At 39.4% G+C, this 1,153,433-nt stretch overlaps 1 protein-coding gene and 1 pseudogene across 1 annotated transcript; both read left to right on the top strand.

Moving 5' to 3' along the window:
- Window positions 1-160,387: 160,387 nt before the first annotated feature.
- On the top strand, window positions 160,388-160,917 carry LOC142159504 (cold-inducible RNA-binding protein B-like; annotated as a pseudogene).
- A 189,254-nt stretch (window positions 160,918-350,171) lies between these two features.
- PRL (prolactin) lies at window positions 350,172-352,338 on the top strand. The gene is made up of 4 exons (XM_075211329.1): window positions 350,172-350,348; window positions 350,603-350,710; window positions 351,788-351,967; window positions 352,080-352,338. The coding sequence occupies exons 1-4, from the start codon at window positions 350,172-350,174 to the stop codon at window positions 352,269-352,271; spliced, it is 657 nt and encodes a 218-aa protein (XP_075067430.1). The 3' UTR covers window positions 352,272-352,338.
- Window positions 352,339-1,153,433: the final 801,095 nt, after the last annotated feature.

Below are 1,153,433 nucleotides of genomic sequence, written 5' to 3'. Positions count from 1 at the left end.
GGCTTGACAGATGTGCTTAGCCTTTATTATGTAATACTTGGTACCCCTCTCCCATCGCTTGAGCTTAATAAACAGATGATTTATTTGGACTCAGTACTACATTGCAGTATAAATTTGTTCGAGTGCAATGCAATCTAAGCTATAGCCTATTGTAAAAGGAAGGAAGACAGCTTTACCATAAACATGGGAAGATGTTCTTTGCTGTTACAGTGGTTAAGCTGTGGAATTCCTTACCACATGAGGTGGTTATGGCAAATTCACAAAAATAATAAAAATGGATTGGATGCAGAAAATGGTATATGTTACTATAATTAGTAAAGGAAATTATGTAGGTGAATAATCCAGGAATTTATAAGAAAGGATTATTTCTCTTTGTGAGGCTTAATTGGCATCAGAGTTTTGTTTGCCATCCTTCGGACCAACGCAAGTTGAATTTATGAAAAGTTTAACTAGGTAGACTGAGAGCTAGATTTACTAAGCTGAGGGTTTGAAAAAGTGGTGATGTTGCCTATAGCAACCAATCATATTCTAGCTGTCATTTTGTAGAAGGTACTAAATAAATGAAAGCTAGAATCTGATTGGTTGCTATAGGCAACATCCCCACTTTTTCAAACCCGCAGGTTAGTAAATCTAGCCCTGAGTCTTTTTACAACATTACAATGTAGCTGCATAATAGAAATATGAGTATTAACAAATTGTTAAATACTTAGTTATATACAGTACAGTGTTAAAATATGAAAATATAGTCTTGTGCAGTATAGTGGCTTAGTGGTTTGCACTTCTGCCACACAGCACTAAGGTCATGAGTTAATGTCCCTAATATGGCCTAATTAGGGTGGAGTTTGTATTTTCTCCCCGTGCCTGGGTTTCCTCTGGGTGTGTAAAAACATACTAGTAGCTAAATTGGCTGCTATTAAATTGACTTTAATATTTCACAGTCTGTGTGTATTTTAGGGAATTTAGACTGTAAGCTTCAATGGGGCAGGGACTAATGTTATGTGAGTTTTCTGTACAGCGCTGCAGAAATAGTGGCAGTATATAAATAGCTGATGATGATAGGCTTCAGTTTGCATTGAAAAGTTTATTTCTCTGCATATTTTTACTTATTTATTTAATTATCATCAGTATCCGTAAAGCTGCTGTGCTATCTACTGGCTTATTTTTTTTATTTAATTATAATTATACTTGGCCACTGTCCCAAATTGTCTGGTTAGGTCTCTCAGAACCCTGTTAGAGCAAGCCATTCTCCAGCATCCTACCCACTTCCTAGAGACAGGGGTCTCTATGTGTGATTCGCTGAGAATCTCATCATTTTGGCCCTGCCCCAGCAGCAAATTGATATGATTGAGGCATTGCATCCCAGGGACAGAGCTAAAATGATGTAATAAGAACACCACAAACCTTTTTCACTGTCTTTTCACCCCCTCTCGGAGAAAATAAAATAAAAGTGGCATGATAATAATAAAAAATTAGAACTTATTACTAAGTCCCAGCAAAGCTTTTTAATGCAGGGGTATACTGTCACACCTGAGTATCTGTCTGTACTCAGGCTGGGTTGTGTCTCTGGAGCAGAACTGGTGACTATGTGCAAAAAGGTGGTTGGCTTGATTCGGTTCATGAAACAGAAAGGACTGGTACACTTGGTGATTGATGCGAGTTCAGGAAACTAGATAGTATAAATGGCACTGGAAACTTGCAAGTAGTAAAGAATAGCAAGACGGTGGTCAGAATAAGCAAAGGAGACCGGACTGGAACCTGGCTGGAACCGGATTGCTGGACTGTAGTGCAGACTGTACTGTCTGAGCAGACTGCTGGGAGCCAGTTTGGTGTCTGAAAAATCAATGTTGCACCGGCAACAGGTTAAGGCTTCAGGACGTCTTTTTATACTAACTGTTGTCACCTGATTGGAGACTGCAGTCAGCTGGGCTGAAGCAGAACTCTGACTGGTTTGGTGGGATCAGGTGACTAGATCCATTCAAAGGACTCAGGGAAGTGTTGTTCCAGGAGCATGATAGGAAACTTCTCCCGGTATCTTAAGTTAAAGTTTGTCTCCCAGCAAGAACTATTCAGTCCACAAATTGGAATTTTTAGCGCTCAAGTGGGTTATAGCAGATAAGCTGCATGACTATCTCTACGGTGCTACTTATAGCAATCCTTTGACCTATGTGCAGACTACGATGAAGCTTGATGCCACTGGACACTGAATGGCTGGCAGTATGAGCGATTTACAATTTTAGCATCAAATACCGACCTGGGAACAGCAATGTGTCTGCAGATGCTCTGTCAAGATTGCCAGGGAGGCTGTGTGCAGGAAAGGAGGAAGGTTGGGTCAAAGTCCCTGCTCCTGAGGTGAGAGACATGTGCCATGAAGGGCAAGTGAACATTCCCCCTGTGAGGGAGAGCATCACTTCTCTGAGGGCACTGAGAAGGTCTTACAGCCATTATATTGTTGGTTGACCAATCTGGAGATGGGAGACCTTCAAAAGCTAAGATTTTCCCAGTTAAAGGAAGATCAACAGAAGGATCTAGTCATTGGACCGGTGCAGTGGGGCATGAAGTACAAACAAAAGTTTCTGCTCAGTGGAGTGAAGAGCGAGGAAATGGCTCTGTTGCTATGACAGGGAATTTCTAGTAGTGAAGAGGAGACTAATATATCGAGCGTCCCAAGGGAAGAATGGAGGGACACAAGTTGTTATTGTCCAAAAAGCATTGGGCTATGGCAATTAAGGTTCTGCATGACGGTCATGGTCATCAAGGTATGGAGAAGTCTGCTGGGCTCATTGGAAATAGGTTTTACTGGCCGAGGATGGAGGCATTCATCGAAAGATATTGCAAGACCTGAGGGAGGTACAACTTGAGAAAGACTCTGCCAACCAGATCTGTTCCCCTTGTAAACATTGCTAGGCCAAAGGGCTTGTTCAGTTGCCAAGGTATTGCGGGATAAGTTCTTCATGCATTACGGACTACTAGTGCGCATCCACTCTGAAACAAGGCCGAGACTTTGAAATCCGCTCGATCAAGGAGCAGTGGGAGATCTGTGGGATCAGGAAGTCAAGGACGACCGTTTTCCATCCTCAGGGGGATCCACAGTCGGAGAGGTTTACCTGAACCCTCCTCAAATCCTTGAACCCTAGTAAAAAGCCACAATGGAGCAGGCACATATCGCAGTTGGTGCATGCATTTAATTGCGCAAGAAATGAGACCACAGGGTTTTCCCCTTATGCTCTGATATTTGGGAGAGAGACAAGATTACTCATAGATATCTGCTTTGATGTCTCACCAAAAGATACTGCTGGCCCATCCAGGTTACAGTACATTACCAGTCTGAAGGAGAAGTTAAAGGAGACATATAGACTGGCTGAGAGAAGTAATAACACACCAAACACTGTGACACCATTAATGTTGCATTAAGAAAAGAAGGCTATATCTATAATTATACAAGTTAGACCTCTTTACATAAATCTGCACGTATCTCAGAGACTGTGTTACCTATCAGAGATATAGACACTACTAGTATCAGAGATCTAATTCAAGTTACCAACGTTTCAACAATTGCACTAATGTTAAATAATTAACCTCACAAACTATTTAATGTTGGCAGAACTGTGAATATTGTTTTAAATCATTGTTGTTTTTTATTTTTTACAATGTGTATGAGTGAGTTGTGGGAGAATTTAGGTCTCAGTGTATGCACATGTGGTGGCTATCTATTTCATTATTATTATTCACTGTATTGTTGTCTTTGATTGTTATCTTACCCAGTGTCCCACTTATCCCATCCAGAATCTCCCCATATTTAAATCTGCCTCAGAGCCGGATTTAGACCTCATGGGGCCCTAGGCAAGATATTGGTCTAATATGTCAGTCTTCTGCATAAATCCCATAGTGCAACATTTAAACAAGTCAGACCTCATAATATAAATCCCACCAGATTCAGGATAGTTGGCAGACTGTGCTGCTCTCTCCTACCTGTTCTCGTCACTTTCACGGCTTGTGGCTGCTGGTGTCTTTAGATCAGCTTCTGCTTGTCTGGATCCTGGAATGTTGGAGGCCCTATTTGGAAAAAAAAATGGGTACACGAAATTGAGTAAACTCCAACCAGCCACAGTGTTAAATCAATATAGCACCCACATTTTATAAGAAGACCTCCCTCCAACCAAAACATTAAATTAATAGCATACACATTTAATAAATAGAACTATTTCCCTACAACCAGCTCCAACATTAAATTAATAGAGTTACCATTTAAAAAATAAACCTATTTCACTTCCACAAACAGCCCCTCATACATACATACATACATACATACATAATATAAATACACTGGCCCCTCACACACACACATAATATACATACACTGGCCCCTCACACACACATATTATATTAATATAAAGGGTGCCTCTTTTCATTTTGAGGTAAAAGAGGTGTCAGGATTGAGGCAGCAGGTCATGTGAGGGAATAGATAATGAGCATGTGTCATGGGGAATATCAAATAAAAGCTGGTGAGTGTTGTAAGGGTATTGTTGGCTGAGGAGGGGCCGTGTGGGGAACAGACTTCTGACTCACATGCCCTCCCTCTGCCCAGCACCTTCACACATGCTGCCTCTCTGCCCAGCACCTTTAGCCACACATGCCCCCCTATGCCCTGCAGCTTCTATCACACATGCCCCCCCTGTGTCCTGCAGCTTCCATCACACATGCCCCCCCTGTGCCCTGCAGCTTCCATCACACATGCCCCCCCTGTGCCCTGCAGCTGCCATCACACATTCTCCCCCTGTGCCCTGGAGTTTCCATCACACATGCCCCCCCTAAGCCCTGCAGCTTCTATCACATATGCCCCGCCTGTTCCCTGCAGCTTCCATCACACATGCCCCCCCTGTGCCCTGCAGCTTCCATCACACATGCCCCCCTATGCCCTGCAGCTTCTATCACATATGCCCCCCCTGCAGTTTCCATCACACATGCCCCCTGTGCCCTGCAGCTTCCATCACACATGCCTCCCCTGTGCCCTGCAGTTTCTATCACACATGCCCCCCCCCTGCAGCTTCCAAGTACCCTTCTTCTAACCCTTTTTCCACATGAATGATGACAGGAACAGAAGAAATGATGGAGCTCCTGCACCGACTACTTTAGAATTCCAGCAGCCCGCATTCACTGTGTACCATGTGACCGCTGCAATCACATGACCCTGATGCCATACACTACAGGTACATTTCCACTACTGCCTCTACCCCTAGTTCTAATACCAGCCCCTCACCCGATTCGCGAGTCGCGCGCAGGGGGGGGGGGGGTGGCTGCGAGTCGGGGAGGGGCCAAAATTGTTTTTTTTCTCCCCTGTCCTCCCCATCTGGGCCCCCTGAGAGCTGCTAGGCCCCAGGCAGGTGCCTAGGTTGCCTAGCGGTAAATCCGACCCTGATCTGCCTTGCTCAGTTACTTTCCCCACAATAAACACCCAGTTGATTGTTTGTAACCACAGTCCGTGGTCTATTATTATTCAGAGGGATAGTGTGGTTGGGTGCAAGAGGCTTACTGAGTCAACCCCTGGTGGATTCAGTCACAGTCCACATCCCACCATACTGTGTAAAAGACTGGGTGGAGGCAGTGAAGAGAGAAAACATTTTATCACAACATTCCCACAAGTGCTAGGGAAAGGTGTGCTACATGTGTATTGTTTTTTTTTTATCCAATAGAGTGTAAGCTTTCCAACACTTTGTTTTCATGTCTGTGCTTAATTGGTCTACCTTGAATGTCCCTGCTTTATGTATGTTCTGTTTTCTCTACTGTCCTAAACTACAGAGCACTGCGACATCTTACAAACCAACACCAAAAATAATAATAATATTGGCATGTATTGTTTTATTGTTTTTCTATTTTCTTTTGTGTAACAGATGTGCTTAATTATTTGTGACTTAAGAAAAATGTGCCAGTGCTGCAGAGATAGACCAAAAGGTTTTATGCTGTAGATACCTTTCTTTCTGAAATAGTGCTGTAGGCAGTTTGCAAAACATTCAGATATTATACCATTATAAAAATCTTACAGCAAAGTGAACATTTTAAAAATACCCTTGTTCTCCATCTAACGACTACTAGAATGGATGTCCAAAACAATGTAATAAAATGTTTTGTACTGGCAACAAAAATTTTCTGTGTTGGAAACAGTTATTTTTCTGACATGTGGTAGACATAGTGTTATACTTCGATATTATACCTAAATGCAAGTTTGACAGTAAGGCGTTACTGAGCATTTTAAAAATACCCTTGTTCTTTCTCAAACAAACCTCGCAATGAGGATAGAGATGTTAGCAAAAAAATGGTTATCCACACTCTTAATACCCTCATAGAGAATAAAGGAATCATGTCAGATATATAATAGTAGTACAGAATTAGTGTAAATTGTACCTAATAAAATTATGTCACTTGTCACTCAAAAATATTAAACTATTGACAGTTATAAAAATTAACAAGACTGTGTAAATTTACTCCACACTCTAAAGATTAAAGATAAATATTCAGTGTTTACATTTTTGCAAATTCTAAAAAATATGCATACTATTTTGGTTACAATAATATGATTCCATGTACTCCTTCTGCTCAACAATCGCTTGCACAATTATATGCAGTGTGTAAATTTGGTAATTTGTAGACAAAATATTTGAATCATGTTTTTGGAAAAGAAAACTCATGTACCCTATCGCTTAACAAACACCTGAAAATATGATGTTGTGTATCGCTTGATAGTATCAGTTTACTCAGACTTTGAAACATCTTTGCTCACTCACATGTAGCAGCAGGTGTGGTTGAAAATCTTGTAATATATTTTAAAATTAATATTATCCTTTATTTATAGGGCACCACAAATTGTCCACAGCACCATACTGAGAGCAAACAACTATACAGTACATGGTATTACAGGACAATACAGTAAGCAGATAACAATAAAAATGTCAACATCGCTAATAACAGCCTAAATAGACAATGTGGCGTAAGAGGTATATTCGGCTCAAGCTAAAATCTGTGCCCTTGAGCGTGAGTGCAATTAATAGTATCTGAACCACCAATAGAGGTGCAAAGAAAATGCAGAAGTGGAGTCAAGAGGCAGAGATCCCAGAGAGGAGTCATAAAATGTAGCTTGTGAGGAGAAGTCATAGGTATTGAAAAGAAGAGGAACAGGAGGGAAGAGGGCCCTGCTCACAAGAGCTTACAATCTACAGAGAGAGAGGCAGACTGAGAGTTGACAGATGGGATGAGTCAGTGTGAGCGAATCTAGAAATTAGAAAGGATGAAAGATGGTAAAGTATATTTTCTTAAACAGTGGAATGAGAGGCTGTGACAGGATGGACCGCCTATGAAATCCTGTCTGTTGTTGCGAGGAACTGGCTGGGCTTACTTTGCCACTGTTCCCTTTCGTTATCCAAAAAGCGCCCTCTTGCCGCAGTAGGAGGGGCTTAAGCTGCTGCCACCACTGGGCTGCTATACCGGCACCCAGAATCGGGTTTCTTCTGCGTAACTGACGCTGCTAGCGTGTCTCTTTGCTGGTGTACCTGACTGGTAACTCCGGACCTCTTACTATGGATCCGGGTTGCTGTGAATGGATCCCCCCTGGCCTATCACACTAACCAGGGCTGCTGGGTAGCGCAGAGCATTGGCACTGGAATAGCTTGGGTCCAAACCACAGAGACAGCCGGAGAATGGATTAGATTTTAGGATCTAATCTGTAGATCACAGGAAATATTGAAGATGATTCCAAGCAGGTCTTTCAAGCAAGATGGTTTATTTGCTCACCCACACTGGTGGAAGGTCCCAGTATGATCAGGTCAGATGACAATTCAGAAGAACACTATATGCTCACAGAGCACATCTTTTATACAGTTCAGAAATAGTCTATTTTTAGAAACAGGATATACTCCATTGACACAAACATGAATTTACATACATTTCAAGGCTAACAAAATTTACACTTATCTATGAAATTCACTCTGGCAAAGGCTACACAGTAACGACCCCCTGATGAGGTCTTTGGCCAGAGCAGGCATGACACTTCATCACAAAACTTCGTTAGCACTTTCTGCTATCAGACTTCCTTGCACAAGTCCTAATTGCAGGTTTCCACAAGCAACCTTACAAATCCTAAACAATGACACTTCCATACTAAATACATCCCAATACACACAAGACCTCCATCCACAAAGGCCTATTGTATCAGATATATGCATCAGAAACAAGGCATATCCTTTAGCAAGGTTAAACAGAGACAAATTTTCTACCCTGCTCTCAGAGATAACGACTTTCTATCTTATACTAAACAAGAATAAGTGCAAATGCAATTACATAAATAAGTGCTCTGCGCTATTCGCTTTAAATAAATTTTTACCCAAAGTTATTTAATAGTGATCCAGTCACAGAGGCTTTAATGAACATGTGTTTTTTAAGAAGTGTTTGAAGTTTTGCTGGATAGGGGACAGTCTTAAATAGCAAGGGAGATGTTCCAGAAGTGGGGGGCAGCAAGGGAGAACTCTTGGATGCAGCAATGAGATGTGGTAACCAGACAGGAGGTGGAGCGACAGTTATAGTCTGAGAGGAGAGAGAGGGTGGGAGGGAGTATTTATGGAGATGGGGTTGGAGATCTAAAGAGCAGTAGAGTTAGAGAGGGCTTTCTATTTGAGGACAAGGAGTTTGAAGAGGATTTTGTAAGGAAAGAGGAATAAGGATAAGGCTTAGTATATTGGGGAGGCAGAAGTGGAGCGTCGAGAGCAGAATATAAATCTTGCTGCAGAGTTAAGTATAGATCTAAGAGGACCGAGCTGGGAGTGGGGGAGGCCAATAAGGTGAAGGTTACAGCGGTTGAGGTGAGAAGTGATTAGTGCGTAGATAAAGGTTTTGGTGGCATCATGGGAGAGGCAATGTCTGATATGAGTGATGTTGCAGAGCTAGAAGTGACAGGATAGGGCAAGAGATTGGTTGGGGGGGAGGGGCATAGGAGAGGAAGGAGTCACACCCAGGCATTGGGAGAGGAGATAGTGATGTTGTTAACAGTGATATGTAGGTGGAGAAGGGATGAGACTTTTAAGGGAGGGAAGGCAATGAGTTCAGTTTTGGCCCTGTTAAATTTGAGAAAACATAGGGACATGCAGGAGGAGATGGTGGAGAGAAAACTGGATACCCGAGAGAGGTGGGAGAAAGAGGGATCAGGAGATGAAAGGGGGTGTTGGGTTTATTTTTTAGTCTAATTTCACCACTTAACTGTCTTATAAAGACAGTTAGGCACTCAAGCAAATACCACATTAACTGTAATTTAAAATCTTTCAATATACTTTATTCTATTTATGACACTAAATTATCATTCTTATAAATATCTAATTTTAACTCAAGTAAATACCGCTGTCATTGTGGTTGATTTTTTAAAATTAGACTTTTTCCAATTGGGACAATAAATTGTCCTATAAATGGATCTTTAGGACTGTAAATATCACAATAACCATGTTTACTATACTTTATTATAATTGTAACATTAAATTGTCTATCTAAAAGTTTTATTTACTTTCAAATAAATACCTCATTTGCTGTAGTTTAAATTCCTTTTATATACTTTTTTTTCAAACTGCAATACTCAATTGTTTTTTTTTTAATAAATGCCTTTTTTAACTGGCATACAGAGTACAGTATGAGTAGCTTCAAATTAATTTATCTTATTTGATCTGTGCTCAAGATAATATTCCAAGCACTGTTTTTCTTCAAATAAATATTGCAGTAGGTATGGTATAAATTATTTGCAAGAACCTTCAGTTTTGATTCTCAGAATCCAAACTCAATGTATTTTTGATGCTTTGAGCTACTTTATGATAACTTAAATAGGTTCAACACTGCTGAGATGACCCTCCAATCTTTGAGACAGGGATGTTGCTCTTCCAAAGAATATTGTGTAGGATTCCTGAGTTGGGCTACACAATCACAATGGAATTACCGTTTGCTTCACAGCCAGTTTCATATTGGGTTGTTGGAGACCATCATAGACACCATTGTGTGTTATTCAGTTCCAGACACATTGAAAGTGCTATGCATCTAGCAATTAAGTGGAATGGAGATAAACAGAAAGATTGCAAAAAGGGTTCTTAATTTCAATTACTTCCAGTATAATATGTATATTGGGTCATGGTGCTCAATACTTATCCTCAGAACAACTAAGCAAACTGCTTCTTTCAGGGAATGTCTTGAAGAAAGGCTTTATCACCAAAATGTGGGCCTTCATTTATATTGTGAAGAAAAAGGTGATCTAGTCCAGGTTTCCAATAAGCAGAGAAACTCTAAATGTTTGGGGGCTTATAGCCGTCCTTAGATCTAGCGAGTTAAATGGAATGGATGGATCTTGGGAATATCTGGGCATGACTTTTGGCCTTTTTTATTCTCTTGGCCGTTTTTCATTTTTTAGAAATATCTGGGTTGTTTCATGGTGGTATATCTTGAAACTATTTTAATATTTCCCTCTTTTCTACATGATCATCGAAGGCACATTTTATTAGTCTCATTAAATTTAAGAGATACATCTTTATATTTTCTCTTAAGCTTGAGAAATTAAGGATGTGTTGTGATGTGTTGATACAATGATGTTCATACCACAAATCAGATTTTCAGAAACAGGCACAGTACATCAACAAAGTTTTTTCAGCCATATTTCAATTGAGTTGAATAAAGTCTTCTGAATCAGCTAGAATCTGACATATTATGAAATTAACAGAACTGTCTCAGTTAAACTAAACCCAACAGAAACACAATGCAGTAATATACAAAGTATTTCCCTCTTCAAAACAAATTATTTTATCCAATGAACATATTTTTGCAGCACTGTGAAAACAAACGCTATATCTTATCTTTATTTGTATTTTTTTTGTCTTTCAAAACAATAAATGGCTCAATTAATTAAAGACCCACAATAGAACTGTAATTGGTTTCTTAAACAAAACGAAGAGCTTTGGTTTTTGGATTTGCTTATTAAATAAATGTAAACATGAACTTCTTCCTCCCATACAATAGTCTTTGAAATTAAATGCACACTATTAGTTCAAATAATGTTTAAATGCATTGAAAACCTCAAATAGAATCAAGAATATGAAAGAATAGCAGTCAAAATGCTTAAAATGCATTATGTCTTCTTCAGATGTCTTTAAATAAAATTCCCAACTGACCTTCACATATGAAGGACATTTTTTAATAAACAATAATTGCACATAAAGGACTGTTTCTTCAAGTAATTTAAACAGATGCTTTCATTGGTTTGCAACATACATCTATGCTAAGAAGACAATTCTCTGCAGCAATTGCATGTTTAAATTCACTTATTTCCTCTCCGCTCTTTAAAAATCTATTGTTCATCTGCAGAAGTTAAAATATAATGCAGGTATGCGTGCTGAAAGAAGACGCTCACATAATTATAATCCTTTCTTCCTCCTCTTCAGTTGGTAGATTCAATTATAGTTTTGGGTTGGCATTCGGTACATAATTATGCAGAATGTTTATGTAAAATGAATAGAGAATAGTTATGTTAGAGTGATGTACTATGCTGAGGGAAAAATATATTGCAATAAATAGTGTATGCCAAAGGAAAAGGAAAAAGCGGTAAGAAACTCATTACTGCTTATAAACTGCTAATCATTGTAAATGACCAGAAAGACCCTCATAGACTAACGAACATTCCTATCAAATCCAAAAGAATAAGTGTAATGTACCCTGCAGAAAATAATAAAAAGGTAACAAGATGGAAGTAAAGTAAGTAGTCTAGAGAGAAAATGGAAATTAAGCACAGTACGGGGTCTAGCAAAATCCCATAAGGAGTGGGAAAGTGAATTCTTTTTTTATTTGATTTTTTTCAGCAGAATATCGTGGATGAACCAATATCAAACACTACTAAATGCTTCATGCAATTTCCCCCTGAAAATGTCCAGTGCTTAGCTATTATATACTTTGTGTTTTTAGACTAATTTTACATCCTTATTTACTGCTTTTATTATTTTTCTTTTCAGACTATTACCTCTTTGTTTTCACTTCTGCATGCCATTCAATGCTGATATTGCTGTACAAATTCATCATTGGCACTCACTTTTTTAAAATTAAATGTTGAACTCATCAGTTTGAGAGACAGACATTGTTGTTACCTCAAGTCTGGTCATCAGCTTTGGATTCAAACTTAGTGCCTAAAGCTGAGATCAGAAGTATAGATCAATTTCAGCAGTTACAGAGGCCAGATGCAGAAAGAAAGCTTCAGGCAGAGAAAATCATATCAGGAAAGCAGGCAAATGTAACTACTTCATGAATACTTTACTAAGCTGAACCCACTGGTCCCATAGCCATTTAAAGTTTTCATTGCATGCAGCAGTAACTCACTGCTCCCTCGCTCTGACTATCCGCAAGGAAACATTAATATTGACAATCACAGACTACAAAGCATATGAAAATGTTCAAGCATCACAAATTCTCTAATACATATAAATATAGTTTGCAGAACCTTCCATTGCTATGCTTCTAAAGGATTGATTAGAGGAAACTTATATTTAACACCATTTGTTAAACTTTTTAATTGAGCATATGTTGACATCTTTGATGTGGCACAGAAATGAAAATGGAGACAGGTTTACAATATCACCATTATGATCACATATGTATTTGTGTGAAAAATATGTCAGAATTTTAATTTAGATAAATTGATCTGGGGATAGGGCGCAAAAGGGGGGAGGAGTTGGAAAGGGGAATGGGAAATGGGAAATAAAGTGCTAATTATATGTAATATAATAACCTAGTGGAAATAAAATATCTAATCTCACAGGAATTTGGCTAGACATAATAAGCATCCAACTCCTCCATCCTTTTGCGCCCTTTCCCCAGAACAATTTATCTTTATTCTAAATCTTGAGAGGTATTTAGGCAGCACCGAATAACCCTTTCCCCAACTTGGAGGAGCGCAAGCCTAGCACTTGAAATATAAGATTTTTAATTTAACCAACAAACTTAAAAGTCACATTAAATCTTCATTAGAGATAGGAATACTCAGGACTCTATAGTAGTGGGGGTTAACAGAAGGGAAGAGGGGTAAACTAGAACATGGAGTGGTGAATGAGGGAAAAAGAAAGAAGAAGGGTTCAGAATGGTTGAACAATGGTTGGTTAAAGAACAATTGCTTTTTACCATTCCAAAAGGAAATGAGACTGCTAGTTCAGGAATATGGACCCCATGCCCCCCCACTATAGCTAAATTTGTGTCGGCGGGTCATCTAAAACTATTCTAGTTTCATACCAGCCTGTCAATTTAATTCATTGTGTAAGAGATGCTTTCAATAAAGCTCTCCCATACTAGGAAGAAGTAGTTCCTCATGGAGGCTTCCAACCAGTCCATTTGAAATGCAGAAAAACATACGTATCCATTGTTGTAAAATTCTTTTTTTTACCAACTGTATGAGAAGAAGCTTACTGCTTTCTTTTGTTAGTTTTGCTTTTGTTCTAAATATGCCAAAAACTGCCCACTCTGGTGATAGTTTAACAATGTTTAATACATTTGATGTAGCAAAAGACTAAACCGGAACCCAATTTTTTTTGATTGCATGATAATCCCAAAGACAATGGAATAAAGAAGCCGTCGCACTGATGCATTTTGGACATTCAGAGGAATTCATCATACCACTAATTTGGCACTTAGAGGAGGATAAATGTTCTCTATAAAAGATTAAAAATACAATTTCCCTGTACAAAATAGCTGTTAATGTTTGAATTGAGTAAGATAAATCCTTAAAAATTACTGTGTTTTTCCATTGTGTTAGGGATAATTAGCTCATTTTGAAATAGATTATACTTTTGGTTATAATCATCCAAATTGTATAAAAAGAAGTTATTTTATTTATATATGGTTATGCCTAAAGGAAGGCAAGAGTATGTGACTGTCTCCTAGATATACGATAGTGGTTCATTGGGACTCAGCATCAGTAAGGTTTCTAATGATTGTTAAGCACCTGTTAGCCCACTCCAAAAAGAGATGTGAAGCTGATCCCATTTGGAATTCATTGCTTCCCAGCAAAAGGAAGATTAGGGAGCGCTAGGTATTAAGATTCCACTTTTTTCTAATTTTATGTCAAACCAACCATGTAGACAAGGATACTCCAAAGCTTCTATTGGTATATCTCTTAGATGGAGATAAAGAAAACAATTTAGCTTCATATTTTTAAAACATGTTCTAATGAAGGAGTAGCATATATATCTTATTTTGCAATCCAATATTTTGTACATCAGCAGATAGCTGCTTGGTTATATACAGTTATATTTGTAAAGTTTATTCACCTGTCAGGCACTGTCCCTCCATACCTCCTCCGGGACTGTCGCCTGTCTCTGCCCCCACTGCATCTGGTTGCTAAGCAACCAGACGCCAAACTTTGCTTGGCCGGCTGTGTGGCACATGCGCGCCCCGTTGCTAGTCAATAGGATTCTATCCCGTAATAAGCACTGTTCTGCTTCTATTTGAGGAGGCCTCTGGCACCCTTAGGGTGATAGAGTATTAGGTCCCACCTCTACTCCAGCCTTTCCAGTAATTTGTCTGCTCTCCTGGTGATTGACTTCGGCTAGTTCCTGACTTTCCTTCTGTTTCACCCTTCCTGTATCACTTTCATGGATTTTGACCTTGGTCCGTTTCCTGACTCTTCTTTTGGACTATGCTTTGGTACTGCCTTTGTCCACCTGTTTCTGACCCGGATCACCTGACCATTTTTTTCCTGCTTCGCTGGCAGCTTTACTGGAGAACAACGACCTGTGCGTCCCTTGCAGCCAAATCCAAACCTCCTTGAGGAGGTCCCTGGGGAAGACCAGGGGCGCGTTAGACTCCGCTCCTCCAATTTTAGCAGTGCAAATAACAGCAAGCAGCACCTTACTTGGGCGTCACATCACCGTTCTGCTTAATTTTTCTAAATGAATGTGAGGCTAATTTACTGGGTGGTTTACTGTTCCAAATGAAATAATTAAAGGCTGCAGCAATCAGTTTTCTATCCTTATTCATTAATGTGTTATTTAGTAAATGATGTGGGTATAGTATTTTTGGAAAGTGACAATTTTTATGATGGCTGGTTCTACACAGGTAAAATAATTGTAAGTATTATAATGTATTTAAGTTCCGCCATCGACATATCACGGTGGCGTAGTGGTTAGCACTTCTGCCTTGTCGAAGTCAGCAAATTGGATAAAGTCATTTCAATTAATACCGAGCAAACTTGGTTGTCTTTGTCTGAAAATATGCGTAGAGCACGCTACGGCGTGGAAGGGTGTGTCCAGCCGCAACATGTGGCAATAACAGTTTTTACACTTTTGTATACATTCGCACTAACACACACATTTGTAAATAGTACACATTAATCATAGTTGCAGCACATAGTTATTTATGTCGAAATATAGTAGTGTTTATGTGTGATATTATAAGTTATATACATATTAGTAATACATATGGTACAGGTTAAAGGAAATGTGTCATGTCTGGTATCATATTAATCCCCTTTACATCAGCAGCTGTCCGGTTAAGAGATCGCACATTGCATACTCTAGTTATTGATGTTAGGGAATAAACCTTTAATATGATGCTGACTATAAAATGCTAATGGGCTAGTTGTAACTGGAGTCTTGGCGGGAAGAAAGGAGCACATCCCCTGGAGAGATGACCCCCACCTTTGGATTCTTTAGTTTGAACTAGCCTATGATCTGCAACCCCCTGGACCTTCCTGATGCCTGGACCAATAGAAGCAAGCCACACCATCTGCATTGTTTTACTGTATTTCTGTTTGCATATAAGCAGGAGCTTTTCATCTAGTGTTTAGGTATATTGACCACAGACTTCAGACCTGAATGACTGTTCACTGAATCCAGAGCGCCTGCAATAAGTAACGGCTGTACTTATTATTATTTCGCTTGAATTATTCTGCTACTTTTTGAGAATAAATATTTGTGCGTTGGAAACACAAATCGAGATTCGACAATCGTTATTGGATAGCGACAAAACGTGCATAACAGCCTTACAGCACTGGGGTCATGAGTTCAATTCCTGACCATGGACTTATCTGTGAGGAGTTTGTATGTTCTCCCCGTGTTTGCGTGGGTTTCCTCCGGGTGCTCCGGTTTCCTCCCACACTCCAAAAATATACTGGTAGGTTAATTGGCTGCTAAAAAAAACTGACCCTGGTCTGTCTGTGTGTGTGTTAGGGAATGTAGACTGTAAGCTCCAATGGGGCAGGGACTGATGTGAGTGAGTTCTCTGTACAGCGCTGCGGAATTAGTGGCGCTATATAAATAAATGGTGATGATGATGATGATTAGATTATACAAGTTGTGTATGTTTCTTGGTAGTAACAAGATAGGTGATATTTTGTTTCACCCATTGTAATCCAAGTGACCTATCCCAGGATGGTTGCATTCTATTTCCAAGAGCCAAAGATGTAGATTTGTCAATATTCACTGTAAATTATTATTATTGTACATTTGTAAGGCGCCACAGTGCTCCGCAGTGCTGTATAGTAGGGAAAACAGGACATACATAAAACAAAGACATACAAGGCAGACAAAATACATACAAACATGAAAACAAAGGGTATGGAGGACCATGCTCATTAGAGAGCTTACATTCTAAGCAGAAGAGGGCACAGCTGAAACAAGAGGAGCAAGTGTGTCTTAGAGTGGAGATTGGGACAGATGTGAGGGTGTATTAGAGTGGATAGTATCATCAAGGATAGGTAAGCTTTCAAAAAGAGATGGGTTTTTAGAGAACATCTAAAGATTTGAAGGCCTGATTGGGTGTGGTATGGAATTCCATAAGTGGGGAGCAGCACAGGCGAAGTCTTGTAGGCGTATGTGAGAGGTGGTTACCAAAGACAAGACAGCGCAGGTCAGTGGTATATCTACCTGGGCCGGAGGGGAGTATTTTGATATGAGATTTGAGATGTATGAAGGGGTAGTGTTGTTAAGGGCTTTGTAGGTAAGGGTGAGTAATTTGAATTAGATTCTGAATTACACAGGGAGCCAGTGTAGAGATTTACAAAATGGTAAAGCAGATTTGGAACGGTGAGATAAGAAAATCAGTCTTGCAGCAGCATTTAGGATGGATTGAAGTGTGGTTATATAGGTGTCAGGAATGCCTGATAGCAGGAGGTTGCAATAGTCAAGATGGGAGATGATGAGAGAATGGATAAGAGTTTTGGTAGCATGTTGAAAAGGGTGTATTCTGGCAATGTTTTTAAGGTGGAATTAACAGGACTGGGAGAGAGTCTGGTTGTGAGGAATAAAGCAGCGGGCGAAGTCAGGTGAGACACCAAGGCAGCGGGCTTGGGAGACTGAGGAAATTGTGGTGTTTTTAACAGTGAGGGAAATTTTAGGGGAGGGGGTGATTCTGGCAGGAGGGAAGATATTAAGCTCTGTTTTGGATATTGTGAACTTAGGCTGGGTACTAAAGTGCGCCATTCGAAATGTCGGCAGTTAACCTGTAGACTTGAAAATGTCAGCAGACTAAATGCTGACACTTCCATTCTGGGGACAGCTTGAAAATGTCACCAGTGTGATTGTCATCATTCACAAAGCAGGTCATCGCAAATGCCATCATTTTTATTTCAGAACCTTAGGCTGACCCAAATAGTTGTTTTTTTTTATAGGCTTTGTAGATGTGCCCATATTTTCAATATCATGTTCTTTGTTAATTTTGTCTTTGGATGAGACTATAATGGCTGCTATTGCCGTCCGTATTCTTTGCACTGAATATTGACCATAGTTAAAACCTGGTTAATGAAGGGTTAGTAGTTCTGGCAGTATTTCTTATTATTATGTTTTATTTGGGATAATAATTAAATATGCAGATTTAATAGTATTATTGGTCTCTATGTTGTAAGAAATGCTGTGTCTTTATTTGACTTATTATTAATGCTTAATTCAGCACCACCAAATGATGGCTGACATGTTTGGGAGTTTTTCTACAGTTCATAGCTCAATTTGTTATAACACAGATGGGTTATACTGCATGCATTTTTTTCCTTGCATGTAAATATTGTTATTTCAATATATATAAATGATTCTTGCAGAATGGTATCAGCTAAGTCTTTTTGGCCACAATGCTTACAGCTACTTGTTACACTCCATTGGAGCGCTCTCACTGTTCGTAAAGCCAAGCTCTGGTGCTATACTCAATTGCCACACAAAGTTAACCCCTCTACTTAGTCCCTCACACTTGTACTACCAGTACTTCTTAAGTGATAGGGGTTTCGGATCTCAAATCCCATCTGATGGCACTTGATTTTATTTGCAGCTCAGGAGCACCTTTGTAAAATGCAGCCATCAACTGGCAGTCTCCTTAACACTGTTTTATATTCCATAAACTATATTATCCTTGGTTAATATAGTGTATGAAGTAAAATGGTAAATTAAGTGACAAGATGACAAATAGAAATAGTGGACAAAGACATATTACTACAAACATTATCATTAAAACTAGATTGAAAGTCAGGCATGACATGAATTACTGATTATGAAGATAGAAAATGCATCTTGACATCTCAGCTTTGCAGTGACTACATTGAGGTTTGAACATTTCTGTTTTGCACAATGCAGTTTTCTAGATTCCTGGGGGTATATTTACTAAACTGTGGGCTTGAAAAAGTTGGGATGTTGCTTATAGTAACCAATTGGATTCTATTTATTATTTATTTAGTACATTCTACAAAATGGCAGCTAGAATCTGATTGGTTGCTATAGGCAACATCTCCATTTTTTCAAACCCTCAGTTTACTAAATATACCCCCTGATGTGCATATTAGCCTAATTTCTTCATACAATGCTGTACTTGATTTAGTGTAGCTATTAAAGGCAGCATTTATGAAGCAAAGATAAAAATGAAAAAGGGTTTGAGAGGAATCGCTGTATATCTGTGTGAGGAGAAAGCTGCTTTGAAAATTAATAAAACACAAAACCTCATGGCTGAAAATACTTTGAGTAAGGTTTCATAGACCACTTAAACACTAATGAAAGTCAATAGAGTCGGGCAGAAAGTGCCAAAGAAGAATTGTAAGGTGGAAAGTTCTGCAAATGCACATAAAGGACAATAGAATTGCCAAATAACAGAGACTGGTGCGAGGGTAATATTCTATTGGGTGAATACCTAGAGGTAAGGTTACATATTGAATTTAATTTAACATGTACTTTGTTTGGTTAAAGTAATCATTCTACATTTTCTTCTGTATGGTAAGGGGGCCTTTTCAAGGACTAGCAGAGTGAGGTAGTTGGCGATGTGAGAAAAGTGATGTGAATGAGTCTGGCGGAAACAAAGTTCTTGGTGAATTAAGGAGAGTTGCTCTGGTTATAGTATCAAAATATAAGAATGTTAACTAAGATCTTTATGGCATTGTGTGTAGGATATTTTTTGACAGGTTTAATAGGAAATGAGTTGTATGTATGTTAGTAACATTTCTTACATTAGAGAATTCAGGATTATTAAGGATATTATATAACGTACATATCAGAGAGCCAATTTTGTTTTGAGAAAGTTAAATGATGGGGCGTTCAAATCTTGCAAGTTGAATGAGAGAGAGACGTAATGACGTAAGACAGTATGCGAGGCGTCAATTGGGGAGTAGATTGATAAAAATTTAGTGTAGGGTTGGTAATGGAAGTCACAATTGACCACATCTTGATGCTAACAATTTTCATGGCTATAGACTTAAATTTAAGATATAGTCCAAGTTTTAATGAATAATACACATGCACACACACTTAGATATTTAAAGGTTTGAGTGTGTGAAGCCTATGCCTTTAAAAGTGTATTATTTTTTCTGTCTACAAAAGTCTTTTTTAAAAATTCCTCTTTTGAAATATTGTTAATAACAGACAATTTTACACACTTACACATTTATAAAATATTTCTACAATATATCTCATAGATATCTCTTCTGATCGAACGTATTCTACCTTCATTCTGCTTCTAATAGACAATACATTTTCTTATGTGTACTAACCAACCAAGATTTTATAAAGCAAACAAATTACTTCAAATATTATTATAGATTTGTCTGTAAATAAATATATTGCTGTATGTTCTGCAGTTACATCTCTCTCATTTTGGCTCTGGACATTTGTACAAAATAATTGAATAAAACTGTCTGTCAATTGAATTTTGGACAGAAACTTGCAATTTTAAAAGTCGTATCAGGAATTTCTATTTGACTTTTCTATTTCAGTGAAGGCAGAACATCTTTTGACTATAAGGAGTGATCAAATCAATTCATCATAAATTAACAATCAGCTGTAATACAGACCTAACATTCTAGCAATAAATACAGCTCTACATTTTACTTAAAGCTGGTGATATTTACCAAATATTGAATAAGCATAGTTAATAAATAGTGTAAACTGTAAGTTAAAATATTGGGCCTGATTCATGTTCACATGTCCATTTGTGCGCCGTAGATTGTGTGAAATGCTCATGCTCGGTAATGGACTTTACACCGATGACCGCAATTACATACAATTCATGTCTGAGCGCAAATGACACAACTGCCTACCACTTGAGTACAGTAAGAGAGCACGGAGGGCGTACCAATGCAGATGCAGCAGATTAATGTAGACTGCATACCACTGGTCTTTCCAGCACATTTCTTATTTCACTTAATGGTGTCCTGTGAGTACTTCAGTCTTACCTTAAGCATCTTCTTCCTTTCTATCTGTCTATCTTCTGGGTGTGTAATTGGCTTTATAATGTTGGTTTATTTATTGTTTTGATAATCTGGTAAAGGTCTTGAAGTATAGTAGCAGATATTTAAATATATTTTTTAATCTGAAGTGGATTAGCCACAAAGCCCAATGGTGTAAAACTGGAGAGCAAATTTTCTTTGGACCATTGCACATAGTTTTACAGAAAAATACATGAATTTGTGGGCCAACATTAGGGCATCTGCTAGTCTGCATGTTTCTTTTTGTGTATTTTGAGTTGCACATATCTTACGATACATATTAAGTAACAGTGTTTAGATGATAGAGTGTAACGGTGCAACTGATGCAAAGATATTCTTTACGTGGTAATATTGACTGGCATTTCTTTACACTGTAAAAAATACTTTTTAAGCAAATGTCCCCCTCCTAAATGAATTAACATCACCAGCATAATAGCCTTAGACTGTTATACTAAAGTGGGGGGACAAACAGTATTGGGTCCCCTTTCTAAAGTGGTAACCAGCACTAGGTTCGTATAGACTGGACTGGTCGGACTATAAGAAGGAAACCCACAACATGGGGTCTCCTTGTCATAGTGGGAATCAGTTCCAGCCCTTTCAGCATTGTTCTGAAGCGTCTAGTGGAGTAGCTCATAAAAAGATCAGAACTCTTACAAACCAGCCCCATTCTGCATAGCACTGGAGCTGTTCTTAGCACCCCAGGGTTTGTGGGTAACATGGTAATAGTAATAGTAAAAACTGGTAGTATATGCATCTACAGTGTTCCCAGCTATTGTGTAACTATATGTCCCAGCAAGCCTGTCTTAGTTGGTGCATGCCGGCCTATGGCTGCCAGTGGCTATTGCGAAACATGTAGTTCCACATTAGCTGAAATAGAAACAAACTGAAGATGCACACAAAGGCTTACCTCTTTTAACTCTTTATTTAAACAGGGAATCATCATCATCTACATATTGCAATAAGAAATAAAATTAAAAACTCTATTAGACAGATGCAACTGTTCCTTGTGGATCTCTGCTGCCAAGTGGATGGACTCAAATGAGTCTTTGCCACTCGGCCAATCACAAGCTGTTTTCCCACAGTGGCTACTTGTAATTGGACCTCCTAGTCTTAATCAGACTCTAAGTGAGCATTAGGTAAATGGATGCAGCTTGCTTTGCACTGAAGCTCAGATACACAGTTTAATATTGCAGGATGGAATTATTTAAATGAAACAAAGAGGTGGAGGTGACATATTTACAGTGGGGTTCTTTTCTCCCGACAAAAGAACTTGAATTTCAAAACATCTCTTAGTTTCTAGACATCAGTTCTCATACTTATATTGGAGTGCATTTTGCACCTTGCAGTTGCACTTCTGCAGAAAAACTGCATTTCAATCAATCCATGTAATTTAAACAAGAACTTTAAAAGTGACACATGTAATAAAGATAGTCTTGATGTCCCCTCACTGTTATTATTAATTCAAGACATAAATGTGGCTAACAGAGCAGTATATTAGGAGAATAACGGAAAAGTTTTAAAAAAAGTAAGGGGTGTTGCTAAAACAATAGTAGCTTGGACTTTGATGTCACGTATTACTGTTTACACCAAGGGCCAGATTAAGGGAATGGAGGCCCCTGGGCTAAGGAGCCCTCCATTCCCCGCAAGGCCCCCAATGTGAGCCGTCCGCCGCCGTCCGCCCCCCCACGAGGACCCCCCCAAGCAGTTACCTGTCAGTGCAGTCCTCCGTCCCGGCGCGCTGTAAGCTCCTTACTGAGGAGATCTCGCGAGAGTTCATGAACTCTCGCGAGATATCCTCAGTAAGCAGACTACAGCGCGCCGGGATGGAGGACTGCACTGACAGTACTCAGCAGCATTGATCGGGCCGGGGGCGCCCCCGCCCCCACCGGTCAATAATGCTGCTTAGGAGTTTGAAGGGCCCCCTGGATGCCCGAGGCCCCTGGGCTATAGCCCAGTTAGACCTCGGGTTAATCCGGCCCTGTTTACACCCTGTACATCTTCCAGCGCATCCACCAACCCACAAAGCTGGGTGCAGAATTAGAGTTTCAGCGATACTTCACAGACAAGTTGGCACTTGGTCACATAAACAAGCAATGTGGGTATACGTTTTTGTGGACCCTAAATATTTATTTATTTTTATTTGTTTATTCACATTTATTTATATAGCACAAGCGTACTCCCCAGCTTCTTACAATTAATAAAAACTCTTTGTCTGTGAGCATCTCAAAGTTGTCTCCTATCATTAGGCTGCTCAGTTCACTAACAGTATCTTAATTTAATAATGTAAATTTAGTTTTGGCAAACCGTCTAAAATGTAACAAATGAAATAATGTATCAGTCTTTTTTAAAGTTAATTTTGCACTACTGCTACAGAACTGTGACGCTGATATATAACACCACGACCTACATGAAAGAAAATAAGTGCATTGCAGGTCACCGAATGTAACATTCAGGCATCATCTATTGTTAAATTACAGCTTTGTTTCTTTCTAAATTCCCTGAGTGAGCTCCCATGTGTGAATTCTAAGCTGAATTTCTGCAGATATTGTTCAAAGATTGATTTCACTCAGTTCATATACCACCAACCCACTTGACAGTCTACAAACATAATCAATATAGTTACACTGCAGGTAATTACTCATTAGAGAAGCTCTGTCTACCCTGAGGTTTGTATATATCAATTTATCATTTCATTTTCATACATGTCAGAAAGGTACATTTACCTTTCTGAAGCTTCATTTTCACAGACAAGGTTAATACTTATTTAATTCACTTGCACAGTGATCTAAATGAAATGCCTCCATGAAAATGAGGAACCAGACATACTTTTGATTAAAATCAGTGGAAAAGCTTCTGTATCAGCAATATATCATCCAGTGATGGATAGCTTGTAGTATTACTTTGTTTTTTGTTGTCTACTGTAGTACATTTTTAGGTGAACTTGTTTTATATTACTGTACGTGGAACAATTAAAATGGTTGTTAACATGTGCATACAAATGTGAGGAGAAAACAGTATGATAATATTTATTTAAAAAATTCATTATTGGAATCCAACAACACAAGTGGTTTGGCTATGTGGCCCCTCCCCTAGCCAGAGCTGCGGGGGCTGCTCTGTGCAGCAGGCTTCTATGTTACTCAGACCGCCACTGACGAAAAACAAACAGGGGATATTGGGCCTGATTCATTAAGGATCTCAACTTAAGAAACTTCTTATTTAAGTCTCCTGGACAAAACCATGTTACAATGCAAGGGGTGCAAATTAGTATTCTGTTTTGCACATAAGTTAAATACTGTCTGTTTTTTCATGTAGCACACAAATATCAAATTTAAATTGCAGTGTACAAATAAGCTATCAAGTATTTGTGCAATACATGAAAAAACAGTCAGAATTTAACTTATGTGCAAAACAGAATAATAATTTGCACCCCTTGCATTGTAACATGGTTTTGTCCATGATACTTAAATAAGAAGTTTCTTAAGTTAAGATCCTTAATGAATCAGGCCCATTGTGGTTTGTGACTGATCATATGATTCATACCTGCACTCCACTTCATTTACAGATGGTGATGTCTATTTATTTGTTGTTTCTGTTTGTACAGAAACAGCACAGCCGGAGCAAAATAGCAGCATGTAGCAGCCCTCGGGATGGGAAAGTGACCACATTTATAAAAATGTCTCCTCGGTGTAATGAAATAATAGAAATATCACCATAATGCTGTACTTCAAATATTTTGTTTATTTTCAGAGCAAAATGTTTAATTCTATCATAATTATTTGTGTTAAATGTTTATTATTGGAAAGTTGCACTGACAAATATTAAATGGAATTGCTGGGCATAAGTGAAGTTACCAAAATGGCATCTGCTCCAATCCCAGAGAGAGACAAGTCCTGCTGGCAGGTCAAAGTCATATAGTTCACACATCATGTGGGGATTCTCAGATGTATCTAAGGTTGGGGGTCATAGTAAAGCGTGCCAAGAAACAAATGTAAAGTCTATGCTGGGAATTCACAATAAAACAGACAAGGACTGGGGTTAACTGGACAGGATTCAGGTGGTCCAGGTATGACACTAATAGCAGGTTAACAAGTAGAGATTATTGAATCTTTCAAAATGACATAACCAGTGTTTCTGGGCACAATAGTTCCACAGCATAACAGATCACGGATTCTCTCATACACACAGTGGACTGAGAATCAGAAGTTCTTGTATCTCGTCTCCTACACTAGAGACTCTGTTGCTGTGCATTCCTTATACCAGGAACATTCTTCTCCAATCATTACACTGCTGCTGTTATAACTGCCTTCTCTATAGAGCTTTCTTCAGTCACACTTAACATCCTATACTTCCCACCTTAGTTACTGGGCTTTTTTCACTACTCTCTGTGGCTTAGGGATACCTTCCACTCTGAAGCAGGTTGTTTTTGAGGTACCATTGATGATGGGATTCCTCTTGCTGGTCTTTCTCTTAGCCTCCTTACAATATGGGGACTTATCCCCCTAATCTAATTTTGCTCTTTGTTACTTCTTCTGATGTACCCCTGAAGGTGGAGATCCCCCAAAGTGCATGCCCACTAGGGCTTTTGCACCACACCATTTGCACATGCCTTCTTGTGATGACACAGTGGCCCACATAAACACGGCTGCTACATCCGCACCTGACTCCTACAGTGACCCCCCGATGATCCATGTCTGTAGTCACCAGGAGTGTGTGTTCCAGCAATGCTGGCAGGCATTACATCAGTACAATGATTTCTTTGTAATAATGCAGCACAAAACCTTGACGAAAATTACAAATATGCTGTGGCAACACATGTCTGCAAGTGAAACAAATGTTATATTAACATTGCTGCCATTAGAAAGTTTATTGGAAATTTTAAACAGAACTATCATAAATTAATCACTGATCTAATGATGTGAAGAGTGCTATGATACTGCTATTTCTTTTGGATTTGTATTATATTCAATGGACACAGAAACACCAGGCTTAAATGTATCAAGTTATGAGTTCCAGCGAGTTTGTAAAGGGGAGATATTGCCCATAGCAACTAGAGATGTTCACTGACCCCTGTGTTCTGGTTTTGGATCTGGATTAACTTCGTGTTTAGGGTTTGGCAAAACCGCCCTCGTGTGTTTTGGTTTAGGTTTTGGATCTGTATTTTTTAGAAAAATAGCTAAAATATGCTAAAATCACATAGTTTTGCTTGTTTTTTGTTCCTACATTATTATTATTAACCTCAGTAACACTAATTTCAAGTCACTTGCAGTCAATTTTGACCATCTCACAGGCAGTTCTTGCCAGTGATAAGAAGACCATTGTCATGCCTAGGCATAAGATCAAAAAATCCACCTCTTATGTGTGGAATTATTGTTACCCAAATTCTGACAACAGTTGTCTAGCCATTTGTAGCATTGTAAAGCCACAAGGGACCTTAACCATCTAGGATACTCATCCATGTTATTCCATTTGAAGCAAGTTCATGGAAAGTTCAGCTATCCAGGACTCCTCAGAAGAATCCTTGAGCATTAGGCCCACTGCTGATGCTCCTCCTGTGGGTGAATCTTCAACCCAGAAGCAGACTAAAAAGAAGACTATTAGCAGTTTACAACAATTGAGTGTTAAACAATCCTTAGCAAGTATGAAAGCTGTCACCCAGTCGCAAAGCGGATCACAGACGCCATGACAGACGCCATGACAACTATGCTAGTATTAGATCTGCGTCCAATATCCACTATTAATGCAGCTGGTGTTAGACAATTACTTGAGTCTTGTGTCCCCGTTACCAAATTCAATCACAACACCATTTCACTAGAAAAGCTATTCTCACTTCTACCAGAAGGTTCGCAAAAATGTAATTATTGGGCTACAAAATGCCATTCTACCCACTGTACACTTAACCACAAATATGTGGACAAGCAGAACTGGGCAAACTAAAGATTATATAACTGTGACACCCACTGGGTTGTTGATTCGCCTTCACCAGCAGGAACGGCAGCAGCATGTACCCAAGTACATCACATTTTTCAAAGGCAGGCTACTCTGTGTATCATCTGCTTCACTAAGGCATATTATTATTATTATTATTATTATTATTATTATTATTATTTTTATTATTATCGTAGATTTGTAAGGTACCACAGTGCTCCACAGCGCCGTACAGTAGGGAAGACAAGGACTTACATAAAACAAGACACACGTAAAACAAGAACAGACAAGGCAGACAAAATGAATGGAGACATGAAAACAAAGGGTATGGAGGACCCTGCTCATTAGAGAGCTAATCCTAGCATCAATAAATTGAGGTTTACCATTATTTGTAAGAGGGGAGACCGTTTGTTAAATGATGTGACCCCTTGGGAGTTCTTGTTTGGTGATCACATGAGATCACCAGACAATAATACCTCACCCAAGAAACAATGGAGACACCTCATTTGTAAAAGGATAGTCACCTATTTCAAATGATATGACCCTTCAGTAGTTATTGTCTGATGATCACCAGACATTAACATCCTACACTACAGAAAGTGTTGATAAGTCCACAGATGGGCGGTTCTAATGATCAGATCTCCACAATTTTGGCTTCAATAAACACAGGGTTACCCTCATTTGGTGTGCTAAGTTGTCTACCAATATTATTCATAAACATTTTATGCATTTCGCTTGCGATTGTGCAAAATAGCAAAAAATATTTAAGTGCAGATTTTTTCATGATAGCCTAAGTGAATAATTCTGCTTTTTGCTGTTTTGGAAATGTGGATTGATGCTAAAGCAAGAACCATAAAGTATTTCTTGAAGGTATTTAGAAGAACAAAAATGCATACATTTGCATTTATTTCAATTTCAATTATAAAAGCGAGAGTATGTATAAGCAAACTAATGGTCTTTTCTGAAAATTCAAAGTCTTCTGAAAAAGCAAGGTATAATTTGTCTGGGTACTGCATGAACAAATTACTGATCTTGACTTTGGCATGTGACCAGCATAAAAAGTGCAAAAATGGGCACACCACTGGGGTGAGAAAAGTCTCAATGATGAAAGGGTTAATATTAAGGAGTTAATATTGCTCATGGAGGAATCATACTGCAGGGGCTACACAATGACAGCATAATCATCCAGCATTGAAAGATAGTGTCACGCTTATAAAATTGCTACATCAGTGTCTCCAGGGATGTAGGAACGAAAATTTTCATGATGGGAACAAAAGGCCAAGGACTACTATAGGATTTGGAGCCCCTTTTTCTCGTGTTTGGTGTCTCGTTTTTATAATAGTTGTAACAGTGACTGTAGATATACAAATGCTCCCAATCCTTTGTTAATTTTTGTCACGGTTACAGGGGTTGGCCAAAAATGTATCCATATATTATTAGATAAATATTATTATTATTATTATTATTATTATTATTATTATTATTATTATTATTATTATTATTATCTACCAATTAGTGGAAGCTAATAGCTATTATAAAGATAGATAAATTCAATTGTTCATCTTAAAAAATTACATTTTTCATAGTGATTAACCTAGTTTTAATTCAAATTTCATTGACAACCTAATCTCATTTGATTAGGAGTATTTTTAAATCTACAATCACTGCCTCATTGGTTATGATGTTATAAATTTAAATTGCTTTATCTCCTGCTTGTTACTGGATGCACCACACAAAATTTAGGGTTAATGCAAACTAAATAGTTGTTCATCATCAATTCAGATTATTTATTATATGTTTATGAATGGAACACTTAGAGTTTTTTTAAATAAACAAATCAATCAATATGTATTAAATCCATACTAAGGCAATCTATTTTAAAGAACATTTGGTAGTTTTACAATCTATCATTTAAAAAAGTTTCACAAGTTTAGAACAGATAACATGACTTCAGAATGTAGCATGAAGGCTTTTGTGTTCATGGGGGTGCAAAACACAATCTTTGCCCACCCAACAGAAATCTTGTGGGGGCAACTGCCACCTTATGCCCCCCTTGTTCCTACACCCCTGGGTATCGCCTATCCATTCTTCTCTAAAGTGAGTATTTTAGTTTTGGGTACTATAACATTAACGGGTAGATTCAATTCCCTGCGTTGTTCTAAAGAATTTCCTATAGTATTTTTAACAAAGATTTTTGCTTGCGGCTCACAGAGCTGCGAGCCAAATACCGTAGTAATGGTAATAATGCGCAGTTATTACCATAGTGTGTGGCCGGTGTTGTTATTTAGAATAACGCAGTGAATTGAATCTGCCCCTAAGATTCTTATTTCTTGTATTTTTGCATTTCATTAAAATAGGGGAATGTATAAGACATACAATTTAGCGTCACAATTAGAATTAAGTATATTAAAATTATTCAATCACATCTTTTACGTTCTGTAGTTGATAGAAAAAGAGGCATGTTGAATACAATTCAGTATTCCAATTTCAGTAAAACACTTTAAAAAATTTAACCTCACCCACTGCAGTGTGTATTTGAGTGACCAAGAGGCTTTGACAAGACAACTTATCATACAAATAGAATAAAGTATATTAAATTAATTTGAACCACAGTGATTGAGCAATTAAGTTGACAAAAAATGTATTTTTTCACAGCTAGAATAAAGTATTTAAAAGGATCTGAACCACGTCCACTGAGAGCAAAACAGATGTTTGTAAGACGGACTATTTAGTTTTGAAATTAGAAAGAAAATATACTAAAATAATTTCAATAATCTCTTCTTATATATTCATTTTAGTGTAAAAGAGGCATTTAGCAGACAATTATCTGGCCCGAATTAGAATAAAATATATAAAAAAAGAATCTGAACCACAGCTATTGTGGTATTTATTTCGGTTAAAAGTCTGCATTTATAAGATGAGTCACTTTCGTGGACAGTTGGTATAAACGTTACTCGAATATCATCATCATCATCATCATCATTTATTTAGATAGCGCCAGCAAATTCCGTAGCACCTACTGCCATACTTATTGCAGTGAAGACAAATCAACAGTTACTGTATTTGTGAATGTTGATTGGGGGGTAGTACATTCTGTTTTATCTATCACTGTTTCACTTTTATAAATGTCAATATTTCCAAGTTTTAGGGTGATAAATAAGTTTTTCAGTTACAATTCTGGTGTCAGCACTGAATACATGTTCTCATAGTACAGGGAGGACATTTCTAAGTTTGTCCCTTTATGGATTCAACTGACCATATGTGCACACACATGACAATTGACATATTGTCAATATCAGTTTAAAAAAAATTTAAGCTGAGGATTTTCTAATTGCTATGAGAATTGGTATGTTGCATGACATCAGACTTGCATTACTTGCATTGGAAGTGTTTGTGGCACTTTTTTGAAATGATGTGTGTTATAAATATCTGGCAGCCATAGCACTTTCCTTTATTGAAGTTTAATTTTCAATTAATATCTATTGGATGACACATTTTTAATGGTTTTCTGGCATTTTATGATTGTCAATGCTGGTTACAGTTTTATCCCCATCATCAGCACTTGACACGTTCATGCTTTGTAAATATTGATTTCAGACTATCAGTTTTGCTTCTGAGACACTGAAACCAACACAGGGATTTTTAAAATGCCTACTTTGCTGTCACACTGACAATAAAGTATAATATCTCAAAATGTAGCACTATGCTTGTCATATAAAGGACCATGATTCTGTTAGGCATATATATTTGTTAACCAACTGGTGTAATACACATAACATTCCAAAAAATAGAGAATATTGCAATTTATGTGAGCATATATGTAAAAGTATCATCTAGTGTTTAACATTCATTTGCAATCCACTCCTTTATCATCACATCTCCCCTACTCATGAAGAGATTAATTAAACTATAACAAATAATGTGTTGAACTCGATCAGTTAGTTGTCAGATTAGTGCCTGGGCTTTTGGATAAACTGATAGTAGCTAATATTGACTTGGTTTCCTCAGATGTTTCCATTAGTTTCTTTTGTTTCAAGAACAGTTGGTTAATTTTTATCAGTTCCTCCATATATCACCCTAGCAGCATGGATTTTCTGTTCAGAAAGAATAGGATTGCTTTGTTTCTCCTCTTAAGTGGATAGAAGGTATCTCTAATTTATGGGAAGTTTTACTCACCCATCCCTACTGCCTTAACTACTTTTCATTCCCTTGTTGATCGTATTACCTGTTTTCTCCACACTTTCTCTCCTGCTACCTATCCATTCTCTCTCTCCATTTACTTTTCGCCATCATCTCACTTCTAACCTCTGAACACTTCCTCATCTTTCCCTCTCTAATTCCCCCCCTCTCTCTTTAGTCTTCTCTCTGCTTCCTACTGTTCCTAGCTATACCCTCCACCTTCTTTCTTCCAACACATCACTCCTTCTTTCTCCTGTCTCACCCTGTCCCAAATCAGTCCCATCTCCACTCCTCTTCCACCTGCTGTTCCCCTTCCGCCCATCTCTTGCCTGCTGAGGGGTCATCTCCTAGCTCAATGCATTACAACCTTCACCCCTGTCTCGCCCCTTACTCAAAATTCTGCCCACTCCTGCAGTCCAACAACCCTAGCAACCGCATCCATATTTCTCCTCTTCCCTCTCTTACTCTATCCTATTGATTCTGGGATAAAAGGTCAGTCTGTAACAAAATGGCCTCCATCCATGATCTCTTTATCTCTAGGACCTTCAACTTGCTTGCCATATCTGAAACCTGGCTAAACCTGATGACACCACCTTTGCCACTGATCTCTCGTTTGGAGGCCGCTCCTTCTCCCACAACCTAGACCTGGGTGCCAGCAAGGTGATGGCACTGGAATCCTTCTTTTCCACAGCTGTTCATTGCCGGTTATCCCCACCGAACCCTCCCTCTCTTTCTCCTCTTTCGAGGTACACTCCATCCACCTCTTCTACCCAGCCCACCTCTGTGTTGCCATTATCTACCATCTTCCTGGTCTTGTGTCTCAATTCCTGGATCACTTTGTCAAATGGCTCCCTCACTTTATCTCCTCTGACCTTCCCTCCCACATATTGGGGGACTTTAGTATCCCTATAGACAATCAATTAGACCCTGCTGCTTCTAAACTTCTCTCCATTTTCTCCTTCCTTGGTCTCACTCAATGGACCTCCTCTCTCTCCCAAAATGCAGACACTCCCTTGATCTGGTCTTTTCCCACCTCTGTACTGTCTCCAATTTCAAAAATCCACCTTTCCCTCTGTCTGACCACAGCTCCTCTCTTTTATCATTTCTGAACCCATTCCCTAAATGTTACTTTCACCAGACGTAATCTGAATACCGTTGATCCTACTACATGCTTCTTCTCCCTATTCTCACCCCTTCCCATAACCACACTATTTTACCATGATCAGGCGTTCACTATCTGTAATCAGACTGTTGCCACTGCATTTGACTCTTTCTCCCCAGCTGTCAGTATCAACTTTCATTGGTCCCCAACTCAACCCTGGCTGTGTTCTTCCCAGCACAGATTTTCTGGCTGTTTTTACTTGCCACCTGGCTCTTTAAGCCCAACAGAGTCTATTATAATAGAAAAAAACGTTGTTTCTCCTATTAGAACAGGCACTATGTGAGCACTACAGCTTGCAGTGTGTGTTAGACCAATTAACATCAGTCTGACTTGTCCTGGCCGGTGTGGGCAATACCCACCAGCATTTTTTTATATTATTTCAAAGTATCTATCCCCACCTGGCTGCTTCTTAATGCCACTGGTCTGGCAACATTTTCTGGGGAGAACACTGCCTGGCACTCCAAGCTTACCCTCCAGTTCTGGAGGATGTCACATACTCATGATGACTTCCTTCACTTCAAATTTTTTCTCTCCTCTTAAAGTTCTGCACCATCACTCTCTTAACAGTCCTACTTCAAGTCACTTATTTCCTCCTAATCCTCCAATTGCCATTGCTTTTTGTCACCTTCAACTCCCTACTTTCCCATTCCACTCCCCTCATCGCACTCTGCTCTTGACTACCCACTTCACCTCCAAAACTGAGTCATTACATCATGATATCTCCACCCCTCAGTCCCTTCTCCACCCACCCTCTCCCAATCCCTACCCACGTTTCTCCCCCTTCAACCCTCCTCTGTGTTTCCTATCTCCATCCCCTGTTCCCAACTGTTACCCCCACTCACTAGCCCACCATAGCTTCTCTTCCTTCACTCTCTTATTTGCAATTGAAATCAGCACTCTCCTATCCTTCTCATTCCCCTTCACTAGCTCACTTGGATCCATCCCATCTCACCTCATCCCCTCTCACCTCGCACCCACCATGCCCACCTCTTAAAACTATCCCTCTTCATTGGTACCTTACTCTCCCCCTTTAAACATGCTCTTGTTTCCCCCACACTCAAAAAAATTCCTTGTCCTGCTTTTTCTTCTTATTAGTGCCCTTCCTCCATCCTTTTGCCTCTCAATTTCTGGAATGGGTTGTGTGCAATCATATCACATCTTTTTTTGTCTTCTCCCTCTCTACATGATCCACTCCAATCTACAATTTGCTTAATCCACTCCACTGAAACTGTTATCACTATGGTCACTAACGACCTTCTCTTCACTAATTCTAAGGGACACTTCTCTTTTCTTATCCTTCTGGACCTCTTTGATGCCTTTCATACCATTAACCATTCCCTCCTTTTGTAAACTCTCCAATCTATAGGCCTTTGTGACACTGTCCTCTCCTGGTTTAACTCTTACCTCAACACTGCTCCGTTTCAGTCTCTACACCCGACTCCACCTCCACCCCCTCTTCTCTTACCTTTTGGAGTTCCCAAAAGATCTGTTCTTAGTCCCTTGCTCTTCTCCCTCTACACCTCATCCCTTGGAGACCTTATCAGCTTATTTGGCCTCCAGTTCCATCTCTATGGTAATGACAACCAAATCTATCTTTCTTTCCCTTATGTCTTGTGTCTATGCTGTCTCTTGGCCATCTTATCTTGGATGTCTCAGCACTTTCTTAAACTCAATATTTTCAAGACTGAAATAATTGTGTCCCCTCCCTTCCAGTGCTCGCCCGCCACCACCTGTCTCTTTCTGTTGATGGCACTACCCTGTTTTCTGTCCCTCAAGTACGCTGCCTAAGGGTCATCCTTCACATCTCCCTCTCCTTCAAACCTTACATTCAGTCCTTCTCCAAATCCTGCTACCTCCACCTCTGGAATATATCCAAGATCTGGTTTATTTTCTCCATGGAAGCCACTAAAACAGTTATTCACTCCCTTGCAATCTATTTCCTTGATTACTGTAAACTGCATCTCTCTGATGCCCCCTCACTCTATCAATGACCGATGGCTCAGTGGTTAGCATTTCTGCCTCACAAGCACTAGGGTCTTGATTTTGATTCCCGACCAGGGGTTTATCTGAGTGGGTTTTGTATGGCCTCACTGCGTATGCGTGGGTTTCCTCTGTGTACTCCAGGTGCTCCCACACTGCAGAAAACATAGTGGTAGCTTAATTAGCTAAAGACAAAATTTTCCTTAGAGTGTGTGTCTGTCTGTGTGTGTGTTAAAGTATTTAGACTGCAACCTCTATTAGGGCAAATATTCTCTGTACAACACTGCGGAATTGGTTGCACTATATAAATAAATGATGATGATGATGATGATGATGATGATCTCTGTCTCACTAACTCACTGAGTATTTCTTTCCACTCTCACCTAAAGGACTTCGCCTTGCTGCTCACCACCTGTGGAAAGAATTCCCATGCCCTATTAGGTTAGCCTTTACTCTCAAAGGCTTCAAGTGTGCCCTTAGGACTTATTTCTTTATTCAAGCCTCCCTCCTAACTCCTTTGTCTCCTTTGTCTTGAATATTACCTGTACCCCCCACTCTTTTCCTACTCGGTTTCACCCTATTTGTGACCTCCCATTGGTGAACACTGGGCAGAACTTTGATCATTGGAGCCTGTTCTCAGCCTGCATTTGGACACCCCTGCACCAATTGGGATGAAACCAATGCGAGGTGGTCCAGTTAGATCCTGGCCAGGTTTTAAGGGGGGTTAGGTTCCCGGTCGAACATCCTGGTGGTGTATGCTGGACAGAACTTTGACCCGCGCAGCCTGTTCTGAGCCTTCCACTGGATGGATTTGGATGTAATTTGATATAAAAACAAAAACGACACTAGGCAGCCACCTCATGGTGTGTTGGAAGAGCTGCTAAGCTGCTAATTATTTTTATAAGGTTGACAGCTACATCCAAGTCATTCATTGATGATTTAACTCAAAAATTTAAACTCAGGCAATGTCAGGCACTTCAACTATAATATATATTTATATATATATATATATATATATATATATATATATATATATATATATATATACACCTTCTTGTTATGGTAAGACAAGGGAAGGAAAGAATCTTTAAACTATCGGTGTCTCCACCTGGGTCTGAATAGGGACTTGGCAGGTAACCCAGAATTCCAGAATTAGAGCAACTGGGAGTCGACTCAGGAAGTTTCCCCTCCCCAACACTACTAATGTTAACATTCAAATATCACAGAAACGTTCTATGATAGAACTTCAATCAGATAGTATATGTTTATTGAGCTGCTGTAGGGTTCAATCAATTAAGCATTTTTATAAATGATAATTAAAAAACAAAACCATTTCATAACTTCAGGATCTATGAAAGAAGAAACTACAATAGTTTTCTTCAGTATGTAATCCCTTATCTAGCCACAAACTCTCCTAAGTAATTACTTAACTGTGTAATTTCTAGTCCTATGAAGATACATTATAATATACAGTATAACAATGTTTGAAGGAAACCAACAGCGATATGATGCTTGTACTGCTTCTAATCCATCCACATAGGTAGCCAAATTTTTCTGAAGATACCTGTGTATGTGGTACAGCTCTAGATAAAGAATCTGAAATAACCAGTTTCTTGTAGTATAAAAAGTTTTGGCTCCGCACCAGCTTATGGACAATCCTCACTGGTCACAGTGACAAATTTGTGTGTCCAGTCTTGAGGGGGTGCTTCTTTTCAACATATATACGTACATATAGAAACAGAGAAAAGGGTTGAATAGTGAAGTAGTCCAGTGGACTGGAGTACTTCACTATTCAACCCGGTTCTCTGTTTCTATATAACCAGTTTCTTTACAGTTATGTATTCAGATATTGGGCCGAACTACATAAGTTTCATTGGTAGATATTGACATCTTAATAGTGCTTGATCCAAATTATTACCAAGTCTTTATCAAAGTTACAAGTAGTTTGTGATCAACTTCAAAAAATTGAATCTAGAAAAGTATGTTTAAAAAGCTTCATAGTCCATACACTTGCCAGACGCCTTCTCAATTTGACAGACATTACAATAAACTATAACATTTTACCTGTTTGTACTTGAATGGCTTCATTTTATAGTATTTTTGTTTTTCTTCATTTAAACCAGAAACATTTCTTTGTTCAAGTTTGAGTTTGAAATTCCGGTTCACTGTTATCCTATCCTATATAAATGACCCATTTAATTTATCCATTTAAGCATGAATAAGCTCAAACAAGGTCATGCTTGAGTAGCATGGTAAAGTTCAAGTATTGATGGCAAAATTTTAGAGTCAATGCGACAAACTAATTTCAGAATTATTTTTAAATAATTTCAAGCATCCCTATGGGCTAATGCAGAAATGAGACAACATTTTTAAGATCTATTAATCTATATTGACAAATGTCTAAGTTAAGTATATTTGTTCATAGCTTCCACGTTTCCAGCCTCCACAAATTGAAAGAAGTAAAAAAAAATGTTGAAAACTGTAAAAAACTGCTGCCAATCCTTTGCCATACACTGTTTCCTAATAAAGTACCATTGTATCTTCATCTGTCATTTGCTTCAGTGATATAAGAACACCATATCCTTACATTTGGTGGAGGATATAATGGGATCACTCGCCAGCTAGCAACACAGATATGGAACCAACAAGACAAGAAGAGATGGCCCATCAATACATAACCAAAAATTGTCTGCAAAGTAAGTGTCGGCAGCCAGGAATCATGGTGACTGTAGTGGACATAAAAGCAATCCTAATCCAAGAGTTGGGCTATAAGGCCCGGGAGAAACCTGAGGATAATTACGAGGATTTAGTGACAGAGGTGGAAGCAGGGCTAAATAGAGTGGTGAAATCAAAGAAGAAATAGGTCCATATTATATATGGTATCAGCTGCTTGGCAATATAAATGCCCTATATGTATACAAAACAAAAAGACAATAAATGAAAAGAATAATGGAATTCCTACTGTGCTCCACTATCAGCTGCAGCCCAAATCAATCTAAAATAAACCATACACCAGTTTTACAAACATAAACAATAAAAGTAAGTGTATATAAGAGAGATTTTAAGCACTGTATAAATCTCTTTTAAGCCTCATATAACACACAAAAAATGAAAAGGTATACTTACATTAAGGGGTATATTTACTAAACTGCGGGTTTGAAAAAGTGAAGATGCTGCCTATAGCAACCAATCAGATTCTAGCTGTCATATTGCAGAATGTACTAAATAAATGCCAGCTAGAATCTGATTGGTTGCTATAGGCAACATCTCCACTTTTTCAAATCCGCAGTTTAGTAAATCTAGCCCTAAGTGTCATTGAAGATCTTCTATGCCTCCAATCAGTATCTCAATTGTGATATGCAATAAAAGAGACAAATATATTACAATAATAGTGCAACACTGTTTTTTACAATCAATATTAAAAAAATATTTTTCAGGTGACTTTTTCAATTGAAAAGTGCTCAGTGAAAACCAGACTTTTCCAAATGTGATAGTCCCACTAGTGTTAGAAACCTTACAATAAGTTTTCTTTAACTTTTGCCTTTACATTAATAATCTCTTCAACAATGTTTGTAGAACCACTTTCCACACCTGCTGCCCCCTAGTGTAAAAACATTTACTAGAGCTTTTTTTTATTGTGATTTTCATGTAAAGAAGTTTTCCTCAATAGACTTTTTTTTTCCAAATAGGGCCCACAACATTCCAGGATACAGACAAGCCACAACTAAATAAACCAGCAGCCACAGGTGGTGAAAGTGACAAAGAACAGGTAGGAGAGAGCAGGAAAGTCTGTCAAATGTTCTGATTCTAGTGGGACAATCACGATTTTGTTGACTGTTCTGCCCAATCTAAGGGGCAGGTCAAGACTGTTTACTCTTTATGTACAACCTTCTTTCTTTATATACTATACTATGGTGCTAGCTGTCCTTCGTGGGCTGACCACTCCCCCTCCAGTGTCTGGTCTAGCCTCTATGATGGCTGGCCACAGCCCCTCTGGTGGGCCCCTAGCATTGCAGTCCCCCGGTGGGCCCTTCATGCCCCAGTCCGACACTGCAGTTAAAAAACGATTTTCATGGTAGCAGAACCAAAACAAATTCAGATCTGGTTTAGTTCACGAAAATTAAAGTAATATTTAAACATTTATTGGGCCTGAGTCATTAAGTAAAGTAAAGCAAAAAGAAAGAAGTAACTTTGCACCTTGGCACTATGTTGCAGCATGTTGCTTTGGAGGGGGATGTAAATTTAAAATGTGATGGCAGGTTTATAATTGGTGTAGGGCATGTCCTAGATCAACGTTTAATTTCAGTGTACAAATAAAGCTATCAATTATTTGTGTGCTACATGAAAAAGCAGCCAGTACAAGCAGCACTTGGAAAGTACGTATACGGTCCAAGTGCCGATACAGGAAGCTGCTCGGCCAGAAGCTACTACACCACTGACCACCAAGAGGCCCCCAAATCTACCTCGCCCACCGAAGACTCACAAGAGTGTTAAGAATCAAAAACTGCTCTTATCAGAGCAAACCCTAAGAGCTAAATTACATTGCAATACTTATATACATATTATATCCTACCTACTAACACCACTCATACCCGCCACAGCTTCGCAACCACAGACATTGATATCATACAGCTTACCCACAAAACTCTTTACTATCCCAGATACACCAAACACATCACCACTGACACACATGTACATTATTAAAAAGCTAAAGCATTATACTCCTAATCACTAAGCCACACACATGTAGCTACAAACCACCAAGTTATTAACCACCGTACGTATACCAACAAGCTATAATCACGTAACTATAATCACTGTAAAAATTATCAGAACTATTATCGCAGAGCTATAGATATTAGGCCCCACAAACTCTAAGCTCCATCACCACCATACACGCAATATACACACCATTAGAGCTATAAACAGACAAAGCAAAAGAGATATATCATTTAAACCGCAACAAACTATAATCATTTGCTGGAACATCAGCAACAATAAGCATATTGTCTGTTTTGGTGATCTTTGCAAATCTCTTTCTATCCACAGCACCCCTCCCACTTCTCTCCCCCTACAGGCATTTCAAGTTGCATCACTGCAGAACCTACAAAAAAGACTATACCTACAGGAATCGGGAAGCCTGGAACACCTGTAAAGGCAGCAATGACCTCCAAGACTTACACAAGACAAACGCAGACGTCCAAGGTAAACTCCATAAAAAGGGTCCCGACTACCCCCATTCAAAGTTACAAATTTGTTGTGGTTTTGATGCAACATTCTTTGGAATCACATTTATCACACTATTTAACTATGCATATATTAATTAGTATGTACCTCTCAAGAAATATCTTAATTTAACTGGGAATATAGTTTTTCCTCTCAAACTCTATGATTGGACTTGGTAAGGTTTGATTAGAAAAATAGAGGTCATTAATGGATTCTCAGTTAGACCTGACTTCCTAAAAAAGCGGACAATTGACCATCCAATACAGCAATGAAGTAGCTGCACAGGGAGGATTCTGACAGCTGAATTCATTATAGCCCGTGGGATACACAGTGGAATGGATTAGTTCTTTAATTGAGCTGGGCCAGAAAATAGCAGAGAAAAATGAACTCTGTAGAAAAATGTCTAAAACTTGACAGGATAACCTGGAGGCAGGACAGGTATTTCTAGCAAAAGCAATGACATTGCTGTATTTAAACATTACCATATTAGAAGGATTTAAAAGAAACTTGGAGGCAGCTTTGATTGTGTTTTCCAGTATTGTATACAAATAACCATCTATTTTAAATTATGCTGTATTTTCCTTTACACTGTTCTGAGTGGAAATACCAATCCCTCACTGTGAATTTATTTTGACCTTACTCACTGGCAATATTGGAACAAAATCCAAAAGAGCCCAATTTGAATCACTCACCTCTATGAACAATCAGCTATCTATCTATATATATATATATATATATATATATATATATATATATATATATATATATATATATATATATATAGTTCCTAGGCTTGTATTACAGATAATGTGATTAGTGTTTATCTTTTGCATCTAGCTGAAGGAACTTTAACATTCTGATGCTAGTCTACTGGTTTTGATTGTTCTAGAAATAACAGGAAAGCCTAGAAATGTATTTAATTTCATCTATTAAGAACCAGTAAGATTTACATAATTAATCAACAACATGAGGTTAAACATTCAGGAACATAATTAACACTATGCTCCAAGAATTAGCCTAATGCTGTCCACACATGTGCCAATATGTTGGTGATTTTGCCAACTTGTCCTGATAACACATCTTATTAGCTGTGTTATAGGGACAGTCTGAACAGAAGAACCATTATAAAGACCGAATAAGACAATTTGTGACCTCTAACAGCCAGAATATAGAGGATGCTCATTATATGGACATATTGAGCTTTGAAATTAAGGAATGGTTATTGGACTATTTGTTAAAATATAGATAAGATCAATATAGACAACAGTTACTACTGCAATTTAATTAAATATTAACACGTTTGTGTGGATTATAATTTGGTTTAAAAAAATGTTTCACTGGTGACCTTGTAATCAGAGAGGATATATAATTTTTAAATGAGTTGATAATAAAGATTTTTTTTTTCTAATATTATACATCCCAGAGTGCAATAAAGTGCAATAAAAAATATACTCTTGCTTCCATCTCTTCCTGTGCTATAATGGATTATTAAGTATATATGGGTGCACCTCCCATAAAATATAATTGAAAACATGCTCGGTCTATATACATAACTAATTTAAAGCAAATTCCCAGGGATGTTGGACACCCAGGGGTTGAGTCATTAAGGAGAGCAAAGCATAAAAAGGAGTAACTTTGCACAATGGCAAAACCATGTTGCATTGGAGGGGGAGGTAAATTTAAAATGTGGGGACAGATTTATAGCGGGGTATGGCAAGTCCTAGATCAACTTTAATTTCAGTGTAAAAATAAAGTTAAAGTATTTGTGTGCTACATAAAAAAGCAGACAGTATTTTCCTTATGTTCAAATTAATAAACTAATTTGCACCCCTAGGTTTGTAACATGGTTTTGTCCAAGGTCAAATTTATTCCTTTTTTTGCTTTTCTCTCTTTAATGACTCAGGCCCTCAGTACGGTTGAAGAATCCCCCTTTTCCAAACAAATTGAAAAATGATCCTGCTGTTCAGGCCAAGTGGCAGGATTGGTCCTTATTAAAACTCTACTGCCTTTCTGTAACAATCACCATAGAAAATGGACTATCTCTACCTCTGACTATTGGCACTGGCTTCTGGGGTGTAGGCCTCTATGGACTTTCAGGATTTCACCAAAAACCCCACAAAGTAACTGCATGACAGACAGACTACAGGTCTCCACCCCAAAGGAATCTTAGAAAGTTGTTGATGATAATGTATTTTATATGAAATGTAGTGTACCTTTAAGAATGCTTCACATTTAATATGCTCAGGGATATATGTATACATTTTAGAAATTGCAAGAAGTTTTGCAGAGGATGTTAGAAGCAGAAGTAAAGATGGCATCTTCAGAAGTAGCTGATGACAAATAACGTACTACCTTAAGGCTTCTTGGAAAATTGCACCATAACGCTAGAACAAGTACAAATGCAGACTTGTCAGGAAACTAGTCATGTGATTCATCAACTGTTTTGGCACATCAACAAGTTCTTCAGAAGTACTATAAAATGTGACCTGGTATGCATTAAACAGAGCCGATTCTATACAGAAGAGATGGTGTTGTGTATATTCTGCTCTCCGATCGATCATAATGCATGCATGTAGGAAGATATCCTTTGATTGTGTATAAGCTCGGCATCAATCCACGGATAGCATACGTTGTATTTGACATTGACAAACAAACTAACCAGGTACCAGAACACAAGACAAAACCACAATCTATGAAGTAGCCAAAATATCTGGAAAGCAGGAATGCAGAGTCAAAGCAGTAGCCAAGTTGTGCCATAAACAGTAGTTGATATGTAACAATCAGTGACTCCTACTCAACTGACCATTTGGAAAGAAAAAATAACATGATGTATAATACAAAACATAACCTTGATTACAATGCAATTTCAAGTTTGGAAAATATTAACACACTCGGTAGCCAGCTTGTGATAGGTAGTAAGGTGATAATACTTACCCCTGAGTGTCCTCCCCTGGTGGTTGGGGACCATTGGATCCCTGTGGAGAAGGTGCATAGGAGTCTGATCCAGGGTTCTATTATGTAATGACCTTGTTGGCCAAGTTCGGTATTGTATTCATTTACGCTCATTGTTTAGTCCAGACATCTTGTTCTGTCTTATCCCTGATTAAATACTCCACCTGGTGACATTTAAGAATAAATCTGTTTAAATTATAACAAGCATCATAAATATGCATGAAATATAATAACGTATGTTAACAAATGCATTTGAACACAAATTACAATAAATTGTAAAGCAAGTCGCACAAGTCCAAAACTCACACAGAGTAGTTTTTACAACTCCATTTTACTTTTATAGTGGCAGGCAGATTTAATTGGGAACTGTGTAAACCACAAATGATGCACAGTGCAACTTTTATTCTCTAATAGCATCTACCCATCACATATGCATATTTTAGTGGTTTAGATGGACACTGAAGGTTATTAACAAAAGTGTTACAATCAAAAACAATACTACCATAGTGGCAGATGGTGCAGGTAGTATGGGACCAGTAGCTGGTGGGCCCCATCCCTTGTTAAAGCTCCATGTGAATATGTGTTTGTGTTCACATTTGGACACTACATGGGGCTCTTACAATATTTTGCAATGAGACAAATGTGTAGTTGTTTCCTTGATATCAATGGTGGCCTGCAGAGCAAATTATGTTATTTTGTGCCTTTCATTGCTCAATCATATCCATTTTTGTGGGATTCATATTGATCTGCATACAAAGATGAGTTGGACCTGATTAAGTAAGTAAATACACTTATTTCCCCCAAACCAGTTCTGACATCAAACTAATAGTATTTACATTTAATAAATAGCCCTCATTTTCCTAAACTCGGACCCACATTAATTTATTAGCCCCCAAATGACTCCAGCATTAAATAGTCCCATGACACCACTTTAAATTAACAGGCACCACCATTAAATAATCCCCACCAATAAATTAATGTATACCACTCACTAATAAATTGTTACCCTCCACCCTCACCATTAAGTTAATAGCCCATAGTCTCATTTTCTCATTATCTCCTCTAAAGACCCTCCGTCTTTTCCATGTGTACTAACCCTATCAATATGATGTGTCCTAGTGGAAGAACTGTAATTCAGTCTGAATATCCAAAAATTATGCACCTACATTATAATACCCCCTGTCCCCACTGTCTTCCATCTTGCACTACAGAGGCAGAGTCTTCAGTTTTCTTTTGCAGTCTCCACATGTGGGAAGGCGCGTGTGTTATATGGTGTGTGCTCCCCATGTCAAGAGGTTAGCAGAGGAGATAGGAGAAAAGGGTGGGAAGGAACAGATCATTATAATTCCCAGCTGCAAATGATAGGATAGCTGGTCCCAGGGGAGGGACCTGTCTGTTAATCAACCCTATGGTAGTGGATGGGGCCATCAGTCAGTGGGGCCTACCTGGAATTTTGTCCTGCAAAACTAAATCTTGTATTTACATGTGGGCACAAAATGGGTGCTCAAATGCATATAGCCCACATTTCTCAATGAACACTGCAAACCACCAAGCTACTCCCATTAGAAAAATGACAGCACTGGGAATTGAACACCCCACTATCCACAAATGTTTCCGTTAAGCTATATAAAGTGAACAACTAACTTTTATTACACATATATAAAACATTACAAGTACTATAAAACACAGATGGATATAAACTCCAGTGCACTGATCTAGATGCTACTGATCTAGATGCTACTGCTACTAACACTAAAAATTACAGCATCATCTATACAATATAATGATCACTCCATTGTGTTGTAATACACTATTAAATGCATAGGATGATCCTTATGTGCAATTATCCTCATATTTAGCTGAAACACAAGAGCACTAAATGTTTGATTGTATATGCATATTGTTTTTTTTACAGCAAACTGTCAGCGTGTATTTGGGACACAGTGATCTCTATTTGTCAGAAGCCGCAGACCTGCGGTGTGTAGTGAATCCAGGTTTTAGAAACTCAAATGCATCTAAATACAGTGTGTTAGAAATTGGCATCCTGTTAGCACATAAAGTAACATTCTCTTCACATAATCACTGTTCCTGTTGCCTGGTTTACTTAGCGCAGGAGCTGACAACCTTTTCCTTTCAATGTGCCGACTAAATTCTAGTTAAGCCCAGGTGTGCCACTTGTGTGTGTGTGTATGTGTATATATAGCACGTATATATATATATATATATATATATATATATATATATACATTTAATTATGTCTTATTTTATTATGTTAATATCGTAATATTACTAGTAATGGGACCAACAAATAAGCATTCATGTTATGTTACACAGTAGTGTTCCAGTTCAAATTATACACTCAATTCATATTATGCTACAGTAGTGTCCACAATTTGTATTATGCCACATAGTTGTGTCCACAATTTATATCATGCATCATAGCTGTGCCCCATTTCATATTATGCTACATGGTTGTGTCCCCAATTCATATTATGCCACACATAAGTGCCCCCAATTCACATTATAACACACATAAGTGCCCCCAAATCACATTATGTCATACATAAGAACCCCCAAATCCCATTATGCCACACATGAGTGCCCACAAATCACATTATGCCACATATAAATGTCCCAATATACATTATGCCACACATAAGTGCCCCTAAATCACATTATGCCACACATAAATGCCCCCAATACACATTATGCCACACATAAATGCCCCCAATACACATTATGCCACACATAAATGTCCCAAATACACATTATGCCACACATAAGTGCCCCAATACACTTTATGCCACGCAAATGCCCCCAATCCACATTATGCCTCACTTAAGTATCCCCAATTCACATTATGCCTCACTTAAGTGACCCCATTTCACATTATGCCTCACTTAAGAGACCCCAATACACATTATGCCTCACATAAGTGCCCCAAAATCACATTATGCCCCACTAGCCAGCTGTGTGTGTGACTCACCCCTCACTCACACATTCATCAGATCCGCACAGGACTGGGAGTAACTCAGTTCAATTTAGTTGATTTTCTCTTGAAAGTAAAAGTGGCTCCAGCATCCCAGGGGTTGCCCACCTGACTTAGTGTCTTCTGCTCAGTCCTACTAATGCACGCTCGCTGTGCAATAATCAATACCTGCCGGCAGTGCTGTAAAAGCTTTCACATTATTTAATGAAACTCCCAGGGGCAGATACTGTCTAATGAGTAAAGGAAGCATATGATTCTTTATCACTACGAGGATTTTCATAACTAACATCTATCCTATCTGACCCTGGGAGTTTCATTAAATAATGTTAAAGCCTTTACAGCACTGTCAGCAGGTAAGGATTATTGCACAGCCTTCCGGCTCCTTTCCCTTGTGACATCAGTAGACATTGCCAGCATCTCGTCATTAATTTAAAATCTGGCTTCCTTCACTACACCACCAATGTTTATGTCCCCTTGCTTTTGAAATTGAGCTCCATTTAATTTGGAGAACAACTATTCTCAAATATTTTAAAATTAATTTCAGTTTATACCTCTTCATGTCACAATTTTGCACCCCCAAAAACGTTTTGCACGCTAGGCTGCAACCTAGTTAGCCTATTGGATAATCAGGCATTGAAGATGAGAGCATATGTAGGGGAGCAGAAAAATAACATCTTCTGATAGGTGGAGTTCTACGTTTGTGCTTGATATTGTGTCTACATTCAAAAATGACATTTCCTTTTCTGGGTCGAGATACTTAAATAAGATACAAGGGATGGAGAGTACAGATTTACAGGGATGTCCTCTGTTCACTCTGTACTTAATTATTTTAATTGGGTACTATTTATACTTTCCAGGTGCACTTTATGGGAATATATATATATGTATATTTCAATCAATAATGAGCAGTATTTTAAGAGAAAAATCTAAATATTAATATTCATGAAGGGGTGGTTCTAACGTGACAGACAGGATCTGAAAGTGATGTTTTTACTCACTACATCGAGCTAGTTTCCAGCTGATCTACAAAGCCAATAAAGGTACAAGTGGTCCTATTCTTAAAATAGAAGCATGGGCAAGCAACTTATTGTGCCCAAGATGGATTAATAATGGTAACTGTATTACTTAAAGCCAAATTGATGTATAAAATATCAACACATGTAGATTTAAACCAATATCTTCTGCAAGTTTTTAATGTAGTTTAGCAAATTACTACTGGATTGATACTCAACTTTTATGACCACTAACCATTGCAGTTTTGGTGATTTGTTGTGCTGTCTCTATGCTGTTGTAACTGTGACATCTGGTTTTCAAAATACCCAAATAGTGGTCTCAGCACACAAGTTATTACATTTGTCTTAGTTAATAGAGAATTGAATCTGCACAGTTGACAACTGATTTGATGGGTTGGGGTTCTTTAGACATTTTTGCAAAGGGACCCAGTCATTTCTAGTTAGGTGCTTTAAATTTAAACTAAGTAAATCAAATTCAAGTTTCTGAATAAATTAATTTCATAATTAGTTACATACGTACATTTTACATATTGTTAATTCATATATATGACACAAAGGTGTGGGTTGGAGTTACCGTGTTGCCTTTGATGGTTGCTGCTCATGGATCCAAGAGGAGGCAATTATATCATACAACCTTCCTGCTGTCATAAGCCTTATTTTATGTACATCTGGTTCGTGGTCACTTTTTAGTTTTACTTAATAAATATTTGAAAGTCATACTCTATGGAAGTACCCAAATTTAGGTCTTATAACTCCTAAAAATGTAGAATAGAAACACCATTGTAGCAAAATATACTTTTATTGGCAACATCTTTTTATGTGTAACAAAAAGTTGTAATGTTGTATTTATTCAGCATATAATTTTCTTCCTAAAAGCAAAATATAATTAGTTACAAACATTGTTAGATATTTGCAGATTAAGATTTCATTATAGCATTTTAACTTTCAATAGGCTATTGAAATCTTGTTATCATAGATCGGCTTGTTTCTATGGGAAAGAAAAGCATCCATGTTAATATAAAAGCATTCATTAGGATAAAGGAAACTAGCAGCCTGCCACTAAATTGATCTAGCGAATTATTTTTATGATAATAATCTATACTTTTTTTTCAAACTACACAGCCGGAGACTCAATACCAATATGTCAATGTGCAAATTAGATTCACTTGTTATGGTTTGCTCTGTGCTTCCGAAACATAAAAAAAAAAGCAAATTGCTTTTTACAATCAAATGCATCACTCTTTTAAAAAAGTACAAATGTTTCAAACGATTGCTTGTTTAATTTTACAGCAGAAGAAAGTTTCTATTTGATAACATGTTGGAAAGTGCTTTGTTGAAAGCAAGAAATTATTTTGCAATACATGATTTTCATGAATACATTTCTCAATAACATGAATTCTAAACCTAATCTTCTGTATTCCAGATTCTTCTAAAAAAAATACATAATAATAAATTCAATTACACTTTTATAATTTGAATTAAATCAATAATTGTCATTTATTTGAATTTCTGTTTTTATTTATCTGTATATATTTTGGATCATAGCTTTACTTAAACTTAAAAGTAAAATGTAAAGAGATATGTTATAAAACAACCCAGATATTTTATTTAAATCCAATCCAGTAGAGAGAACTAGATAAATAATTGACCTCTACATTATTCAGGAAGTGCTTTGTGTAGGATAAATGTGTGCAAGTGTATGCAGCTGTCACACATCAGTTTTATATATTTTTTAACAAAATGAGAGTTTTAAAGGGGAAATCCATCTCATCCAAATATATGTCTAACATCCCAATCCCACTAACTCAGAAACCTGTATGAATTGCATGCCAGGACCTTCACAATTGAGGAGAAATAATGTCTGCCAGCACAGATAATCCTGGAATTTACAACACGCAATTCTGGAGAACTCATGTAAGTTATCATACTTTATATAGAACAAAAATGGGCCACAGCAAAAATCATTGTCATTGGCATGCAAAGCAAGTGTAAGGACCCTGGAGCTGATATTAGCACAGCCCTATCTGGAACACTTAGTTTTATTTCCTTGCATGTAACCTTTCTGTGAGTACAGCTATTTGAACAGTGAACAGCCTATTAAACCTTGGTCAGCTGGCTAGGAAGAAAATATTGCTATAATAATCTGTCTTCTGATTACAATGGTAGGGAGATCGTGGTTTGTCTCAGTTGTGCATGAAGATTGGATATTGCTCATTACCAAGACTGCAACTTGTGAGTACTGTGTCTACTTCTACGAGTCTGTGAATTAATTTTTCTGTGTGAAGCACTACAGACTGCCAGTGTCTCTGGAGATCATTTATTCAGTACACCTGTTATAGACTACCATTACTAGAGACTTGATTCTGTATTTACAAATTAGTAGCAAGCTGTGATTTCAATGTATATGATCATTGGCTTTTATGTATGTTTGCATAATATTCAATTAAACTCACAGATATATTAACTTCTCTCCTGCATCTTTCTTTCATTAAATTACCTATGAGGGCTATCCCCACACTCTTGGGCAGTGGAAGTGAATTAATTTGTTCAAAAAGAGAATGAATTAACCATATATAGGTTCCAACATGCCCAAGTCACCATTAACTGTTTGGCATGCTGGTGCTACACTTGTAGTACTGCAAACAATTGCATAAACACTCTAGTACAACATTCATATTGCACTCATTCAAATCAAGCTAATATTCAGGGTAAGTATAAAGATACAGTCATGGCCAAAAGTTTTGAGAATTACACAAGTATTGGTTTTCACAAAGATTGCTGCTTCCGTGTTTTACACCGTTTAGTCAGATGTTGCTATGGTATACTGAAGTAAAATTACAAGCATTTCATAAGTGTCAAAGGCTTTTATTGACAATTACATTAAGTTTATGCAAAGAGTCTATATTTGCAGTGTTGACCCTACTTTTTGAAGACCTCTGCAATTCACCCTGGCATGCTGTCAATCAACTTCTGGGCCACTAATTGACTGATGGCCACCCATTCTTGCCCAATCCATGCTTGGAGTTTGTCAGAATTTGTGGATTTTTGTTTGCCTACCCGCCTCTTGAGGTTTGACCACAAATTCTCAATGAGATTAAGGTCTTGGGAATTTCCTGGCCATGGACCCAAAATTTTGATGTTTTGATCCTAGAGCCACTAATTTATCACTTTTCCCTTATGTCAAGGTGCTCCATCATGCTGAAAAAGGCATTGTGGGCCAACAAAACTGTTCTTGGATGGTTGGGAGAAATGCCTTTTGGAGAATGTTTTGGTACCATTCTTTATTCATGGCTGTGTTCTTAGGCAAAATTGTGAGTGAGTCCACTCCCTTGGCTGAGAAGAAACTCACACATGAATGGTCTCAGGATGTTTTACTGTTGGCATGACACAGGACTGATGGTAGCGTTCACCTTTCCTTCTTCAGACAAGTGTTTTTCCAGATGCCCCAAACAATCTGAAAGGGGAATCATCAGAGAAAATTACTTTACCTCAGTCCTCAGCAGTCCAAACCATGTACCTTTTGCAGAATATCAGTCTGTCTCTGATCTTTTTCCTGGAGAGAAGTGGCTTCTTTACTGGCCTTCTTGCAGTAGGCAATTTTCCAAAAATCTTACTGTGCATGCAGATGCACTCACACCTGCCTGCTGCTATTCCTGAGCAATCTCTACAATGGTGGCGCCCTGATCCAGCAGCTGAATCAACTTTAGGAGATGGTCCTGGTGCTTTCTGGCCATTCCTGGGTGCCCTGAAGCCTTCTTCAGAACTATTGAACCTCTCTCCTTGATATTCTTGATGACCCGATAAATGGTTTATTCAAATGCAGTCTTACTAGCAGTAATATCCTTGCCTGTGAAGCCCTTTTTGTGAAATAAATGATGACTGGATGTGTTTCCTTGCAGATAACCATGGTTAACAGAGGAAGAACAATGATTTCAAACACCAACCTCCTTTTAAAACATCCAGTCTGTTATTCTAACTCAATCAGCATGACAGAGTGATCTCCAGCCTTGTTCTCGTCAACACTCTCACCTGTGTTAATGAGAGAATCACTGACCTGATGTCAGCTGGTCATTTTGTGGCAGGGCTGAAATGCAGTGGAAATGTTGTTTTTGTTATAAAGTTCATTGTCATGGCAAAGAGGGACTTTTAAATTAATTGCAATTCATCTGATCACTCTTCATGACATTCTGGAGCATATGCAAATTGACATCATAAAAAGTGAGACAGCAGACATTGTGAAAAATAATATTTGTGTCATTCTCAAAACTTTTGGCCATGACTATATAACTTAAAGCAGCATTATCAATTACTTGGTCAGTAATTACTTTTCCTTAGTGCAGTCCTGGGAACTGCATGTTGAAACAGGTTTACCTAGGGCTCGTTCATTTTTGTCACTACAGAACCCCGAGTGTTTTTATTCACTGTTTTAAAATGGCTGCAAATGGATGGGATATTTTTAACCCTACCTGGGAGTGCAGCTTTATGTAAATTGTGTGGGTATGTTTTTTTGGGCATTTTAGTGGGTTCTCATTTGGACTGCAATGGGTCATAAAAAAGAAAAATATTGTTTTTATTGAATAAATTGGTGAATGTAGTTTTGTGAGAGAGAGTCTTTTACTGAATTAAAATGTATATTAAATTTAAAATTTATTTGTTATTCTTTTGGTACAGTATAATGGATTAGGGACCCCTGTCTTTTATGCTAGGACCATTGCAGGGGCAAAGTTGCCACTCCAGAAGTCCCACACTTATTGGAAAGAGAAAGAGACCCAGCCATTTCCCAAGTAGAGCTGAGAGGGGGACATGCTGTTCTGTGCACCAGCCCTCCTCTGACTAGCCATGGGCTATTTCTCACTATAACAAGGGGACTTCAAGCTAGTTGTCTCCGTGTTATAATGGAAACTAGCATAGGCTGATTGATGATTTGCGGGGGTGGGGGGCATAATGACCATTTGTAAGGTATGTGTTACAAGGGGACTGTTTTATTACAGTGTATCTGCAAATGCGCTTTTTGAGTTGAATAGGTCCCATTAAAGTCTTATTTCTTCTTCTTCCTTCTAATACAAGAAACATTCACCTCTATTCTAGACTATTGTGCCAAAATTTGGTCAATTCAGACTGAACAGATTTCATACAGATTTCGTACAATAAATGATGATGTAGGTAATCATCAATATTATGTGCAAATTAGAACTATTATTTAGCCCCATATGCGGAGACATGTGCATCGCAAGATGCATCCATCTTTGCACCAGTAGCATATGTGCCAGGCAGACCTCTTATGAAGGGTAAAAAGTTTGACTTCTGACTTCTAATGACTTAACACTTTAAAAAGGCTATATAACCATGGAGTGCACCCAAATAATACACATGCTTTTCTGTATTCTTCTTTTTCATAGAATTTGAACATTAGGTGAAGATGTTGCACGGTTCCCCAACCAAAATATATCTATCTGACTGATAGTAGGTGGTAAATTCAAATAAAAATTTCTGGATTGTCTAGGATTTTTTACTGTCTATGTTTTGGCCATTTATAATAATCTGTTACCCATTACCAATGAAATCAAGGAAAACATATTTACCTTCACCGTTAACACCTTATTAAGTATATTTATACTGTATTGCTACTGCAACACTAATATCTAACATTAATCACACTGCAATAATGCATTCACTTAATTTGAATAAAACCATACAATGTATTTATTTGAAATTGTTTAATAAGTTATTTTTGTTTTTAGCTTACTATTACTTACTACATGATCCCAAACTGATGATGGCTACCATGCAGATATGCCTAGGCCATCTTCCTTTGGTCGGAAGGAGGGATTTCCTCATCATCAATTGTGGATAAGAACTATTGGAAAAAAGCAAAGAAAAAGCAAACCTCCATCTCCTATGGGTACCCAGTCCTGTGCAAAAAGCAGCGGGGCTCTTCCCACACCCTAGGGCAGTGGGTGTGGGGTAATGAAATATATATTTATAGTAAAAATCATTTTATGTGGGTGCACTACAGTTCCCAGTAAACCCAGGTTGCCATTAACAGTGTGGGCATGCTGGTGCTTGTAGTACAAGAAGCACAAGCAATCCCATGACTGCCAGGGCATTCTGGGTACTTGTGGAACCAAAAGTGCTAGCATGCTCTGGCACGCAGGTCCTGGTGTTGCCTGTAGTGCACAAATACAAAATTTAAATAGTCCACACACCTCGTTTGAGTAATTTGTTTATTCAAAATAAAAAAATAAAAACAGTAACACCCACCAACCACCAGGTTCTTTCTTTATTGGTAATGATTCCAATCTTTAACAAAAATACTTAATAAAGTGATCCCCAAGGTTGTCCATAAAAATACACCTAATAAAATGAATCCCAGGTTGGCAAACAAAATCTTCTTTTATTCCAGCTTGTATAACCCACATATTTAATCCCAGGTTGGCAAAAAAAAAATTCTTCTTTTCTTTTTGCTGTCCAGGGGTTGAAATGCCAGTGTGACAGCCGACGGGTCTGCCGCATGCCGCTGGCATTGCCCTTTGAATGTCAACATTGAATGTTGGCAGTCACAATATCCCTATTTATACATGTTTACAGAAAGAATATCTTACCATTTACACTGTCATCATTTTATTGTGGACAGTATAATTGTTGACATATTCACCATCGGCAAATTTCTACATACCATTTCTCTCTCCTTTTGTTCTATCTCTGTTGTCCCTCTCTTTCAATCTCTACTCTGGCTCTCCATGTCCTATAGAATTACATTTAAACTCCTCACCCTCACCTACAGAGCCCTCAACCAATCCTCACCTCTCCAACTTCATCTTTACCCACTCCTTCCCACCTCCCCTCCATTCTGCCAATGACTGCCCGCTCTCTTAGATTACGTTTGCCACTCGAGCCTCAAGGATTTCACCTGAACTGCTCCTCACATGTGGAATGAACTTCCATGCCCTATGAAATTTGCCTTTACACAGCAAAGCTTCAAGCGTGCTCGTAAAACTCATTTCTTTATTCCAACTTATCAGTCCTCCTCTAAAATCCGTTGCCTCTTCTACCACCCCCATTCCCCCTATCAGTGCCAGCCTATTTGTGTCCTCCTCTCCCCTTGTAGGATGTAAGCTATCACGAGTAGGGCCCTTTCTCCTCTTGTTCTCCTTCTACTATGGCATCATCCTCTGATACTCTAGACCTGCTTCCCCTTTTTTTTGAGCCCTGACCCACTTTACAGTGGACATCTCCAGCACTCTTGCTTACTGTACCATAAGAAACTTGATCTGAATTACCAAGTTATCTTTGTGTAATAATTAGTAGATGTCTGGTCTTTGTATAATTATGTTTAGTTTAATGTATTTTGTAATGTATAATGGATCGTTGCTGTCTGCGTATTGTATACTACTTTAAATTTCATGTACGGCGCTGCAAAATATTTGTGGTGCCTTATATAGGCTTATGCACAAAATATGCAATCATACATAGCTCTAATTTATAGAGCAGAAGACAACAAGTCTGTTCTCAGGTGCATAATATGCAGAGACCTCTATGAATTATGTTACTTGGATACATTTGTTCTACGTGTCTCTTACAGAATGCTATAATAGTGTACTTTGCAAATATTTACACTTTTCCCATACATGTGTCCAGAAGAAAACATTGTTTTATTTCTTGGGCAAAAGGTGAGCACATAAAATAAAATAAAGTTCTATTAATGCAAACACCTACACACGGTCTGAAGCAGAGCTGGAATAAGGCTATGGGAGGCCCGGAGCACTTGGGGGGCTATGGTCTAAAATTAAGGGCATAGTGTTCTTATCCTCAACAAAGAGAACAAAAAATGACAGTGTCCTCAGGATGGTTACTTTCATAGCCCCAGCAGAAATTCGACAATCTTATCAGGTCTGACCTCTGGCAGTAAATCCCTTAGATTTCTACTCTCCAGACTCAGAACAGACTAGAAAATGCCCGGTCACATAAACAGTATGACCAAGATGTCAATCTTACTTTCTGGAGTCCGGTGAATAGAAAATCCTCTGATTTACTGTTTTCGTTGTATCCATTGTAATGTTCATTTTGTTGCCACCAATAAACATTGTCCAATGTGATTTTTGTGGTTCCAACGCATAAAGAAATTTAATAGTAAAAGATTTACAGTAAACCATAATGGTTTAACAATAAACAGGAAAGTATAAACAGGATACATTGCATTACATTATGCAAGCGCATCCTGGGCTCAGGTCCATGTTTAGCCTTGTAGTCTGCATTCAGGAATAGAGAGATGTAACACTGACCCAGGGCTTGCTTATATGCAGTTTCAGTTAACAAAAAAACAGTGATGATATCACAATGTACACAAAGATAAACTAAGGTCTTTCTTCATTGGTCTAGGAGTCAGATCAGTCCAGTACAATGCAAATCATAGGTCAATTCAAAGGATTTCACTGATAAGGAAGGGGGCAGCTCACTTGAACAGCTGCCCAAGGGAACCGACTTAATCCTGTTTAAACCAACCTATTTGCATTCCAAACACAATATTATTTTGAACATTAATCCTTTATCTTTCATAACTAGTGATCACAGGAAGCGATCCCTTCACCAATAGTAGCAGATTCCTAATTGCAATATGCAGATTAAAATGACATTAAACATGATACATTTCCTATATCCTGAGCCTTAGATACCTTTAATGTAGTTTTAAAATTATTATATTAAACCTCTAAGTCTATTACATTTAAATATAAAAGTATATGTGCTGCAACTTTATTAAATGTGTACTATTTACAAGCGTAACTGTGAATGTTAATGTGTGCTATTAATCCATGCGATTGCATCATTACACGTGGCATACTAATCGCTGTTGCATGGTAAACCAATATTACTTAATTTAGCTGACTTCATCCAATTATTTGACTTCCACACCATGCTCACTAGTAGTGAGAGAGCCAGGAGCAGAGGTGCTGCAGCTATAAAACAGTTTAAGCTTCCAGTACCTTGGGAGAGGGAAAGGAGAGAGGAGGCAGGGGGCAAGAGTCTGCCCCGATTAGCTAAAAAAATAAAGACAATTTGGTCTCAAAGGCTAATGGACATAGTAAGCACCAGGGGGGGGGGGTGCTGAGAGAGGGGTGCCCAAGGCACATGCCTCCCTGCCCCCCCCTTTATCCAGCTCTGATTTGAAGTTACACAGACACAATCATTTCTATTGAACAACATTGACTCATCTATGGCATAAAGTGTTATAAATAGACATGGTCTCCCCAGCACCTCAACCACTATATCCTCAGCCATCTCCTCCTGTTACCCATTCTTCTAAGGCACCTCCTCCTCTGGGCCTGGGCCACCAGTGTAGCATGCTCTCTGCATCGCTCCTCGAAAACAGAGAATCAAAAATAGTTTGTTGTTGTTGTTTTTCTTTAAAACAATACACAACTGTAATGAACAGTTATAGCTAAGGTGATAATTTTATAACACATTATTTTTAATACAACATCACATAGTTATATAGGGTTTTGGTCTAATTTTAAAGATGACAAATATTATCATGATAATTAACTGCTAACTGCTTACAAGCATGACCCCAAGAAGAGGTGCCGACTATGCTGAATTTGAGGTACTGATAATGAATGTGGTGGAGAAGATGCAAAACACCACCAGAAAACTAATGGCTTGGGGCCAAATACATTTTTACAGATATATATTGATTCTATCATATCTAAGTGCCTAGATATTACATGTTTTGACTATTACACATAAAAGTCACATCTATATAGATACACACATGCCTATTAGATTAATTCATTTTTATGGAAAATCTCTGCCCTGTTACAAAAATATACAGAAGCAATGGTAAAATATATTGTTAGGTTTACTATTTTGTCTCTCTCTCTCTCTCTCTCTCTCTCTCTCTCTATATATATATATATATGTATATAATATATATATTGACAGTTGACAAAGAGAACAAAAAAAACATTAATCAAAACATTACTAAAAATTGAGGCAAAAAATATTTTAAAAATTTGCTTAATTATAGCTATATGGGTATGTCTTCAGGGGCAGGCTGGGCTGGGGGACAGGGAAGGGTCTGCACCCTGGGCCGGTCCCATAGATGGCTAACTTGGGCTGGGTCACTAGGCCACTTGCACTGGGCCACCTGCATTATTTTCCCCTTTAAACTGTCCCTAATAGGCTGCTGAGTCGAGCCTTGCCCCCTGGCTAAAATTTTCCAACTCTCACCTGTATGTCATCACATATGATAGATTTGAAAAAGAAAGATTACATAAGGTTTACAGGGTAATTATAATCAGAGAATAATGCCAAAAAATACTGATAGGAATCCTAGCATGTTTGATTTCCAAAGCACAACAAATGTCAAGACAGAATAGTGTGTTTACAGTAATACGTGTGAATCGCAGTACACTAACCAGATACAATGGCATAAGCATTGCCAAACATAATTGTAATATAAATGTCCTAAGCAAAAGCGTTTGGCTAGCGTAACATGCGTTCATTGTAATATGAAAAGTAAAACATACCACTATATAACTCCAGTGCTCTGTTGATCTGACCGCAAATAGCAAAAAAATCATACAAGCAAACAGCCGCTATATTCATTAGTATAGGTGCGAACAATGAAGGGATCACTGTCAGCTGAAATCCGCAATCATCCAATCATAAGGGACTAAATAGTGGTGCCAATCGTCATCATTATCAGCTTCCATTTGCACCTATCCTCCAGCAGCCACAAGAGATATGGCTAGTGACAGGTGTATATATGCCTCTCAGTACTGCTCTTCCTCAGTTCCCGGTCTACATTAGACAGTCCCTTCCCGCCTCTCCATGTTTAAGGAGATACAAGTGTCTGATATGACTAAATCTACATAAGCAAAAATGTGTATCAATTGTTTTTGTGTGGGCATATGCAGTACAAATGTGACTATTTTATGCTTCATAAATGGGTGTAGGTCCAACTTCGTATAAACCCCTTACACTTTATGAATAGTTGAGCATTATTACACTTGTTGTTATGTAATGCATGCATTTGTAAATCCATTCCAAGTATGTTCAGGTGCATGAGTGGTGATGCATGTGGACATCCTAACATGGTCATAACCGTTAGCGCACCTTTAATGCTTTTTAGAGTGACAATTTGCCCCTAGCCTCAAGAATGCTTGTACAGAGTTATTTGTACACCAGCACATATTAGCATAAAAAAAGTTTTGTTAAATGTGAAATAGATATATGTTGTCTCACAACTTGCTGGTCTGGGCTATGGGCTATGATAATAGACCATTAGCAAGTGTAAATTATTTATTGTTGAAACCGTGTCTTGAATGTGAAACACTTATTAAGTATGACATCAAGTTAGACTATATACTAACATAAAAAATTACCAGATAAAGAAGTAGTTGTTATCATATGAAAAATGCAGTATTGCCTGCTGTGTTTCCATTACAATGAGGGTATAATTCCATGTTTTCTTTTGTAAAGTATTGTGTTCCATATCAAATGCAGTGTTATAGGCTTCACTGTTGTATAGAACAGATGTTATATAGATCATTTGTTTATGAAATCCAAAAGAGGGACAGACTGGAGGGAAAGAAATTCAGGTGGATTTAAGTTCAAAATAGGAATTGCCACATCAAAAGAGAGATAGATATGTGGCATGCTCAAGTTCTATGATTTTCACACTGTGAATTATAGTCAATATTATATTTTTGTGTTAGCTAATAGTATCAATTATTTTATTTCTGTTCACCTTTCTCTTCCACTGTCCTTTCCCCATGCTATCCAATTTTGCCCTGTTCAAAAACTACAACTCCCTTAAACAGATCGTTCAGGCCTGAAGATTAGAGATTCTATTTGTGCAGAGGTTCAGTACCCTGGACAATATGGCTTTGGGAACTAGGCCAACTGTGAACAGTATATTCTGGGGTTTTTGAATAATTGAGCAGCAGGCCTGCCCATATGTCAGGTTATGCCACAAATATTTCATTGCACATTTACCATGACAAACAGGATTACTAAAGACAATTAATCTGGCACGCTTTATTAAAATCAAGAGCAGCCCCCATCCCTTTCCTCAGTGTGCAGCAGATGCCATACTCAATTCAATGGAGCTCAAGTGTTCTTTTTTTCTACTGCTGAAAGGAATCCAATGCCTAAATAAGTCTGGCATAGACTAAGTGCAACCACTGTCTGAAAATAACATATCTAATAACAATATCTAAATGAAATATGAGATCAGCTTTATTTTAAACTGGTAAAACACTTGGCTTCTGTTTATCATCTGTTGATTCACACAAATGTGCATTTGTTTCTAAATAAAATTAGATGTTTATAAAGTTGTTTTCAATTTATTTACAGAAAAACAATGCATAATCAGGTTTTACAGTATGCAGAAATAAATAGCAAATGTTTTGCAAAAAACAGATCTATAAAAGCATATTTGTAAACACATGTCAAACAGCAATGTTTTCTTGACTCTTAACAAAGTACCATTGTTCAAAAACCAATACTGCATTGACTATACCAGCACTATCCCATTGATTATAGTAACACTGCCATTATTTCTTATTCTAGCATTGGCTTCAAGGTTACCAGTGTTTTGCTGCATAAAAGAACCCAAACCCAAGAGCTTTGCCAAGGTCTGCCTCTCATACACAGACTGCAAGAGGAAGTGCACAGTGATTGCATCACATATTAGTCAACATGCCCTTGTAGCTGTCAATGTATAATGCGCAATTGAATAATGCTCAGTAACATGTGTTAAAATGACAACACAGGTAGGATAGAGCAGCACAGTCTGCCAAATGTACAATTCTGGTGGGATAGACATGATTTTGGGGGGACTGTCCTGCATGATTTTTGTCTTGATTGCAGTGCCTGTATTATTCACTTTCGAGACTTCTCTTTTCAAAGCAAGCAAGATCCAACACATTAGCTCAAAGTCTAGAAATGCTGCTTCGAATCTATCCAGCACTAGTTTTTTTTTATTTTTTAGGTGCTTTCATGAACAGATAGTTATAGGTGGCTGAGCGCCTCTTTTGGTCTTCCCAATGCAGCCACAACTTTCATAATTAATATAATTTGCTAATAATGTTTCTGCTGTAAAGTAGCTGCACACTTAACTCATGTAACAAGTACACACTTCTAAGACTCTAAGCTCATTCGGGCAGGGACATTTTATACTCTGTTTCATAGCATTGTATTATTTTTCTGTAAAATGATTCCTTCAATGTATAGTGATATACTGTTTTTTTGTTTTTTTATAAATAAAGGACAACAATAATAACTGTATTGCAACAGCCTTGCAACTCTGTTGCAAAGTAACCTCAAAATGCAATAAAAAAAATAGTTGTAAAATTATACCACAATTTTACAATTCGCTATTATTTGGACTTGAATTTAATGTGAAGACAGCTTACTCCCCTACCACTTCCAGGGGTCACCCTAAGTAATGTCTCTTAAAGATTATATAATGCTTGAGAGTTACTTTGGATATTAAGTAAGGCACTATCATTACTTAACAAGCTCTACACATGTGCAGAACTGGTTATTTAAGTAAGGCATTGAGTTAAATAATCAGTTCTGCACCATGTACCTTTAAGCAATGGCAGTGATTTATCTAAAGAGAATTCAGTTCTGTACATGTGCAGAACTAATTATATTTTGTAGAGCTTTATGTGTTCCTGCTCAATGAGAAGGGCAGTGACGCAGCGGTCAGCTGACTTGATCACTGCGGTGACCACTGACGTCACATGACCTTTGTACATCCTAAAATGCTGTGACCAAAATTTGGAACAGCCAAATAGAAAAGTGCTCAGAAAGGAAGTTCCCATTGAGTGCTATGTTGCCTCTCTGGCTCAATAAAACTGAGTTTTGCACAAGAGGGGACTGGTGTGTGATTATCAGCCACCTTTAAATTGAAAATGAATGCTGAAAGAAGGAAGAATGTTGACAGGGGGATTAATGCCAAAGGAAGAGGAATACTGACAGATGGGGAATGATCAAGTGGGGAGAATGCTGAGCAGGATGATTGATAAAGGGGGATGAGGAAGGGGTTAAAAATTGAAGGGAGTGATGAGAGAAACATAAGGATGAAAGAGAAGTGAAAGCATTTGAAGTAGAGATGCTCAGGCTCGGTTCACCGAGAACTGAACACACCCAAACTTACCAGATCCGAGTACCAAGCCGAGCCAGCTCGGTACTTTCGTGTGCCCTCGGAATTGAATCAAAACATCATTGTTACGTCATCGGATCTCGCAAGTTTTGGATTCTATAAGTACCGCCCTCCATGGTGATCCAGTGCCATATCACAGAGGGACACAGAAGGGGTAGCACAGTTCTTGGCAGTCTCTCGTGCAGTTGGGCAACATCATATGGTAAAAAAGAACGAGGAAGGGTAGCAGTGTTCTTCAAAGTCTCCAGTGACATTCAGGAGAGCTCCATTACTCCATTGCTAATTGTAATTGCTGAAGTAGAAATAATAGGTCTGGCAGGCTTGGTCTTCTAAATCTGCAGTCACATTGTACTGTGTTATATAGATAAAACACAAAGAAGAGAGCTCCATTGCTAATTGTCATTGATGAAATACAAATAATAGGTCTGGCAGACTTGGTCTTCTAAATCCGCAGTCACATTGTACTGTGTTATATAGGTAAAACACAAAGAGGAGAGCTCCATTGTTTCATTGCTAATTGGCATTGCTGAAATAGAAATAATAGGGCTAGCAGTCACATTGTACTATATTTTCAAAATGGATTCACAGCAGTACACAGAAGAGCAGGAGCACCAATCAGCTGCTAGCACCAGTCATTATTATAGTTATCCCTCTACGTCATCTGCTAAAGCCTATGTTAAAGTGCATAGTGTTTTTAAGTCAGGGAAACAAAAATGTAAAAAGCACCTTTTACCTTAGTCAAGAAAAAAAGAGATGTAATCCAGGCAAAGTTATCAGGAGAAAATTTGTTTGCCTTTCTCTATGAATGCTAGTGCTGCAACTGTCACTGAGGCATCCTCTTGCAAGGTCAGTCATGACCAAGCAAGACCTTGTTATTCGGACTCTAAAAGTGGTGTCCAAATACTTTTACGTGTAAAAGCCAAGCTGGAAGAAAATAGTAAAACATTAGAGGAAAATGTATGTTCAGATTCAGAAATGACAGAAATCCCTGAGGACAGTCTATCCACAAGTGCTATGTGTAATCCTGACCTTTCTGATAGTGTACCCATAAAGTAGGCCCCTTTCAGCATTTCTGCAGATGTGTGCATGAACAGCCCAAAGCGTCTACTCTGTGTATCAGCGGTTTCACTAAAAGGCATACAGCTGACAACCTGTTACAAAAATGTCATTACCACATGGCTTATCCCACTTGGATTCTCGTCTGGATATGTCATTTCTGATAACGCCACCAATATTTTAAGAGCATTACAGCTGGCTGAATTCCATCACATTCCATGTTTTGCTCACACAATAAACTTGGTGGTGCAGAGCTTTTTTAAAAATGACAGGGATGTGCACTAGATGCTGTCTGTGGCCTGTAAAATATCTGGACATTTCTGGCATTCGGTAATAGCATGTAGGAGATTGCAGCAGCTACAGGAGCAATTTAATTTGCCCTGCCACCAACTGAAGCAAGAGGTGGTGACAAGGTGATATTCAACCTTATATATGCTTCTTAGGATTGAGGAACAGCGAAAAGCCATCCATGCTTACTCCACAAACCATGACATTGGGGAAGGAAGGGGGATGTATTTTAATTAAGCGCAGTGGAGAATACTTACCGTGTTGTGGTAGGAGCTGAAACCATTCAAAGTAGTCACCTGTGAAGTAAGTTCAGACACTGCTGGCTTGAGTTCAGTGATTCCCTTAATTAGACTTTTGGAAAAGCAGCTTGAGAAACTGAAGGAGTAGGTTAAACAAACCAATTACGCTTAGTATGTCAGACTTGTAGATCAAGTACTTTATTCGCTTCGCCAGGATCCAAGAGTTATCAAAATCTGTATTTGATCCTAGGTTTAATAGCTATGTCTTCTCTTTGTTTCCAACTGACCCAGATCTGAAGAGATGCAAGGAGCTACTGGTGAGTAAGATGACAGCTCAAGTGTTACGTGACAGGGTGGTGTCTCCTCCTTCAGTTTCTCAGTCAACTGCTGCTAGGAAAAAACTAAGCTTTCCCAAGAGACCCAGGAATGATGCAGATGACTCAGCACAACATTTTGACATCTGGTTTGGTCTAAAAGAATTGACCAAAAAAAGTGACACCTTTGACGTAACTCCACCTAATCCTACTCCACCTGATCCTACTACCAACATCCAAAGAATGGTGGAGGATTTTTTTTAACGACACCTTAGAAATAGACTCATCAGACAGTTCCTTTACATATTGGGAGGAAAAAAAGGGAATTTGGAGACCCATGTACAGCTCGCTTTGCACTGCCTAAGCTGCCAACCCTCCAGTGTGTATTCGTAAAGACTTTTCAGTACAGCCGGGAACCTTGTCAGCGATCGGCGTAGGAGGCTACTTCCTTAAAATATGGAAAAGATGATGTTCATAAAAATGAACTTCAATTTCCAAGAGGAAGACCTTTCACGCCAATTACATCAAACTACTGAGACTTCTGTAACGGTGCATTCCAGTTTTGATGAATTAATAATGTGTGAGGATGATGTACAAACTGATGAGGGTGAGGATGAGGCTGAGAATGATGACAAGAACATCTTGCCACAGTAAAGTTCATTAACAGCACTGTTACCTTAGGTGCCTTAAGGCCATTATTAGCTTGTTTTGTGGGGTCCCAAACAAACCAAGGACTTCAGCCACAAAACTGGCACTCCTTGTCACTGAAGTGCTTGGTTTGCAAGCACTTCAGAGACAAGGATGTTCTTCAGAAGGATGTCCTTCGGTGCAAGCATGTCCTTTTTAAGATCCAACATAAGGGTGGATGGGAGGGCCCAAGGATAATTCCATCTTGTACCTATTTTCCTTCCAGCTACCGCTGTATGCCAATGTTACCTACATGTGCTATATATTGTTGTGTGCTTTGATGATGCAGATGACTCAGCACAACATTTTGACATCTGGCCTTGTCTACTGGAAAATAATTGACCAGAATTAGAGACACCTCTAACTCCACCTGATCCTATTATCAACTATCAACATCCAATGAATGGTGGAGGATTATTTTTTGAACGGTATAAAGACAACAGTTTTATTAACAAAGAACAACGTTGCTTGCAGAAGTAATGGATGCATGGATGTCTCAATAGATGTGTATATGTGCAATATTCCACTTTGCTGCTGTTTCATCAGTATTGCACAAAGTATTAGTAATCTGCACTTTACGTCAAAGGTACCTAACTGTATTAGAATTTTTTGGGAATTGGCACTGATTTGAAGCTCAGTGATGAACTTACTTTTTGCTGTGAATTACAATGGCTCTTTTTAGTGCATTGTCTGGCACCCGGGATTGGTCTGGATCTGATAAAAGCACGCATCCAGGGGAGGGGGTCAGCACTCGTCGCCATGTATTAGCCATAAAATTACCATAGTTATGCAAGGAATGGGTGGAGCGATCACATGAACCATAACTGATTTCATGATCCAAAGACAATTCCATCTTGCACCACTTTTCTTTTCTGCCACTGCTGTGTGGAAATATTTCCTAGATGTGTTATGAATGGCCGTGTGTTTGTGTCATTGCTCTGTCGCTTAGCATCCAGTCAGGTCGCTGTAGTTTTTGTTTGATTGTGTATGAAATTAATATTGTGACCTGTGAGGTGATCAAAATTGACTCCAAATGCCTTGAAATTAGTGTTGTTCAGGTTAATAATAATGTAGGGGGAAAAAAAGCAAAAATATGTGATTTTAGCAAAAAAAAAATCGGGATTTTAGAAAAAACAATTGGGATCCAAAAACCAAAACCAAAACACGCAAGGGCGGTTTTGCCAAAAACAAAGCCCAAACATGAAGTTAATCCAGATCCAAAACCAAAACCAAAACCAGAACACGGGGGTCAGTGAACATCTCTAGTTTGAAGGGGGTAGAGAATGATAATGATGATAGTCGGTAAGGAGAATTAGGAGGGGTGGGTGGGAAAAGAGGGTGGTGGGAAAAGAGGGTGATAAACATGGGGAGAGATGCATAATGCTAATGAATGTGGAGATTAATGCTTTCAGTGCTATTATGTAAATTATAAAATAACATAAAAATTGCCATACAACATATAACAATATATATAATAAATTCTATATGTGGGTCTCGATGCAGGGAGGCAGGGAGGCAGGGAGGAGGGAACCGGGGCCCACAGCTCACTAGTTCTAACCCTCTGCATCTGCCATGTAGCGGGCACCATTATCTCCATGGGCCCTGATGCACAGCACTGCTGCACCAATGGTAGCTCTGCCACTACATTATACATATATCTGCAAATGTACAAGTGTACATACACACACACACATACACACATCTACATATAGACAAAATGCAAATAATATTTAGACATGCATAAAAGTACTTTTTATTTTGATGGGGCATATTGAGAACTATATGTGTTAGAGAATAACTATGAATGTGTTAGCACTTATTATTGAAGCACTCCTAAGTGAGTGTTAGGGGGACCTTACTTACATTAGAGCATAGCTGCTTAGGGGCTCACTTAGGGTTGGCCGTAAAATACGCATTTATGTAATGCGCATCCACATCAAAAATTGTCCATATGCACATTTTGACGCATATCTTCATTTCTGATTACTTACGACTGGATGTGGGATGGAGGAGGGAAATGGAGGGTGAGCATAGTACACAGACGCATATTCACCTGCCAGAAGTCGTATCTTGCGAGTGCTGGAGGGCTGGTGTAACAACACACAATGATGATGAACAGCAGCATTAGCTGCTTCTGGCTGGATGTTTGCTGATTCACTTTTCAAACTGATAGTACTTTATTGATTAATGTGGTTGCTATATTATATGAAGTCTGGTCATCTATTCACATTACTTATTTAATTGTTCCTTTTAGACTGCAGCAGGAAAGGGGAAAATAACATTTAAGAATACATGGAAAAACAGATAATTATAGGTGAGAAGGTTCTGGCTTCTTTAATGGTAATGAGTAGAAAAACTGAAACTTGAGTTTATGTCAGTTTGTTCTAGTCTCTACCAGCCATTTAGAAACACCTACAATGGCTGATGTGTCCAACATTCATCAGTTATCATGTTGCACCAGAGGCTGTCAGGGCTGGGGTGGCTGGGCTGGGCCACAAGACTACCCTCATTTTTTTCCTTTCAAATTTTCTTAATAAGCTGCTGAGCTGAGTCTTGCCCCCCCCCCCCACCTGTGCACGATGTCACCTGACACCCCTGTGTTTCTTCTTTATTCACACCTGCATGTGCAAGGACCTCTGTTTATCCTCAAAGATCCTGTGACCCTGGGACAGAAGAAAGTAAGAGAGTGACTTACAGATAGGTATTTCATCTAAAGGCATCACCAGGTAGGTTTTGAGTGGCCATGCTACCGCAAAATCATGCAAATGGGGGCTGTAAATACTTTACATACATACTCTATTCTTGCCACAGAAATGTTTGTCTTATAAACACCTCTTTTTGTTTAATCAGATAAAAATAGTAGGAGGTGTGTTTTTTTATAATTATTATAATGACTTGTAATGTAATGGTGAAAACAAAAATTATCTGTATTATAACCAATATCATTTCACTCAAATAAATAATGCAATAGATATGGCTAAGAGTATTGGAGCATATTTAAACTGAAAATTATCTGTTATAAACATTCTTTTCACTAACATATAATCACAGTAGGTAGGCTGTAAATTATTATAAAATATTTTAAATATTCTAGACAATCAAATTTGACCAATAGATTAGGTGTCTGCCATGATCTGCCTCCTCTTTTACAGCAACATTGCCTTTGTCAGCAGCTCCTGTCTCCTGTACTATTCTGGACTTGGTGTTATTGTATTTACCTTGCAGTACCTCTGACTCACCAGAGGTTCTGCTATTGTGCCTCTTCTTTCACTAGCAGGGATTAACCTGCTGCACCAGTTAATTACTGCACCTTTTCTCTCCCTATTTATGCCTCCCTCCCTCAGTTCACCTTTGCTGGTCATTGATGTTTCTGTTCCTGATATTGTTGTTCTCATTTGTCACTCCTGTTACTTCTCCTGTTCCCTGGGACTAGTGAAAGCTGCTAACGGACATCCTGGTTTCTTTCCACTCAACCTGTTCACCTGCACTAGCAATTTTATATGTTGTTACCTGCTTTCAGCCTAACCCAGAGATCCATTGTTCAGTGTCTGCAATATTCGGTTTGTACTATTTGCTGCCCTATCTGGATCATATCTGCTCAATAAATATTATAAGCTTTCACCATACTCTGGTCTCCATAGCTGTTATTTTGAGCTCTCAGCACAGTGGTGTGACAGTATCTAAGCAAGAAAGATAATAAATCAAGAGTAAAAAAACAATCAGTGCACATATAAATAACAGGAGCTACAAAGCAATGCTGGAAAATGCTTTTCCTAGCACCCATTCAGATCAGAGAGATCACAGAGAAATAAAGATGGCTCAGGGATGGAAGAATCTTGTTGAGCAGGAACTTTTAAAAGGAAGAATGACAAAATTATTTACGATTCCTATCATCTATTTGGTAAATCAGTCCGAATTTTGAAAGATGCTCACCCCTACTTTCATATGTTTCTGTGAATGTGTGTGACATGCTTGTTACAGAAAAACCTTTAAATGGCACCTTTTACATATGGTGTCCAGTCTCTGCTTCATCTAAGAATGCATTTATATATAGTTGTACATGTTGAGATTTTAGTCCAGCTTCCAACAAATTATGTTACTCACCTTGGTTGGTCGAAGGCGTCTGTATATCTATACCTAATGGCAACATCTGCCCTGTCTCTAAGCCCGCATGTAAACATAAAATTGTACTTATTTATTTTACTTCATGGCAATTCGGGCATTACAGTGCTCAGTTATACCACCATTCCAATTGGGTGTCAGTTTAGCTCAACATATTCCTCTGCCAGATCTCCCCCGCTAGTGTGGATCCAATGTCTTAGGTGCCTATTGCTCAGGTTTGTGTATTTGAAGTTCTGCTCAGTGCCCTTGCCTTTTGCACTTAGACACCATTGTAAATTCTGTTCTGACCTCTGATTAGTTGACAGTTTCCATGAAGTTTTTTTACTGACCTCTTCCAATCCTGCAGGGTGCATGCACTCTCAACCGACAGTGTCTATAGATCTCTGTCGAGTGTTCAGAGTCACAAACTTTTCAATTGATGGTTATGACAGATGAAGAGCACAGATCTGAAGGTAAATCTTGTAAAATGTGTTTAGTATGTACACATGAATCGGCATGCTGATCGGGACTTTTTACTTTTTAGTTGTTGGCAACATTTTCCAATCTATTGTTCTGCTGCTACACTGAACATTTTAATTGGGAAAACATATAAAATGTTGTTTTAGTGATAGCATTCTCTCTAGGCAGACCACAACTATCAATTAGGTATAGAAACACTGAAAATTAGTAGCAATTACAAAACAAGATCCTAACTGGGAACTTGGAAAATTAGGGTAATGAGAACACAGGGTTACTCTAAGGAACAAATTAGCAAAATGACCATAAAAAATATTTTTAAGTACAGTATAATATAATTCTCAGAGCACAAATTAGCACATTACCATTTTCATAATCATGCAGTGTATAACTACATTAAAAGTAATTAACAGAAAATTTAATATTAACTAAGCACTCCTTCAATGTGCTATCATAGACATACGTTTTCAATTTACCATAATAGGTGTAAAAACACTGTAATATAAATTGACTATTAATATTGCTCTACTCTGATATGAAAGAAAATTGAAAAAAAAAATTAGCCCGTGAAAAAGACTTAATGAAACGTATGCCACAGAGTCACAGAAAAAAAACACTTTGGCAATATTCACAATATAAACAGCTGAATCATTGCTTGGTTTAATTAACATTTACCTTGTTTAGGAACGTAACTGTATATTGCTTCTGTTAATAAAGAGAAATTGCATAGAGGTATCAAATTCTTATTAACAGAAAAAACTTTGGTAGGTAAAATGAATCAAATGGAGATTATCACCAAGATGCAAGTATTAATATATTGCACAAAAAAACACTTAATAAATGCTGCATTTTAAACAATCAGATCATGTTTTAATTACATTCATAAAGTCCTTTAAAGTGTGCAAACGTTTGGATATGCAGTTCTTATGCTGTTCTATTATTTTGTGGCTTCATGTGTCTACCTTTACGTGAATGTGTGCGGTTTTACAGGCAACAATGTCATTAGTGAAAAGTTTTACTCCTTAAAATGCTCCTTACGGAATGTATACAGAAATATAACACATATTGTGGAAAATTTTTATGCAGAAATAGGGGGTAGATTTATTAATATTTCTAAAAAGTAAAAATGTAGGAGTTGCCCATAGCAACCAATCAGACTCTAGTTATCATTTATCTAGTACATTATAGAAAATTATAGTGCAAATCTGATTGGTTGTATGAGCAACACCTCCACTTTTCCATTTTAGAACTTTTAGCAAATTTGAGGTATTTAAATGAGCTTGAAGGGGTGGAGTTGCACATTTAGCATCTCATTTAGAGCTAGGAGTGAATCATGCTATAAGGTGCAATTTTGGACATGTACTATAATGCTGGCGGCATGTTAACAAATGTAAAATGTTTGGATACATTTATAGTTGGGAGGGTAATGCTCAATGCTAAATATCAGTGTTAAAATAAAGCTGGCCAATGTTTTTGTATCACGTGTAAAAGCAGACAGCATTTTCGCAGCATGTAAAAAATGCATTTTCAACTAAGGGTGTGCACCGGCCACTTTTGGCGTTTGGGGTTTAGGGTTTTGGGTTCTGATTAGCTTGAGGTTTTGGGTTCTGATTTGTTTTGCCAAAACACCCCACGAAAGGTTTTGGTTCTGATTTTGGGTTTTGGGTACTGATTTTTTTTTAAAAAAAGCATAAAAAGAGCTAAAATCCATATTTTGGGTTTGTTTTCACTCCTACACTATTATTAAGCTCAATAACATTCATTTCCACTAATTTCCAGTCTATTGTGAACACCTCACACCTCACAATATTGTTTTTAGTCCAAAATGTTGCACCGAGGTAGCTGGATGTCTAAGCTAAGCGACACAAGTGGGCGGCACAAACACGTGGCCCATCGTAGGTGGCTGTGTAGGCTTGAATGGCTTTTTTGCTGCTCCTCCATCCTCTGCAGCATATAGAGGGTGGAGTTCAAGCGCGTCACTACCTCTTGTTTTAGTTGATGGCAGGGCAGGTTCATGCTTTTTTGATGTAGCAGGAACAGTGAACGTAGTTTAATATCTGATACTAATATTTATGCACTGCAGGAACAGTGAACGTACTTTAATATCTGATACTAATATATTTATGCACTGCAGGAACAGTGAACGTACTTTAATATCTAATACTAATATTTATGCACTGCAGGAACAGTGAACGTACTTTAATATCTGATACTAATATGTATGCACTGCAGGAACAGTGAACGTAGTTTAATATCTGATACTAATATTTCTGGACTGCCTATTGAAGGGGAATCTCGACGGGATTTGGTACCGGGGACACAATACCTCCATCAACCGTCTAAATTCCACTGCACAGTAGGCGGACACCGGAGGCACGTCTAACACCAACATAGCTGTTACGGCCGCAGTTATCCGCTTTGTCATAGGATGACTATATAGGAGTGGCACTGCAGTGGCAGACAGGATGGCAGTTTGAAAAACTAGGCCCCAAAGAGCACATAATGCCAAAAAAAGAGTTGCAAGATGGAATTGTCCTTGGGCCCTGCCACCCACCCTGATGTTGTTGAAATAGGACATGCGCACTTTAACAAAACAATCATTTCAGCGACAGGGCCTACAAAACTGTGGCTGAAATAATTGGTTTGTTTGGACCCCCACAAAACGAGCTGGCAAAGAAAAAAAAGAGGTGCAAGATGGAATTGTCCTTGGGCCCTCCCACCCACCCTGATGTTGTTGAAATAGGACATGCACACTTTAACAAACCAATCATTTCAGCGACAGGGCCTACCAAACTACTGTGGCTGACATGATTGGTTTGTTTGGGCCCCCATACAAAAAAGCTGTTCATCTCTCCCTGTACAAACTAAACTGGCTTTACTGAGGCAAGATGTCGTCCTCATCCTCATCCTCTGATTCCTCTCCCCCTTCAGTGTGTACTTCCTCATCCTCACACATTATCAATTCGTCCCCGCTGAACTCCACAACCACAGGTCCCTCTGTTAGCTCTGGAGGGCAGTGCTGTTCTTGATTGAGGAATTGATAATTCATTTTTATGAACATCATTTTTTCAACGTTTTGCGGAAGCAACCTCCTTCGCCGCTCACTGACCAGGTTCCCCGCTGCACTAAAAACTCTTTCCGAGTACACACTGGAGGGGGGACAACTCAGGTAAAATATAGCCAGTTTGTACAGGGGCTTCCAAACTGCCTTTTTTTTCCTGCCAGTAAGAATAAGGACTGTCTGACATGTCTACTTGGATGGTGTCAGCAAAGTAATCCTCCACCATTTTTTCAATTGTGACAGCATCTATGTCATGACTAGTGGCAGCAGCTTCAGCATTAGGAGGAAGTGGGTCTTGATCTTTCCCTACTTTATCCTCCAAATTGTTGTACTCCATTATATGCAGCACAAGAGAGCGTACCCCTAAACCACACACACTTTGGGACTGCAGAAACAGTGAACGTAGTAATATAGATTGCAGTTCCTATTCTTTGGGACTGCAGAAACAGTGAACTTAGTAATATAGATTGCAGTTCCTATTCATTGGGACTGCAGAAACAGTGAATGTAGTAATTTAGATTGCAGTTCCTATTTTTTGGACTGCAGAAACAGTGAACGTAGTAATATAGATTGCAGTTCCTATTCTTTGGGACTGCAGAAACAGTGAACGTAGTAATTTAGATTGCAGTTCCTATTTTTTGGACTGCTGAAACAGTGAACGTAGTAATATTGATTGCAGTTCCTATTTTTTGGGACTGCAAGAATATATTGCTCTATAATATTTTTTAGACTTTTTCAATTATTTTTTTTATATTTTTTTTTAATTATTTTTTTGGTATTTTTTTTTTTTTTTTTTAAGATTTTTGGATAATTATCAAATTACTATGGACTTAGCAGAAAAAAATACAGGACAAAAGCTCCACTGGACTCAGCAGGACAGACACTGGCCAAAGCACCACTGGAATCAGCAGGACAGAGCACTAGACAAAGTACTACTGGACTCAGCAGGACAAAGCACCACTTGACTAGTAAACTAATCAGCAGGACAGAGCACAGGATCTCAACAACCTCCCTCTTCTGTAACCACAGGGAGAATGAAGAAGACGGCCGCGAGCGGGGCATTTATGACATCCGAGTCTCGCGAGATCCGACGCGAGTCTTGGATGTCATAGCCTCATTTTGGATTCCTTTGGTGGCTGGAAGTACCCGAACAGTGTTCGGATCCCGTCGGATCCGCACTGTTCGGGTGGGCTCGGATTAGCGAAATCCGATCCCGCTCATCTTTATTTTCAACCTTTTCATAACAACATGGTTTTTCCAGATGCAAATTTGGTCTTCTCAGTATAGTGGTTGGCCAGAGAGTTTCTTTGGTCCACAAAATTATGTTTCACATGTCCCAGGAGGTGCCAGATGTGGGCATTGACTATTATTTTCAATAGAACATCGCTAGCCTTGTTTTATAGAAGGAAAGTGCACTTATATGTGAAAAACCAATGTAAAAAAATATTACAATGTAAAGATGCGATTTTCTTTTACACTCATGGCTTTGGAATGGCATGTACATTCCTATGAGGGACTACAACCTGTAATCAGAGCTCAAAGCATTTGCATTAAGGCACTGCTGAAAAGTGTAATATGCCGTACAGCTATGTACGCAGAAAAAATTTAATTTGTACAAAAATTGATATGCACTTTGTGCCCTGTACTGTAAGATATCCTTAATGTGTAAAATTAGGTAAGTAGTGCCTAAAGAGAACGGTGATTATCTAACACCAGATACTGAAAGATGCAATGAAGGAGCCATAATGTTATCACATACATATCTGGCAGCTATATTTAAAATTGTATAGTAGTAAAGTATAGACAGAGGAAAAGACAGCTTCAGCAATGTGCTTCACATGTACAGGTTGTCACTCCCAGTACGGTACACAACTCACAACGAGCTATGGGCCTCATTCAACAAGAATCAAATGTAATGTGTGTTTTATTAAAATGCAGATACTTCAGGTATACGCATGTCTGTAATCAACAAGAAGCGGATCTGAGGATATGTCTGCTTAATACGGGTCTAGGTTTGCTCTACTCTAATAGACAAGACACTGCAGGATACGTCCAATACTTATGTGGAATATCAAGCCACAAAAGAACAAACAAAAAAAATACTATTCAATTAATGTTGCCTGTTATTAATACAGTCATTAATGATAAAACATAAATAATAAAATAAGTGTTTAATAAAATACATTTATTAGAATGTTATGAAAGTCTACTATATGTAAAATGCATTTTTACAGTTGTTTCTGACTGCAAACACATGTTCTAACTTGCATACACAGCTGTCATCACTAGTAATCGTCACGTACACCAGACCAGATGATGCAAGTGATAAAACTGAAAATCACATACCTTAGAGGTGCGCTGCATACATTTGAGCTTGGCACACCCTTACTGTACTACATGCATACGCCCAGTAACCACCCCGCTCAGCTCCTGAAATGATAGACTTTACACTCGAAGATGAAATGGATGTTGCTGCTTTCTCTGGCGTATGGCTTGTTTCTGAGCAAAATAGGACAGGTATCGGCATTTATGTTTCTTAATGATTCATGCCTTATATGTTAATACTTGCAAACATGAATGAATTGTTGGCTCTGCCATTCTGTTGTCTATGTATTGGAAAAGATAACAACTAGGAAGAACCAGGGAGTTGAATAGAAAGCAGTAGTAGAAATCCTATAATATTTGGTCTTTTATTGGACCAATATTGTAATTATAGCAACATTATAGTCTAATACACAAATGTTTCTTTTTTTGTGATTAGTATGTGTAACACCCCCTCTGGTGCTGTTGTTTACACACTCCCAATGACTGAGTGTGTGGCCTAGCACTAGCACCCAGTAGAGACACACTGGGAATGTTGCTTAGGCTGGTATGAGCTGAGGGGATTAGAACCAGTGTAGAGAGAAAGAGACAAGCACAAAGGGCACAGGGGAGGAGGTCCTAGGACCCCCTTATAATCTGGAAGCTGGTCCATCGCCTGCAGCCACTAGGGGCCATAGTACAACAACACTGACAGAATACTAGTGATATGGGGCAGATTTCAGGGATAATTTAGTGACAGGATGATAGATAGGAGCAGCCACAGGGAGTGTCTGTCAGCATTCAACAGGAGAGAGATATTACTCCCGCAGAGCATGGGAGAGAGATATTACCCCTGCAGAGAACGGGAGATAGATATTACCCCCACAGAGAAAAGGGGATAGATATTACCCCCACAGAGAAAAGGGTAGAGATACTACCCCCACAGAGCCCGGGAGAACGATATTACCGCCACAGAGAATGGGAGAGATATCACCCCCACAGAGGAAGGGTGAGTAAACACTGCTATGAGAGATAGATAAGGGTGAGCTAGAGAGCCACCATTTTGGATGTGACTATCCCATTAATATTCTGCCCATGTTGCCCTTAAGAACTGAGCAGGAAGGGATAGGAGATGTATATAGGAAAAGTACATATTTATCACTGCAACAGTTTAAGAAACTGCTAGAGTGAAGAAGGAGTGTAAATAAAGAGTGTATTTTGCAACACAGAGATGGTCTGTAGCCCAAGTTACCGAGACATCTGATTGCACTGCAGCACCAATGTCAGGACTTGCCTGCAGCCCCCTGCATTGCATGCTGCTTGAATTGACAGCTCCTGCCTCGGACTTGTGTTTTTATGTATTATCTGCAGTGCCTCTTTTTACCAGAGGGGCTGCTATTGTGCCTTTTCATTCATCAGTAGGGGTTAATTTGTTGTACCCATTATCTCTTGCACCTGGGTATCTCTCTACTTATACCTGCCACTCCCAGTATACCTTACTGGTCAATGTTGTTGTTGCCGTTGTATGTTGCTGTCCTGTACCCTAATGTGCTCCTGGTTCACCTGTTCCCTGGGATTTCTTCATACTACCTGTTCACCAACATCAGCCGTGTTCCTGATATTTGTTTCTGCATCTCCCAGCAATCCTTAATCTATATCTACATCATCTGGTTTGTACCATACTGCAATAAACATTGTGTGCTTCACCATATTCTGGGCTCCTTAGCTGTGATTTCTGCATTGAAGTGTGACAACCAAGTTACATCACCTGTGTTCTAACATCTTCACAGAGACTGTGTAAAAATAACCTTCATGTGCGGGGACCGCCTGGTCATCTACATCCACATCAGGCGCTAGCCAGGGCTTGAGACGGAGGTGCACTGCCTAAACTATGCAACTCAACACTACACACAGTGACAAGGGCTTACATATGTCTATTGTCTAAATTTTGCTCCTGCATTCTTTTTTGGCCTATAAAAATCAGTAACAACAGTACCTTTTCAAATATTTATTTGAGAAATATAAGAGGACTAAATTCCCTCTTTTTTCTTTTTAGCACTTTAAAGGATGAGACTACCTTCACATTGGCCAAGCACCACATCTACTTATTCAAAAGTATCTTAATTAGAGTCGATTTCAGCAAGGTCCTATCATCATTATCTATAACCAGTTGTCTAAAAGATATTTTTTGGTGCTGGAAGTTGCCTAGGGCTCTAATGGCTTGGGGGTACCCCCACAGTGGGAAGAAGCCAACAACTTATTACCTGACAGCTGCTGCTCCCCCATAGTTGTAAAGAGATGGGAGTGTGGTGCTTGGCTTTGATGTCACAGCATACCTCTACCTTCACACTTTGAGGAGCAGAGCATTCTGTCCCCACCTCCCGTCTGCTAAGGTGAGAAGCAGCAGAGCTAGTGGGGCAATGCCTGAGGGGAGCACCATTTCTGAGGGATGATGGGCATTGCATAGAATGCCCCCAGAGCTACTGCCAGCATCTTGATTTGTGAAGTGCATCTAGATTGTGGAGGAGCAGTACAGTTTGTACTGGAAGAAAGCAAGAGTTGGGCAGAGTGTAAGCGATTCTTGCTTAGTAAGGAGTAGGAGCACCAGTGGGCTTAATTTTGTTTAGTAAAAAATTGATTTCATTTTGCATAGTAAGATTATTTTCATGAAATAAAGTGAGGCAGAAGGTGCATTGATAGTGGAATTCTTGCTGTGTTGAGTTTTCATAGTCATTCAGCACTCCACAAAAGGACTTGATTTTTACACAAGCTCTGAGCTGGAATATATTGGGTTTCAGACTTTACTTTTAATGGGACTCACTTTGCAACTTTCAGCTGCAAACTGTGGAAAATAACATTTCGATGTGCAATTTTCCCAATGTAAAATAAATCTTTAAACCCACAAAATGTTTGCATGTAAGAAAGGCATTCTCCAAATCATCTCACCCTCATTATTAATTTAGGCCATAACTGAGGCTAAATCTGACATTATTTTAGTAAACTTAAAACTTTAGAACATTTTAAAAACATCTTTTTTATTGAAAAGTAAATAACACGGCCTTGTAACAGACATCGTTGTATCACCAGGTTATTTCCAGTCTAGACTGTCTGGTAAAAATCTATCACATTATTGAATCCTAAGGCAACTTTAACTCTAGTCTTCATAACAGTTCAACACATTATTTGATCACAAATACAATCTGAGTCCATATATTTGCTTCTTGTCAGAAACCTTAGGTTTTAAAAAAAATACATTAAGAAGTACATGCTGTACTTTTAAAAAATGTTTGTAAGCTCTGTCTGGAATAAATATATTATCATCGTATGACATCAACTGACAGACATGCAACAAAGTGTAAATCTCAATAACATAAATAAAACAGTGCAATACCATATAATATTTATGGTATTAAATACTAATATATATATATATATATATATATATATATATATATATATATATATATATATATATATATATATTTCTCTCTCTCTCTCTCTAGATATAGATATAGATATATATTTATCAATAGATAGATATACACATATATGTATAATGCATGCAGAAAAGATGGCACACTTGCTTATTTTGAGTAGCACATATAAAATTAATGTGTTATAATGTCCACATGAAGATCTGTTGCATCAAGATATGCTTGAAGTGTAACATGATGCATCCTCATGCAAGAGACACCACTCATCATCATCAACAACAACTTAATGAGGGATGATGTCTGGCTTGTTAATGTATATCTAAAAAAAAAAGTGTGCCTATCCAAGAAAGATTACTGGTGAAAAGCGGACACTACCATGTCTTTGAGCGAATACCAATTTCATGATGGCGGTTCTACAGTTTGAAGTGGAAGTGAGAGGTGAGAACAACTTCAGCTCTAAGCCCAACGGTTTGGTCATGGGGTGTAGAAGCAATGCCATAAAATAAGATTGGTACAAGTGACCATTTGCAGAACACAGACACCAGGCTTTGAATCTGAATCTGCCAGGCTTCGACAAATTGTGAGAATATACATCAAATTGCCTGAACTGCTTATTTGCTGCACCAACAAACGGTCTAATCTTAGCAAATTTATCAGACTTATGCAAATTGTTGTTATCTGACAAAATAAAAAATAGTTTGATTGACTTAAATTTTGATCTTGGAAGAGCCTGCTTGACAATTGAAATCCCTAATGTAGCTTTAGATGACCAATACAGTTTCCATTGAGGAAGTTTGTGGTAACCACTGAGAAAGAGAACACCCAAAAATCTTTTAAGTTCGTATGGTTTGAGTTCAAGTTGAGCATTATCTTGATTGTCATATTGGTTACCGTACTCAATCATCATTTCAACACTGTCGTCATTGAAGTAAATGGAAAACAGCTGAAATGGTGATTTCTCACCTGAAATAAAACAATATGATTAGTTACTGTTACTGGATCACTTATAAATAACTTATGGTATATATTTATTTAAAGGAAATAACGCAGGGCGCTTATTTATATAATTGCAAATGTACTTAATTTTGATATTGTGGGCATGTTGTTAAAAGAGATATCTTTATTTCTGAGACCAGGGCAAGAAATTTGTTTGTTTTAACCTTGCCAGAGTAAATGCATAATTTCTGAGGTATATATCTGATACAATAAGCCTTTGTGGAGGAAGTCTTTTGTGTAGCGTAATGTGGGGAAATGACTTGTTTGGGGTTTGTGACTTTCTTTGGGATTGTGTATGCTGCAGTTGTCTGATATTGATAGGAAGCTCACCTGCCAACGTCAAGGCATCTCCTTTAGTTGAGTCCCTAAGCTAGTGATACAAATTTATACTTAGGGAGCCTCATTTAGAACCTTCCATGAACCTCCATCTTATATAGCCTGCAGCACCTGGAGGGAGTGAAAGAGAAAAGGTGCACTTTTTTTAAATTAATGAAATCTGTACAATTGAATAAAATCATTTGAGACAGCAGCCAAGGACAATCAAGACCAATGTGAAAGTGCAGATAAAAACAAAAAAATGTTATCCGGCGCTCAGAAACAAACAATATATAAAAATCACTGTGTCATCATATAAATAAAGGACAATTTTGTGCCTCATTGTATTTGCAAGTCTGCACACACAAGGAACTAATTTACTAATTAAGCATTTTGCTACATATTAATGAATTATCTAGAACCCAATTGTCTCTTAATAAGTATGGGTCTGTCGAGAATGGTCTTGTGGATAATCTTTTTACCTGCTCAACTGTATAATGTTCGCACCTGGGTGTTATAGTGCCACAAGATCTCTCTGAAAGTTTTATATAAAAGTATGTGAATGCAACGGCACGTCCACTAAATATTATAACGTTGTGTTGCAATAAACCGCATAATATAAATATACTTATGCACAACAATTGCATATAAACACACAATGCAGGCACATTTATAACATAACTGAATACATGAAATACATTTTACCCATTTGACTGATGCATTAACTGCAACATACAGTTAGTTCTACTACAATAAAGTCTGTTATCAGTCATAAAAAGTATAGTAACTCCTCTATTAGTCTGAGAAACGAGGTACAGTGTGTCTGAGTGGTCTTGTTTCATCACAATGAACTCTTAAAAAAGTGTGAACACATTTGAAACCCAAATCAGCCAACAAATTAAAAAACGAATAGCCGATCTCATCTCTCTATCATTATGTTGACACTTTTTTAAGAGATAGTAAAAAGTACAAAGACACGTTGGGAAGAGTCAATTTGCTGTTAAAGAAGTGCTTTTTCCTAATATTGAAACACAAAAAATATTAGAATACAATAGGCTATTTTAATTGCGCTATATGTAAAATTAGAATGTTTAGTGATAGATTGGTTTTAAAAATATATATGTAAAAATATTTTAAAAAGTCTACATAGGCTTTGCTTACCTTAAGCTCCAGTAAATTAGAAAGAACAGTTGGAATTACCCACCAATTTCCACCAATCACAGGCATGTATTTACATGCTACTAAAAGTATCTGCAAACAATATGATTGTGCTATATAATATTATATAAGTATATTTGGCTTTGATATCCAAACTACATATTATTTAGTAGAGATGTGCCCTGACCCCCTTGTTTTGGCTTTGGATGTGGTTTTGGTTCTAAAACATCTTTGTTTTTTTAGTTTTGTTGCTGATTTTGCCCAAAATTCCTGAAAGGCTTTGGTTTTGCATCTGGACTTAATTACAAATTGTGAAAAATAGGTAAAATAATGTGATTTCACTGCTTTTTTGATTTCAAGTGCTGTTTTTGTTTAAAGTGTGGAGTTGGTTCCAGTAAGGATTGCTGTGCTGTGCTGAGAGAGTGATATAGTTTGGGGAATTATTCTGTGTGTTTATTGAACGGGATTCGTTTTTCTGTGTGTTTATTAAGTGTCTTTTTTTTTTTTTTCCTTCTCTCTGTTAGAGCTAGTGGGTGTGGTTTAATTGCATAGTTGATACAGCTGGTTAGTGCAAGCTCTATTTAACAGGAGGTAGCAAGCGATTTCATTGAGCTTGTGATTTCACTGCTTTTTTATTTTAAGTGCTGTTTTTGTTTAAAGTGTGGAGTTGGTTCCAGTAAGGAGTTGAATGTAGGAAGGGGTTTAATCTGGTAAGTGGCTAGGAAAGGCTAGTACTAAAGTTCACTGTAGGCTATAAGAAGTTAGGTTAGCCATAATAAGATGAGTAGTAGCAGGCTTGATGATCTCACTCAATGCATATCTTGTCATATGTATGCACACTTGGAGCAAGTGTTCCAAGGTTTATACCTCTGTGAGAAATGTGAGCAATTGGTCTCTTTGGAAGCCCAGGTAACTGATCTAAAGCAGACCATTGCAACATTGAGAGACATTGCCAACCTGGAGCAGAGTTTACAGCTCACCGTTGATGCGTTATCTGAGCAGGGTGGAACAGAGACAGAGGAGGATGCACAGGTAGGCAGCTGGGTAACAGTTACTAGGGGTAGCAGAGGGAGGAAGAGGCAGGCCAGTTCTGAGCTAGGCAATCCCAGCAGATTTGCCAGATTGGATGAAGATACTGTGGAAGGCAGTTCAGAATTGGTAGAGTTGGATGACACTGCTTCCTCTAGCAACCAGGGGAATGGTCTCTCCAGCACAGAGGGGACCAAAGTTACTCAGGGACCCAGGCAGATTGTGGTGGTAGGGGATTCAATTATTAGGAAGGTAGATAGGGCAATCTGTTACCGGGACCGTGCATGCCGAACAGTGTGTTGTCTCCCGGGTGCTCGGGCTCGGCATATTGCGGATCGGGTGGACAGATTGTTGGGAGGGGCTGGGAATGACCCAGCGGTTTTGGTGCATGTTGGCACCAATGACCCAGTTAGAGGAAGAAGGGGTGTCCTAAAGAATGATTTCAGGGACATAGGTCGCAAACTTAAGGCAAGGACATCCAAGGTAGTATTTTCGGAAATACTACCTGTGCCACGCGCTAGTCCAGGGAGGCAGCGGGAGATTAGGGAGGTTAATGCGTGGCTAAAAGATTGGTGTAGGAAGGAGGGTTTTGGATTCTTAGAGCACTGGGCTGATTTCTCAGTCAGTTGCCATCTTTATTGTCGTGATGGATTGCACCTGAATGAGGAGGGGGCTGCAGTGCTAGGGGAGAGGATGGTAAGAAGGTTGGAGGAGATTTTAAACTAGGCTCCGGGGGGGAGGGGCAAGCAAGTATTTATGGGATAGACATTGAGAGTAGTAAGGAGGAATTTAACAAGAGTAAAGGGGGTGGAGAGGGGGGAAAGGGAAGCATAGCCGATAAGGAGCGGCCCTTTTTAAAGCAAAAAGAAATACCTAAGGGAGGCAATAGACTTAAGTGTATGCTTGCAAATGCAAGAAGCCTGACAGGTAAAATGGGGGAGTTAGAACTAGTAGCAATGAATCAACAGTATGATATTATAGGTATTACTGAGACCTGGTGGGATGATACACATGACTGGGCAGTCAACTTGGAAGGCTATTCTCTCTTCAAGAGGGATAGGGTAAATAAAAGGGGAGGAGGAGTATGTCTTTATATTAAGCCAGAATTAAAACCTAGTATTCAGGAAGTTATATACGAGAATATTGGTGATAATATAGAGGCATTGTGGGTGGAAATATCCAGCGGAGGAAAAAGTTCAGAGAAGTTTCTGATAGGGATATGCTATAAACTGCCAGATATTAGTACGATTGAGGAAGCCCAACTTCTACAGCAAATTGAAAAGGCTACACAACTAGGTCAAATTTTAATTATGGGGGATTTTAATTATCCGGACATTGATTGGAGTACTGAGACCTGCGGTACAGCTAGGGGAAATAGGTTTCTGAGCACGCTAAAAGACCATTACATGTCCCAATTAGTTGAGGAACCAACTAGGAACCGGACTATACTGGACCTAGTAATAACAAACAATGTAGACGTAATATCAAATATTCAAGTAAAGGAGCACTTGGGAAACAGTGATCATAATATGGTCTCATTTGAAATTAGTTTCCAGAAACAACAGTATAAGGGATCAACTAGGACTTTAAACTTTAAAAAGGCAAATTTTAATATGCTAAAGGAGTCTATAAAGAGCATAGACTGGGACAAAGCCTTTGAAGGAAAAAATACGGAAGAAATGTGGGCTGTCTTTAAAATGTTGTTGGAAACATACACGTATAAGTTCATTCCTATGGGAAATAAATGTAAAAGAATTAAGTCTAAACCAATGTGGCTAAATAAAAAGGTAAGGGAAGAAATGCAAAGGAAGAAGCGTGCATTTAAATTGTTTAAGTCTGAAGGGTCAGAGGAGTCCTTCCATAGGTACAAGGAATGTAATAAAACATGCAAATAGGAAATTAGATTGGCTAAATTAGAAAATGAAAGGCATGTTGCAAAAGAAAGTAAGACAAACCCCAAAAAGTTTTTTAAGTATATAAATGGCAAAAGGATTAAAAAAGATAATATAGGACCCCTAAGAAGTGAGATGGGTGAATTGATAAATGATACTAAGGAAAAAACAGAGATATTAAACACGTTCTTTTCTTCAGTATTTACCAGAGAGGAACAAATGGCAGGAGTAATACATAAAAATGGAAATGAAACCATGCCATTAATTAATACTTGGTTGTCAGAGGAAGAAGTCCAAAGGCGACTGAAGAATATTAAGATAAATAAAGCTCCAGGTCCAGATGGCATACACCCAAGGGTCCTTATGGAGGTAAACTCGGAAATAGCTAGACCGCTATTCTTAATTTTCAGAGATTCAATCTCATCAGGCTCAGTACCAAGGGATTGGCAAATAGCAGATGTGGTGCCGTTGTTTAAAAAGGGGACGAGATCACAACCAGAGAATTATAGACCTGTAAGCCTGACATCAATAGTGGGGAAACTACTGGAAGGTATTTTAAGGGACAGTATTCAGGATTACTTGGTACGCAATAAAATTATTTGTGGGAATCAACATGGATTTGTGAGGGATAGGTCATGTCAAACTAATCTAATTAGTTTCTACGAGGAAGTTAGTGGGAACTTAGACCAGGGCAGGACAGTAGATGTGGTCTACTTAGATTTTGCAAAGGCCTTTGATACAGTGCCACACAAGAGGTTGGTCTACAAACTAAGGGAACTGGGTCTAGAAATCAAAATTTGTACTTGGATCGAAAACTGGTTAGAGAATAGGGAACAGAGAGTTGTGATAAATGGAACATTTTCTAATTGGTCAAAGGTCTTAAGTGGAGTACCTCAAGGTTCCGTGCTGGGACCACTCCTTTTTAATATATTTATTAATGACCTTGGTGATGGTTTAGAGAGTAAAGTTTCTATTTTTGCAGATGACACTAAACTCTGTAAGGTAATAAAATCAGAGCAAGATGTAGCTTCTCTACAGAGGGACTTAAATAAACTGGAGGATTGGGCGGCTAAATGGAATATGAGGTTTAACACAGATAAATGTAAGGTTATGCATTCAGGGATCAAAAACAAGAACGCAATCTATAAATTAAATGGAATTAATTTGGGAGAATCTATAATGGAAAAGGATTTGGGAGTGCTCATAGACAGTAGACTTAGCAATAGTGCTCAATGTCAAGCAGCAGCTGCAAGGGCAAACAAAGTATTGGCATGCATAAAAAGGGGCATAGATGCAAGGGAAGACAGTGTAATTTTGCCACTGTATAAATCGTTGGTAAGACCTCATCTTGAATATGCAGTACAGTTCTGGGCACCACTCTATAAAAAAGATAATTTGGAACTAGAAAGGGTTCAGAGAAGGGCGACAAAATTGATAAAGGGTATGGAGTCATTAGGTTATGAGGAAAGGTTAGCCAGTTTAGGCATGTTTACTTTAGAAAAGAGGCGTCTAAGGGGAAATATGATTACTATGTACAAATACATTAGGGGTCAATACAGAGAGCTTTCATGGGAACTTTTTACCCCAAGGACCATACACAGGACACGTGGTCATCCCCTAAGGTTAGAGGAGAGGAAATTTCACAACCAGCAAAGGAAGGGGTTTTTTACAGTAAGGGCAGTCAAGATATGGAATTCATTGCCAGGGAAGGTTGTGATGGCGGATTCAATAGATATGTTTAAAAAAGGGTTAGACAAATTTTTAGCGGAAAGGTGTATCCAGGGATACGACCGTTAATTTAAAATAAAGGATAGTAGTGGATATAGGGTAAAAATTGGATTGCAATATTGAGTCTGGGGGGATTTTCAAAATTGAAACAGATGGGCGGTTGCCTACTCTGGATTCATTTCAAATATAAGTGCAGGATCGCAGGAGATCCAAAATAGGTTGAACTTGATGGACTGTGTCTTTTTGAAACCTCATCAACTATGTTACTATGTTACTATGTTAATTTGAGATATTTTTGCTTCTATATTACTATTTATAGCAATAACATTCATGTCCAGACATCTACACCAATTTTGGCCAAAGTCTGCAGGGAGCTGGCTGGCTAAAATTAGTGACAGAATAGCGGAAAAAAATACGTTGATTTAATAGTTATTTCTGGTTCCTTAATAAACAATTTTTTGGAGGGTTATGCTGCTCGGAGTTAAATAAGAGAACACCCTGCTGCTCACACTCAAGCACCACACCCTGTTTCTTGCCCAGTTATTAAAGATGTAACTGCCTGCCCCTGACAAAATTACTTTGAGCAAAAAAGCGAAAAGAAATTAGATTTTAGAGGAAATAAATTTATTAATTTTTAGGGGTCCTGCCACACTGCTACTTACGCTCAAACACAACACAGGTTTTTTGCATGCTTAATAAAGAGCTCACTGAGATTGCCCCTTAAAAAATATTAAAATTACTTTGACTAGAAAAGAGAAAAAATTAAAAGAAATAATTGTTTTTTGGTGGATGCTGCTTACAGTCAACCCCTATTTTTTACCTGCTTCATAAAGATGTCACTAAAATTGACCCTCACAAGATTGCTTCTTTCACTAGAAAAACTTTTTATTTAAATGAAATAGAATTGTTCTTTGGGATGTGCTGCTCAGATTTATACAGCAACAGCACCCAGTTTGCAGGCCACATTCCTTGTTACACTCTGTCTCTTCTAAAATGGCAGACGAGAACAAGAGGGGCTATATATATATATATATATATATATATATATATATATATATAAATGTCTAGTGGCGTGTGTTAGTCTGTCTGTGTGTGGAAAAAATAAAACCAAGCTGCAGCGCCACCTGCTGGGCAGAGAGTTATACACTGACCTACTAAATTCTTAGTGTGTGTGGAAAAAAAAATTCAGAAAGGGCTGAAATTTGGTATACTAAGATGTTTTTAATTTGTTAATTTAATTTGTTAATTGTTAAAAGTGTTTATAAAGATTTAAAAAAATATATATATATTTCTTGAAGGAGAAGTGACAGTTGGGAGTGGTTGGTGGTTGCCGGGGGTGACAGTGGGGAGTGGTTGGTGGTTGAGGCCTGGGCTATGGCCCAAATGCATGACAAGAACCTTTTTAACACCTTAAGTAGCTTGATTTGACTAGAATGCATGAGTATCATGCACGGGTTAACTTGTGTATATATATATATATATATATATATATATATATATAGATCATGTTGATCCAAAACTTGTGAGTTTTGCAATATTTTTTCCCCAGAAATCTCATTTTGCTTCATTTTCAGATCAGATTTCAGTGCAAAGAATTGCACCATATTTTGGTTCTACTCAGAACCTCAGATCTCGGATCTCACGTATTTATTTGAATCCAAACCACTTCTCTATACTATTTAGGCACACAACTAGTGCTTTTATATGAACCATTTGCAATCAGTATTAAAGTCACTCGGATTGAACAATCTACAAAATTGCTTGTCATGCTGAAGCATTGAGATTGCCCTTCACTGGAGATAAGGGGCCAAGCCCAAACCCTGAAAAGCAACCACATACCATTATCCCTTCTCCACCCAAACTTCACAGTTGGCATAATGCAGGCAGACAGGAATCGTTCTCCCAGCACCCGCCAAACCCAGATTCGCCCATCTGACTGCCAAACAGAGAAGAGTGATTTGTCACTCCACAGAACACATTTTCCAGTGCTCCACAGTCCAGTGTTGATGTGCTTTACACCACTCCAGTCAACAATTGGCATTGGTCTTGGTGATGTGAGGCTTGCATGCAGCTGCTCGGCCATGGAAACCTATTTCATTAAGCTCCCGCTGCACAGTTTTCATGCTTACATTAATGCCAGTGGAAATGCGGAGCTCTTCAACTATGGAATCAGCAGAGCGTTGGCGACATTTATTCACCATTCTTCTTAGCAGACGTTGAACCCACTCTGCGATTTTACTTCGTCTTCCTCTTTGTGGCTGAGTTGCTGTTGTTCCTAAATGCTTCCACTTTCTATTAATATCACTTACAGTTGACCATGGAGTATCCAGCAGGGATGAAATTTCACGAACCATCCGATTGCAAAAGTGGCATCCTATTACAGTACCACGTTTGAAGTCACTGAGCTCTTCAGAATGACCCATTTTGTATCACAAATGTTTGCAAATGGAGACTGCATGGCTAGGTGCTTGATTTTATCTATGGCAATGGGTCTGATTGAAACACCTCAATTAAATAATTAACAGGTGTGGCCAAATACTTTTGTCCATATAGTGTATGTATTGGACGTATCCTGCAGTGTCTTGTCTGTTAGATCAGAGAGGTCCTAGACCCATATTCATCAACAGAGGTATCATCAGATCCACTCCTTGTTAAATACGGCCATGGGTATACCGATGTACGTGTGTTTTTAAAAAAACAAGTGATGTTAATTCACGCTATTGTAAAATTTGGCTCCATCAGAAAAAAGTGTAGCAATAAAAAAAAAACACAAAACAAATGTTTTATTTATTACTCATTCACCTAACGGACTAGACAGAAATATGATCATTCAAATGGGGAGGAAAGCATAGAAGTCTTTTCTAAATCATGGGTTGATCTTAAATCTGTATTGGGACCCATTGTATAAAGGCTATTATGCTTTACATATATATAAACTCCTATGAATTATATTTGTGTGTGCTTACTGATCATCATCAATTATAGATTCATTGGCAACACAATGTTATAAATTGACATAAACACATCATTTTGCAAGTTTAAAAATTCTACAAATTTGAACTACCGTATTTGAATGGCATCGTATGTTAGTAATGTTTGTACCACATATGCTGATTTTTATGTTAGAATTATTTTAATATGGTTGGCGTTTGGAAGGATATGTGATGGGTGGCCAAAGCTGTACAGAACAGAGCTGGTTCTCGTTTATACCTGTAACAGCAGTGAGATACTGTAACACCAAAAATATTGTCAATGGTAATTTTTCTCTAGGATCATGCTGGTATGCAATCTTTTTACAAAATACTACAACTAATGTATACAGATTGGCATAGAGTGTCCTTTAATGTAGAAAATCTCGCCTTGATATGCCAGTTTTTTAGATCTGCATCCTGTGAGCTAATAATATCTGCTTAGTCCTTAAACAGCAATAAATCAAGAATTGGCTTAAGCAAGAGCATCGCTCAACATGGGATTATTGGTAAAATATGCAAAGAGATATGCCACCTAGTGACATGTACCAGGAAAAGGGGCAATTTTTATGTGTGCTGGAGGGGGCTTATGCTATATAGTATCAACAATAAAAAATAGACTGTATAAAGAAGACAGAAAATGATAATAACATCAAATATACATTTGTATTACTATTATTAAGATATGGAGTAGTAGGAGCAATATGGAAAAAGCTGGATGTATTTGCAACTCAAAAGAAAAATATAATAATAGCCTTGGGGTAAAAAAGAAATTGGAACAATAAATACATGTTATATATTGATAGGGAACACTGAATAAAATTTTAAATGAATAAGCTGAAGCGTTATGTTGACAACTTATTAAAATTTTAACTGTGATTTCCAAGCCTGGGGTTAGTATAATTTTATAGTTAAAATTCTCAACTGAAATAGGAATACAAAATATGTCAAACAGCTAGACTCATTATAGCTTAAGGCATCTTTCCAAAAATAAAATACAGTCTATCTCTGTCAGTTCATTGTGAGCACCTTGTTTTACAAAAACTACTCAAGAGCCCAATAATTCATGCTGCTGAAAAACCATATGTCTAAAATTTGTCAGCAGCAATCAGTTTCACTCTACAGCATGAAACAAATTATGGATTGTCTCTTCACATGACACAACTAATACCGGAGACTAGTTTTCTACACATTGGCTAAACTGCTAGAAGAACATCTAGATGTAGATAAGGTATGTGTGATATGTGCAGTGACTGTGCAGTAAATATTAAACGTGGGAGGATGGTGACAGGCGGACCTTGGGGCAAATATCACACCAGAGCCCAGTTGGCTTTAGCTATAAAATCAGAATTGTCACAAGAAGAAGACTGGAAGAAGTTACCAAGAGTATATGCTTTAGTTGTTGCAATTGACTATACAAACACTATGTTGGTGAAATTGTTGATGTTTTTTCAGGTTGCAAACTTATGGCCAATACTAGATAGTATATAATTTTGCAAGGAAATTAAGGAAAGCCATTTGGTATAGTTTATATTCAAAACATCCATATGTATAAGTAAACACTACTTTAACATTTTTTACAAAAGGTCAGTTATAAATTGGGGTTTTATATGATCAGTTAATTTGTGAGGCACACTTACAACACTGAAGCATTATGGGTTATTTAATAATATCATGCATTTATTCTGTGGACACACTCTTGAAGTATGTGATAATATACATAGCTTCTCTGGGTCACTCAGAGCTACGATGTACTTGCCATGGATACAATTTTATTTTTGTTTATAGAATATGCATTTCCGAGTTATATATTACCACAATGCCCTAATTACAAATGTCAGAGGCTTTTCCCTGTAGGTTAATTTCTAATTATGAATGCAGATTATGAAAGTCTCATGACATCAATTTTAAAGCAGTACTACAAATATAAAATAAATTCAATATGACAGGAAGGCTAAATGTTACTCTCAACAACGTTAACGGTCTCATGAAGTTGTGTATGCTTTGGATACTAATTAATAAACATGTTTTTTCATTTTACAATTGCATATTGTTGTACATTCAGTTCTCATTAAAACTTTAAGAAATAATATACAAGAAATAAACAGAACTAGATAGAAATATCTTCTTTTAATTTAACATCTGGCAGTAGCTATTGAAAGACCCACTTGAGTGATTCTAGTCATTGCAAAGTAGAACATTGTTGTACTGTCAGTCTATATTAATTCTGTATCAAGAAACAGGGAAGTAACAAACTCACATTATTGAATTTTTTTTGCTGCATTAGTGTTAACTATATTAACCTATTCTGCTTTTAAAATGATTCTAACATCAAGGTTTTTCAGTACTTTAAATGAAAACCCTTGTTTTCTTTGCCAGATCGACTTTCAAAAGTATATTCTAAACTGATGAATGTATTATATCAATGGCTAGCCGTGTCTCGCTGACACCACTTCAACTTAAATAAAGAATGATCCCTTGTATGCTGAGCTGAGACGTTGTAAAAATTATAATTTAGCCACTTAAAGATCTGACAATGCTTATATATAGTAAGCTAATTCACACAAAACTTTTGAGATACCTGCTACTACTTGACACAGAATGAAGTGGATCTGATAGAACCAATGTGTAGGGAAGAGGTGTAAACTATTTTCAGATAGGTATCCAGGAGCATCTCTGGAAACATACTAGAAAAAATAAATATATATAGAATTTTCCCAAGAAAAATAAAATGTTAAAAAAGTTTTTGAAAAAAAATTCAAAATACTAAAAATAAAGTAAAACAAAAATTGTAAAGTGATAAAACATTGAAAAATAATCTCCTTCCTTTCTTTACTCTATTCCAAGCATAACATGACTGTGTCATTCATTATTTAAACATGAGTGTCATGTAATCACTCAAATGAGTAAATGCCACACAGAATTAAATAAACTCATCCCACCAATGTTTGTTTTTCCATCTTTGCTATGCTCCCTGGTTTCCCACACTATAATTTGCACACATAGGTAAGTTGTACCGATGTGCACTTTTGATATACCATTAGGGGAAAATATAAGTTCTTTCACAACTAAAAGCGTGTATAAATTACACATATTCTCTATACCACCACTTTCAAAATAAAATCATACCTATATACATATATTTCACTATGGTAGTAAGAGAAATAACGAAAAGTTATTCCTAATGAAATTACCAGATCACTAAATCATGAAAATTGGTCTGGCCAATAAGTGGCAAAAACCATCTGGTCTTGATGTGCTTAAAGGTGATGTGCTTAAATGTGATAACCAATAACTACCTATATTGGAAATTGCTCTGAGCTTAAAACACAGTAACTACTAGTCATTGGATTTTTCGGTGGTACTTGTTACCATAGCACTCTCAACCCCGACAAGGTTTTAACCGACAGGGTGATAACGAAGGCTATAAGCACTACAGTAGTAGAGTAGTAAAATTACTACTTACCAGTTTTCCGACACACACTTTTCCGGAGCGTGAAATAAACATTCACACTCCATTCCAATTGGCCTTAAGAGCTACAGCATGAAATGACGTCAGTAAGTATGGACAGACTGCAAGTGGCGCTTTTAAAGCGGCAATACCCGGACCCCACACCTGTATTACATTATACAGGCGTGGCTGCAAACAACTGTCACAGATTCCAGACCACACAGCAGGTCACATGTTCAAAGTCTCCCAGCAGTGCTGCAAGTAACTGTCACAGTTTCCAGACAACCAAGCCGGTCACATGTTCCAGGTCCATCAGCAGGTGCAGAAAGAATGTTCACTAATCGTTACAGTTTCCAGAGCAACCAGCAGGTGCAAAGGTGTATTGTCAACTGTCATATTTTCCAGAGGACAATGGTAATGCATTGATGCAAATAGTGGGTGGTTTGCAAAATAACTCTAAAACAATGCAAGTGATACAACAGCAATATTTTTCTGCAAATCTACAGACCAAGACCTTTAATTAGGTATATGTGCCCTGCTAAGACAAAGTCATCATAGAAATAAGTCACTCATAAAGGCCGTACTTATCCTTTTAATCAGGGCCTGATTAAGGGTTCTGGCCACCCTAGGCTAATACACTAGTAGCGAAACCCCCTCCCCCTGCAAATCATTAAATTAAAATTTAGGAGTATTTTCCAGCAAACAAATTTAGACACATTCTCTTACCTGTTGTTGCTGTTCTTTTTTGCTTGTTCTTGCAGAGTTGTTGTCATTTAGCTGTCTTCTGGAAAGTTGTGGTCCTGTTTTGAAAAGGTGCACACATTACAAATCCTTAATGATTAGGCTCTTTAGAGAGCACCCTCATGAGCGCCACACAATACAGAGATCATACCCCCCACAAGCATTCCATTCATGACCCCCTAGCCATTTTATCACACTGCAGCGGTCAATTCATGACTCCCCTGCACACTGTCCCCCTCAGAACACACTCTGCGCCCTTTCTATATGCTGTATCCCTCAGAACACATGCTGTCCCACTTCAAAACACACACTCTGTCCTCCTTCAAAACACACACACTCTGTCCCACTTCAAAACACACACACTCTGTCCCCCTTTCTGCACACTGTTCCCCCAGAACACACTCTGTCCCCCTTTCTGCATGCTGTCCCCTGATAACACACTCTGACCTATTCAAGACACACTCTGTCCCCCATTGAAACACACACTCTGTCCCCCTTTAAAATACACTCTGTCCCCCATACTGCCCGCTGTCTGCCAAAAACACACTCTGTTCCCTTTCTGCACGCTGTCTCCCCAGAACACACTATGTCCCCGTTCAAAACACACTCTGTCCCCCTTGGTGCATGCTGTCCCCCCAGAACACACTCTGTTCCCCCTTCTGCATGCTTTCCCCCTCAGAACACACTCTGTTCCCATTCAAAACACACTCTCTGTCCCCCTTCAAAACACACTCTGTCCCCCTTGGTGCATGCTGTCCCCCCAAAACACACTCTGTTTCCCCTTCTGCATGCTGTCCCCCTCAGAACACACTCTGTTCCCATTCAAAACACACTCTCTGTCCCCCTTCAAAACACACACTCTGTCTCCCTCTGATCGGCTTTCTGCACACACTCTGTCCCCCTTTCTGCACACACTCTGTCCCCCTGCATAAACACAAATCTACTTACATGTCTTCTTCTCTTCCACCAGCAGTCAGCTCCTCTCACTGCAGCTCATCACTGACACAGTCGGGACGTGATGATGATATCACGCCTGACAGCCAGTGAGGAGGGAGGGAGGAGGGAGGAGAGGGGGAATGAGGGGTGAGGAGTGGGGAGGAGGAGGAGAGTGGGAGCAGAGAGTGACAGTGTGGAAGAGGGGGTAGGGACGGCTCCGTGTGCACATAATCAATAGTAAAAATACATAAATAAATAAATATCTTAAATGCTGCCGGCTTAGCGTCCCACCAGGTCCCAACGCCCCAGGTTGCAGCCAGATCAGCCTATTGGTTGATAAAGCCCTGCTATTAACATATAATTTACAGGAGTAGCAAAACTCCTCTTCAAATTTTAGTGATGAAACTTCACTACTCAGTATATTTTATAAGGTTTTACATTCATGTCTGTTAAATAAAATAGAGGTATATACAGTCAATTGACGAATGTAATGTAAAATTTGGTAAATAAAATTAAGTTTTACATAAAGGTGCCCTGTTTGCATATGAAAAAAAGATGCTATTTCTACACCTGTATTTTAAGTTTCTTGAGTATTTAAGATACATGTAACCTTCATTCTAAAGTACAGATCCATCCAGAGAAAAGATGCAACAAGCACCAATATCATCCATCCCAAACCAACCTAGTTTATGAAGGTGCAAAATGTCCGTCTTGTAGCTAATCTTTTAATGATCCATGTAACATAAAATAAGACGCATCTGAAATGGAACATGATTGACTTGTATCTTCATGTCCTTATTGTATTGTACTTGCATGTTAACACCCTGGATCCGTATCTCCACGTACAAAGGCAAGATATGTGCATATCTATATATTAAGGAAAAATTAAGGGTGTGCACCGAGCACTTTTAGTGTTTTGGGTTTTGGGTTTTGGGTTCTGATTAGCTTGAGGTTTTGGGTTCTGATTTGTTTTGCCAAAACACCTGACGAAAGGTTTTGGTTCTGATTTAGGGTTTTGGGTTCTGATTTATTTTTAAAAAAGCATAAAAAGTGCTAAAATCTAGTTTTTTTGTTTGTTTTTCACTCCTACGCTATTATTAACCTCAATAACATTCAATAACAATAATTTCCACTAATTTCCAGTCTATTCTGAACACCTCACACCTCACAATATTGTTTTTAGCCCAAAACGTTGCACCGAGGTAGCTTTCTGGACTGCGTAGTGGAGTGGGCCCGGTACCCAATTTGGTACCGGGGCCACAATACCTCCGCCTTCAAATGGTCTCAATTCCACTGCACAGCTGCCTGCTCCTACATCCTCTGCAGCATATACAGGGTATAGTTCGAGCGTGTCAATACCTCTTGTTTTAGACGATGACAGGTCATTTTGATTAATTTTGGATTTGGCAGCAACAGTCAACGTTTTTTTTTAATATCTGATACGCCTCTATATGGACTGCGTAGTGGAGTGGCCCCGGTACCCAATTTGGTACCGGGGCCACAATACTTCCTCCAACCATGGTACAGACCATTCATCATTGAGATCCCATCAAGTATGTTAAAGACAGACAGGGTCGAAGTGTTATTTGTTGACTTTGGAAACAAAAAAACTGTCCCTGTTGCAAATCTTCGTGCAATGAAGAGTGACTTTTTCATTTAAAGGCTCAAGCTTTCAAGTGTAGTGTTTATAAGTTATAAACACTACAGTAGTTCTAGCATGTCAATACCTCTTGTTTTCAACGACCATGGTACAGAGCATTCATCATTGAGATCCCATCAAGTATGTTAAAGACAGACAGGGTCGAAGTGTTATTTGTTGACTTGGGGAACAAAAAAACTGTCCCTGTTGCAAATCATCGTGCAATGAAGAGTGAATTTTTCATTTAAAGGCTCAAGCTTTCAAGTGTAGTGTTTATAAGTTATATTATACTTTTGGTTTAATTTGTTTAATTTGTTTTTAATTTTGTTTTACTTGGTGCTCATGGCAAATGACTGTTGGACGGTCAATTGTTTGGTGAAAGACGTAGCGGTCTTACGACTTCCCCTCTGGGAAGATGACCGACTACCAGCAGCAACAGCAGCAGTGGTAGTAGTAGGCGTACCGCTGCAGGATTCCTCGGATGAATCCCGTATTGAAGAGGATTCAGTCTGGCTGGTGACATGGCCTGCAGGACTAAATCTGATGGAGATCGTGAAGGAAGTTGACGAGGAGGGTGTTGGTGGTGTGTATCCAACAGGACCAAGGGATTTAGGTGTCCCTGGACTGATGACGGTCCTAGCCCCAGTTCCGGAACTAACCACTGAACTATGAAGGTTATTCAGGTGACGTATAAGGGAGGATGTCCCTAGGTGGCCAAGATCCTTGCCCCTGCTTATTTGAGCTTTACATAAGCTACATATGGCCATACATTTGTTGTCAGGATTTGGATAAAAATAACTCCAGACCGAAGAGGTGCATTTTTTGGTCTTCTGACCAGGCATGACGATGGGCTTTTTCATCCCATGGACAACAGCTGTTTCCCCCACTGGTGCCTCATTTACAATAACCACATCAGCATCCTCATCATCAAGTTCCTCCACAGCGCCAGCTACATCAATAGCCTCCTCCCGGTGTACAACACTGACACCTTGATTATCCAAATCTGGATCTACACTGTGGGTGATCCTTCCAGCATATGCAGAGGGTGTGCTGCAAATGGTGGATGGAGTCACCTCTTCCCGTACAGTGATGGGAAGGTCAGCCTTATCAACCACCAACACCCTTCGACTCACCTTGGGGATTTGTGATGTCATCTGTTTAGAAGACAGAGTTGTTTGCTGTTTTGTTGTTGTTGCTGACAGCATAACTCTCTTCAATTTTTTTGAGAGGGGGGGAGGAGGAGGACTTAGATCCTTGGGTGAAGCTGAACCACTAGTCCTGAACACGGGCCAGGGCCTATGCCGTTCCTTGCCACTCCGTGTCGTAAATGGCATATTGGCAAGTTTTCGTTTCTCCTCAGATGTTTTTAATTTTCTTTTTTTGGAGATTTTTGTCAACTTTGGGTTTTTGGATTTTACATGCCCTGTACTAGGAGATTGGGCATCGGCCTTGGCAGACGACGTTGATGGTATTTCATCGTCTATGTCATGACTCGTGGTAGCAGCTTCAGCATTAGGAGGAAGTGGTTCTTGATCTTTCCCTACTTTATCCTCCAAATTTTGATACTCCATTATATGCAGCACAAGAGAGCGTACCCCTAAACCACACACACTGGGCAAAGCCTTTACAAATTATCTGCAGCACAGGAGAGTACCACTGGACTGTAGTTATACAGCAGTACCTAATTTTAGTGACAGCTGCAAGAGTGAACGTAGTGTGAATTTGAATTGAAATAGTACTACCTAATTTTTTTTGACAGCTGGAAGAGTGAACGTAATGTGACTTTGAATTGAAATAGTACTACCTATTTTTTGTGACAGCTGCAAGAATGAATGTAGTGTGACTTTGAATTGAAATAGTACTACCTATTTTTTTCAACCTAATTTTTTTTTTTTTCGTATAATTTTTTTATTATTTTTTTATTTTTTTTATATTTATTTTTTTATAACTTTTTAATAAATTTTTTATAACTTTGGAATAATTTAGAAATAACAATGCCCTTAGCAGAACAGAGCACAGGACACAGCACCACTGGAATCAGCAGGACACAGCACTGCACAAAGCACCACTGGACTCAGCAGGACAGAGCACAGGACACAGCACCACTGGACTCAGCAGGACAGTGCACAGGACACAGCACCACTGGACTGGACTGAGCAGAACACAGCACAGCACAGCACAGCACGAGAAATCACAGGACAGAGGACCACCTAACACACCCTCCCTCTTCCCTGATCAATGCCCGAGTGAAGATGGCGGCGGCAAGTGGGGAATTTAAAGGATCCGGGTATCGCGAGATCCGAAAGCGGGATTATGAGTCAGAGCCTCGTTTTAAGTTTCGGAATCGGCGGGAATACCCGGACATCGCTCGGATCTGACTCGGAATCACACTGTTCGGGTGGGCTCGGATTCCAGACATCCGAGCCCGCTCATCCTTAGGAAAAATGCATTATTATATTCTGCAAATACACCTATGTGCAACTCTAAATCAGGAACTTGGAGAGGAATTAAAAATATTAAAAAAGCAGGATAGAAAGTGGTTCTTAATAGGTATTTTGAATACTATTTTGTCACAGTTCTCCCTGAATCCTATACCTCATCTTACCTTAAAACATGTTGAACAATGCGAAAGCAAAAAATACTTGTCCACATGTTTTTGATAAAACACCTAACCAATCAGAAGACTAAACCTTAATCAAATGTTTTCAAATATGTGGTTAAAAAATAGGTCTCGTCATTGAGGTACAACATACCTTCATTCATTAAAAGAGAATGCTACTGAAAGCCACAAAGTTAATTTTGGTGGATTTAGTAATATATGTTAAATAGGAACTTATAACTTACCTGGCCTCCCCAAAGCCTCCAATACAGCTGGTCCTGCAGTGTCTCTAATGGTCTGAGCGGGGGGGATTATTTCTACTACTCAGGGTGGGCTTTTTGGAAATTGCCAGCATTGCCATTCATCCAAAGGTGGATTTCTAATTTAAGGGGTTTTAATTGTAATAAGACTATACATGGATTAATGTACCTTCCTCGGAAATTGATAGTATACCTCATCATGGATATAGGTCCAGGACTAAAATTAGGAAGTAATTTGGTTTATCAAACAAGACACGTGAAAATGTGTGACATAATATAATTGTTTCTATCAGATATCAAATGTGAAATAAATGGTTTATAATAGTATATGTTGCACTAAGCAACATGCTGCATTAACTGACTATAACCTACAGATTGTAAGAAAGTTATATACATTTATTATTATGATTATATTTTTTTAGCAATTATATTAAAAATATATGTATCATCAAGAAATCTATATACAGAAACTTTAAAAAAAAATATCAGCACATGTGAATGTGACTCAACATTTCCACACATCTGTACTGGGAAATAAATGAGACAATGCAGTTTATTTAAACAATTACTCTATAAATATACAATCAGTATAAGCAGATTTGCATTTAATTAATCCCCTTGATAATGAGCAAACATAAAAAATATGAAACACAAAAAGTATATTTTGCTGATCTTGTTTTTAGGTCACTCTTACTGCTTCTAAATCATCCTTTTTTTCATTGTGGTAGAATTTGTACCGTAGCTCGATGGGGAATATGCTAATTTTTGGAAGCACATTATCCTTGTTAATTATATATTAAAGCAGATTGCTCCATATAACGATGATCACAATAGTACAGTATTCTGAACAAAGTATCCAGTAGATGTTTTTCAATAAAAATAACCTACTGAACTAGCCCAATCATATTTTATACAGGATATTTGGATTTGTTATCTATTATTATTAAGCAATAATATATATGAACTTTTAAACTACTGGAAAACCAAAAATGCAAGTTCAAAATAGCAACTAATAAAAGTAACAAGTATATATGGGAAAGTTTTAGAAGTTTATTAGAAATAAAAATATATGAGATGTTTTGAACACGGTGAAGCTTTTCAGTTGTTCTGTAAATAAAACTATCCAAGGACACTGTAAGAATGATTCTGTGAAAACCAGTACACAGAAAATAAAACATAGGTCACCTGTTGCACCACATTTGGACATGTACATCAAAAGCACCTCTTATATCATCACATATGTGTTAACTCAATATCTGTATATCTGTATTTTACTGTCTAATTGCACTAAATCTGGATGAGCTCTATTTTTATACTTTTTTACTTTTCCATTTTTAGTGAGATATCTTTCAAACATTGAAGAACATATTAACAATAGTAAAGAATTGATAAATATTAAATAGCACGCTGTGGGGCAATCATTTTGTGAGGTTGAACAATCATCATCATCATCATTTATTTATATAGCGCCACTAATTCCGCAGCACTGTACAGATAACTCATTCACGTCAGTCCCTGCCCCATTGGAACTTACAGTCTAAATTCCCTAATATACACACACACAGACAGACAGAGAGGGAGAGACTAGGGTCAATTTTGATAGCAGCCAATTAACCTATAGTAACAATAGTAACGAGGATGTATTCACTAGAGAAGCCAGAGCTTCATGACCAATATGCCCGACCAGTATACATGAGCTGCTCGACCCATGTGAATATTGGGTTAGTTCACAAAATTGTTGACTCCACTGCAGGTAGGGGCGGCATTACCACTAGGTGAACCTAGGTGGTTGTCTATGATGCCAAGGTATAGGGGGAAACTAAAACACTGAATAATTGACATAATACCACTCATTAAGTATCTTTACTGTCACCAGAGGACCCGCCATACTGATTGCCAGCTGCAGACAAGGAGGAGCAGCAGTTGACAGCTTCTTACCTGCGAACAAAATAATGTGGATCACCCCTGAAGTGGCGGGAGTTATGTTAAAAATGGAACTGGACACAAGATCTGCCCTTCCAGTTATTACAGCAAAAGAGTATTGCAAGTTGTTTGCAGAAATTCCATTACAAAGATCCTCTAAATTGTTGAAGACAAATACTGTAGAAAATGTTTTTCCACTAGGGAAAATTAAAGTTGATATGAAAAGCAAATATAAAATGCACAAATTTTATCTATATGTATTACAAAATTATGTACTGGCGTTGTTTGTGAATGGTTCAGAAAAATGCAAATTGACTTTCGGTCTATTAAAATATTAAAGGTGACATCATCTAAAGTATTAAATAACGGCATTACTACTAAGAGATTAAATCAGTTGTTAACTGATGCACAACCTATATTTGAAAAAGGGATAGGAACACTTAAATGAATGAGAGAAAGCATTGTGTTAGATAAAAAAAAACTACTCTAAAATGTCACAAAGCTCAACCTGTACCATATGCTATTGAACTAAGCATTGAGGAAGATTTAAAGGAAGAAGAAAATTGAGGAATTTTGTCACTTGCATGAAGCATTCACATATGCAGAGACTTTATAACAATCACCAATCCAGTGGTGCACACAGTACAATATCCACTACCAAACATTAAGGACATCTTAGCAGCTCTGTTGGGAGGGGACTGCTTTACAAATAGATATGGTGCAAGCATATTTACAAATGAAATTTGAAGAAACATCAAATAAATAATTGACAATCAACACACACAAAGGTTAATTTTAAGGCAACAAACTTGTCTTTGGAATAGCTTCGGTTCAAGCAATTTGTCAAGAATCAAGACCATGGATCAAGTGTTACAAGGAATACTTGGTACATTAATGATATTAACATTGTATGAAGAGATTATGAAGATTGGTTAAAAGCATACTCATGAGGCTACAGAAATAAGGGCTTAGAGTCAAGATGAATGTGAAGTCTTTGCGATAGAAATTCTTATAGTAGACATGAAAGTAACAAAAATTGTCTGCACAAATCCGAAGACAAAACTGAAGCAGTGTTGTAAGTACTATGGCCACAAACCATGGTCCAGTTGAGATCTTATCTAGGTCTAGAGAACTATTTCCACAAATATCTATCTCAAATATCAACGGTAATACACCCATTGAATGCTCTGTTACAGAAGGTAGTACCATGGAAATGGTCTGCAAATTATGAAAAGGTTTTTCAAGATACAAAGAAGTAACAAATGGTTGTCACGCACTTTGAGCCATCACAAAGTATCAATTTGGCATGGGGTGCCTCACTTATAAGATTAAATTTAAGGAAATTTAAAGAAACAAAACTTCATAGCAAAGATGATGAGTCTGTCCAAACAGTCCAAAAACATATGCATTACTTTATATTGAAAGGACAGCGTCCAATAACTAATGTTGTCACCAAGCGAGAAACCAGAAATGATCCAGTAATATCTATGGACTATGATATTACAGTTAATGGTTGGTCAAAACATGACATTGTTAAGAAATAAGTATCTCTCCTGGTTGTTTGAGCTTTCATTAATTACTGCTACTACTATGTGTAAGATCATCTATGCAGTTCCTTAATTCATCTGGTTGCTAGGTAAATAGTTTATATCTTCATTAAGCTCTCAGTCTGGCAGCCTCACGTGTGCAATACCACACTCATGCAGCTGATCATCCTGCAGTTTCTGATTGGTGCCCCTGCCTTTATAAACCTCTTTCTTGCCATACCAATACTGTTAATAGTTCCTGATTAATAACGTGCCTTGTATTCTGACCTGTTCTGCTATCAGTGTTTGACCTGGCTTGTTTAAAGGATTTTCTTGTCTTCTCCACTCCAGACTCTTGGCTTATTAAACTGATCTGCATCTCTATCTCTACCTATCCTAACCCCTGGCCTGTTTATAGAAATTGCTGTCTTCTTCACTCCGTACTCTTGGCTTGTTAAACGAATATGCATATATATCTCTGCTCCTGACCGTGGCCTGTCTGTCATTTCCATTAACCCCTGCCTGTCTGATTTTCAGTTTGCAACACCCCACCATCTGGTCGCTCATCACCTGCTACTGTGTGTCCATTTCTGGTATTTTGAGGTCATGTTTGGAAAAGATATAGGTGCTATTAATCTCCTGGAAAGCAGAACAAAGAGTAAACAATACCCCTCTTCCCCAACCAGCCCTACATTAAATCAATAGCATTTTTGTTTAATAAATAGGCTTCTTTGACCCAAACAGCCTTAAAAGCATTCATACTTAATAAACATGCTTATTCCTCACTACATTAAATTAATAACACATTAATATTAACCTCAGCACACCAACCCTAAGTAATGTTAACCCCCCCAGTCCCCACACCATGACATTAATTACCCAGTCCTCACATTAGTCCCTTCATAATATTAACTCTTCATTCCACATATAATATAAAAACCCCAGTTCCCAATATAACATTACATTGCAAATATAGTAATTGAAATGTGGAACACCACTGGCTATCACATTTCAGTTGAGTGACCCGATGCTTCTAGCCCCCATACTTTTCAGTAAAGGATAGTTAGAATTAAACAAATCATACAAGATGTATAACTCTAAAATAATCTACTCTAAGAATATTGGAGGCAGGTTGTATTTTTTCTTTACTTTGTTACAAATGTAGATTAATATTCATTAAAACAAAATGTGAACATATAAATAATTGAGCACTTTACAACCTGGCACAGAACTTTCCATAACATTTTATTTTACATAATTTTAACAAATGGTGATCTCAGAGTCAGACAATGGCAGCGCTCATATTCATTCTGCACCCCTGGTCACAGACTCTGTCCTCATACATTAGAGAGTACGTATGTATGTAGTTGTTTTAACTATTTAGATGAAGAAATTCAGTTTATATTTTCATTTTTTAAATGGTTTTTAAAGTGAAGCAGAAAATCTTGGAAACAGTGTCCTACTTTATAAAGCAAGTAAATATGAGGAAATACACGTCTGGACAACATCTACTTTGTAGCCAAAGACACCATGTATTGCTTTAGTGTGAGCTCTTCCCTACAACTGCAATGTTTACATATTTTCATCTCCTTTTATGTCTCAAAGCATGTAGAGGAGGGTGATGTCGGTTGCAGATGGACTAAATTATACTTGCCTACACTCCGCACGGACTCCCGGAAGAGTAGGCAAAGCTCCCGCATTTTCCGAAATTCACGGCAGTGAATGGAGGGGGTGGGGCTTAATCGTGCCATTAAGCTCCGCCCCCTCTATTCAATGCCGTGAATTTCAGCTTTTTATAGTGGGGGCGCGGCTGTGGTGACGCCTCGGTTAGAAGTCTTAAAAGTTGGCATGTATGGACTAAATCCATACTAGTTATTCAAGCAACTTTGGACTGACATGATTGTACCACATTTACAAATTATCCTGTTAGGTTTATTTTAATATTTTTAGAAATAGTACAGGATTTTTTTTAGGCAATTTCTCATATAGACTTCATAAGTAAAAAATTTAAGGGTAGACTTCCTGACCTGAGAACAAATGCCCATTTAATGAAATGTCCCTAAATACATGTATTATTGAGGATTGACAAAGAAATATCTCTTCAGATGCCCAGGATTCATTAAATGAAGGAAAGTTTATTGCAATAAAGGCTATAATCAAAGAAAGTGAGGGATGCATGTATTTTTATAATGTGAAATTCATGCATAATCTATTGAAAATTTTACTAAATGTACATCATATTAGCACATCTATTGTAAAAGAAAGGTATGTGGTGACTTATTAATGCAATGTATTTTTGTTTAGTATTTCTAAAGGAAGGAGAAGAACATAGTTGTATGCTTTTCTTTGTTTCTTGGTTGCTTAGATTCTGGTTCTTGAGAATAATTGACCAAACAGACAAAGTGGAAATAAGATAATTCATATCTGTGTGAGAATGACTGAGAATAATGGATTTGTAAATATGCCTGTATCTAAAATACAAAATGAGAGAACCATTGACACTGTAGGTTACCAATTAAATACCTATTGTTAACTTATCAGGGCATTGAGTTTTCTTTTCACAATATATTCCTTTACACATTGCGATGTCACCTGCCCAATGTCAGCAGCTGTGAATTTCACAGCCCAAATAGTTTTCCATGCATGAATTTCATACTTGCACACATAAGGCTATAACACATTGGTAAAGGCTTGCCCTCTGTAGAGAGGAACATTTTTACATTTAAGGTATTGTTAGAAATACAATGAAAATAAATATTACTTATTGGATGTATTTAAATGAGAACACTGCATGTAGCCCCATATCATGGATGTTCGGAAACACAAGCATTAAAATATTTAGCATACACTATGTTTTCAAACCATCATTTTACTTGGAATTGTCAAAGAATAGAAATATCGGATGCCGAATAAACTTAAAGCCAGTTCTTCTGAAACAAACAGAGATACTTTGGACTATTTTAATGGAAATTGCATCCTATGGGTTTAATTCTTGATGTTAACAATGTTGTTGCTGATGTGCCCAAAACCTTTTTTTTTTAATTATTTCTGAATTTAGACTGTAAGGGCCTGATTCATGTTCGGAGCACAGAGCTTGAAAGTATTCAAATCAAAGCTGTATTAAAATCAAAGCAGGTATTATAAAGCATTTTGATTTGAATCTGAGTGTAAGTATGCTCTGTCTAAATTGTACTTGCCTGATGCAGAAAGAACAATATGGGTGGGTTATGTTTTTTTTGGCTCCAACAATGCCGACAATACTTAGACCAATGTAAAAATTCTGAATCTTATAACGCTGCCAAGGAGGAAATAGAGACTTACCATGTAACTGATATACAACATTCCCCACAAGCTTAATTACCGTCAGATGTAAATTCCAACTTTATAAAATGTCTAAAGCACTAATAACGTCAGTTTCAATGCCTTATAAAAATCTTGCCACTTCCTCATTATGCTTGATCGTGATGTGAGGAGAAATTTGATAGGAGAGGATAGGCTAGTAGTGTTGTTTTGGAATTTTGGAGGTCTTTATCTAATCATTAGTTAGAGTTGTTTTGTCATGTTTTGTTGTCTTGTTATTATTTTGTTTTTACTACTGTATGCTGCCTTTTATAATTTGAGTCCTCTCATTATTATTTGTGTGTGTGTGCTGACTGTTAGCGGTAATGTGGTGTAGTTAGTGTACGGTTGTATTGTGTGTTTTTGTGTTAGTAGGTGGATACAGAGAAAGAAAGGAGATTAGGTGCTGGTAGTGAGACTGTAGAGAATGAGGCTAGACAATTAGGGCAGAAAGTTACTGAGGAGACACAGGAGTGTGGAGAATAGGCATAGAGGGAAACAAAGTCAGGACATAATGTAAGATTTTCCCATGAGAATTGTATTTTCATTAGTCAAACTCTATGGTGCTATGAGCAAATTCTTGGCAATAACTCAGCCAAGACAACGTAAGATGTAAAAAGCATTTGTGGGATTGCATTTGTTAGGCAGTTATTGCTGTTGGGCCATTGAATCGTACAGTGGCCCACTGTAAGAAATGCTATTTGGCTATCAAAAGACATTTAAAGGACAGTGTAGCAGAAGAAAGAAGGGCTGCAGCAGCCACAGGAGGCAATCATATGAGGAGCAGCTGAGGAGATACAAGCCAGTTGCTCTAATTCAGGGAGTCAGTGTTCACGGCAGTGACCATCCTTCTGCACAGCAACAGGCTGGTGAGTATAGTTATGATTTTAACCATGTATGTACTGTAATTTTTCTTAACTTTGTTTCAAACATTAATCCAACATGATAAACTGTGTAGAAATAAAGAATAACAGACTGAAAAAATTAAATTAAGAAACTGAGCCATGTGTTTATCTGTCTTTACTTAACATTGTAACCAGAGATAACAGTAATCTGATAATGGTTTATGTATTGTCTCTTGGCTCCATCAACAGATTTCTTGTGCACATAACCCCAGGAAACTATAACAGATAAAATAGCAGAGGAGGAGCAAGCAGGTTAATCTACATTTAAATCTAAAGTCTATATATATTGTGACATAATCAGGGGACCAGGTACCATGACCTGGGGAAGATAGCTTTGAACAGCAGCAATAAATCATAAAAATGCAGGATTTCTGATACAACTAATTTCAGCCAGTTTTATCGAGCATGTGCAAATAAACAAAACATAAACAAAAGCCTTGCCTGTCCGGCACTAACTAAACATTTCTTAAAGGCTCTCTCTCAAGTCTTTGACCTTGTGTTGCAGACTTAAACGTTAGACAAAGATTATTTTCTCACCCTCAGCAGGTTCTCTCAGGAGGCATCCAGCCTCCTCCCGAGGTCTGAGAGACAGAGTGATCAGGGCTGCAACTTTTACAGGCCCCACACAGGTGCAACCCTTAGTTAGTCTGCTGTGAAACATACTCTGGGAAGCTTTTCCACACAGAGTTAAACAGTACGCCTGCTGTTAGCGTATACCAGGCAGGAGACTCAGTACAAATACCTCTGTGATTTAGTATTGACTTTTTCACAATATATATATATATATATATATATATATATATATATATATATATATACAAAAACAAAATAAGTAGGAAGGGGCGCCACATAGTATAATACTGTATTCAACAATACAGATAGGTGTACCACAAGCCAGAATTTAAATCACCAAGTGGATATAGGCACTCAGGTGTTAAGAGTGAATCAGTAAGGATAAAAACACACAAAGGAGGAAATATTTCCAAGACCACCAACACCATACCAATATGCGTACCAGATAAAAGAACTTTGAAGCTTATCTGTAGGTATAGTTGGTCCCTTCATAGATTAGAGTAACTTTGATTCCCCTTCAGGTTGGTGGAGTGTTATTACTCAACACTTACAGGATCATAAACAGGCACTTCATATATCCTCAGTGATAACCAGGGTCTCTGGTGTCTGCAGTCGCCACACTGTCAGCTCGTGTATTCCTCTTAACACCTGAGTGCCTATATCCACTTGGTGATTTAAATTCTGGCTTGTGGTACACTTATCTGTATTGTTGAATACAGTATTATACTATGTGGCACCCCTTCCTACTTATTTTGTTTTAGATTATTCCAGTCCACCAACTGGCTTCGTGGGAATTTTGGCAGCCTCCTGAACATAGGACATCTACTTCTTCCAAAGGACAATATTTGAATTGGAACTTGTTTATCTTCTCAGAGTTACGCGCTGCACTATCTATTGTATTTGTTTATATATATATATATACAAGTTAACCCGTGCATGATACTCATGCATTCTAGTCAAATCAAGCTACTTAAGGTGTTAAAAAGGTTCTTGTCATGCATTTGGGCCATAGCCCAGGCCTCAACCACCAACCACTCCCCACTGTCACCCCCGGCAACCACCAACCACTCCTAACTGTCACTTCTCCTTCAAGAAATATATATATTTTTTTTTTAAATCTTTATAAACACTTTTAACAATTAACAAATTAAATTAACAAATTAAAAACATCTTAGTATACCAAATTTCAGCCCTTTCTGAATTTTTTTTTCCACACACACTAAGAATTTAGTAGGTCAGTGTATAACTCTCTGCCCAGCAGGTGGCGCTGCAGCTTGGTTTTATTTTTTCCACACACACACACACACAGACAGACTAACACACGCCACTAGACATTTATATATTAGATATATAGAGAGAGAGAGAGAGAGAGGGAGAGAGAGAGAGAGACCATTAAAGGACCATCATGGCAACATTGTCCAGTCACTGAACTGCAGGACCATTGACAAATATCTGTTACCCCACCTACAGATGGTGACAAGGAAACGCCTATCGCCCTCTATATATTCAACAGCAATTATCCAACGCCTGCTGCTATTCAAAGTGATGCTTCTGGAAAACCTCAACAGGAAGGCACTCCTCCTTCAGCACATACCCCAACTGTGGTATGACAGTTACTGTGGCAGCTTTTCAACCACAACAAGTTGCCTTTATGCATGCCCAAATCCAACAAATGCAACAAACTTAAGTCCAATTAAAAAGGGATTTACACAGTCAAAATATTCAAAATAATACCTTCAATAGAATTGCAAATACCCTGAAATGCATGGACAACCAGTATTCACTTATATAACAATTTAATACATATTAATGGTCTTTTATAGGGCTTAAATGGGTCTGCAAGGAAATTAATTGAGAATATCTTATCTGCTGCGTCCCAAAAATTATATGTTTTTTTGGCATGCCTACCTGTTGTGGTCAATTGAGTCTAATAGTGTCATCTCACCTGCAACATCAGTTACTATTCCTAGGAGTAGTGTAAAACCCAGGGGTGGGTGAAGTAGAGGCTGAAGTGGGGGCAGCCCTTCTGAATTAAGGTGGCCATTTGAAGACCTCAAGTGGTTCTTTACTAGTTTCAATTTACTGAAGCTAATTTCACAACATGCTACAGTGACAGGTATAATCAGGAAGATGCACAGAGCTATAACATATTTGGATATATAGAACTCAGGCATCACTTACGTACTGTATGAGGCTTAAAATATCCTGTAGTGTTGCTGTGCTGCAATATGGGAGAATAGAAGCTGCTTGAAGTTCAAAACGCTCAATCTCAGTCACAATTTCAGTGGCATTGAGATCATTAGAGTTCTCCTGTGACAGATCAGAACACTTCTTCAAATCATTTAGTGGCATACTTGAGAGAACAGGCCCAGTAAGGAAAATAAGCTCTGAAGAGCTTTCCATCAGTATTTTGCAACGCTACTTAATTCCTGTCTCACTGTTCTACCAAGAACGTTAATAAATTAGTTTTGAATGCCTGGGGAAAGATATGAAACACCCTCCTTCTTATGTTTTTTTTTAATTTGACCTGCTAATTTACGATTGCAATGGCTAATCAATTCAACCAAGTTAATAAAAATATGTGAGCTGCGTTGACCAGTTATGTCACATGAACCCCGAAGATCGAAGATTTTGACACCGAAAATAATTGCAACAATAATTATTTTTAAAACAGTGTGACATTTCTCCTTTTATGAAGCTATAATGATTTGGAATCCATGGTCAATTCCGTGAGCATGTTTTACATGCATCTCTAACGACCTCCAAGTTAAACAATTTTGACGATGATAATGTTAGTGTTCCTGTTCTCCTATCCTGGAGTTCAAATGCCTCCAATAAGAGAAGCCTTTCGGTGGGTTTGAAATGCTTGGAGGGTATGCTGATTTATTTCCAAAAAGCATACAGGGAAAACAAACCACAGCTCTCTGCATTTCTGAATACATAAACCATGTTCTCTCTATTGTTTCTCTATTGGATAGAGTTTTAATAAACCAATCATGACTAAATCACCTTTCATCATTAGTGGTTGAGAGAGCGAAATTTGAATATTTCTATTGCTCTGGTCCATGTTTCACTTAACAGCACCTCACTTTTTCTGTTATGTTATGTGGATATTTAAATAAAAGTCCAAATATGTCAGTGTGCTGACATGTACCTAAATTAAGGTCCATGTCGGCAGTTCCAATGAGTGGAATCAGAATTAGAAATCTCCAGCAGGGATGACTCCACTCTAGAGCTCCCTGAACCTTCATCGGTGGCTGACTGTGTAAGCCAGTTCTGTTGATGGAAGTGACGGAAAAGCTTACACGATTCCTCTTCTCTACCTTGATTCAGCTTTCAAAATTCTGCACCAGATGACTTCTTTGGTGGCATTGTTTATTAATTAAAACATAAATCTGACTTTAGGGGTGTCATCTAATACAATAGGTTCCTCTGCACTCACCAAGCACACTATTGATGCTATGAAGATTAAAAAATTAAATGAAGACCTGCTCTTATTGATCACCCCTAAATAACATGCCAAATATTATTATATAAATAATCTATAATAGAGATTATAGAAAACTATATAATGCAAAAGTAAAAATAAATAACTGTAAAAAAATTGTACATTTAGTAATAGTTTAGTAGGCATAAAAGTATATATAGATCATACATTAAAATTAAAATGCTTTAACTAAAAACTTGGTAGAATAGCATGGCTGTATTAGGAGAAGCATTTATGAGTAAAAAGTACCAGGCTAAATATAACACACATTCAGAGTTAATTAGTAGGGAATATGGTGGAGGTAGAACGAAACACACAGGGCCCTTTGGTGATGGTAAGTATATCTGGTATAAGTTTCTCACCAGTTCCTCAAAAGCTGTGATGTTGCTCCACAAGGGTCCGAGAAAATAAACAGAAATTTACCTCATTTCACCAAAAAGGCAACTCCACTTTGATCGGTGCATCGATGTAAACAGGATAACTTATTCCAATTCCAATGAGCAACTGTTTTTACTATTCCAGATGTACTCTGCATTAATGCTATACTCTGCGCTACAAACAACAAAGGTTATTTCCACATTTTGCAATATATGTTACGCTGACCATTTAACACAAAAGTCTTCTCGTTTTGGCAAGCTCTACACTGAATATAAATATAAGCATGCGTTACTTTGCTATAAAATATTAACATGGTCATTGTTATACTTTTATTTGGGTTAAGTCTTACCTGCACACTGCTTTTGAAGATAAGTATATCCAAAGCAATAGCAGTTAGACACTTAGGGAATCACTAGACAAAGATTTGATAATTTCATAGGGGTTTGGCCATAAAAACAATTTTTAACAAAAAGAACAATAAAGTATTGTACTGTATCACAAACATTAAAATAATGAAAATAACTGAAAATTGGGGTGCAAGAGGGGGTTGACTACATTGTATAAACAAAAAGCACAGGATCCTATGCACTCACCAAATACTTTATTAATGCTATTCAAGTTGCACTCTGCTTTATAGCTATACTCTGTATTACAAACAGGTTAATTCCACATATCGCTAGACGTGTTTAAATATGTATATATACCCCTTCAGGATTTGGTGAACAAAATAGTATCTATAGAAAAACCTATGCACACTATGCAATATATTAAGTATCTATCTATCTATCTATCTATCTATCTATGCGATGATAAGGGGAGGGGTATGTGACAAGGGGGGGGGGGGGGCTATTTGCCACACCTCTCCTGCATAGGGACAGATGGGGTCCCGGGGAGTCTGCAAGTACAGACTGCAGAGAGAATCACATGCTTGCAGAATTAGACTCCTAGATGGAACATGCTCTGGTTGAGGACATGATCTAAAGAATAATAAGACCAAAGGGAGAGGTTTATTGTATTTAAACCTGTATTGTTAATGTGTGCAGTGTGACATATGCAAGTTAGTTGGCCAGTGGCTAGACAGGAGGACTGTGTCTAACCAGAGTTAGGGTCACCTAGTGTCATCCTGATTAAATCTTATTGGAGATGTGAACAATAAAAGCATAATTTATTCTAGCAAAAAGGTTGTTTGTGTAATCAGCCAGGGGCAACACCCATATCACCAGCAAGGACACAAACAAGGCACATTCCATTTAATAAACATATATTGCAGTTATTACATGTGAAAAATATACAATAAAGATTAATGAATTTTTTTCACATACCCAATAGCCATCCTTCTGGTATTTTCCCTCTCTCAAAACTTTTCAAAGAGGGGTGACTGAAGCAGGCTGTAGGAGTTATGACATGAATCCAGATAACCAGCCATAACATTCTTGATGCATATGTTTGCATCACAGGCCACCTGAGCATTCAGAGAATGGTAGTACTCGCTGTTGATATAAATCTCCCCTCTGGTGTGGTGGCCTCAGACTAACGTGTGCAATTTATAACTCCCTGGACATTAGGTACTCTTGACTATAGAATAGAGAAGCAGATATATGTATCATTCTTACCTACTTTTAGGCACAGAAGTCCGATAGATCCCGGACAGGGTCGTGACTAGAGAGCAGGAGGGGGCGGTCAATCACATAATTTTGGCCACGCGTCGAACATGATGTTTTGATGCGAAGGGCAAGGCCAAAAAGGACCGATTCATCACGAATCACATTATTTTGGCCAGGTATTTGGCGGATGCGGGAGACTTACCTGCTCTCCCGGGAGTCCGGGAGACCGATTAGGATTTCAGGAGTCTCCCGGACATTCCGGGAGAATTGGTAAGTATGATATGGATGCATAAAACATTTCTGCTTGATACATTTCACGATTTGTATTCTCAGCATGTAAAAATTCAGGATGGTGATTTCAGATTTGGCATTTTAAAAGCAACGGTTTTACGTGCAATTTTGCCTTTAGTAAGTCTCTCGAAAAAATTTGCAGTTTTTCAAAACAGCACTTTAAATTTACACCATTGTCTTTCCTTAGCTTGTGTCCCATGAGACAATAGACTGTGAATTATTAAAACCCGATGCACACGTTTTAGGAAGTTTTGCTTTGTGTAATCATCCCTCTGCCAAGCATAAAAGACTTCTGCTTACATTTTTCCTATGCAGTTTAAGACATAGTTTTGTCCATTGCCTAATGTTATCCATGAGAATTACTAAATCTGTGTGGAAAGACTTCAGTTGTATTTGGTAAAGCGCAGTGCTATTTTTGTCGTAGAAGTCACCGTAACTGATTTCCGGCACCTATTTTCGACGGATTTTCCAAGTTTTAAAAGTAACTTTTGAACATTTGATGTTTGGTCCACGTGGACTTGAATCGCCCTCTCGAGTGTAGCAGGTCGGTGGCAAAATCATTAAAGCGGTGCATGCGGGCTGCTTATGTGTCGAATCTTATGCATGCGTACATTGTATGCGCTGGTTGTGATTCTATTGCTTGGTCTGTGGCGCTGCTCAGCTCGTGATTGGTCATGTGGTCGCGCGCAGAGTGCTTACTGTGGGTAGCGACCGTTAAGTTTCGTTACACAACTGACTTGTGTGGGTGTGTGTACAGTGATTGACTGCGTGATGTGGGTTCCGGCCCCTTTTTTCTTACAAAAAAAGCATTGGTAAAGCATAACAGTATTTTTCAGATACATGGTTTTCCTGTGACTTAGAGCACTTTGCCTGCCATCTACTAAGACACATTTATAATATTGTTCCTTTTTTTTACACTTTGCCCCTGGCATTTACATCTTCATTAATACACTGATCCTCCAATGAGACCTCAGTGATGATATTTATCATGATCACCAAGCTGCAGCAGTTTTTTACTGTTTTATTTTCTGGTATTCAGCCTATTCTGGGCTCTGGAAAAACGATCCTATATCTGTTATTATTGTTACTTATCACTCCAGATGCTTCCATTTTTTATGGTAGCCCTACAATTGTATATGCTTCATGCTTTGACCTTAACACCATCAAATGTCATGATGTCATGGTATGTGTTAAAAATTCCACATTGTAGACTTATAATAATGAAACTGGGAAAATTGCATGACATGTGTTACACAGGGCAATTCATTCTCCACCTCAGTTTCATGTCAAGTGACATGTAGGCATTACTTTCTCAATGAATTTAGGTGAGCTTGACAGTTTTTAAGTGTTAAGCTTCACATTTCAATGGAATGCTGAAATGTTACAAAATGTTAAAATGTACTTTTGTAATAATGTTAAGGGAACATATCTATTAAATAATATGAAACCATTTCCTGGCAATATTGAGGTGTGTAAAAAGCATGAGCATGAAATCACAAAAGGATTGAATGTCAGAGTAATGGAACACAATAAAAAGAAACCTTTTTTTAAGCTTACTATGTATTCCTTTGGGGAAATGCTATGCTCTGCTTAAAGTGCAAATTATAAAAATAGTAGGCTACACTGTTTACTGAAAATTTTCATTTTCCATTATTTTATAAAATAGATTTTGCTTATGAATTATTCTACATTGTGGTTTGTTTCTTTCCAAAATATAAAACAAACCAATTTTCTCTCTCTCAATTCTATTGAAGATAAAGCTGTAATTGTTAGAGAATTAATTTCTAATTAACTCATTGGTTAATATTATTTTACAATAAATCACTTTTGCCCCCATACTTAGTAATATCATAAGCAGGTCTAAAAAACAATATTTCTGGCGATTTAAAGCAAACCGTCTGTGGTTTTGACTGAACGACCACCAAGTTAGGTGTTTTCAAATCTCCACACTGTCTGAGTTAGGACTCTCCAAACCATTGATTAATACATTTAGCGATTTGGAGGTGAAAATCAGTGGCAATATACAGCGGTTTCAAAACCACCCAAAAATCTGACAGCAGAAAACAATAGCTTGCTTTACACTGCATAATCAATATAAATGCAAAACCAACATTACTGACATTGTACATTGCTAGTGCTCTCTGTTAAAGGCAATTTATACCCCACATGTGTTTCATAAGTATTTTCCTATTGACACGCAGCAAACACAGCTATTGCACTATTGCACATCGCAATCCATTGTTGATCAATGTATATTGCACCCAGAGATAACATTCTTAAGGGTTCATACATACTGACAAACCAAGTGATTTACTTGTGGTTATTACAGCTGGGTTCATTGCGTGATGAAAGCAGTTTGAATTATTGATATATTGCAAATAATTCATATCAATGACAAAGTTAAACACAGATTTCTGTACGCACTGTAATGCATAAGCTGAGCTGCCAAACTTAGGTGATCACTTAGAACGCCAGGGTTTAGGAGGCACCTGAAAAACTTATTGAGTGACATCTCACTCATTCAGTTTCTTTATTTTCACTGCAATCAGCAATTTCTTACCTGTGAAGTTACTGACTGCTGCTCCTCCATCTTGGTAATGGTCTGGGAATGCAGTGTCGGTCTATTATGTCACAGCCTGGTGCCATGGTCTCAAAAGGAAAACAGATCCTTACATCCGTGCTCCAAACAAGGTACGGAGAAATATAGTTACAGCTCAGCTCCAAAATCTCAAGTGAGACTGTAGTTCCATAATTAGAATGTTTCAAAGTGCAATTGAGTCTACCAGCCAGTGTAAAAACCTTCCACTAAAAGCAACAACAGAAATTCTTAACAACAAGTATGGAATTATTTCTGGTAAGGCAGACAGATCACTAGCTGTAAAATTTCAACCACTACATTACAATGGTGGAAAATCGTGTACATGTTCTAGTTGAAATTGGTAAAAAATTTAGCCTTCAAAAAAAATTGTAGTCTTATTTATTAATTTATAATACTACAAGCAGAAAATATATTAATTCATTATAAATGACTTTTCAGCAAACAGAATTTTGAAAACAGTACTGTCCTACATCTAATTAGAACTAGCACAAGAGAAACCCTGGATTCTATGAAAACAATGTAATATAGAACTGGTCCACATTGCTTAATATATAATTTATTTATCCTTTTATCATTTTATTTCATGTTTTTGATTGTTTTTATATTTAGCTTAGATTTTGATTATTTACAGATAGTACTAAATGTATGGCTACTTTTTTGTTTTGTTTACTATTGTATGCTGTTGGTTGCTATTTTCAATTATTTTGTAACATTTTATTTAATAGCATAAACAGTTATCAATTATACTTTTTTGTTTACTCATATAGGTGTGTTTACTACGGTGGCATAATAATTAATTGTATACAATCCCATTTCAAAATTTCCATTTAATCGGTTGTGTTAACATATATTATATTATTATATTATATTATAAGCATTTCTGCATATATAATACTGGTTTTGACAAATCTAAATCTGAAATGCATAAACAAAGTTACATAAGCTACATAAGTATTTTCTTTGAGGTTCTTTCAATTACTTTATTTTTCCTATGCAAATTATACTGGTCTATAAAATTTTACTTGTTGAATTTTAAATTGATCTGATAGGGTGTTTCTTATAGTGTTTTATGCATTGATTTCAGATCTGTTTGCCAAATTCATGTGGAGGGCTGGCTTTTGAGTAACATGCTTTTAAACATTATTTACATTTTCCTTTAATATTCACAATATAATACATATGCAGTTAACTCAAATAAAATTAACTTTTAGTGATTTTTCTGCTGTATTTAGCTTGAGGAACATCCCTTTTTACTGTTCAGCTGTAATCTGCAAGCAAATTTGGATTCCATTTTCCTTGGTAGCAAGTCTCCATTGTTGATATATCCTGGTGGAACTGTTCATCGTGTTCATCACTTACACCTCCAAGATTTTCTGGGGAAAAGTCCAAATCCGAATCCAAAAAATGTATTTTCAAAGACATTTTGCATCCCAGGGCTCTGTAGTTTGCAAAAAGTTCACTAACCAGTTCTTTATAGTTCTCAGCCTTCTTGCTTCTCAGGAAGTTTTTCATAACTTTTTGGAATGATCCCCATGCAGCTGTCTTAGGCTCATTAAAGCTTCTATCAAATTCTTCATCCTTCGTGAACTCTTGTATTTGCGGACAAATATCCTTTCTTTGCTTTTTGCTTCACTTATTCCAGTAAACTTTGCATCACCAACATCTTCTGAATCTAAGCACCATGCTTCTGGTGGCAATGGAATTGGTAGCTCTGCACTGTGAGGAACAGGCCTGATGGCTGAAGGAATATCAGGAAATTTAACGGAATTCCTAAAATTGCTTGTGATCCCTCTGATTCCACAAAAGCATTGTTGACCAGTGTTATCATTACATTACTTGCTTTAATTTATATACTTTTTAATAATGCAAAAATTTATGAACAGGACCAAAAATTATTGTAATATCTTACTTGGTTTTAGCATTCTACACAAGACATGATATTGCTTGTCCTTGAATCTTCTTTTCCTTTGCTTTTTATCATGTCGTAAATTTGCTGTCTATTATCTAAATGAGTTACTAGACTACTTTTTTTTTGTACTGGGCAAGGTGTTTTACTTATGCCACATTATTTTATAAACTGTACAAGGTCCATGGGATTTCTTGTCAAATGGAGGCTAGAAATCAAGTGATCGTTACACTATATCTGAACAGCTCATGTTGCTTACTTCTTAAACTGTCACACATTAAAATAAAGTTGTCACTCTATGAACAATGCCCTTGTTCAGAAAATGAAGGACATGTATTGGTAGTGTTATTTAAATAAAGATGAGAATATTATTTTGGCAGTAGTATGAGGACACTGATGACAGTAAAGAAAAACTGGAGTAAGAAGTGACATTATTTGAGAATTGCATAGTCACAATTTTTTCACTATACCATGCATTTTACTAATGCATGTCTTTAAAATTCTTACATATAACAACTAAGAGTCTCAAACAAATAAAAGGATAAAAATTATAATATATTTAGTGTATATGTGCAACACATTTAAGCAATTAAGGTTAATGTTACAAATGTAATCTCTTAACTATCATGAAAACACGAGTATTCGTTATCGTGGAAAAAAGTAAAACGAATTGTTGCAGCAAAACAAAATATATTTAAATTACTTAAAATAAAAAAAAGAAAAACAACATAAATCAGAGATTGCCGTAAACTGTCATGCAAAATAATCATAACATGTCTGTCTTTTCAATTCTGTTGGTGTCTTATTTTATCCATACATCAATGGTTTTCAGTTATATCTAACACCACATGAACTTCTAAAGATTAGTGTGTTGTGTGAGCTGTGCATAATATTTTATAAAATGTTTTATAGAGGTTTAGTAGATTTTTTAAAATATTGTGATAGTTCATCATTAACTTCTACATCTTGTTCTCTGTGAAGTGCCAGTTGTCTGGGTCTGGTGAGTCACCCATCTCCCTGTTTCAGTTTCTTACATGATCTACATGGAGAATGAACACACCTGGGGGCCATACAATCTGGGGCTACTGTGTGGTATGCAGGCGGACTTCCAACCTGAGTAGTATATTTTCCATAACTTTTAATCATATGTGGAAAATCTGTATTCAACACTTTTTGAAAAAAATTTGCTCTCCCTGGTAAACCCTAAACTACTGTTAACACCATGGACTGATTTTCTAGAACTGTAATGGGATATTTGGACTTTCCCACTTTGGACCTTTTATGGCTATTACCATTATTTTGAAACAGCAGCTTGTTGACCCCAGCACGGTTGATTGAGGAGTTCTTTTCCTCTCCCTTCTTTATACTCTACCACACTACCTTGATATCATCGCAATCTGGAGGCAGTTCCGAAAACAGTTACAGTGAATTATCCTTGATGATTCAGTTTATCCAATATGTTTTTAAGTTGAGTCCCTCCCAAAAGTTTTGGATATGATTTTCTCGCACCTGACCTATCTTTGAATTTTGGGAGCTACCTCATCACTGGCAAGTCCTATCCAGATCAGTGGACATTGGTGAGCCTTTCAGAATTATTATTTTTACTATATCAATGCATTCCCCACTTAATGGATAAGCTGCTGAGCGAACTGGAACTTCCCGTTCTGTCAGCTGAGCAAAGGGAAGCCTTAGAAGCAGATATAACTGAAAAGAAATTAGAGTTGGCTATAACAAAAGTGAGATTATTTATTAAAGCCCTGGGTCCGGACAGCTTTTCTGCTGAGTATTACAAATGTATACAGGTAGAATTGGTACTCACATTTTATTTCATACAATACACAGGTCTCATCTATCTTGCAAATCTTTTAATGCAGCACTATACTAATCTTTTACCTGGACTAGCCAGGAGACCCTATTTGGAAAGCTTGTACTGCTCCATTACTCTCCTTAATTTAGATTTTAATTTGATTGAAAAAAATCAAAGCTAACAGACTACAGATGTTTATTCCCTCAATATTAATTGAACATCAACTTGGATTTGTGGCGGGCCATCATTTGGTAAAGAGCATTTGTGCTGCACTTGCTGCAGTGGTGGCATCAACCTTATGTCAAACGTCTAATATGTTCCTCAGGTTAGATGCCCAAAAAGCATTTGATTCTGTATCATGGCCATATCTGTATGAGGTATTTCAATGTAGGCACTTTATGAGGACTTGGTTTGTTTAATAAGGTTCTTCTAAAACATATTTATTTATTAATGACATTATGGGAGATATAAATGAGATGACTAGAGGGACCCGTCAGGGTTGCCTAATGCCCCAGCAGTTGTACAGCTTGGTACTAGATACTATGCTGAGAACCTTGCAACACAGACAGCTGTTATAGGGCATCAAGGTGGGCAATAAAGGTTACAGCTTTTGCTGATGACATCCTGCTCTATATTTCCAACCCTGAGTTCTCTCTTAAGCACTTAATGACAAAGTTAGATGAATTTGGTTTGGTGTCAGGATTCACAGTCAATTTTGAAAAATCAATTGCTATTTCTCTGAGAGAAGATACTATTCACCCACTTTGGGTTAAAAACATTAACATAACATGGGCAAATACATTTATTCCATATTTGGGCATCCGGTTGCCAAAAAATATGAACCTTCTATATACACTAAATATCACTAAGACAAGTACTTGGACAGAGATGGAGATGAAAGGGTGGGGTCGACTGTGTTTGTCCTCTGGGGTTACGGCCAACTTGCTTAAAATGATCATATTCACAAAACTCCTCTATCCTCTTCAGACAGTACCCTTGTTGTTAAAATGCAAAGGTATTGGCAATATTGATATTATATTCCGACACTTCATCTGGAGTAAAAAGAAAACCAAGAATAGGCCTCGTCAAACTTTAAAAATGCAGTGAGGCGTTATCTAAGGGTTTGGATGCAAAATACTGAAACTTATACTAACACTTTGCTTCATAGAAATTTCCTGCCTAGCATTCATTTACTTGCTTTCTTGATCCTACAGGACCAGGAAATACCAGATCAAATACAATATAACCCCCTCCTAGTGTCTACAAGAAAATGTTGTCATCAGTTATGCCACAGATTCCATATTATTATTATTTCTCCTGTGCTCAAGCTCAGAAGAAACATTATACACTAAGACTAGTCAACTTTATGTTTCTACAATGCCAACATATGTTAGCACAGTAGTTAGAAAATATTCTCAGTCTGATTGCAATAACCAATTAGATGTAATTTTATCTATGCTGCTTCCAAAATGTAGGACACTATCTACTCATTATAATCTCCTATACCAACAATTTGATTATGAAACATCAGGTTTACTGCAATAGACAGATCATTTTCCAGACCTAACAGGTGAGGACCTATTGCACTCATTGGCAAATTCGATTAAAACTCTCCCAGCGATGACATATACTGAAATGTTCCTAAATATATTACACAGGGCTTATCTGTGACCCTATCGTAGATGTCAAAAGGGCAGATTTAGTGCACAGTTTTTGGGACTGCCCACTAATCAAAAGATCTTGGACCCAGGTCTGGAGATTTTGTAACGATCATTTGCTGAACTTTTTGCCATTGCCTCGAAAAGGCAATTGTTAGGATTTTGCCTAAAGAATTTAAGATACAAAAAGGTTGTAAAAAGCTGCTTCTTGCAGTCTCCGCTGTGGCTAGAAAAGGCTTACTCCAGGTCTGGATACAGAATTCACCTTTGTCTCTTTCACTGTTTAGAGAGAAGCCTTTTAATTTTTTTTAGCATGAACTGGCTTGAGACCTCCATGCATAAGGAGACACAGGTTGAAACAGTTTTCACCACTTGGGAAAGCTTTCTTGATATCTTATCAGAGACTGTGAAGGCACAAATATGGAAATGTTTATACACTACCACATGTTATGAGTTGTGTTAATGTGATGATGACCCGCCAATAGCCTTGGGAATGGTTGAATTATTTCAGTTTCTTGGTATATACTTCTACATGTCTCCCTCTCTCTATCAACACTTATATTCTTGTTTTAACTAAAGTAATGGGATATTATTCGGCATAGTTAATGATTCTAATTTTTGGATTTGCTTTATTCCATATTTGCTATCCTTATTTGTAAAAATAAACGAAAGGGTTCCTTAGAGCATCTCACAAATGATTGCAGCTCAAAACTCTTTAAACTTCAACTATACACTTGTTGAAAAAAATAAAGGCACCTTGAAAAAGACACCCATGTTTGGGCCGAAACGCAATGGAAAATACTGGCTATGTGAGGCAGGAGCTACTGCTTGACTGGAAAAGGGTTGTCAGCTATCATCTATCCCGGGATTTATATGACATCTACTTGATATACTTGCTATCTGCATCCTTCTGATCCATATTTGAATATTCTCTTCATGATTTTATCAAAACTTCCCTACATACACTATTGAGGAGCCATTGAGACTTGAGATATGTGAAAACCCAAGACTGTTTCCAGTAAGTGCGCAACCTTGAGGGGATATTCACTATGAAATGTGGTTCACAGATTTACACTTTATGATGAGTGATTCACAAGTTTTGGTCTTTTTTCTTAAGGCACACTGTGAAAGAATAAAAAGTACACAATGAATCACAGACTATATATTTGGATGTTTATTGTATATGTGTATCAATTTATACAATATTAAAATGATTTTGCTTTTCATGTATGGATCACACCATTGAGAATCCTATTGGGGAACACCTGAAGAGATCAAATATAAGTAATATTTATTTTTATTTTTGTAATTGATATATGGGATATTAATAGTGCTCTAATATTTATATGTTCTTGATGTTTTTATCCTTATTTGTAACATGTGGAGTCCTGGCCAAAAGTTTTGAGAATTATACAAATATTGGTTTTTCACAAAGTCTGATGCCTCAGTTTTTATGATGGCAATTTGCATATACTCCAGAATGTCATGAAAAATGATCAGATGAATTGCAATAATTTCAAAGTCCCTCTTTGCCATGACAATGAAATTTATCCCAAAATCAACATTTCCACTGCATTTCAGCACATCAGGTCAGTGATTCTCTCATTAACACAGGTGAGAATGTTGATGAGGACAAGGCTGGAGATCAATCTGTCATGCTGATTGAGCTAGAATAATGGTCTGGAAACTTTAAAAGGAGGGTGGTGCTTGAAATCAATGTTCTTCCTCTGTTAACCATGGTTATCTGCAAGGAAACACATGCAGTCATCATTGCTTTGCAAAAAAGGGCATCACAGGCAAGGATATTGCTGGTAGTAAGATTGCACCTAAATCAATCTCTTATCGGATCATCAAGAACTTCAAGGAGAGAGGTTCAATAGTGGTGAAGAAAGCTTCAGGGCATCCAAGAATGTCCAGCAATGTAGGACCATCTCCTACAGATTCAGTTGCAGGACCACCACTGCAGAGCTTGCTCAGGAATGGCAGCAGGCAGGTGTGAGTGCATCTGCACACACAGTGAGGCGAAGACTTTTGGAGGATGGCCTGTTGTCAAGAAGGCCAGCAAAGAAGTCACTTCTATCCAGGAAAAACATCAGGGACAGACTAATATTCTGCAAATGGTACAGGGATTGGACTGCTGAGACTGGGGTAAAGTCATTTTCTCTGATGAATACACTTTCAGATTGTTTGGGGCATCTGGAAAAAAGCTTGTCCGGAGAAAGAAAGGTCATCGCTACCATCAGTCAAAGCCATGCCTACAGTAAAGCATCCTGACACCATTCATGTGTAAGGTTGCTTCTCAGGGAATGGGCTCACTCACAAATTTGCCTAAGAACACAGCCATTAATAAAGAATGTTACCAAAACATCCTCCAAGAGCAACTTTTCTCAACCATCTAAGAACAGTTTGGTGACAAACAGTGCCTTTTCCAGCATGATGGAGTACCTTGCCATAAGGCAAAAGTGATAACTAAGTGGCATGGGGATCAAAGCATCAAAATTTTCCATCCATGGCCAGGAAACTCCCCAGACCTTAATCCCATTGAGAACTTGTGGTCAATCCTCAAGAGGTGGCTGGACAAACAAAAACCCACAAATTCTGACAAACTCCAAGCATTGTTTAGGCAAGAATGGGTGGCCGTCATGAGTATGTGGCTCAGAAGTTGATTGACAGCATGCAAGGGCGAATTGCAGAGGTCTTCAAAAAAAAGTGTCAACACTGCAAATATTGACTCTTTGCATAAACTTATTAATTGTCAATAAAAGCCTTTGACACTTATGAAATGCTTACAGTTTTACTTCAGTATACCATAGCAACATCTGACAAAAAGGTCTAAAAACACTGAAGCTGCAAACTTTGTGGAAAAAAAATATTTGTGCCATTCTCAAAACTTTTGGCCATGACTGTATGCTTATACGCTTTAATAAAAAGATTTTTAAAATAATAAATAACAATTTATCTTTACTGAAGTAGGTTAATACATTGTAAGATAATTCATAGTGAATGCAAAAATTGTATAATGTAAAGCAATAGTTTGGAATAAGGTCTCTATACATATCATATTTAAAAGGTTTTCAGTATTTTTGGACTTAACAATCAGAGAAAGAAAACTGGCAGTTTTAAAACTGGTTTATTAATAGAAAAATCAATTCAATATTGCAATAAGTAAACTAAATGTTATTTAATTTCTCAATAAAAAGTATGGCCAACTTTCTCCAGCTTATGTTCCCATTTGAGACCCTATTCTGCATGCATGGCTGGATCTGGTTACGTGGCTGCAAAAGGATAGTCCTGAAACAGAAATCCAATCTGTCCAAGACATAAATGCAAGATTCATGAGGACAGCCTGTGAGACAGAACATAAACAGAAGCATCAGTTTCCTGGATTAAAACAAAATTAATATCACCTAGTTCTGCAACTGTTCCTTTTCCCTGTGGTGGCATTTTGCCGTCATTAAGTAACCAAATTGCTTTTCCTGTCTGAGCACATGACTGCTCTGCTTTAATATCAAATTTTATCACTAGGGTAAACTTCACACACACTCCATGCTTTACATTCAATCAATCACAGATATTATTTTCTATGGCTACATTCCTATTTCTACCTCTCAGATTTTGAACAGTTGCACCTCTTCCACCTCCTTGTCTTTCTTGTACACAAGCATTGGGGGACACCATTTTCAAGCGCGGGGGACTTAGTTTTGTCTCTGCACCTGAATTAGTGTGTCTCATTAAAAAGAATGCCACTGATGTGTCTGTTGTGAGGTTGAAATATGCTTGGAGTCAATACTTTGGTCTATCCTTTCAAGGTAAGTTTCATAGTAAATTTCAAGTATGTTTCCTAGTAAATTGTATTACCTGTTCTTTGAATAGTCTATGCAATCACATATTGAGTCCTGCTGCTTACTCAAAATACATATGCCTCTGTTGTCACTTGCTCATTTCTGAACAGTTTGTCCAGTCAAATGAGCATTTTGTTTGCTGTGTATGTCATCTGTTAGACTGTAAGCTTATATGAGAGAACATAAGTGATTGAAAGTTAAATTTTGTCCTGCTCTCAGCATGTGCAATGCTTGTAAGAGGCCTGTAAATGTATCCACCGCTGCCAAAGCATGTTTTAGATTTTTTTCTTTAGGCGAAAGGCTAATATAGCTTATCTGCCTTGTTCTGCCTTTCAGTTTATCTGTGGGCTTCTATACTAGTGGCCACTTTCTCACTTTTGTGTACCTAGCACATTATTTTAACACTGCTCAATTTCTGTTGGCAGGTCCCTCTGTTTTACTCAATGGTACGTTTTGTTTTCTCCAAGATGTCCACATGTTTTATTTGCCTTCTGCTAGAGCATAGTTTGGGTGATAGATCCCCTCATGACGCATCTCTTAATTCTTAAATGTCTTCTATCCATGTGTCCATCTTACAGATGAGCCAAACAACTCTCTTTATGCAGAAGCATGGTTGAAGAGTATCACAATGATGTTTCCACTGTAGCCAATCACTCTTCCAACAGAAATACCACTTTTCAGACCAATCCTGTTCTGGGTCTCTCCTTCCATAACAACTACTAGACAATTTGATCTGGGTGTTTTCATATCCTTTTGCATTGAGGATTATAAATTTTTCCAGCTCTGTACATGTATTGCTTTGCAAACTCCTTTGTACCTTTAGTAGGTACCCTAGTATGTTCCCTGACAATCTTGATCTTCAAGAAGTGTTAGGTCTGTTATAGTAGTAGGTCATAACATTGGTCTACTTAGTCAATTGGCCCAAATGTACAGACTGGTTATGGGAAACTGTGAATTTATATGTTCTATTGCTATATTGATATCCCTCCACATGGAATGATCATACACGTCAGCGTAGATCACCAAATTGTCTTAATTATTGTCTAGATTCCCCATAATTACTGCTAGTAGTTCTGCTACTGACTTGATTCTCCATGGTCTTGTGCTGTGATCAGTTGTTTTGACTAGAATTCAGTTAGTATCCTTCTTTCTCCAGATGTCTGCCATATGTTTCTGGTTGTTCTTAAATTTCTTTTAGTTCTAATAACCTATCTATTTTGACTTGTACCAGTCCTCAGTACTGTACTATGACTTATTTAACAGTTTGGAAGGCAACATCTCATCAGTGAAATGTCGCTTTTGTTCTTCACAAAGTCATGTGATGCTCTCCAGAACCCCATAGTACAACAAAAGATTGGGCTTCCTTATTCATTATGGGAACATTGAAACTCTGTTCTGTCTCAAAGTCTTTTGTGGTCTAGTCCCACCTTGGATTTTTTATTTGTTTACTGTTCATCTTCAGTTCTGCATTTAGCCAATCAGAACAGGAATAGATTATACAATGCTTTCTTTAGATCCAGTGATCATCAGGTCCTTCATCTATTGGAAAACCTGGAACACCAAATTTTTCCAGACATGGCTTTATCTGTTGCAAGCCTCAGGCCACTGAATCATGCTACACATGAAATTAATGTACTCATGGGAGTAAAACTTGAAATTTATACTATCTGTATTTTCTTGTTAAATCAAATAGGCATTCTGATGCTATAAAAATGCTGAAAGATATATTGGCCAAATCTAAAACTGCATGACATCGCTCTGCTTTCTCAACAATAGGCAGTGTGTCTGACAGTGTAGTGGATAGTGGAGATGTCACCTTTTTTTAGGTCTCTAAAGTCTACTTCCAGTCTTCTAGAGCACACCAGAACATTTAACAGACTTACTGTGATTCTTACAACCTCTACACACTGTAACTTCTTAATGGTCTCCCCAATCGTTTTCAGCTCCCACAGGTAACCTGTATTGTTTGTGATTGGCTGGTGTGGGTGGTATTGGTATGTGCAACAGTGTACAGATTGATCACTCACTATTTATTTCAATGATCAGATCATTACAGCTGAAACCTTAAATTAATGTATACCCATTCAATTACTGTTTTGCTAAAACAATTTTTTTTCTGCAAGACATTCTTTGGTACATAAAAAACTACTGTAACATTTAAAGGGGTTCATTGCCTATAGGTAGTTTTTGTATATTTGCTTTGGTAGTAATATAGACTCCACCATACCTATTAAACTTACATAGAAACATAGAATTTGAAGGCAGATAAGAACTGCTTTGCCCATCTAGTCTGCCCATTGGTTTATTAACCTATGGTAACCTCAAACCCTATTTGATCCCTTGTTCTTTGTAAGGATATGTGTATGTCTATCCCAAGCATGTTTAAACTGCTCTACTGTATTAACCTCTATCACCTCTGATGGGAGGCTATTCCACTTATCCACTACCCTATCTGTGAAGTAGTTTTTCCTCAAATTTCCTCTGAACCTACTTCCCTCCAGTTTCAGTGTGTGTCCTCGTGTTATAGTACTTCTCTTCCTTTGAAGAATGTTTCCCTCCTGTACCTTGTACAAACCCTTGATATATTTCAAAGTTTCTATCATGTCCCCCCTTTGCCTTCTCTGCGCCAAACTATATATATTAAGTTCTTTCTTTACGGGTCAGTTTTGTTCTGCAAGCCATGCAACATTTTAGTTTACCTTCTTTGTACAGTTACTAATGTATTTATATCCTTCTGGAGATATGGCCTCCAGAATTGAACACAGTATTTTAAATGGGGCCGCACCATTGACCTATACAGTGGCATTATTACTTCTTTCTTTCTACTACTGATTCCTCTTTCTATGCAACCAAACACCTGACTTGCCTTCCTCATTGCTGTGTTGCATTGCTTACCTGCCCTTAACTCACATGAAATTGTGACTCCTAGATCCCTTTCCTCCTCAGTAGTTTCAATTATAGTGCCATTAATACTCTAATTAGCCTTTGGGTTTTTGAGTCCCAAGAGCATGATATTGCATTTTTTAGCATTAAACTGTAGTTGCCATTCTCTTGACCATTGTTCTAGCCTACCTAGATCATCAATCATGTGTTTTATCCCTCCTGGTGTATTTACCCTGTTGCATATCTTTGTGTCATCTGTAAAAAGGCATACTTTCCCTTCAATACCATTTGCAATGTCTCCAATAAAGTTATTAAAAAGCACTGGTCCAAGTACAGATCCTTGAGGTACTCCACCTTTCCCTTCTCTGAATGTACTCCATTTACTATAACTCTCTGTTTTTTATCCTGCAACCAAGATCCTTTCCATTCCACCATCTCTGAATCCAATCCCAATCTTTCAAGTTTATTTAACAGTCTGTGATGTGGGACAGTGTCAAAAGCCTTAATACAATCTAGATAAGCTACTAAGCTACATCTACAGCCCCCTTTATATATTACTTTAGTCACCCAGTCAAAAAGTCAATAAGATTTGTTTGACATAATCTCCCCCCAGTAAATCCATGCTGTTTGGGATGCTGGAAGTTACTGGATTTGAGATATTCTACAACTCTTTATTTTAAGAGTGTTTCCTTTAATTTCCCTACTAGTGATGTAAGGCTCACTGGTCTGTAGTTGCTCACCTCTTCCTTGTTTCCACTTTTGTGCAGTGGGACTACATTTGCTCTTTTTCAATCCCCCGGAATTACTCCTGTAGCTAGTGACAGTTTCAATAATTATGTTAATGGTGTTACTGTTGCTCCCTATGCAATGATGGATACCTGTTTATCAGTGTCACCCCTTTACCCTAATGCCCACTAAGGCTATGACTCTGAGGGCATGTTCTATCCCAGATATATTGTCAGTAGAACATATGATTGTTGGTCACCTGTTGTTAATGGTCTCCCTTGTGTCCCACTGACAGTTGACTCATTTTCCATTAATTTTGCAGGCTGTGATGCTCTCCATATGGACAAATCTGGATAAAGTTTTGTGCCTGTGTGTGTGTTGTTCTCAGCTGATGGTGCACTATGTTTACTCCTTCAACTATCTCCTTTGACCTGTTCAAAATCAATGAGTTGGTTCTCTTCATTTGGACCCTTCCTTTGAAGAGGTCACTAAATATTTGCTATGTTGTTTTGCTGTTGTCATTTGTATATTGTATTGTCTAAATTGGTTTGTTATCCTGGATCAGTCCTACATCCTCTAGATGTGCTAGCAACACAACCACATCCCATACTATACTGGCCACTGTTCTTTACAGCAAATAATGTAAATGCAAATGTAATGGATTCATTTATTTATTCTTTTAAAAATTATGCTTCTGTATCCAGCTGCCCCCATTTAAACATGTATTATAGTGACAGTTGTGGTGATTTCTATCATATTTTTTTTAACTCAGAAGCTGTTAGAGCATGTTGAATCTGCCCTCTCATATATAGCAGTTGTAGTAACTGATGGCTCACCTACTGTCTCTTTTCCAACAGTCTAGAATTAATTGCACATTACTGCATCAAATTCTATACCATCACTGTCAAATTCCTTTTACTCTTCATCTCAAGAAAAATGTCTTCCTTCCATAACCCTGGTTTCTATTCACTCCTTCCCACAACAGTATATACTGTGACTTCTGATACAGGTTTAACCTTCTGTTATATTTTTTTCTCCATACATTGACCGTGAGCACAGTTAAAGCACAATATTTGATTTCAACATTTGATTAGTGACCATGTGTGTTTCTTTTAAAGCAGAAATTTCCTCTGACATTTCCTAGCATTTATAATTTGCTTTTCTAACTAAACCATCAAGCATCCAGGGGGCAATCAAAGTATAGATCCCAGCTCCCCTGCTGCCATGAGCTCCAAACTTCCTTGTGATTTCAGCCCTAACCTAAGAATAGCTGTTTTCACAGCAAAAAAGCATTACACTATCCTGTAAATGGTGTTATCCTGCCGGTGTAGTCCATCGACACGTCACAGACATAGCTGTCCAAGCTTAAACTTGGCACCCTAGGATGTGGTTTCTAATCCTGTTCCCAATAGTGGACCTTTTAACTATATTGAAAAGTTTATTACTTATCACACTTATGTTAAAAAGATCCAATCAAGTAGCAAATATAATAAACACTATTGTAACAAGAACCAATAATCAATTTCTTCAACTGATAAATGTTTTGAGATCAATTATTATCTGGTACATTACAAATTATAAATGGATCTAAAATGACACAGATTCTGGTTTCATATTCAAAAATTCAACGTCGTCAGAATGAGAAGCTTTAAAAACTGTCTGTAATGATTCTAGCAAAGCAGAATTGAAATATCAATGATGATACTTATAGCAAACAGATTGCATTGCAATATAAGACATTAATCCCTGATTTATTAAATCATTGCAAACACTGAAAACACTGCCCACAAAAGTGGCAAATGCAATTTTCAAGATTTTTTCAAAGTATTCAAGACAGAGAATGTGTTTTATTGGGGCACTCAATGATGTTCAATATAATAAAATGTGTTTAATCTTTATTTATTCTCATTAGAACATTAATAAATCCTGGTTCCTTAAGTAGTAGCAAAATATATAAAAATATAGATGAACTAATAGTGTGATTGTGCAGTAATGTGTAATAAAGTGAAATAAAATTTTAGTCAAAAACTGCTGTACTTTGTTGTATGTGTCTGTATTAATTATATAAACAATTTTATTTGTGTATCAATAATGACTCCATACGATTATTGATTGCTGAGATTTGATTACAAATCCGCCTGTCCCCTTGATAGGGGACGAGTACATAGTAGAGATGCTCAGGCTCGGTTCTCGGAGAAACGAGCCCACCCGAACTTCGCCAATCCGAGTGCCGAAGCGAGCCGGCTTGGTACTTTCACTAGCCCTCTGAAGTGTAAACAGCTGCATTGTCGGATCTCCTGAGTTTTAGATTTAATAAGTACCGCCTTCCACGGAGATCCAGCGCCCTTTCACAGAGAGACACAGAAGGCAGGGTTGTTGGCAGGGTTGTTGGTAATCTCCAGTGCAGTTGGGCAGTGTCATAGCGAAAACAGAAAAATGAGGGGTGGCAGTATTCTTCAAAGTCTCCGGTGACATTTTATAGAGTTATAACTCACACAGAAACAGGAGATGTGGCAGTTTTCAGTGCTGAAAGACAAAATATAGGGCTGGCAGTTTTCTGCAAAGGCTCCAGTGACATTCTACAGAGATATGGCTCACCCAGAAATAGGAGAGGTGGAAGTGTTTAGTGCTGAAACAGAAATTCAAGTAATAAGGCTGGCAGTGTTTTTAAAAGTCTACCATCCCATAGCTCACCTAGAAAGTGTCAGTGTTTAGTGCTGAAACCGAAATTCAAATAATAGAGCTGGAAGTGTTTGTAAAAGTCTCGAGTCACATTCTACTGTGCCATAGCTCACTCTGAAATAACAGAGGTGGCAGTGTTTAGTGCTGAAACAGAAATTCAAATAATATGGCTGGCATAGTTAATAAAAGTCTCCAGTCACGTTCTACTGTGCCATAGCTCACCCAGAAATAGGAGAGGTGGCCGTGTTTAGTGCTGAAACATCAATTCAAATATTAGGGCTGGCAGTGTTACTAAAAGTCTTCAGTCACATTATTTTATGCCATAGCTCTCTCAATAATAGAAGAGTTTACAGTGTTTAGTGCTAAAACACAAATTCAAATAATAGAGATGGCAGTGTTTTTTAAAGTCTCCAGTCACATTCTACTGTGCATAGCTCACCCATAAATAGTAGAGGTGGCAGTGTTTAGTGCTGAAACAAGAATTGCAATAATAGGGCTGTCAGTGTACTTAAATGTCTCCAGTGACATTCTACTGTGCCATAGATCATATAGAAACAGGAGGGGTGGCAGTGTCCTTGTCACTTTCCAGTCTCCAGTCACATTGTTCTTGTCAAAAAATATATTCTAGGCGCTGTGAAACTAAGTTCTAAAATATGTGTAGATGAATATCCAATTATCCTGTAGTCGAATAGAACCCGCGGGTTCTCATATGAGACAAGACTCAAAACACAAATATCAGCGCTGGAAAATTGGATATCACCTATTAAATACTGAATCCGCGATATTGATATATAAAATTTCCAATATTTATTGTATATTAATGAACAAATACTACATCTATTATCAGTGCACTGATAGTATATACCACATTGAAATAAAAATAAATATATTAGTAAAAACAAAGACTGAATAAGAAATTGGAATCCTCCCACAATATATGATCTTCGGATTGAAATCTGTAAAAGGCAATAGAGTCTATTTATGCCGACAATATTTGAAAAGGAACGTTCCTGTCATGCAGTTCCTATTGCAAAAATGGCAAATAATGTAGAACTACAATGCTATGATCTATATAAATCAATAGTATTAATGAAAACAGAAAGTGTCTAAAATGATTGGCGTATGTTATAGTCCAAAGTGAATGTCTGATGAAATAAGGAGGGCAAGTGATCGTGCCTGATACTTCCTGACGCGTTTCTTCACACGCAGTTGATTTCATCAGAGGACGTATCTACAATGCCTCATATTCACCTTCATCAGTGTGTACATTATCCTCAAACAATACTAATTCATACCCGCTGGAATCGACCATTAAAGAAGTCTCTGTACTTCGATATAATTGACGGTAATATCCTTTCCCGTGGAATGTGTAGTTTAGTTTTTTTTATTTTATGACAGACCTGTCACGATTTTTGGGCAATTCTTTTAGACCAGTCCAAATGTCAAAATGTTGTGCTGACATTTTTTTAAAAGGTCGATACCACCAAGTTGATTGAGTGAGTAAAACAGGGAATGTGATGGAATTCTCCCCGCTGTAATGCTCTCACAATATTGGTGACGTTATCGCAAATGACATATCCTCAGGAGGGTCCAAACGGGATTAGCCATGTTGCAATGACATCCCTTTGTTTTTCAAACAGGTTGTGAGCGGTATGCCTCTTTGTGTAGCGGTGATACACAAATGTAGGATACCACTTTATATTTGCAACAGGATGAGGGGGATATTTGTGTAGCTTACAATGACACTAATGAGGATGTTGATGAGGAAGATGATGAGGATGATGTTGTTTGTGTAAGTCCTGCACCAGTGGAAGCAGTTCTTGCCAGTGATAAGAAGAAGGCCATTGTCATGCCTGGCCATAAGACTAAAAAATCCACCTCTTATGTGTGGAATTATTTTTACCCAATTCTGACAACAGTTGTCTAGCCATTTGTAGTGTTTGTAAAGCCACACCAACAACATCATCCTCATCAATATCCTCACTAGTGATCAGAGTTAGTTGTGCATCCAAGTTGCTAAGGCTAGATGACTTCTCCCCTATTCAGGATCACTCTGAAGAATTCTTGAGCGTTAGTCCCACTGCTGCTGCTGCTGCTGGGAGTGGATCTTCAACCCAAAAGTAGACCAAGAAGAAAACTACTAGTAGTTTACAACAATTGACTGTTAAGCAATCCTTTGCAAGAGGAAGCAAGTATGAAAGCTGTTACCCAGTCGCAAAGCGGATCACAGACGCCATGGCGACTATGCTGGTATTAGATCTGCATCCAATATCCACAATTAATGCAGCTGGTTTTAGACAGTTAATTAAGGTCATGTGTCCCAGTTACCAAATTCCATCACAACACTATTTTACTAGAAAAGCAATTCCTCACCTCTACCAGAAGGTTCTATAAAATGTAATTATTGGACTACAAAATGCCAATCTACCCACTGTACACTTAACCACAGATATGTGGTCAAGCGGGATTGGTCAAACTAAAGATTATATGACTGTCACAGCCCACTGGGTTGGTGAATTGCCTTCAGAAGTAGGAACAGCAGCAGCATATACCCAACAACTCCAGATTATTCTGGGGCAGGCTACTCTGTGTATAAGCGGCTTCTCTAAGAGGCATACCGATGACAACCTGTTTGAAAAACAAATGGAATGTCAAGGAAACATGGCTTATCCCGTTTGGACTATCCTGATGATATGTCATTTATGATAACGTCACCAATATTGTGAGAGCATTACAGCTGGGTGAAATCATCACATTCCCTGTTTTGTTCACACAATCTACTTGGTGGTACAGAACTTTTGAAAAATGACAGGGATGTGCAGGTGTGCTGTCTGTGGCCTGAAAACTTTCGGGACATTTTCGGCATTCTGCAACAGTATGTAGGAATTTGCAGCAGCTGCAAGAACAATGTATTTTGCCCAGCCACCAACTGAAGCAGGAGTGGTAACAAGGCGGAATTCCACACTTTATATGCTTGTGAGGATGGAGGAACAGCGAAAAGCCATCCAAAGTAGTCACCTGTGAAGTTAGTTTAGACACTGTTAGCTTGAGTCAAGTGATTTTCCTAATTTGGAAAAGCAGCTAGAGAAATTGAAGGAGGAGATGAAAGCTAAGCAATTCCACTTACTATGTAGGACTAGTACATCAAGTACTTTATTTTGCTTCTCCAGGATCTGAGAGTTATCAACAGCTTGAAATTGGATCACTACATTTTAGCAACTGTGCATGATCCTAGGTTTAAGAGATATGTCTTCCCTTTCTTTCCAAGTGACCCATATCTCAAGAGATGCAATGAGCTCCTGATCAGCAAGCTGACAGCTCAAGTGGTACATGACACAATGACTCCTCCTTCCTCAGTTTCTTTGGCAACTGCTGCTAGGAAGAAACTTAGCTTTCCAAAGACATCCAGTGGTGAAGCAGATGAGTCAGCACAACATTTTGACATTTGTGATTCCCTTAATTAGATTTTTGGAAAATCACTTTCAAAAATTGAAGATCAATCAAACAAATTACACTAAGCATGTGGGACTTGTAGATGAAGTACTTTAATTGCATCGCCAGGATCGCAGAGTTATCAACTTTTGGAAATCGCATCACTACATTTTGGCGACTATGCTTGATCCTAGGTTTAAAAGCTATGTCTTCCCTTTATTTACCATATTCCCAGATCACAAGAGATGCAATGAGCTCCTGGTGAGCAAGTTGACAGCTGAAGTGGTACCTGACACGGCGGCATCCCCTCCTTCAGTTTCTCAGGGTACTGCTGCTAGGAAAAAATTAAGCTTTTCTAAGAGACCCAAGGATAATGCAAATGATTAAGCAGAACATTTTGACATCTGGTCTGGTCTAAAAGAATTGCCCAAAAATCGTAACAACTCTGTCATAAAAAGAACTACAAATTCTACGAGGAAATCCTTTACTGGCATTTAGATCAAAGTACAGAGACTTCTGTAATGGTGGATTCCAGCGGGGATAAATTAGTATTGTGTGAGGATGATGTACACACTGATGAGGGTGAGGATGATGTCAGTGTAGATTGCAGGTGCTGTTATCTAGCTGAGAGAAATAAGCTAGCTGATGCTGGAATGCTTATTACTATTTGGGTAAAAGGATGTTGGCAATTTTATGTTTTTCTACAGTCAATTTTTACCTGTAATAAATATGTCCCTTTTTCTTTAAAAAAGTACAAGCTTTTTTTTTAACAATTTTTTTTTTACATTTATGTTACAGATACTTCTGTAATGGTGGTTTCCTACAGGGATGAATTAATATTGTGTTAGGATGATGTACACACTGATGAGGGTGAGGATGAGGCTGTAGATGATGACAACATCTTGAAACTGTAGAGTTCATTGACAGCACTGTTACCTTAGCTGCCTTAAGCCATTGTTAGCTTGTTTTGTGAATGGCCCAAACAAACCAAGTACTTCAGCCACAAAAGTGGCATTCCTTGTCACTGAAGTGTTTTTTGTTTGGTAAAGTGTACATGTCCTTTTTAAGATCCATTATAAGGGTGAAATTTGTTTTCAATCATAATTTCAATTGCCTCTCTCTCGCACGTGTGACCACATACTATGTTTTTCACTGTGTTCACCATTCTCCAACTGTGTTATAGGAGAACTCTGGGTGACGGTGACCTCCTCATCTTCATCTTCTAAATCTTAGTCTGCAGGGGGCGGTGACACTGATATTTGTTTTCTCTGGTCTCTTAGCTGTTCCTTAAACTGGACATATTCATCATCCTATATAGAAGTAAAGAAAAGAAAAGTGCTTCCCTAAATCACTAATTGGCCTGCCGTGTGCATATACTATCAGTGGGTATAGGCATACATTTATTTCCCTGAATGGTATTACATTGGAATTGTGACCTGTGAGGTGGTCAAAACTGACTGGAAATGACTGGAAATTAGTGTTGTTGAGGGTAATAATAATGTAGGAACAAAAAAAGAGCAAAATTATGTGATTTTTGCATATTTTAGCAATTTTTCTAAAAAATAGGGATCCAAAAACAAAATAACAACAAAACATGCAAGGCCAGTTTTGCCAAAATCAAAACCAAATCTAAAACAAGATCTTAATCCAGATACAAAACCAAAACACGGGGGTCAGTGAACATTTCTAATATATAGGTCTCTTCAAATAAGAAGATCTAATTTTTCGGTAGGAGTACACTCGCAGTTTATGAGTACATTATATATATGCAATTAGCTTATTAGTTATTATATCATGAGAGATGAGTTAATATTCATACTTGTCATGTGGGAGTGGAATAGTGCTAGATTTCATATAACTCTATTCTCCACGGTTTGCATAGATTCACTTATTATATCTGATGTTCAGAAAGTCATTTATAAAATCCAAATCTCTATAGTGTCAGGATAAAAAATATATCATGCAGTGTGAATTTATTTATATAGTGATCTTTATCCATTTAGTTAGCTGAATAGCTACAATATCATCAGGATGCAATATCACACTCATACTTGTTATAGAGGATTGTAATTCATATGTTGCATTTTACACTCAGAGATGGTTACATGTCCATTATTTGATTTAGTAATAAGAAATCAACTATAGTATCCAATGTTAGCTGAATAGCTACAAAATCATTGAGATTCAGTCTCACATTCACTCTTGTAATGCAAGTAGCATTTAATTATATTGTTGCACTTATTACAGAGATTGTTGCATGTCCACTGGTTTTAATATGAGAATGCAAAACCAACTGTAGTCTCTCTGATTTGTTATAAGAGAGATATGAAATTGTGCAAGCTCCTTTGTTCTAAATGATCTACATCCATTAATTCAGTCTGTAAAATTATATATGGCTTAACTGCTCATTCCTGCTTGCAAAAAACTAAATGCACTACAGGGATATGCATCCACTACTAAGTTCTCATTGTAGCAATCACACTAGAGTCTATTCATTCAATCTCTAGTGCCTCTATGTATAGCGATTTATGGACTATAGTTCTACCTATTAATACTTTCCTCAGACCCTTACTTGGTTTATCTATCATGAATCAATATAATATATTTTTATAAATTGCAGCAAGGAGCCTACATACAACAAAGCGAGAATGTCAATGCGCGTTTTGCTACTATTAGCTTTTCAAGGAAAACTATATTGTTATTAGAATAAACAGGTCAAAAATTATATACATGAAATACATTAAATAAATCAGATTGAACTAGTAAAATATTGCTATTTCTCAATAAAAGGTATGGCCAACACCCAGCAGCTTCAGTTTATGGTTGAGAGCTGAAGAAATGGCTGCATAGGGATGGTCTCAACACAAAAAATTACTCTGTCCAAGGATTGGTCTAAAGTACATTGCTTCCTATTTATTTTATTCCCTCTTATTTATATAAAGTCAATAAATGCAAATACAAAAGAAAAAGCCTCATATATAATTTTGTAAAGCATATTATGAAGAAAAAACAAAAAAAAAGTTTAATGTTCTCTTACTGATGCTTGACACTGTGCCCTCCATGCTGCATTTGCTCTCCTTCACCTGTCTCCCCTATTTCACACTACGCCCTTCATGCTGCTTTTGATCCCCTTCACCTGTCTCCCGTTTTACACTGCACCCTTCATGCTGCTTTTGATTCTCTTCACCTGTCTACCGTTTCACACTGTGCCCTTCATGCTGCTTTTCCTCCTCTTCACTTAACTTTATTGCCTTCTTTCTTCTCTTCTGTCTTCTTTTCTTCCTCCCATGGCTGCTCTCTGTGCGCACCTCACTGCAAGTGTCGGGGTGTGATGACATCAAACCCAACATTCACTGCTAAGGGAGGAGGGAGCCGGATACTGCCGCATCACATATCTGGCGTGGCGGTGGCAGGTAAGTGATTTCTTGCAAAAAACAATCTGGGCCTTGGCGAAGCCACATAAACTTTGCGCTTGGCCCACATGCAGCCTGCAGGTCGCGAGTTTGACACCCCTGCTCTACTGGTTAGCATAAATATCAACACCACATGGGGTTTATGTCATGTCCTACTTTGTGGTTTGTGCAGCTGGCTAAAAGGAGTGATTTTCAAAGGAGTAAGTACAGATATAAAATATAAATCTTTCTAGCCATCCTCCTGATACTGCTAAAAATGTCTGCACAAAATATTTATCCTTTCTCAGTGCTATAGTTCAGACATTGACATTATTCTTAGCTAAACAGCTCTACACAATAACATCTTTTAAGTCTGTACAGAAATGGTCTTAGCGCTGCTGTTATTTCCTTACACAATGTAGAGAGTAACTAGCTCATGTCATTGGCTGAACAATCATTTTAGCCACTGCTATACTCACTGAAGATCCTGTATATGTCATGGGCAAGTTTCTACTAAGCAGAATGTTTCTATTTCAAACTCTATTTTACATTATTTCCCTAAGAAAAACCATCCTCCACGTAGTAATTTGCATTGCATTGACTGGAATAGATAACCATAACAGAGGCATAGTTATTTAATAGACCCAGATAGGGGTGTCAGACCCTATATCGATGGGTCCAGTGATGCAGGCCCATCCACCCATGGGCATGGGTACCTGCGAAGAAGAGCTAACCCGGGCATTGAGTTGAGGGATGGAATTGCTGGGCTCACAACACATTTTCAAATCAATCGTGTGTCTTCTTTAAATGAGAAATATTTGCTTCACACAACAATGCAAACTTAAATATATTAATATAAATAGGTTATTGATCTTTTAATTGATTAGTCATCAAGTTGCTTGGCTGTTCTCATACTAGTGTATATATATTTTGGGAAAGGCTAAACATTTACTTTACAGTAACATTACCTCAGATCTACTAATTTTAGGCTCCATTTTAAAGGTGCTTTTGATTGGGTCAGGGGACATTTTGTTACCCAGCTTGAAGTGGGTGGGGACAGAATAGTTTTAAGCCAATTAGATCAACAGAATAATCACTGCCTTAGAGCTTACTTCAGCCACCTGTCCACTCTTCAGGGTTCGTTCAAGGGCAATGCAATTACCTTGGAAGGTACTGTTACATGTCTCAATTAGCATGTCAATATATTATGTACATTATTTCCTAAGCTAAAGAAATGGTAACATGTCAAGGTGCTTACTGAACTTTTCTGCATATGTTTTGGTAGACGTTCCTTTTTGGTTAATGTATTTTTGGTTCTTTTTAAATGAGATAAAGAAAAAATGTTACATAACTATTGTGAGAATTTCATAGGAGAAGTCAAGTGCAGAGATTGTGTTGTGTTTTATATGAGAAGTTTAATCTCCTGGTAGAGGTAAATTGGATGGAGCAATACATTAATTAATTAGAATAATTGTTCAAACAGAGCATATGAACAACTGTGGTATTTAAAAACGTGTTACTCTTAGTTATGGATAAAGTATGTTCCTAAATATACTCCATAGTAAAATGTATGATTATCTTAGATGTTAGAGAAAAATAAGGAAATACAGTATATCAACAATGTTTACACAAACATTCACATAACTCATTTACTAAATAATAATAATAATAATAATAATAATAATAATAATAATAATAATAATAAAATTACCCCTCTGCCTACTTGTTGCAGTGTGGTTTAGTTTACAAGCCCTGCCCATGATACCTGGGGGAGGGGGATGAAATAATAGCCATCGGCTCCCAGAAAGTAGTGAGAAATATATTAGGTTAACATAGAGTATTGGTGACTTTTGTGTAAACATTAATGTGGATCCATGGAAGAGGTTGCTAACTCACTTCTCAGTAATATTTTGTCAGCATTCCCATTAGCTGCCATGATTAGAAATTAGCCAACTTTTTGCATTTTGGCCTGCAAATTAAATTGTACATTGTTTACATTTCAATTGACTTAAATCTGGAGGCTGAGCTCTTCTGAACTAGAAATAACAAATAAGTAACAATTTGATAGTAAATTATATATTTTGCATTAACGTGATCATCTATAAAACTAATGTACCAAGCAATAATAGGGGGTGTCAATGTAATACTTAATCAATGTAACTCTCTGATTTACTGCTGTTGACTTTTATGTGCAGCAGTTCACGATATGCATGATATTCATGCAAACATAAAAGGAAAAGGGAATTTGTTGTTGGAAGTGTCTCTGTTTCTAGTAAAACTCTCAGAAAACTCATTTAGATGGATAGTGAGAATTTTGTATAATTACTTGAAAGAACTGACCCAATGTATATAAGTGCTTACTACACGTAGTTAGTCTCCTAATGCTATCCATTGGGAAATCTACTGATTCGGGGCCATACAGTATAGTGTCTTGGTCCTTTACTTGTAGTGTAAAGAATTATTTAAAAGAAAATTCTGCCTTCAACAAACATAATAAATGCATAACATTTTTAGCCGCATATATAATATCCCATTGTCCCCCCACTCTTATGATTAAATAAAACATAAATAAGGCTAAATTTGAATAGTACATTTTTCAGTGTATCTGTAAACCTGCAACTGTAGGTGTAGATTGGTTTTACAGGCATGTTTTCAAAACCCATACAATGGACATGCTGCTTGAAATACATAGCAAACAAAAAGGCTCACTTGTGAGAAGCATTGTGGGTCTGTACTTTTTGCAAAGGAAATAATTTGCTGTTTAGTTTTATATGTGAGCAGAAATAATTATCTTTTACACTACCCGATGTATACATATGGATTTGTCTACTACAACAATTCTTCTTGGCGTGTTCATGGATTTGTTATTATTTGCATTGAATGTCAGGTGATAATTATTTTAATAAAACAACAAAAACAAAACTGATAACATAATTATAATACTATAATACTTAACAAAGGAGCTTTAAAAACAAATTATAAATGATAATGCATGGCAAAATGGGCTCTGCATGACAAACGGGCTCTTCATGACGATCTTCAATGTTGTCCTAAGAGATAAATAGAGATAAACAAAATTAACATGTCTGAAAAATTGTATATCTACCTGCCATGAAGAACAAGAACAAAATGTCTTCTTTAAACAAATATGATCTCACCCATTTATAACTGTCACCTATTTCCCTATTAAACATACCTTAGTTGTGCATTAATAATGCCCACTTCTCAGGAATAATTAAAGAAGATATGTAATTTAGAAATCCTTGCAATTCTAATGCATTTAATTCCAATTAACATAATGCAATGCTACATTTCTATTGGTAGCACTGGTTCTCCTCGTATTTTTACAGCCCTTGGGCCTTAATCAGCAGCTATGCTATAAATCTTTGTTAAAACATGACAACAATGTATTGAAGAAGGAGTAAATGGGACAATGATGTACTATGGCTGAACTATTTTCATCTCCCCTGATAAGCAATTAGCAATTAACAAATGCTTAACAGTAAAATAAAAAAAAACTATCTGAATGCTATTGCTTTAAAGGATATGCTTATTTCACTGTAAAATGCTGAAATGCATAGCATTGTTCAAGACATTTATGAATCAAGATTTCACTCCCGTATGGTACTAATCCATGCTTTTTGTGGTTTGTCAATAATGTGAAAACATTTGGTTACCCATTTGGAAAATGTACATCTGTAACATATGTTATTATGGCAAATACACAACTAGCAATAAAAGATATTTCTCATCTTTCGCATATGGCAGGAATTCAGGAGCTGCAAAATTTAGGAAATTCATTTAAAAATTCAATTGTATTTGCCCCACAAACCTACATTTGAGGATTATGCCTTGTTGGTGCATGACACAATGTTGAAAATGACACTTCAGTTGTTTTACAGTGTACTTTCCACTACTAAAATTGTCTGTATTTATTTATGTAAGGTAAATCTTGATTGCCACCTAGAAGAGTTATGGCTAGGCACATACCTGAAAATAATTGAGACATAACTATCTCTTGCTGCAAATGCCTTAATAAATGTCAATACAAAGAAGATTTAACTCATAAGTTTTAAGTGATGTACTTTTATTTTCATTTCCTGTTTTCTTTACCTCTCTACTTGGAAAAGGACAACTATAATAGATAATGCATATTACCACATTTTTAAAAGCTTTCAGTTCCACTACACATATGTGAACCAGCAATGCAGGATCACGTATGTACAGAGACACCTTGGACTGGCTGGCAGAGTGGTAAGAGTCCTACATTTTCAGGGCAAGAAAGCAGCAATGCAACATTTTCTATTTTATATAAGCAACGTTGTATAAACTATATAATCTATGTTATATATACTACCAAAGAGGATCAACTGAAGCCTAATCCACTGTATCCCTCACTATTATCCAGTCTGATAATAATAATAATCTATTGTAAAACAGTCTATAACCTCATTACATTATTTGTTATACTGTTTTCAGTGTTCCCAGGCTGTAACTAATTGGAGTTCATGAAAATCAATAATCGATTTCCCTAATCTTTATGTATAAACAATACACAAAAAACACAAATGTTTTAAGTATACATAAGGCCAATGATGAACTGGGGTACTTTGATGATGGGTCCCCCTTTGATATAATGTTAATGCAGAGCCAACAATTACCCAGCTGAGTTATTACCACCAGCTCTGAGGAAGTTAAAACTTTGTGCTATTTAGCACAGCTGAAAAGGCTCTGCAGACACTCCCAATAAATTAGGAAAGCCTCATATTGTTGAAATTTTTTACCATTTGCAAATGACGCCCATCAACACAATGATAAATGGGACAGACATATTGATACACATGAAATGAAACTCAACCCAAGAGTTATATTTCCTGTGTCTCAATATGTCACAAAGAGATCTAAGAAACAGATCATCTATGTATCCCCTCACATAGAAATTAATTTACTTTTAATAAACTTTTTCAGAAAAAGTTTTTTTCTTTTTGTAGCAATTCATAAAAAAATGACACTGTAGTGGCCATGTTAGACCCCATTTCAGTGCCCTGCAATTATAGGTAAAAATAGAAAATAATTCTTATGGTGAATGACATGAACAAGAAGTATTATATACTCAGTAGGTTGTCCAGAGTAATCAGGAATTATAGCAATCGATCCTTTATCGATTTTAACTATCATTTTGTAGAATGTACTAAATAAATGATAGCAAGAAACTGATTGGGTTTTCAAACCTGCCGGAAAACACTCAGCTTGATACATTTACCCCCAGGGATCTATGGAGGTGGTCTTGAAAGAATATAGTAATAGAATTTTAAATATGTATTCTTTTCTTAAACATTAAGAGAGATATGCATAAAGGCTTAAAGATAAGTGAATACACACGTATACACATATAATTTTCTGTTTTTGATATGACTAACATTCCCCTAAGGACTCAGTGGACTAGAATTTGCTATAAATACATTATATTTCAATTTTTAATAGTTTGCAGCAAATTAATAACTCAGATATGAACTTTTGTAGCCAAAGACAACTTAATACTTACACACAGACACCTCATCTTATTACTATTGTAATTTTTACTTAGTGATAGTGGGTCTGATTCATCAAGGAACAATAAGAGCTGTATTTTGCATTAAATTGCTTTGTGCACAACCAGAAACAAGCTATACGACAGAGGACACAAGTGTGTCCAATTCATCTTCAAGCGCAAAGGACCCTTGCTACAGCCTATAATTTCAGGAGTGTAATGGCGAGAGACTGAGTGTATGCACGTAGTCAATGTACAGTAAGGGTGCTATGGGCATCTCTTAAGTACATGTTTTTCTGTCATAGCACTTGCACCAGCTATATGTCAGGTGTAAGTGCCTATTAAAAGTAATGATGTTTTCGTATGCCTGCTAGAACATGCGTTTGCAAACAGCAGCAACTGAAAAAATGCATTTTGTGTACAGTAGACATTCATAACATCCAAATAACTATATTTTACAAGGGGGACTTTTTTTATTGTTTTGTCATTAATGACTATATTATTATACCGTGACATTATTTTATATTTTTTTTACTTTTGGGACTTTATATTCCATTGTGTATTGTCTGCTAGAGCAGAATGCACCTAGACTAGAGATGCTCAGGCTCAATTCCCCAAGAACCGAACACACCCGAGCTTAGCAGATCCGAGTACTAAGCCGGCTCAGTACTTTCGTGCGCCCTCGGAATTAAAAACGAGGCAAAACGTCATTGTTACGTCGTCAAATCTCGGATCTTGCGAGTTTTGGATTCTATAAGTTCTGTCCTCCACGGCGATCTAGTGCCATTTCACAGAGGGACACAGAAGGGGTAGCACAGTTTTTGGCATTCTCTAGTGCAGATGAGCAGCGTCATAGGTAGAAAAGAAAGAGGAGGGGTAGCAATGTTCTTCAAAGTCTCCAGTGACATTCAGGAGAGCTCAATTGCTCCATTGCTAATTGTCATTGGTGAAATTGATATAATAAGGCTGGCAGGCTTGGTCTTCTAAATCTGCAGTCACATTGTACTGTGTTATATAGGTAAAACACAAATAGGAGTGCTCCATTGCTAAATGTCATTGCTGAAATAAAAATAATAGGGCTGACAGTCTTGGTATAAATCTGCAGTTACATTTTACTGTACCATAGCTCACTCAGAAACAGGAGAGGTGTCTGGGTTCAGTGCTGAAACAGAAATTGTAATAATAGGGCTGTCAGTGTTCTTAAAAGTCTCCAGTGACAATCTACTGTGCCATAGTTCATACAGAAACAGGAGGGGTGGCCATGTTCTTGTCACTCTCCAGTCTTAGTCATGATGATACTAATCCCTCTACCTCGTGCTAAAGTCTATGTTCAAGTTCATAGTGGTTTTAAGTCAGGGAAACAAAAATGTAAATAAAAAGCTTGCACCTTTTTAAAGAAAAAAACACCTCTCTAATAAAGGTGAAAGTTTACTGTAGAAAAACATAAAATTGTCAACATGTATTTCCACCCAAAATATTAACAAGCATACCAGCATCAGGTAGCTCCCTTCTCACAGCTAGATCTCAGCACCTGCAATCGATCTCAGCACCTGCAATCTACACTGTCTTCATATTCACCCTCAACAGTGTGAACATCATCCTCAAACAATACTAATTCATCCCGCTGGAATCCACTATCACAAGTCTGTTTACTTTGATGTCGGTAATGGCCTTCCTCATGGAATTTGTAACTCATTTTCTGGAAGAGCTGTCACGATTTTTGGGCTATTCTTTTAGACCATACCAAATGTCAAAATGTTGTGTAGACTCATCTGCATCACCATTGGGTGTTTTCGGAAAGCTAAGTTTTTTCCTAGCAGCAATTTCCATAGAAACTGAAGGAGGAGACTTCATTTTGTCATGTACCACTTGAGCTGTCAGCTTGCTGACCAGGAGCTCATTGCATCTCTTTTTATCTGGCTCAGTTGAAAAGAAAGAAAAGACATAGGGCCTGATTCATTAAGGATCTTAACTTGAGAAACTGGGCGGAGTTGGGGGCGGTCCGTGCTGGGTAAACATTAGGCCTATCTTTTGCACCAACATGCAAAACCGAGATTTAATTTTGTGGAATGAGAGAAAGAAAATATTCACACAAGGGACACTGCAGTGCACTAAAAAGTTTGTATTTATGAAATCCACACATTTTATTAGTTAGTTTTAAAACGAATCTGAACATAGTCAGAAATGGATTATGCGCCACTGAATGCAAGTGTATGCAATTCATCTTCAAACGCAATGGACAATTATGACAGCATACAATTTCAAGGGTTTAAAGGGGCATATGCACCTAGGCAAGGTAAAATAAGGTGTGCCAAGCTTGACCACACACACTTTCATTTAAGTCAAGCTAAGGGCATTTCTCAGGTCTGTGATTTTCAGCCATATCACTTGTACCAGCTAGAGGGCAGGTGTAAGGTGATAGTGATGATGGTCATGTATCCATGCCAGAACATGTGCTTGCAATTAAGTGCAAATGTAAAAATGCATTTTATGAGCAGTAGGCATTAAGAACATCATGATATATGTATTTTATGAAAAAAATAAAAATAAAAGCAATAACATTTTTGAAATTTATTTTTATTAATGAATATATTATTAACAATTGTTAACGTATTTATTAATTCATATTTTTCTCTGTGCATTCTTTAATTATACATATGCAATGTGCATATTTTGCAGTGTGTTGAGTCTGTCTGCATTTGGCAAGTGCGTACTTATACCCTTACTCAACTAGAAACGTTTCTTTAGTCTTGACATTGAATATGGGTGTACCTGCGTGCAATATCCGTCCAATGTTTAAAATGCAAATTGCGTTCACTTTGCATTCCTTGATTAATCAGTCCCTATATCTAGACTGACATTATATGGTGTATAGTTTTTTTAGTCTGATTTTCTAACATAGAAAATTGTTTGTTTGTTTTCTTTTTACAGGTACTTTGGATTAATACTTTTATGAAATGATTTGTGGGATACATTTGCTGATTTTTCATCAGTTTTATAATTTGTACATCTTTAAGCTAGTAGCACAGTTTTTTGTGTTGAAATGATGGTTATGTGAAATTAATTATTCAAAATATTATTCATTAATTCAGATTTTGATCATTTATTAAATGGAAGATTTTATCATTTGTCTCTATAATAGTCCAATTTCAATTGTTTGAATTAGAAAAGTGAAGTATAGTTAATCCATTATTTGTTCTAAGATCTAAATGAATGTTTCTGATTATGTGGATAGTCCTTTTTCACATGCAGATCACTCTTGCTGCTGTGGTGATGGTACATTAACCATTTTATCATATGGCATTTAATATTCAAATATGCAATTATAATTGCTGAGAACTCCAATTCACCTCTAATGTAGGATATAAAGGAATATGTCAGTATATTCTATCCAGTGCATTATACTTTGTTCAATATTCATACAGTTATATAACTAGACTCTTTCATATCCTCACATGTTCAAAGTCCTATGGGATATGCAGTGCTCTACAATAACAATGTTGCTGTTCGAAATAATTATTAGCAATAACTGCTGAGCAGCAATATGCTTCTACATACTTCAAATTCAAAAATAGTCACATAGCAATTAATAATCCTGTATCATATATCTGGGTTGTGGTGACAATTTAGGGGTTCTCCTGTGAGAATGGATAATCACTCCCACCAGTTTCAGTATTCTATACAGTTTACAGTTTGTTGAGTTGCCAGAGTAATATCCTACTCATCGTCATCATCAACATTTATATAGCGCCAGCAGATTCCATAGCAATCCTAACAATCTGTATAGTGAAATATGTGGTAGGAACACTCAGGTGTCCTGCAGTATATATTGCAGTAATTAGTAATTAATGTTATCAATTATATTTTAAAGTATTGTTATAAGATAATTACTATGGCTAGTTTTTCTGCTCCAATGAATTACTTATTCAGTGACATTGCTGCCTTACTATATAAAATTCACAGTTCCACATATAAAGTTTAATAGTTAAGATTCAACTCACTTAGCTGTCTGGTTGCAATAAATATCAACTTAAACAAGATTATATTGTATTGTTTCTATGGTGCATCATAGTAATTCAATTAGGTCATCATGTGCTTCCCCCATTTATTGAGTCTCCTGAACTGTGTCATTGAGTTTATGTTACAGTGACATTGCTATGCTTAAATACAGGAACGAAACTTGAGCATTATATATGGGTGACAGAGGTAGTGATAATGTCTAGCCAAGTATTAATTTTAACTATTAGGCATCACAACAGCCAAAGGAAAAAGTATGGTGTGCTCTTCGCTGTCGCTTCTTCAAGGGGACAACTCACCATGTTAAAATCTTATATAAAGAAGGGAGAAACCAATTGTGCTCCATTGATAGTAATTGACATATTTGAGAACCATTCAGAGTAATCTCTATCAGATTCAAGTCCTATTTGTTAAGAAGCATGACTGACAGGTATCCTGAGCAATCTATAGATAAGAATGTATCCACAATAACTGACATTATTTGTGAGTACTGATCGGAATAGTTACGTAAAATTGATTGCTAAGTATGCAATTTTTTTATAATCACTATTCCCACAAATCCATGACACATGATAGCTTGTTTTTTATTAAATGATTCTGATGTCTATGATGAATATTTGTATCAGACATGAATTATCTATAAATATACCCTGACTCTAAAATTTGCATTTCCCCCATGTGTGGCAAAGAAGTGTCTTGCTATTGAAATAAGCTGTTTCTGTTTCCTTGTATCTCATATTTGTAATAGTGGCAATGTGTTCTAGAAGGCATTGTTTAAGAGGTATTTGATGTCATGCCCACATATTTTAATCCACATAGGCAGATTATTTATTAAACCAGTCCTGTGGTATTACAATTAATGAAATCTCTAATTTGACATGGATAACCTTAGCATCTTCCATCACTTGGCATGCCTTACAATTGCCACATTTATGGGATCCTATCATTATAGGTTTGCTCTTGATCTTTTTTGTATATTCCTACTTTAGAGGTTAATTTTAAAACCAGTTCCCTAAACATTCTCTTTCTTTCTTGTCCTCTAAATCCAGTTGTATTAATGTTCAAGGGAGCACCATCTAAAATAAAGTGAAAATAGATATTGGAGTCCAGGTTCTAGTTTGGATTTGTCATCTTTGCTTTATTATGTGTTATGTTATGTTGCTATTTTGTTGGAGGGTGCACAGTTCATTTCTCCAGATCTCACTCAGGGGTAAATGTATCAAGCTGCGGGTTTGCAACTCCAGCAATTTTCTCAGGAGAGTTGAAACTAGCCGATGTATGAAGCTGAGTTTTCATACAAAATCGCCAGAGTTCTGCTTCTGTCAAAATCGCTACTTGCAAAATCGCCAGAGATCAAACTCACCACTGTTTGCCACTGCAGCTATACAAGTCTACAATGTATGAAGCTGCGAGTTAGCAAACTCAAGAGAGTTTGCTTCTAAACACGCCAGATACAACACGCTGCTTGATAGCAGCGTGTTGTATCAACACATCACTGTTACACTGCCCTGGCAGATACAGTATTTAGCGCTTACGTAATTAACATAGCGCATTGCGCATGCGCTACGCTACTTGCGTAACCTGTATTTACTGTATTACAGGTTACGCAAGTAGCGTAGCGCATGCGCAATGCGCTACGTTATTGCGTAAGCGCTAAATACTGTAATATGTGATTTCCCCACTAGCGTGGGAAAATACCATAATACAGTACTTAGCTCTTACGCAAATAGCGTAAGAGCATTGCAGAACGGACCTCCTACTAGGTAGGAGGTGTTTGCGGCGGCTCCTGGCTTTTTATTTTTTTTTACTTCAATCAAGACTAAAGAATCGGGAAATTACAAATATGTGCCCCTTCTGGGTGAAGTGTTCCAGTTGGCACAGATTCGTTTATGGAGGTACAAATGGCTGGGACTGGAGCAAGCCGGCAAGATGGATGTACAAATAATAAGGGACATTGGATCAAGAAAGAAGACATCATCGGTAAGTATTTGGGTTTTATTATTTTTAATAAATATGTGTGGTTTAAAAGAGGGTGGTTAGTGTCTTTATTGTGGGTTTTATTATTTTTAATAAATATGTGTGGTTTGTATGAGGGTGTTGTTGTTTTGTTAACTTTTTTCTTTGTGGAACTACAGGGCCCAGCCAGCCAGGGATGTCAGGGCATGTTGGCACTTGTGGTTCTCCAAGTGCCAACATGCCCTGGCTGCCGTGGGTATGCTGGTGCTTGTAGTTATACAAGCACCCGCATGGCCACACTGTTTTTGGCAACCTGGCTGGCTGGGACTTGTAGTTCCACAAACAAAATTGGTGTCAGATTTTTTTTTTAACCATTTAGCGCCGTATTACCCTACTACCCACAGCCCAGGGGTAGTAGGAAGAGCCCTAGTGCTATCAGCACTGGGCTGGTTCTTTCTAGGGGGGGTCCGCTCGTTTTTTTCAGCGGACCCCTCTCCCTAGGGAATCCAGCCCAGCGCTGAACAGTCTAGGGTTGGTTAGTCATTATGGCAGGGGGACCCCTGCTGCGCGTCCCCCTGCTATAGTGCCGCCAACCCTGGCTGGTTTGCCTAGTATGGTAAAGTGAAAATCGGGGGACCCCACGCAAAATTTTTCCCCGATTTTAATGGGACCAGCACTAGTCAGGCAGCACTAGGGTTAAGCATAAATAGCGGGGGGACCTCACGCTTTTTTTTTTTTAAACTTTTATCTGTTCTTTAACATTTTAACAGCTGCCGGAGCTCTGGCAGCTGTATGACAGGTCAGTGTAACAGTGATGTGTTTACAACTCACTGTTACAACACAGGAGAGTTTGCCAAACACAGGAGAGTTAGCTAAACTCGGGAGTGTTTACATCGCTCAAAATCGCCAGAGATGACCAGCGATTTTGAACATCAGTGTCAAAATCGCAGCTTGATACATTTCCAGTTTTTTTAAAAAAAATCGCAGGTTTACCCGCGAATTCAACACACTGGCAAACTCACAGTTTGATACATTTACCCCTCAGTCTCTGTTTAAGGTAATGCATCACAAAAAAAACCAAATAAATGCTTATATGCTCTTTTGAACTAGCTTATTTTGCCTTGACTCATGGACATAACAAGGTGCACAAAGTTTTGATGGGCTCCTCCCCCTTCTTCAATAATTCAGCACTTTTCTCTCTGCATAAGGATTGATTTTGGTGCCAGAATTTGGCACTCATTTCTATACTTTAAGGGTATGCACTTTGCATCTTTCAGTTGTTCTTCTATTTAAAAGTGATTTTCTAGGCGCCCTTTGGCTAATGTCATAATAAAAATCAATCACTCAAAAGTTACATGAATAATAAAGACATTTCTAATGTCCACTCGCATGATTAATTTACAATATTGTATCAAGCGGTATCTTTGGAGAAAAAAGTAGGGGGTTTTACTAAAGGGGTAAAACGAATTCACCCTGCACATTTTTCATATCATCTGCAAACCTGCAAATGTAGGTATTGTGACTCGAGATGTCACATTGGCAGAATGAAGTACTATAACCAGGCTAGTCGTGGTCTTCACCTTTAGCAGACATATTCCCTTAGAGCAAAAGGTGCATGTTTCGAGAGTGCCCCTTGCATTAGATAAATTTGTGACACTAATCAAACAAGACTTTGAACAAGAAACACAGCTGTTCACACAGACTACAAAGAAGGAAGTTCTATGTCTGTCCTGTAGACAGAAAGTATTCAAAGTCCAATAGAGGGCAGTGGTCCAAAGAATTTTCTGAATCCAATGCAGAGGTCAGGGCAGGCAACAATTCAGAGAGTAGTCAGAGTCCAAAGCAAAGGTTAACACCTGAAGCAACCAAGATAGTAGTCAGGCTCCAAAGCAAAAGTCGGGGCAGATAGCAATCCACAGAATAATCAGAGTCAAAAGCTAATGTCACAATCAGGACAAAAGGAGTTTCACAGGCTCAGAATAACTGCACCTATAATAGGCACAGCAGCATGGAGCATCCTGCACTATAAGGTACAGCGGTCCAATCAGGAAGCTCCTACTGAGCTGAACCCCCTGTGATGATTTGTTGCATTAATTGTTACAGATGTAGTTTTGTTTAAAAACTTTTAATTTGTAACAACATAGAAATAAAAAATGTCACAAAACTTGTTAGGTAAACAGCAGATAAATTGTGCATAAAATACAAAAGTAAGGTTTAAAAAAGATATACATTAACAGATATTACAGATTTTACATGGTGCTTTCTAAGAAAATAAAGTGGGATTGCTCTTTGAAATTCACTAGGCAGACAAACTTAAAGAAGTATTGTGGATTTGCATTTTATTCAGTTCATAAACAAGCCGTAATGTCTCTGTTCAGCTTTCTATCAAAAGTCTGCTATACCTATACACTTTCGCAACTTTCCCTCATTATCCACAATATGTTTTATAACTGTTGCCCCAATTGTAAAATTTCCATTTATAGATTCTCTCAAAGTTCACATTTGCTTCATCCTGGTGCACAGGTTTCCTTCCATAGTCCGATAAGGTTAAATGGCTGCTGGTGGAATGGACTCTAATGCTTGTGTGTTTTCATGGGGTAGAGAATTTAGACTGTAAGCCCTTCCAGCCCTTCCTGTGAGCAGGAACTAATGTGAATGATTAAATATTATCGGTAAAGTGCAGTGTAATATGATGCCTTTATATGAATTCATGCTCAGCACAAGGCCTAGCATATTTCTCTTAAACTATTATTTGCCATAAGGCTTTCACTGTTTCTCCCAAAATAGCTACCACTAAGCACACTTCCATTAACTAGTAAGCAAATGGGCAAATTTACTAATTATATTGCGTACAGTAATTAATAGTAACCAATGGTCCCATGTGGACTATTTAAAGCCTTATTTGTCCCACTAAGGAGCCACATGTGGCACTTATTTGAATATTTACATCTGTAGTCTTCTTTTGAGTGATTCTATTATTGTACTCTATAGCTGGTTAGCCCATGGGTGGATTTAGTGCCCAATTAGGAGGGTGCGCAAGGGGCATGTGCCCCAGGACCCCCTCATTCAGGGTCCTCCCGAACCAGACAGTATTGTGAGGCAGAGGCAGGGTTGGTGACTTTGTGATTCAAAAGAGCAGTTTTTTCTAGGAAGGCTGATAAAGAAGTATCGCAGATATCATAACAACCCCTACTTTGAGCTAGTGGTGGAGGGTGAGAGACTGAGAGGTAAGCGAGTGTTGAGGGAGAACTGCATAGCCTGGTGCTGAAAAAGGGAGAAGGAAGGAGATTTAATATGTGCACAGGCCTGGTAGGGTGGGAGGGAGAGGTGGATGGTCACATTACTGTAGACAGTCTCCAGGCTGTCACTGACACTTGTGTGTGTGGCTAAGTTTGGACTACATGTCGCACCTTATTAATGCTGAACACAACAGCCTTGTGTATCCTGAGTCCTGACACTGTGATATGTTCTTGTCCTGAGTTCACCCCACCCCGCTTCCTTATTATTGTATGCTGCGTAAAAGATGTTGCTTAAAAGATAGCAGAGTTTAAAAGTAGGTAATAACTTAATTATTTTTGTGCCAATTATTTTCCCTTCTACATTTTTGGTTTTATTTGCGCTCCTTGTGTATCCTTAGCCTGTGAGTTCAAACTGGGCACACATGCTGTGGTCTGCGTGTCTATTTTTTTTAATCATCCAACAGTGATCTATGTCTGTTCGTGTTGTATGTGCTTTTTCACAATATATTTTGCTTATTTGGTGCTATGAGTTAAAAATCCAATTTATAACGCCTATGTTTGCGACTTGATTCTATTTTAATACATATTCTGATTTTATATTTAGGTGTATCACACTTTACTTGTGGTGTAAACAATTAATCTGTAAGATTCACAGTATATGCTTTTTTGTCATTTTAGTTACTAATCAGACTATAAGTTTCTGGGTACAAAAATGTCTCCTTTTGGCAGGGTTTTATGAATGTTCTTTCAGTTTACTTTTTTTTCAGCCATATGCTCACATTTGTTTGTAGCTCTGGTCTCATTAGTATTATTAACCTATTACCCCACATCATTGATTGCAGGGAGCGAGCAGCCAGTAGAGAGGACATCTGAGGAATGTCTGGAGCCAACACATCTGAGTAGAGGTGAGTGGCTGTGGTCTGAGCAGTCCAGTAAACAACTACATAAACATTAATAACAAAAAAAAATAATAACTTAGTAATGCTTAATAATATTTAATTGTGCAAAGGCACTCTGTATGGGGAAATACTACTTAGTGATACTTAGCTATGCCACGGATGGAAATAATTTGTTTTACAATTTGCTGTAGCTGTAAAAAAAAATGTATTAGAAGTAAGAAAAGCAAAGTGTAATTTATGTTCTGCACATCCAGAATAGAGGTGAGGAGTGAAAGAACTATGTGAACAATCGAGGATAACCCCCTGGGTTTTTAATTTTAGGAAGGGCCCACCTGTCTGAAGTCCCCCTGGCCTCAAAAAACCTTATTCGAGCTCTGGTTCGATTATGATATCTTCTCACTTCCGTGACTAGCCAAGAATTTAAGCTACATGAGCACTTCATAATGGCCAAATAAAGTGATCTGATACATCTCTGCAAATGTAATATGGACCCTTAATGAAACCATACTGCATGTCACTGATATTCACCTAACTCTTACACTGCTATGCCTATAAGTAGTGTAAATAGTCCTTTATTTGGTATCTCCAGATTTTTCAATTAAATTTTACTGTTTGCTCATATATTGAAACTGATACACTGAGTTACATCATGGATTATAATTCAATAAATGTGTTATTTGCTGAATTTTGTCTTCTCCAATGATCACGTATACAACTACATTATATTTAGTATATTCATATACCAGATCTAATGAATTAAATATTATGTATAGATACAATTTTCTTTTTCTTTGTCAGTTGTTATGGTGCCTAGATATACATCATTATTTAACTTTTCACTGCTCTCTGTAAGGTAATAGATAGCATTATCTAACTTACATGCTGAGCAATAAAAGTAAACCAATACGTTAAGATTAAAATACATTTTATAATTTGATTTGACTTTAATAGATGTAGTGAAATTGTGATATAATTCATGTTTCAACTCTTCTCAGTTCATAAAGTTCTATTTGCAATTGTGTAAGGCTGCTCACTCACATGTAAAATAAATAAAACATATTAATGTGGTCTTTACCTATTTATTAATGCGTTCTACCATATTTTACATGAGCTAAAATTATATTTTCCTATATGCTATAATAATTTGATAATAGTTGTAGAAGTAAATAATTATGTTTTTAACTGTGCTTATTCAATATAGTGTGTAGAGCACAGATCTGAAACATTGTTTGAAGAGCCAAAAGTTAGGGTTTAGTTGCCTTCTTGTTAACCAACTGATTGGTCCTGATTATCCCAAGTGATTACTCTTCTTCTTATCCATGTGTCTTGACCAGTAAATTAAAACGGACAACTTTTATTAGCCCCTATGCTCTAAAATGTGTAATATGAAAATATTAGAATGAGTTGCATGTCTGAGACCACATTTTATAATACCATTCTTTACTGACTGGAAAATTGCAACTTATCAAGCTGGAAATAGTAATTTATTACTGTCTATTTTTTCATGCTAAAATGATACCTTGGGAAGATGTAAGGAACAGAAAAAACTTCCAAACACAGTATAAATTTGCCTATGAATATCTATTGAAAATTTATGAAAGGAAATTAAACATAACTCATCTTTAATAATTGAGGTTTTAATATGAAATAACCTTAAGGATACAGGACTGGTTTCTGATTTATAATCTGACATTTTCAAAACTATACCATAGCATATTTATGTCCTTTAGCACTAAGCTGTGGAATTTCACATTTTCCCAGTGGAATTAGGCATTAAGGGCCTGATTTAAATCAGAACACAACTTGCATTTGTAAAAAGAGAACGTTACTTGTTAGTTTATAAGCCCAAATTCAAATCCAAGCGTATCTGAAGAATATGTTCTGATGTAAATATGGTAGTAACTCACTTATGAGACATAAATTGCACATAAGCGTAATTGTGGGTTTCTTTGGACTTCGTATTGTTTTCCTAGCAAATGTACCTTTTTCACTAAATGCATACTTTCACATCACGTGCATTTCTGTAATTACTCTAATTGCCCTTATTGCTCCTAAACACTGATGTTTTCTGACAAGACATAATATTAACCCTTTGACTGCATTTTCCTCATCAGCCTGCACTATTCCATGCTAACAATAAGTCCTTTATCACATCATTTGCTAACAAATATGTCTCATTATTGCACATTTACTTTGCAAAAATAAAACACTAACAAAGGGTTTTTTTTTGTCAGTGTAATGTAAAAAAATACAAAAGGAGAGATGATAATGTATTGCCCATGTATTTGTACAGATAGATAGCTAATGGCATTAATGACATGTCCTTGTGTTGTAAAAAATATATTAGTTGACATAGCAACATATGAACGTATTCAAAATCTGTATTGGTATTGACAAGTATAGAAGCAAAGGGTTTATATTACAATATTGATTGAAATAAGAGATGGGGCATTTGTGCAATGGTCTGCAATATATTGTCTGCACTATAGGTCTAACTAAAGAGGATGTACTATTAAAAACAGCAAATCAGGAGATGCAGGGAACAAAAGTGAAGATGAAGTTTAAAATAGTCTCGGGTGAGCCCACTGATAAGGCATAATTCACATTATGGCGAATTAAATTCAGCGCAGTAACTCGTAGGCATTCTGTAGACACTTTGTGGCCTATACTATGCAGGGAACAAAAGTGAAGATGAAGTTTAGAATAGTCTCGGGTGAGCCCACTGATAAGGCATAATTCACATTATGGCGAATTAAATTCAGTGCAATAACTCGTAGGCATTCTGTAGACACTTTGTGGCCTATACTTTTACAGAAATATAAGCTAATTTTTCCTTGCACCCCATAGACATAACTAAGGAAAACTAAGCGTATATTTTTACCATAGTAACAGTAAACTGTGCAGTCACAATCTTCCTGAGAACATCGTGGCTATTTGAATTCCCCCTATAAGTCACTATCACAATCAAAAATTAAAACATTCATAGACATTTCCCTTATAATAATCCAAGAAGAATGAGTGACTGTAAGTTACTTTTATAAGGCTAAAGATAAGTGGTATTTGTTGATCCTTACCGATTTCTTTGCACTGTGGTTAGCCTGCTATTCCATGGTTCTCATTTTTTCCAAATCTGGACTAATTCTCACATTCATTTATATATCACTTAAATTTGTACAAATAAATTTAATCTTAATCAATTTGATCTTTTATTTATGTTGTTTTATAAATGTCCCTTAATAGTGTGCTATTTGCAGCCTAGGGGGTAAATAAATGTCTTGAAAGGCAAAACTTGTCATGATCGTCTCCTAAAGATTCAGCTGCGGGATCGGGGCACCACCAGTGCAGAGGTTGCTCAGGAATGGCAGCAGGCAGGTGTAAGTGCATCTGCATGCACAGTGAGGCAAGGATTTTTGGAGAATGGCCTGGTGTCAAGAAGGCCAGCAAAGAAGCCACTTCTCTCCAGTAAAAACATCCGGGACAGACTGATATTCTGCAAATGGTACAGGGATTGGACTGCTGAAGACTGGGGGCAAATTCATTTTCTGTGATGACTCCCTTTCAGATTGTTTAGGGCATCTGGAAAAATGCTTTTCCAGAGAAGGAAAGGTGAGCGCTACCATCAGTCCTGTGTCATGCCAACAGTAAAGCATCCTGAGACCATCCATGTGTGGGGTTGCTTCTCACTCACAATTTTGCCTAAGAACACAGCCATGAATAAAGAATTGTACCAAAACATCCTCCAAGAGCAACTTTTCCCAACCATCCAAGAACAGTTTGGTGATGAACAATGCCTTTTACTTCTAGATACCTTAGCAACATCTGACAAAGGTCTAAAAACAGTGAAGCAGCAAACTTTGTGAAAACCAATACTTGTGTTATTCTCAAAACTTTTGGCCATGACTGTGATCTGTAGGTCACAGGAATAACAGCAGGTGAATAGGCGTCAAAGCAGAATCTTGAAGCAGTGATGTTTATTGCTCAAAAAGGGTCCTTATAATGACTACTATACACTAGTTAAAGGTACTAGTGATCATCCAGATGTACAGATGGTATATATTTTATATGGACAAAAGAGCTCATTTTATACAGTTTAAACACATAACCTGACAGGAGAAAATACAGCCTCCTATCCCTTTAACCAATCCATGCAGCGTGCACATCAGCCTGAAAGGGTTTCACACTTTTACCATTGTTGCCAAAGGCAGGCGGGGGTGTTCTTCCACCTTGTCCACGAGTTGCCTGGGAGAGGGGGTACAGCCTCCTCTCCACCTTTGTGCCACCAATGTCTAGGGTGGGGGATTTATTTTATAATCTCTCACCTAAAAATACTTTCAGGTACCCTGCCTCGGGGTATGCCTCTCTCCTCTGGCCATAAGTAGTACCAAAGGGATGGTAATCAGACCCCTGGGCAGTAATCCCCAGCTTGTCACTGCCAGAGCTGTTGGGGGCCTGCAGGGAGATATATAGCACAATCCTAGAATTTCTTAATATACCAGGGTGAATAGAGAACTCCTAGATATAAAATGGAATCAACTGGGGAACAGTCAATGCAGTTTAAAACTCCTAGATATTATGTATACTTTTCAAGAATCAAAGCACACTAAGTGGAATATAGTACCCAAGGGTGATGCTGCAATAACCTGTCGTTTGGAAAATACTGATATTCCAGTCTACCAGCACTCAGAATCTGAATGGATAATCTCTATAAAGACATTAAAAAAATGTAAGTAGAGACTTCTTGTTGAAGAATTTGGAAATAATGAAAATGAGAATGGTTTAAATTTTGTGAGGCATCACTGAACACAAATATACATTTTAAAAATAATAGCGCTACTAATCTGCAACCTCAATCTATAAAATACTGCTACTCAACTTTCTGGATTTAACCCTATTCTTTCAGGGCTCTAGTATTGTGCCATCCACCTTCCAAAATAAGGTGGACAGCAATAATTATTTAAATTTTTGACATACACACCATAGACCGTGGAAACAAAATATGCCAAAGGGTCAACTATCATGATCAAAAAGGAATTGTTCAACTGAAAATACTTTAATTTCACAACCGAATTAATGATAAAAAGCACCCTGTCATGATCTGCACCCTGCAGCGCCTGTCTGCCAGGGACTATGTTGGCCCCATTAATTTCATATATATATATATATATATATATATATATATATATAAATATATATATATATATATATATATATATATATATATTTATTGTATAAGATTTTCTTAAGTTTCTAAGTTTCTAAATTTATAAGTTTCTAGGTTTCTAAGTTTCTGCAGAAACACTTTAAATTAACTACTACACATTTAGCAATAAGGTCCTAGGTTACTTTACATATCAGCATCCACCCCCACCCTCTCTTCACTCACTGCTTTGGTACCTCAGTAGACTTCAGAGCACAGATATATTTAACACATCTAATACTCAACAGTGCAGAGGAGTGTAGATCATCAACGTCTCCCCCTTGTGGAAGCAGTCATGAAGAGAGTAAGGTGGGGTATGTGATAGCCGTAGGACGAGAGCCCCCAGCTTGTATAAGATTTTATTAAGTTTCTAAGTTTCTAAATTTCTAAGTTTCTAAGTTTCTGCAGAAACACATTAACTTAACTACTACACATTTAGCAATAAGGTCCTAGGTTACTTTACATATCAGCATCCACCCCCACCCTCTCTTCACTCACTGCTTCGGTACCTCGATACACTTCGGAGCACAGATATATTTAACACATCTGATACTCACCAGTGCAGAGAAGTGTAGATCATCAACATCTCCGATTTTCGTTTGTAGAAGTTTTGCCATTTTACAAACATGTCTTTCCTCCCATCTCCCTCATCTTATGGAATGAAGTGGATGTTTTATTTTCATGCCAAGAGGAGGAGTTCAGTATATGGAAAATTTTCTGTTATGAGTGTGAACACAGCTTTGTACCACAGAACGGACAAATGACTGGACCCCGCCCCGCATCTCGATGCAGCTCCATTGATTACAGACATAGATTGCGCAGCGTTGATTTTAAATGCTAATAAGAACATCAATAGGACAGAATATTGTCTTTTGCTGTTACCAACAGGGGGGTTCAATCTTTATAAAGTTTTATAGACAGTTCTAATTATTTGTTATAATGTGTGCAGAATAATTTGCAATATTTTGTACCCACAGGAGACCAGAAACCAGAATATTTGAATGATGTTCTGCTGTGAAGATACTAAATAATTATTGTGTTTTCTTTCAGAAGTATCCAAGAAGGAGAAAATTAATTTATCTATTAAAAGGGTTAAAATTGTTGGACACCTGGCCAGAGATATTTAGATTACTTAAAGGGTGGTCCTGATATTTGATCACCCTCTACCTCAGAATAATGAAAAATCTACAGCTGTATGCTAGATAAAGGTGAAACAGTCCTGAATTCATTGAGGCATTTGAAGAGATTAAAAGACTTTAGCCTTTAACCCGGCATTGGGCATCTACAATTATAAGAAATGTTTTCTATTGTACTGATGATTATACTGTTTTAGGATATTTAAAAGATAATTAGTGAACAATTAGATAGGTAGCAAAAGCATTAACTTCATGTTTAAGGGTTATAGCCATAGCAGCTATTATTGTGGAAAAGACACAGGATATTGTATTGCAGCGTGGGTTACATTTGTTTGTCCCTCGTGTTGTCGCACAACTCCTGAATAATACACAGACTAGAAATTTGTCTGTAGCAAGGTTTATACAATGGGAAATTAAAATTAAATTAAAATTGCATTTATTCTTCTAACATTACAATATGCAAATGTCAGAATCTCAATTTTGCTACATCATTGCCTTAGAAACCTCACATGACAAGGAAGACAATGAGCATGATTGAACTAAGTAAATGTGTAAATTTTTCTGTATTACCAGACATTTCTGAGACTGCACTGAAGAATTTAGATTAAAGTTTTTTTACTGATGAAAATGTTTTATAGATAAACGCATTATAGCTCGTAGCTAGTGAAAGTGACAGGATGTGCAATCACTATACATAATGAGATAATTGAATTTAAGCCATTAAGTGCAAGGCACATACCAAACAGACAGATAAAGTCTTACTAGTCTAAAGTCTTACTAGAATATAAACTAATAAAAAAGTGGAAGTTGCTCAATCAATTTATAGGCTATAGCAGTTGCTATAGGGAATCATTATCCTAAAAGGAACAAATACACAGAGAGATCCCCCAGCACACTGCTATAGCCAACAGCAGATCTGCTAGAAAAAAAAATAGTAGACTTAGCAGCTTTAGAAAGGCAGCCACATACCCAATTGATGATTTCACATGATATCACATTTGAGAACTTATGACAATGTAAGGAAAAGGCTACATTGAATTAAATTAATACATGGAAATTTAAACAATGTTATGAAAAAAAGAATTAAATTTGGGTAGATATAGAAAATAAACCAGTAGCATTAAAAATGTTGTTGCTAGCTTTAGAAAGTGCTCATGGGTTAGTCTACATGCGAGCAGATAACAAGATTACAATTATTATATCTTGTTGGAATGCCAAGAAAATACTACAGTTGCTAAGTTTAAATGTGAAATATGTATAATTTGTCTTAAGAACAATGAAGGAAAGATAGTACCTACTAAGGTCAGATATTTGCCTAATATTACCTTTTCAGAGGTTACAAATTAGTTTATTAATTTTATTTAATTAAAAGGAACAAAAAGTTAAGAGGGTTACAGTATGTGTTAGTTGATATTGATACGTCTTGGTGGGATGAGGCCTAGTTAACTGCCTCAGACATAGCGCAACTTAATTGCTAAGAAGATTTTGCCAGAATTTGTATGTAAATGTAGTTCACCCATAGAGTGAACTCATTTCAGAGAAAAAGTGTTTCAAAGAATGTGTAATATGATGGGAATAGATTCAAAACTTTATACACTATATCATTCTTAAGCTTCAGATAAAATTAAAATAATAAATGGAGTAATTAAAGAATAACTAAGCTTACTAACTTCTTTAGTTTATCATGGTATTAGAATCACTTTTAAACATCTTCTCAATCTCTCTCCATATGAAGTGTTATTGGACTTCAGCCAAGATACGTTATTAATCCACAGACTTCAAGCTGCATCATGATCTTACTGTGCAATATGTCATACAGTTGTCTGAACAGTTGCAGAAGCTTCAGAAGGTCCAGAAGAACACTTGAACAAAGACATTCAACCAGAAGCAGCTCTTGGGCCTGCATACAGAAGAGACAAGTGAGATACTATTTTATGGTAAGAAATCTCTTACAGATTGATGGGATGGTCCTACTTAAGACAAGTTCTATAACGACTGATACTGCTGTAAAAGTTGCAAAAAAAAACATTGGGATCCATAGTTCCCATTGCAAACAGGTCAAAGATCCAAGCTTAAAGGAACCAAAGGACTCAGAACTGGACACAGATAAAGACACTGAGTTATGTTTAAAAGAACTCTTCAATCAAGATGGAAGTGATGATGTATAATCAGCTACAAGGTTATCGACTTATGACACAAAGAACCTTCAACCTTGTTGTCTGTCTTATAGGAACAATGATATTTGAAGCCTCAGCATGTTATTTATATATTTTGGAAAGGAATTGAGGAGAAGTTGGTAAGGTGATAGCCCATCTGAAATATTAGATGAGGATGATTTTAATAAGACCATTTCTGCTTCTTTTCTAAACAGGAAAACCAGAGAATTCAGAAATTGTAAAGGATTACCACCAATTCCAAAATGTATTTGTGAGTATTGTGGTACTCCACCAAAAGAAAGGTGGTTAAAATGGTGGTCTGATAATAATGAATATTGCTAGAGAGATTATCCAGTTGACCGATAGCATGTTATGTTAAGTGAAATGTGAGGAGTTACAAATTGTTGGGTGTGTACTAAAACTCATTAATTGAGTAAAAATATGCCAATGTTACCATTTCCAGTACCTTATGAAGAATGACACACATTAGTCCTGATATAATATGTAAAAAACAAAAGTGAGATCTTAGTGATTATGGTCGAATTGTTGAAAATATATATATAACTTGACTAAATCTCCGGTTATAGTTTTAGCACCTAACTGAATAAATTTATTTTATGTTTAATAAAGCAATAAATAAGGTTAAAGTTATAATACCTCAGATAAAGGACAGCAACAAGTATATACATTGCTGCTGTAAAACTATAAGTACTTAAAGTGTAAAAGTTAGCAAGAATAAGTATAATACAGTGGTTATAGTGCCCAAACCATATGGGCCAGAATGTAAAGACTCGTGTACGTTTGATGTAGACAGAGATTTAGAAATTACGTAAAATGAGAAAGCTAAATTAAAGATAGAACTTCAAACAGATGTAACTAAGTTTGAAAGATATGCCACCAAAGTACTAAAGAGTAAAATACGTACACCATGCACTTTGTATTAGTATAATTAACTTTTTAAGCATACACTACGAGAACCAGACTCAGGCGAAGAGAAAACGATACTAGATAAAAATGTCATGTGGGTATTATAATCTCAACCATGGTGTTAGAATATTGTGGTTCATTTCTTTTACCCGGAAACATTTACCGTATATACTCGTGTATAAGCTGAGTTTTTCAGCACCTTTTTGTATGCTGAAAAAGGCCACTCAGCTTATACATGGGTGAACTTACCTGGTGTCCGGTCCCTCGGCTGTTAACTTCTGCATATGCGTTCCAACAACAGGAAGTTCGGCATTTGGAACGCATACTTGCGTTCCAAATGCCGAACTTCTTGTTGTTGGAACGCATGCGGGGTAAGTAAAAAATCTCTCTCTCTCTGCGTCCTCGCCTTTCGTTTGTTCTGTCTAGACAATCCAAACTTTTTATCGGCGGTCTGAGCTTTGACATCAACGAGGGGAATCTGGAAGAGGTGTTCTGCAAATATGGTCTGATCACAGAGGTGGTTGTGGTAAAGGATCGGGAAACTAAGAGATCCAGGGAATTTGGCTTTGTTACGTATGAGAACCCAGAGGATGCCAAAGATGCCTTGCAGGCAATGAATGGAAAGTCTGTGGATGGACATCAGATTCGTGTGGATCAGGCTGGCAAGTCCTCCGGTGACAGGAGAGGAGGTTACAGAGGAGGCTAATCTGGAGGAAGAGGATTCTTCCGTGGTGGCAGAGGACGTGGTGGCGGTGACAGGGGCTATGGAAGCAGCAGGTTTGAGAGCAGGAGTGGAGGATATGGTGGCAGTGGTGGCTCAAGGGATTATTATGGAAGTGGCAGGAGTCAAGGAGGTTATAGTGATCGCTCAGGAGGGTCCTACAGAGACAACTATGATAGCTATGCTACACACAACGAGTAAAATACTTTTTTATATCTGTTTAAGTATCTCTACAGCCTCACTGGTAGTGACGGAACAGCTGTCCTAAAGGGTGTAAAGCTAATAACTTTTATATTGTTACTTTTAATGTTATGGTTTCATATTGTTAGATTTCTCACCCTACTATGTTTTGCTGTTCCATTGAGGCTTTTAAATTTGCGCTCTTTTCCACCCTAGGCTTATACTCGAGTCAATAAGTTTTCCCAGTTTTATGTGGTAAAATTAGGTGCCTCGGCTTATATTCGGGTCGACTTATACTCGAGTATATACGGTATTATATAAACATATATTGAAAATATGCATTTAAAAGGTTATTAATTAATTATGAATTATGCTGTTTAAGAAGAATGGTTTCTCAGTTTTATACAGTGTTGAAAGATGAGTTGGAAGAGATATTATTATTTTTTTTTTCATCAATATTTTTATTGAACATTTTTAAAGATATATGGGGTACAGAAAAAAAAGAGGGGAAGAGAAGAATACAAACAAAGGAAAACACATAGGGGGTCCCCACGCAGGGGGAAAGGAATCACTCGATTAAAATAAGGCACACTATATAAACAATGTAATTTAACATTTAGTGTTAAAAGAAAAAGAAAAAAAAAAGATACAGCAAAACATATCAACCTTCATTTTGACCTCCCCAAGATGTTTCTACCATGGAAGGGGTATCAGGGGGTTGGAGCTGCTCGACAGGCTGGGGGGATTCTATGAGGGCCGCTGGAGAGAGAGCTGCTGGGAAGTCGGAAATTTCTTGAGGAGCCCCAGGGCCATCTGTGATGTATTCATGCCACCTAAACCATCTCATGATGGGAGCTGATGCAGATGAGGAATAGGGCGTATCTATTGTTTCCATCTCAAAACTATATTGTATCTTAGAGATGATTCGGGTAGTGGTGGGGGGGCCTGAGACTTCCAGTTTTGTGCTATTGCTGCTCTAGCAGCTATCAATATATGGCCCAAGAGGTAGCGATCGTGCTTCGGAATGGAAGTCGGGTAGACATGGAGAAGAGCCAGGGCTGGGTCTAGAGCAACCGGAGTCTTTAAGACAGTTGAGATCAGAGCAAATACCTCACCCCACAGCGGCTGAATCACTGGGCAAGCCCAGAAAACATGGAAAATATCAGCTATTTGGGTACATTGGCGCCAGCAAAATTTTGATTGACTTGGCCAGAACCTGTGTAACCGCTCTGGGCTAAAGTACAGTCGATTGAGAAGTTTGACCTGCATCTCTGTATGGTTAATGCATTTGGACATACGGTAGGAAGTTACATAAATTCTTTCCCATTGTTGCTCAGTGAGCCTTCGATTCACATCCAATTCCCACTGGGTTTGTGCAGGAGTTTTAGCAGGGGGAATCAGAGAGTACATGTAGTGATACCAAAACGTTATTCCACCTCTACCACTACCCTTTGTCAGTCTGTTTATGACAGACGATGGGAGCGAAATAAGAGAGTAGGGGGTCCTAGAGACAGTTCTGACCCAATGTCGGATTTGCAAGTATCTATATGTTTCTGAGGATGGCAAGTTGTAGCGATCTTGGAGCTGAGAAAAGGAAAGAAAAAGGTCTTGGGCAAACAAATCTGATACTGAAGAAATCCCTCTGGCTTTCCAAACAGCAAGGTTTAGATCTGAGATGAGTTGACCCACTGCCTGGAGAGAGAGATTACGAGATGGGAGTACAAAGTTGGCATGCAACCCAATGATTCTATCCCATACCTGCATGGCATCTGAGGTGGACCTTAGCCTGTATACAACAGATTGGCGAGCCGGCCTAGGTGTCCAGAGAAGATCCAACAGCGGGTAGCTAGGGCACAAGGCTCTCTCCAAATCCACCCATGGCTTAGAGGTAGGAGGGAGTACCCAATCCCGCAGTTGGCTCAATATGCAGGCCTCTTGGTAGTGAGTTAAGTTATGAAGCATCAGACCCCCGTGTTGTTTAGATAGGGCCATACGTTTATGGGAGAGAAGGGGGCATTTCTGCCGCCACACATATGACATCATTAGCGTATGAAATCGGGCCATCAATCTGTTGGGTACAGTATAAGGAATAGTGTGAAAATATACATCAGTTTAGGTAGTAACATCATTTTAAAAACAGCTATGCGACCCAGCCAGGAGACCTCAAAGTTAAGCCAATTCTTAGTTAGGGAAGAAAACTGCAAAAAGATTGGAGTGAAATTAGTTTCAAATATAGTGGACAAGGTACAGGGAACATGTATACCCAGATACGGTAAAGAATCCTTTACCCAGACAAATGGAAATTTCTTTTGCAAAAACGATAGTGAGGATTGCAGTATATTAATAGGAAAGGCCTCAGATTTAGTGATATTTAATTTATATAGCGAGGCTGAGCTATAGTCATCTAGGATGCGTTTCAAGGCTGGCAGTGAGAACTCCGGGCTGGTAACAAATAGAAATACGTCATCCGCAAATAAACATAGTTTGTGTGTATAGGAATGAAAAGTAATGCCTGGAAAATGGGAAGCCTGTCTAATTGTATGCGCTAAAGGCTCTATAGCCATGACAAACATCAGAGGGGAGAGGGGACACCCCTGCCTTGTTCCATTAGTAATGGAGAAAGGAGCGGATAGAAAACCGTTACTGAATATTCTTGCAGAAGGGCCCTGATATAGAGCTAATATAGCATGTAAGATGTAAGATGTTGCCCTGAATACCAAATTTAAGTAAAACCTCTTTCATATAGAGCCAATGGAGCCTATCAAATGCATCCAGAGAAAGCATAACGATCTCCTCTCTGGTCTTAGACAAAAGGTCTATCACATCTAAAATGCGCCTTGTGTTATCTGACGAATGGCGACCCAGTATGAAGCCCACCTGGTCCGGGTGGATCAGCTGTGGTAAGAAGGGATTCAGACGATCGGCTATCAACCTAGCATAAATTTTTAGGTCGGTATTAAGTAGTGCTATAGGTCTATAGTTTTTACAGTTAGAGTGATCCTTACCAGGTTTGGGGATCGTTATTATTTGCGCTTCTAACATCTCAGCTGGGAAGCTACCCCCCATCAAAACGTTATTATAAAGATTGGTAAGGAGCGGGGCCAACTCCGACCGAAATGTGGTATAAAAGGCATTTACGAAGCCATCCGGACCAGGGGCCTTGTCTCTAGGGAGGCGCTTGATGACCTCCTCAATCTTACGTTGAGACAAGGGATATTAATCTGCTTCAGACTATCACGATCTATCGAGGGGAGATTAAGGTGTTGGAGAAAGGTAGATATAGACAATTCTGACGGCTGCACCGGGTCTTTGTCATCCTGGAGGTTGTATAAGCTAGCATATTATTTAGCGAATTGATTTGCTATATCAGCGGGATTGTGGATCTTATTACCCCTAAAGTCGTTCAGAGTTTTTATTTGGTTTCTAGCTTGCTTACCTCTAAGTTTGTGGGCCAAAAGCCGACTGGCTCTATTGCCCGTGGAATAAAATTTCTGACGCAGTTTAGTAAGAGCTGATTTCATGCGGGTTATAAAAAGTGTATTAAGCTGTTTCCTAACGTTGTTTATTTCTTTTTGGAGGGCTTTAGAAGGACAGGTCTGGTTTTGTGATTCTAAAGTGACTAGAGTGGATTCAAGCGTACGTTGACGAAAAAGGTATTGCTTTTTCAATCGTGCACCAATCTGAATAGCTGAACCACGTAAAACTGCTTTCAAAGCACACCAGTGAGTGGATAGGGAAGTATCCTCCGGGTTATTCACCTGGATATATTGTGTCAGTGCTTCTGATAAACCGAGCTTGGCCTCAAAGGAAGTAAGTAAATAGGCCGGCATCCGCCACGGTCTAGGGGGGATTTTAGTGAGATTTAAATTCCAGGTCCACTCTATTGGGGCATGGTCTGACCATGTGATAGGAAGAATATTAACTGTATTAGTATGTTGTAGTGTCCATTTGTCCGTCAGAACCATGTCTATTCTAGAGTATGTGTTGTGTACGCTAGAGTGGTAAGTATAGTCCCGCACATTTGGAAATTGAACCTGCCAAACATCACAAAGATCATATTCCACTAATGATTTACGTAAGGCTGTCGAAGGACCTAGGGTTGGATCAGGACCCGCCGATTTTAATGGCCTAGATTTGTCTATTTTGGGATCTAGGGTCAAATTGAAATCTCCCATCAGGACCAGGTGGCCTTAACATACTTTCTGTATCTCCTCACATAGTGATTTAAGGAAAGGAATTTGACGGGAGTTGGGAGCATATAGGGAGACTAAGGTCACCTGTTTATCCTCTAGAAGTCCAACCAGAATTATAAATCGGCCAGATTTATCCTCTACTTTTATCTGTAGATTAAAGCATACACGAGCACTGAACAACACGGCCACCCCATTCCTTTTGAATGGGCCGTTAGCAAAGTATCCCAAGGGATGAAAGAGATATTATTAATAAAAAATATGTTCTACTCATTAATAAGTCAGTAAGACATAAAATGGGAATAAATATTGAAAATATGTTTACTTATGGAAATTATGAAATGATGGATTTATGAAATTGAACGTTTGCCAGGATTTAATTGATAATGTGACTGAAATTTATCATGATAACTTTCATTATGTAGGACTTGAATTACAGGTATTTAAATATGAACTTTTACAACATAGAGTAGTTTTGTACTATTTAACGGCTCAAGCAGGAGGATAAAGTTTAATCCTTGAGACTGAAATTGGAGTCCATTGTTTATTACCTAATCAACAACACTTCCGATCCAGAACCTATAACTATACGTTATATAAACAACGCCCATAATATGAAGAAGGATTTTGATGACAAAATCATTATAAAGACTTTTAAAATGATTCATCATGGACATGTTTAAATCCAAACATAGGGTTCTTTGGACTTTAAAAGTGGCTATCAAACCAAATGTATATTTACATGAAATTTATTGTGATAATAATTGTGACAATATTGTTTCTGTATGCTTGTTTAAAGTAAGATTGTATTGTGTACAAATATTTGCGAGAGTCAAACTAATTCAAGAACATCAGTGCTGACAGAAATATATACTCCTATTCAATTAAGTATAGTCACATGAAAAAGTACCTTTTATGTGTATACAAAAAGGAGGGAAACTGTTGAAGTAACTTTTAACAAACTAGCAGAAATACATATATGCTCATATATTTAAGATTAGGGTCTGTACTTTTAAGAGAACGTGTTCCACAATACACATATTGCATAACAAGAGACACGTCTTTAGTAATTTTCCATTACTGCACAATTCATGAGCAAAACAGATTAGATAATGTTCATATGATTGTAATTAGCAATATCACCGGATATGTCCAAAAAAATATATTGGCACCGTTAAAGGTCAAGCTGACCATCCAATAGAACATGTTATTTTAATGATAGCGTGCCAGCAGTGATGTAAACTGGGAAGGTGTGTTTTGAAGTAAGAAGGAGTTTCATATTCTATAAAAGAATAAGTTAATCAAATGTAGGGTGTCAATTGGCATTTGAGACCCTGGGCGTATGTCTGCTTCATCCAGTATGGCTGTATCTATGTATAATACTTTTTTAATAAATTATAGAAATTTTATATTTTGGAAACCTGCTCATCTCATTTATTATTTAAAGAGACGGAAAGAAAATAACTTATACACTTTGTTATGAGGCAATCATTCATATGTCAGAGATTATTGCAAAGGCAATATGAATATACATGGCTATTAGTTTCTTACTAGAAATTAGTGAACATGTCATTGGTCATTTAGTAGTAGTGGACGTAGAGCACTATAATAGCCACAATGCTCCATATATATTAATCACATTTTCACAATGTAGATAACATTGCTCTAAACATGTGCCTTTAAAAAGAAATCATTATCATCATCAGCATCCTTATCATCATTGTTTATTTCAGATATACACAGTTATGAGACTTTACTGTGTCTATAGTAAGATACCATTAAATCACACACAGGATTTCTTTTTCTACAGTGTGATTTTTTTCTACGTTTAGGAGACAGTACCTACTCTTTCTGACAATGGATTCCTCCTTGTATACAATTCCGCACAGGCCTCCACCAGGCTGGTCATTAAATGAACATTTAGCCTTCCCAATCCTTTTTTTGTTGCCTTGATGTTAGGAACCCCTCCAGCCAGTACAACAAAACCCGGAATCTGCTCCGAAAGTCTGGTGTTCACTGGAGCCCCTAGTGGTGGGGACAGACTTGGCTGCAGACATACACAGGCTCGTGAGATGTGCACTGACTGGGGAGAACCCAGGGATATTGTGTAATAGTATACAGCGGTGGTGAAGTCCAGGCAAAAGGTCAGGGCTGGTGGCAAACAACAAATCCAGGAAACAGGCAGAGATCGAGGTCACAGGCAATACAGCAGAGTCCAGTACATGGTCCAAGGTCATACACAGGAAGATCAATCCAAAGGCAGAGAAGGGGAACTGAGCAGGGAGCAGGTAAGTATGCACAGAGCAGCAACTATAACCATCAGTGAGGCCCAGTCCTCACTGCCTTAAATACTATGATGGACAAATCAGAAAGGAGGAAGACAGGGCTGACAATGAGCCTCAGGAGGCTGCTAATTAATTACTAGCTGTGAACTAGCATAGGTCATATCACAAACCAGGAACATGTATGAATGACAAATAGAATCATGCGACAGCTCCCCCTGGAGTTGGAGGATGTCCCTACACCCTCCTACTCTATGCCACAAAGATAACTGTGTATTGAAACTAATGCACGTGCTCAGCTGCTACCTCACGCCAGGATGCGGCGTACTGCCGCGTCTCGTAACACTTGAGCTGTCTGGAGGAGCCCTCATGTATGATATAATTGGTCTGTGTACCATTTTACAAAACATCACCATTAACAAAGGGGTGACTTTTGATGAGAAGGTGAAGATTATTGTTGAGGAACCAGAAGGTAAGAGATCTGAGATCATGTTATTCATCAATACTTTAGCTGTAAGTTCAAACTTAAAATACATGTTGTGAAACAATAAATCTTACCTATATATCCATCTTATCTTTTTAAATAAAAACATCTAATAATTGATTATCTAAGACATGCCAATTTGGATTAAATTTGGCACCATTATGTATACATGGGCATATGATACATGTTACATAAGAGTTTTGCTGAGTAAAACTTTATGATACTTGCAAATTCCCAAAAACATTTTCTGATTTGCTTGATTTCAACCTTTCAATATTAATTGTTGTAGTTGGCTAAATGTATTGTCCATCTTACTAAAACCAACATATACTCTGCTTTAGTTGATTACATTTGTAGGATTAATTGAAAAAGAACAGCAGATTTTGTACACAATTTTCAAGCAAAATGAATTTTTTATCATTTTTCTCCAAGGCCAATGTAGATGCAGCTGGCTCCATCGGGCCTGAGCACTGGGGGCATAGGCAGGTCTTGAGGCCCATGCACCCTAAAGCTCAGGTTTAGACAGACCAGAGCACTGATGACCATCGGATGGTCCCTGTGGCCCTAGTAACATATTTTACATATAGTTTCTTCCTCTCCAAAATTTACCAACATGTTGAAGGCCCTTGAGTTTTAGGTCCTTAGGATTAACTCTGTGGTTAGTAAGGAAGTGATTACACACACTGTGGGTCTTCAGTCCTTTTTTTTCTATTATTGATGCGTTCTGCAATGCAAAGTTTCAGCCAAATGGTCTGCCAAATATATTGGAGGCTACAAGGGCACTCCAACATATAGATCTGCAGTGTAAATGGAAAGTGGGAAAGTGGCGGGTGTTTCTTTCTCAGCATGGGGTGGGGGAGTACCAAAGGATGGCTGAAATGCATGGTGGATCTGCTCTCACAGTTCCACCAGCTCATTACATTTTCAAATGACTAACAGTGGTCAATGCTATACTTCAGTACCAATATACCACACATTTAGATTTGTAACTAAATAAGTAACTGTATATCAATTGAAATTATAACTATACAGCTATGATATATTTCTCTTGCATTACATCAAGTGTCAATTACTATACAACCATTTTATCCTTTATTTTCCATGTTCACTCAAACTGTGGGATCTAAAAAGGTTTACATACACTTCCTAATTTATAAGGCACTACGGGCCTGATTCATTAAGGATCTTAAATGAAGAGGATCCTTATTTCAATCTCCTGGACAAAACCATGTTACAATGGAAGGGGTGCAAATTAGTATTCTGTTTTGCACATAAGTTAAATACTGACTGTTTTTTCATGTAGCACACAAATATCAACTTTAAATGTCAGTGTACAAATAAGCTATCAAGTATTTGTGTGCTACATGAAGAAACAGTCAGTATTTAACTTATGTACAAAACAGAACACTCATATGCACCCCTTCTATTGTAACATGGTTTTGTCCAGGAGATTGAAATAAGGATCCTCTTCATTTAAGATCCTTAATGAATCAGGCCCTACATGTTTATTTATTTATTTATTATTGCATTTTCATTGTGGATACATCTCAGAATGATATACAGAAAATTAGAAATGTGTTTTATTCCAGACCAGAAAATAGTGCAGAATTAGCATGAAGTGTGTGGCAACCCTTCTGTGTTCTGGATTTTATGAAACAAGAAAATCAAAACAAACGTTAATTTTAAGCTTAAGTTAAATCATTTTTTTATTTTCTTATTTTTTTTTTGTGCTGATCTGACTTTATGGAACACAAAGCACCACTTACATTATTGGATTGAAATGTGACCTTTCACCCATGTCATTTTAAAAAGGTTATGCTTCATTTGGTGGGGCAATACCCTAGGGTTTGCTCCTTTAATGTGAATCTTGCTTGGAGCACTCTTCCATACATATGCAAGTTTTTAAAAATCAGAGAAACCTCTCACACAAATCAAGTACACTTTTCCAATTTTGGAGGAGGTGATTATGAAAGGTGTTAGTTTCCACTTCACATCAATGTGTTATTGCTCACATCTGGCGACAAGTTGCTGAATAAAAACTGTAACAATGCAAAATGATCATCATGACAAGTCATATTTTCCATAAGTAACACCATGAAACATCATGTAAACATTTTTCTCTCTATTCATCCTAATGGATACATTATTCTTTGTTCAGCATTTGTAATGCACTAAATCAGGATATTAGCTCTGAAAGGCTTAGATTGTTTCATGCATCACGTGAAGAACCTCATTGTAACACGTAAGAGCGATAAAAGAAATGTGCTTTATGTAAATCCTCAGAGAAAATTAATTACCTGGAATCTGCTACAACTTTAACTAGTAAAGTACAAATCACCTGTCCAATAAATTAGCTAGAGCAATATAATTGAAAATATTAACAGTCAAGATACAGTTTTAAAATGTAGCATACCAAATTAAGACAAGACAAGAAAAGTGCTGAGAAGGACGTTTTATAAATCCCCATAATCTTTCATTACATCAGCTATCCTGACATTAGTTTTTTATTTTGTTTTTTAAATAATTTTTGGCACAAAATACACCACGGGAAACTAATAATTATCAAGGAATCTGCTATAAAAACTAAAACTCACTGTTGATTTTCCAAGAAAAAAAACTTTGTTTTTCTGATACATTTAATTGCACATTCAATATAATAAATTGAGGTATTTTACTACTGTCCTGATTTGACCAAAGATATGTTCATATACATTATCTCTTCACAATTCCCTATCACATCTGATCTCCTATTCTCACACTAATGTTCTGGATACACATATGATATGTAGTTAATTCACAGTCGCCTGCATTCCGCTAGTGAAAATGTGAAAAAGGGTTTATGAACAAGCCTGATAATTAGTAATAAGAAAGTTAAGTCAAACAATGTAGCATGGAACATTATTGTCATTTATTTGCACACAGGCAAGCTAAGCTGAAGTTGGATCCTTTTTCATTTTTTGTTATTCATTATTTAAGTCACAAATACAGTCACGGCCAAAAGTTTTGAGAATGACACAAATATTAGTTTTCATGAAGTCTGCTGCCTCAGTTTTTATAATGGCAATTTGCATACACTCCAGAATGTCATAAAGAGTGATCAGATTAATTGCAATTAATTTCAAAGTCCCTCTTTGCCATGACAATTAACTTGATCCCCAAAACATAATTTCCACTGCATTTGAGCCCTGCCACAAAAGGACCAGCTGACATCAGGTCAGTTATTCTCTCGTTAACGCAGGTGAGAGTGTTGACGAAGACAAGGCTGGAGATCACTCTGTCATGCTGATTGAGTTATAATAACAGACTGGAAGCTTTAAAACGAGGATGGTTCTTAAAATCATTGTTCTTCCTCTGTTAACATTGGTTATCTGCAAGGAAACACGTGCAGTCATCATTTCTTTGCACAAAATGGGCTTCACAGGCAAGGATATTGCTGCTAGTAAGATTGGATCATTAAGAACTTCAGGGAGAGAGGTTCAATAGTTGTGCAGAAGTCTTCAAGAACGTCCAGCAAGTGCCAGGACTGTCTGCTAAAGTTTATCAAAGTTGTGGGATCGGGGAACCACGGTCAGAGCTTTCTCAGGAATGGCAGCAGGCAGGTGTTCATGCATCTGCACACACAGTGAGGCGAAGACTTTTGGAGGATGGTCTGGTGTCAAGAAGGCAAGCAAAGAAGAAACTTCTCTCCAGGAAAAACATCAGGGACAGAATGATATTCTGTAAAAGGTACAGGGATTGGACTGCTGAGGACTGGGGTAAAGTCATTTTCTCTAATGAATCCCCTTTCAGATTGTTTGGGTCATCTGGAAAAACCTGTTTCCGGAGAAGGAAAGGTGAGCGCTACCATCAGTCCTGTGTTATGCCAACAGTAAAGCAATCTGAGACCATTCATGTGTGGGCTTGCTTCTCAGCCAAGGGAGTGGGCTCACTTACAACTTTGCCTAAGAACACAGCCATGAATAAAGAATGGTACCAAAACATCCTTCAAGAGCAACTTCTCCCAACCATCCAAGAACAGTTTGGTGATGAACAAAAACTTTTCAAGCATGATGGAGCACCTTGCCATAAGGGAAAAGTGATAACTAAGTGACTCAGGATGACAAACAAAAAACCCACAAATTCTGACATACTCCAAGCATTGATTAGGCAAAAATGGGTGGCCATCAGTCAGTATGTGGCCCAGAAGTTGATTGACATCATGCCAGGGCAAAATGCAAAGGTCTTCAAAAAGAAGGGTCAACAGTGCAAATATTGACTCTTAACATAAACTTAATGTAATTGTCAATAAACGCCTTTGACACTTATGAAATGCTTGTAATATTACTTCAGTATACCATAGCAACATCTAATAAAAGGTCTAAAAACACTGAAGCGGACCCCCTCTCTGTTTCCCTCCCCTCCCTTTTGAAGTCTTTGTCTTATATGTATTTGAATGTTTCTTGTGTTATTGTTTGTTGTTTCTTTTTTGATTGTTTGTTTATGGGCAGTTCTGACTGATTTATTGTATCTACATTATGCACTGTACTCTGTTGTAACTGCCATGTTTGTTACATATTCTTTTACTAAAAACTTAATAAAAACCTTTTAAGTTAAAAAAAACAAAACACTGAAGCAGCAAACTTTGTGAAACCCAATATTTGTGTCATTCTCAAAACTTTTGGCCATGACTGTGTAATCCTATGATTTATCAAACTTCTTACAGCTAAATTCTGTTTTGTGTCATATACTTCTGTGTTCCCCTGACTGAGCAAAGCATAATGACCCCAACCATAAGAAAATTCACAGGGGATGTGCCCTCAAATACACTTAATGACATATACTGCAGCACACCATTGAATGAGCAGAATCCAGTGACATCCACATTTAATTATTTATTTTATTGCATTTGAAGACATTAGAATTCATTGAAGACATTACAATTTGCTCTGACAAAAGAATATAGTGTTACATGACAGGTCTCACAAAGTAGTCTTTAACTTTGTCAGTTGTGGTAATTCATAGGTTTGTCTATGTGATGTGAACAATGATAATTCAATTAAACAAAAATACAATAAAAAAGGAAACACAATAAAAAAGGAAACACAATAAAAAAAGTATTGCCTTAATTGTATGTAGTCCTCTGTATAGGTGTAAGAGTGTGGACTCATGTGGGATAAGAAATCATGACGATGTATATGAGCATGGTACTAATACACTAATCCAAAACCCCTTTGTATCATACATATATAAATGTAAGGAGATGAGAATAAGCAGAGTCTTCCCATCTAGGGTGTGGTCAGGGGCTAGCTAGGCTGGGGGGCAGAGGGGCATTTGACTCCTGGTCCGGTCTTATAGTGGGCTACCTTGGACTGGGTCACTGAGCTACCTCCATTTTTTTTTCTTTAAAATGTTCCTAATACATAGATTGTAAGCTTTCGAGCAGGGCCCTCTTACCTCTCTGTCTGTCTGTATTACCCAGTATTGTTTTATTAATGTTTGTTCCCAATTGTAAAGCACTACGGAATATGCTGGTGCTATATAAATAAATGTTGATGTTGAATGATGAATGTTGATGAATAATTTGCTGAGCCAAGTCTTGCTCCCCTGGACTAAAATATGCCAGCCGGACCCTGGGCATTGCTTGTGATGCGAAGTATAATTGTTTTTTTTGCTTTGCTGACAACTCATGAATCCCCAATGACTATTCACAAACAAATACACACACACAGCCTGTAGAGGCATGTGGATGCAACAAAAAGTAATATTGGTACACAATGTTATTATAAGATGTTGTGCTGTGACTTGGTGTAAATAAGCTGGAATTCCTGGGAATAAATAAGTCAAATTTAATCAGATCAATTGGTCATTTAAAACTGTATAACAAGCAATGTTAATATATGTATAAATTCCTGTAAATAATTTGAGATGTTCACTGACCCCCGTGTTTTTGTTTTTGTTTTGGCTTTGGATCTGAATTAACTCCATGTTTTGGTTTTGGCAAGACCCCGTGTTCTGTTTTTTGTTTTTGTTTTTGTTTTGGATCTGTAGTTTTAGGAAAAAATTGCTAAAATATGCTAAAATCACCCAATTTTGCTCCTTTTTGTTCCCACATTATTATTAACCTCAATAACACTAATTTCAGTCATGTCCAGTCAATATTGACAACCTCTCAGGTCACAATATTATTTTCATCCACTCTCGGACAAAGACTGCAGCGAGCTGACTGGATGCAACGACACAAACACACGACAGTTCATAGTGACAGAAAAGAAAAGTGGTGCAAGATGGAATTGTCCTTGGGCCCTCCCACCCACCCTTATGTAAGAAATTGGAAAGGACATATACACTTTAACAAAGCAAGCACTCCAGGGACAAGCAGTGCCACATGTGTGGCTGAAGTGCTTGGTTGGTTTGGGCCCCCACAAAACAAGCTAACAATAGCTTAGCTGCCTTAAGCCTAATAGTGCTGTCAATGAACTCTACATTATTAAACCATGTCTGCTCGTGCTGCATCTTTAATCTTCTTCTGCTCTGTGAATGCCTCCCTCTCATCCCTGAAGAGCTGCCAAACTTATGCAGACACAGGAATGGATATTACAACTGGAGTGGCATTAGGGGGTAAATGTATGAATCTCCGGATTCTTCATCTCCGGCGTGTTCAGCCTCTTCAGCGCTTAAATTTAAAGCGGCACTGCATTGTAAAGGGAAACTTCCCTTTACAATGCAGCGCCGCTTTAAATTTAAGCGCTGAAGAGGCTGAACATGCCGGAGATGAAGAATCCGAAGATTCATACATTTACCCCTAGATCTGCTTCAGACAGACTGTGACACGAAACATGTGGGCAGGATGGAATCTGTTATGTTGGACCACGGTGAATTGAACAGAGATTTAAACCAAAATATAGACGCAGTTGAGGAGACCGTACTTAATTTAAAACGTGACACAACGGATGAGATCCCGGATTTAAGAGAGCTTGTACACAAGACAAACACTGCGCTTCAAAAGAATAACACAGAGGAGGACCTGAGGCAGGACGATAAATATGTCCAGTTTAAATAGCAGCTAAGAGACCGGAGAAAACAAATGGGTTTGTCACCGGCCCCTGCAGACTAAGCTTTGGAAGATAAGAATGAGGAGATCACTGTCACCCTGAGCACATGGCCAATACAGTGAAACTGAGAATGGCTCATGAAATCAGTTATGGTTCATTTGTTCATTTGATCGCTCCACCAGTTCAGGGCCATCTTAACAACATTATGGGCCCCCGGGCAAAGCAGTGCACCGGGGCCCCTAGATATAGATATAGATATAGATATAGATATAGATATATAGATGTATACAGATATAGATATAGATATAGATATATAGAGATAGAGATAGATAGATGTACTTGCTCAGTGACCCTAGTAGGTTTTTTTTGCAGGTTTTTTTCTTTTCCAGGATTATTTATTCTCATTAAGAGCCGTGCCTATGGGGTCCCCCTTGCCCGTGGGGCCCCCAGGCAGCTGCCCATCGTGCCCAATGGAAAAGATGGCTCTGCACCAGTTCCTTGGATAACTGTGGTAATTCTACAGCTAATACATGTCGACAAGTGCTGACCCCCTCCCCCAGGATGCATGCATTTATCAGACCAAGACCAATCCAGGGTGCCCCGGCGGGATGGAGATGGTGAACCCAGTGGAAAACAAAGTATGTGGTCACACGTATGAGAGAGAAGCAATTGAAAGGATGATTGAAAACAAACTTCAGAGGGGTAGATCCGCCAGGTGTCTAAAAATTGGCTGTAATCACACTGACATGAGTATATCGGATCTTGTTCCAGATAATGCAGTAAAAAGAGCCATTGAAATTCACAGCAAAAAGCAAGGTCATCACTGATCTTCGAATCAGCCCCAATTCCAAAAAATTATAATATAGTTAGGTACCTTTAACGCAAAGTGCAGATTACAAACACTTTGTGCAATACTGATGAAACAGCAGAAAAGTGGAAGGTTTGAGTAATGTATATACACAACTTTATTACTTCTGCAAGAAATGTTGTTCTTTGTAAATAAAACTGTTGTCTTTATACCGTTCAAAAAATTAATAATAATCCTCCACCATTCTGTGGATGTTGATAGTTGATAGTAGGATCAGGTGGAGTTACAGCAGAGGTTTCACTAAATTTGGTCAATTTTTTTACAGTAGCAAGACCAGATGTCAAAATGTTGTGCTGAGCCAACTGCATCATCAATGGGTGTCTTTGATTTTTGAAAAGCACACAACAGTATATAGCACATGTAGGTAACATTGGCACACAGTGGTAGCTGAAAGGAAAAGTGGTGCAAGAAGATATTGTCTTTGGACCCTCCCACCCACCCTTATGTTGGATCTTAAAAAGGACATGCACACTTTAACAAATCAAGCGTTAAGGAGTGCCACTTTTGTGGCTGAAGTCCTTGGTTTGTTTGCCCCCCCCCAAAACAAGCTAACAATGGGCTTAAGGCACCTAAGGTTAATGAACTCTACTGTGGCAAGATGTTGTTATCATCATCCTCAGCCTCATCTTCACCCTCATCAGTGTGTGCATCATCCTCACACATTGTTAATTCATCACCACTGGAATCCACCATTACAGAAGTCTCAGTATTTTGAAGTAATTGGCGGGAAAGGCATTGCTCATGGAACTTGAAGTTTATTTCTATGCACATCATCTTTTCCACATTTTGAGGAAGTAGCCTCCTACGCCGATTGCTGACAAGGTTCCCGACTGTGCTGAAAACTCTTTCCGAGTACACATTTGAGGCAGTGCAAAGCGAGTTGGTGCATGGGTCTCCAAATTCCCTTTTTTTCCTCTCAGTATGTAAAGGGACTGTCTGATGTGTCTATTTCTATGCTGTTGTTAAAATAATCCTCCACCATCCTTTGGATGTTGATAGTAGGATTGGGTGGAGTTACGGCAGAGGTGTCACATTTTTTGGCCAATTATTTTAGACCAGACCAGAAGTCAAAATGTTGTGCTGAGTCATCTGCATCATCCCTGGGTCTCTTGAGAAAGCCAAGATTTTTCCTAGCAGCAGTTGTCTGAGAAAGAAGATTTTGATAACTCTTGGATCCTGGCAAAGCGAATAAAGTACTTGATCTACAAGTCGGACATACTTAGCGTAATTGCTTTGCTTAATCTAATTGAGGGAATCATTTGGCTCAAGCTAACAGTGTCTGATCTCACATCACAGGAGACTACTTCGAATGGTTTCAGCACCTTGCACAGCACGAAAAGTATTCTCCACTGCGCTTGAGTAAAATACATCCCCCTCCTTTCCCAATGTCATGGCTTGTGGAGTAAGCATGGATGGCTTTTCACTGTTTTTTCATCCTCAGAAGCATATACAGGGTGAAATTCCACCTTGTTACCACCTATTGCTTCAGTTGTTGGCAGGGCAAAAGAAATTGTTCTTGTAGCTGCTGCAATCTCCTACATGCTGTTGGCGAGTGCCGGAAATGTCTGGATAACTTACAAGCCACAGACAGCATCTCCTGTATGTCCCTGTCATTTTTTAAAAAGCTCTGCACCACCAAGTGTATTGTGTGAGCAAAACAGGGAATGTGATGGAATTCACCCAGCTGTAATGCTCTCACAATATTGGTGGCATTATCAGAAATGACATATCCTAAGGAAAGTCCAAGTGGGATAAGCCATGTTGCAATGACATCCCTTAGTTTTTGTACCAGATTGTCAGCTGTATACCTCTTAGTGAAGCCAGTGATACACAGAGAAGCCTGCCTCTGAAAAAATGTGACGTTCTTGGGTACATGATGCTGCTGTTCCTGTTGATGAAGGTAAATCACCAACCCAGTTGGCTGTCACAGTCATATAATCTTTAGGTTGCCCAGTTTCACTTGTCCACATATCTTTGGTTAAGAGTACAGTGGGTAAAATGGCATTTTTTAGTCCAATAACTACATTTTTACTAACCTTCTGGTAGAGGTGAGGAATAGCTTTACTATTAAAATGATGTTGTGATGGAATTTGGTAATGGCGACACAAGGCTTCAAGAAACTGTCTAAAACCAGCTGTATTAATAGTGGATATTGGGTGAAGATCTAATACTAGCATAGTCGCCATGGCGTCTGTGATCCGCTTTGCGACTGGGTGATAGCTTTCATACTTGCTTCCTCTTGCAAAGGATTTTTTAACAGTCAATTGTTACAAATTACTAGTAGTCTTCTTCTTGGTCTGCATCTGGGATGAAGAAACATCCCCAGCAGCAGCAGCAGCAGCAGTGGGACTAATGCTCAAGAATTCTTCTGTGGAATCCAGGACAGTGGAGAAGTCATCTAGCCTTAGCAACTTGGATGCAGGACTAACTCCGATCGCTACTGAGGATATTGTTTAGGAATGTTTTGTGGGTGTAGATAGCAGGTGTCCGATTTTCCCTACAACTCGCTTCAAATGGCGTTACATGGATGAGATTCCTAGATAGTTGAGGTCCCTACCTCTACTGACTGTGGCTTTACAAACGCTACAAATGGCTAGACAACTGTTGTCAGGATTTGGGTTGAAATAATTCCACACATAAGAATAGGATTTTTTGGTCTTATGCCCAGACATGACAATGACCTTCTTCTTATCATGTGCAAAAACTGCTTCCACTGGTGCATGACTTACACAAACAACATCATCCTTATTAGCGCCCTCGTCAGCTACACAAATATAGCCCTCATCCTTTTGCAATTCCAAAATGGCATCCTCAATTTGTGTATCACCGGCTACACTTGGGCTGCTCATGCACACAACTGCAGAAATGCTGAAAGGGGCCTTTTTTATGGGTACACTATCAGACAGGTCAGGTTTACACATAGCACTCGTGGAAAGACTCTCCTCAGGGATTTGTTTCATTTCTGAATCTAAACATACATTTTCCTCTAATGCCTTACTGTTTTCTTCCAGCTTGGCTTTTACACGTAAAAGTATTTGGACACAACAGAATGACAAGGTCTTGCTTGGTCGTTACTGACCTTACAAGAATATGCCTCAGTGACAGTTGCAGAACTAGCACCCATAGTAAAAGGCGAAGGTCTGATTCTTTTCTTGTCACTGTGTGTGTTGAATGGAATGTGGGCAATTTTATTTTTTCCTGCAGATAACTTTGCCTGGATTACAGGCTTTTTTTCTTTACCAAGGTAAAAGGTGTGTTTTACATTTTTTCTTCCCTGACTTAAAAACACTATGCACTTTAACATAGGCTTTAGCAGATGACATAGAGTGATTATTATCATTATGTTTGGTGCCAGCAGCTGCTTGATGCTCCTGGCCTTCTGTGTACTGCCTTGAATGCATTTTGATAACACAGTACAATGTGAATGCAGATTTAGAACAAGCCTATCAACCCTATTATTTCTATTTTAGCAATGACAATTAGCAATGGTGCAATGAAGCTCTCCTGTTTCTGTGTGAGCTATAACTCAGTGGAATGTCACTGGAGACTTTTAAGAACACTGCTACCCTCCTCTTTCTTTTCTAGCTATGAAGCTGCCTAACTGCACTAAAGACTGCCAAGAACCGTGCTACCCCTTCTGTGTCTCTCTGTGAAATGGCGCTGTATCTCCGTTGATGTTTTGCCTAGTTTTCAATTCCGAGTGCGCGCGAAAGTACCGCTTGGATCTGCTAAGTTCTCGGAGAACCGAGCCTGAGCATCTTTAAAAATAATACTTGTATCAACACTGCGTTTTGTCATTGCTTATAATTGGTGATGTCATCAGTACATTGTTCATTAGGAAAATTGGGTATTATAAGGAATAATGTCCAAATATTTTGACCTCTTACTTTTATATGGTAACAGATCTACCCAGTGACTTCTAAAGCCGTGCAATAGGAAATAGTTTAACACCATTGCATTGAGCTTAGGTGTTCCAGTGGTAGATACGGATCATCCATTAGGCACCCTAGGCCCCTGCTTAAGGTCTTGCGGGCATTGTGGTGCCTGTATTACCATAACTCATATTTATTTGTTATGTGTTTTTTCTGTTTTTTTTATTTACTTTGGGGGGCCCACTTACGCCAACCAATTATGTTTAGTTTTCTTTGACAAACAAAGGTTGCCCATTTTTGCATCTTGCCTTTGGACCCTTGGGGGTCTCTGGACTCTATAGCCTGTTACTGCTGCTTAGTAAACTGGGGTTTAAAATGTTTTGCTAAACAGAGTAGATACGTTGTGGCGCAGAACAATATCTGTTCTTTAGTAAGAAGTATTGCTGCATTACATTAGCAATTTCACTGTACTTTAAGCTTGATGTAATTCTTTTTTTACTTTGTATTTCTTGAATATATCGTGCTATGTCTCTTAATCTATATGTATTTCTAAGTATTTCTTTAAATTTAAAAATGTAAAACCTTTAGAAAAGTTTATATATTTTTTATTTTGGTACTGCTATAAATAGATATAAATTTATGAAATTATGATCGTCTTTATTTTTTACCATGTTACACTGCATAGGGCCAGTTGGGCACTTTTGGGAGTTTCTAGTTGCCCAGAAACCTATCCTCCATAAAGGATATGTTGATATGCCCTTCCTTGGGACCAGTCGCTTTAGTGCAGCGGATCTACTAATCCGTTCCAACCCTCCCGTCTCCAGTATGCATCCCGCCCCCCTCTTCCGTGGGGCGAGCAGCATGACATACTGCAGTGTGTAGGTAATGGGAGAGGTACACAGAATGGCCTATCTCTGAAATCTGCAGAGCCAGATGAAAGAAGATAAGTCTGAGGGAGGGCTCATCTGTAATAGGGGTGGGAGCTGGGCATTAACTTAATGGTGAGAGTGATTGATAATCATTTAATAGTGACTGGGAAATATTTATTTTTTTGTGGAAGCAATTTATTTTGTGATGGTGACTATTTAATACCTTTGTCATAGTAATGATTATTAGTTTAAGGTGGTGTGATGGCATTATTTAATTAATGCTAGGATGGTTTGGGGGTTATCAGTTCAATGTAGGGCTAAGTTTAGGGAGAAAGGGGGCTATTTTTTAATTGTGAATACCAATTATTTAATATTGGGACAATTTGGGGAGGGGGGAAATGGGTTTAATTAATAAAAGTGATTTTTTATTTTTTTTACAAATTTTTTAATATTGGAGCTGTTTCGGGGGAAATAGGTGCATTTATTAAATGTGAGTACCATTAATTTAATCTTAGAGCATGGTGTGTGTGTGTGTGTGTGTGTGTGTGTGTGTAGAATAGGTCTATATATTAATCCTAAATGCTTTTATATTAATATTGGGGCTATTTGGGTAAGTATAGCTCTATTTAATAAATGTGAATACTATTCATTTAATGTTGGGGTGGTAGAGAGGAAATAGGTCTATTTATTAAATGTGAATACTATTAATTTTATTTTGAGGGCTGGTAACGAAGAAGTAGGTTGATTGGGGGAGGGAGTCCTAAATGGTTCACTCTCTGCAGTAAATTCCATACTTTATGTACCTCCCTTTTTTCCAAACTGGGCCCCAACACTCTTTAGAGACCAGCAGGTAGTGAAAGCTGCAAGAACAGGTAGGAGAGAGCAGCACAGTCTGCCAACTGTTCTGATTCTAGTGGGCCAGGCCTGATTTTGTGTAACTGTCCTGCTCAGTTATGCCTTTGTCCCAACTGCAATGATAGTTGGGATATATGTCTCGCTTCACACTGTACTGCTCGTTAATTTCAAGTTGCATGCACTGCAGATAGATGCTAGCAGCTCATCCTTGATAAGCTACTATTTCCCGTGTATCTGAATGGTATGGGAAGAGTTGGAGGGCAGCCTAACACTGTCTCAAATTATAACCATGCCTCTTGCACACACCCTGGCAGTGTGACATTGAAACTCCCCTCTAGAAATCCTGAGTTTGCTGCTGGGAACTTCTGAACTGTATATTTTGATAGCGTGTTTTACTTGTTAAATGGAGATAGAGTATAACATCAAATTAATTAACAACACACCATTCATTGAGGGAGGGATTATTGTGAAAGTGACTGAATAATTAATTTCCTGTCACAATAAACTCAATGCCCACACTGGTTACTGGTATATTCGTTTATTTTAATCCCTGCCCCCTGTAATAAACTGCTAAAATCTCTGTGTCATTGGTTCCCACCTATGCATACATGGCTTTGTTATCTTGTTAGGATTTTTTTAATATGCTTTTTTAGTGTAAAATTCATATGATAAGTGGATTCAGAAAGTAAGCAAGTTGTATCCTCCCTACCCTTTTGCTATGCATCTGCATTTATTTTGTCTACCTGTCTTATGTATAACCTGTTTTCCCCACAGTCCAGCACTGCAGAACAAATCAATGGTAATAATAATAATAATAATAATAATAATAATAATAATAATAATAATGTAAACTCTCTGCACTCTTAACTAATAATCAGACCATCAGGTTACATGCATTGTTCAGCATGCAATAGCAATTTTCCTTTTTCAAAAAGTTATCCATGTGAGTACATGTAAAGATTTAATTGAGTTGCTGGGAAAGCACATTTCAATTGTTATGTTTTAAGGTAAAATAAAACCCTATATGAAGTACAAGTACACTACTTTGTAGCTATAAACACTGGTATTCTCAATAAACTAAGTGTATAAGTAAGCATTTGTTTCTCTAATTGCATTATCTGCTGATAATGTGTTACTCAAACTTTATGGACACATGTTATCCCTGAGGACTTTGCCTTACATCCCACTAAGTATTCTAGAGGGACCAAAGGCTACAATTAAATTATCTCATCCTAAAGATTGCATATGACATTTAAGAAGTCACAGAGAAAGCCAGGTGTTTTATTATAATTGCAATTAAATAAACGTTATTCTCTTCTCTTTCTTTAAGAAAAGCTGATTTCATAAATTTAAAGCAGGAGAAGTGTCAACAAAGGAAAATGTGCTTTATTCACATCTGTTTTCGATTCTACAGTTCTTATCCATCATTAATTATTATTAGTGGTACTGCAGACTGCAGCATAAAAACACAGAGCTGCATGAAATATGATAGCCTTCTTCACTTGGACTTACATATCCTGCACGATGCTTAGCATCTTTCTCCTAATAATTATACCAGCTCTTGTTGATTTCTGTTTTGGGCAATCAATGTTCATTAATCACATATTTTCCTTACCATTGCAAAAAGTTAACATGACTATGAAAATCTAGAACTGTATCAGTATTTTGTAGCTTACATTGTGTATTGCACTAAACAAGAATGACAATTAATAAAGTAAATTAAAGATTCAAATGGTTACTATAATACAAGAGCAATTTTTTTCAGAGCATACCAAGTGACAATTAATGAGCACCAGGGAAACTCATGTCCTGTTAAAAATATTTGTAAAAATCGTTATTGCATATTTCAGCTTAATGAAATAAAAACGGTAATGGCTTGTGCAATTTTAAAATTTAGTGTTATGTGGTGAGCAATACATCTATGGACAAAAGCAGTGATAATGTGACAATTAGATAGTGAAATGCTACTTTAGCTTGGTGGGAATATTGAATAGAACAATAAAAATTCCTCATATTAATAGTTTGTAGGGTAGAGAAGTGGTATGGAAAGACTGGAATATTATATTATTATGTTAGATAAATTGTACACTATCTCTTTATAATGTTCAATGTAATCAGTTGTTTTAATTATGTTACTGAAAGGCTCTGAGTTGGAGACTCTTAACTACACTAAGTTCACCACACGCCACCCTTACAAGGGAGTATTATCCCTGCACATTGTGGTCTTCACAATATTTTATATTACATTTATAGTTTTAACTCCCACTTTTGAGCTTTATTTTCAGTACAGCTCCAATTAAGTATCTGGTACCCCTTTGGTTACCCGAGCTACTTCAGACTATCCCTTTTAACTACCACCCGCCTTTTCACATTTTTGACACACCATTGTCCTTTATCCTTGTTTCTCCCAAAATCTTATTAGGTACCACAACTGATCCATCAAAGCTAAACAGCTTAACACACCACAAAAACATTCCAAATTATTTTTTAAGGTTAACAATTTGAGAGGCAATCTTGTTTTTTTTTACAGGAGACACATCTAAAAAAGACAGCTATCCCTCATTGACATCTGAAAGGTTCCCTACAGTCTTCTATTCCAATCACACTTCAAAATGCAATGGGGTCGCAATCTTGATCCGCAGTTCAATTCCATTCGAGGTAAGGGGCACTAAGAATTCTGGGTGGAGACTTCAACACAGTTCTCTTCCAGGAATGGATAAATTGGGGAAGAACATTCTAGTCAACTTAGTAGCAGGATATAAATCCCTCAACAACCACTTTTCCAAGATTGGTCTGTTTGATGTTTAGAAAGCACACAATACATTCACAAGGTTGTCCCAGGATCTTATTAGGTAGCACAACCAATCCACTAATAATAACTAAATTATTGTTAATCAACGCTAAGGTGCTAAACACACCCCAAGTCATTCACAAGGGGTTATACTTTCTATTTCCAAACTCATGACACTTATTCCAGGACTGATCTTTTTCTCAGATGTGCCTCAAGACATTATTTAAAATTAACCAGTCGCAAGATTTAATAATAGGTAAAATGCAAAAACACTTTGAAATCAACTCAACTGTGGACAGTTATATAACCCTTATTTGGGAGGTGCATAAAGCAATCATCAGTGGGAAAATACTCAAGCATGCTTCCCATCATAAAAAACAACAGGAGACAATTATCAAATATTTGACAGGAAAAAATGTAGCGCTAGTAAAAGGACATAAACACACCATATTGAATATTTGTCCAGCTAGGATGCAAAGGTTACAAAGTATTTAGTGGGCTGTATGCTCAGTCAAACAACTATGTTGGTCAAAGGGTTGTTGTCTTGTGTTAGCTGTGTAGAGGGTGGTAATAGGGTAACTTAAGGAGATTAAGAGGATGGTTGAGGAATAATATAAGCTTATCTGAAGAGGTGGGTTTTCAGAGAAAGGTTTGAACAAGAGGAAAGTCTTGTGGTGCAAAGGAGGGAATTCCATAAAGTCCGAAAAAAGTCCTGTAACTTAGAATGGGAGGAAGTGATGAGAGTGGAAGAGAGACGCAGATCTTGTGCAGAACTGAGGTTTCCAGTTGGGAGATATTCTGAGAAACATGAGGAGATGTAAGTCGGCAGAATTTTGTTGACGGCCTTGTATGTTAGTAGAAGAATTTTATATTGGATTCTTTGAAAAACTGGCAACCAATGTAGAGACTGACAGAGTGACTCAGCAAACGGAAAACGATTTGCAAAAATAATCAATCTAGCCGCTGCGTGTAAAATAGATTATAGGGGCTCAAATCTGATTTTGGGAAGACCAGTAAGGAGGGAATTACAATAGTCGATGCGCGAGATGATGAGTGCATAAATTAAAGTATTTGCTGTGTCTTGTGTGAGATATGTATGGATTCTGGAAATGTTCTTAGATGTATGCAGCATAATGTAAATATAGAGTTGATGTGGGGAACAAAGGATAGTTGCAAGCCAAGAATTACATCTATTCAGCGAGCTTGCAGGGGGGGTTTATGGTCATTTTGTCAACAGAAATAGAAATGTCAGGCAGGAAGCTTCTATTGCTGGGTGGGAATATTATTAATTCTGTTTTTGAAAGATTTAGTTGGCAAGAAGACATCCAAGATGAAACGGCAGAAAGACAGTCAGTAAAATGAGACAACACAGATGGTGAAAGATCAGGAGATGATAGATAGATTTGTGCATCATCTGCATAGAGATGATACTGAAATCCAAAGGAGCGTATTCGTTTTCCAAGAGAAGTGGTGTAGATAGAGAATAGCTGAGAACCTAGGACTGAGCCTTGTGGTAATCCAACTGATAAAGGAAGCGGAGCAGAGGTGGATCCAGAGAAATTAACACTGAAAGAGCGATTAGATAGGTAGGATGAGAACCAGGATAGGACAGTGCCTTCAAGACCTAGGGATTGTAGCATTTGTAATGAGGAGAGAGTGGTTAACAGTGTTAAATGCAGCAGAGAGATCAAAAGAAGAGAGAGTGTCAGAGGGTGCTACAAAGAAATTGAGCTGATTACTTGTCGAAGGAGATGATACCATTTCAAGTCTGATTTTATGTATTTTGTCCTTGAAATAGGAAGCAAGATCATGGGCAATGATTGTAGTTGGAGGATTCAGAAGAGATTTAAATGTGTTAAAAATGCGTTTGGGGTTAGAAGCCTGAGCATAGATGAGAGATTGGAAGTGTGTTTGTTTTGCAGTGTCCAGAGCATTTCTATAGGAGTGGTAGATAACAGTATATGTGATGAAATCATTAGAGGTATATGATTTACGCCAGTGACGTTTTGCTTTGCGAGAAAGTTTTTGTAGAATTTGCTCGATATTAATTGAAATGACTTTATCCAGTTAGCTGACATCGACACAGTCCTCTCACCAATTGCCTGCTCCCACCTCGCCCACCTCGTCAATTTATCTCTCTCTACTGGTATTTTTCCAACATGCTTTAAACATGCTCTTGTCTCACCCTTTCTTAAAAAAAAAAAAATCTTGACCCCCACCTCCCTGTTCACCTGCCATCTCATCTTTCTCTTCTATTTTGCCTCTGAATTTCTGAAACAACTTGTCTACAATTCCCTCACAAACTACCTCTCTGAAAACTCCCATCTTGACCCTCTTCAAACTGGCTTCCACTCAGATTTTCAACAGTCTCTCCATTATGAACTCATCTCGGGAAACTAACATCAAGTGAGGTTGCTTGTCAAAATTATTTCAAAAGGTAACAGGTTAAAAGGCGGTTTAGGAGTGATTCTGCCAGTGGCCGGCCACTCCAATCTAGTTTCAACTATCACTCTATTCAATTAGTTCTAGATAGTACCGTTTACTCTATTTTCCCACTGGCTTGTGGCTGATAAAGAGTATGTAACTTACTGTCACTGCCCATACTTTGTACTCATTATCTAAAAATAAATACCAGTAAAATGAATACACCTATCACTTACTATTTAACTCTAGGGATACCATATCTACTAACAAAAATCCTGAGTATGACACAGCAATATTAGAAACATTTGAATGAACCTTTACATAGATTACATCAGTACACAAGTATTTACTTGTGAATCTTGCAAGGTGGCAATTGAATGAAGTTGATTTGTTTTACCTGGAAAAAGACCATCTGTAGGAGGGGTATGGGATGGCTCTTTTGGTATTGTCTTTCTAACATTTTTCTTCATACAAGTAAGACAGGACATTGCTTTCCTAATAGATTGAGAAGAAAAGTCTGGTGCACACCAATATGCTCTTACCAATTTGCACATACCTTCTTTACCCAGATGACTCTTACCATGTGCTGCCTCAGCTAGGCCTGGAAGATACACTTTGAAAGTAATGGGCCTACATTCTTCATCTCTCCAGAGTCCGGAGGACTCCTGACCATATCACTTTGCCTTCCAGACCGCCTTTTCTTGCAGGTAACACAAATCTTACATTTTAACTAATTCCTGTGTGTTATCATTTATAGAACCATTACTATATCAGTTATCATGGATAAATCTGCATCGTTCATCCTATTACAGACATGTGTGTAGGCCTTTCAATTAAATAACAGCTACTTCATCTGGTAACTGTGTCACTGTCACAAGTCCTTCATGTAATGTGAGTGTGCATCTCATGTTCTGCTATTGTCATTAAAGTTTCTCTGTCAACTCAGCGTCACCCCCTATCCTAGAAACGTACTTAAAAATCAGTGTATATCAACTGATTTACCCACTGCCAACTCACATGCCATTCTTAATCCCACAAGTTTAGCTACCTGGCTGGAGGAAGGCAAAGGGGTCAGTTTTTATAGAACCTTTATCATTTATAACACAGTCTATGCAAATATAAAAAACATGACAATTTTACATTTTCTAAGGGGTGTCACTTATGTTGGGTCTTGTGGCAAAAGTCTTATTCAAATGTTCCACACAGTCATGCGTATCTGTATGTGTGCCTAATTCACCTTCAGCTAGTCTCCTCTTCTCCTTCCACCCTTTGTGCATCTGGAGGTACAATTTGTTCACCTTGCTCAGCTGACATATTTAGTTTAGGCAGAACTTGGGAGGGCAGATATTGCATGCAATCTATAAAACTTGAATCATATTTCCCCAACAAAACCCTTGTTTAAAAATAAGCAGCTTTTGTAAGCATAAAAACACAACCTTTTGCTACCTTCATAACTATGTTAGTGCAGTGTGTGTACACCTAAATCTGTCCATTGTCAAAAATGTCCTAGCCCCATGGGTCAGACAATATCTCAATTATTGGACTTTGTCTGGCATGGCTGTGCTCCGTCCTTTTTACAATCTGGTGTCCTGTTACCGAGAAATGAATAAACAAATATTTAGTTTCACACACTGATGATATAAACAAATCAGGATACAGAAATATTATTTTTCACTCTGCACCCCTTATTTGGTTGGAAAGATTGAAAACAATCACGCCAGGACACCTGATATTGAGGCTGCCTATAAACCTTTGGTACAGTGTGTTCATATTTTGTATCTCTTTATAAGATAAGGCACAGGTATTGACAGTTAGAAGCATAAATAACAGCAAAAAAGACAGTAAAGTATAATAATAATTAAATGATTTGCAGAAAAACAGGAAAGCAGGAAAGCAAAAAAGAAAATTTACAGCAAGATGACAGCTGGATCGGACACTATGGAGGACTGGCTCTCAACTATTTCATTAATCCCCTTAAATCTTAACTAATCTATGACCCCTCCCTTTTGTAAACCTAATAAGAAGTTACATTACCCATCCAATCCAGTGTTGTCCATTATTAGTTCTTAAGAAACCCAGTATCTCTGATCACAATAACTATACAACCTGTGATTGACTTGTGGCTATAACAGTAAAGGGCAAAATTAACCTTTGTGAAGCATACTCTGTATCTCCCATTTGTGTCTTTCTGGAATACATAAAAACAACATTAGAAACAGAGTATATACCCACTTCATTTTAAATAATAAATCTCAGCCAAATAAGTTATTATGAGCCAACGCAACTAGAAGAAAGAGTGTTAGAATGACCAATGTTAACTTGTCATGCAATCCCCATAGTTAATAAATATATTTCTGGCTGTCCTTGTCTAAAGAAGAGAAAGAAACAAAGTTTAATTAGTATCAGAACACAAACAACACATTTTCATTTTTCTTTTCTTTTTTACTTTCAATTCAGCCAACAACAAAAATACAAAAAAGACAAAAAAAAACCTCAGACTGTATCCATTCATTGACAGAAAATGTTTGTTATGTAAATCATTCCCTAGCAACTGTAATCTCTAGTCTTTGGTATTGTTTTAATTTTATAGCCTCATTGCAACCAGGGTCAACTAGCTAAAACCATTGTCTCTACACAATGGATATCTCTCACCTACTAAGAGTACATACATGTGCAATCTCCACTGTGTACAATTAAGCAATACACACGATGGTCAGCGTAAACAAGGAGGTCCCCTAATCCAGTCACGTTCAACTGGGAACTCGAGAATATTAACATAGCAATACCCCACAATTCCAGAGACATTCCTGTCGAGTACTCTACCACTGTTAGCACTAAATACTGAATGATACCAGCCTTTCCAGCGTATTTCCTCTCCACCATCCACAATTTCACAAGCACGTGCGTATGCCACAGGTGCGGTCTGATTGCACAGCCTACAGGTACTAATTATCTGCAAATTGAGATTATGATGAAAACCCTGTTTTCGTATCACCGTGTACCACGTATACTACAACATCAACTTTTATTCCCTGTAATTTAAACAGAATGTCTCAGAGGTCAATTTTTATAGCCTGTTATGTCAACAGAACCTCTCAAAGGTTAATTTTTATACCCTGTGTTCTCAACAGAATCTTTGTCTTAACCTGTAGTTTCACAGTCACACAATTCACAATTTACATACACCTTTGTTTTCTGCACAGAAAAATAAATTTTCCAAATTCTGGCTATAACTTTTCAGAGGTTTTAACAATTCATTTCACTATAAAATACAACGGTACTATATATCAATACAACCGTCTAAACATGTGGCAATATAGGGAAACATATGCATACAAACCATGTTTAAATCACAAAATTACATGAAAAATAAACACTTTTTTCTTTCTTGTCCCTAGGTTTTAACCAGCACCCCTTTGATTACACAAAATGGATATTCGGTTTGACAACACTGGATGATATAAAGGCATAGAACTATTTCCGTTCTTACCTGTATATGAAGTCTTCCACCCTTTGTTGGTAAACCGAAATCCATAGGTTTTGCGAATCCTCGAGTAGTGTGATTTCCGCTCATGAGCCCCCAAATTTTAATGTTCATTTTGTTGCTACCAATAAACATTGTCCAATGCATTTATTGTGGTTCCAATGCACAAAGAGATTTAATAGCAAAAAATAGCAGGATAAACAGCAAACCATGCTGAAGCTTAAAAGATTTAACAATACGCAGGAATGTATTAAACCGAATACATTACAGTTTTGCAAGCTCGTCCTGTGCCCAGGTTCAGAAACAGTCATGTTGTCTGTTGTCGGAAGAGAGATATAACACTGGACCAGGGCTTGCTTATATGCATAAACTAAGGTCTTTCTTCATTGGTCCAGGGGTCAGGTTAGTCCAGTACAATGCATAGGTCAGTTGAAAGGATTCTTCCGATAAAGTGGGGGCCAGCTCACTCCAACAACTGAGCAATTGTGACTAAGGGAACCGACCTAATCCAGGTTAAACCAACCTATTTGCATTCCAAACACAATATCGTTTTGAGCATCAATCCTTTATCTTCCATAACCAAGAATAACGGATTCCTAATGGCAATGTGCAGATCAAAATTACACTAAACATGATACATTTCCTATAGCCTGAGCGTTAGATACATTTAATGTAGTTTTATCTATGTATAAGTAATCTCTAAAATATTTTACTAATAATTAAATGTGGATTGGAACCTTAATAAATGTGTTACCCTAACCTACAAAGCCTTCTCTAAATTCACTGCTGCCTATGTCCCCAACCTCATGTCCTTCCATATTTCTTCTTGCTTTCTATGATTAGCCAATGACCACCAACCAACCTCACCTCTGGTAGCCACCTTTTTACTCCTGCATTCAAGATTTATTCCATGTTGCCCCCTGTCACTCACCAGACTGTGAGTGCTACTTCTAAAGTAGCTAGGAACCGTGTCCGTCCATTATAATGAGGTACTGTGCATGTGCAGCCCCTTTTAACCTTCAGTTCTGTTCCTTTAACTTAATTGGCTGATCAGGCAACACTCCCTATATTAAGCACCTGTGGTCAATACCACGTTGCCTGATCTTGGAGTCTCATTCCTCATGAGTCTCTGAAGGTGTTCCAGTGCCTGCTCGTGTGTTCAGCTGATGCTGATTCCTGTTTGCCGTTTGTGGTTTCCAGACCACTTCTACTCCTCGTGTTCCTAGTGTCTTCAGCAGCTGATTCCTATCCGCTGCCTCCGTATATCTACAGTTACAGATTACTGCAAACTCTCCTGTGTTTCATCGTGACTCCAGCAGCTGATTTTTATCCGCTGCCTCCGTGTATCAACAAGTTACAGATCTCTCCAACTCTCCTGTGTTACATCGCTACTGTTCCAGCTGATTCCTGTTAGCTACTTCAGCGTGTCTACAGAGTCCTGCTCGTCTCAACGCTCCAGTCTGCATTCTACCTGCCGTCAGCTGACCCGCTGCCTACTGCTTCTACAGTGTGTCCATTTGTGTCTACTTGCCTGTTAGCATCGAGTCTACGCTCCTCGGCTTCCAGCTCTGCTACATCGCTTCAGCTCTCCCGTGGTCTCCTGCTGTTCAATTCGATATACTACTGCTTCCTGAGTATTTGTCGTCCTTGCTGGCCTACCTACAGTGCGCTGCACCTACCTGCCGCTTCCATTCTGCAAGGACTTCTCATCTCGTCTGTTCCCTGCCGCTCAGGTATCCCTGCAGCTATCTCTAACAGCCTGCTCATCTGAACCACGGTATGCATACTTCTCATTGACTGTGCTGGTGTATTGCATACCCATCTGGACTGAGTTGTTCTCCGCCGGAGTTTCCATCCTCTGAGACTATTGTTATTATTGATTGTGTTTCCTTTTGCTGGACTATTCTAGTGACTTTGTTTATCTGTGCAGTGCTGTTCATTCATTATTATTATTGTGTGCAGTTCAACGTGGGATCAAGTTCAGTGTACCCGTGTAGACTCTGCATAGCATTTATCTCCTCGTGTCCTTCCTCACATATATATTCAGTGGTACAACTTGCTAGAGGCAGACCAATGATTCCTGTTTCCCTGTGTCACCAGTTGCATATATCCTCTCACATAAGCAGTGGTACAACTTGCTACACGCAGACCACTGACTTCCCCGTTACCTTCACCTGGATTCCATTCCTTCACTACAGACAGCGGTACAACTTGCTATATGCAGACCGCTGACTTCCACTTCCTTATTACTCCTGGACATTCTTCTCACTATAGCAGTGGTACAACTTGCCGTGCGCAGACCACTGACTACCCTCACGTGTCCTTGTCCATCCAGATCCTCGTGTTCAGTTACCTATTGTTTACCAGTGCTGCTAGTCATAGACTTTCTGAGCATTCTCTAACCATCTGCTGTTTCCAGTTCCATTATCACCCTGCCATCAGAGTATCATATACCAACTCTACTGCTCTGATAAGACCATCAGCGGGTGATACTGGGTAAAGACTCCTAGTGCCCGTGACAGTAAGATCAGGCCATGACAGACCCAGATTCGGAACCCACAGCTTATGAGATGCTGCAACATCTGGTCACCTGTGTGGAACAACAGGATGTTCGTCAACAACTATTACTACAATGTTACCAGACGTTAGTCTCCCAAAGAACGTCTGGGCAGAATATTACAGCTTCTGTTGATGCTCCTGTGCTTTCCTCCGTTTCCCCAGTGCCATCCCAGGTGTCTACGGCTTCCACGCTTCACCTGCCAACTCCGTCAAAGTATGATGGAGATCCCAAAACATGTAGAGGTTTCCTCAACCAATGCTCAGTACATTTTGAGCTCCAACCTCAAAACTTTTCGACTCATCGTTCCAGAGTGGCCTATCTCATCTCATTATTCTCCGGACAAGCTCTCGCATGGGCTTCCCCTCTGTGGGAAAGAAATGATCCGTTGTTACAGGATAGTGCCAAATTTATTTCCATGTTTCGTAATGTATTTGATGAACCAGGTCGTGTTATTTCCGCTGCCTCCAGCATTCTACGTTTACGACAGGGTTCACGTACAGTAGGACAGTACGTCATTCAATTTAGGATCTTAGCCTCTGAGCTTCAGTGGAACACTGAAGCGTTAATTGCCGCCTTCTGGCAGGGGCTTTCGGACAAAATTAAAGACGCACTGACTACTCAAGTACTCCCTACGTCTTTAGAAGATTTGATTTCTCTTTGTCATCGTCTGGATCTCAGATTTCGTGAGAGGGACTCTGAAAGAACTACTTCAGCTAAAACATCTCTTCGTTCCACTTCTCAAATTCGTCCTGCTTCACCTCCGGTAATACCGATGGAGATTGGACGTTCCAAACTAACCTCTGCAGAGAGGAATCGAAGAACTAAGAATAGACTTTTTTATCTATTGTGCTGATGCCACACATATGCTCCAGTCATGCCCACAAAAAATCGGGAAATGCCAGGCCCTAACTAGTTCTGGAGAGGTGAAGTTAGGGTCCCTGGAGTCCTCTCCATCTTCTACGAAATCAAAAATCTGTGAATTTGACGTTACCATTTCATTTGCTACTAAGTCTTTTGAGTCCCAAGCTCTAATTGATTCAGGAGCTGCGGGAAATTTCATTTCAGAATCCCTTGTAAATCAATGGTTCCTACCAGTGATTACCCTGAAGACTCCTGTTACGGTGACTGCTATCGATGGATCACCTATTATCAACGGTCTCATCACCCAAAGTACGTCTTCAGTGACCCTTCAGATTGGTGTTCTACACCGAGAAGAAATTTCATTTTTAATCATTCCTGTTACTACAAGTCCGATTGTTTTAGGCCTTCCATGGCTTCAATGTCATTCTCCCCAGATTGACTGGCGCACTCCTCAAGTTACGTCTTGGGGACCTGAATGTCACCAACATTGTCTTTCTCGTGTTGTTCTTCGTAGAATACAGCAAACCTCCATTTCACCTTCCTCACCGGGACCTCCTCCTCAGTATGCTTCATTTGCCGACGTCTTTGATAAAGCTCAGTCTGAAAGTCTTCCCCCTCATCGTTCATGGGATTGTCCGATTGACCTGTTACCTGGCAAGATTCCACCTAGGGGTCGTGTTTATCCACGTTCATTACCTGAGACTCAGGCTACTGCTGAATACATCCAAGAGAATCTCCAGCGAGGATTTATTCGACCTTCTACTTCTCCCGCTGGAGCTGGGTTCTTTTTCGTGAAGAAGAAAGATGGAACATTACGCCCCTGCATGGATCTTCGTGGTGCCTACAATTTGATTAGAATCAGGTCCGATGATGAATGGAAAACAGCTTTTAACACCAGAGATGGGCATTATGAATACTTATTAATGCCCTTCGGGTTATGTAATGCCCCTGCTGTTTTCCAGGGCTTCATTAATGAGATCTTTCGGGACTTGTTATATGTATGTGTCGTAGTATATCTGGACGACATACTCATCTTTTCCCAAGACCTGCCTTCACATCACCAACACGTGGCCGAAGTTCTTTCCAGACTCCGGAAAAATTCATTATTCTGTAAACTAGAAAAATGTTCATTTGAGTTGCCCCAGATTCCATTTTTGGGTTATATTGTTTCCGGAGTTGGTCTACAAATGGATCCAGAAAAGGTGAATGCTGTGTTACTTTGGCCTCAGCCAACCACTCTTCGGGCCATTCAGCGTTTTTTAGGTTTCGCCAACTACTATAGACGCTTCATTCAAGACTTCTCTTCAATTGCATCTCCCATTGTGGCTCTTACTCGCAAAGGGGCCAATACTAAGCAATGGTTATCTGAGGCTCTCCAAGCCTTTCAATTTCTTAAAGAGTCCTTCTCCTCTGCTCCCATCCTTCGACAGCCTGATGTGATGCTTCCCTTCTTCTTAGAAGTAGACGCCTCTAATGTTGGTTTAGGAGCCATTCTCTCCCAGAAATCGGAGCAACAAAAGTTCCATCCTTGTGCCTTTTACTCTCGGGGTCTTCTGCCTGCGGAGAAGAATTACACCATCGGGGACAAGGAGTTGCTGACTATTGAAGTAGCATTGGAGGAGTGGAGATATTTGTTAGAGGGAGCTCGTCATCCAGTGACAATTTTTACGGATCATAAAAATTTGTCATACCTACAGTCTGCTCAATGTTTAAATCCTCGTCAGGCAAGATGGTCTCTTTTCTTTTCCCGTTTTGAGCTTATCATAACCTTCAAACCAGCTGCAAAGAATAAAAAAGCAGACGCTCTATCTCGAGCCTTCATGGCGTCCTCAGACGTTGAAGAGAATCCCAACCACTTTATATTAGACCCCAAATGTGTTTCTCTGGCTGCTTCTTCCACGAAACTGCTACCATTTGGGAAGACCCTCGTGCCTCCTGCTCTTAGGAAAAAAATCCATTCATGGTTTCACTCTTCTCGTTTCTCTGGACACGCTGGTGAACGCAAGACCTTTGAAATCCTCTCTCGAAGTTATTGGTGGCCTTCTATGAGGAGAGATGTCAAAGAGTTTATCGCAGCATGCGATTTATGCTCCCAGTTCAAGACCCCCCGCAGAACTCCAGCGGGGTTGCTTCAGCCACTACCCATTCCATCTAAGCCTTGGACCCATATTAGTATGGACTTTGTCACTGAGCTTCCTCCTAGTAAGAATTGCAACACCATTTGGGTAGTGGTGGATAGATTTTCGAAGATGGCGCATTTGTTCCCTTGTCTAGTTTACCTTCTTCTTCTACCCTGGCTGAACATTTCATTAGAGAAATTTTCCGTATCCATGGATGTCCATCCGAAATCGTGTCAGATAGATGAGTACAATTCGTTTCCATATTCTGGCGGGCCCTTTGCAAGACCTTGGGCATACGATTGGCACTCTCATCTTCCTACCATCCCCAATCGAACGGACAAACTGAAAGAGTCAACCAAGATCTTGAGACTTTTTTAAGGATGTTCTCGTCAGCCAATCAAGACAACTGGGTAGAATTACTTCCTTGGGCTGAATTTGCTCATAACAACATGTACCATGAGTCATCATCTAAAACTCCATTCTTTGTGGTTTACGGTCACCATCCGTCTTTCCTGGAATTTCCTGCCCTCCCGCCCACCCAAGTTCCTGCTGTTGAGACTTTGTGTCAAACCTTCAAAAATATTTGGGCTCAGGTAAAAACCTGTTTAAAGAAGACATCTGCCAGATATAAGTCTTTTGCGGACAAAAAGAGACGGGCTATTCCACCATTGAAAGTCGGAGACCGGGTGTGGCTATCTACTAAGAATATTCGTTTGAAGGTTCCATCCATGAAATTTTCTCCCCGTTTTATTGGTCCATATAGGATCATTCAAGTTATTAATCCAGTTTGCTTCAAACTTTTACTTCCCAAGAGTCTTCGTATTTCCAATGCCTTCCATGTTTCCTTGCTCAAACCTCTCATCATCAACCGTTTCTCGGTCCCTCCTTCAGCACCGCGGCCACTTCAAGTTCATCAGGAGGAAGACTTTGAGATTACTCAGGTTTTGGATGCTAAAATTTCGCGAGGAGTTCTTCGTTTCCTCGTGCATTGGAAAGGCTTTGGTCCTGAGGAGCGTTCATGGATCAAAGCTGAAGATCTCAACACTCCAGCCCTCTTGAAAAAGTTCTATACCAAATTTCCGGACAAACCCGGTTCCAGGTGTTCTGTGCCCACCTTTAAAAGGGGGGGTACTGTCACTCACCGGACTGTGAGTGCTACTTCTAAAGTAGCTAGGAACCGTGTCCGTCCATCATTATGAGGTACTGCGCATGTGCAGTCCCTTTTAACCTTCAGTTCTGTTCCTTTAACTTAATTGGCTGATCAGGCAACACTCCCTATATTAAGCACCTGTGGTCAATACCACGTTGCCTGATCTTGGAGTCTCATTCCTCATGAGTCTCTGAAGGTGTTCCAGTGCCTCCTCGTGTGTTCAGCTTATGCTGATTCCTGTTTGCCGTTTGTGGTTTCCAGACCACTTCTATTCCTCGTGTTCCTAGTGACTTCAGCAGCTGATTCCTATACGCTGCCTCCGTGTATCTACAGCTACAGATTACTGCAAACTCTCCTGTTCCAGCTGATTCCTGTTCGCTACTTCAGCGTGTCTACAGAGTCTGCTCGTCTCAGCGCTCCAGTCTGCATTCTACCTGCCGTCAGCTGACCCGCTGCCTACTGCTTCTACAGTGTGTCCATTTGTGTCAACTCGCCTGTTGCTTCGAGTCTACGCTCCTCGGCTTCCAGCTTTGCTACATTGCTTCAACTCTCCCGTGGTCTCCTGCTGTTCTATTTAATATACTACTGCTTCCTGAGTATTTGTCATATTTGCTGTCCTACCTACTGTGCGCTGCACCTACCTGCCGCTTCCATTCTGCAAGGACTTCGCATCTCGTCTGTTCCCGGCCGCTCAGGTATCCCTGCAGCTATCCCTAACAGCCTGCTCATCTGAACCACGGTATGCATACTTCTCATTGACTGTGCTGGTGTATTGCATATCCATCTGGACTGAGTTGTCCTCCTCCGGAGTTTCCATCCTCTGAGACTATTGCTATTATTGACTGTGTTTCCTTTTGCTGGACTATTTGAGTGACTTTGTTTATCTGTGCAGTGCTGTTCATTCATTATTATCATTGTGTGCAGTTCAACGTGGGATCAAGTTCAGTGTACCCGTGTAGACTCTGCATAGCATTTATCTCCTCGTGTCCTTCCTCACATATATATTCAGTGGTACAACTTGCTAGTGGCAGACCACTGATTCCTGTTTCCCTGTGTCACCAGTTGCATATATCCTCTCACATAAGCAGTGGTACAACTTGCTACTCGCAGACCACTGACCTCCACCTCCTTATTACTCCTGGACATTCTTCTCACTATAGCAGTGGTACAACTTGCCGTGCGCAGACCACTGACTACCCTCACGTGTCCTTGTCCATCCAGATCCTCGTGTTCAGTTACCTATTGTTTACCAGTGCTGCTAGTCATAGACTTTCTGAGCATTCTCTAACCATCTGCTGTTTCCAGTTCCATTATCACCCTGCCATCAGAGTATCATATACCAACTCTACTGCTCTGATAAGACCATCAGTGGGTGATACTGGGTAAAGCCTCCTAGTGCCCGTGACATATACATTGACCTTATATCGACACTACTATCTCTTCTAGGAACAATGGAATGGCTACTGTAAAATAAATTAATTAAATAAACAAAAAAATTAAAAGATTAACCTATATTTATAATCAGTTAGAACTGATCATTGCAAAGATAGTTATGAAAAAGAGGTAGAAATTGCTCAATTTTAAACTGTGAAACGGTTGTTATTATTATTAAAAAGCTAAAATTGTGAGTGATGATTGAAAGTGTTCATCATTAGATCCACTGGCCACAGTACAATTTCAAGAGCGGAAACGGGCAGAGAAGGGGCATATACACTTGGTCAATGTACAGTAAGGGTGTGCTAAGGTTGAGCGCATGCACATCTGTCCGATTCAAGCTCTGGACATCTCTCAAGTAGATGATTTTCAGCCATATCACTTGCACCAGCTACAAGGCCAAGGCAGGTGTAAGTGCCAACTGAAAGTGATGATGGTCACGCATGCATGCTAGAACATGTATTTGCTATCAAGAGCTACAGTAAAAATGCATTTTATGTACAGCAGGTATTAATAACATCTTGATAAATGTATTTCATGTAAAAAAATAAAAATAATTATTGGAAATCTGATGGAAATCTATAAATACATATGCATTGTGCTTATCCTGCAGAGTATTGTGTCTGTATTTATGTGGAAAGTGTCGTATATGCAGAGCAGGGCTGGATTTACCATTAGCCAAACTAGGCAATTGCCTAGGGCCCAGTGGTTCCCAAAGGGGCCCTCCCAGGGCTAGTCGTGAGACCAACCTTTAAAAATGGGCCGCTACTTATGGGCCAGTGCTATATGCTTGCACCCCCGGGCTAAAGTCTTCCAGTCAGCCCCTGAATAGAGGTATATGTTATGCTAAAAAACTATAGTGCTATAGTGCAGGGAGGGGGCCCCAAACCAGTATCTTGCCTAGGGCCCCATGTGGTCTAAATCCGGCTCTGATGCAGAGTGTACTTAGACCCGTATTCAACTGGAAACGTTTCTTGAAATCCTCCTCTTTTTGAATACGAGCATGCCTGCTTACATTTTCCATCTGATTCAAAAACTTGCATTCACTTTGCGTTCCTTAATGAAACAGGAACGGTGTGTCCCAAAGAACGAACAAGCTGTCAGTGTAGTGTTTAAAGCTGTGAATGATTGCCATTGATTTTTTATTTGTTCTATTTTTATTATTTGGATCCATTAGTATTTATAATGAGATGTCAACACTTTATTGTTTGCTTCATTGTTTTTGGCCCTCTGCTTTCTCACTGTACACCTCTTCTCTTGGGGAATTAATTTGGTCATTTCATCTGCAGTAGCACCTCTGTGCTGAAGGCTATGGATCTATTTCATTATACATTAAACTGTGTTTCATGTTCCCTCAGCTACTGCAACTGGACCAGCATTCTGATTACCACTGCAACAATTTTTACCAGGTTTTTTTTTCAGTAACGCTTATCCAACCAAATTATAGAATTTTACATTTCAATATCTCTCTTCAGTAAACTGTCCACTGTTTAATATCCAGATACTAAAGTAGTTACACACATATTTAATATAAAATAGTCAAATTTATTAGACATTTACTGAGTAAACAACTCAGTAAAAAATATGTATGGGTGATACATGTTTTTAATAACACATTCACTATCCTGAAATACAATATGATGTTTCTACAGATAAATTACTAAATGTTACATTTTGGACTACTATGTAGTTTGATAAAAAAAAAATTATTTAACATACGGTACATCCTTATAATACCATGGGACTTATATACAACTTTTGATTTTAAATTTATAGCATGATATATATCTTAGGATGTTCCTAATAAAATAGAAATCATTGTTGCTCAGCTAATTCAATTTCAGTAAACCATTCCTTTATTGGAACTGGCTCTACTATCACAACCGGGCCAGTGTATCAGTGTTTATAAAAGGCATCAATGCTGGGTTTTGCCCTTAGCACTATTAGTCATCACTGCAAATTTTTCTATTACATTACATTTATTTATTTTTTACATTGCTGGTTAGGTAAATACCCTTGTTTTTAAGGTGTAGTGACTATGAGTGGCATTGTGTCAGTAACATTATGGAGACATGCTTTAAGCATTGAACACCAATGGAACTGTATGTATCATCTTATAATGTGCTTGTTGCTTTTTTGTTTTTGTAATTTATTGTTTAGCAGTCATGCATGTTTTGTCACAGAACAATGTGGGTGAGTTTGGTTAGTACAGATAAGACATGAATATTGATTAAATACTCAGTTAAATACTCAGTTGTATTTAGCTAAATATCCCATTAACAACAGAATTATTTTACGAGATGTAGATAACTCTGTAGAAAGTCTCTTTAAATGAAACATTGATGATGATTGGGCAGTTACATGTGACAATTCCAGACTCAATGTCAATAATATATAGTATAGACTCCATGGGCAAGCAAAGTCTATAATCCACAGGGAACCATTTATGAACAATTAATAGTCTTAACACTTAAGAATGAAAATATATTTCACAAAATGCGATAAGGAATTTAGGATCCACAGTGTTGCAAATCCTAATCCACAGAGTAGGAAATGTAATTCAATCCACAGAACATATATGCCATGACAGTTTTCTCTAAATCTTCAGATGTTGTATCTGTCTGAGGGACAGTTATTCTTCTTCTTCATCATCATCATCATCGTCATCATTTATTTATATAGCGCCACTAATTCTACAGCGAACACACTCACATCAGTCCCTGTCCCAGGGACTAAACTCCCTAACATATACACACACAGACCAAAAGAGATTAAGGTAAATTTAATAGCTGCCAATTAACATACGGGTATGTTTTTGGAGTGTGGGAGGAAACCGGAGCATCCAGAGGAGCCCCACACAAACATGGGGAGAACATACAAACTTCACACAGATAAGGACATGGTCAGGAATCGAACTCATGACCCCAGTGCTGTGAGGTAGAAGTGGTAATCACTAAGTCACTGTGCTGCACTGTGCTGCTTCCTCTTGCACTCTATTGTTAACAACTACTCCAACCCCATAGATAAAAGGAAAAGAGAAAGAATTGTGTATCATAAGGCACTCACTGGATGTCTATATCTTAGATTAAAATGTTAATCTTTATTAGTATACATTAAAAATATTAAGTTGATTCTTAAACTGATAGTGAAATATTAAAAGATGCTGAATGAAAATAAACTGAATTGAAATTTTTATTACAGCTATTAATGTGTGAGTGCACCCCGTCTAATTATATATCAATTTAGGATTACAATAAGGAGGGTTTACTGGATTCTCAGTGCGGTGTTAATAATTTAACTACTACAACCCTTCAGCCCATATACTTTAAAGTGAGAGGGAGAATAATAAAACCAGATTATCACTGATATCTCTGTTTCCCATCCATTTACTGAGCTCTCTGGGTCAAATTACTAGACAAGACAAGGCTTGTGTTTTTCCCAGATAATTTAATCAGTAATGTAAGCAAACAAGAAATTGCCTCCCCCAAGATCCAGCACTAATTCATGATAAACCAATTAGACCCACAAGGCAAGTAAAATACAAATATGAACACTGCTATATTAATTTACAATCTAAGAGGTGTGGGAAACAGTTGGCAGCAGACTAACAATTGCAACATGTCCATGGATACAGGCACTTTGCTAGTTCCTGCCATCAGGCAGTTCATAATAACAGGTACAGCTCTAGTTCATGGCTGCAGAAAGTTGATAATAATAGGTACAGCACTGACTCCTGCCCTTGGTTAGTTGATAGTAATTGGCACTATGCTAGTAACTGACTTCAATGAGTTGAAAATTACTGGAAGAGCGCTAGTTCTTGACTTTGGATATTTAGTGAATACAGGAACTTTGCTAGTTCCTGACTCCAGCCAATCATTAATTACAGGCTCTGGGCAGTTGGTGGATAAAGGTACTTTAAATTAATACAATGTTATTTTTAGTATTTGTCACAGTTCCAATTGGCACTTGTAAAACTGTCCACACATGACTCAGCATGGATGTAAATGACCAAACTAGATGAAATCTGTCCATTTGGTCCCCAAGGTTCAGATTACTTCCATCATAAATTAGGCCTGTTAAGGTGATCAGATGATGCCCACAGATAAGTGTAATCTGTGGTCATCTGCTGACCGCATTTGCAACTTGTCAATTAATGATCTGATTGATTCTGTCCATCTTATTGCGAGCACTTTCAGGTCATATGTTCCAGTATTGACCAATTGTCCAACATCAACTGAAATATCACAGTATGTATGGCTAACTTTGCAGGTCCATATTAGTTCCATCCATTTCATCACAATTTCAAACCTTCTTCTAGTGAAAATAGTTATTTTGTCTCTTTGCATGAGAATTTAGCACAGAAAAGGTGTGGCCAGTGCTGACAAAAACATCTAGCAACGTTTCCAATGTAAGCAGCTTAAATGCTAATTAACAAATGCAAGATTTGTGCCTTATTCATTTGGCTATCCAGCCCTGAAAAATAATGATTAAACAAAAGAATATTTTAAAGTGAACTGATGAATGTGTTAGAATAGATGACAGAATGCATTGTTTTCTATAGAAAGTGAATTTAGAAGAGACACACTATCATTATCATTGGTGTAGAGGTACAAATGGCAAATAAACTCTTAACTACTGCCTGTCAGATATGAACCCTATGAAATATGCAATCCTCCTAGTATGATTTATTTGGCTATGCATAGACCTGTTATTACATGTTAATATAAAGTACTTAGATGCCAGGCAGTTAATTCACTTGTGATATTTCCATTAACCTTTGCTAATAAAAGATGCATCAAAGTAAACAAAGTGCACAAATAGAAGCAAATACTTATATAGATGTGGAACATGCAGGCAGTTGTACTCCAGTTAAAAAAAATTATGCATGCTGCATGAGACAAAAAAGCTTACAAAAAATATAAATAATATTTTTATTTTTATAGTGTGCCTTGTAATATTTCCAAAAAACCTCTGTTTTTTTCCTACCGATAGTAGACAAGGGAATATACAACAAAGTAAATTAGGTACACAAATAGAAGTAAGGACGTTTACACGTGTGGAAGATTCAGACAGTTGTGATCAAATCTAATTGTAATATATTATGTATGCTGCATGAGATAAAACAGCTTACAAAAACATATCTCTATGCTCACTTTATGCTAGTAATCAGAGCCGTAACTAGGGTGGTGCGGGCGGTGCTGTCGCCCCGGGCGCAAGCCCGAGGGGGCGCAGCAGCCGCCCGCTACCTTCCCTTCTGTGTTACATAGTAAAAAAAAAAATATCTAAAAAAAAAAAAAGAATCGAAAAAAAATTGTGGCCCCTCCCCTTACTCACGGCACCCGCCCCCCCATGAGCCGGGGGAGGGGGGGGTGCCGCAAGAGAGGGGCGGGGCTAGTGTGGTGGCTGGTCCATGAAAGGACTATGAAAAAAAACGCCGGCTCCCTGTCACTGCAGCATCACTGATGATGTCACCATGCTGTCAGTGCAGAAGAGCCAACACTGCGGGGAGCTGAGAACAGACCTTAAGTAAGTGAGGGGGAGGGGGATCTGTCGGCTCCATTAGTTGTTCTCTCCCTAAGCACTGGTCTGTTATATCACATGCTGTGTGTTAGCAGCTCTCTGCTTCTAGGACTGCCCCTCCCAGCATCCCCAGCTCCTCCTGACAGCCCTGCGTTCCACCAACACTCTCACCTCTGCTCCTGATAACTATGACTCCAGTGCCCCTCCCAACTCTCGGTACAGTACAGAGCCCCCATCATTGACCTTTCCTTGCCCTGCATATCAGTTCCCTCTGTTTCTATCCAGATGTGTTTCCCTTCCTTCTGATCCCTGACAACTGTCAATTCTGACTCCTGGACCCCCGAAATACAGCAATAACCTCTGCACCCTCTCCATCACAGGAATGCTCTCTGTATAGTATGGCGGCCACAGGAATGCTCTCTGTATGGTATGGAGGTCACAGGAATGCTCTCTGTATAGTATGGAGGTCACAGGAATGCTCTCTGTATAGTATGGCGGCCACAGGAATGCTCTCTGTATGGTATGGCGGTCACAGGAATGCTCTCTGTATAGTATGGAGGTCACAGGAATGCTCTCTGTATAGTATGGAGGTCACAGGAATGCTCTCTGTATAGTATGGAGGTCACAGGAATGCTCTCTGTATGGTATGGAGGTCACAGGAATGCTCTCTGTATGGTATGGCGGCCACAGGAATGCTCTCCGTATAGTATGGCGGTCATAGGAATGCTCTCTGTATAGTATGGAGGTCACAGGAATGCTCTCTGTATTGTATGGCGGACACTAGGAGGCTCTTTATATTGTATGTGTGTGTGTGTGTGTATATATATATATATATATATATATATATATATATATATATATATATATATATATATATATATATATATATATAATAATTTCATGTGATGGTGATAAGGGGGCAAAATGTGATAAAGATGGCTCCATGGCACGGTGTGATAAAGAAGAAACTGTGATGGAGGGCACAGTGGGATGAAGGGGCAGTGTGATACAGATGGTACCATTACAATTATGTTTTAATTTGTTTCAGTGAGTTTTATTTAAAAAAACAATTCATTTTTTATACAGCTAGCATGTGACAGCTGCATTTAAAGTACTTTGATTCTATGGAGGCTTATTACATAAAGATCCTTACAAAGCCAGACCGTGAAGAATGGGGAGGGAGGGGTTTCAGTGTGGTTTAGAACTTGTAAAGCGCTAGCCACGCCCCCACAGTAGGTTGACCATGCCCACTCGACTATTGACACTCCCACTTAGATGGGGGCGCCGGTGCCCTGTCTCGCCTAGGGCACTAAAATGTCTAGTTACGGCACTGCTAGTAATTATCTTGTTACTGCTTGTACACATACTAGAATGTCCATTGCAAAAGAGAGTGCCCAACACAGATATGCATCTTCTTTAACTTCCCATGCACTACCTTCTCGCTCATAGTGAAGGTCTGTCACCCCCAAAACAGCCACATCAGTGCATGAAAAGAACACTGAGGCTGAAGAACAACTTGAACACTCAAAGAATCCTGAGGAGAGTCTACAGGTAGAGCCTTAAGTTTCATATTCTGACACTGTAATTATAGGGCATCCTCCTTCCCAAATGTCTCAACCATTTGGAAATGTGATGATGAGTAGTAATGATGATTTAGACATAGAATTTGAGGGTGCAACTTTGGAACTTACAAATGTGCAACAGGATGAGGAGGATAATTGAGGATCTGAAAATTAATGTGTTGTACTTGAGCAAGATAAGAGGAGGATAATGATTGCGTTGAAGTAAGGCAGTCACCAGTGGTACCACCTCATGCCCATGAGAAGCGCATTGTCATGCCAGGGCATAAGACCAAAAAAAGCACTTCTTGTGTTTGGAAATATTTTTATCTCATCCCAGACAACATTTGTCAAGGCATCTGTAGCCTTTGTGATGCCACATTAAGTAAAGTAGGGACATGACCATCTAGCACCTTCTCCCTGTTACGTCATATGCAGCGAGTTCATTCAAATAGTTTTTCAAAAGGTGGAATTTTGTGTATAGTAGAATTAGGCCAACATCAGCTAGCAGCCAAAACCACACCTCATTATTAGTGCATATTGCAGCATCCAACAAAGTTAGTAGCACAAATGACATGGTCAGCAAACAAAAGCACATATCAGTCGGGAGAGAGGAAGGGAAACCCTGAATGAAGAGAGCGAGACTTCATGTCTCCTGGACTTATCAAGGTTTGCTTCAGTTCACAACGTGCAATCCCATTGACTGTTTCAAATAAGCTGGCAAAACTTAACCCCGACAGGTGAGGGCGATGTTAAATATACAAACCTAGCATTTAAACTCATTCATCCCAATGACAGGTCTTCATTTATCAAACTCCTTTGCAAAATCTCTCTGCAGACAATTATGGCTGAAAGTTACACACAGAGACAGCATGTCAAGGGTAAGTAGAGTAATGGAAGGATTGTACAGGGCAGAAAGAGCTCAGAGGGGCGATCCAAAGCCTCTCTGCTCACTACACTATGTGCTATGTGACTTTGGTTTCCATGGTAGTTATATGACCCTGTGGAAACTGTACTGAATTATAAATCATTAATTGCAACCTGAAGAAACAAACAAAAGCAACATGTTTGTTATCAAAAATCTTCATATAACCTTGCACAGTTATTTACGTTAAAAAAACATACTTTTTCATGAAATTGCTGCTGTAATATTAATAATAAATCTTTGAACTAGTCTTAAGCCATAGGCAGTGAGCTTCTGGTAACACAACATTAATTTACTTGCAAACTGTTCTTCATAGTAATATAGAAACCTAGGTCTACCTAATCTCACCCATTGTTATGTATTTTGAGGAGGAGGGGTGATTTTCTTTTTTATTATTATATTTTCTATCTAAGTCTTAACAACATCAATATATTTTCCCAGGTATTCTTGAATTAATTTACCATTTTTCCATAGTTTGAGTCCAACCCAAAAGTGCTGGGATACTAAGTAAATAAAAATCAATGTATTTTCTTATTTATTATTTCTCACATGGATTTTTGACCATGCCCATTATATTAAATTGTATTTACTGTAGTTTAATACAAATGATGTTAAAAGAAAATTAATGCAACATTAAAAAACTGTTAACTTTATTACATTAAAAAAACATATTTTTCAGTGTGGTTAAATATACTATGCTCACAGCATTACATAATAGTTTTATAAAATTAGACACCTGTAAACTGTCTTATCAAAAATGGAATATGTTGTGAGTATAGATATTATTTTTCCTTTTGACATGTTATACATGGGCAATTTGTAAAGAGTGTCATTTTGTTGTAATGTTAGTGTTTAGTTGTAGTATTATTTGCATTTTGCAATCATATCCTTTAACTATGAATTTGCCCAATAAACGTTTAATATCTCGCCGATTGTTTCAAAAATTATATGTTAATCACATATCATTGAGCAAACTGACATTATAAAACAAATTGCATAATGTATTATGCTTGTGTAAAACGAAATACAATTTAAATGACATTTTTAACTGAGTGTAGTGTCTTCTTTTAACCTCCTGGTGTCACAGTTACACTTTGTGACTATAAGTCACAATGATGGATGGACCTCTCCTTAGATTGCAGTTTATGCAGCTATATCAACTGTACACACTATAAAATAAAGAGGAATACTAAATATGTGACTATGTTTGAAGAATCAATCAAACAGCAAATATTGTTCAAATGAGTAAACAAAATAAAATCAAGTTTGTAGGACAAAGATAGTTAATATCTCATGCCTAAAGTTAAGTTATTCTTAAAGCAATACTGAATGCCAAATATATTTAGTTTCTAATAAATGTTTTAATATCATAGATTGCGTTAGCATTTTCCTGATTTGACACGTGTATGTCTTTTATGCTGAATCAAAGTACATTAACTAACAGTAAATTAAAATAATATATGGTAATGTCTGTAACACCAGTAGTTTTAAGTGATGCAGTGGGAGATAGCAGGAGTTCATTAGCGGATATAATGAAGGATACTTTTTAAGAATTGAGATCCAATCAGTTTAACAATCTATTATTAGCTTTTACCTTTCATGTTGTAATCTTTCTCCACAACAGCCACTTGCTGGGCAGTCTAATGGTTCATATTCTTATGCTTAGAAATAACATCACACAATAAATAAAGTTTCTTAAACTTTTTACCATGTCACAAATTATGGGTATCAGCTTAATCACTGCAACAGTTATCAATTGTTCTGCTTATCATTAATCTTTACCCTCCAAACACCACCTGAAGTAGAAAATAATGTGTATAGGTCCCTGTCTAACGCACCGCTGGTATTTACCAGGGATCCCCACAAGGAGGTTTGGTCTTAGCTGCAAGGGACATGCAGATTGTGGTTCTCCAAAACAGTCGCCGGTGAAGCGTAAGTGAACTTGCGAGTAGTCAGGAGAACCAAAGTCAATACCAGCCAGATGGAGATATACCAAATCAGGATCCATGGGTTAGTCATGCAGTCCAGGGTCAATTCCAGCCAAGCGATGAGGTACCATATCAGGATCTAAAGAATAGTCAGGCAGTCCGAGATGAAAAACCAAGGGAAAAACAGAGGCAGAATCGTAATCAATGTGGAAGAGGTCAATTACTAGTCGTGTCAAAAGTATAGCAGCCAAGGTATATGCAGAGAAGAACACTGGAGCAGGAGGTTGACCTGATACTCTGGAGCCCTAATGGTGCAAGAGTAGCCTTATATAGAAGCAGGCTGCACCTGATTGGATCACCCCCAGCGGTCAGTGATGTAACTGACTGCCGACAGCTGAACGGAGTGTCCCCGTTGTTTAGCAATTGGGGGCGCATGTTGTGCACATTCACACAGAGGAGATGAGCCGGCCGGGGGAAGCTGCATCTCATTGTCTGGCAACAAGGCGCTCCCAGCCGAAAGAGACAGACGGCCGTCCCCGAGCAGGAAGAGGACTGCAAGGACGGCACCTGATAGTCCCTACCCCAGGACCTACACCTTGTTAAATGAAGCCAAGAATTGAATGTGATGAGTTGAAAGCAGCCACTGATTTTCAGAGTGCAGGAATCCATCCACTCATATTCAGTAGAGCAGAGAAAATGTGGACATGTTAATAATGTATTGTTAATTACTTTACTTTGTTCAAATTAAGTATGTTATTGTTAAAAATATGATGAATAAAATATTGCTATAACTAATAAATGGTCTATTACTTGGTGCAACAATTTTTTTTTTAGAAGAGAGGATCATAAAGTTTAAGACCCCCTTATATATTTGTTTAGGATTAAATGTGAATCTAGTTTTGTCTTCATAAAAAATTATTTTCTGAGGCAGTTGTACAGGTTGAGATACTGATACTGCAGTGATTTTTTTTTTTTTCATTAAATATGCAATACTATATTTTTCCATATTTTTAAACGAAAATAAAAATGTGAATATAGATGTGTGTATTATGGGGGAAATATGTGTATATACAATACATAATACACCTTATGATAAAAAAAATTATTTCCTTTTATTGCATCATGAAGTTCTATATTTGTGCTGATAAGTTAATGGAAATTTATTCATAATAAATTGCAATTTTTGTATTCCTCTTGACATTTAAAATATGAGTGGAAAAATACCTTATCTATTGTAATAGAAAGGGAGAGGTAGAATGTATACATATTTAGTAAAGCTATTACTTTCATTTACAAAGACGAATAATATAGTATGACTTTGCAATTATTTAGTTTAAAGGATTGCTTGTACAACTATGTTAGTGATGGCTCAAATGTTGCTTTGATGAGTTTTATGCAGTGTTTTTTAAAGATAATAATAGATAAATGCTACAGATAATAAGATGCTACCACTACTTATGTAGTAAATGAGTATTCAGCACATTTCTTTCAATTTCTTTCAATGAAAAAATGAAATATACTGATGAAGCATAAAAACACATTTATATATTATTCCTGTGAGTTTGTTCCTGTTTACTGATGGCGAATTATATTTATTGATCACAGCTGCCTCATGAGAAAAGGAAAGGTAAAAGGAAAAGGATGCTTTCACGTTGGTCCCAACAAATTCTTCATGACTAATTCTGGTATGGTGGGTGGTGGCTTGGTTGTGGGTACAAAGTAGGTAATAGGGAAGGTGCATTGGCTTAAACTTTACAGTGGATGAGGGTGAAGATATTAGGCATAATTTTCTATAGTATAAAAGTCAAATAATGGAAAAAAAGTAAATATGGTTAACAGTGTGATGAAGTGTGTCATGTTCATATAGTGGTAACATGATATATGGGATTGGTCCTGTATCTCTGATATAGTATTCTGAGTTGGAGCCATGGAGATAGGAATGGTAAATGTAGTTTATATGATTTTTTTATGTGTGAATGTCATTGATATTTACTTCTATATAATACTTTATCGATATTAGTAGAAGCTCCAAAGGTCTATGTCTGGGTTTATACCATATGGTGGGAATGTTTTGAGTTAATATATCCATTTAATTTCTAGTCTTGAAAATGCATAGCGCCTTTGCTTTCAGGGATTGTTAATGTGTCTATTCCTATGAAGTTGAAGTGGTCAATTTTACTATTTTGTTTTAAATTGTTCTACTAGGATTTGCTTTAGTTTGTATTTCTATGTGTTTATGTTTTCTTACATTCTTGTTAGTGGTCTTGCGTCATGGCTTACATATTGGATGCAATGACAGCTTTGTGGAAATGCAGTTAATGTTTTTGTTGATTCCTGTTGCTACTCTAGTCGTTGATGGGGCATTGTTCATGCAGGCTTTGCATTCACCGCAGCTGTTGTACCCTGTAGGGTGTACTGATCTGTTAGTGTTTTGGTTTCTATTGGCGGTTTGGAAGTGGCTCATTAACTTAGCCCGCGTAAGTCTTTTGCTTTACTGTGTGTTATGTGTGGTTTGTATGGATTGTATTCTTTTTTTATTTTTTCCAGTGTTGTTCTAATATTTTCTTAATTTTAAAACTAGTTTTATTATATTATATAATGCTTCTATCTGTCATCTTTTTGTTTTCAGATATGAGTGGGCCTTCTTGTTTTAAATGTATGATTTCAGAACTGTTAATTTTTTTGTTCATACCTTGGTTTTGACCTCATCTAGTGTTGGAGAATTTTGCCATCCTTCTTTTAATTTGTCAGTCAGGTCTTGAGCTTGGATGAGAAAAGTAGTATTGTGTGTGCAATTGCTTTTTATACATCTGTATTATTTTTTTAAACATCTGTATTAGTTGAAGAGTATGTTGTTGAGCCATGTGTATTGTTTAAATTGCTCTTACAAACATAATATTTGCTGTCCACAAGTTTGTAGAATATTTTGAAATGGATATATGAGTTCTTAATATATAGTGATAGGTCTAGGAAGATAATGCAAGTGGTGCTGCGTTACTCTGTGAATTTGTGGATGAGTATGTTCTGGTTAATCAGTGAAATTATTTAATGAGGAAGGGATTTTAATACTACCCATATTATAGCTATGTTTTCATGTAAAGTTCGGGATAGCTTAGGTAAATTTGGTTCCTGGAATGTGAAATAGTTGTTTTTGAGAATGCATTTACTGCTTTTCAAGAGGAAGTCTATTTGGTCTCTGTCTCTGTTCATATCTATGTCTTCTTCCAATGTATGGCCTATCACTAGGGCTACATTGCGGTTTGGGATGCTTGCTTGTATCTAGTGAGCTAACATCAACTGTGCATCATATATATGTATCTTTTGGAAACTGAGCTTGAAGGCTGTACATCTGCTGATGGCTTTATCATTATGACCATTTTCCCTTGGAATCTATATCCATAAATGTGGGGGATATCACTTATACTGGACAAATAACTTCTTCCAGTTTGTCATACTCTGCATGGCCTATGTACATGGTAGCATTTGGAATGTGTTTCTCACCTCTTAAAATGTAATCTACTACTGCCTCTCACTTGTCCTCCCAATAGAATGTAAACTCTCGTGAACAGGGTCTTCTCTACCCTATGTCTCATGTCCTTCAATCTATCTTGTAAGTCCCTGTTATGCGTCTGTTATGTGTTATGCTGAATTGTGGTGTCATGCCTTCTGCTTGCACCATATGCTGTTTTCCTGTGTATTGTATCCCTGTTTTAAGAACTATTTTCATTCTTGTTTTTTGTTATTATGCTTATTTGAACTCATGCATTATTGTGTTTATGTATTATTCTTGTATTGATAGTACCCCAGCTCTATTCATATTTGTTTACTGCATTCTTGTACTTTTAGCGTGTACTTTTGGCTGCACAACACTTCAGAATCTGTGGCAACATATAAATGTGATGATGATTTCCATATGTGGTTTTGGAGGATGTTGAGCAAATGTCTTATATATGAGATATGACTTTATATTTTTGCTGTAGGTTTGTAGGTACTGGGATCAGTTTTGTGTAATAGGTTTATACCAGGGCCGTAACTAAGGCTGTGCGATAGGGGCAACCGCCCAGGGCGCAATGCTGAAGGGGGGCGCAATTTAGGAATGTTTTAGGTTCATTTGGTTAGAATTGAGGGCTAAGGGGCGGCATTTGTCTTTCTCGCACCAGGCGTTAGAATTCTAAGTTACGGCTCTGGTTTACAGTAGGTCTTCCAGGTGGGTTAGGGATGGATTTGTGCATTTTTATAGGAAGTAAAATGGGGGATTTATGGTTATTTCGTAGGTGCTTGATTTTTTTGAAGGTTGAAAAGTTGTCTGCTCTGTGTTTTATGTCTTGTTTGATAAGTTTCTCAAACAGTGCTAATATTTTGCCTTTGTGTATATATAGAAATTGGATTGTGGTTTGAGTGTGGTGTGTTTATGTTATGTCTTCAGGATGCTGTGGTTGTTTATGTGTAATTATCTCTCTAGGGCTGTCTTTGAGAAGTATTTTTTCAGTTTAAACTTTCTACAGAATTTACTTGGGTCTATGTGTACTGGGTGCAAAACTAAGTTCTTTTTTTAACAGGTTTAGTTTGTATGTGTATTGTGTTCTATTCCTTTCTCTGGTTTTCTTTTTAAATAGATGTGGTGGTTTGGTGTTGTGTTCCTCCTCTGTCTGTTATTTGTGTTTCCTGATCTAAAAAAGTATTCTGTTTGTCTCAATGTTGGTGATGTGGTGTTTCCTGTGTGTGTTTAGGGATAATGTGGTGTGTTTGATCAATTTGTGATGGTGGGTGTTTGGCTGTGTTCTTCGTGGTATTAGAGTGTTGGTGGAGGTAGTTGGTGTACATGGTGTATGTGTTAGTAGAGGCTGTTGTGTTGGGTTTTAGTAATTTGTTGTTTAGATTTGTGTCTGTGGTGGGGTTGATACTGTTTATCTGGTATTCCAGTTGTATTGGATTCTTTTATGGTTTTACAGATAGTGTTTCTGGTTTCTTGTTTATGTGCTTGGTTATGTAGTGGTTATTGGTCAGGTTGACTGTGTCTGTGCAAAATGGTATTTGTGGCTGTTAGGCCATGCTTTTGTTGTTGTTGTTGTGTCTATGATAACATTTCTGTGTGTTTGTGTTCCGTAGCAATCATTGGATGAAGTACTGGAATAAAAAGAAAGATCTTCATAGTATATGGGTAATATATATATATATATATATATATATATATATATATATATATATATATATAGCAAGCAAAAAAAGATATATATGATGGTGCTAATTACCACAGCATAAATACAATTTGAATAAACAACTGGTATAGATAGTATATAAAGTCCAGTATTGAAGGATCAGTCCCATAAAACAACACTTAGCTCAGTTGAGAGCGGCAGCCTCAGGATACTTGTGGCCAGATCGTTAATCCGGATAACGAAAATACTGCAACAGAAAAAACAAGTAGGGCACCCCAATGTGTAATATCACAAATATGGTGTTGGGAAGATGTAATAACTGCGTACCGTAAGGATATATTCAGGAAGTAAAGATCATATGGAGGTTTCCTCTTCAGAGGTAATCCCTCTCAGTCTCCATCAAACATAACGACAATGTAGAAAAAACAGAATAAAAAATAATATAGTGCAGTATTGTTATATATAAAAACTGCACCAGAAACCAGAGATAGTCCTCCACCAGGAGACAGAGTGCTAAAACAGGTAGTATACCCAAAGGTGAAAAATGTAGCACACATGTGCAACTGGAGCATTGACAGCAGCCCCTCCCCTCTGTACCATGTGACTACAGCTGTCACATGACCTGGTGATGTCAGAAGGTCCTTTGGATGAAGGGAATCTAGCCATTACCATTACCGCTGGGGCAGACAGGCTCCATACCAGGGAGGAGAGGCCGCAGCTCCCGCTCACAGACATGAAGATCAAGGATGCAAAGAAACCATGTTGTGACAGAGGAATGGCTTGATCTTATATATGGTCCAAGAAAGCTCATGGTCTTGTGACTATCTGGTACGCAGTTTATTTATTTTTACCTAGGGTTGCATGTTGCACATGTGTGCTACATTTTTCACCTTTGGGTATACTACCTGTTTTAGCACTCTGTCTCCTGGTGGAGGACTATCTCTGGTTTCTGATGCAGTTTTTATATATAACAATACTGCACTATATTATTTTTTATTCTGTTTTTTCTACATTGTCGTTATGTTTGATGGAGACTGAGAGGGATTACCTCTGAAGAGGAAACCTCCATATGATCTTTACTTCCTGAATACATCCTTACGGTACGCATATATATATATATATATATATATATATATATATATATATATATATATATATATATATATATTATACACATGACACCTCCATATTGTGCACATGGGTCCCCTAAGGAGAAGGAACTGATTGATTCTCATACTACTCATACTACTCCTCTAATCCCCATAACAAGATGTTCAAATTGAATGCCATGTACTAAATATGAATTAAAAATTTCCTTTACTATTCCTGACCCTATTTCCATTTTCTCCCAAATTAAATTTGTGGGCATGGGTTCATTGTATGATTTTGCAGTCGCTGTCTGTCACACAGCTTAGGCACCATCAACATATATCAAATGCTTATAGACAATCTGTTTCTTTATAGACAATTTGCTTCCTTAATTTTTACTTCAGTGAACTGAGAAACAGCAGGCCCTCTTGGACACTTGACTACCATGTAGAAATTAGACAAGTGTAAAGGATCTCATAGCTTTTCCCGTTCATCATAATGGTGCCCTTACTAACAGCAGGAAACACTGTTAACATCATCACTGGGGATTCCTGCAGAGGTGACCTGGGTCTAGTAATACCACAAATCTTTAATATAGTGTCCGAGTGACAGTGTCATTTTGTTCATTTTAATTTCTATTTCTATTTTCTTCATTTATTTTCCAGTACTTTAAATTAATAAATCATTAAAATAAAGTTAATTTACACTTATACTTGAAATATATTTTTTCAGGGAAATATTCTATCCTTCTTTTTGTTCATTTTCTTTTCTATTGCACATACTCACTGGGCCTGATTGATTAAGGAAAGTAAGACAAAAAAAGTAAATTTTCTCCTGGATCAACCATGTTACGTGCAAATTAATTTATTAATGTGCACATGAGGAAAATACTGCCTATTTTTTTCATGTAGCACACACGTACTTGGTAGCTTTATTTTTACACTGAAATTTATAGTTAAACTAGGACATTCCCTGCCCCAACTATAAATCTGACCCCGCATTTTAAATTTACCTCCCCTCCAATGTAACATGGTTTAGCCAATGTGCAATATTACTCCTTTTTTTGCTTTACTTTCCTTAATGAAACAGGTCCACTGTCTTTTTGCTTCCTTGTCCCCCTGTAAGTTCTCTTGCTTTCCTATTTTTTGGTCTCTAATATTTTTTTATTCAGATTTGCTGATGTTTTCCAACGTATATGTCAACTTTTACTCTATTATTTTACTGCATCACAAACCTCATCAGACTTCCCTTCACCTGTGCTCCAATCCCCTATCTATTCTATTGCTAGGCACAAGTATTATGTCTTGCACGACATTCTAATTGTGCAACTCTGGCTAAAGGTCGCTCCTCACTGGTGTGCTTCTGAATGTATTGTCGGCAGCTGGTTTACTACTGCACCAAATTTCAGTTTCTAAAAGCGGTCATCAGGAAAAAAAGGTAAGTATCACTGTGTACAATATTCCCAGTAAAAAAAACAAAAAAGTGAACATGCAAACAATGATGAAGCCTCCTGAGGTGTACGTTTGGCATGGACACCAGCATTGAAATGGTTAAATGGCTATGTACAGCTATGGCAGGTAGTGTGAAACATTTGATAGAGATCACACATTTTAGATTCTGATATTCAGAAAACAAGTTGATCCAATTTTTAGCTTATTTTCCCAGTAAATAATGATTATAACATAAACTATATTAAGTTATGCAATGAAAAGGAAGTCCTCTCTGTTCTGAAAATAAACAATGTAAAACTCACTTGGGTGCTCATTTTAATAGACCATCAAAAACCTTTTTTTTATCTTGAAATTGTTAAAATAAAAAAATAAGGTTACTTGATGTGACTTTCAAAATAAGACATACTTAACCAAAAAAAAATAGCTGCTGAATAGTATGAATCATTTGTAGCAAATCCTTCTATGTTAAGCCCAAGATTTTGGTGAAAAGAGCTTGAGTATAGTTTACATGCTCAATTTCTCTAGACAAAAAATATTGACTGTCCTTTGCAGGGGTCACTATGTATGGTATGTTCTTGTGCTTATAATACATATATATTACAATAACTGGAGTTATTAAAAGTAAGAGTATTATCCTTTGCCCCTTGGTTATTTGCCCTCTTAGTCATTTGCTTCAAAATATGACCTCACTGGTTATGACAGACAAGCCGACAACCTTAAGTGACAAAAAGACAAATTTCATTTTGTTGTGAACTGCCTTTTCAATTATTTTTGTTCTTTCTTATTCTCCTCACTGACCTGGACCAAGCTGTTATTCTGACAGAGGTCTGCAACCTCACTATTAAACTATGCAAATTTTAATCCAACGTGCACCTTAACTAGTCATCTCTGCATTGCAAGTGCGTGAACATTGTAAATGCAGATTTTTAATATGTAATTTTGTCGTGTCAGTATGTATCAATGTGTAAGTAGTATCTAAACAACTGTCGCATTGTAATCAAATTATATCAATATATTCAGCCATGTTTAGTTAATTTCATTTAAATTTGTCCATTTTCTTTAAATTAAATGAATATAAAATTTAACTTTAAATGACATAAGACATTCAATGTCATGATGTTACAGTGCTCTTGTAATAAAACATGCATAGACCATGTGATTAGAACTCTTAAAATAGAAGACTTGCTTAGGATATTTAAAATTTTGTATAAATCATTTAAATTTTGTGACACTGACATTGATCTAAAACTTCGAACTGAATCAATGCAGTTCTATATATGCTGGGAGGTTAAGTACAGGATAGGATAGTTTGAAGTATTTTTAATTGTTAATTGTACTATTTGCCTACTGAGGAAACCAAAAATACATGTGAACCTTATTTTTTACATCAAAGCACACATGATTATCTTTCTTTCCTAATAATATATCATTTTTACAGTATCACTTTAGCATATTTTTAGCAATTGTCTGTGCAGTATATGGTTGGCAAAGACTTCCACAAAAGTATTTGTGCTAGCGTCTAAAGGTGACTTTTTTCTGCAATTTGTGGATTACATTGGAGTATATTTCACTGCACAATGTGCCTGGAAATGGTTGGTTATCATATATGTAATATATGTCCAATAGTGGTGAGAATCGGAACAATATGGGGCTTGATGCAGAGAAAGATGTACACCTTTTTTTAAAATACTCAAATATTCACAGAAAAAACACATGGATATGTGCTCATGCTGATTTACATATGTTGTGCATATACATCTTTCAGTAGCCTTATCTCTTGCGTCTGTCAGGGTACAGGTGCAAATACATGCTGATGATGATGACACCTGGCATTATTACCCAGTCACTGATGATTAGATGATTGCAGATTCACCTCTTAAACTCATAGCACTTGCTTCATTGCTCACAGCTTTCATCTCATGTCATCATGGAATTTGAGCATTTGTGGAGACTGTTGAGGAGTCAGTACACTTTAAGTGTTACTTGCTTAATAATAGAATCAACAATGGTGGAATCGCTTTTCCTGTTATCTGTGTGTAGGTAACCTGTAAGAAAGAGATATCTGTTTTTAGCACTGCAAACTCCCCCTTCAACTGTGTTAAAATTGGACAGTGAATTTATTGTTCCTTATATGGTACATGAGCAAATGTTATATGTCTTGGACTTCTGTGTTTCTGGAGCTGTGCCATCTCTGTTTATGACTGGCTCTATTGCAACAAATGAAAAATGCTTCATCAGTATCTGGACATTCAATTTATTTATCATTTTGGTAGCAGTGTTGGGATGTCGCAGAAAGACTTACAGCAATTCAAAAACTACAGTAGAAATTTCCTTGGAATCTCCAAGGTGCCTGGTAAGAACTTTTCTTCTTATTTACATGTTGAATTAGAGGGGAGAATAATATGAATGTAATCACTGCAGTCTCCAGCTGGCATCTTGGACAATATTGATATTTGAGAAAGTTTCCAAGGTGCCTGAACATGTGGTCTAGTTATAAATGTACCAGAGACAGTGTTAATATAAATAAACAATTGTATTATAAACCTAAACAACAATACATATCACATAGCAGTGCAATGTTAAACTCTACGGTATATGAGTGATCACTCCAATAAAAATTATATAGTTCATATGGTAATAGAAAGTAGCAATCCTTTAGAGCTTTCATCTCTGAGTGTGTATATACAATAGAGGTGATTTCTCTAAAATAAATGATTCAATATAGGTTCCTCTATGCAAAGTCAATACTTAAAGTAAATAGATGCAAAGTAAATACTTGATAATAAAGTGAACATATGCTTCCTCCTAAGCTTCTCTCCTTATATATGGCTTAAAGAAAAAAGAAACTCAGTCTTGAGTGTCTCCAAATTCTATTTAATTGGTAGACAGTGGCGGATAAGGCATGACCGTGAGTGGAGAGACTTACCCCACTCTCAGGTGCAGTTTCCGGCTCCCCGGTCCACCAATCCCTTTGCTCCAATACTGGCAGCAGATGGTTCTGCCTCCCATATGTGCTTCAGTCTCCCGGCGGTGTGCTGGTTGTTATTGCACATGTGTATGTGTAGTAAACACTCTTGCTGGTTTTCGTATGAGTGTCTTATTCTGCAAAAGTATTTTGGTTGTTGAGTAATGTAATCCAATGTGTTTCACCAAAGAATTGGCTTCCTCAGGGATGTTTGCAGAATGGACTGATTCAAGGTCCTTATAAATAGGGTGATCATGAATTTCTTAAATGGTGATTGCCTGTTCACCAAGGCAGTCAGCTGTGGGTTTAAAACCTATTGGTGATATATGGCTATTTGATCCTCCTCTGTGGTAGTAGAGTTAGGCTAGTCAGTAACAATAAAGATATGACAAATGCTGTAGATATAGTTACATACTCCTGTAATAGTGACTGTAAATAAAAAGTCTCATATCTCCTATACATCTGTAGGTATTTCAGAAGTTATATATTTAGGTATGAGATCATATAAAATACATAGCTTTCCTTAAAGGACACATAACAGGATTGGAGCTAGTTAAAATGCTCCTATATGTATAGGGAGGGATGCAAAACATGCTATATGGTCTACATGGAATTGTCTCTAAAGGAAGCTGGCTATTTCAAAATCAATGTTCAGCCCATTAGGTGTAAGAGTTTTGAGATTGTAGATTAATTTGCTTTCTTCCCTTGAGCTGTGACCAATATAGCCCTCCACCCCCCCTTCCATGATTTCTGTACTTTACAGATCCCTATAAAATTTAACAATGAGGGATCCCATCCACTTTGCAAAATGGTCTGAGACACTCTGGGGTAAATGTATTAATCTCCGGGTTCTTCAGCACCTGCGAGTTCGGCGTCTTTGGCGTTTAAATTTAAAGCAGCGCTGCCTTGTAAAGGGAAACTTTACAAGGCAGCGCTGCTTTAAATTTAAATGCCGAAGACGCCGAACTCGCGGGTGTTGAAGAACCCGGAGATTAATACATTTACCCCTATGTGTCTCAAACCCTTTTCTAATGTTTCTCTGATGCTCATAGATTATTGTGTGTAAATTACGAATACTTCTTCCTACATATTGTCTGCCACATGGACATTCAAGTAGGTAAATGACTCCTTTGCTATCGCAAGTCAGTTTATTGTAGATTTTATGCATCTCACCTGTAGTATTTAATTTGAAAGCTTTGATAGGTTTGGTGCTTTTATTTGGGTTGATTTTGCTAGCGTGCCAATGATTTCAATAGTAAAAACCACTGGTGTTCTCCCCTAACCAGGTGTTGGTGGGTTTATGGATACTGCTTTTGACAAATCTGTTCTTAAAATTATCTGCTTTTTTGTATACAAATGTTGTTCTTTCTGGCAAGAGTTCTTTCAATTGGTCATCACACAATAGTATTCCCCATTGTATCCTTAAGATTTTTTAAAAATTTACTTTGAATCTTTGCTAAATCTTGTAATGAATAGGAGATGTGTGGAGACATCCCAGGGCCCCGTGTCATTCTTAATAAAGCGGCTATCTATATTTCTTTCCCATTTTTCAATGCATGCCTGTTCAACAAGTTGTTCATTAAAGTTCCTTTCAAGAAATCTATTCTTGAGTGTTGTGGCCTGGAAGTCATATTGTTCTAGATTGGAGCAGTTACACCTAAGTTGTGTAAACTGGCTCTTTGGTATATTCCGTAACCAATTGTTATGATGGCTCCTGGAAAACGGAATATAGAAATTGCAGTCCACCTTCTTAAGGAAAGTTCTAGTTTCTATTTGGTTGTTTTCAATGTATATATATAGGTCAATAAACTCCACCGTTTCCATACTAATGTTGGCGGTGAAGTGGATTAAGTCATTCTCATTGATGTAAAGAAAGAACAGGTCAAGTTCTTCTCTGGTCCCTGTCCATTTGCATATGATGTCATCTATGAACCTGAACCACTGCAGGATGTTACTTATATATTGGTTATTTTCCCAAATACATTGATTTTCCTAGTGGGCCATAAACAGATTTGGGCATGAATTTCGCGCCAGTCGCAAATCTGCCTATACTACCCACTGGGAGTCCAGAAGTAATTGTGATGTAACACAAAGTAAATACTATCCAGTATGAAGTCTATTTGTTCAGTTGGCAACTTTGTATCATTCATAAGTATAGATTTTACATGGTTACAGCCCACTTTGTGTTCTATGATGGTATACAGTGACGTAACGTCACCAGTCATAAGCTGGTAACCTTCCTTCCATTGAGTGTTATGCAAAATCTCTAATATGTGACTGCTATCCCTCTGGTAGCGCCATTGTTGATTGACTAGGGGAAGGAGGGAAAAATCTATGTAACTGAAAAGGTTCATGGTAATTAAGTGAATACCTGAGATGATTGGCCTCCCTGGTGGTTTAGTTATGGATTTATTTATTTTAGGCAATTGGTAAATTACTGGTAATCTTGGATTCTTAGTTGTTAAAAATTCTAACTCTGATTTGTGAAATATACCTACTTGTGTTGCTTTCATCAGTAACTCGTCTAAACTTTTTTGGTACTGGGTAGTTGGATCTTGTGTGAGGGTTTCATAGATGTTGGTATCCCCAAGCTGCCTCTCTAGTTCTCATAAGTAATTATTAGTTTATAGGATGGTAATTCCCTTCCCCCTTGTCAGCTGGTTTGATGACTATACTTGATTCGCCTCAAGCTCCCTAATTGCTTTGTTTTCTGCCTTGCTGATATTGGACTGGGTGGTCTTCCTCTGGACTTTAATTTTTTCCAAGTCCTCTTCCACCAGTTTTTGAAAGGTGGCAATATAGGTACCCTTGTAGTGTTGGCAGTGAACAAATCTGTCAGTCTGTCATGAGGGTCTTCATTTGTTCCCTGTGTGGGTGGTGGTACCCTTGTCATTGTAATTCTGTGGTCTGTCTTGAAGAATGTTTTCAAAGTTAATTTATGTATATTTTATGTGCGTCTATAAAGGTCTCAAACTTATTTAATGGTTTTTCTTGTGCAAATTTGAGTCCCTTTGTAAATAGACTTTCTTCTGCCCCAAAAAGACTCGGATCCGTGCTGATCTCCTACCGCGTCACTCTGCTTTTTTCAGACGCCGGCAGTGCTGTGTGTGTTGTTTTCCGAGTTGTGATGCACTGAACTATGGGAGCCTGCAAGGTTCAAGTATCTGTTTGTTGATTTTTCAACGTGTTTCATCTTGGGAATTTTTTGTGGAAGGCACTGGTTCCAGCCATTATACTATGAGCTAATATGTATTTAATTTCAGTGTAAGTGCGATGTGAAACAAGCAACAGACTGAACAGAGGCACATAAATGAAGAGAAGAAGAAAGCTTCAGCTGTGGAAAATCATCACGCTTACTTCACTAAAATCGATGTAAATGCTTTACTTGTTAATAGTGAAAACCTGAAAGAACGTACTTCACCATTACTTTGTATCTCCTTTTTGTTTCATAATTTACACTTGGATTGAGAACACCGGACAAGTAAATTGAAAAGGAACAGGAAATCTAACAAAAAGGACAACAAACTGTAGAAAAGAACACCTTCAAGGACTATACTCACTGAACTGTAAGATACCCAAACTCTTTTTAATATACTACTTGCATAACAGTATACTATTATGGGACAGTTAGCATCATATCACCATTAGTAACACTGTACCAGTATATACTTTAGTAAAAACTGCAAGTATTCTTTATACAGAGTAAGATTCCAGAGCAGCACCAGAAGCCATACCTTATTATTTCATATTTTAAAGAGGGAGGAAAACCCTCAATTATTTTGGGTTTAAGCAGCAGCTGGAGCAAGCGTTTTCCAGACCGCCCATTTTTCATATCCATTTTCTAAATATACAAAAGAAGATTGTTGGTCTATACTTTGATGGTTTGGGAGTATTGGTAAAATAAATAAATATTAATTACACTAGGTTTATAGTCCTAGTAGTAGAGATATAGATAGGGGTATTCATATTCATTCTTATTCATTCATGTCTGTAATAAATACCATTTAACCACACCTATAATTTTTTATAAAATGTTTTTGTTCTATTTTTATGAGACAGCACCTACTATTTTAAAGCGAATTACAGTCCAACAAGTTACATACAATTCTTCATATGCCTCTATGAGGTCAGTTATTGAATATTTGACCTTTTCAAAGACTTTTTTGCTGCCTTCAAGCCCTCTTCTATACACCTATGATATTGTATGTGACAATTTTGATTTTCGTTAATATATTATTTCATAACATCACTTTTAAGAATGAGGTGCCTTTTGAGGAGGAGTTTGATCATGATCTGGAACCTTCCCCATGGAAGAAAAGCAGAGATTTCAAGATTATGTTATTAAACAATTCTTCCCTTGTAAGTGCAAACTAAAATTACATATTCTGAAACATATATACTGCATATTGTTCCATTTTATATTTGTAACTAAAGCATATTATAATTGATGCTAATTTGGGTTTTTAGTTTAGCAGTTATGTATACACAGGCATAGAATACATGATGCATTAAAGTTTTGCTGAGATGTGTTTCTAAAACATTTTGACACATATTATTTTCAAAAATGATGTTCAAGTGTGTTAATGGACTAAAAACAGTTTTAACCATGCAGCATATATTTTTCTACCTAACTAAATGAATTTCCCATCTTCACTAAAATCAACATATGCACTGCAGACCCTTTGTGGCGCCTTATAAACAAAAGATAATAATAAAAATAATACCCTCTTTAATCTTTTACATATGTGGAATTAATTGAAAAGACTTTGTTTAAAATATTTACTTTGAGATAAAAAAGAAAGAGTTTATTTATCTTCTTTTTCTAAGTCATTTTCCCCCATGCCTATGTTAGATGGAGCCACTGCACCAGGCTCTGTGTGGCCTAACACTGGGAAATGAAAGGGTAGAGGCAGGTCTTTAGGCTATCTGAATGAAGATAGCCACCAGTACTCTGGCAACATCCCCCTTGATCTTTCCTGTATCTTAAAATGGCACACCAGCTGGTCCTTCTTCTCCTGCAGACTTTGATGTATTGCTGCTAGCATTTCTTTGGTTTTTAAAGCATTGAAGGTGCTAGATGGAGAACGTTCAACAACCCACCACTCCCATTGCTGTTCTTACCTGAAGGGTGGTTGCTCTGCATCTAGGAAAATGAGAAAGAGACAGACGTTTATATGTAAATGTATAAAAGGGAATAACTTACTATTTGAGTCTTGCAGAGCAGACGCTGGGTGTGGCTATGTGAGCCATTGCAGACAGGCTCTTTAACATCTCCTCCATTTTGTCTGTTTAGCTGGATTGGAAGCACAATCTGGCTTCTCTTAGGGCGCACTTCTGGCACTCCTTGTGATACTGACACTTCAAAGCCCTCTGGCTATGACTGGGCAATTCCAAGACTTTGATCTTCCTTTTCTGAAGTCATTCTTTGGTTACCTTGGATGTGTGTTTTGGGATCATTATCTTATTGGAAGGTGAAATTCCTCCTCATCTTCAGCTTTCTGACAGAGGTCAGAAACTTCAGACTGTGCTGTCACCACCATGCTTCACAGTAGGTGTGGTGTTCCTTTGGGTGGTGAGCTGTGTTGTCTTTGCGCGAAACATATCTTTTACAATTAAGGCCAAAAAGATCAACTGTGGTATTAGACCGTAAAATATTTTCTGACATGGTTTGGGGTGATTGAATAATTTTTTTTTTTTTTTTACAAAATTTAGATGGGCTTATATGTTCTTTTTTGTGAGAAACAGCATATGTCTTGCAACACTTCCCCATAGCCCAGACATGTACAGAATACAGGTAATTGTTGTCACATGTTGGGAGTGACCATTTCCTGACAAAAAATCCTCTTGGTAGCCTACATGATAAGTTTTCTCTTTATCCTCTCATCGAATTTGAAGGGTCATCGTGATCTTCTCAATATCCCTATTATGCAACATTTCTTCAGTTTTTGGTTATAGTCTTTACAGTGTTCCATAATTCCATTGACCTTACCTGGAGTGACAAAATGGGGCCATCTGTGTGGTGGGGCAATCCAAACTGGTTTAGCCCCTTGATTTCATGATTAGGGCCTGCATCTTGTAGGCTTAGTCTTGCACTACCCATTGACTAAGGCAGGCATTGCACAGTCATTTACACAGGAAGCAAAGTCTCTTTCTTTAATAGCCAAGACTGTGTAGCGCATGGTCCAGGCAGAAGGTGAAGAATGCAGACATTTCAATTTAATTATCAATTATGAACTATTGAATTTTTTGCAATAGAATTGACAGTGTTAGTGGTTTTTTTTTCTTCTTGAAAGGCTTAGTTTCCTCTACTGGTCTTTTCAAATTACAAGAATTCAATATGATCAATAGATTTTATTGCACTTCTTTCCCTAATTTCCCTTCTGCTTACAGAATGTGAATAGTCTCATCCCTTGCTCAACACCGAATAATATAACAATTACGATAAAATATAGTATACAGCATATGGCTCAGAACTTATTACAAATTCATAGTACTTTGCTACTGAAAGTCATACTGCTGTACTCCATTGGGAAAAAAACAATGCAAAGTGAAAGGGATAGGGTAAGACTGCTTTCATTTTTTAACCTGCACCAGACAAGATAAATTTCTACACCTTACTTCTGTCTCTGACTTTCTGCCCCTCCTCTGTGTGACAATCTCTGACACCACCTTTCTCTATGTCCTTCTTGGTGATAGTCTCTCTGCCACTAATTTTGTCTGTGCCATTCTCTCTGTCTCCCCATGTGTGCCTCACCCTTTGTGTGCATGTTTCTTGTTCATCTCCCCTATGTGTGAATACTTTTCTGCCCCCTCCCTTAGTGTGCTTGCATCTCTGCCCCCACTTGTGTGTGACTGCATCTCTGTCCCCTTCCCTTTATGTCTGTCTTTCTGTCTCTAATATTGTATATATACCAATTTTTAACCATCTGACTCCTCATGTTTCTTTCTCTCTGTTCGCACCTCCAACTTTCACCACATTATGGTTGCCTGTCCCTTTCTTTCTCTCATTTTTGTATATGTCTTCACTTCTTACCTAATCCCATCTGTTCCTCTTGCTTTTTTTCCCATTTGCCCTACAAATCCACTATCCTCTTGCACCACATCAACCGATGCAAAACAGAAGACTGTGAAGCGTCTGTCTGAAGGGTCTGTTTGCTGACTCTAGAGGGGAGTTGTCTCCCACATAGCTGTGTTTAATGGTAGTGTGTGTGTGTGTGTATAATATGAACTGGGGGCACTATGTGGCATAATAGGAACTGGGGGCACTACTGTGTGGCCTAATTTGAACCAGGGGCACTATTGTCTGATATAATAGCAACTGGGGACACTTCTATTTGACATAAAATAAACTGGGGACACAGATGTGGCATAAAATAAACTGGGGACACAGCTGTGGCATAATATGAACTTGGGGCACTGGTATTTGGTATTGAGCTGGGGGCATTTCTATTTGGCATAATATGAATTGGGTGTATGACGGTGTGGCATAGATTGAATTGGGGGCACGTCTGTGGTGCATAATGATAACTGGGGGTATTATTGTGTGGCATATTATGAACTGGGTGCACTGCTGTGGTATCATATGAGCTGGAGGCACTAATGTGTGACATAATATTAACTTGGGGCACTACTGTATTTCATAATATGAACTGGAGCAATATTGTCTGTCATAGTAAGAACTGGGGGCACTACTGTGGTATAATATGAACTTGGGGCACTACTGTGTGACATAATATGAACTTGGGGCACTACTGTTTTCCCTAATATGAATTGGTGGTATTTGTATTTGACATAACATGAAATGAGCATACTACTGTGTGGCAAAATATAAACTGGGCACTACTGTGTGGCATAAAAAGAACTGTGGGCACTACTGTGTGGCATAATAAGATCTGGGGGCACTGCTAGATATCTTCCCCTCTATGTGGTGCTAAACACACCCCTCTGGTGGCGCGCTTCAATGCAGAGTATTCTTCTCTAGGGTTCCCTAGGTGCACACCCTAATGAAATGTGTAACATGTGGGGCATGTACCATATGATATGCGCGCCATCCCACGTGCGATTGCGTGGATTGTGTTGGCCAAGTCAAATGAAGTGTAACTTCAGAGAGTGTATAGTTATTGTTATTAATACAATTCTGGAATCCCAACAGTGCTAAAGGCACTGCTTGGGGCCTACCTTGCCCCTTGCAATAGCTTTGACACCCTGTATGTAGAAGACATTGTTTAAATTTCCCAAAGGTTGCGTCCCACCACCTGTGATCAGGCCCAGCCCAAACAAACCTTCTAGTAGTGTGCATTGTTGCAATTGGTCCAGTACTTGCCAAAATAGTACAATGCTCTTTGCAAAACAGGCATTTTTCTTGAACCACTACAGGAAGCTGTTGTCATCCCTCTTCTAAAATAAAATCCCTTTATAGACTATATGACTAACTAAAGACCTGTATCAAGCCTTCCGTTTCCAGTGAAGGTTATTGAGAAAGTGATTGCAACCCAAATGGAAACCCATCTGTCAACTCACAATATTTGTGATCCATTCCAGTTAGGATGACAAGAGACAGAGGTTATTGTTCAATCTTAATCCTTCTGGCCCTCTCTGCAGCATTTGATACTGTGTATTATGAATCACCCTATGAGTTAAGTTATCAGAATCTGCTGTTGATGAGAGCTTCATCTTTAACAACCCCCTTTCTCATGGAGCCAAATATGTTATGTACTTGGTTGTCCCCAGGACTTAATCGTGAATATTAATAACTTAACTCAGGTAGGTAGGCACCATAGAGGACTTGGCAGTGGGATGCTGAGCATAGATCTCTATGGCAAAAGAGAGGCAGGATGCACCTGGACCAGATTAAGCAGGTACACATGAGTAGCAATAGGATGTCTTAACAAACTCCACAAATATTACAGTTTGGCGGTGTATAGTAGAGGAATACTGAGATGCAATATGATGCAGTACCAAACTCCACCAGTATAACAGTTTGGCAGTGTAGAGGATGGAGCTGTAGAGCAACATAGTGCAAGGGAAGGTGCCGACCATAGCAAGATCAAGCTGTAATACTGGAAGGGGAAACACAGCTGACACAGGTGAGTACAATAGAGCAGATAGCAGGCACCACAGACGATCCTGCGACTGGGAGGATGTCTCAGAGAAGAAAGGAAGAGTCAAACAACAGGCAAAGGGTTGGTCCAGGCAGCGATATTCGTAGCCGGGGTCACAAGCAAAAGGTCTATCCAGGCAGCAATCAGGGATGGTCAGGTCACTGGCAGAGGTCAAAACCGAGTATCAGACATGAGCAGAATAATCTCAGGAACAGGAGCAAGGAGAAGCAATTGTGTGAATGCTATAACTGGCAAAGGCTCAGTGAAGTTGACAGGTATTTAAAGCAGTTCTAGTCAATCAGGGCAGGTGTCAAATTGAGCTGCAAATGAGTGGAGTTCATGTGATCACACCCTGACTGACAACAACATTGCAGAAGCCTAAATAAAATAGCAGTTACCTGCTGTTCCAAACTCTGTGGACCATGGGATTCTAAATGAGCACCTGAGGAAATTCTGTGGACTGGATGGCACAGTCATTAGCTGGTTCAAGTCATTTCTTACTGGCAGATCACAAAGAGTGTCTTCAGGAGTATACTTACCTCCACCAGTGCCATTGTCATGTGACATGCAACAGGGGCTCTAGGTGAAATAATAAAATATCATGACCTGTACTACCACTGTTATGCAGACAACACTCAACTGTACCTGTCCTTTGCTCAAGGTAATAAGAACCCAATACCAATTCCAAATGACTGCGTAATTGAGTTCCAGACGTAGATGAGTAGCAGTTGGCTGAGATTGAATCCTGATAAACAGAACTTCTTATGCTAGGAGATTAATGCTAAATAACACATTGCTGTTGGTCCAAGCAACTGGGCTTCATCTTGGGGGTACAGAGTTGTAAAAATTCTGATTATGTGCAGGATCTTTGCATTGTACATAATTTTGGATTGACATTTTAATATCAGGTTTCAGCCATGATCAAATCCTCCTTCTTTCATCTGAAGAACATTGCCAGAATCAAACCTTTGATCCCTATTTGGGGCTAGAGCTTTTAGCTTTCTGGTTACTATTCTCTGGAACTCACTGCCCTGTACAGCCCACCAGGCCCCCACTCTAGAAATCATCAAAAATACACTAAAGATTTACAGTTTTACTTACTTTTCTAAAAAAAAGAACCCCAATACCTAACATTCTCTTCTGTTAATTCTTTGTATGTTTAATTTGTATTATGTGTATTATTATTATTATTATTATTATCATTATGTCATATTTTTACCTTTATGCCCAAATGTCTGCATTTGCAAACAGAAATAATTTGGGGAGAAATGTAAATATTTGCAGTCTGTAAGTAGAACAAGTGTGTGCGAGTAATGTAATTCATGGAGATCTTCTGGATATATTTAGATTAATATTTGTGGGAACTTACTTCATGCCTTATGCTCTATAAAGAATAGCTATGTATAATTGCTGCATTGTCTTAAGCCTTGCTGATTGCATAATCCGAAAGGATAATTTTAAAAAATAAAAAAATAAATAAGCAAACCCAATTCACAAAAATGATGATTGTACGGTACATTGAAGGGATGTTTATTTATTAAATACCTTTCTCTCATATATAGATGCTGCTAATAAGGAATTTCTTCCTTACAAACAAATGGAGAAGACCTTGGCATACCTTGATGGGCTACATCCACAAATAAAAATCATGCAGCATTGCATGGTCCATTTGCTGGAATATATTGATTTGTTGTAAAAAAAAAAAACAGGCTAATACTTTATTACAAATATAACAGTTTTATTTAAAAAAAATATATGTCAATAAAGGAATTTCAGCTTCACTGAATACATTTTGATGGTTTTATTTAAATGAAGTGAATACATTAGTACTAAACAGTGTGATTAATGTGAGCTATTGCAATGACAAAACAGTATACATATATACAGTGGTCAAAGTGGAAATTTAGAAGTGGCTTTGTTAGGATATTGGGAATGCCTCTTTAACTCTGCATGAGTTATTGATTGTGTATGTTGACATTACCTCTTCAGCTGTGGTAAGCATGAAGCATTGTACACCTATCTCATAAATTAATGTGTGCTTCTCTGCTCACCTGATTGGATCTTTGGAGTTTAAAAGTCTCTTGAGTGCTTTGCAGCTTTGTCAGTGATAGTGTTTCACTCTCAACCCTTGACTCCTGTACAGTCTCCTCTCTGGGATTCTTCAAACTTCTAATTAGAGCTTCATCTCTGGCTCCATTACTTTGCCTATCAGCATACAAAGAAGTCTGACTCTGTGCACTGGCAAACATAATTATAACTCCAACTCAGCATTCCACTCTGTGAGTACATCATTTTGAACATTGAACAGCCTATTAAACATTGGTTAGCTGGCTAGGATGAAAATATTTCTATATTACTCTGCTGACTATGACACTGAGGGACTCTGGGCTTGTCTCAATTGTGCTTGGACTTTTTCTGTCTATAGGTAGATCAGGAAGATTGGATAGTATCCATTATCAAGATTGCATCTTGTGAGTACTGCAACTATTTCTACAAATCTGTGACATAATGATTTTGTATAAAGCACTACAGTTAGAGTCTCTGAAGATCATTTATTTTGTACAGCTGTCAGAGGCTGGCATTACTAGAGACTTTTTTCTGTGTTCACTAATCAGTAGCTATGTTTTCACTGTAATGATCATCAGTTTCTTTTTATGCTGATGTTAAATTCAATTAAATTCATAGTTGTTTGAACTTCTCTCCCACCTCTTTCTGTCATTGAAACAAGCAGTATGATAGTTGTAACTGAAAGGCAGAGGGCTGCTTAGCACCCAAAGCTTTAGGGATTTTGAAATGTTTAAAATAATGGTAGCCCTTATATTAGATGCTTTTAAAAATATATAAGAAAATTTGAATACATATTAAGTGATAGCACTTAATATGTTTTTGTTTTTACTAAATAGTGTTAAAAAGCATTTAACATTAGGGCTCTGTGCCCCTCACCTCTTCTATGTCACACACACACACACACACACACACACACACACACACACACACATACATATCCACTAGGATAATCTGACTTTATCAGTAAAGTACATAATGCCACAAGTGAATGCGTGATGAAAGCTACTTTCCAGTATTAGCACTTCTGTATGAGGAGGAGCAGAATCTAATGCAAGGAGGAATGGGCTTAGCTGCCAAGGACATGCAGGTCACATTTCCCCAAGACAGTCACCGGTGAAGTAGTGGTGAACAGAGATAAGTCAGACAGTCCAAGTTCTTATCCAGCCAGGCAGTGAAGTATCAAATCTTAAAACTGAAGAATGGTCAGGGAAGCCAATATCAGTTCTAAGAGGGAAAGAGGTAGTCAATTCAGAATCCAGAGAATAGTATTATGTCATTTGGATAATTGTTTTTTCTTAAGCTTTGTGGATTTATTTTCCATATTAAATTACACTTAATAAGTTCATGTCTCTGTGTTTTTTACGAATTTGTGTGTCAGACTTGGCTAGTGTTAGTGTGTGGCAAAGACAGGAAACGTTTAATCTATTTAAACAGACAAGGGGTTTGTTTTTGAATAACCCTTTGTCAAGTACACATCACGTAGGCTCAGGTGAGTGCTGAATCCTGAAAATATCATTCTTTCATAAACTGCTTCCTTTGGCTGAAGAACATGGTCGACTTTTATTCATATTCACTGACTACCCAAACCCAGAGCATATACAGGGTCCTCCCTTAGAGACACATTCCCCAGAATGCATTTTTTCCATGTGAAAGAGAAGCTTTTGAGAGCTGCTAGAGATGCTGAAAATACTGACGTCCTCTCTGATTTTTAAGTGTTTCCTGTCTTATCCTTGGCTACTATTCTAAACTGTAGATTGTTTCATGCAGTCACGGAGACCCTTCGAGGTAACAATATTATCTATCAATGATTCCTTGTGAAGCTCATTATACTACAACTCTACCCACGTTATCATCACCCCTGAAGAGGGAGCAAAACTAGTGAAAGACTAGGACATCATCTGTGCCCTTTACAAATTCAACTGAGATCATGTATCCACACTGAGTGGACAATGGTGGGATAGGACTGATCGTGATTCCAAGTTCCTCCCCTTCTCTTTCAGCCTTCTACTTTAATGGTCATTTGCACAGAGTGGACAATGGTTGGCTGTTCAAGACTCCCCTATTTTTCACTAAGATCATGTTCTCTTCATTCCCCGTCCTCCACCTTAGATACCCTTAGAGTCTTGAATAGGACTGTTGGGTCAACCAAAGATTTTGTTCCTCCTCCTAGAAATCTCTCCTTATCTAGTGTCTCTAAACTTATCCCTGACCTTAACTTATCCAGTTGGTCTACCAGGGGGATCTCCTCTTTTGCCCACATGTTCACAACTGGAGATCTGTGCTCCTTTGCACAACTGCAAGAGAAATTTCCCATTACCTCCAAGGACCTTTATAAATACCTGTAGTTTTGACATTGGATCACTGACCTCCTTCACCACAATTGCCATTTTAATTTACCACCACCTCTGCTTCAAGCCAAATTAGCTAATGGTAATAATAAGGGAGGTATGCCCAAAACATACATGGAAAGAGGTGTGCTGTTATGCTAATCTGTTTAATCTGTACAAATAATTTATTGCCCTATTGCCAAGAACATTTCTAATATTGGTTTCTTAAAAATATACAATAGCTCCCTTATGGAATAGAACAGAGATATGACATTAGCTAAACATAGTATAATTTTCTGCACTAAGGTAACATGATCCATTTATATTGACTCCTAAAGGAGATAATTAATTCCTATTGGTTCCTTATGAGGTCTGTATATGTCATTGACATATGTTACTTGCATACTTTCACAGATTACACATTTATAGATCTGCACAAACATGTATTATGAGAAGTATCACTTTGATATATTCTGTCTCCTATAAGCAATATATAATGAATTGAATTTGAATTGACCCACAATTTTTTGTCAAGCTGTTAAGATCTTTGTAAATCAAACTGGGTAGTAAAAAATGGTTGACTACTATTGTGGAATAACAGAGCATCTCTTAGTAAATAATCAAGAAAAGGAGACATAAATAGGCCTCTGAATGTTTCCTTCATCAAAATATATTAACCCTTTGTTTGTTTACACACAAACTTTAATTCAGATGTTAACCATATTATTAAACATATAATTTCCATAATTATCCTTGTTAGACTGTAATCATCACAAGGATTCTTTAAAGAAAGGGGCAGTTTTAAAACATTAAGAATTTGGACTTTTGGGGGCTAGATTTACTAAACTGCGTGTGTGGAAAAGTGGAGATGTTGCCTATAGCAACCAATCAGATTCTAGCTTTAATTTATTTAGTGCATTCTACAAAATGACAGCTAGAATCTGATTGGTTGCTATAGGCAACATCTCCACTTTTTCAAACCCGCAGTTTAGTAAATATACCCCTTGATGTGCCATTAACACTTTGTACACTACGCCTCTACATGCAAGTCTAGGAGCACATCCAGTTTACGGGTGAGAGGCTGAAAACGTAACATGTACAGTGACATGAGCTGGGTAAATCATCTAGATGCACTAGAGTAAAACCAAAGTATATTTTGTTGTGTATCCAATGCAATTCATAATTGAAGTCCTCAGTGTTTTTGTTTTTTTACTTTCTGTGCTTTTTGAGATTTTTTTTTACGTCCATTTAATCCTTATATTACAGATTACTCTTGCCAATGATAATACAATATTGCTTATTTTAGATTTAGCTAAAACATCTAAAGTTGTTATTTTAATTCTGAAATTTGATAAAGAAGAGGGTTTTTAGATAAATGCACTTTAATGATTGCAGATACAAGATCTTGAGCAGCAAAAACAAAAGACTTAAATTACTATCTGTCACGAACACCACTCACCTGAGCCTGCGTGACGGTTGTGTGACACAGGGTTAACCAAAAAACAACCACCTGGTCTGTCTAAAATGATTAAATCCTTCCCTATCTATGCCACACACTAACTTTGCCTTTCCAACTATGCCACCACCAAGGTTGTTTCTATGAAGAGCTGACACTCGTATTTAGGAAGCCTTTGGTTCTCCCTAGAATTAATCTAGCACAATTTACTTTAATCAGAGTTAATATAAATCACAAATGTTCTCTTCGTTTCAATTATGTAGTGTCTTGACCAAACTGTAGCGTGAATTCGTAAAAACACAGAGACTTGAACTTATTAAGTGTAATTTAATATGGAAATACATACACAATGCTTAAGATAAAACAGTTAATAAAAGGCATACAAATATAATGCAATTGTTTCTTATAAAATAAAATGGATAAAACACAGAATTGATAACTTACTGATAATCAAGTTTCTGGTGCTGGGAGAAGCAGAAAAAATGGGACACTCTTCAATATCAGATTGACTCTCCAAAAGTGAACAAATTCTTAAAGTCACAGTGCAGTTTTAAAAACAAGCTGCAGGGCCCACAGCCCTCCTTCCTGTGATGTTAGAACAAAATGGTCTGTGAGAATGCATATTATGACTCTGCTGGAGAAAACACCTTTCAAGTCAGGTTTTTGTTACCCTGTCCTATCTTTTCACCAGTATGACTTACAAACATGATTTTACTTCCACACAACAGGTCATAATTTCCCCTTCATCTGCATACCACACATGCCTGTGGTAAGTATGATAATGGAGAAAATAATATGATATTTTCCTGTGACCCTATTCAGCTTGAATTTGTCATTAACATATAACCCTGTCTCTGCAGGCAGCATGTCTGGGGCCTTACAAACATGTGTTAGATTTCATTGTCTTGAAAGAGATATATTCAAAGGCTTTCACGTTTGCAACCTGCCATAAATGATACAAGGTGCTACACTGGATCCTGACTCTAATCTACCAGCCCCCTCTGGGTAGTTTAACATAAACAAAACACATTGATTTAAACAGCTCCTCTGAGCCATGTCAATTATTACTAGAAATTAATTCACAAACACATATTTGCAGATTTATATGCCTAAAAATTAGAGCTTGCACATAACACTATCATATACATTTAATAAAATGCATAGTTGGTTATGATTGCTATATAATCTCCCACAATGTGGATATTGCATGTGTGATGATACTTATAATACAATCTGCATTTGTCTGCAATCTATTTCTAAAAATATATATATTTTGTTTTTTATAACTAACTCTAGCATTAATAGCAAACAAAAATATCAGTTTCCTGTTGTTACTCATTATTGTCAAAACCAATGTCTATGTAGAAAATATGTGCTCTAATCTATTAACTTTTTTTTAATAGCTATTATTTTTATTATTAAAATGTATTTATACAGTGTCAGCTTAGTCAGTAGCTCTTTACAATTACCAACAAATGCAGTAATAAAACAAGACTATAAATACATAGCCAGACAAAGAGATAAGAGGACCCTGCTTGCAAGCTTACAATCTATAAAATAATAATAAATCAATACATAAGATTAACTGACACATATTAATGAAGGAGACAGCAGTCGAACCTGGAAGTTATGGTACGCAGCAATAAACAGAGCTATATATCGCCTCATTATCTGCTAACGGGTCTAGGAAAACAGGTGAAGCAAATGCCATTGAAGAGAGGGCAACAGCAGAAGCAGAGGGTAAGACAGATCACACTGGGCTTCCTATCAGTAGTTTATTAACAAAAGATGATTTAGCTCTTGAGAAATCCAATAGTCTTTTAGTGAAATATTAAGTTTGTTTTTCACATTTTAAGGGGCGTATTCAATTGTCAGCGGTAACGCTGCAAAACGAGCACTCGAAAAATCTTACCGTTAATACGGTAATTACTCGCGGAATTTCAGCTCGCAGCTCTCTGAGCTCCCTGAGCTGCGAGCTGAAATTCCATGAGTAAACTACTGTATTAACGGTTTTCGCGCGCAATATTACCGTATAAGCGGTAATATTTTTCGAGCGTTCGTTTTGCAGCGTTAACGCTGACAATTGAATACGCCCCTAAATGTCAGTGACTCTATAAAGTTTTATATATTTTACCAAGGAAGTATGTGATATTTTCACATTATCAATGCTCTTACATCTCCTCATTGGCTGGTAAGGCTTCAAAGCATCAGCTCCATATTGAGAGATAACCAGCGGACCTCCATATTCTGTGAGAGATGACATAATGCCATCTATCAATGGTATCAGTGTCACAGGCATATGCCCCACTTGTCCAAGAGGGGCCTTGATTTCCTGTATATATATAATCACACTTATGAATGATCATGTTTATTAATGTTCTGTATTTATTCAACAGCACAAACAAATATCACACGTAATGACCAGCATGACTGGATGTTTCATTTGTATTCATGATAATAATAAACACTTTTTTGCAATTACTGTTGTTCTATAAATAAAGTGGAGACGTTATTGTGCCACAGGTAAACAAGCTATCTGAGAAATGAATCCTGCTGTTAGGAATGTGAAAAATGCAGATAGTATTTTATGCACTCTAAGAAGTCTGAACAAGCCAGCAGGGAGTAGCTGTCCTTTGAAACCACTGCTGATAAGAAATATGCATATATTTATTGATCTAAGTATTAGGGTTGAAAAGACAGCAACAGGGAAATAACACTGTGGGCAACAAAGAGACTGATCAAACACAGTGATGTCAGTTTGCTAAAGATCTTTTTTTCTGAAGTCTGCTGCCCTGTTCTGATCTATGACCAGGTTATATCTAATTACCAGGTTGCTGCAGTCAGCAGGTTTTGTGAATGCCCCAGGACCACCTCATCTTAAAGTTGTTTTGAAGCTGGTCATTAATTGCTAAGAACACTTCATTTGTCAAACTCCCTTTACAAATAAAAATACCTTTTTCTCCAATGCTCCTTTTCACTGGTAGTAACTCCTTTATTCCCACTGTATAAAATGTAAGGACGAAACAAGGTCAAATCCATATCTCTTTAAGGAAGAATAGAATTTTGCTCTCATCCATTTGCCAAAGTTCACAATCTGGAAGACTACAAAGGATAAATAGTAGGGTTCTTTCACAAAAGTACAAGGAGTGACCTCAGCTGCCCCAGTATGAGGGATGGCTGCTATTAGACTGAGGTAATGGTTGCAGCTACAATATCACTCTCAACTTCTATATTTTACTGTTGGTGCAGAGTAAAAGGTGTAGATGTGTCATTATTTTTTGGGCAAAAACTAATTGTCTAAGGTATAAAATAATAATTTAAAGGTATAGTTGATTTTCTGAAGTTGATATAATTTGACATACTTAACAGGTACAGTACAAGTAAATACACTTTTAATATTATAATAACAATAATATAAATTTAAAAAATGATATAAACAGTACGTGCCTGATTCATCAAGGCATCCATACTGAACGCAACATGAATTTGGTTTTTAACGCACGTATTTAGGGTTTAGGTCTGCTGTGCTCTACTACACCGGAGTCTGCACGATACGTCGAAAGCCTATGTGGATTTTCTAAATGATAAAGTCGTAAAAGAACACACAGAACAACACACACACACACACACACACATATATATATATATATATATATATATATATATATATATATATAATGCCACCAGTTAATAACAAAGACATTAATGATCAAACTGTTCAAAAAGGAAAAAAAAAATTATTTTTTTTTCTCACGAAATACATTTAATAGTATGCTGTTAATGCCTACTGAACATAAAATACATTTTTACGGTTGCTCCTGATTGCAAGAGAGCAAGAGATACGGCAATGCCCAGAGCTCAATTTGGACGTGGTTGCGTGTGCTTGTGTTTGGCACGTCCTTACTGTACATTAACTATGGAAAAACGCCCCTTCCCTGTCCTGTTCACTCTCTGAAATCATAACCTGTAGTAAGTGACCATTACGTTTTAAGACAGAGCAGACGACTGTGATTGCTGGCGTATTTCCTGGTTCTGGGCATGTGCAGAGTGATTTGCCTATGATACATTCAAAATCGGCAGATACTTGCCTTTTTGAATCAGGCCGCTTGTCTCAAATGTGTCATTCATGCCTTCTACAGTCAACTTAGTATGAAAGTCACACAGAATTTCCCATGGTCGTCTTAGTAGCTAAAAGTAATAAAGGTTGAAATCAGGTGGTGTGGGGTCAAGGTTTAATAATTATTAAACAAGTCTCTAAACTGGAGTGGTGTTGGGCCAGAATACTACTGAATACTTCCCTATCCTGGCAAAGGATATTACTAATATTAAACCTCTGCATCTGTACCTTAAACAAAGTGCAGTACACTTTCCAAAAGATAATATTGTAATGATAGCTTTAAGTCTACCAAAGATAACGGTATCTCATTTTTGTTGGTAGGCAGAATTAAATGTATTTAAGTGTACTATTAATTATAACATTGAAACTAAAGTTAAAGTTAAATGTACCATTTAATAATCTGGAATAGACTTATTCTATACCCCAACACTATAGGTTAGACAGCTGCATATAGGATAAGAAAAGCATTTATTGATACATGCAAAACGCATTGACTCATTAAGGAAACACATAGCATTGTATTGCTAACTTTTCTAAGTATCAACTTTTAATTAGTATTTTTACATGTTACTACCCTTTTCAAACACCAGATGACATTTATATTTGTTATATATTTATTAAGATTTATCTATTTTTATAGCACCAATGTATTCTGTAGTCCTTGTGGGAATAAACACAGTAATTAAACAAGACTGTGTATTAGCAGACAGACAGAGGTAAGAGGGCCCTGCTAGCAAGCTTAAAATCTGTATGACAATAGGCGTTTGATACATGAGGTTATGATCTGCATATTGCATAAGGGTGTAGTCAGATTGTTAGGATAAAAAGTGCTTAGTGGGCTATATGATCCAGTCACAAAGCAATGTTGGTCTGTGGGTTGTTTGAGTAGAGAAAGACAACATTTGTACATTTTGGATGAACTATGTAGAGGGGTGGTAATCTAGTAAAATCAGGGCCTGATTAAGGGTTCTGGCCGCCCTAGGCTAATACGGCCGCAGCGCCCCCCCCCCCCTCCCCCTCCTCCGAATATATAGGTGTATAGGAACACTCCTGAATATGAATGTTCAGGTGTATTCTCCAGCATTCAAATTTAGACAGATTGTGCCATTGTCTCTTACCTGTTCTTGCTCTTCTCTCTTGCAACTTTGTTATCCTCTCGCTGGCTTCTGGAAAGTTGGCGTCCTGTTTTGAAAATGCAAAAATGTATTAAAATGCAAAATGTTAACAAACCCTGAATGATTAGGCCCTTTAGTTAAAACAAAACACTCCATTATGGCCAGCTAAAAGTACCCCATTGGACAGGCATATATAAGCAATATCTGAATATTTGTTGTCAATCAAATACAAACCTCTACCAGCCCCATCTCACTAATATTTAGTATTCTAGTGATTGCTGAGACCACCCATGTGACCACCACACAATCATGAGATTCTGCCCCCCAAAGCTGCTCTATTTTTAAATACTCCCTGCAGCCATTTTCCTTAACCACAACCCCCCCCAAAGCCATTTTCCTTAACCCCTGCTGCAGCCATTTTCTTTACCTCCCACCCTGCATCCGTCCCCCTTGCAGCTATTTTCCTTACCTCCACTCTGAATCTATCCACCCCCCCGTCACATCAAAACTCCCCCAGTCACATATATCAGCCCCCCTCCTCTGCCCTCCTACATACATATCAACCTCTCTCCCTCCCTATAGATTTTCATGGCAGCCAATATAGATTTCTATGACAGTCCCCCTCTCCCTCCCTATACATATGCATGACAGTCCCCCCTCTCCCTCCCTATAGATATGCAGGGTAGTTCCCCCCCTCTCTATAGATATGTAGTGTATTTCCCCCCCTCCCTATAGATATGCAGGGTAGTTCCCCCCTCCCTATAGATATGCAGGGTAGTTCCCCTCCCTATAGATATGCAGGGTAGTTCCCCCCCCTCCCTATAGATATGCAGGGCAGTTCCCCCTCCCTATAGATATGCAGGGCAGTTCTCCCCCTCCCTATAGATATGCAGGGCAGTTCCCCCCCTCCCTATAGATATGCAGGGCAGTTCCCCCCTCGCTATAGATATGCAGAGCAGTTCCCCTCCCCCCTCCCTATAAATATGCAGGGCAGTTCCCCCCCCTCCCTATAGATATGCAGGGCAGTTCCCCCCCTCCCTGTAGATATGCAGGGCAGTTCCCCCCCCTCCCTATAGATATGCAGGGCAGTTCCCCCCTTCACTTACCTGTAGTTGTGCCAGCGTCGCTCCTCTCCTCAGATCAGCAGATAGGAAGTGAAGACGTCCTGCTTCCTGTCTGCTGCACAGGAACAGACAGCCTGGCGATTGGCTGTGTGTTGCTAACCACTGACCACCAATGCTTTTGATCGTCGAGCCCTCCACCCCCCACGGCGACCCCCCCCCCCTCCCCCACCCCGGAAAAAAAAATTAATGAAGAAAAAAAAAAATTTAAAAAAATAAAAAACAATTAAAAAAAAATAAAATACCCCCAGCGCCGCGCCCCCCGGGACCCAGCGCCCCAGGCTGCAGCCTGGTCAGCCTAGTGGTTGATCAGGCCCTGAGTAGAATAAAAGGATGGTATTCAAATATAATAGCCTAGAGAGTTTAATAGGGTGTTTGAGCAATTTGCTAATCTTGTCTGAAGAGTTGAGCTATCAGGTAATGCTTAGGTTCAAAGCCTAGAGGAAAGTTTTTTGTGCAAGGTAGGGCTTTCCACAGAGTGGATGCAGCTTGAAAAAAATCGTATAACTGGGAAAGGGAGCAGGTAATAAGTGGATTAGAGATACAAATCTTAAGCAGAGTAGAGGGGACAAGCTGGGAGATATTTTGAGACAAGTGAAAAGATGCATGTTGGTACAGTTTTGTTTGGCCTTGTGTGTTAGTAAACATATTTTATATTTAATGCAGTAAAATATAGGCAATAATTTAGGGACTGACAGAGTGGAACTGCTTTAGATTAATATTTTGCAAGAAAGTCTAACCACTGCAATTAAAATAGATTGGTTAGGGGAAGACCAGTATGGACGGAATTGCAATATTCAATGCAGGAGATAATGAGTGCATGAATTCAAGTTTTTGCAGTGTGTGAAACATGCATATTCTGGAAATGTTATTTTGTGCAATATGTAACTGGATTTGGATACAGATTGGATGTAGAGCACAAAGAACATGTGTATTTGTACTTTGGGTAAACTAAATTTCTGGAATAATTAGAAATTTTCTTCTTGTAAGGCCATTTCACCTGGATGGATTTGACATCTGCTGACATAATTCACTATGTTATTGTCCTTCCTACTACATGAAGCACAACAAGAGATTTCATATTGTTCTCTGTCCATAACATGATTGCTATCAGTTCTGACATAATTGTCCTGATTACGATGTCTCATTCTCAATTTAAAAGAATAACTACTGTTCTATTTTCAGAAAATATCTTGATATGTTTTACATAGGAAAGCATGGAAACCCCAAATTGCTTGCCAAACTGCTTTCATCTCAAGAATGTTTGTGTGCACATGTCCTCCATTCTGTAGCCATGTGCCTCCTATCACCTCTGCAAGTAGATGAGTTACCCAACCTATTGAGCTTTAATCTGTTGTGACAATCCATTCTGGTTCTGTAAAAAGCATGCCTTGATTTATTATCTTGCCATCAGTTGAGATGATTCCCTTGTGGCCTCTGTAAGCCTGATGATCCTGGAGTCTAAATTTTAATTCCACTGAATGAGAGGATCCAGTTGAAGGCCTTGTATATGTCACCTTGTCCATGGAATAATTCCTAAAGCTGAACATAACATTCCAATGGAGACGGAGACAAGTCCATATCAAATTGTTGTTGAGATTGAAGCTGATATACCAAAACTTGAATTTTGACAAGTCTTTCCCATGACAATGACACACTGTCCAATGCAGTTACAGCTGTTGAGAGGTGTTGAGAGGCACTAGGTGACTTTTTGCCACATGGAAGATATAGCCATGTTGTTGTAGGTAAAATGTTACCTGCACTATTGTATGTTTCTTACTTCCTATGACCAGGATGTTGTCCGGATACGGCCAAAGGGCTACTCCATATTTTTTGAGAGCAGCTCTAAGGACCACCATGACTTTGTTGAAGGTTCTTTGAGATGTAGACAGGCTGAACCGAAGACAGGTGAGCCGTAAATGACAACACTGAACAAAAAACTTTAGAAATTGATGATGGTGTGTGGCAATAGGAATATGGAAATAAGTGTTCTTCGAATCTATTGAGTTAAGGAAATCTCCCATTCCTATTGCATTGAGAATGGAACTTACAGACTCCTTGTGGAAAAGTCTTGCATGGACAAACCGATTGAGTCTTCATGAATTGGGTCTGAAACCTCCCAATGACATCTCCACCAGAAACAGCTTTTAAAAGAAGCCAGTACCTCTCAAGGTTCAAGTAACTAGACTTATACTTAGCAAAGTACTTACCCTATCTTATAATGCCTACAGCTTCATTCAGGAGGATGGAGACTAGGAAATTGTTTACCTCTGGGTATCCTATAAAATTAGATATTTCTGTCCTTGCCGATGATAGTTTGAACTTATCAATCCTGAGTGGTAAGAATCCAGACCTCTACAGACTTTAAAATCCTGCCACCCACAGGAGTCAATGAAGGTTGAGTCTGGATGAGTCATTAAATCATTGAGATGCTTACTCCCTGGCATTCCTTTTTTGGCATTAATGGGCAAAATTGCCTTAAAAAAAGAAGCTTGGCAAGACTAATCTTTGTTTGTAGATCTGATGGAATTGGACAACTTTACTTTTTTTTAGCAGAATAGGTTCTAGTTGAAAGACTGGCAATAGCACAATTTATTTTAGGCATTAAGCTTTTAGAGGTGTCCTCATCTTGGAAAGAATACATTTGGTCAAATCTTTTCATGCTAGCCTGACATTTATATAACAGTTGTCATTAATGAAATTCTTAAAAAATGTATATGAAAGACCCTGCTCTTTCTCTGATGACCCTGAAAAAGGGCATCCTGAAATGAAAACAGTAGCTGGTGTATAGTTACTTCCAATTAATTTATTAATATTTTAAGCACTATGTTCTTGATCATCCAGGCAATGATTTCCTTATACTATTCAAGAAGTTGAACAGTACCAATGTTTGCCTGAGGGGTACAAAGTGTACAGATAACTCTTCCATAATCATTTGGTAAGGGATTATCACTTGCTCTTCATACACAGTTATGGGATGGGATTTCTAGCATTTATTACTTGCATAGTTTTCAGGAGAGTACTGGGAAAAAAACCTAGTGACTTTCCTAGGACGGGTGAATTGCAGCTTTTGAGGAAGGGCTTTGGTTCTATAATGCAGAATCTGAACACAAACAATGCTTGAAGCAACACAGAGATTCAGACAATGCAGACCCGAGAGCCTGCATAAAACTGGAAAAAATAGTAGCTGCATCAGTGCATTGAACTGGCCATTTGCAGGAGTCCTGGGGGTAAATGTATTAAGCAGTGTATTCTGCAAGTTGCTGATTATTGGCAACTTTGCAGGGGAAATTTAAAGCAGGAATGGCTTTCAAGGCATAACTTGCATTTAGGATGGATTGAAGTGTGGATATACTGTATGGGTGTCAAGAATGCCAGATGGCAGGAGGTTTCAATAGTCAAGACGGGAGATGATAAGAGAATGGATAAGAGTTTCAGTAGTATGTTGAGTAAGAAAAGGGCATATTCTGGCTATATTTTTAAGGTGGAGTTGACAGGACTGGGAGAGTGTCTGGATGTGAGGAATAAAGCAGAGGGTGGAGTCAAGTGTGACACCAAGGCAGCGGACTTGAGGGCAGGTGGTGACTCTGAAAGGAGGGAAGATAATAAGCTCTGTTTTGGACATGTTGAGCATAATGTAGTGTTGGGACAACCATGTAGAGATATTAGAAAGATAGTTGCATACACAAGATAGTACAGAAGGAGACAGGACTGGGAAAGAAATACAGATTTGATATCATCAGCATAGTGGTGGTATTGGAGGCCAAAGGAGCGAATTAGTGCCTCAAATGAAGAGATGTATAATGAAAAAGTAAAGGACCAAGAACAGAGCCTTGTGGGACCCCAACAGATAGTGATAAAACTTGATTGTTTGGAGTTGCAAATCTCTGATCATGTGCAAAATATTGGTGTTGTCCTTGATTGTGGATAAACACTTAAACACCATGTTTCAGCCATGGTCAGATATGCTTAGCTCTTGTTTCTGTACTCTCTTAATCTTGTATATGTCAATTTTATATTATGTGTTTTGTAATCTGCAAAGATAAAGGGATTTAAGTCCTATTGGAAAAAGGCACTATATAAATAAAATTATTATTCAATGATTTCTTGAAATGAACAGAATAGTAAGGTAAGCAAAAAAAAATTGTAACATAATATTGGTGCAATGCGTTAAATTTTCACCGCGTGGTTTATTTGTTTATGGCTTGCTATTTCTGTAGGTGTTTTAATGCAGGAAATTTAAATTGACATAATTCAATGTAATTAAAAATTTCAATGTACTTCCACATGTAATGCTTGAAGTACATAGAGCCTTTAACATTATGTAATTTCTGAATTAAGACATAAATGGGTCTTTCATAGTACTTTAAAAGAAATGAGAAAAGTGATTAATTAAGCAGGTGGTCCAAGTAGGCAGGACTTTGAAGCAACATTTTACTTTTGTCAGCTTGCTTATTCTTATGGTAGGCTGTAATACTACAATATGTTGATCAAAGCATGTGCATGGCTTCATTTCAAATAGGGGAATGCGTATAAGAGCTTTCATGTGTCTCATTTTTTTCCCCTTAAACTCTAGATAAACCCAAATAATGAGACAGAGGCGGTCTATGCTCCTGCGACTATTTTACTTTAATTGGGACATAAAAAGGGGACCAAACATCAGATAACATTGGTGTCCAGTTTTTTTAATTTAAACATTATGAGAGCCCTAAATGAAAATGTGCTCCTGTTTATGCATATGCAGAAAAATAGGTTAATTGGCACAAAAGAGGAATGTTACGCACCTTTGCATTTTCTCTGATTCATAAATAAATCTCCTCTAAGCATTTTGCTAAAACCATTAGTACTTTTCCTATCATTATGTTGTAGGAATAGGCATAATAAAATTGCTCACACAATAGCACACCTAACCTCTATATGAGAACATGGGATATCGTTTTATAAATCTAGATTTTTATTGAATATAAATATATTTTATTTTATTTGTTTTTCGCCTTTGTATAACGCTGTTTAACTTGGCATTGGAAGCAAATAATACAAGTGAGACAAAGTTTATTTTGTGTGTGCATCATCCCCCTTCGCACAACATTAAGCATAATTAAAGCTTGTCTAATTGCCAAAGAGACATAGAAACATCTAGAAATAGTAATAAGACAGCAAGAGATGTAAATAAAAGTAATGTTATAAGTGTGGAGGGAGACTTAAGTAATAATAGATTACTAGTAAATTAGATTTAAAAATAAATGACAAAAACATTGATAGGTGAATTATTTGTACGGTTTAGTAAATATTGTTTTTCTGTGGTTCCTTATTATTGACTGAAAGTTCGTTAACTGACAAAGAGATTCCACAATACTACAACTTTTTAAAATAATTTTACTGTGTAAAAACTGATTCGACATGGAAAAGAGTTTCCAAAGGCTGATGCTCTTTTGTAGAGAAAAGCTATAGGGGTATTTTATAGCCCTTTATTGGAATCTTATAACATTCTGAATCTGAACATTAGAGAAGAGTTCTCTATTGTTTGTCTATTGTTTTTGTTGTTACCTTTTATGAGGAGAGGTGAGTGAATTAATTCTGCTGATTCGAAAAAATTCAGCTGAATTTCAGAGATTTATAATTAATACCCAAATCATCAACATTTGCTTAAAATGTTAACATTTAATGTCCACTGGAGAATCCGGTCAATTACAGTGCACAAGCCACTTCAATCAATCAGCAAACATCAACAAATGTAACATAACTCATAGATTTATAAAAGGACACAAATTTTTCATCAATTGTACCAGAGACGTTCGCTTTGTCTGTATCTTCACTTTGTAGTAGCGCAAATCCTGTACACTTATGTGCCCACTGCATTTATTACATTGTTGTGTAAATGCTATTGCACTATTGCCTGTTTTATCTTTTTTCCATTTTTATTTTTACATGTTTTGCACACTCAACAGGTGATAAATCTGATTGTTTTCTGAACTTTTCATTAGCACTGTTACATATCTGTAAGAACACTTACCTGTCCTCGTTCCAGCACTGTCAGGGAGGATCTGACATAATACCTGTGTCAGATCAACAGGTTAGTCCTCCTGACTCTGCCCTTGTGTCTCCTGCGCTCTGTTGCTCTGGTGTTCCTGTCTGGGCTCCCTGGTTAGCTTCATCTGTGTATCCTGTGTACCGCTGCCATCTGACCTGTGTACCGAACCGGCTTGCATACCAGACCATTCTCCTGTCAAATCCTGTATACCGCTGCCATCTGACCTGTACACCGAACCGGCTTTCATATCAGACCATTCTCCTGTCAAATCCTGTGTACCGCTGCCATCTGACCTGTACACCGAACCGGCTTTCATATCAGACCATTCTCCTATCAAATCCTGTGTATCACTGCCATCTGACCTGTGTACCGAACCGGCTCATATACCAGACCACTCTCTTGTCTACTCCCGTGTACCTCTGCCATCTGACTCGTGTACCGACCGTCTGGTATCCAGACTCTTCACCTGCTCTGCTCAGACTGATGTCTACTGCCATTGGCCGTATATTACAGCACCCTCAAGGTACCTTATTACTACTTCTATTGTATTGTCAGTTTCTACCATTCCACTCACGTCTATGGACCAAACCAAGGGCCACGACCTGCAGATCCCTTGCGGTGGTTCTTGGTGAAAACCAGGGGACTGTTAGACTCTGTGCTTTGCTAGGTCTGTGCAAATCTAGACTGTGTGTATACTGAGCGTAACAATATCTAGGTGTAAAAATACAGAAAATGTATTGCAATCTCAGCATAAGGGCTGCAGCAAAACTATATTTTTATTACTTGCCATTAGTGTCATTAGTTAACTAGGGGTACAGTATATCACTTAATACATTATAATGTCAACCATTGTATTTTTTTAAATACACCAACTGCTATAAAACACTTTTCTATACTTGTCATTAGTACCTTTAGCTATCTAACTTTAGTAATACACAATTGCTTGTGAAATCAACAACTATATTTGTTATAATGCTACAAGCAGAAAATTGGCAATATTTTGCAAAAACTAAACGGTAGTCAATGCTTGCACATTTCTTAAAAAATGCTTAAACAAATTCTTCCGTCATTCATACAGCAAGAGAAGCAAATATGACAGAGAAAAATGAGTCAGGTGTTCACAACAACCTCATGTCAGTGGCAGGAAACATACTAGTGATATTCAGCAAATTGTCAATAAAACTCCCTCCTAGGGAAAGAAAACTGTGATTCTATTTACAATCTAAAAAACTATATTATGCTGGAAATAATGCAGAAGCTTTTTGCTTTAGAAAAACGGGAGTGCATTGCTATGCATTGCATCCATCTGATTGTGATCTGGTGAAATATATGGAAGAAGCTTCAGCAGTGGCCAGGATTATCACACTTTGCCATGAAACACTTAACTCTATATGTTCTAGTATACTGTTTGAATGCTGCTGGCAGAATTGTAACCGTACAGCACAGAATTTTATCCACCGAAAATGTCAAAATGCTGACATGTATAAAAATGAATCCACAATGGAAGACCACTAAATTCACAAAAAAATTAGAGTGCACTGTGATGTGGTGTAACATTACATTGATTTAGAACAAATAAAAATTTGGCAACAAATAGAAAGCAGATTTCATATTAAACTGCAAATATTATTTTTTCTTGTACTTGTCTGTAATTTTTTGCCAGAACCCTCTTGATGTGTTTGTCGACTTGAACTGTAATGAAGTAATTTAAACACATAAAACCGCCAAAACACAGGGCAAAATCCTCTTTAGCTATGTGTAATTTGCGTTGGTGCACATTTTCTATCAAAATTAAATGAAGAGGTGGCGAGTTTTTAAGGTCATTCCTTACTTTGTAGAAAGGCACAAAGCCTTTTCTTCTCTGTAAAAATGATTGAATTTTATACTTATACCAGCAAAAAGTTGGCAGAGATCAGACTTAGAATAGAACACACTTTACAACATCCATTTGCACTTCTCCAGAGAAACACATTTATTTTCATGCATGGTAGTGACTTAAATAATCAAATTCATAAAACTATATATTGTGTAGCATAAACAGACATATAAACAGACATATATACTTTCTTTCAATTTTCTTTCAGTGTTTGTATTTCATATGGGAGAGAACTGAATAGACAAGTCTATTATTCCATCAAAATCTGATAGAAAGTTATCTGGGAATTTAAGGATCTGAATAGGTTATATCCTTTACTGACATTATTAGACAATGAACTGATAATTGATTGATGATATCATCTAATTGATTAATGAGGTTGTCCAAGTAACATATATCTAGTAGTGGTTTCTGTTCTCACTGTGTCAAGTAACTAAGTGAAAATGATTTAACCACTAAACTGATTAGATGTGATCAGAAAGTAAATCATCACATGAGCAACTAGAAAGTGTCCTTTCCTCAATGTGACCTCTAATCCTCAAAGTTCACTTAAGAATATATATAGTTCATAAATGTATTATGGAATTTATAAAGGCAAGGCTATCCATTGGATAATAATGGTATGTTGTGTATCATTTTACTAGATTGCTATTAGGGCAAATATGTTCATAGAAGAACAATCCTGGACTTTCAACTACATGGAGTGCCTTAATCAAGATTATCGCATTTTACCTCCTACTTGATTGATTGGCTTAAGAGAAATTTAGCCTTCTCCTTTGGCTGTGGACAACAACCAAGCATGTTGTTTCAGATTCTTCCTTTTACTTGGAGGACTTGACATTAGGAAAACAACAAGAAATGTCTTGAAGGACCAGTAATGTCCTACTGTGCAAGCACAACAGCTGCAGACAATTACACTTACATTATGTATTAACAAATTAATATGAAATACACTACAAAACATAGTCATTCAGCAATATCATAAACAACACAATAAACATACAGACCATCACATGAAAATGGCTCTCTACCCAGCCTTTTCTAATATGTTCAAAAGAATAGAGAGATCCAAATGCAAAACAAACTAATCTAGACACTTCCCAAGTACAATAGGTGGCTGCCATTCTTTAATGCCTGATGGTATGTCAGATAACAAAAGTTAAATCTGTGAATAAAAAAATAAAGAACAAGGCACCTAATAGTGTAGAAGTTTGTGAATAATGCCCAGTATGTTAAAGAGCTCTATTATGTGTGTCGAAGTCGTATAATTGGATGAACGAAAGTATATTGGTTTAATATTGTTTTGCCGTGCGATTGCGATCCGTACGCCACGTAACACGTGGCGTGGTGCGATCGCACGGTAAAGTACGCATGCACACACTCGCATTACAACATTTAGTTATTTATATAATTCATATTCATATTGGTTCCATCACACTGTAATTTAGGAGCAGATAGTATTTGGTTTATTATTAGTCTATATATATATATATATATATATATATATATATATATATATATATTGTGATTATATGTACACTTCAGTGATATTTAAGGTTCAGGTTATAGGAAAGGTTCCATGCCTGGTGTCATATTAAAGCCCTATTCATCAGCAGCTGTCCGGTGCAGTCGGCGAAGAGATCGCAAATTGCATACTTTAGTTATTGATATTAGAGAATAAACCTTTGCATGATGCTGGCTATGAAAGGAGCAGACCCCCTGGAGAGACGACCCCCTCCTTTGGATTCCTTAGATTGAATCAGCCTATGATCTGTTTACCCTGAACCCACCCAACGTCTGGACCTATAGAAGCAAGCTACGTCATCTCTATTGTTCACAATGAAACACTGACTGTATATATAATAGCTGCATCCCCCACCAGCCTCAGTCAACTCTGACACAGTATTCTAACAGATATACTGTCCACCGGGTCCCGTAGGTGTGCAGCGAGCGCATGCGATAGCATTGGTATGTACTTATCTTTTGGTATTGGCTGTACTGTACTTTATCATAATATAATAATGTATTGAATTGTTGACTATTTACATCTGCTAAAATAAATAACTTTGTGCTTTGGAAACACATACAATTGATTGGGCAATGCTTATTTGAAAACGATAGAATTACTTTAATATGTGCATTCCAAATAAATGAAGTAACCCTATGTGCTGTGCTTTGTCCAGAGGTTAGGAGTGTTAAAAGCAGGAGAAAGAGAGGAGAATCAGAAATAGTATAGTAATTATTTTACCCTGCTAAGGTAGTGAACCTGTGTAGCATACAGAATATAATAATATAAAACAATAGCTTATCTGATCATATCCTTGTATTGCCACTCCAAAAATCCATTTTGATCTGTGAATGTCAAGGACACATAATAATAAAAGAAAGCAGTATACAATGTAGTGTGTATGCATATCTGTATCTATATCTATATCTATAGATACAGCTATAGATATATCTAGATACACACACACACACACGCACACACACTGATCAGCCACAATATTTAAACCACCTAGCTAATATTGTGTAGGTCCCCCTCGTGCTGCCAAAACAGCCCTGAACCTTTGAGGCATGGACTACATAACACTTCGGAAGGTGCCCTGTGGTATCAGACACAAAGATGTTAGTAGCATATTCTTTAAGTCCTGTAAGTTGTGAGGTGGGGCTTCCATGGCTCCAACATTTTTTTCTATCACATCCCACAGATTCTTGATAAGATTGAGATCTGTGGAATTTGAAGGTCAAGTCAACACCTTAAGCTCTTTGTCATTTCCCCTAACCATTCCTGAAAAATACTTGCAGTTTGACAGGGTGCATTATCCTGCTGAAAAAGGCCACTGCCGTCAGGGAATACTGTTGCCATGAAGGGGTGTACTTGGTCTACAACAATGTTTAGGTAGGTGGTACATGTCAAAGTAATATACAGAAGAATGCCATGACCAAATATTTCCCAGCAGAACATTGCCCAGAGCATCACACTGCCTCCGCAGACTTGTTTTCTACCCAATAGTGTATCCTGGTGCCATCTCATCAACAGGTAAACATAATGTAAAAGAAAATGTGATCCATCAGACCAGGCCACCTTCTTCCATTGCTCCATGGCCCAGTTCTGCTGCTCATGTGCCCATTGTAGCATGGCCACTCTGACCGGTCTGCATTTATGCAGCCCCATATGCAGCAAGCTGCAATGCAGGTTCACTGATTTTCCTTCCTTAGACCACTTTTGATATGTACTAACCACTGCATACCGGGAACACCCCACACGACCTGCTGTTTTGGAGATGTTCTGACCCAGTCGTCTACCCATCACAATTTGGTCTATGACAAAGCTGCTCAGATCCTTATGCTTGCCCTTTTTCCCTTCTTCCAAAACATCAACTACACGAACAGACTGTTCACTTGCAGCCTAATATATATATATATATATAGAGAGAGAGAGAGAGAGAGAGAGAGAGAGAGAGAGATAGATACACACACACACACACACACACATATATATATATATATATATATATATATATATATATATCTATATACATATATATATATATATATATATATATATATATATATATATATATATATGTAAATTCAAAAAAGTGCTTCTTTATTTACTTATTTGAACATCCATTTTATTACCTTTATAATTATTATATATATATTAGAGATGCTCACTGACCCCGTGTACTGGTTTTGGCTTTGGTTTTGTATCTGGATTAGCTTTGTGTTTATGTTTTGTTTTAGGTATTGGTTTTGGCAAAACTGCCCTTGTGTGTTTTGATTTTGTTTTTTTTTTAAAAAATCCTAAAATATGCTAATATCACATAATTTTGCTCTTTTATTGTTCCTACATTATTTTTATCCTCAATAACACTAATTTCAAGTCATTTGCAGACAATATTATTTTCATACACTTTCAAACAAAGACTGCAGTTTTAGAAGACAAAACCTGTCTGACCTATTATTTGTATTTCAGCAATGACAATTAACAATGGAGCAATGGAGCTATCCTCTTTGTTTGTAACCTATATAACACCATACAATTTGACTGCAAAGTCAGAAGAATAGCCTGCCAGCCTTAGTATTTGTATTTCAACAATGACAATTAGCAATGAAGCTCTCCTCTTTGTGTGTAACCTATATAACACCGTACATTATGGGACTGCAGATTTCGAAGACCAATCCTGCCCTATTAATTCTATTTCAACAATGACAATTAGCAATGGAGCAATGGAGCTCTCCTCTGTGTGTGTAACCTATATAACACTGTACATTATGGGACTGCAGATGTAGAAGACCAAGCCTGCACTATTAATTCTATTTCAGCAATGACAATTATCAATGGAGCTCTCTTCTTTGTGTGTTACCTATATAACACTGTACATTATGGGACTTTTTTCCGTGCTGGGTCCTGTCTGCACCGCTCCTCAATCAATATCAGGCGTGACTTGATGTCACTCCCGAATGTAGCAGAGAGGAGGGAGAAGGGACGCCGGCGCTGCGACGTGGTAAGTATATATATATATATATATATATATATATATATATATATATAAATATATATATATATATAAAAAAAAATTTAAAAAAAAAACTCTGCTTCCCCCATCAACGAAAGGGGCAGAGTATACAGGGGTCGGGGCCTACTGGGGGGATAGCCCAGCTTCCTGCCAGGCCAGTCTGACCCTGCATTCATCCAGTTCAAGCTCTGGGCATCTCTGATGTAAGTGTTTTTTAGCCAGTGTAAGTGCTATCGATAGTGATGACGGGTGCATATACATACCAGAATATGTGTTAGATAGAAGTAAGAGCAACTGTAAAAATGCATTTTATGTACAGTAAACATTAATACCATCCTGAGGAATGTATGTCATGTAAAATAAAATATATTTTTTTAAATATATTTTTATTATTGATTATAGTATTTGTCATACTGCATAGTGCAGTGTGTTGTGTCTGTCGGCATATGACAAATATTGTATAGCTAGAGCATACTTATACCTGTAATAAAATGGAAACATTCCACAGATCCACTTCTACTTGAATATGGGCATTGATGTATGCAATTTCTGTACATTGTTAAAAAAAATGCAAATTGTGTTCATTATTCCATTGTATCTGATTCACATAAAGGGTCCAAATCCTCCTGTTTAAACAATAAAAATATTGCAACAATAGAAATGTCCTTAACAATTCAAATATCTTGAACTATATTCACCCAAACGTGCACTTGACAAAGGAGTGGTCCAGAAAATAAAATTGAATAGCCAAAGATTATAAAGAAAAACTCCTTTCTGTAGGCGAACACCGTTGGTGACTTGATGATCAAATAAATAAATTAAGTACTAACGCATTTCACACCCTTTGGTGATTTGATCAGCAAAATCCAAGTGTATCTATGTCCCAAGAACAGCAAACAGAGCGCATGCCACCAGAGAATGGGGTCTGGACAGTGTATAACATTTTCCCAATCTGCTCTTCAAATAATAATTGAGATGAACAGGTTTTCAAAATATAATGTTTCTATTCTTTATTAAAAGATATTAAGCATAGATACAGCCATTACTGGACGAAGCAGACATACGCCCATGGTCTCAAATGCCAATTAACAATCTATATTTGATTAAGTCATTCTTTTATAGAAAATGTTACTCATCATTGCTTAAAATACACCTTCCCAGATTACATCACTGCTGACACTCTAAGTCTCTATCATTAATCTTCATTAAAGTGACATGTTCTTGGAGGAGTCTTTTGGAAGGGTCTCCTTGACCTTATTTGGAGCAAATATCTTTTTAATTTCTTACCATAACACAGTCTCCAGGTTGTATCTTGTGTGCAGGCCCATAAGCTGCTTCTGGTTCAATGTCTTTGTTCAAGTGTTCTTCTGGGCCTTCTGAAGTTTCTGCAACTGTTTAAACAACTGTATGACATATTGAACAGTTAGATCATGATGCAGTTTCAAATCAGTTTGTGAATTAATAACATATTTTGGCTGAAGTCCAAATAACAGTTCATATGGAGAGAGATTGAGAAGAGGTTTAGAAGTGATTCTAACACTATGATGCACTAAAGAAGTGCCATTCCTGTTTCTCTTGTAAGCTTAGTTATTCTTTAATTACTCCATTTATTCTTTCAACTTTCTCTGAAGCTTGAGAATAATATAGTATATAAAGTTTTGAATCTATTCCCATCATATTACACATTCTTTGAAACTCCTTTTCTGTGACTCTCTATGGCTCTGGGTAAACCATATCTACAAAAAAATTCTGACAAAATTTTCTTAGCAGTAAAATGTCTGAGGCAGTTAACTAGGCCTCAACCCACCAACACATATCAATATAAACTAACACATACTGTAACCCTCTTATTTTTTTCCACTTAACTGAATAAAAATCAATAAACTAATTTGTGACCTCTGAAAAGGTTATATTAGGCAACTGTCTGACCTTAGGTACTATCTTTCCTACGTTGTTCTTAAGACAAATTATACTTAATTCACATTTAAACTTAGCAACTGTAGTAATTTCTGGACATACCAACAAGATATTACAATCTAACCATGTTATCTGCTTCCATGTACACTAACCCATGAGCACTTTCGCAAGAGCTGGTAATGACATTTTTAATGCTACTGGTTTATTTTCTATATCTACCCAAATTTCATCCTCTGTTTTATAACATTGTCTCAGTTTCCATGTATTACTTTCATTTAGTGTAGTTTTTTTTTTCTTGACAGTATCGCAAAGCACATTTGAGTACCCACGACAATGTCATGAAAATCATTAACTGAGTCTGTGACTGTAAGTTCGGTTACCTGAACTGAGAGTAAGCCTAGTGACTTAACTTAAATTATCTCATCTTGTATAGTAACTGCATATCCTGTCACTAGTGAACCATCGTGTTTATCTATGAAACATTTTCATCAATAAAAAAAATTTAATCAGGATTCTGCAATGTAGTCTCAGAAATGTCTGGTCATACAGAAAAACATGTACTTAATACAATCATGCTCTTCCTTGTTCTATGAGGTTTCAGAGGGCAATGTAGCAGGATGGAGATTCTAACATTTGTATATTGTAATGTTAGAAGAAGTAATACAATTTCATTTAATTTTAATTTCAATTTCCCATTGTATAAACTTTCACCAGACTCATGTCTAGTCTGTGCACTATTCAGGAGTTGTGCAACAGCACAATGAACAAACAAAGGTAACCCATGCTGCAACACAATATCCTGTGTCTTTTCCACAAGAATAGCTGCTTTGGCTATGAACCTTAAACATGAAGTTAATGCTTTTGCTACCTGATTAATTGTATGCTAGTTATCTTCTAAATATCCTGAACAGTGTTTTCATCATCAGTACAACAGAAAACATTTCTTATAATTGTGGATGACTATTGCCGGGTTAAAGGCTAGAGTCGTTTAATCTCTTCAAATGCCTCGATGGATTCAGGAATGTGTTCAACTTTATCTGGCATATAGCTATGGCTGGAAATCCTGATATTCACTAGCAACAGAGTTGTGACATACAAAGAAATGCATATACTTCTTTTATTTTTTATTTTTTTTTATTCCTCTGAGGTAGAGGGTGTTCAAATATAAGGACCACCCTTTAGGAAGTCTAAATGTCTCTGGCCAGGTGTCAAACAATTTAACCTTGTCAGTACATAATTGAATTGTCTTTCCTTGGATACTTCTGCAAGAAAACACAATAATTTTTTAGTATCTTCACAGCAGAAAATCATTCACATATTCTGGACACCTGTGGGTACAAAAGATTACAAATTATTCTGCAAACATTATAACAAATAACTAGAACTGTCTATGAAACCTTGTGAAAAGACTGTAGTCACCAGATTATTTTTTGCATAATATAATGGAATGGGCTCTGTATTGTGTAATAGTAATCATAATAATGTACACTGTATAGGGATCATTGTTTAAGTTTGCATGGTATATTGGATATATAATATTATGCTGCTGTAAACTGAATATTCATCAGGTTGTAAACCTGTGCATGATAAACTAGGTATCTGATTATGAGGCTCTGCATGGCATACTGGTCACTAGATGTTGTGAATCTACATAGTATACTATTCTTCATATTGCATGATTCTGTATGGTGTACTGACATCGAAATGATGGTGCTCTGTAAGATATACAGGTCACAGAATGATGGAGTTCCAGCTAATATACTTATTACCAGATGATGGGGCTCTTCAGGGTTTACCGCTAAGCAAATGATGGTACATAATACAATTTCAACTAGATAATAGGAATCTAACTAGTATACTAATCACCAATTGTTGGTTTGCATTATATACTGTTCTAATTGTGCTGTGGTCTATTTGATTGTAACTTGTTGAAATTACATTTTATTCACTGTATGTGTCACACCATACCCCCTCTTTAGGCTGCAGTCATACTTTCTTGAAGCGTGATATGCACTTTAGCTCATAGGTCCTGCACTGGCTGTATGTGGTCTTTAAAGTTTGTTATATTTTTATGCTTGATCGTGTTTTCATTTGTTTATTTAACCCCTTCACCCTGAGCCTATTTTTATATTTTTTGGGTTGGTCACATTCCAACATTAATATCAATCCTTTGTTAGTAAGGTACCCACAAAAATTATACCTTGTTTTTATCAGAAGAATTAGAATTTTCAGAAAATGCCATTTGTTTGCTTTGTCTTCTCTAACTCCAAAGAAATATCTCTCTAAAATGGACAAAAAAGTGTGTTTTTTTTATTGAAATTGCCGAAGGTAAACCAAAAATAAATGTGTGTATTTTCTCTCTGAACAAACCAATAGACACTTTCAGGTCTCTTGCTTAGTCACCAATTCACCTTTCCAAAATACCAAAAGGCAGGATTTTACAAATAGTTTTTCATAACAGAATCTGCACTTTGCTTGCTAGTTTGGGCTTTGCAAAACTTATGTGCACACTTGTGGCACTATAAGTGATAATATACACTGCTGGCCATGTGCATGCTATCATTTGTATTTCTACAAATGCCAGTATCAAGAACACTCACGACCTGTCAGGGAATGGAGGGACTTCTGGTGCCACAAGTGCTTGCTCTTTATTTTGACAATATTATCCTGGTACCAACCAACCAGGAGGAGTCCAGTGCTATGCAGGTGTAGGTCAGGGGCTCAATCACTTAGGAGGATTTCAGTTACCCAGAAACCCTTCCTCCAGTTCAGGATTCGTTGACACGCTGGTCCTTTCTTTGGGACCAGCCACTTTAGTGTTGTGGATCTGCAGATCCCCTTTAGGATCTGTGGCTGCATCCCAAATTACCTTGCCCCCTTCCCCCCTTTCTTAGGGAGAGCTACCCTGACATCAAATAATTTTGGTTTTATGACATATACACATACTTTCCTCACCTTTCCTGTTAGTCCTGAACTGTGGACAAGGTGTGTACACATCAACAAGTTAAGAGAACAGTCATGAGTAACATATGACTAACGTTCAACCATGTATCAACAGGCCTCCTGCACTGCATCTCTGTGTCATGATAATAAAATACTAGAGTAAAACTCAACAAGAGGTAATAACATATACATCAGTAGTACAAATTAAATTTGTTTACTTTCTGAATGAATTATCTTCTGGTAATGTACTTACATGTTTAATATTTATGGAGTTATATGTACTAAAGTATAGACTCATTTTCATTTAATATCACAAATGATTTATTTATGAGTAAGCAAAAAGTTAAACCACATAATCTTTAGCTTTGTGAAATGCTAATATTTATGCCCCAATTAAGCTACTAGCTTTCAGATTTATGTGGAAATACTGTAGGTGTTACAGAAGACTTCATTATTGGTGATATAAATCATGTATACAACAATGTTAAACCCAACACTTTAAATTAAAAAAAATGCTATTGTACATTTTCACATCACATCAGGGATATAAATTTGAGTTTCCAAAAAAGTAACTTAAAGCTTTGCAATATTAATAAGAAGTGATGTTTATTCCGCTGATATGTTTATTACATTTTGCTGACAATAGTCAGAAACATACCTGCTTATCAGTTTATGTAAATCTATATTAATGAACTCTCACCAATGTGTTCTTTTCGTATCTTGCTCTGTCAGATGCTTAAATATATGCCTCTGCATTCTTCAGTAGATGTGGATGGTAACAAGAGGGATTTAATACATGAGCTAAAGGACATGGTTGTCTTTCTTGCATAGCATCTCCCCTATCTGATGGACGTGACACATCTGATCATTTTAAATGTAAATTTGCAGCATGTCTGTCAACTTTCTTTAAAGAATCACCAGAGAGGAATAAAAGAGAGCAAGAAAAGAAAATTGAACTCTATGGTATAGATATCCTGTAATGGATTGTATTTTTTTCTGAATTCCTTCTCTGGTTTAAATTTAATTTGCATAATAATATTGGACCAGCATAAAATGATTGAAAGCCAATGGTAAATTCAGGTTGCCTTCAGTTCAAATTATAATAACCAGTTCAATCACTCAGAAAAATAGAAGATATCATAAAGGGTAGAAAATCAGCACCTGCAGCCATTAAATAGCTTTTTTATCCATACATGTGTATGCTTTTTTATTTTAAAATCCTAATTGTTTCATTGTACTTTACCATCTGGTGCCGCTTCCATTGTTAAAAATGAGATGCTTAGGAGATTTAAAAACAAACAACATGCAACCTGCGGTATGTAGATCCTGCCATAGATGAAGAAGGAGTCATATTTGATGGTGGCTCATAAAGTATTGTTATTATGAGTAAAAGGAATAGAGTATCAACATACAACTTCACATTTATATAGTAATGGCGCTTTGTAAGTATACTGAGAAAAAATGATGACCCAAAATATTCTATAAAATAAAACAGGTTTATTTGCATCTGAAAAGCATTGCCTGAAAGATTCATCAATTCAGGTGAAAAATAGGACTCATCCTTTGCATTTTCTAATACTTTTCACTTGATATGTCCTGTTCACTGAGCTGGACCTATGTGATGTGGTGTTGAAACATCTGTGCTGAGCAATGTCGGACTTTACAGCTCAGGACCCTTTCAGGTACAGGATTAATGCTGTTTATAAGTTATCATTTTTATCAAAGCATAAACATAAAAACATAATACTAAAACATAATGTGCAAAAATCCTTTAAAATGTTGTATTTTCCAGTTTCTCCATTAGAAATATGTGTTTACTTACACATTTAATATAACTTTAATACTATTAAAAGGCAATTATTCTGAAATCAAATAGCTTATAAGTAAGGTTTAACATACTTGAAGCACAAGCTAATGTTCTTCTTATAACCAGCGGAATACTCTACAATGAAAAATTGCCGGGAAACAAGCCAGCATATGAATCTATAGTGTGATATTAAAAATGCAATAATGCATCAACTCCATTCTTATGCTAACAGTACTCTACCTAATTACAACAATTATGTTTGAGGGTCTAATTTTTCAAGTGTCTTTACTGGAGGTTATTTAAAAGCTGTTTATGTCTGTTATTATTCCCCAAGTGTGGCTGTAAAACTCTTACATAGTTCACACGTTGGATGTTAGATGCACTGCAGAAGTCAAGAGGTATGATACAAAAGTAATTTTTTTCCCTGTTGTGAGATCACACAAATGTTTTTCCCCCCCCTGAGCTTGGTTTTTCGTCACTGAGCATGGATTTGCTTGGCAAAGCAGTATTTTCTGTAGAGAGTAATTTTTGCAGACCAGGGTGGATTTGGGAATTTCTCTTAATACAAAATGATGCTTTGAAATTTCACATCTGCTGTAAAAATATAAAATTAATCATAGAAAAACTGTGGATAAAAGGTTTATTGGTATGGTTTTCCTTGTAAAATAGAAAGAAACGTTCCTCTCAAATTTGCTATATCAAGCGGCAGGACACAATGAAAAGTTATTGTCTAAAACTGGACAACATCTTTAAAGGTATATTAAATTTGATTGTTGTGAAGATGAGAGCTTTGTGGATACATACAGAATTTGGCTCACAGTTAATGAATCAGGGCAATCTGTAGGCATAACTAGGTAAAGCAAAACAAAAATAGCAGATGTGTCAATCTGATATTTAACTAAGCAAAAAGCAATACAACTGAGAAACACGTTTTTTTTTACACTACAATCAAGTTGTGTTTTAACAGTGGGTTTAGTGATGACCTTAGTAGAAGTTACATTTTGCACACCTAAAACCACATATCCCACCCTGACTACTTGACAAAATGCTTCCCTGTCTCAAACCTTCACTTTTTAAGTAATATAAAAAATAATGGGCAAACCAACTGCAAATATGACTTTCACACACAGCACATGATGCTATACAGAATACAGGCTATTTGTGGTTGTGATGTAAGCTGCAACTTTTCAGTGGCCTGGCCTGACTATTTTAATCTTTATCTTCCCTTCTGTTCTGTGCACACTTGGTATGTTTACATCCCACATTTGTAGGCACATAGTGATATACAATTTGCGTTAACAGATATGTATAGGTGTTTTTTTCAGAATTATATAGGTCTTTTCACATTGTACAAATTTCCATATCTTCACATCACTCATTTTTATTTTATTCAGCACTTTAATAATTACAAGGCCCATTGTGTATGTACTTGTCTTTACCAATATAAGTCTTCAAATGTCCAGGAAATACTTGGTTGGCTATCTCAACTGGCAAACAATAGGTCTAAATCTGGCACTGGTAAAAAAAACAAAAACATTTTGCTAAGTGCATTCTACAAGAAAAGAAGCAATGCTAGTGCCAGTGGTAACAAAGTATAGAAAGTAATCCTCATCCACATTATTTAGAATTAAAAATTGTGTGCAATGCAAATCAATCTGTTTGCCATGATTTTGCTGAATTTCTTCTACATTTGTGATTTTTTTATTTAAAGTACTGCTGAATGTAGATTCTATTGATATAGCCAAATGAAGTAATAGTACACAGCATATTTTTAGAAACTGCTTGTAAAGTTTTATCGAGCGGCAATGATAAAGAGGAAACATGTAATTAGATGCAGCTGCCATTCAGCAAGCACATGAACATTATAAACAATGACATGTCAATTATACATCTACCATTGTTGTCCTTGATACTGATGATGACGGTGATGATGATGCATATATTTATTGTTCTGGGACTGAAGCACCTGATGACAATTGTAAAGTGTAAACTGTAAGTCCTCAGCCATAAGTTCTTAATTCTTTTAATAATTCAACAGGACAACTCATAATCAGCCACAGCTGTGAATACCAAAGCTCATTGCTAAAAGTATTACAAAAAGGTAAAATGTATAACAGGACACATCCTATATCACTCGGCTTAGATGTGCAACTACCAAAAATGATAGTTTTGGAATACATATCCTTTAAGTTTGTTGAGTTTTCATTACTTTGGAATTTGATGCCTTGTACAGAATCAAAATTATACATACCTAGTCACTTCTATTTTCCGACATAACTGTATGACTTTATATCAGATACTAAATAACACCTACACTGTATGTTGTAAGCATACTCTTTAGTTTCCTCTTGCTTCCAGCTGCTCCCACAGAGATTTTAGATGGCTGATAAAAAGTGTGTAGTGTGAATTGGATCCCACAAATTAGAGAGAGTTAAAGTAAAGTGTGATTTGCGAACAGTACATTAAAAAATGAATTCACAAATGTTGATGAAATTCAGCAAAATCATAGCAAACTGAATTTCTGGATTTTCATACAATCATACAGCCTATTCATAAAGCAGGCTACAATATAGAAAGATAAGGCAAGATATACACACATATATTGTAAAGGAGATTATAGTAAAAACCACCATAAAGAACTTAAAAAAGTATATTAATTCTTAAACTGTTTGCTCCATTTGGAGTACAATGAATTCTCTGTCACTTTGTGTAACAAGCTTCAGATATTGTGTGCTTTGTGACAACATTATCGTGCTTGAAGTTGTCATTAGAAGATGGGTAGACTGTTGCCCTACAGTAATGCAAATGGTCAGCAACAATTTGCAGGTAGGCATTTTTTATTATGAGGCCTAAGGTGTACCAAGAAAGCATTCCCCACACTATTATACCACCACCAGCAGTCTGCACCTGTTTATGCCTAATTCTGACCTTACTATCTCCATGCCTAAGCAGAAATCATGATTCATCAGATTAGACGATCTTTTTCCAATCTCCAGCTGTCCAATGTTGCTGAGCCTGCACCAACTGTAGCCTCAGTTTCCTGTTCTTAGGTGACCATTGGGAAACCCAGTGTGGTCTTCTGCTGCTGTAGCCCATCCACTTCAAAGCTTGAAGAGCTATGCGTTGAGAGATGCTATTCTGCAAACCACTGTTGTATGAGCTTTGGTCATCTCCCTGTCAGTTTGAACCAGTATGGCCATTCTCCTCTCATTAACAAAGCATATAACTGCTGTGCACTGGATGTTTGCAGTGACTATAAGCATGGTACTGTGATAGGATGCCACCTTTGCAATAAGACAGTTCATGAAATTTCCTCCCTGCTGGATATTCCAGGGTCAACTGCAAGTGAAACTATTAGAAAGTGGAAGGATTTAGGCACAACAGCAATTCATCAATGAAGCAGAAGCCCACGTAAAATCACAGAGCGGGGTCAACAATTGGGTTTCTATGGCCAAACAGATGCATGCAAGCCTCGCATCACCAAGACCAAGGGCAAGCGTTGGAAGGAGTGGTGTAAAGCACACCAACACTGGAATGTAGAAACGTGTTCTGTGGAGTGATGAATCACGCTTCTCTGTTTGGCAGTTAAATGGGAGATGATGGGTTTGGCGGATGCTGGGAGAACATTACCTGCTTGACAGCATTATTCCAACTGTGAAATTTGGTGGAGGAGAGATAACGGCATGGGGCTGTTTTTCAGGGTTTGGGCTAGGCCCCTTATCTCCAGTAAGTTGCAAACTTAATGCTTCAGCATACCAAGTCATTTTGCACAATGCTATGCTTCCAACTTTGTGGCAACAGTTTGGGGAAGGCCCTTTTCTATTCCAACATGACTGTGCACCAGTGCACAAAGCAAGGAATACAAACACATGGTTTGATAAGTTCGGTGTGGAAGAAGTAGACTGGCACAGAGCCCTGACCTCAACCCCATCGAACACCTGTGAGATGAACTGGAACGGAGATTGTGAGCCAGGCCTTCTCGATCAACATCAGTGCCTGACTTCATAAATGCTCTACAGAATGAATGGGCACAAATTCCCACAGGAACACTCCAATGTCTTGTGGAAAGGATTGCAAGAAGAGTGCAAGCTGTTATCACTGCAAAAGGGGGACCGTCTCCATATTAAAAAATATGCATTAGAATACAATGTCATTACAGCCCCTGTTGGTGTAATGGTCAAGTGTTCGAATACTATTGTCCATTTAGTGATACATATATATATATATATATATATATATATATATCCATCAGAAAACCATTTGACACATAAAGGTCTTCTTAAAAGAATGCTCACACTCAGTTGCATAATGTTTCAGAGATCCATCCAAACTCTTTTCTCAATTGTTCCAGCATACCCCACATTTTATAGCTAATGAAAGTACGTACACATGATAGGTGGTAGCACAAAGACATAATCAAAACACCTGAGCCAATTACTGAAGTTAAGTATCAGCATAGTACTATTAATATCTGCATCAAAATATATAAAAGAAATAAAAAAAACACATTAAAAATCTATCTACAAATGCATAAATAAATGATCATAAATTAATAAATACCATGGCAACTGCTTAAGATACACATACATTTATATACACTTTCTTTGAGATTATTTCCTCCTTCCTTCCTTGCTGAGCTGTAAGTGCCAAGTTTGGTTAGGTTCTATGATGTGATATAGATATATATATATATATATATATATATATATATATATATATATATATATATAAAGACATGCTGTACAGATGTAGCTCTCGTTCAGACCATTTACCAGAATGAAGAAAGGCAGAGTCTAGAAACGTGAACCCATCATTGGAGAAATCGTAAAAGTCAGATGATATCAACCAACCTTCAACATTTTTTTAATTGAGCACTCTTCCTCTGCTGCTTCTGCTTTTGCACTGCAAGGGATATCTGTTAGTTCAGAGTAGTTGTGCATAGCCCAATGTTTCTCTTTACCGCTGTGCTTGCTGCAGGAATAGAAGCCAGAATAGTTGTCACAAATGTTCAGGGATAGTTGCTTACTAAAAGAGGAATAGAGATGGCAACATTAATGGTAATTGCCAGCAGTGACATTTATTCTCACTGGGTCTAGCAGCTAAACTGAGAATATTATTCAACAGGTCTAATCAACCTTGTCCTTGGTGTGGACCACACTCCTTGACACCACCATGTAATTTTTCACTGACTTCACAAATTTTAAATGTGTCATATTTATGTAAAGATGAGGGGGTGGGTTAAGCACAGAGCTGATGTAATGTGCAGCCATTTCCATCTGCCATCCACATGCCCCAATTACCTTATAAATCTCTGCTGTAGTATCAATAGTAAAGACTGATTTTTGGTGAATACCAAAAAATTAGATAACTCACTCCCTATTCCACATGCAGTCTCTCTCATGATTAATGCCCTTGCATTTAATCTTACTGTACATGTATTATTCCCACATTCATCCAGTAAAAATGGTACTCATTTTATCATTTTTTTTTTTTTTAATAAAAAAACAAATTTTATTACATATTTCTAATCAGTGAGAAATCTACCCTGCTTCCCTAAAGCTTTGGAAACAGCCTGAGATGAACTTAACCCAGTTGTGCTAAGAACATAATGCCTTTAAAAACATGTGTGTGAACAAAATGAACCTGCCAAACTGGGTTACATAGCAATTAGGAGTGAGAAAGATAATTAGCAAGGGAAATGACTCATATTCAACACTTGTAGCATTGGTCAGTACTGAACATCATGGCATTAAAGTGATTGAAAGGAAAACCATTCTCTGGGGGAATTCAATTCCCCCCGAAGTAGCGCCGCAATAACTCTATTACCGTTATTACGATAATTTTAACCCAGCCTTCTGCTCACAGCTCAGGGAGCTGCGAGCAAAAAGGCAGCGTTAATACTACCGTAATAACAGTATTTAAGCACACTATTTACCGTAATAATGGTAATAGTGCGCAGGGCGCGTTACTTTTTACAGTAACGCGGCCAATTGATTTCCCCCCTCTGACTTCTAATTTCTTATGCATCATCTTCTATTAAAACAGTCTAGTTTTGAATGTACTGCTCATAATGTAATTGTTTAAACATTACAACTTTTTAACCCAAAAGGAGAGAAATGGTATATTATGATAATATTTAATATCATTATTATTATTATTATTATTATTTTTATTATTTAAACAATGAACTGTAAGGATGCAACTTAAGAAAAGTAATCAAATAATGTAATTTTATTCAGCTAACTGTAATTTGTAAAGGACACTTGAAATCTAATCAATTTTTCTATTAATAACAAACATGACACCAATTGTATAGTTACTGATTTTAGCTCTAATTTTTCCTTTATGTTCAAATGACATAAGACAGTTTGACAGATGTAATCTTATAGACATACAGAACCTTTGTTATAATGTTGTATTGTCAGAGCAATTGACAACAATTCTTCAAAGACAGTTTTTGAAACAAAAACCACTGGTGCCCGAGCTTTACAAATTCAACCCTTTTCAATGCCATTAGAATAATTGCCATTGTTCCCTTTACAACTATTAACTTTGCTTTTATTTTGTATATTAATTGTATATGACACAGGATTACTATGTTATTATTTACAAAAATCAGCATTTATCTACAATTTGCTTTGATAAACTAAAATAATAAAGTAATTCCATATGAAACTAATGCATCACAAAATGAGAAACTGACTTGGTCATGATGATGTGATAACCCTTCAGTTGTACCATGTGTCTTGCTTTCACCCAAAGCTTAAACATTGCCACAGTAAACAATTATAAAAAGTATTACAAACTGATTTTATGTGTGCTGAACTGTAGTATGTAAGATTAGTAAGAGATGCAAGTGAAATAAATATAATAATCATTTTGAAATTTGGGGTAAAACAATAAAATTAACATGTTTACCCTGTTTCTATCAACAAACTATTAGAAATTGGCCTCTAGATTATTTACAAAAAAATTTTGGGAATGGAAGAGAGCATTCTGTGTATACAGATAACCATTTTTCCTCTTTCTGTGGAAAATTATTATTTTCATTAACAACTAGGAATGTATTCCATAAATGGAATTTTTGTTTAATTTTGCACTAATAACATATTGAAGAATAATTGTATCTCCAATTTGCCTAATAAATCCCTAATGTACAGAATAAATGCCATTCATATTAGATTAAAAAACTTTTAGCTCTGAGTGCTTAAATTGCCATCACAAGATATACGCGGTCAACGGCTAGACATTCATTTGGTCAACATTATCATCATCATCTATTTATAAAGCACCACAAACACTCAGAAAGTCGACAACATTAGATTGACAATACAAACGGTAGACAGTATTATTAAGTCAACAATTTAAATGTAGACAGTATATTAGGTCAACAACTCAAATGTAGACAGTATTATTAGTTTATACAATACAACAAAAAATTAAATAGCGCTTCCTTTATAATGTAGTGGCGACTGCCTTACACAAATACAATTGTAAATATACCATAGGCACATGCCAATGTAAAGCATTGGGGTTATTAGCAGTATCCGACCTACTCCAAATTAAAACCATAACAACTATATTTTTACTCCTGGTGTTACCTCTCACATCCAAATAAGTTAATTGCATTATAAGCAATATATAGCTGTCTTTAATCACAACAATATTAGATGATAAATTGTATAGTATTCAAATTATAATAAAAATAATAGCATGATTATGTAGAACCTAATCAGTCCTCAGTACTTTAACACTCGGCAGTGTTATAGTTAAAAAAATCCTTTGTAAGATTGGTGCACTCATCATCAGTTGCGTGAGTAATCACGTAAATCCTGGTTGCAGTATATACCTTTGCAGTGTTAAGACGATGTTGTCCTGTAGTCCAGTATTCCTCCCTGGAGGGAAAGAGTCCTTGGTCAGCCTTCTCGTAAGGTCAGGCTCGGGAGACTGCTACCTACACTCGGTGCTTACTTCCGGGTCGCTTGGAACGCATAAAACGGTTGAACCTCCGGTTTGGAAACAAGTTTGCGCATCCACATTTATATCTTACACCATTTTATAGAGTGCATTGCCGTAGTCAGTTTAATGTGTGTACGCTGCCATTAACTCCAACGCGTTTCACCTTTGCAGTCTTCCTCAGGGATTGTGAATCCTCTGCGGGGTAGTCTGTTATATATTCAGCATCTTATGACGTCAATGTATACGCCCAACTTTGTTGATTGGTGCATCTACTGACAGTCCTGTAATGCATCTGTACCATATAATATTGTTAGCATATCCTTAACAAATGTCATAAATAAATACATACTATATGGAGACTAGCCCGTAGAAGGTTCTAAATCCCTGAGGAAGCCTGCATAGGTGAAACGCTTTGGGGTAAATGAGAGCGTACACACATTAAACAGACTACAACATTACACTGCAAACTTGTTGTCAAACTGGAAGTTCGGAAGTTGGAACGCATAAAGCGTTCCAAGCAACCCAGAAGTAAGCACTGCGGGTAGGTCGCTGTCTCCCGAGCCTGATTTTACAAGAAGCTGACCAAGGACTCTTTCCATCCAGGTAGAAATACTGCACTACAGGACAACATCGTCTTAACACCGCAGAGGTATATACTGCAACCAGGATTTACGTGATTACTCACGCAACTGATGATGAGTGCACCAATCTTACAAAGGATTTTTTAACTATAACACTGACGAGTGTTAAAAGACTGAGGACGGATTAGAGTCTGCATAATCATGCTATTGTTTTTATCATAATTTGAATACTATACAATTTATTATCTAATGTTGTTGTGATTAAAGACAGCTATATATTGCTCATAATCCAATTGACTTATTTGGATGTGAGAGGTGACACCAGGGGTTTTTATAGTATTATTAGTTTGACAATTCAAATGTAGACACTATTATCTAGTTAGGGTTAGGGTTAGGGATAGAGATAAGGTTAGAGTTAGGGTTAGTGGGCTAAAGGTATTGTTAGGGATAGGGTAATGGTTAGGGATATTATTGTCGACCTATTAACACTGTCTAAATTTGAATTATCAACCTAATAATGCTGTCTAAATTCAAATTGTTGACCTATTAATACTGTTAACATTCCAATTGTGAGCCTAACAATACTGTCAATGTCATTATTGTCGACTTTGTAACCCAGTCTATATTAAGTTATTGAACTGTTGAACATATATATCATACCCATACAAGTAATAATTGTATGCATTTTCATCAGACAATCTAATTCTAATGTTGACTACTAATGCATCAGATTGTTTTATATTGATAATATAAAATTGTGACCAACAAATGATAGCCAAATCAATCTATAATTAAGTTCCACTTTTTTTAGTAGTGTAAGAATTCTAGCAATAGCCTAAATTTTAAACACTCCTTTTTTGATGAATAAGCTGATAAAAAAAAGTTTGTTATCAGCTGTTGTGTTTCTCAAATGCATGATAATGTGATTGTAAATTAATAAAGTTATTTATTCATAAATAAGAAAATGATGCGGGTGTGGTCAGCTTAAAAGTCCTTGCTATGAAACACTGTGTATACATATAATGATCTAAATACTTAATAGTACTGATATATTTAAGATTTTGATTATGTAAATAATAAGATTGCTTAATTATAATAGTTGAATTTGCAAATACAGTCAACACTATAATTGTTTTCAAGTTATGAGAGGTCAAAATTATTCATGTGCTTCATACATAAAAATAATTGCAAAATCTGATTAAATATGACCAAAAGACAATGCAAATAAAAAGCTTTGTCTGTGTAGGCAGCTTTCAGGGACTTAACCAAAAGTGGCAGCAAAACACCATCACCTAGGCGTTGCATAAATGTATTTCATATGATTTGTAATACCTGAGAGAGATAGAGCCATACCAATTACCCATTATTCACATTCCCTCCTGTGATCTTCTATCTACAGAATAGAAACTTCACATAAAGCTGAATGCAAACATAATAAAACAAGTACAAATTCACAAAATAATAAAAAAAAAAACGGAAAAAAAATAGTATGTACATTATACACTGATATAAACTATATATGATGTCTACACACTGCATTGGGAAGGGCAAATGGAAATAAGAAACAATCCAGTAACTTGTCAAACAGCAAATTTTAAACATTAGAGGTTGAAAACATAAACTGAAGGCATCCAGAAAAGTGCAAACCTTGAAATGTGCTGAACATGAAACAGACAGATTTCTGCCATTACTTAATGAAGTGAGTTTAAAATGAAAACCTCAGTGATATAGAATAATATATTTCCTGACATATACATTCTATTGGATGGTTTATCTAACCAGTGTTAAGATATAAGGTAAGTGTTATTTCTGTAAATTAGACATTTGGGTAATTTTTTGCATATTTAACCCCTGACAAAAGTCTGCAACGGTGGAATTTTCTTTTAAGTCACAACTTGCCTACTTTATTAACATCTTGGAAAGTCATGATTGAAATAATAATAAATAGTCAAGCACAATGCTGGTTACTTAGGACTTTTATAAATATTAAAATATGTACTCTTCTGTTATTCATTTGCTATTTGTAATTTAAGAATAATTTGATATTTCCAGAGACAGGTAGAATAATTACAAATTCCAGTTGGATTATGTCCTGAAGGATAAAAGTTAGAGAAGATAAAAGATATAGAAGAGTAAAGTTCATAAAGTTTATATTTTATGCCAGTGTCATTGCTCTAAGTTTATATTTATCGGGAAAAAAATGTTAATTAATAAGGTGCTAAATGGTTTTGATATTAAAATGCACACTTATGCCCATAAACAGTGTTTTCAGGAACATTAGGAATACTTTTACATTGTAAAACTAAAAACTGTTAGGAAATCACAGAAATGATGAGGTGAAGTTGTAATAAACAATATGGAGTTTATAGCAATTCACGGCATATAATAATTGTCCAAATACAGTAAGCTAGAGCAGAAAGGAAAACCACAGACACAGGGTAATGCAGATGAGTTATCAGCCAAAAGACAATTTATGAAAAAATGCAATATTATAACATTTCTTGTTGCAATACAGATATATACCCAGTCTTTGTTGCAATCTAGAAATAAAAACAGTGCTCTGAGGCAATGCTGGTACACATTTACAATATTTACACAGTCTTTAAGACCGGTGGTAATTGTTTTCACGATTACCACCATTTCGACACAGAGGAATCCTACACTTAAACTCCAAATGTGTGAAAAAACGATTTAAATATAAGCAGACTTACCTCCATACCGACGCTGTAGATCTCCAATCACAGCAAGATGCTGACCACAAGTGATTCCGACTAGTCAGGTGTCTGTCACTAGACTTTGAAGTCATTGTGACCTCTATAAGTTTTAATTTAGAGCGGCAATGTTGGATTAAGTGTATAAACACTTAACCTGCGGGGTCCTGACATTGACAGGAAGGAAGGAAGGAAGGAGGGAGGGAGGGAAGGAAGGAGAGAGGGAAGGAAAAGGAAGGAAGGAAAAGGAATGAAAAAGGAAGCAAGGAAGGAAGGAAGGAAAAGGAATGAGAAAGGAATGAAAAAGGAAGGAAAAGGAATGAAAAAGGAAGGAAGGAAGAAAAAGGAATGAAGAAGGAAGGTAAAGGAATGAAAAGGGAAGGAAAGGGAATGAAGAAGGAAGGAAGGAAAAGGAATGAAGAAAGAAGGAAAAGGAAGGAAGAAAAATGAATGAAGAAGTAAGGAAAAGAAATGAAGACGGAAGGAAAAGAAAAGCAAGGAAGGAAGGAAGGATTTCAATCAGATTTATTCGAAACATCGAAACATATGGAGAATGTAATGACTGTGTACCTAGACTCTTGCTTGTCTATTATCTCTCTTCTTTGAGAGCTGATATCTATGTCGCTGATTGATAGGGCAGAATCAGAATTGACTGGGTGGTTATAAGGGAAGTTTCCCTTTACAATGCAGCGCCGCTTTAAATTTAAGCGCTGAAGAGGCTGAACACGCCGGAGATGAAGAATCCGGAGATTCATACATTTACCCCCTGGCATATTTGATTTGAAAACAATGGAGAACTCATAAGTGCAAATAATTTTCTGGAAGGATTCCCACTTTTGAGTTATTTCTTTGAATGAAGCACCCTTTTCTCTATGGTGCCATCTCATAGTATGGCAAGATGCCTGAGAAAATAAATAAAATACTTAATATAAGTATAGTGAAACATATAAATAATAATTAGTAGTCTAATACTGGTCATAATTTGTTTAGATTCATGTAAAAAATGTGGGGACATCCCAATAAAAATCAGATTTGGGTATCTTCAAAAGAAGAGTTTATTCCAAGATAAGGACAATAGCAGAACATTTAACAGGCATTTTATGTTAAAAAAAATGATTAGCCTTATGAAACAAAGCAGATCTTAAAATACTTATAGGCTGACATATTGAAACTACACTGGACCTGAATATTGTACACGTTTCCCTTTCCTAATGAAAAGTATGACTACATACAATAATTGTTTACTGTTCTACAAAGGCATTTGGCAAGCATCACTATTGCCATAAGAAAAATTATCACTACAAAAAGCATTGTACCTTGAACAATATTTGAACAATAAACAGCACAACACAAATAACTGGAAACCAAACACACCCCTTCCCCTTTAATATTTTTTGGAGACACCTTAAAGTTATCAAAGTATATATAGATGAACATGTTTTCTGATTTCTCACGAATGGATGATATACCTTCACCTGCTGCATCAAAATCAAAGTCTTGAATGGGTGCTCCAAAAAGATAAATTTCAAGTGGCACTGCAGTAGTTTGGGGTAAGGTGATCCAAACTAAGGATGCAGGAGATATTGAGATGGCAAAGTAAGGATAGAGGCCAGTGCAGTAGTCTATGGGCTTGATGCTGAGTTGGACGCATGTTGGACATAACACGCAAAAAAGATGCCCATAAAAATAGTGTATTTATGCACAGAAGCTAAATGGGAGGCTTAAGATGCATTCACCTCTGCGCCTGTAGCATATATGACAGATTTACATCAGAAAAGTTTGTTAACATTTGTTTTGAAAAACACATATGCTATTAGGAGTGATATAAGACAGTATGAATCAAAGAAGCAGAATTTTTTAAAAAAAACATGTCCAAAAAAATCTTGTAATATATACACAATCATGCAGCTTTTAAATTGGTGTGCATTCCAGCACATGTGGAGTAATGCTCCTTCAACACCTTTGCCAGGGGCAGGCGGGGCTGGGGGACAGGGGGCATCTGTCCCCTGAGCCGGTCCCATAGTGGTCTACCTTGGGCTGGGTCACTGGGCCACCTGCATTTTTTTTTAAAACTGTTCCTAATAGCCAAGTGGCAAGAATATATAACAATGATGCAATTGACCCCTACTATAGCTTGGTTTGTTACCAGTCCTTCGAGTCTGCCCTGGGTTTGGTTTAAAAATTCAAGCCAAGCTGGACATTGAGTCTGCATTCCGGTTGCTGCCACTCCATTCAGACTCGTTTCAATATATGGGTTTTAGGCTAAAGCACGGTTTCTACATTGACCATTGTTGCACAATCTCCTGTACATACTTTGAGAGGTTTAGTTTATTCCTTCATTGGTGTATTCAAGCATTGACTGGGCAGCATGGGGTAGCCCACTGTCTGGATGAATTTATGATAGTGGGGTCAGCGAATTGCCCCCAGTGCGTGGATACTTTATTCCATGTCCAAGCTTTGTTCTTTGTTTTAGAGGTTCCAATCACTCATGGCGACACGGAGGGTCCGACCTCCTGCTTGTCTTTTTGGGAATTGAAATCGACACACAAACAGGCTGTTGTGATCTCCTGTTGGATAAGGTGCGTAAAATGGAAGATTACATTTTATGCATATAGGGCACTCTTTCCATTTCCCTGAATGAAATCCAGTCCCTTTTAGGGTCTCATTTAATTTTGCATGTAGAATTATTGCCATGGGCTGTTTATTTTGCTGGAAACGGCAACAGGCCACAACAGGCCTTACACTTCCCCATGCCACTGTAAATTTGCCAGAGATCAGAGCTGATCTTCAGGATTGGTTGCATTTTCTGAAGGACTTAAAGGGTTTGAGGATTTGACCTAGTCTGATGGCTTTGAACTTTCAGTTGGACATACATACTGATGCTTTGGCTCACCAGGGTTTTGGGGTGGATCAGGTCTTTTGGCAGCAGGCTGTCTGTCTGTTAAAGAACTACAGTAGGGGTAGGAAACCACTGTAATCAGCAACTATATACAGCGCTATCACTGACTGGCCACAGGTCACTGCCCCTTTCAAGGGAAAGGTGGCTCTTGGTCCTTTTGTGTTGGGGACCCTTGACCTACTTTGTGTGGGCACACCATTGTGAGTCTAGAGGGGGTGTAGTCACTCTGACGCCAGATTTAGCAGCAGTCATTCAGTAAGGGGGGCTATCCTTGGTTTACTGGATTCAGGGCCATTTGGCCGTCCACTCGTTTGGTTCAGTATTCAGTTTTTTTAGCTGACACACATTTTGTTTTTTTCCACCACCAATGTATTATAATAAACTGTGACCTTTTTTTACCAGTTATATATGTGTCTGGGTCTTTATTTACAATTTACAGTATTAAATTATAACATGTTGGAGGGTGATTGTGAAGTGGAAAGGGGGCATAAACAATATGCAGTTTAAGCCTGTCCTGTGAAATATATAGTGGCACCTGTTTTATTGAAATCCTGCCTTCGATGTTTTAAAGGCAAAAAACTTTCATGAGCTTATTACTTTCATTTTCTGGCTGCAGCATTTTATATTTAATAATGATGTTCATATATTTAATAATCAATCCTTGTTCTCATGTTTCAGCTGTTGTAGAGAAAACAAGAGTAGTAGATTTATCTAATTCCACAATTTTCTGTATGAACTGCTCCACCATGGACTTCCAAACAGCAACACTCAAATTATCTGGATACTTTTCAAAAATTCAACACAATTCTTTTTTAAATCTACTTACTGCTAAAATTAGCTTGATCAATACACATGCTTTCTCTTTTTCAGCACTGAAAAATAAATTACTGGCAGCAGCCATTCCTTACCTTTTTGTAAACAAACCTACAGTGTGAAAATCTATTTTTTATTATTTACTTTAGGTTTCCTGGATTAAAATGTCTCCTAATTGCTCACAAGAATGGTTTTAATAAAGACATAGTTCCAAAATTATATTTGAATATATATGGACTTGGGGTCATAAGAACCATTTTGGGCTTTTTGTTTTATATCATGACAGGTATTTTTGTCATGTTAGCCTTATTGCAACCGAGGGGCGTGCTCAGGGGCTAGCTGGGCATGGGGGCATCTGCCCCCCCCCCTCCCCCCGGGCCGAGCTCAAAGTAGGCTACCTTGGACTGGATCACTGGGTCACTTACATTTTTTTTTCCTTTAAATAGATTTGCTGAGTCAAATCTTTCCATCCCCCGGCTAAAGTTTGCCAGCCCTCCCCTGGGTATGCTCGTCATATGTGTTTTGGAAGCTGTGTATATCAATGCAATTAGGAGAGTCCAGACTAATAAAATGTAAAGAAGTTTTAACTACTTGACCCATTTTTGCATTTCTTGAACTCAAATGTATAAAAAACTGACTTTTTTATATTTTCTTTATTAACACCATAACTTTGAAACAATAAATAAAAATCAGTTCACATGTGGTATAAATGTAAAATGAAATGAACGCGTATATATGAATATGCTGTATATTTACACCTCGGGTTAAATATATCAAGCTGCGATTTGGCATTTGCAACGATTTCAAATTGCTGCAAAAATCACAGCTTGATACATTTACCCCCTAATGTGTATATAGAAACATGTTCACAGCAACCAGGCCTAAACTGACATATGCCAAAATCTTAAGAAATGGCCAGGCCACCCAAGGAACACAATTTTTGCAAGCCCTAGGCAGCAAACGGGTTAAGCAAGAATCAGTATAAGGTTTAAACACAACACAAAATTTTAGTAATTCTTGAACATAACCTGATACTGTAAGGCTGTACGAAAATGGAAAATGATTCTCATATATATTTACAGTATATGTGTATCTATCTACAATGACAGCTCAGCAAATACCTATAATTAGAACATAGTCATGAAGGAGTTCATTAGAAAAATAGGTGGTGTTGTAAAACTTTAACATTCTAAATTTTTCCTGGCTTAAATTCTATAAACTATTTTTTTTCCTATAGATGTCACTTTTTTTGTTAGTAAGGTTATGTCCCAGACAGACCAATTATTTCACCAAGATGCAAGTAGGGCCACATGTGATGTTAAGGATATATAAATTGTGAGAAAGGTCAGTACTATTGGAGAAGAAAATAGAATTGTATGAATTATAAAATGTTGATTGATTGGCACTATTGCTGCCCTGTCTGAAAGATGTATAAAATAGTGTCTGTTAATATGGTTGAAAACTGAGCACAGAGTTTGTCATGGAGAAATATAATGAAAACCTTTGCCTTGTATATTTGTTTTATTTGATTTAGCATTTACTATATCAGATTAGATTATCACTAAAGAAAATAATTCACTCAAAAATCTATCCACAATTTTCAATTATTGAGAAAAACATTCTGACCTTACAATATGTTCCTCTGGAATTGTTTATTAAATTGTGTTATTAAATTTAAATGTAATAACTATTTACCAATTTATTGATTAGATTCACACTGTTTTTAAAATATTATAAGTAGCTTGCCCTTTGAAAAGTGCTGAAAGAAGGATAAATGTTTCAATATACTGGTCCTACTAGAGTGCTTTGGTTTGTCTGTTTTTTTTTTATGCCCTGCAAATGTTACTGATGCTACAGCAGCCAATGAAGAGGTTTAGTCTTTGACAATGGGGTGACAATTTCAGAACAACTATTAATCAATTAAATGTCAATGTAAACCATAAAAGTAGAAAATATAAACAGAAATATACTGTATATCCTGATAACATGCAGCCCTTTTATCAATTAAAGGACCAGTAAACTTAAAAACATTTTGGCTTATATAGAAGAGTTACTAAATCATGTATTAATATTGTGACAGACGCACTGGGAACGTAGTTAATGGCAGGTATATAAGCCCTGAATTTCTGTCATTTATGTTTTGAAAACCCCAGGGAGATTGTGTCTGGGAAAAAAGCTTTTCAAAGAGTGTGTTCGGCTGTAGGAAAAGCCGGTATAAGGGTACCTGGGGTATGAATGAAGTAAGAAGGGCGGACTCCATTCGTAATGCCCATTTCAAGTTTTCCAACTATCTATCAAGTTGCTAGTAACCAGGAATTGCACCTGTCTGACTGTCTAGCAGCTGTTATAAAGCTGCTAGACAGTTCATTCACTCTCTCAATACCTGAGAAGGAGGTCAGATGACTCCTGAGAGTTACTGCAATTTGTGATCAGTGAGTTCTGTTATTTTGCATATATGTGGTACACTGGGTCTTTCAATTTAAAGATGTGTTCCTGTGTATTAGTTTGTAAGCCAGACAAGCAAGGATTTTGTTATCTTTTGTTTATGTTCATGCTAGTAAATAAAACTAGCTCAGGCTATTTAAAACCAAAGCACTGGACTGGTGTGACATATTTGGGTGAATGCTTGTGAAGTGCAGCCATCTACCCCAGGAGACAGTACCCAGAACCCTATCTTATTACAATATATAAGTAAAAGTTTCAGAAATTTTTAATTAATTTGTGACCACAACGGGAAAATTGTTTCCTGTACACAGTACATATCTTGTCAGTATTGCCATTCAGGACGAATATTTCTGATAGCTTGCATTAGGCTTAATGGTTCTTTAGCATTATCGAAACAATGTCATAATGTTTTACTTATGCAACCTAACTTTATCCAAACAAATATCTTTGATGATGTGGACAATAGGTGGACTATGGAGTTAAAAGAAATTTAAAGCCACTCTGCATAAATAGTCTTGATGAACATTGAGCTTTTATTGTTAAATGATATTGTCTCTAATACAAAATTTATTCAAACAGACAAGTACAGCTGACAAGCCCAGTTTGAATTTCAGATGTTAATATTTATAGCAATTCTATATCTATATATATATATATATATATATATATATATATATATATATATATATATATTCATATATATATATATATATATATATATATATATATATATATCTGCTAATGATTATCCAGTGTAGTGGAATATCTGAAATTAAAAATAGCTAAAAATAACCTGTCTCTCTACACTGGCACATTCCTATTCTCTTTTAAGTATGCGCTTTTCTCACCAGTGCTAAACCATCTATTATCCAAGCGTCTCTCTGCAATTAGTGCCATATTTTATGACTACTTTTGCTTATAAACTACTTGAGTGGCTTGTGTACAACCACCTATCTCACTTCCTTTTCTCTCACTCCCTTTTTGATGCTTTGCTATTAAGCTTCCACATCCATCATTCCACTGAGACAACCATCTCAAAAGTGATCAACAATCTACTTACTGAAAAGACTTTCAACACCACTGATCACTCACTTCTCCTGCATACTCTTCACGCCATCAACCTTCGTAACACAGTTTTTCCTGGTTCACTTCCTACTTAACCAAACACTCCTTCAGTATCTCTACCCCTGTGACATCCTATTCACCACTCCCACTATCTATTGTGGTCCCACAAAACTCTGTTCTGTTCTCTTCCCCCAGTACCACCTCTATGTTAACGCCTCTATGCTAAATCTACTTCTTTCCTGACCTGTCCCCATTTCATGTGACTGTCTCCTTGTTATTTCTACATGGATGTTCCAATGTTGCAAAAAGCTTATTGTGTCCAAAACAGAGCCTCTTATCATCCTGCTTACAAGAGACAAAACCTCCTATTAAATCTCCATCGCTGTCAACAACTTCTTGAGTTTCATAAGCCTGCTGCCCTGGTGTTATCCTTGACTCCACCCTTTGCTTTACTGCTCACATCCAATTTCTCTTGCAGTCCTATTGCTCTAGTTTTTGTGTAATATGACCCTTTCTTACCCAAGATACAACCAAAACTAATTTCGTTCTACCATTATCTGCTGTCTCGACTATTGTATCCTATCTTGAATTCCCCTCACTCATCTGCCCTCCTTCAATCAAACTTAAATGCTGCAGCAATTCTATTCACCCTCTTTCACAGCTCTACATCCACCATACCATTCCGCAAATCTCTACACTGGTTACCCATATCTTCCAAATTCAATTAAAATTTTTCACATTCACCTACAAAGCCCTTAATATCACCACCTCTTCTTACATTGTAAACCTCGTCTCTAAACACTCATATCCTCTTTGGTATGCCTCTGACCAGCACCATGCCTCCTTTCTGACAACCATCCTTCATTCCCACTTATAAGTCTTTACCTGTGCTGCAACCCACCTATGTTATTCTCTGTTATGCCTGTTCAGACTCTGCCAGTGCCTTCAAATCTTTAAACCCTTTCTCCAAAAAAAATACCTCTTTACCAGAGCCCACCCCACTCCACCAGGTCACTCACACTAGTACATCCTCACTACTGTCCCAATCTCCACTCTGATCCACACTTGCTTCTCTTGCCTTTGCTCTGTCCTTTTCCCACCTTATTGTAAGCACTCTCAAAGGCTGTGCTTTCTTTTCCCCTTATTTTCATGCCTGAATTTATTTTGTCTACCCTTTATGTCCCTGTTATATATATGTTAAATTTTCTTCAATATCCGGTACACTGTGACGCCTTACAAAACTTTTAATAATAATAATAATAATAATAATAACAACAATAATTATTATTATTATTATTATTATTATTATTTATTATTATTCCATTTTCTTGTAAACATTTTCTAAGGAACAATACTCTTAATCGCTTTAATTGTAGGTGTGCTTTATTTTATGGTTTCTGTTACTATCACTCTTTTTTTCTTTCTAGCTATATAAAGCAGTAAAGCTTGAGTAAAAGGTCAGCCCATTGTGTCACCATTTGATTCAGTATCTTTGCCCTTCCCCAGTCTGTTTACACTTAGAGTTTCTTGACAAGCTGCTTATTTTTCTAACAGACTTGCTCAGCAATCCATTGATAGCATAACAATTCAAATGTCTATAAAGAATAATTCTTAGGGGATGTGTGCATTCTGCTCTTATTTTCTTCAGTAGCTAGTAAGTTGACATCATTCTGTATAAAGGGCACAAACATGTTTCTATTTTCAGCATTCAGCATCATAGTTCTAAAGGCCATTGAATACATATATGTACATGTTTTACTTTTTTGTTGCACTTTTAAGAATTAACTTACTATCAGGTTTTCATCATTTCTGTATTTTATCAAATATGAAGCTTGAGTATATATACTGTACTTTTTACCTTGCAATGTATACAATATTTATTACTGACCTTACCCTTGAAGATGAAAAGTCAATTAAGAGCTCCATTGTGAGATTTTTATACTATTTTTAATATAATTACATATACTAACTTTGCTAATCACCTTATATCCACTGCATATAGATATGATAAGTAATAATCGTTCTTCATAACAGATATATTTTAGCCACAAACATTGCCACTCTTATATATATAAAATGGTGTAACGTTTTAAGTCCTCTGTTGCAAAAAAAGCATAAAATACACAAATTGATGCTTCTTTTAAACCAGATATAAGGTATTTCATACCTGTGTAAAAAGACCACATTTGTGTCAGTGGTTGAGAAGAAGTTAAACAGCTTGTATACCTTGCCTTCTGTAAACATTTCAGCATTTGAAAGTCCTGCTGCTAATCCCTGTCAAAAGTAAGGATACTTATCGATGAAAGGGCTTCAATAGCTACTTTATATTTTTAAATATGTAGCCTGATTTGGATCCGACAGCAGAAAGTTTTTGAGACAACACCCTAGCAAAATATGGTTAGAAAAGCATTTTTCAATATACACATAAAAGTACCAAAACAACAAAATGGAGTTCGGTGGCCATTTTGATTCTCCTGTCACAACTATTTAAAAATTGAAACACTATTTACATAATATTTTGAAACACAAACAAGAGTATTTTAAATATTTTATTAAATCTATCTACAAACACCAATGTGATCGAAGTTCACCGTTTTAAGTTAGCCATTTGCCAAAATATTTAAAATTTGATACAAAACTATTACAGCCAGTTCGCAACCATAACGTTAGGTAATTCAATACTCGATAGAGGCAGGACAGAAGCTCAAACAACTGTGGGTAACCGATGATAATATGAGTAACCGATGATAATATACAGAGAAAACACAGCTTGCTACCAATTAGTAAGCACTTAACAAAGTCTCTAGTAATGGCAGTTTCAGTCAGTTGTGAAGTAAAGAGCTCCAGAGACGCTGGCAGTCTGTAGTAACTAACACAGGATAACAATATGCAATCATGATAATGGACAAGATCAATATTCCTGATCACCTGAAGGCAGCATACCCTCAAGTACATCTGAGATGAGCCCAGAGCGATATCAACAGGCAGAGTGATATAGAAATAGCTCCTTCCTACCCTTCAGACAAATGTTCAGTATATATATATATATATATATATATATATATATATGTATATATATATATATGCAATTCTATGTTCAAGCTGAAAGAATTCACAGTAAGCTGGATGCCAGAATGCTGAGTTGCAGTAGTACTGATGTTTGCCAGGGTGCAAATTCAGATTTTGTTTATGCTGTTTGCCAAAGTTGCAGAGTCTGAATTATTTGTATGCTGTTTGCCAAGGTTGCAGAGTCAGAATGTCACGGCTAAGAGTAATATTAGAGGATCCCTTGTCCCTGCCAAGATGGAACCCACTCAGGAGTGCGGAGTCTAACGGGTAGGAGGTTTTCGCCAGTGACCTGCAGAAGGGCATATGGACTTTGCAGCTCCTGTCCCACAGGTCGCGGTCTCCCAAATGAGTGCTGGCAGGGTAATAGTGGAGCTTAGGACACAATAAGTTGATACATATGGTCGAAGAGAATCTGGATACAGGAACTAATAGACTTGGCTCAATGATAACAGCTGTATAATGATGCGACAGGAATATTGCAATAGACACTGATGTAGCTGAATGAAAGCGATAACTCAGGGCAACAGCAAGCATGGGAACATGATAACTGGACAGATAGAAATAATGAATCACAACACGTTACTCCACATTTGGTAACTTATGGTAACTGCAGGGAATATAGTAGAGCAACAGTTCAAAAGAGATGGTAACGGAGATAGAACTCAGCTGCACCGGAGTTGGCAACTCAAAGCAATAAATGAATCACTGATACAGCGGCAGATCAGACAAAGGTATTGGAAAGTTAGAACTAGGCTGATCCATAGATATAACTCAGAACAAGCAGTAGAATCACTGACACAGTGACAGTTCAAACAATGATAATAATAGTAGAGAACTTAGCTGATCCGGAATGATGATTCAAAGCTAAAGATGAGTATTGGTACAGCGGCAGTTCAATAATACAGATAACGAGAAATAGAACTTAGCTGATCCGTGAATGGTTATTCAGAATAGCAGATGAGTTACTGGCATAGCGGCAGTTCAAATGTAGAACGAGCAGAGGCGTTGAACGTTGATCCACAGATGGCAATTCCGAGCAGCAGAGACGAGCACAGGTGTAACAAGCAGTTCATCAAACAGTTCATTGTGTGGAAGTAGCGGAGGAGTGAAACTTAGATTATCCGTGCTTGAGTAGTTCAGCAGCAATCACAATACCGAGGTAATAGAGTTATTAGCTGGCTGAAGAGAGAGATGAGGATGTAAAGGAGTAGCAATGAATCCAGGTGAAGCAAGCAGTAACAGCGATGAGTATAACTAATTCAGACGTTCAGCAGACAACAGGTGAATAGACCTCAGGAAGCCAAATCCTACTGAGAGTGGGTAACTCAAAGAACAGGCAAAGGACAGGAAACCATGGGAGGTTTAAATAGTGCTCCAAAATGCTAGAATCAATGGGAATAGGTAGAGGTCATAGCAAAGGTAACTGGTAGCACAAGTGCAGGAGAGACTACAGGTGATGTACTAATAACGAAGTAGCAGCCTCGATCCCTGATATGAGAGGAAGGTTACAGCGCCAGTACCTGTCTATGGGACTGGCGTGTGACACAGAAGTCTTTGTATGCTGTTTGTCAAAGATGTAGAGCCAGAGTTGTAACAGAAATCAGCATTTATAATGGGTAAAAGCCTATTTTATATATTTTTACATGATTGCAAGCTTACATGCAGAGCCATCTTACCTCTGTTAATAGTCTGTTTTATTTCATTACTGTTTGTTATCAATTATAAAGCATTTCAGTGTATACTGGCACTATATAAATATAACAACGGTATGGATGCACATGATATTTGGCTTGCCTGTGGCTTGTTAAAGCTTATAGCATGCCAATGTATTTATTTAAGCTATTGGCACAAATACAAAATTGCAAAAATAAAGTTTGTTTAAAGTATATTTTGATCAGTGAATATTGAGTGGAATGTGCAGACTTATAGGCTTAATCTTTATTTGTGATGGGTTGAAGAGCTTTTTCTTTGTGCAAACCAGATGGATTTTTAAAACCTACATTTGAGTAATTACTTGAATAATTCTCCTAGGTGAAAACAAAGTGCTTAACAAGCATCTATGTGCAATGAAAAACAAAATAATTAAAAGACTGAAAATGACAAACCTGACACATGAATGAGACATAGAACTTTTGTCCCCTTAACTAATTGAGTTTTTTTTAGCAATAGCTCGGGGTTCACAGATAGGTAAATAGCAGTAATTTGTGAAGACAGATCTAATGGGGAGGTTTGACACCACCATGACCTAGAATTCTCTCAAGAGGCACACTGTGCAAAAATGTAAACGTCATCTCAAAATCTAACCAACTACTATATTAGAACCATCCTTCTAATTAAATACAACTTTACAATAAGTATAATTTATGGTGAAAATTAATTAAAAAAAGTGAGCGCACATTGTTTTTGTGAAGCTATGTATTAAATTGCTATAGTTGCTCCTAAAATTGCACTTTTCAGTATGACATGGAAGTTGAAATTGTAGTATAGGCCAAGACCAGAAGACAAACAGCTATGAGTTGGTTAAAAATGCAAGTCCTTTTTTGGGCACAATTCTGCACAGCAAGGAATATTCTACAAAAATATAGTCTTTCTACCGCTTTATCTCATTTCAATAATTGCACACTATAAAATTAAATCCCTCTGCAAAACTAGGTGCACCAGTGCACCCACTTAGCAAATAGTCCTTAGTCCATCCAACACCGCTCCTCAGGCATTTGCCAACTTCTGCAACTCACAAATGATGCCATTATGCCATACACCTTGACAGATATCTAAACAGAATTGTGTCATATTTATCAAATAAATATTGTGTGGCAGAGCAAGAGTCAAGGAATGGATGAAAGAACAACACATAGAGAGAGCACTCAGTGGAGCCAACTCAATGCACAAAACACTAAGAGCCTGAGTCATTAAGGAAAGTTAGACAATTAAAAGGAGTAAAAGTTCTCTGGGACAAATTAGTGTATTATTTTGTACATACGTTAAATACTGGCTGTTTTTTCATGTAGCACACAAATGCTTGATAGCTTTTTATTTACACTGATATTTAAATTTAATCTAGGACATGCCCTACTCAAACTATAAATCTGTCCCCACATTTTAAATTTACCTCCCCCTCCAATGCAACATGGTTTTGCCCAGGTACAAAGTTACTCCTTTTTTATGCTTTGCTCTCCTTAATGACTCAGAACATAAGAGTTAAAAAAAAAACCTATTAACTAATATTGTATAGCAGTAGCTTATTTGCAGCTAAGTAACACAATTTTGTAGTTCCTCCTTTCCCTACTTAATTGTATGTTCATCTGGTCTGGTGGCAGCCAAAACAAAAGAACATTGCCATTTGATGTATTCTGCAATTACAACACAATACACTGCTTAACAGCTCTTGTCTTGGATTAGACTATTGAAAAGGAGCCCATCAGTACTAGTACTGGCAGAAGTACTATTTACATAAGTAGAGGTCATATAAGGAGAAAATCTCAGACAAGGCTGTTCAAAAAACACTTGATGATTTTTCCTCAAAAGAAAATCTAATGATAATAATGATTGTAATACACTTCATAAAAAAAGGACAATGTCATCTACTTTTTCCGTTATTAAGAAATGCTGGGCTTTGCCAACCTTAATTTTTAACTGCCACCTGATATCAATCTTTCTATCTGTTTTGTTTGCATCTAATGTCATTATCTTGTACTGGTATTATGAAATGTTGGTCTTTGCCCACCTGTATTTTTTATTCTATATGCCAAGGCTCTGACACTTTGTTTAATTTATTTGCATCTAATACTGCTTTGGTTTACGATTATGAAATGGATTGTTTATTAAACTTCTATCCAGTTATCTATGTGGGGCTGTTCTCTTGCTATATTTTGTTTGTGTCCAATGTCATGCCCTAGTGGTAGAAAGACATAATACTACCGAAGCTATACTTTTGGTCTATAAACAACATAAAAGAAATAACAGGTCAGTGTGTGTACTGGAGAGAACAAGCTTGCTATCAACCCGTTGCACCAATTCAATTCAATAAGTTTAGTGTAAGTAACAATGTCAGCCAAACAGTTTGCTGTAGCTAAATGTAAGGTGGTCATTACAAATTGGCTGTGAATGAGTGTAAATAATATAAACCCTAGGTTTTTCCAATTCTTGTGTTAAATACACAATCAAATAACGAAAATAAAACAACAGTCTTGATTTGTCAAAACCGCTGTTTTCACAGCTTATGTTCAATGTTGGCACATTTGCTCAATATATATATATATATATATATATATATATATATATATATATATATATATATACAAGTTAACCCGTGCATGATACTCATGCATTCTAGTCAAATCAAGCTACTTTAGGTGTTAAAAAGGTTCTTGTCATGCATTTGGGCCATAGCCCAGGCCTCAACCACCAACCACTCCCCACTGTTACCCCCGGCAACCACCAACCACTCCCAACTGTCACTTCTCCTTCAAGAATTATATATATATTTTTTTAAATCTTTATAAACACTTTTAAAAATTAACAAATTAAATTAACAAATTAAAAACATCTTAGTATACCAAATTTCAGCCCTTTCTGATTTTTTTTTCCCACACACACTAAGAATTTAGTAGGTCAGTGTATAACTCCGCCCAGCAGGTGGCGCTGCAGCTTGGTTTTATTTTTTCCACACACACACACAGACAGACTTACACACGCCACTAGACATTTATATTATAGATATATATATATATGAATATATATATATATATATATATATATATATATATATATATATGCTCTGTGTTCATACTTTTTCTTATGTTTGCATTAATTCTAATGTTTAACTGTCTAGGGTTAGTTTTCACTTTGTTATCTAAATTAGTTTTTTAATAATATTTTGCAGTGCTTTATTCAATGATACAAGCTACTGGTGCTCACCTAAAGTTGGTCCTCACTCAATGAAGGGATGAATACACCATACTCTGTCACCCCATTCTTTCCCACTGAGCCTGCGTAGCTAATATTATGGAATCTGATGGTCCCTGTTGTGGATGCAGGTGTAGCAGATCACGTGGTCTCTGAGAGAGGTCCTTGCTGTCTCTCTGTTAATCTAGCTCTGTACATCTTAAATTAAAATTATACAAAAAAGGTGCCTGTACTGTATTCCTACCATACTGCTATATTCTCCTCTGGGGCTTGCATTTTTTGAGTATTTATATATTTTAAACTGTATGCTTAGCTATTTAATTGCTGTATTGAAATACTTTAACATTGATGTAACTAAAAGAATACATTCTATTAAATTGCTAACATTACCAATAGTTCCTAGTGTTGTGACCTTATCGCATTGACAAATATTGATGGAAGGCTTTCAGCATGATAAGGCAATAGCATATAATTTGCAGATTGTTAAATTGAATTGCCTAGACACAACACAAAGAAAAAAAATCGCCCTGTTGTTTGAATTAATCAGCTATTGAACAACAAAAAAATCTAATTGTTAAAGTTTAATATAATCTAATATATATCTGCTAAGATTTACTGTTATGAATTGCCTGTCATACACATTGTTTTTTGTGCAGATGGGTTCTCAAAGAAAGCCTCACTTTGAGCTTCTCATAAGCCTCACTATAATAAAGGTATTCTGACCTAATAATGTCAATGCACCAAGAACACTTCTGCTCTATGTTATAAAAATAGAATATGATCTAAGTTGAAAAGTCATCTTAATGCTACAATGCAACAGCTGCCAGCAAATGTGTGCAGTCACTCCTTGAATTCCCTTTAGATATCATGCCCAACAAATCGCTTTTGCACAAGGTCTTAATTTAAGACACATTAGCTGGGAATGCCCTGATCTGCTCAACTTCAACTTCTCAGAAGATCTGCCTAGCTCCTCTTTCAGAAGATCTGCTAATTTCTGTGATCAGAAGATACAACATTTCCATAACCCATCACCACTGCCAGATCAAGGGCTGCCCATTAAAACTGAAACATTTTGAGCAAAGATTGTCGCATGTGGAGCATATTTTTGCACCTTTGTAAATTGCCTTTAGTATTCTAGTTTTGCAAGAATGCCATGTGCATGTGTTCCTAGGATTAGACAGATAGATAGATAGATAGATAGATAGATAGATAGATAGATAGATAGATAGATAGATAATGAATTGGTTATACTTAATGACATTGCAGCAAAGTTAAATTAGTGTTGGATGACTTTTGTTTAATTCATTATATAACATAATTAAATAAGTATTGGTTATTTTCCTGTAATGCTCATTGATAACAGAAACATCAATTTAAATAAACAATATGGTAGATTGAAATGAACTCTATATGCTTCCAATTTTACAGTTTTAACCTCCAGTAACTCATAGCATGCAATAAAGATCAAATGTTTCCATGTGTTGTGGTGGGGAGTGATGATCAATCTATAAAGATTTTAGTCTACATTTTCAAAGTTACTAGAGGATTGACCTTTAATTTTTACATTTTATGCTGACTGCTTTAATTGTGTCCACTGCTTAATCATATTGCTATGGATATGCTTTTAACATTCAATTGCAAATGGAGCTCTAAAGTTAATGTTAAGCTTCACAATTCATTTAAAATAAGACTGTAAACGTATACTATATCTATAAAAATGCAGATCTCCCGTTTTCTAAGAAAATGGAGCTGTATGCCCTCTATATGACCCTCCCCTGCTGGCTGATCATAAAGAGAGGGGATATTGCATTATGTTAGACTACCTTTTCATGGCAGCTTAAGTAGAAACTGGAGAAAGAACAGATTAAATACATATTGGTTATAACTGCGGATCAGAAGAAAATGAGCACCCAAAGATCAAATTGCCTTGGTTTCTGCCTTTTCTCAATTTATCGACAGCTCATGCGGTTTGAAAACTTTTAGGGGACTGTAGGAACACTGGCTAAACCCTTCAAGGATAAATATATATATTGATGCAATTTAAAGATTAAAACTCTTTTTAAAGTGAGTTATTCTTTTTCTTGGATACTACATTAGATTTAATGATTAGATTCTTCTTCAAATATATTATGAAATGATAGTTGAAATAGCTAATGCACAGTATGAGCCTATCAATTGATATGGTCTAAACGAGTGATATGGCCTAAGCGAATCAGCTATGCGGAACAGCTACACATATAGTCATCACACTCAAATGCTTTCAAGTTTATGAACTCCCTTATATACCCTATTAGGCCAAGCTCTTTCTATATTTTAATTCACAGTTTGAAATGGATTAGTATTCAATGAATTTTCCTTTCATGAAATTATGTGTGGTTCCTGTGGCCATACAGTGTCTTAAAGTGAACAATTTAACATACAGTGCATTGGGTGGCTTTGATGGATTATCTTTATCAAGAATAGATACCTAGAGCTGCCAGTGCCAAGGTCCTAGACATGTATTAGGCCTTAACATAGTCATATCAACATATCAACATCAGCCATTGTAAAGCCATAATGAAGAATTCTATGGCTCCAGGGAAAAACCTATGTAGAAATGCATAAAGGAAAAATGTGTCAGATAGTAGCAGAGATATTTAACATTTTGAGAAATAAAATGAACTTTTAATAACTCAAAATGTATTTATTTACTTATTTACGTTGAAAAATAAGTTGTCTTAGAACTGGCAGTTTAAAATAATGTGCCTCCAACACTAGAACCAGTTTTTCTTGTCTTTTTGAAGTACCAAAGATAGCCCAAGATTTCTGTTTGAACCTATGAAATGTAACTCAAAATTGAATATTTACCATATTTTAATGGTCTACAGAAATAAATTCTTTCAATACAAATAAGATGCTACAAATGATTTTACTTTGGCTCATTTACTAACAATGTATTTGGGTGCAAAATGTGCATCAAGCAATATTGATCAATCTGACATTTGTTTTCATTGGCTAACTTGCAGTAGACAGATAAAAGCTAATTGCTGATAGGTTGTTATGGTTAAGCGCAAATCTTGCACCTAAATGTAAGGTTAGTAAAATAGACCTAGCATGTTGCATTAATTCATGTGCATGTAATCACTATTAATTTCATGTATATGTCAGACAACATAAATTTTAGGTTTAAAGATAAATAAAATAGAATTTTAAAGTCCAGGGTCTGGTGGGTTGGTATTAAATTACCTATGTTTTTGGTCCTGACTTTTCCCTATCCCTTGCACCTGATAGAAAATATAATAACTGCATAGTTACAAAGTTTAAGCCAAAAGAATAATGCATTCTAGTTGAGACTTCATTATATCATAAAATAAACATGTTATTAAATTCATTAAATAAATTATTGGGTTGCTTTGGTTTGTGCTTGTATACAATTCATTCTGGGGAGCAACATCTAGTGGATAAGATAGAGGGTAAATTAGACTATGACAATTACTATATAAAACTAGTCTTCAGTGTGGATTTACTTCTTATTTTCTTTCCAGTAGAATAAAATATTTGATTTTTTAGCCTCACAAGGGAAAAAGACAAACTTTCCTAAAATGGTAATCCGATAAATTCTCAGATCAACCACTCCCAAATGTCCTCTACTAATTATAGCTATTTTTACCATTTATTGTAAAAAAGGCATCAAGTCCGTTAGTGAAATTGCCATCACCATAATTTTTTTAAGAAGTCCCACAGTTTAATCACCTTTATAGTAAAGAATCCTTTCTATACCAACGATGAAACCTTATTTCTTCCATGCACAACTGTAAACCCCTTTTCCTATATATGGTCCTTGGCATAAAAAAAAATAATAATTTGATAAATAACCTTAAATATGTTTATACATATTATTTAGGTCACCTCTAATGTAAACAAGCCTAGTTTTCGAACTTCTCTTTATAACTTAACACTTTCACTCCCTTCATGAATGAAATTTCCAGCCCCAGAACTCTCCCTTGAGTTCTCTTATGTTCCTACAGTGAGAAACCTCAAACTGGTAGCCATAACTTTAGATATGGTCTACATAATGGCTTATACTATGATAGCACTATGCTTGCATTGCATGCATTTATACCTCCTTTTAGGCATCCTAGGAGATAATTCACCTTTGCAACTGTTTCCTGGTGCTAAGTGCTGCTACTAGAGATGCTTGAACATGCCGCATATCATTAAGCACAAAAGTGATAAATATTTTAGCCTGTTAGACCATGTGAAAGCTGGTTTGCATGTGGGTGAGCTGGTTTGCAGATGATTGAGCTGGTTCACACATATGCAAACTGACTTGAAATGCGTCCAAATTTAAATTGATACATTTTAGAAGTTTTCAATTTATGAACAGTGACCCTAGAACAAAAGTGACAACCAGTAAACTTCAAACTTCAAACACTGTTGTATTTGAAGTTCACATAAAAAAAAAAAATACTTTTAAAGAAACACATTAAAGAAAGTTGAGTGAAAAAAGTTTGTAAATTTTAACCTTGGCAAAACCTGGTTGTATTGGAGGGGAGATGAATTTAAAATGTGATTTAAAATCAGATTTATAATTGGGTTAGAGCATGTCCTAGATCAACTTTGAATGTCAGTGTAAATATAAAGCTATCAAGTATTTGCATCCTACATGAAAAAACAACCAGTATTGTCTGTATGTGCAAAATAATAAACTCATTTGCACCCCTTGCATTGCAACATGGTTTGCTAAGGTTCAAAATTACTATTTTTTTTTTTGCTTTCCCTTCCCTTCCCTGAATCAGGCCCTTTAACATTATTTAAAAATATTACTTAAATAGTGTTTAAAAATAACAATATCTAATAACACTAACTTCAATACAAAAGGTGAGCTGCTAACCCTAAACACAAACTGGGAATGGAGAAAATGAGCCGCAAATTACGATTGACAAATTATATTAGAATTGGGGGCAACTGGCGATTATAATGGTGAAATTTTTGCGAATTGTGAGTCGCATCAACATTTTCAAGCTTCTGTAGCTATTACACAGCTTTTTGTCAATTAATAGTCATAGCACATTTTCCATTTGTGTTAGTAACATAACCAACCAACATTTATGGACATTGAATTACATGCCATTCATATTTTTGTTTCAAGTGTATCCCCATAAACAAATTGTGACAAATGTTTATGTGGATGAAACATCACAATTTCTTTTATATTGTTTTTAAATTGAAATTGGAATTTTCTATTTCTATCTTGACTGAAATTCCCTACAAGATGAATATAACTAACCTCGCTAAACCAGAAGAATAATTTACACACGGACAAAGTCCTTCATTTGCATTGCCCGTTATTGTTATGTAAAATAAATTTTGCTGTGAATGATGTTAATTGTTAGTAATGCCTATTTATAGGTTACATTAATTGCACTGCATACCCTTTACCAAAGTAATTATAATAAACAATATATTTCTTCAAATGAACCATCACTCTCGAGAAATAGCTTGAACCTACAGTGTTCATATGAGTGAACTGCAATCTTCAAAACAATACTAACTTGACATATTTGTTTTATATATAGTAAAATCCATTATCTAAATGGTCCAGCTAAAAATAATAAAGTGTGATTTATAAATTGGTGACATTTTAAGTAGTTATACAAAATGTGACATACATTATCAGTAGACTTCCACTGTCATTTAAGGTTTTTTTTTCTATTTAACTTATATGCAAAAACATTTTGTGAAGTTAAATTACATGTTCATAGAAGGGCCATTATAGTTATTGTACATTTAGCATATCTGACAAATGTTTTAAGTAAAAAAAATCAGTACATTATTCTTTGCAATGTAAGCATGAAATAGAACACTCCGAGCATGAATAAAAAATTACATACATTTTGCAAACAGTTGGAAAACCTATTAAGACCACCTGGGGTGTCAGATGTAACACACTGTGTGCTACATAGGGGTAGAGACTTCTGTTATAAATGAGCTCTTGGCAAGTACTTCCAACTGGGGACCAATGCAAACAAAAACATTCAAGGTGAAGAAATAGATACAAGTTATGTATTTCTTCTGATTGTTTGCCAGTAATTTCCAGTGATCTTTTTTTAATGATTTTTTGATCTTCTTCCAAATTACATTAAAAAGACTGACTTGATGTTTTCAGCATAAGTCTTGCTTTGAAACACTTCCATAATGCTACAACAGCACTGTTATATTAAATAATATCACCATTTATTTTTCCCTAGCTACAGTACATATGTTTTTACTAAAAAAGTATCATTTTATAAAAATGCAATTGGAGATTCTGTACTAACATGTCTACAGATGTGTAAAACAATTCAGCACTGTTCAAAAGTTGTTCTTTCTTGTCAATTTGTAAATCTTGAATTAACTTATATCATGGTTCCTTCCTCTCCAACCGTTTCTATTGCATTTACTTGCAGGCTCCACCTCCTCCATCTTACTATACTAGTCAGAGTGATCCAGTGTTTAATGCTACGGCCTATTTCTGCTCTTACTTTATACTCTTTTCCTCAGTAACAAAGTAAGTTTCATTTTCAGGGCCATTCATGTGCCGATGAAACACAAATCTACAATTCACATGAACTCTCTCCGTTTCCATGATTAACACTATTAAATGTCTCCAAGTTGAGAGATTGCTTTGGAATTCTCTCACTGTACCTGAAACAGATGTAAAAGCTTGTGCTTTACCATCCCATATGATATAATGAAAACATGAGGTATTAATTCATATTTTGATCAAAACATTTAAGCCCGAATCCTGGAGTCAAAGGAATCTCACTGCGTGCAAGTACTGCAGGTAATGTAAAGCGCTACGGAATTTGCTGGTGCTATATAAATAAATGTTGATGGTGATGATGACACTGCGCTGACATACAGTGATTGGCCACAGCATTAAAACCACCTGTCTAACATTGTGTGGACTGGCTGATCACTCGCTGCCTAATATATCCAACCCCTTGACAGGTGCCATTGTATCGACTTGATACACTATCAAAATGCAGTTAAAAACAAATGCACTCACCTTCCAGGTATAGAGGCTTATATCTAGCACGGGCTGGTTTGTGAACCATAGCCAATAAGGCCTTATATAGCACTGGTAGACAGCAGCTAAGACAACATTATACATTATTTTGAAACAAAAACAGAGTAGATGAAGCCTGTGCTTGGTCAATCCCATATTGGTATAGCTGCATGGCATTATAAATGCCCTGTATGTATACAAACAAAACCATTGTTGTTGTCAGCGTTTGTCCTTGCCACTGCAAATTTTTGTATATCTATCAAAATGAATCAGATACCGTATTAGTTTATATTTTTATCAAAACATTTAAGCCTGTTCCAGTATCAAGGGAACCTAATTGCACGCAGGTCTAATACTGACATATATGGCTATAAGATACTGTACTTTTATAAGAGTGACTACTACATGAGGAATGCCACATATACAGTAGTACATAAAGATTAAATGCACAATAGACGTTATCTACATTCTGACCAGATATGATTCATATTTTATCATATGGTGGCTAAGTGTAGACTTCTTTGCCATTTTTCACACGGAATGGTTATGTTGCACAATGATTGATTTCATACATGTTTAGAAATATTTAGAAATGTAAACTCAACCTGTACCTTAATCTGACTTAACAACCTGCTTTTTTTGAACTTTTCTATATATTCCAATCTCCCCATACCTGAAATTAAATCTACCAAGGAAAAAAAACCCACCTACATCACAAACCTGCTGTCTTATCAATTCTGCCTTATCTACTCCCTACATTCAACCCTTGCAAAATCATGCTGGCTCTGCCTCAAAACATCTCCTCCATACCTCCTTATCACAGTAATGGCAATACTAAGATGCTTTATGCAATAATCGACTATCCTGTTTATCATTAATATTGTAACCTTTGAATATTGTAGCAGTCTTTCATTAAACACATTTTCATCTAACCTAAACAGAGAGTACTTAAAATACAAGGTACTAATAGATCAAATGTTGTTTCAAATTAGTATTAAAAGAAATAAATTAGACATACAATATGTGTAATGACAGAGTTGTAGGATTAGTGAATGGCTTAATTAAATGTATGTCTAGGAAGTTCCATGTACAGGATAGGAGGACGAGCACGCCTGGTGCAGCTGGTGCACCGACTGCAAGTCTGTTGATTAGGGACGTGTTAGTTTAGTAGTATGGTTTTGCTAGTGAACAAGAGCAATGAAATGAAAGCAGGGCCGGTGCTAGCCTCCATGGCGCCCTAGGCATTTTTACAAAATCGGCGTCCCAGCCCCCCCCCCCTTGCAACAATCGGCGCCCTCCTCCCTCCTCCCCGCTCACCCCGTCTTTCCTTACCTCACCACCGCCGCCTCTCTGCTCCGTCTCCTCCCCTCCACTCACTGACACTAGTGAGTGGAGGGGAGGAGACGGAGCAGAGAGGCGACGGTGGTGAGCAATAGCCTCTTCCCCCCTCCCCCGTGCATCTGAATGCTGTGCGGCGGCCGTGACAGGTATGGTCAGCGGTCGCCCTCCAGAGCCCGGCGCCCTAGGCAAGTGCCTTACCTTGCCTAATGGGAGCGCCGGGCCTGAATGAAAGACACTAATAGATCAACTACTTTTAAATGTATTAATTATAAAAAAATGCACTTGCAAGATATTGATGCTTATGGTTCAAAAAGAGATTAACGTTATTCTAGTGTTCCCTAGTTAAACATTTGGAGGGATCTCCTTCTACAGGTAAAGGGAGGCACTATACAAGTGCTATGAGATAAAAGGGTATTAGGAGCACTTTTAAGGATGTTCCTGGTTCCTAACTTTTCTTAGTCTAAAGAAGCCTCAATAAATATTATTGTCTGAGATTTAATGTAGCAGTGTTGATATTGTCTGAGATTTTGGTTTAGCCAGGAGTCCCAGATCTCTGGGAAGATGTAAGCTTTATCTTTAAATGCCTACCCCCTTCCAGGAACAGGCAAGTTGCAAGTCAAATATGCGTGGTGCACTCAAATGGAGCTTTCTGTAGATTTTTTATTATTATTTGGCAGTCTGGATCAACAATACTTTCTAGTAGAATGTTGAGGAGTTGGATAATTTGTATACATATTGTTGAAATAAGAAGGCACCCCATCCCATGTGGTATGCAGAACGAATATCTTGGCTTCCACTTCAACAGTTTTCAATTTGAAAACTTCTCACGTTCGAATGAAAGTAAAGCAAAAAATATTAAAAGTAAGGACACAAAATCCTATAATACACGATCAATGAAAATATCATCAGCTTCAGAGGTGAATACACAATCATTTAATCAGAAGCGGCTCGCTAGAGCTGGCAACTGGCATCACCATCGGTGTGTATTTATACCTGCCCTCTAGCAGGTGCAAAAGATATGGCTCCTGACAGGCATATATTCATATTCTTATTCAGATAGATGTCTACAATGAAGTTAGGATGTCCTGCAGTCATGGTTTGTTAGGATACCGAAACAGAGAAGTGGCTTATGTGCACAAAAATATTGCAAAAAGCCCAATATGTTTAGATAAAATCATACCTTCTTACAGAAAAGGTAAATACATACCTGGGGAATCAATTTTCACAGCGGTTCAGCTCATCATGAACATGCCCAGCAGTGATGGATATAAACACCCTCTGAGGTAAATTTACTAAACTGCAGGTTTGAAAAGTGGAGATGTAGCAACCAATCAGATTCTAGCTGTCATTTATTTAGTACATTCTATAACAGTGTTGGCTAACCTGTGACACTCCAGGTGTTGTGAAACTACAAGTCCCAGGATACCCTTCCAGCAATAAGCTGCTTTATATTGGCAAAGCATGCTGGGACTTGTAGTTTCACAACTCCCTGAGTGTCACAGGTTAGCTAACACTGTTCTAGAAAATGACAAAATATCCCTAGCTTGAGGACATGTCTTTTCATGCTCTAACAAAGGCTATGATTAAGATGATATCCCTGCCTATGGTATTGTATGTTAACATGTTTTACTATTAGAAAGTGAAAGACAAACAAAATATTTTAAAAAATAATAAAAAGTTAATTATTAAAGCTAATAATTAAAAAAGTGAAGACAAACAACAGACACAAGGATAACTGAGGGCAGGAATTGGCCAAAGGGAACATAAGCGCCCAGGTTGTAAAAGATAAAGAAAAACTGGACATGGCAACAGGATTTTTTGTTATGATTGAACAGCCAGTCAGTAAGGGTGTTTATGGATGGTCTGAGCTGGGGAGAGTTTATAAGGATAGGATTAGGTTAGCTTCTCTCTCTTGCCACTGAAAAACTTTAGTAGGTGCATGCTGAATGTCCTGGTGGTGAATATCATACCTTCTCCTAGACCAAACCATGCAACAATGCAAAGGGTGGAAATTAGTTTTTTTATTTTGCACATAAGTTAAATACTGACATTTTTTCCTAGATCAACTTTAAATTGCAGTATAAAAATAAAGCTATCAAGTATTTGTGTGCTACATGAAAAAACAGCCAAAATAAAAAACTCATTTGCACCCCTTGCATTGCAACATGGTTTTGTCCAGAAAACTTAAGTAAGGAAACTTGCAAAATGTCTTGCTTAGCTTCCTTAATGAATCAGGCTCTCTGTGTTTATCTTTTCCTAAGCCATAATCAGTGGAATACCGGGTTGGATACACTGAAGAAATACAGCACACAGTCGCTGGGTCACAAACACTAGAGGACCAACAGCAGGGTGGTCAGTATGGATAGCATGGTTGGATACACTGGTGCACAGATAGTGGAGTAGTCAGTATGGATAACCCGGTCAGATACACTGGAGCACAGACAGAAGAGTAGTCAATATGGATAGCCGGGTTGGATACACAGGAGCACAGACAGCAGCGTGGTCAGTATAGATAGCTTGGTCAGATACACAGGCGCATAGGCAGCAGAATGGATGTCCAGAAGCAGAGGTCTAACAAGCCAATAGGTCATACACCAGGGTACACTCAGAGATCCAGATGCCAAGTTTTAACTTGTTGCTCTGACACAGCTGCAGTGTCAAAGTGAGCTTTATATAGTCTGAAGATTATATATGTTGCTTCCCAGCCACAGTCATGTGACTGCCCGAACCAGGAAGTGCTGACCTATACACAGAGGCATGGGAATCAGCAGCACAAGAGTGTGATGCAGGACCATGGGACAGGTAAGTTTCTAACAGCTTTGCGACAGGAGCTCTTCTGGTCACTTCCAACATGCCTTTTCTGGATGTGGAGGGCATCAGTTCAGGAGGGATTATACTAGACACCTGAGTCAACCCCCCGTGACCATTCCGTTTCAGGATTCCTCTCGCTAAGACTTTTCTCTGGAGATTTTGGATGAGTTGTCAAAATGAATGGGCTGGTACCCCATAGTCTTGCCTCTCTGTTTTTATATGAGGGATTTTCTAACAAGTTTTGGCTGCCTCTTCATGGGAGTGTTTATGGTGGTTCTCCCCATAATTTAAAATAGGCTTGAGTGATGCCCAAAGTTGTGCAAGAGGAGGTGGCCTGGAAAGTGCTTTTGAGGAGAATGTGAGGTTCCTTCCTGTCCTCTTCCATGAGAGGTTTAAAGCTGCCCCTTGTAGGGATGGTGCCCAGAAAACAACCAGGTAAGTTTAATATAATATTTGTCCCACCCTCCTGGTCAGTTAGTGACTAACGCGGTTGATAGGGATGATGGCAAGGTGGTATATCATTAATTTGAGGTGGCTTTGGATTTGGCAGTTCGTCTCCTTCCCCTACACCTCAATTCTTTTTAGTACATGGGTTTTAAATTAGATAACTGGTTTTATGTGGCTAAATGCTTGAGGTGTTGTGTGCCTTTTTGGATGTTTTACACTGCATAGTTGCTGGGACATGCCACCATGCTGTGACAAATTATTTGGATGACTTTTTGTTTATTGGTCCGATTTAGTCAGCTAGATGTCAGGAAGTTATGTTTTTGGCGCAGGCCTTGTTTGCGGTGCTAGGAGTGTTAAGAGTAGTGGTTGAAAAAACTGAGGGGCCGACAGTCAAATTGTTGTATTTGGGAATTGAAGTGCAATGACGGATTGTTGCAGGTTTCCGGTGGCTAAGGTGGCTAAGTTAACGGGCATGCAGGAATCAGCAAAGTCACACTGAAACAGGTACAGTCTCTACTAGGGCTGTTGATTTTTGCATGACGTGTGATTCCGATGAGGCAGATTTTTTGTAGGAAGCTTGAAAGGGCTACTGCTGGTGTTGTTGGGAATCATCATTTTATTAGGCTTTCTGGCGAGATTAGGGATGATCTGGCTATGTGGCATATTTAAATGGGATTCGCTTGTGGGCTCCTCCTCCCGCAACTAGCCATAAAAGAAAAAGATATTTATTCAATTACTCAATTATGGTACCAAAAGAAAGCGATATTTGTCTCAAAGACAATTTAAAATGTACTTTGGCAGAGTATTCCTGGTAAAACCAACAAAATCTGCACAATTCTGCAAGTGACAGGGTTAATGTATTTTAGATTTCAATGAAGTTTCCAGATTTCCTCATACAAACTCTGAACAATTTTAAGGGCATGTTACCAGACATTAGAATATGGAAGAAATTATCTAAATGTAAAAAGTAACAACTATAACTTTAGCAGAGAGCTCTGCAATAAGGCAAATCAATGTATTAATGTAAATTTATTTTTGCTGGCTTCAGTCCATACAGATATATATATTTATAATAGAGCTGATGTAATATGGTTGCAGAGGGACATTCTCCAAGGTAAAGTTGTTAGTTTAGATTCAGTTTGCCAGATTTTTTTCCCTGTGCTAAAGGGTCCTTGTATGTTGCTAATAAATAAAGATGAGAAAATCATCTTGGATTAATTTTGCTAGAATATTCAATTTGCCGTGCAAAGCCTTTCGATGTTTGTGATTGTTTGGTCGAAATATAGATGTCATACACAAGCCAGTGATTCATGCATACATGGAAGGCAAAAACAATGTAGTTTTTCTTTAAATTTGTATAGTGATCAGGAGCAAGGCCGCCATCAGAAAATGTGTTGACCCCTAGAACCAGGTAAATCAGACCCCTGTCCCCAAATTGAGGACAGGAATGGACCTCTCTGGAGGCTGGTTGATCTGTATGATACTATTGACAAGTCAGAGCACCAGGAGCTGTCTGCTACATGTTAATGACAGCTTCCAGTACCTGTTTACTGAAGCATGGAGCAAGCTACAGATCAGAGATCCAGTGTAATAAACCTTAGACATACCTGACCCCTGATCTACTAGACACTCAATATGAAACTAAGGTTTACGCAATTGATGGCAGCTTCTAATAGGGGTAACTGAAATTGATGCCATTCTTGTCCCTTCCACAAGCCACAAAAACAATAGTTTGCACTCTAGCTGATATATAGTAACTTCCCTATCACATCATTATTAAAGCTAAAAAAAATTGAAACCAATTTGCATTATGTTAATGGAATCCCATGTCCCCATGATTTTATAGCTCCCCTCCGCCCCTCCTCAAAAATCCTCTTGCCTGACACAATGTCCTCATTTCTAGGATGTCTAGGAAAGGTACTTGTGTTAGTGAAGGTCACCCCCATGAGTCCTAAATTTTACTATATAGTCCTGATTTGCTGTTCATTACTTTGGTCAAATATGGGCATTGTTAGGGTATCAGGGAAGTGGTTGGCTGGATTGTTGGCATGGCTAAGCAGATTGGGGGCATTAATTAATTTTGTTCTGTTATTTTCTTCACCTCAATTTTTGTGAGGTATGTGAAGGTGGGAAGTTGAAATTATAGAGAGAATATATCACGCACACACCGAACTATAATAATCGGTATGTATTGTGTCCACACGTCTAATTTACTTCTTTATAATCCTAGGAGTTACAGTAAATGAGTCTTCAGTGCTGGTGATTGATATCTGTCAATCCATTGCCTAGGTTATCTACCAGACCAATTTCCTATTTTCATTTATAAAGTGCATTTATAAGTGTATATCGACTAATGATACAAAACCATACAAATATACAATAATGGCACAAAATAAAATGTCCTTTCATTAATAACTTATTTAAGATATTGTCACAGAATGCACAGAAATAGTAGGATTATCTCTATCTGCCTGATTTAACTCCACCCAACATGGAGGAGCGGAGTCTAATGTGGCAAAGGTTTTCACCAGGGACAACCGCAAGGAGGTTTTCGCTGCTAGCTCTACACAAGTCGTTGTTCTCCGGATGGCTATCAGGTGATACTGACAGCTTAGTTGAGTGTTCACCGACGGAGGAAAATGGAAATATAACTTTATTGAAAAAGGTGGTCCTAAACTGCTTTTGGGCTGGACTTCGAAATGACAATTTTACTGTTTTCAAGTCAGACCCACAAACGAGCAAAAGTACACAGTACTTTTCAGGAGGAAGGTCCAGAAACTGGAATGTGACTGTTATCCTTGTTATGTGCAAGATAGATAGTTAGGTGCATTTGCATAATATAATTACAATGCAGAGTTTTAGAATACATATATGTATACAATCAGGGCCGGATTAAGGGAATGGAGGCCCCTGGGCTAAGGGGGCCTCCACTCCCCAGTGAGGGCCCCCCCCGGTGAGCCGAGCTGCGCCGCCCGCCCCCCCGGCACTTACTTCCTTCTCCTCCTTCTCCTCCTTCTCCGGCGCGCTGTGCGCTCTTTACTGAGGAGACGAGATCTCCTCAGTAAGGAGACTACAGCGCGCTGGGGAAGGACCACAGTGAAAGTGCTAAGCAGCACTGATCGCGTCGGGGGTGCCCCCGTCCCCGACCGATCAATACTGCTGCTGAGCACTTTCAAGGGCCCCCTGGATGCCAGAGGCCCCTGGGCTGTAGCCCAGTTAGCCCTATGGTTAATCCGGCCCTGTATACAATACAGCATCGCCGCGGACGCTTCTTTGACAGCACCGCGGCTGCTATATAGTACAGTGCCGCTATGTTGGGGCACTTCTTTAGCGGAGGGGAGGGGTTTCTGGAGACCCAGAAACCCCCCCTGCATGCGCCCCTGATAAATATATATATATATATATATATATATATATATATATATGCACATAGATAGATACATAGCTAGATAGATATAGATATATGTAATGAGCAGCAGAAAGAAAACATATACCATCTATAGAACTCTGTGCCCAACCCTTGACTTTCCCTCCTCAATAATCATCTTTTTTATATCAGCTCTCCTGTCAAGTTGTCATACCCACTGTAATAAGCTGTAGGTACCATGGTTATTTACACATAGTTTAGGTGTCATTTGTTACCCATGTGTCTTTGATTTTGAGTGCATTTAAGCAAGGTCTGTACCTTGCCTTGTGTTTTATTGCATGCAATGAGCTGCACATGTAGGGCCTTATTCATCAGGCACGCATTCTGAGCACAACAAATATCTGTTTAAAAACGCACATAAACCCTCTCTGCGTACTCTAAAATTCAACAAGGGACAGATCTGAAGATACGTTCGCTGATGAATTTGGGTGTAGGGCTGCTCTACTCTACTGCACAAGACACTGCAGGGTGCATCAGGCTGCACATGCCTATGTGGAATATACATTCACAAAAGAACGCAGAGAAAAAAATTCCTATTCAATGAATGTCATCTGTTAATAATATAAGCATTAATGACAAAACAGTTTAAAAAAAACAAAATTTACATTATATATTTTTTCCCCATGAAATACATTTTTAGGATGATCTTAATGTCTGCGGAACATGAAATATATTTTACAGCTGCTCCTGATTGCAAACACATGTTATAGCATGCATATAAAACTGTCATCACTAGTACTTAGGACTTAGACTAGCCCTATAGCTGGAGCAAGAGATACAGCTGAAAAATAAGTAACTTTGAGATTTACAAAGCTTCGATCATAAGTGGTTAGGTGCGTTCGAGTTTGGCACAACCTTACTGTAAATTGACTACAGGCGAACGCTCCTTCCCCTTTTCTCTCCCAGAAATCATAGCCTGTAGTAAGTGTTCTGTGCGTACAAAGATAAATTGAACGTTGCGGTGTTTAGTTGGGTATGGTTCAATTCCGGGCATGCACAGGTTAATTTGGCGAATGATAAGCACAAAACAACAGATACATTCCTTGATGAATAAGAACCATAATTTACAGTGCTGTGGTAGAATATTGAAGCTTTATAAGTTAGAGGATAATATTAGGTTGCTGATGTAAGCATAAGTGAGCAGCGTGGTCTCAAATACGAAACTCCACTGACATAAGCAGAAATGTATTTGAACGTGTGTGTCAGTCCATGGCATCCATCAAAGCAGGCACATTGAAAGATAAGGCGTTATCACAAACACATGGAGGCATTTCCAGAAATTAATGATTAGGTATTTGAAATTCCAAAATCGGATCTGGAAGTGATACCATACAATATTATTATAAATAAGAAGTAGGATAGCTCATTCTTGTGACTGGAGCTGTGCTACACTTATTAAGACTACTTGCAAAAAAATACAATCATTTTGGTAACTAAAGTATATTGAAGACTGGAATTCTTCCAATCCAAATCTCTGTACTTCTTGACCTTTGTGTAACATTGGTTTCAATAAATATGCATATACACGCACAGTTTGTTATCTTATATAAAAGTTCTTAGCTTATAGTTTTATTATGCCCTAGTAATATAGATATTTATTATTAATTAAATTAGTTATGCCAAATGTATTAAGTTTTGTCTTACTTGCTCAGCTAAAAGCAAACTGCATGATCATGGCAAGAGCTTTGGACTTGACATGGTTGACTGGGAAGCTTACGAAGCCAGAGAAGGGCACCCAAAGGGTTTCTACATTGAGCAGCCTGAATATATACAGCTTTATATTGAAGAAAACTCTGTGTAGAGCAAAATTTATATTCACAGCAACCAGGTTGTTATTTTAGCTGAGCTACTGTAAAAATAAACACAAATATAGCAATTTCAGATATTTTAATATTGCTACTGAACTGCCACTGCCATCAGAAGCAGTAGCATCATGTATAAGTACTCTGTGTCATTGAAAATGTTCAAAGCTTCTCTATTATCACATCCTGAAATTAAACCTCTGCTAAGCTTCAGTGGAAATCATTTTAAGAGGCAAATAATTCTTCAGACAAGCTGATGGCAATCAGGATGTCTGTATGAAACTGATAAGATTCACTGGTAAAATTCTACCAGACGGGCTGTAATGACTTGTCTGGTCTGTACCAAAAAGACACCATTAGCTTTAATTTTACTTATTTCCCTTCTCCCCACAAATCTATATAAATGTACAGGTTACTGTGAGGGCAATACTTTTTTTCCACTATAACAGAATTTAGCATCAGTAACTGATAACTTATACCATATAGGTATTGTGTGTGCAATGTGATTATCACATTAGTAATTATTTAACATAGCATTTTGTATCTGTACCAGAAATGTCCCTTCTGCAGTGACTACATATAGAATTTAACTAAATATTTAGTAAGCTACAGTATGGATTTTATATCGGATAACTATATTTATCTTAGTGTACCATGAGATGACTTCTTATATATAATTTATGCTAATAGAAGGAAAAAGAAAGAAGCTATCATCCAATGCAGAGGATGCACCAAGTATTTACCTGTCCTCCAGCACCTGCACCAGATATTCTTTCATCTGCATACAGGTATATCTCAGTCGCATTTACGTTCATATAACCTTACTGTACTCAGTCTATGGTTGCCTGCCCTTTCCCTACCCCTTTCCGCCTCTCCAGTTGGAAGAACCACAAATGTAAGATGAAGCCAAATCTCGCTATGGATATATGCATTTTATGTGTACATGAGCAGTGTGGAAATGCATCTTTTACACTAATAAAACAGACAAAGGTCCAATCCAGGATGTATTATATTATATTAGGAATGAGGGGGATATAGGTCCTAGAAAAATATGATTTTAATTGTTCCTAATTTTTATTTATTTTATTTGCAGTTTTCTTGTTTTAACCAATGAACCCAGTCTGCCTACACAATTAGATTTCATGTAAGCAGTATCTGACAGCAGCTGATATATCAGCCAGTGTTTTAGTCAACATACACAGGGTCTGTCAGTGCTGACATGCAGGAAAAATGCGAGAGAGACCTCCCTTGCAGCTCCATCGGCTTCCCTACCCAAAGGAAAATCCTTGATGACTATTGTGATGGCACAAGATAACTGAGATGATTTGGAAAGTCCACATTTCACCATCAGACATATACATGTTGGCCATTAACCATTGGAAACCAAGGCTTTCATCATTGGCGTCCATGTGTACACTGATGCCACCTTATTAAGCAGACTTAAATTTAGTCCAATGCCCACCACTCAAATGTAAATTTGCAGGCAGTAAACTGGAAGAGGATAAATATTCATGCTCTGAATGGAGCTTAAAGGACACCCACAGTTCCTATATATATGGATTTTTTACTGTGGTATGCTGTAAAACATATGAATGCTGTCTTTTCAAAATAAGCTTTATTTCTGTATGCTAAGCCCTAGGTTCTCACAGGGGTGCCGTGTCCAGGAGGAGAAAAAAAAAAACTTTCTTACAGGTGGCGTCAGTTAATGTAGTACACATCCTTTACAGTCCCTTTTTTAAAGCTTTGGACAGAACCTTAGCTGTGCTTTAAATTTTTTATTTCATTTCTATTTATTGTATTACACTTTCCACCAAATGCATCAGATAGACCACAGGGATTAGAAGAATCACTGCTCTGAGAATAGACAGTGTAGGAACTTCAGTGGACCTTCCTGTCCCAAGATTAAGTGCAGGAAGTCGGAGACAATTGAATTTGGGAAGTGAAAATTTAATTTAAGTCTCATAGACCTTTCTATTAAGGATACTTGTCAGGATGAAGATCATTGCCATCATGGGGTCATTACCATGATATTGATTTAATTCATTCATAGAATAATGAATGCAATGATGTACTTGAAGCCCCTCAAGAGTGAGAAATATGTTCATGACACCCCCTCAAAGCATCTGCTCAACTGCATTTACAGAATTTGCCAACAATGTGCATGCAATAATATGCTTTTCCTGTTGTTCCTGTACACGTGTCTTAATGAAGCTTATATGTGTCAGTTCCTTCCCTTAAAATGGAAAATCCATTGGTTTTACCTTAACATTAAATTTGCAAAGAAGTATAAACTTGTGACAGTTATGCCTGACTTGCAGAAATCAAGGACACAATTAAGACTGTTCCAAAGACGCCTGAAAATAGTATGCTAGAGTAGTACCCTCTAGTTTGGTCACCAAAAAACATAAATATGCTGCATGAAGGAACCTATACAGATACTGCTCATATGTCTGGTATGCAAGATACCTAAAGCATCATTTATACTGTAAAGGAGTTTTTTTTAACTTGCAAAAAATCTTTACATGCAGAGGACAAATAAGATGGCTATCCAGGATATCCATAGTCTGCTAAAATATTATACCAGTATAGAAAGCCCTATTTTTTTTTGTCTTTGACAGCCACTATTTTCAAACATTTTGATTTTGTCTTTACAAACTAAACAATAAAGTTTGTTTGGTATTTTACTGCACTAGAAATGTACAATCCTTTAATCTGGAGGTGACGTCAAGACGATTACAATCATTATTTTATATAATGGCATTATGCAGATTATTTCCTACATTTTCTTTTGCTGATGCATGAGATAATATACAATGTAATTTCATGTTTATTTCTTGACTGTAGTCACCATTTAATTTGACTAAGCAACTTATATTACATTTTTCACAACCAGTGTCCTTCTATTAACCTTAGCCATTAACCTTTGAGTGGCATTGATAATAATTTATATGAAAAAGTATTTTTTTTATTTGCATGACCACAGCTTGACTGCATTTGCATTACATATGAAATAGACTTCCCATATATTGTAAATATTCCCGTCCTGAATCAGTAAAATCATAAAGAGTTTAACAGGAAGGCATTTTGAAATATAATCAGTAATGTAATATACTTTTTATTGTGGTAGTTAACATTTAATATTATGAAACTTAAAATAATTTATAAAGTTTTTGACCAAATTAATAGTTTTATTATGGCTTTCTTAATGATGTTGATCTAGCCTTCTTATTGGACAGCCATAGCAAATGTGCCCAAAAAATGCTAAAGACCAGGTGCTGCATAACAAAATAATACTTCCATGTAAACTGTGTTTTAAAGTTCAATATATTTCATATTACATAACATGTTAAAAAATTCTATCTGATGAAAGCTTCCATTGGGTCTGTTAGTATGTTTTGGGTGTTCTGTATGTGGTGACATCCACCTCTGACTCAGAATCCACCCAAACAATAAAATATATTTCTGAAAATATACAAGGGCAGAATTATGGAGTGTACAGGATGTGCACTGCACAATACCTTGGTTTTTCTGCGGTATGCCTGGACAGTAAGCCTAATGCACATTAAGGTGTCTGCTTGCTCTCTGTTTTTGGAAGAAACTAGAAGTGTGAGTAGGTGTGCAAAATATGTGAAGAGATACACTGTGCAAAAGGGTAAATATCACATTAAAACAGACCTAGGGGTATATTTACTAAACTGCGGGTTTGAAAAAGAGGAGATGTTGCCTAAGACAACCAATCAGATTCTAGTTATCATTTATTTAGTACATTCTACAAAATGACAGCTAGAAGCTGATCGGTTTCTATAGGCAACATCTCCACTTTTTCAAACCCGCAGTTTAGTAAATCTAGCCCCTAATGTCTATATTTTATATCTCACACATCTTTTTGCATGACACATTTTATGATGGTGCTTGGAGGGCACCTGGAAATGTTCTTCTACACAGAACTGTAAGATGAAGGTGCAAAATGGGTCACAATAAAATATAAGATAAGACGCTAAGCTGCCAGCTCTGAGCTTGTACAAATTGTCAGTATTTTTGGGAGAGTATATGACTGTACCTTCACCACTCTTTATCTCCTTAAAATTGCATAGTTTGTGCACTGCCCCACAAGTCTAGGCATGCTGGTGTGCCTACTCTGTCTTTTACAAAGAATGTCCTTAACCTCCCAACTCCTTCCATCAGTCTGTGCAATCCTCAGCTCCTCTATAAATGCCACCATATTATTCCATTAGGTTATTTGGTTTGATTTAAATCTAGGTTCTAGAATATTGAGGCTTAGAAGTTGGCCAAAGCAGCGCCTCAATTATTTTGCTAATATCCGTTCATTCTAACTGCACATGGATTAACACAAGGCCATTGACATTATTATGTGTTATTAAAAGATTTGTAAAACAAAACTTTGGGTTTAATATTGGATTTTACAAAAAAAAGAAGATGGGTACGCATATACAATAAAATGATTAATAAAAATGTAGATATCTGCATAAAGCGTACAATGTAAATCTAAACAATACAATAATAGGGGAAAGAAAGAGGGAGAGTAGAGTTAGAGAAAGAGAAGAGAGATAAGATGGAGGATGGGGGGAGTTACTGGTTGAGGAAAAGAATGAAAGGGTAGACTGAAGATTCAAGATATAGTATATCTTGATATACTGAATATGGGAGTGATACGTGAAAACCTTAGAACAACAAGGGGGACGAAGACCCGTAATACTCAGTCTAAAGACTCCAGACACATTTAAATTTGATAGGGGTGTGGCAAAGGATGCTCGTGATGTATACCATGTGGTAAACCTGCCATAAGCGCTTAATAATAGCTGAGAGAGAAGGCAGGTCTGGATTTTTCCATAAGACCAAGGTTTAGCATTTCACAGCACTAAGGATATGTGTAATATGGCTCTGCAAATACTCATTTTGTGGGCAACTCAGCATCGGGCCCATTTTCCCATTATCACAAAACATGTGAATAGAAATATAGGAAATTAGGCATCTCTAACTCCATACCATACATAGGAGACTTATCAGAGGTACTCCACATACAAAATGATATTGTTCAGGGGTTTAGTTGCTAGTATGAAGAAAAAATGAAATAGCCTTTCCCATGATCCCATATTTTGATCACCAAATACAATATCACTGCAAGATTTTAAATAAGATCAAAATGCAATTTTACACATTTTTTTCTGTTTTGTTATTTAAAATTGCATTTGGCTAATTATTCAACTTGAAGAGTATTCATAAATAAATTTCTTCTGTTTGAAAGTATAAATTAGTTTCTGCAGCCAAATCTAACTACAAGAATGCATTTTGTATTCTGACTGCAGCTTTCATAACCAATTGGTATCGCTGTAAAACAAAAATCTTGACTCAGCTTTTTAATAATCATGGTGAAATCCTTATCAACTTACTTCAGAAAGATTATATTTTGGAATATTTTTACATGAACATTTTCCATAAGTGCATAAAAGGATGACAGTGGAATTATATTTTAAACAGCTCAGTAAAAACGTATAGTGAACATTACAGCTGAAACAAAAACTCTGAACTGATTAGGAATTGGAACTAGTAGAATAAAATTAAAACGTACTGGCCTTTACAATTTATGTATTAGTTTTCATTAGAAATGACAGTGTATTTGTGATAAATTGCATTTAGTGAATGTGAGGACACATACAATGGCAAAAGAACCTTCCTTAAAACATCAGGTGAGTAAAATGATATGTTGGAATAGGGATGTCTTTGCTTCTCTTCCAGAGTGTACTGCTTTAAGTGGACCTGAGGTTGTGACCTCATTGGGTGATAACAGGATTGTTTGTGTTGATGATGAATTTAAACAGTTAGTCAAAGACTTTCAGTGCAGCATTGGTCCGGAGTCCTAGGTTGACAAAATGGTAGTGAAGCTAGCTGATAGTAGGTATTTGATTACTGTGTATTTATTCAGTGGCCAGGTGTCGGTGTCCCAGGATTTGGTCAAATTTTATTTTCAGAAATACAATGCATAAGTTGTTGAGGTCTCATACAGCCGATGCGTCTGCTTACTTAAATGACATTTTGATTTATACTCCAGACTGGGAGTCACACTTAAGCAAGGTGGAGGCGATCTTGGCTTCTTTAAGGTTGACAGGATTAAAAACTAGTCCAGATAAATGTGGGTTGGCAATGAAATAAGTCAAATATTTGAGATATGTTATTGGACAAGATTTAGTCAAACCACAATATATAGCATAGGCCAGGGAGTCTGCACACAAAAAAAAAAGATGCTCTCTCTCACAGAGATGCACTCTCCAGAGCATCCTCGTTACTGAGGTTGGCAATGGTAAGGGAAGGGGCATGCAACATACAGGGTTATTTGTCACACTTCTCCTGCATAGGGACAGGTGCTGTTCTAGGATGTCTGCAGGTATAGGTTACAGACAGAGTTAAGCTTTTACATAATAAGGCTGAACATATACAGGTGGAGGACAAGGTCTAATGTGGTAATTATGTGGGGTTTATTGTATTTGAACCTGGATTGGTCCATTGTGCAGTGCAACCAATGTCAGCTATTTGGCCGGTGACTAGGCAGAAGGACTGTGTCTAGCCAGAGTTAGGGTAACCTGACGAAAGTGTGATGTCTTATTGGTGATGCGAACAATAAAAACACAGTATATTTAAGCAAGAAGTTGTTGTCACACCCGAAAATCACATCCACATGTGCTAGTTGAGCATCTCTTTCCAAAACCATGGACATTAATATGGAGTTGGTCCTTCTTTCGCTGCTAGAACAGCCTCCACTCTTCTGAAAAGGTTTCCCACTAAATGTTGGAACATGACTGGGGGGAAATACATCCATTCAGCCAGAGGAGCTTTAATGAGATCAGGCACTGATGTTGGTCCGTAAGGTCAGGCTCGAAGTCAGTATTCCAGTTCATCTCAAAGGTGGTCATTGAAACTGAGGTCAGGGCCTTGTGCAGGCAGCTGGTTCTTCCACACAAGATTTTTTTTTGATGGATCTCGCTTTGTGCACAAGTGATGTGTTATCCATAAACAGAAAAAGTCCTTCTCTAAAACTGTTGCTACAAAGTTGGAAGCACACACTTCTTTAGAATATCATTGTATGTTGCAGCATTAAGATTTCCCTTTACTGAAACAAAGGAGCCAGCCAAACCATGAAAAACAGTACGTATTTGTGTAGGAAATGTCACCAAACCCAGATTCGTTCATCAGATTGCTGAATGGTAAAGCACGAGTCATCACTTCAGAGGATGCTTTTCCACTGCTACAGAGTACAATAGTGGTGTTTGGCATTGTGCATGGTGATCTGAAGCTTTTGTGCAGCTGCACGGCCAGGGCAACCCAATCAACGAAGCATTCAATGAACAGTTCTTGTGCTGACGTTGCATCCAGAGAAGTTTGGCAATGTCAAGCACCGTCAACACTGTTCCTCCATGGAGCAGGGACGGATGCCTCGAGGTTCCATACTTCTCTGGAAGCAACGTCAGTACATGAACTGTTCATTGAGCACTTTATGGATTGGGTTTACATGGTTGTGCAGCTGTACAAAAGCTTCACAAAAGCTACTGCTCATGGGCCCAACAGCCTTGTGCTGATTGTGCCCATTTTTGCCTCCTGTTGTGACCTCGGCTTGCTGACTATTCTTCTGGATTGCGATATTCTGTCTGATCTTTGTGACCTCGGCTAGTCTGACCTCTCTTTGAATCTACCTTTGGTACCGTCTCCTTCTGATTGGCTTGATCCGGATCCGCTGACTTCTCTCTGTCACCACATGGGTAACTGTCTTGGAGGACCGTGACCTGCGTATCCCTTGCAGCCAAGTCCAAACCTCCTTGCAGGAGTCCCTGGTGAACACCAGGGAAACGTTAGACTCCGCACCTCCTTGTTCAGTGGCGCAAATTCCAGTTGGTGGTTCCGATACATCCTAGATCCAGCGGTACTTCACAGAGTCTGACAGTACACTCTTGCCATGACATACGGAGCTCTGGAATCCTCTTCTCGTGTTCTGCTTCTCCACCTAGCCAAACTGGATCAGCAAGATACTAACCAGGCCCAATTACTACAGTGCATCCAGAGGGTAGTGTCTCGCCAAGATTCTCTTCAGAGTTCCTTGAATCCACTGCAACCAGCACCTGCTGCTGCAGCATCTTCCATCCAATATCAGTACTACTGCCGCAAGGAATTTGCACATCCCCACTGCAGAGAAATATGATGGCAATCCTAAGGGTTGCAGGGGCTTTCTGAATCAATGCTCTGTCCAATTCGAGCTAGCCCATGAGAATTTTTCTTCAGAAAGAGCCAATGTGGCCTACATAATTTCTCTCTTAACCAGTCAAACACTAGCATGGGCCTCCTCACTTTGGGAAAGGGATAACGCTTCTCTACGCAACTCCTCAGTCTTCATCGAGAATTTTTGTTGGGTCTTTGATGAGCCTGGTTGAGATTGTTCTGCTGCATCCTGTCTCCTTGGTCTCCATCAGGGTACTCTGACGACTGGTCAGTATGCTGTCCAATTCCGGACATTAGCATCCGTGCTAGAATAGAATAATGAGGCCTTAGTAGCTGCCTTTTGGCAAGGATTATCTTATCAAATTAAGGATGATTTGGCCTCTTGTGACCTTCCACCCATTCTTGATGATCTTATCTCCCTTAGCATCAAGGTGGACATTCGCCATCAGGAACACTCTCACGAGAAGGACCAGGTTTGATGTTTTTCCTCCCGTCTGGCTCCCCGCTTTCAGTCCCCAGCCTCTTCAGTCGAGGAACCTATGCAGATTGGACTGTGCCATCTTTCCTGGGATGAACACGAACGCCACATAAAGGTCACCTGCTGTCTGCTTGCACCAAGAGGCCCTGAAACGCCACATCCTAGGCGAAGAAAGGTATATTGTCCAAGGATCTAGTTCCCACTAGATCGTAGGACGAGTTTCTGCCTTACCTAGTTCTAGTTTCTGCCTTACCTTGCCTTAACCTAAATCTCCCTTAACCTAAATCTGTGTACATAGCAACACCTAAATGCTTTTTAACAATCATTTCCTCAACCACACTTATACCACTCCTCTCTCTCTCTCTTTTATCACTAACCTGTTCTCCAATGCAATTAAATTAATCATGTCTTTTTATCTTCTTACTACAGTGCCTCACTCTTACTAAGCAAACCTTTAAGTTACTAATATCTTCCTAGTCTGTCAATCCAAGATGTTTTTTTGCAGCTTGTTTCTTGACCATCCCCCACCCTCTCTTTTTTCCTCACTTCATCATCTACTTCAAAGCAAGATCATGATGATTGAGATCATCTGTCAAGAAATCAACTCTCACCAGAATAAGGACCCCACAACCACCTTCTCCCATTCTTATCCACCCTCAGATCTTGCTCCTCCATTATGGAGGACAAGGTCTATGCACTCCTCTCTTAATCTTCAAACTTAACATGTTCTCTTGATCCCATTCCCTCCCAACTCTTTTGCCCCCCACTCAAAAGCTTGCCTACATCTATCTCACCTCTTCAATCTGTTTTTCTCCAATGGTACTTTCAGTTCCATCTTTAAACATGCACTCATTTCTCCTATCATTAAGAAACCATCTCTCAATCCTATGTCTCTCTCTTCATCTATTGCCATATTTATCTCCTTATCTTTGCTTTCAAACTACTTGAGCGGCTTGTGTATAATCACCAAATCCATTTTCTCTCTGCTCACACCTTTCTCAACCCTCTGCAATCAGGCTTCAGTCCTCTATACTTCACATCCCTTGGTAAAGTGACCAATGACCTATTCACAGTTAAGTTGAATGGTCACTACTCTCTACTCATCCTATTTGAACTCTTTGCCAAATTAAATATAGTCAACTACCCTCATCTTCTGCACAGCTTTTACTCTCTTTGCCTCTGTGACACAGATTCTCTGGGTGCCTCCTTTGTGCGCCTTTTCCTCCTGACGTCTCTACTTTAGGCAGTGGATCAGGCCCTTTCTCCGGCCGGCCTATCTACTTTTGGTACGGTGTTCTCCGGACCTGCCGCCTGTCGCCTCCTACTTGATGCCTCACTCCCTATTGGACGCCTGTTCCTGCTGCCTGCTCTCCTCGGATATCACCCGAGGCTGCCTTGCTGCTCCAGCTCCCAGTCGCCACCTCTGACTTCTACTGTAGGCCGCGACTTGGGCCTACTCTCCACCTGGACCTCTCTCTAGACTTATTCTCTTCTGCTCGGCCATCTCCAATGGGCTCCAATGCCCTATTCTCCGCTCAACCATACCCTGGTGCCTTCGCTCAGCCCCACGCTGCCTAACCTGATTTGACCGACCCCACGCCTATTCAACTCAGGCCGCAGCTTGGGCTTTCCTCCAGTTCTCCCTCCGCCTCTCTCCTGCCCTGACTCTGGGTTGCCCGCCTGCTGCCCCTTCCATTGCTCTCACTGCCTCCTGCCGCCTCTGGGTTCCCTCTACCATCTGTTCTTTACCCTGTTCTATTTCACTAGTGGCCTCTGTCTCCCCCACTGCTTCCTGCAGTGCCTCACTAGGTCCCAGCCACTCATTCTTCCAACCACCATTATACCCACCTCACCTGTCTGGCTACCGACTTCCCCCACATAGACTCACCTAATCTCCTGCTCTATGTTGTTCCTGTAGACTACTCACCTTGTTCCTGTGGACTACTCACCTTCTGGATTCACATTTAGGCCTTACCTGCAATCCTGCTCCTGTGGTCAGCTACCTTCTGGACTCACCTATAATTCTGCTCCTGTGGTCAAATTACATTCTGGACTTACCTGTTATCCTGCTCCTGTGGTCAAGTTACCTTCTGAACTTACCTGTAATCCTGCTCCTGTGGTCACCTACCTCCTGGACTCGCCTGAACTCCTGCTCCTTGCCTGCTCCTGTGGTCACCCTCCTTCTGAAATCACCATAATTCTGCTCTTGTAGTCACCCACCATCTGGACTCTCCTGTGCTAAAGCTCCTTATCTCCTGGACGCACCCAAACTCCTGCTTGCTGCCTGTTCCGGTGAACACTCAACTTCTGTACTCACCCGAGCCCCTGTTCCTGTGGACACTCTCCATCACCTGCATCTGAGGACTCTGCCTAGTTCTATACTCTCAATAGCATTATTTAGTTTTGCCTTGCATCTTATTTTACTTTGTTTCTTGTAGCTTTACTCTGTTGACTCACTATTCCACATTCTTCCTGTCTCTGCTGCCCCTTCATCTCTTCCTCCCTCACCCTCTGGCCTTCTCTGTATGCCTCTTGATTCCTGCCCGATACCTATCATATTCCCCAGCCCCCATGCCTGTCCCAACTTCAACCCTCCCCTACACTCATTTATCCCGGCCAAACTTATCCCCATCTCCCCACTTCACCCCCTTCCCTTCTCCTGTTCCCTCTGGAACTCCAGATCAGTCCGAAATAAGCTGGCCTCTATCCACGATCTCTTCATCTCCAACTCTCTTAACCTTCTTGCTATTACTGAATCGTGGCTCTCTTTTTCTGACACTGCTTCCCCCGCCGCTCTCTCCCATGGGGGCTTCTCTTTCACCCACTCCAGCAGACCGGACGACCATACAGGATGTGGCTTGGGCTGCCTCCTCTCCTCTAACTGCACATTTCGAGTCATTCCCAGTATGCCCTCCCTCTTTTCCTCCTCCTTTGAAGTTTATTCTATCCGTCTCTTCTACCCTATCCACCTCCAGGTCTCAGTCATTTACCGCCCTCCTGGCCCCTCCTCCCTCTTTCTCGATAATCTCACAGCCTGGCTTTTCCACTACCATCATACTTGGTGACTTTAACATCCCCATTGACAAACCCGCTGACCCCGCATCGATCTAACTGCTTACTCCTTCTTCCTCATTTGGACTCACCCTGTGGACCTCTTCCCCCACCCACTGTCTTGGTCACTCCCTTGACATTGTTTTCTCTCATTTTTGTGTTCTCTCTGACTATTTAACTCTCCCTTCCCACTCTCTGACCACCATCTCCTCTCCTTCTCCCTCCTCTGCCCCCCCACCCACCTAAAACCACCCTCACTTGGCGCAATCTTGACGCTCTTGACCCTGTTTCATTCTCCTGTTCTCTTGATACCATCCTCTCCTCTCTTCCCTCTCTGGCTTGCCCTGACCAAGCTACCACCCACTTCAACCACTCCCTCACCACTGCCCTGTATGCTGTCGTCCGCGCCTCTTCTGTCTGCCATCGCCTCTTGATATACCAACCCTGGCACTCCAAATTCACCCTCTTCCTTCAGATGTGCACTCGTGCTGCTGACTGAGTGCCTTATAAATAAACGATAATAATAATAATAATAATACTGCAACTCTCACATTTACTACTAACAATGTCAATACACATGTCCATGCTATTTCTAGACTTTCTCTATGCTAGCATTCACTACCGTGTCTGATATGCAACTGGCACAAATACTATCCTATACTAAATAATACAAAGTGAGCATTTACAAGTATATGGCACCATATAGGTTACTTTTTGGAAATGTGTTCCAGGTGCTTGGATCACAGGATCAGTTAAAGGGAAAACAAAACATTGGTAGAAACTTCACCTCAGTCCATTAAAAAGGTAAAAAAAAGTCTCACTCGATCCTGTTTACTGGGGCAGATGAATTAAGAGATTCCCAGAGAAGAGTCTCTTATATAGGCTCTTATATATCTCAGTATCTAATAAATTGGTTGACATTTTTAACCACTGCTTATGATTTATTGTAAGCTGATTTTATTTATTTTTTTATGTAACACTTGGACTAATATTTTTGCTTGGATTTTTTTTAAATTCTCCCCCAGTTTGACTACCTTGGATCAAGAGATGACCACGGGTCTCGTTCAATACAAAATGTGATACATCTTATTAAAATTGATAGTAAACTGATTGACCACAAGTAGAACATTTCTTAATGGATTGTTTTTTTAATTTAAGCTTTTTATTATTATTTTTTTACGTTTAACTTAAACAATTATATAAACTTAAGCCACTGCCATAGGAAATAATTAAGCAGTTAATGATGTCCAGTGCCCCTGTGATAGATAATACAAATGAGTTAACCACCCCGGGCCTGGGTCATTAAGGGACGTGTCTCTGTTTTTTTGTGCGCATCATACATAATTCCCTTCTGCGCATACCCAGAACGAGGACATTCGGCCATCAAAAAACACAAGTCCGCTGCGTATGCCAACGTAAACGACAATTACGACGGCCTACGATTTCGGGCAGTGAAAAGGGCGGGGAATGGGCGTGTGCCGGTACTCGGTGCAGAATGTGAGCGTGCCAAACTGAATCGAATGAAAATGAGAAATCTTTTAGATGTTAATGTTCTATGGTAACAATATACTAAGGGGGGAATTGAACTGGTATGATTTTGCTGCTTCTGTCTACAGGATACATTCCAGATTTTGCTGAATGTCGGAATTGTTGTGTTTCTGTGTGCTGGTGGTTGTTGAGCAAACATACTCACCCTGATTCCTGAGCTGAATAGGAATTCCACGTTGCAGCGGATTACATTTCTTACAAGACTTACATTTGCTCACTACCTAACAGCTAATCTATCAATGCTTTCAGCTCACATGGTTTTTACCCAGCAGCTGATTGTCCAGGACCTACATAAATTCACTCACTGTCATATTTGCCTTGCTGATGTTAGGTTTACCTAGACTAGTTCCTGTATCTTTGTCCTATATAGAGTAGTATATCCTCTGCAGATTGATTCAGTGTGTTTGACCATGGCTATGTTTACTGGATCTTGCTGTTGGATCTCTGCCTGCCCTTGAACTCTCTGCCTGTTTTTTGGACTTCGAGTATCTCTCCTGCCCTATGACCTGGCTTTCCAGTTGACTATCCTTTTTTGTGTCCTATCTATCTTGTTTTGTCTTCATCCCACACCATAGATTCTGTATAGGGGCCCGGTGGTAGTCTCTTCACCAATTCTGGTAAATCCGATGCTGAGGACATCTACAAAAGAAAAACGATTTCATAAGACAACGGCAAAAATATACACAGACTTACCTGATCATCGACTCTCCAGATATCCGATCGTACCAGAACACCTACAGAAGCGTCTTTTAAATGCACAGGTGTCCGGCAGTAATGCCTGACGTCAGTGCGCCCTTACTGAATTTTTATTTAAAGCGGCAATCTCAGGACCACGCAGGTTAACTGTTAAGAGAGGGGTCCTGACATTGTCGCTTTAAATAAAAATTTATTAAGGGCGCACTGACGTCAGGCTGGCCACAGGCAAGTCCATGCCTCTGCAAGTGGATGGGCATAGCGTTATAATAAAAATATAAATCTTGTTAACAGTAATACTTTCTGCCAAGATTTATGATTGAAAAGTCTCATTCATAAATAATGAATGTGCTACCCTTTTATTGTATTTTTCTAAATGACTGAATAAACATTTTTCAAAACAGTTAGATATTCAGCTATAGTATCTTAAAATAAGTGCTAAGCTTTAAAATAACTGCAAAGCATTGAAACGCTTGGGATTAATAAAATATATCCTAAGCCTTAACATACGGCCCTAAACATTGTTTCTTTAAATATCTGCATTACAGAAAATTACGTTATTCCAGATAATTGGAAGTAAATAATTCGAGCTATATGACAAACTATCATCAGCTAATGGAATGAATTACTATGCTGCTTATAAAGAACAAGTTGAATTTAGACCAAACTGATCTTGTCCTGCCAGGGGCAGGCTGGGCTGGGCAGCAGGGGGACAATTGCCCCCGGGCCGGTCCCATAGTGGGCTATCTTTGGCTGGGTCACTGGTCCACATGCATTTTGTTCCCTTTAAAATAGGATGCTGAGTCCAGTCCTGCCCCCCAGGCTGACATTTGCTAGCCCTCCCCTATGTCCTGACCAAATTAATATATTATGTAATATATGTGGACAGAACTTGTATTTTCTATTAATGGTTATTGAACAGATATTTGACTCAAAAAAGAATACTCAAAGGTGGGAAAACATCAGAATGATAATACTGTCAATCCGATGGCCTTAGTTATTCAAGAATGTATTATCACTTTGCCATTAAACAAAGTTGTATAATTTCACTCATCCTCTTTTTAACAATAGTCATGAACTATGTGATGAGGCAAATGATGAGACACAACAATGAGCACAATATTATTCGGTATAGGAAGACATGTGTACTTGAAAGGTTTTGAATATATAATCAGAAGATTCACTTTAGAAGAACCTTGAAAAAGGATTATATTGAACAAGCCGCTTGCTACTTGAATAGTGTTATTGCACAATATGGGGTTTGAAAGAATTTGTTGAATGCTGTCAACACAAAGCTTTAGCCTGCGTGCAGAATTAAGGCTATTAAAGAGAAAACAATGTTTTACAAAAATGTGATGTAACATCTTCTATAAGCAAACCAATATATAACCAACACAATATAGACCTTTGTAAGCTAGCGTCTCCAATTTTTAATTATGAAAAACCAGTTTGAAATGCCTTTATGAACAGAAAGCAGAAAATGTAAATAGCTGGACAACCACTGCAATGGAATCCCCAAAAGACCCATAGGAAGTGGAACCTAATCTCAAAAGGACTATTAAGAGACGTACTGTCACTCGCTGGGGTATCGAGCAGCTCACCCGACCCCCGGGAAACTTACCTTCCTCCGGCGGCGCGGCGCCATCTTGGATTCGGTTCTGTGCATGCGCTAACCCGTGATTTATAAAACCTCTGCCCGCATTCCTATTGGCCAGGCAATTTTGGCACCAAATACAAAAGGCACCTCCTCTATACACCTAGTGCCTGTTCCTCTAGTAACCTTTGGTGCTAAACGTGGCTACATCCTATCCTGTCTACTCGTCTGCAGAACTGACGCTCCAACCAAGTACCTGCTATCCTGTCTAAATGTCTGCAGAGCTGACGCTCCAACCAAGTACCCGCTATCCTGTCTACTTGTCTACAGAGCTAATGCTCCAACCAAGTACCAGCAGAGCTATTTACTTGTCTACAGAGTTAACGCTCCAACCAAGTACCTGCAAATCTATTCACTGGTCTACAGAGCTGACGCTCCAACCAAGTATCTGCAGATCTATTCACTTTTCTACAGAGCTTACGCTCCAACCAAGTACCTGCAGATCTATACACTTGTCTACAAAGCTGACGCTTCAATCAAGTACCTGCAGATCTATTCACTTGTCTACAGAGCTGATGCTCCAACCAAGTACCTGCAGATCTATTCACTTGTCTACAGAGCTGTTGCTCTAACCAAGTACCTGCAGTCCTATCTACTTTGTCTACAGGGCTACCGTTTCATCAGCTGTTCCGGTATATCATCTACCCTTCACCGCTATTGACTGTACCTTGTCTCCTGACTTCCCCATAGGGTCTCGCTCAGTACTCTAGCAGGGGCCGCGACCTGCGAGCAGACGCAGCTAAGACCATACTGCTGGTGAACACTGTTTGCTCGTTAGACTCCGCACCCTGCTGGAGTAGCGCTAAACTGTACGAACCCTAGGATTCACATCGTAAAGACCTGCCTATCGTGTGGAACCGTGACACATAAATCCATTTGCATAGCATATCTTGCGTGAAATAGTTCTGTGTATTCCCAGAAATGGATCTTATGCCAATGAACGCAATTGCATGCAATTCATGTCTGAACGTAAGTGACACTTGTGGAAGTCTATGACTTGAGGGGCGTAAATGGGAAGTGAAGGGGCGGACTAAGGTAGGCCGTGTACAGTAAGCGAGTGTCAAGGGTGTTGCAACACAGATACAGCTTATTCGATTTCCAGTTTCTCATAAGAACGTTCTTTCTCAGCCATTTGAACCAGCTACAGGGCAGATGAAAAGAAGTGCAAACTAATAATGAGCACTGTCACCTTTCATTTTTGTTTTAAAAACTATATGTACGTGTGCCACTAAATAACACAGAAAATGTGTATGCAAGTAGGATAGACTATAAAGAGGTATTGTATGTACAATACACTTTAAAAGAATATATATATTTATATATTTAATGTTAAAAAAAAATGCCATATTTTTATGAATTATTATACTTTTAAGAGTTGTTCATTTATTTTGTAATATACATTTTTGCATTCTAATGTGACCTTACTTGGACAGGCTTCATATAACAATATAATATAACAATTTTGTGTATGGTAAAATGATAAATATATTTTGCATCAATTTTGAAGTTGTGAAGCCAGAATTAGAACTATCCATATGAATTATATAATTAGAAATGCATCAGAATACTTTTAAGAACATCTTGAAATTTCCAACATGTCTGAAAATAGCAATAAGGTTTATAATTCTCATTTTTCAGTCTTATTTGTTAGATGGCAACTTTTGTGTGATAAGGACGGCGGAGGGTTACCCTAATAAGGGAAAGGGTGCTGTAGTTTGCCTCTTTCCAATAACTCTTTCAAAATACCACCAAAACCTGATATTACCTCACCATGGGGAGATTCTAGGAGCATGGTTGAAAAAGAGGGATAGGCTGCGCTTCCTCCAAATATATGAAGCAGCCAAATGCAAACCTGAGAGTGTATGGGGGACCCCTAAACTCCCAACAATGTTAGATACGTATAAAAATAGTCAGGTTCTGGGCGCTTGTAAAGCAAAGATATATCAATTTAATATGGATAGGTCCGCAATACGCTCCGGCCGGAACGAGACAGCTTAGATGTGTTAAACAATAAACATGCATCAATTGACACTGCCGAAAACAGTGATAATGGTAAAAAACACAACAAACTCTGTGTGATTGCAAATATGGTTAGAGTGCACTTGCAAGCTACTAAAATATGCAATGACAATTGATATGAACCGCAAAAAGAAAATGTAAGGAAATATAATGTCCAGAGTTGTAAATCAAAATGTTGGTGATGATGAAAAGTGCAAGCAAAAATGAAATTGGTAGCCGTTACTCACATGAAGCAGGGATGTCTGGCTGTCTATAATGCAGACAGGCACTTAGTAGCGGTCCCAGAGTCTGTGCTGATGAGGTTAGATATAACGTTAATTTCAATGTTAAAAAGCACCCAGCTGAATGCCAATTATTGAAACAAGAATGAAGAAGAAAGTTCTTCTAGTTCCTAAAAGGAAATCCTCTCCTTCTTGTTGAAAGAAAAAATGATCCCGCTCAAATAGCGTGTGCACGCTGCGGGATATCTCCGTGTTGAGATTAAATGTATAGATATCAAAATGCCTCCAATAATGGACAGGTACCCAGCAGAATATAGGTGGTGATGATCCAAATGTAGTCCTCCTAATCCCCAAACGTAGTCTCTCTCTTTCTCATAAAGTTGAGGCTAAACAGGGGAAGCGGTAGTGCCGCTGCGGATAAGCGCATACACGCTACAGGCTGGTCTCCGATGTGGATGTCTGTATATGGTAATGTAAGATGCTAGCATGCTAGTAAGTTGAATAAAACTGAGTTGAGGGACAGTCTCCAACGCGTTTCGCCCGGTGGCAATGGCCAGTGGGCTTCCTCAGGGATAGGGACTTTTCATCATCACCAACATTTTGATTTACAACTCTGGACATTATATTTCCTTACATTTTCTTTTTGCGGTTCATATCAATTGTCATTGCATATTTTAGTAGCTTGCAAGTGCACTCTAACCATATTTGCAATCACACAGAGTTTGTTGTGTTTTTTACCATTATCATTGTTTTCGGCAGTGTCAATTGATGCATGTTTATTGTTTAACACATCTAAGCTGTCTCGTTCCGGCCGGAGCGTATTGCGGACCTATCCATATTAAATTGATATATCTTTGCTTTACAAGCGCCCAGAACCTGACTATTTTTATACAGATTCTAGGAGCAGTTGGAATGATAGTTGTGTATGGACAAACCATAATTAAAAGGAAAGATGCTCATATAACTCAAATCAGTCTATGGGTAGAGGTTAAGGAATGTGTTACATATACTTTGAATAGGCTTGCAGGATTTCAAACCGTAACAAAGGCTGAACTTAGCTTAGTGTCAACTAACTAGTTGAAGAACCATTTTCAAACCTGTTATAGCATCTCTTTTCCGGTGGTAATCATAGTATTAATGATTACCACCGCTCCGACACCCACTTAAGAGGTGTCTGGCAGTGCAGTTTCTTGTCATCGCGACTTGGATTCCTTTAAATTTAAAGTGGCAATGTCAAGCCACCACAGGTTAAGTGTTTAAACACTTAACCCGACATTAAATTTAAAGAAATCCAAGTTGCGAGAAACTGTACTGCCGGCCACCTCTTAGGTGCCCAATGGTGTAGTATTTTTCAGAGTTAATAGTCTGAACTCAGTGGGTATATCAGATACTACAAGATGTATAATATTCCAAGCTTCTGTGTAGTTTTCAAAAATCATGTAATTTCACTCCAGTCATGTATACATATAAGAGGAAGACAGAATACCAGAAGAAACAGATAGCTAGTGTGTTTTAGTGATAAACCTGTCACCTATTGTATGCACACCAAAAAGATAAGATATCGCTTATCTGTATATATTCTTCTGGTTATTGATGCTCACCCCCGGTTCATTCCATCAGCCGATATATAGGAAACTTGTCAATATTACTGGATTAACTCTATCAACAGGAAGCTTGTGTGCTAAATGGTTGTAGCATATAGTTCAGACTTTCCAATGAGGAACATTTCAGTCTCCTGCACCTCAAGCTTCAACCTGGTTTCTTTATGATTATAGCCTCTCTGTGCTGGCTGAGTGGTTCCTGTCAAGTGCAGAGAGATTGTTTGTATCACTTCCTAACTCACAGTATGTGATGTCTGCAGTCTCCACGGAGTAGTTGTGTGCACCAACCTTTTCAAGAGATACACACTGGCTCGACCTCTCTATTCTCCCACAGCATCTCCCTGCACTTGACAGGACCCACTCAGCCAGCACAGAGAGGCTGCAACCATAAAGAAACCAGGTTGAAGCTTTAGATGCAGGGGACCTGTCTGAACTATATGCTACAACCATTTAGCACACAAGCTTCCTGTTGATAGAGTTAATCCAGTAATATTGACAAGTTTCCTATATATCGGCTGATGGAATGAACCGGGTGTGAGCATCCATAACCAGAAGAATATATACAGAGCCGCCAAGAAGGGGGGGAGCGGGTACTATTTACCCGGGCATGTCAGAGGGCCCGGGCCCGGACCCTCACTGGCAAAATGAAATTTTTATTTTTTTTTCGAATCTGTCCACTCTTCTATGTTTTTCTTTTTTTTTTCCCCATCGGGGGGAGGAGGGGGGTGCTTGCTCCCACTTGTTGGTGGGGGGAGCTGAATAGTAAAGAAGAAGGAAAAATAAAAACATACTCACGTGATCGCCGGCATCCCTCCTCCTTCCTCTCTGCTCACTCTGAATGTCGGGCGTGACATCATCAAGTCACGCCCGTCATTCAGTGAGGAGCGGGGCAGAGCGGACCAGGTAAGAAGAAAGAAGACAGAAGAACAGATGAAAGATGGTAAGTAAAGGAGAGAGAGAGACAGACTATGGATGTTTCTGAAGTGATTTCTTCTTTGAACTCCTTAACAGCTATAAAACCCAGCTTTCAAAGGAATTAACGTCCCAAGCCTCGTTCGGTATTTAACGGAAACAGGGAAGCTGAAGTCATCCAGTAGCATACAACAGTTAACGCAATGAATGGCAAGCAGCCGGCTCTGCGGATCTGATCAACATGCACAAGGAAGAATTAAAACCGTTTTCTATCTCACTATAAAGGGAATGGTCCATAAAGGATTGTGGCAGGAAAGTTATCAGAAAGAGCCCAGATATGCCAATAATTTACTTACCCATATACAGAGAGCAGACTACAAAGGACGTGAATATTCCAGAATTATATACCATAGTCTTTATCTCTTTAGTTAGCACAAAACGTACACACTCTTGAGTGCTGGGTACAGTGTTTTGGAGTATGAAACTTAAGAATGCAAAATGTGTTTAATCACAGTGAAGTTTATGCTATCTCTGTAAATAGCCCAAATGAGAAAAAAAAGAAAAAGAACTCCTTCCCTTGTGTACTGGTGGTCCTTAATTCACAGGACTGTCAAATAAAAAACAAAAAAAGTTTGGAGTGTCTGCAGTTCAAATAAAGTTTATTTAAAAAAAAAAAAAAGAGAGAGAGATGTAAAGGGGTCTGTGAGAAAGAGATAGGCACAGTAATGCGTAGGGGGGTCAGAAAGAGAGAGGCACAGTAATGTGTAGAGGGGTCAGAAAGAGAGTGGCACATTAATGTGTAAAGGGGTCTGAGAGAGAGGCATAGTAATGTGTTTTGGGGTCTGAGAGAGTGAGAGACACAGTAATGCGTGTGATGTCACAGGGGGCTTGTAGAAATGTAGTGTGTGTGAGGTAGGTGGTGGCTAATTAATGGGTGCTATTTTGTTTGTGGGGTGATGGTGGGGCAATGTAATAGTGGGGACTATTAATTTAAGATGAGGTGGTTTGGCGGCTATTGAATGTGGGGGTGAGTTTGGGGAGAATGTCTCTTTATTAAATGTGAGTGAATTATTTAGTGGCAGTAATGATTGCGGGAATAGGTATATTAAATGTGAATACTGTTATTTTAATGGAGCTGGAGAAAGGCCTAATTATTACTAGGGAACGCTATTGATTTAACGGTGGGGCTGGCTGTAATTTTTTACCCAAATAGGTTCTCCAACATTCCAAGATCCAGACAAGCCGCAACTAAAGAAACCAGCAGCCACATGTGGTAAAATTGAGAAGAACAGGTAGGACAGAGCAGCACAGTGTGTGAAATGTTGTGATTCTAGTAGGGACAATGCCAGTGTTTGGTGAGTGTTTGGTGAGCCCAGTGGGCGCAGGTCAAGACTGAACTCTTTCTGTACACACTGCATTCTTCCTATACTACACAAGGGTGCTAGATGTCCTGAAAGTCAGGAGTGCTTGGACAAATGTCACGCTCCGAGGAATTGAGGACCTAGTGATTTTGTTGTGCTAGCCACGCCCCAATGGTGCATTGCCATGCCCCCAATTGTGTGACCACACCCCTGAAAAATTTTGCCCCGCCATCGGGCGTCACAATTTTTTTTTGCTTACTCAACTGTAAGGGGGGGCCCCATGAATTTGTTGTACCGGGGCCCTCAATTCCTCTTGGCAGCCCTGAATATATACAGATAAGCAATATCTTATCTTTTTGGTGTGCATACAATAGGTACACAGGTTTATCACTAAAACACACTAGCTATCTGACCCTTCTAGTCTTCCTCTTATATGTGTACAAGACTGGAGTGAAATTACATGGTTTTTGAAAAATACCCAGAAGTTTGGAATATTATATATCTTGTAATATCTGACATACCCACTGAGTTCGGACTATTAACTCTGAAAAATACTACACCATTGTGCGCCTACTTCTTCTGTTGTACCTATCCTATTGTATCTCAGACTTACCAACCGGATTTTTGAAGGAAGGCTGCCTCCTTCCGTGGAAGAGGTGTATTAGTGGGATTGGACTTGTTATTATCTATACAATACTGCTTTTAGCACCACTGTTTATTGCCCCATATTATTCTATAAGAATACATATATCCAAAATCTATTAAAAAGGCTTATGTTCAGTCACAGATCTTCAAATTGGAGCCACAGCATTGATCTGTACAGTGATCTCTTCCCAGATACATATTTTTGTTGGAGCAGAGAGCTGCCAGATGCTAGTCTGTAGCCTCTACACCACCAGCTGTACCAGCATTTCAATCTCTTTAGAGTAGAAATTTGTCTGCCTCCACTTAGAGCCTGACATGGAGGCGCCAGTCCTTGACTTGGATCCAGTTTCTGCCATGATTCTAAACCAGGATAAAAGGCTGTATTTACTAAAAGCCATTTCATGGCCTATACACTGCCCAACATATGTACTAATCAATAGATTAGAGTGGAGGACAAACTGAAGGAGCTGATTGATTGTATCACAAATCACAGAAAGATGAATTTCTCTTCATGTAGCACCTCTGAACTTTACTGAGCCAGAAAGCCACAAAATGGCTGGGCTGAATATTTACCTCTCCAGCTGTTATAAAGGGTTTGCAGGTGCTTTCTCCTGCGATTGCCTGTGTGTGAATGGCTAGGCATTGTTGCACCCCTGACTGCTTGGGCACGGCTGATTACAGATGTTGATTAACAGTTGAAAGTCAGTTAATTTAGATATGGTATAGAAGGGAACTGTGACTGATGTGCCTACGCCCACATGTGGCCTAAGAGCCAATCAGTGAGGAGATTGTTTAAAATTCTCATTCACTTGCAAACATAAGGACACCAAGCTTCTCTCGTGCCCAGCTGCGGGTACTGATCTGAACAAGTGACCGTTGCTTGAGTAATGAGGAAAATAATGCTCCCTATAGGCCTGCAAAGCTGTGTCTATAGCGACAGTTTGGCTGCAGACACAGCATAGTGCAGCTCCAGCATTGGAGGAGTGACCTCTCCAAATTAAAGGAACTTAGTGACTTAGTACCATATTCATCAAGGAACGTATTGCGTATTTGAATACTTGTTCAACAAAGACATTTCTTTAGATTCACTCCATATGCCCGATGTACAAGCATTTAGGATTTCATTAAAGACTGACATCTGCTTCCAAGTAAAGAGAGGACGAGGACTCTGTGGTGGTTGCCTGCATGCTATCATGTTGCTGCACCCTACTTTTCCTAAAACAGCATTAACATTTATTGGTGCTACAACAGTGTAATTTAAAGTTTACACGAGAGAGAAAAATTATCAAAATATGAGGCTATATGATTAATTTATGCATTTGATTACTTTCTGTCTGTTTGAATACATTTATGAAACTTTTTTTGCCTCATGTTCAAAAATTGTCTATTTTGTCTCCAAACAATTGATTCTACATTCTACAGATGATTCCACTTTTTTCTTTATTTAACAACATTATAAAGAAGATGCCTGTATACTTCATCTAGTTCTTTTGCTTTGTTTGTTTTTTTATATTTACTTACTATTTATAAACATAATATATGGGTTTAATAGGAAAGAAAAATATCTATTTTACTTTCTACTGACTTCTTACTTCCTAATTACACATTAAGACCAGGTAGAGTCTGCTCAATACACATTATTTTCTCAGTATACATTTCAGAGGCCAGTTAGCACATAAACGATGTACAGTATGATCTCTCTCTGACAGCATTATAGACTAATGACCTGTCATTTCCATCTTAAAAGAAAACAATTTGTCTCATCTTGCAGATCTTGAGAAAGAGCATGTTACATTGACATTGATTCGAAGCATTCAGTAGTACCAGTAACTGTCAGCAAGTAACGTCTATTACAAAGAACATTTAAACTGATATATTTGTTAGATTTGTTTTATGTTCAATTTTATATTTTGTATCCAATGCTTTGGAAACACGGAATTTGTCTTGTAGTTATTATGTATTATTTTAGAAAGTACTATTATCAAAGAAAAAAAGGTATATATTTCTATCAAGTTCTCAAACACTATTATACAAAGTTATTTTGTACATTTAAAAATGCTGTGGGGGATATACAATAAACTTGGACCACAAGTGCTCTACCCCTTGAAAATGTATTTTGCCCTGCAACACCAAATGCCTTTTTTACATTTGGGTGTAAAATGCGGCACATTGCTGCAGGTAGCCTAAACACAACCAATGAACATCCTTATAAGACATGTCCTTCCTATTAGAATGAGCACAATCTTGCCATCTGGCTAGTATTACTCCTCTTGCAAAGTACTTTTTATTCAAAAACTAGATGCTGCAGGTAGAATAGATCATGTAGTTTATTTGTCTTATGCTTAACAATGGTAAGCAGAATACATGAGATAATTAGAATATGAGAGAATTGGTAGTTAATTAGTGGACTCTTCTCCTGGCCCCCACCAACTTGAATACCAGGGGGTCTATTTACTAAATTGCGGATTTGAAAAAGTTGAGATGTTGCCTATAGCAACCAATCAAATATTAGCAATAATTTTATAGAATGTACTAAATAAATGTCAGCTAGAATCTGATTGGTTGCTATAGGCAACATCTCCACTTTTTCAAACCCGCAGTTTAGTAAATATGCCCCCAGTTCTTTGATCTCCATAAGAGTTGTATAGCTTTGAATCTCATTTTACAAACCATATTGGTATGAAAGGTGTTAAGTCTATATCCAGAAATGTCGAACAAAATGTTTTCAGCATTACTATCCTAGAAGATAATTTGCAGTATTTATTGTTGTTTCTTACTCTCATCCCACATGTTGAATCGATTTGATTAAAACATTTTATAAAACATGGACATGTAACCTTTTTCATAGGTAGAGAAAAAAGTGTTAAAAAAAAGATTAAGGTGTTTTCTGATTGAATGCAAATTAATTCATTGGGAATGTTTTTGAACTGCAAGAGACATCCATTTTTAATGAATATTTGAAGGAACTAATGCTTCTTAGCTGTACTTTCTCATGTATTTGACCTTTTCTGTTATGGGAATTTGCTCTATACGAAATTGAAAAGGGTAAATGCCAGTAAACAGCATATTGTATTGCTAATGCCGATTACGCTATTTTTTTTACTGCTGAATTACATATACATTTAAAAATTACACATGTTCATGTAGCACCAAGCATTGTACTATACATCACCATGTATCCCCAAGTGTCAATGTAGTCATTGAAGAACTTCATATAAGTTTATACATTAGCCATATTGCTGTATGTTAAAAGACTACGCTCCCATGTAAAATTATTGTATTGCAAGATATCACACATTATATATATATATATATATATATATATATATATATATATATATATATATTATGTGACAAAGAGGCATATTTGTCACACTTCCCCTATAAGACAATAGGTAAAAACCCAGCTAGTCTGCAGCAGCAGGCTGCAGGCTGGGTTAAATTTTCCCTGGGATCATCTTTGAGCGCACACACACAGGTGTTCCACATGGGTGTAATTGGTTTGTAGTGCTTGGGTGGAGAAAAAAAACACTGTTAATGTTTGTGGGAGGAACCCCTGATGCCAAGTAGTGGACGGCTAGTAGTGAGGGAACTACAGTGTAATCAGACGTAAGGTTGTGGGAGTAATGTGACGATTTACTGGATGTGTCTGCAGTAACTAATGCTGAATCTGTTTAAGCCATCCTGACAACTGGTAATAAACAGTGAAATGGTTCAGCCAAGCTGTGTGAGACTCCCGTGAATGTTGTGCTCTATCACATGTGGTGTCATCGTGGGATATGTAGGACAGCTAAAACACAAGCATCCTCCTAGCCTCCAGAAGCAAAGGTGGTGAATGGAGTCTGTTAAACACCACTATAATCCAATAAACTGTTGTAATGCTTTGTTTCAAATATTGTTGTTGTGGAGAGACAAACCTGTGTACTGAGAATTGATTAGCAGCTGTTTTGGTTGCAAAAGAAAGCAAACGTTTAAACACTGCTGGTCATTGTAGTGCCATACTTGGTAAAGCTTCAAACTGTGAGTTGGGTGCATTTTAAGAACCGTAGTGAATGTGGCAGCAGTGCAGGAGGAAAATACCTGTCTTCTCCGTGAGGAGATCGCTCAGGGAAGACGGGACAGGGAGGCTCCTAGCTACCCTCAAGATACAGTAATTAACTTCTGATGATGATGTGGAGGCATATCTAATAGTCTTTGAGTGTACCACCACCCGAACCATGTGGCCACCTGGGACTTGGTCCAAACACCTGGTTCCCTATCTTTCAGGAGAAGCACAGCGCACCTATATAGACCTAGATGAGGGCCAGGCTGGCGATTATCAGGTGTACCACCACCCAAGCCAAGTGGCCACCTGGGACTTGGTCCGAACACCTGGCTCCCTATCTTTCAGGAGAAGCACAGCGCACCTATATAGACCTAGATGAGGGCCAGGCTGGCGATTATCAGAGGCTGAAAACCGCCATCTTGGTGAGTGTTAGAGTCACCCGAGCGGGGGAGGCCCAACGATAGCATGACTGGAGACTCTTCAAAGATTTACTGGTTTGGGCTCAACTTGCTAAAATTGGTAGAACACTAAAGAAGTGTTTGCAGCCAGAAAAGAACACTGCGGGCAGAATGATCGAACTTCTGGCCATTGACCATTGTATCCGTGGTATGGACCGGGGGGCTCCAAAGTTGGGCACTGCAGGCGGACCCTCAGTCATATGTGGAATTGGCTGCTGTAGTGGAGAGATGCAGCGCCTTGCAGTATATGCCCAAACATCCGTTGCCCTCTTCAAAGTTTGTGCCTCTGTCAAAATCTGGCATATGGAACAGTGGACCTGATGTTGGTGAGGAGAGATTGCCTGATAAAAAGGAAGCCAAACCTGCATTAAGTCCAATCTGCTTTAAGTGCAAAGAGCCTGGACATTTGAGAGCTCAGTGTCCAATGTTAGTAGAACCTATGGATTGTTCACTAGCGCACACACAACCAACCTATCTGAGCTGCTGTACAACGAGTCTGGTTACCGGGAAGTCCTGCTTGTTTCGTGTGACTGTGTTTGCTCTGGTAGATTCAGGTAGTGAACTGTCCTTGGTTTTAAGCTCCATATTACCAGAGAAACTGACTCATAAACTACACAAAGTGAAGGTGCTATGTGTCCATGGGACGGCCGATGAATATAACAGGACTCTTTTGCCAGTTACTGTGAATGGACAGACAGTAACCTTGGTAGCAACAGTTGCCCCAAAACTGCCATACCCTTTAATCCTGGGCAAAGACTTTCCGCTGTTCAAGCAGATCCTCGAGGAGCGAATCCAGTTGGACCCGTCGGCAATTGAAGCACCGGACGAAAGTCCAGCCTTGATGGAGGTGCTTGAGGGAAGAGAAAATGGAGAGTGCCATGATCTACTACGAAAACTGTACCAGACAGTTTGGGAAAATACACCGCCTAAGAGGTTGGAGATAAAGGAGAGCAGCACAAGTGCTAACGCAGAACCGGTTCGTGGCATCGTTTGTTGGCAAGACTTTGGGTGAAGTGGCCACAAATCCCAATTAGGACTCAGACTGGTCAGGAATGTCTAACTTGTTTCCCCTAAGAGACTTTGGCCTAAACCAATTTGGAGATGTTGCTTTTGTTATGACTCGCCGGGCTCTCTGTCAGAGTAACTAGATAGATAGATAGATAGATAGGTAGATAGTTAGTTAGAGATAGGTAGACAGATAGTTAGGGATAGGTATGAGGTAGTTTGGTAGGTATTAGATAGCCACTTGGGTGTTTAGATAGGTAGTTAGTTTAGTTCTTAGATAGATTAGGTAGATTAATTTAGGTAGATCAGATAGGCAGATAGATTAGCTAGATAGATTAGATAGGTCTTAGATAGGACCAGTTAGGTCTGTTCTCTGTCAGAATCTGCCCTCATTCAGACTGTCATTTCTATGTAATGCCTCACCTGGCCAGCTTGCTTCTCTGAGCTCACTCACCTGGCTCCTCATTATCACGTACATCCCATTGGTTCTGCTCTCCTTAAATAGCCGGATAATCCTCTGCAGGATTGCCGGTAATACGTTTACCATAGTGTTCTGCTCCCTTGTGTTTTCCCTGTTTCCTGTTACTGTTGTTTCTGCCGGCTTATTGGATACCCCTGTGTACCGACTTGGCTCTGATTTGACTCTTCTCCTGTGTGGATTTCCTGTGTACCAGACCTGATTCGGTTCCTGACTATTCTTTATTGGATTCCCCGTTTACGGACCCAGATTTCAACAATCTCCCTCTGGCTCTGGACTCAACCTTGCCACAGGTAACTTTTGACTGTTTATAAGAATACACATTATATATATATATATATATATATATATATATATATATATATATATATATGTATATATATATATATATATATATATATATATATTATGTGACAAGGAAGCATATTTGTCACACTTCCCCTATAAGACAATAGGTAAAAACCCAGCTAGTCTGCAGCAGCAGGCTGGGTTAAATTTTCCCTGGGATCCTCTTTCAGCGCACACACACAGGTGTTCCACATGGGTGTAATTGATTTGTAGTGCTTGGGTGGAGGATAAAAACACTTTTGTTATTTGTGGGTGGGACCACTGAAGCCAGGTAGTAGCCGGCCAGTAGTGAGGGAACTACTGTGCCAGACGTAAGGTTGTGGGAGTATTGTGATGATTTACTGGATATGTCTGCATTAACTAATGCTGAAACTGTTTAAGCCATCCTGACAACTGGTAATAAACAGTGAAATGGTTCAGCCAAGCTGTGTGAGTCTCCAGTGGATGCCGTGCTTTGTCATATATATATATATATATATATATATATACAGTTTATTGTGTTTCACATCCAAGCAGCTGGTGCCTTTACTTCTACCTCTATATACTGGTAACATCTTGCATCCTGTGATTTTAAATATTTCCTGCAAGGTCTTTGAAGCTGAACGCGTAGACCATGAATTATTGCTACGCAATATCTATACCAGGTTAAGATATGTGTCTTATTTCCTTAGGTGGGAATGTATGTTCATGAAATATTGGGGCAGTGTATTACACTTGCTGGAAAAGGGGCAGAAATTAAGTAATTAACAACATTATTTTATTTATTAGTGACCAAGTCTGTCTATGACTTCACAGCTTGCCAGAATTAAGCACAGAACATTCACTTAGGTACACTATGTAATACAAACTTATTTTTCCAGTGAGAGTAACGTATAGAGAAAAAATGTATGCTCATAATGGGCGTAATTATGCAAAAAGCAATGTGTGATTTCTGGTTTACAAAAATTCCTTTTTGCTAACATTCATCCTGGAGAGTTTCTTTTGTAAGTGTGTACCTGTCTCTAACGATGTGAGGTGAGCAAGATAGTGCATTCTGTGACCTTATTATATCCATTTAACTTTACCCTTTAATACTTGACCTTGACAATGGGCCAGTGAATTCACATTTTAGAGTACTTTGAAGGGTCTTCAAATTTTTTCTCATTAACAGAGAAAGCTGTTAAGCAGCTTAAACCATTACTGTGCAGGACCTGAGATCACATGTGCAATGTAAGCCAATCACAAAAATCCTATTTCTGGAGATCAAAACAGTACCCAGCATGGCGTCCAGCACACAAAATTGTGCATGCAGAAAAATACATACTTATAATTTACATAAAAATTGCAGTCCAGAAGTTTACAATAAATACAAATATAATATCAATACAATAAATAAAATATCAAAGGTAATTGACAAACTGCATCAATTCAAATAATCAGGGAATGGAGGAAATATAATAATAGTAATTTCACAATGTAAAAATCTAAACAATGCAAAATATGTAATCCTATTTTTGAGGTATCAATACATTAGAACAGATCAAGCACATACTGTTAACAAGCTTCCAGTGGTGGCCATCTTCTTGAAGTAATATACTGTGTGAAAAAATATGAATCAAGTCATAGCAAAACCTTAAAATGATGGCCCATGTCTGTGGCAACGTCATCTATACACGCAAAGAAGGGAAGAACCTAGAAATCAAAAACAGCTTAAAAAAAGCAGTATAACTAGATATTTCCATTGAGGTCTTATGGAGAAATGGTGTTTAGATTAAAAATACAATTTCAATTGTAATATTAAAAAGACAAGACACCTATTTCCCACTTGTAGCAAAGATATAATCAATCATTCTGAAACGCATTCTGAAATACAAAGTGTTCACTTGAAGTCCATCTTCAAGATATGTTGGCCACTGGTTGATCAGATATGGTGATTTTTAAAACTGCACCCCTATGTGCTATTCCATATACCATAATTCCCTTGATGGTCATCTCATTTTTCTCAACATAATGTAAGTCACAAATGCAAGAGTTCAAGTATATAACAAATTGCAGGAGAATCTATTTTTAATGTTGATGCTTTTGCCCATAAAAAGATGAAAAAGAGTCACCTTTAAGAAGGTGACTACAAGTTATGCATCCAATATATTTGAAGCTACCCAATTTTGTCTAAACAATAGTGGAGCTAATTGGAATCTAGCAGTCAGTTAATACATGTGAATCTTTAAAGTTGAGGCCTCCTTGGTAACATAACAAACAGTGTTTTAGCACCATTCTTTTGATGTCTTTATTTGTGGTGATACATTTACAGATAAATTGAATCTGCTTCTCTCTTCTCACTAGCTCACTAGTTCTGGTGGCCCTGACACTCGCACAGTTAAATTGATTAATTTCACTTCCAATTCATGTCATTGAGAGCAAGTCTGTGTAGTCAAAGATACTTTGTAAATAGTAAACCAGCTTTAGGGATTGGAAAATTATGACTAGTGTGCATAAACAGAACGTTTCTTTCCTATAAAGATACATTCGTCAAAAAATGAAATAATGTTTGGACTGGAGTGTACAAGTCAGTTTGATGAGAGATCCACTGTCTTAGTTTAGACAGGTATCTTAGTTTCTTAGGAGTGAAACCCCTTACCTATCTGGTGCTAACTACACACATAAGAAGATCCACTCTTCTGTGAAGATATTGTGTCCCACACACATTCAAAACATAGAGGTAATTACTCACCATTCTTAGAGTATCTCAGGAGGCATCCAAGCTCCTCACCAGGTCTGAGAGACTGCATGTCCAGCCTGACTGCTTTTGAAACACCCACACACAGGTGCAGTTGCAAATCAGCATACACTTAGACTAGAAGTCCAAAAGACCCAAAATGGGCCTGATTAATGGAGCCCACCCTTTCTCTCTATTTATAACCCCAAAACCCCAACATTAAATCAAAACCATTCATATTTAATAATTAGGTCTATTTCCCTCCCCACCATACCTTACATTAAACCAGTAACTTCCACATTTAGTACAAACCTTCCCCAATAGCAAGTAAATAGCATTCAAATATCTCCCAATGATCCCCACTTTAATTTTTTAGCTCCCAAATATAATAGAGACCCTGTACTCATTAAAAGTCCCTACAGTGTATTAATAGCCCACACAAACCCCAAATTACATTAATGGCCCCTACATTTAATAACAAGCAGTAAAAGGTACAGTGCTGAGCAGGGTCAGACTGGCCTATTGGGGTATTCCCCAGTGGGCCCCCGATGCCTGATGGCTCCACCCTTTTCATTGGTGGGGGGAGTAGGGGACTTTAAAAAAAAAATATTCATATGATTGCGGTGCCGGTGCCCCTCCTCCCTCCTCTCTGCTTCATTCATACTGAATGTCGGGCGTGACATGATGACGTCTTGCCCTACATTCAGTGAGGAGCAATGCAGAGAGAAGCCAGCAAGAAGACAGAAGATAAGAAAAGATGAAGAAAAGAGAAGAGACGAAAGAAGCCAATAGGAAGGTAAGAAAAGGAATGGAGGCATGGAGAGGAAAGCTGGATGGTCCGTTGTGATGGAGGGAGGGGGGGAGTAAGCAGGATTGCAGAGTGATGAAGGGAGGGGGGGAGGAAAGCAGGATGTCACAGAGTGATGAAGGGAGGGGGGAGCAGGATGGCACAGTGTGATGAAGGGGTGAGCAAAAGCAGCATGGCACAGAGTGATCAAGGGGGCCAGGAGAAGGGGGGAGCAAAAGCAGCATGTCATGGTGTGATGACGGGGGGCCAGGAGAAGCATGGCACAGTGTGATGAAGGGGGGCAGGTGAAGGGGGAGCAAAAGCAACATGTAGGGCGCAGTGTGATCATAAGGGGGCACAGCATGGAGATGAAGGGAAACATTAATGTGTGTGTAATGGCACAGGGGGCTTGTGGCAATGAAATATGTGTGTGTGATGGCACAGGGGGCTTGTGGCACTGTAGTATGTGTGTGATGGCACAGAGGGCTTGTGGCAATGTAGTGTGTGTGTGATTTCACAGGGGGCTTGTTAAAATGTAGTGTGTGCATGGGATCGTTGTGGGAAATAGGTTTTATTATTATACGTAAATGCTATTAATTTATTGCTGTGGCTGTTTGGAAGCAGGGAAATAGGTTTATTTATTGAATGGGAATACTATTGCTTTAATGTTGGGTTTGGTTGGAGGGATATAGATCTATTTATTAAATGGGAATACTATTATTTTAATGTTGAGGCTGGAGGAAAGCCTAAGTATTAATCGTGGTCCTATTGATTTAATGCCAGGGCTGCGCAGGGTTGGACTGGCCCGCCAGGGAGCCGGGGTATTCGCCGGTGGGCCCCGATGCCTGATGGCTCCACCCTTTTCGATGATGAGGAGAGCAGGGTACTTAAAAAAAAATACTCACGTGATCGTAGCGCCGTAGCCCCTACACCCTCCTCTCTGCTCCATTCTCACTGAATGTTGGGTATGACATCATCACGTCACGCCTGACATTCGGTGAGGAGTGGTGCAGAGAGGAGCCAGCAAGAAAACAGAAGAAGAGATGAAGAGAAGAAAACAGAAGATACGAAAGAAGCCGATAGGAAGGTAAGAAAATGAATGGAGGCATGGGAAAGAAAGTAGGATGGCACAGTGTGATGTAGGGGGGAAGCAAAAGCAGCATGACACATGGAGATCAAGGGGGGGCAAGAGAATGGGGGAGCAAAAGCAGCATGACACAGGGTGATCAAGGAGGCTAGGAGAAGGAGGAAGCAAAAGCAGCATGGCACAGTGTGATGAAGGGGGGCAAGGATAAAAGGGGAGCAAAAGTAATGTATGTGTGATTACACAAAGGTCTTGTGGCAATGTATTGCACGTTATGGCACATGGGGCTTGTGGCAATGTAGTGTGTGTGTGGTAGGTGGTGGCTAATTAATGGGTGCTATTTTGTTTGTAGGGTGATGGTGGGGCAAATTAATTTTATAGTGACCAAATATTTCTTGTAGCGGGACTGGTTCACCTTTACCACTTTGCTTTTATTTACTGTGCGCCGTCAGGAGTTTTTCTTTTATATCACTATTTAATAAAGATCCCTTTACGTTCTATTCACTACCAGCCCCCACATAACATTAATGCATCTTCACAATAATAATTATTGTTATTATTATTATTATTATTATTATTATTTATAATAATTCATTTATGTTGTTTCACCATATTAGACAGCACTGTTCAGAGAGTATTTAATATTTAAAAAAGTGATGCCATTCAGCTTTTCATTTAATAATTTATATTTGCTATTATTGCAAAGTACAAAATGTTAAAGCATTGCAGGTTAGTAAACTGAGGATCTGAGCTGCATGCAACCTTTCAGCACAGCAAGCAATGCTATTCTTAAGAAAGACAATGGAGATTGTATGCATCAAGGACCCCAGAGTCACCATACTAAACTTCTACTATGGATACATTCAACGCATCCTTATCATATTGCTTGGAAAAGACAATGAAAAATCAGTATGTGAAGGAGCCTGCTTGCATGAAATTCTTCTGCCAGACCCATTATATTCAAGAAGGATTTTTTTGAAAGCAAACTCATTATGTATCTACATCTCAATAAAAAATAAACACTACCTAACTAAAGAGATATAGGGGTATATTCAATTGTTAGTTTTCCGCGCCACGGAAAAACTATTACCGTTAATACGGTAATAATTAGCTGAATTTCAGCTCGTGGCTTAGGGAGCTGCGAGCTGAAATCCAGCGAGTGAATTACCGTATTAACGAGATTTTCGGCGTTTCCGAGAATTGAATATGCCCCATAGTGGTAGTTTCTAGTTTCACTAGATTTCAATAAAGATATTAGTGGTACCCAAAATTAAATTTTCTCTCAAATGTAGATGGCAATTGATGTGTCGATAAAGTGAATATTAGTGATTTAGTTCAGTATAAATCTGATCTCATAATGCAATCTAAGAACTTTTGGAGTAGGTGCAAATGTATTCACTGCATTAATAATCAAGTTCTCCATAACTTTAGCAGGATCATACAAAGACACATTTAGGGGAATTTACCAACGGGTGTGTTTTTTCTTTTTTGCTGTTTGCGAACTGACACACATCAAATTGGGTTTTCAGTGCTAAACTGCAGGATAGCAGGAGTGGAGTGGCTTACAATTTGTAGTGTGCCTGACCTGAAATAACATTTGTAGGGGGAGATTGAGGGCCAGATGCTGAGTTGAACGTAACTTACATCCAATACGTAATGCAAGTTTGCCCCCCAAAAATATACATTTTACATAGCATGCAGTGTTGTAAGTCTCTTAAAATACACATGACTCACCATGCTATGTTAAATGCATATAAAATACACTAAAATGAAGATGAATAAAGATACAGTTAAAGCGTATCATACAGTAGAGAAGCCAGTCATCAGCATCAAGTTGATTTTTTAAATAGTTAAATAAAGAATAAGTGCGCTTCCCCCTCTCCAACATAGCTCTAGCGTCCATAATGTAGGCTGGTATTAGCATGATCAGGGTGATAAACAAAGTGGAGCCCCCCTGAAAAAGCAAATACCAGCACTACGCTATGAAAGGTAGTGCTAGTGCCACTCTAGCATGGGTACCCCCACTATAATGCCAACCCTAGCCCATTCAGTAAGTAGTAATTCTCTAGGTAGAGTCCGTAAAAAAATTATATATCACCCTGAGAAACACCAATCCCTTTCTGAAATCATAACATGTGGACCCTCAGAGGAAAAAAAACAGCCTTGTGCTGAAAGAACTAGAGTTCTTGCCACATCCCTGGTGCTGTGGGTGTGGGGTAATATATGTTGTAAAAATAGATGCAAGCATTTCTTGAGAATTTGTGCTTTTTACAACATTTTCCGTGGTGCTCTACAGGTCCAAGTGGGCTTTTGGCTCTGTTTTGCTGATACCTGCCTAAGTTCTAAGCAGTCTTTGTGGGGGGGGGGGCACTGTTTTAAATGTATTTATTTAACTTTTTTTTAACTTACAAGCAGGGTCCATTGTGATTACCATCAGCAGCAGCACGGATGTTGCACCAGGGGTAGAGTATCATCACCATTTATTTATATAGAACCACTGATTCCGTAGCGCTGTACAGAGAACTCACTCACATCAGTCCCTGCCCCATTGGGCCTTACAGTCTAAATTCCCTAACATACACACACACACACACACACACACACACACACACACACACACACAGACTAGGGTCAATTTTTGGTAGCAGCCAATTAATCTACTAGTATGTTTTTGGAGTGTGGGAGGAAACCGGAGCACCCGGAGGAAACCCACGCAAACACGAGTAGAGTAGCCACAAAAGATTTGTCTCCTGACAGGCGTGTCTATGGCTGGTTCTAACACTATATAGTTACGATAAACCTTACTGACTCGCGCTTATGCATTTTTCGTGAACATGCGCAGTACAAAAATGTGTGTTTTATACACAAAAAAACAGAAACTTAATTCTGATGCTGGACAAACGTGTATTTGTGAAATAGAAAGGTAATTGAGTCAGCAGGCAGAAGTGTGGCTCTCTGCAGTGCAAGATGTATATGTATGGGACTTATAGGTAATGACTATGGAGAGATGGAAATTAAATATCTTTCTATGTAAACACATAGGAGATGTGTTCCCAGACCAGTTTAACTCCAGTGTTAACTATATTAACATACTTTTTTTATCCATGCTTCATATATAAGTGATAGGTATGCAGGCTCATAGAAATATGAACTTATATAATAAACTCACTTTCATTAGCTGCATCACCAAGTGAGGGGTTTCTATATTTAACTGACCAGTCAGGGTAAGTAAAGGAATATTTGCATGAATCTCACAAGCACAGTACAAATATAAAGTATTAAATGTTAGCAAAGAGGAGCAATACAAACATCAGATGTATAGTATTATATTATATTGCAAAGATCAATCAAGCAGCAATTATGTATATACGACACATAATATTACAAATATTATAGGCAATAATATCTAACAAAAATGAACATATTTCTCTGCACGGATCCCTTTTCCCCACCAATTTATCCCACTGCACAGTTTAATGATTCCTCAGCATGCAACTTTTTACAAAGCAATGTTCATTCTTTCTTTTCTTCCCCTTTCTGACAGCCAAGATAGCTTGCACATTATGGACCTCATTTAGAGTCGGACGCAAAGTCCGTTTAAGAAGTGTAGGAGTGGGAGCGTGCCGCAGCTTGGTAGGGTATTACGAGTGGCAAGCAACCCCAGTTGCATCCCACTCTTAATACCCTATCGAGCTACAAGCAGTTCCTGCAGCTAGCTAACACTTGCGCCACTTAATTCCTGCGCACAGCTTTAGCCTTGTTTTGACATGTGTTGCTTCTGCGCCTCACTGTGACTAGGATTTATTTACATAGTCACGCCTTCACAATTCCGCGTCCCTCCCATTCTCTCGTAATGAGTCGCAAGCTGTCGCAAGTGTTAATTGCGTTCAAGATGAAGACGGATTTGGTGCTTTCTGCACATGCGTGATAGTGATTTTGGATGCACCTAAAACGGACTTTGCGTCCGACTCTAAATGAGGTCCTGTATGGTTTGAACAATCTTGCCTATCAGAACAAAAAAAAAACCCTTACTTTTTTCTAGCGGGTCGTCATGCAGTTTCGTAAACTGCACCTTCATATATTGCACACATTTGTGAGTAAAAATCAAATTGCAATTTCAGATAAAATTGAGATTCAAGCGCTTTGATGTGCAGTTTTACATTTAGTAAATTGCACGGTTTCCAAAGTGCACATAATAGCGCCAAAAACCATGCAGTTTTGCAAAACCACATTTTAATAAATCCCACAAATTATCTAGAGCTCTTTGTCAAACCAGTAGCTAATATTATTACTTAAAAACAGCACGGAACCAGTACACTCATTTTATCAAACAAATTTACATTTTAAGAAAAAAATACATTATGCAAAATTATATTTTTCAGTTTTGATTTCTTTTTTTACTAAATTAATTTTGTTTTCCATTTTAAATATTCCAAAACAAAACCATACACTATTTAATTGCACCTCTTTCCTCTTAGTATGTTATTACTTAGTAAAACATTCATTAAAAGTACTTGATAATTAAACAGGTCTGAGGAGATGATGGATTAATTTATCCTAATGGAATATATTCTCACAGATGGTTAACTATATGACAAGAACTGTTATACTAATCATTTTGAAAACCTGACCCAAGAACACATTGTACGTTCTCCTAATTGAAGTGTGATTGGCCTTTTGAGTCAAACCCATTTCACAGTAAATGGTAATGTTTCAAGCATCATAACCACATATACCACATCATTTGGAAATGATTTATTTCCTTATTTAGATAGAATTTTGAGATGCTGGGTGCCAGAGATGATTAAAGATGGGTGATTTTAATGTATTATTTTGACACTTTTGAGTGAGGCACAAGAGGGAAATATAGAAATATATAGGGAAGTTATTTTTAGGGGGGGGAACAGATGTTCTACATAATTAGTCACATCATTAATGTGAAAAGGTAGAAAGAGGGAAAGGATTAACCAAATTGCTATGTTCTGGTTATACTCATATTACAAACTAAACAACTGCTAAAACTGGACGTTCAAATATTTCTAGAAATGTAGTTGCTATGGGTCAATTCGTTGATAAGTTAATAACTAAAGTTTCCGTCACTAAAGTAATAAAACAATGTTTATGAGAACTAAGAAGTGCTTCTGTTTACCTAGTATGTATGTGTTTAATGCAGATTTATGGACTATGCTATACTGTACTGTAGAGTTCTTTGCCTTTGTTATTTAAACTAATAAAATCATATTTATGTTCATGTTTTCAGAGTATGTATGCATTTTATGCAGATTTGTAAACTATACTGTACTGTGTGGGGTTAGATTTGCTATCTAGAAATTAGCAAAAGTAAGTAAATGTTTAGAATAGATTAAAAAAGTTTGAGATAAAAAATGTTGGTTAGGGGATCAAAATGATCTTTAAAAATATAGTTTTAGAACAAAATTGTCTTTTACACCTAATGGGGCATATTCAATTGACGGCGGGATCGCCGAGAATCCCGCGCTCCAAAAATATTACCGTTAAAATGGTAATATCTCGCTGGATTTCAGCTCGCAGCTCCTGGTTTTTACGCGCAGGATTACCGTATTAACGGTAATATTTTTGGAGCGCGGGATTTTCGGCGATCCCGCCGTCAATGGAATATGCCCCAATATTTGAAATACAAATGAATAGAGAGGATATCAAGAAATATTTACAAAAATAAATAAATATTGAAATAAGAATTGATATACAGCACACATACTGTATATACATCTCAGTCTCTAATGTACAAAGTTCAAAGTAAGAGGTTGTGCTTTCTTCCAGTGGTCTGAAACTTGAAAGAAAGCTGCTGCAAATGTATGGTTAACCTTGCAGTCAGGAGGAAAAGACAGAAAACTGATTTAGCTAGACATACACAAAAAGGTCTATTTAAATATCTGGTTTCAAAATTAAATAAACCCTTTAGACTATAACCAGAATTGTTGAATTTTCTTTTCCACATCTGCTGCACTACTTTGTAAATAACTACACTGTCTCATACCCCCAGAATCCAAATCAAGCTGCTCACCATCACCTTCAAAGCCCTCACCAACATCTCCCTTTCATACATATCTGACCTGATCACAAGATACTCCCTCTCACTTCTACTACTAACTCTGCACACAACCATCTAGCAAGCTCTAGTTCCTGTTGTCTCAACAATAATCTTTCCATCTCTTCTGTAAACTCTCACAAAACTCTTTACCCTGTCTCATGCCTGCACATTCTCTGTCAACCTTCAGCTTCCCGGTATGGGCTCTTGGTAGCCCTTCACTGCTGTTCTTGTGTTTATCTGATCTAACCATCAATTTTTATCTTTATCTCTAACTTAATGTGCTTATTTTAATTTTAATCAAATTTATTTGTTCCACCTTTATTTTATTATTCTCTACCATACATTGTCTTCATCATTTAGGTTGTTATTGTTTAGATTGTTATTTCATTCTTCTCCACTATACATTGTCCCATTGATTTACCGCTGCTCTTCCCCACTTTGCTTTGTCTTCATTGTATTGCTACTGCCCTTCTGTTTCACTCCGCTCCTTAATCCTCTACTCTCCTACGTGCTGCCTTTCTTTGCCCCGTCAGTCTCTACTTGACCTAGCCCAATTCTCCTCCAGCCTCTGCTGCCCTTATTACCTAGCTCAATTTTCTCCTCCGGCCCCTGCTGCCTCGTCTCTCTCACTCCTGTCCCCCATATCTCACTATGCCGCCCCGCTCCTTTCCTATACCTATCCTCTTCCCGGGCCACCGCCACCTGTCCCTCTCGCACGATCCCATCCCCCCCCCTCGCTCCTTCAACCTCTCTCCCAGCCCCCTTCACCGGTCCGACTCACACCCATCCCCTCGCTCCAGCAACCCCGACAATCTTATCCACATCTCCCCTCATCCTTCCCTCCCTTTCTCCTGTGCCCTCTGGAACTCAAGGTCCATCCGTAACAAACTGACCTCCATCCACGACCTCTTCGTCTCCAACTCTCTTAACCTTCTCGCCATCACTGAAACCTGGCTCACTCCCTCTGACACCACCTCACCCGCCGCCCTCTCCTATGGTGGCCTCTCCTTCACCCACTCTACTAGACCGGACGAACGTCCTGGTGGCGGAGTGGGACTTCTCCTATCCCCCTGCTGTACTTTTCGGGTCATTCCCACTGTACCTTCCCTCTCTTTCTCCTCCTTTGAAGTTCACTCCATCCGTCTTTTCTCCCCATCCATCTCCGGGTCTCCGTCATCTACCGCCCCCCTGGCCCTACCTCCCTGTTCCTGGATAACTTCGCCGCCTGGCTCCCCCACTACCTTTCCTCTGATCTTCCCTCCGTCATACTCGGGGACTTCAACATCCCCATCGACAACTGCTCAGACCCTGCCACTATCAGACTTCTCTCCCTCTCCTCCTCCCTTGGTCTCACCCAGTGGACCTCCTCCCCCACCCACCATCTTGGTCACTCCCTCGACCTTGTCTTCTCGCATCTCTGCGATCTCTCAGACTTCTCCATCTCTCCCTACCCACTCTCCGACCACCATCTCCTCTCTTTCACTCTGTCCTCCTCCCCTGCTCCCCCCTGCCTAAAGCCACCCTCACCAGACGCAACCTTGATGCAATCAACCCCATCTCCTTCTCCTCCACTCTTGATTCTCTCCTCTCTCCCCTTCCCTCCCTGACTTGCCCTGACCAGGCATCCTGTCTCTACAACCACTCCCTCACTACTGCCCTTGACGCTGTCGCCCCTGCCTCTCCCATCCACTGACGCTGTCTCATCCCCCAACCATGGCACTCCAAACTCACCCGCTTCCTTAAAAAGTGCTCTCGCACTGCAGAACGCCTCTGGAGGAAATCTCACTCCCTGGCTGACTTCCTTCACTTTAAATTTATTCTCTCCTTATTCTGCTCTGCCCTCTCCCTGGCTAAACAAGCCTTCTTTAAATCCCTCATTTCCTTTCAGTCCTCTAATCCCCGTCGTCTCCTCGCCACCTTTAACTCCCTCCTTTCTCCCCCCCCCCCCCCCGGTCCCTCTCTCCCTCTCAGCTGATGACTTTGTCACTTTTTTCTCCTCCAAAATTGAAGCCATCAGACTCAACATCTCCTCCAACCCTCCCTTTAACAAACAACTCTGGAGTTCCTTCAGCCCCACAACAGGCGATGAAGTTCGCTCCCTCATTCTTTCCTCTCCTCCCTCCACTTGTCCTCTTGATCCAATCCCCTCTAACCTCCTTCGCTCTCTCTCTCCCACTGCCTGCTCCTACCTGGCACACCTCTTCAACCTATCACTCTCCTCTGGTGTTGTACCCTCCTCATTCAAACACACTCTCATCTCTCCTATCCTCAAAAAACCCCACCTCCGTCCCCAATTATCGTCCTATCTCTCTTCTCCCCTATGCCTCCAAACTTCTTGAGCGGTTAGTCTGCTGTCGTCTCACCAGATACCTCTCGGACAATTCCCTCCTCGACCCTCTCCAATCTGGTTACCACCCCCTCCACTCCACTGAAACTGCCCTGGCTAAAGTCACCAATGACCTCCTATCAGCCAAATCAAGGGGTTATTTCTCCTTACTTATCCTCCTCGACCTCTCCGCGGCCTTTGACACCGTGGATTACACCCTCTTTCTGCAAACTCTTCTCTCTCTAGGTCTCTCTGGTTCTGTCCATGCCTGGTTCTGCTCTTACCTTGCAAACCGCACCTTCTCTGTCTCCACGTCCGGCTCTTCCACCGCCCCCACGCCCCTCCAAGTAGGAGTCCCCAGGGCTCTGTTCTTGGCCCCCTTCTCTTTTCGCTCTACAATTCCTCCCTTGGTGCGCTCATCTCCTCCTTTGGTCTTCAGTATCACCTTTATGCTGACGACATTCAACTCTACATCTCCTCTCCTGATCTCTCGTCCACCCTCCTCTCTCGTGTATCTGACTGCCTCTCTGCCATCTCCTCCTGGTCCTGGATGTCCTCACGCTTTCTCAAAATTAACATCTCCAAAACGGAACTCATAGTCTTTCCTCCTTCCAGACTCCCCTCTCACCATAACCTCTCAATCGTTGTTAACAACACTACCATCTCATCTGTCACCCAACTCCGTTGCCTGGGTGTCACCCTTGACTCCTCTCTCTCTTTTGCCCCCCACACCCAATCCCTTGCTCAAGCCTGTCGCTTCCAACTGCGCAACATCGCCCGCATCCGACCCTTCCTCTCACAAGACGCCACCAAAACCATCATCCATGCACTCATCATCTCCCGCCTGGACTACTGCAACCTCCTCCTCACTGGCCTCCCTCTCTCCCATCTCGCCCCGCTCCGATCTGTACTCAATGCAGCTGCCAGACTTATCTTTCTCTCACGTCGCTCCTCCTCTGCCTCCCCTCTCTACCAGGCCTTACACTGGCTCCCTTTCCCTTACAGAATCCTCTTTAAACTCCTTACTACCATTTACAAAGCTCTCTCCCAGTCTACTGCTCCCTACATCTCTAACCTCCTTACCATTCATACTCCCGCTCGCTCCCTGCGCTCGGCAAACGACCGTCGCCTCTCCTCCACTCTCATTACCTCTTCCCACTACCGAGTCCAAGACTTCTCCCGAGCTGCCCCCCTGCACTGGAATGACGTCCCTCGCTCCATCCGTCTCGCTCCCAATCTGTGCTCCTTCAAACGGGCACTCAAAACTCACCTGTTCCTGAAAGCCTACCAACCATCCACTTAACCCCTCATCCACTCTGCTTGTTCTCCCTCCTCTCCCCTGGTCCCTTTTTCTCCATTGCATCACTGCCTCCCTTCGTGCCTGTTTTGTCCACCCTCCCTTAGGATGTAAGCTCGTATGAGCAGGGCCCCTTTTCCCTCCTGTCTTCATACCGACTCTTCTGCTCCGCCCTCACTCCATATGTCTGCCCGGAGTTTCCGAAGCATTGGTACTTAGTGTTTATTGTTCTGTGATATTTTACCCTGTATGGTCTACTGTTCGTATTATGTAAGACGCTGCGAAAACCCTGTGGCGCCCAACAAATAAATGATAATAATAATAATAATAACCTTGTATGTCCTTGCTCTGTTACTATGTATGATATGTTTGTTGTTGTTATGAAAACCAGTGCGGCATAAACTTATAGAACAGGTGATGAGGTCTTCACCTATAGCAGCCACCTTTCCTGTATAGACTGGTTGCGCTCACAGGTACTCAGATGCCCCAGGTCTTAAACTCTAAGTAGTATAAGTTTATACTCACAAGGTTGCACACAGGTACATGGAATGGAGGCAGGCCAGCGAACTTGCAGACTGGACGGAGCACCAGAGGCGATGTCAGGTTCCAGCAGGGTCGGGGTCACAGGAAAAAGTTCAGATCCAGGGACAAGCGATAGGTCAAGGTCACAGGCAAAGGTTCACAATCCAGGGACAGGCAAATAGGTCAAGGTCACAGGCAAAGGTTCAAGATCCAGGGACAGGCAATAGGTCATACACGGAAAATCCAATCAAAGGTACACAGCAGCAAGGTACAGGAGAAGGCTATAAACAGGGACACAGAACTATAACCGGCAGGGAGGCTAAGCCCTCCCTGCCTTATGAACAGGCACTGGTCAATGGGGGCAAAGAACTAACCAGTACTAAGGGCTGTCATAATGAAATTCACATGAAGAGTAGCGCGCGCGCCTGGCTGCACCTAATGCCGGGACACGGCGCTATCAACTGCAGCGTCCTGACCGTTGCCTAGGCAGCGGTCGGGACGGGACCCAGAAGTGACGTCCCGGTCGTCAAAGCGACGCCCGGGACGCAGGTGAGTGAGTCGCGGTGGCTGTGCACCGCCGCGGCTCGTAACAGTTGTAGGATTTGTTATACTGACTGTCTGATGCTGCAGAGTTTTGGGGCGCCTTATAAATAAACTATGATCCACAAAGTCACCAGAAAATGAAAATAAATAATGTGAATTCTAGATTTATTTATAAAATGTTTGTCATGTTAAAATACATTGAGAGTTACCTTTTACTTTAAAGTATGTGCTTTATAAGTATAATAGCATTGGAACATTATTGTAAATGCCTTCTCTCTGGCCAAAATGTATATGGAGTTGCACATTGCATCTTCCCATAGTTTTGCTTAGCACTCAGAGGAAAGTCCTTTACTGTACTGACTTTTTATAGTATGGTATGTAGGTCATATAATAATGTTTTTGAGTAGGGCCTTTAACATCTGAGATAGTAACATATTTTCAAACACTTGAGAAAATAAATCTAAGGGGAAAAAAAACGTCCCTTAATACTAAATAATAATAATTTATTTTACATTTTATCTCAGACACCAGAAATGTATAGAAGCATCATCCTTGTAAGTTATTAAGTTAACCAATTCGCACCATAGGACAAAACTATACATGCTGCTGTGTGTGAGCCACAATTTGCACGCCTGAGACTAAAAGTAAAATAGATTATTATGATTACTATGTATTAAGGAAACCGTGTTTGTGTTATTTTCCTTAGATTTATTCTCAGGTGTATCCTGAATATAAGTGTTAGTAACAACCCAAGGCCACCATCAGCTGGTACAGCTGTAAGGGGCCCGGACAAACTAGGGGGCCCAGACAGACCTCTCCGTTGCTCCTGGACTGTCCCTCACCTTAGTCTGACTAACTGAACTCCTTTGCGTCCGCGATGTGGCGGCTCCCAGGCAGCGATAGGCTAGGAGCATGCAGCGTGGTGATTTCATCACTGTGTGTCGCGCACCCAGTCTATCAGTGGCTGGGAGCCACCGCATTGCTTCACGAAGGTAAGTTAATTGGGCATTTATTATGATAGGAGAGCGGGGAGGGTAACATTTACTGTGATTGAAGGGGCAGTTACTGTGAAAGCATGGGGAACATTTACTGTGATATGTTGGGGAGAAGGGAACTTTTCCTGTGAGCGAATGGGGGAAGAGTAGAACATGAAATGTGATTGGGAACAGGGGGACATTTACTGTGATGGGGAAGGGGAACATTTATTGTATTGGGGAGGGGGGGATTTATTCGGATGGGATGGGGGAAATGACAGCTATCGAGCCCAGAATATGGTGAAAGCATAAATACTTATGGAGCAGTTGTGATCCAGAAGTGCAGTAAATGTTACAAACCGAGAATTGCAGACACAGAACAAAGGATCTCTGGGTGAGGCTGAAAACAGGTAACAATAAGGAAAACGACTGGTGCAGGTGAACTGGCTGAGTGGAAAGAATCCAGGTACAGAGATGTTGGCAAACAAGAGGAGAAACAAATGAGCACAACAATATCAGGAACAGAAACATAAATGATCAGCAAACATAACTGGAAGAGGCAACTATAAATAGTGAGAGAACAGGTGCAGATGATTACCTAGCGCAGCAGGTTAACCCCTGCTATTGAAAAAGACAAGGATTAGTTGCAAAACCTCTGGTGAAACAGGGATACTGCTAGACACATACAATAGTATAAAGTCCAATATCGTTCCAGTGGCAGGAGCTGCCGATACAAAGCAGCATGCTGATTCAATGCTGCAGTAGAAATGAAGGAAGAACCTGACAAAGGTGCTATAAAACACGTTTAGTTACGTATGCGATGTCCAATCTTATTTTCTGCTAACTAAATCGTATGATATCATATTACTAGCAAGTGGTAAGAAATGATGTTGCACATTGCAACTGATTGCCTCCTACCCAATCCAATCATAGGGGCAGTTTACTAAACTGTGCTATTAAAGGCAAGTAAAACCAATGTCTGATGAGTTAAAACACTGTAATGTATTCCAGTATGCTAAAATGGTCAGGGTCGCAAAGGAAAATTCCATGATGCCTCTTATGACACTGCATTTGACTAGTCTTCCTGACATATCAGAACCAACCTGAGTTGAAAAAGTGTTAAATGTTAACAAATGTTAAAAATAGAAATTAAAGACTCTCATGATGTGTCAAGCTTTTACAAAAAAGAAATGCCTTCTGTGGGTAATAGGGTTTAGTAAGGTTTATAGTTTGTCAATACTATGAGAATGAAAAGGAATTTTAAATAATGATATATACCTTTTTGCTGAATATGTAATTTGTATTTTAATCATTAAAACTGTGATATATTACATTTAGACTAATGCCATTTTTAAAATTTATTACGGGCATTCCTGGTGACAAAGGTGGATGCAACAATTCTGCTGCATAAGTTGACAACACAAATCAACATAAAGCAATAGTTTGTAATAATGTGATTTTCACTATAAATCACAAAAAGCAGTTATGTAATTTTAAAGACGATTAAATCTACCAGTAAGGTAGAAACTTCTGACCGAAACTTGTGAATTTGCTTCTTTTTTCTGCCCTCACCACCACAGAACTATGTTTATAACTAACGATAATAGGTTATTATCTACCACAGGTTCACCTCTATGCTAGGTCACAAAAATGTCATAATAACTTATGGAAAAAGAACAGTAACAATGCAGCTGGCATTTGGGAACAAATCAAAAGATTCAGTAGCCTTTTGTAGTAAAGTACTTGTCTGTGCATAGATGCCAAGCAATACAGGCGCACCATTGCCCGCCTCTTACATTGGCTAACAAATCTAGTGACTTGCCAGTCCTAACTACAGCATGACTGCAGCACTCAGCAGAAGCAGACAGGATTTCTACATACTGTAGTTATAGTCGCAGTTGAAGTCTAAGGCGTAGTATTTTATCCCACACACGTTTGCTAGTTAAATAAATGTATCACATTATTTTTCACAAAACATTTGTGAATATGAATGAAGAGATAAGGAAATTTGATGTTTGCGATTATGAGGGAGGAAGATGCATTAATTCATCTAAGGTGTCTAAGTGTATAAAAACTGCAATGCTGGGCATGAACATAACAGACTGTCTACTCTTGTGTGCAAGACTTTCACAGTCATGATTGATCTGATGGGTATTCTTAAAGGTATTTTTCTTTCCATGCATTTAAATTTTCTATATTTATATATGCTTGAAAATAACATTCACTATAATGTATAATTTCATATTCAGCAGTCTTCAGTTATTTGTTAGAAAACGCAGAAAATAAGACTGTCTTGATCACAGGCTACAATTCTATTTGATCTGTATTCAATATATAAGCTTTGTTTTAAATATCAAAAGCGAGCTTGAACATATTTTTTTGTTTCGTTTTAAGACATGTTTATTAAATACATTTTATCAATAATGGCAGCTGCCATAGTGCTTTGTACATAAAACATGTGTATGTAAATTTCTGGGATATTATTTGGGATATTATTCAATAAATATATATTTTAAGATGGATGAAAATGAATCAAGTTGCAATAATCAGGATGTCTATTGCAGAGTAAAGAAAACTTACTTCAAAGTTTTTTCTTTTTTATCAATTTCATCTTTTGTTCTTTTATTTATGCTATGATTTATTTATTTTTAAAGGTATAATGCTATTAATATTAGTAGGATCCGGTATATTGCTAACAGGAAATGGAGTAACATCACAACCAATATGTCCAAATGGGGGCACGAATTGCCAAATATCCACTGGAGCTCTCTTTGATCGTGCAGTAAAACTTTCACATTATATCCATTCTCTTTCATCTGACATGTTCAACGAATTTGTAAGTACAGCATTAGATATGTATACATTTGAATTTAATAGTTACAATTACTTACAATTAGCCTCTTTCCTGTTAATGGGGAGTAGATGAGCTGTGTGATTATAGGACTTATAATATTCTCTATTAGAACTTTTAATTTGATATAGCAACACCAGGAACTGATATATTTCAAGATTTTAAAAGACAGGATGGTAATTGGTTAGTATTTTCTCTGCCACAAAATATCAATTACAATTTGTACTCTTTTTTGAAAGGATGAACGGTTTACACCAGGCCGCAGGTTTCTAGCAAAATCTGTCATGAGTTGTCATACTTCTTCACTAAATACCCCTGAAGACAAGGAGCAAGCCCAACAAACACAAGTAAGACTTCCTTGAATAGTTTCAAATCAATCGTAATTAAGTGAGAAAATATAAATGTTGTAGTGGTAAGGTATATCCAACAGTTTGTCTGAAACACAATGTTGCTCTTTTTTTTAAAGGCATTACATGAATTCAAAAATAAATCAAAAACAGAACTTCCAACACTGTTTATTGTCATAATTAATAATACAGTTTTTATACTCTAAGACATTTGTAATTTTCTATAGTGTGTAAAAGCTCTCTCATAATAATTGTTTGATTGAGAGGATCTATTGACTAGAAAGGATTTTTCCCCCACTAGGGAGAAAGCCAAAGATCAGAGGACGAAATTCACTAAACAGGGTTTTGTGTTTGTTTTTGACAGTGCAGCGACTCACGGAACTATGTTAGGCTTCAGCATATCATAATTAGTACATTTTCCTTTTAACCCTTCTCTTATTTAAAATGCAAATGTATAAAGTAGTGTTATGTGAATTTACTAGTAAGACCCATGTGTGTAGATATCATATTATTTGGCAGGACATTTGTATACCTCAGGTCACTGGGTGGAGGCGGATGAGGCCAAGGGGTAAATGTATGAACCTCCGGATACTTCAACTCCGGCGAGTTCAGCGTCTTCAGCGCTTAAATTTAAAGCAGCGCTGCCTTGTAAAGGGAAGTCTCACCTATACAAGGCAGCGCCGCTTTAAATTTAAGCGCTGAATACGCTGAACTTGCCGGAGTTGAAGAATCCGGAGGTTCATACATTTACCCCCAAATGTATCAAGCCTTAGGAGAAGCCATTTCATGTTTATTGTTAATAGCTTGCAAAATAATTCTAAATATTTAAATTTTTTATTTCATTCCACAACATGCTACCCTGTTCTGGTCTGTGACCAAGTAAAATGATTATTTGTTTAGGTGATTTTATTCCACTATAATCCGATTTCTTATTCCATATTGTAATTGTGAAAACCTGTATAGAGGATTAGGATGATGATGAGGATGATAATGAGAATGATGATAATAAGAAGATATGTAAGAGAATATGAATCATTTAGGAAAGTTGTAATTTTCTTTTCTACATATACAATAAAGCATGAAGATCTGCTAAACTTAGTGCTGAAAGTTCTAAGATCCTGGAATGATCCTTTGGTTCACATGGTTTCCGAAGTCCAAGATATTCGCGAAGCACCAGACACCATCCTTTGGAAAGCAGTAGAGATTGAAGAACAAACTAAGCGACTCTTGGAAGGAATGGAAAGGATAGTTGGAAGGGTAAACTTAATATACTAAAATGTTGTTAAAATGATTATACATGCAAATTAAAGTAAAGTGCACCTTATGAATGCATACTACACACACCCAATCTGCATTATTTTATTTTTAGATTCATCCAGGTGATTTAGAAAATGAAATCTACTCACCATGGCCAGGTCCAATAGCTGGAATACCGGGAGATGAGAATTCACGGCTCTTTTCCTTTTACAACCTACTCCACTGTCTTCGTAGGGATTCACATAAAATTGATAACTATTTGAAGCTTTTAAACTGTCGCCTTATCCATGGTGGTAACTGTTAATCTTTCACTTTGCACATAATTTATTGCAAAATTGCTAGGAAATGCTAAATATGTTTCTTCTGGAGCAATAATTGGAAAAAGTGGATCTTTTATTTCTAGAAACATGTATAAGAAGCAAACTTTAACTTTAGATGGTGTCTTATTGTTTTACTTAGTTTTAAATAAATCATTTTTTGACATGTAGCATAATCCCTAATAAAAAAAAATCAAATGCATATGTATCTCTGTAATGTTTTATTGTAGCCAGTCATATATATTTTTCAAATGAAAAACAAATAGTTGTAACATTGGCGTGTTATTGGCCACTTTGATTGGACCTTTTATTAGCAATGTTTACATATGAAAATATATACACTACACGTTCGTTTTTCCAATCACTATAGAATTGGTTTGTTGAAATAAAGATTGATTGTCAGCATACAGTGTTTAAAATGAGCAAAATTAGCAAGATGTCTTGTCTCTATAAAAACTATATTCAAACATTGAAATGCAAAATTGTTTGAATGGAAGTAATAAAAAAACTGATTTACAGTTTAAAATAAATCTGTATTTTAATCTATATAACATAGAATATGCACAACAAAATAAATATTCAGTTATTCTTCTTTATAATAAGATATGGTTGGTGTGTAGTGTGATATGAGGTAGTAGGTATTATACATTGCAAAATTTTAAAGATAAGACAGAAACACATCACTTATTTTGTAATATTAATGTAGCTATACATTTGATGTAAGGCCAGACTTATTGTTAAGCACCAAACACACATGCATATCACCACCTGACATATTAGGCCTTTCCACAATAGCCTAATTTATCACAAGCTTCACCTATTTACTGTACTTCTAAATCAATCTGTTTCTTCAATCTATAAAATTTTATCCATTAATGGGCTAATTTAGAGTTAGGTGCAAATTTTGCCATTGTGCAAACCATATTGGACTGCATGGGGTGTAATTACAGATTTTGTTTGCATGCTTTATACTGCCGTTTAGAGATAAACTAGATAAACCCCTCACAACACTAAATTAGCCCCTAAATATATAGGCACTAACCGTTTCCATTTGTTACACCAATTGGACAAACACATATTTGTAGCTTTAATCCTGAGATCAGGGACATGAAAATTTACGACATAAATATGAGAGAAAAGTCAGATATGGTTTATGTGTGTAAGCAATTGAAAAATATACATGTGTATAGATAGATAGATAGATAATGAATCCAGTCTTAAATTTAATATGACCATGGATATGTTTTACCTGAACACAGCTTTTAAAGGCAAGGTCTCCCCAAGCAATATCATCTAGTAGACACATAGGGAATCACCAAGTTGGCTAGGGAGGGGAGCTTCAAATTGAGAATCACAAAATCCTTAACAAAAAACAAAAATATAAAAAGTATTGTGCTCTATCACAAGTATTTCATAAATGTACGGAAATTAAAAGGAAACTAGGGTGCAAGAGGGGTCTATAATTTTTTATAATTTTTTATAATTTTTTTTTCAGATTTGTTTGGTAGGCAAATTAGCAAAGTGAATATCTAAGTGTGCAGCATGGGCATTCTAGGCTCCTTGCTCTCCTACTTTCATATTGTCTACCCTTATAGCTCAATATTTTATGGAAATAACAATTTCCCATGATATATAGAAATTCAGTAAGCAATTTTAATACATACAGCGACAAGATTTAACATCATATAATTAATATGTCAGCAGGTGCCATATATATTAATGTTGCATAATACTAATTCAAGAATAGGCAAAAGCTACATATTACTATACTACATTCATATATTATTGTAAGTTATTCTATATTTACTGTATTACAATTTATACTTTATATTCAGCTGCCCAAATTAATTAATTAATTTATTAATTATATATTTAATGTAAACCATTCAAAATTAATTTAAAACTCACACATTGGTATTAGATGATTAATTAAATTCGAAGTCCTCCAAATTAGGGTAAAACTAATTTTAGACACTAAAATTAACTATATAGTAAATTATACAATTATTAATGCAAGTGACAATGTTCCATTTCCATCTACGTTTTTTTGAGTCTGACCTAAATTTTACTCCACTTGGGAATGTGGCATTGATGCCATAGAGATCGGTCATGTTCTCCTAATGCTTCTCGCATCACTACACTAAATCAAGTGAAATCGGGAATCCCCCTTCACTTGCATTGCCACCTATCGCTTGACCAGTGGTCACTCTGTTATCAGGGTCCTGATTGTTCCATCTGCAGCACAAATTGGTGGGTCCATCTGCCAGCTGTCATCTCTGGCCTACCTTACACTTCAAACTGGTTCTACCGCAGCCTTTCCTGTGATGCCTGGCAAAACCCTGGGCTTCCATTCTCACTTACCTACAATCTGACTGTGCTCACCCAGTACATTAAGGATGTCCCCGGCTGGCGACTCCGTTGCTTCTGCAGGCATCTGGGAAGGTTGGCTGATTACAGTGGAGTCTCCTTGCCATTCTCTCTGCCGGGGACAGAGGCCACTACTCAACGATCAAGCCTGTCCCTCCTCAAGTGGTCCTGCATATTAAATTCCTCTGGGCCGCCATCTTAAGTTTCATTTTGGACCACCTAGTCTGACTGCTGACTTGCCATAGCCATCCTGCTGACCATCGAAGTGGCCATCTGTTGACATTACAATCTGTGTCTGCAGAGGCTTAGTGTGCTCTCTTTAACTTTCTTGTTGATTGCTGCCCTCTGATGGCCACTGTTGACATTACACATTTCAACTTTACTATACTGATCCAGTGATCTCTGTTTTGGATTACCATCTACTTATTTGTAATTTGTTGCACGGTGGACAACCCCCTGTTCATGCTTGTTCATGCTTGATACTGGTTCTTTGACCCCTACTTGATTTCATATCATTATCTAGCCATTCACCACCAACATGACTTGACCTAAACTTTGGGGAATGGTACATCCATGGGCAAAGACAGGAAGGCTTCATCTAGAAATGAGGTCAGTCGCGGCAGAGACCCTTCACCATGGCCAAATATGCGCCATTATCTTAAGGTCTCCACGGTCCTTCTGATATTAATGCCTGCCTGCTGCTCTCTTTCACATTCTCAGGTGGGTGACAAAAGTTAAAATCAAATAACTGGATGAAGTAAACCAAATTAATGAATATTGTTTTACTGTGCGATTGCAATTAGTACGCCATGTATTATGATGCAATCGCACGGATTAAGAACACACACATACACATTCACACTTACACTTGTAAATAATATACATTTATTAAGGTTCCAATCCACATTTATTAGTAAAATGTATTAGAGAATATTTATACATAAATGATAATATATTAAAGGTATCTAAGGCTCAGGATATAGGAAATGTATCATATTTCGTGTCATTTTGATGAACACATTATCACGAGGAAACCTCTACTATCGGCGAAGCGATCGCTAGTTATGGAAGATAAAGGATTAATGCTCAAAATAATATTGTGGTTGGAATGTAAATAGGTTGGTAAAAACTGGATGAGAAGAGAAGAGAGTGGTCAACTGTGTTAAATGCAGCAGAGAGATTCAGGAAAATTAGAGTAATGACCTTTAGTTATTGCAGTGATCAAATCAACGCAGTGAGCGCAGTCTCTGTGCAGTGTTGAGAACAAAAGACTGACTAATGAAGAATGTTGTTTGCAGAAAGAAAAGATGTGAGGCAAGTGTAGACAAGTTTCTCTAGAAACTTGAAGGGGCACAGGAGCTGGGAGATTTGACGGTAATTTGAGAGAGAATAGTTGTTTTTTCAGAGTAGGAGTAATCACTGCGTTCTTGAATAAGGATGGAAATTAACAGTAGAAAGAGAGAGAATACAGATTTTAGTTAGAAGTGAAATGAGCACAGGAGACAGGGATCTTCTGATTTGTTAGGAAATAAGATCAAGAGGACAGGAGGTAGAGTAGGAAGATAAGAAGCAAGCACATATATCACATTCATTTGTGGTATCAAATAAAGATAGAGAGTAGGAGGGTGCTGGGAAGGTATCAAGCTGATTTCTTGCCAAAGAAGATGATACGATTTCTATCAGAATCTGTCTCTGCCTGCTTTGCCTCTGCAGCTCCTGTCTGCGGGACTAATGTTGGACACTGTTCATTTTATCAGGCCTGCAGTATCTTTGGCTTAACGGAGGTGCTGCTATTATTCTACCTTTGAATTTTTTCCCCTTACTGGCAGGAGTTAATCTTCTGCTCCTTGGTAATTACCACCTGTGTCACTTATTTATGTCTGCTTCACAAAAGGCACATTGCTGGTCATTGCTGTTGGGTGGCCAGTCTGAGCCCCTACAGACTTGTGCTCATTTTGAATCTGACTTTTCTATTCCAACTAAGGAGAAATTTGTGAACCCTATTGCTGTCCCACTGAGGGACTTCTGCTCTGCCATCTCAGCCTGGAACTCCTGCTCTGCCATCCCAGTTGGGGACTCTTGCTCTGCCGTCCCAGTCGGAGACTCACCAGGGTCTGCTTTTCACCCAGAGTGTCCAGGGTCTGCTTCTCAGCTTGAGTGTCATGAATCCTGGTCACTTAGCTCTGATGGGAACCTCTCTCAATTAAGTACCCTTGAGGTTTTGTCAACAACTAAAATAGGCAATTACTTTTCTTGATGTTCAACTTTAGAGGGAAATGTTTGGAACCCTAGTAACGGTAAAAATGTGGTGCAGCGATTCTAATTGAATTTCCAACTATTGTTCATATTGTAAGACCCAAATGAACTCTACAATAGCTGAGTATATAAAGCATAACAAATCCGTTGACGTCTTGAAGGTGACTATCTATGAGGTACAGAAATGTGTTCTAAGGGGCAAAGTGATTTAACTGGGGGTGTTCATTGAGAAGCAAATGTGCTCTTAAAGATGATCTCTTACTCAAAATCAGGGCTCTTAAAACCCATCACAAAACCTCTGTAGCCAGTGACACACTGTCAAAGTTGAAGCCAGAAATGCTGCTCGGAGACAAAACAAAACTGGACTTTTAATGAGATCTTGAAGGATTCCGGCTTCTCCCAGCAGTCTCTGTAAGCTTATATTATTTTCCTCCGAGAGGAGGGCAAGGAAACATCTCAGTGCTCAAAACATCTGGCTGATCTATGCAAAGCTAATTTTGCCCCCTTGATTCCTATATTCCGAATGGAGTTTCGACAGTGGCGGTCAAAAGTCTTCTCCTGGCAAGGGAGAATAAACATCAATAAAATGTAAAGATGAGCATTTCAGATTGGTTGAAACCTGTCAAGATCCGTCGTTGGGGATCTGAGTGAAAACAAGTTGTTGCTCTGCATTGAGAGCCAATTTCAGATCTCAAAACAAAGCATAACGTCACTGGGATTTTTTTGTGCAAACCGTGCGATATATATATATTTAGTTCTCCCTCTTTTTCTCACATGCAATTTTAGAACAGACAATTTGTGGAAAGGAGGTTAGCAGCACTGCTCTGATCTGAAAAGAGCGTTTAGGGTGAAAGAAGGACATAGAAAAACAATACAATTGTGTCATTATTGTAAAGCAGTTCTGTAGAGATTAGTCGGCTAGAATAGTTTGCTGATCAATTGCTTTTAATTTCAATCTTTTAGAGAGTTTACAGGTGGCTATGGGTTGTTGTTAATGCATTTATAACATTACTTGAATATAGACTGAGCTAGATATCATTCAGAACTAAGTAATATATGTTTAAGGGAAGAAAACAGTGTGCTTTTGCTGAATGACGATTAGCTGCAGAATCCAAGGAAGAAATAGATTTTTTTTATATTAAAATTTAAAGTTTTTCTCGTGAGAGTAATCTTCTGTGGACCAATGACATCTTAAATTCTTTTGAAAAAAAAATCAGTGTTTGTGTGTGAGGTTCAGCAGCAGCTGCACACACCAAAAATTGCTATATATTCTAATCTAATCTAATGCTATATATGTTAATCTTTTCTGTTTTTCAATACTTGTCAATCTTTAAAGGGCCATTCAGTGACATCTATATTTAAAAAACAGGGTTTCTGTGTGAGGGTCAATGCAGCTAGACACTCCCAAAAAAACCTATATATTCTAATATTTTCTATTTTTCAATACTTGTCAGTTTGTAAAGGGTATTTCAGTGTCATCTATGTTAATAAATGGTGTTTGATTGTGAGGGTCAGCAGCAACTATACACAGCCCAAATAGACACTATGGGCCTGAGTTATTAAGAAAAGTAAGGCAAGAAAAAAAAGGAGTAAATGTTCTCCGGGACAGACCATGTTACAATGGAAGGGGTGCAAATTAATTTATTATTTTGCACATAACATAAATACTGGCTGTTTTTTCATCTAGCACACAAATACTTGATAGCTTTATTTTTACCCCGAAATTTAAAGTTGAACTAGGACATGCCCTAAACCAACTATAAATATGTGCCTACATTTTAAATTTACCTCCCCCTCCAATGCAACATGGTTTTGCCCAGATTCAAAGTTAATCCTTTTTTTATGCTTTTCTCTCCTTAATGACTCAGGCCCTATATATTCCAATATTTTCTATTTTTCAATACTTGTCAATTTTAAAAGGGCCATTCAGTGACATCTATATTTAAAAAAGGGTGTTTGCAAGTCAGTGTTTTTCTGGGCATTTTCGACTTTCAGAGGGACTCGTAAATATTTGTGGAGCTGAAGAAACAGGCCCCGGGGGAAGCTTTGTCAAACCCTGGGGTAAAGGTGACTGACCAGACTTGCAGTGGGAAGGTCCCCAAGACCCATGTATATAAATATGGAATGTATATAAATAATATTTATATGTACTTTTAGTGAAGTGTAAGAAATATGTAAAACAGACAGTTCAGATCGGCCAATAATTGCACTTCCCACACATGTAAGTATGTATAATACTCACATTGATGCAGATTTGGTTGCCCAAAACATATTCTGACAATGCAATTGAAAGTTCACATCCTGAGAAGTTAAGAGGACAGATTTTGGACCTGACAAAGAATACACATAGAGATGGGAATATGATGGCTGTCAATTTATGCTAAGTGATGGAGTTAGATAACCATGTACACTGATTATTTTTGGAATTGAATAGGAGAAAGCAAATGCAATGATTGCAAAATTGCAAAATCCTTCATTAAGACAGCCCACTGCAGTGCAAACTTTGGCCAAAATTGGTGACAATTGGGACAATTGTGAAGGAATCATTAGAAAGTAGCCTGGAAAAGAATGTTATTGCTTTAAATAGTAATATAGGAGCAAAAACAGCTCAAGATGACATTATTTTACCAATTTTTAATTCACAAAGCCAAAACACAACTGTGTTTTAGAACCAATACCACATACGAAACAAAAACACAGGCACCAGTGCACATCTCTATTAAAATGAATACACTACAAAAACTTTTATATCGTCTCCAAATGCTCCCTATCCACATTGCTCCCAGATATTTTGCAGATGGTCAGAGGATAGTTTATGATTTTGTGTGGGTTGGGAAAGTCCCCAGATGTCGACATGACATTCTCTATATACGGCAATTATATGGTGGTTTGCGATTACCACTATTCTCTAAATAATATCAGGCTGTGTTTCTTAGTAGAATACTTGAATGGACTAGAAACACAACTCTAAACAAATGGTCATGATTGAGGGTCAGGTCATGATTGAGGGTCATTTGATGGGAATCTGGAGTCCTTCCGGGGTTGCACAAATTCCCCTATTTATCCTATCCCACTATTGACCCTACCTTTCATCTGGGCTAGACTACTGGATTCTGAAAGTCATATTTTCCCGATATCCACTCTTACTCCACTCTCCTTTAATCCAGATTTTGGGGCTACTCCCAGGAGCCTTTAGGTCATGGTCAGATGGGGCAGTAGTCAGGAATGGTCAGCTGGAAGCAAATGGTCATATATATGCCTTCCATATCTTGGAGGAAAAATTGTGCCTTCGCGCTTATGAATTTTGGTTGTACTTACAAACCAGACATTACTTATATGACAAGGTCAACCTGATAGGGGCAGGAAAGAGCCTGACTGGCTTTGAGTACCTGTGCTGTGTCTCTCACACACCCAAACACACAATCTTTACTTTTTACAACATATATATTTAAACCTATATGACTCTCTACCGGGCTCTGCTGGGTCTTGGAACTGGGACCTGGGAAGGACTAGCAATGATCAGCTGTGGGCAAAAATTTTCCATTTTACTCTGGCTAGCTCTACAAGCCTTTCAGTTGTGGAGACACAGTTCAAGGTACTCTCTAGATGGAACAGGTGCTCATCTCAGCTTAGTGCAATATATCCAGATGTCTTGGGGTCCTGCTGGAGGTGTGGCTTGGGACCTGGGACTCTTCTTCACATCTGGTGGGACTGCCTGGCCTGGCCCCCTTTTGGAGTCAGGTTAGACAATGCTCTGAAGAAATTCTGGGATGTCCAGTGCCTGCTCATTAAATCTCTCCAATGTCTCAATCTCCCATTACAAAATTTCACTGCTCAGACACATAAACAATGCTGCGATGGCAGTGATTCCAACACATTGATGGCCTACTGTCTCCCGAGGTTACAGGGATGTTTTGAATGGATAGACCTTTATATAACTATGGATGACTTTTCGATGTCTAGCCAAAAGCAACTTACTGGATTCACATCAATGTGACTCTATTGGCTCAGATTTAAGGAGTTCACTTCCTATTGATCCCTTATGGACCTTCATTGACCCTGTTTCGCACTATTTGAATGATCTGAGCAGGTTCATCCAGGTGGCTTTTGAGTCTCTCTCAGTTAACCTACGAAATATTATTAATCTGGAATTTCAGGGTAACCCCTAGGATCATCTTCCTATCCCCCCTCTCTCCCTGTTTCCCACCTCTTCTCTGACATATACCACTCTTCTTATCTGCTTCCATTTTCTGTTTGATTGTCCTCTTTTTTAAATTGAAAACCATGAGGTCTATTTATTCGTCTATATTCGTCTATATTTCAAAATGTTTTGATGTACTGGTTACATATATGTGTAATTACCTCAATTAAGAAAATTACACACACAAAAAAAAAAAACTCCAGTCAAAATAAAAGCCATGGAATACAAGGAAGTGGTTCCTGGCCAGGTGATCAAGTGGCTGTACACAAATGATCACTGTTTATTACTTAGTAGAATAGCATAAACTTCACTATTGACCACAGAAAATTCTGTGAAGTCACATTAGTAATGCTAGGAAAGCCCAAGGAGATACAAGGGACATCTTAGATTTCCCCCTGACAATCAGCACTTATAGATCGACTGTATTTGGATTGAACAGTGGTTAATATGTAAACTGTTATCAAATAGAGTTTATTTTCAATCGAGCAGTGCTGGCTACAGTGGGAACCTTAGACATGCTCCCATGGTTGAAAAAACAAACAAAAAAAATACAAATTAAGTAAGAATACTTAGTTAAAAATAAATAAATACAATTAAAATGTATTTCAGAGCCTAGCTAGCAGTGCCAAAGTGAGCGGACGCGTACTAGCTTTGTTTCCGCTGGAATTCTCTATTATCTGCCTGCATCCTGGATCCCCCTTCCACCCACAAAGCACTCAGGTTGATTGTCTTTACCCTCTGGAGGATGAGAGAAGCTAGTAGAGGTGGATTGTGGCTCAGAGATTACCTCCACCTTGTTAGAATGCTTTGGGACTGTTCTGCATAGAAGACTGCCTGAAAATCGTCACCAGCAGCGTCCACCAGCTACCAGAGACATTTTTGTCAGACACAGGCTCCCATTGACTGGAAAAAATCAACAGGAATCCCCTCCGATCTGGAAACTCTGCCTCGCCTGTGACCCTCACCGGCTGCACTACAATATCACCTAATCGGTGGCCTGGACTCTACCCCAAGTGACACCTAACCCTCCTGCCACTGGGTCTCGCACCAATGACCTGCCTGGAAAGCTCAGGATCCCTTCCCCATTATCTGTATTAGCAAGAGAAGTTGTTGCCAGATCCCATATTTCATTTTCTGAAGTTAACTCAATCCCAGGTCTGTGACTGCCCAGCTCCTTAGTACCCTTGGTTTCTCTCTAGAGCTGTTACTCCCTCAATAATACAGAGAAAAATCTCTCAGCACACCACTGTTAACCAGTAACAACTCCCTCAAAAATACCACTAATAAGGGACAGTTAGGCCCATCAGACAGTCAATTTACAGCCAGAAGCACCAAACCAAGGCCGTTCATAAACTTGCACACTAAAGTAACAAAGAAAGTATTGTTCAACAAAATGTACCTGTTTTAACATATGCAATCACTTTAAATACAACTATATTCATTTCGTTTTGGTACCAAAAGAAACCTGTTTGTTAAAAAACAAACATGTTGGGCATGATTCATTAAGGAAAGTGAAGCAAAAAATTGAGTAACTTTGAACCTTGGCAAAATCATATTGTTTTGGAGGGGATGTACATTTAAACTGTGAGGACAGATTTATAATTGGGGTAGAACATGTTCTAGATCAACTTTAAATTTCAATGTACAAATAAACTATCAAGTATTAGTGTGCTACATGACAAAAGAGACAGTATTTATCTTATGTGCAAAATAATAAACTAGTTTGCGCCCCTTGCTTTGTAACATGGTTTTGTCCATGAGAAAACGTAATAATTTTTTTCCTATACTTTCCTTAATGAATCAGGCCCGTTATGTTTAGTAGAGTATACCAAAAAGTTTAAAAATAGCTCTCAATTAAACAGATAGAAAAACTGTGAATGTGGTCTGGCAACAAACAAATAAAATATCTTTGGTCACGAAGTAGTTAATATAACATCTCAGAACTAAAAATGTCTAATCTCAGTCTACCCCTTTTCATTTAAAACATCACAAAGTCATTTAAAGCCCCCAAATGAGTATTAATCACACTAAAAACCTTAAAAGACTCAAAAGCGTGTGACTGTTACACTAATGTGAACAAATATCAGTCAACTCCCTGATACAAAGGGAAACCTGGCCTCCCTAAACATAAAGAGCTGCACCAAGCTAGTTGTGTTCTCTGCTGATGGTGACAGTGGTCAGAACATTACAGGACAAACAATGATCTACTAGAGTGCATAGAAATTGAGGGCAATTGATCTAGAAACATCCCTGAAGATAATATATGAAGTGTAATGTGTGGTTAATTGACCGTTTGATGTCTAACTTGAACTTCCCAACATACATTAGATCTCAGTAATTATTGCTGCAATGTTGCACAAAGTACCTATTGTAGTTGTGTGTAATAGGGGATTTGTAGTGTCCTTAGGACAGCAATAATCACTCTAAGCAATGAGATTTTATGAGGGTGGCAATGAGTGAGATATGATGAGGTAATGAGAGAAAAATGAGGAGGCCAATGAGAGAGAGAAATGTGGGAGCAATGAGACAGTTATAAGGGTAATATTGAGGGATGTGTAATTTAAGCTCAGCAAACAGTTATATTTTTGTTTATTTCCTTATAAAACACAGGGTCGTAAGTACCTTCACTTAGCATTGTTTTCTATCATTGTTTTGTACATCAGTATTTTTTTGCATTACCATGCAATAAAACTACATTTCTTATATTTGTTGCAAAGCAAGAATTTTATTTACCCTGGGGAATTTGGTCTTTACAGGTGGTAAATATTTGGATACATTAACAGATGTAACACATGGTATGCTCAACTCTAAACAAATCATACATTTTGTTAAAAATATTACTAACAAAATAGTAATAATATATAGGCTACATATTTATTTTTTTTGAAGCCTTGATTTTAGTTAACTCATGCACTCGTTATTCCATTGAGTTGCGTCCCACTTGCACTTGTTCATATCAATTAGAATCTCTTGAAAAATTCCCAACACTGCACTAGGTGGTGGATGCCGACTATCCACACTGAGTATAGCTGTAAGATAAAAACAGAGAACTTTTCTGTGGTGCCCTTCAGAGTTGGTGCATATTGCCATCTAAACCATATCACCATGGGAAAGTTTTTCTTTCTGTTGGAGGATCATGAAAATAAGAAATATTTACCTTCAGTAGATGACAATTTTTTGTGTGGATTTTTGACAGCTAACAATGTTTAATGTATGAACTAGAATTAAAAGCTCTTTTTGGTGGAATTGGAATTATTTTGATCATTATTTTGGATCCTAACATCATTATTTTTGAATTAAAGTATTAATCACAAACATGAGTAACAGTGACATCTTCCAGTAATTGTAAAACATACAATATGTGATAATAGCAACAAAAAGTGATTGAACAACATGGAGTAAACAACTGTGGGCTGGCCCTGAGATTATGACAAATATTACATGTGTGCCTCTACCCCACTCCACCTGCATCACTCGTCTGCTTGAGTCTATTGACCCCACTTCTGTTTCTTTATCTCCCTGTACCCCTATTCACATTTTTGTCAAACAATGGTTACCTAATATACACTTTTCATCCTTATTCAACCACACCACATCTAATGTTGTCACATAAAGAAAGATCTCTGTTATATACCAATCCTATTAATCATTTTTAACATTGGCATTAAAAATAATATTGACCTATTGGCAACCCTAGACATATCCTTCAAACAGAATAATTTAAGCAATACAGATAAAAACATATTACAAGATTTTCTAATCCATTTCTACTTTATTACTCTAAAAACATTCAGATATATCTTTTAAAATTATTACCACTGGGAAAATGTTTAAGAGTCCCCTATGTAATATTATTAAAGAAGCAATAGACAGTTTGTAGTTTTAAAAGCCTAGTTAAAGATTAACACAAACAGTATTAAGTCAGTTCTTAGAAAAGAATCAGGACAGCTGGAGCTGAATCTTTGCTACCTGCTGAGGGTTGCTAAGCAACTTGGGCCTACTACTGCCCCAAGGGCCTTTTACTTTACAATTAGATATTTAAAAATGAAAAAAAAATTCAATTCAGATAATTGTACAATTGAATACATTCAAAAAAATACAAAAATTGTAGCGTACTTTTAAATATATATCAATTGCATGAAGTAGAACTTTTTTATTTAACTGACAAAACCTAACAGTAATGTAAGGTTTAAAATGTGACATTTTGACTCTAAGGGAGGAATTATTTGCAATTTGTTTTGAACAGAAGCTTAGTTCATGTCAGACGTGAACCTCCAGACAATCATTAGTTTAAACTGCCTGCTATGTGTTTAAGAATTTCAGTCAATTTACTCCTGATCTGAATTGCAAATATGATGGTAATAAGCCATTAGGGAACAGAATATCTCTTTTCACACTTACAACCCTCTGCTGTAAGAATTTCTAGCAAAAAAACCAAAATGAATTGTTTTTGTCTTCTAATGATAATACAAATAAAATGAAGGGTATCTTATTTTTTAGTTGCCTGAATATTTTCTTTATAATCACAGTCAGATATAATAATAGGTCTATATATGCAAATAAGTTTTAATGATTACATCATAGACAGTGAAAGTATGCTTTATTAGGATTATCAATGCAAAGAAAGATATTTAACAAGTCTGAAGACAATACATAGATTTCATCATACAAAATAACATCTTATCATCTTATGATTAGGATGGCTTAAGAAATATTTCAATGAAATTGAAGTCCTTGCATTAAAAGTATCTTAACTGGTACCATACTGGTAATATATCACATTATCAAATCTGTAGAAGTCTCACTCCTATACTGAAGGCAATTTATGTGTGTTGAGATGGCGAAGTCATGTAAAAGAGAGAAGGCTTACGTTGGGATTTGGGTGTTTACTCAACACACTGGATCCAGTTGATAATTTGGGTACTGAAATTGAGACCCCACATGTGACAACCCAAAGGACCGAAGGGTAAGTAACACTCCTGTCGATTAAGTAAAATAAATTGAAAGCAAAAAAGACACATTCTTGAATTCTTAAAGTCTACTAAATGCAGACACTCTGTATAGGATTATAAGACACCTAGTGGTTGATATAAACTTTTACTTTTACCTGACTGCACTTACTAAGCGTTATCTTACCTGAATAAATAACAACAAATCCTCATCACCATCACCATTTATTTATATTGCGCCACTAATTCCGCAGAGCTGTACAGAGAACTCACTCACATCAGTCCCTTCCCCATTGGGGCTTACAGTCTAAGTTCCCTAACACACAGACAGACAGACAAACACAGACAGACAGATTAGGGTCAATTTGTTAGCAGCCAATTAACCTACCAGTATGTTTTTGGAGTGTGGGAGGAAACCGGAGCACCCAGAGGAAACCCACGCAAACACGGGGAGAACTTACAAACTCCTCACAGATAAGGTCATGGTGGGGAATTGAAACTCATGACCCCAGTGCTGTAAGGCAGAAGTGCTAACCACTAGGCCACCGTGCTGCCCAAATGACAGCTCTTTGGAGAATGAAAGGTCACAAATTTTATTGAAAAATAAATTAAAGTGGTGGCAACTAAAAGCAAGACCAACCAGCTATCAGTCATTTCAAAACCAGAATTATATCAAACTAAAACTAAAGTATTTGGACAGTTCTAGGTGGTAGAGCCCAACTCTGTCCCATTTTGGCTCACTAGTTGGGGCCCACCCGAGCATGAGATGTCCCATAACAGTATTACTAACTGAACCTCCCTGTCAAGGGAGCATGCCCAACCACCACCAAAATTTGACATTATGGCTGATTATTGGTAAGCTTTTCTTCCACCTAGTTCCTTCAGGAAAAAAAAGCAGAGCAAAAAAACAGCAGTGTAAGCAACATAATGGCATCAGGGCCCAGCCGGGCAGGGGACTTTCCAGAGAGCAAAAGAATGAAACTAAACACCTCCCTTCCTTATGATACTTACCCAGACCAGGCCATTCCTAGACCCCTTTATTAATTGAATATTACATCACAGCAAAAACCTGTAATGTTAACTCTTGCTAACTCAATTATTTTTCTTCATCTTTTACAGCCTAGGCGTTACATTCCCTCAGGCCAATTCCTGCCCTCTGTTATCCTAAGAGACACAAATAAGAGAGGACATTTTTTGTTTATTAGAGCCATAATAGTGTTGGCTGCTGGTTCCAACTTTATTGACTGTTTAAAAGTTTAAGTCCTATGAGATTAATCTTTGCCTACTTCTACCATCTCTTACCAGTTTCATTGGGTTCTTAGCAACTGTTTTTTCATCTATTTGTGATCAGCATAGTGGATGTGTTGAACTTATTGATTAAGAGGAGCCCACCATTTGATATACACACATATGTCCTTCCCCATCTCACATGGCCTGAAACTGGCATTTATTTGTTCACATTATCCTACACAGAGCCATGCCCCAAACACACAAAAAAAGAACACATGATATACAGGAAGACACACATTCAATAATAGATTGCTGTTTACCCCAAGGTCTCTGGCTGATTTTTAAAGATGCACCAATGACACAAAGGACCCAACATTACTAGGAGCATGTGAAATAATCAATGATAGTGTAACATGTGATGTGGAACAGTAACTTGAAGCAATGGAGGCTGTACTGTGCATTTATAATGGAAACAGTAAAGTGAGGTTGTGCATACTGTATGTGATGTGATTCTTTGGAACATGTGCTGTACTTAAACGGAGGACTGTGATTATGTGTCCAGTAGTTTTGAGACTGAAGTTTGTTTTATGCATATTGTATGTGACACAAATAGAGTATGATAGCTTTGTTAAATATATGACACTTCAATACACTACAAAGCATATTGTGTGTGGAATTTGTACTTATGGGAATAGAGTATGAAGGAATGTTATGCATGCAGTTAATGTGCTGCATAGGAATTAATGTGTTCTGTAGTGGGTGCTATTTGGCTGCATATGTGAGCTTAATGGAGGATATGAGGTTAGGCTATAAGCAGAATAGAATTGTTTGTGCTGTGATTATACATATAGGTTGTATTTCTGGTTATTTACTGTGATGTGTGATTATACATTGATCAGCCACAACATTAAAACCACCGAGAAGAAGTGAATAACTTTGATTATCTTGTTACAATGGCACCTGCCAAGGGGTGGGATATATTAGGCAGCAAGTGGACAGTCAGTTCTTGAAGTTAATGTGTTGCAACAGCAAAAATGGACAACCTTTGGACATGACATTCATATGGATGTTACTTTACACGTGCCACCTACCTAAACATTGTTGCAGACCAAGTACACCCCTTCTTGACTAAGTTATTCCCTGATGGCAGTGACTTCTTTCAGCAGTCTGCCACGCTGCAAAAATTGTTCAGGAATGAGGAACATGAAGAAGAGTTCAGGGTGTTGACTTGGCCTCCAATTACCCCTGATCTCAATCAGAATGAGTGTCTGTGGGATGTGCTGGAAAACCGAGTCCAAGCCATGGAGGCACCACCTCGTAACTTACAGAACACCTTCACACCTTGTTGTTTTGGCAGCATGAGCGGGACCTTCACAATATTAGGTAGGTGGTTTTAATATTGTGGCTGATCAGTGTATATATTATATATATATATTATGTGTTTGTAGCATATGGTGGTGGGATAGCATATGTGGATCAAAATGGCATATAGTATGTGTGTAATGCTGAATTTTTAATGGAGTCTGGGACACAGCCACCCACAACCTCTACACACAAACACATGCTAGGATACAGCCACAACCACACAATAGGAATGCTGCTTGTAATGGAGCCTGAAAGAAACCGTCCCTATAAACACATATGCTGGGACACACACACACACACACAACACACACAAATGTTATAATAAATGTAAGGATTATTATTGAAGATTACTATGTTAAAGAAAATACATAAGATCTGAAAATAAACTATATCTTGTGTGCAATCTTAAGAAGCGTAAATTCTGATATGTGTTGTCAGAGCTGGCATAAGAAATTACTTGGTCCAGTACAAATGTAAAAGGCAGGGCCTTCCTCATTCCTTCTCTCATCCCACCCCCATTTTTAAATAATCCTCTACCTAACATTTTCAACCACTGCCCTCTTCACTTATTTTTATTGCATAGTGAGGACCCATGTCTGGTGGCGAGTAGGGACACCCCTTTGCCAATGCCCTGTCAACAGAATAATCATAGGGGTATGTGTAGGAGCCGTTTGTCACCAGAGTTACCACATGAGATTTGCACTTTGACTTTGCATAAAGTACTAACATGGACTACAAGATGGGAAAAGTTTCATATATTTTGACGGTCTGAAGACATCCACATTCCCGTATACATACATAAATGAATAAATAATAACAATGATAAGGGAAGTTTTGTGTATCCTGGCCGTCTGAGGACATCCGCATGCCCGCTTACAACGACACTTAGCCATGGAGGATACAATCCTGTTCATCTACTTTGCATCATTTCAACAAGTTTGATCCCTCTTTAAAGCTGTTATATGGTTCTTTATGTAGAATTCTTACCAGTTCTGATCGTTGAATATGGATGGTTCAGCCATGAGACACGTAACACAGTCTCGCTTTCCAGGCATCCCGCATGTCTGTATCAACCTCATCAGGTGTTTCTCCACAGCCTGAATCTCCTCTCTGTCCCAAGATTCCTCTGCTCTTCTTTGCAACCTGAAAGGAAGTAGAGTGGTCCATTATGGCTCCGCAAAATACAGAGAAGGCAAAGTTCTTCTGCCTAGCAGAACTGTTTGCTACACCTAACTGTGGAAGCCATGGCTGGGCACTGGTCCTGTGTTGCCAGGTCCATACACCAAATCTCTTCTGATGTGGAAGTGTCGACTAAAGGCTTGGCTACTTGTCCCTTTTTCACGGGGGATTGCTCATCATCTGATGTGCCGCTCTGTAGCTTGACCGGTTCTGAAAAGAAACAGATATGTAAATGACCGAGGTAAAAGTCAAAAGCATACATCAGACACCAGATTTTCCACTTACCGTCCGGATTAATGTGCATCTTGTCCAAATTCTTGCCTTTGAATTTGGCCAGTCTACCACTCTCGAGAGCTATTAACAGTTTGATCTTGGTGACTTGGAGGGTACCTTCTGGGAGGAGGTAATACTGCCGGTGCACCCTGATGTCATGCCCAAGGAAGTCTGCGAACTCATCCAGTTATGTGTCGTTTAAGTTGAGGACCTTCAAGAGAGTGGCAATTTGCTTTTGAAGCTTCGTGGAAGACAGCGTGTGGGGATGGTTGGCCCCACACTCTCCGGCAAACAGTTATATGCAATCGGACCCTCTGAAGTGTGACAAGGCAGCTGGTCTGGCAAACATGTAGACATTTTGTCTATCCACGCCACATGTGTTATGCTTTTCTGCGAGAAGCTTGCATGGTTGGTGTCAGCAGGATGGGGACTTTTCTGCCCCGTTTTCTTCAGATTTAAATACAAGTGAAGTGCCGGTAGAGCTTCCTCTCAACCTTGGAAAGCGCTAGCGACACATCTTCATGGAGATCCGAGGTATCTCTTGAGAAGAAGGTATTCAACAACATTTTTGAAACTTCCCCTTCCCTTCTTCGTTTGAACAAGATCACCTGTGCCAGGGTGACTTTTGCAAGTAGTGCCCAGTGGTTAACCATAGGCTCGAAGGATTGCCCACTTCGGTAGGCTTGCTGCTTCTCATCGAGGTACAAGTGCATCTTTTTCACATCTTCCATGAAAGGTAAGAGCTGAGGCATGTTCCACTTGGAGTCCTTAAGAGTTTTCAAGGCAGCCGATGAGATAAACTCGTCTCATATAGCTTACTAAAATTTTGTTTTTTTTCAACTGCAGCAGTACAGCCCTTCATCAAGGCTCGGCACTCCACAATGCTTGCCGTGCCCAATCTTGAGTGCCTGTGAGGGCATCTTAAATGTACCTGTCTCCTCATCATAGCCAGTTACCAGCTTCAGAGCGCCTACTACGTGCAGAAAGTTCAAGGGGGTGGTAAAGTCTTTCATCCTCTCCAAAGGGGTAGCTCTTTTGGCCTGTAGCAGTAGCCTGCCCATTTCTCTAAGCTTCTCAAACATGTACTTGTGCCTGCCAACATCTGACATGACCCGGTGGAACAGATGCTATCCCATTGGCATGGTGCATCGATCATTTTTGACTGCGAGCAAGACTTCATCCTGGGTCATGTCACTCAAAAGTTTCCAAAAGCCATCACTGATGTCAGGTGGAACAGGCTGAGCAAAGGTGCACAGTGATTGGACTCTGTTCTTGCCAGGTGTGAGCTTGTTGCCCTTTCGGTTTAGCTTTCATCTCTTCATGTGTCTCCACAGGTATTTCCTTGCAAACAAGCCCTGCCTGGCTACACAGTGCATGAAGCTTTCACCATCCATCTCTTTGTCTGGAAGTTTACACTGGACCAGAACGCCATGGCCTGTCCTCATTGTCTCAGCATTGTGTGCAAAGTTGCCCCTATTGCGAAGATGTGCCAATTGCATGCACCTTTCTTTCGAGTGCTTGGGGAATTTCAGGGCCCAGACTACTTTAGTCTCATTGCGGTTAACATGCTCTATGTGCCGGGCAATTTTTAAGAGGGGCTTCTCACAGTATAGGCAGTACTGTTTTTTGTTATACGCCCTGGAGCCATCACTGTTTCTGGATATAAATAACTGATGATGATGATGATGATGATGGATAGTGGTTGGACAGACACCGCGTCGTCCCTCTGACCCTCTGTGTTTAAAACACGCCTAGCAGAAGGTTGAGAATTGTTGTACATAGAACTCATTTCTGGGTACCTGCACTCTGCTGCGCTGGTGGGCAATGGGGCATCACCGCTGGTGTCTGAACCGCTCTCCTCTGATGTGTCAGGGGCATACTCATCTCCACTGCTCTCTGAGGCTATAGTCGGAGCTACCGGTTGGCTCTGTCATACTTCATTGTCTCCGCTTTACCTTCAGCAGCAGACGGATTCGACTGTGTCTTTACCCACTTAGTGTACAAAGCGCTCCAGGATGCAGTCACTTCCGTTTCCTACTCCTGCTGTACATTCGGACGTAATACTATAGCGGTGGGAGGCATACACACTTTCTCCCCTCCCCATTGGATACACGCACATTTATGTTCTGACAAATGTGACTCGTGGGAACATACCAGATTTTTATGCTGAGCATATCAGCAAGGTCCCCTGCACTGATTAGCTTTAAGAAGCTTTGTGGGAACCTCAAATTTTGTCTCCACTACGACTCAGGTCCACACAGTGTTGGTGTGTAAACAGGTCAATGTCCCCACAAGCATATGAATGCAAGCACACACACACACACACACACACACACACACACACACACACACACACACACACACACACACACACACACACCACCCCTGACCCCAATCCATGGTTCTAACTAAACCCTGCCATAGTTTACTTACCTATCTGCTTCTTCTTGCTGGTTCCTTTTGGCTCCTCTTTATTGACAGCATTGTGACGTTATTGATTACATGACATCAGCGACACTGCAGGGTGTATCTGTCTTGATATAGCTCTCTGTCCAGGAGCCGTTCATTTCTCTCTTGGGAAGATGTGCACTGGGGGCCTGGTACTGGAGCAAATTGTGGCTGTTTTGGGACCCCCACATCTTGGGGGTGGAGGTGGAGGTGCTGTCTATAATTCCCCACTGCTGCATTCCTTAATTCAGCACAAAGGTCTCTTCCCACCCATCATATCTCAGAATCAGCTGCTTCAGAGAAATGGAGCCTGCTATGTCCCTTAGTTCACTGTGGAGGCTTCCCTCCCCTAATAATTTTGCTTGCTTGTGCCCAGGTGTCAGAATTACTCTGTGGAGTTGATGATACCTGCCAGCAGTTGGCGCTACTGATTACTGAGGCGCGGAGTCTAACACTCCCCTAGTTTTCACCAGGAACCCCCGCAAGGAGGTATGGACTTTGCTGCAAGGGACGCACAGGTCGCGGCCCCCAGTATCAGTCAGCTGGTGAGGTAACAATTGAGGCAGCGGTGACAGCCCACCAGGATGCAGGATGGAAGAGTAGTCAACAAGCCGGGTCACAACCAGAGGAACGGATATAGCCAAATCAGAAGCAGGAGAATGGTCAGGAAGCCGGGTCAATACCAAATATCAGTCTAAGCCGGAATCAGGAACCGAAGGAGAAGTCAGGAACAAGCCCGGTCAGAATCCAAGTAACAGCAACACAGGAACAAATGCTGGAGCAAGGCTGAAGACCAAATACTCTGGCACTAGACATGTGTCAGAGGCTGCTTTATATACCCTAAGGTGCCTCCTGATAGGGTTAGGGAGATTTTGGCGGTAACACATGCTGGCTGCAGACAGGTGAGCAGAGATAGAATCCTGCTGCTAGGCAACAGGACGTGGTTGCTTGGAAGGTGCAGGCATCCGTCTCCTGCCCCAAGTGTCAGTGCGGAGACGGCGCCTGACAGTACTCTCCCCTTTCTTCTTTTTCAGGGCTTGCAAGGTCGCCTCTCTCTCCTTCTTGAATTTGGCCAATAAGCGAGGGGCATCTATCTCTTGTACATCGATCCAAGATCTCTCCTCGGGGCCATAACCCTTCCAGTCAACAAGATATTGGTGGCGACCCCTGGAGAACCCAGAATCTGACTGATCTCATATTCCTCCCCATGATCAGTCTTTACTGGGACCGGGGGTGGGGTTCTTTTGACAAATCTGTTGAGAACAAGGGGTTTAAGTAGAGCAATATGAAACACATTGTGAATCTTGAGTGATGGAGGAAGAAGGAGTTTCAATGTCACGGGATTTATAACTTGAGTGATTTGAAAAGGTCCGATATAACGGGGTGCGAGCTTCATGGTGGGAACTCGTAGTCTTAAATTACTTGTGGATAACCACACTTTGTCCCCAACTCGAAGTCTGGGAACTGGTCTACGGTGACGATCTGCGCTAGTTTTGTAGCGTCGGGAGGATTCCAATAATTTTGACTTCGCCTGAGACCATATTTGAGAAAAGTCCTGAATGAGATTCTGCACGGCCGGAAGCGCTGAACCAGGTTGGGAAAGTTCAGGAAGGAGAGGGTGAAACCCATAGGTAAGAAAAAATGGAGACGGACCAGTAGATACATTCACCTGGTTATTATGAGCAAATTCTGCCCATCACAAGAAACGACTCCATTCAGCCTGATTACCTGAAGAGTAGGTCCTGAGAAACTGTTCCAAGTCTTGGTTGACCCTCTCCGTTTGGCCGTTGGTTTGAGGGTGGTACCCTGAGGAAAACTTTAGATTGACCCCCAACTCTTTGCAGAATGATCTCCAGAACTTGGACACGAACTGTACTCCTCTATCCGAGATAATATCCTGGGGACAGCCGTGAAGACGGAAAATCTCCTTGATGAAGAGGTTAGCATGGATAGAAGCCGAAGGAAGTCCTTTGAGAGGTATGAAATGTGCCAACTTGGAAAATCTATCCACTACCACCCAGATAGTATTGAATCCATGGCTAGCTGGTAAATCGGTGACGAAATCCATAGAAATACTAGTCCATGGTCTCTCTGGAATAGGAAGTGGTATCAAGGGTCCTGCAGGAGACTGCCTAGGTGTCTTGTGTCTGGCACAGATTCCACAAGCGGCAACATAGGCCTTAACGTCCGCCCGGATAGAGGGCCACCAATAATGCCTAGAAATCAATTAGAAGGTCTTCTTGACACCCGTGTGCCCGGCAAACAGAGAATTATGGGCCCACTTGAGAGCCTTAGGCCGAAGCCTGGAAGTGAGAAAGGAGCGACCCGGAGGAGGAACCTTGGTTGAGGTTCTAGTGAGGGCCACAATGGTAGTAGGGTCCAAGATGGTTCTGGGGGTGGGGGCGGGTTGAAGATCTCTATCATCAAATGACTGGGAGAGAGCATCTGCCCTGATATTCTTAACCCCAGGTCAAAAGGTCAAAATGAGATTAAAACGGGCAAAAAACAAGGACCAGCGGGCCTGACGTGGGTTCAGACACTGAGCTGTTTGCAAGTACGTTAAGTTCTTGTGGTCCGTGTAGACAGTAACAGGATGCTCAGCCCCCTCAAGCAAATGTCTCCACTCCTCTAGGGCTGTTTTGATGGCCAATAATTCTTTATCCCCGATACCGTAGTTTAATTCACTGGGGGAAAATCTTCTGGAGCAGAAACCACAGGGATGAAACTTTCCATCAGAATCTTTCTGTGAAAGAATAGCTCCTATGCCAATGGAGGATGCATCAACCTCAACAAAGAACGGCCGAGACAAGTCAGGTTGTAGCAAAATAGGAGCGGAGGAGAATGCCCTCTTTAATGACTGAAAGGCACTGAGGGCTTTGGCAGACCATGATTTTGCTGCTCCCTTGCGGGTGAAAGCAGTAATAGGAGAAATGAGAGTCGAGAAGTCCTGGTTAAAGTGCCGATAATAATCGGTGAAGCCAATAAAACGTTGGATAGCCTTGAGACCCAATGGTTGTGGCTAATTGAGAATGGCAGCCACTTTGCCAGGATCCATGGAAAGACCAGCACCGGACACAATATATCCCAGGAAGTGGACCTGAGATGCTTCAAAGACACACTTCTCCAGCTTGCAGTAAAGGTGGTTGGAACTTAGTCGAGAGAGAACCTCCTTGACGTGACCTCGATGGGATTCTAAGTGCCTGGAGAATATAAGTATGTCGTCCAGATAGACAATGACTGAGAGATAGAGTAGGTCTCGGAAGATGTCATTAATGAACTCCTGGAAGACCGCTGGGGCATTGCAAAGCCAAAAGGCATCACCAGGTATTCATAGTGGCCATCCCGAGTGTTAAAAGCAGTCTTCCATTCATCGCCCTCACGAATCCCAATCAAATTATAGGCGCCCCTGAGTTCTAGTTTGGTGAAAATCGTGGCACCTTTGATCCGATCGAATAACTCAGAAACCAGGGGTATGGGGTACCTGTTCTTCACGGTAATGGCATTGAGCAGTCTGTAGTCGATGCATGGTCTTAGAGAACCATCCTTCTTCTTTACAATAAAAAATTCTGCACCGGCAGGTGAGGAAGATTTTCTAATAAATCCTCATTCGAGGTTTTCAGATACATAGTCGGTCATAACTCGAGTCTCATGAAGGGAAAGAGAGTATGTTCTACCACGAGGAATCTTCTCTCCAGGAATAAGTTCAATGGAACAATCACAAGGACGGTGGGGTGGAAGTGTCTCAGCGGCAGTTTTACTGAAGACATCCACGAAGGCAGCATATTCAGATGGCAACCCAAGACTGGGTCTGAGAGCGTGACACCTAATAGGCAGGGTTTTGAGGCATCGATCAGTGCAGAGCGGACCCCAGGAAGTAACTTGAGCACGTTGCCAATTAAATTGGGGTGAATGGTCCCTTAACCAGGGTAGTCCTAATATTACTGGATTAACAGTCTGTGGAAGGACTAGAAATGAGATCCATTCAAAATAGAGGAGACCAACTTGCAGACGGATTGGCCGGGTGGCCTGAGAGATAGATCCATTGGCCACTCTGTTACCATCCACCGCTGTCAGAACCAAGGGTTGCAATAATGATTCCAGGGGTAGATGAAGGTTAGCTGCTAAGGATGCAGAAATAAAGTTTCCAGCTGCCCCCGAATCCACGAAGGCCTGAAGGGAGACCGGACCCTGGGAAGCATGGTTGATGATGGGCATCAAAAAGTCAGTTTTGTCTGGAGAATTAGGGGAAGATGTACTCAGCCCTAGACCGGCCTTCCCGACACCGACTAGAATCTGGCATTTCCCGGCCTCTTGAGACACTGTGATAGAATGTGAGAGGGGTCAGCGCAGTAGAGGCATAGATGGTTTTTAACCCTTCGTTCCCGTTCTTCCACAGTAAGACGAGAACGCCCGATCTGCATGGGCTCCTCAGGCAGAATTGGTGGGTTCTGAAAAGTGGGAGCCAAGCGTGGACTAACCCAGGCGAGATTGTTCACGTTCCTGATTACACTCCAGAAACCGGATATCGACCTTGATGCATAAGGAGATCAGATCATCTAGGGTAGCCGGTAAATCCATGGAGACCAACTCGTCCTTGATCCGATCTGTCAGCCCCTGCCAGAAGGTAGCTACAAGGGCCTCATTATTCCAGTTTAGTTCTGAGGTGAGAGTCCTGAACTGAACCGAGTACTGACCCATGGGAAGGCTTCCCTGACGTAGCTTTAGAATGCTGGAGGCTGCAGAAGCAACTCCACCAGGCTCATTGAATACTTTTCTGAAGGTTTGTATGAAGGAAGACAAATTTTGTAACAGGGGGTCATCACGCTCCCAGAGAGGAGAGGCCCAGGCAAGCGCTTGATCCGTGAGTAGCGAAATAATATATGCTACCTTGGCTCGTTCTGAAGAAAAATTTCCTGGTGATAGTTCGAACTGGATAGCTCATTGGTTGAGAAACCCTCTGCACTTTTTCGGATCACCACCGAATTTGTCGGGAGGTGGGATGCGAATCCCTCCAGTAGGATTAGGTGCAGCTGAAGCAGGAGAGCCGACAGTGGGGGGTACGGGAGCAACAGATACTCCGGGCGGAGTCAGGGTTCTCTGGAGGGTATACATGCGTGTAGCCAATCCCTGAAGGCACTGCAGGAGCTGAGTCTGGTTAACCTCTTGTTGATCAACTCGGCGAGTCAGGTGCTGCAGGAGGTCACCGGCACCTTTGGCATTTGACATGGCCAGAGTATACTGTCAGAATAACTCTGTGGAATTGATGATACCTGCCAGCAGTTGGCGCTACTGAGTACTGAGGCGCGGAGTCTAACATGCCCCTGGTTTTCACCAGGATTCCCCGCAAGGAGGTATGGACTTTGCTGCAAGGGACGCACAGGTCGCGGCCCTCAGTATCAGTCAGCTGGCGAGGTAACAATTGAGGCAGCGGTGACAGCCCACCAGGATGCAGGATGGAAGAGTAGTCAACAAGCCGGGTCACAACCAGAGGAACGGATATAGCCAAATCAGAAGCAGGAGAATGGTCAGGAAGCCGGGTCAATACCAAATATCAGTCTAAGCCAGAATCAGGAACCGAAGGAGAAGTCAGGAACAAGCCGGGTCAGAATCCAAGTAACAGCAACACAGGAACAAATGCTGGAGCAAGGCTGAAGACCAAATACTCTGGCACTAGACATGTGTCAGAGGCTGCTTTATATACCCTAAGGTGCCTCCTGATAGGGTTAGGGAGATTTTGGCGGTAACACATGCTGGCTGCAGACAGGTGAGCAGAGATAGCGTCCTGCTGCTAGGCAACAGGACGTGGTTGCTTGGAAGGTGCAGGCATCCGTCTCCTGCCCCAAGTGTCAGTGCGGAGACGGCGCCTGACACCAGGGCTGGTGAGGCCCCATACTAGTATTGGGCCCCATACTGCTGTATTCCCTGTACCCCCTGATGGCAGTTCTGCAGGTTGTATTTTGTGCAAAAATCATTATGTGCATGCCCAGAAACAAACCATATGCCTGAGAAAACAGCAATGTCCATTTGTACTTTGAGCGCAAAGGCTCCTTACTAAATAGTAAGGTAGGTCTATTGCATACTGATGGTCCCTACCAGTATTTGTATGAGACAGCCGCTGATTGCATGTGCTCATACAAATACCGGTAGGGACATCCAGAATGCATTTATATATCCCTGAGGAAGACCATATTCATCTATGAGGGGCAAAACAGATTGGATAATAGACCAACCTTACTATTTTCTATAGCTACCTACTCACTACCAGCTTCATACCATCCATTTGAAGCTGTGTTATTGATCAAACTGCTTCCTGCATATACAGCGGCTCCAAAAACACCAACCGTGGCACTATCACCAGACGAGCCAGCTAACAACAAAACGGACTGTGCATGCCCACCCTCCGACACTTTAAATCAACTACGGGGCCACAACCAAAGCAACCCACCCGCACCCAGGGAAGGAAAGGATCACCCGAATTGCAGGAGGGAGACATTACAGGTCGCATGAGCTGCATCACTAAACAAATGTGAGTTATCTATTGGGAACTATTTCCCACACTTATACCTAGACTTTTATGAACATCTCTCATGTTTGGAACTATTTATGATTGAATTACTTAAACTACTCTACATCTCATCTGGCACTATCGATCCCATTGACTTCAATTTGGATAGGGAATACATTGTACTTCTGGACACTACCATATCAAAACTCTTCAATTGGATCTTTCTCTTATGAGACCTTTCAAACGTTTTGACCTCTGTGCGATATACCAATATTCTTGCACATATTCCAAAACATACAGATCTTGTTTGAAGCACATTTTTGAACATTACTAGAACTTATTTTAACCATTAAATGAGCTATTTAGATCTGTGTATTTAAATTCTGTTCTTTGTTCTGGCCTGAAATGATACTCATAAACATTTTATTTTTGTTAATAAAGATCACTTTCTATGACAATTATCATATTGGTATCCTTACTACAGCCTACGATTTCAGGGGTGGAAAAGGGAGTGGACTGGGCGCATGTTTAGGGTCAATGTACGGTAAAATCGTGCCATACTCAAGGGTACGCAGCAGCGACCGAATTAAGCTTTGGGCTTCTCAAAGGTACGTGGTTTTCTGTCATATCACTTGAACCAGCTACAGATCTGGGGGTAAATGTATCAAGCTGAGAGTTTTCTAGCTATCATTTATTTAGTACATTCTACAAAATGAAAGCTAGAATCTGATTGGTTACTATAGGCAACATCTCCACATTTCAAACCCGCCAGCAAACTTTCAGCTTGATACATTTACCTCCTGGTGTAAGTTCCGATTACTAGTGATGACGGTCGTGTATGCCAGCATGTGTTTGCAAACAGGAGCAACTGTAAAAATGTAGATTTTGTACAGTAGACATTCATAACATCCTACTATTTTTTTTATTACATTTTTAAATGTTTGGTCATTAATGACTATGTTATAACAGGTGCAATTACTTAAATAGTTTTTTTTCTGTGTGTTCTTTTGGGACTTAATATTTCCCATCTGAATAGTACGTATCCTGAAGTATATTGTATTTTAGAACAGAGTGGACCTAGACCCATATTTATTAACAGACGTATCTTTAGATCCGCTCCTTGTTGAATGCAGACGTGCATATAACCGATTAATGTGTATTTTTAAAAAAACGCACAGAATACATTTGTTTTGCGTGCCTTAATGAATCAGGCCTGTGATGTGTCTAACGCATAATTAATTTAGAAAAGAAATTGTATTTCTTGGGTTCAACTGAAAACTACCTTTGTGAGTAGTTAATTACTGATATTATTTATAAATAATTAAACGATCATTAACATATTAGCTTTGTTATTAACCCTCCAGTGAAGAATAGCATGTTCTTTAACAATTAACTTAATTTACAAATTATTCATATATAAGGTCTGCATTTGAGCAATTTTCAGAAATTGTACCTGTCAAAGATATTTAGAGGTTGTTTCTTTCAATTACTTTTTTTTATTAATTAAAGAGTTCACTTTGTCCTGGGAAGTGGTATCTTTAAAAAATGCCATGGCATGAAAAAGATTTCCTAAAGAACCCCTAAAAGCTAGTATTAGATGGAAGAGACATTTAAATCATTGGGCATTTGAGGTAACAGAAATTGTAGTTAGATATGTATAAGACCTCAGAAGTTCTCAAAACTCAAAATTTGCAAATCAGGTCAAAGTTCACATATTCATTTAGTTCCAATGAATTGCTGGTCTGGATCAGTGAATTACAATTTGTCTCAGTTTTTCATTCCAGGCATGGAAAAATCAACTAATTTAAGAGGTCAGAATCACTTGGACTACTGAGCACTTGTGTTTACTTTCAAGTGTCTAGAAAGACCTTACCACTCTAGAAGTGAGAATAGTTTTGCGAGCTGGTGGAGAAATCTGAAGATGCACACTGTGTAAATGTGTAAATGTGTAAATGTCATCAAAGTCCAACCTCCTACCACTCTTACAGTTACCCACATCCACTAGAAGAATCCAGGAACCAAGAATCTCTGAAGGGCTGTGCGCTCATTTATAAAGCTATAGACATGTAACATTTCTTGATGCTTCTTTACATTCTATGCACTGTGGTTGCCATGATTCCTCATTTGGCATTTGGCATTTTTCAATGTTTTAGGAAAATTTCCAAACAAAACATGCATACGAAAAAGCTTTGAAATTTTACCAGCTTGAACAGTCAATCTCTAATTATATTGCAAAAATGAAATGAAAAAGCTTTATAGTAGCATTAAGACAATGAAAGGTAAATTGACAAATTGTAAAGACGAGGAAGATTATATTAAATTGTCAGCAAAGAATGTTAGCAAAATCTAATAAAACCATAAAAACATGCAGAGGTACAGGGAGATTATTCAAATAAATCAATTTAAACTGAAGCACTTTGGGGCAGATCAAATTCTAAAAAAAAAATTGACGCGTAGTGTGCCGGAGCGGCCACGAGACACTATGCGGTGATTTTCTTTTAGTGAAAGTTCTGCTCACTTTTGTTCATGCCCCAAGTAAGCGTTACTTATTACAATATAAATGGTAATAATATGCAGCCGCAATGTTCTCAGGAACATCGCGGCTAACTGAATCTGCCTCTTAGTGACACCAAAAACACTAGTGACATAGTGTTAACTATCTTGGTGTAAAAGAAAGAACACATTTATGACATTTCAGAAAACAAGACAAATTATTTCCTGTTTAAAGCAAGATCAATTAAAATGTTAGGCTATCTTCCCGGAATAGGAAAGATGGTTTTGCATAATTGTTGAATAATGGGTTTGCCACATTGATACATTTCTTTTTCAATACCAGTTATTGAGGCATGCTCATCCTCCAACTTTTCCCAAGCCATTTACATATTCACAATCAATATATATTAATTCCTGCTGCTACCTCTCACCCACAAATACCAAAAGTAGTGCTATAAAGTAAAATAAATTTAATGCAGGAAGATAAGTGTAGAGGAGTTTGTATGTTCTCCCTGTGTTTGCGTGGTTTCCTTCGGGTGCTCCGGTTTCCTCCCACACTCCAAAAACATACTGGTAGGTTAATTGGCTGCTATCAAAAAATTGACCCTAGTCTCTATCTCTCTCTCTGTGTCTGTGTGTATGTGTCTGTGTGTGTATGTCAGGGAATTTAGACTGTAAGCTCCAATGGTGCAGGGAGTGATGTGAATGAGTTCTCTGTACAGTGCTGCGGAATCAGTGGCGCTATATAAATAAATGGTGATGATGATAATGATGATGATGATGATGTAGAGACCCACACACACACACACACACTAAAAAGGTATTATATGCTTAATTAAAGTACTAAAGAACAAAAATACAAACAAAAGATTTTAAATTATGGATTAATGATTTGCACAGGATAACATAATTGTTAAATTTATATTTTTGTAAATATATAATACATTTGAAAAAAACTTTTTATTTTAAATAATGCCGTTATCAGAAAATATGAAAGTACTTATAAATACACATAACTTAGAAGCCTTTCAGTGTTTAATTAGTTCAAAATAATTTTCTAGATACTTCAAAGTAGTTAATGTTAGAAAATTTACAACAAGTAAAACCCAAAAATTAAGGTGACATAGTTGCTTTATTGATGAGAAGGAAAACCTAAGGGAAATAGAGAAGGATAAAAGAGAGTGAGGTTTGCTTCCATGCTCAATTGCTGCCTAATGGATTCTGATGTACTATTACCACTATATATTTTGAATGTGTTATAATACTGATAGCGGAAGAGACAATTGTTTTATTTGCCATTAGGCTTCTAGCTCTCTCTCTCCTTATCTTCTATTCTAACCACCCCCTCCCCATCAACTTGCAAAAACTCAATAATATCTATTTAAAAAAGAGGACATGAGTGTATAGTATTATTAGATAAAACAGATTATAAATGAACAATCTTGTTTGTTACAGAATAAATCTATTTATCCATACAGGAGTAAGAGGGGAAATTCAGAGGTTTATTACAGGCAAATAAAATGTTATCCAATAAAGGGTACCAATATTTGAATATAAGGATTCCCAGTATCACTGTGATATATTATATTCCAAAGATACTTACTAAAGTAACGTTTTGAATCTGCTGAGACATTCAAAAGCCTTCATAGATGACTATTTACATTTGTGAAAGGGAGATGTTAATTCACTAAATGTATGTCTTGAGTTCATATTCTAGAATTATAGTTTACTATCAAGTTTTATAAAAAGAATTTAACATTTCAGATTTTACAATATGTGTTGACCACAATGGAAAAAAACAAAACCTTGATTAACCCCCCCCAGAAACAATTAATCTGCCAATCACAGATGAAACCACCGACATGATTATGAAATATCTCAAAGGGACAATATCGTAGAATAAGAAATTGCATGGAGCATAGGGACTTTATAGTAAGCTTTTGACTGATTGTTTTTTTTTTTTTAAAGAATTGTAATGCTTTAAAGTGTATATTACAATGTTTTAGTAAAGCCCAAATAATGTAAATACTTAAGTAAACTAACCCTTGAAAACAAATTGTATTTTTTTTTCATTACACAATTTCATAGATATTCCAAAATATTAAAAACGTTTTGGAATTGACCCAGTTTTATCTAAGGTTATTTCAGATAAATAAAAAAAAATAATTTTCAAACTAGCTCTATTTTCTAGTGGTCTTATAACACAATATAAAAAGTGGATTTTTAAGCATATCATTAATATTTAAAAGCGGCACACAGCACGTAAGGCTTGATGCTGAGTTGGACCTTTGTCTGTTTGTTTATGGTAAAATATGCAAATTTATAATGTGAATGGCCACAAAAAAGGTATGCATACATTTATACACTTAGTTGGTCTCATATGACGCTTGTACTTACGACTGGAGAGATGGAACTGGAGAGGTTAGTTGTGAACAAATGTAGGCAGAGTACAGTAATGATGTTTTTTTGCATAATTATGACTGAGGAAAACCTGTATGCAAAGACACAGATATGCCTGCTAGTAGCCAAACCTCTAATAGATGCTTGAGGCTGGTGCAACTATACACTGATGATCATAACGACTGCTGGTAGCTAGTCGCTTATGATTGGAAGATTGTGGATCACCTCTCAAGGTGATAGTGTTTAATGCAATGTTTTAGTGGGCATATGTTACTTATTCACTACTTTCATTTGTACACGAAAAAGAAGTTTATTTCTTTATATAGAGAGTTTTTTTCTTTTATAGACAAAGATAATAGGGAATGCATCTTTCGTATTCACAACTATGGCAAACAGTTATGTGGTCCTAATGATGTTTATATTTAAATGCTAATGTTCGATTAAGCTAACGATATTGTGTATGTTAGGTATAATGCAATTAACACTATTACAAATAACATTGTCAACACACTAAGGGCTAGATTTACTAAACTGCGGGTTTGAAAAAGTGGGGATGTTGCCTATAGCAACCAATCAGATTCTAGCTGTCATTTTGTAGAAAGTACTAAATAAATGAAAGCTAGAATCTGATTGGTTGCTATAGGCAACATCCCCACTTTTTCAAACCCGCAGCTTAGTAAATCTAGCCCTAAGTCTTTAACACTCTATCCCCTGTTGCTTGGGACAAAAATATGTTTTTGCCCCATTTTGGCAAGTAATTTTTGCTGTTTTCATTTAGCATTGGTTGCTGGATTTTTTTAGGGGAATGCTGTGTGGCCTACGTTGAAACAGTAAATTTATTTTTTGTTGTGTAGCCTCCTCTTGCAGCATCCTAATCTGTGTATGGCATTTAAATGGATTCTTGAGCAAGTATCTGTAAACCTTGCCTGTCCCTTCAGTCTATCTCAACATAAGGCTCAAATAGGCTTATGGTTATGGCTTGAGGTTGTTGTCATGCACTTGCAGAACTAGGGATTGAGGTCTTTGCCTATAGCAACCGTCTTTCCATTAGAGCTTGTCGCGCTCACAGGTACTCGCATGCCCCCAGGTCTTAAACTCTAGCATAGTGTAAGCTTATGAGCAATAACACAGTGAAGGAATAGTAGGCAATTAACAGGATGGTAGCTGGTAGTTAGAAACAGGTCGAGGTCAGGGGTCCGTTGCAGAAAGCATGGTCAGAAATAGGCAAAGGGTCAGGGCTGGTAGTGAGCAGGAATGTCCAAACAACAAGCCAGAGGTCAGGGCAATAAGCAAACAATCAGAGTCCAAATCAAGCCAAGGGTCAGAAACAGTAAATCAATTCGTATGTTACTATGTTACTATGTTAAGTTATGTCTCTGGCTGAATGTCACAACTTTCTGGTTCTCCCAAGTGATTGCATCACAATCCTTTTGACGCAATCTTTTTTACATCGGGAAGTGGTATTTTGTGTTTGCATTCCATTTTAACAGAAATTCAGTGAAGGTATGTGTTCCTTATACCAGAAATACTATGGTGTTGTTATAACAATTCGGAAACATGATATCCAGATGTATGTAAATTCTATTATTACTGATTGTGATAAAAATAACAAAGAAATAGACAATAAAATCTCATCCGTATCAAAACAAGAGATAAGTGGAAGTCTTCCTTCAATAAACATCAGGACCACTGTGAATAGGTTGTCATGTCTTTTGGTCTGTGCAGTAGCTCAGCCGTCTTTCAGAATTTCAGCAATGATATTTTTTGGCTTTAACCACATTGCTTGATGTAGTCTTCTTAGACAATGCTTTCTGGGTCTTGCTAATTATTGTTAGCAATTCATCAAGAATTATTCCTTTATCATACCCATTAAATGCTTACCGAAAAAGAGCAAAGTTTCAGGTCTGGCCACCCGAAGTACTGTCTACATTCCTGTAGGAGACATTTCCAACTGTAACAAAACATTAATTGTCTTTTTTTCTTTGGATAGGTGTCCCCTGCATTGTGTATTGACAGTCCTTTACCAATGCAATAAATTGTGAAAATGTCACCTGGGGGTTTTTTCTATTAAATTCTTGTTGTTGAAAGGAACTACTATATTGAGACATGACATTTTGGTTGTAAAATTTCTCTTGGAAGATTGTAACACTTATTATAAATATCTTATTACTATCTTCACATACCATAAAAAACATCTCCAGCCAGTTCAGAGGCTGAATCCTCCATAGGATTTCATTCTGACTTATTGTTCTAAGAACAAGAGAGGTCCTTCGATCTTTTAGGTCAAGAAGGCAGACAAGAACATTAATGCTCTCAAACTGTAGAAGCTACAGCTCCTATACAGCTATTTCCTTTGTGCTTGTCCCCAATGTGCCCAAAACAAAGATCCTATACAAGCTCCCGCAAGTCATCCTCTCCCTTTTCCTAGACCCATTTTACCGTGGACATAATTATTTATTATTATTAATTTATTATTATTCATTTATCTTTCTGTGAAAAATATTTCACAGTTATCTGGGTCATGATAAATATTTTTTAAATCTCATTTCTCATTTTGTCCTTTTCAAGGGTCTTTCATCTCCACCTATTGTACAATTTCTTTCACAAGTAAATATTCCATCTTCAACGTTTCATGCTTCCTATAGTTTCTGACAAGGATATACAACTTGCCATTTGCAAGGAATTACATATTAAATTTGGCTGTTTTCAAGAATTTTTTTTATTGAGGTTATTAAATATGTACATTTCTAAGATAAAATAGTTAAGGATACAGAAAGCAAGAGATTAAGGTGATGGGATAGGAGTCCCTGAAAAGTATTTAAAAACAGTATATTAGAATCATACATATAATTTACAAATAATTTCAAATACACATTAGTGAAAAATGATATAAATTATATAAAAAAAAATATTTCAAAATGTAATCTTGGGGTAAGAATGAAGATGAAGGGGGAGAGGGTAACTTAGCTTTTTGTGTACAATCCCCATGAACATATGGAGAGGATCAATCTAGTCATCAAATATTAGAACTGAAATTATGTGTCTATGCATAAAGTCAACCTGGCAGATATTCTCCCCTGGGCAGAATTTGCATACAATATTTATGTCCATTTCTTGCCACAAGAAATACATTTATAGGCATTGCCAAGAAGCCCTAACTTTACATGCATAAGATAATAATGTCTGTCTTACAAAAATATTAAACTCCATTTCTCAATTTCTTGGACAGTATAAGATTATAAAATCATAGCTCTCAACTTTGCAATAATTTTAATTGGGACGGTGGGCATGGCCATACTATAATGGGCGCATGGTTACATCACAATAGAGGCATGACCACTCCCCTGTGCAATCCTCGTGCCTTACTGCTCCTTGCCCCCTTCCCCTTGAAATGCCCTTTCATAGATTTGTCAGGCAGGCTGGGGAGACCTGGAACGACACTCCGGAGGATTGCAATGTGCTACGCTTTCAACTACTCCCAATGTATCCAAAGGAAGCTTGCCACTTTGTACACTCCTGTCTGCACCACAGATGATATTAAGTCCTGTGTCAAGCCCACGGAGGACGCCAGGGGTATGAGCCCCTCTGCTGGTGCTCCTGACTAAGGCTTCTAAGTAAGGCCCACTCCCCGATTAGAGTGCCTTTGTTGGAGGCTTGACATATACCCCAATAGGGACAAGGCTGCTTGTTTACATTGATGTTATGGTAGACAAGGTCTGTAAGAAGGTTCTCATGGGCCGGATGGAGCCTCCATTTATGGATTTAGTGATCTCCTCTGTCAGGGTGGTCCCTAACAAAGCTATTGGGAACTTTTGTTTGATCCAGCATTTTTCCTTTCCAACTAAGGGTTCGGTTAACAACGCTATAGATGATAGTTTGAGATGGGTGGGGTATCAGTAGTTCAATTTGGCATTAGAGTTGTTTCGGGGTCTTGGTTATTGGGCCCTGCAGGCTAAGTTGGATGTTAAACCCACTTTTTGCCCCCTTCCTTTGCACCCCACTTCCTTTCCTTTTGGTTTCCATTTGGTTGATGGTTTTTATGTAGACAAATGGCTCCTTATGGGTTGCACTGTTCCCTGCACATTTATTTAATCTTTTAGTTCATTTTCTCAATGGTGTTTTGAATGGTACCATTACTTGCACTTTTTCATTCCTTTGATGTCCTTGTGGTCCGCAATAAGATAGAAGGTCCTACTACCTGTCTGTCTTATTTGGTTGCAGAAATTGACACTGCTTTTAGGCTGTGTTTGCTCTCCTCTGATAAAGTAGGTAAGCTTCAGACGATGATTGCAGAGGTGAGGGAATCTGCCATGGTGACCTTGAGGAAAGTTCAACAGTTCTCTGTTATTCTCAAAGGAACATTGGAGCAGCTAGGGTTGTATAGCCAGTGTTTTGGCATGCATTCCTTTAGGATTTGGTTGGCAACATCTCCAGCCATGGCTGGATCTTCTATTTAGGCTATTGCGTTTAGATGCAATTGTGAAAATGGATTTTGCCTAATTTTACCATGGATATCGGAGCCTGGTTGGCTATTGGCTCCTGAAGTTTTTACATTCTTCTGTGTTAGCCATTCTCCCTTCTATGACTGCGTTTTTTAATGTCATTCTGATTCTCCGATCTCTCTTTTTTTTATTTATGCTTTCTTGTTCTCCTCTCTGGCCTCTGGGGTGGATAGTAGTGCCCGTTAGTGTTGCTTGCCTCTTTTTTTGCTATTTACTGGCATCTGCTAGACTTATTGAGTGTTGATGTTTGTGTATTTTTTCTCCTATGTTACAGGTCCTCGGAGGGCACTGGAAATCGGAATGATTGGGAATTGCTTTTTACATTGAGTTGCTTTGCATCGGTTGGTGGTGAACACTTCTTCCTTTCCTGGGCAGGTGGTTGTTGACTGGTTAGGGCAGAGAGGTCTGTGTTGGTCTGGCTTTCGATTTCTCTTTCATAAGGAAGTGGCTAAGCTAGGGTCCCTCATTGTCTTGTCATTCATGTGGGAGGTAATGATTTTGGCCATGGCACTTCAATTGGATTGATATTGCGTATTCAAGTGGCTTTATCTTCTTATATGCTGATCTGCTATTATTCATACGCAGTTTAGATGAACCTTTCTAATAGTAAAATGGTAGAGAAAATGCGGAGAAAGTTGAATTCTGTTATTTCCCAAAATGTACATTTCATAGGTGGTAACCAAACTGAACATCCGTGAAGCAAGTTTTGCTTTCCGCATCTTTATAGGCCCAATGGTGTGGACTTGACAGAGAAGGGTCTAAGCATTTTCATTGAGTGCATTTACGAGAGTTTGAGGATATTTTGTTAGGGTGGTATGGTGGTGAACACTGGACATGGCCGGAAAGCATCAGTAGCCAGAGGCCAATACCTGATGGGCGCATGGTTTTTTAACTGAAGACTCCTCATCCCTTGGAAGTGTCAGGCTGTGGTTTTGGTTACAGGCACCAACCTCGGGGTGGGTTTCTTGGTTGCATTGCATCATCCCAGAGTGGATGTGGTTCCTCCAAGGCTTGGGGTGTAAGGATACCCAATTGTTGTAAGGGTGCACACTTGGGAGGAAATGTCCCTTAGTTGTTTTATATCGAGAGGCTAAGTGACCCTCACTTTGATATAATTGAAATTGGTTCTAAATTAGCTGCTTATGCTCCTCCACTATTTGTTTTCTCAGATTAATAAAATTGACTTTTTATTTTAAAAAACTTTGGTGTCTGTGTCTTCATTTAATGATAAGCTTATCATGTTCATGCCCCATTCTCATAAAACAAAATCCATCTATGGTTTTTATTGGAGTCACGTAAGAAAATGTCTGCAAGTCATCTGCAAGAAGATTGTACTGTAACATACCGTTCTGATCTGGTATTGTCTCTACTAGAAGCGTGCTTAGAAGTATGCTCACGCTTCTTCCTCTGTGTACTGTTTTGTAGCCTGAATGTGAGGCTGGATTTAAAAGTACACTCAGTGAACATTATTGCATCTGGGTAACAGTGTATTGTGCTTTTTTATACAGCTGCCTATCTTATTACCTGTTACTGACTTGATTCATGCCTGACCATAACTGTATACATGTTTCTGATCGCTTCTGACATTTTGCTAATATGTTGTCCTGGAACGTGTGCTACCTATCCTGATGCTTGGCTTGTCCCCTACTATGCCTGCGTCTCATCCTACAGTATCATCATTTCATTTGTGAGCTGCCAGGTGCTGCCTGAGGTTGACATGAAACATAAACCATTACCTCCTTGCAGGTGTCTGTGGTGATGACCGGATGCTCATTAGACTACATGCCCTAGCAACACAGGGGATCCACACCACAGTGGCATCACACACTCTGTAACAGGTTTCTATTTGTTTTCTGATCTGTCTGGATAACAAAAGATTCCATGCCTGTAGTATTTATTTTAAATACTCTATATTTTTCCTTTAAACAAGTTTCACTTAAAAAGTTACACTTCATAGTTCTTTCATAGATTGTATTCTTATTAATAAGAATCACTTTATCATCTTGTCATCAGCCACCATTTACCACGCATTGAACCAGATTTTTTTTTTTGTTTTAATGAATTGATATGTACTAAACATGAACCCTGTAGTGTACTGGAATGAACTGTGATGAATGGCAATATTAATGAATCTAAAGAATTACAAATACAATTTGTACTTGGAAAAACAATTCTCTTGTACTAGTGGGGTAGGGGTAGGTATATGTGTGTGCATGTGTGCGTGTCCGTGTGTGTGTGTGTATGTGTGATAAATAAGTTTATGATGCCATCCCAACCCAGATGTGTTGATGTAGGAAATATTAAAATAACCATGAGCCTAGTACACTTAGTATTTATCTGACAGAGATGCCATAAAGTCTTTAAGATATGACATAAGAGTTCATTCTTTAGCACAAAGAGTCACTGATGCCTTTCAATGTATGGCTCTAAAGCTAAAGAGAGGCAAGTGTCTTTACAGCTGTCTGTCTTCACATTGAATTCTTTCAGCAACATTAAATGCTCATTTTTATCCTGCTTCTACTTTGTGTTTCAGTGCCAAGCAAGCACCTAATCACTTCATCAGGGCAGATTATATGTTTCTGCATGGCTAGTTAAGATTATTATATGGCCATTAAATTACTTAGGAGTTATTTTGCAAAGCCCAAAACATACATTAAGAAGTGCAAAACCAGCTTTGGACCCACCAAAGTTGGTTCCCCTAGATTTCTACTGAGATCGTTTGAGCACGTTTTTATAGAGCACTGGCTGAAGTACCGGCATTGCCCGACTTTAAATTTTTAAGTTATTAAGTTATCAAAGAGTTGCCAAGTTTTTAAAAATGATTAGCAGCTTAGCAGCTCTTCAAACACACCCATGAGGCGGCTGCCCAGTGTTGTTTTTGTATTTATATTAAATGTCATCCAAATCCATCCAGTGGAAGGCCCAGAACAGACTACACAGGTCAAAGTTCTGCCCAACATACACCAATGGGAGGTCTGACTGGGACATCAACATCCTAGTATGTCTTCTGGGTTCCAATGTTACCAGTATGTGAAGTTTTCATCCAAATAAATCTAGTAGAAGGCTCCCTGGGTCAAAGTTCTGCCCAGCATATACCAACGGGAGGTCCGACCGGGACCCCAATAACCCTAAGCATTGGCCAGGATTCAACTGGACCATTTCACTTTGGTTTCATCTCAATTGGTGCAGGGGTGTCTAAATGGAGACTCAAAACAGGCTCCCTGGATGAAAGTTCTACTCAGTGTACAACAACATGAGGTCCAACCGGGACCCCAATACCTTTAAACCTTGGCCAGGATGCAACTGGACCACCTTGCTTTGGTTTCATCCCAATCGGTGCAGAGGTGCCCAAATGCAGGCTCAGAACAGGCTTCCCGAGGCAAAGTTCTGCCCAGCATACACCAACGGGAGCTCTGACCAGGAACTCAGCCCCTCGTATGTCTTCTGGGATCCAATTTACCAGTCTGTAAAGTTTTCATCCAAATCCATACAGTGGAAGGCTCAAAACAGGGTCCCCTGATCAAAGTTCTGCCTAGTGTACACCAACCGGAGGTGCTACCAGGATCCTAACATCTGGCCATGATCTAACTGGACCACCTTGCTTTGGTTTCATCCCAACTGGTGCAGGCGTATCCGAATGCATAACCGGACAGACAAAGAAACAAATAAAAAAACAAATAGACCAATGAATATTAGATATAAGATGATAGTGGTGTTTGCACAGACTATGACTAGGAGTGAATTGAGGATCTTCCTTGCAAAATAGGGGGTAGGTATATCGGTGAACCTAGTTTTGTTCTGGAGTTGGGCAGTAGCATAATTTCTTTCTGTGGAGTAAGGGTATTGAAATGTAGTGAAAGGTGGGAGCGGGAATATTTTTTTGGAGCATTGCTTGTCATCAGAAGTACATTGCCATTTCCACTTTGCAAAAATGCATTCAAATTTACAACAGCTCATATATGGTGTTCTTTTGGTCTTCTATACTTTCAATGTGATCTATTATATGCCTCCATGTTGCATTAAGGCAAATAAAGGTGTTTTTTCGGGTACAGTCAGTGCAAAGTTGAAATACAAAGCTTTACATACATTGAAATGCTACGGTGTAATGAAGACATTCCTCATATCCATTATCATAATTCATTTAAGTCATAAATTATGTTAAACTGAACAGTAGGGCAGACATGAAGTAAGAAGAGAGGTAAAAAAAGAGATCACAATCGTGAAAAAGAGGGCAGGGCTCCCAACACACTGTAAAAGGATCATGGGAGTAATCATTGTTGACTATGTATGTATGTGTGTATTTTTTTTTTTTTTAAAGACTTTGGGCCTGATTCATTAAGGATCTTAACTTAAGAAACTTCTTATTTCAGTCTCCTGGACAAAACCATGTTACAATGCAAGGGGTGCAAATTAGTATTCTGTTTTGCACATAAAGTGAACATTTTTTACGATTTAGAGAGTGGTATTAAGAGTAGGGTGTAGGAGCAAGTGGGATTGTGGTGGGGGGGACCACGAAGTTAACCAGTGTGAATATTGAGAGGATAATTAGGGTATAAAGAGCCAAGAGCAATGGTACTGAGTCTCTGGTCGTGGATTCAGGTTTCCCCTGTTCCTTCGTCCAGATTCTAGTCCATCAGCTCCAGATTCCAGACATTTATTTCAGTACAGAGTCCAGTCCAGCATTCCTCCTCTTAACTTCCAGTATACGGGGTTAGAGCAAGCTCTATGAGCAAGACATTGGTCCGGCCTCCCAGTTTCCACTACACTCCTGCCACAACTAGCCCCAGGGGTCCCAAGACGGATCCCAGAAACGCCACTGCCGTGACAATTACCAGTTCAGGTTTTAGCACTGGTGATGGTGACTTACTATTTATTTAATCGCTATAGTTTTAAAACACCAGTAATGATCATCAAGTTAACAATGATCATTACTGTATCTTTATTCCAGCCGCTGAGAGCATATTTTGATGTAGTTGCATATTTACAGTGTATTTTATGTTGCACATGTCTTAAAATATGCTGTAATCTGCTACACTGTAATTTTGATTGCAAAAGTCTTCTCCTATGTTGCTGCTCTATTCTCTACTATAATGAACAGTCATCCTAGTTTTCAAGACCTGCCCAGTTTTCCATACTAAAATCTTTTTGTACATAGTATTGTGTAAACGGCATTTGTCATGAAAGTCTGAAATATTGTCTAATGCAGTGTTTCTTAAACCTGGTCTTCGGGACCCCTAACAGTGCATGTTTTCCATATCTCCTTGCTTTAGCACAGGTATATTCATTGCTGACTGACTGACTAACCCAGTCTGCACCTTTCCCCTCTCCCTGATGAACGGGTCCTCTTCTGGTAATCAGACCATGGTAAATTACCCCCTTTTCCACTCTATATATATATATATATATATATATATATATATATATATATATATATTTACATATACACAGCATGGACAGTTTCTTAAACAAATTTCAACAGAAATGATAGATTCTCTTCTCAGTAATAACACAGCTTGTTTCCATTTCATGTTTACACTAAACAAGCGGAATTTGGGGACAGTACAAATATACACAGAAAGGAGAACACCAAGTTTCATACCTTCAAGCATGAAAATTCACGAGAGTATCAGCTAAAATATATAACTATATTTGATTATGAGTTTTCTTTTCTTTGCCGATATGTTTGCTTATGAAACAACCCCTCGTCCTCCAACTAACAAATATAAGGGGTCGATGGTAGGAATCTTCAGTTTTGTAGAACTCATTCATGCTCCTTATTCATCTGACGTTGACAAGGTTAGGTAGTTCAAGTGCAAACAACATTTACTGTGTATTAACTGGGCAGAGCTATGTGCAATTTGCCTCTGTGTCAGTCACTAGTCAGCAGGAAAAAACAGAGGCTAGAGTGCCACCTCCGGTGAGTTATCCTGAATTATGGAGTCTCTGCCATAGAATCCCCAGAGTTCCGTTAGTTGGGCAAGGTAGGCTCTTTCTTAAAAATACAATTACAGTTGGAATTATTCTTGAAAACAGAATTAAACATTAAGAGACATAACACAAATACAACAAATGGAATATTTCCACTATAATTAGTTAGCCATAAAGTCCAAATTAGATGTCTACATTGATGTCCTCATAGCAGAGATAAAACAGTCTTTATTAAAGTATTTATAGTTAGACTTAATTATAGAGATTTGTATCATACTTCAAAATGAATTGATTAAAGCTGTGACATTTTGTACAATTGCCTTAATCTCTACTGTAAGCAACATTTTTCACACTTTACTCTGAATTGGTGCTCACTGTACTTTGTGGCTATTTACTAAACAGCAATGCATAAAAATTAGATGCCTGCCAATGTACAACAAGTGTAAACCTTCAGAGGCACTATTATTTGTTATGATGAGCAGCAACCCCCCTCCTCCCTCCACATATGAACATGGTGATATGCTGATCCTGTTGTGATAGCACCATTAGTCATATTCTACTTCTTCCTGGAGGCACTTGGGTTTGCTCTATTTCCTGATTTTTATTTAGTCATCAAACTCTCTTTCTGAATGTTGTCATCATTTTCTCAGAGAAGAAAAGCAAAATAATTTTATGTTCTCAACAATGCAACTAGATGCAGAATGTGGGGGGGAAGAAATGAGGAATTCTAAGATCAATGACCTATGCTACCCAGCCTGCGACAGTCACTCCTTAATCTGTTAGCAAAATTCTCAACAGAGGCTACTGTATGCAGAAAGCCCTACGGATATTTTTGATCAAGTCACCATTATAAGTGTTACTGCTGAAAGTTTGACAGGAAAATTGGTTGATCCCACTGGTCTGGAAGATTATCTCATTGTGCAAAGAAGCAGCAAAACTGAATCTGAGATGTCACTTTGTTGTTTTGACTTAGTGAACAGGAATCTTCACAAGGAGAAAAATTGTCTTGCAGGAACCAAATTTACCTTCTTGAATTCCTAGCTGTAACTACTTCTCATTTATCTATGTTCTGGGGGTAAATGTATCAAGCTGAGTGTTTTCTGGTGGGTTTGAAAAACCAATCACATTCTAGCTATCATTTATTTAGTACATTCTACAAAATGACAGCTAGAATCTGATTGGTTGCTATCTCCACTTTAGGCAACATCTCCACTTTTCAAACTCGCCGGAAAACTCTCAGATTGATACATTTACCCCCTGATCATAAAAACAAAGTTGTATCTTCATTGAAGTAGTGTATGGAATAAAAAATATTTCTCTTAAGGGCTGAAGTTGGCTTTTTTTGAATCTAGGAAACCATGAATGAGACAAACATGCAATTCTATGTCCTAGTGTTTTTTAAAACACTCCTGAACTCCCCGTAACTAAGATGCCATCCAAGTAGTATTGATACCATGTTTCTAAAATGCAGCTTTAAGAGCTATTAGGACTTTGTAAAATTCCAGGGAGAAGAGGAAACTATTTGAAGGCATGCACATTGGCATTGATTAGGAATTTATTTCAACTTGAAGAGTAGAAGATGGATGGACATTTACAGACATATTAAAAACAAGCATGCTGTTTTCTGTATATGTAAACCGTTTTAAAAAAAAATGCGTCTCGTTGAAAACATGAATACATATTTTTTCTTAGTAATGTGTATTATCATATACAAATTGGTATAAAAAACTGGATGGAAACCAAAAACAGTTGTTGTCAGCAATTATTGCTACTATTGCAAATCTGTATGTATCTAGCAAAATTTAATTATCGTCCATATTTTTATAAAAATAAGCTTCAATTATCTGTGGCCCGATCCCCTTCCAATTGCCCCATGTATTAATCGCAGCACCAGAGGAGTTAATCTCTTACACAGCAGGGGCAAATAAGTCAAACCTCAACATGATGCGCCAAGGGTACAAAAGTTGAATTAAAATTGTTTTTAAATAAATGTATATATGTAATTAAAGTGTGGATCTGCAGTGCCAGTATGTCTGGTGCGCATCATCGAAAGGTTTAAGCCCCTGTCCTCTGCACTGGGAGTGTAAAAATATGATAAAATGTGCTTTAAATATTTATAGTTTTAAATTTTAAAATAAGTGGTTTAATAAAAGACTTTACCTTCCCTGGTGGTCCAGTGGATCTGAGCTTCCTCTGGCAGGATTGTGCCTGCAGCTCCAGTCCCATTCCAGGGGGACTGTAGCACTGCAGTGGTGGAGGTGTCCCCCATCCATGGTGATCAAGTGGGTTGTTGCCTGAGGGGACTTACATTGTCACTTTCTGGATACAAACAAATCCAGGAGACACAGAGCATGCAGAAGAACTCAGCGTGAAATGAGCCATTTGGGACTGCTGCCCGAAATCTGGCTGCACACTCTCAAGAGCGAAATTCAGCTCCTGGGTCCTTGGAAGTAATTTTATGTGGGACATTTAAAGATTAAATCTCCAGCCCTACACTTCATGGCACTGGGATGGAGAGGAGGCTGAGTCTCCAGCTCTTCCTGGCAACTCATAAACAGGTAAAAAGTATACCCCTCCTGCCACTATTTACAATGTAAAAGATGTTAAAACCTTCCAGGGTGATTCATATGCTAGATCCATAAACCAGCCTTGAATGATTAAAGTAACAGAAAACTGAATTACCTCCTGTCAGGTTATATGACCAGAATGGTATAAAAAAAACTGTACTGTGCATGTTAAGTGTGTATCTCATCTATACTTCTGCATAATCACTTTTACATCTATCTACTATGCATTGGACCTTACAAGGATGATTTAAGAGGAATAAACTATCACTGCTTTAAGATTCTGCATGGTGCCTTATCTGTAATCAACAGATAAGAGCTTACACTCTAATCCATTCCTTGGCTGTCCTCTGTTGAACCCAGCATCTATGTGTCAATGCTCTCTCTGCTACCCACCAGTCCTGTTCCATAGTAAGCAGTCAGGAGAAAGCAGCCAATCCACAGCAAAGAGGCGCAGCAGCAGGAACACTAGCTACCCAACAGTAAGCAGATCCAGGTACCGTTGAAAGAGCCTAGGGTTGCAGCACTATCTTCATGCAACTAGTACACTATTGGCATTCACAGTCAGTGAGAGTATGGCTGCAGTTCACACCAGTAGGATTGATCAGTAATAGTTGGTTACTCACGGCAAGAAGGAAACCCGATAAACTGTGTAAAAACTTCCTCTCCAAAGACCACACTGGGGGGCAGAGTAAGCCCATTTGGTCTCAGTAAGGCATTTACATTGTCATGCAGCTTGGACTCTGGAAATTATGGGATTAAGCAATAGCGAGTTTATTTCTTTTCTATTTTGTTTCCAAATACTGCTAATGTTATCTTAACTGCTATCCATGCTGCCTATTTAGGCTTTTTGGGTGAGGTTTAAAAACCAACCCTTTGTTGTGTGTCAGCTTCCATAACTGAGAGGTGAGTGCATTTCAATGTTGTTTGAAGCATTGATGTTAGTGTAGAACTTGCAAAATGAGGACCATTATTGTTGGGATGCAAACTTAAATGTTTTGATCAAAATATGAACTAATACCTTATACTATCATTTTGCTAGATACTGTACCCATTTCCGAGGCATTATGTATCTTGTTTTCATGTTTGTCATATCTGAATGATTATGTCAAGCGCTTTGGAATCTGTGGTGCCATATAAATAAACAATGTTAAAGATGATGAGAATGCAGAGCAGTGTATAGATAATAAGAAAAGAGACAAGAGTACTCAGATATCAGAAAGAAAATCCAAATTCATAAGGCGCCTTCTAGAGTTGGTAGACACCCCAGAATTAACCCAAACAAAATCTTGAACAAATGTGAGCACACATACAAGCAGAGGATAAAAATATTGTACAGTACTAAACAATGATTTTTAAATAAAAGTGCCATAAATTCAAGCTCACCTATTAATGGTGAAACCTGGGCTTCAATGATAGCAAAGGTGATTCCTTTATGGTTTTAAAGAATAAAATACACTCACAGAGTAGCATAAAATGTGTCTACTTTTAGTCTGAATTTAAATTCCAAGCTGTGTTGGAAATAGGCAACAATATATTCCTATAGCAGGGCTCCTTTAAATCATTAAAATCATTGAGATGCGCAATACATTTAGCAGAATAGACACCAAGCTGTTTTATGCATTTCAGGTGAAATCTCCACACTCCCTCAGGGAGACAAAATGTTCTGCTACATTCGATTGACACAGACTAAATTTTGCTTATTTTGTGTTAGGTATTGGTAGAGAATTAAGGCAAATGCAAACCCGTTTTTAAAGGAAAATACTATGGCTTGCTTTTAATGAGTTTACTATTGCTTTTCAGAAAAACATGCTGTCAGTAATTTTACAGAAATATTATGAGGTCTTCAAATAAATTTGGCAGTTTTTAAAATGTGTTCCATGCTAAATTATTTGCTCCTGTCACATTTTTCTAAATCAGAATAATTAACTTACTCTAAATCTTAAATGTTATTGCTGTGATTTGGGTTTTATCAATTGGCAACTGTGCCTATTATAAAATACATTAAAATATTTTTTTGGGTTGTACTGTATAACAAATTGTTGACAGGCCACTGAATTATTTGTTTTGCTTTTTAAAAAAAAGTGCTTGTTAAATACAGAAACCTCCCGATGCTTAAAGATCAGTCAAAATACCTTGTCATATAAATTAGTGAAATGGCATTTTACCTCCCTTGATATCATAAACTAGAGAAAGTTATATAAATCAACATAATACTGAGCCAAATCTCTTTAATTCCAGTCAGCTTTTATCATTCAGTCACCAAGTCTCTGTGCAGAATAGGCCATGCTAATTTATCCTAGCAACAGCCTCTGCCTATCAGGAGACTCCTTGTACTGTGCAGCTGCCAGCCAGGGAGAATATCTCTAAGTAGGTCAGGCCTGTATTTCAAAAAATGCCACGGTCTGGTAACCCTGCTGTCCCGTCTGTCTCCCCTGCCCCATAATAACCTCAACTGCCTAGTGACACAATGACATAGTACCCTGTTAGAGCACAGTCAAATCATGCTGCATTATTCTGCTCTGAGCATCATTGCTTGATGAAGAACCTTTCCATGACCAGCATTAATCAGAAAGCCATTCATGTCCAGTAGCACTTCACTCTAGAGATGGGTCCTGCATTAATGACCAGCTGTTTGAACTAACACAAACAAAACAATGTTTTCCACATGGTTGACTGCACTGAATTCAATATTCGAATCAGGCAGGTTATTCTCATTTACTGAGTCAACGTTATAAATTGACCCCTTTCCTAGCAGTTCAGTTTTATCATTAGAATATCAATTGCACAAAGCTGCTCCAACATCATGGTTGATCCTTAATGTATGCTTAAATTTCGTTGGTGGAAGGCTTGTGTGCTGAAATATATCAGTAATTGCATTAAACAAGGTTGTGTTTAATATTAGAAAATACTTCACAAAGTTGTATTTGAATGCTATGAATTTGCAGATTTTAGTTTATTAATGGAATACAATTTTAGTTACATTTAAAGGTAGCAAGTTAGTATTGTCTGCTTAATCAGATGGTAATGTTTCAAAAGATTTGGCATGGAAATAAGCATACATCCTGGTCTCCAGTAATAAGACAATACTTATTCTGTATTTGTGATTCAAAGTGGAAGGAAACCTTGCCTAGTATGAAAATAAGCTGTGGACAGTTATCAGAATTAAAATTGACTATAGCTTATTATGATATAATTTTAGCTACTTTTAAGATTAGTATTCAATGCTTTACATTAGGAAATGGTGAGTAAAAATCCATTCATATAAGCATGTGTTTTTCAAAATCAAGTTCTGTAACATGATCCCTCAAAAATAGGTCATTTGTAACCAATCATGATTAAATATGCTGACCAAATTAGTTGCCTGCATTTATGTTAAACTGTAAGATTTGTATGATCAAGACAAATTAAGTAGTTGTTTTAAGTTCCTTGGCAGATAGTGCATTTCAAAGGAAAGCCTAAAAGAATCATTCCACTCAAAACTGTAAACTGTAAAAGTAAAGCCCAGTCTGAATAGGTTACACAGTGTCAATAGATTAAAGGATAATTCTATCACAAATTCATACTTAGGAAAAGTAAAACTTGGCTCCAAAGTGTTACTTAGCCAAAGAGTCTTCAGATAATCTGGTTGATCACCCGTCACCTTCGCTTTGTTTGCTCCGGCACTCTCCTGCTGGCAACATGTTGATGGCTGCCAATCTGCATATCACTAAAGCGAGGAAAGGCATGAACTATCAGAAGGAGTTAGCAAAGTGGGCTCTAGCAGAGCCATAACTTAAAATTTTAGCACCTGGGGCAAGAATAAAAACTGCCACCACCTGGCCGTCAATTTTAATCAAATGAACTTAAAACATTCATAAACTGCGCCCCCTTCTGGGGACGCCCCTCTCGTACAGCCCTAGTTATGGCCCTGGGATCTAGCAATCGGGTGATTGGGTATATCCTCACATAAACTCTCTTGCTGGTAGTATTTTGACTGTGTTTTGCAGGAATATGCAGTAGACAGAGCAGTGCTCTCCTCACTCATGTTGCAATGGACTGCTTTCAGACATGCAGCCAGCAATGGGCAGTCAATACACAAGATGGTGAACCCACTGGAGAGCATGAATGTCGAACCAAAGATAAATAACCTTTTGGGACCAGATTTTACATTTGATACTAAGCATATCATACAATTTTAAAGTGGAAATAAAGTGAGGTTTATCTCTCAAAAGTTTTGAAATTAACAGAATCTATTCCACAAAATTAACAAAATCTATTCCACAAAATTAACACTTATTATTGTTGTAGGAATGCAGCAACACAATTTCTTACATTGTTCCCAAACACACAAAATGGCTATCAACAGGAAACATGGGCAGTCATCTTTTTCACAGTCAAGAACTGTGTGTGAAAAAGGTGTTCTTAGCACATTTATAAATAAAGTGTATATGTGTTAGCATAGCTATCATCTCACTAATATTAAATTATTCAGACTTGTCAATACCAATTCACATCAGGTGCTTACAAAAGAGAAAATATTAAACAACCGTAGCAAATGTCCTGCAGGTGCAAACACACAATGACATTGTTGTTTTCACAGACTATTATTTGTGCTCTCTTTTAATGCTGCTGTTACAAAACTTTACAGTCTCACTAGTAATGAAGAGGTCATTATGTGATTGGTCAGAACATTTACTAAGGAATAGTTTGAGTCTGAGAAATTCCACTTTGGTCAGCGACTGTAAGAGTGTGAGAGATCTAAACAGGTGTGGAACAGTGCTTCACTGGGCTCCTTAACTAAATCCGGGCAGGGCCATTGTGTGTCCTGGGAGCCCTAGAGAGGGTCAGAGAAAGAGTGTGACTGGCTGTGGTGGAATCTTCAACAATACAAGAAGGACTTTATATTCCTTTGTGTAGCCACTAAAGAAGAGTGGTTATCAGCCTAGCTGACCACAGGTTTAGAGAGGGGCCAAGCAGTGAGGTTGTGTCCACAATGGGGCAAGATCTTTATTCTTTTCACTAAGGCAGTGATGTTTTATTGCAAAGCTGCTCATGATTAATGCACTTTCATGCTTAAATACGGAGATTTCTGGTTGAAGCACTGTTCTAGTAAACACAAGGCACTGACCAAAAGACTGTTACCTTTCAGTTAATTCCCCATCACAATCTATCTATATATTAGAGATGAGCAGTTCAAATTTGGAGATCCGTATTTTGGAGTACTGAGTCAAACCGATTCATAACTCAGTTTCTTGTGGCAAATTCGATTCTGAAAATGGGGCAAAACATCAGTTTTGGATGAATATCTTCTATATATATATTCCTCCCCCATGTTCTCATCTACCATTTCTGAAGAGATAGAATGTGGACAGGAGGGTGACTGCAATTCTGTGTTAAAAAAAAAAAGCTTGGGTTTGGACAGGGTGAAAGAGGCAATTTATATAGAAATAGATGTTATTTTACTGCAGTTATTTAGAGATCAGTATGCTAGAATTATGTGCTGATTAATTGGGTATCAGAGAGTGAAGAGTAGTGGCTACTTGTTGCTATTATAGTATATATATAGTATATATATAGTATAGACATCTAAATTATTTAGCGGAGGAAAAACAGGGTGCTGTCTCACACTGAGCAGCACATCCCAAAAAACAAACAGCTTTCTTGCAGTTAAAATCCAAAGTGTTTCACCTGAAAACTATCTTGTTAGGGGCAGTATCAGTGAGTGTAACATCTTAGTGGAGAAAAAAGAGTGCTGCATTACTATGAGCAACACACCCCAATAAAACAAATAGATTTCTTGCTCTTAAAATTGCAAGTGTTTCAAGCTGAATGCATTTGTGTCAGGGGCATTATCAATGACATCTTTATTAGGCGACCAAAAATTAGGGTGGTATTTGACTCTGAGCAGCAACCGCACCACCCATTTTTTTTTAAATTATACTGGGGAGTTGTATCAGAAGAATTGTAAGGTACAATTCCCTCTCATTGGGCGTTCACCTGGCGTGGTGGCAGCTACAATTAGCTCCAACTTCAAGTAGCATTATTCCTATTGTCAACCATGGATCAGTCTACAGATCAGGTGTATCCCAATACCAGTCTTGACAGTAGTAGAAAGAAAGTGAAAGAAGTGTAAGAAAGCATGCTCAAAGTCCAAACACTCTTTGTCAAATTCAACCTCAAGGAAACATCAGCTGTACCGACTGTCCACTTAACTACGGATATGTGGACAAGCGGTACTTGTCAAACAAAAGACTACATGACCGTGACAGCCTACTGGGTAGGTGTATCGCCATCATCAGCAGCAGCACCGGTAGCTTCATCAGCCTCCTCCTCATCCTTTCTGCATAGTAGTAGTAGCACACTATGCCAGGTTATTCACAGGCAAGCTACTCTTTGTGTCCCTGGTTTCACAAAGAAACATACCAGTGTCAATCTGTTGGAAAAACACAGGAATGTCATAGTAAAATGCCTCACCCTGCTAAGACTCTCCTCAGGATTCCTCTTTGGCAATAACGGTGCACACATTGTGTGTGCATTACGACTGGGTGAGTTTCAACACATACAATTATTTTCATACACAATAAACTTGGTGGTGCAGAATTTCTTTCAAAATGAGAGGTCGGTGCAGGAGATGCTGCCTGTGGCCTATAAATTTTCTGGGCATTTTTGCCTTTCAGCAACTACATGTGGAGCTTCATTGCAGCATCTTCCAAAACAATTACCTGCCATGCCACCAACTGAAGCAAGAGTTAGTAATGAGATGTAATTCCACACTTTATGCACACTCCTGTGCAACTATGTTTCATAGGGATTGTACCTTTCATTAAACTGCCATGTGTTTGTGCCGCTGCAGCCTTTGAAGTTTTGTATTGCATATACGTAATATCTTCTTTATAATGTTACATATATAAGTCTAAAATAATTTTGTGAATAGCTCCTAATTTAATTTCTTCTGTCAAATGAAAACATTTCAGGTTTATTTGCATGATTAGAAAATACACCATTGCCCCACAAAATCAGACACACCTTAAGATGTACATTCTGCACTGCAAAGATTATTTAAAATACATATTACAAAATTGTGCATGAGCAAATCAGGTCATTATGTCACCGTTCACACTTTTGTGACCCTCTCCTATACACCCACTACCTTGTGCATGACTTACTTATTCAGCATATCCATGCTCTACCATGTAAAAAAGGCAGAAGGCCCACAAGTTACATCACAACAGTAGGACCAGTTCTGAGTGCCTTGTTCGTAAAATGACCACTTATCTCTAGTCAGGTCATCTCTAAATGCTGGAAGATAGAGCCACAAGGAGACTAATGTCAGAAACAAATGGTCTATTCAATGTATTTGTTGGACTGAGTGCAAAATACAGACTATAATATATAAATAGTATCCCAAGCACTTCACAAATCTGGTTCTTAACTGGCATTCCAGTTCCAGTCCGGTTACAGCAATCCTCTTCCAGCATTCTGGTTACTGCATTCCGGTCACAGCATTCCGGTTCCATGCCGTTTACAGCAATCCTCTTCCAGTGTTTCGGTTACAGCATTCCAGTTCCAATAGAAATCATTACATAGATGCAAACCTAGCACACTGCATCACCAAAAACACAAAATACCAATACATTTGTCAAGAAGATAGTTAAAATTGATGAAAAAAATACATAATTGACCTTTAGGAAAACTATTTTAGAGTATATCATGAAAAGAAACAAATCTACCCAGTTGTTGGTATAGATAAAAGTACATACCCTTAAAGGCCTCACTCTAACTGTATATATAAAATATATCAAACATGAACTGAACACCTCTGTCCACCATCACTCTTCATAGAAATTGACAGGTCTTAAATTGTTTTGTGAGGTAGAATGATCAACTACTGACATGTTTACTGTACATGGGTAGAGTAGAGACCTATGCTATCTATATTTTTACGTTACAATTTTACATTCCTAAAATACCTATATTAATAAAATATTGTACTAAGGAATAAGGTTTGAATGAGCCTGCCACAAGAGAAATAGCTTTGTACATTTTATACACAAACCAATCAATAACCTTGGTAAAAGAATAAACATTACTGCTACAGATTTCATATGTCCATAAGTCACTTTCCCTAACAACTGTTGTATTTGCTCCCAAATTATTACCTACTGTTTATATCTACAATATTGTCAATGATAGAAACAACCAAAATATAGAACTCCATATGATAAACTATTATCCATTAGACCAGTGTTTCTCAAACCCAGTCCATAACAGTGCTTGGTTTTTTTTAGGTGACAGGGGAAATAATTATACAATTATGGATGTGGATCTGTTAAAATGTGTCACTCAGTAATGAATACACCTGTGCTAAAGCAATGAGATATTGAAAATATGCTTTGTTAGGGGTCATAGAACCAAATTTAAGAAACAATCCATTAGACCATGTTAATATATTTGGAAGTTCATTTAAACTTTTAAAAAGAAATACATGTGAGATACAGTCCAGCCATTGGCATTTTAAAGTTTATAATATCTAACGATTATGATTAATAATGAAAGCTGCTACATTTTGTCAAGCATGTATGCAAAAAGAGGGCTACACATTGTATTTAACAACATTGCAGCCAATTAAACAATTGCTTTTATTGTCTAACCTACACTAGACAGATGAAAGCTAACTAATGATTAGTTTCTGTGCAATGTAATGTTAGTAAATAACCTTCAATAGGTTAATGTTATAGATATTAAAACAATGAACATGTCTATTGATAATGTTTTAAAGTAATGAAATATATATATTATCCAAAATATTTAAGATGATCATTACTCTACTCTGTTCTACCTTTATGTACCTCATGTATATTTTAAGATTAAAATGAAATATGTGTTCATATTTATTCTTCAAATGTATACAATTATAAACTAAATGAAAATTGTGAAGAAACATAATGTAAAGATGAAACATTAAATTATTAAAACATTTATTTTATAAACTACTGGAATTTCACAGTGTTGTTCAGCATTTGAAATTATAATGCAAACAACTACAATAAACATACATTTAAGCAAGCAATATAATATTCCTGATCCATTTGAGTTCACAAAATGCTGTAACTATATAACATTTTACAAACTGGTAAATATAAACATGTAAATCTTAAACAAATGTAAAGCAAAATTAATTAACATATGCTTTCCATTAAAAGACTGAAGGTCATGTGTATCTCTGGTAATCCCTTATCAAAACAAACAACAAAATAGAGTAGATTTGTTCTCCCTGATGCTGAAAATAACTAATCTGAGTTTAGGACAGTGTCATAATGTAACATCCAATCAGGGTATAGCATCCAGTCATAGTGAAACAATCACCACAGTGACAAGCAGCAGCATGTCATTCCTTGTAGCTGTGGAAAACTAAAATCTACATAAATTAATCATATGGAGGAAAATGAAAGAAATACATACACTTTTGCCATAGAAACATCTTGGATATGAAAAGAAGTAAAATTTCTAGTATTTAAGATTATTTTCAGGGCGTGGAAAAGTGCATAAAAAGGTCCCAAAATCTGAGTAGGATCCCATTGTCACTTCATGGACCCCTCTCTCTAATCTCAATAGAATAAGCACATTATCTGAGCATGCATGTTCTGGTGCATCTGCACTGAACATTGGTCACTGGTCACAAGAGGCCTCCGTTCTGGGGCCTAAAAGGGGAGTGGGGACCTCGGTTGTGGGGGCAACCTGGCATTGCCAGTCTCCCCTCATCTCTGGGCTGCTTAGCTGTTGCACACCTTCTGCACCCACTATAGTTCTGCCCCTGATTATGTTGTTTTTCTTTTTGCTAAGTTGTAGAGGAGTGATACCTTTTTTTTTATTATCAAAGCACAGGAAAAAACATAACTGTTTGTTGGTTCATTCATTTGGTTTAGGCTATTAGCAAAAGGTTGATTAAGTTGCAGGTAAAAAAATTAGATGCATTTCAACTTTACTACAAGTATTTTAGTCCATTCAGTCCCACCGCTTTGCGAGCACTGTACCTCTAATGTATTAATGTAAAACATAAAAAGACTGAAGGTCATGTGTATCTCTGGTAATCCCTTATCAAAGCAAACAACAAATTAGAGCAGATTTGTTGCTATCTCTCTGATGCTGAAAATAACCAATCTGAGTTTAAGACAATGTCATATTGTAATATCCAATCAGGGTATAGCATCCAGTGATCGTGAAACAATCACCACAGTGACAAGCAGCAACATGTTATTCCTTGTAGCTTTGAAAAATTAAAATCTATACAAGCTGCGCATATGGAGGAAAAAGAAAAACAACACATACTTTTCCCACAGAAACATCATGGAGTTGGAAAGAAGAAATATTCCTGGTTCTTAACATTATGTTATGGGGTGGAACAGTATGTAATATTTGTCTGGTTTGGGGTTCTTTGGCGCAATCTGGTGATATTTGTGTAGTATTTCCTTAGCCTGGTTGGTTGTTTGGGCAGTTGAGGTGTGCCATTGTGTAGGCTGGGTCCATTGGGGATTCTTTGATCTGTGAGGAAAGAATACAAAAGAGGGAAACGAGGTGGGGCTCACCTTGTATGTTGTCACTCGCCTCCCTTTTATTTCATAAGTTGTGCCAAAAGTGTCTTTCTTTTGTGCACTCTTGGTACTTGGTAGGGGGAGGCTGCTTGTTCATAGCACTGTGAAGTGGTTGGGAGGCTGCTCTTAGAAGAGCGGAGGATGTCAGCTCTGTTTATGTGTATAGCTATGACTATCCACAGATAAATGGGTTTTTATAGACTTGCGTGTGGATATGAAGTTTATAGCAATATAGGGTCACTGCAGTGGAACATTGTGAGATGTTTAAAGATCTGTTTGGTTCCTTGGGGAACATTTATTTAACTTCTGTCCAGTAGGGGGTGGTGTTTTATGAAGTTCTAGAACAAGTACCAGTAGTCAGTTTTGAATGTAAATAGCCTGCCCTTAAAAGAGCCTTTGTGTTTATACATAGAAGTGAAAAAGCAGTAGACTCTGTGGGGGATGAGTCTTATTTGGAACACATGTGTAATGCAGGGAAAGAACATCTGTTTCCTGGTTTGGCATCACATTGTTTTGAAGGTGCAGGTAAATGGTGTTTGATGTGTTTTGTCCTGGTAATAGGATAATGGGGATGGGAGGTATAGGTGAGGATGTTGCATTCTGTGTTGTTGTGAGTGTTCCAATTGCTGCTTTGTGGGAGACGAACTTCCTGTGCTAGCTCAATGGTGATGATGTTCTGATGCAGTCTATTTGGAGGGTAGGCTGATTGGTGCTTGCGGAGATATGTATTGCTGTGGAGGGGGCTGATTGGTGCTCATGGAGGCGTATTTTTTTGGTGGCGAGGGTAAATAGAAAATGTGGAGGTGTTGGTATGCTGGGTAGGGGAGAAAAGGGAGAGTTTAGTGGGAGATCCAATATGAGCATAAATGTACAAGTTGAGCAGAGACTGCCAGTGCAGTCTGACTTGCTGGACTGAACTGTCAATGTGACTGGGGTCTTGTGAACTGGTGATTGGGGTGGCAGTATGGGCTGGTCTTAATGGAAGATGATAGTAGATCAGGCCGATCTGTTGTAGGCACAGGGGTGATCTGCTGTGTGGATATAAAGGCCCGCTGCAACTATATGATCAGAATGATTAGGGCGAGTGACCACATACCTGATTATTATGTGTGCTGCTGGTTAAGCTTTGTGGTACCATTGAGGTTCTGACTGGAAGATGTATTATTGTGATTGGGGAAGCTAAAGTGGTTACTAGGGAGCTAATCAGGAGTTGGTGGTGGGTGTGGGAGAAGTTTCTCTGTTGAATGTCTGCTCCTGGGGCTGCACACTTGGATAATAGATGCTGGCTCTATACTATGGTACACAATTAGACTAATAGTGTGCTGTGTAAGGGGTTAGATGGTGGATGGGTCAATGTATGATACAGAGAGTAAGCAGAGCCTTGTAAGGTTAACTTCTGGTTTCTAACAGCATGTAGTTGTAGGGTCTGTTGGGCAGATTGAACAGGAATATCAATGTGATACTTTGTAGTGTGGGGAGGCTGCTGATATTGGGGTGTCTCTGGGGATCCATGCTGTTGCAGCTGGGGTATAACTGCACTTCAGGGTAAGAACTGGGCAGACAGATACTGATAGTTTTAAGTGGCTGGTGTGGATGTAGGGTTGCCAAAAGTATGTGGTAAATTGTGGTAGACTCTGCACAAAGTTATGTTTTCAATAGTTATATGAGATCTTATTTTTCTTTGATTTGTCTGAATTTGGATAGAAATGTCTTAGCTTGTCATTAATCTAATTTCCTTTTAATGTGTAGACAAGAAGAGAATTCATTTCACATTGATATTTTGAGACAAGTAAAAATCTAGATTCTATAAAATGTCAAACTTAAAATACAATTTTTACAATTTCACAAACCTTAATTTACAGTGATGCAGTGATCCTTATTGTGAAGGATGGTAGAGTTTGCAGTGACTGATGGGAGACATTGGAAAGAGCAAAGGTGTTCCTTGATAAGTGTGGATTGTGCCTGTATTTTGCAGAGTAAAATTAATAAATGAGTTAAAGGGGTGGAAAATGTAATTTTAAGGGCATTTATTACTTTGTGGATGGGTAGACAGTCATTTTCACTGCTCCAAAACACGATCACGATTCACTGACTTGGTCCACTTCTCTAGGAAAACTAATAAACTCTTTTGGATTTCAGTATCATCTCTATGCGGATGATACACAAATTTTTCTATCCTCTCCAGATCTCTCACCATCTGTGTCATCTCGCGCTACTGACTGTCTTTCTGCCATTTTATCTTGGATGTCCTCTCACCAACTCAAATTCAATCTTTCAAAAACAGAATTAATAATATACCCACCCAACAATAGAAGCTTCCTGCCCGACATTTCTATTTCTGTTGACAAGATGACCATATATCCCACCCCGCAATCTCATTGCATAGGTGTAATCCTTGAATGCAACTATCCTTTGTTCCCCACATCAACTCTATATTTACATCATGCTGCATACATCAAAAAATGTTTCCAGAATACGTACATATCTCACACAAGACACTGCAAAACTTGAATTCATTAACTCATCATCTCCCGCATTGATTATTGTAATTCCCTCCTTACTGATCTTCCCAAAATCAGACACGAGCCCCTACAATATATTTTGCACGCAGAGTCTAGATTGATTATCCTTGCAAATCATTTTTCATCTGCTGAATTTTCAAAGAATCCAAATAAATTTCTTCTACTAACATAAAAATCTATCAACAAAATTGCACCGACATACATCTCCTAACTTGTCTCAAAATATCTCCCAACTCAACACCTCCGTTCTGCACAAGATTTGCATCTCTCTCACTTCCTCCCATTCTCGGTTACAGGACTTTTTTCGGGATGCACCCACTTTATGGAATTCACTCCCTTGCAACACAAGACTTTCCTCTAGTCTTCAAACCTTCAAGCGTTCTCTGAAAACCCACCTCTTCAGACAAGCTTATAATATTCCTCTACCACCCTCTTAATCTCCCTAGGTTACTCTATTATCACCCCTACACAGCTAACACAAGACTACAACCCTCTGGCCAACATAGTTGTGTGACTGAGCATACAGCCCACTAAATGCTTTGTAACATTTGCATTCTGGCTGGACAAATATTCAGTATGATGTAGCACTTACCCTTGTGTATCAAACCATTGTATTACCCAGTATTGTTTTATTACTGCTTGTTCCCAATTGTAAAGTGCTGGAGAATCTGCTGGCGCTATATAAATAAATGTTGATGATGATGATGATGATGAGGATGACCAGTTAAATGAAGTGAATTGGAATGAAGAGAAGATTGTAGAAAATATTATTTGTGAATGCAACCCAATTCACAAATGTATTAATAAAATTATTAAATTGATAATATATTTTTATTTTTAAATTACTTTGAATTTACGAATCATGGTTTCTACAGGCTTATCTGGGATTCACTCCAATTCGTTGGAACAAGTCAGTTTATTGGGAATCACTTCACCCTGTTTTAAAATTCAAGTGTTCTGGAGGAGTGGAAATGGCTTTGTGTCATTCCACAGAACAAGAAATGCCCTCAAGTGCACACTCTTATCCCTTTATCGCCACAGCAAAATATGGTTTGTGATATTGTAAAAGTTGTTTTTGTACTTTTAAAGGTTATGTAAACTAGTGTTTTACTTCATATTCATAATGCATAGTTTGTATCATAATATTCCTTTGTTCAAATTCAAAGTAATGTTACACCAATCAGAGTTTTCTCAATGTTTTATCACAATTAATTATCTGTTATTTCTCTACAGCTTTATAAGAAATATGACTAGAACTTTTTAGGAAATATCACTAATGACGAGCTCAGAATTATTTTGGCTGTGGTCAGTGTGTTGTAAAGAGGGAGTAAAATGTGTTAAAGAAACATAAAATATAAGTGTTGTAATATATTATACAGCTATGTACAGGTCCTGTAAGAGGTTCATAGAGGCCCAGAGAAACCCAAATGAAAAGAACCGCACCCGCTCACCATGCCCTCTGTCACGGGCACTAGGAGTCTTTACCCAGGTATCACCAGATGATGGACTTACCAGAGCAGTATAGGTGGTAATATGATACTCTGGTAGCGGGGTGATCACGGAACAGGAGACAGCAGATGGTAAGAGAATGCTCGTGGAAAGTCTATGACTAGCAGCACTGGTAATATGTAGATAATGACACGAGGAACTGGATGGACAAGGAAACGTGAGGTAGTCAGTGGTGTGCGGATAGCAAGTTGTACCACTGCTATAGTGAGGAGGAATGTCCAGAAATAACGAGGAGGTGATGAGAGTCAGTGGTCTGCATATAGCAAGTGGTACCGCTGTCTAGGTGAGGGAATGGAATCCAGGTGAAGGTATCCGGGAAGTCAGTGGTCTGCGTTAGCAAGTTGTACCACTGCTATGTGAAAGGATACTGGAAACGGGTGACTCAGGAAACAGGGAACAGTGGTCTGCCTCTAGCAAGTTGTACCACTGAATATATATATGTGAGGAAGAGCACGGGGAGGTAAATGCAATGCAGAGTATACACGGGCACACTGAACTTGATCCCATGATGATATGCACAAATAGTAATAACTGAACAGCACTGCACAATAATACAAAGTCACAAGAGCTATCCAGGCAAAACGGTAACACAGTCAAATGATGGTAATAGTCTCAGCGGATAGGCAACGCCAGAGGAGACCAGCTCAGTCCAGCAAGGTATGCAATACACCAACACAGTCAATGAGAAGTATGCATACCGTGGTTCAGGAGAGCAGGCTGTCAGACATAAGTGCAGGGATACCTGAACAGCTGGAGGCCGGCAGGATACGAAGTCCCAGGAGGGTAGAAGCGGTAATCAAGTAGGTGCAGCGCACAGGTAGGTAGACAAGCAGAGATGGAAACAATACTCAGGAAGCAGTAGTATATCGAACTGGACACCTGGAGAACGCTGAAGAGTAGAGATGGTCTAGACGAGATGGAAGCAGCGGAGCGTTGATCCAATGCAGACAGGCAAGTTGACCCAAGCGGAAACACTGTAGAAGCACGGAGAGCGAATCAGCTGGCTGCAGACACGAGGAGTACTGGAGGGTTGCGATGAGCAGGGTACTGCAGATACACGGAGGCAGAGGATAGGAATCAGCTGGAGCAGTCACGATGAAACACGGGAGAGTTGAGGTGAGCAGGATACTGTAGATACACGGAGACAGCGGATAGGAATCAGCTGGTGCAGTCACGATGAAACACAGGAGAGTTGAAGTGGACTGGAAACTGTAGTAGCACAGAGGCAGCGGATAGGAATCAGCTGGCACAGTCACGATGAAACACAGGAGAGTTGAAGTGGACTGGAAACTGTAGTAGCACAGAGGCAGCGGATAGGAATCAGCTGGCACAGTCACGATGAAACACAGGAGAGTGGAAGTGGTCTGGAAACCACAAACGAACAACAGGAATCATCAGGAGCTGAACACACGAGGAAACACAGGAACACCTTCAGAGGCTCATGGGGAATGAGACTCCAAGATCAGGCCACAAGGCATTGACCTCAGGTGCTTTAAATAGGGAGTGTTGCCTGATCAGCCAATTAACTAAAAGGAACATGAACTGAAGGTTTGAAAGGGCTGCACATGCGCAGACCCTCAGGATGGTGGACGGCCACGGTTCCTAAACACACGAGAAGTAGCACTCACAGTCCGGTGAGTGACACCTTCTTTCATAAAAACCTCCATATTAATTGAATTTAACTTTATTAAAATGTACAAATAAAATACTGTATACAAATACAGATGTACTGGATTATTAAGGTTTTCAAATTAGAAGTTCTTTACTAGCTTTTTTTTCTGCAAATGTAGCAATCAATTTGAAAAAATCCAACTTTTGTGCCATGTCACAGTTAATATTTAGCATGGCCAACCCATTCAGTCTCTCTTGCCTCATAGTTGAGCGAGTGATGATAGTTATTTACGTTCTTCAGCACACTGAAATATATCAATAAAAACAAAACCTGTTGACCCTATACAAGCATGAGCATTGTCATAAAAAAAATTGATAAAATTAATTTACCTAACAGGCCAATTCTGCAATTCCTCGAATAAATGTGGAACATCAAACAGTCCTGTCCAGTTTCCTAACTATAAACAAATCATTCCCTTGTCTAGTTGCGAGTCACTCACCCTGGCAAATCTCAAGGACAAGTGACTTTCTCATATGTGTCTGTGTGGATAGATGCCTCATGCACAGAGAAAGCAATAAGCCTATGTGCCATTGCATGTTATGCCAATTCAACAAATTAACATGTTTAGGCACTAGGTTTGATATGTTATTACTTTGAAATTGCTAAATTAGCTAATGGATAAATATATATATATATATATATATATATATATATATATATATATATATATATATATATATTGTGGCAAGAGCCTGCTACTGCAGAAGCACAAGCAAACAACTTTTCCCTTTTTATGTAGTTTTATTGTCAGGATGGTAAATGTTTTGACACCGTATACTTGCACAGCAATCATGGAGACCCTAAACGCTAGCTATACATAGACCAGCACTCTCTCAGGACCAGCCAGCTTTCCCAGCGTTGGTCTCAGTGAACAAATGGCACAAGCAAGCTTTTATACATGATACTCCTCCCCCAGCCTTAGCTTGATGGACAGGTGATACACCCACCTTCTCTTTAAGAGAAAACACCCATCACTGGCTCTGTTTCAACTAACAGACACACCCTGTCTGTTTGCTGAGAGGAAGCAGCTTTTAAATCATGTAAGTTAACCAACTTTAAACTACACATAAGCCTTTACTTGGTTTAACCTGAATATAGGTGCATAACTGCGCCAATGTCTTTCTCTGCTTGTATGTTTTCTTTGCATATTGTCAGATAAATGCCTCCCTTTGTTACAATATATATATATATATATATATATATATATATATATATATATATATATATATATATATATATATATATATTGGTAGCCTTATTTGGCATACTACACCATAATAGTTTTGTTCTGAGTCCATAGCGATCTGAATATCTGGAGCCATAAGGACTGGACATCAAGGATTCTTACTATATAGGATGTCGGGAATCTAATTACAGATAAGCTGTTTATTATTCGTTTTTGGTACGAGGCCAATTCACTTGTTTGTCACACTGAGAAGACTAACTGTTGGTCATTTAATACACTATGCGTGGCGCATCTCTCTCCTTTTGTCTTTTAGAATTATATGGGCACTTGCAAATGAGTGCTTTCTTTGAGGAGCTGCCTGCTGCGTAAATTTGTATGTTTTTATATTCTTATTGTGTATGAGGTACACATATACGCATAAGTATTGTCACAATTTTGGTGTTTTTTTTTTATATAAATGCACTAAGCGCCTTTTGCTTATTATTTTTCTATATATATAAATATATATATATATATATATATATAAATACATCGGAACACAAAAACAATACGTTTTAAATCCCCCTGCTAGCTGGAAGAAGGAAAATTTCTCCCCTAGCCCCCTCATCTCCCCCTCTGGTAGGGCCTGGCTATGCAGCAAATTCAGTACACAGTAGTCTGAGCTACTAAAAGTCTCATTCACAGTATCCACAACTATTTTCTCCAAGAAGAAATGTCATTTTATAAGTTATAGACATGTGACATTTGTCTATGCTTACTAATTGAATTTTTACATCCCATGTACTGTGATTGGCCAGATTCTTCAGTACGCATTGTGTATTTGGAAACTTTTTGAGAATCTAGACTGATTCATGAATTGATTTGCTGAAGGTGAATCTTAGAAATTTCACTGAATTTCAGAATTGGTTGAATTGATTCACCCATCTCTAGTAATTAAAGCATTTTTAGATCATCTTCATACGCCTGCTTTGTGCCTATTTAAAGTTTAGCTCCAAGACAAGCATTAACGTATATACTATGCTATATTTTAAAATTAAGTTTTGATTTTTTGATTCCTCTTTGAACTGTGAGATTTTTTCCATTATATTTCATATGATAGTATTCACATAATACAGGTGTGGCTTTCTGGTCAGGAGTTTTTTTTTCATACTTTAATTTCCATTTGTGTTACTTTATATAGTTAGGTCTGAGTATATTTTTAGTTACCTTCAACATATCTTATATTTCAATTAGTTTTTAGATTTTTTAAAAGTTTTCTTTTTACTTAAATATGTGTATCGCTATGGTGACATAATCAGGAGCTGATTACTTCCAATGAAATGAGTACATGTGAAGTCACTAGAGCTGATGTACGATCGGACTTTATTTATGTCAAAAGCATAGGTGTAATTGATGTTCGTTAAAATTACACAATTTAAAATGTTATACTGTCTTGTGTATTCTGGATAACAATTGTATATTTGCCGGTCTGTTTATTGACACCCTCTGACTGTCTTGGATATTTGCTACTCAAATATTTTCAGCTTCATTGACAGATACCCATGATATGTACTGTTCTCTGTTTTTGTTTCTATTCCTGCAAGTGTATTATTTGTTGATTCTTATCTGTACATGATTGCTATTTCTCAAAATAAATAGTTAAAAAAAAAATTGCACAATTTATGTAATATGCAGATGGGTATCTTAAGTAGATATGGGCGGGCTCGGTTCCCCAAGATCCCAATTAATCCAATTTCAGCCTATCCGAGTACCGAGCCGAGCACGCTCGGTACTCTCCCACCCGTTCGGATTCAAAATCGAGGCAAAACATCATCGTGACGTATTTGTTTTTCTGAGCTTGGTTCTCGCAACATTTGAAAAGCATAAATACCAGTCTCCACAGCAATCCATCGCCATTTGACAGAGGGAGAAAGTAGAGTTAGGTCACACTGGCTATATCAGCGCAGGGACAGAGCAGTAATTGGACACATTATTTTTTCTATTCAATACCATTGCAATCTTAATACCAGTTGTTACAGCAGTAAGAGGAGGATAGAGGAGGATTTTTTTTTTCAGTTTCTGGTATCCCAAGTGCTTTTGGGGTGTTCCCCATTCTTTTGCATTAATTTTTCTGGCTGTCAAAACTAAAGTCCTATTTGGCAGCAGTGTTTTTACAATTTTTGCACTACAAGTGGTTTGAGCTCATTAAAATAGATTCAAAGCCGTTCAAATATGAGCAGAATCAGCAACCAGGTTCTGTCACCAGTCCTGATGGTAGTGTTCCCAGTATGTCATCTGGGAAAGGCAACGTAAAAGTACATAGTCTTTTTAAATCTGGGAAAAAAACACACACCCCCAAAAAAATTACTGTGTTGAAGTGAAAAAGAAATGTAACTGAGGAAAAGTTAAGTGTGGATAAAAAAAAAATGCCAACATGCCATTCTACACACGCAGTGGCAAAGAAAGAATGAGGCCTTTGCCTTTCTCTATTAGTGGCAGATCCAAAAATGTTACTGAGCCTTCTTCTTGTACAGACACTCGTGACCAAGCCAAACCAAGTAATTTGGAGTCTAAAAGTGGTGCACAAGTACTGTTACGTGTGAAAGCTGAGCTGCAAGAAAACAGTAAGGCATTAGAGGATAATGTATGCTCTGAATCAGAAATGACACCAATCCCTGTGGAGAGTCCATTCACCAGTGGTATGTCTAATCGTGAGCATTCTGTTAGTGACAGCAGATACCAAACTACCTTGGTCCATTTATTTTTACATTCTAATTCTACAGTCTATGCAGGCTGCTTTTTTTCTATTCAACTACAAGTGGAGGGCGGGGGGGGGGCATAGATAGTCACCAAACTACCATGGTCAATTTATTTTTACTTACTAATTCTACAGTGTATGCAGGCTGCTTTTTTTCTATTCAACTACAAGTGGAGGGTGTAATATACACCCAAAGATGATGGCTACATTCCCAATAATCAAAGATGGAAGAGGTAGACAACCAGGTTTGTCTGTATAATTTGCAGGCAAGTGTTCGAATTAAGGACGGCCTACCAGGGATTAAACAGTTTTTTTCATAATTTATTAGTTTTAGAATTACCTCACTTATCCAAGAAACTGGTGGAGCACTAAATTAGGTTATTTTAGACCAAAATTTTTTTATTTTTTTCCAACAATGGCAAAACAAAACCATACAAAACCAAAACCAAAACCAAAACACGCAATGACGGTTTGGCAAAACCAAAACCAAAACCAAAACATGACTGTAATCCAGATCTAAAACCAAAACCAAAACACGGGGGTCAGTGAGCATCTCTATTCTTAAAATACATGTGAATCTTCATAGTACGCAAATTGTGCACATTTCAATAATATATGCTTAAAGTATATCATATATTAAAAGCATATGGCACACTTTAAGTGTATCTTGTAATACTGGCAGGAAAAATTAAGAAAAATAAAATAAAAATGAGCCTCCCAAAAGGAAAACCATCTCTAGTGCTGCCTGCCTAGGCGGATATCAGTAAAAAAAATGAGGGGAATTTTGTCCCCCCACCCATGAAAATGCCTATACCAGTGTATGTCAGTGCTGTAGCACTATAGCAGGAAAACCCACAAAATTTATTTTCATTTTAATTAATAATCCACATCCACTGTCCAGGAGTATGGGTACTAGTACTATCAGCAGAGGGCTGGGAACTCAGCCCCATGCTGATTGGCCAAGGACTGGTCAGTACTATGGCAGGCGCATCAGCACACACACACACATACACAGGATTTACCCCCTCCCCCAGAGGATAGCATAGCATGGAAGCTATATCCATTTCATACATCCTCTCTCTAATGTGGTCTGGGATAAATACATGCATATACACACATGCACATGTGCTCACAAATATGCATACATACACACAATGTACTTATACACAGTTATAAAGCAGGCAAAGAATATAATTTATTGCATTAAAATATATGCTACCACCTATGCTAATAGCGTAAAATAAACTTGTTGATGTGGTATTCCATGCTAACGAACCTGTTTTAAATGATGTGTAAAATTGTTATAATAAGAATATGCATTATCTTAAATGAAATTTTGCATTGTGTGAACAATCTTTCATGATATGAATTTAAATATAATTGTTCCTGCGAATTTAGAGCAGAAAAAAAATGTATTTCTTGGGTCAAACTGAAAACTACATTTGCAAGTGGTTTATTAGTAATATTACTTATAAATATGTGAATAAATGGTCATTAGCACATTTGCAAATTATCATTATTAAGGTTGCTATTAGACCCTCAGTGCTATAAGAGGAGAAATAGCACATTCTTTAACAGCAGCACACCTTTTTGGTGAGATCACAATAAAGGAATCTGAGGTGGAGAAAAGTGACTTTGAAGAGAGAATGAAAATAGTTGTCAGTTTTTGTGGGTCAGTCTCCTATTGAGGTTCTGTCCATTTTCAAGCCTTCCCCTGGTGACCAAATTATGCAAAGTGTATATGAGTGTATCCTTTTATTTTTTTATCCTGTTTATTGTAAGAAACATTTGCATTCTTATCTCTGTATGCCATTTTGTTTTATTTTTTATGCATATTGTGACTTTCTTTGTCATATTAAACTCCATTTAATAAAGTTATCTACATGGGTTCTTAGAGAATTCCCATGCCATAAAGGCTTATAATGCTATCTGAAATTACAATTATGTTTCAGACTCTTCATAGTAGTTTGTGGATTAGGATCATGAGAAAGTAGCATTGTAATGCAAAAGTTATCCCAGAGAGATTAAGAGATTTTACTCTTTTACTCTTGTCCCATGGTGGTTGACAGATGAAGATGAAAATGTACAACTAAGCAATAAACTAAATTCTGTTTGTAATGTTAGCCTCCCAAACCTTGTCTTTAACATCAATATTCATCAATGGCCCTGGGTATTTGTGATTTTCATATATGACAGCCCAATTTGACTTCTATCTAGATGTTATCAAAATTCTGTTACCCCAGGACTTCTGCATGATAATATTGCTACTAATTACTCTGGTTAGAAACCCAAACAAGCTTGGGTAAGGAAGTAGATCAACAATGACCATAGAAATCAGCAAGAAAAAGCAAAATGCATTCTGGGGAAATATGTCTTATTAGCAAGATCCTAATGAGTTAAAGGGTTAAATGTTTTCTCAACAAAATCTTATTGTCGATGTATAATATGTAAAAATAAAATACCAATGTATCCTCTTTCCAAAAGCAATTGCTCTTTAACTTGCATTTTAAATATATGCTAGTTTGAGTACTCTCTAATTATGCACATGGTTTAGGAATAACAGTTTCTCTGGTCATTGATACTTTAAATGGAGCCTAGGGGGTATATGTATTTTTTCAAGTCGCCGGAAATCGGCGACTTTGCAGGTAAAATTTAAAGCAGCGATGGCTTGTAAAGGCATTCATACATTTACCCCTAGATCTTGATTTCTCCCACAATTAAGTAGCAAATAAGTGTGATGTAGTTGCTTGGAGGAAGCATAAGTAAAGATGGACCCCATTCCTCAGGAATCACAGAAGATCTACTGGAACTTTTAAAATCACTATAAGGGCTTTACACCAAGAGACTGACTTGTGACTTACATTATTGTCAGAGCAAACTACATATGACTTTTGTTTGTCCTAAATGTCCAAATCCACGTTCGGTTGAATACTTTACTCTTAAGTTGTATTTCTGGTAGGCATTGTTGTTATTAATCTGTATTGAATATTGCTGTTATACAGGACAATGTAGTACTATAGAGAAATAGAAGACATGGTAGCAAAGGAAAGGCTATAAGAATTGAGAAAAGTCTTTGAATGTGTTGAGTGAAAGAGGTTTCTCACTAACCAGGACTGGGATTTAAATGTAAAACCAGTGGAATCTCATTAATGAGAAATGAGAAATGAGTTTACTCTTCTCGAGTATCTTTTACCTTTGTATGAAAGGACCACATAGAGGGACTTGAAACTGCACACAGCCACAACAGATTGACGATTCTTAGAACAAATTCTGATACTAGGGTTGTACTTTAAATAGTCCCCAGGACCAAAGACTGATTTCTGTTTTACCTGGAACACATGTCGAAGGTTTCAAGTTTGTTCTCTTATACTTTGTTGTTTCTTTATAATTCAGTAAAGGCTATACTGTCGAAATCAGGGCCTGATTATCCAATAGACTGAGTAGGTAGCATTCTAGGGTGCAAAGCTTTCTGGGGGGTGAAATTTTTTTAGGATTGCAAATTTGTGAAAGGAAGAGGTATAAACTGAAATACATTTTAAAATATAAGAGAATAGTTGTTTTTTAAACTAAAAAGTATACAGTATAGTACAATTTTAATCTTCATGTATTCCCATGGTAAAGGCTGAAGACAATGGTCCTGATTCATTAAGGAAAGAAAAGCAAAAAAATTAGTAACTTTGAACCTTGCAAAACCATGTTGCAACGCAAGGGACGCAAATAAGTTTATTATTTTGCACATAAGGAAAATACTGGCTGTTTTGTCATATAGAACGGAAATACTTGATAGCTTTATTTTTACACTGACATTAAAAGTTGATGTAGGACATCCTCTACCCCAATTATAAATCTGTTCTCACATTTTAAATTTACCCCCCCTCCAATACTACATGGTTTTGCTGAGGTTCAAAGTTACTCATTATTTTGCTTTACTTTCTTTAATGAATCAGGCCCAAAGTATTCTATGTTGTCAACAACATTGGTACATCAAGTAGCTACCACATTACTTGGTACTTTTCATTTTAGTGCTGCACAAGTAACTGTTTCCCAAATTGATGCAGATTCAGCAAACTTGGAAGGCATAATTTCTGAAGCTATCATTTTCACTGAGTGTATGTTTCAGAAGAGTGCTCTTGAATGTATTCTGCTGTACTTTTTCCCTCTGTCATGTCAAATATTTTTAGCAGTGATGGTTGGCGACCATAGCTGTGGCTGGCTTGAAATTTTCCTGTGAAACTATTACAAACATGCAATGATACTGAATTTAGTTTTCACTTCACATTTGTTATCTGGTGCAGTCTCAGTTTAGAATTATCAACATGTACATCATTATCATCATCATCATTCTCATCCTCATCCTAATCCTCATCCACATCACCGGAATGAACAACAATGCTAGATGTACAAATAACATGTTGATTTTTTAACAATAATCTGGTTTGTCTGGTCTTGTACTTTTCTACCAAAGGAGACTGTGATGTCTTTCCATTTGCTAGCTCAGATCTGTCTTCCAAGCTTTGTTCCCTAACACCATTGAATAACACTTTTTGTACAATGTTTGAATTTGACCAAAACATTGTTTTCCACTTCGCTCTTAAAAAAATCTCTATGATTTTCAGCTTCCAATGACATATGTATTTTTAAAAAAATGTATGGATTGTATTTCTTATTCATTATTATTATTATTTTTAAAAGTAAGGTTTTTTGCAGTCGGTGAGCGCATTGTAAAAAAAATGTACTAGCTGACATGACAATGATTTGCCTGGTATTAGCTAATGTCAAGTACAGTTTAGTGTAAAACATGAGTTATTGAGCAATATATTGTCTGAGTATTGGAATACCTATATTGGTAATACTACCATATTAAATGAAATAATTAGGGTAAAGGGGGGTAAAGATATGGACAATTTGTAAATGGAGACAACCTGTTACATTCAGGATACACTCAGTCTAGATTTGTACAGACCTAGCAAGGCACGGAGTCTAACAGCCCCCTGGTTTTCACCAAAAACCACCGCAAGGTGGGATGGACTTAGCTGCTAGGGAACTGCAGGTCTTGGCCCTTGGTTTGGCTCCTAGACATGAGTGGAATAGGTGAAGCTGACAATACACAGGAGTGGAAGTAGATATCTTGAGGGTGCTGTGGTATTCACTGGAGGATGGTAGAGAACGATCTGGATGGAGCAGGCGGAGAGCTGGATGCAACCTGATAGTGCACAGAATAGATGACCGTAGAGAGGTCTAATATGCAAGCAGAGTCGGTACACTGTTCAGTTGGCCGCGGTACACTGGATTAAGCTGGAGAGTGGTCTGGTATTCAAGCCGAGTCGATACACTGTTCAGCTGAGTCGGTACACTGTTCAGATCAAAGACCTCACAGATGCGGTAATACAGGAAGCCAAAGTAGAGACGCCAGAACGGACCGCCACAGAGAGCTCCGGGAACACAAGGGATAAGTCAGGAGGATTAACCTGTTGATCTGACACAGGTATGATGTCAGATCCTCCTTTTATTTCAGATTCCCCGCCACAAAGTCACATGATTTTTCCAACAGGGAGTCACATGAGCTCCTCAACGTAAACCAGAATAGCGACTGACAGGCGCTGGAAAGAAGACAGGTGAGCGCTCTTACACAACCCTATACAAATCTTTTGGACACCGAATCAGTCAATTTTGCTATAAACCAAGTGTGCACAGAAGTGAAGGTGAAAATTAGAATAGTCAGAGACTGGATAACTCAAAGTGTAATACCCTGCAAAGCACAGGTATATTACTGTATGCAATCATTCAGAAAACTAAAGCTCCCCAGATTGCCTCTGGGAAGTTAAATTGCATCTGCTATTTTGGGATGGGCAAAGTGCAGTGAATGGACTAGAATGTTCCAGGAGATTCTTGGGGAAAAGGGGAGCAGCCAAAAATGGACTGGCTATTGATAGAAGTGATATGTGTGACTGCTGGCTGAACTAATGCATGATCTTCCCACAAAGAGAAACTGAATGCTATGGCTGAATTATTATCCTGATGGATGTTTGCAGCAAGCCCAGAAAGAAGCACATATGCAGTATAGTATATACCTAACTTGCCACTGCCCATGAGATGTCAGCAGGACTTATATGAAGACAGATAAGTTTATTTTGCTATGCTATGTTCAATTTATTTAAGTGAGACATCAAACTGTGTTATTAAAGCCTCTGACTGGGACAGTTATATTGCTATTGAGAGGTGTTATAGCATTGGCTAAAGGAGGAGTTTGTTCTAGGCAAATTTGCTGTATTTAAAGTTATCTGCAAGCTGACTGAAACTGCCTAAAATGGTTGCAGATGAAAGAATTGCAAGTTGTTTAAACCTACAGTTGTTGGGAGAGAGCTGCTTATTCTATTAGACAGATTGCTAAGTGGACACTGTCCTTTACACTGGAAATAATTTATTGTGCAAAATTGCTGTTGTTTACAGATCTCAGGAGTCACGCATGCATCAAGGTGACTACTGTTTTCAACTTGTACAAGTAAATAAGCTTCATGTCTCAGCTGAAACTTTGCTTATACCTGTGGATTAAAATTTACCTACTTGGGATCTGTTTATCATAAAGTGAACTAGAAAGCATCTAACCTGAACGAGCTGGATTAAATTAATCCTTGCTGCATCTCTACTGATATTTGTCTGATAAGTATAATCGGTATAATTGCAATAAAACTATTGTGATTAATTGGTCTAAATTATCTGCTGCTGCAGCATTTAGTGCGATGGTTTAATTAACTCATAGCAACCGGTTGTCTCCTAAAGTATCTATCCAGTGAAATCAATTTCACTGAAGCACAGTACTTAAACTTAAAGAGGGATATATGTATTTAGTGACCTATGTGTTGTGTACGTTAATGTACTTTGATGTGACAGTGCTAGACACACTCCTTTTTCAGCAGGCTTTGGTGCAGAATATTCCTCTCAAGGTTTCCCTGGGTGCACACCCTAATGAAATGTGCTGTGCATGCCTATGGCTGGGCTGTTCTGAAGTGGCCAACAATGAATCCAGATATAAATCCCATAGAACACCTATAGAGGAATTTGAAAGCAGCAATTGGGAGAAGGCACTCTTAAATCTGAGAGAACTTCAACAGTTTGCACAAAAATACTGGACAGTAGAGAGATGCGGGAAGCTCATTCATAGTTATTGGAAGCAGTTGATAGCAGTTATTTTGAATGAGGACTGTGCTGCAAAATATTAAGTCTATTGTGTAAATAATTTTGTCAATGCCATCTCTTTTTATTTTCTGATGTAAATGGATACACAGTATTAAATTCAGAATAAAAAAACAAAGTGCTGTAATATTAACAGAGAAAGAGTTTGAAGTTCATATTCTTAGCTCATAGTTAAAAGATGATATACTACAAAATGTTTCCTTTTTTGCTTGTTTGATATTAAATGGCTACATTTTAGTGTATTTTAACTTTTTTATACAATGAGCAAACATTACTATGTTTGAGCTCAAAGTTTAAATACACTGTTCAAGTAGAAATATGTTAAATATACAATATAAATTAAGCTTAAACACATGTGAAATGTCTTAATATGGGAAAACTTGTTGGTTTACCTGAACTTAGCTCATATTTTGTGTTCTAACTACAGTTTGAGAGTTTATTTCAAACTTTCAATACTTTCAAGTGTTTGAAAGAGGCAATTTGAGAACCAATTTGAAACAAATGTGAGCATCTCTGCTTCTGAGGGGATTAAGCTGAACATATGTTTCCTTTTCAAATGGGCCACACACTATATATTGGATATGACATGTTAAAGGCAATGAGAGTTGTTTTTCTACATGCAATAGTATTTTGCCGTATTGTGTTGTTCAGAAGTTGTTCTATTTGCAAAAACATGTGTACGATGTGCCAAACATTTGTAAAAAAATATCCCAGCTTAATGTTCTGCATACATCTTCTGGGGGCAGGGCCGGATTAACCCTAGGGCTAACTGGGCTATAGCCCAGGGGCCTCGGGCATCCAGGGGGCCCTTCAAAGCCCCCAGCCTGATCAATGCTGCTGAGCACTATCAGTGCAGTCGTCCGTCCCCGGCACTCAGTAATCTGCTTACTGAGAAGATCTCACGAGCAGATCACGAACTCTCGCGAGATCTCCTCAGTAAGGAGCTTACTGCACTCCACGGAAGGAAGACTGCACTGACAGGTAAGTGCTTTGTGGGGGGGGGCTCACAGGGGGGTGGCGGGTGGCTCACATTGGGGGCCTCACGGGGGGATGGAGGCCCCCTTAGCCCAGGGGCCTCCATTCCCTTAATCTGGCCCTATCTGGGGGTAGATTTATCAAAGATTGAAAACCCCTGGGGGTAAATGTATGAATCTCTGGATTCTTCATCTCCGGCGTGTTCAGCCTCTTCAGCACTTAAATTTAAAGCGCCGCTGCATTGTAAAGGGAAACTTCACTCCAGCCTCAGCCACTGAACTTTGTAGCTCCATCAAAATGATAGTTGGCCTCTCTGTGGCTTCCCTCACCAGTTTCCTACTTGGTCTGACGCTAAGTTTTGAGGGACGGCTAAGTCTAGGCAGTGCCTAGGTGGAATGATGCAGCTTCCATTTCCTAAAATTTGATCCAACAGTGCTCACTGAGATATCCTAGCACTTGAATATTATTTTGTAGCCTTTTCCTATCCTGTGCATGTCTATAACGTTATCTTTAATTTTCTTAGAATGCTCTTTGGTCTCCATTTTCACAGTTCTCCTTCAGATTCACAGTATGACCAATGGCATTTGAATTAGAGGATCTTTTATCCATAAAAGCTGACTTTTTTAATGATTTACTGCTAGAGACTAATTGAAAGCCAACTATTGGGACATCAATCTTTCATCTGTGTAAACTTGGAGCTTTCACAGTACATTGGGTTTTATACATACGCAAGCAGCAGTTTTCAGATTTTCTTTTTATTAGTTAAAAAAAAACCTCAAGCGCCCACTGGTTTGCAATAAAAATATTGTCTGGAACAATCTGTGTAAGTGTCATTTGTAATACAGACTAAGCCGCAGTGGATCCCAGACTCTCAGTTCGAGCCACCCATAGGTGTCCATAATTTTTTCAAGGCACCCCTAAGCCAAAATGATTACCACGTAGTCCTCCGCATTACTTACCCAGCTTACCACCGGCCCTGGCTGCAGCACCCCTGTGAGATCACCACGGCACCCCAGGGAGCCGTGATGCACATTTTGGGTACCACTGCACTAAGGGGTAAATGTAACAAACTGCAAGTCTCTGTCAGGTTTGAGAAGGGGAGATGCTTATAATAACCAATCAGATTCTAGTTATCATTTATTTAGTAAATTATACAAAATGATAGAATTGGTTGCTTTAGGCAACATCTCCACTTTTCAAACACGCCGGAAACTCGCAGCTTGATAAATTTACATCTAAGTCTGTTGACCTTTTAGGGCGCAGAATACTTTTGCAAGCCACTGTATGATGCTAAGTCTACTGACCAATGAAGGCTGGTTATTCATTTAAAGTGATTTTATTCCTGCTGGCTTTCTTTTAAATAAACATGGTTAGGAAACTTGCATTAGATGACAAAACATATAAACCTTTTCCATCCAGAATTCAAGTACAAGCAACACATGATAAATTATATTTGGATGCTGATGTAAGGCTATAAAACACTCTTCCCCATATTGGCCAGTAGAAAAGTAGTTAAAGTCAGATAGAAAAGGACATCTACAGTAAATAATACATTGTATTGGCTAGATAATAAAATAAACACATACAATGCAGTTACATGCATACTTTTTTTCCCCTAAGGTTTATCTAGGTGATACTGTAAAATTCACTGCTATGGCAAATATGTGACCCCACACCTCCCCGTCTTTTTGTTCAGTTAACCATTAAAATATATCATATATTTCTCTTTAGTTTTGGTAGAAACTGACACATCTTTATAAAGGCAAAAGAAGAACAAAAACAAGAATCCCTAAATTATCCATTGATAACTTATGAGACAGAGATTGCTGTTCCAAATGTGTCAGCTTGATGGCAGCAGAATTATTCAGATACTGCATCACCGAAAACTGATTCAATTTAAGTGAATTCCTGAAAAGCATATGCTATGTAACATGAATAACCCTTCTATTATTATCCATTAGAATCTGCATCTGAACCTGCATCCTGAATAATTTATTTTAGCCTTATAAGAAGTTTGCCAAGTTGTTTTATTTTCTTGTTGTGTGCCCCGCAGGCTAAAATTTTATACAATAATGAACTTCTCTTTTATAAATGCATGCAAGAGGGACATACATCCTTAATACAATTGCTTACTTTAAAGTCCTGGGGGTAAATGTATCAAGTTGAGAATTTTCCGGCGGGTTTAAAAAAACAATCAGATTTTAGCCATAATTTATTTAGTACATCCTACAAAATAACAGCTAGAATCTGATTGGTTGCTATATGCAATATCTCCACTTTTCAAAGCAGCCGGAAAACTCTCAGCTTGATACATTTACCCCTGGTAATTATTACACAATGATAGTCGAAAAATATCTATGTATCTTTACATGATGCAGGCCAATGGCGGAACTATGGTGGGTGCAGAGGGTGAAGCCATTAAAGGGCCCGGGCAATGCTTAGCCACCCTTCCAGGCCTAGTTCTCCAATCTCCGTCTGACACCACCATAACCCCCCTGAGGTCAGCCTCTTTGCTCTCAAAAGAGTAGAATGGAGGGCCTCTTTGTACCAGTGAATATGCCAGACTATGCATGCTCAGTAAAGCCCCTTTGCTCTGCTCATTTGAGAACTGAGGGCCTGAGGGGCAAGTGTAACATCATTATACCCAAATTTTACTATGGGGCCCGACAATGCACTGTTCCTCTCCTGACGCAGGCTAAATACTGTTACTTGCAGAACTGCAGTACACATTAATGATGGAGAGGAGATATGGCCACAAAGACCCACAAAATCTCACATGTATAGTTGTTTGTGTATGTTATGGATTATATCAGAAATAATAGGCTATGTATAGAATGCATGACTAATAGATCAAGCACATTCCATTTAGGCAAAGTGCGCAATCAAGCAACCCTCAATTGCACAATTCATCTATCAGCGTACTGCTATTCCATAGTGTTTTTATGGACTACTTTATATGCAAAAATAGTAAATACAGTAATACAGATATTACTGTGTTATTATCTTTATCACAATATATATTAGGGATGTGCACCGGCGACTTTTGAGGTCTCGTGTTTTGTGTTTTGGATCCGGATTTTCGTTATTTTTGAGGTTCGGATTTGTCTCGCAAAACACTTGACGAAAGGTCTCGGTTCGGATTTAAGGTATTGGATTCGGATTTTTTTTGAAAAAAACATAAAAAGTTTAAAAATCAAGTTTTTGGGCTTATTTTCACTCCTAGGCTATTATTAACATCAATAACATTCAATAACAAGCATTTCCACTAATTTACAGTGTATTCTGAACACCTCACAATATAGTTATTAGTCCAAAACGTTGCAACAAGGTATCTTTCTGGACTGCGTAGAGGAGTGGGTCACCACAATATATATTAAAAACCCTGAACTTTTATGATTCGCACCAATAAATGTACCTGGACTGCGTAGAGGAGTGGGTCACCACAATATATATTAAAAACCCTGAACTTTTATGATTCGCACCAATAAATGTACCTGGACTGCGTAGAGGAGTGGGTCACCACAATATCTTAAAAACCCCGAACTTTTATGAATCGCACCAATAAATGTACCTGGACTGCGTAGCGGAGTGGGTCACCACAATATCTTAAAAACCCTGAACTTTTATGATTCGCACCAATAATTGTACCTGGACTGCGTAGAGGAGTGGGTCACCACAATATCTTAAAAACCCTGAACTTTTATGATTCGCACCAATAATTGTACCTGGACTGCGTAGAGGAGTGGGTCACCACAATATCTTAAAAACCCTGAACTTTTATGATTCGCACCAATAATTGTACCTGGACTGCGTAGAGGAGTGGGTCACCACAATATCTTAAAAACCCTGAACTTTTATGATTCGCACCAATAAATGTACCTGGACTGCGTAGCGGAGTGGGTCACCACAATATATTAAAAACCCTGAACTTTTATGATTCGCACCAATAATTGTACCTGGACTGCGTAGAGGAGTGGGCACTGGGCACCACAATAACATATATAAAAAACCTTCAACAGATCTGCATTACACTACACATACGGCTGCTCCTCCATCCTCTCCATCATATACATGTTGGAGTTTTAGCGTGTGACAACCTCTTGTTTTTGATAATGTCAGTGCATTTTGAATATTTTTCAATTTGCCCCACACCACTGAATGTACTTTATCTATGATACGCAATACGCATCTATCTATCTTGACTGCGTAGTGTGGTGGCCCCGGTACACAATTTGGTACCGAGGCCACAATATAATTAAAAAACCCTCCACGTGTCTGAATTCCACCAAACAAGTATCTGGACTGCATAGTGGGGTGGCCCCGGTACCCAATTTGATACCGGGGCCACAATACCTCCTCCAAACATGGTACAGACAATTCGTCATTGAGATCCCAGACAGACAGGGTCAAAGTGTTATTGTTTGACTTTGTAAACCCAAAAAACTGTCCCTGTTGCACATAGTCGTGCAATGAAGACTGACTTTTTCATTTAAAGGCACGATCTTTCAAGTGTAGTGTTTGTAAGTCTAAGTCATATTATACTTTTGGTAAAATTGGTTTATTTTGTTCCTCTTTATGGTAATTAATTAGTAATAGAATTAAAGTATGAAATAGAATTAAAGTATGAAATAGAATTAAAGTATGAAATAGAATTAAAGTATGAAATAGAGTGGTATAGAGTTGTAGTGTGGTATAGATAGAGTGGTCCACACAATATAATAATAAAACCCTCAACTGGTCTGAATTCCACCAAACAAGTATCTGGACTGCGTAGTGTGGTGGCCCCGGTACACAATTTGGTACCGAGGCCACAATATAATTAAAAAATTGGGCATCAACTGTCACCGTTGTTTAATATCTGATACACCTAAATATGGACTGCACAGTGGAGTGGCCCCGGTAGTAAATTTGGTGCCGGGGCCACAATACCTCCTCCAACTTCCAAGTGTAGTGTTTATAAAGACAGACAGCGTCGAAGTGTTATTAGTTGACTTTCTTAACCCTAAATTTGTCCCTGTTGCAAATATTCGTGCAATGGACAGTTACTTTTCTATTGAAAGACTCAAGCTTTCAAGTGTAGTGTTTATAAAATATAAACAACAATACAGTCGTTTTAGAGCACGTCAATACCTCTTGTTTTAAATTATGACACGGCATTTTACTTTTGGTTTAATTTCTTGAATTTTTTTACATTTGGTTTTACTTTTTGAACATGGCAAACGACTGTTGATTGGTCATATAATGCACAAAAAAAAGTTCCAAGATGGAATTGTCCTTGGGCCCTCACACCCACCCTTATGTTGTTGAAATAGGACATGCACACTTTAACAAACCAATCATTTCAGCGACAGGGCCTACCAAACAACTTTGGCTGAAATGATTGGTTTGTTTGGGCCCCCACACCAAAAAAGCTATTCATCTCTCCCTGTACAGACTAAACAGGCTCTACTGAGGCAAGATGTCGTCCTCATCCTCAACCTCTGATTCCTCTCCCCCTACAGTGTGTACTTCCTCCTCATCACACATTATCAATTCGTCCCCGCTGGACTCCACAACCACAGGTCCCTCTGTACTATCTGGAGGGCAGTGCTGTACTTCATTGAGGAATTGATTATTCATTTTTATAAACATCATTTTTTCAACGTTGTGAGGAAGCAACCTCCTTCGCCGCTCACTGACCAGGTTCCCCGCTGCACTAAAAACTCTTTCCGAGTACACACTGGAGGGGGGACAACTCAGGTAAAATAGAGCCAGTTTGTACAGGGGCTTCCAAACTGCCTTTTTTTCCTGCCAGTAACAATATGGACTGTCTGACATGTCTACTTGGATGGTGTCAGCAAAGTAATCATCCACAATTTTTTCTATTGTGACAGCATCCAATGCAGCGAGAGTAGACATGTCTGCAATGGTTGGCAGGTCCTTCAGTCCGGACCAGATGTTATCAGCATCCCCGCCAGTGCCTCTTTTGGGAAAACTGAGCTTTTTCCTCGCAGCCATAGATGTGGAAGAAAATGAGGGTGGAGCTGTTGGCATGTCACGGTCCTCTTCAGAGGACAATCTCCTGACCAGCAGGTCTTTGCACCGCTGTAGACTTGTGTCCGCCGGAAACAGAGACACAACATACGCTTTAAACCGAGGATCGAGCACGGTGGCCAGAATGTATTCCTCTGACTTTAAAAGAGTGACCACCCTCGGATCCTGGCAAAGCGTACGAAGGGCTACATCCACAAGAGCTACATGCTTGGTGTAATCGCAATGGCTTACCAGCTCCTCCCTCACTTTCTCCAGCTGCTTCTGCAACAGCCTGATCAGGGGAATGACCTGACTCAAGCTGGCAGTGTCGGAACTGACTTCTCGTGTGGCAAGTTCAAATGGCTGCAGAACCTTGCACAACACGGAAATCAGTCTCCACTGCGCTTGACTGAGGCGCATCCCCACTCCTTTGCCTATGTCGTAGGTGGCTGTGTAGGCCTGAATGGCCTTTTGCTGCTCCTCCATCCTCTGCAGCATATAGAGGGTGGAGTTCCAGCGCGTCACAACCTCTTGTTTGAGGTGATGGCAGGGCAGGTTCATGCTTTTTTGATGTGCCTCTAGTCTGCGGTAGGCACTGGCTGAATGCCGAAAGTGTCCAGCAATTTTGCGCGCCACCGCAAGCATCTCCTGCACACCCCTGTCACTCTTGAGGTAATGCTGCACCACCAAATTAATGGTGTGGGCAAAACATGGGACGTGCTGGAAATTGCCCATATTTAATGCCCGCACAATGTTACTGGCATTGTCTGACACCACAAATCCCCATGAGAGTCTAAGTGGGGTAAGCCACTGGGAGATAATTTCCCTCATTTTCTCTAATATGTTGTCAGCGTTGTGCCTCTTATTAAAGCCTGTAATGCACAATGTTGCCTGCCTTTGCATGAGCAGCCATTTTGTAGATGCTGCTACTGATGCAGCTGTTGCTGTTGCTGCGGAAGGGGATGCATCTACCCAGTGGGCTGTCACAGTCATATAGTCCTTCGTTTGCCCAGAACCACTTGTCCACATGTCCGTGGTTAAGTGGACAGTGGGTACAACCGCATTTTTAAGAGCACTGAGGACACTTGATCGTACTTCTCTGTACATTTTTGGTATCGCCTGCCTAGTGAAGTTGAATCTCGAGGGGATTTGGTACCGGGGACACAATACCTCCATCAACCCTCTAAATCCCACTCCACTGATGGCGGACACCGGGCGCACGTCTAACACCAACATTGCAGTTACAGCCGCAGTTATACGCTTTGCAATAGGGTGACTACTATCGTATTTTGTGGTCATGGCAAACAACTGTTGGACGGTCAATTGTTTTGTGAAAGACTTAGCGGTCTTACGACTTCCCCTCTGGGAAGATGACCGACTAACAGCAGCAACAGCAGCAGTGGCAGTAGTAGGCGTACCGCTGCAGGATTCCTCGGATGAATCCCGTATGGAGGAGGACTCAGTCTGGCTGCTGACTTGGGCTGCAGGACTGAATCTGATGGAGATTGTGGAGGAAGTTGACGAGGAGGGTGTTGCTGGTGTGTATCCAACTGGACCACGGGATTTAGGTGTCCCTGTACCGATGAGGGTCCTAGCCCCAGTTCCTGAACTAACCACTGAACTATGAAGGTTATTCAGGTGACGTATAAGGGAGGATGTTCCTAGGTGGGCAAGATCCTTACCCCTGCTTATTTGAGCTTTACATAAGCTACATATGGCCATACATTGGTTGTCTGGATTTGGATAAAAATAACTCCAGACCGAAGAGGTGCATTTTTTGGTCTTCTGACCAGGCATGACGATGGGCTTTTTCATCCCATGGACATCAGCTGTTTCCCCCCCTGGTGCCTCATTTACAATAACCACATCACCATCCTCATCATCAAGTTCCTCCACAGCGCCAGCTACATCATCAATAGCCTCCTCCCGAGCCACCTCTTCCCGTACAGTGATGGGAAGGTCAGGCTTGACAACCACCAACACCCTTGGACTCGCCTTGGGGATTTGTGATAATTTCTCTTTAGAAGGCAGAGTTGTTTGCTGTTTTGTTGCTGACAGCATAACTCTCTTCAATTTTTTGTAGGGGGGGGGAGGAGGAGGAGGGCTAAGATCCGTGGGTGAAGCTGAACCACTAGTCATGAACACGGGCCAGGGCCTAAGCCGTTCCTTGCCACTCCGTGTCGTAAATGGCATATTGGCAACTTTACGTTTCTCCTCAGATGATTTAAAGTTTCTCTGTTTGCTACTTTTTCTTAACTTGGGCTTTTTGGATTTTACATGCCCGGTACTACGAGATTGGGCATCGGGCTTGGAAGACGACGTTGATGGCATTTCATCGTCTATGTCATGACTAGTGGCAGCAGCTTCAGCATTAGGAGGAAGTGGGTCTTGATCTTTCCCTACTTTATCCTCCAAATTTTTGGTCTCCATTATATGTAGCACAAGATACTGCAGAATGTGTGAACTTGGTAATATTGCAGTACCAATGGACTTATACTGCTGGATTGGTTTTGCAAATTTGGTTATAATTATTATATTTTTTTTTTTTTTTTAAATTTTTTATTTTTTTTTACTTTTTTTTAATTTTTAAAAAACTTGGGAATAGTGGGGAAAAAACTATGCCCTTAGAAGCACAGAGCACAGGACACAGCACCACTGGACTGAACAGGACACGGCACAGGACCCAGCAGCACTACGGAACTCAGCAGGACAGAGCACAGGACACAGCACCACTGGACTGATACTGCAGAATGTGTGAACTTGGTAATATTGCAGTACCAATGGACTTATACTGCTGGATTGGTTTTGCACATTTGGTTATAATTATATATATTTTTTTTTTGTTTTTAAATTTTTTATTTTTTTTTACTTTTTTTTTATTTTTTAAAAACTTGGGAATAATGGGGAAATAACTATGCCCTTAGAAGCACAGAGCACAGGACACAGCACCACTGGACTGAACAGGACACGGCACAGGACCCAGCAGCACTACGGAACTCAGCAGGACAGAGCACAGGACACAGCACCACTGGACTGATACTGCAGAATGTGTGAACTTGGTAATATTGCAGTACCAATGGACTTATACTGCTGGATTGGTTTTGCACATTTGGTTATAATTATATATATTTTTTTTAATTTCTAATTTTTTATTTTTTTTTACTTTTTTTTTATTTTTTAAAAACTTGGGAATAATGGGGAAATAACTATGCCCTTAGAAGCACAGAGCACAGGACACAGCACCACTGGACTGAACAGGACACAGCACAGGACCCAGCAGCACCACTGACCTCAGAAGGACAGAGCACAGCACACAGCACCACTGGACTGATACTGCAGAACACAGCACAGCACAGCACAGCACAGCACAGCACAGCACAGCACAGCACAGCACAGAACTAAACAGCACAGAACTAAACAGCACAGAACTAAACAGCACAGAACTAAACAGCACAGAACTAAACAGCACAGAACTAAACAGCACAGAGGACCACCTAACACACCCTCCCTCTACCCTGATCAATGCCCGAGTGAAGATGGCGGCGACTAGCGGGGAATTTATAGGATCCGAGTATCGCGAGATCCGACAACGGGATTATGAGTCAGAGCCTCAGTTTCACTTTTGAATTTGGCGCCAATACCCGGATCTGTCTCGGATCCGACTCGGATCCGCAACGTTCGGGTGGGCTCGGATTTCATAAATCCGAGTGCGCTCATCCCTAATATATATTATGACAGAAGCACTGGGCAAGTGGTGAATGACAGAGGTCATATATCCCAGGCTATCTGCTTTTTAAATCCCAGCGAGATTGTCTGTGTGTGTGAAAAACTTTCCACGGAGTGTGTTTGGCTATATGAAGAGCTAATGGAAGGGTCCCTGTGGTATAAATGGAGAGAGGGTGGTCTCCAATTTTAAGGTCCATTTTGGGTTTTCTAACCAGATAGCAAGTGCTGGTAATCAGGAGTTGCACCTGCAAATGCTGACAAAAAGCTTCTAGGCAGTTTCCTCTGTCTTCCAGACCTGCAGAGGAGGTTGGTTACCTCCTGAGAGACTCTGCAAATGGTGACCAATGAGCTCTGTATTTTGTATGTGTTGGACACAAGGGGGTAAATGTATCATCCTCCGATTTTTTTCAACTCGCCGGAAATCGGCAACTTTGCATTGCATTTGCAAGTTTGCCTTTACAAGCCATCGCCGCTTTAAATTTTCAATGCAAAGTCGCCGATTTCCGGTGAGTTGAAAAAATCGGAGGATGATACATTTACCCCAAGGTCCTTCACAGGAGAGAGTGTGTTACTGTGTCTTTAATTAGTGCTGGATAGGCAAGGATTCTGTTTCTGTTTCTTTATTTTTATGCCTGGAAAATAAATCTAGCTGCGGTTAGTTGAACCAAAACACTGGACTGATGTTATATATCTGGCTGAAGTGTTTGAAGTGCAGCCTAACCTCAGGAGACAGTACCCATAACCCAATCGTATGACATATGGTGGAGAAAGGTTGCAACTGCACTTCAAATTGTGGCCATAAAAATTTCCTGAAAAATTTAAAGTGACAAACATGGTGGAGAAAGACTTGTATTTAAAGGATTGTGCATGCTATGTGGTGGATGACAGTAACTAAAAACTGGGTTGTTTGTGCAGAGCAGCAATGGAAAAGAGAGAAGCACGTGGATGTGAGTGACAAATCCTGCTATGAAGTAATGCAGAGTGCTTGCTATATGCATGAAGATTTAAAAGGAGTTAAACTTTGTCAGTGTAAAGTGAATATTACTGTGTTGGAATAACAGAAAAGAGTAAATATGTTTTCAAAACCATTCAGCAGGCCTGGGCCTGAGCAAAGTTAAAGAGCAAGGCAGCACAATCTTTGAAAGAAAAGTTTATTGGGACAGATGCTGGGTATTGTAGTGCCACACCTCTTTAATCAAGTAAAATGTTTTTTTGTATAAGGAAAGTGCTTCATCTCTGTGAAGATAAAATTGTCTGGTTTTCAAGCTACATTGGGTAAGAAAAAGCAGATGATTAATGTGTTCAAACCAGAAAGATTGGATAGAGGTGTAGCGGTCTCAAATAGAGAGAAACACAAACCAGGACTTGGAGCACACTGGCGTTGTGATGGAGAATGGCCCTTTACAATATGCTGAATTGAACAATGATGTTTCTGAGAGAGAGAGTCAGATATTTGGATTTGGAAAAAAGACTGTGTTACAGTGCCCTAACATGGAGTATATAATTAAAACCTTGCTACAGGGTCCCTTGACTCAGCAGGCAGCTACTGCGACTCAGCAGGCAGCTACTGTGACTCAGCAGACAGATATTACAGCTCAGCAGGAAGCTACCAGGATACAGCAGTTAGGTATTGAGGAACGCCGGAGGCAACAGCAGGTAGATATTGAGGAGTCCCAGAGTCAATGGCACTAAGACCATGAAGCCCTCAGTAAAATGGTGAGCTTTGTTCAAGAGGGAACTCTCAATGTCTCTTTCAGCGAGGAAGGAAAGTATCTGGAGCAAGTTACAGAATGTCTCAGATTTGTGAGACAAGAAAAAGCTTTTGCTGAAACAAGATTTGAAGTTACACAAGTGGAGTGTTTAAGATACCAACAGTGTATAGAGCATATGGGGAGAGAAATAAACAAGCTACAAGATAGTTTGAATATAGAGCGTGAAAAAATTCAGGTAAATGCAAAGACAATGGCGCAAAAAAATATAAACTGGATCATGACCTATTGCAATGTCAAGCTAAGATACAGACACTTGAAGCAAATGTATTGCCATTGCAAGAATATAACTCTGCAGTGTGAAAAGCAGAATGCTGCAGGTGGAAAAGAAGTTGCTTGAGGAAGATGTAAGACATTGGAGAGCCTCAACCAGCAGCTCACTGAAAACTTATATTGCAAGGGCAAATGCAGTTCAGGATACAAGTCAAAGCCAATGTCAGAGTGCAAAAGAAGAAGCAGCAAAACTGAAGAATAAAAAGGAAAATCTCCAGAAAGATCCTGATGCCAAAGTCGCAGATATACAAAAGAAAATGAATACCATAACCCAGGTTAAAAGTATTTGAAGGGGATACAAGACTCAGTATGAAGAGTTAAAGATTAAGCATGATATGCTGGGTGCTGAGACATTCTCAGCTCAGGCAAAGTCAGAAGAGGGAGCCTCATAAATAAGTACAAGAGTTAACAGTTTCTGCCCTGACTGAAGCAAAGGAAAAAAGCCAACAAAGGTCTGTAAATGGGAAAGAAAATAAAGTTAAAGCTCAACAGAAATAAACCTAAAAAATTCAGTCAGAGTTGTCCAAAGTTCGAAAAGACCTTCAGTACCAGACTAAGGGCTAGATTTACTAAGCTGCGGGTTTGGAAAAGTGGGGATGTTGCCTATAGCAACCAATCAGATTCTAGCTGTCATTTTGTAGAAGGTACTAAATAAATGAAAGCTAGAATCTGATTGGTTGCTATAGGCAACATCCCCACTTTTTCAAACCCGCAGCTTAGTAAGTCTAGTCCTAAATCTATTCAAGACATTACTGAGCAGATTAAATTATTCCTGTCTGAAAACATCAGCAAAATACAAAGCATTAAGGATATCTGGGAGAGTTTTGACCATAAATTTGAGGCAGATTCCATTTGGATTTCAGAAAAAGAAAAGGAACTAAGTGATCTAGAACTATCCAATATTTTACCAGAGGTCCATGTCACAAGAATCCATGAAGTTAGTAATGTTCTCAAAAATGTGGCACAGATCGTAAATATTACCAACCTGCCTCTGCAGCAGTTGAAGGGGCCTTAAAGTCAGACATATCAGGAAGCTGAGTTCCTGTGTTTGTTTTCTGCTCTGCTGAAAGTAGAGCAGTAAACAGAGCAGAGAAACTGATGAGTACACCCCACCAGCCCCTAGTTCCACAACGAAGTTCTCCAGTGGATTCTGGTAAGACTGTTCCAGGTGAAAAGGGTGCTGGTTGGCGGAATGAACTGAAATGTACAGAGACTGTAGACTCAGAACCTGGAGATTGGCCAGTTATGCAAAGAAGGTTACTGCCTCATGTGAGCTGTGATAAATTTGTGAGGAGATGTTTTAGGTGTGATGACTTTAGCCATATTGCTCTTAATTGTCTACTTACCTTTGAATTTAAGCAATGTGATAATTCACCAGATTTCACAAGTGAAGGCTTCCTCTGTGAATTTAACCTTCCTTTTTGCTTGTACCACCACAATATGTATCTGCTATTGCCATCTTATGGTGGTGACAAGTGATTAAAATAATAAAAAAAAAAAAAAATGCTTTATTCATGATAAATAGGCACCTATATCTTTGAATTAGACTTCTCTGTAGCTTCTATAGCTTTTTACAGAAATAAAATTCATCAACCAACCTGACAATTTGATAATGCTAGTTTAGACTAGCCTTGCAATAAATAAGAAATAATCAGCAAACATTTTATTTTAAATGTAGTTCATGTGACAGGGGTCTTTTTTTAATATAGTATGAAACCTTAATATAGCAGAATTGTGACTATTTAGCACATTCAGAAAACTAGTTCAATTTGAAGAAGCCATATATGGAATTAAATACACCTCATGAGTCAGTAACTCATAGGACTATCTTCAGCAGTAATAGCTATAAGTAATTTTATATATGAGTTTACCACAGTGGCGGATCCAGTGGGGGGCACCCACTTAGCAGTGGGTGCCCCCCACTGCTAAGTGGGTGCCCCCCACTGGATCCGCCACTTAAAATCTAGGTCTGCCCTTGGTCTCTTATATCATATTTTAGGAGTTTTTACAGGTTCAGTTTAGTGATGTTTGAGGGCATTTATTTAAGCCCATCACTCTTACGGTCCTGCCACAGAATTTTAATGAAGTTGAGGTTTGACCATTACAAAACCTTGATTCTTTTATTTACCAATCATTTAGTTGTACATGTACTGGTGTGCTTAGAATTATTGTCTTTTTGCATGATCCAATGTCCACAAAGATTCAGTTGCTGACAGATGGCGTTCCAGTTTACTCTACAATACTCTTGCATAAAGAGAAGTTCATGGTGGGCTCAAAGATTTATGGCTTCCATGTTCTGTGGTTGCAAAATAAGTCATTACCCCTCCACCACTGTTTGGAAGGTTCATATGAAGTTTTTGTGGTGTATTCTGTGTTTGTTTTTTTGCTAAACACTGAGTTGTGTATTAAGGTCAATCACCTGTACTTTGGCCTCTGATATCCACAGAATATTGTTCCAGATGTCTTATGTTTTGTTCAAGTGGAACTTTGCAAACCTAAGTCATGCTGCAATGTTTGGTGGGGTTTTATTCCTGACTACTCCTCCAGGAAAGACATATTTGGTCAGTCCTGTAGAACCCTGAAGGCAACTTTTTAGTTCTTTGCAAGTCCTCTGTGCATCATATGGTCTGATACTTGTTTGAATTTTCTGTAAATCCTGTTATTAGAAAGACTTGCAAATTATTTCAATGTTCTCTATTTGTACATAATTTTTTCTCACTGCAGAACTATAGTGTTCAAATTGTAAATGCCCTTGTAAACCTTTCCATACCAATGAGCAGCAAATATTGCTTTTTTTAGATCATTGCACATGTATTTCCTCATTGGTATTAATACAAACCAAACTGCCAAAGTTTCTGCTTTTATATAGACATGGAAGCTCTTTCTAATGATAAAATAATGAAGTGCACTTGATTAGCAGCACCTGGCTCAAATGATCTTTATTGATATGGGAGAAATGACCAGTAAATCTATTTTTTCTATGTTTTCTTGTTTTAATTAAGCTGAAATATAATAATCAGAGTGCTTTCAGTAGTCTAGTGGTTTGGTGGTCTTCTAGGACTTTCCACACAGAAGGAGACAGAAGACCACAACAGGAGCAGGGAGCTGTGAGTATATGTCCGCACCAGAAAGCTAGAATCTTTATGATATTGTTTCCAGATATGAGATCCACATTACATCATCACCAGAAACTTTGTGGTCAGCATTGCGTTGCCACCAGAAATTTGAGTGGCCACATGAGATTTAGAGTTTGGCATTGAATAGCCACTTGAGATTTGAGGTCTATATTGCACAGTAGTCACTAATGTGACCTAAGAGATGTATACTTGTTTGATAAGTGAAGATTTATAATACCACTGAAGATATACTGTATATTTTCCTTTTCTGTATTAGAAAGTGGCCATTTCAATATTCCTTGTGTTGTATGTAGGTCCCTAAAGTGTTGTCTTTATAGTATATGAGTAACTAGAATGTTCTTTGCTTTGCATATTGATCAATAGAATGCTCATTTTATTGTATATCAATTACTACAATGTTCTCTGTTTTGTACTGAGGTCACTATAATGATCTTTGTATTGGATAGAGCTCAGAGAAGGTTTCCTGTATTGTGTATTGGTCACTAAAATAGGATCTCTATTAAACACTGGTCACATGTGGTTGTGTTGATTATAGCTCTATGAAGTGGTTGTGTAAAGCCATGCCCATAGTAGACAAATCAAACCCATATGACTATTTATAAACATTTTTAAACTTCTGGGAAGGCTCTTTCAGTAAATTCCTGTGGTGGGCCAATGTGCATTACCAGTTTGAACATAAAATAGAACTGGTCCTCTAATGTTTCCTGTTGCTTACTACCTTGTGCATTATAAAGTAAGCAAAAAAGAAGTTTCTCTGTGACCTGATTCACTCAGGAGAGAACATTTTAGCTAGCTCACTGTGTTCTCTCCATGTCAGGCTTCCTCCAGCCCAAATTGCAGCAGTAGGGGGTCAAGGAGCAAGAATAGTGCAATCTGACAGTTTAACTTGTGAGTCAAGTGCAGCAGTTAGACTACATTGCTTAAGATTACAGTATATAGATAATTTTGAACGGTCAGACAGTTTGCAATGAATAAACTGCTTTAATATACCTTCTAAAGGGATTTGTGGAACATAGGCAAATGGCTACTGCTGAGTTTTTCAGAAATAGCATCTTTCACTTTGTTCTCAACAAACAGACAGATATGTGTGTTGCACAGAAGTCTGCAGGCTTCAGTGTTTGCTTCCAGCATTCAATGGTTTCAGTGGGTCTGTTATGGTGTAAGGTATATATTCTCTTACTGAATGATGAATTTACTTGTCATTATTTAGGTTCGTTCATCACCCTGAATGGTGTGGTAAATGCTAACAAATGCTGAGCTATTCTTAGTGATCACCTTCTTCCTATGTTGAAGCATTTCTATACTTATAGGAGTTGAATGTTCCAAGGTAATAGTGTCCCCACGTACAGGACACAAGTGGGTAATGAGTGGATATAAACTACATACACTGGTCATCCACTCATCAGATGTTGGTATATAAGATAACATTATCCTGAGCTCCCAATTCTGTTCCAACTCTAAGAGATAGGAGTCTGAGTGTAAAATTAAATCTAGTTGCCCCTAGGGATGAGTACATTCAGTTAAGCTGTGCACAAAATCTTACATCTAAAGCTAGTCTCTTTGGATAAGAAACCTGAAAATGGAAAACCTATCAAAAATATGGACAAAGGACCAGGAGGCTACCCAGAATTACTGATCTGCCATGGACCCACATCCCTCCTATCAGGAAGCAAGCTCCAAACTAGTGAAGTGAGCAGAAATAAGCTTAATGAACAAGGGCCCTCATCTACCTTGCTTTAGAATATTTCTCTGTTGGCCAATCTCCTCCTCTGAGCATCATAAAGAACCAGAGAAGAGCCTGTTTCACTAAAAACTTGTAATCCTGTCCAATCTGCTTGCTCTGAAAACATGTCAAGAAGGAATATTATTTGGTAAAAAAAAAACTCAGTTCAGTGCTCAATGGTTTAAACAGTGAACCTAAGGATGATTTTTGAAATATTATAATATTATGAATGGAAACAGGGCCAAGAACTAAACCCTAATGGAGTCTGAGAGGTTGAGGGCAATACCATTTAATTGGGAAACTGAAAAAAAAGAAGTGTAGAATCTTTTAATTCACTATATATATATATATATATATATATATATATATATATATATATAATATATCTCACCCTGTAAAAAAATCACAGTTGATGTCAGCTCTCTAGCTTAGCTTGCCACATACCCACATACCATGCTCCGAAAATCCTCTTGTTGTCATGATTAACGGCCAGATAATGTGGGCCTGGTGGAGAAATCAATAGAGGCCCTAAGGTAGTAATCCCCCTCAGAGAAACATCCATCTTTAATGTTAGTCTATTCACATAGGAAGTGATGGAAACACCGTTCTAGACACCGTAGGAGCCACTGGCTGGTATTTACGCAACTGAACAGGGAGGCACAGAGTCTAATGCACCCCCGGTCTTCACCAGGGACCCCTGCAAGGAGGTATGGTTTTGGCAGGTCACAGTTCTCCAAGTCACTTACCAGGACAGTGAAGAAAAAAGGGAATATTCGGCCGGTCCGGGTCAAACCAAAAAGTTAAGCAGTAGACAGGGAGAACCAGAAGAAACGTCAGGAACAAGCAGGGGGTCAATGCCAAACAGACTGTGCAGTACCAAATCGGAATTCAGGAAAATAAGTCAAAGAACAAGCCAGGAGTCAGAATAATACAATGGAGTAAACAAAAGCTAATGCTGGAGCTGGAGTGAACCATTACTCTAAGGGTGCCAGAGATTTTCTTAAATAGCAGGGGGTGAAGGATGATTCAGCGGTCAGAATCAGCTGACCGCCGACAGGAAACTCGAGCAGCGCGTCCCGGGGCATGATCATTTCTGTGCATGCGTACGCATCGAGGCCCAAAAAACCGGAAGTGACTCCCGTTGCAGAGTGCAGGGATGGTGCCTGACAGTACCCCCCCTCCTCTCAGAACGGGTGACTTGATTCCTCAGAAACTCCCTCATGAAGCGAGGAGCGTGAAGATCCTCTTTATTAACCCAAGATCTCTCTTCAGGGCTGTAACTCCTCCAGTGCACCAGGAATTGAGCCTTGCCTCTAAGGAGGCTTGATTTTAAGATTCATTCTACCTCGAACTATTCTCCCTGGACAGACTTGATAGGAGGAGGAGGGGAGGAACCCTGCGTAAATTTGTTAAGGACAAGTGGCTTCAATAAGGAAATATGAAAAGTACTATGTGCCCGGAGAGAAGGAGGTAGCCGGAGTTTGTAGGTAACAGGATTGATTATCTGAGAGATAGGAAAAGGACCAATATAGCGGAGTGCGAGCTTCATGGAAGGAACCTTGAGCTTAAGGTTACAGGTGGCCAACCATACTTTATCCCCTACATGGAGAACCGAAAGGTCCGCAAAATGTTTGTAGAGATCTGAAGATTGTTGCAATTTGAAATGTACTTGGAACCAAATCTGGGCAAAATCACAAACCAAACTCTGGGCTGCAAGCACTGAAGATTCGGTTAGCTGCGTGAGAATAGGTAACACAGAATGTTTTCTAAAAAGAATGAAGAAGGGAGACTCGTTCGGTCTGGCCATCCGTCTGTGGGTGATACCCAGAAGAAAATTTCAGGTTAATCCCTAAATGTTTACAGAACACTCTCCAGAATTTAGAGACAAACTGCATCCAGCGGTCCGAAATGATTTCCAGAGGACAACCGTGAAAGCGGAAGATGTTCTTATTAAAAAGCTGTGCTAAAGTAGGAGTGGATGGTAATCCCATCAGAGGAATAAAGTGGGCAAACTTGGAAAAACGACGGTCAACTACGACCCAGATGGAATTGTAACCATGGCTCTTGGGAAGGTCAGTGATGAAATCTATGGAAAAAGTGGTCCAAGGAGTCTCCAGTACGGGGAGAGGAAGGAGGAGACCCGGAGGAGAACGTCTGGGGGTCTTATGTCTAGCACAAACCTCGCAAGCCGAAATATATGTCTTAATATCAGCAACCAGGAAAGGCCACCAGTAGAGACGAGAGAGAAGAGCCACCATTTTCTTGGTACCGACATATCCAGCAAACCTGCACCTCTAAGCCCATGTCAAGACCTTAGTGCACAGGTGGGTGGAGAAGAAAGATCTGCCAATGGGAGGGGTTTTGACAGAGGTCAAGGCTAAAATTTTAGATGGAGTAATAATGGGCTTAAATAACGGAGAAGAATTGGAGTCAGCGGGGGCGAAAGACCTAGAAAGAGCATCAGCCCTGAAGTTCTTGGTGCCTGGATGGATAGTCAAAATCAACTGGAATCTGCTGAAAAATAATGACCATCGAGCATATCTGGGATTTAGGCATTGAGCAGACTGAAGATAGGTTACATTTTTAAGATCAGTAAATACTGTGACGGGAACGAGAGCCCCCTCCAATAGGTAACGGCATTCTTCAAGGGCATCTTTGATGGCCAACAGTTCCTTGTTACCGATACAGTAATTGGCCTCATTGGGAGAACATTTTTTAGACAGGAATCCACAAGGTCTGAGCTTACCGGAGGAATCCTTTTGATAGAGCACAGTCCCTATTCCTACCGCAGAAGCATCAACTTCCAAAACAAAGGCTTTGTTTTGATCCGGCTGACACAGAACAAGGGCGGAACAGAAGGACTGTTTCAAGGCCTCAAATACAAGAATGGCCTCCTGGGGCTAAGATTTCACTCGCCCTCCTTTGCGGGTAAGAGAGGTAATGGGAAGTATAAGAGTAGAGAAATTCTTGATAAATTGTCAATAATAATTGGTAAAACCAATTAAGCGTGGGGTAGCTTTCAAACACATCGGTTGGGACCCATTGAGAATAACCTAAACTTTGCTCTGATCCATCTGCAGACCTGTGCGGAAGATCAAATAGCCAAAAATGAGTACCTGAGACTGTTCAATAAGACATTTCTCTTGCTTACAGTATAAATAATTCTCCCGTAGGCGATGGAGTACCTCCATAACGTGGTTTCGGTGGAATGAGAGGTCTTGAAAGAAAATCAAAATATCATACAAGAAAATTACTACAGTATGGTATAAAAGATGCCGGAAGATTTAATTGACGAACTCTTGGAAGACTGCATTACAAAGCTCGAAGGGCATTACAAGATATTTGTAGTAACTGTCCCTAGTGTTAAATGCAGTCTTCCACTCATCCTCTTGTCAAATTCTGATCAGATTATATGCACTTCTGAGGTCCAACTTGGTGAAGATTTGCACCCCACGAAGACTGTCAAAAAGTTCAAGGAATGAGAGGAAGAGGATAGTGATTTTATTACCATAATCACATTTAGCTGAAGGTAGTCTATGCAGGGTCTCAGAGTACCGTTCTTTTTCTTAACAAAGAAGAACCCTATGCCAACCGGGGAGGAGGATTTTTGAATAAACAAACGTTTGAGGTTCTCCTTCACATACTTAAACATTGCTTGGGTCTCAGGTAAGGATATAGGGTGTCACAAGACTAGGAGTATTCTGCTTACTGGTTTTAGCACTACTCACCAAAGAGGTACGGAGTCTAACGTATCCCAGGTCTTCGCCAGGGACCCCCGCAAGGAAGTATGGTCTTTGCTGTGGGAGATACGGAGGGCACGGACCTCAGAGGGAGCAACCAGTGAAGCAATGGGATGGAAGAGGTGTCAGGCAGGCCGGTTCAGAACCGAGGAATCAGGATAAGCCAGAAGGAGAATCCGAAATCGTAGTCAGGTGCTAGCCGGGTCAGGTATCAGGAGCGCAGGAGAGGTTGGTCAAAACGTAGCCGGGGTCAATTCACAGGGATCACAGATAAAGGATGGTCAAGGTCAAGCTGGGTAATACACAGGAGAGCCACAAGGAAGAATAGCACTGGAACGCTGGAGATTAGTGGGACCTAATGCTCTGGCACTCTCCAAGTGCCAGAGTTAGCCTTATATAGAAGGGGCAGACCTATGATTGGTGGTGGTGATGCTAAACACCACCGCCGGAATTAGTGAAAAGCGTCCCGTTGCTAGGCAATGGGACGCGCAGCCGCCGCCAACCCAGAAGTGCGCCTGATTGTCTAGCAACCGGGCGCCCGGCAGCAATAGCAGGCGTCCGTCCCTGTGCAACGGACATAGCACGGGGACGGCGCCTGACATAGGGTAGTCTTGCACTTGGGAATGCTTTTACCGGGAATAAAATGTATAGGAGAATCCTAGGACCGGTGAGGAGGCAGAAACTCAGATGCAGCTTTGCTGAAGACATCAAGGAATTCACAGTATGGTTTTGACAGAGTTTCGAGCGAGGATATGGTGAGGCATGGAATAGAGGACCCAGGAGGTCGTAAAGATTTCAGGCAGCGCCCCTTGCAGGTCGGACCCCAGGAAATAACTTGTGCGTGAATCCAATCAAATTGTGGAGAGTGCATTCTCAGCCAAAGGAGACCTATACTGATCGGATAGAGAGCGGGAGCATTCGAAAACTAATCCATTCTGAGTGTAGAACTCCTACCGACAGCCAAATGGGACAGGTCCTACTTGTGATTGAGCCATTGGAGACTCGATTAACTTCATTTATGTCCTCTATTAGATCTTATCTAAAAGACACGATGGACATTTTGAATAAATTGGATAACATTACATGGCAGAATTCATACATGTTAGTCACGTGGATGTTGGTTCATTATATACCATCATAAGCCATGATAAAGGGATGGAAGTGGTGAAATCCTTTTTCAATCTCTCCAATATGAGTAAGGACAAGCAAGATTTTGTGATGGAGGTTATAGCATTTATACTTAGAAACAATTTTTTTTGGTACTCGGATCAATTTTATTTACAATTACAGGTAACAGCCATGGGAACCAGATTCGCCCCCAGTCATGGCTACAATTTTATGGGATGGTGGGAAGAAAATTATATTTGGAGTGATCCCACTGTGGTGGCGAATCTGGTTTCCTGGCAACGTTTTATCGATGATATTTTGTAATTTGGCAAAGGGGGATGATATCTCCCTATCCAGTTTCTGTGAGAAACTAAACAAGAATCCTCTAACTATCATTTTAACATTTGATAACAGCACAAATGAAATACACTTTCTGGATCTAAACATCTATGTCCAGGAAGGAAGATTGTTAACGAAAAATTACAATAAACCTACAGATGCCAATTCTTTTATCCCCAAGAATAGTAACCACTATGTAAAGTGGCTTGACAATATCCCCATGGGTCAGTTTCAAAGGATTATACGTAATTGTACAGAGGTGTAGAAATTTCAAGCACAAACACAAACTTTGAAGGACCAGTTTGTGGAAAAAGGATATCAGGAAGAAGTATTAAATGAAGTGATCAATAAAGTACAAAATATGAAGAGGGAAGATCTGCTTATCCCCAAAGGTAAAAAACCTAGTAATAACGTTTTAGGATTAAGTCTGCCTTTTATAACACAATATAACACACAGTATAAAGACGTGAAGAGAATTATCAATCGCCATTGGTCCATTCTAAAGAGTGATACAGACCTACAAGAATTCATCTTGGATAAACCATGATTTATTTATAGGAGAGCACCTACTCTCAAAGATATGTTAGTCAAATGTGTAACCACCAAACCGTATAAAAACCAGTTTAAAAGCATGGGGTTTTTTAGATGTGGGTCTTGCGGAGCATGTAAAAGCACCAAATGTTGCTCTGCAAAAATTGTAGAAGATAAATCTAATTCCAATGGTGAGATATATAAAGTGGAGGATTTCATAACATGCAGTACCAAAAAGAGTGTGTATCTTGTTGAATGTTTTTGCGGCAAGCAATATATAGGAAGAACGGGGAGGAAATTGAAGGACAGATGGAATGAACATATAAGAAATATTAAAAGGGGTTACAAACAGCATTTATTATTGGCCCAATTTAAAGACCAACATAAATGTGATGTCTGTTCCATAAAATTCTTTTGTGGTTTGAAAAAGGTTTTGGGGGATTGGAGAAGAAAAGAGTCTAAGGGATAGATTTACTAAACTGCGGGTTTGAAGAAGTGGAGATGTTGCCTATAGCAACCAATGGGATTCTAGCTTTTATTTTGTAGAATGCACTAAATAAATGATAGCTTGAATATGATTGGTTGCTATAGGCAACATCTCCACTTTTTCAAACCCGCCGTTTAGTAAATATACCCCTGAGAGTGATTTAACAAAGGCACAAATGAAAATGATATACTCCATGGGCACTTTGGCCCCAAGAGGTCTAAATGTGGATTTTGTGATCAAGTGGTTTCTGGAATAATTTGGGACCATAGGATAGCATGGAGATGGTCTACATTTCTTTATACATGCTCCTTCACAATTTTATGTTTATTTTATTTTCATTTAATGGTTCTCCTTTTTTTGTTTCATTTTCCTTTTTTCCCTTATTAGACAGTTTTTTTTCCTTGGGTATAGGTTATTTCCCATATAGGACAGGAAGTTGTTGTATAAGTATTCTCCATAGATGATGACAGGTTGATGTATGTGTAGGAGTGAAATTTAGATTTAGACATATTAAATATATTTCTATTTTAAGGGACTGGTATAATATTAGGTTTGTTCTGTATCGACGAAGATATTGTAATTCATATTGTTCATCATTCGACATTTATTGTTTATGGAAGAACATTTCTGTTAAGTCAGCTTCTCCTTAATGAGAGATTCATCATTGTGTATGGGTTGCTTTTATCATTTTCATGTTCCAGTTTATTGAGGATCATATTATAAGCGGCCCATAATTTTATAAGGATAAATCTTGTTATTTTTGAATGTTTCTCTCATAACGTTTTTTTTGGGACGTTTTTAGAAGTTAATGATTGGCTCTAAGGTCTTTATAAAGCATTGTCTGATTGTCTACTTACTATGCCTTGGTAAAGATTTATGAATCAAAACGCGTCGGGTGGTAGTAAGTGACGTCAGACGCGCCTAGTGGGTTTTTTGTCCTCTCTGTTCGTACGGGACGTGTGGATATCTAGCCGGCAGTTTGAAGTTTTTCTCTGGAAATTTGCATTTATCTACATGCCTGTGATTAGCGGACTGAGGGTAAGAGTCCATCCTCTACGGCTTTTGGTGCCGTAGAAATGATTCAGACTATACATGTTCCAGTTTGTTTTTGTACCTGTGTTTTAATAAATGTCATAAAGATTTTACACTATGAGAGTTCTCTTTTCCCCTACTCACACCATCTTGAACGGAGTGGAGAATTAGAATTTGGAAGAATCTGCTGGACGATTATTTGATATATTTGGCTCACTCTCTGTTTTGTACATGTAAGTGCATACCCAAAAGGGGCCAAGGAGTGTATCACGTGGTGATTTTGTATTTTATTACTCCCTGCACTGATTCCAATGGGTTTTAAGAGATATCAAATTTATTGAAATATATTGGTTGCACTATAATATTTTTTATTCCTTTTTTATGTATCATCTTCAGGAGTGGATTTGACCACAACTAACAACATGAGACAAGTTGAATGCAATCTTGAACTTGGAATTGAACATTTGCTCAATGTTTGGATAATAGATCTCCATAAGGGAGTTTATATGAGAGACTTTATTTGACATTAACCAGAAGTGCCGTCTTCTACTGTTCCTGTTTTTCTGATTAATATTGTTATACACATAGGGGATTGTGTGTGCAAGAGCGAAGGGCAGCATCTAGTTGGACCATGCAGGTGTATCCAGTTTATTTGTTTAACAGTGATTACTGACTAAGCTCCAGCTTTCCGTAACAGTTTTAAAGGAGAACAGTATAGAAAGGTATAATTGTTTTGCTCATCCTGTTAAAAAAGTCATGTCTAGGATTGAAGCATTTTCCAGATCTAATATTTCAAGAGCCTTTTGGACTGCAATAACCGGTTCAGATACAGAACATTCAAATATGATTTCAAAAGTTCACACTCATTTTGTTAGCCCATAAAACGATCTGGGCTACCTGATGTCTCGTTTGCAGTGTGTGGGTTTCGGGGGCTTCAATGAATCTCTCCAATGCGAAGACATGCACACCAATGCTACCCGCAGATTACCAAAATGTTCTGGCCTACAGAGGCTAAAATATCTGGCAACAATGGTAAGATACCTGTGTGACAATCTCCTGATAAGGATTGTCCATTCCAGGTCCTCCTGTGGAAAGAATGTCAGCATTGTCATCTCACAGCTATTTTGATTAGATCAGTGTCACTCACCGGACCGTGAGTGCCTCTTCCCGGACATTTAGGAACCGTGGCCGTCCTCCATCCTGAGGGTCTGCGCATGCGCAGCCCTTTCCTATACTTCTGTGTATGTCCCTTTAACTCAATTGGCAGATCAGGCAACACTCCCTATATTAAGCACCTGTGGTCAATACCACGTGGCCTGATCTTGGAGTCTCATTCCTCATGAGTCTCTGAAGGTGTTCCTGTGTTTCCTCGTGTATTCAGCGCTGCTGATTCCTGTGGTTTCCAAACCACTTCTACACCTGTGGTTTCCAAACCACTTCTACACCTGTGGTTTCCAAACCACTTCTACTACTGTGGTTCCATACCACTTCTACAATCAACTGTATCATCGTGACTGTGAGCTGATTCCTATCCGCTGCCTCCGTGCACTACAGTCTTCTATACCACTTCAACGCTATTATATTCCATAGTGACTGTTTGCTGATTCCTATCCGCTGCCTCCGTGCACTACAGTCTTCTATACCACTTCTACAATCAACTGTATCATCGTGACTGTGAGCTGATTCCTATCCGCTGCCTCCGTGCACTACAGTCTTCTATACCACTTCAACGCTATTATATTCCATAGTGACTGTTTGCTGATTCCTATCCGCTGCCTCCGTGCACTACAGTCTTCTATACCACTTCTACAATCAACTGTATCATCGTGACTGTGAGCTGATTCCTATCCGCTGCCTCCGTGCACTACAGTCTTCTATACCACTTCAACGCTATTATATTCCATAGTGACTGTTTGCTGATTCCTATCCGCTGCCTCCGTGCACTACAGTCTTCTATACCACTTCTACAATCAACTGTATCATCGTGACTGTGAGCTGATTCCTATCCGCTGCCTCCGTGCACTACAGTCTTCTATACCACTTCAACGCTATTATATTCCATAGTGACTGTTTGCTGATTCCTATCCGCTGCCTCCGTGCACTACAGTCTTCTATACCACTTCAACGCTATTATATTCCATAGTGACTGTTTGCTGATTCCTATCCGCTGCCTCCGTGTACTACAGCCTTCTCTCCTTATCCACTCACCTGTGCATCATCAAGTCTGTGAGCTGATTCCTAGCCGCTGCCTCCGTGCACTGCAGTCTCCAGCTGGCAACTCGCCTGTGTTCATCGTCGTGACTGCGGGCTGGTTCCTATCCGCTGCCTCCGTGCACTACAGTCTCCAGCTGGCAACTCGCCTGTGTTCATCATCGTGACTGTGAGCTGATTCCTATCCGCTGCCTCCGTGCACTACAGTCTCCAGCTGGCAACTCGCCTGTGTTCATCATCGTGACTGCTAGCTGATTCCTATCCGCTGCTTCTGTGCACGTCAGCCTCATCTCATCTCTCCCGTGGGTCCGCAGAGTCCTGCTGCCGCTGCCAGCGCTATCGTCCATCTACTGCTGATCCGCTCTCCACGCCTTCCTGTTTCCCGCTGGTCTCTACCCTCCTGTCAGCATTGGATTCGTATCTCATCAGCTACTCCTCTGCTAGATCATCTCCATTCTCCTGGGTGCTCCATGAGTCCAGTTCCATGTGTTACTGATTCCTGTGGATTCGTGTCCCTGTTGGTCTACTTACCTGTGCGCTGCACCTACTAGACCCCTGCCTCTTACATCCAGGGACTTCTCATCCTGTCGGCCTCCTGCCGCCCAGGTATCACTGCACTCCTATCTGACTGCCTTCTGAACCACGGTATGCATACTTCTCATTGACTGTGCTGGTGTATTGCATATGTTGCTGGACTGTGTTGGTTCTCCTCTGGAGTCTGCAATCCGCTGAGTCTTTTGCCATCATTGACTGTGTTACCTTGTGCTGGATTACTTCAGAGACTTCCTACATTTGCAGACCTGTTCAGTCATTTATATATATTGTGCATATTACTGTGGATCGTGTTTAATGTGCCCGTGTACATCCTGTGTTGCAGTCCCTCCCCGTACACCTCCTCACATATATATATTCAGTGGTACAACTTGCTGAAGGCAGACCACTGATTCCTGTTCCGGTATCACCTGTTCCATTCCTCTCACATAGCAGTGGTACAACTTGCTACCGCAGACCACTGACTTCCCGGATACCTCCACTTGGATTCCATTCCTTCACTCAGACAGCGGTACCACTTGCTATCCGCAGACCGCTGACTCTCATCACCTCCTCGTTTCTGTTGGACATTCCTCCTCACTATAGCAGTGGTACAACTTGCTATCGCAGACCACTGACTACCTCCACTTGCCCTTGTCCATACAGTTCCTCGTGTATTATTACCTCCATATTACCAGTGCTGCTAGTCATAGACTTTCCTGAGCATCTCATCATCTACTATTGCCTGTTCCGTGATCACCCTGCTACCAGAGCACACTATTACCATCTACATTGCTCTGGTAAGCTTACCACCTGGTGATTCCTGGGTAAAGACTCCTAGTGCCCGTGACAATCAGTAATGGATTTAACCTTGGATTCTGCCCAAGCAGGCAACACAAGCTCAGCTGTGTCCGATCCAAACATGCTTATGCTGCGTTTTTCCTCTGCTTTGCAAGTCGCACACTGAATTCCAGACGTAAATCTCTGAATGAGAATTATGCCTGGAAAAAGAAAAGTAAATTACTGATAATCCTTCTACAGATTTAGGGCCTGATTCAGTAAGGAAAGTTAAGCAAAAGTAAGTAAGGCAAAACCATGTTGCATTGGTGGGGAAGGTAAATAAAAAATGTGATGCAGATTTATATTTGGGATAGGCATGTCCTATATCGACTTTAAATTTCAGTGTACAAATAAGCTATCAAGTATTTGTGTGCTACAGGAAAAAACAGACAGTATTTTCCTTACGTGTAAAATAATAAACTAATTTGCACCCCTTGCATTGCAACATGATTTTGTCCAGAAAACTTGAGTAAGAAAACTTACTAAATTTTTTGCTTAACTTTCCTTAATTAATCAAGCCCTTAGACTTGAAACTGGTCCTTTTATCAGAGATAGCAAAATGGCAACAACATAACATAAATCTGAAAAATTTCTCCACGAATAAATTTTCTGTTACAGTAATACAAACACAGGTCAATTGGTAAATGCAGCCGTGTAATTAATTAATTTTGCCCCAAAACAAATAAATAAATGTTGCACAATAATTCACTTTTAAATATTGCCATCATAATTATTATTAAATATTTTGCCCCATAAACAAATATTAATATCTGGTTACATTGTTAAATGGAAGGATGGAAATTAGGTTTGAGACCATGTGACATTATGCGTGACTTTTGTAAATTACATGGTTTACAAATGGCACGTCAAGTCTCATGAAAACCCGTGGTTTTGTGAGACCACATATCTCTACTCTGCTCAGACTTCAAACTCCTAACATCTAAATATATTTAAATGTATTCTTAACCCTCCCACACAAATCCTATCATCACTATCGGTGTCCAAGACCTCGCTTCTTACTAAAAGGACAAGATTGACAAGATATAATAAGAAATGATGTCCTGTTCCCAAACTATAACCTGCTAAATTCCTTTCCTGCACTCTGTGGCACTTTCTCTACATTTTATCTCTACAAATGAAGTTGAAGAGCCTGTCCGCTCACAAATTAGTTGATCACTGTCTTCTGTGCTCATCCCAGCCATACCTAACATCTTTCCTTGTTCTCTCTCCCTGGTATTTTTCCATCAATAATCAAGCATTCGATTATTACTTCTATTAAAAAAAAATAATTTGACCCAAACTCTCTGCAGGATTCAAACTCAGGGCTTCTGTGGACTGCTACTCTGCTGACAGAGCTATTCTGGCTGCTCCTAGCCTTTACTATCTTTTGACCACTCTTTATTTTATAATCCTCTTGTTGCCAGTGGACTCCTATTTAGTCTCTGGACTGTTACACTCTCTCTCAGATTACTGTCCCACCTCTCAACTACTATGCCCCTCCAAGCTTTTTCAGAGGTTTGCCTACATTTACCGTACTTGTTTCCTCACCTCAAATAACTTTTTGTACCCTCTTTAGTCATGTTTTTGTTCCCCTCACACCACCGACTACACTAAGGTGGTCAATGATTTGATCACTGCTAAATATAAAGACAATTACTTATTTCTAATAATACTTTACATCTCTGCTGCTTTTGGCAATGTTGACCACTCATTTTTCATACAGATGCTGCATTCTCTAGGTCTTCAGGACATTATTCTATACTCTTTCTTACCCTACTTATCAAAGCACTATTTCAACATTTGTTTTGTCTGGATCCTTCTCCACCCCACTTCCTCTATTACTTGGAGTACCATAATGCTTTGTCCCAGACCCTCTGCTCTTCACTAACTTTATAAATTTTCTCAAAAACTAGTAAGCTTCTTTGCATTTCTCTATCACATCTGCCAATGACACCCAAATGGATCCAGATACCTCCTGTATATGTCTACGATACCCATTGTCCTTCTGTCATTTCATCTTGGATGTTCTCTCACCACCTCAAACTCAATCTTTCAAAAATTGGCCTAAAGATCTTCTCACTAGTCAACAGAATCTACCTGTCTGAAATCTCTATTTATGTTGATAATGTGACAATAAACATTCCAATGTGTCATCCTTGTTTCTTCAATCTGTTTCCCAATCCAGTTATGTACATTTAAGAAACATTTCCAGAATAAGCACTTAACTCCCACAAGACACTGGAAAAACTGTAATTCACTCATAATCTCCCATATTAATCTGTATTAATTTTTTTGAGAATTAATTATAACATGTCTGAAAGATCAAATGACCACTTTGATTTGATCTTCTTATAGTTTTTCCGTGCAATAAATTATATTTGTTTTGGCAATATATGACTGTATTCTTGATTTACAAGTTTCATGTATTTAGAGATATTTATATTTATATTACTATATCTGTGAAACATGATGGGCATCACACATCTGATGCTGCTTTTAATTAATGAGAACCCTATACATACACATAGGTTTTTTGGAAACTATCGCATGCACTCCTCTGAAGAAGTCACAGCGACAAAATGCATGTGGAGCATTCATTGAAGCTGTGATTGATTCATCTAAGAGAGGACTACGGCACCTGTCAAGTGGTGGAATATATTAGTCAGCAAGTAACCAGACAGTTCTTGAAGTTGATATGTTGGAAGCTGGAAATATGGGGAAGCGACTTTGACAAGGGACAAATTGTGATGGCTGGACAACTAGGTCATAACACCTCCAAAACGGCAGGTCTTGTGGAATGTTTCCGGTATGCAGTCCAAAAGTGGACCCTGTTGCTGGTGAAATGGCAGTAGGTTCACGGTTGCCCAAGGCTCATAGATACGCATGGGAAGCGAAGGCTAGCCTGTGTGGTCCAACCCCACAGAAGAGCTACTGTAGCACAAATTGCTGAAAAAGTTAATGCTGACTATGATAGAAAAGTATAGGATTGGAGAAGAAAAAATAATTTGTTTAACCAAATTCATTTTTCTTCTCCAATCCTATATCTAATCAAATTTGGTAAATTGCACCTTAGCAATATAATAATTTATATATTTATATAAATTATATATGTTTATTGTATATGTGATGTTGTAAATTAATTATCAAAAATACATAGTCTTGTTGCAGAGTAACAGTCCCTATATATGAATTAGTGCGCCAATATTTGTGGGTTTGTTATGATAGAAAGGTGTCAGAACATACAGTGCATTTCAGCTTGCTGTGTATGGGGCGGCCTCAGAGTGACCATGCTGACTCCTTTCCACCACTGAAAGTGCCTAAATTGGGCATGTAAGTGCCAGAACTGGACCATGGATGAATCATGTTTTTTTACATTATGTGGACAGCCAGGTGCGTGTGCATCGTTTAGCTGGGGAAGAGATGGCACCAGGATACAGTTTGTGAAGAAGGCAAGCCGGCGGAGGCCGTGTGATTCTCTGGGCAATGTTCTACTGGGAAACCTTGGGTCCTGGCATTCATGTGGATGTTACTTTGACACGTACCACCTACCTAAACATTGTTGCAGACCATGTACACCCCTTCAAGGCAAAGGTATTCCTTGATGGCAGTGACCACTTTCAGAATCATTTTTCGCCCTGCCTTTCTGAAAAATGTGTTCAGGAACTCTTTGAGGAACATGACAAAGAGTTCAAGGTGTTGACTTGGCCTCCAAAATTCCCAGATGTCGATACGATTGAGCATCTTTGGGATGTGCTGGAAAAACAAGTCTGAACCGTGGAGGCCCTAACTGGCAACTTACAGGACTTAAAGGATCTGCTGCTAAGATGTTGGTGCCAGATACCACAGGACACCTACACAATATTAGGCAGGTGGTTTTGATGTTGTGGCTGATTGGTCTACCATCATCATCAAAAAAAAATTATGTAGCGCCACCAATTTCACAGTGCTGTACAGAGAATATTTGTCATTCAAATCAGGCCCTGCACCAATTGAGCTTACAGTCTAAATTCCCTAACCAACACACTATGAGACTAGGGTTAATTTTGTCAACAGCCAATTAACATACTAGTGTGTTTTTGGAATGTGGGAGGAAACCAGAGCAACTGGAAGAAACACACGCAAACATGGGGAGAACATACAAACTCCACACAGATAAGGCCACGGTCAGTAATCGAACTCATGACCCCAGAGCTGTGAGGCAGAAGTGCTAACCACTGAGCCACAGTGCTGCCCTATGTTTACTTTGATATCATAAAGGCATTAGTTATCCATGAAAAAGGGGATGTCAAGGTATTGTAGGAGAGTGTCATTGAGATCTGTCTGTACCATCATGGCTTGTTGTGTCAATGACAGTCATGGGATAAATTGTTTGAATTTGGTGTGATTGTGTTGTGAGGCATTAGTGTGTCGGGATTAAGGATGTTGCATTGTAGAAGGGACAGTTACAATGGGAGCATAAGGGCTAATTCCCACTTAGTGATATTGGATTGTGTGAGATATTTTGTGTTTGGAGAATAGCAGTGTGTAAACAAAATTTTGTGTTTGGAGTATGGTAGTGTGTAAACAAAATGGTGAACAAGAACCATAAAATGATAACCTAAAACTATATCACTGTAAGTCAGTACTTCCACTGCTTGCAGACATGTGGGTAAAGCTGTTGCCACTGGATCCAATAGAGAACTGCGGTAAGCTGGAGCTGAAGTGAGCTGAAGCTTTCATAAGTATTGTCTTGATGTCATTGTAAGCAGTAATGGTGTCTGTCCATTGCAAAGGGTAGAGTTGTTGGGCAGTAGTCATGGAGTAGAATGAGGCTGTCATGTAGAGTTATTTGGTATTCATTGTCACTGGTAACCTGACATGCCTAAAAAGGTATGCAGCTTCTTTTCATATTAACAATAGCCTGTATACTGTAGTCTGCTAAATGTCTGTGTCCTTGTGAGATTGCAATGCTCTTTGTAAGTCACTTTCTATAGATATACTTGTAACTTTGGACATCTTGTATCCATTTTTAACCAAAAATATGTGCATAAGTTTAATATATACTTCACATTATTATTTGGTATCAGAACATAATAATAGATTGTCCACATATTAGATGATTGTAGAGCCACCTGTTGGATTAAAATCTTTAATGTTATTGAGTAAACTTTGGCTAAACAGTGAGAGAGTCTCACAATAGCCCTGTGGTAGTCTGGTTCAGGTAAACTGTAGTCCCTTGTAAGTGAAGGCAAAAAAGGTATTGACTGTTAGGGTACTGGAATGCTATAGAAGACAGAGCATAGATCATTGACCAAAAAATATGTTGTTGTGTTAGGGTTTGACTGAGTATTGAAAAAGAGTTTGGGACCACTAGAACACTAGTTATGAATGAACCGTCAGGTGTTCTTACCCACCTTCTTTATTGTAACAATAGAAGCGTTTACCAGGCTTTTAGTATTTTGACTGATATACCTGTAACTATTAGACCAGTTATAACAGGTTCTATATCTAGTTCAATCTCAGGTTTAAGAGGGTATTGAACTACCTGGGGAGTGGTTTAATATAAGTAGGGTCCACCAAAATTTTTATTGGGGTGAAATCTTGTATGAGGCTTAAATCTTTTGGCCCAGTTAGCCAAAGTTGTTTTGGAATGCTCTCAAAAATTGGATTGTTTTTCTTTCTTTTCCCCCCTATTATTAAAAAATAGATCAGCACATCTTACATTCAAATTCTTAGACAGTCGATATATATTTTTTTTCTGTGAATCTTTGCTCGTACTCATTATATATGTTGCATGTATAATAATTCAATGCATGTAATTGTTTTCTTGACATCTTGTCTACCCTTGTCAAATAATGTAATATGCTGATAGTTGAATAAATAAAGTCTGTAAAACAAAATTGGGTCTTAATTGTATTTCTTGTCTCTAATGGCAGCTGCAGCATGAAAATAGAAACTAGTGCTGGTTCCGTGAAAATAGGGGGGACCCCACGCAAAATCTTTCCCCGATTTTCACGGAACCAACAGTAGGCTGGCAGCACTAGGGTTAAGACTAAATAAAGGGGGGCCCACGCTTTTTTGGTTTTAAACTTTGACCTATTCTTTACAATTTTGACAGCTGCCGGAGCTCCGGCAGTATGACAGACAGTGTTAACAGTGATGTGTTTATACAACTTACTGCTACAACACAGGAGAGTTAGCTAACACAGGAGTGTTTTACAGGCAGTACAAAAATACATTAGCAAATTTTAGCTTCCTCAAGAAAATGTTAACTCTTTATACAATATTACAATTTTCTTCATCATCGGTAGTGGAACTTACACTTCAAGAAGTATGAGCAATAAAAATAAGGATAGGTGATAGTAGAAAAGGTCACACTAATTGTAAGAAGTGAGAACGTCATAGGGTATAGGCCTTGCTCGCTCAAGGAGGCTTCCTGCGAATCGGAATCCCACCTTGGTCCACAACCGAGAAAAAGATCGGGACATGCCCGGAGGGAAGGTGGGGTTGTGCCATAGGGGTATAATGTGTAGTGGATTTGGAAAGACAGAGAGATGGCTCTTGCAGGTCTCCCAGATCTGGGCTGCAAAATTCAGAGTTGGAACACGTTTGGTTAGAGCCTTTTCGAATAACAGAAGGAATTCCCCAAAGGCCAGATAGATCGGATATGGAGAAATAGGCAGCCTCCAAGTCTGCCCATGCGTGAGATGCGGGAGGAGCAAATGAGGAGACTATTTATCTAAGCTGGGACGCCCAGTAATAGGCCTTGAGGTCGGGAAAGCCCCTGCCTCCACAGCCCTTAGGTTTTTTAAGTAGTGCCAATCGAAGCCTGGGAGACCTGCCCGCCACACAAATTTAGAAAGGTGTTGCTGCATAGAGTATATATCAGCTAAGGGTATTTTCACAGGCAGTGTCGGAAAAAGGTAGAAAAGTTGAGGAAGAATAGTCATTTTTACCACAATGATCCTGCCCAGCCACAAGATGATTACAGTCCACCAGGAGAAAATGTCTGATTTAAGTTTACGAAAAAGAGCTGGATAGTTCTCTTGATATAGGGTTTCGTATGAGGTGGTAATGTAGACCCCTAGGTATTTTAATTTTTTCTTCTGCCATCTAAAGTGAAAATGGGAGGTGAGATCACAGCAGTCCTGTGAAGGCATATTAAGAAATAGGACTTCAGATTTTGTTATGTTGATTTCATACCAGGACAGGCCACCGTATCTCGCGAGGAGGCAGAACAGATTAGGCAAAGATGTTCTTGGCTGCTGGAGCATGAGGAGTATATTGTCCGCGAATAAAGAGAGCTTACTCTCCAGAGACCCCGTCTCCACCCTCTTATAATTAGGGAGGCTCGGATAGTGGCTGCCAAAGTCTCAATGACCAAGGCAAAAATTAAAGGGGACAGTGGGCATCTCTGGCGGGTGCCATTACTAATTGGCACTGGATCAGAAGGAGAGCCATTAACCATAACCTTAGCAGAGGGATGGGAATATAAAGCCTGGACCCCCGACAGGAAATCCCCCAACAGACCAAACTGCTTAAGGGTATGGACATGAACTGCCAGGAAATCCTGTCAAAGGCCTTTTCGGTGTCTAATGATAAAATAATGGAGGGAGTTTTCCTAGTGTTAAGTATGTGGATAAGGTCAATAGTTCTCCTCGTGTTATCCCTGGCTTGCCTACCGGGGGCAAACCCCACCTAATCATAGTGAACTAGCCCAGGGAGTACAGTGTTTAAGTGGTTGGCCAGGATCTTGGCATATAGTTTCAGGTCACTGTTAAGCAGGGATATTGGGCGGTAGCTAGCACAATTATGGCCATCTTTACCCTCCTTGTAGATCAGGGTTATCCGAGCCTCCAGAGATTCTTTGGGCCAAGGGTTGCCCTTCAGGATAGAATTAAAAAGAGTGGAGAGGCGAGGGGCCAGAAGAGCCTTTTATAGTAAGCTGCCGAGAACCCATCAGGACCAGGCGCCTTACCCGTCTTCTGAGCTTTAATAACCTGTTCCACCTCCTCTAAAGAAATGGGTTCACGTACATAATCAGATAGTTATACATTATTTTATCATTTATTCCTAAATAAGGGGTGCATCATAACCCATGAATGATGCGTTGGGGAAAAGGAGAGGAGGTTGTTTAGACATGATGCACTACTCACTCCACCGTAACTGGGTAATTGAATAGTGTTGGGTAGTTTTTGAAAATAATATAAAACTTACTGTTAACTGTATCAAGCTGAGAGTTTTCCGGCGGGTTTAAAAGTGGAGATGTTGCCTATAGCAACCAATCAGATTCTAGCTATCATTTTGTAGACTGTACTAAATAAATGATGTCAAACACAACAAAGGTGTACATACATTAGGCGCCAATCTTTAAACGTAGCAGATACAAGGTACTTTTCTTCAGTATATCGACTGTCAGCAAACATGTTCCTTTAGCTAAAACTCAAAAGAACATCACATAGTGTAACATGTTTCTATCACACAAAGTCCCCAGTATTTAACCATAAAGTCTATATTCCAACACCATGTGGTTCAATGATGTGACAAACACCAAATCTTAACAAACAGCGGATTTGTGAATCTTCTGTGACACCTTGACCCCAATGGGCATATGCTTACAGTGTTTCCACTTTCAAAGAGCCTTCAGATGTATACCATATTCTATTTCCTCCTCTCTTCGCTAGAATATCGCTTTGTTCTCTACAGAATGTATAAAAAGCAAAAAACAGGAAGACTCTAGTGCAACACTTTTTTACGTCTTATAAAAATCTTTAAACAATGTAAAAACAATATAAAATTTCTTAAAAACAAATTGTGAAACAATCCTCATACATTTATAACAGGGACTCGTACCAGATGTTGGTAGAAAGCAGGCATTGATTTTAAAAATCCGATTCTGTTTCCATCCAGTAAGGTCCCCGCTGCATCCAACGCATTTCAACTCTCTCTGAGTCTTTTTCAAGGCTAGTATGATTCCATAGATGTAGTTTGGCAGTTTTTATATCCTGTACCGAAACTCAAAGGAGGCTTGGTTTTCTCATCTCTCCCTTAAGTTATGTGCTTGAGCAGCTCCGATCCATGCCTTGGATCTCAATAGCCTACTGTATACGATAAGCAGTTAAGCATAATAAATCACAGGGGCCCAGCTTGGGTATATCTATGCCCCATGCTGTAAATGATGTTACATTGGCTATTTTGTTACAATTGCCTGCATAAATGTAGCAGGTAATGTATGTATAAACAAAGACGCTCCTCCAATAGCGTTATAACTGGACAAAATTTGTATAAAATATAAAATGTCCAATATCAAAAATAAAAGATATTATTTAATTAATGTAAATAACGCTAGACAGAGCTAGTGATACTAACCTCTACAGAAAAATAAGCACCATTATAATTAATCAAGTCTCAGTCGGATTATATATTTCTATTGTGGCACTGATTATTTGCTCAAAAATTGAGATTTAAAGCTGTATGTGTTTAAAGATAGATTGATCGTTAGTAAGACGAAAGTGACTCTTGCCAGGATATCACTATTTTGAGTACTGACAGTTCCTCTACCTGGTTAAAAGTCTAGTTAAAAGTCTAATTACACAGCTAGTAATATAATCCTTGTTGCCGGGATATAGGCGCTACTGAGGTTAACAATTCCTATATATTGGTAAGTCACTATAAGAAGACGTAGTTCATCTATCTATTAGAGCCTACGTATTAATAAAGATGTACTAAATGCTAATGAAGCATAGGTAACACCTTATCCTATTATCGGCAAAATATATTTCTGATAACTATTCTGCTTAACTCTTGATTTTGGTTAGAATGCTAATATTTAGTAGTCCAGGCTCATACTAAATACTGCTGCTCTTAAAATAACTTGGACATTATTCGGGTGCAATCAGTGAAACCGTTGCGCATTTCGCTGATGATTAGCTTTTTCACAGCAAACTTCAAGAAGTATGGTTGTTACTGAGTCAAACATGAGGGGAGCCTAACAATGAAGGGTCACCTTCTCCAAGGCCCACACACACCCTTACCATGCACCTCCAAGGCCCCAAAAGCCCCTCACTAACTTGAATGGCAGAAATTCTGAATCATTCAGGTATGTAGCTTCTGTTCAGCTCAAGTTTCCTGACATCCCTAATGAACCACCTAAACATGTACATCATCATCATCATCATCATCATTTATTTATATAGCGCCACTGATTCCGCAGCGCTGTACAAGAGAACTCATTCACATCAGTCCCTGCCCCATTGGTGCTTACAGTCTAAATTCCCTAACACACACACACACACACACACACACAGACTTGGGACACAGAGAGAGACTAGGGTCAATTTTTGATAGCAGCCAATTAACCTACCAGTATGTTTTTGGAGTGTGGGAGGAAACCGGAGCACCCGGAGGAAACCCACACAAACACGGGGAGAACATACAAACTCCACACAGATAAGGCCATGGTTGGGAATTCAACTCATGACCCCAGCGCTGTGAGGCAGAGGTGCTAACCACTTCGCCACCATGCTGCCCCACAAATCCAGCGCTTTTGTGTCATGTGGAAACAGTTAAGTGTTTTTCTTCAATTTGAGACATCAGAGTTCTTGTTCTTGTCCAGTCCAATGTCCCTGTTATTATGAACCTTGTCTTGAATATGTCATGGCTTCCAGATTATTGACTAACATTCTGGCTGTATGAATACATGTAATAGGTGACCCTTGGCCACAATTTTAGATCACTGTACCTGAAATGTACCCTTTATGCCTTGATTTTGTGTAAGTTATATTCTGCATAGTGGAGGACTATTAAATCCCCAGAGAATTCAATTACTTGTTTATATAATGTGTAGTTTTTTAATTTATTCAAAAATATTGAATTGTTGGAAAAAAAATGTTGAATCTGTTTTCTGGCTACTGGGGTATTATAATATCTTGAATTCTAGACCTCATCAATCAGTCTCTTAGATTCTCTTTAGGCTTCTTGCTAAAAAAAAACTGACATCCTTGAGATATACAATGTATGTGTTCATAGACACCTCAGCTGCCATTTATTTTTAAGAAATGGTTATTTCTTATTCCAGCATGGTAATGCACAGATTCATGTCTTTTATTTTGTCTCCTTAACATTTATGCTTACAGCATCTATCATTATTACGGTAGCAATCTTACTAATTCTACTGCAGGATTGCTACGACTTAGCTAAGCTGAGTAAGCCCCAACTGGCAAATGATAATTTTTCAAGCACCCTTCTTAGCTCCCCTAATTAAATGTCTCATTAATATTATAATGACTCTGACCAGCTGCTCTGCAGTAAGGATACTTACTTGCTTTGTAATGCTAACTAAAGACTATTAAATGCTATATTTCTTTTCAAAATATTTCTTATCACTTGTAAGAAATGTCTCCTTATTGCAGGATTTTCTATTTTGTTATATATATTTACTCCGAGAGTCTCCCGGACATTTCAGAAGAGAAGGCAAGTATGACTAAACAGTATAAATATTTCCCCTGTGACATCTTCACTGAGTTGCTTCTAGCCTGGTTGTTGAAGCTAGTGTTTGAATCCTGTCTGCACACAGATAAAAGCTGCAGATAAGAAAGCACAGAAGGAAGTGTGAAAGGGTAAGGAATCGGCAAGGCAATACTAAGATTTTAGAGTCCTATCTGTAATCCAGGGCAACCAAATTAAACTATCTTACTCTATAGGCAGACAGCTATGATGTTGTATTGGTAAATCTTGGACCTAGTAGATTTAATGGAAGCAACGTGTGTGGTAATGTAATTTAAAGGGTTTCTTTACCAAAGAACATTTTTACTCTGAGAGCTCTCAGTTCTGATAGACCATTTTATTTGCAAGGATAAATTTGGTCCAAAACCATCATAGCAGGTTCTCTTGCCTCTAAGGAAAAATAGTTAGCAGTTGTATGAACAGTTAAAAAGCTAGCTTCTATATGAAACACTAGAAAATATTGCTGCAGAATAAAGAACAAAAAAGAGCTAGCTGCTGTCTAAATACTTAAAAGAGATAGATTCTGTATATAATACTAAACAAATGTTAGCTGTGATGTAAAACACCAAAAAACAAGCTAGTGCTGTATAAAACAGCAAAAAGAGCTAGTTGCTGTATAAAACCCTAAAGGGCTAGTTGATGTGTACATACTAAAAAGAACTAGCTGCTGTTTAAAACACTAACAAGTGCTAGCTGCTATATAAAAAACTAAAATGAGATAGTATAAAACAAAAAAGAGTCAGTTGAAATGTAACACTCCTATAACTAGGGGTAAATGTATTACGGTCCGGTTTTTTCAGCTCATCGGACATCGGCGAGTTTACAGCTAAAATTTAAAGCAACTCTGGTTTGTAAAGTCAAGTTTGCTTTTACAAGCCAGCGCCGCTTTAAATTTTAGCTGTAAACTCGCCGATTTCCGGCGAGTTGAAAAAACCGGACCATAATACATTTACCCCTAGGTGTTGTTAGAGTGTAGAGCGGATCGTACCTGATCTCTGGATGTTCTTCTTTAGATCATGACACGGCAGTGTGACAGAGAGCCCTTGGATCCCCAATACAAGTAGGACACCAAAAATTAAGTAACTTTAAATTTATTATTCAAGAACAATATATTACTAAAATGTTTATGGGCGAATAATGATTCGCAACAAATACCATATAATTACAAAGTTCTAGTAATAAGCAGTGCTACTCTCATATATTTTGCTCTTAATATAACTCAATATTCACTGTCTTTCAGTGTTTATGGAAATTGCACAGTGGATTTAAACACATTTTTAAAGTTAGGCATACAATTTTTCTAATAAAACAATTACTCTTTTCCTTTTTCTATGAACAATCAGTACAGTAATGGCCAAAAGTTTGAGAATGACACAAATATTATTTTTCACAGAGTTTGCTGACTCAATTTTTATAATGGCAATTTGCATATATTCCAGAATGTCACAAAGAGTGATCAGATGAATTGCAATTTATTTCAAAGTCCCTCTTTGCAATGACAATAAACTTTATCCCAAAAATAACATTTCCACTACATTTCAGCCCTGCCACAAAAGGGCCAGCTGACATCAGGTCAGTGATTCTCTCGTTAACACAGGTGAGAGTGTTGATGAGGACAAGGCTGGAGATAACTCTGTCATGCTGATTGAATTATATTAACAGACTGTAAGCTTTAAAAGGAGGCTGGTGCTTGAAATAATTGTTCTTCCTCTGTTAACCATGGTTATCTGTGAAGTCAACATTGCTTTGTTCAAAAAGAGCTTCACTGGCAAGGATATTGCTGCTAGTAAGATTGCACTTAAATCAACCATTTATCGGATCATCAAGAACTTCAAGGAAAGAGGTTTAATGGTTGTAAAGTCTTCAGGGCGCCCAAGAACGTCCAGCAAGCACCAGGATTGTCTCCTAAAGTTGATTCAGCTGCAGGATTGGGGCACCACCAGTGCAGAGCTTGCTCAGGAATGGCAGCAGGTAGGTGTGAGTGAATCTGCATGCACAGTGAGGTGAAGACTATTGGAAGATGGCCTAGTATCAACAAGGCCAACAAAGAAGCCATTTCTCTCCAGGTAAAACTTCAGGGACAGACTGATATTCTGCAAAAGGTGCAGGGATTGAACTGCTGAGGACTGGGGTAAAGTCATTTTCTTTGATGAATTCTCTTTCATATTGTTTGGGGCATCTTGAAAAAAATCTTGTCTGGAGAAGGAAAGGTGAGCGCTACCATTAGTCCTGTGTCATGCCAACAATTAAGCATCCTGAGACCGTTCATGTGTGGGTTTGCTTCTCAACCAAGGGAGTGAGCTCGCTCACAATTTTGTCAAGATCACAGCCATGAATAAAGAATGGTACGAAAACATCCTCCAAGAGCAACCTCTCCCAACCATCCAAGAACAGTTTGGTGACGAACAATGCCTTTTCCAGCAGGATGGAGCACCTTGCCATAAGGCAAAAGTGATAATTAAGTGGCTAGGGAATCAAAACATTAATATTTTGGATCCATGGCCAGGAAACTCCCAGACCTTAATCCCATTCAGAACTTGTGGTCAATCCTCAAAAGGCGGGTGGACAAACAAAACCCCACAAATTCTGACAAACTCCAATCATTGATTAGGCAAGAATGGGCGGCCATCAGTCAGTATGTGGCCCAAAAGTTGATTGTCAGCATGCCAGTGTGAATTGCAGAGGTCTTCAAAAGGAAGGGTCAACACTGCAAATATTGACTCTTTGCATAAACTTAATGTAAATGTCAATAAAAGTCTTGGACACTAATGAAATGCTTGTAATTTGACATCAGTATACCATAGCAACATCTGCCAAAAAAAATCTTAAAACACTGAAGCAGCAAACTTTGTGAAAACCAATATTTGTGTCATTCTCAAAACTTTTGGCTATGACTGTAGTCTTTGTGGAAATTAACGTTACTAAGCAATATGGATGCCAACCCCAAGATGTCTGTGAGAGAATGTCTCTGAGGTGACAGCTGGTTACAGCCAAAATGGAGGTTCTGTGTGACTGTGAGATAAAAGTCTCTGTCCCTGGACACACATCACACTTATCTGGTGATTAAACATAACTTTCAGTCAAATATTCAGTATATTTCTTCTTATAACTAAGAATAAAATAATATCGATATTCTGATAAACTCAAAACCTTTACACCTAACGTTGGGCGTAAGAACTAAGCGCTGACCTTAAAAACCATATGTTGCTAAAAACCATTAATAATACCATTAAAACCCTTAAAAAAGGATCAAAGATGCTGGTTCAATGGGGAAGTTGTTTGTGCATCAACTTCAATTAAAAGAAGAATAAAAAAACAGATATCATAGAAGTGCAAAACTGATCCTATCTAAGGTAAGAAATATATCACCATAGAGCTATATAGATATATATTAATATAAATTATTTTAATATATATTTAGTATATATCTATATAACTCTACAGTAATATATTTCTTACCTTAGATAGGTTTTGTGATTCTATGATATCTCTGTTTTTTGATATTCTGATAACTATGTGAAACTATTTATTATGTTTTCCTGTCAGAGTAATTCCCACTTGCAAACAGATAAATATATGTTACTGTCTTATTCCCATCTGTTATCTCTGTCTATCACTTTATCAAGTTCTCTTTATAATACTATCTTTCTCACACTTTTTAATGTCTGTCTCAGATTTCTTTCCCACTGTGTTTCATAAATTTGTTCATTGCTGCTCCTTTGTCATGCTATTCATTTTCTTAATCACTGCTGCTGTATCACTCTCGTTTGTTAGCTGTTTTTTCCTATCTCTTTTCCTCTTACTTTCTCTTTTCACAAGGCTCCCCGGCCCTCTCTTTGTGACCCTGCTTCCTTGCTGAATCACTGAACTCCATAGTATTTTCTTTCCTGTCACACAAAACACAGAACTTTCCAGCAGCCTAACAGACTGGACTTTACTGGGTCTTAAAGTCTCTCCTGTATCATGTTGTGAGACAGTCCTGTTCCACAGGGTCCTAGTGCTCAGTAGTTTGCTCGGTATCACAGAGCTATAAAAAACACTAAAGCGTATATTAATTAAATTGCGGGTTTGAAAATGTGGAGATGTTGCCTATAGCAAGCAATCAGATTATAGCTGTAATTTTGTAGAATGTACTAAATAAATGATAATTAAAATCTGATTGGTTGCTATAGGAAACATCTCCAATTTTTCAAAGCCACAGTTTAGTAAATATACCCCTAAAAGGGCTAGCTGCCGTGTAAATACTGGAAAGAGCTATTTTCTGTATAAAACATTAACAGCTACCTGCTGCGTAAAAACTAAAATTAGATAGTTTCTGTATAACATGCTAAAAAATAAAAGATTTATGACCAACTGAAAATTTAATGTTCTCCACATCTCAATAAATCAGAATTCACTTCTGGCTAAGTTTTAGGAGAACATAGTATTAAAGGGATATGATATTTACAGTATATAATGATCATTGGAAGTATGTGAGGAGACCATTCCCCACTGTTCTTGCTCAATTGACTTCATAAGACTTACAGAATAAACACATACTGTATATCATTTGGATTGGTGCTTATGAAAAGTATCTACATGACCATTTTACTGTGTAATATTATAGCATGTAATAATGTCTAAGGGAAAATGATGGAATTTCCCCAAAGAGGTAGGCATGGTGTATTAATCTGGCCCACAACAGATAAACATTATTCACATATTGCCCTGCTAAACAGACGTATATTATCATCATCATCATATTATACCAAGTATATTCATATAAATTAAGCAGGAATATCTTTCAGAACCTAAAAACTAATATAAGGTGAAGTTCACTTCCCAAACCCCCAGGTTCTGAAGCCTTCAGTGGTCTGACACCATACGCCTTTATTTTAAGCACACATGTCTGTTTCAAACAGGAAGTAGTCTTAGCAGTGTCCATCCCCTATGTTCTTCTGAGGGCATACAAACAACTGTCGGAATAGGAGCACTTTTATGGATTTTATTATTTTTAGCAATAATGTAAATGGCTATCTCCTTTGAAGGCTGCTCCCATTCCTTGGTACAGTCTATCATTATTATTGTAATTTTCACCAGTCTTCAGTGGAAGAGCCTGTAAGGTCACTAGGCAGTATGCAGTCACCAAGAAGTACAGGGACTTGCTAACACGGCACAATTTTGATCATGTTTGTCTTCTGTCATCCCAAGTTGTGGAGAAAATAGTGCATATTTCTAAGCTTCAGTCAAAGCCTGGAATTTTAAAAAGAAAACAACACTTAAAGGATAACCATTTATGATATAAAATACATTTGTAAAATATTTATTCCTCTAAGGGTCACTTGCCACCTAAAATTTCGACCTGTAAGTTTTAGCTCATTAGCAATAGTATGTGAGGTCCTACAGTTACTCAAAAGACCAAAGTAAAGGCATGACTGTCTCTAACAGAAACTTATTCTCCTATCATAAATTGTGCAGTAAACATATGTGCTTAGATGTACAATCTGTAAAACCCATTTTCTACAGTGGAACAGAAACATAGTGAATAAATTAGCATGTAAGATGTTATAGCAACTAATTACTGCTAATAACTTCTTAAACATTGGGGTTCTTATTTATAATCAGCTAGGCAGCTGGTATGCAACATATACATGTATAAGTGTTTATTATAATGTTCATTTAATACAGAACATCATCTAGTAATAACCAGTAATATTAGAACACATTTGAAATGCTGCATACAAATAAAAGCCATTTTCTTGCTGTGTTGTTTTAACAACACAAATCTGCAATAATTTATTTTGAGTCTTTAAGCTGCAAAGATATCACATTAATATACAATGGTGATTTGTTGCAAAAATCTATTTGTACCTCTGACTAAGATGTAAAGTCTAGCTGCATTTTTTGCAAAGTGGAAATCCCACTCTGAGTTTAACCCAAATTCTCCCTATTTCATAAGCTTGAACCTCAAATTCTCCCCATTTCATAAGCTTGAACCTCATATTCTCCCCATTCTATAAGCTTGAGCATCAAAAGTGTCTAGAATGCAACTTAATTATACAAAAGGAACCAAACAGGCCCAGCTCAGTCACATGAAGAAACAAGTTTACTCATAGGAAATATTTTATTCCAAAATAAAAGTGTACAATTTTCCTCAGATAATAATTCTGATTGCTGGTTTATATATTGGACTCTTCAGCTCAGTAACACTCCACATTTCTTAATCAACAGGATACATGAGAACTGGTGGGTCAGAGAAAAGCTTATATAGGAGACAGTGTGCACAGTCTCTGTACCACAGATAAGGACAGGATTTAGTTTTGGTTTTCATTTGCTCCTATGGAATATAACAGCTCAATAAATAAAGGTATGGGGGGGTCACAAATTTAATTAAGATATGTTATTCATTAAATCTGATGAGTTGTCTATGGATAAAAGGACAGCATTTTTTTTAACAAGCAGATCTTTTTAATGTATCAACGTTCTTAACCCTGGCTTCTGTTCACCGCCATCTTTTCCTCCTCCCTTTAGCTTTTTTTTTTCTCCACCAGCAGTCTCTCTTCCTCACCCCAATTTTCACTCCTCCCCCATAGTTCTCCTGTAACGTGTGCTAGGGTAGACAAAGTCACAAAAACCGCAATTCTCTTCCTGACAACCCAGGTTCTCACCCAATCCAGAGGGACCACTATGAGACGCACCGTGCTCTCCTGTGTTGCAGTCTGGGAACTACACCTCGCGTCTGATCACCCTAGCGCATCCATCGTTGCTGGGCCTGGCCTTTGGTTCCTGCAGGAGAAGGACACTAAAAAGAGAAGGATGGCATATAACAACAAATAGTTTGGCAAGTTAACTGCCAGTGACCACCTCACCAATGGTCACTACTTCCACTCCTTGAGCAGGCCAATCCTGCTGCCGCTCACCCATGTCTGCTGAGACACTGCCACTCAGCAGGCCTCCGCCCGCCACCTCATCCCCGACTGTTAAGCCCAGCTGTCTTGGGGTTCAGGACTTTAGGTGCCCTTCCGGAAAGCTAGAGAGGCCTTGTAAGCCACTCTCAACAACTTACCATTAACTATTAACTTGGGATCCAACGTCCCCTAAATTAAGAGCCTAATAGCCTTATGTCCACTATGCAGGGCCTAGTGCCCTCCTAACCACAAAGGCCTAGCACCCTCCTAACTATAAACACCTATGCCGGATAACACTATTAGGGCTTGATGCACAACTATACTAATGGGGTTTTATGCCCACCTATCTATTAGGGCATTGTGGCCGCCCTCTGCTCACTCTTGGGGCCTTGTGCCCCCTACTTGCTCCTGGGGCCTTGTACCCCTGCTATTACTCCTGGGGACATGCTATCTGCGGGTCAGACTTTATGCCTCATGTGTGACATGGGCCTAGTGCCTGGTGTGCGAAAGAAAGAAACTTTATTATAGGAAGTGGTGATCAAGATGTGCGGGCAGGGTCCTGCCAGAGGGGGTGTCTGCAAGGGCCCTACCTGTTCTCAGGCCTCTGCCGCCATCCTGGTTCACTGCCGCTGTCCTGTCCAGGTCAGCCGCATTGTTCTTCACTCATCTGGGCTCTTTTCTTCCTGCCCCAGACGTCTTCCTGCCCGGGGAGCTATCAGTCCTTACAAGGGCGCCCTGCCGCTGCTGTCCGCCGTCTTCTTCTTCTTCTTCTTGCTTCTGCTCTTGACTGTCTCTCCGGTGACTGTCTTTTCTATCCGGTGTCTTCTCTTTTCTTCAGACGAAGCTTCTTCCCCGACGTCTTCTCTCCTGTTGCTGTCGTCAAGCTGACATGGTGTCGGTCACAGCGGCTCAAATAGTCGTCGATGTGCCGACGTCATGTGATGTCACTGCACCATTGTGACGACGCGGCGAGCCCTGATTGGCTGTCCACCCCGGAGAGTGTGTGCCACTGAAGAGCCACGACGCGCACCGAGGGCGCCTCCGATGCATCACATTCAAGTAAGTCCCCCACATTTCTTACTGTAGACCAGACAGCCCAGTCAGTGGCTTCTCTTTTATGTAAAGTATGTAATCATCTCACAATGCTGCAATGCTTAAAGGAGAAAAAGAACAAAGCAAACACAGCTCTCCATCATTTTTGTTACTGTGAGTCTACGTATTACTATAATAGTGGCACCCACGAAATCCAGCCCTATCTAAAAGACACAGGGCTAGATTTACTAAGCTGCGGGTTTGAAAAAGTGGGGATGTTGCCTATGGCAACCAATCAGATTCTAGCTTTCATTTATTTAGTACCTTCTACAAAATGACAGCTAGAATCTGATTGGTTGCTATAGGCAACATCCCCACTTTTTCAAACCCGCATCTTAGTAAATCTAGCCCACAATGGTAAATGCAAGCTATTCTTTATTCAATATCCCTCCCCAGTAGTGATGTGCCTTCATGGAATTCATAAAAAATTACATTAAAACAAAGCACAATAACAGAAAACTGCCCTCTTTGAATGTGTGGAAGGAAGTGGAAAAGTATCTGATAAGTGCATATCATTTAATATCTGTTTGATGCAGAATACATCAAATTATCAAACAGTTTGAGGAAGAAATCAGAGGGTTTGTTGCTGGAAATGTCTTTTTAACATTTCCACATGCTTTTTCTCTATTTTTTTGTATTTACTAAATGAATGAAAGCACAACACGAATGATGCTATCTTCATATATCTAGTTTTTCTTTATGATGGGTGTTGATTGATGTATGCATCTATAAAGCTACATACCTATCAAACTGAATGCTCACTTTTTATCCTGTCTATATTGCTGAATAATTTGTATAAAATTGATTGCCACAGTTTTCTCTAGAAGGCTTAATTGCATTTCTAGTATAACTTAAAAATGATAACTTTATCTTAATTAGTACCATGTTGCTATATTGCATTTGAAAGCTCATAGGATTACCTTGCATTTTTAAACAGATGCCTGAGGGCTTCGCTTTTATTTCATGCACAACTTATAGGCTTCAGTTGATTTATCAGGAACAATAAAAGATTTTAATAAAATTGTAAAAGAGCACGTATAGTTATGTCATGTTATCTGTTGGCAGTTTTCATAACCTGATGGAATATGCTACCAGCGCATTTTATTTTATTATATTTTATACTCATTGGGGAATGATGGAGAGAAGATGTATGCATTATTCAAATACAGTGTTTAGACAAATGTATACTCTCTTCTTAATTCTCTGGCATGAATGAAGTATATCCTAACATGACCACCATAGTGAAAGATATTATCTTTGATCACTAGTGATATAAGAGATGTTTTTACAGGGATACTTATCAATCAGATATTAACAAATATATTTCACATGTCTTTATATAAGCATTCAGTGAAGGAAATTAGTTGCAAATATTACATCCAAATTATCATATCATTGTCTTAATTAATTCCTCTTACTCTAGTTAACTTAAAAGCACAATCAATACTGTTTCAGCTATGCAAAATAAGAACCTTCCTATTTTCATTCTAAGGAAAAGGGATACTTTTATAACACTAACTCTTCAAAAATGATCAAATTCTGTTGATGCTTATTCTATTTTTATATTTTTATCTTAGCAGATTGTTTTTAGTATTTAAACTAAAAACCTTAGGGGAAGAAAAAAACAAATCTGTGCATACATTGCTGTGTTCTGGTTTTGTGGTGAATGTGTTTTTGGTGGCACATATTTGTCATGCAATCAGTAAAACATATCTGATCAAGTGTTTGGACAATGGGGCATCACTTTAACCAGAAAATATAAAGCCGCAAAGAGATTGGCTATAAAAGAGGAACCTTTGCAGGCTTGTAATTAGTATCAATCAATGTGACACTGCTGTTGACATCTTTATTACTTTAAGCACACTAATCAAATACTTGTGCATTCAAATATAAAGATTGATAGGCAGATAGACAGGAGGAACTTCCCCATGGAGGATTATTTGGAATTATCTTTTAAAAAGATAACAAAAAAGAACAAGCAAAATTATATAGAGGAACAATGCCTGCACTAAATTTGCAGTTTTATTTAAGTAAATGGAATGGGAATCGTAAATGTGTGTCATTTCAATAATGGATTTTGCTCACCAGAACACATTGTCAGAAGAATTCGGAATCATCCTAAAGCTCACACATTTTGGGAAGAAATTAATTATATTTATTTTTAGCATGTATGCATATAAAACTGGTTAACATTATTTTAGTATTTATTTTAGTATACATAAAAATTAATGTATATGACCCATTTATTGAACATTAAAAAATTTTGTACTGGAATTTTGGCTCATGGTTTTTCTACATCAATGGTGGATGAATTGAAAATTCCAATAGGCAATTGCTCAAAGTATTAGGCTCCCTAGTTATCTACAGTACTTCTAGGGGCACAGCTAGTGCCACAGTTAGCTTGCTTTTCATAAGCACTGCCAACCATTGTTTTATTGGGATATTAGTGGTGAAGTGGAAGAGAATGTCAGTGATTGTGATATTTAAACAGAAGAGGTCACCAACATGAGGAGTAGTTAAGTTGAAGTAATAGCAGATGTTTAAGGGATGTAGAAGGGGAAAGTGCAGGCAGTGACATGGATGCTTTTTGAAGAAGAGTTGGGAAGAAATGGGGACTGGAGGAAAACTGTTTTAGACTGACAAAGAGAAGCTTGATTTGGTGGTTAGGGTGGCACCTCTGGACAATGAAAGCAGGAACGACATAAGTACTGATTTTGCCAATGATGGTGATATTAGAGTGAGGTGAATTGTGTCACGCTTCAATGTAAATCACAGCTATGAAGCCCGGGATGTGATGAAGCATAAAGGTGTTTATTGATCAGAAAATACAGAGAAGTAGTACAACCCAAATATTGCTGAAACTGCACAGGAATTTACTGAGAATGTTGAATTCTGGTTGCAAGAAATACTGTGGACGCAGGTAGAATGGTAAAAGGAAAGATTTCCGGAGAAGTGGTGTTAGCAGCACAATGTGAAAGTCCAAGAGTACAGGAGCCTCAGGAGAACAAAACCACAAGGAAGGCAAAAAAAACAACAATGACCAGCAGAGAAAAATTTGTGAGTCAGGTATAAATAGGGAACACTCAGGTGCAGGAGATAATTGGTGCAACAAGGTAACCCTTATTGATGAAAAGGAAAGGCACAAGCTCTGGTGCACAGAGGCACTGCAGATAATATATTAATGCAACAGGTTCAAACTGGAGACAGGAGCTTCCAGGCAAAGCAGCATGCAATGCCGAAAGCTGCAGGCAGATCTTGACAAGTTGATTACAAAAAAGGAAGTGAAAGGAAAATATGGAAATCATGTTGTAGTCGGTTCTGTTCCAAGTGATCAGTAGTTTAGTGTAGACTACATATTGCTTCTTAGCAGATCACATGCTGGGGAAAGAATTCAGAGAACCCTGAACACCATATTTGTTAATCAATATTTCTACAGTTACCCAAAAGTCCATTACAATTGCACTATCCTGCTATATGTGCTTGAGTAATTATTGTAATTATATGTCATTTATTTTTAAAATCATTTTAATTATGTATGTTGTGAGTAAGACCTTGCTCTGTTCACCCGCAAATTTCAATAATGAAAAATCACTTGCAATGCCCGTCATCATTACATTTTTATAACAAGTTATTTATCACTGAAATCCAAGAGACTATATAATGAATCTCCTCTGGGCATCATTTTACAAGGAGTCAATACCAGGAAGTCTCAAGTGTTACCACTGTCCACAGAAAACTAAGTGTTGGAAGTATTACTTTCAGACTGGCGAACATAGTGCTCATGGTATGGGCTGTGTATTAGCTAATGGGTACACTGGTTCCACTGCCAGTTAGGAAGGAAGAATGAATAGCTGTCATCTTATCAGGAAGCTTAACTAAATCCTTTCAGAGATCACTTAAGCCTACACAAACTATAGAAGGGCATTCATTGGTTAAATGTAAAATAATATTTTGCAAAATAGCAAATGTTAAAAAAAAAGAAAATATTTAATTTTCCACATCACAAAATAATTTTTAAACTTTACTCGTAAATCCATGAAAATAAACATTTAAAAAAAAATATTTAAGCAATACAATAATGCCATCTGAAATGAAAACTCAATCCATATTTACAATTGTTCTGTTGGTTTCAGGAGTCATGACCAGGAAAGCTCAGTGTTGGATATAGGATATCCATAGCAGACAAGTAGACCCACAGTTACAGTATAACTTTCCCCTGTAATGTTAAAGACATATAATGTAATAGATAAGATAATATATTTTGATGCAGCACACTCATGTGCACAATAACCTACAGCTTTGGTGGTGAAAGATTTTAAAACAGTGTAGGGAAATACATTTCCCAATATATTATATATCATACATGCCATTGGAGTCCACTTAGTATGAGGCCACCAATTGATCCCCTGATATGTATAATGGTCAGTCTATGCCTCTAAAAACTTAATGTGGCAATTAAAAAATATGAATGAAACCAAATTTGCATTTTACATACCAGTTGAATGTGGTGAAATAGTAACATAGACAGAGAGACTAGATTAAATTCCAGTGGTGGCAGTGGCAAGAAAGCAGTGCATAAAACTCCAAAACAAAAAGGCATGTAACCATATATTAAGAAAGGCTACTATTAGCAATGACGGTCATATTGATATAATGGCTTGCAAGAGATAGAAATGCATTCCTGTCTTGAAATAAATAAAGAAATATTGGGCAACATGATTTAGTTTATAAATTTATACAGGTTTGTTTTTATGTATTTACGTTCATGGTTGTCGTGGGAAAGAGAACAGAGAAACAAACTATATATATATATATTCATACATATATATATATATATATATATATATATATATATATATATCGTGGCAAGAGCCCGCTACTGCAGAAGCACATGCGTACAACTTCTTCCTTTTTATGGTTTTTTATTGTCAGGATGGTAATAATGTTTTGACACCGTATACTTGCACAGCAATTATGGAGACCCTCAATGCTTACTATACATAGTCCAGCTCTCTGTCCAGATCAGCCAGCTAGTCCAGCGTTGATCTCCCTGAACAATGAAACAAGCAGGGTTTTATACCTGACACTCCTCCCACAGGCCTAGCTTGATGGACAGGTGACACACCCACCTTCTCTTTAAAAGGAAACGCCCATCCCTGGCTCTGTTTAGACTATCAGACCCACCCTGTCTGTTTGCTGAGAGGAAGCAGCTTTTAAATCATGTAAGTAAACCAATTTTAAACTACACATATGTTTTTACTTGGTTTACCTGTGCCAATGTTTTACTCTACTTCCCTGCTTTCTCTGCATATTGCTAGCTAAATGCCTCCTTTTGCTACATATCCCTCCCCCTAGCGTCTCCAAGTAGGGGGATGCAGACTTCGCGAGGAGCGCATATTTTCGTTACAACGCATCTGCATTTTTGTGTAGAATCCCAGGCCTATGTTCTACTGAGAACTTGAAAGGTTGTAGTGCCAAGAACCAGCGGGTTACCTTGACATTTACCTCCCGGTTGTTCTGCATCCATCTTAATGGTGCATGGTCTGTTATTAGGGTGAACTCTCTGCCTAGGAGATAATAGCACAGAGCTTCTGTAGCCCATTTTATGGTGAGACACTCTTTCTTCACAGTGGCATATTTTTGTTCCCTTGGAAGCAACTTACGATTTAGGTACAGGACAGGATTTTCTACTCCATTCTTCTCCTGTGACAAGACTGCACTTAAGCCAACACCAGAAGCATCAGTTTGGAGGAAGAACCTCCGGGTAAAATCTGGTGCTTGTAGAACTGGAGAGGAACAAAGAGCTAACCGAAGATCAGACCAGACGGTTTCTGCAGAGTCAGACCAGGTTTATCTATCTGGACAACTTTTTTTTAACATGTCCGTAAGTGGAGCAGCTCTAGTGGCCAAGTGGCTTACAAACCGCCTGTAGTAACCTACTAAGCCTAAAAAGGTTCTTAACTGTGACTTTTTCTCTGGTCTTGTCCAATTTTTGACTGCCTTCACTTTGTCTAGCTGGGGTTTTACATGCCCTCGACCAACAATACCCCAAATATTTGGCTTCTCTCATGGCTATGGCACATTTCTCTGGGTTAGCTGTTAACCCTGCGGACCGTAATGAAGCTAAGACTGCCTCAACTTTGGGTAAATGTGATCCCCAGTCTGGGGTATAAATCACTATATCGTCCAAGTAAGCAGCTGCATAAGCTGTGTGAGGTTGTAGCAATTTATTCATAGCCCTTTGGAAGGTGGCAGGTGCCCCATGCAACCCAAAGGGTAGGACTTCATATTGATAGAGACCATCAGGGATGGAAAATGCAGTCTTTGGCTTGGCCCGTGGAAGTCAGGGGAACTTGCCAATAACCCTTTGTTAGATCAAGGGTTGTTAAATAATTGCTAACAGCAAGATTTTCCACTAGTTCATCCACACATGGCATCGGATAGGCATCAAACTGCGACATACTGTTTAGGCGCCTAAAGTCATTGCAGAACCCAATTGTCCCATTGGGTTTCGGGACAAGCACAATGGGACTATTCCATTCACTAGTGGACTCTTCAATTACATCTAACTGGAGCATCTTCTCGACCTCCTTTCTCACGTCCACCTGTCTGGCTTCTGGAATACGATATGGCTTCTGCTTGACAATGACTCCTGGCGCAGTGACAGTGTCATGTTCGATTAAGGTAGTGCGCCCAGGAATGAAAGAGAAGACATCCCTGTTCTGGCGAATCATTTCTTCAGTCTGTTGTCTCTGCTGAATTGACAAGGCTGGCTCTATGGGCACTTCAGACTTTTCAATGGCAGTACTCACTACCTGAGGAGAGGTTTCCTCATCATGCCAGGGTTTAAGGAGGTTCACATGATATATTTGCTCCTCCCTTCTCCTACCTAACTGGTGGACTCTGTAATTGACAGGACCGACAGCCTCTAGAACTTCATGTGGACCCTGCCAATGGGCGAAAAATTTGCTTTCCTGGGTAGGAACCAGGACTAGGACCTTGTCCCCAGACTTGAAAGATGAAACAACAGCACTTTTGTCATAACTTGTCTTCTGTCTTTCCTGAGCCTCTTTTACATGTTGCTGCATAATGGGCCCTATCTTTCCTAGCCTCTCATACATTTGGGACACAAATTGTACCAGATTTAGCTCCCTGGGACCTTGCTGCTCCCACCCTTCTTTTAACATATCCAAGATACCCCTGGGCTGTCTCCCAAACAATAACTCAAAGGGACTAAACCCTGTTGAAGCTTGAGGTACCTCACAGATGGCAAACATCAAATAGGGAATAAGAGTGTCCCAATCTTTTTTCTCTTGAGCCACTGCTTTCCTGAGCATGTGCTTTAATGTGCGGTTAAAGCGTTCCACCAAGCCATCTGTTTGTGGCTGGTATACAGAGGTGTGAAGCGCCATAACCCCTAGCAACTGGTATATGTCCTTCATCAGTTTAGACATGAATGGAGTACCCTGGTCTGTGAGAATTTCTTTGGGTATTCCCAAGTGTGTAAACATCAATACAAGTTCCTTAGCTATGGTGCTGGACTTTATGTTTTGTAGGGGAATTGCCTCTGGATACCTGGTTGCATAGTCAATCACCACTAGTATATATTGGTGCCCACGTGCGGATTTTTCCAGGGGCCCCACAAGGTCCATAGCTATCCGTTCAAAGGGAACTTGTACTATTGGTATTGGAATGAGAGGTGCCCTTTACATGGGTTTGGGACAGGTTCTCTGACAAATGGGACAGGACCGGCAATACCTTTTCACTGCCATGTGTACACCGGGCTAGTAAAACCTAAGCAGAACTTGTTCCCGTGTTTTATCCTCCCCTAGGTGTCCCCCACAGACATGTGTATGTGCTACTTTTAACACTAGGGTTACATGGACCTGAGGAACCATTAATTGTTCTACTTTTTCCCCCTGTACATTAGCAACTCTATATAGGAAATTATTTTTAGCAATAAAATATGGTATACCTTCTGCAGGCTGTGCGGCTTTCGTTCCCCCATTTACCTCAGTCACACTTTTAGAGGCATGTTCCAAAGTGGCATCATTAAGTTGGTCTCGAGCAAAGTCCTGCAAAGGAAACAAAATTGGTATTGCGGACCAGTCCGTATCCTCACTGACAGACTGGGTGGGCTCATCTGCGACATCACCGACCAATGCTAGTTTGGACTGTCCATGTTTTCCCACAGTTGGATGCTTTTGTGGAACTCCTGCTGTGACTCCCAGGATGGCATTCCGGTTTGGCGGTTCCCAAAGATCGATGTCCAGATGTTGTGGATTCTTAGGCGGTTCCTTTAAGACCGGGCTTCCGACCGTTGCATCAGTTGCCGGCATGTCCGGCCGGATCCGCTCACCGAGGACATCATTAAACAGTGGGAAGTCTCGCCCCAAAATGAGTGGATATGGGAGTTTAGGTGCTATGGCAGCTACCACATAACAGTTTTGTCTTTGAGTGTGACTGGTAGTATTGTTCTTTCATACTCCTCTGTTGTGCTATGTACGCAAAGAACTTTCACTTTGGGCAACCGAGAAGTTATGGTTTCGGGTAAAGCAGAGCTGGAAACCAATGAGAGTTCACTCCCCGAGTCAACCAAGGCCAGAACAAGGTTTTGGTTGATTAGCACAGTCACCAGGAACAAACAAGGACTTCCTGATGTGGGACTCATGGTAAAACAGCTTGGAAATGCAGGTCCAATATGTGCTACAGAACAGTCCATGGGTTCCTGTAGTTTAGGACACTCTGCCTTAAAGTGGGCTGGCTCACCACATACAAAACACTTCAGATTAGAGAGCTTTGCACCTGGCCCTCTGTCCATAGCAGTTTTGCCATTGGGCCCTGTGGCAAGGATTATCAAACCTTGCATTTGGCGTGGCAGCGGCTTTGGCACAAATGCAGGTTCTTTAGTCATTTGCTGTAGCGCACAAAACCTTTCTACCACGGTGGCAAGCTCTTCATAAGTTTGTGGGTCTGATTGCAGAACCCACCTTTGCAAATAGTGGTTCAGCCCCCGGATGCAGTGATCTATCGCCAGAACTTCAATAATCCGAGAAGGTGAATTCTCCTCAGGCTGCAGCCTTTTTTTAAAAAATTTTCGAAAGCTCAGCCACTTGCGCTCTGACCGGTTTTTCTTTATCATAGCGCCATTGGTGATAGCACTGGGCTCGGCCTTGCCCGGAAACTCCAATGCGAGCCAATATCTCAGACTTTAGACACAGATAATCAGAGGCCCGTTCCTCATCTAGATCCATATAAGCTCGCTGAGCTTCACCAGTCAGATATGGCGCCAGTCTCTCAGACCAATCTTTAGGAGGCAATTTTGCCCTTTTTGCAAGTCTCTTGAAAGACACCAGATATGCTTCTACGACATCAGCTGGTGACATTTTCTGGAGAACAGGACCAGGTGGTTCATTTCTGTCATGCCTCACCTGGTTTAACTCTTCTCTTAAGAGCCTTGTGTTTTTCACCTGTGCCTCAGCGACTTGTAGCATCTGAGCTTGCTGCTGTTGCTGCGCAGAGGCCACATTCACGAGGGTTCTCATTACTTCCTCCATGTTGATGCCTGCGCGGGTTGGGTAGCGGAAACTTGCTTCCCGGAGCATCCCACTCCTGACACCACTTGTGGCAAGAGCCCGCTACTGCAGAAGCACATGCGTACAACTTCTTCCTTTTTATGGTTCTTTATTGTCAGGATGGTAATAATGTTTTGACACCGTATACTTGCACAGCAATTATGGATACCCTCAACGCTTACTATACATAGTCCAGCTCTCTGTCCAGATCATCCAGCTACCCCAGCGTTGATCTCCCTGAACAATGAAACAAGCAGGGTTTTATATCTGACACTCCTCCCACAGGCCTAGCTTGATGGACAGGTGACACACCCACCTTCTCTTTAAAAGGAAACGCCCATCCCTGGCTCTGTTTAGACTATCAGACCCACCCTGTCTGTTTGCTGAGAGGAAGCAGCTTTTAAATCATGTAAGTAAACCAATTTTAAACTACACATATGTTTTTACCTGGTTTAATCTCCACCTAGGTACATAACTGTGCCAATGTTTTACTCTACTTCCCTGCTTTCTCCATATTACCAGCTAATTGCCTCCTTTTGTTACAATATATATTTTTATATATATATATACATATATAGTGTATATGTATATATATATATATATATATATATATATATATATATATATATATATATATTTAGCTCAGACAAATAGAAGTCACTTTGTGCTACTTTCAGGATAAGAATGCGTGGTGCACATTGTGTTATTCTGTAATACTGTAACTGCAATAATGTATCTCTAACACTGCTTTTTGTTTGTGCTTCTGAAATCTGCAGCATCCAAATGACATCTCTTTATCTCAGTGTCAGACTTCATGGCCTCTCTTTACATTGGGGTTGGTTTCATGGACAGAGGATTCCATCTTCTATACATTATTTCCTATTGACCCAGGTTACAACATTTATCTTGGCAACCCATTGTTTGCTATAAACTCTTTTAAAATACACAATACCACAGTTTATGTGCTCTCGGGTTGTGACCTTCTATATATATGCTGTATAAAACACAAATCAAGAGCACGAGTACCTCAACCTCTACAGGACTTTAAAGCTTGCATGTTGTTTCATCTTCTTTATTTTGTTCTGCTGAATGAAAGCTGAATATTGATTTATGTAGTTGGTAAGGGTAATTTACAGACCACAATATTGTAAAACCGCAGCGCAAATGCTCTTTTGTTACATCAAACCTAGGGCAGACCCATCTGCTCAAACTCAGGTGGTGCTGATAAATGAAACAGAAACAACTACCTGGGGAACAATACTAATTCAGACTTCCAAATAAACAGCAAAGGAGACACTGCATGGTTTATTAATAAAGGACACTGGTATTTGTAACAACAGGTATAGGTGACAATGGAATATATGAATTTTTATAAAAAAATATAATTAAACCCAAAACACTAATGAGAGACTGCAGTATACCTCACTTATAAGAGTAACTGACACAGACTTCTTAGAAGAAACAACAAGTGTAAAATAAAATATAATTTCACAAATTTCATGTTACAAAATAGGCATATTGTTTAACACAAGGCGGTCCATTGCCTAGTAACAACAGTACATCACAAACAATGCATATGCCAACATACAAAAACAAAATTTCAATTTATTATTTCACATGATTAAAGGTAAAATAGAGCACCTGAAAAGAACAGAAGCACAATCTCACCAACACGTGAATCCGCAAATCCACTACTGAATTCAAGACAGATATCTGACACCAAAAAACAATTATCAGGAATTATTTCACATTAATCACATCATTGTACTCTATGAATGCAAAGCATTTAATCTAATCTAATCTAATCATGTACATTGATCTAGATAGGGCAGAGAGCAATGTTGCATTATGGTGAAACAATCATGTTATCATGGAAACTGAAGTATAAAAATTGGATCTGTGATCATATAGACATTTAAAGAGGAACATCGCCTCAAACTAGAAAATGTATTTAGAAGTGAAATAAAGTCCTAATTATCTAGGATGCACTATTTGCAAAATAGTCACCAATAAATATAATGGTCCCATGTACTCTTCCTTTACTAAACAGGCAAGTGAGTGATGATGGGAAATGGAAATGGGTGAGAGGTACTGACACTTAATTTACCTAGTTCAAACAAACTGAGCAATAAGAAGAGATCATATAGTTGGGTGGGAAAGTTATAGCCATCAGAGGCTGTTCGCTAATTTGGCCCATTCAAGGGAAGTCGGACACCTTTCTTTTAGTTTTGGGTGGAGGTATTTCTTAATTGATGCAGTTAGGTTATGGGAATTACATGCAAAACAATAAATGTTGCCTTTTTTAATTAAATACTTAATTGCTTAATTTTTTAGTTACTAGCTTTTTAAGTATGTATTTCTACATCTAGAAGTCTATAAATTGGGTCCATAATAAGTCTTTAATTTCCTGTATTTCTTCCCTTTGTAAATTAATTATATTTATCAATCATAAGTATAGATATAAATATAAACATAAATAAAAACTTTGCAACTGAAACATATTGAATATTGAATATTGAACAAAATGTGTAAATTAGTAAAATATTTTTATTATTATTATTATTATTATTATTATGCCCCTAAGAAACATAGAATTTGATAGCGAAAAATAATCTATAATTCCATCAAGTATGCCCTTTTTGCTATTTTATATTTTAGATCTATGGCTTAACAAAAGCCATATGTTTATCCAATTCATTATTGAATTCTTATTCCCACCACAACTGCTGGGAGACATGGATTTATTACCATCTCTTTTTTATGTTACCATTCATTCTTCCTTATTCTAATATGAAACAGTATCTTTTTTTTTCTAAAAATCCACTTATTTTTAAAAATACTTCCTTTATGAACTCTATTAATACCTTTGATATATTTGAATGTTTATATCATATCATGTCTATCCCTTCTCTCCTCCAAGCTATATTTGTTTAGTTCTTGAAGTCTCTCTTGATAAGTTTTATTATGTGACCCATGCACCCTTGTGGTAGCATTTCTCTGAATTTGATTTTATTCATTTTTTTTTACATATTTCGTTCAGAATTGTACAAAGCACTGAATGAGAGATATTTTCAGTGACCTATAAAGAGACAATATAACCTCTCTTTTCATGCTACTTCTCCCTATACAACTACTGGTTTTCACATTCTCTTGGCTATACATCTTGTTTACCTTTATATCACCTAAAACTATAACTGCATGATCCCTTTCTTTCATTGTTGTTGACATTACATCACCATTCATTCTGCATTCCGATTTTAGATTTTTATGTCCTATTATTTTAGATTATGCATTGTTTAAGATTTTGATATTAAGATATCACACTTTAGTCCATTCCTATGCTTTTGATAAATCACTACACATTAGATTTAGCACTAATGGGCTAGAATCCATGTTATAAACGTCTGTATCATCTACAAAGAGACATACCTTCCCCTGTAAACTACAAGTAATATCACTAATGTATACATTAAACAAAACAGAACTCTGATCCCAGAGGTACTCCACTCATTACCAGCCCTTCATCTGAGCTTACACCATTGACTACAAAACTCTGACCTGTAGCAAATATTTATACACTCTGCTATATTTGAGTTAAAGCCATAGCTTTTCAGTTTATGAATTTATTTATTGTGACATACCTTCAACATATCCACCGTTTCAGCTTATAGCCTTACTGGTTCTTTCTTAGTTTTTCATTTCATTATTTACTGTGTTTTAATAGCTAAAAATGTTTTTGTTCTGTTTGCATTTTAAAAACTTTTGCAGTCTCTTTACGACAAGCTTTATATGTTTTATTAGCACTTATGATGAGCGGCCCACCCCATGTTTTGGTTTTGTTTAAGTGTTGAGTTGGTATTTAGCAAAACAAGGCTGGTGTTTTCATTTTGGTCTTGGATTTCACCAAAATGTGTAATAATTCAAGTAATTTAGATGTTTTTCCTATACACTAGTATTTATATAGTTTACAGTAACTTACAGTATATTTTGACCATCTCCCAGTTCGCAACCTTATGAGCTGCAGCAAGCTGCCTGAGTAAAAATTTTGTGTGTGTAATAGCCTTCCATTACACACACGGATCTGGTATTCATTTTCTCTTGTCTTTAGACCAAGTCTAGCCTCAAGGAAATATTATGTATTTATGCTACTAAGATATGGAGATGGCATTGGATGAAAATGAACCATACTGACAGAACAGTATCAGAAAGCTTGTCAAGGCAGTTTCATAAAAGATACATTTGCTACTAGTAAAACAAGACGACACTGGATGTAAATGACAGCACAGCGGTAGATAGGATTACAGTTTCAAAAAAGGGATGGGCCGAACCCAGCTTTTTTTAATAATAGCTTGAGAAAATATATTTGGACATCAAATTAAACATAGTTACTCCTGACCACTTACTTTGAATTGCTTTGGATCAAGATATCTGGGTAACAGGTAGAGCATTGACTTAGGACACTGGTCTCAACACAGGAAAATTGCGGGACCGATGGGAAAGTTGGCTCTTATCTAAAGATTACAAGAATAGAGCAGACAGGTATTTGTCTTGCAGGAATAGGGCATCTTTAGGAATAGTGATGTTTTTTGTTCAAAGATAGTAATTAAAAGAGCTATTACACACACACTAACAATTTAAGGGAGTGCAGATGTTACACAAATATACAAAAACAAGTGTTCCTTACATAAAGCCAAATACAGTTTCCACTTCTGTCAAAAATTCAAATAGGAACATGAAATACTGGATCCATCCTAGATGATGTAAGCAGGATGGCCTGTCTGGCAGAGTGGGTAGAATGCACTGAGCTAATCAATTAGGACTAGATTTGATTAGGACAATGAACAAGGGCTTTCTGCTCACGTGCATTTAATTCTCCCTTTCCAACCTGGAAGGTTTTCAACAAAGCAATACTACATATTAATGCTTAGGGTGCAGTTCTGGAGATAGGGAATGATGTTGTGTTTATGTATTATTTGGAAAATTTCCTCCACTATCCCACAGAAGGAACATTCACTGTGTTTTTTGTCCAGTCCTTTCAACATAAAAATGTGGTTGCTTTATTCTAGCCTACCAGCTCTCCTCCTAACTCTTTTGTCTCTGCTACTACCTCCACTCCCTCACTCTATTTGTAACTTCTCCATGCCTTTAGGGTGTATGCTCTCACGAGCAGGGCCCTCTTTTCTTCTGATTACTTAAGTAGCATGTCATAGACCTAAAGCAATTTTCTGAGTTCATGTTGATTCTAGACACATTTTGCACCAGATGTATGTATATGCTTGATTTAAATTTGCTCATGTCTTAATTCTGTTAGTATTGATTTGATCAATATCGCACATTTGCAAAGATTAAATGAAATAAAGTCAACAATAACTGACTTCAACAAGCAGAGACGGATCCAGAGGGAGGGGGGAGCGATCGGGACTGTGCCTCACTCCTGCGCCCTCCTCATTCCTCGCTCTTCCCCTCTGTGATGTCATCATTATGTCCCAATGCTGTCAAGGAGGAGCTGCGCTGAGAGAGGCAGCTGACAGAAAAGAATACCAAAGAAATGAAGATCAAGTTAAGAAGCTAAGCAAAGAATAGTATGATTAAGAGGGAGCAGTGTGATGAATGGGGCACAGTGTGATAAGGGGGCATAGTGTGATGAAGGGTCAACAGTGTGATGAAGGGGGAACAGTGGGCTGAAGGGGCAAATTGTGATGAAGAAGCAAAGTGTGATGAAGGGGAAACAGTATGGTGATGGGGCAGACATATCTGGTATATGTTGCTCTTATTGTTGTGATGATTTTATAGTTGTTTTACTTAAAAAAAAAGCAAAGAACAAACCTGATAAACTTGTATCCTAAAATACATTAATTTATGTAACACATAGTGTTGTAAGGCACAGGGGAGGAGTCGGGATTAATCGACAATTAATCAATAAACCTCACCCCCTGAAAGAAAATTGAAAATTCTAGATCAGCCCCTGTCAACAAGGGTGCTGCCACTGAAACACATACAATATTTTAATTTTCAACTTAATATTTCATTGTTCAACAAGTAGTCTTGCTGACATGAAGAGCTTTTTTTTCCAGTATATGATAAATGTAATTTTGTTTATACATTTATTTTAAAATAATTAGATTTTGCTGCTGTAATAAGCTATATTATGATAATGATTAATCTTAACATTACAGGCTGTTTGAAAAATTACTTAAAGATACCAGAATAACTGTCAGTGACCACTGTCACTGATAATAATATTAATAATAATAATAATAATAATAATAATAATAATTTTTTAGTAATAGTAGGTACCTATATGGTACCTATTTTTATTTTACAGTAGCAGACTTTATGTTCCTTTTCTGTACTTTAGTCATAGATAGATAGATAGATAGATAGATAGATAGATAGATAGATAGATAGATAATCAGCAGCAACCCTAACATTTTGTGGACAATGTTAAATAAATATGTAATAAATTATCAAGGACTTAAGTATAATATTGTCTTCTTGCCAACATGTGATTAAACCAGCTATTACGAATTGCCACTGATCATTGTACATACCACTATAGAATACTTTGCTAAACAGCGAACTACAATGAGCCGTGAGTGAAGAAAACAATACCCTGCAATGAGTCTCCTCTTAATATCTACTGTGCATATAAAGGATTTATGCGAAACTGAGGCCAAAGTTAAGATAAAAAGTAATTTTATACCCCAAGAAACATCATCTGTGGAAGACCTTATGGGGAATAAAGTTTTGATCATTAAACAGATTGACAAAGGTGGTCTCCTCACTGGCCTCCCTCTTTCCTCTCACTCCTCTTCAGTCCATACTTAATGCTGCTGACCGACTTATCTACCTCTCCCGCCGGTCCTCATCTGCCTCCCCTCTCTGTCAAGCACTGTGCTGGCTCTCCCTCCGCTTCAGAATCCTCTTTAGACTTCTCACCCTTACCTATAAAGCCCTCTCTAACTCCACTGATCCATAACTCTCCAACTACATCTCCACTGATACGCCTTCTCACCCACTGCAGTTTTCCAATTACTGCTGCCTCACCTCCCATCTGGTCACCACCTCTCATTCTCACATTCAAGACTTCTCCCATGCTGCCCCCCTTCTCTGGAACAATCTCCTCCGTTCTATCAGGCTTTCACTTATCCAGTCAAACTTTAAACACTCCCTCAAAGCTCATCTGTTCAGGATAGCCTACCCTTCCTCCACCTAACACTGCCCTCCTCCAACCCTTTTCGCTATCTTTCTATGCTAACCTTTTTATTCCTCACCCCCTTCTACTTACTCCTGTGCTTCTTTCCCCTCTGTGTTCTCTGTCCCTCACCACATCTTACTACTCCTGGCAGTCTCCTCCTCACCTTTAGATTGTAAGCTCTCTTTAGATTGTAAGCTTCCTCGTATCCTCCCCTTCCTCTTTACTTCTGCTTTAGCCCTTTGCCTCCTCTTTCCATTTTTTTACTTGACTCTTGACCCCATCTTTCCTCTTCTCCAGTGCCTCCTCTTCTCCGTCTCTTCCCTGATCCTGTAAGTGGTGCCCACTCTACTGGACACAGAGCACAGTCACAAACCCTTATTTACTCCTCACCTCTCTCCTTCCCTTTCCTTTCTATCTGTACACTATAATTCACTTTTACCTCTTTGCCTTATGTACCTTTCTCTGCTAAGTTAGTAGTTGTTTATACATATTGCACTTTGTTTATACTTATTGCACTTTGTTTATACTTATTGCACTTTGCTTTTATTGCACTTTGTTTTTGCACTACCCTGTATGCCATATATTGTTACCCTGTACTGTTATCCCATGCTCTATGTATGACACTGCGGCCCTTTGTGTTGCCTCATAAATAAAAGATAATACTAATAATCTATAATTGTGAACAGGGAAGATTATATCAAAGAACCCATAAGATTGCATGGTGAAATTAAATCTTATAATATATTGAAATAGGATTCCAAAGATGTGTTTGTTACAGACTTAAAAGATGATAATTTAAAGAAGAGTGTTATAATAAATTAATATCAATACATATTTTAAAATCACCTGATTATCCTTATTGTCTATTATCTTCCTAAAATCCATAAATGCTTATCCAACCCACCTGGAAGACCTATATTTTCAGGCATAGACTCTTTCACTGCACGTGTCTCCGAATATGTAAAATTGGTGGGTTACGATTGATGTACAGACACTGTATACTTCTATAAATCATAACAAAGGGATTTTAGCATGTAAAGAAGTTTTGAACTTGGACATAACATTTTTAAATTTCTAGATAGCTTATATCTTTAGCCGTAAAGAATGACAATGAGAACATTACATTTTATACAAGATATATAGATGATGCCTTAGTTGTGTGGAAAGGGATGATGTAGGTATTAAGCAATTTATTAATCTTAAATTCACACATTGTTTTCTTTTATATTAGAAGGTAATCGAAATACAATAAAAACTAGAAATTCTATTAAATCAGTAGATGCCAATAGCTATCTACATGTTAACAAAGAGAAATGGAAAACTAATAAACTATGCTCGCAATTTTGTTGGATATGAAGATACTACAGTAATGTATATGTCTGCAATCAACAATTAACAATATATGCCCAGAGATTTAGGTAGAGAGGTTATACTGAAAACAGTATTACTGATGCCATTAATAAATCAAATGACTCAATTGGAAATCCTGAAATACAAGTATAAAATGCTGTGAACGAGCTATACATCACAGAATGTAATTGTAGTGAAACAATACTTTAAATTTTTTAGAGACTCACTGGGAGATTTTACTCATGAATACAGTACTAAGTAATTTATTCTATGAAAAGCCTGGCATCATTTTTAAAAAGGCCAGAAATCTCAAAGATCTTATAGCCCTGAGCATGAATAGACCTATTCTGGACCTGAAAGGAAAATCCTCAGGAGTCAGGCTGTAGGATTTTTTCAAATGCAACCATTACAATATATACAAATTTGCTAGCTTTAATAAGGAATGTATTGTAAACTCTAGTAAAGCTATTATTTTTTTTAGATTAAACATTCAATTAATTATTTAAAAACATTGGTCATTTACCACCAGGAGTACACACATGGGGCCTGATTCATTAAGGAACTTGAGTAAGTTTTCTTACTTAAGCTTTCTGGGCAAAACTATGTTACAATGCAAGGGGTGCAAATTAGTTTATTATTTTGCACATAAGTGAAATACTGGCTGTTTTTTCATGTAGCACTCAAATACTTGATAGCATGTTTGTACACTGAAATTTAAAGTTGATATTTGTGTGCTACATGAAAGAACAGCCAGTATTTAACTTATGTGCAAAATAATAAAACTAATTTACACTCCTTGCATTGCAACACGGTTTTGTCCAGAAAACTTAAATAAGAAAACGTAAAACAAAATCTTGCCCAAGTTCCCTAATGAATCATGCCCATGGGGTATATTACATAAGTAAAATGACAATTCAAGAACATGTAAGCAATATCAAAAAGAATGTAGATACTCATTTTAAGACAATTCAGATCCTGCAATTTTAAGCAGTAGAACATGTTACATTGGGCAAAAGGGGTGGTGATTTACAAATGTAATTATCCCATATATATTGTCCCTTTTATCTGAGTTTTTTGGAATTTAAAAAAAAATGTTTACTTTAGGTTTTAATGTGGCCTCTCATTAAAATCGTTTTGTTTTAAATTAAGTTTTATGATGTTTTTATGCATTTTTATGAGATTTATAATATTCCTTTTAAATGTTGGTTTTTGATATATTTTTTATTATTCATTATCTTTTTATATTTCATCCTTTATTATTTATTATTACTGTTTTGTGACTATAGTTATCTACATTGCAATACATGTAATTATCTACATTGTATTATGGAGTAGTATCATGTGTTTGCTGTCCCGCATATCATTTTTTTGCCCATACTCAAAGTTTTGTTTTTGTCTCCCACGCATACACAGTATAATTGAAAACCAGAAACTTGCGTTCCTGTAATAACTATGTTACTGTAGTAAGGCTGGGTACACGCCTATGCAATCTTGACATGCTTCAGATGCAATTTATGTAAATAATTCACAAAAGATTTAAAGTCCCAATGAGCATGCCATTCATGCGTACACAATTTACCTTCAGATCTGAGCTCTTCATCTCTCATAACCATCTGCTGAAAAGATCATCATCATCATCCACAACAACTTTTATTTATATAGTAATAGCAAATTCCTTAGCGCTTTACAATTGGGAACAAACACAGTAATAAAACAATATTGGGCAACACAGACAGACAAAGAGGTAAGAGGGCCCTGCTCGCAAGCTTACAATCTATAGGACAATGGGAGTCTGATACACGAGGTCAAGTTTCAAACATTGCATATTGGCCCAACCAGAATGCAGATTTAAAGAATGCCTAGTGGGCCATATGACCAAGTCACACAGCAATGTTGGTCAGGGGCTCAGAGGGTTGTAGTCTTGTGTGAACTGTGTAAAGGGTGGTAATATGGTAACCTAGGGAGATTAATAGATTGGTTGGGGAAGATTATAAGCTTGCGTGAAGTGATGAGGTTTCGGAGAATGCTTGAAGGTTTGAAAACAAAAGGAAAGTCTTATTGTGCGAGCGAGGGAATGCCAGAAAGTGGGTGCAGCCCAAAAAAGTCCTTTGAACGGGAATGAGAACATGTAATGAGAGTGAATGAGGGACACAGATCTTGTGCAGAATGGAAGTGTCAAGTTAGTAGATATTTTGAGACAAGTTAGGAGATGTATGTCGGTGCAATTTTGTTGATTGCCTTGTATGTTAGTAGAAGTATTTTAAATTTGATTTGATAAAAAAAAAGGCAACCAATATAGAGACTGATAAGGTGCTCAGCAGAGGAAGAATGCTTTGCAAGGAAAATCATTCTAGCTGCTACGTGCAAGATTGATGGTAGGGGTGGGAATCTGATTTGGGAAAGGCCAGTAAGAAGGGAACTGCAATAGTCAAAGCGGGGGAGATGATAAGTCCATAAATTAAAGTTTTTGCAGTTTCTTATGTGAGATATGTGCGTATTCTGGAAATGTTTTTAAGATGTACGCAGCATGATTTAAACACGGGTCAACTCAACACAGATGGCAAGAGCTGAGGGAGGATCCCCATAGAAATGATACTGAAATACTGAGCTTATAGTTTTCTAAGAGAACTAGTATAGATAGAAAACAGCAAAGGACCTAGAACTAAGCCTTAAGATACTCCAACTGATAAGGGAAGTGTAGCAGATATGGTTTCAGTGAACTTAACACTGAAAGAGGAATTAGATTAGTAGGATGAGAACCAGGATAGGACAGTGTCTTGAAGACCTTGGGATTGTAGCGTTTGTATAAGAAGAGAGTGGTCAACGGTGTCAAATGCCACAGATCATGTATCACTCTACAGATATTCGCCTACGCTGCTTGTCTTGAGTGCGTACACACTTCCACATTTGCCGACATCATTCCATCATTGATCGTGATTTTTAGGAAGTTTAGGAAACAGATGCAATGTGTTTTGATATAATAAAATATGATCATAGGAGTGTACACACTCTTGCAATATCTGAACGGTCGATTGTGAATCGTATGATTTTCACGATAATTGCATAGATGTGTACCCAGCTTAACAGGAAACATTTGTCATCCCTCTGAGGAAATCTTGAAAAGGACAAGACACATCAACCTACCAACTACATTTTTTGGTATATGGAATATTAATTCATCGCCAAAGGTGTCCACTCCTTGGATTAAAGAACCAGGACACTATTATTCCAGATAAATTATATACATTTTTAATTAAAATGATGTAAATTCCCTATTTGATTATTAAATAGGTTAATACTTTATTAATGTAGATCTTGCTCTCATTCTGCTATATGTTCTATATCCACCTAGCCTGCTGAGAAAGGAAGTCCCTATGCAGGACTTCATACCTGTTCTCTCAGGACAACAGGTATTGAACTGAAACTTGAATGGCGATAACTTCAGGAAAAGAGGGACTCAGCAGCCACCTGGACAATTGGACACAACTGATTAACTTTGAAATACCACTGTACAAGTTTTTTTTGTATGTGTGTGTTTAGTATACCTTTTATTGCATTTAAAGAAAAACTTACAGTGCTTCACAATGTGGCAATTTATCTATATTCACTAATCCTCACTAATACACAACCACATGTATCTAAGCAATCCGGAGGGACACATCTGCAGGAAAAGTTGAACAGGAAGTACAGCATCCGAAACTTTGGCAGACACAGAATGGCCAGAAAGAATACAAAAATATAAGGCTCCAGTTAGATCTTCCATATGTAAGTGAATAGACTTGAGACCCAATTAATTTAATTTAACAGTAATGCACTATCGAGCATATCTTCTCCATTTGTTTATATGAAATAGGCTAAATGACGGAAAAGGATAGCTTACCATAAAGATGGTTGCATTCTGAAGACCCGCTCTAATTGTTAAGAAACACCACTTAATACCATGGACTTTTATGAGTAGACACAGATATGTTAGTGAGTAGTGATGAATCTTAAAACATTAACCTGTTCATACGTGTACAGTATACTACAGTAGGGGTGCAGTGTTTTGCAACTCTATAGAGAGGAAGAATATTTCTCTTTTCTATATACTTGCTCCTCTGACCACATAAGATCATATCTCTCACCCCAAGGTAACAGAAATTGCAAACACTGGTTCAAACCATTTATTCTGTGCACTTTTACATTTCAAGTACATGAATTAAGTGCTGAATGTTTCCCCTGTTCGATTCTTTGTAATCATTTAAATCTGTCCCTGCCAAGCATATGAACAGTCTCCTGATTCTACTTCGTACATTATACAACAATATCAAATAAATAAAAAACAGTAATAGAACTACTACTTTAAGTAAAAACAGCTACAATATAAATTGAGTTATCTGGGAAATGAACTCAAATCTATTACACCTTGGACACTGTATTACTCCATGAACCACAGTACATCCAACAAACTATTAAGGTCATGAACCATCTATAACCAGTCTCTACAGATAAGAGCCAGAAACAGAAACATCTCCCATATTCTCTCAGACAGGAAGAAATGGATATAAAAGGAAAGGGCTATTGTCATGTGTCTCATGTATAGAGGGATTGAGCCCATGATAACACTAACAATATAAATGTCATGAACATATAGATAATATAACAATAAGTAATTAACTTAAATCATAACAGTTCAGATGTTATTGATCTCAATAAAAACATTTAAGCCTTGGGAAAACAATGTTTTCAAAGCAAAAATAATAATATTATAATAACTTAAATGTTAGAATAACTTAAACTGAATGTGTGAGTCACACCTCCTGACAGGTTATAAGAAAGCAAGCTGGAATTCAAAGGTGTTTTTATAAATGTGAGGCAATGACCTCATTACTAACGGAAGCCTGATGAATGTGCCAGAGGCGGAACTAGTGAACTGTGGGCCCCGATGCAGGGAAGTGGGGAGGAGAGAAACAGGGCCCCCGACCCTCTGCATCTGCTATGCAACAGTTCCCATTATATCCATGAGCCCTGGTGCACGCCATTTGCCGCACCAATGATAGTTCCACCACTGGAATGCTGTATAGTAATGAGTTCTGACCATAATAATGACTAATAACTGTTGGTGGATAAAGTTTAATTGCAAACTATTCACATTATAACTTTTCTACCCTACGAAGGTAGGTGTCTGCTGAAATGCCATTAGTATTTACAAATATACCATAATTATGACTTTCTGAGAGTGTTGCATGGGCCTTGCATTTGAAAAATTGCTAAGATAAAATATATTTCTGTAATCTGAAAGTGCTTACTGTTTTGTTTTTTTAACTTTGTATAAAGAGACACTAACTATTGGTGTGTGTGGTCATTTTTTATCCACACAAACGGATCCCTAAGATGCAAGATGGGAAGTGAGAAGCAGAATCTTGTCCTGTTAGGCACTTACAAGTGTGGCCAGAAATAGGCAACCTGTACCTCACTAGCAGCTGTGGAACGACTGATCCATATTGAAAGTTCAGTTCCACAAGAGCAGGAGAGCTATAAGTTCCTTCTGGTTTGTACAATGCTGTACGAATAAAGACACCAGTCCTGTGCTGACTAGTCTGGGAGCATAGAGTTTGATTGCAAAAAGCCAGGGCTGGACCACCTGCTAGACAACCAGTGAGCCATGAGAGGCCTGTCTGTTGCTGAAATTATGCTAATCTATTATTTTTAAAATATCTTACACAGAGCAAGCAGTAACCTGGTTTCTAAGGTGCAGGAGGGAGGTGAGCCATAAAAGACCACGGAGCCTAATCGGAGTGTCCAATATTTTTGGATCCCATCCTGACCTAAAAGGGGCTGGCCCCATAATCAGGGCCACTAAGAGGCATTTTGGGCCCCGGTACAGCAACTTTTTGGGGCCCCAGCCATAGATAAATGGCTCCTTGCCATAAGGGGCATGACACATAGGGGCATATTCAATTCTGATCCCGATCCGCGGGATCGCGCCGGAACGGGCCGCAAACCTAATCTGCGGTACCGCAATAACATGGATTTTCATTCACAGCCCGTAGGGCTGCGTACATAATTCCCCGTTATTGCGGTACTGTATTACCGCCAGTAGTGCGCGCGTTACCGCGGATTGGGATCAGAATTGAATATGCCCCATAGTGTTGAAGGGCGTATTAAAACTGTTTTTCTCTCCTATCTGTTATTGCATCTTCCACAACCTGCTACTTTTCTCTGAAATATAGGGATCTGTTGGAAAATGTATAGGTTCAGATGTTTGTTAATTTTTTACACTTGTAAATTAAGGCTGCACCCACTCTATGGAATTCTCTCCCTCGCACAATAAGACTCTCCTCTGGTCTACAAACTTTCAAGAGTTCTCTGAAAACCCACCTCTTCAGACAAGCTTCTCACATCTTTGTCTGTTTTTCCCAGTTTGTTTATTAGTTTACTGTGTTTGTCCCCAATTGTAAAGTGCTACAGAATATGTTGGCGCGATATAAATAAATGATGATGATGATGATGATGATGAAGGTTTCCCCTAAGCGTGGAACCCCATCTCTTCCCTAGGATGTTACAGCATGTCTCTCTCTGTTTTCAGATGACCGTGGCTGCAATCTCTACTGCACTCCAAATTTTTAATTTCTTGATCTATCAAATTTTGAACTGACTAGTATAATTTGAGCATGTGTACTTGTACATACATATATGTCATCATTTTATTTTTGCTAGTTAAACTTCTTTCAAATTTTAATATAAAATAAATTTTATATTTAATTTTATGAAGGGTCTCAGTGATCCACACCGGAGGCCACCACTCTGCTTTACTGAGCATGTGCATGTGCAGGGGCGCAGCATGAGAAGTGAAGTACTGTTTGGGCTTTAAGTTCAGAAGAGCAGAGTAGGTATCCCATAGTGGACTGACCAACATTGTCGGACCCCCATAGCATGCATAATGGCTGCATGGACAGCTCTGGTGGTAGTTGGCCACTGATTCTAGCAGATGGGAAAGGGAAGCAGAGGTTTTACACTATGTTAACGGAATTTTATACAACTGTAGAACAAACTGAGGTTTTTTTACATTTTGGTGGAAAGATAAAATGGTTTTAAAACCTGTGGTCTAATGCAACAAATGGTGTCTGTTTGTTGAACTGTATAGCTGCTGTAGCTAGAAATTGCAGGCAGTGAAGGCTTGATGTGCTGTCAAAGATGAGCCTATTATTAATCCACCTACCCTTGACGAAAGCACTGTGGTTGGGGTAAATGAATGCTCTGAATAAACCAAATGGAATAAAATGACACTATTTACTGCAACAACAACATTGAAGAAACATTCCCCAGTAGTTCAATGGATTCATACCTTGCAGGTATGAAATCATAATTATGCTTGCTCTCTCTCTCTCTCTCTCTCTCTCTCTCTCTCTCTTTCTCTCTCTTTCTCTCTCTCCCTCTCTATCCTCTCATAAAGACAGTTTTCTCTAGTAGTGTTTTTGATGGCCAGAACTTTACTGAAATTTACCAACTGGAATTTTCTAGCATTGACTAAACAGAGATTGTTGTTTACAGCTATCTCTTTAATAATTCAATCTGGTCTACACTGTATTCTCCTGCTTCTTTGCGTTCACAAGGAGAGGCTTTTTCTTTATTTTTCAATGCTGCAATACAATACAATGATGATCCATTGTATTGCACCATGATTGTCATTACAGCTCACAGGCACGGATCATAGAACTAATGTAAGACATCCTATGTTATCTATTTCAGTGTTTCTTAAACCTGGTCCTCAGAACCCCTAACAGTTCATGTTTTCCGTATCTCTTTGCTTTAGCACAGGTGTAGTCATTACTGACGGACACATTGTAACAGATCCACAGGTGGTATAATTATTTCCCTTCTCACCTGGAGAACATGAACTGTTAGGGGTCCTGAGGAGTGGGTTCGAGAAACGCTGATCTATTTAATACAAAAGTTGTTATGGGGTGTTTTATGCAGCAAATGTATTTATTTATTTATGGATTTGTGTCTAGTATATCTTGCAATTTATCACCAGAATTTTTTTTCATTGCATATATTTCCCTCATACTCGATGTAAACAATAACTTACTCAGTAAAAAGTAGCCACTGGTGACTTGCTAAGTCCTTACAGGACATAAAATTTATTTGGCAGTAGAAAACAGTGCTTTAATAATTAGTAATAAGATTTCAGTTGTATGTGGAAAAACTGCTTTTATAAACACTTTGGGGATATCAATATTAATATATTTATGCATTCAGTATATTGCTGAGCTTTCCCCACCTTGTAAAATGAAGAAATAAACAATGTTCTGTTTTACAGGCTAGTTTATTTAATTTAGACTTAAAATTAAGCTTGCTTGAAAATACCAAGCAACTCATCAATTTTGCTTTTACATTAAGGTGTGCACACTTGTGGTGACTTTAATATACTGTGTTCATAGTTTTTATATATATATATATATATATATATATATATATATAGTTTGTAAAACATTGCAAATATGATAAAATTACTATAGCTCTGTTTTGTATGATATTTCTATCTACATTGCACTGTTGGGCATATTGCTGATCAAGGTACACTTACAGGTCAGATAACCTCTGCTATGTGTATTCCTGGCTATATTATCATATTCATCAACATTATCATCATCATCATCTTCCATTGTCTTTTAAATGGATATTTGCCCACCGAGAAAGCCAAAGATAGTGGTGAAACTCGCTTCAGACCTCCAAATGTAATTACCTATTAACTCTTTCTGTTGCCATTTTTACCTAAATCTATATACTGTTTAACCCACTTTTGAAATGAAACTTCTTTTTTGACTCCTAGTAAAAGAAAATTGTGGAGATTAAAATATGTAAAGTAACATCTTGCAATTCCTCCACACACTCTGAATCCTCTCATGTGATCTGCACTGTCACACCACAACCCACCCTTTCACTGTAATGCTAAGGGCAGTGCATTGGAGGTGCAAGTTCGTACCATTGATCCAAATGACCAAATCCACATACTACTATCATCATCATTATCATCATCATCATCATTTATTTATATAGCGCCACTAATTCTGCAGCGCTGTACAGAGAACTCACTCACATCAGTCCCTGCCCCATTGGAGCTTACAGTCTAAATTCCCTAACATACACACACACAGACAGACAGACAGAGAGAGGCACACACAGACTAGGGTCAATTTGTTAGCAGCCAATTAACCTACCAGTATGTTTTTTTGGAGTGTGGGAGAAAACCGGAGCACCCAGAGGAAACCCACGCAAACACGGGGAGAACATACAAACTCCTCACAGATAAGGCCATGGTCGGGAATTGAACTCATGACCCCAGTGCTGTGAGGCAGAAGTGCTAACCACTACGCCACCGTGCTGCCCCAGATATCCTCAAAAGGTTCTATTCTAATGACACACAATTGTAGCGATCAGAATGCAAACATCTACTCTAATACATAAAAATCACAGCACAAGCCAGCACCTTTACATCCAGGCACAACTAGTGATCAGAACACAGAGGAAAGGGTTCCACAGTTCTGTGGTTTGTTTGGTATCATGCATGTAGGGGTGCAATTTAGTGTTGTAAAATATGATTCATGTGCCAGTCACAAAGCTGGCTCAGTCCTCCACAAACCTCCAGTGTCTGTGGCTATTCCTACTCTCTGAAACACACAGAGCTCTCCAGCTAGCATGGTAATTTGAGGCACCCCCACCTTCCCTCCTCATCTACTCCTCACATACTGATAACAATACAAAGTGCTGGCTAGATAAATCCGGGGTGTAACAGCTCCTCTACTCCCCCTACTATCACAATATTTAAACACGCAACTCATTGAAGTGTACAGTGAAATTCTGACAACTCCAGTTTACATGCATCATCACATGCTAGTGCTTCTCACATAATTAGCATGTTTGCAGTTTTGCAAAATGACGAAGATATATAAAGTCATACATAACTGTAAAGTAATAATACATGTATTGCAAAATTGTGGATGCATTGTATATCTATTTCTATTTCTATAAAATACGAATAATAGGAGGAAAATAATGTACCAAAGTATAGAAGGGGGAATTCACTTTATTATTGTGAGTAAGTAACAGAGGAAAGTTTGTGTGAGATTTTTTCATCCTTACCATGACACGATGGGTCTGATAGACCTCATCTTCCCCATCATTCAACCTGAACATCCAAACTGGAGGGTATATTTATATACTGTATGTTTACTTTAGTTGCCATTTCTTTTTGGATTGACATGGACTTAACCCAACTGGTTCTTAAATAATTCCAGGTGGGTTACAGCAAAACATGGTGTTCTGGTCACTTCCTGGCAACTTTCTCCCTCTGGACCACATAGGAAGCCAGGAAGATTACAAATGCTTGCAAGAGGTTAAACTGAGGAGTTACTCTTCATTAACTGGGATAAGGATGCTCACTAATCTATTTATAGCTCTATGAATTTCCCCTGGACTTGGACAGACAGTGAGACACCAACTCAGCAGGGGAGGACTGCAAGTGGAGAAAATCCTGGTTCCTGCCCTTCTTCATCACAACAACACATCCTGACCAATCCCAGCATCGCTGACCTGTAAAAACCCTGCAAGGTGGTATTTCCAGGGTGGGTAATTTGAACCCCTTAAAAAGGCTGGCAGTGCGACCTCAGGGTGTTTGAGGTTACTCTTGAACGTGGTATAGATTTCTGTCTCTCACCAGTTCCATTGTGATCTCTGCAACAGTTTCTGTAACGCAGACGCGTCCTCTCTCTGCATCTTGAAGCCAAGAGCCTATGCTCCATCAGCAGCTGCTCGAGGTTCAGTTCAACTGGTGAGTCTGCTAGAGCACAGAGACTGAAGTCCAGATCCCTACCACATCACTAAAGAGCATTGGCCAAGCGGTCGGGAACTGCAAGACAACGAGAAGAATCACAGTAACTTGGACAGCTTTAGTGTCTACAGAATTAACAGCTTGGCTGGGAGTTTGCAATGAGGCCTATGAGATGAACAGCTTGGCTGGGACTTTGCAAAGACAGCTTGGCCAGATAATTCATTGTATGGAGAGATTTCGGAAAGACTAAAGGCTCCGTGACTATGGTAACTTTTTCAGGACCACTAACTTCTGCTACAGCTTGGCGGGAAACTTCATTACACCTAATAATATGATTCTGCGGTTCACTATGTGCATAGAAAAACGAGAGCTTAGCTGAGACATTCGCTATACTTTATAATAATAGATTTTGGTCCATTGTGGAAATAGGAAATAACAGTTTGGGCAGGTCATAGACATTTGCTACGTACTGGTGTACCACTGCTAGATCTCTATAGCAACTATTTCAGGGCTATGGGTGGGAACTACAGCTTGACACAGAGTGCAAACTAATAGTTTGGTCACACACCTTCCCCATTGACTACTATAGTGGTCTTAACTCTTTGATGTCTATTCATTTAGCAGACTGAATTGAACAGCTTGGCTGGGCACCACAGTATTCGTGACATACTGGTGTATCTCCATTGTGGTTGTCCCGGCAGCTGCATCTGGACCACTGGAGTTTTACAGCTTGAACAGAGAAGCATAGAAATACAGCTTAGTACATCAAAAGACTTTTACTATTATTTATATATCGGTTGGGAGTAATTGGTCCCTGGACTGCTAATGGGTGATGGTTGAAGATTGGTGAGCACTTGGGTATTGTTTTAATCATTGTTCCACCTAAAAAGCTATTGTTTCCAGTTAGCTTTCTCATGCTGTAATAAAGATATGGTCGTATCCACATCCATTCTTTGCCTGTGTGATCCAAAGAACCCTAAGGTGCCAGGGCACCCAATGTGCTCCGTCTCTAACCCCTTGTACCCTGACACTTACATATGCATATTTATCATATTGCTAAAGATAAATTGATGCACACAGTATATTAAAGCCAATCTCTCAAAAATTAGTTATCACCATAAAGTGTCAGCCACGCAGTTGAAACAGAGCATGTACATTACTCTATTAACATAATGCCAGATAATCTTGTGCTGACTGATGCAGATATATAGTGAAAATAAATGCAATATGGAATCATTTTTAAGTGAAACTTTATTGGCAGCATCTAGTGAAAATCCTTTGGGAAGATGAAAATGGGTAACAGAAGTGACATCATGTCCTTTCCACTTGTGCTCTATATGAATCCTCCAAGTCCTGTGATCTGTGTGAACTGATCTAACACGCTATTATCTGCCGTCCTAAACAATTTTATGCAGGCCAAATCAAAATACATTTTCAATGACAAAAGGCAAATAAGTCACTTAAAGTTAGAGATGGTCACTGACCCCTGTGTTTTGGTTTAGGTTGTGGTTTTAGATGTGGATTACCGTCGTGTTTTGTTTTTGTTTTTGTTTTTGTTTTGTTTTGTTTTGCAATTTGTTAAAAAAATTACATTTTTTTTGGGCTAAAATAACATAATTTAGGTATTATTTTGTACCTACTGTGGCGAGAGCCCATTAATGCAGAAGCACACGCAAACAACTTCTTCCTTTTTTATGTAGTTTTATTGTCAGGATGGTAAATGTTTTGACACCGTACAGATTTCACAGCAATTCTTGGAGACTCTAAACGCTAGCTAGACATGGCTCAGCTCTCTCAAGACCAGCCAGTTTCCCCAGCGTTGGTCTCCGTGCACAAATGATGCAAACAAGCTTTTATACCTGATACTCCTCCCCCAGCCTTAGCTTGCAGGACAGGTGACACACCCACCTTCTCTTTAAAAGGAAACGCCCATCCCTGTCTCTGTTTGCACTAACAGACACACCCTGTCTGTTTGCTGAGAGGAAGGATTTCAAATCATGTAAGTTTAACCAAACTTAAATTATTGCTTTTCATACATAAGTCTTTACATCCAATCTAGGTGCATTACTGCACAAATGTTTTACTCTACTTCCCTGCTTTCTCTGCATATTGCCAGCTAAATGCCTCCTTCTGTTACATATAGCTCCCCCTAGTGTCTCCAAGTAGAGGGACGCGGACTTTGCGAGGAGCGCATATTTTCGTGACAACGCATCTGCATTTTTGTGTAGAATCCCAGGTCTATGCTCTACTGAGAACTTGAAAGGTTGCAGTGCCAAGAACCAGTGGGTTACCTTGGCATTTACCTCCCGGTTGTTCTGCATCCATCTTAATGGAGCATGGTCTGTTATTAAGGTGAACTCTCTGCCTAGGAGATAATAGCGCAGAGTTTCTGTAGCCCATTTTATGGCAAGACATTCTTTCTCCACAGTGGTATATTTTTGTTCCCTTGGAAGCAACTTACGGCTTAGGTACAGGACAGGATTTTCTACTCCATTCTTCTCCTGTGACAAGACTGCACCTAAGCCAACACCAGAAGCATCAGTTTGGAGGAAAAACCTCCGGGTAAAATCTGGTGCTTGTAGAACTGGAGTGGAACAAAGAGCTAACTGAAGATCAGACCAGCCGGTTTCTGCAGAGTCAGGCCAGGTTAATCTATCAGGACAACTTTTTTTTAACATGTCCGTAAGTGGAGCAGCTCTAGTGGCGAAGTGGCTTACAAACCGCCTGTAGTAACCTACTAAGCCTAAAAAGGTTCTTAACTGCAACTTTTTTTCTGGTCTTGCCCAATTTTTGACTGCCTCCACTTTGTCTAGCTGGGGTTTTACATGCCCTCGACCAACAATGTACCCCAAATATTTGGCTTCTCTCATGGCTATGGCACATTTGTCTGGGTTAGCTGTTAACCCTGCTGACCTTAATGAAGCTAAGTGTCACGGGCACTAGGAGTCTTTACCCAGGGATCACCAGGTGATAGGCTTACCAGAGCAGTATAGGTGGTAATATGGTACTCTGGTAGCAGGGTGATCACGGAACAGGAAATAGCAGATGATGAGATGCTCAGGAAAGTCTATGACTAGCAGCACTGGCAATATGGAGGTAGTAATACACGAGGAACTGTATGGACAAAGGACACGTGAAGGTAGTCAGTGGTCTGCGGTAGCAAGTTGTACCACTGCTATAGTGAGGAGGAATGTCCAACAGAAACGAGGGGGTGATGAGAGTCAGCGGTCTGCGGATAGCAAGTTGTACCGCTGTCTGAGTGAAGGAATAGAATCCAAGTGGAGGTATCCGGGGAGTCAGTGGTCTGCGTTAGCAAGTTGTACCACTGCTATGTGAGAGGATACTGGAACAGGTGAAACTGGAAACAGGGGTCAGTGGTCTGCCACCAGCAAGTTGTACCACTGAATATATATGTGAGGAGGTGCACGGGGAGAGACTGCAACACAAGATATACACGGGCACCTTGACTTTGATCCACAGTAATATGCACAATATAAATGTATAGATGACTGAACAACACTGCCAATATAGAAAGTCTCTTGAAGTAGTCCAGCACGAGATAACACAGTCAATGATGGCAATAGACTCAGCGGATAGCACACTCCAGAGGAGAACCAACACAGTCCAGCAAGGTATGCAATACACAGCACAGTCAATGAGAAGTATGCATACCGTGGTTCAGGAGAAGGCAGTCAGACAGGAGTGCAGAGATACCTGAACGGCAGGAGGCCGGCAGGATGCGAAGTCCCTGGATGAGTGAAGCGGTGGTCTAGTAGGTGCAGCGCACAGGTAGGTAGACCAGCAGGGAACACAGGAAAGCGTGGAGAGCGGATCAGCAGTAGATGGATGAGTAGCGCTGAGGAGTAACAGCAGCGGGTCTCTGCGGGAACACGAAGGTAGCCAATAGCAACCAGCAGGTGCAGTAACGATGGGACACGGGAGAGCAGAGTTGAACTGGAACTGTTGATCACGGAGAATAGCGGGTAACAATAGTGGCAGCAGACTCAAGGAAACACGGGAGAGTTGACAAGGACTGAAGACTGAAGCGCACAGAGGCAGCGGATAGGAATCAGCCAAACAGTCACGATGAAACACAGACGGGATGCAGGTTGAAGACTGTAGTGCACGGAGGCAGCGGATAGGAATCAGCTAGCAGTCACGATGATGAAACACAGACGAGTTGCAGGTTGAAGACTGTAGTGCACGGAGGCAGCGGATAGGAATCAGCTGGCAGTCACAATCATGAACAGGTGAGTGGAAGTGAATGAGAGACTGTAGTGCACGGAGGCAGCGGATAGGCATCAGCTAACAGTCCCAATAATACATGGTAGAGTTGAAGTGGTTAGAAGACTGTAGTGCACGGAGGCAGCGGATAGGCATCAGCTAACAGTCCCAATAATACATGGTAGAGTTGAAGTGGTTAGAAGACTGTAGTGCACGGAGGCAGCGCATAGGAATCAGCCCACAGTCACGATGATACAGTAGATGGTAGAAGTGGTATGGGAACCACAGTAGTAGAAGTGGTTTGGAAACCACAGAGGTAGAAGTGGTTTGGAAACCACAGGAATCAGCTGGGCTGAATAAACGAGGAAACACAGGAACACCTTCAGAGACTCATGGGGAATGAGACTCCAAGATCAGGCAACGTGGTGTTGACCACAGGTGCTTAATATAGGGAGGTTGCCTGATCTGCCAATTAAGTTAAAGGAACATACACTGAAGGTTTAGAAAGGGCTGCGCATGCGCAGTCCCTCAGGATGGAGGACGGCCACGGTTCCTAAATGTCCGGGAAGAAGCACTCACAGTCCGGTGAGTGACAGTACCCCCCCTTTTAAAGGTGGGCACAGAACGCCTGGAACCGGGCTTGTCCGGATTTTTGGAATAAAACTTCTTCAGAAGGGCAGGAGCATTAAGATCTTCAGCTTTGATCCATGAACGCTCTTCAGGACCAAAGCCCTTCCAATGAACGAGGAAACGGAGGACTCCTCGCGAAATTTTTGCATCCAATACCTCAGTAATCTCGAAATCCTCCTCCTGATGAACTTGAACTGGCTGCGGTGCTGAGGGAGGAGTCGAGAAACGGTTGATGATGAGAGGTTTGAGCAAGGACACATGGAAGGCATTGGAAATCCGAAGATTCTTAGGAAGAAGAAGTTTAACACATACTGGATTGATAACTTGAATGATCCTATATGGACCAATAAAACGAGGGGCGAATTTCATAGATGGAACCTTCAAACGAATATTTTTGGTAGATAACCAGACACGCTCTCCAATTTTTAGTGGTGGAATAGCCCGCCTCTTCTTATCTGCGAAAGACTTATATTTGTTAGATGTCTTCTTTAAACAGGTTTTGACCTGAGACCAGATATTTTTGAAGGTCTGACAAGCAGTCTCCACAGCAGGAACTTGGGTGGGCGGGAGGGCAGGAAATTCCGGAAAAGACGGATGGTGACCGTAGACCACAAATAATGGAGTTTTGGATGATGACTCATGGTACATGTTGTTATGGGCGAATTCAGCCCAAGGGAGCAATTCTACCCAGTTGTCTTGGTTGGCTGAAGAGAACATCCTAATAAAAGTCTCAAGATCTTGATTGACTCGTTCCGTTTGTCCGTTAGATTGCGGATGGTAAGACGATGAGAGTGCTAATCGTATGCCCAAGGTTTTACAAAGGACCCGCCAGAATCTGGAAACGAATTGTACTCCTCTATCTGACACAATCTCAGACGGACATCCATGGATGCGGAAGATTTCTTTAATGAAATGTTCAGCCAGAGTAGACGAGGAAGGTAAACCGGACAGAGGAACGAAATGAGCCATCTTCGAAAATCTGTCTACCACTACCCAAATAGTATTGTGATTCTTACTTGGTGGCAAATCAGTAACGAAATACATACTAATATGGGTCCAAGGCTTGGACGGAATGGGTAGTGGTCGCAGCAACCCTGCTGGAGTTCTGCGGGAGGATTTGAACTGAGAACATAAATCACAGGAAGCAATAAACTCTTTGACGTCTCTCCTCATTGAAGGCCACCAGTAACTTCGAGAGAGAATCTCAAAGGTCTTGTGTTCACCGGCGTGTCCAGAAAAACGAGAGGCATGGAACCACGAAAGGATTTTCCTCCTCAGAGTAGGAGGCACGAGGGTCTTCCCAAATGGTAACATTTTGGTGGATGAAGCAGCCAGAGAAATACATTTGGGGTCTAGAATAGCATGGTTGGGAACCTCTTCTACATCAGAGGACGTCACAAAAGCTCGAGATAGAGCGTCAGCTTTCTTGTTCTTAGCGGCTGGTTTGAAGGTTATAATTAATTCAAAACGGGAAAAGAAAAGAGACCATCTTGCTTGACGAGGGTTCAAGCATTGAGCAGATTGCAAATATGACAAGTTCTTATGATCCGTGAAGATCGTCACCGGATGGCGAGCTCCTTCCAACAAGTATCTCCATTCCTCTAATGCAGCTTTGATGGCCAGCAACTCCTTGTCCCCGATAGTATAATTTTTCTCTGCGGGCAGAAGACCCCGAGAGTAGAAGGCACAAGGATGTAATTTTTGTTGCTCCGAGCGTTGGGAGAGAATGGCTCCTAAGCCCACATTAGAGGCATCTACTTCTAGGAAGAAGGGGAGTGTCACATCAGGCTGTCGAAGAATGGGAGCAGACGAGAAGGACTCTTTGAGAATTTGAAAGGCTTGGAGAGCCTCAGATGACCATTGCTTAGTATTAGCCCCTTTCCGAGTTAGGGCCACAATAGGAGATGCAATGGATGAAAAGTCTTGAATGAAGCGTCTATAGTAATTGGCAAAACCTAAAAAACGCTGGATGGCACGAAGAGTAGTTGGCTGAGGCCAATGTAGTACAGCATTTACTTTGTCTGGATCCATCTTCAGGCCAACTCCGGAAACTATATACCCCAAGAATGGAATCTGGGGTAACTCGAATGAACATTTTTCCAATTTACAGAACAATGAGTTTTTCCGTAGTCTGGAGAGGACCTCTGCCACATGTTGGTGATGAGAAGGCAGGTCCTGTGAGAAGATCAATATGTCGTCCAAGTAGACAACGACACATACATATAATAAGTCCCGAAAGATCTCATTGATGAAACCCTGGAAAACAGCGGGGGCATTACACAGCCCGAAGGGCATTACTAAATATTCGTAATGCCCATCTCTGGTGTTGAACGCGGTCTTCCATTCGTCACCGGAACGGATTCTAATTAAATTGTAGGCACCACGAAGATCCAACTTAGTAAATATCCGGGCTCCCTTGATGCGATCAAATAGCTCAGTGATCAGCGGAATGGGATACCGATTCTTGATAGTAATGGCGTTGAGTCCAAGAAAATCTATACAAGGGCGTAATGATCCATCCTTCTCTTTGACGAAGAAGAACCCAGCTCCAGCGGGAGAGGTGGAAGGTCGAATGAACCCACGCTGGAGATTCTCCTGTATGTACTCAGATGTGGCTTGAGTTTCAGGTAACGAGAGAGGATAGACCCGACCCCTGGGAGGAGTCTTGCCAGGTAGAAGGTCGATCGGACAATCCCAAGAACGATGAGGAGGAAGACGTTCAGACTGAGCTTTATCAAACACATCGGCAAATGAAGCATACTGAGGAGGGAGTCCCGGGGAGGAAGATGAGATGGAAGATTGCTGTACTTTAAGAGGAATAACTTGAGAAAGACAACGATGGTGACATTCAGACCCCCAAGACGTAACTTGAGGGGTGCGCCAGTCAATCTGGGGAGAGTGACACTGAAGCCATGGAAGGCCTAAGACAATCGGACTTGTCGTAACTGGAAGAATTAAAAACGAAATTTCTTCATGGTGTAGTACACCAATCTGAAGGGTTACTGGAGACGTACTCTGGGTGATGAGACCATTGATGAGACGTGATCCATCTATAGCCGTCACAGTAATGGGTGTTTTTAAAGTGATCACTGGTAGGGACCATTGATTCACTAGTGATTTAGAAATGAAATTTCCTGCTGCTCCGGAATCAATCAATGCCTGTGACTCAAAGGATTTGGTAGCAAAGGAGATCGTAACATCAAAAGCGCAGACTTTAGATTTCATAGACAATGGAGAGGACTCCAGGGACCCTAACTTCACCTCTCCAGAACTAGTTAGGGCCTGGCATTTCCCGATCTCTTAGGGCAAGAGCTGAGCATATGCGTGGAATCAGCACAATAGATACAGAGTCTATTCTTTACTCTTCGTTTCCTCTCCTCTGAAGATAATTTGGAACGTCCTATCTCCATGGGAATCACAGAGGATGGAGCTGGACGAAATTGAGGGTTTGAACGAAGAGGTGCTTTGACAGCCGTTGTTTTCTCAGACTCTCTTTCACGAAATCTCATATCTACACGATGGCAAAGAGAGATCAAATCTTCTAGTGACGAAGGAAGCTCTTGGGTAGTCAGTGCATCCTTAATTTTATCGGAGAGCCCCTGCCAGAAGGCGGCAACTAATGCTTCAGTGTTCCACTGAAGTTCAGAGGCTAAGATCCTAAATTGAATAACATACTGTCCTACTGTATGGGAGCCTTGTCGCAAACGAAGAATGCTGGAAGCAGCGGAGGTCACACGACCTGGTTCATCGAACACACTTCGGAACGTGGAAATGAATTTGGCACTATCTTGTAGAATTGGATCGTTTCTTTCCCACAGAGGGGAGGCCCAAGCAGGGCTTGTCCAGAAAACAATGAGATAAGATAGGCCACTCTGGAACGATGGGTAGAAAAATTTTGAGGTTGGAGTTCAAAATGGACTGAACATTGGTTAAGGAAACCTCTACAAGTTTTGGGGTCCCCGTCATATTTTGACGGAGTAGGCAGGTGAAGCGTAGGAGCTGTAGACACCTGGGATGGCACTGGGGAAACGGAGGAAAGCACAGGAGCTTCAATATTAGCTGTAACAGTCTGTCCAGATGTTCCTTGGGAGGTTAACGATTGGTAACATTGAAGTAACAGCTGTTGGCGAGCATCCTGTTGCTCCACACGGCTGACCAGATGCTGCAGCATCTCTTTAGCGGTAGGTTCCGTATCTGGGTCTGTCATGGCCTGATCTTACTGTCACGGGCACTAGGAGTCTTTACCCAGGGATCACCAGGTGATAGGCTTACCAGAGCAGTATAGGTGGTAATATGGTACTCTGGTAGCAGGGTGATCACGGAACAGGAAATAGCAGATGATAAGATGCTCAGGAAAGTCTATGACTAGCAGCACTGGCAATATGGAGGTAGTAATACACGAGGAACTGTATGGACAAAGGACACGTGAAGGTAGTCAGTGGTCTGCGGTAGCAAGTTGTACCACTGCTATAGTGAGGAGGAATGTCCAACAGAAACGAGGGGGTGATGAGAGTCAGCGGTCTGCGGATAGCAAGTTGTACCGCTGTCTGAGTGAAGGAATAGAATCCAAGTGGAGGTATCCGGGGAGTCAGTGGTCTGCATTAGCTAGTTGTACCACTGCTATGTGAGAGGATACTGGAACAGGTGAAACTGGAAACAGGGGTCAGTGGTCTGCCACCAGCAAGTTGTACCACTGAATATATATGTGAGGAGGTGCACGGGGAGAGACTGCAACACAAGATATACACGGGCACCTTGACTTTGATCCACAGTAATATGCACAATATAAATGTATAGATGACTGAACAACACTGCCAATATAGAAAGTCTCTTGAAGTAGTCCAGCACGAGATAACACAGTCAATGATGGCAATAGACTCAGCGGATAGCACACTCCAGAGGAGAACCAACACAGTCCAGCAAGGTATGCAATACACAGCACAGTCAATGAGAAGTATGCATACCGTGGTTCAGGAGAAGGCAGTCAGACAGGAGTGCAGAGATACCTGAACGGCAGGAGGCCGGCAGGATGCGAAGTCCCTGGATGAGTGAAGCGGTGGTCTAGTAGGTGCAGCGCACAGGTAGGTAGACCAGCAGGGAACACAGGAAAGCGTGGAGAGCGGATCAGCAGTAGATGGATGAGTAGCACTGAGGAGTAACAGCAGCGGGTCTCTGCGGGAACACGGAGGTAGCCAATAGCAACCAGCAGGTGCAGTAACGATGGGACACGGGAGAGCAGAGTTGAACTGGAACTGTTGATCACGGAGAATAGCGGGTAGCAATAGTGGCAGCAGACTCAAGGAAACACGGGAGAGTTGACAAGGACTGAAGACTGAAGCGCACAGAGGCAGCGGATAGGAATCAGCCAAACAGTCACGATGAAACACAGACGGGATGCAGGTTGAAGACTGTAGTGCACGGAGGCAGCGGATAGGAATCAGCTAGCAGTCACGATGATGAAACACAGACGAGTTGCAGGTTGAAGACTGTAGTGCACGGAGGCAGCGGATAGGAATCAGCTGGCAGTCACAATCATGAACAGGTGAGTGGAAGTGAATGAGAGACTGTAGTGCACGGAGGCAGCGGATAGGCATCAGCTAACAGTCCCAATAATACATGGTAGAGTTGAAGTGGTTAGAAGACTGTAGTGCACGGAGGCAGCGGATAGGCATCAGCTAACAGTCCCAATAATACATGGTAGAGTTGAAGTGGTTAGAAGACTGTAGTGCACGGAGGCAGCGGACAGGAATCAGCCCACAGTCACGATGATACAGTAGATGGTAGAAGTGGTATGGGAACCACAGTAGTAGAAGTGGTTTGGAAACCACAGAGGTAGAAGTGGTTTGGAAACCACAGGAATCAGCTGGGCTGAATAAACGAGGAAACACAGGAACACCTTCAGAGACTCATGGGGAATGAGACTCCAAGATCAGGCAACGTGGTGTTGACCACAGGTGCTTAATATAGGGAGGTTGCCTGATCTGCCAATTAAGTTAAAGGAACATACACTGAAGGTTTAGAAAGGGCTGCGCATGCGCAGTCCCTCAGGATGGAGGATGGCCACGGTTCCTAAATGTCCGGGAAGAAGCACTCACAGTCCGGTGAGTGACACTAAGACCGCCTCAACTTTGGCTAAATGCGATCCCCAGTCTGGGGTATAAATCACTATATCGTCCAAGTAAGCGGCTGAATAAACTGTGTTAGGTCGTAGCAATTTATTCATGGCCCTTTGGAAGGTGGCAGGTGCCCCATGCAACCCAAAGGGTAGGACTTTATATTGATAGAGATCATCAGGGGTGGAAAATGCCATCTTTGGCTTGGCCGTGGAAGTCAGGGGAACTTGCCAATAACCTTTTGTTAGATCAAGGGTTGTTAAATAATTGCTACCAGCAAGATTTTCCACTAGTTCATACACACGTGGCATCTGATAGGCATCAAACTGCGACATACTGTTTAGGCGCCTAAAGTCATTGCAGAACCTATTTGTCCCATTGGGTTTCGGGACAAGCACAATGGGACTATTCCACTCACTAGTGGACTCTTCAATCACATCTAACTGGAGCATCTTCTCGACCTCTTTTCTCACGTCCACCCGTCTGGCTTCTGGAATACGATACGGCTTCTGCTTTACAATGACTCCTGGCGCAGTGACAATGTCGTGTTCGATTAAGGTAGTGCGCCCAGGAATGGAAGAGAAGACATCCCTGTTTGAGCAAATCATTTCTTTAGTCTGTTATCTCTGCTGAATTGAAAAAGCTGGCTCTATGGGCACTTCAGACTTTTCAATGGCAGTACTAATTTCCTGAGGAGAGGTTTCCTCATCAATCAAAGGTTTAAGGAGGTTAACATGATATATTTGCTCTTCCCTTCTCCTACCTAACTGCCGGACTCTGTAATTGACAGGACCGACAGCCTCTAGTACTTCATATGGAACCTGCCAATGAGCGAAAAGTTTGCTTTTCTGGGTGGGAACCAGAACTAGGATCTTTTTCCCAAGCTTGAAAGATCAAACAACAGCACTTTTATCATAACTTTTTCTCTGTCGTTCCTGAACCTCTTTTACATGTTGCTGCACAATAGGCCCTATCTTTCCTAGCCTCTCATACATTTGGGACACAAATTGTACCAGATTTAGCTCCCTGGGACCTTGCTGCTCCCACCCTTCTTTTAACATATCCAAGATACCCCTGGGCTGTCTCCCAAACAATAACTCAAAGGGACTAAACCCTGTTGAAGCTTGAGGTACCTCACGGATGGCAAACATCAAATAGGGAATAAGAGTGTCCCAATCTTTTTTCTCTTGAGCCACTGCTTTCCTGAGCATGTGCTTTAATGTGCGGTTAAAGCGTTCCACCAAGCCATCTGTTTGTGGATGGTATACAGAGGTGTGAAGCGCAGTAACCCCTTGCAACTGGCACATGTCCTTCATCAGTTTAGACATGAATGGAGTACCCTGATCTGTGAGAATTTCTTTGGGTATTCCCAAGCGTGTAAACATCAATACAAGTTCCTTAGCTATGGTGCTGGACTTTATGTTTCGTAGGGGTTTTGCCTCTGGATACCTGGTTGCATAGTCAAGCACCACTAGTATATATTGGTGCCCACATGCAGATTTTTCCAGTGGCCCCACAAGGTCCATAGCTATCCGTTCAAAGGGAACTTGTACTATTGGTATTGGAATGAGAGGTGCCCTGTACATGGGTTTGGGATAGGTTCTCTGACAAATAGGACAAGACCGGCAATACTTTTTCATTGCCATGTGTACACCGAGCCAGTAAAACCTAAGCAGAACTCGTTCCCATGTTTTATCCTCCCCTAGGTGTCCCCCACAGACCTGTGTATGTGCTGCTTTTAACACTAGGGGTACATGGACCTGAGGAACCATTAATTGTTCTACTTTTTCCCCCTGTACAGTAGCAACTCTATATAGGAAATTATTTTTAACAATAAAATATGGTATACCTTTTGCAGGCTGGGCAGCTTTCGCTACCCCATTTACCTCAGTCACACTTTTAAAGGCATGTTCCAAAGTGGCATCATTAAGTTGGTCTCGAGCAAAGTCCTACAGAGGAAACAAAATTGGTATTGCGGACCAGTCCGTATCCACACTGACAGGCGGGGTGGGCTCATTTGCGACATCACCGACCAATGCTAGTTTGGACTGTCCATGTTTCCCCGCAGGTGGATGCTTTTGTGGAACTCCTGCTGTGACTCCCAGGATGGCATTCCGGTTTAGTGATTCCCAAAGATCGATGTCCAGATGTTGTGGATTCTTAGACGGTTCCTTTAAGACCGGCTTCCGACCGTTGCATCAGTTGCCGGCATGTCCGTCCGGATCTGCTCACCGAAGACATCATTAAACTGTGGGAAGTCTCACCCCAAAATGAGTGGATATGGGAGTTTAGGTGCTATAGCAGCTACCACCATAACAGTTTTGTCTTTGAGTGTGACTGGTAGTATTGTTCTTTCATACTCCTCTGTTGTGCCATGTACGCAAAGAACCTTCACCTTGGGCAACCGAGAAGTTATGGTTTCGGGTAAAGCAGAGCTAGAAACCAATGAGAGTTCACTCCCTGAGTCAACCAAGGCCAGAACAAGGTTTTGGTTGATTAGCACAGTCACCCGGAACAAACAAGGACTTCCTGATGTGGGACTCATGGTAAAACAGCTTGGAAATGCAGGTCCAATATGTGCTACAGAACAGTCCATGGGTTCCTGTAGTTTAGGACACTCTGCCTTAAAGTGGGCTGGCTCACCACATACAAAACACTTCAGATTAGAGAGCTTTGCTCAAAGACAGGTTCTTTAGTTATTTGCTGTAGCGCACAAAACCTTTCTACCACGGTGGCAAGCTCTTCATAAGTTTGTAGGTCTGATTGCAGCACCCACATTTGCAAATCGCGGTTAAGCCCCCGGATGCAGTGATCTATCGCCAGAACTTCAATAATCCGAGAAGGTAAATTCTCCTGCAACCATTTCTTTAAAATTTTAGAAAGCTCAGCCACTTGCGCTCTGACTGTTTTTTCTTTATCATAGCACCATTGGTGATAGCGCTGGGCTCGGCCTGGCCCGGAAACTCCAATGCGAGCCAATATCTCAGACTTTAGACACAAATAATCAGAGGCCCGTTCCTCATCTAGATCCATATAAGCTCGCTGAGCTTCACCAGTCAGATATGGCGCCAGTCTCTCAGCCCAATCTTTAGGAGGCCATTTTGCCCTTTTTGCAAGTCTCTCAAAGGACACCAGATATGCTTCTATGTCATCACCTGGCGACATTTTCTGGAAAACCGGACCAGGTGGTTCATTTCTGTCATGCCTCACCTGGCTTAACTCTTTCCTTAAGAGCCTTGTGTTTTCCACCTGTGCCTCGGCAACTCGTAGCATCTGACTTTGCTGCTGTTGCTGCGCAGCAGCCACATTCATGAGGGTTCTCAGTTCTTCCTCAATGTTGATGTCTGCGCGGGTTGGGTAGCAGAAACCCACTTCTGACACCACTTGTGGCAAGAGCCCTTTATTGCAGAAGCACACGCGAACAACTTCTTCCTTTTTATGTAGTTTTATTGTCAGGAAGGTAAATGTTTTGACACCGTACAGATTTCACAGCAATTCTTGGAGACCTCAAACGCTAAGTAGATATAGCTCAGCTCTCTCAAGACCAGCCAGCTTCCCCAGCGTTGGTCTCCGTGCACAAATGGTACAAACAAGCTTTTATACCTGATACTCCTCCCCCAGCCTTAGCTTGATGGACAGGTGACACACCCACCTTCTCTTTAAAAGGAAACGCCCATCCCTGTCTCTGTTTGCACTAACAGACACACACTGTCTGTTTGCTGAGAGGAAGGATTTCAAATCATGTAAGTTTAACCAAACTTAAACTATTGCTTTTCATACATAAGTCTTTACATTCAATCTAGGTGCATTACTGCACAAATATTTTACTCTACTTCCCTGCTTTCTCTGCATATTGCCAGCTAAATGCCTCCTTTTGTTACACTACACTATTATTATTATTATCATCACTAACACTAATTTCCAGTCATTTCAATTCAATTTTTATCACCTCCTAGGTCACAATATGATTTTCATACACTTTAAAAGAAATATTGCTGCATTTCTTGCCAGTGATAAGAAAAAGGCTATTGTCATGCCTGGGCATAAGACCAAAAATCCACCTCTTAAGTGTGGAATTATTTTTACAGAAATCCTGACAACAGTTGTCTAGCCATTTGTAGCATTTTTAAAGCCACACTCAGTAGAGTTAGGGACCTTAACCATCTGGGATCTTCATCCATGTTATGTCATTTTTCAGCGAGTTCATGGAAAGCTGTTGGGAAAACAATCCTTTGCAAGAGGAAGCAAGTATGAAACCTGTCACCCAGTCTCAAGCGGATCACAGACGCCCTGGGTACTATGCTAGTATTAGATCTGCGTCCAATGTCCACTATAATACAGTTGGTTTAAGACATTTAATTGAGGTGTTCTGTCCCTGTTAGCAAATGTCATCACTATACCATTTTACTAGAAAAGCTATTACCCACCTGTACCTGAAGGTTCCTAAAAATTTAATTATTTGGCTGCAAAATGGCATTCTACCCACTGTACACTTAACCACAGATATATGGACAAGCGGACCTGGGCAAACTAAAGATTATATGACTGTGACAGCCCACTGGGTTGGTCATTTGCCTTCCCCAGCAGGGACAGCAGCAGCATGTACCCAAGTACGTCACATTTTTCAGAAGTAGGCTACTCTGTGTATGAGCGGCTTCACTAAGAGGCATGCAGCTGAAAATCTGTAACAAAAGCTAAGGGTTGTCATTGCAACATGGGTAATCCTGCTTTGACTCTCCTGAGGATATGTAATTTCTGATAACGGCACCAATATTGTTCAAGCATTACAGTGGGATGGAATTCCATCACATTTCCTGTTTTGCTCACACAATCAAATTGGTGTTACAGAACTTTTAAAAAATGACATGCAGGCGATGCTGTTTGTGTCCCTAAAAAAATAGTGTAATTTTCTGGATTCCGTAATAGCATGTAGGAGAATGCAGCAGCTGCAAGAATACTAGCATTTTAGGGGAATGTACTGTAGTCCAGCGAAGTAGTCACCTGTGAAGATAGTGCAGACACGGTTAGCTTGAGTCAAGTGATTGCCTTAATAATACATTTTGCGAAGGAGCTACAGAAATTTAACGGATGGAAAAAAAAAAGTAAATGTGGTATATTTAAATTGTAGATTAAATACTTAATTTGCTTCGCCAGGAACCAAGAGCTATCAAAATCTTGTAAGGACGTCTTCTCCTTCAGTTTCTCTGGCAACTACTTGTTGGAAAAAAACTTTCCCAAGATGCAGATGAGTCCGCACCACATTTTGATATTTACTCTGCTCTAAAAGAATTGCCCAAAAATCGTGACAGCTCTGGCCTAAAATGAACTACTAATTACATTTGGAAGGCCATTATTGGCAATTACATCATACTACACAGACTTCTATGATGGTGGATTCCAGTGGGGATGAATTATTAGTGTTTGAGGAAGATTACCACTGCCATCTCTCCTGTTTCTTAGTGACATTAAAATGTAACTGCAGATTTAGACCATGACTGTCAGCCCTATTATTTCTATTTCAGCAATTACAATTAGCAATGGAGCAATGAAGCTCTTCTCTTTGGGTGTTACCTATATAACGCAGTAGAATTTGCCTGCAAATTCTACAGACAAGCCTGCTTGTCTTCCTCTTCATCAATGACTCTTAGCAATTGAGCACTCGTCTTTGGGTGTATATCACACCCAAACCTTATTAGTGCAAATTAGGAAAAATACAGTTTAATCCCTGCTAGGCCCTCCACTATCCTTTGCATGTTAATAGTAGGATTGGTTGGAGTTATGGGCAAGGTCACACATTTTTTGGTCAAATCTTTCAAACCAGCCCAGATGTCAAACGGTTGTGGTCTGCCACCTGCGTCATCCCTGCTTGTGTTTGGAAACTGCAATTTGGTGCCAGAACCTCACGTACCAGAACTGCTGCCACTGGTTCCACACTGCTGCCACTGGTGCAGGACTTACACAGTCAACGGCATCCTCTTCTAATTCCAAAGTGTCATCCTCACTTGGTGAATCACCGACTACACTCGGGCTGTTTAGGCACACATAATCAGAAATGCCGAAAGGGCCCTTCTTTATGGGTACACTATCAGAATAGTCACAATTACACATACCACTTGTGGATGGACTCTCCTCAGGGATTGGTGTCATTTCTAATTCTGGCCATACATTTTCCTCTAATGCCTTACTGTTTTTTTCCAGCTCCGCCTTCACACGTAACAGTACTTGTGCACCACTTTTGGACACCAAATTACTAGGTCTTGCTTGCTCACGAGTGACCTTACAAGAAGAAGGCTCAGTAACATTTTTAGATCTGGCAGTAATATAGAAAGGCGAAGGCCTAATTCTTTCTTTGCCACTGCGTGTGTAGAATGGCATGTTGGCAATTTTTTTTTTTCTTGCCATTTAACTTTTAATCAGTTACAGCTCTTTTTCTCTTCAACACGGTTACATTTTTTTTGTTTGTTTTTTTCCCTGACATAAAAAGTCTATGTACCTGCTTGCTGATCCTGCTCATATGTGGACTACTTTGAATCCATTTTAATGGGGCCAAAGCACTTGAAGTGCAAAATATTCAATAGATAGTTAGATATGACTTTTTGTAGCCAGAAAAATTGTTGTTTCACACTGGGGTATATGGGACACCCCAAAGCACTTGTAGTGCAAAATATTCCCAAAAATGCCTCCTCTATCCTCCTCTATCCTCCTCGCTTCTAACAATCGCTAGAAGAATTGGTAGCAGGATTTCAATAATAATTGAAAGAAAAAGGTATACAATAATTGCTCTGTCCTTGCTCTAATGCTGCCTGTGACCTAACCCTGCTCTCTCCCTCTGTCAAATGGCGATGGATTGCTGTGGAGGTGGGTATTTATGCATTTCAAATATCGCGAGAACCGAGCCCCGAGACCCGACAACGTCACAATGACGTTTTGCTTCGATTTTGAATCCGAACGGACGGGAGAGTACCGAGCCTGCTCTGCTCGGTACTCGGATAGGCAAAGTTCGGGTAGGTTCGGATCTCGCCCATCTCTACTTAAAGTGCACGTGCTTGGCACACACTTTTTTAACTTTAACCACTGTTTTTGCTTTCACTTTTCATCTTTTCATGTCATTTATTTCTTTAAGAACACTCACCAGACAACACTAAAAAGGATTACCATGCTGGATTAGAGTTCTAAGAACAAAAATGAATTCGCATTTTTTTGCCATTTAATAGATGGTAAAAGCAGCTCAACAACTGTAAAATTTTTCACGAAATTGAATATTTCACATTTCAATTTTAATACATAGATGAAAGACTATAAAACTAAAGTAGATATTTCGGTAATAACATACAGAGGTGCATCCTAAATAAATCCATGCCCACAATTTTCACCCATATTAAATATATCCACATTTTTAGGGCACATCTCTGCAACCTCCCATATCACCTCTTTCTCATGAGAGTCAATCTACTCTTAGTCACCCTTAGAGCCTTCCTAAACTTGAGGTCCTTCACAGACATTGTAAGTTTCCTGATATATTTGTTGTATGTTTTTGAATTAAAAACAAAAGAAGTTACTTTATAAGCTGACATTGCAGCCAATTGCGGGACAGCAGGATACAGTATAAAACGGTAAAAATGTCTCAAGATGGAGACATATATAAGACAATCTGCATAAGTAATATAAATGTTGTGCAGGTAGTGAAAGAATGAAATCATTAGTTTATTCTTCTACAGTTCCACATGGTCAGAAAATAGATTCCTCCACTGAAGTCTTATAAATAAAGTCACTCTTTAAACCAATACCAATTTTACTTCACACTTTGTAATTATTGAATAAAGTGTTTCACTATCCAAAATCTCTAAAAAGCTATTATATTATGTGAGTATGTTATTATTGTGATTTTATTTCTTTTAAAAATTATTTGAAAAACTTTTAATTTGAGGGTTTTGGAAATACATGTATTAAGAAATATTTATACAACTATATAACATTAACATGAAAACTTATAACAGGAGCCTATTTTATTTAATTAGTCTGATATTGTGCAATAGTCACTAAGAATTGACAACTGTGTCAGTCTTTGATTGTTCATATTTATAATGCATGACAGTTTCAGTAATTGAGTTTACGTTTATTGACTTAGAAAATATTTTAATAATGTCCAAAAACTTTTTATTGAGCTGCTATCATATCTTTACATACCAAAAGTTATCATATGGAATAACATTTTTGCTGCCAAGAAAAGCTGCATGGTTCCCTGCCAAGCAAGGTTTGACATCTTTATTTGTTTAACCCTGCATCCTGTATCACACGTTTCACTTGTCTAGAAAATGATGTACTTTTCTATTCAATCAGGGATTTATTGTTACCATTCCTGAGTTATTAAATGGTGATACTGCCAACATGCATTAGCATGAAATGAACAATTTTTAAACAAACATTTTTAAACAAGCACTTTTCTAAGGGTAAAAATACATTTTCCCATCTACCACTCTAAAAAGAATAATGCAAATGGGGATAGCTAGCATTTCCTCATGAACGGTTTATTATTTACCTTTGAACCTGGAACTTGTGCAGGAACTGTGTCCCCCATGAATTTCCAGTGCTCTTGTGAGTGCCAGGGAATCTGCAGGGAAGCTAGGGCAAAATCTGTTGATTTTTGAGCACCAGAATTTGGCCAGAAGGTTCATCTGCACCTGATAACATCATCAGATCTTAGTATTGTGGAAGTTCATTGCCACAGTACATAAAAGGGGCAGGCAGGTGACAGCCATCTATTTGGATCACTTTGAGGACAAGAAAGAGTTAGTTGTACTTTTCTTATTTCTTGTATCTCCCACTGATGGAAAAAAAACAAATATACACAGGAGAATTTGAGAGAGAAGGTATGATCTTCCCCTCTGCAATCTCAATAGCAGCTGCTTTCTCTGCCAATATGGTATTTATTCCTTTGTCATAAGCCTATAAACACAGTACATTGTGTCAGAGTTGCTGTAGTCAGGAAGATAGGAATTCCCCTTAGTGTCTGCACGATATGAGCCTTCCCGAGAGTATAGCTAGCAAGAAGGGATTTATTAGACTGATTCACTACTAGGAAGAGACACACAGAAAGATCCCCCACCGCACTGCTATAACCAGCAAGAGACCTGTCATTTCTTCTGTAGATAAAAATGCAAAAGTCTTAGTTGCACACATTTGCAAATGTATGTTAAAGCCACCCGTCACTCCACGGCGCTTTTGCTAATGGGGTGGTCCTAACTCTAAACAATAAAAGTCCCACATATTTGGGCCATACATATATGTGTTTTTTAAATTGAGAGCTAAGTTACCCGCAGGTACCCCAAAACCTCCAAACAGCAATTAAATGCCAGCTCCCCTTCCCTTCAGTGGCTGAGGGGGAGTAGTAATAAGTAGAGATAGGACCCCTCTCCCTTTACCATTATCATTTATTTATGTAGCACCAGCAAATTTTGTAGTACTTTACAGTTGGGATTAAACACAGTGATAAAACAATACTGGGTAATTCAAACAGACAGAGTGGTAAGAAAACCCTGCACGCAAGCTTGCAAACTCCATGTTATGTTATGTGCAGCAAGTTCATTCAGTTAGTTTATCAAAAAGTGAAAATCATTATATAGTAACAAACTGTCCAGCATCAGCTAGTAGCAGAATGTATAGACACCTCATACAAACCTTCTCATTATTAGTACGTTGTCCAGCATCCAATTTTCAAATTCAAACTGACTCCCCTAAAGCAATCCATGATATTCAAGAGGCATCCTTGCGCCCTCCGGCTGCTGCTGGGGGTGAACTTCTATAGAGAAGGGGACCAAGAAGAGACAGCATTACTTTAAACAACAATTGTCTGTGAAGATTTCAAAAGCAAGAAATCTATTTGTTTTTTTGCGGTGCATTGCTAAGAGTCATAGAGCACAATGCCAGGGGCTAATGCAGGATTTATAGAGGAGGTTTCATTATACCATGCTGCCAGAGTGTATGCAAGGGGTGTGGCTTTCATTTGAAACTGTGCTAGGCTGCACTCCAACTCTTCCCATCCCTTTCAAATAAATGGGGAATGGTGTAAGAGCGCTCTCCTGTATTTCCTTCAGCACCTGTCAGTAGCTACGTAGCGCTCGCCTGTATTCTCTCCAGCACCTGTCAGCTGCTAGCCTGACCTGCGATTAGAAACATCATGTGATTTTCTGGCGGGGAATTCCGAAATAAAGGGAGGATCTGACATCATACCTGTGTCAGATCAACAGGTTATCCTCCTGACTACACCTGTGTTCCTGGAGCTCGCTATTGCTTGCTGACTTCTGTTCTGAATCTTGCATTACTTCTCTGTGAGATCTCTTCATCTGAACCATGTTCCTACTTGGCGTATTGAACAGCTATTCTACTGTTCACTCCAGTGCTCCGCAGACTTCTGAACCGTGTACCGACTTGGCGTGTCAAACTACTATTCTGCTGCTCACTCCAGTGCTCCGCAGACATCTGAACCATGTACCGACTTGCATGTGAAACTACTATTCTACTGCTCACTTCAGTGCTCCGCAGACATCTGAACTGTGTACCGACTCTGTTAATCTATAAACTCCGTTCCAGCTTACTCCACTGCACTGCAGACAGGTCATAGGCAGTGGTCAAAACAGAGTATCAGACAGGAGCAGAAAATTCTCAGCAACAGGAGCATGGAGAAACAAGTGTGTGAACGCTATAACTAGCAAAGGCTCATTGAAACTGACAGGTATTTAAAGCAGTAGTAGCCAATCAGGGCAGGTGTCAGACTGAGTGGAGTTCATGTGGCTGACAAAAACACTGCAGCAGCCAAAATGAAAACAGCAGTTACCTGCTGTTCTTAACAATACCTCCCAACTATCCTTGCAGTCGAGACAAAGTCTTGACTGAGTGGGACAGTCATACAAAGTTGGGGGCTACCCCACCAGAATCTGGACAGTTGTCAGACTGCACTGATCTCTCCTACATTTCTTCAAACTTCTACTATTCACAGATGCCCCTGTCTTAATTGAGTTGCTGCTTATCTGGATCATGGAATGTTTGGGCTCTGGAAAGTCTAGTTGTGAGTAAACCATTTAGGCATCTTTCCTCCCCAACCAACCCCAATGTTAAATTATTAGCAAAAACTTCAGAATTTATCCTGCTGCATTTGTCAGCAGTCACATCATCAATAAATACAAGGGAACCAGTTCCATTGGCAGCCATACATGCCCACGCCATGACACTACCACAACCATGCTTCACTGATGAGGTGGTATGTTTTGGATCATGAGCAGTTCCTTTCCTTCTCCATACTCTTCTCTTCCCATCACTCTGGTAGAAGTTGATTTTTGTCTCATCTGTCCATAGGATGTTGTTCCAGAACTGCAATGGCTTTTCTAGATGTTGATTGCCAAGCTCTAATCTGGTCTTCCTGTTTTTGTGGCTCACAAATGGTTTACATCTTGTGGTAAACCCTCTATATTCACTTTGGTGAAGTCTTTTCTTAATTGTTGAGTTTGACACATATACACCTACCTTCTGGAGAGTGTTCTTGATTTGGCCAACTGTTCTGAAGGGGTTTTTCTTCACCAGGGAAAAAATTCTTTTGTCATCCACCACAATTGTTTTCCGTGGTCTTCCGGGTCTTTTGGTGTTGCTGAGCTCTCCGGTGCATTCTTTCTTTTTAAGAATGTTCCAAACAGTTGATTTGGCCACACCTAATGTTTTTGCTATTTCTCTGATGGGTTTGTTTTGATTTTTCAGCCTAATGATGGCTTGCTTCACTGATAGTGACAGCTCTTCATCATCATCATCATCATCATCATTTTTTTATTTATATAGCGCCACTGATTTTGCAGCGCTGTACAGAGAACTCATTCACATCATTCCCTGCCCCATTGAAGCTTACAGTCTAAATTCCCTAACTAACATACATACACACACACACACAGACATAGACAGAGAGCGACTAGGGTAATTTTTTTTTTATAGCAGCCAATTAACCTACTAGTATGTTTTTGGAGTGTGGGAGGAAACTGGAGCACCCGGAGGAAACCCACACAAACACAGGGAGAACATACAAACTCCACACAGATAAGGCCATGGTTGGGAATTGAACTCATGACCCCAGCGCTGTGAGGCAGAGGTGCTAACCACTTAGCCACCGTGCTGCCCAGCTCTTTGGATCTCATATTGAGAGTCGACAGCAAGAGATTCCAAATGCAAATGTCACACCTAGAATCAACTCCAGCCCCTTTACCTGCTTAATTGATGATGAAATAACGAGCTTTTAAATCGATTGTCCCATTACTTTGGGTCCCTTAAAAAGTGGGAGGCACATATAGAAACCGTTGTAATTCCTACACCGTTCACCTGATTTGGATGTAAATACACTCAAATTAAATCTGAAAGCCTGCAGTTAAAGCACATCTTGTTAGTTTCATTTCAAATCCATTGTGGTGGTGTATAGAGCCAAAAATATGAGAATTGTGTCAATGTCCCAATATTTATGGACTTGACTGTACCTATTCACATTTAGGACACCTATTTCCTCCTGAACAGCCCCGATAGTAAGTAATTAGCATTTTATTTTAATAATTAAATCTATTTCACCACATATTACCCTAATATTAACTAATTGGTATTCAAAATTAATAAAAAGCCCTCCTTTCCCCTAAACTCAGTCCCACATTAAATTAATAGCCCCATTAATAAATAATGCTATCACACCACCTTAAATTAATACTCATTACAGTGACCCACTATTAAATCAAATAGTCCCCATCATCAAATAAATTACCAATCCCAAATAAATACATTTTTCCCACTTACAATTAAATGATTATTACCTACCTTTACAAGTAAATTATTAGTCAGTCTCTACCATTAGTACAGTAAGAGTCCTCCCCCCAAACTTACCTTCTACTATCTGGCTCTATAGATTACAGAGGAAGACTCTTTGATCTGCCTCTCTTATTTTTCCTTGCTGTCAGCACACAATTCTAGCAGACTGATCTCTAAATAAACTGCAATAAAAGCAGAAATATTGCAACATAAATAGCCTTTTTCACCTTGTCCAAACCATCTCCAAGCAATTTTCTTAGCACAGAATTGCAGCCTAAATCCTATCCTCATGCTAAAATGGCAGATGAGAACAGGGGGAGATGTCAGTAGAAGATTTAGATCCAAAACTTACAAGATCCGACATTTTGCTAGAAATTAAGTTTTGCCTTGTTTTCAGATCTAGTTTTGGCACACAAAGCCGATTCGTGTTCCAGTTCAACTTGAATCTTGACATATTTCTCCGAAACCAAACCTCTCATCTCTAATTTGTTGGCACCATGTCATTATTTTCTCACGGAGTGTGCTCAGTTTTCTATTGGTGTGTGCTCTCGTTTTGTGACATGTGACGGTATATTCCTGCACATGCCTGCGATCCTCTATTTAAACTTTTTAGATCTATTATCTGGTGCCTAAGCAACTAGTTGTGCTGGCAGTTATACAGTACTGTGCAAAAGCTTTAGACAGGTGTGGATAAAATGCTGCAAAGTAAGAATGTTTTAAAAAATAGAAGTGTTGATAGTTTTTTTCATCAATAAACAAAATGCAAAGTGAATGAACAAAAGAGAAATCTACAAATCAATATTTGGTGTGACCACCCCTTGCCTTCAAAACAGCATCAATGCATCAATTCTTCTAGGCACACAGTTTTTGAAGGAACTCAGCAGGAAGGTTGTTCCAAGCATCTTGGAAAACTAACCACAGATCCTCTGTGGATGTAGGTTTGTTCAAATCCTTCTGTCTCTTCATGTAATCCCAGACAGACTTGATAATGTTGAGATCAGGGGGTAAATGTAATAAGTTCCGATTTCTGCAAATCGCTCATATATTTAAACACATTGACATTTTAAATTTTGCCTGCAAAGTCACCGAATATCGACGATTTGCAGAAATCGGACCTTAATATATATACCCCTAGGGCTGTGTGGGGGCCATATAATCACTCCCAGGACTCTTTGTTCTTCTTTATAATGAAAATAGTTCTTAATGACATTGGCTGTATGTTTGGGGTTCTTGTCCTGTTGCAGAATAAATTTGGAACCAATCAGACGCCTCCCTGATGGTATTGCATGATGGATAAGTACCTGCATGTATATCTCAGCATTGAGGACACCATTAATCCTGGCCAAATCCCCAACAGCATTTGCTGAAATGCAACCCCAAACTTGCAAGGCACCTCCACCATGCATCACTGTTGCCTGCAGACACTCATTATTGTACCGATCTCCTTGGTAAGTAACAGGAAATTGTACCTTCTCATAAACCTTAATATAATTTTCATTCTCTGCTTACTATTCCTTTTTTTCTATTTCTGGATTGCTCTTCTTTGCTGAGTGACTGTGTTTCAGATTAACATGTGTCCTGGCTGATTGCCCTATTTTCTCTGTTTTTCCATGAATTGTTTTCTTTTGGTTCAAATAAGGACATCGAATTTTATATCAATGTATGAAAAGGTTACCCATTAACGCTATTTATGCGTAATGAGCTTATAGTAGTGGGCTTACAAATGTGCCTCACACTTACGTTTCCAGGGCTAATGTTTCTTACATTTCCTCCTAAGAGACATATCTGTAGATAAAGAAAGTCTAGATAGGATGCATCTGTAAGGGGGTACACTCAGCGGACGGCTGGCAAATTTTAACCTGGGGGGGGCAATACTCTATTCAGCAGCCTGTTAGGAATATTTCTAAAGTATAAAAAATGCAGGTGGCCTAGTGACTCATGAGCCCAAGGTAGCCCATTATGGAACTGGCCTTGGGGAAAGATGCACCCTTGCCCCCAACCCAACCTACCCCTGGGTACACTTATATTATATATTTTACTCTAGATGTTTTTATTTAATTTCAGATGTCTTTATTAAAGTTAATATCATATTATATACCACAATTGTAAGTTTAATGTTGTATTTGCATAATAAATTACTAACTTCCTTAAATCAAATTATTAGGATTTCTTTATGCAAGTACACTTTTATCTCTTTGTCTGTGTTTTTAGCAATGTTTATATTGAATTCCTATTACAACATGAATGTATCAAACTGAAAATATAGTACTGCTTTACTATATACAAACAGTATCCTGGTTATGATAGACTCTAAGGGCTAGATTTACTAAGCTGCGGGTTTGAAAAAGTGGAGATGTTGCCTATAGCAATCAATCAGATTCTAGCTTTCATTTATTTAGTACTTTCTACAAAATGAAAGCTAGGATCTGATTGGTTGCTATAGGCAACATCCCCACTTTTTCAAACCCGCAGCTTAGTAAATATACCCTTAAAGGTCTGATGTTGAGTTGTATGTGAGCATACAGAGTTGTGCAAATATGACACTTTCGCCTCCTTTTGCCTAGAGAGGTGGAACGGAGGAGGGAAAAGGCAGTCTAACGTAGGCCGAAAACATTAAGGGTCTATTCACGCCAATGTGGCTGAGGCAAACCCATCCGGAAACGCTTACATGCTTGTCAGGAACTGTATCTTTTGCACCTGCTGGAGATGCAATTACAAGTTGATGATGATGACGGTCACAAGCACGAGTTTGCCACTTCTGGATGGCTGATTGCGACTTCACCTCTAATGCTGATAGGAGCTTTGTTTCTGATTGTGAAAATATAATAAGCTTTTGTGAGCATAATTTAAAAATGATTTTTTTGCTACCTTCATTCTATGAAAGAAGGAATATTATATCTGCTTTATTATAGTGGTTTTTTTTTACATTGAAATGAAGCCTAATAGCAAATGTGTTTTTTGCTATCAAACATAAATCTGGTACGTATGTTACAGGTGCAGAGCTGGACACATATTAAGATGCTTCCAACTCAGTATATGGGAATAAATACACTGTTATAAAAGGCGGCTTTTTTACTGTGAATTAGGCCCAACATGCGTCAACTCATTAGCAGGCTCTAAATGCTTTGTATTATCAGATTGTGTCCCTGTTTATTCTAGTTATGACTACAATGGCTTCACAACAGTATTGTCTTTTCAAAATAGTTCAGACACATTTTACTATATTCTCATCTTAGCAAAATGCTAAAAGCCATTCTGCTAAAGGGATGTCAATGTATTAATGGTAAAGTATGTTCACCCCCTGTTGTGTGAAGTCTTTTAATTTCAATTGCCTTGTCACAACTATATTATGCCTCCCAGCAGGGGGTAAGTAGAATAGGCAGATCAGAATACAAACAACCTATTTTTATTTAGCGTGATAATTTTGTATCTTTAGGTTATAAAAAGATGCAGTGTTATTACCATGATCATTTAATATTTGCAATATTTATTTGAATGTCATGGGGCATCCATGTTATCAGACACCCATGCAGTAAACCATTTATCGTCCACGGCTTTATCTGGTAACATGATCACCTCCGATTAATACAGTCATGGTTATCTCTATAATATTGTTGTTTGCTGTGCCATAAGTATCCCTTCCAGGTTCAACAGGGATCCTGGGGCATCATAACTTGGGATTTACTGTAGGAGAACAAGTCATACAGGATCTCTTACCTAAGCCCCTTTACAAAAAATACTAAAAACAAATAAAAATAAAAAGTATTCCAGGCAACCTGAGGCACAAATGTGCACAGGCCTCTTACAGTGAAAGAGTTAAAAACAGAGGAAAAAAACTTCTAATTATGGCATCATAAGGTTAAAGGATAACTTCAATCAAAATTATATTGCCTAGAAAAGATAATTAGGTTGAGTATCTTTTTGGAATAACTCCTTAAACTTGATATAGGTATTGCCTGTCTAAACACCTTGTCACTGCCATTTGCTAGATAGGTAGTGAATAACTGACCTTCCTTAGCAATATATGTATCCAGGGAAAAATCAGTTAAACCCAAAGTTTTGTTTCCATGGTGGCTACAGATATTGCTAAGACAATTAAATTATTTGCTATCTCTCTGCCAAAGGGCAGCAGCAGTATATTTGTGAAATATAAACAGGCAATTTGTAGGGATCAGGTATTATTCCAATAAGTTGCAGTGCCCATAATAATTATCTTAATTAGACAAAATAATTTTTGAGTGGAGTTAACTTTTAAGAGGCATATAGCACGTTTCCTAAACAATCTATTAGATTGTGCCTCTCCATCCTGCTCCATAATTGTCATCTTAACATCTAGTAATTTGGTTGGCCAGTCAGTTGAGAGAAAAGAAAATAATATAAATATTCAATCTGGAACGAGATCTAAATTTGCAGAGCCAGATTAATTAATCAAAATAAAGGATAGTATGTATTTTTAAGGGCCTTCTTTGCTGTGTAGACGGGCAGATGGCCCCTTTTCATTCTTCCAAATTAATTTCAATGAAACATATTTTGCACCTTCGAGTGGAGAAGTGTATTTCTAGGCACACTTTTCCAAAATTAAAATAAACCTTTAAACATATTGTGCCATAAGTAATAAAGGCAGCCCTGTTGTCCCCTCACTCTCATGACTAATGTAGGCCATATATGAGGCCTGGTGATATCTACTGAGAAAAAATTCAGGTTTTGAACACAATGACATTGCAGATGCTTTGGTACAAATTAGGACGACAAGTGTTGCAGACGAAATGAAGGTACATTATCTGGGACTATGGGCACATGCCCAATCTGGACACAAAGGAGCTGAAGAAACATATTCCTTGACAAAAACCAAAGGAGTACCTATGGCTCAATACAAGCTAGGAACATTGTTCAAAAATATGAAACCTGTCAACAAGTCCATAAAAGTTTTAACCGGAGATATGGGGGTAAAGTATAGCAAATTGATTTCCTATGTCCCCCAGAAAGTGAAAGAATTTAGAAGTTCTTAATTTCCTTCCACATCAAACAATACAGGTTCATTGTACTTGTCATGATATGGCAGGAAAAAATGGTGAGGGAGAATACTGTATGAGGCTGTTCTTTGAAAAATATTGTGCTGTCTCTAAGGGTGATCGATTAGGGACCATCATTGTAGTCCCACATAGCATGTACTGGATTTTAGCTACAGGAACACAGAAAGAAAAAGAGGTGAGTTTTCAATTAAAGGGTTAGGTAAAACCAATTAAGTGTTAATTGATGCAGATACTGACAATTGTTATCTTCCCTCTTCGAGGTTGTATCACCAGAAGTAGTCAAGAATATTCCACAATGGGGATTTCCAGTACTCATCCTACCCTTTGTGCTGATGGTGATATATGGACTCATCATTTTGACTCAAGTGGAGCATAAGAAATCGAACAATCACTCCCACATAAAAAGACTACTTATTGGGATACATGAGTCATCATAGTACATTTCTCCTCTCTCTCATCACAGTAAATGCTCTATTCCCCCACTCTTTACAGTAAATGTAACCACTCTCCCCAATCACGATAAATGTTCCTCTCCACCCCCATCCCATCACAGTAAATGTTCTCTTCCTCCTCCCCTCTCGTCCCCTATCAAATTAATAACCAATTAACTTACCTTCTCCTCCATGATGCGATAGTTCCCGGTCACTGATAGAATGGGAGCGCGGCAAGAATGATGACATTACCGCGACACACGCTCCCAGCCTATCAGAGTCTGGGAGCTGCAGCATCAAGAAGGAGAAGGGGCCTGGACAATCCAGGGGGTCCAGACAGATTGAGAGGTCTGTCTGGGACCCCTAGCTTGTCCGAGCCCCTTACAGCTGTACCGGCTGTACCCCCTTGATGGCGACCCTGACCAGGGGGCCTGATTCATTAAGGCAAGCTAAGCAAAAAAAAGGAATACATTTCCACCTTGCCAAACCATGTTGCTTTGGAGGGGGATGTACATTTAAAATGTGGGGACACATTTAAATTTAGGGTACATAATGTTCTAATTCAACTTGAAATTCTAGTATAAAATTAAAGCTATCAAGTGTTTCTGTGTTACATGAAAAAGCGCCCAGTATTTTCCTTACATGAAAAATAATAAACTAGTGGAGTGGATTGTAAAGAAGAGTTAAAATGATTGTTTCTCAAGTCTTGTTTATTTCAATACAAAAATGAACTTTCTGCTGACCATATAGAATAGGACATGCATATCAAAGAATGTCAAGGGCACTGGGTGTTTTGCAGGACTGCCCTGAATTGTCTATCAAAGTTGTTTATATGTTTTGTAGCACCAATGAATATGTAGTTTTACAGCCCCAGTCATTAACTCTATAACCCCTAGGGGAGGCAGGGAATGAGACTTTTTTAAGCCTCATCTGGGACCATAACCTGCAGCGGTGCCTAGAGAGTTTTCCCTCCAATGTGATTTTCTGATTTGAGGCGACCAGACTGATTTGATTTAAGCTTAAGATATTGCTCAAAGCTAAGTTTATCAAATACTATTTGTATCTCCATAAATGCATTAACTGATGATATATGGTTTTCTGTGACTTTTCTTGTACACCTAATTAATGCTTAATTAAATGAAGGAAGCCATGCAAAACATGTTAGTGACTACTCCTGAGCTCCTGACAGTTTGGTTTCATTTTTATTATACAGTATAAATTACTTACTCTCCACTTTCATTTTGTTCCATCTCATCTTCTACTACCAATTATCAAAACAATAAGGGAAAAAGAAACAGAAAGCGCAGCCACCTTTCCCGAACTATAGATACCACCATAGACACATAATATCAAAAATAAGCTACACATTATTAAATGTTTAAATATAATAAATATTATTAAAACAATACAATTTAACCAATACAGTACAATCAATAGTAAAGTCCACTTTGATAACAACTATAAGAAACCTATCAATGTCTTGAACTTTCCTTAGTCCTGATAGCGCTCTTGCGGTGAGAATGTCTGTTATTTGGTTGCTATATTACACTTATTAATCTCCGGAGTTTCATCACCTGGTGACAGACCTACTAAATGTCAGTCCACATTAAATCGGATTAAAACTAAAAGAATCAATAGCCCTTCTCAGAAACTTAGCAGTGGTGTAAACCGATACAGTCTGTTTGTAAGAAGTTAATTAGGAACTGAAACACAAAAAATACATTTGAAACATAGGTATGGCGCTTGTGATCTGAATAAAATCAGTCGCTAAAACGGAAACATATAAAACAATAGTTCATATAAAAACTAATAAGAGGGGATATGACCTCTTCTCCAGAAGACTTTTCAAATTCTGTGTTTCTCTGTTAACACATGAAGTGTTTAAAAGTCTCTATGATGATCCTTTCAATCAATAGGGAAAGATCTTTTTCCTCCGTGATAGACGGAGGAAAAAGATAGAGAACAGGCTGCACCATGCCACCAAGTTGGCATGGTGCAGCCTGTCCTCTACCAGCTGTAAGAGGATTTGTACCTCTTTTTCGACAAAGTTTGGTTGTCGATGCTTGGTGAAGGAGTATTGGTTTTGCTCAGCTGTCTCTTCATCAGAAGACATATTGTTCAAGCAGATATTAGAGTATATACCATACAAATATATAAATTTTGGTATGAGCACCCTTCTGGTGATGCACACATGAACAACTTGCTTCATACTATGCTTTTATTGTCAGGATGGCAAGTAACACATAGCACAATGTTCAACACGCTTTCTTGTGACCCCAATGTTAAACTAATAGAGAACAACTCCTTAGACACCGGCCAACTTGTTCGGCGTTAGATACACTTCATAATGAACAACTCAGGCTTAAATACTTGACACTCCTCCCACAGCTCTAACTTGATGAACAGGTGACACTGCCACCTGGCCTTTAAAAAGGAATTTTCTGCAGGTGTCCTGCTTGATTACTCTGACTGCAGACACACCCTTTCAGCTGCTGTTAAGATACCTCTAAACAAAACATGTAAGCTAAAACACACTATACTGTTATGTTGTCACACATATGTCCTCCATGTGTGTATCTTTTACCTAGGTGCACTGCTGTACAAAAGTGTACTGTCTGCAGCCTTGCCCTGCAGACTGTGAGCTGAATGCCCAGTTCCACTATTGTGGCAAATTACTCCCTTTGTCCCTATCTATATATATATTTATTTATTTATTTATTAGATACAGCCTACATCACAAAATGGCAAGGCACTATGATTACCTCTACAGCTTTATATAGTGTCTGCAGAGGAGTATTCTCTTGTCATTGGTTGTGTGTGAATGCCCAGGTGTTTGGCTGGCCCTGATTGCCTTGGCATGGCCCACTATTGTGATTGCATGACAGATATTCCATTAAGGACAGACAAAAGGAAATCCTGCCATTTTAGATATGGTATAAATAGGAACGACGACTTGCGTGCCTATGCCCACATATGGCCTGAGAGCCAATGAGTGAAGAGAATGTTGGAAAGTCTCATTCACTTGCAAACATGTGGGCTGCTTGCTTCATGCGTAATAAGCTGTGGACCCTTACAAAAGTAATCAACCATTGCTTGGGATTTGCAGCTTTTTACATTAGTAACAAGCAGAAAAATGTAGCCTACAGGGCTGCAAGGTTGGACCCGCAGTGTCGGCTTGGGAGCAGATGTTCCATTGTCCAGTTGCAATGCTGCTGGAGCAACCTGTGGCTATAACTGCAGCTCCTCTCTAAACTCAGAAGGGAGATTTCAAGGCGTAAGTTCACAGCTAGAAATAAATTTAAATATATAATTTTAGTTTCATCAGGCCCATTTAGTTAAAATGGCTTGTAATAACCTTTATTGTGCAAAGTACAAGGCCTGTTATGTAATAGTGATGTTTAAGTGTCAGCATCACCCTAGAATGCTGAAGATGTAATAAACTTCCTAGGTCAAGATTCTTATACAAGTTGTATGTATTTGACCAATGGTGGAGTAATGGTCCGCGTGTGGTATTTGATAATTAACAGTGAAACCTAACATTATGTCTATGCATGGATTAAGTTAATTAAGTTCATTAAGTAGGAATGAGAGAGAAAATTGTATAAAATGCTAATGTGCCATATTTCTGCCAACTGAACACCGCTGCCACCTCTGCTGTCAGCAGCAGGCCAAGAAGTCCCTTTCCCCACCACCAGAACAACCTCTTTCCCCATCCACAGAGAAATCTCTTTCCCTTTTCCCCACTCCAGATACAACCCCTAATCCATTCCCAAATGAACCCATTTCCTCACCCCCAGAGGAAGATCAGGAGGACTAATAGTTGAGGAGTCTCTGTTGAAGCCCCAAGAGGAGGAGGCAGGGAGCCCATCCCAGGCCCCCGAAAAATAATGTAAGTATCATCAAATATTATATTTTTTTTTCTTTTGCAGCATAAAAGTGTAGGCTTCAGAAAGCATTACTTTATGAAATGTGTCTTTGCCTAGGTAAAGTTTACTATTCTAATGTATGGGCCTAATAAGTGTTTGTTGCCAAGCAACCACCCCCCATTCTCCCAATATATCTGCATGTGCCTCCTAAATGCAATTATCTGGCTAGTACTGTGTTCACACAAAGATAAATGTTTTAGATAATTTCTGTTAATGTAGCACCTCTGAACTCTGCTGAGCATAAAAAAATGGGGGCCATACACACATACAGCAAATATATGTTTACAAAATACCATACTGTTATTAGGTTAAATGTTTTGTTTTCTATTTTTTTTCCAGATGCAAAGGAATTCAATTTTCAAAATATTCTGAATTCTTAAAAAAAAACAAAAAACATTATAGTTAATATTTGTTATGTTAGTAAAGTTTATTGTTATGTTTAATTACATTTTTTGGAGGTTGTTTTTTGATAAAATAAAAAGTTTGCTATTTAAAAAAATCTTTCTGTGTATATTTTTTCTAAGCAAATGAGCACTAATGTTATTAAAGTATCTTCTAAAGGGTTTTTTTATATCATGTAATATCATGCAATTACACTTGCAATAGTGTAGGTTGATGTGGTAATACATAACACAAAGGGTTAATAGGACAATTATGCCATGATACATGAGTATTTAGGAGTAATAAGCTGAATGAGAGTGATTAAAGAACTGCATGCCTGTGCGTTCCTCTGTCAAGGAGTAAAGAAACATCAAGTACAATAAGGTGCCTTTGCTCATAAATCACATAGAGGAGCAAATAAAAACACAATGATATGTGCGTTAGATTTTATGTCCCATAAATGAGTTGCTAATGTATTAATCAAGGAATATATTGCCTATATGTGCTTGTCCTTGAATGCAGACATGCATATGCACAATTTCCGTCCATTTTTTTTTTTATATGCAAATTATGTTCGTTTTGCATTCCTTGATGAATCTGGCTCCGTATCTCAATATTTACAGTATAATTTAGTCTCATGTAGTAACTCAAAAAGTTATATTTTTGAGTAAGCTATTTCCTCTTAATGCACTAAAAAATAAAGGCTGGAGTCACTGTAAACAGTAAGCAAATAGCGGAGATGCGTTACAGCTGCAATTTTCTAGGATCATAGTCACACAAACAATAACATTTGAGCTGCTTCATTAGGTTAATGCGATACAACATAAGTTTCACCCATACAGTAATTTGCCTTGTTCCTCAAATTGTAAAAATACTAATGTATCAAAACAATTGACAAACAAAATTATTTATAACAGAATATAATGTCCATTGTAGTTGTTAACCAAAGATGGTGCAAGTTCATGAGCTAGTCCTTCAATTAAATGCATACATTAGTTCCATTAATAACAAATAGATTTTATAATATTCTTTTCCATTTGATTCTTTCTGTAGAAGATTCGTCTTTGTATCTCCATCTGTAACATTTGCGTTTCATATACGATAGGAGATGCTTGAAAATTTCGAATCAATTTTAAATGTTCACTAATTTCATTGGCACCTCACATTCACAGTTCATGTTCAGCGTTTTCAGTTCCCTGATTGCCTTTCAGATTTGCTGATTGTACTTCAGGTTTTAGATTCGCATTTTACATTTGTACACTCGTTCGCCATTCACATAGAAATAAATGTTTTCAAATATCTTGATTTTTTAACGCTATTTTAATAATATTTTTAAAAAAGTAGAATACATTTTAACATTTCATTTAATTCAAACTGTGAACACTAGTATGTTCAAAATTCTGAGTTTGGTTTGAGGTTCGTCATTCACTAGTACATATAGTTAAAATGTATTAATTTTAAGCTTGAACATGTTTGAGCTGGTTTGCATCATAGTCAGTTCTAGCATGTCTAGCTATGATCTGCCTCCAAAGGTATGTCATTGGAAGTTTACACAGGTTGAAATGCTGCAATAGTGTTGCTTGTACTGACTGGTCTTGCGTTCTTATCCATACTTGCCTACTCTCCTGGAATTCCCGGGAGGCTCCCGAATTTCGGAGAGTCCTCACGGACTCCTGGAAGAGTAGTCAAACTCCTGCATTTGCCGAAATTCACGGCATTGAATGGAGGGGGTGGAGCTTAATTGTGTCATTAGGCTCCACCCCCTCCATTCAATGAATTTTGGCTTTTTATAGTGGGGGCGGGGCTATGGTGATGCGACAATGTCCCCACGCCTCCTCCTACCCCATGTCAAGTAAAAAAGCTCTTATGCTCAGTTAATTACATTAACAATATGGTTAGTTGCACATTTAAAAAATATTAAATATTAATGTTGTACCTTTCAAAGGAAATTGGGGCAAATATTTTCTGTATAATGAGGAGAATATAGAGGGAATACTTGGTGCAGCCACAGGAACTCCAATACTGTTTACACATCTTATTTATGCCAATTTTCAAATTAACTATGAACTTTTGGACTTTAGAAGGAGAAAAGTTAGCCTTTCTTTACACTAATTAACCTTGGTTCAATATGTTAAGTACACCAGGTCCCAACGGCTTTCAGAGTTAACTAGCTCTACTAAGAAGATAATTGTATATTACAAGATTCTATAAGATTTGAAATAAAGGATTTCTAGATGTGATGCTCCTGATGATTAAACATATGGAAATGAATTTTTAAAAAAGTCTGTGAAGTTATTTCTAAATTAGTGATTGCATCAGTACTGTGTGAAGCCAACTTGACATTTTCTAAAAGTGAACATGAAAATTTTCTGAAAGAAAGAAATAGTCACATGAAAACTGAACAAGTTTGAGAGAGATACTGAGGATTATTGCAGCTGGGCATATATGTGAATGCTAATGCTAAGGAGCAGAGAGAAGGAGATGCCATCTGAGAATTAAAGGCATGAGGTGCCTGGTGAACATGTGAAGGAGGAGGAGGAAGCTAGCTGAGAAAACAGCAATGGGATCAATACTAACAGTGGTACTAATGTTCTCGAACATCACTACCCGGACAACACTTACCCCGACAATACTACCCTGACAATACTGCCAATGTTCAAGTATCGTGATTCTGTGGCATGTTAAATGGGAGCAATAATTGCAAGTCAGTTTTTTAAACAATCGATATTAACATCATGTTGGGGTGCCGAGATTCGCTGTGAAGATGACGGGGTAAGTATTGTTGCGGTAGTGATGTTCACTGTTCAGTACCCAACCACAATACTAGTTGTTCACAACCCATAGCTCCCGAAAATCCTCCAATTCTGAAGCAAAGATGAACACAAGGCATGCATGGTATCAGCGAAGCAACAGGAACCCAAGGTAGTCTCTGCGAAGGGACAATAACTAAGGAGAACAAAGCAGTAAGAAAATAACTTGTTCAATATTTAACATGTAAAATTCGAATTTATCACGAGATGAGGAATGTTCTTGGTTTTATATAATGTAGTGACTTTTATCGGTGCATAATACAAAAGGTCAGAGCAAAAAGTTGAAATGGAAAACTTATCTTTTAGGATGCTGAGTAACTGAAGTTAATATAGATAGTTCTTCTCTAGATGCCTAGAAAAGAAACGTGACAAATGAAGTTGTTGTATTTATGGCATAATCAAGGGTTAAGAAAATAAAATATCTAAATATAGTCTACATTACTGCCAATGGTAAGAGGACCTGTGAAGTTTCTGTGTGTACGTAAACCAGGGATTGGTGGATACTGACTCTAACAGGCCTGGGTCCTATCGTTGCGAGAAATGTTTATATGTACAAAATAAGATCAGGATGTCCTCTACGCTTTATAGCCAGTCCTGATGCTGAGCCTACAGAGGGCAATGGTTGAGGATCTCTTCCAGGTCTTTATGTTATCTCCTATAAGGAAGATACATCAAAACAACCTTTTTCTCAATCCATGTTTTGGGAGATCTCTGTGCCAATCTGTAATCAGTGACATGAACTACATGACATGTGTCAAACATAAAAACCAGATAAAAAAAATGACATCTGTTCCTAAGGAAGTCATGTTTCATAATGATGCTTCATATGCCATGTGCATAAATTCATATTCTGGATCATGGAATGTTTATTGAAACTTTATGTTTCAAGAGAGATATATCCTAGAATTTATCACTAGAAAAGTGTATATCAAAAGGTCCGTAAAAGTTGTCAGTTCTTCGGGTTCAGTCTGCCACTGAGGTTCTTTCCATTTTAAAGCTTTCAACCAGACTGCAGAATTACGCAAAAGGTATGTGATTGTGTGTTTTTGTTTTCAGTCCTGTTTATTTTAAGAAACTGGTTTGCATTTGTATTTTTGTATGTCACGTTCTTATCCTTTTTATGTAATAGGTATTGTGGGTTTCTTTTTTTGTGGGTCATTTTAAACTCCATTTAATAACATTCTGTATTTGTGTTCTTTAAGAATACACATGCCAGAAAGGATTGGTTACTTATAAAGCTAAATTTAGGGCAGATAATTGTGGGTTTTACAATAACTCCGATTGCTTTAGTTTGAGATTGTATTTTGAGATAAGAGGGAGTAGAGTGTCAGTTTTGGAACCAAATCTTAGTGGTAGTAGAGCTGGGTAGTTACTAGGGAATGTGACATAGAAAATTGGAGAGTTCAGTCATTTCTGTTTTGATCAACCATATTCCACCTACAGATTAAGTATGTCCAAAAGGGTTTTAACAGAAACTTTTAAAACTTGGTAAATTATGATGATCAGTTTTTGTGCCAGGAACATAGGGACTTAGAGGGTTTAAAAATGAATAATTATATTTTAATATCTAAAGCTAATGAAGGAGACAATACAGTAGTCTAGTATCTTAAAAAGCTGAAACTTTGAGACAATTGTCTTTAGCTTCTTACTAGAAATTAAAGCGGTAATGCCAGGACCCCGCAAATACACACTTTATCTTTAATGTAAAGTGTGTATTTGCGGGGTCCTGTCACCTCCAAAACAGCCACATCAGTGCATTAAAAGAACACTGAGGGTGAAGAACAAATTGGGCATTCACAGTATACTGAGGAGTGTCTGAGGGTTTATATGAATGCTATGTTTGAGTTTGACTTTTCAGATTCTGACACTGTAATTTCAGAATTTCCTAAAAAACAAAAGGTCAGTGCAGGAAATGCTGTCTGTGGCCCATAAGATTTCTGGGCATTTTCGGTAATCAGGACATTGCAGCAGCTGCAAACAAAATATAATCTGCTATGCCACCAGCTGAACCAAGAGATATTAGCAAGGTGAAATTCCACACTTTATATGCTTCAGCAACTTGAGGAACAACAACAAGCCATCAATACCTACACATAAAGCTATAAGATAGAGAGAGGGAGAACATGTTACCTTAGTTTAGCACACTGGAAAATTCTTTCAGTTTTATATAAACTACTCAAGCAATTTGACAATGTAACAAATTAAGTGAGTTCAGACACGGGCCTGAGTCAAGTCATACCCCTAATAAAACTACTGGAATAGCAGCTAGAGAAGAAAAATCTGTTATGTATGTCGGTCTTGCTGATCAAGTTTCTTATTTGCTTCTCCAATGCTCAAGGATTTGCAGCATCTTGAAATTGGATCACTACTTTTTGGTAACCATGCTTTATCCTATGTTTAAGCCTATGTAATATCTTTCTTCCCAATTGATACAAATATTATGAGATGCAAACAGCTCCTTGTGAGCAAGCTGTTGGCTCAAGTCACACATGACACGCCCCCTGCTTCAGCTTCTCCTTCAAATGCTTCCGCCAGAAAAAAATTTAACTTTTGTCACACACACAGTGCTCCAATGTGAAAGATTATTAAAACATCTGGTCAGGCTTAAAAGAAATTCTCAAATATATTGACACCTCTACCATGTCTCAATCTGATACACTTTGAATTAGTAAGATGGTGTAGGATTGCTTTAATGATAGTGGACAAATCAACATCTCAGACAGTCCCTTTGAATTCTGGGATTGAAAAATGGCACTTTGAACCCCTTTGTAAAAACAAGCTATGGTGTATTTAAGCTCACCACCATCCAATGTGTACTTTGACAGAGTATTTTTTCACAGTCAGGAACTTCATAAGTGATCTTTGAGTTTTGAAAAATTTGTTTTCATCAAATTGTTTGAGGAATACCATTATTGCTGCTAGTTACAAACAGAATCTCTAATGCTAGATTGCAGAGGTGATGAACTAATTTTGTGTGATGATGATACTGACGTCAGTGATAAAGATGATGATGAAGGTGAGGACATTGTCAACATTGAGGAAGATGACCACATTAGCCTATATATAGCCCATTAGTAAATTGCTAAAATCCCTATCTATTCTCCATTTCAACAAGCAAAAATCAAGGGGCCTGATTCATCAAGGCATGCATACTGAGAGCATCCTGCCTTTGGTAATTAAACGCATATATTTCGGCTTTGCATACTCCCAAATTCATCCTTTGCACACTCCCGAATTCATGAACTCACAATTCAAATGTCATATAAGGAAGAAGTCTCTAGCAATTAGTTCAACAAAATGCCCAATCCAATTAAAAATTCTCTAAGGTGGTTTTGCTTGATCTTTCAAAATCTTACATTAATAGAAATAGTTCTCCAATTTTTGTGAAAAGAGGGAAAAAAGACATTATAGTGTGATATTGTTAAATTTAACTATTGTAGATTCTCAACCAACACCAAACATGTATTAACCTCTGATTCACTTTAAATAAGTATCATGAATGCCCAGAACATGGCAATCAAAAGATGTTCTCTTCAATCAGTTTTGTCTCTCTCCACTCTAGGAATGCTTAGATTTTCTATTTTCTCTGTTCTTCATCACTAAATATCAGGAAATGTAAAATAGTCGCCAGAAAAATAGATATAGTGTAATACTATAAAATATAAAATATATAAAATATGATGTTACACTCACAGTAATTAAAACCATCAAAGCATAAACATAAACCAATCCTTAAATTATTATGTAACGAGAGCTCCTACAAGATCCGAGAAGACTTGAGCGCATTCAAAGAAACAAGTTTTAAAGCTGGATGCTGGATTCATCTGTCACAGACTGAAATGATCACAGGTATATGTATATAACTGAAGTAATGATCAATGAACTCTGACTTCTGTCAGTGAATATAATGGATGTCTACAGCAGGACTGTGTGGTTTTGTTTCACTTGAATTGCAAGTGCCTGTAAAAGAATAGGCATGCATGAGAAATGCTCTTTAGATCCCTCTTGTGGTCATTTATAAGCACTGCAGTATAATGTCATTTTTAGCTTTTAGTAGTTAAATAGAGAATAAAAGCTATTATACAAGATTAATTTTCCAAAATGTATATAAGATATTACAAGGGATATTGTTGAGTTACACTGAGGGATTCTTGTTTACTAATATTGCATTTCAGAGTAAAATTTAAACTACACAATAACAACCAATACAATTTTTCCATTCATCATCATCATCATCATCATCATAATATCATCATCATTTATTTATATAGCATATGGTTCATAATATTTATTGATGATCAACTTATCCCTCATAATGATCATTCATTATCTAATTTACACTAGACCAATAAAAGCAATTTTAGTATAGGTGTCTAATAGCTGACATACATTGCAATGATAACATATCTCACTAAGTAGAGAGTGAAAAGATAAAAAATAGTACTCAACAATAATTATTTAAACATGACTGGGTGGACAACCCTTTATTAGATTTCAACCTTGCCTTGAAGTCCCAAAATTACTATAATTTTAGTCTTTTTAAACACGAAAAAAAATAAAATAAATAAATAATATATATATATATATATATATATTTATTATATATATATACATATAATAACACACATTGATCCATATATAAGGGTTCAGTTCAAACATACTCCTACAATATTTTGCCCTAAGTGAGATGTGGACAGATCACATGATTTCCTGACACAAAGGCAAGTTATGCTATTCAAGCTTTAACCCTGTAGGAGCAGAGATAATTGTGGTTGGAAAGAGAAAAACAATCCACATATCCTTGTTCACATACAGTATCTTAAAAATACTGTGTGCTTTATGTATTGTTACAGAAATGTATTTGAACAAACCAAATTGAACAAATATTTTGCATTTGTTGGGAAGCAGGTGCTTATCTAAATACATCTTTGTTAAGTAACCCCAGACAAAAATATAGAAGGTTGACAGGAGAAATGTCACTCATCTGTTCAGCTTTTGTTACATTTCCTACAAGTATTTCAACAGGAAGTTCTGTTGTACAAAGACTTCAAGCAATAGCAACAGTTAGATGCTGATTACGTAAATGAAACCATAGAGGACACCTAAAAACCTAAATATTAAGATAAATCAAATAGTGTCAACATGTTCTGTACTCTATTTTCAAAATATGCATTATGATTCTGTTTTATATTGTGCTAATTGATTGTATTACCTACAACCTAGAATCAGCTATAATAAAATAAATGTATAATTCTGCTAAAATGTTATTTGAATCATTTGTTTAGAAGAATTGATAGCAGAGATGCTCAAACTGGTTACAGTTCACTCTTAAACCAGTTTAGGGGGTAATTTCTAAAATTAAAACATTAGAACTGGTAAAAAAATTCAGAAAATAGAACAAGTTCTAACAGGTTCAAGCCAGAACACACTTATAAGTTTGAGTTAAATTTTAATAATTTTGTTGAGGTTTTTTTCCAGACGGCAATCTCTGAACGCAAATGGCTAACTGTGAATGGTGGATTGCTTACACATGTATGTAACTGAAAGTTCTGCTTTTGTTATTATGTAGAGGCGGATTTTAAATTCAAATTGGGTAATTGGATAATTTGTCTGGCTGGCAGATGACTGTAAGTAGATCCTGCTTTTTATTTCCACATGAAGTAATAGCCTCCACCCTTATTTTCATTGTTTGTTACATTTTAATAAGCAAATTGCCTCTTTTCTTGTATAGCTGTATTTCTGCATAGAACAATGTTATAAAGATAGTTCTGATGTCTCCTCAATCTTATGATTAATTCAAGCCATAAATGAGGATAATATTATTTTGCTTACAGTGGTTGAGGATTAGACTATTGATGTTTTACTTATACTGGGGCACAGTTAGCATCTTTTTATTTTTCTCCCTGATTGTACACCTGGGGGTAAATATATGAAAGTCCGATTTCTGCAAGTCGCTGGAAATCGGCGACTTTGCAGCCAAAATTTAAAGCGGCGATGGCTTGTAAAGGCAAAATTAAAGCGGCGATGGCTTGTAAAGGCAAACTTGCCTTTACAAGCCATCGCCGCTTTAAATTTTAGCTGCAAAGTCGCCGATTTCCAGCGACTTGCAGAAATCGGACTTTCATACATTTACCACCTGAACTCACTTTTCAGAACATAGGTATCCACCAAAAAAGCAATTCAAATGCATAAACATAGCAATTTGTGGTGTGCATGCTGTGTATTTTGCAAACGGCTTCCTTATTTATTTATTTTAATTAATTTTAGCTTAATAATGCCTTGAATGAAAATTTGGAAAGGTGAATTGTGAATCACTTATTCAAACTGGCAAATTGTGGATTGACCACTCTCTTATAATCTTCTGCCTTAATTACAGTAACCTGCTGCTTTCTGGCTTTAGAAGCAGGAAAGAAGATTGTCCAATACAAGAGGTTGATATGTATGGGTTACAAGTTACACAACTAATTACATATTCATGATATTTTAACATTATTATACATAATGTCTAATTTAATAGCTATGCAATAGCACACTTATTATTTTGCTAGTTATTAGCTTCAGATATAAAATATCTTCTAACCTTAAAATAGCTTTAACAAGGTCTTCCCAACTCCCAACTTTCCGCACTTTAGTCTATCCTTAATTCTGCTAGCCAACTTATTTTTCACACCTGCTGCTATATCTCTGCTGTCCCTCTCTGCCAATCACTACACTGGCTGTCAGTGGTCTACATTACATTTAAACTCTTAATCCTCACCTACAAAGTCCTCAGCCCCCCCCACCATACATTTGCCAATAAAACTAATTTATTTATTTTAATCTAATAGCCCTCCTAACTCTCTTGCCTCTGCTATCACCTCTACTCCCCCACATGGTGCCTCTTTATTTGTGTCTTCTCCTTCCCTTTAGGATATAAGCTCTCATGAGCATGGCCCTCTTTCCTTGTTTTCATCTTTGACTACTTCATTGCCCTCTGTACCGTTAGTTCTGCTTCAATATCCCGGTTTTCTTGAGCCCAGGCCTATTTCATATTGAACATTACCATCACTTTCACTCAGTATTCTATAATCATATTAATCTGCTTTACCAAGTTTTCTGTGTGCAATATGTACTCTATCTTGGTCATTAGAATGTAATTTGCATAGAGTATATTATTTTACCAATCCATTTTTCCAATCCATATTTCAGAAGAAATCATTAGTGTAAGCATGCACATATGTTTTCCCCTAGTTCTGTGTTTATCAGGCTTTTCTACAGAGTTCCTAAAGGTGTCATGACTTTGTCAACCCAACAACTCTTGTGCTACCATCTCAGTAGGCTTTCACTTCCTTTAAGAGCTATCCCAGCAGTGATGACAAGACTTCAAAGCTGGTGGAATGTTTCATGTTAATGACGAGAGTTTCAAGTGCAGGAACCCCCACCACAGTTGCACTCAAGGGGAGGCAGTGTTTTGTGGGAAATTGTCACGGGCACTAGGAGTCTTTACCCAGGGATCACCAGGTGATAGGCTTACCAGAGCAATATAGGTGGTATTATGGTACTCTGGTAGCAGGGTGATCACGGAACAGGAAATAGCAGATGATGAGATGCTCAGGAAAGTCTATGACTAGCAGCACTGGTAATATGGAGGTAATAATACACGAGGAACTGTATGGACAAAGGACACGTGAAGGTAGTCAGTGGTCTGCGGTAGCAAGTTGTACCACTGCTATAGTGAGGAGGAATGTCCAACAGAAACGAGGAGGTGATGAGAGTCAGCGGTCTGCGGATAGCAAGTTGTACCGCTGTCTTGAGTGAAGGAATGGAATCCAAGTGGAGGTATCCGGGGAGTCAGTGGTCTGCGTTAGCAAGTTGTACCACTGCTATGTGAAAGGATACTGGAACAAGTGACACAGGGAACAGGGATCAGTGGTCTGCCTCTAGCAAGTTGTACCACTGAATATATATGTGAGGAGGAGCACGGGGAGAGACTGCAACACAGGAGATACACGGGCACCTTAAACTTGATCCACAATAATATGCACAATATATAAATGACTGAACAGCACTGTAATAATAGAAAGTCTCTTGAGGTAATCCGGCACAAGATAACACAGTCAATGATGGCAGTAGACTCAGTGGATAGCAAACTCCAGAGAAGAACCAACACAGTCCAGCAAGATATGCAATACACCAGCACAGTCAATGAGAAGTATGCATACCGTGGTTCAGAAGCAGGCTGTCAGACAGGAGTGCAGAGATACCTGAACGGCAGGAGGCCGGCAGGAAGCGAAGTCCCTGGATGGGTGAAGCGGTAGTCAAGTAGGTGCAGCGCCCAGGTAGGTAGACCAGCAGGGAAACGAATACACAGGAATCAGTAGAGTGTGGAACTGGACTCCTGGAGGAACCTGAAGAATAGCGATGGTCTAGCGGGGAGGTAAGTAGTGAGACACGAATCCAATGCTGACAGGCGGGTAGAGACCAGCGGGAACACAGGAAAGCATGGAGAGTGGATCAGCAGTTGAAGGACGAGAAGAGATGAGGAGAAGCGGCAGCAGGACTCTGCGGACACACGGAGGTAGCCAATAGCAACCAGCAGGTGCAGTAACGATGGCACACGGGAGAGCAGAGTTGAGCTGGTACTGATGATCACGGAGAGTAGCGGATAGCAATAGTAGTGGCAGTCTCGAGGAAACACGGGAGAGTTGAGATGAGCTGAAGACTGAAGCGCACAGAGGCAGCGGATAGGAATCAGCCAACAGTCACGATGAAACACAGACGAGTTGCAGGTTGCAGACTGTAGTGCACGGAGGCAGCGGATAGGAATCAGCTAACAGTCATGATGGCACACAGACGAGTTGCAGGTTGAAGACTGTAGTGCACGGAGGCAGCGGATAGGAATCAGCTAACAGTCACGATGATGCACAGGTGAGTAGATGTAGATTGAAGACTGTAGTGCACGGAGGCAGCGGATAGGAATCAGCTAACAGTCACGATGATATATGATAGAGTTGAAGTGGCTTGAAGACTGTAGTGCACGGAGGCAGCGGATAGGAATCAGCTAACAGTCACGATGATACACAGGAAGGTAGAAGTGGTATGGGAACCACAGTAGTAGAAGTGGTTTGGAAACCACAGTAGGTAGAAGTGGTTTGGAAACCACAGGAATCAGCAGCGCTGAATACACGAGGAAACACAGGAACACCTTCAGAGGCTCATGGGGAATGAGACTCCAAGATCAGGCAACGTGGTATTGACCACAGGTGCTTAATATAGGGAGTGTTGCCTGATCTGCCAATTAAGTTAAAGGAACATACACTGAAGGGTTAGAAAGGGCTGCGCATGCGCAGACCCTCAGGATGGCGGACGGCCACGGTTCCTAAATGTCCGGGAAGAAGCACTCACAGTCCGGTGAGTGACAGAAATATTTCCTAAGGTGGACATTCTCTGGATGCTCATAAAGCTTGGAAAAAAACATAAAACTCTAATGAAAGCTATCCAAAATTGATTTTGCAAACTATGATAGATAACATTGATTTAGACAGTTAAATATTCCTGCATGTCAATAAGAAGCACATGAAACGTTTAACTCTTTAAGGAAAACTGGTGCACCATAAGTAAATGCACTGTGTGAGTAAAAATTGATATGGAGATTGAAAGATTCCACTTCACATTGTTCTGTGAGTTAGAAACACTTTAACAGCAAAGTTGGGAGTGTATTCTAAATTGAGAAACACACATTGATGCAATCATAAATGTTCCTTCAAATTACAACCCATGAGTGTTTTACATTTTTTAATTTTTGATTGGAAAAGGTATTCTGGGCTGAAGGTGCACTTAGAGTACTATATTATGGTAAATGTTGATCTCTACTGCTACCAGTATATACTATTGCATTGTCAGCATATTTACTCGCAATGTTCTATTGACTATTATCATGATTCTTAAATAGCCGACAAGCTTTTTACACCGTTTGTCTCAAACATCCCATTAGAGGCATAACATTTCTACAAGCAGATGATTAACTTTTAATTGATAGATGGAGCACTGCTTCTCTTTTGTTTGCACTAATCGGCACTTACTGAATCTCACCCATTGTTCTTTGCTATATTCAATTTAAAGACAAAGTCTGACAAATGTAAGTGTGCTGTACGGCTTACTAGGACTTTAGAAAAAGCATTTTCTGCACTGTATAACTAGCAGTAAATTTCTTTTGAAGCTTCTGTAATTTTTTTTTCCATCACAGACCAAATCTTTTCCATCAGAAAGACACACTATGCCATTCTAAGAAAACTGTGAAAAGCTTTTGTAAAAAAGGGAATTGTGAAGCTGAAAATTATCTGTCTATCCATTTTTATTTTCCAGATAGCCTTTTTTTCTATAATTCTTTATACAAACTCATCTGAAGCAGAATGGTTTTGTATATGCTACTTTTACTCCAGTACCTGTCATATTGTAGATACACCTCCTGTTGATATTCCTTATGATGCATAAAAGTGAACATTATTCATGCTTGCATATTTTGAACAAATCAGTTGCTCAAATAGCTGGCAAACAAAATAACCACATCTCTACCTTCACAATGTGGTGTCTAAAAAGGTTTATTCAATATCAAATCATTTTTTTTTATTTTAAGTAAAGACACTTATTCAAATAGTCATCTAGGATTGTAAGTATAGTTAAAAATGATTTTTTCCTTTTGGCCCTGATCAGCATACATATGTAAAATAACACTTAAAACACACATTTATGGTCCTAGTCTGTATCTGATCTGAGGTAGGATTGTGGCATATGAGAAAAAAAATGTTGAAATGAATGAAGAGGTTGGTCCTAAATTGATAATAGGTGGTGATTTTTAGCAACATATATACTGTTTGGCCCATGCACATTTCAGACCCGAAATCCTGAAATAGTGGATACAGAGTGATTTTATTTTTTGCAAGCAGTTTTCATAAGCGGAATATGTCAATGTACCTATGTCTGTGCATGTGATAGAAAAATAGTTGCAACTGCACAAATGAACTGTACTGTGGAGGTGTATTTTTTCCAGTTTGTAAATATCCCTATAGACAGCAAACTATATAAAAAAGATGATGACTTAGATGGCTGCACATGTTGGATTTGCTGTTGTTGTTCTTTTTATCCATTTAAAAGACTGAGCTTGCTTTCAATATAGTGCAGGTGTTGGTATCTGATGCCTATGGACATATCATACTATGTTACTATATATTTGATATGAGCTAACCTCATACATTAAAACAAAGTCACAAAAGACACCAAAGATTAGCAAAAAGGAATGTGAAATGCTTTGAGGCACTGATAGCAGTTAAAACCAACCATGAAAGCATGAAAAAGATACTGTTTCAGGAAGGTTAGGAATTATCTCACAAACCTTACCCTGTTTTTTATACTCATTTACGACTTTGAAACTAAATCTGGAGAACATAGACTATAATTCCCAGCAGGTTTCATTAGGGTGTTTTGATTCTCTTCACTTGGTGGAAGAACGAATTAGGTTTATGGTATCTGCACATCTGTAACATCAGGTGCTAAGGGCATTCAGGTTCATATTGCAATTCTTGTGATTGTACAGGTTCAAAGGGCAACAACATCATGAGAAATGCCTTTACTGATGCTCACAATGCATGCAATTACTATTGATCTTGTGTATCTAAAAGAGCCGGGCTCTGCATAAGTGTAGCTTGCTGGGCTTCTAATCCCATTACTGTTCCTGGATGTGGGAAACCTTACAGCAGAATTCAGCTCCACTGATTTTGCATATGAAAGTATATGGTGGCCTCAGGCATACTGAATGCAGAATTGTTTTCTGTAAACTTTATCAAAATATATTAAAAATGACAGGCTGGTAAAACTTTTAAAAAAACAGTTCAACATTCTCCATTGAGCTACAGAAAATGAACTGTAAAAACTTAACGACAACCAAAATTGGAATAGCAGCTAGAAATGGGCACAGAGGACTAAAACTTTTGTTTCAAATACAGAATTTGAACACATTTACTGGAAAAATACCTAACAAAAACGATTATGAAAGCAGCAGCTTATAAAATATGTGTTTGTGCAAATTTTTATTTGAGGACTTTAACTCAAAATATTCCACTGAATCTATTTATAGCTTAATTAAAAAGGTATTCTGTTTAAAGCTAAGGCCAAATGTGATTGTTAGCCATTCTGTATGCTAATGTACAAAGGAATATAATGTGAACAAGGCTGACATTAAATTTAGGGATCATTCAGAAGGAGACAATGTGTCATCCTTTGTTTACTGAAAACCAACTGGAAAAAAATGTATAGGGGCTGGCTGGGCTGCCGGGCAGGGGGGCATCTTCCCCCTGGACCAGTCACATAGTGAGCTACCTTGGGCTGAGTCACTGGGCTACCTGCTTTTTTCTTTTAAAATGTTCCTAAAAGACCGCTGAGCTTAGTCTAGTTCCTGGGCTAAAATTTGCTAGCTAGCGCTTGTATATGTACATGCCAAGTTGATGCTAATTGGTTGTCTAAAATATCTGTGTGTGTGCTTCCCTTGGCTGTCATAGGGATCAATATTTTAATGCCAGTCAAATTCTAGTAGTGCACTTATCAGTTAATAAAACTGGTCATGGGTTCAAATGAAATATCTATGGTTATAATAATTTATTGGTCTCAACTAGCAAACTTTTTTTTACTTCAATTTATATATTAACAGCAGGTTTTTCTGGAATTTAAATTAAATATATATTGAGTGTAGATAAGATAAATGTTTACATCTAAATTTTGTCCAACTGTGACTGATTTTCTATGTGCATATATTTATATAAACACTAAGCAATATATTTACTAAACTGCGGGTTTGAAAAAGTCTAGATCAGGGTTGTCCAACACGTGGCCCGCATGCATCCCAGCACGCCTGTAAATGTGGCCCAGAAGGAGTTTTGGATGTGGCAAGGGGGCAGCGCTGTTAATGGAAAAAAAAAATCTTGCAAAAAAAAAAGAAAAGAAAATACTTACCTTGCGGTCACGTCAGCTGGTACTCCGGCTCCCTCCCTTGTCTCCTCCTCCGTGCGGTGCTCGCAGTGAATGTCGGACGTGATGTGATCACGCCCATCCATTGCGGAGCGCAGCACAGAGAAGTCACCAGTGCGAGAAGAACAATCAGCAGCACAGTATTGGAGAAAAGAAGAGAAGAGGACAGGAGAACAAGCCGATTAAAAGGTAAGTTAAGGGGGATTTTTTTTATTATTTCAAGGGACGCTGACCAGTGAATAAAAGTCACCTGGTCCTGGAGCATCATAGACCTTATGTCCCTGCTACATACTTCTACTTGTAATACTAATGGGGCATTATATATTATTCTCTTTGGCCCATTATAAGTTGTTATCCCTATAACTAATAAAGTGGTGTAATTAGCAAAACAGGTCACAATTTGGGGTCACAGTGGTGTATATGTCAGGTACCGCAGGCCTGGTCAGGGCACCCTGATATACAATGCCTGGCTTAAATGCACTTTATTGATATTGCATCAAAACAATACAAAAATTGATTATAGTATAATAACTAGAGAGGATTTTTTAAACAGGGCGATTGAAAGGTAAGTATAGGGGGATTTGAAAAAAAAGTGATATATTTATATATCTATCACTTTTTTTCTAATATATATATATGTTAACTATGTTTTCTATGGTTTTTTTGGATGATCAGCTATCGTTATTGTTAGTGTATCTTATGTGCGGCCCAAACCAACTTGTCGTCTTCCAATGTGGCCCAGGGAAGCTAAAAGGTTGGACATCCCTGGTGTAGATGTTGCCTATAGCAACCAATCAGATTCTAGCTATCATTTCGTAGAATGTACTAAATAAATGATAACTGGAATCTGATTGGTTGCAACATCTAGACTTTTTGAAACCTGCAGTATAATAATTTATACCCCCTAAAGTGTGCTTAAACATTACTACTCACAACCAGGCTGAGGCTTTGCTAACTGCATTTGTTCAGATCTCAAGCTCTAGAGGCAAAGTCTTTCATCCATCACTCCACATTAAATCCCCACTAATTTACAGATACCTTACTGACTGCTGAGCTGATTCTTATGGCTCAGTAGAGATAAATGTTCAAAAGTTCTTAACATTGTGAAAGCATATACAATTTTTCTGAACAATGATTGGGTTGGATAATAACTGTTACCTTGAGGATGCTTTCAAAAATCAAAGAATGCAAAAACAAATGGTGGTTATGTATGTCTGATGTCTAAATGTGCAAATGGCATGTTGATTTGGCAAGCTTGATTTTTTTGATGGGAAACTGTATCTGACTCCAGGTGCAAAGTGCTTAGATAAGTGCACAGAAGCTCAATGCAATTAAAAGCTTAAGACCAGAGATGGGCAAGTGAATGGCACACACTCATCATCATTTATTTATATAGCGCCACTAATTTCGCAGCACTGCACAGAGAATTAATTCACTACTGTCTTTGATTACAAAATGAATGGTGTATAACTACTGCCATGGCAGTCCATGCTGTTGCTATGGGGGGGGGGGATATTTACAATACTCAAAAATTGACTCAAGCGAATGGTGTTATGAATGTGTGGTATAGAATTTTGGGCTGGGACTGAAGTGAATTACTAAAATATCTGTAGAGCAGATCATATAAGTAAGTAATAATAATAATATTAATAGACGTCAGTAAACATTCACAAGAAAAGTTGGTGTGTTCCATAGCAAACTAACAGATTGTAACTGACAGTTTTCTAATGTAGTTTCAAAAATGAACACTAACATCTGATTGGATATAGGCAATACCGCCTTTACCTTCTACACCATTTTCCACAAATATCTGACAGCATTATTATAATTACTTATTATATCTGTGTAGAGTTAGATATAACAATATATAATGTTTTCTAGATACTAGTTAAAATTCCAAATTGTTGTTTGACTGCCAGTCACATATGTGAGTATAATGCACTCTTAGTGATGAGGTGGTCATGAAATTGAAGTCAACAACTTATGCTTTAGACGTGAGGGCTCCAATTGCAGTACTGTTTTCCAGGATACTCTTTAGCCTTGGACTCTGCATTCCTGTGGCATCTCCCAATCTACAAAAGATGCGTTTAGAGGTTGGATTCTTCAGCTTCAGACACATACACTGTGTCTCCCAAGCACACTGCTATGATAAAGACGCAACACACTCTTCTACAAGAACAGTGAGTGAAGCCATAACCACACCTGTTGAATTGCAAAACAGTCCAAAGAACCCAGCCAGGGGTAGTGGAACAGGCTAGGCCAAAAGTAGAATTTCCCTACTAAAGACAATTGTTATGCACGTTTTGTAGCTATCCAATAACGATTGTCGAATCTCGATTTGTGCTTCCAAAGAACAAAGTAATTTATTATCCAAAAGTAGCAGAATAATTCAAGCAAAATAAAAATAAGTACAGCCGTTACTTATTACAGGCGCTCTGGATCCAGTGAACAGTCCTTCAGGTCTGAAGTCTGTGGTCAAAGAAGACTGGTCACTTGCTCAAGAGTCCCTGCTTATATGCAGTCAGAAATACAGTAAAACAATGCAGATGATGTGGCTTGCTTCTATTGGTCCAGGCTTCACCAAGGTCCAGTGTACTGCAGGTCATAGGCCAGTTCAAACCAAAATATACAAAGGTGGGGGTAATCTCTACAAAGGATGTGCTCCGACTTTCCCGCCAAGAATCCAGTTTCAACTAGTCTATTAGCATTTTACAGTTGGAATCACTTTAAACATTTATTCCCTAACATCACTAACTAGAGTATGCAATGTGCGATCTCTTCGGCGAATGAACCAGACAACTGCTGATCAATAGGGGATTAAAATGATACTAAACATGACACATTTCCTGCAACCTGAACCTTATGTTTCACTAACATGCATATAACTTATAATACTAAACATAAATACTGCTATATCCTGACATAAATAACTATGTGTTGCAACTACAATTAATGTGTACTAATTACAAATGTGTGTGTTCGTGTGAATGTGTATAAAAGTTTAAAAACTGTTAGTGCCACGTGTTGCGGCTGGATACGCCCTTTCATGCCGTAGCGTGCTCTATGCATATTTTCAGACAAAGACAACCAAGTTTGCTCAATATTAATTGAAACGACTTTATCCAATTTGCTGACTTCGACACTATAATGACTGTGAGTATTTAGAACTCAGGACTTATGGAGAGAATATGTCCTTCTCTTTCAGGAAGACCACATTATCCTCTTCTTTGGAAATATTTCACTTTGGAGGAGATCCAGAAATTGTCTACTTCACAAACGCAGTCTCCAAAAGTTGGATTGTTTTAATTATTGTCAAGGGCCTTTAAATGAATGTACTGCTTTTTGTACATTATGGTGTCTGCCATCTAAAAATAAATAATATCATCATAATATATTGTATCTGTATTTGATAATCTATTCATTGAAGTTATTATTTTTATTACAGCTGTGATTTATTTGGGGAAATAATCATATTGCCAATTAATGGGTCTTAATGGATTTTTCATTTGGGTTTACCCTCCTCTGGATAAATTCAATTAGAATTTAGAAAAAGTTGTACTTACTAAATAGGTACCTATGGCAGTCACACAGATTTTATTGAAGATTCAGTCTTAGTTACCTTCGCTTAAGTTTATGCATCTTTTAAATATAACATGCAACCTTAGAAAATCAAGACTTCTGCAGGTATAGAAATGACCAAAGTTGAGATAGAATTATATGCAATGCAACATTCAGAGTGAAATAGGCTGTTTTGCAGACATTCAAAGTTCTGGGCATATAACCTTTGAGTTTTGCACTTTCCATTCCTTGGAATACTCTTCCGCACTGTATTTGTACATTTTAATTTGCTGAATTAATAATCTGTACATAGGACTGGGATGATGGTGGCCAATTCATGCTACTCTGTGGTGTGGTTGGGGTAGGAGTGGGGAAGGACAGCAAAGCATTACAAGAGTAATAAATACTGCTGAAATTCATAAAAGTGATCTTGATTTAGTATACCAGAACCAAATTACTACTACAGAATTTCTACTGCTTATTTATATTACCCAGGGACTATCCTACCTATTTAACAGTTCAAAAATCTGTACAGTTGCATTTAGAAATTGTGTTTCACAAAACTATAAAGAGGTGTCTGGGTCAATCACACTGGCTAGCCGTCATTACTCAGAATCTGTTTCAGCATACTGAAAAGTACTGCCACTTCCTGGGCAGTACAGTAATCAAAGCACAATATCCTGTCATTTATTTTGATTAGGTGTACCACAAAAACTACTGCTGGCACAACTATATTGACTGACGGCTAACACACCTATAGAAAATGTAAGCATTTGCTATCTTTCATAAATATCGCTGTTTTATAATTTTGAATTGTACAATTTTAGAAAGTCATTGTTCACTGTTTCGGGATCCAGCATACTTTTTTTTTGGTTTGGTAATAGTAATGTTAATCAACTATGCATGTAAATAAAGCAGATCTAAAACATCGCTGTCAAGTGAAGTCATCATTTAAAATTCAGTGAATGCATGCAGCCACTGTACAGGTATTTTTTTTAGCAGTCATCGTAGAAATCTATCCATCCTCAATGAGTTAAATGAGAAGGAAAAGTCATGATATAATGAGTCACACAACTTACATAGGACAAGCTGACTAACACATAATTTTCCTTAAAAGATATAAGAGTAACTACCTTCCTCCAATCGCCACAGAAGAACCTGTAAGTCAGAAGGATATAAAGCCCTCTTACAATGTCCATGTTAGCACATATTCAGAAGCACCAACAACAGCAATTTTTGGTCAAGAACCAATAAATATATTTACTGAACAAACAGCATGGGTCAATTATCAAAGTTAGAAGATTTGGCAGCTGAAAGTGCAAGTAATGAAGAATACATTGTAGACATCAAGGCTATGGCCAAATAAACAGGTATTCCATGCTTGAGCAGTCTGCCCAGATCTTAAATTTGGCTGTAATTAACATCAAAATTATGACCTTTACAGAAAGCTTATTTCCCTTTCACTTGTTTGTAAATACAAATGGATTCTAAATTTGGTTATGCAGGTTAACTGGAAATTAGATTAACTAAAACCACTGCAGTTTTAAATTCTAAAATGAACTCTAAATTACATTTCACATTCAGACAACTCTAGTTGAAATATGTTACAGCATTTATGTGCCTATGGTGCATAGTTTTAATAAAACAAATGAGAAGATCATGGCAAACTACAGTGGTTTAGATTGCGAAACTACTTTTACGTGATGCCAGATGGTGTAAAAGAGGCAGAAGAGAATACGGCAGGATGTTGAACTAGTTATAAGAAAAGGTTATAGGGAAATAAAAGAAGCTTTCAAAAGTGAGGAAATGGTGAATGGTTATATTATAGTAAAGGATTCTATAACATTCAACACAACATTACAATAAAACAATGCTCAACAACAAAATCCCAAGTGAAACAAAAACCTGTGGAGCAGAATTGTCTCCAATCTCCAGTCTTAATACCAGCAGAATATTAGTATCTTCGGACCTATTATGACTCCTGACAGTCCTCCGATGACAAACAGTTCCAGGAGGGGAAGGAAGAAAAGTAGAACAAAGAGATTCATTGAAGCCAATGTCTAATACCAGCCAAGGTAAATCTCAATTGGATGGTTCATTTTTAGATTCAGGAACAGAAAGCACAGAAAAAAGAATCTGACATGTTTGTAGAAGCCTTTTTTGAGTAACCAATGCAAGTCCAATGGGAGAAGTACTAAAGTATGCTCCACTCACAAATGTCAGTACAAAACCAAGCTGCACACATTGTGAATCCTATTTACCTTTCAACAATGTTTTGCTACAAGTATATGAACCCATTAATGCCATTGAGTACAGGGCATCCACGACAAGTAAAGTTGACTCTTTCTGACTCCTACTGTTATTCCTACCTTTCTTGTCCTGTGTTCTCTGTGATGGTGATGGTAAAGGAGGATCAGAGTCTCTAGCTGAAGAGTCACCTTCATCACACAGACCATGCCACCTACACTAAGTGCAATGCTTGGAAGGTAACGAGCTTCAGCAGAAGATGTGCTAGCTCTGCTACTTGGACCTGGAGCACCCTCTAATGAAACAAATGTGTCAGGGCTGAATGCTCTGTCATAACTTGATGGAACATTTGGGTACATCCTGCACAAAAGTGCCACAGAACCATTAGTCCTTAGGTGTCTTACTAATCTGCCCCTTCACATTAAAGCAAAGTAGATGAGGCAAGTGACAATCTTATGCACCATCCCACCAAGTGATAATTAAAAAAAGAGATGGTGGTAGGTATCACTGCCTACACAATGCATACTCAAGCTCAGGGACAGGATTAGCAAGGACAGCCTGAGAATTATATGCACCAGGAATATAGAAAGCACCTCTAATGCCTATGGCTCCTTCCCCAACACTAGTCACAGAAGCAAAAGTGACTGGTTTATGCCTGTAATGCACAGTCTCATATTCTAATGAGGCCCTCTACTGTTACATCTCTATTTTCCACTATCCCTTCATTTTCCTCTCTCACATTCCCTTTTTATTATTCTTTATCTATGACCATATCCCTTTCTTTCTCTCTCTCTTTCTCTTCCGTACTGTTTTTCTCCTACCTTTTCTCTAATTTTTTTCTCTCTCTAAATTAGCGGATAAAAAAAAAAGAGGGGAATTCCAAGGCAAAAAAAATGATAGGTGGACTCTTGTGAGGAACACTTGAGGCCAAATTCCACCAGGCAATTAGATTAAATTCCACTCTCAAATTAAAGATAAAGCAAATATTCTGAGAACTGAAGAAGCAGGCTAATAGTGGCTAAGTTTGGAGTGGCTAATCAGGGAGTTCTATCAATGTATGAGACACCCTGTATGTTTATAATATCAATGAGCGATAAACATATAGGGCCAAATTCATTAAGGGACGGAAGCAGTGAGTTTGTGCATACAATCCACAAAATTACTTTGTGCATGCCCAGAACTAGCTCATATACCACAGAACACAGTAACGTTTGATTAATCTTTGAGTGCAAAGGACATTTATTACAACCTACTTTCTCAGGGAGGGATCAGGATGGGAAAGGAATGTTTGCCAGTAGTCAATATGCAGTAGGCATTCGAATCTCGAGCACACACAACAGGATCCGTTTCGATTTCTGGGAATATAAAAAGTACTTGTTTTTCAACTGTACCTCTTGGTCCAGCTGAGTATGCATGCTATAACATGTATTTACAATCAGGAGCAACTATAGAAATGTATTTTATGTACAGTAGAAATGCGGAACATACTTATAAATGTATTTAATGGGGATTTTTTTTTTTCTGTTTTAATGTTTTATCATTAACGCCTATATTATTAACAGGGGACATTAATTGATTATTTTTTTCTGTGCGTTCATTTGTGATTTTATATTCCACATATGTATTGGACGTATCCTGCAATGTCTTGTCGCACTGGGTATGTTTAAATGATACTCATAACACCGAACGTTAATGTAACAACATCACATATCCGATGCTAACATGCTTGACAATGAATAAATATAGACTCACCATATTAATGACACCTGAGATATCCAACAGTGTTCACCTAGATTCCAAACACAACAAATCATGCCACGGCATTTTGACATAATTTCAAACAGCGTGCATCCTATTACTGGTTTTAAAGCGGCAACGCTGTGTCCCGGTCCCGATCCCTAGCCCTAACCCTAACCCAATCCCTAACCCAAACTCCAACCCAATCCCTAACTCGATCCCTAACACGTATATAAGTTAAGTGACAGGACCTGACATTGCCAATTTAAGATCACGGATAGGATGGCTGCTCTTTTAAATGACGTCAAAACACCATGCCATGATTTGTTGTTTTCAGAGTGTAAGAAAATACTGTTTTATACTTGTGGTGTCACTATTATGGTGAGTCTATAATTATTTATTGTCGGGCATGTCAGTATCGGACATGTCATGTCATCACACTAACTGTCGGTGTTATTAGTTCTGATACGGTGACTACCACCAGTCTTGTTTGGTAGAACAGGGCAGACCCACATTGTGCTCAGTATGCATGCCTTAATGAATCAGGCTTATAATACACATAGGAACAAAAATACTTAAATAAATCTCATTATATGAGCAATAAACTGTATGAGGATTCTATACACCTGGTATTTCCCAACTGACTTAGCAGAAATGTACTCTCATAGTATACAAAGCCACCTCCATTATTCTCAGTTCAAAATGCAAGCATCCTCTGTGTTTAATACATACTTGTCAACTCTCTGGGAATGTCTTGGAGACTCCCGAATTCCGGGTAGGTCTCTCTGACTTCCTAATGAAGTGGGCAGAATTACAGTTTTAATAACGCACTTGCATAATTATTATCTAATGGAGTGGGGCCAAAAAATATGCAATACATCAAGCCCCAACCCCTCTGCCCATACCCCCTCCTGGCAGGGGCGGATCTAGACTTTATGTTTAGGGGGGACGATTTTGCATAATCATGCCCCCTCCTTTGCTCTGATTGGCTGGCCTGCGTTAACCCCGCCTTCCGCCCGCGATTGGCCCCGCCCCTTCCCGTTGTGGTCACCGGCTGGGACCACTCTGATTGGCTGGCCCACATTTAGCCCCCCCCCCCGCTCGCACTTAGCCCCGCCCCTCCCATTTTAATCGGCGGCTGGGACCTAGCTTTTTGCTGCTAGGGATCCGCCACTGCCTCCTGGTACTCATGGAGGGGCACTACAAAAAGTATGGTTTAACAAACAAACTTTTATAGATAATACTTAAGCAGCAATATTAAACCTAATTAGGCAATCTGAGGATATTCCCACACTCCCCTCACCACCACCCACGTAATCACTTTATAAGCTCTGTCCTAGTATTATCACTTACACTAATGCTGGGACTTGCAAGTATAATAATGTGGCAGTATGATCTTTATCTTTCAGGGGGTAGCACTGGGCAACCACAACCACAACACATAAAGGTTCCATTTATGAAAAGTAGTTTTCATAATAAAAGAAAAAAAGCACTTGGGAAACATACTAGCACATATAGCTTAATTTTAGTGTTTAGTTAGTCAGACCCAGCAATACAAAATCATGAATTGCTATCTATAAGAAAGATCGATAGTTGCATGAGTCTTAAGCAATATGGAGAGCACACAGAACCAATTAAGCAAGTTATACACTGCATAACATTTCGACCAATTTGTTATCACTAACGATTTTGCAAACGACTGAAGTTACAATCAGTCTGCAAAGACATGTGTACACACTATACACGATTTACCTTCAGATCTGTGCTCTTCATTTGGTACAAGAGCAGTGTAGTTTCTGGCACACTGATTATAATACACAAAATAACTTTGAATTTTCCACAATGTCATTATAAATTTTGCTCGCTTCTGTGATTCTGAAACAAAATATTCAGTCTCAGAACGAACCGACAAATTAATCCACCTACAGTACTCTCTACATTTAACAACACAGGAATTGTGACAGGTTCCTGTTCTGTCTCTTGGCTAAAAGTCGTGTGAGTGCACACACACTGCAGGATCGGAAGGCGGTTGGAACAAGATTTTTAAACAGAATGAGCAATCAAATGAAACGACTATTGGTACTTTGGAACAACTCTCGTTCATCATGTAAGTATACTCAATAATGCAATATCTGTTTAAATGGTCCTTTATCTGGTGTTTGGCAGATAATTAGCTGAAAAATCTTAAGTCCATACCGAGCCTAAGACTGATCTGTAGTTCAAATCTGCCTTGAACAAGAGTTCTTTATTGTGGTCCAGTCTGCAGACACCTTGTCCATAATGAAGCTGTGGAGATGCCAACCAAGATCACTGACTCTTACATTCTGATGTATGAACTTATTTCACTTAAACTGTTTGATGGGTGCTATCCTGTCATTCAAATTTCTTTAATATTTCGGTTTCATGGCTAATTTCTGTGTTAATATATTGTACAAATTAAATGGGGGGAGGTATTACTTACACCACCACCAAGTCTCTTATTATGTAAAGTCAAAATAGGAGCAATGTAGATGAGAGTAATGGTGTAGATACTGATTGCAGACAGATGTTTAAGTGTCCATGCATTCATTTTCTTGAATGTCTTGTTCAATGCTAGTCTGCCATCTATGGCACCGTTCCAGCTTCTGCAACAATTATGAGGCTGCTTATTCCTATGGATTTTCATAACTTGCATGAGCTGGAATATTTTAATTGTAATAACAGTTTGCTGTGCTCCGAGCTGCAAGAGATGTTTTTGCTTTATAAATTATTAATAATAATATTACTCGACATCCTCTCCACTCTCGATGGTCAATGTTCTTTATGTATACACATTGGGCCTGATTCATTAAGGAGGTAAGGCAAAAAAATGTTTTCTCCTGGACTAAACCATGTTATAATAAAGGGGTGCAAATTAGTTTAATTTGTAAGTATTTAAGTTAATTTAGGTTAAATACTGTCTGTTTTTTCATGTAGCACACAAATACTTGATAGCTTTATTTTTACACGTGCTTTACCCCAATTATACATCTTTCCCCACATTTTTTTGCTTTACTTTCCTTAATGAATCAGGCCCATGGTCACTACACTTCAGAATTGGAGGTATAGCATGTGCAATGCAATGTCAACAGGTTTCTCTGTGGGATAATATACAGTGTATACCTTTTCCTAATACTAAAACATTTAATCCATTCCTTAATGTCTCAAAGGAATAAATTCCACTTGTACTGCACTATTTTTTGCCCTGTGCCACCTTTACTGAGCTGATTTTATCTTAGTTACAAGATTAGTTACTTTTACATCGCAGTCTCCTATGACAGTGATTTATTTATTGTCTACTGGCTTTTCTTGAAAGCACTGACATCATGATGATTCACTGTTTGATTTTCTGGTGCCAATTATGTCAGGTTGTTTATAAGGTCTCTCTCTCTAGTAATTTTATAACCTTGTTATATGAGACACAGCATTTAGTATGTCACCTTAATAACCCAGAAGTGTGCTGCTCTTTATTAATGTGATATGCTGTTGAATTTGTTTTGTTAAGTGTCAAAAATATTGAAGATATTTTTGTTTTCTGCCATCTTAAAATAGAGACAAACTTTGTAGATGTTCAACATTTGCCACCTGAACAAAATATCTACGTAGCACACATCCATTCTCTGCATATACAATCATGTCTGCACTTCAAGTTATGCAATTAAAATACTCACTAGGATGGATCCAGACAGATTAAGGGGTCTATTTATTATAGTGAGACAATCCTAAGTCTGGCTAAATGGGCATTTTCACTGGATTTAGGGCATCATCCTATTTTAAAAAAGTCCCTTGTGAAGACAATTACTGGTTTTTGCTGGTGATAGCCTTCACCGGGGGCCTCAGGCAGAGCTTTCCATGCAAAGCATATGGAGAAGTCTGTTTCACATGGTCAACGGCAATACAAGTGTTCAGCAGGGTTCAGCAAGGGGAAATATGCATAATTAGTCAAGTAAAGCTTTTTTTCTTTATGTTAAAGTTATTTTTGTCCTATATTTTGCAATTTTTCTTTTTCTTTTCTTTTTTTTTAATGAGCAGGGTGGCTAAGTGGATAGCACTTCTGCCTTACAGCGCTGGGGTCATGAGTTCAATTCCCGACAATGGCCTTATCTGTGTGGAGTTTGTATGTTCTCTCCATGTTTGTGTGGATTTTCTCCGGGTGCTCAGGTTTCCTCCCCCACTCCAAAAAATATACTAGTAGGTTAATTGGCTGCTATCAAAATTGACCCTAGTCTCTCTCTCTCTGTCTGTGTGTGTGTGTGTGTGTGTGTGTGTGTGTGAATGTTAGGGAATTTAGACTGTAATCTCCAATGGGTAGGGACTAATGTGAGTGAGTTCTCTGTATAGCGCTGCGGAATCAGTGGCGCTATATAAATAAATGGTGATGATGATGATGACGATGATGATGAATCTGGAACAGAAAGTTGCTGCTAGATAGTATCACCAGTATCAGCATTCTTCTCCTGCTCTCGCAACATTTTTTCTTAAATTGGGTGCAAGAAGATTTTCATTGTTGAGATAATATTGATAGGCACAGACTTGTTTTCCTGATCTGTCTTTGTCTTCCTCTGTCTTAATCAATTACTTTAAATTAAACTGTTGAGAGACAAGAGGAAAGAAATTTATCTTGGGCACAAAATATATTATAGCAACAATAACTTCTATTATGATTAACTTATGTACATCATCCAAAAAAACTTAACACTGGATTGGATCATCACTGTTAAATCCTAAGAAAAGGAAACCCAGTAATAGAAATAATTTGCATGTCTTGGTAAGACAGATTTTCCATCCTGAATACTATGTTGCCTCATTAAAAGGGTAATTTACTATGATCTAAAAAGCACAATCACCATCCATTCCTTATTACTGATATTAAAATGAATCCTCGTTATTGAGGATTATACACCTATACCAGTGCACCATTGCACCTAGTATGAAACAATCAGGAATGTGCCCCGTCCACTCATGTCTGCAAGTCCTGATGCAACCCCCATGCATCACATAATGCATTGGCTAAATTATGAACTTATTAAAATCTGTTTGTGCTGCTACTGTCCAAGATCACCAGTCTCAGAAAGCTCTAAACCTAGTTTAAATAAAAAAAAATAAAAGGGTGAGTGCACAATAGTATAATAAAAAGGTGCCAATGCTCTCAACCAAGAACACATTAGTTTAGGCTTATCATGCCTATGTGTTTAAAGGTATTCAGGCATTACCCAAAGTATAAACCATAAAAGGAACCCCTGATAAGCAAGAAACCATCGTAAAATAGTTATTGTTTAAGGAATTCCATTAAAACCACACACAAGCATATGCATGTATAATGATCCCATCTAATAGAATGATAGAAACAGGTGATTACTCCCTGGAATTGGTGTGTACTGTAGACCCAATACTGAGAGCCGCCAGGTAGAATAGGATGCAGTCTGAGAGTTAAGTCTCCTGCACCTTCAAAGATGTTGTGTCAGAGGCATTGGTAAAGACAGTAAAGAACCACAGATCAGAAAGTCTCCATTTAAGATTTGGGCAAGGCTTTCTGTATCTGTGCACCCAATTTATGGTGTACAGTGAACCCTAAATTGTAAGTGGCATCAGCTGGACCTTCTAAAATGCTGTGGTTAGACTGCAACAAAATGGTGTATTATATGTATTAAGCGGACTACAACAAATGTTGTCTAAAATTTACTCCATACCGAGATATCCTTTACAAAATGGAATCTTAAGATAACAGTTATGTTTAGCCTACTTCAAAATGGACTTGCATTTAGGGCTTAGTCTATAGTAAAACATTAATGGCCTGATTCATTACCGAAAGTAAGGCATAAAAAAGGTGTTAGTTTTCTCCTGGACAAACCATGTTACAAGGCAAGGGGTGAAAATCAGTTTATTATTTTGCACATAAGTTAAATACTGGCTTTTTTTTCATGTAGCACTCAAATACTTGATAGCTTTATCTGTACCCTAAAATTTCAAGTTGATCTAGGACATGCCCTAACCAAACTGTAAATCTGCCATCACATTTTAAATTTATCTCCCCTGCCAATGCAAAATGGTTTTGCCGAGGTGCAAATTTACTCCTTTTTTTGCTTTATTTTCCTTAATGAATCAGGCCCTTAATATTTAGACTACAACAAACTGGACTATTATATAAAGTAAATGGGTTACCTATCATGTGAAAAATTTTCTCACTCCACACTCATAAGCGCATCATTAAAGCACTTACAAACCTCTTGTCCTGCACTGTGTATTTCTAAATCAACCCATTGAGTAAATGTTTAAGATTTCTGTGTGGATCAGTTAATTAGGTCTGGTACAATTAAACATTATGCCAAAGTGCAGTGCACGCTGATATAATAACAAATTAGTTAGTCAAGAAAACTGTTAATACCCAAATCTATATTTTGCACTAATTCAATAGAGAGGGGAAAACAAATATTGTACAATGGATGACAATCAGACATTGGCTTTCACTGTCTAGCTAGACCAATAAAAACTAATTACTGGTTGATTTGTTGCTGTGCCTTACTGCACATTTGCACCTCTCAGCAATGATAGTAAACAACCTGTACAGCGCGGTGGGGTACGCCACAGCGATGCTAAAATGTTCGACACGTGTCTGCAACAAAATAATTTTGATGCCTCTAGTGTAGACAGTTTGAAAATAGCGACTTACACAGAAAGTGACACACACTAATTCCGGCAACTGTGAAGCCCAACTGTAGAAGAAGCCGGCAGTCAGATTGACATCACTTTACAGGGCAACAGTTACATTTGTAGTATTAAGGGGGCAATATGAGGAACCGCCGGCTCTATAATGTGAAAGGCTAGGTAAAAAACATTATAGAGCAATTTAGTGCTACTGTGTTGTTTGTCTAGGCAGGCCTTTTTACATGGATGTATCTGCCCTGTTCTATGCCAGAAATGTGCAAACATGTGGTTATTTTGGTAACATGTACACCTCTCTTATGTGCCTAATACATGCCTTAAATTGATCTTACAACATGCTATGGCTCACATGAGATGTTGATCCCTTGACATATGTTATGGTCTGGTCATTGCTATGGTTTTTTTAATATGTGTTTGATTTTCCATTTGACAGCTAGCATATGTTGTACAGCTGCTGCTTGAATCACTTTTGTGTTGCTCATTGTTAGGAACCCCTCCAGCCGGCACAACACAACCCGGAGTCTACTCTGCCAATCAGGTGTTCACTGGAGCCCCTGATGGTGGGGACAGACTGGGCTGCAGACTGACAGAGGGTCGTGAGGTGTGTACCGGCTAGGGAGAACCCAGGCAGGTGGAGTGAGGTCCACGCAGAGGTCAAAGGCCGGCAGCAGGTAGCAAGTCCAGTTTAACAGGCCGGGGTCAAGGGTCAAAGGAAAACATGAGAAACAGTAGACAGGCCAAAGGTCAGGGTCACGGGATACACAGGCGAAGTCCAAATCCAAAGCCAAGGGTCATACACGAGAGGTCAGCAGAATACAATAGACAGGAACAGGAACAGGAACAAGCAGGTCAGCAGACTGTTGGACAGAAGCTATAACCGGATATGAGGCAGCAGACCTCATTGCCCTAAATACTGAAGCAGACCAATGAGAGCCCAGCTCTCTAATTACATCAACTGGCCAAATTAGCCCGCAGGCTTGCCCCGCTGTTGCGCACGCGCCCGGCTGCACTGCAACGCCGGGATGCGGCGCTGGAGAGAGGAGCGTCTATCCGTTGCCACGGCAATGGCAGGCAAGCCCCCGGAAGTGACGTCCCAGTCGCCATAGCGACGGCCGGGACGGAGATAGGAGAGTCGCGGCGGCTGGGCACTGCCGCGGCTCGTAACACTCATGTGACCTGATTTCTTCAATGGGAACCATATTTGGGTGTTCAGTGACTGGCGACTCTTAACTCTAGTCCTTTGTAGTGTGATATCTTGTCCAACATTTATGCTTGCACCTGTTTGTTAGATACTTGAGAAAGGGCATAACTTGGGCTTCAAATTTTACTATATGTTTTATTTCCATTTTAGATACAATTTGTTCACATTGATTATATGTTTGTTTCCTATTGAGAATAAAATATTTTATGATCTTCTGTTCGCTTACAGTCTCCACTGTTCAGTTAAGAACAATGAGCCTTATTCATTAAAGAAAGTAAAGCAAAAAAATTAGTAACTTTGAACCTTGGCAAAACCATGTTGCATTGGAGCAGGAGGTAAAAAAAAAAAAAGTAAAATGTGAGGACAGATTTATAATTGGTAGGGCGTGTCCTAGATCAACTTTTAATGTCAGTGTCAAAATAAAGTATTTACATCCTACATGAAAAAGCAGCCAGTATTTTCCTATGTGCAAAATAATAAACTCACTTGCACCCCTTGCATTGCAACATGGTTTTGCCAAGGTTTAAAGTTACTCATTTTTTTTGCTTTACTTTCCTTAAAGAATCAGGCCAAATAAGGCTAATCACAATGTAACCACTATGGCGCTGATTTAGAGTTAGGAGAAAATCCAACTACTTGATGCAAAATGTGCATCTGAAAAAAATGGTGAAATGTAGATATGCCTAGTATGTGTGTGCAGCACTCTTTTGCAGTGCGACATAGTTTGCTCAGTCACCCTGTCAAAATTTGCACCTAAGTTTAAATCATCCCCTACATGTTCATTTAATTTTACATAGAGCAATCCTGTGACACAATGGGGGGAATTCAATTAGTCAAGTTACTGTAAAAAGTAATGCAACCTGCGCACTATTACCGATGTTACGGTAAAAGCACACGTATTAATCGTTAATACGGTAATTTCAACGCCAGCTTTTTGCTTGCGGCTCAGGAAGCAGACTGCAGACTTAAAATTACCGTATTAACAGTATTAGCTTTAACGCCGTGTTAGTCGTGGCTGAATTGAATTCCCACCGATATATCTAGTTTGTGGTTGGCTGGTACTGATGCTCCCATGCCCTTTTTCTTTTCTGCTGTATTATAATACTAGCTATTCGTTAATCCTAATCATATAACCAATTCTCCAATGCCAAGACGTATCTACAGTCTCATTTTCACGAATGGTAGATATTTAAACTCATCCTCATGTATTCATCTTTCTCCAATGTTCACTAACATCATCTGACGTGTTAAATATCAAATTTGCACATTTAAAACTTTATTAAAGTCCTGTGTGGACTGTCCTTTACTTGGATAGTTTCAATATCAACACATGCAAAACTTTTCCTCTGTTGCTCTGTGAAGCGCATTCATGAACTTCTCACGCTAGTTACTGTTGTGATTAAAGGGTCCACATTTCTTTTAATGTAACAAAACATCCTCTTAGCTTTGTACTTGCTATTGAACCAGTGTAAATGATGTAAATTGATTTCAAATGCATAGAATTTGTACAGTAATCTATTACATACATATCGCAATCATTTGCAATTCACAATTTGTGCAGTTTCCTTTAAAACAATGATTAAAAAACTTATTGTTGATGATATTCATTAACCACTTCAAGAGGTCATTCACTATGGGTAATTGCAAAACCAAAAGTCTGGTTGCTCTGAACACAATTGAGTGCAAACCCACAATTGAACGATCTGCAACAATCTTGCGCAAACCCAATCTTCATGGAAATTGTGCTGTAGGTGCAAAGTCATGTTGTCTATTAAATCAAGTTGACCATAGTACTGATTTTGAAGACCTCATATTGGTATTAAAGAACTTCAGGGGCAGAGCTAGACTTTTTTTTAGGGAGGTCGATTTTGCATAGCCAAGCCCCTCCTTGACTCTGATTGGTTGGTCCTGGTTGGCCCCACCCCCTTTCCCCCGATAATCAGACCTCTCCACAGCAATTTAACACAATTAAAATTGCTGCTGGTGGATGGGTGATCTCTTCTTTCTGGATCTGACAGGGAAGAACTTGAGAAAGCAATAAGTTGTGAGTTACTTATGTTTTGTATATGTTTCCTTTTCTTTTACTTATATTGTGGTAACAGCTTCCCATTCAAAGCCCAAGTTATTTCCCACTTGCGAGTATCTATAACTAATAACTAAAGCCTTCTCCAGAACCAGAACAAGAAGGAGGCTTGGCTAATTTAAATAGTGAAAGACAGTTATGTCCAGCAGCTGACTGTCTTTAGATTTCATGTCCGCTGTCCTTCATCATTCCAACCTCACCCCATCATTGATAGCTGCACAAAAATGCCATTCGCTAACGGCTACATCAACATTGGTGGCTGATAATACTTCTGTCTTACAGTAGTCACACACACTTTCCCTATAAACAGATCATTTGGACTGGACCATCTTCTGTTTTAAGTCCTAATATTTAATTTATATTTAATTCATTACTACAATCAATCCAAAATCCATTGTTTCTGTACTTGGTATTACACGTGTTGAAATACCCAAGGATTCATTGCTTGACATCTCACTTAGTGTATTTATGTATTGGCTGATGCAAAAACAATTTATTCTCCTTTTGTCATTAGCGCCATTAGCTATCTAAGTGTATAAATGTCCAGGTAATACATTGGCACTGACTGCTGCAAAAGCGCTATTGGTTTCTGCACTTGTCATTAGTGTAATTTGCTATTTAAGTGTACAAACACCCAGGTAATACAATATACTGACTGCTGCACTTCTCTTTATTAGTAGTCAGTCTGTTCACCCCTCTAATAGAAGCCCTTAATGTATTGGAAAGTCCTTATACTATGTTTATTACATTAACTGCCATATATGTTAAAGAAAATGACAGTGCAAAACAGAAAAGCACACCAAACCTTCCCTTAATCCATGAGTCAAACACATGTAATCATGGAAGGGCTAATCCATGTTGAACTTTAGATGATAATGAATCCTGCATTGTGGCAATGCATTGTGATCTTCATCCTCAGTGGGATGTTTGGTGTGAACATTCAATCAATGGCTAAAATATCTTTGTTGTGTTATGGTCAGAGCATATACCACATGTCTCAGGTTTTGGTCATGTGCTTAACTACATTGCACATAAATTATTATGCACTTACCAAACCATGTAATGTATATCAGATATATTAAAGAAGATCAATGTCCATTTACCAGATCATATTGCACAATGCTCTTATCAGGTTAGAAATAAGGAACAATTTGAAACAACATCATCTTCTAACTAGATACAATTCATGCAATTATGTCTTAGCCAAATTTAAGGAACTGCATGACTACATAAAAGCTCTCAGTGACTTATTTTATGTTATATTTGTTATGTTTTACATATTATTGTTTCTTAGAGATGCATTTTGAAAATGTATAACTGTGGGATATTGAACAGTTTTTAGTATTTATAGCATTAATATTAATTTACAGTAATTTCTGGTAAATTTTTTAATGATCTCTTTACAACTGTCAAAGTTTTCACCAGTTTTGGGCAAAGCTGCAGCAAGCTGGCTAGATAAAATTAGAAACAAAGCTGCAGTACAAATAAATGACAGTTTAATAAAAGATATAATCCCTATGAAACATAATGGCACTGAGATGGCACATAGGATGGCAGTTTAATGAAGTAAAGGACACCTTTAAAACTCAAAGGTAGAGTACTAAATGATAAGGTGGTAATTGCATACTTGCCAACTCTCCCGGAAAGTCCGGGAGACTCCCGAAATTTGGGTCAGTCTCCTGGGCTCCTGGGGGAGATGGCATTTTTCCCGCATCCCGGATTTCACCGAGAATCGCGTCATGTGACGCGATTCTCGTGAATCACGCCATTTTGGAGGGCGGGAGGGGGCGGGATGAGGCCAATCGCGTCATTGTGGCCCCGCCCCCCCCCGCGACATAAATTACGTTTACGCGGGGGGCTCTGCTGATGGCAATATATTTACCCAGTGGGCTGTCACCCCGATCGCCCCCCCCCCTGGATCCGCCACTGGTCAGTTTGCATGTGAAGATTGGATACTAGACTATGTACCGGTTGGGGGAGGGGGGTGCTGCTCACAATGAAAGAGCACCCTGTTTTTTCTCCATTTTCCACTAAATGGTTCAGATCTCATTGGTACTGCTCCTTGCACAATTGCATTGAGATTGAAACACTTGGGATTTTAAAAGCAAAAAACAAATAATATATTTTGAGTGTGCTGCTTAGAGCATCTTGTTTTTTGAGTGCTTAGAATTAAAGATGTCACTGATACTTCCCTTCACACAATTCCATTCAGAGGGAAACACTTGGGGTTTTAAAAGCAAGAAATATATACAATTTTTTTTGGTCTCTTAGTAGTAAAGATGTCACTGATACTGCCCCCACCATACCGCCCAACATGTCTGTCCCTGGCAATGAGACAGGGTGGGTGGTCACATCACAAAAGGGGCCATGGTGCAATGGGGCATGGCTACGTCCCCAGAACGCAGCCTAGCTGTGAGAGACTTACCTGTCTGCCTTCCTGTTCCCGATCTCAGCTGCTGCTCTGTTCTTCTGGGCCCCTGTGACACAGGTTCAGGGAATTTCCTTCTTCTATATCTAGCGCGCTCTAACACCCTGCCTGTGTCAGAGTAACAAGTTACCACTTGGCATCTGGATCTCCCTGTGTCTCCTGTGCTGCTTTCTGGTGTTTCCCTGTGTATGATCTTTGGCTTGTTAGGCCACTGTATGCGGCTGGGATTCTTCTGAGTGTGCTGAGCTACTTCAGCTAACCAATCCTGCCCTTCTGTGCTGTACTAAAGTACCTCTACAGAGTTTACTCTCCTGCTGGATCTCTATTTTCCGTCTATCACCTATCACGTCAGTGGGCTAACCTAGGGGCCGAGACCTGCGAACATCCGGCAGCAAACTCCATACCGCCTTACGGCAGTTCTTGGTGAAGACCGCGGGGTATGTTAGACTTCCCGCCTTGGGAAGGCCTGCATTAACACTGACTGATAGGAATCTCCCGTGAGATGGGACATTAGCGCTATAAAGAGCTAGGCTGCCCATTACATACTGCCCTTCCCACAATGTCCGCGCATGCGGGGCAAAGATGTACCCGGACGGGACAGCGGGAAAGCAGGGCAGAGTCCTAAAACCTGGCTGTCCCACTGAAATCGGGACAGTTGGGAGGTATGCCTCACACAACTGCATTCAGAGTTAAACACTTGGGATTTTAAAAGCAAAAAATTAGTTTATTTTTTGGGGTGGCTGCTCAGAGTCAAAGAGCACCCTGTTTTTTCTCCACTAAACACTTCAGATGAAACTGATACTGCCTCTCTCACAATTGCATTCAGATTGAAACATTTTGGATTCAAAAAGAAAGAAGTGTTTTTTTATTTATATCTGTGTTGCTCACAGTCAATGAGCACCCTGTTATTTACCCACTTAATAGCATTGCATTCAGATTGAAACACTTCAGATTTTGCTTGCAATTCATAGGATCAGCTAGGATCAGTTAATCTGCTTCCTGATTCCAGCAATCACAGCAATCTGTGGAGATCATTGATCCTTAGGGAATTCCTTGAAAATCCCCCATGCAGTTAGATAACCACAAGGCTCAGTGATCTCCACAATGGATGAAGTGATCCTGAGCTCTAGATGTGTTTCCTAAAGGGTAAGTAAAGGGAGGAAGTTAGAGTTGTACAGGAAGGGTAGTCTTAAAATGACAGGTATATGGTAAACAAGTAGTGGTTACTATCTCACAAGAAGACCACTGATCTGTGGAGCAAGGCAGTTAAATGTTTTTGTTCTTATAACTCTTTATTTAATATTTCTTGGATACATTCATCAACAGATACAAAAGAAAGAAACATAATGGCTACTATGAAGTAGGATCTGAAATTTTATAAATTAAATTATGACAAATATAAATGTTACAACAACAAAGACAAAGCAAAAAAACCAAAAACAAATAACTGCTGTAACAAAATAAAGACATATCAAGTCTCATTTAGGAAATAAAAATTATATCATAATTGGAAATAATGAGCAGAGTAATTTAGGGTTGAGGTTTGGAAAGGAGGTGATGGGGACAGAGGGAAGGTCGTCTTTATGATGTCTCAAGATGTATGGGAGTTATATTTATGTAGAATAAACAGAGTATAGTACTGGGAAAGCTCATTGTGTAATTGATAGTAACTGGTATTGTGGTAAGTGAAGGGAGAAGTCTGAGGGATAAATGATTAGACTATGGTGATAAGGGTATTTGTAAGCAATGTCTCTGGTGAAACAACCACTGGGCCCATACCTGGTTATATGTATTATTTTTATCATATAGATGGTAAGTGATTTCTTCCACTTCCATGCATGCACACGCATGGCAGTTACATATTCAATACTTGGCAATGTTATAAGTTCCTTCTGTAGTGAAGGGGGTGCATTAAAAAATAAGAAGGAAAATAAACTTTTATAAAGAAAATACAAATTATATGGGGTGGGGATGGTTAGTAATATCGACAGGTCCATGCACAAATCTGATTCACATAGACCTGACATTTGCAAATCACTTATGGATCTAGTCTGTTTATACATTTTTTTGGGGTTGTTTGTCACTCTAATGCACCATTCTCAAAAGTATTTCAAAATATTTTGTAATATAATGCTAACAATTTGTAATATCTCTTACTCCCAGAAAATAACACGAGGGTATGGTTTTATAACACTCGTCTAAAATATGCTATAATACATATCACATAATACTGATAAGGGAGAAAATGGAGAGAGAGATGAGATATTATATGCACACTTGTTTCCATAACTTACAAAATGTTTAATATTGCGAACTAAGTACAGGAGTATATAAAATTTTGGGCTGATATATCTGCTCCAGTGAAGCATAATTCTTTCCAGAGGGAGGCAGTGTGCATCGTACCTGTTCTGCTCAGACAGTATAACGTCTATTACATGAAATATTAGTGTATTTGTTATGACGTGTCATCCCCTTCACCTCATGCACCTGCTCTAACAGTATGTCAAGCTCTGTGGGTTTTTTACCTGACAGATATTGGTATAACTGCTTTAAGTTATGTGTGGGCGAGGGAAGTGGGTAGAGCTGCTTATGCTTGCTGCTCTGCTTCTGAACTCCAACCTGACAACATAAAGTAATAAAAAAAAAAGATCTAACCACCCACAGGGGCAAACAGTCAGTTTTAAAAATAGCTTGCAGAAGGAAATAGTGCAGTCTAAGCAACCACTGAAGTAACAACAGTAAAAATGCACAAGAACCACAAGCGTCAGACATTTATTCCTTAATAAAGATATATCTTAATCCGGTATTTTTAGTTGTAAATACTGACACCTTCAACCTAAGCTATGTGTCACAAGATGTTTCCTAACACTGAACAATGCTGCAATAGTTGTAACTGTAAAATATCTTCTTCTATTATATGTATAAAAGAAGTTTGTTTTTTGTTTATTTGTTTGTTTGTTGGTGAATATTTTCCACAGCTCTCAAAGTAAAACTGCCAAATCTTACATACTTGTTTAGTATTGGAAAAAGGTAAGCTATTAGACTACATAGCAACAACGCAACAATACGACAAAGCCGCAAATAGTAAAAACATAATTTTTTGGTTGTAAACAATTGTTTGACTGCTGGAAAGAAACCTTGCCACAAAACGACATAACAACAACGTGACAAAGCAACAAATCTTATTTTCTAAATAGCATTTTTGGTCTGTTTACCAAATAATTTGCTCATATATAAAAACCGCTACACATCACAAATCGGACCCGCACAGCGCCAGGTGAACATGCTTGGAGTTTAATATACTGATATAATAAATGTAGGCTACTTACTTGCTTTCCCTTGTGTGCTTATCATGTAAAAATAGAATAATATACATATTTTGTTTTGTTTAAAGGGATACTCTAAGGTCGTCTTACTAGCAATACCAGCGGGATTTCATAAAACAATACATGCCAGCTGGCTACCTTCACATTGTTGTTGCAATCATTTTAATTACTGACCACATATTTACTAAGCTGCCACTCAGCTTACATAACTTAAAATATTCAGTTTCTGAAATAATTAATAATAATTATTCATGGGCTACCATATCTTGCTAAAATCTTAATAAATTGTATCCACTGTTCTACCTGATTTATCATTTGGTGTAGTGGAACTACATTTGCTATTTGCCAATCACCTGTAATTATTACTTTCAGTAATAGTACACAAAAAGTTTGGTTAGTGGAACTGCAAAAACCATTGTTAGTTCTTTTGATACTTATGGACAGGGGCGAATTGGAAATTTAAAGTGGCCTTGGAAATAATTATTAAACTGGCTTCATGTGGGACGGACCACAACAACTGTAGGTGGGACCAACACAAAAGTAGGCGGGATTTAGAACTACTGGAATTTGGTTGCAGTAACATTTAGGAAACCCTAAATGTGATGACTTAAGACACAGTCGGTCATCTCTAAAGCGATGCAGGGTTCTGTTTTATAAAATTACATGAATCTTTTGCAGTATCTGTGACTGGTTTATGCTTCTGTGTTCCAACTTATTTAGTTGTCTACTAACATATCCTTCCAAAATCCTGTTTATAGAAACATATCTGACTTTGTTTAATAAGTTTAACTATTAGGAAACATGTTAGCACAATCATATTTGATCAGTCTGCCAGAGCAGCATATGAGCCTCACATACTGTTGCATCTTTTCCTCACGTCATGATATGCAAACTACCAGTCAGATTTCTCACTCTATATCATATATAAATCTGTGCATTATATGTTACAAAAATGCATTAAAAATAATCCTTATAATAAATGGGTATCCAGTGCGATCACCACAAAGTTGAAATAGCATCAGCACGAAAACACTTCTTTTGTAACAATTGTGTATGAGCCCTAAATGTGCCTAGTGATTGCGAGTGGTTTGCATTACCAGTGCAGGGAGGTTTGGCAGACAATGGCATAAGTGAAGGAGAGAGCTATTCCAAGGTTTTGCTGGTGATGTAGCAAGTGAAATGGAGGCAGGATTAATGATATTGTCAGTGCAATGTGGGCTGGCCATATATTCAACAAAATGATCTGAGAATGGGACCAGTGTAAGGTAGAAGGCCGGCAATGGAATCAATGCAAGAACTATTAAAGTATCACCAGAGCTGGAATAAGGCCCCGGGGGCCCAGGGGCACTTAAGACAGGGCAGTTAACATTTAAGATATATCTTACACAAATACACAGGCAAAACTGTGTATACTACTGTAAGGTGCATGCAGCTCTGCCTTCATGAGCAGTACAGTATGAAGCAGGACTTACTTCCCAACTGTCTTTGTTGCCGGACCAAATCCTGACTAAGCAAGACAGTCACCCAAATTCACGACTGTCCAATCATATTTAAGACAGTTGGCAGACAGTCTTGCCCTCTCCTACCGTTTTTTGTCACTTTCACACCCTGTGGCTGTTGGTGTCTTTAGTTGCTGCTGGTCTGGATACAGGAATGTTGGAGACCCTATTTGAAAAAATAAAAATGGGGTCATGAAATTTAGAAAACTCCAACCATCCCCGGCATTAAATCAATAGCACCCATGTTTAATAATTAGGCCTTCCTCCAGCCATAACATTAAAATAATATTACTCACATTTCATAAATAGATCTATTTCCCTCCAACCAACCCCAGCAAAAAAATAATAGCATTTACATTTAATATTGGAAATTCCCACAACCATCCCCAACATTAAATAATTTATATTCACTTTTAGTAAATAACCCTCCTCCTTAAACTCAGCCCCACATTCAGTTAATAACCTCAAACCACCGCATTAATTTTAAGGTCCCGTCACCCCATCCTAATTTAATAGGCAGAACTAATAAATTAAATAGGCCACCAATAAATTAAATTGCCCCATCATCACCCTGCAAATAAAATAGTACCCATTAAATAATTAGCCACCATCTATACTTCCTCATTAAATTAATAGCCTACCTCCCACCCAAGTAATACAAGTAATATTAAGACAGCCCCTTCCCTTTCCTCATATCACACATTGTATTAAGAACCCCCATTCCTTCACACATTATAGCAACATATCTCTCCTTTCCTTCACACATTATAGCAGCTCTCCCTTCATTCCTATTTATGTTATAACAGAACCCCTTCCTTTCCTTCACACATTATAACAGCCCCCTTTCCTTCACACATTACAGCAGTCCCCTCCCTATAGTTTTGTATGTGGTGTCCTCTCCCTATAGTTTTGTATTTGAAACCCACCTCCCTATTGATTTGGAAAGGCAGCCACTCTCCCTATAGTTTTGTATGTGCAGCCCAAACCCTATAGTTTTGAATATGCAGCACCCCTCCCTATAGTTTTCTGTGCTCAGCCATCCTCCCTATAGTTTTCTATGTGCAGTTTCCCCTATAGTTTTTTATGCAAAGCTCTGCTCCGTATAGTTTTCTATCTGCAGACCCTCTTCTTATAGTTTTCACTGTGCAGCCACCCTCTCCCTATAGTTTTATATGTGCAACCCCCCACTATAATTTTCTATGTGCAGTCCCCAATTCCTATAGTGTTCTATGAGCAACCCCCCACCCTATAGTTTTCTATGTGCCGCCCCCTGTCACGGGTCGCCACGCTGCTCGCGATGACCTGTCTCTCTCATGTCAAGTCCAAGCTGTTGCCCAGGGAGCGAACTGGTTGCCTGGGCAACAGCCGGGATGCTATTTCTCTCTCATCTGCTGCCATGCCCGGATAGCTGTAAACTGCCAGAACACGTGGGCAGTTAGGTCTAGTTAATTATAGCCTCCTGGGGCTGCTTAGGTGCAAGGTATTAGGAATAGCAGGTAATTGCTGTTTTCAGTCTGTCTGCTGCAGTGTTGTTTTCAGACTGGGTGTGATGACTTGAACTCCTCTCACCTGCAGCTCAATCTGACACCTGCCCTGATTGACTACTCATTATTTAAGACCTTTGCTAGTTATAGCGTTCACACACTTGTTTTTCTGTGCTCCTGTTTCTGTTTATTATCTGCTCCTGTTTGATATTCCGTTTTGACCTCTGCTTGTTACCTGACTATCCCTGATTGCTGCCTGGATAGACCTTTTGCTTATGACTTTGTACTGCCTCTAGCACCATCACTACACAGGCCACAGCTGGTACTACACCATCCTCTATTCTAGACTGCCAATATGTTATACTGGTGGAGGTTGGTACTGCATCCTGTTGCAAACTCAGAAGACCTCTATTGCCTGTTCTAGGAGTTTATGTTTGAGACGCTAGCCTGACACTCCCCTCCCTATAGTTTTCTATTTAACCACCCTTCCTATAGTTTTATGTGTGCAGCCCCTCCTATAGTTTTTAGGTGCAGCGCCCTCACTTACCTATAGGTGCTCCTCTGTAGCATCGCTGGTCAGATCAGATCAGACAGGAAGTGAAGTGAACACATCCTGTCTGAGCGCACAGGCAGCCTTAGGCCATTCAGCAACAGGCAGCCAGGCAGCCTCATGATTGGCTGCCTATTGCTTTCCACTGACCACCAATTCCTTTGACCCTTCTCACCCCAACCTGCCCAGTGCCGGGCGCCAAAAAAATAAATAATAATAATTACAAAAAAAAAGTCATACAGGAGGTGCTCTCTGGCCTACCGGGAAACATATGTCCAATTCCGCTCCTGCTTATGGATATATACCGACTGGACCTATCCAATAGCTCATCTCATTTTCATTTTGAGAGTTCAAATAATATTTTTTCTGTAGCAATCATGAATTGTGCTTCCATACTTCTGAACTCCTCTGTGATCCCTTAAAGATTGCCAAGGGATTGTGGTTAATATGACAGGGGTTTTGGAGGTTACAGGAACTCAGACTCAGCTAGTGTCTCTTTTATTGGTACTTCGTATTATTCTGGCTCAGTCACAAAATACAGGATTAATTCTTTCTGGGGATGTAGTGTTGTGTCATCCATCACAGATGGCTCTTATTAAAGAAGATCATGAAGTGAAGGCCCTGGGGAAAAAAAATCAATGTGGTGTAAGTATATGATGAAAGTTGTATATACATAGTGACTGCTAAGGGATAAGAGAATATGTTGTGGCTATCAAACATACTATAGGTAAAGCAGGGTTACAATCTACAAGCTGTCATACTTCATCTAGTTAAGTGGAAGTGCCGAGGCCTGAATGTAATAAAGCCCTGTTTTTGAAAAATATAAAGTTCCATCAAACGCTGTGTGATGGCGGCCATTGTGTCCTAACGCAGCAGAGGCAGGAAAAATGATGAGGTTTATAATGCATGTTCAGTCCCTGCAATAGGAATGATTTTTAAGTTTTATGTTTGTGCTCTTGGGGAATGGAGGAGGTAAATATAGTTTTTTGTTTTTTTGTTTTATTAAATTAGACTCACCATGATGTTACCTCTCCATCATGCTCCTGAGCCTCAGACACTGTTGGAGAGAGAAGATGGCTTCCTGATGAACCTGAGGATGCAAACATAGGACAATGTTAACATTATTTTTTGATGACTATTTAAAATTATTAAGAATTGTTGCCAGTACAGTTGAATCACTTCCACAGATCTAATTAAGGGCCTGGATGTTCATAGCATATTGTGATACTCACATGTGTCAAGTGGGAAAAAAAAAGTTATGAAGCAAAAAATAAATAAACACGCTAAATACTATTTAAATACTTGTATTTAATTAATGTTTATTTTACTTACCAGACCTAGGTGGTGCTAATGTCCAGTCTGTATTCTGCACATTAACCCCGTGCAGGAAAAATGTGCTGTAATTCCTCCTCATAGGGGTTGTACTCAAACGACAGGGGTGGCCGTTTTCCTTTTGATGCTGTTGCTTTGCACTTCTCGCTTCCTGTAAATGTCCACACTGCGCTGGACAAATCCAAGTCCATTTGCATCTGCCTATATTTCAGACCACATGGGATGCTTGTGAGCTGACAAGGTTTTTACTGTCTGGCTGCCCAAAATTCTAGCATAGACGCCACTATACTTGTGATAAGGGCACAATTCTCATTGTAAGTAAATCTGACATTACGACCCAATTTTTCTTTTGTCAAAGAGTAGAGTGTCCTGACTCCCTACGTCCTCACCACCCTCTCAACCCATCACCTCTCCCTGCAGCTTTCACCCCACCTCTACCTCCTTCTCACTCTCCGTGTGCTCCTCCACTCCACTCCTCCCACTCGCTATGCTCAGACAAAACACAGAACAAAAACAGACACTTACAATCTCACAACACAAAAACACAAGTAAAACACCGAACAAAAGTACAGTACAAAGACACAAGACACAGCACTGAAAAATCAATGTAAACTCACCAAATCACCAATCCAGCAACTACCAACTGCCTATTGCCTCTCTCCTGCCTCTAACTCATGCAACCTTATCAACTAAGCATAGGCATTAGGCAGGCTTATACAGTGCAGATGAAGCTGAAATCCTGCAATTTGAGTGTTTTCAAATCAGCCAATGAGAATTTGGCATTATTTAAAAATCACTCAATTTCTATAAAGTCGCAGGTTTGAGACCAAAATACGTGGAGATTTGCAGGAGATGAGGTGATTACAAACATGCTGGAAAAATCAGACATTGATAAATTTCCTTCAAAGTCTACATTGACAGAACTAGATCTAAGAATGCGTCCTAGTGTATTGGTTCTCTAACTAATTAAGAGGTGCACCATGTAACCAATATCCTTACTCCTGGCTGCTACAGCAATTGGCTGATTATGGTCAACATCAGGCATATTAAAATCTCCGATAATTATTACCTGGGTAATTGTTACTACAGGAAATTACTTAGTTAAGCAAAAAGTGAGGTTCAGACAAGAGGAAAGCAACTGTTGTTCTCATGTGGAGAACGGAGAGTTTGTGTAAACCCGCAATATTGTAAAATGATTATGCATCAAAGCCTGTGCATTCACTGATCTTAATAATACACTAAACCTGAAACAATTAAGTGTTTATTATTAAATAAAGCTGACTGGAAGTTTTCATGTCTAAAAAACCCGACTCTGACGGCTGGTTTTCTTTATTTGCATCACTTTGGTACAAGGGCCATACCTTTACCTAATAGGCAGGCTTACAGTCACATAAAGAAATTAACACATTGGTGAATTGAACACAGGAGTGCCTTAAGTTTTAAAAAGCATATGCTATGCTTTGCAGTTTGATATTTTTTCTAAATCATCAGTTTTCTGCAATTAATTAATACCTGAAGGATGTAGCTTTACCTGCTTGGGACGGAGGTTGAATAAAATACTCTCAAAAGACCTTTCTTTAAAGCACAAAAAAGTCAAGCTATACATACCTAGCACAATTTATTTTTATTTTAAATAAACACGCAAACAAAACAACAGTTTTAGGTTACTTACTCACTGGCAGTAAATGATGACATCTGTTTGTAATGCAAGCTATGCAACTTTCAATAGATGTGAGAATAAAAATCATTGTATCATATAAGAATGTATATATTTACATTAACATCCATTGCCTTGTTGTGAGTTATTTTGAAAGTATTGTGTACCATTTTGGTGCTCAATGTGAGCACATTGTAAATGCAATTTAGAAGATAACACCTTCCTGCTTTGTCACAGAAGGACATTTAGAATACAGAGAATAAATGCACTTGTATACACCTCAAACACATATCAAACACAGACTAAATAGATATGTAAGCAAATGCGGTTTATAAACACTCTAATGGTGTTTTAATATTGAATAAAAAGACAATGCCTGTGTGCCCTTACCCTAGCATTTCTAAAATTATTTTGTTCACTAGATGAGGTGGGACATGTAAGAAAGATATACAGGACTTTGCTCCTAGTAGCTCAAGTGTTAAGAAACAACCTGAAAATGCTGGGTACACACTGTAGGTTTTTCAGCCAATTATGAGGCCAACCACACAATAAATTACCGTTCGGCCTGATATCGCATAGTGTGTACGCTACAACGATGAACGATTATTGTTCCAAAGCACATCATATCTTTTGATATGATTTTTAAACCGGACTAAAAAATCTTGTTCAACAATGGAACAATGCTGTTCTAATTCTGAAGTGTGTCTGTACTCACGACTGGCAGTATCCATAGAACTCTATGGAGTGTGCAGAGTCACAATCTTTTCAGCTGATGGATATGACAGATGAAGAGCACAGATCTGAAGGGAAATCTTGTAAGATGTGTTTAGTGTGTAAACATGAATCGACATGCTGATCGAGACTTTTCAGTTGATGGTGTAATTGCTAACTATATTGCATCGGGAGAAATTTTCTGTAGTATGTGCCCAGCCTAATTATAATTAAAAGCATTGAGAGTAGGTGTTCTCTTATTTTTGTTCACTTTGATCCTTTGATCTCTTTCCATCTTAGAATGAAGATAGATTTAACTAAACAAAATTGTGAAGATATTCGTATTTGCTTAGGAATCAGGACTCAGAAACATACATGTTATTTAATGTGTTTACTCATAAAAAGAAGCATGGAAGACACCCTACTTATATACAGGTCACATGAGCATTTTTCTCCATGGTGCTTCTTTTTTACCTTGTGTTGTTTTTTTTTTGCTTGATTTTTTGAAAAAAGTTAGCATGTACGTTTTCCCCAGTAACATTGCATCTTTTTTTTTATCCTACCAACGCCCAAAAAACATATTGTGTATTTTTTGTTACATATATTTTATTTATATTTTCTGCAAATAAGAGATAATAAAAAGTAGTGTATAGTAGTAATAATAAGTCTAATAGTAAAATACAGCAAACATATGTAACACCTTACCATACATTTTAATACCAATCAGGTGCCTGAGGCCTTGAGCAAAAATGGTTTATAAGTAAACTTTCCTTAATTGTCACTATTATTATTATTTACAGCCAGTGCACCCTCAGAAATATACACCAAAATGTATTTGGTTTATTTAGCTCAACCACGTCTTCAATAAGAAGAGTTTTGCAAAATGTATGTTGTTTATATTGTATAATGTTTAAGGCGCTCAGAAGCTTTTTGTTTTTAGTTTTATACTATTTAAGAATTATATCATTAAAAGGGAACTTCACATTATTTTCTATTCTTAACCCACAATTGAAAAGATGATTTAATAATTAAATTTTTATTTTTGCAGTTGTATCGTGGTGTGAATGTAATATGTTACTATAATATATCACAGTTCCCTCTATCGATTGTAATTGTGTGCTGGGAACATGAGCAGATATATGTTTCATGTGAGGTTGAAAGTCTTAGGGGTAAATGCATCAAACATTCTAAACATGGAGGTGCAACCAATCAGATTCTAGCTATCAATTTCTGGAATGTACTAAAAAATCATAGCTAGAATCTGATTGGTTGCTATGGTCAACACCTCCACATAAACTTAAATATATAAAAATAAATGTAAAAACATATAAAGCACCAACTAAAAATGACATATAAACTGGAGCGTAACTAGATTTTTTTTTGGGACCCATAGCAAAATCACCTCACTTAACCTTCTCTTTATCTGCTGCATGCCATTCTGCACTTCATTTCCTGCTTAGAGGGGAAGAAAACTTAAAAGGTCCTTTCCCCTTTGAGAAAAATGTATTTTTGCAACCTCAGAATGTCCCATTGGGTTGACTGTATCCTGGGGCTTCTGATTCATCTTGTAGGGCTGCAGACACACAGCAGGGATCTACTTAAGCTCTCTGCTGACCATAGACACTGCAGTGGGAAGCAGGGCCAGGGAATAGCACAGTTGGCAGCTGTATGCAGCTAGCTACTGCAACAACTACTGCCCTCTCGGTTATGCCACTGTATTAATATCTAAAACACATGCTTGCTCGCTCTACTACGAAAAATACATATACAATAATGATTATTGCACTTTTCTATGGATGTTGAAGATGATAATGCCTTAGAAATTAGAATTATATAAAACAATTTGTACAACTGATGCCAGTTTTCAAAAGTGTAGTTAAGTCAGCATAACACCACTAGTCCATGTTAATAATTATATACTTAAATGCTTATATGAAATGTTGTTTTCCAATTTAATAAAGTTATGCAGTATTAGACAACATTATTCTCAGTTTAGCAGAATAACACCTGGTCTAACTTCCTCAAACATGTAGATAAAATAGCCAAATTTGCTGATAAATAGGTGTTTTGTGGATTCTCCATGCAATCTGAAAGAAAAATAATTTACACACATACTCTACTCTAGCCAAAACTAGAGTTTAGTCAGTTGGTTCACAAACATTGCAGAAGCCAGTCTTCTTTTCTCAGATGTTTAGTTTAGTCTAATACAGAAAGAAAACAGTTACCTTGGCATGCATTTGCATTTACACTGTGCCTTATTAAATTAAACTTTGCTTTAATAGCTTCAACTTGAAAAGTTGCCTGAATGGATTTTCCAGTCACCAGTTTGCAGTATCACACTAGAATGCATCTATCCTTGAATCAACTAGTAAAATGATTTTAAAATAGATGTCCTAGGTAGTAAAATTAAATGTGTCTAGCTTATTTTGGAGTATGATTCTGTTGGATTCCCTAAAAGATATCCATATAATATTGTCTTGTAATGTAGGGGTGCAAGTAAAAAAATAACATTCCAATTCCAGTTTTTAATTGCAATTATCACTCTTTGGATCTTTTTTAGTGACGTCTATTTCTAAAAGAGGGCAACATTAACACCCCTTTCCCCACCTTGTGTCTGAGTTCTATAAAGCATCTGCTCTCACTTGTCTCCTGCACGTTCCCCATGAAATATATTGGTATTATACTTGTCTGTTTTTTTCTATGTGTGATTTATTTCCAATTGAAGACACTCCTATCATAAACTTTCAGGAGGGTGACATTATCACAGAGTGCACCCAGGTAAAATAATGTTAAAGTCCTCTGTTGTAGATATATTGTACACTATTGTTATATTGTATACAATGGGTAGAAAAAAAATGTGGCAGCAAGGAATAAATAAGGCAAAAAGGAACACAAATGAGGAGATGGGGCAGTTGGCAAATGACACAAGGGGGTAGACACGAGTCACTGAGAAAGAAGAATAATGACAAATGGGCGCATTAGGGGTTGTATTGGAGGCATGGGGATCAGCAGTCTGCAGCATAGTACAGAATGAGTGTTGTGAATTTAGCCCTTCATCCCATTCCACAAACAATATCCTAAGTAGCCTTCAGAGACTCCCAAGAGAGGTCCATGCCTAGGTATTTTGCCAACTTCCCCTTCTCGACAACCCCAGGCATTACTTATGGGGGGAGAGAAGGGCAGGGAAAATGAGAAGAGAGGGGGCTACAGAACACATGGAGAGAGGGAGCTGGTGAAAATAGGGGGAAGTGGGCTACAGAAAATGTGGAGAGAGGGAGCTAGAGAAAATGGGGGAGAGGGGGCTACAGAAAACGCTGAGAGAGGGAGCTGGAGAAAACGGGGGAAGAGGGGGCTACAGAAAATGTAGAGAGAGACGGTTGGAGAAAGTGCAGGGGGAGAGGGGACTGGAGAAAACAGCGGAAGAGTAGGCTACAGAAAACAGAAGGAAATGAGGCTACATAAATTGGGGGAAGAGGGGTCTACAGAAAATAGGAGAAGAGGAGGCTGGAGAAAACATAGAGAGAGGGAGCTGGAGAAATAAGGGGTGAGTGAGGGCTATGCAAAAAGTGGAGCGAGAGGGCTGGAGAAAACAGGGGGAGTAGGGTCTGCATAAAATGTGCAGAGAGGAAAATGGAGAAAATAGGGGGAGGGGATACAGAAAATGGGAGGGGAGGCTTTAATAAATATAGAGACAGCTGGAGAAAAAGGGGGGAAAAGGGGCTATACTTAATGTGGAAATAGGGGCCTGGAGAAAATTGGTGGAGAGTGGGCTACAGAAAATGTGGCGAGAGGGGACTGGAGAAAATGGGGGGCAGTGGGGGCTACAGAACTACAGAAAATGTAGAGAGAGGGGGCAGAAGAAAATGTGTGTGGAGGGGCTGAAGAAAACAGGGGGCAAGGTAGCTGTAGAAAACAAGGAGAGGGGTGAGTTGGCTGGATAAAATGGGCAGAGAGGTGGATGGAGAAAATGGGGGGAGAGGGGACTGGAGAATACAGAGCTAGAGGGAGACTTTAGAAAACAGGGGGAGAGAGGGTCTACAGAAAATATGTGTGGGGGGTGGGTACTGGAGAAAACAGGGTGAAAGGAAAACAGTGAGAGAATGGGACTACAGAAAATGCTGGGAGAGGGGGCTGGAGAAAATGGAAGCAAGAAGAGACTGGAGAAATCGACTAATTTAAAGGAAATTGAGGTATGAGCAACCATTTATTTTATTCGTATTTGCCCATTATTTGGCTCTCCACTGTTGCTATCTATTAGTATAGTGAATTTTACATCTGCAGAATATATTTACCCATAAATAAATGTAATCTAAATGATATATAAAGCATTAAGTTGTTTATTTATTAAACTCTTTTGGGCAAGAGAGCATGTGAGAAAAAAGTTGTATTGCATGGGGGCATGTTTGAGAAAAGCTGGTGGGAAGGGAAGCTATTTGAGAGAAAAGCTGGCGAGAAGGGGGACATGTGTGAAAAACCTGGCTAGTGAGTCTAGGTCATGGATGCTTATGAAAAAAAGCTAGTGGGCAGGGGGGGCATGTGAGAAAAGCTGGTGGAATGGTGGTGGCGTGTGTGTCAAAAGCTGATGGGTATGAGTGGTATGTGGGAGAAATGCTGATGGGTATGTAACAGTGTGGCAAGGTTTTTATTGTTTTATTCTGAAATCTAAAATTTGGAGTCTCTCTTCTAGAAATCCTGCATTTGCTATTGGGCAGCAGTAAATCCTGGACAGAATTATGCGTCAGACATCAGTACATCTGGACACCAATGCATCTGGACTGCAGCATTACAAGCCAGCCAGGAGGTGATAAGAGTTATCATTTTTAATTTCACGAATGTCAAGAGTGTGAGGGGCTAGGTAGTGGGAAAGGGGGGGCGGTATGCTGAAGCTTTGCTAGGGTGCCAAGAAACCTTGCACCAGCCCTGACTGCATGACTTGTTCAGCAAAGGCAAAATAAAAATATTATCCATACAGTCCAATGGAACAACAGTTCTTATTGTTACGAGCCGATGCGGTTTCCATAGCCGCGGCGACTCGCTCTCTTACCCCGGCTGCATCCTGGCCGTCCCCATGGCAACTGAGACGTCACTTCCAGTTTTGCCCTGGCTGTTGCTAAGGCAACGGTTGGGACACTCTGATTCAGGTCGCTGTGTCCTGACATGACAGCTGGTCAGGAGCGTGTGCAACTAGGGTAAATTAATCAACAGACTCCTGAGGCTGATCAATTTCTGCTGGGTGCTGATTGGTGGATCTGTGTATTTAAGGCAGGGAGGGATTAGCCTCTCTGCTGGTTATAGCTCTCAGTTCCTGGTTGCTGACCTGCTCCTGTTCATTGTACTGTTTCATGTTTTGGATTATCGTGTGTGACCCTAGGCTAGTTTTCTTGGACATTGATTATTTGCTTGTGACACCTGATGTTTTGCCTGTGACTCGGATATTCTTGTCTTCGGCCGGTCCTGACCTTTTGCTTGGATCTCACCTCGCTGCCTGTTATCTGCCCTTTGGCAACAGCTTGTTCCTGACCACTGTTTCACCTGTCATCGCCTCCTGTTCCACACTGCGGTGATATTTATAAGCTTACACTACACTGAGTTTAAGACCTGGGTGCAAAACGAGTTCTACGGGAAAGGTGGCTGCTAAAGGTGACCATTTGGTTCTGCAAGCTTATGATATCAGCTATTAGCCATAACACCTATGGCTATCATGACAAATTTACCATGAAAATAGTACCATAAAGTATTTATTTGTTTTTCCAGTGAATCTCTCAGGAATTAATAAAGTACGCTTCTTTTATTTAAAGAATATATGTAAGAAGATATGTACAAAACATTTTTTTTTCATGTTTTAAAAACAATGAAAGCCTTTAGGGCCATATGAGTTTGCAATGATTTTCTTATGCAAATTGTAGCTTTAGATGACAATACGGGAAAACGTTCAATTATCTTTGATAGATGTTTTAAGAGCTGTCTCAAAAATGGTGAGACTTGTTTCAAATTGATATTTAAGGCTATCCCAAATAGATGCCTCTGAAGGCAATTGTTAAGCTACTGTCACGGGCACTAGGAGTCTTGCCCAGTATTTCACCAGATGACTGGGCTTACCAGAGTCGTAAAGTTCACACAACGGTCCTCTGGTAGCGGGGTGACTAGCGGAACAGATATCACAGCAGATGGAGAGAGAATGCCAGAAAATAATAGGAAAGTCAGTGACTTGCAGCAATCTTTGGTCAATGAATCAGCCTCTAGCTGATATAGTGGAAAGGCAGATTTGAACACGGAGATCAGGATGGACGTGAGTAGATGCAGGGAGGTGCAGGAAAGTCAGTGGTCTGCGTACAGCAAGTTGTACCACTGCTTATGGTGAAGAGACTTGTCCAGGTGCAGGTAGGTAGCGGGGAAGTCAGTGGTCTGTGTATAGCAAGTTGTACCACTGCTTATGGTGAGAAGACTTGTCCAGGTGCTGGTAGGTAGCGGGGAAGTCAGTGGTCTGCATATAGCAAGTTGTACCACTGCTTAATAGGTGAGGATGTGTACAAGTATATATGAGTGGTAGCATACAAAGATAATAGGATGCAGACACTGAGAGCACAGAGGAACTTGATCCCAATAGGTATGCAGCTTATCCAACAAAGTCTATATAACGGTATGTGTGACGCTGCTTGGTAGAGACTTGCTCAGCACAGATATGCAGGCCAATAATGGATAGTCAATTACAGTTATGCATATAACGACTGAGTAGTACAGTTAATTCCAAACAGGTATGCAGCGTAACAATAACAGTCTATAGCAGGTATGGATACCGCTGCTGAGCGTGGAGACTTGTCCTAGTGGATATGCAGCGTAAACATAGAAAGTCAATAACAGATAGCCATACCGCTATTCAGTAGAACAGTCTGTCCACAGGGAGATGCAGGAACTGCAGAGACGCTGGACGGCAGAGACGAGCGTAGGAACCACAGGTGAGTAGATCCGGTAATCAGAGTCCAGCTGAGGACACAGGCAGGAAACAGGAGACTGTAGCAGGTATGGAAACCAGCGATGAGAAGCACAGGGAATCCACAGGAACTGAAGACACTAGTAGTACACAGGAGATAGTAGCGGGCATGGAAACCAGCGATGAGTAGATCAGGAATCAGCAGGAAACTGAAGACACTAGTAGAACACAGGGAACACCTACAGAGACTCACAGGGAATGAGACTCCAAGATCAGGCAATGAGGTAATGCACACAGGTGCCTTAAATAGGGAGTTGCCTGATCAACCAATTTGGATTAAAAGCAACAGTCACAAGAGTTCTTGGGAGCTGCGCATGCACAGTCCATTAGGATGGCGGAAGGCCGCGGTTTAGGATAGGTGCCGGCAGGAAGGCTAGGGAGCCACGCACCAGCGCAGAGGCACTCACGGTCCGGTGAGTGACAGCTACATTCCGAAGAATCATTAGTGTAAGGTGCCTCAAGTTTACCTAAACTAAATAGATGATCGAAACTTTAAAAACTGTTTCATGATATATGTGTTAAACAATATCAAGGTGAAATTTGGTCTTAAGTGTTTCCCGTCCTGCTGTACCTCATCCAGGACACACAACAGAATTAATTGACCTTTGTCATTTCAGCTCTATTCATAGATTATAAATTCAAATACAGTGCTGAAAGGTCAAAAGAAAAGAGGAACTAGACTCTGTATTACAGCAGTTTGCACCTCTGAGAAATAACCCGTTCTACCAAGAAATTTCATTTAATGTAGTTTTATGAAAATAAATGGAAATGGCAACTATGTTATACAATAGGAAATACTATATGAATTTGCAATGATTTTGCAAGCCATCGAACTAAATATGGCCATTTGCGAGAAAAATAGAAAGCTTTTTAGTCTGACTCTCTTATTTACAGTCTATGAATTTTTATAAATTCCCAAGAAATAGCATATATTGAAGACCACTTGCCTTTTATCCAGCTTACAGCTTCTAAGAAAAGACTGAGTGGTAGACAAGTGAGGTAACACAGAATCCAGAGTATGAGGTGTATGAAGCCCTGTCAGTTTCAATTCCTGACATTATTTCCCCTTTCTGAGAAATGTTGTTTGGAAAGATCTTTTTCCTAGTTTGCTATTAAAAAACATTCTTGAATCATCAATTCTTTACACTTCATACTCATCTTCTCCATAATTCCTAACTGGATCTGATACAGAATTTGAGCACCCAAGAAATGGATTATAATAACTGGCTTTATTTGCACTTAGCTCTAAAAGCGTCCAATAACCTCTTGACTCAATTTTCAAGATGGAATCTTTAATTTCATATTCAACCAGACTTTTTCTCCCATATGGTAATCAGAGAAATTTTTGAGGTGTCTGCATCTGGTATCAGGGAAGGAGTCCAGTTGCTAGAGTGGAATAAATTCAAAACTGGCCAAGGTTAATGCAGTCAACACTGAAGCTTAATTAAACAATTTGAAATCAGAATACATGTAAAAAGTGGAAATGCTCAGGCTCGGTTCCCAGAGAACGGAACACATCCGAACTTAGCAGACTTTAAAGCGCCCTCGGAATTGAAAACGAGGCAAAACGTCATAGTTACGACATCGCATCTCGGATCTCGCAAGTTTTGGATTCTATAAGTACTGCCCTCCATGGTGATCCAGCACCATTTTACAGAGGGACACAGAAGGGGTAGCACAGTCTCTAGTGCAGTTGGGCAGAGTCATAGGTAGAAAAGAAAGAGGAGGGGTAGCAGTGTTCTTTAAAGTCTCCAGTGACATTCAGGAGCGCTCCATTGCTCCATTGCTAATTGTCAATTGTGAATTAAGAACAACAAGGATCTGAGGCCAATTATACAGGATAAAAATGAACAGACAATTCTGTAGCCTCTTTTGGTTTTATGAAGCACACATTTATAATCATCATTTTTATAAGGCATCACGTATAACCATCTTACATGAATACAATAAATATAATAAAATATAGATATTGATAATAACAGATACATTAATACAATTAAGCTTAATAACAGACACATTGATAGTTATGACCTAGCAATTACATGTAGCATGGATACATGAATGGATGTGTGTGAGTTAGCAGACAGTGGGACATTTAGTTTAAGGCAAGACAACAGGCTTGTATGAGGGAGACAGACATGAGACATAGGGTGGAATGGACCCTTAATATTCTAATACTTTAATGAGATAATTATATTAATGTGTTAAGCATAATATTCATTTTTTTTTTCTTTATTTAAATTAAATGTAAGCTTGGTCTTATATATGTATTTCTTTGTATTTATTAAAAATAAAAAAGTTGGGCAATAATAAAGTAGGTATTGTAGATGGTGCTCTGCATAGCTTTGATCCTGCATACTCCCTGACCAATATATTTGGAAAGACCACAAAATCACAGGGTATTTAAGTGTGAAGTAGGCTACCCTTGCATTCACCATCATGCATCATTTTTTCTTATGCATATCTACCAGTATTGAAAAACAACGAGCTTGCTACTTTTTCAAATAAAAATGGTAATTATATATATATATATATATATATATATATATATATATATATATATATATATATATTCCTTTATATACAGAAGGCATTGGGATGTAAAAGTCTGTCAATATGGAGAAGGGGGGGATACTGTCGTGGGAGAAGCAAAAAGTTACATAACAATGGAAGGTGTTCTTGTGTATATACATGCACATGCTTAGGGTCAATATTCATGGTAACCTACTTCATGTATAATGTGCATATCTTAGCAAAATAAGAATATTCCCTTGTCTGCTTGGTAGCATTCAACAGATATTTTAGTTTTTCAGCCATTGGATATCACTATTGTTTGAAAGCTACTGGTAATTTGTAGTTAATATTTCATCATTTTCAGAGCCAGTCATGCAATTTCTATTCAAGCAAATCTATACAAATAAGAAACTAAAAATGAATTGTCATCTAAATAACTTACACATGTATGTTTAGTTGAAGGAAACATATTTTGTACCAGGAGTGAGCTGCTTTGTAGATCCATTGTTAAGTTAGAGAACTTTGCTTATTTCACATCTATAAAAGTCTATTTTTTACTCCATGCCAGTTTCTACATGTAATGTTTTTATGGTTTTAGGGACTTAATATGTCTAAAAAAAAATAGATGTTCTCAATGAATATGGAAAGCTTTACTTTACACAAATGAGCATGGCTGAAATACACAAGTCGGTTATTTTGGTCTTTGGAAAATTTGAATCTGGCAGGAAATATTTGATGAAAGGGTAAATGATTTTATGAGGTGCTTTCCAGAAGCATTTTTCATTTTCACATGCTTGACATTCTCTCATAATACATAGCACCAATTAGGAATAAATGTGACTGCAGACATAGTAGAGCTACAGAAATCAGAGAAATGGTGCGGTATTAATATGTTCAAGCTCTCTGGACAACTATAGATTTAGTTAGGACTTATTGGTAAATTGTTGATTGGCTGTATATAGGAAGAACTATTCATACAATAAAAGGGCAAGTTGGAAAAAAGAGACATCCTATCAAGGTGTAAGCCCGTAGGTCTCTTGTGTTCATAGTGTCAGAGGTTTTGAAACTCCAGTATCATGTCATTGTTTCACATACTATATGATAGAAATGCCCCAGACTTATTTGGAGTAGGGTATATACCAGTGCTGGCTAACCTGTGACACTCCAGGTGTTGTGAAACTACAAGTCCCAGCATGCTTTGTCAATATATAGCAGCTTATTGCTGGAAGGGTATGCTGGGACTTGTAGTTTCACAACACCTGTAGTGTCACAGGTTAGCCAACACTGGTATATACTATGGTTGTCTCAGTACTGTTCATTTGACTCACTTCTCTGATGAGTTCCTCCTCAATAATGTAATATAATAAATATAATCAATATATAATCAATATAATCAATATCACAGAGAAAGAGAACTTCTCTCTCTTGGCTTATCTGGGTCTGTCCTCGCCTGGTACACCTCATATCTCGCTAACCGCTCCTTCTCTGTATCCACGTCTGGCTCCTCCTCCACCCCCTCCCCTCTTCCTGTTGGAGTTCCTTTAGGGCTCTGTTCTCGGCCCTCTACTCTTTTCCCTCTATACCTCCTCCCTTGGTGCTCTCGTCTCCTCCTTCGGTCTTCAGTATGACCTTTATGCCGATGACATCCAACTCTACACCTCCTCGTCTGATCTCTCCCCTACCCTCCTCTCTCGTGTATCCGACTGCCCCTCTGCCATCTTCTCCTGGATGTCCTCCCGCTTTCTCAAAATTAACATATCTAAAACTGAACTTATTGTCTTTCCTCCTCCCAGGCTCCCCTCCCACCATGTCCTCTCTATCACCGTCAACAGCGCCACCATCTCTTCTGTCACCCAACTTCGCTGCCTGGGCATTACCTTCGACTCCTCTCTCTCTTTTGCACCCCACATTCAATCCCTCGCCCAAGCCTGTCGCTTCCAGCTTCGCAATGTTGCCCGCATCTGGCCCTTCCTCTCTCAGGATGCCACCAAAATCCTCATCCACGCACTCATTACCTCCCACCTCGATTATTGCAAACTCCTCCTTTCCGACCTCCCCCTCTCCCACCTTGACCCCCTCCGCTCTATTCTCAATGCGGTTGCAAGACTCATCTTCCTCTCTCGCCGCTCCTCCTTGGCATCCCCCCTCTGCCTTGCCCTACACTGGCTCCCCATCCCCTACAGAATCCTTTTCAAACTCCTGACCACCACATTCAAGGCTCTTTCCCAGTCCACTGCCCCTATATCTCTAACCTCCTCTCCATCCACACTCCTGCCCGCTCCCTGCGATCGGCCAATGACCGTCGCCTCTCCTCCACCCTGGTCACCTCTACCCACTCCAGAATCCAGGACTTCTCCCGTGCAGCCCTTCTTCACTGGAACAACCTCCCTCGCTCCATCCGTCTCTCTCCCAATCTAAGCTCCTTCAAACGAGCACTTAAAACTCACCTCTTCCTTAAAGCCTACCATCCTTACACCTAACCCATTATCCCCTCTCTCCAACCGGTCCCTTCTCCCTCCCATATGCGTCAACTGACTCCCTTTGTGCCTGAGTCTTGTTCACCCTCCCTTAGGATGTAAGCTCACTTGAGCAGGGCCCTTTTCCCTCCTGTATCCATACCTGTTCTTCTGCTCCGTACTTACTGCAGTAGACTGCCTGGAGCCTCTGAAGTTTGGTACTTATTGTTTATTGTTCAGTAATGACTTACCCTGTATAGTCTACTGTTTGTACTGTGTACGGCGCTGCGGAACCCTTGTGGCGCCAAACAAATAAAGGATAATAATAATAATATTTTATATTTTCCAAGTCCTGGTGTTGGCTATATTCAAGTCTTAAGAACAGTTACTATAGATGTTCTTTCAATAAAGTCAATTAAGTCAATAAAGTCAAAAAGTGAACATTCTCTTAGATAAGCAAGAAAACTCCAGATAGTTTGGGAACTCAAGATAACATAGTTGCCTTCTTCCTGATTTAATATGAGTTTATTCACTGCTTCAATAAAGCCCTGATGGATTCAACCATTACTATTACCATGCTGCTCCTGTATTTATTTCATCAAGTTAAATTCTTATTTTATTATATTTCATTGTTTTATGACAGATCGCATCTGAGCCTGCATGACGTATGAGCATAAAAGGGTTAATGCAAACTGATTACTCTGAAGCTCTAAGGAAGTCTGCAGTTACTCCCTGACTTATCTCATTATTCAATCTCAACCAAATTGAATCTTTCTTAAATCTTGTTATCCCAACAATTATTTTCCTTAAATATAGCATTTTAACAACCAAGCCTCAATGACTTGTGGATTTGTTAAGAACACACGGACACGTTATTAAATGGAGTTTAATATGATAAAGTCACAACCTTATTTTATAAATAAGAGAAACCAAAAAATACAATTGCAAGCAAGTTTCTTAAAATAAAAAGTAATACATTTTCCTTTCTTTTTTCTCATGGGATCTGCACCATGGAAGGTTGTAAATTGGGTGGAACCTCAATAGCAGATTGATCTCCAAAAACTGTCAATTTTCTAATATAAGTGTAGCCCCTGGCTTGGAGACTGATGTTAACAAGAGCCAATGTATTGCCAGTTTGACATAAAAATAATGCATTTACGCCTATATGCTGAGCTGTATACATCTTAAGACCCATGCAAGTTGACACCAATAACTTATGTACCAGGTTTACGCCAGGCACATGTCACAGACACTTATGCCTCACTTACACCCATGTAGGATATAAAAAAATCTAAACTTTTATTAAACAAATAATTTAGTTAATATTGATTAATTTCTCCTTTTAAACTTAACTTGTTGGAAGGTGATTAATGAATAGATCTCTCCAACAAATTTATAAAATTAAGAGAAATATTATAAAATGTGCAAAACAGGGATTATTAAATTTAGAAAAGTAAAAAGTAACAAACTGAAAATATCAAAAGCAATCAGTGTAAATTTAAAAAATCCCAGAATGTATAGTCAAAACAATGCTCTTGCAATAAATACTATACATAAGTAGTTATAATACATAGTCAAAATGAGATCTAATTAAATAGGGGTTAATTTAGAGTTGGACACATGTTCAACTGCAGTCTTTGTGCACTGTGCATGCACAGTAAAATGCAGTTGCATTTAGAGTTTTGTATAAATTGCACTTAAAGGCCCACACACCTGGAGAGGTGGACTGTGGGTATGCATGTGCAGGTTGAGTACAGTAGGGGCTGTCACACGTAAGTAATGCTGCGTAGAGAATGAATTAATTTAAATTACCTTGAATGGTGACTAAGCACAGTTAATCAGAGCAGTTTTCCCACCCTCCAGCCAATCAGACACAAGCCTTCATTAATTCTTGTTGTGGCACCACTGGGATCTAGTACCAACACTGTTATGATTCTTAATTTTAACCATATAAACTACCTCGAGAACACAGACAGAAGATACCCTATGAATTTAAATGATGCATATAGAGTTATTTGAGTAGTTAAAGTAAGTTTTTATATTAATAAAAATCCTTTTTGGATGATGTTTTCTTTCTTTGTTAGGTACTATTGTGGAGCTACGTGCTTCAGCAGGCCCTGCTTGCAGGGGCATGTTGGCTCTTATATTTCCCCGAGCGCCAGCATCCCCAAGCACTCAATGACTGCTAGGACTTGTAATTCAACAATTGTACCTAATGTATTTCTTCACATTTGACTATTACCCGGGCACCCATCACACCAATGGGACCAGGTTGAGCTTCAATGCTATCCAGCACAGGGCTAGTTGTCCCGGTTGGCAGGCCTGCAGATTTTGTACTGGCCTGATATCCCTTGAGATTTTAGCTTCATTCTTAAAGGACTGGGACTTGTTTCACATGACAGTGGGACCCCATGCTGCATATGTCCCCGTAATAGTATGACCAGTCTTGTCTGTAGCAGGTTACTGGTTTTGCAAGGTAACCCACACTTGTTGATGATGATGACTGACACATATTTACACAGGCTACATCTATACATATATCTTTACCCAGGTTGCATCTACACCGTATTTAGAGTTTGCAGAGATTTACGCCTACATTCACGCTGCAAAATTGAAGGCCCAAATCAGGCCCAATGTTCAAAGTGAGGCATTAATGTGCCTGATAATTCTTTGTGCCATTTCAAAGTTGCAACTGCCATGATTTTTAGGAACATGTTGAAATAATAAAATAGACACAGAATGGTGCAGCAAATATCAGATTAAGTCAGAAAGCACTAGAGGTTTGCATATTTTGTATAAATTAAACTTTTAGAGTGAAAAGGATTAATGACTTCTATCATCAATAAGCTATTCTTAATTATTAATAAAATGTGTTTGGCCTCACTAGTTGACACTAGAATCACTAGAATAGTCAATGATGTAATCTACACAAAGCAAAAAATATATAGCTAAGTGTAGAACTGGTGACCTGTGCAGGCCACACATCTGCTTTAGACACCTCCCCTGCAGGCAGAGAACAACATCTCCCTGCATGCAATAGCCTAGAGGAGCTGGTGAAGTAGCAGTTGAAAGCAGCAGTTGGAACTCTGAGAGGGACTAATGGAGGAAGAGGCAGCAGTTGGAAGAGAAGAAGAGACATGCAATATTAACAGAAAGGAGATAATTTATTTGGCAAGGAGCCAGTTATATGAATTTGGACATTGTCTTGTACTTCAGGCTGCAAACTGCTTTATATTAGAGCTAAAAGAAGAAGGGGACTATATTCCAGCTAGCTAATGATAAAGCTGCATATCCATATAGATATATATGTATTTTTTCTGGACTGAATTACTATTGATGTTTAAAGTAGAGATGCTCGGGATCGGTTTTCTGAAAAACCAAGCCCACCCGAACATCACAGATCCGAATACCGAGCCGAGCCGGCTCAGTACTGTCCTGCTTCCTCAGATCTGAATTGAGGCAAAACGTCATCGTTGTGTAGTCGGATCTCGAGGGTTTAACATTCCATAAGTACCTCCCTCCCCAGGAGTTTCAGCGCCATTGCTCACACAGAAACAGGGGTAGCAGTGTTCCTGTCACTCTCCATTCTCCAGTGACATTGCTCAGTGCCATTGTTCACACAGAAACAGGGGTAGCAGTGTTCTTATCACTCTCCAGTCTCCAGTGCCATTGCTCATAGAGAAACAGGAGGAGTAGCAGTGTTCTTGTCACTTGACAAAAATTGATTGGAAATGACTGTAAATTAATGTTATTGAGGTTAATAATAATAATGTAGAGAAAAAAAGAGCCAAATTATGTGATTTTAGCAATTTAAAAAAAAAAACCCAGATCCAAAACCAAAACCAAAACACATGAGAGCAGTTTTGCCAAACCCAAAACATGAAGTTAACACATATCCAAAACCAAAACCAAACCAAAACACAGGTGTCAGTGAACATCTCTAGTTTAACGTGATTTAGACAGATACCGATACATAGCTTTATATCAATATTTTAGTATAGCAACTATTATATAAGTGGTAATAGTTGTGCCTCTAATTTATAATATATCAGAGAGATCTGTTTTAGGTGTTATGTACCAAATGTTGTAGTATGCTTTTTGCTTATTTTCTGTGATTTTATTGTTCACACTATAATAGTCTATTTTTATATAAAATTCAAAATTTAATTAAGTGTGATTAAATTTTATGTGTGTGCCTGTGGTCTAGAAAAGGGGGGCAGAGGATTCCTTAGTCTCCCTCTGGTGTTGCTGAATCCATTACACTACCCAACAAAACCCTGGTGTGATATGACTAAGGTGGAGGCACTACGCTACTGTTGAAGAGAGAACGTTCAGACCACCCATATACAGGACACACGCATTGACATGCTTTAGATAAAATCAAACCACCATAGCTTGGTTTCTACCAAATTTAATTTTCTAGGCATATTTCTTGCTGAATATAAATCAGGTAAAACTTATATAATATAGAGATTATATTGTTTAAAATATCCACAAGCAAGATGTTTATTCTACCGTTACCTGAACCACATCATATTTAAGAGAAGTCTAACATTAACAGGGAACACAAACTATGTGAACTTTATTGCTAAATATTTCTTTCAAGGTACTTAAATGAAGGCTAATTCTTTATGTAACGTACAGTAAAGGCTATTTCTATATGTAAAAAATGCCAGGAATGTCAAACTATGGAGATTGGTTCAGGATTTAATGCAATGGTTACAGGGGCAAACACAGGATTTCTAGATGGGGGTTTCCAAATGCTCGATTTCCTAACAAATAAAAAATAAACAACTTGTGGAGTAAAACTACTCATCTAAACATTTTAAGGGTGATTTCTAAAACAATACAGTTGGATATATCAGTAACTCAGTGTCCTGACATAAACCCTAACTGAAAGCGTCATCATGTTTTGTCTCATTTTATTCAATATGTAAAATATTATTTTAGATAACTAGTCATGAGCATAAATATACGCAAAAAATCAAAATAGTGTGGATATATACACACATCCCTCCTTTTAAGGGAACATAGAAGTACCGTCCAAATTAAAAAAGTATGTATAACATGATTTTAAAAGTTTGTAAATCTCCACTGGACTATTAATACATTTGGCTCATTTAATACCTATGAGGAGTAACCATAATCAGTTGAAAATTGGGTTCATCCAGCTATAGGTAAATTATGACAAAAGAGGCCGTAAAGCTGAATGTACTTAAACTCAGGAAGTTTGTGCTCACATACACAAAACACTTGCCAATCAAGGGTTAGGTTTTGTTGCTGTTAATTGAAAGATGATAAGAACAGATGAATGCAGTTTCTCATAGCACAGTTGCTTGTAGTACAGCAGTATTCAACAGTAACAACAGTTGCAGCAACCAGGCAATTCAGATATACAGTGCACACTAGTATGCTGGTGGTGATGCATTTTCATGCATACAGATGCAGGCAGGTTTGCTATATATAAATACTGCACAGCCGTGCAGTTTATGTTGTGATGGCACAAGACTCTCCTGCTGATTATAGGGAGCCTCCGGTGACTGCATTGGACACTTTGGGGAATTTATATGATCTGTGCCACGCAGCTCTCTAAGCTGCGACTGTCCCCTTCACTGTCTAGAAAGTAAGTGTGGCACGAAAAGCCGAACTTCCGGTTTCGGAGGTCTGGACATACGCAGTAGCGCAAATCGGACATTGGAGTCCTGCCCCACTTCGTGTTTCCTTCTAGACCACCAGTGAAAACAAGGTATCCATGGAAACCCGATTTTAGGAGATGAAGCAAAGCGCTCCTTATATCAACACTCCCCTTCGCTTAATAACGTCTCCTTTTACAAAGAAAAAGAACATTTCTCCTTATACCAACAAGTTTGTCTTATAAAAACTCTCTCTGGCTGCTGTTCTGCCCCATTTTGCCTGCACAATATCCTGTGGGGACCCGTGAACCAGAAAAGGCTTAGTATCATTAGTACTGTATTCTTTGCATTCTCTATCCTACATTGATCTTTAGCTACCACCTTTTATTTCAACTTGTATCCCTGGTCATCTTGTCTCCTTACTATTATTATTATTATTGTAGGTTTGTAAGGCGCCACGGTGCTCTGCCTCACCATACAGCAGGAAAAACAGTATATACATAAAACAAGGACATACAAGATAGACAAAATAAATGCAGACATGAAAACAAAGGGTATGAAGGACTCTGCTCATTAAAGAGCTTACATTCTAAGTGGAAGAGGGCACAACTGAAACAAGAGGAGCAAATGTGGCTCAGAGTGGAGATTGGGACAGTTGCAAGGGTGCATCATTGTGAATAGTCAAAAATGTAAGTGAATAAATGTTCAAGCGCTGATAGTGTTAAATACATATATAATAATAAGTGAGAAAAAAAATACTTATATGATAGGTGAAGATCTGATTCCCTCTTCAATAAGGCATGTTGAATTACCACATAATATTTTACTTTCCAGTGCAATAAACCATCTAAAAAAAACAAAAATACAAACACAAACAAGCATCACACTGTTTACATGTAAACACAAATATATTATTTTATATGAACATGTGTATATTGATAGTAGATTGTCTCAGGAAAATAAATTTTTGATGATATCCCCTTAGGGAGTAGACTTACTAAAGTAAAATAAAATCAATATGCGCCTTATATATAATCGTGAATGAGAGCATTGTAAACACATTCTTTAGTGATCCATGTTATGAAGAGTTGGTACATCCATATTGGAATGTGTGTGTAAAACAAAAAATACTAAAGCAATAGCTAGTGTGATACCGTTTAAAGAATGTATACCTTTAATTAAAACAATAATACATTCTAAAATACCCAGGTTTAACCTTGCACACAACTCTATCACTTGTTTGTTGTATCAAACTTGCTACATAATCATGATTAATAGCAATCCATCTCTTTTTTCTTTAAATTAATATTTGCGCATACCAAAAATAAACTAAAAATACTCTCTCGTCTGTGGACAGCACTTCCGGTTTGTGTTCCAACAGATGGGAGCATCACTTCCGGTTTGCACCTCTTGGAACGTCACTTCCCGTTCTTTGATCATACCGTTCGCATTAACATTACCAAACTTGTGTCGTTTTTTTTACTACATTATAAATCAATTCAATACAGAGTTGAACTACTACATTTAGGACATCATTAAAAAACATTATATTAAATCCAACAGCAATTGTGTGCCAATAAATCATCATAACAAGGATCACGAAAGAATGTGTTTACAACGCTCTCATTAATATGGAAAGCTTGTAAGTACAATCACAAGAGGCTGTGGTCAAAGCAGAAGATATCACAATATTTGAAGGAATATATTCACAATTTTAAATATAAGGCACATATTGAAGTTTTTTTTAAGTAAGTGCGCTCCCTAAGGGGATATCACATATATCACAAAAATTGATCTTCATGAGACAATCTACTATCAATATACACGTTTATATAAAATGATATATTTGTGTTTACATGTAAACAGTGTGACGCTATGTTTGTGTTTGTTTTTTTGTTTTTTTTTATATGGTTTATTGCACTGGAAATGAAAATATTATGCAGTAATTCAACACGTCTTATTGAAGAGGGAATCAGATCTTCACCTATCATATAAGTATTTTTCTCACTTATTATTATATATGTATTTAACACTATGTAACAGATTCTGGATACTATATTACTAATCTTGATTAGCACTGGCTTACCTGAGGTGCGGAGTCTAACGATCTCCCCGGTGTTCACCAAGAACCGCCGCAAGGCGGGGTGGGCTTTGCTGCCAGGAGTCGCAGGTCGCGGTCCCCAGGTTCGCCTCAAGATGTAGTACAGCAGAGTGGAGCGGTGGTAGCGGAGTCAAACAAGCCGGTTCGGTACACAGGAATGGAGTCAGGCAGAATCAGAAGGCAACTCGGAGTCAACAAGCCAGGTTCGGTACACGGGTCACAAGAATAGGAGAATGGTCAGCAAGCCGGGTCGGTACACAGGGAAAGGAGAGCCAGGGAAGTCAAACAGGCAGAGATCAGCACACAGGAAGACACTGGAAACTGGAAGACACTGCAATCCACGAAGAGCAGGAGCCAGGAACAGGTAAGCGTTGCTCTGACACTCAGCGAGTGTCAGAGTGAGGTTTTTATACTGAAGGGGATTCAAAATCCCCGCCTCTAGGGTTGTGGTCATGTGACCGCCTCCGGGTGCGGTCACATGGTCCTGAATGCGGAAGTGCGGCTGGACGGAGCGGCGGGGATCAGGTAAGTCCGTGACAGTACCCCCTGCCATAAAGGTGGACTCCGAACACCTAATAGGGTTTCAAAGGAAATTTTTTATGGAAGGATTTAAGTAGACGGGGAGCATGTAGATCAATGGCTCTTACCCATGAGCGCTCCTCAGGGCCGTAACCCTTCCAATCTACCAAGAACTGTATGGCACCTTGAACTTTACGAGAATCTAGGATAGTTTTAATCTCGTATTTGACTTGATCCAGATCCACAGCAGGAGGAGGAGTTCTGGATGAGGTGGAGAATCTGTTGGTTACCATCGGTTTTAACAAGGAGACATGGAAGACATTGGGTATACGTAAAGAGGGAGGCAGACTCAATCTAAAGGCTACGGGATTAATAATCTCAGATATAGCAAATTGGCCAATAAACTTGGGAGCAAATTTTTTACTGGGAACCTTTAAACGAATGTTCTGGGTGGATAGCCATACCCTGTCACCAACTGCAAAACTTGGAGTCATTCTTCTCCTTTTATCATAGAATTTTTTGGAACGAGTAGTTGCTTTCTTTAAATTTGTCTTGGTTTGTTCCCAAATATCAGAGAAGTTACGAAACAGAGAGTCCACTGCTGGAACTTCAGAAGATGAGACTTGAGAGAAGGTGGGTAGTCTAGGATGGCAGCCATACAGAACAAAAAAGGGGGAGTTAGAGATGGCCTCATGGAAATGGTTGTTATGGGCGAACTCGGCCCAAGGGAGAAGGTCCACCCAGTTGTCTTGGTTACAAGAGATAAATATTCTTAAAAACTTCTCTAATTCTTGGTTGGTTCTCTCAGTAGCCCCATTGGACTGGGGATGATATGCGGAAGAAAAGTCAAGCTTAATCCCGGATTTATTGCAAAAAGACCGCCAAAATTTTGATATGAATTGTGATCCCCTATCGGAGACAATATGTTGAGGACAGCCGTGGAGGCGAAATATTTCTTTAATAAAAATATCGGCTAAGGAGGAGGAAGAAGGAAGGCCTTTGAGAGCAATAAAGTGAGCTGTTTTAGAGAAGCGATCCGTGACCACAAGCACTACAGTACAGGATTTGGAAGGAGGAAGGTCCGTGATAAAATCCATGGAGATCTGTGACCATGGGTAATCAGGAATGGGTAATGGGAGCAAGCATCCATAAGGCTTCTTCCTAGTGGTCTTGTTGAGCACATTTGGAACAAGCGGCAACAAATCTCTTCACATCCTCCAGCAAGGAAGGCCACCAGTAGCTTCGGGACAATAAGTCCCAGGTCTTGCGAATGCCGGCATGCCCAGAGAAGAGTGAGTGATGAGCCCAGTGAAGGAGCCGGGTGCGTAGATGTGGCAAGATGAATGTTTTGCCCGGAGGACAACCCTTTTTCAGGTGTGTAGCTGCCAATACTTGACATGGATTTACAATGAATTTATTATCTTCCGAGGATTCCATGTCCGCTGGATCAAAAGAGCGAGATAAGGCGTCTGCCTTCGTATTCTTAGATCCCGAGTGAAAAGTGATGTTGAAATCAAAGCGTGAGAAGAATAAGGACCACCTTGCTTGTCGAGGGTTTAGACATCGAGCAGTGCGTAAGTAAAGCAAATTCTTATGGTCGGTATATATGGTGATAGGAAATTGCGCTCCTTCTAGTAAATGTCTCCATTCGGAGAGAGCCAACTTGATGGCAAGGAGCTCTTTGTCGCCAATCCCATAATTCTTCTAAGCAGGTAAAAAGCGACGGGAAAAGAATCCGCAGGGATGAAGTTTTCCAGAAGGACCTCGCTGTGATAGTACGGCTCCTGTGCCAACAGAAGAGGCATCTACCTCCAGGAAAAAAGGACGAGAACAATCTGGCTGTTGAAGAATGGGTGCAGATGAAAAAAGAGACTTTAATAATATAAAGGCTTGGAAAGCCTCAGTGGACCAGATACCAGCATCAGCAGATTTGCGGGTCAATGATGTGATGGGAGCTACGAGAGAAGAGTACCCCTTGATAAATTGATGATAATAGTTGGAGAATCCTAGGAAGCGTTGAGTGGCCTTAAGGCCCGAAGGTTGGGGCCAGTCAAGTATGGCTTTCAATTTTGTGGGATCCATCTCTAGACCGGTGCCCGAAATAATATATCCCAGGAAGGGAATTTGTTTCTGCTCGAAGGTGCATTTCTCCAATTTGCAAAATAGCTGATTTTTTCGGATACGAGAGAGGACCTCCAATACATGAGTACGATGAGATGCTAGATCTTGAGAAAAGATGAGAATGTCGTCCAAGTAGATGACTACGTATTGGTACAAGAGGTCTTGAAACAGCTCATTCATAAAGCTCTGAAATATGGCTGGGGCATTGCATAGCCCGAAAGGCAGGACCAGATATTTAAAGTGGCCGTCTCGGGTGTTAAACGCCGTCTTCCATTCATCCCCCTCCTTAATGCGTATAAGGTTATACGCTCCTCTGAGATCAAGTTTAGAAAAGATGGTGGCACCCTTAATCCGGTCAAATAATTCAGAAATCAGTGGCAGTGGATACCGATTTTTAACAGTAATGGCATTCAGGCCTCTGTAATCAATGCAAGGGCGGAGGCCCCCATCTTTCTTTTTTACGAAGAAGAAACCAGCCCCAGCTGGGGAGGCAGACTTGCGGATGAAGCCCCTGTTTAGATTTTCTTGGATATACTCCTCCATAGCCTTAAACTCCGGGAGGGAAAGGGGGTAAACACGGCCCCTGGGAATGGGTTTACCGGGTATCAGATCAATGCCACAGTCCCAGATTCTGTGAGGAGGAAGTCTAGTGGCCTCTTGTTGACAAAAAACATCAGAGAAAGTTTGGTATGGTTCCGGTAGGAGAGTCACAGGAAATTCTTGGGAACGTCTAGGACTATTCGGAGGAACCACTCTCTGTAAGCAGCGAGAGAAGCAGGACTGTCCCCAGGACAATATGTGACCAGATTTCCAGTCCAAGGTGGGAGAGTGGACACGCAGCCATGGAAGTCCTAGGATGACTGGGTTGGTAGACCTCTGTATTACTAGAAAAGAAATCTTCTCTCGATGAAGTGCTCCTATCTGAAGCAGAAGGGGAATAGTGCGTACCAGAATGGACCCCTCAGGAATTCTTCCCCCATCAATGGCCATCAGAGAGATGGGTTGTTCCAAAGCTTGTGTGGGAATAGCGAATTGTTTAACTACAGTGGCAGAAATGATATTTCCTGCGGCTCCGGAATCTAGAAGAGCCGACTGCGGGAAGGTCTTTTGTCCTAACTGGAGGGAAATGGGAATAGACAGGCAATCATTACTATTGGGAACTGACTGACACTGAGAAAAGAGGCCCAATGATACAGCTCCAGAACTCGTTAGGCCCAGTCGTTTCCCAAGCGTATGGGACAAGAACTCAGAAGATGGTCGCTCTCTCCACAATATAAACACAACTTGTTCCGAAATCTCCTCTCCCTTTCTTCGGCTGATAGGCGGGTCCTCCCAAGTTGCATGGGCTCTTCAGGAGGAAGAACAGGGGTTTGGAAGTTGGGGGCCAAGCGAATCATACTACGCCGCGACTGTTCCTTCTCGGAATTACGTTCCTTGAAACGCAAATCAACTTTGACACAGAGGGAGATAATGTCCTCCAAAGACGTAGGGAGTTCCTGGGATACCAACTCATCTTTGATTCGGTCTGAAAGGCCCTGCCAGAATGTAGCTACTAGGGCCTCATCGTTCCAGCGAAGTTCAGAGGCCATAGTTCTGAAGTGGACCGCATACTGCCCCACAGACTGGTTTCCCTGGCGGAGACGTAGTAAGCCGGAAGCGGCATTGGACACCCTTCCTGGCTCATCAAATATTTTCTTGAAGGTGGACAAGAAGAGGTTGAAGTTATGTAGAATGGGGTTGCCCCTCTCCCATAAGGGGGAAGCCCATGCTAAGGCTTGACCGGACAATAACGAAATCACATAGGCCACTTTCGTTTTTTCGGAAGGGAAGTTCCCAGGTAGAAGCTCGAATTGTATGGAGCATTGATTTAAGAATCCTCTGCAATATTTAGGGTCTCCATCGAACTTGGGTGGGTTAGGTAACCGTAACTGCGAGGAAGAAGCTGCTGCTGTGGCCTGAGGTACAGGAGCCACTGCCGGCCCAGGTGATCCACCAGTCACAAGGGTGTTCTGGACAACATCCAACCGAGTGGATAGACTATTGAGGAATTTTAAAAGTTGCTCTTGGTTAGCTTCTTGCTTATCCATCCTTCCTACTAAATGCTCCAACAGATCTTTAGCTGTGGTATCCATGGTCAGAGCAAACTGTACCAGATTCTGGATACTATATTACTAATCTTGATTAGCACTGGCTTACCTGAGGTGCGGAGTCTAACGATCTCCCCGGTGTTCATCAAGAACCGCCGCAAGGCGGGGTGGGCTTCGCTGCCAGGAGTCGCAGGTCGCGGTCCCCAGGTTCGCCTCAAGATGTAGTACAGCAGAGTGGAGCGGTGGTAGCGGAGTCAAACAAGCCGGTTCGGTACACAGGAATGGAGTCAGGCAGAATCAGAAGGCAACTCGGAGTCAACAAGCCAGGTTCGGTACACGGGTCACAAGAATAGGAGAATGGTCAGCAAGCCGGGTCGGTACACAGGGAAAGGAGAGCCAGGGAAGTCAAACAGGCAGAGATCAGCACACAGGAAGACACTGGAAACTGGAAGACACTGCAATCCACGAAGAGCAGGAGCCAGGAACAGGTAAGCGTTGCTCTGACACTCAGCGAGTGTCAGAGTGAGGTTTTTATACTGAAGGGGATTCAAAATCCCCGCCTCTAGGGTTGTGGTCATGTGACCGCCTCCGGGTGCGGTCACATGGTCCTGAATGCGGAAGTGTGGCTGGACGGAGCGGCGGGGATCAGGTAAGTCCGTGACACACTATCAGCGCTTGAACATGTATTCAGTTAAATCTTTTAAAAAATTTAATTTGGGAAGTGTGTATCCCTGTTTTAGATTAGCTGCTAATAGAAGGAGCACATGTTGATACTTAGTCCTTTCTACATTAAATCATTGTGAATAGAGTTATTTGGGATAAGGTCAGCTCTAAAAAAGAGATGGGTTTTCAAAGAGCGTCTAAAGATTTGAAGGCTGTGGGAAAGTATGATTAGGTGTGGTAGGGAATTCCATAAGTGGGGAGCAGCACAGGAGAGATTTTGTAGGTGGGAGTGAGAGGTGCTTACCAGAGGCCAAACAAGGTGCAGGTCAGAGGTAGATCTAAGAGGGAGGGAGATTTCAGATGTATGCAGGGGTGAATTTTTACTAGTAAAAATCATAACAGTAAAGTACTACTACTGTCAGTACTGGTACTGGGATGCTCCTAATCTGTAGAGTGATCCATGTTTGGCAAGAGTAAGATTACTTGAACAAGTTGAAGATAGTTGTAGCTGCCTGCCAGCACACCAGGGGAATGCCCAATGAGATAGGGAAAGGAGGAAATGTTATCTTACAATTATTCTGACATTGCTGCACAATATAATTTAAGTTTAGACAATTTGTTCTTAACAAAAACAATTTATTTTATTCTATTGGGGGGGGGGGGAAGGGGGGCGTAAGGGGTGCTGCTCAGAGTCAAATAATAGCCTGTTTCGGCTTAATAAAGAAATGAATGAGACTGCCCCTCACAAAAATACTTTGACTAGAAAACAGAGTAGTGTAAAAAACACTTGATTTTAAAAACAAGAAATATATATATTATATTTTAATAACAGTAGCCACTACTCTAAGCTCTCTGACAAACTGACACCCAATTGATAGCAAACTATTTTAGCTGACTGATCTCTACATAAATACAGTGCATTAAAATGATCACATCTATTGTTTTTTATGTATTAATTCCCTCTTTCATCCTGTCCAACGCTCTAGTCACACTCTATAGGCAACTTTTGAAGCACAACCTGACAGCTATCTTCCTCCCTACACACTCTCTCTCCTGAAATTACAGCGGAGAACACGAGGGAGGGCTATATATGAAATATTTTCCCGGAAATAACGGTTTGCATCATTTTCAAATCTGATTTTTGCCATGAGTAACCGAGACTTGGTTTAAGTAAGAACCCCAAAATTCGGATCTGCCGGATTGCTCTCAATCCGAACCGCTCATCTCTAATATATATACATATATATATATATATATATATATATATATACATATATATATATTATACATACTAAAGTAACATTTTTGAGATTGGCATTCTGTGATACATACCACAGAATGCCAATCTCAAAATAATCGGGAATGATAACAAGAATAAAATGTTTCAGTGCAAGATGTTTAGTCAATTATATATATAGTTTGCCAAAGTCAGAGAGCAAATAGTAAGAGGACTAGATAGAATTGTGACAGAATTGTGAATACTGTAGCAATATTACTATGGCTGAAGCAGTGTGATATGTACAATGTATCATGAAAAGAAGTAAATAATAAGTCTTTATAAAAAGATTTTACCAAAAAATGTACTGAATGTTTCGTTGTACAGTTGCCCCAAAAGACTGCACCCTTCAAATAAAAATAAAAGAAATCTTAAACATAGATGGAAACATGAAGTAAGTTTATATTGTTAGGTAGAATTAAGAAAACATTAATCCGTAAAAAGCCAAAAAAGGCTTAAATGGCACATATGCTATGTTTAGAAGTATTTCAAATTTAACTAATCTCAAGGGATCATTGACCACCCATGATTAAAATGCTAATGATAGACTATTATTTTTTGTGAATAGCTGAAATATTGTATTGCTGCAGCTGCTTACTTAAACACGTGTGGTCTTCAATTTCAGAGACTTCACTTTTTCAATGCTGCTGAAATAATATAACCTAATACTCAAAATTGTTCAGGATTTCAAATTATTATTAAACAGTAAAGATAACCTGCATGCCTAACAACACCATATGGTTAGCTACAAATTGTTTACTGATGAATTTCTAAAAATGAAAAATTGCATGACAAATAGATTCAACACTACTTTTTGGGATGATTGCAACAAAATACAGAAATATGTCATTTTCTCTATTTCCCACTTTGGACAACCTCACTATGTATTTGCCCCTTACTTAGCAAGCAATAGTTCACCCAACCCTGTTAACTGACACTGGGAGCCATGAATAAAAGCATTCAGCTTTATTAAACAGGAGTGCACAGACTGGGATGCTACAGGGACACCTACCTTCCCTATGCCTTATGCGGTAGAAGGGTGGATTTACCAAAAGTTGGTATCCCCTTTAAAAGCACTTGCACCTTTCCAGGCACACAATAATTAGATATCATTGCCTATTAAAAAAAGATAAAGGAATTTGTTAGCTGTCAAATTTAAAATTGGCCATATCTTCACTCCCCCTGCTTTTTATATCAGTCAGTACTTTAATAAATCCAAATCCTATTTCATTCAATACTCATAATTACCATATAGGTGTTCAAATCCCAGGCCCCATATTGCTTGCTTTCTCAGCTGGTGTATTTTTTACAATACACTCACTAGCACCACTTGACATTAGCACCACTTGCTATCTAAGTACATGCTGGATAACCATGGTACAAGGAAAATCCCTAGTGGGCTATCCATGTATCTTGCTCCCTCTATAGGAAGGGCGGCCCATGTCCCTACTCTGGATGACGCTGGCATTTTGGACCTTCCTGATGTCTGGATTCTGCCTAGGGATCAGCCACACTCTTAAATGTCCTGCTGCTGCCAAAGGGGATCAATCTTCTGCCCTCACAGGATCAACTCCCTGTAGGTTAGGGCAGGATGCTTAGGTTGACAGACATTGCATACAGTCAGTCTGGCCAGGAGCTTATTTTCTCCTCCTCCCTGATGTCTGGCTTGTTCCTCCTCTGTTCCTTCCCTCCTCCCACCCTCTGCTCCTCCTCTTCCCTTACCTCTATTCCTCCTCTTACTGCACTTCTCTCCTGTTTCTTATTTTCTTTTTCTTCCCCAACTGTTCTTCCATATCCCTTCCCTCATTAAAGGCAACTCCCTCTCAGGCCATGCTGGAGGCAGACAGAGGAGTCTGCCATGCATAATTCAAACTCTACAGATTAGATAAGTGTAGTGGTGGGGATTATTAATGTAATGTATGATGGGCCTATACGGTTATGTCATGGAACTAATAATGTAATGTGGGGCCTGGTGTGGACATTTGCTAGCACTCTACAAACTATGGTGATAGGAACATAAAGTATAGTCTAATTGAAAGTATGTATGGATGAGTTTTGATCTGTATAATGTAATTAAGCAGAATGGAATAAGGGGTAAGTCCAGCTGGAACAAAACTGAAAGAGGATATATCCCAACTGATTTAACATTTGTCCAACTGCTACTAAGTGTTTAAACACTTAGCCTGCAAAGTCCACACATTGCCACTTTAAATTAACATTGATGTCAGTCGCACCGATGTGAAACTGAAGTGCCGGAGTCCTGTGCGTTTGGAATCCCTGGCTGTCAGCATGGAGGTTGCCTCTGAAAGCTGCACATTTGGTGTTCAGGTCTGTTTAGATTGCATTCAAATTTTTCACAAATCGATTTTCTTTTGTAGGACTCAAGACTGCCGGATTTGTCAGCATTGTGAAAACGTACCCAACCCCCTTCAATACAGGGAGATTCCTGCAGTGGCGGTCAGCAGCGCCCTTATATTGCAGAGAGGCTCCTGAAAGTCTAGCTTGAGTTTGTGACCAGATTTGAGAAAGATCATGTACAAGAGAGTCCACAGCAGGAGCAGACAAAATGGGATCCTCCAGCAAAGAGGGTGGAACAGGATGCCGACCAAAGACTGTGAAGAAAGGTGAAGAACCCATAGAGGGGGGCATCTGATTATTATGTGCGAACTCCGCCCAACAGAGAAGATCACTCCAAGATTGATGTTCAGAAGAGAAGCAGCGGAGAAAACCCTCCAAGGCTTGATTGACGCGTTCGGTTTGCCCATTAGTCTGTGGGTGATAACAGGAGGAGAATTTGAGGTTAACTCTGAGATTCTTACAGAAAGCCCGTTTAAATATAGAAACAATTTGGACTCCGTAATCGAAGATTATTTCACGTGTACCGCCGTGGAGACCGAAGATGTTCTACAATAATAATTGCGCAAGTTCTGAGGCTGAAGGTAACCCTTTACAAGTAGTAAAATGAGACATTTTGGACAATCTGTATACCACAACCCAGATAGAGTTGTAACCATGACTTTGTGGTAATTCAGTGATAAAGTCCATAGTAAAGTCCATAGTAACGCTGGTCCAGGGGGATTCAGGAAAATCGAGAGAGGAAGGAGAAGACCACAGGGAAATTGCCTGGGAACATTGTGACGAGCACATGTGCTGCAGGCTTGTACATATTTGCTGACATCTGAACTGAGAGAGGGCCTCCAATAGTATCTGGAGAGGAAGGCAATTGTCTTCTGGTAGGCTGTGTGCTCTGCAAATTTGGAATCATGAGCCCATCTTAAAGGTTTGGAGCGAAGATGAGGACTTACATATGAGCATCAGTTAGGAGGTGACCTCACAGTAGAATTGGTCAAAGCTACTACATGAACAGGGCTGAGAATAGGTCTACGAACAGGAGAACCCAGGGAGTCAGATTTGTCAAAGGATCTAGACAATGCGTCCGCTCTGAAATTTTTCGAGACAGGACAGTAGGTAAGGGTAAACTGGAAACGAGAAAAAAAGAGGCCAGCGGGCCTGGCGAGGGTTGAGGCATTGTGCATCTTGCAGGCAATTTAAATTATTATGGTCAGTCATCACTGTCACAGGATGTTGGGCCCCTTCCAAGAGATAACACCCCTTCCCCAGAGCTATCTTGATAGCAAGGAGTTCCTTATTGCCTATACCATAATTTTTCTCACAAGCAGAATTTAGAAAGAAACGCACATAGTTCAAAGGACCCAGAAGAGGATTTCTGAGAAAACACAGCCCCTATCCCAACAGAAGAGACGTCCACCTCTAGAAAAAAGGGTCTCCCCTGGAGTACAGGATCAGCAACAAAGGCCTCTTTAAAGGACTTGAAGGCCGAGACTGCGTCAGGAGGCCAAGATTTACAAAAATCTCAGTTTCTGCTCAATGCTGTGATAAGACCAATAAATAAAGAAAACCCTCTGATGAACTGGCGGTAAAAGTTTGCAAATCCGATGAACCGCTGGGTGGCTTTAAGACAACAGGGTTGTTGCCAGTTGAGAATGTATTACACTTTCGAAGGGTCCATTTTGAGACATGTCCTTCAAAATTAGGTAGCCCAGAAAGGGGACTTGAGACAGTTCAAAAAGGCATTAATCGAGCTTGCAGTACAGGGAATGAGAAAGAACCATGTTACTGCGCATGCGTCCGATGGCATGAGGACAGCCGGGGACACTGCATTCCTGTTGCTTAGAAACAGGTCCCCCCCTGCCAGAACTACCAGGTGACCACCCCCGCTCAATGGAAGAACAGCAGGGACAGCACACATATCATACACACTTGCACTGAAAATGTATTCTAAGCAAAATAATAATATCCAACAGTGGCAAAATAACAATAATAATAATAATAATAATAAAAAAATCAGAATATTCATAAAATCACACAGCTCTGCACTGCACAGCGGAGGAGGGTTCAAAGGGTTACTTCATACTAGTTCACACTACAACTGCATCCAGAAACCCACAGACCTCTGAAAGTACCCCAATGACCTCTTTACATGCCCATCGGATCTCCCTACATGCCCCTTACATGCACATCAGTCTCCCCATATGTCATCAGACCTCTCCCCATGTCATCAAATATACCCACATGCCTCAGAAATGGCAGTCAGATATTCCCACATGCCCATCAGACTTTCCCAATTGCCATCAGACCCCCCCATGTGTCCTTTACATGCTTATCAGACTTTCCCACATGCCCATCAGCCCTCCCCAATTGCTATTATACCTTTCCACATGCAAATCAGACCTCCTCACCTGCCATCATATTTCACCACATGCCACTTACATGCCCTCACACCTTCCCACATGCCCCTGACCTGCCCATCAGCCTCCCCACAGGCCACCAGATCTCACCACATGCCCTTACAAGCCCATCAGCCTCCCCATATGCCATCAAATATACCCACATTTCTCATATATGCCATCAGACCTCCACACTTACCCCTTACATGCCATCAGACCTCTCTGCATGCCCTCATGCGCCCATCAACCTCCCCACATGTTATCAGATCTACCCAGATTCCCTATACTTACCCTCAGACATCCACATATGCTCCTTAAATGCCCACCAACCTCCCCACATGCCATTAAATCTATCCAAATTCCATATACAAGCCATCAGACATCCCCCAAAGGCACATTACATGCCCATCAAACCACCCACATGCCAACAGACCTACACACATTCCATCAGATCTCCCCAAATGCCATCACATCTCCTTACATGCCCATCAGCCTCTTCAAATGCCATCATATCTCACATGCCCCTTACTTGCCCACGCAGAGGAAGAAGAAAGAGCACACTATACTCTCTCCTCCTCCATCTCTCATTGAATTGTCTATGACACTGTGACCAGCCTGCATTGTTCAGAGGAGGTCACAAGACTATGCTGCTCTCTGTCAGTCAAGCAGCCGAATGTTTTCCAACCTGCCATAGCTGGCGCCTGGACAACTGAAGTTCGCTGATGCACCTGGCCAGGAGTCCCATTTTAAAGTTCAAAGAGACACTCGTGGCTCTAGAGCCACAGGTTGGCCACCGCTGGAATATATTATGCTTTTTATTGTATTTTTATATTTTGGACTTTTTATAAAATGTTGTTATACTTTTATCCCTCCTACTCCTATTGGAAAGTGGACTTTGTCATACTTAAAAAAAGTAAAGATCACCAGCTTCTACCAGCATTTTCCATAATGTTGTGGATTAAATGACTAATGTTTAATATAAAATATGGGCGATTAATTTGTTGTTTATTTATACTTCTGCTGTTACTAAATGAAAATTCTGCTTGGCTTTTATTTGCCTTGTAATTTACAAATATTTTTCGGCATCTGTTTGGTTGCGGCAAGATGTTCTTTGTTTTAATACTAAACATTCATACATTTGATTAGAGTATAGGTATTTATTTTTATAAGCTTTAAAACAATGTAATTGAAAATTGAAGGTACATTCCTCAGGGTTATGGTTATTTAATTTTTAAATTATATTTAGCTTGCAGAAATATATAATGCAACTGCCCTCTAGAGCAGCTTTTATTGTCATTTTATTGATATTTTGCTTGGAATTAAATATTCTATGATGACTGTCACTGCTTACATAATTTTATATTCATTATACTCCTTGTGCACAAGACTAATTCATCCTGGCTATAACAAATTTTAAAAAAATCAATGTAAGATCATTTCAAACTTCAGGTATTATATTATTAAAATGTATATTTCCAGTTATAAGAGCAACAATGATATACACTTTTGGGCTTTTTTCCATTTTAGTTTCTTACTTCTAGATATCACAGTGAATTTATTCAGAATTTCTTATTACCCAACTATATCAATATGTAATTAATTACAGACAATAACACATACAATAATGGATGCATAAGTATTCATCAGCCTTGTTTTAATAATTGGTAGAAGCACATTTAGCTGCAATTGCAGCTGTGAGCCTATTTTGGACCAGTATTGCATATCTGTATACTGCAATTTTTGCCCATTTTTCTATTAATATTGTTTGATTTCTATCAAATTACACAGGGACTATTTGTGAAGAGCAATTTTCATGTCATTCCACAGATTCTCAAAGGAAATGAGCTCTGGGTTTGACTTGGTTACTCCAAGACATTGTTTTTTTGCATTTAATCCACTCCAGTGGGTTGTTGATGCTTTATGCTTGAGGTCATTGTTTTGCTGGAATACAAAACTTTTATCCTATTAAAGGTCTCTTATAGCACATTCAGATTGCCACTCCGGCAATATCCTGGGTGTATGAACCTGGGATATTGCCAGGAGACAGATCCTCCAACCCTGACAAATACCCGGGTAGACTGTGTTTACACTGAACACGGGTCTACCCGGGTCTCCATGGCAACATCACAAGAGGAGCTCTGATTGGCCCTCTTGTGATGTTTTTTTTCTTTTTACTTTTAAAAGGTGATGGTCGAACCCAGAAATAACCCTCCAAAAGACCCAGGTCTAATTCCCGGGTAGAGGCAGGGACCCCCTTTCACACTGAGCTTAGACCTGGGTCTTCAGGGCTCACCTCGGCAAAAAAACTGGTCTTTTAGGCAGTGTGAACGGGGTATTATAAACCAATGCAGACTTTTCCCCCAAAATGTGTCTATATCTTGCTCCATCTATTGTGTCTCTATTTTGAGAAGTTTTACAGGCACTTCTGAAATGAACTAACATGCTTCACAATACGGTTAGTTTTCTTGGGATGATGGGCAGTGTTAGGCTTCTGCCACAGCGTCTAGCAGTAAGGTCAAAAAGTTCAGTCTTGGTCTCATTAGAACATTGAATTTTCCTCCACTTCATAGCTAGGTCTCGCTCATGACTTCATCAATTTTTACAGTTGCAATAGGTCTTTTAGTGCCTTCCTTAACAAGCTCAGTTTCAGAGGACGCCAGTTCTAGACAGTGCCCCAGTGAATATTACAAGTTGTTGAAATCTTTATTTTTACATCCTTCCTTTACTTGGTGCTTTTTAGTAACATTTTCTCATGTTTGCTTTGAATGTTCTTTTATCTAAATAATTCAGCTGTTTTGGAAAAGCACTAACCAGCTGTGGGACCTCTCACAGACAGGTGTTCTTATTTTGAAGTCAGTTGAGACACCTTAATTGTACACTGGTGGACTCCAATCAATTAATTATGTGACCTCTCACTGCAACTGATTCCATTAGAGTTTACTTAGGTGTATCTTAGCAAAAGAGTGAACTCGTGTGTAATTTTTCTTTGCTTTTATTTAGCATTAGTAAAAAAAACTTTAGCATTGTCAAATACTATAGAGCATTTGTGTTGATTAATAACAATTCACAAATAAATGAATTCTGATAATATGATGCAAATAAAATGTGAAAAATACTTTGTATTTACTTTTTGTAATTATTTGTCTTTTATCAGGTGCTGAGCAGTTTAATATGGCTGCTGCACTCAACAGATGTTGCAATGAGTTGCAGTACATAGAAAAGAGAAAACTTGTGCACTTCAGTCAATACAGTTATTTGCAGAACATAAACTTTAAAGACTCAACTTTAAAGTTCAAAAAGAGATCCTGAACCATGTTGGTAAACTCAGACATAACTTGCCATCAAAGATTGATGTTTTAAATAACTTTTTCAAATATTTATTTATACACATAGATGACACATTTTCTACTTTTTCATTCTTCATTTCATTCATCAAATGTACTTTAGTTAAACATTAAAGGGCTCATGTAGAGTTAGGAAAAATAAGAATTTCCATTCTTGCATGTGCACAAAAAATGCTTATGTGGATTTTGCCATGTCTTACACCATACACTTGGAAAAGTGGGCTTTTTTCACATTTCTTAATAAAACTGCCATGAGGCTATCATATCTTGTGTATCTGACACTTCAATACATTGTGTGCAAATAGAGCAATGCGACCTACACTATCATATTTTTTACTACTAAAACTGTATATACATACCCTTAACATAGGCAAATGCAGGATTTCTAGGGGTATATAAATGCTTTATTTTTTAAAAAAAAAAAAGCCGTTCTAAGTGGTAGAATAGTGGATTTATGGATTTGGACAACATACCAGCCACATGATATAGTTGAATTTTTGTGGGGTTGTGAAATAAGTCTGAGCTTTGTCTTCTTGCAAATATACAATCTTTCAAATATATTACTGTTTCCTCATGGTTACTTGTAAAATAAGCAAATACAAGCTTAAATTGAAAACCCATAATGTCCTCAATGTGTACCCCACAACAAGCAGATGTGTAAGGTAAGGAAATCCTCAGAAGCGTTCTACACCTTCCCATCTGTACAGGGTTGCAGATCAGTTATAAAGGTAATACAAGGAGGGAAGGGGTTCTGAGCAACTGGAACCCCCCTTAGATGCAATCCTGTAAAGGTCAGATGAACATGTATTATGCTTCTCCAATCAGAGCTCAGCCCATGCTTCTCTGTCCTCTGATGCTCAGCCTCATGTGACTGAAGCAGAGTGAATAGAAGAGTGAAGCAGGAAGGTGCACTTATGATTTGCATCTAGTTTATATGATACTGATCAATGGTGGAAGTAAGACAGATGGTATCAATTGAACAAGGAGGTTTTATTCCTCTTAAATATACTATATGCTGACATAAATGTTTGATAATGGTATGACTTGCATCTGTTATAGAATTACTGAATAAGCGAATCCTATATTTACAATAAGATATCTGAAGATGCAAATGATAAATTATATTAAGACAAATAATGAAAACAATTGTACAGTTTAAAATATGTTTTAGACACTTATTCACAATGTTACAGTGAGAATGAAATACGAGTTAGGTTTGAGGTAATGTGGATTTTGTATTATATATGGGAACAACTATGTTTAGACATAATGTTTTGCTAAATTAATTCATTCTAATGTTATAATAATAACAGATACTCTTTGTACGTGGCATGATTTTTTTATCTAACGAGCTATATATCACGCTCTTAATAGAACTAATGCTTTCTGTTAATCAATTCAAGCTCGTTATGAATAAGGGTCGCAATTGTCACGGGCACTAGGAGTCTTTACCCAGGGATCACCAGGTGATAAGCTTACCAGAGCAGTATAGGTGGTAATATGGTACTCTGGTAGCGGGGTGATCACGGAACAGGAGACAGCAGATGGTAGAGAATGCTCGTGGAAAGTCTATGACTAGCAGCACTGGTAATATATAGGTAATAGTACACGAGGAACTGAATTGACAATGGAAACGTGAGGGTAGTCAGTGGTCTGCGGTAGCAAGTTGTACCACTGCTATAGTGAGGAGGAATGTCCAACAGAAACGAGGAGGTGATGAGAGTCAGCGGTCTGCGGTTAGCAAGTTGTAACGCTGTCTGGGTGAAGGAATGGAATCCAAGTGAAGGTATCCGGGGAGTCAGTGGTCTGCGTTAGCAAGTTGTACCACTGCTATGTGAGAGGATACTGGAACAGGTGACACGGGAAACAGGGAACAGTGGTCTGCCTCTAGCAAGTTGTACCACTGAATATATATGTGAGGAGGAGCACGGGGAGAGACTGCAATACAGAGGATACATGGGCACCTTGAACTTGATCCACAATGACATGCACAATATAGTAATGACTGAACAGCACTGTAATAATATAAAGTCACAGAAACTATCCGGGCAACAGATAACACAGTCAATGATGGTAATAGTCTCAGCGGATAGTAAACTCCAGAGGAGAGCAACTCAGTCCAGCAAGATATGCAATACACCAGCACAGTCAATGAGAAGTATGCATACCGTGGTTCAGGAGCAGGCTGTCAGACAGGAGTGCAGAGATACCTGAACGGCTAGAGGCCGGCAGGATGCGAAGTCTCAGGAGGATGAAGCCGTAATCAAGTAGGTGCAGCGCACAGGTAGGTAGACCAGCAGGGGAACAAATACTCAGGAAGCAGTAGTATGTAGAACTGGACTCCTGGAGGACCCTGAAGAGTAGCGATGGTCTAGATGAGATGAAAGCAGTGAGGCGCAGATCCGATGCAGACTGGCGAGTAGTGACCAGCGGGAACACGGAGAAGCACGGAGAGCGGATCAGCTGTTGTAGAACGAGCAGAACTGAGGAATAGCAGCCAGCAGGACTCTGCAGGTACACGGAGGTAGCGGATAGCAACCAGCAGGTGCAGCAACGATGAAACACGGGAGAGCAGAGCTGAGCTGGAACTGTTGAGCACGGAGAGCAGTGGATAGGAATCAGTTGTAGCAGTCTCGAGGAAACACGGGAGAGATGAGATGAGCTGAAGACTGAAGTGCACGGAGGCAGCAGATAGGAATCAGCCAAACAGTCACAATGAAACACAGAAGGTTTGAAGTGGTCTGAAGACTGTAGTGCACGGAGGCAGCGGATAGGAATCAGCTAACAGTCACGATGAAACACGGCAGAGTTGAAGTGGTCTGAAGACTGTAGTGCACGGAGGCAGCGGATAGGAATCAGCTAACAGTCACGATGAAACACGGCAGAGTTGAAGTGGTCTGAAGACTGTAGTGCATGGAGGCAGCGGATAGGAATCAGCTAACAGTCACGATGAAACACAGCAGAGTTGAAGTGGTCTGAAGACTGTAGTGCACGGAGGCAGCGGATAGGAATCAGCTAACAGTCACGATGAAGCACAGGTGAGTTGAAGTGGTCTGGAAACCACAGGAGTAGAAGTGGTCTGGAAACCACAGGAGTAGAAGTGGTCTGGAAACCACAGGAATCAGCAGCGCTGAATACACGAGGAAACACAGGAACACCTTCAGAGGCTCATGGGGAATGAGACTCCAAGATCAGGCCACGTGGTATTGACCACAGGTGCTTAATATAGGGAGTGTTGCCTGATCTGCCAATTAAGTTAAAGGAACAGGTACTGAAGGGTTTGAAAGGGCTGCGCATGCGCAGACCCTCAGGATGGTGGACGGCCACGGTTCCTAAACATACGGGAAGAAGCACTCACAGTCCGGTGAGTGACAGTACCCCCCCTTTTAAAGGTGGGAACAGAACGCCTGGAACCGGGCTTGTCCGGATTTTTGGAATAAAACTTCTTAAGAAGAGCTGGGGCGTTGAGATCTTCAGCTTTGATCCATGAACGCTCCTCAGGACCAAAGCCCTTCCAATGAACGAGGAAACGGAGAACTCCTCGCGAAATTTTTGCGTCCAATACATGAATAATCTCGAAATCTTCCTCCTGATGGACTTGAACTGGCTGAGGTGCTGAAGGAGGAGTCGAGAAACGGTTGATGATAAGAGGTTTAAGCAAGGACACATGGAAGGCATTGGAAATACGAAGGTTCTTAGGAAGTAGAAGTTTGAAACAAACTGGATTTATCACTTGAATGATCCTATATGGACCAATAAAACGAGGAGCGAATTTCATAGATGGGACCTTCAAACGAATATTTTTGGTAGATAACCAGACACGATCTCCAATTTTCAGTGGTGGAATAGCCCGCCTCTTCTTATCTGCGAAAGACTTATATTTGGCAGATGTCTTCTTTAAACAGGTTTTGACCTGAGACCAGATATTTTTGAAGGTCTGACAAACAGTCTCTACAGCAGGAACTTGGGTGGGAGGGAGGGCAGGAAATTCCGGAAAAGACGGATGGTGACCGTAAACCACAAAGAATTGAGTTTTGGACGATGACGCATGGTACATGTTGTTATGGGCGAATTCAGCCCAAGGAAGCAATTCTACCCAGTTGTCTTGATTGGCTGATGAGAACATCCTTATAAAGGTCTCGAGATCTTGATTGACCCGTTCAGTTTGTCCGTTTGATTGCGGATGGTAAGAAGATGAGAGTGCTAATCGTATGCCCAAGGTTTTACAAAGGGCCCGCCAGAATCTGGAAACGAATTGTACTCCTCTATCTGACACAATCTCAGACGGACATCCATGGATACGAAAGATTTCTTTAACGAAATGTTCAGCCAGAGTAGACGAGGAAGGCAAACCAGACAAAGGGACAAAATGAGCCATCTTCGAAAATCTGTCTACCACTACCCAAATAGTATTACAATTTTTACTAGATGGTAAATCAGTAACAAAGTCCATACTAATATGGGTCCAGGGCTTGGACGGAATGGGTAGTGGTTGCAGCAACCCCGCTGGAGTTCTGCGGGAGGATTTAAACTGAGAACACAATTCACAAGAAGCAACAAACTCTTTGACGTCTCTCCTCATCGAGGGCCACCAGTAACTTCGAGAGAGAATCTCAAAGTCTTGCGTTCACCAGCATGTCCAGAAAAACGAGAAGAATGGAACCACGAAAGGATTTTCCTCCTAAGAGTAGGAGGCACGAGGGTCTTCCCAAATGGTAGCACTTTGGTGGAAGAAGCAGCCAGCGAGATACATTTGGGGTCTAGTATAGAATGGTTGGAAACCTCTTCAACGTCAGAGGACGTCACAAAAGCTCGAGATAGAGCGTCAGCTTTCTTGTTCTTGGCAGCTGGTTTGAAGGTTATGATTAATTCGAAACGGGAAAAGAAAAGAGACCATCTTGCTTGACGAGGATTCAAGCATTGGGCAGACTGTAGGTATGACAAGTTCTTATGATCCGTAAAAATCGTCACAGCGTGACGAGCTCCTTCCAATAAGTATCTCCACTCCTCTAATGCAACTTTGATAGCCAGCAACTCTTTGTCCCCGATCGTGTAATTTTTCTCTGCAGGCAGGAGACCCCGAGAGTAAAAGGCACAAGGATGGAATTTTTGTTGCTCCGAGCGTTGGGAGAGAATGGCTCCTAAGCCCACATTAGAGGCATCTACTTCTAGGAAGAAGGGAAGTGTCACATCAGGCTGTCGAAGAATGGGAGCAGAGGAGAAGGACTCTTTAAGAATTTGAAAGGCTTGGAGGGCCTCGGATGACCATTGCTTAGTATTGGCCCCTTTACGAGTCAGGGCCACAATAGGAGATGCAATGGACGAGAAGTCTTGAATGAAGCGTCTATAGTAATTGGCGAAACCTAAAAAACGCTGGATAGCACGAAGAGTAGTTGGCTGGGGCCAATGTAATACCGCATTCACCTTTTCTGGATCCATTTTTAGGCCAACTCCGGAAACAATATACCCCAAAAATGGAATCTGGGGCAACTCCAATGAACATTTTTCTAGTTTGCAGAATAATGAATTTTTCCGGAGTCTGGAAAGGACCTCTGCCACATGTTGGTGATGAGAAGGCAGGTCCTGTGAAAAGATCAATATGTCGTCCAGGTAGACAACGACACATACATATAAAAAGTCCCGAAATATCTCATTAACGAAGCCTTGGAAGACAGCGGGGGCATTGCACAACCCGAAAGGCATTACTAGATATTCATAATGCCCATCTCTGGTGTTGAACGCTGTCTTCCATTCGTCACCAGGACGGATTCTAATTAAATTATAGGCACCACGAAGATCCAACTTGGTAAAGATCCGAGCTCCCTTGATGCGATCAAATAACTCAGTGATCAATGGAATGGGATACCGATTCTTAATAGTAATGGCATTGAGTCCACGAAAATCTATGCAGGGGCGTAGTGATCCATCCTTCTTTTTTACGAAGAAGAACCCGGCTCCAGCGGGAGAGGTGGAAGGTCGAATAAACCCTCGCTGGAGATTCTCCTGGATGTACTCAGATGTAGCTTGAGTTTCAGGTAACGAAAGTGGATAGACCCGACCCCTAGGAGGAGTCTTGCCAGGTAGAAGATCGATCGGACAATCCCAGGAACGATGAGGAGGAAGACGTTCAGACTGAGCTTTATCAAAAACATCGGCAAATGAAGCATACTGAGGGGGGAGTCCCGGTGAGGAAGATGAGATGGAAGATTGCTGTACTTTAAGAGGAATGACTTGAGAAAGACAACGATGATGACATTCAGCTCCCCAAGACGTAACTTGAGGAGTGCGCCAGTCAATCTGGGGAGAATGACATTGAAGCCATGGAAGGCCTAAGACAATCGGACTTGTCGTAACAGGAAGAATTAAAAACGAAATCTCTTCATGGTGTAGCACACCAATCTGAAGCGTTACTGGAGACGTACTCTGGGTGATGAGACCATTGATGAGACGTGATCCATCTATAGCAGTCACAGTAATCGGTGTTTTCAAAGTAATCACTGGTAGGGACCATTGATTCACTAGGGATTTAGAAATGAAATTTCCTGCTGCTCCAGAATCAATCAGTGCCTGAGACTCAAAGGATTTGGTAGCAAAGGAAATCGTAACATCAAAAGCGCAGACTTTTAGTTTCGTAGAAGATGGAGAGGACTCCAGGGACCCTAACTTCACCTCTCCAGAACTAGTTAGGGCCTGGCATTTCCCGATTTCTTAGGGCAAGAACTGAGCATATGTGTGGAATCAGCACAATAGATACAAAGTCTATTCTTTACTCTTCGGTTCCTCTCTTCTAAAGATAATTTGGAACGTCCTATCTCCATGGGAATCACAGAAGGTGAAGCTGGACGAAATTGAGGGGTTGAGCGAAGAGGTGCTTTAACTGAAGTTGTTTTCTCAGATTCTCTTTCACGAAACCTCATGTCTACACGATGGCAAAGAGAGATCAAATCTTCTAATGACGTAGGAAGCTCTTGGGTAGTCAGTGCATCTTTAATTTTATCGGAGAGCCCCTGCCAGAAGGCGGCAATTAATGCTTCAGTGTTCCACTGAAGTTCAGAGGCTAATATCCTAAATTGAATGACGTACTGGCCTACTGTAAGAGAACCCTGACGTAAATGAAGAATGCTGGAAGCAGCGGAGGTCACACGACCTGGTTCATCGAACACACTTCAGAACGTAGAGATGAATTTGGCACTATCTTGTAATACAGGATCGTTTCTCTCCCACAGAGGGGAGGCCCAAGCCAGAGCTTGTCCAGAAAACAATGAGATAAGATAGGCCACTCTGGAACGATGGGTAGAAAAATTTTGAGGTTGGAGCTCAAAATGAACTGAGCATTGGTTGAGAAAACCGCTACAAGTTTTGGGGTCTCCATCGTACTTTGACGGAGTAGGCAGGTGAAGCGTGGGAGCTGTAGACACCTGGGATGGCACTGGGGAAACGGAGGAAAGCACAGGAGCTTCAACATTAGCTGTAACAGGCTGTCCAGATGGTCCTTGGGAGGCTAACGACTGGTAGCATTGAAGTAACAGCTGTTGGCGAGCATCCTGTTGCTCCACACAGGTGACCAGATGCTGCAGTATCTCTTTGGCGGTAGGTTCCGTATCTGGGTCTGTCATGGCCTGATCTTACTGTCACGGGCACTAGGAGTCTTTACCCAGGGATCACCAGGTGATAAGCTTACCAGAGCAATATGGGTGGTATTATGGTACTCTGGTAGCGGGGTGATCACGGAACAGGAGACAGCAGATGATAGAGATGCTCAGGAAAGTCTATGACTAGCAGCACTGGTGATATATATGTAGTAATACACGAGGAACTGTATGGACAAAGGACACGTGAGGGTAGTCAGTGGTCTGCGGTAGCAAGTTGTACCACTGCTATAGTGAGGAGGAATGTCCAACAGAAACGAGGAGGTGATGAGAGTCAGCGGTCTGCGGTTAGCAAGTTGTAACGCTGTCTGGGTGAAGGAATGGAATCCAAGTGAAGGTATCCGGGGAGTCAGTGGTCTGCGTTAGCAAGTTGTACCACTGCTATGTGAGAGGATACTGGAACAGGTGACACGGGAAACAGGGAACAGTGGTCTGCCTCTAGCAAGTTGTACCACTGAATATATATGTGAGGAGGAGCACGGGGAGAGACTGCAATACAGAGGATACATGGGCACCTTGAACTTGATCCACAATGACATGCACAATATAGTAATGACTGAACAGCACTGTAATAATATAAAGTCACAGAAACTATCCGGGCAACAGATAACACAGTCAATGATGGTAATAGTCTCAGCGGATAGTAAACTCCAGAGGAGAGCAACTCAGTCCAGCAAGATATGCAATACACCAGCACAGTCAATGAGAAGTATGAATACCGTGGTTCAGGAGCAGGCTGTCAGACAGGAGTGCAGAGATACCTGAACGGCTAGAGGCCGGCAGGATGCGAAGTCTCAGGAGGATGAAGCCGTAATCAAGTAGGTGCAGCGCACAGGTAGGTAGACCAGCAGGGGAACAAATACTCAGGAAGCAGTAGTATGTAGAACTGGACTCCTGGAGGACCCTGAAGAGTAGCGATGGTCTAGATGAGATGAAAGCAGTGAGGCGCAGATCCGATGCAGACTGGCGAGTAGTGACCAGCGGGAACACGGAGAAGCACGGAGAGCGGATCAGCTGTTGTAGAACGAGTAGAACTGAGGAATAGCAGCCAGCAGGACTCTGCAGGTACACGGAGGTAGCGGATAGCAACCAGCAGGTGCAGCAACGATGAAACACGGGAGAGCAGAGCTGAGCTGGAACTGTTGAGCACGGAGAGCAGTGGATAGGAATCAGTTGTAGCAGTCTCGAGGAAACACGGGAGAGATGAGATGAGCTGAAGACTGAAGTGCACGGAGGCAGCAGATAGGAATCAGCCAAACAGTCACGATGAAACACAGAAGGTTTGAAGTGGTCTGAAGACTGTAGTGCACGGAGGCAGCGGATAGGAATCAGCTAACAGTCACGATGAAACACGGCAGAGTTGAAGTGGTCTGAAGACTGTAGTGCACGGAGGCAGCGGATAGGAATCAGCTAACAGTCACGATGAAACACGGCAGAGTTGAAGTGGTCTGAAGACTGTAGTGCACGGAGGCAGCGGATAGGAATCAGCTAACAGTCACGATGAAACACGGCAGAGTTGAAGTGGTCTGAAGACTGTAGTGCACGGAGGCAGCGGATAGGAATCAGCTAACAGTCACGATGAAACACAGCAGAGTTGAAGTGGTCTGAAGACTGTAGTGCACGGAGGCAGCGGATAGGAATCAGCTAACAGTCACGATGAAGCACAGGTGAGTTGAAGTGGTCTGGAAACCACAGGAGTAGAAGTGGTCTGGAAACCACAGGAGTAGAAGTGGTCTGGAAACCACAGGAATCAGCAGCGCTGAATACACGAGGAAACACAGGAACACCTTCAGAGGCTCATGGGGAATGAGACTCCAAGATCAGGCCACGTGGTATTGACCACAGGTGCTTAATATAGGGAGTGTTGCCTGATCTGCCAATTAAGTTAAAGGAACAGGTACTGAAGGGTTTAAAAGGGCTGCGCATGCGCAGACCCTCAGGATGGTGGACAGCCACGGTTCCTAAACATACGGGAAGAAGCACTCACAGTCCGGTGAGTGACAGTACCCCCCCTTTTAAAGGTGGGCACAGAACGCCTGGAACCGGGTTTGTCCGGATTTTTGGAATAAAACTTCTTAAGAAGAGCTGGGGCGTTGAGATCTTCAGCTTTGATCCATGAACGCTCCTCAGGACCAAAGCCCTTCCAATGAACGAGGAAACGGAGAACTCCTCGCGAAATTTTTGCGTCCAATACATGAGTAATCTCGAAATCTTCCTCCTGATGGACTTGAACTGGCTGAGGTGCTGAAGGAGGAGTCGAGAAACGGTTGATGATAAGAGGTTTAAGCAAGGACACATGGAAGGCATTGGAAATACGAAGGTTCTTAGGAAGTAGAAGTTTGAAACAAACTGGATTTATCACTTGAATGATCCTATATGGACCAATAAAGCGAGGAGCGAATTTCATAGATGGGACCTTCAAACGAATATTTTTGGTAGATAACCAGACACGATCTCCAATTTTCAGTGGTGGAATAGCCCGCCTCTTCTTATCTGCGAAAGACTTATATTTGGCAGATGTCGTCTTTAAACAGGTTTTGACCTGAGACCAGATATTTTTGAAGGTCTGACAAACAGTCTCTACAGCAGGAACTTGGGTGGGAGGGAGGGCAGGAAATTCCGGAAAAGACGGATGGTGACCGTAAACCACAAAGAATGGAGTTTTGGACGATGACGCATGGTACATGTTGTTATGGGCGAATTCAGCCCAAGGAAGCAATTCTACCCAGTTGTCTTGATTGGCTGATGAGAACATCCTTATAAAGGTCTCGAGATCTTGATTGACCCGTTCAGTTTGTCCGTTTGATTGCGGATGGTAAGAAGATGAGAGTGCTAATCGTATGCCCAAGGTTTTACAAAGGGCCCGCCAGAATCTGGAAACGAATTGTACTCCTCTATCTGACACAATCTCAGACGGACATCCATGGATACGAAAGATTTCTTTAACGAAATGTTCAGCCAGAGTAGACGAGGAAGGCAAACCAGACAAAGGGACAAAATGAGCCATCTTCGAAAATCTGTCTACCACTACCCAAATAGTATTACAATTTTTACTAGATGGTAAATCAGTAACAAAGTCCATACTAATATGGGTCCAGGGCTTGGACGGAATGGGTAGTGGTTGCAGCAACCCCGCTGGAGTTCTGCGGGAGGATTTAAACTGAGAACACAATTCACAAGAAGCAACAAACTCTTTGACGTCTCTCCTCATCGAGGGCCACCAGTAACTTCGAGAGAGAATCTCAAAGTCTTGCGTTCACCAGCATGTCCAGAAAAACGAGAAGAATGGAACCACGAAAGGATTTTCCTCCTAAGAGTAGGAGGCACGAGGGTCTTCCCAAATGGTAGCACTTTGGTGGAAGAAGCAGCCAGCGAGATACATTTGGGGTCTAGTATAGAATGGTTGGAAACCTCTTCAACGTCAGAGGACGTCACAAAAGCTCGAGATAGAGCGTCAGCTTTCTTGTTCTTGGCAGCTGGTTTGAAGGTTATGATTAATTCGAAACGGGAAAAGAAAAGAGACCATCTTGCTTGACGAGGATTCAAGCATTGGGCAGACTGTAGGTATGACAAGTTCTTATGATCCGTAAAAATCGTCACAGCGTGACGAGCTCCTTCCAATAAGTATCTCCACTCCTCTAATGCAACTTTGATAGCCAGCAACTCTTTGTCCCCGATCGTGTAATTTTTCTCTGCAGGCAGGAGACCCCGAGAGTAAAAGGCACAAGGATGGAATTTTTGTTGCTCCGAGCGTTGGGAGAGAATGGCTCCTAAGCCCACATTAGAGGCATCTACTTCCATGAAGAAGGGAAGTGTCACATCAGGCTGTCGAAGAATGGGAGCAGAGGAGAAGGACTCTTTAAGAATTTGAAAGGCTTGGAGGGCCTCGGATGACCATTGCTTAGTATTGGCCCCTTTACGAGTCAGGGCCACAATAGGAGATGCAATGGACGAGAAGTCTTGAATGAAGCGTCTATAGTAATTGGCGAAACCTAAAAAACGCTGGATAGCACGAAGAGTAGTTGGCTGGAGCCAATGTAATACCGCATTCACCTTTTCTGGATCCATTTTTAGGCCAACTCCGGAAACAATATACCCCAAAAATGGAATCTGGGGCAACTCGAATGAACATTTTTCTAGTTTGCAGAATAATGAATTTTTCCGGAGTCTGGAAAGGACCTCTGCCACATGTTGGTGATGAGAAGGCAGGTCCTGTGAAAAGATCAATATGTCGTCCAGGTAGACAACGACACATACATATAAAAAGTCCCGAAATATCTCATTAACGAAGCCTTGGAAGACAGCGGGGGCATTGCACAACCCGAAAGGCATTACTAGATATTCATAATGCCCATCTCTGGTGTTGAACGCTGTCTTCCATTCGTCACCAGGACGGATTCTAATTAAATTATAGGCACCACGAAGATCCAACTTGGTAAAGATCCGAGCTCCCTTGATGCGATCAAATAACTCAGTGATCAATGGAATGGGATACCGATTCTTAATAGTAATGGCATTGAGTCCACGAAAATCTATGCAGGGGCGTAGTGATCCATCCTTCTTTTTTACGAAGAAGAACCCGGCTCCAGCGGGAGAGGTGGAAGGTCGAATAAACCCTCGCTGGAGATTCTCCTGGATGTACTCAGATGTAGCTTGAGTTTCAGGTAACGAAAGTGGATAGACCCGACCCCTAGGAGGAGTCTTGCCAGGTAGAAGATCGATCGGACAATCCCAGGAACGATGAGGAGGAAGACGTTCAGACTGAGCTTTATCAAAAACATCGGCAAATGAAGCATACTGAGGGGGGAGTCCCGGTGAGGAAGATGAGATGGAAGATTGCTGTACTTTAAGAGGAATGACTTGAGAAAGACAACGATGATGACATTCAGCTCCCCAAGACGTAACTTGAGGAGTGCGCCAGTCAATCTGGGGAGAATGACATTGAAGCCATGGAAGGCCTAAGACAATCGGACTTGTCGTAACAGGAAGAATTAAAAACGAAATCTCTTCATGGTGTAGCACACCAATCTGAAGCGTTACTGGAGACGTACTCTGGGTGATGAGACCATTGATGAGACGTGATCCATCTATAGCAGTCACAGTAATCGGTGTTTTCAAAGTAATCACTGGTAGGGACCATTGATTCACTAGGGATTTAGAAATGAAATTTCCTGCTGCTCCAGAATCAATCAGTGCCTGAGACTCAAAGGATTTGGTAGCAAAGGAAATCGTAACATCAAAAGCGCAGACTTTTAGTTTCGTAGAAGATGGAGAGGACTCCAGGGACCCTAACTTCACCTCTCCAGAACTAGTTAGGGCCTGGCATTTCCCGATTTCTTAGGGCAAGAACTGAGCATATGTGTGGAATCAGCACAATAGATACAAAGTCTATTCTTTACTCTTCGGTTCCTCTCTTCTAAAGATAATTTGGAACGTCCTATCTCCATGGGAATCACAGAAGGTGAAGCTGGACGAAATTGAGGGGTTGAGCGAAGAGGTGCTTTAACTGAAGTTGTTTTCTCAGATTCTCTTTCACGAAACCTCATGTCTACACGATGGCAAAGAGAGATCAAATCTTCTAATGACGTAGGAAGCTCTTGGGTAGTCAGTGCATCTTTAATTTTATCGGAGAGCCCCTGCCAGAAGGCGGCAATTAATGCTTCAGTGTTCCACTGAAGTTCAGAGGCTAATATCCTAAATTGAATGACGTACTGGCCTACTGTAAGAGAACCCTGACGTAAATGAAGAATGCTGGAAGCAGCGGAGGTCACACGACCTGGTTCATCGAACACACTTCAGAACGTAGAGATGAATTTGGCACTATCTTGTAATACAGGATCGTTTCTCTCCCACAGAGGGGAGGCCCAAGCCAGAGCTTGTCCAGAAAACAATGAGATAAGATAGGCCACTCTGGAACGATGGGTAGAAAAATTTTGAGGTTGGAGCTCAAAATGAACTGAGCATTGGTTGAGAAAACCCCTACAAGTTTTGGGGTCTCCATCGTACTTTGACGGAGTAGGCAGGTGAAGCGTGGGAGCTGTAGACACCTGGGATGGCACTGGGGAAACGGAGGAAAGCACAGGAGCTTCAACATTAGCTGTAACAGGCTGTCCAGATGGTCCTTGGGAGGCTAACGACTGGTAGCATTGAAGTAACAGCTGTTGGCGAGCATCCTGTTGCTCCACACGGGTGACCAGATGCTGCAGTATCTCTTTGGCGGTAGGTTCCGTATCTGGGTCTGTCATGGCCTGATCTTACTGTCACGGGCACTAGGAGTCTTTACCCAGGGATCACCAGGTGATAAGCTTACCAGAGCAGTATAGGTGGTAATATGGTACTCTGGTAGCAGGGTGATCACGGAACAGGAGACAGCAGATGATAGAGATGCTCAGGAAAGTCTATGACTAGCAGCACTGGTGATATATATGTAGTAATACACGAGGAACTGTATGGACAAAGGACACGTGAGGGTAGTCAGTGGTCTGCGGTAGCAAGTTGTACCACTGCTATAGTGAGGAGGAATGTCCAACAGAAACGAGGAGGTGATGAGAGTCAGCGGTCTGCGGTTAGCAAGTTGTAACGCTGTCTGGGTGAAGGAATGGAATCCAAGTGGAGGTATCTGGGGAGTCAGTGGTCTGCGTTAGCAAGTTGTACCACTGCTATGTGAGAGGATACTGGAACAGGTGACACGGGAAACAGGGATCAGTGGTCTGCCTCTAGCAAGTTGTACCACTGAATATATATGTGAGGAGGAGCACGGGGAGAGACTGCAATACAGAGGATACACGGGCACCTTGAACTTGATCCACAATGACATGCACAATATAGTAATGACTGAACAGCACTGTAATAATATAAAGTCACAGAAACTATCCGGGCAACAGATAACACAGTCAATGATGGTAATAGTCTCAGCGGATAGTAAACTCCAGAGGAGAGCAACTCAGTCCAGCAAGATATGCAATACACCAGCACAGTCAATGAGAAGTATGCATACCGTGGTTCAGGAGCAGGCTGTCAGACAGGAGTGCAGAGATACCTGAACGGCTAGAGGCCGGCAGGATGCGAAGTCCCAAGAGGATGAAGCGATAATCAAGTAGGTGCAGCGCACAGGTAGGTAGACCAGCAGGGGAACAAATACTCAGGAAGCAGTAGTATGTAGAACTGGACTCCTGGAGGACCCTGAAGAGTAGCGATGGTCTAGATGAGATGAAAGCAGTGAGGCGCAGATCCGATGCAGACTGGCGAGTAATGACCAGCGGGAACACGGAGAAGCACGGAGAGCGGATCAGCTGTTGTAGAACGAGTAGAACTGAGGAATAGCAGCCAGCAGGACTCTGCAGGTACACGGAGGTAGCGGATAGCAACCAGCAGGTGCAGCAACGATGAAACACGGGAGAGCAGAGCTGAGCTGGAACTGTTGAGCACGGAGAGCAGTGGATAGGAATCAGTTGTAGCAGTCTCGAGGAAACACGGGAGAGATGAGATGAGCTGAAGACTGAAGTGCACGGAGGCAGCAGATAGGAATCAGCCAAACAGTCACGATGAAACACAGAAGGGTTGAAGTGGTCTGAAGACTGTAGTGCACGGAGGCAGCGGATAGGAATCAGCTAACAGTCAAGATGAAACACGGCAGAGTTGAAGTGGTCTGAAGACTGTAGTGCACGGAGGCAGCGGATAGGAATCAGCTAACAGTCACGATGAAACACGGCAGAGTTGAAGTGGTCTGAAGACTGTAGTGCACGGAGGCAGCGGATAGGAATCAGCTAACAGTCACGATGAAGCACAGGTGAGTTGAAGTGGTCTGGAAACCACAGGAGTAGAAGTGGTCTGGAAACCACAGGAGTAGAAGTGGTCTGGAAACCACAGGAATCAGCAGCGCTGAATACACGAGGAAACACAGGAACACCTTCAGAGGCTCATGGGGAATGAGACTCCAAGATCAGGCCACGTGGTATTGACCACAGGTGCTTAATATAGGGAGTGTTGCCTGATCTGCCAATTAAGTTAAAGGAACAGGTACTGAAGGGTTTGAAAGGGCTGCGCATGCGCAGACCCTCAGGATGGTGGACGGCCACGGTTCCTAAACATACGGGAAGAAGCACTCAAAGTCCGGTGAGTGACAGCAATATTTAAATGGGCAGTGAATCCGAGTACCTCGGGAAGGAGTTATTTTATCCAACTGTGATCTAGATGGGCTCTTATTATATACTGACAAACTGAGAGGAACATCCATATTTACAGAGTTTATTATTATTATCAGAGATTTGTAAGGCGCCACAGTGCTCTACAATGCCTAAAATAGGGAAAACAGTACATACATTAGACAGGGACATATAAGATAGATTAAATAAATGAACATATGAAAACAAAAGGTATGGAAGACCCTGAACATTTGAGAGCTTACATTCTAATCGGAAGAGGGCACAGCTGAAACAAGAGGAGCGAGTGTGGCTCAGAGTGGAGATTCTGACAGTTGTGAGGGTGCATTAGTGTGAACAGTGTCATTAGGAATAAGGTAAGCTCTAAAAAAGTAGGGTTTTCAGAAAGTATCTAAAGATTTGAAGGCTGTTGGAAAGTCTGATTGGACTTGACAGGGAATTCCATAAGCGGCAGCACAGGTGTCACTCACCGGACTGTGAGTGCTACTTCTCGTGTGTTTAGGAACCGTGGCCGTCCACCATCCTGAGGGTCTGCGCATGTGCAGCCCTTTCAAACCTTCAGTACATGTCCCTTTTAGTTAATTGGCTGATCAGGCAACACTCCCTATTTAAAGCACCTGCTGTCTATACCTCGTTGCCTGATCTTGGAGTCTCATTCCCCATGAGCCTCTGAAGGTGTTCCTGTGTTTCCTCGTGTATTCAGCTCTGCTGATTCCTGTGGTTTCCAGACCACTTCAACTCTCCTGTGTTTCATTGTGACTGCACCAGCTGATTCCTATCCGCTGCCTCCGTGCTCAACAGTTTCCAACTCACTTCAACTCTCCTGTGTTTCATCGTGACTGCACCAGCTGATTCCTATCCGCTGCCTCCGTGCTCTACAGTTTCCAGCTCACTTCAACTCTCCCGTGTTTCATCGTGACTGCACCAGCTGATTCCTATCCGCTGCCTCCGTGCTCTACAGTTTCTCAGCTCACTTCAACTCTCCCGTGTTTCATCGTGACTGCACCAGCTGATTCCTATCCGCTGCCTCCGTGTTCAACAGTTTCCAGCTCACTTCAACTCTCCCGTGTTTCATCGTGACTGCACCAGCTGATTCCTATCCGCTGCCTCCGTGTTCAACAGTTTCCAGCTCACTTCAACTCTCCCGTGTTTCATCGTGACTGCACCAGCTGATTCCTATCCGCTGCCTCCGTGTATCTGCAGTGTCCTGCTCATCGCTACCCTCCAGTACTCCTCGTGTCTGCAGCCAGCTGATCCGCTCTCCGTGCTTCTACAGTGTTCCTGCCTGTGTCAACTCGCCTGTCTGCATTGGATCAACGCTTCACTGCTGTCTTCTCTGCCATACCACTTCTACTCTCCAGTGATCTCCAGGTGTCCAGTTCTATATACTACTGCTTCCTGAGTATTGTTTCCATCGTTGCCGGTCTACCTACCTGTGCGCTGCACCTACTTGGTTACCGCTTCCATTTTCCTGGGACTTCGTATCCTGCCGGCCTCCAGCCGCTCAGGTATCCCTGCACCTCTTTCTGACAGCCTGCTCTTCTGAACCATGGTATGCATACTTATCATTGACTGCGCTGGTGTATTGCATACCTTGCTGGACTGAGTTGTTCTCCTCTGGAGTTGCCTATCCACTGAGACTGTTGCCATCATTTGACTGTGTTATCTTGTAGTCTGAATAGTTCTTGTGACTTTGTATATTTGTGCAGTGCTGCTCAGTTATTACTATTTTGTGCATATCATCGTGGGATCAAGTTCAGTGTGCCGTGTATACTCTGCATTACATTTATCTCCCCGTGCTCCTCCTCACATATATATTTCAGTGGTACAACTTGCTAGAGGCAGACCACTGATCCATGTTTCCTGAGTCACCTGTTTCCAATATCCTTCCACATAGCAGTGGTACAACTTGCTAACGGAGACCACTGACTTCCCGGATACCTCCACCTGGATTCCATTCCCTCACCTAGACAGCGGTACAACTTGCTATACGCAGACCGCTGACTCTCATCACCTCCTCGTTACTTCTGGATATTCCTCCTCACTATAGCAGTGGTACAACTTGCTATCCGCAGACCACTGACTACCCTCACGTTTCCTTTGTCCATTCAGTTCCTCGTGTACTATTATCTATATATTACCAGTGCTGCTAGTCATAGACTTTCCACGAGCATTCTCTACCATCTGCTGTCTCCTGTTCCGTGATCACCCCGCTACCAGAGTACCATATTACCACCTATACTGCTCTGGTAAGCCCATCATCTGGTGATCCCTGGGTAAAGACTCCTAGTGCCCGTGACAACAGGAGAAGTCTTGTAGGTGGGAGTAAGAGGTGGTTACCAGAGATGAGACAAGGCGCAGGTCAGAGGTAGATCTAAGAGGGTGGGCAGGAGAGTATGTCGATATGAAATTTGAGATGTATGAAGGAGTGGTGTTGTTGAGGGCTTTGTAGATATGGGTGAGCATTTTGAAATTGATTCTGGAGGACACAGGGAGCCAGTATAGGAATTTGCAATGTGGTGCAGCAGATGTGGAGCTGCGAGAGAGGAAGATCAGTCTTGCAGTAGCATCTAGGATGGATTGAAGTGGAGATGCATAGGTGTAAGGAATGCCATATAGCAGATGGCTGCAGTAGTTAAGACAAGAAAAATGGCAGCATGTTGGGTAAGAAAAGGGCATATTCTAATAATGTTTTTAAGGTGAAGTCGATAGGACTGGGTGAGAGTCTGGATATGAGGAATAAAGCAGAGGGCGAAGTCAAGTGTGACACCAAGACAGAAGGAAATTATGGTAATATTGACAATGAGGGAGATTTGAGAAAATGTGGTGATTCTGGGAGAAGGGAAGATGATAAGTTCTGTTTTGGACATGTTGTGTTTTGGGTTGCATTGGGACATCCATGTGGAGATATCAGAAAGACAGTTGGTTGCACAAGCTATTACTGAAGGGAAGAGCTCAGAGGAAGAGTTATAGATTTGGGTGTCATCAGCGTAGAAGTGGTACTGGAGGTGAATAAGCAAATTAGTTCCAAAAGCGAAGAAGTGTACAGTGAATAAAGTAAAGGGACAAAAACAGAGTCTTGTGGGACCCCAATAGATAGTGGGAATGGAGGGGAGGATGTGCCAGAGGTGGAAACACTAAAGGAGCAGCTCCATAGGTAGGAAGTAAACCAGGAAATACCTGTATCACGAAAGCCAATGTAGTGTGTGTAGAAGAAGAGACTGATCAAAAGGGTCAAAACCAGCAGAGAGTTCCAGGAGAATGAGTATAGAGAAATGACCCTTAGACTTTGTAGCAAGAAGATAATTGATCACTTTTGTGAGAGCAGTTTCAGTGGAATGTTCGCGGCGGAAGCCTAATTGAAGAGACAACATACCCTGCTACATTGACTGTATAACCACCGGGCCTGAGTTACAATTAATCCTATAGGCACAGCCCTGGTGACCATCGTTAAATAGTACCCAACCCTGTAATACAACATAGTTTACATGTCACTTACACTCCAATACTCCATACTTCACTGCAATTCACCCTTCTCTGCGGGGGCATTCACTTGGATGGTAACATGCAGGCAGCTTCTCCTCAGTGCAATTCTGACACACGCTATGTAGCTCTCAACTGCAGCTCACCCCTCCTATGCAGGGATGATTTCTCCTTTGGGCTCTGAGACATTCCTCTGTGTGCTCTCAGCCTCTGGAGCTCTGACACTTCAGCTACCATGCCTCTTGCAGCAATCCTCACTCCAGGGTCTCTTCCATGCAAAATGTCCCCCTCTCTCTTGGGGTTCTCTTTAGTGATATGAGGTGTTCCCGCTCTCTGGAATTAAGAACTCCTCCCCTCTGTATATGCAGTCATACTACTTCATGCAGCAATCCCTATTTCTCTTTTGGGGTCCTTCCCCTTATGGGCTCCTCCACTCATGCTTAGGGGACAGTAGTGATTGTCTCTAAGCAGCAGCTGTCACTCACCCGCTCCTGGGCAATACCATGGGACCCTGGGACATCCATCTCTACTGTGCCATGGTCTCCAGCTTTCACATCAGATCTGCTGGTCCTGTCCCTATCTCTGCTTTGCCCATGTCTCTCCCTGGGTATCTCTCTCCTCCCTTGCTGACAGCCGCTCCTCTCACTCTGTCACTAGCAGACTGGGCTGGGTTATTACCATAGCAACCAGCTTGTGTCACTTTTCACAAACATCTAACTTGCCCTCTCGGTGACCTGTCCTGTTTCCACTGGGGTGCAGGGTTTACTTAAACGCCACTAGAGGACGTTACAGTAGTATGCGTGCTAATCTGGAAAATTTCACGGTATCATATTCTTTGTTGGGCTGCAATATTTACTGGCTTAAATAGCATAAATGGTTAGCCAGGATAAGGAAAAATGTCTCCCAGTAGCAGCAGGTTGTGACATGAATTATTGGTTAGGAATGTAACATACTTTGCTCACATTCAGTCATTTGATGCCCTATCAGCCCAATATGTCCCACTGCTTCCTACCCCGCTAGTCACATTTCATTTTTGTAGCAGCTGCTTCATGCATAACTTTCACTCATAATAACTTAATTATTTTGACACACGAGAAGTACTAGAAGTATGGAAATATTGATGATTTTTCTGATTATGAACATCATCATAATATCAGCAGCTATACATCTTAAAATATGTAGCTAGGCAACTCTTGAAGTAAAAGTTTGGAGGCGCGGCGTATACTTTTTTGAGCTAACGTCCTATCTGTCCAACATCTGCATTCACATGTACTTACCTCTGTGGCAAGTACATGTCCCCTTTCTTTATCCCAAATGCGCTCCTCCTGTTGCAGTTGGAGGAGCTTGCTGCCAACACTGGATTCCTTCGCTGGCATCTAGAACCGGTTCCTTCTGGGTAACTTTTGCTGCTAATGTACCACCTCACTGGGCACCCAGACTGGTACCTCTCACCTCTTCCTTTAGTTCAAGGTTGCTATGGATGTTTCCCCCTATCATACTGGCCAGAGCTGCAAGGTAGCAGGCAGTGCGCTAGTACTTGAATGTTAAGTCCCAACCTCAGAAAAGCCAGATATTGGATTAGCTTGGACTAATCTGTAGGTGTTAGGTCTGTCTGTCTGATCACATGACCTGAGAGGCGGGGAATTAACTTCCCTACTATTTGTTAGGTCTGTCTGATCATGTGACCTGAGAGGCAGGGAATTCAAACTTCCCCACTATTTAGTCTTCACTCTGACACTCTCCTGTGTCAGAGCAACAAGTGTTATTAGTGTCTGGCTGCTCCTGATCCCTGTGCTTTCCCTGTGCACTTCTCCTTGTGAATACTGACTGACTTTCTGTGTACCGACCTGGCTTGTCTATTTAACCCTGCATCTGCTGAATCCCTGGCAACATGCACTGGATGACCTTCTGTGTACAGAACCAGCTACAGTTCCTGACGCCTCTCGTGTTTGTCTCCTCGTGCCTCTCTGCTAGACAGCAAGGTACGTCTGGCTTCCTACTTCTTACGGTTAAATTGTTTTATATCCAGCTAGACGAGGCCTTTTACTGTGTTCACAGAACCATTCACCATACTACTATCTTTCTACCAGGCCTGTGGGCTAACCTAGGGGCCGGCAGCTAAAACCATCCCGCCTTGCGGCAGTTCTTGGAGAAGACCGGGGGGTCCCTTAGACTCCGCGCCCTGGGAAGGCCAGTGCCAATACTGGTTGGTAGCTGTCTCCAGTGAGACGTAACAGTTTGCTCTGACCCATTATGGATGGATCTGGGAACCCTTCTGCTAGAGATCTGCTGGAGCACCTGGCTGCTAGGGTTGAAGAGCAAGAGAAGAAGCAAACCCAGCTGCTGCAATTCCTTCAGAGTATGTCCGCCCTTTTAGATACTCTCCAGAATACCCTCTCGGGCCAGGTAGGCGTACCACTGCTTCCTCCCTCTCCTCCGCAGACCGCTCCTCCTCCTAGTGACGCTATGGCCCCTACTCCTGCGTCTTCGCAGCTTCGTATTGCTAATCCTCCCAAGTTTGACGGGGACCCCAAGGCGTGCCGTGGATTTTTAAATCAATATGCCATCAAGTTTGAGCTGCAGTCCAGGAACTTTCCTACTGAAAAACTAAAGTGGCCTACATTATATCGTTATTATCTGGACCAGCGCTAGCCTGGGCATCTCCTATGTGGGAACATAACGATCCTTTATTACACAATTGTGCCACTTTCTTGGAGACCTTTCGGCGCATTTTCGATGAACCCGGATGGCTACTGGCCTTCTACGCCTTCGCCAGGGTACACTCCCTCTTGTACAGTATGCTCTCCAGTTTCGGACTCTTGCGGCTGACCTTCGTTGAAATGACGAGGCGCTGGTGGCCGCCTTCTGGCAGGGCCTGTCCGAACGGATTAAAGATGAATTAGCAGGTCGTGAGTTCCTACCTCTTTGGATGCTTTGGTTTCGCTCTGCAATCAAATAGACATTCGTTTCCGTGAACGTACCCAGGAGAAGGAGGCTTCCCGTCGTTCGGGATTTCGTTTGGCCCTGCGCTTTCAAAATCCTATGGTTCCTGTAGAAGAGCCTATGCAATTAGGCAGAGCACGTCTCTATCAGGAGGAGAGAGAGAGACGTTTCAAGAACCGGCTATGTTTATACTACGCAGAGAACCTGGGCATCTGCTGAGTACTTGTGCCAACCGGCCGGGAAACGACAGAGCTTAACCGGTTCCGGAGAGGCCAGGTTAAGTGTTTCCTCTACATCTGCTGTCGATTCCTGTTTTTCTATTCAGGCCCTTCTACTTTTCAAAGATATTGCACTTTCTCTCCCAGCTCTTATTGATTCCGGGGCTGCAGGGAATTTTTTAAGTGCCGCCATTGTCCGAAGAATAGGGGTACCTACCCTTTCTCTGGATCCTCCCATGGTCCTCACTGCTATAGATGGCAGTTGTATTGTTGGGGGATCTACTAAGGAACGTACTGTGAACCTTTCTCTGCAGATTGGAGCATTGCACACTGAAGTCATTTCCTTCCTTGTCATTCCCCAAGCCATCAATCCTTTAGTGATGGGTCTTCCCTGGCTCAAACTTCATTCTCCCACTCTGAATTGGCATAAAGCGGAAGTTCTTGCTTGGGGCCCGGCCTGCCATTCTTGTTGTCTCCCGAAGGTAAAGAAGTCTCCACCGAAGGGCGCTTCTTCCTCCCATATCTCTCCGGGAATTCCTCCTAAATATCATTTCTTCTGTGACGTGTTCAGTGAGAAAGAGGCTTCTAAATTACCTACCCACCGACCCTGGCATTGTAGTATTGTAATCCTACTGGATAAAGTGCCACCCAGGGGCCGGGTCTAACCATTATCCATGCCAGAATCTATCTCCATGTCTTCGTATATTGAAGAAAATCTGAAACTAGGTTTTATCCTCCACCTCCCCAGCAAGGGCTGGGTTCTTCTTCGTAAAGCAAAAGGATGGTGGTCTTCATTCTTCTATCGATTACCGGGGTCTCAATGCCATAACGGTGAAAAATAAATTTACCCTTCCCTTGATCTCTGAGTTATTTGACAGGATTAAGGGATCTTTAGTGTTCTCCAAATTGGACCTCAGAGGCGCTTATAACCTCATTCGTATTAAACAAGGAGACGAGTGGAAAACGGCATTCAATACCCATGATGGACACTTTGAATACCTCGCCATGCCTTTTGGCTTGAGTAATGCCCCTGCCGTTTTTCAAAACTTTAGCAATGAAATTTTTCAGGATTTTCTGTAACACTTTGTAGTCATCTACCTGGACGATATTGTAAGCTAGAGAAATGTCTCTTTGAAAAAGATTCCCTTCCCTTCTTAGGTTATGTGGTGTCCGGCTCTGGTCTGCTCATGGATCCCGAGAAACAGAAGGCAGTGTTGGAATGGCATCAGCCAGTTGGACTTAAGGTGGTGCAAAGGATCATAGGCTTCGCCAATTACTACAGACAATTTATCAAAGGCTTCTCATCTTTAATAACACCCATCACTGCTCTAACCAAGAAATCCGCCAATTCTAAGTCCTGGCCTCCAGAAGTGGTCAAGGCATTTTCTTCACTGAAAAGAGCCTTTACTTCTGCCCCCATTCTTTCTCAGGCTGATCCTACATATCCTTTCTTCCTGGAAGTCGATGCATCTTCGGTTGGAGCCATATTATCTCAAAGGGACTCCTCGGGGAAACTCTCTACACGTGGCTTCTTTTCCCGGAAATTCTCTGCCTCTGAGAAGAATTATGGCATTGGGGACAAGGAGCTTCTTGCCATTAAGGAGGGAGTTATGTTTCCCATATCCATATACACGGATCACAAGAATCTCCTTTACCTTCAAACAGCATCTTGTCTCAACCCCCATCAGGCCAGGTGGTCATTGTTTTTCTCTCGTTTCAACATGATCATCACGTTCAGGCCAGGTTCCAAGAACAAAAAAGCTGACGCTCTGTCCCGTTCTTTCGACTCTACCGATGTTGTGGAAGATTCTCCTCGACTTGTTCTGGATCCGAAATCTATTGTGGCTACCACCACTACTGTCACGGGCACTAGAAGTCTTTACCCAGTATCACCCGCTGATGGTCTTATCAGAGCAGTAGAGTTGGTATATGATACTCTGGTGGCAGGGTGATAATGGAACTGGAAACAGCAGATGGTTAGAGAATGCTCAGAAAGTCTATGACTAGCAGCACTGGTAAACAATAGGTAACTGAACACGAGGATCCGGATGGACAAGGACACGTGAGGGTAGTCAGTGGTCTGTGCACGGCAAGTTGTACCACTGCTATAGTGAGAAGGAATGTCCAGGAGTAATAAGGAGGTGGAAGTCAGCGGTCTGCGTATAGCAAGTTGTACCGCTGTCTGTAGTGAAGGAATGGAATCCAGGTGAAGGTAACGGGGAAGTCAGTGGTCTGCGTGTAGCAAGTTGTACCACTGCTTATGTGAGAGGATATATGCAACTGGTGACACAGGGAAACAGGAATCAGTGGTCTGCCTCTAGCAAGTTGTACCACTGAATATATATGTGAGGAAGGACACGAGGAGATAAATGCAATGCAGAGTCTACACGGGTACACTGAACTTGATCCCACGTTGAACTGCACACAATAATAATAATGAATGAACAGCACTGCACAGATAAACAAAGTCACTAGAATAGTCCAGCACAAGGAAACACAGTCAATAATAGCAATAGTCTCAGAGGATGGAAACTCCGGAGGAGAACAACTCAGTCCAGATGGATATGCAATACACCAGCACAGTCAATGAGAAGTATGCATACCGTGGTTCAGATGAGCAGGCTGTTAGAGATAGCTGCAGGGATACCTGAGCGGCAGGGAACTGACGAGATGAGAAGTCCTTGCAGAATGGAAGCGGCAGGTAGGTGCAGCGCACTGTAGGTAGGCCAGCAAGGACGACAAATACTCAGGAAGCAGTAGTATATCGAATAGAACAGCAGGAGACCACGGGAGAGCTGAAGCGATGTAGCAGAGCTGGAAGCCGAGGAGCGTAGACTCGATGCTAACAGGCAAGTTGACACAAATGGACACACTGTAGAAGCAGTAGGCAGCGGGTAAGCTGACGGCAGGTAGAATGCAGACTGGAGCGCTGAGACGAGCAGGACTCTGTAGACACGCTGAAGTAGCTAACAGGAATCAACTGGAACAGTAGCGATGTAACACAGGAGAGTTGGAGAGATCTGTAACTTGTTAGACACACGGAGGCAGCGGATAGGAATCAGCTCCTGGAGTCACGATGAAACACAGAAGAGTTTGCAGTAATCTGTAACTGTAGATACACGGAGGCAGCGGATAGGAATCAGCTGCTGGAGTCATGATGAAACACAGGAGAGTTTGCAGTAATCTGTAACTGTAGATATACGGAGGCAGCGGATAGGAATCAGCTGCTGAAGTCACTAGGAACACGAGGAGTAGAAGTGGTCTGGAAACCACAAACGGCAAACAGGAATCAGCATCAGCTGAACACACGAGGAGGCACTGGAACACCTTCAGAGACTCATGAGGAATGAGACTCCAAGATCAGGCAACGTGGTATTGACCACAGGTGCTTAATATAGGGAGTGTTGCCTGATCAGCCAATTAAGTTAAAGGAACAGAACTGAAGGTTAAAAGGGACTGCACATGCGCAGTACCTCATTATAATGGATGGACACGGCTCCTAGCTACCTTAGAAGTAGCACTCACAGTCCGGTGAGTGAAACCTACTCACCTTGTTCCCCGGGGGAAGACCTTGGTCCCTCCCCACCTACGTTCTAAGCTTCTTAAATGAGCCCATGCTTCCCGATTTGCTGGTCATGCAGGTATGGAAGACCAAGGAATTTGTGTCACGCAACTACTGGTTGTCGTCTATACTGTCGGATATACAAGACTTTGTGGCAGCATGTCCCACCTGTTCTCAGAATAAAGTTCCTCGACATGCTCCTTATGGGTTATTACATCCGCTTCCCATTCTGGATCGTCCTTGGAGTCATCTTTCCATGGATTTTATTACCGACCTCCCCGTTTCCAAAGGTTTCTCCATAGTTTGGGTCATCACTGACCGTCTCTCTCTCGAGCTACTCATTTTGTGACCTTGAAGGGCCTACCTTCTGCTCCTGTCTTGGCATGATTTTTTGTAAGAGAGGTCCTCCGTCTTCATGGTTGTCCTGATGTGATTGTTTCCGATCGTGGAACCCAATTTGCGGCAACATTTTGGAGGGCATTTTCTCAAATGTGTGTGATCAAGCTGAACTTCTCCTCTGCATATCATCCCCAATCCAATGGCCTCACCGAAAGAACCAACCAAGAGCTTGAAAAGTTCCTGAGGTGCTATATCTCTGCCAAACATGATGACTGGGTTGATCTGTTATCTTGGGCAGAGTTCGCCCATAATAATCACGCTCATGAGTCCACGGGTATGTCCCCTTTCTTTGCCCTCCAAGGATTCCATCCCAAAATCCCTCCTTTTCATGATCTTCCTCCCTCCGGAGTTGTTGCAGTTGACTCCCTCCTTCAAGATTATTCCTCTAGGTGGGACTCAGTTAAAACGTAGATTGTCCCAAACTTCCGCCACTAGTAAAAAATCATTTGACAAAAGGAGAAGACCTACACCCATTCTCTGCCCCGGCTACAAGGTTTGGTTGTCCACCCGAAACCTCCGTTTGGACCTTTTAAAATTTCAGAAGTCATAAACCCGGTGGCTTTTAGATTGAGTCTTCCTCCCACCTTGAAAATTCCAGATGTGTTTCATGTTTCCCTTCTGAAACCCCTTGTCATTAACAAGTTTTCTTCTACTAGGAGACCTTCCGCTGCCCTCTCCACACAGAATCAAGAATTTAAAATCAAAGAGCTTCTTAACTCCCGCATTTCTAGAGGTTCTTTATAATTCCTCGTTGACTGGAAAGGCTACGGACCTGAAGAGCACTTTTGGATTCCTGCAAGGGACCTTCATGCACCTAGATTTTTAAAGGATTTTCATGCTAATTTTCCTTCTAAACCTTATAGGGCGTTCAGAGGCCACCCCTGAAGGAGGGGGTACTGTTAGGTCTGTCTTTCTAATCACGTTTTGTTAGGTCTGTCTGATCATGTGACCTGAGAATTGGGGAATTCAAACTTCCCCACTATTTAGTCTTTACTCTGACACTCTCATGTGTCAGAGCAACAAGTATACTTAGTGTCTGGCTGCTCCTGATCCCTGTGCTTTCTCTGTGCACTTCTCCCTGTGAATACTGGCTGACTTTCTGTGTACCGATCCTGCTTATCTGATTAACCCTGCATCTGCTGAATCCCTGGCAACACACACTGGCTGATTTTCTATATAGCGACCTGGCTTGTCTATTTAACCCTGCATCTGCTGAATCCCTGGCAAGACGCACTAACTGACCTTCTGTGTACCAAACCAGCTACAGTTCCTGACTCCTCTCGTGTTTGTCTCCTCATGCCTCTCTGCTAGACAGCAAGGTACGTCTGGCTTCCTACTTCTTACGGTTAAGTTGTTTTATATCCAGCTAGACGAGGCCTTTTACTGTGTTCACAGAACCATTCACCATACTACTATCTCTCTACCACACTGGTGGGCTAACCTAGGGGCCGCGACCTGCGGGCCTCCGGCAGCTAAAACCATCCCGCCTTGCGGCGGTTCTTGGAGAAGATCGGGGGGTCTGTTAGACTCCGCACCCTGGGAAGGCCAGTTGCAATACCGGTTGGTAGTTGTCTCCACTGAGTCATAACAGTAGGTCACAGGAATTGCTGTGGTAAGTAGGCGCCAAAGCAGGATCTTGAAGCAGTGATTTCTTATTAGCTGAAGTGTCCTAATAAGGACAGCTACATACGCCAATTTGTGGAACTAGTGATCATTCCAAAAGTTGCAGATATTGACACAACTGTTAGCAGTGGGTAACACTGTCCCTCGAGCCCTAGATGGCTCTGCACAGACTGATAAATCACATTCAATTACAAATTAGGAAGTAATATATCCTTTAACCATGGAGCTAATGCAATTGAAGCTTTAACAAAATTGACTTTACTCTGTTATATCCTAATACTTGTATCCTGAGTCTACATTGTTCAGTCAGATTCCTGTCTCTCTAACAAGACATGACAACAGGTAACAACCTCCTGCTCTTAGCTTTCAAGCTAAGGGATGTGTTTGAAAATCAAATATCAAAAGGTCTAATTAGCATGGGGGGCTTTCTTTAGAAAAGTTGCACAAATCCAATTTCCTCTCCTGGTGTACTATCTCAGCAATAAATACATTTCCTATACAAAGTACAATACAATATAATAAAAATCAGCACATTTGCAATGATATAAATTAGCACACTGTGCTAATAAATTAAATATATTTATGCAATAAGTTATTTATAAGTGATCCAGCCACAACCACCATTCTACATTTTGAAATGCGTCCTTTCATTCATTTTGTGGCAACCATTTGCGGAGCTCTTGTTTGTCCTAGGAATGTTCATACTAACAAAACATACACTCTTCACTGCAACGTTTTTCCTACTTACTATCAAACATGAAACTTGTCCAGTCAAAAGACACATAGGGAGGAATTCAATTGGCCGCGTTAACAGTAACGCGGCCTGCACATTATTACTTTTATTACGGTAATAGTGCACGTAATTACCGTTATTACAGTAGTTCGAACGCTGGGTTTTTGCTCGCAGCTCAGGGAGCTGCGAGCAAAAAGCCGGGTTAAAGCTACCGTAATAACGGAAATAGTTTTAGCATGGCGGTACTTCGGAGGGAAATGAATTCCCCTCATATAATGTTAGCTCTGTTAACAGAAATAAGGAGAGTCCAAGGGGGTGAGCCATTTTGCTATGACTTTCCTGGGTTTTTCCAACAAATTAACAATTGGTATGCATCTTAATGAAGTCAGCAATACATAAAGTAGCTTGTCTGTGGATAACCAGTTGTGCGCTGGTACCTGACTGGGTGGAAGATAATGATGCTTGAGGTGCTGCTGCTGTTAGTGATGCTGATACACCTATCCAGTGGGCTGTGATGAATCTGTAATTATTAGTTTGATAAGTACCGCGTGTCCACAATTTTGTAGTTAAGAGGAGGTCCTGTACAACTGGACTTTTAAGGGACATTTTCTTTACCCTCTCTGTACAAATCAAGAATTGCAGAGGAAAAATAGACTTTGAAATGGAATTTAGTAGTATGGACACATAACCTCAACTAATCTTCAAAATTCTGATGAATTGATGGCAAACATTGGATGCATATCCAAAGCTATAATAACAACCATGGATCTAGTGATGCTGGCTGTCATACTTGAGTCCTATTGCTAAGGAATGTTTCCCTGTCAATTGTTGTGTATAAGTTAGCAAGATCTCTCTTTTGTAGATATTGGTTAGTCTTCAATGTTTTCCTCTGTAATGGAGTTGCAGATTCAGTAGTAGAAACCCTAGTGCCTAGGGGCAAAATTTGCAATTGCTTTGCCCATAACCAAATTTTAAGTGGGCAGTGATGCATATCTACTAACCACATTGGAGGCTCCTGCTATGCTATTCTGAGGATGTGCATGGGCCAGCATATGTGCAGTGGAGTGCTATTTGGGATTTCAGTTCCACAGTGGAACACCATTTTTAACCTTTTGTGTACTTTAGTTCATTCCAGTGTCAATATATGTTTTAAATTGATTATTTTGTTATTCATTATTAATTACATTTATTGTCATTGTCAAAGTTTGTACTTTTTTAATCCACAAAGTACATTTGCTCTTTTGGATGAAGTCACCACTCTCTAGTTATCCCGTGTGTCAGTTCTCCAAGATTTTGCAATGGTTTTTTCACAATATATTTTGAGGCTTCAAAGTTCTCCTCAATAATGTACTAAAAATAAGAGATTATCTTTTTAGAAATTAATAGTTTAGTGCTTCTCTCCTTATCTCCTTCTGAGGATATTATTCCTCTCACATAATTGTCTTAACACTTTTACTATAGACCTTAGACCTCTCATAATTAAAGTCTCTACTTTATTACCACTTGCTTTTGCTGCTAGGGGAGCAGAACGTCATTTGGATCTATGCTGCTGTTTTTATTGCTCCATGTTTGTGAGGCAGTTCAGTGACCTCCTCTGTACCTAAGCACAATATAAATAAAAAAAACAACATAACAACAGAAGACAAACAGTAATTCAGATTTACACAAATATTATTCGCTCCTGGATTTGTTAAGGTTCTGTTGCTTCTTGCTTCTTGGACAAGTGAGATTATTACAATGAAATGGTTTTCGATAACCTGCTGGGAGCTTGATTACTATATGCTTATTTCCAAAGTATGTTTACATTTTTTATTGGTATTCCATATTTCTCTAAAGTATTTCTCATTGGTCCCTGGAGTCAGACTAATTATGATTTGGCTTTCAATTTCAGTAATTAAAAAAAAAAAAGTATAAAACATATATTTATTTCTTCTTTTATTGCCATCCAGAGGTGGCAATAACAGAACAAGTATTGATCCATGTTAAATAGGCTTCTTCGTGCAGAGACAAATCTCACTGCTGGCAGAGTTATCGCAGGTGAGAGCAGTGCTATTGCTTTCGGTAACCCTTTAATGAAAACTGTGATTCCAAAAAATTCCTATTGCCGGCTATAAGGCATTTCACCCTTTGATAAATTGGCACCATATAAACATATTTCTACATTTTATTGCTATACCTTTCTATTTAATCACAGAGTGTAATATATTTTCTACCAATAACATATTTTAGTTCTGTTTCTCTGGGGACCTCATTTTTTTTTAATGACAAGCCATGTTATGCTTCCTAAAAATGTGACTTAGGAAACAAGATCTTGGAGATCTCGCAACTTGGTCACCAGACAGCTATGCTGCTGGTTATTTCAGGGGTTTTTTCAAAATATCACCAGCTGTTGCTAGGTGGCCATCCCAATTTCCTAGAGCAAAGGACATTTGCAGATCATAGTTGTCTGCAAAATCCATTGCTATAAACACCATACGCTGTATGCAGATTTAAGATATAGTCCATATCATTAAAAATCAAATGTTATTTATGAAGAACCCATCTTAAACATGTTGGGCCTGATTCATTAAGGATCTTAAATGAAGAAGCATCTTATTTCAGTCTCCTGGACAAAACCATGTTACAATGCAAGGGGTGCAAACTAGTTTTCTGTTTTGCACATAAGTTAAATACTGTTTTTTCATGTAGCACACAAATACTTGATAGCTTATTTGTACACTGAAATTTAAAGTTGATATTTGTGTGCTACATGAAAAAACAGTCAGTTTTTAACTTATGTGCAAAACAGAAAACTAGTTTGCACCCCTTGCATTGTAACATGGTTTTGTCCAGGAGACTAAAATAAGATACTTCTTAATTTAAGATCCTTAATGAATCAGGCCCGTTGTCACTATATTCATGAACAATTTATTTAAAAAAATATCATCTGTAATGTCAAGATACTGTAATAAAGTGTCCATAATGCACTTCTTGTGTGGAAAAATTTAGCATCTAGATTGATCTGATTGTTATTCTGAATGTCATCTCAAAGTACAGAAAAACTCACCATGTGCTGATGCATTGTCACATTAGTATATTGCAAGGACTGCTAGCATTGTAAATGACACCTGCAGGTCAAACACATCCTCATCTTAAATTCTTTACAGTGACATACATCCTTAACTGTATCTGTGACCTTTGCAAAATAACAGCCTGTACACTGAACCTATTTATTAAAGTCCTTGATTGTATTCCCTATCAACCTTGAACTTTTCTTGTTTTTTTTACCCAATTGTTCCATAAAAGCTTTGCATTTAATGTACTGCGTTCTTCTTCTGAAAGTATGTTGTTTCTATTGCATATTGTATGGGTTTTTATTGTTCCATTTACATCTGAGATAGCAGCACATATTTGTGATTATGTTCCTTAGTTTAAGTTTCAGAAAATGCTGTCTGCTTCAAATTATTATTTTTTTTGCCATAGATAAAACATACAAAAAAAAAAATATAGTGCCAAAATAAGCTTTCAAAATATTTATTTTACAGATTCACTACTGGAAATGATTTGGTTCATTTAGAGTTTAAATTGTCCAACAAGGAATTTGGGAATTTGCAGAAAGTTCAAACAAAATTCAGACTGATTATTTTGCAGGACAAAGACATAGACTACAATTAAATACAATTATTTGCCACAGGTGAGAATTTCAATGAGTGGATAGGCACCCATTTCAAATGGAAGTAGACTGGGATTCCTTCTGGACAGCTCATCAAGTCCTGGGGCTAGACTTACTAAACGGCGGGTTTGAAAAAGTGGAGATGTTGCCTATAGCAAACAATCAGATTCTAGGTTTCATTTTGTAGAAAGTACTAAACAAATGAAAGCTAGAATCTAATTGGTTGCTATAGGCAACATCTCCACTTTTTCAAACCCGCAGTTTAGTAAATATGCCCCCTGGACTCATGACTAGATGGTAAACAGATTGTTGTGTCCATGGGAGACTAGCCTCGGGTGAATGGAATATGATTTACAGTAGAAAAGGGATGATCTTTGTCCAATAAGATCCAAATCATCTCTCCCACAGTATCTCTAGTGTTAGAAAATTTATTTATATGCTCTCACATAGACTTGAATGGTAATAACAATTGCCTGTAATAACCTGCTTTAACATTTCAAAATGTTTTAAGACATAAAGTGTTAAAGACTAGAATTGAATAAATAAAATATATGTAAAAAAAGATTATTAAGAAAAAAATCAGACACATGTACTGTTCACATTACATATTCAATGTAATATACAGTAGCTCAAAGCATAAGCTAAACATCCAATGAAAGACATGTATTTGGCATCCCTGTAAATATAAGTGTTGAAGGGGTATATTTAAAGGGTTCAGATAATTAACTCCGTAATGTAAAAATCATGAAAAAATTAACTTAAAAACATATTTATAAAAACAAAAAGACGTAATTAGCAGTTCAGTTCTTTAGGCTCGTATAATCGCGATAAGTCTTCGGAATATCACTTTTATTGAAGACTGTTACGTTCTCATCCTCAATTAATATTGGCACAATTCTTAAAACGTGCTCCTCTCTATCAATGAAGCTTACCCTGTTTGTTCACCCAGTATAATATAAAATCTGCAGAAAAAAAACAAAAGGACAAGAGATGCCTCTTAGTGCAATATTTACAACTTGCAGCCTTCTTCAAAAAAAATAAAAATCATATCCCACATATACGATCATAAACAGCTCTTCTGTAGATTATGGTGATCCACTATTACTCATACAGATCTCACCTCCATGTATTTCAGCACATTAACAAACAATAAAACAAAGGCGAAAAAACAATAGGATAATACTGTTTTCCTCCAGACAAACACCCGTGTATAAACCACACTTATAAAGTGTCTTTATACCAAAAACTTAGGTTTCTGAAGCATGAATTCAAATAATCATAGACACATATAATTGTGCTACTTACAGACTTTCAGATAGTATATTAGATATTTGTAGTTTTCTTTGCTTTGGTATGAGGTTTCCTAACTCTGTACTGGATTCTACAAAAAGATATGTTCAAATTAGATTATAAACAGTGCCATCATAGCATGTGCACAAATGTTCTACATTTTTCCAACATGCTGCACCTGTATTATCTTTATGCTATCAGCATCCAAGACAGCATTTAGCCTCATATTGTGCATAACTAATCAGAAGCATCTGTCTAGCATATTTAAAGAATTGCAAAAAATTCTGAGGTTATTTTCCCCAATGCAACAGGTTTCACTACTCAACTGTCTTCTCATAACACAAGGACTAGGTATTCCTGAGGAGGAATTTAAGGCATACCTGCTAACTCTCCTGGAACATCCAGGAGACTCCCGAAATCCAGGTAGGTCCCCAGACTCCCGGGAGAGCTGACAATTCTCCCGCATCTGCCCACTTCCCAGTGAAATGGGCAGATTTCAAACCTCCATGATGCGATTCTCCGAGAATTGCATAATTTTGGCCCGCCACCCCCCCCCCCCCCACGTGGTAAAATGACGCATTTACATCATTATGTCACAGGGGCCGAGGCCAAGATTATGCAATCCGCTGAGCCCCGCCCCACACGCCCACCTCCACACCAGATTCCCGGAGACCAATCTTCAAAGGTTGGCAACTGTGATTTAAGGTAATTGCAGTTTCTCCCAAAATAATAAAACTGTTTGTGGTAATGGTTAATGTATTTATTGTACTCTTAGAGTGATGCATTAGTCTGTAGATTCAGCACAATTACAGTAATCATTTACGTTTTACATCTTGACATTTTTACTTAGCTCAGTAATCTTTTTCTATTGTCCTTATTTATTGATTTTTGTTTAAAATCTATTTGTGAATTAGTCTTATATGTTGTGGTATACTTCTCTTAACATGTCAATTCGAGATTCACTTGCCACAGTCTTCTACTGCCCCACCATAGAGAGAGGTTAAAATATAATAAGGTCATTAGTTCATTTGAATTGCTGTCTGCATGACTTTGAATAGATTCAATTAAGCAGATGTTCTGTCAATTTCCATTGAGTCACTTAGGGTACCATAAATTCTGCATTTGCACAATGTCTTTCATGGTGTCTCAGAGCTGCACAATACCTCAATGTCATGTATCAGTGAACTTGGCATTTACTTAAAAGAATTTTAATATATGGAGTTCAGAATAAAACAGTCACTTTTTCCCCAGTAGTTCTCTGCAGCCCAATTTTAAATTATTTAAAATGTATTAAGCTACTTCCACGAAATAATCCTGCTTTGGTGCATTCTTTCATCCTGTTCATTATTTTAAATAACAAATGAAAATTGATTTCTTTTTATTGCTTAGTCTTATCAATGACACTTACTTCATAGACTCTTATTGACTAATATATTGTTAAAGTAATGGTCCATTAATTGATCTGAAAATAATTTCTGCATTCTCATCAATTTTGAGGGTCTCATGTTAAAAGCACCTCAGGAATATGATCATTGATAGTATTGGTTGGCAAAATTAGCATTTTCATTTAGACTGCATACAATGGGAGTCTCTTAGTATAAAAAAACATTAAGCTGATGTAAAATGTTGTTTTTCCTATTTATATCAAAGGAGTATTGAAAAATAAATTTTAATCCCAAACATAGCCAAGCATTAGGGTGACATAAACTAGATTAGCTCTACTTCATGAAGGTGTTGGGGACCATTTCTGTGAACTCTATAAAAAAAAAACCTCAATAGGTAAATAAAAACTTTTCTGGGTCCCTATTGCGCTCTTACACACATAAGGTAGATAAATATGTACATGAGATACATCACAATCCTTGTACATAGATACAGTTTTTTCCACAACACTTGCAGTACCACTTGTCACAGTCACATGAAGCATGCAAAAATATGGCAAGGTGTGAAAATGCAATGTACACTGTCATGTTAATATTCTATAGTTATTTCTATAGGACTGCTAGATTTTTTGATTTCACTGTAGGTTTTTCCTTGAAGTGTTTTTATTGAGGAAATGGTGCTGTACCAGTTAATTTTTTCTTGTATTACATTGCAAAGAATGTATAACATCTGCAGCCAGTCAACAGAGCAGGGGTGAATCCTACATATGTGTATCACAGATGAGGAACTACTTGAAGACAGTAAGAGACACATTGAGTACCTGTCTTATTCATAGGCTGGCTGGAGCGAGCTTCCTGCAGCTTCTGTCAAATTGTTCACCTGTAAGTGTCAGTTTATCAGTTATGAGCTCATCAGCTGGAGAGAATTAAATACACTGCATGGTTTGCGTGTACAATAAGCTCTTCTTTATTAGTTACAAGTCCATATCTATATAGCAAAAAATCACGTATTACAGAAAACTACGCCCCAAAAGGTTTTAACCACTCATGCTCCCTTTACACAGATGTTGCGGCATTATCATATTTTCACACAGGAATACTCCCCAGGGGGGAGTCGTTTATCTCCTGTTCTACTATATTCAAGGTCATGAGCACAGTCTCCTGCAAACAATAAATAACTCCTACAAACTAGCTGTATCTAATCTGTCTTTAAACTATAAGAGAACAAAATGGCTATAAGGCAACAAGATGGCGTCAGCTAAGCAAAATCACATTTCTCACTCCCAATGAGCCAGCCAACCAGAGTGTCTTAGTGTCTGACAGGAGCCACAGAGGGTTCATACCACTGTAGTGAGCAGTGTGAGCACTTATGACAGGGAACAATATCATGAGTGGAACTGGGAGGGGAGTGGGCGCATGCACATAGTCAATGTACAGTAAGGGCATGCCGAACTCGAGCTCGTGCAAGCCGATTCAAGCTTTGGGCATCTCTAAGGTACATGTTTTTCTGTTGTATCACTTGCACCAGCTACAGGGCAGGTGTAAGTGTCGATTACTAGTCATGACAGATGTGTATGCATACTAGAACATGTGTTTGCAATTAGGATCAATTGTAAAAATGCATTTTACATACAGTAGACATTAATAACGTCACAATACATGTATTTCATAGCGGGGGTGGTTCAAAGACAATTTATTTTTTTAAAGGATTTTCCTTAATGACTATATTATTAATAGGTGACAATAATTCTATGCTTTTATTTATTTTTTCTGTGCGTACTGCTGGGACTTTATATTCAATAAATGTACTGGACATATCCTGCAGTGCATTGTGTCTGTTAGAACAGAGTATACATAGACCTGTTTTCAACAAGAGACGTTTCTTCAGATCAGCTTGTAGTTGAATACAGACGTGTGGAGGACAGATTTATGTGCATTTTTTTAAAAAAAACAAAACCGCAATTTACAATATTTTGCTTGTTTTAATGAATCAGATCCAGTGTGTATATTTACAGCTTGCACCCAACTTGATTTGGATCATAGCACATCAGATTAGATTGAAAGTTTACTTCAATGCGTTTCACCAGATTTGATATGAACCTCAGTGCATCAGACTTAAATCAATGAAAAGCCAACCATTGAAATTGTCAGGCAACTTAAAGCGTGCCAAATTCTTGCCAAAACTAGCGTACAATTCTTACTGTATTCTGTGCATCACTAAATGATAAGCTTAGGGATGATTGAGTCGGTTTATTTATAAGGTATCCATCCACCCATATCAGTTCCTGGGAAGTGATTTGGTAAATTGTTGCTCTCTACGCAGATTGTTGTTCTCCTCTATAGGAATGATATTGTTTGGCTATATTTATACATTTGGGGGTAAATGTATCATACTCCGATTTGTACAAGTCGACGGAAATCGGCGAGTTGACAGCTAAAATTTAAAGCGGCGCTGCCTTGTAAAGGGAAACTTCCCTTTACAAGGCTGCGCTGCTTTAAATTTTAGCTGTCAACTCGCCGATTTCCGCCGACTTGTACAAATCGGAGTATGATACATTTACCCCCTGATGTGCATTAACTTAATGTATTGTATGTTGGGGACTTTATAAAGTGCTGTTCTCTATAATTACATTTTTATAAAGCGTAAACAATTTTTAAAGCGCAGTACAATTACAAAGAAGTACACAGACATTGCAACCTATGAACAGCCCAATACAGTTCCTCGTGCACAGTGAGACACCTGTCTTTTCTCTCAGGTTCAGTAATGTTGGAGGACCATACACGATAGAAGACAGATTTAAGGTAAGTGTAAACTTGCCATTCCGTTGAACAGTTTTACAATTGTAGCTTATAGTCACTAGCAATGCTAAATGAAAGGAGTGCTCCTGATATTTGTTTGACTTGTTTTCACCCACATAATGCGGTGTGAATTGAGTCTTTTTTAGAATAAGTCCATCAACATGAATTGGGGGAAAATTGAATAGTTAGTAACCTATTGTTCCCAGGCTTTTAAGTACTATACTGTAGTTGGTGCACAATGTGACAACTTTTTTTCGTTTTACTCCTTGCACGTGGCTGTTGAGTGAATCCTGTCTAGAAATCCACACCAGACTACAGGACCTCCGATATTGCCAAGAAACTTAAAACTTGTCACATTGTTGCCTTCAAATTAACCCTTACTGCTCAGCAGCCCCGGCGAAAGGGATCTATAGATAAATGCACCAAATTTATACTCAGATCCACCTAGTTTCTTCTATAAACCAATACAGTCTTTTGCACCCTTATAGACACTGCCAAAGCAATGCTTTTCCTCATGAAACTAGAATCATTTACACAAGAGCGGCTTGTGATCCCACAAAACAGCTTTTGCCCTGTGAGACTTTCACAAATGACCCTTTAAGACTCCTCTGTTTCTGCACATGACAAATCACATGTCATTATATTTGCTTTCCTTCACCCTTGTTTTTTATGACATAACGCACTTTATTATGGTGCCATCATTGAATACATCTCTTTTTAATTGGTTTTGCATTATTGTCCTATTGTTCAATTTTAACCTCTCCTACAAACAATAGTATTTAACACAGTGGTCAAAGTGTTAATTTAGAAGTGGCGATATGAAAAAAAAGTGAATGGAATTTGAAAGTGTTACATTAAAAGCAGTAGTATAAGTGGTGGTATGGCATACCACTGTATAGCAGCCTACTTTAACCACTGATTTAACATCCACTACTATCATTGCAAGTCTTACAACTATGAGGAAAGCCATGTCATCCCTAGCTATGTGAACCAGGGTAGATTCTGAGGGCTACATTACCATTGCTTATGAATTATGCACTATATTAGTGAAATGTATACATTAAAGATAAACAGTCACTCCTGAGACAGGTCTTCTTTTGTTAACTACAAGCAATTGAAAGTCTAAAGGAAAAAAATCCCCTCACTTCATGTGGAGAGGCTCCAGTGGGCTGGATATTTTCCATGCTAATGGGAACATTTGGCATGCTAACAGGTCCAGCTATTATGATAAATACCACTATAACCCCTCCTTCTATCAGAGTTGCCTGAAGTGAGGATTGCGTTTGCTTTATGCTTTAAATAACTTGCACTTAACAAAACCATTTGTTTTAATAATCGGAAAAATATGATGAGCAAATTATCACAAAACATTTAGGTGTATTCCAAGGACCTAGCACTCACCTACAGGGTTTGAGAGTCTACAGTTGCTCCATTATCTTCTGTGTCCTGTCTCTCTGCCATTGCTAATATCCCTTCTACATTGCCTTTTGAAGGCAGGAGCCACTGGCGATCCTTCCAAGCCATTGATATATATTTCTAGAACTGGTCAGCTGCCTGTGTGAGTAACCTACCTAATCCTGCTCTGCACCACACCCATAGCTATTTGCCACAACCTGTTAGAGGCAGAGGTACAGCCTAGCATTGCCCTATACTGCTCAGACTACTGTTCCCCTCACTCTTTATACCCTGACCCTTTTCTCATTGCACTTGTGTATGCCCATTCAAGGGACAGCATTGATTGGCGTGTGGTAAATCTTCAGTTGCTCAGTTATTCAGTGTATTAACCACCACATTATCTTCTTCAATGTCTACTACTGTTGGGATTATAACTACCTTTACCATTGCCTTCTTCGCATTGTAAGTTGTCTTTTTCAATAATGTTATTCTACAGAGTTCCTACCATTTCCATTATTGATATTAAGGATGTAAAATTACCTCTTACTACCTCATCCTTTACAAATCTATGTCCCTTTTATGGTCCAGAATGTACACTTACTCATGATAGTTTCTCTGTTTCGTCTCCAGTATTCAATCTCTAGTAACAGAGTGTGTGTCCATATGTAAATTAAAAGAAGTACCCTGTTTACTATCAAACTAGCCAATAGTTTGAGCGAAGAGAGATATTGGTATAGTGCCTTATTCATCATATTTAGAGGTAAGTATATTACCCTGCATAATAGTCTTAACTATGATTCTGTATATTCATTATGGCTGTTTGTCCATGTATTATATTGAATATTGTCTGTCTGTTGCATTCAGATATTGTCATATTATATTGTCATTCTACACTTCCCGCTAGGTAACATGTTACAGGTCGATAGATTATAAGGCCTTATAATAAACAAGCAAATTCGCAAATTTTTTGTAAAAATCGAGAGTGTGTGAATATCTTTTAAAGAGCGGGGCTGGGGATTCTTGAGTTTGCCCTGGTGAGACCTACAGCCTGAACACAGATTGTGTGTTAGTGTGTGTGTGCGTGTGTGTGTGTGTGTGGACAAATTAAATAATTTTATATAAAAGATATACTTAACTGAGATCTTCATTGCACTGCTTTAAGAAAACCATAAAGTAACCTGTTCCTGTATTGTTCAACTTAACAATTGCGCATTGTTTTAAAGTCCACAGCCTACCTGAATATTGCTGCTGACCAGGTGTATCCCTTTATGGCCGCAGTCTACTCATTTTCTAATGGCTACCTGCAGCAAGAATAATGTATACATCATCTCAAGCTGGATCCACTTGCAACTGCCTTATTTATATATATATATATATATATATATATATATATGTATATACGCATATTTTGTGATACATTGAACTACATGCACATATTTATGTGTATTGGACTTTACTAATGTCTAGACAGAGTACGGGATATAGCTGAACATGGCTGGTTAAGGTTAATCGAGTTTCAGGTTCCTTTGCATGGTTCATAAGCTCTGTAACAAAATCAGTAATGTGTAAGCTTGCAAAACACAATATAACTTTTTGCGATTGATGTACATACTCCACCTACCATTGCTTCTACCCCAAAGCATTGAGGAATGGGCCACATCTGCATAGGTTCAACCATTATGTTAAAAAATATATTTTCACTCTGCTATGAAAGCCATTTTTCCACTTAAATACATGCTCTGCCCTAAAAAATTTTGGATACAAATTTGAAAACTGTGAAAGAGTGACGCCACACCCATACAAACAAAAAATAATTAAAATTTCTCGTTAAACTGAATTTCATTCACATAAGGACTAAAAATATAATGCATAATGAATTCTGCATTTTACTTTCACAACTAACTCACAGCACGTGTGTGGGGTTGTACAGTATGATAAAATCAATCACGGAAAGTTTTGGCCGGCGCAGTGCAATTCATTTTGGCAAAATTGAGCCTGAAGGTTACTAAGAAGCGGAAGGGAGAGAATTTAGTCCAGCTGGCATATTACATTAGAAAGGAAACCTCTGAGGCAATTGAGAAGAAGAGATCATTTTGCAAAAGAACTAAAAATAAAATATGAATCGTATGTAAAAGTAAAGTAAATGTACACAATTTTTTGCATCCATTTGCAGTATTTAAAATGACTGATGTTTTGTTCAAGTAAATTGTTTTCAGTCTTGGAAAATATATTCTGAATATATATCCATGCGTTCATTTTACAAGGCAGTGGCACCATCCTTGCTCCAGATGGCATGCAAATAATTTATAAATGACAAAGTTCAGTAAGTTTATAGCAGCTGTTCTCATTCTGTTCCAGCTCCTTGGCCACCCACTTCAGTAGAACCGAGAACTTTCATTCAAGCCATGCTTCTCACAGGACTTTCAAACAACATTAGAACATGTGTTCAATATGTCCTCAGAAGGGTGAGGGCCAAATCTGAATGGAGCTCTAATACAATTTGAATATGGATAAAATATATTTTTCATATTATTAAGAATGTTTTTGTTTTACAACAAATCTAGTATTTTATATCATTTATATTTTATCTGTGTTTTTCCTTTTATATTGTGATTTAAATTGGTAATTCCAGTAAATTTTCACATTATGAATAATGGAATAAAGTTTCCAACAATTACCACTCAGTAAAACTTAGAATTTTCTTGAATTGTACTTGTTTTTTACAGTTTGTAGAGATGACAGAGTCCATTAGATAACAGTAGGAGAAAAGTATATGTTATTCCATGTCCATTACTCTAGTTGGCACAGTTACGTGGCATTCAGTGAAATAGTCTATGAGCCTGGAAATTAGATAATGCATGAGGAAATGCATCAATAAATAAAGGTTAGGATTATCTGTATACTGGGAAAAGTCTGCCATCTGAGATTTTACAGGGCTTAAAAATAAGTAGGATTCCAGGCAGTCACAGTACACAAGGAGGCATGTGTGTCACATATGGACTAGTAAATAAACCAATGCAGAATTATTTTTTAAAAAGTCTATAGGTGTCAGAGCCTTTGTCTGTAAAACAGGAAAAATTACATGAGGGTTTATTATTTGAATCTCTAATATTTCACATTGATATTCATTGGGGGATGAGCTCCTTGACTCAAGTAGACAAACTATCTATTATGGCTGCTTCCCCCTGATGCAAGATCATCATTACAGACATTGCATTTGATGTAAAAAATAAATAACAAACAAAAGTCAAACTAGCTGTAATTCCACCAACCTAGGCTGGTATTAGCAAAATCAGAGGGACAAAAAGCATGGAGCTCCCCAGAAATTGCCAGTAACAGCATTAAGTGATGCCAGCCTGGACTGATGACACTATAGAAGCAAAATCTATAGCATATGACGCTCCTGAAAAAGTACCTTACGCTGGACAGAAGGGGGCAGAATTTCCAAGGGGAATCTCCCCCACATCCAGGAATGACCAGCTCTGTGCTTGTAGCACTAGGACTTTTTGAAAACCTCTGGTGTGATAGATGTGGGTGTAAAAAGTAAAAAACAAACACTTAAATCAGCATTTTGTCGCTGGTGCATTACAGGTCCTATCATACTCTGGAATCCTTAGTAAAGTACCAAAGTAGTTGAGAATGTTGGTGCTTAGAATACTACAATCTCCAGCTTACCCATGGCTGTCAAGGCATTCTGTCACATGAGGAATCACAAGTGCCAACATGCCCTGGGGAGTGCATAATGTGTCCAGGCTAGGGATGAGGGGAGAATGGTGATGGACAGGCCCAGAGGATATTGGGTTTGGAGACAGGTGGAGGCATCACTCTCTGATTGTGCCATGGCAGGGGGGGGGGTGCCCTTCCCATGCATAGACACCCTCAGCATTACTAGCACAGAGCAGCCTGGATTCACCTTTCTCCTTCCCTGTTTTAGACTCTTTCAGCTCCTCAGAACTCAGGAGATTATAGCAAGAACCCCAGAGCTGGACAGCAGATTCCAGCACTGTGAGTAGCCTTTCCCTTTGTTATAACACGGAACTATAATACTGAGTGTTATTCAGTTTGGAGCAGTGTCTGAGCTGTTCCACCTGACTGTACCTCAATATGACTGTCTATACTCACATCCTCTGGGACTTTTTAATGAATCTGGGCAATTCAAGTTAGGCATTTGGAGAGGTAAGAGTGTGCAGGGGAAGTGCATAACATCATAACATTATACATTTTTACCTCCACAAATGCTTTTTTACCAGTTACTGCCAAAGAAGTTTCAGTGCAAAAACCATAAGACTCTGCAGTACTAGCTCCATTAAGAGCTCTTCCACAAATGACTTTTTAGCAGTTGTGCGATAATATTTTCAACATCCTGACCAATACCAAAGTGATACTTATTAAATAGGCTTCCTTATGCAAAGGCAGTCTTTCCTCCAGTGGGAATTACATTCACCAATAGCAGCATAAATGCCGGTGGTAACCCTTTAAAGTGAGAACAAGCCCAGTTGATTTAGTAAAGGGCTTTCAGTCCCTGGTGGATTTTCAAATGAGATATCCTTGAGCAGCAGTATCCCAAAAGTTCATTAGCGCATGCACTAATGGGGTTTTGAGCATTATGAATAAGACCCGCAATGTAATTCTAACAGTTCCAACTGGAAATCTAGATGAACTTTTAGAACTAGATGCAAGAGAGGCCTTTGCCTATCATAAGCAGCCTTTCCCCTAGAGAGCGATGTTCTCACAGGTACTCAGATGCCCCCGGACTTAAACTCAGCATAGTAGAAAAACACAAATATAAGGAGGAATAGGCAAAGCACTTCCTGAAGTCTACTGAATATTTCCTTGACAAGAATGAGCTGAAACAAGCAGTTTAAGAGTTTATTTGGAAGGGATAAAATTTATCCTTAGAAACATATAAACATAGAATTTGACGGCAGATAAGAACCGCTTGGCCCATCTAATCTGCCCATTGTTTTATTAATCTATGGTAACCTTAAACCTTATTTGATCCCTTATACTTTATAAGGATATTCTTATGTCTATCCCAAGCATGTTTAAATTGCTCTACTGTATTAGCCTCTACCACCTCTGATGGGAGGCTATTCCGCTTATCCACTACCCTTTCTGTGAAGTCGTTTTTCCTCAAATTTCCTCTGAACCTACTTCCCTCCAGTTTCAGTGCATGTCCTCGTGTTCTAGTACTTCTCTTCCTTAGAAGAATGTTTCCCTCATGTACCTTGTTCAAACCCTTGATATATTTGAAAGTTTCTATCATGTCCCCCCTTTCCTTTCTCTGCTCCAAACTATACATATTAAGTTCTTTTAGTCTTTCCGGGTAAGTTTTGTGGTGTAGGCCATGCACCATTTTAGTTACCCTTCTTTGTACAGTTTCTAATGTATTTATATCCTTCTAAAGATATGGCCTCCAGAATTGAACACAGTATTCTAGATGAGGCCGTACCAATGACCTATACAGTGTCATTATTACTTCTTTCTTTCTGCTATTGATACCTGTCCCTACCAAGCATCTGACTTTCCTCAATGCTTTGTTGCATTGCTTACCTGCCTTTAAGTCACCTGAAATAGTGACTCCTAGATCCCTTTTCTCCTCAGTAGTTTCCATTATAGTGCCATCCTTACTAAGAACTTTGGTTATTTCAATGGTCAGTAATTTCTACAAAGCATTGGAACAGCAATGGGCTCTAGTTTGCCCCAAGTCATGCCAATCTCACTCATAAGATCTACAGATGTGGAAAGGGCATGATTATGGGGCTAACCTGGAGTCCTGGATCACATACATAAAAAATGTGCTTTTTATTTGGAGTGGTGACATAGAAAGTCTAGATCAATTTTGCAAATTCTTGAACCACAATACTGTTAATGTAGAGTTCACTTTTGAGATTAATGAAAGCACAGCTATTTTCTAAATCCCATGCTGTATGTTTCAAATAACTCTTTATGAATTGAAACCTTTAAAAAACACTTACAGATACTAACTCTTATATAATGGCATCCAGTGAGCATCATCAACATTGGCTGAAAATTTTTCAAGTGCTCCAGTTTCTGAGTTTAAAAATAAACTGTACAGAAGAGAATATATTCAGTTAGCAAACTGCTAGTATGAAAACTCTATTTTTGAACAAAGGTTGCAATGATCTCGTTTTACAAAGAGATAAAGTGTCCAGAATAAGTAGGAGTTTTTTATTAGACTCCAAAAATTGAACCAAAATTGCTAGTAAGGTAGAATATGCCTTTACAACTGAATATATTCAGATTATAAAAAAGTGGAAAACATTTTTGGCAAACATCAGGATCTGCTTAGAATGGATCCAATTTTATCTGGGGTTTTGCTAGAGAAACTTTTATTTATAAATGAATGCCTAGCTTCAGGGATAAATTAGTTAGAAGTGCCCTAGAAGAAAATTAGCAGAAAGGGATCACTTTTTAGATATCGGTTGTGTGTTGCGTGCAAAGCGATTTTCTCAAATCAAACAACACCAAATTGGTATACTTGCTAGAGTGCATTTGCAGTCTTTTTTATGTGGGGAGAACATCTCTCCTAAAGACACGTCTAGCAGAGGTAATTTGAACCACTCAGTATCTGTCCATTTTAAATCACATAACAACAGTTCTGCTAAAGGTTTAAAATACTTTTGGACTACAGAAAAGATAATTAGCAATTGGAGAAGAAAAGATACACTATTGGTTTTAGCTAAAAGTGAAATGAAGTGGATACATTGTTTAAAAACAATGTCCCTTACAGGTTTAAATCAAGATTTTGAACTTAAATGGTTCCTTAGTGAGGACTAATTTTATTTTTTTTCTTACATTTCATCCTCCAATGTTTCTTAGTGAGAAATTTTTAGCTAACTTCCTTTTTTTAATATCTACATTTGATTTCACTTTATGAAGTTTAAAATATAATTTACCAACATTTGTTTGATAGCTTCATTGTAGCGTCAATATCTCCTTCCATGTAGAAAGATAGTGGATTTAAATAGGACAAATACAAGTGTATGTTACTATGAACATTGAAAAATTCAATAGGACTATTTGTCTGTATATTTAGGTCCTTCATATCTGTGTTGTTTGTGAAGCGCTCTGCCTTTTTTCTCCTTATACTTGTGGGTTTAAACAATTTAGGTGTGACTGTGACAGCTTCTTGTGCCATTCATAGTGTTTAACCATCTCATTCCCTCAGCGCAGTAAAAGTATTGTCATAGGTTTCAGGTAGCGATGGGGTATAGAGACTGGAAGTCTAGTACATCAGGGAGTATATGGAAGGAAGATGCACTAGAAAAGATGCAAATGTTCGAGTGCAGGCAGCGAGCAGGGATAACTGTAGACAATCTAGAAGGTCGGAGCAGGAATAGTCTAAACAACAAGCCAAGGGTCACGATAGGCAGCAGACAGAGAATATACAGGAACAGGCACCAGGTAGTCAATATATAATTCAGCAAAAAACAGGCTTCATGAGGTGCAGGCGCAAATGCTATAACTGGCAGGGAGGCTAAGCCCTCCCTGCTATTTAAAGTATAGAAGGCCAATCAGAACGCTCCCTAGGAGGGAGTCCCCCAGCAACCTAGAATTGCGATCATAAGCAGCATCCACAGCAACCAGCTTGGATGGAAGGGGCAGAGCAAGCAGTTCCTGCAAATAGGAAATAGCATCCCGGCTGCTTAGCAACCAGTCAGACAGGGCCACAGAGTGAGCCATTGCGAGTAGCAAGCAAAGGCAGTTTCTGGCAGTACCCCTTCACTTGAGGAGAGGTTAAAGAACCCCTACAATCTGGTTTATTCAGAAACCGCTTATATAAATCTATTTTCAACCTCTAAGTTCTGCAGAGAAAACCAAGACCTTTCCTCTGGTCCATAACCCTTCCAGTGGACCAAGTAATGAATTTGGCCTTGAAACCACTTGGGATCCAAAATTAATTCTCTCTACAATAATTTCTTGGAGTTCATCAACTTCAGTTGGGGCAGGTTTATTAGAAGGACCTAACCATCTTAGAATAAAAGACAGGTTTGAAAAGAGAACAATGAAATGTGTTAGGAATTTTCAGCGATCTGGGAAGATCCAAACGGAAGATCCAAATGGAAGGCAACAGGATTCACTTTTTTATAATTTTGACAGACCAATGTATCAATGTACACATTTTCTAGACAGTTGCCAGAGTCTGATGTGGACAACCAGACCATATCACCAACTTTAAAAGTACATGCCCTATGCTGTTGGTTCAAGCAGAACTTTCAGAGTAAAGATACATGTAATAAGGCTAAATGAACTTTTCTCCAGTAAGATTTAAAACATAGAGTAGTATTCAGTACTTAAGGGAGATTAGTTGGCATGAGATGGTCTAATGAATTAGCTCTAAAGTGCTTACCTAACATGCAAAAGAAGGGTTTTGTACCTGGTTAGAGGTCCCAGATGGTCCCAGTTTTTGGCTTCTCAATATCACCAATATTCCTGTTTCCCAATACAAGAAATATACCCTAAAGCATCTTAATTGTGCTATAAAGTCTGTGATACCGGTCCACTGGAGGTCTCAATACCACCGCCCATAAAGGAGTAGTTTGCAAGGCTGAACTTTTACATGTCCATGGATGATTCAATCCACTGAGATAAGTTTTGCGACTATTGCACCATATGGTATGACTAGATAGAATTCAAAGACACTTCCATGTTGTACCCTTTTCATCTTGTTGGCTTGCCATTTCTCCATAATTACTCAACTTCTGACCCATTAAGGACTACATCCCCAGCTTCATCCCTTATACCTCCTCCCTGACCCCATCTCTTCTTCTACCCCATTCCTGGCCCACTATACAGCCAAATGTTATATTGGTTCTCGTTTATTGCTATCTGCGTACAAGTACTTCATATTTTCATTCTGCAGTCGAGCTAATGCTATCTTGCATCTAGATTATTCTGTACTTTTGACGGTTGTTCACTCTATGCCTATATATCAATTTGTTCATATGTTTTGCTGAGGTTGTACCACTTTCAATAAAAACAGATGTTTTTATTTAAGAAGGGTGATGTATTAGAAAAAGAATGACAGGAATTGTATGCAAATTCTGTCCACGGTAAATATTTAACCCATTTAATTTGAAATTTGGAAATGTAACATCTCAGATTCTGCTCCAAAGACTGTTTACTCTTTTAGTCTGACCATTAGATTAAGGGTGTTAGGCCGAGTATAGACTTTATTTATAATAATTAATTCTCAGAAAAGAGTAAAAACACTTCCAGAACTAAGCAACAAATGGATATCCTCTGCCCAAGACTATATCAATGTTAATCATTGGAGTCTGAATACATGTTTAATGAAAATAGAGGCCAAGTTTTTAGCAGTGGGCAACTTGGTGAGAGAAACAAAATGAGGCAACTTACTGAAATGATCAACAATGACCCAGATAGTATTATGTCTATCAATTAGTAGTTCAACAACAAAATACATAGAAATATGAGTCCAGGTTTTAATGGGTACTGAAAGAGCCATGAGGTGACCAGAAGAAATATTCCTAGGAGTCTTAATCTGGCACAGATATCACAGGACAAAACAAATTATTTAACATTATATTTCACTGACTGAACAAGACAGCAATTTCAATGTTTTAAAAATACCAGGATGACCAGAGATTTTGCAAGAATGAAGTTCAGAAAGGACATCTTTTCTAAGGCCTTCAGGAACATACAAAACTTTAGAGGCTCTGGATGACCTTGATCTTTGATCTGCGTCAATTGAGTAGAGAGTGTGAGACCAGCTAAAATTGAAGAAGCTGAAATTATGGGATCTTGCCTAGTGAGGAAACTTCAAAATAAGGCTTTGGTTTTCCATTTTTTAGAACCAGCTCTGAAAGTAATAGCAAAATGAAAATTGAGCTTCTGGAGTTTAACCTTTTTTGCTAACTCAATGTATAAAAGATTTTGTGTTCATTAAAAACTGTAATGGTATGGTTGGCTCCTCCCCGTCAATGTCTCCAGTCCTCAAAAGCCTGTTTAAGACTTGCAGGGAAAGTAAGGCACAAGGATGTAGCCTCTTGTCATTTGGATCCACTTGAGAAAGGTTGGCTCCAACACCAACATTGGAAGCATCGCCCCAGCAACCTATTACATCAATTGTGATCACGAGATCGCCTAAATCAGAATGGGGCAGAGTGAGCAGTGCTCGCATGGAAGAAATAGTGGAGCTAAAGATCGAACCATTGTGTGCAGCACAGTGGCTCATAACAGCAACAAAAGTTTACTATTGAGACACTTAGCAAAAATAATTAAAATCAGAATATTGTGCTTACCTGTGAAATTGGACATAGTTGTCCTTGTCACTTCAGATTGCCAGCCACCAGTATTGGTTCTGAATACCACATCAACTTCAGCAGAGGAGGAGTAAAGAGACTACTTTTCATTATACTGTACACTAATTAATGCCCAGGGTGACTTTTTCCCCTTTCAAGCTATTTTTCATAACTATTTTTTATTATTACAATTTAATCTCACTATCCTTTATCAGTTATTCTAAGCTGTTCTCTATAAAATCATATTTCATGTAATCAGCAGCTGTTGGGAAATACAGTGTAAGTGCTACAGTAGCAAATACATTTATAGATTTAAAAAGACACAGTTAAACAGAAATAAAGAAAAATATTCTGTAAACAAATAGAAATCAGTTTCACTATTATATGTTTTCATACAACTATGATGACAAAAACAGTCTGTAATACTGTATTCTGAGGTTAAATCAGGTTCTCCTATAAACTGTAGCCTCAGGTTATCAAGTAATGTTTCATGACAGGATGAATTAACAGCCTAATTATACAAAGGAAAATGTGTTTTGTTCATTTTTCATAAAACAATATGTTCATTCAGACATAGCAAGACTCTGGAATAATACCAGTATTACTAGTAATAATTATCAATGTCATAATATTGCTTTATAGAATCTGAGTTTTAGATGATGTGTTTAAAAATCTGAAAGAGCTATATTATTCATATGTTCGCATATCACACACATAGACTGCATCCTAAAGCTTTAAAAATAAGCGAGGAAGTATTGTAACTTGCCATTTTTTATGGTGTTTTAAAATATTGCAATCAATTTTCACCTCAAAGTTGCAGGATTTACTAATCAGAGAGTAAGAGGCTGAAAATTCAAACCAGTTGCATGCAATAGACCCAGTTTTGAAAAAAAAAACAATTTTTATTGTCAGTTTTATCTTGGCCCTTGAAAACATGCGGTATTTTGACCTCAGGGACCCTATAATAGACTGCCCTCTCCCTCATTAACTTTGATTGGGATCTGAGGATAGGGGATAGGAGAGGAGTTGGTTGATAGTGAATACTAATGAACGTTAAGATTGTTGAGAGATGTCTTGTTCCTTAGTTTTCTGCTTGCATTATGTCACGACTGATAGTGGGTGTATTACTGATAGTGGGTACCTGCTGTTGTTGGCGCAACTCAGAGGAAGGCGCGGAGTCTAACGTGCCCCTGGTATTCACCAGGAACCCCCGCAAGGAAGTATGGACTCCGCTGCAGGGACACGCAGGTCGCGGTCCTTCCTAGAGTCCACAGCGAGATACAAGGGGGTGTCAGACAGGCCGGTTCAGCAACGTTCAGGTAGAGGAGGTACAAAGGGAAATCCAGAAGAATGGTGAGGCAAGCCGAGTCGGTAACCTTCAGGGAGCGCAGTACAAAGGCAGAATCCAGATAGGGGTGGTCAAACGGTCCGGGTCAAAAGGGTCACAAGCAGCACGAGGAATGTCAGGAACAATACAGCAACTGGTACACACAAACGCTGGAGACAGGAAGACCTGATACTCTGGCACTGATTAGAGGACAGGAAGAGGTTTAAATAGTGTGGGGATCCAATCAGCATCAGCGCTGCAGCGCTGTCATGCCTGCCGGCGGGAATCACATAGCGTCCCGTTGCCTAGCAACGGGGCGCATCATACTGCTAGGAGATGGATGGCAGGGGGGATCCGGAAGTGATGCGTCTGGTTGCATAGCAACCAGACGCGCGGTCAGGCAGTCAGGCGGCCGTGCGGACGGCGCCTGACAGTATACCCTCCTCTTCTTCCTCCTGTTTGAAGGAACTTTTTGAGAATTCTAGGAGCGTGAAGGTCCTGCTTGTCCACCCATGATCTCTCCTCTGGGCCAAATCCTTTCCAATGGACAAGAAATTGCTGTTTGCCACGAAGAATGCGAGAGGCCAAGATCCGACTGACTTCGAATTCAGTTCCAGAAGAGGTTTGTATTGGTGGGGGACGACCGGGAGGTCGATAGAATTTATTGAGTACCACTGGTCGTAGTAATGAGACATGAAAAGTATTATGACATCTCAGAGAAGGAGGAAGTTTCAATTTAAAGCATACAGGATTAATGACTTGCATGATGGTGTACGGGCCAATAAATCGAGGAGCCATCTTCATAGAAGGAACCTTTAGTCTTAGGTCCCGGGTGGATAGCCATACTTGGTCTCCCACCTTTAAGAGAGGAGTGGCCCTCCGATGACGATCTGCAAAGATTTTGTGATGCTGAGTAGCCTTGAGTAAAGCCGTGTTAGTCTTAGCCCAAATGAGAGAAAATTCCCGATAAAGAGTATCTACGGCTGGAACCGGTGAAGAGGACACTGGAAAAGGATCCGGAAACACAGGATGACTTCCGTATACAATAAAGAAAGGGGAGAATCCGGTAGACTCATGAATGTGTTGATTATGGGAGAACTCCGCCCAAGGAAGGAATTGAGACCATTTATTCTGGTTGTCGGAGGTAAAACAGCGGAGGAATGTCTCGAGATCCTGATTGATTCGCTCCGTCTGTCCGTTGGTTTGTGGATGGTATCCCGAAGAGAATTTCAATTCTATGTTCAATCTCTTACAAAAGGTTCTCCAAAACTGGGATGTGAATTGGACTCCGCGGTCCGAAATGATCTCCTTCGGGCAACCATGTAGTCTGAATATCTCCTTGATAAAGATATCTGCCAGACGACTGGCCGTGGGCAGTCCAGTTAGAGGAATAAAATGTGCCATCTTCGAAAATCGATCAATAACCACCCAGATAGTGGTAAACCCTGCACTGAGGGGTAGGTCTGTGATAAAATCCATGGCCACACTTTCCCAAGGAGCATCGGGGATAGGGAGTGGACGAAGAAGGCCTGCCGGAACTCTTCTACAAGTTTTGTGTTGAGCACAAGTAGTGCAGGAAGCAATAAATCTCTCAACATCGGCACGTACGTTAGGCCACCAGAAGCGTCGGCAAAGCAGCGATGTTGTCTTCTTTATTCCAGCATGGCCGGCAATGCGGGATGAATGAGCCCACTGCAGGGTCTTGAACCGGAGATGGGGTTCCACGAATGACCAGCCTGGTGGAGGAGAGGACGTTTTGGTCCTAGTAAGGGCTACGATATTAGAAGGATCAATAATATGCTGAGGAACCAACGGTCTTAAACGATCGGAATCGTCAAATGAGCGAGATAATGCATCGGCACGTCCATTCTTGGCTCCCGGGCAGAATGTGAGCTTCATGTTAAATCGAGCAAAGAAGGATGCCCAGCGGGCTTGCCGAGGATTAAGGCAACGAGCCTCTTGAATGAACACTAGGTTCCGATGGTCGGTAAACACAGTAACAGGAAATATAGCCCCCTCCAACAGATGTCGCCACTCCTCCAGAGCCGCCTTGATGGCCAGTAACTCCTTGTCCCCTATTCCATAATTACATTCACTTGGAAGAAATCGTCTGGAGAAAAACCCACACGGGTTGTGTGAGCCAGCCGGAGACTCTTGAAAAAGCACCGCCCCAATGCCTACCGAGGATGCATCTACCTCTAAGAAAAAAGGTCGTTCTTGATCTGGCTGGGACAGAACTGGGGCTGAAGAAAATGCTTTCTTTAACGTTATGAAGGCAGACATGGCCTCCGAGGACCAAACCCTGGGGTTGGCAGTCTTCCTGGTTAAAGCTGTAATGGGGGCTATAATGGTGGAGAATCCCTGAATAAATTGGCGATAATAGTTTGCAAAGCCGATGAACCTTTGAATAGCTTTAAGGCCTTGTGGCTGAGGCCAGTCCAGAATAGCTGACACCTTGGTGGGATCCATACAAAGACCTTGACCCGACACGATGAAACCAAGAAAAGGTACCTGGCTAATCTCAAACACACATTTTTCCAGCTTGCAGTAGAGGTGATGTTTCCGAAGTCTACGTAAGACCTCCTTTACTTGTTCCTGATGAGTCTTCAGATCTTTAGAAAATATTAATATATCGTCTAAATACACTACCACAGAAGTGTATAACAGGTCATGAAAGATATCGTTAACAAAGGTTTGGAAGATGGCTGGGGCGTTGCAGAGGCCGAAGGGCATCACCAGGTACTCGAAATGTCCATCTCTGGTGTTAAAGGCCGTTTTCCATTCGTCTCCTTCTTTGATGCGAATCAAATTATAGGCCCCATGGAGATCTAGTTTGGAAAAGATTTGAGATCCACTGAGTTTGTCAAAGAGGTCGGAGATGAGAGGTAGTGGATATCGATTTTTGACAGTGATGCGGTTGAGAGGACGATAATCAATACAAGGCCGAAGAGACCCATCCTTCTTCTTAACAAAAAAAAACCCTGCACCCGCTGGGGAAGTAGATTTGCGGATAAATCCCCGTTTCAGGTTTTCTGAAATATATTGAGACATGGCTGACGTCTCTGGACGAGATAAAGGGTAGGTCCTCCCTTTGGGGATGGGTTGGTCAGGAGATAAAACAATAGCGCAATCCCAGGGACGATGAGGAGGCAAGATCTCCGCTTCCACTTTACTGAATACATCTTGGAATTCCATATAGGCCTCAGGAAGGTGGGTTAGCTCGGAATGAGCCATTACTTGACATTTTGGAGGCAAGACTCTAGACAGACATTTAAAGCGACATCCTAAACCCCACGACATAACTTGAGTGTGGTCCCAATCCATCTGAGGAGAATGTTTTCTCAGCCACGGTAGCCCCAAGATGAGGGGATTAATGGACCTTGGCAACACCAAAAGTTGGATCATTTCGCTATGAAGTACTCCTACCCTCAACCGAACAGGAGAAGTCACGGAGGAGATGGAGCCGTGAGTGACACGACTTCCGTCGACTGCCGTCAGAGATAACGGTTGGGGCAATGGGTTTAGAGGTATTTGGAGCTGCGAAGCTAGATCCGCCGAAATGAAGTTCCCGGAGGAGCCGGAGTCCACAAAGGCCGTGGTGGAAAAGGTACCCTTGGGGGTGCTCAGGATGACAGCCATCTGAAATTCTGGGGAATTTTCTTTAGAATAGGGAGCAACTGTGGATTCTCCTAAAACGGCCTCCCCACCACCGTTTAGGAGGAAGAGTTTCCCGGTTTCTTGGGACAAACTCTTAGCAGGTGTCCCGGATCTCCACAATACAGACACAGGCGTTGTTTGAAGCGTCTCTCCCTCTCTTCAAGGGATAATTTAGAGCGTCCTACTTGCATTGGTTCGTCCACTGGCAGGATGGGATTTTGGAACTGGGGTGCTAGCCGTGGTATGAACCGTTTGCCAGGAGAGCGTTCCTGCGTGCGCTCTTGGTAGCGCAAATCCACCTTGATGCACATGGAGATGAGAGAATCTAACTCAGCCGGGAGTTCTCTGGAAATTAACTCATCCTTAATCCGGTCCACCAGACCTTGCCAAAAGGTTGCCACCAGTGCTTCGTTATTCCATTTTAACTCGGAAGCCAGGGTTCGAAATTGAACTGCGTATTGCCCCACGGACAGGTCACCTTGGCGGAGGTTTAACAAGCTGGTAGCTGCAGAAGCAACTCTTCCGGGATCATCGAAGACTTTCCTGAAAGCTTCAATGAAAGAGTTGGAGTTATTAAGAAGTGGACCCCCTTGTTCCCATAAAGGTGAGGCCCAGGCCAGGGCTTGACCACTGAGGAGGGAGATGAGAAAAGCTACTTTGGTGCGTTCTGAAGAAAAGGCCCCTGGGTTGCACTCAAATTGGATGGCACATTGGTTCAGAAAGCCCCTGCACTTCTTGGGATCCCCGTCAAACTTTTCGGGTGTCGGGATGCGTACACCGGAGGCCGCTGTAGAGACCGTAACCACACTGGATGCTGTGGATGCCGCAGAGGTTATGGCTGGTGTAGCGGGTGCAGCATTCTGAAATGTATCGAAGCGGGTAGCAATCCCTTGGACACATTGTAGAAGATGCGCTTGGGCTGCTTCTTGTTGCTCCACTCGTTGAGCCAAATGCAGGAGTAGGTCACGAGCAGACGGTTCACCAGACCCCTCCGTTGTCATGGCCAGAGCATACTGTCACGACTGATAGTGGGTGTATTACTGATAGTGGGTACCTGCTGTTGTTGGCGCAACTCAGAGGAAGGCGCGGAGTCTAACGTGCCCCTGGTATTCACCAGGAACCCCCGCAAGGAAGTATGGACTCCGCTGCAGGGACACGCAGGTCGCGGTCCTTCCTAGAGTCCACAGCGAGATACAAGGGGGTGTCAGACAGGCCGGTTCAGCAACGTTCAGGTAGAGGAGGTACAAAGGGAAATCCAGAAGAATGGTGAGGCAAGCCGAGTCGGTAACCTTCAGGGAGCGCAGTACAAAGGCAGAATCCAGATAGGGGTGGTCAAACGGTCCGGGTCAAAAGGGTCACAAGCAGCACGAGGAATGTCAGGAACAATACAGCAACTGGTACACACAAACGCTGGAGACAGGAAGACCTGATACTCTGGCACTGATTAGAGGACAGGAAGAGGTTTAAATAGTGTGGGGATCCAATCAGCATCAGCGCTGCAGCGCTGTCATGCCTGCCGGCGGGAATCACATAGCGTCCCGTTGCCTAGCAACGGGGCGCGTCATACTGCTAGGAGATGGATGGCAGGGGGGATCCGAAAGTGATGCGTCTGGTTGCATAGCAACCAGACGCGCGGTCAGGCAGTCAGGCGGCCGTGCGGACGGTGCCTGACACATTATAGTTTGCTGTCTTTTTTGGTTTGAGTCTTTGTTTGTCAATTGTTTTTGTTTGTCAGTTTTTTAGTGTGGTGTGGTTGTCATTGCTGTTTGATCTTTTATTTCTCTGAGTTTCATATCTATAATGGGGGAAGGGAATGCAGAGCACATGCCCTGTAGGTCAAGGGGGCAAGACTTGTCCACTCTGGACCCAGAGCAGTGACAACTGGCTCCATATTTCTGCTGCTGTCAGTATGGGGACTCAGACCAGACAGTGCCACAGATAGCAAAGTCTCTGACACTGTGCCGGAGTCTTTGCATTCTTCTGCGAAAGTGCCGATGTCATATTATTGGGGGGACACACAAAAAACATGAATATATAATCATACATAACACATGCTCACAGACAGACATAGACTGAGAGGATATTTTATTTTATGTACTGTCAGGGTGAGGGCCAAATAAAATATTAGACTAATAAATAGGAATTTACATGATTTCCCCTCCGATAAAAGTGTTTAAAATCATCAGTAAGCCCAGTGGGAGGCAATTAGGTTTGTCATACGCTGCTCATTCGGCTTCCATAGACAAAGACTGAGACATTCATCTGTGTCTCATTAACAGGCTTCAAACCTCTAAGTTCTGATATGCGCATGTGCAGACTGATTACCTGTATACTTCTAATTAAGATTCCTATTGGTTCCTGTTTTGGCTCCAGACTTGAAAAGGCACTTCCTCCCTTTCCTCTGGGCCTGTTGATCAAGTTGCCTGTCTGATTAGGTTCCTACCTATTCACCGAGATCTCACATGGATCAACATTGCATTTGCTGTGTTGCTGTTAAGGACTATACAGCTCAAGCTGCACCTGTCTCTGCTGTGTGATATTCCACGGGCTATACAGCTCAAGCTGCACCTGCCTCTGCTGTGTGCTACTCCACGGACTATATAGCTCAAGCTGCACCTGTCTCTGCTGTGTGATATTCCATGGGCTACACAGCTCAAGCTGCACCTGCCTCTGCTGTGTGCTACTCCACGGACTATACAGCTCAATCTGCACCTGTCTCTGCTGTGTGATACTCCACAGGCTATACAGCTCAAGCTGCACCTGTCTCTGCTGTGTTGCTACTCCATGGGCTGTACCGCTCAAGCTGCACTTGCCTCTGCTGTGTTGCTACTCCACAGACTGTACCGTTCAAGCTGCACCTGCCTCTGCTGTGTTGCTATTCCACAGGCTGTATCGCTCAAGCTGCACCTGCCTATGCTGTGTTTCTATTCCACGGGCTATACCGTTCAAGCGGCAACTGTATCTGCTGTGTGCTATTCCACGGGCTACATCGCTCAAGCTGCAACCACCTCCATTGTGTGCTACTCTACGGGCTATACCGCTTAAGCCGCAACCACCTCCACTGTGTGGCTATTCCACGGGCTATACTGCTCAAGCTGCAACCACCTCCGCTGTGTGGCTACTCCACGGGCTATACTGCTCAAGCTGCAACCACCTCCACTGTGTGGCTATTCCACGGGCTATACTGCTCAAGCTGCAACCACCTCCGCTCTGTGGCTACTCCACGGGCTATACTGCTCAAGCTGCACCTGCCTCCGTTGTATTGCTGATCCTAGGACTGGACTGCTGAAACCACGCCTGACTTCATCAGGCTGCTATTCAACTGTTTCAAGTCATCTCTCTGAGCCGTCCTGTTCAGGCTTCATCTACTCCGCATTGGCCTCTGTGGCTCAGTGGCACTACATGTCATATCATCAAGCTGCTTGTTCTCTTCTCTGGCTGAACTGTTCATGTATTAACGAAAGTATTTAGGCATTGTATGGTACCTGATTTCTGCCGCATCTATTGTGATTATATTGCTACCTGGACTGTTACTCTTTCCTCTGATGTGTGCAGCTCTATTGTGATACCATATACCTGCTGCCTTTTTCTCTTTACCTTATTGCTGGACTGTTCATTCTATGCCGTATCTAGTTACATGCTGATTGTTCATATTGCATATGATATTGCCGGTGGCTCCGCTCACCTTGTACTACGCTCCTAGTGTCTATATATATATATATCAAGACTTTCCTGTTAATTCATCCAGTCATCATTAAACCGCTGATTGTACTTTTATCCTGCATATGTCATCTATTTACCCTCGGGTACTACTACCACTTGCCAGTGTGTTACCTTACTCTGACTCCCCGAGAATCCGTTCCTACAACACCTATTGAACGGATCCAGAGTCCAGAATACCAAACCGTGACAAGGTTAAGCTCAAATATTCTTTCAGGAAGGAAAGCTTACATATGTAGATCACAGCCATGCATTCCTTGTGATAATGCACACCCTTTACTACTTGAGTAGACTGTCTAATTAAGGTATTGTAAAAACGAGTAAACCACTAGGTGTGAATTAGGGAAAGCCATATGCTAGAGGAACCATTTAGGCTAATACAAAATATTAAAATTATTAACTTCAAAGAACCTGTCTTCATATTTCATCTTTTGGGATATCAGTGTGCCACTCTGTACTTAGGGGCATAAACCACACATGTGTTGTGAAGTATAGATAGTAACTGTAAAGGAAATCCACAGTAGTTACACATATGTGAGAATGCGATTTGAAATTGTTGTAATTTCATCATATTTGATATGTGAATGTGCAGAAGTTTATGACTGGTTTATTTAAAGGGGAATTATGTCTCTGGGATATGTCCAAGAAAAGTTATGGCAGGTCAAAACCTTTGGACTATTTATGGACACACAGGGGACATTTCCTCTCCAACATTAGCATATACACTGCCCCTTTGAATGCCTTCCCAGTTAATCCTGCTTAAATACCAAGTGTGGGAGAGAGTAGATTGTCAGCTGTTGGGCTTTCAATCTAATTGAAGGACTGTCCATATCTTTCTACCTTGTCACCGGCATAAACATTATGATATGTAAGTTTTAGTCTCTGTAACTCATTCCTTTTATTTTTATAAGTGTATTGCATTTATTTTTTCTTTGTTATTTATTATATATTTTCTTTTTATTATAACAAAATGCCCTGCACCTTTGTATATTAAATCTAAAATGTAATACGTTTTGTCCTTAATACTCTAAAGAATCTATTAGCCTTTTAAGAAGAATTTTGCTTGACCATGTTAACCCTTAAATGCTGGTGTGTGAATTGTTAATCCATTTGACTAACAAGCCTAGTATGTGCCAGCATGTACATTTGTGTAACAGAGTTTTGATGTTTTAATCAATTGAATGCAGGTGTGCACATTGTTAACCTGTGTGTAACAAGGAGCATAGTGTGTACCAGTGTGTGACGGTTTATTGGAGTCCTATTGTCTTTATTCAGTAGGTGGTGGCAGACCATAGGGGTGTATGAGTGTGAGAGTGTCATTTGGGGGCAATTTAGCACATCTATATCCTGTGTAAAAGGTTAGTGAAAGATTGGGTGCTGAAATTGTGTGTAACCCCATACAGCAAACAACTAAAAGTCAGAGACGCTGGGAGCACGTTCCTGACAGATTGTATGATCAAAGCATAAGTAAAGTTAGCTTCTTGAAATAATGTTTGAGCTTAACATAATTACCTTCCTCTGGGCTTACTGACCAAATGTTTTTAAACACTTTTACCTGAGGGGCAATCATGTTGATTCCTTAATATTTTATTTGGGTCTTCACCCCGGCATGTACAATTACCCTTCAAATGTATTGGACTACTGAATCAATGATGGAATATTTGCAGACTTTTTAAGTAGAAAGGCATGCAGTAATATTTACTGTAAGTGTGTGCAATTCTGAGTTTGAATGGATAAGGCTAAAAGTGACTTTAAGTGTTCAGAAAAACCAATGAAACAAAGAGATCAACAGAAGTCTAGATAACTTGTGCTGAGTAACAGAAGGGTGCAAATAAAATAACATATTAGAGAAACTGTCAGAGGTAGATAACCGAGGGAAAGTATTTTTATATGAGATTTGAGATATATGAAGGGGTGGTGTTGCTGGGGCTTTGTAGGCAAGGGTGAGTAATTAGAATTGGATTCTGGAGGATACAGGAAGCCAGTGTAAGGATTTGCAAGGTGGTGCAGCAGAAATCAGCCTTAAGCAGCGTTAGAGATGGATTGAAATGAGGAAAAAATGGTGTGGGAATGCCAGATAGCAGGATATTGTAGAAGTCAAGATTGGAGATGATGAGAGAATGGATAAAAGTTTTGGTAGCACGTCAGGTAAGAAAATTGCTTATTCTGGCATTGTTGCTAAGGTGGAGCCAACAGGACTGGGGGAGAGTGTGGATGTGAGGAGTAAAGCAGAGGACAAAGTCAATGTGACACTAAAACAGCAGGTTTGGGAGACTGAGGAATTTGTGATGTTATAAGCAGTGATAGAAATTTGAGGGGAGGTGGTGACTCTGGGAAGAGGGAAGATGATAAGTTCTGTTTTGAACATGTTGAGCTTTAGGCAGCGTTGGAACATCCATATGGAGATAGCAGAAAGAGAATTGGTTACACAAGCTAGTACAGAAGGGAAGAGCTCAGGGGAAGAGATATAGATTTGGGTGTCATCAGCGTAGAGGTGGTATTGTTGGCTGAATAAGCGAAGAGGTGTACAGTGAAAAAAGTAAAAGGACAAAAACAGAGCCATGTTGGAACCCAACTGATTGTGGGAGTGGAGGGGAGGATGTGAGGTAGAAACACTAAAGGAGTGGTCTGATAGGTAGGAAGTGAACCAGGAAATAACTGTGTCACAAAGGTCAATGAAGTGAAGGGTATGAGGAGGGTGATCAATGGTGTCAAAATCATCAGAGAGGTCCAGGAATATGAGAATGGAGAAATTACCCTTAGACTTTGAAAAAAGATCATTAATCATTTTGTGAGAGCAGTTTCAGTGGAATGTTGATGGCGGATGCATGATTTCAGAGAGTCGAGAATGGAGTGTGGAGTGAGAGGAGAGAAAGTGAGACAGGCGGTTCTACACCAATCGCTCAAGTAGTTTGAAGGCAAAGGGGAGGAGAAAAAAAGGGTGGCAGTTGGAGACAGAGGCTGGATCAAGAGATGGTTTCTTTAGAATTGGTGAGATGAGTGCATGTTTAAAGTAGGACGGAAAGAGACAAGATGAATAGGTGAGTATAAGTGGGGCAAGCAATAGGGGAGAGGAAGCGGAGAAGTTGGGTGGCAATACGGTCAAGGGGACAGGTTATAGGGTGAGCTGGTGACATGAGTGCAGTAACTTTGTCTTCAGTTACTGGAGAGAATGAATGGATTGGGGAGTGTAGTTAAAGGTGGGTAGAGTGGGTGGAGTGTGTGGAATTTGGCATGAGGAAATATATTGTCGAATGGCATTTTGTCTTTGAAGTAGGTGGCAAAATCATAGGCTGTGAGGGAGGAAGGGGAACAAGGTGCAGGTGGTCAGATATGTGAGTTAAGGGTGGAAAAGAGGGGATGTGGGATAGAGGACTAGGTAAATATTAGAAATTTGAAGTTTGTTTGGCAAATTGGGATAGATACGAAATTTCATCCAGTGGCAGTTTTGCCAGGTAGCGGGTCTATTTAATATGACATGCTTGGAGTTTGGCTAGTCAGATACTGTATGTGGTAGCTGGAGCAGCGTTGTCTAGGACTGAAATGAGAATTTTATTGTAGAAAGAGGCAGACTAATTAGGGCAGGACAATGGAGTCAAAGCCCTAGTTCATCAAAAAGCAACAGCATTAAAACCACTGACAAAAAAGTGAAAAACATTGATTATCTCATTATAATGGCAACTGTCAAGGGGTGGGATGTATTATACAGCAAGTGAACAGTTGATGCATTGGAAGCAGAAAAATGGGCAAGTGTAATGATGTGACAAAGGTAAAGTGATGATGGCTAGACAACTGGGTCAGAACGACTCCAAAATGGTAGGTCTTATGGGGTGTTCCCTATATGCAGTGGTTAATACCTACCAAAAATGGTCCAAGGACGACAACAGGGTTATGGGCACCCAATGCATAATGATGTGTGTAAGGAGCAAAGGTTAACCCGTCTGGTCCAATCTCACAGAAGAACAATTGTATCACAAGTTGCAAAATAAGTTAATGCTGGCTATGATTTACAGGTGTCAAAACACACAGTGGATCTCAGCTTACTGCCTATGGTGCTGCATAGCCCAAGGTGACCCTTGTCCTTTTGACAGCACTTATAATTGGCACTTGAAAGCCAGACTGGACCATGGAGCAATGAAAAAAGGTGACCTGCTCTGATGAATCACATTTTCTGTTACATGTGGACGGCCAGGAGTGTGTACATTATTATTATGGCCTCTTTATTTTTTTTTATTATTATTATTATCTTTGACTTATAAGGCACCACAAAGGGTCCACAGCGCCGTGCATTACATATACAGAAAACAGAGAACCAAGACACAACATGATACAAAAATATATATAAACACAGGTGACAGGGTAAAGCAAATCAGATTATTTCTGGGACAGATAGTGAAAGGTAAGGTAGAAATCAGCGAGAAGAAGACCGAAGCTTAAGAAAACAGGGCAAGCAAAGCAGGCCAAGAGGTACAGAGGGTAATGGAAAAGTAGAAGGAGCACACAAGAAAATAGGGCCCTGCTCATGAGAGCTTACTATCACTCACCGGACTGTGAGTGCTACTTCTCGTGTGTTTAGGAACCGTGGCCGTCCACCATCCTGAGGGTCTGCGCATGTGCAGCCCTTTCAACCCTTCAGTACATGTTCCTTTTAGTTAATTGGCTGATCATGCAACACTCCCTATTTAAAGCACCTGTGGTCAATACCTCGTTGCCTGATCTTGGAGTCTCATTCCTCATGAGCCTCTGAAGGTGTTCCTGTGTTTCCTCGTGTATTCAGCTCCTGCTGATTCCTGTTGTTCGTTTGTGGTTTCCAATCCACTTCAACTCTCCTGTGTTTCATCGTGACTGCACCAGCTGATTCCTATCCGCTGCCTCCGTGCTTCTACAGTTTCCAAACCACTTCAACTCTCCCGTGTTTCATCGTGACTGCACCAGCTGATTCCTATCCGCTGCCTCCGTGCTTCTACAGTTTCCAACCCACTTCTACTCTCCTGTGTTTCATCGTGACTGCACCAGCTGATTCCTATCCGCTGCCTCCGTGTATCTACAGTATCCTGCTCACTTCAACTCTCCCGTGTTTCATCGTGACTGCACCAGCTGATTCCTATCCGCTGCCTCCGTGTATCTGCAGTATCCTGCTCATCGCAACCCTCCAGTACTCATCGTGTCTGCAGCCAGCCGATCCGCTGTCTCCGTCCTTCTACAGCGTTCCTGCTTGTGTCAACTCGCCTGTCTGCATCGGATCAACGCTCCGCTGCTTTCATATCAGCTAGACCGCCTCAGCTCTCGCGTGTTCTCCAGGTGTCCAGTTCTATATACTACTGCTTCCTGAGTATTGTCTACATCCTTGCTGGTCTACCTACCGTGCGCTGCACCTACTTGGTTACCGCTTCCACCCTCCTGGGACCTCGCATCCTGCCGGCCTCCAGCCGTTCAGGTATTCCTGCACCTATCTCTGACAGCCTGCTCTCCTGAACCACGGTATGCATACTTCTCATTGACTGTGCTGGTGTATTGCATATCTTGCTGGACTGAGTTGTTCTCCTCCGGAGTTTCCTATCCACTGGGACTATTGCTATCATTTGACTGTGTTACCTTTTAGCCTGGATAGTTCTAGTGACTTTGTATATTTGTGCAGTGCTGCTCAGTTATTATTAGTGTGTGCATATCATCGTGGGATCAAGTTCAGTGTGCCCGTGTATACTCTGCATTGCATTTATCTCCCCGTGCTCCTCCTCACTTATATATTTCAGTGGTACAACTTGCTAGAGGCAGACCACTGTTCCCTGTTTTCTGAGTCACCAGTTTCCAGTATCCTTTCACATAGCAGTGGTACAACTTGCTAATGCAGACCACTGACTCCCCGGATACCTTCACCTGGATTCCATTCCTTCACCCAGACAGCGGTACAACTTGCTATACGCAGACCGCTGACTCTCATCACCTCCTCGTTACTCCTGGACATTCCGCCTCACTATAGCAGTGGTACAATTTGCTACATGCAGACCACTGACTACCCTCACGTTTCCTTGTCCATCCAGTTCCTCGTGTACAGTTATCTACCTATTACCAGTGCTGCTAGTCATAGACTTTCCTCGAGCATTCTCTTATCACCTGCTGTCTCCTGTTCCGTGATCACCCCGCTACCAGAGTACCATATTACCAACTATACTGCTCTGGTAAGTCCATCATCTGGTGATACCTGGGTAAAGACTCCTAGTGCCCGTGACACTTACATTCTAAAGTGAAGGGGTGATAGTAACATAATTGATGAGGTTGGTAGCATGCTGGCTTAGTAGTTAGCATTTCTGCCTTACAGCATTGAGATCATCAGTTCAATTCCTGACCATGTCCTTATCTGTGTGGAATTTGTATGTGTATGTTCTCCCCTTGTTTGCGTGGGTTAACTCACACAAATCAAAAAACATATTATCATCATCATCACTTATTTCTACAGCGCTGCACAGAGAACTCACTTTTTAAGCAGTATAATGCACCCTTCCACACTCCAAAAATTGTTCAGGAATGGTTTGAGAAGCATGACCAAGTGTTCAAGGTGTTGACTTGGCCTCAAAGTTCCCCCAAAGCAAAATTTAATTGAGCATCTGTGGGATGTGCTGGAAAAACTAGTCAGAGCCATGGAGGACCCACCTTGCAACATACAGGACTTAAAGGATCTGCTGCATCTTGGTGCCAGATACCCAAATGATTGGGACCCCACACTATTTATCTCCCTGATCTTGCTAGTACCAGCCTGGACTGGCAACAATAGGGTTGGTTAAGCTGTTTGGGAGGGCGGCCCACTATGTTTTTTTTCATTTATTGCCGTTTTTCTTTTTCTTTTACATGTATTGCCATTTTAAGAAGTATACATCTATGTCAACATTTTGAATGTTGACTTTAGAACCCTGTCCATATTTTACATGTAGACATTTTAACTATGTTATTATAATTAATACCTTATAACTGTGATGACATTGTGACTGTCTACATTTTGACTGTCGACATTTTATACTCATCCACTTAATATAGAAATATGATATAAAGTACATATGAAGGAGAATGCCATGCTTTTTTTCCCAAGCAAAATTGACGTCTAAATACTATCAAGTGGAAAAGTCTGCCTTTACATTCATTATTTTTTCCTACTTGGCTGTTTTAATAAATATGAATTTTCATTATTTTGGGCTGTTCTAAAATTACTGTTATACAGCTACTTATGTAATTTACTGTTTAGACAAGCGAGGCTTATTATGTTTATTTTATTCTCTCTTTTTGTATAGAACAGAGACTTGTGTATATCTGCTATTTATAATATGTTGTCACCTGCTAAAAAGCACAGTGGTCCTGAGTCATTAAGGAGAGCAAAGCAAAACAGGGAGTAACTTTCCTGGACAAATCATGTTACAATGTAAGAGGTGCAACATAGTTTACAATTTTGCACGGAAGGAAATTATTGGCTGATTTCTCATGTAGCACACAAATACTTGATAGCTTTATTTTTATACTGAAGTTTAAAGTTGATGTGGTACATGTCCTACCCCAACTATAAATCTGTCTCCACATTTTAAATATACCTCTCCCTCCAATACAACATGGTTTTGCCAAGGTGCAAAGTTACTCTTTTTTTTGCTTTGCAAATGACTCAGAACCAATGTGTCCACTCCAAACCACATTCCATGTATTTCTATCTCCTGGACAAAGTTTAAACAATGTGCCAGAAGGTTTGTTTTGAGGACAAACCACACTTGACAGTAAGCTATAAATTAGTAATAATACAATTCAGAAATGTGATTTTTATTTTTTTTAAAAAACAAAAAAATAGCTTATGCACATTCCAAAACATTACAATGTCCAATGTCCAAAACCAATTAATTGATCTATTGTCTAAATTTCACTTGATGACTAATTGATGATAGGTTGTTGTGGTTTGGTGTAAATTGTGCATCTAAAAACATTGTTAGTAGATCCCTGCCAAGGAGATAAATTACAAAGTGTGAAATGACTGCTCAGCATTGTAAAAGCAGATTTGGACTCCATTGTGTGCCTCGTTTTGTACAAGTGTATCTAGATTTCTGCTGGGGCATCTCGATTTACAAAGCTCAATAGTGATGTTTGCATAGGAGCAGCAGTTGGCACAGGCAGAGGGAAGGAGTTGGGTGGAGCTGTGCAAAGTGAAAGAATCCTTAGTGAAGTATAGAGCAAGTACACTAATGTGCTTCATTTTGTGGGACAATAGAAAAACAAGATTTCACTTTGCAGAGTGGAATTGTTGTCATGAGATAAAGAGGTTGAGATAATGCATTTCTAACGGCATTCCTTACCCTGTGGACTGTTGCATGGCTAGTGTCAATCAGGGCCGGATTAACCCTTGAGCTAACTGGGCTACAGCCCAGGGGCCTCGGGCATCCAGGGGGCCCTTGAAAGTGCTCAGCAGCAGTATTGATCGGTTGGGGCGGGGGCGCCCCCAGGCACGATCAGTGCTGCTGAGCAGTTTCACTGCGGTCCTTCCCCAGCGTGCTGTAGTCTCCTTACTGAAGATATCTTGTGAGTCTTACTCTCACGAGATCTCCTCAGTAAAGAGCGTACAGAGCGCCGGGGAAGGAGGAGAAGGAGGTAAGTGCCGGGGGAGGAGGGGGCGGCTGCTCAGATCACAGGGGGGGGGGGCCCTTGGCCCAGGGGCCTCCATTCCCTTAATCCGGCCCTGGTATCAATACACAAAAGAAGCTCAATGTAGCCCTTTTCCATCGGTGTGTCTATAGTGGGTGTCATGTTGCAATGGTGCACCTACCACCCAACTCTGTCATAGCTAGGACTTTTCACATCCCTAGGCTCTGTGGGTTGGTATGCGGTAAGGGCCATTGCACATGCAAGTTTAAAAACCATGTTGCCATAAGGCATCATAAGTGCATCAATGCAGTTTACATCACAGTTGGCATATTCAATAAAATGTACTCTTTTATTGAGCAATTACAGAACATCTCAACTTGTCAGTTGCAACAAAATTTGACAGTGCTTAAATTATGTTACATTACAGATAACATTACACAAATTGGATATAATCATTCATATTTTTGTCCTCTGCAAGTCCTCTACCCCAGCTCCCTTGATTCCCCAAAATCAGGTTATTTAACCACCACTTTATTGTCACTTATCACTACACGCATTTTACAGGTCCCCAGGTGTTTGTCTATGCAATTGTGTTGACCAGTCTTCATGATTCTACTCACACCATGGGCCAATTCTGCAATTTTGGACTTGGTAAATTAGCATTCCTAGCATGTCCATCATGTAATCAATGGGCCTGATTCATCAAGGCACGCATCTTGAGCATAATGTGCGTTTGCTTAAAAATGCACGAAAATCACTTATGATAGGACAGAACCAGCAGTAATATCCATTATGGGGTACAGCCCACTAAGCACCAAGTCAGGCTGGTGGTCTTTGGATATTGTCCTATATATTTGTGACTTCATATTGCATTCCTGCAGAGAAGCACAGATGCAAAGCAATGCAATTAAAATTTTCAAATACAGAATTGTCACAAGTAATAAAGCCAATCCCGATGATCTCTCACTTTAATTATTAACATAAGGTAATGGGGCTATACTGGGCAGCATTTTAGGCAAATAACAGAAACGGTCCTTTTATTGTAAGGGGTGGTACTAATAGATTGGATTTTGATATGACATTTAGTGGCATATTTACTAAACGGCGGGTTTGAAAAAGTGGAGATGTTGCCTATAGTAACCAATCAGATTCTAGCTATCATTTATTTAGTGCATTCTACAAAATGACAGCTAGAATCTGATTGGTTGCTATAGGTAACATCTCCACTCCTTCAAACCCGCAGTTTAGTAAATCTAGCTCTTAAAGTTTTGCAGTGTCTCAGTCACAATTTTCCGCCTCACCACATACATAGGTTCACTTAAATGTTACAGGAGCATCAGGATAGTCTGTATCACACTATTATAGACATTAATGTTTTTATTACATTGCTAGAATTTCACCTTTAAATATGCTTTCCTATCCAAAGCCTGCCTGGAAGATGCCAAAAAAAGTAGAGGCTGTGTACCAATCATCTCTACAAGGAATAGAATAACTCCATTCGCTGGGAGAAAAAGGCTCTGTGACTTACCAGGTAAGAGCCCATAAATGCATTTTCCCCACCCTTTGAATTTGATTTAAATACCTTGTCTTGCAAAATGTTGCAACCCCGTAGTAACTCCTGTCATTACTCATTAATCCGCGTCCTCTCCTGTACATATGAGAGTTTTCGATAAAAAAAGCTTATGACATCACAAAAAATTGGCACTGTTGGTCTAATTTTTTCCTGTTTGCAAGTGGCCTTTAATAAGTACAACACGGCGATTATGTTAGCTAAGTTGGTCATTTTAGATCAGACTATTCTAGTTTGTATTAGGTCATGTAAGTGGAGTGCCTGTATTTAGGTTTTATTTTGCAGGTATGAAACTCTTTTTGGAATGGCAAGGATTACATTGGTATGTCTGTTCACAGACATTGACTGAACAGTCTGCATCAAGTCCCTTTCATTTGAGAATATTTGAGCATAAGAAAAGGCAATACAATCGTATTCAATGTACAATTAAAATGTTTTGTTTTTTTACATCAGACTGTGTGACGGTCAATGATTTAAATTTGGTAACACCAGTTTTCTCTCCAATTTCTAACTAAAATTCAGATGCAGTCAGAACATCTGGCAAGACTGATAACTTTATTCTTGCTATTCAAGTAACCGAAATCCGTGCCCTTCCCAAATGAGGTAAAGAGAAAAAAAAACATGTCTAAATAAAAGCACTGGAGTCCCAAAGTCTGAGGCTTTGACAGGCCCAGGGCAGGGTGAGGTAAAGCAGCTCTTACTAAAACATACCAGCTGATAAAGGAAAAACTGCCAACAGCCTGGAAAGAAAATCTGAACAAACATGTTACATAAATATCATCACCATTATAACCGTTCAACTGTCTGCAGTTTGAAAATTCATTTAAAAATCTCTCCTTTTAAACTCTGCACGATTTGTTGCCAGGGGAAGTGAGAACCAGATGCATTCTCCATAATCAGGTAGTGTGTTACAACTGTATTAAACATGTTTTAAACATCCAGATGTAGGCTGAGTAATGCAGAATTTGGCACTTTTCTACAAACACATGAAAATGAAAAGCACAAGTTTAAAAGAGGGTTGTGTTTCACAATGTAAAGACACTGCAAGGGAGGGGTTTGGAAACTTAATCCAGGCAGTATTTGTACATTATATGGAACACTCAGCAACACGTTACATTAGGATGAAATGTTACCCAGAGATGAGAAAAGTTGTTTATGTTCATCATTTGTCAGATATTGAGTGACTAAAAGTCTTAAACTAAGAGGAACACAGGAAAAATGTACCTTGTCTCAGATATTATACAGTAACTTTTTTACCTGACTCAGTTTGCCAGATGGCCAGGATAATTATTGCACATCACTATGCACACTCATTGTAACTGGAACTATTAACTCTAATATATATTTGACCACAGTAAGTTATCTGTGGTCAAACTGCACTAACCCAGAGGCAACAAAGAGCCATCAGATGGAACATTCAGGGCCGCCATCAGGGGGGTACAGGGGGTACTGGGGGCCGGTACAACAGCGTAACACAAACTTACCTGGGGGCCCACTGTCTTGCAGTCCGCTGGTCTCCGCTACTCTGCGCTGATGTCTTCAGCCTGGCTGTCACCGTGACAGCCAGGCACCAGAATGCGATCGCAGGGGTGGAGGAATCCACCCCTGCGATCATGTGATCTGCCTGTGACAGCCAGATCACATGATCGCAGGGGAATGATTCCTCCACCCCTGCGATCGCATTCTGGTGCCTGGCTGTCACAGTGATTTCTGATGACGGCCCTGGGAACATTGTTCCTTCTTGTTCACCAATTTGTATGCACTAAACGGACTCTATTTTGAATGCATTGAATTTTATCACACGTCACAGTAAAATGAGGAGCAGAGTTTGAAACATTAAACATTTTCCCTGTAGATGCTCTGTTTTCTTCTGCTATAAGTGGGGTTTGACAGTAGTTAGCAAATCACGGTCAAACACAATTCCTGTGCTGGTAAGTGAAAGAGGATTACCACCTATTTGATTGCATGATTGTTTAGAGGTCCTACTGCAATGTATAGGATTTACAGAAGCTTCCAGGTTTAATTGAAACAGTGTGATCAAGATGTAATTCTGTGTGAACCTTTATGAATTTACATATTTAGTTCAAGATCTGACCAAATGGTTGTGCAAATAAAAATGGGCAAATATTGGGAAAGTAGGACAGTTTCATCAATTTTAGATACATTTTCAGTCTTATGTCAAATTAATACACCGTCTATATTATAAATTGAAATAGTGGAATATGATTATAGGAATGTAATTTGAAGTCCATTGATATTTGTATAAATATTATCCTTTTCCAACATATTATATGCAGTGCTGTGCAGAAAGTGAAATCAAGTTACAGATCGATATCAGGAGCAGGAACATTACTGGTTTAACCTTTTTGGATTAAACATCTGTCTAAGCTGAAATTACCCAGTATATTGTGGTGAAATGAGGTACCTGGGTAGCATTCAAAAAGTTCAAGTTTGTCTCGTAACCTCTTTCATGCAAAAGAACTGTGGCTTTGTATGTCCCCTAGTATTGATTTTAGCCCTTATGTTCTCCAAATGTCCCTCTATTCAAGTTATCCACTGTCCATTGCAATTCTGTGTTGCCTGTGCCTGGAACTTTTGTGCAGCGTTTGCCTTTTGTGTTGAGTATCTTATCATATAGTCCTTCAAACTCCATCCCCAAACGCATTGGAATTCTCTAAAAGGGAGGCAGAGTAGGAATCCTGTCTACACACCCTTTTCTAGTCCAAACATTCCCCAAATACCTGGCCTATAAGATCCCCCTTCCCACAGTTACTTACCTAAACTTTAACAGGGAAGATCTGGCAAAATTAAACATTTTGAAAGGATCTGTTCTGGGAATGGAAGGGTGAAATCCTTTCGTGGCCAACTAGAGTTTTCTGTACCATTGTGCTGAACTGCAATGGATATTCCTTCGGTAAATAACTAGGTCAAATCACGGAGGATTGCAGAGAAGTACCTTATGTAGCTGGAAAATGTGAATAATTTGCTGAACTCCAAGTGGGCTAGCGAAAATCCAAACTGATGTGCTAGGGATTTTGCTCAGCTTGCCGGAGTGGGCTCACCCAAAAGCAGGAAGACTCTTGGGGTCAGCTGCTGACAATGGTTGTGGATCATTGGCAGGGTAGTGAAATGTTTGCTCCAGGATTTGAACTGTAAAGTAGGCAACCAAGGACTGTTTGCCAACTTGGGGGTAAATGTATCAAGCTGAGAGTTTTCCGGCGGGTTTGAAAAACCAATCAGATTCTAGCTATCATTTATTTAGTACATTCTACAAAATGACAGCTAGAATCTGATTGGTTGCTATAGGCAACATCTCCACTTTTTCAAACCCACCGGAAAACTCTCAGCTTGATACATTTACCCCTTGGAGTTTAAAGGACTGCTTTGCACTGTATTTTTTGGGGATTTGCCATTTAGAGAATCAGTGCCACTCTGACAGTGGCTGAAACTTTCAGAACTCAGGTAGAGCTACAGAGCTGAAATGTAACACACCCTTTCTCTGTATTTTATGTGAGCCATTTATGCCAGTTTACCGGTTATTAATCATTTGTGAGTGCCTGTTTTACTAAAAAAAAACGGTTTTATTTCTTCACCTAAAATATTTGAGCTGAGTTTTTTCCTCACAGGGTCTCACCACACTGACACCCTTAACAAAGTTTGTTTTTCCTCCTTGTAGGAACACTTTGATCCATGAAGACCTCTGTGCTTCAATTTTGATATCCAACACTCTATATTCATAAATAGGAGTAAAATTAGGTTATTTGGCACTGTCAATGTTTCCAAAAAATATCTGATGTGGCATTGGTTTTAGCAATGTACAGCCCAGTGCCACCCATGATAAGGAAAATTATCTAAACTGGCTGTAGTCCAAATCTAAAATGACATATTAGAAACTTTCCTAATTTATTTTATTTCACTTTTTCAAGTATGTCACAATTTCCCAAGTAGGTATAATGTCTTTCTAAATTCACACTACAGATCTCAAATTGTTTTAGAGGCGAAGAGGGAACAGTGTCAAGCACCAGAAAAAGGAAATTGCCATCTTACAGATGACGAGTTTAGTTTATTCCTATGGGAATGCTACTCCTGTTATGATGGCAGGAATATTAACATTTTTAATTGCATTTTGCTGTAAAACCCTAGTGTATTGACGAGAGGTCCAAGCAGAATGGTGCTTGTACCACCTTAATTGTCTACTATTATCATCAACTCCACAGGGGAATACCATGTACAAAAATGTCATAAAGACACTGAGTTGTGAGTATTTTATTTGTTTTTATGAGGAGTCATGTTATGCAAACTTCTGCACAGAAAATCAATGAGTGTTTTACAAGAGTTCTTTGATAAATCTTCAACTTTCATTAAATATTTTCTTATCTCTGAGTTTGCTTATGGTAATGCCAATGATAACTGTCTCATTTTGTTTTGATCTTTTTGGAACTACTTTAATAACTGATTAAAACTACAATTAGCCCTAAGCAGTGCACAGCGCCGGTGCAAGGGTCCTTGGTGCCCTAGGCACAGTGTGAAAATCGGCGCCCCCCCCCTTTAAAAATCGGCGCCCCCCGCCGTGGGTACCCTGTCAAAATTGGCGCTGCGCTTCCCTCCCCTCAGCTCCCCTCCCCATGTCTTTCTTTATCTTACCTGCATGAAGCTGCTCCTCTCTGCTCTGTCTTCTCCCCTCTCCTCACAGACACTGTCGGGCCGTGATGATTGCATCATCACGGCCTGTCACTGTCAGTGAGCGGAGGGGAGGAGACAGAGCAGAGAGGAGCAGCTTCATGCAGGTAAGATTCATAGCCCCTTCCCCCCTCTCCTCCCCGTGGATTTCCGCACAGTTTTAAATGACCATAGTCTTTTTTTTTATTTTGAGGCGCCCTGCAGAGCCCGGAGCCCTAGGCAATTGCCTAACCTTGCCTAATGGGAGCGTCGGGCCTGGCAGTGCACAAACCATGCTCTTACACTCCATGTCATATTCCTGTGCCTGACTCCCAACTCTGGAAAACAACATCCCAGTCATCCTGGACATGTTGTGAGTTTGGTACATAAACTTCTCTGGGTTTTAGACTCATGTCCTGCTGCCCTATGAACAGTATGCATCTTGTTTTGCAGCCAGATTCCAGCAGGGTGGCATGAAATCAAATTGGAAATGATTACAAAGACAGGACAGTGCAAAATAGAAGAAAGTAAAGATAGTTGTGTATGATTAGTTATATCCAGGGCAGCATGATGGCGTAGTTGTTAGCATTTTCACCTTACAGCACTGAGGTCATGAGTTCAATTCCCGACCATGGCCTTATCTGTGAGGAGTTTGTATGTTCTCCCTGTGTTTGGTGGGATGCTCCGGTTTCCTCCCACACTCCAAAAACATACTGGTAGGTTAATTGGCTGCCAACAAATTGACCATAATCTGTGTGTGTTTGTGTGTGTGTTAGGGAATTTAGACTGTAAGCCCCAATGGGGCAGGGACTGATGTGAGTGAGTTCTCTGTACAGCGCTGCGGAATTAGTGGCGCTATATAAATAAATGATGATGATGATGATCCATACATAGCTACTTTTAGTATAAAAAATAATCAAAGCACAATCCAAATCTATTAATATGTACTGCAAAAGTCATGATTCATGTATTTGCAATAAACATCAAAAACATCTGTTTCAGAATATACAAGACCCAAGTATATGTTATGTCTTTTCAAATTAATAATAACATGGGATATGAAGAACGTCTGGGCCAGCTTACAGCCATGAGCACTAGCCTACTACCCAAAATGGCCTTTATTATAACATTTTAGCACTTCCCTCAATTACATTTCTGACATCTAGTACAGTATTGCTTAGGTACAGTACTGATGAGTATTGTATCTAAACACATTTGCACCACTGACTCGCAAATCTTTTAAGGTACAGTACTCACCAGTTTCTCTAACTTTCAACTGCCTTGAGATTGCTAGTTGAATCTTATCTAACAGTCCTCTTCTACCCTCTTACCAGCTTTATTTCATCAACTGGGCTGCTCTGTAGACAATATATACTTTACTGTACATTAGTTATGTACCAGAACTTTATTGCACAGTATATTCACTGTAATATATTCACTGCAGAATTGGCTCACTACAAATTTTGCACCTAATTGCAAAGCCAGTAAATGATCCTTAATGTGTTTTAGAAATGTAATTATGTTTCAAACTTGGGACTACGTCATTTTCTTTCCTTATCTGTAAGTATAGATTTTCATATTTTGGCTGTACTTTACTGATTGAAAACTATATGATCATATTTGCAGAATTGTTTAAGACCCAGATAACACATAGAGCCAAAATGTATAAAATATAAAATTAATGTATTAGAGAGCATGGATTATTCTGACATAAAAAAGAGCCTTCATGAGCAGATATCTTGAGAATAGCAAAATTTCAAACAGTTTGATAGTATTGGTTTGATGAGCATACTTCATACCAAAGAATCTCAAGCTGTGATCCCAACAAAACGCCTTGCAGGAATCTATAATATGAAAATCTAATTTGTTATAGACATTGGAATTGTCACCCAGCAACAGCTGGCGGGTGATAACAGGCTTACTGATGAAGCTTCCTCTTGGCACCATAAGTACATTTTAATGCCAACAGGGAGTAGGAAAGCATAAACTCTAGTATACTCAACTTCCCCTCCTAATGTTTCTTGGATGCCTGAGAAAAAAAGTGAGAAAATTACATGAACTATAGCAGATGGAAGCATGTATAGATTTTAAGATGTGTAAAACACAACCACAGTCTGAGAAGGAGAAACCATGGCAAATGACTTAAACAGAGCAAATATTTTAATGAACAAAACAGAGAAACTGTTTGGATGAGCATGAAAAAGTTATACAAGAACCTTGCAACGAATCTCTAGGCATAAAATGATTCTAAAAAAAATGCTGAGAATTACTTTGTCCAAAGTTCTTCAAATGTGATTGCAGCTGGAGACATAAATACAGACTAATGAATGGTAGAGAGTATCACCTACTAAGCCACGTTATGAATCATGGCTATGTTATGAACAATTAGACCTGGACAGAAATTTCAAGTGGGAGCAGAAGTTTGTGGAAAGAAACACATCATTGGCCAGCTGTGGCCCTGATATATGCGTAGTGGTACTTTATCCCCATTTTATGTTTTCTAGTTTTCATAACTTTTCATAGAAACAACAATGGTTTGGAATAGATTTTCACTGTAAACCACCAAGGAGTGTGTCAAGAACAATTTTTTTTCATCCCCATGAAGATATTCACACACTGCGCCTGGTCCTAACTGCCGAAAAAATTTAAAATTTCTTCGCAAATATACTGCATCCAGTTATTAGACCAGACCAAAGAGCTGCTGTGATTGGCCCACATTTCTCCTAAAACCTGAAGCCTAGCTTATTTCACAAGTGGGTTCAATGGGTTTGTATCTGTAGACTATATCTTTTGTATGGGAAGGAGAGGGAGGGTGTTACAATATATTTCATAGAAGGAGATATAGCTGCGTTTGCATCGTTAACTACAATGTGTTTACTTTTGGTACCACAATGCGGTTGGCACTGGGTCCTACAATTTGGTTGGCACTGTGATTCTACAATGTGGTTAACACTGTGGTCTACAATGTCTTAGGGACTGCAGGGCTCCAATGTAGTTGGCACTGTATTTCTATAATGTGCAATATACTGTTCAGTTACAGCATGATTGGCTCTGGAGTAATCAAGGTGTTTTATAATATGGAGCAAACATATTTTTGCCACTGCCAATTCACAATGTAGTTGCCACTGATAACTACCATGTGTTTTGCACTGTGGGCAACCAAATGTTTGGCACTGGAAGGGCATTGGTGGGACTATAATGTGGTTGGCATTGGAGAGCTACATTGCAGTTGACACCAGTGCTGACAATACTGTGCTCTGGGCACAGGTAAGTACAATTTGTTGGTGCTGTAGTTTATAAAATTCTGCCCACTGTTCAATACCATGTGTTGGACACTGGAGTATAAAACGGTGTTCCTAATGCTGGATATTGTACAGGGCCTTAGTGCTATGTACAGAACACTAGCAGATGTGGTGTGATTACCAGTGTGTGGCCAATTTGGTTAGTAGGGTGGGGCTACAATGTGTTGAAGTCAGGTGAATACATATGGATACAAACATGTTGAAACTGCTATATATAATATGCTGACCGTGGAAAACACAATGTGCTGCCATTGTTGGTCACGACATATGGAGTAGTAATGGGTACAATTTGTTGTTTGTAATATACTGTGAACTGGATAAGTTGTCATAGCATAATCACAATGATTGAAAGAGTGATTGTAGCTGCATGACGGCAATACTTTCTTCTTTCCCACACATGTATCTAATTTACTCATACGCTGCACAAACCTCATGTTGCTGAAGATGTTCAAATTATGTCTTTGCCCATGTTGCATCCAATAGATGTGCCAAGAAGCTGCACTAACCATCCAACACTTCCTGTACCGCGATGTAACTATCAATGTGTCATTGATTTCCAACCCCATTGAAAATATGCATAATACTTATTTTATCATTATTGGTTACAAATTAAAAAGACAAATTGGGTTTGTTTTTTGTCGAGATAGAAGCCCCAAAATGAAAGATTAAGCAAGAGGAGGGGGTTAAAATATCTGAAGCAATTATTGTGTCTGTAATTTCTATGGTCAGTAAAAAAGGAGTTAATTTGATTTAACTGGCACCCTCCCATCATCAGACTCTCTGCTGTTTGTCTTAGCTGTGTCTGCTGAAAGAGATAATTGTTGTACCTATATAGTCTTGCTGGTGTTATGAGCGCCACGCTAATCGTGACAGCTAATTCTCCCCAATTCCTACCTTAGCTGCTGCGCTGTAGTGATGGTTCATATGCTGTTTTATATCTCTACGTCCTGACTGTTTGATAGGCAGCCAGGGCGTGGGATTACATTGCAGTCACCTGATTGCACTCACCATTGCAGGCTGGGGGTGTGCCCCGTCTCCTCCTCTCATTGGTTCTCTCTTATTTAAAAGGCAGGGAGGACTGCCTGCCAGTTATAGCGCTCTGTTATTGTTCAAAAAGCTTATGCAGGATTTGGGAAGGCCCTAACAGCTGGCTCTCAAATCACAGGATTTGTTCTTATAACTAACCCGATTAAAGCCCACACAGATGCATGTTTCATACCTCCATCCATCTTTTAATACATTTCCATCCGCCATCCTGTCAAATTAAGGTCCTGGGCAGACAAAGGTGTTAGGTTGGTCGGTTAACAAAAGAAAATGGCTTTGAGGTATCCATATGCTAAGTAAGATCAGGAATTCTATGCAAGTATCAAAGGACCAACAACACAGGAACTATGGTTTATATAGAAAATATTGAATTTAAGACACATTTTCTTCATATGTCATGATTTGGGAAATCTAGGTTCTGATTTAAGTTTCGGGTCAAAAAATTCAAAATGTGTGTGAATTATAAAAAACTGAGGTATATACAACCTAGAGTAATCGCATATCTCCCAGAAAGAGGCTTACTAACGTTATATTTGATATGCACTTATGTAGGAAATTATGACCAGTGTATTGCAAGGAGAATTAGGTCTCTGGAAGGTATCAGAGGAAAAGTATTTAAGGTGAAACAATCTATGATAGACACCCAGGTAGATTCTATCCCTATATTAACATATACTCTGCCCCTTTAAGAGATATCCCAGTAGAACATATTTATAAACTCATACATGATATTTGCAAATTGTCAGCCCTGGGGGCTTCAAATTTCTAATTGAGAACTGATCATCTTATCCTGCCAAATCCAAGGCATACAGATTATGCTGAGCAAGTGTTATATTTCTGCATTTTTATCCTATTATTTTGCAACTGTATTGCATTTATATTGTATGTCATTTATTAGATTTGCTTTATTATATCCAATGCATTGTACCTTTTTATATTAAATCTAAAATATTGCTTGTTTATGTTAACTCTGTGATTGCTGTTGTCTGAATTGTTAAAACTTTTTGACTAACAAGGAGCATAGTGCTTGCCAGTTGGTACATTTGTATGACACTATTTTAGGGTCCTATTCTCCTAATACAATAGGTGGTGACAGAGGTTATCGGACTGATGAGTGGAATGTTGTGATTTGTGATTTGTAAAAAAAAATCATGCACAAGTGAATGTGTATGTACGCCATATTCAGAGTTGAAGGTATGAATGAGTAGCAGATGTGTCCACTTGACAACAAACACAACCCTCAGACAGTAACGTCCTGAACATGTACAAAAACATTTTCTTTTATATGTTATAAATGCAATTGCTCTGAAGCATCATTTAAACTTGAAAAACTAAACTAACATAGCAAGAACAACTTGCTGACATGCGTGCAAAAAAAATATTATTTTCTTTATCGTTGCTACAACATTCTCTGCAAATCCTAATCTATGGCCGAGTGTTAACTAAAGTCTCAAAAAGCATCTGCAGTTCATTCACAAACCGCTATTTACAAGTGGTTGACTAGTTTGGGTGTACATCATCATCATCCACTACTTATGCCTGCCCCTGGCCCCCCACAAATAAAAGCACTGTTTCAGCCGTATCTGTGACTACATCCCAAACTGAATCCATACACAATTGCTTGAACACACCTTTAATGTTCATTGCCTATGTTAGAACACCCCTCCCCATCATGCCTCTTTCACCATGAGGAGTCGTAAGGGCCAAAATGTCACAGGTCTGAATAGCCACAGCTGGGTAATTCACTTTCTAAGCATACGCAGTGAGATAAAACACAGACATGCTACAAAAATGGCACTACATCTCACTCAGAATCAGGCCCTGTGTGAGTATGAACATGAAACAGCAATACTTTCTTTTTGGTGGGGGGGGGGGTGATTCAGTGAGATATGTAGCCTATATGATAGGGGAGTGCAAGATTGAGTGCTGAAATTCTCTGTAACCACATACAATAAACATCCTTGTCACAAACACTGGGATACTTTGTCATAATTCCTGTAACCGTTTTACCTTATTTGGACCAAGAAGGAAGGAAGGACTAGATTGTATGGCCTCAGCAAAAACGTTTTGCCGGTGGAATTCTATCTATAGTGCCCCCAGTCCCAAGCACACCAAACAACATATTGAGCAGTCCCAGCTCAGTTATAAAATCAGAGAAATAATAAGCCCCTATACCTGGGAGGTGAGAGCATCTGATTTTAGGTGCATTTTTATGGTGTTTAAAGCATAAAAAGCAGTATAGGACCTGCGTATAATGAGGTGCCCCTGACGCTGGGATGCAGGCTTAAATGTTTTGATTAAAATATGAACTAATGCCTCATGTTTTAATTTTGCTAGATAAACACAGATATGCAGTGGTAAGAATAATCACTGACAACAACTGTCTTTTTGTTTTGTATACATAGATGGGCATATATATTGCCATGCTGTTAGTACCATATATAATATATTGAATATACCGAGTGCAGGCTTATTTTTTTCTATGGTTCTGTCTCAAAATATTGCCTTATGTTGTCTTAGCAGCTGTCCTGCTAACCTATTTAAAGCTCATTTGACTGTGGCTTACAGGCCAGCTCTTGTAAGCCCCTATACCTGGGAGGTGAGTGTATCTGATTTTAGCTGCATTTTAATGGTGTTTAAAGCATATAGGTCAGTGTAGGACCTGCATACAATAAGGTGCCCTTGTCGCTGGGATGTAGGCTTAAATGTTTTGATCAAAATATGAACTAGTACCTCATGTTTTCATTTTGCTAGATACACACAGACATGCAGTATTAAGGATAAGTGCTGACAACAACTGTGTTTCTGTTTTGTATATATAGATTGGCATTTATAAATTCTGTGAAAATCCCAAAATATACAATTGCAAAAACAATGCAAAATGGCATTCCACAGAATAATGAAGAAAAAATGGACAGTATCACTGGAACTTCACAACCCTGCCAAGTGTCCTGTTATGCTGCGAACTCGATTAGGCACAACATTTCACCGCAATTTCTTTCTATCTAATCTTTAATAATTTACTAGAGCCACAAATATAGTGTTGACTGATGTTGAAGTATTTTTATATAATATTTCTTATAACTAAGGTTCATGCTATACACAACAACTGAATGGATTAATAGGTTTAATGCAGTTTGTGCAGTGTATAGCACTATTGCTAAGAGCCTGAACTTGAGCTAAGGTCTTTGAGCAGCACATGAAAGCATATTGGCATCCAGTCTACAGAAGAGGCTCAAATTTCAGAGTTCCCCTTAGAAATTCCCTCAGCAATAAAATATACAAGTGAACTTTTATGACTTAGAAAAGTACTGACTGTTTTTTCACTAATGCTACTTCACAACTCTGTAAAGTTAATGAAATGAAGAAAAAAATACACAGGGTTATTGTTTAAAAGCAATTTATAATCTGACTACGTACCCCTCCTTTTCTTTGACCTTGAACTACAGTAACTAAACTCTAGAACACTTTGGTTCATAAAATGAAAATTAATCAAACATATTAGTTGAAGTGTTCAAATGATGACAGCATCACCAAGCAATTTTTAATACTCCCCAAACAGCAAAACATATAGTACAATGAAAGGTAGCATGCTAATAATCAGGAAGGTTCATCCAGTCATATTTATTCTATTCCATTTAGTCAGCAAGGAAGTGTATAAGGGATTAGCAAGACTAACCTTTCATGTGAATTACAAAGCAGTGTAATTTCTCTATAACAAGATGGATGTATAAACTGCAATTTTTCCAATTTTTCTAACATAATTCTTTCTCTCCCCTCCCATTTTTGCCCACACACTTATTATTATTATTATTATTATTATTTATAAAGTGGCAAGATATTACATAGTGCTATATATTGAGAATATCATTATACAAATAAAATACATACAATGACATGGAACAGATGGTTCTGTACAAATCAGCTTCCAATTTAAGAGGTTGCTAACATACATGTATATTAAACAGCCTCAGTAACCAGCGTGTTTTACAGGCCTCAGAACTTAGAATTTGATGCAACAACAAATGGTACATAAAAGTGCCTCCAGCAGCATTTCAAGCATTTTAAAAAGCCAGTATCCTGACGAGAACCGCCTGGGCGTGGGTGACATGTAGGTGTGAGAGGGCTAATCAAAACAAAACTGGCTGGACTGTCTAAACTGACTAAATATAAAGGTAATACTGTTTTCTTAAAATAAAACAGAAATAATGTGCAGAATTGTCTTAGCATAGTCACATATTCTGTGAGTTATCTTCCACCTGCAAAAGGCTAGAAGATAAGGGCATTGCAATATTAGAAAATTGAGCCCCAAGAACTGACAATTTCTAAAATCATTGCAATAACTGTAAACCATTTTCCTTGCCAAAACCCCCCTTTTTGGTGACATCATGGCAAGAGGTGTGCTGGTATGCTGATCTGTTCTACAGCTTTTTAATTGTCCTCTATTCAAAAGCAGTCCAAGTAATGAGTTCTACAAATATTAAATCTCTGTTATGGAACAGAAATATGACTTTTAGTCAACAAAAATGTATGATATTCCATCATATAGGCAGATGATTATCTTATATCTATTCCTTAAGGAGATATATTGGGGCTGGTGCAAAGTGGGACGTACGCCTGTTTATGCAGCATACAATACACAAATTTGCAGTGTGCAAATTTGCACTCCACAAAGAGAGCAAATGCATATTTGCTCATGAAAATTTGCTTGCATCTGACACTTACGCCACCTTACTCTTGGAGAAGTGGGACAGGAGAGGGTCAAATGTAAACCGAGTACAGGAAGGGTATATTCACACAAATTCGGCTCTGGCAGACCAACATTCATATGCATATATAGCAGTCAGGAGCCTCATCTCTTGTGGCTGCTAGAGGGCAGGTGAAATTACATTCTGATGATTATGACACCTGGTACTATTAGATAGTCACTGATTGGATGATTGCACATTTACCTCTCCCACTGATAGCACTTTCTTTGTTGCTTCATTTGTTTAAACTTTTTGCTTATTGTATTAGAGTTCTGTAGAAGTATGTAATTCTTTCATAATTACACTGAGTAGCCAATATATGTCACGCTAGCAAAGCTAATGTGAGCAAATGTTTTCTGCAAAGGACATTTACATTACAATCATGTTTGGCTAGTCCTATGTGATTGTGTATGGTTAGTGTACTGCAATTAACTATTTTTAAATTAGCAATGTAAAAACCCTACTCTATCTTGAAAGTTATTTAATATTTTCCCCTTTGTGCTTTGCAAATATAACATGCCAAGATTTTTACAAGTTATATTATTTTACATATTTTTCTCTGATTATAATAGCAATGCAAACCTTATTTTTCTGTTACAAATCTATTCTATGCATTTACATCAATAATTTTTTTTTAATTATTACTGTTTTTATCAATTTTTTCCCCCTTTTTCAGACATATAGCATATTGCTCCTCAACTATTATTTGCAACATTTTTGCCTCCAGCAACATCAGCAGCAGCAACTAAAGCCCAGGTGCCTACAAGTCACATGAGAGCCTCTTTGGGATGCCAGGCACATATGTTATTCATTGGTTTTAGCACCCACCACATGTCATAAAGGAGACTCTACAGGTTGTGTTGACTGACCTAAAGCCTATGGTTCACATTCTCATGACAATACCACCACTGACTAAATTGTTGGCTGTGTTACATTTCTGTGCATCTGGATCATTCCATTACTACTGCAATATTTATATTTTCCTTTTTCTCATCCACAGATGCTGCACATGAGGAAATCCCTCAAACAAGGAAAATAGTGATGACCCAGGCATACCTGGATGACCAGCACCATCTCATTGAACAAAATAGCATCATTCATATATACCTATGGTAATAGATCACTATTTCCACTTTTTTTTTACATATTATACAGTGAAGGTGACAAGTGCCCTTTAGTTCATATTTTATACATGTTCTATTTATTTAAATGTGCGCAATGTCCCCAAGGAGCGGAGGCCATTTATACTATTTAAACATCTTATAGACTATGTTGAACTGATTAAAAATATTTTGAAATAATTCTAGACAGCACTCGTAGCAGTGTCAATGAAAAGAAACCTCTCTTGTCTCAGCCTCATCCCTTCCCATTAGATTATAAGCTTTCACAAGCTGGGCCCTCCTTCCTATTGTCTTCTTGTCTGCTCCCTCCTGTGCATTCTTGTCTCTTCACTCTTATTATCATTATTATTATTATTATTTATTTATAAGGCGCCACAAGGTTTCCGTAGCGCCGAACACAGTACAAACAATGGACAGTACAGGGAATAACAGTACAGAACAATAAACAACTAGTACCAAAACTTCAGAGGCTCCAGGCAAAGCAGATGTAATGGAGAAGGAGCAGAAGAGAAGGTAGAGAGACAGGAGGGAGAAGGGCCCTGCTCATAAGAGCTTACATCCTGAAGGGAGGGGAAACAGACAGCCGGCACAAAAGGAGTCAGAGGGGGGGGAGCAAGCGTGCACCCCAACAGAGGAGGAGCAAGGGGATAGGAGCGAGCATGGAGAGAGGGTTAGGTGGAAGGCTGGTAGGCTTTAAGGAAGAGATGGGTTTTGAGTGCCCGTTTGAAGGAGCACAAGTTAGGGGACAAACGGATGGAGCGTGGGAGGTCATTCCAGTGGAGGGGGGCAGCTCGGAAGAAGTCATGAATTCTAGAGTGGGATGAGGTGATCAGAGTGGACGAGAGGCGACGGTCATTGGCTGAACGCAGGGACCGGGCGGGAGTGTGGATGTAGAGAAGGTTGGAGATACAGGGGGCAGTAGAGTGGGAGAGGGCCTTGTAGGTGAGGGTAAGAAGTTTGAAAAGGATACGGTAGGGGAAGGGGAGCCAGGGAAGGGCAAGGCAGAGAGGTGAGGCAGAAGAGGAGCGGCGAGAAAGGAAGATGAGTCTCGCAGCTGCATTGAGTATAGAACGGAGGGGGGCAAGGCGAGAGCGGGGGAGGCCGGTGAAGAGAAGGTTGCAGTAGTCCAGCCTGGAGATGATAAGAGCATGGATAATGGTTTTGGTTGCTTCATGAGAAAGGAAGGGCCGGATGCGGGCGATATTGCGAAGTTGGAAGTGACAGGATTGGGCAAGGGATTGAATGTGGGGGGCAAAAGAGAGTGAGGAGTCGAGGGTGATGCCCAGGCAGCGGAGTTGGGGAACAGAGGAGATGGTGGAGTTATTAACAGTTATGGAGAGATCCAGATGGGATGAGGATTTAGATGGAGGGAAAACAATGAGTTCAGTTTTAGCGATGTTAATTTTAAGAAAGCGTGAGGACATCCAAGAAGAGATGGCAGAGAGGCAGTCAGATACACGAGAGAGGAGGGAGGGGGAAAGATCAGGAGAAGAGATGTAAAGTTGAATATCATCGGCATATAGGTGATACTGAAGGCCGAATGAGGTGATGAGAGCACCGAGGGAGGAAGTGTAAAGTGAGAAGAGTAGAGGGCCAAGAACAGAGCCCTGAGGGACTCCAATTGGGAGGGCAGAGGGGGGGGGGAGGATGAGCCGGAAATGGATACAGAAAAAGAGCAGTTGGCAAGGTATGAGGTGAACCATATAAGGACAGAACCAGAGAGGCCGAGAGAGTGAAGGGTCTGCAAGAAGAGGGGGTGGTCTACAGTGTCAAAGGCTGCAGATAGGTCTAGGAGGATGAGCAGGGAGAAGTGACCCCTGGATTTAGCAGAGAGGAGATCATTAGTTACAGTGGTCAGGGCGGTTTCAGTAGAGTGGAGGGGGCGGAAACCAGATTGGAGGGGGTCAAGGAGGGAATAGTCAGAGAGGTGATGGGAGAGGCGACTGCAAACAATTCGCTCGAGAAGTTTGGAGGTGTAGGGGAGAAGAGAAATGGGGCGGTAGTTGGCGAGTGAGGTGGGGTCAAGATTAGGTTTTTTGAGAATAGGAGAGATAAGGGCATGTTTGAAGGAGGAGAGGACAGTGCCAGTGGAGAGAGACAGGTTGAAGAGGTGAGCTAAGTAGTCGCAGACAGTGGGGGAGAGGGAGCGAAGAAGGTGAGATGGGATGGGATCGAGTTGGCAGGTAGAAGGGGGATAGGAAAGAATGAGGGAATGTACTTCTTCACCCGTAGTGGGGCGGAAGGAGCACCAGGGAGGGAAGCTGGGGGCCTCCTTGTATAACATGTATTACATGTTTTTTACAACACCTGTAATAATCCTTGCCTATTATATCTTATGCTTCCTTTATATCCATTACTTTGCCTGTTGGTTTGTGTTTATTTTATGCTCTGCTTCCCCACTGTACTGCGCTGTGGATTTTTGTGGCATCTTAATAATAAACAATATTAATAATATAATCATGACATCCAGTAAATAAAACAATTCCATGTCCAATATATTGTATATCCACATTCCTAATTTACAATGTCATATAAAATAGCTCCATACCAAGTATATACTATACCCCTATGCCCAGTATACAGTCTACTTTCATGCAAGGGTTATCTGGGACTAAAAAGCATCACTTAAAATATAAGAGCCAAATTTCCACTGTGCTGAGAGTAATACATTTTCCTATGGACTTTTCATTCTGGATAATAACATTCCTGACATATCAAAAGCACCAACTCGGTAAAAAATATACAGCAGAGATAGCTGTAATTAGGGAAGAAGCTACCATAATTAAACAAAACACCTTTTATCAGATTTGAAGCAACTGTGCTCAAACAAATGTACATTTACCCTTTTCTTTGCTTAAGGATTTTCATTTTCCAATACATAGAAAAATGAAAACAGAGGGAAAGCACATAGTTAAAAGAAATTAACGGTGAAATTGAATATATATATTGGATGGACCTTGTATGTTTCCTAAAAAAATTATTTTCTGAAGAAGTATAATTAAATATAATGGAGGAGACAAAGTGAAAAATACATTGTTTAGAACTCAGAGCTAGGGTTAGTTAGCAGCAAGCAGAGCAATCTCTGGGTGCAGGAAATCCAAATAGATTCTTTGAAGTTGATTTTCTTAAAGGACTACAACATGACCAGCAGGTTCTGCTGAAATTATTTCTGAATCTGTCACATGAAAGTTTGACACAAAGGGTGAATCTCAGAGCTGTAAGGAGGGCGGTGCAAGTGGTGTGACCACCCAGGGTGCAAGGCCAAGGGGGCACAACCCACATGCTATATGCAGCCCCCAGATGGTCCTAGTGCACTTACTGCAGGACTGTCATTTTTGAGTGACAGGGAGCCGGCACGATGAGAACGCCAGCCGGCTCCCTGCAGTGTACCTGATGTGCACATGTGATGTCAGGATGCTGCATACAGGAGCTTGCACAGTGAAAAGAAGCAGGAAGAAGACAGACAGACAGAAGAAAACAACAGAGCAAAGAGCAAACAGAGCAAGAAGATTACAGAGCAACAAGAAGACAGAACAAGAAGAAGCAGGATGCAAAAAAAAGAAAAGCTGAGGAGCCCTAATGTAAGTATTTTGCTGTAAGGGGGCTGTAAAAATCATGGGTGAGGGAGACGGGGGGTTGTAAAAAATAGAGGTTGTGAGAGGAGGCTGTAAAAAAAAACAAGGGGAAAGAGGGGGCTATTATGAACAGGAAGAGAGAGGGGGCTGTAAAGTACAAGGGGAGGGGGCTGTAAAGATCAGGGGGAGAGGGGGCTGTAAAAACAGGGAGGAAAGAGGGGGCTGTAAAAAAAACAGGAAGGGAGAGAGGGGTCTGCAAAGAACAGGGGAAAAAGAGGGGGCTGTAAAAAAAACTGAAGGGGTGAGAGGAGGCTGTAAAGAATGGAGGGGGAGAGTGAGCTGTTTAAATATACAGAAGTGGAGAGAGGGGGCTGTAAAGAAGGCAGTGAAGTGTTTATCAGTAATAATAATCTTTATTTAATGTGGTGTAAATTTGAATGCCATACATTTTAATTTTTGGGGGGCAGGGGAATAGGCCTTTGCATTGAATGGGAATCTTATTAATGCTGGGGCTGGTGAGTATTGAAATTGGTCAGTTTATTAAATGTGAATGCTTTTAATGCAATGGGGCTGGTAAGGGGGAAATTGGTCAGTTTATTAAATGTGAATGCTTTTAATTTAATGGCTGGTTTGGGGTAAGGAGGCTTATTTATTAAATGTAAACACTAATGTAGAGCTTCTTAGGAGGAAGGAGACATAATTATTAAATGCAGGTGCTATTAAATTTAAGGTTGGGGCTATGTATGGGGAAAAATAAGCAATATTCATTCATTGTGAATGCTATTAATTAAATTCTGGGGTTGATTTTATACAAGGAGGCCTGTTTATTGAACAAAAAAAGCTAATAATTTAATGTCAGACTGGTTGGGTGGCGTAGTGTTTAGTGAATGCTCGACTTTCCAGGAGGTGCATAGTAACAATCTCTTTTCCAAACAGGGAACCCAACATTCCAGGATCTGGCAAAGCAGATACTGCGTTTAAGACATCTGCAGCAGCACTAGGTAGGAATGTCCCCTCTGGCTGTGCGTTCCCGCGAGTGTGCGGGAAGGGGGAGGGGGAGCCAATGCTTTGTCTTGCTCACTGTACTAAAATGTTTAATTATGGCACTGGTGAATCCTAACACAGCAAATCAAACATGTGCTGCCAATGACTTTCATTTAATGTTCCACATACCACATTACTAAGTTGGCAAAGAGAGTACAAAGGAAAGTGCTCATTGTCCTCCTATGTCTGCAATATCTCTTGAAATTCTTTGCTACTTTTGCTGCACAGGGAATTGTAGCAGAGATGAGTGAACCCACCTTAATTAGATCTGATGATTTCTTAGTTCCTTCCACTACATTATTATTATTTTTTTAAAACAATCATTGGGGTGGTAACAAAACAAACAATTTTGTAAGCAATATTTGGATCTGCTGACATAATTTCTTATTATTGCTCAACATTTCCTTTTCCACTTTATACACATTGAACATCTGCATTTAAGGGGTTTAGGCTACTCTAAACCTGTACTGGAATGCATTTCACTCAACAAAATTGCATAATCTGTGTGATTGTACATTATTCTTACAAAATCCCAAATTGTCCAAACCAGTTTTCTCAATTCTAAATTGCAGTGTTAATGGAAAAGTTTTTCTACCATTCTCCTTCGGAGACTTTGTATCTAAGCAAACTGAACAAATCTCCCATACTCTATGTATTTTTTAGCTATGTGGATGTGGAATAAACTGATTTTTAGGTTATTATAAAATTCCATGTGCAATTATAGTATATATTTTAATAGAAGTAGTCTTATTTTTTTATATTATTATCTATTTATTTATTTTGTGACATTTGCTTTTACGGACCAATTTACAAGCATGATCCAGGAAGGAAATGACAAAAAAAATTACATAAATTACATTGTTACAAAATTAAACAACCAAGTACAAACTGAAAAAGAAAACAAGTAAAACAATTTGAAACAAATTTAGTTGCCATGTTTTGGCTACTTTCCTTCAGGTTCACAGGTAACACAGACAAAAGTTGGCATCACAATCACCATGATTTCTAACCTTATCTCATTCATTATAACTGTCATAACTGTATGCTAACATGCAAATCACTTTGCACTTGTTTTGTAATTTGTATGTACATGGGGTTAAAGTGATAAAGAGTACTTTGAACAATGATATCAAAAAATATTCAGTCAAAATGCCTATAACTGTGATATCTGTTGGTTCATATATAAATAAAAGGCATATCTAATCATATTATATGCAAGTTTTAAAAAAAAATTGTAAAGTTCACTTACAGAGCTGCAAAATGCACAGTAAATGCTGTTTTTTGATGTCAAGAAACTATTTGTGTGCTATTATCCATGTTTGTATAGAAAACAAAATGGATTAGTACATCAAGATCCATCTCATGCCTTGTTTTCCTTTAAGGTCCAGTCCATTATACTCGTCTATGCAGTCCACCATTATAATACAGATTCTGTATTCTGTATTGTTTTCTTTCATTCCACTCTTCAATCTAACCTCATCACTATGCCAAGACTAATTTACCTGAATCTACCTCCCAACATGCCAACCCACCGCATTGTACACTTTTATTCAAACTACTTTTATGTAGCGATCATCTACAAACCTCCAGATTCTGTATCCCAATTCTTTGATAACTTTGCTGCCTGGCTCTTCTACTTCGTATCCTCTAACCTACCCTCCCTGATCCTGGGGATTTCAAAATCTGTATTAAGAACTCCACCAACCTTGCCACTGCCACGTTTCTCTACTTCTCTTATTTTTTTTTTTTACCTCTTCCAGTGAAATTACTCTCCCACCCATTATAACTGTCATTTCCATAATCTCACATTCTCCCACCAATGGTCTCTCTCATATTTTTGTAACATACACTTCTATATCTCTGACCAAAACTTCCTTTCCTTTAGCTTTTCTCTGCATTCTGCACCACTCCCATCTCTTTCTTTCACACTTGAACCACTTCTCTTTCCTTAGCTGCCTCCCTGCATAGTACCATCATGAAATCTTCTCCTGCCAGGCTCCATCCACTTTGCTTTGATCTTCCCTTCTTTGTAATACACCATCTCATTTCTGGGGATGAGGTCCAGGTTCTTTTGTTTTTTGCTCTCCACTTTACCTGCCCCCTTGACTCCATCCACTCTCACCTTCTTCCCTCCTTCCCAACACCTTCCTGCATCTAGCCCACCTTTTCTGACTTTTCTCCCTCCACTGGCAACTCCCCTCATCCTTAAGCATGCTCTTGTCTCACATATCCTCAAAAATCCAGTGTTGACCATGCCTCACTTTCCAGTTACCGCCCAATTTGTCTCCTCCCATTTTTTCTTCACTGTTTGTCCATAACTGCCTCATAATTGTCTTCTCTCTCAGTCCTCAACCCTAACCAATATGGCTTCGGTCTCCTTTACTCCACTGAGACTACCCATGTCCAAAAGAGTGAACCACCCTCTTTTTTATGTAACTGTTCCCTGCTGATTACTATCTACCTCTCCAAAAACCCACTTGTTCGTCAAAGTCTACCAGTTTCCCACCTAACTCCACTCTATGCCACCCCTCCCCATTAGATTTTAAGCTCTTATTAGTAGGTCCCTCTCTCCTTCTGTCTTCTTCCCTGCTTTACCTCTCCTACTTGTGCATCTTTGTATCATGCCTCTTGCATGTTCTGTACAACACTTGTTTGTTATATACCTTTTCAATTATGTCTTATGTCAGTATTATGCTCGATTTCCATTATCTATTATGTTTTATGTTCAGTGTTATGCTCTATTGTCTGATTCTTGCATTTATGCTTCTTGAATTTTGCCTGTTGATCCTCTACATCTTTGGAATATACTTTACTTCCCTACTGTACGGCGCTGCACTGAGCTACTAGGATGACATTAATGCTTGATTTGCATCTAGTAGAGTCCCAAAAATAGTTTATATAGTACACTATTATGGGCAGTGCACGCTTTTAGATAACCTGAGTTTTTTTTTCTTTTAAATATATTTTCTTGAAACTTTTTAAAATGAAGCATATTATGAGTATAGGGGATACAAATTTTCCAAATTAAACATATTATGAGTAAAGGGGGTAAAAAACTAAAAATGTGAACAGACCCCTGAGTTTTGGTTTTGATTTTTTTTAAAATCCATTTATGAAAGTTTTGAAATTTAACAGCAAACAAACAGGCGTGGCATTACAAAAATCGCATAGACATGGTGCATAGGACATGTGTATAATAGACTGGGTCGTGTGATGTGAGTACTAATCCTGATGTGAGGGGGGATTGCTTTTTCCCAATTGCAAGCTATCTAAAACTTTGCTGCACAGAAGATGTGGGGTCATGATCAGTGGCTTTGACAAGGTGGGGGATGGGGCCACACAAGAGGAGGTTGGCAGGGGTCAGGTTGAGGTTGAGCCCGGTGATAAGTGCAATAAGGGAGCTGATATCGGCCCAAAAGGAGGAGAGTGCCAGGCATGTCCACCATATGTGTATAAAGTCTCTTCGCTGACCACACTGCCACCAGCATGCATCAGAGGTTTTATGGAACATAGTGTGAAGGCATGCGGGGTCCAGATACCATCTGGTGGGAACTTTGTAGGAATTTTCTATGATGGGTATGCTATTGGAGCATTTAGAAAACCTAGTGTAGGTTGTATACCACTCTTCTTTGCTCAAGGGGTCACCCAGGTCAGCCTCCCAGGCCACTAAGTAGGGAACTGGTGGATGGTCTGATGGGGCTAGGACAGAGTGGTAGAGTATAGAGATGGCCCCCTTGTAGTTGGCATTACGGGCATGGTTCATTAACGAAAGTAAAGCAAAAAAAAGGAGTAACTTTGCACCTTGGCAAAACCATGTTGCATTGGAGGAGGAGATACATTTAAAATGTAATGGCAGATTTAAAGTTGGGGTAGGGTATGTCCTAGATCAACTTTAAGTTTCAGTGTAAAATTAAAGCCATCAAGTATTTGTGTGCTACATGAAAAAACAGCCAGTATTTAACTTATGTGCAGAATAATAAACTAATTTGCACCCCTTGCCTTGTAACATGGTTTGTCCAGGAGAAAACGTACTCCTTTTTTGTCTGACTTCCTTAATGAATCAGGTCTTATAAGTACAATTATGCTCGAACTAGGAATGGCACTGGAAGGGAGTGGATGGATGAGATGACTGTATGAAGTGACGGATTTGGAAGTATCGGTAGAATTTTGAGTTGGGAAGATGTTGTCTCTCATGTATGTCTGAAAATGGAAGCAGGCCAAAATTGCCCTCTATGTTGTGGAAGCGTGTGATCCCGGTGGCCCTCCACTCCAAAGCCACACCGGTTTCACAGCCAGGGGGAAAAAGAGGGTGATTCCATATTGGGGTGAGTGGAGAGGGGGGCTCTGAGAGGCAGAGAGTCTTGTTTGCAGAGTCCCACAAAAAGAGCGTGTGATGAGCGTGGGACTAGCATAGGCCGAAGCCGGGTGGTGCAGTTTGTCGAGCCAGGGCAGAAACTCCAGTGAACTGGAAGCGAGCATGCCATTTTTAAGGTCTACCCACCACTTGAGTTGCGGGGCAACGTGCCAGAACATTAGTTGACTAAGGCATGGTAAAACCTGCAAAACAAAGGCAACTCAAAGCCACCTGACCCTGAGAGTCTTGCCAGTAGGTCCCATTGAATTCTGAGCCTGAGGTTGTTCCAAATAAATTTGTTACAAGAGGTCTGAAGAGCTGCAAGAATCTAGGATGGCACTGGGATGGCCAAGGTCTGAAAGCAATAGAGAAATTGGGGTAGGACAGTCATCTTAATGGCGTTAACTCTGCTTATCCACGACATGAAGTGTTTCTGCCAGTGGAGGAGGTCTTGCTCAAGTTTATGAATCAGGGGTGGAAAATTAGATTTATAGAGGAGGTCATGTGACTTTGTGATTTTTTTCCACTCAGATACGTTATTGAATTTGTCTACCACTGAAAGTTAAAATTGAGCATGAGAAGCTGCTTAAAAGGGCATGGTAAGTGGAAGGGCAGCACCTCAGATTTGCTGTTGTTAGTCTTGTATCCCGAGACCGCCCCGAAATCAGACAGCTCCTGGAACATTTTTGGGACTGAAACCAAAGGCTTGGCAGAACGTCATCCACAAATAAAGATATTTTAGTCAGAAGACGTGGTGGTAATGCCAGGAAGAGCCAGATTAGCAAGGGTGAAAAGGGGCAGCCCTGTCTAGTGTTATTTACCATGGAGAAGGGGGTAGAAGCCAGGTTGATGGTAAGGACCGAGGCGGGATTACAGTAAAGGGCTCCAATAGCCTTCAAAAATCTGCCTGTGAAACCAAATCTTTGGAAGATTAAAGCCATATACAACTAAGAGACGCCTTCAAAGGCCTTCTACGCGTCCAGAGCAACCACCAGAGATTGGAGATTTGTTTATAAGGTGGAACCTGTCGAGTGTTGGATAAGACCAGGGAGGTTTGGGTTCAGCCTGTTTGCGTGCACTTAGCTAAGATTTTGATGTTTGTGTTCGATAAAGATATGTGGCAGTAATTGGGGCGGTAATTGGAGCAGATTGAGGGGTCCTCACCCGGTTTGGGGATTGCAATTATTGTTGCTCTGGTAGTGTCTGTGTGGAATTGTTCCCTGTCAAGGATTCGGTTGAACAGGGAGCGGAGGTGGAGGATTAAACTAGGTGAGAATGACTTGTAATAGGACATTGGGTAGCCATCCGGATCCAGAGCCTTTAAAGGTTTTTGGGACTTGATGGCCACTTCTATGTCCTCATCAGTGATGTCCTCGTGCAAAGACGCCACAGATGTAGAAGTGATCTTTGGAAGTCTACAAGAGGATAAATATTGACTGATGGCGGGACAGGGATTGGTCCCATGGCCATCTGAAAAGCTGTAGAGTGCCACGTAAAAGTTTTAAGGGTATCGTTTATGGCTGCCAGGTCATATTGGGGGAGTACCGTCCGGGGCTTTTATAAGTAGGATAGCTGCGCATTTTAAGTTTGTTGGTCAGCAGGTTATCCGCTTTGTTTCTCTATTCGTAGAAGCGTTGGTTAAGCCAGCGAATGCTTTATCCTTCTTATCGGACAGGATATTGTTCAGTTCACTCCTAGCAGACAAGAGGTTGCGATAGTTTCAGTTAGAGGTTCCTCCAAAAGTTGGAAGGTAAGGTGTTGTACTAGACATTTCTGCTGCCTATTGCGGTGAGAGGCGTAGTTGATTATACAGCCCCTTATCCTCTTGAATATTGTCAGTGAAATATTCTGCGATGGCTGTTTGCACTCTGGATTGAAATTGTGGGATGTGCAGGACGGTTTCATTAAGGTGCCACCAGAGGCGTCCCGCCGGGCCTTCCAAGAAGCTAAAAAGGGAAGTGACAATAAAGTGGTCAAATCAGGGGTTCATAGTGATCTCCAAATTTTAAAGCTGGCAAGATAGACCATTACAACCCAGTATCATATCTATCTTCGAGTAGATCTAGTGAGGACAAGAGTAATAAGTGTAGTCTCGAGCTGTCGAGTTAAGCACACACAAACAGTCGAAAAGTCTCTCTCTTTCATGAGTCTGACCAAGCACTTACTGTGTGATTGGGAGGGGGAGTTAGCTGTAAAGCGAGACCTGTCGAGTCAGGAGTCAAGGATAGAATTAAAATCTCTGCCTGCCAGAAGAACACCTCAACTAATTTTGTGGAGCTTAGAGAAAAACGCATTGAAAAAGATGCGCCGGCCTGTGTTGGGAGCGTACACGTTAGCCAAAGTGATTTCCCTCTGGCCCATGCACCCAGTGTGGATGATATAACGACCATCAGAGTCAGTGACATAGGAGGCAAGTTCAAATGGGAGAGATTTGCGTAACAAAATAGAGACCTCATTGTGTTTAGTAAAGTGGTGAGTAATTTCTGAGGGAGCCCCCTTTTTTGGTTGTTTGGAAGAACAATGCAAAAAAGGTGGGGTACAGGGCAGTCTGTCCTGGGGCAAAACTGCAGAGATCAGTGATGTAGCACACCCGGGAATATGGGGGGGTTACTTTCTCAGGTATCTATGGAAAAGTTCAGTGCGGGTAAGTGACAAGACTGAGTAGCCGCTAAGAGGCTTGTGGGAGGAGCCCGCTGGGATCCTTTATCTGTAAAGCTGAGTTAGAAAAAGCTCTCAGATGTTGAGAGCCACCTTACCTACTGTGTTGAGACAACACTTATGTACTGATGCTGCCTCGCCAGCACAATCACCTGTTGCAGAAGCTGATCTTACTCGGCCAATAAAAAGATTATTGTGAAATATTACTGTTTTTTCCTTAAAACAAAATTGAGTGGTCAAAAATACACAACTACGAACAAAATAAAAAATAACTATATGCTGAATATTTGGGTAGATTACAACGTTGTTTTGAGGAATCAAAACATGTTTTCAGGAATTACTTATGCTGCTGATACAGACCCTTAGGCTTTAACAGTAGCCTTTGTGGATGACCTGCAAGAGTCTATAGCAACACAACTTAAAACAATTGAGTTTTAAGCATTGGGCTGTAAGACTAAAAAACTGGTGAGTGAAGATAACTACTGCCCAGCTTCTAGTGATAAAAAATATATCAGATACAGAAAACAAACTTAGGGCATTACAAATACAGAACTTATCATCAGGAAACAAAGATAGATGAGGGTTATTGGGGTCAAGGGGGATTTAGAGGAACTGATTGGGTGTTTTCAATGCTGACAATTAGGACAATGGAAGACCCAATTTCCTAGTCTAAATTTAGTTTAGAAGGCAGATTATCAAACAAATTCCTTCTCTGACCCTTTTAACCAATCCTATATCAATCCCACAGATAGTAAACAAAGTTACAGCTAACTAAAATTCACTGCTTCTGTCCTTTAATTGCAATAAATTAAGAGGAACCCAGAGATAAAGCAAGACATTTTAAAAATTGAACCTCCATTTTTATGGTACCAACATGCAATTGAATTACGATAATTTGTAAAATATGAGCATCCACAGCAATACCAGCTATGCATGACAGGTGGCAGTGCGTTGTCAACTCTGAAACTGTGTCAAGATCTGCCGCAATACCAGCTAAAAATGACAGGTGGTAGTGCACCATCAACACTGACAATTGGACATTCTGTTTCACTCACTACAATTAACACTTCTGCTAAATGTCAAGTCAATCACAATTTAGAGACCTCATCTGTATGTTTAAACAGTGCCAACACATCCATGTACCTCATTACACACTCTAATAAGGCCCCCATTCCTACAAAGCTTTGCACAAAAAAAGGGTTTTCATTTCTCTGTTGATGCTTCAAAGTGACTTGTTGTATTTGCCTGTTCATTGACATTGGCTTGCAACTGCACAATTCTAGTTTCTCCAACCCATCATCTTTGGCTTTGTACCTAAGGATTCTACTTTCTCCAACCCATCCACTTCAGCTTTGGCATTCATGGCCCATGGCTCATCCTTATAGGACCATCTTGCTTGGCTATATGTGATTCTTTCAGCTATCACAGCCAAATGAGTTTCTCCTGAGGGAAATATGCATTGTGACGCAAAACCTGTAAAATTCAAGGCTGTTACGGGTTAACTTTGCCCCACCACTAATTCACCTAATTTTGCACAGAAAATTGACTATGGGCAATATTATTATGTTTCCCAGATTCCCCTGAATAAAGAGTAGTGGGTAAAAGGCATGTAAATAAGTAGTAAGTCACTGGGACCATTTGTCCTTTAGATACCCCACTTATATTTTAATCATATGAAGATATTGGGCCTGATTCCTTAAGGTATGCAAAACAAACGTAAACTGCGTTTTTCTTAAAACGCAAATAAATCAGACATATGCAATTCCCTATTCAACTAGGAGCAGAGCTGAAGCTACATCTCTTGTTGAATATGGGTCTAGGTGTGCTTTGCAGATAATACACTGCAAGATACGTCCAATACATATGTGAAATATAAAGTTCCAGAGGAACATACAAAAAAAAAATTCCATTAATGTTACCCATTAATAATATAATCATTAGTGACAAAACATTAAAAAATATATACACAATATGGACAAAATTATTCGGACGCTTGACCATTACACCAACAGGGAATGTAATGACATTGTATTGAAATACATATACTTTAATTTGGAGTTTGTCCACCTTTTGTGGCGATAACAGCTTCCACTCTTCTTGGAAGGCTTTCCAAAAGATGTTGGAGTGTTTCTGTGGGAATTTGTGCCAATTCATTCTGTAGAGCATTTTTGAGGTCAGGCACTGATTTTGGACGAGAAAGCCTGGCTCGCAATCTCCGTTCCACTTCATCCCAAAGGTGTTCAATGGGGTTGAGGTCAAAGCTCTGTGTGGGCCAGTCAAGTTCTTCCCCACTGAACTCATCAAACCATGTATTTGTAGTTCTTGCTTTATGTACTGAGGCACAGTCCAAAAGGACTTGATATTCTGAAGCATTAAGATTGCCCTTCACTGGAGAAAAGGTGCCTAGCCCAAACCCTGAAAAACAGCTCTATGCCATTATCTCCTCCACCAAACTTCACAGTTGGCATAATGCAGTCATGCAGGTAACGTTCTCCCTGCACTCACGAAACCCAGACTTGCTCATCTGACTGCCAGAGTAGTGTGATTCGTCACTCCACAGAACACGTTTCCACTGCTCCACAGTTCAGTGTTGGTGAGCTTTACACCTCTCCATCTGAAGCTTGGCATTGGTCTTGGTGAAGTGAGACTTCATGCAGTTGCTCGGACATGGAAACCCATTCCATTAAGCTCCAATCACACAGTTTTTCTGCTTACATTAATGCTAGTGGAAGTTCAGAACTCCTCAGCCATGCGTTGGCGAATTTTTCGCACCATGCCTCTTAGTAGTCGTGGTCTTCCAGTTCGTGGCTGAGTTGCTGTTGTTCCGAAACGCTTCCTTTTTCTAATAATGTCACTTACAATTGACTGTGGAATATCCAGAAAGGATGAAATTCACGAACCGTCTTATCGTCTTATTGCAAAGGTGGCATCCTGTCACAGCAACACTTTTATAATCACTGAGCTCTTCAGATCGACCCATTTTGTATCACAAATGTTTGCAAATGGACACTGCATAGCTAGGTGCTTGATTTTATACACCTCTGGCAATGGGTCTGAAACTTCTCAATTCAATAATTAACAGGTGTGGCCAAATACTTTTTTAGTGTATATACAGTATATTGCATGGGTTATTTAAATAAGTTTACTCAACTGGCAGAGAGTGTACCTAGGGTCAACCAGCAAAGACACTTGCACCATGTCATCACTTGCAGGGCTAATATCAGCCTGTGACTCGTTCCAGTACTCTGGATGCAGGAACATATTTTTACACACTGGCAAATATCCAAATTAAGATTGCATAAGTTTATTAACATCAATTCACCAATATTTCTATAGCACTTTTATAAAAGGGTTAGTTCAACTACACTACTACTAACTTAACAAAGAAAGGAACAGATTTATAATATTATACCAGTTAACTTATGCCAACCTAGAGGTTTAGCTTCGGGCTTGATTCTTTGTAGCAACCCTTAGATATCACTGATCTGCCTCCAACACTAAGCAGTCCACTGATTATAATACTTAACAGAACCCAGCTAGGATCAGCCTCATTCTAGAAATAACATAACCCCTCTCTCGGGTGTTACAACTCACCACCAGTACTTATGACTAGAGATGTTCATTGCCCCCCATGTTCTGGTTTTGAATCTAGATTAACTTCATGTTTTGGTTTTGGTTTGGGCAAAACCGCCCTTGTGTGTTTTGGCTTTGGTTTTGGTTTTGGATCCCAATTTTTTTTTATAAAATCCTGATTTGTTTTGCTAAAATCACATATTTTTGCTTTTTTGTTCCCCTTACATTATTATTAACCTCAATAACACTAATTTCAAGTAATTTGCAGTCAATTTTGACAACCTCACATATCGCAATATTATTTACATATACTTTCAAACAAAAACTGCAGCAGTTCTTGCCAGTGATAAGAAGAAAGCCATTGTCATGCCTGGGCCAGAAAATCCACCTCTTATGTGTGGAATTATTTTTACCCAAATCCTGACAACAGTTGTCTAGCCATTTGTAGCATTGTAAAGCCACAGTCAGTAGAGGTAGGGACCTTAACCATCTAGGAACCGCATCCATGTTACGCCATTTGAAGAGAGTTCATGGAAAGCTTTTGTGAAAATCAGAAACTTATGCTAAAAAATAACAAGCAGCAGTCCAGCATCAGCTACCCCCCTTCTCTCAACTAAATCCCAGCACCTGTAATCTACACCCCCAACACCTTCATCATCAATATTCTCACAAGCGATCTGAGTTAGTCCTGCATTCAGGTTTATAAGGGGAGATGACTCCTCCCCTATCCAGGACTTCTCAGAAGAATCCTTGAGCGTTAGGCCCACTGCTGCTGCTCCTGCTGCTGGGGGTGGATCTTCAACCCAGAAGCAGACCAAGAAGAAGACTACTAGTAGTTTACAACAATTGACTGTTAAACAATCCTTTGCAAAAGGAAGCAAGTATGAAAGCTGTCACCCAGTGGCAACACTTCACATTTTTCAGAGGCAGGCTACTCTGTGTATCATCTGCTTCACTAAGAGTCATATTATTTTTATTATTATTATTATTATTATTATTATTATTATTATTATCGTAGATTTGTAAGGCACCACAGTGCTCCACAGTGCCGTACAGTAGGGAAGACAGGGACATACATAAAACAAAACATATGTAAAACAAGAACAGACAAGGCAGACAAAATGAATGGAGACATGAAAACAAAGGGTATGGAGTACCCTGCTCATTAGAGAGCTTACGCTCTAAAGGGAAGAGGGCACAGCTGAAATAAGAGGACAGAGTGTGGTTCAAAGTGAAGTTTGGGTTAGTTGTGAAGGTGCATTAGTGTGAATAGTGTTATCGAAGATAAGGTCACCTCTAAAAAAGAGATGGGTTTTCAAAGAGCATCTAAGATTTGAAGGCTGTGGGAAAGTCTGATTGAGCGTGGTAGGAAGTTCCATAAGTGGGAGCAGCACGGGAGAAGTCTTGAAGGTGGGAGTGAGAGGTGGTTATCAGAGACAAGACAAGGCGAAGGTCAGAGGTAATACCGCTGACAATCTGTTTGAAAAACTAACGGATGTCATTGCAACATGGCATATCCTGCTTTGAATCTCCTGAGGATATGTGATTTCTGATAACTATGGCAGCACGGTGATATTATTTGGTAGTTTGCCTTGCTGACATGTGCTCCATTCCCCCTGGCTGTGGGACGTGTGTGGAGAAGACAGTGTGTAATAGTTGGACAAACAGATGTGCAATAAAACAGAAAAGACTCTTGTATGAGATAAGACCAAAGAGAGATTTGTGGACAATGTCTGATGACTCGTGCTTAGAGAGATCACATTTAGTCAGTAATGGTGTGGTGTGGTGTTTAAAATTATATTCTTTAGTTTCTAGAAATGCTTGTAGCTGTGATATATTAGTAATAGATATTGTTAGATTTTGTTTTTTAGGACATTCTCTGGTTACACTGTTTATGAGAAATGCTTGTTGTATATTGAAGTTAGTGAATGTTGATGGGATGTTTGTAGACACCCTCCCTCCCCCTGTGAGACCAAAGAAAGATTAGTGGACAATGTGTGATAACTGCTGAATAAAGAGATATTTGCGGTGGAGTTGCAGTTACTGTGTTACATTATTTTACTGGAGATATATTACACAAAGTGCTATGACTGTGAAAGTTGCACAAGGTATATTCTTTCTTAGCTCCCAAATAGGATATCCAATGTTTTTTCTCAAAAGTAAGAAAATGGGTCTGAACCAACTTTAAGGGCTAGATTTACTAAGAATCGTGTTTGGTGGCGGTTTGAAACCGCCACTCATCGCCGGCGGTTTAGTGGTTCAAACCGCCGCATTTACTATAGGGCGACTTGAGGCTTCAATTTAAAATGACTGGCGATGTGTGGCGGATTGAAAAAGCTAAACCGCCGGCGGTTTTGTCCAAACCGCCGGCGGTTTGGATGAAACCACCACAAAACCGCCACAAAACCGCCATCCAAAAGACAGGACAGGACAGTTTTAATACCTGCTTCAGAATGGCTTGATAGCTTAAATATGCTGTTTGAACTATTTTGCCATTCAGAACATTAGAGAAAGTACCATTGACATTTAAATTATGTTGGCAATCATTATTTATTGATTAAGGGGCAAAATGAATAAAATATTATCTTATGAGGGAATAAAAAATTTTCATTATATAAAGGGGATACAATTATTTAATTATTACATTATTTGGACAATATGTCATGACAAATTGTGCAACATAAATAATTATATCCACCATTAACAATCAGTTAATAATATTATATATTCACATTTTCTACAAAATATAATGCTATAACAGTGTCCCTTTAAAAAAAAAATATAAAAAAAAATTCTTTCATAAATTATTATTACATTTATTTTGTCCCTTTAGCAATAAATAAAGATTTTCCAAATGATTAAAATATCAAAGGTGCTTTCTCTTATGTTCTGATTGACCAAATATCTGAAACAGCAGCTGTTTGAACAATCTCGCTGCTCACAAGCAGCGCTTTCATTTTGGTCTATTGAATGGCGGTTTTCCAGCGGCTTTATAAACCCCCTAATAGTAAATCCGGCTGTTTGTATGTTGAACATTGTTGAAACCGTCATGGCGCTTTATAGAGAGACGGGTTTGAAAACATAATTTCTGGCCGTTTGGACGGCGGGTTTAGCCTTAGTAAATCTGGCGATGGCTAAACCGCCGCCAAACCCGCCGAAAGTCGGCGGGTTTACAAACACGCCTGTTAGTAAATCTAGCCCAAAGTGTAAATATTATTTAGTAATATAGATGATTCTTCTTAGATCATTGATGGTGTAAGTGTGAGCAAGAATAAAAAATATGCATTTCAAACTGTGTCAAATATCGCAAAAGAGTAACTTGTTCTTAATTTGTAGTATGTCAGTGTCTCTTGTGGTGAGTTGCTGCCATGTGTGTTTGGACAGTGATCGGAGAATTTACCTGGAGATTGGATGTGTTACCTCCTCCTTTTTTCAGGTGTGCTACTGTGACTGACATATACAGCATACTTGCCAACTCTCCCGGAATGTCCGGGAGACTCCCGCATTTTGCAAGAGTCTCCCGGACTCCCGGGCGAGTGTGGCAATCTCCCGAATTCTGCCCACTTCACTAGGAAGTGCCCCACGCTAAGTAGAACGCTAAGTATGCCTAAGTACATGCAAGGCTATAGAAAATTAAAAGTTCTGTTGGTTTGCATGCTAGCAAATTATTTTACCTTCCTTATTTTTTTATTAACAAGCAAAGCATTGAGGTAATACAGTTGCCTGGAATTCCCCTGCCGCAGATTAGGCCTGATGATCAAACTATGAATATATATATATATATATATATATATATATATATATATATATATTCCAAATATGTATATTTGGAATCTCTCTGTAAATCTTCTTTTCTTGCCCCAGTAGGCAGATAAAACATGATGTCTGCTGGTTAACTGCTGTAACAGGTGTCATAGCTAGTATTATTTAAAAAATTACAAAGTTAAAAATTAAAACAAAAAGTGGTCATGCAATTGCTTTTGTGATGTCATAAAAGTACATTAGCTTTGCCATGGACTGGCCATGACAGATAAATTGTCATTTAATAGAGGTTGTCCTCTAGGCCAGCTATCCTCAACATTTTCTCACCCTCAGTACACCTATGCCCTTCCCAGAATTCCGCGGCACACCAAAAGCAAAAATATACAAAAAAAGCAGGAATTACAAAGTGCACACAGAGAAATTACATTAAATTGTCATATTTTATGTGATAAATTTAATATCACAGCTAATAACATTTTAGTGTACTGTGCCCCTTCATCACCACACTGTGCCCCGTGCATCATCACACTGCGCCCTTCATGCTGTTTTTATCCCCTTTGTGTCTCCCCTTTCATGCTACTCCCTTGATTGCTTGCTGCGCACTTTTATAATGCTTTTTCTCCTCTTGCTTTTTGTCTCTGTTTTATTGCTTGATGTGCCCCTTTATAATGCTTTTTCTCCTCTTGCTTTGTGTCTCCCTTTATTGCTTGATGTGCCCCTTTATGATGCTCCCCTTCAATGCCTTACCTTTCTATTGCCTTCTTTTTTCTCTTCTGTCTTCTTTTCTTCAGGTCCTCCTCTTCTGTCTTCCGTCGTGGCTGGCTCCTCTACGTGTGCTCCTCACTGCTCCGTTTGCAATGAATGTCGGGTGTGACTTTATCACGCATGTCGCACCTGATATTCATTGCAAATGGAGAAGGGAGGAGGGTGCTGGCAGCCAGACCATCAGGTGATTACATTTATTTTTATTTTTTGTCTGGTGGACAGCAGAGAAGCGGGGCAGCACACTTACCAATATCTCTGCCGCGGCACACCTATTCCGGAGCACTGCTCTAGGCAGCAAAAATGACAATCCTTGTAAATATACAGCATGTGCATTACAACTTGTGATTTTAATGATAATTTAGCATAGCATAGGGCGAGTAATTAATTGAATACTAATGCATTACCGAAATTACTTTATCACTAGAGATTATTTATTTTTTACTTATTTACCAACTAAGGATGAAGAAGTGCAAACCAATTACAAATTTATTTAATTTATACTGGATTAAGTTTTTTTGCTTGCTATTGGCTACTGTACATTCATATTTTGCTTGTAAATATTCATTTTTATTTTAACACCTCAACATTGTTAAATAAATGACTCTGAATAGAAAAGGAAAAAATAACACTGAATAGAAAATGATGTTTGCAAATATGTTCTAGTGCAATTGGCTATCACTAATATTTACTGCTCTGTAAACTATTGTGTATATAGTAGATGGATATTGGTAAAGCAAATTTTTTAATATATTTTTACAATGCATCATAGCATTGAAATAAAGCAAAGGGGATGTGTTTTTGTTTTCATTTTCAAAACAGTATCTTAAAATAACTAAAATCTCTAGAACTGCTTTGAAATGCCAGTGAATAGTCTTCATTCTTCACTGTGTGATATACTTACAATGAATCCCTTCATCATTGACATTCAAACTATTGTGTCCTGTTATCTGATGGTAACCCAATTCCTCTTATGCGTTATAGTCGGGTTTCTAAGAATTCTCCACTGCTGGTTCCCAGACTTTTATTTTGTAGAGAAGTTTTATTGGTTTGTGAGATTTTAGAACCCAAATGAGAATGAAAGCTTCTCAGGTGCTATATGTCCTTAAAAATGATATGATCTGTGTTTGTGTTCATGTTGAAATTCAATTTTCATGGTTTTATGAAAAATGAGAATAGGATGCATACAATTTTAGTAGGATATAACCAACTGAAAACATCTGAACATTTTACAAGATTACACTACCATGTAAAAGCAGAATGGAAACAATATTGTAATCCTAAACCCATTCACTCACAGTTGCACTTATATGTTGAAGCAAATTTAAACTTCAAGTTCTCAAGCTGTAATAGAAAGAATGGAAGATTAGATAAAGTCTTGCTTTTGTTCTTAAATGTATTCCCAGAAAATATTACGAAATGTACAACGTATATATATTGGTTATCTATGTGGAAACATTCTTTAAAATGAGAAAACTGTCTTAAAAATGTATAGTATTTGAATACATAGTAGCAAAAAGATATGCAGGATACTGAATACTATTACTCCTACCTTTCCAAAGGCATGAAATGAGTTTTTCAAATGCATTTTAGCCATTTATCCCTAATAAACTGAAGATATAAATGTAAACTTTCTTAATCTAAATTAATCTGTAGAGCAGTAATACAAGTAATCCCACTGTGGACTGTTTTGAAAAGGAAGCATTTATGGTTACAGCTTGTAAATTATTATAAAAAAAATTCTATTTATAAAATATTATAAAATTATTTTATTGCTCATAGAGTAGTAAAAATAACAATAGTGATGTCTAGAGGCCCACAAGATTACACTTCTGTTTAGTTGCTGACCCATGTTCCCATTAAGGTTTACATTTTTATTAGGTTTATTATGCCTTGTTAATTTTGGCCTGAAAGCAGACATGTTTCTCCATGTCCTCTTCCTACAAATAGTCAGAAGCCCAGGTTAAGTCCCTACAACATGATTTACAACATTTAATCTGCCAGGACTACCATTCTATTCAATGCTCCAGACACTACTTCCAGGGAAAACTTGCAGAAGGGGTGTGATTGAAGAAATAGCTCATGGAAATAATACCATTATAGTATCATAGTATTATAGTAATTTATTATCACAAAACACCAGTAGCTTAGTACATTTGAGTTTTACTCCATGCTACTTAGATTTTAGGCGTACTGTGCTGATATTTTGGTTTGCTTCTAGCCCCTTGTCTGTCTGTTCTTTGACCTGTGTTGTACTCCTTGCTGCTAATGACTGCAGGTACAGCTAATTTCCTTTGTTATCCCATTGACCTCCAGCTGTACAGAAGGTACTCTCTTACACCATTACTTTGCTGGTAATGCTTAGTTTCAGACTCCCAATTCTGTGTGGTTTACTATTTAATGTTAGTGCACTGTGCTCTGCTGTTCTGTTGCCTTATTCTCTATTATATTCTCCTTATTATCTGGTCATTTGTTCTTTATGCTTTGCTCTATATTTGGTCATCTTCCTAGGGTTTTATAATAAAAAAAAGTCCAAAGTGCACTCAGTGTCACATATACTCACAAATATACTCCAGTGCAGTTTCAAGATAGACCACCTCCAGAGGTGAAAATAGAGTAAAACGAGGCACATATTTAGAATTCAGGAAAACAACACAAATTAGTGAGTTAAAAGTATTCTTTATGAGTCAATTTAATTCAGGAACTGGGAGACAAACACAATACTTTGAAGTTGTGACTCCCTTCTTCAGGTTTTACTGTTTCTGATTTACAGCACTTGAATTAAATTTACACTTAAAAGGTGATTTAACTTTCTAATCTGTGTTGTGATTCCAAAATTCTGTATACATTTTTCTAGATCTATGTCTATTTCCTATCAGTATTCATGTCTTCTGTTCCACTTCACTATATATTCTGGTTTTGGTTCCTGCTTCACTTTGTTATTTCTCTTTTGCTTCTGTGTTATCAAGTTCTGTTCAACCACATTGTTCAAATGGCTATTCCTTAGCCTGCAACTTATAATTCCCTGCTCTATAGCCTTTTGCTTGGTACCCTTGCTTGCCCTAGTGTAGATCAAGGGTTTCCATTTATAGTAAGTCCTGGGGACATTTCAATATCTCTCGCGAAGGGAAAGACTGTTGCTACAGGTTCAAGAGGGCACCAAATAATACTGGTGTTCTTTTAGTGATTTAGGTATAAACTGGTTCAAATTGGACTAATCACAGTTTTCTTCTTAATTAAGAGTTATGGTGTGTCACAAACGCACAGTGTATTCCAGATACAGCAATCTGAACAGCTGGCCGTGACTAATGTCACCTTAGTCACTTAGCAATGAATACACCTTTTCTGCCACCATGAATGATTTTTTATGGTGTCCTTACGTTCACCCAAATCACTTATTAATGTTTCACACTTAAATCACATACACATGTAACATGAGTCTCCCTGAGCTTCGTAAGTTCACAAAAAATCATGGAGAATATGCTACATTAAATGTATTTTAATTAGAAAAATGTTTCCAAGGCTTAGTTACAAAACGTTAATGACAAGACATACAATAAATTGTACAAGTAAGTTTCAGAAAATAAAATAGTAAATAAAACCAGAGTCACTACTTACTAGTTAACAATTGGTGTGTGTGAGGGAACACAATTGAGAAATGTGAGACATTTCAGTCTTGATAGACCCCCTCATGAAAATGAACACTGTGATGTCTAAAGCAGAAGATTTTAAACCTTTTTCCACATAGCTCTCATCCCCTACCTTTGGAGTTTGGATGTCAATAAGGACAGATTGATCTCCCAGATATCACAGGGCTTTTGAAGTGAGCTAGAGATGTCCTGAGATCTGGAATGTTCACAGGACCTGACTTCTCACCTCTGCTTGTTTGGCTTGGCTGGTCAGGTCCACATCCTCTGCATACTAATAAACTCCTCAGAGATGTTGATCTATCTCTTTCTGGCTAATTTCAAAAGATTATTGACACTTGCATAGGTTCAGACTCCTGTCATTTAGCAAAGCACACGTTGAGATTACATTACAAGGTTACATACAATATACATTGTCATACCTGATTATTAAGGTAAAATAATATGTAATCATCACATCTCCCCTAAACCTAGGGCATGGAGAACTGTGACCTGTCATAGTCTCTCCTGCCCATTCACCATTTCTGCCCCTTGGCGCTAGAGGCCATCTGCGTTTCCATGTTCTGCGCCCTTCCATTGCTGAATGGTGAAGCTATATTGCTGCAACATTAAACTCCATCTTAAAACCTTTCCATTATAACCAGAAACTCTATTCATCCAGTTTAGAGGATTATGTCTGTAATAATGGTGAAATCCCATTCATACAGGCAGGGCTGTAGCTTTTGAAGTGCCCATACGATGGCTAGGCACTCTCGTTCAATGGCAGCATACGTCAGCTCCCGGGGGAGTAGTTTTCTACTTAGGAAAATGATAGAGTGCTGCTCCCCAGAGCTGTAAATGCATTTTCACATTCCTCTGTCCAATTAACCACCTGTGGTAACTTTTTTTTTGTTAAGTCAGTCAAAGGTTTGTCTAGGGTGCTATAATGGGGCATGAACTTTTGATAATACCCAGCTGTACTTAAGAAAGACATGACCTGCTTTTTCGTGGTAGGGGGAGGCCACGCCGTGATAGCCTCTACCTTGCTTGGCCCTGGGCGGAGGGTACTTCCCCCTACACGGTGCCTTAAGTACTGCACTTCAGGCATGCCAAGCTGGCACTTCTCTGGCTTTATAGACCTGCCTCAGTAATTCGGCCTAACACACTATTCAGATGGATCAATTGCTCCTCCCAAGTCTGGCTGAACAGCACAATGTCATCCAGGTAGGCAACTGCATGTCCCTCCTGGCCCTCTAGCAGGTCATTGACCAGGCGCTGGAAGGACGCAGGGGCATATTTCATTCCAAAGGGCATGACCAAAAACTCAAACAGCCCAAATGGAGTGATAAATGTGGACTGCTCACATGCCTCGGGTGACAATGGGATCTGCCAGTACCCTCTACAGAGATCCATGATGGTGATGTAGCATGCCTGGGCAAGCTGATCTAGTGGTTCATCTATCTTAGGCATAGGATAAGTATCAAACAATGTGGCATCATTCAACCTCCAATAGTCTACAGAGAACCAGGTGCCCCCACATTTCTTTGGTACCAGTACCACTGGGACAGCCCAAGAACAGTGAGACATTTGAATTACCCCTAGCTGCAACATCTCGTCTATTTCCATTCTTATTGCTTCTAGCACTTCTAGAGAAGTGCAATATGCTGGCTGTCTGAGGGGGGGGGGGGGGTCTGGTTGCCTGTGTTTCATGATGTGTGACCAAGTGTGTTTTTCCAGGTTTCCCTGTAAAATGGGACTGATATGGCCGTAGTATGTCAGCTAGCTGCTTTAGCTGAGAGTCAGACAGCTCATCACTGCAGTGGGTGTCTGCTAGGGACCCTGCCTCTTAAGCAGCAGCTGCTAAATGTACCAAGGGGTCAGATACCGGATCGCTCTCAGGAAAGCTACACACAGCTAATACACAAGCTTCCCTATCATGCAAAGAGGAGGTGCGGCAGGAACCTCTCCCAGTCTCTTCCCTGCGACTCCAAAAAAGTCCTAAGCATTTGTTTTAGGGTGCTATTAAGGCGTTCGCACAGCCTGTTGGCCTGCGGGTGATACAGGGAAGTAATTAAATGATTCACCTGCATCTTTTTACAAAGACTCTGCATGAGATTAGACTTGAACTGGGTACCTTGATCAGTTAACATTTCTTTTGAGAACCTCACCCTGGATAAAATAGTTATAAGGGCATCTGCTATTTTGTCTGAGCAAATGGAGGAAAGAGCTACTGCTTCTGAGTACCTAGTACCTCTACAGTCAGTACTCTTTCCCTGAGCTACTGGGAATGGCTAATGAAGCCACAATATCCACAGAAACCTGTTCAAAGGATTTTAATATGACGGGCAAGGGAATGAGAGGGGCCCTCCTCACATCACCAGACATCCTAACAACCTGGCATGCATGGCATGAGCGACAGTACTTCTCTATGTCAGTCAGCATGCCAGGCCAGTAAAAATGATGTACCAAACAAGCTTTAGTTCTGGCAAGACCCAAATGTCCTGCTAGGGGTATCTCAGGGGCTACTTTCAGCAACCCTTCCCTATAGGTTGGAGGTACAACTTGTTGCCTGTCATCAATTACACCTGGATGCATACTTGTGACATTGTTCTCTCTGTACAAAATGCCATTTTCTCATCTTTCAAGACAGGACTGACTGACACCCCCCCCCCCCCCCCCCCCCCTCACTGCTGATAGACTGGGATCAGTGTGTTGTTCTTCTTTGAAAGTGTCACTTCTGAGTTTAGTACTACACAGAGCAAGAGGTCGCTCATTCAAGTCACTGCCTGAATCTGCAGCTTCTACAGTGAGGGAGGGGGGTGGAGGGGGATTAGCTTCTAGTGAACTTCTCTCCACACTTTCAGGGGTTAACGCACAGCTCCTCTGTGCTACTCTCCGGGTCACTACTGCAAAGACATTAAATACATTTTCACACTTTAGGTCACCTTCAGAACTGGGCAGATGTAAATCGATCTGACTACCTAAAACTTTAGCAGACATGGTATTACATTTAGGCACAATCTCACACAATTTACCCTGATCAAATTCACATCCCAGGGGATTTAAAGTGTTAGGGCTAGATTTACTAAGCTGCGGGTTTAAAAAAGTGGGGATGTTGCCTATAGCAACCAATCAGATTCAAGCTTTCATTTATTTAGTGCTTTCTACAAAATGACAGCTAGAATCTGATTGGTTGCTATAGGCAACATCCCCACTTTTTCAAACCCGCAGCTTAGTAAATCTAGCCCTTAGTCTTTCCAGCAAAAGCATTATTGTCAAACACATTTTCATATAAGCCCTCCCTCTGCATCACAGGTACCTGCAAATCTGTATGAGTTTTCTCAACAGCACATGAAATTTCATTATATATTTTAGCACTTATTTTATGCTGGTCTTCAGAGTCCACCTGAGAAAGAATAGGGTTAGTTTGCACCAGTGCATCAGAAATTGCATTGCATTCATTTAAATATGCAGCATGCATCATTCCCAAATCAGTACCCAATAGTACAGTGGCAGGCAGATTATCTAGTACCCCAACGTCTCGTATTCCTCTGCCAGATCCCCAAAATAGGTACACTCTAGGGGTCCTGCAGAATGTCTGACAACCCAAGTGTGAATTGGTGTCCTACCTTAACCGCTTGCAGATTGTCTCTGGGGAATTCTTCGGGTCCTCCTGCACAAAGGACGGATGGCACTGACTTTTCTACAGGGCCCCCCACAGGAGAAGTTGTTTTCTTCTTTCTGGGGCAATTGACACTGATGTGCACCACTTCATCACATGTAAAACACCTGTGGACAGTTGCCAAAAAGGGTTTTCCCCCCGCCCCCCCAAAAGGTCCAGCAACAGCTGGTTTAGTTGACGGGGAACTCAGGGGTGATCCTCCAGGTTTCCGCTCTTTCCTCGTAGTTTGCCCTGAAGCTCCCCAACTCTTCTTCGTTACAGGAGCCCTGGTAAATGTGTACTTGTCGGCCAGGAAAGAAACTGCAGTTCCTCATACTGGGCACAGTATGAGGAACTGCTCCTGGGGAATAAGGTCCTTTAGCTTATCATAGTCCAGTACCTGCAATCCTTCAATAAATTGATGCATTATGGATGATAATTGCACTAACAGTCCGGCATAGGTATCAGAGGGAAAGTGCCTTGAGTCCCGAAGATTCCACCGGTAAGCCTCAGGAGTTATGTTGAAAAGAAGTAGCAAAGCTTTCTTAATTGCAACATAATCGCCATCCAGTTCCTGGGGAAGGTCTGCAAAGACTTCCAAAGCTTTCCCTCTCAGTCCAGGGGTTAAATAGCTGAGCCACTCACTGGGTCCAGTTCAAACTGTTGGCAAGTCCTTCCAAATCCCCTCAGGGCTGTATCAAGGTAGGCGTCTTTTAAAAAACAGGGAATTGGTCGTGCCTGGGTTTTTCCTACCCGGACCTCGGTCCGCCGACTGGTTGCTGAGCCTGGCTAGATCCAGCTTTTGTTTGCAGCTTCCCTGTCTGCAGCAATGCAGAATTCAGCAGTCTCCCTATCTGTACAGCATTCAGCAGCCTCCCAATCTGCAGCAGCGCGGCGTTCGGCAGCCTCTTGGAGTTGCTGAATCAGCCACATAGATGTTGCAGGATCTTCATCCTTCATCTGTTTGATAGCAGTTTGAAGGTAACTGTCCAGGGTAGACTCCCCACTTGATTGAACAGAGATATTTCTGGTAATGTCCAGTGCTGACTGCTCTCCTGAAGCAGAGAGGTTTTCTCTACTGCCTCCTTCAACTCTTAGTTTTTGATCAGTCACCACAAGCGCCTGAATCAGTTGCTCTCGGTTCCTGCAAGGGACGACAACAATTCCTCTTTCGACACACAAAGCCAGAAGCTCATCCTTTTTTATCTGCTTATAGTCAGGGGCTATCCTGGACCTCACACTTCCACCAAATAAAGAATAGAAAACAAGAAAGGGTGGAACAGAAACTATTTGTGCAGTATGTCTTTTAAAATTTTGCAAGCCTTGAGTGTAATCTCCGATCAATTAGGATGCTGACTCTCTCTAGAATGACACACCACTAATTCACTTAAGTTCTTATGATTAAAAGAAAAATATTATCAATCCCACCAAGCTGCCAACCAGTTTGTCACTAACGCCCAGCCTGTCCTAGATACAGCTATCTGAACAACTGGCCGTGACTGGCGTCACCTTAGTCACTTAACAATGAATACACCTTTTCTGACACCATGAAGGATTTATTATGGTGTCCTTACATTCACCAAAACCACTTATTAATGTTTCATCTTAAATCATTAAGGACAGATTGATCTCCCACATGTCACAGGGGTTTTGAAGTGAGCTAGGGATGTCCTGAGACCTGGAATGTTCACAGGAGTTCTCACCTCTGCTCACTGGGCTTGACTGGTCCGGTCCACATCCACTGCATACCAAAAAATTCCTTAGAGATGGTTATCTATCTCTTTCTGGCTAATTTCAAAAGATTATTGACACTTGCATAGGTTTCGGACTCATGTCAATTAGCAAAGCACACATTAAGATTACATTGCAAGGTTACATACAATATACATAGTAATACCTGATTATTAAAGGAAAATAACAATAATACATAATTGTCACATGGTGAAATTATAGACAGTCAATATCCAAGACATTGGTCATTGTTTGAAATATTTGCTAACATAGGAAAACCGAACATAGGTACTATAAATCAGTGGTGGGCAACTCGGAGGGCAATGAGACATTTCCTGCAGGCCCAAGCTATGTGCTCAGTTGTGACTTAATATCAAAAGCATAGAACAATATTGAACAGAAGTAGCCAGCTTCTGCATGATGAAACTTCTCTGCACACTGCATGGAGGTAATGCAGAACATTCAATCAGAGAAATCAGAAGAATGAGTGCAGTGTATTCTGTGCCATGCACTCTCCCTTCTTCCTCTGCAGTCTGTGGGTTCCAGACAAAAGGTAAGTATTTATATTAAATGTTACTAGATTAACTGGAGACATGTGTGGAAATGTGAGAGGCATTTGGAGATGTCTGGAAGGCAAGCAGATGGGATTTGGGGAGCATATGGAAATGTCTGCATGGTCTGTAGGGAGGTCTGTGTGGCAGATGGGGAGGTGTGCATGGCATGTGGAAAGGTTTGTACAACCCCTAGAAACTGCTTTATGATGTCTTTGCTTATAGCATTTTATGGCAAGTGAGGGGGTCTGAGTGGCATGTGCGAAGGTCTGCATGGAATGTGAGGACTTTTGAAGAGATCTGAGTGGCATGTGGGGGAGTTTGGAAGTACATGTGGGATCTAAGGTCATGTGGGTGCCTTTTCTGGCAAGCAGAGGTCTGAGTGCTTGTGGAAGCATTTTGTGGGAAGTGGTGAAATTTTGGAACAAGTGAGAGGCATGTGGGGACATTTTGGAGTGAGTAAAGTGGTCATTTTGAGGCTTTTTTATACTTGAAATACAGGGTAATATGAGGACTTACAACCTTCAAAAGGGCGCACATTACCCTTGATGCTTCCCTTGAAGTATGTCAGGTTGCCCATCACTAGCTTGCTTATGTTAACATATAAACAACATTATTTAATAATCTATATTAATTAAGAGATTTCAATATTAAACATTAGAAATAATACAAAGTTTCACAACAAGATTGCGGGTTGTTGGACTATAACATTAATGATTATTTTCCTCAGTTCGCAATACTTTTAGACAGCCAAAAATATCTCTCTTCATGTGTAGCTATAGATTTAGAGTGGGATGATTCTTTAGTGTATAGTTGTCTGGTACCACTAACACTCTTTTTATTGGGAACACTGATACAGGGTTTTGTAGAGGTATAATTAAATGGAGACTATAACGGTCAAAAATATATGAATCTGTATAAATTTGCACTTGCTACTGCAGATAAGCTCTCATCACTTTCTGGGTACCATGCAGAAAAGTAATTTTAATTAAATGTTTCTTTGGTTTTATTTAAGAAAATTCTTATTTATACCCTAGAAATGCAAAGATAAGTCTAATTGCATTCAGTCTAGTCCAGCTATCAAGTTCGCTATGTGATGTTCGGACACATTTCTTCATTTTATCAGAAGCATTTATTAATTTAATTAATTTAATTGTTTTTTTCATTTTATCAGAGGCACATATTTAATGTAGTTACTATGGGGCAACTGTGCATCAATTAGCATAAACATCAATCCCATACTGGTAGGTTAATTGGCATCTGACAAAATTGACCTTAGAGTATGTGTATGTATACGTGTGCTAGGGATTTAGAATGCAAGTTCCAATGGGGCAGGGACTGATGCGAATGATAATGGTGCCTTGAAATAGTATTTTCCTAAATCAAAATGTGTTGGGGGTATAAGTTGTGACTTTCCCTACCAGGACTTTGATACCTGCTTACACAGGGAGGAGTGACAAATTCCCAGGAATACATCTGATGTCTGCTCATTATTTTTGAGCATCTGGTAGGGAGAATATCTACCATTAGATTGGAACTCTATTAACATTTTATTGTTTGTGTTTAAGAAAGAAACGTGAGTGTTCTTATTTTTATATGAAGCTCATGTAATAAAAGAGTAATTCACAACATTTTCTTCTTTTTTTTTCCCCTTGCTCTTTGTGGTGAACACATTGTGGAGTAACATTCATCTGTTAAAGGAATGAATTCAATATTTCAGGTAGAAGAGTTCTTGTTTCTATATGTCAAGTTCAAGATATAATAAATTGTGGTGGGTATGTCTTTGGTGTCCCTTTGAGAACTGTGTGGAGAGCTATCAGCCTGCTACCAAGGAAAGATTAGAAGATTGCATTCTTGTCCTATGGAAGTTCTTTAGGTACAATAGTAGTACTTCACACAATGCAAGCTGGATCCACTATGAGTTTGAGTTTGTTAGGCTCATCAACATTTTCTGAATCAAAAGATCTAGTGAGGGTGTCTGCCACCTAGCCTGTCTTGGATTCAAATGATGGGCTGACTGTAGATACTCCAAATTTTTATGGTCGGTGTACACCGTAATTTTATGATTAGCCCCCTTTAGCAAATGTTGCCACTCTTCTAATGCCAGTTTGAAGGCCAATAGCTCTCTGTCCCTGATCCCATAATTTTTCTCAAAAGGGAGAAACTTATGCAAGAAGAACCCACACTCCCACGTAGAGTTACCCAATTTGAAATTCTATTTGCATTGTACAGACCGAGTGACACAAAGGAGGTAGTTCCTTGGTTAGACAGTGGGAATGACACTGAGCTCCCCAAGACATTACTTCACAAGAACGCCAATATCTTTTTTCCGTAACATTACAGAGATATCATAATAAATCCTATAAACATGTTGATGATTCCCTGCACACATGCATAGGACTCATCATTATGCAATATGGATTCTTCATGAAGATAACGTGTTTTCATGCTTCCTGATAGTGTTGACATCTATTGATGATGCATATCATGCGACTGGTCCCACTAGTCACAAATATGTACAGTGATCTCCTCAAATGTGGATTATTAAAGGTAGTGCTTTGATGTATTATGTTCCCTTTATGAATATATAATGCCCTTGTAGTGACCGCACTAATACTTTTCAGTAAAATGAATTCATGAAATCTTTCAGCATGTAGGGATGGTGCAATTAAACCTAGTCTGTGATACGTAGGTATTTCTACAACTCATTGCTAGTAACACAGATCTTCTGAACTTACATATTTTAACCATTTGTTTCACAATATTTCCTACACTTTGACCTAATTAGTACAACCTTAGAAATTACCCCAGAAATAAATCCACTAGTCTAGGACCATAAGACATGTGTACTAATTCATATGTTATGTTATATATGAATGATGGTTATATAAGACCTAGAAACAAAGTCAGACATATCTTCCCTACAGCATCCTGAGCTTCCTGTCACTCATGGAAATATATGATAAAGTCACAAAATGCTATGTTGCAGGATTTCCTGTGATCAATGGGGAAGACTAGACATTCACATAGTTACACATTGCATGTGTACAGCAATTGTTTACCAGGAATTGCAACTGATTCCTGCCACATCACTGGAATTAATTAACAGTTAGGTACTGAGTATGGGTCTGTGTGCTGCTGCATAATGCTGCCTTAACCAGCTGCTACCAGCAAACTTTAAATTGTGTTGACTGGGAGTAAAGCCTGGATGTCTCCACTATTCACGTAAATATCCATATGACAGTTGCAAAAGTGATTAATTTGACTTTGTCACCACAAAATAATTTGTTTGTTTTTGTACCAGTTGGTTGATAAGCTTATATGAACATATGGACTTTTAAAACTGCATGCTGACACATTCCAAATTGTAGTACATAGTAAAAGTGAAAAAAATTATAAAAAAATTATAAGTAGGAATCATGTGCTCAGTGTAGTATTGGAACTAACTCGGACAGCAAAAAGGGCTAACTATTAAATCTGACCGTGAATTGTTTACTGGAACGAACATAATAAAACCCCTCAGGGGTCTGTTTATTATTGTGCTGATTTTTTTTTCACCACTTAAAATCATTTATAATCCCAATTTCTCAATAAAATATCGTCAGAACTGCTGAGCATTACTCAGCTGCCTCAGCGATAGTGGCCTGCTTTGTAAGAGGTAACTTGCCACTTTGGGCCAGCATGAGGATATATGTGTATGCATGACCCAGCTAGCCAGTTCACACATTTACAGTGGCACAGAAAGCTCAGACTTATGCTTTTAGTTGTACTTAGTAAAAAAAAATATATAAAAAATTTAATTAAATATGTAAACAAAATATATATTTTACAAATATTGCTCATTGATAAATATGCATTATTGAAAGAATTCAAACCCATTCTCGTCTGTCATAGAGCTTTTTTTTCCTATGATGGTGTCTATACCATGTTCACATGATACCCTTTGCATGGATAAAGAGAATGATTTATCTAAAACAGTAAAACCTTTTGAATCTTGAAATTAAAAGGCGAGAAAACCTTGGACTTTTTAACCTTAGACAACTTGCTTTCTTTTTAAGTATCCCAGCAACTAAACAAATAGAATAAAAGTGATACAAGCAAGAAAACTGACAAAATCTGAATAAAGTCTAAGGGCTAGATTTACTAAGCTGCGGGGTTGAAAAAGTGGGGATGTTGCCTATAGCAACCAATCAGATTCTAGCTGTCATTTTGTAGAAGGTACTAAATAAAAGAAAGCTAGAATCTGATTGGTTGCTATAGGCAACATCCCCACTTTTTCAAACCCGCAGCTTAGTAAATCTAGCCCTAAGCGTTTGTGGCAGAGCAACAGGGGCCTCACATCATGTCAATGTCTGCACCATGCCCAAATCTAAGTGTGCCACTAAATCACTGGGTAATGCTATGCCACTGATTCTTTCAGCTGAGGTGGAAGAAGACCAGTGCTGGATTAAGGGAAAGAAGGGCATGCGCCCCGGACCCCTCTCTCTGGGGGCCACCCCAGCACCTATGTCTTGCTGCTGGAGACAGTTATTAGTATCATGTATTTTTAAATACATGAAGATAATCTATCTGTTGTCTAAGGGTCCTTGGAACCCTTAGACAACGCTCCAACGAGTCTGTAGAGAAAGATTAGCTTCATGCATTTAAAAATAAATATATGAGACTAAAAACTGTCCCCAGCAGTCCGGCAGTGCAGTGCTCAGAGAGGAAGTGTAATCATTACCTCTCTGAGCAGCAAGGAACGCACAGCAGAGCTGCGGGATGGCACTGGAGGTCACAACAAAAGGTAAGTGACAAGCAATGGGAGAGGATGGGCTGCAATGAGACCTATGAGGGAGGGGTGCTGCAATGAGGCCTATGGGAAGGGGGGCTGCAATGAGACTTATGGAAGGATGAAGGGGCTGCAATGAAACCCATGGGGTAGGGGTCTGCAAGGGTAAGAATTTGCACCAGCTATATGGACAGGGCAGCGATGAGAGAGGCACAGAGGGACCAATGAGAGAGACATGGAAGGGGCTGCAATGGTTAGAGACATGGAAAGTGCTGCACTGGGAGAGACGCCGAGGGTGCTGCAGTGGGAGAGACACAGCGAGGACTCCATTTGGAGAGACAAGCAGCCTTAATCCAGCTCTGACTAGGATGTAGTCACTACCACAGGCATGCCGGTCCCATTGTAGATAATTGTTAGAAGAAGCGAATTGCAAATTGCCGGATTAGTCAAACAACTAGTCAATAACCACTGCAAACAGCAAGTTGAGATCACTTTCTAGACCATTGCTTGGCATTTAAGACAGTTCTTTTAACCTAAAGAGTGAGATCATGGTCACCTGATTGCTCTGTCAACACACTAATACAAACAATATGTGACCTATTTATATGTTAGCTAATCTCAAAATTATCTGTTCCATGACCCATCAGGAACTACATGACCAAGTAGCTGTTTATGGACAGTCCAGTTGTTTTATTATGACCTCTGCATGCCAAGAAAGCATTTATACTTTTTCTGCACTAGTAGACTTTAAAACAAATGTTTGTTTGCTTGAAAAGGTTTTTAATTTACATTTTCTTTGACCGCCTATCCCACATGCTTTTCTATTCATGTATGTATGTATATATATATACATATATATATATATATATATATATATATATATATATATGTATGTGTATGTATGCAAACATGTATGTTTGTAAATATTGTTAGACATTCAATATTGATCTGCTATTATCCCATTCTACCTCACAAGCCACAATACTACTATAATTACTCTTCATTTTTTTTATCTGATTATCTCATTTGGTTATGGACATGTTAATAAGATAGACATGACAGGTTTCAAACTCTGCACCCTATTCTCCCTCTAATTCAATTAACATTATTAATAATTTCAATATCCTTTTGTAAGCTATAGAAGGTATAAAACCCTCTCTCAGCCTGATTCATGGAGGCACGCATACTGGGCCTGATTCACTAAGGAAAGTAAGGCAAAAAAAGGAGCAAGTTTTCTCCTGGACCAAATAATATTACAATGCAAGGGTTGCAAATTAGTTTATAATTTTTCCTAAGTTAAATAGTGGCTATTGTTTCATGTAGCACACAAATGCTTGATCTCTTTATTTATAAACTGAAATTTTAAATTACCCTAGGACATGCCATACACCAACTATAAATCTGCTATCACATGTTAAATTTACATCCCACTCCAATGCAACATTTTTTTGCCAAGGTGCAAAGTTACTCCTTATTTTTCCTTTACTTTCTGAAGGCCTACTGAGCGCAATGTGTGTTGGTTTCAGAACGCAGGCAATTTAGGGTCTGTATATGTCCGAATTCAACAAAGAGTGGATCTGAAGATACGTGCAGTGATGAAAACGGGTGTAAATCTGCTCTTCTCTACTACACAGGACAGTGCAGGATATGTCTAATACCTATGTGCAATATAAAGTCTCAAAAAAAATAAAATATTGAATTAATAATATAGGCAATTATATAATTAATAATATAGGTATTAATAACAAAACATTAAAACATTTTTGAAAAGTATTTTGGATTTTTTTCCCCATATATATATATTATAAAATCACTTTTTTTTCAATGTACTCTCTCAGTGACCCTTGAAGTTTATTTTTTTTGTTGCAGGCTAATTTATTCTAATTAAGAGCCCAGCCTATGGGGCCCCCTTGCCCGTGGGGCCCCCAGGCACTTGCCTATCATGCCCAGTGGAAAAGATGGCCCTGCTTAGAATAGCCCTGTAGCTGAAGCAAGAGATACGGCTGAAAAACAAGAACTTCTGAAATACCCAGAGCGTAAATCGGACGCTGCTACATGCGCTCCAGTTTGGCACGCCGTTACTGTACATTGACTATGGCCAAATGTCCCTTCCCCGCCCACAAATCATAGGCTGTAGTAAGTGGCCTTTGCGTTCGAAGACTAAGTAAATCTGGCTGCGCATGGTCCGGTTCTGGGCATGAGCAGAGTGATTTTGTGGATGATACACACAAAATCGCCATTTACGCCCCTTGATGAATCAGGTCCTCTATGATTATTATGATGTTACATCAAATTCCAATTTATAGGTCATGTTTACATTTTAAAGTGATTCTATCAATACTGTACCACATGGGCCAACAAGCACATTAACTGGTCTTGTTGACCTTTTTTTACTTTATTACTGCACCCTAGCTTGGTGTTGCACCTTGGCTTCCCTATGAGGAACTTCAAGGCAGGAGAAACTATTACATCATTTTTATGAATGTCAAATATGTTTATTTTTAAAGGAGTAATAAAAAATGCAGGAATAGCTTTTTGCATTTTCTGTAGATAAGGTATTAGAAACAAGAAAGAACTATTAAATATTTTGTGCGAAACTACAGCACCCTCAGTTAATTATTATTATTATTATTATCATTTATTTGTTAGGCGCCACAAGATTTCCGCAGCGCCGTACACAGTACAAACAGTAGACTGTACATGGTGAAACAGTACAGAACAATAAACAAAAATATCAATACTTCAGAAACTCCAGGCAGGCTGATGCAATAAGCACGGAGCAGAAGAACAGGTGAGGAGACTGGAGGGAAGAGGGCCCTGCTCATGTGAGCTTACATCCTAAAGGAGGGTAGACAGAACAGGCACAAGGGGAGCCAGAAGAGAGAAGGGAGAGTAAGTGGAGGAGGTGAGGTGGTTAAATAGATGATTGGTAGGCTTTGCGGAAGAGGTGAGTTTTCAGTGAACGTTTGAAGGCGCACAAAGTAGGAGAGAGACGGATGGAACGAGGAAGGTCATTCCAGTGAAGGGGGCTGCATGGGAAAAGTCTTGGATTCTGGAGTGGGAAGAGGTGATAAGAGAGGAGAGGTGGCGATCATTGGCTGAGCGCAGGGAGCGGGCAGGAGTGTGAATGGAGAGGAGGTTAGAGATGTAGGGGACAGTAGAGTGGGAGAGAGCCTTGTAAGTGGTGGTGAGAAGTTTGAAAAGGATTCTTTAGGGGAAGGGAAGGCAGTGTAGGGCGAGGCAGAGAGGGGAGGCAGAGGAGGAGCGGCGTGAGAGGAAGATGAGTCTTGCGGCCACGTTGAGTATAGAGCGGAGGGGGGAGAGATGGGAGTGGGGGAGGCCAGTGAGGAGGAGGTCGCAATAATGCAGGCGGGGGATGATGAGTGTGTGGATGATAGTTTTGGTGGCATCCTGAGAGAGGAAGGGACGGATGCGGGCGATGTTGCGTAGTTGGAAGCGACAGGACTGGGCAAGGGAATGAATGTGGAGGGCAAAAGAGAGAGAGGAGTCGAGGGTGACAACCAGGCAGCGGAGTTGGGTGACAGAGGAGATGGTGGTGTTAATGCTCTATTATCTAATGCTATAATGCTCTATTATCTTTTTTGCAGGTGGTTAATTTGTACCATATCCCTTCATAGTTTTTTTGTTGGAACAAATGACAATAACATCTTTGTCTCTAAACTTGTGATGCATTCTTTCCAAAAAAAGATTAACAAAACAAAATGAAACAGGTATTAACCTTTACACATATGAAAATAGTTGTGGAAAGGTGGAGTGTGCACACACCGAAAAGTACAATGAGGAAATTTATTTAAAACTCTACTATGATCACCTAGTGCAGTGTTGGCTAACCTATGACACTCCAGATGTTGTGAAACTACAAGTCCCAGCATGCTTTGCCAATATATAGCAAGTTATTGCTGGAAGAGTATGCTGGGACTTGTAGTTTCACAACACCTGGAGTGTCACAGGTTAGCCAACACTGACCTAGCGCCTGCTAGAGTGGCATATCAACCCACTGTTGTAATGTAGTTTAAAAAAGTGTTAGTTATTCCAAAAACAAATACACCTAAATTAACAGCTAAAAATATATGGCTTGTGTGGAATGGAATGATGCCCCCCTATTATTTGATTAGAACTACCTCCTTTTCCAATTGTCCAGTTTATTCTAAGAAAAGGTTTAGCCAAAACCTCCAAATGGTCAGTGCCAGTGGCACTAAGTTCAAAAAGCAAAAGCACATTGCTTAACTGTTAATAGTTAACACTGAACTGGAAAATAGTGTCCGGAGACTGAGGGAGTTAATGAATTGTAAGACAATGGGTTTGATGCTGAGCTGGATATACATCTGTTTTTTAACCTAAAATATGCATTTCAGGTGTGAATGCTTCTTACACTTCCACTTAGAGAAGTGGGATAAGGAAAAGAAGGAACAGGCACGAGAAGATTGAATACCATGTTGCGATGTGAGAGGTGCAAATGCAATTTTGTTTTGTGTGCTGGGAAAATATTGCCTTCTTTCACATGCAGCAATCAAATGCTGGGGAGATCAGCTTTAATTTTTACACGAATGAAAGTTGAGCTATAATGTGCTCTTCTCCCAACTGTAAATCTGTACATACATTTTACCCCCTCCCCACTACAGTGCAACATGGTATTGTTAAGGTGCAGCATTGCATCTATTAACTTTAAATTTACTACTAACTTTAAATTAGGACCAAAGTGTGTACAAATAGCAGGGCTTCTATCCTATCAGATCCAGCTGTGTTACATATAAACACCCCCCACACCAAACATACACATGAAACAATTTCTTATTTATCTACTGGATGCAGCACAGCTTTCAATGACAACCTTGAAAAAAAGTCATCTCTATCATGGAAGGAATGTATACTGCTTACTATTATAATTATTAATTTACATTTATTTATAGGGATCCACAAAGTTCTGCAGGTAGATGGCAGGCAGTATGCGTACATAATCACTAAAATTTACATAGCAGAACTGAAAAGAGTGGGTAAAAAATACAAGTAGTGATACAAAAAGGTTACAAAAATCAAGTATCAGGCAAATACAAGGATAGAAAATGTAGTCGAAGGTGGCAAGAGAGGGGTAGGAAGCAAGTGGGGAAAAGGGGAGAATGAGATTCTAAAGGGGTTAATAATTATACATACTCTATACAATATTATTTTTGTCAGGCGCCGTCTCCACACCGCCCACGGGTGCCGGAGACGGACGCCCTCTGCTGTTTCTTCCCGTCCTGTTGTCTAGCAACGGGACGTCCGGATCACATGGTCGCGGCACGCGCATGCGCACTGGCCGCTCTGTCTCCTAGCAACGGGAACGCTTCCCCGACAATCAGCTGAGCTGATCGCCAGAAGTCTTTTCTTCTCATTTCCTCCCTACTGGTATTTAAGTCCTCCTCTGGCACCATGTAGGTGCCAGAGTATTGGTTCTATACTCCAGCTCCTCTGCAGTTCTTGTGTCTGGCTATCTCCATATACTTGGCTTGATTTTGACTACTCTTCCGGATCTCCCTTCTGTACTTCGCTGCTCGTTTGGTATTTGACCCCTGGACCGTTCCTGACTATTCTCCGCCTGATCTCCATGGTACTGCACTATTTGGTTCCCGACTCGGCTTGTCTGACTGCGCTTTATCTATTGCACTGGTGTCTATCTGGGAGAACCGCGACCTGCGCACTTCACGCAGCAAAATCCATACTTCCTTGCGGGGTCCCTGGTGAACACCGGAAGTGCGTTAATACAGTAATATTCTGCGCTAAAACTAGGTGATGGAATAATGTTGATCAGCCTAATGTGGTAAAAATGCCTTTATCAATTGATATAAAATATACATGTAGTGGATTACAGGACATATGAACCATATACAGGGGTGTAAATGAACATCAAATTTACATCATAAGTACATCATACATAAATTGAGCATAGTAATTGGAAAATTGGGGTACAATGATCCACTAATATTCAAGATGGAGTGGAACAGACGGTGAAAACAATATGGAATAGAATAAAATCCTGCGGATGTAGAGTGTCCAAAAAGTGCGTTACACTCCTCGCCTCTCAGTTTAGTCGTGTCAACACCAGTCAGTAGCATTCTCCAGTGAAAGACGTGACAATTTTATTCTGTTGTTGCGAAATGTTTATTTTCATATTTATCAGTTATGATTGTACATATTGTTTTTATTATCTCCTAGATATTGTCCAGTATGTCCTATTTTTCCATTATCTCCCTAAATTTCTTTCTCCTGATTTTTTTCTATCCATATGTTAACATTTGAATTCGAGAATATTTAAAAATCGCAAATATTTGAGCCTCTTTGCCACACACCCTATATTATATTTATAACTGTAAGGGCATTCACAGATTTAAATTAACTTTTTTAAAGATATGCTTTGTTTAAAGCTAAAGGGAGTTACTGCCAAGGTAAAATTGGTCAGACTCAATTCCATCTCTAATGCTTGAAATACCCTGGACTAGCTTCAGAACAAGGTACAGTGGGCATTTAATCGTAGAAAGAGGTGTGATGGTTACCTCTTCTCTCACATTATTTACAAGCACTTTTTTAACTTTATTTTCTACTCCCATAAAAAAAGTAATAGTATACACATAGACATAAAACACATACATACTATACAAATACACAAATGCAAGCACTCACACACACATATACAAAAACATAATTTAGTAGCATGAGTTCATATTTAGAAGTGTAAATAATGAAGACAGATAGATAAATAGATAGATAGATAGATTGATAGATAGATAGATAGATAAGATAGATAGATATTAAGTTTAAAATCACACTGGCTGTCATGAGAATAGCTATGTTTTACATTTGAATTGTCTTAATATTTTGTAATTTCCTTTCAAGTAATCTGACCATCATTAACTTTCCTTGCTTCAACTTAATTTCTTTCCTATACCCTTTTCCTGACTATAGTAATAAAATCCTGATTACATTTGGCTGCTAGATATCTGCCTGTCTTTCCCCCTCCTTATTTTCACTTCATTCCAGTTGTCAAGGCTGTGTTTGGATTTCAACTGTTTCTGGGCTCTCTTAAGAGAGGAAGCAAATCAGACAGCAGGAATTGAAATCCTCGAGAGTTTATTGGGTCATTCTGTTGCTGGATGGTAGCCAGGTGATTAGGTGGTGCTGCTTATGATTGTGAAGCCTGCTTGTGGCAGTTTCTCCCCAACAACACTGCAAAAAGCCGTTGTAAGCCCACATATTGTGTGTGGATGAGTTTAATATGTTTTTTTTCTAGTCTGCTATGGTAACAGCAAGAGAGGGGAAATTCCATTACTCCACCTCCATGATTGTATATTGTTCAACTTGTACATGATAGGGAATATTTAAAAGTATCTTATTCGTGTAAAATAGCAGGTATATAGCAGCAAATAAATAAACTCCTGTCTGTTTTATGAAGTTAAACTATGTTAGCAGAATTACAGACTGTGAAATTAAAATCACAGAGACTATAAACTGAACCTAATAAATATATTGTGAAACAATTAAGTAGTTGAGTTAGTAAACACATAACATTTAAATTTAGTTTCCAGATACATTGTGATGCCAGATCAAAGTATTTATATGTAGAAAGCTCCCAGTGCAATATACCCCCCAAGCAGACATGACAGTAATATAATTTCAGTGTTTTATAATTGTTAACTCTTAGCTGATATAAAAACACAGAAGCCAAACAAGCAAAATTATTTTTTTTTTATGTCTACTGTTTAGTATTCTGAGAAGTAAGTTAATTTGCCTGTGCAGTATATGCTGATACTTTGTGAAATTAAAGTTTGTTTGTCATTTTGTATACTTTTGTACAATATATCTGCATCGTAAGTACGATTAGTATACACTTTGTTTTTTTACAACATATTGTTTTGTTGTGTTAAAATTATACTTTTAAAGACTGCTGCAATAGTAATTGAAGTGGGCCCGGGAATGTGTTAAAAATAAATAAGAAAAATAGAAATAACAAATTCTGCCTCTGCCCTCTAGTAGTTGCTGGAATGCATCCAACTTTATATTTCTCCCAGGCAATCTGTTTGGTTGAACCTTTTTTCCATGATATTTTAGATAACTTATGAGAGTTACTTTAAGATATTTTCATAAGCATCCTTTTACCATCAAAATTAACATAAAATATAGAGTACTTTGCATATTATGGTCCTCATTTAGCGTTGGGCATACATCAATATTGCGGTGTGTATGCGTCTAGATTTTTACATATGTTAGACTTGTGAACTCTTACACAATGATAACAATGATCACTAAAAACACTATCTAGCCACTTCTGATTAGCTGCTCAAGTACTGACACCTCCAATTCTTGACACCCTGGTCTCAAATGGCAAACGTTGAAGTCACGTTTGTGGTTTGCATATTTCTAATTTCTAACTTTACAACATACTTGTCAACTCTCCCGGAATGTCCGGGAGACTTCCGAAATTCTGACGGACTCCCGGGAGAGCAGGCAAGTCTCCAGCATCCGGCAATTGCCTGTGCAAAGTTACGTGATTCGCTGTGAATCACGTCATTTTGGCCCCATCCCAGCGACAAAAAAACATTTCCGTCGTGGGGACGGGGTCAAAATTACGCCTTTGAGGGCGCCCCACCCCCTCCCGCCCTCTAGTCATGCCCCTCTCCCGGAATTCACTTGCCGAAATTAGGCAAGTATGCTTTACAACTGGATGAACAGTCTGGATTGAGATCCGCATTGAAACAATTTCAAGTATATTTCAATTTCAAGTATATTTCAATTTCAAGTATATCTGGATTTGATTATATCTGGATTTACACCTGAACTATCTAGTTAAACATAATAGAAAATGCACAAAGTTAAACTAAAATTATTATTTATATGGGTGACATAGATCCCACCTGCAGATATCCAGTTGCTTTTTACCCCAATAGAAATATGCTCTAGGGAGGCTTTTTAAAGGTAGGGATGTTACTTCTTTTTTTTATTCTGTCTTCTCTACTAACATGCCACCTCTTGCTGATTTTTCCTCATTATAGTGATACTCAAACTGGCATAAATATTGACCTAGAAAGCACTAAGGTACTCTTATAGAAGCTGTAGCCTCAAAAATTGTCTTTGACTAATTATGATTAGCACTTAGGACTGTATGTATGGGCCAAAGTTTTATGTTATCCCTCTGTACCCAATAAATGGGATAAAAATGGGGTAATCTGAGATATAAATGGGTTTATGAATACTAGTAGGCAGTAGACTAATAAAATTCTGGCATGTATTATAAAAGGGATATAAACATATTTTTACCACTGTGTAAGTCACTTATCAAGCCACCATATGAGGTATAGTTTAGTATATGTGTCATAGGACAAGGTCATGAGCAGGAGAGGTTTCAGAGGAGGGAAACCTCTTTAATTAAGGCATTGGGTAATTATTATTATTATTATTATTATTATTATTATTATTATTATTACTTTATTAGCTTTGATTTTTTAAGGTGCCACAAAAAGGAGTAGTATACAATAAACAGACAGCAACAATTCATAATACATTAAATAATACACGAAAAATAAAATAATACAAAGAAAAGACATCTATTGATTAACAAATAATACACATATAACTTGATAATACAGAATCAAGTTATTTACGGGACAATGAAAGAGAATGATGGTAATGTCGAATGTGAAGTACGCCTGGGCTCAAGAAAACAGAGCTAAAAGATCAGGCTAGAACTACAGAGGTTGATGAAATAGTAGAAGGAGAACACGAGAAAAGAGGGCCCTGTTCATGGAAGTTTACATCCTAAAGGGAAGGTTAAGACACAAATAGGGAATTGGGCAGTGGAGGTGATAGCTGAGGCAAATGAGTTAGTAGGAGGGCTGATAGGCTTGAATAAAGAAATAAGTTTTAAGAGCACACTTGAAGCTTTGGAGAGTAGATGCTAACCTGGTTGGGTGTTGGAGACTAATCTACAGGTGGGGAGCAGCCCAGGGCGAAGTCCTGGAGGCAGGAGTGGGAAGAGGGGTAATCAGTACTCAGGTGAGGCTGTGGTCGTTAGAAAGTGGAGGGGACAGCAAGGAGTGTGGGTAGAAATGAGGTTGGATATGTAGGGGGAAGGATTGATTGAGAGCTTTGAAGGTGAGGGTGAGGAGTTTAAATTTAATTCTGTAGACATAGAGAGCCAATGAAGCCACTGATAGAAAGAAACAGCAGAGATAGGGCAGAGAGAGACAAAAATAAGAAAGGAAGCAGCATTGAAAACCTGTATTGAGAATATACTTAATAGGGGCAATGCAGGATTTGGGTAGGCCAGAGATAATGAGGTTACACTAATCAAGGTGAGAGATTACAAGGGAGTGAATAAGAGTGTTGGTGGTTTTCATGGTGAGAAATGGATAGATCTTGGATATATTAGAGAGGTGAAGGCAGCAAGATTTGGAGAGGGGCTGGGTGTGAGGTTTGAAGGAGATGATTCCTAGGCAGCAGACTTGATGGACAGTGTTATCAACAGAAAGAGAGAGATGATGGGTAGCTGAGCGAGCCCTGAGGGGGGAAAGATGATTATTTTAGAATTTCTGAATTTAAGAAATCACTGTGATATCTAAGATGAGATGATTGAGAGACAGCAGGAGACACAAGAGATAAAAGAAGGGTAGAGGACAGGAGAGGAAAGATAGATTTCATCAGCATACAGGTTTACGTTTTCAGAAAAGATTATACAAATTAGGCACCTTAGAAGCGCCCTTATTAGTATGTTTTAATATATTCAAGGTTAAATCAAAGATTTAACATAGTTTTTAACTAATGGAATGGGCTTGTTCCATTGTAATTACAACAATCTCTCACCTTGTCAGTGCAAGGTTACAAGCTTTGGGGGCAGGGGATAATACAACGTCATATTTGCACCAATTCTTGGCATACTTGGAGTATTGGTCTCTGAATAAAAAGAGCGTTAGACTCTGGAGAAATCATGTTACCAATAGGGCAGACCCAACCAATCTGTTACTCTCCAGGCATTGCAAAACTAAACTGAGAAATAGCGAGAGAAAAAGCAGGATTTTTCCCAATACTAATTAGATAACTGAACCAATAAGATATAAAAGAACAGGTATGAAAATTTCCCACAATCAGAGTTCAGAGAAGAGTTTCCATAAAACACTCTCCTGTAACAATCTTTCCGTCTCTGCACCTGTCGTTTGAATCAGGAGGACACTTTGATATTTTCTGTATATTTTGTCTTCTTGTACTTTTGAGGAACAAAATTGTCAATCAAGAGCTTTAGACAAGACTGCCAGAATACTATTATTATTGAAGACTGAAACCAGGACCAGCCCTAGGATTGGTGGGATTTAACAAAATAATCTATTTACCCAGATTGTTGATACTGTTGTTTTTTTGTCCAGGGATATGGTCCTGTGCTGCAGATTTTACCTATCCATCTCTCTTTGTCTTTTATGTAGAACAATCTACATACTTACAAAGCAGTATTTATAATGTGTGGTACATAGCATCCTCACCTGGCTGAACTATTGGTGCGCAAGAATGCGTAAACACACATGCGCTTCCTGTTGTTGGCTTGGATTATCATGCGTCATGGCATTTCTGCATATACTGCTATATTATCTGGCCTGCGTCTTGGAATATTGCATATGCTTCTTTTAAAAAATCAGTAGAAGAAATATTTAAATGATTACAAATGGAATTGCAATGCTTTGTATGGCATGAAATGGCATGTAACAAAATTAGATTGAACATGATTATTTTATACAAAATGTGCTCTCCAGCACTGGTATAATTGATCTAAATGTACCAGAGTGGACCACATAATTCCTGCCTACTTACACAATCTTTTCTGCGAGTGTGGCATGACTAGAAGCAAAATAGGCACATGTGATGTCAGGTTCCAAGGTCCTCTATGCTGCCACTCATAAAACTGTAAATCCTGTATGTATTGAATTAACTATTTCAGCCTGCCCTGTTTGCAATTAGTCTCTACAAGGAGAGATTTAGCTTACTAATTGTGAAGGAAAGCCAGCCAGCTGGCTCCACCTTTGATTCCGTTAGAGATGCACCCAAGGCCTATGAAGAGCCACAACTCTGTGCCAAATGATTGTTCACCCAACTCTATCTAGAGTCTGTTATCAATAAACTGCCACTGATTACCTGTGTGTCTGACATCTCTCTTATCATTTGATTCATCCTGAAATTTGTCTGCCCTGACTACCTGTGTGAACGTGACAATTCTACCGGATGCTTCCCAGAAAGACATATATATTATATATATATATATATATATATATATATATATATATATATATATATATATATATATGCGTATATATATATATATATATATATATATATATATATATATATATATATATATATATTTATATATATATATATATATATATATATATATATATATATATATATTACTCTTTAACTAACAAATGTTGTTGCTGCTTGTCTCAAACAAAGTATATAACTGCATGCATATATACACGTATACTTTCATTTTATAGTAACATAATGTTTCCTTTGGAATCAAGAAATAACATGAAAGCTTTAGCATTTCTACTACTAAGTTAATAAGGGTAGCTGTATTACGACCTAAGTGTCAGTAAATTTAACTCTGCCACTTTATAAGTGCTTCGTAGGGGAAATGTGAGCAAGAGAACCAATCAGAAGCCACAATCTCTGTGATTGCAGCTTCTGATTTTTGTCCTAATTAAACATCACCCTCCTCAGTGAAACCCAGCACAAGTTTTCAGCCTGGGCTGTGAAACGATTCATGGAGCCATGTGAAAAACAGTCCAAGTTTCTGGGGAGGAGAAGGTGTATTTGAGAAATCAGTGCTAATGCAACTTTGAATTATATGGTATTTTTCTCAGTTACTCTTTGGATCTTTCTTTACTAGTTTGAATGTGTATGAGATGTTTTTCTATAGTTATGATTAACCATCATATGTTTGTATCATATTTGCCATAACTTTTCAGGAATCAAAAAGCTTTGCCAATTGTATTTCAAAATGAAACATGTTTTGTATGACAGCAATTCAGTCACAGTACCATTAGATAATGAGCCTAGTGAGACATGACTGACAACAGTGCCAAAGGGCTGAATGGAAACTACATTGCAGGTTACCATTAGTTGTGTAAGGGACTACTGGACCACTATAAAAATAAATTGCTTTTCCAGCATTCCATATGGGAATTGTATGAGTATTGCTCTGACTGTTTGTAATACTGATATCATTCATTTTTTTATTTATTTTTTTGTCTTAAGGATATTGTATGTCTGTTGATGCAGAATACTTTAGGATGGGAATATTTTTCACATTGTATACAAGCTTAAAGAAGAATAACATTTTCTCCTTTTCAATTTAAACAGAAGACAAAAACACCAATTTGTAAACTACTTTGTAATTAAAATTAAGAGGATGGAAGAACAAATCCTACAAGTAATCACAATAAAGTAGATAGGTTTATAGAGTACATCTAAATTACAGGATGCCACAACTAACTATTATTAACAAGAGACAAGGCAGCCACTAATTAAAGATCATCCCAGAGATTACGGATTTGACAGATTACACTCAGTTGCAATAACATGTTATGGAAAAGAGCAATCCGTACAGTGGTAAGGACGTTTTGGTGTCTGTGAAATGTTTTGGCTAACAACAAATTTCTTTTCTCTCTATCACCTTGTATTGAGGACAAATGTAAGCCTGTATCCATGAAAGTAGTACAAATCTGAAGACCGATGGATTAGTATTAACTAAAATGCTTTTATATACGTTTTGATAGAAATTAGTCATTTTATGTAAAGCTAAATTATTTGTTAAGCAACATATAAAGATTAAAAACAACAATTAGTGCAAGAAAAGTTCACACTTAATATGCCTCAAGTGTCCACCCAGGCAATTTTAAAGTGCAGGCGGATTAGCTAGAACAATTTTTGTTTTTAAATAATTCACAATACATGAGCATTGTGTTGTAAGATATCAAAGTTACTTGAGCAGCATCTGTCACATTTTGCCACAGGGAAAGCACTTTCATCTGTAAAATTCCCTTTTCACATTGCTTAACAGAAGGACAATGTTGTAAAGTTTTCACTGTTAAAGGGGAAGTAAAATGTTTTTCATACTATAATAGAGACGGAGTACGTTTCAGTTAGATGAAATGCGCGATTGAGTGCCTGTCACTTGGCATGTCAATCAGGCTTCAGCTAAAAATATATATTTTTAATAACCTTTGCACTGCTGGAACATGTTCCCTTTTTGAAAATCAGCACAATGGAGCACCAGAAACCTGGCACATCACCACCACCATTTCAGAAAAAATGAGTTAATGTTACCAATATATAGATAAACCCATACATGTATTTACTCTATGACTTGTAATGTTTATAGAAACAACTAATATGTGTACTTTTATTTATTAGAAATTATGCTAACTAATAGGTGACATAACAAATGGTAAGTGGGTGTGTTTTTACTTGCATCTCAACATTTACACATTTTGTTTTTAAATACACTTAACACCCTAATGGGAGACATTATTTATTTTTATATTTTTACCAAAAACCAAAAAAACTGAATTTATTTTGCTACTTCCCCGCAAATATTATACTTGAAAAATATATCCCTACTAATATGCAACAGTAGATCAGTTTGTGTATAACAATCCTGCCTACAATAATTGTAATTATATATATATATTAATCTGTATGTTAATTAATTTAAGAATGCTGTGTGTTAAAAAAAAGTTCAAAATATCAATATATATATATATATATATATATATATATATATATATACAATACAAAAGAGAAGGGGCGCCAAACATAGTGCATTAAATGTGTGACATAACAAGTATATTCCACGTATATATTATTCCCGTACCAGAGGTTCACGTAATAACAGCTTGAATTATTTGCTGATAAGTCCTCTCTCTACCTAGAGAGGACTTATCAGCAATTATTTCAAGCTGTTATTATGTGAACCTCTGGTACGGGAATAATATATACATGGAATATATTCGTTATGTCACACATTTAATGCACTATGTTTGGCGCCCCTTCTCTTTTGTATTGTATCTAATAGGCTGACACTTGCAGACAAGTGTTGAATGTTTTGGGAGCTGCCAACCTGTATACTGAGTATTAATTTTTCTAATTATTTTTACTAGTGCACATTTGCACTTATGAGCGCCTGTCTGCTTAAAATCTGTTGGAAGATATATATATATATATGTCTGTGTGTGTTGTAAGCAGGTAAAGTGGGCAAGTGTAAGGATTTGAGTCTAAGCGACTTTGACACGGGCCAAATTGTGATGGTTAGACGATTGGGTCAGAGCAGCTCCAAAACAGCACATCTTGTGAGCAGTTCCCCAGTATGCAGTGGTTAGTATCTACCAAAAGTGGTCCAAGGAAGAACAATCGGTGAAAAGGTGACAGGGTCATGAGTGGCAAAGGCTCATTGATGCGTGTGGGAAGCGAAGGCTAGCCCGCCTGGTCCAATTCGACAGAAGAGCTACTGTAGCACAAATTGCTGAATTTTTTTTAATGCTAGCTATGATAGAAAGGTGTCAGAATATATAGAGCACTACAGCTTGTTATGTATGGGACTGCGTATCCACTGACCGATCAAAATGCCCATGCTGACCCTTGTTCACCACCAAAAGCACCAGAACTGGACCATGGAGCAATAGAAAAAGGTGGCCTGGCCTGATGTATCATATTTTCATTTACATCATTTGGACGGCCGGGTAAGTGTGCATCAATCACCTGGGGCACCAGGATGCATTACGGGGGAAGGCAAGCTGGCCGAGGCAGTGTGATGTTCTGAGCAATGTTCTGCAGGGAAACCTTAGGTCCTGCCATTCATGTGGATATTACTTTGACACCTACCACCTACCTAAACATTGTGCAGATCAAAAACACCCCTTCATGGCAACGATATTCCCTGATGGCAGTGTCCTCTTCAGCAGGATAATGCGCCCTGCCACAATGCAAATATTGTTCAGGAATGATTTGAGGAACATGACAAAGAGTTCAAGGTGCTGACTAGGCCTGCAAATTTGCCAGATCTCAATTCGATTGAACATCTGTGAGATATGCTAGATAAACATGTCAGAGCCATGGAGGCCCCATCCTCGCAACTTACAGGACTTCAAAGTTCAGCTGCTGCTTTGATGTCAAGAGGCAAACCATCACAGGTCTTGTGGAGTTCATCCTGTTTTACAAGAAAGACTGAGCCAAATGTACATATTAGTTTAGTTAGCCAGGGACCGGAGGGAAGTCCAGAAGGTTAATGATATATACCCTTGTTCCGGGACTGAGTTACATTTTAAAGGGTAAGTTTAGGGATAGTTAGCTAAGCTTATGGACTGAGTCATATAATAAATTAGTTATAAGAGTTTTATTATTGTTATGAAAACCACTCAAGAGAGGCTGGAGTTCAGCTACATATGACAAACATTGAAGAAATCTGTGCTTATTACTATTTTATTATTGCTTGCTGAAGAGATCTCTACCATAGGAGTATTGCAGTTGCCATTTTGTGTCTATTGAGAACTCATACTGTATTACTGAAAAGTAATGACCTGAGCCTGTAGATATGAATACCAAATGCACTTTAAGATGTGTGCTGCACATTGTTATATATTGGACAGTCAAATTTATATGTGAAAGTTATATTGGTTTCAGCTTCCGTATTTTTACATGTCCCTGTTTAGTGTGAACTGTTTACTCGAATAATGTTAAGATGCGGAGGTACCTCTGAAGCTAGTCTTTAGGATATTAAGAACTGTGTGTTATTACATGATAAGCTAAAGTCTAATCTGTTGTTCAGTTTACCTGTGAGCCGATATACTGTTTTAAATGTGCTCTCGTTATGCAAACTTACTAAAAAAGAAACTAGTCTGGGGAACTACTGTAGAAATAAACGTGCCGGTGATTTCTAAAGCTAGCTACAGAGTGGTGTGTGTTTTCTGTATTCGAGCCTGGGCTTGAGAGTAAGGGGGTCTCCCTCTGGTGTCAATGAACAAGGGCATTTACCCCATATACTAGTAGTGCATCTTTCTCAATTTCTCCCTATTTTTGACTAGATGATTTATTTAACCCACATCTAAGTACCATTATATCGGTATCCTCACGGTGGGTGTACAGTGGATTTGGTGGGACTTTCTTCAGAAAGCAGGTGTAGTTGACTGCAAAGCAGGCATGATTTGGGAATGTTTGTGTGAATTGGGGCATGATTTTGCATGTATCTATTTTGTCCTGGATTTACATTGATAAATGTAAGGTGGTATGATCTGGTAAAGTACTCTACAAGTAGCCTCTTTATTGGATCGATCATATAGGGATTGACCTTTCCTGAATATCAAAATTTGCGTTGTCCATAACAGATTTATGCATTTTTTTTCTACTATTGTTACCTTCAATAAATATACATGAACAATATATATATATATATATATTGTAACAAAGGGAGGCATTTAGCTGACATTATGCTGGGAAAGCATGCAGGAAGAGTAAAACATTTGTGCAGTAATGCACCTAGATTGATGATAAACCAGGTAAAGACTTATGTGTGATAAACTATAGTTTAAAGTTTGGTTAACTTACATATTTTGAAATGTTCCTCATCACAGCAAACAGATAGGGCGTGTCTGTGTCAGGGCAAACAGAACCATTGATGGGAGATTCCTCTTAAAGGGAAGGTGGGTGTGTCACCTGCCCATCAAGCTAGGCCTGTGGGAGGAATGTCATGTATAAAACCTTGCTTGTTTCATTGTTCAGGGAGACCAACGCTGGGGAAGTTGGCTGGTCTTTAGAGAGCTGGTCTTTGTCTAGCTAGCGTTTAGGGTCTCCAGAATCGGTGTGAAATTCGTATGGTGTCAAATACATTTACCATCCTGACAATAAAACGGCATAAAAAGAAAGAAGTTGTTTGTTTGTGCTTTAGCAGTAGCGGGCTCTTGCCACAAGTGGCGTCAGAAGTGGGATGCTCAGGGAAGCAAGTTTCCGCTACCCAACCCGTGCAGACATTAAAATGGAGAAGTACTGAGAACCCTCGTGAATGTGGCCGCTGCGCAGCAAGAGTAGCAAGCCCAGATGCTACGAGTCGCCCAGGCACAGGTGGAAAACACCAGGCTCTTAAGAGAAGAGTTAGGCCAGGTGAGATATTACAGAATTGAACCACCTGGTCCGGCTCTGCAGAAAATTTCGCCAGTGGATGACGTAGAAGAATATCTGGGGGTAAATGTATCAATATGCGGGTTTTTCAACACCCGCGTGTTCAGCCTCTTCCGCGATTAAATTTAATCGCGGAAGAGGCTGAACACGCGGGTGTTGAAGAACCTGCATATTGATACATTTACCCCCTGGTGTCTTACAAAAAGGGCAAAATGACCTCCTAAAGATTGGGCTGAGAGTCTGGCACCATATCTGACTGGTGAAGCTCAGCGAGCTTATATGGATCTAGATGAGGACCGGGTCTCTGAATATTTGCATCTAAAGTCTGAGATATTGGCTCACATTGAGGTTTCTGAGCCAGGCCGAGCCCAGCGCTATCACCAATGGCGCTATGATAAAGATAAGCCGGTCAAAGCGCAATTGGCTGAGCATTCTAAAATTTTAAAGAAATGGCTGCAGCCTGAGGAGAATTCGCCTTCTCGGATTATTGAAGTTCTGGCGATAGATCACTGCATCTGGGGGCTGAACCGTGATTTGCAAAGGTGGATTCTGCAATCAGACCCACAAACTTATGAAAAGCTTGCCACAGTGATAGAGAGGTTTTGTGCGCTACAGCAAATGACTAAAGAACCTGCATTCATGCAAAAGCCGATGCCACGCCAAAAGCCAGGTTTGACAATCCTTGCTACAGGGCCCAATGGCAAAACTGCTATGGACAGAGGGCCAGGAACAAAAGTTTCTAATCTGAAGTGTTTCGAATGTTGTGATCCAGGCCACTTTAAGGCAAAGTGTCCTAAACTACCGGAACCCATGGACTGTTCCGTGGCACATATTGGGCCCAAGCTGTTTTACCATGAGTCCCACATCAGGAAGTCCTTGTTTGTTCCGGGATATGGTGCTAATCAACCAAAACCTTGTTCTGGCCTTGGTTGACTCAGGGAGTGAACTTTCATTGCTTTCCAGCTCTGCCCTACCCGAAACCATAACTTCTCGGTTGTCCAAATTGAAGGTTCTTTGCGTACATGGGACGACAGATGAATATGAAAGAACACTTCTACCAGTCACACTCAAAGACAAAACCGTTATGGTAGTAGCTGCCATAGCACCTGAACTCCCATATCCACTCATTTTGGGGCGAAATTTCCCACTGTTTAATGAGGTCCTCCGTGAGCGGATCCAGCCGGACATGCCGGCAACTGATGCAATGGTCGGAAGCCCGGTCTTAAAGAAACCGCCTAAGAATCCACAACATCTGGACCTCGATCTTTGGGAGCCGCCAAACCGGAATGCCATCCTGGGAATCACAGCAGGAGTTCCACAAAAGCATCCACCTGTGGGGAAGCATGGACAGTCCAAACTAACATTGGCTGGTGATGTCGCAGATGAGCCCGCCCCGCCTGTCAGTGAGGATACGGACTAGTCCGCAATACCAATTTTGTTTCCTCTGCAGGACTTTTCTTGGGACCAACTTAATGATGCCACTTTGGAACATGCCTTTAAAAGTGTGACTGAGGTGAATGGGGTAGTGAAAGCCGCCCAACCTGCAGAAAGTATACCATTTTAACCTCCTTAAACTTTGACATGATGAGGAAACCTCTCCTCAAGTAGTGAGTACTGTCATGGAAAAGTCTGAAGTGCCCATAGAGCCAGCTTTGTCTATTAAGCAGAGACAACAGAATGAAGAAATGATTCGCTGGAACAGGGATGTCTTCACTTCCATTCCTGGGCACACTACTTAATTATTAATCGAACACGACAGGAGTCATTGTAAAACAGAAGCCGTACCGCATTCCTGAGGCCAGATGGGTAGATGTGAGAAAGGAGATCAAGAAAATGCTCCAGTTAGATGTGATTAAAGAGTCCACTAGTGAGTGGAATAGTCCCATTGTGCTTGTCCCAAAACCCAATGGGACAATTAGGTTTTGCAATGACTTTAGGCGCCTAAACAGTGTGTCCCAGTTCGATGCCTATCCGATGCCACGTGTGGATGAACTGGTAGAAAATCTTGCTGGTTGTAACTATTTGACAACTCTTGATCTAACAAAGGGTTATTGGCAAGTCCCCCTGACTTCTACGGCCAAGCCAAAGACCTCATTTTCCACCCTCGATGGTCTCTTTCAATATATAGTACTACTTTTTGGGTTGCATGGGGCCCCTGTCACCTTCCAAAGGGCCATGAATAAATTGCTACGACCTCACACAGCTTATGCAGCCGCTTATTTGGACGATATAGTGATTTATACCCCAGACTGGGGATCACATATAGCCAAAGTTGAGGCGGTCTTAGCTTCATTAAGTTCTGCAGGACTAACAGCTATCCCAGAGAAATGTGCCATAGCCATGAGAGATAGATTGGTCTGACTCTGGTCTTTGTCTAGCTAGCGTTTAGGGTCTCCAGAATCGGTGTGAAATTCATAAGGTGTCAAATACATCTACTATCCTGACAATAAATCCGCACAGAAAGGAAGTAGTTGTTCACGTTTGCTTCAGCAGTAGCGGGCTCTTGCCACTATATATATATATATATATATATATATATATGTGTGCTTAATATATATATATATATATATATATATATATATATATATATATATTTATATATGTATATATATATATATATATATATATATATATATATGCTAAAGCCTTATTGTATTGGAGGTGGAGTTAAATTTAAACTGTAAAAGACAGATTTTTAATTGGGGTAGAGCATGTCCTAGATCAACTTTTAATGTCAGTGTAACATTAAGACTGTCAAGTATATGCTTCCTACATGAGAAAACAGCCAGTATTTTCATTATGTGCAAAATAATAAACTCATTTTCACCCCTTGCATTGCAACATGGTTTTGGCAAGGTTTAAAGTTACTCATTTTTTTGCTTTACTTTCCTTAATGAATCAGGCCCACAGTATATCTGGTTGTAAGTAGAGGGAGGAGACCTTTCAAGAATTTAAGTCCTATTACAGGGGATAAAAGGCCTGTACGCCACTGTTTAATGCTCTAATAACATCTTTATCTAATTTAAATCCTGTCCTGCAAAATAAAATCTGATTTTCTACTTCAGTGCAATGGTAGGTGGACTCATCAGACGGTGCATTTCCTCGTAACAACTAGACACAAAAATGTATGACATCACAAAAGGTCATTTGCGCTATGAAATTGAACTTTTGTAAAAACGATAGAGAAATCATTACAGGAAGTTAGAGAGAACAATGGACATTTGTTATTATATTTCACAACATAATTCAGTCATGTTTATGAAAGAATAATTTTTTAAAACATTGATCATTCTGAAGAAATTATAAAATTCTGGGCACATTATTACCAAAAAACAAAAAACAAATTCATATTAAAAAAAAAAGCCCAAACTGTTGCAAAGCTAAAAGCTAAATCAGTGCTCAACCAGTCAATAGGTACCAAAGTAGCTTTAAACTGTCACGAGCCACGGCGGTACTCACAGCCGCCGCGGCTCGCTTCCTGTCTGCCCCAGCGTCCCGGCCGTCACCATGAAGACCGGGACGTCACTTCCCTTGCAACGCCGACCGTTGTCAAGACAACGGCCGGACGCCTCACAGTATAGCGCTGCGTCCCAGCAACAGGGGACAGCCGGGCGCATGCGCAAGGTTATGTAATAGCCTGGAGGCTATTTAGGTGTTGATTTAATTAATTAACAGGGACCTGTGTGTGGTTACAGAGCTAGGCTCTGATTGGTCTAACCATGTATTTAAGGCAGTGAGGTCTACAGCCTCACTGCCGGTTATAGCTTCTGTTCCAGTCTGCTGACCTGCTCTGTGCCTTGTTCCTGTGTCTTGGAAATTCTATTGACTACCCGTGTATGACCCCTTGCCTGGATTTGGACCCCGCCTGTGTTTCTCGTGACCCTGACCTCTGGCTTGTATACCGACCATCCTGTCTGCTCATGACCCCTGACCCTGGCTTGTTTATCGGATCTGCTATCTGCTGCCTGCCCTTGACCTCTGCTTGGAATCCACTCCGCTTACCTGGGTTCTCCCCAGCCGGTACGCACTTCACGACCCTCTGTCAGTCTGCAGCCCAGTCTGTCCCCACCATCAGGGGCTCCAGTGAACACCTGATTGGCAGAGTAGACTCCGGGTTGTGTCGTGCCGGCTGGAGGGGTTCCTAACATAAACATAACTGGCTCACTCATGCCATGTAAGGTCTTAGCAACTGTAATTTATATATGGCCTGCAAAATAATGGAAGAATGGGATAATGAAAAATATGTACACGAGTTTCTATTTCCTCAGGGAACTGAAAGTAGCCTTACCTGTGAATATATTGGTAGAACAGAGAGATCATTAAAGAAGAAGCTGTATGACATGTTTATAAGATTTAGATAGGTAACCTCAACCATCCATTGTCAAGACTTAAGTTAAGTATTTAAATGTAGGTAAGAGAGAGTGGAATAGAAATTACCAAAATTAATTGGTGAGAGAGGAATATTTTTCACAAAAATCTTCAGAATGCAAATACATTGTACATTCCAAATTAAATCATTGGAACCTACAAGTTTAAATAGTGAAGTTAAACTTTTTTTTTGTCTTCAAGAAGGCAGTCCCCACAAGACTTATTATTTTCTATGTTCCATTCCAGTACCCTATATAATATATTTGTGTTATGTATTTAATTTGTCTGCTTTTTTTAATAATATAACTAGCTACTTTTTATAAACAAACATACAGACTTATTGCTAATTACTAAGTATATATTAGATATAATATCAAATATTAAGTTTGCAAAGCTACAAAGTTGTCTCTAAAACTATATTATATGTTAAATGGATAATACAACATTGACTCTCAAGCAATCAAAGGCATTTAAAATAAATACTCATCTGCTTCATCAGAGCAATTTTGCTGTTTACTTTATCCATCAATTACTTTCATAGGGCTCCATGTTTTTAACTGAATTTTCTATGATGCATATTCAAGTTTGAATAAAACAATAACCTACAACTGTTTATGTTAGCAGAAGGTTAGAGTGTTCAGTGTTCTAGCACCAATGGGGTTACATAAGGCAATATCAGAGTTCTAAGGTGTGATCAAGTAACCAGTCTGCTAGGTATAAACCCATGGCTCCCATCTCATTCAGCTTTCTGACACAGGACAGAGTGTACTTGTCATTGACTGTCCTGAGATTTTATTGAATTGAACTGTTTGAAAGGAACATTCCAACTATCTTGATTTTGGCGTGCAATTTTGATTTGAGGGAACTGTCACACAGTTATGTGGATTCCAGGACAGTTGAGAGGTGTGCCTAATGAAGTGCACACCAGCAGCAGGTGCATATGGTATTAAAGGTTTGTTTTTAAGGGTGAAAAGTTATGTACTTTTAAAATACTTGGCATGCCACTGGGATATTGTGACATGTTCAAAGTGGGCCCCAGTGTAGTGTGACCATGCCCAAGCTGTGTTAGAATGGGGATTTACAATCTCTGTGCAGAACCAAAAGAGAGGACAAGATAAAAGCACTGCTGTATGCTACCTCTGTGCAAAATACAACCAACAGGCAGACAGCAGAGGGCATTGAAGTGGAAAATGAGGCTGAACGAATCTTAACTTTTCAAGTTGGTGCTATTGCATACTAATGCTAGGGAGAAGTCACCTCCTAACCAGTGGACAGGCATCATAGCACGTCTCTTACTGGGAGATGCCTAATAAGGCACTTTGACTTAGAACAGGGGATTACAACAAGGTTGGAGGATATCATTTTAAGAGACTGTACAACTGGCAGTAACAGAAACAGAAGGCAACAAGGTCCCATCTGTTTAACGTGATCAGGGCCCGATTAAGGGTTCCGGGCACCCTAAGCTATTTCAGCCGTAGCGCCCCTTCCCCCTCCAGCCACCTCACCTGCCCCCTTCAGTCACCTCACCTGTCCCCTTCAGCCTGCTCACCTGCCCCCTTTAGCCTGCTCACTTTCCCCCTTCAGCCACCTCACCTGCCCCCTTCAGCCACCTCACCTGCCCACGTTAGCCTGCTCACCTGCCCGCTTCAGCCACCTCACCTGCCCCCTTCAGCCTGCTCACCTGCCCCCTTTAGCCACCTCACATGCCCCTTTTAGCCATCTCACCCACCCGTTTTAGCCATCTCACCTGCCCTCTTTAGCCACCCCACCTGCCCATCTGCCGCCCCTCCCCCGAGACATTTGAACGGACTTACCTGCTGTGGAGTTCTCTCTTCAGCGCTGTGTATGACAGGCAGTCTGGCAGCGATCGCTGCTAGCTGCCTGTCAGTGTGGCCGCGGGCGCTTCTTACTCTGGTCACGTGAGATGTGGAAGTTCTGATCTCACGTGACTAGAGTAAGAAGCGCCCGTGGCCACACTGACAGGCAGCAAGCAGCGATCGCTGCCAGACTGCCTGTCATGTGATATTGATAGTCGGGACCGCTCCTTTAGACCAAGGGCTGTCCCGATGACTCTGGCTGCCACATTTAGAAAAGAAAACTATCTTGGTAATGCTGCACCCCGCTGGCTTTAGTGTCCCAGGCTGCAGCCTGGTCAGCCTATTGGCTGATCAGGCTCTGAACGTGATACACATAGTAACTATATTATGTGGTTAAAATCTGAGAATGCAACGCTTGCACTAAACATCGATACAATTGTTTTTGATTGTTTTATTGAATTGACTTCGCCAGGACTGCATTAATGGGTGAGCACGGAAACCCTAAAGCCTGTGATTATATTTTAAAATTTGTGAAATGCTATCATGCAGCCAAAAATAATAAACAGGTACTATTCCAATTACAGGCCATTGGGAGCTCCCCTTAACCAAAAACCTGCAACTCAGTAAGCTATAGAAAACACAGATTTGGATTAGGTGTGCAGAGCAGGCCAGTGATGAAAATGGAAATATGCTGAAGGGGGCACCAGTGAGCAAACCACCAATTGTATGATTTGACTGTGGTAAAATGGAACATGTTGTAGCAAGCCCATCATTATTGTAAACATAATTGGTTTTATCTGTGTGGAGTTTGTAAGTGTGTGTGTGTGTGTTTGTGTGTGTGAGTGTGTATATGTGTGTCTGTGTGTGCTTGCATTCATATCCTTGTGGGGACATTGACCTGTTTACACACCAACACTGTGGGGACCTGAGTCGTAGTGGGGACAAAAATTGAGGTCCCCACAAAGCTTCTAAAGACTAATCAATGCAGGACCTTGCTGATATGCTCAGAATAAAACTCTGGTACGTCCCCGCGAGTCACATTTGTCGGAACAAAGGTGTGCATGTGTCCAATGTGGTGTGTGCATCTCACCGCTAGAAGCCAGTATTCCATCCAAATGTATAGCAGTACTGTGAGAAGCCCCTCTTAAAAATTGCCTGGCACATGGTGCATGTTCACCGCAATGAGACTGAAGTAGCCTGGGTCCTGAAATTCCCCAAACACTCGAAAGAAAGGTGCATGCAAATGGCACATATTCGCAATAGGGGCAACTTTGCAAACAATGCTGAGGCAATGAGGGCAGGCCATAGCATTCTGGTCCCGTGCAAACTTCCAAACCAAGAGATGGATACTGAAGGCTTCATACACTGTGTAGCCTGCCAGGGCTTGTTTGCAAGAAAATATATCTGTGGTGACACATGAAGAGATGTAAGCTAAACCGAAGGGGCTAAAGCTCACACCTGGCAAGAACAGAGTCCAGATACTGTGCGCCTTTGCTCAGCCTGTTCCACCTGACATCAGTGATGGCTTTGGGAAGCTCTTGAGCGACATGACCCAGGAGGAAGTCTTACTCCCATTCAAAAATGATCGATGCATCATGCAGATGGACCAGCATCTGTTCAACCGGGTTGGATCAGATGTTGGCAGGCACAGCCATTAGAAACTTAGAGAAACAGGCAGGCTACTGCTACAGGCCAAAAGAGCTACCCCTTTGGAGAGGATGGAAGACTTTTCCGCCCCATCGAACTTTCTGCACGTAGTAGACAATTTTAAGTTGATAGCTGGCTCTGACGAGGAGACAGGTACATTTAAGACGCCCATGCTGGTACTCTAGAAAAATGAAAACACACAAAATTTCAGTAAGCTATAGGAGGCGAGATGGAGGGAGTTGATCTCATCAGCTACCTTGAAAACTCTTAAGGAGTCCAAGTGGAACATGCCTCAGTTCTTACCTTTCACGGAACATGTGAAAAAGATGGATTTGTATCTCGATGAGAAGCAGCAAGTCTACCGAAGTACACAATCCACCGAGCCAACGGTTAATCACTGGGCACTACTAGCAAAAGTCACCCTGGCACAGGTGATCTTGTTCAATCGAAGAAGGGAAGGGAAAGTTTCAAAAATGTTGTTGACTACATTCTCCTCAAGAGATACCTCGGATCTCCACGAAGATTTGTCTCTAGCGCTTTCCGAGGTTGAGAGGAAACTCTGCTGCCACTTTACTCGCATTGAAATCTGAGGAAAACGAGGGAGAAAAGTCCCCATCCTGCTGACACAGCCATGTAAACTGCAATGGAACTTCTCGCAGAAAAGCGTAACAAATGTGGAGTAGTTAGCCAAAATGTCTACATGTTCGCCAGATCAGCTGCCTTGTCACACTTCAGAGGCTCCGATTGCATACGACTGTCCTCAACCTAAACGACACTGAATTGGATCAGTTGGCAGACTTCCTTGGGCATGACATCAGGGTGCACCGGGAGTATTATTGCTTCCCAGAAGGTACCCTCTAACTCGCCAAGATCAGCAAGCTGTTAATGGCTCTCAAGAGTGGCAGACTGGCCAAATTCAAAGGCAAGAATTTGCACGAGATGCACATTGATCCGGACGGTAAGTGGAAAATCTGGTGTCTGATGTATGCTTTTGACTTTTACTTTGGTTATTTACATACATTTCTTTTCAGAACCGGTCCAGCTACAGAGCGACATGTCGAATGATGAGCAATCCCCTGTGAGAGTGGGACAAGTGGCCAAGCGTATAGTCGACACTTCCATGTCAGAAGAGAGGCAGTCTATGGATCTGGCAACACGGGACCAGTGCGCAGCCATGACTTCCACAGGTAGGTGTAGCACACAGTTTTGCTAGGCAGAAGAACTTTGCCTTCTCTGTATTTTGCGGAGCCATAATGGATCACTCTAGTTTCTTTAAGGTTGCAAAGAAGTGCGGAGGAAATCCTGGGACAAAGAGGTGGTCCAGGCTGTGGAGAAACACCTGATGAGGTTTATACAGACATGCCGGATGCCTGGAAAGCGAGAATGTGTTGTGGGACTTATGGCTGAACCATCCATACTGAAAGATCGGAACTGGTCGGGGGTGAAATTCTACATAAAGAACCGCATAACAGCGTTAAAGAGGATTAAACTTGTCGAAATGATGCCACATGGTTGAACAGGGCTGCATGGCTAGGTGTCTGTGGAAGCGGGCATGTGGATGTCCTCAAACAGTCAAAATACATGACACTTTCCCCATCTTGCAGTCTGTGTCATACTTTATGCAAAGTCAATGTGTAAATCTCATGTGGTAACTCTGGTGACAAACCGCTCCTACACATACCCCTATGATTGTTCTGTCGACAGGGCATTAGGAAAGGGGTGTCCCTATATGCCATTTTCTAGACATGGGTCCTCACGATGCAATAAAAGCAAGTATGTGTGTGTGTGTGTGTGTGTGTGTGTCTGTTAGGGAATTTGGACTGTAATCTCCAATGCTGTAGGGACTGATGTGAGTGATTTCTTTATACAGCGCTGCAGAATTAATGGCGCTATATAAGTAGCTGATGGTGATGATTGTGATGATGATAATTCTGTGAGCTTGTATGTTTACAGTCAGAAGTGGCTCATGAAAGGTTCAAAACAATGTTATTTTAAATGATAAAATAACAGTAGCACTTGCAAACTCAGATACTGAAATTACACTAGTGTCAGCCAAGCTCTTTAACCCACTTCATCTATACTCTACTAAACAAAGTTGGAATAAAATGTGTGAAATATGCTACAACTTCAGTAAAGCTCTGTCACTCTAACCAAACTTTCCAAACCAGTACAATACTCCAAAATTACATTATCCCCAAATTATCCCCCTCACATGCAATTCACATATTTTCCACATGTACTGTACATATTTACATTACATTTATCAGAAATAAAGACTGAGTTCTTGAGTCCACTGGATGATTCCTATATAATCATCTCAATCTTTGCTCAAAGACACTAAGACACTAAAGTCTAAGGGCTCAGTGGTTTAGTGGTAAGCATGTCTGCCTCACAGTGCTGGGGGTCATGAGTTTGATTCCTTATCTGTGTGGATTTTATATATTCTCCTTGTGTTTGCATGGGTTTCCACTCCAAAAACATACTAGTACTGTAGGTTAATTGACTGCTGACAAAAGTTAGGGACTGATGTGAATGACAAATATTCTCTGTACAGTTCTGAGGAATTGGTGGTGCTATATAAATAGATGATAAAGGGAAAAAAAATCTCCACAGAAAGTTTCATCACAGGAAAACTTTTGTGATTACCTGCTAATGCAAGAATGTTCCAATTATTACCGGCTATTGTAATTTTGATTTATTTTTTTGTAGTGTCCCTGGTACATTATACCAGGGGCACTGAAGTGAAAAGTATCCAGTCTAGGGGTTCTACTACTAATTGCTTGGCATTCACAGTCCAGGTGAGTTTGAAACAGCCCCAGCACTCTTCAGCATGGTGCTGATAGCCTATGGGAGATCCTATGGTGCACCCCCCCCCCCACCCCCCTTAGGTACAGCAGCCCTGTGCAACCTGGGGCTGTTTTTCACTATAGCAGGGGGAAACCACACTTGTGATTTCCCTGTTATAGGGGAAACTAGCCCAAGCTATCTACTACTGGAGCTAGTTAAGCATTTATTTATTTTTGGGAATAGGTTGGGCACAATGATAATGATAATGTAATTATTTATTTTGAAATTTTTCATTTTCAGCAGTAAAGTGTACATGGGGAATTGTTTCATTATAGGTGGCGAGTGCACCTACAAAAGTGCTTTTCCACCGAGCAGGTCCCATTAAAAGCATAGACCTTTGGAATAGTGCATTTCTAGGCTCAAACATACACAAGTATCACATTACAAAACAATACCCTCACTCTCATGATTGATTTAAGCCATAAATAATGCTAAACTGAGTGGTATGTTTGGATAGAATGTGAAAAGTTTATTCAATTAAAAGAGGAAGTATTAAAAGCATAGGAGGTTGGACTTTGACACTTACATTACATTTACACTTTTTCACAGTGCACCTCATAAGTAGTTTTCGGGCTCTCAGTAAATAGAGCCAAATTTTTAGTTTTTAAAGGCCACTGACAAAAGTAGAGAAAAGGGGCATGAATCATCAATGAGCGCAAAGTGAATGAAATTTGCATTCACATGTACATATGCAGTTGTAAAAGTAAGCTCTGCATATATGGCACTTGCCAAATGCATACAGACACAGCACACTGCAGGATACGCACAGGAATGCATAGGCATCCTATGCAGGATAGGCATCGGAATGCACAGATAAAAAAATATTTATATTAACACCTGTTAATAATATAAGCATTAATAAAAATAGATTAATTTTTTTTTTTTTTTTTTTTACATGGTGTTGTTAATGTGTACTGTACATAAAAATAATTTTCACTGTTGCTCTTAATTGCAAACACATGTTCTGGCATGCATACGCGAGCGTTATCACTATCAATTGGCACTTACACCTGCCCTGTAGCTGGTACAAGTGATATGGCTAAAAATTACGTGCTTCAGAGATGCCCAGAGCTTGAATCAAATGAAAGAGCGTGTGCTCTACCTTGTCACGTCCTTACTGTACATTGCCTACGTGCATATGACCATTTCATACCCTGCTCTGTGCTTTAAATCATAGGTAGACAGAAGTGTACTTTGATTAATTGCATGCCCTTGCGTTCGCTGACGTATACTCCGTTTCTGAGCATGCCCGACGTGGGCACTTCTATGTACACTGGGGAGACCCTTTAGGAGCACATCTGTTAACTGGGGACCAAAGCAGCTGACCAGTTTATTAATCTACAAAGATTTATTCAGTTTAGTCAACCTCTTAGCTGGAACAAGTTCATTTTCTGTTTCACATTGCTTGGGTCTGTTTTATTTTGATCGGGCGTTAAAGGACTAGTGGACCCACTTTTAGTGTTGGAATATTAAATATACTTTAAAAAATTAGCTGACCGTTGCTGCTCTGGCGACCGACAATTTGTATAGGATTTGATGACTTATCAGGTCAGTCTACAATTATCATAACAAAATAGGAAGATCATTTAGGCACATTACTATTTATCTATTCCCTTTGGGTTCAGTTTAGTTTATATTGATCTCATGTACACTCCTGGAAGGGAAAATGATTTAAGGAATTATGATTCAGTTTTAGTTGTGCAATTATTGTTTCCACTGTATGAATTGTTGATTTGTTTTTAAAACATATGCTTTTTTTGTATTAGTAAAATTACACTAATTTTCACAATGTTCACTTTAAAGGCATTCAACCTGGTAGGAAAAAATGTTACATAACTTACACAACATTCAAATATTTGCTCACCATTCACTATCCAAAGTATTTTTATGTGGTCTGTTAATTGTAATACAAATTGTATTGCACCACATTATTGGAAAATATCTTGTGAACAAGTAAGTGCTTAATGTCAATTAAACATCATGTAGTCAGTATATAATTACAAATGAACAATCTGAAATAGGTGTTCCAAAGAACTATACCAAATATATCTACTGTACATACTGGAAATTTGGGAATGAGCATTTCCTATATTCACAAATGGAGATACCGTATAACCCTAATTAGCTTGGTTATGAACTTATCACACATTATACAATTGCTGTGAATTTATTAATTTTGTTCCCTGCAAAATTTTCTTCATTTGTATATTGATGCTCTAAATATCATCATCATCTTCAGCTATTTATATAGCACAATTAATTCCGCAGCGCTATACACAGAACTCACTCACTTCAGTCCCTGCCCATTGGAGATTACAGTCTAAATTCCCTAACATAGCCAGATGTATATTTTTGGAGTTTGGCAGAAAAGCCATGGAAACACAGGGAGAACATACAAATTCCACACAGATAAAGCCATGGTCGGAAATCGAACTCATGAACCCAGCACTGTGAGGCAGAAGTGCTAACCACTAAGCCACCATGCTGCCTCTGTATTGATTACTATATTGAGGCTCCCTGATAGAGATCAACTCCAGAAAAAAAACAAATACTGTGTATTAACTACATTGATAGAGCTTGAATTTTCCATATTAGGAGCAGATCTAGAAATAGCATAACATTTTCTATTTGTAATCCATACATTATTTATAGCAGCATCACCACCTTGCTGCAGGGGTTGGTAAGCTATCACCAATATGAGTCTATTTTTCTATATGAGACTCCATAAGAAAGTAGAATATATATTGGCATTAAGCATGTGAGTAAGATTGCAAAGATGACTTACTCTTAAGGCAAGGACACTGGCTGAGGATCCGTCAATCATAAGGTGATGAACTGCTTTGGTTGCCTATGCACAGGGGCTGACTGGGCTGGGGGGGCAAGGGGTCATCTGCCTCCCGGGCCGGTCCCATAGTGGGCTACCTTGGGCTGGGTCATTGGGCCGCCTGAGTTTTTTTTCCTTTAAAATGTTCCTAATAGGCTGCTGAGTCGAGTCTTGCCCCCTGGGCTAACACTTGCCAGCCCTCCTCTACCTATGCATCGCGACAATGAAACTGACCTCCCTACTTGAAGCATCAGATAAGCAAACAGCCTTGGTTTCTTAACATATGAAAAAGATAAACTAAAAGCTTGAAACTAAGCAGAAAGGGAATGTAGCTTGTGCTATTTCCAGAGCATTGTTCCATTTTGCTTTGCGTCTTGAGTCTCTATTGATGAAAAATATTTTTAAATTCTACAGATGAATGTTTGCTGAGTGTGTTGTTGAAATATGTAATCTTCTTTTATCCGTAATATTCCTGTGTTGATTTTGCTACACATGTTCATCAAGTACCATGTTTCTAAGTTCTAATGCAATAAGAGTTTAGAAATGATTAAATGTGGTGGTGTTTCTACCTCATTAAATACCTATGTACCTATATGCCTAGAAAAAGCTATTAGTACAAGTTTTAAAGAGTGGTAAAGCTTACACCCAAAAAAGACAGCCATTTTGAGGTGTCAATCAATGTTTCTGAGAATGCAAATAATTTCCAATGAACTGGTGACATCGCAGAGGCACTTCTTGACCAATATTGCTGAGGCATTAATTCTCGGTTAAATCCTACACTATGGTCTAATGGTTGGTTATTGGTTTATACCATAAAATGGTTTCTCCACTGTGTGTATACAACACATAACACTCTTTAAGCATAAAACACACACACACAAACATAAACATATTCTAGATATAAAATAAAATAACAACATTTAGTTCTCCCACATCCTGCTTTGAATATATGTACTTTGGTGTGGCACATGCAATCTTAGCTTCACACCTTTTGTCTCGCTGTTGGCCCTCATGTACTAGAGCTATTTTACATGTCTCCTGGATAATTTTACTTTAATAAGGTATAATCTTCATTATATGGCCACAAATTTAGACAGGAAATTGATATATTCCTGTGGTGTATTGAATGCCAAGGTTCTTTAGTTCCTAAATAAATACATACATTTTCCATTCGCTTTTCAGTGCTTTAAACCATTTCTTGCATAAACTGTTGAATATACAAATAATTGACAGAGTTTAAACAGCTTATAATAACTAGAAAAAAAACTATACCTGTTTAATGAAAGCAATACATGTAAACTTTCCCATTGACCGGGTTGGACAAAAATAAAGTCTTAGCCAGTACAGACCTTGTCTATAATCCAAACCAGAGCAGTGTCTGCTAACTGTAGAGCTGTTTATATTACAAGAGGAGCATTGGCACACATACAGTAAGCTGATATTTATGTTTAGCTTTTAAATATTTAAAGGAGATGATAGAAGAATACATTTATGTTTCAGTTCTGCATAAACGTATTGAAACAGTCCCTGTGTCTATATACTGTATACATTAATTCCTATGCTACGAGATGTAAAACAATCGCTTAACTGTTCTAAGCACTGTGTAATCTTTAAGCATATGTATAACAATTGTACATAGTAGGTGATTAATGAGATGCACGACAGAAATCAGACATATTAATCAGCAGGATACAAGTGACTGCAGCAAAGCTGATGGAGCTGTCTAAACAGTTTCATTAACCTTTCACCAAAATGTGAGAGATTATATTGCCACTAGAAGCTTGCAGTTAAATGGATAATACAATGCTTGTGCCTGTGACGTCCGCATAAGCTTATTTTCTTCTAAATGAATCTAAGCCATCTCACAAAATGTACAGTATGGTAATTTACAGTATAGCTGCAAGACAGGTCTGACGGAACAGAAGTTCAGCTTAGGATACAGAAAGTGAGAGGCAGCAGTGGAACATGTACATTTCCACACAAGGAGATATCCTCAAGTGCACTCAGGCAGACTGACTTCATTAGTCAGCTATGTTGGAAAATATAATAATTTAAATGCCTGTTTGACAGGATTCTGAAAAGGATCATGTCCTTAGATGCTCCCCTGTTTCTATAGCCCTTATCACATATAGGAGGGGGCGTGAGCATTGCATACCTTTCTGTCAGATTCATTATTCAATGTCAAGTGTGGTCTGGAGTTTGTTTCAACATAATCATTTTATGCATTTCTGTTTAAAAGTCACCAACAGTTTTCTTTCAGTTACAAAGACATATTTGTATTATCTTCTCATAAAACATTAATGTCTGATTTCTTAGTCCAGGGTGTAGGCTCTATTAGCTACAGTACAGTTTTCAGGTGCCTGTATATAGAGTCCAGAATTGTTAACTGAGCCCAAGAAATGGAAAATATACCCCATTTATAGTATTGCTGCATACTCATGTTTAGTACAACACATACACAGACAGGGCCTGATTCATCTTCAAACGCAATGTGAATGCAAATTGCATTTAAAAAAATCAGATGTAACTTACACGGATGTATGCCTGTATTTGAGTACAAGCGGATCCCAAGAAACCTTCCCATTTGAATCTGGGTATATGTACACTCTGGATATAGGTTACTTTCCATATGCAGACAGACAACACAGTGCAAGATACACACATGCATATGTCCAACATAAAGTCCCATCAGAAAGTACAAAATATTTTTTTTTAAAAATTAATTTACAAACATTAACACAATAATCATTAATAAAAAAAGATATCGTAAAAAAATCTTTGTCTTTTTTTACCATGTAATACATAAATCAGGATGTTCTTAATGCGTACTGTACATGAAATAATTTTTTATAGTTTCTTTTACTTTCAAACACATGTTCTGGCATGCGTCTAAGTCATCACTATCAGTCGGCACTTACACCTGCCCTGTAGCTCGTGCAAACATACATACCCAAGAGATGTCCAGAATTGGATGAATGTGCGTGCTCTTGACCTCTCCATGCTCTTACTGTACATTACCTACATGCATCCCCCAAATCCCGCCCAATTCTGTCCTTCAAAAGGCGGTCAAAATTGTCATTTGCTTTTGGACATGAATTGGATGCAATCGCGTTCACTGATGTAAAGTCGATACGGCACGAAACAGGAATTACGTCTAAAGTTGAATCAGGCCAATACTTTCTAACAATATACATTGAACCTACATTTTCTGCATACTCACATTTATTAACATAACTTGCCATATATCTTGCCTGATAAAGTAAGCAGTCAGGAATATACTCCAATAGGAGAATGGCCCAAGGATTATGGCTCAATGGTCATAATCCTTAAGAAAGGCTCAAAATTATAAAGGAAAGTGCTATACAATATTTGTTCAGAGAACTTTAAGACATCAGCAAATGCTATGTGGCTATTTTAAAATCTCCTAGTATGTGAGTAAGAATTTTCAATTGTTCATATGCAATACATATTGGGCTTGAGTCATTAAGAAGAAGAGCAAAGCATAAAAAAGGAGTAACTTTGCACCTAGGCAAAAAACCATGTTGCATTGGAGGTGGAAGTAAATTTAAAATGTGGGGACAGATATAGTTGGGGTAGGACATGTCCTAAATCAACTTTAAATTTCAGTGTAAAAATAAAGCTATCAAGTATTTGTGCACTACATGAAATACCAGCCATTATTTAATTTATGTCCAAAATAATAAACTAATTTGCACCCCTTGCATTGTAACATGGTTTGTCCAGGAGCAAATTCACTATTTTTTTTGCTTTGCCCTCCTTAATGACCTATTAAGTTTAAAATACTCTCCCATCCAAGTTTGAAGGAATAAGTGCTTCAACCATCCTTGTCTAACAGCAAATGACTGAGATGAAAACCTGGGGGTAAATGTATCAAGGTCCAGTTTTTTAACCCGCGATTTTAGTCCCCAAGTCATGCAGATGTATTAAGCTGCGATTTTTACTCTGATCTTCAAAATCACTGGTCATCTCTAGTGATTTGCTGGGATTTCAAACACTCCCATGTTTAGCAAACTCTCCTGTGTTTCCTAGCTGCACTAGGCAAACCAGCCAGGGTGGTTGGCACTATAGCAGAGGGACACGCAGCAGGGGTCCCCGTGCCATAATTACACACCAACCCCAGGCTGTTCAGCACTGGGCTGGATTCCCTAGGGAATGGGGTTCACAAAAAAAATGTGCAGGTTCCCCCTCTAGGAATAACCAGCCCAGTGCTGAAAGCACTAAGGCTCTTCCTACACTCCTGGGTGGTGGGTGTAGGGTAATATCGGCGATTATAATGTAAAAAAAATGCCATTTTGTTTTCTGGAACTACAAGTCCCAGCCATGCCAGGGTGCCATAAACAGTATTTATGCTGCTGTTTGTTTGCTGCTTCATTCTGCTTGCTGCTGTACAGATTTCAGCCATTAACCCTTCATGTGAGTTCAGCTTCATTCTGCCTGCTGCTGTGCAGGCTTCAGCCATTAACCCTTTGTGTGGATTCATCTCCATTCTTTCTCCTGCTGTACAGCCTTTGGCCATTAACCCTCCATGTGGATTCAGCTTAATTCTATCTGCTGTTGTACAGATTGCAGTTCTAGGCTTGACTCAGGTTCTGAATTGCCTGGGGCCAATTCCAGGCTTATACAGTTCAGGAGATAGTCATCAGCTGCCTGAGTTCTGAGCCTTCCAAGTCCCAGTTTTGGTACAATAATCTCCTGAGTTTCTGGATGCTTGGGGGTACTGAGTCTCTGGCCATGGGTTCAGTCCCTCTGTTCCTGAGTACAGGTTCCAGTCCACCAGGTCCAGATGCCAGTCATTTATTCCAGTACAGAATCCAGTCCAGCAATCCTCCTTCTATAATCTGGTAAACACAAATAGAGCATATCCTCCCTCTATGAGCAAGACCTTCATCCAGTCTCCTAGTTTCCACTTCATCCCTGCCACAGCTAGTCCCAAGGGTCCCTAGACAGATCTCAGAAACCTTACTGCCGTGACACCTATGAGCTTTCACATATTTCGCCTGTGAATTTGTTTCCTACCCCAAGCACTCTACTAGGCAGAATTAATTGACCGTTATTGTTTAGCTCTATTCATAGACTATAAATTCCACAAAATGAAAAAGAACAAATAAAGTATCATATAAAATTTGACAAAATGATGAAGCAAAGACAGAGCAGAACTCAAAGATTATATTTTCTGCAGTGTTATACCTCTGTGAAATGCCAGGATCTACTTTCTATATATGATTCAGCTATGCCCACATGGTGTCCTTTTTCTGGCAATCAGATTTCAGATTTCTTAGTGCTAACTTCCCTACAATTTACTTTCTTGAGTTGTTGGGCCTATTGGATAAACACGCCACCTTGAATTATGGCAGACTCTTTTTGATCTACCCTGATCCTAGGAAAGCAATTGCTTGCACATGGATGAGCCCTAACAAGCCTATCCTCTCAGTTGATTAAGATAGTGAATGAGAAATTTTATAGAATGAACTATACTGAGCATAGCTGTCCTCTGAACATCCTAAACATTGGGTATTCCTTTAAGGTGGGGTAGATAAATAGACTGATTTCATACCAGTATATCCATGGTCTAAGCCAATACCTGTAAAATGAACATTATTTCCCTTGTTATTATGCAGTGTATGAGTGTTACCCCTTCTTTGGTAATTGTTATAGTTTAAAGGGATAAATAAAATGTTTTTAAAAATGCATTTCTTTCTAACCCTAAATTGTTCCTACTTATTTACAGTATATGTAATGACAAAAACTATAGGAACAAATTCAACCCTTAATCAGGCTCAATGTGTGCTGAAAATGGCTTTCAGATGTACACACTGTATAATGAATTACAATCTGTTTCGTAACAATTTAGAAAAGCAAAACTTCCGTAGTTCCGTTTACAATTCAAGATTCTGTCATTTTGGGTCAGCAATTTGATCTTCAATGAATCAGATTTTGAATATTTTATGCTTGTATTAATTGAAGAGTTAAGATAGTATCTTCTAATGTAAATTTAATTAAATTCTTGTTACTTTGTCCTTTTAAGGACAAGTAATTTGGCTCAAATGTTGATATCCCAAACGTGGTCAAAATCTTGAACAATGAATTTTGAACATTGCTGAATTGTTTTTCTCACCCAAGCAACAATAACAATTTAGAAAAAAAAGCAGTAAAACAAATGGGGAACACAAACTGAAAAGGTGGATGTTCTTTCCGAAATTAGCACTTTTTGACAAACATTTAAGGGGGTTGTACACTTAATACTCCCCTTCCTTAATACTTGTAGATGTCCATGGACTAGTTAAGTGTAGTATCCCTCCCTTGAGACTCCTACCATTGTTTTGTAATTGCCTGTTGTTTTTTAAATGTTGGGAGGACCCAAGATTTTAGTGTGGGGGTATTGAAGCCACAAGTTCAAATTCCATACTGCATCAAGATAGAAATCTAAATAATAAAGTATTTTAATGGACAGTTGGTTCAGTCAATTAATATATTCACTATACACCCAATCTGAATAATGTTTGAAGGTGTTCCTGTGACTTGAATTTTCTCCCAGAATTCTCCACATGCTTGGAAACAGCAGGGTTGAAATACTAAAAAGTGAGGGGATTGTCCAAAATAGCCACCCATGTGTCTGTGAAAAGGTGTCATTTTTCCATATCTTCGCTGTTTTGCTTTACTCCACTCGCTTTGTAAATTGGTATTGTTATTATACTGACTGCAATACTTAATTCTCTCTTAGTTGTTTTACAATATTTATTCATGAAGTTCTACATCAGATCTTCAATTTGCAGTGTAGTCAGTGTTTTTTTTTTTATTATTTAACAAATACAACAACCTTATTTACAAATATATTATTTACACACACTTACAAACTGTTCAGTACATAAAGGGTTCACTCTCTATAATAGGAGTCTGGCCCTTAAACTAGCTAATAATACAATTGAAAGGAAATCTACACAGTAATAAGGAACCCTTTTATATAAAAGGCCTCGTCAGAAGTCAAAAATGGCTGCAATAGTGTTTTCTAGTGTATTTTAAGTGTATGTGTTCCCTATTATAATAGACTGATCCAAAAAGAGCTTTATTCAAATTATTTAAGAATCAAAAAAACTTCAAATGTCTTAATTGAAACCTATTAAAAAAAAAAAAAGCAAAACAAGAGTTCTTAAAAACACTTTTCAGTGTAAATTGTGTTCAAATATATAAACAAAACATAAAGAGATTTTAAAGCAAACATAATGTTTGTGATTTTCATCTGTTTTATTGTGCGATTTGATACACATGAAAAAATATATGTCTGCGATACTTAATTTTGAAATAACACCCATTACCATGGCTTTGCTCTAATTCTGTAAATCAAAAGGTCCTTTCTATCTAAAAGGACATATGGAAATTTCTGAATATATTTACTAAAGTTTATTATTTGTAAGATATCCTCAAATACATCAGAGTTTATGTGGACGTTCCTGTACAAAAAGGAACAATATTTTTGAACTAAATTAATAAATTAATATTTCTTTTATTGGGCAATTGCAGTACAACCAACTTTAAAACAGATGTAACTTTGTAAGCAGATGTAACTGGTGGCCCCAATGTTATAATTTTTTTCTATAATAAACTAATGCAGCTTGGTCAATTAGAGCAGTTTGAGAGAATCAACTTTGTAGTAATTTATTCATTGAGAAAATCTGGGATCTACAAGAGATGCCACGGTGTAATATAGTTAATTTAAAAGACGTTTAATGTCATTTATTATCTGCAAAATATCCAGGCAAACTTTTCATTTTGCGCAATGTCACCTAATTGTCTGCCTTGCATCTAATAAGAAGGAGACTTACATTCTATTTTATTTTAAACTTTCCTGTCTTGTTTTCCTACAGTACTACTTAGTTTAGCCTCATTTATGTTTTGTGTCTTGAAAGTGAAAGGACATCTTAACTGTCTATCTTTGATTAGCCCACAGTTAGTTTTGAATGATCCCTCCCAATACACCAAATGAAATCCATTTTTTATGGCTTTAGGATGAAAAAGATCTCTAAGCTCCCCAAAAATTTATGCATTCTTGCAAAAATAGGCATAAGACATAACAAGACTTAATTTGTGATGTGGGCCTGCACGTTTGGCAGTTTTGTTGGCACCTCTATTACTGTATGTAATAAAATACATTATCCGTTTTGGGACACCCTTCCATCTTTAGGTACTGACTAGAGAGGTTCACTGACCCCTGTGATCTGGTTTTGGTTTCGGTTTTTGATCAGGATTGACTTCGTGTTTTGGTTTTGGCAAGTCCGCCCTTGCGTGTTTTGGTTTTGGTTATGGATCCCAATTTTTTTTGCTATAATCACATATTTTTGCTTCCCCCCCTACAATATTATTAACCTCAATAACACTAATTTCAAATCATTTGCTGTCAACTTTGACCACCTCACAGGTCACAATATTATTTTCATACACTTTCAAACAAAGACTGCAGATTTACACTAAGCCTGGCAGCCCTAGTATTTGTATTTCAGCAATGACAATTCGCAATGAAGCAATGGAGCAATGGAGCTCTCCTGAATTTCACTGTAGACTTTGAAGAACACTGCTACCCCCTCCTCTTTTTATTCTACCTATGATGCTGCCCAACTGCTCTACAGACTGTCATGAACTGTGCTACCCCTTCTGTGTCCCTCTGTGAAATGGCGCTGGATTGCCTTGGAGGGCGGTATTTATAGAATCCAAAACTCTCGAGATCCGACGACATAACGATGATGTTTTGCCTCGTTTTCAATTCTGAGGCTGCATGAAAGTACCGAGCCGACTTGGCTCGGTATTCGGATCTGCTTAGTTCGGGTGTGTTCGGTTCTTGAGGAACCGAACCTGAGCATCTCTAGTACTGACCTGCTCTTTTAGTATTTTTGTGAGGATCAGTCACTTTGCACCTCCATTGATCCAATATCCTCCAATGATATGCATCATTTCCAAGCCTAAGGAGAATCATTGTTGAAGGACTAGACAGTGTTGGAGAGTCACGACTGCTAAAACAGGAATGTACAAGAGAGTACAGACTGGTACTGTGGCCATCCAATCAGATACTGCAGATACTTTAGCATTGTCACATCAGTCCTCCAGCTCTGAAACTGTAATTTCCGCAGGTTTCATAATCTTATGGATCTAAAGCAAATATTTGTATACCACAGTGCCATTAGGGGAGAGACCTGGTTTTTGCTACTGGAAGTTTTTAAAACACTATGTTTATTATTCTAATATTAAGACTTCTACTAGATTTTAAGTTAAGTGGGAGTTAATTCCTACAGCTGTTTTATGTATATCTCACTTAAAAGTCAGCATAGGTAGATTTTAATGCCCGAGAACACTTCGTAGCACAAGGATGCCCAAATTCTATTCACAATATGATAGTCCTACCATACAGTTTTGCTCTATAAGGCAACTGGCTTGAGTTGCATTAGATTTGCAGCACTTGTACAAAGGAGCATTTAACATGCTTACCATAGGCACTTCAAGCTCCAAATACTAGCAATCACTACAGTCAGTAGGGTAGCACTAGAAGCTGTAGGTATATCCCTTACGTATTCCCTCCTTTAAAAAAAAGTACTCTTAATTTGGCGCACCATTCATTGTGTTGATGAAATAAATAATTCATAAACATAACAATGTTTTTTCTTTGCGTACTAAGGCTTTGATTGCTAAAATATTGCTACAAACACAAATTAGTTTACCTTTGTACTACTAGTAATTTTTTCTCATGGCTAATTCCAGGGTTTAGAGTCCATACCTGCCAAAAACGCACCATGGGTCTATTTACACATAAATCCTTTATCATATCTTTAACCATTTTCTAAATACACTTAACGGCACATAACTGGTCTTACATACGAAGATGAATAGATCATAATATATATATATATATATATATATATATATATATATATATATATATATATAAATATATATATATATATATATATATATATATATATATATACATACAAGTTAACCCGTGCATGATACTCATGCATTCTAGTCAAATCAAGCTACTTAAGGTGTTAAAAAGGTTCTTGTCATGCATTTGGGCCTAGCCCAGGCCTCCTCAGGGAAAGAGCGTTACTTCCTGACGCAAGCGCCCTTTTTTTAACGTGGTTTTGTCCACATGTCACCACCTCATAATTTTTCTCCATCACCTCATCCTTCATCTTTATCGCCACATCTATCCAGATATCTATCCAGACACAGGGATCTCTCTCAGCGGTCCTGAGTATCACACTCCTCTCGCTCTGTCACCCCCCGCAACCACCAACCCCTCCCAACTGTCACCCCCGGCAACCACCAACCACTCCCAACTGTCACCCCCGGCAACCACCAACCACTCCCAACTGTCACTTCTCCTTCAAGAAATATATATATATTTTTTTAAAATCTTTATTAACACTTTTAACAATTAACAAATTAAATTAACAAAATAAAAACATATTAGTATACAAAATTTCAGCCCTTTCTGAGTTTTTTTTCCCCACACACACTAAAAATTTAGTAGGTCAGTGTATAACTCCGCCCAGCAGGTGGCGATGCAGCTTGTTTTTTTTTTTTCCACACACACACAGACTAACACACGCCACTAGGCTTATATATATTAGACAAGTTAACCCGTGCATGATACTCATGCATTCTAGTCAAATCAAGCTACTTAGGGTGTTAAAAAGGTTCTTGTCATGCATTTGGTCCATAGCCCAGGCCTCCTCAGAGGAAGAGCGTTACTTCCCAATGCAAGGGCCCTTTTTTAACGTGGTTTTTATCCACATGTCACCACCTCATCATTTTTCTCCATCACCTCATCCTTCATCTTTATCGCCACATCTATCCAGATGTCTATCCAGACACAGGGATCTCTCTCAGCGGTTCTGAGTATCACACTCCTCTCGCTCTGTCACCCCCGGCAACCACCAACCACTCCCCACTGTCACACCCGGCAACCACCAACCATTCCCAACTGTCACTTCTCCTTCAAGAAATATATATATATTTTTTTAAAATCTTTATAAACACTTTTAACAATTAACAAATTAAATTAACAAATTAAAAACATCTTAGTATACCAAATTTCAGCCCTTTCTGAGTTTTTTTTTCCACACACACTAAAAATTTAGTAGGTCAGTGTATAACTCCGCCCAGCAGGTGGCGCTGCAGCAAATTTCAGCCCTTTCTGAGTTTTTTTTCCACACACACTAAGAATTTAGTAGGTCAGTGTATAACTTTGCCCAGCAGGTGGCGCTGCAGTTTGGTTTTTTTTCTCCACACACAGACACACGCCACTAGGCTTTTATATAGTAGATATATATATATTATGAGCAATTTGTCTATATATATATATATATATATATATATATATATATATATAGTAAACAAAAAAAGAAAACATTCTGCAGCTTTTAGTGTAAGACATCCACTGATATTGGATCACTTTTGATGGGAAGGTTTGTTTGCCTCGGTTATAAAGATACTAACAAATGTTTGCTTTAATACAGTGTTACTGTAAAATATATAGAACAAGAAGAACAGCCATTATTTGGTTTATTTGCTCCTGTTTTGTTGTTTTTGCTGGAGGCATTGTACACGTTCATACAGCAGTATATATATTCATATTTAGTTATATGGCTGAACCTGAAAAGAATTAAATTTAACTCTACGAAGATCAATATGTACACTAAAAAGAGCATTATATAAGGGAAGACAAAGAGACTATCTTTAAGCAATGATAAATTGCTTGCATGACTGTGCATGGCCTTTAAGAAGGTAATGACCTAGAGAGAGGCAAAGCAAATTATGACTTGAAGCATAAGGTTTTGCTCTTGTGAAGCTCTTTAGTCATCCCTTTGCGATCAGCAAATTGGAAATACTGTGTGAAAGCTCTGTAATGTGTGACAAAATACCAGGAGTTTTCAAAACTTCACAGCTTTACAGCATTTGTAATTATGTCTGAACTGATACAAGAAATAAAGACAGTCCCAAAGTCCCAGTACTTTCACGACACAATTGAGACATAAATGAAGTCTGTAATATTTGGAATTTTAGGAGAGAAAAGGGAAAAGTTGAAATTCAAAAAAAAAATAAATTCTGCTTTTCGTAAATTTACTTCAAACTGATTATAGGAAATATTCATATTAGATCCTTAATTTCATGGCTCAATTTTTTTTCAATCATGACGAATATGGGTAACTAATACCCATAACATTCTTTAAGAGTAGTTACATGCCCTTCAACTGCATAAGGCAACATTGAAAATGCAACCCCTGCTCACACAGAAAAATCCTCCTCCTTCTCATCAGAGTGATTGCGCTCCAAAAATTGTCACAAGGTTGTTCAACATGATGGGGATTACCTGTGTTCCCTTCTGCAGTCATAGCATTAATAAAGTGATGGCGGTCAGCACACATGATCATATGACTGAAGGAGGGAGAACAGGTAATTGATATGACACTGCTCACCTTTCTGCATTTAACAGTAGAGCAGTCAGTACAGATGGATGGAGGGAAAGGAAAATGCTGAGTTCAGGGACACAAGTTTAGAACCTTGGGCCTGATTCATTAAGGAACTTAAATTGAGAAGTTTCTTATTTCAGTCTCCTGGACAAAACCATGTTACAATGCAAGGGGTAAAAATTAGTTTTCTGTTTTGCACATAAGTTAAATACTGACTGTTTTCATGTAACATCTCAATTTAAATTCCTTAATGAATCAGGCCCTTTGTCTCTACTGCCTCTAAGACATTTCTATCCATACTCACCTTGCCTCACACAAGTATGGATAAGCATGGTATTCTCAATTTATTATTTTTAAATATGTTGTGCAAAATTAAATATAATTAAACTTCTTGATGGTTACCATTTGATGGTATTTTTCAGATTCTAATTTATATTTGTAATTAGCATTATTTGTATCTTCATTTAACCTGCTGATGTCACAGTTGCTGTCTACAGTATGGAAAGTACTTGGCCAAGCCTACATCTTTTCATATACAGTACTGGTGACATTTGGAGACTCAAAATAAAACTTTTATACAAGTGATGTAACTTTAGAATAAAGCCTCAGAGATAAATGACAGTAAACAAAATTGTAGTCACTGGCATGGATCCATAGCACGCAGTTAATATACAGTATTTCAATGTCATGAGTGTGCCCCTTATATATAGCATCAAATTAGGTTTGAAGTTACCCTAGATTACCAATTGGGCAGACTAGATGGGCCAAGCAGTTCTTACCTGCCATCAAATTTCATCTTTCTACTGTATGTTAATAGGGAATCTGCACTTAATTTTGTTTTTGATAATTTGATACCAAACAATGCATTGTTATAAATGTTTTTTCTGCTTTATATTTGAAAAACAAAATTTCCAACACATCAATTTCTTGTCAGCACTAAGGGCTCACCCACAGTTTTCTCCAAAAGTTTCCATTTATGACCATGATACTTTTTTATTGCTGTCAATGTGAACAACATATGATACACATGTTAGCAAAGAGATCAATAATCTCTGTGCCTGCAGCATTTCTCCTGCTTTTCCCATGGAAATGTAATGCTCTAAACTTTAAAAAAGAGCACGTGCAAAGGAGCCCTTAGGTAAACTGTTTTCTAGAGTGTACTGAACCAACTTTGCTTCAACAAAGTATCTGTAGTCAGAAAAAAGTTGCCTGCCTGCCAAATCTCCTATAAGGAATGAAGGAACAGGAGAGAACAGATGAATTTGTAATCACTTTATTAAAAATGGGGGAAATACATAAATAAACCATGGGTGAAATTCTCTCTTAAAGTGACACTAAGCTCGTATAGTAAACTATAATAATAATAATAATAATAACCATAGGTAACTTTCGTCTGTTGTTGTGGTTTTTCTATGTTTAGCTCTGATTACCCTACACTAAAATGTTGTCACAATCTGTTTTTTAGCCCTCCTACTCACAGTCACTGACCAGTATTGCACTGGTATGCTTTTTAGGGATACTTAGAGCACACATCTCGGTGAACCACTTCTGCCTACTCTAATCAATCAAGTAAATAACCAATTGCATGGCAATATAAATGCCTTATATGTATATTAAACAAAAACACAATTGTTGCCTTCACATGTCCTTACCACTGCAAATCAGTGTGCAGATAGCAAAATCCAAACATGAGGTATTAGTTCATATTTTGATCAAAACATTTAAGCCTGCATATAAGCGTCAGGGTTGCCTCATTGTGTGCAGGTGCTACACAAACATATGTGCTTCACACACCACAAAATTGCCGTTAAAATCAATTATTATTATTATTATTATTATTATTATCATTTATTTGTTAGGCGCCACAAGGTTTCCGCAGCGCCTTACATAGTACAAACAGTAGACCATACAGGGTAAAACATTACAGAACAATAAACACAAAGTACCAATGCTTCAGAAACTCCGGGCAGACATATGGAGTGAGGGCGGACAGAAGAGTAGGTATGGAGACAGGAGGGGAGAGGGGCCCTGCTCATGCGAGCTTACTTCCTAAGGGAGGGTGGACAAAACAGGCACGGAGGCAGGCAGTGATGTAAGGGAGAAGGAACCAGAGAAGAGGGGGGAGAACCACCAGAGTGGATGAGGGGTTAAGTGAATGGTTGGTAGGTTTTCAGGAACAGGTGAGTTTTGAGTGCCCGTTTGAAGGAGCACAGATTGGGAGCAAGACGGATGGAGCAAGGGAGGTCATTCCAGTGCAGGGGGGCAGCTCGGGAGAAGTCTTGGACTCTGGAGTGAGAAGAGGTAATTAGAGTGGAGGAGAGGCGAAGGTCATTAGCCGAGCGCAGGGAGTGGGCAGGAGTGTGAATGGTAAGGAGGTTAGAGATGTAGGGGGAAGTAGACTGGGAGAGAGCTTTGTAAGTGGTAGTGAGAAGTTTAAAAGAGGATTCTGGAGGGGAAAGGCAGCCAGTGTAAGGCCTGGTAGAGAGGGGAGGCAGAGGAGGAGCGGAGTGAGAGAAAAATGAGTCTAGCAGCCGCATTAAGCACAGATCGGAGAGGGGCAAGATGGGAGAGGGGGAGGCCAGTGAGGAGAAGGTTGGAGTAGTCAAGGCAGGAGATGATAAGTGCATGGATGATGGTTTTGGTGGCGTCTTGTGAGAGGAAGGGTCGGATGCGGGCGATGTTGCGCAGTTGGAAGCAACAGGCTTGTGCAAGGGATTGGACGTAGGGGGCAAAAGAGAGAGAGGAGTCAAGGGTGACACCCAGGCAATGGAGTTGGGTGACAGAGGAGATGGTTGTGTTGTTAAAGGCCTTTTAAAGGTCTGAGAGACAGCGGCTAACACAACATTAGGCATTATTTTGAAACAAAAACAGAGAAGAAATGAGCCTGTGTTCGGTTAATCCCATATTACACATGGTACTAACTGCATGGCAATATACAAAATGAAAAGGATGTCTTTTAACTATAGATATTAATTATGTTTTATATTTTATTTTATTATTAGTAGCATAAAAAGACTTTTCGATGGATATCAAAAGTCTGAGCAATTTACACAGATAATTTGACTGAGTCTGATAAAATATGCACATTAAAATAAACACTATGAGCAATATATCTTTGCTAAAATGACTCAAGTGTCTATTTATTAATATCTGCATCCAAAAAGAGGTGCTTGTGTGAGGCGGAATAATTCAAACAGCAATATTATTTATTAATGTATTGATTTTATGAGAGTCATATTATTTATTCATTTATTAATTTTACAGGGGCTTCACTTATTTATTATTTACTAAATGGGTTCAATATTGAATATTTATATAGTACACAGGGCATTATACGTTTTAAATGGGATCACAATTACAGATTTATTTATTTGAGATGTATTTATTTATTTATAATTTAGGAGACATTGTAACATTATTTGCTCTTACCCTGGTACCCACCACCCAGGGATACCAAGAGGAGCCCAGAATAACCCAAATGTTTGTTTGGGCCTCCCGCAGAACACCAGACCTGATGCTGAATAGCACAGGCTGTTACTGAAGGGGAGAGCTAATTTTTTTAAATGCATTTAATCATTTATTTTTTACACTTAGCTATTAGCAGTTTCCTTTAAACTGCATGTGGCTTGGGCTAAACCAGTGTTGGCTAACCTGTGACACTCCAGGTGTTGTGAAACTACAAGTCCCAGCATACCCTTCGAGCAATAAGCTGCTATATATTGTCAAAGCATGCTGGACTTGTAGTTTTACAACACCTGGAGTGTCACATGTTAGCCAACACTGGGCTAAATCATATTCCACTGAACGATTTGGAAACGGTCACATATTACCACATAGCAATCAATGTGACTTTCCAGCCAACAAACTAGCAGTTGTGCACATGTGTAAGCTCTGACACTTGTAGTGCCATAACTGTGCCCCCATCATGAAATAATAAGTGTTGCCCCCATCATAAATATGTTATTATTGTTCCCATTATTAATCAAATAGTATATCTGGCAAATTTTACTTGGTAGCGGAGATTTTTATATGATTCGCTTTTAATCAAGAACCTTGTCTCTTTTTGAAGTTTTACATTATAATTAAAAAGATTCCACAAAGACAGACATTCTTTCAGCTTTCTAATGAGTAAAGTTTCCACCACTATTGATATTGTTATCACTGAATGTCAAAAATAAAAAATTGGAAAAGTAAATTTATAAATCATTTTTTTGAAGAGTATATTCTTCCTTCAGTGCTTTGTGTGTTGTTTACTCTTCAAAAGCTCTCAAACATTGTTTGTCACATATAAAAAAATCTAAAAATATAGTTTAGCGTAATATTGTTATAAAACAAATGTGTGTATATCTAAATAAACAATTTGATAAACTTGATGCTGTAAAAAATCTTCAATCTAATATTGATGTGTTTCTCTTCCACAGTTGTATTCCCTGATGGGAAGCCACTTACTACACATGTGTATTTATAATAGCCTTATTAAATATGAGAAGTGTTTTTTAACCTCTACAGTAGCGGATGATAATCTTCCTCCAATTGTGATTGCACTTTCTAGCGCTTTATATAAGCCAAGCATTGTATCAGAATTCTTGTTAGTATTCTCTTTCCCAGTAATTTTTATGTTATCTGTTTCTTAGCAAGTATGCTTCATACTAAATATAGATAGGGAAACAGAAAGCAAAGCAAATCTGGTGCAATATAGTTAAATGATGTATTGTAATATAAATAAATATTTTCATCTCATAAAAATAATGTAAATAAAAAACAAATGTCTGGAACAAAGGTAGTACTAGAGACTCTCTACCTGATGGAATAAGAAACATTCGTGATGTAAATGTCAGCAAAATTCCATTGAGTACTGCAAAATTATGCAACCTGATTTTATGTTGTTGGTAGAGATGTCCTTTCATATCACACAAGAAAAATGCTCTTTATCCTTAATAATATTGCCCCTTAACATATTGTTAAAATAATATTGCTCTCTAAATAATGTTATAATAATATAACCTCTTTAATATAGTCATAAATTAATTTTGCCCTCGTGATTAATCCGTCTATTGTGCCTCCTCTGGCGATGTGTGGCTATTTGCAAACTGAAAAAATGACTCCTTAGTCAATTTCGCTTTGGGGATAAATTTATCAAGCTGCGAGTTTCCGGCAGGTTTGAAAAGTGGAGATGTTGCCTATAGCAGCCAATCAGATTCTAGCTATCATTTTGTAGAGAGTACTAAATAAATGATAACTAGAATCTGATTGGTTGCTGTAGGTAACATTTCCACTTTTCAAACCCCCTGGAAACTCGCAGCTTCATAAATTTACCCCCTGGGGGTAAATGTATCATACTCCGGTTTGCACAAGTCGCCTGAAATCGGCGAGTTGACAGCTAAAATTTAAAGCGACGCTGCCTTGTAAAGGCAAGTTTCCCTTTACAAGGCAGCGCCGCTTTAAATTTTAGCTGTCAACTCGCCGATTTCCGGCGACTTTTACAAACCTGAGTATGATACATTTACCCCCTGGTGTCTTTGCATAATAGACTAATTAATATCAGAAGGTGCTAGGCCCACCACAGCAATGCTCCCTCCAAGCAAAATATAATATCTAGCCATGTAACCATAAAAGTGAAGCATTATCCTTACATTTACAAAAGCATTCATTGTTTTCACTTGGGTAGCAGAGATATTTATATGTTTCACCTTTAATGAAGAACCTGTCTGTTTTTGAAGTTTTACATTATCATTAAAAAGACCACACAAATACAGATATTACTGAAGACATTTTTTCAGTTTTGTTAATGACTGAGAGGCTGTTGATGGGTGTGCTGAGATTAGGATGACAATTTCCCTAAGTGTTCTAAAAACAGATGATTGATAGTCACCCTATGTCAACAGACACATCCTTTGATAAAAAAAAAAGAGGTAAACAGGGGGAAGAATGAGTCACTCATTAAAACAATCAGATATGCCTATAGGTTATGTGTGAGAGCAACCTTATGCCAAATAATAAAACTGTTAAGATATGATAATTGCTTTGCCACATCTATAATAAGGTTGTATGGTTTAATGAATTTGGTAAAAGTAGTAACAGAATGTACATCACTAAATGACCTTTGAATAAAGGTGGAAATTACTTTATAGGGTCGACTTACAGTAGTATATGGTGTGAATATGTTATGAATATCTTAGTGTTTAGCTATCGTCTTGTTAAACTAAGATCATTTTACATCTGTTGTTTAAATTTAACAACAAGTATGTTTTGCGCTGAAATTTTGTCCCTTGCTAAATATGTAACCTCATGTCAAAGTACTCAACCAACTCCTCATTACGCTCATCATCAACATCATCAACATTTATTTATATAGCATCAGCAAACTCCATAGCGCTTTACAATTGGGAACAAACACAGCAGTAAAACAATACTGGGTAATACAGACAGACAGAGGGGTAAGAGGGCCCTGCTCACAAGCTCACAATCTATAGTACAATGGGTTTGATACATGAGGTTATGTGCTACATACTACATATTGATTCAGCCAGTAGGCAAAGATAAAAGTGCTTAGTGCTCATCCCATGACCTGTCATTGACCACCTCTTTTGTTACTGGTCTACAAACTTTCAAGCGTACTCTGAAAACCCACCTCTTCAGACAAGCTTATAATATTCCTCAACCACCCTCTTAACCTCACTATATTACCCTATTACTACCCATTACACAATTTCACACATAACAACTACCCCTTGACCAACATTGTTGTGTGACTGGATCATTTAGCTAATGAGTCACTTTTAGCTTTGCAGTCTGGCTGGGCCGAAATGCAAAATGTAGACTTCATGTGTCAAACTCCCATTGTCCCATAGATTGTAAGCTTGAGAAGCAGGGCCTTCTCACCTCTTTGTCCGTTTTACCCAGTTTGTTTCTTAGTTTACTATGTTTGTCCCCAATTGTAAAGCGCTACGGAATATGTTGGCGTTATATAAATAAATGATGATGATGATGATGATGATGATGAGTTGGTAGCTTTACAGGACAGTTTGCAAGCCTTAAGAGAGGCTCGTGCAATTTCTCTTGTTCCTGCAGGTCAAGACAGGTTCCTATTCCAGACCCTCTCATCAGGAAATCATCAGGTGCTATTGGCACAGAGCTGGATTTTAAAAGTCTCTACCAGTTTGTCTGTAAGTTCTATCCTCATGGGCATCAGTGAAGGAGTTTTTCTCACCACCATAGACCTTCAGAATACCTATTTTCATATCTCTGTTGCAGTTCATCAAAGTAAATTTCTCAGGCTCTGAGTCATGGTCAGCATATTCAGTTCACCTGCCTTTCATTCAGCCTGGAAAAGTCTCTGAAATGTTACCAAGGTTCTAGTTACTGTGGTGGCAGAATTAAGAAAGCCAGAAATCATGATAATACCCTGTTTGGATGACATCCTTGTGGTGGAGAGTTCGGAGCACTTTGTCAAGTACAGGACAACTCAAGTGATAACCTTTTTCAAGAACATGACTGGATTGTTCACAGAACCAAAAGTCATCTCATTCGATCACAACAAATATCGTTTCTGGGGCTCAAGATAAACACCATGCAGAACAAAATATATCTGTCATAAGAAGGGTTATTAGGATTCTAATTGAAAGTTTGTAATGTTTGTAATGTTTGCATGTTCAAAACAGAACCCCAACTTTCATAAAACAGCTAGACGACAACAAAGCTGCAAGAACAAGCAAGAAAGAACTGCAAAGGCAGGTAAGAGAATCTGTCTAAATTTGTTTCCTGATTTTTCCTTTAATGATTTGAGGCAGGGGGAGGGGGCACTACGGGTGTGTTACACTAGGATGGGCAGAACCCTTAATCAGACCCTGAGCATACATAGCTAATCTGATCTTTGTAGCCTTCCCTACTGTATTGCTAGATTACATCCCATTGTAATTGCTGCCATGGAGTATTGAAGAGGAAAATTATGAATAATGGTCACTGTCAATTCCTTTTCCTCAAACTACTACAAACATACTCCATGACAGCCCAATTTCCCACTCATTTTGATATGTTTATGTTTTTCATAGAAGGCTTCGGGAGGCCACTCAAAGATTAAGGTAAGAGGAGGAGCTGTTTTATATACTGTCTGTGTGCGGTTTTTAACCTGTCTACCTAAGCTAGAAAGGGAATCTACCCATTGTACTGATTGCCATGGAATTAATGTTAACCATAATTCACGTTTTTTTTTTTACATAATGCCTTTTGCACTAGCTTTGTGTAATAAAAACTGTTTTTGTATCCTCATTGTGCCCAGGACAGAGCACAGATAAACAGTGCCTGTCATATTGAAATTACCTGACTCAAGCTTATTATTGCACCAGAAACTGTAAAAACGAGTTTAGTAAAAGTGACTGTTATGTATGCTCCATGTATTAGTGACAGAATGAAAACCCAACTGTCAGAAACATAGGTCAATTCAGAAAATTACTCTAAGTTGGTCTACTTTTAAATAATAAATTAGCTTTTTAATTAACTGATGGTCAGTTAAATGGTCAAGTGTCTGTGAAAATCAAGAATTACTTTGAATGAATGCATTTGTTTGTATTTAATATCTTTGTAGGCTATTGTTTATGCTTCTGAAAAGATACTGAAAATGCAAATGAAACCACTTCAAATATCAAAAATCCTAGAATACTCTTGTTTCAGACCTTCTTTCAACAAGACGATCTATGAAAAATGCATGTCATAGGATTGCATTGATTTTAATGTAGAAATGCACTACTTTATGTACTTTTTATAGGTAGCCATTCAAAAAACTATGCTGATATTCTACATCGTGTTGGGTTTGCCTACTGTAAACTTTATGCTACCAATAGATTACTGTCAAATTTCATAAATATCAATAATAATGTTCTTGACTGAAGTTTGTGTAAATAATATGTTTTGGAATAATGGCCAAGCTAGAGTTTATATTGATTACTTCCATTTAAATGCATGAGAATATTTTCAAATATCAGCATGGAATGATTTTATATCTAATATAGTGCATATGGTATACGAAGCTTGCAAGTAAACAGCAGCATCAATTCTGTACAATCAAGCAGAATATAATGGAAGAAAACTTGTGGAATCAATAAAAGAAGCTAGAGATACATACTGATGTAACTTTTGCATAATATTCCAAATTACAGAATTTTAAACACACACACACATGATAGATAGATAGATAGATAGATAGATAGATAGATAGATGGATATATAGATAGATAGATAGATAGATAGATAGATAGATAGATAGATAGATAGATAGATTTATAGAACTTAAAAATAAATATACATTTTTGAGATATATGAATGCATATCAGGTTTTAACAAGACATAAATTATGTTTCAACTCTTTCTTGAGGCACCTGCAAATTATATGCAAGCAAATATTATCATCATTATATGCCCACATATACCAAGGCCATGGTGACACATATGATCAACAATCTCTGCAAATGACACTGCAACCCAACTTAGAGACCAGGTCATAAATATCCTGGCTGTGAGTATTTCTCCGCTTATGCTGATATTTCCTGTGTAATGTAAAATCAGAATCGCAAAATTTAATTTTAAGTTTGCTAAATAAAAATTGACTTCATTTCACTTTATCAAATTTACTTGAATCCAATATGCAGTGTTAATTATGTTTATTACATACCAGTGGTGGAAGTGGAGGTGTAAATACTAGTATGCCATACCACCACTTCTTCTACTGCTTTCATTGTAAAACCATCATCATTATCATCATCATCAGCAGCAGCAGCTATTTATATAGCGCCACTAATTCTGCAGCGCTGTACAGAGAACTCACTCACATCAGTCCCTGCCCCATTGGAGCTTACAGTCTAAATTTCCTAACATATATACACACAGATCGAGAGAGACTTTGGTTTATTTAATAGCAATTAATTAACCTGCTAATATGTTTTTGGAGTGTGGGAGGAAACCGAAGCACCTGAAGGAAACACATGCAAACACAGGGACAACACACAAACTCCACACAGATAAGGCCATGGTCAGGAATCGAACTCATGACCCCAGCACTGTATTATTGGGAGGATCCACAGCATAACACAGCAATACAGGTGAGCTAAAACCAAAGCAATTCAGAAAGTTCAGCTTTTAGAGGTAAATCTGCAGCATAAGATCCCCCTATCATAGGGAAGGTTGGTCAGGGGCCTGTAAAAAAAGAAAAAGACTAACTGCCATGCACTGAAAAGTGCTTGGGCTTTTACTGCCTCATTTGAGGAACATTGGGACCCCTAGGCCAAATATTTTTTTTTTTAACCCAAACAATTAAATGAAAAAATTATACTGAATATAATAACTCTACAAACCCTCATTCAGCAATATATTAATATAAATACAATATATTTTCTTGTAATCTAATCGGAATCTACCTCCTGAAACTTGAAACATTACTTCTGCCCTAAATCAGCAGTTGTAAGATTCAGACATGACCTTTGCTGCTATTTGACAGACATTCTGAATAAATGAAAATCCTTATCAGCATCTATAAATATGGACACAAACTATGGACTGCAGTAACTGATTCCATGTTTGAAAGGAGTGTCGGATATTCATTACATCTATGCCAAATTGCAGTAACAGACATGTCAGAGTCGTTCAACTGCCAGTTTAGGGCAGAAGTGTTATTGCAAACATCAGGAGTTATTCCAGTAAGATGCAGTACCTAGCATATATATGTTCATTTGGGAAATCATTTTATTAATAATGTTTCAGCAGAGTTTTAAGCAAAATTCTGATTGGATCCTATGGAAAATTACACAGTTGTACTTATGTTGATTAACCATCAACAATTAGTTGAGAGTCTTTATTTTGCTAGATAATGCTTAATGTGCTGCAAACAACTTTCTGACCCTTAAATGTCTCAGGCACTGATTAACTGATTATATGATTTGTAACATCATATTCTGATATTTAAGTTAACACCTGGATGCTAATCCAGGGAGGACATACTATATGATCTTTCTCTGGGATAGCAGCCAAAGGATTTTTGATCTTTGAAGTTATCTGATTCAAAAGGGGATTTTGTGCATTTATTTGATAACATTCTAATAAGAAGTCAAGGATTAAAGTAAGGAATATTTTGTTCTTTTTCAGCATCCAGAGTATCACATTTCTACAGGTTAACTGCGGACAGCAATGTACAGATGACTATAAAATAAATTGACGAGTGATGTGTGGTTAGATATTTGCAAGTGTTGAGTTCTAAAATAATGTAAAGAGGACACATCAATAGGAGAACGGAGGCAAGCCATTACCTGCTAACAGACTTATCTTCATTACTTTACCATGGCTCTCATGGTTCTTTATTCCTCAAACAGTCAAACAGAAAGAAAAGAACTGCAGTCAGTATGACATGACTCTGCACCTTTTCTCCATGCTGTCATGTGCAGCAGTTCTTCATTACTCTCAGATATACTTGAATAGCAAAGCTCTTGTAGAGGACCTTACTGTTGGGCTTAAACAACAGACCCTATCTGTGCCTCTTGATATGCCAAACCCAAGATAGGTGCCTCTCCTGCCTCTTTTTGTGGCCTGGTCCTAGAGGCAAGAAACAAGCAATTTACCCTTGTAATATCAGTACCAACTCTTCAGTTTAAAACATCATACATTAAGTAAAGGTGTTCTGATAAGTTTGCAGCACTGTCCTACTGGGGGAATGATTGTGGCTATGACTATTACCTCATCTGAAGCCTTGTAGGTAAATCTGTGGTGTATTTATAGGTCAGTGAGACTAAGTAAATAACTACACAGCCAGACAGAGTATTCATTAATTATAGTGACCGTACATGTCTGTTTTTACTCTTTGTAAGTCCTGGGGTTAAATGTATTAAGGTGCAGAGTTTGCAAGTCACCGATATTCTGAGACTTTGCAGGGGAAATGTTAAAACTACAATGGCTTTAAAGGTGAGTTTGGATATTGAGTAGCTCTGGAGGCAACAGAAGGAAGCTACCAGGGTGCAGCAGCTAGCCATTGAGGATTCCCGGAGGCAACAGCAGGCAGTCATTGAAGAGTCCTAGAGGAAACAAGAAGTGGATATTGATGAGGCCTGGAAGCAACAGCACCAAGACCGCCAAGACCTAAAAGAGGTGATACAGTCTTTCGCAGCCCTGTCTGGCAAGGCTTCCCCAGAAGTCACAACTAGCTCCAGCTCTATACCGGCTAGTAATTTTCTTCAAAAGATGACCAAGGGAGATGATGTAAAATCCTATGTAACAACTTTTGAGAGAACTGCTGAAAGGGAAAATTGTCCTAAATTTCAGTTGGCAGGCCTATTACTCTCTTCCTATTGGGGAAGTTGCAAAAGGCATACTTTGATTTAAGCCTTGCTGATGCCAAGGACTATGATAAGTTGAAGGCTGAAATTCTGACTCATTTGGGTGTCACTGTAGAGAGCTGCCCCCCTGTCTCCGGAGCCGGTGCCCGTGAAGAGTGCGAAGACGGATTCGGAGGCTGTCGCTGTGCCCCTAGAGGGGCTGAAGACTATCCCGTTGGCTGTGCCCTACAAGCGGGTGAAGAAAGAAAAGAGAAAATGCTACTCACCGATCCAGCATTCCAGCGGTGAGCATGCTTCTTCTTTCCAGGTCTGGGCAGTGGAGGAATGATGAGCCAATCAGGGCTCACCTTTCTCCGCTGGCCAATTAGCGGCCGGATACGCAAGCCTATCGTGGATCGCCTCCGGCCGTTCGAAAGATGGCGCAGCGGCGAGCGCCCAGTGATGACGCCGCGCCGGCAAGTATATAAACCACCGGCCGGCGCCATCTTGTTCAGAAGTCCATCGGCAGAGAAGAGAGAGGACATCATGGGACGTCAGGAGCAGCGGATCAAGCAAAAAAGATGCCGGAAGTGGCAGGGTGCCCTTTTTAGGGCAAAGAGCGACTCTGCCACTTATAGTCACCACCGGAGACGTCGGCGGGGAGCCCTTGTCAGGGCTAAGAGCGCCCCCGCCCAGAGAGCAGCAGGGAGACGCCGTGCCGAACAGGAGAAGAGGCGCTGCCGGCTGGAGGGTCTGGAAGGCCCAGAAAAGAAGAAAGAAGATGGCGTGGCAAGCTGAATATCCTGCACAGAGCAGGTGAGTATACTCGGTATAAAGTCGGGCACTAGGCCCAAGACCACGGTCGGGCACAAGGCCCATGGGAGTAATTTAGGGGTACGAGGCCCAGGGAGTTGGGCACTAGGCCCCTATGAGGTAGTGGGCAAGTAGCCCATAGAGTTAAACGGGCACAAGGCCCATAGTTAGATAGTGAGTGGGCATAGACCCAAGGTGTATAAGGGCACAAGGCTCTTAGTTAGTTAGTGGCCTAGAGGCCATAGGAGAGGCCACAGGGCCTAGCCAGGGGGCTATAAGCCCATAGTCTGTGAAGGGCACAAGGCCCTAGTAGTTAGGCAGTGGGCGAGTGCCCAGAGTTAGGAAGGCCACAAGGCCTAAGTAGGCAGGGGCTAGTGCCCCTAGGTAGCAGGGCACAAGGCCCTAGGTAGTGGGCTCAGAGCCCTGAGTTAGAGAGGGGGCTAAGGCCCATAGTCAGAGCGCAAGGCTCTGTAGGCAGCTGGGCAGAGAGGCCCATGGTGTAGGGCATAAGGCCCTGGTGGTGTAATCAGAGGCGTGAGAGCCCTGAGTAGTGTAGGGCACGGTCCCGTGAGGTGAGTACACTGAGAGTAGAAGGTACAGTAGAGCAGAAGGCTCCTGTTGGTGCTGTAGCAACCGGCTGGTTGGCTAGCAGCTGTATGCTCTGGTGAATAAAAATACAATGTTGACCCACGGCGCTAGAAATAGCAGCAACACAATGGTTTTGGAATTCGTCCCACTCAGTCCCACTTTGGCAGCTTTATACATATTTTTTAGAGCAGCGCTGTTATCCCTACAATCCTTTTTTATCGGTATGCTCTGGTGAGTAGCTTGCAAAATACAGTATTACTGTTTTTATTCTGTCTGTGCGGCGAGTATTGCTTGTATACTGTATTTTTGGTGTGCTACATAATTGTTTCCAGGTGCAAGACGTCAGGCCCCCATTAAAGGTAGGCTCTTGTTTCCTGTGTTGTCCTTTACTAACCTGCACTGTGGGGATAAGTGTAGTTACCAGCTTGTACACATAGCTAGGGGAGAGCACACATAGTTTTTCCTTCCCATAGGTCCCTGGGGTTACGCTGGTTTCCAGAGGGGGTGACTGAGTGAGTCAGTGGCAGTGCAGTACAGCTTGATTCAGTTCCAGGGGCGGCCCATGGTTCTAGTTAAGTGTCCCAAGCCCAAGTTCCGTGCAGGTTTTCTGGTGGTTCCGGGTGGACGAACACGTGTTCGATACCTGGGTGGAGGCAGTCGGGCGGTTGAGTTACGATCGGCTGTTCTGTGCTGCAGTCGGCGCCCAGGTTAGTGTGCTGTTCCAGTGAGCCTCAGTCGGGCCTTGTGCAGCCGGTCCTTAGGATCCGTGGGTGACCCCATAGCAAGAAGACAGTCTTCTTGGTACGCCCTGGGTGAGGGGGTTAGGAGCCGTGAACACCGGCTGGTGTTCCCTGTAGTGTTGAGTGAGTAGTTCCTGCTAGTACACCACACCTAGTTAGTTATAGTTGTTTAATTTATTTGCGTTGCAGCCCATTAGAGAGTTGTTAGGGTCGGGTCGCCTGTTGTAGTAAGTTTAGTGTTTGACTGGGGCGGTACACCTGTCCAACCGTAACACAGGTGTCCTAAGGCGAGCTCAGGGAGGACAGAAACTTCCCGTGGAGCAGAAGGGCGCAGAGGGAGGCTATGTGTTCCTTATCATCCACAGGTGTCGGGGAGGAGCAGAAGAATAGGATCGGAAGAGGGAGTGTCCCGGTGAGTATCACGCTCGATTCCCCCTTTCGGTTAGGCCTTAACCGGGAGGTGTGCGAGGTACTTGAGGCGGGACTGTTCCTGGTCTCAAGTGCCTGTAGTCTTTCTTAGAGTAACGTGGGTGGAGGTGACAAGGGTTGCGGTTGCTGATCTGCCTGGGATTGGACAGCGGCTGGGGCATCGGAAGCGGACAGGAGGTGACCATCGTTTACAAAGTAAGTTCTTCTGTGTGCGTCTGTCCTGTTTTCCCGCAGGTGCCTACATCACACTATCTGTTAGGGTGCAAAAAGTACATCGCTGGGGATACCAGGTGAATAAACCTCCCCGCTCTCAGATGCATGACTTAATCCACCTCACTAAAAAGTGGTTACAACCTGAGACTTTTTTTTGGAAATTGTGGAAAGAATCATGATGGATCAATATCTACCATCTCTGTCTACTGGGCTGTGCAGGTGGGTAAGCCACGGGGACCCCAAAACAGCAGACCAGTTTGTGGAAATGGCCGAAAGGTATATTTCAACCGAGCAACTGATGAGTACACCCCACCAACCCCTAGTTCTGCTATAGTGATCTTCAGCGACTTCTGGCAAGACTGTTCTAGAGGAAAAGGGTGCTGGGCAGTGGAATAAACTGAAATGTACAGAGACTGATGGTTGTGAACCTGGAGATTTGCCAGTCACGCCAAGAAAGTTCCAGCTCTGTATAAGACTTGATAAAAATGTGATAAGATGTTTTAGATGTGGGGACTCATATTGCTGCTAATTGTTCACTTACATTTAAGCCACTTTGTGATACTGCTTATGTACAGCGCAGAGTATGTTTCTTTGCCCAGCTGGCCTGCACTGCAGACCGATACGCTGAGCCAAACAAACAAATGTGTGTAATTAGCATAGAAGGCAAATGAGTAAAGGCTCTACTAGATTTTAGTAGTGTGGTGACACTTGTAAAAGCCGAGTTGGTGAGTCCCTTAAAACATCAAGTGTTGGTGTAAACTGTATACATGGGGATACTTGCTTTTATGTTACCGCTGAAGTAAGCATAGAAACACTGTGTGGGTCCATGGTATTCACTGTGGGGTTAGTTTTGTGTTTGGGGTTTAATACAGTATTGGGGAGAGATTTTCCCACTTCTGGAAGCTGTGGGAAACCCAGTTGGCTTCACATGTAAATAGCCAATATTCACTTGATAACGTTACGGACAGGGCCGGATTTCCCGCTAGGCAAACTAGGCACCTGCCTAGGGCCTAGCGGCTCTCTGGGGGCCCAGATGGGGGTGACAAAACAGAAAAAAAAATAAAAAAATAATAATTTTCGGCCCCTCCCCCGACTCGCGACAAGATGCAGGGTTCCCCATTACGATGAACAGCACAAATCGCGCTCACGAAGCAGGTCCTCAGTGATGGTACAATGCCGATTCGCGGGAGAGAGACGGCGTGTGTTCCACAGTGGAACGCACGTCCCTTCCGGATGGTGTCAGAATGTATGACACCATTCGGAAGTGACGTGCGTTCCACTGTGAAATGCGTGCCGTTTCTCTTCCGCGAATCGGCATTGTACCATCACTGAGGACCTGCTTCGTGAGCGCGATTAGCGCTGTTCATCGTGACGGGGATCCCTGCATCTTGTCATTGCCATAGGACTCCTTGGACTCTATTTGACTGCTGGACTGTATGAGGTTGATCTATGACTGTTCTCTATTTGGACCTCATTGCCCCATACTATGTTCCCTTGACCTGGTTGGACTGTAACAAGGATATACCATCTTTCCAACAGAGCTCTCTCTAGCAGCCTCCACTGTTCCCCTTTACTTGGAACTCGCAGACCATGGCTGTTTGACCAATTACTATTGTAACAATTGCAGTGTCAGACTGCCATTCATATGGCAATTGTGGACATTCATTTGTATTATTTGTTTTAACCCCCACATGCATAGTCGGATTAAGGGGGGGCACAGGGGGCACGTGCCCCGGGCCCCCCTCTCTCTAAAGGCCCCCCGCCGCCAATATAACTTCTGCTGTCAGTTGCTGTCTGACAGCAACTGACAGAACCGCACTGAACATCCCTCTCTCCGCCGGCGGGGGTGGGGGGGGGGGGGCCGCCGCCCGCATTGAGTGTTGACAAATAAAATAGAATGGGTTTTACTTTTAAATGCAGTTACATGCTTTGCAGTTGAGTTAAAGCCAAAAAAAAAAAAGAAGCTTTTTGTGTATTATAATGAGAGGGTAGAGCTGAGCGTCTCCCCCAGTGCACCCATCAGTAGAGAGTGGCCCAGTCGTCCTCACAGTCACAATGTATGACTTTCTGTGTGTGAGTATTTGTTGATAACCATGGCAATTATTGATTTTTCGTACTGTTCTTCTAGTTGTGATAATCGCAGGGAAAACGTCTCTGATTACACAAAAGTTCAGCAAATCCACAGAACTTGCTTGTTAGTGGGAATCAGGGGATACTGTAAATGTATTTCTGTCATGAGGACTCAGGTGTCGGAAGAATCTTATGGCTAACTTGGCAGGTCTGCTGCGCTGTTTTGCTAATGAACGACACTATGCAGATGCCTTGCTGGGGAAGCAGGTTACACTTTTCCTGATTTATTTACATATATCACTTCTTCTGCTGTCAGTTGACAGCAACTGACAGAAACTGCACCAGACATATTCCCTCTCTTCGCCGGCGGGGGGAGAAGGGGGGGCGCCGCCCGCATTGCCTCTACTGTAGCTGCCCAGCTGTCAGTTGCAGAAACCGCGGACATCTGACAACCCACACATGCGCGATGTGCGCCCACTCTTTTCTTAGCAGCACCGCGGCTGCTGTAATACCTAAAATGTCCGAAATGGAGCTGCAGCGCATGTGCAGATGCAGCAGCTCCTCCTCTGCATGAAGACATGAGAGAGACAGTAGGTGAGTGACCAAAAAATTATACTAAAACTAAATATATATAGAAAACCCTTAATAACATGGGTATTTCTTGAGTAAATATGTAAACTGTAGCCACCTATAACAGTAAGAGTACATTAAATATATATATATATATATATATATATATATATATATATATATTCTGGCTACATTTTACATATTTAATCAAGCAATCAAGTAATAATCATGCTATGAGGGGTCTTCTTAAATATGATTATTTATTTTATCAGCAGTGCTTCAATAAGTATACATTAAACATTAATATTAGGCTGGTAGAGCAAATTGAGTGGCAGATTATATTTTATTAATCATTAGTAAAGTAATTACTGAAGCTGTATAGTTATATTAAAGTTTGAATAAAATTGCAGTACATTATGTATAATTTATATTTATATTTATTTATTTATATATATATATATATATATACACATATTTATGTCATCTAATTAAAGCTTTAATATAAGTGGCAGGCTTTGATAATAACTTTAATAATGATTAATAAAATAGAGGGTCCTGCATGATTATTACACATATGTATACATAAATTTATTTATATATATATATATATATATATATATATATATAGAGACACATAGATATGCGCATACATACATACATAGCTACACACACATATTTATATATATATATATATATATATATATATATATATAGACATATATAGTCAAAATTGGTGTTACGTTAACATTCTTATGTTAGTTTAAATGTGCAGTATCATTGCTATTTTTAATGTGCATTATAAATTGTATTTTTAAAGTGCGTTATCATTGCTAGTTTTAGCGTGCGGTATCACTGCTAGTTTTAGCTTGCGGTATCATTGGTAGTTTTAGTGTAGATTATCAATGCTATTTTTAATGTGCGGTTTTAATGCTAGTTTTAATGTGTGGTGTCAATACCCATTTTAATGTGGCCTTTTGATGATTGTTTTAATGTACAGTTTTTTAGTTTTAGTAAGTAATGATTTGTCTTATGCAGACAACCTAGGCGAGCCCTCTGGGAGAGCTGTAAGCGTCCTACTGTGGGCTGTAGGTGATGTAGGTGTGTCAATGTTTATAACCTTATACCCAATGGCGTTATTTTACATAAGTTTTATACAGAGGTGCTTGTACATTCTACAAGTACCTGTACTAATATTAATATATATATATATATATATATATATATATATATATATCCAGCCATCATACGTTCAAATCTTTTTGGACCTAACCAGCTTTCCAGAAGGAGATTATTGGATCGGAGTAGAGGCAGGCAGCTGTAAGTAGTTTTAACATATATATATATATATATATATATATATATATATATATATATATATATATATATATATGTTTACATATGTATTTGTGTTATAGTATATATATATATATATATATATATATATATATATATATATATGTGTGTGTGTATGTGTGTATATATGTGTATACACAAATAAAAAAAAAAAAATATATATATATATATATATATTTATATACACACACACACACATATATTTAATATATATTCTACAGTGGTGGTAGTGCGGGTATATATGTTGATATGCCATACTGCCACCTCCCCAACTGCCTTCATTGTAAAGCTATCATATTCTATGCACTTACTTTCCGTTACATTTTTTGCGTTATCATTGCTAGTTTTAGTGTGTAATAACGGAGGAAATCAGGATGTGGTGTAATACTTTCTCATGGCACTGTTTATATGTGTATGTATAGCAACATAAATAATATATTAAACTTTTTTTTCACTATTATCTTTGGATACATGTTAAATAAATATTCCTTTTATGATAGAATTGGTCTGATTGTCTCTTTAATATTCCCCACCTACTTTTAACTCTCTCTCCTGCATGATGACACTATGCACTTAATTCCTAGGTTCCCAAAGTGGGTGCTGTGGCCAGGAAGAGAAAAAAAATAATAATACAAAATTAACAATCTTGCGGCGCATGGTACAGAGCATCCTTTTCCCTCCTTGCTTCTTATTGAATGTTGAGCGTGACGGCATCATGCCCGACATTCAGTGACAAGCGGCAGGAGAGAGGATGCTGGGTCCCGGGCACCGCCGAATTGGTAGGAAGATAGAAGAAAAGACAGAAGAAATAGAAAAAAGAAGGGCAAGTATGGAAGTAATGAAACGGAGGGGAATGGTGATAGGAAACAGCAATGGAGGGGCAAAAGAATGAAGGAGGGGGCAGTGAGAGGATGCAGAGGGGACAGAGTGTGTGGATGCAGTGGGGCACAGAGTGTGTGGAGATGATGCAGAGGGGCACAGAGTGTGTGGAGATGACGCAGAGGGGCACAGAGTGTGTGGAGATGACACAGAGGGGGAAGAGGGGGTGAATGCAGAGGGGCACAGAGTGTGTGGATGCAGAGGGGCACAGAGTGTGTGGATGCAGAGGGGCACAGAGTGTGTGGATGCAGAGGGGCACATAGTGTGGATGCAGAGGGGCACAGAGTGTGTGGAGATGACGCAGAGGGGCACAGAGTGTGTGGAGATGACGCAGAGGGGCACAGAGTGTGTGGAGATGACGCAGAGGGGCACAGAGTGTGTGGAGATGACGCAGAGGGGCACAGAGTGTGTGGATGCAGAGGGGCACATAGTGTGGATGCAGAGGGGCACATAGTGTGTGGATGCAGAGGAGCACAGAGTGTGTGGAGATGATGCAGGGGCACAGAGTATGTGGAGATGAAGGAGGGCACAAAGTGAGTTAGCTGTAAATTATTCTTTTACAGAAATATAATAGAAAAAAATATATAAAAATATTATTTTCCCTTGGATTTATGTGTATTATTTTTGCAAACATCTTACTAAGTATGTCCGTCCTGACCTAAATACTTATTACATTATTTTGACACAACTAATTATAAAACGGGACTGCTAGGTAATTATTTTGGAGGGGTGCCTTGAAAACATTATGGAGACTCTAAGGGTGCCGCAAAATTGAAAAGTTTGGGAACCACTGCCTTAATTTTAGATCTTAGGGGCCCCCCTGTCTGAAGTGCCCCGGGCCCCCCAAAGCCTTAATTCAGCTCTGATCACATGGCAATTCGTCAGGGGTTGTGGTATCTATTGGTTATACTGTTGGTATTGTGAAAGGTGTCAGCGGTGTTAGGAGGATGTGAAGCCACAAACGCTTTTAACTTAAACAGATTGCTGTTTATTGAACTTGGTAACACTTGATTATGCAGGTACTCAGTGTTGGTAATGCTTTGTAGTGCGGCAACAATCAGATTCATACAGTCTTGTATATGCAAGTATCTCATACACTTATATATATATATATATATATATATATATATATATATGCAGATGCTGGTTATATGTTTTGTTATAGCACCCTCTGCACATCCGTGTAGGTTATGCAGTTGTGGTGGCACAGGCTCTCCTATTTATATTCTATATAGTGTGGAGAGCTTTTGGTCTGCTTATATAAGGCTTTGGAGTCCTTTCCATACATACAGGCGCTCAGCTATAACTGCTGCGCTCATTCCAAAGCAGGTATTAATGGAAGTGTTAGCGCAAAGCCAAACTTCTGGTTTGCGGCATTGGTGCATGCGCAGTAGCACATTCAGGAAGCGATGTGTCCTGCTTCACTTCTTCCCCACTAGACCACCAGGAATTGGGCCCTAATAAAGACAGAGCGTAGCACTCCTCTATTCTAACTAGAGATGTGCACTGACCCACGTGTTCTGATTTTGGTTTTGATTTTGGATCTGGATTAACTTCGTGTTTTGGTTTTGGCAAAACCGTCCTTGCGTGTTTTGGTTTTGGTTTTGTTTTTTACAATCCCTTTTGTTTTTGCTAAAATCACATATTTTGCTTTTTTTTCTCCCCTACATTATTATTAACCTCAATAACACTAATTTCAAGTCATTTGCAGTCATTTTTGACCACCTCACAGGTCACAATATTATTTTCAAACACGCACTGCAGCAGTGTCGGACTGGGACATGAAGGGCCCACCAGGGAAACCAATGACTGGGGCCCACCTAATACCATATAGTGCTGCAAAGGGTGTGCTGGTGCACTCAAGACAGGAGGTTATCATTTTAGACAAATACACAAGCATAACTGTGTGCACTATTGTTAGTTGCATACAGTTCTGCCTTCACGAGCAGTATAGTGTGAAGCAGGACATACCTCCCAACTGTCCTTGAAGGTGGACCAAAACCTAAATAAGCAAGACAGCCACAAAAATTTGGCACTGCCCCACCAGATTCAGGACAGTTGGCAGACTGTCCTGGTCTCTCCTACCTGTTCTTGTCATTTCACCACCTGTGGATGCTGGTGTCTTAGATTAGTTTCTGCTTGTCTGGATCCTTGGAATGTTGGGAGCCCTATTGAAAAAAAAAATGGGTACATGTAATTTAAAAAACTCCAACCATCCCTACAAAATCAACAGCACCCACATTTAATAATTAGGCCTCTATACAACATTAAATTAATAGTATTCCCATTTAATAAATAAACTTATTACTCTCCCTCCAAACAGCCCCAGCAATAAATTAACAGCATTTACATTTAATATAACCATTTCCCATGACCATCCCCGGCATTAAATAATTCATATTCACATTTAATATCCCTCCTAACCAAACTCAGCTCCACATTCAATTAACAGCAGCAAACCACCCCAGCATTAAATTAAAGGTCCTATCACCCCATCTTAATTTAATAGGCCCCACTATTAAATTAAATAATCCACCAATAAATTAAATTGCCCCACCATCACCCCACAAATAAAATACCACTCATTAAATAATTAGCCCCCACCTAAACTCCACCATTAAATTAATAGCCTACCTCCCACCCATGTACTATTAAGACAACCTCACTCCTTTCCCTCATATCACACATTATATAAAAAAAACACTCCCTCACACATTATGGCAGCCCTCTCCCCTGTCACTGACACAATTAGCAGGGCCCCCTCTTCCCTGTCACTAGCACAAATAGCAGGGCTCCCTCTTCCCTGTCACTAGCACAAATAGCTGGGCCCCCTTCCCTGTCACACACAAATAGCAGGGCCAGCCCTCCCCTGTCACACACAAATAGCAGGGCCAGCCCTCCCCTGTCACACACAAATAGCAGCCCCCCCTGCCTTGTCAATCACATACATAGCAGGCCCCTCTCCCCTGTCACAAATAGCAGCCCTCCCTTTCATTCACACTTACCTTATTGCTGGAGCCTCCTCTCTGCGTCACTCCATGCTCCCTGTGCAATCAAAAGCAAAACAGCAAGTAGTGTGAGTTCCACAGTGGAACGCACGCTACTTCCTGTTTCCTGTTTAGCGAAAGTGGCTGGTCCCTGAGGAGGAATCAGCCACCCACTGCCACACTGACCCCACTTTCCCCCACGCGACACCTGGCACCTGGCCCCTGGCCCCCGGCCCCCGGCTCCCACTGCCATCAATTAGTCAAGGGCAGAGGAATCATTTTTTTAGCCCCTCCCACCACAGAAGAGGGCGGAACTATCTGGCATCTATACCTACCGGTGGATCCTCCGGCCCGCCGCCTGCCCCGTCTGACGCTGGACTGCAGCAACCTGGCTGGAAGCTAAGCGACAGAGCAATGACTCAAACACACGGCAGTTCATGGCACATCTAGGACACTTTACCACACCGCAGTGGCAGAAAAGAAAAGTGGTGCAAGATGGAATTGTCCTTGGATCATAAAATAAGTTATAGTTCATTTGATCGCTCCACCCATTCCTTGAATAACTGTGGTAATTCTACAGCTAATACATGGCAATGAGCGCTGCCCTCCCCCTTCGGATGCGTGTTTTTATCAGTCCGAGGACCAATCCAGGGTGCCAGACAATCCACTAAAAAGAGCCATTGTAATTCACAGCAAAAAGCATGTTAATCACTGAGCTTCGAATCAGCCCCATTTCCCCAAAAAATTATAATATAGTTAGGTACCTTTGACGTAAAGTGCAGATTACAAACTCTTTGTGCAATACTGATGAAACAGCAGCAAAGTGGAAGGTAATACATGTACATGTCTATTTAGATTTCCATGCTTACATTAATGTGGCTTTACAAACGCTACAAATGGCTAGGCAACTGTTGTCAGGATTGTGGTAAAAATAATTTCACACATAAGAGGTGGATTTTTTGGTCTTATTCCCAGGCATGACAATGGCCTTCTTCTTGTCACGTGCAAGAACTGCATCCACTGGGACAGGACTTACACAAATAACATCATCCTCATCAACATCCTCATTAGCGCCCTAGTCAGCTACACAAATATCCCCCTCATCCTGTTGCAATTCCAAAGTAGCATCCTCAATTTATGTATCACCGGCTGCACTTGGGCTGCTCATCCACACATCTGCAGAAATGCTGAAAGGGGCCTTCTTTATGGGTACACTATCAGGCAGATCAAGATTACACATAACACTCATGGATAGACTCTCCTCAGGGATTTGTGTAATTTCTGAATCTGAACATACATTTTCCTCTAATGCCTTACTGTTTTCTTTCAGCTCGACTGTTACTCGTAAAAGTATTTTGACACCACTTTTGGAGTCCGAATGACAAGGTCTTGCTTGGTCATGATTGACCTTACAAGAAGATGCCTCAGTGACAGTTGCAGAACTAGCACTAATAGAGAAAGGCAAAAGCCTTATTCTTTCCTTGCCACTGCATGTGTAGAAAGGCATGTTGGCAATATAATTTTTTTCTGCAGATAACTTTGCCTGGATTACAGGTCTTTTTTTCTTGACCAAGGTAAAAGGTGTTTTTTTACATTTTTGTTTCCCTGACTTAAAAACACTATGCACTTTAACATAGGCTTTAGCAGATGATGTAGAGGGATTACTATCACCATGACTGGTGCCACCAGCTGCTTGGTGCTCCTGGTCTTCTGTGTACTGCTGTGAATCCATTTTGATAACACAGGACAATGTGACTGCAGATTACGAACAACACTGCCAGCCATAATATTTCTATTTCAGCAATAACAATTAGCAATGGGGCAATGGAGCTCTCCACTTTGTATGTTACCTATATAACACAGTACAATGTGACTGAAGATTCAGAAGACCAAGCCTGCCAGACCTATTATTTCTATTTCAGCAATGACAATTAGCCTATGGAGCAACGGAGCTCTCGTCTTTGTATGTTACCTATATAACACAGCACAATGTGACTGCAGATTTAGAAGACCAAGCCTGCCAGACCTATTATTTCAATTTCAGCAATGACAATTATCAATGGAGCAGTGGAGCTCTCCTGAATGTCACTGGAGACTTTGAAGAACACTGCTACCCCTCCTCTTTCTTTTCAACCTATGACGCTGCCCAACTGCACTAGAGACTGCCAAGAACTGTGCTACCACTTTTGTATTTCTCTGTGAAATGGCACTGGATCGCCGTGGAGGGTGGTACTTATAGAATCCAAAACTCGTAAGATCCGGCAATGTAACTATGACGTTTTGCCTCGGTTTTTAATCCCGAGTGCGTGGCTCGGTGCTCGGATCTGCTAAGTTCGGATGTGTTTGGTTCTCAGGGAACCGAGCCTGAGCATCTCTAATTCTAACAGTATCAAATGTCCCAAAAGGGAGAGGATATTGTGCAACAGTTAATAGTTCCTAGAGCGTATAAAAAAATGGTGTTAGACCTGGCTCAAGGTCACATAACTGCAGGGCATCTAGGGGTATAAAAAAACCTCAGAAAGAACTTTGCAGTGGGATTTATGGCTTGAAGTTTATAAAGATGTAGCTGACTACTACTACTAGGGTTCATCCTGCCCAATATTATGCTCCCAGGCCACATTATAAAAGTCTGCTTGCTTCTTTACCCTTTATTGCAGTTCCATTCAATAGGATAGCTATGGATTTGGTAGGACCGCTAATAAAGTCTGCCTGGGGACATCAATATATTCTGGTGATACTAGATTACACTACCAGCAGGGGAGGGCTGTCAGACTTTAGCCCAGGGGGGCAAGTACACAGCACTGGCGGCAGCGGCCCACCCTTAAAGGGTGCTTTTTACTACTATATATATTTATCAATATAAATAGAGCCTGTTTTAGTGTTGCTTAATCCAGGGATACTTTATAAGTACGAATGAAAAATCTTAAATAAAATAAATAAACAACAAAAAACAAACCTCACTTTATATTGCATTTTATATGTTCCTTCTCCCTACAGCACTTTTATCAAAATGCTAAAAGCCTGTTTGCTTTAAAAGCCTGGGGCCCGATTCATTAAGGATCTTAAATGAAGAGGTTTCTTATTTCAGTCTCCTGGACAAAACCATGTTACAATGCAAGGGGTGCAAACTAGTTTTCTGTTTTGCACATAAGTTAAATACTGACTGTTTTTTCATTTAGCACACAAATATCAACTTTCAATTTCAGTGTACAAAATAAGCTATCAAGTATTTGTGTGCTACATGAACAAACAGTCAGTATTTAGCTTATGTGCAAAACAGAAAACTAGTTTGCACTAGGGATGTGCACCGGCGACTTTTGAGGTCTCGTGTTTTGTGTTTTGGATCCGGATTTTCGTTATTTTTGAGGTTCGGATTTGTCTCGCAAAACACTTGACGAAAGGTCTCGGTTCGGATTTAAGGTATTGGATTCGGATTTTTTTTGAAAAAAACATAAAAAGTTTAAAAATCAAGTTTTTGGGCTTATTTTCACTCCTAGGCTATTATTAACCTCAATAACATTCAATAACAAGCATTTCCACTAATTTACAGTGTATTGTGAACACCTCACAATATAGTTATTAGTCCAAAACGTTGCAACAAGGTATCTTTCTGGACTGCGTAGAGGAGTGGGTCACCACAATATATATTAAAAACCCTGAACTTTTATGAATCGCACCAATAAATGTACCTGGACTGCGTAGAGGAGTGGGTCACCACAATATCTTAAAAACCCTGAACTTTTATGATTCGCACCAATAAATGTACCTGGACTGCGTAGAGGAGTGGGTCACCACAATATCTTAAAAACCCTGAACTTTTATGATTCGCACCAATAATTGTACCTGGACTGCGTAGAGGAGTGGGTCACCACAATATCTTAAAAACCCTGAACTTTTATGATTCGCACCAATAATTGTACCTGGACTGCGTAGAGGAGTGGGTCACCACAATATCTTAAAAACCCTGAACTTTTATGATTCGCACCAATAATTGTACCTGGACTGCGTAGAGGAGTGGGTCACCACAATATCTTAAAAACCCTGAACTTTTATGATTCGCACCAATAATTGTACCTGGACTGCGTAGAGGAGTGGGTCACCACAATATCTTAAAAACCCTGAACTTTTATGATTCGCACCAATAATTGTACCTGGACTGCGTAGAGGAGTGGGTCACCACAATATCTTAAAAACCCTGAACTTTTATGATTCGCACCAATAATTGTACCTGGACTGCGTAGAGGAGTGGGTCACCACAATATCTTAAAAACCCTGAACTTTTATGATTCGCACCAATAATTGTACCTGGACTGCGTAGAGGAGTGGGTCACCACAATATCTTAAAAACCCTGAACTTTTATGATTCGCACCAATAATTGTACCTGGACTGCGTAGAGGAGTGGGTCACCACAATATCTTAAAAACCCTGAACTTTTATGATTCGCACCAATAATTGTACCTGGACTGCGTAGAGGAGTGGGTCACCACAATATCTTAAAAACCCTGAACTTTTATGATTCGCACCAATAATTGTACCTGGACTGCGTAGAGGAGTGGGTCACCACAATATCTTAAAAACCCTGAACTTTTATGATTCGCACCAATAATTGTACCTGGACTGCGTAGAGGAGTGGGTCACCACAATATCTTAAAAACCCTGAACTTTTATGATTCGCACCAATAATTGTACCTGGACTGCGTAGAGGAGTGGGTCACCACAATATCTTAAAAACCCTGAACTTTTATGATTCGCACCAATAATTGTACCTGGACTGCGTAGAGGAGTGGGTCACCACAATATCTTAAAAACCCTGAACTTTTATGATTCGCACCAATAATTGTACCTGGACTGCATAGAGGAGTGGGTCACCACAATATCTTAAAAACCCTGAACTTTTATGATTCGCACCAATAAATGTACCTGGACTGCGTAGAGGAGTGGGTCACCACAAGATATATTAAAAACCCTGAACTTTTATGATTCGCACCAATAAATGTACCTGGACTGCGTAGAGGAGTGGGTCACCACAATATCTATTAAAAACCCTGAACTTTTATGAATCGCACCAATAAATGTACCTGGACTGCGTATAGGAGTGGGTCACCACAAGATATCTTAAAAACCCTGAACTTTTATGAATCGCACCAATAAATGTACCTGGACTGCGTAGAGGAGTGGGTCACCACAATATATATTAAAAACCCTGAACTTTTATGATTCGCACCAATAAATGTATCTGGACTGCGTAGAGGAGTGGGCACTGGGCACCACAATAAAATATATAAAAAACCTTCAACAGATCTGCATTACACTACACATACGGCTGCTCCTCCATCCTCTCCATCATATACATGTTGGAGTTTTAGCGTGTGACAACCTCTTGTTTTTGATAATGTCAGTGCATTTGGAATATTTTTCAATTTGCCCCACACCACTGAATATACTTTATCTATGATACGCAATACGCATCTATCTATCTTGACTGCGTAGTGTGGTGGCCCCGGTACACAATTTGGTACCGAGGCCACAATATAATTAAAAAACCCTCCACGTGTCGGAATTCCACCAAACAAGTATCTGGACTGCATAGTGGGGTGGCCCCGGTACCTAATTTGATACCGGGGCCACAATACCTCCTCCAAACATGCTACAGACAATTCGTCATTGAGAGACCCCAGACAGACATGGTCGAAGTGTTATTGTTTGACTTTGTAAACCCAAAAAAATGTCCCTGTTGCACATAGTCGTGCAATGAAGACTGACTTTTTCATTTAAAGGCACGATCTTTAAAGTGTCAGAAAGAGAGAGAAGACACAGGAGAGGAGAGTTGTAGCTGGGGACCTGGGGTGGAAGCTCCCAGGCTCCCCCAGCATTGCCTGGAAGTCTGAGCGTGGTGACTGAGCCAGGGCAAGGAATGTGTGCCCTGGATGAGGGGGAGAACTCCATGCCACTATAGTGAACCCAAGAGAGAGGGGGACACTGCACATGGAAGAGGCCCTGGAGTGAGGGCTGCTACAAGAGGCATGGTAGCTGTAGTGTCAGATCCTGAGGCTGAGAGTACACAGAGTGACGTGTCAGAGCACAGGAGACATTATCCCCGCAGAGGAGGGATGAGCTGCAGTTGAGAGGTATGTTGTTGAAATAGGACATGCACACTTTAACAAACCAATCATTTCAGCGACAGGGCCTACCAAACAACTTTGACTGAAATGATTGGTTTGTTTGGGCCCCCACACCAAAAAAGCTATTCATCTCTCCCTGTACAGACTAAACAGGCTCTACTGAGGCAAGATGTCGTCCTCATCCTCAACCTCTGATTCCTCTCCCCCTACAGTGTGTACTTCCTCCTCATCACACATTATCAATTCGTCCCCGCTGGACTCCACAATCACAGGTCCCTCTGTAGTATCTGGAGGGCAGTGCTGTACTTCATTGAGGAATTGATTATTCATTTTTATAAACATCATTTTTTCAACGTTGTGAGGAAGCAACCTCCTTCGCCGCTCACTGACCAGGTTCCCCGCTGCACTAAAAACTCTTTCCGAGTACACACTGGAGGGGGGACAACTCAGGTAAAATAGAGCCAGTTTGTACAGGGGCTTCCAAACTGCCTTTTTTTCCTGCCAGTAACAATATGGACTGTCTGACATGTCTACTTGGATGGTGTCAGCAAAGTAATCATCCACAATTTTTTCTATTGTCACAGCATCCAATGCAGCGAGAGTAGACATGTCTGCAATGGTTGGCAGGTCCTTCAGTCCGGACCAGATGTTATCAGCATCCCCGCCAGTGCCTCTTTTGGGAAAACTGAGCTTTTTCCTCGCAGCCATAGATGTGGAAGAAAATGAGGGTGGAGCTGTTGGCATGTCACGGTCCTCTTCAGAGGACAATCTCCTGACCAGCAGGTCTTTGCACCGCTGTAGACTTGTGTCCGCCGGAAACAGAGACACAACATACGCTTTAAACCGAGGATCGAGCACGGTGGCCAGAATGTATTCCTCTGACTTTAAAAGAGTGACCACCCTCGGATCCTGGCAAAGCGTACGAAGGGCTACATCCACAAGAGCTACATGCTTGCTGTAATCGCAATGGCTTACCAGCTCCTCCCTGACTTTCTCCAGCTGCTTCTGCAACAGCCTGATCAGGGGAATGACCTGACTCAAGCTGGCAGTGTCGGAACTGACTTCTCGTGTGGCAAGTTCAAATGGCTGCAGAACCTTGCACAACACGGAAATCAGTCTCCACTGCGCTTGACTCAGGCGCATCCCCACTCCTTTGCCTATGTCGTAGGTGGCTGTGTAGGCCTGAATGGCCTTTTGCTGCTCCTCCATCCTCTGCAGCATATAGAGGGTGGAGTTCCAGCGCGTCACAACCTCTTGTTTGAGGTGATGGCAGGGCAGGTTCAAGCTTTTTTGATGTGCCTCTAGTCTGCGGTAGGCACTGGCTGAATGCCGAAAGTGTCCAGCAATTTTGCGGGCCACCGCAAGCATCTCCTGCACACCCCTGTCCCTCTTGAGGTAATGCTGCACCACCAAATTAATGGTGTGGGCAAAACATGGGACGTGCTGGAAATTGCCCATATTTAATGCCCGCACAATGTTACTGGCATTGTCTGACACCACAAATCCCCATGAGAGTCTAAGTGGGGTAAGCCACTGGGAGATAATTTCCCTCATTTTCTCTAATATGTTGTCAGCGTTGTGCCTCTTATTAAAGCCTGTAATGCACAATGTTGCCTGCCTTTGCATGAGCAGCCATTTTGTAGATGCTGCTACTGATGCAGCTGTTGCTGTTGCTGCGGAAGGGGATGCATCTACCCAGTGGGCTGTCACAGTCATATAGTCCTTCGTTTGCCCAGAACCACTTGTCCACATGTCCGTGGTTAAGTGGACAGTGGGTACAACCGCATTTTTAAGAGCACTGAGGACACTTGATCGTACTTCTCTGTACATTTTTGGTATCGCCTGCCTAGTGAAGTGGAATCTCGAGGGGATTTGGTACCGGGGACACAATACCTCCATCAACCCTCTAAATCCCACTCCACTGATGGCGGACACCGGGCGCACGTCTAACACCAACATTGCAGTTACAGCCGCAGTTATACGCTTTGCAATAGGGTGACTACTATCGTATTTGGTGGTCATGGCAAACGACTGTTGGACGGTCAATTGTTTGGTGAAAGACTTAGCGGTCTTACGACTTCCCCTCTGGGAAGATGACCGACTAACAGCAGCAACAGCAGCAGTGGCAGTAGTAGGCGTACCGCTGCAGGATTCCTCGGATGAATCCCGTATTGAGGAGGACTCAGTCTGGCTGCTGACTTGGGCTGCAGGACTGAATCTGATGGAGATTGTGGAGGAAGTTGACGAGGAGGGTGTTGCTGGTGTGTATCCAACTGGACCACGGGATTTAGGTGTCCCTGTACCGATGAGGGTCCTAGCCCCAGTTCCTGAACTAACCACTGAACTATGAAGGTTATTCAGGTGACGTATAAGGGAGGATGTTCCTAGGTGGGCAAGATCCTTACCCCTGCTTATTTGAGCTTTACATAAGCTACATATTGCCATACATTGGTTGTCTGGATTTGGATAAAAATAACTCCAGACCGAAGAGGTGCATTTTTTGGTCTTCTGACCAGGCATGACGATGGGCTTTTTCATCCCATGGACATCAGCTGTTTCCCCCCCTGGTGCCTCATTTACAATAACCACATCACCATCCTCATCATCAAGTTCCTCCACAGCGCCAGCTACATCATCAATAGCCTCCTCCCGAGCCACCTCTTCCCGTACAGTGATGGGAAGGTCAGGCTTGACAACCACCAACACCCTTGGACTCGCCTTGGGGATTTGTGATAATTTCTCTTTAGAAGGCAGAGTTGTTTGCTGTTTTGTTGCTGACAGCATAACTCTCTTCAATTTTTTGTAGGGGGGGGGAGGAGGAGGAGGGCTAAGATCCGTGGGTGAAGCTGAACCACTAGTCATGAACACGGGCCAGGGCCTAAGCCGTTCTTTGCCACTCCGTGTCGTAAATGGCATATTGGCAACTTTACGTTTCTCCTCAGATGATTTTAAGTTTCTCTTTTTGCTACTTTTTCTTAACTTGGGCTTTTTGGATTTTACATGCCCGGTACTACGAGATTGGGCATCGGGCTTGGAAGACGACGTTGATGGCATTTCATCGTCTATGTCATGACTAGTGGCAGCAGCTTCAGCATTAGGAGGAAGTGGGTCTTGATCTTTCCCTACTTTATCCTCCAAATTTTTGGTCTCCATTATATGTAGCACAAGATACTGCAGAATGTGTGAACTTGGTAATATTGCAGTACCAATGGACTTATACTGCTGGATTGGTTTTGCAAATTTGGTTATAATTATTATTTTTTATTTTTTTTTTAAATTTTTTATTTTTTTTTACTTTTTTCTTATTTTTAAAAAACTTGGGAATAGTGGGGAAATAACTATGCCCTTAGAAGCACAGAGCACAGGACACAGCACCACTGGACTGAACAGGACACGGCACAGGACCCAGCAGCACTACGGAACTCAGCAGGACAGAGCACAGGACACAGCACCACTGGACTGATACTGCAGAATGTGTGAACTTGGTAATATTGCAGTACCAATGGACTTATAATGCTGGATTGGTTTTGCAAATTTGGTTATAATTATTATATATTTTTTTTTTTTTAAAATTTTTTATTTTTTTTTACTTTTTTTTTATTTTTTAAAAACTTGGGAATAATGGGGAAATAACTATGCCCTTAGAAGCACAGAGCACAGGACACAGCACCACTGGACTGAACAGGACACGGCACAGGACCCAGCAGCACTACGGAACTCAGCAGGACAGAGCACAGGACACAGCACCACTGGACTGATACTGCAGAATGTGTAAACTTTGTAATATTGCAGTACCACTGGACTTTTACTGCTGAATGTGTGAACTTGGTAATATTGCAGTACCAATGGGCTTATACTGCAGGATTGGTTGTGAAAATTTTGTGGTAATTAAAAAATATTAAAGTAGTTTTTGGTATTTTTTAAAAAAACTTTTTTTTATTTTTTTAAACACAGGGGAATATTGGGGAAATAACTATGCCCTTAGAAGCACAGAGCACAGGACACAGCACCACTGGACTGAACAGGACACAGCACAGGACCCAGCAGCACCACTGACCTCAGAAGGACAGAGCACAGCACACAGCACCACTGGACTGATACTGCAGAACACAGCACAGCACAGCACAGCACAGCACAGCACTAAACAGCACAGCACAGCACAGCACTAAACAGCACAGAACTAAACAGCACAGAACTAAACAGCACAGAACTAAACAGCACAGAGGACCACCTAACACACTCTCCCTCTACCCTGATCAATGCCCGAGTGAAGATGGCGGCGACTAGCGGGAAATTTATAGGATCCGAGTATCGCGAGATCCGACAACGGGATTATGAGTCAGAGCCTCAGTTTCACTTTTGAATTTGGCGCCAATACCCGGATCTGTCTCGGATCCGACTCGGATCCGCAACGTTCGGGTGGGCTCGGATTTCAGAAATCCGAGTGCGCTCATCCCTAGTTTGCACCCCTTGCATTGTAACATGGTTTTGTCCAGGAGACTGAAATAAGATACCTCTTCATTTAAGATCCTTAATGAATCAGGCCCCTGATGTTTTTGCCAGCAAAAGCGCTTGCTTTTGCTTCGCCCTATATACTAACAGGGGTATTAATTGTTTTAGGGTTAACCTAAGCCAAATAATAATAGGGGTGGTACTGAGAGGAGAAGCAGAGCACTAGGTGTCAATCTTGCACCCTGTTCCAGAACTGGATTAAGGCTCTGGGGTCCCGGGGCACTTTAAACAGGGGGGGGGGGCTATGATGTAACATGGTTATCATTTTAGACAAATACACAGGCAATACTGTGTGCACTACTGTTAGGTGCATGCAGTTCTGCCCTAACGAACAGTACACTGTGAATCGGGACATACCTCCCAACTGTCCTTGCAGTCGGACCACATCCTGACTAAGCTAGATAGTCATCCAAATTCAGGACTGTCCCACCAGACTCAGGACAGTTGGCAGATTGTCCTTCTCTCTCATACCTGTTCGTTTCACTGTTGCCACTTGTGACTGCTGGTTTCTTTAGCTCATTTGCTGCTTGTCTGGATCCTGGAATGTTGGAGGCCCTATTTGGAAAAAAAATGGGTACATAAAATTTAGAAAACTCCAACCAGCCTCAACATTAATATAATAATATTCACATTTGCTAAATAGATCTATTCTCATCAAAACAACATTGACATTAAATTAATAACAAACACATTAATATATAATAGACCTATTTCCCTCCAATCAGCACTAACATTCAATTAATAGTATGCCCATTTAATATATAAACCTATTTCCCTCCATCCAAACTAAATAGCATCTATGGTTAATAAATATAACCATTTCCCACAACCTTCCCCAGCATTAAGTAATTCATATTGACATTTAATAAATAGCCCTCCTCACCAAATTCAGCCGAATATTCAAATAATAGCCCAAACCACCCCAGCATTTAATTAAAGGTCCCATCACCTCACCTTAAATGAATAGGCCCCACTTTTAAATAGCCCCACCATCGCCCACAAATAAAATAGAACCCATTAAATAACTAATCCTCTCTATTAAATAACCAACCTCCGACACTATATACCCCCCTTCCTTCACACATTATGTTACCATACTCCCCCCTCACACACACACACACACACACACACACACACACACACACACACACACAATGCTGTCATGCCCCCCCCTCACACATAATGCTGCCATGCTCCCCCTCACACATAATGCTGCCATGCTCCCCTCCACACACATTATGCTGCCATGCTCCCCCCTCACACATAATGGTGCCATGCCCCCCATCACACACACACATAATGGTGCCATACCTACCCCCCTCACACACACATAATGGTGCCATGCCCCCCCCTCACACACGCACATAATGGTGCCATGCTCCCCCCCTCACACACATAATGGTACCAGGCCCCCCTCACACACACATAATGGTGCCATGCCCCCACCCACACACATAACACTTCTATGTCACGCACACATATTACTGCTATGCCACACACACACATACACACACACACACACAATACTGCTATGCCACACACACAATACTACTATGCCACACACACATACACACAATATTGCCATGCCACACACACACACAATATTGCTATGCCACACACACACACATACACACACACACACAATACTGTTATGCCACACACACACACACACACACACACACAAACACTTTATTAACATCCCACCACTTACCTACTTTCATCCGAGCGATGTGCTCCTCACACATGGGACGGCACCAGTCACGTGATGCGCATCCCTGTGATTCCTATCTCTCGAGCCACACATAGGGGGGGGAGGGTTGACGGATCTCCAGATCCGTGGTGGCCAAAGATAAGGTGGCTTGTCCTGGAGGAGAGGCCAGCCACCAAGCAATAGCGACTTGGGCCGGTCTTTGCACCGGTCCAAAATAGCCTTTGTCTGCTCGGCCCGGGGGGCATGTGCCCCCTTGTCCCCCGACCCAGCCCGCCCCTGACTACCAGGTACCCGGAAGCAATCCCGATAAGCAATATGACGACAAAGACTATTGCTAGGGTATCTCGTATATGTTTTTAGCAAAGTAGTGATACTAAGGAATTCCTCACTGACCGGGGTACTCCTTTTATGTCCAGAATTATGAAAGAGTTGTACCGCATGTTTAAGGTCACTCAACTAAGGACCTCTGTATATTACCGTCAGGCTGATGGGTCAGTAGAGAGATTTAACAAAACCTTAAAGCATATGCTAAAGAAAGTAGTGGATAAAAGTGAGAAAAATTGGGACTATCTGTTACCTCACTTGTTACAGGCCTTCACCTTTTGATTTGCTGTATGGGAGACACCCAAGTAGGTTAAGGAATATCACCAAGGAAATGTGGGAGAGTCAACTTAGTCACTATAAAACTGTGAATGAACATGTTTCTCAGATGCAAGAAAGAATATCTGTAGCTATGCCGATAGTTAGAGAGCACTTAGAACAAGCCCAACTGGCACAACAAAGGGTGTATAACTATAATGCCCAAGTACACACCTTTGCTCCCGGGGACAGAGTACTTGAGTGCTTGTTTTAATACCCACAGTAGAAAGTACATTTTTGATAAATGGCAAGGACCCTTTGAAATAATGGAAAAAGTGGGTGAAGTTAACTACAAGTTATACCAGCCAGGGAAAAGAAAGCCGGATCTATCATGTAAACCTTATGAAACCTTGGAAAGAAAGAGAAGCCTTATCAGCTACCCTGGTTTCCCTGGCAACTACTATACCTCTAGTTCCAGAAGTAACAGTAGCTAAAACCCTCTCAACTGCCCTACAGAATGAGACTAAAGAGTTTCTCATAAGAAACAGATACTTATTTTTGTATATACCGATTAAAACAACAATCATTAAACATGATATAATCACTGAACCGGGGATTAAGGTTAATCTACAACCCTATAGAATAATGGAGGCTAAAGAAATGTAAGAAATGTTAGAATTAAATGTAATTGAAGATTCACATAGTGAATGGTCAAGTCCCATTGTGCTCATTCCAAAGCCTGACAGGAGTTTACGCTTCTGTAATGACTTTCATAATCTAAATAAGGTGTGATGCAAAGTTTGATGCATACCAAATGCACCAGGTGGATGAGCTTATTGAAAAGTTGGGAACTGCACAATATTTAACCACTCTAGAGCTAATCAAGGGGTACTGGCAGGTACTGTTAACAGACAGCCAAAGAGAAGACATATTTTACTACCCTGGGAGGGTCTGTTTCAGTTAAGAGTTTACCTTTTGGGTTAAATGGGGCACCTGCAACATTTCAGCGAATAATGAATAAGATACTGAGGCCCCATTGATACTATGCTGAGGCGTACCATGATGATTTAGTCATCCATAGTCCAGACTGGCAATCAGGGTACAAGCAGTGTTGGACTCCCTCCGTGAGGCGGGTTTAACATCCAAAATATCTGGGACATACCATAGTCAGAGGTCTGATAAAGCCCTAAATTAAAAAAATAGAGGCAATACAAAACTGGCCAAGACCTTTAAGCAAGAAACAAGTTAGAACTTTCCTGGGATATTATAGAAGATTTATTCCCAATTGAGCCACTATTGCTGTCTCATTGACTGAACTCATTTAGTTCAGTTATGATTAAGTGGGGCCTGGAAGCAGAAAATTATTTCCAGGTCTTAAAGATAGCATTGTGCACACAACCAGTTTTAATGACACCTGATTTTAAAAATTAATTTGTTGTGCAGACAGATGTGTCAAATGTAGGGATAGGTGCGGTGTTATCCCAAAGTAAAAATGGTGAGGAGCATCCTCTTATTTATATAAGCAGGAAGTTGAATACGCATGAAAGAAATTATGCCACTATTGAAAAGGCAATTAAAGGGGCATTAAAACCATTAAGGTATTACCTTTTGGGGCAGAAATTTAGGTTAATCACCAATCATGCTCCTTTGAAATGGATGTCTGAGAGCAAAAAAAACCAATGAAAGAATAACCAGGTGGTTCTTGACTCTCCAAAATGTTAAATTCTCTGTAGAGCATAGGCCTGGATGCAGCGCCGGTGCTAGGGTCCTTGGCGCCCTAGGCACAGTGTGAAAATCGCCGCCCCCCCTTTAAAAATCGCCGCCCCCCCCTTTAAAAATCGCCGCTGCGCTTCCCTCCCCTCCCCACCCCTCCCCATGTCTTTCTTTAACTTACCTGCATGAAGCTGCTCCTCTCTGCTCTGTCTTCTCCCCTCCACTCACAGACACTGTCGGGCCGTGATGATGACATCATCACGGCCTGTCACTGTCAGTGAGCGGAGGGGAGAAGACAGAGCAGAGAGGAGCAGCTTCATGCAGGTAAGATTCATAGCCCCTTCCCTCCTCTCCTCCCCGTGGATTTCCATTTTTTTTAATTTCGAGGCGCCCTGCAGAGCCCTAGGCAATTGCCTAACCTTGCCTAATGGGAGCGCCGGGCCTGCCTGGATGCCAATTGGCCAATGCAGATGCATTGTCCCGAATTCATTGTTTAGGGACTACAAGTGTTCTGCCCTGCAGGTCGAAACAAGGGGAGAGGATAGGTGACAGAAGCACTGGGAAATAAGTGAATGGCAGGTAAATAAGTCCTGTCATTTGCATTCTAAAGTACCAAGGAGATTGTTTGTGCTCAAAGTGTTTCTCAGTTGTAGAAAATTATGATAAGGCCCAGTCTGGGTCTTCTGGTCTGATAGTCTCACAGCAGACCAGATATACCTCTTATAACATGTTAAGGCAGTACTGGCAAATATATACAGTTGATTTCGAAAATATTTACTTCTGTTGGCAGACCTTTATTTGTACTATGTACAGTAAAGGATGAAGTATACTTTCTCTGAACATAAGAGTTTCATTATGGATCTATTGTTTATTATATATAAGTGTGTCAAATCAGCTTATATATAAAGCAACTTTGTTTGAACCCGAGAACCATTAAGCATTGTTTAAATAACTAGAATTAAAGGTGCATGGAGCAGTGCTATGTTCCTGATCTGCTCATGTCTAAACATAGTTAATATATATAAGCTTTGACTTCATTAGTTTTCCTCCCTAGAGTGCCTTTCTGAATCCACACAATGTAATGTTTGTTTATTTCTCACCCTATTGATATCTTGTATTGTGCTCACTGTGTGCTAATTGCTACTTAGCAGCATTAACTATAGTTGTCTAAAAGATTCATAGGATTGTCATTATTATTATTTGTTTATGTTCAATGAATCTATATATACCTCAATTTGGTTTATTTTATAAGGAAAATTAGAGGTTAGGAAGCCTATTAACACAAGCAATTTGTCTGAATAAAAAGGAGCTGTTTTAATTCACATGAGTTTGTTACATGGTAAAAGCACACAATACACTTGTGCATTCCCTATGTTTTCTTTTGTATTGAACATAACATCATTTTATTTAGCATATTTTGCTTTTACTTTTTTAATAATGAGTTTTAACCTATCTGGATGGGGTGATTTCAAGTGGAAAAAGATACTTGTAAGGTGAAATCGGACAGTCGAATCAAATGGGTTAACATGGAGAACTTGTGTCTGCATGCCCCTACTGCACTGCACTTACATGTGAAGGCCCTTTATCCACCTCTCCAAGTACAAAGCATAGGCAAACCGAGGGGGGGTTTTCTAGTACCTGGAAACCCCGCTCCAAGCCTGGAGCACTGTGTAATTGAGGTGGCTGGACCCTTCCCCCACTTCACACGGCTCTGCTTGAAAAGGGAGAGCTGCGTGCACCTAACAGTAGTGCACGCAGCATCACCTATGTATATTATGGGGATAGGGAGAGTTGGAGAGCAGTCAAGCACTGTCTAAAATTATAGCCACGCCCCCATGCATGCTTGTCACGCCCACTGGCGGGGTAGTGTGAAAACCCCCCTCTACAAATCCTGCGTTTGCCCCTACAAGGGGCTGTAAGTATAGACACGCTCAACTGTGTGACAAAATTGATGCATTATCATCATCATCATCAACATTTATTTATATAGTGCCAGCAAATTCCATAGCGTTTTACAATTTTACATGGTGTAAATAGACTTATGTCCAACTCCTACATCAAGTGCCAATGGTTTTGGCATGACGTTCAATTTGCAAACAAATGATTTTCTATAACAGGATGTGGAGATGGGATTTTCATTTGGTAGCTTGTTGGAAACATTTTTAATGATTATTTTAAGTACTATATATAGAGTAATATAAGAACAAAAGGGGGAAAAACATTTTAAAAATTCTTCCCATGGTTACATTCACACACTTAGAACACCCCTTACATTTATTCAAAATTGTGAACAATGAAATTGTCTATGTCCTCTGATTACAGGAATACGAATGTATTTCTTCTACTGAAGCTATGAAGCACAGTGGTTATCAATGCTGCTCACAGTGCTGATGTCATGGGTTCCATTCCAGCCATTTATTTAAATTAGATGAGTTCTTAAGCAGTCACAGGCTATGCAGATGAATCTCATTTATTTCCAATATTAAAGTATATATTAGATTTAATAGAAACTATTTAGATCATGTACTGTTAGGTCTGCAAGATTCATTGTTTTATAGATCTGTGTGGGGAGATGTGAATCAGTTCTCACTAACCTGCTGCTTTCTGGGGGACCATTGTGCCGTACAAGACTTGAAACAAAGTTGGGGTCAACTGTATTTGATGTACTACATAGAACAATCAGATCTCTATACATGCATTGGCTGCTGCCTTCTCATGTTGATTGATGACCCCCACACATATGACTATGAGTGTAAATGTTTAGCCTACTTTTCTTCCACGCCTGATCAAATTTCATGTACTATAGATTTACCCGATTTTAATCAAGATTCAGTTATGACAACTCCACCCACAGTCCAGTGATTGCCCAGTTCTGTGGAAGGGACCAAAGAAAACCGCAGTAAGTGTGGACAGATTGATGTTTTATGTTTAACTTAATGGGGCATATTCAATTGTTGGCGAAAACGCCACAAATCTCGCGGTGTGCGCATTATTAATGTTATTACTGTAATAGTGGGTGTAAATACCATTATTATGGTAGTTTTCTTGCTGGATTTCATCTCGCAGCTCCCTGAGCCACGAGCTGAAATCCAGCTTACTATACCCGTAATAACAGTAATAGTTTTAACGCCGCGGAAATACAAAAGAATTGAATATGCCCCAATAAGTCAATAATTCAATTATTGTGTAAATGGTGGAACACCAGTGGAGTATGAGAATGAATAACATGTTTGAGACATTTCTAGTAGTTATAACAATAAGGAAGGCTGAAACATTCACAATTGTTCAAAAATCCTATACAGAAAGACTGCATGTAGCAACTGAGATCAGATTTACTTGGAAATGCAATCAGAAACATTCTCTCCAGTCAAACTTGAACAGCTAGAAAGGAAAAATTTCCAGTCTGTGACTTTTAAAGATTTACAGTACTTTTGACACAGTTCCTGCGGATTATCTTTAAGACCCTCCTTGTATTTGTGGAATACAGGTTGTTGGATAATCACTTTGCTAAAAAAAATCAATACACCACACAAATCCTATAAACCACAGAATGAAAATCAATGGTAAAATAGAAACTGTTAATATATGCAGTGTTACCTTTGAGATTATAACACTCACAAAATAAGCTTTAATTAATGAGCTAAACTGGCAGATAGGTTGAAGACTTTGATATGAGACCTCTCACTCTACACTCAGCTATGGAATATATAGAAAGCGCTACCATTCTACTCTTATCAATGTCCACATGGTATGGCCATGGTACCTCTTCTACTTTGGATGGCATCGAGTTATCTGCAGAAATGCCTAGAAAATGTTTTATAAAGTCTTGCTGGTGTCCCCTATGAATATTGGCACTCTACCTTCCCAGCTGCAAGTGAGAGGGTATTATTATTATTATTATTATTATTATTATTATTATTATTATTACTATTACTGTTTATTTATTAGACATCATCTAATAAAACCAATAAATGAGCATAATAACAAACATAAGACATAATAGGTTAGGTATATAACAAATGAGTGTTAGATATACAAGGATGCAGAGGTTGATGAGGTGGGGATAGACAAATAGACAGGAGGGAAGAGGGCCCTGCTCATGATAGCTTGCATTCTAATACAGTGATTCTTAACATTTTTGGCAGCCGCACCCCTTTGATTCTTAAAATATTTTCACACAACCCCATGAAAAATATGTTTATATTTATATAGCAGAAAAACATGGATTTATTGAACAACACTTTTACATACATGTTTATTATTGTTCAGTGGGGTTACTGCCATCTTGCACTAATCTTTTTTTACTCTGGTTTAGCCAATTACTTATATGATCTACAAATCTAAATGTTAAAAATGTACCATGACAACTCACAGTGATGTTAACATGCACCCCTGGTTGAGAACCATTGATGTATTGGATGTGCTTTATTGCGGAGGTAATCGTTTTCACGATTACCACAATTCCGATACCGAGGAGACCTACAACTAAAATCCGAATTTATGAAAAAACAATTGCAATATAAACAGACTTTAACGGCAATATCGGCTTAAGTGTTTAAACACTTAACCTGCAGAGTCCCGACATTGCTGTTTTAAATTAACATTCATAGAGGTCGCGATGACGTGAAAGTGTAGAGCCGGAGAGCTGTCCATTCGGAATAACTTGCGGTCAGCATACGGGTGCGATCGGAGATCTGCAGAGTCACTTTTGAGGTAAGTCTGTTTATATTGAAATAGTTTTTTTATAAATTCGGATTTTAGTTATAAGTTTCCTCGGTGTCGGAAGTTTCGGCACCGTTAAAGCATGCCCAACCCCTCTATTGGCATGTTGTCTTGAAACACTATGGGTCTGAGTCATTAAGGAAAGTAAGGCAAAGAAAAGGAGTAAATGTTCTCTGGGACAAATCATGTTACAAAGCAAGGGTTGCAAATTAGTTTATTGTTTTGCACATAAGTTAAATACTGGCTGTTTTTTCATCTAGCACACAAATATTTGATAGCTTTATTTTTACACTGAAATTTCAAGTTGATCTAGGACATGCCCGATCCTTAATATGAATCTTTCCCCACATTTTAAATTTACCTTCCCCTCCAATGCAACATGGTTTTGCCCAGGTGCAAAGTTACTCCTTTCTCATGCTTTGCTCTCATTAATGACTCAGGCCCTATATGACATTGAAGACTAAGGGGTAAAGGTATTAATTGGAGGTTATTTAAAACTGCAGATTCTCTGTATTTTGCTGTCAGTATTTAAAACAGCAAATTGATTGATGAATTTATTCCATAGTTTCTAGCATCCTAATTACAAATCAGTAAAACAGACAATTCACATACTAATGTATCTACCTATCAATTTTTAAAATGTGTTTTATATTTCACAAGCAAGTAAACGTGTATAAATTAATAAATATTTAATGTTTAGAACATTATAATGTCTAATACTGTTTACTTCTTTCAAGAAGGAATATTCTACTTATTTAGGCACGTGTACAATCTATTATTAAAATGTAATTTCATCAGTAAATATAACATTAAAATACTAATAGATATGAGAATAAACAGGAGATATCAGTGTACAAAATATGTATCCATCCTGGACAACAAGTAAAAATTATTATTACTGAAAAAAATATGCAGCTGCAATTAATATTATAGTTATTATGGAACTAGGTTTTAAGATAGTTGATCCACTTTAAGACAACTCCTGCTATTCAGCCAGCACTCAACATGTGGTTCTCCGGTGCGGTCACCCACACTTATCTCCTGTCCACAATGATCTGACAGCATGTATAAAGATTACTGTCAGACTGAGCAGAATGATTAAGCCTGTCATTAATAAATTAATATTGAAAATATTTATAAACTGTGTGTATTTTTGTTTATTTTATTTTTATATTTAAACATGTTTGCAATTGCTGCCATGCTGTCATTATCTATCCATGCTGAGTTCCTTCATAGACTCTCCTAGCTCGACATTTAGCTTTTCAAAGTGGGCATTTCTAACCCCATACCTCTGATTATAGCTTAAGAACAACATATGTAAACAGCCATTTTCCCCTCTTCATTTACATTAATATACAGGTTAATAATGTGCTATATTGGGTGCTACAAAGATTTTCTAGTGTGTTGTTGGGGCACAAGCTGGTGGAGCACTAGTTGGTATATTAGTGTACTGGATGTGGCAATGGCATATGTAATGGTGTATTTGTGGGGTCATTGGCTGGTTGAATGGGACATATCATGATATGATATATATATTTAATTATATATATAGTGTGTGTGTGTGTGTGTGTGTGTGTGTGTGTGTGTGTGTGTGTGTGTGTGTGTGTGTGTGTGTGTGTATATATATCTTGAAATGGCCCTTAGGGGGTCTTGACAGGTCCTTTCAGGTGACAGTTGCTGAGCAAAATGGTTGGATACACCATGTTAACAACCAGAATAAATACCTTGTGAAAGTGTGTGTGTGTGTGTGTGTGTGTGTGTGTGTGTGTGTGTGTGTGTGTGAAAGTGGGGGCTGAGATAGAAGGAGTAGGGCAGATAGCTTAGTTATACATAATATTAAAACATAGTGCGATACTATCTAAAATTCCAGACTAGTAGTACAAATGCAAGTGGCTTGAGACCAGGTAAAAACATAGGGCCTGATTCATTAAGGATCTTAACTTGAGAAACTTTTTATTTCAGTCTCCTGGACAAAACCATGTTACAATGCAAGGGGTGCAAATTAGTTTTCTGTTTTGCACATAAGTTAAACACTGACTGTTTTATCATGTAGCACCCACATACTTGATACCTTATTTGTACACTGAAATTTAAAGTTGATATTTGTGTGCTACATGAAAAAACAGGCAGTATTCAACTTATGTGCAAAACAGAATACTAATTTGCACCCCTTGCATTGTAACATGGTTTTGTCCAGGAGACTGAAATAAGAAGTTTCTCAGTTAAGATCCTTTATGAATCAGGCCCATAGGCTCAATAGTCCAGAAAGCAGTTTGTAACAGGTAACACTTTTTCACCCTCCACCACTTTCTCAGACTTTTTTTTCTTGAGGAAAATGGTTTATATACTTTTTCACTCACTTCAACGGTTGGCTTTTGAACCTTTGGACATGGTCAGTAGCGCATGAACAATATCCCTTTAGTTGAGTCACCTTCCTAAAAAGTACTATACTCAATTATACATATAACAAACAAATGGAACCGCAGCCCTGGTATGAGGTTTGTAATTGACCATGAAAGGCAACAGTATTGATATTAATCTTCTAATAACTGGTATGTTCAGAGAAAGTAGATAGCAGCACAGCAATGTTTAAACACAGTTCCCAAAGGATTCTGTAGGAATGTCAAACTAAGGCACATCACACAGATTAAAGTAGCAATCCACTACTTTTCCAGCAAAACAGCCGATAGATGCAATCATCTGGCAAGGTAGCCTTGTCCTGATTTTATAACCGAAGGTATGAGTCCTGAAACCTACATAACGTCAACTCTCATCAAGGATACTTCTGTATTATACTATGCACATAACACTCAGTGCATAGCATTAAATTAAAATGTGCTTCCCTTGTCCCAAATCAAAACTATCTAAGGTCTGTGAAAGGTAACATTTTGTAAAGCTTATGGACATGTTAAAGTAATAAAGAACAAATATATTAAATTTTAAATTTAATATAAAAAAGTACAGAGCTTTGGGCTGACACTTAAGGATAGTTTTACAAGGGTTTTTAAAGATCGTTGCCTCAGGCCTCCTTCTGTGATGTCAGCCAAAGAAGATAAGTCAGAATTCCAATGGTTTGCAACTATGGTGGTGTAAAACACTTTTTTATTCAGGACTCCTATAAAATATCTCTTCCAGGAAGTAACATTGAAAGATAATTTAACATAAACTAACCAGAGTATAAGTTCAGTCACAGTTACATACCAAATGGCTACATACTAAATGTGGTTAATAATCCCTCGGGAGACATGTGAGTTCTTGAGTTTCTCTAGTTTCTCTGCACAGCTGCTATCTATAGTTGGCACACATCACGTAGCTCCTGTCACTGTGTTTAGTTTGGCATACAGATCTCTCAAAACATGCTTTCAGCTTGCAAGCTGCATGGAGTCCCTGCATCTACCTGGCTAATGAATACCACTGAGTAACACCTTATTGCTACTTTAGAAAACTAACACCTTTCAACATTAATATCCCCCTGACTTTACAAAGAACAACTGCATTGATATAGTTATCCTAGATTGAGGGCAGGAGAAAAATTGGATATCAGATGGAAGTCCACCGGAATGGTGATCCCGTCAAGTCTGTAATATGCATATGCTAGGCTAACTTCTTGATGTTGTATGCCCTTTGATGTAAATAACCTTCATTGAATCACCCCCCCCCTCCCCCCTCCTCCGGCTGATGGCAAATCTGCTCCTGTTAATAGTTAAGAGTTTGGGGGATTCCAGACAGGAGGAAGTAATAGCAGTGAATACAGGAGATAATGAGAGAGTGGACAGACACTTGGCAGCATCAAGGGTGAGGAAGTGTTGTGTCCTGTCAATGTTTCAAAAGTGGATGTGCCAAGTTTGAGAGCGAGACTGGATATGTGGAGTGGAGTGGAGGAGAAGGTGGAGTGTTGTTGTTCATGGTGAGAGAATTGTGGGGACAGATGGAGAATATAGAAGCAGGGAAGATAATGAGCTCACTTTTAGACATGATGAGCTTTATGTAGCACATGAACATCCATGAGGATGTAACCTCCCAAGAGAACCCCTACATTAGCGTGGAAGACTCAAGACACACTGAGGGGACCAGAGACATCGGTGGATAAATCTATCATCTTGCGATTTATGCAAGTCGCCAGAAATCGGCGACTTTGCAGTAAAAGATTAAAGCGTCGATGGGTTGTAAGGGTAAACTTGCCTTTCCAATCTATCACCGCTTTAAACTTTTACTCCAAAGCCGCCAATTTCTGGCGACTTGCATAAATCACAAGATGATACATTTACCCCCGGGTAAAAACAACCACTGTTGGTCTGTTTGTTAGGTGCTGAACTGTATACTTGTATAAAGGAACTTCTTAAGTTACAGATGAAGTGTGCATACGTTTGATGTATTTGAAATTGAACGCAGAGATCTGTGCATACACTGCACAGTTATTTGGCGTGTTTGCTGTATGAGGTCACACAATTCCAGCCCGCAGTCTCTCTTTACCTATCACACAGGTTATAGACCTACTGAATCGCCCCCAAACAGCGCTCGCACCTCACACACTTCAGGTTTTTCCACCAGCTATTGAATACGGGCAAAAGGACCCCAATATACTGTCCCACACTGGCACGCAAGGCTTCTAGCTGCTCACAGACTAGCAAGACCCACACCAGCGAACAAAGGGTTAACTCTTCACACCTCCTGACTGTTACACAAATGTAAATGCAAGCACACACAGCTTGTTAATCAAATGTATCAACAAATCACACACTGGCATTCAAAGGGTTAACTTATTATTATTCTTAACAGGCTAATGGATTCATTAGAGTATCAAGGATGCAACATATTCAACTATAGATTTAATATATAAAAGTACAGGTTATACAGATATAAAAAAAATAGAAAAAATAATTAATAAACAATTAATAGATTGAGATAACATACACAAGTAAAGCAGTTTAAAATAATTGGGGTTGCATTCAGAGTAGCACTTACATGAATTAGCATTTTCTGGCCAAAGGAAATTGCCTTGGAAGATGGACAGCTTATCAATGTGAATTGATTTCCCACAAGTCTGACAATTTGTTGTAACTGGTCTCAGTTTTTTAAAGACATTTCCACACCTGTCCCCGCCCCCAGGGGTTGTGTCTGTGATACTTTTTTCAATCACCGTTTGCATGTTGCCTGATTTACTACCCAACTCTACTACGTGACCTAACTTTTCTGTAGAGCGTCACACAGACCCAAGTTCATTATTAATAAATCCCTTATGAATCTGTCCATCTTTTGATACATAACACGTCTAAATACAGTGTATTCGCAGAGCTTACAGTCATTTCCTTAACTTCTCTGTGGGGCAGAATTCTTAACTTGATGTATGAGCTGCCCTTCATCATGCTATTGAGGAATATGTGGTTGATCACTACTTTTATTGATTATAAGTGGCATTCTTTTTAAAACTGAATTCTTTTTGTTTATATCATATATAGCCTACGTCAGCACATAGCCTCTTTGAGCCAGACAAAATGCTGTGCGGTTCTTAAAAGTCTATTCAAGTGTTACAACTCTATTCCAGGCCAGGCTATATCTCACAGCAGGAGTTCTTTGAAGCTGGCATAGGTGACACGCCTATCTTCTAACACTGGAATGTGCTAATACGCATATAACAGACTTTCTGTCTTCACATTTTACACTTTAATAGCTGAACTTATCAATGGATTCATTTGATATAACATAATTACACAGTTATGATTTATCCCTTATTCCCCACAATTATGTGATGGGTTAACCCTTAAAAATAACTGTAAGTTCTCTATGTTCATGACAATAGCATTTACTATTAATTACATATATACAAAAATATTTTACTGTTATACACTACACATACAGGACACTTGAGTACTTATGAACAATTTGTAATATTCGTGTAACAACTTTTAGGGAGAAAAATATTTTTTCAAAGAAGTTTTGTTCAAAACATAAATTTTTTGAAGATGACTACTTGCATGAAAATCTGTCATTTTGATCATTTTCAACATACGTGTCCCCAAAATGATTGTTTCCATCCAATTCTACTTGCATATGGCTTAGAAAGAGACAGAAGAAAACAGAAAAAGCAAGGCCAGTTTGAAGCATTAAAACAGTGCTGCTTAAGGCAAGTTCTTCCTTTGGTTAATGCCACATGATCAACTGGTTAAGGAAGTTATATATTTTTTTAGTTTTGTAGACATGAAAGTTCTGGTGGTACAATCTTTGAATGCCATTCCTCACTATTAAGAGGATTGCCATTCAACACGCTTTCTGAAAATGTCCATTTTATGGAATTTATGAGTGACGTTGGGATGATAATGATCAATTCAGTCTGTTGCTTGGTTTGGTTTGAGTAGTACTGGGTACACTTAATGCCAAATTCTTCCAAGTAAATGTGAAGAAATTTCATGGCCAAATGTGGAACAACACAAATATTTTGTGTTGAATAATAGTTGGTTATTCCAGACTATATTTCTTAGAATTTCTAGTCTATGATTAGGGTTTGGATGATAGCGGTCAATTCAGGGGCGCAATCGAGGTGAATTTCCTGGTGTCTGGAGACCCCTTTCCTGCATGGGGCATTGTATGATTGCAGTGGCTGGTCCTTCCCCTGGGACCAGCCACTTTACAGCTTGTGGCTGCTGATCCTTTACTCTCCCCTGATGTGTGTCCCTGCCCCTTTCTCCCACATTGCCATCATGTCTCATGTGTGCAGGCAGGAAGAGACAAAATATACTGTAGCACTAGATGAAGAAGGTAAGTGTGGGGAAATGATGGAGGAATGTGGAGGGACTTTTTCATGCATGTCACAATGAGGGAAGGGGGCTTTTAATGGAAGGGGGGATTTAATGTATAAGTACAAATAGTTTAATTGTGAATATAGCTTTCAGCATTTGGTTTTGCTATAATTACCAATAAAACAGTCAATATGTATACTTATGTATGTACATTTATTAATTTTTATAAATATAGAATATAGATTAGAGATGAGCCCACCCGAACGTTGCCGATCCGAGCCGGATCCGAGACAGATCCGGGTATTCCCTCCAATTGCATAACTGAAACCGAGGCTCTGAGTCATAATCCCGCTGTCGGATCTCGCGATACTCGTATTCTATAAATTCCCCGCTAGCCGCCGCCATCTTCACTCGGGCATTGATCAGGGTAGAGGGAGGTTGTGTTAGGTGGTCCTCTGTCCTGCTATATCTCGTGCTGTGCTGTGCTGTGCTGTGTTCTGCTCAGTCCAAAAAAAGTTATAAAAAAAATAATTATAAAAAAAAGAAATTAAAAAAAAATATCCAAAAACAATCCTGCAGTATAAGTCCATTGGTACTGCAATATTACAAAGTTCACTGATTCTGCAGAATAGACTGGGAATTAGTGGAAATGATTGTTATTGAATGTTATTGAGGTTAATAATTGCGTAGGAGTGAAAATAAACCAAAAAACTTGATTTTAACACTGTTTTTTTCAAAATAAATCCGAATCCAAAACCTTAAATCCAAACCAAAACCTTTCGTCAGGTGTTTTGCAAAACAAATCCGAACCCAAAACCTCAAGCAAATCCGAATCCAAAACACAAAACACGAGACACCAAAAGTGGCCGGTGCACATCCCTAATATAGATGTGAATTAAACTTTCCTGATGAAGTATAATTTCTAGAGATGAAGCGCAGCAAGTGGTTCTATTGACTTTTCTCTACTTCTAGATATTGCCTCCATCGGATGTTTCCTATGCTTTGCACAAAGGACTATATGGACTTACACTCTGATACATCCTGTCCTGTCCAGGCTGTCAGGTTTTCAGATAAGCTTTTAATTTATAGTATTTTGTGAGTGTGCATTTTATATGGGTTCTATATTAAAATCTGTCTGTATAAAATTTACTGCACTCTATGATCTTTATATCACTATGATTTGGAGAAAAACAGAGTGGGGCAAGTGTGTTAAAAGCAATGTGACCTGTGGAATTCGGGACTATTATACAGATGTGTCATTCTTGTCTATATCTCTGATACACAGATTTTTATCACCTTTTTAGGGTATAAATTCCCACTCAAAATACTACACTATTGGATACCCTCTTTTCCTTCTTTTCTGTTTTTTAGATACTACTAATTTATCAGACCAAACACCAGATATTTTGAAGGAAGGCAGCCACCTTGTACAAAGTATGTGTTAAGAGGTGTATATGGACTCTATGTTTTTAAAAAAGTAATATTGGGTTGAGCTTCATCTTTTACTGTTTATATTTACCGTATGTACATTTCAGTTAAAAGCTATGTAGTTATTGTACTGTAAATGGTAAGCCAATAAAAATTATCCCATTTAACTAAGATCCTGTATTAATATGGAGCCTGTCTTGAAAGGGCTTTTAATGTAAGTATGGGGAAAAAGGATTTTAGTGTAAGTGTAGGGGGTTTTTCTTAATGTAATGTGGAAGGAGTGTGAGATATTAATGTTATAGTAGGATGAGAGTGGGGGCTAATTGTTGATTGGTAGGTGGAAGCGTTTAATTTATTGGTAGTGGGATATTTATTTCACGGTGGGAGCTAATTAATTTAATAGTGGGGTGGTGCGGACCTATTCATTTAGTGTTGGGGTGATTTGTGTGCTTTTATTTGGATGTGTGGAGTTTGTGGAGAAGGAAATGGATTTATTTATTTAATGTGAATATTATTAATTTTATGTTATAAGACTTTGACTGAATGTATCTTTACCAGCGTCTAGGGTCCAGAAGGGATTCCGTTCATTGAAGTAGGCAAAGTGCAGGTGTAATCCACAGACATAAAAAGACAGGTAGCATTTTAAAAGTATGATAAAAAGGAGGATCTGTGAGAGTTAATATGGTAAAAAGTACATATATTGATCAAACTTGTAAAATAAAAGATGCTTTTGTTTGCTTTTCTGAATATGATATTGACACCAGCTTTTCTGTTTCTTTCTCATGTGAATATGCTGAGCTTGGCAATACGCCCAGAGGCCGTGGTGGAGACTAAGGCTATGGACCGTCCTTGAAGATAAGGAGTTACAGGAGTTACAGGCCTTGACATTGACAGCAGCATCCCTGAGAAGTGAAATAATAGATGTATAGACTCTTTCTGTTGAGACTATGTCTAATTTTCTCATGAGAAAATGCAATAATTTCTAGATAACGAATGTGCCTGCGAGCACACTTTTCATGTATAAATAAAGCCTTCTGACTAGGGGGCAGTCAGAATTGATTCTCATTCAGCCCTAAAAAACTGAGTGTGTCTCTTCTCTATCGATTGATAACCCATTTGTTTCACAGGTACCAGAGCTGATAAGTTACACTATTGGGGTGTAACTCTGACACGTTTGTTTGGGGTGAAATAGGTCTTTATATTAAAGGTCAATGTCATTAATTTGGCATGCGGACGGCAGTTGGAGCAAGCTGTACACTGGCCCAGCTCTTAGCCCAAACTCCCACTTTTCCTTATGCTCATAGATATAACGTTTTGATATTTCTAAATACTGTTGAATACATCACAGCAGCGCTGAACATCGAATTCATACCGAAAAACAAGACTGTTTTAGAATCTACAGAACTACCATCTCTGTCCAGCTGTTGGACCCACAGAGCTCAACTGTCATTGCTGTTTCAACATCTGTTCAGCTATTGACTGAGCTCAGTTATGATCGCTGTTGCGATCTCTGTTTGACTGCTAGACCCTCTGCACCCAAATATAAGGATGCTCCTGGACCTCGTCGTGTCAGAATGGCAGAAACTGCCTACTCCATTAACCCCAGCCAGGGGGCAGTAAAGTATCCTACACCTTTTCCATTGCCTCACACAATTTGGATCAATTGTTCCTTTCTACTCTCTCATTACCTACCCTAGCTAATACACATTCATTCACATCTCTCCATTATGCTTCTACTGAAATTAGAGTCTCTCCTATTTACTGTCACCATACTTCTCTCCATACTACTTTTCTCTCCATCATCCCATTCCTGCCTCCCCGATTATGATTTCCCATTCACTACTTCCCTCGTCACTAGTCTGTATACATGAACTGTTTTGCTTCCTGTACACACCATACTCTCCAGTCCTACTTAAACAAAAATAAACCTCACACCATCAAATTCTCCTCACATGTCCTCTTTCTCACCCTGCTCTTTCACATGGCTGCTGCTCATGCTCCTTTCTGCACCCCAAACCTTTCCAAATTCCACTCACTCCACTCACTCTTTCCACCTTTACCTACACTCCCCAATCCACTCTTAATTCATTCTCTCCCGTAACTGAAGACGAAGTCTCTGCACTCATCTTATCATCTCACCCTACAACCTGTCCCCTCGACTCTATTCTCTCCCAACTACTCTGCTCCCTCTCCTCCACTGCATGCCCACCTCTAACACACCTCTTTAACCTGGCACATTTCCATCCTCCTTTAAACATGCACTCATCTCCCCTATTGTAAAGAAAGCATCTCTCAATCCAGCCTCTCTCCAACCACCGCCCTAATTCTCTCCTCCCCTTTGCCTCCAAACTGCTTAAACGATTAGTGTAGAAACACCTGTCTCACTTTCTCCCCTCTCATTCCATTCTCGAATCTCAGCAATCAGGCTTCCGCCGGCAACATTCCACTGAAACTGCTCTCACAAAACTGACCAATGATCTACTTACTGCAAAATATATTCATTCTACTAGAGCTCTCTGCTGCTTTTAATACTGTTGATCACCCTCTTCTCCTACACACCTTTGACTCCATTGGCCTTCATGACACACCCCTTTCCTGGTTCACGTCCTTCCTATCAAACCGCTCCTTTAGTGTTTCTACCTCTGGCACATCCTCCCATTCACTCCCACTGTCTATTGGGGTCCCACAAGGCTCTGTTCTTGGCCCTTTACTTTTTTCATTGTACACCTCTTCTGTTGGGGCACTAATTCACTCATTCGGCCTCCAATATCACCTCTATGCTAATGACACCCAAATCTATATCTCTTCTCCTGACCCCTCTCCTTCTGTACTATTTCGTCTCCACATGGATGTCCCAACGCTACCTAAATCTCAACATGTCCAAAACAGAGCTTATTATCTTCCCTCCTTCCAAAGTCACCACCTGCTCTCAGATCTCCCTCACTGTCAATAAAACCACAATTTCCTCAGTCTCCCAAGCCCGCTGCCTTGGTGTCACACTTGACTACGCCCTCTGTTTATTCCTCACATCCAGACTCTTTCCAAGCCCATTCAACTACACCTTAAAAACATTGCCAGAATACGCCCTTTTCTTACTCAACATGCTGCCAAAACTCTTATCCATTCTCTTATCTCCCGTTTTGACTATTGCAACCTCTATCTGGCATTCCTGACACCCATATACCCACACTTCAATCCATCCTAAATGCTGCTGCAAGACTGATCTTCCTCTCTCACCACTTCACATCTGCTGCACCACTTTGCAAATCCTTACACTGGCTCTCTGTGACCTCCAGAATCAAATTTAAATTACTCACCTTACCTACAAAGCCCTCAACAACAACACCCCTGCATACATCTCAAATCTCATATCAAAATACTCTCCCTCCTGCCCTCTTAGATCAACCTTTGACCTGCGCCTTGTATCATCTCTGGTAACCACCTCTCACTCCCGCTTACAAGACTTCTCCTGTGCTGCTCCCCACTAATGGAATTCTCTACCACGCTCAGTCAGACTTTCCCACAGCTTTCAAATCTTTAGTTGCTCTTTTAAAACCCATCTCGTTTTTAGAGGTGACCTTATCCTCGATAACACTTTTGACACTAATGCACCCTCCCAACTATCCCAATCTCCACTCTGAACCACATTTGCTCCTTTTGTTTCAGCTGTGCCCTCTTCCCCTTAGAATGTAAGCTCTCTAGTGAGCCAGGTCCTTCAAAACCTTTGTTTTCATGTCTCCATTCATTTTGTTTGCCTTGTCTGTTCCTGTTTCACGTATGTCCTGTTTTATGTATGTCCTTGCCTTCCCTACTGTACAGCGCTGCAGAGCACTGTGGTGCCTTATAAATCTACAATAATAATAATAAGAATTAACTTACAGTCAGGCTGTTTACAAGTAGGAAGTAATAATAATAAAATGTGGTTGCTTTTGATTTTATTAGAGGGAGAGAGCCCTGCAGTGTTCACTAATTGCTAAGCATTCTATATCTCATATACCTATCCTGTTTCCAAACAGGGACCCAATATTCAAGGATTCAGACCAGCACAACTAAGCTTAATACACTGGCAGCAGCAACAAGTTGTAAAAGCAGCAAGAACATGCAGTAGAGCGCAGGACAGTCTGCCAACTGTCCTGATTCTGGTTGGTCAATCCTGAGTTTTTGGACTGACCCACTCAGTCATTGCTTTGTCCCAACTGCAGGGGCAGTTCAGTGGCGCACGCAGGAGGGGGTTTCTGAGTCTCCAGAAATCCCCCCTGCGCTTACTAAGTGGCCACCATAGCGGCACTGTCCTATACAGCAGCCGCGGCACTGTCAAAGAAGCGTCCGCGGCGGTGCTGTATTGTATACAGCACCGCCGCGGACGCTTCTTTGACAGCGCTGCGGCTGCTGTACAGGACAGCGCTGCCGAAACTGAACTGCTGCGCATGCGCGGGCGCATGCGCAGCAGCTCCCTCTTGTGTTTTTTTTCGGTCAGGGGGGGGAAACTTCCCCCTGACAATACCTGCATGCGCCCCTGCAGTTGGGTGGTATGTCTTGCTTCACACAGATCTGTTCATGAAGACGGAGCTGTGTATACCTTACAGTAGTGCACACAGTATTAACCGTGTATTTTAAGCGATTGGAAGATTTAGAGAGCACTAAAATGACAGCCATACCACCTTGCATGCTTTTCATGCCCACTGGTGGTGTGGTATGGAAATCCCCTCTACAATGCCTGCGGTTGCTCCTGCAATTAATTATTGTGTGTACTGTGGTTATGGTAGGACTGTGAATATGTACGGTCAAATTCGGCTGGCAAAACGTGAAATTTTGTGGTCACATGTGTCATGAGGCTAATATTTTGTGGAACTTTTTTGAAACTAGTTCTTATCTCTAGTACTAAAAATATAACTTTAATGGAAAACCTGCACTAAGCTCTACTATACTGCTGACTGTGCTGAAGTAAACTATTTGTTACTATTTGTTCAAATAAAACTTGTATTCATTCTTTTTTGTTAGCAAAACCATTGTTATATTCATATTTACTTTAAAATTACAAATTTCTAAGTAAGCAGTAAATTGTATAGTTAAGGCTTATTTTTTTTCAAGAGCATAAATACTAAGATGCAGACAGAAATGTCAAGAAATCCATTACTGGAACCCCTACGGATAAACATAAAAGTTAATATATATCCACAGAGTTTCTACTTTCTTCAAAAAGTGAGACTAACTGTGAACTGTCTGTTATGTCTCATTACTTTCCACACATTTACTTGCACATAATGGGTGTATTGCATTATGAGCTTGACATTAAGGTGACAGCAAAACAAGCATGGAGATCAACCAAATAGTAAGGACTTAGTGTTAACAAAACTCTCTAATTGTCGAAAATGTGTTATAACAGAAAAAGAAATGCTAGCATTGCTCCGGATAATCCCTCTATCATGAAATGTGCTTAGTGCTTACAGAGTTGCTAGCTTACCTGTCTTGATTGTTTGTTCTTTTGTACTTGCTTTTAGGTTTAAGGTGGAAATAAATAAAACAAAACTTATTTTAAAACTTCCTTTAAGAGCCATCTGTCCCATTAATGAATACGAAATATATGTAGATAGATAGATTGATAGATAAAAGTAAACTGCATACCCTCAATTGTTCAAATGAAATTAACAGACCAGCATCAGCAATCCAGGGTATAAAAATACAAAATAATTTTAATAAAGAAATGGAAAAATAAAAAAAATACAAAACAAAGTCCAAAAGAAATCAAAGAAAAAGATAGATTATAAAACATTATCTGTGATTGTACTTTTTTGTATTTTTCTATTTCTTTATTACAATTCTTTTGTATTTTTGTACCCTGGTTTGCTGGTGCTAGTCTGTTCATTTTACAACAATTGAGGATAAATATATATATTTTGTTTTATGCATTACAATATTAAAAAGATCTTAAAAATATTGCTGCCAATGTAACATTTTTGCTATGTATAAAAATGGTTGTTGGTTTATGGGAGGTTTAATGAATATCACTTGATTGGACAAGAAGATACACACCCCTGAATTTGGACGCTTGGCCATTACACCAACAGGGACTGTAATGACATTGTATTCCAATACATATACTTTAATAAGGAGTTGGTCCCCCTTTTACAGCGATACAGCTTTCATTCTTCTTAGAAAGCTTTCCACAAGATGATGAAGTGTTTCTGTGGGAATTTGTGCCCATTCATTCTGTAGAGCATTTATGAGGTCAGGCACTGGCACTGGACGAGAAGGCCTGGCTCGCAATCTCTGTTCCAGGTCATCCCACTGGTGTTCGATGGGGTTGAGGTCAGGGGTCTGTGTGGGCCAGTCAAGTTCTTCCACATGAACTCATCAAACCATGTCTTTGTAGTCCTTGCTTTGTGCACTGGGGCACAGTCATGCTGGAATAGAAAGAGCCTTCCCCAAACTGTTGCCACAAAGTTGGAAGCATTGCATTGTGCAAAATGACTCAGTATGCTGAAGCATTAAGATTGCTCTACACTGGAGATAAGGGACATAGCCCAAACTCTGAAAATTAGCCCCATACCATTATTCCTACTTCTCCTCCAAACTTCACAGTTGGCATAGTACAGTCAGACAGGTAACTTTCTCCCGGCATCCACCAAACCCAAAGTGGAACTGCCAAACAGAGAATCGTGATTGATCACTCCACAAAACACATTTCCACTGTTCCACAGTCCAGTGTCGGTGTGCTTTTCAACATTCCATTTGACGCTTGGCATTGGTCTTGGTGATGTAAGGCTTGCATACAGCTGCTTGGCCATTGAAACCCACTCCATTAAGCTCCAGCCACACAGTTTTTGTGCTTACATTAATGTCAGTGGAAGTTCTGAACTCTTCAGCTATGGAATCAGCAGTGCATTGAAACTTTTTCGTACCATATGCCTTAGCAGACGTTGACCCCGCTCTGTGACTTTACGTGATCTTCCGCTTCGTAGCTGAGTTACTGTTGTTCCTAAATGCTTCAACTTTCTAATAACATCACTTACAGTTGACTGCAGGGATGATACTTCACTAACCTTCTTATTGCAAAGGTGTCATCCTATCACAGTACCATGCTTCAAGTAACTGAGCCCTTCAGAACGACCTATTTTGTATCACATATTTTTGCAAATGAAGACAGCATGACTAGATGCTTGATTTTATACACCTCTGGCAACAGGTCTGATTGAAGAAACCTCAATTCAATAATTAACAGGCGTGGCCAAATACGTTTGTCCATATAGTATATATATATATATATATATATATATATATATATATATATATATATATATATATTAGGCAAGGGAGTCCGCTCCATCTCCCATCTCATATGCATATATGCTTTGGCAAAAAGAGCAGATGGTTAAGGGAGAAACTAATATTTTCTCTCTTTGGGAGTCTGCATTCTCATGGTGCAGACTTGGTTAATTCTCCACACTTCTCTGCACAGAGAACACAGGTTCACAGGTGGAGCGCATGGGTGTGATTTATTTCTGGTTTAGTTTGTTCTGGGGAGGAAACATAAACAGCTGGGTTTGTGTTGTGGGCAGGGTGACCAATATCAGGCAGTGGCTGGTGTCTAGTGAGGAAACTGGCTATTTAGCCAGAAGCAGGGTCCCTGGATACTGTAAACTACTTTAGTTTGTTTAATTGCTGGCACTACACCTCTTGCTGTCTGTACCATCCTGACATCTGTGAATAAAGTGCAGCAAAGTAGTTCAGCAAAACCTGCGTGAGCATCATCTGTTACTGTGCTTGACACAAAATATATAGATACAGACTGTAAAGGGGTATGAGGTTGGACTTTTAATGTGACTTTTACCTTTGTGGAAAGTATATGTGTACCTTTATGTTTGCTATGCGGTCAATCTCATAGTTGTCAACATGTTAAGTGACATTTGCACTTAGGTCAGTAGAGCTAAGCCCTTCATGTAAGATAATGATCTTGGTGGACATTGCAACACTACAAATCCACTACATGTCTTGTACATTGAATTTGAAGTGCAATGTAAGTATATTTTTTTCAGAAATATAACTAAGTCCATCGGTAATATTTGCATCCAACATGCATTAAAAGAGGAATGTTATTATACATTATGTCAACATATGGAAATTTTTGCACAAACAAAAATTTCTAGGGACGAAAATGTAGAAAGATGGCCATTTACCTTTTAGGGAGATAGTCCAAACACATCCTTCATTCATTCCCTTTCACTGTTGTTCTCTTTTTATTTCTCTGTTTTACATTTTCTTTTACTGTTAGCTACTGTTAAATCTTTTGTGTTTATAATAATATTTACTATTGTATTTAGGGACGTTTTCATCAAAGTTATATATACTTTATTTTTAAAGAAATATGAGGAGTGGATGGCTATTTTTAAAATAAATGTTTACTGCTAGCAGCATTATAGCTGTTATCATTATACATTATTCATCTCAGCCTCAATATCTTGTCATTTTTTACAATCCAGCAAAACAAAAGTTACCAGTAGGTTGATAATGTCGTATGTAGCACAGAGAGACTGCGACCCAATACCTGGAGCTAAATAAACAAAGAAATATTACGATGAGAGATATTTCCTATATACACAAAGGGGCCTGTACATAGTGCCATATCCTGTATAGGGCAGCATTGAGCAGTTGTTTATTTCTTCAGTTTAAAAAATCAAATACAAATATCAATGCATTTAAAGGGGATAAAGCAATGTGAAGGATCTGTGCAATAAATGTGGTTAATGCATACAGACAGAGAGAGACTAGGGTCAATTTGATAGCAACCAATTAACCTGCCAGTATGTTTTTGGAGTGTGGGAGGAAACCGGAGCAACCGGAGGAAACCCACGCAGACACAGGGAGAGCATACCAACTCCACACAGACTATGCAAGGCAATTATTTGGCGAATGACAATGTAAAATATGGTTAAATCAATGGGGGAGGCAATGCAAAGTTGCTGGTAAAGGGAAATTAAAAAATGAAGGTGAGTGCAATGGAAATGGTCTGTGAAATAAGGGAGTCTGCTCAAAGTTGCTGGCAAAGGTGCCCGTGCAATTGGCCATTTCAATGAATAATTATGAGGGTGAAGTGTCGCTATGAACACATGCAGGGACATAGTGGGTGTATAATCCCCTACGGAGATTGTTATTGGAGGCTCCCAAACTGTTACCTTGTTTCTGACCCCATCCCATGTAAATCCAGCTCTGTTAGTAAAATTGATGGTGAAGTGGCTTATTTCAGTACTTTCCAAATTGCATTCCCTCAGTTCCAGCAAAGGTAACACACAATCAGTGCTATGCTATCATTACAGGCATTTTGGCAATTGCATTTTTTTAGTGCTATATATAAATTTATTTTTAAGAAAGCTGCTTCTATTCCATGTTTGACATAGCAGAGAGACAATATAGGCATTATTGTACAATCATGGGCAAAAGTTTTGAGAAGGCCACAAATATTATTTTTATGATGGCAGTTTGCGTATACTCCAGAATGTCATGAAGAGTGATCAAATTGCAATTAATTTTAACATCCATCGTTGCCATGAGGATGAACTTTATCCCAAAAACAACATTTCCACTACATTTCAGTTCTGCCACAAAAGGGCCAGCTGGCATCAAATCAGTAATTCTCTCAGTAACACAGATGAGAGTGTTGACGAGGACAAGGCTGGAGATAACTCTTTCATGCTGATTGAGTTAGAATAACAGACTGGAAGCTTTAAAAGGAGGGTGGTGCTTAAAAATCATTGTTCTTCTTCTGTTAACCATGGTTACCTGCAAAGAAACATGTGCAGTTATCATTGCTTTGCACAAAAAGGGCTTCACAGGCAAGGATATTGCTGCTAGTAAGATTGCATCTAAATCAACCATTTATCGGATCATCAAGAACTTCAAAAAGAGAAGTTTGATAGGTGTGAGGAAGGCTTCAGGGCGCCTAAGAAGGTACAGAAAGCACAAGGAACCTCTCCTAAAGTTGAATCAACTGTGGGATCGGGGCACCACCAGTGCAGAGCTTGCTCAGTAATGCAGTAGGCAGGTGTGTGTGTATCTGCACCCACAGTGAGGCAAAGACTTTTGGAGGATGGCCTGGTGTCAAGAAGGCCAGCAAAGAAGCCACTTATCTTCAGGAAAAACATTAGGGACAGATTGATATTCTGCAAAAGGTACAGGGATTGGACTGCTGAGAACTGAGGTAAAGAAATTTTCTCTGATGAATCCACTTTCAGATTGTTTAAGGCATCTGGAAGAATGTTTGCCCGGAGAAAAAAAAGGTGAGCACTACCATCAGTTCCGTGTCATGCCAACAGTAAAGCATTCTGAGACCATTCATGTGTGGGGTTGCTTCTCAGCCAAGGGAGTGGGCTCACTCACAATTTTGCCTAAGAACACAGACATAAATGAAGAATGGTACCAAAACATCCTCCAAGAGCAACTTCTTCCAACCATCCAAGAACAGCTTGGTGAGGAACAATGCCTTTTCCAGCATGATGGAGCACCTTGCCATCAGGCAAAAGTGATAACTAAGTGGCTCGGGGATCAATACATCAAAATTTTGCGTCCATGGCAAGGAAACTCCACAGACCTTAATCCCATTGAGAACTTGTGGTCAATCCTCAAGAGAAAGATAGACAAACAAAACCCACAAATTCTGACAAACTCCAAGCATTGATAAGGCGAAAATTGGTGGCCATCAGTCAGTATGTATCCCAGAACTTGATTGACAGCTTGCCAGGGCGAATTGCAGGGGTCTTCAAAAAGAAGGGAAAACACTGCAAATATTGACTCTTTGCATAAACTTAATGTAATTGTCAATAAAAGCCTTTGCACTTATGAAATGCTTATAATTTTACTTCAGTATACCATAGCAGCATCTCACAAAAAGGTCTAAAAACACTGAAGCAGCAAACTTTGTGAAAAGCAATACTTGTGTCATTCTCAAATCTTTTGGCCATGACTGCATTAGTCCACTGTATTAGTTACCAACCATTTCAGATTTCTGCATAGAGATGAGTGACCCCTGAGTTGACTAGTGCGTGGGGCTGAACCGAGTGAACTACCAATTTATCCTTCATTTCCACATCATCATTGCCATCCTCAGTACCAATCTCCATGGCCTTAACGTTACACCAAAGATGCTGGGTACTGCAAACAAGAAAGATACAAAAGAAAAAAAATTATACATTTTGGTAGAGTAACAGAGTCAGTCCATTTTCACTCACTACTGTCACTGCAATTTAAATCTCTTGAAACAGGTTCACGTGTGATGGTGTTGTTTTATCGACCATTGCCTCGTCCCGAACCTGGATTATTGATTCTCTTGCAATGACAATGGATCCATGTGTCTCTCCCTTCTACCTTTAAGGATGTGGTGCTGTTCATCAACACTACATATGACCCCTCCCAATGGTTTACTAGACAACCTGAGTTTACATAATCTCCAGGTTCAATATCATGACAGTTAGTTCCTGGCATATCTGGAGTCAGCAGTTTTAAGCCTTTATGCTGCTGCCTCAGCTTCTTAAGCCTTTATGCTGCTGCCTCAGCTTCTTTACCAAAAATGCGTCAACCTGTACTCTGCTTCTGCTATTCACGGAAAGTATGCTATTGGCCTACACGTTCTATCTTTCCATAAGTCCATCACATCTTAGCCTCTTCCCTTCAACTTTCAGTGGGATTTTTCCTATTTTCTCTACTAGAAGAACTGCTGCTGCTACTGTCCTTAAACGGGTTGGGAGGGAACAAGCTACAGCATCTGACTGTGCACTGTAGTAGGCTACAGGTCTGTTGCCGTCACCATGTCATTTTGTGAGGACTCCTGCTGCCCAAGTAACCCTTCCCGAATAGAATAGGTGTCAAATGGCTTTCTGTATTCCCAAAGCAGGAGATGGTGTCAGACATTCCTTGAGTGCCAGGAAAGTCTGTTCCATTTACCCAGTGTATTGCACTCGGTCAGGCTTAGTAGTAGACACTATCTCCTACAATTGTAGCGCCAGAATAGAGAAAACGGCAATATTCGCACTTGCTGCTGGTTTTGTGGCAGGGTCATGTCTAGTATGGCCTGTACTTTGTCAGGTGTCAGATGATGTAGTCAGTGGGTTCGACAGTGTCCTAAATATTTATCTTTTTAACTTTCATCTGGCATGTCTGTAATTTGTAGAGATGGGCGGGTCCAGTTCTCCAAGAACCGAACCCACCCGAACTTTGGGTATCCGAGTACCGAGCTGAGCAGCTCGGTACTCTCCCGCCCATTCCGAATCCAAATCGAGGCCGAACGTCATTGTGACGTCGTCGGATCTCGGGGCTCGGTTCTCGCGATACTTCAACTTTATAAATACACGCCTCCACAGCAATCCATCGCCATTTGAAAGAGGGAGAGAGCAGGGTGTAGTCATAGGCTAATTAGAGCAGGGACAGAGAATACAATATTGTTCTTGCAATTGCTCTAACCAAAATCGCTAGTGCAGAGAGGAGGATAGAGGTTTATTATTTTTTCTTCATATTTGGCACTCCCCAGCGCTTTTGGGGTGTCCCCCATAATTGTGCATAAATATTTCTGGCTGTCAAAAGTCATATCTGTCAGCAGTATCTACTAAATAATTTTTAGCACTCCTCAGTGCTTTTGGGGTGTCCTCCCTAATTGTGCATTAATATTTTTGGCTGTCAAAAGTCATATCTGTCAGCAGTATCTACTAAATAATTTGTAGCACTCCTCAGTGCTTTTGGGGTGTCCTCCCTAATTGTGCATTAATATTTCTGGCTGTCAAAAGTCATATCTGTCAGCAGTATCTACTAAATAATTTTTAGCACTCCTCAGTGCTTTTGGGGTGTCCTCCCTAATTGTGCATTAATATTTCTGGCTGTCAAAAGTCATATCTGTCAGCAGTATCTACTAAATAATTTGTAGCACACCTCAGTGCTTTTGGGGTGTCCTCCCTAATTGTGCATTAATATTTCTGGCTGTCAAAAGTCATATCTGTCAGCAGTATCTACTAAATAATTTGTAGCACTACTCAGTGCTTTTGGGGTGTCCTCCCTAATTGTGCATTAATATTTCTGGCTGTCAAAAGTCATTTCTGTCAGCAGTATCTACTAAATAATTTGTAGCACTCCTCAGTGCTTTTGGGGTGTCCTCCCTAATTGTGCATTAATATTTCTGGCTGTCAAAAGTCATATCTGTCAGCAGTATCTACTAAATAATTTGTAGCACACCTCAGTGCTTTTGGGGTGTCCTCCCTAATTGTGCATTAATATTTCTGGCTGTCAAAAGTCATTTCTGTCAGCAGTATCTACTAAATAATTTGTAGCACTCCTCAGTGCTTTTGGGGTGTCCTCCCTAATTGTGCATTAATATTTCTGGCTGTCAAAAGTCATATCTGTCAGCAGTATCTACTAAATAATTTGTAGCACTCCTCAGTGCTTTTGGGGTGTCCTCCCTAATTGTGCATTAATATTTCTGGCTGTCAAAAGTCATTTCTGTCAGCAGTATCTACTAAATAATTTGTAGCACTCCTCAGTGCTTTTGGGGTGTCCTCCCTAATTGTGCATTAATATTTCTGGCTGTCAAAAGTCATATCTGTCAGCAGTATCTACTAAATAATTTGTAGCACTCCTCAGTGCTTTTGGGGTGTCCTCCCTAATTGTGCATTAATATTTCTGGCTGTCAAAAGTCATTTCTGTCAGCAGTATCTACTAAATAATTTTTAGCACTCCTCAGTGCTTTTGGGGTGTCCTCCCTAATTGTGCATTAATATTTCTGGCTGTCAAAAGTCATATCTGTCAGCAGTATCTACTAAATAATTTTTAGCACTCCTCAGTGCTTTTGGAGTGTCCTCCCTAATTGTGCATTAATATTTCTGGCTGTCAAAAGTCATATCTGTCAGCAGTATCTACTAAATAATTTTTAGCACTCCCCAGTGGTTTGCGCTCAGAATGGATTCAAAGCAGTCCACATATGATCTGAATGAGCAACCAGGTTCTGTCACCAGTCCTGATGTTAGTGTTCCCAGTACGTCATCTGGCCAAGGCGATGTCAAACAACAGAGTGTTTTCAAATTAGTGCAAAAAACAAAAACCAAAAAAAAATTTACTGTATTGAAGCGAAAAAGAAGTGTAACTGAGCAAAAGTTAAGTGACGATAAAAAAAAAATTGCAAGCATGCCATTCTACACACGCAGTGGCAAAGAGAGAATGAGGCCTTCACCTTTGGCTATTAGTGGCAGATCCCAAAAAGTTACCCAGCCTACAATTGGTGCACAACTACTGTTACGCGCCAAAGCCGAGCTGCAAGATAACAGTGAGGCATTACAGGAGAATATTTGCTCTGATTCACAAATGACAACAATCCCTGTGGAGAGTCCATCCAACAGTGGGATGTCTAATCGTGAGCATTCTGCTGATGTGTGCCTTAATAGCCCGAGTGTAGCCGGTGATACCCAAATTGAGGATGCCACTTTGGAATTAGAAGAGGATGAGGGGGAGATTTGTGTAGGCGACGAGGGCACTAATGAGGATGTTGATGAGGATGAGGTTGTTTGTGTAAGTCCTGCACCAGTGGCAGCAGTTCTGGCACGTGACAAGAAAAAGGCCATTGTCATGCCTGGGCATAAAACAAAAAAATCCACTTCTTATGTGTGGAATTATTTCTACCCAAATCCAGACAACAATTGTATAGCCATTTGTAGTGTATGTGAAGCCACAGTCAGTCGAGGGAGGGACCTTAACAATCTTGGAACCTCGTCTATGTTACGCCATTTAACGAGAGTTCATGGCAAAGTGTTGGGAAAAGCTGAAAGTTCTTCCCAAAAGAATACAAGCACTCCCTCATCAGCTAAGACCCTCCGCTCACCGACATACCGACGGCTACAAAATACACCCACCACACCATCCTCATCAATATCCTCAGTAGCGCTCGGAGTTAGCCCGGCATCCCACTTAAGGCTGGATGACTCCGGCACTATTATTGATTCCTCTGAAGAAAGCGTTAGTCCTGCTGCTGCTGTTGCTGCTGCTGGGGGTGAATCGTCATCCCAGAGGCAGGTTAATAAAATGAGCAGTCCTACATTTCAGCAATTAACTGTGAAACAATCATTTGCGAGGGGAAGCAAATATGATAGCAGTCACCCAGTCGCCAAGCGAATCACAGACGCCATGGCTGCAATGTTAGTGTTAGATCTGCGTCCAATCTCCACAATAAACGCAGCTGGTTTTTCACAGTTAATTGAGGTTTTGTGTCCGCGTTACAGAATTCCATCGCGACACCATTTCTCCCGTAAAGCTATTCCACAACTATACCAAAAAGTGTGTAAAAATGTAGAGATTGCGCTGAAAAATGCCATTCTGCCCACTGTTCACTTAACCACAGATATGTGGACAAGTGGAAGTGGCCAAACCAAAGACTATATGACTGTGACAGCCCACTGGGTTGGTCATTCACCTTCACCAGCAGGAACAGCAGCAGCATGTACACCACTACGTAACATTTGTCACAGGCAGGCCACTCTTTGTATCACCGGCTTCACTAACAGGCATACGGCTGACAATTTGTTACGCAAACTGAGAGATGTGATTGATGCATGGCTTATACCACTCGGACTCTCCCCAGGGTATGTCATTTCAGATAACGCCAACAATATAGTGCGAGCATTACAGCTGGGTGATTTCCAACATATTCCCTGTTTTGCTCACACCATCAACTTGGTGGTGCAGAGCTTCCTACGAAATAACCGTGAGGTGCAGGAGATGCTTTCGGTGGCCCGTAAAATTTCAGGCCATTTCAGGCATTCAGCCACAGCATGTAGGAGATTACAGCAGCTCCAAGAGCAGTTTAACTTGCCCTGCCACCAACTTAAGCAAGAGGTGGTAACTCGGTGGAATTCCACCCTGTACATGCTTCAGAGGATGGAGGAACAGCGCAAAGCCATCCAAGCATATTGCACAAGTCATGACATTGGGAAAGGAGGGGGGATGTATTTCACTCTTGCACAGTGGGGAATCCTTTCAGTGCTGTGCAAGGTGCTGAAACCATTTGAAGTTGTGACATGTGAGGTCAGTGCAGACTCTGTTAGTTTGAGCCAAGTCATTCCTTTAATTAGACTATTGGAAAAGCAGGTTGAGAAAATGAAGGAGGAGCTGAAAGCAAGCAATTCAGCAAAGTATGTTGGCCTTGTCGATCAAGTACTTAATTCGCTTCACAATGATCCTCGAGTTATTAAGATCTTGAACTCGGATCAGTACGTTTTGGCCACTGTGCTTGATCCAAGGTTTAAAACCTACATTGAGTCTTTACTTGTAAATGAGCGAGATGTGAACTTTTGCAAGGAGCTATTGCTCAGCAAGTTGGCCGCTGAACTGGGCCTCGGCTTGACGACGTGTCCTCCTTCACTTTCTCAAGCTGTTGCTCGTAAAAAATTAAATTTCCAAAAAAGAACCAGGGAAGACACAGGGGGCAGACGAGAACAATTTAACATCTGGGCTGGTTTGAAGGATTTTTCAAAAAAATGTGTCACTTTGCCCATAACTCCATCCAATATGAGTATAAACATGCAAAGGATGGTGGAGGATTACTTTCAAGAGGTAGTTGATATGGAAATGTCAGACAGTCCCTTTCCTTACTGGGAAGAAAAGCAGGCCATTTGGAAACCCATGTACAAACTTGCTTTGCAATACCTAAGCTGCCCACCCTCCAGTGTGTACTCTGAACGAGTGTTCAGCACAGCAGGGAACTTAGTCAGTGATCGCCGTAGAAGGTTACTTCCCAAAAATGTGGAGAAAATGATGTTTATAAAAATGAACTACATCTTCCACGAGGAAGGCCTTCACCATCCAAGACATCCAAGCACTGACTGTTCTCTAATGGCGGATTCAAGCGGCGATGAATTGATAGTCTGTGATGATGACGTACACACTGATGAGGGTGAGGATTAAGCTGAAGATGATGCCGATAACATCTTTTTAAAACTTTCTATGTAAGTGTAGGGTGCAATCTACCCCCAAAGAGGAAAGGGACTTGTGGCATTTCCATATCACATACCATCTTGAAAGGCTGCTGTTAGGGCAATTTATCCTTAAGGGTAGGGTGTCATAGACAGAGTGACCCTAAACTGGCTTTGTCCATTTTTCATAATATTGTACAGTCTATAATGGCTGAATTTTTGGGTATTTTATACAAGTGGAGGGGGGCCTAGAGAGACAGAAACCAAACTGGCTTTTTCCATGTCAATTAATATTGTACAGTCTATAATGGCTGAATTTTTTGGTATTTTATACAAGTGGAGGGGGGCCTAGAGAGACAGAGTGACCCCAAACTGTCTTTCTCCATGTCAATTAATATTGTACAGTCTATAATGGCTGAATTTTTTAGTATTTTATACAAGTGGAGGGGGGCCTAGAGAGACAGAAACCAAACTGGCTTTCTCCATGTCAATTAATATTGTACAGTCTATAATGGCTGAATTTTTTGGTATTTTATACAAGTGGAGGGGGGCCTTGAGAGACAGAAACCAAACTGGCTTTTTCCATTTCTTTACATATTTAACTATAAGTGTAATATACATTCAAAGACGATGGCTGCATTGCCAATATGCATAGATGGAGAGGAAGACAATCTGTTTTGTGTGTAGAATAGGCCTACCAACGAAGAATTAAACTGTTTTTTTGGATGATTTATTACCTCAACAATTAGATTACTTGTCTCTAAAACAGTTGGAGCACTAAATTGGGTTAATTTAGGCCCAAAAACATGGATTTTCCCAAAAAATAGCAAAACAAAACCAAACAAAACCAAAACCAAAACCAAAACACGCAATGGCGGTTTTGCAAAACCAAAACCAAAACCAAAACACAACGGTAATCCAGATCCAAAACCGAATCCAAAACCAAAACACGGGGGTCAGTGACCATCTCTAGTAATTTGTCCTTAGCAACCTTGTGGTTTGTTTCTGAAAGATGCAATCAGACGATGAGTGTCGGTCAGAGAAGATTCAAATGAGTCTGAATACAATAATAAAACTTCAACATACTTTATCAGAACAAGATCATGAGTAGGCTGAAATGACTGCAAACAGTCATGTGAGGCTTAAGGAGATATACTAGGGCTGACTGCACTCATGAGTTAACCGTGTCCAGTTATATTGTACCACCCAAAAGGTAAAAGCAAAGAGGCATTGGTAGTCAGGGTGTACAGCACAGGAAAGTAAGCAGAACCAAAGTTAATTACAGTGAAATGTGTAGTAGAAGGAGGGATTTACATCAGAATTACAGCTGGATTGTGTACTATGCGGAATTGTCTATCAAAAACTCTGTAAATCCACCTTAAATCCTGTAGTAATCTATAGCTCTTCTGAGATTTTGGAAAGTAATAAGAAATGTGAATATTTGTACACATGCGTTCCTATGCATCAAGGAACTTGCATGCGTCCAAACGCGTCAGTAATAACAGTACATTAAGATCTCGGACTATATCACAATTTACCTTTGCGCCAAGTTCCTTTCAGCAACTTCACAACTCACATAGCAGAATATTCAATTTACCAATATCAGATAGTAAAAAAGTAAAAATCTAAAGAACTAATAATCTTATCTTAGTAGATGCGTCTCCACCCTTTATAGATAAATCAAAATCTAGAGGTCCGTGAGTTTGGAAGTTCAGAAAGTTAGTTTCCATGAGCTCCCACTTATTAGAGATATAAATAAGTAATTGTCCGATACGATCTCTGTGGTTCCAAATGACAAAAAAAATGATTTATTAAGATGCAAGGGGATCACAAACTTAAAACAAACAGATTTTACTTTAGATTATGTCTTCTAGCTCTCTTACCCGGTGGTAATCGCTTCCGCAACGACGAAAAATCCGACAGCGAGAAGACCTGCAAGAAAAGAACGATTTCAGGAAAAAACTACAACAATATTGACAGACTTACCTCCAAAACGACTCTGCAGATATCCGATGGAGGCAGAAGGATGACAGGACCTCCTTCCGACTGGCTAGCTCTCTGGCACCACTGTCTGAAGTCAGTGCGACCTGAATGAATTAAAATTTAAAGCAGCAATGTCGGGACCAGGCAGGTTAACTGTTTAAGCAGTTAAACTGCTAGCGGGTATTGTCATAAGCTTTCAGAACTAGTGATAGAGGTCTTCACCTATAGCAGCCCCTTTAGAGCCTCCCGTAGAGCTTGTCGCACTCACAGGTACTCAGATGCCCCCAGGTCTAAACACAATACTAGTGTAAGCTTATTAGCAATACCGCAGCAAGGAAATAGGAGGCTGCAAAATGGGCTCTCCGTGAAATTGCAGAACAAGGCTCTGTCCTTAAAGAATCGATCCGGTAAATTTAACTTGGGATCCACCGCAGATGCCAGAGAGACTTGCGAGGACTTGCGAGGACTTGCGAGGTCTTGCACTGACAAATGGTGTGATAGCTCCTAGACCACCTGGGACAGGGTCTGGATTTGACCAGTCAGAAACCTGGCTGGGGTAGGGTTAGTAGCTGTCATCCATCAAAGAGAGTTCCTCCAACTACGTTATGGCCAATTATAATGTTACGGCTAGTGGCTATTGTCATAAGCCTGCAGAACTAGTGATAGAGGTCTTCGCCTACAGCAGCACCTCTACCCATTGACCTTGTCGCGCTCACAGGTACTCAGATGCCACCAGGTCTTAACTCTAATGTAGGGACGTGGACCAGCTGACAGGAATGAGCCGCTCGTAACACAGGCAGTTTATAGAAGAAATTTTCACTGCCAAGGAGCAGCTAACGCTATCATGAGATGGCATTAGCTAAAGGGGACAAATTCTGAATATTGCAGCTATTCAGAACTTCATTAATAACAAATGACTGTCACTCCCATTGTGGCTTATGGAGACAGCAGTCTGTTTTGGTCTGCATTGGTTATGCAAGTAACGAAGAAGAAAAATGCGGTCTCCAGTGCTAACTTTAATACATCAAAACGAAACGTTCAAATTCCATAATTATACGGAAACAGACTTACTTAGCAAATTAATTTGGTGTATATTCAGTGTTCTTACTGGCTGCTGCCCTGATTAGTACAGTAGCAATGCTAATTGATGCAGAACTAGAGGATGAAAGTGGATGAGACAGATGTACTGGGACAGGAGTCAAGAGTATGCAATCCTGTCTAATATCCTACGTTAGTGCCAGAATTGTGCTAATATATGGTCTGTTATTTCCATGACCATTACTGTGTTTAGACTGCACACCAATTTTTAGAGATAAGATTCCTGATGTGAAGGAGGCAAATTTTAAACTTTGCCTCAGGCAGCAAAATGGCTTAGGACACCCGGACTTTGAGCTATTTAGTTGTATCTTTTCTTATTTAACAAAATCTTTAAATTACATTGAATTGAGGACTATTCTAGCCGCTGGATATTAAGACAAGTTACAAAGCATTTAGATGCATTGGAAATACATGATTAATATTTCTCATCTCAGATCAAACCACAAATACACTGTAGCTGCATATATTTGTTTGGGGATTGTTGATAAGACTTCAGTGTCTGTCTTTTAATTTGATGAGATGATTAAGAGCCTAGAGAGACACAATAGTGAACAGATTTATAGAAGTCTGCAGCCGCATAACCAGCTGTCAATGATTTTTATTGTAACTGGTCAATGCCTTTAAATTTTATCTGAATTTTATACTGTTTAGTGTAACTGTAACGTTTTAATTTGTCATGAGCTTATTATAATACCCTGCACAGAAAATTACAAAACAATTGTTGTTTGGCTAATTCAGCTCAATGCAATGCTATAATTGACATGTTCATTTCTTCATTAAATCACCCGCACAGTGAAAATTTTACTCTGCTGAAACATTAAAGCCTCATAACCAATATAAAGTTTCAGCACATAATGGTTGGAAAATAATGTAATGATATACAAATAAATTTATCGGCTTCCAGATTAATCTCCCATGCATATGGAAATCTTATCCTGCAGCATAACAATGTGCACATGTTTTTGTAGCTTTCATCTCATTCTCTTTGCACATAAATGTAGAGGGTGAAACCCAGGTCAGGCTGACAGTTTGTGCCTAATATAAATGACTTACTGGGTTGCTTGCTCTTGGTTATTTCATAATGGTGATGTATACAATGTAATGTTCTACTGACATCCTGGAGTCATGGTCAGAATTATTGTGTGGGAGTCGGAGTGATTTTCTGTTTCTTTCTCCTATTAGTCCCTGCACCTTAACTGCTAGAATTCTTTTGAGGTACAGATTTACTCATGCTAGATACTTATCTGATTGTATGTGCCTGAACACAAATTGCTTGCTTTAATTATCCTGCTTGGGAAGATACTGCGTCTACATGTGACTTGATTAGAAAAAAAATATTAGGAAAAAATATAAAATAATTTTACAGAAAATAAATAACAAAATGTATGTATGTATTATTATTATTATTATTATTATTATTATTATTATTATTAATAATAATAAATTATCATAATTTATTTATATGGCACCAACATGCTTCACAGTGGTTCATAATTAGGAAGAAACACTGTACTAAAACAAAACCAGGTAACTAGGGGTTAGATATACTAAAAATCGTGTTTGGAAGCGGTTAGAAACCGACGCACATCCCCACAATTTTCTGGCGGTTTAGTGGTCCAAAACATCTAAACTACCAGTGGTTTAGTGAAAACCTCCACAAAACAACCAGAAAAAAGGCTAGTTAGCTCAAACATGCTGTTTGCAGTATCTTTCATAACATAAGAGGAGGCATCAATGACATATGAATTGTTGTGGCAATCATTATTCATTGAATATGGGCACAACATTAAGTTATAATTAACTTTGGCAGTAATTTTTATTTTTCTTTATATTAAGGGGGGAAATATATAATATTAAAGGTAAATTATATTTGAGTTCAAACGGGGGCAATAATTATTTATGATAGAGACAACACTTATTATTTCATGATGAGGCACCATTTATTTTGTACACACATGGCACTACAATGCTCAATGCTCATGATTCACAGTGAGAGACTGCTCTTGATTGTCGGTCTATTCAGTAGACGAGCTAGCCAAAGTTTAACTAATTTGTGATGGGACTTAGTATAGAACCGTCATGTTGTTTCTAATGTGTTTGTTTTTTTTTTACAATGGATTTACGCTGGATCAAGATCCAGGAGTTGGAACTACAAAGAAAAGGGAAGGAAAATACTTATTACTTATAATACACAAGGAAAATTATTTATTTATGGAAAAAACAGGTAACATTAAATTTAGTAAGGATAAGAACAGGGACCACTAGATTTATTTAATGAGTGGCCCACACTACATTTATTTAAAGTAAGAACAGGATACACTAGATTTACTACTAGTAGGAACGGGGCACAGTAGATTTCATAGCAGAAGAAAAGGGGCACTGTTTTCAACATTTTCACTGGCACCCTACGACCAGGGGTGTCAAGAGGAGGCCAATGCTACTTAGCATTGGCTTGGATATCTGTTTTGTTTCGGGACCTCAAGAGGATTGGGACATATGTTAAATTGCACAGCCCATTTTTTAACGGCTGGGAAGTTTTGCACTTTTTTAACATGGCGGTTTCCATTAAACTGCATGTGATTAAGGTGATTTTAAACCGCTGTACATCATTGGCGGCTTAAATTTGAACCTCTAAAGTTAAGATCCTAACAAAGCACACAAGTCAATCTACAAAAAAAATTAAGTAGAATAAATTTAGGACTATATTCACTAATTGGATGGTTTGCTTAAACCACTGGTTTTCTGCATTTTTTTCTGGTTGTTTCAAAACCACCAGTAAAACGACTTAAAACTACAGTTTCAAAAACCGCCACTTTACAAATCACCATTTTTAACATGATGAAAATACAAACAGCCAGATTTACTAAGCTGTTGTTTGACAAACCTTCGGAAAACGCGCATGCAAAATAGCCAAAACAATAGAGGTGGTAGCAAGAGGTAAGATTGCTCAAACTGCATGCTGTTTCAGAGCATAAGAGGGACAACAATTGACTTATGAATTATGGGGCTATTCATTATTTATTGATTAAGGGGCAAAATAATTTAAAAATGTAATTTTTATTTTTCTTTCATTATATTTAGGGGACACTATTATTTCATTATTATATTTTGGTTCAATATGTAGTGCCACATGTGTGCATCATAAATAATTATTGCCCCCAATATAATTGTATAGTATATTCATATTGAGTAGCATTTATAGATGTTTATCAATATATTTCTAATTTTTGTATATAAGTATTTTGATGGTGACAATATATATCTGAGGCTGCCCCTTTAGGAGCACTTCAAGTTAATCTTATATATATTGTATAGTATATTCATATTGGCCCCATAATATAATACAATGATATTTTCCCTTTAATATAATGAAAACTAAAATTTGCCCGATAAGTTCAATAAATTAAATACATTTTTTCCCCTTAATCAATAAAAATGATAGCCCCCATAGTTCATAAGTCAGTGGTGCCTCCTCTTATGTTCTGAATGCATGTTTGAGTTATCTAGCCAAGTATTAAAAACTGTATTTTTCAGGCAGTTTTAATGGTGCTTTTGATTAAACAGGCGGTTTACACAGCGGTTTAGATGTTTTCAATCCGCCACACATTGACAGGCATATAACATCCCAGCCTCAAATCGCCCTATAGTAAATGAGGCAGCATGGAGCACTAAACCCCTGGCGATATCTTTAGTACATTTAACCCTTTGTGTCAAAGCCCAGACCTTAATTCAATGAAATGCTGTGGAAAGACATGAAGTGAGATGTAACAAAGCCCTCAACAACCATAAGTTGAAGCAGCTCTATGAGGAAGATTAATACATGAATGAAAAGCGTCTCCTTTTGTGTGTTATTTGATTTATTGGATTCTCTTTATCTATTTTTTTGACAGTTAAAGATCTGACCATATTCAGGTTACATTTATGAGAAATTATGAAAATTCTAAAGTGTCATAAACTTTCTAGCAACACTGTATTCTGCATTCACCAACTGAGACAGAAGGTATCATGGGTATGTACCCTTTGAGTCTCAATACGTTCCTCATTCAAACTTAGAAGTGCAAACATAATCTTCATTGGGTTATTATACTTGCTGTCTATATTAAAGAGTTGTCTACTTTTAGCCTTCCCCCTGTCTGTTGGTAGTACTTCTACTGTTAGCTGCATTGTTTTCAGCCTCATTGACAGATGATGTGGGCTGAACTTGTCCTAGCTATTCAAGCAGCTATGATTATGAAGAATACATTATTAGATAGATGTTTGCTCTGCGTTTTTGTGTAAATCTAAGCTCAAATGTGGTCAGGAGTAGATACTGCAGTATTATGTTTAATGTTTCTGTGGGTGGTAAAACATGAAAAATGTATATAGAGTGAGGGCCCATGTCTTATGCACCCTCTAGGACTAAATACAATCTAAATGCACCCTCCGCAAAGTACTTTGCTTTTCATTATATCATGTACCACATGTGACCTAAAGCAACCACTTGCAAATATTAGCCCACAATTAATTTCTACAACATTGTCTGCTTTTATTCTAGTGGCGCTGTGGTTTCATGAATCACCAACCGTTTTTTTGATTAGGTTATTATTCCTGTGGCTAACAGCATTTATCCATACTGTATGCTGATGTTCAGTACGCTTCTAAATAATCCATATGAATAATAGCTGGAGGCATTTCAATATACGAAGCTACAAAACACAAATGATTCTACCAAGTTGCAACTGTTTATTTTATGTATTCAGTATTGTAGGTTTATCTTCTAGTGGAACATATGCTGATGCTTTTTATTACTATTGAACTATAATTATATTGTATTCCACATCAATATTCATTAGCTTACATATCAGACTTGCATTATGAGCAGGGAAATCAATTAACTTCTTTCATTTTAAATGCAGCTCATTTGTGTAATTAATTTGTAAACAATAAAAAGCAAGGCGTGTCACACAACAATTCCAGATTAGTTGTCACCATATCATTATAATCACATACTGTCTTTATGTTATTTTTCATAGTAGCACAAGTTCATTGGAAGTAAAGTACTTTTTTAATAAGTACGGTCTTGATTTTTAACGATTTGTTCCTGAAAGATTATAATAGTGTCCTATTTTATACCGAAATTTTTCTCTTTGATAGTTACTTTCCAGTGTGATTTAGAAGTTAAGATATTATATGAGCATTTCAAGTATAAGTAGCAGCGCCGGTGCTAGGGTCCTTGGCGCCCTAGGCACAGTCTGAAAATCGCGGCCCCCCCTCCCATGTGAAAATCGCCGCCCCCCCGTGTGAAAATCGCCGCCCCCCCCTCCCTTTAAAAATCGCCGCTGTCCCCCCCTTTAAAAATCTTTACTGCGCTTTCCTCCCCACCCCTCCCCACGTCTTTCTTTAACTTACCTGCATGAAGCTGCTCCTCTCTGCTCTGTCTTCTCCCCTCCATTCACAGACACTGTCGGGCCGTGATGATGACATCATCATCACGGCCTGTCACTGTCAGTGAGCGGAGGGGAGAAGACAGAGCAGAGAGGAGCAGCTTCATGCAGGTAAGATTCAATAGCCCCTTCTCTCCTCTCCTCCCCGTGGATTTCCATTTTTTTTTTTTTCATTTTGAGGCGCCCTGCAGGTCCCGGCGCCCTAGGCAATTGCCTAACCTTGCCTAATGGGAGTGCCGGGCCGGATAAGTAGTATACTAAATTTTAATTGATATACTGTAGATTTTTTTTCCATTGAGGATGTTTGAATAGAACATTTATGAGAATGGGTAGACAAAATAAGAACAGTTAATGCAAGATCGTTACTTACATATAAGCATATTGATACATGTTAGAGGTTTTATTTAACACTGCAAACCAGAAATGAACTAGTCTGGGAATACTCATATATTAAATATGTGGTACAGTGCACTTATTAAATGCAAAGCCTGTAGGTGTTGGAGTCAGGAGGACCATGAGGTGTTAAGAATGTCCCAACAGTTTGAAAGTGAATGACCACCTGGCATTTCATATCATGTAAAAAAAAAATTGTTTGAGAAGTGGAACACCTGTGTCATTTGGAATCAATGGAGAGCTATTACTTAGGAATCCTTGCCGGGATCACGAAAATGATGTGTACAATTAAGACCTGGTTTAACTTGTCCCTCAAGGCAGGTAACACTTTAGTGGGGAACTGTAAGTCATCCTTCCAATCTCAATCTTATATAGATTCAAGATCACTGGTCCTGGCAAACAACTGCTGCTTCCATGACTTTATCTTGTGTCAATATGGTATGTAGATTGCTTTTTTTTTATATGACCCTTACAATTGTACAATAAAGGCACAAATTCCAGAATGTCCGGAAAATTCTCTGATAACTGGACCTGAGCGGTGTGTCAAACTTGTAGATATCTAAAGATGTGATATGAAGTATGCTATATGCATAAATGCAATAGACAACTGCTATTGCTTTACCACTGGACAGGGGAAAGCTGGCAAATTTTAGCCCGGGGGGGCAAGACTCGACTCAGCAGCCTATTTTAATGGGAAAAAATGCAGGTGGCCCAGTGACCCAGCCCAAGTTAGCCCACTATGGGACTGGCCAGGGGGGCAGATACCCACTGCCCCCCAGCTCTGCCTGTCCCTGCCGCTAGAAGCAACTAATTTCCAATTGAATGACATGCAGACACTCCATCACGTGGGACTGGTACAGGCATCAGACCCCCCCCCCCCCAAAGAAGTTGCAGTTTCAGGAAATAACGGCAGTTGCTCATGGATCGATCGGAAATTTATACACACTACATGATCGTTAGGTGATTGGGCAAAAAATATTAAACAGTACAACCAACCAAATGAACCAACAATTGACACTTTGGGACAACTTTATACCATCGTGTCATTATACACACTAACCCGACTTCCGTCCGAAGTCTGATTGGCCCAATAATTGCACGGAAAAGCTCCATTGTGCACCTAGTCTTACTGAGTGGTGTTGAATGCAGCTCGTATTTCAACCCTCTAATAGCAGTCACACCTACTGTTAAACATATATACAACTAAAGAAACGTGAGAGCTATACAAGCACTTCTATCTTACTAGTACAAAATAGAGATTAATAATTTACAGAATATTTCCTGGGAATTACAAAGGTAATTCTGTAATATTCTGTATATTATTAATATCTATTTTGTACTATTAAGATAGAAGTGCTTGTATAGCTATCATGTTTATTTACTTCTCCTAATGTGTTCATTGTAAAACTACCAATATTGCATTCCCTTACATTTTCAAAAAAACATTGTTCCTTTCAATTCTACAATAATAAATAAAGTGTATAAGTATAAACATACATGTAATTAACTTTTTCATTGTATATTGTATTCACATTTAATAAGCAAAATAAATGCAGCCAAAGAAAAATAACTTCTCACTAAAGAAAGGAAGAGGATGTGATCAAAATAGAACAAAATGATTTGTATGTGATTTCTAAACCACAACAATAAAAAAATGAGACAAATGCACTTTGTTTCATATAGAAAGGACTGGAGTCCCACATCGCTACTCTTTGCTGTTAATGAACCTTACTCACTCCACTATCTCTCACTTAATGCTTCCCACTTCCTAATGCCCCTCTAACATAAGGACATTGCCCCTCTCACACGCAGCCATATCAATACTCACTCAATCACACAAGTGGACAGGTCATTGCCTCCTACAACATCAGCTCATTTGACTGTAAAAGTGCACTGCTTTGAACATTCTGATGGTCTGGATTGCCACAGGTTGTTCTATCCTCGCCCATTTAAAAATTGGGGTCACATGGATCTACAGTATATAATGAATGATGACAACAATGGTGCCCTAGCCCTAGTGAAAACCGCCAAAAATGGAATGATCCTCAAAATGACGTCCATGCTATATAATTGAGTTGGGAGGGGAATGAAACAACAGAGAGTTTTACCACCATTCATTGCAAACATTGAACCTCATTTACAAAGTGCACTGGATGCCCACCACAAACACCTTGGTTGATACACCTAGCGTACTTCATGGGCCTCTATTCGCCACTCTCAGGAGATGCCTGTGCAAACTACATGTGCTTTTATGTTTGTGGGATAACAGACAAATCTCAAGAGGAGCATTGTGTTAATGTCACATCAAAGTTCAACCTCCAACTGATTTAGAACATCTTATTCAAGGAATTAAACAACTCCATTTTTCTTATTTATCTAATTTCTTTATCTGCAAAATGAAATCTCATTTTTAAATTACTCTGCATTACTTTACACACAGCATGAACTTACTCATGACAATTTCTCCCATCCACTAACTCAGACTTCTGCTCCTCAAATCCATGTGCTTTGGGATATATCAGCACACCTGGGCAAATTGGAATGCACAGGACCACAACAGATGATTTTACTTTGACTAGGCCATTTTGTGTTTTGGAAATTAGACCCTCAATATAAAGCTGGATAAAGCTACCCACTACTCATAGAAATACATTTTTACTTCTGATCTTACCACTAAAAATCGCATCATAATTACCCACAACTAAGGTCCTCATTTAGACTTAAACAAAAAGGTGCAAATTTGCTCTGGACAGACTATATTGTCATGCAAAGCAGAGGACTCTTAGGGGGCGGGGGGGGGGGGGGGTCTGTTGCCCAGAAACCCTCCTCTATGCTGAAACTCTCAGAATTAGAAGCTGCAAAGAAGCTCTGGGTCTACACTTATCTGTGCGCAGAGGAGTAGGGATGGGAGGGTAAGGCAGCAGAACAAACCAACCTGGTGGTGAGTGTCTCCTATGTCATCAGAAGACTCCCAGCTCGCACGGCTCTCGGAGAGGGGAATCTATAGCTGTCTAACACGCAGAAGAAAGAAGGTGAGAACAGGCAATGTGTCTGCCCTGCCAGTTTGCCAGTCTCCTATTCCTGACAGTGTGTCTATCTGTCCTGCCAGTTTGCCAGTCTCATATTCCTGACAGTCTGTCTGTCTGTGCTGCCAGTTTGCCAGTCTCCTATTCCTGACAGTGTGTGTATCTGTCCTGCCATTTTGCCAGTCTCCTATTCCTGACAGTCTGTCTGTCTGTCTGTCCTGCCAGTTTGCCAGTCTCCTATTCCTGACAGTGTGTCTATCTGCCCTGCCAGTTTGCCAGCCTCCTATTCCTGCCAGTCTCTGTCTACCCTGCTAGTGTGTCAGTCTCCCATTCCTGCCAGTGTGTCAGTCTCCCATTCCTGTCAGCGTCTGTCTCCCATTCCCGCCAGCATTTCTTCTGTCTCTCAGTCTGCCTGTTATAAGGGGTTGTTTTGTTACTATTGAAGGTTGAATGCTGAGTGAATGAGTAGGGGGGATATTCACAGATAGTATTCACTAAACTATATTAAAGTTGGTAGATACAACTCCCTGTATTTTTCCTTTTGATATAAATATTGATTCCAAAGTGTTTAATATACTCCTACATTTCTTAAGGCATTTTACCTGCAGTCCAGTCAGCTGCATCAACCACACAGTGAACGCAGCAAGATCTTCTGTTTCTATGGTAAGTGTAACTTACTGTATACTTACTGCATCAATGTGTGGCAGATACAGCTAACGTCACCACAGGTAAAATGATATTATATAGTGTGTAAAAACCATTTTACCCTATTAAATATAATGTTAGTCTCAGTCTAGTGTTTGTTACGAGCCGCGGTGACTCTCCTACCTGCGTCCCGGCCGTCGCTATGACGACCGGGACATCACTCCCTGTACTCGGGCCGGCCGTTGCCAGGGCAACGGCCGGACGCCGAGCGCTCTGTAAGCACGCCACAGCATCACTAATCAGCTGGGCGTGTGCGCTAGCGTTCCTCAAGCCTGTGGGCTGATTCACCCCTTATTAATTAATTAACTGGGTCCTGGTAGCAATCACAGAGCTAAGCTCTGATTGGAGAGTCTCTGTATATAAGGCAGGGAGGGCTTAGCCTCCCTGCCGGTTATAGCTTCCAGTTTCCTGTGTTGCTGCCTCTTGCTGTGTTCCTGGTGTTACCTTTGGATTGTTGCCTACCGTGTATGACCCCTGCCTGTTTACTGGATTTGCATGTTTGCCTGTGCCCTTGACCTTCTGGCCTGTACCACCATTTCTGCTGATTTGCCCGTGAACTCGACCCTTGGCTTGTTTCCTGACTATTCTTCCTAGCAAGTGACCCCTGACCTCGGCTTGTTCTTTGGAATTACTGACTGCCATTATCCTCTGCTCCTGGGTTCCCCGCAGCTGATACACGCCACACGACCCTCACTAGTCTGCAGCCAAGTCTGTCCCCACCACTAGGGGCTCCAGCGAACACCTGACTATCTGAGTAGACTCTGGGTGGTGTTGTATTGGTTGGAGGGGTTCCTGACAGTTATTAGATAAGACTATGTGAATAAGCAACACTCTGGGACTCAACTGTATTTGTTATACACGTAAAACAATTTAACTGCAAACAAGTGTCTGTTTCGGGTTTGTTCCATCAGTTTTTTATGTATTTTTTTAAATGCAAAAGAAAAAATACTCTCTGCTTTTGCGGGTAGCACAGACATACTGGAGAGCTTTATTTTTAAACTGCTATTAAGAGTTGAGCTAGAACATGCCCCCTCTCATCTCTAAATCTGTCCGCACAATTTAAATTGCCCCTCCCCCTGCAGTGCATCATGCTTCTCCTTTGCTCCTAATTCTTAATGAGGCCTTTTATGCATAGCAGATACCTATATCCTTTTCAGTTGAAAAAATATTCATACCTTGATAGGATGACCTTCATTTAGCGTAGTCACTATGAAGGAGATGCCTGTAGACTCTTTGCTGAATCCTCAATTTCAGCATTGGGAATGCAGGTAATGGTGAGGCTTCAAGGGAAGCAACATTAATAAGTATTAAGGGGAAAATGCCCCTCAGTGGACACCCACACTAATTTGTGTCACTGGAACAATACTTCTATCATCATTGAGTCATTCTTTAGAATTTTTATATGACTCAATCATGTGTGTTAGTATGAGGTTATATGTTTGAAATTCTTTCCACATTTCTGTTGGCAACAATTGGGCAAAATACAAGTAATAAAAAAAATGTTTTTCTTTTGCTTATTTGTAATACAATATAAATGTATTAAATGATTCTATTAATATAAAAACACATCTTTCCTAAAAAATAAAGAAGTTATTCATTGCATAATTGAGTAATATGTGCATCAGTGAAATTTAAAAATTGGTCTAATCATTGAGCTGAAAATAGTCCCAGCTATAAAGGTTGTGTTTTGAGGATTTCCCAGTTGAAAAGATTAACTTTGCATGATTAAGAAAAACTTAAAAATATGACCTGGTGAGTAGTTAAGGTCTGAAGAAGGACAAACCTTGGCATGATTCAATATAGGCTTGTTATGTACATATAATTTCTTTGTAGACTACATAGTTATCAGGGCAGCACAGTGGCCTAGTGGTTAGCATTTCTGCCTCACAGTGCTGGAATCATGAGTTTGAGTCCCAACCATGACCTTATCTATGTGGAGTTTGTATGTGTTTGCGTGGGTTTCCTCCAGGTGCTCCAGTTTCCTCGCACACTCCAAAACATACTGGTAGGTTAATTGGCTGCTATCAAAATTGACCCTAGTCTGTGTCTGTGTGTGTGTGTGTGTGTGTATCTATATTAGGGAATTTAGACTGTAAGCTCCAATGGGGCAGGGACTGATATGAATGAGTTCTCTGTACAGCGCTGCGGAATTCGTGGCGCTATATAAATAAATGATAATGATGATGATCAGGTAGAAATGTGTTAAATGCATCACACATCATTCAAAATGCATAATACATATTAAAATATTTTAAATCGTTGCCAAAATTTTGTGAGACACATACAGTGGATATAAAAAGTCTATACATCCTTATTAAAATTGCAGGTGTTTATGATGTAAAGCCTGAAATCAAGCTAAATCATGAAGGTTACCTTCAACCAACAAAATTCAAGAAAAACAAATATGCATCTATTAGGAAAAATATTTGAAAAGAAAAAACCTGCTATACACCAGTTGCATAAGTGTGGACACCCATAAAATAATACTTTGTGGAAGTAGCTTTTGCTTTTATTATAGCAGTGAGTTTCTTGAATAAGCCTTGTGGTGAAATAAGTTTGATAACACCTTAACCAGCCGGTCCCTCATTTCTCCCAATATGTGGATTATAGCATGTACTTTTTAAAGTCTTTGCTTTTGTTCCCCAGCTCAACATAGTACAACTGCAGTGTCTAATTACATGTGGATAAGTGGACATTGAAGCTCATTATAAATATGTATATTGTTTATTGTATGTTCTTGATATTGCACGGAAGTTGTTAGTCATTGTCTTAAAAGTGAAGTCAGGTGGGTTATGGGTAGGGATCAGGTTGCAAGATACTGGTGAGGGGGAAGGCTAATTAGTATCCATTGTTCTCACAAGACTACTCCAGACATTTGGTCTAAAATCTAGCATGGGAGTTTCTATGGAATTACAGCTTCTCTTCACTCCCCTCTCCAATCCCCTAGTCCATGACTCACCAATGTTTAACAAGGAGAACCCTAGGGGTTTGTCCGGGGAGGGAAAAACACTGTATAAATTAGTCTCTAAATATAAGGAGCGACTCCAGGGGGGGAGGTGATGTTCATTCTGGGAATTGATGGTTGGAAGCTGCAGGGTGGCTGGTGGCTCTACCAGTGAAATACATCGGCAAATCCATGGGTCATCAAGTGTCGACAGCCAGATGACTCTACATCCTTAAGCTAGTAGGGTAAGGGACAGATGATGTGGTAAACCTGCCTGGCATTTATTTACTGTGTGTACATAATATTCTAGGGCCTGATTCATGAAGGATCTTAAATGAAGAGGTATCTTATTTCAGTCTCCTGGACAAAACCATGTTACAATGCAAGGGGTGCAAACTTGTTTTCTGTTTTGCACATAAGTTAAATACTGACTGTTTTTTCATGTAGCACACAAATACTTGATAGCTTATAAGTACACTGAAATTTAAAGTTGATATTTGTGTGCAAGCGCCCTTTTTAATGTGTGTTCATGAGGTAAAATTACCTCACGAAAATGAGTTTGACCCCTCAACTCATAAATTTAGCCTTTACTACCCCTCCCATGGGGGGAAGGGGGGATGATGCAAGTTAACTGACTTCACTATTCTAATTTTTTTGTCAAATAATGTCAGTATACCAAATTTCAGGTCAATTGGATGAGCCCTTTCTGAGAAAATAGCTTTTTCCACACACACACACACACTAACACACGCCGCTAGGCTTTTACTTTTATATATTAGATAATGCTAAGAATTTAGTAGGTCAGTGTATAACTCCGCCCAGCAGGTGGCGCTGCAGCTTGTTTTGTTTTTTTTCACACACAGACTAACACACGCCGCTAGGCTTTTATATTATAGATATATATATATATATATATATATATATATATATATATATATATATATAAATATATATATATATATAAATATATATATATATATATATATATATATATATATATATATATATATACTGAATATATGACTTAATATCTTGCAGCCTTTGCATTCTCCTTGTACATTAAACATTAAAAACACGGTAGAATAGAAATTATCACCAATCACTCATTATGAAATTTCTGGAATAAAGTAAAAAAAATGGAAATAGACATGATATGAAATTAAATAAACTTTAATATTTAATACATTTTAATGACATTTAAAAATAAATTATATATGGTACTACACAGGCAAACTTAGTAGCCGACATAGGAAACTCTTTTAAAAGTTTTTAAATACCTAACCCACACAAAGAAAATGTATGCAAGTGTATAAGGAACTAAACAACAGATACATTACATTTTAAACAAGACAAGCATTGGCAATGTGGGACATTACTATGGTATAAATGCATGAATACAAATTTTAAAACAAATACAAATTCAAACATTCGCATTACTATAAGCCTGTGATAATCATTTTTAATTAAAATACTAACTCGGCAGACACACTTCTGACGAAATGGCACCATAGTAATCTCCCTCCATGAGTCTTATATAGTGTTGTTTAATGATATGAGTGTGTGCAAGTGTATGCAGGAGGTTCAATCTCCCATTGGATGATGTGGTTGTGAATGCTGAGTTTAGTCATCACTATCATCGGTGAGTTAGACTAGGCCCTGAGCAGGTGCAAGACTTATGTCTATAAAACAGTGTACTTCTGCGTGTGCTGGACTTTGAATTGGACATATCTACAGTGGAACGCCTTTACTGTACATTGCCAATGTGCATCAACCCCTTCCCCACCCCTTTCCCTCCCTGAAGTTGAAGGCTGTAGTAACTGTAAATTGCGCTCGAACGTGAAGTGGACATTGCTACTTCCTGTGGCATATGAGCCTGTTCTGGGCACACGAAGAGCAATTGTGCGCATTATACGCACATTCCTTAATGAATCAGGCTCCTGGATTTTGTAATTCTATCCCACTCTTTACTACAAAAAGTTCAAGGTCCATCAAATTGCGAGAGGATCTACTGTGCAGAGTTCTCTTTAGGGCATTCCACATGTTTTCAATAAGATTGAGATCTGGGCTCTGACTCGTCCATTTCAAGTTGACTTGGATGTGTGCTTTGTAATTGTTATCTTGTTAGAAGTTGAAATTCCTCTTTATATTCAGTTTTCTCACAGAGGCCAGCAGGTTTGTACTAAAATATCTTGATGTTTTGAGCCTAATGACTAGAACTCCTGTCCCAGCTGGAAAGATGTTGACACCACCACGCTTCATAGTGTGCATGGTGTTCTTTTTGTTATGAGCTGTGCTCTATTTTTGCCAAATATATATTTTAGAAATAAGGACAGAAAGATCAACATAAATTTTCCAAAATGGTCTGGGGTGATAGAAAAAGTTATTTTTTTTGTGAGAAATGGCTTCTGCCTTGTTACCCTATCAAATAGCCCAAACGTGCCAAAATCTGGAAATTGTAGCTTCTTTATTATTGTCATAGGCCCCTCAGTAGACTCTCTTTATCCTGTCATATACTTGGAGATATATCCTGATCTTGGCAATGTCCTTATTGTGTTCCTTTTTCTCCACATTTGGGTACATGTAATGCTAATGCAATTATTTTATATATATTTCTCCTTTCAACAATGAGAGCCCAATATGTTTTGAGATCCCCTTCCTAATCATGGCTATACTAATAGGAGGCAACCAAGAAAACTGCAAGGAAATCCTATAGGAATAGCTGATTTTTATTTGGGGTTAATCACAATTACGTTTATTGCCGGCAGGTGTATGCCTTGAACATGATTTTGAATGTGATCGGTTAATTATGGACACAACTACAGCCCTATTATGAAAGATAAGCACACTTATGCAACCATGGTATTGTAGTATTTATTTTTATTTTTACTTATTATTCATAAAGTTGTCAATTTTTTGTTTATAATTTGAATTTTGTTGGTTTCAAGGTCATATTGAAGGTGGAAACGGAGCTGTCATGGTTTATCTTGATTTCAGGCTTTACATCACACCTGCAAATTCAGTAACGATGTGTAAACTCTGTATATCTACTGTAGCTTTACAATGTTGATTATTGCTGCAGTCATACTGTCTGTTTGGTTTTTCCACTGTAAACTATAAATCAGTAATTCTGATTTAAATTCCCCGCTTTTTTTTATCATACCATTAAACAAATTCATGACAATATCAAGTTTTCATTACATTTTGGGAAATAATTGTGGTTTTTTTTTGCTTTGGTGTGCTCACATGAGTGAATATGCACACGTGTGTTCAAGTTTGTGTGTTTTAATGAATGAATGAATACTATGTAATACTATATAATACTATATAGTTATTGGACTAACAATTTCAAACTTAATAATCGACTATAACTAACAACATTAATTAATGGAAATTAAATAGAATGTGGCTAATCAAATACGTGAATCATTTTGTTTTTATTATTATTTTATTTTATGGAGCTAAGCAGAAGAAAGTGTTTTCTATAAGCATACAAAGGAGGGAGAAAGAGAGATGGGTCATTCATGCATCAACTCATAATATGAGTTCTCTAGCTCACAATCATTATGAATAAATCCCATGGTGTATGCATAATTAATGTGTAAACATTGCTTTCAAGGAGTTATTTAGCTGTAGATTTAAATACATATTTGAGAAGCAAACATCAATGTCTACCAGAGCATGAAATGACAGGTTTGCAAATGACATGAACATGTTTTCAGTGAAATTCCTTCAATACTAAGTTAAACCCAGTCCTTGAGGTATACTACTTTGAATGTCCATGAATTCCTGCCACATCTGCTGCTCAGTCAGCTTTATTCACAGCAGGAGAATTATGGGCATTTATTTGAGTCAGAAATCCTTTGAGAAAGCCTTAAGGTCTCCTATGCCACTTCAAAGGAAGATGTAGGCAAAATGTTCAGTTTCTGACCTTACACTGTGATTGGGAGGGGGTGGAGACTAGAACATTTTTAAGAACGAATATTGTTCACTCCTCTCCACCAAGCTATTGATGATTTTAAAATACCCATTCTTACCTGTGCTGCACAAACAGACATGCTCTCTTACTTTCATAAATATTATAATGTAATCAAGTTATTTGCTCCAAGTATTTGATATATGTTTAGCTATTGTTAAACTAAGGAGAGCGTGAACAGAGAAGAGGTCAAGGTCACCACTGGGAGGAGCAGGAATAAGAGGTGCCATTTGTCAACAGTAAATTGGCCACAAACTCAATCATCATATTTCCTCTTGTCACAATCTCGCCTTCTAGAGGCGTCTTTCGTGATTTGCACCCGGAGAAGCCTGGGTCTAAAAGCATCTGGGAGTCAATTTTGAAGAGAAGGTAATGTCACAATCTTGCCTTCCAGAGATTATGTCCTAGAGTGGATAGGAAGACATAGCTTTCATCGCACTCCAGCTGCCCTGGTGTGGCGTGATTATTACCCTTTACATAGGGGCATTTTGTATTGCAGCTTTGCTAGGTCATTGTTTTTTGTCTCTGAGCCCTGCTGCTGATCCCTCTGACTGATATTCCAAATACCTGAATGTTGGCTAAACTTCTGATGTTATGAACTTCTGTCATCTCTGAACTTTAGTATATTTTTCAGATAATGATATGCTATGCTTTTGTGTGCAATCCAGCTACAGCCTTATTTTTCATCTTAGCATATCTACAAGTATTAACAGTGTGCTCCTGTATGCAATTCCTAAACTTATGTGACTACAGTTTGTCTTGCTGTTCCTGCTACTGCTCACCCTGCCCTTGTTCCCTGCTCAGTGTATTACCGATGTGTTCTTGCATGCAATCCCTAAATTCCTGTATCAGTGTATCTCCAGTCCTTGCACTCCTGTATGCAATCATTAAGTCCTGGTACCCCTATATCAGTGGATCTCTAGCCCTGCCATTGTTTATCCTTGATACATACATTACTCCTGCCACCTTCTCCAGCCTGGTCACCAGCCACTGTGGTTCATACTCTGAACTCATTTATTACTATTTTTGTACCTGTAACTATTTATACTGTATACCTGGTTCATATCTACCCTGCAATAAAGAGCACTTCATATAGCAGGGACTTTTTACAAGAAACACTCTGTTGACCCCTTTGATAAAGTTGCTACCGGAGCGATGAAACGCGTCAGCCCATTGCTGTTAACACTATTTCCCAAGAGTCAAAGAACAATTTCATTCTAAAGTTTTTCTGTAGTGAAGCCTCAATCCAATCCATGTGGAAGATATGATATAGTTTTTCCCTAAAGAGTATAAACATAAGAGGATTATTCTGGGCCCAGACATGGAGTATGCTTTTCCTGGCCGTAGCTGATATTGAAAGTAATAATTTTCTACAACCATTATCAGCCTTAGAATCATCCGGCAATATCCTAAGGATTGTCCACTCTGTGGATAAAGGAACATAATTCACCAAATACGTCATATAAAATCTCCAGATCTGGGTCCAGAAATGTTTATTTGAGAGGCAAACCCAAAAGCAATGTGCCAAATATACACAGAGGGAGCCGCATTTCAGGCAAAGATGGGAATTTTTTAAACCAATCTAGAAATGGCGGGAGGGGGATAGATAGGCCCTATGATAAATGTTTAAGAACATCTCTGTATATGTAATAGCCGGCATTGTCAGGGTTGAGTTAGCTAAAGCCTTTAAAAGTAATTAGGGAGTTATATTAGGAAAGCAATCCCGCCATTGGGACAGACCTGTTTTGGATTTATCATTACCAAATCGAGCTCCTCTAGACATTTTCAATGGTGGGCCTGTGATACCAACAAAGATGTAGTAGGGGAGGGATAGAAGAAGGCAATCAGAGCCCTGAAATCGGTATCAAAGCATATGTGTGAGAGAACCTCGTGGAGGAACAGCCAGGCAGATTCAAATGGTCAAAAGCCTTCTGAGCGTCCAAGGTAAGGAGCATGTTAGACGTGGAACTACAAGTGGAGGCCACAAATGCTGAAACTGCTGACCTTATCCCCTTAACCGAATGCCTGCCAGAAACAAATCCCAACCTATCTTAGCCATCAGTTTGTAATTTTGGTTCAAGAGAGTAATCAGGCGACAAGAGCCCTCCTGTATGTGTTTTCTATGGATTTTGCTATACAATTCCGATAGAATATGGACCAGATCCCTGCACATGGTTTTGTAATATTCTGTTGTGTAATCCATCCGGGCCCGTTGCCTTATGATTTTTCAGATTTTTAATCGCAAACTTTACATCCTAGGATGTAATATCACTCGCAAGGATCGCTCTTTGCTCTGACATAAGTGAGGACAATTTCGCTTCGGTCAGGAGTTCAGTTATCAGCTGGTGATTCAGTGGGGCACCTCTGTATAATGCAGAATAGCAATTCTGAAAGGCTGCTATTATCTGCTTAAAGTTGGTGAGGGGCCCGGGAGAAGTCGGTGACTTAAGAGCAACTATGTGGTCCTTGCATTTTTGAGGGCTTTTCATATTAGCAAATAACTTGCCAGTCTTCTTGCCTCATCAAAATAAAATATTTTTTGTAAATTCAATCTGTACTTTGGCTTGGGAAGTCAGATAACTTTCCAGCAATTTTCGTTCCTCTCTATGAGTGGCAAGAGCCGCTTCCGAGTGGGTAGAGGTATAATAGGTGTCTGTAAAAGGTCTACGATGATGTTTTGCGATGAGCCTCGTCTCTCAACGTTTTGTTATATCTTTGAACAAGAGCCATGGACACTAAAATAGAGAGAATATGTTCTGTCAGTCGGGTTTACAAGTGCAGCAGGTCCACCACACCACACCTAGCCACCTAGCCACCAGAGAAATGATTAGGTTCAGTTGATCTGGCATTGGGTGAAGCATTAGATCTATTAATTTTCTGATTAACAAGTTAAAATTGCCTGAGATAATGAGATAGAGGGCGTCACATTGCAGTACCAGCTGGACAAGAGAGTGGAAAAAATCCTGCTGTTGTCGCGTTGAGAGCATAAATATTTAGAAAAGTAAATTTAGTATCATTGCTCTGTACTTGGACCAAAAGGTAGTGACCATCGGGATCCGCACCTGTGTCTAGAACAGTATATTGTATATGCAGTCCCCTATTCAGCCAGCCCACAAGACAAGGCCCTCCGCACCTCTTCAAAGGGTCTCCTACAGAAAACCAATATCAGCATGGGAACGTTTGAGGTGGGAAATAACTTTCTTACAGATACTGATAATAACCAAGCGCTGTCTATCTCCTCATAAGAGGATGAATATGTCCGTGGGGTGCTGCCTGTAGGGATTTGAATGGTCTCCCTACCATTCAGAAGTTAAAATATATAGATGTGATTCCCTGGGGCTCCACCACTGAATGGCATGAAAAATGGTATCTAATATTGTAGTGATAGCAACCTTTAAAGTACATGTTAAAATAAGCTGAAATTGCTCTGGCCAGAGTCTAACAGCATAACATATACAGGTAATAATCAAACAGATTATGGCATAAAGTCAAAAGGACATTAAACAAAAAGTCCAAGCTCTCACTAATCATATGATAAAATGCACTCAAATGCAGAATTATCCTGATAATGACATCTATTGGTGATGTCTGGAGTGAGTATGTAAACGTCCCAATGAGTGCCTGTTAAGTTCCAACAATATAAGTTCCGATCTCGGAAGAAAACTTACAGTTAGTAGTTCTAAATTCTCATCATTCCTTAGGGTCTACCCGTGGTGCTCCTTGCAGTCCTCTGAATGGAAAGGGAAAGCAGGACTGTACCAATATTGGACGAATGTAGACAGGCACAATAGATCTTAAGAGCTCCCAGTTGTAAACATCTCTGTCTGTTGCCTATTAAGTGCCACTCGGCGAGCAATGTTTCTTCAGCTACAGTCTGACAGAAAAAATCGTTTGGAGAGTCACTTAAAGATGTTCATATGAAAGAAGAAGACGATGTGGGTATATGCAAGATAATAACCACGCGTTTCATCTCAATGAATTGAGGCTTTCTCAGGGATAAATGAGTATGAATGTTCGGTCAGCGTTGTCAATTTAAATATCCCTCCTTCCGGTCCCTGATTGGTTGCTTGCTAGAAAATTGGAGTGTTAAACTATATGGCGATCCGATAGGTGCCGCTGTAACTAATGATTGTGTTGCTCAGTAACCACTATATACACAATCATATGGGCATATCCAATACACAAAGGATTTCAAATTATGATTTTTCTTACACAGAATATTACATTGTTAATATATGTTCCAGTTGAAAGCGACAAATATGAATTCCATTTCACAGCCATAAAAACAATAAGAATAGATGGTAATAGAGAAAATATAAGCCCACTGATTGTGAGCGCTGTAATGGTGAGTAATAAATATGAAGGTAAATAATATGCACCAATAAGCATGACTCTAGTAAGGAGGGATGAGGATGCGTGTGTTGGTGCGAGTAGGGGTACGGATAGGTCTAAAGAGGTGCCCTATAGTAATAGGATATAAATGTATCTAGATAGTGGGCCTGGATGATAAGAGTGGAGTTCAATTTTCAAGGAAGCTCCCTAGGTCAAAGTCTAAGTTAAGACCATTTGGTGCCAGGGATCCTAAACCGTATATACATCTTGCCTCTTCCCTTGAGATATTTGCTGTGAAATTACCGCCCCTCAAATTGTGTTTAACCTTTATAATACCCAGGAACTTCAGTGACATAAAGTCACTATGGTGATGTTGCATAAAGTGTGCTGATACACTGTGGTTCTCTACTTTGTTCTTAATGTTCCTACAGTGTTCAGCAAGTCTAATCTTTAAGCTCCTGGTCGTTCTCCCTATGTATTGCTTGTTACAAGGGCATTGTAGGAGATAAATGACACCAGTAGTTTCACATGTGATCTTATTCTTAATACTAAACTTTTTACCGTTGGGGTTAAATACAAATTCCACAACGGGTTTAGTAGTGTGTACATGTGTATTCTTAATTGTTGGGAATTGTTATTCCATTTGCCACATGTATGACACCTTATAAAAGGAATAAATGATACTTTAATACCAACCTTAATAGTGATTCAGTTTTTGCTGAACCTCTGGTATTGTCCCAGCTTGTTCTTGGCCTCTCCCTTGGATTGGGAATTGGCTTCATTGGTCTCTTGGTGTGGCCTCAGATATTCTCACCACTCTCTGTTACGTCTCACGGGAGACTCCTATTAGTCAGAGTTATCACAGGCCTTCCCAAGGCACGGAGTCTAAGAGACCACCTGGTCTACATCAAGAACCGCCGCAAGGTGGGATGGGTTCTGCTGCCGGAGGCCCCCAGGTCACGGCCCTTAGGTTAGCCTCCTCATGTAATAGGTGTGAGGCTGTAGATGAGAGATCCAAAGAGCAGACTCTGAAGCGTTAAAGCACGGCAGGATAATTTAGCTGAGATAGATCAGCACACACCAAAGGATCCCATCACATCTCAGTGGAACACCGGGTTGGATACACTGAAAAGATACCACATTCAGTAGAGTCGCAGAGTCGGATACACTGATACTCAGACAGCGGAGTGAACAATAATAATAACTAGTTCAGATACACGAAGCCACAGGCAGCAGAGTAATCAGTATGAATAGCCGGGTCGGATACACAGGAGCACATGCAGCAGAGTAGTCAATATGAATAGCTGGGTCGGGTACACAGGTGGATGGGCAGCAGAGAGTAATCCAGAAGCAGTGGTCTAACAAGTCAGAGGTCATACACAGAGGAACACCAGGTAGCAGCAGAGGATACAGAGATAGAGAGAGAGAGAGAGAGCTCGACGTCAAGCTGTAAATTGTTTCTCTGACACAGACAGTGTGTCAGAGCATGTAAGAAATATGGGAAAGGAATTCAAATTCCCTGCCTGTGTGTCACATGGCCACAGTTGTGCGCCGCCCGCCTAGAAGAACAGAGCAGCGGTTGCGATCGAGAACAGGAGTGAGGGACAGGTAAGTCTCTTACACTCTCTGGAGCCTCAGCTGGGAATACAGTTGACATGAAGGTGTGTACTTGGTCTGCAACAATGTTTAGGTAGGTGCTACATGTCAAAGTAACATCCACATGACTGTCAGGACCCATAGTTTTCCAGCAGAACATTGCATAGAGCCTCACACTGCCTCTGCAGCCTTGCCTTCTTCCCATAGTGCATCCTGGTGCCATCTCTTCCCAGGTAAATGATGAACCTGTCAGTGGTTTCATTCTTGTGGCTGGTCTGTGTTTATTTATAGTGGTTGAAGTGGGCTTGTATATAATGGTATGCCATATCGCCACTTGTTCTACTGCCTTCTTTGTAAAACTATCAAATTCCATTCACTTACATTTACCATACCACCACTTCTAAATTTTCATACCGCCACTTCTAAATGTGTATATGTATTGCTTTGAGCGGTTATGATTGCATTGAAACTTAACTGCTTTTCTACCAAATTTCATCACATTCAGAGAGGTCATAAACCAAGATTGAAATTCTCCTCCATTTGATAAAAGAGAATTAAAGCGATCCACAACATTTCAAGAGACATTTTGAACTTAAACACAATACCCTCAGGTGTGCTATGCAGCAGCAGGACAAGTGACAAGAAAGGGCAGTTTGGGAAATATAATAATTCTATTCTCATAATTATCATGATTGGGCTATAATTATGATGCTGTCACTCAACTTCACCTCTAGGCTTTAAAAAATTATATCAATAAAACACAGAACAAATCTCTAACAAATTAAGAAAACAAGTTTGATTTCTGTGTTACAAAATTAATTGTGTGCACAACACCCAATTATGTGCAGTTTAAGCTTAATGATGTAGACAAAAAAGGCTTATTGACAAAAAAACTCCCATACAGTGGTACCACTGAGAGTGGCATATATTTGTACTGTTCTTCCCCTGCTTCACTATTACACCATTATGCTTTACTTTTTTTTCCATCACTGTAATCTTATCCTTGTGATCTCTGAAACTACTCACTGTTGCTTGTGCATGCTTGCGCAGACTATGTTTTATTGGATGGGCACCAAGGACAACAAAACTAAGCCTAAATGGCAACATAAAGGTAGAAATATTTCCATGTGCGTAAAAAAAAGCGCAATTTATAATTGCATCAATGTGAAAGAAATTAGTGATACTACTAAATAATAACAATAATTATAATAGTAAATAACTAAGAAACATTAAACTGTGCAGTTTTAGACTGTACCCTATGCAATTGTCTTGGATTTACTTATAAAAATTTCTATTACCTTTCATCATATGAATTCTATTCATTTAAAGTAATAAACTTTTGTACCGAAAGTTTCTTGCTGAGATTATAACATATCATTCTCTAACTATTTTATAAATGCTTGGACAAGTGGGCAGTTCAAAGTTTACTCTTGACCTCAGAAGCCTTTATGAGCTCATTAATTGGAAGCGCTAGCAGGAAGATCTGATAAAAAACAAAATGATTGCCAGGGTGAGCAAATAAGCACAAGAGCTGCCAAAGATTCCACAGGAAACAAGATCACTATGCACAAACAAGTATGCTCTCAAACTCTGCAAAATCCATTAGTGAGTGGAAAGAAAATATTATTTAGTGATATATTTGCTTATCTGTTTGAAGTTATTATATGTTCATTATCTTTAATAAAGGCTTTATCCGTGCGTGTGCTCCAGAATAAAAACATATTAGTAATAAATTTGCTTACAAGTATTTTGCATTTTGCATCGTAGGTAAAGTATGTCTTATTTAAGCCTAGTTGCACCTAAAAGTGCTGCATACACAAAGCACCATTATATTAGCAGGACTAGAAATATCAACTCAGTAGAATAACATTGAGGCGGTCTATTTATTAAAAAGTGGCGATAGGGCTGATTTTCTATCACCGCTTATTGCAGCAATAAAAAACAATGTATTGCCATGATTTGCCAAGAAAATATTGCTGTGATAGCTGCAAGGCGATACTGACTGGCAGTGGTAAGAGTAGTTTTAACCATACTTGCCTACTCTCCCAGAAGAGTAGCCATCCTCCCATAACATTGTGAGGATGGGGCTTAATGACGCGAATCCACGCCATTAAGCCCCGTCCTCTCCAACTAGTTTCTCCATACAGGAGGCGTCTTGAAGCTGTCATTACCAACAAAGTCTTTTTTTTTACAAAGTATTAAATAAATTTCAGGAAGCATGTTCAATACTTTTTCCCTTTGTCATTTCACATTATTACACCAAATTTAAATTATGGACATCTATGGTTTTGATTTCTTTGTATGTGTGGATTGCAAGGGTTGTTGCTGACATTTGGTGTAAATTTCATTACAATAGCCACATAAAATACATAATTACTGAGAAAAATGTTGATGTGTTCAATACTTATTTCACCCGCTGTACATACATACATACATACATACATACATACATACATACATACATACATACATACTTGCCAACATTCTTCATTGGAAAATCAGGACACATTAGATTAGCAAATAGCCATAATACACCAAAGCCAATCCACACCCTGCTTGGGTGGACCTTGCTCACATTAGCAGGAGAGTTGTTAAGGACCCTACCAGTGAATTTTCCAAACATGCAGATATTGTTATAGAAAGTTAGTTTGACAACTCCAAATAATGCCTAAATGAACAGGAGAGAAGATCTATTGTTTGGATCTGTTCTTTCATTATCTCCCATCTTGACTACTGCAACCTCCTGCTATCTGGCATTCCCAACACCCATATATTCACCTTCGATCCATCCTAAATGCTGCTGCACTGATCTTCCTCTCTCAAAGCTTCACATCTGCTGCACAACTTTAAAAATACCAACACTGGCTCCATGTGTCCTTTAGAATCAAATTCAAATTACTCACCCTCACCTACAAAGCCCTCAACAACACTCCTTCATACATCTCAAATCTCATATCAGAATACTGTCCCTCCCGCCCTCTTAGATCTACACCTATCCTGGGCCTTGTCTCGTCTCTGGTAACCACCTTTCACTCCTGTCTACAAAACTTCTCCCATGCTGCACCCTACTTATGGAATTCCGTACTACGCCCAACAAGGCTTTTCCACAGCCTTCTGATCCTCAGACGCTCTCTGAAAACTGATCTCTTTTTTAGAGCTTACCTTATCCCCGATAATACTATTCACACTAATACACGCTCACAACCGTCCCAATCTCCACTCTAAGCCACACTTGCTCCTCTTGTTTCATCTGTGCCCTCTTCCACTTAGAATGTAAGCTCTCTAATGAGCAGGGTTCTCTATACCCTTTGTTTTCATGTCTGTATTTATTCTGTCTGCCTTGTATGTCCCTGTTTTATGTTTGTACTCTTTTCCTTACTGTACGGTGCAGCGGAGCACTGTGGCGTCTTACAAATCTACAATAAAAAAAATAAAATGACAAGGAGAACAGTTAAGTAAATAACTGTCCATTTTTTGCTACTAAAGTGAATTGCTATGTTTCAAATGTTGAATTTACTGAAGAAATTGACAATAGTTGACCTTTATCACTGTAATAGATTTAAATCCTACGTGGTTTACACCCTAAGGCAAATGCAGAGAAAAGAGAATTTGCACCATATATGCCTTAGTATATAGACCACAATGTTCATCTGTGCCAGTTTTCACTGTCATCTACAATATGAGGAGTTATGGCAGATATTAATCATTACCATGCAGCATGTGCGCCGCACAGTTCCCTCCTCATGCTCCAAAATCCCCTCTCCTTAGGTTTGACAAAATTCAACTCTGAAATAATTTTTACATTTTTATATTTGGCACCACTCTGCTATAAAAATTGAGAACTGTGCATAGACTGTGCATACGTGCAGCCCTATGTTGCTATGTCCTTATTTTCAGAAGGAAAAAGGGTTCTTCACATATTTCAATGTATCAGCTATAACTGGTGAAAAATCTCCAATATCCCATTGATATATACATAACCCTGGCAAAAAAAGTAACCTTCTGAGAAATTTTTCTGGGAAACTTTTATCCAAGAGAAGCTGTAAAGTTGGAGTTCAGGGGCGCATTTATGTGGAGTTTCCAGTTCTGTGGTTTAAAGGAGGAAGCAGATTCTAGGAACCCCCTCCTCCTGTCTGCATTAGAAAACTATAACACTTTGTCTGCAGTCAAAGACCCATTGTTGTGGGGAAATGCCCAGGGGAGGATTGGGAACTTAAAGTGGTGCTGGGAAAAACCTGAAAGTAGCCTAATTTAGGCGGGACCAAGTCAATTGTAGGTGTGGTCAACACAAAAGATGACAGGGTTAGCACATGATTAGCCCTTGTTACATTGGTGATAGATGAGGTCAATGCAACACGTAGTGAGCAGACTCAGCACACTAATGCATGGAGTACAGGTATTGGTTACAGTTAGTGTTGCAGTTTAATTCAGCGGCAGGGAGTTCCCAAAGATAGCATTAATGTGTCAATGGTTGTGTGTGGGAAGTTCCTGCTATTACATGAATCCTGGCTACTGTCATATAGATCATTGGTACATTGGCATCAGTAATTCCAAAAATGCTTTTTCTGTTTGAATAAATGAAAATGCACCACGCAAAATGTATTGCAAGACAAGACAGGTATTATACTGCTGTGAATAATAATTTGGCCAGTATTAGTGATAGATATTTACTACAGAGAGCATGCTAGCGACCACCATACAATCCAGAAAGCATGCTGGTGACCGCCATACAATACAGAGAGCATGTTAGTGATCGGCATACAATACTTACTGGACCTGTCTATGTTTTAATGAATTTTGGATTCATCAAAATGGCTACCATAATTGTTCTTACTCTTGGCTCTAGCACATGTTTCTTTTGTTTTGACTACAGTGTTTCTGTGACTTTAAGGAAAAGAAAATGCAGTAAAAGAAAGTTATTTGTGATATTCTGCCGCTGTTTCGGAGAGTGATGTGATGCACTAGATGAGTAATTATAACACTATTGGCACTATTTAAAAAAAAATAATAATAATAATTAATTGTATGTTAGGTGGGATGGTGGGGGAGGCTAGTATTCATTGTGTTGCATTACTTTACAATGTATTACATTATATTAATTTGGTATGCTGGCCAAGATTGATTTATTTATAGATTAATATATATTGTTTTTTAATGTATTTTTTTTTTATGTTTTTCCCCAAAACCAAGCATTTGGCAATCCCCCTTTGTAAACCCCAGATTTGTAGCTGGATTTAGGAGTCGATTAATTGTATTTTAAGGGGTTAAATGCAAATTTATAGCTCCCTCAATAAGTATAGCTGATCTCAGGTACATTAACCAAAACCACTGTATTGTATATGCTATACACTATATAGCAACATTGAGGATAACAATGATTATGCAATGTTCTGTGTCATCTTTGTTAAAAGTAAATTGTACTAAGCAAAGTACAGCCATGGTTATTTAAATCAAACAGAGCAACACAGGATATAACAGGAAGGAAAACATGCACCACTTTATGCCATATTGGCTCCATCCACTGACATCCAGGGTCTGATGCAGATTGGGATGTACGCCAGTTTGATTAATGTATCTTGCATGAAATTGGTCTGTGCATGCCCAAAAAATGGGCATACGCATATGCTCCTATAGAGAATTGCGTGGCACATACACCACCTGCACAAGTAGAGGCGGGATGAGGAGGAAAGAGATGTGAAAACATGATGAGTACACCAAATGCATGTTCATGCAATGTGGCTCATGCAGAAACTTGCATATGAACCTGCTATAATGTGCTGATGATAATGACTTATCGTAAACCAGGTGCATTTGCTGCTGATGCAGAGGCAGATGCTTCTTGACATGAGAACAGCTCTGCATATGGGTGGAAATGTGCTCTTTTTTAATAAGTTAGTCCTAGTTTATGTCCAATACTGCATCAGCCCCACAGTATCTATATGAATACCGTGTCCCTAGAAAGACATGATGTATCATGCAACAAGAGATGGATTGCAAAGTTTTTTTTCAAATGACCTTGTTACCCCTGCATTTTCTGCTGAAGAAATCCTCAGTTTGGATCATATATGGACTTTCTCACAAATACGGTAGTATCAGTAAATAACTGATAAAAGATGTTATGAAAAAGTAAAACCCTGTTTTGACAAAGATTCCAGTTTGAAAATATACATTGCAATTTGACATCCTTTGCAATTTGAAAATATTTCCTCAATCATTTAGATACTGTGTAGCATCTCAGATTAGCTAAATGTATTTTAAGAGTCATCATAAATTATGCACATGCATTTAACATGTATTTAAACATGTATTTTAAGAGTTGTCATGAATTCATTGACATAAATCAATGTTAGCCAAATGAAAAACATGTATTTTCCCTGCAACTAGCCCTAACACATGTATCACAAATTGCTTAGTTTTGTTGTGAATAAAAATGTCCCAAAAGACTCCAACAAAGTATCGCCATTTCTTATATTTCCTGCTACACAACTGAAGATCACGTTGGAAGACAGACACTGCTTAAGTTTATAGCTCTCATGAAAGTAATATTGTGTTAATCATTCAAACATTTAGATAATTGGTGGCCAAATCTGAAGAGGCTCCAGCAGTGTTTAATAATTACATGGTTGATTTGCTTAGCCTCCGGTCTATAAGTTGTAACCAATGTTGACGAGTTTCCTTTTTAATTCCAGCAGACATGTGCAAATAACATCAGTGTAATAACTCATTTCTAGTTATTCCGTCCTGGTCTTTTTAAAAAGTTTTGCTTAATTTTCTATTTTCAGACCCTATTTAAGAAGGTACACATAGAAGGAATACGCATAGATTTAAGCATATTTGTATTCACTTAATAATATGCAAATTAAATTGTATGAAAATTGTGTTACTTAAGTGTTCTGTAATTTTAATTCTTGCTTAATGAGCCTAACATGCAGGAATAGGTATATTAGACATGGTTGTATTATTCCCCTGTACAGGTTATGAGTGAACCTCTTTGCCTGTGTTTTCTATTATATTATATCCTTTTCTAACCCTTAATAGAATCATACACATCCTCCCCAATGATGTCATACAGACCCCTTGACATTATGCTACGTACCCAAACTATTGTATTCTGCGAAGGTTATGACACCTCAGTTAGATTGATAGTGGATGTCTGGGAGCGGGAAAGGGACATTTATTGCCGGTCTGAAATAAGCTGTGGGCATCTAAAAGTTACTTGTTTTTCTGCCGTATCTCTTGCTACATGGCTAGTCCTGAGTGCTAGTAATGGCAGTCTTGTATGCATGCTATCATCATCGTCGTCATCATCATCATCATTTATTTATATAGCACCACTAATTCCGCAGCGCTTTACAGAGAACTCATTCACATCAGTCCCTGCCCCATTGGGGCTTACAGTCTAAATTCCCTAACACACACACACACACACACAGAGACTAGGGTTAATTTGGTAGCAGACAATTAATCTACCAGTATGTTTTTTTGGAGTGTGGGAGTAAACCGGAGCACCCGGAGGAAACCCACGCAAACACGGGGAGAACATACAAACTCCTCACAGATAAGGCCATGGTCGGGAAATGAACTCATGATCCCAGTGCTGTAAGGCAGAAGTGCTAACCACTTAGACACAGTGCTGCCCACGCTCATGCTATAACATGAGTTTGCAATCAGGAGCAATTGCAAAATGTATAATAAGTTTAGTAGCTATTAAGAGCATCCTAATAAATGTATTTCATGGACAACAAACAATATTTTTCAGATGTATATTCCACATAGGCATTGGACTTATCCTGCAGTGTCTTTTGTAGTAGAGCAGAGCAGCCCTACACTCAAATTCATCAGCACATGTATCTTCAGATCTGTTCCTTGCTGAATTTGGAAGTGCACGGAACCGATATACGTGCTCAATATGCGTGCCTTGATGAATCAGGCCCAATGAGTGCATAAATTAAAGTTTTTTGCAGTGTCTTGTGTAAAATAGTTCTGGAAGTGTTTTTAGTTGTATGTAACAGTATTTATATATATCTTGGATATAATTTATGGTCATGCTGTCAACAGAAATAAAAATGTCAGGTAGGTAACTGGTGGGAATATTATTAGCTCTGTTTGTGAAAGATTGAGTTTGAGGTGACAAAAGGACATCCAAAATGGAACACAGATGGTTAGAGATTTGGAGAAGATAGATAAATTTGGGTATCATCTGTATCGAGATTATTCTGAAATTCAAAGGAGCTTATTGATTTTCCAAGAGAAGTGGTATAGATGGAGAAGAACAGAAGACCTAGAATTGAGACTTGTGGTACTCCACCTGATAAAGGAAGCAAAAAGAAGTTGGATCTAGAGAAATTAACACTGAAAGAGCGATTAGATAGATAGGATGAAAACTAGGATAGGACAGAGTTTTGAATACTTAGGGATTCTAGCATTTCCATGAGAAGAGAGTGGTCAACGGTGTCAAATGTAGCAGAGAGATTCACTAGAATTAGAAGCAAGTGATGGCCTTATGCTTTAGCAGTAGCCAAATCATTGACAACCTTAGTCAGTATTGTCTCTGTGGAGTTTTGGAAATGAAAGCCTGACAGAAGAAGGTCCCATTGATCGTATGAGGAAAAAGCGTTTGAGGTGGGTGTATGCATTCTTTCAAGAAGCTTGTTGGGGCATGGGAGCTGACAGATGGGACTAATCTGTGAGAGAATTTGGGTTGCATTTTTGTTGCATCAGAATAGAAGTAATCACTGTGTGCTTGAATAATAACGGAAAAATACAAGTAGCGAGAGAGTGATTACAGATTTTATTTAAGGTTGGGATGAGCATATGAGACAGGAATCTACTGCTTTGTGGGTGTATAGGATCAAAAAGACAGGTAGTCGAGTGAGGAGATAAGAATAAATAGATACTTCATCTTCTTTTGTGGGATCAAATGAAGAGAGGGTTCCAGGAAGGAATTGAGCTGGTTGTTTGTCCAGAAAGAAGATACCATTTCGGATTTTATCAATCATGTCCTTGAAGTAGGAAGCAAGATCTTGGGCACTGATAACATTTGGATGGTTTGGGATGGGAGGGTTGAAAAGAGATTTAAATGTGTTGAAAAGACGTTTAGGGTTCGAAGACTGAGCAGAGATGAGAAATTGGATCAGGAATCAAACTAGAGTTTCTAGTTATATATAGTTATATTTGTTATATAGAAGCAGAATGAATAGACATCTTTGTTAAGCTAATGAGAAAGGTAAATAACATACTAAAAGGAATATTCTGGCTATAGTTTTATTGTGGTAAAGCCTAGAAAAAAAAATCAAAATAGATTTACAAATATTTTCCCATGCTGCAGAATCTAATGGTAAAAAATGTGGTTTCAGTTATTTTTGTTGTTATTTTAATGTTCTACCACTTTCAAGATGAGTTCATAATACATCTGAAACCCAAAGAAAATTGCAGAATTAAGAGGCAAGTTAAAACAGACATTACTGAGTCTCTCTCTTTTGTGAAATTTTTGAAATATAAACAATAAACTAAGGTGATAAAAGGAATATTACTACACTTTTATAAATTCCGTTATCAACAGTGTTGAAGTTAAAACCCTTTTACATCTTTATCCTGTCTTATTTTATTACCATGTTTGCTCCTAATAGTAATGCACAGTGGATTATGCTGGTGCTATGTAAATACATAATAATAATAATAACTGAATGTTGTTGAAGTTGAAGGACCTGATTCATTAAGGAAAGAAAGGCAAATTTTCTCCTGGACAAACCATGTTACAATGCAAGGGGTGCAAATTAGTTTATTATTTTGCACATAACTTAAATACTGGCTGCCTTTTCATGTAGCACACAAATACTTGAAAGCTTTTTTTTTATACTGAAATTTAAAGTTGATCTAGAACATGCCTTATCCCAATTATAAATTTGCTATCACATTTTAAATTTTCTTCCCCCTTCAATGCAACATGGTTTTGTCAAGGTTCAAAGTTGCTGCTTTTTTTATTGCTTTACTTTCATGAATTAGGCCTGAAATCTATATGTGGTTTATTATAGCCATTGGATTGGTTTGACTGATGTTACTTTACTATAATACTCCCAAGAATTTTTTTATTAAATAGATTATTATTATTATTTTTATTATTATCCTTTATTTATAAGACACCACAAGGTTTCTGCAGCGCCGCACATATTACAAACAATAGACCCTATAGGGTAAACGGCACAGAACAAGTACTACTCCAGAAGCTCCAAGAAAGACTAGCATCAGTGTAGCTGAAGCAGAAATAATAAGTATTTAGACAGGAGGGAAGAGGACCCCTCTGATAAGAGCTTACATGTTAAAGGGATGGCAAACAGACCGCAGGCACACAAGGGAGTCAGTGGAGGGGATCAGATACAATAGGAGAGGGTACAGAGACAGGGGCAAAGGGAGGTGAGGAGAACAAGCATGGAGAAGATTAGGTGGATGGCTTGTAGGCTTTGAGAAAAAGATGAGTTTCTAGTGCCTGGTTGAAGTTGCACAGATTGAGGGACATTTGGATAGAGTGAGAGAGGTTGTTCTAGTGGAGGGGGGCAGGCCACGAGAAATCTTGAATTCTGACATGGGAGGAGGTGATCAGAGTGGAAGAGAGGTGACGGTCATTGGCAGAGCGCAGGGAACGGGTGGGAGTGGGAATGGAGAGGAGATTGGAGATATAAGGGACAGTGGCAAGGGAGAGGGCCTTGTAGGTGAGGGTGAGGAGTTTGAAAGGGATTCTGTAGGGGAAAGGGAGCCAGTGTAGGACAAGGCAGAGAGGGGAGACAGAGGAAGAGCTGTGTGAAAGGAAGATATGTCTCACAGCCGCTTTGAGTATAGAACGAAGAGGGCGAGGTGGGAGAGGGGGAGGCCAGTGAGGAGATGGATTTAATAATCAATGGGAAATAATGAGCATGTGCTCAGTGATTTTAGTGGCATCCTGATATAGGAAGGGCCAAAAGCGGGCAATGTTATGTAGTTGGAAGTGACAGGATTAGGCAAGAGATTGAATGTGAGGGGGCAAAAGAGAGGGAGGAGTCGAGGTGACACCCAGGTAGTGGAGTTGGGGAACAGAAGAGATGGTGGTGTTATTAACAGTGATAGAGAGATCAAGGTGGTATGAATATTTGAAGGAGGAAAAACAATGAGTTTGGTTTTGGCAATGTTGATGTAAAGAAAATGCGAGGACATCCAAAAGGAGGTGATGGAAATGCAGTCAGATACACAAGAGAGGATGGGGGGACCAGGAGAAGAGATGTGGATTTGAATGTCATTGGCACAGAGGCGATACTGGAGACCCAAGGAAGAGATGAGATCACCTAGGGAGGTAGCGTACAGTGAAAAGTGTACAGGGCCAAGACCAAAGCCCTGAGAGACTCCTTTGGAAAGGGCAGAGGGGGGTTGTGGATAAGTCAGGAGTGGAAACAGAAGAAACAGTTTGCAAGGTATGAGGTGAACCATGCTAGGACAGAACCAGAGAGGCAGAGAGAAAGAAGGGTCTGCAATAGGAGGGGTGGTCCATAGTGTCGGAAGCCACAGAGAGGTCCAGGAGAATGGAGAAGTGACCCCTGGATTTAGCTGAGAGGAGGTCGTTAGTAACTTTGGCCAGTGTGGTTTCAGTGGAGTGAAGGGTGCAGAAGCCAGATTGTAGAGGGTCAAGGAGGGTAGTTGTCTGTGAGGTACCTGGTGAGGCAGTTGCAGACAACCCACTCGAGTAATTTAGATGCATAGGGGAAAAGTGAAATGGGGCGGCAGTCAGCGAGTGAGGTGGAGTCAAGATTGGGCTTCTTAGGAGGGAGATAAGAGCATGTTTAAAGGAGGAGGGGACAATGCCAGTGGAGACTGACATATTAAAGAGGTATGCAAGGTAGGAACAGGCAGTGGGGTAGAGGGAGCAAAGGAGGTGAGAATGGATAGAATCCATGTGGCAGATAGTGGGGGGAAAGGAGAGAATAAGGGAGTGGACTTCTTCAACCAAGGTAGGGTGGAAGGAGCACCAGAGGTGGTTGTTGGAAGAAGGTGTAACGATGAGGGTGGCAGGAGGATGAGGCAAGGAGATGTCGAGTCCTTTAATTTAGAAGGAGTAAAAAGAGGCAAAGGCAGTGGCAGATAGGGAGAGTGAGAAGGTAGATTGCAGGGGAAAAGGAGAGAGTTGATTGTGGCGAAATGGTGGCAGGGATTAGATGACTGAGTAGAAGTGAGGGACTTGAAGAAGGACTGTTTAGTGAGGAAGAGGGCGGAGGATAAATTTGAAGTGAAAGAAGTCGACCAAGGAACGAGATTTCCTCCAGAGGCATTCAGCAGCTCAGGAGCATCGTTGAAGGAAGCAGGTAAATTTTGAGTGCCAAGATTGGGGAATAGAGCGGCAAAGATGGATGGTGGGGGTGACAGCATCAAGGGCAGTGATTAGGGAGTGGTTGTAGAGAGAGGTCACCTGGTTGGGGCAGACCAGGGTGGGAAGAGGAGAGGAGGAGAAAGTAGTAGGGTCAAGAGCATCTAGATTGCATCTAGTAAGGGTGCATTTGGGTGAGGGAGGGGGAGCAGGAAAAGAGGACAAATTGAAGGAGAGGAGATGGTGGTAAGAGAGTGGGAAGTGAGAATTAGATAAGTCTGAGACAGTATATTGGTGGGAGAAGACAGTGAGTTGGGGATGAGGTCCACTGAGTGAGGCCAAAGAAGGAAGAGAAGGCGAGAAGTTTGATAGAGGCATTATAAAGTATTCTCAATTAAATACCTACTTCTGTAAATTATTATTAATGTTTGCACTTCTACTATTGGATGGTTACTTTTTCTGCAAAACATTAAATATAGTAATATATTTCTGTATTATTTATTAAGTATTATTTATTACTTTATTAACAATTATTTATGTGGTGCTATTATATTATGCAGCGCTGTAAAAGGAATACTTTATCATTCACATCAGTCCCTACCCCACTGGCACTTACAGTCTGAATTCTGTTCTACACAAACACTTACACACTAGGGTCCATTTTTGTCAGCAGCCAATTATTCTACCAGTATAATTTTGGATATTTTTGGAGTGTGGGAAGAAACCAGAGCACCCAGATGAAACCTATGAAAACTCTGCCACAGTGCTGCCCATAATATATGGTTATATTTAATGTTCATAAGCAAAAAAAATTCCCCTCTGAGGTCACCATAGACAAAGCTAACCTGCCTGGATGCAGAATACACATATAGAATGCATTTTAATTCTTAATTAAATATATAGTTGTTGTCACCAATTTCAACATTTCTCTTTTTTTTCTTGTGTAAGAAAAATAAAAAGTAATTATTAGAAAGCTGCAGCGTTGGATTCGGAATTTTATAAGTTAAGAGTAGGGAGCGGATGTAATGACGTAATTGAAGCAATAGGAAAAACTAATTTTCTTGAAGCTGTTGAAAACTATACATAGTGCTCCCAGGGTTAAGCACATCTTGTATAGTAGTAAAGTCTTTTAGTTTTCCATGTGAGGAAAGTGGCATTGTCAAGGTTTGGAAGGAAATCAGGGTTTCCCCAAATTGGAATAAATCTAGAATATCTAAAATACCTGTTTTTGGTGATTTGGATCCAAGCTTTACATGTGTCTTTAAAAAGGACATTTTGGTGAAATTGTGATGGGATTTCAGATCTTGGGGGCTTTAATAACGCAGCCAGTGAGTAGGGGAGGAAAAATTCCTCTTCTAAAGTTTTGTTAGTAAAGTGGTCCATTATTAGAAATTATTCCGATATGTATCGGAACAAAGCTGCCTTAGTAAAGGACAATATGTTCAGTAAACCTATGCCCCTTTAATAGTTAGCAGGAATTCATTTTCACCTAGCAATTCAGGACTTAGTATTGTACAATAGAAAGTGGGAGAATAAATTAGTACAAGTGAAAAGGTCACATTTAGTGAGACTGAGTGGAAGCATTTGAAGGGGTAAGATAGCTTAGGAAAAAATGACACTCTTTATAACAGCATTGCAACCCAGCAGTAACAAGGGCAGGCTAGACCAATTTACTACGAGCGTTGTAATATTGTCAATGGCAGGGGCATAGTTAAATCTGAAAAGATTATATATTTTTGCAGGAACATAATTCTTAAATATTTAGTTTTAGATGGAAATAGAGTGAACTGTAAAACACTGTCTATGTCATGCACTATATGTTTGGATCCCATCAGTGGCATGAGCATCAATTTATCTAGATTAATGTTGTGATCTGCAAAAGAGTCAAAATTATGAAGAGTAGTAAGAATAGCCTGGATAGAACATTTTGGTTCCAAAAAAGCATGTCATCTGCAAAGAGTTCAATCTTATTTTCGCAACTCCCCAATCGGATAGCCTGAAAAGCTGTGATTCTCAAAGTCATGGCCAACAGCTCCAGAGCCACCGCAAACAGAATCTGAGAGAGCAGGCAACCCTGCCACATGACCCTCTCCACCACAAACGAAGAGGACATGTATCCATTGGCCAATACTTGAGTGTGGGGAGAATGATGTAGAGTTTGGAGAATCAAACCTCCGGAGGGCATAAACAGATGATCCCAGGTAAACAGGTCAAAGGCCTTATTGGCATCCAAAGTGAGTAATAAAGTGGGATCATCTATACTAGAAACCTTCAGGGTCTGAGTATTAGTCAAAAGTTTTTGGACATTAGTAACGGACTGCGTTTCTCAGATAAAACATATTTGGTATCTAGCTATGTTGGTATGTAGCAAAACCTTTAATCTGTCTACCATAATTTTGATAAATACTTTGTAATCTACATCTAGGAGAGATATTGAATGGTACAAGGGTGGTAAATTTGGATCCCTACTAGGTTTAGGAATAACCTTAATGATTGCAGTATTCATGTGAGGGGCAGTTCATTTTTGTCAAGAATATTATTACAGAACACCATCAAAGTATCAGAGACTTGTTTTCGTAAAATGTTTATAAAACTCCTCGCTGAACACATCAGGGCCCAGAGCTTAGAAAGATTTCAAATTGTTTATCACTTTTAGAACTTCAGCCTCCATAATGGGTAACATAAGATTATCAATATGCGATCTTAAGAGGCCTTAAGATCACTATTTATTGGGTGTTGTTTGTAAAGTCCTGTAAGATGGCAATATTTTCGTGCCTTTATCTGTCACTTCCCCATTCTGGTTTAGAAATGCATAACAGTAGCATTCTATTTTTTGCCATTGATTACATTGAAGAGAAGTCTGTCAGGCTTATTGACGAATTTATAGAATACAATTTCTCCCAAAGCCACCTGCCTATCCCCTTGCTGCTGTACCGCAATATTGAAGTGTACTTTTTGGGCTTGGTAAAGGGCTCTATATTCAGATGAATGTTTAATTTTAAATTTTGTGAAGGCAATTGTTAACTCTCCTTGGGCCACTGAGTATACTTTTAGTTGTTTTTTCCTATGTTGGGTGATGAAGGAAATAATGTTTCACCTTAAAACTGCTTTGGCCAGCTGCCAAAAAAGTGATGGATTGTCAGTGTGTTGATGGTTATCAAAAATATAAGTGGATCACATGGTCCAGCATGTTCCGAAATTTGATTGAATTAGAAAGGCTAGCAGGGAATCGCCAAGGTCTGTGCCCACCATGAGGGGACCGACCTTCAACAGTCATCCATAGTAGGGTATGATCTGACAACCCAATAGGTTTGATAATGGTGTCTGAAATTTAGGTCGCCATGGGTCATAAAAAAATATTCTATTCTAGAGTATGCTGCAGAAAGGCAGGTAAATTCGAGGTCCGTTGGATGTCTAGATTTCCAAATATCCAGTAAATTCAATTGAGTACTAATATCATCATCATCATCATTTATTTATATAGCGCCACTAATTACGCAGCACTGTACAGAGAACTCATTCACATCAGTCCCTGACCCATTGGAGCTTACAGTCTAAATTCCCTAATATAGACACACACACACTCACTCACAGACAGGCAGACAGAGAGGGAGACAGGCAGACAGAGAGGGAGAGACTAGGGTCAATTTTGATAGCAGCTAATTAACCTACCAGTATGTTTTTGGAGTGTGGGAGGAAACCGGAACACCCGGAGGAAACCCACGCAAACACAGGGAGAACATACAAATTCCGCACAGATAAGGCCATGTTCGGCAATCAAACTCATGACCCCAGTGCTGCAAGGCAGAAGTGCTAACCACTAGGCCACTGTGCAGCCCAATATAGTATAGTAATATAGTAAATACCTACTTTACTGGAGCGCTCAAATAGTGCAGTGGGACCCTGCCTATCTAGATACTGTGAAGCTACTATATTAAAATCACCTCCAATAATGAGATTCAAATCTTCATAGAGATACAATTTATTGATAAGGAATGTAGACGTTACATATGACATATTTTGTACCTGCAGTAGAAACTTCTAAAATCAGAAATCTGCCAACAGAATCTATCACTTTATGATGTATTTCAGTGGATAGACCTTTCTTCACAAAAACACTCCTAGATTTACTATTATATGAGGCATAAACTAGCACTGACTGTTTTAGTATCTTAAGTTTCTCATGCTCTTTTTCTGCGAGATGCATCTCCTGTAGGAGAGTAACATCTACCTTCATTTTGTTCAAATACGTGATTATTTTCCTTTTTTTGATTGGACAATTTACACCACCAGTGTTCCAGGAGCTTAAGGGAACTCACCCCACAGAATTACAGGGAATACAGTTAACGAAACCAAATGCAAAGTATATAATGGATTAGTATAGCTAGAACCACTACACCCTGCGCCCCCCTTCCCGAACTCACCACAGCTTCAATAATGCAATTATCTGAAGGAGACAGCTGAAAGTGAAAACAAAGGACATGTAGATAGTAAAATAAATGCTCAGAAGAAGAAATATGATAGAAAGGGTGAAAAGGTGAATATAGAACCTAGCTGAGCCATTTTGTGTGCACATTAAGACACATGAATATGACCGTTCTTGGCCAGTCTTTCAATTTATCCCTCGGGGGACCAAGCCTATGGGCTCTTTCGAATATCAATGATAAACAACCTATCTGAAATCTGTAGAATCTGGGGCAAGTTTGTAGACAAGAATGATAATAGGGCTGGGCCCTTGAATGATACGGGAAGACCCACTAAACTTAAATTATTTATTCTGGATGGGTTTTCCAGGTTATCCAACATCTGTTGCTGAGTTTTGAGCAGAAATGCAGTATGGCTTTTTTGTCACTCTAATTCATGCATATTTTGCCCTATGTGAAGTTCATTAATTTGAACCTGTTTTGCAGTTTGTGAGACTTGCTCTTTTATTTCCTGAATTGACGCTGTGAGCACAGTTGCTTGTTGGAGCATAAATGTTTCCATAGTCTCTGGAGTGAGTCTTTCAATGAGAGTTGTGAGGAAACAGGATCTTCACCCGAAAGAATACTAGAGTCAGAAGAATATTTGTCCTGGATCTTCCCTGTGATAGAGCCAGACTGATTACCTCATTTTCTCTCATTCATGGCACATTGTGCCTTTGCAGATGTAGGGTTATTAACACATTTGTACATCTCAATAGGTAAATAGACAGGGGAAGTATAGCTTTATATCAGATTATTTCCATTAGTAAGAGGGTGGGTAAAGTGAGAGAGCACATCCACATCAGTGTATTAAAAATCACAACTTATTATGTGCAATGTATATAAGGAGTGATATTATTTTGTCAGAGGTTCAAAATCAGAAAGTCTTTGAGGTGCAGATTGCTGTAGAAGCAAAAATAAATACTGCAGCAAAGATGAGTAACCCTAACAGATATAAGAGCAAGGGGTAGTAAGTTGCCACACTTATGAGAGTATAATGGAATACGCCAACAGATATTATATATCACTGTACTTGATAAACACAGATCATGTAGGTGAGTCCTTAAACAGGGAAGGTTAGAGCTACTCACTATAATGGTAATGTCGAAGTCAGCAAATTGGATAAAGTCATTTCAATTAAAGTCTAGCAAACTTGGTTGTCTTTGTCTGAAAAGATGCGTACGGTACGCTATGACGTACAAGGGCACGCTACGGCGTGAAAGGGCGTGCGCATCCACTACACGTGGCAGCAACAGTAATCGGTCTTTTACCATATATTCGCACAAACACGCATACTTATAAAATAGTACACATTAATGGTAATTGCAACACATAGTCAGTTATGTCGAAATATAGTAGTATTTATATGTTATATCAGAGTTACATGCATATTAGTGAAATACACGGAATGGGTTAAAGGAATAACATCATGAGTGGTATCATAATGAACCTTATTACATATCCTACTGTTTGGTTCACTCTGCGAGGGAATCGCAGAGTGCATACGCAAGTTATGAATGATAGGGAATTATGAACTACTTAAGACTAAGGAATCCGGGCGGGAAGAGCAGAGCATACCCCCTGCAGAGATGACCCCCTCCTTTGGATTCCTTAGGATGAACCAGCCAATGATTGACGACCCCTTGGACATTCCTGAGACCCGGACCAATAGATGCAAGCTATACCATCTTCATTGTATTACTGTATTTGATTGTGTATATAAGCAGCAGCTTGTGATCCAGAGTGCAGACATCTTGTCCCCAGACTTCAGGATTGAATGACTGCACTGGATCCAGAGCGCCTGCGATAAGTAACGGCTGTATTTACTATTACTTCGCTTGAGCATATTTTTCCACTTATTGCGAATAAACCTTTGTGCTTTGGAAACACAAATCGAGGTTCGACAATCGTTATTGGTTAGCGACGATACGCACATTAACAGTAAACTTGCGTCCCTTGTTCAGTGTGTTAGGCCAGTAATCAGTGGATGACAGGAGGCTTAGATCTCTGTGAGAGGAATAGACCAGCCAGCTAGTTAGTATCCTTGCAGGAGATGTTCCCCAGCAAAAAGAAAGGAGAGGTGGCCCCTGTGGTGGTGAAGTGGAGCGATGAACATGACATAAAGTGACAATGAATAAGAGGTGCAGTGGGCTGCAGGAGATTGTGCAGCCATGAGGCGTGTCTTCACCAAAATGTTGCCAAAGTAGGGCTCTTGGGGAGAGCAGCCTCCTAAATCCTGCATCTGAGTGGGGATGGAGAGCTCAGCCAGGGTAGCAGATGATTCAGCAGTGGGGCACCTGTCACTGCGCAGCTCTGGTGCTCAAAACGGAGTCAGTTATAGCGAGTTTCTTGGAAAGTGATGTGGGGGTTTTTGCAGGAAACACTCAGCCATCTCAGGATTGAAGCCACACCTACCTCGGTACCTCTTACTTCAGAATAATGTAGTGTAATATCCATCACAATGACCTCACATTCTCAGTTTTAACTAATAATAAGCCTTTATAATATACATTTTGCTGTGCCAGTGCGCTTTATTTTATTTATTTACTTTTTTAAATTACAGTAGTAGTGTATATTGTAAGTTGTGACATTGGGTGCAAGTACAACATAACTGGCTTTTAATAAACCAATTCTACTATATAGAAATATTAGCCTATAACTCATTTCTGTAGTGGTTTAACCACCATTCCATTCACAAACCCACCTAACCAGCCATTCACTTATTTTCCAATAACCTGGAGAGAACTTATTGATAAAATTATATTTTTTAAAATTGGTAATCTAATTCAGCCCATGTTATCATAATTTGGAAAAGACAAGGAAAACAGGAGTATAACATTATCACATTGTGAACCTAGAACATGTTGACAAGTCTGGGGACATGCACCCAAAAAACAGTCTCAACAGTAGTAATACAGGCTAAATTATATCTATTATACTGCTGAAAAGGAAATTTAGAGAACATCGGGACTATGTATTTATGATGAGCCTCATATATTATATGACCTGAAAGCTTATGTATGCCACCAGGAGCTTTTAACTAAAATGATTTATGAGTCATCTCGTATGAATAAAATGCTTAATAACCACTGAGTTTTCTATAATTGCATCTCCTAACTTCTTCCCTATTATTTATCGTTAAACAACAAATACATGCTTGCTTGCAGATTCATATGTTTTTGAACTCCTTACAGTCTTCTTCATCTTCGTAAACTGTACTATGTAGAAAAGAATTATGCAGTAAGAAATTTAAGTAGTGATAATTAGTAGTAGTTATCTGTTTTAACAAAGTCTGTAGGCACAACCCCAATAGAGTTTTCTCCTAACAGAGAACACAATTAGCATCTATTTCCCAAGGAGAAAAGAAACTTAAAAGTATAACATGCTAAGCTAAGTATAACAAACAATGCAAATTCAATCTTTAAATGCAATGTTTCGGTCAAACTCCATAAATAGTAGTAATGATAATAGTATTAGCGTATACAATATTCTTGCATAACATAATCATTAAATTCATTATGTCAACAGTAAACTAATGTTTGCAAACATGATTTTAAAAACAAAATACATTTTCTCCATCTTTTTTCAATGTTTTTTCTTTTGCAGCATGCTCTTTAATATGTGTGGTTTTACCACATAAATTCAATAAAGGTTATTGTTTAATTAGTATTCTCCTCTTACTCTGACCATTCATCATATATGTCCTTTTCCAGCTGACAGACAGAGACAGATATTAGATTTTTTTTTCTCATAGATTAATTCAAAATATGCCAAGTGTGGAATTTTCCAAGTTCGCTGCATTAAAACATTTCAAAGAAAAATATGCACACAGTGCATTGCCTCTCCTCTGCCATGGAACTAAATAAGTTAAATTAGTATTCCAAATAGAAATGGACAATCAGTATCTTTAATGAGAAATTGCTAGGTTCCAAAGGATTAATATGTTATTAAGTGCTGTATATCATTTCAGCTGCTAAGTTTGCTTCTTATTCCACTTCACACGGAAATGCATGATATTCAGGCCAATGTAAAGAGCATGCCTTATGGAACAGAACAAAAGCACTGGCATGCTTATAACTCAACCCGTAGGCACCAATTTACTAAAATGGATTAAATATACTATTTATTCATAACCTCTTTGATCAAAGAATATCCAATTTCCCATCCTTTTTTTTCTTTGAACTCAGAATAGTGATTTAAAAAACGAGTGATAGTTGATATGTGAAGGATGGAAAAGGAAATGAAATCAGGTGTTATTCTTTAAAAAAGTGATGCTCCGGCATAAATAAAAAAAAGTGAAAAACAAAAACAGTATAAAATTATTATAAAGTATAAAAAGACAATTAAATAATACACTGATTTTAGAATGATCAAACTGTAAATTAAAATTAAATATAACAAATTTAACAAAGATAAGATGACTATCAACCATGTGGACTTCATTTCAAACAAGGAGGAAAGTTCCAGTGCAGGAATATTACTGTCACTCAGCTGCAAATGTTTAGTCTGCATGGAAATTACATAACAGTGATGCTAATGAGCCCCTTTCTATTCCTATGCCCTACCACATACAGTATGAGCTTATTCCTTTTGTTAAACATGTGCTTAAAAATAGGGATGTGCACCGGCGAATTTTGAGGTCTCGTGTTTTGTGTTTTGGATCCGGATTTTCGTTATTTTTGAGGTTCGGATTTGTCTCGCAAAACACTTGACGAAAGGTCTCGGTTCGGATTTAAGGTATTGGATTCGGATTTTTTTTGAAAAAAACATAAAAAGTTTAAAAATCAAGTTTTTGGGCTTATTTTCACTCCTAGGGCTAGATTTACTATCAGGCGTGATGCATGGCGGCTTCAAACCGCCATGCATCGCGGCGGTTTTCCGGCGTGTTTGCATTGCAAACAGCCGGATTTACTAATGGGCGCATTTCAGCTTCAATTTGAAGCCGCCGGCGATGTAACGGCGGGATGTAATGCTCAAAGCCGCCGGCGGCTTTGAATAGAACATGGCGCTTTTGCTTTAAATGACGGCGCTTTTGTGTAAAGGCGGTTTTTTTGAAAATTACACCTGTCTCCTGGCCTGTTACTATTGGCTATTTTCAAACTCAGGAGATTTGACATCACAAGCCCTATATAAACCACTGGCCTGACACTTTTTTCTCTGATAGGGTTTAGAGGAGTTTTGTGAGAGGAGTTTGGAGGATAGTGGTTTGCTGAGAGTTGGTGTTTGGTGGATTGGTGGAGCGATATCTGATTGAAGTGTGAGTAGTCCTGTGGTTTTTTCCTGTTTTGTACATTTATTTTCTCATTTATTTTCTGTCTTGTATTTTTTGTATTTGACTTGTCCTCTGTCTGTGTTACTTGTGTGTGACTGTGTGGAGAGTGTGTCTGTAGGCAGTGTAGTTTGTTCTTTGTGTTTGTAAGTCCTTCAGTGTTTTGTGTTTTTCTGTCTTCTGGGTAAAAATGTCCAGAGATAGGAGGGGAGCAGAGGCTGAGGAGAGGGAGATGGAGGTTGAGGGGTCAGAGGAGGGAGAGGGAGAGGTTGAGGAGACAGGACAGAGCAGGAAGACCAAGACAGGGAGGAATGTGCGCTTCTCACATGATGAGAATTGTGTGTTGGTGCACAATATCATTCCCTGCTACGAGGTGATCTTGGGGAACCTGGCAGCCCGGACTCCGCTAAGGCGGCGCCACCAATTGTGGGGGAGAGTGTGCGACGCTGTTAACGCGGTGGGCCCACTAAAGAGGACAGTGGCGCACTGCCGCAAGAGATTTTCGGACATTAAGAGGAGGTTGAAGGAAAAAATGGCCCAGGAAAGGAGGTCCACAAGACGCACGGGTGGTGGCCCCCCTCTTCGCGTTGAATATACCAGCTATGAGGAGGAGCTGCGGCAGATAATGCCCCGTGAAATAGTGGAGGGAATTAATGTGCAAGACACAGATTCGCCCTCGTTTGCCCAAGGAGTTGGTGAGTGATTTGTCCTTTTTAAGCTAACAATATTGAAAATGTTTTTTTATTGCAAAAGTGTCTTTTTTACTCAATCAGTATGTAAAGGGCAATAATTTTGTTTATAACTGTTTTTTAATGTGCAAACACATGTCTTCCAAAGATTTATTATTTGTAAAAGGCTTTTTGCTGCAAATACATTGTATGCTTTTTCTAATACATCCAGATTCACCTGGACCACAGTTGAGTCCCATTCCTACAGCTACACCTCCACCTTCAGTCAGTGATTCGGCCACAGAAGAGCAAGCAGGTGTGTGATTTATGTTTTTGTGCTAAATAATGGAGTTAATTGTTTTTCTGTGGAAATGTTGCTGGCAAATTTTTTTTATTTAAAATATGGTGTGCTATGCGACCTTAGGGCTACATTTACTAAACTGAGATGTTGGCTAGAGCAACCAATCTGAATATACCTTTACTTTATTTATTGCATTCTACAAAAAGAGAGCTCAAATCTGATTGGTTGCTATAGGCAACGTCTTCACTTTTTTACACACGCAGTTAAGTCAAAATACCCAGCATGTACTACACAGAGGGAGGACTGAAATAGGATTTGTGTACCCCAAGGCACGGTCTAGCCAGATATTGCGTAATAAATCACAATATTTGTAGGTTACAAATACTATGCTTTTTTAGCCCCCTCAACCATACATAGTTCATATGATACTGGGTATTAAAAGGATAATATGTGCATCCTTAAGCAGGTAGCATAGGACAATAAATCATTAATGCAAAAATTGTGAAACAATCTGTAGTTTGTAAAGATTATTCTTTCCTATCAAGTGTTCAGAATGCAATATACAAACATATTATATCCTATATACTTACCGTCATTTTCATACACAGGGCCCTCTTCATACCAGGCACCTCAGGTGGAGTCCCTCCAAATGTCCCCTGAGCCAGATGAGCAAACCATAATCACCCTGGAAACAGTGGATGCCCCTGTGTCTGGTTTCCAGGATGTTGCACCTGGCCCTGCTGAAGCCCCAGCACACCAGCAGCCGGCACCTCAGAGTATGGACCCAGCCCGTGAAATGGCGCAGTCTATTGGTGCTTTCCAGCAGCAGCAATCAGTCTTCATGGAGAGCCAAACTCACAACATTTCCCAAATTGCGGCCCAGTTGAGGCGGATACACCGCACAAATAGCCAAATTCCTGCTGCAATCAATCGTCTGGCTAATGCCTGGGAGCAATCCAATCTGCAGATGGCCCAAATGACTGGGGCTGTGGAGGCATTAAATTCCTCCGTTCGCGAGGGGAATGCGAACCTGACCCGGCTGGCAGGCCAACTGCAGCAAGAACTCATTGCCCGCTTGCCTGCACCCTTTTCCTCGGCCACCACAAGTACCGCTAGTACGCCAAGCACATCGGCACAGAGTACTCCTCCAAGGAGAGGTGCTCGCACCAGGGGTGGGCCAGGGAGAGGACAGAGTGGGGCAAAACATAGCGATATGCAAGCAAAAAGGCGTCGCTAGCGCTAACACATGACTATTGCCTCATGCTTTTTTTACTTTGTATAAGCATTATCCTTTATTATTTATTGTGTTGTACTGCAATAAATGCAGTTAAATTTCTATGGTGTCAGTGTTTATTTTCTGCTAATTAAACAAGAGTATAGTGATGTTTTAAAAAACTAGGCACTCAAATCATTTACACATTGCGCTCTGACTGTCACAAACATTGCACTCACATCAAACACATTTTAGAGAAATAAATGTTTTTCCTATTGTGTAGTAGTTTGTAATCTGCCTTCCGCCCTCTGTGCTCTGCACATCACCAGATGTGACACAGACCCCTTCTGCTTCAGTGTGTACTGCACTAATCGGTGGGGTAAATTGATGTAATGCTAGATTATGTATAAAACAGCCAGCCAGGATAATATCAGACCCCTTTTCAGGTGCATACATAACCACCCCACCAGATTATTCTAGTAAGCTGAACCTGGTTTACCAAAGTACAAATGTACGCTATAACACACCTCTACTAGTGGGTTTGTGCCTGAATTTGTGCTGTGCAGATGTGTGAGGATGCAGCAGAGGAGTCATCAGCCAGAAACCCATTCTTTATTGAGTACAGTTAAAATTGCTTTTACACTCTGTTAAGGGATTTGTTGCAATATTAAACAAATGTTGAACTTAGTAAAAAAATTGCATCGTGGGAAAACAGAAGAGAAAAAGAAACCCAAATTACACTGCCATTACAAGACACTGGCCTTTTAACATATACAATCCCAAAGGGACAAACTTTGCACATGAAATGGCCCTTTCCCTTCTGTTCAGATTGACCAAATACCTCAAACAGCACACTGTTTGAACAATCTCGCCGCTCACAAGCAGCGCTTTCATTTTGGTCTTTTGAATGGCGGTTTTCCGGCGGCTTTATAAACCCCCTAATAGTAAATCCGGCTGTTTGTATGTGGAGCATTGTTGAAACCGTCACGGCGCTTTATACAGAGGCGGGTTTGAAAACATCATTTCTGGCCGTTTGGATGGCGGGTTTAGCGTTAGTAAATCCGGCGATGGCTAAACCGCCGGCAAACCCGCCGAAAGTCGGCGGCTTTACAAACACGCCTGATAGTAAATCTAGCCCCTAGGCTATTATTAACCTCAATAACATTCAATAACAAGCATTTCCACTAATTTACAGTGTATTGTGAACACCTCACAATATAGTTATTAGTCCAAAACGTTGCAACAAGGTATCTTTCTGGACTGCGTAGAGGAGTGGGTCACCACAATATATATTAAAAACCCTGAACTTTTATGATTCGCACCAATAATTGTACCTGGACTGCGTAGAGGAGTGGGTCACCACAATATCTTAAAAACCCTGAACTTTTATGATTCGCACCAATAATTGTACCTGGACTGCGTAGAGGAGTGGGTCACCACAATATCTTAAAAACCCTGAACTTTTATGATTCGCACCAATAATTGTACCTGGACTGCGTAGAGGAGTGGGTCACCACAATATCTATTAAAAACCCTGAACTTTTATGATTCGCACCAATAAATGTACCTGGACTGCGTAGAGGAGTGGGTCACCACAATATATATTAAAAACCCTGAACTTTTATGATTCGCACCAATAAATGTACCTGGACTGCGTAGAGGAGTGGGTCACCACAATATATATTAAAAACCCTGAACTTTTATGATTCGCACCAATAAATGTACCTGGACTGCGTAGAGGAGTGGGTCACCACAATATATATTAAAAACCCTGAACTTTTATGAATCGCACCAATAAATGTACCTGGACTGCGTAGAGGAGTGGGTCACCACAATATATATTAAAAACCCTGAACTTTTATGAATCGCACCAATAAATGTACCTGGACTGCGTAGAGGAGTGGGTCACCACAATATATATTAAAAACCCTGAACTTTTATGATTCGCACCAATAAATGTACCTGGACTGCGTAGAGGAGTGGGTCACCACAATATCTATTAAAAACCCTGAACTTTTATGATTCGCACCAATAAATGTACCTGGACTGCGTAGAGGAGTGGGTCACCACAATATATATTAAAAACCCTGAACTTTTATGATTCGCACCAATAAATGTACCTGGACTGCGTAGAGGAGTGGCTCACCACAATATATATTAAAAACCCTGAACTTTTATGATTCGCACCAATAAATGTACCTGGACTGCGTAGAGGAGTGGGTCACCACAATATATATTAAAAACCCTGAACTTTTATGATTCGCACCAATAAATGTATCTGGACTGCGTAGAGGAGTGGGCACTGGGCACCACAATAAAATATATAAAAAACCTTCAACAGATCTGCATTACACTACACATACGGCTGCTCCTCCATCCTCTCCATCATATACATGTTGGAGTTTTAGCGTGTGACAACCTCTTGTTTTTGATAATGTCAGTGCATTTGGAATATTTTTCAATTTGCCCCACACCACTGAATGTACTTTATCTATGATACGCAATACGCATCTATCTATCTTGACTGCGTAGTGTGGTGGCCCCGGTACACAATTTGGTACCGAGGCCACAATATAATTTAAAAACCCTCCACGTGTCGGAATTCCACCAAACAAGTATCTGGACTGCATAGTGGGGTGGCCCCGGTACCCAATTTGATACCGGGGCCACAATACCTCCTCCAAACATGCTCCAGACAATTCGTCATTGACAGACCCCAGACAGACAGGGTCGTAGTGTTATTGTTTGACTTTGTAAACCCAAAAAAATGTCCCTGTTGCACTTGCACATAGTCGTGCAATGAAGACTGACTTTTTCATTTAAAGGCACGATCTTTAAAGTGTCAGAAAGAGAGAGAAGACACAGGAGAGGAGAGTTGTAGCTGGGGACCTGGGGTGGAAGCTCCCAGGCTCCCCCAGCATTGCCTGGAAGTCTGAGCGTGGTGACTGAGCCAGGGCAAGGAATGTGTGCCCTGGATGAGGGGGAGAACTCCATGCCACTATAGTGAACCCAAGAGAGAGGGGGACACTGCACATGGAAGAGGCCCTGGAGTGAGGGCTGCTACAAGAGGCATGGTAGCTGTAGTGTCAGATCCTGAGGCTGAGAGTACACAGAGTGACGTGTCAGAGCACAGGAGACATTATCCCCGCAGAGGAGGGATGAGCTGCAGTTGAGAGGTCTGTTGTTGAAATAGGACATGCACACTTTAACAAACCAATCATTTCAGCGACAGGGCCTACCAAACAACTTTGACTGAAATGATTGGTTTGTTTGGGCCCCCACACCAAAATAACAATTCATCTCTCCCTGTACAAACTAAACAGGCTCTACTGAGGAAAGATGTCGTCCTCATCCTCAACCTCTGATTCCTCTCCCCCTACAGTGTGTACTTCCTCCTCCTCACACATTATCAATTCGTCCCCGCTGGACTCCACAACCACAGGTCCCTCTGTACTATCTGGAGGGCAGTGCTGTACTTCATTGAGGAATTGATTATTCATTTTTATAAACATCATTTTTTCAACGTTGTGAGGAAGCAACCTCCTTCGCCGCTCACTGACTAGGTTCCCTGCTGCACTAAAAACTCTTTCCGAGTACACACTGGAGGGGGGACAACTCAGGTAAAATAGAGCCAGTTTGTACAGGGGCTTCCAAACTGCCTTTTGGAGTTCTACCACGTCACTACCTCTAGTTAATTTAGATTGCAAGGCTTGTAAATACTTTGAAGATAAAAAAAGCAGGCTGCACAGACTGTGGAGCTAGAAAGTGAAATTAAATGGACCACGTTACTTTGGTGGCTATCTATGCCCCCCCCCCCCCTCCCCGCCCTACACTTGTAGTTGAATATAAAAAAAGCAGCCTGCATAGACTGTAGAACTAGAAATTCAAATATACAAAAAAATGGACAAAGGCAGTTTGCTATCTATCTGCATCAGATCCCCTCTCCACTAGGAGTAAAATAGAAAACTATTCAGCCGTTATATAATCTAGAATATAAATAGAAATTGAGAAAGGCAATTTGGTATCTGTCTGCATCATAATCATCAACATCCTCCTCAGCGCCAGCTACATCAATATCCTCCTCCCGGTGTACAACATTCACACCTTCATTAGCCAAATCTGTAACTGGACTGTGGGTGATCCTTCCAGCATATGCAGAGGGCGTGCTGCAAATGCTGGATGGAGCCACCTCTTCCCGTACAGTGATGGGAAGGTCAGGCTTGACAACCACCAACATCCTTGGACTCACCTTGTGGATTTGTGATAATTTCTCTTTAGAAGGCAGAGTTGTTTGCTGTTTTGTTGCTGACAGCATAACTCTCTTAAATTTTTTGTAGGGGGGGGGAGGAGGAGGAGGGCTAAGATCCGTGGGTGAAGCTGAACCACTAGTCATGAACACGGGCCAGGGCCTAAGCCGTTCCTTGCCACTCCGTGTCGTAAATGGCATATTGGCAACTTTACGTTTCTCCTCAGATGATTTTAAGTTTCTCTTTTTGCTACTTTTTCTTAACTTGGGCTTTTTGGATTTTACATGCCCGGTACTACGAGATTGGGCATCGGGCTTGGAAGACGACGTTGATGGCATTTCATCGTCTATGTCATGACTAGTGGCAGCAGCTTCAGCATTAGGAGGAAGTGGGTCTTGATCTTTCCCTACTTTATCCTCCAAATTTTTGGTCTCCATTATATGTAGCACAAGATACTGCAGAATGTGTGAACTTGGTAATATTGCAGTACCAATGGACTTATACTGCTGGATTGGTTTTGCAAATTTGGTTATAATTATTATATATTTTTTTTTTTTTTAATTTTTTATTTTTTTTTACTTTTTTTTTATTTTTAAAAAACTTGGGAATAGTGGGGAAATAACTATGCCCTTAGAAGCACAGAGCACAGGACACAGCACCACTGGACTGAACAGGACACGGCACAGGACCCAGCAGCACTACGGAACTCAGCAGGACAGAGCACAGGACACAGCACCACTGGACTGATACTGCAGAATGTGTGAACTTGGTAATATTGCAGTACCAATGGACTTATAATGCTGGATTGGTTTTGCAAATTTGGTTATAATTATTATATTTTTTTTTTTTTTTTAATTTTTTATTTTTTTTTACTTTTTTTTTATTTTTAAAAAACTTGGGAATAGTGGGGAAATAACTATGCCCTTAGAAGCACAGAGCACAGGACACAGCACCACTGGACTGAACAGGACACGGCACAGGACCCAGCAGCACTACGGAACTCAGCAGGACAGAGCACAGGACACAGCACCACTGGACTGATACTGCAGAATGTGTGAACTTGGTAATATTGCAGTACCAATGGACTTATACTGCTGGATTGGTTTTGCAAATTTGGTTATAATTATTATATATTTTTTTTTTTTTAAATTTTTTATTATTTTTTACTTTTTTTTATTTTTTAAAAACTTGGGAATAATGGGGAAATAACTATGCCCTTAGAAGCACAGAGCACAGGACACAGCACCACTGGACTGAACAGGACACGGCACAGGACCCAGCAGCACTACGGAACTCAGCAGGACAGAGCACAGGACACAGCACCACTGGACTGATACTGCAGAATGTGTAAACTTTGTAATATTGCAGTACCACTGGACTTTTACTGCTGAATGTGTGAACTTGGTAATATTGCAGTACCAATGGGCTTATACTGCAGGATTGGTTGTGAAAATTTTGTGGTAATTAAAAAATATTAAAGTAGTTTTTGGTATTTTTTAAAAAAACTTTTTTTTATTTTTTTAAACACAGGGGAATATTGGGGAAATAACTATGCCCTTAGAAGCACAGAGCACAGGACACAGCACCACTGGACTGAACAGGACACAGCACAGGACCCAGCAGCACCACTGACCTCAGAAGGACAGAGCACAGCACACAGCACCACTGGACTGATACTGCAGAACACAGCACAGCACAGCACAGCACAGCACAGCACAGCACAGCACAGCACAGCACAGCACTAAACAGCACAGCACAGCACAGCACTAAACAGCACAGAACTAAACAGCACAGAACTAAACAGCACAGAACTAAACAGCACAGAGGACCACCTAACACACCCTCCCTCTACCCTGATCAATGCCCGAGTGAAGATGGCGGCGACTAGCGGGGAATTTATAGGATCCGAGTATCGCGAGATCCGACAACGGGATTATGAGTCAGAGCCTCAGTTTCACTTTTGAATTTGGCGCCAATACCCGGATCTGTCTCGGATCCGACTCGGATCCGCAACGTTCGGGTGGGCTCGGATTTCAGAAATCCGAGTGCGCTCATCCCTACTTAAAAAGGGACATGTTTAACAATGAGCAAAAATATATAATGTGAGCAGTACATTCCCTGATCATTTTGTATAAAATATGCCAACGCTTAAACAGTATTTTCCTAGGAGTGATCTAAAAGGCAAAACATAAAGTAATGTGAGGCACAAGCCGTTTTTCACCTTGTTGGGACCTCATCTAACACATTCTGTGATAAATGCTGCTGGACTTATTCCGCTGCTTATGGCTCTGCAAAGGAAGATAATGGGCTTCAAAACAAGCGTACTGAATGTGCACAGCAAATCACCTTGTTTTTGCACGGGTCATCCAGCACACTTAACAGCGCATGCATTGGTCAAACACTAAATTGCAGAGCTCCCAGCTACTATTGGTGATTTTCTTGTTTAGTAAATAATAATTGCTACATTACACCATAGTGTCACTATAGAATTTCTTTATTTTGTGGTCAAATTTACTAAACATTCAGCACATTGATATAGAGCATACCAATAAAAACATTGTACTTTGGCATAAAGTGCAAAGTGAAACTAACGTGTCCACTTGATCTCTTCTCGTTTTAATCTACTACACACTTACCCCACCACACTGGTTACTTCCTTGACCACTTGATTTCAGTTTTCCATTTCCATAGATATTTATCCCTCTACCTTTAAAAATATAATCATTTTCAAAAACATTCTCAAGAATCCCTCTTTGGAACCCATCTAGCTACTAATCCATTTCTCTACTCCCATTTGTCTCAAGACCACTGAATCACATTGTTTACTGATCATATTTTGCACCGTTCATTCCTTTAACCTTTCACTCCCTACTAGACCCTGTGCAGTCTAGCTTTTTTTTAACACACTCCACAGAAATCAAACTTACAAAAAATCCTAATGACCTCTGCACAGCCATATCAAAAGGTACATCTTCTTTCCCACTGCTACTGGCTCTCTCTTCTGCATTTAAAACTGTTGCAAATCCCCCACTTCTACAAACACTTAATTCCCTTGGCATCTGTAATGCTGTTCAATCCTGGTTTCCTTCATACTTTTCCAAATGATCATTCAAAGTTTCCTTTAATGAATCCTCTGCCTTCCCCATTCTTCTTTCTGTTGTAGTACCCCTCAACCACAATTGTGCTTTTTTGTTACACCATTACCCTAGGTAAAATCGTACCACATATGAGCTCCAGTATTACTTTTATGCTGATGACTGATTTACCTCTCCACCCCTGAAATCATTCCCTCTGTTTTAGCCAACATCTCAAACTGTCTCTCAGACATCTGCTCATTGACATCTTAAAGACATTTAGTTTAAGCAGAAAATAATTTTCTGATTATATGCCTCCATCATGTGCCAATCCTCTGTCTGATTACAATGACAACATCATCCTACCTAGTTGCCTCAACTGATTTAATCATCACATTAAGGCAATCTTTAAATCATTTCACTTCCACCCATACAACATCTTCAAAATATGATTTTCTCTAACAAAGATGCCACTAAGCTCCTAAACCATACTATTATAATTTCCCTTCTTGACTACTGCAACCTTCTCCTGTCCAGCCAGCCAAGAACAGGATTACATCCCCCTGAAATCAATTGTGAGTGCTGCTGCAAGACTCATCTAACTAACTGTCCTGTCTCATCTGCTGCCTCTCTCTGTCAATCCCTTCATTTACTTTCCATAAACTCCAGAATAAAAGTGCTGAGCCTTGTGTCTGAAGAACTCAATAACTAATGAACCCACCTTTAAATCTGATTTCACTCATACATATTCTTCCAGTTATCCTCTCCAATGCCCTTCTAATGACATACCTTCTCATAACCTCAATTTTCTGCTCCCCCTCCCCCACCAGACTCTCCTTAGCCTTTAAAATCTTTAAATGGTCCCTAAAGTCTCATTTATTCAGATAAGTATTTTTTATAATCACTGCTTCTGTTCCAACTCTGCCTTACAGTTGCCATTCACTCTTCCCTACTTGCAGCTACAGGTGCTATTATACTACCTTATGAGTCAAATCTTCCCCATCTTACCCACTCCTCTTAGATTAAAATACAAATTGAGCGTTCTTTATCTTTTGTTTCAAGTAATTTCACTTCATTTATTTGTATCATGATCATCTCAATGTAAAGTGTTCCATGATATGTTTATATTTGCTAGATAAAGGATAGTAATAATGTTTTTCATGATGCCCAAGCAGACTATGTTACGTGATATTATGTAAATATAAATGTAAATATGTACTGTAAACTGCACAAAAATGTTTTTAGAGTAGGCTGGACAACAGTTAATCCAGCTTGAAGCAAGATTACATTACAGAGAATAATATGGCTGACTTTAAAGAAAAATATTTGAGATTGAATCCCTCCCCAAAATATATCAAGCAAAACAGGATAAGATTAAATATGGTGTTATATAATGGATGTCCACGCTTGCGAATCATGCAATTACCAGTTACATATTGTTTTTTATTTTTATGCTAGTTATAGCACTACTACCAATACACAATTGTAAAGGCTTTGGCCACCAACCATCTATACTTTTTGTCTTTAATTTTACTTTACACTTTCTTTAGCTCATTAAAACACCTTGCTTATAGTTCTTCGCTACCAGTTCACAAGTATACGAATCCAGTACTCCCTCGGGGCTGGGAGACTGAGGTTAACAGTTTTTATGTCACAAATCAAATATGGCTGCCCCAGGCCTGGTTCTTCATGACGTCTTCAACAAACCAGGCCTGTGTATCCCCTTTTTGCTTACTCACAGGTAAAAAAAATGTCTCCCTCATCAACATAAGATCAAATCACACAGACTAGTCTCCATGCAGCTTAATTGGGCATTATAAACCAGCAGTGTTACCTTGGCACATGAATAGAAAGTTAAGGTATAAGAACATACTGGAAATCAATGTTGTCATCACACATAGTTAGATCACTAGTTGTCTTCTGAAACCAGAGCATCTGTATTTGCAAATGTAGTCTGTCAATGTCGTCCAGAACAACAGGTTATGGTTCCACAAGAAAGACAAAATTGAAGCTTTAGAGGTTACTCTGTCATCTACCTACATTCCTTTCCAAGTATTCTATAACTAAAAAAAGTGCATATTTTGTAGTCCTTACTGGTAGTATGTTTCTGATTGAAAAGAGCACGTCCTTCAACATTTGGGAGAGAAATTAATATTTTGAAAATTACTCTATTGGTATTATTGATTTTTTATTTCTCCTCCCCAAACTCAGTGCATTGTGTAGTTAACATTTTCTGCCAGCAGTCACCACAATGTAAAGTATATCTTAACTCTACTTTTTTATTATCACTTTTCATAATGGTTCTTTGACTCCTTCAAGATGTGATCTATATGGAAAATGTGTAAATAAATCCAATCCTATCTGCTTTGATAGTGGGACACAAACTCAAAACAAAATAAAGAAGTAAATAAGAACAACTAAAAGGTTAACAATTATGAAATACAATTAGACTGCCAAAATGGGACAAAAATAAAAATGAAAAATAAAACTGAATCAGCAGGCAGCATAGTGGAAACATAGACTGCTGTGAGTAAGAGCAGCAGGAGTCTTTTAGCTGTACCTATGAAGCCAAGTTTTGGTGATTGTAAAGATACCGAGAGAAATAGAGAAAAACATAGTAATTGATGAATGTGACCTTTGGGATGTAAGAAATGGACAATCCACAGTGCAGCTGTCGCAGAGATATGGATAATGATAAAAGATGTTGACTGGCATGAATAATTAGAACTTGTGAAAGAAGAAAAGTGCATATTTCTTAAGGAAACCAATTCTTTTCTATAGAGTCTGACATGCTCTGGGCAAAAGCAACAGTTATGTCAACACAACTTAGTAAATTAGGAGACTGATTTATTTTAACTCGTCTTAAAGCATATAATCAAATTATGATTTTTTTTTTTACTATATTTAAACAGATAATGTTAAATGTGACTAACATTTATGTGATTGGACTGGTCCCTACAGGAAAAGCAAACTAGTATATTTTATGAGATCAGGCTCGCAGACACTTCACTAACTAAAAAGCGCTCCATACCAGTTTGAAGTGGAAGGTTCTTGATTTGGAGTCAGCTAATATCCAACTCTCTTCCAATCATGTGGTGTTCTCTTTGACCTTGAACATCTTGCTGTCTTAAATCTGTGACGCAATAACGTAATGTGCACATGCAACTTTTTTTTTGCAGGGGTTGGTATAGCTCCTTTAATACATAGGGATCAATCTTCACTCTAACCTTAGTTATTTTGAAACAATAATGTTAAAAACTAAACTGACAATTCCATTGTGCTAGGTTGCACCGAACAGTTGATTCACATCCCAAGGCAGAGCTCATCTACATCAATATTTTTTAGTGGATCTCACATTTTAAAAGACACTAGGAGGTATATTTAATAAACCGCGGGTTTGAAAAAGTTGAGATGTTGCCTATAGCAATCAATGAGATTTTAGTTTTCATTTATGTAGTACATTCTACAGAATGACAGCTAGAATCTGATTGGTTGCTATAGGCAACATCTCCATTTTTTCAAAGCCGCAGTTTAGTAAATCTAACCCAAGGGCTCATTTACTAACCTCGGAAGATGTGGACATGAAGCACATTTAATAATATCTAAATTCACTGTTTATCTGCCTAATACTTACATGGCCAGAATTAAGTGGATGGGGTCACTACTATTTTTTACTTAATTTATCATCTCCCTGCTTGCATCTCTTCATTGTCCAGGGAGATTGTTCTGCAGGCTCTCATTGTGTTAATGAATTGTACTGCACTGCAGGCAGTGATATCCACTGGAGTGAGCTACCTGACTGGTGATATGAGTCGTGATTAGGGAGCCCTAGTCATATAAAGGAAAGTGACAACTAGTACTGAGCCTTCATTTCTTGTCACTTCCTATGACATGCACAGGGTAGCCTGATCACAGGGGAGTGAGACAAGACAGGAGATGAGTGTGACACAGCGGAGTGAAACATAAACAAGAGATGAAAGGAAAAAAGATATCACATTGCAGGCAAAGAGGGACAGACAAAACAGAAGGAAATTATTATTAATTATTATGTATTTATTTCTTTATTTCTTTATTTAGCAGGGGTGCTTTCCTCATCTCGTGTCTCCTTTCTCCTAGCTTATTTTACACCCCACAAGTCCCGGGCTAATGTCATCATTTCTGCAATATATTGATTATGAAAACCTCTTATAATGGGAGACTTTTAAACTATGTACTGTATATTGTGGCAGCTTTGTGTTATGTCATAAAATCTATGCAAATTTCTGTCCCATAGTCCTATGCAAGGGCAGGCTGGGGAGGGGGGCATCTGCTCCCCAGGCCAGTCCCATAGAGGGATACCTTGGGCTGGGTCACTGGGCCACCTGCATTTTTTTCTTTTAAAATGTTCCTAATAGGCTGCTATAGTCGAGTCTTGACCCCCTGGGCTAAAATTTGCCAGCCCTCTTCTGGTCCCATGGACTCATCTAGTCAGTTAGGAACTCAGCTGTCCAAAAGAAGATAGCTGTGGAAGATGACTGGCAATGATTATTTATACCTGGAAAATAAAGGTTTGGTGATAATTACTAATTTAGTGGATTATTGAATGGCGGGGGATTGTTCAAGAGATATTAGGTTGGTGGGGTGCAAGGTCCTTAATTAAACTGATAACACTAGGACTTTCCAGACTTTCCTGATCTGGACTGAAGTGCATATTGTGACACATTTGTAGTTGTTGTTATACATGGCTCAAATTTTGCACAGCACTGGCTGACATTTGTAGAAACAAAATTGTCATTTCAAGGATCCTTTTTGAGGTACCCCACCCTCACTAGTGAAGGAGGCCCCACATCTAACTGCAAAACCACAACAGCACTAGTACTTATTGCCACAAGAATCCAGCAGGCACTGGACCTCATTTACAAAGCTCACAGGATGTGTGTAACGCCTGCAGGGAACAGGACAGATGCACATAAATATCTTACCTTACAAATGATAGTCATCTCCTGTCTGCTTCTGAGTCACCCCAGCCACTCTCCTATCCCAGCAGACAGCAACTGAACCTCTGTAACCTCACTCCACTTCCCTCTATGAAAGAAACAGAAATTAAAGCCAGGCCTACCAGGAAAGGGCTGTCTGAGACCACGGCAATGAGCAGAGACACTCAAGTCAATCTTGCTTGCTGCCACCTCGTTTTACTCTTGCCAAGGGAGCAGAACTACCACTACAAGACCAGAAACAGTCCCGTTTCAAGTACTCCACTAACCCCTCGGTGAGGGCCTAACCAGGAGTAGGAATAGAGCGTTTTACTCAAGGGGCATACTCCAACTTCCAGTCCCTGCTCTCCTGCTCCTCTCCTTCACCTGTGGAAGACAGACACAACAGAGCCTCCCTCTACTGTACCAGTGGGTCTAGTATGTACAACCTACACAACTGACACTAACTAATAACAGGTAGCCCAACTCTAAATTAACTAATGGTCAGGAATGCAAAATTTACTATAAACTGGTGTAGTGTATTTCCTAAGCCTCCTCTGTCTACTTTACGGGGAACACCAGCCAGTGTTCACGTCCTACTCCGGAGGGCTGATCCTAAAACCCTCACTCAGGTCGTACCGAGAAGACTATCATCTCACTATGGGGTCACTCACGGAATCCTAAGGACCAGTCGCATGTGACACGAAAGAGGCCAACTGGAGCAGCGCACCACCGGAGTGTCAGCTGCCGCACAAAACCCCCAGTCGTCACTCCCAGAACTCGAAACGGCTGCCTTCACTCAAGCAGAACACCGTCCCAATCCGAAACCGCCAGGGACCCTGCCGGAACTTAGGACTGGAACTTCCAATTGGAACCACGAGACTGAGTGCTGGAATTCAAAAGGGCTGTGCTGCACTGCCAGTGAGGTGCCCACAGTTTATTGCAGGAAAACTGTAAGGAACAAGAGCCTACCTTTAATGCGGGCCTGACGTCTTGCATCTGTAAAGAAACACACACACACAGCACAACCAAAATACAATGCACAACACAGACACAGGCGGAATAAGACTCTGCTACGGTATCTGGCAGGCTGACTACGTAATACACACACCTGCTATCTAACCAGAGAGTTTAGTATAGCACTAACAGGAGCCTTCTGCTCTACTGTTGCTAGGACTACCACCTAGCTTATTCAACACACACTTGGACTGCACCCTACTCTAGTTATGGGCCCTCATGCCTTTTCTACCTCAGGGCCTTGTGCCCTTTGCACACCATGGGCTCTAGGCCCAGCTACCTACAGAGCCTTGTGCCCTGACTATGGGCTCTAAGCCCCACTAACTATGCCTTGTGGCCTTCCTGGCTATGGGCTCTGAGCCCATCTAACTTGGGCCTTGTGCCCTTTTTAATCTCTACCTATATGTGCCTTGTGCCCAATTACCTGGGCCCCTAACTGCAGCCACAGGCCTAGTCCCCAACAATGCCCACAGGCCTTGTGCCTGACCTAATGCAGAGTATACTTACCTGCTCTGCGCAGGATACTCAACTTGCACCCGACGTCTTCTTTTCCGGGTTTTGCAGACCCTCCAGCTGGCGGGGACTCTTCTCCTGTTCTGCGCGGGTCTTCCGGTGGCTCTCTGGACGGGGGCGCTCTTAGCACTTACAAGGGCTCCCCACGGGCGTCTCCGGCGCTGTCTTCAGGCAGCAGGGTAGCACCTTGCCCTTACAAGGGCTCCCTGCCAATTCCGCCAGTGTCTTCCGTGCTGTCTTCCGGTGGTAGGGTAGCTCTCTACCCTGACAAGGGCACCCTGCCACCTCCGCAGATGTCTTCTGCCTTCTTTACTCCGGGGCGTCCCACAACATCCTCTCTTTTCTCTGCCAGCGAACTTCTGGCAAGATGGCGCCGGCGGACCGCTGGCGTAACGTCATCACTGGGCGCTGCCGTGAGCGCTCATTGGCACGCCGCGGCGCCAATAATTTAAACGGCTCACTCATCCGACCGCCGATTGGCCAGCAGGGGAAGGTGAGCACTGATTGGCTCATCTTCCAGAAACCTGCAGAGAAAGAAATATACTTACTGGCGCTGGAACGCAGGGATGGTAAGTAACTGTTCTCTTCTTTCTTCGCCCTCTTCATGGGCACAGCAGCCAGGTCCATCTTCTCCTTCTTCACAGGCACAGCGGGGCACATCTCTACATGTGCACTGCATAAAAACCTTGCATTTGCACAAAATACTGCTCAGTTTAGCTCATGTATTTGCTTAAATTATTCATAAGAGTGAGGGAGCATCAGGACTGCATTTATTACATGTGGAACATTTGTACTCCTAGAAATGTGTTTTTCCACCGAAGTACAACTGAAAGATTTAAAATGCATCCCACTATATATGCACAAATTGAGTAGTACACCAGCAAAAAAAATATAGAATTTTTGTACATGATAAATAAATTCAACTGTAGGGGGTACTATCAGTCTACAGTTTTAATAGGTCACACTATGTCTGCTTCTTTTTAAGTGAGTCCTTACTCTAGGAGAAGAAGGCATAAAATGATTATTATTGTCAAATAGCCTCCGGTAATAATTGGAAGCAGTATGGGGTGAAAGGGCCACCGTAGTGTCAGTAAATGCGGCCTCCTATTGCTGTGTAATATGCTGACAATTCTAGGTTACATTAAACGCTTCGCACTCATAGCTGCATTAAATGATGGACATGTGAGTGACTTTAAAAAATGCTGCACACAAGGGAGTGTTATACTAAACACAATCGGGGGCAATACATGCAGGACAATTTGCAGATCACTATTTTATATGCTGCCTGGAAGAAGCATAGAAATCGTTATAATTATTCACAGAACTGGTCACTCTGGCACCTGTTTGTGCTATGTTTCACAATGTCTGTTTACATAGCTACTCTTTTTTTTAACATAATCATGTCTTTGTCAAAAATATGCATGGAGCTGAAAGCACTTGAAGGTGGGAAGCCAGTTTGTCTAGAACTGCCCTGAGGGCACATCTGATATGGGAAGTTCCCCTTGTGCATACACACATAGGGCCTGATTTTGAGTTAGGAACAAAGAAAGAAAAGCAGCAAATTTGCACCTGGACAAACCATGTTACAATGCAAGGGCTACAAATTGACTTATTTCTTTTGCACACAAGGAAAACACTAGTTGTTTTTTCATGTAGCACACAAATACTTGATAGCTTTATTTTTACACTGAAATTAAAGTTGATCTATGACAAGCCGTATACCAACTATAAATCTGTCCCTACACTTTAAATTTACCTCCCCCTCCAATGCAACATGGTTTTGCCAAGGTGCAAAGTTGCTCCTTTTCTTTGCTGTGCTCCTAACTCAAAATCGGGCCCATAGTGCACACTATTTTTATCTTGTACATTTATAGATTTATGCACAGCAAAAAAGGAAAACACATCTACTATCAGTTTAGGACAATGCTTATTTAATTATAGCTCTTCCATTGTTCATGCTATTATCTCTTAATAACATCTTATATATCATGACATCAGAATTATCTTCATGTCACCTTTGTACGTTTGTACTGTAATGTTCATTTTGTTGCTACCAATAAATATTGTCCAGTGCAATTATTGTGGTTCCAACGCACAAAAAGATTTAATAGCAAAAGATTACAGCGAGCCATGATGATGCATAAAAAGGTATAACTTAATACAGGAAAGTATAAACCGAATACATCAAATTACGCAAGCACTCCCTGGGTCCAGGTCCATATTCAGTCTTGTAGTCTACAGTCAGGAAGAGAGAGATTTAATACTGGTCCAGGGATTTGCTTATATGCAGTTTGAGTTAGCAAAAATACAGTAATGATGTCACAATGTACACTAAGATAAACTAAGGTCTTTCTTCATTGGTCCAGGGGTCAGGTCTGCCCAGCACAGTGCAGATCATAGGTCAGTTCAAAGGATTCCTCTGATAAGGTAGGGGACAGCTCACTCAAACAGCTGAACACATGTTGTGCCTGAGAGAATCGACCTAATCCAGTTTTAACCAACCTATAAACAAAGTGCTTTGAGTATTAGGGCCTGAGCCATTAAGAAAGTAGTTTCTGTTTTTTGTGCACATCATATGAAATTCCCTTCTGTGCACGCCCAGAATAAGGACACTCAGCCATCAACAAAAGTAAATCCGCTGCGTATGCCAACGCAAATGACAGTTGTGAGGGTCTACGATTTCGGGGAGTAAACAGGGCGGAGAAAGGCGTGTGCTCATACTCAATGCACAATGTGGGCGTGCCAAACGCAATCGAATGCAGCCACGACGAAATGAAGCTGAAAGTTTCTTGTTTTCCTGCCATATCTCTTGCACCAGCTAAGGGTTTATCCTGAGTCAGTATCGTATGCATGCTATAACATGTGTCTGCAATCAGGAGCAACTGTAAAAACATATTTTATGTACAGTAGACATTAAGGACAGGCTAACCCTAATGTTTTTCAACCGACAAATAAAATTATATAAAAACATTTTTTTAGACAATTTCCATTTCTAATCAGAAATTACTATATTATTGACAGGTAACATTAATTGATTAATATTTTTTTTATCTGTGCATTCTTTTGAGATTTCATATTCCACATACGTATTGTATGCATCCTGCAGTGTCTGGTCTAGTACAACATTGAACCTACACCTATAGTCAACACCACACGTATCTTGAAATCCGCACCTTGCTGACTCCGGGAGTATGCAGAGCCAATTTGTGTGCCGTTGAGAACAAGTGCACGATGCACTCAGCAGCGGCGCACGGAGGATTGTCGGGGGGGGGGGTTCTCCCCCGCCGACCCAAAAAAAAAAAACCAGAGAGAGAGCTGCGCATGCAGCAGCTCCGTTTCGCCAGCGCTGTCCTATACAGCAGCCGCGGCGCTGTCTAAGAAGCGTCTGCGGCGGTGCTGTATACAATAAAGAAGCGGACGCTTCTTTGACAGCGCCGCGGCTGCTGTATAGGACAGTGGCCACTTAGTTAGCGCAGGGAGGGGTTTCTAGAGACTCAGAAACGCCCCCTGCGTGCGCCACTGCTCAGTATGTGTGCCTTTATGACTCAGGCCCTTAATCCCATAACATTCATAACTTGCGATCGCAATATGCGATAATTTCCCTATTAACACCGGAATTCAGCTAGTAAAATATAGATTAATATGAGATTAAACTCCACACATTTCTGTGGACCTGAACCATAGTTACCTTTAATGTAAATTTATCTTTGCATAAATAACCTTTTACTAATAAACTGATGTGAGTTGGAACTTTAATAAATGTGTACAATTTACCATTGTAAGTGTGAATGTAAGTATGTGTGTGTGTTATTAATCCATGCAATGGCGTCATTACATGTGGCGTACGCAATTCCATGATAAACCAATATTAATTAATTTAGTCAACTTTATCCAGTTATTTGACTTCCACAGTACGCTGTAATGTTTTAGTACCTCGTTATTTGTCAGCATAACACTATTCTTTTCCATATAAAGTCTGCCTGGTTAGTGGAGCATGAGATGTATGAATATGTTTTTATGCTTTCAGCAAGAATCGGCCATCTGAAGAAGCAAAATTTTGCATCATCACATATGCCACCATCTTGATGCACTAAACCAAGTGTACAGGTACACTGACATTTGAAATAGACACGTGACATCACAAAACCTCATTCACATTTTTGGCCCAATTTCGGAGAGTCACAAAGTGTCTTAGCGTGTTCTGCCATGGACTCTCTAGGATATGGATGCAAAAAAAAGTGTTTACAAAAACAGCATGTGTGCATGAACCCTTTTATTATCCAGACCACTCACCTTGGCATGCCCATAGATCCAGTCTAAATGAAATATATTACAAAAAACATCTCTAAAGACTTATTGCACTCTTGCATGTAGATGTTATCGTTTGTTATGCCTGTATTATACATGTATTCACTGTGTAATGTTCACACTACATGAAAAGCAGACATAAGACTGCAAGTGGGAACAACTCATAAAGAGGAAAAACAACCATATGTTTTTATTTATTGGAAATTTAAATCAAAAGTATAATATTAAAGAAATGTCTTCTTGGAAGATAAACAAGCATGTGGAGATGCATATGCAGGGCCATTACCAGATTGTAATTTATTCAGTCTATGATGGAAAGTGTAACAAGCAATAACATTCAGTATTACTTTAAATATATGTAAGTCAAGTGAAAAATAATTGTGGATAAAGAGAAATGCAGCTTGCTGGAACAGCTCTCTATACTGTACTAGCTGAATGTATATAATGTAAACACAAGTCTCACATTTTTATACTAAAACTTATCCATGGTTGTTTTACGGTCTGTTTCCCTATATTTTCCTTTCATTCGTATTATATCAATAATTTTCCAAATTTGACACATTCTCAAAGTATCTGAGGAATTGCAGCCTTATAAAATATTGGTACAGGCACGCCAAAACGATTTATAAAATATAACTTTGAACATTTGTTCACGAAAGACTGAGTATAAAAAACCCTAAAGGGTCATTTATAATTGCAGACCACTGTGGCAAATACCTGAAACTTTGCCAACGTTTTATGCACCACAGCTGTAAAATACTGTTGGATAAGATTTGTCATCTGTATCCTTAGATGATTTGGGTCTTATTACAAGGCAAGTTAACAGGGGGAGTTTTGTTTCAGATATTATGGGATAGCAGTATCAATTATGTTGGCATTTTAAGGTTTTAATATGTTGAAGAAAGATAGTTTTTATATATGGTTTACATATATGTCTCATATAAAAAGATAAACATTTATGAGCACTTTGAACATTTTAGACAGCTTTAAAATGTTATTTTTTGTTCTCCATGAATTGATACAGTACTTTGAAGTAGCTGGGGATTGTGGTTTATGGCAGGCAAATATGCACTATTTTTACTAAAAACTGTCCGTTAAATAATACTCACTTTCCTCTTTTATAGACTATACATCATGAACATATACTGCTGGATCAGTAACAAATTTTACATTTGCAATGAAAATGTATTTATTTTCTTATATTTTCATAGAAATAACCCCATTGAGTAGTAAAGTTATGCATGAGCGAACAAAATCCAGGCCAGTACACTTGCAATCCAGGTGCAGCACCTAAAGGCAAGACCCAACCTCAATATCCACAGTAAATATGTTGATTTGCACACAAAATTAAGCTCCAGGAAATTTGTAGTAGTATTAAAGTAATATTTTTATAAACCTATTAAAATTACAGCATAGTGACTACAAACACCAAACCACTTTCAGACCTAGCCGTTCTCTGTCATAGGTATATACACAGGTAATTATCATTTCAGATACCTTATCCTCCCACCCTCCTCTGAACACCTAATTAAACCTAATTAAACTGGTGGATTGAACTTTAATATACTTGGAGTATACTTAAGAAACTAGGGTAGATCAGGGCTTTTATGTTGAATGCAGATTAGCAAGAGTTATGTGCCTGATTCTGTCGTCCAATGCGCATTTAGGGAAGCGTTCCTGATTTAGCGGGTGTCTGTTGAACCTTTTTGGATGCATGCATTATTATTTTTTTTGCACGTTCTCTGAGGTTGCAGTAGTCGGATGGTGGCAAGTACTCTCAGGCACATTTTATACAAGATGGCATATTAATGTTAAAATATATAAATGTGACATGTGAAATATAGACATTGTTGAGGTACCCTTACCCTCAAGACTTATTTCAAATATAAATTATGTACCAGCAAGGAGTATCTTTTAAAAATGTAAACGTTGTAATTAGTTAAGAGAGTGCTGTGTAAACCAGAATATCTACAATGTATAGTTACACGCTTGCGTATAATAGGATTTTCTGTCTGTAGACCTAATGTGCTATATTTTTAATGGCTTAGTAGCTCCCTGTTAATTATTGATGAACATAAAATCAAACTGAACACTACCACTCTGATGTAATTGGTGGACATTTATCTTGTAATCAGAACATAATTTATGGGCAGCAACTTGGTATAAATCATAATAACTATAGGTCAGCTTCTTATATTTTCTAAGACTGTCATGCTTTTCATTTCATTATCTTGAGGATTTTATTGCTCTCATCCTATATGTCACAGAGAATCACAGTAAACTTTGGAACAAAAACAACATTTTAATGAAAAATCACTGTAATACCAGGAGGTATTACAGAGTTGTGAATCTGCAATATTATTCAGACGAAATTATTAAGTTTTCCTTATCAATAAAAAAGGAAATTTCTTTTTTTTTAGATATGCTGGTGTTGGAATCACACAACAGTTTTCATGTATAAATCATTTTAATATATAAACCTCCTATAGCTTTGCCCTGTCTCTCAGACCTCCAACACCAGCCACCTATTTGCTACCTTCAATTCCCTCTCCCATCCCCTCTCCTGCCCTCCCCTCCTCTCTCTCTACTTTCAATTTCTCCATCCAATTCACATCCACAATCAAATCCATCTGCCAGGACATCCCCTCCCTTGTCAGGCTCCTTTCTACATCTCAAACTTTGACTGCTTTTCTTCTCTTTTGTCTCTAGTTGTATTCCTGCTATTTCCTCTTGGATGCCCCAGCGCTTCCTTAACTTTAATTAGTCTAAAACTGAACTCATCATCTTCTCCTGAGTCCCCTCCACTAATCTCTCTGTCCGTCAATAAAATTACTTTTTCCTCAGTCCCGCAAGTTTGCTGTCAAGGAATTATCCTTGACCCTTCCATCTCTTTTACTCCACACATGCAATCCCTTTCCCAAGCATGCCGTTACCAACATCTCTAGGATCAGGACCTTTCTCACCCTAGAGGCAACCAAGATTTTTATCCACTTCCTTGTCATCTCTACTGAACTACTGTATTCTCCTTCTCTCTGGCCTTCCTTCTTCCCACCTCTCCCGACTCCAAACCATTCTCAATGCTCCTGCGCATCTGCTCATCTTATTTTCCTATCCTGCTGCATGGCATCTGCCTCCTCTATCTGTCAGATAATACACTGACTTCCCTTCTGCTAATGAGTCCAGTTCAAACGTCATACTTGCTCTCACCTATAAATCCCTTACTTAATCCCCCCATAGCTCCAGCCTCATCTACCTCCACACCCCCCTCTACACTCTCTGTTTTGACAATGACCACTGCCTCTCCTCCTCACTCATTACCTCCTCCTACTTCTAAGACTTCTGTGCTGCTCCTCTTCCCTGGGACTTACTGCATCTCCCAATCAGGCTTTTCATTTCCCTTCAAGGCTTCAAACATGTTCTCTAAACCTATTTCTTCATCAAAGCCTACCAGCTCCACTCGTAACCTGCCCCTATTCCTCCTCTTCACACTGTCTTATTCCATCTGTGTCAGTCGGTTTGTCTACCTCTCCCCCCTAGATTGAAAGTTCTCCTGAGCACACTTCCCTTCCTTTGTGTCTTCCTTCTCTCATTACTTAAGCCACCAGTTCACCTGTGTCTTGCCTATTATGCTAAACCTTTGGCTCTGCTCCCATTTACAGTGCCCACACTTGCTCAGATTCTGCTATTTGCTCCATTGTAATGGTCTATTCTCCACCAAGCATTTAATTTCTTGATGGTTGGCTATTTGTTTGCTGTATATTCTACTGTGTTGCCTATTTTTGTCCTGATTTTTACTTGTACTGTTTTACTGTATGCTCTATGTACGGTGATGCTACTCTTTGTGGCACCTGATAAATAAACAATTATAATAATAGTGTTGATATAAATCTATTAAATCTATTAAAACATAGTTTTAAAAAAAATGAACCTGTCACGGCGCTTACCTGTGTCAGCGCCGCTCCTTCGCTCTGTACTGCCGCACTTCCGGGTAGGTCCCGGCGGCAGGTCAGCTGATCTGGGCGGGGAATTCAAACTCCTACTTCAGGACTGCTCTGACACACTGTAGGTGTCAGAGCAATGTGTTACCTGTATCTGGCTGCACTTCCTGTGCTTTGACTTCCCTGGTGTTCTCCTTTGTGACTGCTGATCTCTGTGTACCGAACCAGCTCTCCTTCAGACCATTCTACTGCCTAATCCCTGGTACTGCATAACGGACAGATCCCTGTGTACCAAACCGGCTATCCTCCAGACCATTCTACTGCCTAATCCCTGGTACTGCATAACGGACAGATCTCTGTGTACCGAACCAGCTATTCTCCAGACTATTCTTCTGCCTTATCCCTGGTACTGCATTAACGGACGGATCTCTGTGTACCGAACCGGCTATTCTGGACTACGCTTCTGCTCCTGGGGCTGTACCGCGGATTGACTCCTGCATTCCACCAGTCTCTACTCCAGACTACTACCTTCTGAATATACGGTTAGTGACTTCAGTTATCTATTCTTCTGTGGATCTGACCGTGCCGCTACATGTCCATCTCATAGAACTCTCTCCTTACGTCAGTAGGCTAACCTGGGGGCCGCGACCTGCGGTTCTCCGGCAGCAAAACCCACCCTGCCTTGCGGCGGTTCTTGGAGAAGACCGGGAGGGCCGTTAGACTCCGCGCCCTAGGAAGGCCGGCGTAAATACTGACTAAGGTAACCTTGAAACCTAACAGTTTGCTCTGACCCCATATATCTATCTGATGGACGGATCCGGGAACCCCTCAACCAGGGAGTTATTGGAACACTTAGCTACCCGGGTAGAAGAACAGGACAAGAACCAGGCACAGTTACTTCAGTTTCTTCAGAGCATGTCTGCTCGCCTGGACACACTGCAGGGGGCGGTGTCAGCTCAGGCAATCCAGGCAGCGGTACCTGATCCACTACCGATTCCCCCTCAACCTGCTCCTGCCCAGGGGGGTGGTGCCGCTCCTCTCCCGGTGAATTCCCAACTTCGCATCCCTAAACCTCCGAAATTCGATGGGGATCCCAAGGCCTGCCGTGGATTTTTAAATCAGTGTGATATCCAGTTCGAACTCCAGCCAGGGAACTTCCCTACTGAAAAAGCTAAAGTAGCGTATATTATTTCGTTACTTACCGGTCAAGCTCTTGCCTGGGCATCTCCCCTATGGGAACACAATGATCCTTCGCTACATAACTGTTCCACCTTCCTGGAGGCTTTCAGACATGTCTTTGATGAACCAGGAAGAGTTTCCAGCGCTGCTTCTGGCATCCTTCGTCTGCGTCAAGGCTCTATGACCATAGGCCAGTATGCTCTTCAATTTCGCACTATGGCGGCTGAGTTACGTTGGAATAATGAGGCCCTGGTAGCAACCTTCTGGCAGGGTTTGACCGACCGCATTAAAGACGAATTGGCAGGTCGTGAACTTCCAACTTCTCTGGATGCTTTGGTCTCTTTATGTAACCAGATTGACATTAGATTCCGTGAGCGCTCTCAGGAGAAAGAGAGTTCTCGTCATTCTCCTTTTCGTCTGGTCCCACGTTTTCAGAGTCCGGTGATGCCTGAGGAAGAGCCCATGCAGTTGGGAAGAGCTCGCCTTTCTCAAGAAGAGAGGTAAAGACGATTCAAAAATCGTTTATGTCTCTACTGCGGAGAACCTGGTCATTTGCTAAACAATTGTCTTAAGCGTCCGGGAAATGACAGAACCTAACTAACGATGGAGAGGCCAAGTTAGGTGTACGTATTTCCTCTCCTGTTGATTCTAGTTTTTCTATTCAGGTTCTGTTACAATCCTTTGACAAACAGCTTTCTCTTCCAGCACTCATTGACTCCGGAGCAGCGGGGAATTTCATAAGAGCTGACATATTGGAGAAGTTGTCCTTACCTACCCTTCCCCTGGATCCCCCGATTGCTATCACAGCCATTGATGGAAATCGCATTAGTGGAGGATCACTCAAGAAACGTACCATCAAGCTCTCTCTTCGCATAGGAGCCCTGCATACTGAATCTATTTCCTTGTTGGTCATTCCAGAGGCTATTAATCCTCTCATTCTTGGTCTTCCGTGGCTCCAACTTCATTCCCCTACATTAGATTGGCATAAGCCAGAAGTTCTTGCCTGGGGCCCGGCCTGTCATTCTCGTTGCCTTCCCAGAATCAATAAGTTCACCAAGAATGAAGCTGCATCATTACTTAAGTCCACTGGTATTCCTCTCCAATACCGTTCATTCTCGGATGTGTTTTGCGAAAAGGAGGCCTCCAAATTACCTCCCCATAGACCGTGGGATTGTTCTATTGAGCTTTTACCCGACAAAATACCACCCAGAGGACGTGTTTTTTCGCTATCACTACCAGAATCCAACTTCATGTCTAAATACATAGAAGAGAACCTAGAAAGAGGCTTTATTCGGAAATCATCCTCCCCTGCAGGGGCCGGCTTTTTCTTCGTTAAAAAGAAAGACGGGGGTCTACGTCCATGTATAGATTATCGTGGGCTGAATGCCATTACTGTGAAGAACAAGTACCCGTTACCATTGATTTCAGAGCTATTTGATAGAATAAAAGGCGCAGTTATTTTTTCCAAATTAGACTTGAAGGGTGCCTACAATTTGATCCGTATTAAACAAGGGGATGAATGGAAAACTGCGTTCAATACCCATGATGGACACTTTGAATATTTAGTTATGCCCTTTGGGTTATGTAATGCCCCCGCAGTGTTTCAAAACTTCATCAACTAAATTTTTCAAGATTTTCTCTACCAGTTCGTGGTGATTTACCTGGATGATATCCTGATATTCTCTCCTGACATCGTGTTGCATCGCCATCATGTTTACTTGGTGCTTGAACGCCTTCGGGTACATCAACTGTTTTGTAATTTGGATAAATGTATCTTTGAAAAAAGTCATATTCCCTTTCTTGGACACGTGATCTCTGGATCTGGGCTATGCATGGATTCCGAGAAAGTAAAGGCAGTTTCTGAATGGCCTCAGCCGATAGGTCTGAAAGCAATCCAACGTTTCATAGGCTTTGCCAATTACTATCGGCATTTTATTAAAGGCTTTTCTTCAGTGATCGCACCCATTACTGCACTAACTAAGAAAGCTATCAATACTAAACTTTGGCCTCCTGAGGCAGAAAAGGCCTTCTCTTCCCTAAAGAAAGCATTCACGACAGCTCCTATCCTCCATCAACCAGATCCTACCTTTCCTTTCTTTCTTGAGGTCGATGCATCCTCTGTGGGAGTGGGGGCTATCTTGTCACAGAAGGACTCTGGTGGAAGATTATCTCCTTGTGGTTTCTTTTCCCGTAAACTTTCTGTTGCCGAGAAGAATTATGGCATCGGAGATAGGGAACTCCTGGCCATCAAATTAGCCTTAGAAGCATGGAGACATCATTTGGAAGGAGCTAGGTTTCCTATCACAATTTTTACAGATCACAAGAACCTTCTATATTTACAAACAGCTTCTTGTTTAAACCCTCGGCAAGCCAGATGGTCCCTGTTTTTCTCCCGGTTTGATATGATCATCACCTTTAGACCAGAATCTAAGAACAAGAAAGCGGATGCTCTTTCCCGATCCTTTGATGCCACTGATGCTATAGAGGATACTCCTAGACCCATCCTGGGCTCAAAATGTATACTGGCCACCACCCCTACTCATCTAGTGATTCCTCCCGGGAAGACCTTTGTTTCTTCTCATCTTCGATCAAGACTCCTCAAGTGGGCTCACGCCTCTCGGTTCTCTGGTCATGCTGGGATCAAGAAGACTCTGGATTTTGTCTCCCGTAATTACTGGTGGCCATCTATTCACTCTGATGTTCGGGAGTTCGTTACGGCTTGTTCCACCTGCGCTCAGAACAAAGTACCTCGGCAAGCCTCCTATGGATTGTTACAGCCTTTACCCATTCCGGATCGTCCATGGAGTCATCTCTCCATGGACTTTATCACTGATTTACCCTCTTCAAGAGGCTTTTCCGTGGTTTGGGTAGTCACAGACCGTTTCTCACGGGCTGCTCATTTCGTACCTCTAAAAGGCCTTCCATCTGCTCGGGTGCTGGCACAACTTTTTATAAAGGAAATATTCCGTCTCCATGGTTGCCCAGAGGTCATCGTTTCAGACCGTGGAACACAGTTTGTTGCAAGATTTTGGAGAGCCTTTTCTCGTGTTTGTGGAATCAAACTGAATTTTTCCTCTGCATACCACCCCCAAAGCAATGGTCTAACTGAGAGGACTAATCAAGAGCTCGAAAAATTCCTCAGATGCTTCATTTCAGCTAAACATGACGACTGGGTTGATTTGTTACCTTGGGCAGAATTTGCTCACAATAATAATCCTCATGACTCTACATTGGTTTCCCCTTTTTTTGCTCTCCAAGGCTTTCATCCTAGAGTTCCTCCTTTTAATGATTTGCCTACATCCGGAATTCCTGCTGTAGATTCCATGTGGTCAGACTTCTCGTCCAGGTGGGGTATAATCAAACGTAACCTACTTCACGCCACTGCCACCAGCAAAAAGGCGTTTGATAAGAAAAGAAGACCTTCCCCATTACTTTCTCCTGGCGATAAGGTATGGCTATCTACGCGGAACCTTCGCCTGTTGGTTCCTTCTAGGAAATTCGATCCCCGTTTCATTGGACCCTTCAAGATCTTGGAAGTTATTAATCCAGTAGCTTTCAGATTAAAGTTGCCTCCTACTTTAAGGATTCCCAACGTGTTTCACATTTCCCTCCTCAAGCCACTTGTCATTAATAAATTTTCCTCTTCCAAGAGACCTCCTGCCGCTGTCTCTACGCAAGATCATGAATTCGAGGTCAAGGAAATTCTAAATTCTCGCATTTCCAGAGGTTCTCTACAATTCTTGGTTGATTGGAAAGGCTACGGACCAGAGGAGCGTTCATGGATTCCGGCACGTGATCTACATGCTCCAGTACTGTTAAGAAGATTCCATGCCAAATTTCCTCAGAAACCTTATAGGCTATCCGGTGGCCATCCCTAATGGGGGGGGGGGGTACTGTCACGGCGCTTACCTGTGTCACCGCCGCTCCTTCGCTCTGTACTGCCGCACTTCCGGGTAGGTCCCGGCGGCAGGTCAGCTGATCTGGGCGGGGAATTCAAACTCCTACTTCAGGACTGCTCTGACACACTGTAGGTGTCAGAGCAACGTGTTACCTGTATCTGGCTGCACTTCCTGTGCTTTGACTTCCCTGGTGTTCTCCTTTGTGACTGCTGATCTCTGTGTACCGAACCAGCTCTCCTTCAGACCATTCTACTGCCTAATCCCTGGTACTGCATAACGGACAGATCCCTGTGTACCAAACCGGCTATCCTCCAGACCATTCTACTGCCTAATCCCTGGTACTGCATAACGGACAGATCTCTGTGTACCGAACCAGCTATTCTCCAGACTATTCTTCTGCCTTATCCCTGGTACTGCATTAACGGACTGATCTCTGTGTACCGAACCGGCTATTCTGGACTACGCTTCTGCTCCTGGGGCTGTACCGCGGATTGACTCCTGCATTCCACCAGTCTCTACTCCAGACTACTACCTTCTGAATATACGGTTAGTGACTTCAGTTATCTATTCTTCTGTGGATCTGACCGTGCCGCTACATGTCCATCTCATAGAACTCTCTCCTTACGTCAGTAGGCTAACCTGGGGGCCGCGACCTGCGGTTCTCCGGCAGCAAAACCCACCCTGCCTTGCGGCGGTTCTTGGAGAAGACCGGGAGGGCCGTTAGACTCCGCGCCCTAGGAAGGCCGGCGTAAATACTGACTAAGGTAACCTTGAAACCTAACAGAACCCTGGTGTTAATTGCACCATAATTTTGAAAAGAAAAAATGGTGTATCCATGTGACATGAATTTTGCCCAGGCTATAAAATAAAATGTTGCCTTTTCTTACATTTAGATCCCTAATGTGTTATACCCATTCAGGCTAAACAATAGTATAGTATGTGCCCATTAAGGGGCTTACTAGAAGTAGCAGGATCGGTGGATTGAAAGAGAACTCAGCCTATCTCGGAAAAGTGAGCGTTAGCTTCTGAACCAAAAAAAAAAAATCAGAATTGAGCGCAGAGAGGAGATTTGGGATTCTCTTATTAAGAGCATGTTTGTCGAGAGAATGGAAACTGTGGCAAGTAGATGGCGGTCTGAATGCAATTTATGTAAACACTCATCTTTAACTGAAACCCGAGAAGCTAATGGAAAAGGGAATGGGGATCATGTGAGGCCAAGTTCAAGCTTTGAGATACCACTGATTTTGTCAAGCTGTGTGTTGAGAAGAGAGCACATAGTCGAGGTACATTAGTCAAAAATTCAAGGCAGCTTAGTTAGAGCTGCTAGGAGCTACACAAATTTGCGGGTGTGCTAAGATTAATAAACACCAAACAAAAAACTGCCAAATCAGCTGTGAATAGAGTTGTGATAATAATGATCCAATGCTTTTAATAGGAGGTAGAGGACCTAGGGCATGAGAGGGATCATTATGTCAAAGGAAATGAGGTGCAAGGAACATCGAAGGCTTAAAAGTGGCAATTTACTGTGGGAATTTATTAAGGAATGCTGCTAGAGTGGACAGGACACAGGAGTAGAGGGACTGTGATTATCCACAATGCCTGATTTGTCAGCTCTTGTGTATTGGAGAATTGTTAGATTTTATTGTAATTTACAAACTTGTGTTGGAGGTGTTCAATAAAGATTAGATTCTATAGAGAGATTGTCCTGGTGCCGATATCTTTACTAACTTTACCTTCTGTGACCAGTAATGATATAGGCAATATTAGAAATGGTATCCCCAGCACGCTAAAGTGTATATAGTAGTGTTGGTATAAAACACTAATGGGGCTTGGAGTGAGATATTTAATGTAAATGTTCACACAAACTAATATCAAGTATATAAAATGTTAGTGTATGTATAAGCATATTAACATTAACATAAGGGCACAATCAAAGTCAATGTCAATATATACAATCTTCAAGGAATGTCAGGCTAACAAAGTTCTGGATTATTATACAGTAGAAATAGCAATATCCATTGTGTCCATATGTCAGGTACCTGGATGAAATATAGAAGGTTAGCAATCCTATCGTCATATAAATTTTACAATCCAGTCTGTGGTTTGTCCTGTGAATAATAGGGTAGGCAGGGCAGTGTTTACCTCGAGTGGTTGCTTCTGGCTATGCTGCTCCGTCTTCCGTGTCTGGATTGTAGCCAGGCTGCAATGGGACCTTGCGAGTGTGTCTTAGTCAGTGTATTAATAGACTCGGCTGTTTTGGTTATTTTGCTGGTGATAGTCTGCTTTATATAAAGTAGAGTTTTGTATCACCGCACTGACTATAAGATTTTACCCAATATTAATACACATATCCCTATAAATATCTCCTAAATAGGGTCTCTGGATTGGTGATTGGGGTGGAACCTTGAAACTGCAAGTGTAATCTGAACAAAAGGAGAAAAAGTGAAAGTTTCTGAAATAAGGTGCACTAAATCTTCTAATTGATAATATCGATGATTGACATCCTATAAAACATAACTTTTATTGGGTAGTAACTTAAAAGCGAAATATACTAAAATATAGCAATTAAAATCCCATGGATATAGATAAAAAGCTGGATACACTCAGTATAGTATCTATATAATCCCACTATAAGTTATATGGTACAGAGGTATAATAGTGTGATTAATATGAATAAGTCAGATAGTGAATAAAGAAACATACACCATAATAAGCAATTGTTATGTCTCTAATATAATGCCTGTTAAATAGCAGGCTATACAGGCTTGATAATGTCCAGCTAGCAGATAGAGGTTAAAATAAATATCCCAATTACCTCTTATATTAATCACAAGCGCTGGTATGTAATCCCTTCTGACTAAATCCTGCCGATCAACAGTCAGTTGATAAGCAAACTACCCTGCAGAACACTCAATAGCGTAACATGAAAAGTATATCAGAAATGCTATTACAGAATAATTGTTGCTAGTATGCAATCCCTTCTGACTAGTTCCTGCCGATCTATAATCGGTTCAAGGCCTTGATTAAGCAACAGCGAAACGCGCATCGGCGTATTAGCTGGCAACACTTGATGTTTGTACTAAGAGGAGTCTGATTATTTAACTACCCCTATAAGCCCAGAGTTAGAGGGGAAACTTAGCAGGCAGTTAGCAATACACTCCCCATAACAGCTATTATCATTTTGTGATAGCGCTTCTGAGACATCTACCATGCAGCGCTATTGAGTGTGCTGCAGGGTAGTCTGCACATCAACCGATTATAGATCGGCAGGAACTAGTCAGAAGGGATTGCATACTAGCAACAATTATTCTGTAATAGCTTTTCTGATATACTTTTCATGTTACGCTATTGAGTGTGCTGCAGGGTAGTTTGCTTATCAATTGACTGTTGATCGGCAGGATTTAGTCAGTAGGGATTACATACCAGCGCTTGTGATTAATATAAGAGGTAATTGGGATATTTATTTCAACCTCTATCTGCTAGCTGGACATTATCAAGCCTGTATAGCCTACTATTTAACAGGCATTATATTAGAGACATAACAATTGCTTATTATGGCGTATGTTTCTTTATTCACTATCTGACTTATTCATATTAATCACACTATTATACCTCTGTACCATATAACTTATAGTGGGATTATATAGATACTATACTGAGTGTATCCAGCTTTTTATCTATATCCATGGGATTTTAATTGCTATATTTTAGTATATTTCGCTTTTAAGTTACTACCCAATAAAAGTTATGTTTTATAGGATGGCAATCATCGATATTATCAATTAGAAGATTAAGTGCACCTTATTTCAGAAACTTTGCCTTTTTCTCCTTTTGTTCAGATAGTCTGCTTTATCAAGCGGCATCAAAGTGTTAAAAGTTTTAAATATTCAACCATATAGGAGGTTTCTTCAGGAATGTTCTACTATCTATCTCTTTTCAATCTTTCATGTGCTAGGACTCCTGTTTCAATCTTCTGCCCACAGATCCCAGGGATGAAAAGAGTCTCAGCTAGCATAAGGTTCCCAGCAGTAGGGGCATCATTACAGGTGGGCACAAGAGCTAAAGCCCAATTGTGCACTTACATCAGCAGAACCTATGAGAAAAGGGGTTACATAGTGCACAACAGTTTTCGGAAGTCATTCTAACATTTTGGGTTCATTTGGGTTCATTGGGCGTTTAAAATGTAAGAATATTTTGGGTGAGAATGGGGGGGACTCTCTTGGGAAAACCAGAACTCCTGGTAGCCCTAACCTCTCTGGTGCCAAGACCTATGAATGACATTCTTTTGAAAAACAATAATTATTTCTTGTTTCCTTCTCTCTTCTCTCCCTTTTTACTCATGTCTCATATAGAACTTTATGAATACATCCGCTGGATTCCATAGGTATCTGTCTGATTTTTGTAAGATAACAAAAATGTAGAACATAATATTCCTATATATATATGTTAAATATTATATTTAACTTTTACTCACTATTTTATCCTTAATTTTTATATTGTTAAATAAAATAAATAATGATTAATAGCTTGATTAATTGCTGCTTTAAAGCATTTCCTTCCAATCAGGGCCCTATCTGTATGGGGTTTGTATGTTTGTGATAGAGAATTTAGACTGTAAGCTCCAATGGGACAATGACTGGTGTGAATAGTTAAATATTCTCTGTAAGTTATAGCATGATTTGGTGGCTACATAAATAAACAATAATATCTACATAACACTTGGTACCAAAAGATTTTGCTCTCATATACAAATGAAAAAATGATGTTATTTAAGAAAGGAGTATGTGTCTATTTTCTGTGTGTGCTCCTTTTTATGGATTATCTATGCATTTACACAGCAAGAAGGTGTATTCTGTGGGATGTGTAAATATTTGCTCAGGATATTAAAAGGGCCTGGGCAGTTCAACACATTACTTAGGGCAGTGGTGGGCAACAGGCCGAGCCTTCACCTGTGGCCTCCAGCTCCTTCCTACTTTATTGTCAGATTGTTTGCTATAGCTTGTAACACACTGCTGATAGGTTATTATAGAGAGGGGTGTCTTTCTTTGACTAAATGTATTGTTTTACCTAATTAAGGGTAATGTGAAGTTTTGAAGGTTGGAGGTCCCCCAAAGTGTTTCAGGCTGCCTATCACTACATTAGGGCATAGGATTAGGCACACCAATGTTATAGTTAATGGAGACATATGCAAAAATTACATTTTATTTTTATAGAACAAGTTACACTGTGAGGAAGAATTGGAGATTCAGCGTATTTGTAGGTCTTTAACAGGAAACCATATAGCTTATTTTAGTAGCACAAAATGGTCAGCTTTGTACACCACCATGGAAGTGACAGTTATTGCATGTAAGCTGTTACTTTCAAAGGAAAATCTTTACTCAAGCAGTATATTAAGAGGAAAAGGAAAATTATAATGAATGAGGGATTTGGTCCAAATGGAATACAGTGCTCCCTCTTTATACCATCAGCGTAAAACACAGGTTACTACTGGGTTATAACAAAGATAAAAGAAATCATAAAAAGTTATACTGTATATAATTGAATTAATACATTTCAATAGTGCAATATACCTGCCAGTTAGTAAGGGACGCATTATAAAGAGGGAGCGCTGTGTTTGAGAGGACATTTTACTTTTGCAGATATGCCCATTTCAGTCATTGACAAAACATCGACTAAATGTTGCAGGTTCATGAAAAGTGGATTTGTTGCATGGACATATTTACGGTTACCTATGCACAGTTTGTATATATTATGTGTTTATATAGGAATTTCAGTGTGCAGTGTAATTTGCAACTAGAAAACATGGCTCCGCAAATGCCTTTAACTAAGGTGAATGCAAGAAAGTTTCCAAGTGGTGTTAAAAGTTAAAACATGTAAAATGAATGTTCTGTTCAGCCTTATGCAAAAACATTGTCCACCCAATTTTATTTTATCGATGAACCACACTACACAACTAGAAAAACTACACAGGTCTAGTGTCCAGCACCCCTTCAGTTCCAGAGCCCTGAGCTCCCCCTGCTGAGGGGGACACATCTACACACCTGGAGAGATTTGAATGAATACACCACTTTGGGCAATGTGTCTTTAAGGTTGACTAGAAGGCTGACATAATCAGGATTATTATACTGAGTGGTGTATTTCTTCAAACTATTCAAGAATGTCAGAACTGGAGAGTTAACTAATACAATAACTGGCAGTGTGAGTCTACTTGAAACTCTGGATGTCTGAAACATGGAACCCCCATAGATGTGCTTGAAAAAGAGGAACAATCATAAAAAAGTTGGCTTTACCACCTCCTTTTAGCTTTCAAGCAGATCACAACATTTAAACGATGCTTGCATACAGAATGGAGAAAATTTAAAGTGTAAAATGGAGGAAGTGGAGCCCTAAAAAAGAAGTTAGTGCTGCACGTCTTCATTTACACAGATGGTCCTAAGTTTTCACTAGAGATGGGCAGGTCCGGTTCCCCGAGAACCGAACCTACCCGAACTTTGCCTATCTGAATTCCGAGCTGAGTAGATAGGTACTCTCCCGACCGCTCCGAATCCAAATCGAAGCCGAACGTCATCGTGACGTCGTCGTATCTCGGGGCTCGGTTCTCGCGATACTTCAACATTATAAATACACGCCTCCACAGCAATCCATCGCCATTTGACAGAGGGAGAGAGCAGGGTGTAGTCACAGGCTGATTAGAGCAGGGACAGAGAATCCAATATTCTTCTTGCAATTGCTCTAACAAAAATCGCCAGAGAAGAGAGGAGGATATAGGTTTATTATTTTTTTTTAATATTTGGCACTCCACAGTGCTTTTGGGGTATCCCCCATAATTGTGCATAAATATTTCTGGCTGTCAAAAGTCATATCTGTCAGCAGTATCTACCAACTAATTTTTAGCATTCCTCAGTGCTTTTGGGATGTCCCCCATAATTGTGCATAAATATTTCTGGCTGTCAAAATTACTATCTGTCAGCAGTATCTACCAAATAATTTTTACCACTCCCCAGTGCTTTTAGGGTGTCCCTCATAATTGTGCATAAATATTTCTGGCTGTCAAAATTACTATCTGTCAGCAGTATCTACCAAATAATTTTTAGCACTCCCCAGTGCTTTGTGCTCAGAATGGATTCAAAGCAGTCCACATATGATCAGAATGAGCAACCAGGTTCTGTCACCAGTCCTGATGTTAGTGTTCCCAGTACGTCATCTGGGCAAGGCGATGTCAAACTACACAGTGTTTCGAAATCATTCCAAAAAACAAAAACCCCCAAAAAATTTACTGTGTTGAAGCGAAAAAGAAGTGTTACTGAGCAAAAGTTAAGTGCCGCTAAAAAAATAATTGCCAACATGCCATTCTACACACGCAGTCGCAAAGAGAGAATGAGGTCTTCACCTTTGGCTATTAGTGGCAGATCCAATAATGTTACCGAGCCTACAAGTGGTGCACAACTACTGTTACGCGTCAAAGCCGAGCTGCAAGATAACAGTAAGGCATTAGAGGATAATGTTTGCTCTGAATCAGAAATGACACCAATCCCTGTGTAGAGTCCATCCAACAGTGGGATGTCTAATCGTGAGCATTCTGTTAGTATACCCATAAAGAAGGGCCCTTTCAGCAGTTCTGCTGATGTGTGCCTGCACAGTCCGAGTGTAGCTGGTGATACACGAAGTGAGGATGAAACTTTGTCTTTAGAAGAGGATGTGGAGGAGATTTGGGTATCCGACGATGAGGATGCGGTTGATTGTGTAAGTCCTGCAGCAGTGTGGCACCAGTGGGAGCAGTTCTGGCACGTGAGGTTCTGGCACCAATATGCACTTTCCAAACACAAGCAGGGATGACGCAGGTGGCAGACCACAACAGTTTGACATCTGGGCTGGTTTGAAGGATTTGTAAAAAAAATGTGTGACCTTGACCATAACTCCAACCAATCCTACTATTAACATGCAAAGGATGGTGGAGGGCCTATCAGGGATTAAACTGTATTTTTCCTAATTTTCACTAATAATGTTTGGGTGTAATATACACCCAAAGACGAGTGTTCAGTTGCTAAGAGTCATTGATGAAAAGGAAGACAAGCAGGCTTGTCTGTAGAATTTGCAGGCAAATTGTGCTGCGTTATATAGGTAACACCCAAAGAGAAGAGCTCCATTGCTAATTGTAATTGCTGAAATAGAAATAAGTGGGCTGAAAGTCTTGGTCTAAATCTGCAGTTACATTTTATTGTACCATAGCTCACTCATAAACAGGAGAGGTGGCAGGGTTGAGTGCCAATATTCCTCAAACAATACTAATTCATCCCACCATCATAGAAGTCTGTGTACTATGATGTAATTGCCGATAATGACCTTCCAAATGGAATTGTTGTGCGGACTCATCTGCATCACCACTGGGTGTCTTGGGAAAGCTACTTTTTTTACAACAAGCAGTTGCCAGAGAAACTGAAGGAGAAGACGTCATTACAAGAGGTTGATAGCTCTTGGATCCTGGCGAAGCAAATTAAGTATTTTATCTACAATTAAAATATAGTTAGCACATTTACTTTGTTTTATTGCACACTCTAATTTTCTGTAGCACCTTTTCAAAATGTATTATTAAGGCAATCACTTGACTCAAGCTAACCGTGTCTGCACTTTCTTCACAGGTAACTACTTCGCTGGATTAAAGTATATTCCCCTCAAATGCTAGTCTTCTTGCAGCGGCTGCATTCTCCTACATGCTGTTGCAGAAAACAGATATTGACCCTAAATGTTTCTGGACACAAACAGCATCTCCTACATGTCATTTTTAAAAAGTTCTGTAACACCAAGTTGATAGTGTGTGCAAAACAGGAAATGTGATGGAATTCAACACTGCTGTAATGCTTGACCAATATTGGGGTCGTAATCAGAAATAACACATCCTCAGGAGAGTCCAAACAGGATTAGCCATCTTTCAATGACATCCCTTAGTTTTTGGAACAGTTTGTCAGCTGTATACCTCTTACTGAAGCCGCTGTTACACAGAGTAGCCTACTTCTCAAAAATGTGATGTACCTGGGTACATGCTGCTGCTGTCCATGCTGGGGAAGGCGAATGACCAACCCAGTGGGCTTTCACAGTCATATAATCTTTAGTTTGCCCAGTTCCGCTTGTACACATATCTGTGGTTAAGTGTACAGTGGGTAGAATGCCATTTTGTCACCCAATAATTACATTTTTAGGAACTTTCCGGTACAGGAGAGAATTAGCTTTTCTAGTAAAATGGTATAGTGATGACATTTGCTAACAGGGACAGAGCACCTCAATTAAATGTCTTAAACCAACTGTATTAATAGTGGACATTGGACGCAGATCTAACTCTAGCATAGTACCCAGGGCGTCTGTGATCCGCTTTACGACTGGGTGACAGGTTTCATTCTTGCTTCCTCTTGCAGAGGATTGTTTAACTGCCAATTGTTGGTTCAGGGGATATTGATTATGAAGGTGTTAGGGGGGAAGATTGCAGGTGCTGGGATGTAGATGAGAGAAGGGAGGTAGATTATGCTGGACTGCTTGTTTTTATTTTTTTTAACCGAAGTTTCTGATTTTCCCAACAGTTTTCCAAGAACTCGCTGAAAAATGACGAAACATGGATGAGGATCCCAGATGGTTAAGGTCAATACCTCTACTGAGTGTGGCTTTAAAAACGCTACAAAAGGATAGACAATTCTTGCCAGGATTTGTGTAAAAATAATTCCACAATTAAGAGGTGGATTTTTGGTCTTATGCCCAGGCATGACAATGGCCTTTTTGTTATCACTGGCAAGAACTGCAGCAATTTTTCTTTTCAAGTGTATGAAAATCATATTGTGACATAGGAGGTGGTCAAAATTGAACAAAAATGACTGGAAATTAGTGTTACTGAAGTTAATAATAATGTAGCTACAAAATAATACCTAAATTATGTTTTTTTAGCACCAATAAATGTAATTTTTTAAACAAATTGCAAAACCAAAACCAAAACCAAAACACGCAATGGCGGTTTTGCAAAACCAAAACCAAAACACGACGGTAATCCAGATCCAAAACCGAATCCAAAACCGAAACACGGGGGTCAGTGACCATCTCTAATTTTCACCAACATGATTAGCTTTATCGAGCAAAATGGTGCTGTCTGTAGAGGACCATAAGTTTGTATTGGCCAAAAACTTGGGCAGAGTGATGGCATTTCTTATATAATACTAATTTTGTGGAGCAGTGCAATTTTGCACCAGTTGTGAGCTGGTGAAGGTTGGTTCATATGGTTTTAATGAGACACATTTATCACCTTCCAGTTGCACTTCTATGGTCAAGTGCATATGTTGGCTCACTTTGACCAATATAATAAAAAGCTCCAAATATAGAATTCCAATGTCCCCTTTCTCTTATGATTTATTTAAGTAAAAAATGTGATTAAACTGGCAATATTTTAGTGAAAAACAACTGAGAATTTTTACGTAATAAAACGGATGGTTCTAGTATATTTAAAGTTTGAACTTTGATGTGACATTTACACTTTTGCACAGAAATCTCTTAGATTTTGAAATCTCTCTCTGCTCACCTACCTATGTGTACTAGCAACTAGGCCCACGGGTGCAAAACCATGGCATCGAGTGTGCTTTGTAAGTGACCTCTAATGATGGCAGGAGATTTTACACAGTGAGATTCCTGGCCAGATAAAAAAATCTACCAAACTTGTTTAAAAAGACATTTTCTCATGGCAATCTTTCCATTAAATGAATATATTTTGCATAAATTACCCCATTTGAAATAAATATTTTAACTATGTTCATAAACAGAACAAGTTGATAAATAATAATGAATGAGCTGGAAAAGAGATCAAACAAATGATTTTATCCAACTTCTTTGCAATAAATGCTGTAATGCAAATGGTGTTTTACTTAATAGCGGAGACATATTCTTCTTTGTGTCCCTATTGTTTGTGTGACATTGATATGAATAACAAATAATGACATCACATAGTTTTCTTGTCTCATTTAAAGTCATCATCACATGAACTTGTTGTTTAGAAAAAGCTTTTATCAGTTCTGCCAATTTACAATATTCTGCCCTGCACTTAAAAATTGTCAGTATTGGATCAGATTAATTTAGCTTTAGAAGCAGTTCAGAATTTCAGTATACATCAACTGTTCCAAGTAATTGAGAGCTGTTTAACAGTAGAACACTACACTAAATTGTTTCAGTATATCGGAAGGATCCATGCAGGTAAATTTAGCAACTGAATTGTACTTTAGACAGGATAACCATTCATTTTAGAAATTGGTTTCAGATTACTGGCCAGTATGTGCCATTTTCTCCAAGTTCCATTTCCAGCCTTGTATATATAAAACCTAAGCAAAGGTTACATGCATGAGAAATATTCACTGCAGAACATTGTAATTAGACTGTGTTATTAATGTTCTAGTTTAAATTACACAAAGGGATTAAGAGGGGGACATCTTACATTAAAACAGTCTGCTCTCGAAAACTGCTAGCATCTACACTTCTTAAATCTGGAAAAGTACTGCAAACTCGTAAAAAAAGAGTTTCAGGTTTGTGGTTTGGCATCTCCTAGATGGATATTCTGCAATTACGCTCAGAATATAAGCAAACTTCTATATTTAGTTGTTAACTCGGAAGGTAAACTAGTTCCATGCCTTATAAGCACCCAATTATAAACTAAATATACACAGTTAAACCCATTTTGGTATTTATACAAATGTTGCTGGAGAGACAGGATTCAACTTATAATAACTATATTTAATGTCAAATGGTTTTCCTTTAGAAAATCCAGATTGCTTGTTCAGAAAATTATGTTGCACATGGAAAATACCATTTATGTTATTCACACAAAGGAGAACTGGGCACATAAGTAACTTTAGGCTACACTTGCCTATTTTTCATACCTTCCATGCAGGTGGCGTTTCATTTATGTCATCAAGTGGGCACGGCAAGGTGTATGATGATGTTATTTGCACCATCACGTCCCTGCCTGATCGGTGTTTGCTGAGGTTGGTGGAGATAGATGATGACATCATCATGACACCCCCCCCCCCACCCACCTTGAAAGTAGGTAACTTGCCTTTTGGGAGTCCGGGAGGTCTCATCCTACTGTGGAGCAGCTAAAAGATTGTTTTCAGTTTTCTCTACAATCAGAGAAAAGTGTACCACTCCCTTAATCATGACAAGGGACAATACTATAGTAGTCACAATGTTTGCTATGTAATGAGGGTCAAGCAATTTTTTTCCATATGCTACATTGTACCCACACTCTGTTCTTCTGAGTATGTGTGGGAGCTGGCTCATGTGCAGTGAAGCCCAGTTTAGGGTTTCAGGAACTACATTTTGCTATTGGGCTCGACTGTTATAGCTTACACCCTGGATCATGACTGTTAACAAATGTGAGGTGCATTCCTTATATCAATCAGTGAATCTTTTCGCCACCTGTTGTTGAACAGCATGGACTAATGAGACTGATGCTCCTCTAAATAATCAGCATACATTTACACCTCCTGCACCTTCCACATTCCATTCAATAATTTACATTGGTGGTGGTGTGCTTTATGCTGCCCAGACATCAATAAAAAGCCTGAAGTTCTAGTAATATAGTTAAGAAACAGGGCCGCCACAACACCACCGCCACCACAACCACCAATGTTTACGCTCATATTCTTAAATATGAAATGATAATTATGCGTCTAATCATCAAAATTATACTATCAACGGGATGTCGTCAATTTGCAGCCGGATCCGCCACCGTTGCTCTTTTAATGTTGGCATTGTGAGTGTCGACAATCACACTGTGGAGATTTTGAACCTGTCACCACAATGGAAGTGTCACCATTTAGCTGGGTGACATTTTAATGTCGACAGGATAACTGCCGACATTTCCATTGTTGACATTACGTACTCAACCCCTATCAACAACCAGTGGCCAATTCATGACCCCATCCCGCCAGCCACCAACCAACTTCTCAAGACAATTTAAACCCCCCCCCACCTGAGATTTACGCAGCACTTTTGACTTTCCTTCCTCTCTTCTGGCCTTGCTCCTCATCTTTTTCAGGCTCCAGCACTGCACTGCAGAAATCTTAATTTCTTCTTGTTGACAGGCAATCTGGCAAAATATGTGCTTGTTGGTAGCTGCCCTGTCAGTGTGGTGTGGACTGCTCCTAGTTTGGTCTCGTGAGATGTGGTAATCTTGCAAGACACACCTAAGAGAAATGCAGCCGCACTGATAGGGCAGCTAACAGCATCAAATTTGCTGTTATGTTTAGGGATGAGCGGGCTCGGATATCTGAAATCCGAGCCCACCCGAACCTTGCCGATCCGAGACAGATCCGGGTATTCCCACCAATTGCAAAACTGAAAGCTAGGCTCCGAGTCATAATCCCGTTGTCGGATCTCGCGATACTCGGATTCTATAAATTCCCCGCTGGCCGCCGCCATCTTCACTCAGGCATTGATCAGGGTAGAGGGAGGTTGTGTTAGGTGGTCCTCTGTCCTGCTATATCCTGTGCTGTGCTGTGCTGTGCTGTGCTGTGCTCAGTCCAGTAGTGCTGTGTCCTGTGCTCTGTCCTTCTGAGTTCAGTGGTGCTGCTGGGTCCTGTGCTGGGTCCTGTTCAGTCCAGTGGTGCTGTGTCCTGTGCTCTGTCCTTCTGAGTTCAGTGGTGCTGCTATGTCCTGTGCTGTGTCCTGTTCAGTCCAGTGGTGCTGTGTCCTGTGCTCTGTCCTTCTAAGGGCATTGTTATTTCCCCATTATTCCCAAGTTATAAAAAATTTAAAAAAAAGTTATAAAAAAAATAATAAAAAAAAAATTATAAAAAAAATAAAAATAAAAAAAAATATCCAAAAACAATCCTGCAGTATAAGTCCATTGGTGCTGCAATATTACAAAGTTCACTGATTCTGCAGTATAAGTCCACCAGTGGTACTGCAATATTACAAAGTTCACTGATTCAGCAGTAAAAGTCCAGTAGTACTGCAATATTACAAAGTTCACTGATTCTGCAATATAAGTCCAGTGGTACTGCAATATTACAAAGTTCACTGATTCTGCAGTATAAGTCCAGTGGTACTGCAATATTACAAAGTTCACTGATTCAGCAGTATAAGTCCAGTGGTACTCTCCTGTGCCGCATATAATTTTTAAAGGCTTTGCCGATTGTGTGTGGCTTAGGGGTACGCTCTCTTGTGCTACATATAATGGAAAACAAAAATTTGGAGGATAAAGCTGCGAGGAAAAAGCTCAGTTTTCCTAAAAGACCCGCTGGCGGGTATGCTGATAACATCTGGTCCCGACTGAAGGACCTGCCAATCATTGCAGACATGTCTACTGTTGCTACATTGGATGCTGTCACAATAGAAAAAGTGGTGGAGGATTATTTTGCTGACACCATCCAAATAGACATGTCAGACAGTCCTTATTGTTACTGGCAGGAAAAAAAGGCAGTTTGGAAGCCCCTGTACAAACTGGCTCTATTTTACCTGAGTTGTCCCCCCTCCAGTGTGTACTCGGAAAGAGTTTTTATTGCAGCAGGGAACCTGGTCAGTGAGTGGCGAAGGAGGTTGCTTCCTCAGAACGTTGAAAAAATGATGTTCATAAAAATGAATTATCAATTCCTCAATCAAGTACAGCACTGCCCTCCAGATACTACAGAGGGACCTGTGGTTGTGGAGTCCAGCGGGGACGAATTGATAATGTGTGAGGAGGAGGAAGTACACACTGTAGGGGGAGAGGAATCAGAGGTTGAGGATGAGGACGACATCTTTCCTCAATAGAGCCTGTTTTGGACTAAAAACAATATTGTGAGGTGTGAGGTGTTCAGAATAGACTGGGAATTAGTGGAAATGATTGTTATTGAATGTTATTGAGGTTAATAATAGTGTAGGAGTGAAAATAAACCCAAAAACTTGATTTTAACACTTTTTATGTTTTTTTCAAAATAAATCCGAATCCAAAACCTTTAAATCCGAACCAAAACCTTTTGTCAGGTGTTTTGCAAAACAAATCCAAACCCAAAACCTCAAGGAAATCCGAATCCAAAACACAAAACACGAGACACCAAAAGTGGCCGGTGCACATCCCTAGTTATGTTGCATTGCTGCATAGTGAGGTTCGAGGCAGACCCCATGAGACTAGTGCAGCCCAGATGACTCAGGGAAATCCTGACCACCGACATTAAAAAAAAATGTAACAGAATATAAAATTATGTAAATTCCACCACTGCTGCGCTCCGCAGGACCCAGCGCCCCAGGATGCAGCCTGATCAGCCTATTGGTTGATCAGGCCCTGCTAAGAAACATGGTGGGTATAGTTGTGCTATAAGAGTACTCTTGAGAAAATAAGGAACATAAACTGTTTCCAGCTGGAAGAACATGTCAGGTAGAATGTCACTTATATCTATTATTTCTCTCTCTTATCAGTCTGTCTGTAGGTACTAAAGAATACACTCCACCCACTTGCAGCATGACCCCACAACAAAGAGAGAGTACAATTCTAAATCTTCCTTGAGGTATGGTAAGTTTCTGTTATTGCGCCCTTTTCAACATGGTCATGCACAGATTATGCTAGCAAGATGGTGCTGATTGCCTGATTATCATGTATCACAGAAAACATTTGCAAATCAGCATACAATAGACAACCTGTCCAATTCCCTGAAACTTTGCCCAGGTATCAAAATCACTTCCATTTTAGTAAAGCTATCTCTTTCATGTCCCATGACAATGACCAGACATGAATGGAGCTGGGCAGATTGGGTCATTCCATATGTAATACTGGTATCCGCAACATTGTGTCTAATTATATGCAGAATTGCTAAAATAATATTTCAGTTTGCAAATGTGGCTATTATACTGAGTATTTAAGGAGTACAGATTGAATATATTTGAAGATATTTTCTATTAGTAGGCATTTATAAGGCTTTTTTTAGCTGTTAAAATTGATGATCGGTGATACCCGCTATTCAAACATTATTTATAATTTAACACCTAAGTACATTTTAAGGGAACAATGGAAAGAGCATTAATATGTTCAAACCACCATAATAAATCAAATCTAACATATATTTGAGGGGAAAATAACTATATCTTAGCAGAAATAAGAAAACATTGAATTTAATTAAGAGGGTGGTCCAAATGTGGTGATAAACAATACCTTGAGGTCTGACCAATTGCTGACCATGTACATTTTCAGACAGTAAAAATTCAGCTAAGAAAACGGTGCAAAGGGTCCCCCATGTAAGCATGAAAATGCTTGCATGTTGCTATTTATGTACATAGGTGTATATGCATATAAGGCCTCTACAATTTTTTGCATCATAATTGACCCTCAATGTCTCACAGCAAAATTTTACTGTTCAGCAGAATCTGGAAAAACACAAGGGATTGGAGGCACATCATATAAACATATGTGTGGGTGTATATCTTCTATCTAACCAGAACAACTGGATCTTTTTATTCTTCCAGTGATGAAACATAAATCTTGCACAGCTGTACAAACCTGTGTCATCCTCTGTAGAAGAGTTAGTCAATCAAGATGAACAGAGAGAAACACCAGCATGTTTCATCCTTAGTCAAAGGGGCACATTTATCAATATTCACATAAAGTGAAAAATAGTTTTCAATCCTTATCTCAATGATAAGGATTTAACTATTTCTCAAATTTATGTACAACGCAGCACAGAAACAGCAGTTCCGATAAACTGCTGTTTCTGGGATAAAAAAAAATCACACTTACCCTGCCTCTTCTAAACGCGCTGTCTCCGGATCTCCTTCTGGTCCTCTTCACTTCACTTCTTAAAGCAATTGCGCATGTGCAGTTCGAAGAACTGCACATGCGCACAAATATATCGCTCTGTCTCTGCAACTATAGTCTGCAACTATAGTTGTGGAGACAGAGCGGTGAGCGACAGGGAGGGATCATGTGATCCCTCCACTCATGCGCTGTCCAGCTCTGCTCTTCGGAGCAGAGCTGACAGTGCTGAAGCTGGTGTACATTATCAAGACAAGTTACCAGAAAAAACTTTTTTTCAGAACTTGTTAGATTGCGGATGGGAGCAGTCACCATACTGTAGAATAATGACTGCTCCCAAAAACGAAAAGGAATGCAAAGCGATGCACCCTTCTTAAATATGCGGGACACAAAGAGAGACATGTAATTTACGGTAAGTACTATCACAATTTGTAAAAATGCCCCAAAGTCCTGTAAGAGCCTCTGTTAATTCTCCTGCAATTATCACTTCCTGAGCTGCATCTAATTCCAGCATTCATTACTTCCAAAAGTTCAGATTGAAAATCCAGGACAAATCAAGCCCCCTCAATCAATTACCCTAGGTCTACTCCCCAAGCCACCCAGCCTAGGAAACCCCACATCACTCCTATTTTATAATTGGCTAAAATTGAATGCAAGTATTCAAAACTGTAGTGGGGGTATACTATTTTAAATTGCCTATTGAGCTGTATGTAACCCACTGAAGAAGCCATGTTTTTGTGGTGAAACGCATTACCACACTGGAAACAGTTTGATTAATACTCACTCTTGTTCTTTAATCTCATTTTTATTCTTTTTTATTTATATATTTTTAATGTTTATATTTACTTTCCTTTATTAGTTTTCTATTTGCATGCAATTCATGTTCATATGTAAATTATATTTACTACTGTCTACATCTTGAAGGGTGGAACAGGGGCGGATGAACATAGGCAATGTACAGTAAGGACGCCCCGAGGGTGTGCCAATGCAGATGTCAACAATTCAAGATGCAGACATTTTGTACATATGTGTTTTTTAGCCGTATCTTGAGATCCACTTGGTTTTGAATACGGGTGTACATATGCTCAAGTTTTATACTCATTTTAAAAATGCACTTTGAGTGCAGGTTGCATGATGAATAAAGCCCTTGATGTTTATTGCACACCCACTTGGTGATACCGACTCTATGCATAAAATTGAACACTTATTACCTATTTACTTTGTGATATATTCATTTCATTCATCAACTTAACTTTACAGTCCCCTATAGTAATCTTTTTGTAAACAACCCATAGCCCCACCTGACCATACCCTGCTACTGCTACTCTGCCATTTCTAAAACACCTCACTTTCTACCACTTCACCTTAAAACAATTGCACCTACCTTTTCAGGCCTTGTTTCCAGAGCATTTATCAGTTCACTGTATGTGACAGGTAAACTGAAAAGGAATATGGCTACTATGCGGTTGCATTTTATATCCTCTCCTATGGATATGAGCTGTAATACAATTTACAGCAGTCCATTTATATGCTCTTGTACGGTGTCATACGTCATGCCTGTGATCGGGTCCTGGCATTCTTACCTCCATGCAGGTCTCTCCCGTGGCGCTGAGCGCCACGATCCTCAGGTGGCACCCGTCATTTTGGATTTGGGTCCCCTTCCTTTACTTTTTCCTCCTCAGGATATTTAAGGCACATAAGACTGCAGCCAGGTGCCTGTTCTTTGTGTCCATCTCCTTGGCAGTGCAAGACGTGGCTCCTAGTGCTCCTCAGCATTTACCTCTATGGTTACCTGCTGGCTGTGTACCATCTTTGCCGCAGACTATCACCTCCTGTGTGCAGCTCGCTGTCCCAGTGACTCTTCAAATTGCTGTTCAGTGGAACTCCTCCACAAATTACCACCCCCTCGAGTACTGTCTGTTGTCTGCTGGGGTCTTCTCTGCCAACTATCACCTCCTGCACACTGTTCACTGTTCTAATGATCTCTCTGTGAGCTGTTCAGTGGTACCCTTAAGCAGCCTGTCAACTAATCGTTCATTCATCTAACGGGTCTAGTCTAGTACTCACTCAGATGGCCGCGACCTGTGGGGCAGAGGCCGCAAAGTCTATACCTCCTTGCGGGGGTCCCTGGTGAAGACAACCGGCCTCGTTAGACTCCGTGCCTTTAAGCAGAGTAGTGCTAAACTAGATAGATCTGGGGAATCCAAATTTCAACCTTGACTTTGTGAGATGTACTTTTCTTAGCAGGAATAATTTGCTGTTTAAACTGAATCTGTGAAGTAGTTTCTGTAGTGCCAGTATTCTCATGTCTATGTGATTCATCTTTAACTAATAAGCTTATGGCTGGACATGCCTGACTGTTTTTCTTGTCCCATTCTAGATTATTAATCTCTGGTCTGTTTCTGATTATAACTTTCCTTCCTTAGACAACAGTATTTCAACTTTGAATTTCCACAGTTGATAATTATAATTATACAGCTTGGTAACTACTAGTCTAGAATCTGTGCTGCGTGCCATTTTCTTCGATTTTGTATATCTTTATTCCCTCTAAGGCTCTAAGCTATAAATACTGGCCTACTCACATTTGCTGTGCAGATTCCCTAAGGTTGTTTATTGTACCTTTTGAATGGGTTTCTGGTGCTTGTGTCTGGGCACATAACCTGTTGCAGATTGTACTTTTTTCATTCAGTCAAAAGGCACACATTGGGAAGTTCTTTGTGGGATAACTTTTATATAAAACTGTGTAGTTATCTCAGCATACAGACATAACAAATCTTGCATGTAAAACCAAAATGAGAACAAAACTAAAATATTATCTGTACAACAGAGTACATTACGATAACACAGAGTGACAACTCAGTAACACATCTAGGAACAGCTCCACCTGCGGTTCCTACAGTCACTAATCACTTAAGCAACATTAAGCATGAGTCTGGTGCAGTATCTCAACATTCCTAAATAGTAATTTATGATCTAAAGTGGGCACAGGCATTCTGCATGTCATTATGTTTGGTGTACTTTCACTCTCTTGCTTGTATTTTTGTTTTGTAATGATATATATATGTTTTCCCACTATTTCAGTTAACAACATTATGAGGGTCATTTAGAGGTGGACATATTTTATTTTTCTTTGCATAAGATATACATTTACGTACTGTGCAAGAGCACAAAAAAATTGTATATAGATTTTTGAGCATCATTTACTCACATCTCCATGCGTCTAAAAGGCAGAACATGGTAGCGCAGGCGCAGTCAAGCATATGCCAAGTACAGCTATGGCATGTTCACATATTTGTGACGCAAACATGAACGCATCAATTTAGGAGCCGCATCTCTTGCAGGTGCTGGAGGACTGGTGCAATGATATGCAATGATGATGATGATGACTATCAGTAGCAGTATGTAGTTGCTCTTGATTGGCTGATTGCATATTGACCCCTCCATCTGATAGTATTTAAATTATTATCATTATGGCTATATTTAATCTAGCAGCATTATCAAATTTCTTATTTGTTATTTCTGTTTTAAAAGAACAATGCCATTTAAACAATGCATATGTTGTGTGATTGTATTTAATTACATATTGTATGTAAAAAAGTATTTTACATTTATTCTTAACAGTCACGACACTGTTCTGTCTCTGCGTGCATCTTTTTTGTTTGGTGCGCAAGTGTGTCCAACTATAAATTAGCCCCCATATTTTTTTATGAGTTTTACTGCATTTTTCTGCCTCAGAATAGTCTTTGGTTATGAAATCCTGCCTGATTTCAGTACAAAGCTCATGCACATGTGATTAGTTGGATTGGCAACGGTTGCACATATAAAGGTGTCTCAGAGTGTGGAGAATTCCTTGCACGTGTAATATTCAATACCATGTGTTTGCTTTGTAGAACTATTTCACTGTGATATATGACATATGACAAGTTATGCTTGAATATTAACTTTGGGAGAGGTTGTTGTTCAATATTAAAATCCTATAAAAGAAAAGATATTTGTGATAATTAAGACAATCAGTCACAAATCACTTGTGTTAGATTTTCATCTGTAGAATCACAAGAAACTAAAATCTTGTTAGGAACTTTTCTCAGAGATGGTTCTGACCATGGAGATAAAGAATTTTGTGATGAAATTGTATACTTCTCAAACTATGTTCCTTGACTTCATTTTACAAACTGGTTTTATGAGAATAAAAAAAGAATATATTTGAGCATTATTTAATTAATGTTAAAATACATTTTAATAGTTGAGCTTGATTAACAGTGATGAAAACTTCAACAATATTATTGGCAATGGCTAGCAAAGAGAAATAAAATAAAAGCAGCCACAGACAAGTCACCTAGGATGTGCCTGCAATGTCAAAATAATCAAATTCAAGAAATATATGTTCCCTTACAATAGGTAGGGATCTCACTTTAACATGTTCCTTTTTAAACATAAGTGCGAGAGTACTCAGATTTAGTTTAGCATCAGATGCTTTGCAACTCGAGTTTCTGGATATAATTAAATAGACATATTTTATTGCTGCCAAAGAATGGTTTATGGTGTATATCTAAACATAAAAAACATGTTAGTATAAGTAAATTAAGTAGTGTATGTATGAGTGCGTGTGCCTGCGTGTGTTTAAACACACACCTGTAGGCCATCATTCTGATCATGTGGTTGCTGTTAGGCAAGGGGCCTGATTTATTAAGGAACGTTAAGCAAGAACTTGAATTAGTTTTCTTACTTAAGCTTTTTGGACAAAACCATGTTGCAGTGCAAGTAGAGATGTTCACTGACACCTGTGTAATGGTTTTGGATTAACTTTTGGGTTTAGTAAAACCACCCTTGCGTGTTTTGGTTTTGGATCCCTATTTTTTCTAAAATCCCTATTTTTTTTTTTGCTAAAATCACATACTTTGGTTTTTTTACTCCTACATTATTATCGACCTCATTAACACTGATTTCAAGTCATTTGCAGTCAATTTTGACCACCTCACAGGTCACAATTTTATTTTCATACACTTTCAAACAAAGATTGCAGCGCCCTGGCTGGATACTAAGCGACAGAGCAATGACACAAACACACGGCAGTTCATAGCAGATCTAGGAAACATTGCCACACAGCAGTGGCAGAAAAGTGGTGCAAGATGGAATTGTCCTTGGGCCCTCCCACCCACTCTTATGTAAGATATTGAAAAGGACTGTACAGTTTAACAAAGCAAGCACTCCAGCGACAAGCAGTGCCCCTTTTTGTGACGTGCTCGGTTTGTTTGGGCCCCCACAAAAAAGCTGACAATGGGCTTAAGGCACCTAAGCAAACAGTGCTGTTAATGAAGTGGGGAACAGCACGGGAGAAGTATTATAGGCGGGAGTGAGAGGTGGTTATCAGAGACGAGACAAGGCGCAGGTCAGAGGTAATACCACTGACAACCTGATTGAGAAACTAAGGGATGTCATTGCAACATGGTTTATCCTGCTTGGACTCTACTGAGGATATGTGATTTCTGATAATGCCACAAGTGTGGGGAATTCCATCACATTCCCTGCTTTGCTCACACAATTATCTTGGTGGTACAGAACTTTTTTAAAAAAATGACAATGACATGCAGGAGATGCTGTCTGTGTCCCAAAATACTTAGGGTCATATTCGGGATTCTGCAACAGCATGTAGGAAAATGCAGCAGCTGCAAGAAGAATAGAATTTAGGGGGAATGTTCTTTTGTCCAGCACAGTGGAGAATACTTTTTGTGTTGTGCAAAGTGCTGAAACCACTCAAAGTAGTCACCTGTGAAGAGAGTGCAGACACTGTTAGCTTGAGTCAAGTGATTCCCCTAATTAGACTTTTTGAAAAGCAGCAAGAGAAATTGAAGGAGGAAATGAAACAAATCAATTTCCCTAATTATGTTAGAGATTAGATTAGATTGATTGAGTAGATTAAGTACTTTATTTGCTTCGCCAGGATCCAAGAGTTATCAACATCTTGAAATTGGATCATTACATTTTAGCAACAGTGCCTGATCCTAGGTTTAAGAACTATGTCTTCTCTTTCTTTCCAACTGACCCAGATCTCAAGAGATGCAATGGTCAACAAGCTGACAGCTCAAGTGGTGCATGACACAATGACGTCTCCTCCTTCAGTTTCTCTGGAAATTGCTGCTAAGAAAAAACTTAGCTTTCCTAAGACACCCAGTGATGATGCAGATGAGTCAAAACAACATTTTGACATTTGGTCTAGTTTAAAAGAATTGGCCAAATATCGTGACAGCTTTCCTTTAAAATGATCTACAAATTCCACGAGGAAGACCATTACATCAAAGTACACAGACTTCTGTGATGGTGGATTCCAGTGGGGATGAATTAGTATTGTTTGAGGATGACGTACACACTGATGAGGGTGAATATGATGAAAGTGTAGAATGCAGGTGCTGAGATCTAGCTGAAAGAAGGGAGCTAGCTGATGCTGGTATGATCGGTAATATTTTGGGTAGAATTGCATGTTGGCAATTTTATGTTTTTCTACAGTAAACTTTCACCTTTATTAGAGAGGTGTTTTTTTTCTTTAAAAAGGTACAAGCTTTTTATTTACATTTTGGTTTTCCTGACATAAACCACTATGCACTAGAACATATGCTTAAGCACATGAGGTACAGGGATTAGTATCATCATGACTGAGAATGGAGAGTAACAAGAACAATGTGACTGAAGACTCGAGAGTTACAAGGACACTACCACCCCTCCTGTTTCTGTATGTGACTGGAGACTTTTAATAACACTGCTAGCCCTATTATTTGAAATTTTGTTTCAGCACTAAACACTGCCACTTCTTCTATGTCTGGGTGAGCTATGGCACAGTACAATGTGACTGCAGATTTAGACCAAGACTTCCAGCCCTATTATTTCTATTTCAGCAATGACAATTAGCAAAGGAGCTCTCCTGTTTGTGTGTTAGCTATATAACACCATACAATTTGACTGTAGATTTAGACCAAGCGTGCCAGCCCTATTATTTCTATTTCAGCAATGACAATTAGCAATAGAGCAATGGAGCTCTCCTCTTTGTGTGTTATCTATATAAAACAGTACAATGTGACTGCAGATTTAGAAGACTAAGCCTATAAGCCCTATTATTTCTATTTCAGCAATGACAATTAGCAAAGGAGCTCTCCTGTTTGCGTGTTAGCTATATAACACCTATTAAAGTAATTTTATCACTTACCAATAAAACATTGTCCAATGCTATTTGTGTAGTTCCAAAGCACAATGTATTTAATTGCAAAATATAGCAGGATTTTACAGCAAGCCATTGTTACACATTAAAGATGTTTAAAATAAAGCAGGAAAGTATAAAACACCAAATACATTACATTTTCCTTATAGAGCTTCACCGAGGTCCATGGAACACAGCCATGCTCACATGTAGCCAGGTTCAGGGAAAGAGAGAACGAGAGAGCTTTCGCTGATAAAACAGCTTGATAGTATCCCGTTTCAGTATAGAAAAAACTATTGATGATGTCATGGCATGTTATCATTGGTACAGGATTCAGGACAGTCCAGTGTAATGCAGGTTATAGGTTAGTTCAAAGGATTTCTCTGGGAAGAGGTGATCACCTTCCCCCAACAGCTGAAAATATGTGCTTCTCAAGGAAACTGACCCAAACCAGTCTAAACAATTTAAAACACAATGCCATTTTGATCATTCAATCTTTTATCTATTGATTGCAGGAAGCGATCGCAAAGCTGAAATTATTGGATGAGAGATGGTAATGTGCAGATCAAAATTACACTAAACATGATACATTTCCTAAATCCTGAGCCTTAGATACTTTTAAAGTGCTTTTAACATTATTATATTTAACTGTAAACTCTATTACATTTGATTATAAACAACTGTGTGTTGGAACTATTTTAAGGTGAACTATTTACAAGTGAATGTGTAAGTGTATGTGTGCGTTATTTATCGTGCGATTGCGTCATAACAATATCAATCAATATCGTTTATTTCATCCAATTATTCAACTTTGACACACCATAGAATTTGACTGCAGATTTAGACCAAGCGTGCCAGCCCTATTATTTCTATTTCAGCAATGACATTTACCAATGGAGCAATGGAGCACTCCTGAATGTCACTGGAGACTATGGAGAACACTGCTAGCCCCTCCTCTTTCTATTATACCTATGTTGCTGCCCAACTGCTCTACAGACTGTCAAGAACTGTGCTACCCCTTCTGTGTCCCTCTGTGAAATGGCGCTGGATCGCCGTGGAGGGCAGTACTTAAAGAATCCAACAATAGAGCTATAAACGTTATTGCAAAAGAGCTGTAACATTAAATGTCGGCAAAAGCTATAAACATCAGGCTGCAATACCTAGCATGCCAGTATATTATCTGTACCACAACTATTCTCCATCCTGCTTTTTCTACCCACCTCCTATCTCTCTTATCCTCCTACACCCTCTTTTCTCCACCTCCAGGACCACAAAGCTGCGCCACGGCAGAACCAACAAAACAAAAGACTCCATCCACGGAAATCGGGACAACCATGAAACCCATAACGGCAGCAACGACAACCAAGACACCAAGAGCAAGCGCAGACATCCAAGGTTAACCCCCCAAAAAGGGTCCCTATAACCTCCATTTAATGTGGGCTGTTTGGGGAAAATGAGGTATATTTATTAAATGTGATTATGTATTATTTAATGCCTGTGATTGTGGCGGGAAATGGTTATATTTGTTAAATGTAAATGCTATTTAAATTATTGCTGGGGCTGTTTGGAGGGAGGGAAATAGGTTTATTTATGAAATGTGTGTGCTAGTAATTTACTGTCAGGGCTAATTGGAGGGAAATAGATCTATTTATCAAATGTGAATACAGTTATTTTAATGTTGAGGCTGGCGGAAGGTCTAATTATAAAACATAGGTGCTATTTTGATCATCAAGGCAGGTTGGAGTTTTCTAAATTTCATGTACTCATTTTTTTCCAAATAGGGCCCCCAACATTTCAGGATCCAGACAAGCAGCAACTGATCTAAAGACACCAGTAGCCACAGGTGGTGTAAGTGACAAGAACAGGTAGGAGAGAGCAAGACAGTCTGCCAACTGTTCTGAATCTGTTGGAGCAGTCCCGAATTTGGGTGACTGTGTCGCTTAGTCAGGATTTGGTCTGCCTGGAAGGACAGTTGGGAGGTGTGTCTTGCTTCACACTGTAAGAAACCTAGAGAGAGCGTGTCACACAGGCGACAAACCCCTTCCAAACACTTCAAGAACTTACTCAAGAGCTTACCCAATTCTGAGGGATCACAATAGAATGCTTCTTGGCTTCCTATCCCAGCAGACTGGCAGCTGAACCTCTGTCAGTTCACTCTACTCCCCCCTAAGGAAGAAACAGAGGTTATGATCAGTGCCTACCAGAAAGGGACTGTCCGAGGCTATGGCAAGGCAAAGAGACCTTCACTCAACCCAGCCTGCCACCACCTTGTTTTGTTCTTGCCAAGGGCGCGGGACTACCAGTATTTGGGACCAGGAACAGTCCCGCCCCAAATACTCCACTAACCCCCCCGGTGGGGGCCTAACCGGAAGTAGGAATCGAGAGCTATACTCACCCGGGGCACTCCAACTTCAGGTCCCTGCTCTCCTGCTCCTCTCCGTCACCTGTGGAAGACAGAATACAACACGGCCTCCCTCTATTCTACAGGTGAGGCTAGAATGTACCACCCACACAACTGGTACTAGCTAACAACAGGCGCCCTGACCCTACAACAACTAATGGTCGGGTAACGCAACTTCGCTAAGTACTGGGTGTAGTGTACTTCCAAAATCTCCTCCCTCTACCTGCGGGGAACACCAGCCGGTGTTCGCCTTCTACTCCAGGGCTGACCCTAACCCTCACCCAGGTCGTACCGAAAAGACTATCTTATCACTATGGGGTCACTCACAAAATTCCAAGGACCAGTTGCCACCTGCACGACTGGGACTCACTGGAGCAACGTGCCACCGGGGTGGCGGCTTCCGCTCAGAACTGTCAGTGGCCACTGCCGTAACTTGAGACGGTCGCTTTCACCCTAGTGGAAACAACACCCCAATCTGGAACTGTCAGGGACCCTGACGGAACTCAGACTGGGACGCCCAATTGGATCCACGGGATGCACCCCTGGAACTCAAAAGGGCTGTGCTGCACTGCCAGTGAAGTGCCCAATCACTGCCTCAGGAATTCCTTGTAGCTCCAGGGACCTACTGGATGGGAAGAATACTGTGTGTCGTATCCCTCACTGCTTGTATGCTCTGACTAACCCCTTTGTCCCCACAGACACAGAGAATCACAGGATTACAGTAAGGAAACAAGAGCATACCTTTAATGGGAGCCTGACGTCTTGCACCTGGAAAGAAACATACACAGCACAACCAAACACAATACACAACGCTATATTTCACCACACAGGCTCAATACACGTTGCTGTTTGCACAGTGGCCTAGTGGCTAGCACTTCTGCCTCACAGCACTGGGGTCATGAGTTCGATTCCCAACCATGGCCTTATCTGTGCGGAGTTTGTATGTTCTCCCTGTGTTAGCGTGGGTTTCCTCCGGGTGCTCCGGTTTCCTCCCACACTCCAAAAACATACTGGTAGGTTAATTGGTTGCTATCTAAATTAACCCTAGTCTCTCCCTGTCTATTGCTGTGTGTGAGTGTGTGTCTATATTAGGGAATTTAGACTGTAAGCTCCAATGGGGCAGGGACTGATGTGAGTGAGTTCTCTGTACAGCGCTGCGGAATTAGTGGCGCTATATAAATAAATGATGATGATGATGGTAGGCTGACAACAGAAGGCACTTACCTTTACTACCTAACCAGCCAGTTATGTAGAACAGTTACAGGAGCCTTCTGCTCAACTGTTATCTCAGGTTTATTGCCCGACGTTAACCCTTTCGTGCCACACTACACCTCTGGGTCTTGCGCCCGGTCCTAATTCAGGGCTCTCACACCCACTCTACCTATAAGGGCCTTATGCCTCACTCTAGCTAAGGGCCTTGTGCGGTTTTTACTAGGCCTTTATGTCCCTCTAAAACTATGGGCTATAAGCACGGCTAACTAGGGCCTTGTGCCAGGGCTGTAACTATAGAGCCTTATGCTCTTTTCTATGGGCTTGGTGCCCAACTAACTAGGGCCTTGTGTCCTGATAATGCCCAACCTATACCTAACTGTGCCCACTAACTGCTGCCAGTGCCCGAAGTGCTGCAGAGCCTTGTTCTCTTATGCAGGGGATAGGAGTGCAGGAGGGCGCCTGGGAGAGATGGTGCCCAGAAGGGCCCTACCTGTCTCCTCAGTCTTCGGGGATCTTCTCCAGAAGCCTCCCCAGCTGCCGCCGCCTCCACGCACTGCCGCGGTCTTCTTATCTTGATCCCGCCGGTCTTCCAGTTGCAGAGTTGCTACTAGTCCTGACAAGGGGTTCTCTGCCGCCTCTGTCTTCTTTCGCCGTCTTCTTGTCTTTCTTTCTTGATCGCGTAGTTCTCCGGATAACGTCTTCTTCTCTTGATCTCCACCGGCGAACTGAACATGGCGGCGAGCATGCCGACGTCATTTGGCATCGACGGGACACTGCATGATGACGCGGCGAGCCCTGATTCCCTCGCCGTGGCACCAAACATTCAAAAGGTCAGGAGGTGAGCCCTGATTGGCTCACTGACCCAGCCGGATCGGAAACAGCACCACCGCTGCGGAAACTCCTGGGAGCTTGTCCAGCAGGTAAGTCCTCAACAGCACTGTACTACTCATGAAGGCAGAACTGTGTGCACCTAACAGTAGTGCACAAAATACTGCCTGTGTATTTGTCTAAAATGATAACCATGTTCATCGTAGGCTCCCCCCTGTCTAAAGTACACCCTGTCCTCCCAGCTCTGGACCAGGGTGTCAGATTGACACCTAATGCTCTGCTCCTCCTCCAAGTAGCACCCCTCATATTATTTGTTTTAGGTTAACCCTAAAATAAATAATAACCTTATTAGTATATACTGCAAAGCAAAAAACAAGCCATTTTGCTGGCAAAAACATCAGTGGGTGTATTTACTTAACTGCCGGTTTGAAAAAATGGAGATGTTGCCTATCATGTTATCATTTAGTTAGTTCATTCTGCAAAATGACAGCTAGAATCTGATTGGTTGCTAAAGGCAACATCTCCACTTTTTCAAACCCACAGTTTAGTAAATATACCCCTAGGTTTTTAAAGCAAAAGGGCTTTTTGCATTTTGATAAATCAGCCCTAATGTTCAGTACTGTAATAGAACATTATTATATAATTTATTGCTATATGATTTATACCCCATTATAATCAGCCAGGTATGTCTAAAAATAAAAAAATAAAATAAAGTGCTGTAGGGAGAAGGAACATATAAAATAAAATGCAATATAAAGTGAGGTTTGTTTTTTGCTGCACTATTTGTTTTCATTATTTAAGATTTATCAGTTATAATAATAAAGTATAGCTGGCTTAAGCAACACTAAAATAGCCTTTTTATATTGATAAATATATATTGTACCGAAAACCACACTTTAAGGATGGGCCGCTGCTTATGGGCCAGTGGAATTTGCTTTCCCCCATAAAGTCTGCCAGCCAGCCCCTGTCTGCTTTCCTTAGCTCCCTCTGGCATAACAAAACATCAACTTAAGCTCATAAGACGTGTGGTTTCTGCCATCACCTGCCAGCTGGACGGTAACTGGAAGTCACCAATGGCCCGGCTATTTCATTAGTTGTTAATAGCAGTAGCTGGTATATATATCGAATACAATGATGTGTATTATCAACCATTCTTCAAAAGCTTCAGTAAAACCTGGGAGTCTTGGGCCACCCATGTCAAAGTGTGTCTTCCTGTGGCTGATTAAACATCTTTATCTCTTTAAACACCATTACTTGATAGACCATGGTTCTCTGTTGGTTCGGAACCCCCCCACCCCCACCAGTTCTTCTCCCTATTCGCTATTTCACTTTCTCTTATACCCATTATTAAAAAATATTTGGTAGAAAGTCATCTCAGAACGCAATCGTTTTTTTATTGGTCTTCTGCAAGTTCATGTATCTTTACATCTGCAATGCTACTTTGCTTGTTAATGTTTTTATATGACCTATCAACCTTGAAATAACTAAATCTTATTTACAAAAAAGAAAATGATTTATACCATGCAGTTAAGTTCAGAGTCTAATATTAACAGCATGATGCAGTGTGAATGCTGTTATGTGTTTCTGGTTGCAGCATTTGGCCTATGACATGCTTTCCAGTATTATTGGACCGCATATTAACCAAAAAGCGTAACTGAAAACATGTGTCATATTTTCCCATCGCATAATATGTTGTTACATAACATACATAATATTGAACTGAACTATCCAAGTTTCTCATACTTTATTCATTTAAACCCCTTGCATTTGCTAACATATATAATGGAAGTAAACTCATTTTGAATACCTTTAATATACAGTGTGTTGTTCTGTCTCGTATGTCCCCAATGTAGCTTGCATGGAATGATTATATAGACTAGATATGCGCAACCTGTGGATCCGAACCGCAGTCTTTCCTGAAATCTGTTTTTGGGATCTGCTTATTGTCATATATACAGTGCATTCTATTGGGGGTCCAAGAAAATGATACATGTTCTTGGGATCCCATAAGAATGGGACACTAAAGTTCCTAGCTAAAAAAAAAATGAGCAACACTGGTATAATCTTCAACCATATACAGCCATACAGAGCCATAACTAGAAATTATATTACATGGGGCAAAATGTAAGTTTGACTCCCTACAGCCCTCAACAGTAGCACAATTAGCCTAAAAAATGAATGTCTCTGTGCCCCATCAGTTTTACGCTATGGGCGGCTGTCCCTCTCACACAGCCCTAGTAATGGCCCTGAAATCATATTCCACCCCAATTTTAGTAATAGTAATAGTGTGAGAACATTTCTGAAGACCTCTTTTAACACTGTAGAAGCCATCTAGTTAACCAACTTCCTAATGAAGGGTTGCAATTTTCGCATTATCGAATGAACAATCCTATACTGCTAACTAGGTGGTTGTTTCTCAAGAATTAGGTAAGGCACCCATGGTGTCCTCTTACCTTAGTAGAAAAGAGTCATACATTAGAAATAAGTGTAAAGTAAATAATGGCGCTTGGGAGGAAATAGTAAATCAGCTAGAGATTTGACACGAGATTGGTTGATATTTACATAAAAATATTAATACATTTATTAAAACATATAACACAGTTAATACACCAAACAAAAATCCCCAAAAGAAAAACATGTAAAAACTGAGTAATACATTAGAAATAAACAAGGGGTGTTATAAAACAATTCCTACTATAAATTTAGCTCACATATGTTTTAATTTTGTTAATTATAAATAATCACTGTGCAAACATTTCCATTTCCAATTATGTCTGCAAAAATTACTTTTTATTTACTTTTATATTTTTTGCGCATTGGAAAGCATAAACCTGTCATGCTCACAGTGCACAGAATGGGAGAATGGATGTAAGTGTTATAATCATTTATAGTCATATTAGTAGACAAAGACAACTCAAGTGTTTTACATGCTCATAAAACTCAGAGAGCATGGTTTGATTTTTATGTTGTATTCTTATGGCCTTAGGTCAATTTCTTTGTATATGTTTGCCTCTGGCAACAAAATGTTTTACCTCAGTGTCCTATGGATTTATAGTGAATACAGTTTTCCTGTTTGCACTTTTGGTCAAAGATGATTGAAATATACAGTATGAGAGCAGACAGGAGGCAAAATAAAATGTCTGCTGTGGTAGGTCACAATATTTCTGGTTTAGGCCTCATATCAACTGGCGATAAAATGATGCTATTTACTAGTGTTTTTAATGTTCTTTGTGACAAAATGTAATATAGCGTCACAAAAATAAAAAGGCAATTATGAAAAAAAATCCAATTTTAAGTTAATAAAGTATTTTTGTTGAGATTTTTTAGTTACAGCATACAAATAACATATTTAATATCTAATGTAACTAACATCTATCTCTGCCTACGTCGATATAAACATTATACAGTGATATCTAGTGAACTTTTAGGGTGATGATATCATCATACCATTTTCACTACACTCCAGGTCAGATTAATTGAAGCTGCACAGGGCTGAGAGTTAACTATCCACCTGGTGTATCCCCAAACCCACCATATCATCCTGATGAGGGTGGGTAACATAACTTGATTCATACCAGTGGTGGCATATCTTATGGTATTTATGTATGGCCTTTCTACTTTTATACATGAACCACTCATGCTTCCATACTTCAGTAACTAGATTAATCCAATGAGGTAGAGTAGGTGGTTCAGTTGCCATCCATCCTCTATTTATAATAACCTTAGCCAGGGAGGATAAGGTAAGTATATATTTGAAGTGTGGTTTACTTACATTTTCTTCTAATGTAGTGCCAAATAGACAGATCTTAGGGCATAACAAAAGGGTCACAGGTAGTGTGGAGGAGATGCAGTCCCAGAAGGACTGGAAAACTGGACATGACCATAAAAGATGCCAAAAGTGCTATCAGTGGTACCGCACCTGGGGCACTCTGAAGAGGTGCACAGTCCCAAGATGCACAGTCTGTGTAGAATGTAAAAATGGATTTGCTGAAACCTAAGACAAGATGTGGTATGTCTAGTACTTCCCACCACCATATTCCACTCCTCATCAGAAAGAACTCCTAAATCAGTTTCCCATTTTATTCTGAGCAGATCTAATCCTCTTGGGGACACCTGAGTTAACAATAAGGCATAGAGCACAGATATAGTTTTATATGACCCCACAGATCGTAATATATTTTTAATAGGAGAATCTGACCTATGAAGCAAACCTTCAGGAAATTGAGCATTCAGTGCATGTCTTAGCTGTAGATACCGGAAGAATTGGTTGTTGGGTAATGGGAAGGTCTCTCTCAATTGTTCATATGTAGCTAATTGACTGTCTATATATATTTGACCAATGGTGTGAATTCCCGCACACTTCCACATCATTGAACACTCCAACCACACCAACTTCCTGAAAACAGTAATGAACCACAAGGGAGTGTCTGGGTCTAACCCTACACCTCCCATAAGAGCAAGTGATATTGCCCAAATCATTGATGCCTGTCGCATTATAGGGGCCACTTCACTAAGTCTATGCTAAGATAACAAAACCTGCAAAGCTCCAAGGGAGGGGTCCATCTGCTCGCCCAAGAAGTGTCCGAGAGTGGTGTTTTGCGTATCACCTAACCAGGAGACCAAATGTGTAAGCTGGGAAGCAAGAATATTAAATTCTAAGATTGGGCAGGGTTAGTCCTCCTGAATTTTTGGTTCTACATAATGTGTTAAAGCGCATCCTAGCTCTCTTATCACTCCAGATCAGGGAAATGAGATGTTTATTATTGTTTTGGAAAACCTTCAATGATAGATACACTGGGAAGAGTTGTAGGGGGTATAAGTACTTCGGCTGGATCACCATTTTAATTAGGTTGATCCTAGCAATGACTGTGAGAGCGAGCTTATGCCATGTGTGAATTTTGGTCTTTAGATATTCTGTTATTGGGTCAATTTTTAGAGCAACATATTCCGATGCATGGACTGTAATCCAGATACCTAAATATTTTAACCTGTTGGTCCACAAAAGTGTCTGATAGTACACAGCACCTGGCGCTGTCACCCCATCGGAAAAAACACAGATTTGTCCCAGTTGATCTTGATTCATTAATATGAACCAAAGTCCTCAACCACTCAAGGAAGACCAACATATCATCCGCGTAAAGTGCTATTTTGTCTGTGACTCCACCCATCTCTATGCCTCTAATGTATTCATGAGAGTGGATCAAACAGGCCAAGGGCTCAATATCTAAAGCAAGCAGGGCAAGGGATAGAGGGCAGCCCTGTCGAGTACCCCGACCCAGACCAAACAGGGCTGTCGTCAATACATTAACACTCATTCTTGCCGCTGGTGCAGAATATAGCAGCCTAACAATACTAATAAACTTGGGTCCTATGCGAAACCGCTCCAGCACATGCCAGAGATAGCCCCATTCAACCGAGTCAAAGGCCTTGGCCACATCAAAGAACACGACCACTGCCCTCTTCTCAGCCGCCCTGGTCCTCTGAATCTACGTAAATAGTCTTCTAACATTAGTAAGTGTAGATTTGCCAGGCATAAACCCTGCCTGATCTGGGTGGATAATCTCGAGAATGAACCCTTAAGCCATATGGATAGAATTTTAGCCAGAATCTTGGCCTCTCTGGTAATAAGGGAGATAGGGCAATATGAACCTGGATACATAGAATCTTTATCAGGTTTCAATATAAGGATGACTATGGCTTCAGACATACAGGGGGAAGTGAACCATACTCCAGCAGCTGATTATAGGTCTCTAACGGCCTAGGGACACCTTTCAAACCGTAACGTAGGTGTCGTAAGGTGAGCTCAGGGAGGACAAAAACCTCCCGTGGAGCAGACGATTTTGCTACAAGTGTGAGCAATCGAATGTCCTTGAATATAGATGTGCAGTAGTAAAATAATGACAAGGTGGAGTCACCTCTATGTTTAACATGCATAGGAGATATATAAGGTAAACACTACAGCTCAAATACAGTACTTTTACGGGCATTCAAATAATAAAGGGGGTCAGTGACGTTAGAGGTTGATGAGGAAGTCACTGTGATGTTGAGGCATATATGGAGGTATACAGAAGGACTTTTGCCAGATGTAGGAGACAAATATGTATGGCTTCAAAATGGGGGCAAGTGGCAGCTGTTATGTATGCTGGCTTTTCCCTTCCCTCAATCTCAACCGATTTGTCGCTGTAACGTCTCCGAGACACAAAATTCACATGCTCGAACACTTAGCTGTTAATCAGTAGATGTTGGCATATACAGGAAGACTTGTGCCAGATGTTGGAGACAAATATGTATGGTCTAAAAATGGTGGCAAGTGGCAGTTATTATGCAGGTTCAATTTATGTTTATTTTTTTTACCCCAAAGTCAGACAAACAGGTAAGAACAGTTATCGGGTATGTGTTGAATAATTCCGCCAGTGAAAATTAACTGGGCTAACTCAGGTGCTTGAAGGAGAGGAAGTATACACTGCAATGACTTTGGAGGCGGGGAGAAGCGGCGAGTCCTCCGGCGGCACTGTCAGTCAGCCAGGGGGGGAGATCTATGTTCGAATCTTCCACCGTTAGTTTGCCTAGCTCGAGTGAAGAGGAACTCACCCTCCACACACTCTGTCTTCCACAGCTCAGCCGGCCTTACAGGGATCACATATACACGGCAGGCCTTTCCCTTGCCACCCCACTCGGGAAGAGATCTATGCCCCAGATGGCAGACAGAATCAGGAGTAAACAGTCAGAGGCTGAGCGCTGCAGCTCCCTTGCCACCCCACTCGGGAGGAGATCTATGCCCCAGATGGCAGACAGAATCAGGAGTAAACAGTCAGAGGCTGAGCGCTGCAGCCCAGCCTCCAAATTATATCAGAATTTGGAGGCCACAGAGGTAGGATAACAGGATAATTGATCGAATATAGCTGGAGAGCTATTGAGCTATGAAGTGCACATCTTACTCCATAGCTGGTTAAGCAACGCTCCCATAAAAAATTCTAGACATTCTAGACCAGGAGAAGACCGTACTTCAACGGTAATTATATGCAATTCGTGTTTTGCTTAAGACCTGGGGATTCATTTATGAAAGTCCTATCGGACAGACACCCGCCTTTCAACTAAGGGGAGTCCATCACTCCGGAGTTGTTCGGTCTGGACTTTAATTGGTTATTCCTAGTGTGGCCACACCGCAATATATTTAGGAGTACTACTTTGTTTTCAGCTGAACAATTGGAGATCTGTTTTGTATCACTTTACAGGAGTACGATTAGAATTTTCATATTCATTTAATAAATATTGATTATATTTTTATCTCACTGATTCATTATTGGGTGCTTAGTGTATCTAGTTTCCAGCGCTGTCATTTGTTTTGGGTTTTTTCTTTTTGTTTATTGAGACCCCACAGGTACTGATTCAGTATCTTCCTTGATTGAAGTTTCATATTCCATTGCGCCAGGTTTTTGTGATTTACTATATCAATTCTATATAATTTACTTCTTTTGTTAAGAAAAGATAAAAGAACATTAATATCAAACAGTTAAAATAACATGATGCCCTTGGCTTTTTGAATTAGCCCTTAAAAAATCACCTATATCTCATTTTGATATATGGGAAGTGAATAAGGTACAGGTCTAATATTAACAGCATGATGCAGTGTGAATGCTGTTACATATTTCTAGTTGCAACATTTGGCCTATGACATTCTTTCCAGTATTATTATTACACTGCATATTAACCAAAAAGCTTAACAGAAAAATGTGTCATATTTTTCCATTGTGTAATATGTTACATAACATACATAATATTCAACTGAACTATTCAAGTTTCTCATACTTTATTCATTTAAACTCCTTGTATTTTCTAACATACACAAGTAATATAATTTTCAATACATCTAGTACACAGTATTCTTTCTTTGTCTCTATGGGCATGAGTCATTAAGGAGAACAAAGCATATAAAATGAGTAACTTTGCACCTGGTCAAAACCATGTTGCATTGGAGGGGGAGATAAGTTTAAAATGTGAGGACAGAATTATAGTTGGGGTAGGGCATATCCTAGATCAACTTTAAATTTTAGTGTAAAAATAAAGCTATCAAGTAATCGTGTGCTAGAGGAAAAAACAGCCAGTATATTCCTTATGTAAAAAATAATAAACTAATTTGCACCCCTTGCATTGTAACATGGTTTGTCCCGGAGAACATTTAATTCTTTTTTTTTTGCCTTACTTTCCTTAATGACTCAGACTCCATGAATCCTATGTCCCCAATGTAGAGAAGAGCAGCATGCGTGGAATGATTATATAGACTACAGGGGGTATATTTAATAAACTGTGGGTTTTAAATAGTGCAGAAGTTGCCTATAGCAACCAATCAGATTTTAGTTATCATTTATTTTGTACTTTCTACAAAATGACAGCTAGAATCTAATTGGCTGCTATGGACAACATATCCACTTTTTCAAACCAGCAGTTTAGTAAATATACCCCCAGGTGTGCAACCTGTGAAACCAGACCCTAGAATCTGCTTTTGGAATCTGCTGATTGTCATATACACAATGCATTATATTGTAAACACTTTTTTGGAGGTCCTAGAAAAATGGTACATATTCTTGGGATCCTATACCAATAGGACACTAAAGTTCCTAGCTAAAAAAAGGTTTGAGTACCACTGGTATAATCTTCAAACATATCAACCATACAGAGTCATAACTAGAAATGATAGCATCTGGGGCAAGATGTAAGATTGATGCCCCATGGCCCTCAACTGTAGTCCAAAAAATTTAATATCCCTGCGCCCCCATCAGCTTTCCGCCCTGGGCAGTTGCAACTCTCTCACAGCACTAGTTACGGACCTGCAGCCATATTCCTAAGAAAAGAGGACAACAGACAAAGGCATTGCCATGTCCAGACCAATTTTAGTAATAGTACTGGTGTGAGAACATTTCTGAAGATTTCTTTTAACAGAGAAAACTAGCTAACTAGCTTCCTAATGATGGGTTTCAATTTTAGCATTATCAAATGAACAATCCTATACTAAATAGTTGTTTCTCAAGAATTAGTTGTAGCACACATGCTGTCCTACTACTTGAGTAGAAAATTGTCAAAGATTAGAAATAAAAAAGGGGTGTTTATAAAGTGTCTGCATAATTTACTTTTTAATTACTTTGATATTTTTACTTCATTAGTAAGGATAAAATAGTTGTGTTCACACTGCATAGAATGGGAGAATAAATGTGAATGTTATAATCATATTATAGTCATATTAATAGATAAAGACAACTCCAGTGCTCATAAAACTCCCATTTCATGTTTTGATTTTTATATTGTATTCTTGTGGCCTTAGGTATATGTTTGGCTCTGGCAACAAAATGTTTTACCTCAGTGTGTAATGGACTTATATTGAATACAATTTTCCTGTTTGCATTTTTGGTCTATTTTTTTATTCTGGTGCTTTCAAAAATTAAAATAATCCTTGCATCATTGAAATATACAATATGACAGCAAAATGGAGGCAAGATAAAATTTCCCTAGTGAAGAGGAATTTTTTTAAGAACAAGTGCTTTAGGCCTCATTCCTACTGATGATAAAATTAGGCCATTCACTAGAGGTTTTAATGTCCTTTGTGAGAAAATTTTATACGGCGTCACAAAAAATATAAAAAGGCATTTATAAAAATGTTTCCACTTTGGATGATAGACCCTATTTTAAAGGCAGATATATAGAATAAACCATCCATTCTATTAAAAAAAAAAGCAGAAAGTTTTATGAAAACAATAGCCCCTAGTAATTTTAAAACAATGACAGAGATTATAGCGCACCCAACATGGTTAAAACCGTTGGATGTTATAGATGTGGATGTTCTCACTACATTACCTGTTCATACATCGCAAATAAAATGGTTGACTTTAAGTCAAATGGGGCTTAACTTTTTCCCCAACAATACTACACTAGTGGGCGCCCTTGTTCCTTCTGTTTTATAGAAACTTTTGTCTGATTGGACTTACCATTCGATACCTGGAAGGAAGGTGGCCACCATGCACATAAGGAAGTGTGAAGAGGTGTACATGGACTATATACAGTATTTTTAGAAATACTTAGTTAAGCATCATCTATTAGTACCTACATTGTTACATTGTTATATATATCTATAATATAAATGTCTAGTGGCGTGTGTGTGGAAAAAATAAAACCAAGCTGCAGCGCCACCTGCTGGGCGGAGTTATACACTGACCTACTAAATTCTTAGTGTGTGTGGAAAAAAAAATTCAGAAAGGGCCGAAATTTGGTATACTAAGATGTTTTTAATTTGTTCATTTAATTTGTTAATTGTTAAAAGTGTTTATAAAGATTTAAAAAATATATATATATATATTTCTTGAAGGAGAAGTGACAGTTGGGAGTGGTTGGTGGTTTCCGGGGGTGACAGTGGGGAGTGGTTGGTGGTTGAGGCCTGGGCTATGGCCCAAATGCATGACAAGAACGTTTTTAACACCTTAAGTAGCTTGATTTGACTAGAATGCATGAGTATCATGCACGGGTTAACTTGTGTATATATATATATATATATATATATATATATATATATATATATACATACTTTAAAATACACCTCTCTGCCCCTGTATGTCATGGAATAATGGAATCACCCTTTGCACAGTTCATCACATCTAAGCATATCCTTGTGTCTAGTTGACAATTAGCAAGGAGTGCCTTCTCTCTAACCAACTCCCTTTGGCCACTACAAACCTTAGCACCTATGCAAATGTCACCATCTTTCTTCTCGCATACATACATTTTGGTACAACATTGGACAAACCAGTGAAAATTAAGGTGGGAGATATCAACAAGGAGGATTTTGCAGTACACTTTTGTGCATCATAAATGACCTTGAGTAAACACTGTATTTATAGAGGTTAATAACATTCCATTATATGTTGCAACAGGCATCTCAAATTTGTAGGTACAGCATTATGATTAATAGAAATTCAGTCACTAGTGACAGCTCTGGAGTATGTAAATCATCCATAAAGTGGCATGTGGACTTTTACAAGTTGAAACAGAGTTACCCTGCATCTTTTTCAACAATTAGAGACAACAATGGTAAGCAGATTATAGCAAACGCTCAGCTTGGTTATATAACCTTTACAAGTCTTGTATCAGATATCTTGCAGAGAAACAGCAAATGTGTTCCTGTTTAGACAGCAGGTAGAAAGTGAACAATGAAATTGTGTAGTTAACATGGCCAGTGACTCACACATGGTTCAAACCATAGATATACATTTTAGAACACTGTATTCTATTAACAAATCTTAAAACTGGTTTTCAACAAACAAAAAACAATAAAACAATTAATATTACACTTGTATTATACTTGTACAGTAACCATAAGCTGAGGCTAGTAAACACTTTGGTTATCACTTTGTATACTGTCTGTAGAAACCCTAGAAAACCCAAGACTGCAGATATAACAAACTATTTACTTTATCATACTGGAATGCTGTGGTTAAAATAATAATCGATTAAGTAGGTAACCAACAAGTCATCAATGTAGTACTCACTGATTGATTATAAAAGTTTCAACAATAATGTACCACACAGTATATTAAAGGGATTATCTATCTAAATAAAAACATTTAAAATCATACTTGCCTTCTCTCCCGGAATTTCTGGGAGGCTCCGGAATTGCGGGGTGTCCTCCCGGACTCCCAGAAGAGTAGGCAAACCTTCCGGACCCTGTAAAATGCCGAAATTTGCAGCATTGAATAGCGAGGGGGGGCGAGCTTAATCATGTCATTAAGCCCCTCCCCCCAAATTCAATACCATGATTTTTTTGTATTTTATGGTAGGGGCGGGGTTATAGTGACATAATGACATCGTCACACCCCCTCCTACCTTCTGTCACATGATCTATACTCCAATCTCCCGGAGTGCAGATTTAAAAATTTGGCAAGTATGAGTAAAATACAAATTTTGCACTCTCTATGGTAGTAGAGGTACATCCCACTACCCTGCAATCCACCGTTCATTTTAGTTGTTTGCTTGTTTTTTACTTTTAAATGTTACTCAAATGAATACCAGATGCACATATTGTAAATAAACACAGTATACATAACATATCATACTTCTGATAGGGAGTGGTTCATGGCTTCTACAGATTCTCCCCTGCCTTGTCACAAGAGCTTCACATTGCCTTTACAGCTGTGCCCAACTATTATGAACTTGAGAGAAAACAGAGCTCCAGAGAGCATGTCCAGAAGTTAGTTATGAATTTTCTATTGGAGGAATTGCAGTTGCTGTAGCAATATCCAAGTGCTTTCTCTCCACCACTCAGCTCCATGTCTTCCCACTTTGTCATGCATACTGACCAAGAACTTCTCTTGCACTGTGACAGATTAAAATGTATTACTATCATTTATTTATTTAGCGCCACTCATATTACAAAGTGCTGTACAGAGAACACATAGTCATTCACAACAATCCCTGCGCCATTGGAGCTTACAATCTAAATTCCCTGCCACACACACACCCAAGGTGAAGCCACAATTCTAGCCACAGTGTCACCATGCTGCCCATGTAATATGTTGTGTTGAACACAGGGCATAACAAGATAAATATGTTTAAAAGTTCTGCTCTCCTATTGAGCCTTTTCAAAACTAAAACAGTCATACGCACATGCATTAATGTTATCCTAGCTTACATTTGTGTTTTGGAGCGTTATTTTAGTTGCATACAGAACATTGCTTATTAATTTACATTTGGGAATACAGGGAATAGTTTCAGTTTTCTTTTAATTAAGCAGTTTGTGGAAATTTATAGGTTGTTTTCTGACCTAGCCAATCTTGTTTATAACTTTTAGAGCCATCCAAATTTTTATTTAAAAGACAAACAGTTGCCTGTTGAAGTTAAGTTACAGTGTAGCGTAGTAAAATTTGCTCTTTGAGTTAAAGGCACACTAACACCACTGTTTAAATCTTTCTCATGTGGTTTCTAAATAATGGAAATATTAGGAAATATATTTACATAAAAATGTGTACAGAAAGGTTTTGGTACATTCTATGACAGTCCCTGGTACAAGCAGCATTTAAACAGACTTCATTATACTAGTTGCTTTACCAGATAAGACCTTTTGCTATATGTGTCTACTAAATAATCCCTACCCCCACCTCCATCCACCACTCCTGTTCCAAACTATGGGCCTGATTGATTAAGGATCTTAACTTAAGAACCTTCTTACTTGATAGCTTATTTCTACACTAAAATTTAAAGTTGATATTTGTGTGCTACATGAAAAAACAGTCAGTATTTAACTTATGTGCAAAACAGAATACTAATTTGCACTCCTTGCATTGTAACATGGTTTTGTCCAGGAGACTTAAATAAGAAGTTTCTTAAGTTAAGTTCCTTAATGAATCAGGCCCTACAGTAAGAAATACTTTAAATTCTTTTGAGATGCTTGATTCATAGGTTTACGTAGAGGAAGATGAGAGGAGAACTAAGGGGAGGGAGCTGAAAGGGACCTACAGGGACCACTCATAGCACCTGCTGTGTGTGCACTACAGTCTTTAGCCAAAGATAAAACATAAAAACAGACAATGATTTCACATTTCATTTGGTCTACACAATATAAAGAAATAAACCACTGAGATTAGAGTCCATTTAGTAATGACTTGAAAATATGCACCTTGTTATACAAATGACATGACAAGTTACATTCATCCTCTTGACTGATCATGTACATAAAATTCCACTTGCACAATATTTTAGGATGCGCCGAAATAAACATAATAAAATATTGTGTTGTACTGAAGTAACTTGTGAAGGTTAGATCATTTCCACAGCAACATTACCACCAGGATATACTTATATTGCACCTGTTTAAATTGTACAAAACAACAGAGTCACTAATGGCCTTTCACACTATCAAACAATGTTAACAAAAGCAGGAAATGGGATATGGCAGGGGAATGAATCCCTCCATGCAACTAGATTGCAGACAGGATATACAGTAATATTAGTTTAGGTCACTGACCTGTCTGGGTCACCATTAAAAGAGTTGTGTCTGAAACTCTTAACTAAGTTGCCCTTGATCCTGTTTATGCCAAACACATAATTAAGCAACTGTTTCATGAGTGATGAAGACAACTATCTGTCTTTTACTTGAAAACAATAACTATTCTTTAACTGTAATGATAAATGAACATGGAACACAGAGGTCACCCTTGTGTTGTTATTTCTGCATTCTCCTTAGGCCTGTGAATATTTATGTACTCATATAACACATATTAATGTCAGTAAAAGATTCAGAGATTTATCATGGTACTGAGACAGCAAATATTAATGCAACTTGTACAGGATCTTCCAAAGGTTCTCAAAAAAATTATGCCCACAAGATAGCAGGGTAAAATAATGACAATTTGTCCTTCAAATCCATGTAAAGTAAAATCTACAGTACCATGTGACCATTACATTACAGTGTTAAGCTGAGTACAGACTACAGGTTTTAGCAGATTTAGCAGATGGTTATGAGACATGAAGATCACAGATCTGATGGTAAATCATGTAATTTTGTACACATAAATCTGCATATGCATATCGGGACTTTCAGTCATTGGTAAAATCGTTACAGGAATCGCATGTGCAGTAATTTTCTGTAGTGTGTACCCAACTGTATAAACAGAACTCTGCAATTAACAATATTTTGGAGACAATTGTGCAAAGAGCAAATGTAAATAGCAAACATTGTACTTTTCGTGCATTTCATGGCCATGTTATTTTGCAACCTTTTAAGTAATGACAGATGCCTTTGTTAGGAGATGAATAAATTGCAGGAAAACAAGACAAGAAGCAAGGACATACTGTAGCTAGCCCCATAACAAAATTATGATAATGGGTCTTCTGCCTCAGAAATTCCAAAGGAGGTCAACCCTCCTATCCCCTCACTATTTTAAATTATCTCACCAGGCCGGTCACACTCTGTACTTCCTACTCAGATGAGAACATCAGAGCACTCCTCTGTGAAGAATTTCATTTTGGAGCCCTAGAACATACATGCCAACTTTTAAGATTTCTCCCCCGATAGATCCTCCGGAGGAGAAGTCATGTGATATGGGGTAGGAGGAGGGCGTTGTGACATTGTCGCGTCACACCATAGCCCCGCCCCCACTATAAAAAGCCGAAATTCACGGCATTGAATGGAGGGGGTGGAGCTTAATTAAACAATTAGGCCACGCCCCTCCAGTCACTGCCGTGAATTTCGGCAAATGCGGGAGCTTTGCCTACTCTTCCGGGAGTCCGTGAGGACTCCCCGAAATTCGGTAACCTCACTGGAATTCCGGGACAGTAGGCAAGTATGCCCTAGAATGCTGGCTCCTACCAATTCTTGGGCAGCACTTTACAGGTTGACTCAGATGCTGGGCTCTGTAGCTGCTCCTACACCTGCTAGATGTAAGAACAGTAGTATATGGGGGAAAAAGAGAATATCCTACAATGCTCCACCGACCTAGTTGCTTAATCTCATTTTGTAGATCAGACCTGTGCACTTTTCATTTGCCTCTGCATACAGATAAGTGCACTCAATAGAGGTAATTTAATTTGGTTTCGTACTGGTGCACTTAGATGGTCCACCTAGAGTACATAAATTCCCTGTTTTGAATCTCATCGAAACTCAGCCATAATATTTAATTAGTATATAATGAATTATGAACTGTGATTGATCTAAGGTTTAATCCCACTGCTCTTTTTCTTGCATATATGTTTTCATTGTATAGGGTCTATGCAGTATCCTTATGAGCAGCAGCACAAAGACCTCATCTCAATTATGGTCATCTATTATACAAATAGAGCTCCCAATCTCTTTCCACTTTTTTATTCATTTCACATCAAGGTACATGCCTACTCTCCACTCTAAAACTTGACACTCCTGCAAACTTGACAAGAATGGTAGAAACTCCAGAGGTGCACTGTGCAAAAGTGTAAATGTTTTTCATTTTATCCCATTTGCCTCCATTCACCTCCCGCATAATGACATTGCTCCATTCACATGCAACACTGTCTTTTTTTTACATAATCCAATGAGCCTTTCAAAAATCAGCACACTCAACTTCTCAAGCACCAGGTGCCGCGGTGAGCATTCTAATGATCTGGTTGCAGGTTCTTTGATCTTCACTTCAAGCAAAAGATAAATATTGATGATTAAAAGGTGCTTTGGTTATAGCAACTTAAAAATGAAATGGAGGGAAGATGGATTGAAAGCTGTTTATTTGCACATGGATTTATTGTTCATACACAATTGCTAAAAGATACAAGCATTTTACCTTCAGTGTTTAAAGATGTGATCACCACAAGAACGCAGCTTGAGTGTTTGTTATCATGGTAGATTATTGATCTCTATGGTAAATGCACAATACACACTTGGACGCAGCATGTTCAATTTTTCAAGGTGTGCTTCCCATAGATAGAAATGATCTGTATAAAAATAAGCATTCCAGCTATGCTCACCACTCAATGAACACAGCTGCAAGAGGTAGAAATACTTGGTTTGAGCCCATGAGAATTTGATTTGTTTCTCCATTTTATATGTTGACAAAAATCTTTAAAATTCACATTTTTATTCTCTCATTTTACAGTATAGGTATATTCTGCAGCAGTTAGGAATAGGGGAAATGAAAATAAAATCCAGTCCAGTGTTTAAAATAATTCTCAAAGCTTTCTAAAGTGTTTCCCTACAGTTTATGTATCTGCATCTTGTAATAAGTCATTATGAATATATGACTAAATGTGCTCTTTTTCAGTTTTTTTGTTATATTTGTGCCCCATTCATTACAATTATTTTACAATCACTGCAATAATTTCTGAAACCAGGAATTTGGGCCTGCAATATAAATTATATATTTTTAAAGCATGTGTCCATACAGTTTAATATATTCTGACAAGGACCCCTCTGTTTAACAAGACAGAGATTGATACATTCTCACGCTATGCTGTCACCACTCTAACATTCTGCAATATATAATACCACTGCTGGTGGGTATGGGGTATGGAATTTGGAGACACTGAAAACGACGCTTTTAAAGTGGCAATACTCAGACCCCACACCTGTATTACATTATACATGGCGTGAGGTCCGGGTATTGCCACTTTAAAAGCGAAAATTTCACTGTGTTTATAGTAAATTATGTAATTTGGTACTGTAGCTGTTCAGCCCATTCATATTTTACACTGGACGGTGATTTAAAGTTCAGAAACACTTCATGTCTGTTATATGGTAAGTAGTGACTTTATTATTGACGGGCTTAGACCCAGCGTTATTCTCCCATTTAAAACTATGTCGGTTTTTAGATCCCCCTGTTAATGACTACCGCCGGGCTTAAGTACCATTGCATTTTATCTGGCTGGTTACGTTATTGGGAGAGGGGTCACAAATAACAGTGTGGCCTCCTGCCAGTGGGTTCCAGCTCCATGCTGAATAGCTCTGGGGCTCACCCGATCCTCTTGAGATATACAGACCGGTGTCCCTATTTACCCTGGACCCCACAGCCCAGGAAATGGGTCAGAAAGACTGATTATCAGTGTGCTGCTAGAAGCAGAGCCCACAGTCCTGAGGTGAAACCCAGCTGCATCGTGTTATTTAGATCATGCTTTCTTTTTTGTCAGACAGAACGTGTCTTACACTTACTATGTCATCTGTCATTAATATACTATTAATATACTAATATACTGTATTCATTTTATATTTATGCAAAGTATGGTATTTTTTATTCGAACAAGTTAAATCTCCAAGTTTGATGGCACTATAGCTTCAGTGTGTGTAAAGAGGGTTCCTGTAATTTCTTGGGAGACTTTGCTGAGCAGTTTATTTTCCTACTTGAACTCGAAAATACTATTGGAGTTCACTCAGGGCCGGATTTACCGCTAGGCAACCTAGGCAACTGCCTAGGGCCTAGCGGTCCCAGAGGGCCCTGCCAGAGCCGACAGTGAGCGGGGAAGGCAAGGTAGAGGGGCGCTCCCCTCCGCCCGCCATCCCCCTCTGTCCGCTGGCATAATAAGAAGAACCGCGGCCAAAAATTAAGAAAAAAAAAAAATCATAGTCACCTGACTGCGCGTCAGCTCCCGGCAGTCTCCTCTCTCCCACTGAATGTCGGGCGTGACGTCATCACGCCCGACGTCAGTGTCAGGGAGAATTCTGTGAGGAGCACTGCCGGAGAAGAGAGTTGGAGCTGCGACAGCGCGACATACAAGACAGAAAAGAAGACAAGAAGAACAGAACAGAAAAGAGAAAAGGCAATTGACAGGTAAGCTAACGGAGGCAGTGGCACATAGGGTGAGGGGCAAGAGAAAGGTGCAATAAGGGCACAGAGGGGCATGAGAGAAAGGTGAACATTTATGGAGGGCACAGAGGGGCATGAGATTAAGGAGAACATGTATGGAGGGCACAGAGGGGCATGAGAGAAAGGTGAACATTTATGGAGGGCACAGAGGGGCATGAGAGAAAGGAGAACATGTATGGAGGGCACAGAGGGGCATGAGAGAAAGGAGAACATGTATGGAGGGCACAGAGGGGCATGAGAGAAAGGAGAACATGTATGGAGGGCACAGAGGGGCATGAGAGAAAGGTGAACATTTATGGAGGGCACAGAGGGGCATGAGAGAAAGGAGAACATGTATGGAGGGCACAGAGGGGCATGAGAGAAAGGAGAACATGTATGGAGGGCACAGAGGGGCATGAGAGAAAGGTTAACATTTATGGAGGGCACAGAGGGGCATGAGAGAAAGGAGAACATGTATGGAGGGCACAGAGGGGCATGAGAGAAAGGTGAACATTTATGGAGGGCACAGAGGGGCATGAGAGAAAGGTCAACATTTATGGAGGGCACAGAGGGGCATGAGAGAAAGGTCAACATTTATGGAGGGCACAGAGGGGCATGAGAGCAAGGTGGAACAATTATGGAGGGCAGTGTGAGGGGTAATAAACAATGATGGAGGGCACAATGTGGTGATGAAGCGAGTACAGTGTACTAAAGGGGATCAGTGTGTTGGAGGAGCAAAAGTGATGAAGGTGGGGACATTTTTTTCTCTTCTATAGTTCTGCAACTTATTTGTCAAACATTTTTTTTTTTTTTTGTAGGAGGGAGCTGTGAGAGTTTGTGCAGGCTCAGTGTGCTTGGACTGGGCGTGCAGGGACTGAAGTGACATCATACGGAGGATTGAGGTAGACTGTGCAGAGTTGGGCCAATAATACCAACCGTCAGAGAGTGAAATAACCTTTCTTTTCATCAGCAAACCTGAGTAATGAAAAGTAATCATTATAACAGATTATTGAAAATCTGAAGCGGGGGAAGGGGGGGGGGCCAAACCAGTATCTTGCCTAGGGCCCTATGAGGTCTAAATCCGGCTCTAAGTTCACTATATAAAAAGCAACCATAGGACTATAGACAATTAACTTTTATTTATAGGTCAGTGCTCAAGATGTGTCACTATGACTTATTGGCACTTCTTCGCCCCACTTCCTTGCAGGCAGGCAGGGCCTGCGGAAAGCTTGTCCATTGGCCCTGTAAATACTTACTTTGTGCCACGCTTGCTCCTCCACCCTCCACCCTCCTCACTGACTGTCAGGTGTGATGTCATCATATCCCAACATTATTAATGAAGACGGGTGCAGAGAGCAGCCAGCACACAGAAGAAAAGAAGGCAGAAGAGGAAGAGAAGAAAACAGAAGAAAAGAAGCTCATAGAAAGGTAAGTAAATATTGGAGGAGGCACCAGAGTGAATACGAGGACACCAGTGTGATTAAGGGGACACAGTAATGAAGGGAACAGCAGTGTAATGAAGGGGACACAGTGGTGAAGGGGGCAACAGTGATGAAGGGGGCACCAGTTTAATGAAGGTGGCACAGTGATGAAGCGGGCTGCAGTGTAATGGAGGTGTCAAGATGTGATGAAGAAGGGGGCACTATGTGATGGAGGAGGGGCAAAGTGTGATGAAGGAGAAGGCACAGTAATGAAGGGGCAAAAGTGTAATGAAATACGGGGCACAGTGGGATGGAGGAGGGGGCACAGTGGGATCAAGAAGGGGACACAGTGTGAGGAATGTGGAGGCACAGTGTGAGGAATGTGGAGGCACAGTGTGATGAATAAAGGGGCACAGTGTGATGAATGAAGGGAAACAGTGTGATGGAGGAGGGGCACAGTATGTTGAAGAAGGGTGCACAGTGTGATTAAGGAGGATGTAGTGTGATGATGGAGCAGCAATCATGTGAATTCCCTAGTAAGAGGGAATAATAGGAGCAGGAACAGTAATAGATAGAGAGGATCAAGGAATAAGTGAGGAGCAAGACAAGCAGGATGTGAGACAGAGGATAGAGTAGGTAGTGAGGGAGAAAGGAGGATACCTGTAATGGAAGAAAGGGGCACATAGGAATGGATAATGGAAACAGATTAAGAGAAGATAAACGGTAACATGGAAGATAGGAGGGAGAGGTGGAAGGACACAGAGGAAAGGTAATTAGACACAGGAGAGGTGGGGGATACAGGGTAGATAGCCTTGCATCATTTAATATATTATATATTATTTGATATAGCATTAAAATACATCTAAAATTCATTTCACTCTATAAAAAAACCCTAAACCTTCATGGAGCCTAATTACCCAAAGTACTCTAATCCATTTTTTTAATATTATACTGGGAACCTAACTCAGTCTGAACCGGCTTGGATTCCAAGGAGTAGGAATGTGAGAGGGGGAACTAGTAATGACCTATGGTACATGTCTGGACAATCTGGGTTCATTGATCTCAGCCCTTGATTAAAGGGGACCAGCCCCATCATTGCTATGCTTCCTGGTGGCTTATCCTGAAAACTGCAACCTGTGTACTGTGCCACGGATCTGTGGTCCACTTCTTCCCTTCCCCACCTATTGCCTCCTACCTCTCTTTATTCCCTCTCCACCTTGCCCCTTCCCACACAAGGCTGGTGGAGAGACTGCAAAAAAGGTATTAATGTTGTGTGGAAGCTTTTTATTAACATTTTTGGGGCTGTAATATAGGGTTGGTGGGGCTATTAATATATTGTAGGGGGTATTAATTATAAGAATTAGTGGTCTATTTATGAATAGGTGAAAGCCCTAGTACCAATGAAAAACAGGATTGAATCTTGTAAACCAAGTGTTCACTTCAAATTCCAATGTGCATGTGCGTGAGCCAGGAGACCAGTTCACGCATGCATCAAATGATTCTGCACTGGCATGGTAAGCGGTAAGTTTACTCTTACCACTGCCAGTCAGTATTGCCGGGGAGTTGAGCATTGCTTAGCTACCCCAACAAACTTTTCATTGTAAATTGGGTGAAAGAAGATGTTTTATCAATGCAGTAGTCAGCGACAAAAAATTGCTAATTGTTTCTGGCTATCAGGCAAGTGAAAATTATGCAGAGCAGTAATAACTTCTCAATTGCGTAACAAGTTTGAACTCTTTAATTTCCTTGTAAAAAAAAATGAATGTATGTAATATAGAATATGTGGAACCAATAAAGCAGGTCATAGCTGTAGCTTTCAAAACTACACTTCTACACCAAAAAGAATTAAACGAAGCTCAAAAAACGCTAAATACATTAATGGGCGTGTACTGTTCTTAAAGGACAATTTCCCTTTATGTAACGCATATTTAAAATAAAGCACTCACATTGTTACCAGTGCAGTAGCAATTCGCGCTGAGGACATTATTATTTCCACAGACTCAAGTAACAGTGGACAGTCCCATAATTACACAATTTCATTAGGGGGGCGCCCAAGGCAGAAGAAGAAGGAAGTAATGGGAAGGAACACCTGCTACTAAGGTATTGTATGGAGGGTGCAATATATTATTAAAAACACTTTAAATAAAGCAGCACAGTGGCCTAGTGGTTAGCACTTCTGCCTCACAGCAGTTGGGTCATGAGTTCGATTCCCAGCCATAGCCTTATCTGTGTGGAGTTGTATGTTCTCCCTGTGTTTGCGTGGGTTTCCTCCGGGTGCTCCGGTTTCCTCCCACACTCAAAAAACATACTAGTAGGATAATTGGCTGCTATCAAAATTGACCTTAGTCTCTCTGTGTGTGTCTATGTTAGGGGATTTAGACTGTAAACTCCAATGGGGCAGGGACTGATGTGAATGAGTTCTCTGTACAGCGCTGCAGAATTAGTGGCGCTATATAAATAACTGATGATGATGAAATAAAGTAAAATTGTCTTTTAAACTAACAAATCAGAAAGACTGAAAATAAACAACATTTTCACTTATCATGTCATTTCCAAGTAAATTTGAGCTTTTGTTTTAACCAAGCCACAGACTAACATTACGTACTGATGTAAGAAATTATAAGCTCTGAAAGGAAGATTTGACCAAACCATGCTTTCCTTTCCCACTGATTTCTAAATAAAGATCATGTTTCTGCACTGAAAAAGACATAGCCTTGCTCTTCTTCCTCTCAGCATGTTTTCTGACAAATCCTAAAACAATAAGTGGAAGGCGGGGGAGAGTATTTGGAATGAAAGTGACCTGTTTCCGACAAACATGTACATAATTCAGTGATCATCTCTTCCGCAGTGAAGGTAGAATCTGCAGACACATTTTTACATAAAACAAAGTGATTGAAAACAGCTTGGACTAGAGCATTTAAGGACAAGCTACAAATTATTAAAATAAGAGTACATGTTCTTCTTCCAACTAAAACTCTCTCTGTTTTTCTTAACTTCACTATCAGTGTTTTACTGCTGAAAGCAAAGTTCAGTTACTAAGGGAGAATTAGGAAGGGAGGTAGAAAGGTATATCATTCACAACTTCTTTCTTAATCCCGGCCAGGTGTTCCTGAGCAACTTTCTCAAAGCCACAGAATTGTGGCTACCCATTTAAATGGAACCAAAGTAATGCAGTCTTGCAGCTGGGTTTACATAGTAAGAGTAAAGGTTAAAAGCTTTTCCATTCTGTTCTTGACATGCTTTTTCATATAGTGCTTCAGACTTAGAAGTCAATCACTGACAGACAATAGCAAACTGATCACAACAAATAAAAATTTGAAGTAGCCAGTAGCTGAATATTCTGATCAGGAAAAAAAAAAACAACAAAAGTTTCGATTTATGAACACTGCAAAATTTTAACGACCTATTCAGTTCTCCCCCTCCTTTCCCACCATCGCCCTCAGGGAACACTGTCAAAAAACACATTTCCCTTTCTCAGCTATGTAACCATGCTAGTAATAACAGACTGTATCGCAGAACTAAATTATCAACATACAGTAGAGGAGCTAGCCAGCAGCAAGACAGAGTTTGACACCTTGGCTAAAAGCCAACCTTGCAGATCTCAAATGAATGTTCCATTCCCACAGAGCAGTCATAAACTTTGCAAGTCATATAAAAATCTGGCTACAGAAAATGATCAAACCTTAGAAAAAGCTTTCATAGCTGCAGAATTGGACTTTATGATAGTCAAGTCTAGCACAGATTTCTGGTTTCACTTTGCCCTTTTTTGTAATTAGGTTGGTATAAATGAGCTGCCTGAAATCGTTTCTGATTTTTCAGCAGAGAGGTAATTATTTAAAAGTCAAGATATATGGAGTATAACATAATGCGGTGTAAGCAGAGACAGCTCATTATGTCCTAAGGTTCAATATAAGGCAGCCTTGTCTGGCTTTTTGCTGGCTCTCTCTCACTCAGATGTATGATTTCTTATGTGGAGAGACTGTGCCACAAGTTAACACAGTGTCATGGTGACTTGTATATAGAGCAAGATTTATGAAGTAGTGAATTCAAGACTAAGCTATTGCTGGTGACATTAACACTGGTGACTATACAATAGGGATTGTATGTATACAGACTATATTTCATTGGATAGGGCAACTGGGTGTATAAATATTGTCTCAAACACAGCGCAAGGATTTAGAGCGTTTATTTACGGTACTCACAGCTCTTGAAGACACTTATATTGTAACTGCACACACTTTTTAGCAGATATTATACACTATTTACCAAGTAACAATTTGTTTAAATGCAGGAACCAGCCAATCACAATAAAACATATTTACAAATAGAATCAGAAAACATTTCTCTATTTAAAAATATTCTTTTATTGCTAACTATAATATTATCTTGTATAACTATCAAAATAAAGCTAACACTGACATCTCTCAAAACAGATGTGGGCCATAGTATTATCTGGCTCTGAGAAGTTTTTGACATTTTACTTGGTGACATTGAGGGCCTAATTCATCTTCGGGTGTAAGTTCATTTGCGTGCCGTATCTTGCGTGAAAAATCTCTGAAACAGGACTTATGTTAAAGAAAGCAATTGCCTGAAATTCACGTCCAAACGCAACTGCCGACGACTTGAAAGGTGGTACGGAGGTGGGAAGTAGTGGACTATGAAGGTGTGCCTATGCAGATGTGGCCTATTTAAGTCCAGGGGATCTATTAAGTATGTGGTTTTTAACCGTATCATTTGTACCAGCTACAGTGCAGGTGTAAGTGCTGACTGATTGTGATGACTACTCTTATGCATGCCACAACATGTGTTTGCAAGTAAGAGAAACTTTAAAATTGTATTTTATGTACAGCACGCATTAAGAACATTATGTATTTAATGTAAAAAAATATTTAAAAATGCTTTTTAAAAACAGACATTTTTATTAATGATTATAGAATTAAGAGCGCTCTAATCAGGGGCGCACGCAGGGGGGTGGGTTCTGGAGACAAAAAACCCCTCCCCTCTGCTAATGAAGTGCCCCACATAGTGGCACTGTACTATATAGCAGCCGCGACACTGTTAAAGACGCGTCGTATTGTATACAGCACCGCGGCGGACACTTCTTTAACAGCGCCGCGGCTGCTGTATAGTACATTGCTGCCGAAAACAGAGCTGCTGCGCATGCGCGGGCACATGCGCAGCAGCTCTCTCTCATTTCTTTTATTTTTTGGGGGGTGGGGGGGAAATCCCCCCCTAAAAATCCTGCGTGCACCCCTGCTAATGGTACTTAATGTTGCACATATGCATGTGCATATCCTGCATTCTGTTCTGTCTGTCTACATATGGCAAGTAAGTAACATATAGCATGGGTGTACTTATACCGAGATTCAAATGGAAACATATATTGAGATACGCTTGTATTTGAATACAGGCATAAGTGCGTACAAGTTACATGCATTTTTTTGAATGGCAAGTTGCGTTCACATTGCGTTCAAAGATGAATCAGGCCCTGAGTGACATTTAGAGATGAGCACAATTTGTTGTCTGAATGTAAGATATGAGCAACACTAAACAGTGTGTTATGATGCGGCTGCATCAAAATAAGTTTAAAGAATTAAGATACACTTTATAGGTATAGCCTTGGGCTGTTGCAGATCCATCCACCACAAAGAGAGTAGCTTGCCATAGGCCTCTAAAAGAGGAATCAGCTATTCAGCTGACATTCTGCAGGTAAAAACTGTAGACCGGGTTACAGGTATAGCAGTGCACCTAGGTTCAGAGATATACAGGTGTAAGACATGTGTGACAAAGTAGAAGTATAAAATGTGATTTAACTTACGTTCTTTGAAATTGTCTTCCCTACAACAGGCTGACAAGGTTTGTCTGGAATTATCAATATTTACAGAGCACCTGAAGAGACTTCCTTCTAAAGGCAAGGTGGGAGTGTCGCCTGTCCATCATGTTAAGGCTGTGGGAGGAGTCTCATGTATATAAATTTGAATTGCGCCAAGGAGAGTGGCTGGTGTCTAGGCAGGAGATATATGTCTAGTCAGTGATAGTTTGCCTAGTGAAGTCCTGATGAAGTGTATGCTGTTTCTTGTGATGGAACAATATATATATATATATATATATATATATATATATATATACACACTAGCTAAGGCGCCAGACATTGCCCAGGTTTAAATCTTCAAGTGGTTGAGTTATCAATGAGTTGGATATAACTGTCAATCTTTTAAAAATAGTTAGCAGTTTAGCAGGTCTTCTAACACACCATAAGGTGGCTCCCGAGTGTCGTTTTTGTTTTTATATTATATGTCATCCAAATTCATCAAGTGGAAGGCCCAGAACAGGCTCCCTGGATCAAAGTTCTGCCCAGATTACACCAATAGGAGGTCCAACTGGGACCTCAAACCCTCTAGTGTGTCTTTTGGAATTCAATGTTACCAATCTGTGACATTTTCTTTCAAATTTATCCTGTGGAAGGCTCAGAATGAGCTCCCCTGGTCAAAGTTCTGCCTAGCAGACCAAGACCCTAACCCCTATAAAACCTGGCCTTGATCCAAATGGACCATCTTGCATTGGTTTTATCACAATTGGTGCCAGGGTGTTTAAATGCAGGATCAATACCTATTCCCCGGGTCAAAGTTCTGCTTAGCATACACCAACGGGAGTTCCGAAAAGGACCCTATTGAATTATTAAACTTGAAAGGTGACTTTTGGTGTTTTTTTTATACAGCTTTATTAAAGATTAAGATATCCAGTGATGTAGTTGTACTGCAGGGGAAGCCATGCATTTGTCATACAGATCATAGAGAATATACAAATTGAATCCTCATGCCCTAACCTGGTGATAAATTCCTGAATATCAGATAATCCTTTTTTTCTGAAAAGTTTTTCCAGGAACTAGCAATAGGGTCTTCAGAGGTGACACAGTGAATAGCATTTGGCAGCTGCACACCGTTTTTATGGGCATCCTGTTTACTAGATATGCTGAAAAGGTGCCATGAACATTCTTGCCAAATTGTTTATTAGCAGTAGATAAACTCTAAAAGCATAATAAAAGTCGACTAGAAGGTACTTATCTTTTGTGGCCCTAGTAAAATGGTGGACCACTGTCATCTCCCTTTATGGAAGCTACAGGAGTAAAAATTGACGAGCATTCATCAAACTGGAGTTAGAATAATGATGGAATACCTGCTCCAGTGTGCATAGTGGTGGGGTAGTCCACTTTACTCATACCCTAAGACTTTTGAACTTGCACTCCAGTATGACTAATGGTTAAACAGATTTTAGTGCAATAAACGTCACACTACCACTAGGCATAGGGCAGTTGTAGCAGACTTTAGTGGAATTGGTTACCTTATTTAACCATGTCTACACATGTTTAACATTGTATCGTTCCAGCCAAATTACTGAGCATAATATTGAAGTCTCACAATTTTCAAAGTACAGTGCTTTGTCTACTCACCAGTGACAATTAACTCGTAACAAAGCAGCTCAACCAGGGACAGCGCAAAAGCCGCACAAGTTGTTCTGAACTTATAACTCTGACAAAAGAATGAACTGCACAATATTTCCTATACTGATTTTAACAGATACATGGAAATATGTATATGGCAATGAATGTAAATACAAAGCCTATAGTTTTTTTTTTCTCTGCAGCCTTGGTCATATGCCTTACTAGGCTTATATAATAAAAACACGCAAGAACACAATGGTAATCTTTGAGAGCCTCCCTGAAACAGTGGAATCTGTAAGATCATCAGACTACAGTATTTCTTGAAATACAGCACTGCCAGCATCATGTGCCAAATTTCTCTGATTTATGTCTGTGTTTCAACAAGGAGGGAAACCAGACTCATCACACATTCAGCATGGATTACCCAGAATACTATAAACTCACATCATATAACAGTTTACATGTTGTTGCCGCTATTTTGATTATAATGATATTATTGTCTTTTATTTAGGATGTCATTTTCTGATACACTCAATTCAGATTGCTATAAATTAATATTATTCCTCCAACCCTCCAAAGTATTGTGTGGATACCCATAATCTACAGCAGTATTCTGATATGCTAATTTACATCATCTGAAACCCATTTACATGTTTTTGGAAGGTTCCCGAAAAACAAAATATACTGATCCTCTTTTTATGATTTATAAAGCATTGAACAAGCACTTGCTCTGATTCAATATTTACTTTGGACATGTAAAACTAGTAAACCTTCTCTCTAGGTGTTCTCTTACTGAGCTATGATTCAGTGAATCACTGCCAAAATGCAGAAAAACAGTAGTAACTCCTTATTGAGCTGCAATATCAGCTCAATTAGATGGTTGACACTGAATTATCCACATAGAAGTTAAACAATTATATTGTACAAATGATGGAATGAAAAACCAATTTTCTGGTATCCAAAAATTGACACTGCAGCCCAAACTCAAAGGGGAATGGCAAATTTCATGATTTCCTTTAAGAGTGTCAATACAAATAACAACTCTAGCATTATAATAAAACCTTCTAATACATGTTGTGAAGTGTGTAACAATAAAAAGCCTCCACTCTAGTCCTGCAAGTTCTAATTTCACGTCCTTGCTACTCTGGTTGAGATGAACTGACCCCAGGCCTACTGCTAGAGACCCTATTCCAGCCCCATCTAATGTGATTTGGGATTCACTTATGATTAAAATTCCCACCCTGATGCCTTGTGTTGTGGATTCTTATCATTCCTGTCACAAAAAAACCTCAGCTGGGCATGCACGACATGGGGGGTGTAAAGGTTATTCACAAAAAAAACACCTAATTAGTCTACAATGATTAATATTCCACAAAAATATATTTGACACTAATTGTTAAACATCGAGATCTGTCAACACTTTGTTCAAAAGTTGACACTCTTTAGGAAGCCTTCAGTTAATTCCTCACGTATTTTAAAACACAACCCCGATCTAATTTAATCAGAGTTCTTGTAAACTCAAACAATTTGTTACGAGCCACGGCGGTGCCCAGCCGCCGCGACTCACTCACCCGCGTCCCGGCCGTCGCCATGACGACCGGGACGTCATTTCCGGCCATAACCCGGCCGTTGCCGGGGCAACCAGTAGACGCTTCAGAGCTGCGTCCCGGCAATAGGAGGAGGCCGGGCGCAGCGTTCTACAGCCTGTGGGCTAATTAATATGGGCAGATTATAGGAGGCAATTACAGGCATTAGCCTGCAACTGTGCAGGCCAGGGGCAAGCCCTGATTGACTCTGTTAGTGACTGCTTTATTAACCTGCAGGAGTGTGTTCAACCTGTGATTTGTTCAGCTGGGTATTTAAGGCAATGAGGTCTGCTGCCTCATTGCCGGTTATAGCTCCTGTGTTCCAGTCTGCTAACCTGCTAGTTCCTGTCCTGTATGCTGATATCTCTATTTGACTCCCCGTGTATGACCCTTGGCTTTGATTTGGACCTTGCTCGTGTCTCCTGTGACCCTGATCTCTGGCCTGTTTAACCGTTCTGCTATTTGCCTGTGACCCCTGACCTCAGCTTGTTCATCGATACTCTTGTCTGCTGCCGGCCCTTGACCTCTGCGTGGACCTGACTCCTCTTGCCTGGGTTCTCCCCAGCTGGTACGCACTTCACGACCCTCTGTCAGTCTGCGGCCCAGTCTGTCCCCACCATCAGGGGCTCCAGTGAACACCTGACTGGCAGAGTAGATTCCGGGTTGTGTTGTGCCGGCTGGAGGGGTTCCTAACATTATAACCGGCCTACTCACGGAGACAAGGTTAGAATGGATACAAGTGGATCCACACCGTCTCCGGCACAAACCCTAGCAGGCCACGTTGAGTCCTTGTATCAGATGATGCAGGGATTGGCTGAGCGTATATCTGTTCAAGAAGAAGCCACAAAAGCTTCACAACCGACTCCAGGTCCCATCTGTGAACCCAAAATGAACTTACCAGATCGGTTCTCCGGAAATAGAACCCTGTTTCGGAACTTCAGGGAGAGCTGCAAGCTCTATTTTCGGATGAGACCCCGCTCCTCCGGTTCAGAGCAGCAAAGAGTTGGGATTATTATTTCCCTTCTACAGGGTGACCCCCAGTCCTGGGCGTTTTCTTTGCCGCAGACCAGTCCGGTCATGCAGTCCGTAGACTCCTTCTTCGAGGCACTGGGTCTACTGTATGATGACCCGGATCGAGTGGCCTCCGCGGAAGCTCATCTACGGTCCTTGAAACAAGGCCGACGGTCGGCAGAAGAATACTGCGCTGAATTCCGTAGATGGTCACCTGATAGTGGATGGAACGACCCTGCCTTACGAAGTCAGTTCCGTCTCGGCCTATCTGAACAGATTAAAGATTCTTTGGTGCAATACCCGTCTCCTAGTTCTCTGGAGGATCTGATGCACCTCTCCATTAAAATTGACAGGAGATATAAGGAGCGGAAAACTGAAAAGGAAACATCATCACCTCCATCCGCCTTCGTTCCTGTTTCCCAGGATGGTGAGGAGCCTATGCAATTAGGAGCATATCGTCTCTCTTCTGAAGAGAGAGACAGGAGACGTTCGCAAGGTCTATGTCTCTACTGTGGCATAAAAGGCCACTTCTCCCGTTCTTGCCCAAATAAGTCGGGAAAAGACCATGCCTAGGGAATGAGGGGAAAGTTCACCTAGGTCTGCAAATTATCTCCCCGAAAAATGCTGTATTAATCCCTGCACAGCTCACCTTCCGGGCTCGCTCTGTGGACCTGTCGGCCTTCATTGATAGCGGAGCTGCAGGCAACTTCCTTGATATTGGGTTTGCCCGCTCTGCCGGAATTCCGATGGTAAAACTCAACTCTGCCATTACTGTCTGTGGCTTAGACGGAGGTCCGTTGCCTGGTGGCAAGATTTCCTGGGAGACCCCGCCACTACAGTTGAAGATCGGAGCTCTCCATTCTGAGTCAATCACCTTCTTCCTGATCGATTGTTCGTCGGTTCCTATGATCTTGGGCCACCCATGGCTTTCCTGTCATAACCCTGTCATAGACTGGGTAAAAGGAGAGATTGTAAAGTGGAGTACTTATTGTACACAGTCTTGTTTGTCACTGTCTCTGCGTATGATTCAGCCTATTCCGGAGCGGCTTCCCTCACAGTATCATGAATTCTGGGACGTGTTCTCCAAGAAGGCTGCTGATACGTTACCGCCACATCGTGACTTTGACTGTGCCATCGAACTTATTCCTGGTTCCAAGTTACCTAAGGGGCATTTGTATTCCCTTTCTGCTCCAGAAACAAAATCTATGCAGGAGTATATCGACGAAAACCTGGAGAGAGGCTTCATCAGGCCATCTAAGTCTCCCGTAGGAGCAGGATGCTTCTTTGTATCAAAAAAGGACGGAGGGTTAAGACCTTGTATTGACTATCGGGGATTGAATCATATCACAGTCAAGAACACCTATCCCCTTCCGCTCATCTCGGTATTGTTTGACCAGCTAAGAGGGGCTACTGTCTTCACTAAAATCGACCTTCGCGGAGCATATAATCTCATCCGTATCAAAGAAGGAGATGAGTGGAAGACGGCGTTCAATACGCACTCTGGCCACTACGAGTTTCTGGTCATGCCGTTTGGCCTCAGCAATGCGCCTGCAGTGTTCCAGGACTTGATCAACGAGGTCCTCCGAGACTTCCTGGGTGGTTTTGTGGTCGTCTATTTAGATGATATCCTCATCTATTCCAAATCTTTACTCGCACATCAGACTCACGTCAAACAAGTCTTACAAAAATTGCGGGAAAACCATCTCTACGCCAAGCTGGAAAAGTGTGAGTTTGAGGTGCAGAAGGTATCCTTTTTAGGTAACGTAATCTCTTCTGAGGGATTTTCTATGGATTCAACAAAGGTCCAGGCTATTGTGGATTGGGTACAACCCAACAATCTAAAGGCGGTACAGAGGTTTCTGGGCTTCTCCAATTATTATCGAAGGTTCATTCACAACTTCGCTGACATTGTGGCTCCCATTGTGGCTTTGACCCGTAAAGGAATGAACCCAACTAATTGGTCGTCTCAAGCAGTAGCCTTATTCAAAAGTCTGAAAAAGGCCTTTATCTCAGCTGAGGTCCTTAAACATCCAGATCCAGCTAAAGCATTTGTTCTAGAGGTCGATGCCTCGGACGTCGGGGCCGGCGCCATTCTATCACAGAAGGATCCTCATACTAATCGTCTACACCCATGTGCCTATTTCTCCCGTCAGTTCTCTTCAGCAGAAGCCAACTACGACGTCGGTAATAGAGAACTATTGGCAATCAAGTGGGCCTTCGAGGAGTGGCGGCATTGGTTGGAGGGTGCTTCGCATCAGATCTCTGTCATTACCGACCACAAGAACTTGCAATATATACAGTCAGCCAAGCGCTTAAACCCTAGACAGGCCCGCTGGGCATTATTTTTTACCTGGTTCAATTTCCTGATCACCTACAGACCAGGTTCCAAGAATGTCCGGGCAGATGCCCTGTCCAGGAGTTTCATGGCACACCATGTTCCAGTTACTAACCCAGAGTCTATCATTCCTCCTTCCATAATCCATGCTGGGTTAACCCAAGATCTGAATGTCACACTGCAGAGATTCCAGAAATTAGCCCCAGATGCTACTCCGGAGCAACGACTTTTTGTTCCAGTCCACTTAAGAAAGGCGGTTCTTGTGGAAGCACATTGCAGTAGGGGTGCTGGGCACCCTGGAATTTACAAGACGCTAGAAATCCTTTCCCGCACGGTCTGGTGGCCATCCATGTCTGCCGACGTCAAGAGGCATGTCCTCTCATGTGAGATTTGTGCTAGAAACAAAGTGTCCAGGATCCGTCCAGTAGGCCAATTAGTTCCTTTGGCCCCTCCTGCGAAACCATGGACTCATCTGTCTATGGACTTTGTAGTGGATCTACCACCTTCTGCAGGACACAACACGATTTGGGTCGTGGTAGACCGGTTCAGCAAAATGTCACACTTCATTCCGTTAACCAAACTACCTTCTGCTCGGGATTTGGCTCTCTTATTCATTCAACATATTTTCAGGCTCCATGGACTCCCTACTGACATCATCTCTGATCGGGGTTCTCAGTTTATAGCACAATTCTGGAGGTCCTTCTGTACCCTTCTCGGAATCAAGGTCAGTTTATCATCCGCCTACCACCCTCAGTCAAATGGGCAAACTGAAAGGGTTAACCAGTCCCTAGAAAAAAATTTGCGATGTTACACATCGGAGTTCCACGATAATTGGTCTTCCCTGTTACCCTGGGCGGAATTCGCCTGTAATAATTCCTGTCACTCAGCTACAAAAATCTCTCCGTTCTTCTGCAATTATGGTTTTCACCCCAGATCTAACTCCCTGTATTCACTCCAGTCCGTTGGTATCCAGGAGATCCGCTCCACTGCAAGAGATCTCAGAGTTATCTGGAAGAAAGTTCACTCATCATTGAGACAAGCCTCACTTGTGGCAAAAAAAAATTCGGACCGACATCGTACCACCTGCCAAAAAATATCAGGCTCAGACAGCCTTGCAAGAAGTTGGGCCCTAAATTCATCGGGCCATTTCCTATCATCAAACAGGTGAACCCCGTCGCATTTAGGTTAAAAATTCCGGCCTCGTTGAGAATTCCCAACACATTTCATTGTTCTCTGTTGAAACCGGTACTATTTCCTGGTCAAACCCAGTCTTCAAGTGTGCCTGGGAGAGGTTCCAGTGGACCACAAAAATTTGTGATTCAAAAGGTGCTTGATTCTAAAAAAGTTCAAGGACAGGTGCATTTCCTCATACAATGGAGGAATCGCGGATTGGAAGAGAGATCTTGGGTTCCGCGGAGACAACTCCATGCCCCAAAGAAACTGAAGGAGTTCTTCAAAAAATTCCCTAGAAAACCAGGATGTCGGGGTCCCTCGACCCCTCCTCAAGGGGGGGTACTGTTACGAGCCACGGCGGTGCCCAGCCGCCGCGACTCACTCACCCGCGTCCCGGCCGTCGCCATGACGACCGGGACGTCATTTCCGGCCATAACACGGCCGTTGTCGGGGCAACCAGTAGACGCTTCAGAGCTGCGTCCCGGCAATAGGAGGAGGCCGGGCGCAGCGTTCTACAGCCTGTGGGCTAATTAATATGGGCAGATTATAGGAGGCAATTACAGGCATTAGCCTGCAACTGTGCAGGCCAGGGGCAAGCCCTGATTGGCTCTGTTAGTGACTGCTTTATTAACCTGCAGGAGTGTGTTCAACCTGTGATTGGTTCAGCTGGGTATTTAAGGCAATGAGGTCTGCTGCCTCATTGCCGGTTATAGCTCCTGTGTTCCAGTTTGCTAACCTGCTAGTTCCTGTCCTGTATCCTGATATCTCTATTTGACTCCCCGTGTATGACCCTTGGCTTTGATTTGGACCTTGCTCGTGTCTCCTGTGACCCTGATCTCTGGCCTGTTTACCCGTTCTGCTATTTGCCTGTGACCCCTGACCTCAGCTTGTTCATCGATACTCTTGTCTGCTGCCAGCCCTTGACCTCTGCGTGGACCTGACTCCTCTTGCCTGGGTTCTCCCCAGCTGGTACGCACTTCACGACCCTCTGTCAGTCTGCGGCCCAGTCTGTCCCCACCATCAGGGGCTCCAGTGAACACCTGACTGGCAGAGTAGATTCCGGGTTGTGTTGTGCCGGCTGGAGGGGTTCCTAACACAATTATCTGTTTTAAATGTAATGTTATAACAAACAAACCTTGCTGACGTGAATTCATTAAAACTAGAGATGTTCAGTGACCCCCGTGTTTTGGATTTGGATCTGGATTAACTTTGTGTTTTGGTTTTGCTTTTGGCAAAACCACCCTCGTGTATTTTGGTTTTGGATCTTGATTTTTTTCTAAAATCCCTATATTTTTTTTCTAACATCACATAATTTGGCTCTTTTTTTCATACCTACATTATTATTAACCTCAATAACATTAATTTCCAATCATTTCCAGTCAATTTTTGTCAAGTGACAAGAACACTGCTACCCCTTCTGTTTCTGTATGAGCAATGGCACTGACCAATGGCACTGGAGACTGGAGAGTGACAAGAACACTGCTACCCATGGTTCTGTGTGAGCAATGGATCTCCTGGGGAGGAAGGTACTTATGGAATCCAAAACCTTGTGGGGTACAATAGCAGTGACAGTTACTCAGAAGGAACGCGGTTCTGGATGCCATTAAGGAGTCCAGTGGGGGCAGCATTGTAAGCCCCTCCTACTACAGCGAGGGCGCAATTGGGACAAAGAAAGAGAATGGTGGCAAAGTAAGCCCAGCCGGTTCCCAGCAACAACAGACAGGATGGAATAGGCGGTCCATCCTGTCACACTTATTGTTTAAAAAAGCACAGCAAATGGCATACAGAAATACTATTTCAAAACAGGAATAAAAACAAAAACAAGCAAATCACAATTATGTACTCTGGTGCCTGGTAGAGGCTAGAAAGTTTGGACTATTCATCATTAGGAATGACTGAGTTCCAAGAGCTGACCATCCTCAAAATTAATTTCAGTACGTGTAAATATTCTCTTGCTATCCCCAAGCATCCCTTAGCTGTGAGGTAACTAATGGAAGATTTTCTGACTAATTCCTTGAAACGTGGATTGATAAAAATAAAATCTAAACTAGTCAAGGAGTGTCACCTATCTGCTAAGAACTGTGACTATTATTTATTGCCAGACTATTAGTAATTGAGGGCACTTGCAAAAATTTCAACTCTATATTGCAAAGTGGTAATCAAAATTTATGTTACAGTAATTTTTTTTGCAATATTGTGTCACTTTATTGTTACAACACAATGTACACCTTATTAGAAGCTATCTCACATAATAAGAAGCTTAGTTATAAAAATAATATAATGTTTCATGAGAACTTTAAGCATAACACACTGCTTCATTATCTGCTTGAACTTCATGGTTTCTTCCTTTTTTATAAAGTTCCAAGTATAGTATTTTTAACCTTTCAAAATAAGTAGAAACAAATGACAGGAAGCTGGAACCACAAAATAAAGTATAGAAATATATCTTACAATATATATGCATAGCAGCTACATACATGATATGGAAACTGTGGTATGCTACTATATCAATATAAAATGTCTTGCACAAATATTATAGGTATGATAGATTTCATATTTGAATTATATTAATATGAAAATGTACTGAAATTTAAGAATACCATCAAATCTGTGGTGCAGTATGAAGATGAATTAGAATAGATGCTAGGCAAGATTCCATTTAAACAGTGCAATCTAGCTATAAAAGTTTTGAGATATCAAGTCTGAAGGCTTGCATTGAGAATCTTTTGTTTAGTTTAAAATTCCAAATATCTCAGTTGAATAATAGTATTGGAAAACCTGCTATTAATAAATTACATTGGTCATAATACTCAGAGAGAGAATTTGCATGACCTTCTTGCATAGATAAAGATTGACCTCCCATAGAATACATTTTCCTCATTCTAAATACTGGACTTTCTTCCCTCCAGAACTTACATGGAAGTTTATGAAGTGGTCTCTTCATAAAAAATGAGTATCAGTGTGGAAGTGAAAAACAAAGAAGGGACAGTTGGAAAAGAAGAGGGGGTGTATTTACTAAACTGTGGGTTTAAAAAGTATAGATGTTGCCTGTAGCAACCAATCAGATTCTAGTTATCATTTATTTAGTACATTTTACAAAATGGCAGCTGCAATCTGATTGGTTGCTATAGGCAACATCTCCACTTTTTCAAACCCGAAGTTTAGTATATATACCCCAAGATGTTTTTCTGTCAACTAAAAGAAGCATCTTCCATAAGGGTGAGCTTGCCCATGGTTTTTAAAGTGGGCTGGTAAACAACAGTATAATTTACTGTCACTTCCCAAGGCTCAGTCTAACTCACCACTAGCTGAACATCACATAGTGATCGATTTTCATAATCAAAATTCTCTTTGTGATAAAACCAGGGTTTTAGAGCCAAAGTTTACTAGATTACCTGACCCCCCCCCTTAGCTTCAGAAATCGCACAGGCAAGGAGGAGAACGAAAGATATAATGCTAACTTTCATTTTTTTACAGTAAAACAACAGGATATAAAACTGCACACTTTAAACAATAGGTGAACAGATCATCAGTGTCATTAGAAGTCCCAGCAAGGTTCCCCACCCACCTTAGCCATGCAAAGCATGGCTAAGCAAAAGAGTCTGTCAACAGAAGGTCCAGGAAGTTTTGGTATCTTGTTGTTCCTGACCACTAGGCCAGCTCTCCACCACGGTAGTGGGGCTATGGGTATCAATCTCCCCACTCCTGTGGGTGCACCAATTTAGCCAGAACCTGGCAGGTGTTTCCCGATGGAGTGTGGTGATGACAGGTCCCAATATGGAGCAACAACCTGCTTCCCTAGGTAAACGACATCAGCGATCACCGAGTCTGCTAGTAGACAACAGAAACTCAACACCAGTGAGCCCTACACATTCCAGGAATCAATCCTCTGAATGAATACCCTCTCCCCCCGGAGTGGCAAGCCCCTATGTCACTCCTTTATTAAAACATCGGTGGGTGCTGGACCAGGGGTCTGGAGTGAGGTTGGAGCTAAGCTGGCTTTCTTCACAGTGGTTCCCCTGTTGTGTCCCTGCCACAATGTCTGGGCCAGTCCTGTGAAACACAGTGGGTAATACATATCCTTCCCCACCTCCAGATCTTGGGTGACACGCATTCCCTCCTAAAATTAACTTACAGCTTTCTCTCACTTTTTGTCCCTTCCTTCTAAACCCCCCGTGTCCACAATAAGATCTCTTCGGTTCACCTGCCGCAATTTCAGATCTGGTCCTGGGGTGACAGCCCATGTTATTCCTGCAGATTGAAGGGCCGGAGATGTTATCTTGGCACTGTGGCCCCATGTCACAGTCCCCAATGCAGAAGCTATAGAGGGTAAGTTATTTACATTTTGCTCTACAATGTATTTTGCTCTTCCGAAAAATGGTTGCCACTTGTATAACTTAGTCAATAACAGAGACACGTTGTAAAATATTCGTTAATTCACCTGATTATCTGGCAAGAATTTATTTAGAAACTTCCCCTCAGCAGGAAGATTAAACTAAGCATTTTGACATTCATTTCTTCATTCCTCTACATCACTGTGTGTGTAAGCCTGTGTACTCCGTGTATGTAAGTATATATCCAAAAGGTCAGGTGTAAACAAACATTAGGTTTAATGAGGATAATTTCTCATATTGGCTTATTTTCTTTCCCTCTGCCTCACCCTGGGAAATATTTAAGGCACCTGTTTTGGAAACATGGTGGGAGATCTCCATGTCATGTGGCCTGCTAAATTTCTGGATTGTTTTGGCTCCTGTGGATTCCTTGTGGATCATGGTACCCAGTTACTTGTGTATTTATCCTGGTATTCTGCATCTGTTTATATTCAGCAGATCTTGGTATCTAGCGCTATATGATTCCAAGCTCATCCTGGTATCCTTTACCTGTTTTCCAATCAGCAGATCCTAGTATCAAACGATATATGCTACCAAGCTAATCCTGGTATTCTGTATCCATTTCCATCTAGCAGATCCTGGTATCTAGCACTATATGCTGCTGAGAAAATCCTGGTATCCAGCACTTAACACTTCTAAGTTATCATGGCCTCGTCTAGTCGGATCGCGTCCTTTTCTCCTGTCAGTCTTGCCTGGTACCCATCTAGAGAATCGCGACCTGCGTGTTGTATGCAGCAAAGACCAAACCTTCTTGCAGGTGTCCCTGGCAAAACCCTTTGCAACGTTAGACTCCGCACCTCTGTGGTATGTTGAGCTAAACCAGGCAGATTGTAAGAATTTAACTGTTCCTGTGTGCTTCGTGATACTCATGCTCATCATGTTAAAGAAACAATCCTATATTCTAACAGTCAGTATTCAAAGTAAAGTATCGTAACCACAAATAACTGAATACATATATAAATAATGTATTTTGTGAAAAGTTTTTTGCTGCTTTCTCACAAAGCCAGAGTTCTTAGTCACAGATCACAGAGTTAGTATTTTAACTCTCTGTACTGTGACTAAGAACTTTGGCTCTGTGAGAAAGCAGCATGCGACTTTTCACAAAAGATATTATGTATCTATAGTTTAATTAGTGTTTTGATAAGGGATGAATTGTGCTTGGCAATAGGCAAGTGTAGAACGTTGATTCTTTACTATAGACCTATGAATTCAGATATTTGTGGTCATAACAGACTGTGGATACAACACTTTACTCTACACTACACTTAATTGTTTTTCTGTTTTTTTCCTAATTACACCTTACTTATTCTTGCTTACACCTGACCTTATATACTGAATTTTGTTTTGAGGTGAGATACTTTCCAATATTCAGGTCCATTGGCAGCATATAAGGATATTTCTATTTCTCCATAGACAGAGCTTTAACCTCCTTTGAAATATCCCATGTATGGGTGTGTCTGTCTGTCTGTTTGTGTGACATGGGAGAGGTGGGGGACACAAATCCTATTTAGCTGCTTTATAACACTTTGAAGAAAGATTCAAATGCATATTAAATATCAGCACTTAATATGTCTTTGTATTTTATTAAATAGTGTGAAAAAGAATCTAAAATTTAGGATTAAATGAATAATTAATCAAAATGTGTGTGCGTGCGTGCGTGTGTATGTATGTATATGCAGAGCATCCATGTTTTTATATATATATATATATATATATATATATATATATATATATATAAACATGGATACTCAGCACTCTCCAAACACATAATTAATGCTGTACTAATTACTTTTCTATAGAAACACAATGTGGGCAACCCCCTCTTGCTCTCCAGTCTGTACATGGAGAGTGCAGAGGATCTATGTCTGTATTTTGTTTATATGTGTACACACATATATATATATATATATATATATATATATATATAGGTAGATAGATAGATAGATAGATAGATAGATAGATAGATAGATGAATTATTTTTAGATTTCATTATAGACACCAGCACTGTTGCATCTGCATTTTTGAAAGAGATTTTGTAGAATTTGTGAGATTGCACTAATTAAGTAAAGCTGTTTTTAACAAGCAGGCATGAGAAAGCACATATGATGATATCAGTGAGACATGAGATCTGCCAGTGATGTGGGTAGTTTCATCAATGTAACCCACCCAAGGAGGAAGATCAAGAAGCCTGAGAAATGACTGTTTCTTTGAAGTAGTGAAGTTGATCAGATGGTGTGTGGGCTTGAGATTCTAAGACGTGTCAATTTTAGAGTCTTGCCATTAAACAAATCGGGATGTTCCCCAGATGAGTGGTAAATGAATAATCAAAATAAAATAATGTCTAGATATGTGCTATACATCAAATTAGTAAACCAAATGAGCTGCTGCTTCAAGCTACAAATGTACTATATTTACAACTTTTATTCATTGAACATGGCCAAATACAAGAAGAAAATATACATTTTCATTATAATGCATTAACATTAAAGGCAGTGTTTGATCTTTTCATACTTTACAAACACAGATTTGTGCAATATTACAGTCTACTGGTGCCAATACAAACATTAAAAGAAATAATGCCCCTTGAAAATATCAGAGGATAAGGCTAAAGTTTAGTAAAGCAATGGAGCAGCCAGCGCAACAACAAAGGGCCTGGTTCATTAAGGGACATAAAAGGCAATTATGTGCGTAAAACCACAAAATTACCCAGCTCATATGCTACAGAACACAGCAACGGTCAATTCATCTTTGACCGCAAAGGACACTTACTACAGCCTGCTATGTTTTCAGGGAGGAATCAGGGCAGGGAGGGGGCATTTGCCCGTAGTCAATATACAGTAAAGGTGTGCCAATCTCAAGCGCATGCAGCAGCGTCCGATTCAAGTTCTCAAAAGTACTTGTTTCTCATCTCTTGCTCCAGTTACAGGTGTAGACTAACTGCTGATTAAGCTGTCAAGCTGTGTATGCATGCTACAACATGTGTTTGCAATCAGGAGCAAGTGTAAAGATTTATATTAGGTACAGTCTAAAGCACCCAGACAGACCACATGGGACTGCAGGAGCAGTAAGTACACTAGTGGGGTCTGCATTGTGCTGCCACCAAAAAGTTGCTATCTGTGTTATACCACCACTAGAGATCTAGGGGTATATTTACTAAACTGCGGGTTTGAAAAAGTGGAGATGTTCCCTATTGCAACCAATCAGATTCTAGCTGTCATTTTGTAGATTGTACTAAATAAATGATAACTAGAATCTGATTGGTTGCTATAGGCAACATCTCCACTCTTTTTTTAAATCCGCAGTTAAGTAAATATACCCCCTGGAATCTTTGTTGTATCCACACCAGATATATTGGTTCTGCATTGTATTACAACTAGAAATATGGGGTGAGCATCAAAAATATTAAGTTGACATTATATCAAAACCATAAATTTAGGATCCGCATTGTATATTCACCAGAAATCTGGAGGTTCCATTGTATAGCAACCAGAGATCTAGGGACTAACTTTTACAGCCCAATCAGATCTGGAAGTTGTATTATATAGACATCAGAGGTTGTGGATCCATATTGTAAAACTAGAAATGATTTGAACATATTATAATATGCAACTATGTTAGCATAGATAGTTATTCAAGAAATTTAGACCATTGATTTTCTCATTGAGTTCTAAAGAAAAACCTGCTATAACCCCATAAAAGGCTTCAGGCTTGTATCAGCATTTTGAAGTTCTCTGAAATTATTAATCAGTTGAGCGACAAGTACACAATTGATTATAAATCCATTGTTAGTCTGGATTCAGTCTTTCCATATATACAACTGATGACAGGGTGTGGAAGGATGGACCGCCTATGCCACCCTGTCAGTTGTTGCTGGGAACCAGCTGGGATTACTTTACCACGTTCCCTTTCTTCATCCCAATTGCGACCTCGCCGTAGTAGGAGGGGCTTACAATTCTGCCACCACTGTACTCCTTAACAACATCCAAAACCGCGTTCCTTCCGAGTAACTGTCACTGCTAGTGTACCGCCTGGCTAGTGCACCTCGGCTGGTACCCCTGACCTCTTTCTATAGATCAGGGTGTCACTCACCGGACTGTGAGTGCTTCTTCCCGGACATTTAGGAACCGTGGCCGTCCTCCATCCTGAGGGACTGCGCATGCGCAGCCCTTTCTAACCCTTCAGTGTATGTTCCTTTAACTTAATTGGCAGATCAGGCAACACTCCCTATATTAAGCACCTGTGGTCAATACCACGTTGCCTGATCTTGGAGTCTCATTCCCCATGAGCCTCTGAAGGTGTTCCTGTGTTTCCTCGTGTATTCAGCGCTGCTGATTCCTGTGGTTTCCAAACCACTTCTACCTCTGTGGTTTCCAAACCACTTCTACTACTGTGGTTCCCATACCACTTCTACCTTCCTGTGTTCCATCATCGTGACTGTTAGCTGATTCCTATCCGCTGCCTCCGTGCACTACAGTCTGCAATCTGCAACTCGTCTGTGTTTCATCGTGACTGTTTGGCTGATTCCTATCCGCTGCCTCTGTGCGCTTCAGTCTTCAGCTCATCTCTACTCTCCCGTGTTTCCTAGAGACTGCTACTACTATTGTTATCCGCTACTCTCCGTGATCATCAGTTCCAGCTCAACTCTGCTCTCCCGTGTGCCATCGTTACTGCACCTGCTGGTTGCTATTGGCTACCTCCGTGTGTCCGCAGAGCCCTGCTGCCGCTACTCCTCACCTCTACTCGTCCTTCAACTGCTGATCCACTCTCCATGCTTTCCTGTGTTCCCGCTGGTCTCTACCCGCCTGTTAGCATTGGATTCGTGTCTCTCTACTTACCTCCCAGCTAGACCATCGCTATTCTTCAGGGTCCTCCAGGAGTCCAGTTCCACACTCTACTGATTCCTGTGTATTCGTTTCCCTGCTGGTCTACCTACCTGTGCGCTGCACCTACTTGACTACCGCTTCACCCATCCAGGGACTTCGCATCCTGCCGGCCTCCTGCCGTTCAGGTATCTCTGCACTCCTGTCTGACAGCCTGCTTCTGAACCACGGTATGCATACTTCTCATTGACTGTGCTGGTGTATTGCATATCTTGCTGGACTGTGTTGGTTCTTCTCTGGAGTTTGCTATCCGCTGAGTCTACTGCCATCATTGACTGTGTTATCTTGTGCCGGATTACCTCAAGAGACTTTCTATTATTACAGTGCTGTTCAGTCATTTATATATTGTGCATATTATTGTGGATCAAGTTTAAGGTGCCCGTGTATCTCCTGTGTTGCAGTCTCTCCCCGTGCTCCTCCCCACATATATATTCAGTGGTACAACTTGCTAGAGGCAGACCACTGATCCCTGTTCCCTGTGTCACTTGTTCCAGTATCCTTTCACATAGCAGTGGTACAACTTGCTAACGCAGACCACTGACTCCCCGGATACCTCCACTTGGATTCCATTCCTTCACTCAAGACAGCGGTACAACTTGCTATCCGCAGACCGCTGACTCTCATCACCTCCTCGTTTCTGTTGGACATTCCTCCTCACTATAGCAGTGGTACAACTTGCTACCGCAGACCACTGACTACCTTCACGTGTCCTTTGTCCATACAGTTCCTCGTGTATTATTACTTCCATATTACCAGTGCTGCTAGTCATAGACTTTCCTGAGCATCTCATCATCTGCTATTTCCTGTTTCGTGATCACCCTGCTACCAGAGTACCATAATACCACCTATATTGCTCTGGTAAGCCTATCACCTGGTGATCCCTGGGTAAAGACTCCTAGTGCCCGTGACAGTAAGATCAGGCCATGACAGACCCAGATACGGAACCTACAGCCAAGGAGATGCTGCAGCATCTGGTCAGCCGTGTGGAGCAACAGGATGCTCGCCAACAGCTGTTACTTCAATGTTACCAATCGTTAACCTCCCAAGGAACATCTGGACAGACTGTTACAGCTAATATTGAAGCTCCTGTGCTTTCCTCCGTTTCCCCAGTGCCATCCCAGGTGTCTACAGCTTCCACGCTTCACCTGCCTACTCCGTCAAAGTACGATGGAGACCCCAAAACTTGTAGGGGTTTCCTTAACCAATGCTCAGTTCATTTTGAGCTCCAACCTCAAAATTTTTCTACCCATCGTTCCAGAGTGGCCTATCTTATCTCATTGTTTTCTGGACAAGCTCTGGCTTGGGCCTCCCCTATGTGGGAGAGAAATGATCCAATACTACAAGATAGTGCCAAATTCTTTTCTACATTCCGAAGTGTGTTCGATGAACCAGGTCGTGTGAGCTCCGCTGCTTCCAGCATTCTTCGTTTACGACAAGGTCCTCATACAGTAGGCCAGTACGTCATTCAATTTAGGATCTTAGCCTCTGAACTTCAGTGGAACACTGAAGCATTAATTGCCGCCTTCTGGCAGGGGCTCTCCGATAAAATTAAAGATGCACTGACTACCCAAGAGCTTCCTTCGTCACTAGAAGATTTGATCTCTCTTTGCCATCGTGTAGACATGAGATTTCGTGAAAGAGAATCTGAGAAAACAACTTCTGTTAAAGAACCTCTTCGTTCAACCCCTCAATTTCGTCCAGCTTCACCTTCTGTGATTCCCATGGAGATAGGACGTTCCAAATTATCTTTAGAAGAGAGGAAACGAAGAGTCAAGAATAGACTCTGTATCTATTGTGCTGATTCCACACATATGCTCAGCTCTTGCCCTAAGAAATCGGGAAATGCCAGGCCCTAACTAGTTCTGGAGAGGTGAAGTTAGGGTCCCTGGAGTCCTCTCCATCTTCTAAGAAATTAAAAGTCTGCGCTTTTGATGTTACGATTTCCTTTGCTACCAAATCCTTTGAGTCACAGGCATTGATTGATTCTGGAGCAGCAGGAAATTTCATTTCTAAATCCCTAGTGAATCAATGGTCTCTACCAGTGATTACTTTAAAAACACCGATTACTGTGACTGCTATAGATGGATTACGTCTCATCAATGGTCTCATCACCCAGAGTACGTCTCCAGTAACACTTCAGATTGGTGTGCTGCACCATCAAGAAATTTCGTTTTTAATTCTTCCAGTTACGACAAGTCCGATTGTCTTAGGCCTTCCATGGCTTCAGTGTCACTCTCCCCAGATTGACTGGCGCACTCCTCAAGTTACGTCTTGGGGAGCTGAATGTCATCATCGTTGCCTTTCCCAAGTTATTCCTCTTAGAGTACAGCAATCTTCCATCTCATCTTCCTCACCGGGACTCCCTCCTCAGTATGCTTCATTTGCCGATGTGTTTGATAAAGCTCAGTCTGAACGTCTTCCTCCTCATCGTTCTTGGGATTGTCCGATCGACCTTCTACCTGGCAAGACTCCTCCCAGGGGTCGGGTCTATCCACTTTCTTTACCTGAAACTCAAGCCACATCTGAGTACATACAGGAGAATCTCCAGCGAGGGTTTATTCGACCTTCCACCTCTCCCGCTGGAGCCGGGTTCTTCTTCGTTAAAAAGAAGGATGGATCACTACGCCCCTGCATAGATTTTCGTGGACTCAACGCCATTACTATCAAGAATCGGTATCCCATTCCGCTGATCACTGAGCTATTCGATCGCATCAAGGGAGCTCGGATCTTTACTAAGTTGGATCTTCGTGGTGCCTACAATTTAATTAGAATCCGTTCCGGTGACGAATGGAAGACAGCGTTCAACACCAGAGATGGGCATTACGAGTATCTAGTAATGCCTTTTGGGTTGTGCAATGCCCCCGCTGTTTTCCAAGGCTTTATCAATGAGATCTTTCGGGACTTATTATATGTATGTGTCGTTGTCTACCTGGACGACATATTGATCTTTTCACAGGACCTGCCTTCTCATCACCAACATGTGGCAGAGGTCCTCTCCAGACTACGGAAAAATTCATTGTTCTGTAAATTAGAAAAATGTTCATTCGAGTTGCCCCAGATTCCATTCTTGGGGTATATAGTTTCCGGAGTTGGCCTGAAGATGGATCCAGACAAGGTGAATGCTGTATTACATTGGCCCCAGCCAACTACTCTTCGTGCCATCCAGCGTTTTTTAGGTTTTGCCAATTACTATAGACGCTTCATTCAAGACTTTTCATCCATTGCATCTCCTATTGTGGCCCTGACTCGTAAAGGGGCTAATACTAAGCAATGGTCATCTGAGGCTCTCCAAGCCTTTCAAATTCTCAAAGAGTCCTTCTCATCTGCTCCCATTCTTCGACAGCCTGATGTGACACTTCCCTTCTTCCTAGAAGTAGATGCCTCTAATGTGGGCTTAGGAGCCATTCTCTCCCAACGCTCGGAGCAACAAAAATTCCATCCTTGTGCCTTTTACTCTCGGGGTCTCCTGCCTGCAGAGAAAAATTATACTATCGGGGACAAGGAGTTGCTGGCTATCAAAGCTGCATTAGAGGAGTGGAGATACTTATTGGAAGGAGCTCGCCATCCGGTGACGATTTTCACGGATCATAAGAACCTGTCATATCTACAGTCTGCTCAATGCTTGAACCCTCGTCAAGCAAGATGGTCTCTTTTCTTTTCCCGTTTTGAATTAATTATAACCTTCAAACCAGCTGCTAAGAACAAAAAAGCTGACGCTCTATCTCGAGCTTTTGTGACGTCCTCTGACGTTGAAGAGGTTCCCAACCATGCTATTCTAGACCCCAAATGTATCTCGCTGGCTGCTTCGTCCACCAAAATGCTACCATTTGGGAAGACCCTCGTGCCTCCTACTCTGAGGAGGAAAATCCTTTCGTGGTTCCATGCCTCTCGTTTTTCTGGACACGCCGGTGAACACAAGACCCTTGAGATTCTCTCTCGAAGTTACTGGTGGCCTTCAATGAGGAGAGACGTCAAAGAGTTTATTGCTTCCTGTGAGTTATGTTCTCAGTTCAAATCCTCCCGCAGAACCCCAGCAGGGTTGCTGCGACCACTACCCATTCCGTCCAAGCCTTGGACCCATATTAGTATGGATTTCGTTACTGATTTGCCACCTAGTAAGAATTATAATACTATTTGGGTAGTGGTAGACAGATTTTCGAAGATGGCTCATTTTGTCCCTTTGTCTGGTTTGCCTTCCTCGTCTACTCTGGCTGAACATTTCATTAAAGAAATCTTTCGTATCCATGGATGTCCGTCTGAGATTGTGTCAGATAGAGGAGTACAATTCGTTTCCAGATTCTGGCGGGCCCTTTGTAAAACCTTGGGCATACGATTAGCACTCTCATCTTCTTACCATCCGCAATCTAACGGACAAACTGAACGGGTCAATCAAGATCTCGAGACCTTTATAAGGATGTTCTCATCAGCCAATCAAGACAACTGGGTAGAATTGCTTCCTTGGGCTGAATTCGCCCATAACAACATGTACCATGAGTCATCATCCAAAACTCCATTCTTTGTGGTCTACGGTCACCATCCGTCTTTTCCGGAATTTCCTGCCCTCCCTCCCACCCAAGTTCCTGCTGTGGAGACTGCTTGTCAGACCTTCAAAAATATCTGGTCTCAGGTCAAAACCTGTTTAAAGAAGACATCTAACAAATATAAGTCTTTCGCAGATAAGAAGAGGCGGGCTATTCCACCACTAAAAATTGGAGATCGTGTCTGGTTATCTACCAAAAATATTCGTTTGAAGGTTCCATCTATGAAATTCGCTCCTCGTTTTATTGGTCCATATAGGATCATTCAAGTAATCAATCCAGTGTGTGTTAAACTTCTTCTTCCTAAGAATCTTCGGATTTCCAATGCCTTCCATGTGTCCTTGCTCAAACCTCTCATCATCAACCGTTTCTCGACTCCTCCTTCAGCACCTCAGCCAGTTCAAGTTCATCAGGAGGAAGATTTCGAGATTACTGAGGTATTGGATGCAAAAATTTCGCGAGGAGTTCTCCGTTTCCTCGTTCATTGGAAGGGCTTTGGTCCTGAAGAGCGTTCATGGATCAAAGCTGAAGATCTTAATGCTCCAGCTCTTCTAAAGAAGTTTTATTCCAAAAATCCGGACAAGCCCGGTTCCAGGCGTTCTGTGCCCACCTTTAAAAGGGGGGGTACTGTCACTCACCGGACTGTGAGTGCTTCTTCCCGGACATTTAGGAACCGTGGCCGTCCTCCATCCTGAGGGTCTGCGCATGCGCAGCCCTTTCTAACCCTTCAGTGTATGTTCCTTTAACTTAATTGGCAGATCAGGCAACACTCCCTATATTAAGCACCTGTGGTCAATACCACGTTGCCTGATCTTGGAGTCTCATTCCCCATGAGCCTCTGAAGGTGTTCCTGTGTTTCCTCGTGTATTCAGCGCTGCTGATTCCTGTGGTTTCCAAACCACTTCTACCTCTGTGGTTTCCAAACCACTTCTACTACTGTGGTTCCCATACCACTTCTACCTTCCTTTGTTCCATCATCGTGACTGTTAGCTGATTCCTATCCGCTGCCTCCGTGCACTACAGTCTGCAATCTGCAACTCGTCTGTGTTTCATCGTGACTGTTTGGCTGATTCCTATCCGCTGCCTCTGTGCGCTTCAGTCTTCAGCTCATCTCTACTCTCCCGTGTTTCCTAGAGACTGCTACTACTATTGTTATCCGCTACTCTCCGTGATCATCAGTTCCAGCTCAACTCTGCTCTCCCGTGTGCCATCGTTACTGCACCTGCTGGTTGCTATTGGCTACCTCCGTGTGTCCGCAGAGCCCTGCTGCCGCTACTCCTCACCTCTACTCGTCCTTCAACTGCTGATCCACTCTCCATGCTTTCCTGTGTTCCCGCTGGTCTCTACCCGCCTGTTAGCATTGGATTCGTGTCTCTCTACTTACCTCCCAGCTAGACCATCGCTATTCTTCAGGGTCCTCCAGGAGTCCAGTTCCACACTCTACTGATTCCTGTGTATTCGTTTCCCTGCTGGTCTACCTACCTGTGCGCTGCACCTACTTGACTACCGCTTCACCCATCCAGGGACTTCGCATCCTGCCGGCCTCCTGCCGTTCAGGTATCTCTGCACTCCTGTCTGACAGCCTGCTTCTGAACCACGGTATGCATACTTCTCATTGACTGTGCTGGTGTATTGCATATCTTGCTGGACTGTGTTGGTTCTTCTCTGGAGTTTGCTATCCGCTGAGTCTACTGCCATCATTGACTGTGTTATCTTGTGCCGGATTACCTCAAGAGACTTTCTATTATTACAGTGCTGTTCAGTCATTTATATATTGTGCATATTATTGTGGATCAAGTTTAAGGTGCCCGTGTATCTCCTGTGTTGCAGTCTCTCCCCGTGCTCCTCCCCACATATATATTCAGTGGTACAACTTGCTAGAGGCAGACCACTGATCCCTGTTCCCTGTGTCACTTGTTCCAGTATCCTTTCACATAGCAGTGGTACAACTTGCTAACGCAGACCACTGACTCCCCGGATACCTCCACTTGGATTCCATTCCTTCACTCAAGACAGCGGTACAACTTGCTATCCGCAGACCGCTGACTCTCATCACCTCCTCGTTTCTGTTGGACATTCCTCCTCACTATAGCAGTGGTACAACTTGCTACCGCAGACCACTGACTACCTTCACGTGTCCTTTGTCCATACAGTTCCTCGTGTATTATTACCTCCATATTACCAGTGCTGCTAGTCATAGACTTTCCTGAGCATCTCATCATCTGCTATATCCTGTTTCGTGATCACCCTGCTACCAGAGTACCATAATACCACCTATATTGCTCTGGTAAGCCTATCACCTGGTGATCCCTGGGTAAAGACTCCTAGTGCCCGTGACACAGGGTTGCTGTGGGTGGATATTCACCGGCCAGAGCTGCTGGGTAGCGGGCAGAGCGGTGGTACTAGGAATACTGGGTCCAAACCTCCGAACAGACGAAAACGGAATAGATTTGGGTCTAATCTGTAGGTCACAGGAAATACAGCAAGGAAGAAGTTGTCAAAGCAGGATCTTGAAGGAAGTGATGTTTATTAGCTCCAGTGTCCTGATAAGGACAATTCATACTGGTTGAAGGTGCCAGTGATCAGAAAGTCAATTGGAACCATAATGATACATTTCAGTACAACCCAGTGCTGCTTTATAAAAAAATTTACACAGCCTAGCAGGGGATAAGCCAGCCCCATGAACTCTTTGCTGGCCCCAAGAAGTGTGAGTTATTTTTAGTATCAGGATGCAATATTGTCACGAACGCGCTCCCAGCTGCCATGACTTTGGTGTATATGAGGTCACACACGATTTCAGCCCACAGTCTCTCTCTACCTATCACACAGGTAATTGACCGATGGAATCGCCCCCAAACACAGCGTTCTCACACCCCCAGACACTTCAGGTTCTGCCACCACCTATTGAAAACAGGCAATAGGACCCCAATATACTGTTCCAAACTGGCACGCAGGTTTCTAGTTATCCACGAACTAGCAAGACCCACACCAGCACACACAATGTTAACTCTTCACACCTCCAGACTGTTACACAAATGTAAATGCAAGCACACATTGCTTGTTTATCAAATGTATCAACAAATCACACACTGGCATTCCAAGGGTTAACCTGGTCGAGCAATCTCTTCTAATAGGTTAATGGTTTCGTTAGAGTATCAAGGACGCAACTTATTAAATTATAGATTTAATATACAAAAATACAGGGCATTCAGATATAAAGAAAATAATGAATAAACAATTAATAGACTGACATAGCAAGCAAAAACAGTTTAAAATAAAAAGGGATAACAGTACAGAGCATAACTCACTTATAATCTGTGTGCCTGGGGCAGGCCGAGAAGATGGACAGTCCTTCAATTAGATTGGTCCCCAAGAAGCTGACAGTTTGTTCATTCAGAACACCGGTTTTTAAGCAACAAGATATGGGATGGTCTTCACAGGGGCAGTGTTTAATGCTAATAGGGGAAAGGGATGTCCCCTGGGTGTCACTATACTTTGCTAACCAATATCCCCAAAGTCTTGACCTGTGGGTAATTCTTTACAGATATTTCCCAGAGAAATAACTCCCCATTCAATAAAGTGATCATAATCTCCCACACATTTAAATACCAAATATGACGGAATTATGACAATGTGACATAGCTTTTCCAATGATATGTGATTTTAGCTGTTCATGGATACCCCCCCATACTTGTCATTCACAACCCTGGTGTGTTTTCTGCTTCTCAGTATGGAGTTCCACCCAGATTTCCCAAAATATGAACTATGACAACATTTTCCTTTGAAGGTCATATTTCTATATACCTGTATAAAGACCATACCAGTTTTATACAAGAGTCTCCAAGATTCTCACCTAGGCATATGGCTCTCCAATTTACACCTAGTGGTTAGTTTGTGTTTACAACCCTATTGAAAGGAAGTCAATTAGCTAGGGAAATACATGATCAAATACAATGGATGTCTGTGATCTGCATATCTTAAGCTGGTCTCTTGACAAAGGGTTTGCTTAACTTAATTACCTCCTACTGGGCTCATTTGCTCACACATTTATCTGAGTTGAAGATCAGGTTCATTTATGTATCCATGCAAAGCTTTATTTGGGCCCTGACATTCAATATTCTATTGCATCATATCAGATTTATGCTCTCACCCTGACAAATATGTTTCCCAAAACATGGCTTTAAATGCAAGGCAAAGTTAACAAAATTTACACTAATCTGCTATATCCCAAAAACTTCTATGTGCATTATTCAGACAGGATCTGAGATACAGGACACAAACCACACAGACAGAGAGGCAGTGTCCCCCTGCTGTGTATACAGGCTGATCAGACATGTTGGCCACTAAGATGAAAAGGTTGAATTAACATGAGGAACTTTCGTTAGAAAAGTTATACAAATCCAATTATGATATCCTCTCTCAGAAGTTACAAATTAATACCTCAGAAATTAATGCATTTTCTATACAGAAATCTAACACAACATAATAAAATAAGTACATTTCTAATACACAGTATCAAGAATCAGTACATTTGTAACAATATAAATTGGCACACCATGCTAATAATTTAAATATCTTATTACAATAAGTTATTTATAAGTGATCCAGCCACACATGGTAAAATTTGACCTAGACAACAAACTAATGCATTCCACAATTGTTCCTTCATAAGCATAAGAATTGGGCTATGGATTTGCTTTTGTGTATTGGTTGGAAGATAGTTGTCACACTAGATTAATGTAGTATGTTTCAAACAAGCACTCACCTGAGCCTGGTTTACGTGTGTGGGTCTAAGGGTTAACACAGCAATCCCAACTGCTATGTCTAGCAATGATTAAAATCCCCTTTTTATATCACACGATTACTATTAATCCAAAACTGCCAGCACAAAACCTTATATTCAAAGCTACAGCTTTGCAGGAGTACTTTGGTTATTCCCTTAACTCAGAATACTTCACGATTTTTATCCCATTACAGTAAAATTTTTAATCAACTAGAGATATCGTTAAACAAATAATACCCTGTATTTCCATTATCTAGCGCTTAATAACTGAGTTATCTGGCACATGAATTCAATAAGGCAAAGGCAGAATGTTATTAAATGGAATTTAATATGGCAAATAGCCACAATGCTTAAGGTAACACAAAGAAGATTTTTAAACATACAGTATTAAAATGTGAACACAGTTTATTAAAATAAAAATGAATAAATACAGAAATATAGAACTCACTTAGATTTGGTTCAGTTCTGGCGCTCTCGTGGTTCTTTCGGTGGTGGACAGATGTCAGCATAGGCGCTCGGACCATTATGCTGCTACGTAGCCCCATTTGCAGCAAGCTGTGATGCACTGTGTGTTCTGACACCTTTCTATCATAGCCAGCATTAACTTTTTCAGCAATTTGTGATACAGTTGCTCTTCTATGAGATTGGGCCAGATGTAATAGCCACAACTCACCACACGCATCAATAAGCCTGACGGTGTTGCCGATTCACCAGTTGTCCTTCCTTGGACCTTTTTGGTAGGTACTAACCACTGCATACTGGGAAACACCGGCCAAAACCTACCATTATTGATATGCTCTGACCAAATCATCGAACCATCACAATTTGGCCTTTGTCAAAGTCTCTCAGATCCTTACGCTTGTCCATTTTTCCTGCTTTCAACACATCAACCTCAAGAACTAACTGTTCACTTGCTGCCTAATATATCCAACCCCTTGACAGGTAATAAGATAATCAATGCTATTCGCTTCACTTGTCAATAGTTTTAATGTTGTGGCTGATCAGTGTATATAACGCCTAAATATTATTGCTGGCACCTATCACTTTAGAGTAATTTCTACAGGGACCAAAGAATGCTTATTAGCCAAAATCTTTAAAATATCCTACTGGCTTCTAGATTAGAATGATTGATTTCTGAACTTCACATGATTTTGTATGATTAGCTGCAGTTTTATTCAATGTTCCCTGTAACCAATGATGCAACATTAGCAAAAAATGTACCAGGCAGTAATGAGCTTATTACAGCATCAAAAATGCCACAGGATTGTAGTGTGAGTGGCCATATAAAAAAGTTGTTGGCTATGCTAAATGGGTGGATATAGTTTTATTGAAAATGAACATGTAGAAAATGTTCACAGCTTATGCACATTTAACTTCTAAATATAAATTATGAATATAGTTTTGTCCCATATTAACAGAATAAGAGAACTATGTAGTTCATTACACAAAGAACAATAACCATGGGCAATTCTACTAAATCCATAAAAAACAGAGATATTCGCACAGGGTAAGGATAATCCTCATTCCCAAAATAACATCAAAATCTAAGGTGAGGGGGTGCTCTTCCCATTTGTAATCATGGAAGAAAAGAAAAAGTAATGGGTTTACACAGCACTCCTATCCCATTCAAAAAGTCATGTTACAATATATTAATAGATACCTTTATTAATTATATTTAAAAAATAATATACCCCAAGCAAATAAATACTCTTGGTCAGTAGTAGTGAAATATTAAAATATAGAAAAAATGTTAACAGAAAGAGAAAATAGTGTTTAAAAAAAGTCAACCACAGAATATGGGGCCAATGGATAGGATCTTATGGATCAAATAATCACCAGAGTATTAACCCTCATCAGTCCATATTCCTATTGTACCTCCTGCATAACTCCTATAAGCTCCCAAAATGTCAGTGGGATTAAATGATGGTAAAAAATATTAAGTCATATAATTATGCAGATTTATAGATACCATCAGTTATATTCTGGGTTGTGACATCATACGTGATGTCGTTACCTAAAGTACGTTTCACTTCATTCAGCTTTGTCTAGGGAACCGATTGTAAACATAGACAGTATCTTTATACTTTGAACAACCAATTAGGTGGCTTCATTTAGGTTGACATATCCCTGAACCAATCCAATTTACTGAAAAACGTCTTATTGTTTATATTATTAAACAAAACACCAGATATTATAATTTGATGAATTATTCTAACAGGAAATCTTTTCTTAATGTGGCATATATTACACCTTACTTCGAGTCATAAAAATGCAAATAAGTGTCAGCTCAGACATTGTCCATATACTAATAATGACATTCTAATGATTAGATCTTGATGGACATATATTTGAACCAACAGGTTTACTAAAAAGAGTTTTATTGATTATTCATTCATATAAGTGCAATTTAATGAAATATCTTAGAAGGAAATCTTCCTGGTGTTTATCCTCATAATCATATAAACAATTTTGCATCTAAATAGGGAATAAAGTAAATTAATATAAATATGTCCATGAATCTGTCAATCACATAAGTTATTATATATAATATGTGATTGTATTTAAGATAGTGAGAATAAGATTTACGAATTATTATAAGTTTACAGTGAAGACTGAATGCTAGAATCAACCCAGAAAACATACATAACTGGTATTTTCATTAAGAACATTGGGTATGCGGGAGTCAAATAAAAATATCCATCTGCTTTCTCTCTGAAGCAGTTCTCTATTACCATCGCCCCTCCTAATTCCCAAATTATTATTTTTTTTATAGCAAAAGCTTCCAATCCACAGGCTGTACCTTCATGTTCTTTTAAAAAGTGTTTAGCTACTCAGATAAATGATCTTGATTTTTCTTTATCAGTTCTTGCATTCCTTATTGTTCCTACGTGTTTAAGAATACGCAGTTTCATAGCTCTACTGGTCATGCCCACATAATATTTGTTACATGGGCATCTGAGAGCGTAAATGACTCCCTTAGAGTTACAATAGAGAAAGTGGTCGATTTTATGATTGTCCCCAAATTTATCATGTAACTTCTATGTCTTGGTCATGTAGTCACAAGGTTTAAAGTCCCAACATTTATATGACCCTTTAGTTGCAAAAGATGTTTTTTTATTACTGTTGCAAAAATGACTTTTAACAAGTTTGTCCTTCAAATTTTGGCTCTATACAATGTTAAATTCACCCTTTTATCTAAAATTGATCCTAGACTATTGTCATAAGTAGGATGGGCCAATGTTTCTGTAAAATGTGGCGAATGTCTTTCCACTCATAACAAAAGTCGCCAATAAAGCGAATTTTATTGGAAGCTGTCTTCTGTGCTGTTGGATATAAAAGATGGTCTTGGTCATTCATTTTAGCTTTATTGAAAGCTTTCTTTATGGTCTGCTTGCTATACCCCCCTTCTAATAATCTCTCTTTAAGTTCTTCAGACCTAGTTAAAAAGTCTTGCATAATTCTTAGAAATTCCCCTTTTGGGATATTGTTGATCACTGGGGGAAAATGAAAGCTCTCATTGTGAAAAATGCTATTCGTAGCTGTTTCTTTACAAAATAGATCTGATTCAATAGCACCTACTATTCCTTTCCTTATTGTAATATCCAGAAAGTTAACCTTCTCCAGACTCATCTCGTAGGTCAATTTCAAATTGTTCTCATTGGTATTCAAGATCTCAATATATGCCTTAAATTCCAGTGCACTCCCTCTCCACAATATAAATATGTCATCTATATAGCGTGCCCAAGTTATTATATGGTCCGCATATTCCTTCAATTGCACACCAAAAACAATTTCTTTCTCCCATTGACCCAAATAAAGGTTGGCGAAGGGTGGCACACATGCCGCTCCCAACTACGTCCCTCGAGTTTACAAGTAAAATAGATAATCAAATACAAAAAAATTACTTGTTAAAATGAATTTCAACAGTTCGACAAGGAAATTGCCAAAGGGGACATCTTGACTAGTCTGTAAAAAATATTTCACAACCTCAATTCCTATGGTATAGATAATACTAGTGTATAGACCTTCCACATCACATGTAATAAGCCATATATCTGAGTCTATTGTAACTCCATCAAGCATTTTCAAAATCTCCATTGTGTCTTTCACATATGAGGGTAATGAGGTAACATATTTCCTCAAGTGTACATCAAGGAATATGCTTGCCTGTTCAGTCAGGCTACCTATCCCAGACACAATTGGTCTGCCAGGTGGAATTTTATCATTTTTATGTATTTTTGGCAAAAGATATATGGTCGGGATTTTAGGCTCAGTCACTTGTAGGAAATCATATTCAGATTTGTTAATAATGTGCAATTCAAAAGCATTTTTGATGATAATATTGTATGACGCTTTGAATTCTTCCAGAGGATTGGAAAAGAGATGACGATAACATTTTGCATCCTTTAATTGATTATACATTTCGTTTTTGTACATGGTTGTAGGCTAGATAACTACATTGCCATCTTTGTCAGATGGTTTAAAGACCACATCATTCCAAATCTCCATTTCTCTCAAGCACATTTGTTCCTCTCTAGAAAGATTATTGTTGCTAATCTTAAAATGTTTGACTTTCAAATTATCAAGATCCCTTGATACCAATCTCTTAAAAACTATGATTTCTGGACAATTTATGCCATTGGGAAAGAAAGTAGATTTTTTCTTACAAATTGGTCTATTTTCCTGATTAGGGTTATGTAGTACCATAAATCTTATTCTCACTATCTTGAATACAATCACATATTATATATAATAACTTATGTGATTGACAGATTTATGGACATATTTATATTAATTTACTTTATTCCCTATTTGGATGCAAAATTGTTCATATGATTATGAGGATAAACACCAGGAAGATTTCCTTCTAAGATATTTCATTAAATTGCACTTATATGAATGAATAATCAATAAAACTCTTTTTAGTAAACCTGTTGGTTCAAATATATGTCCATCAAGATCTAATCATTAGAATGTCATTATTAGTATATGGACAATGTCTGAGCTGACACTTATTTGCATTTGATGATTCAAAATAAGGTGTAATATATGCCACATTAAGAAAAGTTTTCCTGTTAGAATAATTCATCAAATTATAATATATGGTGTTTTGTTTAATCATATAAACAATAAGACGTTTTTCAGTAAATTGGATTGGTTCAGGAATATGTTAGTCTAAATGAAGCCACGTAATTGGTTGTTCACGGTATAAAGATACTGCCTATGTTTACAATCAGTTCCCTTGACAAAGCTGAATGAAATAAAACGTTCTTTGGGTAATGAGGTCACATATGATGTCACAATCCGGAAGTGGAGCCAGTAAGCGTCAGCGCCGCTAATGCTCCCCAGTGAATACATTATGTTAAAAACCACTTGTTTTACTAGCGCTTAAGATCGTTTATGGGATCAAAACATTTATATGCTCAATACATATGCTACGAGTGCATGGGAGACATGGGATGTATTCCATGTAAAGAATGAATGGTTGCAAAAAATACTTTCTATGATGAAGCCAGCGATGGGGGCACTGGTATCCATAGAGCAGCAATTTACTCATTATAATAGGTCACGTATTTCCTGCAGTGCTATGTAATATTATTTCAGAGAAACCATTGGGCATATTCTAGTGGTCTTTATTAGAGAACTAAGTAATTGGATCTCTTAGACCCTATTTGTATATACAATATACTGGGGAGCAGATGTCATGGGAATCCCCCTTGTTACTCTGGAAATATAACTGATGGTATCTATAAGTCTGCATAATTATATGACTTTATATTTTTTGCCATCATTAAATCCCACTGACATTTTGGGAGATTATAGGAGTTATACAGGAGGGACAATAGGAATATGGACTGAAGAGGGTTAATACTCTGGTGATTATTTGATCCATAAGATCCTATCCACTGGCCCCATATTCTGTGGTTGACATTTTTTAAACACTATTTTCTCTTTCTGTTCACATTTTTTCTATATTTTAATATTTCACTACTACTGACCAAGAGTATTTATTTGCTTGGGGTATAATATTTTTTAAATATAATTATTAAAGGTATCTACCAATATATTTTAAGATAACTTTTTGAATGGGATAAGAGTGCTGTGTAAACCCATTACTTTTACTTTTTTAATTTTTCTTCCAATTCTACTAAATACATGGGAACACAAGAAGCATAATGCACCCTTGTGTGGTAGTCTGTCTGCTCCTGCTAAAACATTTTTTTTTCTGTTGCTGACGATAAAGCTGTTTTTCTGTTCATTCTTTAACTGCTGAAGACAAGCAGTATTTATGTTCTGTTGCTGATGTAAAGTTGTTTTTCCATTTTGTCTTGTGGTTGCTGAGAAGTACAAAAGAAACGTACCTTTATTTCAAGACGCATTCCAGCTCAGTGTCTTCCTTTTGGTTTTGAGGGGTGAGAAGCTGGATTTTGTACTGCTTCTTGATACAAAGAAAAGATCCCAAATTAACACAGGCATGGATATTTTAAAACAGTTTTTAGGAAAGTCCCCAGGCAGTGCAGTAACTTGCAATGCAACTTCCAAACCATTATAGTTAATAGATTTTATGCCATTGAAAAATGTTTACAGGAAAAGCTGATATAGGTACAGATACTGGTGGATTTACTGTGCAATAGGATCAGATGATAGAGCTCTGACCCCTGAATTTTGTGTGAGCCCACAGAGGAAGAGAAAAGAAAATACTGTTGCACTAGCATATACGTAATAAATATATATATATATATATATATATATATATATATATATATATATATAAAAATATATATATATATCCAGTACAGTCATTTTCTGTTCAATATTTACTGCTGGGCGGTGCTGCCATATGACATTAGAAATACGTGTAAGAAAGAAGAAAATGTATGATATTTTCTATAATGGTGCACTTGTCTTGCAATTGTCTGAGAGTTATTCTGCCTGGGTGTGTATCATCTTGATTTTGGGTTCACCAGATATTTCAAAATTACATTTTAATTCTTTATTAACCATTCAAAAATATTAAAATTTATTTCCAGCACAATAAAGAAGTGTATGTGTCAATGTAATGTATTCAAAATACACACTGGGGGCCGGAGGGAAATGTTTATATAGAAAAAGGACACACACTTGTAATAGATCCTATTATTCAAATGTTTTTCTTGTCAAATATAAAAATACACTAATTTTAGAGATACATTTACATGAACATATGTTTAAAATGTATTAGTTGTTTAGTTTCGATTTCGGAGGGGCTTAGTATGAGGAGAATCGGTTATTACTGATATGAATAAATTGTTAATAGCCTTCAGCAGATTGTTTAGCCTGCAGACACCAAATGCCTATTTTTTGGCACTGCAGGCTTTGCAGTAGAGCTCCATTGCTACAACTACAAGTGCCTATAAAGACCTGTAAATCACTTTTACAGAGAATGGTGCTACAAGAGGTACTGGATGTGTCTACAGCCTTCTTTTCTATTGTTGATCAAGTAATAGAGAAAGACAAAGTCCCTCTCCATAAACTTAAAGAAATAAGGACAGAATGCACCCTGGAGATTATTGAATCACAGTCCCTACTCTAGAGAATGTAGGTTGCCTCTCAACCTGTTTACCTGTTTGTGCGCAAGTTACCTGTTTGTGAGAAGCCACCAGAGTCCCTGTTTGTGTGCAGACATCAGAGGTCCCTGTTTGTGCTCAGCCCTAAGAGCCCCTGTTTGTGCCCAGCTTTAAGATGTCTCTGTTTGTGCCCTGGCCTCCAGGCAATGAGGACCCTCCTAGTCATGAGGGCCACATTTAGTTACCAGAGTAAGAACATGTCCCCAGGCATTAAAAGAGACATATGATTCCAGTGATCCAGAGCATACCTCAATTAAGGGTGGCACTGTGGATTGATTCTTAAAAGGGTGCTATTAAATGGTAAATCCTTTATAATCTTATAGAGACAGGTGCAGTATATGGAGCTGGATACCAGAACCTGAGGAATAGGAATAGATACAGGATAAACAGACACCAGGATTATCTAAGATGAATATGACGCTGGATACAAGCACCTGAAGAATAGGCATGGATACAGCAGGTTACCAGGATTAGAGTATATGGCACTGAATACCAGGTCCTGAGAAATAGGCATGGATACAGGATACTAGAGGAATGCAGAGGAGCCAATAGTCCAGCACTTTAGCAGGCTACAGTACTTGAATATGTGCCACCATATTGCCAGAACAGGTGCTTTATATAGTCTGGAGGATGAGGGGGCGCGAAAAACAATCAGCCAATGAAGAGGAGAAAGCACAAAAGAAACATGAACAGACCCAAATTCAAGCTGGTGGCCATTATCAGAAGAGCAGAGGACCTGTCAGCACCTAGAGGAGACCTGATGGAGGAAGTCCGCTTCGCGCACTGGACCCTGGTAAATGAGCCATCCGTGCTTTACAACTGGCATATATAGTTTTGTTATACATTAAATTGACTTTTGAACTACTACTTGAAGCCAGGTGCAGAGAGGTGCAGATGTGTGCCCATTTTCCCTGCTAATATCCAAAACAGGACTCTATAGAACTGCTACAATAGAGCTCTATTTAGTGGTACGGATAGAGTATAGTCAGCCAAACGCCTTTCATGAAATAAAGAGAAGGTATAGAAATCTATATATATATATATATATATATATATATATATATATATACAAGTTAACCCGTGCATGATACTCATGCATTCTAGTCAAATCAAGCTACTTAAGGTGTTAAAAAGGTTCTTGTCATGCATTTGGGCCATAGCCCAGGCCTCCTCAGGGGAAGAGCGTTTCTTTACCGACGTAAGCAGCCTTTTTTAACGTGGTTTTGTCCACATGTCACCACCTCATCATTCTTCTCCATCACCTCATCCTTCATTTTCATCGCCACATCTATCCAGATGTCTATCCAGACAAAGGGATCTCTCTCAGCGGTCCTGAGTATCACACTCCTCTCGCTCTGTCACCCCCGGCAACCACCAACCACACCCCACTGTCACCCCCGGCAACCACCAACCACTCCCAACTGTCACTTCTCCTTCAAGAAATATATATATTTTTTTTTTAAATCTTTATAAACACTTTTAACAATTAACAAATTTAATTAACAAATTAAAAACATCTTAGTATACCAAATTTCAGCCCTTTCTGAATTGTTTTTTCCACACACACTAAGAATTTAGTAGGTCAGTGTATAACTCTGCCCAGCAGGTGGCGCTGCAGCTTGGTTTTATTTTTTCCACACACACAGACAGACTAACACACGCCACTAGGCATTTATATTATAGATATCTATATGTATATATATATATATATATTATCATAGAAACAGTTATATAAGTTTAATGTATTTTCTATCCTTTAATATAAAACATAAAGTGGTTAAGAGGCTTATTAATGTTTCCAACATTTAAATTACATCGAGTTTGGTATCATTTTGTACGCAATTGCACGAGAACGTTTCCGGTATTCTTTATGTAGCGTTCGAACATTGTGAATGCTAGTTAAAACTTTGCTTTGTATTATTTTGCAAATAAAACCCATGTGCTTTGGAACCACCAGTGGTACACCGAGTATACCTACAAAAAAACATGAAGAGTTAAATCACGGCATAATTAAAATGTATACTTACCTTTACAACAATGGAGGACATTACCAAAAGACCTGCTATGCGACTGCTGTAAAATCCGAAGATGCTGGATGCCGGAGCTTTAGTGTGACATCACCGAAGACACTGTTTATTTGCAGGTATACTCAGTGTTGGTATACCAAGCATCGGGATATCGTACTCCACCCGGAACCACAGCGATCGCATCAGAGAATTTTTATTGCAAGATGGACGTAATAATAATATATATACATACAGTGATCGAAGTGGAAATTGAGATGTGGCGGTATGAAAGATGTTGTGGGAATGTAAGTGGATGGAATTTAATAGCTTTACAATGTAGGCTTTAGAAGAAGTGACAGTATGGCATACCACCTTATACACCCCCACTACAACCACTTATCTAATATATAAAAGCCTAGCGGCGTGTGTTAGTGTGTGTGTGTGTGTGTGTGTGTGGAAAAAACTATTTTCTCAGAAAGGGCTCATCCAATTGACCTGAAATTTGGTATACTGACATTATTTGACAAAAAAATTATAATAGTGAAGTCAGTTAACTTCCATCATCCCCCCTTCCCCCCGTGGGAGGGGTAGTAAAGGCTAAATTTACGAGTTGAGGGCTCAAACTCATTTTCGTGAGGTAATTTTACCTCATGAACACACATGCTGTGTTAGTGTGTGTGTGTGTGTGTGTGTGTGTGTGTGTGTGTGTGGAAAAAACTACCGGGTGACAGAGTGCTCAAGCTGCAGTGCCACCTGCTGGGCAGAGTTATATACTACACTGACCTACTAAATTCTTAGCATTATCTAATATATAAAACCCTAGCGGCGTGTGTGTGTGTGTGACGATGAAGATGACAAGAACCTTTTTAACACCTTAAGTAGCTTGATTTGACTAGAATGCATGAGTATCATGCACAGGTTAACTTGTATATATATATATATATATATATATATATATAAATATATATGCATATATATATTTTCCTGTAATCTTGGGACTTTTGTTGTTGCTTGTTGAATTCCTGAACTATATTGATATCCTCAATAATCTTTAATGTGTCTACATATCACTTCTGTTCTCTCTCTATTATAAATTGTATGGTTAGCACTTGAAGTGTTATCTTGCCAGTTTTGTAGTCTATTCTATATTTTACTAAGCTTTCTTTAGATTGTTTCTGTTTTTTCATTTTTTTTCTGACCAATGACCTCTAAACTGGCAATGTAAGCCCCTACATCCTGTTCCCTCTTCCTGCGATTCATATTGTGGCTCTTCCTGTTCAACCAAATATTGTACTGATCACTGCTTTATAAAACTGTTTACTACTTCAGTGTTTACAAATAAATGCTGTTATACTACTGTATACATATTTTAGAGATGTTATCTTATGGATTTTAAATTGTTGGTTACGAGAGTAGGTTTGCATCCTCCTTTGGTGGATGCTGTAGTGCTGGTGTTATGTGATGTTTTCACCATATGTGTCATACTTTTCACTTTAATCAAATATTTTTTTCTCAACAGTAAAAACAGTTTTTTAAATTATCAGCAAATACACTCTGATCTTGACATGGACATCAATTATTGAGAAACTGCATGCGCCAGTGTTCAGAAACTGTATATAAAAACTGCATGTGCCAGTGTTCAGAAATTGTATATAAAAACTGCATGTGCCAGTGTTCAGAAATTGTATGTAAAAACACTGAAAGAGCGTCAGTTGCTTTTTTTTTAAAGAAAAATATTTTTGCATTATTTGCATTTTACATTATCTTACATTCTAAAGGACTAAATGTTCACACTTAAGGATTAAACACTGAGGTTACAGCAGTTAAAAATCCTCTAAAGGGATGTTTGGTGAAGGCAAACAATTTTCAGAACTGAAAAGTCAGGTAACTTAAAGAAAGGGAGGATATATATATAAATCTAAAATTAAGGGCATAGGGACACATCCTGCATTACATCACCTACAACCCACAGTATGACACTTACAGCTCTCCCAGAGGGCTCGCTTAGGTTGTCTGCATAAGAAAAATCATTGCTTCCACAAACTAAAATACTGTACATTAAAACAATCACCAAAACACCACATTAAAATGGGTATTGACACTACACATTAAAACTAGCAATGATATTACACATTAAAAATACCATTGATAACGTACACTAAAACTAGCAATGATACCGCACTTTAAAAATAAAATTTATAATGCACATTAAATTTTTGATGATGATGGGTCCCTGGGCGCATGGACAATGTAGTTATGTATAAAACAATTTAATGTAACATATATTGTATAGGTTATACAGTGCTGTACATAGATACATACATAAAATAGCGACAGTATATGACCTATTTGGTGGTAGATACCTACCAGCCCCTTACATGTAGCATCAATAGGTAACAGCTTGTAAAGGCAATATTAAACAGATACACATATATTGGATGTATAACAGCTGGTGGTATAAAAGGCTATCCGTGTGTACAACAACACTGAGTAATAGCCAAATCGGCAAAGACTAGTATTGGTTACAAATATTGTCCAAATGCGGATTCCATAAGTTCATTCCTCCTGAGTGAGGATATGTAACAGATAGGGTGCAGATACTGAATAATCCCCAAATAGGAATGATTTGGTTCAAAAACAAAGTCCTGGTTTGAGAGTGTTAGTAAGAGCCAGACAGTTCATTCCTCCTGAGTGAGATTATGTAACAGATATAAAGTGCAGACGCTGAAAAATCCCCAAATAGGTTTGATTTAGTTCAAAAACAAAGTCTTGGTTTGAGAGTGTTAGTAAGAGCCAGACAGGTCCATCGGATGAGCCCAGTTATGGAGGCTGGTTTAGAGACTTACCCTTAGTGAGGCAGATCGCGGATCACATAGTTGTGGATAGTCCTAACCCAAACGCGCTCCCTTGTGCTTTAGGCCCGTTGCCGTGGAGATGTTTGTCCCGTCCTGTTGCCTGGCGGAAGTGTCCGTCTCAGATAGTGAGTTATTGCGCATGCGCATGCGCCTGTGATGCCGCCGCTCGTAGCGGTGGGTTTGAATGTAGGTGTTCTCAGCAATACCTACAGAGAGCAGTGCTGTATTGTGTTCTGTGGTTTCAATCCAACGCGTTTCACCTTGGGGCTTCCTCAGGGAATCCCTGAGGAAGCCCCAAGGTGAAACAGCACTGCTCTCTGTAGGTATTGCTGAGAACACCTACATTCAAACCCACCGCTACGAGCGGCGGCATCACAGGCGCATGCGCATGCGCAATAACTCACTATCTGAGACGGACACTTCCGCCAGGCAACAGGACGGGACAAACATCTCCACGGCAACGGGCCTAAAGCACAAGGGAGCGCGTTTGGGTTAGGACTATCCACAACTATGTGATCCGCGATCTGCCTCACTAAGGGTAAGTCTCTAAACCAGCCTCCATAACTGGGCTCATCCGATGGACCTGTCTGGCTCTTACTAACACTCTCAAACCAAGACTTTGTTTTTGAACTAAATCAAACCTATTTGGGGATTTTTCAGCGTCTGCACTTTATATCTGTTACATAATCTCACTCAGGAGGAATGAACTGTCTGGCTCTTACTAACACTCTCAAACCAGGACTTTGTTTTTGAACCAAATCATTCCTATTTGGGGATTATTCAGTATCTGCACCCTATCTGTTACATATCCTCACTCAGGAGGAATGAACTTATGGAATCCGCATTTGGACAATATTTGTAACCAATACTAGTCTTTGCCGATTTGGCTATTACTCAGTGTTGTTGTACACACGGATAGCCTTTTATACCACCAGCTGTTATACATCCAATATATGTGTATCTGTTTAATATTGCCTTTACAAGCTGTTACCTATTGATGCTACATGTAAGGGGCTGGTAGGTATCTACCACCAAATAGGTCATATACTGTCGCTATTTTATGTATGTATCTATGTACAGCACTGTATAACCTATACAATATATGTTACATTAAATTGTTTTATACATAACTACATTGTCCATGCGCCCAGGGACCCATCATCATCAAAAATACTGTGTCTAAGGGCTGAGCTACCCTTCATCCTTCCCCCTCCCTTCTCCATTTCCCCCTCCGGTCCCGTATGGCTGCAGTTTACACAGATCTATTTGCATAGGGAGCGCTGAATCAACATCCTTTCTATAATGCACATTAAAACTAGCAATGATACCGCAAATTAAAATACCATTGATAATGCATCATTGGGCATGGCCAGGCCACCTTCCTACAGACAAAAAAAACCTGCATTGTTGTGTACACCATTGAACGGTCACCACTAGAATCATAACATTTCACAGACGTTGCTGCTCTCTCCTACCTGTTCTTCTCACTTTCACCACCTGTGCTGCAGGTTTCTTTAGTGGCTTGTCTGGATCCTGGAATGTTAGGGGCCCTATTTGGAAAAAAATATGGGTACATTTAGAAAATTACAGCCAGCCCCGGCGTTAAATCAATACTACCCACGATTAATAATTAGGCCTTCCTCCAGCCCCAACATTAAAATAATAGTATTCACATTTAATAAATAAACCTATTTCCCTCCCTACAAACAGCCCCAGCAATAAATTAATAGTATTTACATTTCAGAAATATACCAATTTCCTGAACCTGTCACTGCCATTAAATAATTCATAGACACATTTGATAAAGAGACCTCATTCTCCCCAAACTCACCCCCACATTCAGTAGCGCCCAAACCACCCCATCTTAAATTAATAGTCCCCACTATTGTGCCTCTCTCTCCCCTTTTTTCCTGATACTGTGCCTCTCTCCCCCCCTTTTTCCCTTATACTGTGCCTCTCCCCCCCCCCTTTTTCCTCAATCTGTGCCTCTCCCCCCTTTTTTTCTCATGCTGTGCCTCTCTCCCCCCTTTTTTCTCATGCTGTGCCTCTCTCCCCCCTTTTTTCTCATGCTGTGCATCTCTCCCCCCCTTTTCCTTACTGTGCCTCTCTCCTTCCCTTTTTCCTTACTGTGCCTCTCTCCCCTTACTATGCCTCTCTCCCCCCTTTTCCCTTACTGTGCCTCTCTCCCCTTTCTGTGCCTCTCTCCTCCCCTTTTCCCTTTCTGTGCCTCTCTCCTCCCCTTTTCCCTTACTGTGCCTCTCTCCTTCCCATTTTCCATACTGTGCCTCTCTCCTCCCCTTTTCCCTTACTGTGCCTCTCTCCTTCCCATTTTCCTTACTGTGCCTCTCTCCTTCCCATTTCCCTTACTGTGCCTCTCTCCTTCCCATTTTCCTTACTGTGCCTCTCTCCTTCCCATTTTCCTTACTGTGCCTCTCTCCTTCCCATTTTCCTTACTGTGCCTCTCTCCTTCCCATTTTCCTTACTGTGCCTCTCTCCTTCTCATTTCCCTTACTGTGCCTCTCTCCTTCTCATTTCCCTTACTGTGCCTCTCTCCTTCTCATTTCCCTTACTGTGCCTCTCTCCTTCTCATTTCCCTTACTGTGTATCTGTCCTCCCCTTTTTCCTTACTGTGCCTCTCTTCTTTCCTTTTTCTTCATATTTTGCCTTGCTGCTTTATTCCCTTTTTTTACTTACCTTTCTATTAGTTTCTTTCTTTTCTTCTCTTCTGTCTTCTCTCTTCTTGCTTCCTCTCTGCGCTGCTCATCACTGAATGACAGGCGTGACTTGATGAGGTCACGCCTGTCATTCAGTGTTAACAGAGCAGAGAGGAAGGACGCCGGCGCTGCGAACAGGTGAGTAATTCTCTATTATTTTTTTTTGCTACCCTGCTCCCCCCACCAACGAAGAGGAGCAGCCCCGACACCACCCGCAACCCCCCCCTCCCGCCGCAAAAAAAATAAAAATCACGGGCAGTGCTGTCAGACAGCAACAGACAGGTTAGATCATACGGGCGATGGGGGGGTCTGCGGAGTAAGGGGGCCCCCGGAGCAGATGCTGTCAGCTGGCAAGTTAATGCAGGCGCAGGGGGGCCCTCGGAGAAAGGGGGGCCCGGGGCACGTGCCCCCTGTGCCCCCCCCTTAATCCGGCTATGTATATCAGCAACAACATTAACACCGCCTGGCCAATATTGTGCAGGTCCCCCTCATGCCTCATGCCGCCAAAACTGCTCTGACCAGTCAAGGCATGGACTCCAGAAGACTTCTGAAGGTGTTCTGTGGTGAATGGCACCAAGACATTATCCTTTAAGTCTTTAAGTTGCGAGGTGGGGCCTTCATGATTCAGACTTCTTTTTTCAGTACATCTCACATATTCTTCATCAGATTGAGATCTGGGGAATTTGGAGACCAAGTTAACACCTTGAACTCTTTGTCATGCTCCTCAAACCATACCTGAACAATTTTTGTAGTGTGGCATGGCGCATTATGTTGCTGAAAGAGGCCACTGCCATCAGGAAATGCAATAATGTTCGTCACCTGTTGTCCTTCTTTGGACCACTTTTGGTAGGTATTGACCACTGCATACCGGAAGCACCCCACAAGACCTGCCATTTTGAAGATGCTCTAACTCAGTCGTCTAGCCATCACAATTTGGTCCTGGTCAAAGTTGCTAAATCCTTATGCATGCCCATTTTTCCTGTCCAAAACATCAAGTTCAAGAATTTCTGCCTAACATATCCCACCCCATTGACAGATGCCATTGTAATGAGATAATCAATGTTGCTCACTTCACTTATCGGTATATATATATATATATATATATATATATATATATATATATATGTGTGTGTGTGTGTGTGTGTGTGTGTGTGAATGTACATTCCATGCTTATATACATGGATCTTCGTGGCCGCCTCTGCAGCAAGTCTCGGGAGGTCCCCTATATGCCGTGGTTGTACAAGAGGAAGGTGCTAGTCCCATCACCTCTTTCATGTCATCTCTGGGCCCTTACCCCCAGAGGCACAGGCACCTCGGGCTCCAAACACCACCGGCCTTCCTGCATCAGACCTAGGAGACCTGGCCCATTCAGGATAACCCAAACCAAACTTACTAGGTAAGATATTACACTTGAGCTTAGCTAAATGGACAAATCAAGATTGACATTTTAATCTCAAACTGGACATGATAGCCGAATGTAGATATACATGGTAACGGCCTAATATATTAGAGTTCCCTTGTTTCGATTCACATCGGTAAAATTATGGACCACATCTACCTTACTTATAGCATATAAGTAAAACAAGGTATTTGAAAGTTCCGCTCTTGGCTACCGATGAATGTTCTGCCCAGCAAGAAGTGCATAATACTAGTATTTGAAGTTTTTAGTATGGGCGCATGCCATCTTTGTCTATTTACTTTTATAAATGTCTATCTCTGTTCATTCATACCACTGTCCATCCAATGACCTTTGAAAACTACTGTAGCTTCACTGTCTATGATGGATGCCCTGTAGCATTCAAAATGTATTGTGTGTAGTCTTTGAAGCTTTGTAGTATAGATGCAGGCCATCTTCGTCTATCATCAGCAACGTTTATTTATTTTGCACCAGAAAATTATGTTACACTGTACAATTAGTTATCTATTTACTGTCTAAATATATACTGATGCCGCTGTCCATCTAACAATATCTGATTGTTACTACCTCTTCACTCTCCATAATACATGATGTCTAATGTTCCAAATTTAGTGTGTGTGTAGTGTTTCATAATTTGTATCTCTTGCACCTTACACTCATTTTTGTTTGTTTGTTTAATCCAATGGGCTTGCTTCAGTTGGTGGCATGGCAGATAAAAAACTTTTTGCAGCTGCTGCAATATTCTACATGTGGTTGCTGAATGCTGAAAATGCATAGAAAAAAACCTCATACACAAACACCCTTTTGTTCCAGCTTAATATAGATGTCATTCAATGACCCTTAACTACTTGACAAGTATTGAAAAATATAAAAAAGTTTAGAATATAGTAGTTTTTTGGAGGGGTTCTGCTGCTGACCCTCAGACACAAACACACAGTTTTTTCCCGCTTAATACAGATATTACTTTCCCACACAAAATTACTTTCACTATGTTCACTATTCACTATTACTTTCACTAGAAAAACTTAAAATTTTAAAAGAAATCTAGCTGCTTTTTTTATTTCTTTTGCTAATAGTCATGCAGCAAAAGCACACTGTTTTTTCCCCTATATATACTAGTTAGTTCAGAATGATATCTAACTCAATCTTTATACTAGTACTGTATACATGATTTAATAACAACCAGTAGCCACTTCTCTGTCTTAACTCTGAGAGACTGAAATTAAACCAAGTTGATCAGCAAACTGTTCTAGCTGACTGATCCCTACAGAACTGATTTATAATAATCACAACTATTATATTATTTTTTCTGTCCCTCTTTCACTCTAACACAGTATACTGTAGTTTAACTTTAAACACTATACACAGAGCAGAGCACTGCAGCTAACATCCTCCCTACACACTGTCTGTTTTACAATGGCACATGAGAAAACGAGGAAAGGCTATATATAGAAGATAAAAGCTCTCACGAGTTTTGCATCAATATTTCCCTAGAAATTACGATTTGCCTAGTTTTGAGATCCGAAATTGGTGAGCAAAACCGAGTCATGACCCCCAAATCTCGGATCTGTCAGATTTCTCTGAGTCCAAACCGCTCATCTCTAATATGCGATATTAATAATGTTAAAAATAAATATAATATGATTTACCATCTAATAAACTTTGGGACGATTTCGTCATAGTGCAGTGTGGTTGCATTAATGATAATAACATTGGTAGTCATTCACACCTTGAATGTAATGTAATCAATCATTTTATTATTAGGTGTGATCACAAACATTCATGTTTATCCCAAATTATGCCAAGGGTGAATAATAATAATATTTTATCAGCCTGACTGCCAAAGACACATTACAAAAGATTTAATATTGTCTTTCAGTTAAAAAATAATTACACACACTATTTTATTTCCTTCCCCATAATGGTAAATTGTTATATATAACTACTAAACATTCTGGTGAATCTAAAGTTTATCAAACAGTGAGTAGACACTACACACTCATGAGCTGCATGCTTCCATCTTGCACTGAAATTATTTGACTAGTCTGTGGCACCTCCTGCCTCTGTCTTACACAGGAAGGAGGGGAAGAGGGAAGGTAATAATTATTTTTAAGTTGTCTAGTAGTGTCTCATAAATAAGTACAGGCTTTATTACCCACAAAAAAAATGAATGAATTAATGATTGAAAGTAAAGCAAACATAAAAAATCTACAGTTTCCCAAGGAGTAATTCATTTCCATGAGGCCTGAAGACGTAGGCCACCAGAACGGCATCTATATGAATCCCCCTTATTTGAGAATTCATTTAAAAAAATGTCCAGTTACTGTTTCTTGGGGTTAAATTTACTAAACTGAGGGTTTGAAAAACTGGACATTTTGCCTATAGCAACCAATCAGATTCTAGCTGTCATTTTGTAGAATGTACTAAATAAATGATAACTCAAATCGGATTGGTTGCTAGAGGCAACATCTCCACTATTTCAAACCCACAGTTTAGTAAATATACCCCTTGGTCTTTGAGGCCTTAGCTTGAGTAGCCCTGTTTCAAACCATTAGTAATGTAGATCCATGAAAGAATAAGTAGGGAGCTTAGATTTAAAAGGAAAGTTTTTTGCTTATCTTCTAAAATCTACTATGAGTCTATATCATAATTAAAGAAAAACATTCATGCAAGCACGATATTTGCAATGCATATTTTATTAAAGACAGGAGATCAAACTATGTCTTGAGCAAGAATCTGCTTTACCAAAGCAAAACGTAAAAATAGAAATTTGACTTTGCCCTACATTTTAACTTTGCTGAAGTTCAATGTTAGCTGTGTCATGTTTATGGTATCCAAAATAAAGCCTCTATAAACATTTAGTCTGGATGTTTTGCATCCAGATTAAAGTTATTTTACTCTGAAGTAAAAATAGACTCCTGTGTGAGGATCAGCAGGTCATCTTTCCAATTGCTGTATTTTTCTTTCTCCCTCGGAAATATGACCATATCCACAAATAGCTTCAACTACTGTGGGTTACAGTCCTTCATAGATGTAGTTCAAAGGCAGTTAAGCAACCACACAACTTTTTAATCGATAGATGAAATGTACAAGACAGAAAAAATGTAAAACTGGAAAAGCTGCACACAGCCGTTTCTCATAGAAATGTGATAGGGTCTTATCAAAAACTCTAAAGAATGTACAGGCTTTATGTCCTGACTCCTTGCATTATGCAGCTGGGATTATCCATACACGTAAAGGCAGGATAATATATGGAATTCATCTGTATAAAGTCAGGGAAATGATCCCACTTATCTGCATCTAACATATTGACTCTCCTCTTTTCATCTTATCTTTTCATTTCACTCTTCTACTGTAAGATCATTTAAGAAATATAAAAGTGCAAAATATACAAAGCAATAGAGCAGCTGATAAATTCATGGTGCCAAAAGTTAGCATTTGCACTGTTATTAATGTTGTGCTAATATCATCATCATCATTATCACCATTTATTTATATAGCGCCACTAATTCCGCAGCACTGTACAGAGAACTCATTCACATCAGTCCCTGTCCCATTGGAGCTTACAGTCTAAATTCCCTAACACACACACAGACACAAACTATGGTCAATTTGATAGCATCAATTAACCTACCAGTATGTTTTTGGAGTGTGGGAGGAAACCGGAACACCCGCAGGAAACCCACGCAAACACGGGGAGAACATACAAACTCCACACAGATAAGGCCATGGTTGGGAATTGAACTCATGACCCCAGTGCTGTAAGGCAGAATTGCTAACCATTAAGCCATGGTGGTCACTTTCTAATCTATAAATCAGATGAGATTTTGGTTGTACCACAGAGATCATAAACAATTATTTCTGAAGATTTGAATTAAAATGTATCATGTAACTTGATTATTATTGAGGTTTATTGTTTTAAATGATCAATAAAACAAATTGTCATAAATCCTTATTTGTCTGAACATTGCATTGCACCCTTAAAACACTCGTAGGTTTTGAATGATATATTCACCTTTGTCGCCTGTTTATATTTAAATGCAAAAGATCCATTCAAATATAAATAACTACAATCTAAAGATTCTGGATAGATATACTCTCTAGTAATAGAAGGAATCTCTTGCTTGACAATATTAAACTGCTGATGTTTGGCCACTGGTGCATCTGTGGGGGTAAAGGTCACTTTTATACAACATGGGATCCTGGGCAAGATGGAGCACTCTATCCAGAGAACGCTGAGCTGGCACAATTTTACATGCCACATTGTATAGGCAGATTGCATATCTATTACTGCCCATCAACCATGAAAGTATTTCTAATAGGGCTTCCTTATCAGAAAAATATGTTCAGTAGTGCTAGTTCACAATTTGTCACAAAGCTGCCCGGTCTATACCGTTTCCAAAACAGTATTGAAATTAACAACCTGGTGCTAAAAGTGAATGAAAATAAACCATATCCATAAACCTTATAATTGCTAAAGGTTTGCTGATTATAATATCATATAAAATCAGTCCTAAGGTTGTGGTAAAATAAAAATTGTATGTATATCTCTGTTAAGGAGTAATAAACTCCTATGTTCACTACATTTTGACTTTAATTTGCTTTCGTTATCTAACTTGCACTAGACTGATCAGATGTAATTCACCCCCAATGTGGCCTGTAGGGTATTGTGGGGAGGCAAAGGGTGAGCTTTGGATGGAGAGAGCATCTTTGTGGTGCATGTATGTGATGCATGATATATGCATTTATTGGGCTGTATGTAAGTATATATGATATATTTATGTATGTTTTAGGTATATGTATTTGATGTATGTATGGTGTGTATGAGAATATGTATGTCCTGGACTGCATGTGTGTCCATGATGACTGCATGTACTACCTGTGATGTATTTAAATGTTTTTCACAATGTGTTTGTGAGATATATGTTTTGGGCACAATATTCTATGCCTGATGTATAGATATAGCTAATGGCCAAGATACATATCTATTGCTGACTGTTTAATGCATGTATGTACAGTACTGAGTGAACTTTTGTGTGAACATAGTCTAACAAAGCAGGTTATTTTGCAAATGTGCAAAGTTCCTGTAATACAAACTTTGCTTTTTTACTTTTGCTTCACCATTCTGTGAGTCGCTATTTGATACTGTATTTGTAAATTTACATATTGATGAATTTATATAGTCTGTGAATGACGAATAGACGATGATGGTCAATTAAATATGTTGAACGAGGCAAGTATTTTGCAGAATAGATTCTGTCTAGGGGACAGAATGTGTGTGCTTGTGAAGTATTGGCCACAAATGTGTGCATTGTATGCATGGGTGAGCAAGTGTGTATAGGGCAAAAGGCATGATGATGTCCTATATAGGGAGATGTATATGTTTATTGAGCACAATGTGTGGTGGGAAGGCATGTGTGAAATGGGCAGAATGCATGTCAAAAACATGTGTGTGTGTGTGTGTGTGTGTGTGTGTGTGTGTGTGTGTGTGTGTGTGTGTGTGTGTGTGTGTGTAGGCCAGACTGCATGTGTGTGCATGCTATGCTACACTTACAATAAGTTGTCACTTCACACAATACTTACAACAGCATTGTACTACAAATTACACAATATCGACTCCCACACCATGCAATACCGCCTTAACAATGCTACTCCACACAGGGATTCTTAAGTGACCTTATGTCGGTCACTGATACATAATGTATGAAGACCATGCCTCTGGAATAACTGAATACTAGCAGTCCAATCATGATATTGATAATGTTTAATTGACCAATTAAATTTCCACTACTTAATTATTTGTTCTATGGACTTGGATTATGGCCGATGAAAGAGCTGAAGCTCTGAAATGCATTCCATTGCTATTTTCAGTTGAGCTCTGTGGTGCATTGCCTTTTGATGCTTCACAAGGACGCCGATTTTCGCCGATTTTCAACTATCAAACGCACATGCTGTTATTGTACTTGGCTTTTATATGATTATACACCATCATTTGTTATCAATATTACAAATTATATCATAAAGGTAATTCTAACAGAAGCCCTATGACGTTTTGTGACAGCAAGTGCCTATTTTTCAAATAAGCCAGTTTTTATGGGAAACACATGGATCTGCATGTTAACTTGGGGTCTTCAGGGAGTTTAAAATTTGCATCTTCTAATGAGAGGAGCTGGGTATTCCTATCTAACTGTGAGATAGGTGCAACATGTACCTCCTCTTACACTCTATGGCAAAAATGAGATTGCTATTTGCAGGATAAGGTAATTAAATGAAAATCAAGTGATGGAGAGGGTTCACTTTTGAGGATGTTCACTGCTTAGTTAGCAGGATACCGCTAAAAGTTGCCACTTTGCCAGTTTATTAGGACAGAAAAGAAACAGAGATGGGAGATCGGTAATGTCCCCCCAGAAAATGCGGCAACAACAGAGGTAGTAGAACCTATTTTCCTCCACAATAGAACAAAATACTTTCAAGGGATTTAGGTGAACATTATGTAGGGAAACATATTTATATATACACAAATACCTACATAATAAAAATATTAAAACATTTAAAAAGTTGATATTATGGAAGGGAGTGATCCTAAAAAAGAAACATACTCACAACTCTTTATTCCTGGGGCAGTTCTCAAAAGCAGAATCTAGGCATGCATCTATTTACTGTATGTACTAAAGAGAGAAATAGGAATATTCACTTCCATTAATTAGTTTTATTGTTTTAAAGTGTAAAGTATAATTTCAAGATGCTGCCTCTTTATGCTATTTATTTAAAATTAATTTTGAAGTTCCCTGCTGTTAAATATTAGCTTACATTTAAAGACCTGTTGATCTTTACTGTATAGAATGTCAATCAGTTGCTGAGCTACACAATATGCCATGTTTGTTTATGTTGTATGAATTAAATGAAAATCAATCCTCTCTCTGACATATTACTGCATGTTCTACTATATAAACATGTCATTGCACATGATATATGAATCATCTTAGGTGATTAAGGGAAACATTACAAGGCTATATCACATCACAATGCGTTTGATTAAGACATTTACAAACGCAAATTGTGCGAAACCATGAAGGATATAGGAGGTTTATAGTAATGTATAGTAGTTTAATGGGTTTTTGAAATTTTGTATGTATTAAGAATTATTAATCACATAGATACAGTAGCTACATGTTGGGCTGGGTTATTTTATTAAGGACAGAAAATGTAGCTTTAAACTTCAGTTTCTGTAGCTATTAGGCATTCTCAGGATGTACCTTTCCAATGCTTGTGTGGATTATGGTCCTAAGTCAGCGCAGGCAGATCTCCAGGAATGGTCAAGCATAAATATAATTTTCACACCAGTCCAATTTGGGTTTGACTGATGCACCCAAGTTTGAATTCAAATTTCAATTTCATAGCTCGCAGTTAAAACAAAAAACGTTATTGTAAAAGCAGCACACTATTAAGAAAAGGTCCATACGTCATATTAACATTTTTGCTCAATACACATACTGTTTTGTCTCAATTTTTATGGTACAAAACTACCACTAGGGGCTAAATTTACTAAACTGCGGGTTTGAAAAAGTGGTGATGTTATAGCAATCAATCAGATTCTAGGGCCTGAATCATTAAGGATCTTAACTTAAGAAACTTCTTATTTCAGTCTCCCGGACAAAACAATGCAAGTGGTGCAAATTAGTATTCTGTTTTGCACATAAGTTAAATACTAACTGATTTTTCATGTAGCACACAAATACTTGATAGCTTATTTGTACACTGAAATTTAAAGTTGATATTTGTGTGCTACATGAAAAAACAGTCAGTATTTAACTTATGTGCAAAACAGAAAACTCATTTGCATCCCTTGTATTGCAACATGGTTTTGTCCAGGAGACTCGAATAAGAAGTTTCTTAATTTAAGATCCTTAATGAATCAGGTCCCTAGTTATTATTTATTTAGTGCATTCTACAATATGACGGCTGGAATCTGACTTGTTGCTATAGGCAACACATCCACTTTTTCAAGCACACAGTTTAGTAAATCTAGCCCTAAGTGTGTACTGCATCTGAATGCAGCACGTGTGGCTGTGTCCACAATTATAAAGAGAATTTGTAGAGTGTATAAGATGCATTCAAACTAATTTGAATCAAGAGTTAAAGGGGGGAAAATATTTAAAATATAACACTGATGAGCATTAATATGTAGTTATTTAATTCAAGGACAAACAATATTATTATCATGATCATTAGCTGTAAAGTGCCATATTTAATTGCTGTGGTTCTCAGCTGTATCAGTTGCCACAACACAACATTTGTTTTTGGTATGCAAGGTCATGCTATAATTACTGAACAAGTGCTTAGCTCATTATGGTCCACTGATCTGATTTGCTGAACATACAGACCAGATGTATATAACTTAATATGTATACATCAACTACACCCTAAAATGATTTCATTAGACAGATGTATTGCCATCAAAATTTCCAATAGCTCATACAGTAAAACTTAATAAAACAGACTATAACTGCACAATTATGTGAGTCAGTGTTTGTATAATTTTAATAGCACCAGATTACCTTTGTGAAAATTTGTTTTTCAGTCTTCGGTATTTTGTTTGTTTGTTTCTGCAAGGCAACTGTATCAACAACGCTCTTTCCCTGTTCTTGATATATAACCCATTTATTTCAGGGAGTCAAGAGAAGCTAATGGAAGGTTATGGTCATGAGGTTTCCAAACACATTCCAACATTCCAGACTATTTATGCATCATCAAGAACCATAGAAGTCCCACACTTTATGATTTTATGTTTTTTTTCTTTAACAAATTAAATTAATGAGGAGCTTTCTAAAACGAGCGCATTTTCTTTGAGGCAATGTTATTCTGAGGTTAATAGCTCTCTGACAAGAAGCCAGGCCAAACAATCATAATTCTTTCAAAGCTCTGCATTCTCAACCTTAAAGCAACTTAGCACATTTCAACTTTGCAATTTACTTAAGTCTTAGAAACAGTTGCAGTAAAAGTAAATATCAGTCAGAAGGGTGGAAGATGATCATTACAATGTATGGCAAATATCTTTGCTAGTGATCTACTGTATGTTGACAGGATTGCTAAATTTGTAACATAACTCAATAAGGTAAAGTAATCACAACTTAGATTTATTGTTAGGCAGAGATATACAGTCGTGGCCAAAAATATTGGCCACTTGCACTTTTTTTTCAATAACTCAAGATTTCCTCTAAACATAAATTGACATTACCAACAGTATTTTTTCTCCACAATTATTTATGTTAATATACAAAACCATTGATTTTCATTCTGATTTTAAGACTGTATATCCTTTTAAATAAGAAAATGAAAAGAAATGACATTGACAAAATTATTGAAACCCTAAACTTAATCATTAGTAGCACAGGCTTTGGTCAAAGTAACTACAATCAACCTTTTCCTATATCCATAGATTAACTTCCTGCACCTCTCTACTGGCAGTTTGGTCCACTCTTCTTGTGCATACTTGTGCACACTCTCCCAGGTGTGAAGGGTGCCTTCTCCCACTGCTTTTTTCATATCTCTCCACATGTGTTCTATGGATTTAGATCTGGACTCATTGCCAGACTTTAGAACAGTTCAGTGCCTTGAACCATGCCTGGTTGCTTTATAAAGTGTGTTTGGGGACATTGTCCTGCTGGAAGACCTATAACCTTCGACAGAGATAAAGCTTTCTGACAATGTGTTCAGCATGGCCTACCAAAACTGGCTTTTAATCTCCACATTTCATGATGCTTTAGATACGTTTAAGGCTTCCAATGCCAAATGCAGCACAGACACCCCAAAACATCCCTGGACTTTCTCAATGTTTCACTGTAGGGAAGGTGTTCTTTTCTAGCTTCATTTTACTTTCTGTAAACAAAGGGATAATGTTTTTTGCCAAAAAGCTCTAATTTGGTGTCATCTATCCACAAGATATTCTTTAAGAAAGAATGTTTGTTTATGTGTGTTTTGGCAAACTCCATTCAGAATTTCTGATGTCTATCTCCCAACAGTGGGGCCTTCCTGGCCCTCCTATAATATAACCCCTTTTCATTAATTTGGCAATGGATAGTACAAGTTGAAACTGTTGAAGCTTGTTGTGTCAGCTTGAATCTGTTTTGCAGTAGATCAAGGTGTTTTCTCCACCATTCAAATTATCCTGCTCTGCAATCTACAATCAAGCTCTCTCTTGCGGCAACATCCAGCGAGATTGGCTGGATGTATCATAGACCTCTAATTTCCTAAATTTCCTAATAATATTACGTACAATGGAAATGGGAACATGACTGTCTCTGGAGAATAATTTGTAGCCCTGAGATTGTCCATGCTTGGTTATAAACTTCTATCTGACCTCCTCAGACATTTTTCTGGCCTATTCTAATTTCAAGCTCATTTATTGAGTGATTTTTATATTGCTGGCAAGTGCTACTCACCAAGGGTGAGGTCAGTTCTAAAGTGAAGGAGAATCACCTACTTGAAATCTAATTATTCTAACTACTTATAGAAGGTGCCAAAAATTCTGTCCTGACAATTTCAGGATTTCTATTTGGAATAAGCTACAACTTGGTAAATCTTTCTGCTTTTTGTGTTTTGATGAACTGTAAACCAAAGAAATACATAAGTGGATACCAAAATGTTTTTTTCATTTCAAGAATTTTCAAGACGAAATGGTGAATTATTAGAAAAAATTGAGAGGGTGCCAATATTTGTGGCCACATGGTGAAAATGTAAGTTTTAAATGCAGTGTGATCATTGGTCTCTACCAGTAGACATTGTCTTGTGTCAATGAACTATGTTAGATTTTGCTACCTCTAGAGCACAATTTTGTTAGTTATGAGTTAAAGAACTGACACTGCAATGCCTTATATCTTATCTTAAAGAGAACGTAAATCCACTGTTTGACATTAATACATAAGAACATCTATATATTACTGAGCTGAAAAATATACCTAGAATAACTGATGGCTTGGTTATTTAACCCATATGCAACTGTTTGCCATCATAGTATTGAGTTGTTTCTGTAACTATACACCCATACAGTGACTTACAGGGTTGCTCTGCACAAATATTCTACATTATTGTTAAGTCTGTAGATTGTGTGTATAGGCTTCATACAATGTCATGAGGGTAAAATGTTCAGAGTTTGGTTTAATAGTCCTGCATTCAAAATTATTGTGCAAAGCATTTTTGTTTCTTAACTGTACACAATGCAAGATATTATGATGTACCAGGAAATTTACATTATTAACATTAACATTCAGAGAATAATCCCTCCTGTACTGTTAAAGGTTCTCTCGCAGTACACAGAGGATAACAAACCTCCTCTCTTTGTCCCTTTATTTGGGACAATGTTGTATGTCTAGTCTGGTAAATGTTAAACAGATATATACTGCTGTTAGGTCATTTTTATCTTTCAGTTACAACAAAGCTCTCTGCCACCCCCTAACATCCCAGTTATACAAAAAAATATGTGAGAATATGTAATGAATCAGTTGAATCTCACTTTTTAGATCAGTACTTATGTGCAGGGCGATTAAATCAAACAATTTAATTAAAGTCGATTAAATGGAATTTTATTAAAACAAATGATATGATTCAGGGCTATTTCAACAACATGTTGTGTACAGTGTGCTAAATCCACTCATTCTCATCCAACTCACATACTTCACACCATTTGTTTTAAATACATTTGACTACAGATATGATGAGTTCAAAGTGACCATATTGCCATAAAGGTGAACAATGAAATGACCACACATTAGGGTAGAGGTGGATAATGATCATGTGGCCTTCATCAATAACAGAAGCAAGTAAATCCCTTTAAAATATTTTGCAATAATTTCCACCCTTCCTATTGGAAATGTCATCTAAACATCCAAAAGCTGTATTGTTTTGGAAAAAGTTTGATCCCAGAATTATGAAACAATGTGTTGTAAGAGCCAAAACACACTACACATGTTCCTGTTTACCAAATGAATAACATTGGTCAACTAATATTTTATGTTTCTCTCTATACTTGATTGAAGTTTGCTATAAGCACACTAAATAACATAGAGGTCTATATATAGTAGACATTGGCAATTAAGAGACTCCTTACTTAAGGCTTCTTAAGCAGTAGCTGTTTTATTTTCAGCATAAAACAGTTTAACACAAACATAAAAGGTTCCACGGCTTCCTGACACGCTAACTACACCCACAATCCATAACTATTGTCCGGCTGCTAGCCAGCGACAGAAGCTCTGCCCAACAGTTCCCACAATCCTTTTATACACACATGCCTCAGCAATCACACCCGTGTTGTGTACCTGTGTATCGGTGCTGTGGGAAAGACGGAGCATGAATTTTACCCATTCGGCAGCCTGTACCTGCAAAATCGTTGCGAATTTACCTCTCCCTATGCAGGAGAGGTGTGGAAAATAACCCTCTTTGCCACTATATATATATATATAGTCTGCAACGTTGGGATAGAGCTATCAGGATCTCTTCTTTAGTAAGTAAATACATTTTACTCAAGAGTTTATGAGTCTTTAGAGTATAAAATCTTGACTTGAGCATGAAATTTCCAAATCAACATGAACTGGCATAGCTGTAGGTGTCAATGAGCCAACAGAGGAATATTTGTGCTACTGCAAAAGCATAATTATCTATTTCTCTTTTTAACTAAAATAAAGCCAATCCCCTGCAGTTCTGATAAACAGCCAGCAACAGCAAATGAATGCTTCCATTCTATTAGGAGTAAGCTGCACTTACAGTGAAGCACTGGCTCTTTCAGAGTAATACATGAAAATTTGGTAATATCTATAATATAAATGTCTAGTGGCATGTGTTAGTCTGTCTGTGTGGGTGTGTGTGTGTGGGGAAAAAATAAAACCAAGCTGCAGCGCTACCTGCTGGGCGGAGTTATACACTGACCTACTAAATTCTTAGTGTGTGTGGGAAAAAAAATTCAGAAAGGGCTGAAATTTGGTATACTAAGATGTTTTTAATTTGGTAATTTAATTTGTTAATTGTTAAAAGTGTTTATAAAGATTTTAAAAAAATATATATATATTTCTTGAAGGAGAAGTGACAGTTGGGAGTGGTTGGTGGTTGCCGGGGGTGACAGTGGGGAGTGGTTGGTGGTTGCCGGGGGTGACAGAGTGAGAGGAGTGTGATACTCAGGACCGCTGAGAGAGATCCCTGTGTCTGGATAGACATCTGGATAGATGTGGCGATGAAAATGAAGGATGAGGTGATGGAGAAGAATGATGAGGTGGTGACATGTGGACAAAACCACGTTAAAAAAGGGCGCCTACGTCGGGAAGTAACCCTCTTTTCCTGAGGAGGCCTGGACTATGGCCCAAATGCATGACAAGAACCTTTTTAACACCTTAAGTAGCTTGATTTGACTAGAATGCATGAGTATCATGCACGGGTTAACTTGTGTATTATATTGGTCTAGTTAGAATTAATGGAAGATTTTCTAGCGCTGTCTATTATACAATTTACCATTAAAAAGATTGCAGGGGCAGCTGAGCAATGCACAAGGAAGTTTCACTGGAGTCTCCCAGTGAAGACTATTGCTGGCTCAGCACTTTAGCATGTAAGGAGAATCAGGCAAAAATACCATATTTAGGGCTTTTCTCCTATTGATAAATAGACCCCATAGACCTCAGTGTTGGTGACAATTCATGTCTATTGCATCTTTAAAAAATAATTGTAAACACAATACATGCACACAATTTGAAATACATTTTCATTTCAACAAAATAAACAAGCCTCCCATTTAACATAATTAAATATTCTTCACTGTAAAAGATATACAAATCATATTTTCTTGATCTCTTTTAATCCGCACAATTGAAACCTGCAATCTTTATTTTTATTTCCTGATAAAGACCAATATGATCACAATAAAATAAAACCTTTAAAATATCCTGAAAGCCAAGTAATCAAAAAAATCCAACTCATTCACTAGTGCAAACCTGGGCTAAAAAACTAAATTCAATCTAGCAGCCTTAAAGACTCTCCTCTAATTGGTGGAATATTCTGAGGAGACGCAGGTACTGATTCATTAAGCAAAAGTGAGCAAGTCAGGCAAAATCATGTTGCATTGGAGGGGAAGATAAATTTAAAATGTGATGGCTGATTTATTGGGGTAGGGCATGTCTTAGATCAACTTTAAATGTCAGTGTATAAACAAGCTGTCAAGTGTGCTACATGAAAAAAAAGACAGTGTTTTCCTTATGTACAAACTCATTTGCAACCTTTGCATTGCAACATGGTTTTGTCCAGAAAACTTGATTAAGAAAACGTACTCAATTTTTTTAATGAATCAGGCCCGCAGTGTGTAAAAGTCATATCAAAAGTCCAACTTCCAAACACTTTAGATCCATCCTTTTCATTAAATAAAACTATTCTATTTTTCTCCTAAAATTCTGCTTGGTTTAGCCTCCTTCATGGCTTAAATTACTCATAAGCGTAAGGGGACATTGGGACTGTTGTTATTATGTATGGCAATTTTATCTGTGTTATGCTTTTAATTACATGGTTTGGAGAGCTCCTGCATATCTGCCAAAGTGTAAAATAAAGGTGCAGAATGTGTTCCATCAAAAGTTTTGTACTGGTGCAAGATTGTCCTTCTGTAGAGAGAAAATAGCTGTGCTCTCCACCACACAGCGAGGAACTCCCCTAAATATGCACCCTCTCCAAGTTTTGTTTTTGCACTGCTCTGCAAAAGCAGGTGCACTCATACACCTACTCTGTACTACATGCTCACAAACTTACTTTCTCCATTCACAGAAAATTGCTAGAGCCAAAAATAGGTAAGAACAATAACGGTGGCCATTTTGTTGATGCCAACATTGATTAAAACATAGGCAAGCTCCCCCCGTAAGATTGTTAGCATGGAGTGCTGCACTCTATCTCCTATTACCCCGGTTGTTTAGTGGGACAGGAAGTGGGGCATTGATGCGCCCATTTGCATAGCGCTACTGCACTTGCACAAACCTGAAGTGCTGTTCCTTCCAGACAGTCAGTAAGAGAAGACACGACATTAGTAGCTTTGTAGGGGCATATGTAATACAAGTGAGATACTTGTTACAATGCTGTCCCATAAACGTTTACCAAAAGCCTTACAACCTGCATACAACCTGCAGCCTTACAACCTGCATACATGTATATAAAGAATACTGCTCAGTATACATAACCTGCTTAAGACTGTTGTACTATGTGAATGCTGCTGCAGCCATTAACCCTGGGAGTACTTGCATTACTATTACTGTTACAAGTGTTTAAATAAACCAACAATTTGGTTAAGTTTAAACGTGTATGGACCAACATCCATAGCGACACCCTACAGACACCAAAAGGTTCTACCAATGAAAATGAGTCCTGGCATGCAGACAAGGTGTTATAGTTTGTTTAATGCGAGTAACAGGGAGGTTAGTAGCTTTTTCCTCCTTTTAACCCACAAGTGTGTGACATTAAACAACATGAAACCCTCCCTTACCCCTGCCGTGGTATTTATTATCTAAAGTAGGAGCCCTGTGCGTCTCTATAAGTAGTGTACACTGAAATTGCAAATTAGGATTTACTAAAATCTAAGACTATATAATAATCCCTGCATTCTGATTGGTTCCCTATATTTTTACCTATCAGCTAACATTATATCTATTATATTTTGGGACTACAAATCAATGAAATATGTGGAATCATGAAACTTAATGGATTGTTTTGCTAATCTCTAATACATGTTAAATAAATCTTTCGGATGTATAAAATGTGTATTACGGTTGCTATTTACCTAAAGTAATTCTTACTTATAGTATATAAACTCCATTTGCACTGTTAGAGGAATATGATGAAAATGTTGTAACACTTTCTGATCTGAATCTCACTGTACCATTGTCTTTCATTTATACTCAGGACAAGTATTTCTGTTGTTGAAGATTATCAGATATAGCCTGGGTATCTCTGGAGAAAGTGCCATTTCCCTATCCTCATTGGACCTAGAAGGGGAAAAGACATAGTAAAAGTAATCCATTATCACTTTTTATTATCAACCTTTTGACTGTTTCCTTATATCATCACAACATCACTCAGTTCCATTTCAGACTACATGCTGCTTACTAGTATTAAAAATTACTAATTAGCATTAGACTGATGAAGTATTTTTGGTAAAGATGGTTTTATGTGATTTCATTTAAAATAGTTATCTCGCTATCTTGCTTTAATATGAAAGAACCTGGTGGTTTTTACGAACGGGTTGAGCTAGCACATATATACCATATGTACGGGTTTGGGACCCTAATGCTAAAGTATCAGAGACCAGCTCCCTAGACAACGGCCACTGTACACATCAGTCACATTGCATAAAAGAAAAGGACAGGTTTAAATAGTTTACACTCATCCTACAGCTCTAACTTGATGGACAGCTGACACTCCCACCTGGCCTTTGAAAGGGTACTTTGCAGGTGTTCCGTTTTATTGTAGACACACCCTGTCAGCCTGTTGCTAGCTGTGAAAAAAATGCTTTTTAAACCACTTAAATGTTACAAGTACGTCCAGGGCTGCCAAGAGGAATTCAGGGCCCCGGTACAACAACTTCATGGGGCCCCCCTTAAAGCTGAGAATGAAAAATTTTTTGCAAACATTTGCGGCACCAACATATTTTGGTGCAGCTAAAAAAAAATAATATTTTTTTGGGCGCCACTAAAAATTTGTATGGCCACGACCACAATTGTACGACCACACACACATGTGGGCGTGGTCATACAATTGGGGGCATGGCTATGAATCACTTGGCGTACCCAGGAAACCCTTTTACAGAAAAAAAACTTGCATTGCTGTGTTACCAAAAGTTGGGATTGTCCCACTAGAATCACAATATTTCTCACACTCTCCTGCTCTGTCCTACCTGTTCTTCTCACTTTCACCAACTGTGGCTGCAGGTTTCCTTAGCTGCGGCTTGGCAGGAACCTGGAATGTTGGGGGTCCTATTTGGAAAAAAAATGGGTACTTTTAGAAAATTACAGCCAGCACCAGCGTTAAATCAATAGCACCCACGATTAACAATTAGGCCTTCCTCCAGCCCCAATATTAAAATAATAGGTTTATTTATTAAATGTGAATACTATTTCCCTCCCTACAAACAGCCCCAGCAATAAATTATTAGTATTTACATTTCAGAAATATACCTATTTCCCGCAACCATCACTGCCATTAAATAATTCATAGGCACATTTAATAAAGAGACCTCAATGTCCCCCACATGCAGTAGCCCCCAAACCACCCCATCTTAAACTCTTTCATCACTGTGCCATGCTGCCCCTGTTCTCCATCACTGTGCCCTCCTACCCCCCCACTCCATCACTGTTCCATCCTGCCTCCCCACTCCATCACTGTGCCATCCTGCCCCCCCCACTCCATCACTGTGCCATGCTGCCCCTGCTCTCCATCACTGTGCCATCTTGTTCCCCCTCTCCATCACTCTGTGCCTTTCTGCTGCCTCCCCTTTTTTCCCTCATACTGTGCCTCTCTCTCCCCCTTTTTCCTCATGCTGTGCCTCTCTGTACCCCTCTTTTTCTTAATACTGCGCCTCTCTCTACCCCCTTTTTCTTAATACTGCGCCTCTCTCTACCCCCTTTTTCTTAATACTGCGCCTCTCTCTACCCCCTTTTTCTTAATACTGTGGCTCTCTCTCCCCTTTTTCTTAATACTGCGCCTCTCTCTCCCCTTTTTCTTAATACTGTGCCTTTCTGTACCCCTCTTTTTCTTAATACTGTGCCTCTCTGTACCCTTCTTTTTCTCAATACGTGTGCCTCTCTGTACCCCTCTTTTTCTTAATACTGTGCCTTTCTGTACCCCTCTTTTTATCAATACTGTGCCTCTCTGTACCCCTCTTTTTCTCAATACTGTGCCTCTCTGTACCCCTCTTTTTATCAATACTGTGCCTCTCTGTACCCCTCTTTTCTCAATACTGTGCCTCTCTGTACCCCTCTTTTTATCAATACTGTGCCTCTCTGTACCCCTCTTTTTCTCAATACTGTGCCTCTCTGTACCCCTCTTTTTATTAATACTGTGCCTCTCTGTACCCCTCTTTTTATTAATACTGTGCCTCTCTGTACCCCTCTTTTTCTTATTATTGTGCCTCTCTCTCCCCCACCGTTGTTCCTCACACTGTGCCTTTTTTTTTTTTACTTACATTAGTATTAGCTGTTTTCTTCTCTTCTCTTCTGTCTTCTATCTTCGTTCTTCTGTCTTGGTCCTGTCTGCCCTGCTCCTCACTGACTGCCGGGCGTGACTTGATGACGCCACGCCCGTCAGTCAGTGTAAACAAAGCAGAGAGGAAGGAGGAGGGGCCGCCGGCGCCGCTATTTTGTAAGTATCTTATTTTTATTTTTTTTTACTTTTTTTTTTACAACGCTGCTCCCCCCCCACCAACGAAGGGGCGGAGCCGCGAACCGCCGCAACCCCCCCGCGCAAAAAAACAAAAGGAAAAAAAGTAAGTTTAAAAAAAATAAATAAAAAAAAAACAAAAAAAAAAACAAAAACTGAACAGTGAGAGCCCGGGCCGGGCCCCCTGGCATGCCCGGGCCCGGGTAATTAGTACCCGCTCCCCCCCCTCTCGGCGGCCCTGAGTACGTCCTCCACCTGTATCTTTTTAACCTAGGTACACTACTGTACATATGCGTAGCTCTGTTTGCAGTCTTGTTCTGCAGAGTGCCATCTGAATACCTAATTCCTCTCTTAGGCACCTCTGGCAAACCAATCCTTTTGTCATATATTTATACACATATATATATATATATATATATATCTATATAGAGAGAGAGAGAGAGAGAGAGAGAGAGAGAAAGAGAGAGAGAGAGAGACTTATGCTAATTGCATTGCTGGTGTGACCAACCTTTGCCTTCAAAACAGCATCAATACATAAATTCTTCTAGGTACACTTGCACACAGTTTTCGAAGGAACTCGGCAGGGAGGTTGTTCCAAGCATCTTGTGAAGCTAACAACAGATCTTCTGTGGATGTAGCCTTGCTCAAATCCTTCTGTCACTTCATGTAATCCCAGACAGACTCAATGATGTTGAGATCAGAGCTCTGTGGGGGCCATATCTTCATTTCCAGGACTCCTTGTTCTTCTTTACGCTGAAGACAGTTCTTAATGACATTGGCTGTATATTTGGGGTCCTTGTCCTGCTGCAGAATACATTTGGAGGTAATCAGACGCCTCTCTGATGGTATTGCATGATGGATAAGTACCTGCCTGTATTTCTCCCCATTCAGGACACTATTAATACTGACCAAATCCCCAACTCCATTTGCTGAAATGTAGCCCCAAACTTGCAAGGAAGCTCAACCTTGCTTCACTGTTGCCTGCAGAAACTCTTGCTTTCCCATGGTACAGATTTTAATGTAGCTTGGTGGACTGGTCTGGGGATGGGGTGGCTCAACCCTGGTAATTCCCCCCTCTGGTCATTGCTGCAATCCCTGTAGGCAAAACAAGAACTCTCTCTTTAGCAACTTCTTAATCTCTCTAGCAATTGCGCTCTTTGTATGGAATTAGTGGGTAGGAGATCTGGAGAAATAGTCAATCTTCTTTGCCCCCATACTATATTACAATGATCCATTAGCAGGCATCAGATATGGTAAGTGCTATATTGCAGTTCTTCATAATGGGAGTCACCAATACAAGTTAGAATCCAAAGACCCAGGTGGGTAAAAATTATAGCAGTAATAGCATAGTTAATTGGCTCAGTTTATGTAAAGATTGTAAATTATAGCATTTAGATGACTAAAAACCTAATTTTAAATGACTTTTTTGGGTGTTTTGTGTTAAACTGGGAGTAAGCCATCTGTTTGACTCTCCAGCTGGCTTATCTTTAGCGTAAAAATTATTACTTGTGTTACTGTATGCACAGCTTGATAAACTTGCTAAATAAGAGACCAGGGAAAGACTGGGCCAGAGTGGGGGGAAATGGCATGGTACATGTGCCTCCCATACCAGTCATATTTTAATCCGCATGGCATGGATAAAGAAAAAGTGGAGGCTTATCCCTCCCCTTTGTCTCTTTTTTTCAAGGTAGCCAGGTAGGGGCAGAGCAGTTTATTGCTGCCCAGCACAACCCATACCTCCCCTTTGGTGGCCCCCTCCCTCTTTGCTGGACATGAGCCCCCCTCCCACTTTGCTATACATGTACCCCCTCCCTCTTCACTGTGCATAAGCACCCTCCCTCATCACAGTATATTTCGCCTAACCCTCATCACAGTACATGCCCCCCTTTCTCATCACAGTACATGCCTCCCCCCACTCCCTCATCATAGTAAGTGCCTCCTTCATCACAGTAAATGTTCTGCTCCCCCCAATCACAGGAAATGTTCCCCTCTCCCCCGCCCCATCACAGTAAATATTCTCCTCCCGCCACCTCCATCACAATAAATGTTACCCTCCCCCTTCACATTAAATTTTCCTCTCTCCCTCCATCCTGTCACATCACATGTTCACCCCTCCCCCAACCCTTCACATCTCAGTTAATGTTTCCTTCTCCCCATCCCATCACAGTAAATAGTTCCCTCCCCTCTTCTATCATAATAAATGCCCAATTAACTTCCCTCTTGAAGCAATACGGTGTCTTCCAGTCACTGATAGACTGGTAGTGCGGCACACAGTGACGATGTCACCGCGCCGCACAGTCCCAGCCTATCAGTGAGTTCTGCTCATTCCCCATGCTACTGAGGCATGGGTATGCTTCGACTGCCTGTGGCTCTACAAATGCTGTGGTGGTGCATTCTGAAATATACTAACCTGCAAAGTTAGGTGCAGATTGATTTTACAGAGGCTTAAAAAAAACAAAACAAAAAGGGGACATGCACTTTGAAATGTGCTAGGCCAGAGGTCAGGGAACTTTTTGACCTTTTACCCCCAAATATATTTAGATACGCCAATGTTATCCCCTTGATTTGAAAGGAAGGAAATCATATATTATTGGAATTCAAAATTTTATTGAATCTATTCAAATTTTCTTTGAAAGCTTCAACTTCAAATCTTCAGTTTTTGGAGAAATTATGTTGCTTCATTTTTGATATGAGAGCATCAATATTGGGGCATTTTGTTGTCAGAGCAATTTGGATACAGTCTTCAGCGTCCAATCGATTTCTCTGCTTTGTTTTTTATGTTCGTTAGAGTGGAAAATCCTTGTTCGCAAAGGTAGGTTGTTGCAAAAGGCAGCAACTTTTTGACTGCCTCCTCATGTGCAAGTTTGAATGCCTTTGCAGCTGTTGACATCCAAAAATATGACAGATCTGCTTTGTTTTCAAATGTAATACGTGCGTCATTATTGCTTTGAAGCTCAAGAAGTGCCTCTGCCAACCCTTGAGGCTCTTCTGGTACAACAGCAATTTCACATTTAAAGGGGTCTACAATCCAACTGACAGCATGTGCATCGGCAGCATTACCCCCAGGAATTTCATTTTTACCCCATTTGGGGTAATTTACCCCTGTTCCCTGACCACTGTGCTAGGCAGACAAGTAGGTAAACTTTTGAACACAAGCCAAAAACAGTTCTAAAATTGTTATTATATTTACCACAGCAGACTCTGTTCTATTGAAGTCTATGGATATCAATTAATTTTAGGGCAGGAATAAAAGTACCATGGTTGTCATATGAACAGAAACACAAATAAATAAGGTTAATCTTATAGAATAGTATATGTCAATATGTTTTCCTTACATTTATAGAGAAATTAAGCAAAGGTTAAAAAATATAACAGGCTAGTTTTCTTTTTAATAGAAAATCTTTTAAAATAATGTAGATATTAACTACTGCTTCAGTGTATGCTTCTAACTGATCAGATAAAGAGCCTAGCCTACCCTAATTGTACAGGAGTGTATAGTAAACCACACTGTAATTCTCCATGTTTGTGTAGGTGTATACTCAATGATTTTAAAATTAATGTGATATTAGAATGACATGGAGTTAATGAATTCTAAGTTTATTTTGAAAGTAAATGGTGCCAAATATTTCCTGCACAGATGTACTCTGAAGTTTTGAAAAACACATATGGCAATGTTAAAGGGCAATCTAAATTTGCACACAAAAATGGAGGAATGCAATTGCTTAGTGTCTTTTGTAGAAAATAAGTCCCAAGATTAGAACTGAGATTATTTATTTACTTATAAAGTATTTTACCAGGAAGAAAATCATTGAAAGTTATTTTTTGTTTTCAAGTATGTCCTGGATACATCATCTGCAGCTGTGATTAAACTACAGATAAAAGACATAAATCATTACAATTACAAACAAATTGGTAGAGCCGATTGAAGCTTTGAAAGATTTAATATTTATGTTAAAGTGTAGTATATATTTTTTTTCTTATTAGAATTAGGTTGTTAAATAGATAAATCTAACAAAAGTTTATATGAGTATATTAGGTCCTCCGATATAATAATAAACCGTAATAACCTATGCAATCTAAAATAAAATAAAACTTTGTTAATTATATCATTCTAACATATGTAAATATTGTATGACATTTACTAATTTACACTTCTACAAGAGCTTACTTCCTTATACTTGTTGTGGCATGGGCATAGGTAGAATGAATGAAGTAGAGTGTCAAAAATACCTATTCAATATTATTTTTTTTCAGTCTGGTAAGGCAATGAAACACCACCTGAGAGGATTCAAGGTAGAACAAATGTGCTGAGCTTATGATTAGGAGAGTGAGGAACAGTTGAAAGTAATTAACAAAGTGCATAAGGCAATTGAGTCATGTACTGTCAAATAGATACTGTATTTAAGAGTGTCTTAATTATGCACAAAGAGTGACTCTCTGTTCTGCATCAAAGAAGATTTAAACTATCACTTGGGAGGCAGGACAAATTGTTAGTATGCTAGTTAAGACGGAAAGAATTTTGGTATACTTTACTGAGGACTTTAGATGGAAAAGATCATAAGTAATTCCAAAATGTGGATGATGCTCAGGTATTCCTGTAAGCTGAGAAATAAATGATTTATATGTACTGTGAATTTCAATTCCTTAAAATTCTCAATGGAAGCCCTTACAATGGCTTAACTTCCTTATTCAATTGAGTAGTTACAGAAGATAAACACTTCTCGAGGGTATATAAAGTGGCTTCCCCTCCGTCTGGTGTAATTGAGAAACTTCCCAAGCTGTCCGAAACATAAACAGTGAACATGGTGGGAATATTGGGTTGCTGTGAAGTATTTCATGGAAATTAAATTAATGGTAAGCATAATTCCCTTATTTACTATTCATACTAGCTGAGAGCCCTTACAATGCAATCCACCAAAGCGGTATCATAAAATAGGGTGGGCTTAAGAACAACAACACTGATTTTTTACAAACTGTGCATAAGCAGAAGATGTAACATCCGAACAGGGCCGGATTAAGGGAATGGAGGCCCTGGGCTAAGGGAGCCTCCATTCCCCCATCAGGGCTTCCCCCTCGTGATCCAACCGATCAATACTGCTGCTGAACACTTTCAAGGGCCCCCTGGATGCCATAGGCCCCTGGGCTGTAGCCCAGTTAGCCCTATGGTTAATCCGGCCCTGCATCCGAAAGACAATGTCTGGTAAATGTATGAATAGATGACCATCTAGTTGCTTAACAGAGATTGTCTGCTGAGGGCTGAGCTTTGCATGGCTCTTAGTTTGCCATTGCTCCTGAAGAATGTGCCTTTAATATTTCAGGAACTTCCCCTCCATTCCCTGTATAAGCCTGTGTAATGAAATCTTGAAGCCATCTTGCCAGATTTAATTCATTGTAAATCTAGAATAGTTCTGAAACCGTCTAATGACTTTTTTTTACCAGTTAAAGCTTGAATAGATGTCAGTGCCTCTCTGGGCTATAGGAAATTCTGTCATTCACAGGAGTTAATAAATATTAAGTCTGAAGATAGTCATTGAGATGTTTGCTGCCCTGGCCTACCTAATTTAGGCTGAAAAGACTGCTTAGAAGATATGTTGTCTAAAATACTGTTTCTCAGACCGATAACTATGTCCTTCTTTGAAGTGTTTTCTAGAGGAAGGGAAAGGTAAATGTCTTGTTCTTTCCTCTGGCAAGTGTTTGGACATATCCCCTGTAATTCTTTGAATCACAGAATCAAGCTTTTGACCGAACAAAAAAAATCCCTCAAAGGGAAGCATGGTCAGGCAGTTGATTTTAGTTCGGTTTTCCATGGGTGCAGCCAAAGAGCCCTTCTGGCCATCAATGCTGAAGCCATACTTCTGAAGTATTAGTATCTAGACATGCATCACATATTAAATCAATACTGCTTTGCATAAGTTCAAAGCATTTAAGTAAATATTTTCAATAAATCTTTTCCTCTATGCCTGTATACAGGCTATTGGCCCATAACCTGAGTGTCCGTGAAGCTGAAGCCATGACCATGACCAGATTTAAGTACAATCCAGAAGAAATATTCAGTTTTTTGAAACAGCTTTCCATTTCCTATCTATTAGATATTTTAATAGACCCCATCTGCTAATGGATAGTGGTTCTGTTTGAAAGGCTGACTACTTCATTTAGGGGTGTCCTCACCTTGGAAAGGATAGAAACTGTCAAATCTCTTCATATTAGGTTGGTCTTTATCTAACAGCTGCCATTCTTTTTTTAACAAAATTTTTAGGAACACAGGGCCTGATTCATTAAGGAACTTAGGCATGCAATTTCTTACTTAAGTCTCCTGGACAAAACCATGTTAAAATGCAAGGGGTGAAAATTAGTTTTCTATTTTGCACATTTAAATACTGGCTATTTTTTCATACTTGATAGCTTATTTGTACACTGAAATTTAAAGTTGATATTTGTGTGCTACATGAAAAAACAGACAGTATTTAACTTATGTGCAAAATAGAAAACTATTTTTCACCCCTTGCATTTTAACATGGTTTTGTTCAGGAGACAAGTAAGAAAGTAAGTAAGAAATTTCTTGCCTAAGTTCCTTAAGGAATCAGGCCCACAGTGAGTATGACATTTTCTGCTCTCTTTCTGATAATCTTGAAAAAGGGCATCTTGAAGGGACACAGGAGTTGATTATTCATCAATTCCCATAGATTTATTTTTCTGTTTCAACATTATATTCACAATAACCCAAATAACCCAAGATCCTCTTAAAAACCTGGATATCCTTTATTGACTTCAACATTGAGTTAATTATTTGATTAATTTGATCAGGAGGATGAGTAGTAGTGTCAATCTTAGGTTGAGAAGTACAAGCTTTCAAGAAAACTCCAATGTAATTATACGGCAACATATACCCCTCTTCCCGCACACATTATAGCTGGCCCCTCTCCCTATGGTTTGGCATAGGCAGCCCCCCTTATAGTTTTGTATGGTAGCCTCCCTCTCCCTCCCTATAGTTTTGTATGGCAGCCTCCTCTGCCTCCCTATAGTTTTGTATGGCAGCCCTTGATTTCCTCCCTATAGTTTTGTATCAGCCCTCTCCCCATTCTTATAGTTTTGTATAACAGCCCCCTCTCCTTTCCTATAGTTTTGTATGGCAGCCCCTCTCCCTCCCTATAGCTTTGTATGGGCAGCCCCTCCTTTCTATAGTTCAGTATAGGCAGCCCCTCTTCCCTATAGTTTAATATAGACAGCCAACCTTCCCTATATGTTAGTATAGGCAGCCCCCCTTCCCTAAAGTTTAAAGTTTAGTATAGGTAGCCCCCCTTCCCTATAGTTTAGTATTGGAAGCCCTCCCTCCCTATAAGTTAGTATAGGCAGCCCGTTCCTATAGTTTAGAATAGGCAGCACCCCCCATAGTTTAGTGTAGGCAGTCCCCCCATAGTTTATCATTGCCAGCTCCCCTATAGTATAGTATAGGCAGCAATCCCATAATTTAGTATAGGCAGCACCCCCCATAGTTTAGTATAGACAGACCCCCCATAGTTTAGTATAGGCAGGCCCCCCTCCCTACAGTTTAGTATAGGCAGCCTCAACAACATAGTTTAGTATAGGCAGCCCCATCATAGTTTTGTATAGACAGCCCTCCCCCATCCTTACAGTTTAGTGTAGGCAGCCCCACCATAGTTTAGTATAGGCAGCCCCCCATAGTTTAGTATAGGCAGGCCCCCTCCCCCTGTGCACTTACCTTTAGTTGAGCTGCCCAGCGTCGCTCCTTACATCAGGCAGACAGGAAGTGAAGTGAGACTTCTTGTCTGCTGCACAGCACTGTGGGACTTTATTGAGCAGCAGCAGCCTAGCGATTGGCTGCGTGTTGCGGTCCACTGACCAACAATGCTTTTAATCACTTATCCACCACCACCCACGCTCGCAGCACCCCCCACCCCCCTCTGAGTCCTCCTCTGAGAGCTCACTCTCAAGATCACTTTAAACTGGTGTAAATGTATGTGGCAACAAAGCAATACAGTGCCCAGTTAGTAGTGACATGATTTGTCAGTTTCCATATTTCAGAAAGTCGCTGTTGAAGTCTGCAGGTGATTTGAAGTGCTGGATATACTGGTAGTCTATTATACAGTCATTGTCATTTTTTTGGTCGTAGTAATGTGTGTCAGGATTACAAGTGCCGTTGAAGTGAGTACCACCGAGTCCTAGGTGGGCTGATTCTATGTACCGGAATGGAAGTAAGTCTGGGCTTGTGCCTAATTTTTCTGGTACCTTACCATCTGGGAAAGTTCCTCTGGACATATAGATTACGGCATCTCTATGATCATCAAGTTATTTTGTCTTGTTCTATTATCAAGACCATATATTTTTTCTTGTAATTTGGCATTACAAACTTCCAATTCAAAATAGTAGAAGACCACCGCACCAAGCTATCACTAACCCGAATATATCATTATATTAATAATTAGTATACTAGTTTATGTGAAATAATGAGAACCCAAACAGATTTAGAGTGGTGTAACCTCACATTATGAATTTCAAACATTGCAAAGCAAAACAAGAAAGAAAAAGTGTTACTATTGGGGCACTCAGTGATTTTATTACAATCACATTTTCAAACTTTATTGGTATTTTTGTTGTAAAGTACACAGTTTTCTATTCTCTTACTGAATCATCATTTGTAGTGAAATATTTAAAAATCATATTATGGTTAATAAAGTGCAAATAAAGTGCAATAAAATAGCAGTATCAAACTTCTAAGCCTTGCTGTTGTGTTTACGTTATTCGTCATTAAACTCAATATATTGTAGATTCGATCTGTTGACTTTATTGTAATTATTAGACTTCTGACTAAATTAGACAGTACTAACTATTCTTAAGTTTCTGTTTTTGATCTGGTATATTACCTCTGATCACAATTGTAATAGTCACTAGGAAAAGTCAACATTAACTGACTAGATCACCAATTATTATTGTAGAAACAAATTTATCCTTTTATATAAAGCATAATCCTATTAATCAACTATTTAATAAGTGTGCATATCATGAGGTTAAAAAACCACCTTATGGTTATAATGAAAGAAAAACTCTATATAGTTCCCTTCCCATTCTCATTCACTTATTTGTCACTCATTCATACATTGTAAGTAACCATGTATGGCTTGTCTAGCCACTACATGTATATTAATTCATAATCAGGTTTTTGTCAAACTTAAGAGCTAATATTAGTTTGTAATTAAACTAGGAGTAAACACATAACGAGAAGAACTTTGAAGCGCATTTCGCTAACTCACTTCTTCAAGACAAACCGAGGGTATATATAATTGGCTATTTATAGTATCCCAGCAAGCCACTACTCATGATTTATGATAATGAGTCAATATCATTCTTACTTTAGAATTACCAGGAGTGATTGATGTCAATCTGGTCTATCAGTTTATAGAAAACATTGTAGGACTGCCCATTCTCGATTGTCATTGATCCGTTTACGTAGATGAAAGTGGTATTTAAACAAACATAACATATTTTTTTAGTCTCCAATCTAAAAATATTTAGAGCTATAATTTAAAATTCATAAATACAATTAGGAGAATCATAATTCCATGAAAGGGGGGTGGGGATTGTAATACTTTATGGTGCTACCACATTAGTTATTCCCTTAGGAACCCCTTAAGTACCTCCAGGATATTTCTTGGAACACAGAGATTTCTGATTAAGTATTCCATTATATAAGATAAGTATTACTATCCTACATAATTGATAAAGGTAGATTTTATTGATATTCCATGTGATGAAGTGGTGATCATCCACTATGAATTATCACCTAAAAACTTATATTTAATGTTAAATATATTAATCAGCATCTATGCTAAATTAATCCAATAAAGCTCTCTTAGAAATAATTAATATATTATATAGCAATCTTGATAGTGGTCTTTAATAAGGCCTACTTAAAATGTTTAAAGTTCTAAATAATATAATAAACAATAATAATTAATGCGACTCACATTTATGTTAGTGACATCAGTGATGATGAACATTGGGTGATGTGCTACTATAAAATCCAGATCAATAATGATATGTCGGATTAATAAATTATTGACCTTTTCAGATGTTTGCTTAGCTGATTAATGTGTTATTATATAAGTAATAAGGTGCTGTGAGTTAATTAGTGTGAAGAAAAAGATGTGAACAATATTAATAAATAAATTTAACTTAAAAGTGTAACAAAAATAATATATGTGCTGAATGAGTATTTAAACACTCATTATATATAGTGCTGTAAAGTGGAAAATAAATAAATGCCAATTAATTACTAATTTACTCTTTTTGAGATTACATAGCCAAAAAAATCAATTATTATTGAATATGTACTCATACTGCATATTTCACTATACTACATCATGATTGTTCTAATTAGCTTATAAAATCCCCATATTCATGATGGTTCCAGTGAATTTCTCCACTCGGCCTATACAATCTCAAATTCATCTTATAGGTACACCATGAAGTTATTGTGGTGATTTGAACATGAGAATAAGAGGTGCAGATCTTCTGCAGAGCAAAGGAAGATATGTACGATGGGGCAGTATTGTTAATAGCTTGGTATGCTAAAAAAAAATATATTGGATTCTGTAAAATACAGGCAACAAATGTATGGACTGAGGGAGCACGATCTCCAGTCTTTCCTGATAATTTCACAATCCTGTCCTGCAAAATGGGATCACATTGTTGCTGACTGGTTACATAGTCTGGTGCATCGGTGTGGGATAGACACACAAAGATCCTTCTATTATTCTAAGCAGAGTTTGCCCACTTCACAATGGATGCCATTTTGCTATGCAAATGTATCCTGTAAAAATAAATTCATAGCCTGCAAATGCAGCATTATGATGTCACAATGGCATATGTTGGTCTCTTACACAGCACCCCCCAGCTTGTAATGGCCATAACAGTGAATTAATAGTGAAATACAGTGCATTAAAATTGTGACAAATGTTGTGCCAGTTCCTCCAGTTCTTGATGCAATTATGTTGTGTTTATAGTATGTATATATTAGCATCTTGTTTCAGTGCTATTGTCTCCTACAGACAGCCCTTAAGAGGTTCCCAGCCTATATTTTAATTCGGCCTATTTTGATTCCAGATCTCTGCAAATTGTGGATTAGTGTGTCATTTAGATAGTCCGTTCAGGGGAGAGCATATAGTGTAGTAGGTGGTGAATATTATTGGCCTTTATAATCAATCTCTTACTGCATGTGCACACCATGAATAAACATTGCAATGTTTATGACTGTTCTAAACCATACTGTACAGTTAATACAAGCAACACTAGAACAGACAACAATTCAAAATATGTTGTTGCTTCTGTATAATTAAATAAGATTCTGAAATGAATTTCATTGTAACATTTTAAGCCATGTAATTTTGTGTTTCAAACCTTGAACACATGACTAAGCTATCTCCTGCTATCATAATCATTGGTATCATTGTTTGTTATAACAAACACAACAATGCACAATTTATAAATCATATGTTTAGGTACCAAAACAGATCTGACACAAAGGGTCAAGAGTTAGATTATAAGATAACTGGCTTGCACAGCTCTCTCTGTCTTATTATATTCCATTCCAATAAGACAAGAATGGCTTTGTGTTTATCAAGTAACCAACCTTATTCTGAAAGAGGAGGAAAACATATCTGACACTTCTATCCTGCTACCTATCTTTGCTGTCAATGGCCGTAAACAGATGAAAACATTGTAATTGACTTTGTCCTTCTATAGATAAAAGCTTGGAATCAGAATCACGCTCCATTCACTTTCAAAACAGAAGTGGGCAATCATTGATTGCGTGAAATGCATCAACTTTTAATTTTGTCTCTAGTTACTTCAGTGTAACTGTGCTAATAATTGGACAACTTGTACCTGCTATATTCGCTTCACATTAATTTAAGCTATGTCCAAATTGCAAATAGAAATACAGATGATGGATTGGCACTGGCAGCATTCATTTGCATACAAATGTGGAAGCCCTTGGTATGTCACACATGGTCAAGTTGCGTCGGTCATATTGCTATTAATATAGTAACTTTCTGAATGGCAAACTGAGCTACAGGAAAGTCCTGGATTTGATGTCATAGCACCTACATTTGCATATCTACTAGTTATTCAAAGAATTATGTCTTTAAAAAAATAGTTGCATAGTTAAAAGATTACTTACATGCTGTATTTTCCTGCACATATCAGTCATTGTAAGTTCTTGTTACAAAAGCACTGATACACTGTATGAACACTGCACCCTACATTCATGTAATAACTCAGGGGCTTATGTTAAGTTGAATGCAAATTGGCTTCTTGGTGTATGATCCACTTTTATAATTCTGGGCAAGCTCACAAAGCACTAATTCTGAAATTAGTGGTTTGTGTGCATGCTCAGATGTAAAAAAGCGTATAATACCCCAAGAACGCAATTTGCACTCAATATACAATTTGTACATGTCAAGTTCCATGGAGCTGAAATGCACAGGATCACAAAACACTCTTCTATCACCAGGGTTAATGTCATGCTGATTTTCATGAGGGTGGTTGACAAAGGAGACCCAGCCTGTGGTTGCCAGTAATTACACATGACATTGCTACTAGCACACAGAAGCCGTCCGAGTCCCATTGCACTTCCAGCTATCCACACAAGTGTGCATTTGCCTGAATGTAGTTGCACTCCATACCACACATAGACAGGTACAAACAAACTTACTTTATTTACTCATTATTAAATTACCATTAATTTCATCATTCCTCCCCCCATAAGGAGTGGGCAACTTTCAGCTGATGTTAATATTTAAATGAACATTTACATTGTGAAGAAAGCATAGTGTTGTGTAGCTACATAGGGTTGACTTTCTAACTAATAAAAGAAGCATTAAAAGGATTACTGAGCAAAGAACAGGAGTGAATGAGCCTGTTTGGGTTAAGGCAGGGAAATACTTTGATCAGTATGATCGTTTTCTTAACAAATGAAGAAGGCAAACAGTAGAGGTTGATTGCTGGGATTCAGCTGATGAAGGGGGAAACCCGTTAAGACTTTTCCATGACGACATGACCCAATCCAGAAGAGAATAAGTTTGGATTCTAGGGATCTTTTGTAAATATTAACTATTTTTCATATGAATACTCTGTTTTTAATGGTATTTATTTCAATTATGCATCAATTTAGTTACAGTGCTAATGTGACAGGCATTGTTAGTAGTAACAACAGTCATTATAACAGCACCTCTTACTAAAGTGATATAACCTTCTAATTATATAGTAGTCATGGCTCTCCAGTACATACAATATGTGGAGAGATTAATCAGCTAAAGAAAAAGAAAAACCTTCTTGTCTTTTGTACTTTAATAAACATTTCTTACTCAAATCATTTCCCTAAGTAAGTGATTAAACACTGACTCTATGAAGTTGATGCGAGGCAACTAAGTGCAGCATTGAGCAATTGAAGGAGACTACAAATACTACAAGATGTGGTGCCCCTCTCAGCCACTAGGGCACATGCAAATTGGTAATGTATAGATAGATGTCTTGGACTTTTGGTAAAAAAAAGAATCTGTAAACCTGAAGATATACATTGCATCACATTAAACACACCAATCCACCAAACTACTTTACCTTTGTTTCCTACAACCTCATTAAGACTAAGGCTAAGTACACACTGAAATTTTTTTTGACTGACTGACGTGTTATCTCAAACGATTGTACCTATGACTGAAGGTCAGATCAGTCTGGTGATTCATGCATACACACTGACACGATTTACCTTCAGGTCTGTGTTCCTTATCTGGTCTTTCATTTGGTCCTCCAGTCTTCAGGGAATGATAGCACAATATTCATTCTTTCATTCTGGTCACATTGTCACACTGATTAAAACCGCCTTGTCATAACTACCCACATGTCCTAACAAATTTCATTATCTTCTGAAACAAAACATTCTGTATCAGAACGAACAAATTAATTATTCCTTCGACAGCACTATCTACATTTGTTCACCGGAACATTCATTGCTAGCATCGGCTAAAAAGAGCACGGCTCTGTAAACTCTATGGAGTTTGTGAGTATGAACGCACATACTCTACGTGATTGTTAGGTGATTGGTCGAAAAATATTAATCAGTACAACCAACCAAATGAGCCGACAAACGACACTTTGGAATGACTTTCGACCATCGTGTCACTATACACACTAACCTGATTTCTGACCAAACAGTTGTATGTCGTCTGATTTGCCCGATTATTGGAACAAAACGCTCCAGTGTGTACCTAACTTAAGCACTAAGTTCTTAAACTGATATGTATGAGAGAATATATTGCTATATGCCATCCTGAAAAACTTTTCTCTAAATTAGTAACTGTGCATTGTTTTGTATTCCAATATCAATACACCCCTATCGCCTATTAATCCCACCCAACATCTATGTATGCAGTTGACTGGAGTCATTAAGGACTAGCTGAATAGTCACATAAGCTGCAAAATGCTGATGCTTCTTTCTACTGAACAGTAAACCTCTTATATCATGTCAAACTTATCACTCCAATACTGAAATAAAACACGGACACCGATTTGAATTTGGCAAAAAGGTTACAGTTTTAATTTTAGTTGAAAAAGGTTGCAGAGAAAGCAAAATATCAGTTCAGGTAAATAAACGAATACTAAATTAGAACTAGTGGATGGCATGTAATCTACTAAAACCAAGCATAAAAAACCAAATATAAAATACCTTAACTAAATGGCCTCCAATTTAACTGCTGATTGTTTATTATTGATCCTTCTGTTAAAGTGTACTTTTTAATTGATATGATTGTATTTTTAATAGTCAGTTCATTTATTTTGCTATTACACCTTAATATATAAGATACAAAACTAAGTTTTATTGAATAAAATACCTTTCATTCAGACAGTTTCTTTCAGTCTGTGAATATTAATTTGCATCTCATATATTACTTGTAAAACCTAATCTATATGTTAAAAGTAGATTTACACATATATTTAGTATAAACACAGCCTTTTGTTGTAAACACAGTAATAGATAGGTTTCCACACTGAGACAATGATTATGGGAACACACATTGATTATGGGAACCAGGCCATGATTGATATTATTAGATAGACTGGAATCTATGCTCAGTATCTTAATAATAAGATAAGTATTAAGTAAAATGTTTAGATGCTTTTAAAATGTCACTTTCATATTTGTTATTAAATGCTAGTTTAAGATTAAATATGACTTCACTAATTGTAATTTTTCTATTTAAGATTTACCGGTGTTTAATTGACCAAAGATCCAGTTGTTAACATTGCCTGAGGGACCAAAACAAAGACCCAAAAGTCATCCACCCAAAGAGTCAGAAATTCTTGCATACTAATATTAATTATAATTAACTTTTTTTGGAGCATTGTATAAACACTGTAATTTCTATGTATACGTGTGAACTGATCCATTGTTCAAATAGTATAAATCCTATTTACTATGGTCAGAGATTTAATCTAAATAACAATGCCTCAAACTCATAAATTATTATCTTGAGGGATTTTCATTATCTGTTGCAAAATGCTGAGGTCAATGAGCCTTCTAATGTCATCCCTGATTAGCTGTGCCCATTCTCTCAGGACTTTTGTGATAATAAATATTTTAGCCATGTCCTCCTCCCCCTTTAATTTGACTATAAAGGAAATCCCCGGCAATATGGCAGACATAGCCATTTTAGACATTCCTAACTAATAGCTGGATCAAATTAATTCAAGCATATCCTGTTGCTTACTTGACATCTGATGACCCTTAGATAAGAACAGCTTGGCCTATTTAGCCTGCCCAATAGGGCAGGCAATAGGGTTTCTGGGATCTGTCTTGGGACCCCTGGGGCTAGCTGGGGCAGGGCTGTATGGGAAACTTGGAGACTAGGTGAGTGTCTTGATCATAGGAGTACCTCTGTTCCTGTATACCAGATGTTAGGAGGAGGAATGCTGGACTGGACTCCGTACTGGAATAAACAACTGAAATCTTGACCTGATGGACTGGAACCTGGATGTTGGAACAGGGAGGACCTGACCCCACGACCAGAGACTCAATACCACCAAGAACTCAGAAACTCAAAGGAATATAGTACAACAACTGGGACTGGGAAGACCCAGAACTCAGGTACAGACTATACAGGGTGTGGAAACCTCCTAAACAGAATAAGTCTGGAGCTGGCCCTGGACAACTCAGAACCTGAGGTAGGCCTGGAACTGGAAGTTGGTACCCCAAGACACAGAGATGGCTGTAACTTGTCCTTTGCCACCTTGTGTCCTGTTTTTGAGAGATAGAGCAACAACAATTTAGTATCATGTAAACATGACATAAAAGAATCAGAGCACAACAACAAATCGTACACATATTGAATTAGAACAGACCCATTGCTAGGGTGGAAGGATTGTAAACAGTCATGCAAGGCTTGGGAGAAAATACTGGGGCTGTCAATGAACCCCTGGTACAGTCTGGTCCATGCATATTGCACCCCCCTGTAGGAGAATGCAAATAGGTATTGGCAGTCAGGGTGAAGAGGGACTGAGAAGAAAGCAGAACATAGATCAATGACAGTAAAATGATTAGCAGACGGTGGAATCTAAATAAATATGACAGCTGGATTGGGCACTACGGGGAATTGACTCTCAACAACTTTATTAATTCCCCTTAAGTCCTGGACTAATCTATAGCCCCTCCCCCACTCTTCTTCACAGGGAAAATGGGACTATTTGCTGTGCTGGCTAAACGAATTAAAATCCCTTGTTGCAACAGCCTCTCAATAACAGGATATACCCCTAGTTCCACCTCCGGTTTTAATGAATACTGTGGGATTTTTGGAGCTATCCTACCACTTTTTAGATTTACCATCACAGGAGCTACATTTGCCATCAATCCAGTGTCCTGTCCATCTCTGGTCCATAGGGACCCCGTTATTTCCAGCAACATCCCCTTTACTTGAGCTGGACTTTGTTCTATAACGGTAGAGTGCAACATTAACCTTTGAGGGGTGTCTAATATATCCTGTTAATATATCCTGTACCTCATGCACGACCTTCTCTGGTATATCTAGGAATACACCATCTGGGGTACAGTATATGACACATCCCATTTTACATAACAAGTCTCTTCCCAGCAAGTTAGTAGGAGCTGCTGCAGACAAGAGAAACGAATGCTTGGTATGCAGGGGCCCGATAGTAACTTCTGTGGGTTTAGTTAAAGGATAATGTAACACTCTTCCCGTTACCCCCATAGCTGGAATAGTTTTTCTGTTCACCTGTAGATTGAAAGGAGAGGTTATCACAGATCTGGCCGCCCCTGTATCTACAAGAAAAGTTTGTTTCCTACCAGCTATGTCAACTATCATTGTTGGTTTTTCTCTCAGACTCTCAGTTAACCTCACTGGCTGTAGACTACAGGTATGACCTGACCCCTAGCGCTGATTATAGCTTTCCTGCGCAGCATTTGCTGCTATTATATGCGCGGGTAGGTGTGAGTCTTCTAGTCTATGTGAATTCTTCCTTGGAGGATATCTATGTGACCCTCCATTAGGATTATATCTTCCCTTTCTACAATCTTTCCTCATATGTCCTTCTTCTTTGCAATTATAACATCTCAACATTCTAGGTTTCCTGTCATGTGGGTTATATGCTGGTGGTCGTGTTTGTATTCCCTCTAATGGTTGTATACTCACCGTCATCAACCTGTCACTCTACTCTTCCCTCTTAAAAAATATTTTTGACGTGTTCCACAGCAATCTCTCTAAGAGAATCTACCGTGCTGCCCCTCCAACCAGGTGTTGAGGTCTGTACCCTTGTCTTTAGGTTTTCCTTTAAACCATCCATCAGTACCTTTACAGCTACTTTCCTATGATGTGGATTCTCCTTTATATCTGATATCCCAGTAAACTGCGTCATTGATGCAAGAGCTCTAGCAAAATAGTCCGCTGCAGTTTCACTATCTTTCTGTTTAATGGTGAAAATGTTACTCCAATTTACTACTACTGGAAAATAGATAGCTAAATGTGTGACAATTTGTTCTATATTCTCTTGGTTAACCTCATCTGTCAAGGTGTCGTCTCCCTCCAATGAACAATCTTTAATACATTTTGGTATGTTAGTATTGGGAGGAAGACATCCCCTCAAACCTACACGCCAATCCTTATTGGTTGGTACGTGTGCATTTCCCAAGTCTTTACCAAACTTCTGACACTTAGCCAACTCTTTTCTAGGATCTGGGAATTCAGTCATAATGGAACGTAATTCTGATCTAGTCCAAGGACAATGCATTGTAACATTTCTTAAAGGAACTACACCATCCTTATCCGCGTTCCAATTGGGAACTGATATTGTGCGGACAGGATACGTATCCACCGGTTCACTATCTTCAGGATTAACCACAGGAGTAACTCCTTCAGTACTTTGGGTGTTATCCCTCCTAGTGGTCACACTATTCTCACCTATCTCAGCCATTGCCCCCTTTCCATACTTACGCTGAACCTCTAGCATATTAACAGCATGGGCAATGGCTGAAATTACAGTGGGTTCATCCTCTTCTTCAGAAACACTTCTTTTAAACTGACTTAAAACAGGATATAACTTAGCAAATTCCTTTTTTTCATTTTTAATAACAGCTGTACTTACATAGGGTGGCGGGAGCGCGCTTGCGCTGAGTTCTCCACGCTTCTCAACGGCTACTTCCACTGTGCACGCGCTTTTCGCCACGCCTACTTCCGCTGTGCACTCACTTCCCTGCCACGTGTTGCCTTCCATTTGCCACAATTTCAAACAATCATTATGTTTATTTCTCACTTTCGTTGACTTAATCAACCACACTTTATCTTTTACATTATTTAGTACCTCTGCATTAAAACTCCCTATTGTTGGGAAAGGCCTACCACAATCCTTGGTCATCTTCACGTGTCGCAATACGCAGATGCGTATGCACCATACTTCTTACACATGAGAAACCTCGCTGAACCAATAGGCCCTTTCTTAGGCAGTACCTCGGCCATCTCTAGCGTTTGCTTAGCACCCATGTTGAACAATAGGGTTCCAGGAATATCACAACATCCTGCCACTACTTTCTTCACTCTGCCACCCACAATCTACCGCTAGAGATATATTACCGGCCTGTGGACGTATTTGCTACAAGCCGCGTCCACTCGCTTCCTCTCGTCTTAAACAAGGACCCCTAATACAGAAATATCAATACGGACTAAAGGGTTATCAGCTCCTCGATTACCCGTGACTCTCCAACAAATCTGCTGAGTTTATTACAACTGGAAGGCAAAAGGAAAGAAGTTTCTTTTAATTAGTTGCACTCAATCCTCTGAACTTAACCACTTAGTTGAACAAGTTCTAATACCATCTTTAAAACGTAACTTTTATTGAAATATATAAAAAGCGAAATATAGAATAAAATTGTGCTCATAGATAGAAATGTGATTAAAATGATCTGGATGCACACTAATATTATACCTATATGGTCTTATTACATAGACCATATGGTATGGAGGTTTAAATTCGGTAAACCTGCAGATATAATCAAGGGTCAATTGTATAGATGACCTGCAGTTACATGGATCTATTATAACGATTCTATGATATCTGATAAGTTAAACTTGAGGTGGTCTAATTGCCACTTGACGCCTTAATAATTGTAACATACAGCAGAAAATTCACACCACTTCCGTGCTCCTATGCAGTATAGAACTCTATATGCACTCTCAACTCTCAATTCATGTCCTATATGTCTAGCCTGAAATTATCGGCACACTGACATCCAGGGCATAGCGGTTTATGTGTGAACTGCTAACTGCCTGATGGTCCCCTTCTAACTCTGGGTATATAGGGGTATAAGCTGCATTTGCATTTGCCAATTCCTCCAAGTATTAAATTATATTATATGCATCCAGCTATAACGCCGACGCACGTTTCACTGTCTTGCTTAATCGATGCAAGACAGAGAAACGGGCGTCGGCGTTACAGCTGGATGCATATCAACTAGTCCATTAGCATTTTATAGTCAGCATCATATTAAAGGTTTATTCCCTAACATCAATAACTAGAGTATGCAATGTGCTATCTCTTCGCCGAATGAACCGAACAGCTGCTGATGAATAGGGGATTAAAATGACATCAGACATGACATTTAACCTGAACCATAGGCTTTACTAATATGCATATAACTTATAATATTAAACATGAATACTACTATATTTCGACATAAATGACTATGTGTTGCAACTACAATTAATGTGTACTATTTACAACTGTATATGTTTGTGTGAATGTGTGTAAAAGAGTAGAAACTGTTTATTGCCACGTGTTGTGGCTGGATACGCCCTTCCACGCCGTAGCGTGCTCTTTCGGACAAAGACAACCAAGTTTGCTCGATATTAATTGAAATGACTTTATGCAATTTGCTGACTTCGACAAAAGTGATGAGGAAGGAAGTCCTTTGAGGGAAACAAAGGGAGCTGCCCTGGAGAACCGGTCTGCGATAACCGAAATAACAGTATGCGAACTTGAGGAAGGAACATAAGAAATGGGCAGCGGAACCAGTGGGCCGAATGGTCTGGCCAGGTGAAACTTATGTTGAGCTCATACTGAACAAGCTAACACAAAGTCCTTTACCTGTTTCATCATCGAAGGCCACCAATAATAATGGTTGAGAAGTTCTCCAGTCTTCTTTACTCCAGCATGACCTGCAAAATGGGAGGCATGGGCTCAGCGAAGTAACTTAAGTCGAAGATGAGGCAAAATGAAAGTCCTCCCAGGAGGACAACTGGAAATTTCAAGAGGGGAATAAGCTAGAATGCAGTTAGGGTCCAGAATAGGTTTAGGTTCCTCAGAGGAATTCTGGTCGTCAGAGTGAAAGGATCTGGAAAGTGCATCAGCCTTGTTATTTTTTGATCCAGGCTGAAAGGTCAGTATAATATTAAATCTTGAAAACAATAAAGCCCATCTTGCCTGATGAGGATTTAGGCATTTAGCAGAACATAGATAAAGAAGGTTCTTATGGTCCATATAAACGGTCACAGAAAATAAAGCTCCTTCCAAAAGATGTTGCCATTCAGATAGGGCAGGTTTGATGGCTAATAATTCTTGATCCTTGGTTCCATAATTGTTCTCTGTTGGAAGAAATTTGTGAGAGAAAATAACCCAAGTTTGCAATTTTCCAGTAGAACTCCGTTTCGATAAAACGGCACCTGTGCCATAGGAGGAAGCATCTGCCATCAGTAAAAATGGTGCTGAGAACCCGTCTATTGAAGTATAGGTGCGGAGGAAAATGCCAACTTTAGTTGGTTGAAGATGTTAACAGCCTCAGGGGACCAGAATTTAGTTGTTCGCAGTCGTCCTGGTAAGAGCGGTAATGGAAGCGATAACGATGGATACCCCTTAATAAATTGTCTGTAATAGTTAGAACACCAAAAAACCGTGGAATGGCATTTAAACCTGTGGGAAGTGGCCATTCCAGAATGGCTTTCAATTTAGCAGGATATATCTGCAGGCTACTCCCCGAGAGAATATATCTCAAGAAGGGTAATTGCTCTTGTTCAAAAACACATTTTTCTAATATACAAAAAAGGCGATGTCTCCTGATACGAGTAAGGACAATCTGAACATGTCTTCTATGAGAAGATAAGGATATCATCCAGATATATGACAACAAACTGAAAAAGGACATCCCGGAAAATTTAATTCATGAAGTTTTGGAAAACAGCTGCAGCGTTACATAGCCCAAAAGGCATCACTAAATATTCAAAGTGACCGTCGTGAGTATTAAAGGCCGTATTCCATTCATCCCCTTCTTTAATGCAGATAAGGTTGCATGCCCCTCTCAAATCTAATTTAGAAAAGACAGTGGCTCCTTTGATCCGGTTGAAAAGCTCCGAAATTAGCGGCAGTGGATAACTGTTCTTGATAGCACTGAGATTACCAAATTCAATGCACAGACTACCATCTTTTTTCTTTACGAAAAAAAATCCAACACCAGCAGGGGAGGTGGACTTCCTTATGAAGCCTCAATTAAATTTTTTTTGAATATATTCCAACATGACCTGTGTCTCTGGAATAGAAAGAGGATAGATGCGACCTCGAGAAATAGGTTTCCCAGGGAAAAGCTCGATCCCAGACATGATGAGGTGGCAGTTTGGTAGCCCTCTGTTCAGAAAAGAGTCCAAAAACTCCTGGTACTGGAGTGGTAAAGCCGTAGCAGAAGAATAACGGAGAGGTATGACTTTGATTAGACAACGGGAGTGACACTGCGGTCCCCAAGATAAGATTTGAGTAGATTGCCAATCCAGGGTAGAAGAGTGAATGCGAAGCCAAGGAAGTTCTAGGTTTAGAGAATTTATGGCCCTAGGAATCACTAGTAAGGAAATATTTTCCCTAAGTAAGGCTCCAATCTGAAGTGTAAGTGGAATTGCTAGAAACAGAAATTAAATTGCCTGCTGCTACAGAGTCTAAAAGAGCAGATAAGGAAAGAGAGTGTCTCCCGAAGAGAGAAGCATAGGGAAAAGAAGATTCTCTTTTTGGAAAGAGTTTAGGAGAGAGAGAGTATTTGAACCTAAAGAGACCCTTCCTCGACTCGCTAGGCTTTGTCATTTCCCAGACGGATTGGACAGGTACCAAAAAGATGGTCATTCCCTCCACAATAGAGGCATAAATCTTCTTTCTTTTTCCTTGGGAGAAAGACGACCTTGCCCTAATTGCATGGCTTCCTCAGGGGATCAGGGAAACTCTGAAACTGAGGAGTAAAACAAAGGTTGGGCCACCATACCCATTCTCTCTCTTGTGATCTCTGCTGGAAACGTAGGTCCACCTATACACACATAGAAATAAGATCATCCAGAGAAGAAGGAAGCTCCCGGGAGGCCAGCTCATCCTTTATCTTATCCGACAACCCTTGCCAAAAGGTAGCCACAAGTGCCTCGTTGTTCCAACAAGCTTGGAAGACATTGTTCTGAATTGGACGGCATACTGTCCAATTGACTGCAATCCCTGATGAAGGCAATGGATTATTGTGGCTGCACTAGAAATCCAACCTGGCTCATCAAAAATTGTTTTGAAACTCTTCAGAAACTCTGCGCAGTCCAATAGAAGGGGGTCATTTCTCTCCCACAGGGGTGAAGCCCAGGCAAGAGCCGACCCGAAAGAAGCAATATTGTCAAGATATCCAAGGATGAAATGGATGTTTCTAGGTTCTGCTGGGATTGACGCTACTTCTCCTAGGGACACGGAGTCTAACAATGCGGAAGGTCTTCACCAGAGTTCCCGCAAGGGAATTTGGGCTTCGATGCTTCCACACTGCAGGTTGCACCCCCCTAGGGAAGCTCCCAGTGAACCCCGGGAGAATAGATGACAATTAGGCTCACGACCTAAAGGCAGAGGACAAGGAAGAGTTGGTCTGCAGAGCGTAACCACTGAGGAGTGGAGTGAACATGCTGGAAGTGATGGACTGTGGACAGATTCACAGAGGCAGCTAGTGCGATGGACTGCAGAGCGTTACCACTGATGAGTGGAGAGAACACACTGGAGGTGATGGTCTATGGGCAGATTGACAGAGGCAGCAGGTGCAATGGTCTGCAGAGCTTTTACCACTGAGGAGTGGAGAGAACACATTGGAGGTGGTGGTCTGCGGATAGATTTATAGAGGCAGCTAGTGCGATGGTCTGCAGAGCTTTTAGCACTAAGGAGTGGAGAGAACACACTGGAGGTGATGGTCTGCGGACAGATTTACAGAGGCAGCTAGTACGATAGACTGCAGAGCTTTTACCACTGAGGAGTGGAGAGAACACACTGGAGGTGATGGTGTGTGGACAGATTCACAGAGGCAGCAGGTAGCACACGTGGAGCCACGTCCTGCAAAGCAGCAAAACTGACTAAAAGAATCAGCACCTAGGGAAGAGATGGGGAGCTTAATGTAATGCTGCCAATAAATGGACAGCAAATGAGAGAGAGACAGGAGGCCAGAAGGGGAAGCGATTCTCCAGGGAACCGGAGTGTAACAGATATGACAGGCAGGCAATAATTCAAATTGTATCGCACACTGGTTTAAAAATCCTCTACAAGTTTAGGATTCCCGTCAAACATAGTAGTGTTCTGAAAATGTAACTGCGAAGTAGAAGTGGAGGCAGAAACTACTGGGGCCGCCTGGCAAGGTGGTGAAAAGGTATTCTGCAAAGAATCTGGCCGAACTGAGAGACCTTGAAGGAACTGCATGAGGTGTTCTTGATTGGCCTCTTGCGTCTCTACTCTTCCCAGTAGATGCTGTAAAAGATCTTTTGGAGAGGGATCTCCCACTGGATCCATCTTAAGGGTCAGTGCAAACTGTTACAACTTCAGATTACCTGTATCAATCCTGATTAGCGCTTGCAGACCGGAGTCTAATGCATTCCCTGGTGTTCACCAAGAACTCCCGCAAGGCGAAATGGGCTTCGCTGCCGGGAGTCTGCAGGTCGCAGCCCTCTGAACTGGCTCAGAATGTAACACAAGGTCTGAACCACAGGAGGGGGTCTCGAGTGGAATTAAGGAGCAGCACTGTACAGATGGAGGAAAGAACAAGCCAGTTGGAATCGATATGCCGGATCGGCAGAGAGAAGTCAGACAAGCCAGGAACTGGTACACGGATATCAAGCCGAGAGTAGTCAGACGAACCAGGAACTGATACCCGGATATCTGGCCGAGAGTAGTCAGACAAGCCAGGAACTCGTACGCGGATGTCAGACCGAGAGTAGTCCAACAAGCCGGGAACTGATAAACGGATATCAGGCTGAGAGTAGTCAGACGAGCCGGGAACTGGTACACGGATATCAAGCAGAGAGTAGTCAGGCGAACCAGGAACTGATACCCGGATATCTGGCCGAGAGTAGTCAGACAAGCCAGGAACTCGTACGCGGATGTCAGACCGAGAGTAGTCCGACTAGCCGTGAACTGGTACACGGATATCAGGCTAAGAGTAGTCAGAGGAGCCGGGAACTGGTACACGGATATCAGGCAGAAAGGTACATTAGGAGATTCCACAAACTAGGTCCGACAGGCAATACTGGTAGACGGTTCTGGCAATAAGATACACTGGAGATTCCAAGGAATGAAACGAGGAATGACAGGGAAGTCAGAAACGCAGCAAAATAGTTGCACTGATACAGAGCAAGTGTCAGTGCAGGTTTAAATAGAGAGAGATTCAAAATACCCGCCCCGAAGACCCGATCATGTGACCGCACGAGTGACCAATCAGTGTGATCCAATCCCCACTACCCGGAAGTGGCGATCACGGCACAGAAAAGCCGGCGTTGGAGCGAGGAAGGGCAAGTAATTGTTACACCTTCTCTGCTCCAAACTAGACCCTAAGAACTGGTGCCACTGCTGCCAAGCTGCATGGTATGCTTCCTGGTGGAGAGGACCAGGGACGTCCCCGGCTTGATAATTTGCCAAGCATGAAAAGTACAGGGGGTGCCTATGAGATTAGCGTGAGATGCCAGTTCCCTGAAATGACGCCGATTAAATAAAGAAAGCATGTCAGCTAACCCTGAAACGTGTTTAGCATGGAAATTAGTATTGTATTACAGGCAACACAACAGGACTAGATGCCTAATTAGATTAATGGATGGCAAGGATAACACGCTCTGTGTGCAGATGTACTAAGCTACCCCCAAGTTATTGCACTAAAATAAGATGTCCCTGCCCCTTAAACAGTTAGATCACAGTTCGATGTTTACTATGATCGGGGAGAGGTCTAAAACTAGCAAGTTGGAAATTACTCTGTATTGGTGGCATGCCTTTGGCCAAGGTGCGGCACACTATTGCCTATTAAGCCAGGCACCAAAACCTTTGGCCACCGCTGCGTCAGTGAAAATAGAGACCATCGGTTGCGTGCATGGCTGAAGCGGTTAGAATGGCAGGCAGGGAACCCACCTTTCGGCAAAGAGAGACTTATGGCTGAAGCCTGAGTCATGAGAGCAGGGTGTGGATGGGTAGGAGGGGTGGCTGCAAAGGGGTCACACAACGCCGGCTGAGGTTCATAGAACCTTGCCAGCCAGGAAACAATGCACCTGGGGGACATGACGCTGGACAAAAGTGAACAGAAAGGAAAAAGGGGAAGGCAGGTGGTAGGGAAAGAGGAGGCGAAAACCTGAGGGAATAAAGAGAAGATAGAAGTTGAGAACAGGAGAAGGATGAAGACTAAAGCAACAGAAAAAGAGAGCGAAAGGTAAGATATAAGACAAAGATAAACAGCTAATATAATAATATTTAATTGACTGATACTGAGCCTTTACTTTACATGTCTTACAGGATTTTGTACAGAAAAATAGGCAGGATTTCCATGGAGGGAACCTACATAGGGAATCTGAAGAACCTCCTATACGGATCTTATTGACTGATGGAAAATGACCTGACAAAACTTTAACCCTTAAGAGGTAAGTGCTCTGTACAAACACACAAACATATTGCGTGTAAGTATGTTTGGCTATATGGGACTCTCTTGTAATTATCTACAGTCTCTAAATAATTCCATTTTAGGTGTTGGTGAAAACAAATCTAATTTATTAAATACATACTCTACATCCTCCATAATCTTCAATATAAACATATTTAAATAAAAAAATTTATGGCATCATCAGGGAATAAAGTTTTGATTTCTATCTTGTCCAAAATAGTACTGTTTCCCCATTCAATGAGCCCATCACAGTATACCCAAGATAACTGTAATGGTCAGTCTAAGCCTGCATCTAACTTAAATAATGATATTCACATTTTATTTGCTTCTTCTGAGCTATAATTTTACATAGAAAAAAGTCTTACTGAATACAAGTTTTATAAAGATCAGAAGAAGAAAGTGTTTAATTCAGAAAATTAAAGCTGCAATTTATATTTGTTTTAAAAGAGTTTTCTAAAATTTTTATCTTAAACAAAACTACATTTAATAAATTAAATTTTGTAGTTTAATGTAAACCAGATGCTGGTTATTTATACTTTTTTGTAGCAGTAAGCATATACAGAAGTTGAATTTGCATCTTGTTTTACTTTTTATAATATACATTTAATATTTTCATTATTCTGTTAATACCAAGTATGTTTTTATAGTCTGAAGAAAAGGTTTTATTTCCATACAATATTGGAATAAATATCAGCTAGACATGTTATCCTCTTTAAACACTTTTAGCAATGTAAACATTCCAAAAATGCCTGTAAGCTTTATTGTAGGGCCAAGGGAAATGGCTCAAACATTCCACTAGCTGTGGACATGGTAAAGTCTATCATTAAAGGACATAGTCTTAAAAAAGAACCCTTTATGTATTATCAAAGAACATAGTATTAGCTAATGTTAACCCTTTATGGATTGCAGGTTCTGAATTCACATGACACAAACAAAGGCCTGTAAAAACAGTACTCTAGAAGTCAAAGAGTATTCGTGCGGATTATAAGGCTATTAGAAATATTAGAAAATGTGAATTGTGTATTTTAAATATTTATAAAACTGTTGTTTTAGCCAGCTTTTACAAAACTGAGAAAAAACAGACATAAAGGAGTAAAAATAACCTACTGGTGGCAGCACTGTCCTGCTACATCTATCAATTCTGGCAATGCAATACCAGATTGCATCAACATGATTGCCTTTGTATTGAATCAGTTTCAAGGTAAACAGTGTATAGTAGCTGCTGGAATAATAAATTCTTACTGCACCAAAGTACTTTCGAACAATTATGTGAAACCCGATATACCTCAAGGCTCGTATATGTGCAGCCATCCAACCTTTCAAAACAACTTCAGCACCTCCATATCACTCTTCCCAAAATGCACCCACATGCTCCAAAATTCCACCACATGCCACTTTCTCCAAAATATCACGACATGTCCTCAGACCCTACTTATCACAAAATACCCATATGTATTCCCTAAGAAATCCCCTAAATGCTGCTCAAATCTCCCCACAGACCCCTTCACATCTACTCACAGACATCTTCACATCTCCTCACAGACCTCTTCATATCTTCCCTCAGACCTCCACTCACTTACCTGCACAGCCGGAGCCTGCAGAGCAAGAAGGGAGAGGATGTAGTCCAGAATGCACTGCATTAACTTCTCCTCCTCCTCCTCTTCTAATTGGTTGTGTTCCATGACCCCCTGCAGTGGGCAGAGAAGGTCACATGATGAGGAAGCCAGCTGCTCTTATTCACTGTCATTCTCAGCTTGCACAGTGAAAGTGAGTAGGGAGCAACAGAATGGTGTGTGCAGGTGAGGCTCAGCCACTGGAGGCCTGTGGGCCATCTGTCGCCCAGCATTGCTCTAGAAGCTTAAGATTCTGGTTCTTTTATTTTAATTGGACAAGGGCAAACAGAGCAGGTGTTTGTGATTTTGTAACAGTTTTTCTTTTACTATAGTCTCTGCAGTAGATCCCAAACTGACTTGTAATCAAAAGGTATCTCCACCATATTTTTGGTGGTTCCTGGAGGTTGACTCTTTTATTGCCAGATTTATGTGAATTGAGAGATATAATTTATTCACTAAATTTTTCCCAGATAAAAGTTTCCAGAATAGGAGAGGAGGGATATAAGAATCAATATTTTGCATGTTTCCTCAGAACAAGAGAAGAGATTCATCATTTGAAAGAGAATGTGTGTTCTGGAATCTTTGTTTGTTCTAATTTTCGGATACTTACCTATCTACTAGGGATAAGCATACTGTCCTTTGCATCTCCCCCATAGAGGCATTGGACTTGCACAAACAACCCTGAGGCTGTTTTATACTATAGCTAGGAGGCCCATGCTTATCGTCTTTTTTCTAAATACACTACCAATCTTTTAATTATTCGTTCCTTTCTATTTATTACACTGTACATTTGGAAATTGAAACACTATATCAGAGCTTTGCTTCGCTACTAAACACCCCCTTTTCTGCTGCAAAACTCAATTTACATGAAATATTACTCCCATGAAAAAAACAACAAACAGTATTTTGAGATTGTCTTAAATTGCAGTGAATGCAGTAAAGGGGAACCCACCTACCGGACATTCCTGGAGAGTAGGCAACTATGCTGTGATTACTTACCCTAATTCAGTATAAAAGATAGTAGTCTTTTAAACTTTACAGGTACAGATGTTTTCACCAGTAAAATTGCTTATTTTTGCTTTGACCCATCCAATAAAAGACGCATTTGTACAAATTCACTCCCATTTTCCAATATGCCTCCCTCCCCCCCCCCAATATGCCCCCCCCCCTCCCACCGTTTCAGGATCCATGAATCCGAACACTCCACTAAACAATGGAGCTACTGGGAGGTATTTTGTTGGAGCCCCTAACAATCAGATGAAGGGCCTGATTTGAGAGTAGGGAAAGTGCTGTGTTGCCAAATACATTTCAAAGTCCCAGTGTGATAACTATTGGTGCTGGGACTTTGAAACTTGGAAGACTGAAACAAGGTGATGATGCGTCAAGATATTTCAGAGTCACTAGTAAAACTACTTTCACCTAGATTTACTACATTAATGTCAGCAGCCTTTGAATCAGCCTGTAATGCTGGCCATATTGACCTATTGAAGCTTAATGCAGAGTAATACAGTGTTTTTAACCTTTGATTATTATAGCAGACTCTTCCAATGCATCTTGGAGTGAGACAATCAAGGTATACTGTTGTAATATATCCTCCTCGTCAGAGCCCGATTAATGTTTCAGGGCGCTCTAAGCTAATATGCACATGGCGCCACCTTTCCATCCACGACAGAGTAAAAGTAAAATCAAACCCACCCTTAATTAAATATCCAGTTTCTTTTATCCATCCTATCAATGTTTACATTTGTGTGTTTTGAAAAGTCAGCTCCACTTGGATTTCAGGTCACAGCAATCTTTGTCACTCATTTAGTTTTCTTTAAAATGTGAACTGTATAGTGGAATTGAGGCGTGTAAGGTCACTTCTAAGGGTGAAGGTGTGATGGTGGAAGGTGGGGAGGGATGCCGCACCTGTGCCTGATGTCTTCTTTGTTTCTCTTACTAGCGCCCGCCTGAGGATGATTCATTGTCTTCAGCCTTTACCATGGAAATACGTCAAGATTAAAACCTTCATACATTTTTCTTCATTTTTGTTTTTACTTCGGAGAACAACTATTCTATTAATTAAAAATGTTGCACGCCCCCCAAAAGCCTTGCGCCCTAGGCTGCATCCTAGTCAGCCTGTTGAATAATCAGGCCCTTCTCCCTGCTCCAAGACACAGCTAGAGCTGAAAATGTAGTCACTCATATACATGTCCAATATAACAGGAGTTACACCTTGACTAACATACAGTTTCCAGCATATTATTCTATAAGCACTTCTATACTACATTTAATGAAAATGCATCCAGGATGGTGACACATCCTTCACAGACTATTCTGACTTCTTCACAGAGACATTTCATGTTATATATCCTCAATCAAGTATTTTTTGTTTAGTATTAAACCTTCATCTGGCCATGAGAATGACTGCAGTTTCTATCAAACAAACTGTCTACTTGACTACAAGGTTGTTCCACACGTTTATTTTACTATTTCTAAGGTGAATGCAGAAAGGGATAACAAAGATGTTGAGTATTTTGTCAGCTACTCAGCTTTATGTCTGCTCTGTGTGCACCAGTATAAATAAAACGGCCTGTTTCTTTAAACAGACATTACAGATTCCAGATGTAGCCTGTGCACTGATATATTGCTGATTACCTCCGAAGAAAGGGAATGATCATTTTGTAAAGCTTGATTTTCTCCCAGTCTCCAAGCTAACAAACATAAAAAGTTTAGGAAAAGTTTTCACCATTAAGCCACTTCAAAGGAAATTTAAAAACAAAAAAGCAATCTACAAATCTTCAGTCCCACAAAATTGTGCCTGACTAGAAAACATTTGCCCCAAAATGAACTGTGCTGGTAGCTTTTACAAATAGAGAGGGATAGGCTGAAAGATGAGCTCTCATATTTCATCAGAACAAAATCAACACTGTCTAGACCAAGTGCTTGAGCCAGCCTATTCCTAAATCCCCTCATAAAATGCAGGAGAACAGCTGCAGGGAATAGAAGTATATCACAGCAGTCTTAAAGTTTAATACAGCAATGCATGCTGGACTCTTCCTAATGAAAGAAACATGTTTAACACCATGTGTGCTGTAAGTACTAGTGTAAGGGCTTTTGTATAACAAACAGCATGGTTATCAAAGAAGAAAGCATAGATAATATTCCATAATATTCGCAATCCGAGGTTGCTTTACACTAAATATCTTATTATTATGGAAATATTATTATTAATAAATTAAAAAGAGACAGAGAGATAAGAAGGTCCTGCTCGCAAGCTTACTTTGTACCAAGTATGGCTTTTCACATTAGTCTTGGCCCTTAAAATGGCTCTGCAAATTACACTTGGCCTGCAACATGTCTCTGCAACTTTGCACCAGATATGGCTCTGTAAGATAGATTTAGCATCGGATAATGCTCATCTTTGTTAACCTGCCACCAGATATGGCTTGGCATATTATACTTTTCCCCTGCTACGTCTTAGCATAAAATACTTGGCAGTAGACATGGCTCAGCGAGTTCTACTTAGCAACAAATATTGCAAAACTTTGTATGTCTGGCCCCACATTTTACTCTGCATATTATATTTGCCAGGTTGTGCAAGGGAAGGTGGTGTGGAGTATAACATGTGACTAACAGTAGCAACAGTGCTGTGCAACACAATACTAGCAATGGCATAGAATGCATGAGGGCCCGGGCCCTGAACGGGAGCTCCCTAAAGTATTTAAAGTTGCTTAGGCACCGACTGGCATTCCAAGGGTTAACTCGGTTGAGCTTTCTCTTCTAACAGGCTAATGGATTCGTTAGAGTATCAAGGACGCAACTTATTAAATTATAGATTGAATATACAAAAATACAGGGCATACAGATAAAAAAAATAATAAGTAACAGTTAATAGCTTGACATAACAAGCAAAGTAGTTTAAAATAAAAAGGGTTACATTCAGATTTGCTTTTACATGAATTGCATTCTGGTCAAGGGATATTTGGCTTGCAAGATGGACACCTTATCAATGTGAATTGATTTACCAAAAAGTCTGAAAATTTTCTGTGTCTCGTCTCAGTATTGTAAAGACCTGTCCCTGTCCCCAGAGGTTGTGGCCTGCGACACTTTTTCCAATCACCATTTGCCTGTTGCCTGATTTACTAACCAATTATACTATGTGATCTAACTTTCCTGTAAAGTGTCACATATATCCAATTTTATCATTAATAAGTCCTCTATGAGTCTGTCCATATTTTGATACCAAACATGATGACATTTTGACAATGTGACATATCTTTTCCAAAGATATGTGATTTTAGCTGTTCCCGGATACCCCCCGGTACCTGTCATTCACAACCCTGGTGTGATTTCTGCTCCTCAGTATGTAGTACCACCCAGATTTCCCAAAATATGAACTATGACGACATTTTCCTTTGAAGGTCATATTTCTATATACCTGTATAGGCTTTCACATGCTGCCTACAAGGATCTCCAGCTGTGATCGGCCCCACACAGTCTATTCAAGTGTCCAAAACTCCCTCTCAGGCCAGGCTGTCTCACAGTAGGAGCCCTTTGAAGCTGTCACGGGTGACACACTTATCTTTTCACACTGAAATGTGCAAAGCCAGCAAATACATTTACACCAGACTCTCTGGCTTTACATTTTACACTTTAACTAACTTATCAATGGATTCATTTAATATAACATATTTACACTGCAGTTATGATTTATCCCTTATAAATAACTGCAAGCTCTCTATGTTCACGACAGGCTGCTTATTAAATACAAGCAGAGCGTTAGTTCTTATAGGTTCAGTTTCTAAAATGTACTGCAAGCTATATTGTTGCAAAAAGAACAATAGTTATTAAAACCTTTTTTATGAGATACTTTACAAGTGAACAACTGCCTTGGGCTAGGCCAGTAGTCAAGTTAAATAGTAAAAAGAAACATTTGTCTATGTTTCTGCCCCTATGTTCCTAGTGAATACAAAGCGCACACAGCAAGACCCAGAGTCAAGAAGGGTGTATGATCTCTCTATCCTGCTTTCACTGCCTGGAGACATGGTGGAAGGTGGCCTGACCAGATAAGGGAATAGCAGAGAGTAAATGATTTCAAATAGCCTTTCTATAATGTTACCCATGGCTTTATTAATTTTTATCCTTGGGGAAAGTTCTCTATCTGCAAACAACTCTTTTTTTTTTTCATTGTAACTAATGCAAAGTGAAAGAAAGATATTGGATAGATAAGGTATTGGATTTTATTATACGTATTGATTACTGTTAAATATTATTTTAACTAATTGCTAAAGTAGCTAGGAAGGCATGGGTGTAGTAAATGCAGCTTGTGAATGGATTGGCTGCTTTACCTGCCTGTCAAGGTGATGCTTTCACTTTTTGTGTACTAACCCAAAGCTTCAATTGCCTGAACCAATTCTGCTGCCAGAAATGACAGCACCCTCCTCATCAGAGATGTCACCACAGGCATAGTGGATGTAATATTCTAACTTGAGCATGCTCAAAAAATTATATTACAGTTTGATGTGGCTTCCTCTAGTGCTGTACATTGTTAATTTAACAGTACATAGGCACTATACAGAACACTGTATTTTCTTTCCATTTATAAACGATGTTATATTTATATGTGGAAATTTGTTCTATAGCAGTTGTCTGTATCCAGAAGAAAATGATGGTATTCTTTGAAGTTATTGTAGTGGGCTTTGAGCACATGCACAGCAGTACCACTGCACTCCTTTAATGATTCACTGCATTAAACCCTAATGGACATTAAAACTAGCCTGTGTTGTTTTGGCCTATTTATTGCTTTACTGTTCGTTCCCTGATGGGAAATGGTCCAAAACTGTACAGGCCATCATCCATATGCAGTGAGGATCAGTTTCATATCAGCGATGGACATTAACAAGACACAATAGCACACAGGTAAAACTGTTTTGTCATAATCAGGTCTGATAATTAATTGTAATTAGCCTGTATGGCTCATTTGTTCAATTCTTACATTTTCCCATATGTAAATGTGATTAGTCATTCTATTGTGTGACAATAAAAACGGTGCATACAAATGTAAAGCAATAGCATATCCATTAAATATAGACCACTGAAAACAAACTGATTTAAAAACAAGTTAAATGTCCAACATTTCAGAAGCTTTTTGCCAAGAATGGCTACGGGAAAAATATGCTTAAATAAAGGCATTTCCTGCCAAACGTTTAAAAATGGCTTCACTTTGTTTGACAAGCCATGAACATCAGCAAGTGTTGGTAACTGATGGCAACTAGGGAACCTGAACTACAACAAAGTGCAAGCAGCTTAAAAGATAATACAACCCCAAACTGAAAATTCAGTTTTGGGCGGACTAAAGATTACTTATTGTGGGTTCCAATATCTTGCACACACCCACCATACAGCTCCATTACTTTCTTCTCTTACTGGAAGTATGTCGGTGGTGGACAAGATGCTTCTATCCACTCATGCAGGATTGAGCTGTGCAGTGATGAGCATTTGAATCATCTGAATACTTTATTTAAGGGTTAATAAAAAGGGTAAACATCTGTGGCTTATAGGCTGATATGGACAAGAAGCAGTAGCAGTTTCTCAGAAATGTTTTCATGTAATATTCCCATATCATTGGCCCAATCTGTCTAACAGAATTTTGATATGTGTTAGCGGTATAAGTTGCCACATTTAAATGTATATGTTTTTTAAAGCAATTGTAAACGTTTATTAAAATGTTTTTAGAAACAAAAGAAGACAATCCTTTGACGTGATTCTGCCATGTTTATTATTTATTATTTAATATGCTTGGGATGTGCATTTTGTTTCATGTTTAGCACTGTTCACTAGTAGTTTGTGTGATTAGGAGTCTGTAAAAGGGAATGGCAAACTCCTCTTCTCTGAACAGCTGCTGAAGAATGATGGAGTTGTTTACTATTTACATTTTTACTATTATTTATATACTTTTCTTTAAAATGATTGCAGTTTCAATATTTATTTTGTTCCTTTGTGACTTTAGCACATGAATCAGTTTTTCATGTTTTAGCTTTGTTCTGTGTCAGTATCAGTATAGGAGTATGGAAGTGGGCTGATGTCAAAAGGCTCCTTGATAGCTCAATGACAAATGCAGCCTATACATGGGCTCAGACATTTCCCAAGGCAATCTAATTTGGGATCGACCTGAGGGTCATAAGCCCCCTGGCCAAGCCCATTCCTGCACAGAAGAGAAGTGACGGTAAAGATTAGAATAGAGGCCAGACCACTGATAAGTCACAGCTCACTTCACAAGTCACATTCACATGTTTTCCCCCAGAACACACCAGAAATAATGAGTGCCAAAGGGGCTGGATGCAAATCTATAGATATCAGACATTATTTAATCTTTACTGATTCGTGAATTGATTTGTTCATCTCTATCAAACTCTTGCTCTCATTGTGTAACTTGCACTAAGGAGATAAAAGCTCAATTCTGATTGGTTGCTGTGAAAGGGTTGCTGTTGTTCAGTGCATATGTTTTATCTAAATGCAATAACAGTAAATGAACCATATTGCCTTTTTATCTCTATCATTCAAAGAATCTTTACATCTAAAAATCCAAATTTTTTTCCCATGAGCAGATAGAAGCAAAAAAATGACCTCATTCAGTGACATGTCATGTATGGTATGTTTGTCTGAATTCGAGTAGATGTTTAAAGGAACTACTGCTGGATCATATGAGGGTATTTATTTCCCACATGAAAAAAGGAATTCATGAAATGTTTTTCTATGTTGGTGGTTCATAAAACTGTAACAAAGGTTAAACATCTTGATAAATCAGCTCCATATATTACAATAGCATTAGTATTTTTTTTTTACTAAAAAAAAAAGGTGCTTTGATTTACATACTCCTATGTGGCCTAAGCAAATGAGTAATGAATTAATTATAGAATAATTTATGCATACAAGAACTTTTGCATTTAATACAATAAAGTGCAACAAGTTTTAAGGACTGGTAAAATTAAATTAATACAGTTTTCTAACATTATTTCACTTGCAAAACATCACTAATCTCCCTCCTAAGTCTTCTAATCAACAGTTAGTACTTCTAATAACATTATTGTTATTGGCAGGGGTGGAAAAGTGCATCGCCAAGACTCATAACAAAATTTGGGTAGGGGCCCAATAGAGCAAAGCAGTCGGCCTCTGTTTTGATGGAATGTGAACTGCTCATCTCTAGTTAAAATTGTAAGTATCATTGTACAGTACTTGATAAGAGGTCACTAAGCGAAGTGAGTAAACTCTAAATGTGACTATATTCACACAACACCTGTTAGTATAGGTATTTAAACTCACTAGCTTTGCAAGAATAATCCCCCATGTCTCAATGGAGTATCAAATCTCACAAAATGTGGATTAGACAGCCACATAAAATAGAGAATTATAGCCCTCTAAAATGCCCCATAGCAGTACATGATGCTTTATTGCATACAAATGATGCAATTTAGTATGGATTAGCCCACTATTTAGAGTGTATTTGAATTCCTGCAGGTCTGTGATCTTTGATCCCCAGATGTGGCGCTCCCCCGGCTGATCTCAAGATGCCATGACAATTTGGTTGTAAGCACCAAAGTGGTGGGAAAATACTGGTCAAACTGTCACACTGCTTATCAGAAAGACTGATTTTTAGGAGAACATAGAAAGAAATACACACCCTTAGAAAATTTCCCTTGAGCAAATCACCCTTGGAGATGTATCTGTGTGAATAATAACATTTTCTTGAGAGATGAGGGCAGTTCCACACTGATAAACCCTTTTCGGATCTCCTGGAGTAAGTATTCAATCTGACAAACTTTTTCTGGACTTTGAGTATAGCAGGTGAGTGACAATCTTGGACACACTTGGGCAAATTCTCTCTGGACATTGTGGATTGCCAATAAAGAGCCTTGTTTAAAGGTGCTGTTGCCAGGTGAGGGCTGGCAAACTTTATCCCCCAAGACTCAACCCAACAGCCTATTAGAAACATTTTAAAGGAAAAAAAATGCAGGTGGCCCAGTGACCCAGCCCAAGGTAACCCACTATGGGAACGGCTCAGGGGACAGATGCCCTCCTGCCCCCGGCCCAGCCTGCTCCTGGCTGTTGCCCAAAGTATTTTAACTGAATATGGCCTAAATTAACAACTCAGTACCTGACTTCTATTCATCCAATATCCCCTTCTCCATTATTTTACTGGGAAAAATAAGGGGAAGGTAAAGATTAGTAGCAAATAGCTAACAGAAAGAATTACAAGAAAAAAGTAGCTACATGGTTAGAAGCAGTGGCGGCTCATTGCCCCTTTCATCGGGCTGCTCCTTTAGTCAGCGCTGTGTCCCAGCAGGTGTGGGCAGCCGGGTGCATGCACAATAGGTACAAATTAATTAAACAGCCTCCTGTGGCTGATTTCATCCCCCTGACTGTCTCTCTCATGATTGGTCAATACCGGTATTTAAGGCAGGGAGGGCTTAGCCCCCCTGCCAGTTATAGCATCCAGTGTACTGCACCGTGCTGACCTGCTCTGTCCTGTGGATACTCTGCTATCATTTGACCTGATTCCTTTTGTGACACTTGACTTGTTTTTGGACCTTGATTGAACACTGATTGTCCCTCACCTGCTTCTCTTATGGATTACCTGTGCTTGCAATCTGTCCTGACCTCTGGTCTGTCTCTGTTTGTCCTGCTCTCTACTGACCCACGACCTCTGGACTGTCTTTGATACTTGCCTTCTGTATTCCAGTTATCCCCCACCACACCTCTGCACTATGGTTGCCATTGATAAACTTTTACTACGCTAGAGTAAAGTCCTGGAGGCATCTGAGTGCCTCCAAATGCAACCAGTTCTACGTGAAAGGTGGCTGCATTGGATGAAGACCTCTATCCAATCGGTTTTAAATGGTTATCAATATTGTTAGCCCTAATAAAATTGGCAAGACGTGTGTCTAGGTAGATCTTTTTGGGGTCTGAACAAGTATTCCACCTATGCAGGGGCAGGCTGGGCTGGGGAGCAGGGGGGAACTTGCCCCCCAGGCCGGTCCCATAGTGGGCTACCTTGGGCTGGGTCACTGGGCCAACTGCATTTTTATTCCTTAAAAATAGGCCGCTGAGTCGAGTCTTGCCCCCCGGGCTGAAACTTGCCAGTCCTCCCCTGCGCCTATGGATATGTTAGGAAACCATGACGTCACAAAGACATTGCCTTACTAATATTTATGAGGCTTGACTTATATTTATGAGGTATTGGTTGCTATGGACTTGATGGGCTACATTCTCATGAAATATTAGTTCAGCCCACAAAATAGATGCCTTCACTGTAAGTATATGACCGGTTTAAAGACCGATTTAAGAGGATCCACTGTTCTTATTTAAGAACAGCATAGTTTAGAATAAAAAGCCTCACTTCTTTACTGCGATTCTGCAATCTTAAATCAACATGTTTACAGTACTCCATAGGCAGAAGAATAATTAAACAATTTACCATTAACCAATAGCTTTTTGTTAGTTAATGTAATCTGCTTTTGTACAATTAGAGGAATTAGATGAATAAATAAACATGGTTTCTTCTATATTTGAAATCTCCCTGGCCATTGCTAAACTTATAATGACTGAATGTGATAAATTCACTTTGCTAGAAGCAATCATGTTTTTTAGATTATTTGGTTTCTGTATACATAATTGATGATTTCTCAGATACCTTGTATTGCAGACTGGTGTCTTGTAGTAACACTACCAATGTCTGTAAATATATATTAATATGACATTCTAAGTATTTAACTGAGAAACAACTGGCTATTTAAACCTATTCTGCAATTTTATTTGTTTGTATTTGTAATATAGTAAACCTATTGTCATATATACAATATAGGAACAAAAGTATTTGGCACCTGTTAATTAATGAATGGTTTCAATCAGACCCGTTGCCAGAGGTGTATAAAATTATACACATAGCCATGCATTCTCCATTTGCAAACAATTGTGATACAAAATGTGTCGTTCTGAAGAGCTCAGTGACTTTAAGCGTGGTACTGTGATAGGATGCCACCTTTACAATAAGAGGGTTTGTGAAATCTCCTCCCTGCTGGATATTCCACGGTCAACTATAAGTAATATTATTAGAAAGTGCAAGCATTTAGGAACAACAGCAACTCAGCCATAAAGCGGAAGACCACATAAAATCACAGAGCGGGGTCAAGGACTGCTAAGTCACCTGGTGTGTAAAAGTCGCCAACGCTCTGCTGATTCCATAGCTGAAGAGTTCCGAACTTCCAGTTTTCGGGAAGGCCATTTTCTTTTCCAACATGACTGTGCCCCAGTGCACAAAGCAAGGACTACGAAGACATGGTTTGATGAGTTCAGTGTGGAAGAACTTGACTGGCCCACACAGAGACTTGACCTTAACCCCATGCAACATCTTTGGGATGAACTGAAACGAGATTGCGAGCCAGGTCTTCTCGTCCAACATCAGTGCTTGACCTCATAAATGCTCTACAGAATGAATAAGCACAAATTCCCACAGAAACACTCCAATATCTTGTGGAAAGCCTTCTAAAAAGAGTGGAAGCTGTTATCACTGCAAAAGGGGGACCAACTCCGTATTAAAGTATATGTATTTGAAAACAATGTCATTACAGTCCCTGTTGGTGTAATGGTCAAACATCTGACTAGTTTGTCCATATAGTGTAGCTATTGTAATCGAGCATTAAAATAAAATATCATCTAAACTCCATCTAAGTTCTAGTACTAGAGCAAGAGAACCTTGTAAACTTCTTACTATTGGGCCTTTTATAAATGGTCATTCTGGAGATGCCATGTTTCGTAATAGGTATTTATAAACAGACATAAAAAATGGGGGCCTTGTCCTCTGGAGGAAGATGCTATCACTGGACCTGCGCTTCTGTATTGGACAAGGAAATTCTGTGATGTGACATTATGACATAACTAAGGCATCCCTTAGTGATATGCAGGCTTGAGAAAAGCAGAGGATAAATAATACATAGGTAAGAAGTTTTTGTCTGCTGCCCCATCATGTCAGTGATTGGCGCTCAATGTGGGGGCACTGTGGGGAGCATAAAAACACAGAACAAGTGACTCATTCAGTGTTTGAGGTGCCACCTAAACCTTGGTGCCTTAGACAACTGCCTAGGTTCACCCAATGGTAGTGCCAGCCCTGCCAATCTGTTACACCTGTCCCAATCAAACAATTATATATTTCACTTCTGTAGAGTAAAAATTAAAAACAATAATCCCAAATGTATAAAAATGGGTCTGGTCATTAAAGTACAAAATAACTCTGCTCATTAAGGTGTTAGAGAAATATTATTAAAACGTCATATATTTATTAAAAATATTGATCTAATCCTAACAGTCTCCATTGTTTTTTTTAAATGCTGTCCCTTGGAAATAAAGAAATAATTATAAATCTAGTATAAGTGATGATCTATAGCATGAAAACATTAATGACAAGCTTTATTTCTGTTTATTGCCTGACCACAGTGAGATAAAGTAAAGCAGTAAAGTGCATATAGCTAACTTCAACAGCCAAAATCAATCAATGAGGACAATCAATCATCCACATTACAATATTCCTATAATAGCAGAGTGACCAGATGTAAGAATGTGGTCCAAATATCCAAGAATTAAACTTTTTAACAATACGGAAAGTGACTAACAATCTAAAATGTAATTGTAAATAGTTTTTTATCGCAACAAATGTGGAATAAAACTTTGGAACAAAACTTTGCCAAAGTCATGCGTTTATGGTTGTAGTCCAATTGTCAAGTGGTTTTTATTAAAATTGTGTGAAATTGTAGTTAGATTGAACTTTAGAATATCATGGAAATGTGAACATGTTTAATAAGAAAATAGCTTTTTTTCCCCAAGTGTCACAGACTGTCATTTTACTAAATTGTTAAAAAAAACAGGTGTAACACAAAGACATTTCTGGTCAAACAATTTGATAATTGTCTACCAAGTTTGTCTGCTTCATAATCTGTATCCCTGTGTCCATTCGTAATCTGACCTGATTTGATCAGGCAGAATGAAAAACAAACTTGGCTAATGACCTGAGTACATGTGTGAGGCAATTGGCTGAAATACAGTAAGAAATACAGCCAGATCACTTGTAACCAATACCATACTTGCCAACTCTCGCATTTTGCGAGAGTCTCACGGACTTCCGGGAGAGTGTGGCAATCTCCCGGATCTGCCCACTTCACTAGGAAGTGCCCCACTTCCTAGTGAAGTGGGCAGAATTAGGTCCCAAACGCCGCGATTCCCAGTGAATCGCTGCGTTTTGGCCCCACCCCCGCTGTCAAATGACGCGTTTGCGTCATTACGTCACGGGGGGGTCCAAAATGACGCACATTTTGGAGCCCCGCCCCCCATCATGCCCACCTCCCCCGCAGGCTCCCGGAAACCAACATTTCAAAGTTGGTAAGTATGACCAATACCCTAATGCAGGTTCACTGGCTGACTGGCATCTGACTCTTGATCGGTTTTAATTAGCCACAGAACCTGAACAGTGTATGTGCCTGTTATAAATGAACTGGCAACCTTGGACAGGTGGTACATGTAACATGATTGTTCAGTCTGATAGCTGACCCACTTTGTGCAATCAGGCAAAATTACCACAATTGTCCAACAGTGGGTCGACTATGAGCCCAGAAACAAATACTTTACATATTTGAGTGTTCATTTATGTTTTCTTTTCAATAAACTTAAAAATTAAAATGGACCCAAGTTGGGCTTTCCTGATTAATTCCAGGACATAGAAACATGCATAAAAGTATTTTCAATTAATCAAAGGCATTTCATTTCTGATAAAAAAAAAGTCCCCTTATGGGACTGATTCAAATTGTGTGTGATTTTATAATACAAATTTAAATAATGACAGTTGAGATTTAGAGGATTTAATTGCCATTTTTGGAATAGGAACTCATCATAGTCTCAATTTTGGAGACATGTCTCATGAAGGTAATGTAATAAGAAATCATTTTGTACACAGTACCAAATATGATGTTTGCGAGGCTCAATCCTTGCTTTTGAATTTATTTTGAGTAATGCAAAATGCTTTATTCAAAAAGTATACTTTGAATGGCCATGTTTTGCTCAGTTAATTCAGATGCCTTTAATATTAAAATATTCATCACAGGCATTGGAAAATTTACTACAAGATTTCATCCTGCAACCAAATACATCTAATAAGTCATTTATTATTTATAGTAGCAAAAAAGTATGATTACTTCTAGCAAGGCTTTGCTATATTTCAGGGTACTGGCGTTGTGGATTAATAATGATGTTCCCTAAATTGTTCCCTTGTTCATTAGTATCATGAGAGTTTGTTATACGTTTATGTCAATGAGAAATATTTAGGGTTTTTAATCTCTATTTTCCTACGGTTTTCTGAATAAATCTCTGGATGTCTTCTGAGTGTCTTATATAAGTTGTGTTTTGTTTTTTGTGCTTGTGACCTTTTATTTACATATGCTGTTATACAGTATATGCTGTTGAGTGGTAGGTGATGAGGTTATCATCTACAACTCAACTAATTTATACGTGTGTTTTAGTGTTCCTATGTGTTAGTGGGTAGGAAAAAACAAGGAAAAAAACTGCGAAAAATGTGTAGCGCTTATGGTCTCCAAAATAGAGCAAGAAGAAGTGTGTAAAAAATATATTGTGTCACAGGTGAATACAATGTCACCACAAACTGGTATACCTAGATTTTGTTTAGATATTTGTGATCCTTTCCTCTTCTTTTAGCATTCAAAACATTTGGGCAGCACGGTGGCCTGGTGGTTAGCACTTCTGCCTCACAGGACTGGGGTCATGAGTTTGATTCCCAACCATGGCCTTATCTGTGTGGAGTTTGTATGTTCTCCCAGTGTTTGCGTGGGTTTCCTTCGGGTGCTCCAGTTTCCTCCCACACTCCAAAAAACATACTGTTAGGTTAATTGGCTGCTATCAAAAAAAAAATTGACCCTAGTCTCTCCCTCTCTGTCTGTCTCCCCCTCTCTCTGTGTGTGAGTGTGTGTCTATATTAGGGAATTTAGATTGTAAGCTCCAATGGGGCAGGGACTGATATGAATGAGTTCTCTGTACAGCGCTGCGGAATTAGTGGCGCTATATAAATAAATGATGATGATGATGATAATTCAAAATGACATGTTCAATGAAAATAAACATGAAAATAGTGTGACACAGTATTGATCATCAAAACCAAAACATCACTGTGAAGTGGTGAAGTGAACAAGCAGTTCCATATTCTCCACAATCAGTATTCCATTGCATGTGATAGAGAACAGTCTGTCACGTGTGATGCCCCCTAGTGGTATCTCACTTACCAAATGTAGGATTAAGGGCTAGATTTACTAAACTGCGTGTTTGAAAAAGTGGAGTTGTTTCCTATAGCAACCAATCAAATTCTAGTTATCATTTATTTAGTATAGTCTACAAAATAATAGCTAGAATCTGATTGATTGTTATCGGCAACATCTCCACTTTTTCAATCCCGCAGTTTAGTAAATATACCCCTAAGTGGCACGCAAACCTCTCTTTGCGGACTGCTTCTTTTGCTACTTTCTGTACAGGAAATATTTAATATATAGTGGATAGAAATGAGGCCAAACATGGTTGTAGTGACATGTTCGAATTTAGTAAATATGAGAAAATGTTTTTTTCTGGCCAGGTCTAAAAAGAGTTAAACGACTAGTTTAGTGATGAGTGAGCAAAGAAGCTCTATAAACAAGACACACATTGTAATGTAGTTTTTTCTGATAGTTGTTCTTTCACAACCTGGTTAAAAGACATAGAAGGATGAAAGGGTGACTGTTCAAGTTGGGAATGTGAAAAGCAATAATACATCTTCAGTGCATAGAGGTAACATGGATTACATAGTATCTTTGTCTGACTAGTTAATTAGGGATCAACATTCCTCTGTCCAAAAAAAGTACATAAAATATGAAATGGGAGGATGAGAATCTATCTATGTTGTGACAAGTGGACTAAACAGGATCAAAGGCAAAAGTCTTTGCAGTAGAAAGATATCTGTCCAAGCACAAAAGCTTTAGCTTAATCATTTAGGTCTGGTGGTATATTACAATACTGTAAAGTAGAATAGCTGAAGTTTAAATACTGTTATTTTGCTCTAGCCACAAGGATATGTGGGAAAAAGATGTATATTTTGTGCCATATATAAAAAGCTCACAACATTTTATTTTAAAGCTGCACTCCCAGATATTTATGGGAGTTATTTCCGCTTACCATTTTTAAATGGCTGCGGAAGGGGATGTGAACAGGAGCACCAATCACAAGCTGAAATCTGCATGATACCACAGAGATTGATTCTAATTGGTCCTTCCAATTACACCTCCCTCTGCAGCGGTACACAACCCAGGCAGTCAGATGAACCCGGAGATAGATCTATTAACATACAAGGCCATCAACAAAATTTCACCAACATACATCACCTCACTTGTCTCAAAATATCTCCCAACTCGACACCTCCGTTCTGCACATGATCTGCATCTGTCTTCCACTCTCATCACTTCCTCTGATACTCGGTTGCAGAATTTTTTTCGGGCTGCACCTACTCTGTGGAATTCACTCCCTCGCACCACAAGACTTTCCTCTAGTCTTCAAACCTTCAAGCGTTCTCTGAAAACCCACCTCATCAGACAAGCTTACAATATTCCTCTACCACCCTCTTTATCTCCTTAGGTTACCCTATTACCACCCTCTAGAAAGCTAACACAAGACAACAACCCTCTGAACAACATAATTGTGTGACTGAGCATACAGCCCACTAAATACTTTGTAATCATTGCATTCTAGCTGGACAAATACTCAATATGATGTAGCACTTACCATTGTGTATGAAATCATTGTCCCATAAATTGTAAGCTTGCGAGCAGGACCCCTTTACAGTGGCGCACGCAGGGGGGGTTTCTGAGTCTCTAGAAACCCCCCCTGTGCTAACTAAGTGGCCACTGTCCTATACAGCAGCAGCAGCGCTGTCAAAGAAGCGTCCGCGGCGGTGCTGTATTGTTTTTTTTGGGGGGGGGGTCGGCGGGGGGAAACCCCCCCCCCGACAATCCTCAGTGCGCCGCTGCTTTACCTCTCTGTCTTTGTATGTGTTACCCAGTATTGTTTTATTATTGTTTGTTCCCAATTGTAAAGTGCTACGGAATCTGCTGGCGCTATATAAATAAATGTTGATGATTATGATAGATCCTTGCACTGAGCATCCCCTGGGACTCAGGTTAATGGTTTTCTTGGTAGGGTGAAGTTTTCACTTTACTTGGAAGTGCTGCTTTTTTCATTTGGCTTTGTTGTTGCTATTGTCCTTATCATCATGCTTGTATAGAAAGAGGCATCATTTTGCATAGAACCAAATTATTTGCTATTTTGTTATGTTATCATCATCATCAACATTGTATGGTGCTACAGATTCTGAAGTGTTTGACATACATTAAAACAGTAAGCATAATAACAGGTACATGGGTACAATTGAGCAGAATAATAATTGCATGGATGCAATTAACAGAACAATTCACACGGCAAAGAGAAAAAAAATCAGACATGACAAAGGACATATGTCATCAAGAATTAATATTTTTCAGGTCGATACTCCATTATCTATTATTATCTCTTCTATTCGTATTGCAGATGCAAATTTACATTATTTGCAATGTCATAGTGTGACAGAATGGATCACCTATGCCGCCCTGTCTGTTGTTAATGGGAACCGGCTGGACTTACTTTGCCACAGTTCTCTTTAGTTATCCCAAATGCGCCCTCTTGCCGCAGTAGGAGGGGCTTACACGAGCTGCCACCACTGGACTCCTTACCGGCATCCAGTACCGGGTTTCTTCTGGGTAAATGACGCTGCTAGCATATCTCGTTGCTGGTGTACTTGGGCTGGTACTCCGGACCTCTTACTATGGATCCGGGTTGCTGTGAATGGATCCCCCCCTGGCCTATCACATTGACCAGGGCTGCTGGGTACAAACCTCAGAGACAGCCGGTGAACGGATGAGATTTAGGGTCTAATCTGTAGATCACAGGAATACAGTAATATTGAAGATGATTCCAAGCAGGTCTTTGAAGCAAGATGGTTTATTTGCTCACGCTGGTTTGAGGTACCAGTGATCAAGTCAGATGTTGAAATCAGAAGAACACTTACATGCTCACACAGTTCATCTTTTATACAGTTCCCAGTCTATTTTTAGAATCAGGATGTACTCTATTTGCACAAACATGGATTTACATGCATTGCAAAGTCACTAATATTTATACTTAGCTATGAAATTCTTAAAAACCTTGCTGTGATTTCTTGGATCTTATTTCAGTGGCAGGAGACTCATTAGCAAGTCAAAAGGTCTGACTGGCATGAATACTTCAGACAGTCGCCGAATACACATTCCCACATAACAACAAAAAACAAGCCACTTCCCCACATCACAATACACCAAAGACTTCGTAAACACAGGCTTATTGTATCACATATATACATCAGAAATAGGCATATCCTATAGCAAGGTTAAACAGAAGAAACAACTTTTCTACCCTGGTCTCAGAGATAATGATTTCCTATCTCACAATATACACAATATCAAAAATAAGTGCACGTGCAATTACATACATAAGTGCCCTGTGCTTTGCTTTAAATACATTTTTACCAAAAGATATTTAAAAGTGATTCAGTCACACATAGGATTTATAATATGGTTCTAGACAACCCTAACGCAAGAGCTGTGGACCACCCAGAACACAGGCTGGTCACCCTTCCAGCATACTTTATAATCTGCTACTCCTGGGCACTCAGGGTAGGTCTAGACTCAGGTAATATGACCCCATCCATTCTATGTAAAGTATACAGATTCAGCAGACAATCTAACTCATTGTATCGCTATATATTTAGGGATATTAATGAAAAAAGTTCTTCAAATTTTATCACAGTGAAATGCTAAAATGTTTTATATTTTACATTTGGGTTGTAAACTTCTCAAAAAGCCATACCAGGGTCTGTAAGTCAACAAGTAAAGTTTTCTCTAATGACTTTGTTATAACAGGAAAGAACTTTTTAAATTAACTTTTAATTACACCCCCTACCTATAAACCTGCAACTGTAATAGGTGCACTATGTTTTCTCTCCTTTCCATAGAAAGCTATTAGTAATAACAAAATCATGAACATACAAATTAAAACATACTGCAAGAATTCTTGGAGAAATGGTAAATGCTACATATTGTTAGTATTGATGCACTGTGGAATCAATTAGCCGTGAAAAGTCTGGTACAAATTAATAAATAGGGAAAAAAATTGCAGTTAGTACTCAAAACGCCAAAAAAATAAATGTTCTTCCATATTTTCATTCTGTTATCCTTTCCACTTAGATTAAATTAAGTCTCACACTGAGGATTATCTTCCTACTTACCTCTTCGTGGGCTTTTGCAATATATGGCTCTGATGAGAGATGCCGTCTTCAAGTAGATTATCCCATTTAAATGACTAAATTCTAAACACTGTCAGACTTTTTTATTGTAAATTTAATGTATGGCTTTGCTGGAATAGCCATTCCTGATATATTTAGATATCTGCTGGAATCTATTAGTGGGATTGTGATTCTGTTTAGCAGCTAGTTGTTGTATTATGCCCCTTAAACTTGGTTAAAGAACAAATAATATCAACAATTTCTTATAGGAAGCAAGCACAAAGTCAATATATATATATATATATATATATATATATATTTTTTATTATTATCATTTATAGGTTTCCGCAGCACCATACACAGTGCAAACAATGGACAGTACGGGGAATAACAGTACAGAACAATAAACGAGTAGTACCAAGACTTCAGAGGCTCCAGGAAAGGCAAATATATTGAAGTTGGAGCAGAAGAGAAGGTAGCGAGACAGGAGGGAGAAGGGCCCTGCTCATACGAGCTTACATCCTATAGGGAGGGTAGACAGACGGCAGGCACAAAGAGAGTTGGAGGACGGGAGCAAGCGCTCCCCACTACTGAGGAGGAGCGAAGTGAAGAGAGTGAGCATGGAGAAAGGGTTAGGTGGAAGGCTGGTTGGCTTTGCGGAAGAGATGAGTTTTGAGTGCCCGTTTGAAGGAGCACAGGTTAGGGGACAAACGGATGGAGCGTGGGAGGTCATTCCAGTGCAGGGGGGCAGCTCGGGAGAAGTCTTGAATTCTGGAACGGAATGAGGTGATCAGAGTGGAGGAGAGGCGACGGTCATTGGCCGATCGCAGGGACCTGGCGGGAATCTGGATGGAGAGGAGATTGGAGATGTATGGGGCAGTGGAGTGGGAGAGAGCCTTGTAGGTGAGGGTAAGAAGTTTAAAGAGAATTCTGTAAGGGAAGGGGAGCCAGTGTAGGGAAAGGCAGAGAGGGGAGGCAGAAGAGGAGTGGTGAGAAAGGAAGATAAGCCTCGCAGCTGTATTGAGTATAGAACAAAGGGGGGCAAGGTGAGAGCGGGGGAGGCCGGTGAGAAGAAGGTTACAGTAGTCCAGCCGGTAAATGATATGCGCTTGGATAATATTTTTGGTTGCTTCATGAGATAGGAAGGGCCGGATGCAGGGGATGCCACGAAGTTGGAAGCGACAGGATTGGGCAAGGGATTGAATGTGGGGGGCAAAAGAGAGCGAGGAGTCGAGGGTTACTCCCAGGCAGCGGAGTTGGGGGACAGAAGAGATAGTGGAGTTGTTGACAGTGATGGAGAGATCCAGATGGGATGGGGACTTAGACGGAGGGAAAATAATGAGTTCGGTTTTAGCAATGTTAATTTTGAGAAAGCATGAGGACATCCAAGAGGAGATGGCAGAGAGGCAGTCACATACACGAGAGAAGAGGGGGGGAAGATCAGGAGAAGATATGTAAAGTTGAATATCATCAGCGTATAGGTGATACTGAAGACCGAATGAAGTGATGAGAGCACCTAGGGAGGTAGTATAGAGTGAGAATAGTAGAGAGCCAAGAACAGAGCCCTGAGGGACTCCTACAGGGAGGGCGGAGGAGGGGGAGGATGATCCGGACATGGAAACAGAGAAAGAGCGGTTGGCGAGGTAAGAGGTGAACCAAGTGAGGACAGAGCCAGAGAGACCGAGAGAGTGAAGGGTCTGCAAGAGGAGGGTGTGGTCTATGGTGTCAAAGGCTGCAGATAGGTCCAGGAGGATTTCTATATTTTTTACAAGACAAATCTCAAAACAAAATCTTGTTGTTCCATGTGGACTTAAAATGAGACATATACAAAATTTTGCACAATCACAGATGTCACAATTGCCAACCTGCAGATTTTAGACATGAGCATTAATGCCTCAAACGGTGTTGATATAAGGCAAAAAGCTCAACTAAATATACTTTGCCTGTCAAGTCCCATTTGTAATGATCCCTTAACCTACAGTCTGTAAATAGCATTTCTGCATATTTGTCACCTAGAAAATGAACTACCATTCATACAAGCTGCGGCTTTTTCACTGTCGCAGAGTGATGCAAGATAGAGAAGCATCATCCTCTTAAGTATTTTATTATTATTATTATTATTATTATTATTATTATTATTATTATTATTCTTTTTTATCTAATGAACAGATAAGACATGATGCTAGATATATTTAGTTAAGTAAAAAATAATTCATTTTTCTCATTTACATTATTTAGCTTCGTAATACATGTGTTAATATATATGTTCTGACATGGGAGAGAAACTTGTGGTTTTTATGCATTTTCTAAGTGTACACATCCAAAAATGCTTGTACAAAAAAAACCTCATCCCCACTACCTGGTCTAAGGAGAATAACATCAGGATTGCTAACATGGAGGTGTGGGGTCAGAAAGAGTGGTGCTTAGTTCAGGTATTACCATATCATATGCGTTACTTATAGCTCCCTCTCCCAGGTTGTGAGTGGAGGGGAGTTTTTTTTTTATACATTTGTATTATTTATATCTATGTTTACTTAATTCAGAATTAATTTTAAAAGGCACATGTACGCCAAGTGGCAGGTCATCTTCACTATATAAAAAGGACTTTACTTGCTACTTAAGGGTGTCAGTACAGACAGTATTATGGCCAAAATATAAAAGCACATAATCACCTCCATAATATTAGAGATGACTCATAGAGCCAGAAGCCAATTTTTTTTCTCTTGTTATAATTTTTTATATGTAGTTTTACAATATGTAAACCAAATTTATCTACAGGTGCAGCTGATTCTATACACTACATTCACTTTCACGTATAAATGGGCTCATTTAATACCTTATATTTTTCATATTGCACTTTGAGAACAAATCTTGTGAGTGACTTTCTTTACAGGTAAATACATTTCATGAATGAGTATCACTTAGTGTACATTTGCAACAAATATCCAACTATGGAAGACTAAAAACAAGTAAGTACCATCAACCTTAGTTTTTTACCCGTCTTTGCACTCACCAACACATCAATAGCAAAATCCTAAGACCAATTAACCTGATGGTTAAAGTGCATTTTGATTTTCTCAGATTTTGACATTCCATAGAATTTTACAAAAGGAGATTTAATAACCTGGATTTGGCAAAGATTGAGAATATAAGAAGGCGTTCCTGATTTTCTGCAAAACCACAGGCTAAGTAACCTGCACACATGTAAATAATAGAATTCCTTGGCACAATATAGTGTATAGAAAAAGAATTACATATGTTTTCATTTTGCATAGATTACATGTGCAGAAAAAAGTAGGGACATTTGCACAAATGTAGCTTCATAGAGGTATTGCATACAACTTCCATACCTGATTCATTAAGGAAAGTAAGGCAACAAAGGAGGACGTTTTTCTCCTGGACAAACCATGCTGCAATGCTAGAGGTGCAAATTAGTTTATTATTTTGCAGGTAAGGAAAATACTGTCTGCTTTTCCATGTAGCACACAAATACTTGGTAATTTTATTTTTACACTGAAATTTAAAGTTGATCTAGGACATGCCCTAAACCAACTATAAATCTGTCCCCACATTTTAAATTTACATCCCCTCCAATGTAACATGGTTTTGCCCAGGTGCAAAGTTACTCCTTTTTTCAGATTTGTTCTCCTTAATGAGAGGCCCAATGTGCTCTTTGTAAATTACTTCTTCGGTTTATTAGTTTGTGCTCTGGACCCTAACGATCACTTGGATTCATTATATTGAACCTAATTAAAGGAGGTTCTAATGCTGATTAAAGAAGAATTCCACACATAACTAACAAAATATACTGTTAAGTAACAAAATGCCACATACCTGCGCTCCCTCGAACCTCCAATCTGACTGGTCCCACAATTTTTATAACAGTCCAAGCAGGTTTTTTACATCAAACTCTAAGAGACCTTGCCAAGATCTCTTCTCTTAATGCTTCTCATTCTGTCAACATTGTGTAGTATAAACACTTCATGAATTAATCACACAGAAACCATAGCAAAAGGTTCCGAGTTTTAACACTGAAATCTAAATGAAGCAGAATCACAGTAGTTATTCCATTGAGCACTATGGGCCTGATTCATTAAGGAAAGGAAAGCAACCAAAATGAGTAACTTTGCACCTTGTCAAAACCATGTTGTATTGGAGGGGGAGGTAATTTTAAAATGTAAGGACAGATTTATAGTTGGGGTAGGGCATGTCCTAGACCAACTTTTAATGTCAGTGTAAATATAAAGCTATCACGTATTTGTGTCCTGCGTGAAAAAACAGCCAGTATTTTCCTTATGTGCAAAATAATAAACTCATTTGCACCCTTTGCATTGTAACATGGTTTTGCCAAGGTTAAATTTACTCATTTTTTTTTTGCTTTACTTTCCTTAATGAATCAGGCCCTATATCTTTTATCCCATCCATCCACTCATTAAATGACCATGGCCTTAGTACAAATAGTTTTACAGGTGATTTAATTTAGTTTAAAGTAAATGACACATCCAAAAAAGGGAATTAAGTGAATTGTTTATTTCAAGTATATAATACTGTATGTGTGTAATAAAATATTAATGACATGCTTGTTCTCTGCACACATATGCCAATTAATTGCAGTCACTGTGTTTGGTGGGCCTACATCATTCCAAATAGTTTACCTGCACCCCTGAACCAATCCAAAAAATATCTTAATTTCCACTTATAAAAATTTCTCCAACACCTTGCACAAGAAAGAAATGCCTGGAAGTTTGCACAGTCACTACCTGTTCAATTAATTTTATATTAGTCGAACAAATCCAGAACAACAGCTTTGTGACTATCCTCTACCAACCAATGTACAGCCAACAGATGGAGCAGCCTTAGTTGGGATTAAAAGGTCCTATGAGGCCTTTCATTAATTAGATTATATGTGCCTACTAAGAGATGCATGTAAGTCATATATTTAATATTGAAAAATGTAGAGGCCCAATGGAATGTAACGCATAACATTTTATAGAGCCTTTTATCCTCACCAAAGCTGCTTTATTTATCTGTGTTTTCACACAGTCATCTTTGCTCATACAGACAACATCTGTACATTACCAGTTGCAAACAAGCAAAACTAGCTCACCCCTTCAAATTTATTCATTCTTCAACTTTTGCACATAAATCACCCTCACTGTATACACACACACACACACACACACACACACACACACACACACACACACACAGATTCAATTATATTGCCTATATGCACATGTTTAAACCATTTAACTTTTCAAAATCATGTAGCATGTCATACTGTTAAACAAGCATCCGTCACTTACTGGTCAATAAAAACACAAAAAGTAAATTGAAGTTGAAACCTCCCTGAAAATCTAAACTTAAAACTGTTTTCCATGGTCCTAGAAATTTCCTTTAATTTGCCATGATCAAAGTCTTTCAGAAAGAGTAGACATTTTAAAAGAAGCTCTGTGTTTACTTAACGACCATTAAATTCAAATAAAAACAGTGCTTAAGGTTTCCAAAAATGTCAGTTCACCACGTGTTGTACACACAGAATGCTCTGCAGAGGGGCTGTATTTATGGAAATGAAGCTATGGAGTGATTGAAAGTGGTATTTTACTTGTGCTCAGTAGAGGAAATAATGAGTGAGCAGATACTACACTTAAAATCATTTTTGCACATGTATATACTCCAAGTAAAATGTGCAAATGTGCAAAAGTGAAAATGCCTCCTCTAAGTACTACATTATATCACATTAGAATCACTCCCTTAATTATTTGCAAATTACCTCTGGTTCTACTAAACAACTGTTAATGTTGCACGCTTTTAGATATCAAATAACTCATGGTATCAAAGGGACATCGAGTTGGCCGTAAAAATGCAACTGTTGTGTACATGCAAAAATGCATCTGTCCACTTACACTTCTACGGCTGTATTTTGAGTTGGACATATCGTAAGTTTAATGAAAGTTAAAATCTAGTATAAAGATATGTCCATCGCCAAGATGCGATCGTCATCTTCATCATAAACACTGCAAATTACACCCCTCTCATGGGTACAGGTGCAATATCCTAAAACAGAAATTTTAAGGATATGTGAAAGTCAAAATCAGACACATCCCTAAGGGGTGTGGTTGACTTGGAATTTCCCATTCCTAATGTACAGAACTTAAACATGAACGCCCAAGCGCAAGGGTTGTAAGTCTAACATACACTCAAGTCAAAGCACAGCTTTAAGCATGAGGGGTTACTCTGTGTATTTGCTACTCCTCTAGTAATATAATAATTTCATTATTGGTAACCAGTTGCTTATCACTTCTTGCACTGAAGTAAGAGTAGGGATTAAGATTTAACTACCTTATTGCATTCAGTCTTCATCGTAGGCATATCCGTGTGTACACTGTTTATTCAGTATGTCAGGATAGATCTGCATATAACACGGGAGGGAGGAGAGGAATGGAGGCAGCCAGAGAATGAGAGACAGATAGTGGAAGAAGCACGGTCTTTAAAAGCACAGGGTAGTGATGTGAGGCTCCTTTTGCACTGTGTTGAAAGTTTGTGATGTCATATGCTCCTTATATGAAACAAAGTTCACACATCCAACTTGTTTAATAAAAATTCCACAGGGCAATAACATAATCATGTTTGCTAGCATATGCTATAAAAATAAATGCCCATTCTATTTCTCTGCTCATCAGGGGATTAAATAGGACCAGAGTCAATTGATAAGTATATATTATAATATAGTGTTGGGAAAAAGAGTGATTTTCTTTCTCTGCAAATTGCAATTCTAAATATAAGGTATACAAAGTAACAGTACACATTTTCTCTCTCACTGCAGTTTGTCTCCTGTTTAATCCAGAATTAGCCAGGCACTGCTCATGGAGAAGCAAATTGTTTTGTAATTTTAATTCCAAAACAGTAGTCCTTCATGTTCGGTGGGACATTTAGGTTAAATCCTAAATTCTCAATATCAGAGCAATTGTTACAGGAACAAACTGAAATAGTATTTTCATATCTATTCAACACATAAAAAGCATGTCTAAACAATATGGAATATGTGAGGGTGTGTATATGCACATACTGTAAGCTTGTAAGTGACCATAGAAGATTGTTATTCCACACATCTAACCATTGTAAAGCCAAATTGTATGGAAGAAAATACTCAAAAAGTAATCAGAGGATGATGAAAGTAAACAACACTAGAGACCTCCAAAATAGTCCAATCCAAAAGAGCACATACTAACACTGTTATTAATGGCTACAAACATACAAATACAAAAATGTTCAATAACTACAAAACCATTTAGATAAAGATTTCTAGTAAGAGGTTGATTGAAACCAGCCGTCAAATCAAGAAAGTCATCCCTAAAATTCCTGACGGCCTAGGGATAATGATTAACTCATTTATTGTGGAAACTATCATTTACTAATATTACCTATGTCTGGTCTGCAAAAAGCATCCTTTACCATCAAAAAGGTGTGAGGCTTAATTTCAAGAACAACTTAGAACTGTATCTAGTCATCATCAACATATTAAGTTTTTCATTATCAAGACTTTCTGACAGCTTGAGAATGTACGCATGGTCGCAAGAATGTATAGCTAACCCCCAGAGGCGTAACTAGAAATTTTGGATACCATTACAAAAATTTTAAGCATTCTGCTGTAGTAAGGTCTCTCTCTCTCTTTGGTGTTCTTCATTTATGTAAGGACCATTCCCCTCACAAGTCAGATACTGAGATCTGCAAAGAGCCAACAACAACCAAGATAAGTTGACCACCAGTAAAGTGTGCTTTTCATGCTCCATTCTAGCACCAAAACACAGAGTAAAGTAACACAAAAGGTAATGACATGAGCTCTCAAAATATTTGAAAATGTGGGACTTACTGCATATGATACTGAACATGACACTCTTTATTGGCTAACTGAAAGATTTTAATTGTAAGCTTTCAGAAACAGTGTCGGACTGGGGCATGAAGGGCCCACCAGGGGACAGCAACGCTAGGGGCCCACCAGAGGGGGTGTGGCCAACCATCAAAGAGGCGAGACCAGACACTAGAGGGGGAGTGGTCAGCCCACAAAGGACAGCTAGCACATTAGTGTAGTATATAAAGAATGCAGTGTGTATAAAGAGTACAGTCTTGATCTGCTCCTTAGATTGGGCAGAACAGTCACCAAAAATCGGGATTATCCCATTAGACCAGGCTTGACTAACCTGTGGCACTCCAGGTGTTGTGAAACTTTAAGCCTCAGCATGCTTTACCAATATATAGCAGCCTATTGCTGGAAGGGTATGCTGGGACTTGTAGTTTCACAAAACCTGGAGTGCCACAGGTTAGCCAAGCCTGCACTAGACTCAGAACATTTGACAGACTGTCCTACCTGTTCTTGTCACCACTTGTGGCTGCTGGTTTCTTTAGCTGCGGCTTGTCTGGATCCTAGAATGTTGAGGGCCCTATTTGGAAAAAATAATGGGTACATTTAGAAAATTTCAACCAGCCCCGGCGTTAAATCAATTAATACTTAGGCTTTCCTCCAGCCCCAACATAAAAGTAATAGTATTCCCATTTAATAAACCTATTTCCCTCCCAACAGACAGCCCCTGCAATAAATTAATCACATTTACATATAATAAATATACCTATTTCCTGCAACCGTCACTGCCATTAAATAATTCTTATTCACATTTAATAAATATACCTCGTGCTCCTCAAACTCAGCCCCACATTCAATTAATAGCGCCCAAACCACCCCATCTTAAATTAATAGTCCCCACTATAAAATTAAATTGCCCCATCTTCACCCTACAAAGAAAATAGCACCCATTATTTAGCCACCACCTACCACACACACATTACATTGCCACAAGCCCGTTGTGCCATCACACACATTACTGCGTCCCTTCATCACCATGATGTGCCTCCTTATAATCACACTGCACCCTCCATGCTGCTTTTGCTCCACCCTTCTCCTGGCTCCCCTTCACACACTGCCATACTGTCTGTGCTCCCCCTTCACTCTGCCATGCTCCCCCTTCTCAGTTCCATGCTCCCCCTTCTCTGTTCCATGTTCCCCCTTCTCTGTTCCATACTTCTATTTCTGTTCCATACTCCTATTTCTGTTCCATGCTCCCCCTTCTCTGTTCCATGATCCCCCTTCTCTGTTCCATGCTCCCCCTTCTCTGTTCCATGCTCCCCCTTCTCTGTTCCATACTCCTATTTCTGTTCCATGCTCCCCCTTCTCTGTTCCATGTTCCCCCTTCTCTGTTCCATACTTCTATTTTTGTTCCATACTCCTATTTCTGTTCCATGCTCCCCCTTCTCTGTTCCATGTTCCCCCTTCTCTGTTCCATGTTCCCTCTTCTCTGTTCCATACTCCTATTTCTGTTCCTTGCTCCCCTATCACTTACCTTTTCTATCTGCTTCTTCCTTTTCTTCTCCTCTGTCTTGCCGGTGCTCCTCACTGAACGTCGGGTGTGATGACGTCCCTCCCGGCATTCAGTGCGAACGGAGCCGGCGCTGCGGTCTCGTGAGGTTTTTTTTTACTATTAAAGTTTCTAGCTCCCCTCACCAACGAAGAGGGGAGCGATTCAGGGTTGGGGCCTACCGGTGGATAGTCCGGTCCACCGGCGGGCCAGTCCGACCCTGTTCTGAAATACTGTACTTCAGTAGTATAGTCAGCATGATACAATACTGAAACTGATATGTCACATTTGTATACACATACAAAAACAGAGCAGCTAAAACTACTATTATTTTGTCACACATTTGCAAAGCATAAACTTTTGTAAATATTAATGCACAAATATTGACCAGTAGGTGTTCAAAGAACTGACATGAAAACAGAAAATACAAATTGCTTCATTGCTTCTTCATTTAGTGGCATATGCAGGTTTGAAAAGGTGGAGATGTTGCCTATAGCAACCAATCAGATTCTAGCTGTCATTTTGTAGAAAGCACTAAATATATGAAAGTTAGTATCTGATTGGTTGCTATAGGCAACATCTCCACCTTTTCAAACCCACAGTTTAGTAAATATATCCCCTAGTGTAAATATGTCGAGGAGACACATCAGTTTCACCCAAAATAAGTATTTTATTTCATAGTTTTTTGTGGACTGAAAGGGATTTTCTTTTCTTTTTTTAAAACACTTTCGCATGATCCTTCACATTGTTGCTTTCACACAATTAAATCAACTCCATAAATTAAATGTGTGTGTGTTCTCCTGCACAAGGATAGCAAAAATGTGTACTTTGTACAAAGTCCGACGAAGTAAGACTGGGTACACACTACAGAAAAGTTCTCCTGATGTGAGTTGTAATAATGTTGTTATTTTTCACATATTTTCACTGTGGACTGTGGACTTTCAGTAATGAAGTTTTCAGTAATACTTGTATAACTCTTTTCAAATTCAACCATGCTTACTGAGGTAATTAGAAATCTTTTTTTAAAGGGTAATCACTCTCCCAACCTGAAGAGGAGACTTTGATGGTAACAATCAAATATAAGGCCCATCAAACTCATACCTGATTGACATCTAATTGACTGGAATTTCTGACACAGATTAAATCTCTTAAAATAACTGATTATATTAGAGTTTCACATATTCCAACAAAGACAGCAAATCTTGTATCGGTCTGTTCAGTAAAAATGGAAAGAAGCATACAATTCTGTGTGATATTTTGTGAGTTATTTGTTTAATCAAATCCCTTCATATTATAAGGTCATAGAAGACCATAACTTCAGATTTAGGTCATGTACTACAGGAATACAGATAATTTGAAAGTATTCATGATCTCTCTCCCCAAAGCTCAACAAATTTATAAAACCGTGGAAGTTCAAGTTGAAGTCTCATATAATTATTATCTATTGTCAGTAGAGAGAACGGGTTACTATCTATGTAGCTCAAGGGCACAAATGTTCATGTCCCTATTCACAAATTCTCGTTGCCAGACAAGACAACATGGAGAGGAGCAAGCACTATTATATAAGAAGACAGAGAAAATGAGCGCATACGCAGGTGAACAATAACTCCCAGACATTGAAAATTTGGAGTTAGATGCTATTCAAAGGAGATTTCTGGGTAAGGACATGTAGTTCTTATCTCTTTACATTTTCTATCTAACAACAGGAAAAGTCTGATCTAAGGAAGTTGATATATTCCAGGAAACATATCACTTGGGGTTTGTAGGCTCTTGTGCTAACCTCTATTGGGGGAATTGGTGTTCTGGACAATTTATTATTATTATTATTATTATCACAGATTTTTAAGGTACCACAGTGCTCCGCAGCGCCACACAGTAGGGAAATCAGTACATACATAAAGCAAAGACATACAATGTAAACAAAATAAACGCAGACATGAAAACAAAGGGTGTGGAAGACCCTTCTCATTAGAGTGCTTACATTATAAGTGGAAGAGGGCACAGCTGAAACAAGAGGAGCAAATGTGGTTCAGAGTGGAGATTGGGATTGGATTGGATTGGATCGGAAATTAGACAATAGCTGAGGAGATAAACTATATGGACAAAAGTATTCGGAAGCTTGACCATTACACAAACAGGGACTATAATCACTCTGCATTCAAATACATATACTTTTATATGGAGTTGGTCCCCCTTTTGCAGCGATAACAGCTTCCACTCTTCTTGGAAGGCTTTCCACAAACTGCTGGAGTGTTTCTGTGGGAATTTGTGCCCATTCATTCTGTAGAGCATTTATGAGGTCAGGCACTGATGTTTGATGAGAAGGCCTAGCTCGCAATCTTCCTTCCACTTCATTCCAAAAGTGTTCACTGGGGTTGAGGTCATGGCTGTGTGCGGGCCAGTCACGTTCTTCCACACTGAATTCATCAAACCATGTCTTTGTTGTCCTTGGTTTATGCACTGAGGCACAGTCATGTTGGAATAAATAAGAGCCTTCCTGAAACTGTTGCCACAAAGTTGGAAGCATAACATTGTCCATAATGACTTGGTATGCTGATTGCCCTTCGCTGAAGGTAAGGAGCCTAGCCTAAACAGTGAAAACAACCACATACCATTATCCCTCCTCCACCAACCTTCACAGTTGACATAATGCACTCAGACAGGTAACGTTCTCCCGGCATCTGTCAAACCCAGACTCACCAATCTGACTGCCAAACAGAGAAGCGTGATTCTGCACTCCACAGAACACGTTTCCACTGCTTCACATTCCAGTGTCGGTGTGCTTTACACCTCTCCATCCGACGCTTGGTATTGGTGATGTGAGGCTTCCACAGTTTCTGTGCTTACACTAATGACAGTGGAAGTTCGCAACTCTTTAGCTATGGAAGCACCATGCGCCTTAGCAGTCGTTGATCCCACTCTATGATTTTATGTGGTCTTCCACTTCATGAGTTGCTGTTGTTTCTAAATGATTCCACTTTCTAATAAAATCACTTACAGTTGCCCGTGGAATATCCAGTAGGGATGAAACTTCATGAACCATCTTATTTCAAAGGTGGCATCCTATCACAGTACCACGCATGAAGTCACTGAGCTCTTCAGAACGACCCATTTTGTATCACAAATGTGTGCAAATTAGAGATGGGCGGGTCCGGTTCTCCGAGAACCGAACCCACCCGAACTTTGGGTATCCGAGTACCGAGCTGAGCAGCTCGGTACTCTCCCGCCCATTCCGAATCCAAATCGAGGCCGAACGTCATTGTGACGTCGTCGGATCTCGGGACTCGGTTCTCGCGATACTTCAACTTTATAAATACACGCCTCCACAGCAATCCATCGCCATTTGACAGAGGGAGAGAGCAGGGTGTAGTCATAGGCTAATTAGAGCAGGGACAGAGAATACCATATTGTTCTTGCAATTGCTCTAACCAAAATCGCTAGTGCAGAGAGGAGGATAGAGGTTTATTATTTTTTCTTCATATTTGGCACTCCCCAGCGCTTTTGGGGTGTCCCCCATAATTGTGCATTAATATTTCTGGCTGTCAAAAGTCATATCTGTCAGCAGTATCTACTAAATAATTTGTAGCACACCTCAGTGTTTTTGGGGTGTCCTCCCTAATTGTGCATTAATATTTCTGGCTGTCAAAAGTCATATCTGTCAGCAGTATCTACTCAATAATTTTTAGCACTCCTCAGTGTTTTTGGGGTGTCCTCCCTAATTGTGCATTAATATTTCTGGCTGTCAAAAGTCATATCTGTCAGCAGTATCTACTCAATAATTTGTAGCACTCCTCAGTGTTTTTGGGGTGTCCTCCCTAATTGTGCATTAATATTTCTGGCTGTCAAAAGTCATATCTGTCAGCAGTATCTACTCAATAATTTTTAGCACTCCTCAGTGTTTTTGGGGTGTCCTCCCTAATTGTGCATTAATATTTCTGGCTGTCAAAAGTCATATCTGTCAGCAGTATCTACTCAATAATTTGTAGCACTCCTCAGTGTTTTTGGGGTGTCCTCCCTAATTGTGCATTAATATTTCTGGCTGTCAAAAGTCATATCTGTCAGCAGTATCTACTCAATAATTTTTAGCACTCCTCAGTGTTTTTGGGGTGTCCTCCCTAATTGTGCATTAATATTTCTGGCTGTCAAAAGTCATATCTGTCAGCAGTATCTACTCAATAATTTTTAGCACTCCTCAGTGTTTTTGGGGTGTCCTCCCTAATTGTGCATTAATATTTCTGGCTGTCAAAAGTCATATCTGTCAGCAGTATCTACTCAATAATTTTTAGCACTCCTCAGTGTTTTTGGGGTGTCCTCCCTAATTGTGCATTAATATTTCTGGCTGTCAAAAGTCATATCTGTCAGCAGTATCTACTCAATAATTTGTAGCACTCCTCAGTGTTTTTGGGGTGTCCTCCCTAATTGTGCATTAATATTTCTGGCTGTCAAAAGTCATATCTGTCAGCAGTATCTACTCAATAATTTTTAGCACTCCTCAGTGTTTTTGGGGTGTCCTCCCTAATTGTGCATTAATATTTCTGGCTGTCAAAAGTCATATCTGTCAGCAGTATCTACTCAATAATTTTTAGCACTCCTCAGTGTTTTTGGGGTGTCCTCCCTAATTGTGCATTAATATTTCTGGCTGTCAAAAGTCATATCTGTCAGCAGTATCTACTCAATAATTTTTAGCACTCCTCAGTGGTTTGCGCTCAGAATGGATTCAAAGCAGTCCACATATGATCTAAATGAGCAACCAGGTTCTGTCACCAGTCCTGATGTTAGTGTTCCCAGTACGTCATCTGGCCAAGGCGATGTCAAACAACAGAGTGTTTTCAAATTAGTGCAAAAAACAAAAACCAAAAAAAAATTTACTGTATTGAAGCGAAAAAGAAGTGTAACTGAGCAAAAGTTAAGTGACGATAAAAAAAAAATTGCAAGCATGCCATTCTACACACGCAGTGGCAAAGAGAGAATGAGGCCTTCACCTTTGGCTATTAGTGGCAGATCCCAAAAAGTTACCCAGGCTACAATTGGTGCACAACTACTGTTACGCGTCAAAGCTGAGCTGCAAGATACCAGTGAGGCATTACAGGAGAATATTTGCTCTGATTCACAAATGACAACAATCCCTGTGGAGAGTCCATCCAACAGTGGGATGTCTAATCGTGAGCATTCTGCTGATGTGTGCCTTAATAGCCCGAGTGTAGCCGGTGATACCCAAATTGAGGATGCCACTTTGGAATTAGAAGAGGATGAGGGGGAGATTTGTGTAGGCGACGAGGGCGCTAATGAGGATGTTGATGAGGATGAGGTTGTTTGTGTAAGTCCTGCACCAGTGGCAGCAGTTCTGGCACGTGACAAGAAAAAGGCCATTGTCATGCCTGGGCATAAAACAAAAAAATCCACTTCTTATGTGTGGAATTATTTCTACCCAAATCCAGACAACAATTGTATAGCCATTTGTAGTGTATGTGAAGCCACAGTCAGTCGAGGGAGGGACCTTAACCATCTTGGAACCTCGTCTATGTTACGCCATTTAACGAGAGTTCATGGCAAAGTGTTGGGAAAAGCTGAAAGTTCTTCCCAAAAGAATACAAGCACTCCCTCATCAGCTAAGACCCTCCGCTCACCGACATACCGACGGCTACAAAATACACCCACCACACCATCCTCATCAATATCCTCAGTAGCGCTCGGAGTTAGCCCGGCATCCCACTTAAGGCTGGATGACTCCGGCACTATTATTGATTCCTCTGAAGAAAGCGTTAGTCCTGCTGCTGCTGTTGCTGCTGCTGGGGGTGAATCGTCATCCCAGAGGCAGGTGAATAAAATGAGCAGTCCTACATTTCAGCAATTAACTGTGAAACAATCATTTGCGAGGGGAAGCAAATATGACAGCAGTCACCCAGTCGCCAAGCGAATCACAGACGCCATGGCTGCAATGTTAGTGTTAGATCTGCGTCCAATCTCCACAATAAACGCAGCTGGTTTTTCACAGTTAATTGAGGTTTTGTGTCCGCGTTACAGAATTCCATCGCGACACCATTTCTCCCGTAAAGCTATTCCACAACTATACCAAAAAGTGTGTAAAAATGTAGAGATTGCGCTGAAAAATGCCATTCTGCCCACTGTTCACTTAACCACAGATATGTGGACAAGTGGAAGTGGCCAAACCAAAGACTATATGACTGTGACAGCCCACTGGGTTGGTCATTCACCTTCACCAGCAGGAACAGCAGCAGCATGTACACCACTACGTAACATTTGTCACAGGCAGGCCACTCTTTGTATCACCGGCTTCACTAACAGGCATACGGCTGACAATTTGTTACGCAAACTGAGAGATGTGATTGATGCATGGCTTATACCACTCGGACTCTCCCCAGGGTATGTCATTTCAGATAACGCCAACAATATAGTGCGAGCATTACAGCTGGGTGATTTCCAACATATTCCCTGTTTTGCTCACACCATCAACTTGGTGGTGCAGAGCTTCCTACGAAATAACCGTGAGGTGCAGGAGATGCTTTCGGTGGCCCGTAAAATTTCAGGCCATTTCAGGCATTCAGCCACAGCATGTAGGAGATTACAGCAGCTCCAAGAGCAGTTTAACTTGCCCTGCCACCAACTTAAGCAAGAGGTGGTAACTCGGTGGAATTCCACCCTGTACATGCTTCAGAGGATGGAGGAACAGCGCAAAGCCATCCAAGCATATTGCACAAGTCATGACATTGGGAAAGGAGGGGGGATGTATTTCACTCTTGCACAGTGGGGAATCCTTTCAGTGCTGTGCAAGGTGCTGAAACCATTTGAAGTTGTGACATGTGAGGTCAGTGCAGACTCTGCTAGTTTGAGCCAAGTCATTCCTTTAATTAGACTATTGGAAAAGCAGCTTGAGAAAATGAAGGAGGAGCTGAAAGCAAGCAATTCAGCAAAGTATGTTGGCCTTGTCGATCAAGTACTTAATTCGCTTCACAATGATCCTCGAGTTATTAAGATCTTGAACTCGGATCAGTACGTTTTGGCCACTGTGCTTGATCCAAGGTTTAAAACCTACATTGAGTCTTTACTTGTAAATGAGCGAGATGTGAACTTTTGCAAGGAGCTATTGCTCAGCAAGTTGGCCGCTGAACTGGGCCTCGGCTTGACGACGTGTCCTCCTTCACTTTCTCAAGCTGTTGCTCGTAAAAAATTAAATTTCCAAAAAAGAAGCAGGGAAGACACAGGGGGCAGACGAGAACAATTTAACATCTGGGCTGGTTTGAAGGATTTTTCAAAAAAAAGTGTCACTTTGCCCATAAGTCCATCCAATATGAGTATAAACATGCAAAGGATGGTGGAGGATTACTTTCAAGAGGTAGTTGATATGGAAATGTCAGACAGTCCCTTTCCTTACTGGGAAGAAAAGCAAGCCATTTGGAAACCCATGTACAAACTTGCTTTGCAATACCTAAGCTGCCCACCCTCCAGTGTGTACTCTGAACGAGTGTTCAGCACAGCAGGGAACTTAGTCAGTGATCGCCGTAGAAGGTTACTTCCCAAAAATGTGGAGAAAATGATGTTTATAAAAATGAACTACATCTTCCACGAGGAAGGCCTTCACCATCCAAGACATCCAAGCACTGACTGTTCTCTAATGGCGGATTCAAGCGGCGATGAATTGATAGTCTGTGATGATGACGTACACACTGATGAGGGTGAGGATGAAGCTGAAGATGATGCCGATAACATCTTTTTAAAACTTTCTATGTAAGTGTAGGGTGCAATCTACCCCCAAAGAGGAAAGGGACTTGTGGCATTTCCATATCACATACCATCTTGAAAGGCTGCTGTTAGGGCAATTTATCCTTAAGGGTAGGGTGTCATAGACAGAGTGACCCTAAACTGGCTTTGTCCATTTTTCATAATATTGTACAGTCTATAATGGCTGAATTTTTTAGTATTTTATACAAGTGGAGGGGGGCCTAGAGAGACAGAAACCAAACTGGCTTTCTCCATGTCCATTAATATTGTACAGTCTATAATGGCTGAATTTTTTGGTATTTTATACAAGTGGAGGGGGGCCTAGAGAGACAGAGTGACCCCAAACTGTCTTTCTCCATGTCAATTAATATTGTACAGTCTATAATGGCTGAATTTTTTAGTATTTTATACAAGTGGAGGGGGGGCTAGAGAGACAGAAACCAAACTGGCTTTCTCCATGTCAATTAATATTGTACAGTCTATAATGGCTGAATTTTTTGGTATTTTATACAAGTGGAGGGGGGCCTAGAGAGACAGAGTGACCCCAAACTGTCTTTCTCCATGTCAATTAATATTGTACAGTCTATAATGGCTGAATTTTTTAGTATTTTATACAAGTGGAGGGGGGCCTAGAGAGACAGAGTGACCCCAAACTGTCTTTCTCCATGTCAATTAATATTGTACAGTCTATAATGGCTGAATTTTTTAGTATTTTATACAAGTGGAGGGGGGCCTAGAGAGACAGAAACCAAACTGGCTTTCTCCATGTCAATTAATATTGTACAGTCTATAATGGCTGAATTTTTTGCTATTTTATACAAGTGGAGGGGGGCCTTGAGAGACAGAAAGCAAACTGGCTTTTTCCATTTCTTTACATATTTAACTATAAGTGTAGGGTGTAATATACATTCAAAGACGATGGCTGCATTGCCAATATGCATAGATGGAGAGGAAGACAATCTGTTTTGTGTGTAGAATAGGCCTACCAACGAAGAATTAAACTGTTTTTTTGGATGATTTATTACCTCAACAATTAGATTACTTGTCTCTAAAACAGTTGGAGCACTAAATTGGGTTAATTTAGGCCCAAAAACATGGATTTTCCCAAAAAATAGCAAAACAAAACCAAACAAAACCAAAACCAAAACCAAAACACGCAATGGCGGTTTTGCAAAACCAAAACCAAAACCAAAACACGACGGTAATCCAGATCCAAAACCGAATCCAAAACCAAAACACGGGGGTCAGTGACCATCTCTAGTGCAAATGGACAATGCATAGCTAGGTGCTTGATTTTATTACACCTCTTGCAACGGGTCTGATTGAAACACTGTGATTGTAACAAAACCTACTGTTTATGCCTTCATGAGGACTTTCTGTGCCTCTCTTGACACTTATCCGCAGCAGAGCTCGGATCACGCTGATTGGATACTCACTTGTCACTCGTTCCAGCGTTGGTCTATAGTGTTGTGATCTGCTCTCCGGTGTGATCACATGATCGGGTCTCTGGGGCGGGAGTTTCAAACCGCTTCCTATTTAAACCTACACTAACACTTGCTTGGTGTCAGTGCAACTCGTTTGCTGTGCTTCTGACTCCAAGTTATCCTCTGGCGCTACCTTTACTCTTTGGATCTCTGTGTACCAGTATTGCCTGTCTGACCAAGCCTGTGGAACATCCTTGTGTGCTTCGCTGCCTGGACCATGTATCAGTATCGCCTGTCTGACCAAGTCTGTGAAACATCCTTGTGTACTTCGCTGCCTGAGCCGAGTACCAGTTCCTGGCGTGTCTGACTATGCTCTCAGCCTGATTCCAGTGTACCAGTTCCTGGCATGTCTGACAACTCTCTCGGCCTGATTCCAGTGTACCAGTTCCTGGCATGTCTGACAACTCTCTCGGCCTGATTCCAGTGTACCAGTTCCTGGCGTGTCTGACAACTCTCTGTCTGATATCCGTGTACCAGTTTCCAGCGTGTCTGACTACTCTGATTCCTTCATTGCTATATTCCGGATGTGCTGTTCTCTAGAGACATTCTCCTGTGATTCAGATCTATTGTTACATTCTGAGGCAGTCCTAAGGGCCGCGACCTGCGGATTCCCGACAGCTAAGTCCATCCCGCCTTGCGGCGGTTCTTGGTGAATACCGGGGAATCTGTTAGACTCCGCACCACTGGGCTGCCAGCGCTAATCAGGATTAATACAGGTATCTGAATTGTAACAGTAATTGAATAATTAACAGGTATGGGCAAATACTTTTGTCCATATAGTGTATGTCTACATGTGTAGGTGTGTGTATGTGTGTATTATTTAAAACAAAAATTACCAGTCCACTTTATATTTGTGTGCTTATTCTATTTTTAGTTTCTTTTTCTGGAATTAATATGACCTGATAAACTAAAATCATAAAGTGATCAACTTTTCTAGCAATGTTAAAGTTTTTGATTTGTTTTTAAGAAAGCATTAATGAATGCTGGAAGAATGTCAAACATTTGCACATGTCACACTTGTAGGTAAATGTTTAACATATTATGCAACAGTTGTATCAACTTTCTTTCACTAAAATTGAGACGACTAATTGTTACATACATCGTCTATATTTTATGTACATTTATGGAAGTTCTAACTACAGAAATGAAATAATTAATATCCAACTTGATTATTGATTAGCATATTTGATGTATGGCTGAATCTTACAGTAGAAAAAGATATCAAGTAAATATATCTGCCAGGTGCATGACATACAGCTCCAAGTGATTGTTTAAACATAAAAAATAAATATAGTTTGTAAAATTAAACGAAGAGAACTTTTTTAAAGAATAATAAAATAGTGCTTTGTTTTGCTATAGGTAACCACAGACACATGGGAGAGGGTAACACTTTCCACTTTTCCGCAAACCAAACTAAAATCTCAATAAAACCCTGGAAGCCATTCACTTAGCTCTTAAGAAAATAAGAGCCATATGTGTTATTCTGAATACAGAAGCTCTATGAAGCAAAGTATCAAGAGGCAGATTTTACAGTACTTGCACTTAAAGAACCCTTTTATGTGTTCAGCAAGTACGCATGTAAAATTGCTGAGGCTAACCAATTCTAGACCAACGGAATTGCCGGGGTCTTATTTTCGGAGACTGACCAATCGTTTTTCAAGTCTATCCTTCGTGAACGAATAATACTTCTAAGTGCTTTCGACCATAGTTGATTTTGATAGTTTTGATAATGAATCGCCAATTAGATTAGATATACTTCAAGCCATGTTTTACATTATTAGCAGCTCCTGAAAAACCAACATTCAGAAACACTAGTCTAGTAATGGTGAAATCCCAAATTTTAAAAGATTATGAGCTTTTTCTATGTTAATCTAATTTTTAACAATATACACAACATAACTCTAGTATATGATATCAAGAAAAACATCTTATTCTTATTCTTTCTTAAAAACACCATGGCAGACAAGAAAAAAAGATTTTACACATGTAAAAACATTACATATAATAAGGCAGCTAAACACACACAACACAAATGTAATTCTATATGATTAATATTGAGATTATATTTATATACAAATAATTAAAAAAAAACAGGCAGCATGTATAACATAAAATAAGATAGTAATTCCAAATACATAAATTACTCTGAATTATTACTCTCAAGTTCACTGTCTATTACTATAGTCTGTATACTTTACAAAAACTGTAATTACTCTTTTACTGACATAAAAGGGCTCAATTTAGTTGCAAAATTAGCACTGACGTACAGCAACAAATCAGCATTTAGCTTTTATCTGTTAGAAAATGAAAGTGCCTAATGATCTGCTGCATCTGTTGCTATGATTTAGTGTGTAATAATAATAATAATAATAGTAATGTTAGTAAATAAGTCTTGCAGTCTTACTCCAGGATCTGTCCTGGGCCTCTAGTCTACTTTCCCCTTACATGTGCCCTCTCCTGGTGATTCACCTTACCTATTTTTTGTTCCATGTGCCTCTCTGCTCATAGCTTTGCCTCCCCCCTCCACTGCCAATACTGTGTCCCTGGTATACAGCTTATTTTGGCACGTTCTAGATGTCCTAGACACCAAAAGTCTAAAACATGTGAAGAAGAAAAAACTTTCAGGACAGTTTAGGACCCTCCCTGGTTCAACCAGTTCTCAGAGCAAAAAACCATTGCAGTCAGGGCCGGACTGGCCATCGGGCCCTTCTGGCAAATGCCAGAAGGGCCGATGGCACCGTGGGCCGGTCCGGCTACCTGCGATCACCACTGCTATAATTGAAAAAAAATAATTCTACTTGCGGTGGAGCCGTCATGACGTCACACGTCATGACGGCTCTCTGGGCTGGGCCGCGCGATGTAACGTCAGAACATTATTGTGCGGCCGCGTAGGACTGGATCAGATGGCGCCAGTAGCCAGTCCGGCACTGGCTACTGGAGACTATTATATCTGATACTCACTTACAGAATGAACCACTACACTGACCACTGTCATACATTTTTAATATGCCCCCACCCATCCCATTGCTTGTTAGGGATAAGATGAAATGGCATTCCTGTACCGGCTCTGCTTGTACTGTACTGATATATGGCGAACTGTACATTACAGCATGATAGCAATGTGATGTTATACGGCGCACAGATTCCTGGAGGCTGCAGAGGCTGCTGAGGTAAGTATATTTCTTTTTAACAGGGAAAATGGGTGCAAGGAGGGGGAAGAGGACCCGATAATGTCTGCACAGGGCGGGGGGGGGGGGGTGGGAGAGGACAGGACCCAATAATATGTGAAGGGGGGAGGGGAGAGGACCCGATAATATCAGAAGGGGGATAGGGGAGAGGACCCGATAATATGTGAAGGGGGAGGAGGGGAGAGGACCCGATAATATCTGAAGGGTGATAGGGGAGAGGACCCGATAATATGTGAAGGGGCGGTGAGGGGAGAGGACCTGATAATATATAAAGGGGGGGGGGAGGGGAGAGCACCCGATAAAATCTGAAGGGGGGGAGGGGAGAGGACCCGATAATATGTGAAGGGGGGAGGGGGAGTGGGGCTGAAAATGTGTGCAGGGGAGGGAAGAGGGCCTGAAAGAATGGCACACGGAAAACAGGAAAAGGGGGGAGAGAATGGCACACAGGAAAAGGGGGGAGAGAATGGCACGCAGAAAACAGGAAAAGGGGGGAGAGAATGGCACACAGAAAACAGAAAAAGGGGGGAGAGAATGCCACGCAGAAAACAGGAAAAGGGGGGAGAGAATGCCATGCAGAAAACAGGAAAAGGGGGCAGAGAACGGCACACAAAAAAAGGGAAAGGGGGGAGAGAATGGCACACAGAAAAAGGGAAAGGGGGACAGAATGGCACACAGAAAAGGTGAAATGGGGGGGAAGGATGGCACACAGAAAACGGAGGGGGGGGAGAAAAGTTAGGATGCCACACGGGGGGTGAAGAGAAGAGAAAGGATGCCACACAAGGGGAGGGGGGGTGCAGTATATTCCTACTGGATATTTATATAACCTTACATTTTATGCAAATATACTTTAGTATTGTTAATATGTTTACTCTGTGGCATAATATGATTTGGGGCACTACTGTATAGCATAATATGATTTGGGGGCAGTATTAAGGTATAATATCAACTGGGGGCAGTATTGTGGTATAATATAATTTGGGGGCACTATTGTACGAACTGGGGCACTATTGTGGCATAATATGATTTGGGGGCTAGTAATTAAAAGTGGGGCTGTTTGGGAAAAAAATAACGTCTATTTATTAAATGTGAATAGGAATTATTTAATGGCATTGATGGTTGGGGGAAATAGGTATATTTTTTAAACATAAATGCGATTTAATTTATTGCTGGGGTTGTTTGGAGAGAGGTATATAGGTTTATTTATTAAACGTGAATACTACAATTGTAATGTTGAGGCTGGAGGGAGGCCTAATTATAAAATATGGGTTGCATTGATTAAACACCAGGGCTGGTTGGAGATTTCTAAATTACATGTACCCATTTTTTTTCCAAATAGGGCCTCCAGCATTCGAGGATCCAGACAAGCAGCAACTAAAGACATCAGCAGCCACAGGTGGTGTAAGTGACAAGAACACTTGTGGGGAAGTCCCGAATATTGGTGACTGTCTCGTCTAGTGAGATTTGATCCGACTACAAGGACAGTTGGGAGGTAAGTCCTACTTCACAATGTACTGCTTGTGAAGGCAAAGCTGCGTGCACCTAACAGTAGTGCACATAATATTGCCTGTGTATTTGTCTAACATTGTGTCTAATATGATAACCATGTTACATAATAGGGGCACCCTGTCTTAAATAACCCAGGCCCCCCGAGCGTTAATCCAGCTCTGGTTAGCAGGAGGAATCTGATAGTTGCTCCCAGTCCCTATAGGACACAGCCTGCAGAGCAAGCCGAGGAGCTCTAGGTCTCACAAGATTTGGTAATCTCGTGAGACAAAGAGCTTCCCTGCTCACACTACAGGAAGTTCCCACCCTGATGGATGTCAGCAGCACCAGAAGCATAGATAACTACAGTGGGCTGGGGTGTCATAATGTGCCTGGGGAGATGGCGTGATGTGGCTGGGAGGGCGTGATAAATGTAATGTTTTATTATAATGTATGTATCAATGACCCATGTTGGCCACACCCACAACACAATGTGGCCACGCCCTTTTTGGCGCTGCCGCTATGCCGCGGCACACTATTTCTTTTCTTCTGGACCTGAGGTGGGCCTGTGTACTTTAAATGCCAGGGCTGATTTTTAGTCCCAGTCCGGCCCTGATTGCAGTGCATGTATTATGGTTTCATATGTAAATTAACATAATGGGAAAATATCTGCTTGGGTTTGCAATCGGTGTCAGTACTTTTTTTTTATCACTATGCCAATTATCATCATTGGGGGGTTTTTTTCTCCCCATCTACGCTTCCACTGTATTTGTATTATTAAAATACGTTTTGCAGCTCCTCTATTGATCAAACAAGTATAGATAAACAAGCTCTTATTTCATACTTTATAATTTTATGGGTTTATTTTTTTTTATATCTACACTTTGCAACACAATACAAAATAAGTTAGTCCAATCACAAGTAGGAGCCATTATTGTTTTACTATTGTGTAAACCTGTAGCATTGGGCACAGCATAGAAGGGTATCAACAACCTATTTTGTGATACCGTTTTAGCTAGTCATAATAATAATTTTGTAACACCTTGAAACTGAAAAAAACACAAGTCTATTAAAAAGAAAAAAAAAACAATGAGAGATGGTAATTTTTGTAGGGGTGCAAATGTGTTGTGTAGTTTTCATATGTTTGCTACTTCTAGAATAGTGCAAGATCAGTGACTGATTCCAAAATCAAACTTTGTTTCAAAGGAGATGCCACTGCTTGTGTGAATTAATCAAATGTTTCAGAAAACCAAATTGTAAAAAGCTGACTCATCAGAAGATGTTAAATAGAGTTCAGTAGAGATGTTCACCCTTTCGCGTGTTTTGGTTTTGGATCTGGATTAACTTCGTGTTTTGGTTTTAGTTTTGGATCCTTATTTTTTTTCTAAAATCCCAATTTTTTCTAAAATCACATAATTTGGCTCTATTTGTGTTCCTACGTGTTTATTAACCTCAATAATATTAATTTTCGGTTATTTCCAGTCAATTTTGTCAAGTGACAAGAACACTGCTACCCCTCCTGTTTCTGTATCAGCAATGGCATTGAGCAATGCCACTGGAGACTGGAGAGTGACAAGAACACTGCTATCCCTGTTTCTGTGTGAGCAATGGCGCTGGATCTCCTGGGGATGGAGGTACTTATGGAATCCAAAACCCGTGAGATTCGACAACGCAAGAATGACATTTTGGGTCGTTTTCAATTCCAATGGCGTGCCGGCTCGGTAGTCTAAGTTCGGGTGTGTTCAGTTCTCGGGGAACTGTTCCTGAGCATCTCTTGTTATGATGCGGCTGCATCAAGATACGTTTAAGGAATTAAGATAAACTTTATAGGTATAGCCTTGGGCTGTTGCAGATCCATCCACCACAAATAGAGTGGCTTGCTACAGGCCTCTAAAAGAGGAATCAGCTATTCAGCTGACAGTCTGCCGGTAAAAACTGCAGACTGGGTTACAGGTACCCCTCCTGTTTCTGTATGAGCAATGGCACTGAGCAATGGCGCTGGATCACCTGGGGAGGGAGGTACTTATGAAATCCAAAACCCGCGAGATCCATCAACGCAACAATGACGTTTTGCCTCAATTCAGATCCAAGGATGCGCGAAAGTACCAAGCCGGCACGCGAGCCTACTCGGATCCTGTAAGTTCGGGTGGGCTCAGTTTTCAGAAAACCGAGCCCGAGCATCTCTAAAGTTCAGTACCTCTTTCCGACACTGTAATATCGACACTTAACCTGCAGACATGAAAAAGTTGGCAGGCTAAATGCCGACACTTGTATTGTGTGACAAGTGAGAATCTCACTGCTGACATTAAAACACCAATGCCGCCAGGTCCAAGGTAAAGCCGACGGACCCGGCGGCATTGGTCTTTTAATGTTGGCAATGTGATTGGCGGCATTGTGAATGTCGCCAATCACACTGACAACATTGTCCAACATTGTGCTGGGGGAATTTGTCTCTGTTTTTTCCTTTTAGGATAACCCCAGCCTTTCATGCACCTGTTATAGCCTATAAATTGATTTGAGCAACTACCAGTTCTTTATTTGTCTGAGAGGCATGTTGGTGTCAGTAACTGAGGGGGAGTACTGACATTGGATTGCTATTTGGAGGTCTCTGGGGTACCTCTTTGGTAAGTTAGCTCTCAATTTAAAAACACATATGTATGGTCCAAATATATGGGACTCTCATTGTTTAGAGTAGGACCACCCTATTAGCAAAAGCACCTTGGCGTGGTGGGTGGCTTTAACATACATTTGCAAATGTGTGCAACTGGGACTTTTGCATTTTTATCTACAGTAGAAATAGCAGATCTGTTGCTGGCTATAGCAGTGTGCTGGGGGAATTTGTCTCTGTTTTTTCCTTTTAGGATAACCCCACCCTTTCATGCACCTGTTATAGCCTATAAATTGATTTGACCAACTACCAGTTCTTTAACATTGTCCACTTGTCACACAATGCAAGTGTCGGCATTTAGCCTGTCCACATTTTAGAGTCGGCAGGTTAAGTGCCGACATTTACAGTATCGGAAAAATGTACGCCACCAGGTAAATAAAGTGGTGACATAACTAACATTCAAGCAAATAAAATTAGTCACATAGGTGAAGGGTCAAATTGCACAGATCTGGTAGCAGTTGAATAGTGGTATGAATAAAAAATTGTATGAATTGTAGTACAGTACATTGGCCAGTGGTATCAAGATAACCACAAAATTATGTACCCTATTAAAAGGTAAATACAGAAAGGAGGAATGATCTCTGGAACGTTAAGCCTAAAGAAGCTGCTACTTCAAGGACCCTGGTAAGAAAATTAAGAAAATTAAACATCTATTTAAATAAATCTCAAGTGAGACATATTATAAATCCACATCAAAGACAAACATGAAACACAATATTATATATAGTTTATATAGTTAACAGTGGGTGAGGTACCACAAAATGTTAATGTGTTTCTTGTCCTTACAGGGCATTTTTTAGAGCACATTTACTTTGTAAACTATATGCTTCTGGTCCGTCTTTCCCACAGTATAATTTAATTACAGCATCTGTGATTGACCATGATTTTAAGAGTCCAGGATATTAGTATTAGTAATATTAATGTAATATCAAACTTGCACAAATTCCAGCGCCAACCCCAACACACTCGCTTTAGCTCCTATAGAACTTTGATGACATAAGAAATTGAGATTCTATCCTACAATCTCTCTATTATTCTACCAACACAGCTCCTGCTCAGTTACTTAACACTTCAACCTTTTCATTTTAGTTCTAATATGTGTATCCCTCAAATAAGCAGCTAATCAGAGCCATGGCTCCCATGATGAAAGGTGAGAACATCATCGCAGGAGACACTATCCTTGGGGTGGAACAGGTGAGGGTCTCATCTAAGCTCATGCCTTTCCCATGCTGAGCAAGCTCTGACTGACAATGTGACAGAAGTTGAGACATGAGAGGCAGATAAAGTTCTCTTCTCCTGCCCCAACTCCTCTCAACATGTCCTGGTGACTGGAACAAAAGAGCTCAAAGGCAGCAGCAGAGCCGTAACTAGGGGTGTGCGATAGGGGCGATCGCCCAGTGTGCAACGCTGAAGGGGGGCGCAATTTAGGAATTTTTCAGGTTCATTTGGTTAAAATTGAGGGCTAGGGGGGCGGCATTTGTCTTTCTTGCCCCAGGCGCTAGAATACTAAGTTACGGCTCTGGGCAGCAGTATATATCTGCCCCTGAAGCTGGTATGTCTATATTTAGTGAGCAGGTGGTACAATAAGGTATTTATAGTAGTTTGCTCGTAACTGGCTACAGTTTATTGCTTTTGCAGCAACAGTGTGTCCAGGGCTCTCATTGGATGTGATGCAACATGCTAAATTGGGTTTGATTGTCACGAAGGACATACATTTAGTTCTTGAAGAGTTTGTCTATCTGGGCGAATACATTTTTATGCAAAAGTTGTGAAATAAGTTCGGGTGCAAACCCACCCTTCATATTACTGTTCAACTTCCTCCCACTGTAGATAATAAACTTTACAGTTCTACTTCTAAAATACTGCTTTATTTAAACTCATCTATTGTTTAAATTAATCATGAGCGTGATGGGACATGATGTGTGCCAATTTTTTGAGTGTGAATGATTTTATTACACTGCTTCGAGTACACCTAAAATGCAATGTGGAAGCACAAAATGGTCCTTTATTTGGGTGTAGTATATAAGTCACAGAGGAGATCTATAACCATGTTAAGGAACAACGCTGCAGGCCAAGTGCTTTTATACAGGTCATGGAATGCAGGGTAACTTTTAATATCCATAATCATTTATAGCAGGAGGTGCACTATTGCTTATAATACACACACTTTTTTAATAAACATAGAAGTGATGACATCAGAAGTCACCAGCTCTAAGAAATAACCAGAAATGACCATTTATACAGGTATTATATACAGATTGTGCATACTGCAAACTAGTATCACTTGTGCATTATTGAGAAACCTAACAAATAGCAAATAAAAATGCACATTTCCCTATACAATATTTCAAGTTTATTTTGGTTGCCATTGCATTTTGTGACTGCTAGATATTCTGTTTATTATTTAAGCCAGTGACAAATCAGTGCATTCAGATATTTTAAGAAATCAAATCCCTTAATGATCTGACTCAAAGGAAAGGACATAGCAGTGAAAGACAGCTTGAAAGAAACCTATACTGATTCATATCTGAACCTTCTGAAAAGTTAGCTGTGCCACCAACATAGCTGCAATTGACTGTAATCTGTTTGCCCAAGGGTGGTCCATCCGGAGAGATTATATTGCACATCCTATCCCACGATGAAATTCCTAGCTTGCTGATAGTTCTGTGTTATGAAAGTGCTAGCTCCTGTTACTCTCCTTTGACAACAAAAGAAGGACTGGACTTTGAGTGAGTTGATTTGAGCAGGCATCGCTTTCCTCAGACAATGAATGTGTATAACTCAGAGACAGACCATGGAAACTTTTCTATGTTTTATCACCAAGCACATGTCTGCATCTTGCGTGCTCCAGACATTTATAGAGCTGGTCTGTTTCAAGAACGACTGTAGATAAAATCAATATAGATCTTTTTCTTCTGGGGTTATAAGAGGACATATATGTATGTCTTGTGAATAACCAAGAGACCCTGAACTCAATTTAGTTGAGGGTTGATCAGCACAGTCAGAGAAAATGTTTGTCTTTTTATTTACACGTGCTTTGTCCTCACTGGTTTTTTTTATTGTCACACCTAGGGGTAAATGTATGAACCTCCGGATTCTTCAAGTCCGGCGAGTTCAGCGTCTTCAGCGCTTACATTTAAAGCGGCGCTGCCTTGTAAAGGGAAGTCTCCCTTTACAAGGCAGCGCCGCTTTAAATTTAAGCGCTAAAGACGCTGAACTCGCCAGAGTTGAAGAATTCGGAGGTTCATACATTTACCCCCTAGTTGTAACTGTTTTCATGTATTTGTGGTTTTGCTAACTGTATTAGTTATGTCTTATCTATCTTTATACAATTGTCCGGCACTACCGAATCTGTGGCACCTTATAATAAATAATAATAATTGTTCTATTTGGGAATGAGAGCTGCTATGGTTTCTCTCCCGTCAATTACATTGCGATTAGAAACACCATGCTTCAAGGTGTAGATCTGCCATTTGGAATGCACTCAAAACACACAACTGCTGCAAAGAAGATGTTGGAATTATGTACAGACTACAGATGAGCGAAATCTTGGTGAAATATTGACAAATCAAGTTTGGCGGTGGAACTGGCCATGTCACAGAGGTACAAAGTTCCCTTGATACAATCTTAAAGTGTCATTCTGGAATTTATTGAATCAGTTTTTTCTTGATTTTAGCAAAAGCATATTAAGGTTTAATGATTTTAATATTAATTCATGTGTAAAATTCACCAAGATAATATAAACCATCTTTACTTTTTCTATGTGAGATGTTTTTATTATATTAAACTAGAAATGTACTTTCCCTTATAAAATGTATTATGAATGAACAAATGGCATCGCGTGGAAATTAGAAGCCAAGGCTGTTTGCTGTCACATTCAAGGATATGGAAAATACAGGGAAAGAAAGACTGTGGCATACACGGACCTGGAAACTATCTGTTAAATGTACTTTTTCCATCTCTTGAATTTAATGTAAGCATCTCATCCCACAAAAGAAAATCTTGAATGTGCCTTGTTCACATTTTATTGTCAAAATCATAAATCCATCCAGCGCTTCTCAACAGAACATGCAACAGATACTCCCATATTCATATCCAAACTCTAGGGAGGAGCCATATATATTAAATGTGAATGCTATTATTTTAATGTATGTGGAGGTTGGGAAGCATTAGGACTAGTTAATAAATGTGATTGCTATCGATTTATTGTCAAGCTGGTTGAAGGGAAGGTGGCCTATTTATTAAATGTGATTGCCATTAAATGTTGGCACTGATTCATTTACAGGAACAAGATCGACTTATTAAATATAAATGTTATTAATTTAACGTCAAGGATGGTTGAGGGGAAGAAGGCCTATTTATTAAAAGGGGAAAGAGAGGCTTGCAGTGTTCAGTCATTGTTTGGCTTTCCAGATGGAGAATCATATAAATCTATTTTCCAAGCAGAGCTCCAATATTTCAGGATCCAGCCAAGCAACAACTGAACTTTATGCACCAGCTGCAGCAACTTGTCAAAGCTGCAAGAGCAGGTTACAGTCTTCTAACTGTCCCGTTTTGGGGGTTTGTCTCATGCAGTCAGGACATTGCCCTGTTCCTGATGCACATCCAGGGCCGGACTGGCCATCTGGCACTTCTGGCAAATGCCAGAAGGGCCGATGGCCAGATGGGCCGGTTGCTAGCTGGCCGGCCCCATCGCTCAGCGCACAGACTGTCATGCCAGAATTCCTGCATGACAGTCTGTGCGCTGAGAAATGGGGCCGGCTGTATACTTACTTCCTGGTGGCCGCGCGTCCTCTTCTCCCCTCCTCTTCTATGAATGGATCTGGCTATGTCACATGGGACGAGCACCACGTGATAGGTGCCGTCCCATGTGATAGGAGAGACTGCACAGCGCGCCGCGGAGCGCACAAGGTAAGGAGGGAGGGGGGGTAGTTTATGTGCCAGATTATGTAAAGTATGTGGGTGCCAGGGTATGTAAAGTATGTGGGTGCCAGGGTATGTAAAGTATGTGTGTGTGACAGGGTATGTAAAGTATGTGGGTGCCAGGGTATGTAAAGTATGTGGGTGCCAGATTATGTAAAGTATGTAAAGTATGTGGGTGCCAGGGTATGTAAAGTATGTGTGTGTGACAGGGTATGTAAAGTATGTGGGTGCCAGGGTATGTAAAGTATGTGGGTGCCAGATTATGTAAAGTATGTGGGTGCCAGGGTATGTAAAGTATGTGGGTGCCAGGTTATGTAAAGTATGTGGGTGCCAGGGTATGTAAAGTATGTGTGTGTGCCAAGGTATGTAAAGTATGTGGGTGCCAGGGTATGTAAAGTATGTGGGTGCCAGATTATGTAAAGTATGTGGGTGCCAGGGTATGTAAAGTATGTGGGTGCCAGGGTATGTAAAGTATGTGTGTGTGACAGGGTATGTAAAGTATGTGGGTGCCAGGGTATGTAAAGTATGTGGGTGCCAGGGTATGTAAAGTATGTGGGTGCCAGGGTATGTAAAGTATGTGGGTGCCAGGGTATGTAAAGTGTGTGTGTGACAGGGTATGATTATAGTGTGTACGTGTGTGACAGTGAAAATATAGTATGTTTTGTGTGTGACAGGGTATGACTATTGTATGTGTGTGGGGGCCGGCATATGACTATAATGTGTATGTGTGTGGGGGCCGGCGTATGACCATAATGTGTGTGTGTGTGGGGGCCGGTGTATGACCATAATGTGTGTGTGGGGGGGTCAGTGTATGACCATAATGTGTGTGTGGGGGGGTCAGTGTATGACCATAATGTGTGTGTGTGGGGGCCGGCGTACGACTATAATGTGTGTGTGTGGGGGGGGGGATCGGTGTATGACTATAATGTGTGGATGGGGGGGTCTTAATATAATGTGGGAGGTAGGCTGGTTAATCTAATGGTGAATTGCAGGTAGGGGCTAATTATTGGGTGCTATTCAATTTGTGGGGGGGTGGAGGGGCAATTTAATAGTGGGGCCTATCAATTTAAGATGGGTGATTGGATTTTTAATTTAATGCTGGGGTGGTTTGGGAGCTATTAATTAAATGTGGGGCTGTGTGTGGAAAATGAGGTCTATTTATTAAATGTGATTATGAGTTATTTAATGCCTGGGGTGGTTGTAGGAAATGGATATATTTATTAAACTTAAATGCTATTTAATTTCTTGCTGGGGTTGTTTGGAGAGAGGAAAATATTTTTATTTATTAAATGGGAATGCTATTTAATGTCAGGGCTAGTTGGAGGGAAATAGATTTATTTATCAAATGTGAATGCTAGTATTTTAATGAGTGGCTGCAGTGAGGCCTAATTTTAAAACGTAGATGCTATATTGATTTAACACCAGGGCTAAATTTCATTTACTCATGTACTTTTTCTCCTGATTGGGCATCCAACATTCCAGGATCCAGACAAGCAGCAACTGATCTAAAGACACCAGCAGCCACAAGTAGTGACCATGACAAGACAGGTAGGAGAGACCAGGACAGTCTGCCAACTGTTCTGAATTTGGTGGGTGACTGTCCCGCTTAGTCAGGATTTGGTCTGACTACAAGAACAGTTGGGAGATATGTCCTACTTCACACTGTACTGCTTGTTAAGGCAGAACTGCGTGCACCTAACAGTAGTGCACACAGTATTGCCTGTGTATTTGTCAAAAATTTGTCTAATAGCCAAATTACATTATAGGAGCCCCTATGACTTAAGTGCCGGGCCCCCGAGCCTTAATCCAGTTCTGGTCAGCAGGAGGAATTTGTGCTCCCAGTTCCGCCCAGGACACAGCCTGCAGAGCAAGCCGAGGAGCTCTAAGTCTCATGAGATTTATTAATCTTGTGAAACTAAGAGCTTCCCTGCTCACACTACATGTCAGCAGCATCAGAAGCATAGATAAGTACAGTGGGCTGGGGGTGTCATAATGTATCTGGGGGGTGGCGTAATGTGGATGGGGAGGGTCTGATAAATGTAATGTTTTATTATAATGTATGTATCAACGCACCATTTTGACCACGCCCCCAACATAATGTAGCTACGCCCTTGGCGGCACCGCCACTGCACTGTCACACACATTTTTTTCAACAGAGGTGGGCCTGTGTGCTTTAAATGCCAGGGCTGATTTTTAGTCCCAGTCCGGCCCTGTGCACATCCCCCAGTTTGACTCCAGATTAGTCTCATATTCTTTTGCATGCATGCTTGCAACACTCTCTCCTGAGAGCAGAGACAAAGCCTGGAAACAGTTTTCAAATATTCTAATGGTGTTGTAACAATATAATTTATTTACATCAAAGCATTACCTGCGACAAAAATACCTTTTTAATAACTTACAAAATACTGGTGCTTAAGGGATTTTTAAACCCTATGATAACTCTATTGCCCACTCACAGTTTAGAGTCCATTAAAGTCCAGCAAACCTAAATTATTTCATGAAATGCTTTCTTAGTGAGAATGCAATGGAGATGTTACATGTCACAATAACTAAAACTATGCGATAAGTGCAGCTGTCCTGGGTACATGGATAAAGGGGGGAACAGGGAAATTACGTTTTTGGGTTAATTTGATTACAGTTAAAGGCTAGGGGTCGTCAGTTTTCCTTATTGCCCCAGACGCCTACATTTCTCGTTGGGGATTGACCTCTGAGGATAATAGTTACAGAGAATGATGTGTCATTAAGAAAATGGGGAATTGATGTTATTTCAATTATTTAATTTTATTACTTAATTAAGAAAAAGCTTTGTTTTTATATTTTATGTAACTGGTTTTAACTCTGCTTCTCGAAGGAACATACTTGCAATTCTGAAGATTGAAAATTGCCATCTCAAATGTCATGTGCTGTGTTCATTGGAATGCCTATGCAAATATTATGAAGATATGTAAATCATATTCGATTTACATTATTTACATTTCACTGCTGACACACTGTTTTGCCAACAGAAATATGCTTTACATTCTTGCTGTGGACTGGTTTTCAGAGGAATGTGTACTCTTTCGGATATGTCTTTTTTTTCTAAAGCTGATATAAGTTTCTACACATTATATGGCCAGCACATATCATGCAACAGCTTCTATAAGCTGTTTGATATACAAATGTCTGCCATTTATATATAATTCTCTGCAAAGCGCAGTTTAATCTAAAGAAATATTTACTTTACTGTAAACCTGCATTTTTTCAATCCTGTATGTATGGGATTTTAATTTTTAAAAACAAAACTATAAGACAACCTGGGCAGCACAGTGGCCTAGTGGTTAGCACTTCTGCCTCACAGCACTGGGGCCATGAGTTCAATTCCCGACCATGGCCTTATCTGTGTGGAGTTTGTATGTCCTCTCTGTGTTTGCGTGGGTTTCCTCCGGGTGCTCAGGTTTCTTCCCACACTCCAAAAACATACTGGTAGGTCAATTGGCTGCTATCAAAATTGACCCTAGTCTCTTCCTCTCTGTCTGTCTGTGTGTGTGTGTCTATAATAGGGAATTTAGACTGTAAGTTCCAATGGTGCAGGGACTGATGTGAATGAGTTCTCTGTACAGCGCTGCGGAATTAGTGACGCTATATAAATAAATGATGATGATGATGATGAGCTATGAGCAGATATGAAAACAATTTAGTAGGCTAGTGACAGGTAACTAATTATAAAATAATAAAGAGTGCAGCGCTACAGACCAAGCTGTCTAAAGTGTATCATATCAATTATATAAAAACAACAAAACAAAACAAAAATCACGAATGGACTAATAAATAAATTTATTGCATGAAAAACAAAACCACATATATAAATAGTCTATTGATGCTGTATCAACACTGATTAAGGAAGACAATGAGTATAACTGAGTCACCGTGCACTGTGACTCAAAAAAAGTAATAAAAAATAAAAAATGTATATAGAAAAATACGTATAAAACGTAGCTCATGAGATTTGGCAGACCACAACGCTACTAGATGGTGTAGTATAAACAGCTGTTCTGGTGTAGCTGAAATTGTGGTATGCACAATAAAACGGAATAATCCAGGAGCTGTTCTAATGGCTTCCTCATAGATGCAGTGCCGAAAATCATATAGATTGATGATGAATACTGGAGAGATGTCCCACTGCAATAGAGAGTGATGTCTTGATGGCAGTATATAGCTCTATCTGAGCATAGATGTATATAAACAAAGAGCTCCAGTAGCTGTCATATTTAGTGTGTCCAAAAATAACTCTCCATACCCCCAGTATATAACAATCCAACCGGAGATAAAATAGAGTTATATCTACTCACTGACTCCGTCTGTGTAGTGATGAGCCGCTCCGATCTCACCTCCAAATGGAGCTCCGGCAGAGAGATATCTGTCTGGACTTCAAGCACACTGATGTCTGTGGAGTCAGAAACTCAAGTGAGTGCGGGCGGTAAACTGTAAATCTAGCCTCACGTATTCGCGCTTCTCAGCTGATGCTGTTTGACACCGCACACAATGTATGGCAATTAGGATCCAGCTGTACACCGGGAGTAGGAGGAAGAAAAAAACTCAAAAACAGACACTCTTGCAGTAACCCCGATCCAATGAAGGGATATGTCTGTGGACGCCTGGAGGGTCCATTTGAACATGGCGAGAGCCTGTCTGTTTATCTTTTGTCCTCTTTGGTACTTTAAAGTATGTTAATTGATTGAGAAAGGTTAGCCTATTTGCTGAAACATTTCTCATGTAAGGAAATGTTTATTTTAGTTTGTCTGGTCAGGAGGGTAAAGTATAGCTGCAATGACCTACCACTTGAAAAGTTAAAGACAATATGGTTTGTGCCACCAGCAAAGCATCCAGTTTCCATAGATAATCCCAGAAGTGCACTGTGTTTTTCTCAGATATGTACAGTCAAACAAAGAAATAAACTTCAGGGTCTGGCTGGATGAAAATGATGCTGCAGCAAACAACTGAATCTACAGAGACCTAAACTACTTGCGCTGTGGGCAATTGTATCAGAAAGTCTTTGTGAAAAATTGTTCAGCCTTGTGATGTTTGTGTGACTGTAATAGACACTTAACTTGGAGGAGATACAATAACTTTAGAACTGCAATAATGAACCATTTAAGTTTCTAGCATAACTCCTAAACTGTTTCTTGTTTTGTTGACATAAATACTTTTAAGGAAAAAATAAGTAAATTATGACTTTTGTAAAAGAAAAAAAAAGTTGCTTTGTTTTCCTTTAATCCTTGTAAGATATTTTATAAAACAGCAATAGAAAAATGACAACTAGAACTAGTGAAAGCTGCATTGGTCATTTGTTTAGGATAAAATGGTCATTATAAAACATGTTTCATTACTTACTTTATATAATTTAGTTTCAACAACATTCTACAGCTCCTTAGCTCCGGTTGTTAAATAAATGATGTTTTAAATAGACAGTTAGATCAGGCCAACTGACTTGTCACTGAGTAATTATGGCCATGTCAAAAGACAAGCAAAAAAAAATCTAATTTGCTAAACATGTGATAGGATCAAGTGGTTGCCATAGTGATACAGGACATTCCTAAAGAATTTACCAACCTCAAAAGTAATGATCACAAGATCAGCCATCAGTTAATCATCGTAAGCAACCGAAAAGGACAAACTGGCAGTGAGTACAAAATATATACAGCCTGGTATAACATATAGTAGTCCTAACAATGCGCTGTGTACACATGTTTATGAATTTAATTCTGGAACTATTTTCCACTAAGAATGAAACAGCCTTCCAAATATTCAAGTGTAACCAATTACATCTGCAGACTTGCTAAATTGATTCTGACTCACTGGTTTAACTATAAATGCATTGGTTTACAATTATTACCTTAAATGACTCCTGTGTGGCAGTAACAGATCCTTCAGTTTCACATAAGTGGAACTAGTAAACTATGAACATGAACTCATGTGTTCTGTGGACGTGTTTATCGACAGGAGCTATGGCATCTAGTACCAGCACAGTATATTCTGTATTCACAATGCAGTGAAGGCTGCTCAAGTAGAATGCCCCTAGATACATGGAAGACAACCCTGTGTATAAGCCCTAAACAGACTCTCTAATATATCTGTTGCAATATCACTGAGAGCATGGGCCCACAAATGTCTAGTTACGATCCTGGCTGAGATATTCTATGTTGTGCAGTAGGAAAGAGAAGACAAGTGAATCTGAGTGTAAACATCATGAAAGGAAAAGGGAACAGTTTTTTTTTTATATATAGAAGAATGGATCATGTACCAGTAAAGAAATCACAACAGAAGAGCAGAGTGGGGGCTGTGGGAGGACAGACTAGACCAACTTAATATTTTGCTATGGGTCTTGGTGATGATATGTTCCACTCCTGAATACATTCATATATAATACCTTATAAATGAAATACAGCACATGCAACTCCTATATGCATTGTGGCAAGCTACCTTCCTAAGTTTATTGATAACAGACTGCAACCTTTTCACAGGTTCTAATGGAACTAATGTTCAGTGTTCCTAGGTTACCCAAACAAACTTTCCATTAAATTGTGTTGCCTATAAAAGTTTGCATAAAGAACATTGCAAAGCAATGTGATGTTCAAGACCATCTTTGTTGTAACCATTTAGAAAGTGTAAAAAGTGAGCCTCTCATAGTGTTTATGCCATTAACACCTATCTTTTCATGACTACACCAGATTTTACAGAAGAACAAAATGTAAATGTGTGTGGTGGTGGAAATTTTGCATCTTGACATAGAAGCAGCTGATGAGATCGTTTTTCTTGCAGAATGTGGCTTAGTTACACACCCAGATGAAATCATTAGATTTGGTTTGCAGGAGAAAGGGGTAGAGACAGTTTATTTAGAGGGATGATCCATGTTAAGGGGCTCCTCAGTATTGTTCTCCCCACAAAAGGATTTTAACTTTTCCAGTACTCGGGAGATGCTGGTAATCAAGCGTTATCCTATATTTTCCTTGGGACCTCTTTTGCACGATCCATACACACCTTATCGGGGAAACCACATTTCTAGATGCATTTTGACAGGTGTAATGAAAATTTGTAAAAATACAAAATGATCATATATAATAAACAAAGCCAAAAATGCCCTTACTCTCATGATTAATATAAGAAGTAAATGAAAATGACAGACAACTTTGGAGACAGGTGCAAAGACAATGTGCACTTTTATTCTAGTGATTTGACCACGCACAGGAGATAGTCGATCAGTAGGAGCATTGGGACAAGATAGAGCAGTAAATGATCTGAATCTTGTATTGTTTAGAAATGAGGTTGTTGCTTATGGTGTTACATGCAGAACGATCGCATGTGGTAATACGCATGGCTGATTTGTACCCCTATAAAAATTATCCTTTATGTACAGGGGAGGGATGGAAAATTTTAGCATGGGGAGCATGACTCGACTCAGCAGCCTATTGGGAATATTTTAAAGGAAAAAATGCTGATGGTCTAGTGCCCCAGCCCAAGGTAGCCCATTACGGGACTGGCCCAGTCTGCCCCAATACCTGTATAGGAATGGCAAGTACACATAAAATTTAAATGTATTTCTGTCTGTAGTTTGTTTTCCAATAGGTGTTAAGCGCTGACACAGGTCAAGAGTGCCCCTATTTATAGAAAGGTATCTGCACTGGTAAATAGACAAATACTACATATTTAAATACAGTATACTTCACTACTAGTTTATATTGCTTTGTGAGTTAAGAACCTGTGTTTGCACTTGTAAGAATATAAATAATCTATACATTTTTACAGTTTTGTCTACAGTTTAGATGTGGCTTGTTTGTTAAGCACTAATATAAGGGTAAGTGTATGCCTGTATACATACACCTGTATATAGAATGGGAACAGACAATATATTCAGAACAGAAGGGCACCATGTATGGTTACAACTTTATCTGCAAGCAGACATATTCATATAACAGCAAACATATAATGACTACATATAACATGCATTTAAATGTTTCTTACAAGAAAAAAATCTTTCTGTCTATACATGTTTCTAGGGTTTCAATACTTTCCAATAATCCCTTTATCTTCTATCAGCTATTTATATAGCGCTACTAATTCCACAGCACTCTACATAGAACTCAATCACATCAGTCCCTGCCCCATCGAGGGGTTACAGTCTAAACATACAGAGAGAGAGAGAGAAGAAAGACTAAAGAGAATTTGATAGCAGCCAGTTCACCTACTAGTATGTTTTTGGAGTGTGGGAGGAAACCAGACCACCCAGCAAATGTGGGGAGAACATACAAACTCCACACAGATAAGGCCATGGTCAGGAATCGATCTTGTGAACCCAGCGATGTGAGGCAGAAGTGCTAACCACTAAGCCACGGATTTATGAATTGTATTGGATGATGATGGCATACTGATCGGCAGCTGACTAATGTTGGTATTTCACTATCTCACCAATTCTCCGTAATATTGCATATAATCAGACAGAATCTCTGCTGACTTTGTCTCTACTTTCTTTGGTTCATTATGAGTTAGTAGTGTGAGTAGTTATGCAAAGTAACAGTTGTGGCTGCAATGCAACACAAACTCCTATAATAACTATTATTTTGTTTGTTACTTTGCATATTACATTGTTTTTGTAGTGTTATATTATATAAAATCATTTATTTATTTATTGAATGTTTGCAATGACACCTATAAAAAAATATGTCAAACATATATTTATTTGGAAGTTTACATTAATTGTATTCTGACCTTATTTAAAAGGCTACTGTAATGTACCATGAAGATTATTCAATAATACTGCTTGGCTCTATACTGGATGCCTTCATAGGACATAGGGCTAAGACTCTCACATCAGGACCCCTTTTCTTTACACCTACAGTAACAATTACACACACACAGAAAAAACTAGTTCAAATCCCTGGACCTATAGCTTATGACATTATGAGGTCAATTGTTTTCCCATCCAGAGGCATTGTATACATACTTATATACAAGTATACGTTCTCATTAGTCAGCACCATACATGAAATATAATTCTCGTTTGCTGAATTTTTTTCCCGCAATATGCAATATATACGTTTCCTAAAGGAGAGCACAAGTTATTACAATGTAAAAGTACTCTACATTAATATATAACCATATATAAACATTTCCCCTATTTCTTTGAGCATATTTAAACAATAGGAATGTGAAGAGAACTATTACTGTCAAACTAGCTACTTTAGACTGGAGCTACAAATCTCCAGCTTGATGTCATTTGCAGATATTAATATCCCATTTCTCTTTTCAATGTATATTAATAGGACTGACTGGGAAGTAGAGTACATTTCAGTGCTGGGCTCATTCTTGTCTACTATGTTATTATTAAGTCAAGCTGAGGCCTCCGCTGTGCTTCCTATCATGCCATTCAGGCATTTTTAGTTCCTATAAGCAGCCTAGCTTAGAATTTAGTTGTTATCTATTTTCTATGTCAAGTAAGACTATTTTGTAATTTTAGCTGTGATATTTAAAGAAGAATAATAAATCTAATGAGAGAAAACATTGTCTGTATTGAAAAAACAAATAAAATGTATATTTTAAATCTTATTGTTGAATATGTTGTATGGCTAGCAACTGAATGCTATAGGGCAGTCATTCTACATGAAAACAAGCTGGAATTCTAAAAGCTGTCATGTACTGTATGTATGAGTGAGCTTCAGCTACTAGCACAAACATTAAGAACTCTACTTCATGCTACTTAGAAGTAAAAGAAAGTAATAGGCTATTCAATTTAGGGGTAAATCAGCACATCCAAGTAGGGTAAATGACATGATTTTGTTTAGGGCTTTTGAACTTATGGTACCTCAGATCAAAAAATGGCAGTAACATCAGGAATAAGAACTTCTGATACGCTGTAAATATTTATATATATACTGTAATTAACGAACTGTCTCCAAAAATATATATATAGAGAGAGACCCCCGGAGATACCCAGGGGGCTTTGTTAAATAAGGATAAGCCCTAAAGCTGGTGTAAATGACTGCTTTTGATGGATACAGGGCTTTTCATCCATTAATACATTTTTCCTTAATATGGTACAGTATCAACTGGGGAAAAAGCTGAGAAACCTTGCTTGATAGGGCATATTTGAGAACTATAGTTATGTGTTGTTGGTACATGATAGGGGATGTAGTCATTTTGGCGACAGTGAATCTGTTGACAGTCATACTGTTGACACCAAAATGGTGACAGTGTAAATGTCGACAGATTCATTGTGTTAACATGTTTAAAATGGTGACATTGTGATTGTCGACACAATAGAGCCGGCGTACCCGCTGGCACAATACAGTCTAGGGAAACACGCAGCATGGGGTCCCTCGGCCATAATAACTATATTTTTATATTAAACACATAATTTTGTGTTGGTGCACTACAGGTTCCAGCAATCCCAGGCTGCCATTAACAGTTTGGTCATGCTGGTGCTTGTAGTACTACAAGCACCACCAAACCCATGGCTGCCAGGGCATACTGGCACTTGGGGAACCATAAGTGCCAGCATGTCCTGGCACCCAGAGTCCACTGGAACCTGTAGCGCACCAAGAAAAAATGTAAATAAACCACACCTCACTGGCAAAAAAAAAAATATTGGAAAAAAAACAAAAAACAGTAACACTCACTAACGTCCAGGTTCTTCAGCTGTAATAATTCCCATTAGCTGTATTTGTCCACAAAACAAAACCCAGTAAACTTAATCCCAGGGTCTGTGCTTGTCCCAAAAGTCTGGTAAAATTAATCCCAGGGTCCTTGCCTGTCCATAAAAAAGCCTAGTAAAATTAAACCCAGGGTTCAATCTTGAGGAAAAAAATCCATCCGCTGGCATTGCCTTTTGAATGTCAACATTGTGACTGTCGACATTACTACTGTCAACAGTCACAATGTCACCGATTTAAACATGTCAACAGAATGAATCTGTCGACATTTACACTGTCATCATTTTGGTGTCAACAGCATAACTGTCAACAGATTCACCATCACCAGATCATACCCAGCCCCATGATAGTCATAGCTATTCTAGTTACAGCATAAAGTAATATTTCAAATTCATTGTTAAAATGGCTCGAGTGTTACATCATATTTATACATATTTTCTACTAGAAGCCTTATTTACAAATGATTCTTAAAGTTACTTTTACTTTAAATTGCAAAAACAAATTGTCTAGAGGAAAAAAATAACCAGTTATAATTAATACATTTTTAGCACAAAACAATTATAAATATCTTGTTCTCCTGAAACATTTTGAGTTTTCATTACGAATATTTTAATAAATAATTTTTTACTGGTACTAAATGGGGAAAAGGATACAAATCATTTTTGTTTTGTGCTGTTCCTATTTATTACTTTGTATGCTGTTTCTAAATTATTAATCCCACAAGATTTAGACAGAATACCATCAAATAGAAGGCAAAGTAGACAAAAATAACCGGTCCTGCAACTACATGTTTTATATGTGACTCCCAGGGCATTCAGTTCACATATGTCTTTTCAGTGTTATGATTTCCTCTTATTGTTCCTCAGCCATTAATATGTTTCTTTTGTTAGCGGCCAGCTGTAGTTGCTCTCTCCTTGCCTTATATCCCCGTCTTCCATAGATCATTAGTGCCTCACAAGCACCCATCTAGACTCAACACGTACACTTACATTCTGTATTTTGCTCCATTATTTGAAAGACATTAATTGGGAAGGTTAGCAGCAATGATGTAACATCTGAGATCACTTCCAATTTGTTGTACTATTAAAAATACTTTTAGCTGGTCATTAAAAAAAATGCTTCTAAACATGAGCCATTAAAATGTAATTGAGATGGCTATATTAAGTGATATTAAACTCGTCTGTACTTTTATTGGAATATATCAGCTATCGTATGACAGGAGTATGTCAAGATACAGACAGCTTTAAAATTCACAAGGTTGTGCATCCAGTAACATTTTTCTCGGAAACTGCTGAAGAATTGATGGATCTTCAGAGAAGAGGCTGAAATACTCCTGTACTGTGTGTTCCTCCATAGCTCAGTCCCTTAGGTAGCGAGTGGAGCACTGTTGTTTTTATTAGCCCTGGTAGCTATCCTGTAAAAGTTGAGTCAATTTTAGAGAATGTTATTGTCCAGACAGATTTGTTTATTGTTGTTGACCTTTTAACAACATATAAACTCATCTGTGACGATCTCTATTCCCCTATATAGTTAAAATAAAAAGAGTTACCTCATTGGGCTATATATTCTAAATAAAATCCAAAGCACATTTATTGTATTTGAAACAAATAGATTTTGTAGAAATAGATAATTGTTATTATTTTTATTTCTGTGTAGCAGGGTCAGGCTAGGCTAGGGGCCATGTGGAGTCTCTGCCACCCCGGCCTAGACACATAGGGCCTGAGTCATTAAGGAGAGCAAAGCTTAAAAAAGGAGAAACATTTGCACCTGGGCAAAACCATGTTGCATTGGAGGGGGAGGTAAATTTAAAATGTGGGACAGATTTATAGTTGGGGTAGGGTATGTCCTAGGATCAACTTTAAATTTCAGTGTAGTAATAAAGCTATTAAGTATTTGTGCGCAAGATGAAAAAACAGCCAGTATTTAACTTATGTGCAAAATAATAAACTAATTTGCACCCCTTGCATTGTAACATGGTTTGTCCCAGAGAACATTTACTCCTTTTTTGCCTTAATGACTCAGGCCCATAATGGGCTACCTTGGAATGGGTCACTGGGCCACCTGCATTGTTTTCCCCTTAAAATGTTCCTAAATAAGCTGCTGACTCGATTCGTACCCCCCAGGCTAAAATTTTCCAGCCCTCCCCTGCTGTGTAGGTACATCCAATGGCAGTAATAGTAAAGTGACTATATGGAATTTTAAAATTAAATTATCAAGAAATGTAATCTAAATAACTCACATTTAAAAATGGAGGATGGTATGTCCACCACAGGTAAATAAAAAAATATAAAAATACATAAATAATGATTTACAGCATAAACTAATTTGACTATTCATTTTGTGATATATCATAATATCATATTTCACACATCTTCCTTGTATGGCACATACTGCAGGAGCCCACTAGAGGTCTTCTGCTAGCTTAATGGCCTGTTGAGCTCACCAACATGTTTAGCATAGCATCCGTGTCCACAAATCAACTCTCCTGTATGGATATCTGTTGCACCTTCAGAAGTCACAGGCTCTGTTAATCATACAGAGTGACATACAGCTAAATAGACACAGGCCCTCATGCCTAAAATGTAACCTCTTTGGCTGGTTACACTTAAGGCAGTGGTTCCCAAACTTTTGCAGTTTGCGGCACCCTTAGATTCTCCATAATTTTTTCAAGGCACCCCTCCAAAATAATTACCGAGCAGTCCCGTTTTATAAGTAGTCAAAAAAACGTAATAAGTATTTAGGTCAGGACAAAGATACTTATTTAGTTGTATACAAAAGTAATACACATAAATCCAAGGGAAAAGAATATTTTTATATATATTTTTTTCAATTATAATAATAATTTACAGCTAACACACACTGTGCCCCTCTGCATCATCTCCACACACTCTGTGCCCCTCTGCATCATCTCCACACACACTGTGCCCCCTTCATCCACACACTCTGTGCCCCCTGCATCCATACACTCTGTGCCCCCTGCATCCACACACTCTGTGCCCCTCTGCATCCACACACTCTGTGCCTCCTTTATCCACACACTCTGTGCCCCCTGCATCCACACTCTCTGTGCCCCTCTACATCCACACTCTCTGTGCCCCTCTACATCCACACACTCTGTGCCCCCTGCATCCACACTCTCTGTGCCCTCTGCATCCACACTCTCTGTGCCCCTCTGCATCCACACACTCTGTGCCCCTCTGCATCCACACACTCTGTGCCCTCTGCATCCACACTCTCTGTGCCCCCTGCATCCACAAACTCTGTGCCCCTCTACATCCACACTCTGTGCCCCTCTGCATCCACACACTCTGTGCCCCCTGCACCCACACACTCTGTGCCCTCTGTATCCACACACTCTGTGCCCCTCTGCATCATCTCCACACACACTGTGCCCCCTTCATCCACACACTCTGTGCCCCCTGCATCCATACACTCTGTGCCCCCTGCATCCACACACTCTGTGCCCCTCTGCATCCACACACTCTGTGCCTCCTTTATCCACACACTCTGTGCCCCCTGCATCCACACTCTCTGTGCCCCTCTACATCCACACTCTCTGTGCCCCTCTACATCCACACACTCTGTGCCCCCTGCATCCACACTCTCTGTGCCCTCTGCATCCACACTCTCTGTGCCCCTCTGCATCCACACACTCTGTGCCCCTCTGCATCCACACACTCTGTGCCCCTCTGCATCCACACACTCTGTGCCCTCTGCATCCACACTCTCTGTGCCCCCTGCATCCACAAACTCTGTGCCCCTCTACATCCACACTCTGTGCCCCTCTGCATCCACACACTCTGTGCCCCCTGCACCCACACACTCTGTGCCCTCTGTATCCACACACTCTGTGCCCCTCAGCATCCGCACTCTGCCCCCGCTGCATCCTTTGTGCCCCCTCTGCATCTGGCTCTACCGCCTCGCTCTGCCCCCTCTGCATCCTTTCTGCCCCCTCTGCATCCGCGCTGTGCCCCCTCGCTCTGCCCCCTCTGTATCCCATCGTGGACAGGAAGAAAAAGAAAAAGAAAAAAAAAAGAAAAACGTACCAATCCGGCGACCCAGCATCCTCTCTCCTGCTGTTTCTCATTGAAATTGTGGGGTGTGATGACGTCATGTCCGGCATTCAGTGAGAAGCGAGGAGGGAGGAGGTTGCTTGGTCCTGGGCGCCGCCGGATTGGTAAGTTTTTTTTTGTTGTTGTTTTTCTTCTTCTTCCTGGCCACGGCACCCCCGTGACAGCGCCGCGGCACCCCTGGGAGTCGCGGCGCACAATTTGGGAACCTAGGACTTAAGGCAATATAAGTAAGGCAAAACCTAATCATATTCAGAAAGAGATATCAGATATTTAATCATATATAGATTGACTTATTCTATATTTAAATACACTAAGCTGATACTATAGAGATACATTGAAAATGGATGTCAAGCTAGTCTGACCACTGCCTAGAAAATCCTTTATAACATAAGATATAACATAGTTGCATAAAACTACTAACAGGACAGTTCTCAAAACAGCCATCAGCATTTGTTTTAAAAATTGCCCTATAACATTGATTTTAAATAAATAATTCTACTGTTCTCGCTTTCTAGTATAAATTTGTGAACTGATATGTGCAATCATAATTGGAGAAAATTGGAGTGACGGGGCTGAAAAGAACAGGAGAGGGAAAGGGGGCTGGAGAAAACAGGGTGGAAAAGGGGCTGTAGAATACATGCTGGAGAGGGGGCTGGAGAAATTAGGGGGTAGGCTGCTGGAGGAAAAGGGTGTCACGAAAGCCAGATAGTTGGAATGATCTTGATATCTGCTTGAGTGACAGCTACCCCCAGAGAGGTGCGGAGTCTAACGGAGGAGAGGTATTAACCAGGGATTCCCAAAAGGGAATATGGCTGCTCTCAACCGCAGGGCGCGGTCCTCTAGGGTGCACAGAGCAGATAATACAGAGAACCACAAAGGAACTGTAAGGCAGAATGGAATGTAGCCTTAGGCGTATTGAAATCCGGAACAGGACTGGTGCTGTATGATTATTAGCAGTATAGCCCCGAATCTCGTTAATAGGATAGGCTAAGCAGGTAGTACTGTCACAGGTCTAAACAACGGAAAAAGCTGAACAGATATAGCTGTGAAGCGATGCACTGCACTAAGCAGAAGAACTGAGAGCCACACAGGTGATATAACTCTGGTACAGGGCCGATGATGAGCGATACTCTGCAGTGAGGCCACGGTCTTGACTGTGGAATAAGCTGAACAGGTAATGCTGTGAAGCGATGAACTGTGGAGAGCAAAAGCACTGGGGTTATAATTCTGTAACAAGACCGCTGCAGCCGATGAACGAACAGCCTAACTCGCGAAGACAGGAACAAGATAAGTATGAGCACGGATGGAAGTCAGAGGAGATGCTTCCTATCAGGTAGGAGACCTGATGAACTGACACCAATAGAAAGGAGGAGGACCCTTATAAAGGAAGCTGGCTGGTGAACCTCCTATCACCGGGGAGCAGAGGTTTTAAAAGGTTCCCGGGGTTGCTCATGTGCGGAATGCTTGCAAGATGGCGTCCGAGGATAGAGGAACGGCAGGCTGTACAACAGATAGGAGTAACCACGGGAAACCCATGTATACAGGGCTCAGAATGGAACTGTACCGGTGAGATGCGTGATAAGGTGGAAGATGGGGGAGGGGTCTGGAGAAAATGAAAGAGACAGAACAGAAAAGAAGGGTGGAGGGAGATTTTGAAATCATGCTGGAAAGGGACAGAATAAAACAGGGGAGAGGGTGGTGGAGTGAAGGGGGGAGGAGTATGGAAAAAACAAGGGGGAGAGGGAGTTGTAGAAAACATGCTGGAGAGAGGGCTGGAGAGACCAGGGGAGAAGGGACTGGAGGAAACAAGGGGGGATTGAAAGGGCTGCGGGTTGGAAAGCAGGGGGATTTTCGTTACTATAAAACATAATAAGTAATTAAATATAACTATTAAAAATAAATCAGTAATATATTCAAATGAAAAATATGTCTTTATTAGCAATAATAGTCTCTAATAAATGTGGGGGAAATTTATAAGCTATTCATTTTATTTAGGGGCTTGTGGGGAAATAGGCATTTTTATTAAATGCCTGGCACTCTACAAGCGCTGTTATTAATATAATGTAGAGGCTGGCGGGAGTAGGGTTGGGGATGAGATATGTCTGTTTATTAAATGGAAATTCTATTAATTTAATATTAGGGGTGATAGGGGGATACAGAACTAATTAATAAATAGGAATGCTATATAATGTTGGGGCTGGTTGTGTGGAAGGAGACCTTTTTTTTTAAACATAAACATTATTAATTTTAATGTCATTATGATTAGAGGAAAGAGGCCTATCTAATAAATGGGAATGCTATCAATTAAATTCTGGGGCTGAATGGATGAAAGGAGGCCTATTTATTAAATAAAAAAAAAGCTACTGATTTAATGTCCAGCCTAGAGTGTTCACTCATTGCTCAACTTCCAGGAGGTGAATAATATCTCTTTTCCAAACAGGATTCCAACATTCCAGGATCCGGTCAAACAACAACAGAGCTTAATATACCAGCAGCAGCGTCAGAGGTGGAATTAGCTAGCTGTTGGCCCTGGTTCAGGAAAGCAGGGAGGAGGAAACTGGGGCCCACAGCTTAGTAGTTCCCCGTGCAGTCGGAGCCATTATCCCCATGGGCCCCGGTGCACCACACCTGCTGCACCAATGGTAGTTCCGCCACTGAGCAGCACCACATAGTCAAAACTACAAGAGCAGGTAGGATAGCACAGCACAGTGTTGGAGAACGGTCTTGGACTTTTAGAGGGCTAGGCAAGTTCACGCTGTAGGATGGCTGCGCCTCATCCTCTATTTACCACTGCTGAGAGGCAGCATCTACTTTCACCAAGCTGTATTAGATTTCTGTGTTTAAAAATATTGAGCTTTAAAACCGTGTGTACAATGTACAATGTACAATGAAATCTTCATATTCATATGCTGGGCAGCACGGTGGCTAACTGGTTAGCACTTCTGCCTTACAACACTGGGGTCATGAGTTCAATTCCCGACCATGGCCTTATCTGTGAGGAGTTTGTATGTTCTCCCCGTTTTTGCGTGGGTCTCCTCCGGGTGCTCCAGTTTCCTCCCACACTCCAAAAACATACTTGTAGGTTAATTGACTGCTATCAAAATTGACCCTAGCCTCTCTCTCTCTCTGTCTGTGTTTGTTAGGGAATTTATACTGTAAGCTCCAATGGGGCAGGGACTGATGTGAGTGAGTTCTCTGTACAGCGCTGCGGAATCAATGGCGCTATATAAATAAATGGTGATGATGATGATGATAAAATGGGTACAGATTTGTTTGAAAAATAATAGCAACAAGGAACCTGCCATCTTGGTTCTGCACAGACAAGCAATTCCTGAAATAATACATTTTAAACAATCTTGAAATGCATAATGTCTAAAGCTATCATTTTTGCTAAATGTGCCCTTTTGTACTTTGACTAACACTTCCAGCAGCGAAGGTTGATATTGATAGCTGCCACTGATTTAGAATTTTCAGGTGGAATTAAGTGACTGAGAACTTACAATTTGCACTTGTAAATTATCATAAAATTTCAAATTTAGTCCAAGAGTAATTAATATGTAAATCATCTACAATGATAGATATACAATTAATTTGTTAATTTTTAAAATTGTCATCTGGTTTGCCAGATTTTGTGTGTTCTCCCAAAGGAGACTATGAGGCCTTTCTGTATGTTGTATCAGGGCCAATGTTCTGACCTTTGTTGCTTGAACACCTCAACTGACCCTCTGTGCACATTCTGCGCACTTGACTATTGCCATGATATATATTTCTAAATTTCCAAACAGACAATTTTCAGCTTGCAATGGGGACTGGCTTTTTCATAAAGTGGTGTTTATTTCTTGAATTGAGAACTATCTCAGTGTTTGTTTGTAGGGTTATAGGTGGTGGAAAAATAGCAGCAATGGTGCTGACTGGTATTGCTTTTTTGGTTTAGCCTATGATAAATAACACTTTTTTTTTTTAAAGTACAATTTTTGGGGAGGTTGGGAATATTATGTCCCTGGTGAATGGCAGCTGCATCTAGTTTTTTTCCTTGTCATCATCACTGCTTTGTATATATTTGCAAACAGTTTCTGGAAATAGGTGAGCTGTTATAATTTAATTTTATAAGGCTATGCTTCCAGAAACACAGATAGCTTTGCATTACAATTGACAAACATTTTGCCACCATATATATTTTATTTTATTATAAAAGCCGTTCTTTGCTTCAGTACCAGTGGAACATACATTGCTTCAGATTATTATTATTATTATTATCATTAGTATCATTTTATTATACAGAGAACTGAAAATTAGAATAGTAAGAGACCAGGCCACTAATAAGTCACAGTTCAAGTCACAATAATAAACAGTTGCATTCATAAACATTTCCCCTAGAACAATCCAGGATAAGTGAGTGCCAGATGGGTTGTAAGCTCTTTCATAAGACTATAAACATGTAACATTTAATTGCCCCTTGCTGATTGACTTATTATGTCACATACACTGTGATTGGTCTGTTTCTCAAGGAAACATAAATTATATGCACAGTTTGGAGTATCTGGATGGATTTTTGAATTTATTAACACATCTCTAAAAGTAGGCCAAATTTCAGAACTGTTCAAAACAATTTGTTCAATTCTAGCGGTAATACATTAATTGTACAATATATCATTAGCAGAAGCAGCAGCTATTTATATAGCGCCACTAATTCCGCAGCGCTGTACAGAGAACTCACATCAGTCCCTGCCCCATTGGAGCTTACAGTCTAAATTCCCTAACATACACACATACAGAGAGAGAGACTAAGCTCAATTTAACCTACTAGTATGTTTTTGGAGCGTGGGAGGAAACCGGAGCATCCGGAGGAAACCCACGCAAACAAGGGGATATCATACAAACTCCACACATAAGGCGATGATGGGGAATCCAACTCATTACCCCAGTGCTGTGAGGCAGAAGTGCTATCCACTGGAAAATGAGTGCCTTAAATGAGAAGAACAATATATTAATAGTAATCTTCCTACTCCCCAGCTGAAAAAAATGCCAGTATACACACCACTTCTACCATTAGGAATAGTCTCTGACAATTTCACCTTTGGCCACAAAAGGTTACTGTTGGTATTAGACTTGAACATATTGGATCCTGTTTCCTATTTGGTACTAAAACAGACAATTTAAGCTTCAGGTCCTAAGAAATGTATGGTATTTGGTCTTATATTAATCCACATTTTACCAGCAAGAATCCGGTACCATCAGAGAAGCGATTGCACATAGCGAACACTAGTTATTATAAGTATGAGATTAATTTTCAAAACTACTCTGTTAATGGGTCAGTTTAAACCAGTTTTTCGATGGGAAGATACCTTCGCTGCTATTGGAGTGAGTTGCCCCCACCTTAAGATAGGCATAGTTTGAACTGACCTATGACCTGTATTGTACTAGACTGACTTGACCCTTGGACCAATGAAGAAGATCAAGTGTTATTTTGTGTACATTGTGAAAGCATTACGTTTTTTTTCAAACCAGACTGTATATACTGGGCCTAGTAACTGCCTCTTTGCTAACACAGACTTCAGAATTGATGGCTGATTACTGGATCCAGTGCGCTGCGTAATGTATCGGTTATATTTTGCTATACTTTCTTATACTTTATTGTATTTTGTTATATTTTGCTATATTTTGCTATTAAATCTTTTGTGCATTGGAACCACAAAAATAATTGGTGACAATAGAAACGAACATAACACTATTGATGACCTGCTTGTGTAAAGTCCTGGCTTTCATTCAGTTACTTTCTTGTGCACTGATCCAACGTACTACTGACTAACCACGTGTGTACCGACCTGGCTAAATGTCTAAATATCCATTTGTGTGTCAACTCAGTTTATAACTGAATAACTGCTGTCAATCTATATAAACACTCTTGAGTTGCTAGATATTTTGACTCTGTCACATTTAGCTCTCTTGGCCATATGACTTCAGCTAAAACATCAGCATAGTAACAGGATACTCATGCGCAATGGTATTCGCCAAAGATATACCTATTGAACGGTATGTGACCAATTTGTCCACTATGCTAATCAGATGCCGGGGAAGTTGAAATTCCCCGCACATAATGGATTTTTAATTAGGATGTCCCAACATGAAAATCGTATATTTCAAAACTGGAAAATAGATAACCACAACTGCCTGCATTTTCACCATCTCCTGCTACTCTCCCTCTCCTACCAGCATTTAAGGGGGATCCTCAAAATTTCTGTGGATTTATTAATCTGTGTCATATGTACTTCGAGCTGTATGATCCCCATTTCAAGTCTAAAAGGTTAAAGGTATGGTGTGTTCATTGCTGCTTAGAGACACCACTTTAGCATAGCTTCCTCTCTATATTGAAATATCTTGTCCAATATTAGGGAACCTTGATGTTAGACTATTGGGCCTTCGACTTTAACACTGGTAAGTTTGAGTCACTGACTGTGTATGTTTTCATTACCTCTTCAGCTGTGGTAAGCATGAGTCATTGCACGCCTGTCTCATTAATTTAGGGTGTGTATCTCTTCTGACCTGATTGGACCTTTGACTTTTAAAACCCATCCTGTTCTATGCATTCTTTGTCAGTAATAGAAGTTACTCTGGACTCCTAAATAACCTGCACCTTGGCAACCAGTACTAGTACTCCAAGCTTTTTGGCATCCAGCTTACTTTGAATTATGTTGTGAGTACTGCAGCTTGAACATAGAACTGCTTATATGAAACAATTGTCTGCTTGCTATGAAATCCTTCTACATCACTCTACCTGCTGATACTGCACTGAAAGGCACTGGGCTCACTTAGACTTTTGCTGCCTTCATGTGATCAGGAATATTGGATATCCTCAAATTCCAAGATTGCATCTATGTGTACTATTGTCTACTATCAAAACTGTTATTATCTTTTTGAAAGTACTGCAGACTGCCAGTGTCTCTGAAGATCTTTATTACTGCAACTGTGTGAGACTACCATTACTAGTGACTTTTTTCATTAATCAGTTGCTAGCTGTGTTTCCTTGGCATCAAATGCCATTGATGCCATGATCATTGGTTATTTCAAATGTTTTCTACATATTCAAAATAAATTCACAGTTGTTTGAACTTCTCTGCTGTTTTTATTTTGCCTTGAATTACCCAACACTTCACGAGTTTCTCAAAACAATGAGACAAACTTTTGATGACTTAAACCGGAAGAATACTGCTGAAAATGCATTATTGCGTCTACATCAGGGAAACGCTCATTAGAATATATTGCAGATTTTCAAAGATGGGTTCTTGACTCTGTATGAAATTCTGAAGCGTAACCGTCTGTGTATCCTAACAGACTTAGTCCCGCAGATTCACCCATTGAGCTTGAATGTTTTATTAACCAATGTAACCACATTGAGGCTTGATTGATCAACAGACAACAGGGCCCTCTGGGCCTGTAGTGCACAAAGGAAAAATTTAAATGAAACACAGACACAAGTGTAAAAATTATTTTAATTAAAATACAAGCACCCCTACACTACACTCATTGACCCTCTTTATTTTTCCCTTAAAACAAATGAGTTCTAAGTTGCAGTAGTCAATTCCCATGGCTTGAACTCAAGACCTGAGTTCAGCACATGGTTGGTTAAACCTGGGGGGGTCCACATCTCACTAGGGAATCCAGCCCCATGCTGACCAATCAGGGACAGGTTTGGCATTATGGCAGGGGAACCAGACACAGGGTTACCCTGCTAAAATTACTAAGTCATGGTGCCATGTGTTTTGACCTCACTGACTTAAATTACTTCTCTACACAAATAATCATAATCAGTCATCTAAACATATCTAACAGATACAAATGGGGTGAAGTCGGAATGTCAACAGTTAAAATGTCATCAGCCAAAATGTCTACACCATAATGTTGACAGTTAAAATGTCGACAGTTATAATGTTAACACTTTTATAATGTCGACACATTTATAATGTCAACAGTCAATGTTGTTCAATTGCAATGTAGCTTACACTAATCTCTCAACATGTTCTTGAATGAAATGATGTCTAATAGCAATATGCTTAGACCTCCATGATGTTTGGTACTAGCTGACAAATCAATGGCACTTTTGTTGTCACATTTGATGTTGATGGTCTCAACTCTAATAATAATATGTAGTTCAAACAAAGTCTCTTGAAGCCATATAATCTGCTTTGGTACTAGGAAGAGCAACTGTACTCTACTTGCCCAAATGACCACTACACCTGCTAATCCAAACAGGTATCAAATATATGAATGTCAATCATCTTTTTCTTCTTCCCAGTCTGCATTGCAGAAAGTTTCTAGTTCTGAAGACTTGTATTTTGAAAACCATAGTTTGAAAAAAGTCTTCTGTACCAGACGTGAAGATTTCCCCGTAATCAATTCCAGACCTCTGAGTAAAATCCTTTACAACAAGATGAGCTTTGAAACGGGCAATCGATTTATTTAACTTTTTGCAGAAAACCCTTTTTTCCCCATTATTTTACGGTGGCTTGGCCTATTGATAACAGTCCAGGTTTTGTTTTTATCTAAAGATGTCATCTCTTTATCCATGGCTGATTTTGAATATTCCCATTCATCACTGAATTTTGTTCCCTGCAAATGTTGTGGTTCTGAGAATGCAATATTGGTATATTCCTCACTATATCTCCTTTGAGTTTTTCCTTTATTACTTCCCCCAGAAGTTATTTTCTTCTGCTGGATGTCACAATTTAAAATCTCTGACATAGAAGTACTGGAGGATGTGGGAATATAAAGTATTACTACCTCTTCTTGAACTTCACTTTCTATTTTTCCAGCAGGTGATGCTGTTTCATGAACTATGATGTCTATGGAGTTAATAAGTTTCTCATTTATAATGTCCCAAAGCCTGTAGCATTTACTCTCAAGAAAATATCCAAGCAAAATAAAGTCTTGTGAGTTAAATTCCCATTTATGCCTTCTTTTGTTAGGGATGTGTACATATACTTTACATCCAAAAACCCTAAGATGATGGACATAAGACTTTCTTGGAGACCACACTTTAATTGGTGTCTTGCCTTTTACTGCAACAGTGGATGTATAGTTTTTTTAAATAAACCACTCTTTGTACTGCTTCAGCCCAGAACTTCTTTTTTTGGCAGGGTCACTTAACATTGTACATGCTCTTTCAACTATTGATTTGATTGTTCAATTACACTATTTTGTTCAGGCCTGTGCAGCATAGTCAACTGATGTTGAACTCCATGATTTTTCAGAAACTCAACAAGCTCTTATTCAGGTATTCTCCTCCATGATCAGAGCTTAACATTTTTAGTTTATGACCTGTTTGTGTCTTCACCAAAGTTTTGTATTCTTTGAACTTATGTATAACTTCACTTTAAGAAAATACACTTGAGTCATCCTTGTATAGTCATCAATTAATGTCATAAAGTATTGGTAGCCACAAATTGATTCGGTCTCCATGGGACCACATACATCCATGTGCATCAATGCTAATGGCACCTCAGTTCTCACCACTGACTTCGGGAAGGGATGTCTGGTTTGTTTACTTTTGGTACAACTTTCACATATTGATTTATCAGTATTACTTACAGCCATCCCTGTTACCTTTCCATTTAGAGATTTCTGCACATTATCATACCCAAGATGTCCTAAACACTTGTTCCACAGTTCCATAGTCTCACTTGTATCAGAAGTAGCCATTGCATAACACTTCTCGGTATCCAAGATATACATTGGCTTACAATGGGTAGCTGTCGCTATTAAAGTCCCTCTTTTAGTTTTGCACAGTGCACTTGCCTTCTGCTAATTTTACTTTATAAGCTATGTTTTCTAAGACACTTATGAAATTATATTAGTTCCTACATCTATTACGAATAAAATTTCTTCAATATTTGTTATCACAGTTTTACCTTTTATTTTCAGACGGACTGCAATCTGTAATTGTTCCGACTTCCGTTGCTGTTAGGATCTTGTCTCCAATCCTACTGTGATGGAATCACACTTGCCCAACGAAGTAAACCAGAGCTTGTTACAACTGAAGTGTCTGGTGGCTCCTGAATCCAAGTACCAACAGTCCTTTCTGTGACTGTCTGTTACATTCAAAGCTGATTCGTTGTTTTTATCATCATTGCTTTTTGTGCTACTCTGCATTTTCAGTCTGCACTCCAAGGCCTTATGACCCATTTTGTGACATATAAGACACTTGTACTTTGGTCTTTTAGGCTTAATCTCCTTAGTGACCAAAGTAATTGTTTTAGTTTTGGTATCCAATGCTGGAATTGTAACAATATGTTCTATATGTGATTTCTTTGTTATATTTTTTTATCTATGTTCTGTTCCTGTAAACTAGCTAAATATGTTCTAATCTATCCATAGTCTGAAGCTAGTGCAAACATTCCCTTCACTGCACTTTTCAAATATGTCAACACATAATTAAGGTGGTATGCAGAACTTGTAGTTGGTGTCAAGTTCCATGTGTACACTGTGATCATTCATTTACAAGAGCAATCTACACTTTTGAACTGGTCATTAAAACCTGCTTACATCACTCCTGCAAATGATGATTACTCTGAATTATTGTGTTGCTCTGAAGTGGGCTGATATCTACAAGACATTTGCCATCTGGACTCTAATCTCATTGAAAAGACAAGTGGCTAAACATGAAGATGTGCTAATTTTGAGTATTCAGTTATTGTAGTATAAATGAGACACTATATACAGTTATCAGCGTTATAAGTTTCCAGCACCACTATTCTCAGATTGTGTGCTTTCAAAAAATCTCATTGCTATCCAGAACTTTGCCTCTGAAATAATCTGCATTTGGCTTCTGCACTCTCAAGCGCTTATTTTCATAAACATTTGCACTTCTTTCTGCAAACCTAATGATGTGTTGCATGTTATTTTTGTAAGTAAAAATTCATACTTGCCAGCTGCCATGCAACTGTCTGATGCGCACATCTTATAGAAGTCTACCAATATTTATCTCTAAACCTACATATAATTTACCTACAAATTTGCACTCCAGGTGTCTGGAATACACTAATGCCAATAACGCCAGTTTGAAAAAAAAATTCTAAAGCAACATTTCTGTTCTTCTGGCCAGTAGATTGTGCTCTAGAGCTCTTTAATTGATTTTTTTTATTTTGCAAGATCATATGTTTGTAGCCTATATTAAGCCAGACGTTATCTATACTGAGCAGTGGTTGGCTGGGCTGGGAGGCAGGGGGGCATCTGCAGGTCTCATAGTGGACCGAACTTTTAAAATTTCTTAATAGGCTGCTGAGCCAAGTCTCGTCTCCCCAGGCTAAAATTTGCCAGCCAGCCCCTGGTGCTGAGGGTTTGTTTCTGTGCAATTATACATGTGTTTCTTGATAAATTGTATGAATAAAATACATATAGGTTTAGCAGCTTCTAATCAATCAGACCAGCTTTCCCATGCTAAGACCAATCAGAGCTAGGCCGCTCTGTTTGGTTAGAATTAGGGTCTGGTTGGCCCAATTTAGCCCGGCATCAAGACTGGGCTCAGCAGCCTATTAGGAATATTTCAAAGGGAAAAAAGCAGGTAACCCAGTGACCCAACCCAAGGCAGCCCATTATGGGACCAGCCCAAGGGGGCACATACCCCCGTTTCCCCCCAGCCCAACCAGTCAATGGTTAGAAGGATTGACCATAAGGAACAGCCCGTGCAGTGTGCTTCTGTTTTTTTTACTTTATCCCTTAGGAATGCAAGGCTTGAAGAAATAAGATGATCCCCTGGATCTAGGGGAGAAATAAAAGGGTTAAAAAGGGTATGTTTTTTTCATGTAACACACACATATCAACTTCAAATTTCAGTGTACTAATAAGCTATCAAGTATTTGTGTGCTACATGAAAAAACAGTCAGTATTTAACTTATGTGCAAACAGAACACTCATTTGCACCCCTTGCATTGTAACATGGATTTGTCCAGGAGTCTGAAATAAGGATTCTCTTCATTTAAGATCCTTAAGGAATCAGGCCCCTAGTGCTGCTAGTGGGGGAGCTTATGCTGTTTGCCCCCCCCCCCTCCCCCCCAAAACAAAATGCCACTACCAGTCTAGGCTATGAAATGTTGGTAGTACTTCTATGAGGGTGGTCATGTTTATTTTTGTTTTGCTTTTATGAATAAATGTATTTATTTATTTTACACTTGCAAGATCCATGTTAATGATGATCATCATCATCATCATCATCTTCATCATCATCAGTGCCATCATCAGATGGAGTACAGGAAGTACAGCAGTATGGGGCCAAATAGCAGTGTGGGGACCCACCAGCCCTGGGCCCAAACAAATTTATTAGGTGACGCGGCCACCACAGTGAATTAAGGCATGTAGCAGGCTCCATTTTTAAGGAGTAGATGCTCCTGAGATTTGAAGGGTGGGGAGAAGCGTCTGCGCTTAATTAAGGGATTTGGCAGTGGGCTCCCTTGTAGGCAGCACATCCACTTCCACTCACAATATGTGCGAGGCTCCATGACTGCCACAATTTGTTTCAGTCCCAGTCCCCCGGGTGCACATGTTCCCAAGAGAGATACTCCCTGCATCGCTGAAGTCATGTAATTAATAACATCACAATTCAGTCAATGGAGATGAGATGAAAGTATCCAGCAAAAAGAAACACAGAAGCAGAGAGGAAAGTAAACTTCTGCAGGAGTTAGATAGAAGCAAAGACTGGGGGACATGGGGGTGGTGTGTGTATGAAGAGAACAGGGGAGTGAGGGAGTGGCATATGTTGGGTAGAGGATTATTTAAAAATGGGGGTGGCATGAGAGAAGGAAGGAGGGGGGCCCTGCCTTTTACATTTGTACTGGGACCCGCAATTTCCAGTGGCAACCCTGATCATCATCAGCATGTAGTTTGCCCCAGGGGTCAAGCACCATCCATAGATACGCCTCCTGACAGACATATCGGCGGCTGTCTTGCTCTCTACCTAGCCAGCAAGCACATGAACATGCCTTTACTGTACTTGGCCTAAGTTGAAACATCCTTTCCTTCCCCTATTCCACCTTTCTAAAAACATATTGAGTTGTAAGTATAAGATGAGTCTAAGTCAACATAGAGACAAACACTTACACATTTTAAGAACACATGCAGTTGGAAGATGCGTATTTTACACAACTTAAATGCACTTGAGTTCAGCTCTACATGAGGCCCTGTGAGTTTAATTTGGCAGTACTTTCTGCAACAGAGAATCAATGTTTACTGTTATTACTAATGAAGCAAAAGTCCATATTTAATGAGAATAATATTTACTTGTCTGTTAATATGATCACCACAAGCGAAATATCTTATCTTTTAACAAGTAAGTGGTGTGGGGGGTTAACAAACCTTCAATTGAAGTAGTGCACAAATAAACATGGTATTGCAACTCTAAGACTCCATCCCCACAAATCCATCTTACAGTTTGGAGGTGTTCAAAACATCCAAACACATGAATAAAAGTATGTGGAACAGCATTTGTGTATATTTTATATTTTGCCCCACAGAAGATTGCAGCATGGAAAATGTTGCCTGCATCATTTTCCTCACTCCTACTCTAGACTAAGTTGTAGAAAGCTAAACAACATGCACACAATCTGTTTTTTTAAGGACTTTCATAGGAATATTATTAACTTCCCAAAATGTGTGTTAAAACATTTAAAAAAAAAAAAAAAATGATTGGGAAAAAATTTCATGCGATTGGGAGATCCAACCCAATTTTTTTTTATTATTCAGCGCCACTACATTCAAAATTATACAGATTTGCTTCTTGTGCTATTATGTTATGTTTGTAAATATGCACTGCACGTTGACTAGTTAATATGTGGATGCCCCTCCAACATTATTTTTATACTTTACGATAAGTGATCATTTTTGTATTAATACCAGTGGTTTTAGATGTACACCATCAGGAAATTACTACAAAGTCTATCAAAATAACATTCTTATTTATGAGCAGTTCTACCCCTTCATATGCAAATAAAACTGTCAAAAAGCATGAAATTAGAAACCAGTGCATGGTGGGGTCATTTGGGAATGTAGTTTGCAAATATAATTTGCAGTTACCAATAATAAAGCTCTATATTTGTAAAGCTGGATGTGCAGGAAATTTTAATTTCCTGTGCAACCAGCATCTCTGAGTGAAAAAGGTGGGTTTACCTAAAACAGTCAGTATTTCCCCTGCAGTAATGCCGACCACAGTTAGCCCAACATAAAAATTACAATTACTATAAGCCCGAAAAGGATGAAATAGGGAGTTACCATGTAGCAGACATAGAAGTTTCCCTACACGCTTAATTGCTGGGAAATGTCAAATGTGACTTTCTAAAATGTCTCCACCAACAAATGACGTCAGTTACAATGCCCAGACTGAGATTGCCGGTTTTAAAGCGGTAATGGCCAGACCGAACTCCTGCATTACATTATACAAGCGTCGGTTCCAGCCATTGCCACTTTAAAACCAGTAATCTCAGTCTGGGCATTGTAACTGACGTCATTTGACATGCTTAGTGATGCTGCGGAGGGGAGCTAAGACTAGGCCTCCCTTGGGGCCCGGCAGTGGAAATTTGCATTGTTAGCAGGGAAAAGTAACTGCATAGACCAACAGCTTGCATCCCTCCTACGCAGATCGCCCGGCACTGGCTTTTTTTGCCGAAGCTGCACACATAGCTTGGGATGGTCCATGCAGACACACCCCTATGGCTATAAGTGCCACACTGGCCTTTGTATAGGCTGTGCAGAGCCCCCAAAATGCAGCCCAATCAGGCCCTGCCTATCTTACTCCAGACCAGACCTGGCATATGGCAAGTCCATGGTACTATTCAAGGGACATTTATAAAAACTGTACTCCATAATAGTACAAAGAGATTTAGAAGTATGGATGCACAGTACAGTAATTAAAGAAAGCCTGAAAGATATTCATGAAATGGAATGGATGTCAAGTGGCCCATCAGCAGAATTTCAAAACTAATGTATCTGTAGAGTAACCTATTGCTGTGACCTTTCGTCTTACCAACTTGCTTGACAAACATAATGTTCCAGAGTCTAACTGTGAAAACATAAGACATATGATAGCTCTTTTCCATCATGGATCATATTTAGAGGTCCAATAGGGTTTGTTTTTAATTGTTCTGTTGCCCATTACAGCAGCATATTGACTCTGGAGACTATGGTCCAGAAGACTCAAACAAGAAGGCACACACTTTATTTCAGGTTTTTCGGGATGTAATGTGCAGTTTCCAGAGCATTTGCGATCTTTGGCTTGTCACTTTTATGTAGAACAAGTTGGAAACTCTACCTATTTCTAATTGCGTATTGATTAGAGCCCCATGTGTTTAGTTCTCAATTACATATTGCTTATAGTTGCTTTCATAGTCTAGTAATATGTATTATTAGTTTTGCCAATGGCCAAATTGATAATTTATTGGCAGGGGCGGATTGGGAACTTAAAGTGGCCCTGGAAAAAATTATTGAAGTGGCCTCATGTGGGCGGGACCAAAATAACTGTAGGTAGGGCCAACACAAAAGAAGGCGGGATTTAGAACTACTGGAATTTGATTGTAGTAACATTTAGGAAAACTTAGATGTGATGACTTTACACACAGTGGGTCATCTCTAAAGCAATGAATCCTTTTTGCATTATCTGCGACTGGTTTATGCCTCTGTGCTTCAACTTGTTTAGTTGTCTACTAACACATCCTTCCGAATTTGCCTTCATAGAAACATACCTGACTTTGTTTAATAAGTTTAACTATTACGAAACATGGTGGCACTATCGTATTTGATCAGTCTACCAGAGCAGCTTATGAGCACCTCACGCACTGTTGTTTCTCTGATGTCATGAGATGCAAACCACCAGTTAAATCTCTCTCTATACATAATATATAAATATGTGTACTGTGTGTTTCAAAAACGCATTAATAATAATCTTTATAATAAATGGCTGTCCAGGTGCGATCATCACAAAGGTGAAATAGCATCTGCAAGAAAACACTTCTTTAGCAACAAATGTGTATGAGCCCTAAATGTGGAGGTTTTTTGAATTAACGATGTAAGGAGGGTTGACAGACAATGGCATAAGTAAAGGGGAAATCTATTACAAGTGTATGCTGGTGATGTACAAAGTGCAAATGAGTCAGGATTAATGATATTGTCAGTGCAATGGGGGCTGGCCATAAGTTCAACAAAGTGATCTGAGAATGGGACCAGTGCAAGGTAGAAGGAGGCAATGGAATCAATGTAAGAACCACTAAAGTATTACCAGAGCTGGAATAAGGCTCTAGGGGATCGGGCACTTAAGACAGGGGGGTTATCATTTTACATACATTTTAGACAATTACACAGGCAAAATTGTGTGCACTACTGTTAGATACACGCAGCTCTGCCTTCATGAGCAGTACACTGTGAAGCGGGACATACCTCCCAACTGTCTTTGCTGTCTGACCAAATCCTGACTAAGTGAGACAGTCACCCAAATTCGGGACTGCCCTATCAGATTCAGGACAGTTGGCAGTCCATCCTGCTCTCTCCTACCTGTTCTTGTCACATTCACCATCTGTGGCTGCTGGTTTCTTTAAATCAGTTGCTGCTTTTCTGGATCCTGGAATGCTGGAGGCCCTATTTGGAAAAAAATAATGGGTACATGAAATTCAGAAAATGCCAACCAGCCCCAGCATTAAATCAATAGCACCCACATTAAATAATTAGACCTCCCTCCAGCACCAATATTAAAATAATAGTACTCACATTTGATAAAAAGATCTATTTTCCTCCAACCAGCCCTGACAATAAATTAATAGTATACACATTTAATAAGTAGAACTACTTCCCTCCAATCAACCCAAGTAAAAAATGAATAGCATTTACATTTAATATTACCATTTCCCACAACCATCCCTGGCATTAAATAATTCATATTCACATTTAGTAAATAACTCTCCTCCCCAAACTCAGCCCCACATTCAATTAATAGCCACATATCACACTAGCTTTAAATTAAAGGTCCCGCCACCCCATCTTAATTTAATAGGCCCCACTATTTAATGAAATAGCCCACAAATAAATAAAAATGGCCCACCATCACCCCACAAATAAAATACAAACATTAAAAAATGAACCCCCCACCTAAACGCCACCATTAACTTAATAGCCAATGTGTTATTAAGACAGCCCCCTCCCTTCACTCATATCACACACTATAGCAACATACCCCCCCTTTCCTTCACAATTTATAGTAGCCCCCCTGACCTTCACACTCCCTATAGTTTAGTATAGGCACCTTCCTATAGTATAGTATATAGGCAGTCCCCCCCACCTTCCTATAGTATATAGGCAGTCCCCCCACCTTCCTATAGTATAGAATATAGGCAGTCACCCCCCCCTTCCTATAATATAGGCAGCCCCCCCTTCCTATAGTATAGTATAGGCAGCCCCCCTCGTATAGTATAGGCAGCACCCCTCCTATGGTATAGTATAGGAAGCGATTGGCTGCCTGTTGCTGCCAACGCACCCCCCTGCATGACCGATCACACCCAACCCCCACGTGGCCGCCCCCCCAACCTCACGGCCGATCGCACACACCCCCACCCCCCTTATCCCTCGCAGCCACCTGTCAAAAAAATATTATTTTTTTTTCCAACCAGCGAAATAAGGTGGCCTCCGGGCGGCCTCGTAGGCCATCGGCCTACCAGGAAACTTCCCGGTAAGGTCTATGGCCAATCCGCCCCTGCTTATTGGGTAGTGTGTGGACAACTTAAGAAAATCTGACTACCCTTGTCCTACAATAGACGTAAATTAAATTTTGGTTTGAAGTGATCTGTTGTATTAGCAAGACTTGGATTGATCTTTTTGATCACCCCTTGGATAGCTCTATTTTGCTTGTTTTTAAAGTTTAAAGACAAAAAGAGAAGTGGACTCAACAATATCAACTAAATCTACTTACCCTGGGCAAAGTGATTATAGCAAGGTAATGAAGGGCTAAGGAAGGGCCTTGCTCTAAAAACTGGATAGGGCTGGTAATTGAAACTTTGAGTCATGAGCTACATTGAATGAAACTATGAGTCATGAACGACATGTATACCCTGCTAGAGAATGTGAGTTAAAATACACTTAGATATGGTTGAGGTGGTTTTATTCTAGTTATGCTATCGGAGTTGCTGTTGCTGACTTTGCTTGTAACAATGAGCACACAGACCCCTAAATCTTAGTTGAACTTTCATATGTTGTCATATACTATCATTAATTCAGATGCATGTTTTTATATGTACTGTATCAATAACATTTTTGTATTACTTAGATCTATTTTTTTATTTAACGGATTAAATACAGTACATTAGTAATAAGCTTATGAATAAATATATTAGTAGACAGCTTGCAATTTAGCCTTATGGCTAGACTCACTACAGGGAGTTTCCTAAAGGCCAAACTGCTGGAAAACTGAAAAGTGCAGTTTAATAAAGCTCCACACTACAGATCGCCGTTCCAATATTTAATATGATAAAAACACAAGGTGGAGCACTGTCATCAGCACATACATAGCAGTGCATGCTGATTTTATAAGCAGCCATTCCCAGACTCAGAACACCATTGTCCATATGCTGGGCCTGAGCAGCAGGCACCATCCACAACTGTACACTGGCAGAAATTTAGACACTGTCAGTGAATGCGCATGTTGCAGAGACCAGCAAGTCTCTCAGTGGCAAAAACAATTTCTTTCTAATCCCAGTCCCACCATGCCATCAGAGCACTGTCTTAAAGACGTTGGAGGGGCTTCTGCTTTATATAAAGGAGTTGGGATCTAATACATTCCCTTATAGTAGAGCTGCAGGAATGACAGGGTAATGAATGTATTTTAGCTCTGTGGTCTTATAAGGAATGAGAAAATCCTTAACTCGGGTTTATAAATAACAAATTTGAGAATGGAATCAATTGTTCAGGGAAGTACCATTATATTCTAAACTTTGATCAAGACATTGAAATGTTCTATGTAAATGTGGTGTAGGTAGTGGATGACACAGTTATGGCACTAAAGATTGTGTGCCTGCTGGTTCCATTATATGTAAATCCAGCCCTACTCGGTTGCATTTTTGGTCTCTTTCTATTACTGTCCTGTGTTTCTCCTAGGAGAAGAAAAACAAGTAATGCTCTTATTATATTTGTGTTGTCTGACGGAAATTGTCAGTGAGTTCCTTTGGGAACTGCCATTGAACTACTTCAAATTTCACAAGACCCAAAGTGGTTTCATTCTTTTGCTGTATAATCTATACCATTTTGAACATTGGAAGTTTGATGGCTTGGTGCCCAATGTATCCACTTTAGTAAAAATATTATCTGGAGCACAGGTGTACCTAATTCCATTGCCTCTATTACTGCCATGTGTAACATATTGTTTTTCTCCTGATGAAGTGTTACTGCTTAGATAGAAAGTGCATCATGTGTTTGCAGTTTCCTTTAAGATATCAACTTTGGACTAAAATAAAGTAGTTTTCTGAAATAGCGCATTACCTGTCACCAAATGACATAAAACCAAAATTCTCTATATAACATTTCCTTACTACACTCTAAATGGACAGTAAGACCTGATGGTATATTTATTGTGTGCAGTGAAAATGCCAGGAGGATATACTTGCAGTTTTAAACAAAGCTGAAGAATTACATATTTTTTTTGTTTGTTTGTTTGTTTAGATATATACAAAATAGCACAGACATTAGAAACAATAGACACAACTAACAGGTCATACGAAACAGGACACCTTTAGTCCATTTTACTTTGCTAAGATCAATAAAATATCCTATATTTTAATTTAACAATTATTTTTATTACAATGATTGCAGGATTCAGGCTCAGTGCTTAAAGACATATATTCAGGTGGCGACAAGTCCATCATCTTCTGTAAACCAAGCCACATTGGCACATTCCTTTTTAGAGAATCATCTATCCAGCCGTTCTCCAACTTGTCATCTGTAGCATTTGGAAAACAAACTAACAAAATCAGTTGTGAAAGAGAAGAAACACTGCAAAGACTCCGGCATGCTCTTAAATTAAATTCAGAGACTGGAGTACATTATTGGCTACCTGGCATTTTCCAGAAGGGCAAGTGTGCCTGAAAGTATTAATGACTGACCTGGGCTACTAAACTTGGTCCCATTATGGTACTAGGCTTGCAGTAGTACCAATAGATGTATGGAAATGTGTGTGGGTGTGCTTTGTATACCAGGATTCTTTTTTCTTTCCAGTCCAGCCCTGGCAATGGTCCATTCATATGCCCCTCTTTTCAGCCCTGATCACTCATTGTTTTTGGTCTTTGCAGGGCATCACAGTCAATTGCTTTAAATATATATATTAGGGGCCTGATCTAGAGCTGAGCTTAAGTCCAATTTGTAGACCACAAAAACTGTGGTTACATCTAAAGTGGGGGGCAATGGGCATAGGTTGTCCTGCAAAAGCGTGGCAACCCAGCGCCAAGCTATAGCTCGCTGGGCTGGTCACATAATAACAAAGAGACATGCATGGGTTCCCCCGATCATTATGTGATGCCAGCCTCAGCCTGGCTCGCAAAACAATGACTAGGATTCCCTCCAGGGCAAGCCAACAGGAAAAAAACAAGTGCATTGGCTGCTCGCGTGTTAACTGCTGGAGGTCAATTAATGTCACTCGTTCACCCTGCGGCTCTACTAAGAGCAAGCACTTGTCGTTCTATTGGGATTATTTTTTTTTTTTTTCCACTTGGATTACTTCAGAACACAAGAAAGAATATTCCTTATGGATTTAGGAGAATAGCAAAGTGGTAAAAGAGGGATTTGGGTGAGCATTTCAAATAAACTACTACAATATCGGGTGTCTGATTTGCTCTGGTGTCATGTCATGCTGGCGTTTGTAGTTTCACAAACATAATATATATATATATATATATATATATATAAATAGATAGATAGATAGATAGATAGATTGATTGATAGATAGATACTGTATGTGGCCTAGTGAACTCCACCTTGTGCTGACCAGGCTGGGCTGGTATCACATTATGACAGGGGGACCCATGCTGTGACTGGCCCAGGTGGTGCTGTTTGCTGCTTTGTCAGGGGGACACATGCACATAATCCCCCTGCTTTTTGGGAATCAACCCAAGCTATATTATTGATGTCTGTTACTTAATTTGGGGAGGGCATGGATTTTTTAAATGTAATATATTTTTAAAATGGCAGTCATCATCATCATCAAGTTGATCATGAAGATTGCTGTATCTTTACTCTGACCACATCCAATTATGCTTATGTAACCAAATCTATAACCTGTATTTTGAGTACCACTCAAAATGCAGACATAATTTGGCGTTTATGCTCAGGACGCAAGTTGTGCCCTAATCTAAATGAAACCATAGTGTTTAGTGCAGGGTGTGATACAACTACTTTAGTAAACGACTGCTTTATATTTAAATAATATTTCAACCTTTGCTTTTCATTGCCAAGGTATAACAAAACATGTTGATTGCATGACATGTTAGCTTTCCATCACAGCACAGAGGACGCTGTATTAAAACAACTGTTTAGTGTACACTGTACAGGATTAGTAAAATTTGGAATAACTCACAAATTTGTAGACTCAAGCTTCAAGAGTATCCCCAAATGTCCCTCGACGCGACCCACCATGTTTTCTGCCATATAGAGCAATCTGTTGTGTAAAACAATCACTAGAAAGATACTCCTTATATACAAGATTAATAACAAATGTGACTGTGTAGTCATAAGAGCATATTAAACACGTATTTATTAAAAATATATCAACTGCTAAACATGTTGAAAGGGTGTGTAGTGCAGCATCTCACCGTGTAATCCAGAATGTACTTTCACCCAGCAATATTAAAAAACATCATTTGGAGGCCATCATAAGTCTGGTATTTCCCATTACTACAACTTGTATTGCTCAATATCTTACTCACCTGGGGCCCGATTCATTAAGGATCTTAACTTGAGAAACTTCTTATTTCAGTCTCCTGAACAAAACCATGTTACAATGCAAGGGGTGCAAATTAGTATTCTGTTTTGCACATAAGTTAAATACTGACTATTTTCTCATGTAGCACACAAATACTTGATAGCTTATTTGTACACTGAAATTTAAAGTTGATATTTGTGTGCTACATGAAAAAACAGTCAGTATTTAACTTATGTGCAAAACAGAATACTAATTTGCACCCCTTGCATTGTAACATGGTTTTGTCCAGGAGACTGAAATAAGAAGTTTCTCAAGTTAAGATCCTTAATGAATCAGGCCCCTGGTCTACATGCAAATTGCAAACTGAAGGGATAGCTAAATATATATTTTTAAGATATCACTATAAAATATTTATGACTCTCTCTGTTAACAATTTTGCATCCTCCTTTTTACTATTTTTTTTTTACTGTTTAAAAATTCTATGTGTCTAGAACACTTGGTGTGCTTAATTGGTTATGGTATTTTTACATTATTCTTTCATTCCTTCTTGAGTTTTGTTTCTTATGTTTATCCACCTAAACACAGTGATATGTCAAACCAATTTTACTACAAAACTGACACAAGTAGGATAACGTCCATCCTGTGCCTCAAAGGGCCACTATAAATCAAGCATTTTAAATCATCCATGGATAAAGTTTGCGTTCTTAATGTAAAAACACATACATAATTCAGTAAAGTTTACTAGAAAAATGTTCATTGATACATAAACATTAACAAATGTTCTAAGTGTGCACAATTTGCACGAAGCAAATAAAGACTGGTTTTGAAATAGTAAAAAGTAGGTTAAACATTATTACCAATAGTTTATGATTCAGCTGAATACTAAAGGACTTTAGGGATTTTTGAACCCTGATATTTCTTGTGATTTTAGCAAGCAGGACACATAGTTATAACTTCCATAAAATAAAAGTACAGAAATTATTAATTTTGGCCTCTTCTGCTTAATTATACTATGCAAATGAGGGTTCAGATTCTGATTACAATTTGTTGTATTATATTTTATTAGTTTTTTTGTTGAAGAAGAACCGGACACCTATAATATATCCCCATCTCTAACAGAATTTGTTCTCACACTCGACTACTGTCTGAAACTGAGGAAAGTAATCATCTTAGTGACAAAAAGATGTGGAACAAAACCTATATTTTCTGGTAAATCACGATTAATGGGATACTTTCAATGTACTCTGTAATATTTCCAAACGAGAAACAGTAGTGAAAAGTTCCACATGCCAGTTCACCTTGGGCCTGATGCTGAGTTAAGAGCAAAGCAAAAAACAGGAGTAAATTTGCTCCTGGACAAACCATGTTACAATGCAAGGGATGCAAATTATATATTTTTCTGCATGCAAGGAAAATACTGGCTGCATTTTCATGTAGAAAACAAGTACTTGATAACTTTATTTTTACACTGAAATGTAAGTTGATCTGAGACAAGCCCTATCTCCACTATCAATCGGTTACCCCATCTTATATGTACCCCCCCCTCCCTCCAATACAACATGGTTTTGCAAAGGAGCACATTTGCTTCTGTTTCTTGCTTTGCTCTTAACTCAGCATCAGACCCTTTGTGAGTAAATAATCTACTGTCAGATTTAATGTTTGGTGATAATAATCTTTCAAATGTGTCTCCACTGACACAGACACAGAGCGCTAGATTTACTAAGCTGCGGGTTTGAAAAAGTGGGGATGTTGCCTATAGCAACCAATCAGATTCTAGCTTTCATTTATTTAGTACCTTCTACAAAATGACAGCTAGAATCTGATTGGTTGCTATAGGCA

Source organism: Mixophyes fleayi, chromosome 5 (genome assembly GCF_038048845.1).
Source record: "Mixophyes fleayi isolate aMixFle1 chromosome 5, aMixFle1.hap1, whole genome shotgun sequence".
Taxonomy (NCBI): Eukaryota; Metazoa; Chordata; class Amphibia; order Anura; family Limnodynastidae; genus Mixophyes; species Mixophyes fleayi.
Note: the sequence above shows the minus strand (reverse complement) of the source record. Positions and strands in the feature narration are given on the sequence as shown.

Bases quoted from the DNA above. Each gene is read 5' to 3' on its own strand.
- PRL (XM_075211329.1), top strand. From the start codon at position 350,172: ATGCTATTAATATTAGTAGGATCCGGTATATTGCTAACAGGAAATGGA. The intron at 350,711-351,787 runs GTAAGACTTCCT...TATACAATAAAG, and splicing joins AGCAAGCCCAACAAACACAA to CATGAAGATCTGCTAAACTT. The intron at 351,968-352,079 runs GTAAACTTAATA...TTTTATTTTTAG, and splicing joins TGGAAAGGATAGTTGGAAGG to ATTCATCCAGGTGATTTAGA.